A 1,036,520-nucleotide genomic window follows, 5' to 3' on the forward strand; every position below is an offset into this window, starting at 1 on the left:
GATGTATGGGTCGTCAAATTCTGCGTACAGAGCTTTGAGTGGTCACTTTCCGAGTTCTCGTCTGGTCAGAATCAATGAGCCAAGGTGGTGAAATGAAAAAGCTTGAAAAATTGAAATTACAAGTGTTATATCATAGTTTATGATATGGGTCTATTATATTTGGATAAAACCCACAAGATTTAGTTAAGAAAGCTGTGAAATCGTGAAAAAGAGAGTGAAAGTTGGGACATTTAGGATCTGCAAATCGCATAGGGTAGAAGACGAGGATAAAATCGTCATTTACATTCATTTAATTAAAATCAAAACTTCATAAAGTGCGATAGAACTAGCTCGAACTCGTGACCTGTAGTGCTAATTTAAAATGCAACAACCACCAACCTATGGATCTTCATTACGGTTTACCATATGTAATATATATAACAGCCAAGAAACACATCCTCGTTATAAGGCTTCATCTCCTCGGCTCAGCTTCTCTGCAACTAATATCATCTCCACGAAAAATATATAATCTCTAGGCCTTTAGTCTTCGTTCTTCAACTTCAGTCTTCTCTACCAAATTTCACTTTTGCTTTCATCTTCAAGTATTGAAACACTCAGATTTTTTTTACCTAGATTTCTATTTGGGGTTAATTGTCGGGTGTGGGTTTCGGGTTAACAAATTTTCGGGTGTGGGTTATTGGTTATTGGTTTAAGAGATATAATCGGATCCTAATCGGGTCTTTCATGGTTTATAATCGGTTAAATAATGTTTTCGGTTTAGTTTTTATATAGTAAACCAAAATAATTAATTTGTATGGGTTTATAAGTTTCGAACTTTAAGTTCAAGGGGAAATAAGTATTTAACTTTTGTTTCATGGAGAATTAAATTTGAAACTTTTTTCTCGGGGATATAGAGGACAATGCAATAGTTTGGGAGACATCTGATGCTATATGATAGTTTTCGTGGGGAAATAGCTTGTTTTCCCTTTGTACACACTAGCTCGTTTATTAGTGGGAAAATGGTTAAATTGTCTTCTTTGCCATCACAAACGGAGTTAGCAGTAATATCCAATCCCAGAAGGACACGTAATGGTCTTCATACCAGCATGTGCCTTTGCGCACGCATCTACATGGATCGACGATTTTGATCCGATGGTCAATATTAAATAACGTAAGAATCGAACCGCACGCGCTCTTCTACATCGTTCAACAGCTTCGTAATTCACCCACGTTTTTTCTCAACTTCCCTAGAATATCTCCCAACCGTCGATTCTACCAACGTGTCATCCATGCAAACGACTGCTAAGCTCTACGGCGTCGTTCAGAGACACGATCACGAGTCGCCACAAATGGTCACAACTCGCATAACTTGTTGGTCCAATTTCATAAATCTAATTTTTGGTTTAGCTGTAAATTCAGTATGCGTTAATTAATTATCTATATTATCGTCGTTGGAAAAAAAAATCACTAGTGGGATCATACAGCTGCACAGAGGAAACTGTAGACTGTAGAATAAAAAAAATTTACAAACGATAGGAGTAATCATGCCGCATGATCTCTGGCACTTGGAATTTTAAAGCTGCAAAATATTTAATACTAGTACCATATAGTAATCTGCAATAAAACCATAACTACTGTCCAAACCATTTAACTACCAGTCTACCACTAATCATATTTTTCCTTATCCTGACTTGTATCTTTTTCTTACTACTAATTATGTATATTTAATTGAATTGTATAAAAAATCAAGTATTTTGCCTTTTAAACCTGCAGTGTATTTATTTGCTCACATTTTTCAAATTATTTAATTGTTAACAAATGTTATAATAAAAGAAATTGGTCATTTTTAATGGAAAGTCACTGGTTACATGAATTAAATGTTAAAAATATCTAGTCGTTCAAATTGATCCATAAATCACAAATAAATTCCATATTTTATATCGGAACTGTATTTCCATTAAGAAAAAGTGTCTTATTTATTGATTTTTGACTCGCGGCAAAACTTTAAACTATTTTTTTTATCAAAACAAGAAAGAATAAAATTGGAATATAGATGGACCCCATAATCCTAAGAGTTAAGCCAGAATAATGGGAGTGACGGGACGTCTCTTATGAGCTATTGGTACGTATAGAGTAGGATCATTCAGTTATGGACCAGTGGGTCTTATTACAGAATCTATTAACAATTTTAGATTCAGGTTTAGTCAATCTATGGATATTGACCCATCCCTAGTTTTCAATTTTCAAACACTAAAATCTTCTCTTTTATTTTTTTACTATTTATTTCTTTTAATCTAAAATAGAACTAAAAGTCTAAAATATACATTATTATCTCATAACAAGGGATCATATAACATAATAGAGAAAAATATAAATCACTACTCTATTTTAAGTAAGCTATGTTTCTTATATACTATTTTAACTTCATATGAATGTGGGATCCTAAGAGATGTAGAATTACAAACCAAAAACTCGTAGCATGCAACTAAAAGTTATGAAAAAGCGATAAAAAAAGGAAATAAAAGGGACCAAGAAAAGAAGGCTTGTATTATTACATTGAGAATGCGTAATAATGCCAACAGGAAAAAAAGGCAGATAAATAAATCATAACAATCAGGAGGAGAGAATATAAGAACAATCATACTTATAATGAACATTCCATTTACACCTACACACACACTCAACACATCAATACACATTACATATACGGTGCCATAAAATGAAAATGGTTACCATACGAGTGCCGTCAGTTGCATTGCATAAAGCCATATACAAACATATGTATATAAGACTGAAATATACGATCATCTATACTATACGGTTCTATAAAAGAGAGAAATGGGGCGTGGAGTGAGGGAAACATGGATACTGTGGGAGCTTTGTAGGGTTTGAAGCCGACATTTTTTTTCTGCAAAGTTTATTTTTAATCGAGCTCTGTAAAAAGGAGAGTCCATTTCTTTGTTTCTTCTGTTACTTTCTTTTCTCCAAAGCAACACTATTCCTTATCATCATAGCGCTATTATAGGGATAAATGTCAATAAGAATAAATAACGAGACTCCAAGTTGAAATAGTATACATATTAATCTTTGGTTATATACTATGAAAACCACCATCTATACTTGCATACACAGTAAAATGTGATGGATAAAGTTCACGGTGTGATTAAAGGTTATTACTTTAAGCAGACAGAAAACACATGTAAAGAAGTTATAACAGTTGTATTTAGTGTCGTAGCTGCAATTTTGTCTATTGTTTAATTAAAGTAAGCAGCTACTGGATGAAGGGGTGAATTAGTTGCAAGAAATAGGTATTTGGTATGAATTATTGGTAGTTTAATTTATGTTTCTTGACCACAATAATGGTTATTTAGTCAAAAATACTCAAAGATCTGCCCTGGCTCTCTTTATTTCTATGCTTACTAATTATATTGAAACCTATATATCCTTCTCCACTATATATGCTTAATTTATGTTTCTTGACCTATATATCATTCAGATTAATAGATTAAGCAATTACGTAGGGTCATAAACTTCCAAACATTATATCTATATATTTGGTAGTAGAAAACAAAACTATAGGGACGTCCTTTAATGATTTTCTCTATGCCATTTTTTTGTTATAATCTTATTAGTTCAACAAGACTCAATCGTACGTGGTTAGTCTCTGACTGATTAAAAGAAAGTAAGAGAACTGGGCCCAAATGAACCCATTATTCGTTAATGGGCTTAACAACTATCTGTAAGTTTAAGAAACATTTTAAAGTGCGTGGTTCGGTTCCATTTTCGTCACTAAATGATTCGGGTACTATTACAAAATGGTTATAATTTTGTTGGTAGAGAGAATCTATGTATAGTTTATTAGAAAAGTTTTGTGTCCTGTGTTTAACTACTCTGACATCTAACGTGTCTCTATCTCCATCTACATGTTATGGCGCCCGATTTAGAAGATCTTTTGCGCAGACATATTTGATACGATATGATATTAAAAAATTAAGGAGGTTAAAGAACTTCGAGATCTTTATATAATTTCATGATTGATCAGGAAGATCTGAAACATTTTTAAATGTTTTTGAATTTGCTACTAACGGTATGGAATACGAATATATGGTTAGTGAGGAAGTAGGTGTTCTCTTCTTTTTCTTGCCTTCAATAATATCGCTTCTCTTTATTATACGATGATTTATCTTTCGTTTTCATTTGAGATTCAGTGAAGGTTGTTCCACATCGCAAACTTGAGTACTCTACAAGCAAAACTAACATTTCTCAAATCCAAAAAATCAATGATATATAGTACCTGACTGCTGGATGAATTGTGGTGTATTTCAATATATTATGTGGGGAGTTTTTCTAAAACTGTAGGATTAGCGTGATCATTGAAGGATACGTAACATCCTGAAAAGCTATGTTCAATACTGTGTGAGAGTAAAGATGAAACAAGAAAAATATCATGATGATTTGTAAGACTAGTCGACAAATGTTTAAAAAATTTGGAGTAATGACCGTTGAACGGTGTTGCCTAGTAATAAAAATGGCTCCGGCTGAAGTTTCCGCCCTGAATTTAAAGTAGCAATGGCTATTCATAGACGTTTTAAATGACAAAAAAACTTAGATTTCTATGGATCTCGTGAGATTAATTTTTAAGTCTAAAAACTTTTGAAATCCTCGTAGTCGTAAAAAAATGGTGTGGAATCCACATGCAACTCTACAAACTGTAAAATTATCTTAATTTGTAGTGCAATATATATATGAAACTAGTGTAATAGGCCCGCCTGACAATCGGAAACAATCTTCCAATGAAAGATCGGCATATGAACTTTGTATCATGTTCATGTCAGAATTATGGGAGAAGTTGAAGAAAGCAGGGAGAGAATAACGATTAGTTAATATAGTTGGTGCCAAATGGCAAAAGAATATAGAAGGCAAAAGAAAATTTCAACATTCAATGATTCCTAAATTCCTAATCAGTACAATACAATGATTGGGTTAAGACTGAAAACCACATGATTAACAATATTTTAATCACCCCATTCATATACAACTTTGACTTCTCATGCGCACAGCATACTAACACAACGTACCTACCAGAAAAGTTAGAAACATATCTGTAACTTTTGATTTGGTTATGAGATTAGATTCTCATGATTAAGTCGCTCAAAGTGTTCTATCATTAAACCTCTTCATTTGCTAAATACTAGTATATCAAACGGTCTTTCTGATTATAGATCCCCTTCATGCCAAATCATTAGTTTGTTTTCTTCATGTTACCTTTCGTACAAATAATAAACAGTCGTAGTTTGCTATCTCCAAATGACATTTGTATTAAACCAAACATATAAAAAATGACCTATACCTATACTTTTAGGTTTAGTTCAAGATTCAAACTTGTAAATGAACTGGTAACCATCACATATCACGTGAAAATTAGGAACAAATAAAAAAAGTACCTATAGATTTTTTTTTAAGAATGACTAAGTAGTTTATTCCTTATCATATTTAATAAAGAATAATATTGTTCTATTTTCTTCTGCAGAAAAATGAATGGAAATGATAAACTATTTTTTTTATAAATGGTAAATTTTTTAGAAACGTTATATTTTTCGTTATTCTCTAGTCACTTTTCATATCCTAAATACAGAAAACGAGATATTGACGAGTTCGTAAATATGTCGAGAAGACAGCTTACATGTCACATGAACAAAACCACGAGTTAAATTAAATCAAACAAAAAACACAAAAACGCTTTGGAACTCAAATAAGCCACGAGTGTTCTTAAGCATTTAGGAAAATAATTAAAATTCAAGACTGGCTTATAAAATGGGTACCGGTAAACCCTACAGTGTGGACACAACTATACAACTGCTTATGATTTCATGAAATATCGGTGTAATTCAATTTTAGAATTCCAATCATATAATATCCAATCATATTCGTCCACTAACAAAAACAAATAACTGTTTTCAAATGATCACGATGTTACAACTTAAAAAATATATATATATATATGAAAAGTGTATAATTGAGGGCAGAGTTTGCAGCTAGATAAAGTCGGAAAGAAGTCTTAATACTATGCTTCGTATGGGCACTCACATTTTTTCTCGTTTCTTGGAACTCATCACCTTCTTCTTTTCCACCTCTTTGTTATTCTCATTAGCATGTGATGCTTGGAGTTAGAAGTGTATTTTAGTTAACTAAAGAGGTATCATGAAAGTAAATTGAAACCAGCAAGTCTTCCCGTAATTCATCTTGATCCGTGCCATGGTTTGTCTTATATCACAATGGGGATTTTTAAGTAAACCTGATTTAACTAATTACACGAATTGATTAGTACACATATAATATGATTTTAAATTTATGTATATATGAATATATTACATTCAACTAAGTGACTAACTATGAACATTTTTTGCAAATCCCTTTATAATGAAGTATTGGGCCAAATGATCATGAAAATAAAGTTAACTCATAATGCAGAAAGCTATCTCAACTTTAATGTATCGCTTAATGTTGTTTAAAGTAATGCTGGGAAAATATTTAATTGTATTGCGTATTTGTACGATAATGTCTTTTTATTCAATTGTGACATTTTCTACTCAGTCATCCTTTTCATTCTAAATTATTTTTGTCTCTTATAAAAAATAATTGACTAGGTGATCATAAATCATATAATGTCTTTTAAAATGCTAAAGTTAAGGATAATTGGAGGCCTGGTTATTATTAAATTGTTGCAATCAGATTCAAATGAAGCCTTCTACAATTTATATTGGTTTTCACTTTTCATACACTAAATTTTCATGAGCTGGTCTCTGAACTGGCTTGCCATTGACGTACTTCACGACTTAATCAAAACCAGTAATCATTTCCGGATAACATTTGAAATCACATACGTCAGGACTCAGGGCCTACTTTATTCCTCCACTCCTACAATCAATTCTATATAACTTTATTTGTATAATTGCAATGCAAGGCTGTTATGATCTTCCGCTTTTATTATTTCCTTTTCTTTATTAACATTATGTTTATATCTTTGTCCTATCAATTTTTGGATATCCGATATATACCCACCGTTAATCAATAACTTACGAGTAAATCTTAACATTTTTGCTGAATAATAGAGGAAATTGAACAGTTATTCCCTCCGTTTTAATATAATGTATGTTTTGGAGCTTTCACACATATTAAGAAAACACACAATTTTTTATTATAAATACATTATTTTTCATGATTAACTATTTTCTATAATTTTTAACCAATCAAAGTTCAGTAAACACAATTAATGTTTTGAAGTTTACAATTTATCATTATTACATGCATTGAAAATGTAAAATATATATTTTTTATAAACAATTTTTTTTTCTAAAACATAGATCATTTTGAAATGGATGAAGTATTACATTATATTTAAAATGGCTGATTCTAGTGGGAAATAATTTCTTGGTTATAAAGTACAGTATATATTAGAAAAGGTCTTCGCTATGAAAAAACAATCCTTATTTGTTTTCTTTTTGTCCAACCACAATCCTTATTTGTATAATAGCTTTGCAAGGCTGTGTTCTCTGCTATCTCATTTCCTTCTTCTTTTTTTTTTCTCATTTTCTTCTGTTACAGAATAAAATAACCTTTTCCCCCAATTCTCATTTCCTTCTTCTTTAACTTTTGGCTTGTTTTGTTGCCATTCTACCCCGTGATGTAATCAAATCTAGTGTAACGCAAACTGATAAAATAACCAACAAAACACAATTTCTTATTTTTCAAACAAATATCTAAGGGAGGGTGTCAAGACGTGGCGAAACCTTAGAAGTTGTCAGAAGACGCCGGAAAGATATCTGCTAAATACAAAGCATTATCCTGATTAGTGCCTTAGTGATTAATATGTCTCTTAATGCTTCTTACCAACATAAACATGGCATGTGCAAGCTATGACCACACACACGACCACTTAATTAGTAGTACTAATTAATTAATGATTTTTCTTTTATTCTCGCTTTTAATCCTAAATTAAATAGACATTAAGGTTTAATAAAGTAGATAGCTGCAAACTGTTAACTGAAAGTCATTTTTTTCTTACGTACTTGAACTTATTAGTTCCATGTGTTACACTTTATATCATACTAATTTTTTACAAACTTTTTATTTTGTTATATTTTTAGAGGGTGAGATAGCGACCTCACTTTTATTTCTATGGTCCGTGAAAGCTATGATTAGTTATTTTCTAGCTTGGAAGATAAAAGAAGACTAAGATTTTCAATTAGGTTCATCCCCCCCTCTGCTTATTATAGCTAATCACCGGCTTATAATGAAAATAATTTAGGATACTTAATTAAGGCGATAGTTTTTAAATAGTGATAAGCTGTTATATATTGCATATATGTAAGCTGTAGACATATGTGCAATATAGTGGATTAGGGCAGAAGGAGACACTACAATGCCGATGCATGGCATTTAGATGGATGGTCATGCAATTATTATTGTAGCAATAATGAAGTATGCAGAGGCAAATAAGATTTGGTTATAAGAAGGAAAATTGAAAAGAGACTGGAAGATCCTTAAATCCAACAAGTGGGGTACGTGCGTACCGCATGAGGAGGGGATGGCACCCTACCCTCCCATATCACTTGGTTAACCCACGTACATTTATGTTAAATATTTTTTATGTTTTATTTCTACTCGTACTTCCCTTATAGTTGCAACGCATTATTATTTGTTGCAGATATTTACCATAATATACGAACATGTATATTCAAGTAATTCGATAAGATCGTAGCGTCTGCGTGTTTTGATTTTAATTTCTATGTAGTGAATATAACGATGTCAATCATAGATTTTATTGATTTTAACGAATTTGAAGAGCTTAGGCACATCATATTTGACCGAGAGTAATGTATCATGTGCATACTATGGATTTCAATATTTCATGATTCATTTTAAAATTTAAGATATAGATTTTGACTCGTCCTTAAAATAGCGAATATATATTTTTGTTTTACATTTGTTTAGAAATTTATTTTTTAGTCATATTTGTAGTTTCTTTGTATAATATTTTTCTTAAATAATTAATAAAAAGTTTTAATAATTATATTAGAATAATTAGACCATACCTATATCAATAGGTCATGTTCATGTTTTAATAGAATAGATAATTATATTTTTAGTCATATTTGTGTTTTTCTTTGTATAATTTTTCTCTTAAATGATTACTAAATTTTTTTAATAATTGAATTAAAATAGTTGGACCATATCTATATCAATAGGCTATGTTTCTGTTTTAATATAATTGATTAAAATAGTTGGATCATGCCTATATTAATAGGTGTTTTAATAGAATAGATATTTTTAGTTATATTTATGTTTTTTTTTGTATAATATTTTTCTTAAATAATTGATAAATTTTTAGTAATTATATTAAAATAGTTAGACCATATTATATCAATAACTCATGTTCTTGTTTTAATAGAATAGATAATTAGTTTTTGCATAATTGGTTTGGCTGCTTGTTGTGAGAATATTTTTGAAAAGCAAGATACAAAAATACCGAGATGGGGCATCGCAGCACATGGAGACATTGACACATTACAAACTACAAAAAAAATTAGTGCCTTGGTACGTCGTGATATATTAATTCAATTTATGTTATTTCTGGAAAATAAAATTAAGTTGTTTGGGGATACAAAAAGAAGCATCTCCGGTTATCATTTAACCGCTAGTGATGAGAGAGAAGCTTATACAATTATATAATGTGTTTTGCTTATCATAAACATAAATTAATAATTAATAATCTTAATAATTCCTGCAAGCTGCTATCCATGTGGTTGGTTTTTACTTTCAGATTTTCGTCTGAAACCGAACTTTTAAAAGTTACTTAAAACCTAAAAAAAAATTAGAATTTAACTAATTTTATCTTGGCAACATTTTAATGAATGATTATTCAAATTTAAATTGTCTTTTGGTCAACAGAGTTAGTGCCTTTTGTTTTTTTTTGCCAACAAAGTTAAATGTCTTTTCATGTTTACTGTATAATCAACAAAGTGATAGATACATCAAAATACGAATCTTATCCTGATATAAATTAACTAAGGGCCAAGTATTTATTCCCATAATCGGTCCATCAACACAATTATCAAAAAACAAAGACTTTTAAAATGAACCACAATACTAATTAACAATAATAAATACATAACCCTAATCAAAATACAATCACTAATTCGAAAAGACAGAGAAGACAGTTCCGTAATTATCTCAAAAACCTGGTGGCATTTTTGTATTCCCTTCACTATTTAAACTTCGTCTCTCCCAAATGCTCAAATCCCTCCCACCTGCTTTCTCGTGAGAAGAAGAAAGAAAAACAGCAGCTCAAGATTCAGTCTTTTCTAACTAAACAGAGAAGAAAGAAAGAGACAACAATGGCCGAAGGTGTCGGAAAATGCAGCAAGATCCGCCACATTGTGAAGCTCAGGCAAATGCTCAGGCGATGGCGAACCAAAGCACGTTTATCTTCAGTCAGCCGTTCTGTGCCGTCGGATGTTCCATCTGGACACGTGGCGGTATGCGTGGGAAGTGGCTGCAGGAGATTTGTGGTGCGCGCGTCGTACCTGAACCATCCGATCCTGAGTAATCTCCTTGTCCAAGCTGAGGAAGAGTACGGTTTCGTTAACCAGGGGCCGCTTGTCATCCCGTGCGAAGAATCGGTTTTCGAGGAAGCTATCCGGTTTATTTCCCGGTCGAACCGGTGTACTTGTCCCGAAGATCTCCAGAAATGCCACGGAGGGGTCACAAGCAAGCTTGATCTTTTGATCGAATCTCGACCGTTGCTTCACGGGGTCGTCGATAAAGCCGTCTGGTGATTCTCTTAAGATCGACGGTGAAGAAATCAAAATTTTGAATAAATCGTCATTGACTAGGCTGAGTTACCACCAAGTCGGGTGGTGCTGATTTTAATCCCCCTTGGGTCACTTTTTTATTTTATACTATTAAATATATTTAATTATATTGGTGGGTTTGAATCGGGTGGCGAGTTACTCACCGAGTAGTGAAAGAGACAGCGGTTAAAAAGTGTGTGAATCATTCCACCGAGTCATCCCGGGTTCGAAGCCAAGTTCAAGACTGTAAATGCAAATAAGACAGATGAACGTTTGGTCTGATGGGAAATAGAGAAAGTGAGTTGATTTCAAAGGGCTTTTGATTTGAATATTAACACCTTCTCTTTTATTTTTCCAAATAAGTTTTAGAATCGATATTTGTGCTAAGTACTTTCAAATATCATCATTTCTTTAAAATTTATCAGAACTTTGGTAACAAAGTACAAATCTTCGACCCTTCCATAAAATACAAACTACTAGGGGGTTGTTTGTTAAAACGTTTAACTATGAGTATATTTTATGGATTAAAGTATTAATATATATAAACATTATTTTGCAGGAAAATTTAGAGTGTTCCAATAGAAAAAGTTAACAACGATAAAATGTTATTTATGAGTGAAAAGTGTATCCGACCAAGGCCATGTGAAAGAAAGACTATTAGCCCATTTTCTGATTCGCCTGACTGTGTTCAACTTCTTTTTTTTGTCTTCACTTTCTCCACACAGTAAAAAGTACAGTTTCCGGTACACATATAATCATTCGCATTTATTGGAATGATTTCTCGCGGAAATTGTGTACTTTAGATTGTCCATCGAATCTCTGAACTATTTGGAAAAAAAAAAACTCCTATAACTCTAGACTAGTGCTAGAAGTTTAAAAGGTAGTCGAGATTATTGATGTGCTCTCTCCATAGGCTATTCATAATGTCTCTCATGTCTATGTTTATGTGAAGAGGAGATAAGTATTTTTTTTAAAATGATTGTTGATAAATCTAATTCACTATTTTATTCAGCAAGGACTATTGTATCTGTATATTTACGAAGGAATAGACACAACTACAAAATTTGAATAGTTGAGGCATCATAAGTAATTAATTGCCATGTTGGAAAAAAGCATATGGAAACTATTCAATTTTTAACATGTTTAAAAAAATTTAAACAAAATGATATAATTTTTAAAAATATGACATGACATTATTTAATTATGGTATGTATAATTTTGTTTATAAATATTTATATTTTTGCAAAAAATTATAATATAATAATGATTAATAACTTTTATATCATTGTTATAAATTTCCTTTACAAAGATTTGGTATTATCAGCTATCTGTTTTCAGTTAAGCATAAAATTATAAAGAGTTGAAAGGAATACACTTAGTGAGAAAGTCAAAAAGGTCATAAGACCATCTACAATGCTACACTAAAATTTACTCTATATTTCACTCCAAAATAGAGTAACTCTATTATAGAGTTGGATTTGCTCCAATGGTTACTCTATAATAGAGTGGAATATAGAGTAATCTTGTTTTTTTACTCCAAATATAGAGTGAAAAAATAAGATTACTCTATATTTCACTCTATTATAGAGTAACTTTCAAATTCAACTTTATAATAGAGTTACTCTATTTTAAAGTGAAATATAGAGTAAATTTTAGTGTTGCATTGGAGATGCCATAATACTTTCTAAACCCCACAAGAATACGATATCTCGCATATGTTCTAACATTTTCTCTACTTTAAAAATCACCCCCATATATATAAAAAGAAAGGAGAATTCGGCCAAAAAAAACCTCAACTTTACACGAATTGCCAAAACAAACATGAACTTTGGGGCTCGCCAAAAAAACACCAAACTTTCATTGACTTTAGAATTAATTAACAATGTTTTTGCTGACTTGCCAATTTAGCACGCCGTCAACAAATTTAACAGAAATATTTGACGTCGTTTATTATTGACGTTAAGTGAAACGACGTCGTTTTCAAATGAGATGAAACGACGTCGTTTTACACGATTTGAAATTAAAAATATGTAAACCCCTGGATTCGAACCCAGGTTGGTTGGTCAAATAGGAAGGTATTTTACCACTGGGCTACTAGCACTTTTAATGTACTTACTAACATGTTTACTTTTATTTGGTACATATTAAATATAAAAAATTCTCTAAAAACTTAATAAGATCTTTAAAATTCCAAAAAAATTAAAAAAATAAAGAAGATTTTTATAAAATTAATTTTGAAATTAAAATTGAAAATAAATTTTTTCTTTTTAAAAAATAAAAATTTTTCCAAAATTTTCTAAAAAATTAAAACGAACTTTAAATTCCAAAAAATTGAAAAAATAAAGAAATTTTTTATAACATAAATTTTGAAATTAAAATTGAAAATAAAATTTTATTTTTCTTTAAAAAAAATAAAAAAATTATTTTTCTTTAAAAAAAAAAAAAAATCTTCCAAAAATTTCATAAAAATAATTTTGAATTAAAATTAAATATTTGTTTTTCTTTAAAAAATCAAAAACAATTCCAAAATTTTCATTTTTTAAAAAAAAATCCAAATTTTTTAAAATTATAATAAAATGCAAAAAATTAAAGTTAGAATTATCAACTTTTTATGTGTGTATAATTAATTTCAACTTTTAGCAAATGTATTAAAAAAATTGAAAATTTTGGAAGATTTTTTATTTTTTGAAAAGAAAAAATAAAATTTTATTTTCTATTTTAATTTCAAAATTAATTTTATAAAAATTTCTTTATTTTTTCAATTTTTTGGAATTTTAAAGATCTTTTTAAGTTTTTAGAAAGTTTTGGAAGAGTTTTTATTTTTTAAAAGAAAAATAAAATTTTATTTTTAATTTTAATTTCTAAATTAATTTTATAAAAATCTTCTTTATTTTTTAATTTTTTGGAATTTTAAAGATCTTATTAAGTTTTTAGAGAATTTTTTATATTTAATATGTACCAAATAAAAGGAAACATGTTAGTAAGTACATTGAAAGTGCCAGTAGTCCAGTGGTAAAATACCTTTCCATTTGACCAACCAACCTGGGTTCGAATCCAAGTGTTTACATATTTTTAATTTCAAATCGTGTAAAACGACGTCGTTTCATCTTATTTGAAAACGACGTCGTTTCACTTAACGTCAACAATAAACGACGTCAAATATTTCTGTTAAATTTGTTGACGGCGTGCTAAATTGGCAAGTCAGCGAAAACATTGTTAATTAATTCTAAAGTCAATGAAAGTTTGGTGTTTTTTTGTCCTGCCCCAAAGTTCATGTTTGTTTTGGCAATTCGTGTAAAGTTGAGGTTTTTTTTGGCCGAATTCCCAAAAAGAAAGAGAATAGTTTACAAAATACACATGTCCTTTTCTATATGTACGAGCACAGTACTGCCACTTGGAATGACATGAAGTCTGTATCTAATTTATAGTTGGAGTTATATATGAGATCGTTTTTATTGGATTCGTATAAATAGCTACAGAAAATATTATTATTAGACAGAACTTAATTAATTTCTTGACAAGAAAAATGGTGAGAAGATTCTTTGGAAGGACAGCGAAGAGAAACCCATTAGGAGTCATCGATCCAATCACGGAACTTTTGATTTTTTATATTGCCCTTACCTTCTGATCAATTTACACCATACCCTTCCTCACGCTCATTGTTTTCTTTCTTTCTTGTTTTACAAACTTTTTTTTTAACAATAATTCAATAAATAAATGTAAATTTTGGAAAACTAAAGAATTTTGGTGTTTAGGGAATAATAAGATGCTATAAGAGTGCTTCGAGTAAAATTATGATCGTTGACCACTTTCGTTAAATTTGAATCTTCACACATGGTTGATGGTTTACGCATTATAGAGTTTTATATTTTTTTTTGCTAAGGAGTTTAAAATACCAAGGTTACTTGCAGCTGTATTTATTTCAACTAGACCAACATGCATACAAGTTCATGTTCATGCATTATAGAGTTTGATTTGGAATTTTGAAAACTTAAAAAAAATACAGCTGCAAGTAAATTTTTTTTAACAGAAAATCCACCTGGGTCAGTTGACCCATGTACCAACACTGTGGCTCCGCCACTGGTTAGGGCTATTTCCGGTGGGTACGTATGTCAGTATGTGTGTAGAGAAAACTGAAACCAGCGGCCCTTCTGTCTCTTACGTCCTGTACTTCTGTGTAGTCTTATTCTTTTAATTTTTATATATTTAACAAATCCTCTTCTAAGTAGTTGAACTAAATACAGTTGGATAGTAATGTATAATGTATTCATATTGTTTCTCATCAAGTTAAACCAAATATTGAAACTCAAAATGTTAGAACATCATTAAGAATTTCTGATCATTAAAATTAATAAAAGGTTCGCTCGTTTTTCAACATGTTTAATAGATAAGGCTTTTATATGGCGGCAGCCGCGGCACACTCAGGGGCGGACGGAGTGCATCGGGTACGGGGGCACGTGCCCCCAACTAATTTTAAAATTTTCTTTAACAAATGATGTAAGTACATATAAGTGCCCCCAACTGAAAAAAAAATACAATGAAAACTTTGTTGTGCCCCCTATTAAATCTACTTAATTCTGCATCCGCCCCTGGGCACACTTAAGAAATCGTATTGTTTAGCCTGATGGTGGACTTCGATTTTGAAATAACGAAGCTAAGTTGCATTAAAAGAAAATGACTAAGATAAACACAAGCGAATATATTGGGTCGATCTTGTGAGGCTAAATACTGTAGAGGAATTTTATCGCGTAACTCTATACACGTCTCTCACTTTTTCTAAGTTTATCAAACGACTAAACGAGTAACACATTTACACATTACATACCAAACTCTATAATCATTATAGACTAATAGACTCTCATTACACACGAATACTTATAGCCCAATATATATATACTGGTTATGATGTTAAAAAGGAAAGAAACGAATAAGTGAAGTAACCGCCCAAAACTGTGAAAAGTCATACAGAAAATAGGTACGCTTCCAAGCCCGGTTTCTGCAGTTCTGCTGCGGTATGCCTTTCAAATAGCCCTGCATTCTCTCTGGAGAGAAAGGAACGAGCGACGCCATGGTTCAGTACCAGTGCCAGTGGCATTCCTGGTCCGGTTTATTTACCGCCAAGTCAAGAATTATTGCCTGTCTATCTCAGCAATGGGGAGTCAAAAGCATGGAGCTCTTTTTCAGCGATGGTTTGCTTCACAAGCATAAATTTAATTTTTTATGTCGGGTGTAAGATTATCTTTTAGATAGAAGATTCAGTTAAACAAGTAAAAAAAAAAAGGCACGCTTCCCTGGTTCCATGTCTTTTATATACCAACTTGTTATTGCACGTCAGAAATTTTTTGAGGGGAAAATCAAAGAGTGAGGAAAAGAGGAAGGTAAGATATGTCACATTGTTTGCCAATTGAGGAAATGGTTGTCAGTTATACATATCGATTTATTTCTCTATTAGTTTTTGGATTTCTTTCAGAGGCCCTATCGATTGAAAAGTAGCCTGGCTTTAGATCGATATCGCTATGTAGTATATGTGACCAGAGCAGGGTTCAATATTGTTTTAGACTTAATTAGGAATTGGTTTAGCTGTCATTCGTGAAGGTGACATATGGGAATAAATACATATCAAGACATGGCCGGATTTCGGCGCATGCCTCTGAAACATTGGTTTGGTCCCAAAAAAATTAGAGGTCTTTTACATGGACATAAATCTCTAAAATTAAAAACAAATTATGAAAATTCTTAAAAAAATGTTTCAAGCCCCCAAAATTTCAGATATATCAAGATTGTGTTAAGTTCCATTGGATATCTTTTTGAACTTCTGAGAAATGATTTTTAAGTAAATTTGAATGCCAATGGCACGTAGCTTAGCCCAAACTGTTTTCACTAGCTAGGATGTGGCCGAGTTCTTCACGTATATTCTATCCAACTTCTCTATATTTAGAGTGTTTAAATATGATTTTTGGGTACATATAAACAAAAGATAAAAATAATTTTATTAGCTCAGGTGACTTGATCTCGGTTCACTTTTAACATGATTTTCATCTTTTTGTAATACACACGAAAGACATCAATCAAGAATATTGAACCGCATGAAAATTGTAAGATCGAGTGCGGTTTAACTGAGTTACGTACCCCTGCCTCCCATACATAACATAACTTTAGTTTGTGAATAAAAAACCTTATAATGTAGATGGTAACTATTTGGTTGTTTTGACTAAACTGTAACATAGTATTATCTTTTCCCTGTAAACCCTCGGTAAAAGTAATTGAAGCTCCATGGAGTTCCAACTTTGGTAAATAGGCCGAAACAATGAGGCCTGTTATAGACTTTTATTAAGAATATTAAATCAGTTGGATAGGCTGGGCTTTATCACTCACTCAGTTTTATTTCAATAATTTGAAACCCAAACAGACCACCCTCCGCTCAAAAGAACCGGTTCAGTTGGTAACTTGGGATAGATGGGAATGGGAGACAAGATACCGTCAAGTGATTCAGTTACAATTACAAAACCTAAACAGTTGGTTAATGACGTGATAACCCGATTTATAAGGTTTAGGTTAGGTTGAAAGTTGAAACAGAGTTTGGTGAAGGCCAGCAACACCACACAAACGTGCACTTCAAAAGTGTGTGCAGTGTAGTACAAATCTCTCCATACCCTCTCATCATCATTCTTTCTCATGTTCTCATTTTTCGCGCACTTATATGTACAGGTAGTTATATCTTATTATTATCATTACATAAAAGAAAATATAATTTAATGATGAGGACCAGCTCTCTTCGATGTTATATATTTTCTTGTTTTTACAGTTGTACGATTTAAGAATGAAGTTTTTTTTTTTTTTTTTTTTTGTCACAAGATTTAAGAATGAAGTTTATATATATATATATATATATATATATGATTCATTCGAGAAACTGGACCACCTAAGGGCATCTCCAATGCAACACTAAAATTTACTCTATATTTTACTCTAAAATAGAGTAACTCTATTATAGAGTTGAATTTGCTCCAATGGTTCACTCTATAATAGAGTTACTCTATAATAGAGTGGAATATAGAGTAATCTTGTTTTTTTACTCCAAATATAGAGTGAAAAAATAAGATTACTCTATATTTCACTCTATTATAGAGTAACTCTATTATAGAGTGAACCATTGGAGCAAATCCAACTCTATAATAGAGTTACTCTATTTTAGAGTGAAATATAGAGTAAATTTTAGTGTAGCATTGTAGATGGTCTAAGTTTTTTCGGCAATACTTGGTGTGCATGAAGATGAAGTTGTCTACCAAAATTTTACCAAAAAAAAGTTGTCTACCAAAACGTGGTCTAAAAACAAATACAATCACGAAAAAATTGATTGTATTTCAGATAGGTTAACATATTTCTCTTTCAAATCATTTTCCCTAAATAAATTGGTTAATTATAATTTATAAACAACACCAGGAAGGATTGTTTAAGACTTGAAGTCTGAAGACAGGACTATGAGTGGTTGTCGTTGACGTACATACATCAATGTATATATGTATAGCCTTTATTTCGGTCTCATCAGTTACTAAAAATGTGCATAACATTTAACTTCTCTTCTCTGTTTCTCGTTGTTTTTTGTCTAATGAGGAATTGCAACGTACGAACGGACGAGGCCAGACGCACATGCTCGTTACCAAGTGTTTCAGATTCCCCGCATATTTGTTTTTCTAAATTTGTTTATTTACCTATTTTGTGAAATCATTCACGGTGTTACTTAGACAGTAAAAAGTATGTTCGCCGAAACAAATTGATTTATAATTTTCTATGTACACTAAGATATTGATTTAAGTCTAAGATAGTGTTACCATTTATAATGATCAAACTCTGAAATTTCTTAATTTACATTACAAAAGTTATGCGATCGACCTCATTTGTTTTATCATGCATATACTTCTGTGCTTGGAGGCTTCGTGTGATGATTTTAATACAAATGGTTGGAACCGGTAACGTTGGCTTTGATCAACTGTGTGTTTAATTAGTTTTAAGATTTGTCACTAATCAAGTTTTGGATGTTAGTGAACTAACTACAAATGCATTTAGCTATGTTGTAAAAGTAAATGCATTTAACTGCCATGATTATAACTTGAAAGAAAGACGAGAATCCACTCATGTGTCTCTCTCTCTCGGTCATTATTTTCAAAGAAGGGAAATTAAATATATAATGATCATTATAGCTAACTAATAATTAAAGTACATACGTTAAATTCAGGCGTCCTGGGTCCTGCCACAACCGGGAAAAGACCCATTGTGTTCTAAATTTTCTTTTTGTTGATAAAAAGTTCTTATAAAAACTCCTTCAAGATCCTCAAGCTAAATTCATTATCAACATAACATTTCTACTGAGATATCTCCCAAACAAAACGGATAAACTTTAAATGAATTGTCATGGACATGCCCCAGTAACATGAATTTGAATAGTGTTCGTTCTTCTTTTGGTTTTGAGGCAGATCACGGAGGTTCCATAAAATGGTTTAATAGTATAATCTGATAAGGGAAGGGACAAATATTAGCTGGGTAATTAATTACAAGAGGGGTTTACTAGAAACATAATGACAAGAGAATGGCCCCAACTCCATCACTTCATGTTTGTAAATTGTAATTATAACTTCGGGGCCTATTCCTCTACTTTTATATTCGTTATCTACCTAAACTTTTTTAAAATACAAAGAGTTACTAAAAAATATTGAAATATCGTGAAACAAATACTAATGTACCTAATAAAGAGTGGTACGGGGAATGTAAACATCTCAGTACGCACAAATTTTAGAAGGAATAATTGTTTACACAAACTCTTTTCAGCGTGTCCACTGTAATATTTTTAGCATGCTTTTAATAAAAGTGAGCAAAAAAAAAAAGACAGTTCCTCACAATGATAATGATTTCCAAGAGAGTAAGCAAAATATCAGAATAGAAGTTGGATCATGTGACTTTTACAGAACAGAATCCTAAGGAATGTGATGTAATAAATAAAATAACATTTTGATGATGTTGTTGGTAATAATAAAAGATATGTGAATGATTTTTTTTCAAGTAGATTTTTCTTCCCCAGAGAAAGAAGTGGAGTAAAGCTGTCTTGTGCGCTGGTGGTGTTTTGGGGTTTCATTTTTTCAAATATAATAACAAACTATTTTCTCCAAATGTCTTTGGATTGTTAATTATACTTTTAAAACCCTTTTTTGGCCATGAAAAAATGATAACGTACGAACAAAGCAAAGGCTGTAAAATAAAATTGGTCTATTTCGAGGTAGAAAATCATTCTCTTGTAATCATCGCTTGTCCACCACCGCCAGATCTCTTTCACTCTTTATATTTGCTTAGTGGCTAGTGTTACTAATTAGAGTAGCTATTAGTTAACCTTTTAAAAGTTAGATTTGTTTATCTTACCAAATATTCTTTTCATTTGTCTCATATTCTAGTTGTTTGTTACTGCTATTTCTATGATTAAAAGGCTCTGGACAAATGCTCATACATTTCCCAAATATAGGACCATGAGATGTAATATAATCTCATCCAAAAGGTAACGGATTCGTTACCCAATCATGCAATTTTTAGGCTTTACACTTGGTATGCTGAATCAAATATTTTGGATTTAAAAATAAAATAAAAATAAATGTTATAAATTTATTAATGTAAAATTGGTATGTTAATGTTTCTCGTACTGATTCTTCTATATATAAAAATTAATAAAGAAACATATACTTACTAGATAATGAGACTATTAGTTTTTCGCATAGATATAAAATACCCTTAACATTTTTTTTAATTAATCAGGAGCAAAGATTTTTCTATACAACTTTGGGAAAATCTTGTTAAAGGGATTATGGAGAGTTCTTATACAAGTTCTTGGTCGGAGATCATGCGGTTGGCTGCGGAGGGTTGTAACATGGATCGAAAGAGGCTTTTCTGTTTCCGTTATGCGTTTCACATTGTAATATATGGAATATGGAGAGAACGAAACAAAGTTAGGCATGGGAAGAAGCTAATGCCTATAAATGTGTTGAAGAAGGTGACTCATAAGGGGGTGAGAAACAAACTTAGTGTGATGAGAGCTAAAGGAGTAAAGGGTATGGAAGATGCTTTGCAACTCTGGTTTGGTACTAGAGTGTGATTAGCTTTGATTATTTTATAGGGGTTTTGTACAGAGTTTTAACTCTAGATTGATACAAGGGTGGCATCTTTTGTAAAAAGATTTTTTTGAGGAATAAAATTTAACATTTTTTCAAAAAAAAAAAATCAGGAGCCAAGAGGTGTTTCGGCATTCGGCCCAAATAATCTCCTATACCCAGAACCAACCGATGCTAATATCGATGACATGGTATAAAGCATTAAGGGCGCAATAAAACCAGTTTTCAAGTACTAAACTACTAATCTAATGTACTATTGGTAAAAGAGTAATTCTTGGGTTCACCCCCTAGGGTGAACCTCTAGGTTCACCAACCAATAGTGTTTGAGTATTTGATATTTGATATCTTTTAAAAAAGGAAACAACATTGAATTTCCAAATAAGATTATCTTTTTAAAATAAAACAATAAAAATACATAAAAATAGTTACAAAAAATAAATAAATAAATATTTTTAAGTCTTCAGCAAAATACTAAACCCTATACCCTAAATCTTAAACCCTAAACCTTAAATTTTGGATAAACTCTAAACGTTTGAAAATCTTAAACCCTAAATCATACATTAAAAACTAAATTTTAATAACACTAAACCTTAAATCCTAATCACTAAACCCTAAACCCTTGGATAAAACCCTGAACCCTTGGATAAATCATAAACTGTAAATCAAAAATATTTAAAATTAAACTCTAGAGTTTATGATTTATCCAAGGGTTCAGAGTTTACCCAAGGATTTAGGGTTTAGTGATTAGGATTTAGGATTTAGTGTTATTAAAATTTAGTTTTTAATGTATGATTTAGGGTTTAAGATTTTTAAACGTTTAGAGTTTATCCAAAGTCTAAGGTTTAGGGTTTAGGGTTTAAGATTTAAGGTATAGGGTTTAGTATTTTGCTAAAGACTTAAAAATATTTATTTATTTATTTTTTGTAACTATTTTTATGTATTTTTATTGTTTTATTTTAAAAAGATAATCTTATTTGGAAATTCAATGTTGTTTCCTTTTTTAAAAGATATCAAATATCAAATACTCAAACACTATTGGTTGGTGAACCTAGAGGTTCACCTTAGGGGGTGAATCCAAGAATTACTCTTGGTAAAATACACGAACTTGTGAGTTACTATAAATAGTTATTTTATCAACCGTAAAGAGTAAATATCAAAAAATAATTGTGTATTAGAGGATTTAGTATAACTTATACAGCATATATTGGTACATGTTTCATATATTTAGATATCTCGTATAACAAAATATTTAGGCATTTTCGAAATCTCTATTGCATTATTTTACAAAAAGAAAAAAAAAATCAAATTGCTTTTTTTTTTGACAAAACAATCAAATTACTTTTTCGAAATTATGTAGCCAAATTAAGTAATTTTCGCCATTTCATATATTATTTATTTATATTTTATAGTGAATACATACGTATTTATTTGCTTATGAATTTAAAGCTCTGGCTTAATTCAACGTGCAGGATACTTTCACATGCACCACAATGTAAATATACCTACGTGGCTATTCGCATGTGCACTGAACTTCCGCGAACATTTTCTAAAGTCTAAATTGATATTCTCCTTTTATGTTTTCTTTCTCTTTTGGAATTTCGTCTTGCAATTTTTTTGTCAAATTTATTAGCTGATAAATATAGGGTTTATTTGTGTAATAGCCATATTTGGGAGGTAAATTAAGTAAGTAACAATGATTTTGACATAATTAAATGTCAGATATTTATGTTCTATTTTATCCGGTTCTGCCCCATAGCTTAAAAGGTTTCCAGTTACAAGTGAGAGAGAGTAGATGATGTCTTTCTTTTGGTGGACTCATCCACGTATACATTTATTAACCACATACATATGCACCGAGAATTCTATTCTACATCACCGAAGTAGTATATGATTACAACCCCAGCTACAACCCCTAAATACTAATTATATCCAAATACCAATCTTACCACGACCCTTAAATATTAAATCCTAAATTCTAATCAGTAAACCATAAATCCAAATATAAACCATAAACTCAAATATAAACCAAAAATCCATATAAAATGGAACAAAGAAAATAACATAGCACATATTAGTGAATTTATGGAATATCTATAATTGCAAAGAAAAAATTAATGTTGACCCTAACCATACTTTCTCACCTTATAAATACTAAACTTTAAACTCTAATCACTAAACCCTTACATAAATATAAACCCTAAATCCAAATATAAACCCTAAACCCAAATGGAATAGAACAAAATACCTAGTATAGTACATATTGGTGAACAGAATAGCACTTTCTTTATTAATCATCAAATGAAACGATACACGATAGGGGCACTATCAAACCTCAACCATACTTTTCAAATATTAAACCCTAAAACTTAATCACTAAACCCTAAACTCAAGTATAAATCCTAAACCCAAATAGAATGGAACAAAATACATAGTATAATATATATTGGTGAACAAAATAACACTTTCTTTATTAATCATCAAATGGAACGATACATGACAAACAAGTATAGTAACATACTATTTCACATTATATAACATGAATAAAACATTCATAATACATATTGTTTTACATTTCTATTCCATACGCATAAAATAGTATAGAATACAATGTTACAAAAACTGTTCATCTTCTCCGATCAATTCAAGAACATTCACAGCAAGAAAAATATGTGTAACTGACGACATCCATGGGAATAGTACATGTAACCGCTTCGTAAACCGAAGAGATTAAGGCGATTGAAGGAAGTGTTGACGAACCTTGCGGCGGTGCCGTTTACGTTGTCGGCGACTCCATAGATTTCAGATGCGTAAAGCTTTCCGTCAGTAGCCAAGTGAGCCGTTGCAGATGGGCATCTCCTAGGCAAAGCTACTCCAAAAATGGTTTTGGTAGTTACTATGTGGATCAAAAATGGGAAAGAAACAACTCAGGATTCTCCAAAGGCCACGATGTATGTGTGTTAGGTAAGTATTATTACATTAGTATTTTTTTGTTTACAGGTTTTACCGGTTGTGTTAGAGGGCATAGTTGTATTATTATATAAAAGATGCATAGTATATTGGTGTATTAGGTAAAATAGCTACTCTACCAATTACCGTTTTTTCCGTTGCTATAGGTTCTAATTTCCCATAAATATATTGATATACATCAGGCAGAAAATAAATAGGAATTTAATGTATATATCATATGATAATTAATGTTTTTTTTTTTTTTTTTTTTTTTGGTAAAAATGTTAAGATATTATTACCAATTTTCTTTTTTTGACAGAATTACAGAGAAAACAAGAATCGGAAAACAAAAAAAAAAACTAAACAATATTCGGATTAACCTAACACAGGAAAGACACAACAAGAAAGACATCTAACCGCTGGACTAGACAGAGTCAGAACATCCCGCTTGCCGCAAAAGGAAAAACCTCAGTTAAATCGAGAGACAGAACCCGGTAATTTTGGCTTCCCCGATGATCTGCTCTTTATGATCAGGTTCAACCAAGAACAGCTTGCGGGCGACCTCCAAAGCTGAGACAACTCGATCAGACATCAAAAACTCGAGGCCAACCACAGCGCAAGGCAAGTCGAGCTTTTATTCATGTAACAAGAAACCAAGAGCCAAACAAGCCATAGACCCGACTCGACTCCGGAGACCGCCACACCGGACCGCGAACCCAAAAGGACACGGGCCAAAACGGCTGAGAGAGAGGCAAGCAAAGACCGTGAATATCAGCACCTGCAGAAAGAGGAGAACGGCCTACACAGAAGTCCAAGAGAACCACCACGCACTGGGATGACCGGTCTCAAGTAAGTCGCCACAACGATCCGAGAAATCCAATTGACCCAATCGGGAACTCGAACCGAACCCTCACTCCGGGTACACAGAACATGGACCCGCTCATACCTGCGCACTGTGCTGTAACCACCACGCCATATAGACGGAGAACAGCGAACAATGCGATACTAAAGGCTCCAGACACAAAGACCCGAGCAACACGAACCTGCAAGTGACGACGACGAAACAAGGAGAGAGCAATACCAGAGAGGGAGAAGAGAGCAGCCATAGACGACAGATCCTGAACCTCCAAACTTCGATTGCAAGCGCAAACCACGGAGATACAACGACCACACAGCCACAATATCCAACGTGCACGCTTTGACATGGCAGAGCCGCCATCATCACCCCTGAGCACAAGACATAACCTTTGACAGAAACGAGACGCCAAGTCTCCGTCTTGGGAAAGCTTGGAACCCCACTCCACAACGAAGCAAGATACACTTTGGAAAACAACACGAGAAGCCCCGGAGCAAGACCGCTGCAACAACACCCGCCGCAATCTCCGTTCACACCACAGATCTACAAAAGCAAAACTGAGATCCGGATCTGAACACCAAAACGCCGACTCCGAATCGCCCCAGACCCCCACCGCCTCGCTGATACTCCAGTCAAGAGCCACAAGCCTCGGATCTAAACCCCCCGGAGCAGATCTAGATGAATCCTTGACAGAGCTCCGACCACAACATCACACATATCGACGGAGAGACGCAAAGAGGCAAAACGGAGCAAAGAGAAAAGAGGAGGAGGAGGAGAGGAGGCTCCCGACGGTCACGCGCGCCGAGGACGACCGCCGGAGCCAAGAAACGAGGCCAAAGTTCAAAGAGCTTTTGAGGAGAAGAGAAGAGAGAGAGAAGAGAAAAAGCCAACAAGTTTCTCTTTTGGATTTTTTTTTTGGTATTACAGCTATGATAATTAATGTTGTCCACAACATGTGTAAGATTCGAGTTTTGTTTCAGCTACCTACAATCATTAAAGTACTACGGGATACATATGTATACAGTCTATATTTAACATGTATTTTGTGAGTAGTTGATGTACTCTGTCTTTGTTATAGCTAGCAAATGAAGATTTCTTGGTATTTTAACGTAGTTGGTAACAGTTAACCGTATTAGGTCAGTATTTAGGTTTAATTGGTTATCTCTATTTAAATAACGTTAAACAACCACCAAATTAATTAAAACAAATAACCCATTAATCGTTTTTTATTGAATAGCAAGGTCCGGATTTTAGTGGTAGTTGTAATAACAATGGTCCAGTGGATGATTCCTAGATAATATTAGTCATAAATGTAATTGCATAACTGCGGAACTGATTGATATAGTATTATCATATACTTTCAATAAGGTATAAATTAATACGAATTTTATAGAATCTTTATAATAAACATATACCAACTATCTTTTGGATCGATGTAGGTCGGTAACCAGTATTAAAGTCTTTAAACGTGTTTAGGTTATCGATCAACATCAACAAGTTGAATGAGTAGTATTGATCTATTTTGTTGGTAGTACTTAGGATTTATCTAAAGTGTATTATCCACCAAATATTGAAGAACAAATAAGAAAACGAAAAAAAAAACACTGGACGCATAAAATTATACCCAGAGTGATATTTTTTTTAAGTAATAAGTTGTTCGTTTCTCTCTTATATTTTTTTGTTTTATGTGTAAGTTTGTCGTTTGGTCGATGGAGGCTTTTTCACTTCAAGGCAGGGCATGACCCCAGCTAGTCTCACCATTAACTATGCAATTTTTTAGATGAGTTCAATAGAGTATTAATTAGTGTATCATTTAAATACACTGTACTTTATCATTTTGATAAGACAAATATTAAGGATGTGTGGCGTATTTTCTTCTTTGTAAATTTTTCCTTGTATAGGGATTGCCGTGAAATTGTTATGATTATTGAAAGATAAAGCGTACTGATACACACACGTACTAATGTAATGACCCTAGACAATGTAGACATATCACGTGATGAAAAGCGCGTTACGTGGTCTTTTTGTATCTTGACCCACCTCTAATTACTTTTTCTTTTAACATTCGTCAGTAGTCACTAATGCCATTCAACACAGCTCATCATATTCCAAACTTGGTTAGAACGATAGAATCCCATAACTTCTTAGACGATTTTTAATACAGTACTACTTATCTTCATATAAATATGAGAATCTCTTTCTTTTTTTATTCGTCTTCGTGAAGTTTTGGATATCTTTATATACTTAAGCATACTATAATGAATCAGATTCAACTATATCAAACGAATAACATACACTACTGATTAATAGTCTATCTATTGTTACGGGTCAGTGAAGCTACGAACAATCAATAGCAAAAGCAGACAACAGCCGTCAGATTGATTATGAGAATGGAAACTGTACAGCGTATACCATGGTTAGACCAAATGGTCAAGCGTGTGAAACAAAGCCACGGGTTTTTCTTGCTGTCAAGCTGCTGTGTTTGATTTCGACAATAGTTGGATGTTGACTTTTTTTTTTTTTTTTTCCTCTCAACGATTTTAATTTCAAAAACTAGGCAGACAAAACTTAAAAAAAATATATTTGATTGACACAATTTTCTAACGTATATGCATATTTATTTATTGACGCCATATATGCCTATATTACTTACAAAAGTTTATTCGGGCGATGAGCATCTTATTTGAACAAAAAAATATAAGTTGCTTATTTTTAGTTTAAAAATGGATAAAACGTGTAGGTAGACAGTAGATAGTAGACATATTAGATGATATACCTAATGGAAGTGACTATGATTATTATGTAAAGTCGAAGCTATTTGATCCTCTTTTAAAAACTATATTGTATTTATCTCTATTTTTGAATTGAAAAAAGTTGAAGATGATAGTCCATTTTTATTTCATTATTAAGTGAGATATAAGGATAGTTAAGAGATGGAAGTAGACGCTTCAACCTAGTTAATATATCTAGTCGATTTGTTATTTGGTCACCACTCTAGGGTAGTTCCATTTTCCATATTTATCACCACAATGATTCTATTATTTATACAATTAATCATTCCTGATGTAATCAGTCAACATAGTTAAAATAAGAAACTGTAAATAAAATACTCCGTGTAAGAAACTGTAAGTATTCACATGCACGGTACAGTGAAAAAAACAACAACATCGAAATATATAGCCAGTAAAAGAAAGGGTTTCACCATTGAAGTCTAAGTTTCCAAGACGTTAGAGATTAATAGAGTTTTTAGGATTAGATTTTTATCGAAATATAAAAATTTATCTCTTAATTTTTAATTTAAAAAAAAACTAGAAACCGATCTTAAATAAAATATTTATTCTATCTTATTAATAAGAAGCAAATAAAATAAGAACCTCATTCTAAGAATCCTTATTAATCATCCTCTAAATAATTAGGTTTATTTGCTTCTGTCTTTCTATTAAATGATATTGTAGAGCAAGTAAGCACATGTGTTACATGTCATTCTTTGACTATCGTCGTGGTAAGAATTAACTTGAAAAGCCTATTAAGAAAATAGGCTAGTGTATACGGATTTAGTATTTTTATTTGGTTTCGGCTGACACAGGTTTCGTATTTAATAGGGAAACTATCTAAAACTAAATAGAAATGAAAAAAAAAAAACAAATGTATATTAAATCGAATTAGTAATTTATTATGGTCAATTAAATATATTAAAAAAAAGAAAGAAAGAAGAGAAAGCGTTGTTTAAAGAAGAGCCTCTGCTACATTTTAGGCTTTAAAATGATACAGAAGGCATAGCTTATTTTCACCGTCACCGTCACCTTCACTAACACCATAGCCCACCACCACCACCACCACTCTTCTCTCTCTCTCTCTCTCTCTCTTCCTAGAAACAGAGTTGATTCTGTGTTTTCTTGTTTTCAATCTGTATGGTGGTGATTGACTTATCTCCTGATAGTTGCTTTCTGGAGATTCTGTTTCACTGCTGCATTTTGAAAATTTCCGGTTAGTTTCTTCAGATTTGACTCTCTTTTCTCCTCTTGTTTCTGTTTCATTTACACATGTTGGAAGCTCATCAAAAATCAGAATAAACATTCGTTTCTGGAAACTACTTTTTTTGGTCGTTGCTCTGGATCTCTAGTGACTAGAGTTGCTTTGTGTAGATGGATCGTAAGAGCTGGCCATGGAAGAAGAAGTCCTCCTCTGAGAAACCTGCTCCAGTCACGGACCAGGACCAGGTACTTCATCTCTCTTTCTCTCTCTCTACAGAGAGACTTTGAGTTTTGATTCATTTTTTTAAAAATAAACAGGAAAATGGGAAGAAGGCAAGCTACATCCAGATCTCCTTTGACCAATACTCTCATCTCAATGGTTTGAAAGATGACGTTCACAAGTACGAGGCACAAGTCCTCAACCTACAAGATCACATCAAGGAGTTAGATTCCAAGCTATCTACAGCTAATGCAGATATTACATCCAAGGAGGCTTTAGTCAAACAACACTCTAAAGTCGCTGAAGAAGCCGTCTCAGGCTGGGAAAAAGCTGAAGCAGAAGCGTCCGCTTTGAAAACGCATCTCGAAACTGTGACGCTCGCCAAGCTCACCGTTGAAGACCGTGCTGCGCATCTAGACGGAGCTCTCAAGGAGTGTATGAAACAGGTAAGGAGTCTAAAGGAAGAGAACGAACAGAAGCTGCATGATGTCATTGTAACCAACACCAACCAAATGGACAAGATCAGAGACGAGTTCGAGTCCAAGATCCGAGAGTTCGAGCAAGAGCTGCTCCGTTCCGGAGCTGAGAACGACGCGCTGTCAAGATCACTGCAAGAGCGTTCCAACATGGTGATAAGGATAAAGGAAGAGAAGTCACAAGCAGAAGCCGAGATTGAGCATCTCAAGAGCAACATAGAGTCTTGCGAAAGGGAGATCAACACTCTTAAGTACGAAACCCATGTGATCACCAAAGAGCTCGAGATCCGCAACGAGGAGAAGAACATGAGCATGAGGTCAGCTGAAGTGGCGAACAAGCAGCATTTGGAAGGTGTCAAGAAGATTGCAAAGCTGGAAGCCGAGTGCCAGAGGCTACGCACTTTGGTAAGAAAGAAACTCCCTGGTCCTGGGGCGCTTGCGCAGATGAAAATGGAGGTTGAGAGTTTAGGGAGAGGAGACTATGGAGACCATCATAGACAGAGGAGGTCACCGGTTAGGCCTTCTAGTCCTCTCATGTCTCCAATGTCACAGGTCTCCGACTTCTCGCTTCACAAAGAAAACGATTTGTTGACAGAGAGGTTACTTGCAATGGAAGAAGAGACAAAGATGCTTAAAGAAGCTTTGGCTAAGCGTAACAGCGAGCTTCAGGTTTCAAGAAACCTCTGTGCTAGGACAGCAAACAAGCTTCAAACATTGGAAGCTCATAGGATGAGTAATCCTCCTAGTATGGCTTCAATGTCTGAAGACGGAAACGAAGATGCTAGAAGCGTAGCTGGATCTTTGATGTCTGACCTCTCTCAAACCAACAAAACAAAGAGTGCTAACCAGTTGGAGCTTATGGATGATTTTCTAGAGATGGAGAAGCTAGCTTGTCTACCAAGTGGTGATTCTGATGCTGATGCTGAGATTCCACGTCTGAAGAAAAGAATCTCTACTTTGCTTCAGTCTCTCCCCAGAGATGCTGCTTTCGAGAAGATTTTGGAAGAAGTACAATGTGCCATTGAAGATGTAGGCGGGCGTAATGTAAAGGAGATAGCCATGTCAAGTGAGACCACAGAGGAAACAGTTACACAAGAACTGGCTCATGCTCTTTCTCAGATATACCACTTTGTTTCCTACCTTGCGAAAGAAGCAACGCCGTGTCAGGACACGTTCTCTCAAAAAGTTCAAGAGTTATCTGTCACTTTGGACAGAGTATTGAGCAAGGAGAAGACTCTGGTGGACTTTCTGTTTGATCTCTCTCGTGTTTTAGTAGAAGCTAGTGAGCTGAAAATCAATGTGGTGGGATTTAACGCATCTGAAGTGGAGATTCACAGCCCTGACTGCATTGATAAAGTCGCTTTACCGGAAAACAAAGCTCTAAAAGATTCATCACGTGAGCATTACCAGTGTGGTTGTTCTCAGAGCTCTGATTCCGAGATTCCAGATGATTGCATCGGCTACGAACACAAGCTCTCAGCAGTTGCTTGTACATTTACTTCAGAAGAGTTTGAAGGATTGAAACTCGAGAAAGAAAAAGCAGAAACCAACCTTGCAAGCTGTGAAGCAGATCTTGAAGCAACTAAGTCGAAACTACAAGAAACAGAGCGGCTTCTTGCTGGAGTGAAGTCAGATTTGGAATCTGCTCGGATGTCTAATGGCATGGCCGAGACACAGCTCAAATGCATGGTGGAATCGTACAGATCTCTGGAAACTAGATCATCAGAGCTGGAAATCGAGTTGAGTTCTCTTAAAAGCAAAATAGAAAACTTGGAAGATGAGCTTCATGAGGAAAAGGAAAACCACCAAGAGGCTTTAACCAAATGCCAAGAACTCGAAGAGCAATTACAAAGGTATATTTAAAACTAAACACTAATCTCTTTATTCGCCATAAACTAAGTCTCTAACTTCTGTTTCCTACAAAACTTTAGGAACAACCAAACCTGCCCAGTAACTGAAGCTGCTCCCAAAAGCAAACAGGACAATGAACTAGCAGCAGCTGCAGAGAAGCTGCAAGAGTGTCAAGAGACTATATTGCTTCTCGGGAAGCAACTCAAATCCATGTGTCCTCAAACAGAGCAGTTTCCTTCTTCTCCAAGCCAAGAACAAGCCCTAAACTCAGAAGAAGAAAATGAATACGCAGTAACTTCCACAAATCCTCAAGACAAAACATCAAGTCCGCCTCCATACAAAGAAACGCCATCGATGACTACAATGAGATCTCCTGTAGGGTCGAAACATAAACACACCAAGTCAAACTCATCATCCTCCTCCTCAGGACTTACCCCTGAGAAACACTCTAAAGGACTCAGCAGATTCTTCTCCTCTAAAGCAAAGTAAACAAAAAAGTACAAATCTAACTATGCTTGTATATCGTATCTATTGCTATGTAAAAACATCCGTATTGGATCAATAAGACAGAAAAAAAAAGTTACACACAGTTCTTTAAAGAATCTCCAGCACCCTGAAAGAAGAAGGAAGAAAGCACAAAATCAGCAATAAAGATTCCGACAAGTGACATGACAACTGCAGAAGTTGTGGATTCTCCAACACCTTTAGCGCCTCCCTTAGTAGTAACTCCCCAAGAGCAACTAATCACAGATATTATAGCACCAAACACTTGAGACTTAATCATGGCACTCACAATGTCCCACGGTCTAAGCGCTCTATGAGCCGAGTCCATGATTATGTTAATACTAATCCCATAAACCGCGTCAGATAGCAGAGCGCTCGAAGCCATCCCGACAGTGAAACACATGAGCGTCAAAAACGGCAAGGCCAGACACGAAGCGATAACTCTCGGCGTGATGAGATAATCAATCGGGTCAGCTCCCAAGACACGTAGCGTATCTGTCTGCTCCGAGACTTGCATTGTCCCTAGCTCAGCAGCAAACGCGCTTCCCATTCGTCCAGCGACAACGATGGATGTGATGACAGGACTGAGCTCTCTGGAGAAGGCGAGAGCCAGGACGCCTCCGATGGATCTGTTGAGGCCTAGCCTGGTGAATTCTCTAACGAACTGGATGGTGAAAGCCATGCCGACGAATGTGGAAGTGAGAAGGGAAACTCCTAGAGATTTGGGTCCGGTTCTCTCGAGCTGCTGGAGAGTGTTTCTTTCCCTTGAGTATCCGGAGAAGGACTTGTCCTGCTATGATGGGGACTGATAAGCCTCTCCATATGGATTTAGAAGGTGACCATTTGCTGAATGGAAGCTCAGCTTCTGGAGTCGGGGAGGTTTCTTCTTCTAAGATAGACATGGATGGGTGAGCGTCATTAGCATTCAAGTTCACGTATAATCTTCTTTGCCGTATAAGATTCAAAATCCCTAAAGGCTGAATTTTCCAATGAAACCAACTTTTGGGGGCTTAAAACCGATGGAAGCATCACACCTTGGCGAAATTCTGCAAAAAGAAGTAATTTTCAAGAATCCAATCAGAATCAATGAAGTCAAGGAGAAGCTTATATGCCAACACAAATACCTCCGAGGAAATGCCAAAGACTAATGGATACAACAAGTCTGCATCATTGTCTCCTTCTTCACTGACACTGATTCAGCTCCAAATTAGAGATACTCAAAGTGCGTTTAAAGCAACACGCTAAACTTGATTCCCCTATAGACATATAACAGCTTTTAATCCTCAGGAGGAAATAAAATGCCATAGAAAGCCCAGAATCGATTTTAAATTGATTTAAATAGCAGCAAGAGAGAAAAACACAGGACACCGAGATCCAAATCGACGCCTAACGATTCCATAACTAAGTTTCACTTCCTCAACGATCAATCTCTAAGGCAGTCAAATTTCAAATCCAGTTCCAAATCATATACTAAACTAAACTGATCTTGATAAGTTCGACACGAACCTCGATAAGAGCAACTACAAGTGGAAAGTAGTATCTATGGATAGTAGATTCAAGAGAACTTACGCTCAGAATAGAAACCAAGCAAGGAAGATGGAAGAAGCTTTGCTGCTTCAGATGATTCATCCAGAGCTGACGATAAACGAACAAACTACTAAAAAGGATGTGGGTTTCGCTCGTAACTAAGTCGTAACATTTTCTCAACTAAAGGAAAAATAGCAAAACCTAAAATGGGCCGACATAAAGCCCAATATGTGTTTACAAACGCAACGTGGGCTTACCCAGTTCTTCAATTTAAGATACTGTTTCACCAATTATGCATCACACCAATGGATGCCATTATTTTTGTACGGCAAGAATATATATTTTTTTTATAAAACAAAATCTATACTCTCATATTTCAAACATTTCACTGTAGAAACATACAAATGAAAGATAATATAAATTTACAACTAGAACATAAAGTAGAACCGGAACTGTTACATTTTAGTTACACACAAATAAAACAATCAAAATACTGATTTAATTCACAAAAGAAAAATTAAACAAATTTTTAAACTTTAACTTAATTAGCTATTACGTCACTATCACGATTCTCTTTGTGAAGCCTGAAGAAATAAGCGGCGGCGCTCAAGACGGCAGTGATCAAGGCAACACCTTTGAACACATCAAACTCATCGTCCATAAAGTTGAAAAATATCACCACAAGAACAGACACGATCGGCCACGTGACAACACTGATCACATTCGACAACACGCTCGAGACAGAGAACACGAGTCCAACGATCCCAACCCAGTAGACCTGCCACGAAACGGCTTGGCCCACCATGGCCATCACGTAGGCACCTTTCCCCTTGGAAAACTCATTCATCTCCCTCTTCAAATCGTCCTGCTCCCCGGCGATGAGAAGCCCCGCCACGGAGATGATGGTAGCGACGAGGGAGGAGAAGATGATGACTTCGAAAACTGAAGCGAAGCTTGGTCTTCTAGATTCCGTGCGTTTGAAGATATAGTTGTCGAAGACGTTTTGGATGTTACACAAGAGGAGAGAGAAGCAGACTCCGGCGAAGAGAGCAGCCCACGCGCCTCTCGCGTAATTCTCCTCGGCCTCGTCGGGCTCCCCGGCGAAGGCCGAGGATAACGTGAGAGCTCCGGTGGCGATGGCCAGAGCCAAGGAGATCACCACCCACCGGTTGAACTTGATCTTGTTGACGAGACGCGCGAAGACGGGGGTGAAGAAGAGCTGCGTCGTGTAGATGAGAGTGAAAACGCCGAAGGGGATCTCGAGCTTTCCCATGGCGGAGAGCCTCGCTTGGACCGTCATGACGATCCCGATGCAGATGTAGATCACGGTGAGAGATTTGTAGTGGAAGTGGTCGGAAGGGTGGTTGTTGCGGCGGTTCTTGGCGGTGAGGATGATGAAAGGGAGGAGGAGGAGAGGGAACCCGACGGTTTGGAGGAGGGCTTGTGTCCAGACGCCGTCGTTTTGGCGGGACTCGTCGTACTCGCTTCGGTTGATTTGGTCGTAGTAGAAGTTTTCGAGGAGTTTGGCTACGGATTGGCCGACGATGACGAGGATGGTCGAGAGGAGGATCGTTGGCCAGTGGTTTGGTTTCCGGTTTGAGTTTCCGGTTTGGTTTATGAGTGTGGTTGAATCACGCTCGATGTTGATTGGAATCTGCACAAAATGTTCTGCAAATAGAGAAGAGGAAGATTGTAAGATATTAGAATCAAATTATTCGCCGAAGAGAATCATTTGGACATAATATTGTTATTACCTTGTGGCTTGGTCTGAAAGATTGGTTGGTTCTGAGCCATGGTTTGGAACTGATTATCAGAGATTTTTAGTTCTAATGTATTGTCGGAGATTTGATTTGTTTGTTGCGTGTTGGGATGTTTTGGAGTGGATGAAGATGATATTTGATTTGGGATAATGGAAATGTGTTGAATATATATGAAAACAAGAAGTCTACTTGGCGGCGTAATGGTCAATTAAGTGAGCTCATGTCTACGCGTCGTTGTTTCATATTTTCTTCGTTGCTTCGTCAGTCGTCGTAACCAATAAAATACTAAACCACTTACAATGATGATACGTTGAAACTTAATGAATTATTCTCTAGTCCAAACAAAATTATATGAAATAATCGACAAAAATGGGGGTTGATAGTAGTCATCATTCAGTTTTTTTTGTGTGGTCAACGATATTCATGATTTGGATTTACGATTCGGTTTTTAGTTAAATCAATTATTAAGGAAATGACATAATAACAAATATATAGTGTTCGTTTCTTTTTATCATGGGAAATAAAGATTACGGGATTATCCAACTTTCTACGTTACGGGAATTGGACAAACACGGTGCCCATTCTGGCAGCCCTCGACGTATTAAAATATCTTAAATGCGTGTCCTTCTTGTTATTTTTTTACAGTTTGATATCATCTTCGCACCAATATTGCATACTTTTTTGGTAAATTGAAACTTACAACATCTCTAATATTTATATGATAGTATTAAAATAGTGGACTCCTTCATTAATCCAATAGAAAGGTTATTTATTTCCACACAAAAAAGGTGGAATTTTTCCATTACCGTGGATTATCTGTGGTACCTACTTCGCAAATCAAGTACTCAACGCAAACACTAATCATTCTCAAGGCCAAATGATTCTCTGGAGATGATTTGGATATGACATGATAAGGGATTCAAGAGGGATGAATAAACAAGACAATTCCTTTGCTGCTCCTTTGACAATTTATTTTTAGATTTCAGTCTTTTTTTATCTTAAGAACGTCCCCACACTGTTTCTACGACGCTCAACTCATTAGACCCTCAATCTCTTTTTCAACATTGATGAGCATAAACTATATAGCCCACAGATTTAAAAGCTCTAAGCTACACTGTACCCCTAATTTAAATAATACAGCCCAATACTCAAGTCAATGAACACTCCTCTCCTCCCTAACTTTTAGAGCTTTAAGGCTTTATAAAGAAACTGAGGCAGCCAATATTGATGCATAGCTTAAGTAGCAAAACCTAACCCTCTGTCAATAGATTCAAAAAGTCAAAGCAACTAACACTATCCATAGATTATACATTTCTTTCAGTCACCAACCAAACACTCATCATCTGCACCAATTTTCGACATGTGTTTATAGAGTTCCTCCATTCATCATCCGTGTAACAGCTTCAGTACTAAAACACTATGGGGCATTGAAACTCTGATCAAGCAAACTTCACTAGCTAGCAGATTTGCAGGCTTTTCAATGAAATGCCAACTAGAGAAGCGTGATTAAGAACCATACTTGCACCAGTAGAATCATAGACTATTCTGTTGGGATTGTGAAATCCCGTGTCCAACTCTATCTTATCTTATTAGTACGATATTGTCCACTTTGGGCCTTAGAGGCTGGCCCGCATGGATTTACTTTTGGTTTCCTTCCCAAAAGTCCTCGTACTATTAGAGTTGGACATCTCTTTATATATTAGACACTCCTTGTCTAATTATCCAATGTGGGACTTTGATTAACATCTCTCATTCTCCCCCTCAAGCTAAGGACCACACACCTTGTGCCCTTTTTCCTCTAACGAATCATCTCGGTGCCTTGTCGCATCTTCGACATTCGACACCCTTAGTCGAGAATGTTCTTCCCACAATTCCAGGATCTTCTGACTAATCTCTGCCGAACCTCCCTTTCCACCTTGAAGGGTCCCATTCCTACTCGAAGGGTATTTTGGTCTTCTTGCAGATTTCTCGTCAACCGCTCTGATACCAATTATTGGGATTGTGAAATCCCGTGTCCAACTCTATCTTATCTTATTAGTACGATATTGTCCATTTTGGGCCTTAGAGGCTGGCCCGCATGGATTTACTTTTGGTTTCCTTCCCAAAAGGCCTCGTACTATTAGAGTTGGACATCTCTTTATATATTAGACACTTCTTGTCTAATTATCCAATGTGAGACTTTGATTGACATCTCTCATATTCTTTATCAGAAATGCAATAAAGAAAAACCTTTTTCTTGATCAATCCAACTACATGATATTATGGTCATAGATGCAATCAAGGGTTTGGCACGGAAACTGTGATTAAGCAAAAAAAATTAGATAACAAAATAACATTTTAACAGACTTTCTGTGAAAATTCCAACTCAAGAAGCAATGAATTAGTATTAAGAACATAACCAGACTATTCAATCGGTCAAGCAAACTCATTTCTTCATCCAACTGTAAGGTCCTACCATTATAGAGGCAATCAAGGATTTGGCACTGAAATTCCGTTTAAGCAAACTTCTGTAGATAGCATTTTAACAGGCTTTCAATGAAAATGTCAACTCAAGATAAGCATCACAAAACTATTCTTTAATCATAGAGGCAATCAAGGATTTGTCATTGAAACTCCGGTTAAGCAAACTTATTTAGATAGCATTTTAACAGTCTTTCAATGAAAATGCCAACTCAAGAAAGGAAATTGCCACAAATAGCACATTGATAGTACCACTTTTCATGTTTACACTAACCATTTTTACCATCATTTTTAATGAAGGGTAAAAGACACTTATACACTTAGGGTTAACTAATTTAGACTTAAGGTTTAGAGTTGAGGGGTGGGGTAGAGTTTTTGGAATGTGAAATTTAGGATTCTAATAAATATATAAATAAATACTTAGAAAATATAATTATTTTAAAAGATAGTTTCAAACATAATTTTCGATTTTCAAAAAGAAATTTGAAAAAAAAGAAAATAAAAAAAAAGTTTTAGAAAAAAAAATTTCAGAAAAAGTTAGAATTTGAAAAATTATAATTCGAAAACATAAAAAAAATTATTTTTTTTATATTTTTTTCGGCACATGTCAATCCTTATGTCCTCAGCGAACAGGTCAAGGTACTCTATGTTGCTGCTTGCTATTTATTTTTTTTTAATTATTTTTATTTAAATAATGATTTATTATATATATATATATATATATAAATAACAAAGATATAAGAGTTTTTATGCCATTTAATGAAGAATGTAATTTTGAAAATGTTCTTTTAATAATGGTAAAGATAAAAAGTGGTAGCTTAAAAATGGTAAACATAACTTTTCCCCACTCAAGAAGCATCACAAGACTATTCTTTAATCATAGAGGCAATTAAGTAAAACAATTTTCTTGATCAGTCCAAACTATACGATCCTAGGAAACATCTCCACCATCAAGCACCTACGTTTCTAAAAAATTTAGACATTGATCATACATAGTAAATTAAATAAAATATTATCTGCTGAGGAGAGGAAGACAGTGTTAGCCACAAATGAAGAAATTAAAATTTAATGAAAAATATTTGTTGTAAATTAAATAAAATCTTATCTGTTGATAAAAAGATGCTTTGTTCATTCGTGCATGTGGCCAGTGGTTTGTTATGATTCTTCTTTTGTTCGAAGAAAGTAAAAGAATAGAAGTCGAAGAGTGGAATCGAACTTGGGACAGCGGATACCCTCTTTCTTCAGCATTGTTCATCAATATTTCCCATTAAATAAACATGGAGTTGGGTGCACACAAAAAAATAAACATGGAGTTTGTTACAAAAAAATAAATAAAATAAATTAAACATGGTGTATACTTACAGAAAAATACTAACAACCAACGCACTGACGACACTGACGTATAAAAGCTAGGGGAGCTAATGAGATTAGATACCCCCAGTAATTCGTAATCGGTTTCGAATTAGATACGTTAAAAAATATTAAACTAATCAATCGACGTAGACTAGTAGACAAGATGCTTGGACCACTTTAAGAATGGTGATTGTTCCTGTAAAGATTATTGGTAGAGCGATTAGCCAACTCATGTGTCATTCTCATATGTTTTAGCCAAGGTACGACCTTAAACTTGATTTGAGCAGTCTTCTTTACCAGATAACCACGTCATGTGTCATTCTCATATGTTTTCTTTAATGGAAGAGGTAACTGATAGTTAGTACGTAGCATGGCTTGAGTAGATTTAATTGAAATTGAAAGCTCCTAAACTCCAGTGCTACCTTGAAAGTTTTCTTACTAATATGGGCACCAGGGAACTGGACCATTGTAATTAGGAAGGTTCAATAGTGCTTATTTTCTTCGTAATCTTGGGAGATATGATTCTTTTTGATGAATATATGATTCTATTTTCCGACCACGACTTCACTTTGAGTGGAAACGAGAATGAGCTGCTTGCAATAACGTCTATTCTGTAGTATAGTTCCAGAAAATTCACAACCACAAACGTAACCTTTTCTTCCATTATAAATACTCGTCAAATGCATACTATGTGTCACAGTAGTCAGCTATCTCTTCACTTCACGAGCTTCTTACACTTGCTTTGAGTCTTTTTGAGATCATCTTAGTCTGAGAATGGTATTAGCAACATCTTTTGTTTAGCCTCGTTCCTCTTTTTATATAAATGATTGTAGTTACGATTATGTGAGATTAACTTGAAGTTGTTGCTGCAGAATGTTCAAGGAAAGCCTGCTTCAGTTGGACCATGGGGAGGCCAAAGTGGTCATGCATGGGATGATGGAACGTTCACCACTGTAAGGCAAATAGTTATAGCTCATGGTTATAGTATAGACTCCATCCAAATTGAGTATGACAAGAATGGTAGCTCGGTTTGGTCTGATAAACGTGGAGGAAAAGGAGGCATTAAGTTTGATAAGGTAAGTCATATAGACTATTAATCCTTGTTGTTTTCAGAAACTGATTACCGTTCTTGTGTTGTTTAGGTCAAACTTGATTACCCGCATGAGTATCTGACTTCAGTAAAGGGAACGTACAGTGCCTTTGACGTGTGGGGCAATCTATGTGTCCGGTCGCTTACCTTTGAGAGTAACCGCAAACTATACGGACCATTTGGTGTTGAGTCAGGTACATACTTCACTTTGCCAAAATCAGACTCGATGATTATCGGGTTTTATGGGAAGGCTGGTTGGTATCTGGATGCTATTGGTGCTTACCTTAAACCAATTCCTAAAGAGACTAATCCCACGTCGAAAATGGTTTTGCACTCACCTCAAAATGTCCCTCATGGTGTGAAGAAACTCGAGCACTCGGGGAATATTCATGGAAGTGTAGGCCAAAAATTTGATATGGTTGGACTTAAACAAAAAGATTCAACTTTGTCTTCTCATGAAGGTCACGTTGATGCTGAGATCACTAAACATAAGGTGAGTGCAAGACTTTTATGTTATACATTTAGCTCTCTCTTTACCGTTTTGACCAAAAGAGTATGGATTTGTGCTTATCAGTTGGTGACAGATACTGAGAAGTTGCAGCCAAAAGCTGGAGGTGGTGTGAAAATACATGGACCATGGGGTGGAATCGGTGGTATCATGTTTGACGACGGAATATATACCGGTGTTAGACAGATCAATTTGTCACGCAGTGTTGGGATTGTATGGATGAAGGTGTGCTATGATTTTAAAGGACAAGCTGTGTGGGGAAGCAAGCATGGTGGCAGGGGAGGATTCAAACATGATAAGGTGTGTGACTTGGAAACCTTTTTTTTTTTTTTTTTTTTTTTTTTTTAATGCTAAATTACACTTCATATATCAGTTTTTTTTAATATAATTTTTTTTTGTAACTAAAAGTTTGAATATAATTTGCAGATTGTATTTGATTACCCATCAGAGGTTTTAACACATATAACGGGAACATATGGACCGTTGGTATACATGGGACCTAATGTGATAAAGTCACTAACTTTCCATACCAACAAAGGAAAACATGGACCTTGTGGAGAAGAACAAGGACCTTCGTTTACACATAAAATTGGCGAGGGTAAAGTTGTTGGATTCCATGGAAGAGAGGGTATATTTCTTGATTCCATTGGTGTTCATGTTATGCCATGCAAAATAAGTCCCTTTAAGCCATCTCCTCACAATGCAACTGTTCCTCATAACAACACTGGCGTAGGGGCTAATAAGCTAGTTCTTGCAGTAAATGGCCATGGCGAAAAGGTAATATGTAGATCCCATAATAATGGTAGTTACATATCTATCTGTTCAGCTTTAAGACTGTTCAGTTTATCTGGATTTTAACACCTTTATAGTAACTTACTTGTTGGGTTTAAATCATTCTCACAGTTTGAGCGCGGAGTCGTGAAAGAACCAACACCGAACGGGTTTGGACCGTGGGGAGGCAACGGAGGTAAACCATGGGACGATGGTGTATTTTCAGGGATCAAGCAGATATTTGTAACAAGAGCAAACGATGCTATCTCTTCATTACAAATCGAGTACGATAAGAATGGACAATCTGTTTGGTCCGTTGAACATGGTGGTCATAGCGGAGTCGCCACACACAGGGTAAACTGTCACACCCAGCTCTTAATTTAATGTTTCTTGTGGGTGAAGGCAATGTAAATAACATGCCGAAGAGACTGTTGTGACATAAAAAAACAATCGATTCTTCTTTCATATACATAGTGCCACTTTTTGGTATTCATATATGATACTCATTTCAAATCTCGCTTGCAGATTATACTCGAGTATCCAAACGAGACGCTTACCTGCATTTCAGGGTATTACGGACCACTGAACAATTCAGACAAATCTCTTGTTGTCAAGTCTCTGAGTTTCTACACTAGCCGTGGTAAGTACGGTCCGTACGGTGAAGAGACAGGGACGTTTTTCACTTCGACTAAAACAGAAGGAAAAGTGTTGGGGTTACATGGAAGAAGCAGCTCTTACTTGGACGCCGTAGGAGTTCACATGCAGCAGCGGCTTGACAATAAGACTCAGTTCAACAGGACTTCCTGTTTCAAGCGCTACTGACAATCTTGTCGGCACAACACAAGACCAACATCTAACCTTGTATGGTTGGACTAATGCTTACAGTTTATTACAAGTAAAATAAACATGCGCCTAACCGCATTGTGTTTCCTTTCCGAGTAACTATGAAGATCTAGAGAAACAAGAAGAGAGTTTAGAATAAAATGAAGAAATTTTTTAATTTACTTGCTATATTCTGTTTAATGATATGCTAATTTGTTGTTCGTGAGTGAATTTTTGTGTGTTGCAACACTTCTTTGAGCACAGAAGCTATTCGGTGAGACATGTGATGTTCCAAAACCGCAAGCTCTTCATCGTCTTATATTAGTAAATCTTTTTTTAAAAAAAATTACCAAAAAAAATCTTTATTTAAAACTCATCTGAATTATACTGTAATTCATTTTACAAAATCGTAATCATAACCTATTTAAAAACAATGAAGTAAACTATCTCAAATTTCGTTACATTTAATCCATCCCTTACCAGCTAACTGCCTATATTTATTTTTAATAAATCAACATCCACGTGGGCGCAAAGTCAATATAATCAATCATCTCTTAAAGACTCTAAACTTATGAATAGTTTTCCAGCAGAATGGATCTTCCCAAATGATTTAGTGTCGGCTGCTCGAATTCAATCTCCAACAAACCAAAACGGAACTTATTTGTTTTTCTTATACCGAAAGAAACAAAATATTTAAAACTATAAACTAGTGTAGCTACAAGAAAAAATTATGTGTTCTGCATTACCGAATTTGCAAATACAAACATATAATAGATCGAATATCTAGGTCTAACTAGCTTAAAAGAAATGAAAAAGACAAGAAAATAGAAAATGGGCATAACAGAAGAGTAAGGAAGGACTCACCAACTGGTTGTTAAGTCATTTAATCCTCCAATTAAGCAATTGAACAGACACACACACACCCACCTAAGTAGTTTTTTTTTTAATATCTTCTTCCTTAAACCAGTTTCTCAAGGGCACGTTTGTAGTTCAAGTTTCCACATATAGTGACGTTTCTACCATGCAAGCATATATCTGTTATATATATTGAAAACGAATTATGGAAAATGAAAAATGAATGATGATCTAAAATGTTAGCTACACTAAATTATAGTAGTATTTTTGGAAGTATGATCAGTATATGAGCCAAGTCTATAACAACACATCATCATTCATTTGTTTCATAATCAATATACAATAATATTGTTTTCAAGGTCTTCACCAGAAGATTATGAAAGAAAAGTCCTCATAATATCATCCCTAATCTTCTTAGAGAAAAAGACTAAGACAGCACCAAACCAAGTTTTTGTTCCCAAAGTAGCACTCAAGGTTCAAAGTCACAAAAATAGGTTTCATTAAAGAGGTAAATATACACTTATACCCCTTGAGTTAATTAATCCAAACCTTAGGGTTTAGAGTTAAGGGGGTGGGGTTTTGGAATTAGGGTTTAAAATTTTATAAAAAAAAATACTAAAATAAAAATAAAAATTTTAAAAACAGTTTCAAAAAGTATTTTTAAATTATAAAAAGAAAATTAAAAAAAAAAAAAAATTTCGAAAAAAAAAATTCAAAAAAAAATTATAAAAATTTCGAATCTGAAAAGTATAATCTGAAACTATAAAAAAAATTTCTTTTTTTTTATTTATTTATTTTTATTTTATTTATTTATATTTATTTTTGTTTGTTTATTTAATTTTAAACCAAGGATATTAGGGATATTTTACCCTTTAATGAATGTCATTTTTGTGATTTTCTCCTTCTAGTACTATTTTTGTGACATAAACTTCAAAAGGTGCTATTATTGACAATTGTCCATCTTCTTATGTTAAAAGTATATTATCCCTAATCAGAAAAGAAGGGAATTAGTGATTTTTGTGCTGTCACGTGTTTATTTAGCAATGGTTGGCACAAAAAAATCATTTAATTAATTTATAGTTAGGCATAAGATACAGAAGCTTCTGCCGGGAAAGATTAAAAATTACAGGTAGCGGTTGCCAAAAATTTCCTACTAGTGTCATTATTGTATTGTTGATATTGCTAAACAGCTTAAATTTTTAAAATTGGGTTGGTGTTTGTCTAATGTCCCAATAATAAGATGAGTTGGTTTCGTTCTTGTGTAGTGAATTTTTTTGATTATTTCAAAGTTTTCAATAATTAATCGCCTCTCTCGGGATTGGGTCTCAAATCTTCTTTTGTTTTTTGTCTTCGAGTGTTGGAAACTCTTCTCTTCTGTGTTTCCTGATATAGCTGCCACTCCAGCCACATCCACATTCACAAGAATCTCTCTCTTTTTCTAGGGTTTCTAAAAGCTTCAGTTTCTCTTGCAGGTAGTTTCTCTAGTAACTTTAATCCAACTTCTTGGTTTTGATTCTTGATTTTCTACGGTTGATCTGCCCTGCATTTCTTGTTTCCTGATTTATTTTATTTTCTCCCTTTTATTTTTTTGAAGATTGTCACATTAAGATGAGAGATGAAATCATCAAAAAGACCAACTTTTTATGTATGTAATAATTGATCTTCTCTGTTTTTAAGTCACTGAACTGATAATCTTAGACAACTTTTTACTCTGCATTTTTTCATTCACCTTCGAACTAGGGCTTCTGTATAACCAAATTAATCTCGATTACACAATTACTGAAATGGGTTTTCTCATTTTCTGGGTTTCTTCAGTTCGTGACGAAAAAAAAAAACACTTTGCTTTTATAAAGAATTTGACTTTAATCCTCGAAAGTTTGTTGCTTTCGATACTGTTACTGATAAAAATGCGTTTGGTATAATGGATTACGATGTTTTAACCTCTCCTCCACTCAGATTTCTCCAAAGTATTTTTAAAAAAAACTCCACCTTACACGACTCTTCCTCTTCTTTTTTTTTTTTTTTTTTGCAGGAACTCATTTTCCGACCAAACTCATCGAGTTTAAGACATCACTGTCTGTAATAAAATCTCTTCAAACTCACTAAACATGGCGGTTTATTACCCAAGTAATGTCAATTGTTACCAGCAAGAACCAATCTATCTCAACCATCACCAACAACAACAACAACCTTCCTCCTCCTCCTCCTCCGCCGCCGCCGCATCTTTCGTCGGCGGCGAAGAGAATGTTCGAAACGAGATGGTTTTCATTCCACCAACGGGTCTTCAGAATCTCAACGGAGACGTTCCCGTTTCGAGCAGCGAGTTAACCTTCCGCGACGGTCAAGGACTATCTCTAAGCCTCCTCGGCACTCAAATCTCTCTTCCTTCGTTTCACTATCATCAATACTCTTCAATCTCGGCTAAGGAAACGCCGCCGTTTAACAAAGAGATGTTGCTGTTGGGTCAATCTGATCCTTCCTCCGGTTATGCTGGAGTCTACAACAGTTACAATATGAGCAGCGTGTTGCGTTCTCGGTATCTTAAACCGGCTCAGGGTTTGCTCGATGAAGTGGTTAGCGTCGAGAAAGAGATGAACCAGTTGAGAAAAAAGAAGAAAGGTGAAGACTTTAACAATAGTGCAAAGGAGACAGAAGGTGGAGGAGGCATTGGTGGTGAGATATCAATAGAGTTATCTACAATTGAACGACAAGAGCTTCGAAGCAAGAAGGACAAGCTTTTAACAATGGTTGATGAGGTAGTTATTTAATAACTCTCATCTCTTATAACTTAGTTAAGTAACTTAATTGTTGTGTTAATTGTTGCAGGTGGATAAAAGATATAACCAATATTACCATCAAATGGAAGCATTAGCTTCATCATTTGAGGTAGTAGCAGGATTTGGATCAGCTAAGCCTTACACATCAGTGGCTCTCAACAGAATCTCTTGCCATTTTCGCTCTCTTCGCGACGCTATAAAGGAGCAGATTCAGATGATAAGAGAGAAGCTTGGGGAGAAAGGAGGAGAGTTGTCATTGGATGAGCAACAAGGAGGAGAGAGGATACCGAGATTGAGGTATTTAGATCAAAGGTTGAGACAGCAGAGAACTTTGCATCAACAGCTTGGAATGGTTAGACCGTGTTGGAGACCTCAAAGAGGTCTCCCTGAAAGCTCTGTCTCTGCTCTTCGCGCTTGGCTCTTTGAGCATTTCCTTCATCCGTATGTGGTTTCTTCTCTCACAAGTCACAATTTTTACAGAACATTTTAAGAGAGTTTATGTTTGTTATATGTAGATATCCTAAAGAATCTGAGAAAATGATGCTTGCAAAGCAGACAGGACTGTCGAAAAACCAGGTAACCTGAGCTTTTTTTTGTGTCTTCCCTTTATAATCTTTGTGTTCTGCTTGAATCATTCTATGTGTTATGTAATTAGGTTGCTAATTGGTTCATAAACGCGAGAGTTCGTCTATGGAAACCAATGATAGAAGAGATGTATAAAGAAGAGTTTGGTGATGATGCCTCTGAGTTACTAACTTCCAAGTCTCCCAACAGCACCAACCAAGAAGACTCCTCCTCGCAGCAGGAGAACACAACAAACGTTGCCTTCTCATCAGAACCTAAACCAGACTGTACTCAAGCCAATGAAGATGACCCACAACTACATCAGATGAACCGGTCAGGGGATTACGATACTCTAATGAACTATCAAGGGTATGATTACCGTTACATAGACGGAAACAACCAGCAGGAGAGCAGATTCTCCAGTGGCCAGCACTTACACGACTTTGTCGTTTAATATTACCATTCTTGGAACAGAGGACATGACTCTTGAAACGCAAGAAATGTGCTGTCTTGCATTTTTATAGATAGGCATATAACACACACATATGTGGCTTTTGTGTATAGAATAGTACACTTGTAACACAAGTATTTGATTATGTGTGTAAGATTTACGGTGGTGTGAAGAATTATGAACAACCGCTTCATTTTACAACGGAGATTAACTTTTTTTGCCTTTAATTTTAATCTGGGCTGTATCATATATTTATATGGGCCTAAAGCCCATATTGTTGACGTTGACTATCGACGAACCTACGAAACAGTCTCCTAGTCACTATCCATCAACCTTATCCATCCAACCATTTTGACAAATGCGTCGTACACGTGGCATTACGATTAATTTATTCGGCTACGGTTACTTGATGACTTGTCGGATTTTTACGAATACTTCACATACAAGTGAATTCTCATTTTTATCCTTCTCCATGAACATAAGCAAAAATGCAAGAAGTTAACTAAAAGGGTAAATTAGTCAATTGACGCGACAATAGAGTTTTTCTTTGTGTAGGCCAAATGGTCAGCCGTGCCTAATAGATACAGTAGAGTTCGATATATTGAGCAACATGATGCAAGCTGTTGATGAAGAACGGTATGATGAAGCAGGTAAGGCTAGGCTCTCTGCCTCTCACTGACTCCTCATGAAACCGTTTGAAAGAATCAAAGATCAGTGAGCTTGTTTGGTTACAATGATGTTGCAGCTGAGTACAGAGAAATGTATTAAGGGATATGTATCCCACATTGGAAAATCAATGGGACATTAAGTAATATATAAAAGGTTAGGGCCAATCCACTAATTGCCAATTGGTTTTGAGTTGGAAGCTCATAATAAACTCGAATCTAACATGGTATCAGAGCTCAGAATCCTAATAAGTTAAACCCCTAATTAATATTAACCCTACCCGACCGGGTATATATGTCGTAATTGACTCGCTCGACCGAGTATAACTGTCTTAAAAAAAAAAAAAGTTTCCGAGATTTCTGGCCGATAAAAGCCATCATCTCGAGGAGGGGTATTAAGGGATATGTATCCCACATTGGAAAATCAATGGGACATTAAGTAATATATAAAGGGTTAGGGTCAATCCACTAATTGCCAATTGGTTTTGAGTTGGAAGCCTATAATAAACCCGAATCTAACAAAATGCTTGGTTACTTCCAAGCAAAACGCAAATTAAGGAAATACAATTGATAGGTATGCTAAGATAAAAAAAAGCTCATCTACCTTGGCTAAAACGCAACCAAAGTGGTGGAAGAGACGCTTGCAAATTGCAAAAGAAATAATATCTTTCGTGTGATGGAGGAAATATTGGAGAATGCTTTGTTCTCTATCTACACTTTGTGTACGTAGTAAATTCCCGTATATAAAAGACGAAATGAAAAAAAAAAAGTAATGTAGCATGATCGTGAAATCAGTGTGATACATGTCTTCTCAAATATGGGAAAGTAACTAAGCATACTCTAGTTAGATTTAATGTTTTAGTGATAAATCTACTTGTGGTCTTATAGTCTAATAGTTTAACTAAGGATTTATTAACAATCTAAGGATTTATTAATAATCTTACATCAGAAAATATGAGTTCGAGTTTAAAAAAAATATAATTTATCATTAATTATGTAAATTAACGGTTAAAATTTTATAAAAGATTTTTAGTATGGTATAAGCAGAGTATGGTACAGGTAAAACTGTCAGACAATCATAGATGTATACTGTTATAGAATTATTTTATAATATTTTCTTAATCTATAGTAATATAAATAAGCGTTAAAAATTAGATGAAATTTGCATTGAGATTTTAGTTTAATCAAGTCCTTCGTTGAACCTGCTTGATGATACTATTCGATTGTGTGAATTATTGGTGCTTGTGACTTTGGATTCTGTAATTGAGGTCAAAAATAAAAAGGAAAAGAACAAAAAAAATTAAGTGAGTTGTGACATGATTTGTATAATGTATGGTCCTGCATGTTAGAAAAAGGGATGCATCGTCGATCGCCCACATGGTTATATGACCAAACAAAGGACTCGTCACAAGTTTCAGGTACAGTTTGTTCACCTCTTTTACTAGTAATCTAATACAACCTCCCCTAAAAATAGGGAATAATGCATGGCAATGCCACACAACAATCGTGTTCTTTTTGCTGTGAGCTGCAAATACATTGAATTAGGCTCAGCCAAGCTTTAACAGAATGTGAATCGATTCTTGAAATAGTACAATATGCTTTGACATAACAAGAAATATTAGTTAGGCCATGTGAAGTGTCTATCAAACTAAAGTTGATCTATAAAACTAAACCAAACTTAGAGAATATGAAAGAGACTACATTTTTCAACCACAATCAAAACAATAAAAGAGGTTATTCTTTGTACTATGAGGTTAAGAATCCAACCAAATTGTACCAAACTTGAAACGTATGATGATCCTAGTTTTCGAAATTTTTCACGTTGTGTAATTACGAGAGCTATCAACGGTTGGAGCACAATGGTTAGATTCAGTTGCCATGTAGCCGTACATATGTCTATTATGTAATCAACTGTTAGACATTATGATCATCTTATAAATTTTAACTTAAGGTAATTGACTATAACAAAAGATAAACACATTCTTTTTTTTTTTGTAAAAAATATAAACACATTCTTTTGTACAAAGCAAATGGAAGTTTGTGGAATATACCTTCAAAGTATTTTCTCACTCCCAGGACTAGTCTGTATTGGCTCTTAGCATTTGCTTGCGGAAAATTTATCTTAATTTTCTTCTGCAATCGTTCATCAATTAACAAATAGATTAAAACGGAAATTGGCACAAAATGCTAAATGGCATAAATGTCTTGGAGAAAATTAGATCTAGGTTCTAGTTGGAATCTGGTCGAAGTACGAGTTAGAGATGGGCACGGATTTTTTGGTCTTACTTTTAAAAAAAGAATTCAGTACTATCTAATCTTTTCAATATCAACGACATGTATGAAGTGCAATAAATGTGTGCCAAACTATCACACCAGAAACATGTTTTGCCTTTTCTTCGATATAACACAAGAGGCTCATCGTCGGAACGTGAAGCAGAATCTTCACGTGAAATTACTATCTCATCTAGCAATCTATTCGCGTTGGAAAATTACTTGGCAGCAAAACCCACGTGGTTCACCGAAAAAAAATTGATTCTATTTATATTTTAATAGTTTGACGATAAAAATGAAATAGACCTATGGAAACGGGATAGAGAGTAGAGCTTCATATTTTTGCTTGCAATAAATTAGTAGATGAAATGAAATATTAGTTTCAGTTTCGATTCTACGAAAGTTCGTTTTTAGACACCCTAACTGAATACCATAGACCATGTCTCTACTGTGGAACAGAAAAATAAAACGTGACAAAATGAATAATGTGTTCTCTCACAAGTCACAAGTATTTGTCTTGAGGAATAGTTCGAATATCATTTGCAATAATATGTTCCACGAATCATATGCCATGTGATCTAAGTGATAACAAGTCAAATCATCTGGTATATATTTTAATTCGGATATTTATTCGTTATATTTTAATATCTTAGATTTGAGACCTTTATATACTGTTCTCGTATATTTCGAAGGATTGAGTGATGGCCTCTGTCTTGTGTTGATCATTCGAGTTCTTTACAAGCTCGGTGGGTTCGTCGTATGTGTTGACATTATTAACCCTAATATTTTTTTACAAAAAGATACATAGTGCCATAAGATGTTGTTCATACAAGACAAAATACATGTGAAGTGACCTAAAGTGTTTTTTTCTTGCCTACCTTAAAAACTCGAAAAGACATATAAACAATATAAATTCAACAATATCATGCAGTCGATTCAGACAAATCCTGAGGCGTGTTAGTTGAAATCAATCTGTAATTGTAGTTTTCTGCTAGTATACAATTACTCGAAATTTCAGTATTGGGTTGAGTTTTTTTTGTTAATAAGATTATGTTACTAAAAATATGAGTTTTAGTGTATAGTATTAGTGTTAGCTGTCTATACACAAAGTTGACAGCCGAGTAACACGATTCCTCCATTGATCCGTGGCATTAAGTTTAGTTTATCATAGTTTACTAGTGTTTGGTCAAATTATAAAATTTGTTTTGAAGACCTAATAAGTTCGTATTAAAAACGTTAGAGCTTGAGTTAACTAGTGTCAACTGTAAAAACTGATCCTAAAATAGAAGTTGATTGTTAACAGCTTAATTACTCCTACCTACTATTAATCAATAATACACTATCGTAATAACATAGCTACCAAATATTGCAGACTAACAAAAAAAAAGTTTCCATATCCAAAAGATACTAAATACACTCTTACGTTATGCTTTACGCATATGTATATAATTTTTTACATAAAAGCAAAGGCTCATCTAGTTCTGTTTTCCTTAAGCTTATCAACAATTTTCACCTCTTTATAACCATCGACCGTGTAGATGAAATTCTTCCTTTTTATAGTTTTTCCATTATTATCTTGGATCAGATGCTATACCTGTACATAAGAGTAAGAGAAGAACAAATACTAATTAAGTAGACCCAACCTAAAGAGCTTGTCTTAACATTGGTATAAAAAATTAAACGAAATTCATATGAAATTGCATGTGGTAAGAATCTATCTCTTATATAAACTAACACAAGATTGAATAATATTACACTACTACTTTGTAGGTCTTTTTTTGTTTGTGCGAATATAAGTTCCCACATCAGGAGTTTAACTAACTGGGACATAATAATATATAAAAAATTAGGACTAATCCATTTATCACTAATTGATTTTAAGTAAAAATTTCATGATAAATCAAAATTTAACTATCGTTTTATTTTTTGTATGGCTGGATATTTGATCCATAAATCTGGCGAAACCAAAACCTAGAACTTTTTAACAAATGGATTCTCTTGCGCAAACCCCCATAATTCAAATCTACCATAATTTGCTCCAATTTTCTTCCAACCAGGTTGAAGCAACTACGTGTGGATTAATATGGTTAAACTTTATAGTTGTTGTCAGGAATTCATATAATATGGGTGAAAGCGTAAAAGAAATAGAAACGAACTAAGGCAATTAGCAAATACTTTCCTTTGCATTAAATGTGTGAATGAACAAATACAATCTTCAAATAGTTTAATTATGAGTTGAAAACCTGATATAATTAGGATTAAGAAATATAAAAACCATTTTTTTTCTATTTAGTTCTAATACAGTAGAATGACTTGTAACCAGACATACTTCTTTTAGTTTTAAATCACCTTGAATATATGTTTTATCATAAAGGATTATTCGTAAAAGGAGAACAACATGGAGAGAAATCAACGTACTTAAGATGCATGTGGCTGAGGCTGTAATAGGACTGTTTTCTAACCACACTTACCTTCTTTCCTTATATATACCAACCCAACATCACTTATTTTCTTCACTAACCTTCTGCCTTAGAAAGAGACATAGAGAGAGAGAGAAATGGAAGTAATGCGAATTCTTCACATGAACAAAGGAAACGGTGAAACAAGTTACGCCAAAAACTCCATTGTTCAGGTTGAAGATTTATATCAAAAACATATTCATCAGTCTTGCGTACACACACATATATATAGTATATACTGTAATGTCAAAATCCATCTATATTTATATTTTATTTTAGATAAGAAAATATAATAAAATATGTGTAAAATGTTTATGTAACTCGCAGAGCAACATAATATCTTTAGGCAGAAGAGTAATGGACGAGGCCTTGAAGAAGCTGATGATAAGAAATTCAGAAATTTTGAGCTTTGGAATCGCCGACTTGGGCTGTTCCTCCGGTCCCAACAGTCTCTTGTCCATCTCCAATATCGTAGAAACAATCCAAAACTTGTGTCATGACCTCGACCGTCCTGTTCCTGAGCTCAGTCTCTCTCTCAACGACCTTCCTAGCAATGACTTCAACTACATCTTTGCTTCTTTGCCGGAGTTTTACGACCGGGTTAAGAAAAGAGACAACAACTATGAGAGTTTAGGTTTTGAGCACGGAAGTGGAGGACCGTGTTTTGTATCGGCGGTTCCTGGCTCTTTCTACGGACGTTTGTTTCCTCGCCGGAGCCTTCACTTTGTTCATTCTTCTTCTAGTTTACACTGGTTGTCTCAGGTGTGTTTTCTGTTTCTCTATGCGGCATTTCAATTATGACTGATATTGACGAGTGTTTACTAAATATTTTATTTAAAAAGAAATTAGTGTCATTTGCCAACTCGCATAATGAAAACTGAATTATTAAATCTGATATACTATTATGACTTGAAAATCATAGTTAAAATAAATATTTCTAAAGTTAAATATGCCTTTTACGAAAATAAGTTAATCTATAGTTCGTAAAATTGATATACAATTTTTTTCTTACATTAGAAAGCTATTCTATTTTTAAATTAGATAGTCTCGAAAACCAAACTGGAATAGAATTATGATAATCACTATAGGTTTCATGCAAAAGTGTTGTTTCACTATACGGTACCAAGAAAATATTTACGCAAGTAATATACCTTTTTAAGTGAAATTTAGTGCGTGGGAATCTTTCTTATTCGAGATACCAAAACAAAACAAAAAGATTGGAAAACCTAGTGGTTCATACATGACATATCACACATCACACTGGAAACTACCAATGTGGTCCATTCATTTCATCAAAATATCACATATTATATGGTAATTTGTACATGCTAACAAATTATCATCTATATACAAGGTTCCATGTGGTGAGGTGAACAAGAAAGATGGGGTGGTCATAACAGCTGATTTAGACAACAGAGGGAAAATATACCTATCCAAGACAAGTCCTAAGAGTGCACATAAGGTTTATGCTCTTCAATTCCAAACCGATTTCTCGGTGTTTCTGAGATCGCGATCCGAGGAGTTGGTTCCTGGAGGCCGAATGGTTTTATCCTTCCTAGGTAGAAGCTCACCTGATCCTACAACCGAAGAGAGTTGCTATCAGTGGGAACTACTAGCTCAAGCTCTTATGTCCTTGGCCAAAGAGGTACAGTGTTGTGAATATGTTTACCTTTAATTAGAACCAACATGTAGCTCTTGGGGCTGTATTATATATATGGCCCATATTACTCTGTAGGGATCTGACCGTGGCACGTTACTTGACCAAATTAAGTTATCCCAGCCGGCCCCATGAATACTATTCCACATTTGTTTTCTCAAATAATTTAGTTTAGTCAGTTTATGTAAATTGATACATATCATGTACTGATATAGACATAGTATTGGTACCATATAAGTTTTGTTTGGTAGTGCCGAATAGCTCAAAACCGCTATTCCCCCCCTCCCCAATATGACAAAAATACATACAAATTATTGTAGAAAATCAAGTAGATAACTAAGAACACCAATGACGAAATCCATTTATAATAACTCAACTAATGTAGCCTGGATTTTCTATAAACCCATAGATACTAGCCCAGCCATAAGAATATTGGATCAATTGATAATACAGCCCAATCGAGTTTAATATATACTCAATGTCATAAATAAACGTCCTCCTTTTCTGTTCTTTATATAAAGGGTATCATCGAAGAAGAGAATATCGATGCTTTCAACGCTCCTTACTATGCTGCGAGCCCCGAAGAATTGAAAATGGCGATAGAGAAAGAAGGTTCTTTTTCGATTGATCGACTTGAGATAAGTCCGGTTGATTGGGAAGGTGGGAGTATCAGCGACGACAGCTATGACATAGTACGCTTCAAACCCGAAGCCCTAGCTAGTGGACGAAGAGTGGCAAAGACAATACGAGCCGTGGTAGAGCCGATGCTAGAACCTACATTTGGTCAAAAGGTGATGGACGAACTTTTCGAAAGATACGCAAAGCTAGTGGGAGAGTACGTGTATGTAAGCTCGCCTCGATACACTATTGTTATTGTTTCACTCCTAAGAATGGGTTAGTCATATTATAACATATGCTTTCTTACATGTCTGTGGACCTACAGTGACATGATTTGGTACTTTAACTATGTAACGCCATTTGCTTCCAGAATAAAATAAACAAAGTGTGTGTGCTTTTGAGTTGAAATGAAGATGTATTTTTTAGTTACGGATAATATATGCAATGTAAAATCTAATAATTTGTCCCTACAATATTTTATTCATGCATCAAATCAACTCTTAAACAAGATTTTAAATTTAATAACGTTTCTCTCTATTAAATATTTACGCCTAAAGAAAATAATATAAATGCAAATAATAAGAATTTAATTGTTCAATATTTATAAAATTAATTTGGGCATTGTCAGTAATTCAGTATCTAGAAGCTGAAACTTGAAATGAGAGACATGGGATGCATATAGAAATAGAAGCATCACTCGAGTGATTTATATATGTTCAACTTTAATCACACGATTATTGGATTTTCTTTCTTAATGATATTAGAAATATGGAGATTAAAGCGGAATGTGACGTGAGTGTTAAAATTGATAATTACTTGCTGACAAAAAAAGTGATAATCACTTTAATAAGTGGAAAACAAGTTAATCATGCACACTCGTGAAAATGGAGTGCAATAGGCCCAACAGCCTCTCTTCACCGTCCACGTGTCTACCACTTTATGCTTTTATTCTATTTTTTATTCTTTTGTTACAACTTTCAGCGCCTCACGTCACATTCGATGACCAAGACAATTTTATAACAAGAGCGACAAAGTTCCATAACCATTTTAAAACTAAAGCATTTTTGCATTGCCGTTGAAACGTTTTCCGCATGCTCATCATTTATTCTTAGTTTTTGTAACGATCGTGATTACTTTCAAAAATTTCACAGTACCGTTGGCTTAAAACTCTCAACTGGTCGTAATAATGTCCATTAACAAAATAAACAGCAAGTTAGCAACTGGTTATCTAGTTTTTATGGGTTTTAAACGAAGAAAATTACATGAGATTTTACATGTAGAATTAATGTCTTGTTGTGTAGCTTCTCATCAATTGATTTATTTTCTGTATAACAGTATATATGCATGCACGCACACACTTGCGCGAGCATATATATATACTCAACTCAATAGATTTATAGTCAAAAGAAACATCATGAGGAGGGAAAAAAGAGAAACAGCACTCACTCGTTACAAAATATCTTCCTATATTTATAGACTAATTAATAAGCTCGATCCAAGATTCTATACTTCAAGAATCATAATTAAATCTTCTCTCTTTTTTATGTGGAAACTTTCTTTCTCTTTCAGACTGAAAAAAGAAACTTTGAAAACAAAAATAGATGGACCATCTTTCCCTCTGTCCCCTCGTAGTTCTCCTGCTGTGCTTAGTGATACTAGCACTCAGTAAAATATTCAAAACCGTGATCCAAGATCAAAAGAAATCAACGGCTGATATTCCTCCGGGAAGCCATGGTTTTCCGGTGGTCGGAGAAACACTTCAGTTCATGCTTTCCGTAAACAGCGGCAAAGGCTTCTATGAGTTCGTTCGTAGTCGCCGTATCAGGTAAACACAATAAGCCTCTGAACCAGTTAAAAGGTTTCTGGCTGAAGTACTTTTAGGACATTATTTAATACTAATATTACAGGTACGGAAGTTGCTTTAGGACAAGTTTGTTCGGAGAGACGCACGTGTTCCTGTCGACGACTGAGTCAGCTCGGGCTGTTTTAAATAACGAGTCAGGGATGTTCACGAAACGGTATATAAAGTCCATAGCTGCGCTTGTGGGTGACCGGAGCCTTCTTTGTGCTTCTCAACACCATCACAAGATTCTCCGTAGCCGTTTTATCAACTTGTTCTCCAAAAAATCGACGGCTCTGATGGTTAGACACTTCGATGAACTCGTCGTTGACGCGCTTAGTGGATGGGAGCACCGTGGTACAGTGGTCTTGCTCACAGATTTGCTCCAGGTTTGTTTTACACACGTTGCATGTGGTTTAAGAATAAGCCGTTTTTAAAGAAAAGGCTTATTTAGAAAGCCGTTTCCCTTTATGAAAAAAGTTCGGCCCAACTTGGCCCATTTTCATACGTCTCTTATGTGCTAAAAATAAAAGGAAGTTTGGAAAAGGAAAATGATATTTTTACTTTAGCCAAATCAAAAACTGAATTACTGAATCAATTTTTTTTTCTTTTTGAAACTAAAAAGAATTGAATCAATTTTGTTTATAAAGGTCAGTCTTAATATTTGTAATTTCTAAGTATATGAGTAACGGTGCAGATAACATTCAAAGCAATGTGTAAGATGTTAATAAGTCTAGAAAACGAAGAAGAATTGGGTTCATTGCAAAGAGATGTTGGCTTTGTTTGTGAAGCCATGCTCGCTTTTCCTCTCAATTTACCCTGGACTAGATTTCACAAGGGCATCATGGTAATATCAGTACGTTCTATGATGTTTTAACATCAAAGTAATGGAGATTAATTATTACACTTGGATTGGTTTGATTCATAAGAAGAGATGTGTTATAAATGATGCAGGCAAGAGGAAGAGTTATGGAGGTGTTAGAAAAGATAATCAGAGAAAGGAGGAATGAAACAAATAGTCATAATAATAATTATCGTGAAGATTTTCTGCAGCAGCTTCTTGCAGTAGATAGCGACGGCTCTGCTTCGTCTTCTGATCATTCTACTAAGTTGACTGATGCTGAGATTAAGGACAATATTTTGACCATGATCATTGCAGGTCCCATTTATTTATTTTAGTATTCATCACTTTTGGACAAGTCTAGAGATAAAAAGTAAATCATTACATCATATTTCATTTTTTACAAACTTTTGCTACAAAAATGCAGGACAAGACACGACGGCTAGTGCTTTAACGTGGATGGTTAAGTACCTCGGTGAAAATCAGAAGGTTTTGAATATTCTGATTGTAAGTTTTGAAATTAATACAGTTCAAAAAGAAATTATAATTAAATAGTTTCTCATGTATATTAATACTATAGATTATATACACACTTTTAATTTCTGCTTTTTTAATTTAGTCAACATAAAGACAATTTTCAAAGGGTTTTGTTTCTAAAACATGTCACTATACCGGTCAACAGGAAGAACAAACTCAGCTTGCTAAGCAGGCATCACATAAACCATTTCTCGAACTAGATGATCTCACTGAAATGACATATGCTTCAAAGGTAAATACATAACAACGTTCAAACGTGTTTCAATGGACAATGTTTTTAATGTGTACGTATATATAATTTTTGTACATAGATGGTGAAAGAATCTCTGAGAATGGCGTCTGTTGTGCCTTGGTTCCCAAGACTAGTACTTCAAGACTGTGAAATGGAAGGTTTGCTATAAATACTTCATTTAAAGATCGCCTTCAGTTTATTTGTTTTAATCTCAGATTACGAAAAAACAGATTATCTCTGGCTTTTTATAATACATTATTTTCTGATTTGAAAGGATACAAGATTAATAAAGGATGGAATATAAACATTGACGCTAGATCCATTCATCTTGATCCTAACGTATATAGTGAACCTCACAAGTTCAACCCTTCAAGGTTTGACGTACGTACATGATACTCTTAAGAAACCATATTTCCTTTCATTATTCTTGTTTGAATAGTAACATTATTTTGTTTGTACTTATTATAACTTAATCCTAAAATGAAGGAGGAAGCAAAAGCAAACAGTTTCTTAGCATTTGGTATGGGAGGACGAACATGTCTTGGACTTAATATGGCCAAAGCCATGATGGTAGTTTTTCTCCACCGTTTTATAACCACTTACAGGTTCGTACAATTATCTTATATGAATTGCATAAATTGTAATTTCGGTTATAATAAAAATAATGCTTGTGACCCAAAAATAATAATGATTTAACTTTTTCAAAAAAAAAATAATAATAATAATGATGAAGATGGGAGGTGGTAGATGGAGATCCAAGCATCGAGAAGTGGACATTATTTGCAAGATTGAAGAGTGGATATCCGATTCGTGTGTCACGTAGATTGTAAATATATAAGTTTCAAATTAGATCTTATATGTGTATATAAAAAGACTCAACGCGCGAGTGTTCCTATATACGATGTTTCATATCCAAATGTAATATTTACAACTTTGCATTAATGTCATATATTGTCACTATATATACTGTAGATAAAGACAGACGAAGTTTCTACTTGTCTTGTGTTTTGTGAACACATGATTATAATAGTAAAGAATATTTGAACACCAAAAGAATTATAAGGTAAATCCATAAATTATCAGCTAAGAAAGAATAAAGCGATGATGGTTGTTCATTGCTTGTCTTTAGTTTGTGTTGGTTGTTTTGTTATTCCATCAAGGATTTTTCATATTACATTCAAAAATTTGAACCAGACGCCTTGGCTTATTTGACAGGTAACTTTTTCTTCTAATTCATATATTCTTAATATCTAATTTCTTTTAGTATTTTGAACAAATTTACTCTAATAACTATATAATATTTAGGGTAGTTGATATTACGTTTAGTGAAAATCGGTTAGATTATAAGACTCAGTTAAACGATAATCACTGCAGTAATGCGGCTACTTAATTGATACATGCACTGACAACTTTCAGTTCAATACAAAACCAAATTTCTGTTTATTCTCACTTCCTTTGATGCTAAGGAATGGCTCCAAAGAGAAGATTTAGTCTGCTTTTTATTGATTTGAATAATGGTTTAGTATTTAAGGTACAATAATAGTAGTATTATATTTGGTTTTAAAAATGGTTGTGCAAGTGGATAATTGTTCGCCAAAAATATAGTTAATTAATAATTAAATTCCTAAAACGTCCAACTATGTGTCATGGACAGAACAAAAGCTTGATTAAAGAAGATCAAAGTACAGGTTGTGGATCATCCTAGGAGCAAGTGTTTTGTTCTAATGTCAGCTTCGGCATATGGATATATATTCTTTGTACCATTACTATTTTGTAACAATGATGTATGGGCTGTAATTTCAAGTAGATAGCAAGAAGTCTGGCTACAGTTTTGATGGATCTGTAATATCGTGATCTAGACTTTTATATTAAAATATCTTATACATATAAAATATTAGTTTCTTAAATGTATTAGTTCATATTGTAAATATTTATCTAGATCATAGCAATGCTAGAATTTTTGTTGCAAAAAACTATAAGTTGTTAAGTTTGAACTTCTTACCAACAATTTAGTATTATTTCTGGTGCTCTTTTTAAAAGCTAATAGGATTATCTATTACACTTTTATAAACCTACATAAATTATAGAATTCATTTATACCTTACCTTGCAACACTGATACGAGTTTATGTATGTTTTTTGGTTGTCAATGACAAATGTGTCGGGATCAATAATATTGTATTACTCATCTCAGTGAGAGGACGTGGACTCATATATGCCTCTGGAAAATATAATAGAGAAACAACAAAAGTAAAAATGTTGGTGACCTGGTGGCAATTATTATAGAACAAACAAAGTAGTGGATAAGAACATATACTAATAAGTAATAACTTCATAGTTTGGACAAACTTTTTTTTTTTTTTGTAAGGCAAATTTTGGACAAACTTTCCGGGAAAATATTATTAATTAGATTAGAAGGAGCTGCTATTGGCAATAAGATCAACAACTAATCATATAATACTACCAAATGGTATTTATTTCATATATGTAGTTTATTTATAACAATGTCACGAATTTAATATACTTTTTAGTTAAGTAGATGTCCCTTCAAATGATATACCACAATCCAAATCAAATGTAGAATAGTAAAAATTGAATTCTACTTATTACGGGATTTAATATAAAATGTTTCTCGTATATTTACATGGAAATTTCCATATATTTTAGGAGTTCACACCGTTTTCTCGAACTCTTCTTATATGAGTCTATAATCAGGAGACAATGAAACAGTCATTAGCACGTCTCATAATATATACAAGCTGAACTAGGAGAGAACAATGTTTCAAAAACTAATTGGCTTGAACTTGTAACAGTTCTCCTTTTCCCACACTGTCATGTTTTACTAACGAATTGATGAATTGACATAATTACAATCAAAATGTTGTCAGTTGGTTCCTTTGGTTTTTTTTTGAAACACAGTTGGTTCCTTTGGCTTTTTTTTTTTTGGAAACAAAGTTGGTTCCTTTGGCTTTAACATAGAATTAACTACAAAAAGCTCATAACTTCACTTAAACCTAAAATCAACCCCAAAACTAGTTGTTCAATTATTTCTCAAAAAAAAAAAACTAGTTCTTCAATTAACTTAAATGAATTTGTCAGTTTAATTATAATTCGGTGTTTTAGGTCGATATTTCGGCTGAAGTGCTGATTATACGTAACTAGTCAATAAGTGGCGTCCTACCATGTGACACAGATTAATAGCCTCATCTATATTAGAAATTTAGAATACAACATTATTGTCCGTAAAAAATAACCTATGTTGTTAACGTCTTTTACTTTTACATAGTCCCCACGCCAAGCTCTAATTCGAAATGGCCAAGTACGGACCACCACTACCAGTAGAGCCAGAACCACCCACGAGCCTACGACTACGATGACGACGACGATCAGTTCCATCGTAATAAGGCTGATCTTGCAACTGGGGGACACAGTTCTGCCACTGGTCAACGCTGCCGTTTTGAAACCGAGAGACTCCGTTTCCCCAGTGATCAGCGACGCCGTTTTGGCAATTCATTTTCTTCTTGTACCCCGTGATAAATGTCTCCACCTTCATACGAAACTCCTCGCTGCTCAGCTCATCCATCGCATGCGACCTCCACGACGCCGTTTTCATCAGTACTCTCTCCGACTCCGTCCTTCGATACTCCACCGTGGACCTCTTCTTCTTCTTCTCTAAACTCGTCGTCTTCCTATAACTCTTAGAGCTCGTCTCCATCACTAATCGTTCATAACACTTACTCTCCTCAACCGTAGTAACCGCTTGAAACGGTGGCACAGTCTTGTAGTAACTTGACTTATTATAATATTCACCACCGTAGTCTCCAACCTCCATCAGGGCAGAAGAAGGCTCCGGGGAAGAACGGACGGCGGAGGGTGCGGCGGCGATATATTCATCATAGAGATCTTGTTTCTTTTTTTCGGTGGTTTTGAGGAAGCTAAAGTATATCGCGCCTATGAGAGCGTTTAGGATGATGAAGATGAAGAAAACGTTTCTTAGAACCAAACGGAACCAACCGAACCAAAGGTCAACGCCGTCGAGTACATTTATAATCGTCGGGTAACCACAGTAACCGGTGAAGGCTAGGACGGCTGAGACTTTGACAATGAACAGAACATTCTGTAAGCTAAACGTATTGTCGTGTCCCTTAGTTGGCTCATCGTTCTCCTTCTCCATAGTTTGTTAGTAGGTGGAAGAATTATTGAAGGAAATGTTAACGATTTTCTATATGGGGAGAAGAAAATGTTATGTTGGAGAAAAGAGATGCACTGATGCTGAGACAGATACGATCGCTAGAGACTTGAGTGGTCCTTTTATAGAGTGCTTTGATATTAAAATTAACATGGTTAATTTAAAATATTTGCTTGGGCTTTTAATTTTATAATAATATTGTCGACACTCCACCAATAATGTCTCAGTTAGCTTGTTTCTTTTGTTTTCTAGTTAAATGATATGAATTATAAAAATGTAGTCTGTGGAATTATTTTAGCACATAAACTAATGGTTGTTTGCTGTCTATCTCAGTTAAGGTTTATTATGCTTTTAGCCAATTAAATTGGATTGAAAACTCGCAGTTGCTACTATATAGATATTGTATTATGGTTCCAATACAACACATCATTGTGTTAAGAACTATTTACAGTTCAGTAATTTTTTTTTTATAGATTTTAGATTGCAGGATATTACTCCAAAACTACTATCACTGGCATTGATGGCTAGGTAGATATCTTGGTTTTATTTAAAAAAAAATTCCAATTATATACGCATACACATATATGATTCGTAGCCATCATGTTCAATTTATATAGCAAGTTTTCCGATATGAAATGACACCCAACTGTGTTTCAAAAAAAAAAAAAAGAAAAAAAGAAATGACACCCAAAATTTAATGAACATTTCACCAAAGTAAATTTTAGATTCGGGTGTAGATATTTTGCATCAAGTAATAATGTATCAATGTATCATATAGTTTTTTTTGGTAAACAATGTATCATATAGTTTTGAGTATATATAAAGTAATTACGTGACCTGTAACAAATATTTTCAAGTGTATAGTATACGTAGTTGAAGGACATCAATTAATTGATGGAGGGGTTGGTTAGCATATATAAAGCGTATAAGCTATAAAGCATATGCATACACTTGGAAGCACCTCGAACCAGACACGTGAAATCACGCGCCGTCAAGGGGAGGAAACTAAGAACGAACGAACTTATCCACACAAGATGATAGTATCACACACTCACGAGGGTCATGGAAATTGAAAGTGGCCGAGATCCGAGAATCACGTGAGATGGGATGAGTCACGTGCTCAAAAGCAATTTACAGTTTACTACACATAATAAAGATGGAGATGCTGTTTCAACAAAATAAGTTTGAGATTCATGTAAACATTTTATAAAGAGGTGCTCAAAAGAAACTACAGACAAAGACTGAGACTGGTTTATTTATGGTGCAGCAGATCCAAACACTGTCTGATTCTGTGGTCGCCATCAAACAATCTTTGTCATAATCACAACATTTTTTAATATGAAAAAAACCCACGATATCAGGGAAATAAATAGATGTTTACAAATGAAAATCAAAGTAATTAATTATTTGTACGGTTACATGCATGTTTGATACAAATTGTAAAGCTTAGCCAGGTTCCAGTTCTTGTTTGACCACCGTACAATTTCGTTCCAACAACTCTGACTTAAATATATAATTCCAATTTTTCTGAAGGCTATATAATTTCGTTTTTGCACAGAAAGAAAAGACTTCCATTATTGCTGTGTTTGCATCCATGTTCAAATGTAATACTGTCTTGACTTTTGATATACATACAAACTTCAAATGTTTGTATCTGGTGTGTCATAGTGTCATGGTAACATGTCCGAACAAATTAGACGTCAGAACTCTTTGATAACAAAGTCTATAGTCAAAACTCAATACTGATTTTCGGATAGAGTTTGGATAAATAGTAGGCTGGGTGGGTTTCATCCCGTTCACACTATACTCTACACAAAAGACAGATCTAGAGAATGCGTTTCTCTATATATAAAGAGCCTTTCAGCTTGTGAATATTATTACCATATAACAAAATTCCATGGCTTCTTCTTACGCACGTTTGCTCTTGCTTTGCCTATCCATCTTCCTCATCGCTTCCACTGGTAAGTTCACTCCACTGCTCAACTGGTATCTCTAGTCACCCTTTTTACATTTTTCTATATCTTCTGTTTCGAGAATTTTTCCAGAGGTGATGATGGTGGAAGGAAGAGTTTGCCAGAGGAGAAGCAAGACATGGACAGGGTTTTGTGGCAACACTCGCGGCTGTGACAGTCAGTGTAAGAGATGGGAACGGGCTTCACACGGGGCTTGTCACGCTCAGTTCCCGGGGTTCGCATGTTTTTGCTACTTCAACTGCTGAAGCAAGCAAAAAGTTCTCTGAATCTTCTTCAAGTGTCACGGTGTTATCTTCTTTTGTTCTGTTGCGAATCATGTACATAGTCTCTATGACAAAACCATAACGTTTACCTTGGGTCCTAATAAAATCCCGTTTGTGCCGGGAGTTACCACTACATGTCTATTGTCTAGTGAAGTTGTGATAAAAACTATAATAAGAGGTTGTCTCGCAGTTTTGTTTATCTACATCAGCAGGGCAATAACTTGTTTGATAGAGCTAGAGCAACTAACTTACACTAGTGATTGCTACAGCTTCATGGTCACAATCTCTATTCTTGAATTAACTAACTACCAGGTAACAATTAAAGTTACGGGTTAAGCTCTTTTAGGATTTGCATACTCCCTAAACACTAACTAGCGTATCACTCATGTCAAACACAATATTCACTTCGTAACTTCATAACATTACTCTGCTTCCTGAAGGAAATAACGGTAACCCTTATGGCCGAGTAGCCCACACTCGATCGTTGTGATCCACAGAGATACTTAAACCCCGATAAGCCTTTAACAACAGAATGCGTATTGAATTAAAGTGAGACTTCAGCACAGATACAAGGCATTTGCTTTAAGTAAATTCTGTAAGCTTCTTTGTGAAGAACATAAAGCTTATGAGCAGTTTCCAAGACGGATCTTTAACATGCACATGAACTAGCGCATGCTTCAGTCTATTATTGTTATTATTCAATCTTCATGTTTTATAATATTGATTCAGAATTTCAAAGAACCATAGTAACAGCATCCAAAGTTTGTTCTCACAATACCACTCTTTCCTACGAAACCATGAAGAAAAGTCGAGCAAAAGTTTCTCCAAAGCTGTAATTTCACTCTACTCTTGTGTACTCTACATGCCATTATTCAAACCAGACATCTTCTTGAGACATCTCATAGATACTAGGTATTTAAGGTTTCGATCAGAAAACATACCCCGAAAAATCAGTTCACATTTAAAGGACGCTTGGCTTAGACTCGTTCTTGTTAGGGAGTTTAAGCTCTGGTGGAGTTTCTCTCACAATACCAAGCATGGAGTCGTACTCCTCGTCTTTTGCAGCATACCTCTTGCGTAGAACCTTCTCAAACTCGATCGCATTTAGTGGCTTTGCATTCTCTGCAGCGTGAGCCTTCGCGAGGTTTGAGTAGTTTTCAGCTGACACTGGGATAAAATCAATTTCCTTACTCTTGAGCTTCCTGAGGAACTTTGCTGGGTTTCCTCCCCATATCTGAGTCATTATAGACCAATATGGTAAAAAAACAATGTTAAATCTGTCAGTAAGTATGGCTGTAGAAAGAGTTTAATCGGTCATGATGAGATACAAACACCATTTTGTATTCACATGCTGATTGTTTAAAATGAAATTTCACATAATTGACCATAATCATTAGTCTTTAAATGAAAGTTCAGCTTTTACAACACTTCACCTAAAAGGATGATAGATTATGTTTTATCCACTATCCAGACCAATTCATAGACTAAACTGTATTTCAACTTCACATCTAGTCTCCACTGATCTCAGAATTAGAAAAGATATCATAAATGAAATAGCCTATGCTGCCTAAGTAGCAATAGAAGTATGTCAGCACATATAAGGTTATGGGTCTTCAGATAATGCAAATGTTCTACGCAAAATTATACCTCTCCGGAAGGAATCCTAGTGTTTTGTCGCACAAGCGCACCAGCAGCAACCAGGGCATGCTTTTCAACCACGACACCGTCCAGAAGTGTCGCTCCCATCCCGATAAAAGCCTCATCCTCAACGGTACATCCATGTAAAACAGCACTATGACCTGTTACAGATCTAGTCTAAAACTATATCCCAAATGCTTTGCGGAGATGAATGAATATCAGAAAACTGCAAAACATAGAGCAAGAGATTCCTACTAACCAATGGTTACATTGTCTCCGATAATGGTTGGAGGCACCTTTCCGCTTAAGTTAGATTTTGCCACATGAACAAGTGAGTTGTCCTGAATATTAGTTCCTGATCCAACACTAACAGTGTTCACATCCCCTGCAAAGAACACAAGAGCAAGTCATAGACTGTATGTTATTCCACTGTTTCCTGGTAATAAAGAAAAGGCTTAACCTAACCTAACCACACAGTACCAATCCTGAGTGACATAACATCATTCTGAACGAAAGGACAAACCTAATTCCATTACCATTTAACCTAAATAAAGATACCACAAATAAAAAACAATCTAAACTAGCCTAGGCGGGATGAAGCTCAAATTAGATAAAAGGGGATATTCATCAAGAGAATATGTAGTATACTTGTGTTAAATCTCCTTAGGTGATGCTAGGAAGCTCCATATTGAGCAGTGTTATTGATCACTAAACCATAAAAAGAAGACTCAAGAACATACATTCCTTCTCTACTTAGTTGACATAGCTAAGGATACATACGTAGATGATAGAACACCAAATCAGTCACTATATGGGAAATCAAATCAGTCAAAACACCAAAAACACTGAAGAGCTTAGTAACATTTGCTCACCTCGTAGTACACATCCATACCAAATAGAAGATCCTCTTCCAATCTGAACGTTCCCAATGACTGAAGCACTTGGTGCTACAAAAGCTTCCTTATCCACAATCGGAGCCTTATCGAATACATTCATCAGCGTCCGATGCCTAGATACTACACAGAAAGCCACGATTACACACACACGAAAGCAAAAACCTAAGCAGCAAATCACAAATCAATGAATCCCTTCTGCTACTCAAAGACATCAAATACCAGATCTGCAACCTAATCGGAAGAGCTGAGTAACCTAATCGAAGCTTCTGTTTTGGAATTCGAAAACGGAGTGGTGAGATCGAGCTACAGTGAAGCTTACGTTGTTCACGGAAGCAGTTTTTGCCTTGGAGGCGACATCCGAGGCGATCGAGAGCCTGACCGGTCTCACGGATCCAAAATCCGACGGAGTAAAATGCTCTGCCTAAGGTTCCCATTGTTCGTCGTCACCTTCCTCGAGTTCACAGGCGAGGAATCTACAGTGAAGCAGATGAGGGGAGGGGGGGGAGGGCAATTGCGTTGGTTTATTCTGGTTAAAGCAAACCGCTATATTCTAAGCCGAACCAAAATTAGATTTTTTATTATCTCTGAATCGATGATTCCTATATGGATTATTCAGTTACTAAAAATCTGAATCACGACAAAAAAATTATAATTAGTACTACCACCGTTTTTTAATATAAATCGTTTTAAAATTGTACACATAAATTAAAAATCATTAAATTTTTATATTTTATAAACAAAAACATCATTAACTATTTAACTAAATTACAAATCAATCAATAATAGAATAGAAAGTATATTGTCATTGTTCATACAACATTAATTGTTAATAAATTTTACATAGAAAACCGAAAACGTTTGAAATATAAAAAATTTTCTAAAACGATTTAAATAAAAAAAACTGATGGAGTTGTAGTTGTATGTTGCATTTGAAGTTAGTCGTTACGTTAACATTGTGCTAAAAACGTGATAACCTTACCGATACGGTTCAAACTTTTCAAATCGTATCTCGCCATGCATCAACACGTGGAAAAGATAACATGTCCTTTTCAAACGTTGGGCAATACTGGACCACTGCTTTTGGTTGAACACTAAAGAGAGTGTGAGAATTGTGTATAAAAAAAAACACTAAATAACTCAACAGTTCTTCGATCGCAGCAAAAGAAAAACTCAAGATGGCTCTCGAAGTCTGCGTGAAAGCCGCCGTTGGTGCCCCTGATGTTCTTGGCGACTGTAAGTAACTTCGTCTCTCTCTCTGTTTAAGCTCTGATTTTGCAAGATCTGAGTTTTGGATCTTTGAATGTCGTTTCAGGCCCGTTCAGCCAAAGGGTTCTTCTCACCCTCGAGGAGAAGAGTCTGCCCTACAAAATGCATCTGATCAACCTCTCCGACAAACCTAAATGGTCAGTTACTCATTCACCCGATGTGTTGAGCTTTGTTTTAACCGGAAATTGGATTAGCATGGTTTATAATATATATCATCAGAGCAGGTTTTGAACATACAGGATGAAACATTAGACTATGACCCCAAAAAATGTAGTGTTTAATATGTAGTATCATTTGGTCCCAACTAATTAAAATATATTGTTTAATAAAATTATTGCAAGCCTCATATATGATGCAGGTTCTTAGACATTAATCCTGGAGGGAAAGTGCCAGTGCTTAAGATCGACGGCAAGTGGGTGCCTGATTCCGACGTCATCGTCAGCCTTCTCGAGAAGAAGTATCCTGAGCCGTCACTCAAGACTCCTCCCAAGTTTGCCTCTGTTGGATCCAAGATCATGAGTACTTTCGTGGCTTTCCTGACGACCAAAGACTCAAGTGACGGTCCTTTGCTTCATGAGCTAGAAGCCTTGGAGAATCATCTCAAGTCTCACGATGGTCCTTTTATAGCCGGGGAAAAGGTCAGCGCGGTGGATCTAAGCTTAGCACCAAAGCTTTACCATCTCGAGGTCGCTCTTGGCCACTTCAAAAGCTGGTCTGTCCCTGGGAGCTTGACCCATGTTCATAACTACATGCATGCTGTGTTCTCCCTCCACTCCTTTGAGAAAACAAAGGCTGAGGAGAAGTATGTGATCGCAGGATGGGCCCCCAAGGTCCACTACTAAAACTACTAGTTCCATCTGCTCCGCACCACTATGAGATTAACTGGTGTGATGTTGTGTTCATGGTTTATCTTCTCTATCAGTCAAATAATGAATGTTCTAACCAAACAATCTATTATGCTTTGTATTGTATCAATCAAACCAATTTTATGTTAATAAGGCATTCAGACATACATTATTCCAATATATGAGTTATATATTATTTTTGTTTTTAGATTTTGAGAAATTTTAAATAGATATAAATTTATATAAAAATGGGTTTCCTGATGTGGACAGTAAATATCCGAACAAAACCTGAACAACCAAAATTTATAAATATTCAAATGGAGATTAAATATTTAATCCTGAAAGTTTGAAATCCGAAACCGAATAGATCCAAGTAGCTACCCGAACACCCATCCTACTCCAATGTAGTATTTTGGATCTTACTCATTTTTTTGTCTTTTGAAAACATCTGGAATTTGATTATGCGAGAACTTAAATAGACAAATACATTTATAAGCTGAAAACCGTGCCATTAGGCCTTGTTGCGTATACATGTTGTTTAATTTACTCGCATGAAACGAAAGCCACCTCACGTCGTGCTATTTTCGGTGTAACCTTAACGGTGGATCTTTAAATAAAACCAAACTGTTTAAATTTAGGGCACAATCCAACAAAAGTAGTACAACACGTAAAAATCGTTGTAACTTTAGACAGCTTAAATAATCTGATTTGACTTCTTTTCTTAAACCATTCTTTTGTTTTAAATATTGAAAAGAAGAACAAGAATAAAAAGTTTGTAGAAGAACGGATGGCGAAAACATGGGTAGCTGTGGTGTTATCCGTGATGCTACTCGTTTCCATAAACTCGGTGACAATTTTGGCTGAGGAGGAACAGCCTACGATTGGGTCGAGGATAGACTCAGCCGTGACAGGCGTCACCAATGCTTTCAATGAACACGGTGGCCCAGACGCCGTAGAAACCGTATCTTCCACCGCAAAGTCCGTTTACGGATGGTTTGGTGATAAAGCCAAGTATGTCTACGATTCTTTATAATATTTTTAATCTTTCTGGTATGAATATGATACGTTAGGTACTTAGGTTTAATGTTACTAGTGAATATGTTTTTGCTACACCGTTGTTCTTATTTTCTTAGAATACATACGTAATAAGAATAATAACTAACACTGTATATGGTTTGTTCCGACGTTTGTTTTCATTACTTCCATAATCACTCATTATAAATCTTTTTTTTTAGGGAAATGGGAATTCATTTCTAAAAGGAGGAATAAGGGAAGGTCGACTTATGGATGTGGTATATATGAAAACAAAAATAGCTTGACCTATCTGTAATTGATTTTATCTATTTAATCTTCATATTCTTCAATGCATGAGCATGAATATGTAAATGTAACCCAATATCTTTAAACAAAATGTTATCACGTCAATGTCGGATGCATGTAACATTACACATAGATTGACCATCTTACGAGCTACATCACTAAAGTTCATGATCCCTTTGTTTTGTCCAAGGCATGATCCAAATTGTTTCCGCTTTCTTTCTTAAACGCCAAAGTCAGAGAGTCGTACTGATCCAAGAAACAAAATTGGATTAATTAGTATTACACACATCCAAGATTAGTAGTGTTTTCAGTGAGTTTTCTTGTTTTACAAGGCGAGAGCAAATGTTAAAGTTTTGTTTGCTTATTAGTGGGACTACATATTTATCTTTGATGCCTCCAGTTTTGTTTACCGACCAAACCAGATGAAGCAATCTCTTGACACCGTACGATCCCAGCTGCTCCACCATAACACAACCATCTCTCACTTCCTTTGTTCATATTCCACCGCACTCTATGCATCGCCACCATTTTAGGTGGGAACCTCTCCGCTTTCACAGAACTGCTACTGGTGCTTGCTTCTTTTCTCCTTCCTTCTTCTGCATCGCCATCTTCTTTAACGCAGACCAATGCTCCTCTGTTATCCCCCTCCTCCTCCTCTATTGTGTTGTTCTTCCCTTTCTTAGCCTTTGATTTTGACCCTTTGTTGCTAGTTCCCTCCGTTTCAGACTCTAAGCCCGGATCCTCATCGTGTGCAAAAGCTGCAGAAATGTAAAGTAAATTAATTCATTGGAATAAATGTTAACTTCTGTCGTTTAAGTTTTAACTTACCTAGAGGCTGAGCGTCTGAAACTGGAGGTGCGTGTCGGTTAGGAGATTCGTTCAAGAGACTCCGAAGACATCTCTGTTTTTCACCATTCTCACTAACTGGTTTCTTCAAGAAGATCGGTACGTTAGGCACTGGACTGTGCACTGTAAAGGTGGAAGAATCAATCATAGTCAATCGTCCACAGAGGAAGTGAGGAGTTCGGTTTCTCGAGTCTTTTTCCACTGCTTTGGTCGTAAGCTGTAAAAGCACATCAAGACAGAGAAAAATCTTTAAAACATATAAACCAAAAAGAAAAATCAATGACTTTATAACAGACCTGGAAATGGAAAACAGATCCATCTGCAGTGCAATAAGCTGCCATGCCTGATGAAATTGAATATCATTCAGTGTCACAGTAGTGCTTTATGTATTAAGATGATTGTGTTACTACTGAATGAAAGCACAATACAACAAAGAGCATTTACCTGTTAACCGTGATACTTGGATACTCCAGATGGGAAAAGACGAACAGTTATAAACGCTCAACCCTTGTTGTTTTGTGTTAGGATAAGGCCTTCCGGTTGATGGAACATCATACGCAATCTTAACCAAGCTTAGGATCCTCATTGTGCCATCGTCAAAGGACAATAACACACATCTGCAGAAGAAATTTGAAACACCAAGATGGGTTTAATCAGGACTCTCAAAGACTGTAATCAACTGAGCATGGAGAAACAATTTGTACTTTGGGTCTTGTAACCAGTCGATGCTGTAAATAAATCTTGGTACTGGGTGCAGATCCCATAAAGGACGAAATGGATCACTACAGAAAAACCATAGGAAGCAAGCAATAAGTAATGGTATGTAGTACGGCAAAAGAAATTTTAAAACTCGGACATAACACTTGAAGTAAAGTGATGTAGCTGATATTTGTGAAGTTTACCGTAAGTCCCAAAACTTGAGACCTCCATGTCCAGCAGTAGCTACTACGTTTGAACTTTCCTGATCACTGGAAATTTTTCAGAAATTACATTTAATAATAAGCGAATCATCAAACAGAAGGAAAGAGGTATATTGGTTTTTAATTGAAGCCAGTGACAAAGCCAAATTGCTGTGATTTAATGTCACTGACCTTTCACCAGGAGCCCATGCAACTGCCCTAATAGGAGTTGTATCTGCGCTGAAGAAAAGTAAAGGTCTAGTATCTGCACAAAAAATTGAAAATCAAATGTGAAATCAACACATCACTCTCTAGCCACAATGTGAAAACAAACTATCAATACCTTGGGAAGATTTGGTTGTAGAAAATTTCCAGAGAGCAACCTTATGCAAGAGATCAAAACAAACATAGTCAAAAAAAATTAAGCATTGCAATTCCCATACTTGAATACACTTACATTTTACGCATTAAAGAAAAACACAATCATATAATGGAAATGGCAGTGTGAAAGTAATTTGTTAATTACCGTGCCATCGTGGCAACCAGCGAGTAAGAAATCAGGGTTCCCAGAAGTCGACCATTCAACTGTTAAAGGAATACTGTACGACAATAGATGAGCACCATATCAGGAGAAACCCAATAGAGACAGATATTGAGGAAGTATCAATAATAAAAGCGAAAATTAATTATATGTACAACTCTGAGAACACAAAACTGGCAAATGTTAGACATCTACTAACCTTTGTGTATCACCACACTTCAAGTTTGAACATTTGAAAACGGGAGCCAGTTTCACAAAACGAGGATCAGTCGCATCTTTCTTTGAAGATAAATACACAGCCGATACTGCCTGAGGCATTGGAACATCCCACCTGCATAAAGTTATTCATCATTCCGCATAGTACATATTGCATATTGCAAATATGATAACACTAACTATATTCACATAGTAAAGGAAAAGACAATATCTAATGCATTAGAAGGATACAAGATGAAAGAGAAGTAGCTGAACTTACACTTCCAGAGATCCATTCCCCAGCAAGACAGCTAAATATCCCATTCTATGCTTATTAAGAGAATCATCTGCAGATGGGGGACGCCATTTCATATCCCAGGCAACTTTTCCATTGTGTGCCAGACATAAAACAACCCTCGGAAGAGCAATGTCTTCAGAGATATCCGAGGATTGTTCCCCTGGTACGTTTCCAACAGCTTCACTATCTTCTGACACCACCGGTTCGCAAGTTTCTTCAGTAGGTTGGTGTTTTTGTCTCTTTCTCCGTACGGGAAGTTTGATATTTGCATTCTCTGAAGACAGCACTTGTCCTGAGCTTTCGTTGTTGGTTTTAGCTTTGGTTACTGAAGGTTTTCGTAGAACCCGGAGAGGAGTTGCGGGAACAACCGCCTCTTCCGGATACCGAACAGACAAAGCTTCAACGTATAGAACGTCACCATCAAGCTCAATAGGAAGCTCAGCAGTAGTCTTCTTTCTAGGTCTTCCTTTTGGCTTCTTAGGCTCTGTTGCTGTCTCTATTGGATGCTTTCTCGGCCTGCCTCTCGGCTTTTTAGGTTCTGTATTGCGATTACTTTCATCGGATGGTTTCTTCTGATACTTTCCATACAACTTCTGTTTCTTCCCTGATATATGGGTGCTATCGTTCTCGCATGTGGCATTTATAATACACCATATCTGAATAATGCCTCTACCTGAAAGTCGAACTCCTATCTTGTGGCTGTAGGAATCAGGTGGATGAGTAGCCACAGCTAGAAACTGCAACAGTAAGAACGCACAACAATGAATTGAAAACCTAAGATTTGCATTTCAATCAATTCAAAAACAGAAGATATAACCTAACCACCTCACATTTTGCCCGAGCATCTGGGTTTCCATGAACTCTGGGACACCACTCCAATGCCCAAACAGAACCTCCAACATGCATAACAAAATCCTTGCTGCAGAGGTGAATAAATCATTATCATGACTAGGAAAACCTCTTTGATAATTGAAAAAGGACAAGAGCAGATATATAATACACACACAAACAAGCACTGCCAATATGCTGTCTAGTTAATTACCAACTTAGTCCTGGCTCATACCCGCTTAACTCAATCACTAAACTTCATAAGTGAATTCATAATTTTGAACATGAGAAGGGAAAAACCTATGATCATTCCCCATAGGTAAGATAAAATGTATGCCTTATTAAAGTGTAAGTGATGCATGAGCTTTGCTAGCTAACAGAATCAGTTGAGATTTAAGAATCGCAGCTAATATTAACCTTAATTGTATTACCTAGGTTCGCCAAGTGATGATGATTCATTGTCATCTATCTTAACCTGCGCCGATAATAACACAGAGTAAAAAAAAAAAAAAAGTATGGTTGAAGCAATTTATGAAGTAAATGGAGGGTAAGAAGAATTAAAGTAGAAAGAAAGAATCTTCTAGTGTAAAGATAAGACGCACCGTAGGAGCTCGTGCTGAAGAAAACTGAGGCAAAGTCTGACTCTTGACGTCCTTTGGTTCACAGCTTTTTCCAGCCTCATCATCACAGAACCCAAAACGTTTTGGTTCATAGCTTAAATGCCTCCATTCCCTACAGATGAGGCTAGATTTGTGAGTATTGCAATCAATGAGCACTCTTCTACTAACAATGCAATTCACAATGATCAGCTGGTTTATCAAAATGGTTAAGAACAGCTGAATAAGGACAAAGGTAGAATTTTTCCAAACGAAAAGCCTATTCGTTTGGTTTATGTTTCTACTAGTAACACAAATTAAACTCGAAGACAGATGTTGCAATAGATCTTAATCACTTAGAAGTATAGCATCAGTTAGATCAAAGTTCTATGAATACATAATTGAGCTGGTCTGAACTCACCTCAAGAATGTAACTGATGATGATAGTCTGTTGATATCAGCTTTGTCAATCACAGTACCAGCTTCACCGCAGAGGTAACTGATAGAGTCCACTGCCTTCAAATGATTCTCAACAGAGTAATCAAACGTTGAGATGCTACATCCTTCTTCACCACTTCCTGAAGGCTCTTCTTCATTCATTAATTCGTTTCTTTTTTTTTTCAACTGTTTCAAACTTCCTTCCTACAACATAAAGTAGATCTCTGCGGATTAAAAGCTTAGCGACAATGGAATTGCATGTAAAGCAACCTGGAAGCAGTAATTTTGAAAATTTGGAAAGGAGATCTCTGGACGGAACGAAACTTTGACGAACAGAGCTTACCGGCAAAGGCGGGGGTACAACTCTTGATGCTATTCTCCTTCCGTCCCGAGATCGACTCCTGACACTGACATTTCCTTAGTTTTTACTTTTTAGTATCGACAAAAGTCTTTTTTTAATTAGCTTATGGGCTGTTAATGGGCCTTCAGTTTTTACCACCCAAAAATCCATGATCAATTAACAAACCCGATTTTCAATACTAAAAAAAAGATAGTCTTGGACAGTGAGTTTCGGTTCTCGAAAAAAAAATCGGGTTTAATGTTATTTGGATTGGTTTCGTTCGACACTCCGGTTATTCAGCTCGGTTCTGAATAGTATAAACTTTATAAATTAATATTCGATAAATTAATAAACATGTTAGATTTATAATTTTCAAATCCCAAATAGGACCAATTCAAAATATAACACAAATTGATAAGATAACGGGGGTGATTGGTTGGGATGTACCAAGTGATTTTAGCTTTACTTTTTATCCCGGGCAAAACTATAAAATTCTACTAAATATCTTTATAAAATTGAATGTCAACAGGGGAATTAACTTTACAAATTTACACAAACTTTAAAATTTCATGGTGGGCAAGTGCCCCACCCAAAGTCAATGTACATCCGCCACTGCATATAGGAGGGCTTGCTCACTGAGTACCTGACACGAAAAAGAAAAATTTATAGCCGTGCATGCAATTAAGAAAAGAAGCAATCATATCATATCAAACAATGAGCCCGACAGAGGAACTATGCATTAAAGTCTGATAATCCTACTACAGTAGTCACCTAAAACCTTACGATTGGAAGAGTGTTTACAAAGAAAGCTCGCAAACCCACAAGATACAGATACCAACCTCTTGACAACTCTTTCAGCATTTTTACATTCAGATTCCATCGTCCTACTCGGAAGCAGATTATTTCCTTTGCCACATTGATAGAATGGAGAAGATTGATTCTTTAAAGTTTTTCTTCTATGGCACAACAACTGAAAAAGGAATTCTTGGAACATATCCATCACTTTGGAATATCTTGAGGGTTAAAACCCCAACAAGCTTAAAATAAGTACTAGCACACACACCACATCCCCATGAGAACAAATAGTAATACTTTATACAACACTTTTGGATCATTAATGTATAGTTATATACAATGTCATAGCCACATACCCAAAAAAGGCCAATTCACACTGAAGAATACAAATTCGCGGTAACTAGCTCGAGAGTTTATGGAGAATAGTATTCTGCAAACTTGCCAACTCTGAGAGTGAATGCTGATGAAAACATCATTTACCTTGATAATGGTACTAAGAGGATCAATGTCAGGTGTGTGATTCCCTTAGTACGAATCCAACAAGAAAAGGCGGTTATTATGTTCGCGCGTTATTCTGTCAAGCTTCATTTTTCTTGCCAGGCACGTTTCCTATTCTCTAAATTAAAGATTTTTCTTAAAAAAAATTGTGATGACATGTAGGATTCCCTTCCTAATATGTAATCCTCGAAAAACACTCCTTTATTTACTAAGTAAGTAATTTGGAACAGATTTGAAAATAGATTGCTTGTAATACATAGACAACCATTTCGTTGCTACATAATTGTTTTCAGACAACAATACTTCAATGAAAACGCTGTTTATGCATTTTCATTTTATTTGATTTCTATATACAAGAAAATATTATGCTATTCTCGTGGGCTTTCGTCTTCACAACTCAACGACGATTGGGCTGGGCCAGACTCGAGTCGGGCTTAAGAGAGCGAACAAGAGACAATTTAGCTATATCGGAAATAGCCCCGCTTCGAACGGCGGCGGAATCACTGACCAAGAACTCATACGCCGCCTCGAAAGCCTCTCGCCAGAACTGAGGAACCCTAACTCCGCCGGAGCGTCCGTACACATCCCACATATGCCTCACAACTTTCTCTCTCTCCTCAATTTCCTGACAATTCCAGAAAAAAAAAATCCCAAATTAATAAAAAAAACAATTTCGAGAAAAAAAACATTTCAATTAATTAATTAATTCGTACCAAGACGTCGAGATCGTCGCTGACGTGGAACCCGAACTTTCCGTCAACGGAATGAAACAGACCGAGTCCTTTGAGAGAGACGGAGCCGGTTAACATAGAACCTAACGCCAAGAGAAGAACCGCTACTAATACCCACAGCTTGTAACCAGCGCGTTTGCGGATGGAACCGCAGTTTGCAGGTTTTCTCACCGGTAAGAGCGTTTGCGATCCTTCAAATTTCATTTTTGATCTCTCCGATTCAAAATCTGATTGTGATGATGGCCCCTTGATAAAGGAAACAAGGATCCGTGTGAAACGAGAGACTTTTGTAACTTGTATAAGTGGATAAAAACCCGTACGGTCTTCACTTAAAAACTAAGTGGGGACAAGGGAGTTGACTTCGTGTTGACTTTACTAACGCGTTCTCTTATTATGGCTGCGATAATTTAACTATAGCTAATCCAGACGGTGGATTAGGAAGTCTTCGTGTCCAAACAGTCCTTACATGAACCGATAAAACCAAACCAAACCAATCCTGACATTGTTTTACGGTGTTAATCCAGACCCGTTTTAGTGTCATGACGGGCTTGTTTTTATTATACTGGCCCTAGTCCATTTAAGCGTAAGCCTATTATCAAACTTATGTACACATGTTTTTTTGATTGCGATATGCACAGAGCTCTGAGCTACAAAGTTCGTTCACATGTTATCGTTCCTAACATCTCTTGTGATAGAACATTCTTTCTGGCTAACTCTGAATAGATATAAGAACAATTCTATAATTTGTGTCCATATAAGTATTCACAGAAAGGTCCATCTATTCCTTGTTTACTACACGTATCCATAAGGCATAATGACTTTTATAAAATGTTCTCATCTTTATGGTCCCGATTCACTAGTCAACTAGCTAGTAAGAAAAGGAGTATCGACCCAATAGAGATGATTAGGTTTCAAAGCATATTTCTTGCCATTTTAACATTTTGATGTAATGATGTGTAAGAAGGGTATACCAAATATATAGAGACTGTTGTATATTGTGGTATTAGTATGTTGATTTTGAATACTGATTTGGATAATAAGTAAATTAAAAGGTGGTCCACGAACAAAACAAAGATCAACTTATACAAAGATAACAAACCGTACGTTCACATGTCTTCCATCTATCTAGATAACTAAACACTTAGTTGTAGAGACGATGACTGAAAGTTATCAGGTGCGTGTCTATAATGAATGTTGGTTGTATTGTAATGCCATTATATGTGAAGCTATTACACTCTAAATCCATTAACATACAGAGCTAAGAATCACACGAATATTAAAATATGGCTCACCATCTTGTTATACTGAGACCATCCAATACCAAATCTTTAAGAACATATTCTAACATTGCCCATGCACACATGTTAGGTCAAACATATTTTGTCCACTCAATGTCCGTGCGATAATGCCTATATATACACATATCACTAGAGTGTACTCATCAACACATCAGAAGTAAGAAAAAAACATATAACGAGAAACGGTGACATGAAGAATGAGAAGTTGTGTGGTAGCCAAGGATGACTTGCCTGCGTCTTGAACCATATATATCAGAGACTTGATCAACAGTCTCTGAGTTGGCTAGTCGTTAGGCAGTCTCTTTGGCTATTCAGACAATTCTCTTTCTCCTCATTTCACATTTCTTTTTTTCAAAGACCAAACACATAAAGAGTTGATACAATCGATTTTGTTTGGCCACTAAACTATTTTCTTTTTGATTGGTCTTTTATATTGATGTTATAAGCATTGAGGCGGACTTTGTCCATCTATAAGCATTGAGGCGGGTCGGGTCTTGATTCAAGCGTATTTGGTAAAAGAAGAGATAATTTGTTTGGTAACAACCAAAGTTAATCTCTACACTTTAGCATTTGAGTTTTGACATGTAATCAATAGTTAGTTGAAAAGGTTATAATATTTGTAAAGTGAATTTCTCTCTATTATTCTCTGCCGCACAACCCAAATATCAGCGGTCCAACCCCTAAAATCGCGTTCTTGATCGCTGAAATCATATGCGTTTTGTTGAGATGCTATTATTCAAGGTTTGGCAGCTTAACTAACCTCAATCATAGTGTGTTTGGTCTAATCATGTGTTATCGTGCTAACAAGTGGACTATAGATGTGTAAATTATATGATTATGTTGACTATCAGATAAGTCATCGAAATAGTCATCTCATCGAACGGGTGATACCTCATATTAAACTGGTGGATGCGAGAAAGAAGAAATGCATCTACACCGCGAAGCAGAGGAATATTAGTTAGCAGCCTTTGTTTCATCATCGTCGTTGTCTTGGCAGAGGAGGCCAAAGAAGCTGTCTCTTCCCTCAACCACTTCAAAAGCATGGAGCTTTGACCCAAAGACCACCGAATAAAACATAACACTGTAACAAACTCTTCTCATTTAGCTTCTCCTCTCTTGAGACCGGCCATGGCGGGTCGTAGAGACAGAACACAACAGCTCCGTGGATCTCGAATCGCGATCGCCATCCTCATCGGTATCATCATCGGCTGCGTATGCGCACTTATCTTCCCAAACGGCTTCTTCAACTCCAACTCGTCTCTCACCGTTAACGAACGCGTCCAGGTACTCAAAGATTAGATTTTTATAACTCCACGTGGCGAAAAAGTTCATCACTTTCTTTGCTTTAGGTTGGATCCTCCTCTTGTGAATCCTCCAAGACGCTCAAGTCAGACTTCGCATCTCTCTCAGAGAAGAACAATGAGTTAAAGAAACAAGTCAGAGAGCTAACTGAGAAGCTACGTTTAGCTGAACAAGGATCAGACAATGCAAGAAAACAGGTTCTGTCTTTAGGACCACAGATAAAGGCTGGACCTTTCGGAACCGTCAAGAGCCTAAGAACAAACCCAACAATCCTCTCAGACGAATCTGTAAACCCAAGACTCGCAAAGATCCTAAAGAGCATCGCTGTGGATAAAGAGGTGATCGTAGCTCTCGCAAACGCCAACGTGAAAGCAATGCTAGAGGTTCAAATCGCTAGCGTTAAGAGATTAGCTATAAAAAACTACCTCGTGGTCGCATTGGACGATTACATAGAGAGTTTCTGCAAACAAAACGATGTCGCTTATTACAAGCGTGATCCAGACAAGGAACTGGACGCTGTCGGGAAAACCGGAGGCAACCACGCCGTCTCCGGCCTCAAGTTCCGTGTGCTACGAGAGTTTCTCCAGATAGGCTACGGCGTCCTCCTCTCGGATGTAGACATCGTCTTCTTGAAGAATCCCTTTAGTCATCTCTACAGAGACTCTGACGTTGAGTCGATGAGCGATGGACACGACAACATGACGGCTTACGGGTTCAACGATGTCTTTGATGAGCCAACCATGGGGTGGGCTAGGTACGCTCACACCATGAGGATATGGGTTTTCAACTCGGGTTTTTTCTATCTGAGGCCCACGGTTGCTTCCATCGAGCTGCTGGATCGGGTTGCGGAGAGGTTATCCAAGGCGAAGCTGTGGGACCAGGCGGTTTTCAACGAGGAGTTGTTTTATCCTTCGCGTCCTGAGTACGTTGGGCTGCATGCTTCGAAGAGGGTGATGGATATGTATGAGTTTATGAACAGTAAGGTGCTTTTCAAGACTGTGAGGAAGAACGAGGAGATGAAGAAGAAGGTGAGGCCGGTGATTGTTCATGTGAATTATCATCCGGATAAGCTTAATAGAATGAGAGCAGTGGTTGAGTTTTATGTGAACGGTAAGCAAGATGCTCTTGATAGCTTCCCTGATGGTTCTGAATGAGAGTTCACCTGAATAGCAGTGTAGGGTCAAAAAGTTTCACAGTTTCTTCACATTTTGTGATTCTAATTTTACCTTTTTTTAATTGTTTCCATGTTTAATGCTCAATGCCTTTTTTGTGTTATGAGGTTTGTATCTTATGGCTAAAAATATCATATATGTTTCATTACTTGCCTGTTCTTGTTACATTCTCATCATTTGGTATATCTCAAATTTGAATGAGATACATAATAGTTCAAGCCACTTAATTTCTTCTTTTTTTTTAAATTGTAATGTCTTACAAGACCTTAAAGGAATGATATAAAATAGAAGCATGCATCTTAAATATTCTATCTACAAATAATGCCTTGTGAAAACAAACTCATTGGTACAATGAATATAGATGCTAGTACAAGAACCAAAACCAAGAACTGAACAAACACACTAACACTCAAACCATGCCACAATTCTTCTTTTTGTTCTGAATATCAACTACATACGACCTTTAGCGTTTCCAAGTGTGAGCTCAAGATCCTCCATAGCCACATCATGGATCCTCTCCCCTTCCCACGGCTTCACTTGGCTATTCTCAAACTTAAACTCCGAGCTTTGACCAATCTCTTGTGTTGCTCCAGTGTTTGGAGACAACTGCTTAGGTACAGGCGGTCTCACTAGATTGAAAGTAGGAGAGGCTGGCACTGCAGAAACGCCAAGGAACGGCTGTTGTTGTGAGAACTTCTGAAAGCTTATCCAATGACCAGAATCAACAGTGGAGGCATCAGACTCATCACACTCAGGTATAGTAGCCGGGGGAGCATTGAACTGGCGGTGATGAGTGGGGCTCGCCGGTGCAGAGACCGCGTAAAACGGGTAGTTGAAAGACGACATTGACTGTTTAGCAGACTGATTGGTAAAACATTCCCCCCAAGTGGATAACGCCTTGGGGTGTTTAGATGATGGAGACGAGACAGGTGGTGTCACTGGAGCACTGTTTGAGATCCTGAGAGGAGGAAGCGACGAAGGGATCCCACCGTTCCTGAGGAAAGGGAAGATGGTGGAGATGTTGTTGTGTGTGTCTCCACCACCACGAGAAGGGCTAGGGAATGAGGAAGACGATGGACTGACTTGGTAAGAAAGGATTGGACTTTCGAAAGGGCTTTGGTTGTAGGAAGAGTAAGGAGTGGCTCGTGACGATGATCCAGCCACGTCACCAGGTAGAGAAGGAGGCTTGTGTCCCTGTAAAGGAAGAAACTTTGGATCAAAAAAGATCATTTCCACCTAAGATCTATATATAGTAAGCCAGATCCACTTTTAGAAACTCCCATTTAATCTTAAAAATTCAGATTCAGACAAGATCAGATCTAATCACCTTGCGATAAGTGGTTCCGTCTTCTTCAACCACCCAACCAGCTTCAGAGCAAAGAGCCTTGAGCACTTCGTTGTTGTCGCAGTGCTTGGGGAGATTGTAGTTACCTTGAGCTCTCAGACCGGTGTAAATCTTCGCCGCTACGGCTCTTCTCCGTCTCTCCCTCCTCCGATTGTTCTCCCTCTCTCTCCACGACGGCTTCCTCCTCGTAGCCGCCATCGCTGCTGCTGCTGACGTCGACGTCGCGCCGTCCGACGTCATCTTCTCCTTCTCCGTAACCGATCGCTGCTGCAATTTGTGCGCACGGTCTGATGAAGAAGAAGAAGATGAATTATAAAAAGAATCTTTTTTATTATTAAAAGAAAAAGAAAAATTAAATATTTTTTACTGGTGATTTGAGGTAAATCGTCCACGTGTCGGTCTAGTTTGACGAACGGTGAGAAGAGCAGTGGCGTATGTTAATTACTGTGTGGTTTTGCGCAGCGAATAAGTTGAGGCAGTACGGTTTTAATGTGTGTTTCTCTCGATCTGTGTAAAATGACCAGATTATAAAAGAGAAAAGATGGCGAGACATGTGGGGTCTGTTTATGAACGTGGGTCCCTTAAATGTATGACCGGAAAACAACCCATCTGATTGGTTTTTCAGACATGTTAATTAGAAAACAAATTAGTTTAAGCCTCATAGTATTTAATGATTTATTTAAATTAAAAATTTTAATTATCACTATGAACAAAAACATAAGAAATGTAGATTTTTGTCCGGGTTAGTGTGTATATTATCATGTGCATATCTAATGATTGCTATTCTTTTTATTTGTTTGCTTTCTAACAAAAAAATTTTAGTTGATAACATTGTGACAACAAATATATGCAAGTCGGTTGTTGATACATGATTCTGTGAATAAGATTTAAACTTTTGTTTAAATTATTTGAAATTTTCATAACACTATTATTACAAATCACAATACTTATTCAATTATTCAGTCAAGCTGCAAATCTATCATATTTGAAATATGTCGTTAATATTTGTGAGCATATTATTTGGTTGCTATACCAATCAACTATACTTGGAATTATTGTTGGCCCCTTATCTTCATTGGTCATTACTTTCTTTAATTTTCATGTTTGTTTTGAAAACTGTATAGTGCATTGAACATAACAGGAAAATGGGATAGTGGATTTGCCCCCACACATTGACCCATCAAAGCAGATATGTAATCTTCCAACGAGTAGTCACTTATTGAATTCATTCTACACGCTTTTGCCTTTAGTTATTCATATTTTGTTTTAAAAATATCTATACAATATGATGAAGTGCGATATTAATATTGTAAGGGATCTTACTGTACTGTATACATATTTGTCTGAAACATCTGCGATGACAGGAGAAGAAAAAAGCTTACTAAATTGATGGTACAATGACTTTAAAAAAAATTATGGTGACTTCTGAGACGATAATCTAACACTAGTTGTTTCAGGCTTCTCATCTGATTCTAACGTCGGCTCCTTCAAACGATGTCGTTTACCGAAACCATACCTCCTGACGTTACCGAAAGGTCTCCTCACTGTCCTCCCACCCCACCATGAAAAATGGCCCACGCCAATATTCTTCTGGCTAGAACCTATTGTGATGCACCCACTAATCTTTCAAGTTTCAAGAAATATCTCAAGTCCTGGAAGTGAAGTGATTCGTTTCCCCCACGAGGTCCGTCCAGAAGCCATTTCCATAGCAAATGACTCAAGGCACCAAGCTGGCTGAGACCCGGGAACATGTTCCATTACTAATTATTTACTATCTACACAAAAGTCCAAGTGGAAAAAAAAAAATTAGGGAACTTGTGCGGCAAGAATGTTGATGAAGCAAATCGCAGAACAAAGCTGTTGAAGTATGCCTCTAATTGGGGGCTTCCTCGAAAATCTCCAAAGATGCTTATCATTGTCATGTTCTTAAATATTAACCAAGAATTCACAATAGTTACCAGGATTAAGGTCTCGGATGTGCAGTAAATTAAACCTCAAGTCAATATCGGTAAAAAGAAACGTGAGACCGTCTAATGATGGTAAAAATCAGAAGAACCATATCACAGATCGACTTTATCAGCTAAAAGAACTCAATGTTTAGAGAGCAACCATAAGATGGTCAAAGGAAAAATTCACAAACCATGTAGTTCTGGGCATTATATATCTCCGGTTGGAAAACTCTGCTTCAACTTCTTCTTCTGTCTCGTTCAATACTAGGCTATTGAACATTTCAATTACTCAGTGTTCACTGCATTTCACTCTCTTCTACCTCTGCTTCAAACGTAACCCTCCAAAAACGACAGGGTTATAAGATCTTTCTTATAAACCCCTCAAAAGCTTTACAACTGATCACAATTCACCCTTTAGTTTTGAATGTTAAAAACAACCTGAAAACATGTTTTTGAAGTATGTACGAATTTGATTTAGGATGGGAGGGAAATGGTAAGCATTAAAAGTGATGAATAATTGAAGCAGGGGTTTTTGGTGAGGGGTCGCTTTGATAGTTTCCCCAAATATGGGGACGGTTTTACTTGTGGGTGGGTGGGGCATTGTAAACTGTGACTATGTGACAATGACCACATAAAAGTTATGCACAAATAATTGATCCAAAGCTGTGTATTTAATAGAGGAAAAAACATTTATCTTTTTGTATTAGTAACAAAAACATTTATCTTTTTAATAATTGATTTCGGATAATATTCTCATTGCTCAGGAAATGTTTCATGGACTGCGGACTAATAAGGCTTGCCAAAGTAAATATATGGCAATTAAGACGGATATGAGCAAAGCGTATGATCGGGTGGAATGGGGTTTTATTCAAGCACTACTTCTCAGGATGGGTTTTGATCCCGCATTGGGTTAAATTAATTATGGAATGTATATCATCGGTTCAATACCATGTTGTGTTGAATGGGCAGCCGCGTGGACATATAGTGCCTCAAAGAGGTTTACGCCAGGGGGATCCCTTATCCCCTTATCTATTTATCATGTGTACTGAGGCTTTCATTGCAAATATTAAGAAGGCTGAAAGAGGTAATCAATTCACAGGAATGAAGGTTGCAAGAGCTTGCCCTTCGATTTCGCATCTGTTGTTTGCAGACGATAGTTTTTTTTCTGTAAGGCACAGAAGGAAGAATGTCATACTATCCTTAGGATCTTGAAGGAATATGAGGTGGTTTCGGGCTAACAGATTAATTTTCAGAAATCCTCGATTCAATTTGGACATAAGATTGAGGAAACCACGAGACAGGAATTGAGAGACATCCTAGGGATACATAATTTAGGAGGGATGGGATCATATTTGGGTCTGCCGGAAAGTCTTGGGGGGTCCAAGATACAGGTTTTTGGATTTGTCCAGGACCGGTTGAATAATAGGGTGAATGGATGGACGTTAAAATTTTTCTCCAAAGTTAGAAAGGAAGTAATCATAAAATCAGTAGTCACGGCTTTGCCTAACCATGTGATGTCTATTTATCGATTACCGAAGGCCATAGTAAAGAAATTGACGAGTGCGGTATCAAAATTTTGGTGGAGCCCAGGGGGAACAACAAGGGGTATGCACTGGAAGTCATGGGACAAAATGTGTACAAATAAGGACGAAGGAGGTCTGGGCTTTAAGGACATAACAGATTTCAATACGGCAATGCTTGGAAAGCAATTGTGGAGGCTCATAGAGAAGCCTTTTACTCTTTTTGCTAGAGTTTTTAAAGGACGGTACTATAGGAATGCCTCACCCCTAGAACCGATCCGTTCATACTCTCCGTCGTATGGGTGGAGGAGTATTGTATCTGCTAGATCTCTGGTTAGCAAAGGACTAATCAAAAGGGTGGGAACGGGATCCTCTATCTCTGTATGGAGTGATCCATGGCTCTCAACCACTCGCCCGAGACCAGCAAACAAAAATCAACATGACACTTTTCAGGACCTCACAGTGGACTCTTTGATAGATCCAATTTCACGAACTTGGAAGTCGCAAGTAATTCAGAATTTGGTGGATCCCGAAGATGCTCAAATTATTGAAAGTATTCCTTTGAGTAAAACTCAGATGGTGGATAGGAATGGATGGCACTTCACAAATAATGGGAAATATTCGGTAAAATCAGGATATCAGTTAGAACGGGTCTATCCGGACAAGACAAAACCACCAACATTTTATGGCCCTACAGTGGATGCTCTAAAAGCGTTTTGCTGGGAGGTTAAATGTCCTCCGAAGATTAAACACTTTTTATGGCAAATGGTATCCGGATGTATAGCTGTCAAAAAAAACTTGCAAGCAAGAGGAATGAAGGTAGATATTTGTTGCATTAGATGTGGAGCTGAGGAGGAATCAATAAACCATGTGTTTTTTGAGTGCCCTCCTGCGCGTCAGGTTTGGGCCTTGTCAAAGATACCGTCTAATCCAGTCTATTTCCCCACAAGCTCTTTATTTACGAATATGGATCATCTTTTCTGGAGGGTTCTCCCTAAGATGGAAGATCATCATTTTGCATGGATATTATGGTATATTTGGAAAGGAAAGAATAATAAGGTTTTCAGTAATTTGGATATTGACCCAAGAGATACACTTAAGCTTGTAGAAACTGAATCAATACTTTGGGCTGAGGCTCAAGAGTTGAAAACTAAACAGGCTCCGCAGCAGACGGAGGTTTTGAATTGTCAGCCGAGGGTCGGTCGTTGGTGCTTCATCGATGGTTCCTGGAAAGATAAAGAACCTTATTCAGGTCAGGGATGGTATAGCATACTTGAGGGTTTTCAGGGATTGATGGGTGCAAGGAATACTAGGACAGGTCTTTCACCCCTTCATGCAGAGATAGAAGCGCTGATATGGGCAATGGAATCTATGAGGAATTTACATCAGTTTCAAGTTACTTTTGCTACGGATTGTTCTCAATTGGTGAAGATGGTTTCGGAACCAGAGGAATGGCCAGCGTTTGAGAGTTACCTGCAGGACATAAAGCTACTGAAGACACGTTTTACTAGCTCAGAGATCATTCATGTACTCCGGACGGAAAATGCGGATAGTCTAGCACGATGTGCCAGAAAACAATCGTCTTTCATCGTTCATATGGATGCAGAGCTTCCGGATTGGTTCGCAGAGTCTATATGAGTATGTTTGTTGTTGACAAAAAAAAAAAAAACAAAACAAAAATCATTTATAAAAAAAAAACCATACCTGCTGGTTTGTGCCAATGAAAACTCTTACAATGCAGTGAATTTAGATCTATTGTATTGAACAATGAATGTTAGTTTTCATAATTTTAATAATTCTTTTTGTAAACATGATTTCTAATTAACATAAATGGTATTTAAAATTCATATATTTTTTTTGTTCATACGTTAAACACCATTATTGTTGGTATCTAGAGGAAGTTTCTCAATTTAAAAAAAAACAAAACAAAACATGAAAGAAATTGTAGAAGAAGTCAGAATGATTTCTATTCAAAATATATAGATTTATCCATTTTTACTGACTCAATTAAATTAAAAATTAATTATATCACTTAATACTGTTAAAATATTAATAAAACTAGTTTAAACCTATGTGTTGAAATGTTCTTATTATTTTTATAAACCATGGTAGTTTTGGAGATAAAATATAAATATCATTTAAGAAATTTTTTCTCTGTTTATACAAAAAATTAGGATAAGACCCGCGCCTTGCGCGGGATTAAGTTATTATTTTTATTATATTTTAGAGAATGAAACAATAGTTTGGCTTCATTTGGATTACGGGTGTTCAATCCGAATATCGGGTTGGTTTTGGTTCGATTCGGTTTTTTACGGTATTTGGTTAGTAAAATATAACTAGTATTCTAAATCCATATTTACTTTGACTTTAGTCATTCACATACTTTTGAAAGATTTCAACTGGACGACTAAATTGATCAGCCAATCTTATTGCTTTAAATCATTAGTGTTTATATATATATATATATATATATTATTTAGTTTGAATATTTATTAAATAAAAATTCATATGCGTTATATTTTATGATCATTTGTAACTTATTATAACAAAAAAATAATCTATTGATCACAAAATTTTCAGAGTGGGAATATTCAAATTTCTAATAATATATAGACGTTTTGAAAAATTCAAATATAACATATAAGAAAAAATATAAATGTTTTTATTATATATTTAATGTAATTTTTTAATATCTTTCAATAATATAAAATTAAAAAAAAGAACTAAAATACCAAAATTGTTATCAAATATTTATTATTCATAATAATTAATTTTCATATATACGTTAATCATATTAGGTAATTTCGTAGCTTCTAATTAAGGAAAGTGCAAAAATATTTTGGTAGATTATTTATCAATTCGATAGTTAGTTTAATAAAAAATATAATGTAAGTCAAGATGGACCAACCTATTTTTCTAAGAATAGTATATTTTATATAGTCATTTATTAAATGAGAATTTATAATCATACAGTTCTATGATCATTCATATCATTTTATAACTGAATATTTAAATCATCGATAACAAAATTTTCAATGTGAAATCTTTAATAAGTTTATAATTTATAAATGTTTTTGAAAATTCATTGAAAGTTTTAATATTAAAATATTTATGTAACCTTATGGTATATAGTATATATCTATATATATATATATATAAATATATGTTTTATTATTTAATGATATTTTTTACTTATATGGTTTTAAAATAATGTGTATCTTCTTATAATATTAAATAAAAGTTCATATTAATACAATTTTATGATCATTTGTAACTTATTATGACAAAAAAAATAATCTTTTGATCACAAAATTTTCAGAGTGGGGATCTTCAAATTTTTAATAATTTATAGACGTTTTGAAAAATTCAAAATATAACATATAAGAAAAATTATAAATGTTTTTATTATATATTTAATGTGATTTTTAAATATATTTTAATAATATAAAATTAAAAAAAGAACTAAGATACAAAAATTGTTATCAAATATTTATTATTCATTATAATTAATTTTCACATATATGTTAATCATATTAGGTAATTTCGTAGCTTTTATTTAAGGAAAGTGCAAAACATTTTTTGGTACGTTATTTATCAATTCGATAGTTAGTTTAATAAAAAGTGTAATATAAGTTAAGATGGACCAACCTATTTTTCTAGGAATAGTATATTTTGTATAGTTATTTATTAAATAATAATTTATAATCATACGGTTCTATGATCGTTCATATCGTTTTATAACAAAATATTTAAATCATCGATAACAAAATTTTCAATCTGAAATCTTTAATAAGTTTATAATTTATAGATGTTCTTGAAAATTCATTGAAAATTTTAATATTAAAATATTTATGTAATCTTATGGTATATAGTGTTTAATATATATATATATATATATATATTTATTTATTTTATTATTAAATGATATTTTTTACTCATATGGTTTTAAAATCATATGTATCTTCTTATAATAAAAATGTTAAACCATTGATCATTAATTTTTAACATAATAATTTTAATAGTTTTAGTCATTTATTGTCGTTTTTAAAAATTCAAAATATAACATATACGAAAAAATCTAAATTTTATTTTTATAGCTAATTTGATTTTTTAATTTATTTTAATAATATAAAATTAAACAAAAAATGATGGAGGAGATATACATTGTTATCAAATCTTTATTATTAAACTCATTAATTGTCATATATATATTAGTCATTTATGGTAATTCCGTAGGTTTTATTTAAGGAAAGAAAATATCATATCATATCATTATATCATATAGTTTGACCAACTTATATATCTAACAACATATAAAAATCGAATGTGGACCTACTTATTTTTCAATTGAATGTAATTGACTACCTAATTGAGTGCCACCTATGCATTGGGGCCTCTTTTAATTAATACAAAATTGAGGTTACATCTTTTCAAATGTTCCTCAATTAATATATAAGGGATGTTAATGGAGACTGGAGAGAATAATTACAGAAGAAGAGAAAATTACTCTCTATGTTTCATATTAAATGTTATTTTAATCTTTTTTTGTTGCAAAAATGTCACTTTACAATTTTAATACAAATTATACTTAATTTCAGCTGAAAGTTAATTAATTGAAAATTGTATTGATTTTATAAATAATTTTATTTATTTAAAATATTATTGATCAGAAAGGTATAATTAATAATAATTTACATATATTTCAGTCAGTTTTTTATTTTATTTGAAAAATATACTTAATTTGAACTGAAAATTAATTAATTGAAAATTACATTGATTTTATAAATAATTTTATTTATTTTAAATATTATTAATCAGATATGTATAATTAATAACAATTTATGTATATTTCTATCAGTTTTTTTATTTTGTATGAAAAAAGTCAAAGTGATATTTATTTAGAAACAAAAAGAAAAAACTATAAGACGAGTAGAAAGGAAATTCTAAATTTCAAATAATGGGAAAAAGTGATGTGTATAAGGTTACAATCGTCATTTAAGTCGAAATGGGCCTACACGCGCCTGTCTTTATTAAACACTAGTCAACCATTCAGGTCAATCGCGCATCTAAATTACAAAAAGGTACCCCTCCGCCGGTTATATCCAAATAAACAATTAAAAACCGGTTTCTGTTTCTTCATAACGCATATAGTTTCAGACCAATGCTTACGGGGCGAGTTCTAACTGGCCTACGTGGTGGAAACCGGTCGCTATTAACACTCTCTCTCTCCTCTTTCCCTCGCTTCCTCCTCTATACCATAGTACTCTACTTTTTTTTTATCTTACTCTCTGGCAATGCATGATCTTCTATCGGATTAGGGAAGAAGAATAAGAAGAATGCTGGAAACTGTGGATAGCTCAGGAGTCATTAATGGTGGATTTCGTCAAGTACAGAGCTTTTGCGGAGTGAGCAGTAGCGAAGAGGAGTTATCTGTGCTGCCGCGTCATACGAAAGTGGTGGTAACCGGAAACAACCGTACGAAATCGGTGCTTGTTGGTCTTCAAGGTGTTGTCAAAAAAGCTGTCGGCCTCGGTGGTTGGCATTGGCTGGTTAGTGATTAAAAAAACTAAATTTTCTTTTCCTTAATTGGTGAAAATTTAGTCTTTCTGGTAAAACATTTCGATCTAATCTAGTGTTACGCTGCAACTTCTTAATATCATCGAATTTGAACCATAGATGAATAGAATTTAGGATTTTTCTAGTTTTGAATTTCATATTTCGTTTTTTTTTTCCTCTTAAATTTCTGAAAATGATTTTGTTCTGGTGAAGGTCTTCCTTTTTTATTTTTATTTTGTCAACCCTTGTTTTAGTTTATATCATCCATGAGATTTGATTTACTAGTTATAGATAAGAATGTTTCTCATGGAATTGTAACTCCTTGCGGCTAATCATTAAACCAAGAGTAAATAGTGTGATGAGAAGAAAAATGATCAACTCTTATTGTCTTTGTCACTGTAAAAATATGTAATTTCTGAAATCTGGCGACTGATTACTTGCATGTATGTAAGCATTTAAGTTACCATTAATTACACTGTTAAACCTTGCATTTGGTGTTCTTATTAGGTAGTTACTCATGAATCCTACATTGATTTTTTTTTTTTCCTTATTAATTTTTGTTTTCTTGGGATTAAAGTTTGTTTGTAAGCTAATAAAGCTTCTGAGACATGTTTACTAGTAGTATCTATTTTGATGTTTCTTGCTGAGATTCAGGCTCAGTTTCAGGAAATCATTTTTAGGGTTGAGTTTGTAAAATTAAGTTAGGCAAAAAGAAGGCAACTTTATTTTCGCGCCTGTAAGAGAAAACATCATATCAACTACGCACTGGTTATTTAATTATCCATCATGTTTCTTGACAATATTATCCTTTTTCTCTCCACCTTTGTGGGATTCAAGCTGGCTTTCGAAGTTTAATTGGCTTTGATTAATGAATAATCATTTGTTTTCGATCTTTTTTAGATGTTCTTTCTTTTTTAGTTGAGTCATTTTCGTCCCCAAGCACTCAGTGTCACTTCTGTTGATATGTTTATATTGCAAGTTTTTCTGTGTATGTGGACCAAAAAGGAGTAACCTCACCATATCCTAGCTTTAAACTTTAAGGAATAATCCGAATAATATATACGACTTTGAATATCTTTTAGTTAACAATGAAATCACATTCCACCAGTTTGTGTCTCCCTTTTTCTTATGGAAATAAGGATAATAAGTGAAACCTCTTTTCTCAAAAAAAAAAAGAATAGTAATTTATCTTAGAAACATATCATATTCCTTCTTCTGGAGCATATTTAATTGAATATGCAGTTCTTGTTTTTAGGTGTTGACAAATGGAATAGAAGTAAAGCTGCAGAGGAATGCTCTTTGTGTCCTTGAAGCTCCTACTGGAAACGAAGATGACGATGATCTTGATTTCGATCACACACACATGAATAGTTCTGACATGAGTAAGTTTGGTTCCTTGTTTTTCATCAAGATTCTTCTTTTCCATTTTTTTCAGAATAAGAAAAGTAATAATTTTGAATGAACTACTTGCTGGTATTATTGTCCTTCGGGCACAAAAGCTTTTAACATTTTTAACTGATTTTCTCTGTCTTGTTTCTATGACAAGTTTTCTCTTTTCCAGCATCTGAAGACACACTGAGGCCTCATAAGGTGAAGCAAAGAGGTCAGAGATCACCTCGGTCATCTCACAAGTCCTTGAGCAGGTCTCTGTCATCTGACTCCCAATCTAAAAGCTCATGTTTTACTCCCCCTGAAAACATGGTATGCATTCGATATTTTGAGATTTATTCTATGTACCATTGAACATAAACGCGACTAATCTTACGTTTACTGATGCGATATTATATGCTTTCACTCAGAAAGTTGATCTTAGCAAACTAGAAATGCCTGCTTTGCTGAAATATTGGCGACATTTCAACCTCGTAAGTTGATTTCAAGAAGAGCTCTATATTTTGTATGTTCTCGCGTTTAAATAAACAACTCACGAAATATTTGTAGGTGGATGCGATTCCTAATCCATCAAAAGAGCAACTAGTTGACATTGTTCGGAGACACTTTATTTCTCAGGTAATTATCCCTTCTGAGCTTTCACTTGATTTGTCTTCTTCTGTGTTTTAAAACTGTGCTATGACTTTCAGCAAATGGACGAGCTGCAAGTTATTGTGGGGTTTGTCCAAGCTGCAAAGAGAATGAAGAAAGCGTGCAAGTTCCAGTCAGAAGAAGCCAGAAACACTGATCTTAACTGCATCAGCTAAAAGAAAAGCCATTACTTTATAACAGGTCCTGTAATTACAGTAGTGCCATTTGTGGCATGCTGCTTGCTAGTTTTACTTGTTTATGGAGATGTTTGGCTAAGGAGTAGAATGTTGTTTTCTTCTTGCTTCTGTTGTTTAGCCATGTAAATTACCCCATCAAGAAAACTAATGACCCTGAAAACCACTTACTCTTTTCAATTGTAACTATATGTTCTGATCCACCGTGGCCATATTTATTTCTGCCTCTTCTTTTTTTCGGTTGAAAATAATCGAACCTGAGATTTCCAGGGCAGACAATTTACAAAAACTTTAATATTTTTTTTTAATAAATTAGAAATCTGTATTTAAATATGGACTCTTAAAATTTTGGAGATTCAAGGTTAATGTTTCATTTGATTATGTCCAGAAGATGCATAACGACTATGTGGTTGAGTTTTAATAACATATACGAACAAGAGTCGCCGTTTATATACGACGATGAGAAAATTAAACACCAGAGGATGCATGGCATGGTAAATTGATTTCTATGCATGCATCATGCATTATGCCGAAGGAAAACGCATGTGTGGGTTCAACTGTTGAAAGCTAGTTTTTGAATTTTATACATATAGATAAGTTTAAAAAAGCATGCTCGATTACATCCGGTTGGTTCGTGCAAATAACATTTGGTTTCTTCTCAGCACAATATACCATAGTATTAACAAAGTTCAAAAAGATATTTATTTTTATTGAGTAAAATCACAAATAGTTTATTCATTATAGTTTGCGGAATTTATCTCATTCCGCAAAACTTTTTTATTTCTTTCAGAGATTACAGAGTATTATTAATTACCAATCGTCGTTGATAAATATTTATCGATAATGGGGAACTATATAGTGGGACAGAAAATGATAGAGTAGTTAGCATTGGCACAAGTAAAAGTGCTTGTAGCATCGTCGTATGCGTAGCTATACGCTTTGGGGCAAGCTGTTTTAAAGATCCTCGAGTAATCCGTGGGTGGACAAGTCTCCGGCTTATTGAATGCACCGGTGCAACAATACTGCGGTGATCCAAATGCCTCGCAAGCGCTCTTACACGCCACAACACTTCCCCCGTTATGAACGCTTAGCTCGTTGGGACAAATCTTGTTCAGGTCTGAAATGCATCCCACGTTTTGGCAATCGCCTGAGCCGCCTTGCGTCTTGATTTCCATCTGGACGTTGTAACCATCGACCAGGCTTACGTCGTAAAAGTCCATCGCGCCGCCATGACCGATCGTGAATTCGGCGAGTGTAGCCGGTGGAGCTCCTCCTGCTCCGGAGCACTGTACTTTGTTACCACAGTTTCCGGTGAGGCAACTTCCAGTGCCGAACGCGTCGAAATTGCAGCCAGTTCGGCCCCAGATTCTGCCGGACCAGCCTGCAGGAGCGGCTACGTCGACCGAAGCTCCTGTGGTTAAGGCGAATCCACCGCCGTTGAGTTGTACACCGTTGTCTCCGGTGAGGATTCCAGGCCAAACGGGGAAGTTGCAGCGGTTCACTATGGTAAACACTGTACCGGAGACGACGGAAATTGCACCTTGCAAAATAAATAAAAAAAAAACAAAAATAGTTAATTAGGTTATTTACATATTTTTCTCTGCATGGAACAAACAAACGTTTATATGAGGTGCAATTTTAATCCTAAGAAAAATGATTTATTTGAAATGTTTAATTTGCGGAGAAGAGATAAATGTATGCATGCATTTATACCTGTAGCTATGATGAAGGAGAAGAAGAGAATGTGTAAACCGGAGAAATTTGCCATTTTATATCTCAAGTTTCGATCTAAATTAATGTGTATTGATGAATGAAAGTTTGTGTCTCAGATGCCTCTATTTATAGTTTTTCTGTAGTCAGTTGCTGGTACTAAATTGTCCGGCCAAGGTACAGAGAAATTTTAATTTCCACGTTTTTACAAATTCAAGTAGGTTAGAGAGACTTGACAATGCGTTTGAATACAATGTATTCCAGTCCGTAACACAGTTTAGGGCTGCACAAGTAATCTATTTGACGTAACATTCCTACAAAAAAAATAAGGCATATTGCAAATATTAATTTCACGAAGGTTGGATTTTCATCTTGATATACTAACAAATTATATGTATACATGGACATATCATAAATTACTTATTTCTTATAATTAAAAGGGTAAATATAAAAGACATGCATGATAACATATATATATATATATATATAATATGATAAAGAATTTTAAGTAAAAATTATAAATGTTTTTTCCGAATTCAAAACATTATTTTTCTTTTCAACGTTTTTGATTGTTTATCTATATTTACTTATTCTATTTGGAAAAATCTAATTGATCCCCAGTTGATGATTATTATTAAAAATAAGAAAATGAAAAGGATAGACCACTTTAATATATCAAATGGCTTCAGAAGACTTGACAATGTATATTAGACCATAACATAATTTAGGGCTGCAAATAGCGAGAGTATGTTTAATGGAAATTTGTTAGGGTGGAGTTTTTAGCAGAATATAAAAAATCGTTTCTTAATTTTTTTTATTTAAGAACCGGTTCTTAATTTTTTTAGTTAAAAATTAATAGATGATTTTTTATATTCCACTAAGAACATCACCCTATGAACCATTAAACATGCTCTAATCTGTGGTCACTAGTTGCTGGTACCGCCTGATCTAAAATTGTCCAGCCAATGTACATAGAAATTTTAATTTCCACGATTTTACAAATTCAAGTAAGTTAGATAGACTTGACAATGTGTTTGAATACAATGTATTCCAGTCCGTAACACAGTTTAGGGCTGCACATGTTATATATCTATTTGACGTAACTCCTACAAAAAAAAAGGCAAATTGCAAATATTAGTTTTATGAAGATTGGATTGTCATCCTGATTTACTAACAAATTATATGTATACATGGGCATATTATATCATAATCTTTTTTCAGAATAAAGGGTAAAAATATCAAAATTTGCATGATAAAATATATATATATATATATATATTTATTTATTTATTTTAATTATTATTAGATTTTAATAAAATATAAATTTATTATAGTATTTAAAGTAAAAGTTCACAAATATATTTTTTTAAATACAAACACAATCATTTATTCAGGTTTTTTTTATTTTTGTATATATTTTAGTTATTCTATTTGGAAAACTTAGTTACATTAATTTATTTAATTTTTTGCTAAAATGTTAAATTAATTTATCTTCCCGCTTGATGATTCATATCATAAAATTGAGAAACTGAAAATGACAGACGACTTTTATAAGATTACAGAGACTTGACAATGTATTTAAATATAATATATTCTACTAGTCTGTTACATAGTTAAGGGCTGCACACGTTATCTATTTGATTTCAAGAGTTTCGGATATCTACTAGAAATCAAGGTAAAACAAAAAAAAATGAAAAACTTGTATCCGTTAAAATAATATATATTGTTGAGTGTTGTTTCATCTTGTCTCTGATGTATAGGGGCTAACTGTTTTTTTCATTGCCACCCGGAAACGCAGCTTTTGCGATTGATAACGGTTGTTAGCGTTTTGAAACAATCATAAAAAATATTACAAATCGCTTCTAGTCGTTTCGAACCTCTTAAAATCAAAAGATGGTTTCAGCTAGTGTTTGCGACTATAGACGGTTGCGTGAGGGTAATTTTTTTTTTATAAAAGTAAAAAAAAAAAATCAATAAAAGTTTTAAATTGAAATAATAGAAATAGTAAAATGTATATATATTATATTTAAATTTATATTATAAAACTTTAAAACAAAAATATTTTCTATCATTTTAAAAAATTTAATAGTATAAGTTTATAAATATAATTTTTATTTTTATTATAATATTATGATTTTTAATACTTTTAGAATTATATAAAATATAAATATTGTTAATTATTACTCCCTCTGTTTCATAATAGATGAAGTTTTAGTACTTTGCACACATATTAAGAAATTATTATTTTTAAACAAAAAATCATTAAAATATAATTTAAAACTAATTTATTTAATTATAAACACAATTAGTTAAAATTTGATTGGCTACACAGCTTTTGAGAAAGTTAAAGTTACATAGATATGTGAAAACATCATCTATTGTGAAACAAAAACAATCACTTAAAACATCATCTATTTTGAAACGGAAGGAGTATTTAACAGTTGCTGTATTTTGTAGTTAACCAGTTATAAGTATCCCGTAAATGCACCAGTTTTTAACGATTGTACTAAATCTCTTTAAAATGCTTAAAACCATAACAATTTGCATTTGCAAACTCCCGCAACCGCATCTGCAACTACATCGGTAAAACTAGTCAGGCCTTTAGCTATGTATATACGTACCCCATCAATAAACCTAAAATGACCCTGAAACCAATGAGTCTTCAAAATATACTATATGTTCTGATCCGACCTAGATATTGGTAAAGTTAGAATGTAAATATGTTTTTATATGACTTAAAGTCAAATTTGAAAGACGATGCAAGAGAGTAAGACACGTGAATATTTATTAAAAACTATGATTTTTAGAAAAAAACGACCAGTAAGAGATTAAGCGTTTCTAAATAGGTGAAAATAATTGTATGTAGTAAATAGCTCGTGATCAAGCATCCAAGACTTCCTGAGCTCTCCCCTTATGGCTGAAGCCCTTGCGGTGCGACTTACCCTCATTAAATAGGATTACTTTTCTCAGGATGTCCTCCGGTAATCTTCTCTACTTTCGTCAAAATTTCCTTATATATCTATCTCGCAATCTCAACAGGGAAACGGATGTGTTAGCTAAGCTCTCCCTACAATCTATTTCTGTTTTGGACTCTTTTCTGGGCTACTTTGAACCTGAGACCTTTCTCCATTAATATTGATTTGTGCACAAAAAAAGAAGAAGTTAATAGCTGATATCTTCACTATATGTATCTCTAATCGAATCTGATTACATCAAAGAAAAGAGATTAAAAGTAATGAAATGTGTTGTTTATATAAAGATATGCTCATATCTTCACTATCTTTGTGTGTATATATATATATATATATATATATATTATATTTTCGTACATTCTGTGAATATCTTATTAGGATTATCCCATGTCTTATATAAGAAACGTTGTATTCTCAACCTATATTCAGGAAACATTCAGCATCTATAGTTACTATGCAATATAGAAGAAGAAAAAAGTGCATAGAAAAAAAGTACTCTAGAAACTCTATAAATTAATAATTGATAATTTAATAAACACAATTTAATAAACACTATTAATTAATAAATTTCAAACCGAGTATCTATGTTTATAGATTACTAGGTGTCTTGCCCGCGTATGCGGGTTTAATCGTTTTACAAATACATATTAGCTTGTTTTTATTAATTCAAAAACCAGCATAATAACTTATTATTTATATTTTCAAAAAAAATAAATCAAACATATATATATATATATATGACAAAAAACTAATTAAATATATATGTTTAATTAAAATTTATTAAAGATAACATTGACTTTAACCACTGAAATTATTATAACTGTTTGATATTTAATTTTTAAATTTTAATATTGAAAATATGTTTTAAGATAACAACATAATATACAAGAATTATCTTCATTTTTAAAAAGTTAATATTATTAATAAAAATTCATTTTGGATTATATAATTAATTATATATAAAATTTATTAAGGGTATAAACAATATTAACCGCTCTAACTTTCAACGTGAGAGCTTCGTTGCTAAAAATTACTTCGCAAATAATAGTATAGACTACCAGAAATTAGCCACGAGAGAATGTTATTTCATGGAGAATTTGGAACAGAATTTGAAACGGGGAAAAACAAAATACTAACAAGAAAAATTGTCTTAACTATGTACTCCCTCTGTTTTTTTATTTTTTGAAAATTAACGGTCTATTAATCTTACACCGAAAAAAGTATTAATTTGTTGAGATCAAGTTTGTTCATTTTAAACATTATCGAGAAGTTCAAAAAAATAATGCACAATTGCATTCGATTGGTACGTGCACAATAACATTTTATGTCGTCTCAGCACAATAACTCCAGTTGATTATGTACGAGGAAAAGTATAACAAAGTTCAAAAAAAATATTTGTTTTTATTGAGTAAAATCACAAGTAGTTTATTCATTATAGTTTGCGGAATTTATCTCATTCCGCAAAACTTTTTTATTTCTTTCAGCGATTACAAATAATTATTATAATTACCAATCGTCGTTGATAAAAATTGATAATGGTAGCTATATAGTGGGACAGAAAATGATGGAGTAATTAGCATTGGCACAAGTAAAAGTGCTTGTAGCATCATCGTATGCGTAGCTATACGCTTTGGGGCAAGCTGCTTTAAAAATCCTTGAGTAATCCGTAGGCGGACAAGTCTCGGGCTTATTGAATGCACCGGTGCAACAATACTGCGGTGATCCAAATGCCTCGCAGGCGCTCTTACACGCCACAACACTTCCCCCGCTAAGAACGCTTAGCTCGGTGGGACAAATCTTGTTCAGGTCTGAAACGCATCCCACGTTTTGGCAATCGCCTGAGCCGCCTTGCGTCTTGATTTCCATCTGGACGTTGTAACCATCGACCAGGCTTACGTCGTAAAAGTCCATCGCGCCGCCATGACCGATCGTGAATTCGGCGAGTGTAGCTGGTGGAGCTCCTCCTGCTCCGGAGCACTGTACTTTGTTACCACAGTTTCCGGTGAGGCAACTTCCAGTGCCGAACGCGTCGAAATTGCAGCCAGTTCTGCCCCAGATTCTGCCGGACCAGCCTGCAGGAGCGGCTACGTCGACCGAAGCTCCTGTGTTTAAGGCGAATCCACCGCCGTTGAGTTGTACACCGTTGTCTCCGGTGAGGATTCCAGGCCAAACGGGGAAGTTGCAGCGGTTCACTATGGTAAACACTGTACCGGAGACGACGGAAAGTGCACCTTGCAAAATAAATAAAAAAACGAAAATAGTTAATTAGGTTATTTACATATTTTTTCTCTGCATGGTACAAACAAACGTTTATATGAGGTGCAAATTTTTTTTTGTTAAAATATGAGGTGCAATTTTAATCCTAAGAAAAATGATTTACTTGAAATGTTTAATTTACAGAGAAGAGATAAATGTATGCATGCATTTATACCTGTAGCTATGATGAAGGAGAAGAAGAGAATGTGTAAACCGGAGAAATTTGCCATTTTATATCTCAAGTTTCGATCTAAATTAATGTGTATTGATGAATGAAAGTTTGTGTCTCAGATGCCTCTATTTATAGTTTTTCTGTAGTCAGTTGCTGGTACTAAATTGTCCGGCCAAGGTACAGAGAAATTTTAATTTCCACGTTTTTACAAATTCAAGTAGGTTAGAGAGACTTGACAATGCGTTTGAATACAATGTATTCCAGTCCGTATCACAGTTTAGGGCTGCACAAGTAATCTATTTGACGTAACATTCCTACCAAAAAAAATAAGGCAAATTGCAAATATTAATTTCACGAAGGTTGGATTTTCATCTTGATATACTAACAAATTATATGTATATGATATCACAAATTACTTAATTCTTACAAGGAAAGGGTAAAAAACAAAAAAAAACATGCATGATAACATATACAAAATATATGATAAATAATAAATTGGAATTTCAAGTAAAAGTTTATAAATGCTTTTTTTTTTTGCAAATTCGAAACCCTGGTTTTATTTTCAACGTTTTTGAGTGTTTATCTATATTTACTTATTCTATTTGGAAATTTTAATTGATTTCCCACTTGATGATTATTATTACAAAACGAGAACTTGAAAAGGATAGACCACTTTAATAAATCAAATAGATTAAGAAGAAGACTTGACAATGTATTTGAATATAATGTATTAATTTAGACCGTAACATAAGCTCTGTTCGTTTCTTAAACGCGGAGACAACAATGTGCGATCAAAAAAATATCAAAGACCACGTCAGCAACTAATTAAAAACAGCTCGTTTGAAGACGTCGCGATTCAACTTATAGACGAAACAATTGCCGCCGGCGACAGTAACGTAGTCGCTGCTTTTTACGGCGGCTATTAAAGCGGAAGAAAGAGCTTAAGCGTCAGTTGGCAGCGGCTGTTATTAAATGACGATGCCGTGAAAATTAGTCATTTCCTTTGCAATTTTTGAAACGTTGACGCTGTCGCCGCGTCTCCAAAAGAACAGTGCTATAGTTTACTAGGGCGGCAAAAGCAATCTTTTTGATTTAAAGAAATTCAAATATCCAGTAGAAATAATAGCAAAACAGTTATCAAAATTAATATTCTATCCGTTAAAAATAAATTATAAATACTAATTTTAGAATGGTTGGATATCTTTCCCAATCAACTAGTAGTATTACAAGTATGTTAAAACTAATAAATTTCAAGTAGATTATTTATCTTTACATACTATAAAAAGAAATAAATTTGATTTGCACTCGAAGTTGAGGAGAATTTAATTTCTTATACAAATTTCAAGTCAAATTAATGATCAGACGCGGTGAACTGCAGGGAACACAGAGATGTTAAAAGGCATACCAACACGGTGAAATTGACTTCAAAGCTTATTAATTATTCTACTACTAGTATTCTTACTGAGCCGCCTCGAGTTGACGGTAGCCCTGTTCGGTGGACAAACGCTGCGGCAGCGTCTGGCGGTTAAAAAATACACATAAGAACGGAGAGATCAAAGCTGCGGCATTCCGATGGTGAGAGAAAAAAGGAGGCTGGCGACTTAAACCCTTTCCATGGAGGATACTTGCATAGGCATGGTTATCACCGGCACACGGGGGGACAAGGACAACAAGACTATTACATGAAAACATTCTTTGTTTTCATCTTCGTTGTGTTTTCCCTCATCTTAAGCTAGTGAGGAGATAGATTAGATATGATTTCATAAACCCGTGAAAAATATCATGTGATTTGGCTTGTTTGATCCATTCATTTCTGCAAGCCCAGAGCGCCTCTGTTTGCTTTGCGAGTCTTCAAGACTCATCTTTTTATGTTATTCTTCGTAATGTTAAAATTCGATCATTATACTCACTGTCATATCATGGGGGTTACCTTCAGTGGAATTATTGATTGGCTTCAGCAAACACGTTCTTTGAGCCTTTTCTTTTTGAGCAAGTTCTTTGAGCCTCTCATTGTTATTGAAAGGTCTTGAATTAGCGAGAGACTACTTTGTCTTATTGTCTGCACAATGTCAGTTTACTTTGTCTTCATCCCATTTTGCAGTAAATTATTCTCTACTGTGATGGCTTTGTAAGACAAGACATAAGATGCTCTAGCACAGTAGAGAATAATTTAGACTATTGTTTTTAATCTTAGCACTAGCTAGCAACCACAAGGATTGTCTGTCCTGGAATAGAAAAATACTGGTTACATGAATTTATTGTCATAATTATATTTGCTTACACCGTTAACATATGATTATAAAATAAGTATGGGACCGATTTGTTATACATATAGACATTTATGTAACATGAAAGTCCATGCATCCAAGTTGTTCTTAACTATTAGGAAGTAGGATATGTACCTATGGAACTTATGGCTTATGGACTCATGGAAGTGGATGTATACTATAATTGCTTATTCGTGATCTACCTTTGAGACCCATTACAGATTTTATATTTTATGTCAGAGAGTTCACACACATACATGCACAAACTTCATTACAAAGATGTTTCTAACCAAATAATACTATATTCTTTTATTTTTGAAAAGTATGATACATATGTATATTGCATACATACATGAACGTGTACTGCCTTCCCTTGCACTCATGACACATGCTTATTTATTATTTCTATCGTCTGTATGGTCTATTCAGTGTGCTATATACCTTCATTGATCATATAACGTGAAGACATAATAGAGAGAACTAAGACTTAATATGTGCGTAGATTGTATTAAGATGACCGAATTATTATTCAATAAGATCATATATACTTTTAGCTAACAAAAAATATTAGACTTAAAGTTTGTTATTATTTTTATTTTTATACATTGTCATAACTTTAATACTTTATGTTAGTTATACATATGTTTTTGTTTCTATATCATACGATGGTGTTAATTATCAAAAGATTAGAAACAATAGTTTAGAGCAGAATTCGAATTCAACGTATAAGACAATGAACAAGAGTAATCATAGTTTTGAGTTTCATGATTTCAAACTTGAGGAATAAAGTTAGCTAATGGCCACTGTCGCTAAAGATATTATGCATATTAATAATATGAGAATCATAATGATGAAATGAAGTTAGTCTTGTTTAAAATATATGAAAGTAAATAGAAGAAGGAACCTCGCATTCAAGCAATGCTTAGAGTTTTAGCACCCAGTTCCCTTAAGAAATAAGTGAAGCAGTTCTCAAGAAAAAACGATGGCCCAACAGATCAATTTTGTCTTCTTAGTATTATTTTCTCGTGTTTACTTAGACGTTTTAACATGGGGAGTAAGTAGTGGTTGTAGGGCTGAGATTCGAGATCGGTTCGTACACAATGCATTTTATCTTTTATGGTGCATTGCAATGAGGGGTCTTTTTCTCTTTAACAGCTGCAATGAGGTGTCTTAATCGCGAGTGTTTACATTATGAATGGAATTCATTTGAAATAAAATGTTCTTAAAAAGCAAAAAGGACTACAGAGAAAAAAGACATGTCTAAACTCTATAAAGACTTAGAACAAAAACTAAAGCACTCGCGATTTCGCATTTGCTGATGAAAGAAAAGTCGTGCCCTTTGGATTTGAGATATTATTCCACTTCATGTTTGGCCCACGCGTCTTGCTTTTCCTGCATTTATTTTTATGATAATGGGTGATAAGTGTTTATTAAAATGAAAAACTTTATGATATGATATTTTCTTTATTTGAAAAACTTCCATTATGTGATGAAACTGATGAACTACTATCAGTACTAAAAAAAAGAGCTTATATGTGCTTAAAATTACCGGTTATTCTTCAAGTTCAGTTTCGTTTTTGTGTGTGACAATAATTAGATAATATGAAACTGGGAAGGGAAGGAAAAAAAGGGAAACCCACTCCCTGACCATGTGCCCATCCCCATGAACTAAAATTTAGAAGACTATTCAGAAAACAAAGAGGTAAAATAAAATTTCAATAATTGAAAAATAATAGACCAATAAGCCACACAGAAAAAGTGTGGCAGCAATATTGTAAAATGCATATAGGCGTTATAATAGAATTAAATGTATTTAATTTGTATATACATTGTAAAATGTCATTTCACCTACAAATTATGTAGTCATGGAAAGTGACAAATGACCATAATAGAACCTTCAAAGAAAATCTAACAAAGCCTATATCAAAAACGAATAGATTTACTATAAAGCTTGAAGCTAGACATTACATCCCAACCATCAGAATTATTGACCAAGTCATGTATATAGTATATCTAAAAGGATTGCTAAATTCAAAAAACATTAATTTCACGTTTTTATCGGGCCTTATTTTTGTGTACTAGTTTTGAATCGTAATAAGTACTAAGAAATAGCCACACAGTAATTTGTTTTGATCGAATTTCTTTTATTTGGGGTGCAACACGAGGGACACAGTATATTATATAAATCCAATACATGATTATCAGGAAAATTTGAATTCCAAGAGTATTCGTTTGTATTCCATGCAGACAAATATATGTATATTACGTGTGTGAATTTGATTTTGAAAAGTACTTATATCATTGTCATATATTAATTTCCACGCATTTTGTAATTTGTAGGAAATAAAATTAAAAATACCACAAAGACTTAGAACCTTATTCCTAAATCATTTAGTCATCAATTAATATTAATCTACATTTGTATATCATATAATGTGGATCTCAATGATTTTCGGTTAACATGTGGAAGTAATAAATTGCCACACTTCTTCAATCGATATAAAAAAGACATTTAAACAAGTCCAAAGTTATAAAAATCTGTAAATGGTATTTGACCAAAAAAAAATTGGTTTCACTGACAATGATATGGATTTCAGAGCTTTATATCAACTAATCATAATCAATAAAAAAATTAAAATAGTAAAATGATGAAAATGGCTTGGAATCTAATCAATATATAAATTTATGAGAGAAACCCAAAATCTAAGCAAAACCCTTCTCACTCTCTCTCTGAAGCACATGATAAAAAGTCTCAGAGACAGCTCTTCTCAATTGAGAGAAACTCTTCCGGAACAATCAGAGTCTGAGAAAACATGTCCCAACATCTTCTTCTCATTCTCCTCTCGCTTCTCTTCATTCTTATTAATCCCATTTCCGCCTCTCCAATTATCCAAAAATTCAAAGAAGCCCCACAGTTTTACAATTCAGCTGATTGCCCCATAATCGATCCGGGAGACGATGACGATGACGTGGCGGCGAAGCCAATCTTCTGCTCTCGTCGAGCCGTCCACGTGGCGATGACACTCGACGCAGCCTACATTCGCGGCTCAGTCGCCGCCGTCCTCTCCGTCCTCCAGCACTCCTCTTGCCCGGAGAACATCGTTTTCCACTTCGTCGCCTCCGCTTCCGCCGACGCGTCGTCTCTACGCTCCACCGTCTCCGCCTCGTTCCCTTACCTGGACTTCACCGTCTACGTCTTCAACGTCTCCACCGTCTCCCGCCTCATCTCCTCCTCCATCCGCTCCGCCTTAGACTGTCCGTTAAACTACGCCCGGAGCTACCTCGCCGACCTCCTCCCGCCGTGCGTCCGCCGCGTCGTCTACTTAGACTCCGACCTAATCCTCGTCGACGACATCGCCAAACTCGCCGCCACGGATCTCGGCCGAGACTCCGTCCTCGCCGCGCCGGAGTACTGCAACGCCAACTTCACCTCCTACTTCACCTCGGCCTTCTGGTCGAACCCGACGCTCTCGTTAACCTTCGCCGATCGCAAGGCGTGCTACTTCAACACCGGAGTCATGGTGATCGATCTCTCGCGGTGGCGCCAAGGCGCGTACACGGCACGCATCGAGGAGTGGATGGCGATGCAAAAGAGAATAAGGATTTACCAGCTAGGTTCGTTACCGCCGTTTTTATTGGTATTCGCCGGTTTGATTAAACCGGTTAATCACCGGTGGAACCAGCACGGTTTAGGGGGAGATAATTTTCGAGGTCTGTGTCGGGATCTGCATCCTGGTCCGGTTAGTCTGTTGCATTGGAGTGGGAAAGGTAAGCCATGGGCTAGGCTTGACGCAGGTCGTCCTTGTCCGTTAGATGCGCTTTGGTCTCCGTACGATCTACTTCAGACACCATTCGCTTTGGATTCTTGACCAGTTTGGTTTACTTATTATACCGGTACATACATACACGTATAAATATACTACATGTGAATTTTTTGTTTGTATGATGTAAATCTATTCATAAATCGTGACAAGAAACAAAACAAAAGTACATTTTGGTTCTATTCGTTGTTGTTCTCATCGGTTTTGGTCGGAATATACAAAAAGTGGAATTTTTAAAAAATGGAGGCGATTGAAATTACGCGAGTTTAGAGGCGGCAAATCGCTGTGTTTGTTGCGTTAGCATGTTGGAATATGGAAGTATGGAACAAATATATTTTTTGAATGACGATTCGAGATTCTGATACAATAACCAATTTCAACTGATTAATGGTTGTATTAAACATTCAAACTGAGGCATGCTATTGTAGAAAAAACAATGTTCAGAAAATTGCTAGATGATAATTATGTATTTTTAGGGGATTAGTATTTAGAAGAGCGCCTAGAAACAGTCTAGAACTATTTCGTTTATGATCGATTTGTCATCTAGACGTATAAGCGCAGTCTAAACCTATTTTTAAAAGAATCAAAAAAATATTTACATTTTGTGTCAAAGTATAGAAATGAACAATAATCAAATAGAGATGGTTGAATTATTGGATGTTTATAAGCCGCAACTGTCAACGTTTGCGTTGCATATATGGGACAATGAATGAGAGTAAATGGAACATTTTAGAAACATAATTTCATGTATGCCCAACCTTACAAAAACTGCAGTATTATTGTGAATAAAAAGAAGGGACATGATGTTCGATAGACCGATTCTATGTGTAGATGGTTCATAGGTCGAGGCCTCGAGGGGGCACATGTGTTGCCCCTTTTTCGACGTTCTATTGTCCGTCTTTAAAACAAAAGCATGTGTCTTAAGTTCTGTCTCCTCCACGTATATTTCCATGAGCTCCTTATGTGTGGACGGTGGATCCACAAGAAAACCAAAATGCAAACATTTTGCGAAACTGTTCTTTGTATGGAAATAGATAAAGAATAAGATTACTACAATTAATTCGTAACCAGGGAGGTGCTCGTTTGAAGCTTGTAACGAGAGACTACAATGCAGATACGTAGTCTTTAACTTGTTAATTAAATGTGTTTAGTTTAAAGAAATAATTGAAGACAAAAAAGTGTCGGTGATGTGAGCAAGAGAAGGTGATAAAGCACGAGCAAAGTCCCACATACATTTATGTAAAAGTTGTTTGACCTTTGAGCCTTCTTTCATCATCTTTCTTTCTTATTAACTCTACATTCCTCGTGTGTAAGAGCATCATTAACCCTAACAACTCATTAGGGGTGCTTAAATTTTTTTTTTTTTTTTTGTTTTTTTTCAACTAAAAAAAAAAAAAAATTAAAAAGTGACTAATAGCGGGCCGCCACGTGTCGGTAGAGCCCGCAAACAGAACAAAACAAGGACGCTTAAAGAAGCATCAGAAGCGCTGGTGCTTCTTCTTCTTCTTCTCTTTCCTTCTTTTTTTTTGATTAAAAAATTGCTAACAACTCCTTAAGCAACCATGGATAATGGTGGTCTAACACTTTAAAAAAAAATCATTCCTACAGAATGTATATTATAAGATATTAATACATCAAAATGGAAAATTATTTAGTCTACAATATCAAGTTGAGTGACTTCTGAGCTTTCCGAAGCAACACATGACAATGACATTGACTATGGACACACTCTGTCCCAAACAAAACCGAACCAGACCGGAACAAGATCTCCGGTATGGCAGATAAGAAACACAAATCAAAGGTAGGTTTGTGGTTTTGCTCACTCAAAAAAAAGAGGTGGCTCGTCAATTTAATCACAGTAGCTCGAGTTGATATGAAGCAACTTAATTATTAATCAATCACATTTATTACATTTGCTACATTAAACATTACAATAGTATAATATGACCCCACAAGTTCTTTCGGAAGGAACAACTATGAAACAGAGAGGTTACTGGTTTGATCTGTTGATCATCTTATCTTATCACTACCAGTGACTTACAATTGTCAGTTCCTTAGTTTTGTCAGAGTCTAAATACTTTCACTGAACAGTTTCATATCCAAAGAAGTAAAGCTTTTGAAAGTGAACAACTTGATTTCACTAACAGATTCTTGAGCAAGTGTAGTCCATGCGTACCTGAAGCCTTGTGTTAGGGTTCAGGGAGCTGCTAGACACTTCAGGCTTCATGAATATGATGTCTCATAGCTTAAAACGTCAAGGATCAGGATAATACAGATGAGATTGAATCCTGGCAGAAGGATCTCAACCTCAAATGATCCAAATCAATCCAAATGATTCGTAGTAGCGTCCCAGTCCTGTTTCCCATCACTCATAGCAACATTGAAGTGATGGTTGAAAGATTCTCACAAGAGCTGTGGATATTTTTCGGACATCATACTTAAACTCCAGAAACTATCCTAACATCATACAGCTCATCTGAATCCATTTCCATCTCTCCAGTAAACCCTGATCCGCTTACCGGATCCAAAACCTCGTTTAGCTTATTACAAGATCCTCCTCTAACTAAACCCTTTTCAATCATTTTATCTTTTAAACGCATAGCTTCATCCAAACGACCACTTTTCATCAGCCCATCAACCAAAGTGTTATAGGTAATAGCATTAGGAGTTATCCCCTTCTGTGGAAGCTTACGCAACAGCCTCTGAGCACGATCTAGATTCCCTGACTTGCACAACCCTTTTATCAACGCATTGTACGTAACAACGTTAGGAGTAATACCTTTCACAGACATCTCATCCCTCAGTTTGAACGCTTCGTTTATCTCACCGTCAACAGCACACCCATGGATCAAGATCGTGTACGTGTATTCGTCTGGTGTAAACCCCTCGCGCAGTATCAACTCCGAGAAGAGCTTTCGAGCTTCCTTGACCTTCCCAGCTTTACAGAGACCTGCTAGAGCAACATTGTACACAATGTTGCTGGGAACTAAGAGCTTCTTAGTAAGAGAATCAGCGATTCTTTGTGTTTTAACACACGTAGTAGCACCGGGTTCAAGAAACTCTTTGAAGCTATGGTAACCGGGAAGAAGAAGATCAAAATCCACAAGCTTATGCAACAGCAAACAAGCCTCGTCGATCTTGTCAAGCCGAAACAAACTTGTCGCAATCTTGCTGCAGATATTAACATTTACATCAATCCCTTTCTCTATCATCTCGAAACACGTGGCGTAGGCTTTATCCATTGCTCCGATGTTACACCAGCCGGTGATGAGAGCTCCGTATGTAGCAACAGTAGGAGTTAACCCTCTTGCGTGTAGCTCGGTTACAAGATCTGTTACTTTATTCAAATGTCTACACTTGAAAGCAGCAGAGATCAGAGTGTTGTACATTTCTATTGTGGGGAACATTCCTTTCCTCTCCATAGAATCTTTAACCCCAAAAGCTTCTTTGAAGTCTCCGACTTTGTAATAACCATGACTCAAAGCTTGATACGTTTGCACATCTGGCTTACATCTGAATGTTTTCACGCTATCTAGAATCTCTTTGGCTTTATTGACCTTCTCCATTTTACACAGTCCGCTTATCATTACGTTTAAGGTTACTGTATCTGTTAAAAGACCTCTTGCTAAGACGTTCTCCCATAGCTTCATGGCTTCATCAAAATCGCCAAGCTTGAACAATGCTTCAAGCAGAGTGCTACAGCTAATCTCATTCCCGCTCACTCCTCTTTTCACCATCGTCTTCCAAAGGCTTACAACGTCGTGATAAGCACCGACACGAGTAAAGCCTTTTAGAAGAATGTTGTAAGTCATAACCGTTGGAACAACGTCTTTCTCACACATTCGATCACAGAGGTTTAAAGCCTCGTTGACGCGACCAGCTCTGCAGTACCCGTCCACAAGGGTGTTGTAAGTATAATGATCCGGATCCTTCATCCGCATAAACATTCGTTCCGCTTCTACTAGTTCACCAGATTTGCAATAACCATTGATCAAAGAGTTACAGATGGTTGCATTAGTTCTCACTCCCTTCCTTATCATACCATCATGAACTCTAACAGCATCACTGACTCTACCACAGCGACAGTATCCATCTATCAACACACCGTACATACGCTGATCAGCTTCCTCTACAGATTCTAACACCTTCTCTGCTTCTTCCATCAAACCCTTTTTACAATAACACTTAACCACCGAAGTATAAGTAACAATGTTCTTAATAACCCCTTTATCAGACATCAATTTCAACACTCTCGTCACTCCCTCAACATCTCCAACCACAGCGTAACCGTTAATCAAACTATTGTAAACCACCACATTCATCTCCAAACCGAACTCACTCTCCACCTCCTTAGCAAACTCCACACCTTTCTCCACCTCTCCGTTCCTACAGTACGCATTCACAACGATACCGCAAGTAAACACATCCGGAGAAACCCCAAGACTCACCATCTGATCATAAACAAGCAACGCCACAAAGTATTCACCTTTCTTAACCAAACTGCTCAACAAACTATTACAAGACAACAAGCTAGGGACTCTCCCAACGCTTCCAATATTATCAAACACATGTAAAGCTTCCTTCACCAAACCCTTCTCCGCGTAAACTCTAAGCACCATGTCGAAGACAGTAGGAGAGAAGTTGAAACTCTTGTAAACACGAACGAGCTCGTCCCAGACAACGAAGCACGAGTGGTTAAGACCAACGAGCTCAGATAGATACGCTCTTGTCTGATCGTACATTCTAGCTTTCGCCAAGATGTGGACCATTTTGCAGTAAGACTTGTAATCCGGTCGGAAAGTTTGCTGTTTGGAAGCTAAGTTGAAAACCTCGAGGCAGGCTTGAGGGTGGAGGCGGGAGGAGCGGAGGAGGGAGTTGAGGAGCTGGTCTGAGAAGTCGAGAGAGAGGTCGTGTAGAGCGTCGTACCTTCCGAGGACGAGTAGACGGGAGACTCGTTCGATTAGTTCGGGTTTGATTGGGCCGTGTCCTGCTCGGAGCTCGCGGCGTAGGGCTCTAGAGGCATCGGAGAATCTACGAGGATTGAGAAGAAGCGGAAGAAAGGCGGCGAGGCGTGCCGGAGATTGTCGGAGGAGCATCAGGGAGTTGATTAGACCTTGGAGCCCATTAAAATTGGGACCTCAGGGTTCTTCCGTTCGTTGTGTAGGTCCAAAGGTTTTAGGCTATATACTAGTACAGGTCGTCGGCGACGGAGAGAGAGAGTGTGTGTTTGTAAAGGAGAAACCTTTAAATTGGTTTTTGTTTTTTTTTTTTTGTTTGGTTTGGTTTGGTTTTTGTCTTTTGGTTTGATACGGTTAGATTTAGTGTGGGTCACTTATAGTTTTGGAATTTGAGAACATTTACAAAGTACATTTGGATTTTGATTAGGTGTTTGTTACTGAACCCTAGATTTGAACAGAACCTGAATTTAAAAAAAAAACCTAAATATATACTTAATCTTAATTATCTCAATGTTCAATAAATCACTAGACGGTGATTTGGTGTTTTATAGAGTATTATTGTTTATGCGGATGTTTTGGTTGATTTTTTTAATGCGTAGACCGACTTTTAAAAAAAAATTAGTCTGAAAAGAATTATTTAGTTTAGAGCCGATTTGACGAGTATGTATATGTCTTGGCACTGTAAATATCAACTTTTAAAACACTGTTCGATCCAATATGTAAAAAATATATGAGTTACTTATGTAGAAAAGTATTTTAAAATATGAGTATTATTCGTATTCAAATATGAACAAATTCCTAAAAACTCAAAAACCAAAAAAAAAACTGATCTTGAATTTGAAAAAAAAATTCAAAACAAATATTTATTTTGATATAATATATAAAAATAATTGAATCCAAAATATTATTAACCGAATCTGAAAGGAATTTGGATCTTAAATGGATTTTAAATTGAATTATAAAATCTATCTTAATCTGAAATATTATTGTCCAAAGTCAATCCAAACATATATAAAACTCGACTGAGGCTTAGGAAACAAAACTCGATTCAAATCCAAATGCTCATATGCCAAATTCTGATGGATGCACATAATTACAAAAAAAAAAACATTGAATGAATTACACTATAAATTCAATAACATGAGGACATGGTCAAGAAATTTCATATTTTCACCAAAGAATAAGAGTATTATGTAATAACAATCTACCAATGATCCTATAAAACAAAACCCAATCGAAAAAGACTTTGGAGTTCTTAAACCGGGAATCTCCCAGTCATCTGTATATGCTCAAGTGTTCTCCTCAAACCATACTTGTTAACTGCTAGCCTCCCGGCTCTGAACCCATCTCCATAAACCGGAGAAGCATCAGCCTCTATCTGGTGCTTGAAAAACTCACCAAGCTTCCTCTCGTACTGAGACCTTGGTCCCTTCTTCACTCCTCCATAAGAAGATGATGAAGATGATGCAGCATTGCTATTTCTTGAACCAGCAGCTAACTCAGCTTCTAACCACTTATGAGCCATCACTTGACATATCCCCTCTTCAACATCTTGGCTAAGTGGCCGGAACCCTTTTTCAAGACCACACATTGTAGTAACGGTTCAACAAATGTGAAACAAGAGAAGCAGTTAGATAAGAAACAAGAAGCAAGAAACTCACCTTTGAGCCGCATCCACGCGTGCATCATCTCATGAGCTAGAATTGAACCAGTGAGTAGCCTAGGGAGACCAAATAAGATGAGAATGGCGGTAACCTCGCATCGGCGAGTTAGCTTGAATTGCTCTGTGATCATATTCCCACTCCAGTTTCCCTTCGATCTCTTTCTCACAGTTCTAACAGTTTGTTCTTCCGACAGACAGAGTCCTCTTGTCTCTGGCATGTGATAGTGACCCTAAGAAAGCACACAGTGACACAATATAAATGTGACACATTCTCAAATAGTTACTAAAGTAAATTTGTATTTTTTGTTCTACTCACATTCCTTTCACCTTCTCTGGCTTCGTTAAGTGCCTGCCGCTCAACTAAGAGAAGTGGAACCTCCTGCTCTACCGTCATGTTAAGTCCTTCGTAGAACTCTTGTATCTGTAAGTACAGAGGTTGGCATTGAAAAGTGTCCATCACCGATGAGTCTAGACACTCCAGGCAAAGCTTCCGTCCATCGTTGAGTTCAAAATATCCTGTATTCCGTGGCTCCATTCTTTCACAACTGCAACATCTAGGAGTAGCATCGTGTTCGTGAGAAGGGCAATACTTCTGGACCCAGAAAGGATGTGCTCTATACTCAATAAGACCAGCATGGTTTGTTGAAATCTGTCACAAGAAAAGAAAATAACATAAGTGGAATATCCGAAAGAAAACAACTGAAAATGCTAAAGATTTTACATACAAAGAGGCTGCAGACATCACATTTTGGATGGAACCTCTCCCTGTAACAAGCTTTGTGAAAAGGGTAGTTCCCAGACGTTGAGAACTATTTAAGACCAAAAAAAAAAAAAAGGAAAACATGTTATTACATTGATTCAAAGGTTAAACTACAACGGAAAGAATGAGTTTGAGTTCACCTCGTACTCAGAGATTGGGTGACTGCAGCCATAGCATCGAAAACATTGTGGATGCCATAGTGCGTTGAGGCAATTCAGATATCTTCCATGGCCAATCTCCATATTGCAGCCAGCACAGATCCTATGCCAGTAGTGACAAGTTGTTGATAAAAAGCTAAAAGAAACTATAACACATCAACCCAAAATTAAAAGGCTATCTAAGTGAAACCTGAAGTCCATTGAGAAAGCAATAGGTCTTGGATAATAAATATCACCATTGTCATATACATTGCCTCCTCCATGCATATGTCCATTCCCATATGCATTCCCAAAGTCATAAGTAGTTCCATTCCTAGCTATCATACTCTCTTGTATGGCTCTAGCAAGTTGCTCATCGTCATCCATCATTGCGTGTTTCCCTGCTTTTCATTTTTTATTTTATTTTTTTTAAATGTATGAAACAAAACCATCTTTTTTTCTTCATATTATTCTGTTTTGGGCTAAAACAATCAGTAAAATGTATAAACTCACAGGCGCCTGTATTAGTCTCTGGTCTTTGATTCTCTTCTTCTAAAATAGACAATGCAATTACACGGTCTACTTCTTCATTTTCCTTCCCATTCCATGTCTCCTCCTAGTAAAAGTAAAAAAAAACAACAAAATTTTGAGGTTACACTACAAACCATTATCTGATAAATGGAGACTAATATGATTTATTTGACTATTTTTGAGATCTCCTAAATCAGAAAAAAAACTATAAAAGCAAAGCTATCAATATTCAATCAGCATATAGTAACACCTCAGAAGTAGATGGTTCCTGCGTATGATCAGCATCAGTAGGCTCAGAATGTTCGTGCGGGTAGTTATCGTAATAGCCGCCATTATGATGATAGTGTTCATTCCCCATGGGGTGCCTTTGGTTAGAGCCTTTGAAGATCTTGTTTAACCAACCCATAGTAGTTCCCTTCCTAATAAACTATCTGCTCATATAACTCAATGCAGCTAAACTTATTTCACCTGGCACACAATCATCAAATCTCTGATTCAGCAAAAAAAAAAAAAAACACTTTATTCAAACTATATTAGAAAAAAACGTCTTTACCTTTGAGAAACCTTAGACGAAATCTTGTTAAAATCTATAAACAATCTACGAAATTGCAGCAACGTAAGAATCTACTTCTCCTAAGGATCCTACAATTGGGTAGAAAAAAAAGAGTAAAGGAAAAAAAAATGTAATTTTAATTTATAGATAAGAAGGTAAGCTTTGACAAAATCAATGTCTTTGTACTCTGACGAATCAACCCAGAATGTGCTTTGATTACTACCCAAAATTCAAAGTCAATTTTTTTGTGCAAACGCAAACACCCAAAAATAAAAATCGCATTTTTTTTTAATTTGATGAGGATAAGAGATTGATTATCGAGAATTTTGGATACGAGATTACAGAGGATAGTTTAATTAATTAAAGAAAAAAACAAAAGTCTATGCCTTGGCTTGGAGGTTTGGTCGTTGAGCTCTTTCTCCTTACAAGAAAAACGTTTTATTTTCGAGGCAGTGTGGGAAGGAAGTTTGAGATAGAAAGAGAATCAAAACGCAATTTTAAAAGTCAAAGTCTTGTTTGCAAATCTTTTTTTTTAATGCAAGTATCTAGATAATGACATAACTTAACCCAATCTTCCTAATTATAATTAGGCATTAATCTGACAGCCGTCTAATGCAAATATCCTCCTAGATAATGACATTTTACTTTTCAATGAGTTAATCATGTTTTTATTTCTTAGTTTGGTCTACCGCACACGTCACAAGCAGCTAGGTAACGAGATATTATACATTGTATACGTGAATGTCTAAACTACGCGGCAATGAAGAAGATGTAATAAAACATTTTTGGTTAATTAATCTAAGATAAATTGTTTAATATATACAAATTCTTGTCAACTTTCAACAATAATCTGGTAATTAGATACTTGACGTCACCGTTACATTATTTATTCTTTGTACATTCGCTGAAGTTATGGTGACCAACTGACCAAGCGAGACCGTAACTGATACTTTTAGTGGGCTTTTTATAGGCCTATACCATTACAAACCCATACATACGCGCCTGATCCAGTTGATGCTTGACAATAGCTTTATGTCTTTTATTCATGCGTGTGTTATGGACCCAACAATTAAGGGGAATGCATACTAAACTACTATCCTACTACTAGATCCGACATATTCAACACTCCTTTAGTTCGAGAAAAATAAATAAGAAAAAGCCTTTTAATGTTTCATTTGTATAAATATTTAGTTATGATAATTAGTAAAGAACTGCATGTCTGCATGAACATCCCAAAAATAAAATCAAAGACTTTTCCTCATATGACTCATATGTAGTAGTTATGTATTTCATTTGTACATATAGCCAATCTTGCAAAAGAAAATGTTATATACAAACAAACCTTTGTCGTATTTTATAATTTAAATAAAACTCTAACCCTAGATATGTAAATATTAACATATCAATCACCTTCGGTAAGTTTACACCACTCTCTCTCTCTCTCTCTCTAAGAAAATATAACAAGGACCACATGAAGGTATATATGTGATGTGTGCATGTAATGTCCTAAGGTAACAAAGACACGAATATTACAAAGTATCAATCGATCATAAGAAAATTGAATCGTACCAAACAATTAAAATGATACAATGTATTTACTCTCTCCCTTTCATAATTTTATCGAACCATATTCCTAACATTCTCTATTCTACTTGAGTATCCTTCAAACACCTCATTTTCTTTGTTGCTTCCTCTTCTTTCCTTTATTTTATTATATCTGTATGACTATATACATAATGCGAGTTTCGTGTTTCAAAAAAGTAGATAAGTATTCCATTTCCATATATTATATATAATATACCATGCTCAACTTCATTGGATTTAACATGCTTTGTATAGTCTTAAAAAAATCTCCGTTAATTAGCTAAATGATTTAACGAGAATAATAGTAAATTTCGAAACTAGTATAATTGTTTCCAAGAATGTGATTTATTCACTGAATAATTGGCCATCTTCCAAGTCAAATTCTACATGTGAGTTGTGACTTAATTAGTTTAATTTTGTGTGTGCTTTCTTTTACGTTTGATTTGAAAATTCTCCACATTCAGAACTGAAAAGTTGGTTTACTCGGTGCACGTGTAAATTACCACCACTATATGTATACGTATGCCTAGACATCTATATATATAAAGTTGACTTGTGTGATGCATACAGGCCTCCACAACACCAAACAGGATGGGGCTTTTGTTGACACGTGTCAGCTAGGTAGGGCGTCTGTGTAGCCCACGCTCTCCCTTCTTTGCGAGCGAGTTATTGTGTAACGATCAATTTCCTCGATTTCTCGAAACGGATTGCGTTATGGATTCTATGTGTTTAATTTCCATTAATACAGTGGCCCACTAAGAGTTCTTCAATGTGTGTTTCGCGTCGGCCGGATCTGTAATGTCTGGGTATAAATACATCGGTATTACTCCGCTGTAAGTCACGATCTCTTCCTCTTCCTACTACTCATCTTTCATATACTAAATCGTTCTCTAAGTTCACTAATATTAAAATTTCCGGTGAACCTCTTCCTGTTTAAGTTTATCCTCTGAACTTTATAAGTTCTTTCCTCTTGATATATTGGCTTTGAAACTCATAATGATCAAACTTTTTCCAAAACTTTAGTTTATGGGAGATGATTTCGTTTTTGATTTTGTTTGTGGATTCTTTTAAATTTATTCATGTATTGATTATCATTTTTTAATTCAAAAGCTTCGTTTATGGGAGATGATTTAGATTTCGATTTTGGTGGTTGACTTTGTTTCAGTTTTCTTTTATTGTTTTTTTAAATTCCTCTCCCTTTGATAATCTCCTTTATGCTTCCCCTTCGATTGCTGTTCAACGAGTCACAGAAAAGTAAAGCACTTTATTGGCCTTTCACTGAATTTTGCAGCTACGTATTATCTTTCTCAAAGTTTATTGATGATCACATCTTTGTCAGCTTCGTTTAGATTCCACTCAAGTTAGGGGTAGTCAAAGAATCTTTTTTTTTTCTCTTGAATTTGATACAGGTGACCAGCTTGATAACAGGTTCGTCTTTTGCCAAAGATTCTGACTTTCTTCAACAGATTCAAACAAAGAGTTGAGTTTTCTATTGGTATTTGATGAGTCAATTCTAAGTTTGATTCAGTGGAATAATTATTGGTGTTATTTGCGCTTCGTTGCAGCTCATGCAACTTATTGTAAGTTTTTTTTTTTTTGTGTTCAGGGGTTTAAAAGGATAACACAAAGTCGTAAAGAAGAAACTATGGCATCTCAATGTGCCAGTGCTATGGTTGAGATCAATATATTGCCGTATAAGATCAACTTTGTTATTCACTTAATTTGTATCCAAGCATCCGTTTCTTTCGTAATAAAGTGTGTAGTCTATAATATCAGTGATTTGATTAGAATCGTGAAACTAATGCTGTATAACAAAATTATTCACTGCTTTTTTTTTTCAAAAAATTCAAAGAGATAATTAACATGAGAAAATTCGTAATAACAAAAAATATCGGAATCGCTGAGTTGATTTTAAATGTTTTATCAAACCAATATTAAAAACTATATATCAAAGAAGTGAATCCCATGTTTTTTTTTTTAAATAAATAATTTTCAGTTAAGTGAAATTAATAAGGTATTAACGCAAAACAACAACTAAAAGCTAATAGATGATCAAAACAAATTTCCAAAAAATAATAGTTTGAGAAACAAAATTAAACAAAATATAAAGAAAATAAAAATATATAAAATAATTGAATCCTTTTTTTTTATAATTGTCTGAATACTTATATTTTTATAATAGATTATAATATTTATATATCAAAAATACCATATAAAATATATAATACAAAACTAAAATTTAAACAAAAACCCGGGCGTAGCCCGGGCCGACCCTAGTTATTAACTAAATGGTTGGGGATGATTCTGTATGACATGTATGAATTGGATATATAAAAATATGTTAAAGATATGTACGGTTAATAAATTTTGTTTTCTTCGTTCATTTGAAATAAATTAATGCCAATAATATCAAAAGCCATCGCAAACGACATAGAACAGAAGAATGGTCAACCGAAAAAGGCTAGTCTTATTTTAGCAGACTTGTTTTTCTTTGTATGTGTATGAAATATAGTTTGAAGTAAACAAAAAAAGTTAAATTAATTTGATAGGGCAACTAATGATTTATCTGCAAGTTCTGTAAGTCTATTTCATTATCTTCATATTTAGTTTCATAGATAATCCATTTTTATCACAATGTATTTACATCAAATTTACATTGTAGTTAAACGATAAAAATTGTAATATTAAAAATATTATTTGAATCAAATTATTTTATACTGTTCTTAACTAAATATTTATATTTGTTGCGATATTATTTTTGGCAGCCCTATATATTGTTATTAATTTTGGACTCAATTTTATTAATTCGTATTTAAATATGATGACTAAGTATTGTAAAATTTCAACCAAAATGTATTAATATACTTGTGATGCCGTGACTCTTTTAGACAAACGAAAAACCGAAATGTTATTGTATAGTTCATAATTTAATTTGTATGCGAGTCAAATATAAATTATAAGGCTAGACATTTTTCTGCTGTTTTAAAATTCAAAACTTGCGTGGACTTATTATTTTATACTAAATTTTAGGAATAAAGATTTAGTCTAGTATTAGTACAGACTAGAGACAAGAAGAACATAAAAATATACTAGTCACAGTTCAAGAACCAGACAGAAATAACAGATTAAAGAATAGACCTATAAATGATTCAATAATTTTCTAAAGTCAATCGACCAAAGACCATATATATATATAAATGCAATGTACTATTTTCCGTTATTTTTCTCGTTGATCAAACTTAAGATCTTGTATTTTATTGGAATAGTTTTAAACTAGATCATTATATCATCATTATATCATTGAATTTCCTCTGGTTGCTTAAGTATATTTTCAATTTGAAATAAAAAGTTTGGGTTTGAACAATAGGTTGGGTGAACAAAAAAAAGGGTTTGAACAATAGGTTGGTTGAACAAAAAAAAAAGATTTGAACAATAGGTTTATTTATATTTTGTTTTAGTAACTGTTTATGGTAATAAACAAAACCTTTTAAGCATCGACGAGTTAAAGAAGATAAAGAGTCGTCTTGTTCTGCTAAGGACCAGTCTAGAAGCATTATTATATAAAAATACTTACTCAAATAAAAAAATATTTTAACTAAATTAGATAAAAGTATAGTATCCATTTCTGTTGATTTTATATGGTTCTTACTTCTTAGCTAGTATAGTAGTATGTATGGTAATTCTGTTTAAACATATTTTTGTTTATAAACGGAATTATATTGGAAACTATAAAAAATACGGCCGAAACGTAATTTCTAAAAACGTTAAATTTGTCACAATGGAAAATGAAAATCTACCATCTCTAGATCTCGATCCTTCAATTAACGTTCTCAATGGTATTCCAATTTCGAAGATTTTATGTATCCATTGTAATACATATCTACCTGAGGAGATATCGAGAACGAAGTTAGAACCGCACGGAGTTTTTGTCTATTCCTAGTTTTATAGTTAGTCAATATATAGACTATATAAGCTCTTAATCAAATTTACGAAGACATAAGCAAGTTAAATAAATAATTTAAAAGAAATATTCCATTAGACTTCTTGAAAATACTTAGAAATTTAACACGAACAATTACAAAAAAAAAGAAGCCGAAGTATTAATCTCATAACGCACGCTTGCAGAAATTTCCACACAATAACCACCAAATTTCTCAAAGAAAGAACAAAGTATACTTTAGATCTTTCAAACTCCTCCAGAATAAACCGGTATTCAAAACCACGTGCTCTATAAAAAAAATTAATACTTGCTGGCCAAGTGCACAAGGCAACTCAAAACCTTATAAATATGTCCCATGCAAACTCACAAACAACTCAAAACACTCTTCATCAAAACCATTTTCCTCTGACTCTCTCTCCCAATGGCTTCTAACGATAAGCTTACTTCTTCCAGAGTAGCGATCATCGGTGCTGGTGTTAGCGGTTTAGCAGCCGCTAAGCACTTAGCCCATCACAACCCGATCGTTTTTGAAGCCTCGGATTCGATCGGAGGTGTTTGGAATAGTTGCACTTACGAGACAACTAAATTACAATCGACTCGAGTCGATTACGAGTTCTCTGACTTTCCATGGCCCAACAGAGATGACACTACTTTTCCATCTTACGTTGAAATATTAGATTACTTGGAATCTTATGCTAAGCATTTTGATCTCCTTAAGTTCATGAAGTTTGGCTCTAAGGTCATCGAGGTTAGGTACACAGGTGACGGCGGAACTCCACAGATGGCTGACCTAGGTGCTTACAGCAACTCGTTTCCCGAAAAACCTGTATGGGAAGTTGCTGTTCAAAATGGAGACGCTGGAGAGATTCAGGTTTGTCTTATTTCATCTCATATATTATTGCATGCAGATCACTCTGCACTCATATATAATTTTTCCTTTTCAATTATGTTCTTATGGTTTTTTCTTTAAGAACTTGGCATCTCAAATTAAATCTTAAACTGATCTATAAAATTATTTGACAACAAAATATTAATCTCCTTAGAATTTATAGCAGCCATGTAATTTTGGTTGTGGCTAAAAAGAATTTAATTATGTATATGAACCGGGGTTTTTTGTTGTTGTAGTTACAACTTAAATATATCTTTTAGTTCAAAAAAGAACTTAAATACATCTTTTATCCAAAACTTGTAAAGAAATTACAAGTAGTTTTTTGTAAACTATTGCATGCATCAGTAAATAACTCGAGTTTACGTATTCTTTTTCTTCTTCTTTTTTTTTGGTGTTTTATGTTATCTATGTCTATTTGTGAATCGTCATTGCATGGAATTTTTTTGTACATGTGTGTGCAGTGGTATGCATTTGAGTTCGTGGTAGTGTGCACCGGAAAATATGGCGACGTACCAAGAATACCGACGTTTCCAGAGAAGAAAGGGCCCGAGATATTCAAAGGGAAAGTGATGCACTCTATGGATTACTGCAAATTAGAGAAAGAAGAAGCTTATCGTCTTCTCCGTGGCAAGAAAGTCGCGGTCATTGGTTTCAAGAAATCAGCCATTGATTTGGCTTTAGAGTCTGCTCTAGCAAATCAAGGTATATAAATATTAAGATTATATTATCTTTCTTTCACAAAAGTCTTTATTAATCAATACTTAATTATATCTTCACTCTAACAATTTGCTCAAGTCAAGATATAATATATGTAGATAACCATATTCTTATATAAAATACATAATATTATATTTTCGGTGGACTTGGACCGTTATTCTGATTGACACAATCAAACAGCTGCTCAAAAGTTTGGTAATGAACCGACACATTAAATATTTCCAATATGATCCATTCGAAATTTCGAATCATTAATTATATGATCAGTATGATTCCAATAACTAAATAAAATGTATAAATTTTGCAGGAGAAGGTGGACAAGCATGCACAATGGTGGTGAGAACGACACATTGGGTGGTCCCGCATTATTGGGTGTGGGGTTTACCATTCTTCTTGTTCTACTCTACCAGAGCTTCTCAGTTCCTCCATGATAGGCCTAACCAAAGCTTCCTTAAAACTTTCTTTTGCCTCCTATTCTCTCTTCTGGTTTGTGATCTTAACTATACATTACTTTGGTCTCAGTCAATTGCGGGATTTTATGTGATTTTCTAAGTTTTTATAAACATATAACAATACAGCGTGCGGTGGTTTCCAAATTCATCGAATCATATGTTACGTGGAAGCTTCCTCTAGAGAAATATGGCCTTAAACCGGACCATTCTTTTGAAGAAGACTACGCTTCTTGTCAAATGGCCATCATGCCGGAGAATTTCTTTGAGGAAGCGGATAAAGGGATGATCCGGTTTAAGAAAACATCAAAGTGGTGCTTTTATGATCAAGGGATTGAGTTTGAGGATGGGACTATGCTAGAAGCTGATGTAGTGATACTTGCAACTGGTTATGATGGCAAGAAGAAGCTCAAAGCCATCGTTCCTGAACCTTTTCGAAGTTGGCTTGAGTTTCCATGCGGTGTTATGCCTCTATACAGGTATATGCACTTATAAAATCTCCATCACAAGACTAAGAATATAAATCTTGTCTAAATTAAATAAAAAATACTCGATATAGAAAATGAAACGCTAATTAGTACTAGTAAAGCCTATATTGTTGCTTATAATAACAAAACCAAATTTCAGGGGAACAATCCATCCATTGATACCAAACATGGGTTTCGTGGGATACGTTCAGAGCAACTCAAACCTACACACATCAGAGCTACGTTCGCTATGGTTAAGCCGACTCGTGGATGGGAAATTCAAATTACCGAGCAAAGAGAAAATGTTGGATCAATTTTCCAAGGAAATGGACGTGATGAGAAAATCGAGCAGATTCTATAAACGTCATTGCATTTCTACTTTCAGCATCCAACATGCCGATGATTTGTGTAATGACATGGGACTCGATCCTCGGCGTAAATCCAACTTGTTCCTCGAAGCCTTTAGTCCTTATGGTTCTCAAGATTATCGACTCAATCAAAAAGAAACAAACTAATTGAATATAGTACCAGTCGAAGGAAAATAACGAGATTACATCGTGTAGAATAATAAAACAGTGTTGGTGAGTCGTTGAATAATCATGTGTGTTCGACTACATGAGCTTTTATAAAAATAATTATTATACTTTTGTAGTGTTCCACAAAAAAGAAAATTACACCCTTGTAAATGTTTGAATATATAAAGGCATATCAATTTAGTGTTTGCTTCTCGTTACTTTACACCTTAATCAAAATCATTTTCTTTTAAACTGGCAATTTTTTCCTTCGTTATACTTTAAAAAAAAAAAAATTAAAAGCAAAAGTAAAGTAAATACTTCATTCAGTAAAGTAACACTTATATTTGTGTTATTTTCCTCCATTACTCCTCTAAACCATTCAACGGATTCTGGCTCCTTTGTGACCCAGAGAAGTAAGACCTCCCTGCTTTTCTATTTCCCTAGTGTTGAAGTTGGGGTTGGTGTACGCAGATGTATAAGCTAACATAACTCAAGAAATAAACTTCATCAGGTGGTGGGGCTGGTAAAATTGTGAGATATTAGAATAGGCCTGAAATGGGCTTGATAGTTAAAAGATACTCATGTGCTGTTCTCGATATATATATTTTGGGCTAATTTAGCAATATCTTAGAAATAAGATTAAAAAATTGACAGCTATTAAAAAGGATTTTTAGTGAATGTTCGTTTGAAGAAGTACTGTATAAGACATGATTTAAGGAATTTTTATATTGAGTAATAAAGTAAAAGCTTTTCTAATTTAATTAATATCAGGATTAGGAAATTATCCTAAATTCACATGACCCATGGAGATGAAGGGTGACATTTGATTGAACATGAATGGGGAGGGAATAATAAAGGTTTTTTGGAATAATATTAGCCAGTGATGGATTATGACACGTGTCGTCTATATTGCCGTCCGATGTATCTGTCATATGACGGCATATATTTCTGAAGGAAAACCTAACCAGTAACACAAACTAATAAATTCTTATTCAAAACTGTTATTTTTATGAGAAATTTTCCTAAGATGTTTACATTATATAAAACCAGTAAGGTCAGATTCTTAAAATTGGTAACTGCGTATTAACAAAATATTTTTTTGAGTTGTAATTGTAAGAGCTTCATATGAATATGTTATACAATATGAACATTGTTGATGAGAAAATAATATAAATAGAAACAAGAAATGAAGAAATCCAGGAAAATAGTTTAAACAAGATATCTGGTGATTGGGACCTTAGTGGTCTGTATTCACCAACAATATATGATCTAATCCATTTACGTAATTTTCTGCCGACACGAATCTATGCCAACGGCATTAAACCAGACAAAACTGATTTAGTTGTCCAAAAACACTTATTCAAAGAACTGGTTGATTTTTTAGATTTTCATTCTTAATACTATAGTAAGAGAGTACAATAGATCCCATCAAGAGAAGTTTAGAGTTTTGGTTGTTGTTTCATATTGTGAACCACACATGGAATCCAGAAATAAAAACAAACTACCGCACTTTCAATGGATATGAAAATAATATATATTTCATTGCTAAATTTGTAAATAGTTTGTTTTGGTATATTGATTTTCATTTGTATGCAAAACCAAACCAAATAAATTTAGTTGTAATTCGCTAGTATATGCATTCCAATCAATTTAGTTTTATCTACTTAATTCGCATTGGTAGATGGTAGTATCTTTATAATTTACAGTTAAATCGGATGAGTAGGTTTTGATGCGATTGCAGCAAAAATTAAATATTGATCGTTAACTATTTTAAAAAAATTTGTATGTGTATATACAATTTTGAAAATTGGGATCAAAGCACAGAACAGACAAGAATACAAGAACAATAAATGTAACGTCTAACTAATTTCGAGTTAAAATAGATAGATCACGCTTTAAGCAAATGTTGGACCGTCGAAACGAGGATACCTTGGTCGGTGAATCTATCTCTATCAACAAAGTTAAGACCAAGGAAGAACTGTTATCATATCATGTTGTAACACGTAGAAAAACATGAAAAAACATCATAAGAAAATATTTATGTTGACTATATCATACTATAAAATAAAATAAAATAAATACAGATTCATTTTTATAGACCATAACCACACAATGAGAATGAGAACGAGTATGATATAAATACAAATGCGATCTACACGTATTTTTAGAAAAATTCCACAACTACAACTAAAATAATATAACGGTGATAATTAGCGGATATATTAGTAGTAGACTATTTAAAGATAACTGTAAGAGAGTTAAAAAAGGGCAATGAGCGGAGAAGGGGGACAAAAGAGAGGCAGGCTTTCGAGTTATATATCGATATAAACAACATAAAGATTCATTGATAAGCATTAAAGGAGAGACTACTTAATAATTAGAGAGAGATTAGAGGAGACAATAATAATTGATGATGATGAATAATCGAACAAACAGAAAGGAGAGAAGCGGAAAGAAAGGCATGTCCAGTAGTGATGGCATGTAGAAACCTATAACATGGGATCATTCCAATAGCGTTTTCCAACGCCACCAGCTGTGTAATTTCGCTACACCGAATCATTATGTTTGCTCTTATGTCCTCTACCACAAAACCACATATACATAAAATATCCAGTAGATCTTATACATATATAAAAAAAAATTTACTTGGTCGTACGTATACACTTCCCATGCATGTTTTTTCTTCTAAATTGTATTTTTCTCTCTAAATCGTGTACCATTGTATCAGTAAACGGATCCGGTATCTTTTGCAATTCATCCATGTATAGACTCATATAGTCACATTAGAGTTCAATACCACTTAAATGGCACCTTGTTAGATGCGTGAGCTTACCGTACTTGAAATAAATGTTCATTTTGTTCTCTCAATAGCAAGAACTGTTAAAATTTTACTTGAAAACCAACTTCGTGTTTAGTCTATGTTGAATTATTGGGGTTCTCTCTCAGAAGGCTGTCTTTTTACTTGTCGTCTTAAGTTTGATGTCTAAGTTTAATTATATATCGATCATGTAGGGAAATCCCAATACAGTGAGAAATTTATGTATATGATAGATATACATTCATATGTTATCGTAGTACTCGTGCATACTATTGAAAACAGATTTGAGTTCACGAGAAAGATGACCACAATTTATTTAGACAGTTGCATTGTTATATCTATAAGAAAGTTAGAAATTGCACCGCACCGAATCTGCGAATCTCATGCCATGTGAATTATGCAGTAGTGCAGTACTAGTCAAGGGGATATACATCAATTTGTAATATCAACCGGTCGTCATGGTGATTCCGCTCAACTATATAAAACACTGTTAGATATTTTTTCTATTCAATTATTTTTGTTGATTTTCTGTTTTAAATTTGCGTATCATGCTAATTATGCAGTACTTGTACATCCATAAGTTTTTATTGTTACCGTGAAAAATGTATATATATACGAGTATATATTCTTATTTATTATTATTTGAATAGTTTGCTCTTTCTATTATACATGGGTGCAATGACAAGAGAGGAAATGAAAGTAAGAAAAAAAAGGAGATCAAAGCAAAAACGTGAAATGTTGATAGCAAGATCCTCTGTTGATTGATAACTGAGAAAGGGAGAAGTAGTTGAGTCTTGTCGCATTGACGCATAATCTTTGCTTTTATTAACGTTGGTTTCCCACATATTCTAAACCTTCTTTTCTACTGGTTGGGTTATTTGTGAATGCGTGTCATTCTTGTAATTAAAGATCATACCATTCGTATAACTATATATTATAATGGATGTGTTTCATACTTTATAGATTCTCTATTTTGCTGTAATCATACTATTCATATATATTATGAAAACAAGGTTTTTTTTGAAACTGAAAAACAAGGTTAGTACTCTTGATATCTGTAGTCATGATGTATATATTTTGGTTACCACCATGACGTAGTAATTAATCAAATGTTATGTTTTTTTTTAAAACAATCATGTTATGTCAAGGTTGTATATTTTGAAATGAAACCAAAATTCAGCTTGGACTTTAACTTTATAAATAGTCATAATTTTTTAATGTAAGATTCTGATTTTACTATGTAAGTAAACATTTTTACCATGACTTTATCTACCGGGCGAACAAGTAACCGAGTAGGAAAGATAAGCCTATTGGAAGTAAGCCAAATTTGCATTAGGCGAGAAATTATCTATATAATTTATATGCGTCTTTTATGCCATATCACATGTGTATATTAATCTGTTCTAAAGTTTTCTACTATCATACTCAAAACATATAATAGATATTTACATGCACGAAGTCCCGGGAAAATGTTAACACTAAGCCATTAGCCTTGTCATAATATATTTTGCACAGTAGTCTTTCAAACGAAAAAAAAAGTGCATATGTTCAGTCAGAAGATTTTTTTTTATTTTGTAGAAACCATTAAAGTTATTCTATATATGATTTTGAGAGTACTATCATCATGGTAAGAAGATACAAGTTTCATCAATCCAAAAGGTTACGTTATAAAAAAAGAATAATACTGGCATGAGATTTCTTTCTTACGCCAAAGATCATGGTGACATGCAAAACAAAATCTTAAGCGGTCAGGAACATCTTAGATTCTTAAGTTAAGTAAACTAAAAAAATATTTGCTTACAAAAATAAGATGTTACAACAGGCTCAAGGTGTTAGTTTGGAATCTACTATAAGAGTAGTTTAATATATATGTGTGTCTAAGTGAATGTGTATGCATCAATAAGTGACATACATGTGGGGCTGTCTCTAGATATATAGAAGCTGTCTAGCCTCTACGTTTGACCAATCCCTCTATAATTTTTATCCCTCATCATGTAATACTCATTACCAGAAACCACATGTTTTTGTTTATTAATATCACAAACTGTTCTCGAATATCACACACAATAATTGTTCAAATTATTTAGCAGTGATAGCCTACACACCCATGATTACGTATATGAAAATGACTATAAAATGTTGGCTTTTGTGGCTGACAAAAATTAACTAGGCAACGCTCGAATGGGACATGTGTATCGGCGATGATTTCATTGTGTGGTGTGGAGTGTTTTGACACGATATGTCTTGCGCTTAGTCATAAACTTAATCACATATGAGAATGGTATAAAAATGGTTACTTATAGATTTTGATAGGAATTATTAATATAAATCAGCATTAATGAGGATATATAAATTGTAAAAAGAATTGTAAAAATAAAACATGCGCACTATCGTCGTTAAATCAAATATATGACAATCAAGATTCAAATATACTGTATGTTTAAGAATAGAGTTTGAGTCTTTCAACATATATATGTGGATTTTGAAGAAAAACATATTCTGTGGATAAGTTAGCTTTGGTTCAGGAGATTTCTATTAAAAAACAATGGTCGTAATACTGTAAGAACATAGTTCTTTTTTGTTGTTGTACTACTGAAAGTCTGAAACAATAAACTCGATCGTGTGCGAACACGAATTTTAAGATTGTCTACAATCCGGTTTACAAAAAAAATAGAATAGTGTTGGTTGGGAAATATTAGAACAAACGAGAGAGTGTGTGGTTACGAAGAGGAGAAGAGACACAGAGGCACACACTCACTCAAAAGCAAAACCATTTTGGTTAAACCGAAAGACTCGGTCGGAGTCTAGAGCCTGTCTCTTCCGACATCGTCTGCCACACCTCACGTGCATGCTCACCCACACTCACGTGCACATGCATTTTAAGTGTTTTATTAATGCATGAAAAAAATTGGGAATATCTCAAAGAAAAATCAAGTTTCAATTTATACAGTGCATGAGTCCGAAGAAAATATCTACATGGCCATTTCGATCTGAGGAAAGAATAAGGTTGCAGAATGCATGTATATTTATATATTATTACAGAATCAAAAGTCAAAAGTGAGAAGTAAAAAGGGCCGGGTGTTATGTTGAGAATCTAATCAAAACAATGATAGAGTGTATTTCTCAAAAAAAAAAACAATGATAGAGTGTAATTAGGATCGTTTTGATGAGTGGTTTCTAAACACATCAATGTTATACGTACATATACCTCCACGCGCAGCAAATATTTTTTGTTTTTTTGTAAAAAGGCTTTCAAATTAAAATACTAAAAAACATACAATGTATGGTTGAAACAACCATAAAGTTTGAAAAAGTATGATGAGACATGCCTCATATTCAACCAAGCATTAGCTTACATAGGAGAAGACTTATGATTCATAAGCTTAATGAAACAAGAGAGAAATGAAACTACTAAGAGGATGGATGGTAGTTTCCACGGCCTCGACGACCCCTTTTACCTTTTCCTCTTACTGTTTTCCATTCCATATCTTGAAACTTTTGGACTGGTTTTATTGGCCTTCCACCTCGTGACATGTTGAGGTTTGCCGTAGCATCACTCATATATCCTCTCTCATCATCTTGCTCATTACAAGCAATTTGAGTAACAGAAGGACTGCCATGTGCAGGAGAGTATAGAGGGACCAAAGAATTGTCCGGTGAAACCAAGTTGGCCTCGAGGACAATAACAGGGGATGGAATTTCTTCCATAATATCAGCTACAGTTGGAGCAGATTGTGCGTCTGCTAATGGTGATGAAGTCAAAAAATAGTTGGAGCCAGTGGCTAAATGTACCTTAGAGCAAGTGAGATTGTTTACCGGAGTGGAAAATTCCTTCAGCTCATCTCTGAGTTCAGTACCACTTTCTTTAGTAGGTTCCAAAGTCTGCTCAGTAAGTTCCTCTCGTGCTTTTTCTCGCAGCAAATATTGACCCAAAAGGAACAAAACTAGAGCATGCCTACTTTCATCTTTGATGGAATTTACTTTTCGGTGCCATTTCTTTTGAGATTTTGATCCTATTTATATGTGTGTGTGTGTTTTACATTTAACTTATCCAACGTTTAAATTCCATTTTTTTGGAAATTATTTTAATCAAAATTAAAGGTGGTTCTCACGTGTTTTACCTCGTATCTAAAGAACTTGTGGACAACGTAATGTTAGTTCTTCGTTTCAGTCTCGCAGAAATATAGATGTCTGTTTAATCTTAAGATATAAAATTACTTTAACAGCTAAGATAAAGTCAAAATTAAAAAAATGGAAAATTTAAAGTACCTGATTCTTTTTCGTGGATATCTTAAATTACATGCTTTCTAGAAACAAAAGTTTAATCATACGACTATGTTAATTTTAAATCAATAAGAAAGATGGCGTCGAAAGCAAAAGGCTTTACCACAACTTATATTTATACGTAGAGAGCTAGCTGAAAGTAAGGAACTACCATCTACTCCTATCCAGATTAATTGTAAAGCACTTCAAACATAATGTAGAAACCCTACTTTATATTATACAAGACATGAAGATTAATAATGATTTCCCTGAAAAAATAATTATCACACATGAAGCTTAGCTTTTAAATGGAGTATAATGATGTCCGTAGCTCTGTAAACATGTGAAATTCTCCTCCTTTTGCGGCGAGTGGGTGCTCCATTTCGTATCAAAAGGAATACTATTTTTCAGTAAAAAAAAAAGGAATACTATTATAATCATAACTAAGAAATTGAAAATACCTTTATCAGGGTATCAAAATAATTATTTCCAATGCTTTTGCTGTCATGACTCGTTATTTTTCTCGCACTATACGGACATGTCTCAGTTTGGACCAATTCATAATTAATTTATACACGACTTACAGTTTATGACAGATAACAAATATGCAATGAAAAAAGATTTATACTTTGGTAAATCATAATAACAAAATATATTATTTGTTATGTTTAATTATTTATATAATTTTAAATCAATAGAAATTCAATAAACACAGTTAGTTTAATTTTTTTAAAAATTTTACCATTATTATATGATAAAAATACATAGAAAATGAAAGAAAACTATATGTTTTTGAAACATTAAAAAAACATTAATCTTCTATATCAATCTAAAATGAAGAGAGTAACAAAAATTCTGTATATAAAAAAATATGACATCTTTTCTGGTAAAAAAGAGTTTATATAATTCATAATTAGTTACTAAAATATTTAATGTTTACATAACTTGGTTTGCAGTTCAATCCGTGGAACTAATCATCAATAGTTTTCTTAACAAATTCTCTTATTATACTAATTAATTCTACAATACGAGAACTTTTCTAACATGAAAGCTTTTCATATTATTCTGAATACAATATCTTCATAATAAATTCCATCACCGTAAAATACAATTACATATTATAAAATTAAAAAAAAAATTGTCGACAATTAAAAAATATTTAAAATTGAGGATTATATAAATTAGAAAAAATTCTCTATAATAAATATTTTTAATTTATTTTCACAAAATAGTGTTTAAAGAAAAAATGACAAAAAGAAAATTTATTAAAAATAAAAATATATTTATACCTTAAAATCTAATTTAAATTTAAGGTTTAGAGATAAAGGGTGTGGTTTTGATTATAGAGATTCAAATATTTTAAATAAAAAATAAAAATTAATTTTTTCAAAATAAAAATAATAATTTTTGATTATTTTTTTCATTGAGAATTATTTTTGTGATAATTGTTTTAAAAAAATGTTATTTAAGATAATTACCCTATAATTTACTTAAAATCCGAAGAAGATAAAATGAAAAATCTCTACTAATAAAAGGGAGCTTTTGAGGCTCCATATGACGTCCACATCAGCGGAAAAAATTTCTCCCAAAAGATGACACGTGGCATAAAATATAGTTTTACATTTTAATATTAATTATTTTCGAAAATTGTAAAAAATATGTAAACATAAAGCATTAAAAAATGAAAAACTACATTAAACATATGTAAGATTACTATTTTTCACTTAAAAAAAAAGATGGCTTATCTCCATAATGTAACACTACCGTTTTATAAAAAAAAAAACAAAAAACATTATATATAATTTCGAAAATAATAATTATATGTAAAACATACAACATAAAAATGGAAATACTACAATAAACATAAATATGTTTGACTATTTGTCCAAGTTCTTCTATTAAACATTGCCGTTTTACATTAAAAATAGAAAAATACGTAAAAATTTAAACATCTATCTTAAAATATAAAATATAGACATTAACTAAATATAAAGTATAAAAAAGAGAAATACTCAATATATAAAAAAATAATAAGTAAATATTATAAATATATAAATATACGAATCATATATACAATAATAAGTAAATGCACAATTTTTTAAAAATGAAAAGAGTATATTAAATATTAAACATCTGTCTTAAAATGTAAAATATAGATATTAAGTAAATAGAAAATATAAGAAAAAGAAATAAACAACTTAAAAACAATGAAAAAAGTATATTAAGATTTAAACATCTATCTTAAAATGTAAAATATAGATATTACGCAAATAGAAAGTATAAGAAAAGGAAATACACAATTTAAAAAAAAATGGAAAAAGTACATTAGTATTTAAACATCTATCTTAAAATGTAAATCAATCTTAAAATATAAAATTATTAGTAAATAGAAAGTATAAGAAATAAAAATACACAATATAAAGAAAAATAAATAATAAGTAAATATATAATATAATCTCGAAAGATGACACGTGACATTAAACATATGTAAGATTACTATTTTTCACTTAAAAAAAAGACGGCTTATCTCCATAATGTAACATTACCGTTTTATAAAAAAAAAATAAAAAACATTATATATAATTTTGAAAATAATAAATATATGTAAAACATACAACATAAAAATGGAAATACTACAATAAACATAAATATGTTTGACTATTTGTCCAAGTTCTTCTATTAAACATTGTCGTTTTACATTAAAAATAGAAAAATACGTAAAGATTTAAACATCTATCTTAAAATATAAAATATAGACATTAACTAAATATAAAGTATAAAAAAGAGAAATACTCAATATATAAAAAAAATAATAAGTAAATATTATAAATATACGAATTATATATAAAATAATAAGTAAATGCACAATTTTTTAAAAATGGAAAGAGTATATTAAATATTAAACATCTATCTTAAAATGTAAAATATAGATATTAAGTAAATAGAAAATATAAGAAAAAGAAATACACAACTTAAAAACAATGAAAAAAGTATATTAAGATTTAAACATCTATCTTAAAATGTAAAATATAGATATTACGCAAATAGAAAGTATAAGAAAAGGAAATACACAATTTAAAAAAATAGAAAAAGTACATTAGTATTTAAACATCTATCTTAAAATGTAAATCAATCTTAAAATATAAAATTATTAGTAAATAGAAAGTATAAGAAATAAAAATACACAATATAAAGAAAAATAAATCATAAGTAAATATATAGTATAATCTCGAAAGATGACACGTGGCATAAAATATAGTTTTACATTTTAATATTACTTATTTTTGAAAATTATAAAAAATATGTAAACATACAGCATAAAAAAATGGAAAAACTACATTAAACATATGTAAGATTACTATTTTTCACTTAAAAAAAAGACGGCTTATCTCCATCATGTAACATTACCGTTTTATACAAACAACAAAAAACATTATATATAATTTTAAAAATAATAAATATATGTAAAACATACAACATAAAAATGGAAATACTACATTAAACATATGTAAGATTACCATTTTACATTTTTATTTTAAGAAAATAATATGTAAACATACAACATAAAAAATAAAAAAACTACATTAAACATATGTAAGATTACCATTTTTCACTAAAAAAAAGACGGCTTATCTCCATAATTTAACATTACTATTTTGTAAAAAAGAAAATTATATATAATTTCGAAAATAATAAATAATATGTAAACATACACCATAAAAAATGGAAATACTACATTAAACATATGTAAAATGACCATTTTACATTTAAAAATAAAAATAATATGTAAACATACAACATAAAAAATGGAAAAACTACATTAAACATATGTAAGATTACCGTTGTTCACTAAAAAAACGGGTTATCTTCATAATGTAACATTACCATTTTATTAAAAAAAGAAAAAAAACATAAATATAAATATTTGACTATTTATCCAAGTTCTTCTATTAAATATTGCCGTTTTACATTAAAAATGGAAAAATACGTAAAGATTTAAACATCTATCTTAAAATATAAAATATAGACATTAACTAAATATAAAGTATAAGAAAGAGAAATACTCAATATATAGAAAAATAAATAATAAGTAAATATTATGAATATATAAATATACGAATTATATATACAATAATAAGTGAATGCACAATTTTTTAAAAATGGAAAGAGTACATTAAATAGTAAACATCTATCTTAAAATGTAAAATATAGATATTAAGTAAATAGAAAGTATAAGAAAAGGAAATACACAATTTAAAAAAATGGAAAAAATACATTAGTATTTAAACATCTATCTTAAAATGTAAATCAATCTTAAAATATAAAATTATTAGTAAATAGAAATTATAGGAAATAGAAATACACAATATAAAGATTTAAAAAATGGGAAATTACACAATATAGTAAATATATAAGTGAATATACACAATATAGTAAATATATAATATAAGTGAATACCAAATTTTAAAAATGGGAAATTACATTAAGATTTAAAAATATATATTAAAATTTAAAATATAGATATTACGTAAATAGAAAGTATAACAAATGGAAATATACAATTTAAAAAAATGGAAAACGTACATTAAGATTTAAACATCTATCTTAAAATGTAAAATAGAGATATTAAGTAAATTAAAAGTACAAGAAATGGAAATACATATACAGGAAAATAAATAATAAGTAAATAATGTAAATATATAATATATGAATTATATATGTAATAATAAGTAAATACACAATTTTTTTAAAAATGGAAAAAGTTCATCAAGCATTAAACATCTATCTTTAAATGTAAAATATATAATATAAGTAAATACACAATTTAAAAATGGAAAAAGTACATTAATATTTAAATATCTATTTAAAAATATAAAATATAGATATTACGTAAATAAAAATATAAGAAATGGAAATAAACATTTTAAAAAATGGAAAAAGTACATTAAGATTTAAGCATCTATCTTAAAATGTACTTCTATCTTAAAATGGTAGTAAATTATATAAAAATGGAAATACCACATTAAACAAAAAAAATGTATAGTTTTACATCAAAAAAGTCCCTATAAAACTCATTATTCCATCCACATCAATTTCACACTATTAAGGAAAATTTCAAAGCACTCGAGCAAAAAAATGGTTTCACTATCAACTCTTGCCGTCCCAAAAACCTTTAATGACCTTGAATGAGATTTTTTTATAACAACAAACTTTTTGTTATGTGGATTCATTGTTGGGAAACACGCAACTTCCAAAAGCCAAATTTATTCATGGGAATTGAATTGTTTTTCATAGACTCAAAGGTATTCTTACAAATTTAAATTAATCTAATCCATAATTTTATTGTTAATATTCATACTAACTCTTTCATGATCAAACCATTTCAGTTAATAACCATTCAAGCGTTTATCCCGAAACACTTTCTTCCTCGCCGAATCAAGTATTGGTTCATATTGGTTTAGTATTGTTTTTGGTTTACTAACCGGTTTAGGATGGTCCTATTGTAAATATAATTTAAGTTGGTTTAGCATATATTATGTTTAAAATAACTTAAATTAAATAATAATAATAATATTATGCTTAAAATATAATTTTAGAGACTTTTCAAATATAGTTTACAGAACATTATAGGTGATGAATTTAATTTATTAAATTCGTTTATTACTTAAAACTAAGTTTTTAAAAAAACGTACCGAGTTATAAATATCAATGATGGATTGGTGAGTATAACATGAAGACAAAAATATAAATATCTGATTTTCAAGATAAGAAATTCAGCTTTTATTCAGATACTCAATATATAATATCTTAAATTATTTTTTAAAAAATATACATAATTTATATATTTAGATTAATCTTCCAAACTTAAACTATTATATTATATATGAATAATGTTTTTAAATAAAAATAATTTCTGATTTAAAATAAAAAATAAAAACAACAAATATTTATTTTCAAATAATGGATGTAATTTACATTATAATATCATTTAACAAGTATTAGATACGTTTTGATATATCATTATTTTCTATTTCCAGAAAACAATAAATTGTTAAACATCAATATCATCTAGGTTAAGTATACGAACAACAAAAATTCAAACATCACAAAAAATATTTACATAACCATTATAATACAATAATTTAATCAAAAATACAATTAAAAAAATATTAAAAAGAATAGTTATATACTTAATATTTGAAAATAAAAGATATTTTTGCTAAAATTGTACTTACCTGGCCAAGGAGATCGACCATCATTTTACGGATCGATCGAATGTTGATCATGTGGTCGATCCAAAAATACTCTGCAGTTTAATAAAATCTCTAAAACATTTATTCCAACACTCAAAAGATAGTTTTGTTAAATATGATAACTAGATAGCCAATAAAATTACAAAAAAATATTTAAATAGTAAAAAATATGTTAATTTAACGTGTTAAAATTTAAAAATAAATTTTAATTATGACATGCATTTTAACATTTATATAAATATAAATCATAGCCTAAATATATATAATTTAACAACTTCAATTAGAAAAAAATAAAAATCCCGGGCGTAGCCCGGGTTAATCCCTAGTGTAATACAAAACTAAAAAGCGGGACCGACAAGAAAAAGACATCAAGTGGGGTGCCACGTCACAAGCCATAAGAAAAGATTTCATCTTTCCGATCCCAACTAGCTTAAAATCTCAAATCGCAAAAAAAGAAAAAAAACAAAGAAAAAATAAATAAAGGAACAAATAAAACACTTGAGAATCTGAAAATAAAAGCTTCAAAGCTTTTAAGAGCTTAAATTTTGCTTTGATGCTATGAAGTTTTAAATCTTTCGTTTGAACTTACAAAGAAAAAAAAAACTTTTGTTTCTTTTCTTTTAGCAGAATGCTCTTTTCTCTTTTCGTTTAGTTGATTTTGTTGAAGAACTCTGTTTCCTGAAACAACAAAACAAAAAACAACTTTTGTTTTGTTCTTTCCTTTCTGGAAACCATGAAAGCTCCATCAAATGGATTCCATCCCAGTTCAGCCGAAGGTACGAGCCTTTTATGTTTTAAGTTAAAAAGTAATAAAAAAATATATTTTCTCAAGCTTTCTTGATTTGGATGGAGTTCATCACAGTTTCTGCATTTCATGTTCTGTGATTTTCTTGGTTTGTGTTATTCTATTACAACATGGAGTCAACAGAAAGCCACAAATCTAGTTCGTTTCAGTGTATTTAATAGAGTTGTTGTCACACATAAATGAATAACTTTTTAATATAAAGTTTCATACTTTACATTTTTTCATTGTTGTGATGAACAACAGGAGAGAAGAAACCAATCAATTCTCAGCTATGGCACGCTTGTGCAGGCCCTCTGGTTTCACTACCTCCTGTGGGAAGTCTTGTGGTTTACTTCCCTCAAGGACATAGTGAACAAGTATGTTCCAAACACAAACAAAAAAAAAACATTTTTGGACCCTTTGTAACTGCAATCGTCAGTCCAAAGTAATAATATGATCAATGGAATCTTCTCAGGTTGCAGCATCGATGCAGAAGCAAACAGATTTTATACCAAATTATCCAAACCTTCCTTCTAAGCTCATCTGCTTGCTTCACAGTGTCACACTACATGTAAGCCTCTTCTGTCCCCCAACTTGTAAATCAAAATCAGAGAGAACAAGAAGAAAAACTAATCATGACTATTGTGAAAATCTGAATCAGGCTGATACCGAGACAGATGAAGTCTATGCACAAATGACTCTTCAACCTGTGAATAAGGTCTGAATCTTTAGTCTCCATCATTTTACCTTATGGTAACAAGAACTTCAAAGCTGATCTCTTTGCCTTGGTCATCTAAAAATATGTATCAGTATGATAGAGAAGCATTGCTAGCATCTGATATGGGTCTGAAGCTAAACAGACAACCTACTGAGTTTTTCTGTAAGACGCTTACAGCGAGTGACACCAGCACTCACGGTGGGTTCTCTGTACCACGCCGTGCAGCTGAGAAAATCTTCCCTCCTCTTGTACGCCTCTGACCAAAAAAGGCTACTCTTAAAAATTGTTTTCGTCTCTTATGCTTTTACTGAAGTTCTGAGGATATGCATGAAACAGGACTTCTCCATGCAACCACCTGCACAAGAGATTGTAGCTAAAGATTTACACGACACTACATGGACCTTCAGACATATCTACCGAGGTATGAATCCATATCAAGAAATTGGTTTATAAAAACTCGAAATCTGATTAGTTGTCTGATCACAGGCCAACCAAAAAGACATTTGCTCACCACAGGCTGGAGCGTTTTCGTTAGCACAAAGAGACTAATCGCTGGTGATTCAGTTTTGTTTGTAAGGTATATGAGTCATCTCTTAGTTAAGAAATGGACTTTACTCTTCTCATAAGAACTGTTTTTGCAGAGATGAGAAATCACAGCTAACATTGGGTATAAGACGTGCAAACAGACAAACACCGACTCTTTCCTCATCGGTCATATCCAGCGACAGTATGCACATTGGGATACTCGCAGCTGCAGCTCATGCCAATGCTAATAACAGTCCTTTTACCATCTTCTTTAATCCAAGAGCGAGTCCTTCAGAGTTTGTAGTTCCTTTAGCCAAGTACAACAAAGCGTTGTATGCTCAAGTGTCTCTTGGAATGAGGTTTCGGATGATGTTTGAGACTGAGGATTGTGGGGTTCGTAGGTATATGGGTACAGTCACCGGTGTTAGTGATCTTGATCCAGTTAGATGGAAAGGCTCCCAATGGCGTAATCTTCAGGTAGGATGGGATGAGTCAACAGCTGGAGATAGACCAAGCAGAGTATCTGTATGGGAGATAGAACCAGTTATAACTCCTTTTTACATATGTCCTCCTCCATTTTTCAGACCAAAGTACCCGAGGCAACCAGGGATGCCTGGTAATGTTTACTGCCACCCATGTTCTAAAAATTGGTCTATGCACCCACCTAGGCAGCAAAATGGTCCTACCTGAAACAAATTTTTTAAAAATCCGATTTATATGATTTAAATTGGTTCAAACTGTTTTAAATCGGTCTAAATAAAATTAGTCTAAATCTATTAAATTAAACAATAATGTTAGTACAAATCCACAAATTTGTCATTCATCGATCTTTGATTGAGTTTATGGATACTAACCTTAAAGAGGTTTCTGTTGCAGATGATGAGCTGGACATGGAAAACGCTTTCAAAAGAGCAATGCCTTGGATGGGAGAAGAGTTTGGGATGAAAGACGCGCAGAGTTCGATGTTTCCTGGTTTAAGCCTGGTTCAGTGGATGAGTATGCAGCAGAACAACACATTGTCAGCTGGTGCTGCTGCTACTACTCAGCTACCATCTGCTTATAACCTACCAAAAAATTTTGCTCTCAACGACCCTTCAAAGCTGTTGAACTTCCAATCACCTAACCTATCTCCTGTGAACTCCCAGTTCAACAAACCGAACATGGTTAGTAGCCATATCAGTCAACAGATGCAAGTACAACCAGCCATGGTGAAATCTCAACAACAAGTACAGATATCACACCAACAGCTGCAGCAAGGGGTTTATAACGCAGGTTCCGTAAACAATGGCGTGAGTGTTGTCTCTTGTCAGAATCAGTCTACTGGTTTTTCTCAATCTCAGCTTCAGCAGCAGTCAATGCTCTCTAATGGTAGTGCTAAAATGAACCACCAAAGCATAGTTGGGAATAAGAGCTCATCTCAAATGACATCACAAGAATTGCAGTTTCAGCAGCAAATGGAATTGCACAACAGTAGCCAGTTATTGAGAACCCAGCAAGAACAGTCCTCTATGCATTCACTACAACAAACTCCTCAGCAACTCCAGATGCAACAACAATCATCCACACCAAGTCCCTCACAGCAACTTCAATTACAGCTACTGCAGAAGCTACAACAGCAGCAGCAGTCAACTCCTCCTGTAAGCTCGTCCTTACAGCCACAGTTATCGGCCGCATTGCAGCAGACACAAAGCCATCAATTGCAGCAACTGCTGTCGTCTCAGAATCAACAGCCCTTCTCAGCTCCAACATTCATGCAGCCTCCACAGGTCCAGGTGAGTCATCATCAGCAACAAGGACATATGAACAACAAGCCTCTTATAACCGCTGGAGGATCACATTCTGGTCACACAGATGGAGAAGTTCCTACTTGTTCGACCTCGCCTTCCGCTAATAACACCAGACATGATAATGTCTCACCAACAAATTTCCTGAGCAGAAGTCAACAACAAGGACAAGCAGCATCTGTACCTGCACCTGATCCAGTCCAGAGCCGGAACAATCAAGGCATGGTGAATTTGAGGAGTGCTGCTGATCAAATCAATGTATCCACAGCGGGAACAACGTACTGTCCTGATGCCGTTGGCACTGCACAGCAGCAACAGACTTTCCCATTACAATCATTTGGAAATTGCCAACAAAGAAACAACTTAGCTTTCGCTGGTAATCTTGAAGCAGTAACTACTCCTGATGCACTCTATTCTCAAAAGGAGTTTCAGAACTTGGTTCCAAACTATGGCAACGCACCGAGAGACATCGAGACAGAGCTGTCAAGTGCCGCAATAAGTTCTCAGTCATTTGGTATCCCCAGCATCCCCTTCAAGTCCGGAGGCTCAAATGAGATCGGTGGCGTTAATGATTCAGGTATCATGAATGGTGGTGGACTCTGGCCTAATCAGGCTCAACGAATGCGAACATATACAAAGGTTAGAGAGTCTTTCTCTCTCTTAAACAAAGCTTATGATCTTATTGCAACTTAAGTTTCTAAACTCCTTGAAGGTTCAAAAACGAGGATCAGTAGGAAGATCAATAGATGTCACTCGTTATAGCGGCTACGATGAGCTGAGGAATGACTTGGCAAGAATGTTTGGCATCGAAGGACAGCTGGAGGATCCACGACCCTCTGATTGGAAACTCGTCTACACAGATCACGAAAACGATATATTGCTCGTTGGTGATGATCCTTGGGAGTAAGTTCCAGACTCAACAACATGCTCTCTATCAATCAAAACTTTTTTTGAACATTTACTGATCATCATGGTATGTTTGTGTTTTTCCTCTCAGGGAGTTTGTGAACTGCGTGCAAAACATAAAGATACTATCATCAGTAGAAGTGCAGCAAATGAGCTTAGACGGAGATCTTGCAGCTATCCCAGCTACAAACCAAGTCTGCAGCGAAACAGACAGCGGCAATGCTTGGAAAGTACATTATGAAGACACTTCCGCTGCAGCTTCTTTCAACAGATAGAAAACAAAATGATGCAAATATTCATCAAAATCAACAAACTACTACAAGGATATATATAGGACAATGATTTGATTCGTCATTCTAACTTGATCTTGTTGTCTTCCAACCAAAACGAAGACAAAGTGTATTACTAGTGTCTCTATACAGTTACTTCAATGTAACTAAATCAATCAAAATTATATTCAGTAATCATTTTCTTTGTTACTCTCTGGGAAAACACTAAAATTAAAATAGTCAACTTTTAAATTAGAAAAAACAAAACAAAAAATTAAAATCTCGTGGAAAACAAGAGAGGACAAGGACCTCAAAAAAACCAAACAGTCTATTAGTTCTGCTGAGCTTACCCGTGTGACCACACAGCGAGACAGCCTGGTTCAAACATCCGCCACGTGTCAAATAACCCTGACACTTTGCGGCGTTTTACTCGAGCACTACGCACAAACGCGCTTTTGACACTCGTTTCTTCTTCACGCGCCGTACAAAGTCAAAAATTCAGTTTTCAACTCCTCTCTCTCGTATATATAAACCCTAAAGCGGCAAACTCTAATTATTCAATTCAAATAATAACCAAAACGAACTCAAAGAGTTAACTGAAGAGCAGAGCTAAACCAAAAATAGAATCGTACCGTACTGAATTGAATTGAACCGGGTTGGTTTGTTGTTTCGGTTTAAGTGATGGAGGGACCGTCGTCGTCGTCAAAGTACAAAGGAGTGAGGAAGAGGAAGTGGGGGAAGTGGGTTTCAGAGATCAGACTTCCCAACAGCAGAGAGCGTATCTGGCTAGGCTCCTACGACTCTCCCGAGAAGGCGGCGCGCGCCTTCGACGCCGCTCTTTACTGCCTCCGAGGCAGCGGCGCCAAGTTCAATTTCCCGGATAATCCTCCGGCAATCAGCGGCGGAAGGAACATGTCGCGATCGGAGATCCGAGAAGCCGCTGCGAGGTTCGCCAATTCGGAAGAGAGTGTGGCGAGAGAGATGGTAGTGCAGCAGCAAGAGTCTCCTTCGACGATGGAGAGTGATTCGGAGTTTTTGGGTCGGGTCGGGTAATTTTGCATCGGATTTCGGGTTGTTTCCCGGGTTCGAAGAATATTCGGGGAATCGTTTTGTAGAACAGGTTTCACCTACGTGGAATGGTTATCAAGGGAATGAGAGTTATGATGGTGGCTCTGTGTCTCTTTGGAATTTTTGAAGCTACCAGAGAATCTGCGAATTTGTTTCCTTTTTGGGAAGTCTGGCGGGCCCATAAAATTTGTTTCATTTTGTATCCACAACTTTAGTTTGGATATGTTTTTTTTTTTTTTTGTAATTCCCCCCCCCCCCCCCACTTTTTTGGACATTATTTCGATAATGATTCATTCATTATCCTCCCTCAAATATTTGTTTGTTTTGTTTTTAAATTGAATAAAATAAAAGTTGACAAAAAATGAAAAAAATAAAATAAAATGTTTGCTTATTCAAATGAAAATATATTATTTCTTTTAATTAAATGAAATAATCAGTTCCGAGGACTTGCATTACTCCCTCAAATATTTGATTGTTTGTTTTTAAATTGAATAAAATAAAAATTGAAGAAAATAAAATAAAATGTTTGCTTATTCAAGTGAAAATATATTATTTCTTTTAATTAAATGAAATAATCAGTTCCCAGGGCTTGTGTTGGGTCTAAGCTTATCCATCATAGTCAATACCACTCAACCCCACTAGTATTATTTGAGTCCCATTACAACCAATAAGGCAAAGCTGTGTTGATGTTCCTAGCTTTTCTTTAACCAGCATCTTACTATTACAGTTTCCAACATCATATCATACTTAAACTCACTGGAAAAGATGATATAAGTCCACAAGTTTTTTTTGTCTTGGAGCTTGGAACTGTTGATTATATAGTTAATGTTTGAGGGATAACAATTAGGTCTCTTGAATTTCTTCTTTAACGCTATACTTTTCACATATCTTACACTTTTGAATTTTGTAAATCCATTTGAAGTTTTGAACTTTGCTTGCCTTACAAGCAACAAATTTATTCCTTGTCGTCGCTACAAACTTGTCTCAGAAACTCTGCAAACCTCTGAACAAGTAAACGAGCATTATCAGAATCAGGATTCCTAATATGGAAGACATGATCTTCATCCTCAGTCTCCACCACTTCAACTCTTCCTCCCCATCCACACTCCTCCAGCTTCTCCGCGTAAACCCTACCTTCCCTAGCAAGTAAATCCTTTCCCGCCACCATCACCAAAACCCGCCCGCACTCCAATCCAGATAGATCCGACCCGACCACATTGATCCACGGATCCTCCACTCCCTTTTTGCTATTCGGACACACAATCTCCCAAATCCCTTCCATGTATCTCCTCACCCCATCTTCCTGCTCCTCGAGGATAGCTTTCGAAAAGAAAAACGGATGAAACAGAGTCATCCCCGAGAATTTGATACTACCGTTCTCTTCACCGGCTCTGATCGCCATATGATGCGCGATGTTTGCTCCGGCGCTGTCTCCGGCGACGAACACTCTCCTGAAGTCGGCGTGATCGTTCACCAAATCTTCCGGTCCAGAACCGGCGACGTGAGTGAATATCCATTTGACCGCGTCCCAGGAGTCTTCGTACGGGATGGGAATGGGATGCTCGGCCACGGGTGCACGGCGGTAATCCACCGAGAAGGCGATGCAGCCGGCGGCTGAAACGGTTGATGTGAGGAAAGTGTTGTAAGCGGGAGAGAAAGCGGTTTCCATGATGAAGGCTCCACCGTGAAAGTAGATGAGGAGTGGGAGTTTTTTCTTCTTCTTGTTCGCTTCACTGGTCTCGAGGGTTTGGTGAGGGAGGTAGATTCGGAGGGAGAGGTTTTTCTCCGGTGAGTAGATGGCGTCTTTGGAAACGACGCCGTTTTGAGGGGTTAGTGAAGGTGGGACGAAGGTTTCGGCCACGAGGCGTTGGATTTGGCCGTTCTTGTAGACACGGAACCTCGGAGAATAGTCGTATGCGAGTTCCTGATCTGAATCCATTGGTCGTTTGATAGAAGAAGATGGATAGTTGATTTTATATAATGTTTTTTGTGGATTTGTTACACCTACCTACTAGCTTATTATCTCAATAATTGTTTCGGTGATAAAATGTGATTAAATCAATTAGAGTCGTAAGTAGGTTGGAAACTTTAACATATGAGAACAAATCAAAAGTTTTAACGAATTTTTTATGTTTAGTTTTTTTCAGCAATCATTCAAGACAGAGCACGGACGTAATAAGAAAACAAGAAATTAAGGAAATGTGTAAATGTTTTAAAGTATTCTTTTTATTTAATCATCTGATACTATTGAATTATAGAAGGTTTGGAACAACCACAGACAGATAGATATAAGCCCATCCAGCTCAAGACCCCCAAACATTGGTCCCTTACTAAACCCTACCGACCCAACACTTATTACAATGGTCACATCCAGAACAGGTTGCTATCTTACACAACTCAAGCGACCTGGAAACAAGACTCTATGATCAAACAGAGGTCAAAACTCTCTCACCTGCAAATAGACCATCCATTCCTTTTTCTTACATGATCATGAAACCAATCCACAGGCCCATACACAACTGTAAAACTAAGCCTGAAAGTTACTTTCCAAATTCAGAAACGACCTTCAGCTATTTAATAATACTTTCACATCCTTGTCTCCTACCACACAAGCGGCCCCTAGGATCTTCTTATCCTTTGACCATGTCACACCAATATTAGAACTTAACCCACCACTCCAAAAGTAGAACTATAATGTCTTTTTCTGAGGTTAAAAACAGTACTTTGGAAATAGATTAAGAAGGAAGATTAAAAATGAAACTAATATAGTCCCTCAACAAAAATTGTTGTTCTTACAAAACCAGTAACAAACGAGACTAATTATGAGATAACCCAGAGAGTGGGTGTTTAAACAGACATAAGACAACACCCTAGTAAAACAAGAAACTAAAAGACAAGACCACTAACAAGAATAAATCAAATACATACAAATATATGATGTTTCCTAGTAATTGAATAGTTGTTAAGAACCATGGACGCATGAACTTTTTCATATATTCTCGTTTCTTGATGCAAACGTCAAAAAGAATAGCCCGGTATGGTTTGTGGTGGTTCCGTCATATTTGAGCTGCTAAACCGAGCCAAGAGGTGGTGTTGTTGTCTCCGGTTTGAGGCTTTGAAGACGCTTTGGCTGGATCACTTAGTTGGTATGGTGCCTTTGACGTTACTCTATCCTTTCTCTTGGCCAAGAACCGATGGAGTGAAGCTCTTCTAGCAATAGGAAGTTCTGTTAAAAAGGAAAATATATTTGTTAGAAGCTGTGTAAAAAGTAACGTTAAGAAGACATGGAAACAAAAAAGAGTTTTGAGATAGATTACCGCATGCCATTGCAGCTGAAGAGGATAGGATTGGCTCTTGTGCTGCGGGTTTCATGAGATGAGTAACTTGGTCCAAGGTAGGAGAGATGTTAGTTCTGACCTCGGTTTGATACTTGGGTAAGTTAACCGTAGATGTGAAACCGGTGAAGCTATTAGCGGTTCCTTTGCTAGCCAGGTCCATCACTTCTTTGGCTTTCTCAGCAGAAAAGTCGTTGAACACAATCACTTCCCCGTTGTAGAATATAGTCAACGGTGCTGTTTGAGGCTCCGGTCTCACAGATCTGTATTTCAAAAAAAAAAAAACACACCATAAATTAGGCAAAAAGATTAAAAAAAAATTAGCTTTACTAATCAGTTTTATATGTCGGAACAGAACATACCTAGTAGTAGTGGTTTGTGTCATTTTGAGGACTTCTTCTTTCTTGGGGAGAGAGGATGATGAGGAAGAGAAGCTTGGTTGCCTAGGAAACAGATTCTTGGGTTTAACATCTTGAGCCGCTTCACAAGGGAATAAACTCATGGTCGTTGTGGGCTGACGTGAGATGCCTGCAAAAATATGATCCAAATAAATAGTTAGATCTCTTGAATATGTAGATGTGAAACCGGTTCCTCTGCTTGGTTCCGGTTAACAGATTCGATTCTTGAATTCAAAAGTAGAGAAAACTAATCTAAAAAGAAGGAGAAGGTGGTGGTGCATTACCGTTGACTTCAGGCTTGCAAGACATCCCTAAGCTGAGATCTCCAAAGCTGCCGTTCTCTTTCAGATACTGACTCAGTCGACTGCACGTCAGGGAGAAGCTCGGCTTCCTGGAGAATCTCCGAGTAGCGGCGGAATCAGAGCACTCCATAGAACTTGACATCATTTTAACAAAGTTTCAGTTTCTGTCTTCTTCTTCTTCTTCTTTCTTCTTGCAAATTGAGATTTGTCACGAGGGAGAAATGTTGGGTTGGTTGCTGAGTCCTCCTCTACCTCCAATACCAATATATATAATACTTTTATAGTATTAAATGATGTTTTGTTTGATTCGTGAGTCCTTTGAAAACACGTGTTTTATTTTTACTATTTTATTTGAATAATAATCCGGAAATATGTCTGGGTGCACTGTTCTCTTTAACGCTTTCCCGCCGTTTAGTTTAATTACAATTCTATCCCCTCTTCACGACGCTACTTATCCTATATTAGTATTAAGGGTTGTTTGTTTGCTGGTAGGACGAAGTCAAACAAAACCGCAGACACTCACACTGCACGGTTAACAATTTACCCATGTAGTGGTATTGCACAACTTGCAAGTGGAGAATAGACGTTGTTCTTGTTGTATTTGTTTCCTCATTAACCGTTTTTGGTACACTAATTAGCGCTTTCTCATATCAAGTCAAGTGTAGGATCTATACTATGCTTTTTAATTTAGTTTTATATCCATGAAGTGCTCCTTTTAAGCCGATTAGTTAGTCTATTTTTACAGATGTCAGTGTCACGTTTTGAGAATGAGAAATATTGTTAGCAGAAAAAATTACTCCAAGATTGTATAAATATGAGATATTAGTAGCTGCAAAATTCTGTATTTGCTTATATCACATAAGTAAAACATTGTTGAAACAAATGTTGGGTTGAACTCGAATAAGTACACTGCACACTAACTTCTTTAGTAGCTTATGAAATATATATGCCTGGCCTATAATCTATATTCACAATTAGTGAAAATCATTTAGAGTGTATAAACAAAGTATAAACTAAGTATAAACTAATTATATAGGATATTCGATAAAGCTGATTAATAAAAATATATTTTACTAACTTTTTTTTGTGAAAGATACATTTTATAACTTTAATAATGAATTTGTAACTGAATCATGAAAGATGCACCATGTTAGTTGAGTGACTCTAAGTTCGTGTCCTCCACTACAAAACTAATCATGGTTGATCATTATAAGTGTTTAAAATAGCAAAGGACCCATTTTGTAACAGGTTTTAGATAAATGACTATGAGTGATGGTTAATCTTACAGGTTTGGCTACGGTTGATGCATGAAGGAGATGTTAAATCTTTTTATGGTAAGCATACTTTTTCCTCATGGTTTTGGTGGTAAATATTTGGATCTGATACTAACAAGAAATCAACCGAACACATCCAAAATGTATTTTCTCAAATGTGGAAAAATATTATAAATAGTGAATAAGAGACGAGCAAAACGCGTTACAAGTCAATAGTCAACCCTCTTTGGCATATTGTAAGTTTGTAAATTGTAACGTGCTTTTGAATATGATCAAACCATTTTCAACCTAATTATTATAGAGTTTACTAATGCATGATTCCTGCAGAGATACAAACTAGTGTTTGTTTCTTAAGGTCAACACTAGCGTTTCTAATTATTATAGAGTTCACTAGCGCGCGATTCATGCAGAAATACAACTAGAGTTTGTTTTTATGGGGTCAGAAGTAGCGTTTATTTCTTGAGGAAAAAAAAATTACAAACAACTAAAGTCTAGGAGCCGTCTATTAGTAATTAAATGCGGCGGAAGCTAAAGAATTGAAGTCAATCCACATGTCGGCCGTCACAATTGATTAACTCCATGAACCATATAATAATTGAATCAAATAATCAAAATTAATTCTGAGACCTAATAAAATGGAGCGTATAGTAATATCCGGCAACTGCGACTAATCCATATGTCAAGGGTACTATAGTCTAACTTGATGAAACGTAAACGAAGCAAACTTTCACGGCGTTAGTACTGTGAGTGGGTTCCAGTTGAAGACAACTACACCACCCACATGTTTTGTCGACCACGTTTTGTTATTATAAATAGTAATAAAGTTAGAATGATATTTAAAGAAAAAGAAAAGCAAAGAAACTATTACAAAACAAGGAGAAAACCTGAAAGAAGGGGCAGCAAGTGCACGTTGTCTGTACCAACCTGACGTGATGCGTGTCCAACTCTTATTGGTTCTATACTTATATAATATTTAAGTTTATTGGCTACAAAACTTATACGAAACAAGGCTATGGGGATATAAAATTAAATAGGATTAGTTTAAACGAAAAGGTTTGTAAAACTCGTGGGAAATACGTGTAGTGGTTGGGGAAGGTATACAGATCGGCGAGGCAAGTTGAGTAACGTGTCCATTTATATATGTTTTTACAACTTTTCATGCACCATTTGAGTTCACCTTTTAATTCACGACTCTTATTTATTTGTATTGTATCATAGTTTAGTGTCGTACTACTGGTTGATGATAATCATATTGAAGTTTATTTATTTAGTGTCCAATATACTATACAGATGCAACTCGGACGCCTGACTTTTTTTTAGGGTATTGTTTAAAGAGCAAGGAAAATTATAAGAAGTTGTGGGTTGTGGTTGACTTTTGATAACCGTAGCTTCATACGTAGCCACGTTGTATAATTTAAAACAATACTGATGTAACTTACAATGATGCCTCCAATAAATTTTCTTTTTTAAAACAATACGCACATGAAATTTCTAGAAATTATCAAACAATGGTTCTGCAGTTTCGTTTTGTTACATGTACAATAAAGTAACGCATATGGCATGCGTTTGTTAAACTTTCAATGAAAATTATAAAGATGTAAAAGGTAGAAAATATCATAATATAGCAAACAAGAATACAGTTGATGAGGCGCCACATGCGTGTTGGCCATTATTTGGGTCGGTGGTGGTTTGCAGAATATAAATATACTACTACTGTTTGGAACTGAGCTAATTAACTTTAGTGGTGGAACATGCTTCTCGTGACATTAAACAAAGATTATTTCATAGATTTATAAAGAGAAAAAGACTAGAATAGCACCAAACCAAGTTTTTGTTTCCAAAGTAGCACTCAAGGTTCAAAGTCACAAAAATAGGTTTCATCAAAGAGGTAAATATACACTTATACCCCTTGGGTTAATTAATCCAAACCTTAGAATTTAGAGTTAAGGGGTGGGGTTTTGGAATTAGGGTTTAAAATTTTTTTAAAAATAAATACTAAAATAAAAAAATAAAAATTTTAAAAACAGTTTCAAAAAGTATTTTTAAATTATAAAAACAAAATTTGAAAAAAAAATAAAAAAAATTTTCGAAAAAACAAATTAAAAAAAAAATTATAAAAATTTCGAATCTGAAAACATATAATCTGAAACTATAAAAAAAATTCTTTTTTTTCATTTTTTTTTATTTTTATTTTATTTTATTTATTTATTTTTGTTTGTTATTTAATTTTAAACCAAGGGTATTAAGGATATTTTACCCTTTAATGAATGTCATTTTTGTGACTTTCTCCTTCTAGTACTATTTTTGAGACATAAACTTCAAAATGTGTTATTATTGACAATTGCCCATTTATAAATGTATTAAAATTACAAATAATCTATAACAGTGAAAAGCGATGAAGAGAAACAAATAATTTTCACATTGGTCCCAAAATTTACGTTTATGTACACAAATGACCGTGAATTAAAAAAAACACTCAAATGTCGTAATCAATATCCGGCACAGTGGACTCAGTCGCAGGCTTAACAAGACGACCTTCCTCGTCGTAAACATCAAAGTTCTCACATGGCCGAGGGAAAATCGAGCCAATGACTCGTCCTTTCACGAACGAACACTGAAATATATGTTTCTTCTTGTATGTTAATCCAACTGACATGTCCCGAAACGTCACATTCCTCACAGGAATCTGCTCGCTCCCATGGATTCGGACCGGGACTCGCACTCCTTGTCCGTGTATTCCTGAAAAACTGAATCCAGAGAGTGTCGGATACGCTTTCCTGTCGTAGTTATCGTCTGCATGCTCGTTGTAGTCCGTTTTGATCACGATTCCAACTCGTACGTTGTCTAGTGTTACGTTCTTGTATGTTATGTTTTTGATGTACCCGCCTCGTCCTTGAGCTGTCTTGATTCTGACTCCGCGGCGTGAGTTCCAGATGAGGAGATTCTCGATCGTCACGTTTGATATTCCACCGGACATTTCACTTCCGATTGATACACCAGCACTGTCGAAACATAAGATCAAGCTATCAACAGACAAACTTATTATCACGAGTAATCAATGTTCAAGTAACAATCACCAAAACATGCATAGAGCTTTCCTTATTGGTATAAGAAAATGAAGTGAAACGTGAGAACAGAGGAAACTCTCTACCTGATAACAGAGCGGACGATGAGATTACGGATAAGAATGTTAGTAGAAGGTCGTCCATAAGCAATCCCAAACTGATCCCAACCACTCTTAATCGCGATGGCATCATCCCCGGTGCTAATGTAACAATCCTCAATCACCATATCCTCACAGGAATCTGTTCACGGGAAGAAAAACGGTTCAAAAGGGTTTAAATTTAACCGAAGAAGAGACACTAAGAGGTGAATGAACATACCTGGATCAATCCCATCTGTGTTTGGTGCTCCGGTGACAGGAGCCAAGATGGTGACATTCCTTATCGTCACGTTTTTGCAGTCATACGGATGAAGAGTCCAAAACGGCGAGTCACGCAGCGTTACGTTAGCGATAACTATGTCACTCGACCACATAATTTGAACTAAAGGTCCCCTTGTATTGTTGAGAAGCCTTCTTTGATGCTTCTTCCACCAAGATTGCCCTTGTCCATTTATCGTCCCGTTATGACCTGCACGTTTACATTCATCAACCACTGTCCCCATTATCATAATTCCACACACACCAAGTCCAAAAAAGAGAATCACAAACCAGTTATAACAACGTCTTTGAGGTTTTGACCATGGATTAAGCTTCCATAACGAGGTCCAGGACGCTCTCTACCGTAACCATACGAAGGTAACGGTGGCATTAAAGTCCAAAACTTCTCGTCCTGATAATAAAAAAGTGACACATTCAGTAAATAATAATCACACAAAAAAACCACGTAAAAGTCTAGAAAAACTAAAGCCTCAAGCACAATTAGTCCCAGCATTCTCACTGTCTCATTGAGAAGCCTTTGGTTAATAAAACTACACTAAAGAATCCTTTCAACAGAATCCAACAAACACAGCCAGCTTCAAGCCCCATTAGTCTCAGCCTTCTCATTACACACTCTAGAATCTATCAAAAACATCTCCAAGACTCCAACTTGGATTAACTTCTAGTACTTTAAACCTCACATTAAACTCATTTGCATACCAAAAATAGCACTTGTTATCCACTTGATTCGTTACCTAACAATCTCCATTCAACAGAACCAATCAAACACAGTCCATAACTCCATATACTCTAGACATCTCATGCTATAAGCTTAGTCGTAGCTGAGAGCTCAATATTGACCTCAATAGAGCTCAATCACCAATCAAACACAGTCCATATACTCACTGCAACCTAGAGATCTCATGCTATTACGCTTAGTCTTAGCTGAGTGCTCAATACTGACCTAAACAGAGCTCAATCACCAATCAATCAACAAAACCAAATCAATTCCACAAACCTCAACTCCAAGAATCTCACAATCCTCAGCCAGAAACAGAGTCATACGACTAGTGAGATTAAACGGCGCCGTAAGCCACCGTCCAGGCGGCACATTCAACTGTCCTCCACCACCGCCGCCAAGCTTCGAGATCTCCACCACCGCTCTCTCAAACGCCTCCGTATTAACCGTAACCCCGTCGCCGACACCTCCGAACTCCTTCAAATCGAACACCGCAGGTCTCAACCTCGGCACCGGCCGCAACGGTTTAGCCTTGCCGAAGACCGTGAACCTCCCTCCGGCGACGGGGCCGACGACGTAGCCGCCGATGTAGGAAGATCGCTGCCAGAGGAAGACGGAGGCGAAGGCGGCGATCCAGAGGAAGGCGAAGAGGAGAGTCTTGTGGGAGGCGATGGTGGAAGCGAGGAGGCGGCGCTTGGGGTCGAGCTTTTGGAGGTGGGATTGGAAGCGAGAGGGAAGGAGAGTCTCCACCATCGTTTGTTTGTTTGTTTGTTTGTTTGTGTGATTCACATCGGAGGAGGTTTGTGGTGACTGGTGAGGCGATATAACGTAAAGAGGATCTCGGGGAGGAATCTTTCGATTGTTGAGTAGTCTGTATCCGAAGCTGGTGAGTTTGGTGTGTGATTCGATGGGCTAGAAACTAAACCGGTTTGTTTTGGTTCAATTTCAGTGGGAATTAAATCTGTTTGACATTTCAAATTAACTCCTTAAGTTTGTCAAAGTTCACATTCTGCCAGGTTATTCGGGTTTGAGTCAAAGTTTTCAGTTTTTTTTTTTTTTTGATGTCAAATCTCCTATAATTCAGATTTCATATACATGCTTTAAGTAATAAATAAAAAGACATACTTTAAATTCATATAAACTTTATAATTCTTTATAATATTTATATTGGATTCATTTCAGATTTAAACTCATTTTAGATTCAAATATTTTACGGTTGGATAAAAATTATGTGAAACTAAATATTTGAGTATCATAGATACTTATTTAAGTTTCGAGTATTTATTCTACAAACTAATTCAGAAATTTAAATCAATTTTTGAGATTTCTATTTTTTTGTATATGATCGTATTCAAATACATAAGGATTTGTTAACATGTTTTTATAGTTTAAATTGGATATAAATTTAGTTTTTTTGGTACATTGCATTCAAAATTATTGATAGCTCATCTAGAAGAGTTCCACATCATCCACCAATGAATTTCATGAATCTGGATTCGCTCAGACTCAAGCTATCAATTCGAAAACCTCTCCGGTGGAATTTTTATAGATATCAAATATCTTTCTGTGTTCTCTTCTTTTCGTTAATCTCTCAAGAGTTTGATATCACTGCTGATTCTCTGGCAAAAGCAGCATTGTGTAATCACTCTATCTTTTACTAGACTTCTCTTCATCTGATTGAAGTGTTTGTTGTTCAAAAACAAAACATGTACTATATCTTCATTTCTCAGAAGTTCAATGACTTAACTAACAATTTTTGAATTTTGTCTCTTTATAAAACAACAATATACAAATAATTAAATTCATAACAATAACGTAACTGATGCTATACACCAAAGTTATAACATCATTTGGTTGCTTATACAGCCATAAGAAAATTATATTCGCCGCAAACTAATCTCAATCAACGTGATCATTGTGATGTAAATGCCTGCAAAACAAGTTACAAGTACCAATGAAAGTCGGTCAATACACAAAATCATCAATACATCATTGACATATTAAACTTACTGAAAAGACGTTGCAGTGACCAGGATCAGCGAGATGAGCCATGAGATTCTCAATTGGATCTTGACTAGCACTGTAGTTAGCTTGGAAACAAAACCCAACGAAAGCAAGCATCGCTAACCGTCCGTTTTTAATCTCTTTAGTCCTCATAACCATGACCGGATCAGGAGAACCTCTCCCCCACATCATCGGATCGAACCATAAACCTCCCGGGTAACCAACATCCGGTTTAGGATTCACCTTGTGCGGATACTGAGGCTCTATGTCAACCGAACCCGGTTTTATAAAATCAGCCCAACGTCTACCTTCGGCCCAGCCCATTAACACTAACTGGACGACGAATAAGGTAGTGGAATCCGCGAAATACTCGCGTGACCCTGCGTCGTACCATGAGTAATTCTCGATGAAGCCTAACCGTTCTAGACATTCTGGTATCAAGATACCGGTTACTGCTAGCATGGCCCACCGGCTATGTATGAGCTCAGCTTGTGCAAACCATCTGAGGGTCTCCGGGTCAGACCCTATATAACGAAACCGGTTTAGTTAAATTTCGGTTAGTTTTAGTAAACCGAACTGAGTTTTTATGTTTACATACCTAGACCAAGAGGATCGAAACCGAAATCACCAGGAAGACTGCCATCGAGCCACTCAGGTGGAGAAGTACCGGGGAACCACATAGGACGGTCCGGAGGAAGTGGTTCACAGACACTAGAAACTTCTTTACCGGCACGAACCACCACCAAACGCTGACTTGTTCTTCCATCGACACGTGATGAGAAAGCTCCTCGTCCGTTTTCCACTCTGCTTGTGGATAAAGCGAGTGTGGTGGAAGTGAGAGCAGAAGCAATGGCTAAAGCCATCTTTGTAAATGTTCTTGTGACTCCTTGTTGCTGTGAGTGTATATGGACTCGCATGTTATGGGCTTTGTTATCCAGAAGAATTTGTGAAGCCAGTGTTACATGACACGTGTACGGTTCGATGTGAAGGATAAGTGTTTTGAAGGATTAATTATATATACCGTGATTGGCGAAACCATACAAAATTGCATGAATTATCTTAATTCATATCATGGACTATAACCAGCAATAAAATTTAAAAGCTGATTCAGAATTATGAAATGGGGTTGTTTAGTATAATTTTCTTATTGTTTTCGTCATTTGTGTAAATAACTATAAATTTTGGACCAATTAAACAATGTAACTATAAATTAAATAAACCCCCAGTTTGACTTGTTCATATCATACTTCACCACCATAGTAGAATCAAAGGAAGCTCTCCTTTAACTTCTCTTGGCAACGAACTCATCCACGTGTCAAAAAACTGATACCCTTAACCCACGGCGACGATGTACCGAACGGCGGCGAAGCGTCTTCTCGGCGCTGGTTTAACAACCAGCCGCCTCCTCCGATCTCCCAAGCTCACGTCCTCCACCATCATCCCTTCCTCTCACACTTCCAATCTCTGCACTTCATCGATGGGTCACACCGAATCACCGATTAGTAACCAATCGGGTCCCACGTCGGCAGGGGAAGGACCTCGTAGGAAACCGAGACCCGAGTTTCAGGAAGAGCAAGCTCGTGTTCTCTCAGCGTCTCTCCGTCACGTGGTGAGTCTCTTTTACGCCGTAAAGTTTCCGTTTTTAATTTATCTAATTTAAGAGTTTTCTGCAGGCGAGGTTAGGTTGGACGGAGGAAGCGATGATGGCTGGTTCGAGAGACGTTGGTGTGTCTCCTTCCATCGTTGGGTCTTTCTCTAGTAAAGAAGCTGCACTTGTCGAGGTATATATGTCTGTCTTCAATGTCTTCAACAACACTCTTTGAAAGCTATAAACTTCATGAAAGCTTGAAACTTTGTACTCTTGTTCAGTACTTCATGGATGAATGCCTACAACTGCTTGTTGATAGAGTAGACTCTGGATCGGATTTGCAAAACCTGATTCCGAGTGAACGTATCTCCAAGCTCATCAGAGTTCGTTTAGAGATGCAGGTGCCTTACATGTCAAAGTGGCCTCAAGCTCTCAGCATTCAAGTAAGTTTTGGGGCTGGTTCTTTTTGTTTTGTGATAAGCTTGTATGCTTATATTCTGATGTTTTGAATACATCTCCAGGCGCATCCGGTGAATGTTCCGACGAGTTTTAAGCAACGGGCAATGTTGGTTGATGAGATATGGCACGCTGTTGGAGATGGAGCCTCTGATTTGGATTGGTATGTGAAACGCACTGTTCTTGGAGGAGTTTACTCAACCACTGAGATTTACATGCTTACAGATGACTCCCCAGGTTCTTAAACTCCTCTCTCTCAAATGCATTGTGCTATTATGCGGTTGATGAAAAATAACACAAGTTTTGAAGTTTTGTTATCATCATTATTTCATGCTGAGCAGAGTATCGCGAAACATGGGAGTTCTTGGATGACAGAGTCAAAGATGCTTTTGATCTGAAGAAAAGCATACAAGAGGTATACAAATAGAACCTTTCTTGCTATGCTTCATGCTTGTTACTATTTACATATTTGGAATGAAAGTTCTCACTGGAGACAAATTGACATATTGTGTGGCAGGCCAAGTATTTTGCACAAGACATTGGAGCTGGAGTTGGGAAATCGTTTCAAGGACTGATGAATGGAGTTATGCAGACCATGTCCACAAGGGGTGGTCGTAGTAGCTCTTCCTTTTGAAAAGATCACACACAACTTAAGACAATGAATTTGCTTCATATACATTGAGATATGCTATAATAAATTATATCACTATGTATGACTTGAAGTGTATAAAACTTTTTTTGTTGAATAAAACCATTGAGAACATTGATTTTCTGAGTGCATGATGTTGTGATATGTGAGTGAACAGGAAAGAAAGTTGTGTAATCTTGGGTTCAACATATTTAGGAAGGTTGTTTAGCGTTCGAATACAAACTATAGGGACTTCGTTGTAATTAATCAAAATTGAGGATAGTTGTAGAGAAAGCTTTTAAATATTCCATTTTGACCCCGAGAAGTTTTAGAAAAGTCAATTTTGGATGGCAGCTATTTTAGCTGAACTCGAGCCAAGCTACAACTGATTTGGTTTTGGAGTTTAGACAAAAGCCTGAGAGATAGAGAGAGTCTGTCGGTGAATATCGGGGAAGATGGTGAAGTCTTCAGAAATCGTGGCGAAGCTCAATCTCAGGTCTCATCAAGAAGGTGGTTTCTTCTATGAAACGTTCAGAGACTCTTCTGTTATCCTCTCCACCTCTCATCTCCCTCCCACCTGTAACTCTCTCTCACTCTTGTTCCATTATGATTTGTAATCTTACTTGTGTAATGTAGTCATTTAGATCCGAGTTTGGTTGAACTAAAATCGATGATATTAGAAAATAGTATTGATTGATTTGTTTTTGGAATTTACTATTTCAACAACCCACAAACTGTTCATCCAGCAACATTTTTTCATTTCTTAATCCCTTGTTGGATTTTATTACAGATCATCTAGAAAGTTTGATCCTTTTTTGTTTTGTGTCTGAATCTGTGCACAGTCAAGGTGGACAGAGCTGTGAGCACAAGTATCTACTTTTTGCTTCCATCAGGTAACGTTTCTCGTCTTCATCGCATACCCATGGCTGAAACCTGGCACTTCTATTTGGGTGAACCCCTCACTGTAAGTTTAAAGAAAAAGGAACGATTTTTATTTTAATGTTTTTTGGTTCTTTGTCTTAATAAACACCTCTGTTCTTGTCTTGTGGATCAGGTAGTGGAGATCCACGATGATGGGAAGTTGAAATTCACGTGTCTTGGTCCTGACCTGATTGAAGGTGACCAGAAGCCTCAGTACACTGTCCCTCCAAACATCTGGTTTGGTTCGTTTCCTACAAAGGATTTTCATTTCCCTCATGATGGGACTCTGCTTAGAGCCGAGCCTAGAGACTCGGAGAACCATTTCTCTCTTGTTGGATGCACCTGCGCTCCCGGTTTCCAGTTTGAGGACTTTGAGCTTGCCAAACGCTCTCACCTCTTATCGCTGTTTCCTCAGCATGAGTCGCTGATCACAATGCTCTCTTACCCGGAGTGATGATGGGTGTTACTGCTAAAAGAAGAGACTCTCTATGTTGTTTTGTTACTGCAAAACCTTACTTATGAACCAACCATGTGAAGTTGTAACTGTACTCTTTGATTTCACTTTTGAACTATCTTTCTTTGTTTTTTTTTCAAGTTGTGGATTGATCAAATCATGTTCAGCATAGAGAAAAGCTTTAGTTTCGAATCAAAGTTTTATTCAAGAAACAGAGCTGAATCAGCTGATGATTTACAAGAGATTCCAAGTTATGACTTATGAGGATTTATCAGTGTTATCTGCACACACAGACGCTAACGACTAAAACATTATGACATACAATAACAACTAAAACTAAGGTTTTGATTTTATTTTTTTTAACAAATATTTATTTTCTATAAATGATAATATAAACTTTTAAAATTTATCCCCATTAATTGTTTAACATGACATTTCTAAAAAGTAAAATCTTATAGTTTAAATTAAGTAATTTTATTTTATTTTTAAAATCATCAATTATATCATCCACGACTTGTTGACAAAAAAAAAATATGACTTGCGCATCTACACAATTTTAGAATATGACTTGTTGACTTATGTTTCTTTCCACTAAGTTTTGTTTGAACCCAACAAAAAATCTGTATCCAACAAAATCAAAATTATACATGATCAAAGAAAGATCAACACAATACAAAAGTTATGTTAATCCAGACAAATATGAAAACAAACCTTCATGTTGCAAGAGACATATAAATAAGCACATGTATGTGTGTCTGTATCCAAGAAATTCCTTTTCTGTAGATGATCTTTGATATCCTTGAATAGCTTAAGGAGATAAAGATGATCATAGTGGTCCCATGTTTTTAAAGACACTGTAAACACTAATCCCTGAAGCCAGCAAAATGCTAGCAAATAAAAAAAAATTGAGTTCAAGTTTCTATAAACCCTCGAAGTCACCGCTTCTCTAGCACTTGATCCCATCTTTGTGGACTTTGTTGAATGTTGGTTCACCAAAATCACATTCTTTACAGTATAAAAATCGCTTAATAGATCGAAATCAATCAACTAGTTGAGAAAAAACACATGGATTTGTCTGTCCTTTACACTTTCTCCCCTGAAGTAAATCTTTTATATATGACCAGGCCGTACAGAAATTACATGTCGTGTCTGTAACGTAAATGTACAAACTTACTTTGAAGCTTCTTAAAATCTTTTTTATCTTTTCTTATAACTAGTCTTCTCCACCACATGCACAACAAACATTTGTGCAACATTCAAAGCAGGCGATGCAAGCAAGCGCTGTGAAAAGCTGTGTGAAGACAAGGACACATTGATCATTGAGCTTGGTGCAGCATTGGACACAACACATGCAGCAACATTTGTTGCACAATGAGACACAACAGCTCGAGGCAGCCTTCACGAACTTCTCAGCAGCATCAGGTGCTCTCTGCTCTCCATATCCTGGTGGAACATTCTCTCTTGTAGCTGTTATATCACCAAAGCCTATACTAAATTTTTGCAGTGGGATTGTTCTTGATATCAGCTTTTGTTTCTCGCCGTTGCTCGCTGTCTGTTGAAAATATTTGGTGTACATATGAGTTTTGTAAATTTTTGTACTAACTTATAGATGTGACTATACCTTTTTCTTTCCTCCAGTGTCACTTTGTTTTGATGCTTCTTCTGTGTTCTCCAGTTGGATCATTCTAGTATACTCAGATGGTACACCGGTTTGGATGCTTAGTTTAGTAACCTGAGAAGAAGAAAACTTAGAAGAGAATGAAGAAGATAACCATGAAGAGAGGACAAACTTGAATAGTAAACGAACCTTTTCTATTAGCTGTTTGTCTTCCGAGAACCATGCCTCAGCAGTAAGCAAGTCAATCACATTCTTTGCAAACACCTGCGTAAGGGAATGACAGTTTATGTTAAAAACACATATGTCTATAGAAGGAAAGATAATGAGAAGGAAGATGATCTTTTACTTTATCAAGAGGCATGTCTTTTGCACTTTGTACAGTCAACTCCACAGAAAAGCTGCTAAAATCTCCTAGCAGACCATTGGCTTTCACATTCTCAGGGAACTTTCCTCTGTATCTCCCATATATCATCAACGGACTTGAAGACGTTAGATCAGGAATGTTTGAAGGGCATACCTATTAGTAGTCACAGGTAACACTTTCAGATTCCAAACAAAAAACGATAAGCAAGCAATGTTAGCATAGAAGCACACCTCAACTTCATCAAGAACCTGCAGAGGCTCAATCGTTATATTCAAAAGAACAGTGGATAAAGCCCTTGTAAACAATTTGTCTAACCGTTCCTCGATATGATCTGTATACATCAGAAAAAGGAAAAAATGTCTAAGAAACTATATTACATTATAGTATATCTTTTTGAGTCAAAAGTTTTACCTGTATTATAAACTGATTCGTGTTGGCCCCTAGATAGATTTGCAAGCGATTGCAGGAAGTAGTGATTACAGAATACACCTGAAAGTATTGCATAAGAGTTCACATATGAAGAGGTAAATAAAAAAAGATAATCAAAGCCTTGGAGGAAAGTTTTACCTAGCCCAAAAGTGTGTATCCGTGGAGACACTGATCCACCACTAGCAAGACGTTTCTTCATTACATTACATATGTGTCTCTCATCTTCAACAGACCCATCTGTTACAAAGAAGATCATAGGAACCGAGCCACGTGTATTCGAAAGCATTTCCACAGCCTGAAAATATTGAAACAAGTTTGGCTATTATCACCAAAGTTTTAAAGCTTTTAAAGCTACAAATGAGTGAGGGAAAGACCTTCTCTAGAGGAGGGAGCATGTTTGTACCATCAGAGACAGCAAAGTTCTTGTTCATCCACTCAATGCCTCTTTCAACAGCATCTGGAGTAACCAACTCCATCGAGGTCGAAAACAGAGAAGTATCATCGCTGAAAGTGATGATGTTAAAGGAATCTCCAGGACTAAGCTTAGATAGAGCTGTAGATATCGCGTTGTTTACATCCTCTAGAGGTTTACCAGTCATGCTTTTACTTACATCAACAACAAACACAACTTCCCTCTTGAATGCCTGAAGTAGAGTTAAAGAAACTTAAGATGTAATGCAAATAGCAATCATTAATAAAAAAAGTACAAAACCTAACCTTAATTTTTTGCTGCTTTCCTGGGAAAAGGTAGAATGAGAATACATCTCTCTGATCTACATCGTGAACTGGCGCAGATTGAAGAAAAAGTCCACCAACTATATTACTTGAAGAGGCCTAAGACAAGAAAATAAAAATATAAGCCTTGCAGGAGCCGAGAACAGAGATTCAAAGCACCAGGGAGAGAGTTTATTACCGTGCAAGAAAAGCTAAAGTCTGTATTTGACCATTTCAAAACATCTGCTTCATATGAAAACCTCAACGTCCCAGCATTCCTCACTTTCTCCTGTAATACAAGAACCAAATCAGAAAGTGTTGGAGAAAAGATCTCACATCGAAAAATTAAGAAGGGACTAAGTAATATATGGATCAATCCATTTATCGCCAATTGGTTTTAAGTTACTGTATCATGGACCTTGTTTTGAAAGATCTATGAAACCACACCTTAAGTTGATGACTGCATCCTTTACTAATAACTTCTGTTCCGGTTCCGGCATCAACACTCAAGTAAATCTTCTCCCTCTTGGAGATTTTCTTTACAGCAGGAGTCACATACTCAGGAAAGTTAAAAGGAATGTCTAGGAAGAACTCTCCTTCCTTATACGTCAGCTTCTGTGACCAAGACATCTTGATAGAGAGGTTGGTACCTCCATCAACCTGTAAAAACAATAGATATAATCATCATAAAAGAGAAATAAACAGACACAAGAGGCAAAAACATTTTAAGTAGAACCTGTGGTACAGTGAGAGTGAATATGTTTGGTTTCAAGAACCCTCCACTTTGAGTTTGCGTCGTTTTCTCCAACTCGTTACCATCTTGAGCCGCGATCAGTTGCGTTGCGTAAGACTTTCTAGTAATCTCGACCTCTACACCTAGAATCGAACCATGTTCTTCTCCCATAGGAACAGCAATACGACAATCACATCTCTTGCTTCCCATGACGCAGTGGACACGCCACGTTCCGGTGACGGTTACAAGAGCCGTGTCGAGGTAACAATCGACGTCTAGCTCGATAGCGTTCATCTGGAGAGGAATCAGAGCCGGTGGGTCGCACCTGCCGTGCACGTGAGGCTGGTAGCTAGGTAGGTCCGGGTTATCCACGATTCCCGGGTCGGGTATAACCGCGTAGACCATGGGGGACGAAGGAAGGTAGGCATGCACCGTGGAGGTTCTCTCCATCGGCGCCGCTAGCCTCGGCGCCGCGACGGCACGGTCGTTTCCGAGATAAATGCGTTTCGCGAGTTTGAGACCATCTTCCACCGCCCTTGCGAAATCCTCCGCCATCTTGAGGACGGCGAAGAGATCTTTGTCTCGGGGTTTGGTTCTCTCTTTCTTTCCTAAATTTTCTCGGGAAAATAATCTGAGAGGAGGATGTTCCTTTCTTCAGACAACGAGGGAAACAAATCACTTGGGAAGTTCTGTCTTTTCCAGCGCATTTTTTTCACTTTAATTATTTTAATTTATATAATTCGTTTACAATTACGAAAGTACCCCTTTCCTTTTTTGGCGCGATCGAGATCTAACGGTTGATATAAGTATGCCGACAAGATACAAATACGCGAGAACGAATTGTTTTTGTACACGTGGCAATATATGGTGGACCCACCGTAGTATAAATGTGGTTGAAGCATAGGATTCTAGACTTTGACGTTCTTCAACGGTAAAGTCTCGTGGATGCTTGTGCGGGGTCTCACGTGATGAGCCGTTGGCTCATGGGCTTTCTATGCGCTTCTTGGGTTGGTTGGTGGAATCAACTGACGTATCACATACACTTACTTTTGGCTGGATTACTAAAAAATTGCTGGATGATTTTCCTGATATAGAATTTTGGTAATATGCTCTCAACAAATCAAAGACTTTATAACTTGAATAAATAGTGGGATTACAATACAATGGTTGAAATAGTTAACGTGGAGATATGATTAATCCATGCCCTTTGAGATTTGCAATCCAATTACAGAAATAATAAGGTGTTTCATTAGTGGATGATTGTTATATCGTAACCGTTTGATAGCTCAATCCATAAAACTAAAATTATATGCTCACAAATTCTGATTTTAAGTATGAATATAATTTGTAGAAGCGGAAAGTATACTTTAGAAGTAATTATAGCTGTAATTTGTCACATGGTTGTTCGTTTTGTGTGATGCGTGCACTGGGTAAACTGTTATCTTGTAGTCTCTGGAGCTTATTCTACAAGAACGAGATAGTATATATCTGCAAAACTTGTATGTGAAATATGTTGGTAAATGGTTAACACAATAGCTTAGTGATGATGCAAATAATTAAAAAAAAAAACTTTCGGCACTCTAGTTTGGTTCTAGCTTCCTCTGCAGTCTTTGTATAGTTTATGCATGGTGTGCCCGTTTAAAGTGAATTACAGAGAGTCAGAAACACAAGTCAGGTATGTTTTGACTATGGAATTGATAATTAGTTGAGAACGAATAAAGTGTCTCTCTACACTTGTAAAGCAGCCATGCATGCATGGGGATTGTACAAATCTCCGGCTCAGTGATATATTATATATATATCAACCATCCGCTCTTAATTTGCGGCTTGTTGGACTCGTCGTGTGATGTGTGCTAACCACTCATCAAAATATTTGTACTGTGGTTCGGTTATTTATGGACTATATATGGTATGGAAACTGATGGTTTGTATCATTTAGTTATGTTCTTTCACCTTACTTGTTGAGATAGAAAATTGATTCTCGGTTGTTGTTTTCTTGCTCTGTCTGTCACCGTAAAAGAGAGCTTTGACAAGTTAGATTTGTTCCTATTAAAACTGCAGTGATAATATAGCGTAATAAGACATCAACATCTAGAGAAAATAAAACAACCTTTTAGAAAGTAAGATCTGTTCCGTATGGAATTGCAATGATAGTTTATTCTGAAACTGAGCCAACTTTTTTTAAAGTAAGAAAATTTGAAACATATTGATGTTTTTTCTTCTTTTCTTTTCACCTTTTCAGTGATGTTCTTACGCCTAAAGTGACAAAAATAAATTAATAATTAACATGTGGAAAGCATCACAAATATTTTACTGTTTTCTTTCCTCAACTTTTAATTGACTCGTTTCTATAAGCAATTCCACTGTCTTTCGGAGCTGTTAGGTGTGAAGCCCATCGTATTTATTTACAACAAAAACGTGAAGGCCATCGACCATCGTATTGGGATACCTATCAAATAGATATCGACGAAATTGCATGATTCTTAATCTAAGAAACCAAATCTTTATATTTTATGTTGTCCAAGTCTCACGATTGGCTAGAGGATGTTAATAAATATAAAGGATCCTCCTCCACAACTTTAAAGATTTTGCTTTCTAGATTTGGTCCAGAAAGGCTTCACTAATCACGGCCAATCTAAAAAATACGTAAAGAATTTAAATTAAAAAAACGAAAGAAAGAAGGGGAATTGCCACTAATACCACTTTGCTAATACCACTTTTCAACTTTACACTTTTCAACTTTACCATTAAAATTTTAATAGACAAAGTACAATTATACCCTTGAATAATTAAACCTAAATTACTCTCTTTCTCCCCCAATTCTAAATTTGAGAGTTCCCAGATTGATTTCGAATTCGACGGTGATCAAATCCGACGACACTGACGAGTTCTTCGGACGGCGCTGGCGAGGTCTCCGGCGGATTTGACGGCGCTGACGAATTCTCCGACGAAGCTGAAAAACTCTACAAGCTCAGGTGAACAAGACGATCTGTCACTTTCTCCTCCATTGAGAAATAATGACGATGGCGACGAGCGTTGATTCGCTTCTGGAGAAGCTCAAATAGGAGGAGCTTTACCTTTCCACCAAGTAATTGGGAGTCCTTACATTCTCAGAGCCGCCAATTTCCTCCTCCAACTCGTGCTTCTCCTCTATCTTCTTCTTTTGTCTCTGTAAGTTCACCATTTACGCTTTTCATGTTTGTATGCGTGGAAACATGAGCTTTGCATTTTGCTTGAGTGGCTAGTATCGGAAACCTAATAAGGAATGATTTGGGAAAAAAGAAGTATCAATTTTTTTATTTGAGTTTAGTACTCGGTGTACTGTATTGAATTACAGCAAAATCATTATCTTTGGGAAGATTACGATATGATGTTCTTAGATTTCTATTCTTAGTAATTAATTACAAAACAATGGAATATCTTTAGTGCTTAGATGAAAGACGTATATTGAGACTACTTATACTTTTGGCCACATTCTCTGACAATTTTGTTGCTTTTTAATAGGAATTAAGCTTGGTTAGGTTGGTGTTGAATGCCCTGCAAGGTGTTGAGTCTTCTCTTATTAGCATACATAAGCTCTCTTATGTATTATTCTGAGCCAGCTGATAGGACAACCCACCAAAGTCTGAGCTTGTGGCATCGGTTATCAAGCACTGACGCCTTGGGACAGATTCTTTGAAACATATGATGCTTTGGTTCTTTGGTCTTTCTTCTCTTGTTAAGTAGGTGAAAATGAAGAAGCCAATAACAAGAGCTGCTATACTCTTGTTAATCAGACTTTTGCTATTGCTGTGAGAAAGGTCCTAGAAGGCTATATATCTGGTCTGGATACATTATGTGAATCTGCAGAACTGAGGCGTTCATCTAACATTGTGGTTTTGTAAACCCATTATAAATTTTTATAAACCATTATAAATTTCAGAAACCCCAAGTATCTCTCAATGAATCATCTCAATACTCAATTATACCTTTTTATAAGGCCTTATAAAAGAAACTGTAAAAGAATGACGTTCTTTAATAAGCAAAGAAATGGTGGAAAGTTGGTTAATTTGGTGATTTATAAACTCTTAAAAATAGATTTATAAACCTTGTAAATTAATTTATGAACACTTATAAATAAATGTAAAAACTCTTATAAATAGCTTATAAGTTCTTGTAAAAAGTTTTATAAACTCTTTTAAATAGCTTTATAAATATTTATATATGTTTTAAAAACTTTATAGATGGTTGATACAAGGTTTTATAAGCTCTTATAAAATTTATAAGTGATTTTATAAAGGTAATCCGCTTGAGGTATTTATTACAATTTTTATATTTATAAGGCCTTATAAAAGAAACCGTAAAACAATATATATATTTAGCCTTATGTTTTTATGTTTTCAAAGGGAAACACAATTTTCAAGAAGATTGGAGTTGCAGAAAGAGAGAGAAGACACGTGTTTTTATATGTAATATATATGTTCTTGACACATATAAGAGAAACAAGACACATGTCTTTCTGTAATATATATGTATAACACGTGTTTTTATAAGTGATTGTAAGCTGTAAATCATTTGTACTTTACATTTACTCTAGTTTCTTTTTTAAGAAAATTAGTAACAAGCATCTTCATGTATTTATATCACCGATTTTAATTTTTAAACTTTTTAAACTTATAATAGCTTTATGAATATTTTACTTCTAAATGTAAAGATTTATAAAATCTTATAAGAGATTTATAAACTCTTGAAAAAGATTTATTTTCTCTTACAAATTGTGCGATGAAGATTATTAAACTCTTATAATATTTTTATAAACCCTTATATACAGATTTATAAGCCTCTATAAAATGTTATAAGACTTCGTAAAATAATTACCTTCATAAACTCTTATAGACTGCAGTAGATATTTTATAAAGTATTACAAATCTATTTATAAGCCTATATGAATCAATTTATACATTCTTGTAAATCAAAATAAAATATCCCAAATCTACTGATTGTTTGAAGAGCTCATCAACTTGGTGCTCCCCAATCTGCCATGGCTCTATGATGATGATGCCTTCTACTCCTCTTGCTTGGCGGTTTGATTCAGCTGAATTCACACTCAAAGAAGACTATAACGACTTCTTTCTGAATGTATGTTTCTTAATGTCTCAAGAAGCATTCATCCTTCAGATTAAGTACTAGTAACAAGCAACTATCGTTTAACAATGCTTCATTTCTTAATATACTTACAACGCTTTGTCATACACTCTACACTTGATTTCATGAAATAAAAAGTTGTAACACTTCAAAATACCACTAACCTGATTCTTCTGATATGTTTTTTGGCTGAATAGATATTTCTCAAACAGCTTAAAAAGACTCTCTAAACTATTTATAAATCTTTTGATAAAGTCTTATAAAACCTTTATATTTTTTTGTAAACCCTATACAAACTCTTCAAAACCCATTAAAATCTTTTATAAACCCTTATAAATCTTTTTTTTTGTCAACATTCTTTTCATTTAAGCCTCATGGGCTGAAATTATGGGCACAAGTCTTTCGGCTTAAAGCCCAACATTTTGATACACAAGACTAAATTCATAAAAATAAAGAACACGTGCATGTTTTATAAAGAGATGATGATACGTGGCAGATTCTGAGGCACATGCGGACAGCGAACAATGCTCCACCGCTTCAGACCCCACCGCTTCAGCTCCACGAACGAAGAAACCTCCTTTGTCGGACTTATAAATCTTATATGTCTTTATAAATGGTTTATAGACTCCTACAAATAATTTTACATACCCTTATAAATTATTTTATAATGGTGTATCAATTTTATAAATTATTTTTATAAACCTTTATAAACTATTATACAAACCATTATAAGTTGTTTTATAAAGCTTTCTAAATGGTTATAGACTCTTTTAGTTGATTTATAAACCTATATAACTCTTATAATTCCCCTTATAAATTGAATATATGCTTTCATAACATTTTTATAAACTTTTATAAATAGTTTATAAATTGCTTTTATAAACTCTTATAAATTATTTACATTCATCAATAATCATAGATTCACCCCCATTGGTTGATCTGAGAAAGTGAACCATAGATCTTAGAGACTCTTAAAAATAATTTATAAACATTTATAAATCGCTTATAAACTTACAAAAATGTTTTCTAAACTTTTGTAAATGATTTATAAACTCTTATTTGCCCTTTAAATTTCTTTTCTCTTCACTTTTATCTTCTTTCATGTGTTATTGCTTTATATCATATACTGCAAAAAAGTAATCTTGTTTGATTGTTTCATTGGAAACTTTTCCAGAAATTATAAGGAACCAAGATAGACACAACTGTCACTAATCAGCCAAAAAAAAAACTAAATTAACATATTTGGAAGAAAGAGAGAAGCTAATTTAAAAAGTCTTACTTTCATAATTCATCGTAGAAAGAGCAACTGATACTAAAACACAAACTCGTTAAAGACATACACACTGAATATTATGAATACGACGACGGCGGGGCTCGATGAAGAAGACGACGAACTCGTTAAAGACAAACACGGTGAAGCTCATAAATACAGCAACGACATGTTTGAGGAAGACGAAAGAGAAGCTTGACGAAGAAGACGACGATCTCGTTAAAGACGGACACCGTGAAACTCATGAATACGGCGACGGTGGATCTCCACGAGAGAGAAGACAGATCTGAAAAGAGGCGTTTATGGTTGAAGATAAGGAAAGGTTAATTTAGTCTTTTGCCATTTAATGAAGAATGTATATTTGAAAATGTCCATTTAGTGGTGGTAAAAGTGAAAAGTGGTACACTACAAAGTGTATAATTGAAATTTCTCCAAGAAAGAAATACATTACTTTATTTTGAACTTTACTATATTACTTTTGTTGCATGATTAAAAAACCTGTAAAGAGACATGTTAGTTTTATCCCAAAAAAATTAACATGTTTTATTATTAACATGTTAGTTTTTAGAAGTATATCACCCAAAATGACCTAAATGTTGGTTATCTACCTAATTGACCCTACATTAAATGGGGAAAATCGGTCAGAAAGAATCATATAACGTGTCTTGTCCAAGTCTAATTTCTATTTTATAGGGCTTTTATGCTAGGCACTTAATTAAGGATCTATTATATACGTTTATACTTTATTTACCTTATCTATTCAGAAAATATAATTGCTAATTCATGTCGACGACATAATATATATGCATGATTCTAATTAATTTGAAACCAAATCTTGTGTTGTACTGCCTATCCTCTCGTAATTGGATAGAAGATGTTAAAATAGAGACATAAAGGATCTTCTTCCACTCCAATAATTTGTCCATATTTTTATTTTATCTCAAGATTTTGTCCAAAAGCAAATGAGATTCACAAATCACACAATGGTCCACTAAACAGAGTGCATTTACTACATAAAAATCAATTTAAAATAGAGGAACTTAACTGAAAACGATGACAACAGTTAATGAATTGACCATTTTGTCGAAAACAATTTCTTTATTCAGAGAAACTTGACATTACGTAGTACTAATAAACTAATAATGTATCAAAATAAATAAAGAATCAACAAAACTACCAGAATATATCAACATAATACTTATAACTTGAGCATAGTTTAAAGTTATCCTGTCACTAAGTGTATTGGAATTTAGTAGAGCATCAATGCAATATCTATATTTGAATGCAGAGATCACTTCTCTATTTTTTATCAAAGAAAGAGATTACCTCTCTAAGTGATTATTTTTAAATGGATTAGATTAATTGGTCAGGGGACTGAATATATAATAACAACTTACTAATATAGAAATAAAATGAAAAAAGAAGATAATATTGTGAGAGGTAATTACTGAAAGAAGGAGGAAAATTCCAGGTCAAGAGAGAGAGAGGGGTCTCTGTCGGATTGAAAGAAACAGACCAAACAAAGATCTTTGAAATCTTAAAAAAGATTCGGTGCCCAAAGATTTTGACCTTCAAGACATAAAAGATTTACTATTACATGTGTTTTTTTTCTGACACTTGACCCAACTTAAGATTTTGTTTCCTCTTCAAAGATCTCACCAGCAACATCTGATCTTCCGTATCTCTCTACTGCAACCCCACCTTTTATATCTATGTCACTTTTTTCCCCTTCTTCCTCCATCACATCACATTGATTTCTGAAGTTTTTTTCTTTCTCTTTAAACCAAAGCTTCTTCTTCCTCGTTTTCTTTAAAAACCAGTCTTCATTCTTTTCTGAGTTAGAGAGAAATGGCTGTTGGTGAGGTCATGAGGATGGAGGTTCCCACCGGTGGAGATCTGACTGTTAGTTCGCCTGACCTACATGTTCTAGCTGTCGACGATAGTATTGTGGATCGTAAGGTCATCGAGAGGTTGCTAAGAATCTCTTCTTGCAAAGGTAAACTATACACGGCACCACAACAATTTTCTGTCTCTCTGTTTTTATCTCTTTGCCTAATAGTTTCTGTTTTTTATTTCAGTGACGACTGTAGAGAGTGGGACTAGGGCTTTGCAGTATCTTGGCTTAGATGGAAACACAGGAGATTCTGATCTTAAGGTACAAATCTGTTTGGTTACTGAGAAATCCTCTTAAGGAAAGAAAGAGAGACCCTATGCAACTTTTGCTCTTGCTTCTTGTCTGAAAAAATAAATAAAATAAAAAGACTATTTAGTAATTAGTTTGTTAGGTCTGATATTTTGTTGTTGTTGAAGTTATTTATTAATAGTTATGTGTGATCTTTCTTATTACAGGATTTGAAGGTGAATTTGATAGTGACTGATTACTCAATGCCAGGACTAACAGGATATGATCTTCTCAAGAAGATTAAGGTAATAATTAATTAATTAGTAATAGATTTTGATTTTTCACGTATGAGAAAAAAAACTTGAATAAATGTTCTCCAATGTTGATACAAGTATATATTGATAATGTGCAGGAATCTTCTACATTCAGAGAAATACCTGTAGTGATCATGTCATCTGAGAACATCTTAACTCGTATAGAACAGTAAGTGATTCTGTAAATGTGTAACAATACAAAGTAGATCATATTTTATCTACCCTGTGATATAAACTAAGTGACTTATCTTCTCTATTTTTTCAGATGTTTGAAGGAAGGAGCAGAGGATTTCCTTTTAAAACCGGTGAAGCTTGCAGATGTAAAGCGAATAAAACAACTTATAATGAGAAATGAAGCAGAAGACCACAGAACCTTGAGCCATTCTAACAAGAGAAAGCTTGGAGAAGATGTTGATACATCACCATCATCAAGTCATGATTATTCCTCTGTCAAGGACTTTCCATCTTCAAAACGAATGAAGTCAGAATCTGACATTTTTTCTCCTTTTATTTGAAATACATAGAGCCAAGGCCTTAGCTAGCATTGTCTGTTAATATTCCACAACTAAGTTTTTTTGTTCATGCCTTTTTGTTTTGTGGTCAATACAAAGACTGTGTTTCTGGTTTTATTATCTTGTAAGGACTCAACTACTTCCTCCAGATTCTGGCGAGGTTTTGGTGTACTACACATTGACTGTGTATGCCATTTCTCTCATGTAGATGATCAGATACCTGAGAACTTTGTGATCTTGATCAGATACACATTGACTGTGTATGGCATTTTATACTATCTTAATACATCTCTCTCATGTAGTTGATCAGATACCTGAGAACTTAGTCTTGCTCTCCCAAAGAAAGTTACATGGAGATTCCTTCTAAGGCATAGTCTCGGAAGCTGCTTCGTTATGCTATTCAAGGTTCCACTTTCGGAATAACCTTCATCATCTCACAAACATACCACTGAGCTGAAGGGAGAATGATAAGATGGAGAGAAGAGAAAACTAGAGGAAGGAGCATTATAATATGGTTAACTAATGTTTTAAAGAAAAAAGTCTAAAAAAAAAATCAAAAAGCTCTCCAAAAAACGTTCTCTGATCGAAACTTATTTAAATCTCCGTCACCGACTCCGGTGGTTCGCCGCTACCGGAGTCGCCCTTCTCCTTTCCTATTTTTCTTTTTTGCTTCTCTTCCATCTCCTAGCTACCTTCCGATATGCTTGTTCTTGTGGGGTTCGCTCTTCCAAGCCCTAGATCCGGCCAGATCTGAGGTACGGCAGTTGCAGGTTCCTGGAGGCACGGCGAGGAGGTGAGGCAGGTGAAGGAGGTTGAGTCGGCTCTTAGGGTGGGGAAAGATTGGTTCGGCGGTTTTGTAGATCTAGATCTGCTTGTTCGGTCGTCTTTTCCAGAAGTGGCAGCACGTGAGCTAAGGAGCTTCCTCTTCTCGGATCTGTTCCTCGGGTTTGTAGTCGGAGTGGGGTGGTGGTTCGTTTGCGGTATCCTCGCCTTGGCGTCTTGGCTATGGAGCTTCTCTTGACTCCACCCAAGGTGGGTGTCGGGGTCTATTCTCCGGTGGCGCGTCTCAGTGGCTACCTTGGTTTCGTGTGTTGGCTGGTGTGTCTCTGTCGACGGCGCGTGGGGGGTTCTCTGGCTGGTAAAGGCACGTGGAGTCGTCTATGGCTCTAGCGTCGGCTAGTCGAAGACCTTCCTCTGCCTTTGGATTTCTTCAGTTCTCGGTTTCTTCGTGTAGGAAGACCTGATTGAGATTTTCGAGGCTTCTCTTCAGGTTTACTTTGGGTCTACTGGCCTCGGTTCCGTGCCTCTGACCTGGTACTTTGCAGGCACGGTCTCGGCGGTTGGAAGATGATTCGTTTCTCTGGTTCTCAGAGGCGTAACGTGCGGTTGAGTTTGGGTTTCTACGGTCATGAGGAGACCTTCACTTCACCGGTGGCGGCGTTGTTGAGTGTTGCCATCCCAGTGGCGATTTTGATCGTCAGGTTACTCTCTTTCTCTTCCATTGTAGGTCCCGGAGTTTTCTTATCAGTGGTGCGGCTGTGACTTCAACCCGCTTTTGTATAGCTTTTTGAGAGTAGTCGCTTCCTTGCTGACTTTGTGTCGGTCTGTGGAGATGTTGTGTAAGCCTGGTGGTCTCGTTACTATTGTTGCGGCATCTGCGGGTTTCTTGGTTGTGGTTTGCTGTTTAGTTTGTTGAGCTGTAGGAGGATGTAGTAAGGCTTCGGTGTGTGGAGATGCGGCTTTCCTTTATTTGTGGGCTCCTGCTATTAAGCTTCCTTGTTTCTGGTTCTGAGAGGAGATGCGACTCCTCTTTGTTTGTGAGTTCCTGCTATTAAGCTCGGGTGATCGTTTCTGGTTCCGAGTGGAGATGCGACTCCTTCTTCTTGTGAGTTCCTGCTATTAAGCTCAGGTGATCGTTATTCTGAAGTGGAGATGCGGCTCTTCTTTGCGAGTGAGCTCCTGCTATTAAGCCCCGTTAGCTTGTGTTGTCTTGGCGTTAGTCCCATCTTGGTCCTTCGTTTTTGCTGCCATTTGAATCAGCTTCCTATGTGTTCGCAATCGGTTAGCACCCTCCTAGTGTTCTTGTATGTGTTAGCCTTGGTCGAACCTCTTCTCCGGGAATACAGTCTTTATCGCTAATTCTCTAGGTGGATGCTTACAAGTTGAAGTTTGGAGAATTACTGATTATCGTTTGTTTCCATGTTTTTATCTTTTTTTGCCGTGGAATCAATTATCCTAGGTTCTACAATTTGTTAACAACAGTCTGTAAAACCTCTTGTTCATTTTTCGAAATGATATTTACATTTTTAGCAAAAAAAAATATGGTTAACTATCAGCAAATATAAATGCGAGAATATCTTGAGTAATCCATATTGATTATTATATGCTTAATTACGGACAAAAATATATGATATAAATGCGGATTTTTTAAAGTAATCCACATTAACTGAATTATAAGAGAGATGCAATATTTTAATTTTGGAGTAAATTATAAGAGCGTTGTAAAATTGTGAAATTTCATGCAAGAAGATTAACTAAAACAAACGAAATCGGTCGAAAACAAAACAGTTCTTATTTGTTTTCACTTTTATATTGAACCATAATATCAATTGTATATAATATAGCGAGAATATATTTTGGAGGATTAAAACAAAAGATTGGGAGGATATAAGATTTATGAGAATATATCGCATATGACAGAATTTGAAGAATTTTTAGATGAATAACTAAATTACAATGATACAAAAAGTAATATAACATACAAAGTAAGAGCATTTTCAAAATAGCAGTCATGTTTTAATAGTGTCGATGATCATAAAAGGAAAATTGACTTTCTAAAAGGTTTGAGAAGTTATGAGAAAAGCAAAGTAGTTGGAAAAAAAACTTATATAGTCAAAATTAAACGGAAATTATATCAACAAAAAGGAAAGTAACAACAAAACCTAAATAAATTAGGTTTCAAAGATCCTCCTAGACTAAGAAATTGGTATTGTACCCCTATAAATACCCCGCCCGTATTAAACTCTACAATTCATCACTGCAATCAAACAGAACAAAGCAAAAACCCTAAGAAACTATAGATATCGTTTTTCATTATGAGATCCAGAGGCGACTTGTATTTCAGGCATGAGATCGACCGTAACCCTTCAGCCTCGGATGCTGGCACATTCAAAGCATGCGCAACCATGGTCACATGGCACGAGGACATGGAAGATTCTGAAACAACATTCTCGTTTACGTTGTCGGCGGAGGACGTCATCGAACGGCAAGGACTTGCCAACAAAATACAAGAACTAGATGAGCTATTCATGGAAGCTGCTTTCCCTCAAGAAGATAATTTGCTTTTGTTGACCCAAGAAGCCTATCATTGTTTCATTGAAGTGATTTCCTCAAGTGATTATAGCAGAGATTGTGCTGTGTCTCTGTGGTTTACTTTTCGTGTTTGGCGTTCTCCTCCTCCTCTTCCTCCTTCAGTTGATGAATTTGAGGATGATGATGATGATGATGATGAGGCGACCAATAGTAATATTCCAATCAGGGCAGCAAGCAAGCTCGCCATCAAGTCCTTAACCAAGAAAATATACAACAAATGTGACTCTCTTGCCATTGACAGTTGCACTATTTGTTTGGAAGAGTTTAAGAGTGGAGTCAATGTTGTCGAGTTACCCTGTGGACATGAATTTGATGATGCATGTATCGGACACTGGTTCGAGACCAATCACATTTGTCCATTGTGTCGTTTCGAGTTGCCTCGTGAGCATCATTGAAGATATTGAAAATTAGGTTATTCAATTTTCATAAAGTATGTTGACAAAAATAAAACACTGTTACATGTTTTCATATTTTCGCTTTTTTTCTTCCCGTAAAACTATGCACTTGATTCGATTTCGCTTAATATAATGGAATGCATCCACTGTTCTTCGGCTTTTGTCAACCATGATGCTCATAAAAAAATATTTTGGTTAAGTGAACTTAAGGGCAAAGCTCATTCATTTTTTAGATGAGTCTTGTCGTAAGATGAGGAACATCAACTGAAATTGTTAGCTAAGGTTTTGCCTCCATCACCTAAATTATGTTAACCATGCTTCCTTTACACATAAACTAGGGTTTTAAATTCGTTATTCTACAATTTTGATAGAACTAACAAAGACACCTTTTTACTAATATTAATGGTATATTTAGAACAAAAAACACACTTGATTTTATGATAATTTCAAGGTGTTTCTCAAAAATTCTCCAAACCATAAATATGATTGAAAATGATTCAAACACTAAGTGGTTTATTATATAGTATATCCTTTATATATTAGTAGAAAAACATTTAAAAAGTTGTAACACGTTGTTGTTTGTAATAATTACTATAATATATGTTTGATTATAAAAGGAATTAGAAGGTGAGCACTTCAAATTTACAAGAACAAAAAAAATCAAATTAAAAAACATGTACATAAAAAAGCCAAGTGAATGAATAGTTTCAAAATATACAAGGAGAATGAAAATGTTTAATGTTCAATATTTGTTAGTGGTTTTGTTATACTTGTCCTTGACCCAACGAAAACCAACTGCAGAGCCAGTCTTAAGCTTTTTAAAACCCGAAAAAGCCACAGCTTTTGTCTTATCTAGTCCATGTCCAAATTTCTCCTTGTACTTAGCGGTGTATGAGTTCGAGGCAGTGCCACCTCCACCGCTTCTGACGACGGCGGTGCCGCTGTTGTCCCACTGGTCAGCCCACATGATGCTACGTAGGATGGGATTCTTTTTAATTTTTACAAAATTTAAGTTATAACTATCTAAAAGATCCTCAATCAATATATAAGGGATGTTTTGAATAGGTCCAAAAGTGTAATATCACCTATTATAAGCAGAGTCGTGTATTGATTAGACTAATAATCATTTAATTTTGTATTGTTATTCTATTAATAGATAACTGATGGTAGTTTAATATGACATTGGTTTAGTTATATTAGCAAGGTTGGTTTAGTTTAAGTAGTTCTTTTTGTCAACTAGTTTAAGTAGTTAGTTTACATTTCTTAAGTAGTCTGTTATATTATTGTAACATTTATGAAAGAATCCAAAATTTAAATGACAACTTCTATCATTAAATAAAATAGATTTTAAACTAATAAATTAGATTTTGTTTAAAAATATTTTCAATCTTTGCGTGGGTGCAAATCTTGTATATTTTAAATTACAAGTTGAATAAAACTGGATTTGAAAGTGCATTGTAAATTTTATGTTTAAATAATAGATGATCTATTATTTTATAAAATTAAATTAAATTTCAGATTGAATAAACCACCCACAATAACATCCAAGGAAAACGAATTTTAGCTTTGGGTCCAATCTGAAATAAAATTATTATATAATGATAACTGTAGCAACTATAAATTGTGATATTTTAACTTAGGATTCATGCTTATACATTTTGAAGAAGATATCATTTTAAAATACTTTGTTTTGGTTCAAATGCTTTGGAGGCCCGCAAGGAAAGGTACATTGACATCTATAGTACTGAGGACTACCTCCCGAGCGATCACAGTAGGCAGTTGCAAGATTTCCATAATTGTTGTAGCACTTGATTCTGCAATTCACGCAATTCGTTCCAATAACCGCCACACATGTTCGTCCCCCCATATTCTGCGAAACTATATCATGCAAGGTCGGTTTTAACTTTAAGTAAATAAAATTTGTTCAGACTTTTTTTTTTGCTTAATAAGTTGTTCAGATTTGAGAGATATCAAAACCCGGAACTATAACATAAGATCATATATTAGCTAATGAAGAAAAAATACAGTTAATCATTTTCGAATATTTCTATGAGTAAACCACAAATAGTAAATATAGTTAAGGCTAATATAACAATAAATTAAAAATCTACAACATTTGAAGTATGTACCATAGATTTGAACAGAAAATAAAGTAATTTTTGTGATAGAAAATGTTGAATATATTATTTTGAATAAAACATTAGATAAATGTACACCTGAAAGAAACATCACAAGGAAGATGATGGGGACAACAAGTGAAGAAGTCGCTTTAGCCATCTTTGCTTTTTCTCTATTATTTTTTTGCTTCTAGTATATTGAATAGAATACTGATAGATCTTTGAAATGAAGAGACTATGAAAAGTTATAGAATATATAGGTGACCAAAAATTTTAAAGTATAATGAATTTAGTGTCCCAAATATTTCTTTCTTTTAATCACATATTGACTTATTTTTTACAGACATTTTTTTTCTTTTTTTCATAGATTTGTTTCATTTAACCACATATTGACTCCACAAATTTGTTTCTTATATAAGAGTCACAGTTAGACCATTTAATTAGTAACTTACCAAATTAACCTAAATATATTATTAATTTTGGGATTAATGTAAATAAGGTTAATATCTAAATATTTTGGGATTAACTTTTTAATGTGCTGTTACATTTTTAAATAAAAAAAATAACAAGTGGATAATAATATATGAATAGTAAAATTTCATTAAAAAAAATTCCATCACTAAATATAAAATTTTCAAACTAATATTATATACAAAAACTGAATTTAATATATAACATATATTTTTATAAATTATTTTATGTTTTAAATATTACTTTTAAAGATAAAATATACCCGTGCAAGTGCGCATGTTTAACTCTAGTATTTATTATTTTCAAAAATTTTATCCCAAAAACATTTTGACCGAAAATTTATTTATGACAGATTTATTTGGTTTCTCACATTTTTTTCTTTTTTACCATATATTTATATCTTTTTATTTCCAAAAGACGTATTTAGTTTCACATATTTGTTTACTTTGACCCCACATTTACAATCCAACATATTTGTTATCTTTTGACCCTATATTTACAACAACAAAAAAAAAACTGTAGTTAGCCACAAAATTAGCTACACAATTTCTCTGTTGTGTTATAATAATATACACAAACATTTCATACTCTAAAGCGTGTTTCTGTGGTCACTGGTCAACAGAGCCGGGATTGACTTTGACTGGCCCTCAAGCTGTCACAATAATTTTGGCCCATTTTAAAAAAAAAAATTGTTAGGAAAATATAAATGAAGCACTTGGTTTCGAACTTGCAACATGTATAACTCTAAAATGAATCATTACCAGCACTGCTATCAGAGTTTTTTTGATACTTATTGTCCCTTAAGTAAATATTTTAAAGTTAGAAGCACATGCTTGACAATTGATATGCTTTGTATCAGGCCCGGCCCTGCTGGTCAAACCTTGTGTTCGTGAACAACAATGAATTCTTTTGATTTGCTTCTTTATTTTATTTATTTTTACTAATCATCAACCATCTTGTGAAAGCTTGGCCGGAAGGTTACATATTACTGTAACATTAGTATGTTTCGTTTATTGAGGAAGCTTCTTCAAGTTCTCTCTCCCCAAGCAACCGAGCAAAACGAATGCTTAAAGGAATCTAAATAAACGACTCAAAACTAGCCTTTTCCATTAGTCTATAAGCTGACAATGTGTATTGATGTTAACAATCTTACTACTTCAGCTAACTTCGCTAATCAACCATTCAGAGAGATCAAATGCAACTGATGATAGAATAGGACCTTCCATGATTACTTGCGACTCAAGAAACATCATCACTTTGGTTCTCCTGCGACAGTATCTTCTCTGTGAATGGTAAAAGCTGCGCCGCCAACAAAGAATAGATGGTCAAAACATTGCTGTCACAGCTAGAAGAAACAAACATTAAGTTTAGATTTACTAACCTGACGAGCGACCTGAGCAACACGACGACTATCACGAGATGATGATTCAGTGTTGAAGGAGTCCAAGTACACATTGTCTTTCTCTCCAGTCTTTTGTCTTCTGTTTCTGCTCTCATCGTCTTCTTGCGAGGAGGAGCTTCCTCCTTCAGGGCTAATGCTGCCGCTTCTTTCATCCTTCTTACGCTTCCTCTTGACTGTGAACTGGACATACTCTTTCTCTGAAGGCGACAAAGATGTAGTCAGTAGCTCCTTCTCTTCCGCATTAGGACAATCTCCTTTTTCTAACGCATCAGCATCTCTGCGTCTGGTCAGTATGGAAGGAAGAGTATGGTTGCAAGGATCTTTATTCTCTTTATAAGAACACCTGTTGATACTCATATCTCTGTCGCTCGAATGTGGTTTGATGATCCCACTAGCCACAACCGTTCTCTCGTGGTTACTAGAGTCCTCACACGCTAAAGAAACCACTTCATTTATTGGCTTGTTTTCCTCCTCGTTGCTTTGATGACTATTTATCAATTTCTCAAGCTGGTAACGAGACTCTCGCAGCTCCATCCTTAGCTCTCCCACTATATCTTCAGCTTCTCCAAGTTGAGCTTCAAGTTCTTCAATCTTTTGCTGCTTGCTTAAAGCCATCATCTCTGCCTCTTTGACCTTTATTATCAATTAAGTACATAAGAGAAACAATTCTCAATGACACTTTCAATGCAGCAAAACAAAACACTATCAAAGATTTAATTAAAGCTCACAAATGTCTAGAAGCTAGATCATCAAATCCATCTCATAGCAAGTGAGTACAACAAGCAAAAACTAATTAAAACAATTAAGAATAATAAAACAATTAAGAATAAGCATTGTAACTATTACCTTGGAATCATACATCTGCTTAAGCCTTAGACACGTACGGAGAGCCTCGTCTCTAACCGCCACAAGCTCCTGCTGATACCCACGAGCCCTCCTCTCTGAAACCATCACACGTGCCGCCGCTTCCTTGGCCGTGTTCAGTATCGTATCCGCGTAAGCCTTCTTCAATGCGGTTAATCTCTGCTAAAAAAAAGGAAAATGAACCAATTCAAATTGCAAACAACCCAGAAAAGACAGGACAAAACCCACATCCAAAAACACTGATTCAGATCAAAACAAATAAATCCATAAACGAAATCAGAGACAAGAACAATCCTTTGTAAGAGAGAAACAGAGAAAGTAGCAAACTTTTGGGTTTTGTTTTTTCAATTCGGCCGAGGGTTAGGGTTTAAAGATTGGATTTTTTTACCTCTGGGTCAGTCATTAGGTCTTCTGAGAATGCGGTTGCGGAGAGGTTTTTTTTTTTTTTTTGTCCCCGACAGAAGTCGCGAAGAAGAAGAAAGGAACGAATGAAAAAGAAAAAAGGTGGTTTGGTGTTTTTTTTCTTTCTCCCCTTTGTGTTTTGTTTGTTGCCTTTTGCTTTCCAGAATCTGTCTGTTAGGAACTGAAAGAGATCTTAATTACTTTCTTACCCCTTTTACGGGAACCCCCAACTTCTCTCGTCCTTCTCTTTACATTTTCTGTAAAACGACGATGCGGTTTCCCGGTTTGCCCGTTGCTATATTTTTTTCAGTGAAAAGAAAAAAAAAACAGAAAACCAAACAAAATTCTATAAAGTATATACTATTTTTTGTATGTACTTATACTAGAAACCATTTATTAAAATCCATGTTCGGAACTATGTTAAACGCTAGTCGGACGGCGATTCCGGATCTATCGAACTACCAAAAAATCAGAGATTAATGAGAATTAGTTTTAATTATTATTTTATTTATTAAAATATTTTAATTAAATATATAATATAAATATTTTAGAATATAATAGGTTTTTGTATGTTATTATTGAAAATTATATTTATTAGTTTAACAAAAGTTAATTGTTAGCATAAGTGAATGTCTTATTTTATTTTTTATTAAAGTATGTTTATATAGACAATAATATATGCATAAACAACTACATATGCGGTGGTGTATTGGTGTTTGAAGATGACTATGGTGTATAAGGTCATGTATTTGAACATCGGATATGTCATATTTAATTTTAAACAATTTTTTTTAATAAAAACACACATGAAGTAAAGTTCCACTTCGGTAAAGTATAAGAAGGAAAGCTGATGAGAATAGGCGTTCAGAGTTATTTTCATAGCTTGCAACTGGGTTTCAAAATAAGCCCAGTAGTCCAAATTTTATCAGGTTTAGACAGCTAAAAATCGGTTTAACAGTGATTAATTGGTTAATTGTCTGATTAATCGACTGAGTAGTTGCACCGCATTGGACTATGCGTCCGTGTTTTTGAACAGATATTAAAACTATATTAATTAACACTCACATGATTAATTTCATAAATTTTCATTTATACACTTGGACAAGTCATATATAAAATTGTTTTATTGTTTATTTTTTCTGGATCAACTCTAACAGTGGTCAACCTTGTTATTACAAAAAGAAAAAAGAATATAAAATTTTGTTTTTGATCAAAAATAAAAAGAATACAAAATTTTGATGGGTTAAAACTTAAAACCATCTTGTGTTTATGTTTTCTGAACGCTAGTTAGCATGACCATACATCGGTCCAAACAAACACTTATTGATGAGTGTTGTTTAGGCTGCCTTAGTGGTAAAAAAAAGACTATACCAACCACTGCCAATTCCGTATCAGAATTCTCTTATAATAACCTACTCTTATCTCTTAGATACTTAAGATACTTTTGAGGATAAGCCACAGTTATCTTCTTCTGCTATAGATAATCTATATTATATGGTGATATGTTGTTAACATATAGAAAATGGTTTCATAATCTTCTGACAAGTGCTTTTCATCAGTGTAATATGTTATAATGTATTCTAAAACTTGGTATGAGTCATTGTTGTCTTATTGTTGCTGTGTGTGGGGAACAGCCTATGTTCTTATGATGCTCTCTGAAACTCATAAAAGGGCTTGGGCTTGTTAAATGGGGAGTGCAACATCATCTGTTTTAAAGAAATTCCTGATTGAACAAATATTATTTTTGTTAAGTTCAATATTGTGCTCACTCATGATCCACGCTCTTCTAAAATTCTGACTTAAGGAAAGTCACAAACTCATGCAAATTGGCTAAAGCTAAATTAAAAGGAGAAAAGTCATCTTTTTAGTGGCTTTAAACAACTTTTTAACTTCATCTTTGTGTGCAATCAACAAAAGGCGAATGGTGGTGGCTTTCATTCCTGGCCAATATTTGTGCTTTTCCTTTCCTTTTTCCTTTTCCATGAAAATCTTTGATTATTAATAAATTAGGAGACTTATTTGTATATTTTTAACATCCATGTTGTTGAACCCCATGTCTAAACTTGAATGGGGTGATCATGACACCACGTTAGAAGTAAAAACCACCAGAATAAAAGTAAACCTCTTTAGATAAATATTCCTATTTGGTTTAGAAATTATGGGAAATAACGTTTTAGAAAAAAGGAAAAACAAGTTAATAACTCTTGAGTTAAAAACATATAACTCTTTTGAAACTTACACAATGTTTTTTTTTCTTCATAACTCCGATTTATATAAAAAAAACATTATGTTACTCTTTTCTTTTTTTCTTGCATAGTGTTAACGCATTTTATATTTAGTACTAGTTAGTACACTGAAAATAGCACTTGCATCATTAGGGACTCCATAATTGCCAAGTCTTATGAGCACTAAAAAGTGTAAAAATTTGGTTTAGAATATCTAGGTTGAATTTCTAACAAAACAAATTGATCAACATCGATTATGAGTACAATAATTCCTATGAAAATTTATATTTTATTTATTTATTTTAAAAAGTCAAAACCTATTCAGCATCACCATTCTACAGAAGTTGTGAGTCCATTTCTTTCTTCATTTTATATTAAAGAATGTGGTTAAACTCAGTTTGTATAAGTTTATTTTTATAAGATAAAAATCATAAATCCGGCTCTCAAATTAATTAATCTGTTGAAATTTAATTAATTAGTCGATTTAATCGATTATTAATTTAAAAGTGTGAACCCATAGTTTTAGTTTGCGATGTGAGGAGATTCATATTTTGGTCATTCTTCTAATCAATCATTACATATAGTTTAAGTAAACAACTTGCAAGATAAGTTACAACTTAAAAAGGCAATTGATGGGCAAACAAGAAAAGAATGGACACATATTAAAGTAGATCAAGATGTCATGTGCGTCCAATGGCCCCATCTTGTCATCAACATATTTTGATGCCACAAACTGGAATATCCTTCTCATCAGTCTATCATTCTGGTTAGAATTTCAATATATATCAGGAGAAATGTTTCAATCAAAGAGATTGGAGGATTTAATTGGATTGGATATATCATATGAGGATGAGACTGAGATGAAGTATTCTTCTAACTGACTTGGGTTTTTGAGGCAACAAATCATACAAGCAACAAAAGATTATAACTTAAACAAGAAATGATTTAAAAAGGTAAATCACGTTGGATGTAGTTGGGAATCGCACTGAGTTGACCAGATTCGTCTAATACTAACATCACATTATAAAAGAGTACTTAAAAAAGCTGGAACAATATTATATGAAACAGTGAAAATATCAGCAAATTTTCATTCTGACAAACCATATATCATAAGACTAATGGCTACAAATAAAAGAGCCATTATACACAACTGGTTTTCTTTTCTGGATACTTTACAATATTAAACACGTTCATACTGTTTATACATTGAAAAGATTGAAGATCTACCATTCAAAATCATAATTAAACTCTAACAATAGAATTTCATGCGCATTACGGCATATGTCATTTACCAACTTTTCTCATTTTATATTGATAATATTTGAAAAAAAAAAAAGATTTTTTATTACAAAACAGTACTTTTGTTAAGTTGAGAGCGACTTATGACCGATACTCATTCAATTTGATTAAACAAAAAAAAAAAAAAAAGAGAGAGAGTCATTAAGCAGAATATATCCAAATAAAAATAAATAAATCCAAAAGGAAGGAAGATAAATATAGAGAGACAAGTACGTCACACAGGAAACGAGTGACAAACAAATAAAATCCAGACACGTACAACAGTGTAATAAATCTTGTTTCGAAACGAGCCACGTGGCTTCCGGACACGTTTATAAAAATAAACAGAAGTAAGCTCAGATCCACTCACACCTACGTCTCTTTATCTGTACGGTTCTAAAGAGATTGAGAAAGTTGTAATAAAAAACCAAAACAGACGCAAGGGGGCAAAATCGGAAAAAAAGCATTCAAAATGGCCGCCGTTAGTAGCTCGTCGGAGACCGGAGGCGGTGAGAAAGGAGAGATCATGCTGTTCGGAGTTAGAGTCGTGGTCGATCCGATGAGAAAGTGCGTGAGTTTGAACAATCTCTCTGATTACGAGAAGTCTTCTCCTCCGGAGGAAGAGATCCCCAAGATCGGAGACGGAGACGCCGCCGGTTACGCCTCCGCCAATGAAACTCTCCAGATTCCGTCGTCCTCCGGCGGGAACCGCGAGAGGAAACGAGGTACTCTAAGCCTCAGATTGTGATTGAATCTGTGCATGTTGGATTGTCTGAATGAAAAAGTTCGTTGATTGATTTGTTGTTAAGGAGCTAATCTATGGTTTGGTTGGACAAAACAGGAATAGCATGGACTGAGGAGGAGCACAAGAGGTTCTTGCTTGGTCTGCAGAAAGTAGGGAAAGGAGATTGGAAAGGGATTTCTAGAAACTTTGTCAAGAGCAGGACTCCTACTCAGGTAGCTAGCCACGCTCAGAAGTACTTCCTCCGCCGGACCAATCTCAACCGTCGCCGGAGAAGATCTAGCCTTTTCGACATCACAACCGAGACGGTAAAACCTCTAATCTAATCCTAAATCATTTTAATTAAGCTAAGCATAAGATGATTGTGTATAGGTGTACTTTAGTGTGAATAGCTTTCTGAGAGTTCTTTCCTTTATTACTCAGTATTAATTACTAAAGTTTCCTTTTTTAACAACTTGTTCTCTAAAGAAGTTTATTTTTAGTATTTCCTCTTTGGAACTAAAAAATAGAATGATTTTTCATAATGGTTTTGTTCAAATTGGGAATATATGTTTGGAACTAAAGGATAGAATGAAATTTGACAATGGTTTTGTTCAAATTGGGAATATATGTTTTAAAGCTGTGCTAGAAAGTGATTAATTGAGTTTTTACAAATTTTATTATGTATATAAACAAAGAGTGTGTAACAGTTAGGTGTGATTGGTTTTATCAGGTTACAGGAATGGTGCACATGGAGCAAGATCATCATGCTCAGGACAACTTATTACTACCCGAGACTAACATCAGCTCTGGACATCAAGTTTTTCCTGAAGTTGCAGTGCCGACAAGAACTGAGAAGGCACCACGGACGGTACCAGTAACCTTCCAAGCAAGTCCTGCATTCAATCTAAACACAGATGCTGCAGTTCCTGCTCCGCTTTCTCTCAACCTCTCTCTGTCCTTTAATCTTAACGAACAATCCAACTCAAGACGTTCGGCTTTCACCATGATGCCAAGCTTCAGCGACGGAGACAGCAACAGCAGTATCATCAGAGTTGCTTAGACTTAAAAAGCCAAGGTGAATCCACAAGACTTTGCTACTTTCTTTGTTTCTCTGTTCTAGACTTCTAGTAGTACATATTAGGTTTAAAGTCTGTATTTTTATCTTTCTTTAAGCCTTACTTTTGTCAAACTGTTATGTATTTTGTCTGAAAAAATAATCAGGGGATAAAAGAACAATAACAACAGAGGAAGGGGCTTTAGAGATGGACGAACTGTTGTTTAGGGGGTTCTTCATCATCTATGTTTTGTATTGTTTGTATTGTTTGTAAAACTCTGCTCCCTGTGTGTGGTTTGTTATGTGGTATGTAAGTTAAAAGAAGTTGTGAGACTCTCATGTGGCCCATCTCAATCAATGGTTGGTGACTTATGGGGCTTTTCTATATCTTATCTTTTGGGATAAGCTAAAATGTGTGTATGTGGTTCATCGAATATCTTATCAGGATCACCTTTAGTTCCATAATAATGTAATGTTAGCCACTCTGACTTTTTGGTGGATTTTTGTTTTCTTATAGATGATAGTTAGGCGTAGTTAAGTCTATCTGTGCTTACATGGATTTCTCTGAAAAAAAACTAAAATGCAGAACATAGAACTTTATAAACCATTTCTAAATTTGTAGTTAAGTTCAATTTTTTTCCCATTCCAAAAATAGAAACAGAAATAATAATGATGGTCAGGTCAATTACACAACCTCTGTTTTTCTTCTCTGCCACAATCTCAAACTTTCATGCTTTGCTCCTGCTAATTGTCACTGTGGTTGCCTCTATCTTCATGATAAGCATTTTGCAGTCACAACAATGTCTGACCGTTCCTTCAAGAACTTGGAACATTCCCACACTTCTTAATCTATTATATCCTTGAATGGGACCAGGACTCCTAGCTTCTTCTTCTCTAACCAGTTTGCAAAGTTCTTCGACCTCAAAAATTGTAACCACTCTTTCTTTGTTGCCCCTACTCATTCTCCTAGAGTCTCATTCAATCAAAGAACCTTTGAGTTATCTCATATCAAGTACAGGCCGGCTCAAGAATTAGATAGACCCTATGCCATATTTTTTTTTTTCTAAAGACAATAACAAAATTTTAAAATCGGACCGTTGCTATATACTCTCTCGGTTTCATAAAGTTACATATTTTAGAGAAAAAATTTGTTCAAAAAAATCTATTTTTTGTATTTTCAAATTTCAATGCATGTTTTATTTAACTAATTATAAATTTCAAAAATCTTAATTGTATTTAATGAATTTTTATTGGTTTAAAATTATGGGAAAAGATAACAAAAAAATTATGCAAATTTTAAGTGTTTTATTAAAATGTGTGAAAAATCTAAAATGTATAAAGAGAATTTGATAAAAAAATATGGGACCATGAGCATTTGCACCATGTGCACTACCCTGGAGCCTGATCAAGTACTCAGAACTGCCAGAGAATGAAGACTTTTAACACGAAAGGCGCCTCTGGGGAGTCAGTTGATGATAAAACACTTAGTCTTGCAAAAGGAGATAAGCAATATATTCTTTGGGATTCCTCTTTCTGACTCAGCTCAGGATAGTCCAAGATGGACTTCATTATTTAAAGAGACGGGTTAGATTGGATAGGAAGTCCTTGATGGACTTGTGTATGGAGTTATGAAGAGAAGAGTGCTTACTTGAGAAAACTGAGTAAAATAGTAAAAGAGACGTCAAAAGAGGCTTTGACAAAGACCAGAATGAATCACTGAATATTTACAAAACAGAGTATCCTCTGTTTTATCATTAGGACTGATGATGCAACTGTGAACAATCTCAAGTCCAAGTTTGCTCTTTGAATCTTTTGATTTATGTTTTCTTTTTTGAAATGATCTTTCTCATTTCGATTTTATAGAAATAATCATATGAATAATAGGTAATGAAAAATCAACATTTATAAGATTTCTTGAACCCCCAAAATAAAATGAATAAGATTCATCTCTTTCTCTATTTTTTTTTGCTTCTCCATTATAATAAAGATAAACCAACTGTCTCTTTATTACATTGTTTCTTTATTTAGTAGTTGAGACTTGAGAAGAAGAAGAAGAAAGATAAGATAAACTAGAAATGGAAAGGCTGATCCAAATAGCTTGGAAATCCCAAGAACAACTCTTTTTCTTTAGCTATAATCGACTCAACGAACCCATTGCTTAGAGACTCCTCTTCCATTTGAGCATCTGGAGCTGATGTATTAGCCATTGTAGCTACAGCTTCTGCCTCAGAGAACTCATTACCAAACAAGTTGTCTAGTTCTTGATCAGGAAAGTTCTGTTGGTTTTCATTGAAGGTTTCTTGATCAAGAAGAAAGTCAGACCAGGTGAAGTTAACCTCCGAATTCTCCTGAGCTATGGTAGAACAAGTTGAAGAGAACAACGGAGGAGACGAGTTAGAAGAAGAGGAAGAGGCGTACATAAACGTAGAGTCTGGCTTGACTTGGTTTGATGACTCAGTCATAAGCTTGATTGCTTGTAGATGAAACATGAGATCTCCTGAATCATTTGATTGTTGTTGTTGTTGTTGATGAGAATCTTCGTTGAGAGAGGGATTAGGTCCAAGAGATCCGGTTTGGTTCATGGGATTCGGGTTTAGGTTACCACCACCACCACCGTTGATGTTGCCGTATTCAGCAAGGACATGAGAGAAAGGACGGTGAGTGACATGATCTATTCCCATTTGAGACAGTTTCTTCTTTAGTTTTGAGTTCCAAACCATCTTCACTTCTTCTTCTGTCTTTCCTGGTAGATGTTGTGCAATAAGTGGCCATCTAAATCCAGACAAAAAAAAAGATCATCAGAATCTGTTAAATCTATTTTGAGTAATTCAAGATATATATAACACAACCTGCTTCCCATTGCCGCATGCATCTTGATGATGAGATCTTCTTCTTCAGGAGTGAAGCTCTCATGCTTAGCTGCTCCTGCATTATCAGTCTTTCTCACTCTGCAGCTCTTCCCACATCTCCTAAGTCCTATAAATATGTTCACACACACATGTATATATATCATGTCAACATCATGAATAGACAAATGTTTCTGCAACCTATTTTCTTAGGAGTGGATCCGTTCTTGGAGGAGGCAGATGCAGATGCAAATGCAAACTTCTGGGAGGTGTTATCTTCATCTGTCCAAGGATTCTTTGATTTGGAAGAGCAAGATCTCACCATTTTTCTTTAAATAAAACTTTTTAATAGAGGAAGTGATTAGTATTGGTTATTTAAAAGCTTTTCTTAACAAAGATGAAGAATGAGGCATGTAATAAGAGTTACAAAGGGAGTGTTGTGAAGAAGGAAGGGATTAGGAGAAATGGGTTTGAAGGTATAAGAAGCGTGTGTGGCAAGAAAGGCATGAATATTCTTCATCTTTCATAAAAAATTACATATGCATGATTTCTTTAATTATAAGTATTATTCCACTTTTCTTTATTTTGACACATCTTTGGTTCCAACTTCTTTATCACAATTCATTATATTATTTTAAAATTTTCCTAATAAAATTAAATTATAATGAAATTGTTGATAACGAAATTCAAAAGCTAGAGATATTGTTCGTCTGGCGAAGGCCATCTTTTTCGATTGAAATTTGAAATATATGAGTTCCTTTAGTAATGGTAACAAGAAAGACAATATTTGAGTCTTCTATGGTGATAATTGATAAGAACATGTTTGTGTAATCATATTGATCTAACTTCATGGAATCATGGGATTTTAAAGCTCATGAATGTGATATGGGACAAGGCAAAGTCTCAAAGGTACGTAGTTTTACCAAAATCCTAAGAGACCATGAACGTGTTCATACAAAAGTTAGAAAAGGTGGATTGTATTGTACACATAATAATTCCACAACATTAAACAGCTCTTAGGAATCTCTGGTTCACCCTCTTCATTGTTTCTTTTTTCAAGGTAAGATAAAAATGCTAACCTAATCTACACATACTTCATCTTAGGCCTCTCTGCAACATTCTCCACTTCACTTCTTACCCGCTGCCTGAATAAGTTGACAACAACAGAGCAGAGATGCTTGAATGCAGAACAAGCCAATGAAGTATATCTTACCGTTTAACTTCTCCGGAAATGGGGTTTGACCAGAAATAAACTCGTAAAAGATTGCTTATATCATACAATGGTGACCAGATGGAGCTTTCAGACGAAGAAAGGTCTCCATGTCTTATGAACTGTCTGCCTTATCATCTTCCTTCAAGACAGTACTTGGACCATCATCAAAACCAGATACAGGAGCAAGCTCGTTTAGGTCTAGGAAACGCCTTTTGCCTACTACACCCTCAGCTTCTTCTTGGTCTGTGCCGTTTGATTTGCTAAGTTGATTATTCTCGGCACCATTTGTCGTCTCGGCATAGTCATTGGTGACCTCTCTGGGCTTTTCTTCTTCTCTTACTTCTTCTTCAGAAGATTTTGTTTCAGGGTCATTTGCATTTTCTTCAGAGTCCTCACTTCCCATGGTGAAATCCCCATTCCCTGTTTCATCAGAATGTTCATCTGGCTCAACCAACCGCTTACGTTTTGCCGCTCCTGTTGTTTCTTTGTCTGATTCTGAGAGCTCATATTGTTGGTAATCGATTCTTGTGGCTCTTTTGCTACGTCTCAGGCCTGGTCGCAAATCCTTTGACCTTGATCTTGACTTAGTTTCTCTCCGTGGCATTTTCTTAGCCCTTCGGGGTTCATCACTATCTTCTTCGCTATCACTTAGAGAATCTTCCTCTTCCTCTTCCTCTTCTTCTTCTTCTTCTTCCTCGTACTCAGCATTGTCTTCATCCCATTTGTACTCTTCATCTCCTTTATCTCCCACTTCCTCTCCCTCAGAGCCACTAGAAGACTTCTTCTGTTTACGCTTCCTCATATATTCTTCATCATAAACTGCTTCCCCAACAATGTCATCATCGCTTTCATATTCTACATCATTGTCTGAAACAGTTTCAACAAAGTCCGTTGCTGAATATCGCTGGGACCGTTGTCTGCGCCTGTTCCTGTCACGACATTATATTCAGTTAGTTCGGACTAAATTCCCTCCAAAGTTCTGGAGGGATGACTGAAGGTGGAAAGAAAAATGTAAGGCGTCTTGCCTTCTGTCCAAGGACTCATCTCTCTGCTCATCGAACTCATCATAGTCGGCAGAATCAGAAGATTTGGCATATGCTGTATCGTTCACAGGCTCAGTAGGGTGGGTTGAACTTGTCGATCTGCCATTCTCAGGAGCCTCCAATCTGGCTGATTCTCTTCTGTGAAGAAAAGATTCTGGTGATGGATGTTTCATCCTGAGATAGTATTTACCAAAACAAGCGGAATGTAAGAGGCAACAAAATAATAGTCACCAAATAACAAATGTTAAAGCAAATCAAGGGCAGAAATGGTTCACTAAGAGCGTACTTTGTTATCTTGATAGCTTCATTTATCGACTGATCATAATCATCTGCAACAATATTAAACGTTTAATCAGGCAAAAATACAAAAAAAAACGTATTTAACCGGGCATCATGAACTTCCAACAAGTTCGAAAACCTTACCAAAAGTGTATCTAACTGGTTTCCTATCACGGAGAGAACGGCCAGCACCATGACCGTCGACAACCAAACAGTTATCAAGGAGAAGCGCCTGTCTATGTTGTTTTTTCAACAATTTTTCTTTCCTCTGACAGAGGAACACAAAAAAAAAAGACAATTGATAAGAATTATTCAGCCACAAACTTAGTTCAGTAGTGGAATACTGTAACCAAGGTGAAACAGAAACAGAAAAAAAAAAAAAAAAAAAGCAGAGAGCAAATTGGAACCTTGTGTTCTTTTTCAATCTCAGGAAGCATATCTCTCGTTAACTTCTTCCCTAGAGAAACTTCAATTCTACTACTACTTGAATTCAGCTTTTCCTGCAAAACAAAGAGACACATCATCTCAATCAGCAGTACATACATAAAAACTTATACCTATTGTCTGTTATAATAGTGTAGTCCTTTAGAGAAGCAAACATCAATTGACAGTCAAACCGAGGGAAATTTCATAAGCAAAGAAGATTAATATTTGAGTGTATAGATAACACTAGCCATCACAATCACATCAGAGCAAAGCAACCATATTTCATTGCGCAAATTAACTACATACAGCCATATGGAAGTGTCCTAAGCAATTTATCTGGCAATTCAGAATCATTAATTGTAGTAGAAGAGACTTACAGAAACATCCTGGAATTCGTCGAAATTAGTGGCAACAGCTTCCCATTGGTATGTTACGTTAGGAAGAATCTTGGAGCCCTTTGTTTTGGCCTTAACCACCTCTGCCTTCCTTATTTCCCGATATAAACGGTGACCAACTAAGGGATCATCCTCATACCTTAAATTAAAAACAGACAGATGCTATCAGAAATATGCAAACAGTGGAGTCCTGGTTAGATCTTTTGTATTTGCCACATACCAAAAATTAACTCCATGTGAATCACCCCCAACGCGATCTTTGCGAAAAGCTGACAGATGGACACCAGTTTTAAGAGAGTTGTCAATGTAGCTCCTGATATCCTCTTGCTGTTGAAATTCAGAAAACACATAGAAACTGTAATTGATATAACGATCTTGTTTTCAAGTCAATCATTGGCCTCCAGAGCTTAATAGTGAACATTTATAGACCAAAACATAACGAAAATTCATTTTCAATTGCAAACAGATTGACATACAGCAACAACAATACCTCAACACGAATATCACATAAGGCTTTCAAAATCACCACACGAATGGCTGGATCAAAAGATTTGTACACTTCAGTCTCCCGCCTACAAGATTCAGACAACAATCTCATAAATGATTCCTAAACAGTTACCATAAGATTCAGAAAATTATAATAACTCACCCTTGAGAGGCAACAATAGGAAGGTCCCCTTCTGCTACCTAAACAAGTAGGCAAAGTTCATGTGAGAACATGATGTAATGCAAATAGTCTATTTCCAATATCAGAACAAAGATGGTTGGCAATCATTACCCAATGCCAGCAATCTCTTATTTTTCTGCACAAGACAGTAACCCAGGTATCACGTGTGAGGGCCATTCGAGTTACCGGAGGAATGGCCTGCAGGTTGAAAAGAATAAAAATTGGTAAACTGCTAGGCAATTTGGACATTCATAAGTACATATTACATCAGATTTCAAATCATCCACATAAAAAAAGATTCAAATGAAATATGCATAACAATTAAAATCATGATATCAACCAGGAAAATGATCATTTCAATAAATAAACTCTAAAATGACTCAACAAAGCTTTTCAAGTGATCCTGTACTGGGCAGCACAAGCCTCTAAGGTGTGTACGAGAAAAGCTAGCCAAAAAACATTGAAAGACTTAACCTTTAACAGAATGTGACCATTTCAATACGCTAATAGAAGCTGTTATCACTAGTTCTTATACTAATAAGAGCCAACATGCCCAGAAGTACGGTACATCAAGCTCCGTTCATGTAAATGAGACAAACTCTCGGAAGTACATTGAAGTTAACACTAACAGAAACCAAAGCAAACCAACAAGACTGATGAAAGCACACAAAAAGTACCAACCTTTAACAGAGGAATATGAATATCACTTAAAGTATCGTTAGGATTCAGCAAAGCCGTCTCAAACTCCTCCGCTGAAAACTCCACATTGATTTTCAAAAGCGGTCTAAAAACCTTCACCACCAACAAAAAAAGAGAACTTGAGAGTGAGTGAGTGAGTGAGCTACTCATTAGCAGCTATTAACAAACAATTGAAGAGAAGAGAAGAGAGAGAGCTCACATGCAAGAAGTTGAGTATCGAAGCAAGTTCCCACATAGACCTAAGATTCCACCGCGGCATCTGCGAAGCCTCCGGCGGCGAGACAAGCGAAGTAACGATCTTGTTTCTCCCAGAACTTCCTCCAACGCATTGCATCTGACTCTCACCATCATCTTCCTCCTCCTCCTCCTCCTCCTCTTGATCGTTCCCATCCTCCACCTCTTCCTTCCGTTTACACTCCTTCTTAGGCTGCTTGAGCTTCCTCTCCGCCGCCTGCTGCTCCCGAAGCCGCTGCTGCGTCCTTAAAGTGCAAGCGCGCGAAGGCCTCGTTCTCCTGAGCGGCGTAGTGGCTTCCTCCGTGGGGGGTTTAGTATCGGTGACCGGAGAAGTATCGTCGGCGGGAGGGTGGTGGGTGCCGGAGACGTCGTGGTCGGGGACGGCGTCGGAGGAGGAACCCATTGAAGAAGAAGGTGAAGATCAAAGAGAGATTGAAATTAGGTTTTTTCTTTTTTTCAAGAAAGTGTTGATTTTGAGATTTTTGTTTAGGGCATTGTGGTGGAAATCTAAATCGGTTAAAACAAAAGAGGAGGAGGAAGACGAAGGTCCAAGAGCGTCGACTGGTGATGGTTTAAACGGTGTCGTTTTGTGGATCTGGGGAAGGAGAATAAAAGATGGTAAATAAAGGCTTCGAATGTTTACAATCCGTCCCGCCGGCACCGCAGTTAACGGTAACAAAAATCTCTACATATACCATATATTTATACGTTTTTATAACTGTTAAAACCGCATCGCAGTTGAACCGTTTATCCCGCACCGCTTAAACCGCAGTCACCATTTAGAGCCAAATTGTCAAATAGAAGTCTTAAATGAGACCATTTCAATAAAAATATGAAAAAATCATTATGAATTTTAAGAATAACATAATTTGAAAATTTTGTAAGTTATTATTAGTGATATAAAAGTCAGGAATCTAATATTTTTTTATTCAATTTACATAAATGAGTAAGAAAATGATTTGGGAAATATAACTATAGATGAGAGACTACATGATTATGTAAAGCAAATGATCTCTAAATGGCAAAGGATGATTTACTATTTTTTGATCAAGCAAGGATTGATCATTAATGATCTTTTTAATTAGGTCCAGTGAGATATAAGTAAGATGCTGACACTTGGTTCTTACATTGATACTTCATTTATGTCACACAACTATAAACTCCATAAACTAATTTATTAGATCTACAATTTTGCCTGTATAACTCCATTTAGACCTAAGGGGGTGTTAGTGGGGGTAACATTTATATAGAGTTTGTTGATTTTAAAAGTTAAGAGATTTGTTAAATTTGGAAAGAGTTGTAGAGAGTTTTGTACATTGTGAAATTCTATGAAAATACATTGATATAATGATTCTAAGAATCTAAGGTATATAAGTAGTATTCTCAAAATCTTGTGTTATGAGTTAAATGGTGAAGAATACAAATCCCAATAACACCAACTTTAATAGATTTAAAGAATCATTAAAATCTAGACTTTTTAAATAACAAAAGATTGTGTATAGAATTACTGAATCATGAAACCAATAACACTAGATTTTAATGAAAATGTGAAAATGCGTAAACCAATAACACTAGATTCTATAAATTCTAACAATCATCATAAATCTAACTCCCACTAACACCCCCTTAATCAGACTTGACTAGTTCCTTACCATTAGCTCAATCACAAGTGCTCTTCTTGTGCCTTACCATTGGCTCCACCACAAGTGCTCTTCCTGTGCCTCCTACAGAAGCAGACTTCTCTGGTTTCGTCTCCATTTTTTCTTCTCTATCCATTGTACATAAGCAAGTCTATAACATATTTTCTTCTTCTCTTTTTGGAAGCATTTAATTTTGTATGAAAATAATAATTCTGTATCTAAACAAATCTAGGACTTTGTTACCTCATTTAACAGTTTATTGCAAGAGGACACAAGACTGGGGAGCAGTTTCAAATCTATCCCTAACCTTAACTTATGACTTACAAGCTAAACAAATCATAAATAAAAGAAATAAACTCTAAAATGTGAAACAAACAACACTCACAGGCTCACAGCAAATGCATCCTCTCAACATAAGACTGCAGCAACCACCTGTTGAGAGCTTCACCACAACCAACGAAACACCCCGAGTTCCCACTCTCAGTATAAAACGGCGAACCAAAGATGCTAAGCAGCTCTTCAACGGCTTGTCTAACCATCGACGAACCAGTGACTCTACTACGCCTCCCCCAACCAGTCACTATATCAATCCTCGCAGGGCCACATCCCGAGACCAACATCTGCTTGCGGAACCAAGCAAGCGTCCTAGCCAGCGCGGTCACCGCAGTCCCCTCCGACATCACATGGAGATTAATAAGCCAGTAGCTCCTGCTCTTCTCCCTCAACGCATCAGGAAAAACGTTCTTCTGCGCCGCGACTTCCCAAACCGACCCCGCCTCTTCTTTCAGCCCTGACTTGTGCAAGAAGTCAACCACCGCGTCCACAAGTCCCCTCTTGCTCTCTCTGTCCTCGCTGTGCATCAAATCCAAGAAGCTCTTCGCATGATTCCGCACGTTTTGGCCGTCAGGACCAGCAGACGGCATCTTGAGGAGAAACGTATGCGCAGGATGGCCAGTCCTCGCCATCAGCTGACCACAGAAGCCCATGTCAAGCTTTGACCTACCATCCGTGCAACAGCTCAAGAGCAGCGTGTAGGTCTGCAAAGAGGGACGTAGACCTAACGCCAGCATGTTTTGCAACAACTCAGAAGCTTCGGTTACTTTATTAACCCTAAGGAAGGAGCTGAGAAGGGAGTTGAACGTAGGAACATTAGGTAACACCCCAGCACGAAGCATCTCCTGATACCAACGCCACGCCTTCTCCACATTACCAGCTTTCCCCCAGAGATCCACCAGAAGCCCGTAAACCGGCTCATCAGGAACCCAATTCTCCTCCTCCATCTTCTTGAATACACCTTCCGCTTCCTCTAGATACCCACAGTGTCCAAGCACCACCATCACAATACTATAAGTCACTTTATCAGGCTTAAACCCGGCGCTCTGCATATCACGGTAAAGCTTCAACGCGCTCTGGTAGTTTCTCGCCTTGGCGTGCAAGTCAATCATGATGTTGTAGGTGACCAAGTTAGGAGCACATCCCTTATCAACCATCTCGCAGAATAGCTTGTGCGCAGCTGGTAAACGCCCGGCTTTCCCAAGACAGTTGATTATCAAACTGTAAGTGAAAGTGTCGGTTTCGATCCCCGCCGCGTTCATCCTCTGGTGAATATCCATGGCAATATCTAAAAATCCAGCCTTAGCGTGTATGTCTATGAGTGTACAGTACGTTACACGGTCTGGTTCGCATCCAGACTTTTGCATTTGGTTAAAAACATTCATAGCTTCCTTCAGGTAATTGGCTCGGCCGTAGCTGTGGATAAGACGGTTGTATGTAACTGTGGTTGGCTGACATCCTTCTCTAACCATCTCGTTTAGGAGCTTGTTTATCGCGCCAAACTGTTTAGCGCGGCCGAGGCTACCAAGCATAGTGGTGTAGGTGTAGTCATCGTGCTTGAAGTCAGGTTGTCTTTTTAGCCAGTAGAAGAAACCGAGAGCTTTGCCGTAGTCATTCATCTGCATAAGGACTTGGTTTGCTTGGCGTGGACTCATCACAATCCTCTTCTCAGTGCGGAGTTTCTCTAGGGCCTCTTCAGCGGCAGGGCCCCACCTGAAGCTTTTCAAAACGCTGCAAACATTCTCCACAACGTGTCTGGTATTACAATGCTGCCCTCGAGCAGCTTCCTTAGACCCTTGGAAGCTGCGACAAGGGTTTCTAGTTTTACTCTCTTTTGAAGATGATCCAGGGTAAGCTTTGGCTTTCACGTTGGAAGACTTGACGCTTGTAATAGGCCGAGTTGGATCCACCATAAAGGCTTTTGGTAATAGTCCAGATACTTCACTTTCTCTATCAAACGAAGGAAGCTTACAGTTTGCTAAATCAGAGAGAATGTTTACCGCTTTAACACCAGCTCTGAGAATCTGATCCCCAAAAGGTGCTGAAGAAGCTTCCTCCTCCTCTTTAATGACTGCTGATGCATAACTAACCGAATGTGATGAAGACTGTGATGACCGAGCAGAATCATCAACCTTCTTCTTACTTGTCTCTCCTGGTAATATACTTGCAACTACAGAAGGATTGAGGACAATACTGGACTGTGTTTTTCCAGTGTGTGCAGCTTGGTTCCTAAGCTGCTGGCGTCTGGAGACAAAAGGTTCATCATCAGTGTGTGCACGAGAATTCCCACTAGCTGCACTTAATCTCGATCCATTGAGAATAAAGGATCTTGCTGAACTTGAAAGTTTGCTAATTTGCTTTGCCGGTGTCATTTCTCTGCAACAAAAATTGAAACTTTACAGAAGAATGATTATCAAACATACTTTGAAAAAAAATACTTTACAGCTCTTCTCCAAACTCTGTACATTACTACAACAACTAGCTTTGTCTGAAACAATTCAAAGTCTCCAACTTTCTTGTTTACTCACAAGTTAACCATAAGCCCACTTCGAAATAGTATACAAAATCCAAAGCTAGAATACAAAAAGGTCTATACTTTGTTCTGCATCATAACATATAACACGAGGCTGAGAAGCATGTGCCTTTTGACATCTGATTCGAATCTCACAGACGTTTAAAACGTTTCTTAAATCCAGTGATTAAGAAGAAAGAGAGACGTAAGGGAGATCAATAGAGCACCTGGAGAACGGTGAAGTTGACTAGCTCTAGCTTATGGTTTTGGTTTTTCCCTGCTAAAATCTTCAAGGGAGATTGAAAACAATGGTCTTCTCGTCAAAATTGAGAGAAGCAGCGTTCTTCTTCTTACTCTCCAAGCATATTGATCACACGACACGACGGTGGCTGCGATTTCAAGGTCGCAACCTTTTTTCTTTTCTCTCTGTTTATATATATTTTTCTTTTAGTTTTCACCTCAACTTTCACATATACCCCTGAGTTTTCATTTGTTTATAAATAATACCCTATAATCTTATTCCTTTCAGAATTCTCTCAATTCTGTTTTGCCTTTCAGTTTTTTTTTTGTTCTTAGATGAAATTATTATTTTGATATTTTACTTGGATTTTGTTTGTTCCATAACAACTCGACGAATAGTAATTTTTTTTATTCAGTAGCGTTATCAAATTTGTCATTTTTTTTAGAAAAGGTTTGTTTTATTATTTGAACCGTAGAAGCTTTCTTTGCCCTCTTCAACTTTCTCAAGTTACTTCCATTTGCACGTGTCGTTTTGCTTTCGTGTCTTGCCCGTGTTTGTCGTGTTACTTTAGTATTCAAAGAAGGAGATTTATGTAATGTTTTGTTTAAAGGTGTTGACTCAGAGCCAACTCAAACTCCTAAACCCAAAGAGGCAGAAGTACATATCTTTATTACACTGAAACCTTATCAAACTCATTACAAGACTTGTCCATGTCCTTGTCTTTGACCACAACATCTTTGTAACGGTACCAATGTGATACTAACAAGAAATAAGCAAAGTTTAGAGTCATCATACCAGCAACAAAGTAATAAAAATACTCCAGCTTCCCTTTGTTTAAATCTTCAGGAAGCCAGTTCCCACCAGAAGATCCCTCCGTGACATCGTGCACTGCCGATAACAAAAAGCTGCTAAGGTAACTCGCCAAACCAATCCCACAATAATACAAAGAACCTGCAAAGCTTCTCATGTTCTCTGGAAACTGTTTGTAGTAAAACTCCATTTGACCAACTCCAGCTAGTGCGTCTGCGATACCCATTAGCACTAGCTGAGGGATCAGCCACATACCGGACATGGATGAGATTGCTCCTTTTCTTGGTGCAAAACCTAGCGGCGGTCTTGTCAAAGCTACATTTCTTCTGTGTTGTTCTACTGCTGCGGACACCATCATACTTGCGATGCATAGAAACAAGCCTGCTCCAACTCTCTGAAGCTGTGTGATACCGCCGTCTCTTCCTGTATACTTTCTAAGGAAAGGTACAAGGACGCGGTCGTAGATAGGTATGAAGATTGTCATTCCAAGCATCAAGAAGACAGTATAAGTCGCCGCTGGGATCTGGAAAGATCCTGAACCGAGGCGTCTATCGGATTGAAGAGACTGAAAGATTGTGTAGGTTGTTTGTTGAATGTAAGCTAGGTAGAACAAGGCGGCTGAGAGCCAAACCGGAAGCACCCGGATCACGCACTTCACTTCCTCCACTTGCTGGACACTGCAGAGGTTCCATGGGTTAGCTGGTGACCCATCTATGTTCAGCTTGTCGTCTGGTGTTTGGATTGCCGCTTTGTCAAGACACCTGCCAATTAAGAAAAAAACCTAAAACGTTTATGCTTGTTCCACAAGAAAACTCAGAAGAAAAATACTCTTTCCGCAAATAGTGTCACTTTCATGTTTTTCACACAAACTGATTGAATATAATTATGTTTTTATTTAATATCTGAGATAAATAAAATTCTTTATAATATTAATGTATTTTGTAATAAATATTAAGATTAAATTAAGTGTAAGATGCACTGGAATTTTAAAATGACATTTGTTATGTAACATATTGATTAACTTGTTTAGTACCTAAACTGCTTTGTATGGCTAAGTTTCGAGTTCTTGAAGTCCTTTGCTATATAGTTATAAAGACCGTCAGAAGACGAACCAACGAGCTTTAACCTCCTTTTCTTGATCGCAACAACGATGACTCGTGTGATGCTATGAATAGGACTGCCACTAGCTTTAACCTTGACATAAAGCTTAGAGCCAGCGAAGAAGATGATGCAACCAAGTAACATCAAGATAGCTGGGATGGCTAAACCAATGCTCCAGCTCACGTTTGACTGAACATAGACGATGAGCGTTAACGACACCATCTGAGCAAACGTGAAGGTGAAGAAGTACCAATTAAAGAAACTCTCTATCCCTCGCTTCCCTTCTTTAGTCTTGGGATCAAACTGATCAGCACCAAAGGGAAGATTGCATGGCCTGATCCCACCGGCTCCGATCACCAGCAAAACCATTGCTCCGGCGAGAAACACTATCTGTCCGATGGATGGCCCCTTGCACACGCTTCCTATCTCCTTAGCGCATTTATCTGGATGCAGCTGGTTAATCACAGCCGTTAGATCCATCGCTACAGAACCCTTTGAATCAAACAAAAAACAAGAGATTCATGCTTTCAGACAGGAACAGTAAGATCAGTTAGTGTTTTAAAAAACTCGTGTGATGATGAAGTAAGTGGTTACGAGGAAGCAAGCGAGCATGGCGAAAGAAAGGGTTTTGTAGCGGCCGAAGTAAGAGTCACAGAGGAAAGCGGCGACTATGGTGCCGAAGTTGCTTGTACCACCGTAGATGTTGACGACGGTCGCCGCCGTGATGCTCTTCATGTTGAAAACCGTCGTTAAGTAGATGACTAGATTCGATGAGCTCCCAACTATTCCAAGCTTCTCAAATGTCTCATTTCCTAACAAAATATGAAACGGAGCGTTAAGCAACTTTGTTTATAAAACTCCTCTTGTTAGGTGACTTGTTCGTTTCAAGATCAGAGTTTGCATGCAAATTAAAAAAAGAGTTAAGAAATGATATGGATCAGTTAGTACCAATGATGAAAGGCATGACTTTCCATCCTCTGTAGATGATCTTTGACTCATCATCCTCTCCCCCTATAGTGTTCTCCTGTGTCTTCTCAACCTCCATTGCTCTCTGTTTCTCTCTCTCTCTCTCTCTCTGCTCTGCTCTCAATAAATGTGTGTATATATTAATATATATAGTGGAAAGTGTGAAGAACCAAAGAGTTAATGGACATTATACCAAACCAAAGTGTTTGATTAGATATTAATTTGACTAAAAAAAAGACTACACTTTATCAAAGGAGAGGATATGAGTTGGTATTCCTTGAATTATTTGTCAACAAACGCAATGCCTTTGCACAGCCTTATAGAGGCCAAAGGGTGATTATAAAATTATATGATATATTCTGTTTAAACTGATTATTTTAATTTTGTTTAAGTTTATTTTGAATTTATACTGTTTACTTATCTTAGTATTGTGTAACCTTTTTACAAAAATGTTATTTCCAATATATATATAACCGTGAGAATATAAACTCTCGCGTAAGGGCTACCAACTTAAAACTAATTAGTGATAAGTGGATTAGTACGCATGTCTCAGTTAAATTTTTTCATGTGGAAGCTTATACTCTCACAATAACTATGTAATATTACTATATTATGTATAACAAAATGTCATTTATTTTACCTATTTAGTTTCATTTTTTTTTTAAACAAATACCTATTTAGTTTCAAATAACAAGGAAAAAAGTGTCCCTTAAAATTGGAAAAGGTTTGGTGGCCTACGATCATTACCTTTTTCAATACAAGCATATCACATCTCTGAACAAACGCACATTCCATTTTATTTCTTGTAAAGGAAAAAGTTTACAATTTGGATATATTATTTATATATTTGTTATCATGGCTAGTGACTTATGAAATATTCCAAGCTCTTTTTTAAAAACAATAAGTAGCAATCAAGAATTTACCTTTTACTATATCTATAATATGGGCAACGAATATATCTTTTGCAGTAGGTACTACTATAATCTATGAAGAAACGAAAATAAAAAAAGTTGTTTGATAAACCTGCATCGACCACATCGACAATAAATGGAGGCACTGTGAATGGAGACAGGGTTGTAAATTTTATTACGGAATTGACTATACCGTCACTGATTTATCATTCATGAAAATTTGTTTGACACATGTAGTTTTCAATTAAAAAATGATAATGGACGTTAGGAGTAACACAAAATATTTATGGTCGTTTGGTTTTTAGTTGAATGCAATATCTCCTCGCTAGCGTTACTTTTTTCATACTTTAATCATGCGTTTTATAGCAAAGTCATTTTTGATCGCAATGATCGTCTCTTTACTCCTCATTTGCCCGCGTAAATGCTTCTTTTTCCTATAGTAAATATGAGCCTCAACACAGGTTCATGTCATATATAGATATCTCTAGCTGAAGAATCAATGAATGAGAGATTTATCTTTTGTATATTTTGAAGTTTTACATTAAGTCTAATCTGAAATTATGCTATAACTTTTAAAGTGAGAGGTAAAAGAATATTTATATTGATTTCATAATAAAAAGGTGTCGATTAAATTATTGGTACTGGAATAAAGCATTTAATTTTATAGTGAGATACGATTGTAAGAACAACTTGAAGAGAATATGACGATGAGAAGAGGTCAGATTAACTTTTGGGTCGAAGTTCAGACCCATCTTTCTCTTTTCTTATAAATAAATTCTATAGAAACTAAATGTCTTTTTGTTGGATTAACTCAAACCTAATTTAAAAAGAAACCAATCACGTTCAGGAAACAATATTTGAAAGTATTTATTCACTAGCACTTACTGATAATCAGAATACGTTCAATCGTTATAAAAATAACTTGTCGTTTTCTCATGAAGGTGGTGGAAATATAGTCAGCTTTAAATCATAACGTGCGTAAGTGCGTTATGGACCTTATTGTCAGTTTAAAGGATTATCTTTTGGTCAGCATCATCATTAGTTGATCGGCTGCAAAGCTGGCTCATGTTCAAGTGTTTTAGTGAACTGCAGATACACACATAGCAATATGTTTACCAATTTCATAAGGACATGAAAATTGCATTGCTGTCTTAAGAACAAAGTTTCTCACCTGAGAGATTTTAAGCTCAAGCTCGTTCCACTCTGAGGATGGATCGCTTCCTGAAACTATTCCTGTTCCAGCATAGACCAATGCTCCAAGACCCTGAGGAACACAACAAGAAAAGAAGATCAGATAGATGCAATGACTTCACAGTAGATGTGTTACACTGCGGACATCTTACCTTTTGGACTAAAGCAGATCTTATGCCTACAGAAAATTCACTCTCTCCACCACCAAAGAACCCAACAGGTCCAGCATACATTCCTCTATCAAATGACTCTGGACAAAAAAAAAGTAGAACATGTACCAAGTTTCAGTATATAAGCATACTTATATCATATCTAATCAAGTATAAGCATAAGGTATAAGAATCAAAGCATCTTATACCAATCTGCTTAATCAAAAGTCTTGCTTCATCTACTGGGCATCCACAGACAGCTGGCGTGGGATGCAAAGCATTTAAGATGTCAAACTGAAAAAATAGACAAAACATGTATTGGTGTAAGATAAGATAAGTTGTAGCTTGCCTTGCTTCACTCAGTACCATGATGACTAAGAGAATATAACAAGAATTGAGTTCGAAAAGACTAATGAAACTATTTCAAATAAACCATGAAGAACAGTAATCTAACCTCGTCATCTTCTCTTCTAAGCTGACCAGCCAACTGAGAATATAAATGTTGTATTCTTGCAAGCTTTCTCACTGTTTTTTGGGGCTTCACAATTACTCTGTCACATATGGCCTACAAAGCAGAAGATTATATATGATTCTCCTATAGAAAACTGATTGTTATATGAAACAAGTGCCATTATAAGTTCTTAAAAAGCCTCAAAAACCAAGGTAAAGTTATGACTATACACTTCTACTTGAAGAATGGATAACTTACACTAAGTTTTTCTCTTATATTCTCTCGCACAATGGAGAATTCAAGATCGTCTTTGGGACTGCAAATTTATTTGTAAATAATAATATCAGTACGCATATCTGGAAGTTTATAGACAACATACTTGCATCCCATAAATGTTCACAGCACAAATCAAAACAATCGACCTGGTTAGTAAGTCACGCTCTATCTCCAAATCAGAAACCTCTGAATCACCTCTAGGCCTGGTTGCAGCCAAAGCCTCACTCCAGACACCTAGATGTTTCCTATAGAAGAGTCTCTCGGGCTGCTCCACAAGAAACCAGCACTCGAGTTCACATCATTTCTAAAAACCACAGTGTGCTAACAAATCTCTATAACGAAATAGCTAGAGTAAAGAACCTACCGTGTTACCTATGAATGCTGGTGCACCTGGTGGCTGAAGACAGAACTGGTACGCATCTTTTCCTTCACACTGTCATATTAATAATTAGAGATATTAATACCTAAATGTTGTTACTTAAGAGTAAAGAATGTGCGAGGGAGAATAGACACCTGCAACCGTGCTAGCCAAGCAATAGGATCAATGTCTGTATCTGTAATGATTCTGCTGCTCCGTGCAAGCACAACCTGATTCCCAAAACCAAAATCATCAGGTTCATGAAAGAAAGAACATATGGTTCTTTAACTAAGTACCTTGCTTAGTGGCGAATATTTTTCCTTAATGATCTCCAGAGCACTATTTACAGAAGGGTAATAGTCTCCTTTACTAGGAACATGGTTCTTACTAACAACAGAAACTCCTAATGATTCTCGCCTTAATCTTACTATTACAGAAGAAACCTCAAGCAAAGTCTTCTGAAGAGCTTCAATGGCATTTTGCAGCGTCCATGAGAGCTCATCCTCCCAAGCAAAAGTTGCAGCCAGCATCGAGTTTCCCTCAAACTCAACAAACTCTACCTATATGTATATCAACCAATCAAACGCAGCCATAACGGTTACATAACTGTCTTAAAACAAAACAAAAACTCTCATACCTGCGGCACTGTAAAGTAAAAGGAGCCAAACTGTTCCCATTCAACACCAGCTTTCCCGTTGGGATCAAACCGAAGTCCACCGTAGGCACGAATCAGAGGAGAGTTCGGAGACAGAAACCTTTTCAAGAAACAGAGGAAAGTGACTAAAAAAACAAGTTTTCTAAAAAATCAGTATGACTTTTTCAAACCAATTTTTTCAAAAAACGGTCTAGGCGTTCAAAAAATAGGCATAGGCAGCCGACTAAAAAATAATTCTCTATAAGACGCCTAACCACCGGCTAGCTATTTTTAGAACATTGTAAAAAACACAAATACTATTATATAGTTGTGGTTCTGGAAAAAAAAACTGTGATGTTACCTTCGGATAGATCTCCAGTGATCATGAGAGAATGGGTCATGATCACGAAAAAATACAGCAGACCCGAGTCCAGCAACACTGACCGGGTTAGCATCACATATTCCATTCATATTCTCGCTAGCCAAGTCCTGGAGAAGCTCTGGACGGCCAGAGTCGCTGCGCCGAGAGAAGAAACTGCGAGGAAGAGCATCATTCTGTGCATGAAGCCAGTCGAGTGCCCCGATTTGCTGGTCAACCGGCACCTACAACACCATAATTAAAGCCTCAAAAGGTCTGGAACACTAACTGTTTTTCTTTTGTTTTGATTTTGAGCGGGACAATTGATTTGGTTATCAGACCTTGTGTAATTAATCATTTTTGTTTGGTATTTTTCATCTTTTAAAATTATAGTTTGTATTTTAGTCCTTGATATTATTAATAATCATCATTTTTAATAAATACATAAAAATACATGAAAATAAAAATAAAAATAAAAATAAAAATGTGACTGTAAATAATATAAAAATGTTATACTAAAATATTTATATAAAATATAGTGATAGCCAGTCAAATATGATATAAAATATTAAATATGTGATTATATGCTTACAGGGGAATAAACTGAAAACTGAAAAGTCAATAGTATTTTGAAAAGTCTTGAGATGTGGAGATAAAGGTTTGTTGAGGGGATAAGGATTATGAGCAAGCCAATGGACCAATATCCCAAACACCAATGAAATGTCTCCACGTGGCGTAAGCTCACTGTTTTTCCTTGTACATAATGGAGAAAGTTGTAACGTACCTGCAATCGGACAATACCGGAGGAGAACGGAGGAGGTTCGGACTTAAGGTTAGAGACGGCGGATATCAAACCCTCCGTGGCTGCCGCTAGTGACGTAACCGTTGATAGAGATCTCGTCTCTACCGTGCCAAGTGGCGCTTTATGGCTAGCCTCACACCCGTTCATGGTCAGCGAACAGAGTAGGGGTCTTTGTCTGACGCAAAAGGTTACTGGTATATAGAGAGACACGTAACGCAAAAAAAAAAAACTTTTCGAGGGACACGATTCGGTGGATGAGGCTGGACAGTAGCTTTGGAAGATCGGAATGGAGTTATGTTTTTATGGTTTGTTCCCAGGAGATAAGATGAAAATTGAAGCGACGCCATATATATTATAGACTAGAGAGAATAATTAATAAAGTGTATAGTGTGTTTATTTATTATGGTATGCACGTCTTTTATATAGATGCCATGGTGATGCCACGGTGATGCCATGATCCTTACGTAAGAGAAAAAAAATAATTAACTATGTCGTTAGATGGTGTTAAACTAGATGAGTTTTCAACCTAAAATCAATTGGTGGTAAGTGCAGTGGTCCATCCATCTTATATATTGCTAAGTATTCCTTCCAATATTCGATGTGGGACATTTATCCTTATCCCTAATACATCCTTTCGAGATGATGGTTCTATGAGAGTCAATCTCGAAATGTTCGGGCAAAGATCGATGAGCCGACTTTGGGCTGGATCGATAGTGGATCGGATTGGACTGCATGGATCGGGCTCTGATACCATGTTAAGCTAGATGGACTTCCAACTTAAATCCAATTGGTGCTAAGTGGAGTGGTCCATTCATCTTATATATTGCTAAGGATCCCTTCCAATATCCGATGTGGGATATTTATCCCTAATACACCCCGTCGAGATGATGGCTCTATGAGAGTCAATCTCGGAATGTTCGGACAAGGATCGATGGGCCGACTTTGGGCTGGATCGATAGTGGATCGGATTGGACTGCATGGATCGGGCTCTGATACTATGTTAACCTAGATGGATTTCCAACCTAAAACCAATTGGTGCTAAGTGGAGTGGCCCATCCATCTTATATTTTGCTAAGGATCCCTTTCAATATCTAATGTGGGATATTTATCCCTAATAGATGGGACACATATATGTTCAAGTTTGACATGTACACATTACCTCCATAAACTCCAACAGAAAATTAAAATTATGATTATAAACCAAAGTAGAGATGAACTAGGAAAGTATTAAAACGAAACCCATATACCAAAGTATGAGAACATATACTTTAAGGGCTCTTCTCGGCTTCACTTCTAGTCACATTATCTATCTTTAGGTCGCCGCCTATGATGGAAGATAAAGCAGTCGCCAAGGCCGATTGAAAATTTGGATCTGTCGTGATGGCCTTGATTGTTTCCGCCGGTAAAGATTGCACTTGATCATGAGTAATATTCTTGAAATTGACGTTGTCTAGACTGTTTTGTGTGGGATGTGGAGACGATGAGGAAGATCTTCCAAATGTGTCAAATGATAATCCGGCGGCTCGGGTTTGAATCATATGTTGGAAAGGTGATTGTTGATGGGTGCTAATGTTGCCGTAAGGTGCACGGTATTGCTCATTGCGGTTACTACCACCACCCCAATTCATCAAAGTGTTGGTGTTGTTTGAAAAGCTGAGATTGGTTGAAGGGTAACTATTAGATCTTGGGACGTTACTAGGAGGAACACTGAACCTATTGAGCATTGATAAGAGTGGTTGTTGGGACGAGGAGGTGGTTGTGAGGTCGAGAGTGACGGTGGGATGGCCTGAAGAAGTTTGGAGGAGTGGTTTTGGAGTGATGCTATTGCTGGAGATAGAGAAGTTAATGCCATGAAGATCGGCTGCGGAGGAGGAGGAGGAGGCTCCGGAGAGGAGCATGGAGGCTGCGGCGGAAGTGGCAGAGGCCATGGCGGTTGCTGACATGGGAAGTGGATGGCTGTGTGTTCCTTCGTAAGTTGAGATAAGTATAGACAGATCTTCTGAACATCTTTGCACCTAAACAAGGGATTTGATTGTTATGGTTGATTATCTTTGATAACATAAATGTATATTAATATCTATATGATTATTTGGAATGATTTAGTTTAGATTTAATTACCTGTTTTCTTACGGGACAAGAAGGTGCAATGGTACAACGATAGTAAGCTCGAGGACATGGATTCCCTTTAGCTATTTTCTGGCCATATTTCCTCCACTGACATCCATCGTTCATCTACATGACATGAACAAAAACCCAAGAAAATAAAGTCTTTTATTTAAAAAAAGTCAAACGTTAAATACCTTTTTGCAATGTCTTTTAACCAAAGAGAAGAAAAAAATTATACAAAAATGTTTCTAACTTACATACTATATTAAAGCTATTTTTTTAGTTTTCCTGTCTAAAATAGATTAAAGCTTAAAGACTACAAACGATAATTTGGTTTCACTCTCCAACTAAGCAAAATGAATATTTACATTTAGTTGAGTGATGATATATATAACCAATCAAAAAATTTGAGAACCAAGAATTATACTATACATGTTAGTATCCATATGTATACATACTAAAGTAAAGATGTGAAGTAATCATGTAAACGTACTAACCGTCGGTGTCTCACATCTTGCTCTCACAGAAACCCTAGTTTTCTTAGCAATGTTTTGAGGCAATGGCTCTTCTTTATCTTCATGCTCATCTCCATCATTCTTAAACCCAAAACTATTCTCTGATTGGATCTTATTACTGTTACTAACCTCCAAGGACGTCTTTTCTTGATTATGGTCAACCTCTAACTTCTCACTAGGATTACTCAAATCTTTGTATTCAAATCCCATACTTAACCCTTGTTCATTAATTCTTTTGTCATCATCGGTTTCCTTCATGAAGTCTTTCATTTTCTCTTCTTTATTTGTCATTGAGCCACTTGGAACCGGTGATTTTAACCGTCTACCTAGGCTCAACAAGACAAGATCTTCACGGTCGCTAGTTCTTTCTTTGTCTTCTTCATCTTCTTCTTTGTGTTGATTATAGCCTTTTGGTGAGAACTTATTCGGGTCTTCATGTATTATTACCATTAATTGGTTGTATTGTGTTTGAAGGATCTCAAACTCCTTTTTTGTCCTACTCAATGATGATTTTAACCTTCGGTTTTCCTCTTTAGCCTCCTCCATTTCGACTTTAATTGAGTCCAACTGATTTCATCATACATTTATAATAAATGAGGAATCAAAATATATAGCATATACAAACATTTATTGATTGGTTAATCGTTCATTGATTTGATATGTACGCCTTATAAATCCTATGCATAGTATAAACTGGTAACTTTCTCAGTTTTACCAGAAAAAAAAACTTTCTTTCTCATAATTATTGTTGTTGCTGTGACACATGTGAGAATTCTTCTCTGGTGTAACAGACATGATCATAGTAATTTGAAAATAGATATGATCGTCGTTTCAACAAATTAAACTTATCATTAAACCAGAAAAGAAGACAAAAGTAACAATTAAGAGATTCACAGATCTAGCCAACTGAAAGTTAAAAATTCAAGTATTGTTAAGCTTCATTGACTAAGATAAATCAGTGATGTTGTCAACAAAAAAAAGAAGATTAAGATAAATCAGTGATAAATAGTTTCGGATAAAGAACAAACAGTTAACCAAGCAACTCATGTGAGAAAACTACATATGAAACATGCGTATGTGACTCCAGGATTGATTTCTGCATACATATGACATATAATTAGTTCAATATTGAACAAAAAAATCAATTATGATACCTTGGATCTAATAATATGGTCGTGTTCTTGATCAGAATCAAGTTTTCTCATCTCCTCGTTTCTTTCTTCTCTTCCATGACCACTCCCCAAGAACTCTTCCTTCTCCATTATTCTCCTTTGATATTCTTTAGCTTTTTGAAAGGTCTGCATAATTTATTTTGGGAACTGTTGATTTTATATAAGCAAGCTATACATCCTTTGACTATACCAATTAAATAATTCACAAAAACTGCAAGTTTCTTATATTAATATTCAGAAATATAATCTGTATATTATTAATAACATGCCGAAAATTTATCTTCAACATATATCATATATACAAATATAAAGCTAGATTAAAATCCAAATGAAATAGTCTCCTGTTTGATTTAGCGATCTATTCCAAAATTATAAACTAAAACTATAAAAAAAACATCAGCTTAAAAAGCTAAAGAATATCAGTTTTGTAGACCAAGGGTAAAGAAGCATTGTGCATAAATGGACTAGACTAAATATTTTTACAATTTATATGTAGACATTTTTGGTTGCAATGTTCCAAACCATCGGAAAACACAAGCATGCAACTCTGAAATCTTGCCAATCCAATTGAACGAAGCAAACAAGTTAAAATAACAAAGTATATGATCAAATTGAAATGAGATATTAGATATTGAGTAATTATTTTTCTTTTAAACAAATACCAACACACGTACTTAAAAACAATTAATCGTGCATCCGTTCATTAGGAAAAAAAGAAAGAATAATAGTGTCGAGTAATTAGAAAATAAATATTCAACTTCAACGCCTATGTTTAGGTATATACATCAATGTCTCAACAAATAAACACTATTAAAAAAAAACAAATAAACACTATTAAGGTTTGGAGCCGAAATCGTGGACCCACCGCCGGCCGACGTTGCTGCTAAAGAACAGCGTTGAAATTTCTTGTAAACATGTAACATGTTACTAGTTTATCTCAAACGAACTAATTTATTGAATTTATAACTTGTACTTTTACATGCAACTTATTTTATCAACAAAAACATATATTGTATGTATATATACATAGTTATACTATCACGTAAAATGTTGTTGGATCTGAATTCAAATGCAAAATACATTTTTGGTAATACTTCGTGTAATATCGACAACAACAACAACAACACTTCATGTATTGTACGTGTGATGTATTGTGCAAGTGTGGAATTATGATACATCAATGATTAGAGGCTTGGAAAGCCTTTGGCTATATAATATAGATCGAACATCTAGAATTATATAAAAAAAACTACATGCATTTGAGATAATAGATATATGCATTTTACCTTTAGCACTCCAGAATATGATCTAAAAGTCAAAGTTGGTAAACATCACCACTAATAGATGATCTGTAATGTACATTTGATCATTAACCAAAAAAGAGCTTATAACGCTGTAAATGATGCCAAAAAAAACGCTGTAAGTCAAGACCAATAAATAAATGACTATGTATATATCTAGTTGATCATCTTGCAAATTTATAATCATACAAATGACACTGTTACAAAAAAATCCAACCAAAAGTTTAATCAATTTCAAATTGCATAAATAATTAAGTTTAGGAGTTTGTCTCTTTGTTTAACGAAGTCTTTTTAGAATATCTCCAAATGGTTGGTAGACTTGGGATTGTATTAGTCATACATAAATCTAGAGATGTATACATCAACATGATGGATAATGTTTCATGGACATGTGATTAATATTTACAACTACATATTTTAGTGGACCACGATCTAAGGACTTTCTTTGCTGGTTGCGTATAGATATGCATATGCTGCCATTGACATTTTACAATGATTAGTCAACGTGTTGACCAAGATTAACAAAGCTCATTTCCTGTCTTAATTGCTTCCATTTAGGTTTAAACATTTTTCTACAATTGGCTAATACATGGGTATATTTGGAAGCACATAAAAATCCAATTTTTAGTGAACCTAGTGAAACTATATGTTCCATAAAATTTAAAAATTAATTATATTTTATAATACATTAAATTTTTGAAATTTTGAGTTTTTATAAAGATTTATACTTTTTTCTTAATGTAATACTTTTTAAGTAATTTTATAAATGAAATTATTAAAACTATATGTTAAAATAATAATTATATAAATTTTACATTTATAACTCTTAATTTAATTGTAGATATACTCTATTTGTATAAGTAACAGAGCTGAGCGGATATCTAACACTAAAATTTTTAGTATTTGCGATTTACTTTATTTTTAATGAATATTGATTTTCGATATTTGCTTTGCTCCAAAGATTTATGGATATATGGAGTTTTGGATCGAATCGAAATAAATTTAACGGATAAAATGTTACCCCCAGGCCCCAGTTATGATCATACATGTGAGCAGCTAAGGGGAACCAATTCGCAAAGGACCACAGTGCTAAAGCCATGGACAAAACAAGAGCAGATCTTCATTCAAGAATCAGAGTCACCATTCAATCCGTTGATTCCATTTCAAAGCGCATCCAGAGACGAAGAGCTCCAGTCACAGATCTTAAAGGCTTTCTCCAAGGGTGGAGTAGTTACTAATAGCTAAAAGTCTCTTAACTTTGCTGTTAACTGATATTTCTGTGAAATCTCTTTAGGTTTGATAAGAATGTGGAAAGCAAAGCTCGAATGTCTATCCCGTTGTCGGAATTCATCCAATACAGGGTCAGAAAACGCCCTCAACTCAAGAGACGGATTTGGTCTGAGCTTCTAGAAGAAACAGGATTTGGTTAAACAGTATGACTTCTTATGTTGAAGCTCCTGGCTTCACAACTGTGTGTTTGCTGTAAAGCAGCCACCAAGCTCGGTTTTAAACTATATGACTTGGTTCATAATCTCCAGGAACTAAACCAAGTGTATGGCGTGAGAATGATGCAACCCCTGTTTCACCTTTTAGTAATGTTATTCAGTACCTTTTTATTAGTATTCTCTAGCTTCAGTTCATTCTATAACAATAATTCTTGTCGGTAGTAGCTACTGTGAAAGCGAGTTCAGTAGCAGCAAGTTACGGTGCCGTTTAATCATTCAATGCCTTTACATTGCTGGACTTAGAAAAAAAAACGAACTGGCAAAAAACTCTTAGAAGGATCACCACGCGCCTCACTCGAAGAAGGATGATGTATAGTTGTGTCTGGAAATGCTTAGTAAACACGCAGCTGAGTTTACTACACTTGTTCCCGAAGCAAGCTACAACTCTGGGGACTACCCACCTCCCTAACTTTCTCACCTTCTTCAATTATTTTACTCATTTATTACCAATTTTTTTTCTTTTCTTTTGATTTTTAAAATAGAAAAGAATAAATTATCTCTCTCTATTCGTGGTCACTGAACTAAAGTCTCTTCACCGATGCTCTTAACTCTATAGAGAGATTGCAAATGGGAAGCAGCTTTAGCTAAATCCTTTCCTTGAAACCATTCACGGTAAAATGTTGTCTTCTTCTTAGTTTGTTGTCTGATTCAGACAGGGGATCCGACGTGTGCTTCTGTTTGAGACCGACATTTCTCGTTAATTGTTTTAATTTAACTACTGAGGAGAGTTTTCTCATTTTTTATTTATATATATAAAAGAATTATAGGATCATTGTGTTCTTTGTTGTTGTTGTTGTTGTTGATTCTGAGATCAGGTAGTGTGGATTTGAGATCAGGATTCATTTACTTTTGCAAGGTGAGTTCCAGATCTGGTGGTTTTAGTTTCCTTTTTAAGTTATACTTATTTTCTTTCTCTTTCTTTTTAATGATTGTGATCTATTGTTAAACCTTATGATTAGAGATGATTACATATAATATAAAGTTGAATTTTTAGCTCATGAACGAATGATTCTGAAATTTGGCTCTTTACTTTAGTCTTCTTTATGAACATATGGGCTGATCCTTTGAACTCAGCATAGTGCCAAAGTTGCAATCTTTGGTTATAAAAAGTGATTGGTCGGTTGAAAAATTGCAGGAGGTGTGGTTTTGTGTATTGGTTGTGGACATCATGGGAAAGCCTGCAAGGTGGTTAAAAAGTGTGTTACTTGGAAAGAAATCATCTAAATCTAGTGGTTCTAAAGACAAGGAGGTAACGCTTACAAACATATGGATTAAGATTCTTCAATATGATCCTTTGTATACAGTTTGTCTATGGTGTCACTCTCTGATGTTCTTTCTCTTTGTTTTGTCTGTTTCTAATGGTTATCACGCGCAGAGAGTTGTGAATGGAAAAGAGGTAGTGGTTGTTTCCAGGATTGAAGAATCCGATGTGGTTTCGGATCTTCCATCCTTTGGTAATGCAACAGTTTCCACCAGTAGTGCCGTGGTAGAGGAGACACAGAATACAGAACGTGAAGTGGTTTCAGACGACGAGATACAACTTCCTGAGAGCCAAGTCCTACCAACAGAATCTCCAACTGCTGCTTCTGTTGTTGTTCCTGATGATTTGCTATCAGATTCAGACAAAATTCAGCAAGAGGTTGCAGCAACAACTCTGCAGGCTGCCTTTAGAGGCTACTTGGTAATATTATTAAAGCTCGTGGTGTGTGTGTGTGTGTGTGTTTTTGTGTATACTGACTGAACTTGAGCTCTATGTGTGAAGGCTCGACGTGCTTTCTGGGCATTAAAAGGTATAATAAGGCTACAGGCACTTATCCGCGGCCACATGGTAAGGAGGCAAGCTGTTGCGACTCTGTGCTGTGTAATGGGAATTGTCAGATTGCAAGCACTTGCTCGAGGAAAAGAGATCAGACGTTCTGACATTGGTGTTGAAGTTCATAGGAGATGCTTGGTAATGCTCAACTCTTTTGACTCTGTGATTAGCTTTAAAACTTTAGTTCTCTAACTGTCTTTTTGTGTCTCATCAGGAGAATAAACTTCCTGAAGACTCTGTTGTTGAAACACATACTTACCTTGGAATCAAGAAGCTAACTGCAAATGCTTTTGCTCAGAAGGTATGCTTATTATGGTTAGTACTATTACTGAAACTAGGAGTTGATGTTGTTGTCTTTCTTAACAGCTTCTAGCTTCTTCTCCAAACGTGATGCCTGTGCACTTAGACAATGATTCTTCCAACTCAATCTGGTTAGAGAACTGGTCAGCCTCTTGCTTCTGGAAACCAGTTCCTCAACCGAAGAAAACATCAGTCAGGAAAACTCAGAAGAAGTTCGAAGGGGACTTTGCTAAACCAAAGAAGAGTGTTCGCAAAGTCCCTGCTCCCAATCTTGACAGTTCCTCCGCTGGTGCACAGACAGCATTTGAGTTTGAGAAACCAAAACGCAGCAGCTTCCGCAAATTCTCAACAAGCCAATCTGTGGAGCTACCACCACTAGAAGAGCCTCCTCAAGTTGATCTAGAGAAGGTGAAACGTGGCTTGAGGAAAGTGCATAACCCTGTAGTTGAGAACTCTATCCAACCTCAACCATCTCCAGAGAAGGAGATTGAGAAGCCAGCTCTGGCTTTGAAAGAGCCTGTGACTGTGAGTACCTTTGATGAAGAGGAAAAGGAGACTGTGGTGGAGATACTACACACTCATGGACCATTGGAGACCAATGAAGCAGCACCTGATTCTCCATTGGTGAACCAAATCGAAGAGAGCCAAGAGAATGTGATGGCTGAGGAGAAGGAGGATGTGAAGGAAGAGAGAACTCCCAAGCAAAAGAAGTCAGCTGGGAAGGAGAATAAAAAATCAGTGAAAAAGGATTCTCCGGTTAGTGCCACTACTACTACTCAAGCTGCTGAGTGTCAAGAGAGTAGTAATGGGAATCAGAGTAGTACCCCGGGACTACCGAGCTATATGCAAGCGACTAAATCCGCAAAAGCAAAGCTGAGACTTCAACAAGGGTCTTCTTCCCCTAAGCAACAAGGGGCTGAGAAAGTCACTAGACGTTACTCACTACCGTCTTCAGGTAATAATGCAAGAGTCACTTCTGATTCTCCTAAAACAACAAGAGTCTCAAACTCTGGTGGCAAAACCGGGAAGAAGACCGAGAAACCTTTGGGCCGAGAAGGCAACGGTTAGTGTCCTAAACACGCCACACAATATTTGTTTTTCACAAGAAAATCTGTAGGTATTATTCTATGTTTCTTGTCGACTAACTTTTCTTGGATTGGTTTTGGGTTTTGTAGGAAAGACAACTCAGGTAGAGTGGAAGAGATGATGGATCATCTGGTATACAAAGAAGTCTCTAATGTTTCCCACTCTACAGATATGTTACCATCTATAATATAGTTAGAGTATGTAATTTCTGTTTGTGTTTGTGTTGAGAATGTACATCATCGGTTTGTTTTTTTTTTGTGTGGCAAGTTCATTTTCTGTTTGCATGCTACATTCCTTCTATTACCTTGAAAATCAACTTTGGATGTTTATGATATATGTATTCTCAACTCTAAAAAATAATAATTTAGTCATGAAGTTAAACATTTTTTATGTTATAACCCCTTGAAATAATTGTTTTGAAATTCATGAAATGGATTCATAGTCAAATAGTCCTAAGTTTGAATGCATAACTAAGGAAGGAGTGGCTAAGTAATTAAAGGAGGGAGAAACAAAAAAGAAAAGCATAAAGTAGATAATCCATTGAGCTCAAAGAAGCAAGACTGGATCTTATTGCATGGAGTAAAGAGCTTTGGAATTATTAAAAGTTGGTATTGAAACACTTTTTCCCTCTTTAAAATGGCCTTCTTGCTTCTTCTTGAATGCCAATTGTTTCTTTATCTTAGCATAACTACATCATATTATTTATTTTTGTTGTTGTTAGATCATCTATATATTAAAGCAAGAAGGTAAACCACATCAACATTTTGACAATATATACTTTTTTTTAAAATTAATATCTTCTTTATTTTATGTTACTAAGTTATGATGCTGAATTTTCTGTATGAACATCAATCAAACACACACACATATCACATATATATATACATATATATATAGAGGCTGTCCATATCAGGCAAAAGGGAATGTTCCAAAGATATCTCAATGCTCTTTGGTGATTCCATTTGATAGGGACATTTTGTGTGAAGGACAATCCTCAAAAAGCAACACAAGACTGCACTCTTTGCCGCCATATGTGTATGTATGTATCACACCATTCACCATTTCACCTTATCCAATAAAAGTGGAAAAAAGAGAGAGAGAGAGAGATAGTATATGCTTACCTTCCCAGGAACAGAGTTTCAAATGTAAACTTTTTTTTTGGTTCAAACTTGTCAGAAGAGAGTTGTTCTAAAACCAGTCTTTATATATGCTTCTTCCTTACCAATCTTCTCTCCATTCCAAAGAAAGAGAAGGAGAGACAAACTTCTCTCTTCTTCTTTAACCTTTTTATCCATATATCTAATCTCTCAAGATTTTTACATATATATTCACTAGCTAGTAGCTAATATCTACACATATTGTAGATTTCTTCAAAATGGGTGTTTCAGTTCTTCATAGAGGAATGGTTCTTCTTCTTGTCATCTCAGTTGTTGTACTTCTTCAAACGGATAAGGTCTCAAGTCTAAGGTGGGAGAGAGACATGAGGCTGCAGCTACTGTCTGTTCATCCTTTGCGTGTTCTTGAAGAGTCGTCATCATCAAAGGAAGGAAATATAGATACAAATCCAGACTTGGCGCCTTCTCCTTCCGTTATGTCTGTTCCAAATCAATCTGTAAAAAGAATGATTGGAAGAGGATCCGATCCTATACACAACAGATGCTGACATTATTCTAGAAGGAAGAAACAATGTTTTGTTACTGGAAGTAAATGCTAGTCTATATTCTGTTCTGCAGTCTCAGTTACTTTTTAAAAAAATGTTATCATTTGTCTCTTAATCCTTTAAGGGTTCAAGTGTATATTGAATCCTTGTCATTTAAATCGTGTTTTTCATTATATATCGTTTGTTTGAAGAGTTATATGTTGAATATACAAGACTTGATTTGTTCTTTGTAAGATCCTCTCAGCATAGTTGAATTAATTCTGATTAATCAGATTATCATCAGTACAAACATCAAGCATATATGAGCCCAAATGTTTTGGTTCTTGAGCCCAAATCAAGACAGCTCAGAGTCATTCAGAAAAGTTGTTGAGTTGACTAGGCTTTAAGTTATAAATAGACCCATTAAACACTTCTTCTTTTTTTTTCTGAATGGCTCCCATAAAACACTTCAAAAAACTGAGGGCACTTCTGATCAACACTATTTTTTTTTTCTAAAACCGAGTAAAAGTAAAACGGAATAAAACAGAGTAAAAATAAGTATGAAATAAAAATACTCTAATCCTACTCCATTTTTTGTTTTATAATAAGATTTACTTTCATAATAAGATTTACTTCATAAATAGAGTAATCTAATTTTTGTTTGTTACTTTATTATGGAGTGGAAAATAACGTAAGATTATAATATTTTTAATTCATACTTACTTTTACTTAATTTTAGAAGAAAAAATGAAGTTTTACATTGGATATGCTCTAAAAAAACATGAAAACAAGAATATACATAATCTACACTGCTTAATAAGGTAAGTGACATGCATAAACAAATAAAAGAGTAGTTGGGAAAAGGTGGAGTAGATTTACCTTCCCAACTACTCGTTGATTATTGGAAATTTTCTGAACTCAGTGAAGAGATCAAACAAGAACTCAACGTGTATTCATTTTTCTACTTGACAAATCAACCTTCTTGACAATCTCCCGTGACTTTTGGCTTTTAATCATTATGATTACAAGGATACCTTTCTTAAGATAGAAAATACAAACTCAGTTGAAGCCAATTTAACTCTAAAAAGCTTACATATCTGCCGATATCGGTTACAATGATTAGTACAAGTAGGTGAAAAATGCAGTGACTCGGATACGATTGAACATAGTTTATGGAGATTTTTTCTGCGCTAAATTTTGAAAAAAAAAATTGAAAATAGTTTTATTTACATTAGGACGTAAATAGAAGTCCTTTATAATTAAAAATGCGGTTGATATAAAGCGATTGTACTCGAACAATCTGTTGGTGTCTATTGCTTGTGGGAGCATGTCCTTTGGAGTGACTCGGATACGCATTTTTGTTTATGCGACTATTTATTTATGTAGTGATCCGGGTAGTGGATGTCATTCAACTTGGTTTCTAATAAAATATACTCCCTAAATTTCAAAATAATATTAAAATATTAAATTTTTATTTCTCATAATTTTAAACTAGTAAAAAATTAGGAAATACATCAGTTTTTCTTTATTTCGCACATTTTTCTTTCTAAAATGTGTATTTGCTTGGAAATATAGTATTTTCGATGAACTAATACTCTTTGTGGAAAATGATGCACGTGAAAATAACAGAAAATTAGGCTGGTTGCTGAGTTTCTTCTTCTTTTTATTTGTTTATTGGTCAACTCTGAAAAAGAAATTAAAGGTAAGCGGGATGCGGCTATTTTATCATATTTGAAAATGGAACGAACAACATCATATAATTTAATTTTTTTAAATCTAAATAACAGTCATGATAAGGAGTAGATTCACGTAACGAAACTATTGAAATAAACTATAAAGTAGTATATCTATTTTTAATGCTTGTTAATTAATATCTACATAGGTTTCAAAAATATATTAATCAATTCCAACTAATAAAAATATGGTTTACATGTACACGACACTAGATCACTAGCTAGTAATCTCCCATTATTTATTGTTTTTTTTTTGAACACCAATCTCCCATTATTTATTGTACTTCTTCATGTTAATACATATATTTACCGTTATAAATCTAAGTTATGTCGAAGTCTTTTACGTATCAAATATAGGTAAATTTAATTTAACAATGACTTCCTTTTGAAGCGACTATTTTTAAAATTCCGTCTACAGTGTAACAGTGATATAGTCAACACTCAACAACCCTATTTATAAATAAGGGATACAAAGGAGCATTTTCAAGTACCCTTTTACTTTGTATCTAAAGTCTTTGATCATCTCCGCCTAAAACGCAAAAATATATTAGGTTTTTTCAGAGATCAGTTCACGAAGATGAAGAAGAGGCAAGTCGTGATAAAACAAAGAAAAAACTCATACACTACGACTTCGTCTTCGAGCAACGTCCGTTACATTGAGTGCCAGAAGAATCACGCAGCTAATATCGGTGGCTACGCCGTTGACGGTTGCCGTGAGTTTATCGCAAGCGGCGGCGAAGGAACCGATGATGCTTTGACGTGCGCTGCTTGTCGCTGTCACCGGAATTTTCATAGGAGGGAAGTTGAAACGGAGGTTGTTTGCGAGTATTCTCCTCCGAACTGAATCAACTAATTAATAAGATGTAAAAAATAAGGAAGAATATACAAGAAAAGTTATTGGTGACTTCAGTTAAAACAAAAACTACTTTGGAGTTGCTTTGTTGAGTTTTATATAAGAAATGTATTTATATATGTAATATGGTTATTGATGTATATTCAAATACTTACATTAACGCCGGTCAAAATAATTAATGATTCTTTAATCTTGATGTGGTGTAGTGTTATATATACTTAGTTCTGCGGATTTTTGTTTTGTTTTTAGTAGCCGAAAAGTGTTAAAGACTTTTAAGTAGTACTAGTAGATAATTTTAGTGACGGATTCTGATTCCTGAACGTAAGAGTCCAGTCTACACTTATCTTGATTGAGCTAATAACATTTGGAAATTATAATCTATATTTGTATGCTAAAGTTGCGAGTAGATAAATAATCAAATAAATTTCTTATATGAAGGAGATGAATCCTTATAAGATATATATAAGAGCACTCGCGTTGAAAGAGATGAATCCTTAGGAGCACTTGCGATCTCTTTCAATACTTTCGTTATGCTTACATATATTTGGATATATATATATATATAGCACATGTGCGAAGCATATAGTCAATGACAGCAAAATAATTGGATATATACAGATTTGTGAATGGAACCCAAATTAATAAGCGAGTTAGATACATGGTCTAGGGTCTGGCAAAAAAAAATTATTTTACCATTTAAATTTTATATTTAGATAATGTTTAAAATATTTTTAAAGTTTAATCTGTAATATTTTGTATATTTTGTAATGTAAATAAAATTATATACATATCAAATAATTTTAGATTTTTTTTCAATTTTATTTGATATATTTATAAATTTTTATATATAAAAATATAGATTTATGAAAAACTGAACTCTTTAACTTATTATAAGGGAAGACACGTATTTCTCGTCTGTGCTTAATGAGCCGGTCCTCTGGTCTTCATGTAGACCCATGCATATGCATGGCTATATGATTATTGGTACTTATATGCATGCTGACGTGGCGCAAGGAAGTGAAAGAAAACTCTAAATTATTATTATAGATAAATGAGTCTTAGCTTTTATCAAGCAAAATAAAATAATGAAATTAATGCATACAAGTACCAATAATCATATGTTCTTCCATTTGTCTCTTTCTCTTGACTATTCGACTCACCACTACACATACAAAATACTTTCAAAAGAAATATTCTAGACATTTAAAAGAAGATACATTTGTATCCAATGAAATTAATTTTATTGTTATGGCCACTGGCCAGTATCAAACTATATATGTGGATGTCAATTTTTTTTAATAAACCGTTTAAAAGCTTTTTTATATACGTATGAATCATGCTATTTTGATGATTATTAGCGGCCCACATTTCATATCATGCTATCAAATCGTTTAGGTTCTTGTATTTCAGTTCGCTCAATTAGCTATAACTAAAAAGAAGTTAACTCGAAACCATTACAAATAAAATAAAGTAAGGTTTGTTACCAATACCACGCAAAAAAAAAAAAACATATTGGCTGATTCTGCTCTCATCTAAGTAGCCACTCGAATTTGTTGGAAAAGACAATTGTAGTTTGTTTATTTAATTGTTAATTATAATATGAAAAATCAATTAATGTACTTAAAAATACTCTTTCTCTTTTGGAGAAAACACATTGTGATTTTGTGAATTTCTACATTTCTTTTACCATATAAGTGAGCTTTGTAAATGTATGTGGTAAGTGACAAATGATAACTTAAGCTTTAGACCATGGTTCACTTTATTTTTCACTCTAAAATAAAATAATTCTATAATATAGTTAAGTTATATTCCAATAGAGTTCAATTTTAGATTGGAAAATAGAATGACGAACAAAAAACAACAACTTACTCTATATAGAGTAATCTCATTTTTAGAGTGGAAAATAGAGTATCATTGAAACTATTTTACTTTAAATCATATTTAAAAATTAAAAATAAAGTAAGGTTGGATATGCCCTTATGATACAGTGTTCAAAAGTATTTAACTATTAAAAATAAAAATAAAAATAAAAAATGAGATAAGAAAATCAAATGGTTGGAGACCACTTCATTCATTTTGACTTTAGTTAGCTAAGACTAAGAATGAGACTAAAAGAACATTACAAGAAAAGGAAAACAATCTGTTAAGAACTGTATTAGACTTTTAACACCAGTCTCATGAACTCAGGCTTTCCCAAGATTGCTTGGCTCTGAAGCTTTCTAAGCAACTGCTGATACTCCTGGGGATTCAAAGACCCAAAAACATAAAGAAGAGAACAAATAAAGACAGTGAACGAGAATATACTATTTATGCTTTATAGATCACCGACTCAAAGCACTAAGTACATAACCCAAGAATAGTGATGCTTTAACTCTACCTAAATTCGGTCAAAAACAAAAATCAGTAAAAAAAAAAAAATCTACCTAAACTCCTGTGATTTTATATCTAAGAATCCCACATAATCTCACCTTTTTCATCGAACATTTTGCCTTCCTTTTATCATTTGTTTAAGTGGTAGGAGCCAGAAGTTGCATTCATCCCATTCGGTGGACGCCAGATGCGCCTGTTTTCCACAAAACAGCAGACAAAGTTGCGTTTCTTCAACATTTATAGAATACTTAAAGTGAAAGACTACAAAACAGAACAAAATTTTTACCTGTATTTGCAAAGCTGCAACAAAGTCATGTTTGTCTAGAGCTTGACATAGCAGAGAGAGTTTTTCTGCAGCGTGCTTCGAGATGTCCTCATTATTGAGTTTCGCAAACAGAGATCCTACTTTTCTTGAGATACCTTCTATATCACGCTTCTTGGCAGGACCTAATGTGTCTGATGTCTCTTTAAAAAGCCTTGTCAATGTAGCCACTATATGTTTCTGGTGAGCTAGAACATTCCATACCAGCATAAAGAAAACATCTGACTTTAGTTAAAACAGTTTATACAGAACAAAGGCAGGTCACTAAAATATATAATTCCAATTGAGCTGAACAAAGTGTATATATATTTTTAAAAATTAATTGTTTTAACGTTGTAAGAATGTCAATACCTGGTACATTGGAAGTGTCCGCTGTCTGAACAGTCGGTGGTGGAGCTACAGGTGCAGGGGGTGGTTGCACAGCTACCCGCTGTGCTGGAACCATGAGTTCCACTTGTTGAACAACAGTTTGGTGAATCTTAGAGTTAAGATGTAGACCAGGTGGTGGATTGTATGTTGCGTTTGTGTATCTCTGGGGACATAGGTTTTTTGGTTAGTCAAAAACAAAATAAACTAAATAAAATGGAGATGGAAGTGAAACATACAGTAGATGAATGAAAATCCATTGTTCTCTGTTGATGAGGAGGAGGATTTAAAGAAACTAAAGTAGTTCTTGATGGCTCAGCATTGGTTACTGGAGCTGGAGTGAAGGATTGCTGCAGAAAAAAAAAATTGTAATCAAGGTTGGTCCAAGAAAGTGATACATAACTCATGGTACAAAGGATGAGAGGAGAGGAAATTTTATTGTTGTTAAAATCCAAAATGTTCAAGAAACCTGGAGAGCTGGCTGAGCTTGGTTATATGGATTTGGCTGCGTCTGAGTTGGCTCCTGATAAACACTTTGAAAACCGTTCCCTCAATATTGAAAGTTCAGATGAGAAATCACCAGGCTCAAGAAGTTTTAAGAACTTTATAGCCGTTGCAAGAAGTCCTTGGCTGGCCAGTATCTCAGCATAACTCTCAAAGAGTTTGTGTAAAGAGGCACTGAATCTCTTGTTCTCGGTTGCCAAAGCAAGGACAATAGTCTTCTCCATAAGATCCTATTTTGGAAGTGAAAAGAATGTTGAGCAGAGAAGTCCATATTCTATGTTTATACAAGATAGAGAACTCAACAATACGTACTTGAACACGCTCAGAATAAGATTCTCCAGCATTGTCTTTTTCAAGGCTCCTCAACCATATGTCTACTGTTTTGTCGACATTTCCGGCGCAAATGTAGCACAGAGTTGCAGCCAAAGTAAAACCAGAAGGCAGCAAATGTGAGGCAAGAGCATCACAGAGGCTTGTCCATTCATCTCCTTCTGCAAACTGTTTTTCAAAAGCAACATCCATGAACAAGTAGTTAGTGACATCAAAAACGTCTTGGAACAAACATTTTAATATCATCAACCAAAACAGCTTACAGTGCAGATGAGAGCAAGAGTTTCTTTCCATAATTTAGCTGGCCTTGTATGAACAAGGCTCATTAAATCATTGTTCACCATTGCAGAAAACACCTGAAACAAGCTTATCAAGATGGCAATAACCAACATATCTAAAGTAAAGTTGAATATAAACTATATATACCTTCATGTAAGGTGCATTGCTCATCTTCAGATATTTATCAAGAGTACTCTCCCACAAAGTTGTACCACCAACGTGAGCAATAACTAAAGCATCAGCCATCTTGTTTGCAGATAAACAATGAGCTACTGCTTCCTTGTAATCTCCCACAATCAATGAACGTTGGATGGCATCATCAAATAATGGATCAGAGATTTCTTCTTCTACGTTTTCAGAAGAATATGTAGCATAATGCTCTTGATCCTCAGAAGGTAAACTAAAGCCAAGATGGGTACGCAACTTCGTCTTTGCGTTCCCATCCTCTTCAAGCATGATTTTCAGCAAGCTCCATGTTTCTTTCTCCTCCTCGGATCTTCAGAAAACAAAGAATAAGTTTCTGTTAGGGATAATTATGTTAATTTTTTCAATCACTGAAAATGACTTACTCGGTCTCTTCAGATTTCTTCTTGCACAAACTCATTAGTGAAGTCTTCTCTCCGTTTACTATCTCAGTTTCAAATTTAGTTATTCGATTCACCAAACTTTGTTCTGTGGCAAGGTTATGCAAGAAAACCTGACACATGACATGATAAGAGTCAAATAGAATGAAGAAAGGAAACAGAATTATACAATGTCCAATCTAAAACCCTACCACAGAAGCCTCAGGGAGCTTTGAGTTAGATGACACAAGCTTTCCTCCAAATCCAAAAGATGCACTAACCGGGCGCTTCCACCATTTTGGTGCTGTTAATAAAGGAGCTGCATCAATAAGATTGTTCTCTCCACTACCATTGCGGCTGCAACCCTACATATATAGTACATACATTCTTCAGAACACAAAAGAGAATGAAACTAAGCCCTAAACGTTTTGGTCTTCTAAAACAAACCATGAGGATGGAAAATGACCTCTGAGTTCATAAGGTTCATTATTATTGTATCTTGTGTATTATTCAGATTGGTCTACTACACATACTTCAATCACCAAAGAGAATAAATGTCCAAGAGGTACCTCAAGGTTATAGATGCTAATATTCCCATCAGCTGAAGATGCTGATACAACTCCAGGTATCTTTGGGGACCAATGAACATCAAAATTTGAATTGTTTGTAGTTGGTAACTCAGCCACAATCTGAAATAAATTGAAACAAAAATTCCATTAATTTACATAAATTACTATATAGCTAACAGAGCTATATCAAAATTATTGTTCTCTTTTACCTGTCCTGTCTTTGTGTTCCAGAAAATAGTTCGGTTGTCTCTAGCACAGGTAAGTAGATACAAGCTGTCACTTGGACACCACTCCATTGCAATCACACCTTATATATAACAAGTATCACCACTTATGTTTCACCAATGCTATAAACACTATAAAAACAGGAACACAAAAATAACAACATGGTACATAGATTTAGCTAAAACACATAACAAAAGGCATACCTCTGTGGTGGCCAACAAATGTGCGAACAGGTGATTGTGGATACCTTATGTCCAAAAGCTAATAGCAAGAAATTATCTTTAGAGAATAATAAAGAGCCAAAATTATTTAAAACTTGTACAACAAACAGGTTAAATGTTTGATTACCTTCACAGAAGGTGAACTGTCTTCATCTGATGCAATCATTATCTGATTACAATTATCAGGATCCCATTGCAAAACTGAGCAGCTAATGAGACCTTTAAATCTATCGCTCGATTCGGAATTTTTGAATCTGTTGGTTGATAATTAGTGAACATGTCAGGTTATGATAAAAGAGATATCACTAATTAAAGGATGTATCACATTTCAGATAAACAATGCATGGTAAAGAAGATGTCAACACTTACCCTGTTATAACCTTCTTGTTATTCACGTCCCATATCACTAAGAACACACAAGAACGAGTAACAATCAGCAGAAAGTGGAATCAGATTATATAGAAGGAAGGAGAAACACTAATTCTCACCAGTAGTCCCATTATATGAGGTCGATGCTAAAACATGTTTAAACTCTCTATTCCATGAAACAGAGGAGATTTCACCTTGCGTATAAGATCCACTACCCTGTAAACAAGATATGAAGTTGTAACCATGCAATTTCAATTGTACTTGGGATAAAGCAAGATCCTGACATGGTGGCCTAATTATATACCTTTAGGACATGGGAAGGCTCTGAAGTATTTGCTAAATCCCAAATGCAAATCGTGCCATCATCATCCCCGGAAGCAAGTTGGTTTGGGGAGATAACATTAAACTCAAGAGCACGAACCTAACATACAAGACAATGTAAGCATCGAAAAGAACCTAGCCCAACATTAGATTCTTAAAAAGAGATTACAACTCACTGGCCCTTTATGTTTTGAAAGGTATCTAACATGCGCACTTTCATTAGACTCGGAACTGCAAAAAAAAAAAAAGTCAAATACTTTACTTGTCTACTACGGAAACACTTTTTCATTAAAAACCCTAACAATTAGGGTTTTAGAGAAAGAGATAACTCACCGAATCAGAGTGATTGGATTCCGTAAACCGATATTCCCGTCGACGAGGCCACCGGCGATGAGACCATAGGGAGTTTCCTCGGATCCGGATCCATAACTTCCCCAAGCGAGTCGAGTAAACCTCTCGGAGCTTGAGCACTGACCTAATAGTTTCATCTCGTGGTCTTCGGAGTTAAAATCGAGTTCAAAGATCTCGAGGTTGGAGGATGAGCTGAAAGACAGATCAACGGCTCCGGCCATCGTTCCGGCAGCCATGAACGGAGCTTCTGGTGCCATGGCAACGTACGCGGATCTATCAACTCTCTTTATGCAAGACATTGTAGCAGCGACTCAAAGCTGAAACTAACAGAAGCAGAGTCACCGATCCAATAGCTAGAGAGAAGAGCGAGGAAGGGACTGGGAGATTTGAAGAGGGATTTGATTTGTTCGATGTGGTTTATATAGTAAACGAGTACGGGGTAATATCGGAATGTTCGTACTTGGTGTTACGCAAACACAACCTTTTAGAACATGACACGTCACTTATGCTGTTTTTATGTTTGTGGAAAAGACAGAAACACCACCAGACAAATATTGCTTGGACAACAGTCGCTCAAACAAACCTGTAGTATAATTCCGGTTCTGAACCATCGCCTTTGATTAGAAAACTTTCTCAGCCCAATAGATTCAAGAAAGGCCTTGTTTCATTTTACGAGATTGGATAAAGAGAAATATCTCATATATATTAACTGACAATCATTTAAACACTTGTAACTTTAAGTTTAATTAATTAAAAAAATTATGTTTAGGTATCACTTAATTAGAAATAGGATAAAACATGCGCTTTGGGTGAATTTATTTGTATATATTATCGATAATTTTTATCAAAAATTATAGTTTAGTTCCACAATTTTTAATAAAAATTGAACCGCTTCATCGGAAAAAAATTATATAATAACAATAAAAAATATTGTATATATATAAATAAAATGATCAAATATATAAAAAAGTTATCGATAATATATACAAATAAACTCACTATCCGCAAGATGCATATCTTATCCTAGTATATATTTAAAAAGCAGAATAAAATTACATTTGTCAAGAATGGGTTTGGACAACATAAATCTAAAGGAAAACTGATAAAGTACTTTAAATTGAGACTCTATTTTGAAAACTAGGCTATTTTAATATCTCACTATGTTATAGACTTTATTAGTAAAACTGTTTATTGTTAGAGATAATTTTCAAATATTTCAAAAGTTATCCTATTATGAATATTTATTATTTAAATATATGTTTATTCCAAAAATAATATTGCTAAGTTCAGAATTTACATAAATAAGTGTAGTTTAGTTGACAATAAAAGTGTAGTTTCCACAAAAAAAAGGGGTTAAGAGCAGTGTATTTTCCAATTTTCAAAACTTAGATAGGGTATTTTGCCAATTATCCCTAAATCTAAAGGGTGTTAGTCTTTGACCTCTGTTAATACTTCCCTTCAGGTCTTGAATTGTGTATGAGTTTCACTACCAAACTAAATTAACGATCTCAAAATCATGTTACATAATGATTTTTTTCTCTTCACGAATCATGTGTATAAATAATATTTTTTCCTATATCCTATATGTATCGTTAAACAAGTAGTTAAATATGTCCATTGTGCTTGTCTGTTGATAACTTGTGTTTTCCTTAAGACGAGTACTGTGAAGAAAAACAAACATTTGTTTTCCTGACAAATTCCAAAGTTAGTTTTGGATTGTTATTATTCAAAAAGGACAATGACATGATATTGAAAAGATCTTTGATGTTGCCACTGCCAAACTTTCCAGCAGACGTCTAGGCAGTTTATAATTGAATGTGTGATACATATACGTTAGAATTGAAAATTCCATCTAAAACCAATCTTTCAACCTATTTATTACTGAACAATGAGCATAACAATAAATAGCAATCTATTCCTTTGGTCCTTTTATTTCTTTGCACTACGATACCAGTTGTCATAACATTGTCCACATCTTATTCTCATGGATTAAAACACAAAATGTATAATTCCGATATAAAGAAAGAACTATTTGGTGATTGTGATAATTCGAATCATTCCTCGTTAGGGAAGAAGAAATGTACAAAGTTAAAAGGTCTAAACTCATAATGCTAATTTGGCTTTTATCTACGTTTGATAAAAATTTGAATTCTCCTGATTGTCACATTATTTACTTCAATAACGTTGTCGATTTTTTTAAAAAGTTTTCAATATTAATTTATATATAGCTTATGGCTAAAATACTGTCCCTAAACCAGCTTCCATCTTTAAAACTAAATAAATATTCGTAAAATGAATGATACAAAAAAAGTTGTATAAAAAATGTGAACAGCTCCTACTTTTACCAAACAAAAATAGTTTTTTTATACGATAACTCTTTAAATCATATTAAAACCACATCTAAAATACCTTTTTGTTTTTAAACTCTAACGTTCTAATGTACTAACCACTTTATGAAAAAAATGTACTTATTTTATATGACAAATCTTGAAAAGGCCACAATTAAATTTGTGTTTGCAAATTGTCTGACTACTAACTATGACTTGGAACCACTTCCTCCAATAAGATTATGTTTTCTCTATATAATAGTGAAGAAGCCCCCTCATGAACACATCCACCTTCAAAGCTTTTTCTCTCTGCAAAACCCCCCCATCATTTCCATAGATTTCTTCTTCTTGTCATTTCCCTTTAACTCCTTTTTGTTTGATCTTTTGTAATTTATCACTTGATAAAGTAGTCACTAACTAAACAACATATATACAAACACAAAATAGAGATGGATGCTGAAAAGAAGAGTGCCCATTTTCACCAAATCTCAACTCATAAACCACAACTACTTGTCCTCTCTTCGATCCAAGAGCAACCTTCTTCAAAAACCTCAGACAAGCCCACAATCAAAGCTTCTGTTGCTGATGTTGACTCCGAGATTGGAGTATTCGGCGCAGAAAAGTACTTCAGCATGAAACTAGATCATGTTGACTCCACGGTGGATATCACTAAGCCACACGAGAAGGAAAACAAAGAGTATCATCCTCATACTAATACTCAGTTGACGAAAACGACGTCATCTAGATCAAGAACAAGCCGACATGGAACTCCAAGTGTAAGATCCGAGTCAAGTTACAACAGTCAAACCTTTCTCATGAGGATGAACAACAACAATGACAACAAGCAACGTAAAACAAACGATGTAAGCGTCTCTTTTGGTGGGTTTAGATGCAACGGTCCATGCTCGGGGGTTAAAACCATCAATACCGACAGAAAGATAGCTGGTAAAGGTAGAAATTATGATCGAGATTTCGTTGCTTACGACGCAAGAAAGCACATGGATAAACCAAGACCCATGATTCCAATACCTATCCAAAGGTCTGATATCGCCATGAACCTCGAGAGAAAGCTCTCTATGCTTACATGGGACGCGATACCAAACCATAAGAACAACATTCACAACAATGGTAATAACTCTTCAATGAGCAGCAAGACACAAGAGGAGGAGACAGCAAGCGAAGCGAGTTCTGATTTGTTTGAGATTGAGAACATAACGAGCAGTGTCTATGAGCCTAGTGAGGTTAGCATTGGATGGAGTGTGGTGACGGGAAGTATGGCAGATCAATCGGTCATTTCGGATTTCGATATTATGAAGAGAGGCACGAGAAGTGGTTCGGTGGTTAAAACTAAACCGGTGATTGCTGAGAAAGTCCGGTCGGGTGGGTTTTTGTCGGGTTGTAAGAGTTACAAAGCTGTCTCGGTTGTTGATAGTGCTAAAAATGTTAAAGAAGCAGCCAAGGTTGATCATCACGAGATTTCTCAGCATAAGAAGTTAAAAACTGAGATTAGGATTCAAGACTTGAGTTTTCTTTAAGAAACAAAGTATGTGTGTGTCTTTATAAATTATAGCTATTTTCAAATGTTTTGTAATATTTGCTTGTGTGCATGATAATGGATTTTGATGATTTGGTCTGTTGCTGGTTTATGTTATCAAACCCTAGAGTATTGTGATTTTAAGAAAAGAATCAATGGAAAAAAAAACTCTATAAAATTTCGAGTTCTTTGGAGTGATCTAAGTTTTAAGTTTTCAACGGTATGTTTATTCAATTATGACGTATCTAACTGTAAGGTTAAGAGGTGACATTAACATATAACTTTATCATTTCTACACCACAAGTTTCAATGTTTCATATATCACATCCATGCTAAACGCTTGATGGGAACGAGTTATGTAATAAAAACATTGTGATTATATAAATCTTTCTCGTGAGTCTTGATCAGTCTTGACCCCACAAATTTTGCATGTGGATAATAACCAATAAGAAACGTCGACGATAACTTGACGTCGAGACAAAGAATTATTTATTAGTCTCTGTGAGATTATACAAAAATGGCATTAACATTGGCTATGCGTTCGTAGCCATGCAATTACAAACTTAGGGTTGGTAGTAGTAAATGTGAAGGGAATATTCTCAAACTGAGACCAATCAATAACTCGAAAAATGTCTATAGCCCTGTTCGTTTGCTCACCCAGGTGATCCATCTGGGTGAAGATGCAAATTGATGTTCGTTTAGTGCATTATAATGCTACATCCAGATGGATCACCCAGCTGAATTTTTAAAAACTCATCTCAAATTCTCATCCAAATGAAGGTGAGTCTTGATGGTGCATCTGGATGCAGATGCATCTAGTTCAGTCCAAAATAATAAATGACAAAAATGACCTTTTAAAATAGAAATATTATTTTCAAACCGTCAATCTTATTTTTTTGCAAATACATTTTTCCGCCAAAACCAGAAAATACATTTTCTCGCAAAAACGGAAAAACACACTTTCCCGCCAAAACCGCAAGATGCATTTTTCCGCAAAAAACATAAAACACACATTTTCATTAAAATACATTTTTCAGCTAAACCAGTAAAACCACACTTTTCGACCAAAGCCTAAAAAACGCATATTCCCGCCAAAACTCCAAAAGCATTTTCCGGCCAAAACCGCAAAAAGCATTTTCCAGCCAAAACCGGAAACAAAGCATTTTCTCGCCAAAACAAAAAAAAACGCATTTTCTCGCCAAAACCAAAAAATACAATTTTTCCGCGAAAACGAAAAATACAATTTTCCCACCAAAACCGGAAAACGGAATTTTCCCGCCAAAACCAGAAAATGGAATTTTCCAACCAAAACCAGAAAAATGCATTTTTCAGCCAAAACCGGAAAACAGAATTTTCCCACCAAAACCGGAAAACGGGATTTTCCCGCTAAAACCGGAAAAACGCATTTTCCCGCCAAAACCGGAAAACGCATTTTCCCGCCAAAACCGGAAAAAATGTATTTTCCCGCCAAAACCGGAAAACTTATTTTCCCGCCAAAACCGGAAAACGCATTTTCCCGCCAAAACCGGAAAACGCATTTTCCTACCAAAACCGAAAAACGTATTTTCCCGCCAAAACCGGAAAACGCATTTTCCTGCCAAAGCCGGAAAAATGTATTTTCCCGCCAAAACTGGAAAAATGCATTTTCCCGCCAAAATCGGAAAAATGTATTTTCCCGCCAAAACGCAAAAAATAACTTTTCCCGTCAAAATCGTGAAAAAAAAACTTTTCCCGTCAAAAACACTTTTCCCGCCAAAACTTCAAAACACACTTTTTCCGTCCAAACCGCAAAAACGTATTTTCCGCCAAACCCATAAAACTTATTTTTCTGCCAAAACCATAAAAATGCACTTTTTCGCGAAAAACACATTTCCTCAAAAATCGCAAAAAATATTTTCGGCGAAAACCGTAAAAATGCTATTTTTCCACTGAAACGTAAAAAAAAATATTTGTCATTTTATTAACAAGTCTACCCGGATGCAGATGGAAATTAAAAATGACAAACAAACGAACATAGTTGCATTCAGATGATTCATCTGGATGCATGGACGAAATGAAGAAACGAACAACATCCAGATGGAGCATCTGGATAAGACATCTAGATGGACCATCTGGATGCATCTTCCAGATGTACAAACGAACAGGGCCTAAGTTAATCTTTTTTTTTTTTTTGTCATCGTCTGTTAATCTTTTCTATAAGTATTGTGGTACCACCGGCTATGGAGAATGTTTTCAACAATATTAATTATTTTGTGACCACCTTACCCAATTCCATTCAATATTTAATAAGAAAAAGAAGTATACCTGTTATTTTTTAAAAAATATATATGCACATAAATTCCCAACTAGAGCCAAACAACTCTAATAAATCGAACGTCGAATATGAATAGTGCGATACCTTTTTCTCTAAAAAGCCATCCCCATAAACAAATATATGAAAGTGGATTGGTTAATAATTAGTTCTTATACAAAAAAAAAAAGTTAATTCTAAGGTATGGGCGTTTTTACCCCAATCCGAAGTACATACCTCAACTCAAACCGGAAAAATTAACAGAAACTGGATCTAAACTGTTATACAAAAATATCCAAACTGGATTTATGAGGTTAGTACTTTGGAGTTTGGTTATAACTCAAACCGAACCGAAATCCAAACTAGGATCCGAAAATATCTAAAATTAGTTACATATGTTAATGTTTTTATACATGTTAAGGTGATTTTGATATTTTAGAGTATTCAAAAAAAAACTGTAGTTTGTTTTATTTGTTATTTTGAATAATTTTTAGTTAATTTAGATATTTTAATTAGATTTATGAATAATTTTTATATTTTGGTTTTTTTGTCAATTTTGAAGTTTAAAATATATACATTTAGACGATTTCAAACATTGATTATGATCTGATTTGAACCGAATCCAGAATAAATTAAACCGAACCCGATTCGATAATTAGTAAAACTTGAATGAGACTTGCAAGCATAATACCAAAAATCCAAATCAACCGGGCTTCCCGAACTCCCAGGCCCAAGCCTAGTTAATTCTATGAGAGTGTACATTCTTCATTTGCCGTCTACTGGCCCATGTTTATTTCAATTAGGGTGTTCACTAGCCGGTAGGGCTCTTTAGAAAGCCCGTTATAAGCCCATGTATATAAAATATTAACAAGTTGCTGCAACTCCACTTTTTCCAAATGCAAGTTAATGATTAGTAAGCATTTATCTGACAAGAATATTAAATCTATAAATATGAATATGATCATCATAATTCATAATACTGTATTAATGTTTGATTTGTTACCTAACTCTTATTGGTCCCCTTATTACATGATTTCTTTTGTTGTCAACACATGATATCTTCTTTAATAATTTTTTTTTTTAAAAGAAACTTACACAGAGCATATTGTTAATCAATGATCCGTAAATGTAGTAGATTTTAATTGATAAAAAGCTAAATAAAACATACACAATGAAATCTCTAAAATACCCAGGTTTTATGCGAATTGACAAGAATACCCTTATCACCTAACGTGGCGTCCTCTTATTGGTTAGGAAAAACCTCCCCAAAACCCTAAACTCCACGCTTTTATAGATCAACGAGAGTTAGGGTTTTAGCCGCTGCTCTTGTGACGGAACTTAAAAAGCAGAGAGAGAGCATAAAGAGGAGTCTGTGGAATTGCAATTAGGGTGGAAAGCTGAGGATGGTGGGGGACAAGAGCAAGAAGGCGAAGACTGATGAGGAGAACGTCGAGCAAATCGATGGAGAGCTTGTCCTGTCCATCGAAAAGCTTCAGGCCATTCAAGACGACCTCGAGAAGGTATAATTCATTAAAAAGAAGAAACACCCTTTTTATTTTTTTTGTCTGAATTGGATTGCTCTTGTCTCGATTAGGTTTTGCATGATCCAAAGTCTGTGTCTTTATGTATGTTGTTGTTATTGTTGTTGTTGTGTCTGAATTGGATTTGCTCTTGTCTCGATTCGGTTTAAACTTGATTTAAAGTCAGATTCTTTAAGTATGTTGTTGTGTCTTTCAATTTAAAGTTGGTCTTTTTGTTGAATTTGCGTTATCCTTTTTTGTTTGGTAGATAAACGAGAAGGCTAGCGATGAAGTGTTGGAAGTGGAGCAGAAGTACAACGGTATAAGGAAGCCTGTCTATGACAAGCGTGGCGATATCATCAAAGCCATCCCTGACTTCTGGCTCACTGCTGTAAGCAAAAGCTTCTCTTGTTCTGTTTTTCAATTGCAGAGTTTTTTAAACTTATTGTTGTCTTGTCTCTAAATGTGCTTCCTTTTGGTCAGTTCTTGAGCCACCCTGCTCTTGGTGAACTTTTGACTGAAGAAGACCAAAAGGTTTGTGTTTTCCTTATACCCTTTCCTTAAGAGATTGATTCACCTCTTAGATTCATATTCTTTTCTTTGGTTTGATAGATATTCAAATATCTAAGCTCTCTGGAGGTTGAGGATGCCAAAGATGTGAAGTCTGGATACTCTATCACTTTTGTAAGTTTCTGCTCTTTATTTGTATCATTTATCATATCTCTGATTGATCTATAGAACGCCAAGGGATAAGTTTGTTAGTTTGTTAGTATACTGATTGTTATTAAATTTGTGTGGACTACAGAACTTCAATCCCAACCCTTACTTTGAGGATGGGAAACTAACTAAGACCTTTACCTTCCTGGAAGAAGGGACAACCAAAATAACAGCCACACCTATCAAGTGGAAAGAGGGCAAGGTAATTTTATATTTGCACAACATAAGCTTATTTCTTGAATTGTCTCTCACTGTTCCGAACTATGTTTTCTCAATTATGTATGAAGGGCTTGTCAAATGGAGTTGATCACGAGAAGAATGGAAACAAACGTGCCTTACCTGAAGAGAGGTATAAGTCGACGACTTAAGAGCCTTTCTGATTAGCAAAAATCACATGTCTAATGACTCTTTATTTTAACTATCCTTTTTTCAGTTTCTTTACCTGGTTTAGCGATGCTCAACACAAGGAAGAAGACGTTGAAGTAGAGATCCACGACGAGGTAATGATCTAGTATATCACAGTGACTTGTTTGTTAGAGTGACATCATGTCTTGTCCAATTTGAACTCAGAATTTTGTCTTGTTGCAGGTTGCGGATATCATCAAGGAAGACTTATGGGCTAACCCTCTCACCTACTTCAACAATGTAAGCTATTCTCCCTTTTTTCTAATTTTAACATTGGTAAGAGTATATAAGTTACTAGAAGGGTTTGGTAAATCGTTATATGCAACTTTTTAGGAGGCTGATGAAGAGGATTTTGATGATGAAGATGATGAGGTAAAGCATCTTCTTTCCTTTGCTTGGTTTAATTTTCTGCTGGAGATTATATGATATGTTACATGTCCTGTGACAGAGCTTTATTGTAATGTATAAAACAAGTGCATTTAGTCTTTGACCTGATAAGTTTTTTTTGTTTTTTTTTTCAAACCTTCTAGGGGGAAGAAGGTGATTCTGATGAAGACGATGACGCAGAAGGCGAAGATGGTGAGGAATGATTGGAGAGGCGCTTCCCCATAAACCACCATTTGCTTACATGTCTTCTATAACAGAGTGTGTGTTGAAAGGTTTTTAATTTTAAGCAAAATGGTCATGACGACAACATATAAGACAAGCTTTTCATGCTTCGATAAGAATACATTTTAGCTATTTTAATCTTTTTGTTTGTAGGAGTTCCATTTTCAGTCTTTGTTGCAGAGTCCTGCTTAAACTGTTTTCGAGTCTGACATATCTATTCTCTTCTACTCTTCTTATATAAATGTTCTCCTCTCTTTTGTGTGTGTTTAGTGAGAAAGATGAGAAACGAACACGAAACGTAGCTCTGTATTCTATTACCAACATCTTGAAGAAGTCAATTGAATCTTCGGTTTGGATTAGTCACTTCTTTTTTTGGTACAAATATACCAACTAGATCATAAACATGGCAATTTAAATATATTTTTGAAAGCGGTCTGCCAAAAACGCCCTTAACCTAAATAGTACAAACTTTAGCAATAACACACAACCAAAAAAATTGCAGTACAAAAATAAGTTGCACAAAATCAGTTTCTCATCGTAAATTAATCTTAACCGTTTTATTTTGTAATTGGAAAATGTAGAATTATTATTAACGGTTACTTTTAAGCCGCAACAAAGATTATTGTATCATCAGTTATTTTTTAGTTCAACAGTTAAATTCTTGATTGGTATCGTACGTTACAACTTGTAGCATAACTGGTTATAACTTATACTAGTATGTTAATTCTTTTCCAGCCAGTATGTTTATTTTGTTTTCATATAAAATACATAGAAAAAGTCGTAAATCTGAAATAATTCTCCCTTTAAATGCAAATTTTTAGGAACTTAATTAATGACGTATAATATGGAGCCACCCAGAGGATCAAATGAACTACGATTAGATATCGGTCAGATATAAATAATCATTACTAATAGCGTGGGAAATCTAATAGAACTAAACGTACAGACAACAAACTATAATTGTAAAAAAAAAAAAAAAAAAAAAACAAAAACAAACTATAATTGTCACAAAACGCGAGTAGACATAGTTCTACATAACTTATGTGTGTAAATTGATTTAAATATTTATACTGTATATTTTTAAACAATATTTTTGGAACGTGAGAAAGAGGAGAAGAGATCTTATCAACTCATAATCATATGCATGCAGCAGCATGCAGAGATTTTAAAAAGATAATTCTATTTTTATGAATTAATCTTAAAAACGTCCCACTTCTTGGCATTAATTAGCATTAATCATTTCTACATCTCTCGTAACTCCAAACTTTACAGGGCAATCAATTAGCCGTCAATGCCTACTTTTCCCGTAGAGTTCTATAACTTCACTTGTATACCTTCTCTTTCCATATCTACCAGTATATTTTTATCTACACCTCTTTCTTTCTTTATCTGATTAGTGATCATATTAATGATGATGAACTCGTTTAGCAGTTTGGAGTGTGATAAGGTATTTGACAAAGAAGATAAGCCATTCTCGTTTCTAGAGTATTTCTCTTATCAAAGGTAAAAATATTGATCACGAGCCCTCTTTTTACATGTTTATACTTCTTTTTTTATTGATCCATAACTTAATGTTGTGTGCTCGTTAATGCAGCGAGTTCACCAATAATTTCTTTGGATTGGAAGATGAAATTATTTCCTCTGGCAACTATGATTATTATCTTCCATCTGCCTCAAACTTTCTGGCTTTACCTGATCTTGAACCCATCTCCATCGTCTCTCATGAAGGTACGTAACTACGTATAATTATATACACACATGCACTATATTGTATTTAGACTCTCATGTGTTCTGTAAGAATTTCTAACTCTTATCTTTTTGCTTATACAGATTTACTTAACGAGTACGGTTCTGTTTCATGGACTGAAAAAGAGTCGATGTTTGATGAACATCAAAGAGAAGATTTTGATTTGGTGAAAAAGACTGAAACTGTCAAGAAAAGAGTCAGAGAAGAATGTGCTTATAGTAGCTATGTTGCAAAGCCATTGTCGAAGGAAACCATCTCATTGTACTATGACATGCCAATAGCTCAAGCGGCTAAGGAGCTTAACATTGGTTTAACTCTTTTGAAGAAGAAATGTCGTGACTTGGGTATTCAGCGTTGGCCTCATCGTAAGTTCATGAGCCTAGATAATCTCATCGAGAATGTCAAGGTATATATATGAACTATCCCATACTTATACTACGATTAAGTTGTAACTTGTGAAATTCCTAAAGATTTTTTTTCAAAAACCAACACAAAGCTCTCTAGGGATTAAGTAGGAATCATATATTGTATGGTTTTTTGTTTTTTCTCTTCATATTTTAAGTTTTGTGATTTAGTGAACTTTTGATGTTGTAACCAAGTAGTGATAGTTCAATGGTTGAGTTAAAGTGGGTCGAGGTCAGGGTTCGAATCTAACCAGCTACATATTTCCACTATTAGCCTTCTACTTAGCCAATATAGGAGATGAACGAATTTTGATGTGACTACCTTTGTAACTGAAACAGGAGAAGTTGGAGAAAGGGGAAGGGAACGCAGATGAGCAAAGAAAAAAATTGGAAAAGCTCAAGAAGGAGAAGAAAAGGATGAAGGAGTCTCCAGATTTGGAATATGAGGATAAGACAAAGAGATTGAGACAAGCTTGTTACAAGGCTAACCATAAGAGAAAGAGAAGACTTGTCATGTCTACGTCAACCGCATGACATCATCTTCTCTTTGATCAGTAAAATACACAACAAGACTAGATTGACTAATAAGTGCACGATTTGTTTGGAAGAGTTTAACTGTACCATCTAGACTTTTTTTGGTCAAAACCATCTAGACTTAAGTTTGACGATGAATCTATGTTGTGTACAGGCTTGTAAGCAATCATGTTTGTTCTTTTTGTTTGGTCGAAATCAGTCATGTTTGTTCATCGCGTCGTTTTGAGTTGGCATATGAATTGATGAATGGTGAATGAGATTGAGAACTAGGTAGCGATATTGTTTAAAGCTTTGCGACTTGCGCAAAATCATATATAGTTTATTCTTATGTTAATCTTTTTGCTCTCGGTTCAGTCTAGCATTGGACTCTGGTTCAAGAATCATTCGACTGATTCTAAATCATTGTGAAGTGTCGGTTCAAAGGAGATTATTAAATGAGGAAATCTCCAAATTCGTAGTAAAATCTAAATTATTCTAATTTCTTAACCTCAATGTCACCTCACTCTTTAAATACTAAACTCTAAAAACTAATCAATAAATTTAAACTAAAATATGAAATGTATATTTATTTATTTTTATTTTTAGTAAGTGTTATTTTAGAAACAATTTCATTATATGCTAATTTTGTCAAAAAAACAGATTCAATAATATTTGAGGATATATATCTTAGAACTCTATATCTTAACCACGCTCAGAAATCTATTTGATATACTTGAGCGATTTAAATGTTCTTAGATAGTGGTTGTCAAACATAGAAATTCTTAAGAAAATAAGGAAATTGTAAGTAAGAAAAAAGGAAATTGTTAGACTCGTCTAAAAAAGGAAACTGTACTCTCTTCTTAAAAAAAAAAGAAAAGGAAATTGTTTAGGTAAATACCCAACTAAAAGTACAATTAGATCACCGACTAAAAAGGTTATAAATATAACTCACTCAAAGGCAAAATCAAGATCATCGAGAGAGCAACTACAAACAACAAGAAAAATTTGCGTAGAACCCTATTTTCGATTTAACCGAGAGTGTTTGCGTAACTAGTTATGACGGCCAAATTCTCCCACGAGATCGATAACAGCCCTGAACCAGAAGATGCTGGCACAATCAGAGTCACAGCCACGATCTTTGGCGAAGATAAAAACTTGACATTCACGACTCTCTCGCTCGCCAAAGACTTCATAGATGATGAGAACGACGAGTGCAAAAGCAAAGAGGACTTGAATTACTTCTTGATGGAAGCTGGAATCACCAACGATCTTATCTGTGATGCGATAATGAAGCTAATTTTGTATGTTGATGAAGTAACTTGTCCCACAAGTAGTGAGTATTCTCCTGGATGTGCTTTGAAAGTTCGGCTGGATCTTGTTCCGAATTATCTTGATGATGAGTGTCTCATAAAGTGGGTTGACACCAATCCTGTTTGTCCATTGTGTCGTGTCGAGTTACCATGTGAATGTGAAGATCAATGAACTATAAGTACTCCATCCGTTGCAAGAAAATTCTACAAGATTATAGATTTGACTTAAGAGTTACTTATTGTTGTAATGAAGCTTTGTTTAATATTTTTTAATTCGATCCTTTCGTTTTTGTTATTCGGACTTATGTTGTGTATTCATGATACCATCTTTTGTTGTCTCAAACACTTAAACAACATCTATAAACAAACTATACATGTTGATAATATTTTATCATTCTTACAAAATAGTATATGATCTCTTATATACAAAATGTCTAAAACTCCTCTGAGTTATATGACACACGCTCTCACACTACAAACACACATACACAGTCCCTCTATATATATAACATTGTATATTACAACAATGGCTCAAACTCGTCCTTGTTCATACGTAAAGTCATCATCCATAGTATAAGGTTACATACATGATGGGCCCTCTCCTTAGTAATTAGTTTGGTTGCTGCAATCACCAAATATACAGAGACATATTTAGTTTGGTGGATCACATAGTTAGATAGTTCCAATGGAACACAAACCTGGTTGTAAGATGCTTGACCAAACACTGGACCTGGAACCCAATTTTGATGATGCTGATAATGCTGGTAATGATGATGATGATCAGTGCTAAACATGGATTGATCATGAGGGTTTTGAAAGCAGCCACCATTATTAGCCGTTGGAGCATACATTGATGAAGGATCTTGCTGCTGTTGTTTTTGTTGCAAGTTGTTCAACTCCATTTCAGATTTTATCTTCTTTTCTTGATCTTCGTCCATTCCAAGAGTAGTACCAAATGGTGTAGGATATGAAAACTCCTCCCCAATTTGTTGCAAGCCCAAACAACCGTGTCCTTGTTGTTGTTCTAACTGCTCAAACTGCTGACCTTGGTTGCTACACATCTGATCTTCTTGTTTTACAGACTCAAAGAAGCCGTTTGAATAAACAGGATTCAAACCATCCATCTCTCTGTTTTCAAATCAGCATAGCATTACTTAAGAGAGCATTTTCAAAGTAAAAAGTTTGTATATATTGTGACATAGACTCTTCTTACCTATGAGGAAGAAAGCTGGATTCACCAGGTAATATTGTTTCCTGGTTATCGTTATTAGGAAGCCAAGACATCGAGTGAGCTTCTTGCATACTGTTGTTACCTTCCATTGCCAACGGCAACTGTATCCCGCTGTGAAACTGCAGTTTAACACTTGGTAAGAATTGTTCTGATGAAGACAGAGATAGGAAAGGAGACAAATGGTTTTAACCTGTGTTGTTGTACAATCTAATGGCAAAAGTTGGTTCTTTGCGTAATGTTCCTGCATAGAAGGAAACCATCTTTGGTTGGTTATTTAATTTCGTATGAAATTCAGAAAAGTGAAATGAAATCATGAATCTTTGGTCTATTTGATTAAGTTCAAAAGGAAAATAAAAAATAACAAACCTTGTGAAACTGGATTCTTTCAATAGATTTCCTCAATGATTCTTCCAATAAATTGAGGTGCTCAGTGTTTTCTATTCTATCGATGTTCGTCCAACAACTGAAAGCAGCCACAAGAAATATGAAGATTCATAATATGACTAAAACTCAATAAACTAAAGAAGATTCACACCTTAGCCTCCTATGACACTCCATAAGCTGAGCTTGGGAAATGGCTACTTGGTTACTTAGACCCTGTCATGTGGCAAGGTTAACAAAGACTTTAGCAATCTGACTTAGAGAGGTTTAAAAGTATCTAACAAATTCAAGAACCAATGATGGTCGATACACAACCTCAATAGTTTGATTCCTGCAAGATAGAAAGAAGACAACATTTCAGATATCCCATAGGCTTATAAATCACAAAAGTATGGTTATTAGATTATAAGAATTCATGCTGTTACCTTGCTCCTAAAAACTCGTGTATATTTACATCATGATCAAGTTTCTTAAAAGTCTTCTTCAATGCCTGTAACCGAGCAAAACAAATAAGCTCAAATTTGTGTTTCAAACAAAGAGGATGTATAAAGGAGGAAATGCAGTGAGGTTTTTTTTATTTACTTCAAGGCTCTCCAATTTCCTGATATGTCAAAAAAAAAAACAAGATACTTTTATTTTAGTCTCCTAGCAACAAATTACATCAATCCATTTAAAAACCAAAAATCATAATGCTTACCATACCTTTTTGTCCTTTCTTGTGGAGTTAATTGTGCAAACTTAGAAATAACCTCTTCAATGCAACTGTAAGAAACCATGTAAAATCAGTTAATTCCAGGAAAAAAATAGATCTTCAATCCATCTAGTAATACTATTTCTTATCATCCAACCACCACATTTCTATCTAAACCCATATAAACAACTTCATGAGTTCCTAAACCAAAATCTCTAAAGAATGTTTTTTGACACTTTTCTTACCTGTGTTCTCCATGGAAAACTGTAGGCTTTCCGGTAGGAGAAAACATAAGAAGGACAATATCAATGTCACACAAAATGGATAACTCTTTGGCTTTCTTCAAGATCCCACTTTTTCTCTTTGAGTATGTAACTTGCCTATTGCCTGTGCTCTCAAGCCGTTTAATCTTCAACTTAACCCTACCCATCCTGTTAAAAAAAAACTTAACTGCATCAAAACCACATGAACAAAAACACACAAAAGGATGAGTTTTTATTTCGAATAGTACTCACTTTGTTCTCTATGTGACTCAACGCTTCAAAAAAACTTGCTCGTTTAATGAGTTATTTAGCAAATGATCATGCAGAAGAAAGAAAACAACCAAATCTTTGAATATGGAGACGTCTAAACTTGGACATAGAGTCTCTCTCTCTCTAGAGAACAAAATTCACTGTAACGGAAGATTTAAAAAGGGTATTTTGCAGCAGAGACAGAGAAAAAAAAAAGAGCTCTGGAGGACGAATGTAAAAAAAAAAGCACTAAAAGAGATTGTCCCAAGAAAGAAGAAGAAGAAAAAAAGTTGAATAAGAGAAAAAAAGGAAGTTTAATGGTGGAACAGAGAGAAAGCTCACAAAAGCAGACGAAGGGAGAAGCTTGGATTTCGCGGGAAACTTGAACGTCCACCAACAGAATTGTGTGCTCTCTGTAGAGAGAGAGAGAGAACCGGTTTTGTTTAATCAAATTGCTTTCCAAAGTGGACCTAAACCGGTAAGTCTTAATTAAATTTCATGCTAGTTGGGCCACAGTATGTCAAAGCCCATTAATACCTTTTAACATGTCTCTGCCCTAATTTTAACACCGCCTCTTTTCTTGTATATAATACTTCTCTAGAACACAAGTTTTTTATAATGTTTTGTTTTGAGGGCTGTTGTGTTATATGTTTGTGCTGTCTTTGATTATTCTTGATGCCTGTGATGGTGTTAAATATACTTTGAGAGATTAATCTCTAGGAAAAAGAAATCGAATCTGAGGCTACCACATCTAATATCTCTTTTCCTGATTATGTATAGCATTTGCTCTCGAGCTTGAATTGTTTTTGAAGTTACTTTGTGTAACTTGTGTTTTGATTTGGTTTCCTTTGCGGAGAGGTTTTAATGGTTTAGTGCAAGTGACGATGAAAAGACAGGGACATCAGAATCTCCTTTGTTAGGAGATGAGAATGATGATTAATGTCTAAATGGGAATCTCTCTGATGCACATTGTTACTTAATATCCTAGAGTGTTCTAAATTGACCTAGTCTTTCTTTTTAATTCAGTAACATGATGTTGAGTATGTTACAGTTCTTTTGGCTTCACTAGATGTTTTGCTTTTTTTTTCTCTAGAGTTCTTGATTGATTATTGCAAGTGACGATGAAAAGACAGGGACATCAGAGATTCTCCGGTTAGGAGAATTGAGAATGATGATTAATGTCTAAATGGGAATCTCTCTGATGCGTATGTTATATTTCTTTTGACTTCATTGGATGTTAATGTCTGTTTTATTAGAGTTTTAAATTGATTTGTGCAAGTGACGATGAAAAGACAGGGACATCAGAAGTTCTCCGATTAGGAGAATTGAGAATGATGACTAAAGTCTAAATGGGAATCTCTCTGATGCACTAATCTAAATCATTTTTAAATTGTTTTTCCTTTGCTTTTTCAGTTTCAAGTGATTAATAATGTTTGTTTGGTTGTTGTTTTTGCAATGATATAATTTTACAATTGCATGTACTATCAGATTTTCAGTTATGGTTACCACTAATGTCTGAAAGAAACTGTAAATCTTTTTGTGAAGAATTGGATCAGTTTGGTCGTGGCGACCCAAAAAATTATATGAACAAATAAGTTTACGTGGGATTCACAACGTCGAAAAGAATTGAATAAAACATGAAAGCACGAATATTACTACTGACAAAGACATGACAAGCTCTCTTTCTCCTAAAAAAATTGATTTTTGATTACTACAGTATATTTTTATATTCTCGTTCAGTGAAGAGGACAACCATGCAAAAGCGTAGTTCCCGCAAATTGTTCCTCGTTAGACACACTGTCTGAACTAGGTTTTAGCTAATATACAAGTTCTTCTCTGTGGAGAGAGCTTGTTCTCAATGGGTCTAATTACATCAAGGTTCAGTTCAGGTAGCTTATGATCCAACTTAGTGATCTTTGAGTGATACTAGAGCGCCTTGTATGTAAATGTGGTTGAAATCCTTGTGGTCAAAATCATGTAATCCCCCTTTGGTGAATGAAATGTTGAATTCGAGTTAAAAAAAAAAGAAAAAAGAAAAAAGACACACTGTCTAGTGTACACGACCAACTAATTTATTGAGTAATTATTGCAAGCATGGCAGTTTAGTATAGTTGAGACAAATCTGAAGGAGACCATTGCTTCTAACATATTCGTCCCATGATTGAGTCATTGTGATCACAACAAAACAAGTGAACATGATGTAGAACAAATCTGTCAGATAACCCCAATGTGTAAAAATATCCAAAAACCAAATTGAAGGGAAGCACCATTTTCCATGTCTTTATGCTACTTACAGACTTTCTTGATGGCTTCATCACTCATGCCACACGTGTTTCTCTGTGATGATATCAACGTAAAATTCACAACAAGAATAAGGAGCTTCATTATTAAATTCGTAGTTAGAAATTATTACTTACCAGCCAATATCCATGATTTGTATTTTTCTACTGAACTTTCGTATTATATTTAAAGAGGAAAGAAGGCCTAAGGTTACTGAGGCCCATTATGATAAATCCCATGTATCAGTAGAACCCAAGTTGAACCAAGACAGATAAGACTTTCAATAAAACGCAGCCCAAAGAGGCCCAGAAGCTTAAGACAAACCTTCATATTCCTTCAAATCATTACATCATTTATATAACGAAAAAAAAATGTTTAAGAAATCTGCTTAGGCTACAATACAAGAGATAACGAGTAACGGGCATTGCCTTAAATTGGTAAAGATATATCCACCTAACTAAACCATCCACTTTTGTATACATCCCATGTATTATCAGTTACATCCCATCTGCGCAGGTTAGCAATGACAGAACAACGTTCGTCCAGTCAAAATCAAACTTTCCGGTTCGGTCTTTCCCCCCCCCCCCGTGTGGACAATCAACTCTCTATGTGCGCAAAATAGCAACGCCAGAACATGTTCACCATTTAAAAAGCGCATAATAGCGATGCCAGAACAACATGTTCATTTCAAACAAAAGCGCATGTTAGCATAAAAGTCTTACCTTTATCGTCTTCTTCCCGTGTCTCTCTGTAAATCTTCCTGCTTAAGCGAAGGTGACGATACTATTTCAATCCCCCCCCCTAACACATTATCAACATCTCTCTCTCTCTCTCTCAACGAAATCAAAAATCTCTCTTTGCATGATGGGATTGCTCGATCTCGAGAAGCACTTCGCCTTCTACGGCGCTTACCACAGCAACCCAATCAACATCGTAATCCACATCATCTTCGTGTGGCCCATCGTCTTCACAGCCTTGCTTCTCCTCTACCCAGCGTCCCCAATTTACGACCTTTCTCAATTAGGGTTTCCTCAGTCGATGACCCTCGACGGCGTTTTGCGGTTAGACGTTGGGTTTGTCGTAACGGTGACGTATGCTCTGTTCTACATCTGTTTGGATAAAAAATCTGGGTTCGTTGCGGCTCTCATGTGTTTCGCTTGCTGGGTCGGGTCCAGTGTCCTCGCTGATCGATTAGGACCTTCTCTTGCCGTAAAGGTTTGATCTTTTTTGTTCTCTTTTGTCTGAATCTAAAAAAAGTTGTCTTTTTTTTGGAGGAAAAGGAGTGTATTTATGAGAGCATGTGCATCCATATGTGTGTGTGTGTGCTTCATGCATTTATTGCAGCTAGCATTGTTTGGTTCCAAGACTTGTAATTGGTATTAGTGTAGTGAAGAGGCTTTCTATGTGCGTTTGGTTGTAGTTGTTGATCTTCACCTTTAGGAGGTTTATATGTGTATCTCAAGTGATTTGGATCATTTGATTAGTCCCTAGTTGAAATCCATCTGTTATGTAGACACTGTAACAATTTTCAGTTTTTTTTTTCTCTCAGGTTGGGTTAGCATCTCAGCTGTTATGTTGGACCGGGCAGTTTCTTGGCCATGGATTGTTCGAGGTTAGCCCTTAGAAAATCATTGTTTTTTATTTGTCACATCATCAGTTTTCATGAGGCCTAAAACAGGTCTTGTTGATTTCTTGTCTCTATTCTTAACAGAAACGAGCACCTGCGCTATTAGACAATCTAGCCCAAGCTTTTCTTATGGCTCCTTTCTTTGTGTTGCTTGAGGTGAAGTTGTTTTTGTTTTGTTCTCTCCAGCTAAATTTTTTTCTACTGTTGTTATAGCCAGAAAAACATGAAAAGCTAATGTGGAATTGTGTGAATGAATACAGATTCTTCAATTGGGTTTCGGGTATGAGCCATATCCAGGTTTTCAAGCTCGTGTGAACGCCAAGGTAGAAAGTAGCATAAAGGAATGGAGAGAAAAGAAGCAGATCAAGAAGAATAAGCTCACATAAGCTTTGGATCATATAAAACCTAAACCCATTGTAATGTTTCTATGTTAAAGTTCCACATAATAAACAAGACCACCATTGATTGATGGATTTGTGTATAACTATGTTTCAATATATTGAATGGAACTTGAAAGTTGCAAAACAAAAGATTGAACAATATTTTATAGGACGTACATGTTGGTCGACAGTGCGGACTTCTAGAGGCCTGAGGCTGAGTTTTAAAAACATTATTGCATTTTAAATCTTTTGAAAGTAATTATAGTCTAACTTCAGTTTTTATTAAAATATTATATACCATAGTTTTTACAAAAAAATATTACGTAAACATTCTCTCTTGTTTTACCATATTCTTATGAACGTACAAAAATTTAAAGCATGACCCATAATTGTAAAATAAAAAACGATAATTAATCTTTAAATTAAAATATTGATTTTTTTTTTGGCAACACATTTTCTTATTAAAACTGTCAAGATATTACATAGTTCTTTTGTCCTTGTCTAGCTTCTTTAGCCATTACATCAACATTCCTAGTTAAAGTTATAGGTACGCAATGAAAAGTAAAACAAAACTTCATGGCCATTGCCACAATGTCTCGTATCATAGAGGATGCCTCTGTGTTAGGGACGTTGAAGATGGTTTGTTCAGCTATTTGCTGATGTAACTCATCTCTAAGTTGCTTGCAATCAGTCATAAAAGCTACATACTTATATCTTAGCTTCTATACTTCTTGAACCGCCATAAGAAGGGCATGAAGACTTTGTGGGCATGAAGTTTATGGACGCTTTTTTTACTGTATAAGGACCATCCAGTCCCTCCTACCTCTTTCTCATTTACCCAAGAAGTATCTACCAAGCAATACATAGACGCCGAGCAAGGGAGTACCTCCTGTATGGTTTTAGTTTTTGGAATTGTCTCCCTATCCGATTGTGTACTTTGTTTTGCGAGCTGGAGCGCCTCTCTCCATTGTTGACATTCACGCAATGCTCCATGTATGACCTGTAAAATATGTTGTCTATTTTGCTGGAAAATCAGGTCATTCCTTATTTTCCAGATTCTCCAACCCATAAAAAAGCTCAATATCTCTCCTCTTTATTTTTTCACATCTCTTATGATACTCTTTTTTTTTGAAGAAGGGAAATTTCCTCTTTGGGTACAGTTAAAATATTGATAATAGAAAAAAATTAGAGGTTTGATTAAATGTAGTAAAAAAAATTATAGCTTTTTACCGGTCTCACAATTTTGAAAATGAGTCTAAGTCATAGCATGGCAAATAAATACGGGAAATATGAGTCAAATGTTTGCAGTTTTAAAGAAATAGATCTTTATATTATTTAAAACACAACAAATTCTATCAAAAAATTAATTACTTTAAACACAAGTAAAAATCAAATTCATATAAAAATCTAACTAAAAGAATAAGTTAACCACTATATAAAAATGATTTTGGTAGTTAAAGGGGCCTGAAATTTCTGTAATACTTGGGCACCAACTCACAAGGCCTATGCCTTTTCAAATTGCTGTAGGCACGGTCTTGCTGGTCGATCTCGAGATGTAATTGGCCTTCCAGTGTTCACCATAACAATCCAATTAATGTTCTAAACCTCATCCTCTGCTTTTTAGAAGTTTTGGTTTTTGGGTTTACTCGGTTTGAGGTCTTCATATCGGGACCACACAAAATTTGATCCATATTTGGTGCAACAATTAACTTGAGGTTCGGTTCCAGTTTGCTTGCGGTTTCGCGACATAAAAGTAAAAAGAAGAAACCAGTGATCTTAGATTGATTTGATTAGACTAGTTTTAGATCGGTTTGGTTATTTTCTTTGAAGGCATCACCAGGTTCACCACGCTTGTGACAAATGTTGAAAGGAGATAAAAATCCCAAACCGTACTACTGTGCTGTCAAATAATAATGGCACGTTCACTTACTGCTGTAGCCTATAGAATGGCAAGATGTAACCTCTATTACTGTACGAGATTTTTTTGAATATATGGCCATCCTTAAAACTTAGTCAATAATTTGATTTCAGAATAATGTCACTATATTAGAATCAATGGACGGATTCCAACGTTTTGGTCCCTCTCATCACCATGGTTATCCCCACCAACGGAATCATGCAACGGACCAACGGTTCATGATACTTGTGTGTGCGTTTTCCCTGTTGCCTCTTGGAAGACAATTACGTTTCACAAAAAGTGTGGTGTAATTAATATATTATTTTAATTGATTATGTTAATTAACGAACTAAAAATATGCATAAAATTAAAAAGTATCAAATATTTACACTGAATATATAAAAATCTATATTTATAATAAGATCAATTTTAAAGTTAAAATGACACTAATATGAGATAAAAGAATAATTAGTTTTTCAAAGTCACCTACTAGTTTAATAATCATTGGTGTAAAAAATTATGGCAATTTTCCTTGGACTAAGATTTTGTGAGCTTAAGTTATTGTTGAATATTCATCCAAGTCATAAGTTTAATACTTTCCATGTTTCAAAATAATATATGTTTTAGAATTTTCACACTTTTAAATAAAATATATTAAAACTTAGTTATAAATAATACATAGTTTTTGTAATTTTAGATTTCTTATAATTTTAAACCAGCAAGACTTTAAAAGTGCAATTAATATTTTTTAACTTGCATAATTTCTCATTATTAATTGACAAAAATTGTATTAGAAATATAAATATGTATCTTTTTGAAACAATAATTTTCTCTAGAATACGCATCTTTTTAAAACGAAAGGAGTATATTAATAATAGCCAATTTGATTTGTATGAAATCTGCTGTGAAGTAATCCAAAATAAATCACACAAGAAAAAGAGTGTGCTCATCTACTTTCATCAAAAAATCCACAACATAGAAATCAAAATGAAGATGATTAGTTGAAAAAGGAAAAATATTTATCTTCTATTTTTCTTTATGTAAATATGTTTTTAAACCCATGCTCATTAATTGGTTTTTGACCCAATTAGCTCTAGAATTTATTTCTTTTTTCTCGTCTTTTTTTTTTTGAAACACGTTCTTAATTTCTCTTAATCTATGTTGGTTGTCTCTCCTTTTCTTCACATTTTGGCAAAGATTCTTTCAGATCTGTATGCCTCGTTGCCCAAACTTCCTCCAAATCCATCGTTGCAAAATAATATCGTGTTAGAGATAATTGTGTTAGATGCAAAAACCAGAATGGAAATCATCTCTCATTATCTTTCTAAAAACATCATTTCTCAAACAGTTCTTGAGGCTTTGATACCAGTACTCCTTTGTGACTTTCGTTAGGACTGCCAAGATGTCAACAGAATTTCCGTTTCTGCTGTTTTGGTTGAGTTTTTAGTTCATTTCTATCTTCTTTTTACTGATATTATTTTAGTTCGACCACTGGCTCTGTCATTATTTTGTTTATTGTTGTTTTGTTCTTTTGGGATTTTTGTAGTTATGTTGTATCATTTTGTAAGCCACTTCAATTTTGTGAAATCTTAGTTCAACAAAAAGGGATCCATAAGGAAGATAAAGGAAACAAGAGCAGCCACATCTGTAAATCTATTTTATTAAATTATAAACATAATATAAAAATACTTTATATCAATGTGTTACTTAAGATTTATACCACTCAAATTTTAATTATCCTTATATATTTAATTAAAATTAGTAATTATTTACATATTAGACAATTTTAATAAAATACATCATCACAATTCACACATGAAATTACTTTGTTATTAAATATTTTATTTTTTTAGATATTTCCAACTTTTTACTATAACAAAAAAATTATAATTTTCCTAGTTTTTATTGTTTTAATAAATAATTAAATTCATAACTATTATTAAATATACCAAAATATTAACTTAATTTTAGTCTAAAAATGAAATAACAAATGAACTTATTCTATTTTAGATCTAACATTATTTTTAATAAAAACAAACATTTATCGCCAAAAATTAAATATCAAACCGGGTTACAAAATTTTATTTTTTTAAACTAAAATAAATATTTTTATTTTTTGTTAAATTAGATTTTGTTGAAAAATATTTTTTGTACTTTAAAATCACAGGTACCTAGTTAGATATTATAATAGACTCGTGTTAGAACAACTCTTCTATAGGTTCTTATTTGAAAATCTCACATACAACAAAAAGAAATTATTGAGTAAATATCTTAAATAGTTGATATCTCACTCAAATATATATTTTATAAAAATATTAATATATATTTTAATTATTTAAAATATCGTTCAATAATATATTGTTAATTATTTTCATATGTGAGATATATAAGAAAAACATTCTAAGAGATATGTTATATATATATTCTCACAAAATTGCCCAAAGTAAATTAAAAACCATAGTCAAAGATCTGATCAATCAAATATACAGATTTTATGAATATACTATATTTATATTTGTAATCTTAGTTGGTAACTATGTGTTATAACTTTAGTTTAGAAGAAAAACTCTAATTCAGTTTGTATCTAGTGTTCATATTATAGTCAAGTTTTTGTTCCCATGACATACTGCTGTCAATCTATCAATAATTAACAAAATCCAAAACGAATAATGCTTTCAATCTCAATTACTCATTATTATCAACTGAGCGCATAACTATCACGTGACTAAATGCGAAAGCTGATAACGAGGTGCGTTTTCCACGTGGATGTAACCACGATGTTTTACATGTGGTCTTGGGATGCCGTTTGAGACTTCACTCGGTAGATATTAACATTTCAACACATACATGACGTAACATAACTCACGGCGATGCCGATATTTCTTGATTTTTTTTCCCTTCGACCTCTGATAGACTGATAAAGATTACCAAGAAATATACGGATACAGATAATAAACAATACTTTAAAAGGATAATATCAAAATAATTTATTAATAAAGAAACAAAAACATCAACTTCGTAAACCAATTACATAAAATTACAAAATAAAATTAAAATCCAAAGTAGTGTGGACCAGAACAAAAGAAGAAGCAATTGTCACAATGCTGTTTTTTTTTTTTGCTTTTATTTGTAAGTATTTTCGTATCATCGTATGAAACACATAAAGCATGAGAAACAAATTGTCAACATATATACTATTATATATTAAAAATAGCGGTTGCTATTTGTTCCTACTTTTTCACAACTGATCCAGGGAGAAGATACATGATAACTCATAACGAAGTGTAAAATAAAAGAGACTACATAAGATTTTATTCACGATCATCCATATCATTCATTGCACTATTAGTGGAACATGACAAACTCATGAAGTTTCATGTTTTGTTTCACTGCACCCATGTTCTATATATAATATAGAGACGTGACTTTTTGGAAATTATTCTCTTGGTCGGTACAATATTTATGAATAATATTCCTTTTTATCTATTTTTTTTTTGGATCCAGAGAGAATATTATTATTAATTTCACACAGTAACCATCGATTCATCAAATAAGATGATCATCAAGTAGGCCAGTCTCATAAACACCATACTGTGCTGATGAACTAGGTTTATAGCCCCCATTCGTGTGGAAATCCATTGCACCAATCTCCTCCATGAAATGTCTCGTTTTTTCTTCGTCCCACATCAGAAAATCATCTTCTTGATCATCATTAGCTAACATCTTCCCATGATCTATCTTCAGCTGCTCGAACCCTTCTTCTTCACCATTAATGCTTGTGATTGTCAGATCCGACAAGATGTTCTTGATCCTGTCGACACCGTGTTGTCTACATGAGATACCAGTGGCGATCCTGTTAAGGAGACGGGCCGAGCTGGAGGAGAAGGAAGAAGAAGATGGACTCGCCGTCGAGCAGGAAGAGCTACCGCAATCTGTGTTAAACGACTGTGTTTTGACGTCGAGGTTGATGATTGGCTGGTGGGTCATTGGGTCGATTCCGTTTCTCTCGAGTCTTTTCTTAAGGCAAGAGTTCCAATGGTTCTTGATGTCGTTGTCTGATCGACCCGGCATTTGCTGCGCTATGGTTGCCCACCTACAACAGAATTTTTTAGTTCAATATAACAAAAATGTATAAAGGATAATATACTTATAAATACTTTTTATTTAGTTTTAGTACTTTTCAATTATAGCATTTCACAAATTTATTCGGATCTAGATAAATAAAAAATATGAAAGAATCAAATCCTTACAAACATGAAAATAGTGAAGTATCTTAACATTTGCACCCAAAAAAAATGTAAATAGTGAAGTTCTGAGTTTTGAAAAATCGGTAATATATTCAATTATTGATTAACGTACCTGTTCCCGAGAATAGAATGAAAATTGATGATGACTTGTTCTTCTTGAGTAGTGAATTTGCCTTTCTTGACGCCAGGCCTTAGATAGTTAAGCCACCTTAATCTGCAGCTCTTTCCACATCTCTGCAAACCTTTATATAAGATTAAATGAGAATTCTTTTAGCTAGTAAATTAGTGATTTTTTTGGGTACGTATATAGTACGGGAAACAAAAAAAAATCACTGTAAAGATTTAAACTTCTGGAAGTGTATGATTATATGACTTTTCTATGTATATAAAAACACATGGAAACACCTGCTTTATCGGCACCATCTCTGCAAACTTTATTTTGTCACTATTTACAAAGCATACCATGTTTGTGGTGGAGTTTATTAAAAACGACACTTACAATTATGCAGCTCACACAAAACATGTTTGGTTCACGTCACCATTGCACACAAATTTATATAAAATGTAGTTATAAATATATAACTACCAGCTTTGTGAGGGAGAAAACGCCAGTCACCGATGCCGTATACGTCGATATAAGCGACGAGTTTGCGGTCTTCCTCCTCCGTCCATTCTCCTCTCTTCGTCCCATCAGCTTCGAACCACGTCGCCCTCCCCATAAGTTATCTCAGTCCACAATCCGATATCGCCTCAGTTGTTCACCTTATGATCGAGAAGAAGAGCTACAATGATTGTAAGTGAAAAGGAATTATTTCAATCGAAGTATTGAGGGATAATCTCTAATTCGCACAATTCTCACTTATTTTTAGAATGGTGTCTTGAATGGGGAAGAGAAGCATATATATAAATAGACCTCTCTGTTTTTGGTTTTAAGTAATTATTCTCTTTGTTTTGAAGTTTCGAACAGTAAAATATAATTTTCAAGTTTCACACTTCTATTAGTTATTTGCTAAAACCATATATACCTAAGTGCTCAATTTTTTGCTAAAGTTTAGTGTAAAAAAATCAACTTGTCTTGCATTCATTAATTTTTTTAAAAAAATTTATTTTTGTTTTACAACATGTAATCTTATATATTAAAACAGAAGTCACAATCTTAATTCATGTGTGATTTTTTTAAAAATGAACCCTTCCTAGAAAGTCCAAATTCATCTATTCTTTAATAACATTTATGCCTTACTAAATCACTCTATTTGATACAATAATAACTACCTACTCCTACAAATAAGATTCAGTTAACAAACATATATTTGCATCATTAATGATTCACATACGATGCATATCTGTGTTTAAAAATATGCCTATATCGAACCTAACATTTTTTCTAAATAAGTCATTTTACCCGGTTTGGTTTATACACGTTAATAAACAAATCACAATTGGAATAACCAGTTATGACCATCATTTCTGATACATGATTAGATTGCTTCAATGTTTTTAAATCCGACCCAGACACTAAACCAGATGAACTTCTGAGTCATCAGATCATCGGATCGACCGCCGGTGATCAGCAGAATAATATATAAATTAATTATATTATATAAATAATATATTAGCTATGAAAATAAATATATAGAAACTAAGGTTAAGTATTTTATAATATTTATGTAAAACATAAAATAAAAGTTTGGATATGTAAATATTTTATGTTTAAATTTTTTTTAGAAAATATTTAACTTTAATTTCTATATTTTTATTTTTATTTTGCATACAAAATATCAAAAATAGTTTAGATTATTTAAAAAAAATAACAATTTAAGATTTATGACATCTAACAAGAAAATATTAAGACTTAAAAAATTATGACATCTAACAATTTAATTTGCTTTCATATAAATTTTAAATTTTAAATAAAAAGTATGTAAAGTAATATTGTTACATAATAAAGTTTCCAAAATAATTTTTGTTACAAAAATACAAAATTTATAGTAATAATATACAAGCCACGTAAACATAGCTATTATAGAATTACATAATATATAACACTAAATTACAATAAGTTATTGGTAAATTTTGTTATATAAACTAAAATATTTTAGTATAGAAATAAGAAACCCGCACGGTTGTGCGGGTCGAGATCTAGTTTGTATATTATTCTATTTTTGAAACAACATTTTACTTAGATTTTTATAAAACTACACTTTTATTTAATTTAAATGACTAAATTATCAAGTCTCAATAAAAATAACTATTCTACATATTTTTGTTTTTAAATAATACTCTTCAATCTGTGTAATATCTTATTAAATTATATTTTACATTTATTTTGATTAAAAAAACTAAAAATGAATATAAGCTGCCAACATCTAGCGCTGCATAGTTTCATCACATGATTTTTTATCATGATAAGATTTTTATTACATCTACTGAAAAAAAGACCCGAATAAACTTTATATATCCTTTTGCATTTTTTTTTTGATCAAAAGACATTAAGAGTAATACTATCTTTTATACAATACGATGATCTATGTATATTGTTCGATGTGTCCCATGAGGCCATGAGTGATGGATCTTCTACATTCCAGTTCTGTATTCCACAGACATCAAAGTAAGTTCCCAAAGCATGTTTAGAATGCTCAACACACAGACTTTAGACCCGAGAAATTCAGACCATTTACTGAGATCATCATAAACGAACACCCACTCAACTTCAACCCTTATATAATCCACACATTTTGATATTGCTGTGATAGATTTTTTTTACTGGCTACTGCACATATGTACGAGAGTACATGAAATCAAGAAAAAAATATTATCATAAACAGAAACAATAATAAATAATAATATTAATATTATTTTTGAATTCGTATTTGTATTTTAGTTGTTAGAATGCATATTTTTTATCCAATTTGGATAAAATGTCTTATCACATTTAAAAAGTGTAGTTTTAAAACTTAAAAAGATAAGTATATTTTCAAATTTTAAACTATAAATAGGGTATTTTCAAATTATCCTTATTTTAAATATAATTCATTTTTATGAAAAAATAACCTAAAGGGGTGTTATTCAATCATTGATTTAAAATCTATTATTAATATTTTGTAACCAAATCAAATTTTAAAATTTAAAATTGATGAGATTTTAAAATCTCGGCATTTGTTCATGAGAATCCATAAGATCACAAAGAATTTTTAAAATCCTTGATAATTGAATAACACTAGCTTTTAAAAATTGGATTTAAATCATTCATTGAATAACACTAGATTTTAAAATAAAATTTAGAATCATCATTTGAATAACTGTAGATTGTGTTTAGATTTAAATACTATTAAAATACATGATTGAATAACACCACCTAATATAGCATGTTTCGAAACCTTGACTAGAATGACTTTAAGTCATTTACAACCACCAAACCACAGCTGCTATTTTTATTTTGAACATCATTAATTGTAATAAATAAAATAATAAAACAGATCTAAACAAAAATAAATCAATAAAACATTGCATATAATAATTAAAATGATAAAATAATTTATGGAATCTGTTTGTGACTATTAAAACAAATACAATAGTAATTGGTGTTTAATAAAACCAACTTCAACAATTACTATTTTATTTGTTTTAATAGTCACAAACAGATTTCATAAATTATTTTATCATTTTAACTATTATATGCAATGTTTTATTCATTTATATACAGTTAATGTATATACTTATAATGTATAGTTCATATACACAGAGCCGTCATACTATGTTGTGAAAAACATTTGCGTTAGGGCCCCAAAAATAATCTATAATTTTGGGATTTTTTTGTTTCAGAAGTCTACCATAGTGTAGTGGTTAAAGTGAAGTTGAAATATGTTTTTTGAGTATCCAATCCCAAGTTCAAAACCAATTTCGTACTTAAATAAATATCTGCTTTCGTAATAAGTTTTATTGACACTATAAAATATCTATTTTTAATTTTGTTTCAGCCTCTTAAGACTTGGCATAGCAGTATGGCACTGCATACTTGTATAAATACCCATTGTATATTCTTATTAATGTTAAGAAAGCATTTTGAATTTGTTATGATTCAGAGTCAAGTTAACAAAGTTAAACATTACTATACATCAATCTAATAGATTTTGTATATCCCAATCAAATAATGGCATATAAATATGACATCTATAAAATTCCCCAACTTCTATAAAAAAGGCCTAAAGAGCGACGATTTTCTATCTTGGCAAAATACCTCAAACCAATCTGGAATTTGAGTACCATGTCAGCATGTTTGGTTAACTGACACACCACAAAATCATCAAAAGAATTATAATAGCATAATGATCAATTTCTTTTACACTTGCCAAAGAAGAAAAGACACGACATATGACCTAATTTGTTAGCCGAGACAACCCAACCCGAAATCTAAGTAGCTACGGATTTTCTTTAAGTCAGTCATGTAAAAGTGGAGACGAAATTAATCCATGGTTTTGTCACTTTGTGTCATCATCTCGCAAATCATGAGAAATAGGGGGTGATATCTCGATCTGTAATGTTCTGCTCAATCAAAGACTTCCAACTCCATTTTACCATGTTTTTTATTTTTTACAAATCTATTTATTCATAAAATAGCTATCACAAGATAATATACAAAAAGATCAAAATAACATTCATTAAATAATAAAGAAACTAAATTATTTTCATGAATAATATTTTTAGCATATATAATACTTTATAATATTTACTTAAAATTAAATAAATATGATTCTTAATATTTTTACTCGAGGGAATATATGTATTTTCTGCATTTTAATAAAAAATATTTTTGTGATTCTTCTTCTTGTGCTATTTTTGCTATATAAATTTGTTTTAAATCTATCATATGATATTTTTTTCTAACAATTCCACAAAATAAAAAACTGGGTCCCAACCCATTATTGCTCAGATCCAGTTTTATGACACCCACTTTTTTGTCAAATTGATCCATTTTCAAATAATTTTTGGGATAACAAAAAATTCTTTTCTTTGGGGATTGTCTTGGCCATATTAATGTGGATGGATGAAGACCTCCATATGATCTTCCAAATGATACTAGCTAGAAGCCTATAAGCATAAACCAAGTTCTCTCCCATAGCAGGAATCACCTATTGTTGCTGTCTATTTCCAAGTAAACACTGTTTCCTATGACATAAATTCAACCGTTTCGACTCGATAATATCACTACAACCCATCATCGTATGATGTTTTAAATGAATAAAAGTGGAATAAGCAATCTTTCAAATACTACTAATTTATCTCATAATTAATTTTAAAGCAGAATACTCTAGATAAAGTTCAATGATTGACTAGTTAGCCTTTGAAAAACAACAAACTAGATAGCAAACAGTACCCCAGTGAACACAGAAAAGGTCAACAGTGGACGAATCAGATTTACAGTGAGAAAAACAACAAACTAGATAGCAAACAGTACCCCAGTGAACACAGAAAAGGTCAACAGTGGACGAATCAGATTTACAGTGAGATTTCGAATATAATTTATGTGCAATATACCCATTTCAATAGCAAAATCAATTAAAACCTAGGATATCATTATCTCCACTCTACGTATTTAAGCTTTGAATACAATACAGTTTAAATGCATATTAGATGCAGATATTTGTGATACACAAATCTGCTGTAGGTCAATAATGGGCATTAAAAAATGTTAATCTGCAGGAAGAAAAATAAATGAAGCTATAACATGCTGATGACCAATAGAAATTGAGTACTTATTTTCCCTATTAACTACATGGAAACCATTTAATTCATTTCTTTTAGTTCAAACCAAATAAAAATATTTTTAAAATACGATAATATTTTTATTTTCTTTATTTTATTTAATATCTTCTTTAAATATGTTAATCAAATTTATATGTACATAATTATTTATTCCAGCCAAATTTTAAAAATGATGTTTTAGTAAAAATTATTTTAGACTTTTCTAAATATACATGTTATTTTGTATCTCTACACAATTAAAACATATAATACTTTTGTAGATAGAAAAATATGTTCTATTTGACTTGTGTTTTCTATTTGATCTGCTTTTTTTGTTTCACGTACCATTCGAAATCTAAAGTCATCAAGGAAATAATAATATAAAAATTAACTTCATAGAAAATTGTCAAGTATTGCAATAATTATCTTCGTTTGGTTTGATTATTATATTTTATTTTGTTTGTGTTTTAGGTTTATTGGGGACCCCGGACCCGGACCTTGTGGCCACGTTATTAATCGTTTTCACAGTCCTCTATCGTCTATTATACACGTGATTAAATTGCTTCATGTCTTCTTAATCGAGAAAAAACAAACGCTTGAAAGAATATGATCTGCCCCACTTATAGAAAAACTGAGATTAACATTTCGCACGTATATAAAATCCATGCAATGCAAATTAATTGTTGTTTTCGTTTATCTAAATTATGTGAATCAGGAGAGAAGAAATAAGATTTGCGTCAATAAATAATGTACTATATATATTCCGCCAACTTTTTAGAAAGAAATTCGCCAGAATGTTTTCTTTAAGTATGTGGTTGTGATTGAAAAACAAAGCAAAAAACAAGATGATAAGGTTGATGTTGTTGTGAGCCACTATAGACCTTAACCTCGTTGACCAATTAGAAGAGATTGTCACATGTGGAGAAGCATGATGGGTCCGAAATGTAATATAATTCAATTTCTTGAACAAATAGGCAATTTTGTTCTTTAGCAAATAACATTTATTTTCGTAAATAAAATTTCATCCTAAACATGATGAAATACAGAGCGCCGATTGTATTTTTGTGGACTTTCAAATTTCTCTTTTACATGGTATTTGGAAAATTTATTGTCATCGCTCACTTTTTTGATGGAGATAAAAAAAATGAGATGAATGTATAAAACGAACAAATCTTATAAATCTAAAATCCAACTAAAAGTTTGTCAATAAAAAACAACCGATACGAATTTTTCCTTAACGAATAATAAGAAGAATCACGTGAAGTGAACTTTGACCTAATCAATGGTTAGTAAGAGTATTTCCAATGGCACATTATATTTTCTTTTATAATTTAAACTAAAATAGAATAATTTTATTATAAGGTAACTATTGCTTTAATGGTATTATTTTATAATGAAGTTATTATATTATATAGTGAAATATAAAAAAACATCACATTTTATTTTATTTTATTCTATAATAGAGTTAATATATTTTAACGTAAATTATAGATAGAAATATAGTGTTTTATTGAAGATGGTCTATAAATGAAAAAATCAAACGCAACGGTGACAGTGACGCTATGTCATATACAAAATTTCAGTTTGGCTTTAGATTGTAATAAATGATAATCTCAGCTGTATCTAGTATGGATCATAACAATGTCCAACTTAATTAACCTTCAAAAATAAAACCTATGTCCAACTTGGTATTGGATTCAAATTCATTTAAAACAATCGGTTTGGATTAAAATAGATCATCAAGTTTCGGGCAAGGTGGGTTTTAAGAGTCGAAGCTAGACACAGGCACACGCATGGCATGATGATGATCTCTTTGACCAAGATCAAGTGATTTCAAAGTGATTTCATTGTCACAGCAAACCCAACCCCCCCCCCCCCCCCCCCCCCCCAAACGTCAAGTCGGGGTAGACGCTATGACCTGGTGGCGGACCTAGGATCTAATTTTAGGTGGGTCAAACCATTAAAAAAAAAATAAAAAAGTGTCAATAGTGGGGGGTTTGAACCTGAGTTTAGGGGTGTCACTTATGGTATTTTACCAGCAGAGATAGATGAATTCAACTGCTAATTTATACAAAACACATATTTATTTAGATTTAAGAGGTGTCATGTGACACCACATCTCTTAACGTGGGTCCGCCACCTAGCCCCAATGGAGACAAATAACATGTTCCTCTTACTTGAAGGGAGAGTCACACAAAATTACTAGTTATATAGTTTTCTATATTTATTATTTGCTGTTTTATAACTAGACATGCAATTATTTATTTTTCTTTTTCTAAACAAAACATTATTAATTATTTAATATTTTACTTAACCAGTACTAAAATAAATTACAAAATCTAATCAATCATACGAAATATAAAAATTTATATTAAAATTTGTAAACATCCGGAAACAAATGCATGCCAAAAAACATATTGAAACAAATATTTTTTTAAACATCAATTAATAAAGAAACAGAAAGAATATCAAAATATACGTATTCATGGCACGTCTTCTCATTCACTGTACGACTTTGTAAGTTGGGCACTGTCAGTCTCACAGCTTTAATGAAGTCTTCTTTGTCACTTGTATATCATTATTCTATTCTATAAATGGCGCGACATATATATATTCGTAGAGATTATATATTGTGTGATTATTTGGTTTCCGTAGAACTGTAGAAGTAGTAATTATAATTGGAATGGAAAATGGGAATAGGTTTGGTTGTGTCTTGTGAATTAACAGCGACATGAAATTGAAAATCGTATGTTAATTACCAGACAAAACAATCTTCATTGGAGTCTACTTATTTTGTAAATTCATTTCATAAGCTATTTTGCATTTTTTTTTTCACAAACCTTCTCTTGGTTAAAGTGGCCCACATTAATTTTATTTGTTGCAACAATAAATCATATGCCAACACATTAACACACTTTAGTACTGGACCGATCGAGTCAGAAGATGCGAGTACTTTCGTACAAGAGGGACACGTACGGCGTCGTCTCGTACTCTATATCGTCAGTCTCCATATAACGCCTAACTTCCTCATCGTCCCATATCAGAAAATCTTCTTCTTCACAACCACCAATCTCCTGATCCCTCTTTAACACTTCTTCTTCATCTTGCTCACTGCTTGTGATTCTCGGGTCCAACAAGATGTTCTTGATTATGTTGAGATCGTATTGTCTAGATGAGATACCTGCAGCGAGCTTGTTCAGGACACAAACCAAGCCGGAAGGTGTGGAGGAACAATGGTTTTCCCTCGTTGGCCACGTAGTCGTAGAAGAGCTACCACATTCTACGTAAGTGGTCGTGACGGTGAGGTTATTGTTGACGGGCTCATGGGTCATCGGGTCAATTCCGTTCCTCGATAGTCTTTTCTTGAGACAGGAGTTCCAATGGTTCTTGATGTCGTTGTCTGTTCGATTCTCCATATGCTTCGCAATGGCTGCCCACCTTCAGTTTTCATCAATAATAACAACAAAATTTAGAATTCTTTTTCTTATATATAATTTATAGGAGATCCTGCTCAAAACCAAGACTAATTAATCTCAAAGTCCATAGGAGTCGGATATTCTTACCATTCAAAGCTGTTTAGTCTAAAGTCTATTACATTATATAGTTAACATCCCTATGTGCAAATGTTAATCCAAATTGAAGTTTTGACTTCTGACAGAGCATTAGTTTTTTCTTAAATAAAAGACACAGCAGCAGCTATTAATCAAGAGAAGAAACTAACCTGTTTCCGAGAACACCATGAACTTTGATGATCTTTTCTTCTTCCTGAGGAGTGAATTTGCCTCTTTTAATCCCAGGCCTTAGGTAATTAAGCCACCTTAATCTGCAGCTCTTTCCACACCTCTGCAAACCTATTTTTCATGATAAATTATAGAGATGCCAATTTTAGTAGTCAAAAGCAGTTTAATTCTACTTTTGTAGTGGCAAAAAAAAAATAAGCTGCTTGGAATTACCCTTAAACTTTTCCTCAATTATGGAGAATTAAAAAGCATAATATATAAGTTGCAATTTTTTTAACATTTCGACCATATAAAAAAAATCTTCGAACCAGATTAAAAGGTACCAAAGATTGAGGATTTTAAAACATAAAACATACACTTATGTATAAATGTAGACAAAGCATAGGGGCCGTTTATAGCTTGAAATCGGTTTTTATAATATCATATGGATAGAAGTTTGAACTGCATAGATTCCAGAACAAAATCATCATATATCTATACTAATAAAGGAGAGTTTTCTCTCACCTTAACCCTCCACATCATTTTCTTATATGGAGCATTTCTGGACACGTGGCAGACTAAGAATTTTCAGTTTCGAATGTTTTGTTATGGCATTTGGGTTTTTAAAATATGTTTTTGTTCAGGCCCATTGAAGTGTAGGGTTTAACTCATTTTCTGAACTTGGATTTTCACAGCTCAGCTGTCGACTGATTCAAATGACGTCGCCGATCAACTCTCCGTAACGTCCTCCACTCTCATTAATATGTACTTTAAACCGAGTTGTTTATGAGGTTTATAGCGGTTTGAAATGGTTTAGAACGGTTTGAGTGATTGTTGCAAAACGCCAACAACTGCAAAGCTGCGTTTGCGGATGGTAGCGGGGAAACCAGTCATACCCTTAGTCTTAGTGAGTTTCCTCCACTATTATATCCGACTTATTTGCACCAGAACACGTCTGATCTCTTCTATGGCGGCGTAAAGTTGAAATTTTAGAGATCATGTATGCATTTTGATCGGCTTGATGAATCCAAGGAATAAGTATATAAAAGGAAAGCTAAGGACGTTGCTGGGATCTGAGTCTGGTGCTCCGGTGTTTTTTTTAATTAATTATTAACGTTCTTAGAGCATAATTATCGCTGACACCGGTGGCACAGTTTTTTAGGAAACCTTTTTTTGATTATTTTTTTGTCTGAAATAAAAAAAAAATATTTAAAAACGAACCAATCGCAGGCCCCACTGACACGTGGCGGCCCAACAGTGCAAGAAACACTCCAAAATAGATTTTTATTTCATAGTTTATGTGAGATTCTTATGGTTTTTATGGGGCCCACGCAATAATTTTTTTTAAAACCCCATTAAAGTTCCGCGATAATGGTAGCCTTAGTCATAGGGTGAGCTTCAAATGTGAAAGGAACATAAATGTGAATTACTAAATTATATTTAAAAGTCATAAATGTCAACCCCCCCTCCCCCATGCTAAATATATTTGTTGTAATGTTGTGCATTTGGACTTTTTCAGTGTGATTGAAGATATATTATTGTGGTCGTATCATAAAACACTAACCCACCATCACATTTTAGCTACTCGCGGTGGAGAACGAGCTTTTCATGGTGGATGACCCGTCTTCTTATGAGGTACCTCAATCTCATTAGATATGAAAGGTGCAGCCACATCTATGGTTGCAATGAACAAGATATTGATCACACTTTGCTTCACTTACTACTTTGATATATCTTCTCACTTTTTTGATAAATCTTGCTCTTTTCACATCTTTAGCAAATGTCACTCATAAAACAAAAGCTAAAGTAATCAACGAATTCTAAAAGCATTTTGCTCAATTGGATGTGGCGGTAACAAAAAACTCTATTCATTTCTAAGAGCATAATATTCAGAAATTCTGGTGTAGTCGCAAATATTGGTTGTCATGTTTATTTTTATGCATATATTTGATTTTTTTTTTATAAAAAAAAGTATGTTAAGAAACTGATGGACAAAGTAAAATAAAATTTAAATACCTCTATATATTTACTATATTTTGTTCCTACAAACACAAAAATAGTTTTGAAATCTTGACCACAAAAATAGTGGTTCGGATCATTGACAAGGCAATTCGCAACATGATTGCTTTTCTTCGCTACAAGGCTGACCACAAGCTTGCATGCTAAATGAAATGTTGGTTTTAAGTCTCAGTTTAGAGCTTTGCAGTTTAAAACGTTTTCTTCAACCATGTAAATTTTCATCTGTAAGCCTTTATTTCTGTAAATTTCTATTCTTTATATAATGATAATTGAATTTCACATTTCATAAAAAAATAGTTTTGAAATCATTAAAATATATATTAGTGTTAAAGATCCGGCGCGTAGCGCCGGCATACCCCTAGTAGTAAAGAAATTAGAGCTGCATTCGCGCAGATTTTAATTTTAATTTTTTTATTTTATAAATTGTTTAATGATATTTTTATTTTTAAACATATATTTTATTTGGATATTTTTAGGTTCATACACGCTTACTTGTATCCGACTCGAACCACATCCAGAAATTTATAATATTCGAATGAAGTTTAATTTTAAAATGCAAAAAAAATTGATATCCAAAAAAAATTGATTTATACTTGAATGGGAGATCAATGGATGCTTATGTCTAACTGATTATATATACAAATAAAAAAGTATTTATTAATTGGTTTGAATTATTGTTATTAATGGAGCAATTTCATTAAAATCTGTGAAATTATTATGGTTAACACATAAAATAAATGATGTCGAACTACTGTAGTAAATACAATTAATGAATTAGTTAAGAATAGTGAAAAAAGAAAAATGTAATAAAATAATTTAAAATAGGTAAATTATATTTTATATTTTATAATAAATGATGTCGAATTAATTAGAAAAGATAATAAATGACGTAGTTAGAATTAGTTAAAAAAGAATGAAAATATGTAAGAATTTACTTAAAATAAGTAAATATTATTTTGTACTTCAGTTTTAATAGAATAGATTTAACAATCATTCATGTACTCTCACCACAACATTATAAAATACAATATGTCATGTATATGTACTTTCCCTTTCTTTTCTTTGATCAGTCAACAATGTACTTCACTTTCTATTACTGGTTTGGTTACAAAAAAAAAAGGTTTGGTTACAAAAATTATTTCGCTAGGATTTCATGAAGTTTTTATAATTGAGTTTGCCCCCCCTCCTCCAAAGAACATGGATTCTGCTATTGAATGTACAATACATTATATACCAAATTTCATATCCCAAAAATCTATAGTAATATATACTAATTAATGAGAAATATCAGCAAGACAACAACAAATGAAACGGGGAAATGTAAAAACTATCGGCAAGTATTTTCTGAAAACAGGTTTACCTCAGGAAAATATGAAGTATTGATTTTACCAAAAAAAAATATGAAGTATTGAAAACCAAGAATTTCACTACATATGAAAACTCTAGAGTTATTCTATGCCAGAAAGAATCTAAAACAAGAGGAAAACTCGGTTGCTTGATTTAAACAAAGGAATACTTTAGTTCTTAAGTTACAAAAAAAAAAATTAGTTCGTAAGCAAAATCTAGAACTGATCTAGCTTACTTTATAAACCCCTTGTTCCGAGAATTTAGTTGAACAAAAACAGGAAAAAAAGACACATAAAATATTTTTTTCACCGTTCTACAAAAATAAATGTTTTGAAAAAAAAAAGTATTTCACAAAGATAATTTTGTAAGGTTTTCAATGCATATTTAATAAGTTAAAAAGAATAAACTGGTAAATTCAAGAAGTTTTGATTAAAACTATTGGTTTAAAATCCTAGAAATTTGTTTTTTACACATAAATCAAGATATTTATTGATATACACTAATCATTTTAATACGTGTGAAAAATCTAAAAGATCTAACATATGTTAATGAAATATCTGTAGCATAAAAAATGTTTATGAATTATTGGTATATATATGGACATGGTGTAAGTATGTGTATCAATAATTCAATATACATACCAGCTCTTTTGGGGATTGAACGCCAATCACACATGCCATGCTCATTGATGTAAGCGATGAGCTTTTCGTCTTCCTCCGCTATCCACTCTCCTTTCTTCATCCCGTCGTCGTTAAACCATGTCTTCCTCCCCATTTTTCTCAGGCCGAGCAATCCTATAGATACCACTCGTAACCTCACGATAAGATAGATAGTTTATTTGGAAGCGAGTCTCTCTCTCTCTCTCTTCTTCTTTTTACTTAAAGTGAAATGGTTTAGAGAGAGTGAGCAGTGGGATTGTGCATAAGGGATATCACCTATATATAACACTTATATTTTTGGTGCCATCGAGGGATTTTTATCCTTGCCGCTAGATTAACGATTTTTCACACTTTTGCAAAGTTTTTATAGAAGTAAAAAATTTCTGCAAAAGTACCCAAATCCTGCCCTAATCTATATGTACAAAATCAATAGTAAAGGTTTTTAGGGGAACAAATAAAACATCAATTAACTAACACCTTTAAAAATCAAATCATTGAGTTTGACAAATTTTGTAATTTATTACCACAATAATACAATTCTTTAGCTATCAAAATATTAAAATAGACTTTGTTTGTGTATCAGCAAGTTCTTTTCTAAAATCAATGGTGACTAAATTGTTTGTGACTCGTCCTTTTGGGTGGCCGTCTGAGTAATTATGAGGTGCGTAAGTTTATTTGTATAGAATATGGATGGAAACCGAAGATCAACTAGTTCGAATAAACTACCAAATCCATGCGTGCACAAAAATAAAATAATTACCATGCAGAAAAAATAATAATAATCCAACTTTAGACGGGCCAAATTTATGTTTATAAATTAAAATGCTAGTTATAAGACATGTGGAAGGTAAAAGATTAGAAGTGGTTCTAAAAACATTTGTTTTAGTTCACAAGCATCTCTTTCTCTCATATTCCTCGATCGAAAAATATTGTAGCCGATGGGGTAGCAAAAGCGGTACTCCTCTCTTCTCTTATTGTGTAATGGACTTTGGGATGGACCACGTTTAGACTCATTTTTTTTTCTTATTTTAATTAAAGTACTAGATTTCCATCCGCACAAACGTGCGGGTATATATTTTCACATTTATATATATAGATATTTGTTTTACATAATTATTATATATTTTTAATGTTACTCACATATTTAAATGTTTGTATAATTATCCCAAATATAATAATTTTATAGTTTTCATGCTGTAAATTAAAATCATCACATATATATGTTGCTTATTATATATTTATCCTATTAAATTTGCGTTTGATTACTAAACTAAATTTTTTAATGCATGAAACAACATATATGAAAACAATTTTGTATTTAATTTATTATAATCATGATCAGTAATTCAAATTGCTAGATTTTTTTAGTAATTTTTTAATGTTTATTAATTTTATATAATAAATTACTGTATATTAAAAAAGTTTAAGATAAGTTAAATTTTTATACATGTATTATATAGTTTACTAATATTAACCCGTTCTACCAACATATTATATTTTTAACATAAATATTTTATATTTATGAAAATAAAATATGTTAACTTATCAATTTAACATAATTTTATCATATTTTGTTCAATATAACATTTTTATTTTAAAATGATAGAGATTATTATAAAATTGATAAAATATGATATAATTTTATTCTTTTAGTAACAGAAAATATTTATATTCAATTTATGACAATTAAGATCTTATTATAATCTTTTTTGAGAGATTTGTTAGAATTTTAATTTTTTTTAAATAAAAGATATAAAAGATATTATGATTAAAGTAGTTAAAAATATTATATATATTAGCATTAGTGATATACATTTAATAGAAAATTTAAATAATGGTCCAAATAAAAATATCACTCATCAAAAAATCATGATTTTTATTTTATTAGACAACAAATTTGAAAAAATTAAAATATAAATAAATATTTATTTCTAACAAAATCTTTAAAAATTATTAGTAAATTTATTTTTGAAATTAATTAATTTCATTTTATTTAAATTTTTGTTTATAAACCAATACTATATTCAATTTTAATTTCTAATTATATTTTATAAATTAAACTAAATAATTTTCAAAAGTAAATTTAAAAAGATTCTAAGAAGATTTTAAAAAGATTTTGTTACAACATTTTAAATATATTCATTTGTATTTCAAATAAAAAGATAAAGATATTAAAAGATATAATAATAAATTTATGTAAAATATGATATTTTCTAAGAATGGTTTAAACTAATAAAATCACACATGAAAAAAAGTCATGACTTATGTTTTAATATATTAGATTCAGTGACAAAAAAAGATCTCTTCACTCTCTTTCCTATTTTTTTTATTTCTTTATTTTCAATAATGGAATTCTGATTAAAGAGCTTTCATTGGAGGTGGTCTAAGACAATTAGCAAAGTTAATGAATAGTATGTTGGTTCTTTTGTAATGTATATACTAGATTTTGATTCGCACAACCGTGCGAGTATATATTTTCATGTTTATATATAGATATTTGTTTTACACAATCAATATACATTTTTGATGTTACTAACATATTTAAATATTTGTATAATTATTTTAAATACAATAATTTTATAGTTTTCATGCTGCAAATCCAAATTATCACATATATATGTTGCTTCTTACTATATTTGTCCTATTGAATTTGTGTTTGATTATTAAACCAATTTTTTATGCATGAAAAAACATATTTGAAAATTATTTTGAATATAATTTATTATGATTGTAACCTATAATTCAAAGCGCTAGATTTTCTTTAACAATTTTTTTATGTTTATTCATTTTATATAATAAATTACTATATATAAAAAAGTTTAGATAAGTTAACTTTTTATTCATGTATTATATATTTTACTAATTTTAACCCGTTATACCAATATATTGTATTTTAGCATATATATTTTATATATATTTAAAAAACTTTAAATAGAAATAAATATTTATTTTAACAAAATATTTTAAAATCTCGTGATAATTGATTGGCTTTAGATTTTGCACGGTTAGATAAATTTCAAATTATATATTGTTTGGATATGATTCAATATCAAGTTTAACTGATTTTCCTTTTAATTAACTAACTAGATTTTCACCCGCATAACCGTGCGGGTATATATTTTCACATTTATATATATAAATATTTGTTTTACATAATTATTATATATTTTTAATGTTATTCACATATTTAAATGTTTGTATAGTTATGCCAAATATAATAATTTTATAGTTTTCATGCTGTAAATTAAAATCATCACATATATATGTTGCTTATTATATATTTGTCCTAGAATTTGCGTTTGATTACTAAACTAATTTTTTAATGCATGAAACAACATATATGAAAACAATTTTTTATTTAATTTATTATAATCATGATCCATAATTCAGATCGCTAGATTTTCTTAGTAATTTTTAATGTTTATTAATTTTATATAATAAATTATTGTATATTAAAAAGTTTAAGATAAGATAAATTTTTATACATGTATTATATAGTTTACTAATATTAACCCGTTCTACCAACATATTATATTTTAGCGTAAATATTTTATATTTATGAAAATAAAATATGTTAACTTATCAATTTAAAATAATTTTATCATATTTTGTTCAATATAACGTTTTTATTTTAAAATGATAGATATTATTATAAAATTGATAAAATATGATATAATTTTATTCTTTTAGTAACATTTCATTACTAATTACAAAATTAGTCGAAAATATTTATATTCAATTTATGACAATTAAGATCTTATTATAATCTTTTTCAAGAGATTTGTTAGAATTTTAAAAATTTTTAAAAAATTAAAAGATATATAAGATATTATGATTAAAGTAGTTAAAAATATTATATATATTAGCATTAGTGATATACATTTAATAGAAAATTTAAATGATGGTCCAAATAAAAATATCACTTATAAAAAAATCATGATTTTTATTTTATTAGAAAAGAAATTTGAAAAAATTAAAATAGAAATAAATATTTATTTCTAACAAAATCTTTAAAAATTATTAGTAAATGTATTTTTGAAATTAATTAATTTCATTTTATTTAAATTTTCGTTTCCAAACCAAAACTATATTCAATTTTAATTTCTAATTATATATTATGATAATTTAAATTAAAACTAACTATTTTTCGAAAGTAAATTTAAAAAGATTCTAAGAAGATTTTAAAAAGATTTTGTTAGAACATTTTAAATATATTCATTTGTATTACAAATTAAAAGATAAATATATTAAAAGATATAATAATAAACTTATGTAAAATATGATATTTTCTAGGAATGGTCCAAACTAAAAAAATCACACATGAAAAGAAGCCATGACTTCTGTTTTAATATATTAGATTAAAGATTAATGGATTACTAACAATGACCAAACCGGACATTTTGTTCTGGTTCCGTTTTGTTGGGTTGATATTTTATGTTTAAAATAAACAATTCAATGACCAAACCAAAAAAAATACTTCAGACGGGACTAATCTCTAATCCAAATTCATTTTGAATTCATAGAAATAAACAGGTATAGAGATTGGGGAGTAATCTGATAAATGAGAATGCACATCCACACCAAGAGTAACTTTACTATTTAATTTATTAGATTTAACTTACTATTTTAGACATGGTTATTAAGAAAGTCTAAAGAAAGTAATCGTGAGAAATTATTACGTATGATTTATTTATTTTTATACCATGAAAAAATATTCAGTTATTTAAATTATGTTTACGTTTCATTCTTGATCGATAAACCCGCGTTGAACACCGTTCTCAGCATTGTCTACAGACTCTACACTTTGTCCATGATTTCTTATTTACACATTAATTAAGGACTCGTTCACGAGCTAAAATACGATCTTTTCATTCATCTTCGCGACTGATGATAAACGGTCTTGTCATTTTTTCATTCTGAATCATTTTTATCATGTGAGCGCGTAAGGTTATGTCATTAAAATATTTAAACTTCCCTTAAAATGTAAACTAGTTAGATTTAACAAAAATATTGATTAATACGAATAGAGAACAAAAATGATGCTTTAGTTGTGGGTTCTGAGTCTTCTGACAATTGACAGAGAAGAAAGGTTTTTAAAAGGACGTCATGCAGTAATTAAGTGCTTTAACATGTTCCCGAGAACTGCATGTAACTATGTCAGTTGATGAAATCTTCTTCTTCGTTTTAAGGACATTCAAATGAAACTCTATCTTTTCCTCTATATTATTTATTAACTTTTGCTCCAATAATATTACTCTATAATAGAGGTAATTTATTATAGAGTGAAATATTGAAAAATGTCATATTTTACTTTATATTTAGAATAGAAAAATAATATTCTTTTATATTTTACTCTATACTCTATTATAAAATAATACATTAGAGCAAAAATTATACTACAATAAAATTACTCTATTTTAATGTAAATTATAGAGGAAAAAATAGAGTCTCATTGGAGATGGTCTAAGGAGTGAATTTAACTATCTAATCACATGCCTTATTTAATTAAGCCACCTTAATCTGCAGCTCTTTTCAAGTTTCTGCAAACCTTTTTCATAATAATAGTTGTGCTCTAGTCGGGTAGTGGCAAACAATAAAGATGCAAAGATTAAAACTTTCTTAGCAACAGAGAAGAATATGATGACATTTATGGATAAAAATTTGGAAAACATTTTCTTTTTTAGAATGGGTCTTGAAAAGGACTTTTTCAAAAAGAAATTTTTTAAAAGTAAAAGTGGTATAATTTATTAGACTAAGACCCACATATCTTCAAATACTTTAAAATAAAATTGATTCTTAAAATAAAATCAATTCTTAATAATAATTTTGAATATATTTGATTTGTTAGTTTCACTTTAGAAATAAAAATTCTAAGTTTGATCAGTTAGGGAAAAAAACTTGATCATTATTGAATGTAAAAACAGATCATCACGACGTATATATGCATGCGGCAAAGTGAAAAGGGCAAAACAACTTTGGAAGAGGAAGGTAAATCTTTAATATACGAGAAATTAATAAGATATAGCCTGCACGATCCTGTTATCATATTCGAAATTTCGAATGAGAGTTTTGATAAATGTAAAATGGATAGTTCAGAGTTTCTCGTTTGTTGTAACAAGAATTCAGATCATTGATCCAATAAGACCTCTTTAGAACTTCCGATTATCTTTTTCCTTTTTTTATGAGAAAGGACTAGCTTTTCGTTTATTAAATTGAGAATTCAAAGTATTACAAATGAAAGCTCGCAATATATATGGACTTAATTTTCATTGTAAATTTTGTGTGTGTATGTTTTTGACTTATTCTGGTACAACCAAATTTAACAAACAATCATGAATTAGGCATGGTTAAAAAAGTTTTAACGAAAATGCGAAATAGTAACTAAGTCGGATACAAAACGAAAGCTAGATAACGAATAAAACCAGAAGATCTGAAGACTCTAGTTGCCGTCAACCGTCAGTACAAGACCGTCGTCGACCATAAGAAACTCTGGTGGCTGATCAGAAGACCATCACCGAGAGTAGTGCCTAAACAGAACACCTCCATGGCTCCACCTCAAGCATATACAAACATAACATACCGGCACATAACAAAAAGCTCTACCACAACATACCAAAAAACCTTCGTTGTAACGATCAATTTTAGAAAACGAGGACAAAACTCAAAAGGTTGTGTTAGTGTGTCTCATAACCGGTCCTAAAAATTTTAAGATTTGAAGTAAAGAAAAAAAATTAGCCACTTTTAAAAGAAGAAAAACAAAAAATAGGAAAAAAAAGTTGAAATGACCAATGAGAGATTGGAACGATGGTTGTTTGACATAACAAAGATTATTGATTATCACTAGACTAGTGAAAACTTGTAAAATTTTGTGGCCGAAAATACTTTATTAATGAACAAAAGCTGGAAGCAGGGGTTTTCTTTGCTTCTACCAAGGGCTGGGCACCGGTGTGTCTGCAACATAATATTTCTACTTCGAACACACAAATTCTAGTCCTCCAGTTCAACTGGGTTCAACTGGGTTACATTCCAATCTTCACATGTCTAGCCTACATGAACCATTAAGCTGAGTTGTTTTAGAAACGAGGCTAAAGAGAAGTTTTTCCTCTATCACTAGCATATTGCAAATGCTGGTGACTGAGAAAAGTAAAGCTAGAAGAAGCTTTTATGCTAGCAGTGAGTAATCAAGTCTCATTGTAATTCTACTTCCACAGTCAGGAATACATGTTAGTTTTGTAACATCAATTGCATACTTAATTAAGTTGATCGCCACCAATCCTGAACAGCGAAATGAAACATTAATAAACTTTGATCTCTCAAATGTATAAGAGTTAGTATATACATTGATAAGCCTCCAAATTGGCAAAAAAAAAAGATTATTAAAGTTTTTACTAAATTATCTTTGGCCTCCAAATTTTCAGGATCGGCATGTCCACTGGCACTGCCCACGAGTAGAACAAACAATCAACAACTCATAACTAAGAACAAACAAACAACAACTTAGCATATTTGTATTTGCGTTAGTGAGTGTTCTTTTGTTACGTATACATTCCCTCAAATCTAGTCAAGCTGTGTATGATTCACTCCTTAGTTTTCGTAGCTCTATAGTTTGGTTTCCTCATGTGTTTTCCAGATATCAAACTTGTTTACAACGGAGAAACTGTCTCGTTTCTGGTTCTCTTAACCTTGGGGCTCAACGTTCCCGAGGGAGCCGTTCCCAGTCTGTCCCCCATACAGCTCGAGCGCTTGTTCAAAATTAAAAGCCCTCTCCATGGTTTTGAAGCACCTATCGACTGCGTAATTAGCGTAACTGCTACACTGTTTAAGTAAAAGCATCTTAATTTCTTTTTGCGGGAATGTGTCTCACGTTTAAGACAACGCATCTTAATTTTTTTTTTGCCGAAATGTGTCTCACGTTTAAGTAAACTCATCTTAATTTATTTTTGCCGGAATATCTAAAAAATCCTCTAACTTTTTATCTAATTTAATAAAAAGCCTTCAAGTTTAACATTTACACAAATAAACTGCATCAAGATCGTCTGCAAACAAGGCTTCTACACCCAGGTCTGGGGTTCGAATCCCAGACTATGTAATTTATTGCAGATTACAGGAAATCCAGGTTTCAAGTTCCGGAGAAAGCGGTTTATTAAACAATTATGCAGACTACAGAGGAAAGGCTTGCAAGAAATCTTCAACATGGTGCAAGTAAATCTGGTCAGGCGTGGATCTTCATAGGACAGCTCAGGTGATGCAGTTAGGCGTAAGTCTTCATAAGGCAGGTAGTATTGTCTGTTGTATATGATTAGGTTAAGAAACATAAGGAAACAAGCACAAGGTATTTGGCAAACAATCAGATCACGTTAAAGAGCAAGAAAAAAGGGACATCAACAAAGATAAATAGCTTAAGCCTAAAGTCTATTTGATCATAAGAAGGTTGTTTAGGCGTAAAGTCTATTTGATCATAAGAAGGTTGTTGTATTCTCTTGCTAAGTTGTTTGATTCTCTTGATTGTGCATTTACTTTCAAGCTTTAGATATAGGTCAAAGATAACTTGAACCTTAAGTAATCCTAGGCTAAAACTCTACAATGAATATGTTTACATGTGGATGTGATGAACCATACTTGGGGCAGAGATTGAATGTGATTTTCATACTTGAAATCATGTACATTGTAAACTCATGAAGGGTATATTATATAGTCTGTTCTACTAGATACATCACTTGCGCAATGGCTTTTCAATCCTCATGTCTTCGTAAAGTGTTGTATTGAATAGCGTGTTCGTTAGAATTTACGCCAATCTCATATACAAGTGGGAGCTGCTTTTGCTTTAGATCTTACTTCTTTACCATATCAAGAATTGTACTTTGAGCTACTTGGAATCTTCTTTAAACGCAAAAGCAGTGACATGAATTGTTAGTTTACATTTTGATATGAGTCAAACAAAGATGTAAATAATGCTCTTGCGAATGGATATTCTTTCGAAAAGGACTTGGTTAAAGATATCCTGGCATGTTTTTCTGTTCGTACACTTAGAGTCTTCTTACACTTAGAGTCTATAACCATTAAAACCATGCCAGAATCTCTATAAAATGGTAAAAATAAGGTCATAAACATTTTTCATCTAATGTAAACATACAGACAAGGATCACGATGTGATAAAAATGGCTGTTTATGGAGACGTGCTACGACCTGGAAAAGAATGTCGATGCAAAACCGTACCCGAGCTGCTTGGGTCAGTATATGTCAAAAGATTGGAAAGCCGTTTGCGAGTTACCATCATAAAAGAATGTAATCAACCATGTCTGGTTTTGTGAAGCTTAATTTGTCAAACTCTTATGCTCAACCTTTGCAGGATCCATCTGAAATCTTTTTTACTCATTGGGAAATCAAACCAATCGTTTGTGAGAGTAGTGATTGATGAGTCTACACAATTTCTCCTTTTGTATTTTAGAGATTGGAACTAATACTCAGCTTATACTAATAAGTACTAATACCTGACTCTAAATTAGCAAATTGATTGTTAGTATATATATGGACCACCTAATTTCACTATTGAATACTTGAGAAATACAATAGTGACTGTTACAATAGGTGTTATGGTTGGGTCATGGAGACATGAAATATCAAAGAACGGGAAAGGTGCGCAATTTATGTTAGCTATTAAAGATAAATGTCTGCCGAAAAGTTAAAGTCAACACAATTTGCCTTTTACTTTTTGTTTTTGTTTTTACTCTCTTTATTTAAGTGTATATATGATTAAATTGTTTTCTTTCATATTTTGAAGAGTTGTTTTTTTAAAACTGTAAGATATTTTAAAATTTTAAATATATTTAAAATATTTTGTATTTTTAGTAATTTAAAAAATATGTGATTAATTATAATTTGGTGAGTTCTTTAAATTTCATATTATAATGATATTTTAGATAAATATAACTTTTTAGTTTCTTTATGTGATTTTGATCAATTCATCATACATTTTTAATAGAAGTAGTATAGTGGAATTCAAATTTCAACCAAGAAGCTTTTATTTATTAATAACCTACACAAAATTTCAAATATTTTAGTTGTTGTGGCGGATCCGAATATCGTCTTCGAACAATTAATGCTGCTCCCACATACACGTATGAAATACAATTAATTCATCCGTGGAGATTTTAAATTGCATAGGATGGTTGAAGGTTTTGCTATATAAAGTCACATGATCCAACAATAGTTTAAAAATTTAATGAGAGATGGAAGTATATTGATTACCGAAGCTCAAATCCCAAGGAGTTATCTTACTTACAAAATCAGTAGCATTTAAATCTCAATACGCGTTTTAATAACACCAGAGAGGTGCTAAACAAAAAAGGATTCTTTATCGATCCGTATGTGTTTACCACCAATAAACAAATACAAATACACAATAAGACTACAAAATGTGTTATATGTTACCGCGTGATTACCAAGTCGACAAGTGCAGTGTTATATGTATCTAAACTATTCGGCTTGAAAATAGTATAAAAATGGCAAAACAAGTCAACAACGACCCACCACCGTTTTTGGCCGTATTAGCTCAATCCACACACTGACCACTAGTCAAACTAGCTCCATTTGCATAATAATATAACCGACTGTCCATAGAAATATCGAACTCAACAGTGTGAAACCAAATAAAATGTACAAAAACAAAAATAATGTGTAAAAACAACATACTAGTATAATATTATTTTTAATTAGAAAAAAAAACTAAAAAAATAAAGAAAAAATGTTTTGTGTAGAGAAAAATTGGATAATAATATATAATTCACGAAATTTTAAAAAGGAACTAACACAAGAAAAAGAACAAAAATAACAAAGACTCCGAATGGTAACATCCGTCATGCACCGCACCGCAGTTAACAATAACAAAAAGCTTTACATATATATCATATATCTATACGTTTTTATAACTGTCAAAATTGTACCGCAGTTAAACCGCTTGTTCCGCACCGCTCAATCCGCTGTTACCATTCAGAGCCAAAGAATGATAGCACCGCTCAATCCGCTGTTACCATTCAGAGCTAAAGAGTGATAGATCAAACTCATCATCAGTCATAATCATTGTCGAACCAAAAAAATCTTTCCCGTGGATGTCGCTTCTCTATTTTAAATCTTTTTAACGACATTCATAATTTGCTAAATTAAAATAAAAGGACCGTCGTCTTCCGTAATTCACGCCAGAAATTAAAGAAAGTGAAAAAAAGGCAGAGAAAAACATTCTCTTTTCTCTCTGTAACGTAGTAAAAGTTGTATATAAACAACAAACTCACTCACTACTTTGAGATTCATTCGAATACCGGATCCGGAGGAGAGAGAGATATAAATCGGTATACATGTGGTGGTGACGCGGAGGAGCCAAGATTCTTTGGGTAATGGGTTGTGTCAGCTCGAAGCAAACCGTCTCCGTAACGCCAGCGATCGATCACTCAGGAGTGTTCAAGAACAACAATGCTTGTTCCGGGTCGGGTCGAATTCTGGACGAGGAGCCTTCTCCGGCGGTGGAGAAGAAGCTCGTTTCTTGGAGGAGCAAGAGCGGCAAGAAGAGCAGCAGCAAGAAGAAGAGCGGCGGCAGCGAGTTAGGGACCGAGTCGGGCCGAGCGAGTTCGAATTGCAGGAGCGAGTCGTTGAGTTTCCGCCTCGGTAACTTGAGCAAGTACTTGGAAGCTGAGCAGGTCGCCGCCGGCTGGCCTTCCTGGCTGAGCAACGTCGCGGGCGAAGCTATTCACGGCTGGGTCCCGTTCCGTTCCGACGCTTTCGAAAAACTAGAAAAGGTTAATACTTTCACAATCCTCTGTTTTGCTCTGTTTTGCTCTGTTTTACTCTGTTTTACTCTGTTTTGCTCTGTTTTGCTCTGTTTTTTTAATGATTTGCTCTTTTTTTGTTTCTGGTGATTTTTAAAGATTGGTCAAGGGACGTATAGTAGCGTGTTCCGAGCACGAGAGACTGAAACAGGGAGGATAGTGGCTTTAAAGAAAGTAAAGTTCGACAATTTCGAGCCGGAGAGTGTTAGGTTCATGGCAAGAGAGATTCTGATACTCAGGAGACTGGATCATCCCAACGTCATCAAACTCCAAGGCTTGGTTACTTCAAAGCTCTCTTGCAACATACATCTCGTCTTCGAGTACATGGAGCATGACCTCACCGGTCTTCTCTCAAGCCCTGACATCAGCTTCACAACCCCACAGGTTAGTTCTGAGAGACTTTTTCTGTATCTCGAGCACAAATAATGACTGTTGCTTTGGCCTTTTGTAGATTAAGTGTTATATGAAACAATTGTTGTCTGGACTTGACCACTGTCACGCACGAGGTGTGATGCACCGGGACATCAAGGGTTCGAATCTTCTGGTGAACAATGAAGGAGTTTTAAAGGTTGCTGACTTTGGGCTAGCTAACTTTTGCAATGCTTCTGGGAGTAATAAGCAGCCTCTTACAAGTAGAGTTGTGACTCTATGGTACCGTCCTCCTGAGCTTTTGCTTGGTGCAACGGAGTACGGAGCTTCTGTTGATTTGTGGAGTGTTGGCTGTGTTTTCGCCGAGCTTCTCCTCAAGAAACCTGTTCTGCAAGGAAGAACTGAGGTAAAAAAACCACAACATTACAACTCGTCTTGTTATATAACTCAAAAGTGTGATGTTTCTTGAAATGTATGTATGCTACAGGTTGAACAGTTGCACAAGATATTCAAACTATGTGGATCTCCACCTGCTGATTACTGGAAGAAGTCAAAACTTCCTCATGCAATGCTTTTCAAACCGCAGCAGCATTATGATGGGTGTCTCCGAGAGACCTTGAAAGATTTGTCCGAAGCTGACATCACTCTTATAGACACTCTTCTTTCTGTAGAGCCACACAAACGTGGGACTGCTTCTGCTGCCCTTGTTTCTCAGGTAACCATTTAATCTTCCAACTAACTATGACATCATCAAGTTTGAAGAAAGACATTGTTTAGTTGTCTTGTCACATCTTTTCAAATGACTTTATTACCTTTTTTTTATTACAGTATTTCACTTCAGAGCCTTTTGCTTGTGATCCCTCAAGCTTGCCTGTATACTCTCCTAGCAAAGAGATTGATGCAAAGCATCGTGAAGATGCAACAAGGTGAGAGTCTTAACTCTCAAGTGCCAGTTCTTGAATCATTCATTCATTCATTATCCTCATATGTTATTTTTGGAAATTTTAGGAAAAAGATCAGTGGGAATGGGAGACGTGGGACAGAAGTAAGGAAGCCAACGAGAAAGCCACCTGCATTTGCTAAACTGCCACCACCTAACTGCGTGCAGGACGCGCGACGTCCTTCCCAAACTCTCCAGAAACGTTATGGCCATTCAGTTCACAACTCCATCGATAGCGAAGCCAGTTTATATGGGAAACTGCAAAACCCATCATCAGAACATGAGAAAGAAGAAGCTTCTTCTCATGTGAAGCACGCGTCACAAGGAGATGTACCTTTCTCAGGGCCTTTGCAAGTCTCTGTATCAAGCGGTTTTGCATGGGCTAAGCGACGAAAAGATGGATCACATAATAGATCTCTCTCAAGAGGTTACATTCCTAACCTGTTGGGACCTTCTCCTGCTTTCAGTGAGAGCACTGACGTTGAGTCTAAGATCAATCAGAATGAAAAGGAAGAAAAAGATTCGCAAGACCGTGAGGCGTATGAGATGTTGAAGCTTTCAATGTTGAAGAAGTGGAGACAGCTTAACCGTCCAGATTCTTTTGATGCTTCAGATGAGTATCATTCACAGGAACTATCGTTGACACTTTATCAGAGAGAAGAGAAGTCAGCAAAACTGAATCACTTGGTATGTTAGTAGATAAACAGAAGCTGGCAATAGCATCTAGTTGTTTTGTCCATAGTTATCCAAATTCTAGTTGATATAGTTACAAACCAAGTGGCTTAACCTTTCTTATTCCAACCTCAACTTATATAAAATTCAAAAAGTTAAAATATCTGAAATTTCTCATGCAGTTTTTAAAATTTAATGACAATCATCTACAGGTTATTGATTTTCAAAGCTTAATATTGATATGTGACATAATGAAAATGAGTAGAAAGAGAATCCCCAGAATGCTATTTGACTGAGAGTGTGGCTTTATTGCTTAAAGTTCTTTTGTCTCTTTCTCAATGTTTTATTTTCACTCAAAATCTTGAGAGGAAAAAACAGAACATGCATGATTTGCTTGTCTTCTTTTAGCACATGTTGAGAAACATACTCAATCATGCTAATGAGGTGTGAACTTGACAGGGTTATGAAGACAATGATGAGAAAATAGAATTCTCGGGGCCCTTGTTGTCTCAATCTTATGGAGTTGATGAGCTTTTGAAACGCCAAGAACGCCAGATTCGCCAGTTAGTTCGAAAATCTTTGTTCCAGAAAGGTATAACATAGTATGCGTATTTATCTAGTGTGCTATATTGCGCAATAAACACCTAGATACTGTGGTTTTTGACTTATCTTTTTGTGTTAGTTTTTTTTACTTTATAGACTATGAAACTAAAGATCTTAAAACATAATATTAGTAACAACAAGTGTATGGATTTTTTGAATTGCAGTGAAGAAACAAGGGAAATGACTGTATAAATGTGCATGTCATGAAAAGCTTCCCAAGTGGATTCTGAAGAGGGATCCAAGAACTCAAAAGACTTGATGGTCTGAGAAACACAACGATAGCAAGATCTTCAGAAACTGTGATGATCAAGCAAATATAAAGAAAGCTTTTTTTGTTGTTGTTATTTATAACTTAATCTTCTTTAATGAGTTCAAATTTTGAGTATATATAATAACAACGAGCGGTTATAGATTTAGCGCAGTGCCATAGCATCATATCTCTATACATTTACATACCAATAGAAAATCCAGTTACATAAAAAAGATTTTTACTGATTTATATTTCAGTATTGGGACCCTCTTGTTTCATGATGGTGATGGTGGTTATGGTATCTTAATGATATCTCGTGACGTATGTGAGACCATGTTGGATTATGATTGTGTGCCATCAGGATGTGACGTTGAACTTATCTACTGTATTTGGGATCTGTACAACATGAAACTTCGGTTTAGAGTAATTATTCACATTCCACCAAATTGACAAAAATGTAACCGCAGAAGTATGTTATATTTTTCTTCAGTTACATCATGATCTAATGTATTCCTTTAATAAATCATGTGTTTGTTAACTTTCTTATGAAAGTATCCCAAGTTCATTGCATTCTGCATCCTCGTTCTACTGATGGAAGATATATTAACCTGCTCCTTATTCTCTGCAACAAAGTCTCAACCATTAAAAGATATAGACCGATAAAACAGTGAGCAATCTAGACTAGTCGATATTCATCAAGAACCCCTCTCAGTATTATTATTTTGTTTTTGCTAAATACCCTTCTCCAGTATCTTGAAGCCGAAGTAGTTCCAAATTTTCTGAAGCTCTCCTAATCTGTCAATGTCGCAAGCTGGCGCCCAAAGAAAGTCATTGAGCAACAATTAACACACATATATACATGGCAAGAGTTGTGTCCCATCTTTAGAGAGCGCTTTGCAAATTCAACAACATAACCCAGAAACCGAAGGGCTCGGGATCTTGAGGTAATAGGTATCATAGACTCAACAACTAGAAGTGTTTCAACTCTACTTGTGTCTTTAGGTTTAAGACTATTGTCTCGGTAACAAACCCGCTAAAACAGAGAGAGTATTTTGTTTTGTCTGACTTTTAAACGTCCCACATCGCTAAATAAACAAGCATGGAAGGCATGAGGATCAGTATAAAATATGAGGCCAGGGGATACAGCAAATCATACCTTTCTCGGCCTTTTGGCTAAGATCAAGTGTAGTATCTGTTCTTATCAGTTTAATATCTGATATGTGGTCCATCGGATCACACGATATTAACTCTATTTTTTAAGGGAGAAGATCTGTTAAGATAGCTTGCTATCTAGGCCTTTGAGAGTCGTCCATGCGTTGCACTACAGCACGGACAGGCCCATCCCACCATTTATTAAGTTTAATTTTGAATCCCTCTCCTGAATCAATCTGATATATACTTAATAATTATGTAAGTGAGCCTATGTTCTCTTCGAGGATCTGATTTACCAGAAGGAAATGGAGATTGCACCTCTTGAGTTTCAGGTTCAGGCTTACAGATATAAACTACTCAGCCTCAGGCTTACAGATGTAAACAGAGGTAGAATTTCATTTCCTAAGTGACCAGAGTGTCTTGCTCTGATTTCCTTCCAGCATATCCTTGTATAACAGTATTCAGTGTCACACTGCCAACATGTAATTGCTTCAGTATAAGAACTGTAAAGCATAAGTGGCCAAGATACAATTACATCATATGACTTGTTGCGTTGGACATGAGTGTGTTTAGGTCGATGTTTACCCCAGATAAGGCAATCAATTTGGTTGATTAGCCTTGTAAGTCTCTAGCTAGATTAATAGTCAACCTGTAGTAATTTGATAACCTTGAAAGAAAGAGAATGCAGCTAGAGATAGAACTTCTCATGCCGTCTAAAAGGAGAAGCATGAATCAATTGACGTTTCTCTTGGTGGAGCTAGTTTACTTAGCAACATTTTTTTCCTTGTTAGCTTTTATGATCTTTCTACACTATCATCTAAGTCTGTTTGTAGATGTTTATTTCTCTGTTATTGGTGTAAGGTTAGTTACTAGCTTTTTTGTTTTGTTTTGTTGTTCTGTAAGAGCGGAAAGAGGTTGATGACTTGAGCTAAAAAATGAGGAAGTATATAATTGATGAGATTCAAATTTGTGTTGAGCCTTTTTTTTTAAGAAAAACGAAAGCTTTTGTACTCTCTGTATGAATTGGGTAGTTAGCATCAGCTGCATATTACATCATATCCATCAATAAAGAACTTTCTTTTCTGTAGATGAAAAATGTCTCCAAAGAAAAGGTTTTTGTGGCTATGGAACTACTAATAATAATGTACAGCTATTTTTGAAACTAAAGATTGAAATCCAATTTTCTCATATTAATATAGTTACGTCCTAGCCCATTTATTTTTCCATTTCCCCAGTGATATGTATTATTATGAAGACTCTATTATTATATATAGTAATACTACTACTATACTGTGGACTTGAGAGTAGAGAGAGAGTGTGTGTAATATGTATTGTTAAGCAAAAAGCCCTCTCTATTTTCAGTGTCTTCAATGCAGTGACTCTCTTTCTCTCTCTCTAGCCACAACTCTTTGTTAGCTTCAAAACCTTCTCATATCTCTTCCATTCTCTCAGAGCAAACAAGCAGCATCCAAATCCTGTGCTAAAAAATAAATCCTGTGCTTAGCTCTGGTGCAACACCATGGCTGTTGTTGTTCTTGCTGTGATTTTGTTGTCTATGGTTGGTCACTCAAGTAAGACACTCTTCTCTCTGTACAAATCCTGCAAAGTTGAAATAATATAGCACTTCTCTGTTTCACATCACATGGATCTTCTTTTGCCGTGAGGAATATATTTTTTCAAAAACCTTTTTTTTCCATTTAATTAACTCTGTTTTAGTACAGAACACGGTCTCAAATTTCTTAGCTTTTCATAGTTTGAATGAAAATTTTCTAAAAAGAATAACCCTTTCTTGTTTTTCTCATACTTTTTTTCCTAGAAAGGTGTTGCCTTTTTTTTTTATCTGGAGAACCACAACATTGTTCCTTCTTGAATTATAGATTCAGGTCGCTCATTTCACACATAGTTAGTAAATGAGAGTAAAATAATTATGTGTGGTCATGAAAGTGTGTGTCTGTGTGTAGGTGGGACATGGTGTGTATGCAGAGAAGGATTAAGCGAAGCAATGCTACAGAAGACATTGGACTACGCATGTGGCGCAGGAGCTGACTGTGGACCCATTCACCAGAACGGACCTTGCTTTAACCCAAACACCGTCAAGTCTCACTGCTCCTACGCAGTCAACAGCTTCTTTCAGAAGAAACGTCAGTCTCAGGGAACTTGTGACTTCGCCGGCACAGCCACCGTCTCAGCCTCTGATCCCAGTGAGCCTCTCCCCCACCAACCTATCTACTTTCATTCGTTAAATAAAGTCCAAAACAATGTGTGGACACCATCTTTCTAACCAAATAGTTCAGTAGAGTATTTAATTATGAGTAAAAAATGAAACTCAACTTGAAAAGCAAATCAGAGAGGATAGTAATTAGTTATTTACCAAATCTAAACTTCACATGTTTCAATATGAATGATGTTGAGGTAGAAACTATATATTATAATAACACCTCAAGATTCTCTAATCTCTACACAGATTATATTTTATTAGTAACTGTTGTCTCGTCTTATGATATAGGCTACACTACTTGTGCTTTTCCTGCAAGTGCCAGGTACACACACTTTTTTTCTTCACCACTTATGTTTTAGTGTTGAGTTGGCTTTGATCTTGAGGATATGGGCTTAATAGAATTTCTCTTTTGTTTTGTTGATGTAGTGGAAGTGGGACAATGACACCAGTGACGACAACACCATCGACAAGAGTCCCTACGACAACTAATACAAGACCCTACACAGTCACACCTTCAACAGGAGGTGGTTTAGGGATTCCAGCCGGTGGTTTCAACCCAGACTACACTGATCCATCTTATTCCTTTGGATCCAAACTCCAAAGCCCAAGAGCCACCACTTTATTTTTTTTATTCATGCTCTTCTACTTGTTGATCTAGTAGAGTAAACAACAACTAACGTTGGACTGTGGATCATGTGACTGTGGTGGGTCTCTCTCTCCCACTAATGGAATCTTTTGAGAGAGACTTGTTTTCTTCAATCTTTGTCTGGCTTTTTTACTAGCTGTTATCCACTTGCTTCTGCAAAAAAAAAAATTGTACATTATGATTTTAACTAAGGTGACGGCAAATATTTAACCGGAATTAGTTACTTGCCGGCAAAGTAACTTTGATAAAACATAGAGGATCCAAGTGTCATTTCAAACAGTTCAATCTTAATTTAATAAAGGTTAAAATTGTCATTTTGTTGGTTATTATTACACCAACCAAACCAAACACACTTCTCAGTTACTTTTGAACTAATCGATCCTACACGACCATCAGCCGGAGACGACCGCCGGCGTTTTTTCCGGTATGGAAACTTTTCATTTTTCTCATTTTCTTCGCCGTGCGGATCTCTGATCTCAATCTTACATCCTTAATATCTACTTTTGTTTCTACTTGATTAGCTATGTGATAGATCACACCTGGAATGTTAAAATCAACACACATTGTCTCGATTTGTTGATGAGGTTAAGTGTATAATGAGTTAAGAGTGTGATGTTCTGTTCGATTTCCATCTGGTCTTTTCGTGCTGAATCAGATAAAATGTCTTCTTGGTTTCTGCTCTTATACAATTGAACTGTTGTGTTTCTTACATTTTTACCAAAAAAAAAAAAACTGTTGTGTTTCTTTTGTAGCTTTAATGGAAGCGTTACTTACTTCAAGGGTTGTTCCAGTTCAAGTTCCTTGTAGAAAGCTCTCATCTTTATCTGCTGATTTGTCTTGCCTTGAGTTAAGGAGATATCCTGTTAGAAGAGGAAGTGTCTCGATCATGAGCTATTCCAGATTGGTCCGTCCAGTGACTGCTTCTGTGCAGCCGCAGAGGGTGTCGGCTTTGGGGAATGAAGGCAACACTGTTCCTTCTAAAGGTTACTTTATGTTGTATTTGAGATTAGGGAGTAATAATATCTAGTAACATGGTTGTACAATTGTTGATCTGAGCTGCATTCTACTAGGAGATATGATGAAAGAGTATTATGAATTAAAATTAGCAAAACTGTCTTAAAGCTATTGAACTTTTATAGTTTGGTTGTTGTTTTTTCTAAATTGCTAGAGATTCTCGATCTTTGGAGAGGTGTTGAAGCTGTATGCTTCGATGTGGATAGCACGGTATGTGTGGATGAAGGCATTGATGAACTTGCAGAGTTCTGTGGAGCTGGAAAGGCTGTTGCTGAATGGACTGCCAGGTTTGTATACTAGAGCTCTCTAGTGATTTTCCCTTGGACTTTTTTGGCCTTGTCAATGCCTGAGTATTATTGCTTTATTAGAGCAATGGGTGGATCTGTTCCATTTGAAGAAGCTCTAGCCGCAAGACTTTCTTTGTTCAAGCCTTCTCTTTCCAAAGTTGATGAATATCTCCAAAAGACACCCCCGAGGTACTGATTTTGTTTACCACCTTGCATATGTTGATAGAATGGTTCGTTTAGTGTTGATTCACTCTGGTTAAAGTCACATATGTAAAGATGGAATTAAACATGTAAGAGCTCTTGTCCTGAAGTTGGACCATGTTCACGTTACTTTCTGAAATGTTTTGTAACAGTTTGTTTCTTTGGTTTGTGTAGGCTATCCCCTGGCATTGAAGAGTTGGTCAAGAAGCTCAGAGCCAATAAAATCGATGTCTATTTGATATCTGGAGGCTTTCGACAGATGATAAATGTACTACTCTCTGACTCTATATCCATTGCATCAGTTCGTGTAGACCACTAGAATAATGGTGATAAGGTATTGAATGAATATCTTTTCGCTGTAGCCTGTAGCATCGGTTCTTGGCATCCCTCGAGAGAATATATTCGCCAACAATCTTCTATTTGGAAATTCTGGTGAGTTTGTGGGGTTTGATGAGAAGGAACCTACTTCAAGAAGTGGAGGCAAAGCCAAGGCAGTGCAACATATACGAAAGGTTCGTCATACTTTCCCTACTTTTGCAAGCTCCATAGCTCTCTTCTTGAATATACAGTATGTACCATGGTTCTTTTCAGGGTCGTAGCTACAAGACGATGGCCATGATTGGAGATGGAGCTACTGATCTCGAAGTAAGCTTTTTATTGAAAGAGAATTTACATTTAACAAAGAGATCTCAACTAACTAAACTATTCACTTGCAGGCACGTAAACCTGGTGGCGCAGATATGTTCATATGCTATGCTGGAGTTCAGCTTCGTGAAGCTGTTGCAGCACAAGCAGACTGGCTTATCTTCAATTTTGAACCTCTCATAAACTCCTTGGACTAAAAAGCCTTATATATACTGATTATTAGTTCCATTGAGAGCTTAACTCATTATTCATATCTCAAATTTTGTATCCTCTTTTTTTTTTTTTGACTGTGAAATTCCACTGAACCGATACATGTGTTTGCCAACTATAGCTATTCCATCTGTTTATTTAAAGCTTCAAATGAACGTTATAACAAAATATTGGTCTCTGTGAAAGAGAAAATGAAACAGTAGACATTCCTTGATGCTTAGTTAACGAACAAAGTTATAGCCACCACGTCCAAATCCACCACGACCAAACCCACCTCGACCAAATCCACCACGGCCACCACCATAGCCTCCCCTTCTTGCAAAACCACCTCCACCACCTCCTGAATCAGCTGGGTTCACTCCAATGATTCTCCCATCAAGTTCCTGTTCAAGCAAGAAACTCTATAAATGGCCGGTTTTGTCAACCAAGCAAAGAATGAAAAAGAGAGAACAATTGCATCCGTGTCTGAAGCACCAAACCACAAGTGCAGCAACAAAAATAAATGGTCTCACTTCATATATCGATTCTCTAAAGAGTGTTTCTATCTACAAAGTAGAGATCCATTGCTAGCAACAAAAGCTAGATGATAATACATAAACTAGTGTACTAGAAAATTATGTCGCTTTAAGGAAGGGTAAAGAAACAAAACAAAGCGAGAAAGATGTTAGACTCCTATCATGATATTTTTAGTAACCAAAGAAGCTGGAAAAACTGGTATCACCTGATCATTCATCTGTTGCATTGCCTTATTAGCAGCATCGATGGAATCATATGTTACGAAACCAAACCCCTTTGACACACCAGTTTCACGGTCCGAAACCACTACCACTGTGACAAACAAAAGTAATATACTAGTCAGCAAAGAGGAAGACAAACCAATGAGAGAAATGATTCAGCTGCGAAATGATAGATAACTACTACCATCAACGATTTTGCCAAATTTGCCAAAAACTTCTTTCAAGATATCTACATCAGTAGCTGGTGAGAGACCTGACAACAAGAGGCATCATATAACAGGATGAGACTCTAAAGACAATCAAACTCAAAAGAGAAGACTCTGTCTCAGTTTTGTGAGTCACTAACCTCCAACAAAGAGTTTGGATGGAGTCAAGGAAAGATTGCCCTGTAACATAGCGTTCGCAGCCTGCATAGCTCTAGGCTGCCTAAATATGTTTCCAGCTTTACTAAACAAACCCATGTAATGCATTTTCTTCAATCTGCAAACAAATTTTCCCAGAGAGACAAACATCAAAACAGAACCAACCCCAGAATGTAGTTAGATTGGTGAGAACAAGGTCAATAGATCTGTGTTATTAACATTTCGGATAGAATCACAAGGCAGTAATCAACAAGAATCAAGTCAAAGTTCACAACTTTAACTCACTAATCCCGTTTCTGGTGAATCCATAAGAGAGTAATGAACACAGAGGAAACATATGTCGGCTCCAAATCAATTCCACCAAGACACGAATCTAGGTGAGACGAAGTAACCAGAAAGAGAAAGATCTAAGCTAGGATCAGCGAAATGTTAACTTCCAGCAAATAAGATCGAAACCAGATGAAACAGAGATGTTCACCGTATTGAAAGCAAATGACTTTACACACCTTTTGAGTTTCTCTGTGGATTGTGATAATCTCTGGAAGCGTCGCTCGCCGTTTAGTGAAAAACCTCCCCAAAGTCTTTCAGTTCTAAGCTCAACGGTGAGAAAAAAAAACCCTGACTTTATTCTGTAAAGAGTTCGATTCTCACGGGACGATCGAGTCCGTTGATTTATGATTGCGTTAATCTCGACCGTTGATTTAGTGATCGGCGACGAAGTTGTAAATAGCCTTTTTTTATATTGAGAAGTTGTAATGTTTTCATAACATTTGACTTTGTATTATTTATATATTTAGAATACAGAGATAAAAAACACGAGCTTATGAATCAGTAACTAGTTGCAGCCGACCAATCTCACCATGCACGATCTCATTCACCAAATCCTTGAAGAGAAGCCTCTCTAAGTGAAGCACTAAACCAGGTACTACATCATCAAAGTCTGTCCATTTCTCAGATGGAGTAGCTATATCTTCATCCAATATACATTTCAAGAAGTCTTCTTCTTGATCCTCCAACAACAACAAGTTACCTGATCTTTTCTCGGCTTGCTTTTTCACTGTTTCTATCTCTGAACATACTTCTTTCAATAGCTGTTGCGCGCTCAACACCTTCCTCTTCATCCATGGATCTTTAAAAGGTAACTTCTCCACGAGCGTTTCGTTAACTCCATCGAACACAAGTTTGCGGTTGAGCTTCTCATTACTGCTACTGCTGCGGCTTCTTCCTTTGGTTTGTTCAAGAACGAGGAATAGCTCAGGGTTGATAGGGTGGCCTGAAGGGTGCAGCTGAAACGTCGTTGACTCTGAGCTTAAGTCTCTGAGGAGAAGACCCGAGGCTAGCAGAATCTCGGATATGTATCTGTTGTCGGTGTTGGGATCATTGTTCTCGCATAGCGATGCAATGTAGTCTTGGCTGGTTTCGTCGTGGCTAGAGTTTAGTCTTTTCAGCTTTTGAACCAAGTGCTCAACGTTCTGAAGCTTCTTTCGGTTTGTCTCTGGTGAAAAGGTTGTTGCTGTTGTTGTCTCTGAGAAGCTGTAAGCTGGATTCCACTGCTCTTCCTCTTCGCAATGTTCATCACTCACAGTCTGCATTAAGTTAGAGACTACGGTTTTGGCTGCCTTTATTACAGTTTGACTCTTTCCATCACCTTCTTGAGTAGCTTGTTTGACTATCACAGTGGCTTCAGTTTGCTGCACGCTCCTCTGAGCTCTGTGTCTATGCCTACCACCACGAGAAGTAGTAGTAGATCCTTCCGGTTGTCGGTTTGTTTGTCTTCTTGATTTGTTTGCATCAGATGGAGTGGTTGGTGGCCGAGAACGTTTTTCATTCTCATGCTTCTTCACCTGATGACGCAGTCTTGGACTTGTGCTTTCTTTGTAAACCTGAGAAGACCGCACGTTTCTGCTACTAGATTTGCTATCACCAGAACTGATACTACAATCTTTCGCCGCCTTCTTACTAGTTGAGTTTCTGTTAACATGCACAGATTCTTCTTCTTCTCTATTAAGACCAGATAGACTGTGAATAGGAATCAGAGACGATGAAGGAATACCAGATCTCTCAACAAGTCTAGCAGGTTTTATAATCACAATAGGTCCTCTCATAGTGGATGGCGGCATCACCTGATTCTGTAGACCTCTTGAGTTTGAGCATTGCGGCTGCTTTCTAGAACCAAACACACTTTTTGTCTGCATTGCCTCTAATATCTCATTAAGAGCTCTGAGATCCTTTTTGGGATGATTAGACTCAACACCTTTCAACCTTCTCTCCATTGACTGCAACACAGGCTTGCAGGCTTGCTTTTTCTTAATAAGGCTTCTTCTATCAGTTTGCTTCCATGGAGCTGGCTCAGTGGGGAACCTCAAACTAGACACGGGTTTCATAACAAACTCGGAGCTTCTCCATCTTGGAGAAGAAGAAGAAGAAGAAGAAGAAGAAGCTATGCCCTTCCCCAAGCTTCTTGGTGAGCCCAATGGAGAACCGGGTAACGTTTCCAAACCCATTAGCTTTGCAACAACACTAGGAGGCCGTTTGTTCATGCTAGAGCTTCTACTAAGCCTACTATCACCAGCTTTGAGATCAACGTGGTCTCTACTGTCCAAAGAAAGCTTAGGAGACTCTTTCACCTTCTTCCCTGATTTCAACTTGTTGTGAGATGCATCTTTTATGTCAACCTCGTTGTAACAACGCTGAGATGTTGTCCTAAGTTTGGCTAGAGCCTTGCATGATTCGTTGAAATCGACAGGCGTGGAGTGCTTCAAACCATAAGGTCTTGGAGAATCCTCCTCTCTTCTCTTGTGTCTACAAACTTCAGAAAGCGCTCTGACTTCTCTGTACATAGAGTCTCTAACAACATCTCTAAGATCAAGTCCCATATGTGAAGCAAACCCTTTTCCTCGGCTCATCACTGGATCACTCGTGGGAGACTCTGGAAAAATGACACGGTCATAGGGTGATATTTCAGGTTGAGTTTCTTCTCTGTTGAGCTCAGATGACAACAGTGAAGATGATGAACACGAGGATGAGAAAGAAACCCTTGATGATTCTGTTAGTTTCTCGCTCGTAGCATTAATGATGTTGGTGTCCTGAAACTGAAACGCAGAGTCTCTTTCAAAGTTGATACTATTGACATGTGCATTACCTGCAACAACAACAAGAAGTAACATCAAAAGAGTAATAGGATCATATCAAACTCTCTTTGTTCCATAAACTCTAAACATTACAGACTCCACAAACATAAGAGTCTAAGGTTAAGAGAAAGTCAAATTCTAACAAGAAAACGCCACACAAACACACAAACTAGAGACCTTTTAGACCTCACAAAGAATGAGACCAGACCTTTTAGTTCATGAAGAAACAGGAGCTTAAGAAAGAGAAGAACATGGAAAAAAAAAGACATACTAGTTTAGAACATATGGCCACGTACAAGTCAACGACTAAGAGACACGATCTAAGAAAGCACAAGTATTAATTAATTAATATATTTGTTAGTGCTGTAATGATTACCTAAAGCAAGACTTTTACGAACGTGGTGGTGGCGATCAAAGAGTTGGAAAATCCCATTCATACATCCAATCTTCTTCTGCAGATCCGAGTTTTCATCTGCCAACGTATGTAGAAGCTTTGCAGCCATGTGATTAGTTGAAAGAAGTTCAGTGAGGAAGAGAATCTGAACTTGACAGTGTGTTATAGTCTTTTTTTGTTATATCTCCATCAACAGCCAACCACCATAGAACCATAACGAGAGTGACGCATCTTCCATATTTTGATATAATTCCAAAACAGTTTTAACTTTTTATCAACATTTAGATTCCAATAAAACTGGCACAGACAAAGCTTAATGTGAACGCCATTGCAGAGAAGATTCAGAAAACGTACATTGAAGAATCTTACAAACACCAAGAAGATAAGACAGAAAGTATTTTAGATACTGAGGAACTGATAAACCCAAGGAGAAGACGAAGAGGCAGAGGGGACAGAGGAATATCTGCCCAATGCTACTCTGTATTTTACCTCTCAGAGAACAATACAAAACATTTCTCTGATGAATAATAGAATTAGAAACGATGTTGAGATTAGAGAGAGAAGAGAGGTGGGGGTTGTGGCAAGTGGATGTGGTTTGTTAAAACTCTGTTCTTTAGATGTCTCCCTCTGCATGTGACTTCTGTCTTCTCGTTAAGACTTAACATATCCACAATATTATCTTTTTCTTTTTCCTATAATGATTTTTTTATATTTAATCTCTCAGTGGATTAAATGAAAATTATTATGTTTTGCAGTATTTCTTTATCTTTTCAATAATCAAATGGGTTTAGGTAGACATTAAATAAAAGATTTAAGTTTTAGAACAGAATCACATGCTAATAAACAAAGAAAATAGTTGTAAATGGAAAAGCATGCTTTAGTAGTTAGGTCACCACCAACTAGGAAGAGTTTGACTTTTCTTCTACGTTATATCTCCCCCAACATTTTATTTTTGTATCATACAGTATCTCTAGCTCCACTGTCATTATGCATGATTAGCTTCTTTTGTTTCTTACTATTGAATGAAAGAAAAAAGATACTATTGAATTGAAGAGATTCTAGTCTTTGTTGAAAAATACAAGAGATTGACAGGAATATTAAGAGTTTGGTGAGCTAAAGTATATCTCTCAAGATAACATTTAACTAGTAGTACAGTTTTTCTCCAGAAAAAGCTTAAGCCTATCTCTGCATGAATATTGAAACACTTACTTGTTGTGAGCTCTCAAGAAGCAAATAAACAATGAGGAGTTGGTCAAAAATCCCTTGGATTGATTTAGCTTTTATGTGCCTTGATGACCCTAGAGTAGAAACTCCATGATTCATGCGTCTCGGTTATTGCAGATTGACCAATTGGATTCTCCTCCACAAACTTCTGAACGTTCTCCGCATCCACTAACCTTTCCATATACTTCATTAGCTCCCCATCAGGCCCTGTTCTCAAGATAATGTAAAGGAATAATATGAATCTCCATTAGTTCTTTCAGCTTGATGTTACAAAACTTGGATACTGCAGTGTTTAAGAAGATAAAAGACTCACCTAATGCAGAATCTTCACGGTCTGTGTACTGGTAAGGGAAAGGAAAGATTCCAGTGTGTGGCTGAACCATAATAACCAATGTTAGATGTTTTAAAAAATGTGAGATTGCAGACAATGAATACATATGCATGGTTGTAAGTGTTTGAGAACTTACAGGATTACACAGGGCCTTGTCAGGTGAATCGTCAACAAGCAACGTGTTTGTCTCATCATACTTTCTTTTTCCACAACTGAGACATGTCCCAAAACGATTCCAGACTGTTCTCAGATTCTTAAGGAACAGAGGTTTAGTGGTATTCCCCAGAGTTTTGAATTTTGTTGTAATGCATATTCTTTGATCCTGTGTACATTACAGAAAAAAGAAGAAGAATTAGAACTGATTGCATACTACAAATGTAATCTGCGTTTCTTATAGATGTTGTAGAGAGATCACTTACGAAACTAAATAGTAGATTTTTCGCATGATGTCCCATGACAATTTTCGTCATATAATTCAATCCACTGTAAGAGTAAAAGGAAAGAGAGAGTCAGTAGATGGATTAATCTAAAGCAATGCATTTGAATCTTGATCAGGTAAAGATACTTACATGCGTCTAGAAGACCATATCCCAACATCAAACTTTTCAAAGCAGAAGTCAAGAAAAGTAGCAACAAAAGGTCTCTTGAAAACTGTACAGAAGACCACACAAAAATAAATTTACTCAAAGAGTCAAGAAGCATGTAAGAACTTACATAGAGAATGATTATTTATTACCTGATCTTAAAGATATTTTACCATCTGGAACACGTTTACCTGTGTTCCCTCGAGCAATGTCTGCAAGGATTCCGTTCAAATCAAATACAACCAGCTTTCTGGTACTTTGACCTTTGCATGAGCATCTAGGTACATCTCCAGTTTCTTGTGTAGCAACCCCATTATCGGGTATTAAGATAGAACTTGACAAAGATGTACCAAGCTTTATCCCGTCAGATTCTAGTTCTCTCTCACTCCTAGGTACAGAAACATCATCCTTCTCCACATCCATATTGTCAGTTTTGTCATCTTCACAAGACTTTTTCTTCTTCTTCTTCTTCTTTTGTTTGGGTTCACTAACTTCCTCACTTAGTTCACAAGACTCTTTCTTCTTTTTCTTCTTCCTCTTTTGTTTAGTTTCACCAATTTCATCTTTTGCCTCTTCCTCGGCCACTAACTCTGGTCCAGCATTCTTATCACAATTTTCCAAAACTTCTTTGTTTGAGTGATCCAACAAACACTCTACTGATCCACTCTCTATGGTGCCTGTTAAAGTATTTTCTGATGGATCACAGACCTCCATATCTGCAGTTTCCTGATCTGACAATGACGTTTTCTTCTTCTTTCTCTTCCGTTTTTTACTCTTTACTTCACATACACTTGCAGTTTCCATAGACTCTTCTGGCCTACTTTCCATGGAGGTTGCTAGAGTATCTTCTACTGCCTCGCGTACCTCCGTTGTTTTGGTCTTTCTCCTCTTCTTTTTCTTAGCTTTAGGATTCTGAGTTTCGGACACAGTAACATCAGCTTCAGCATCTGCTCCCTTTTGTTTATCCACAGTACCATCACCATTTTTTTTCTTCGTAGTCTTCAATTTCGATCCTTGAGCTTCAGAACTGTGCCTAGCATCGCATTCCATAGTAACCAGCGAACTGGTATCAACGCCACTCTCCCTCAGCGCATTTATATCATTGCTTTTCTTTTTCTTTCTTCTTTTCTTCTTTCTCTCAGAAGAAGACATATCAACAGCACCTGACTGCGAATCTTCAGGCTTTTCACATGAATCTTGACCTTGCTGGCTTGAATCTTCTTGTATTCTAGTGTTGGACAAATTATTCTTGGGTGGATGTCTTTGATCTTCTTCGGTGGTTTTTTCTACAACATCCAACGTCTTCTCTTCTACACACAAAGCTTCTTCTTCCTTCTTCTTCTTCTTTCTTCTTTTCGTTTTTTTCCTACTGGAACCATTCATATTTGCATCTGGTAGTAAACCTCCTTCTGTTGGGTCTATATGAAGTGTCACACCAGTTTCTGGAACTGTTCTTCCCAATGAAATAGTATCCATCATTCCTTTGCTTTTTACTCAGATATTGCCTTCAAAAATAATCTGCAGATACAAAACTGCCCAGTGAAACGTTACTTAAAGTTTTAGTACAATTAGTTATGTTTCACACTAAAACAACATGTGAAGATAACAAAGAAAGCAATGTTAAACAATGATAACAGACAACCCAACCATATACTTCACAAACCAGAGAAGCAAGTTAATCTACAAAACAGATATATTCTAATACCATTCTACTTTGAAAAACACGATGGGCAGTGTTCTTAATCCCTTACAACACCAAAAGCCAATGACTTTAGCAAAACCCGTTAACTATAAGATTAAATCAGATTCAATGAAGCCAAAGAGACATGACACAATAAATAAACAGAGACGCAAACACTACATTCAGAAGTTTTGGTAAATTATCAACCTTTGTTTCTCCAGAGTTGGTTCAGGGCAAATTCAAAACGGCGAAGAGTGTCTCTGAGAAAGACAAACGTTTGGGCGCGGCGCGGCGGAACTCGAGAGGAAGGGGAAAGAACCCTCGATGTGTATAATATAATTTGTTCTGTTTCGGTTTAAATTGTAAACGAACAAAAAGATTATATTATAAACCGAACCGGTTTACAAGAAAAGTCTCCACATTGGCATATTCCTTGAATAAACCATTTTAATCTGGTTATTGATCGAGTCGATTATGTTAATTACGTATTAGCCCCTTAAACTTTTTGTTCATCAGATTAGTAATCCTTTTCTTTTGTTCTTTACTGGAACTGTGAGAGGAAGCATTACATTGCTTTTGCAAGTTGAATAACACTAGGCAGAAGAAAAAATAAATAAAAACTCTTCCTCAACAAGTCATCAACAAAACCTAACTTAGATTCTAAACTAAACACATCCTATCTTGCTGAATCTCTCATCTGCAAAATCAAATTGTTCAAAGGAACAGAGTTTAGACACAAATGGTTTTTAGCTCTGCATCTGGCTTCACCTCTTGTTGTCTAATCACCTTTGTTTTTCTGTTAGCTATGATGACTCTCCAGGTCCGGTCTTATTAGTAGCTCCAACATCTATTGATACTGCATTTCTAGATTCTAAAGAAGCTTCATCTGTCTCAGGAACTGATGAAGATGGAGCTGCTGTATTCACAGTGCCCTGCACACAGATTTTTCAATAAGTAAATTGCATAATCAGATTTTTGGGATATGTTTTTAAAATTACCATATCTAGCACCGCCGCTGTGTTTATGTTAACATCCAGAGGGTTGCTGATGAGACCACTACCACCACCCTCCATGCCAACTGGTGGAGAATCTTTGGATTCAGCAGCATCAGTTTGTTCCTTGCTCAAAGTTCTTGGTACCTTTAAACTGTTATCATGGTCACCATTGGACATAGCTGGCCTCTTTCTGTACATCAACAAAAAAATTACTCACAACACAATGCAACCAACAGAAGACAAAAAACGAAAGTAAGAAACTGATATAAGCACTCGCCTACTCAAGCTTTGATCAGACGCCAGAACGGAGCTCTGCTTGGTTGAAAACAAAACGCCACGAAGCACTTTCCCATTTATCATTGTTTCTATACTGTAACCAACTGGGAACCTCTCCGTTACCTTGGCTTGAAACATCATTTTCCCCTGATCAAATTGGCCATTGTTCAAACCAAAACTCCCTCTTCCTACAATAAAAGCAATCATCATAAACAGGCTAACTTTAAATGTTTCCAATATAACACTGACTAGATTGCTTAAACACACCTTGATGATCCATATTGATTCCGACCAGAGATTTATCATACAAGGAGCTTGCATGACTTTGTTCTTGGCATTTCAACTTTAGTTGCTTCTTTAGAGACATGCTCCCTACATTCTGATCAAGCCTTGCATCATATCCAAGTCCTACTTAACCAAAAAGTTAAAAAAAACGATTAGAAAGTAAATGCCCAAATAGCAAAGTTGAAGAGAGAGATCGGTGGAAAAACCTGTGTGTAAGTAAAACATATCATCCAATGCCTCGAGATTTTTATTGCAGCCACCAACAAAGACAAGAAACCCGGATCTGTGAGGATCTAAACAGGCCCCTGCTGAAGAGAACCTCGCAGATGGACCTTCTCCTATGGTCAGAACCTTTGACCAAACACACGTATCTACAGGTAAGCACAAAAAACAACAATGTGATTATGCTATCGAACTCCGAGGCACAGAAGCCAATCTGCCTCACAAAGATTGGTATCAAATGATCGTCTCGGTTAACGTACCAAGATCAAGCACATAGAGATCATCGTAAAGATTCTGAGCATCCGTAAACCCTCCAAACACATACAAGTTCTTCCCTAGTGAAATAGTAACATGGCCAGCTCGAGGTGTCAGTAACTGCCCTGAAGTATTCACCTCCTTCCATACGAATGTATCTGAAACTCAAAATCAAAATATCATATGACAATTTTTTTTTAAATTACATTAACCTTCAGATAGAACATGAACTTAGGAAATGGTTTTGCACCTGTATCAAGGATATGAACATCAGAGAGATAATAGTCGTGTCCATCTTCACCACCTATAACAACTATTTTATTCTTCCACGACGAGCAAGTGTGGCTATCTCTCGCAGATGGTGGAATCCCAATCGTAGCAGCACGTTTCCACACATAAGTCTCTACACAAGAATGTAGCACAACCTCGATATTAAGCTACCTAAGATTTCTATTCAATGTATAAGAGATGAATGTTACGTAATAGATTCACATGCCAATTCAAGAAAGCTATAGCATAAAAACATTATTACCTGTGTTAAGTACGTAGAGGTCATTATAATAGATTTCGTCATTAACATCAGAAGATTTGCCACAGCCACCAAATACAAAAAGCCTTTTACCAACGAGCGTGGCGCTATGACCTTCTCTTGGCGCAGGCGCCTCTCCTCTAACACTCTGACACTTCCAAGTATGTGAAGCTATTAACCACAAATGGAAACAAACAAACAAACAAACCCAATTCAGAATAACTTCTTAAAACTTGAAGTACCAAAAAGGAAGCTTACAAGTGTCAAGAATGTACAAATCATTGAGAGATTTGATTCCATCAGTACCACCAAACACAATAAGGTTGTCGCCGACTGTTGTACAGCTGTGACTGTCCCTAGGAGGAGGAGGCGTGCCACTGATCATCGGCTGAGTCCATATCTGCTTTGCTGCAAACACAGTGAGAGAGCAAGTAAACAACAACAAAATCATTTTTAATACAAAAAAAGCTTCCTCAAAAGGGTCAGACCGTAATCAATCAAGTAAGATACAATGTAATGGATTAAAAAGGACAAAGCTTTCAATACAAAATGTGCCACAACATGCAGGGATGAGCAAAACAACATAAGGTTCGGACATTCTGCAAACGGAACCAAACCTAAATCCGACAAGAAGAGAAACTAACCAGCGTCGAAGACATGGACTTGATTGGTTTGGCGATTGTCTGTGCCGTAGCCACCGAAAACATAGAGAAAGTTACCTCCTTTAACGGAGTTACAAGTGTGTCCCCACCTCTTACCGGGCCCGGAAGAAGAACCCACTTGTTGTCGGACCCTTTCCCACCTCATTCTCCGGGGGCGGGGGGAGAGAAAGTTCCTTCCTTTGGGATGAGAAAGTGCGGGAAAATGAAAAGAGTTTTTTGTTGTTTAGGAGAAAGGGAAGAGGAGGAATCCGAAATCAAAATAATTTCTTCTGGCGATTATACATTACAGAACAGGTGATGATGATAAAGGTGGTTCCTTTTTGCTTTAGGTTATCGAAAAAAAAAATTAAATAAAAATATTAGTGACAAAGCGCAAGCTTCTTTTAGTTTTTTCGTATCATGTGTTAATGACGTGTCGACGAAGTATTGGTTGGTTATAGTCTCCTAAAAATAGTCAATATATGGGTCCCCGAGGTTCAAGGATATACGTTACAAGGATCTAATTCTTTGTTATTTTTAAACATTTTTATGTGTTGGTTTTAAAATAAACCTACACATTATTTACTTAGGGATAATATTTGCGATTTAGTTGTTTTTTAAATGTTAGAAATTAGTAATAATATAATTGATTTGGTCAATATATATGAGTGTTATATTGATTTTCTACTAACTTTTGCTTAATCACAAATTTTTTGTAACGCTCTCTAACCATCACTGCCAACGAATTCTAGCATCAACTGTGCGCTGATTTTTCTGTTTGTGGATTTCATAATGCTGATGGCTTATGCAGTAGCTTTAGAGATTCAATTTTTTTTTAATGTATTTCACATGATATTGAAAATTACTTTCCTATATACTTCGTCCGTTTCCGAAAATAAGATGTTTTAGATTTTCTACTTGTTCTATAAAGATAGATTTTTTATATGTTTAAGATATTTTTTTATATTTTTTAAAAATATTAAATAAAAATATTTGAATTGATTAAATTCATTGGTGAAAAGTTATTGGAAAGTGTATAATAAAGTAAAAGAAAAATTAAATTATAAATATTTTGAAGCTGACATTTGCGGCCTACGAAAGGAGGATCAGTCTAGAGGTTAGGTTCAGCAACACAAATAGACAAACCAAATTTGTCCGGAATATATTAATATTGTGAGCCACAGTAAAATCTAAAAGTTGCTAAATCATTTGAAGAAATTAGATCTCTTCTCTGAGATGACCAGAATCAAGCAAGGTCGTCAGGTCAAAAGGTTCAGTATCGTATTGAATACACCTTTTATTAACACACAGAGATTTTCTGCACCTGTAAATTCATACATCATCTAGAAGACTGAGAGCACGAGATTTGTTAAAGCTTTCAAACCTAGGAAGAACATCTTGATGCAGCTGCCAAGAGTTCATATTAAACGTGAGATCATCTACATGGTCTACAAAGGCGTAAACTCTACTACCACCATGGTTTTCAAAACCTTGGACTTCAAGGCGTTTGACAGTGTTCCTTCCGGGATGGAAGTAGAAAACATAAAATGGGTTGGAGTGATAAGAGTTGTTCATCAAAACAATTTCACCTGTAGCGGTCACTCCAACAACGGAAACAAAGCCAGTGCCACTGAATTTATCACCAGGAAGAGTGAATAGATGTTCAGACCAATCATGTTTCTCGACATCCTCTAGAACCCACATAGTCATGATACTCTCAGAATAAGCTGTCCACCTAACCAGACCTAATTTACCCTCATAGTTGATCAATCTTGTAGTATAATGAGTGAATTTATATGTGTCCATAAACTTGAATTTCTCAGACCGAACATCAAAGCAAACTATATAGAAAGTTGTTGCATGGAATCCTAGAGCCAAGTAATATAGAACTCCATTGATGCATATCCCTTGGGACCAAGGATAATGGTCTAAGGGAGAGTAGATCTTCCTCCACTCAACTTCTCCAATTCCTAATGTAAAAACATTAACAACATTGGTGCGAGATGAATAGGTAGAATTGGATGACACTACCTTGAACACCTTGTCAATAGGATCAAACCCTAAAAGGCTCTTACTGCCCGTCCTCACTATAGGTAAGAACCCGTACTGTCCTGTGCTAGGGTTGCATATCACATGCTCTGTATGCTCCTCCTCCTCCTCCTCATCCCTGGCCTCTTTTAAGATTGGCATACGACGTAAACAGAACAAACCAGAGGCATGACCACAAAATTTCAGCGGCATGTCTTTAGAAAACTTCAACTGAACAGCGGCATGTCTTGTCATCACGGTGAGGGGAGGAAAAGAAGAGAAACTCATTATTGTTTGTAGAGCTTTCCATGGCGAAGAAGAGACTAGGTCGAGTGGAAGACTTTGTTAAGAACAGCTCGGTAAAATATACACTGCAAAGTATGGACCTCCATTGTTCCGACACGCAACGACACCTCGCTATTGACTTGACAGGCAATCTAGAGAATATCTCGTGAATTAGTTCAACAGGGATTGAATTCATCATCATCAGACTCTGAAAGAGAGAGAAAACATAGTAGGTTACTACTTATCGTAATATAATTGTTCGAGACCTAGGGCTTTCATTACGCAACCAAACCAAATCGTGCATGGTCGGTTGATTTAGTTCGATTTTGGTTTAAAGGCATAAACCGGTCGACCCGTTGGGAGAGGCGTGCCTACAGTGTATTGAAAAAGGCATTCGCCTCAGACCCCCGATTAATATGACTATTTTTAGGGCCCCAAAATTTAAAATAATTTATAGTCTAGTGGTTTAAACTTATTTAAGAAAAAAACATTTCTACGAAAATTAATTAACTCATTTTCTGAATTCATGTATTTTTTTCTATATAATATATTCTTGTTATAAACTTATTTTTTTACAGTATTAGACTTGTGTATTTGGTGAAAATAATATATCATATTAAAAAATTATTTTTATTACAGTTGTAAAGAAATTTATTTTTATAATTTGCCTTATGTCCCTAAAACTTTTCTCACCGTACTGCATGCACATGTCTAGCCTTGTTCACTGCTCCAACAAATCGCACGCTTTTCAAGCTATTATCACTTGTATCAAACAAATACATGTTATTAACTTCTTGTTGTGTCAAGTACTCAAGTTCATGTTGAAATAGAACCAATGAAGGGGAAGAGAGTTAACTTGGGAATGCATGACACAAGAAACAAAAGTTTGAAAGTATGACAAAGATTGTTGATTATTTGGAAAAAAAATCATTGAATACAGAGAACATTACAGCTTGAAAAACAAAAGGAAATAAATTATCCATCCATCCTTAGATGATAATAAATATAACAAAAAGCTCACAAAAAAATAAGTATCCCTGTAATCTAGTAAACCATAAGTACATCATAGACCTTCTAATGTGTGATTATAAATTTCTCACCAGACCATAAGAAGAGAACAACAGTCTTCAGAAAATATCTGAACCTGACAAACTTTTCTGAGCTCTACAAAACATTCCAAAACAAAAAAGAATCTTCAAAGTGTATAAGAATCTTCTCAACTCTCTCAAAAAGTCTTTTTTTTTCTTCTAAGCTGTGACGCAATCTTGTAAATAAGGATGGCTTGAGTTCAAAAACTTGAACCAAAAAGGTTTATACCTACCAATACCAATCTTTAGCCAAGGCTTCATGTTTCCATTGTAATGAATCACAGCCGCGGTTTCTATCAAACGGTTATCAATGTTCACATCGTAGCCTAACCCCAAGACATGCCATCTTCTGTCTAGCGGCTCGGTGAGACCATAGAAAGCCAACAGACCCGGAGGAAGAGTCCCTAGCTTCCAAAGCGTTCTCTCTCTGTTCTTCTCTTGCCAGTAATGGTACCTACCAGTCACGTTCGCTTTCCTCCACGCTATGAGATCGAAAACGTTCATACCAAAGGCCCATCCGCACGCTTGCGGATCAAACTTTGAGCTTATAAGCGGGTCAGAGAAGTTTAGGTACTTGTAGTAACGGTGAAAGGCTTCAAGACACGTCTCCACAGCTCCGTTGACGTTCCCGTGAAGGTCTAAGGAGAAGAGTGGAGTCAAATCTTTCTGAACAACAACGTCGTCGTCTAGGAAAACGATCTTTTCCAGCTGAGGATAGATCTCGGGGATGTAGAATCTGAGATGGTTGAGTAGTGACAAGTACTTCGGGTTCCTCACTTTTGGCTCAGAGTTTGTTTCTTGGTCCCCGAAGTAGTAAGCTCTCGAGTCTTTATCCAGCAGCTGCTTAACAACGGGAGAGTAAGAAGCATTCAGCCAAGAGAACTCTTCCACGCTTCTGATCTCTATCGCTGCCCCCTTGAAGTCATTACCAAGAAACCAAGCCTGCATAGCCTTGTAGCTAACTCGATTCGTCACTACGTGGAACACAAGCTGCTTCGGATGATCAGCGTTGGCCACAGTCGAGTTAACAGCAACAGAAGCAGCTATTACATTATCAGTAAAGATACAGAAATGGTAGAGGTTGTTGTCAACGAGTCTCGGCGAGTTTCTGCTCTCATCCGCCACTTCACGGCGCTCAGTTAACCAATCTGACGTTAGCTTGATCATCAAACAGTGGAGGCTCTTCGGCACCGCCTCCGCAACGGATTGACCAAACACTGTTGTCTGAACGGTTGCTGCGTTGGCGCGCTCTTCGAGGGCTTGGATGTGAGACTTCATAGTCATCATCGAGGTGGCTATGTCGTAATGCGCGTCCTGCGCCTTGTAGATGAGAGATGACAGGCCGGTGACGATCGGTTTCGCTTCGTCTAGCGAAATGGGCTGGCCTCTCATCGCTGCTTTGGAGAGGAGAAGCTGACATGTTCTGATCTTGGAGCTCAGCTCCCAAGCTAAGTGGAGATTGTTGTGCTCTTTGGCTATGAAAACATAGGCCTTGGCGAGCGTCATTTGCTCTGCTAGCTGCCTAGCGAAGGAGGAAGCGCTTGTTACCTCTTCCGTGAAGTTTAAACGAGGAGGAGATACGTTGTCGGTTCTTGTGTCTCTTTCCTATCAAAGAAGAAAAGAAGATCAGAGTAACTTCTCCATATACAAAAACATTTCTATGTAGACAGTATCATATGAGCTTTTTGCACTCATAGACTAATAACAATGTCAATAAGAAACTACACTAAGATTTAGTCATGCTATTGTGAAAAGAGCTCAACTTGCATTGATTCCATACATACACAGACCAAACTAATAACTACCAGGACCGGTCCTGGGCCAAGCCGGATGAAACATTTGCCTCAAGCCTCAAAATTTTTGAAAAAATTAGCCCCCAAATTATTGAAATCTTTCTTAAATCGTCTATAACCCCCAAAATCTAATAACCATTATTATCAGCTTTAAAAATAAAAAACATTAGACTACAATGACAGTGGATTCACCAATCTTTTTGTCAGCAAAAAGAATAAAGATCCAAACTTTTTAATAAGCGGATGATCATCAGAGCAAAAAAAAAAACTCAAAATCTCAGCAATCAATAGAGTCAATACTACAATGCAACAAAGAGAGAAAAAGACATATACAAGGTTGAGCTGAGATGGATCTTGCTGTTGATGACGATGCTGAACCATGAAGAGAACCAATCCAGCAACAGAGAAAGAGCCAAGGAGAAGCCATATCCAACTCAACAATCTCCTTCTAGCTACCCTCCGCCTCCTCATCTTTTCCCTCCACGGTTCCTCTCACCAGATTCTTCTTTACTGAAATCGATTTTATTACACTAAACCCAGATTCGAGTAGATACCAATGAATTCGTGCCGACAGAGGAAGAAGAATCTGTAAGAGAGTGAAGAAGAAGTGAGTTTTGTTGTGATTGTGATCTGCCTTTTCGCTTTGCTGCTTTCGAATGATATTTCTTCGCTGTCCCCAAAAAGAAATGTTAATTATTTTCCAGATCTGATTTAATTTAATCAATACTATTAAATTAGAAACATGTCCAATTGATAATAGTTGTGTCCAATTATTAATATTATTGAAACAAAATAATCTTTATTGGTTATTTGGTTACCACTAACCACGTTCTATTAGTTTCTCACAAAAACAGTTACATTTTTTTTTTTTGAAAGCATCAATTACGTTTCTTTCTTTTTTAACTGAATAGTTATTTTTCTTCCTTCAAAGTTTTGGTTCATTGATTTGCGTTTTATACATAATTTTTAGGATGTGGGTGGTTTCTGATATAGTCATGTGTTAATGACAATCTGTATTCTTATGGAAGTACTATTTATAAAAATATATTCTACGGATTTTAGTTTAACGGGTTTTAAATAGGTTACTCGATTAAAAAATATTTATTAAATATGATTTTACTTAAAGTTAGTGAAGACCATATTAACCCATTTACATATATATATATATATATATATTTAACAGAATATACTAAAAAAATATTTTTTTCAAATATTTTTCAAAAAATTTGTTCATTTTCGGTGTAGGTTGGATTTGTACTTTTCAGATATAATACTTCAAGAACCGTTTGAGTATATAGGGTAGGTCTAATAGAATATGAGACTTTGAATTTTGGGGTCGATTTCGAGTCAGATTTTTTGGATACAAATATTTTTGATTAATTATGTTAGGTAACTATTAAGAAAATTTAATATGTTGCAAACTTTAGAAGCAAAGTTTAAAAATAATTTCTGAAATCAATATGGCACAAGTGTATAGTTATGCAACTTGACATATTTAATATAGTTACTAAAATTTATTTTAAATTAAATAAAATTTTGATTATAAAAAATAACACAAATATAAATATTAAATTTCTCAAAAAAAACAAAAAATATGCCCGCCCTTTAAAGGGCGGGTCAAAATCTAGTTGGCTATTAAAAATGGATGACCTGTCTTTTTGTTTTACAAATCAGACCGGAACTAGATAAATTGTCTATTACCACCTTAACTCAGACAGTCGGTGTGTTAAAATAGGATTCGTGTCTTTCTTTCCCAAAACGCTGTCGTTTTTATTATGGGTGGAACAAATGGGCCAGTGGTCCCATTTCGTTGTTTTCTTTGCTCATAAACTCGCGACTCGAACTTTGGGCTTTTCTTCCCAAATAAGGAATCAAAATGGCCTACGTGGAGAAGGACATAACATGATTCGAGTTACAACTACAAAAACAACTTAAGATAACAAAAAATAATCTTGTTAAACTATTCAGATAATGCATGGTATTATCAAAAGAACAGATCTCGATTAATTTAAAAATATTTAGCTTTTCGTTAGTGAATAATTTCTGTGTTTGCATCATTGGATTGGTGATTGCACCTTTTCATCAAATCGCATATTCTTCTATATGCCTAACAAATTAATTAGGTACGTAACATGCAGCACCAATCAATTAAGCGACTTTTCAATGCAATCAGGAAAAGTGTAATTAATCGCATAGAAAAGTTATTAGTGATCATATATGTTATGTTTTCTATGAATCAGCCAATCAGGTCTGTTGACAAATTAGTTGGATGTTAGATGTTTTCCTAATGCAATAAAATTACATTACTCATGACAGGAGAAGGAACCCTAACTCACAAGAGGATAAACAAACCCTAACTCCTCTTCAAGAGTGATTTTAATAAAATAAAATAATGTCAGAAAAGAAGAACATGAACTGCAAGCGAATATCAAACCAAAGAGGAGAAAACATTGAAGACAAATTCCCACTAGATCCACATATAGCATATGCATATCGTACCCAAAATAGCTCTTGCTCTATAGATTTCTCTCTTGTTGATCAAGATTTTTGGTTTATGTAGTTATGTAAACTAATAATAAAACATTTCAATAATTGCAAAAAATATAGATTTCAAGTTGGTCACTGAGTCCAGGGAAACGTCACGAGCATGTCTCGGGGGCATTATTTGTATTAGTATCGAGCATATTTTATTTAATTTTTGTTTCTTTCGCCTATGTACATTGAAGTTTGAACAAGAAATAATTAATGTCAACTGAAAAGGAGCTAACCTTGAAAGTTTATGATTTGATAAATTAAATAATACTCCACTGAGTATGGTTACCTTATTGAGTATTTTGTTATAATTTGTTTGGTGGCATTATTACTGTCACTTCATATGGTCCTTTGAAATGTCAAGAGTCTGGCGCAAGAATGTGGCACAGCCATAGAATGCCAACTGCCCCGATCGGTAATGAGTTGTGACGACCCACCACAACATACTCTTGCATAATTTAGAATAATATGGACTTTTAGTTAAAAGAGTATCAGATAAGAAGTGGAGAATTAAAGGAGAAAAAGAAAATTCGATGGCCCGGTTGATTACGTAGTGTACATGATCATAAAAATACAACTTGTTGAATAGATTGAATGTATAGTCGTTCATTCGTAGAAGCAGCACTCGCAATACTTAGATTTTTGGACTACAATTAGATTTATCGTTCAGATTTTCTTTGCAATAAATTAAACATCTAAACCAGAAAAAATAACTCGTTTGTTAAATTTATTCTTACAGTTTCCACTTAGGAGTTCTATTTCAAAATTGAGACTAAATTTTATGTTATTTTGGGAATAAGACTTAAAATATAATAGTTCTATTATATATTAAAAATCAAGTTTTATATATAAAAAAAGTTTAGTTTACATTTATTTTATCTTTTAAATAGAATCATGAATAAATATAGAACAATAAATATATTAATCATTTTCATTTGAAATAATTTTATTCTGATTCTATTTTAAAGTAAAGGTTATTATAAACTTTAAAATAATTTATTCTAAAACAGATTTTAGAGTAAAAGTTAAATGAAAATAAAAATGTTTTTATAGTTATTGCAGTTGTAAGAAACTAACACTATGCTAACAAATTTAAGCAAATACATTAGACCAGAAAATAAAAGAATAAAATATGGATATATTTTAATCATAAATTGCTATGATTTTGTAATCACTGTTCCTAGAGGTACTATTTTAGTGTTTGTAATTATTATTATCACTTTATATATAGAGAATATTAGAGAATTAGAAGACACTTTGGAAAGGAAAATCATTCAACTTTTACAAATAGTATTATTGAAACAAATCTCAGCTTTTACTTTTGTTTATGCATGGTGCCTTCAAAAGATGTAATGATAATGCAATTCTTCTCCTCTTTAATCTTTGGAATGTTCAAAGAAGGTCCACTTGCTTTCTGTCGGTCGCATACCTCATTAGAGAAATGACATATTTAAGGTATACACAACAACTACATATATAAGTCCTTGAAACAAATTAAATTATCTATATTGTATGTATGATTATATCAACTTGCTCGATGCACTAGTCATAGGCACTTAGCTTATGAGCTACCAAAGCAGTAGTGTTAAAATAACGTAATTCTCATGTTCGGATAGGTTTTTGTTTTGTTTTGAAAAGAGGCTTAGAACATGTCAGGATAGTTACAAATCGACATTCTAATTTTACTGGTACTTGTTTTGCCTGTTATCGAATCATGAATACTAAAGGTCTAATATAATACACTCGTTAAACTTATTATTACATTACCATAAATTTATTCACTTCATATGAAACACACTTGAGTGTAAACATACAAAAGAGTAAAAACAATAAAAACACTCATATGACAATACAAGCTACATGCATGGTTCAGCATCGTCATTATCATTATTCATTATTATCATAATCATCAGCCTAACATATCCATCGACATGACATAACCATGATCATATTGAAATGATCATGTAAGATTCATTCATGCAAAATAGTTATCAATATCTTCGATATTGTCTTGATGCTCATAGACAGGCATCACCTCGACGTCGTCGTTCACGTCCTCCTCAAGAAACCTCGAAAGTTCTTTCATAAACTCAGTGTTGTCAACACTAGACTCTTCCAACATCATGAAATCTTCATCATTCAGAAAATTTGAGAATCCGAGATTATCCTCATTATCACAGTACATTAAACTATCATTAACGGATGCCTCAGAGAATGTGGACGGAGACGATGTAGCGTTACCGTTAACAGTCATCTGGCATAGAAGATCTGAGGTTGGTGTGAAAGAAGAGCTAGTTGACTTATCTGATTCGGAGTTAACGGTGACACTTGTAGTAGTAGCAGTGTGACTTGTAGTAGTAGTAGTAAGTGGGCCACCACTTCCGATAATCTCAGACAGAACACTTTGATTGATTCTCTTTCCGAACCTATTAGCTACTCTGTTCAAGAACTTAGCCGATGATAATCCCGGCTTCTCGTTGTTATTCTTCACCTTCTCATTATCAAGATCATCATCACTCGTTATAATTGTCTGAATAACGTTTTGCTTCTCTGGAATCTCGGGGAGGTTTTCTGATTTGTCGGAGATCAAGCTCTTGTGTGTAACCGGATCGACACCTTTCTTTATCAAACGTTTTTTGATATGAGTGTTCCAGTGGTTCTTGATTTCGTTATCGGTTCTTCCCGGTAATCCACGAGCTATTGCAGCCCATCTGATTAAACACCATAAGATTACACGATATTATTAGTCATGATGATTATATAAGAATATAACATACAAATTGTTCTTAAATTTATACATATATATAACGTATAAACCAAGATATTTTATTTTAGTTCAATTTTCTTTGCTGGAAAGTTGAAATATGTTTTGTGGAAAACATATATATATATTTTTTTTTTACTTATTTTTTGCTCATATTATTTGTAAATTATAAACATGGAGTGTAGTCATGTTTTTGTAATTATACAGGCAAATGTACAAGCAAAGATTTTACTCCTCTTATTTAGAATTCTAGAAAGTATAAAATAAAAGAACTAAAATGTGTTAAAATACAGCCATTTAAGTTATACCCCAGGAGAAAATGGACAAAATAATGGGACAATATACAAAAAGAAAAAGTTGAGAGAGATAGGGAGACTAACTTGTTGCCATGAAGGGCATGAAGAGAGATGATAGAACGTTCTTCATCTTCAGTGAACTCTCCTCTTTTGATGTCAGGTCGTAGATAATTAGCCCATCTCAGTCTGCAGCTTTTGCCACATCTTTTGAGTCCTAAATCATTTTACAAAATAATTTTATATTAAAAATCATTGATCAATAATGACCAGAAAGGCCAAAAATTGAATATTCAAATAATGCGGAATAAAAAAAAATACCAGCTTTTTCCGGGAGAGTTCGCCATCCACCTTCACCGTGACAATTGACGTAGGAGACAAGCTTCTGATCTTCCTCGGGAGTCCATGCTCCTTTCTTTAAGCCTAGTTCAGCTTTGCAACACGGTGTCCGCACCATTCTTGATTCTTGATGGGGTTGTTCTCAAGTGAAACAGAGAACAAAGAGAAAAAAAATGAAAACCTGAGAGTTGAAACAAAGTGTGAAACGGGACGTGTGATCATAAAGATTGAGCACATGATCTTTTGATTAAAGAGTTCAGACATCGGTAGATTCTTCTTATTGACATCTTGCTAGCTCGTTTGTGATACTAAGAAGAACACAGAGAGCGAGAAAGAGACAGAGATCTCTAGTTGCTCTGTTTTCTTACCACAAAATAGAGAGAGAGAAGCTTTAGTTTATTTTTTTCTAAGAGTTGTTTGGTTCACTTGCGAAGTGAGCAACTTTGAGGATGAGGCACCATCTTTATTTATGCGTGCTTGCAGCTGTACGTGTGGCTACTGCCAACGACGTCGTTTTTGCACGATATTCACACGTGGCTCGTTTTGATTCCTTACTCAAGATTTTCTTTTGTATTTATTAAAAAACTCATGCTAACTTTGTAAGTGGAATTTCGAGATGGACCTCTGATTTTTTCCATAATATTAAATAATTCATTTTCTCTTTTTTTGGTGCACAACAAATAATAGTACTCAGAGGCTATTATATAATATTTATCCCATGCATAAGACCGCCATTGGTGATATCATATGTGTCCTCCTTTTTAATTAGATTTAAAGAATGTTTCTTTTTTACAAAAAATAGTACTTTATTTTTTTAACTTACCTATACCAATTATATTCAATAATAATAGATATCTGCAACAATAGTAATAATTTAACTAATAGAACGAAATTACAAGCAAATAGTTCAAAGGTGTGAAATTTTCTAAAAAGGATTGAATAAAATTTCTACTAATTGAAGGGATATAAATATATATGTAGTGAACTCGAAGTAAGCAAAAAAGAAGAAGATATGAAAGTAAAATTAAACATTGGAAGCCCTGGTTAAAAGCTACCCAATTATTTGTTCATCGAAATTTGAATTGCTTATAGTTATTAGTATTATGTTCATCCCCAATATCAAATTTTCTTCAAAATTATACACGACATCTTTGTCAGATACAATACAGCGCCGCAGCATTTGGAACACCAATAAAATTATAGTATGTTGAATATTCTTTCAGATTTCCAAAGATATTTGTGTTGACTATATAGGTCGGTCCAAGACTAAACAATACATTTTACTTAATATGAAATTTTAAATTTAGTGGGAAAAATCAAATTTACCAAAAGGAAAATAAACTATAACAAATTGAAAATAAGAATATTTAGTATATTATATTATAGTATATTATATTAATTTTTATTTGAAAATTATAAAGAAAGTAGCACATTTAAAATTGTATAGAAATTGAAAATATGGTAAACTTCACAACAAATAAGATAATTTATACATATCAAAACCTTTATGGAATATCGGAACCATAGGACTTTGGAAATAATATGTTCAATTTGAATATCGACTGAAATATTACATATCGAAAACATGGTCTTTGTCAGAATGTGCACTCGTAAAAGATGGAGTGCGGACTTTTCTAAGTACGACTGAAAACTTCACATTTTTTTTTGTTAAATTCCAAAAATAATTTATTAGACATTAGACGACAAGTTATTAAAAAAAACAATAGGCGAGCGAAACACATAATTGAAAATTCGAGGAAGGTGAGTAAATTATACGGAAGTGGTCGTATTTGAATTCGATAAACTAAGCAACAACTTGGTCACTCAAACACTGGACTTGGACAAGATCGAAATCGATCATACCAAGAAAAACTATAGGGACCGAAGAAAGATAATGGCTTTAAGATTTCGTACAATTAGCTGCCACTCTTTTATTTCGACTAGTCAACACTTAACTTTGGGGTTTTTGTCTTCCAGCGACTTTAGATGAGCGATTTATTAAGTTAAGAACGACGACTAACTCATGGTCCTTATCCATGAGCAAAATCCTAAAAGACTTGGTCTAGTGTTACCAATCTGGTTAATTTTCATTAATCATAGGCTACATTCTGTTTTTAATCTGTTCATATTTTTATTTGTTTTGATGAACCAGATTATAAAACATCGAAACCTAATTCGAACAGCTTTTTTTTGCTACATTGAAGACAACTAAAATCATAATTTTCTCTTTTATGTCGATTCTTGTCTAGACTTTAAAAATCACAATTTTAGTTTACTATAAGTAAAATGAACTTTGTAAATGGAACATGTAAAATAACTTATTTTTCAATTAATTTTATAGAGATTTTGTGTTAAACATTTTGCTATGACCCAACTTTGTGTACTCATTCAACAAAACAAAGATAAGACTTGTTCCCATATATTTCTTTTGACAACTAAAATCACAAATTCCTCTCATGTGGATTCTTGTCTAGAATTCCGGCAAATCAGATTTTCTTTTTATTAATGGTATCTATGTAATTAAACCATGTGAGAATTAGCATAAACAATAAATATAAGAGATATGTACATCCAACATTATGCTCTGACCCAACTTTGTCTACTGATTCATTCAACATAACAAAGATAAGACTCGTTCCTTCTTTTTCTTCTGATTAAAGTATGCAAAACATGGTAAAGGCCTTTACTTAGAGTCTTGGACCATATTTCACATGCACTGAAGACATTACTAGTAAAAGAAAAAAAAAAGGTCATCTTTGAGAATTGAGAGTGTTTCACTGTTTCTTTATTCGCATGCATTATTGCCATACTAGGGGTTGGCCCGCCCTACGGGCGGGTGAATTTATATTAAAATATATTTTAATTTTATAAAAAATTGAAAATTACTTTAAAATGAATATAATAAATATATTTTGTTTTCTAATTAGATTATATATTTATTTTGTTAACATTTGACATTTGTTTATAATTCTTACATGTTTGAATTTTTATTTGTTATCAACTATATTTTAAGACATTGTACTATTTAATTTTCAGTATTCATTTCAGTTATTTTTTAATACAAATACGCTCTCTTTCTTATTTTGCATTTGCATGAGATTATATATATGTGTAGTATTTTTTAATACATTTTTAAATTGTGTATTAAAGTTTTATGTTTGATTATGGTATATCTGAATGAATTCTATCAGTGATTATGAGTGTCTCTAACAATGTTTTTATGCAAAAATTTCCTTTAACCAAATACTAAAATCCCATTGTCTTTGGCTAATCTACCAAATACTAAAATCACATTTTATTTTTTGGGTTTATACTCTTGTTTTTGTTTTTCAAAATAATTTTCAAAATATTTCTCAATTTTTATTTAATTCTCAGTTTACCAACCAAAAAGAAACAAATCCATTAAAATTCACTTTTTTTTTTACATTTCGTTCATCTGGGTCTAATGAAATCTAGAAAATAATCTATGTAATAATCTTTGATTGTGGTTTTTCATCATTTTCAGTTTTTCCAATTTTATGTTTAATAACCAAAAAGAGAAAAATTTCCACCAAATTCACTATTTTATCTCTTTGGCATGAGTTTAATAAAATCTGAAAAATATTGTAAGTACATTTTCACCATCCTCTTTTTTTTTTCCTTGAAATATATTTATTATTAAATTATATCATCTAATTTAACTAAATTATTATTGTATAATGTGTTTTTTTTTCATCTGGAATCATATTTGTGGATGGTTGACCCCTTAGCGCTTTCCTCATATTGTCTAATTCATTGTTTCCCGTCAACTGGTAAAAGGGAGCCGACTTGGTGGTAGTTATGGCCATGAATCCTGCAACTAAAAAGGCCCGTGTCATGTGACTGTTTATCAACTTCAGCACCCATAGATCAAAGCTAGCATACCGTTGGCAACATGGATTTTGATTTGGAAGCTAGGAGTCTCGAGAAGGTCTTTCAAGGGTGATGGTGGCTCATGGACTTGCGGGCAGCAGATGCTGAACCTTCAATCTGCTGCATCTAAGACATCCCTAACGAATTCTCCATTCCATAGTAAACATCCCTAACCAGCTCCCATTTCCCTGCTTTTGTTGTTTGAGTGATTCATGCAAAGGAATGTAATTAAAATTTTGTTACTAACGTAGAGCTGGGAAGTCAAACAAAAGATGGGTGTCAGTGTTGTCTTAAAGATAGCAGGATTTCTATATTTTACTAAATTCTGGGGAAGTTAATCTAACTTGAGATTTTGGAAGCAGATGCATTGAAGGCACGAATTGGAAGCCGCGTTGCTCGTTACCGCGTGCCGTACCTAAGAAGTAAATTTAAGGTAGTCAAATTTTATACACACATCAAGTTCAGTTAATTTACCCGTTTGTTTAGGTTTCTACCGTGTCTAGTGGCCAGATCGATCTGCTATAACAATGCGGGAACCATGTGATTAGGTGAGGACCAGAAGCACATACCGGGTGCAGTCATTTGATACACCGCCTGTTAAGACAGTCGAGAGTTTGTATTGTTTAAGTAAGATATGTTTCAAAAATAGTTCTGTAAGTATTACTTAAGAGAAAGAGAGGGAGAGATGGTAATTTTACCTTGCGCAGCTGAGTTATGATGTCTCATTGATGTGTGTTCCTCAGCATGTTTGCCTGCAACAGTTTTATTGTTGTTAAAAGGTTGATTGCCTGCAGCCTGCAGGGAACTGGGTTTGTGAATGAATGGGAAATTTCTCTTTTTTGGAAACACAACTAACCTTATGTTACGTTTTAGAAGCTTGGCGTTGCGCGAAAGCATCCTGTTGGTGCGGGGGAACTTGCTCAAAGCATCTACATAGTAAGACCGTAAATTTTATGAGACGGTGGTGAAAACCATAAATTTTCTACACTGCCCTGATTATTGTTTGAACTTACTCATCGCTGATATAGTAGCTTTTGTGACATTTACAACTGGAGTGCCAGTGCTGCTCAGATAGTTCTCAGGCTGGAAGTAAGCATGCTATTATAAGCACGATGGGATTAAAGTTGTTTCATATAGTCCTTCAGATGTAGCGTTACATGTAGTAAGCAAGAGCTGTGAGACCACTGTTTTCTTACTTGGTTTGCAGGAGAGGCCTTACTATAAGATCACTTCATTATCTTCCCCAGGAGCTTCACCAAGTGTTGGAACCATCATAGTTCCTTTTTTGGGAGTTTTGATGGTTGGTTGCAGGTCCAGGGAGAGTGTAAAAGTAAACCAAACAGAGATCAGTAAGCTTTGTCATTCTGATTCTATTTTACAGGAAATTTGCTAACCTTTTCGTCAACGTCTAAATAAAATAAAAAGATTACCTTGGCTGTGCTTCTCATGTCCATTCCAGTACCACCAACCCTGTTCTGAAAGATCGTAGAAACCCCAAATTAAAAGGTAAAAAAAAAACAGAACACATAACTCTTTTCTTTGTTGTTCAAGATGAAATTATCAAGCAACAAACCAGTGAGAATGACAAAACATTGTCTTTTAAATCTGAACTGCAGAAAGAGAGATGAGGAAGAAAAAGTTACTGATATTTTGAGTACAAAAGCCAAGAAATGGCAAAACTAATTCATGAAAGGAGCATATTGTATGGTAAAATAATCATACAGAAATATTACCCAAATAATTTTTTCGTTGGAGGAGCTTAATTTGACGACTTTGTTTCTCTGACAACTGGTTAACAAAACAGACCCATAGTTACGACAAAGAAAGAGGAAATCAGATGCCAATATATTCTAAGTGGACGAAATGGCGTTTAGCTAATAAGAATGAGGGGTACTTACTTGTCAAGCTTCTCTTTTCCTACAGTCTCAGAGTCACAATAAATATGGATTCCAGATGTTAAGTTCAGAAATAGCCCACCTACAAATAATATATTAAGTTTATGTGAAGCTATGTCTGGTGAAAACATTTTTGCAATGAATTACTCCAAAGCTATATTAATATGCATAAACTACACATAGTAGCAAGTTTATAACCTCCAAGGACAATATTTGGTTCACTTCCGTAGCTTTCAAATTTGTTATGAAGGCAAGCCAAGGAGTTTAAACATACTGACACAGACGGTTACATCCCTGCAAAAATGCAATGATATTGAGACGCGGTAGGCATACGTATAAATATGGATTATAACCACGCGAGATTAAACAATCGTAAGTACCTCTCTAGACGTATAGTAAGCATTACACGTTGTGCCTCAGATGAACGGTCCTTGATTGTGCTCCTGATTGCACTTACCTCACCAGTCTAAGAAATTTGTTAAGTGGAAATACCAACTAACTCCTAAAATCACAAAAACATACCAGGTAGCTGTCTGTTTCTGTTCGCCAAAGTAAGCAGTTAGCCGTATGAACGGAAAAGGAAAGCTTCAGTTAGTATCAGCTTAGTGGACTCTTGACAACTTTTCAAAATAAGTGCCAAATGTTGTTGCTCCGCTTTACGTCGAAACCGCTCATCCTGTAGACTGAACCTTCACTGAAACGATCACTGAAATTGTTGAGATGGTTCGCACTGACGGACCCTTGCATAAGAATCGATAGTTTGAATAGGATCCGGAAGTGATTATCTTTCCTCAAGGAATAGCATGTCAACCCCCATCAGCTCGCTTCCTCTCTTGGCATTTCTCCGAGAACCTAAGAAGACAAAGCTCAGTTAATCAGCAAGAAAAGAGTAGGAAGTTTCCATTTTTGGAGTTAGTAATCACCAGAGACAATACTTCTAGATTTCACAGAGATGGAGCTGTATAACGCTCGGAGCATTGAAATTTATAGGAGGAGCCCTCCCGTGGGTTGCGTATGAAGATGGTGAGGTCGATTAAGGTATAAATCAATGGAGAAAGAAGGCGTTACCGGAAGTTCATCGGAGGAGGCTTCAGGGAAGGGAAGGGTCGGCGACGATGTTAATCTAATGGATCTAAGCACTAAGCAATGATACGTTGGGCCTGAATAAAAAAAGAGAACAGAAGCCTAGTTATAGACATAACCAGGTTTGGTTAAAAGTCAGAAATTGCAATGACCCACTTAGCGTTCGTTAACGAAAAAATTGGAGAATAATTAAAGTGTGACACGTGTCCAAAAATGCCCCATCCTGAAAAATGATGTGGAGGGCTAAGGTGAGAGAAAACTCCCCTTTATATATATAGATAACTTCAAAACCCGTATTAGTTTCTAGCCCATTAAGGCCCATGAGATATATTCAACACATATTAGGCCCATTAGGTTTTTATTCGCTGCCTATCGTCCTTATATTTAAGCGCGGCTAACACCAATCTAGGGTTTACGCACGCCACTGAGTAGAGTTCACCGCAGAGAACAGAGAAAAATGCCGGCGGCTAAGCAGAGGACCCCGAAAGTAAGCAGAAACCCCGATCTGATCAGGGGTGTCGGCAAATACTCTCGCTCGCAAATGTACCACAAGAGAGGTTTGTGGGCAATCAAGGCCAAAAACGGCGGCGTTTTCCCCCGTCACGACGCTAAGTCCAAGGTCGTAGCTCCGGCTGAGAAGGCCGCCAAGTTCTACCCGGCGGAAGACGTTAAGAAGCCGCTCGCCAACAGACGCAAGCCTAAGCCTACCAAACTCAAGTAAAATCCATTTTATTCGATTGGTTTTTAATTTAAATAGATTTGCGCGTGTAGGTTACGTTACATAATAGGTTTGGTTCATTTGTTGGGTTCTGTAGTGTCTAGTGTTTTGTCTTAGGATGATTAGCTGAAATGTCAGGTTCATAAGAGATTTTGCATCTTTATTACAGCAAGATCAGTTATGTTCTGTCTGCTTAGTGTTTAATTGAATTTTAAGCTGAAATAGATTTGTGCGTGTAGGTTACGTAACATAAATCATTTGTTGGAATCAGTATTGTTTTTGTGTTTGGAGGATTAGCTGAAATGTTAGATTCATGAGATATTTGCATATTTATTACAGAAGATAAGTTATGTTCTGTCTGTGTTGCAGAGCTAGCATTACTCCAGGAACTGTGTTGATTATCCTTGCTGGTAGATTCAAGGGCAAGAGAGTTGTCTTTCTCAAGCAACTCACTTCTGGTTTGCTTTTGGTTACTGGTGAGTTTTTGTTATCTCTCCTCTAGTCACATTTTTTGTAATAGTGTTTTTGGTTGTTTAGTGTGGGAACTTTGTTTGTTTCCAGGGCCATTCAAGATCAACGGTGTCCCTTTGAGACGTGTTAACCAGTCGTACGTGATTGGAACCTCCACAAAGGTTGACATTTCTGGAGTCAGCATTGAGAAATTCGATGATAAGTACTTCGGAAAGGTTGCTGAGAAGAAGACTAAGAAAGGAGAAGGCGAGTTCTTTGAAGCTGACAAAGAGGTTAGCAACACACTAATAAATTGATTATCACCAACTTGTTACAATCTATCTTCTTTGTATCATTACTGAATCATTTGGCTACTTAATTATTATAATTAGGCGAAGAAAGAGTTCCCACAAGAGAGGAAAGAAGACCAGAAAACCGTAGACGCAGCTCTGGTCAAATCCATTGAAGCAGTCCCAGAGCTCAAGATCTACCTCGGCGCTAGGTTCTCTTTGTCGCAAGGAATGAAACCCCATGAGCTTGTCTTCTAGATTTCATCTTATCGTTTTGTTTCCCTTCATGTTTCAAGAACATCTGTTTTCCCATGAGTTTTTGTCCCTGGATCTTAGAAATACACTCTTCTCTGATTTATATATCAACGTTCTATCAAATCATCAACGAATCTCAAGAAATTTTGTAATCATGAATTAATATTTAAAACGAAATAATCAACAGCAGATTTAGCCATAATGGAAGCAAAAAATGCTTATGACACCATCACTGTTTGTATCAGCTTTTTTAATCATCTACGCTAGGTCTAATGGTTGGCCCATCTTGGCCATTGCTCCGGGCAGGGAAGTCAAAGCAAAGACGACGAAACCGTCCGGAGAACGCTCGACCGAAGAAATGAGTAACTAACACCTTTGTGGAGAGCCAGAAGCACATATCGCAGAAAACACGTCAGCAACACTTACAAATGCCACTTCTTCCCGTCGAGCACTGTTGAATCCATTACCATCTCTATCAAACGATTTGAAAATGTCGAGTAGCTGTTCCGAGTTGAAGGATCTCCTCATTCAGGTCGGTAAGAATAGCGCCTACGAGCTCATCAAACTCCACGAAACCGTTGTCGTTTGAGTCCATACTTGCTAACAAAACGTGGATTTGGTCGCCGGATGGTTTGAGACCGAGTGACCGGAGAAGTGCCGCGAGTTCTAAGATGGTTAGCTTCCATCTCCGTCCATGTCGAAACGATCAAATATGTCTTTTAATTGTCTTAGCTGATTCCTCCATTGTCTTGTCTGTTTCTTTCGGAACACAAACTCAAAATGTAACAATCATTAATGTCCGCGAGAGAGATGTACGATGATAAACTAGAAATGGTTGTTGATTTTTTTTGTTCTTGATGATTGACGACGATAAAAGATAATGTTTATTTGTATTCTTTGTTTATTGGTACTGATAAAAATAGAAGAAAAAAAAGATAGATGATCAGATTGTATACGTATGGTATTTGGTACGACATAACGATTGTTATGTTTACTTGTGTAGCAAACATGACGTTGTCCGAAGAAACGAAACGAACGTATGTTTAGAAATGTGAAAACTAACAAATCATTAAAATGAACCAACTAACAAATGATCGTGTGCATGATAATTATACAATAAAAGGAGTTATGATTGGTTCGAAACAAACATGGCAATCCTAATTAAGAAACCAAAAGAGAATTAAACTAGAAACTAACCAACAAAGGCATAATAAAAAGATACTAACTTAAAACATAGTGATCAGGCACAGTCACTTTCGGTAGCCGCGAGATTGTTACGACGAGCACGGCAACCGCATGAACAGACGGTTATGAGGAGTACGAGGAGACATATGTTGAAAACCAGAAGATGCCTCCATTTCTCTCTTATGTTGGCTAACACACCCGCTTTGCATGCGTTGCAGTTAAAGCATAACTCCGTTTGCACGTTACTCCACGCACCGCAGTCACCGTTGTTCGTCGCAACGGTCGTTGCATTTTTCGCCGGCGGCATCCAGAACGTCGCGTTTCTGAACTGGAAGTTGCAATCCGACGGTGGCTTACAACAACCCGACTGCTCAAGACAAAACAAGAAATATAAAATTATCTCAAAATAATCGTTAAAAACCGATTTTTTAGAAAAAAATTGTTTCGATTATAACTGATTAATTGCCGGTTTTTTAGAACATTGGTTATACTTAAAAAATTTTAGGCAAGGAATGAAAATACCTGGATTGGAGACAAGTTCTTGTGATAAAACGCATCAGCGATCTGACTAACACGACCATCACTCAAATCATCACAAACGCTAGCCTCAGCGAGACAAGACCTTATACCAACCCATCTCTTCCCACCAACAAAACCGTTAAGCCAAGTCGAGAAGTCCACCGTATGGTACTCTCTATACACTCGACCAGAGACCACATGACCGGCTCCTTTGTTTGTCACAAAGAAGAGAAATATCGAGAAAATCATTAACGCGACAATGCCCGCGAAGAGTATGATCAAGTAGGAGACCATTGCGACATTCTCCTTGAAGCAAGATCCTATGACTCCAATTAAAGACACCAGGAAGAGGATGATCCCGGTCGTGAGGAGTGGTGCACGAATGGCTGATTCACAATCGGTCACGTCGTGATGAACGAACATGTAAATGGAGTAACCAATGGCTGATGCGCCCACTAACATCACCAACGTGTTGGCTAGACCCACAACGAAGTTGCTTACTCGAAACATTTTTGTGATTTTTGTGATTTTTTTTGTTTTTCTCTCTAGTGAATGTGATTCGAATTTGATGATTATGTTTTGTAACGTTTTCGTGTGTGTTTTAAGAGTGTGAAAGAGTGAACGGTTGATTTTTGAGTAGTGGGGGATACTAGTGGAGATTATGGTGTGGATTGTTGACGGATTCTGTAGTAGTTTCTGTTTTTTTTTTTTTTTCAGAAAATCTATTTTAAGCCATTCAAAATTTTGAGAAATAGATTTAATTCCTATAATCTAGGCAAACTGGTTTTTCAACATTTTTTTCAATTTTCTATATAAAAGCCAGAAACTACTTTTGTTAGGTTTTTGAGCAAAAGGTGCGCTAGTTTTTTTTTTCACTATTTATTTTCCATTTTATCAATATATTTGATTATTAATAGCAATTTTATATAACCCTCTTGGTATATAGTATATAAAATAATGATTTAAATTGAAATAAATTATATATTTATCATATCAAAAATAATAATTTGAATTTCTTATTAGAATCATTATATAAATCATTAATTAAAAAAAATTCATTAGGATAGACATTTTTAAATTTTTTGTCACAAAAATAACACTACATAAAAAAAAATGACCACAATAAATTTTATTAAAAGGTGAAGTGAAGTTTTAGGGTGAAGTGAAGTTTTTGGAATAGGATTTCAAATTTCAAAAAATTAAAAAATTAAAAATTAAAATTTTCAAAATAAAAAGATGTTATTATGGTCATTTTCTTTTTAAGTGCTATTTTTATGATAAAAACTTAAAAATAACTATTTGAGAGAATTGCCATTCATTAAATTAATAATTCATTATAGTGTAACAAACATTGCGTAACGTTTCTGATAAATTGAAACCACAATCATGCTCCAAGAAGAGCACAAGAATCTGCTGATGTTCATACAAAGAATCCAATACTGCTTCAATAAAGAGAGTATCAACTAGTTTAGATCTTCTTTAAGCTTTGACTTCCACTTGCTTAGGAACATGTTCAGCTGGCACCAACAACCCAAGACCCATTTTACTCTCACCACCCTTCTCCTTATACAACGGATTCGACGTAACTATCCGCACACCAGAGTCCTTGCTTATCTCCAAAACCTCAGGCAACCCATCCGAACACCCCTTGGACATTCCCACATCAATCCTAATAGCTTTATCATCACAAACACCGTTGATCCCACCGTCCTGTATCGTGTGCCCCATGATCATCCTCTTAACCCCAGGAATAGTCGAAAGCGCATGCTCAAGCGCCGAACAATCGCATTTATGTGGTCTTTCATCTGAAAACTTCCTCAACCACACCACAGAGTTCCCTCCTCTACAATACACAGGCGCATACCTCCCTCCTCCTCCTCCTCCTCCTCCAATCCAACCCCTAACCTCCTCGTTAATCCGCTCGAGCCCATACTCTATATGCTCAGCTAAAAGACCTCCATGAACAAACACCGAGTCTCCAACAACAACAACCGTCTGATTCTTGGACAAGAACCTCTTCGCAACGGGACCTTCAGGTCTCAACGCAGCGATCCTAGCTCTAATCCCTTGGAAGCACTCAGGTTTAGCACGTGGGAAGCACGTGGGGATCCCTTGGTAAGGATCTTTAACATCCTCAAGACCTTGGCACAAGCTCTTCATCTCGTTCCCTAAGCAATACCAATCTAACCAAACCTGAACTTCCTCTAAACCTTTCTCGGTAACATACCTAAAGTCACCTTCTACGTTCATGATCTCGTGGTTCCCGTTCATAGTCACGATCTTACCTCCGTTTCTCTCGGCCTCTCGCTTCAGCCTCTCGAGGAAGTAGAGGATCTTCAGCTCATCTCCGCCGCGATCGAGCACGTCGCCGACCTGAACCACCATGGTGGAGCCGCCTGTCCATCGGTCCGACGAATCGATCAATCCGGCGAGTTTGAACGCTTGTTTGGATTTCTCGAGATCGCCGTGGAGATCGCCGATCGCGACGAGGCGGTCCGGTTTCTCGAAACGCGTTTGCGGGATCTCGTGCGGTGGGGTGGGATCGTGCGGCGGGAATGTGCCGGAGAAGGAGTAGTCGACGAAGGTGTCGACGAAGGTGGAGATGAGATTTGGAATGTCTTTGCAGATTCCGTTTGGGTTTTTTTCTCTGCTTGACATTTCTCGATGTGGGTGGTTCGAGTGGGCGAGGAAGCAAATAATGGTGAAATACAATGCGTATATGACCTGGAATTGAAAGAACCAAATCTAATTACAATATACCGAACCAAACCGAACCGAACAATCATGGTGGTGTACCATAACTAACCTTTCGATTATATATATGCGTTGGTTACTTGGTCATATACATAGGCATAGCTATTTTATTCGTCCGGTATGAAAGGCAGAGAACAATGCGCAGCTCTTTCCTACAAACTCAATTAAAAGGTAATTTTTCATAATAACTACTTTAATTTGTTAATATGAATACATTGTATTATTCTGAGACAAAACTAAATATATTGATTAATATGGTAAATAAAACTTTAGTATTCTGACTTTCTAGGTATTAGGAAAAAAGAAAAAGAAAGGTATAAAATTCGTATAAATATGTTAATTTTCTACATTCAGTGAAAAAAAGTTCCAAGTGTAATAAGCTACGCCAGCATGTGTATTTTGGGCCTTTTGGCTATCATTATAAAGTTGCTTGTCATTTAGGGTTGGGCTTTTGATCTCCCAAAGTTGTTTGGTCTTGTTCTTGTATGGTTCTCCATTTCCTTGACAACTTTTTGTATGGTCTTGGCGTTCTATTTTTTTGTTTTGGTAAAATATTAAAAATTATTACACCAAAGTTTTTTAATTTTTTACAGAAGAATATGATAATGAAACTAAACAAAACACTTAAAATAATGAAACTTAAATAAAAGAAGACGAGTCTAAAGGGGGACCAACATTAACGTTGCAGTGATAGATCTAAGCAAAGTTATGAACGGAATGAGCTCTTAGTTGCCGCGAGCCGGAGAGAAAGGCACCCTCGTACCTTGAAGCACCGGGTCATATAACTTCCAAAAAACCCTCTCAACAACACCTTCACAAAGAATCAAACGTCTTGTATCCACAAGCTTATACAACATCACACCACCGGGTCCTCATACCCGTGCTCTCAGACCTTGAAACATCGGGTCCTACAGCTTTCTAGAAACCCTCTCATCAACACCTTCATAAAGAATCAAACGTCTCGCATCCGTAAGCCTATCCAACATCACATCACCAAGTCCTCATACATGTGCCCTCATACCTTGAAACACTGGGTCCTAAAACTTCCAAGAAACCCTCTCATCAACATCTTTACAATGAATCAAACGTCTCACATCCGCAAACCTATCCAACATTTGTTGGCTTCATGGTGGCGGGTTCTCTTTGGGCTCTGCGTTTGTATATCTGTGGATCTCATGCTTCTTTGCTCCTCTTTGTGTTCTCTGGTGGTCTCCGGAAGAAGCGTGTGGTGGTTTCTGTTAGGCTTATGTATTTTTTTTCAAATGTTGGATTTTGGAAATGGGCAGACTCTTTGATAAAGAAACATTATTCCGCAAATCAAATGACTAAATGCTAATATATGATGTTAACTATAACCAGTTAATGATAAGCATAGTCTAAAACACTAGTTTAAACAAATCCTTTTATGACAAATAGTTCTCTCTGTTCCGGTAAGATCTGCCTCCGCTATCTCATGGTAATCACAAGACAAGTACGCACCCTAAACACCATGTTCGTTCTTAGTTAAATAATCTGTAAGCCGTTAATTACAGCTTCCAGAATTTACAAGCTGCGCTGTACTAACTACATAAATCTTGGCTAAGTGTTTCATGACTATAATCTCAACATTTACCTAGTCAAAACCAAAAAGAAAATAATTTCACTTTTCCCCAAACAAGACAAGATTCACTCTGTTCCCGTTGAAAGTGTGTCAGTTTGAACAAAAGAGGAAGCTGTGTCAGTATTATTGCAACATTTTAATACTATTTTAGCACCGTCAACGCTCTATTGTTGTTACTTGTTAATTTCCAATTATGCAGGTTGTTATGTTAATTTATTCTTAACTTTTAGACCACTGGTCATGCGTTTAAATGTTTAAGACGTTTTCTTCTAATACATCTGTTTGTACCTTGTGAGATTCAATGAAATTCATTCATCTACCCCACAGGCCCCAGACGTAAATATATGGCTACAAATCTAATTTGCCAGATATTTAAATGCAGTTGTTTTGTTTCATAAGTCACAATCATAGATTCATAGAAATATCGTTTGTAGATATGTCACGACTTGCTATAGTAAAGTATTTATAACACTTGTTTAAGATAAAATTGAGTGTTTTGTTATGCTTATCTGCCTGTATATATCTGGATAAGTCACGACTTGCCAAAGAATAAAATGAAATAAATTACTAAACTAGGAGGAGCATGAGAGATCGTGTTAATGCGGGCCATATCACTAATACTAAATTGATGAGAGTTTTAAATGTTTTGATGATGTTGTTTTGCCTGCCCTACAATATGATGATGAGATTGGATCCAAATTCGAAATGTTGAAACATAATAAAGAAGATAAACGAGTGCTGTGACCTTAAATTTTCTCGCTTATGTGACAAATTATTTTCTGAATTCTCTTAGCGAGATTTAATTAATAAACACTCAAGTATTAAAATTCCTTTATTAAAAAGGTATTAAAATTGACCCTTTTAAGTACAAAATTCAGTATTTTTTTTTCAAAAATGTTATTACTCTTTATAAAAGAAAGGTTAAAATCCTTGCATGTGGGTCATAGATTCCATTACTTATTTTCCTTTTTTCTTTAACATCAGAACCCACTAATACAAAATTCAATTTCTTTTGATTTTTTTTTTACACTATAAAAGAAAGGTTAAAATCTTACATGTGGTTTTATAGAATTCCATTATACTTATTTTTCTTAACCTTTTTACCATCAGAATCCATTAAAATAGGTTTGAAGCGGTTACCTAACTTGGCAATAAGGTCCTGTTTCCCTTTTAATCCGAGCGGTCCATTATAAATCAAACTTCAGATAAATGTAATAAGATAACGAAAACGACACTAAGCGCGTTTGCGTTTTGAATAATGGCGTGCAAGCAAAGCGAAAAAAAAAATACTTATATCTAAAAGGAATCTGAAGGGAAATTAAATTAAAACTAGATTCTAACCCGCCCTTTAAAAGGGCGGGTATATTTTTTATTTTAATTTTTTTAGAAATTTAATTTTTATGTTTTTTGTAATCATATATTTGTATACCATTTTTAAAAAAATTATTAGTAAGAGGTTTTGATAATTATATTGAATTTGTAATATTGCATAGCTATACATTTGTACTCAGTGTTTTGAAATCCGATCCATATCCGCGGTTGAATCGGCAAATCCTGGTGATCCGGTATGTAATCCGATTTGAATTTTAAGAAAAACCATTATTTAATAATACACTAAAACCTACAAAAATCCGCTAAAACCTAGAACCCGACTACCAATTAAACCAGTAGTTGAATCAATACATAACTTTTAGTTATTAATTTTTTTAAGTTATATTATTAGAATGTTTTTGTATTCTAATTAGGAAGTTAAATTTTTAGTTTTATAAAATGAAAGATGATATGATTTTGTAGATTAAATAAAACCCGCTAAAACTCAGAATCCGACCTACCAGTTAAACCACTGGTTGAACCAATACATAACTTTCAATTATCAAATTTAGTTATATTATTAGAATATGTTTGTAATATAAACAGGAAGTTAAATTTTTAGTTTTTATAAAAAAAAGATGATATGATTTGTAGATTATGAATCTATTAACAAAACCAATTGTTTGATTTGGATTAGTTTATTTTTATTATCAATTATCTATTATAATTTTATGATAGTCCACTGTATATATATGTTGTAAAATATAATAAAAGAAAATCCACAAGAAACCTATGTAACTAATTGGTATGAAAAAATATTTTATATCATTTTCTATCACCCAGTAATACAGAATATTTGTTATTATCCTCTTTATGTTGTATAATATAAATAAAAAAAATCTTCAACTGGGTTTTGACAATTCTATTAAGATAGCATCGTTGGCGTTTTACAATAATCATAAAACGTTATAAATTGTTTCAACTACGGTTGCGGATGGTTGTAGATAAATAAATGTAAAAAAAAAATCTAAATGTATTTTAAATTTAAATATTATAAAGAAAAATATCATAAAATTCATTTTATATTTTAATTTGTAGTCACTAACAATATTATAATTTATATTACAAAAAAATTAAACCAAGAATATCCACTATAATTTGAAGTATTAATATTTCTGTTGCTGAAGATATGTAATTTAAATAGTGTAATCCAATTTCTTAAGGTTAATAGATATATCATAGTTTTTAGGTTTCTTAACGATATAAAAAAAACCAAGCCTATATTAAAGTTCATAACCCAATTTGGTTTAATCAATTTACGGGTTAGCTGTATAAATATTAAGATGATATGCTTTTTTGAAAATAATAATAAGATGATGATTTTGCATTACATACTATCAGTCGATAGTTTTACTTTAGTTATTGTTTGTGGGTTCCTACTATTAAGGAGTTAAAGTAGTGGTTACAAAATATATATTTACATACAGTTAGAAATTATTATGGTTTATCTTTATAAGTATATATTATAGGTTTATTTTTTTGGACTTAACTATTATCAATGGGGCATGTTCCTGTTTTAATAGTATTGATAAAATAAAAAGAAAAACGACGAGGAACAGAGAGAGACGAAAAGGAAGGAGGAGAAGAATCAGAGAAAGAGAGAAAGGGGTCCATTAAAAACCATTGCAGCATTTCTCGACAGGCGTTTACTCGACATTAGAGAGAGAGAGAGAACAACAAAACAAAAGAGAAAGCTTCGAGATGGATTCAAAGCCAGAGATTCTTCGTTAGAGAGAGAGATAAAAAAAGGGGATTATGAGTTGTAGGAGAGTGCTGAAGTCGATACAAGCCTTGGCGGCTCATACTTTACTCTTCTGTTTCACCCTCTTCTTGGTTCTTAAGCTCGATCACACCCTCTCCTCCTCATGGTGGTTAGTCTCCTCTCTCTATATCTCTCTCTGTAATCGCTCTCTGTTGTCTTGAATTGGGTGCATGAATCATCTTTGGTTTGGTTCTGTTTTCATTTTTGAGGTCACACACGATTGAAAGTTTGGACCTTTTCTAAGTTTTGAAACGAGAGATTGTCTCTCTGATTGTTATCTCTACGGAAAGTATCAGTTTTTTTTGCTTGTTTCTTTGATAGGATTGAAAGTCAATTGCTTTCCTCTAAAACCAGTTTCAGATTCCTTTGTCTCTCTCTATTTGCTGTTAATAGTAGTAACTAGAAAACAAAAGAGAAGCTTAGGTGTTGCAGCTTTTGGAAACTCATTTATGTATGTATGTGTGTATTTTGTATTGATCCTCTAAAGGTACCGCCTTTACTAATGAGTGACTGGTTTTATCTCAAGAAACCAAATGAGCTCAGTGAGTAATTGCAACAAAAGTTAGGTGTATCTTAGATGATCTCTTTGGGAGAGTGATTGTGTGTAGGGTTTCAGCGTTTCACTATGGCCCTCATGTCTATGATCTATCAGTTATGTCTCTGTTTCCTAATTTGTTACAGACTTGATTGATAAATACATTTCTGCTTATGTGGGTTTGTGTAGGATGGTATTTTTGCCGCTGTGGGCTTTTCATGCAGTTGTTGCAAGAGGAAGGTTCTCCCTTCCTGCTCCTGTCGCTCCCCGTAACCGTCATGTATGTCCTTTTCTCTTACCTCTTTTGGCAAACTATGATATTTCCAGCAAATCCTAATGATAATACTACGAATATGTTTATGATCACTTTTTGTTTTGTACAGTGGGCTCCATGTCATGCTGTTGTTGCCACACCGTTGCTTGTAGCATTCGAGTTGCTGCTCTGTATATACCTCGAGAGTTCTTATGGTAAATATAAACTCTACCTTCACATGGCACACTCACACCCGGGGGTTTGTTTGTTTGCTAGTATAGTATTTAAATCCTCTGGTGATCTAGTTTATTTTGATTGATACATGTAGATACTTAACAAAGTGTTGCTACCAATGCGTATGGTTATTCATTTTCTCCCATTTCATCGGATTGTGACGTCTTGTATCTTACATGACAGGTAGCTGGCCACCAGCTGTGAGCTTGAAAGTTGCATCTCTACCGTTATTGGCATTTGAAGTAACGATACTCATAGACAATCTGAGGTATTGAAACCTTTAATGTTTAAATTACTACCAAAGTGAATCATATGAATTTGAAGTTCCTAACTACTGCAAGCTTTGTCTTCAGAATGTGTCGAGCATTGATGCCAGGAGATGACGACAGCACAAGTGACGAAGCAATTTGGGAGGCACTTCCTGTAAGTCCACCTGTGTTTCTTGAATTATTTTAAAGCTCTTGATGAAAATTTGTTCAGCTGCTTTAGTCTTTGCAATTTGTTTAAGTATTGTGGTAACATCTATCTGTTACACATGAATGAGAAATGGTCTCTAGTTTTCCAATAACACAACTTAGTCTCGAGATTATCGTTTATGAAATGAGACAGGAGAACCTTTTGATCAATATCTGTTATCGTCCAGCTTCCACAAAACTGTCTTAGGATTTTTTTTTCTTTTAATTTTTCGTTGATGGGTAGGAGAAACTAATTAGCACTCAAAGTGAACATTTTATATGCTTTTTTCCTGTTGTCTGCAGCATTTGTGGGTTGCTATTTCCATGGTGTTCACGTTGGCTGCTACCTTCTTCACACTCCTAAAGCTATCTGGTAATATTGCGTCTCTCGAATGCCTGCCTAAATAGTTAGTCTTACTTGATCTCTGTCTACTGAGACCCTATCTTCCACATAACTTGTTATTGTGTTCCTTCCTTCTTACAAGTTCCTCCTTGTTTTATTTCGAATACAGGTGATATAGCTGCTCTCAGCTGGTGGGATTTGTTTATAAATATTGGGTATTGCTTTGTATTTCTTTGTATAAGTAGTTTTGTGGTTGGTGGAAATAATCAGGAAGGTGATATATGTGAAAATGATTTGCCTGCAGAATCGCCGAGTGCTTTGCTTTTCTTGTTTGCACAAAATGGTCCAACCCAGTGATCCATAGAAACTCACGCGCCAGAGAAACGGCTTCGTCTTCAACCTCCATAAGATATCTTGACTGGAACAGTGGCCTCGTAGTTCCCCCAGAAGATGATAGGCACCAAGATAGGTTCTGCAGTCTACAAGATATCGGTGGTCACATGTTGAAGATTCCCGTCATTGTATTTCAAGTTGTCCTCTGCATGCATCTAGAGGTATACACACCATCACATGTCTCTCTCTCTCTTACCATATTGTCTTTGGATATTACTTAAGAAAGGTGATGGTTTGGATTTTCAGGGGACTCCTGAGAGAGCTAAGGATATATCTATCCCAGTCCTGTTTTCTCCACTGTTCTTACTGCAAGGCCTTGGTGTTCTCTTTGCTGCGTCTAAGCTAATAGAGAAGATCGTCGTCTTACTGCGTGGGGAAGCTGGACCAGGATTCTATTTTAGATTTTCATCTAGAGCGCATGATTGCTTGGGCTTCTTGCATCATGGTTCCAGGTGACAAACTGTTTTTCTCAGAATGGTTTAATCTACAAAATATTTATATATTAACAAAGTTATACTTGCTCAGGCTATTAGGTTGGTGGTCCATTGATGAAGGGAACAGGGAGGAACAAGCTCGACTTTACATTGATGGAGAATCTGGGTTAGTTAGTATAATCCAACTTTCTATATAGTCTAACCAAAATTGCTGGTAAGCCTACTGAAGACTCATGATAATATGTTTGTGCAGTTACAACACCTTCAGTGGTCATCCGCCTGAGATAGTCAAGAAAATGCCAAAGGAAGATCTTGCTGAAGAGGTAACTTTAGTTTCTTTTTGCTGTCGATTCTTTTCTTTTCTAGTTGCACTACTGCTTAGTGTTGGTTACATTGGATCTAATTTGATGCCCTCTAGGTGTGGAGACTTCAAGCTGCTCTTGGCGAACAAACCGAAATCACAAAATTCAGCCAGCAAGAATATGAAAGACTGCAAAATGTAAAATTTGCCTTCCTTCATCATGCTCCTATGTATTCATTTCTTGTATCTTTTTTGGTGTTTCCTATATTGTTTTCTCTTTCCTCTTTGGCTTAACTCTGTTCCATATCTGTCTTGATTACAGGAGAAAGTGCTGTGTAGGGTTTGCTTTGAAAGAGAAATCAGTTTGGTACTGCTTCCATGTAGGCACCGTGTTCTCTGCAGGTAAGATACTTCAACAAGTTTGCATTTATCACTGGATTCGTCTGGAAAGTACTAAATAAAGAAAGTAGGAGTATATGAGGTCATATCCATACAATTAGATCTCATAAAGTCCATACTTAATGTGGAGTGTAGAAGTTTGAAAAGCCTATCTGGCCATAACCCGTTCATAATATATTGTCTCTGTGCCATTTGTTTTCGTTGCAGACTCTGTTCAGACAAGTGTAAAAAGTGTCCAGCATGTCGTATAACCATCGAAGAACGGCTACCTGTATACGACGTTTGACCGTGTCTAATGTTCGAGAGAGTAGGATTTGAGGTTGATTGCTCCAAACACTCATCCTTTTTTTTACCATCTTTGTTCCCAAACCTTTGATGTGTGTTTTGCTGAATCTTTTTATTGGTCTGAATCAGCATCAAGTATAAAAAAAATATAGGTGTATACATATGTCGTTTTGTAGAAAACCTCATACATACTCTCTTACATTACTTCAGTTGTAACATACAACGTTTGTATAATATCAGTCTCTCCCCTTTTGTATTGTCTAAAACTTCATTCCACTAAGTTCTGCTTCTATGAGTCCACAACTTCAATAACTGACACTTTAACATATAAAGAGTATATAACACTGTTCTAAGCAAATCTCATGAACAAAAAAACATTACAAACAAGACGCTATAAACCCCTATTTTTTCGTTTTGGCTGATTCCACTTTCTTCTTCAGCTTCATCCCCTTCTTACGAACCGGCTGAGTCTTTGCCGGCTCCACGAGCAGCAACCTCGACATCACATAAGCCAAAAGCTCTTCACGGTGAGAGAAGGTAAAATCCAAATGAGCATACTCAAACTCACTGTAAGAAACATCAGCAACACCTGATTCTATCATCATCCTGTAATGTTTCCTAACCATCGAAGGCCTAATCACTTTATCTTTCTTCCCGGCCACCAAGTCCACAGGGACATCTATCAACCCGTAAAACTCTCCAAGATCAAGCGGCTCAGGAGAGCCATAAACCTCCATGTTAGCTCCCACGCTACCGTAATCAAACATCCTGAACCTCCTGGTACGTTTTATCTGAGTAAGATGGAGAGCCACGCGGAAGGACACAGCAGGCATGTCGTCCATGTTGTAGTGAGGCAAACCAATGACTCCAACCCAGTTAGAGCTATCTCCACCGACTACGTAACCCATCAGCGTCTGGACCAGTCCACCGACAGCTGGATAGTTGTGGAAGTCTCTAGCTAACTTGTTGAAAAGCATACGGAAGAATCTTGTGGGGATGTAGAAAGCTGGAAAGATTCTGGATAGGACCGGACCCAAGAGGAGGAAAGAGTGCTCTATCAACGTGAAGAACAGGTTGGAGTCTTCGTGGAACCCGGCGGGTGAGAGGAGGATCAGTCTGGAGAGTCTGTGCGGTTTCTCTTCGATTCTACGGGTGATTACATACATCAGAACGGCTGCACAGCCTAGACTGTGGGAGAGAAGGCAGAGTTTATAAGGTTGCTCTACCTCTTCCACGTTGGGTTGGTAGAGTTTTAGTTCTGAAGTTTTGATCTCGTGGATCTTCTCTATGATTGCGGGGATGTCTTCTCTTGCATGCTCGTTGATGGAGTAGCTCCAGAAACTGCATTTTGTTCAAGATCCATAAACAAAGAAACTATACGAGAAACCAAAGAAGTTACATCTTTCTGTATAACTCACTCTTTAGAGGAAATGTTTTTGTTCACATGATCTCTTGAAACTAGACCGCGGAAGTTCCCTAGGTAAACATCATAGCCTGACAAGCAATAACAGTGTGAAACATACAGTAAATCTCTAGAGAAATTGATTAAAATACCATAATTGGATATTGCTTCTCAAAAATACACTCGGTCAAAAATAAAACATTTCAGATTAGAGTTTAGTAATTATTGTTTAGGGTTATTATTTATGGGATGAGATGGGGTTGTGTTTATAAACTTTTATAAATAAATTTTAAACATATATAAATGATTTATGAGAGTTTATTTAGTTTTTTTTCATCACAAACTTAAGGTATCACAAAGGGGGTGGTACCTTGATCAAAAGCAGCAAAGGCTGGAGAGCCAACAACTCCATTTGATACCCATCTGAAGATAAAAAGGAACAGATGAGATAGAGAGGCAACAAAAAATTTCAAAGAGACTGTGAAACTAACCCCATTGAAGAATCCAAAGCACCATGCTGCAAGTAAACAGCCTTCCTCGCTTCTCGTCTGGAAAAAGCCATAAGAGGAAGTTACTGATTACATCTTAGAGGAACTTACTGGTCCATGATAAGGTTTTATATTATATATACCGTGGTATCCTTTCCAAGAGAAGACCATATCCATCAGATGTAACAACACGAATAGCTTCATATGGATACCCAAGCTCTGTTATGACATCTTGACAAGTCCTAGTATCTGTATTGTATAAGCTCGTTACGGTTCTCTCCGTAAGTGATGAATCTTCGTCTCCTAGAGTGTAAGTCTGCACCAGTTCATCATCCGAAACATCATCACCGTAGTCTTCTTTAGAAGAGAACCATGATGAGATTATTTCAAAGGCTTCTGATGGAGAAAGTAGAAGATGTGCTGCCTTGTGAAAGAAGTCAAATACTGCTTCTATAAAAATCTCAGTACCAAGCTGAAGATCCTGTAAGAACAGAACAAATGAGTAAGCATGCGGCGCGGGTTTGAATAGTTCAGGTTCGGTTCGAGTAGCTCAGTTTTTGGTTAGTTTCGTTCAACATAAAGAATTAACCCGAAATAAAATTTAGTTCGATATTCAGCTATATTTTGGTTTGATTTTATTAAAATTTCGGATAAGTTTGGATAGTCCAGTCTGAAATTCGGTTAGTTTGGTTCGGATTTTTCAATGGTTTGGTTATAATTTTTCCCATGAAAACGGAAGTAACGATTGCCGAACTTTAGAAAAACTGCCCAATAAAACATAACTAAGACCATCTTCAATGGGGGTTCTTCAATCAGAACTCCTCTATTAAAATTAAAGAAATAAAAAAAGAAATTAAGAGAGTGAAAAGAAGTTCTAAAAACTCTTGTTTTAGGACCACTTCTAAACATTTTTCATCCACATATCATGCAATTAACATTTTAATGATTTAAGAAAATATCAAATTTAATTACACAATTAAAATATGATTTTTTTTTTATTTTTTTAGAACCTTACATGATTTCTAATGGTTGGAGATGGTCTAACCTAACTAACAGAAAATTTTGGTTCGGTGGGTTTTGGTTCAAAACCCTAGCCCAACATATGAGTGTGTAAACAAAATTCAAGAACAATAGAGAGTGATTTGTAGTATGTTTCAGCAACACAGACCTCAATGACACCACGTCTTCTATCAGTAGTTCGGATAGGGACATGGTGCTCTTTCCCTGGGATAGGTCTAGAAGAACGCCGGTACCTTCTTCTTGGGCTCATAGGAGAATCTTGTCTGCAAAAAAGGCGTAAAAGATAAAACGGCACCCATAGAAGGATCCTGGCGGGTAGCAAAACCAACCAGACTATGAACGTTATCCAATCTGTCCAATGGCGTTCGTAGTATTCAGGAAGACTAGTCCAAGAACGGAGTGAGGTTTGAGACAAGGGGGACGGAGGCGTTGAGATACCATCACTATCTTCTTCTTCTCCATCATCTTCTAGAGAGGAATACTCCAAGCTGGAAGTGTCAGAATCCAGAGAGAGCTCGTGAATGAAGCGGTTGAAAGAAGAGACTCCACTGCAAGTAATTAAGCATTATGTTAGTGTTATTAAGGCATAACAAAGAAAGGTTAAAGAGGTCTATATATACATGAGCATCCAGCGTGGTAAACGAGGTCCACGTGGTGTAGGCCTTAGTTCCCATCCATGAAGACCTTCAAGAACACTGGCCTTTCCAGGAATAAGAGTGAGGAGAAGTGCAGAAACTCCGTTTATGAATCTTGCAAAGTTGTTCAATGACTCGTAAGTCAAAGTTTTCACTGACCTGCACCAAAACCCAAAACATTAGCCAAAACCATAGTTTGATAGACATAAGCTTTTTAAAGACAACATAAGCTTCCTCCTACAATGAACACCAAAAGCAAAGAGAGAAATCTCCAAAATAAACTAACTAAAGAAAACTTACCACCAATACAAAGACAATCACTGTAACTATTATAAAACTAAGTAAAAATTATACTGTAAAGATGTTATTAAACTGTGATCATCAGTAACTATTAATTAACCACTAAATCTCTCAAGAATAATGTAAAAATTAGAAGCTGGAGGATATGTTCTTTAGCTCAACTACAAAAACAACTGGTTGAATGTATTTGAAAAATGTTTGGAATCAGAGATCACAAAAAAAATCACTAAACATGCAGTGACGAATCCAAGAATCGAGCAGAGAGAGAGAGGAGGAACTCACTCTTTGGTGACAGCGAGAGCGTCGTCGACGAACCTCTGCATGGTTTTATCTCCCTGAAGAACCAAAACCGAGTGTCTTCTCTTGCTGGTATGATCAGACTCGAGCCGCAATGGGAAGATATTAAAAAATGTGAAATCGGATAAATAAATGAAGGGCACGTCGGCGATTCTTACCGTCCACAAGAAGGTTGGTAGCAAACGTTATTTGGAGAGACGTGACATAGAGTAACACGTGGGAATATGTTAGTGGATTGGTTTTGCATGCAGATCTGGAGACATGACACGCAAGTCTGTAGTGGCGGAGAAGTTACGCCCATTTGTACTTTGTCTCTGACAATTTAAGTGTCGTGACTTTTAAGCTTGTGGTTGAAATTTTCTTTTATGTTTTTATATCAACAAAGCTTCAAAGTTTGTTTCTGACAATAAGTGTCGTGACTTTTAAGCTTGTGGTTTGTATATTTTCATGTTTTTTTAATATCAACAAAGCTTCAAAGTCATTAGCAGTTTGAGTAACACGACAACGCTAGTTTTAGATTCAGCTTAATCCGGATTTAACTTGGTTTACTGACATGTCCTATCCTAACATCTGAAGATAAGCAGAACAACTGTCCCAGTCTAACCTCTTCCACGTGTTTCCTTTGACTTTTACCGTACAACTAGATAATGTCTAAACTCGCAATAAAGGCAAAGGTAAAAAGAGAGTCAAGAACAACATAGATGAGCCCATGAGATTAACACATTAGCTAGTTTTGAAGGTTTTTTTTGGTCTTCCAAGGTTCCACAGAATCTGAAGCTGCTACTTTAAGGACACTTTCTCTGAATGTATGAAGCGCCATGTTCCTCGTACCTTCATGTGTCACCCGAGAAACTAAATATCAGCTTCTTTTTGGGAGTCTGTGATCAACGGAAAGAAGCAACGAAAGACAGAAACTTACTCGGATTTGGAGAACCACATCTGTTGAAACGAGCCTAGTGATGCTAATATACTCCCTCCTATCCATACACTGCGCATTTTCAGGAATTAAATTACTCAAGATCCAAAATTTTAACGGTCAGTAAGGAAAAATCAATGATTTGGGAACTCTTAGAAATGTATTAAATAATGGGGATGCAGAGGAAGAAGTTAAACTATATATCCAACCTGAATCTTCTTTCTGTTGTGTTACCACTCGCCAACACTTTGACTCGAGCCGAGTGAGGTGACTCCTGAAACGAAATATAGCAGATGATCAAAGGTTTTCACCATCTTCAAAAAAAAAAAAAATCAAGGAGAGTTTGCAAGCGAAAGAGGACAATACTTCTATTAAGTCCTTTTCTAGACGTTCTTTCAACTGCTGCATTGATGATGTGCCACCAGCAAGCTGAAGAAAAAAGTATGAATATCAGTATGCTACTACTATACAACTTAGAGACTTGAGAGCTGAAATTGATTGTTAAATGTTACCAGTATGCTACTATACAACTCTCTCCGGATATCCACATCACATTTGTTGATGCTCTCCATGACCTGTACATGTTAATAAAAATGGAGAGTGGAGTCAGAGACAGTAAAGAGGCGAAAGCTTTGCAGTGACTAGAGACTATATGCATATATACCATATGTGGCAACCCACGAACAGAAGGAATCATATCTGCATACTTCTCCATTCCAGGTATTGTCTGAGAGTTTCATCCAAACACACATGAGCCACTTAATAAATCTTTGACAAACTATTTCAGGCTCAAAACAGCCCAAGAGAAGGCACAAAATGTCTTCAGAAGACACAACCCATAGCTTAAACGATGCCGAGTTTTGTACCTGAACTATGGACGGGTTGAACATCACATCAGGAATTTTGAACTTATCAGCACCAATCTCGAGTGTCCTGCAGTATACCAACCACAGATCTTATACATGGAAAGCAACAGCAACTGCAGCATAAACATCTGAGGCACACAAAAAAATCGCAATAGATATATAAAAAGGAGCTTACTGGCCATCAGGAAGCTCGTAAGATGTAGTTGGGATGTTTGAATATGACTTGTCTGCATATAAAAAGTAACACATCAGGAAAACTAAGGCTACAAGATCCATGAACATTTAAAGATAAAAGAGTACCTAAACTTCAACTCCTAAATCGCTCAAAATTATGAAGAAAGACAAATTTATCAAACCGGTGAAAGACAGAAGAGCATAACATACCGTCATAGGGAGTATCAGGAACCCGGCAAATAGAATCCTTGATATCACCAACTATCATCCTCTGCTGAGAAAGAAAAATACACCGAGTTATAAAACAACAGAAATTTTCAAACGAGGTGTAGTGATCAAATTACAGACCTGACAGAAGAGCTTGTAGCTTTCCGTGGTGTCAGGAAGACCTACATTTTCAACCTGCAAGCATCCAAAGAGAGGAGATAAGATACTATCACACTCCAACGATAAGAAAAAGGCTCCAAACAATTTGCTAGTGTCCAACACAAACTTAATTTTCAAAACCGTCTCTTGTTTTGTCTCTCAATAAATAAATAATACTCAAATAGTAGTTTCATCAACTGATCCATCTACACACCTGGAATTCCCCTGGACGCACTTCCTTTCGCTTGAAAGAGTATCTAGGTCTTATCTGCAAATGAAACAACTCAGTTAAATCGGCTCAACAGATAAAGAGAAGTGTAAAAATTAGTTCAACTTACTTTAATTCCTTTACTCTCCAAGCTTTTCAGTAAACAGTCAGTGAGAAACTCCCCTCCAATTGGATTCGATACAACAGCCTGCAAAATGGTCAACAATCAGAGAGTAAAGAAAGTTGGAAGATGACACATTGGAAACGAAAGATAGAAAACTTTCTCTTGCAGCAGAAAAATCTAAACCCAAAGAAACAGCATCACAAGCTTAAATTCTAATCAAGTCGAGTAATAAATATACCTTTTGAAGGACATAGCCTTCATGCACCGGTGAAATAGTTGTGGATCCTCCACCGCTGGAACACAATGAAGTATGGAAAAAGTGTCTCTCAGATTAATCACAGCAAACAGAATCAAGATGACAGAAGTGGAAGCTTCCACGTATTAGAGAAAAGTTCAATAATTTTGTAGTACAAAAGTCTTACCAGTCAACAACCAATGAAGTAGCACGCCCAGTAGCGAAAGAGGTCAGAACCTAGCACCAAAAAACGATAGTTAGACATCTTAATTCACAAGAGCGAGCAGGAGACAAATGACACAAGGTAAGAGGGAATATACAGGATTCTTAGCCATGAACAACGCTGGAACTTTGTATTTCTCAAACATTAGCTCTGCTGCCCTGTCAAGCATACATTTGAGAAAATCAGCAACACACTCCAAGATGAATCAATATAGAAAAAAAAAAAGAATATATATAAACAGATAAATTCTGACTTCTCTCTCTGCTGTTGAGTGTTTAAAGGAGGCTCAGCTAGCAGCATGGGATGCTCCTTAGGATCAATCATCAGACAACTCCTTCAGACATAAATAACACATTAGAAAATGACATCAAACAACAACTACGAGAAAGACTAATGCTTTACACCGTTACCTGAAAGCATGCTCCCATATATTGTCCACCAAATCCCAATCAGAAACTATGCCATCTTTGATCGGTGACAAGATCTAATGATATAAAATGCAATTTCTAGTTCACTAACAAAACTTCACACTTTCAATATTAAATCAAAAGAGGGGAAAAGCTAATAACCTCCATATGATCCCTGCGGTAATTCAAGGCTTGAGATCCCACACAGAGCTTGCGTTTACCCTTGTCCTTTTCAGACTTATCCTCTGAATTCGAATTAGTCTTTGCAGAATCAACATCCACTTCCATTGCCTCTACTCCATCCACTGCCCCAACAACCTTACGAACACATGAGAAGAACCTTAAGTTAGTAGCTCACACTGTCTGAAGATACAAGAGACTCAAACGCAAATCTACACTAACACCAAGCCCTGGAGACATGAAATGATAAAGACAATAAAAAGCGTTAAAGATCGAAAAAGGAGTGAGCTTTACGGAAGGGAAGACGGCCTTGGGAGCATCCTCGCCGGCGTAGCCAGCCTTGCAAGTGTGCGAACCCAAGTCAACCACTATAGCTGACACTTCATCTGTGGAACAAACCCACCACCGAAAGATTCAGACTTTGTAACGAGAATGTCGTCAGAGAGAGAGAGGAAAAAGAAGAGCAATTTCAAGGGTTTGAAGAGAAACCCACCTCCGCCGTACATGGCTGCCGGAGAGCTCGTCGGAGGGTTTGTGACACGGGACGGCGCTGAGTGCAATCTCGGTGTCAAACGAAACGGAGCTCGAGTGTTGTCTAGACTATAGAAAAACTCGAATCCTCTCACTGAAGAACGAACCTTCGACAAATTGTATTTACTACAAAACTATTGATTTTAAGTTATTAAAAATTGTTATCAATAAAAAAATTATTATCATTAAAAAGTGTATTCAATTTCATGATATTACGCATAGATTAAATACATCATAGTGTATTAATGACAAAATTTCATATTTATTAATTTTTATGAAAATATGAAAAAAAATCTATTAATTTATAACAATGAGAATATAATTTGATCAAATTTTGTTATTAAAATTAGGTTAAAACTTGGCAGACCATAGAAGATGTCCATAGTTTCTTGTAGAAGATGGTATCATTTGGCAGGACATAAGCAGCATCGATAGATCCGAGATGAAAAGACTAGATGTTTTCGGTTTTAGAAGTGGAGGATGTCGTTCAGCTTGCCGAGGACAGCGTCGATAGATCTAATCATTGCATTTTACTATGAAAAAAGATTATGCTTTGAATTGTTATTGTTCGGGTGTACTTGGTTTTAACTTGCGTTTAGTTTGATTATTCTAGTTTCAGTGTCGGTTTGTATTTTGATAGTGTTTATGTCCGTAAGCTGCTCCGTTGTGAGTTTTAATTGTTTTTTTTTTTTTGGCTTGTGTTTATGGGAATTTCATATATCCGCCACTCTTGTATCATCTTGTATTCCTACTTATGGCCAAAAAAAAAAATAGTTAGAACTAAGCTGATTAATCTGTTTTTTTTTTTCAGCTGATGAATTGAACACATAACATAATATTAACGAATCAAACGGCCTGCAGTTTTTCCTATGTGATGAAACAGAAAATCCCTCTCCTTGTGAGCTACTCCACAGATTAGTCTTTTGGAGTGTAGACAAAGGTTCCACTGTCGCTAACCCCTTCAAACAACAACATCCTTATTCCCTTTAACCCGGTTCGAAATATATCTGGTTCAAATGCAAGAACCAGAAAACAATCAGGCTTCTTTTTATCTTTCTTCTACAAAACTTGATAATGTGTTGGGTTCTGTACCTGTTCATGTTCTTCTTTACTGAACTGGCTAATAATATAATTGGCTGTATCCATCTTCTCTGGAGGCCGTCCGATCCCTGAAATGAAACATAAAACAGTCTGTATGTATGTCCCCAAAAAACACCACACAAAAAAAAAGTTATTTGAAAACATCACACAAAAAAAAAGTTAATCGCCGTTGCCGGGGATCGAACCCGGGTCACCCGCGTGACAGGCGGGAATACTTACCACTATACTACAACGACTCTTGTTGTTGTATACCGGTTAAATACAAACTAATAACAATTAGAACGTGAGGGAGCTATTTGTGAAGCTAACTTGGACTATATTCATCTTGGTTTCTTGCAAGTTGTAAATGTAACTATATTCTCATAGTTTAACATTTCTAGCTGCTGGTCTCTATTTTCCTTTTTAATGCCACCATTGCGTTAGCTTATAAGACAAGTTGGAGAAACCGCTTTGAATGATACCAGCTCCCGGTCACACCAGCTGATACAAAAGTAACCGACGGTACTAAAAGCAGACGATACAAGGTACTCACCGAACAAAATTCAGACTCTAGTCCTGTTCGTTTGGTTGCCGCAGGTTTTGGCGTCAGCGGCAGCGTCAATGAGAACAGTTGTTGTTCGTTTTGCAGACGCTACCGCATAGTATATCGCGACCGCAGGTTTTATCGGCGTCAGCCGCAGGACGCGGCGTCAGACGCAGCTTCCTGCGTCAACGAAACGAAGAGTTGACGCAGAATGTTGACGCTGCCGCTGCCGCCGGTACCTGCGGCAACCAAACGAACAGTCTTTCTGTCGCCAGTTCAACTTTGCTGTGCCATCAGAATCTTTCTCACCTATGCAGAACTTTATCTACTTCGATTTATAAAGCATATGTAACCACAGACTCACTTCTACTCCAGATAATTGTGTTTGTGTTTGTAGCTACTATCAAATTTGATTTTTGTAGCGAAACAAGAAAAAATAACACAAGATTTTAAAAAATTTCGGGGTATATGCTGAGAATCTAAAAGCTACTTTGGCATTCACCGGAGATGATTATAACACGCCACGTGGCGTATGTAAAAAACTCCCCTCGTCGTATATACAAAAAAAAAAGACTGAATTTTTTAATAATTTTTCTCTCATTTCCTTAAAAAAAAATCTGAACTATCCAAAATTGCTTCACTGTTCTCGCGATTCTCTACTCATCAAATTTTTCTTCTTGAGAGTTCTTTTCTTCTGTTCATCATCAAAGAAAAAAAACCCCTAACTTTGGAGGCTTTTCTTTCCCATTTTGAAGTCTCGAATTCATCTAATTTTCAGAGAAGGTTCGCCTCTGGATTGCTTTGTTTATGATCTGTTCAAGTGGGAGAACGATCGTAATAGCTACCGGAAACTCATTACCATTCAAAGAATCTTCCGGAGACGGGATTCGAATTCATCTCCCGATCAATGTCGCAGCTCGTCGACGATCACCAATGAGATCAATCTTGTAACAGCCCGATCCCCCGGAGTCCGACCGGGGTTATCGAAGGGGCGTTATGGACACGTGTCTACTCATCTAGACAACCCTACGTGTCCCGTTACTGGTCCCGAGAGACGAGCGCATAACCTTCTTTGAAATACCGTCATACCCACATCCATATACTTCTACTTACAGTCCTGCGCACAGGAAAAATGGAAATGGAGGGGTGAGCAACAAGTTACTCAGTGAAGTGGTTCTAGACCAGCCTGCCCGCATGACACTCTATACTACTCCATGCGGGAACTAGGACTGACTAGCCACTACAATCAGTTAATGCATTTTCATCATTTCCTAATGTTATCTGCAGTTTCCACAATCACTTCCATTCATTTCTAACAACCTAGCGATCAATCAATACAATGATCTCACTCATTGCCACACACGTCAAACCCTAGACTTAACCGACTCCTCTTGTCCGTCCGACCCGACCCTATGACACCTTTAACTCCCCGTTACCCGACCATGAGCTAAAACCCTACAATGCACATCCTTTTCAACTTTTCATCTTTTCCTCTTTTCCTCTTTTCCTCTTTTCCTCAGTGGGTAGCCCCCCACTAGGCTTCTACCCCATATTCATGTGGATTCGCCACATCTCCTATGGGTGCTTCCATATTCATGTGGATTCGCCACATCTCCTATGGATACCTAGCGTGGACTACTTACCCCACCTACAAACCTTAGACTCTCTATATGCTTTCCCACCCATGCTTAACCTTAACATCCTTCTTTCATACTTTTACTTATCATTTCACTTCCTTATCGTTTTCACTTAATCCTCCCCATTCCCAATTACTTTCCCTTTTCATTCATACTTGAACTTGGACTAAATCACTAGACGCCACCCGTTATCGGTGTCACACACAATACACATCGCATTCAAGTTCTACTTCAATAACGTTTATAATCATTGCTCATCTATCATCCTAGCATTTGTTCCTCTCTAGCATCCTAACTTCAATCACAACAACACATGGGACAACACAACCAAACATACAAGTATCAACTACCAATCAATCATTACCACGACAATTCAATTCAGTTCATCAAGTCCCATTTATCAGTATGAGGGTTCTTATGCATCATGATTCATTCATCTATCATCCTAGCAATACCATGTCCTATCAACCTAACTCCCAATCAGGGTCTAATCAAGCCTAACTCCAACATAAAGGAGTATACAGAACCATGAAAGAAGGTTGGGTTCGAAACACTCCACCTTAGTCTTAGATCTGGATCTGGATCTGGAAACGAGGATTTGAGAAGGTTGAGATCTGGTCAGCACCACCACTTCACGGCGCCGGCGAGAGGGAGAGAGAGAGAGCGTGCGACGGCGAGGAGAGAGAGAGAGCGACGCGCGGGAGAGAGAGAGAGCGACGCGCGGGAGAGAGAGAGGAGAGAGAGACGGCGCAGGAGAGAAGGAGAGAGAGCTCGACGGCTAGGGTTTTCGACCTCCGGGAATTCTCTGCAGAGCTTCGCTTCAGATTTGTGATGAGGCAAAAAGGGAGACTGCATCTCTTTTTATAGTAAAGGGAAGGGGAAGCCCTAGGGTTTTGCTAAATGGGCCGTAGAGAAGCCCATATTCTTTGGGAAATTTTTATGGGCCAGGAACCGGGCCGTTACAATCCTCCCCCGTTAATCGGAATTCGTCCCCGAATTCCAAAGCCCACATCTTTCAGACCACTCGTTCGTTACCAAAATGGATTCACACATTCACACAACAATCAAGGGAGGCATACATGACACGATAACTCTACTGGGATCTTTAAAACCAACGAAGGAATGTCATAAATAATAAAAGGAGTAGGACTACAATAGTTTGTAAAAGAAAACCCAGCACATCTGCACAATACAGAATGTCGTAAATAAGGGAAGGAACACCAACTCCTCAGCTGGCTTCGGTTGACACATCTTGGCCGTATCCAAGAACTCCTCCAGGTAATCTCTCACCTTGCGTGGCTTCTGAACCATCTGGACCAGTACGTCACAATCACATGTTACTGCAGGTGGTTTTCGCGGACGCCCCCGCTTTCCCTTAGCGGGTGTCCCTACCGGCACCTCATGGCCATCGACGTCCCCACCCGGGTTTCCTCCTTCCATGCTCGAGAGAGCGGCCTCATCGGCTGCAATCTTCTCTTCTGCCTCCATGGCGAAACCTGCCATCCGCCTCACTAACGCGAACTCCAAGGGCTCCAAAACACCCCTCAGCTGCGCCTGGAGCTCCTGGCGTAGCCCGTTCTTATACCATATGCACCACGTCTCTGCATTCTTCGGTTTGCACAGCTTGGCTTGGTTGATGAAGTCCTCCGTGTATCCAGCGACTGATCGGTCCTCCTGAGCATTCTTGCTCAGCACTCCACACTGGCACTTCCCGGTGAACGCCCTTGGGGTTCCCCCTGCTGCACTTGGCGTCTTGCAGGGACGGCCACGCTTCCTCGGGGGTCCCTCTTCGGTTGCAAGCTGGAACCTCGCATTGCCCTGCAGTAGGCGTGTCTCCATAGCCATCCTCTGGAAATGAGGCATCAACACCTTATGCCTCACAGTCTGCTCGTGCGGGTACCTGAATGGGAACTCCCTGTACTGTTCTTCAGGATCCGGAAACATGGGTAGCACCAAGTTACCCTCCCTGTCATAGTGACGCCTTTGGGCATACTCCCTGGTGTTCCTCCGTCCGTAGTGCATACGCGGCATCCTCCACTCGTAATGGTCAAGCGAAAACATCCTGCAATAAAATTTCAATCAGAACCATAATAGAAGTATGGATATAGTGGGATTTTCAATTAATCTTTCACAATCCGAAAATACTTAGTAATATTGCAATTTTTTTTTTTTTTTTTTTTGAAGACGAAATATATTGAAATATATATATATTAATTTTTTTTTTTTTTTTTTTTTTTTTTTTTTAAAACGTCGGAAATGCCGATCCCTTAGGACGGAACTAAGGGATCTTAACCCGCTCTGATACCAATTGTAACAGCCCGATCCCCCGGAGTCCGACCGGGGTTATCGAAGGGGCGTTATGGACACGTGTCTACTCATCTAGACAACCCTACGTGTCCCGTTACTGGTCCCGAGAGACGAGCGCATAACCTTCTTTGAAATACCGTCATACCCACATCCATATACTTCTACTTACAGTCCTGCGCACAGGAAAAATGGAAATGGAGGGGTGAGCAACAAGTTACTCAGTGAAGTGGTTCTAGACCAGCCTGCCCGCATGACACTCTATACTACTCCATGCGGGAACTAGGACTGACTAGCCACTACAATCAGTTAATGCATTTTCATCATTTCCTAATGTTATCTGCAGTTTCCACAATCACTTCCATTCATTTCTAACAACCTAGCGATCAATCAATACAATGATCTCACTCATTGCCACACACGTCAAACCCTAGACTTAACCGACTCCTCTTGTCCGTCCGACCCGACCCTATGACACCTTTAACTCCCCGTTACCCGACCATGAGCTAAAACCCTACAATGCACATCCTTTTCAACTTTTCATCTTTTCCTCTTTTCCTCTTTTCCTCTTTTCCTCAGTGGGTAGCCCCCCACTAGGCTTCTACCCCATATTCATGTGGATTCGCCACATCTCCTATGGGTGCTTCCATATTCATGTGGATTCGCCACATCTCCTATGGATACCTAGCGTGGACTACTTACCCCACCTACAAACCTTAGACTCTCTATATGCTTTCCCACCCATGCTTAACCTTAACATCCTTCTTTCATACTTTTACTTATCATTTCACTTCCTTATCGTTTTCACTTAATCCTCCCCATTCCCAATTACTTTCCCTTTTCATTCATACTTGAACTTGGACTAAATCACTAGACGCCACCCGTTATCGGTGTCACACACAATACACATCGCATTCAAGTTCTACTTCAATAACGTTTATAATCATTGCTCATCTATCATCCTAGCATTTGTTCCTCTCTAGCATCCTAACTTCAATCACAACAACACATGGGACAACACAACCAAACATACAAGTATCAACTACCAATCAATCATTACCACGACAATTCAATTCAGTTCATCAAGTCCCATTTATCAGTATGAGGGTTCTTATGCATCATGATTCATTCATCTATCATCCTAGCAATACCATGTCCTATCAACCTAACTCCCAATCAGGGTCTAATCAAGCCTAACTCCAACATAAAGGAGTATACAGAACCATGAAAGAAGGTTGGGTTCGAAACACTCCACCTTAGTCTTAGATCTGGATCTGGATCTGGAAACGAGGATTTGAGAAGGTTGAGATCTGGTCAGCACCACCACTTCACGGCGCCGGCGAGAGGGAGAGAGAGAGAGCGTGCGACGGCGAGGAGAGAGAGAGAGCGACGCGCGGGAGAGAGAGAGAGCGACGCGCGGGAGAGAGAGAGGAGAGAGAGACGGCGCAGGAGAGAAGGAGAGAGAGCTCGACGGCTAGGGTTTTCGACCTCCGGGAATTCTCTGCAGAGCTTCGCTTCAGATTTGTGATGAGGCAAAAAGGGAGACTGCATCTCTTTTTATAGTAAAGGGAAGGGGAAGCCCTAGGGTTTTGCTAAATGGGCCGTAGAGAAGCCCATATTCTTTGGGAAATTTTTATGGGCCAGGAACCGGGCCGTTACAAATCTCCTCACCGTTGGTTCTGACACCTGGCACCAGCGCTCTCTTCTCCACGCGGGAGCTTAACCGCTTCGTGACAGTCATCCAAACGAAAGAGGATAAACAGAGGAAGGGGAAAGTTTGTGTCTCGTCGAGGAAGAGGAACGTCGTCTGCTGCATTTCGCCGACGCCGCAGCCGACGAAGACGGTGGTTGTTGATGATGAAGTGGCGGTTAGACGGGGTTTGGCAATGCGGCGGGTTTTGGAGGATAACGGCGGCGACGGAAGCTCCGTTAGAGACTTCTCGTTCTTCACGACTGAGAGAGGTGACACGTTGTTCACTCAGTCGTGGACACGTGTTGGCTCCGTTAAGAACAGGTCCACTCTCCTGCCAATTTCGTTTCTTTACTTGTGGTCTTGTCGGTTACTGATCATTCGATGGTTTCTATGGAAACTCGATAGGTGAAATTAATTAAAGAAAAAAAGATATTTTAGGCCATTGCTGAGAAATGCAACAAGAAGAGGTCCCTCTCCTGTCTGGAGACTTGTGGTTCTCGACAATTTGAGCTTTAATTATGATGTTGATTATTTTTGTCTTTTTTCCTCAGCTGGTCCTGGCTTTTACCTTTTATTACATTGGATTCTATTGTGCCTTACTTAGATTTCATGGTCTTGTAGTTAAGAGCTCTAAGACTAAACAATTAAGAATGTTAAGTTATTCAGATTCATGGAGTTGTTGTGATTGTTTGGGACTAGTTGTTGACATTATGTTCTGTTGTTGCATTTCTTGGATTCATTATGCTGTGGTTTTTTGAGACTAGTTGTTAACATTCATGTGAAGAAGATCAAACCAATAGCTGAGACAATCTTGTGATGATTTTGCTAACTTGTCAAGAGATCTCGAAGATCAATGTATCATATAAACACTGAAGACTTTTGGTCAATATTAAATCTTTTTGTGTATATAATACAATCTTCAAGATCTCTTGACTATATAACTTTAACGTTCACCTGTATTGCAAGTTTTGTGTCTTTGGTGTCTTGTTTATTGTCTTCTCATTTGAATCTTCCTGTGATTGGTTTCTTAGGCCCTAAAGCTGATATCTTTCTGTGTGCTTGCTTGCAGGGGACTTGTTGTTCTGCTGCATGGTCTGAACGAACACAGGTTTGATTTGTAGCTTTGGATTTGATCATACATAAGCCTAACTGAATTTATTATTCAAACGCTCAACAGTGGAAGGTATAGTGATTTTGCAAAGCAGCTAAATGTTAATGGATTCAAGGTCTATGGATTAGACTGGATCGGTAATACAACCACTTTAACTATTCCAAGTTATGCTAGTTTACAGATTTTATATTTCGCTACTCATTGGAGTTTTTTATCTTGGCCGAACAGGTCATGGTGGAAGCGATGGACTTCATGCTTATGTTCCTTCTCTTGATTATGCTGTCACTGATTTGGTATAGTCAAGACTCAACATTTTTATAAACCATATCATTGCTTCAGCAGTTACATCTCTTACAAGTTACAACCATATATCTGCAGAGCTCGTTTCTTGAGAAAGTGATTGCAGAAAACCCCGGACTGCCCTGTTTTTGCGTTGGTCACTCAACAGGAGGAGCCATCATCTTAAAGGTCAAAAGATAACCATATGTTAATATCACTCCTCTAGTAACCATATGGTGACTGGATAAACTATTCTTGCAGGCTATGCTAGATCCAAAGATCGAATCTCAAGTTTCAGGGATTGTGTTAACTTCACCCGCAGTTGGAGTCCAACCATCTCATCCCATCTTTGGTGTACGTCAAAACCTGAACATGTTTTTTTAACTTTTCGTCTTGAAAACATTACATCATTGTTATTTCAACAGGTAATTGCACCTTTCCTAGCGTTCCTCATTCCAAGGTACCAGCTGAGTGCTGCTAAAAAGAAAATAATGCCCGTTTCTCGTGACCCGGAAGCTCTCTTAGCGAAATACTCCGACCCGTTGGTCTACACGGGGTTTATCAGAGCAAGAACCGGTTACGAGATCCTCAGACTTGGTTCTCATTTGCTGGAGAATCTGACTAGAATCAAGGTCCCGTTTCTTGTGCTCCACGGCACTGCTGATACGGTTACTGATCCTAAAGCTACTCAGAGACTGTATGATGAAGCTTCGTCGTCCGACAAGTCGATCAAGTTGTTTGATGGGTTGTTGCATGATCTGCTCTTTGAACCGGAACGAGGAATTATCGCTGGTGTCATATTGGATTGGCTAAACCGGCGGGTTTAAATTTATCAAACCAAATGTAGTAGTTGTATTATCACGTATTTATATACGATTGTGTAACTATTTTTAATTGTCAAGAAAATACGAATAATTAGGACTACGCAACCGAAGAACCGATCCGAAACCGATCCGAAAATAAGAGTCTCGAACCCGATTAGACCCGGGGTAAATAACTGAATGGGTTCTCATCCAAAGATCCGGTATCCAACCTGATCCGAACTGAATGAGTATCCGAAAATATCCAAAATGTAAATATATATTTAAAAATATTATTTATAATTATATGTATCATTATTTTAATAATTAAAATTAAAATTAAAATTAGAAATTAAATATATTAGTTATTTTCAATACTTTGTGTATTTTTGGATAAAATATGATAGTTTAGATAGAAATACTCAAACAAAATCATATCTAATTAGTATTTTTCATTATTTTTTGGTATATTTCGATAATTTGGATACAAAATATTCGAATCGAATCGGGTAATATGGGTAATATAGTTATTTTGGATACTATTATCCAAACCCGTTTCAGATACATTGGTTATTCGATTATTTTCAGGTTCCTTTACATTTGAACTAAACCCACTGGATCTGAGAAGACCTAACTCGAATCCGACCCAAAATTTTGTAATATCTGAATATGACTTAATTTCAAAACCTAAAAAACCCCAATACCCGAAAGAGCCGATCCGTACCCGAACATGTATCCGAATGGCCAAGTCTACAAATAATTAAAAGATCAGTAGACAATATTGTTGGGCCTGCTTCGTATAATATTGGGCTTTGACCTAATTTGGGTCGAATCCCGTTTACCGGATCCGGATTCGGATCCGGATTCTATTCAGACTAACAGGTCGGTTATCGCGGATGCTGTTCAGTAATGTTCGAAACACCAATTCTAGTGTCCCTCGAATCATCGGAAGCTCGAGACGACGGTTTACGCCACTGATTCAGCAAATCGGCGGGAAGTTTTCTCGGCACTGAGCCTCTGACTCGCGTTCTGTGAAAACAATGGCGTCCGTTGCTTCTAAGCTGTACTCAGGTCTCCACTTCGAAACCCTATGAATCGCTTTAGCTGGCGTTTCTCATCTGAAATTGTTTTGTGTGGCAGATGATGTTAGTCTCCTAGTGTTGTTGCTTGATACGAATCCCTTCTTCTGGGACACTACATCGACTACCTTCTCTCAGTTCCTCTCTCATGTAAGTAAGTGTCCTTCTCGGCGAGTTTTATTTATCTGTGAAAATGCTTTCGTTTTGTATATTCACGATTGCTGTTTTGTTATGTTAGGTGCTTGCGTTTCTGAACGCGGTTTTGGGGTTGAATCAGTTGAACCAAGTTGTGGTGATAGCTACTGGTTACAGTTCATGTGATTACGTTTATGACTCGTCTTTGACATCGAATGTGAGCTCTGAGAGCAGGGGAACTGGAGGAATGCCTGCTCTTTTTGGGTCTTTGCTGGAGAAATTGGAGGATTTTATTAGCAGAGATGCAGAGCTTTCCCAGGGGGATGAGCATGTAGATAGAATAGCTTCTTCTCTCTTGTCTGGATCGCTCTCCATGGCTCTTTGCTGTATCCTTTTTGAGATAATGTGTTTAGAATTTGATCACTCTTCTTTGTGTGTGCTTTTGGAAGTAAAAAAAAATGGTTAAGTCTCTGTCTGTCTATATACTATATAAGACCTGCTTGTAATCTTAAGGCCTAGTAGCTTCCTTTCAATGTCGGGTTAAACTAGGAAAACCCACAGATTTTTAGGTTCATATGTGTGTCTTGGCTAAACCAGATGGCATGTCTCTAGGACCATCATTGTCGTTTGGTAATATATGTATGTGGTCTTCACTTCTTTTGTTTTGCCTGATTTTCTGGCTAGATATACAGAGGATTTTCCGTACTGGACATCTTCATCCCCAGCCTCGGGTGCGTGTTCAGTATAATCTACATCTCAATCAATTGTCTTTGATGATATTTCTCTTCTTGATTGCTTTGTAGAAATCTTCAGCTTAAAGTATATTGTCATACATATAGACTCATCCCTCTTATGATTTATATGTTCTATTGCATAACCCCATAAAATATAACTGATTTTACTATTGACATATATATATATATATATATATACAGATTTTATGCTTGCAAGGTTCCCCAGATGGCCCGGAACAGTATGTTCTCTTCTATAACCTTTTTCTACTTGCAATATTTTCTCCTGTTGTCTGATCTCATGAAGGATTTTGTTCTATTTTCAGATATGTAGCTGTGATGAACTCTATCTTCTCTGCCCAACGCCTAATGGTACTCTTCATTTTGCTTGGTTCTCTGTGACTTGAGCTTCTTGACGTTTTCAGAATTTCCATGAACCTGTAACCTCAAGGCTCAAGTCGCTTCATCAATTGGTTATGTAGGTTCCCATTGATTCCTGTTACATAGGTACACAGAACTCAGCATTTTTGCAGCAGGTAATATCATTTTGTCCTTTATACGTCCGGTGCAAGTAGATGCTTCTTAACTCTTGAACTCCTCAACCTGTGCATTAGTTTGTAATCACTTGTGGGCATAAATGTAGGCATCTTATATAACCGGTGGAGTACATCATGCACCTAAACAGTTGGGTGGGCTGTTTCAGTTTCTAACGGTATGGTCTCATCTCAAGTCCAAACATATCGCACGTGCACTGCGCATGTTTATGTGCCTCTCGTTACATTACATGAGCGTACTCAATGGGTCCTAACCTTGGTTTGTTTTGTTTTGCATGTAAAAGACTATCTTTGCAACTGATTTGCACACCCGCGGTTTTGTACAACTTCCTAAACCTGTAGGAGTTGATTTTCGAGCATCGTAAGTGATCAAATCACAGAACTCTTCGATGTCTCTGGTCTCTTCCTCCAAAATATTACAAGAGATTGGTTTTATGTAAAAAAACTTGCAGGTGTTTTTGCCACAAGAAGACTATAGATATGGGGTACGTATGTTCAGTGTGTCTGTCAATTTTCTGTGAGCATCACAAGAAATGTTCAACGTGCGGGTAAAGAGATTTTGACCCATTCTTGTTCTTTCTCAATATCATAGAACTAATAAGCTATCAACAAGTTGTTTGATTCTAATATCCCAAAAAAAACATTTGGAATATGCAGGTCCGTTTTTGGTCAGTCTAAACTTGATGGTGCCAATGCTTCATCATCTGTCAATGATAGGAAGAGAAAAGCTCCTGATTCCTAAAATCATCTTTTTATGCTGTAGAAAAAACGGCAAACTTTGCTCCTTATTCACGCACTCGTTGCCTATGAACGAATACCAAATTGAGATTAACTACCTAGTGCCAGTGATTTTAGCATTTCTTTTGTCATAGTCTGGAAAATATTACATTTATTTCTTTTTTTGAAAACTACACTTCTCCATATTTTAATTAAAAATTACGTACTTCGCTAACTAAAATCAAATTCAAAATTACTACTAGTATTATTTATGTTTAAGACAAATATATATTTGATAGAAAATATGTTATTTTACTATTCAATGTTTAGAATAACCCTGATAAATTTATGAAATGTTCAAATGTTTTGATGAATCTTATACAGATAAAAAATAAAATAAAGGCCTTGTTGTAGTTGACAAACAAAACTGGGCCTCTCTACCCAATTGGAACGACTTAACTTTAAGTCATTACATCGACGTCATATAATATTTTGTCGGATCTGATTTGGGTTAAAAGTTAAAACCCGTCTGAACAATCCGGCTCCTACCGAAATCCACTTCTCGGAGAGAAACAGCGATCAGCAGAAACCATGGATTCGAAGAATCGGCGAAAGGTAAAAATTTTCGAAACCTTTCTTTGATATATATATGTTTTTCACAGCATTTGAAATTTCGTATTACGATGCAGATACTGGAAAAGAAGAAGAAGATTCATGACCTTATAAAAAGAGCTTCCTCCGTAGTCGATCCTCTTTCTCCCTTTGATTCCTTCCGCCGTTACACCAAAAATGGTAATCATTTGTTTTGTATTTTTATTAGAATTTTTCGAAAAATTGTTTGTTTTATGTTTGGTAGCCACTTAGATAGTCTATGGTGTAAGCACTTGTGCTTTTATATGAAACAAATGCAGTTTAAGTTCGATGAGCTGCGTGCTTTGATCACTTAGTTATGTTCATGTGTGTGTTAAAGTTACCTTCTTTACTATTTTAAAGTTCTGTGTTTGTGTTCTTCTTTACGTCTTGTAGAATTATCTGTTTACTTGGAACCTGGCCGTGGAGATAGACTTTCCTCGTCCCTGAAACAACACATTCGAAAACTCTTGAAGGTTCTAACCAAAATGCTATATAGCTTTAGTATATTGATATTATTATAAACACAGCTCTTTAGGAATTTTCGTCTGAATTTGTTGTTATACATGACAGAAGAACATGGAAGGATTCTACGGGTCTAACTGGCCAATTCAAGCTAAGGTGAAGCGTACGGAGATGACTTCTCCAGACGCACGTTATATATTTGTGCGGGAGCTGCGTTATGGTAGTAAAGCCTATGAGACGGCGTCTAAGGAAGGATGTGATCAGATTGCTGGATTTGTTCATTACCGGTTTACTCTAGAGGAAGAGATACCTGTTCTGTATGTGTATGAAATTCAGCTGGAGTCTCGGATTCAAGGAAAAGGATTGGGAGAGTTTTTGATGCAGTTGATTGAGCTCATTGCCTCCAAGGTGCGGGGGTCTCTCAAAGTCTGCTTTATCTATATTGATGTCTATTTGCTTTTTTTTACTTTCAGGTTTCAATGGGTTGATGATAGTATGGTGGGTTTTTGTTCTTGTTTTCAGAATCAGATGAGTGCTATCGTGCTTACTGTTCAAACATCCAATGCATTGGCGATGACCTTCTACATGAGCAAGCTAGGGTAAGAGGTAACCTTTTGGAAGATTATCTTGTTCCATGTGTAACAACTCAGATGAGAAGTTTTGGAAGTGTTGATGTGTTCCCAATATTTCAACTTTTTTTATAAATACTGAACTTGGCTCTTCAAACATCTGAAAATCTCCATTCATATACAGATACAGAATATCTAGCATTTCACCATCGAAAGCTAATCTTCCGGTACAGAATCACTAGTCTTTTTCAGTATCTTTGTATTAGGCGGCATTCATTAAGTATCTACATTTTTATTATTGCAGACATTCTCGGCGAAGTATGAGATACTTTGCAAAACATTTGATTCTGAAGCTAAATCTGTATTGGAGGTTAGGTCCTTTCCTTTCACTTGCATCACTCACATTTACGACAAAATTGCTGATCAAGTATAAACATTGTTTTTTTACCTTTCTTTCTTGGCATTGTAATTGATACTGTTATCTTTGCATTATTTTCCAAGAAGAGTGACGGAGAACCAACCAGAGATTGCGTATCAAGCATTGAATAGCTCATAGTTTTACTGTAAGTTTTCATTCTTGTCTTAATGCTAATTTTATAAGCAATCGCTTCGCCTTGATGTTGTCTGAAAAAAAATATTTGCTTGAATCTGACAGACCAAACCAATTTTTGTGACAAGGTACAATAATAAAACAAGACACAGTTGAAGACTTTTGTTCCTCCGATGGCAGTTCAGTTCATACTTCACACCAAGAGACTGAGAAACTCATACTCCAATGCTAACAAGCCTGTTGAAGTAATTTGTGTGCCTGCCCAACTGAGTCCTTGCAACAAACCAGTAATTTGCCATCAACAGAGACTATGTTTGGTAAGCTGTGAGTATTTGTATGGTTTATTAACCTTTAGAAGAGATTGTACAAATTTCTAAATTAGGAGTTGGGAGTGATTTGAGCGAGAAACAAATCTTGTACTGGGTTTTGATATTTATGAATCAGAGATATTAATTTTAACAACTTTTCAATTCAATTGCCTTTAATGTAGAAATTTTGAGGTCTTGAACCTTAATTCATTTTAGACAAATGGTGAGATAGAAAATACAGAGATATATGATCATGGTTTCTAGCGTAACAGATCAGGACCTGACATGTCTATATCTAACTCTGAAAATTGAAACTTCGTGCAAGGACAGAGTCTCAATTACTGAGGAACACTTTAATAATATGGAGCCTGAGGGTAATCAAATCTATGATAAAATAAAATAATGACAATAGCTGAACAAATATTAAATCAAATGAAGTCTCACTTCTTTCTATGTTTCAAAAATATAATCCTAGATTCCCCTCTCCCTGTCTGTATCACGATCACAGAAAGGAAAGAGAAACAGCAATGGTGCTTGTTACTTGTTAGATATATTGTTGGGTTTACGTATGCCTATCGAAGAACTTCTCTATGAGTACTGAGAAAGTTGCAAACCCAACGCAGCCCATACACGCAGCTTTTGGCCCACCTGAAACAAAAATTTAATTCATCAAAAATCCCTAGAGACACTAAACAAATAATCTCTCGACACTTAAAAAGTTCAGACAAAGAATACCTCGGGCAGACATTGTACCGCCGGTCACACATCCAGCAACAGCGGTGTTTATTATGTCATGCTTTGCTCTTGCCTTTTGAGAGAAGTAAATAAAAAAAAGTAAAAAAATTGAAGTAACGATCAGGATTTAGTTATGGAATTTTCTATTTATATAATATATATATTTACCTTCTCCACAATGCATTCAGCAGCTGAGTAAACCAAACCCATAACCGCGAATGTCTTGCAAGAACTCCAACTCCTTTGCCCCATTTGTTTAGCCGTGTACACAAACTGCTGCCTACCAGTCATCGTATCATGCATAATAGGATTATCCAATGCTCCCATAAACAAACCCATCATCAACCCAAGCCCTCCTCCTACACACACAGACAACGTATAGTACAAGTCAACTGATTATCATATCCCCACGTGCCTATTTATTACAAGGAAAAGCAATAACAAACAATCCTTATTAACGACAAGCCTAACGTTAGTAGCTTTACGTCTGAAACACTTTCTCCAAAGAACTAATGAGTCTGATAAAACCAGGAGTAAAAGAAGCTATTTAGATGGACAAAGGAGAGAGATTGGAACAGACCCATGACTCCACTAGCTACACTTTTGACGGCGCAGTTGTTCCAAACCTCTTGGGCTCGCATCTCCTCGATGGTTGGCATCCGTATCGGCTCGATCTTTGTAACGTTTTCATTAGAACCCGAAGAACCAGCAGCCGGTTCAGCACTAGAATCGTTAAACATTTTTTCAGAGGTATATAGCAGAGCAGAATCCGACAGGAGGAAAACGTGTCATGCAAGATCAAGCGTTAGCGATTCGCGCGCCTTGGAGAGAGAGAGATAAACCCACCCCGAGGTAGGGTTTAAGCCACAATAATGGCCGGAACATCTAGCATTTAGGCCCATTAGTATGGGCTTGTGTTTTAATCATGAAGCCCATCATGTGGTTGAATTTTTAAAATTGATTAATTATGCTATTACTCCCTCCATTTTGTTAATATAGATGTTTTAGAAAGAAAAAAAAATTCAGAAGATATATTTTCTGCTTTCTATTAAAAAATTGTAAACTCAAAGAAAATTAATGATTTTATTAAATTATTATTTGTTAAAAATTATTGAAAATGATGTCAATTGGAGGAGTTTCAACGCAGTAAGTCTTCCTTTTCTACTTTCAAGATTCGACATATATCAAGAGCAATTAATCTAGTGACGGACAAGTTTTTCCTTCAATTGTATTCTATGGTGATTCCGTACCACTGGTTTGGCTTTACAGATCGGTAGGATTTTTATAGTTGAGTTATTGTTATAAAAAAAAAATTAAAAAAAACAATACATTTATTATATTAATTTAATATATTCTTAATATGCGTAAAACAATAAATTACAATCAACAACTCTGTTTATATTATGAGAACTCATGTGATTGAGTTAGTAATAAATATTTATTTAAGGTCTAGCAGTTTATTCACAATCAAAGAATGAATGAATCATCAAATACACAAAGAATGAATAGGAAGACTAATAATAAGTTGACTTCTCAATCTTCAAACTATCAAAACTTTTCCACATCTCTCAATAGACAAAGAGACTTTGTGACCAAATGATCACTGTGGACGGGTTTCTAAGTCTAAAGCTCTGTTCCACCAACTCTAAACATCGTTTCCACTTTCATTACTAGCTTCGATCTCAACCTCCTCGGTGTTACATTTCACGTTAACAAACGCTTCAAGAGCTTCTCTCATCCACCAATTCTGACAAACCTCTCCTGCTTCATCCAAACCCACCCATTTGCGTTGTCTCATCTCAGCTTCAGGCCATCGCTCGAACTCTTGGTCAACGAGCAAAGCGAACATGTATCCATGGTGAATTATGTTATGTCTTTTGCTTTTGTATTGCCATTTCCCTAGCTTTTCCTCTAGCTCCCCGGTCACACCAGCCTCTTCGATGGTCTCTCTGAGAGCTGCTTCCTCCATTGACTCATCAATCTCCCAACCTCCTTTTGGGAATAACATTCCTTTCCCCTTTTGAGCACTTATGAGAAGAACTTCGATTTCTTTGGATTCAGTTCCGTTGACTTGTTGTGTTTTGTATCGGTACGGTACACATCTGCAGATATTAAAAGGAAAATAAAGCTTTTTCAGAATATTTTCTTTTACAATTTATGACAAAACAAAAACTTGTAACTATTTAAAAATTTTAATTATTTTTAAAAAACAACTCCAAGATAATGTTCCAACAATTATTTTTCTTTTACAACCAGACAATATCAAGATAGATATAAAGCCTATACATCATACGTAGGAGATAATTTAATATTTTGAGTCATTTTTTTATAAATAAAGAAGACAGATTAGCGATGGTTCGTGGGAAAACGACGTACCCTACGACTTGACGATAGCCAGAGTTATCGTAACGCTGCAAATCTCTGCCGGTGCGAGAGACCAAAGAGACAACCTTCTCGATCTGCGCTGGGACAACCTTCGATGGTATGGTCTCAAAGATCGGAGACAGATACGAGGCGACGTTTGAGAAGTTTGAGACGATAAGAGACACAGAGAAGCCTGTCATTTTTTTAATCCCTCTTTTTACAAATTTAACAAATTATGAGCACGAGAGAGAGATGAATCAAAAGGCTCTGTTCTTGAATTCGAGAGAATTGATTTAATTGTTTGAGAGAAGAGAATGGATAAGCAACAAGAAAGGAAGAGAGAGAGATGTGATTTTGTTGATATAGTTAGGTTATAGAACTGTCTTTATATGGAAAATCACAAGAGATGTTTAAAACTCCCACGCGCTTCTCGATGTGACGACGTTTCCTACAACCTATTTTATTAGTATTTATTTGTTTTTTATATATCAACTTGCTACATTTGCATTTATATCACCTGAATCGAATCTAAGCTTTGCTGTTTTGTGTCTGTGTTTTGAGATTTGTTTTTGTTAGTGAGACAACTCCCTGCCAAAGTGATTCAGATTTCTAACAAAATTCAGCATTCTATAACAAAACCTCATTTGTTGGTTACAACTTACAACAAGCCGTAAGGTAACTCAGATTAATTTGATGTAAATAACCATTTAAAATCAAATAAATTGATACAAAAGTCTAAAGAACGTACGATCATAATTTCAACTTTAAATGACCAGTGTATGTAGTCTCTTAATCAAAATTTATCACATTTATTTCGTTGTACTTCTAGATTTCTTTTTGTTATTTGTCATAGAAAAATCAAACTTAGAAACCTAGAAATCCAACAATAAAAAAGTCAACTCGTTTTTTTGTTTGAGCAAGTAAAGTCAACTCGTTAACGACCAAAAAAACCTCGGCACAGACACGGAGGAGAAAAAATGGAAGAGGGTGGGAGACACGCACTACATGAGCGCATGGGGAAGCTATGCAAGTGGGTGACTCATTTTTGTCGGTTTGTGCTTTTTTGGCTTTACCACAAAAATAAAATAGTAAAAGAGTGTGCTCATCCACAAACTCTTCCCTACGTAAACACGCTATTAGGCCATGGATGCCTTATTCCATTTTATTTTTCTTATATTACGTAACATTTATCTATCTATTTAATATGACTCACATTTTGTTGCGTTTCTCGAGTCTCATGTTCTTCTAGAAGCCTAACATGGATACAAGTTACAACCAATAATCCTAGAAATGGGCCTTGGCCCAGTATATTACAAGCTTCTCGCTCCTTGCTGCAATTTGTATATTGAGATCATATGTTCAATGCGAGTTTTGATTTGGTTTTTGGTATGAGTTTTTCTGTTTACGGATACAGAATTTTAGAAAAAGTTATTAAATTTATATTAATGTGGTACAGTCTCAATTATGGCATGTAGTTTCATAATTTTGAAGGATTATTTTAAAAACGTTTTTTTAAGTTTCATAACTAGTTTCGGTAAACTTGATTATTAACCGTTAAACTCGGGCTTAGGGCCGGGTTTCTAATTATAAACCAATTGAAGATTGCATATGTTCCTGAACTGAACATTACTGATAACCAGTGTTTCTACCAGGGGCGGACCTAGCTTGTTGAAGGGTGGGGCATGTGCCACATACTGATTATAGGAAAGTTTTAAGTGATTAGTCGAACTATGGTCGGTCCGTAGGTTAATTGGTGACTTGTTGAATCGATAGTCCCATTGGATAAGTGTTACTCTCCCACTCACCATCTTGTATTCCCCAATGTTTTTTTTTTCTTGAGCACCAAAACCCCATGTTCTTTTCTACTAACATTTTTCCCGTAGCCATATATATTTCTTTTAGTCAATTTCTTTTTTTTCCATGATTTATCAGTTAATTTATCAAACATTTTAGAACTGATTTTATACAAAAAATTCCAATTGTTTTTTTTTATTAGTTACTTTTCCAAGTCTCAAAATTCAAAACTCTTTACAAGTTTGAGTTTTCTTTTTGAATAAAAATTTCATAACTATAACTTTTGTTATGTTTATTTTCATTTTTGCTATATTATTTATTTGTGCCCCATATAAATATTTTGTCTAGATCTGCCCCTCTGGTTTCTACCTATGTTTTACTTCGTGTAATTTGATTTTTAATGCTAAATGCTAGCTTGTATATATGAATGATGATGCACGTATCCTTAGGTAGGTGTAGACTTTTGGCCTTGGACGAAAAAATGCCCAGGTCCTTTCTAGTATTCCTCCTTTAATTATTGGTTCGGCTGGCGATATCTTTTATATTCGGAGTATCTGCGGTCTACCTACGGTTCCAATAAAATCCTCGAACCTATTTTAATTTGAAAACTTCATTTATAAAACTCATTAATATATACGTTCCAAAGTTGAATATATATATAGTAATTTAAACTTCCATAGAGTATAAGATATATACGTACCGAATACTAAAATAGCTGTACCTACAATCTAATTTACTAGAAACAGCTACAAATATGAAATATGTACGCCTTCGTTGACCATTATAGCTGTCGGATTAACACCTAAAGCTAAAGCCTGGAACTAGAAGGCTAAAACAATACTAATATCCAATCAAAATCAGTTACTTGCATATGAGGTAATCTAAAGTAGATGTTCATTGCGTAATGAAAATACTACAGTACTTGTTCTTAAGCTAGAGATGCTGCATCATGGGACAGGGTCATGCTAGCTAAAATCCAATATCGTGAACAGAACCATATATAATTAACTCTCAATTTTCTTTAAAACTCGGACAAAAATTATCAGGAAAAGTAAATAAAGAACAAAGAATACTCGCCTATGACCGATTGATAATATAACACATAAAAATTATTGAACAATTCATCTAACTCTCCACGATCGTCTCCAATCCAGGCCTCCAAGATCCATATTTTGATTCGTATAGTACCTTCTCTTCTAGGGTTTCTCTTATTTCCACACCACCATGATCATGATGATGATTATCATCCTTAACCAACGATGAGTTTCTTCTTCGGAATATTTTCTTCAAATGGTTATGCCGGTTTTCATTGAGTGTCTCTGCTGCTTTCTCGGAGATGAGAGCTAGCTCTTCGTGTGTTAAGACAGAGTATAACATGTCTGTGGGAAGGAGGAGGTATAGATGTCGTCTCGGCCGCAAGAACTCGTCGGGAGATACGGCGGTGACTCGGTGGCCTATTTGGAGCAGAGTTGAGTCGGTGATAAATAGACCTGAGTTTTGAGAGACGATTTGGGAAGTCTTTATGGGTTTTGAGAAGACTTCGAGCGTTCCGGTGAAAGGAGCTAAGATTTTGACTACTCCTGATGATGAGTTTGATGGTGAGCATGAAGATGTGTTTCCCATTATGTAAACAAAGTAGAATCAACAAGAAGAGAAAGAGAAAGTTCACATTGACATAGAGAGAAGTTTCGTAGAAATGGGCTGGCTTTTATAATTATGTGTATACATATAGTTGTATTAGTTTATAGATTAAGTGGTGATTAAGTATAAATTATTTTTTGTTTGCTGGTTGTGTACAACTGTGTGTATCTTCTTTCTCTCCAGTTCATAGTTGTCGTTTTTTAACTTTATTAGGGACTCTTATCTATCTGATAGATAATTTAAGTTATCAAACTACAAAAAGTAAGGTTTTAAGTATCACCAATATTAATTGTCATATAATCAAGTCAATCTCGATAATTAATCAAACTAGATCCGATGTCCGCGCTACGCGCGGAAAATGTTTGATGTTTAATGGTTTATGATAAAAAAGGGTGAAAATATATATATATATATATATATTTTTGTTGGTCAGTTTAACTAACTTTTCATGGTGAGTCAAGGAAAAATAACTAATTGTACATGGAAAACTTTTTTGTATCCATAACTAATTATATATTATTTAAAAATTATTTAAAGCTTTTCTTTGATTTTTGAACAATATATTTAATGTTATTAGAATACTTAGCAAATTATAAAGTTTAACAATATTTTGGCTCTACACACAACCAAAATCAGTCGGGTAAGGTACACACATAAATATATGAACATAAATATAGATACACACATTTTTTTAATTAGAACAACATACAAATGCGAACAATACATATTTTAGTTAATAAATTATATTGTATGTTTTTCTTAAGTTGGATTAATCTTTGTGAATACTAATACAAACACGACGCCTATATACTACAAAAACTATGGTTTTATTTTCTCAACAATTGTAAACACAACCTTTATTTATCATACCAAAGCCAATGATCCCTTCGCTCTAATTCATTGGCTTCGTTCCCTCCATATATTGACTTAACGCTCCTTCTTTCTCACTCACTTCATCACATTCCTACTACAAATTTTCAGAGGCAGAAAGCACAAAAGAAACTATTCATTTTATGTTATTTGGTGGAACTCTATTTAAAAGACTTTATAAGCTGTCTTTTTAAAAAAATATAATCGTAAAGGTTTGTGCAAATAAACAATACAGAAACAACGAATAATATTTATACTTTATAAGGCCCTCTACATGTTTACATAAGCCTTTATAAGCATTGTTTATATTAAGTCTATGTTAATTTGCATGTAAATAAATAAAACATGGACGAAAGTCAATATCATTTAGTAATGATCAGTGATAAACATAAGTTCAAAAATAAGCAAAAGGTAAATAAAATCAAAATAGTCCAGAGCCAAGATAGCTCAAATGTTGAAAGCCAAAGTATGAAAATAAAACACAAAATAGTCTTTAAATAAAATGAAAACCAGTACTTAATCCGCAACATATTCTCCCAACATGTGAGAGTATAACTGGAGATCTAATTGCCAGACTTAGCACGTTTGGCTTCACCTGATTCAACCATTTCAGAACCTCTCTTCACCCTCCCATCCACAGGTTCCTCAGAGACAGTTTCTACCAAAGCTTTTACAGGTTCAGGAACATCAAGAGGGAGTACTTTTGTGACAGTCAGAGTGTGTATCTCGCCTTTAATATTGCGATCTGATACCTTGACAATGAACCTGTATGTCCGTCCGATGGTATCAACCAAGGTCTGTGGCACCGGGATTAAGTGATCATCGCCCATGCTCTCATTGGCCTATCATAAATTGGAATAGTTGTTAGAATAAATATACTAAGCTGTATTGACATAGAGGTTAGTAATCACCTCAAAGTAGCTCTCAACCAACTCAGATGCTTGTTTCCCAGTCAGCTCACGCCCAGCTTCACCAAGGATAACAAAAACCGCATGGTCATTGTTGTCATAAACAGACAGCTTTGTGAGGTACCTGCCATGGAAGAATATTAAAAGAATGCACAAAAGTATGACTGAAATATAAACTATGATACTTACTGTGGAACACCATCTACTTCATGTTTTCCACATTTCTTGCACATGAGTGATGTAGGCCCTTTGATTGCCTTAGTATGGCACACACCGCAGCCAATATAATACCAAGGAGAACCGTGGAAAACAGCATCAACAGTTGCTGTGCACTCAAACCAAGTAACCTGCCACAATGAAAATACTTCCATCACAATTCATCAGCAGGTACATTTTTAAACTGAGTCTTTTTGGTTACTTGAGTGTTTAGACAGAAATTCGAAATAAAGATGATGACTACTGCAAAGAACATGTTGAGATCAATATAAATGGATGAGACTTTACGCAGAATGGATGAGTCTTCTAGACAAATGAAATCATATACGGACATGTCAACAAAAAATAGAACTGGGAAAAGAAGTCTCAAACATACATCCCACACCAACCAAATAACCTTCTCATAATGCATTTGTAAAACGTGGGAAATATATTACCTTTGCTGCTTCCTGCTTGATATAGGAGAATAGCTCCCCTATCGTCATTGTTTCAGTCTTTGTGACCACATTTGCATCAACCCTATTAGCCACATCTAAATTTGAGTCCAACCTGAAGAAAATGTGAAACCAAAATGTAGTTAGACTGAAATTACACATTCAATTTCAACCAGAGGAATACCTACCAAGTGACATAATCACGGGTTGGTTGAACATCAAAGTCCAAAAACACCCGAGAGGATGACATTGAAGCAAGAGCAAGAGCACCTGTTGCATAACCTTTGTTAGTCATAAAATAACTATAAACCATTAAAAGACATTCAGTATGCTAACCTCCAAAACGTTTTGGGTTGACAGTGGTTACTAAAATAACCCTTGGAGTGCTTCCATGTGACTTGAATTTGGCACAAAAGTCTGCTGCAGCCTGGTCCCATAGGTAGAGCTTCATCACTGGTCCACTACAATTAAAATAAACCCAAGTGATTAGAGAAATAGTATACTAATAGATCTAAGACACTGTGAATGACTTACTCATGAGTTTGAACATGGAGCAAAACCCGCCGGGTCGAAGCTATTTCCTCTTCGTCAAGCACCACACTGTCATTCAGTGTCTGCCCATTCACCAGTTTCAAGTGCCCAACATAATCTGCAATAACAAATAATAGAAACTAATGCTGATTAGCTTTACTTAGACAAACATATTTATAACCAAAATCTCATCAGTATAACCAAAATCTCATCATATACTGCAACAGAATAAAAAAAAAGAACTTGGTACTCCACATCTAAAACTGACAATCAATACTTATAACCCAAAATCTCGGATGCTACCAAATAATTCTCTATCTACTAAATAAAAATAAAACATGATACTCTACAACTAAAATATACAAATTTACTTATATATACAGAGCCACAGATGTTACCAAATAGTACTTTATCTATTTAAATCTGAGGATATGCTAAATACAACTTAAATATTTAAGATCAAATCAAACAGTTATCAAAATCAATGTGAAGTCGATGAGTCTTACCGTAAAGATCACCTTTGAGGTCACATGCTGCCTCAAACTCTTCGTAACTATGGAAACGGAACCGATCATCAGGGAAATTAACCCGACTGTCCTCAAGATCAGAGAGAACAGAGTTCGAAGTGAAACTGATGACTACCCTAGGCTCAGCAACCCGGTACATGACTTTGCTGTTTGATCCGAAACACTTATTCAGTCTGTAGACAGATCCTGCTTTCATGTGTGGCAAGTAGGTATCAATCCTTGCTGATGGGATGAAACCTTGGATAACAGTTCTCTGTCAAACATGTAAAAACAACGATCAATTGAGTAAATATCAAGACCGTAAGAATATATAAACTTTTTAAAAAATTTCAGATCGAACCTGTTCATCAATGAGGAGCATCTCTAGACCAATAAGTGTTTTTGTAAGCACATTTCGAGCCTCCCAGAAATGGATGAGCCGAAACCTTAACTCCCCTTCTTGTATGCCAAATGAGACGTCTCTAAAAAACAACACCTTATCAACCTTGGCGGAGGAGCGAACCTGAAACAAAGGGAGCACAGAGAGGTTTTGATTAGACGCTGTAATGTGAGACAATTCGCATAGGTTTAAAGGGAAGACGTCTGCTAAAAGGCGAATGTGAAAAGAAAGCCAAAAAAAGAAATCGTATGCTCTCCCTTCCGCACGGACATCACCACTGACCAGAGAAAACTCGCAGTGATAGAGAGAGAGAGATAGAGAGAGAGAGAGAGAGAGAGAGAGAGAGAGAATGGGTTTGATACCAAGAACGAATTAGACGAAGAACAGTAGAAGAAAAACATCACCTTATCAACCTTGACGGAGGAGACGGCGGTTGATCCGCTTGGTTGGATCGGTACAGCGGAGGAGACAGCGGGCATAACCTTATGGACCTTGGCGGAGGAGACGGCCTTTTTACCGGTTGGTTGATCCAGAACGGTGGAGGAGACAACATCCTTGCCGTTTGGTTTCTTCACAATAGGATCGTCGGAGACTATGGCTTTCCCGTTCGACTTCATCGCGAGAACAAATTGAGAGAGTTTTGATTGAAAAAAAACATGAAAGAAGAGATTTATAAATAAATGGAGAGGAAGCCATCAATCAAACCAAAACGGACAATTGATTACTCTACAGTTTGGTTGCAGTGGAGATGGTGAGCCAAAACGTCGTTCAATCGATGAAAATCTAGAGGAAGAAGGAAGATGAAAAGTAAGAAGGACTCGTGTAATGATCTAGGGTTTGATATTGGGCCTCAATGGGTTATTTTTTATTGCAAATATTATGTGACAAATTCAGAGCCCAAATAATTCTGATTACATGGCCAAATAATTTAATCTCATTGGCTGATTTTTTTTCTTACGTGGACACGCTCGCGAGGCTGCGTATCGAGCTTTTAGTATTGTTTTGATTCAGCCCTTATAAACACGGCTTTGTTTTTTTGTTTGTTTGTTCTACCGAACACTAAAATACAATTTAGATATATTTGTGTCTTTTTGTTGTGAGAAAGGTCATTTAGAAATGTTTGTATTCAGAAAACAGCTAGCATGAGGTAGTAAGACAAAGCAGAGAAAAATAGACATTATTTTCGTACGGTTTTGAACCGCTAATAAATTATCTTTTCTAGTAAACTGTAGACAGTTTTTCAATGGTGAACAGATAAAATTGTAAAAAAAAAAAAACTAATAATTTTAGCAAGTACTGGGAAGCATAATTTTTTCTCTACTCGTAACTTAATCGAGATCGCCAGTTTATATTTTTTAGTTTTACACGAACTGATGGTATGATATGAAAAATAATATTAAAACAAATAATTAGTTTAAGCCAGTTTACAAAAAAAAAACAAATAATTAGTTGATGAATAGTATATAGATCAATTGAGATAAGAAAAAGCACATGGATGAAGGATGGGTTGGTTGTGGAGCGTTGGGCGACTGGGCTGAGCTCGAGTCACGACGCTACCTAACTCATCATTGGACATGGCTTCTCCCTCCGTTCCCTCCCCCTTTCCCCACTATTTTACATATATAATATTAAATTTGTTCATCGGGTTTTTGAAATTCCAAAAGCCAAAAACAAAGATTACATAAGTAGGTACCATGAAACAAAGTATTACATCATATACTATACAGCTCATTCGCTGTCTGGATACATCGTACATGTAGAAATGTATCTTTGTTAGTTGCCACAAATTTATAGGACATAATCAACGTTTTGTAATGTTAAAATTTACATTAAAAAAGCTATATATATAGGCAATGCCATATATAATATACTGCATGTGATTATATATCCTAGATAGATGATATTCAGAAAGACAAAAATAAATTAATGTGACTACTTATGTTTTACTTTAATTTACCAATTAAAATCTACATGCTTACAAATAGATTGATATGTTTGAATACTTTCTATTGATTCAGAATTTATTAGCAATGGTATTGCGGCATAATAAGATGTAAACTGTATTAAAAATTGTCGCTGAACACTCTAGCTGGTCTTAACTTATGCGCCTTCATATGATGTGGATGTGGCTGTCTGTTTACTTGCGTATATGTATTTGTCGTTGTCGGACATCACACACTGGTTCACATTATGTGATTTGATTTGTAAAGTGCCCTGGACTTTTGATTCTATTTGTTTGGTTGTTTCTTGCTCTTTTTATATTATGCTTACTTCAATCTTGCAATAATTTAAACCAAATCCATTTGATGAACTGTCACACAAGATTTGTTAAATCGATAATCTGAAAACAAACAGTCAAAAACACTTGGATGACACATTAGTTATAATTAAAGTGAAATGGGGATCTCAAGTAGCTAGCTATCGTCAGCATATTTGAAAGAGGGGATAATTTATTAACATTATCTTGACAGTAGCTAGCTTCCAAATACGTTTGCTATTAAACTCTAACGAGGTTCATATCTATTTCAAAGACATTTTATACTTGACATATGTATGTTGTAAACCAGTGTTTGTAAAATTAATAGCTTGAACTAGTAACGTTGTCACTTGTCAGTATTATAATTCATATTGAGTTGTAGTGATGTACATGTTTGTGAATTGTATTGTGTATATGTACATTACTTAGATGATTAACTAAATGGTTTATAATTAATATCAATCTAGCTCGTTTCCCGGCCCCTAATTCATTCCAATTTAGGAGACAAATTTTACACAAAAACCATGATGAGACGATTTTAAGTTTAGGCAATTAGTTAGAGATAAAATGTTGGTAAAGAGCTGTTGGAAATTATTACTATTATTAGAAATTTCATAGTACATATTAATACTCATCAGTTACCGAATATTGTCTGATAATAGTAGTTTCCAACATTTTAAACCTAGTAAGCTGAATAAAGACGTGACTAATTAGTAGGATATCAGAAAAAGATTGTTGCCAATGCCACGAAAGCAGCGGCGAAGCTAATTCCGGAAAAGTTGATGGCCGGAGCCGAGTCTGATGGTTTGGCCGTTGAAGAAGCTGAACCTCCCGTAGATCCGCTTTCTGTTCATGTATTTTAAAAAGAAAATAAATACTCCACAACTCTTAGTTTTCAAAATAATAAAAGGAAAAATATATTATTTAGGAACATCATAGGATGATATATAAAGACAGAGTTTTTCAAAAAATAACACACAAAAATAAAAATTCTCAAAATAAAATTAATCAAAAGTTTAAAAACGTTTTTTTTACTTATATATTTTGTCATAATTTTTATGTGAGATCTAAGATATTTGTCATTTTCGAAAAAATAATACTCCCTCTGTTTCAATATAGATGATGTTTTAGATGATTGTTTTTGTTTCACAATAGATGATGTTTTCACATATCTAGGTAACTTTAACTTTATCAAAAACTGTGTAGCCAATTATGTTTTTATTATTTTTGTTTATAATTAAATAAATTAGTTTAAAATTATATTTTAATGATTTTATGTTTAGAAAAGATAATTTCTTAATATGTGTGCAAAGTAGATGAAACTTCATCTATTATGAAACGGAGGGAGTAGCTAGACTTGTAAATTCTTTTCTGAATAGAATAATAATATAAAAAAAGCAAAACCATGATTAATTAAAATTCCAAATTCTGAACATTTTAAAGGTTATGTATTCATACCAGCGGGAGATGCCGGAGGAGTTTTAGTAGTTCCTGGTGACGTCGAAGGCGTCGTAGTACCTTCGTAACACACAAAATCAATCTTAAGAAAAACAATGTGTGCATTAGCCTGAAAACAACAAACATACTAAAACGGCGTCGTATCTCACCGGTGCTGGCTTTGCACTGCGACACATCAGCGTTGGCGCCACAAGCTTTGGGGAGAACAAGAGCGTTTTCTTTAGTAAGGTTAAGCGATTTAAGCATATCTACGTTGTTGAAGACGGAGCAAAGACAGTTCACGTCGGTCTCGACGATCTCCTTCAGCGGCATACAACACGACGCTGGAGGCGGCGGAGTGACTGAGCGAAGATACGGCTGACACGGCATCAGTTTTTGTATACATGGCATTGAGTGAGCATCTCCTGCTCCGCCGCTCGGCGGTGTTGTTGCGGCGTTAGACGACGAGATGGAGCAAAGTACAAAAATGACAGCGAACTTAAGAATCTCCATTTTCAAGAAACAACGTAGTTTTTTCTTTTCTTTTTGTAACGGTTTCTTTAACTTGGATTGTGTGTTGTGTGGATTAGTAATACATCTCCACGTTCATCATTTATACACACACGTTGGTTATAAATTTAAAAAAAAAACTAATCGACTTAACTGCCTATTTTTTCGAGAAACAGTTACTGAATCTGTTCTTATCCGATCATTGCGTATAGGAGAGAAGACTAAGCCCTAGATTAGTGACATTAATTAGTTAATCCAAATATCGTGACAGAGTTTCCAAGAGTTTAAGTGATTGTTAATAAAAGAAAGTCGAATTAATGATACGAAACAAGAAGTGTCTAATATATAATGACATCTTCAACTCTATATTGTTTGATTAGTACGATATTATTTTCTTTGGGTTTAATTGATTGGTTTTTCTTCCCAAATTTTTTTGTACTAATTAGAGTTAAACATCTTTTTACATATTAGATATTTTTTATCTAATTCTCTAATGTGGAACTTTGATATTTTGTATGTTAGACGTTTATCAAGTGGTTTATCAGTATCACTTTAGAACGAAAACGAAGAGATGAAAAGCTGATGATGAAATGACAGTTCGTGATCAGCCCACTTATTGAGATGTAGATCTCTTACCCAAAATTCTTGGGATAAAGTAGGCATGCAAAATCAAGGACCCGCTCAGTGTAATACTAGGCCATAGTCCAGAAAACAATGGAACTAATTTTTATCGGGCCCTTTAATTAACAATTTAAAATCTTTTTAAGAAGGTTATAGCTCCATTACAAACGAAATATACTGAGGCTTACTATTGATTATGAACCAACCCTCTGTTTGCTAATTAAGCATGAAAGAACACAAAAAGATAAACTATCTCTAGTTTTGTGGAAATTAATGTTATGAAATGAATTAATCTAAGACTGCACACTATATTCTCAAACCCTAAATTACGTGCATCTCTCTTACATCTTTCTCACGTGTCAAGTCATTAGCAACCAGCCAACTAACCAGGCTGAAATAGAAATCTAACCGTGTGGTGGTTTGATTAGTATAAGGGAATTGATATTTGCAAAGGGTTGAATGTGTAATACAACTAAAGTTTTAGATTAGCTTGTAATTTACAGAACTCTGGATAGTTTAAAAACGACCCCACTGGTATTATTGTGCCGCGTAAAGGAGTGTGCACCTGGCGCGTTCACCGCGTTGGATTGAGACACATTTCCCAGGAACGTATTTAGCATGATTAACAGCTTAACACTACTACTACTTGGAATTAAATTTAATATGATGTATCTAATATAAATTATAGTTTCCAATTGAATTAGCTAATGAATTAGAGAAATACTTGTCTATTCAAGAATAATTTACTAACTACTAAATAATACAGTACTAATGAATTATGAAACCCAGTGATAATAACAACTTAAATTGCTGAGATTTTGCCTTTTGGGGGAGAATATCCATTTAGACAAATGAATCTCAGCGAGGGACGTGGTCCGATGCTCTTTAAACTTCGCAGCACGTGGAATGATGAATGTAATAACCACCGTAAATGTAGAATCAAAATACATCACAAAATTTGGAATTAAACTAGTATATATTAACCATTACAAAACTAATAGAAAAGAATGAACAAAAATATAAGAAATAAACAGAAATTCGTTTTCATCTGTAGTGAAAACACTTTTTATAACTCTCTACAAAAAATGAATAAAAGAGAATAATTTTTCATTTCTTATAAATGATATGCTTTTTTATAAATGATACGAAATAAATTACTATAGGGTTATTTAATAATATTTTTTGGCAAAGTGATTTAAAAATATTTTGGTGGGAAAATAAAACCCAGTTTCTTACTTCTTTATCAGCAAAATATTACCAAATGAAATACTATGTAGTGGTTTGCACTCTTTTCTCTTAACTACTAAACTGAGGCATTTATTAAATCGAAAAGGGGGTTTTATAACAACATATCCTACAATTTGTAAATGTGTTAATCCAGATCATCACGAGCATGTGTAATAAAATCCGAAAACAAATTCCACTAGTATTAAATACATGAATAATCGATTTCAAATTCGTCACTGATTGCTACCAAAAATACTACGTGGCTAGTGTATACATGCGTCCGTAGAAGAAGTGGCACCTATAAAAAGGTCAACCTCGCAGCTAAATTCACAAGCCACCAACCAACCAAACAACTTGCTCCAAAACCTCTTATCTCTCTCTCTACCGATAAAAGATGGCAAGTACTAATCATGAAACCGCTAAAGCCACCCCTTCCTCAGTGGACATGGCCAATCCGGAAGAGCTCAAGAAGGTTTTCGACCAGTTTGATTCCAACGGCGACGGAAAGATCTCTGTGGCTGAGCTCGGAGGCGTTCTAAAAGCCATGGGGACTTCATACTCGGAGACTGAACTCAACCGCGTGCTGGAAGATGTCGACGCCGATCGCGACGGCTACATCAACGTGGACGAGTTCTCTACTCTCTGCCGCTCGTCTTCCACCGCGGCAGAGATCCGCGACGCCTTCGACCTCTACGACCAGGACAAAAACGGACTCATCTCCGCCTCTGAGCTCCACCAGGTCCTTAACCGCCTCGGGATGTCGTGCTCCGCCGAAGAGTGCACTCGGATGATCGGACCTGTGGATGCTGACGGCGATGGGAACGTTAATTTCGAAGAGTTTCAAAAGATGATGACGTCATCCTCACTCACCAACAGCAACAACGGATCCACTGCTGCGGCAAACAGTAGTTCGACCTAGCCTAGGTTTTAGATTCGTTCGATTTGCGTATCTGGATTCTCTCTACAACTGGATGTACTTGGGACTAGTTGTTACTTTGGTTTTGTACTTTTGAAAATGTAATAAAGTCTTCTCTCTTTTCATATGGAGATGTTTGAGAAAATATCGGCCTTCTAAAGCCCGTTTAAGGCCCAAATAGCCATCTTTTGCTTTTTTACTTATTCAGTTGTTTCACAAGTCAAACCTAACATTCAGTGAATTTGGTAGTTTTGACAACCTAACTCTCAAAGTGAATTTGGTAATACGTCAAAACTCAAACGTACTAAGAAACATGCATGATTGAGCTTTATGACTTTTCACAACCCAAAACTCCACAACTTGGTGCCAGATACTAACATAACACCAAGCTTAGGTAAATGAAAGACACAATACACAAGTAAATAAACGTAGTTGACAAAATATATACTCTTAACAGAATTCTTGGATTGTATTCTGTAAAGTCTCTTTCACGCCTCTTTTATATCCAATTATCTTATATACTACTTTTCTCAAAAATGTATTTAGTCCTCAAAATAATGTTTATATTATATAATAGTCGCAATCACATGACACTAGTATGCAGAAATACAATTGTATAACTTTTTAATAATAAATAGAGCCATATACATACCAAATGGAAAGACTTTCTTGATAGGTCCTTATATTACAACAAACCGTTTCTCCTTAATATTTTATCATCGATCTTCCTTTCTCTTCCATTTGCTTAGATAAATCCTAATCAAACCGGACCACTATATAGCATGGCGGAGGAAACGTACGACGAAGAGTGTGACTACCTCTTCAAGGCGGTGCTAATAGGAGACTCCGCCGTGGGGAAATCAAACCTATTGTCTAGATTCACGAGAGATGAGTTCCGGTTAGACTCTAAACCGACCATCGGAGTAGACTTTGCTTACCGGAATGTTCGCGTGTGTGGCAAGACCATCAAAGCTCAGATATGGGACACCGCCGGCCAAGAAAGGTACCAAAATTCAACCTCTGTTACAAAAACTTACTATAACGGGATTTGATGATCAAGATATAATCAAAGTTTCTGTTATCAACGTTAATGACAAATATATTCGTGTCATGTGTTCATCGTAAATGGTAATTACATGTGAAAAAAAATAGAAAATACATTGAATTATTATAAACAAGTATAGGATTGCGATAATGGTAAGATAAGGAGATCACGCGCAAAAGAAAAAAAAAATGAAAATCTTGATAATTAAGCAATCGATGTCACGCGGACCTAATCTTTAGTTGTATGTCGGGACTTTTTTCAGAAAAGAATTTTATATATGTCGACGAATCATTTTCTTAATAAAACTAGAGAACTAGTCATTTAACAATCTATGTTATAAACTTATAAATGATCTTAATCTTTTTTTATAAATGATCTTAATCATTGTTTTTGTATGGGGATACAAGATTTAGAGCAATAACGAGTTCGTATTACCGTGGAGCTCTAGGAGCTTTATTGATCTACGACATCACAAGACGTCAAACATTCCAAAACATAAAGAAATGGTTGTCGGAGCTCAGAGGCTTCTCCAGCCCTGATACCGTTGTTGTTCTTGTCGGTAACAAATCCGATCTCCAGCAGTCTAGAGAAGTAGACGAAGAAGAGGGTAAGAGTTTAGCTGAACTAGAGGGTCTATATTTCCTAGAAACATCAGCTTTACAGAACCAAAACGTGGAAGAAGCGTTTCTAAGCATGATCGAACGGATACATGAGGTTTTGATCCAGAAGATAGCTTTAGATAACAAATCAAACGGTGACGACGGTGATGTTCCGGTCGTTCCCACCGGTAGAGAGATAGTAAATATTGACGAAGTTACCGCCACTCGACCGTTGAGTACTTCTTTCTCCAATTGTTGTCTAAAGTAAATTAATTAACTATTCATTTATCTTTTGTCAAGAAGTATTCATTTATTTTCATTTGTATAGTTCTTGGATATTTAATGATGTAATTTATAATTGTTGAAAAATTAATTGGCTGTCCTTATATATTTTTTATTATTATCACATAATAGTAGTTTCTTATTTATTTTTATTTGTATAGTTCTTGTTCTTGGATATTTAATGATGTAGTTTTATAATTGTTGAAATTATTAATTCGGCTGTATTTATATATTTGATAATGATAATAATAATAGTTCTTATTTATTTTTATTTTTTTATATTTCTTGGATATTTAATGATATAACTTTATAATTTTTGAAATATTAATTCGGCTGTATTTATATATTCTATTATCATCATATAATATTAGTTACATTTAATGGGAAATCACATAAGCTAGGCAATTGAACCAAAAGACAAATACCGACCAAAAGAAAAAAACAAAAGACAAATGGATCGTGAACCGAAAATTCAACCGGATCCGGTTTGGTTAGTGTGGAGTCGTTTTCTGGGTTTGCTAATGATTAACGTCACCGGCTCGTCACTGTAATACCACACCCTCCAGTTCTTTCTTCTTCCGCGTGTTGTCTGATGAGAGTCATGAGACTAATTCATGAATGATCACTGACGAAACGGTGCCGTTTTTGGCTCTTTAGTGTCGTCTCCATTTTGATTTGACGGACAGTGAAGGAAATGGCGAATTGGATCTCGTCGAAGCTCAAAGCCGCCGAAACGATTCTTCAACAGGTGAAATGTCGAATCTCATTACTCTTTCTATTCCGATGAGAATCTCTAATTGAATCTTCATCTCTAATGGACGTGATCCAGATTAATCATGGAACTTGATTGATTTTGGGATTAATGTAAAACGGTGGTGCATTGCAGATTGATCAGCAGGCAGCAGAGTCTCTTCGAAAAGATGAGAAGCCTGAGACCACCTATGACGAGGCGTTTGAGACCTTTTCAAAATCTGCAACTCTTGTTTCGTTGAAAGATCAGCTGAGGAAGAAAACATATGAAGGTAGTAGTAGTAGTTTGAGAGAAGATAAACCTATTACTACACTCACTGACAATGACTGGACAGAGCTTCTGAGTGCTCCTCCTAATAATCAAGGGACCTGCACTTCTAAGCCTCGTACTCCCCGTGGAACAGCGTCTGTGGTTCGAGGATTGAAGAAGGATGGGAAAAAGAATCCTTTGGTATCTGATGGAAAGAAGAGTAATGGTAACGGAGGGAAGCCACAGAAACAGATGGATAAGGAAGTGTCTAGCCGCCCTTCTGATGCTGATATGGAAAGTAAGAATGATTCTCAGGATACGCACAAAGAGACTGAGAAGGATGTTAATGCTGCTGCACCACCTCCCTTGGATGACTCCTCGAGATTGACTAATGAGACTTTCATTAGGGAGAAATTATCACATGTAGGAAGAAAAGATGGTCGTGAGCCTAGAAGAAGTGATGTATGGGGAGAACAAGTGAAGGGAGAGGTTTCAGGGAGCAATGTTTCTGATGGTCTAAAGAGGAAGGATTCTTCGTTTTCAAGTGGTGATTCTGAATCGGATTATGAGTCTGACTCGAGCACTGACTCTGAGAGGGAGCGTCAGAGGGATGAGCGGAGGAGGAGAAGAGAGAAAGTATTTGCTGAGAAAGTTGCAACAAAAGCTGTAGAGGTCATCAAAGAGCGTGAGAATATGGTAGCAAGACTTGAGGGTGAGAAACAGAGTTTAGAGAAAATAGTCGAGGAACGAGCTAAACAACAGGCACAAGAGGTAGCAGTTTATTATGTTTTTTTTTTCCTTGCAATGATGAAGGTAGTAAGTACTTAAGATTGCTCTTAGACTTTGTGTTGTGTATCAACTGACGATATGAATGCATGCATATTACTTGATTCAGATTAAGAAACAGCATGCTCATTATCTTTGACACGAGGTGTACTCTTGGGTCAGAACTGTGAAGATCATATGATAGCTGCGAACACCTATAATATGATTTGATATCTGTATTACTCGGAGCTAGTTGAACTATACATGTTTATGTCCTATTTTGTTAGGCTGCGGAGTTGCAAACAAACATGATGGAAACGCTGGACGCTGCTGACCTTGAAAAACAGAAGCATAACAATACTAGAATGGAAGCTTTTTCACGCTTGGCCGGATTAGAGGTATTACAGAATGCATATTGTCTGGCGACAATTCAAAGTGTTGTTACCTTATAAGTGGAGCAAGATGATTCGATATTCTGATTTAAACATAAAGTTGGTATGTCATAGGCGGCAAACACTGAACTTACTAGATCGCTTGCTGCTGGGCAGAAGAAGCTTGAGACTCGGGTATAGATATTACTTTACTTATTATTACTGAAAGAGATTTGGGTCAAGGTTTTAGAACGAACTTATATATCTGCATTTGTTTACTAATTTCTTTCTTTTCTTATGTACCAGATAGATCAAGTAACAGTACTCCGAGAACAAGTTGAGCTTAAAGAGTCTGCTCTTGAAGGTATTTTCTTTGGGAAATGTGATAGTTATTACTATGTATTGAAGAATCCCCTTTTATAGAAAACTTCGTGTACTCCATACGACTCTGCTTTACTGCTCATATTCATTTAGCAATAAGCACTTCTCCATTATAGTTTTTATTTAAAGAAGTGTTTATCATGTAGTATTGAAGCAAAAAGCTTCTAATATCCGGGGAAGTGGAAATCTCTTAAGCAAGGTGCCTTGAGTCTTCCTTCCTTTCTTTCTTTTGTTTTCTGTTATTTTTTCTTTCCCCAATTTCAGCATGGACATCATGCTGCTTACGTGTGGGCTATGTAGTTAGATGCTTCTAGAGGAGACATATTCGAACACCAGATGCTTGAAGCAGAGATTTCTTTGCTGACTGATAAAATCGGACGGTTGCAAGATAAGGTTAGATACCACAGTTACCTACTTGTGACTTACTCTCCAGGTTCAATATGGAATGATTTGGTATATGCAGCTGTATAATTTTTCTATGAAATATTGGGCTGTTGCTCAAGGCACATACTCTCACTATTGACATTGGTTCCTTTGTTAAAACTCCAGGCAAATAAACTGGAAGCAGATATCAGTACGATGAAGAAAGAACTCGAAGAACCAACTGAAGTGGAAACTGAACTGAGACGAAGACTTGACCAACTAACTGACCATCTTATTCAAAAACAATCCCAGGTATATGAACACTTTTAAATAAACGATAATTCAGATAAAAGCTTCCTGACTCTCTTGCCAAATTTACCAGGTCGAAGCGCTTTCCTCAGATAAAGCAACTCTATCGTTTAGAATCGAGGTACATCGATGAATCCCACCAATCTATATGTTCTTCACACACACACAACCAAAGTTTGATTCTTTGCTAGGCTGTAACAAGGCTTATAGAAGAAAACAAAGGCATGTCTGCAACCGAAGCCTCGTCCCAAGATTTTGAAGCAGGAGAATGGAAACTCTCAGGATCAAAGTTAAAACCAGCTTTCCAAAGTAAAATCAGATCAGGCAAGAAACATTTGGGATGGCTAGTGATGCAACTAAACGCTATATTCGTCTCTGGAACCGTCTTCTTGCGTAGAAACCCGACTGCTAAAATATGGGTTTTGGTCTATCTGGTTTGCCTTCATCTCTGGGTACTATACATCTTACTCTCTCATTCCAGTACTTCTTCTTCAAATGAACTCAAATCAGGCGCAGTGATTTCCTTAGAGAACTTTAGTAATAGTTCCCTTCAATAGCTTTTTTCCTTAGCTAAAACCTTTCACAGGAACAACTACACGTTATATATTCGAGACTGATACTTTACATCTTACGGGTCTGTAGACGATAAAAGAAAGCTTGCCTAACTTGTGATTTGAGTATATATTATTTTTAGTTTTTTTGTTCGTTTTCTTTCTTTCATATACATGTTTCTAACTGTAAGTTAGTTAACAAGGAAGCTGTTGCGTATTTCTTACGAGTTCAAGTTTCAAAAGCAACTTTCAGTCAAAGCCCAAGACTGAAGGTAAAAAGGGAAACTAAAAAGTAAAATGAAAAAAGAAAGAGATGGATGGACCGGACCAATAGTAGAAGAGGATTGTCCTTTTAATCTCAACAGCTCTTTAACATTCATCAGTTTTTCACCTTAGTTTGCCAAACCTAGAAACCTCAAAACTCTCTCAAAGGCTCAAAGCTTCTTCTTCTAAATTACTAATGATGAGGTCAAAGAGGTGTCGAGCTCCACAAGAGAAGATCACTCTCAAGGTCACGAACCTAGAGGACGAAGGTAAAGATGTCTACGAGATTGGTGTTCATGTACATCTTGAGAGACTAATGCTTGATTACTGCCAAAGGAGAAACTTAGATTACACCACTCTCAGTTTCATCTTTAACGGTACCTTCATCAGGCCACTACAGACTCCCGCTCAACTCATGATGGAAAATGACGACATCATCGACACGGTCATGGATCAAGGCAGCGCCGGTCCTAACGAAGACACCGCTTGAGAAGAAATGAGTTTTATAGTCACTAGTTTTAACTATCTAGAGTTTAATAATTAGAGTATTTTAATTAGAGTGTTTCATTAGAGTTTCATAATTAGAGTATTTTTAATTTGTTATGTTGCATTTAATAGTTTGTATCAAGTCCACTTATTTTTATTTAATCAGTAAAATTATTCTGGATGTGAAAACAAAAATCATAATTATATATTCCTCGGTATAACTTTAAGTGGTGTTTAAGAAGTTTTATTTTGTTTCATAATAATTAATGTTCTCAGTATTGTAAATAAAATTTATTGTCATTTAAAATTTATAACAAAATATTGTATTTTTTTATTGGTTGAACTAATTTTATTTAACGCTATTTTTATGTAACTAAGATAAATTATATAAAATTTTATATTTTTTTAACTTTTGTGTAAAAACCTTAAACACCATTTAAAATGATACAGATGGAGTAGTTTCATTAAAAATATTTCCTTAATTTCTGACAAAACAAAAGAAAAGATGGATCACACTTATTGTATGCCCCACTAGAAAAGCCCATATACACAATAAATGCATGCCCACACGGCCACATCATAAAGTTTACTATGGTAACCGATTCCGGTTAGGATAAAACCGGCTGTCGAAATATTTTTACGTTTTAAATGTGAACATTTTATTCTTACCTCTAGACACACACACTGGTGAAAGAATCGCCATCAAGAAGATAAACGATGTGTTTGACCATGTCTCCGACGCAACCAGGATCCTCAGAGATCAAGTTGCTGCGGCTGCTTCGTCATCCGGATGTTGTGGAGATTAAGCACATCATGCTACCTCCTTCCCGCAGAGAGTTCAGAGATATTATTACGTTGTCTTTGAGTTGACGCACTCTGATCTCCATCAGGTGATTAAGGCGAACGATGATCTAACTCCCGAGCATTATCAGTTTTTTCTTGGATCAGCTTCTCCGTGGTCTGAAGTATGTTCACGCAGGTTTGAGTTTCTGGTTTTTACACATTGTTCGGTCTCTTTGTAGATTCATTGAGATACTTAAGAAAGTGTGTTTTGTTTTCAGCTAATGTGTTTCATTGAGATTTGAAACCAAAGAACATTCTAACTAACGCTGATTGCAAACTGAAGATCTGTGATTTTGGACTCGCTCGTGTTTCTTTTAACGATGCCCCGACCGCTATATTTTGGACTGTGCGTCATCATCTAATTGCAACAAAGCTGCTCATCAGATTATCTCTAACTTATTCATCGTTATGTAGGATTATGTAGCTACTCGGTGGTATCGTGCCCCTGAACTTTGTGGATCGTTTTTCTCCAAAGTAAGATTCTTTTTTTTCACTGAACTCAACTTCTATTGTTACTCTCTGTGTCACAAGAAAATGCTTCTCGTTTTCTGTTGTGTAGAATACTGTTGTGTGGTTCTATAAGACCAACCAGGCATGCGGGTTTGGTTAGTTTGGTTATTTCGGTAGTTCGGTTCAACATAAATCTTACCCAATTAATTTGAAATAAAGTTTGGTTTGGTATTTAATTAGTTCGGTTTTTAAAAATCATACCGAAGTATTTGATTTCGTTTAGGTTTGGTTTAATTTTGTTAAAATTTTGGATAAATTTGATTAAATTTGGTTAGTTCGGTTTGGTATTCAATTAGTTTGGTTTTTGAAAATCATACCAAAGTATTTGATTTCGGTTAGGTTTTGTTTAATTTTGTTAAAAAAAACTAAATTTGGTTAGTTCGGTTCAAAATATGGTTAGTTCGAATAAATTCTAGGCCTAAGACCAACCATTTCATGCTGAATTAACTTTATCATATTCCAGTATACCCCTGCGATTGATAATATGGAGTGTTGGTTGCATTTTTGCTGAAATGCTTTTGGGAAAGCCTTTGTTTCCCGGCAAAAACGTGGTGCACCAATTGGATCTTATAGACTGACTTTCTCGGCACTCCACCGCCTGAGTCCATATCAAAAGTTAGTAACACTCGACTAGTTTTTTTTTCAAAAAAGCTCTTTGAGAAGTGAGTTGTTTTCTGTAATGATATTTTTTGAAATCTTGAAAAATTTGACAGATAAGAAATGAAAAGGCGAGGAGATACCTTAGCAGCATGAGGAAAAAGCAGCCGGTTCCTTTCTCTCATAAGTTCCCAAAAGCTGATCCTTTGGCTCTACGCCTTCTTGAACGCTTGCTTGCGTTTGATCCTAAAGATCGTGCTTCAGCTGAAGATGTAAGTGAAGAGTTTTATTTTTATTACACAGATTGAAACTCTGATGTTCATTGTTTCTGATTTTTTTTTTGTATTTACAGGCACTCTCTGACCATACTTCAGTGGTTTGTCGAACTCAGAGCGTGAACCATCAACGCAGCCAATCTCAAAGCTTGAGTTTGATTTTGAGAGAAAGAAGTTGAACAAAGATGATGTCAGAGAATTAATCTACCGAGAGGTAAAACACAAATAGCCTTCTTCTACTTCTCTGGTTATGTTTATCTGCTCTTCACTGATTTTAACAATCACTTATCTTTGGGGAAAAAACACATTAGATATTGGAGCATCATCCTCAGATGTTGGAGGAATACAAGCGAGGTGGTGATCAGCTTAGCTTCATGTACCCTAGGTTAGCTTAATTAACAGCTCATAAACTATAAGTCCTGAAACTAAAAAGTTAAGTAATGGGATGATCTTTTTGTTGTTTATGCAGTGGGGTTGACAGGTTTAAGAGGCAGTTTGCTTATCTTGAAGAAAATCAAGGTAAACCAGAAGGTAAACCAGGAGCAGGAAGAAGTACTGCACTTCATAGACATCATGCTTCCTTGCCAAGGTAATGTGTTTTCACAGAATCCCTCTCGCTTTGCTCTCTCTTTCTCTGAAAGCATTTTGCTTCTTTGTGATTGTGTGTTTGTAGAGAGAGAGTTCCTGCTCCGAAAGGTGAAACTGCACAAGGAAGTAGTGATGTTGAGAGTAGAGCAGCAGCTGCTGTGGCTTCAACCTTTGAATAAGCACATCCATCTCCATGTAATTTTTTGTTTTGTCGTTTTTATACAAACTGATCTTTGACGTTTTTTTAGTTGAAGGACATGATTAACCCCGGTTTTTTAGCCGGGTTATTAACTCATGATTTGACATTTTTTTTGTTTTTTTTTTAAATTTTTTGGCTAAAAAACGTAAGAGTCGGTTCTTAGCTTTTTTGGTTAAAAGTTAAGAGACGGATTTTTATATTCCGCTAAGAATCTCACCCTAAGAAATTCTCATTAATCATGCTCTTAAAGCATGATTATCGGTGATTTGGGTTTTGGATTTCTAAATATTTTTTTTTTGTCTGACTAAAAAAAAAATTAAAACCTAACCAATCGCGGACCGCCAAGTATCAGTAGGATCCACAAATAGTACAAAGACCCAAATAAAGTCAATTATTGTTTGGTTACTTTTGTCACCGGTTTTTGGTGTTTTGTGGGTCTCCCCTCTAAGAAACTCCTAAAGTGTCCCGATAAACATGGTATTATATCTCTTATTTAAGAAACGGTTCTTAACTTTTCTTAGTATCTAAGAAAAGTTAAGAACCGTCTCTTATCTGAAACCAAGAACTTCAGTTAAGAGATTGAGGTTAATCATGGTCTAATCGATTTTACTTCAGTGCCATTTGGTGTGGTCGGGTCTAATCCGGTTCAGGTTGAACCGGGATACTGGGTCCTTTATAATATAAACCGGAAGATAAAACTCGGCTTTTTAAAAGCTAAAATTAAAAAGTTAGCAGGCTTAATGCTGTGTTAGTTGGCTTTCTAATGACGAAGAATAAGCTAAATGATCTCTTGTTTATTAGTCCATGATGTCAAAATCTAAATTGTATTGTTATACTTTTTGTGTAATATGATATCCATTATCGGATGATAAAATTATTGGTCTGATCTCATCACGACAAAAACAAAATTATTTGATTAAATCATTGGTCTGAAATAATGTTAAAGAGTAAAGTGAGCTCCTAAAGCATTTTCATCTCTATGTTATTTCAGCAATAATTTTTATAAGAACATTTCTAAACTTTTTAAGAAAATTATTAGAAGTTTAGTAGATACTCTTCTTATATGTGTCCCTTCATTAATAATTTAACTTTTCTAAGAGAAATAAAATTTAATTATTAAAGCTTTAATTTCGTTTAAGAGTTTGTTAAGTAATGGGAACTGCTCTTAGGAGCTTATCCACCAACCCCAAACCACAGCCTCAATAAGAATCTGCAAAAGCGAATAGAATTTTCCAGGCTAAAGTCCATAATACGCCAAATTGGTTAAGCAATATTAGGCGACAATAAATTTTGTATAATTCATTAAAACTATTTAAATTTGTAAACATTCAGAAGTGAAATGTCTAACTTTATACTTTAAGATTATGATAAATACGCCGCCACAATTTGGAATTTGACTTCAAATTTTGACTACTAGGAAAAATAATGGGTTTCATCATATCGTAAAGGAATAGATCACAAAAATCTTGACTAACACCAGTGAAATTTCTAATAAACGTTTTTTAAATGGGAAAATGCCATCAAAAATATCATATTACACCCCCGCAAAAATACCATCTAAAATTTTATCAATAACGTTTGGTGACTGAAATCGTGATGTTGAACTAGAAAACAGTACTGTATATTAAAAAGTAAAACATCAAATTTAAACCTTTAGCAGTTTAACATAAAATATATATAATTATCTTTATAGAATGTCTTGATTAGACATATATTTGCATATAAATGCGATTATAAGTGTTCTAAACACCACAGCTCCATTTGAAGATTATGAGTTGAAAACACTTTCCTTCTGAGTTCACCAGGGTCATTTATTATTACGCACACTCAAGTGATATATATGGTTGCATGGTTGTTCAAAAAATATGTATACATATATGGTTGCATGGCATCTGTTTCGAAATTTGTAAAAGCTGTCTTCTGTATGACTGACTTCAAATGCAAAGAGACTTTTTTTTTAACATGAAAGGAGACTTGTAATTGTAGTATGTTATATACTCTCTCTTTCTTTTTTAACATATATGTTATATACTTACATTACTGTATACTTATATGTACAATGTATTCATATGTTTTTGCATACAGTAAATTTTGCATTTTTTCTCAAAAGAGAGAGTCCTATCTGATTCCTTTTATCAGATGGCTCACACCAACCCATTGATCTATCACTTTATGGACCATATAAAGTCTCAATGATTTTCTTTTTAAAAGACTTCAAAAAGTATTTCGTCATATACGTCCCACTATTTATTAGTAATGTGGACTGCAAGTTCAACACCCTTTCTCACGTAACTCCTAGAGTTTATTAAGTGTTTTTAGTACCGTGCAAATAAAATACATAAACGTTATGCGACTACAATAACTTTCATAAAATTTCCCTGATAGCCAATTGGTTCTTCAGATAATGCTTAACCCAAATATACCCAAAAAGAGGGTCTAATATACGATACACACACACGCGCGTTTTACATGTGAGTTTAATTTCATCCCTACCCACGAATCCTGAACTGATATCCACTTCAAGTAGACATAACTTTTACGTACCCATATTATTACATGTGCTTTCTTTTTCAGCAGAGTCAATAACAAGATGTTCCACTTACGAAGTGACTGACGATAGTATTTGTAAATCGCAATAGTAGTTTGTTTTCTTTCTGTCGATATTGTTTGTCATCGTTCGAGAGCTAACAGTTGACGTTATTATTGGCTAAAATAAATTCATCAACTGGTCATTACTAGCTAGAAACAGTACGGTGTACGGAATACAAGTGATTGGTCATGTTTTCTTAATTTCTAGATCCTCACTGGCTCACCATCGATCGGTTGAAATGGTTTTAATAGGAAACTCAAGCGATGATATATGAAACATGTACAAGCCCTAAAACATGCGCATGTTTTCTTTTTTAAAATAAATTAAAACTGAAATAAATTAAAACTAAACCTACGATAGAATCGAAACAATTCGTAGCTAGGTTACACACGAAATGACACGTTAATGAAACGTAGTAAATTGCTACGTTACTTTTCGTAGCAAAATCGTATCAACCACTAGCTACGATTTTTTTACGTAGCACATTCGTAGCAAATTAGCTACGATTTTGTTACGATTTGCTACGTTTATGTTTTCGTAGCTAAAACGTAGCAAATCCGTAGCTTTTCTATTTCTAGCTACGATTGTACCGTAGCAACTTCGTTGCTATTTGAGTTTTTTTTACTAGTGTGCATAGAAACGAGTTCAAATAAAAAAACTTTAGAGAACATATTCTTGCCGTTCTTTTTTGATAAGTATATTCTTGCCGTTTTATAGAGTTAGTAACCGATAATCTTAGCTAGATTTATAGTGACCGAGAGAACACAGACTAAACAATCGACGTTGGAATTTCCAAAAACTCTTCACTAGCAAGTAGCAACCATTAAACACGTACATTTGATTTACTATAATTCAATAATTAGGTCATTCTCATGTCGATTCAAACACAGTTATTATGTTGGAATATAAACTAAATTATGTTGAGTTATAGTCAATTTAACCGAAAAGTATTGATATCAAGTTGGTGTTATTATATATTTACTTTTTGGATTAGATTTGTTAGTGCTATACATTTTGTTACATCAACTTGCTAGTAATACATTTAAAATAAGACACGCTGACTATATTACATCTTAAACTATCAAACAGAGACTCAAACGTGACAAAAGCTACGAGGATTAATGACTGATTGACTGGTGCTTAAATAAATGAGCAAGTTGAACGAGATAGTTACATTCAAATTGAGGGAAGTTTGGTGAACAAAAGAATAATTGGGTGCTTTACAAAAAAAAGTAGAAGAGGTGTCTGATATATGCTGAGATTGATCGAGAAGAGAAACAAAACAGTTATAGAAAGCAACCTATAAACACAAGAGTCTAATATTTTAGTAACACTAAATAATTTAGAAGTGGCTAGTTTATAGTTTACATAACCTTATGAATAAATCATGTTGAGATGAGTCAGATGACTATGTATATGAGAGATTTGAAATCTTCAAAACATATTATAAGTGGTTTAACTTTCTTGTACGTGGTACTCTCACCTACCGATCCAATAATGTAAGAAAACCCACCCGTAATTATTGACAAAATATATATATACTTGAAATTAGTTATCCCCTTTATCTTTTTCGTGCATGGTATTTTATTGGGCAGAGAAAATCATCTTAGGGGTGTTTTCAAAAACTTTATAAAATATAGGTGCTTTAACAGAATTTGTTATAAAATAATATTTAAACTAGAAAGGAAACCCAGTTTGATCCTATATAAAGGAATCTCCACATAACATCTTAATCAAGAATCAAGTGAAAGCTAAGAAAAAAACAAAGAAGAACAGTCATATTCTATATTAAGAAAATGAAGACTTTCGGATTTCTAATGATTTCGACCTTTCTGGTTCTCTTTGCAACTCTTCTCCCTTATTCTTCGGCTTCAACCACCCGTCGATTTCACTTTAATGTAAGCAAATTTTACGAAGACTACATCTCATCTTATCTACTCTTAGACTCTATTTTTATTACGTGGTCATAAAATGAAATTTCGAAAAAATCATAAAGTAGTATGCACAAGGTTTATTCATTATACACATCTTCATCAGTCGTATGATACTATGATGTAAGATCAGTGCCGGTCTTGACACTTTAATTTTTTGACAATGCTCTACGTTTGAATAAAAAATTGTGCTTTAACTATTCTTATAAAAAATTTATAATGTCTTACATAAAACTACAATTATCGCATAAAATTTCTCTATGTTCTCTACATGGGACTTTACAGGATAGTTTCCGGTAACGTATTACACAAATGTAATAGTAACATTTTTCAATATTGATATAATTTTGGGGGGGTTTTAGGTCGAGTGGAAGAAGGTAACTAGGCTGTGCCACACGAAGCAACTTTTAACGGTGAACGGACAATACCCTGGGCCGGCGGTGGTGGTTAACGAAGGTGACACCGTAGAAATCAAAGTGACTAACCGGATTGCTCACAATACAACTATTCATTGGTAAATAATAATTAAATCTCATGCATGCATAATTTAACGACAGTTAAACATTTTGTTAACTTACTTTATGTGAGTAGGCATGGGTTAAGGCAATACCGGAGCGGTTGGGCTGATGGACCGGCTTACATTACGCAGTGTCCTATACGATCAAAACAATCATATACATATAGGTTCAAAGTGGAAGACCAAAGAGGAACACTCCTTTGGCATGCTCATCACTCATGGCAACGGGCCTCTGTCTACGGTGCCTTCATCATCTATCCAAGGCAGCCTTATCCATTCTCCGGCAGCCACATCCAGTCCGAAATTCCCATTATACTCGGTACAAAATATAACTATAGCTTTTATGTTTTGTTTCTTATCACTCAACTTTATAATTTTGCCAAAATTTTAAACCAAAATTATATATCAAACAGCGTATACAAACAGAAAAAGGGTAAATGGTAAAGCTTATCACTTTTAACTTTAGTTTCTGCGAGTACACAGTCAGGAAAGGGATCATGCATATATATATAACACACGTAATATTTAAATATTATGAATAAGTAGATGATAATCAATATGTATATATTAGTGCTCATATCATGGATAATTATGAATTGAGCTGTGAAACTCTAACTAATTATGAATTGAATTTTATCCAATTCCTTTTGATAAAACTAACTGATTTCATATGGAGTTAGTGCGTGTTCCGTTCAGTTTATGTTGAATTTGGTCTAATTCAGGTTAGTTTTATCTTGGTTCAAGACTTCAAGTTTACTTCCATTAAAAACCAATTTACAGAACATAAAACAAAGCCAGTATAACTTTTGATCATTAATATTAGAAAGATAAAAGAAAAATTATGGAACCTTTTACTAAATAAAATAAAATCATGTTAAAGAACACCAACTTAATGGTTTGGATTATATTTTGGTATGCTTTGGGTTGGTTTGAGTTTGGATGGTTTGACTTTGGGTTGACTCAGTTTGATTTGGTTTTTGCCCACCAGGTGAATGGTGGAATGATGACGTAGACAAGGTGGAGAAGCAGATGTTGAAAACAGGAGCTGGTGCTAAAGTTTCCGACGCTTACACGCTTAACGGCCTTCCCGGCCCACTCTACCCATGCTCTACCAAAGGTCGGACCAACCTTTTCCCTTAACCGATGGTTTAGTTCCAAATCCAATTGAATCCGGTTTGTTTCTCACTATAAATTTTAAAAACTCTGCAGATACTTTCACGGCGAACGTGGAGGCGGGAAAAACATACATCCTCCGCATAATCAACGCTGCTCTAAACAACGAGCTCTTCTTCGCTATATCAAACCACACACTAACCGTAGTCGAAGTCGACGCGGTTTACACCAAACCGGTCCACACAAAAGCAATCATGATCGCTCCCGGTCAAACCACCACACTCCTCCTCCGCACCAACCACCTCTCCGACGGAGAGTTTCTCATCGCCGCAACTCCTTACGTCACCTCCGTCTTCCCCTTCAACAACTCCACCGCCGTTGGCTTCCTCCGTTACAACAACAAAAGCAAACCGGTAAACCACCCAAACCGACGTCGGTTAATAACGTCCCTCTCCACACGCGCGGTTCTCCCGGACATGCTTGACACGAAGTTCGCGACGAGATTCTCCGACAGCATCAAGAGCCTCGGGTCGGCCGAGTATCCTTGCAAAGTCCCGACGACGATCGACAAGCGCGTGATCACCACGATCAGCCTCAACCTCCAAAACTGCCCGGAGAATCAAACTTGCTCCGGATACGACGGGAAGAGATTCTTCGCGTCGATGAACAACGTCTCGTTCATCAGACCTCCTATCTCAATCCTCGAGAGCTACTACAAGAAACAGAGCAAAGGTGTGTTCACTCTCGACTTCCCGGAGAAGCCTCCGAGCAGATTCGACTTCACGGGAGTCGATCCCGTGTCGGAGAACATGAACACCGAGTTCGGAACCAAGCTCTTCGAAGTGGACTTCGGTGCGAGGTTAGAGATTGTGTTTCAAGGGACGAGTTTTTTAAATATTGAGAACCATCCGTTACATGTGCACGGACACAACTTCTTCGTTGTCGGGAGAGGGTTCGGAAACTTCGACGTGGAGAAGGATCCGGAGAAGTATAACTTGGTGGATCCGCCGGAGAGGAACACCATCGCGGTGCCGACGGGAGGATGGGCGGCGATTAGGATAAACGCGGATAATCCTGGAGTTTGGTTTATTCACTGTCATCTCGAGCAGCATACCTCGTGGGGATTGGCTATGGGCTTTATCGTTAAAGATGGGCCTCTTCCTTCGCAGACTCTGCTTCGTCCTCCTCGTGATCTTCCCAAGTGTTGAAAGAGTGTTCAGCAAGTTAGGTTCGTTTCTAGGGTTTTGTTTTATTGTATTTGAGTGTTTTTAGATTTAAATAATGAATGGTTCGGTCAAATGCTTTTGAGTGTTCAGCAAGGTAGGTTGTTTTTAGGGTTTTGTTTTATGTTTTTGAGTGATTTAGATTATAAATAATGGTTGTTGTTTTCTGTCAAATGCTATTGCAAATGAATATGAAATCTTCAATGAAACTATGTATTAACTTAAAAGAATGATACTGCTTGAGATAAATTGATTACAATCGATGAAAGAAATCTAATATACTGCTTTTCTTGTTAATCTTAGCCTTCTTGTCCTCTGAGCTTCTAAAGCTTGTTTTCACTTTGAAACTCTCAGCTCTAGGTTTTGCTCCACGAACTCTCTTTGTGGTTATGTTCACATGACCTTGAACTTCAACTACATCTTCTGAATCCACAGAACTTCCCTTCTCTCTGTTCTTCTCAGAGTCTTGTTTGATTCCAGAATCATCAAGCTTGGATAAATCAATTGTACCCTCCTTTTGACTCTCTGAACAATCAGGTTCGTTGGAGTTTAGTGAAGAAGTAACATCCATTGCTTCACCGTTGGTCTCAAAAGAAACCTTGAGTTCTTGCAAACCATACTCTTCCATGTTGATTTCATCGGTTTTTCTGATCTTGAATGGGTTGTTATCCGGAGCCAGTGAGGGATTGCTGGTCGGGATAATCATATGATCCTTGTTAGGCTGCTGCAACACCAGTTTGTGTAGATCTAAATCTTGTTTTGAGTACTTTGGCTCCTCCAGAACACTTTCTGGACCGATTATAGCTTCATCTGCACTTCTTTTGAGATTTATTCTTTCCTCACTTTCAGACAAAGGCAGTAACAAAAAGGAGCTTCTCTTTTCCTGTTCCTTGAATGATTGTACAGGCGTCTTCAACTGCCTACTAGAAACTGAGAAGCGGTTAAAAGCCTCCATGGTTATGGGATCAACTTTCCCTTCAGCAATAGCAGCAGCAACAGATGGTGAGAGATCTCTGTTAAGTGTAACGTGTCAAGGTGAACAAAACTGGTAATAATCATGTTAACTTTTATGTGATGAATGTTAAAAGAAAAAGGATACGGTCCCAGGAACTCAAGCTCTTCAACTGGTAAATTCAAGAGGTTCTGCGAGAGGGGTTTCAAGTGCTTGAGCTTCTTACCATGAAAATCATATCTGCAACATATTAAATCAAAGGGAAATGATGTAAGAACGATACAAGAATGGTTATTAGCAAAACTTGACTCAGACGAGTGCTACTTACACACGAGCATACTGAAAAACTGAAACTGCTTCCATCAAAGAGCTGGAGTAATCTTCAGGAACTAGTTTGCCTTTTTTTGTCTTGAGAACTGACAAAACCTACAACATCCACACATTTGAATGTTTTAAGTACTGACAAAACCTACAACATTCACACATCAAGTAAATGCTTACACGTTCAACACTCTGGTACTTGGAGATGAATCCATGAGCTCTCGAGATGCCAACACCAGGAACAGAGGGCAGAAAATCACATCCAGCTAGTACGCACATTGCTGGAAAAAAAGACCAAAACCAACAACAATTGTATAAATGAATGTTGGGAGAGATAAGTCAGATCAAAGGCTCAACATGTAGATAATAATACTAACTAACCAGTGAATAGCTCTTGATCAAAATTCTGGAAAGAAGGCTTTTGATCAACCGCTTGAAAAACATTATCTAGAATCAGTTCCTCTCCTTTACCATACCGGTCCATCTTAAAGATAACCTTATCACCATACATATGTGAGGAAACATTATTAAACAATGCTCTTAAAACACTTTAACTTTCTTTTATTGTATGTGGAAAAAAGGATCCTACAGCTTTGCAGCCATAGGCGAGTAAATCGCTGTCCTCGGTTATAACAGCAGCAATCCCTCCTTGTTCAAGTTCGAGGCTGGATAGGTATGCTAGCTGAGCATCAGCCTCATACGGAGCTACTATAAATTCAACGTTTTCTGATTTCAGAACCTGAAAAGATGTTAGGACCTAGAAAAAGATTCATATTTTAATTAAGAAAAATACTAGGTTGATAAAAAAAAAACTTATACCTGGATCAGTTGATGAGCCATGGATGATGTTACACTAACTGCTCTCTGCGTGTAGTGATGACAATAGAGATTAGCTCACACAGTATCCTAGTCTTGACCAAAAATCTATTAGCAGAGTACATGAAAAACTACTGATTAAACACACATACCAACACAGAAAGAATGCCAAACTAAACCTAAGTTTCAAGAGGATAGTACTATGTTCTCAGGATTTAAGGACACTGGTTCAAGTTCAGAGTTCAGACACGGATGGAAGGAAAAATCTGTGCGGTGATAAAATGTATTCCTAGTAAAGACAGTCAAATCCTTGAGCTTTGAGAGGCTAATCAGCAGTGAAAGAAACTATAAAGCCATTGACGTGAGAAAAAGCTCGCTTCAACTAATAAATCTAAGGCTCTAACTCCTTAAATGAGAAGAACTACGAACCTGGAAGAACTCAACAGCTGCTCCAACATTCCCTTCTTTAAGCTTCACCATTGCAGCATCAAAGTTTGCCTTTCGCTTCCTGATAATACAAGGAAAAAAAACAAAAGTCACAAACGCTTAATTGAATGAAAAAAGAGTTTCTTAGGAGACTTGCCTTTGGCGTTCGTCACCAGTGGCAGCCTTGCAGGGCATATGACCACCATCGAGAACAACGACTGGGATAATCTCATAGTGTTGAAGAAGACTGATTCTGTGCATGAAGTAATCAATGTACCTCAGCTTTTTCTTCCCATCAGTGTCTAAACACAGCTCCATACTGCATGAGTATGCTGTTGCAAAAATAAAAAATAAAAAATAAAAATTCACAAGTCATGAAATTGAAATCCACCCATTAAACAGATTACAATTGATCTCATTTTCATTCTTCAGCTCAGAAACTAATTCGAATTAAACGGTTTACTTCAAATTAAGAGCGCAGGAAGCTTACCTCCTTTGTGTAGCCATGAATACGCATCGATTCCCACCTGGAAATACAGAATTGAGTAAGCCCATTAGTTAAAGACTTGATTTTTTATGGAGATTTACCCAGAACACGATTAAGAAACATTGAGAAGAGATAATTGGAGAAGTTGTTGTGTGTTACTCGTGTTCCGGCGTATTTCTGGATGTGAATGGGGAGAATGTATGGCTTCATGAATCTGAGGAGATCCTTTATCCCCATTTCTGCTTTGCTGTCTTATCTTCTCGCTCTGTCTCTCTCTTATTAGGGTTCTTCCGCTGTCCGAAATGTTTTTGTTTTATTGCTTCTTCTATTCTTTTATCTCTCGCTTAGAGTAAAAAAGAAAGGTATTAATTAATTACACAGTTTTTAAGACTAGACCTTGGCGCGAAAAGGACATGGCGGGAGGTAATTAAAGAACGACAGACTCCACGTCAGCATTAGAAGCGGCTGTTCCACTATTACTTGACGAGCTCGAACAAATGTTCATGCTTATAATTTGTAAAGGAAGGTAACGAGTTGGTAAGAGTGAAATTTTCATCATTTTCTTGTATGATTTAACCATTGTGCTAGTTACTCAAAAAGCCGAATGATTTACTATAATTCATTCAATGTCAATACAAATTCACGAATGTGATAAATTTGTAGGATTATCAAAGAATCCACATGGAATAACTTTGTTTTTGGTCAACAAAAATGGAATAACTTAAAACCGCAAAGATATCACAAACAATATAAAAGATCCAAACCTAGAATTGATTGACATAAAAAAAATATTCTTGCAAAATCTCTGGGTGTTTACGAGTTTGCTGAAAAAAACAAAAGTGATAGATAAAACAGCCAAAGAGATGTGATCACTAGTAGCGGCCAATACCCCAAACTCTGATAACTCCATCGGTATAACCACTGAACAAGGTGCTTCCATCCGCATTCCAGCTCAGGCTGGTGCAGTAAATAACCTATCCACACCAACAAACAAACCCACTTCAATGTAAGCTTAGGTATGGAGACTTAAAAACCATTTCAAACAGTACACTAAGTAAATAATGAAGTTCAAATATAGCAACGAGACAGGATCTTTACAGACAAAAAAAAAACTCAACTGTTACACAGGTTTCAATTCACATATTGATTCACAGGTTTCACTAGTTACGATATACATCAATCTATGCTATATCAGAACAAAATTGTACTAGCAATATAATAGATCAATGAACAGTATTACTTGGATCATCAGCTTTATCTAAACATCATATAGACAAACTACATAAACATCTATCTATACAAACGGACAACACTTGTAATCGAACACAAGTATCTCATTACCTTCTTTTTGTTGCCAGCAGTACCACTTCCATCAGACTTCTCAGCCTCAGCCTTAAGATCAACCTTCAAATCCTCAACAACACTCTTACTCTCAAGATCCCAAATCTTAATCCCCTGCTCAGTCGCAGCACAAAGCCAGTACCTATTAGGACTAAAACAAAGCGCGTGGATCACAGAGTTCGCTTCAAGAGAGTAAAGCTTCTTCCCCTCAGCCAAATCCCACAGCAACACCACACCGTCTTTCCCTCCACTAGCACACAAAGAACCATCAGGCGAAACAGCAACAGTGCTAACATACCCACTGTGCCCCGCAAGAGTCGACCTAAGCTTACAGTTCGACAAGTTCCACACTTTCACCGTCTTATCCCACGACGCCGACACAATCGTCGGCTGAAGCGTGTTGGGACTGAACCTAACGCAGCTCACCCAGTCACCGTGCCCCTCACCTCCTTCGGCGATAGTGTACTTACACTCACCGAGAGTGTTCCAAAGCTTAATCGTACGGTCACGAGAGGCCGACACAATCTGACGGTTGTCGAGCGAGAAGGCGACGGAGAGAACGTCTTTAGTGTGTCCGACGAATCGTCGAGTCGACACACCGGCGGCGAGGTCCCAGAGACGGAGCTCGCCGTCCCAGCTTCCGGAGAGCGCGAACTGCCCGTCGGAGGAGAGGACGACGTCCTCGACGAAGTGGGAGTGGCCGGTGAGGCGCCTCTGGGCTACGCCGTAGGATTTGTCGTCTTTGGTGAGTTTCCAGAGGATGATGGATTTGTCGCGGGAGGCGGAGACGATGATGTCGGAGTTGTCGATCGGGGTGGCGATCGCGGTGACCTGGTCGGTGTGGGCGCGCATTGTGCCTTTTAAAACGAGTCCTTCCGCCATTTTCGGTGCGTGGAGGTGGAGGAGGAGCTTCGGAAGCTAGGGTTTTGCGGTGTGAGATGCGAAGGGGAAGGCGTGGGGGGAAAGAAGCGGCGGTTTATATGAGAGAGACGAGTGAAATGGATTTAGGGTTAGTTTCTTTTATTGGGCCTATATGATGATAAGGTTTGCTAATGGGTCTTCTGTATACGATATGCTGGCGAACAACCAAACCCGAACCAAAATTGGTTGAATATCCAAATGGATTCAAATTTTTGGTATTTAGAAAACTAATTCAACCCAAATCAAAATATATTAGATACCTAAATATATCTGAAATAAATTTATATATTTATATACATTAATTAAATTTTAGATTCAGTATCTAAAATATATAAAATATTTTGAAGTTATCTAAAATATTTGAAAATATAAACACATTGTTAAAAGTAATGGTTAAGACAACCAAATAATACTCAAAACACTAAAAATACTTAAAATATTTATTAATTTTCTATCTAAATATTCAAATCAAACTAGTTTATAATTTAAATTTAGGTATTTAGGATACATTATTCAAAGTTTATATGTAACTAGATATTTCTAGTTATTTTTGGTTTCTAATTTACAATTTTCTTTTGTTTGGGCCTTTCTAAAAATGTTTATTATTTTTTATAATTAGCTTTTATTTATAATTTGTTATTAAGTAATTTCTTGTACTTGTAGGATTTTATATTTCGTTTTTGTTTTAATACTTCAAAAAAAAATATTCTCTTTTATAATTCTCTTTATTTAGAAGTTAAAAATATAAAAATTACTTAAAAACAGGTTTTTACAATTATTTTTGTTTAGGATTTAAAAAAAGAAAAACTACTATTAAATATATTTGAATAATGTAATTATATTTATGATGTCATAATCTTAAAATATATATGGTTATGTGTCACAATCATATTAATTAGAAACTTTTAAAAGATTGTGCGATAATAATTTACTTTTTCTAAAATCTTAATAAAATAGATTTGTAAAAAAAAAAGTTTTTCTAATCCTAACCAAAAGAGGATTTGTTTTTTTTTTCCTTTTAACTCCTGATCAATGAGAAATTTAAAAGTTTATTTAATAATAATTTTTACTTTTAAGAATTTGATGATTAATATGCTACTAAAACAAATTTAATTAACAAAGAAAAATCTAAAAGTAAAAGTGATGTTAAAATAACAAAATTTAAAATATATATTTTTTAAAAAATTACTTAATATTAACTGAAAATAACTATATGGTAGTAATTTTATATTTCTTAAATCTTATACAAAATATAATTGTTAAAATTTATGTAAGAATATTTTTTGTAATAATAATTTTCCCTTTTCTAAAGTTTTTTAAAATCCTAAACAAAAAATATTTTTAATTTACTTTTGACATATGTCGCAATTTTAGTTATTTTATTGACACATGTCGTGATAATGTTAATTAATAACTTTGAAAAACTAAAATTTATATAATAAGAAAATTTGAAGAACCAAATTTTATATAATAAGATATATTATTATTTTAATTTTAGATTGTAAGAAATTTAAAGTAAATATGAATCTAAAATTTTTTAAAATAATTAAACGGGTTATCCAAACGCTAATGAACCCGAATCCAAAATTTATAAATACCTTAACGAAGCTGAATTTTTTATTCCTGAAAACTCAAAACGTCAATAGCCCCTTCGACAAGCTTCTGCTCTTTCGCGATAAAACCTAGAAAGCTTCTTTCCTTTCGTTCAATCCAGCATCAGCCATGGGTATGGTTTTCCCGAGCTCTCTCCTTTTTCTATTTTTCATCTTTTATGCGCGCTTACTACGGCTTATGTAGCTCAGTATAATCGTCTGTTTGAATTTGGCCCTCAGATAGTAAGGGATTGATTCAATCTGAAATCAGAATTATCTAGTCTAGTTTGTGTAGCATGAGGATTCGGATGTAGTTGTAAAAGCTCACATGAAACTTGTATGCCCTGCTATGCTAAACTTTAGCTTTTTCGACTAGCCAACTTCTCATTCTCAGTAATTTTTCTCGTAGTGGTTTTCCCAGACATCTAGGGCTAATTTCTGTACATAATTGGTCTGTCTTGGAGTTAAAGTGTCTTTCTTATATGTTGAAGCTGAATGGGTGTGCCACTTTATTTTGTTTCCGCAATATGTTCCTCATGATAGTTATTTGTGCGTTTTCAATTGTTATATATGTGCCTTGGTAATATTTGTAATATATGAGTTTTACTGCCCTTTATATCTTTTTATTAACTATGTAGATCTTGAGGCTGAGATCCGTGCATTACAGCTTGATTCGGCAGGTAATTTCTGAAGATAAACAAGCTCGAAATCTTTTTCTTATTTCAATAATACTAATTTTTCTTTTGCTGGACCCTTGTCTGTTTCAGCTTCTGAGGATCATGATCAGGAAATACTCCTTCCAGTGCATAACCCAGCGAAAGGTTTAGATTTTCTCACACTACTCCTGTCTTATATTTTTGTTTTCGGCTGTCTGGTTAAAGTTCTAATTGTCTTTCTTGTATATTTTAATCATTTTAGCTAAAGAGAAGGCAGCACAAGAGAAGGCTGCGAAAGAAGAGGAAGCGGAAGAAGAGGCAGAAGCAAACAAAAAGCGACACTTGAATGCGGTCTTCATTGGTCATGTTGGTATGTCTATCTGGTTGTTGAATTATTTTCATCAGTGTACGTCCATAATAGATACATCTCGTGTATTTTCTAAATTAGTACCAGGATGTTTATGCATCACAGCTTTGAAATCCGGTCTTGAGCTATTAGTCTTTGTGTGTGTTTTAAGTTTTTTAATCTTGCGTTAATCTTAACACGGCCACTTTCAACTATAGATGCAGGAAAATCTACAATTGGAGGACAGATTCTCTTCCTCAGCGGTCAGGTGGACGACAGACAAATCCAGAAGTATGAGAAGGAAGCAAAAGACAAAAGTAGAGAAAGCTGGTGAGTGTTTCTGATTAATTCAAACTGATAAGCAATGTTTCTGTTCTAGTTTTCTGTTTTAATTAACTTGTTATTGACCCGTATGTTAGGTATATGGCATATATAATGGATACAAATGAAGAAGAGAGGGCCAAGGTACCTGCCGTGTTTTGATTAATGTTTCTTCGTCTAGTAAAACTCTGTGTCCCAGAGGATAGAATTCACGTGTCTTGATTTGACAGGGTAAAACAGTTGAAGTTGGAAGGGCTCATTTTGAAACTAAGAACACAAGGTTTACCCTTTTGGATGCTCCGGTAAGGGATCAGTTTAAAATGATTAGTTTTTTTGTTCATTTGTTTTTCATGTCGATTATTTTCTTCTAATCTCTTGTGCGGTTTTGAACTTGTAGGGTCACAAGAGTTATGTACCCAATATGATTAGTGGAGCATCTCAGGCGGACATTGGTGTGCTGGTTAGTCTGTGGTTCCTTACTGTAATATAAGTCTTATGTAGGAAGCCTATTAATTTGCTCCTCTCATTTTTTCGTTGTAGGTGATTTCGGCCCGTAAAGGTGAATTTGAAACAGGATTTGAGAAGGGTGGGCAGACGCGTGAACATGTCCAACTCGCAAAAACATTGGGAGTGTCGAAGCTGGTTGTTGTGGTGAACAAAATGGATGATCCAACTGTGAACTGGTCGAAAGAGAGGTACGTACTTACATCAAACATTCTAATCCCTGCCAATGTTGATATTCTTATCTCTTTCCATCATCCACTTCTATGCAGGTACGATAAAATAGAACAAAAAATGGTACCATTTCTTAAATCCTCTAGATACAACACGAAGAAAGGTATCAATCAGTGAACTATTAACCTTTCCGATTAGGTATGTTCTAATTGCACGTTTAATTTGTTCTTTTGCTCTCTTGTTGTTCAGATGTTATATTCTTGCCTATATCCGGTCTAATGGGGGTTAATATGGATAAGAGGATGGATCATAACGTTTGTCCATGGTACAGTGGCCCTAGCTTTTTCGAAGTACTTGATTCTATTGAAGTTCCACCACGAGATAATGGTCCATTCAGGTGAACCTTCACTGTCTCTCTGTCTTATTATTATTTTGTTCATTCAAGTTTTCTTTGTTATTTTATATCTGTTCATGCATTCATGAAACCATGACTTGCGTATTCATGCTGCTTATGGATAATCACATCCACATGCAACTACTCTTAACTTTGGCATATGTTTTAACATGCTTAATAAAAAAATGTCTTCTATAGTTTCCTTTCCATTCCTTTAATTGAAAGGAGAATTATTATATGTATACCTATGTCTGTATGTTGTAGACTGTGTTAACCCAAACTAATCTTATGAATTGTGTAGGATGCCTATTATAGATAAATTTAAAGACATGGGAACAGTTGTTATGGGAAAAGTAGAATCTGGCAGCATTAAGGAGGGTGATTCCTTGATTATCATGCCAAACAAGGTACTTTTCCAAATGTATTCCCTCACATCTCATAATTTAACTGCCAGCTCATTCTGATAACTTTCACGTATCAATGTAGGAGCCCGTGAAAGTTGTTGCTATATTTTGCGACGAAGATAAAGTTAAGCGTGCTGGACCTGGTGAGAATTTGAGAGTCCGCATAACTGGCATTGAAGATGAGGATATCCTTTCCGGTTTTGTTTTATCCAGCACGGGTGAGTTTGATTACCTTTTCACGTGATTTTTTTTGTGGATGGAAATCTTTAGCATTCTCGTTTTGTTAGTTATACTAATGTGGAGTTTTTTCTTTGTTAGTAAAACCTGTAGCTGCTGTTACTGAGTTTGTTGCACAACTACAAATCATTGGGCTGCCTGAAAAGGTAAGCACATGTGTTCTTCTGAAATGTTTAACTTTTGAGCGTTTCTGAATAGTGTTGCTCGCTTGCCAGTGTATTCGTAAAATTAATCCCTCGAGTCTTCATTATTTTGCTGCTCTTGTAGGCTGTTCTCACGGCTGGTTACAAGGCTATTCTCCACATTCATGCGGTTGTTGAGGAATGTGAGATCATGGAATTGATAAGCGAAATCGATATGGAGACGAGGGAGCCCATGAAAAATAAAAGAGTTCGGTTTGTGAAGAACGGTGCTGGTGTGGTCTGCCGTATACAGGTGTGGTTCTTTCTGTTTGCCTTTTTTCCTCATTAAATTTTTAATTCCTAGCCATTAGTTCCAGATAATTTAGATTTAAGTTTCTATCCCAATCCAAGAAAAAGCTGAAATATTACTTCATTTCGAACTTGGTACAATCAGCAAGTTATTATCATTATCAAGTCTTTATAATCTTAACTCTCTGCAGGTTACCAATTCAATCTGTGTTGAAAAATTCTCAGATTTTCCTCAGCTAGGAAGATTCACACTACGAACTGAAGGTAAAAGATTTCCTAGACTGTATCAAATGCAATGCAGAATATAATAATCACCCATCTTAGTTTACAAATTTTTACTTGGGGTCACTCACTCACTGCAGGGAAAACAGTAGCTGTTGGGAAGGTGACTGCGCTCTCAGGTGCTTCCTCAAGCGCTTGATTCAAATTTTGAGAGGAAAACGGTGACCGACTAGTCTCGTGATTTTTAGTTATTTGGAACCACCAAGTTGAATTCCCTAAACCCAAATCGTAATTCCAACTGAGGTTTTGAAATTTACTGATGCAGATTTGTAACCTTAGACTGTTTTTTTTTGGAAATTTAAAAGATAGAAAGAGTATTATGATGAACATGAGTGTGACTTTTTTTCTTTCTCTTAAGCTAAATTTACAATTACTACTACTACTACTACTACTACTTCTATTACCTCTTAGCTGAGTCTGTTTTTCGGCTTTTTGGAGTTCAAAATTTTAAGCAGCCAAGGAAACACCAATTGTTCCTTTTATGTTTCTTCCTGCTCCATGCAACACTAAGGAAACACTAAGTGATGCAGTTTTGGGGTTTGCACTGGTTAATTGACAACTAATGCATCCATAGTCAAATTAAACCGGATAAGGATTACCAACTTATACCAAACCAATGGTAAGAATAAAGGCTTTATTATAAAGCAGTGGGCGGGGTTATGGTTATTACCAAACCAGTGGTACGATATCGAGATAACGGTCGAGAGAAATAATCTAGTTGAAAGCTTTTCTTAGCCAAATGAAACTGGTGGTCCACAATAGACACCAGCTCTAGTGTTTTTTTTTTTTTTTTCCTTTTTCTGATTTGGTCTGTCTGTAAAATCGATGTGGAAAATAAGAAGAATGATAAAGCAGGAAGCTTGTTAGGTACTACGATGATGGTCTCACCAGCTTCATGGGTTTTATCCCCGTCTTCTTCTATCTTCTTTAATCATCGCCAGAGATTGCTTTCGGTGAAATCAACGGTCGACGGTAGGAACCAGACTGTTCCACCGGGACAGAGCCAAACCCCTAACAAAGTACTCTCCTTGTGCCTTTTCATTGTTTTATTGGTTAACAAAGTTCACAGCTTGTTGAAGTTATTTGTGGTCAGAAGTGTTTGGATACGCACTACTCACTAGTTTTTTTTTTTTTGGATAGAGTTTTTTTATGTTTATTTATTTTATTTTGAACTTGGGGATTGTAGGAAGTAACTGAGAGCGTGAGTGTGTTAAAAACGGCTGCAAAAACTCGGAAGGTTGCAGCAGAGGAGATTTTAGCTGCTTTTGCTGCTATCGAAAAGGCTAAGGTTGATCCATCACCGTTCCTCGAAACGCTAGGTGGATCCGAGTCCCCTGGACGAACATGGATGCTCATCTTCACTGCCGAGGTCTATTACAATAGTTATTCATGTCTTATAATGTTACAGTCTTGATATCACTGACATGTGATCTTATGTTATACGACCGTGCAGAAGAAACTGAAGAAAGGTCGTTATTTCCCTCTAACCGCTGTTCAGAGATTTGATGCTGCGGTAAGGCCTCCTCCTTTATATGCTCGCCATCAAAATGTTATACATTTTGGAAGTAATAGCAACACAGTTGTCTTTTATTTGAATCTTGTAACAGGGGAAAAGAATAGAGAACGGGGTGTATCTTGGTCCACTAGGAGCTTTGACCTTCGAAGGAAAGTTTTCATGGAAGAACCGTATCCTAGCCTTCATTTTCGAACAGATACGCATAAAGATTGGACCTTTAGATCCTATAAAGATCGGTTTGGGAAAGAAAGACGCAGAGGAAGAGCCGAGTAACAAAGACCCTTTCTTCATTTGGTTTTATGTCGATGAAGAAATAGCTGTTGCTCGCGGAAGAAGCGGTGGTACAGCTTTCTGGTGTCGTTGTCGCCGCATTGCTTCATGATGATCACTCTCTTCTTCTTCTTCTCAAAAATACTTTCCCTGTAAAAATCTTTGAATGTGTGAATGATACACAATATGAGTCATCTGCAATGTTGTAATGTAAACTATACCCGGATGGTTTAAGGTTGTGGTAGGACAAATTCATGGGCTCTTTCAGTTTGGTTTAACCGGGGTTTTGTACAAACTGGATTGTGTTTAATTCGAACAAAACGATGTCGTTTGGAGTGTATTACCTTTACGCATGGCATAAAAACCGAGAACCGAAAACCAAACCGGAAACGAACCTGAAAGAGAACCGAAATTCAAAAATAACCGAGCGGTTTCTATATTTCTATAACTGAAAATCGAACCCGTGAACCAAATAGGTACCTGAATATCCGAAATATAATTTATATACCTACACAATATTAATTATTTCGGTTCCTATATTTCTATAACCGAAAAATCGAATCCGAAAACCAAATGGGTACCAAAATATCCAAAATATTGTACCTAAAACTATTAATTATATTTGATATTAAAAATACAAAATATTCCAAACATATTGCTTATACACCGAACTACCGGAATTTCTTTTTAAATATCCAGATATTTTTTATCTAAAACATTTAAAAATATCCAAATTATCATAGAAAATTAAATTATCTGAATATTTTTTATCCAAAGTATTAAAATTTATTTGAATGACCCGATTTTTACTCAAAGTCCCAAGAAAATTGTTTTTTACTTCCAATTGTTCCAAATTAACCGGAAAACCAGAAACCGAACAGAACCAAAAACCGAAATAATCAAACCGGACCCGAACTGAATATCATAGATAACTAAATGGTTTCTATATCTATCCGAAAAACCAAAACCGAAATCGAAATAATCGAACCGGAATCGAATGAAAACCGAACCCACATGCCTAATTACCTTTATTAATTATTTATACTGTTTGAGCGCAGTCTCCCACTTCTCCAGCTAAGTAAATAACAAAAGTAACTAGATTTTGATCCGCGCTTTCAAAGCGCGGGTTTATTTTTGTTTTTTTTTTCAATTGACAAATATTTAGTAAATGTCACATTTTCATATATTTGTGTTTTATTTTATAAAAGACTTAAAAATTTTATCTTTATTTATCGTATTTCATTTTAAATGACTATTTATGTTTAAAAAATTAAACTTTATTTTTTAATGAATTAAGTTGGTATAATTCTGATAAATTAATTTTATCATGGGGTTAATATTTTAATTAAAAAATTATATACTTTTAATAAAGATTTATACTTTTCAATAAAAAAATTCAATTATTTTTATGAATGCTTAAATTATATTAAGAAAAGAAAAAAATAATAATTAAGAATAGTTGAAAAAAAATTATTTGAACTTGGACTCAATGGCCCAAAGGAAAAAAAAAGTGAGAATTGAATCTGATTTTTTAATAGGCCCAAATGGCCCAAGAGAGATTTGATGTGGGCTGGATCCAAAAATAATGATCCAATATAGATTTGTTATTAATATTACTTAATTGCCCTTAATGAAACATGCAATGTTAGTGAAGGAAATGGCAGGCTAAGGTAATTATGACAATAGGATCTTGTATAGATACATACACTCAACGGCGTCGTTTCGTTCCCTCGGTTTGCCGATTGCCTCTACAGACACCACCAACCACCAACGGCTACTTTATTTCTCCGGCGAAATGGCGGAGATGGAGCAGCCAAAGAAAGTTGCTGATAGGTATCTCAAGCAAGAGGTCCTCGGACAAGGTACTTACGGAGTCGTCTTCAAAGCCACTGACACTAAGGTGCCTAAATCGCCTTTCCTGATTTCTTCAAATTCGCCAATGGAATTAGGGTTTTGGATCTGTTGGGTAATACTGAATGTTTGAGAATCGTGATGGGTTAGTTTCTGGGTGTTCAATTAGGCTTGCAAGTTATTAACTTTTTCATTTGATTTTGGATCTCGGCAACCTTGTGTTTGTGCAGACGGGAGAAACAGTAGCGATCAAGAAGATAAGGATTGGTAAACACAAGGAAGGTGTGAACATCACTGCTCTCAGGGAAATCAAAATGCTGAAAGAGCTAAAGCATCCACATATTATTCTCTTGATTGATGCGTTTCCTCACAAACAGAACTTGCATCTTGTGTTTGAGTTCATGGAGACTGACCTCGAAGGAGTCATTCGAGATTCAAACGTATTCCTCTCACCTGCCGACGTTAAATCTTACCTTCTGATGACGCTGAAAGGACTTGCTTATTGCCACGAGAAACGGGTTTTGCACAGGTGCTTGTTTATAATCCTAAGCAGCTTTCTTTGGTCTATCTAATGGTGATTGGGTTTTAGGACTCATTATGTGTCGTTTGACTTCAGGGATATGAAGCCAAATAACTTGTTGATTGGACCTGATGGACAGCTGAAACTTGCAGATTTTGGATTGGCACGTATATTTGGTAGTCCGGATCGTAAGTTTACCCACCAGGTATGGTTTCTTGGCATTGCCATTTATTTGTTTGGTTGTAGTATAACATAATTGCTCGGGTAACACTACCTTGTAGAAAAATGAAGCTTATATGAATTGATTCAAGTAGTTGTGTTGACGTATGAGGAAGCTTTGAAGTCTTGGAAACTCTTGTTGTATACTAATATCTGAATTGATGAAATTTCTTGTCATCTCTTATAATGGATTTCTGCTTTCGACTACGATAATCCAAAGTGTGACATGTATTAAACAGTCTTAATTCATATTACATGATGGAGCAGTCGCTATTTAACCAAAACCTTGACCTTAGCTATTTATTCCTTTTTACTTTCCACTGAACACCCAAGATCACAATAGATGCGCACTTGTTTCCTGTTGTTTCTACTTGTTTCATTGTCTTCATATCTTGATATATCTGATGATGCCGCAGGTGTTTGCTAGATGGTACAGAGCACCAGAACTTTTGTTTGGTGCTAAACAATATGGTGCTGCAGTTGATGTTTGGGCTGCTGGCTGCATATTTGCTGAACTTCTGCTACGCAGACCATTTCTTCAGGTTGAATAATCTTTACTCTAAACTTAGTCCAATATTCATCTCTTTGGATCTAATTCTCTCAGTCAGATTACTTATTACTTCTTTAGTATTATTTGTTTTGTATGCTCACATACGCGATTTTCTTTCGTCGCAGGGAAACAGTGATATCGATCAATTAAGCAAAATATTTACTGCCTTTGGGACACCAAAAGCGGACCAGTGGCCTGATATGAAAAACCTTCCTGATTACGTAGAGTATCAGTTTGTCCCTGCACCTTCTTTACGTTCTTTATTCCCAACAGTTAGTGAAGATGCTCTCGACTTGTTGTCCAAGTTGTTTACGTATGACCCAAAGGCTAGAATATCCGTTAAGCAGGCTCTAGAACACAGGTGCCTAAAGCTCACCACCTATATTATAGCCAAAGGATATCTAGTTCTGTTCTCACACCTTTTGCTTTCGTTATTTTTAGGTACTTTACTTCTGCACCTTCGCCTACTGATCCTGCCAAGCTCCCGAAGCCAGTTCGAAAGCAGGAAGGTAAAGCCTCTTACGGTAAACACGAGGCGATTAAAGTGATATCACCACCACGTAAGATAAGAAGAGTAATGCCGGAGCGTGGGAGGCTTGATGGTATGAAGTTTCAAGTTGACAAGGATCAACAAGCACCCATGTCATTAGATTTCACCATCCTTGCTGAGCGTCCTCCAAACCGACCTACCATCACCAGGTAAAAATAGATCTTGCCTCTCACCGTACTACTACTACCTTTTGTCTCTGTTGTTTTTGCAGCCTCAAGATTGAATATGTTTTCTTCCTGTTCATTGTGTAGTGCGGATAGATCTCATCTGAAGAGGAAGCTCGACCTCGACTTCCAATAGTAATGTTCTTGCCACGTTCTCTTACCTTTCCTCCAGTTTGGTGAGACCACAACATTGTTAGATTGTCATTTTTAGTGTTGCTGGTTTAATTTGGCGATTTATTCTTTTCCCCTTTTAATTCACAATGATAATACTTCGTTGTCCTACTTGCTTCATCATTGTAAACTGATCATCATGTACTATATGATTATAAAGCTCTCTACTCTTGCACCACCTCTGTTCAATCTCCCAACTCATTTATTCTCTTCTAATGGCTGCCCTAAGTGGATAACTGAACCAGCGACATCCTCAAATATAAGACACAGAGACATTTCATAGCCTCAAATCTTTGTTTCTTTTGTGTGTTACTGTTGGATTCAATAACAAATGATCACTGTATGTAACAACAGTGGATTATTAGATGCTATGTATCACAGAGCATGGTGTATTGATTGAAAACTTGAAATGAACACCATACTCTGTTCTCTCTAAATATTCATTTCCTTATCAACTTTGAGAATTATATCAACCTATATTTTTCTCTATATTTGTTTTTAATTTAAAATAGACAGTTAAAATAACGGGTCGGGTTAAAAATCGGGTCAGGGTGAGGAACACGGTTGGTTATAAGAATGTGGCCCGAGAAGAAGGGTGAGATACGTCGCGACGAAAACCTAGAAACTCCCCAGATTATCTAATTCCCCTCCCTGTAGGGCTAGAGATTCCCGCGAGATTGCGTCGTCCCTGATAATCGTTTCGGGGTGGAGAGTGGTTGTTTTTCGCCGAGAATCATTACGCCTGAGATCATCTCCGATTGCCGGATTCTGACTACATCGATCGCCTGCTGCTCAAAAGGACGAGACTTTCTGCTATTCCCTCGATACCAATCGCTCGGATTAGGCTGGGAAGAGCTCTCCGACTCGTTTGGCTACTGTTGTATGATTCAATTGTGTTTTTGTTTGCTTTCTTTTGATTTAGCAAAGGCTTTCATTTTGTATTTTGTATGATCACAACTACTTTCTCCATTGTAATCTTCTCCCCCAGTTTACATTATTCTAAATATTCAGGCAAAACATAGTTGAGGCAAAAAAAAAAAGATCAATTTTTTTTTTATGTTGTAGAAATCTAATTGAACCATTGAGAGAAAAAAAAATAAGATTAAAAAAAAAGGAGAGAGGAAAGAACATAGTAAGATTGATGGCTAATGTCCAGCAAAGGTATGGTATTACAGAACCTATCTCTTTGGGAGGACCAACGGAGCTTGATGTGGTGAAGACCCGAGAGCTTGAGAAGGTTGTGGTGATACCTTAAAAGCTTGTGTTTTTGTTATGCTATAAGTTTCTTGTTGAATTTACTTGTATCTTTGTTACTTGGTTGTTCAGTATTTGCAAGATGTTGGACTGTATGAAGGGAAGGAGGAAGCTGTTAGAAGGGAGGAGGTTCTCGGGAGACTAGACCAGGTTAGAAGAAATTGTGCTTATGGGTTTTTCATTGTTGTTTGTAACAAATCCATGGTAAGGTCTTCTTTGTTATGTGTGCAGATTGTAAAAACATGGATTAAGACGATCAGCCGCGCCAAAGGGTTGAATGATCAGCTGCTTCATGAGGCGAATGCAGAGATATTTACTTTCGGTTCTTATCGGCTAGGGGTAACCATCTAGAAGATTAACTTTGTTTTACTCATTCCTTTTTGTACTTTGAACTCTTTGGTGTAGAGTGAAAGGATAAATGGTGAATTGGTGAAAGTCTGTGTTTTCATTCTGTTGTTTTTAGATGTTCCTGTGTAGGAAGTAGCATAAATTATCTTCACATGCTCTTTTGTAGTGTTCCAATAACAGTTTGTTTTACTTGCTCAAATAGGTACATGGACCTGGTGCTGATATAGACACTTTATGTGTGGGGCCTAGACATGCAACTAGAGAAGTACTATTAACCTCTTGCATCTATACGTTGGCCTATATGTGTCTTATGTTAGATTTATTAACTTCAGTCTTCTTCTTTGTATTGCCAATAGGGTGATTTCTTTGGTGAGCTACAAAGGATGCTGTCCGAAATGCCTGAAGTAACTGAGCTGCACCCTGTGCCTGATGCTCATGTTCCCTTGATGGGATTCAAACTTAATGGAATTTCTATAGATCTTCTGTATGCACAACTTCCACTCTGGGTTATACCTAAGGTATTTTCTATGTCATTGTTGTTATGGTTAATAATATATCATGCTGTTTTCAATATGTTCATGGTTTTGAACGGATGTTATGAGTGGATCATTTGGAAGAATCTTAAATGTGTTCCCTGCCTGATGTTAATGGTACTGGAAGAATCTTAAATGTGTTCCCTGCCTGATGTTAATGGTACAGGACTTAGATATATCACAGGATTCCATTCTACAGAATGCTGATGAGCAAACTGTTCGAAGTCTCAATGGTTGTAGAGTCACTGACCAGATCTTGCGTTTGGTTCCTAACATTGAGGTTTTGTGCTTACTCTTAGTTTTATAGAACTTTCAAAATCCATCCATAAGCTTCCTAATTCGGATTCTATGTTCTTATTTATAAGCAGAATTTTAGGACAACATTAAGATGCATGAGGTTTTGGGCCAAGCGACGTGGAGTATACTCTAATGTATGGATAACGCTTCTCTAAAACCCTTTTACTTCCATTTCATATTTAGTGACTATCATGTTACTTATGTCAAGTCTTTCTCCGACAATATGCTAGGTCTCTGGATTCCTTGGTGGTATAAACTGGGCGTTGCTCGTAGCTCGGATATGCCAGCTTTATCCTAACGCACTCCCAAATATGTTAGCGTCTCGGTTCTTTAGGGTCTACACTCAATGGCGTTGGCCAAACCCTGTCCTTCTTTGTTCTATTGATGGAGGATCCTTCGGTCTTCAAGTTTGGGATCCTAGAAGAAACCCAAAAGACAGGTTGCACATGATGCCCATCATTACTCCCGCTTATCCTTGTATGAACTCCAGTTATAACGTCTCTGCAAGTACGTTGAGGATTATGACGGGAGAGTTTCAGAGAGGCAAAGATATATGTGAGGTAAGAGTTAGATAGTCCTAAGGCTTCTATGCTAATTGATGAGTCATTATGACTGTCGTCTGATGTCTTGCAGGCTATGGAGGCAAACAAAGCTGACTGGGATACCCTTTTTGAGCCATTTGCATTCTTTGAAGCTTATAAAAACTATCTTCAGATTGACATTTCTGCTGCAAATGTAGATGATCTAAGGAAATGGAAAGGCTGGGTTGAGTCACGTCTCAGACAGCTTACACTAAAGGTGACACTTTGTTTATTCTCAGATGATATTAAACAAATTTGTATAGGAATCACTGATTATTTTACATTGTACTATTAGATTGAGAGATATACTTATGACATGCTGCAATGCCATCCTCATACACATGATTATCAAGACGCATCCAGGCCACTCCATTGCTCTTACTTCATGGGTCTGCAGCGCAAACAAGGAGTTCCAGCAGCAGAAGGCGAGCAATTCGATATCAGAAGAACAGTTGAGGAGTTTAAACACACAGTTAACGGTTACATGCTGTGGATTCCCGGGATGGAGATTGGTGTCAGCCATATAAAGCGGAGAAGCATCCCTAGCTTTGTGTTTCCTGGTGGAGTTAGACCTTCACATGCCTCTAAAGGAACATGGGACAGCAAACGCCGTTCAGAGAACAGGATTACTTCTACAGCGAGTGCAGCTACTGCTACTACTACTAATGAAGCGAGTTCTGAAAGTAAAGGTGGTTCTAACAGTTCAGGAGATGGGAAGAAGAGAAAACGGGGAGACGATGAGACGCTCACTGATCAGTTAAAGAACTCTAAACGCCTTTCAGTTTCAGTGCCTGTAGAGAATGGTGAAGGCGGGAGCCCGGATCCATCTGGTGGATCCGTTTGCTCTAGTCCTCCGAAAGATTGTTGTACAAACGGAAAATCTGACCCCGTCATTAAGGATCCACCAGAGAGTGTTGTTGTTTTCAGTAAGGATGCAACAGAGAGTCATCCAATAGAGAAGATAGCCACTCCTCAAGCTCGGAGTCAAGAAACCGAGGAGCTTGAAGACGGTTTTGATTTTGGAAACCAAGTGATTGAGCAGATTTCAAATAAGGATACATTCTTGGCGGCTAGTGCAACTATACTTCCATCCGAGACCAATACTTCAAACGGCTCACCATTCTCCAATGAAGCAGTAGAAGAACTCGAGGTTTTTTTTTTCTCTTTTTAGTTGATTTCTATACTTTAAGGTGGTCTCTTGATCTTGTTCTTGTCTGATTTTTCCTTTTCTTACAGGTTCTACCAATGCCACAGCCTGAGGTGATGCATAGAGCTTCAGTGCAACAGCGCAAACCGATAATCAAGTAAGCGTTTGTGTTTATTTACTTAGTTTGAATCTGCTTATGGGATTTGACAAACGTTTGCTTGCTTCTTGTTGTCTGATCATTCGCAGATTGAACTTCACGTCTCTAGGAAAAACCAACGGCAAGTAATAATGGTGTTTCCCTACATTGCCAAGAATCTCAGAGCTTAAGTTGATGAAGGCTTCTTCCTACTTTATGTAAAAGAAGATTTTATATTTATATGCTTTTCTTAGATGTCAAAAGCAATTCCTAAATACTTAGCTCGATGTAACACTCGTTTTGATAAAGAATCTGAAGATTTTTTATGCAGTGTTTATGTCTATGGACATACTATTATAGTATTTGGTTTTGGTCAATAGTCATGATGTTTTTTTCAAGTATCCTTGTGACAACTGTTTCTTATATTCACTTTGATTTTATCAAATCCTTAAGTTATTTCTTTTGCTATATCATGATGTATGCCCAAAAGACTAGTATAAGATGAAATGATAACAAGAAAAAAAAAATTATAAGCTGCAGAATCCTTGTCACAATCACAAACTCTTGTTCTCACAAGTGCTATAAAATAGTATTTCAATCATATAAACCCCAACAAAGCAAAACAAGATGAAGAAACTCGCATAACTGACTGCTAAATCACAAAACAACACGCATGAAATAAAGAATAAGATGATTTGGTTCTATACAGCAACTGCAAGAGACATAGGATATCATAAACTAAACAAGACACACAACTCACTCTTAAGGCTTGACGTATGCTGTCTTCTTACAGACAGGACAAGCATTCTTCCTCGATAGCCACTGCTTCACGCACTGGACATGGAAGCTGTGTCCACATTCCAATTTCCCAACCTGACACTCTCTCTCATATTCATCCTGTCACCACCAACATGAACATCAGTGAGGAAACAGCATTATGAAACTCATGATCATATTGAGATGAAATGGATCGAGTCAATCAGGAGTTTTACCTGACAGATGCTGCATTTTCTATCAGCAAGAGTGTTTGATACGGATGGATTGATTTTCCGAAGACAACGACGTATCTCGCTCTCTTTTAGTCCAGTATTCACATAACCAATCCTATCACCAAGCTCTAGTAGTTGCTGTGTAGATCCAAGCACAATAATAAAGTTGAGAAGATGAAACTATAAGCTTTTTTTTTCTCATTTTTTGAGAAACATACCTCGTATGACATATTATCAACGTCAAGCCTCAAGCTGTGGAAGTGATCAAGCGAATCTGTTGTCCTTCCCATTACAAAACCATTCCTGAGCATCATCATCTGCAACGTACAGCATATTTTAAAAAAACACATGACTACACTAGCTGCATGGTTCTGTAACTTAGTCACTAATATTTAATCTTTAACATTCTACCTCGGTAAGATCATCAGGGTAAGGGCGCCGAAGATGGCCATGGTACCTACTCGAGAGCAAGGTTGGTTCAACGTGAGAGGATGTCATAAACGTCGAATCAGAGCCCATGAAAGCGTGAGAATGAGATTCTTGATTGGTAAACCGCCTGGTAAGAACAGAAGAGCCCTGCAGACATTTGTAAACATTGTGTTATTAATGTTCAAACCATAAAGCTAAACCATGCAAACACTCCATCCTCCAACCAAGCTATAGACAAAAGGACCACACTAGAGATCTCATTTCTGAATTGTTTATTTGCTTATATCAAAACCCAAGAGGACCACACAAGAAAACAAGATATTATCTTTTCATCATAAACAAAGACTAATAATAGAAAAATCACTCTACCAAAGTAGACCCTTGTGATTTGTCTTAAAGAGAATCCAAACCACACACACACACACACACATTTTATAAACTAGCATGGTCCCCAGCAACAACAGCATAGGGATGCTACAACGACTAATAGCTCCAACCACTCCAAACAGTTTCTGCCTAAACCGAAACTATTCGCTGAGACAAATCAATGTAATAAACTAAACACACCACCAAAAAAGACTCAAACTTTGACTTGCAATTAGATATAAAGAACATAAAGGTACCACCTTTACCTCTGTTTGGTTCGAACTGTTCTTGTCCACGTCAATTTTGCGACGCGACGACGGGAGATTCCTTCTCGGAGGATCCACCGACACTGCATCCGTCGAGAACCCTAGTCCCGGACCGCACCAAACATCCGGAACCGCGACGCAGCCGCCGCTGCCATCGACGTCTCTAGCCTCGCTTAAGAACCGAACCGAACCATCTTCATAGCTTCCTTTCTTCTTCTTCTTCTTCTTCTTGTTCCTCTTCTTCTTCTTCTTGTCCCAATCTGCGGAGGAGCGAATCGCGGAGGGAACAGAAACCTCGTGAGCTGCTGCTGCGGCGGTGCAGTTCATCCCACGAAAGGACGCAGCTTGAGGGAAGCCGAGCTGTTTCTTCTTTGTGGGGAGGAGAAGGAAGGAGGACATTGCGGAGTTACAGAAGCGAGTGGGCTGGGAGATAGGAGGGACGACGTGGGTCAGCGGCGGATCGTCGTCGGCGGCGCTGTGGCGGATGGTTTGGTGCCTAGCTCGTCGGAGTCTGATGTGTTCGCCGATTGTTGTCGACGACATTCTCAGAGAGAGAGAGAGAGAGAGAGATAAAGCAAATGTGGGGGTAAGAGAAGATACTCGGCGCGGGGAAGAAAGATGAGTGAAAATGATTTCAAGCTTGATGAGTGATGATCATACAAATAAATATATATTTATATTGTATATTTCGTCTAATAATGATTACAATATTTCAAATATAATATTAACGTGATTTTTGTTTGTCTTCTTCAACTTTTTGTTTTACAGCCGTAGTATGATTCCAAACAATATTAATTAGCTCACGCACCTCTCGTGAAAATTTTGTGAGTTTGATCAGAAACAAAGTATCAAATATGTATATGCAATGTTATGTCTTACACCAAACATATACTTGTTTCTATATATACTGATTTCGATATGTAAAATGGCATATACTACAAAACTAGTAATGATGATTATGGGATATACGAGCTGGTTAATTTGGAAAAATGAAATGAAAATTTTGAGGTAATTTGAGTATTTTTTTTAGTGGGTTTTAACAATTTTGTGGGATTTATTTTTAATGTTTTTGCTTCTTTTCTATTTAATGAAAAAATAATCAATCCAAAAGTTTTAAAATTTTGAAACTGATGCTTGCTTGTAAAAATGGGAAAGGTCTTATGTAGCTTTTGTCCCTTTGTCAGATCTGTTTACATTTTTTTCTTCATAAAAGGGAAGACTTGTCAGAATCAATTATCACTAGATTGACTATGATGATGACTTGTAACGTATAGACCTAATTGTCCTTTGAGAGCCCAAAACTACACATATACAAGCCCACTCAAAGTTTGGCTCTTTTCCCTTTGGGCGTCACAATTCAGAAAGATGCGTTCTTGTTATACCAAAGCTTTATGAGTATAATAAGCCCACAAAGATGCGTTGATGTTAAACCAAAATTGACTATGATGACTTGAAACTGAATTTAGATGCGACTCATCTGTTTTATCACATTAGCTAATGTTTCTAATTCTGTGCTATCTACATTTTACGAAGGACAAGCATTAAAAAAGAGAAGTGGCCAAGGTTCAGGTAGTTGAGATGTTTCTGTCTTGTTTCTCTGAATTTTGTTGTTTAAACTATGTGTAATACTCCCTTAATCCACAAAACAATTACAGTCTATAGATGTGGCTCATTGGTTGATTTGTGTGGTAGACCACATATATACCAAATACTTGCTTATCACTGGTTAAACTTACAATCAGACTTGAAACTTATTAGTAACTAAAATATAATATTTTTTTTTCCGTCAATAGTTGATTTTATAACTTAATGGGCCAAGCCCAGAATTACAAAAAAAGGCCCAAAACCCACCAAACGAAACCCTAGAGAAAAACTAAAAACGGCGCCTCCGTTCGCTCACGGCGTGCCCCCGCTTCCAGCCAACACCGGTGATCAACCCAGCGATCCACCGGCAGAACCATCACTCACTGGCTTCCAAACCTCATCGCCGCAAACGCTTCCAAACCGCGAGTTCCCAATAGTGGAGAGAGTCAATCGGTAAACCGAGATCTCATCCGCCTCCTTTCGTCACCGGAACGCTTCGCCGGCACAACCAAACCTTCAACATCGGATAGCTTCGATCGTCTTCCGACGAGACTCCTCCAACAAGACCAAACCGAAACCGCAAAAACCAAAGATAAAAAACAACAAACCCTAACAACCCTAGGGGACTAAAAGCCGGCGGCGCAAGGCAAAGAACACCTTCACCCCCCGGAAACTGAAGCCGGCGAAAGCGGAGCTAACGAAGCCTCCGCCTCCCGGAAACTAGACCGGCGACGGTGGATCTGAAGAAGCCTCCACCTCCCGGGAAACCCTAACCTGACAACCCGACAACACCCCACCTCACCCTTCACCCAGTCGCGTCGTTACTCCAGCCACCGCGCCACCGCGTGTGTCTGGTCACTCCCCGAGTTGACCACACCAGATGGGAACTGGACAGAGCTCCGACAAAACGAACAGGAAGAGGAGGTGAAAAAAGAAGCCGGGGAACGTTTTTAACCAAAAGAAAATGGACTCCGGCGACGGCACGGACGCTCACGCGCCGGCCGTACGCCGGACCCGAAACCAGATCTGCTCTCTCTCTCTACTTCTCTCTCTGAAAGGTTAGCTTTTTTGAAAAAATGATTAGTATTGTAACTAAAATATAATATTACTAAGAGTAAAAAATAAAGTAGTTTTAAAAATAAAAGTGGATTGAAGATGATTTTTCATGATATCTCAAAATGTTCACCTTTCACTTTTCACCAACAAAAGTTTTTTTGACATCCACCAACAAGAAGTATGGTTATGACATAGTCCAAGACTTTATACGCACTTTAAATTTTTATTCTACACTCTAGTGCAAAGGGGAGGTGATAAAGAGATTGGTGAAGGAATGCAACATTGGTTCAATACAAGATAAAGTTTTGATGCATTTTGAGATAGGAGTTTTTCAAAAGTTCTGTTTTCATTATAGGAAAAGTACACAACTCTTGTAACAAGGTTTTTTTCTTTTGAATTAAATTTAACAATTCAATTAAAAAAAAAATATTCTAGGATGATATAATATACATATGATCGGAAATGTATATTGGGTGTCTTAATCTTATCCAAATATGATTGATTTCAACATATTGTACAATAATCAACGTTTTGCTTAATTATCTTTCATAATAAAATACATATATACAGTTCCTTATCTTTTTGGGGTTTGGCTTTTCGTATTGTCTTAAATAAAAGGTGACATACATATTTAACTCAGCCAGGAAATCCTAGCAACCATAATGACAAAGGATCTGATTATTTTAATATAAATTTATCTATTTGGAAACGAGAAGTATGGTTATAAGTCGTGTCAAGATGTGTGTTCTTCATCTCCACCTGAATAAAACGAATTATTTATTTGTGTTTTCTTAAGACAAAGGTAGATTTGCTACTTTGAATTATATTTCTAGGTGGCTGATAACTACTCCCAACTTAATCATATCTGTACTCCAACCTCGATTTCGTTTTAATTTCCGTTATCAACTTATTGTACTTCACAATTAAAGAAACTAAACCAAACCTTGTCAAGGTTCTTTTTTTTTACATCTAGTTACCAAAAAGATTAGAGCTTCATCGTCACGAGTCCTACGCGTCAAGTCTGCCTAGGGAATTATACGTGCATTAGTTAGGAAATTCATTTGGTATACTATTTGGTTTTGGCTTAGAGCCTTAGACAAGACATAGCTAAAATGAGTTTTAATTAAAACAAGACCAGATTGGCATGTTATTGTTTTTGGTTCAGATTATGTTTGGTTTCGCGTCATTTCTTTAAACTTGAATAAGTTTTCCAACTCGGTTAAGTTTCTGCTCAAGAATGTTGTCGACTGGTTTGATTTAATTATTTTTAAAAAGAAACAAATTATCCATCGGGTATGTTGAGTATGTTTATATGGACTAAACATTCTTAGAATAAATATAGTAGGTTTGATATACAAGAAGAAGTTGGGCTGTCTAATTTTCACACTTGGCTCAAAGAAGAGCTCTAAGTGATTAGTAGTTCTACATGTCATTATTAACATATGATCCACCTTGTATATAGTACATGTGCTACGAACTAATTAACATAAACCCTTAGAGGCAGAGTTTCCAACAGACAAAAAGTCGAAAAAGGGAACACAATTGTCAACATCTTCTTCGTCTTCGTCTTCTTCTTTTCTTGAATTGTGTATTACTTCAGGTTTCGAATCCGTCTTAACTTGGAGAAAATTGTAGAATTCCATTGGTCTTTTAGTCTGGTCTAGTGCTCCTGACCAAATGATTAATATATGTCCATGGAATTAGTTTTAGAAGTTTTACAATTATATAATCGTAAATGCACAAGCGAGTGTATTTATGAAGATGACCATGTTCGTTTCAAAATCTATTTCGATATTTTTTTACAAATTTAATACACAAAACAAATCAATGTTTTCAGAAAAGGACGTAAATTCTAATCCATATAAACTCAAAAAATAATTAAAAACACATCAGGTTCTACTCGAATGCACCACTAATTACACCTTTTAAAAAAGACGAAACGTATATATCTAATGGTTGTGAGCTCGTATGTAGTATAAACACATGTTTTTGTTTATGCATCTATCTATCTATCTACAAAAACACACGAATTTATTCAAGCCATATTGATTTATAAGTTACCTTCGTTCATTGGAGTGGTACTATTGCAAAATCCGATCTTTCCAGTCAAGAATTCTTTGAGGATTTGAAAATGATTGATATGAGAGAAACTATAAGGATAATTGATATCTATTGTGGTTGCCAATCTTCTCTTCTTGTCACAGTCTTTATATCCCATCATCCCAGGCCCAGCCTCCGTGCCATCATGGCCAAGGCTACGTGGACGCATCTTGGACCGTTCTCGACCACGACGAGCCATAATAACGTGCCAATGGTTTTTAACGGCGTTATCAGTTCGACCGGGGAAAAACCTTGCGATCACGGACCATCTGTTCCCATGGATCCGATGAGACGCTAAAAGCCTCTTTTCTTCTTCCTCCGTAAAAGGGGTTCGGTTAATTCTAGGATCCAGTTGATTAAACCATCTCAATCTACAACTCTTACCTGAGAAATGAAAAAAGAAATCAAAACATAACCACATGAACATGGTATTTATTATACTAAACCGTTTTTGTTAATTTAAGAAATTGAAGTAAACGATCGATTTTTAAGTTCTTTTTCTTACCAGATCGACCAGTGAGCTTTTGAGCTATGGCGTTCCAATTATGAGGACCAAATTGTTGGACAAGTTCTCTTAGCTTCTCATCTTCTGCAGGTCTCCAATGGCCTCGGCTGCACATCATTCTTTATTTCTTCTCCTTTTCCTTTCTCTCTGATCTTATGGTTAAAATCACAAATACATATATATATAGATGTCTATTATATATGCTGATATATATAAGAAACCCTAGGTTTGATGTAGGTGAGGGAAGATGGGTATGCACGAACAAGAAGAAAGCTGAAGACCAACAGCACCATACATATAAATGTATATATTTATAATGGAGAATTGAAATAAATTAATATTATAAGATTCGTTAGAGAGTGATGGAGAGTTTGGAGGGACATTTTCACCGGCGATTGATGCCAACGTCTTCCCTAACCTAAGACACTCCTTTTAAGTAATCTACATTTTAACAAAAAATCCCATTTTTATTTTTATTTTTATTTCTTATAACATTTTCCATTATCGATTTCTGTTTATGTGGAATATTTGACGTTGAAAATAATAAAGAAGAAAAGAGATTACACAAAGAGAGGAGAGATTGCTTGGTGGGGTGATTTTCGTTAAACGTTCAACGTCTCCTCTTACAAATATTTGTTTTTCTAACCTAAGCCCTCTACTTCAGCCACCAATACTTCATCTACGTTTGCATACTCTTCTGCAAGCTACACACACGCATACATATTAATCACATAACCGTATATATGTATGTAATATTTTATAGCAAAAAAAAATTATAGCCAGTAGCTTGAAATATATTGATAACTTCTAGAACATGATTCAAAATGGGAAGTCCTACGTACAAACACATGGCACAACAGATATATATTTACGGTGCAGATTGAATTGTATATTTATATATTAAAAATACTTTTCATTTTGAAAATACAGTTAAACGCAGAAATATTTTGCTGTTGTTTGTTTTATGTCATTGTAGCAAAATAAAATAAAATAATGTTTTGTTGTTTTGATTCTACGTTTATAATTTGTAAAAGGCTGAAACATGTCGTAAAAGGAGATAAGAAAAACTTAAATGTATGAGTGTTTCTTTTCCTACGTTTAGGTGTTTCTTATCCTATATGAAGTGATAATTATGAAAGAAAAAATCGTCGATATCTCATGTGGAAATAATTCTAAAATTCTCAACTTAACATTAATCTTACATCACCACAAATCAATTTTTTATTTTGCTATTCCAGGATTTGTTGAAATCAGTCTTGATTGATAGATTCTTACCGTATTGCTTTGGTATAGCTAATGGCTGTTACAAGATACTAACATGCTTTAAGCTTTCGAGAATATCATAAAAAAATTTAAAAGATTGAAGATTGGTGAAGAAGGAGAGAGTTTGGTAAAGATGTTGGGGACCTGTGGTTTAATTGCAGGTCACGTATAATAAATAATAAAATATCTATTGATATGTTTCGTTAACCTTTCAGAACTAACCAAATGTTTCTTTTGCTTAAATAGGACCAACGTAGAAACCCTAAAACGACTCTGTGTCTTAGTTAATTAATTCGCTAACTGATTGATATACCAGCGGCTTTCTAAACTTTATAACAAAAATAATTTGACAGTTCGTCGCATCTTATTTGGTCAGATGTTTGGTCTCAAAGCACATCACTTATTACTTTATCTCTTGTCTACAGCGATTAGTGCAAATATAGTTATATTTAAAAAAAATTAATATAAACATGAATTTGTATTCATCAGGCTTTCTGTTTTCAAAATATGTCCCACATCGTAAAAACCTAAGAAAATTCAAAATTATTGTGAATTATAAATAAGAGATGGAATAAAGTGAAACCCCTGAAAAAGATGGGATTGCTTGCAAAACTGTTTATAGGTTGTTTTTAAGGATTGATTGGAAATATAGCTTAAATTCCAATCAACTAATCGATTAAATCCTAGGTAAGTCATAATTAAATTGTTTTAAAGCTCACGTGCACGTGTGGATCGCAGTAACAAGACCAGAATCAAATTACTGGTGAAGTTTAGTAGGAAAATAGGTAGAGTTAGTTGGGAAGAAAGTCAATACAATCTATCATTTTTATAAGCAAAAACTATACTCTATCAAGCAAACCGGATCCTGATTACACTGAACCGATCTTTTAACAAGTTGGTTTATCAGGGATCAAAATGGGAAATAAGGATGCTATGAACCAATGAGATAATAATAATCAATGAGCTTTGTTATTTTCATCACTACGAATTACAATCTGAATGTAGCGTCGTTGAACATGTGAAGTACAATCGAAAGGAAACTAATATGCACAGAACTAGCACATGATCCTGAAATAGCTTAAGAACTAATATACACAGAACTAGCACATGATCCATATATATCACCTAAGCACGCAAGTAGACATATCTTGAAATGGTGAATTTTGAACTCCGGGTACTTATCACCTTTGTAACCTCGGTTTACCACTCGCCACAATCGTGTGGTTAGATTTTCTTTATTTTTCAATAAACTTTGTATCGAGTCTTTTACTTCTATCAATATAAACAGATTCAATATTACGTAAAACATATTCAAAAGGCTTGGTCTCCTTTTAGTTTCCGAGTCATAAAATCCTTAATGGCTTGGTTTCAGATTCAATATTACGTAAAACGTATTCAAAAGGCTTGGTCTCCTTTTAGTTTCCGAGTCATAAAATCCTTAATGGCTTGGTTTCAGATTCAATAATTTACGTATGCTACATGCTTGGTGCAGCTCCGCCTGCCGGTGGTGGTGCAACTCCCCCTGCAGCTGGTGGTGCAGCTTCCGCTGCCGGTGGTGCAGCTTCCGCTGCCGCTGGTGCAGCTTCGGCTGCCGGGGGTGCCGCTCCGCCTGCCGGTGGTGCAGCTCCGCCTGCCGGTGGTGCAGCTCCGCCTGCCGGTATACCTTTGAACCAAGGTTGTTTTTGTAACCATTTTAAAATGTCTCTGAATGATCCTGAAAATGTTTTTCCTCCCCAGAATCCCCAATATCCACCTGAAAACTTTAGCAATTTCAATGTTCTTTGGGCGGACAGAGCCAACCGAGTTCCTTCCGCAGTCCTATCACACACACACAGGTTTTAAGAGAACTAATTAATCTGTTAATTTATTAAAAGAGGTAATAGCAACAATATGTGTTAAAAACAACAACAACAACAATAAAGTGCAGCTAAAAAGGAAAGAAAGATGTAGAATTTAAAAAGAATCGTGGACAAAAGAAAGAGAATTAAACAAGTTAGCTAATATTGTCGAAATGTTTTAGAAAGATATATGTTGGGTGGAGATCGAGCTGATCGAACTCAAAAATTGAGAAATGACAAGCTGCGATCGCCTTTAGATGTCTGGCTTCTATATTTGTACTTGCATTTGTACGTATAATATCATATGAGCAAAACATACTGAGTTATCATCAAAAGAGTTTCTTTAGAATTACTTAATGAGCCCTATGATGAGGCCAATGGCAGTCAGTGCGAGAGTGGCACCGGCCGTGAACCCAGTGGCTAGGAGGGTAGTGGCTATAGTCGCGGGTACGAGAATCGGACTGAATATGATGAAAAGCGGTGCGGATACAACTAATGCCACGGCCGAAACGGCGAGTGTTAGACCGGCAAAGGCTAAGAAGACTACGGAGGCCACAGAAGCAATAGTAACCTTATTAGCGTCCCACAATGGGATGAGAAAAGAGAACATTTCGAGAAAAATGTTGAATTTGGATAACTGAGAATGATATTCGCTTTGACAGAGTTCCCCACTCATACTTCAGATCTTATGGAGTTGTGTAGTGCACAACGACGTGAGTAAATAGAGATCTATCATCTATGTTACATCACGTCACGCCACATGCCCTTCTTTTTGTGTGTAATGTGGGTTGTCATGTTTTCTAGCCTTTTTTTCTTGCTTGTTAAAGCTCACACATTAATTGTCGTGTTGCAGTTAATATCCATGGTTGAACACACACTAAACTTGGGAAGATATCCGAGGAGAGGCAATTCTTTGCAAAAGTTCGCGAGATCTAGCTATCATATTTGCTATTCCAACCACGTTTGAAATAACAGTTTGATACTGTCGATCACACTCAATGTCTAACGAGGAGAGCATGAGATAAAAAGTAACAATTTCGTCAGCAAATGAGTGCTATTTTTTCTTTTAATAAATGAGTTTGGATTTTTTTTTATCATCATTAGGTACTATATTTAAATATTTTTTTTTAAAAAAATTGCTATTTTAGATATTTTGCTTATTTATAGAGAAATATTAGCGGTGAGATCAGAATTTAAAATTTATAATAATTAGAATTTTTGTTGATAAATGAGTGATATTTCAAAAAATTTATCATTCAATGCTATTTTAAGATAAGTTTTTTTTTATATATATTTTTTTAAGAAAACATGGCGCCTTTATACTGTTGTTGTTTTGTTTTATTTTGTAGCAAGCTGCTATACTCCAATTCGACGAGGTGGCTTCACCGTTGTTACTGGAGGATCTACATACAGAGGAGAGAGAAGCAGTTGTGGAAGTTGTGATGTGTATGTCAAATGCATTGAGAGTAAGAGATTGGTATGAGGCTCCAACAACGAATAAAACGCAGACGGAGAGAGGAACAACCGGAGTGGAGGGAATGAAAACAGATAGGTTCAGTGTAACGGCCCGGTTCCTGGCCCATAAAAATTTCCCAAAGAATATGGGCTTCTCTACGGCCCATTTAGCAAAACCCTAGGGCTTCCCCTTCCCTTTACTATAAAAAGAGATGCAGTCTCCCTTTTTGCCTCATCACAAATCTGAAGCGAAGCTCTGCAGAGAATTCCCGGAGGTCGAAAACCCTAGCCGTCGAGCTCTCTCTCCTTCTCTCCTGCGCCGTCTCTCTCTCCTCTCTCTCTCCCGCGCGTCGCTCTCTCTCTCTCCCGCGCGTCGCTCTCTCTCTCTCCTCGCCGTCGCACGCTCTCTCTCTCTCCCTCTCGCCGGCGCCGTGAAGTGGTGGTGCTGACCAGATCTCAACCTTCTCAAATCCTCGTTTCCAGATCCAGATCCAGATCTAAGACTAAGGTGGAGTGTTTCGAACCCAACCTTCTTTCATGGTTCTGTATACTCCTTTATGTTGGAGTTAGGCTTGATTAGACCCTGATTGGGAGTTAGGTTGATAGGACATGGTATTGCTAGGATGATAGATGAATGAATCATGATGCATAAGAACCCTCATACTGATAAATGGGACTTGATGAACTGAATTGAATTGTCGTGGTAATGATTGATTGGTAGTTGATACTTGTATGTTTGGTTGTGTTGTCCCATGTGTTGTTGTGATTGAAGTTAGGATGCTAGAGAGGAACAAATGCTAGGATGATAGATGAGCAATGATTATAAACGTTATTGAAGTAGAACTTGAATGCGATGTGTATTGTGTGTGACACCGATAACGGGTGGCGTCTAGTGATTTAGTCCAAGTTCAAGTATGAATGAAAAGGGAAAGTAATTGGGAATGGGGAGGATTAAGTGAAAACGATAAGGAAGTGAAATGATAAGTAAAAGTATGAAAGAAGGATGTTAAGGTTAAGCATGGGTGGGAAAGCATATAGAGAGTCTAAGGTTTGTAGGTGGGGTAAGTAGTCCACGCTAGGTATCCATAGGAGATGTGGCGAATCCACATGAATATGGAAGCACCCATAGGAGATGTGGCGAATCCACATGAATATGGGGTAGAAGCCTAGTGGGGGGCTACCCACTGAGGAAAAGAGGAAAAGAGGAAAAGAGGAAAAGATGAAAAGTTGAAAAGGATGTGCATTGTAGGGTTTTAGCTCATGGTCGGGTAACGGGGAGTTAAAGGTGTCATAGGGTCGGGTCGGACGGACAAGAGGAGTCGGTTAAGTCTAGGGTTTGACGTGTGTGGCAATGAGTGAGATCATTGTATTGATTGATCGCTAGGTTGTTAGAAATGAATGGAAGTGATTGTGGAAACTGCAGATAACATTAGGAAATGATGAAAATGCATTAACTGATTGTAGTGGCTAGTCAGTCCTAGTTCCCGCATGGAGTAGTATAGAGTGTCATGCGGGCAGGCTGGTCTAGAACCACTTCACTGAGTAACTTGTTGCTCACCCCTCCATTTCCATTTTTCCTGTGCGCAGGACTGTAAGTAGAAGTATATGGATGTGGGTATGACGGTATTTCAAAGAAGGTTATGCGCTCGTCTCTCGGGACCAGTAACGGGACACGTAGGGTTGTCTAGATGAGTAGACACGTGTCCATAACGCCCCTTCGATAACCCCGGTCGGACTCCGGGGGATCGGGCTGTTACAATTGGTATCAGAGCGGGTTAAGATCCCTTAGTTCCGTCCTAAGGGATCGGCATTTCCGACGTTTTAAAAAAAAAAAAAAAAAAAAAAAAAAAAAAATTAATATATATATATTTCAATATATTTCGTCTTCAAAAAAAAAAAAAAAAAAAAATTGCAATATTACTAAGTATTTTCGGATTGTGAAAGATTAATTGAAAATCCCACTATATCCATACTTCTATTATGGTTCTGATTGAAATTTTATTGCAGGATGTTTTCGCTTGACCATTACGAGTGGAGGATGCCGCGTATGCACTACGGACGGAGGAACACCAGGGAGTATGCCCAAAGGCGTCACTATGACAGGGAGGGTAACTTGGTGCTACCCATGTTTCCGGATCCTGAAGAACAGTACAGGGAGTTCCCATTCAGGTACCCGCACGAGCAGACTGTGAGGCATAAGGTGTTGATGCCTCATTTCCAGAGGATGGCTATGGAGACACGCCTACTGCAGGGCAATGCGAGGTTCCAGCTTGCAACCGAAGAGGGACCCCCGAGGAAGCGTGGCCGTCCCTGCAAGACGCCAAGTGCAGCAGGGGGAACCCCAAGGGCGTTCACCGGGAAGTGCCAGTGTGGAGTGCTGAGCAAGAATGCTCAGGAGGACCGATCAGTCGCTGGATACACGGAGGACTTCATCAACCAAGCCAAGCTGTGCAAACCGAAGAATGCAGAGACGTGGTGCATATGGTATAAGAACGGGCTACGCCAGGAGCTCCAGGCGCAGCTGAGGGGTGTTTTGGAGCCCTTGGAGTTCGCGTTAGTGAGGCGGATGGCAGGTTTCGCCATGGAGGCAGAAGAGAAGATTGCAGCCGATGAGGCCGCTCTCTCGAGCATGGAAGGAGGAAACCCGGGTGGGGACGTCGATGGCCATGAGGTGCCGGTAGGGACACCCGCTAAGGGAAAGCGGGGGCGTCCGCGAAAACCACCTGCAGTAACATGTGATTGTGACGTACTGGTCCAGATGGTTCAGAAGCCACGCAAGGTGAGAGATTACCTGGAGGAGTTCTTGGATACGGCCAAGATGTGTCAACCGAAGCCAGCTGAGGAGTGGTGTCATCTGTTTAGGGCCGGGCTACGTGGGGATATTCGTGAAGAACTCGTGGGAGTCCTGGAGCCTCTGGAATTTGCACTGGTGAGAAGGATGGCTAACCAAGCACTGCATGCGGAGGAGTGGTTGGCGGGAAAGGAGGCGGAGGCCGAGGAGGACCGCGTCGCAGAGGGCGATGAAGACCTGGGATCCGAGTCCCGCTGCCCCTCGCCATGTCAATGTGGCTAGACGAGATCCTAGAGACGATTCGTAGGAGTAGGACACGTGTTTCGCTATTGGTTTTATTTCATTTATTGGTTATTGGAGTTGGTGTTCCTTCCCTTATTTACGACATTCTGTATTGTGCAGATGTGCTGGGTTTTCTTTTACAAACTATTGTAGTCCTACTCCTTTTATTATTTATGACATTCCTTCGTTGGTTTTAAAGATCCCAGTAGAGTTATCGTGTCATGTATGCCTCCCTTGATTGTTGTGTGAATGTGTGAATCCATTTTGGTAACGAACGAGTGGTCTGAAAGATGTGGGCTTTGGAATTCGGGGACGAATTCCGATTAACGGGGGAGGATTGTAACGGCCCGGTTCCTGGCCCATAAAAATTTCCCAAAGAATATGGGCTTCTCTACGGCCCATTTAGCAAAACCCTAGGGCTTCCCCTTCCCTTTACTATAAAAAGAGATGCAGTCTCCCTTTTTGCCTCATCACAAATCTGAAGCGAAGCTCTGCAGAGAATTCCCGGAGGTCGAAAACCCTAGCCGTCGAGCTCTCTCTCCTTCTCTCCTGCGCCGTCTCTCTCTCCTCTCTCTCTCCCGCGCGTCGCTCTCTCTCTCTCCCGCGCGTCGCTCTCTCTCTCTCCTCGCCGTCGCACGCTCTCTCTCTCTCCCTCTCGCCGGCGCCGTGAAGTGGTGGTGCTGACCAGATCTCAACCTTCTCAAATCCTCGTTTCCAGATCCAGATCCAGATCTAAGACTAAGGTGGAGTGTTTCGAACCCAACCTTCTTTCATGGTTCTGTATACTCCTTTATGTTGGAGTTAGGCTTGATTAGACCCTGATTGGGAGTTAGGTTGATAGGACATGGTATTGCTAGGATGATAGATGAATGAATCATGATGCATAAGAACCCTCATACTGATAAATGGGACTTGATGAACTGAATTGAATTGTCGTGGTAATGATTGATTGGTAGTTGATACTTGTATGTTTGGTTGTGTTGTCCCATGTGTTGTTGTGATTGAAGTTAGGATGCTAGAGAGGAACAAATGCTAGGATGATAGATGAGCAATGATTATAAACGTTATTGAAGTAGAACTTGAATGCGATGTGTATTGTGTGTGACACCGATAACGGGTGGCGTCTAGTGATTTAGTCCAAGTTCAAGTATGAATGAAAAGGGAAAGTAATTGGGAATGGGGAGGATTAAGTGAAAACGATAAGGAAGTGAAATGATAAGTAAAAGTATGAAAGAAGGATGTTAAGGTTAAGCATGGGTGGGAAAGCATATAGAGAGTCTAAGGTTTGTAGGTGGGGTAAGTAGTCCACGCTAGGTATCCATAGGAGATGTGGCGAATCCACATGAATATGGAAGCACCCATAGGAGATGTGGCGAATCCACATGAATATGGGGTAGAAGCCTAGTGGGGGGCTACCCACTGAGGAAAAGAGGAAAAGAGGAAAAGAGGAAAAGATGAAAAGTTGAAAAGGATGTGCATTGTAGGGTTTTAGCTCATGGTCGGGTAACGGGGAGTTAAAGGTGTCATAGGGTCGGGTCGGACGGACAAGAGGAGTCGGTTAAGTCTAGGGTTTGACGTGTGTGGCAATGAGTGAGATCATTGTATTGATTGATCGCTAGGTTGTTAGAAATGAATGGAAGTGATTGTGGAAACTGCAGATAACATTAGGAAATGATGAAAATGCATTAACTGATTGTAGTGGCTAGTCAGTCCTAGTTCCCGCATGGAGTAGTATAGAGTGTCATGCGGGCAGGCTGGTCTAGAACCACTTCACTGAGTAACTTGTTGCTCACCCCTCCATTTCCATTTTTCCTGTGCGCAGGACTGTAAGTAGAAGTATATGGATGTGGGTATGACGGTATTTCAAAGAAGGTTATGCGCTCGTCTCTCGGGACCAGTAACGGGACACGTAGGGTTGTCTAGATGAGTAGACACGTGTCCATAACGCCCCTTCGATAACCCCGGTCGGACTCCGGGGGATCGGGCTGTTACATTCAGGCATTCACTTGGAGAAAGAGAGGAGATGTAAGTCCCATCTTCACCTGAGTTTATGCTTTAAATGCATGGTTTACTACGGCTTGGGGAGACATTACTTAAAGACTGTGACAAAACATTGAATCAAAAATCCAGGGTTTTGATGCGTTACACTTTTCAGATCACTTTCCACTCCATTTGGAGAGAACGAAACGATAGATGTCACAGAGAAACACCCATGGTCGTAGGCTCTTTGGTCAAGATGATAGACAGAGGGATCCGGAACTGGTGCTTAATGGTCTCTGCAACGGGTCATCGGCACTACTCTACTGCAACCCTGGCTGGCGTCAAGGATGTAAAGGATGTAGGCTTTATTTGTTTCAAACCTTTGATCTTTCGATTTCTATAAATTAGTTAGATCAAATCAGTTACATTTGATGTACAAAAGTTAGTTTTTAAAAAAATAAATTTTACAAATATTCAAAAAAAAAAGATAATTATTTGACTTTACAAGTAGTAATCTTGGTTTGACACTTTCATTGAGGATCTCTAGCAGAGTTTCTCATGAGTAAAATGTTGAAAAAAATAAGAAAAATAGAGAGATGGTACCTAGAAGAAGAAGACACTCTTTTCAATTGTTTAGAAACTCAAATAACACATGTCTAATTTTTATTAGTTTTTTTTTTTTAAATATTTTTTGAGAGACTCATATAGTCTCTTATCATTGTGGATGAGTAGTTTTTTTTTTTTTGGTAGGAATATGGGAGAGTGACTCCCAATTTATTTAAAAAAGAAATCCAAACTTCAGTTTACAAGACGAGTTTGTCGTGGCCTCAACGGTCCAGCAACATCCTCATGAACTAAAACAGCGACCTCAATCGGTGCCACAACAAAACTATGAAAACCAAACGGAAGAGTAAATGCAAGGTTAGCCAAACCATCAGCTAAGCGGTTTGCTTCCCTATATACATGAACAAATCGGACTAGCCAGTCCCTTGTCAAGAAGCCATGGCACAAGCGTACCAGGAAAGACAGCGGATGAGTGTCCCCAATCCCTATCGTAAGAAACTCCATCACCATCATAGAATCGACCTCTACCTCCAGCCTTCTCACCCCTTTCTCCCAAGCAACCACTAAACCATAGTACACACCCCATAACTCCGCTAATGGTGCCGTACAGCTACCTATATTAATCGCAAAACCGCCACACCACTCGCCTTCTCCGTTTCGCAGTGCTCCCCCTGCAGCCGCCGGCCCCGGGTTCCCATGTGATGCCCCGTCCGTGTTCAGTTTCATCCACCCCACACCAGGTGGCTTCCATCCCACCATTATCTCAACCATATGCCTCTCCTTTATGTGAGCATTCTCTGTTCTATTTGCTGTTATAACTCCCTTAGCCAAATCACGTAAGAACTTGACTCTATCTCTCCACAGTCGGGTATCACCAAATACATTTCCACATCTCCACTTCCATCCCCACCATAGAGTCAAAGCGAATGTGGTAGCCCACGGAACACCACCACCTGCATTGTTATCACATAGGTTCTTATATAACCATTCCAGTAACGGCATTCTGAAGAAAGCCTCCCTTTTCATTCTCGGAACAAATCTCTCCCATATACCTTTTATCGCAGGACAATCACGTAACACATGTATTATAGTCTCAATTCCTCCTCTGCAAACCTGGCATAAGTCAGTCCCACTCAGGTGCCTTCGATGTCTCTCTGCATTTGTCATGATTGCTTGGTTTGCCACTAGCCAGAGGAACATTCGAACTCTCTCAGGTGCTACAACGCGCCACATAGATCGAAAGAAACTCCCCATCTGCGGTCTTGGATTTTCATCTCTTGTAAACAAGGTGTATGCAGACTTCACCGTAAACTGCCCATTCGGAGTCTGCCCCCATGCCAAACGATCCTTTGCTCCAGTAACAGTATCCACTACTACTGCCATAAGCTCTAGTCTTCTCTTTGCTGTTACAAACGGGGTAATTCTATCAAAATCCCAACCTCCACTGTTATAGTTTTTTTGGATGAGTAGTTAGGTGGGTACATAAATTCAAGAGAGATTTTTTTTTGGTTTAAAGAGAAAATCCACTGTTATAGTTTATGACAGAAAAATAATTATTTCCAGGTTAAAGTTGTATTATGTAAGTTTTTTTGAAAATGGTATTAATATTTTATTTTTTTAGTAAAAAGTAAAAGAAAAAAAAAAGGAGAAGATGGGGTCAGCAAAATCCCAAAGAAAGTTACATTTTGTCACACTACATGACGTTGAGAGAACCCGCCGGAGCAAGCGGATAAACTCTCCGGCACTTTTAAATGAGGCTAGAGAGAGAGAAGAAGGTTGGTAATGGAGAAACGATCAAGAGAATTTAAAACCCATAACCTCTCTATCTCTCTCTCTCCTCCCGCTGTCAAACACCATTAAATCCCCCCATCAGTATCAGTTACGCAATTTCTCAAGGGGAGACAGGTAAGGAGAGAGAGAGATTTTGGAATGTGTAATGAATGTAAAAGGAGCGAAAGGTGGGAGTGATGAAAGCACTAATGGCTAAATGGCTGCTTATGATAGGCTCGAGAACAAAGACCCGGAGACAGAGATTTATTACTCTCTCTCTCTCTCTCTTTTGCTCCTCCCTCCTCCCATTATCTTTTTTTTTTCAGATTCTCTTCCGTTACATTTCTCTTTTGTTCAAAGTTTGAAACTTTGTTCCCTCTTTTTCTCTTTGTTGTTTTAATGACAGACAGTTGTGTGATGGTCCAGAGTTAGCTACTTCACTTGTTTTGGTTTAAAGGGTAGAGGAAACTGTTTCTTTGTCCACAAACACATTATACTTTGAATAAAGATGGAGTTTCTCGGCGACAGCTCTGAAACGGACAAGAAGACGATGAAGAAGAAGCGTTTCCACCGCCACACACCTCACCAGATCCAACGCCTTGAATCGTAATTCTCTCTCTTTCCTCTACTCATTTGTTTTCTCCAGCTCTCTCTTTCTGTTCTCTTATGGTTTTTGCTTGCAGAGCTTTCAATGAGTGTCAACACCCAGATGAGAAACAGAGAATGCAACTTAGTAGAGAATTGGGTCTAGCTCCAAGACAGATAAAGTTTTGGTTTCAGAACCGAAGAACACAAAAGAAGGTTTTTCAACTTTTAACTTCCTCTCTTACTCGCTTTGTCTCTCCTCTTCATCGTTTCTTGTTTGCAGGCACAACACGAGAGAGCTGATAACTGTGCACTCAAGGAAGAGAACGATAGGATTCGTTGCGAAAACATTGCTATCAGAGAAGCTCTCAAACACACAATCTGCCCCACCTGTGGTGACGCTCCTTCTCATGAAGACTCTTACTTCGATGAACAGAAGCTCCGAATCGAAAATGCACACCTTAGAGAAGAGGTTCTAGCTAAAAAAAAAAACCTTTTGAGTCATGCATTGTGGTTGATCTTAGTGCTTAAACTCCACTAACATCTTTTTATTTGGGCAGCTCGAAAGGGTTTCAAGCATTGCAGCTAAGTTCATGGGGAGACCACTTTCTCATCTCCCACCACTACTAAATCAGATGCCATTCCACAGTGGTGGTCTTTCGCTTGATTTTGATCTTATTCCTGGAAGTGGTTCTTCAATGGCTGCTCCTACTTTACCATCTCAGCCAAACTTGGTTTTATCAGATATCGATAAATCTCTGATGACAAACGTTGCTGTGACCGCTATGGAAGAGTTGCTTAGGCTTACGCAAACAAACGAGCCTCTGTGGATTAAAAATGATGGAGCAAGAGACGTTCTCAACCTCGAAAGCTATGAGAATATGTTCCCAAGAGCAAGTAGCCGTGGAGGAAAGAACCATAACTCTCGAGTGGAAGCAAGTAGATCTTCTGGCATTGTTTTTATTAATGCTATTACACTTGTGGACATGCTCATGGACTCTGTGAGTAACAACCAACCTAACCTGTAGATTTTACTCAGTTGGTTTTTTTCTCATATAGTTTAATTTTTCAGGTTAAATCTGCAGAGCTTTTTCCCTCAGTCGTTGCATCATCTAAAACTCTCGCAGTGGTTTCATCTGGATTGCGTGGAAACCACGGAGATGCTTTGCATTTGGTAAAAAAAACAAAGCACTTGATCATTGTTTGTGTGTGAAGCTTTTGATTAACTTTGCTATTGGCTTGTGTTTAGATGCTTGAAGAGCTTCAAATGCTTTCGCCATTGGTTCCAACACGTGAGTTCAGTTTGCTAAGATATTGTCAGCAAATCGAACATGGAACTTGGGCTATTGTTAATGTCTCCTACGAGCTTCCTCAGTTTATGTCTCATTCTCGGCCGTATCGTTTTCCTTCTGGTTGCTTGATTCAAGACATGTCCAATGGCTACTGCAAGGTTTGTGTGTAAACTAATCTGTTTGTTTCTTTTTTTTATTAGCATCTCTGATCATTATACAATAACAGGTTACTTGGGTTGAACATGTTGAAATCTCGGAGCAAGAGCCTATTCATGAGATGTTTAAAGATAGTGTCCGTGAAGGGTTAGCTTTTGGAGCTGAACGTTGGATCGCTACTCTCCAAAGAATGTGCGAGAGATTCGCGGCTCTTATGGAACCCGCAACATCCTCAATGATTCCATCCCCGGAAGGGAAGAGAAGTATAATGAAACTTGCTCAAAGAATGGTTAGCAACTTCTGCTTGAGCGTTGGCACATCTAACAACACTCGATCAACGGTTGTGTCGGGAATGAATGAGTTTGGTATCCGTGTGACTTCGTACAAGAGCCATCACGAACCAAACGGAATGGTTCTGTGTGCAGCCACCAGCTTCTGGCTCCCAGTTTCTCCACTTATCGTATTCAATTTCCTCAAAGATGAAAGAACTCGTCCTCAGGTACTACTACTACTACTACTACTACTACACGCGTTATAGATTTTTAAATGTTTTGGTTTTTTATAGTGGGACGTTCTCTTGAATGGAAGTTCAGTTCAAGAAGTAGCTCATATCGCAAACGGTTCACATCCAGGAAACTGCATTTCTGTTCTTCGTGTAAGTTACTTATACACATGTTCGGTTCTTGAGATTATTGATTGTTAAATTTTGACCTTTTATTTCATTAGGGGTTCAATGCATCATCATCACAGAACAACATGCTGATTCTACAAGAAAGCTGCGTAGACTCATCAGGCTCGCTTGTGGTTTACACTCCATTGGATTTACCAGCACTGAACATGGCGATGAGCGGTCAAGACACATCTTATATTCCCATTTTACCCTCGGGTTTTGCAATTTCACCAGATGGAAGCAGGAGTAGCCAGATCCCAGAGCTTAAAGTTGAAGGAGGAAGTGGAGGAGGAGGTTCATTGATAACGGTTGGGTTTCAGATAATGGTGAGTAGCTTGCAGTCAGGAAAATTGAATATGGAGTCAATGGAGACAGTTAATAACCTCATCAGTTCCACTGTCCACCACATTAAAACCACCTTGAATTGTCCTTCAACTGCTTGACGACGCCATTAATAGCTCATTTTCCCCATCTGATTTCTGATAAGGGTCATTAATGATCAGAGGAGTGAAAGTTATTAAGCACTTATTCTACCTTCAGTGCCAGCAAAGAGTGTAAGAAAATCATTACTCTTCTGGTTGTCTGTCTCCTCTCTTCACTCTCTTGTTCAGATTTTGTTTCTGAAGTTTTTTTTTTTTTTTTGTGTTTTGAGAATGGTAATATTTGGTGGGAGGTGGGAGTCAAGAACGCACCATGCCTTTTATGTATGGTTCGGGCATTGACTTCTGTTTGTTTCTTTTGTCTAGTTACAAATTGTTTCTTGAATGTTGTCCATGTTTTATCTGTCACCTGTCACCGTAAATCCCTTTTTTTTACCACTGAACTATAGTTAACAATCGGTTCATCAACCTAAGATGATGTGAGGTCATGCAATAAAGCAAATGATTTGAAAATCTGAAACAAAAAAAGATCACAAACGTAACAAGCCTTGACATGATACTTCAAACGTATTTGACAATATTTTATAACTCGGAACGTTTTCATTACCTTACAGTGTTCCTGCAGCAACCGTTTCCAAGAATCGGCTATGTTTAACTTCTTATTTTGGTAAAAAAAAAAAAACAGTGTAGAACATGGAGATGCGGGTGCTATGTCTAATTTGTACTCTCAATCACCTAAAATTCCTCTGCAGATGAACAGATCCTCTCCAACGCTGCAGAAACGTCTCTTACATCTGTCAGATTCTTTCTACCCTGTCTTCTTCAGACACCTCATTGCCAGATTTGCTACTGCAATTACTGGCCACTGCTTGCATTCATTTCCTTGTTTTTCGCGCCAATCGCTACAGTTTGGTTTCAAACTTTCAATCAAATTAATAGCTGCCAACCGGAATCTGGTCCGGTTAACTGTACAACAATTTAAAGACGGAAAATAAGCGAAATGGGCCGAGACTGAAATTACTACTGTTAAAGGCCCATGGGCCTAAAATTGATAACGATCGTTTGATGAATTGAATTTAAAAAAAAGTTAGGCGACACCGATTAAGATCGCCGGCGGAGTCTCAGATCTCCGCCTAACATTCTCCGAGGATCGTAACCTTTTTAGCTACAAATCTACGCTTTTTCCCGTTGACTTTCGAAAACTGGTGGTTATAAGTCAAAATCCCTTTTCTCTCTATATCTGTCATTGAGACATTGTTCTGAACTAATATACTTCAACAATGGCGGACGCCACAGGATCCGGTACGTGAACCTTCAAGTTTCGATACATTTTAGATCGAAAAGCGACTTGATTGTGTAATCCGTTGTAGATTTTCTCGTAATTTTGAAACCAGGTTCGTTTATGTCGGAAAAAACCGCGAAGATCTTTGTCGCGGGCCACAGAGGATTGGTCGGATCCGCCATTGTCCGAAAACTCGAAAAATCCGGTTTCACAAACCTCCTCCTTAAAACCCATTCCGAGCTTGACCTCACTAACCAATCCGACGTCGAATCATTCTTCGCCACAGAGAAACCTGCTTACGTCATCCTCGGTGGGATCCACGCCAACAACACGTACCCAGCTGACTTCATCTCCGTCAATCTCCAAATCCAAACCAGCGTCATCCACTCTGCCTACACGCACGGCGTGAATAAGCTTCTCTTCCTCGGCTCCTCTTGCCAAGGCAAACGATGCTGAAGAAGTTGTGGTGTGGGGAAGTGGAACTCCGTTGAGGGAGTTTTTGCACGTGGATGATTTGGCTGATGCTTGTGTTTTCTTGATGGAGAGGTACAGTGGGTTTGAGCATGTTAATGTGGGGAGTGGTGTGGAAATGACGATCAAGGAGTTGGCTGAGTTCGTTAAGGAGGTTGTTGGGTTTGAAGGGAAGCTTGTTTGGGATTGTAGTAAGCCTGATGGATAGCTCGAAGCTTGCGGCTTTGGGGTGGACACCGAAGGTTTCTATTAGAGATGGGCTGCGTCAGACTTATGAATGGTATTTGGAGAACGTTGTGCAGAAGAAAGAGTAAAATAAAACCATTCAGGTAATTGCGTTTATTTAAACGCCAATGTTTTATGCGTCTGCGTTTTGGGTCTATGTCTCTGTATCGTATGTAACTTTTGTATTAATGGATTTCATATTACTGAGCAAATTAAGCAGACTTAATTTACTAATAAAACCAATTATGTTGAGAATATCAATAATCAAATCCCCTATTTAATACACAAACGTTCCAATGGACAGTGATTTAAGATTCACTTTCGTGTGCAAAACGCTATAGAACGCTGGAAACGATTGAACGCCATTTTAAGTTGGGCCAACAGGTGTCGCAGTTATTGGGCCAATAGGTGTCGCAGTTATTGGGCCATAACTTTATTCGAGACAGGTTAAACGATCCAACGGTGGAGATTGAGGCTTCCTTATGGAGCTTATGATATCTAAACCGTTGGATCAATAAATGAGCTTTGGCTTCGATAGCATATAGTTAAAGACGCAAAACTCTCTTGCGCCGCCCGCGTCTCTCTCTCTTCGCTTGTTATCTCTTTCCACTCTCTGTAGAAACACAGAACCCTAATCATCAAAATCTCAAGGTAAGTCCACTGCTGTTGTGTCCTTTTAACTCTCTGTGTCTTATCGTTTCAGTGTAAAAGGGTTTGTCTTGATTGTCCGATTTTAAAAAATATGTCGGGATGCAGACATCTTTTTTTTCCCTAGATTTTTTGAGATGTGTTTTATCCGTGTTTTGAGATATTAAAGACGATATTAGTATTCATATACGCATCTGTGTTTAAATTTTTTGGCGCTCTCCTTTTGATATAGTGTCATTATTTGTCTGGTGTGTGTCTACAAAAGATTCATTATGTTCTAGTAGCGTTTTAATCTCATTGATGCGGCTTAATGAGTGTGGCTTTTGTATGTTTCATACACAGATGAATCGCGAGAAGTTGATGAAGATGGCCAACACTGTCCGCACTGGCGGCAAGGGTACAGTTAGAAGGTAACTCTTTGTTTGTTTGTTTTTTTTTGTAATTTCGACATTTTTATTTCTGTTATTATATGAACCATTTTTTGATTCTTTGCATGCAGGAAGAAGAAGGCTGTGCACAAGACCAATACAACTGATGACAAGAAGCTCCAAAGCACCTTGAAGAGAATTGGTGTTAACTCCATTCCAGCTATTGAGGAAGTTAACATCTTCAAGGATGATGTTGTTATTCAGTTCACCAACCCTAAGGGTAAAATTCTTAATTTATCATTTTTATTACATGTGTAAAATACTCTTGTTATTGATAATGTTTTGTCTCCTTTAATACAGTTCAAGCTTCAGTTGGTGCAAACACATGGGTTGTTAGCGGTTCTCCTCAGACCAAAAGTACGCATCTTATTCATCTCTATTTTTTTTGTTTCTTATTCATTGCGTCTTTTGTGATTAAATATAAAACTTGTTGTTGCTTTTCTGTAGAATTGGAAGATATCCTTCCTCAGATTCTCAGCCATCTAGGTATGTGCTCCATGTAATTTGTACTTGTTTACATGTTTTTCTCCCCCTAACCCCGAAACAGTTATCCTTAAAATATGTTTTTTTCTTTGGTCTATTGCAGGACCAGACAACATGGAGAATCTGAAGAAGCTAGCAGAGCAGTTCAAGAAGCAATCTCCTGGTGGAGGTAATGTCCCAGCAACCATTCAAGAGGATGATGATGAAGACGATGATGTCCCGGAACTTGTAGCTGGGGAGACATTCGAAGCCGCTGCTGAAGAGAAAGTAGCTGCTGCTTCTTCTTAAGACAAAAAGCGAAGAGACCACAACAACAGCAACAAAAACCGCACTTATGAGTTTTACATATCATTATTAATGTTTGCTCGCTCGATCCTCTTTTTGTAGTGTTTCCTACCAGATTCTTGTTTCCCAGATAATGATTCAAGGTTTTTATCCAGTTGATCTGTTTCTCTCATGTCTCTTCACTATGTTTCATCAGATTTTCAAATCAAATATGCAGAGAGAAACAAGCATTGAAAAAACAAGTTCATTGTTTAATTATTATTGAAGGTTGTGTAAAAACATTGTACATATTGTGGATTTGTTTGTGATCTACGCTCTTTTGAACATAACTTTTAGTGGAACATCACTTAACACAAGTCTTCTAATCCCATCTTGCACAAACACGCCAACGTCTCTACACATGACTCTGCAGATATCGCATACAGAAGGACAAAACACGATCTTGTAGTGATCTTCGTACTTGTCTATCTTGAACCAGTTACCAACAGTTGTCCTGCCTGGATTCCCTTCAACGCCACAAGTTCCAATGAACCATTGATTCGTCTTCTCGTCGACATTGTCTAAGTTCCAGACCGAAGTAGCTGAGAATTTGAAGTTCAGATCAGTTGAGACACGGATCACTTTTGATTTGTCTGACGGTGAGAATGTCAACGGCATGCCGTTTGAGACTTCAAACCGTTCTTGGATAACACTTTTAGGACAGGTTTTGTTTTCGGCTTTGGACATGGTTAGTCCGCCGCCGCGGCCGCGAACTACAGGCAAGATGTAGTACTTGGTGCCTGTTCTGAGACGTTGACCGTAGATGTCGGTTACTAGTTCAACCACGGCTTCGGTGGTGGCTCCACGGTGGCTGATGAAGACCGCTACGAGGAGGAAGATACAAAGAAGTGATGACATTTTTGGAAAGCTTTCTTTTAATGGAAACCTTTTTAGTATGAATTGAAAAGCTATGAGAACAGAGTTTCTATTTATAAGCCGTAAGCGTATCTTACAAAGTCAAAATCTTATCTGATTTTGATCTAAATACGCTGTATTATTAGACTACTAGTGGTATTCCGGCGCTACGCGCCGGGTTCATATGTTTTATTCTCTACTAATTTTCAAATGAATTCAATTTTTTTATCTATTCATTTGATAGTGGTTAGAGATAGTAGTTTATTACTTTATTTTGAAGTTGTTTATGTCAAAAATGAATAGTATAAGTGGTTTCACTGATCGATTCAATAAAAATAGAATAAATAGCTGATAACTGCACCAAAATAAATATAGTTGAACTTAAAACATAAAGTAAAATTGATGTTCCAAAAAAACATGTAAATGCATGTGTTTGTTTTTGTTTATGGGAAAGTTCACATGTATGACATAATGAAATTAAAATTTTGGAAAAAGATGACATAGAAAATTTAGTTCGTAGGAGATATAAATCTCCAAAGAAGATGCTTTTTCGCTGCTTGGAGTATTATTTTTATCGTAAAAGAGCGATGTAATTTTTTAATTCGTAGGAGATATAAATCTCACATATATTACTTATTTAAATTAATAATATGAACATTCCCTATATTTATGGTAATTAATACTTTCCATATTTTGTGAATTATAATAATTCTAATTTTTATGCAAACTATACTATACACTCCATTAAATTTAAATATTTTTTTTTCATGCATAGTATTATTTAACGATCGAACATGAATATATAAATAATTTTATTTTGAAAAAAAAATTATTATATTGTTTTTACATAATAATGATATCAGATCGTACATATTTTTAGATTTTTACTGGTTTTCTAGAATTTTTAATTAAAATTATTTTTACTAAATTTGAACCGGATTATACACAGGTCACTGGATCTATCGATTCACGGGTCTTTCGGATAAGAAAATCAAATAGTATAATAGAACAATTTTTTTAAAATTCAAATAGAAAAACTTGAAAATTATTATTTTAAAATAAAAGTTATAAACTCAATCGAATTTTATTAGAATAGTAAAAAGTTATCGGCGCTTTTAGAAAGCGGATCAAAATCTAGTTCTCTTATAAAGTAATAGCAGTGGTGGTATCTCTTAGTGATCTTGTTTGGATGACATATTATTGTAGACTTAATAACTCCCACTTAGTTGTTTGTAGAGGGGTGGGTGAGGTAACAGCTGAGTAGCTCATAATTGAGAGTTTGTGTTATTGTCTATTTATTGTGACCCTTTTTTGAAATATGCTAAGTTCTTATGAGGGCTTGTGGCAGCCCTAACGAAGAAGACCCATGGGTGAGCGGAGCCACTTATAGGTAAAATACATTGTGTTTGTAGGTTTGTTATATTTTCCTGTAAATTTTTATGCTATAGATTTCTCGTTATAATATATGCGGGACGTAGTCAAAAACACGTCAAAACACACACAAACGCACAAACATTAAACCAATATCTTTATGTGTACTTTTGAATGTTTCTAGTGACAGGGGAATGTAAACCCATGAAGAAAAAATCACAGAAGAATTGCAGGAACGTATTCAATGTTTCTAACAATATGAAAACAATAAGGAAGCTGTTTTGTAAATGCATATTGTTCTTCTCATGAAAAAGCTTGTCAATACAAAGCTGAGTCTGTAGAGATACATAGTGAAATAAACTAACAACAGTCGTTTGTCTCAAACATTTGCGGGGTCTCAGAGACAACATTTCGTAGCTATGTGCGTCTCTGTTTTAGATTCCTGGCCTGTGAAGTATGGAAAGATATCTGGTTGAAAAGGCTCTGGAGCTTTGACCTGAAAATTGATGAACAAAATATGAGACAAACAACAAACTATCTATGTAGATCTACGGTTCAAGTTGGTTACTCACAGAGACCATAAGCTTCTCCACAAGTGTCTGAGATAAGGACATTTGGTAGAGACGGTAAACTCAAGGCAGCCATTGAAGAACAACAGCCTGGAAGAAGATCAAAATCAAGCAAAGGACCACTGTGGAGTAACTCTAATGGAGAAATGTGCCAATCTCCCACATTTTCAGTATCTATATTATACATAAACCTGTGAGCGTGTGAGTTTGGTTTGGTGCAGGTGGGCAGAGTGATATACCCATTTAGATATATATTAGTATATAAAAATAGAATTTAACTAATCATATTATTAAAGTCTGACCTTTTCAAGATCTAAACGATTGCATTTTCAGCACTTTATCAATTGGCCCTTTGGTTGTGTCTTTCCCTTTTCCATCACTTTTCTCTTCTAACTGAGTGTGTCTTGTTGAGATGCACTGACAATCTGGTTCATCTCAGGTGTCCAGTCCAAAGAATAAACCTGTGAATCCACACATGTTAACGTTAAAAAGTTGGGATCTTTACCAAATCCTTCAAAAATGAAAACTATTCAAATCTTAAAGAACGTTCAGACTTAAACTCCAGACTTAAACTCCTACACTAAACACTTAATCACAAGCTACAAAACTCCATAAAGATGCATACTTGGATGAATAAAAAGATATACCTTGCAGTGGAGGAATAAAAAGATATATTTGCAGAATATATGTAACCAATGAGATGAAACTTCTCACTCACCTTTCTGGCAATAGTTTGAAACCAACAACCATTACTCGGTGGCAATAGTTCACATCCTGTAGTCCGTCTGTAAAAGCAGCTGCGTGGTGGGAGACAGCCATCGACATTGCGTCCCGAACAGCTCCCACATCTGTGTCTGAACTCTGAAGCTCTCTCCAGCTTCTACGCTGCCATTAACGTCCACGGCTTGGCCTCCGTGTCAGACCTCATCACTCAAAACTGCTTCTACAAAGATCTTGTCCTCTCATCACTGTAGAATATAGATAAACATAGAATGTATATATTAAAACATGTTTACAAAATATTTGAACCGGTTTATACCATTAAAAAAAAAAAAAATACAACACTAAACCTAATCTAGAGGCCGCCGTCTTCTTGTTGATCTCTCCACCGCTGGCAAACTTGAGCGTCATGCCTCCTCCTCCGCCTTTTCATCTCTCCTCTTCCGCTGTCTGTTCGTCCAGCTTCCTCCACCTCGCTTCCTCCACCTCGTGAATTCTCCGTCCTCCTCCATCAAGCTTCTCTGCCTCCTCCAACTTTCTTTACCAACACAAAAACAAATCGAAATCAAAACTCACACAAAGAGAGAGAGAGAGAGAGAGAGAGAGAGAGAGAGAGAGAGAGAGAGAGAGAGAGAGAGAGAGAGAGAGAGAGAGAGAGAGAGAGATGTAACCGTGACAGAGCCAGGCACGGGAGAGAGATAGAGAGAGATCCGGCATGGCAGAGAGGAGAGAGGAGACCGGTGGTGGCTCTCGCCTTCTCTAGAGCGAGGCATGTGAGAGAGAGAGATCCGGCATGGCAGAGAGGAGAGAGGAGACCGGTGGTGTCTCTCGTCTTCTCTAGAGCGAGGAACGGGATAGATCGAGAGAGAGAGAGAGATCCGGCATGGCAGAGAGGAGAGAGGAGACCAGTGAAATCGGATAAAGAGAAAAAACAAAAAAAACGTAACCAATTAAGCGCCGACACGTGGCGACATATGCCCACCCCTAAAGAAGGACGTGGCTGCAGGAGGTGGGAGAAAACTCTCCTTTATTATTATAGATTAGTTAGTGGCCGAGCATTAAATAATCTCTTTGACGTGAGAGGTTTTGCGTCGTTTACACTACGGTCAAACAAAAGCTTCACGAGTCACACGGCGTCATGTTTCAATCATCCCTGACGTAATCCTTTTTTTCTTCACCGACAAAAGTTTACGTTGTCTAGCAGTTAAGAGTGCCATGTTTTACTAACACAGAAACCAGACCAAACCCAAGATTAAACCGGGTTTTCTGGTATTTCCTACAAACTATATAAGACCAAACCTAAGAGTAAACTTGTCAGAGATCAAATTTCGATTTCAACATGTAGAAACAAAGCTTGTAGCAAAACACAAACCGGGGTTTCTGGTATATCTTAAAAAGCAATATGCATCAATATTTTAGGCTTGATCTGGAATATTATGTAGCAGCCAGTTACAAGACATGCATAAATATTAATCCATATATTCTTCTTATAACTCAGTTTGTCTCCTCGTTATACTTTAACTTTTAGAAGATGTATTTAAAAAATATTATCCGGATTAACCAGATTAATCCGGTTTAACATTGCCTAGTAATAAAGTTGTTGGAAATTATATTTAATAATAAAAACATGCAAATTCTAATGTTTATGCATGGTTTGGAGTTTAATCATCTATCCAGACGAACATTTGAAGCTTACATTATTTTGAAAACTTATGAATCCAAGAAATTGCTTTAAAATAAGGAAAGTAAGTATAATGCTGTATAAAGTATTACAAAATCAAATCTCCTATCATACTGTATAAAGTATTACAAAATCAAATTTCCTATCATACATAAGCATACAAGTCATCGTACTCCTAATACACTCCTGACATGATATCTTACTAAATATTATCTTTATCTAACTACAAGCTATTTTTTTGCAATTACTTTCAAAATATGGAAAGTTTCTAATTACCACTCAATATTTGTATATTCACTTAAATTACCCTAAATTTTAATAGTTTTCCTTTATTCATTGAACTTAGTATTTTTCGGATGTTTTTCATATGGTAAATTTTTTTGTATATATATATAAGGATTAACAAATAGAACCGAGAAAGAATAAACAAAAACATATTGCATAACATAAAAGTCTTGAGAAATTGTGTTTGTTGGTCTTGTCCGATGTTCAATTCCGAAGAAGAGCAACCCCGTGCGAAGAAGAGGAAGGAAGAGGCAGAACGGTCTCTGGAATCGTGCTTGACAGATGATTTGGTTCTGAACTGCGTGGCTAGAGTCTCGAGATCAGATCTCGCGACCTTATCTTTGGCCTCCAAGAGCTATCGCTCTCTAGTAGCGTCGCCTGATCTCTACAAGATCCGATCGCTGATTGGTCGCACCGAAACACACATCTACGTATGCGTACGAACCCCAGGTCCCGACCCGACACTAGGCTGGTATATCCTCCGCCGTAGCGAAACCTCGTCTGGTCTGATTCCAATCCCTTCCTCCTCCTCCTCCGCTCTCCCTCTGGAAGGATCCTCAGTGGTGGTTCTGGACTGGGGGATTTACGTAATCGGTGGATTTATTATTACAAAGGGAGAGGAGAAGCGCACTGGGAATGTATGGCTATTGGATTGTCGGACTCACACTTGGCGACGTGTCCCTTCCATGGGAGTAGGTCGAGCCTACGGGGCAGCTGGCGTTGTAGACGGGAAGATTTACGTGTTCGGAGGATATGATGTCGTCGATGATCATTGGGGACAAGTGTTCGACCCGAAGACTCAGACTTGGGATACTTTGCCGATGCCGAAAGTCAACAATAAGAATATCCACGACAGTTTTGTGAGGGATCATAAGGTTTACGCGGTGGATGGAATGGATAGAACCTATTACTACTCGCCGAGGGAAGGTAAATGGGGAAGTGGGAACCGTGGTGAACAGAAAGGAAGCCGAAGGGATTGGTGTATGGTTGATAACTTGATTTATTGTCTTAGTAGAAACGGGACTGTGTTTTGGTGTGAGCCGGATGAGTTGGATTTGCTTCGTGGTGAGGAGATGATGAATACAAAGGAGGTCAAGGGTTTAGGCTCCTCTCTGAAAACGAGTCTCTTGCTTTCAAGAGTTGTCCACGTTGGTGACCAGATCCTACATCGTTGGGAACAAACTAAGATCAGGAATGGACATCCTCCAAATAAGAAGAGCAAGCTTGGTAGAATCGGAGAGTTGGAAGATTTAATTCCAGGTGCCAGACTGATCAACTCTGGTGGTGGCAACATTGTGCTCTTCTGGGATCACTTGTCGATGGATAGTCTTGAGATTTGGTGTGCGGAGATTTCCTTGGAGAGACGCCAAGGCGATGAGATTTGGGGCAAAACTGAGTGGTCTAGTGTTGTCATGACCTTTGAACCTTGGCCAAACCACTACAAGGTTTTGCATTCTGTTTCTGTCACTCTCTGAACCTACTTGTTTTTTTTTTTATCTTCTGTTAATTTTGAATTTGATTTTCCGGTTCTAATAGTTCATTTACTTCACATTTGTGTATTCTGCAGTTTTGTATCTCCCCAAGATTTGCTAATTTCGTGCTAGTGTAACTGTTTGCTCTTTTTTTTTTTCCTTTTTTCTTGTGGCCTTTAATGATAAGAGGCCCCCTTCACCATCATCCTATTTTTATCGTCATACATCGGAGAGTCCCAATGTTAAGAGAAAAGTTGAAAGAGCCTTTGGTCTCTTCTACGTCTTGAGAAAGAGAACTCGTGGGGGAGAGATTTATATGGAGATTTTGAAAACTGAAGATTCATGTGGCCATTGATAGGAACAAATACCAATTGGCTCAGCAGAAGTTCGAGCTACTTTCAGCAGTGGAAGCGGTCGTGTGGCTGGATGCATGGTGAACGAAGGGAAGTTTGTCAAAGATTGTGGTATCAGGGTGATCCGGAAGGGTAAGACTGTACATGTCGGTGTCCTTGATTCTCTTAAGCGAGTTAAAGAAAATGTGAAAGAGGTAAACGTTTTCCTAACCCACAATTTTTATGTTAAGAGTGATCATAAACCATCAACGTCCATCTTACACCCTAAGATACGTTCCAAATCCAGTCCAAATTTGTACTTTTAGACTTTGTTGCTTCGTCAATATAAACTTCTCTCTGGTTATTATTGTTCTAGGTGAGTGCTGGATTAGAATGTGGTATCGGTATGGATGACTAAGACGACTGGATGGAAGGAGACACCGTCTAGGCCTTTAAAACGTGGTTCAAAAGAGGATTCGACCAGATAAGAGTTAAAGCTAAAAAGACAAGAGCCTTGTTTAAGCTCGTTTCAGCAAATCTTTTGCAGACGCCGTAATCGACTTGATGAGTTCTTCATCGTCACCCTGCAACGCGGCCTCGAGCGTAACCCTAGCATGGTCAATGGCAACTTGAGCATTCACAAGATTCTGTAGTGTCAGAGCGGCTTCGTCCCTCGTGGAAAGCTCGTTTACTCCGAATTCAATGTCGACGACATCACCACCGGCGGCTCCCGCGGCTCCAGGTACGGCTTGGACATCAATCATGGCTACGCCTCCTCCAGCTGCGTTGTCGACGACGGCTACGCCTCCAGCACCGATAATGACTCCACCGCCTTCAACCTCAGGGTCTTCGTCGAGTTCTTGAACGAGAGCGTTCTACTCAGTGACCTCGTCGGCTTCTTCCGCATGCTCCTCTTGATTCGGCTCAGCATCTGCAGCAGTAAAGATCTGACAGTCAACCCCGAGTTGTCAGACTTCGACGCGTAGAGCGTTCAAGAACTCGACGAAGACCCAGAGGTTGAAGGCAGTGGAGCCATTATCGGTGCTGGAGGCGTAGCCGTCGTCGAGCAGCTGGAGGAGACGTAGCCATGATCGATGTCCAAGCCGTACCTGGAGCCGCAGGAGCCGCCGGTGGTGATGTCATCGACATTGAATTCGGAGTAAACGGGCTTTCCACGAGGGACGAAGCCGCTCTGACACTACAGAATCTTGTGAATGCTCAAGTTGCCATTGACCATGTTAGGGTTACGCTCGAGGCCGCGTTGCAGGGTGATGATGAAGAACTCATTAAGTCGATTACGGCGTTTGCAAAAGATTTGCTGAAAGAAGCTTAAAGATAGAGAAATCTTGCTTTCTCGGCAAGGTCTCGTTCATCCATGGTTGATAGAAGAAGTCTCTCTCTGTACGTAGTAATGGATCTGTGTTATTATATACTGGCGGTTAAGAAACTATTGGTATCTCTCCCGTGCTTCGCACGGATCTGACGAGTCAGTGACTAACCAAACACGAGTATATCACGTGTTGTGGGTCTTATGAAAGGGGTTTATATCTAACGAAAAAGTTATTGAAGGAATTATTACTAAAATTCTCTAAGAGCAACATTATTGGCAGTCGATGAAGGCAAACCAGATAGATCAAACCCCATACTTTGGCAGTCGGGTTTCTACGCAAGAAGACAGTTCCGAAGACGAGTATAGCGTTTAGTTGCATCACTAACCATCCCAAATGTTTCTTCCTGTGCTTCAAGATCTTGGGACGAGGCTTCGGTTGCAGACATATACCTTTGTTTTCTTCTATGAGCCTTGACATACCATCATAGATGGTTCCAATGCAGAATGTGACCAAGAGGTAAATAAGAAGTCTGAGCCAGTAGTATCCAGAGTCAAGAATAGTCCCTTTCTGTAGCGTTGAAATGGGTTAAAATAGACCAATAAAACCTCTAGAACAGAACAAAGAGTACTTACGTATTGTGATATCTCCGCAACATCTTGTCAGCAAGTCGAACTCTTGCTGAATACCAAATAGTTTCTCCACAGTTAACGTGCCAATCAAGTTATCGTCTTGTGTCACATAAGCCTGTAAAAAATAACCAGATTCAGAGAAGAAAACACACTGTATAAATAGCTAAGATCCAAGACAAGTTATAAAGTTGTAACTTGTGACCTTTTTATTTATATAAGTTGAACAATAGGTACTTAATTTTATAAAGTTGACCAACTGTTGACTTTTTCTATCAAGTTAAAAGGATGTGTATACGTTACTAACAGCTGTTCCAAAGGAGAGTTTGGTTTTGTGGCCGTTAAGAAGAACGGTGCCGGAGAGGAACGCGTTTGCGGCTAGGCGGCTAGCAAGAGCGTCGAAGGGCCCATGAGAGCCGTAAGAGTTCCCGGTTCGGCGTAACCGGTGAGACCTTCAAGAACGTTTCGAGTCTCACCATCTCCCATAGTCACCATCACCGTCAGATCTTGCCACGTAAGCCTCGCAGACACATCTCCGACGAACTCCGTTGGAGCTTCTTTTCTCCATATAGCTTCACTCAACGGACTTAACTCTTGAAAGTAGGGGAGCATTTTACCAAAAAAAATTGATGTAGTTGCGGCACAATGCTAAACTGTGATGCAGCAAGATGGTTCTTGTTACTACCGAGTAGAAAAATAAATTTATAAGTAATTATCTTAGACAAATTTCTATAGCTAACACACACAAATTTCTTTTCGCTCAAGTTACATTGTGATTTGGTATTGCATGCCAAGTGAAACTTTCTTGAAGTGTGTAGTCAAACACTTTGAAAAACTCATAAACTCTACCATCTGCGAGCTCCACCATTGGTTCGTGTAGCAATATAGTTTCTCAGAGAAGGAGACTGTGTAAGACCATCTGGTGCAACTGTCGTGTTCTGAGTACCATTCTTCTGCTTCATCCTTCTTCTTGCTACGTAGCCTCTAACCCAAGGAGTTACATCCTCGTTGGTCTTAATCATGATGAAGAAAATGATGCGGTAGATGATGATCATGCTGAGAATCACACTGAGGTTAATCCATTTTGATCGGTGCAAGTTGATTTGGAAGACGTTCTCAAGAACGTATTCACCTGGAATCTTGAAAGCACTACCTTGGCTGTCAAACATCAAGCCTCTCAGATCATTCTGGTATTGACCCTGAACATCAAGCAAAACAAACGGTTATGGTCACATGATGATTGAGCTGATATGTAACGTTTCAATGTCATTACTTGTAACGCCCAGAAGTGGAAGCTAATGTATGACATTGGATAACGCCAGAAAATTTTTGGGATGTCATTTGGTAGCCTGAAGAATCCAGAAACCAGCATGAAGATCCCCTGAAACAAAAGTACAACGGAGCAGATTCAAGAAGAGCTTCTCTTCTACTTTTATAAGATACATATGATGAAAGTGAACGTGGAAGCACCTGAATACCAGCTCCAATGATGATACCCATGAGGAAGTTGGGAACAATACTAGCTATCGCCATCATCAAGCTCTCCACAACGGTGACACTTGCATAGAGGCAGAGAACAAAGAAGAGATAGTGAGTGAATCCTGGATGCAGACCCACCATGAAGTAACAAATTGTCCCGGAGATGAAAGTTATGATGATCAAGAACGGTGTTGCGGCTAATGTGTTGGCTATCACAAACGCAGCTACTCCATAGTGACCGTTAAGTCTCTCTCTTTGGAACACCTGCAAATAGTTTCAGTTTAACAAAACACTTTGGTTCATGCAAGAGACCTGCATGGTGATGGGGTAATAACTAACCTTCATGTCTTCAACAAAAGAAGGAAACCCACCAATAGACATGAACGTTACAAAACCAAAGACGAAAGACGCACATGAACCTCGTGCCTGATATAGTCAGAGGTTAGATTATAAAGACATCATCTCAAAGTTTGAGTTTGCTCCTCAATATATGATCTTAGCAAATTAATTACCAGGATGGCGCTGTAGCTAGTCCCAACTTTCCAATAGATAGTTCCAATGCAGAAAGTGACCAAGATGTAAATAAGAAGTCTGAGCCAGTAGTATCCAAAGTCTCTTGACATGTTGATGAATGATCGTTTGGTTAAAGTGTAGGTCTGTAGAAGGAAACTAGCTTGGCTGCCTCCAGAGTCAAGAATAGTCCCTTTCTGTAGTGTTGAAACGGGTTAAAAGAGACCAACAAAAATTTCTAGAAAAGAAACAAAGAGTACTTACATATTGTGATATCTCTTCAACCTTAGCCTTTGTAGTATAATAGTAGTCAGAAGTGTGGTAATAGTCAACCAAGACTCTAATAGCTTCTGTTGTGGTAATCTTCTCTAGTGGATCATCGCTTGCTTCAAACTGAGAAGTAGAATAACAAGTTTATCATCAAATAAGAATTCAAGAAAATTGAAAGAAGTTAATGTTCAGTACCCTTAGCTTCATAGAACCTTTCAAAGTGGCTCTAACTTTGTCAAAGTCTGAGTTAACACATCTCAGGAAATGATCAGAAGGGTTCCTTAAAGCAGGACATGGAAACCCAGCTTGTGCAAAGAACTGCATTCATAAAACCAAAAACATGGATTAGTTTTAAAGATTTTCTTCAGAGATGGATTGCTTTAGCTGTTACTTGCCTCATAAGCTTCAGAAGCTTGACCAAAGTAAACAGTTTTGCCACCAGAGAGAAGATACAACCGATCAAACAACTCGAAAACCTCACTACTCGGTTGATGGATCGATGCAATCACCGTCCTTCCATCTCGTGACAGCGCACGTAATGTCTGAGTAACAAAGAAAGCAGAAGCACTGCACAGAGAAAAAAAAACAAGCAGTTAGGTTAAAACTAGTTTTGTATAACCCTAAAACAGAACATTGTTTGAAACCTTTTACCTGTCAAGACCACTTGTTGGCTCATCAAGAAAGAGTAAACGAGGTCTCATGAGAATCTCAAGAGCAATACTAACTCTTCTCTTCTCTCCACCACTAATCCCACGTAAATGCCAGTTTCCTATAACAGTATCTGCACAGTCCTGAAGACCCATCTCTATGATTGTCCTCTCCACTAAGGCACGTTTGTCCGACCGCAACATCTTGTCAGGAAGACGAACTCTTGCTGAATACCAAATAGTCTCTCTCACAGTTAACGTGCCAATCAAGTTATCGTCTTGTGTCACATAAGCCTGTAAATAATGATCAGATTCAGAGAAAACACACACAATATAAATAGCTAAGATCCAAACTCCAAAAACATTCTTATATTTGTAGCCTTTTTATTTATATAAAGTTTTAAAATAGGACTTAAGTTGACCAACTGTTAAGACTTTTTATATGAAGTTAAGAGATTACTAACAGCTGTTCCAAAGGAGAGTTTGGTTTTGTGGCCGTTAAGAAGAACGGTGCCGGAGAGGAACGCGTTTGCGGCGAGGCGGCTAGAAAGAGCGTCGAGCATAGTGGATTTTCCGGAGCCGGAAGGGCCCATGAGAGCCGTGAGAGTTCCCGGTTCCGCGTAACCGGTAAGAACTTCGAGAACGTTTTGAGTCTCACCATCTCCCATAGTCACCATCACCGTCAGATCTTGCCACGTCAGCCTCGCCGACACATCTCCGACGAACTCCGTTGGAGCCTTTTCTCTCCATATAGCTTCACTCAAAGGACTTAACCCACCTACCGGAAAATTCCCTCCGGTGGCCGGAACCGGTACGGTGGTTTGTTGTCTGCTTGCTTCTATCTCCATTAAGTAACCAAAACAGAGGAAACTGAAAAGTGGGTTTTGTCTAGAAAATGGAAAAGGTGTGAACTTTGAATAAAAAGTATAGTTATCAGATTAAGTAGGAGAAGTTCAGGAGAAGAGAGCTTAGTGTAACAGAGTCGTGGGAAAGTTGCATGAATAACAAACTTGGACTCGTTTCTATTCTCATGAACTCCAAAGACTGAAACAGACCAAACACTTGTTCTTCTTTTTTATTTATTTGTTTTTAACAAAACTTTCTTGATCTGAACAACAAGAAACGAGATAGTTATGAAGACAGCAAATAGATGGTTGGGAGAAGGATTGAATGAAAAAATGAAGATAGAGAAAGATGTGGTGAATTTTCCAATTGTTGCAGCATTTAATGTAGTCGGATAGTCGATGGATGGTTGCATTAAGTATCAATAGACCGGCCCAAATTTTATAATTTTTTGGTTTTAGAAATATAGTCTTTCCGTTTCATAAATTTACATATTCAAGAGAATAAATTTGTTTTAAAAAGATTTATTTTTTACTTTTTCAATGAATATTTTATTAATTAATTGTAAACTTCAAAAACTTAATTGTACTTATTGAATTTTTATTATAAAAAAAATAATCACAAATTATGTAAATTTAGTGTGTTTTATTAAAATGTGTGAAAAATCCAAAATATGTAATATTTTGAAACGGATGAAGTATTTGTTTAGATGAGTAAACATGGTTTTATATCTTATTTAATGGTAATGGAAATGGTTAGAAAGATTAATCTTTAATCATCTTGCAAAGGTTGTTGGCTTGTTGCCTGTTGGTTTAATTGACAGTGACTACCCTCATGATTATGGAGTACTTACTGCGGCTTTCATCATCCTGCTAAAAATGTAGGTGTGGAAGTAGGAATACAAGAAATCAAATGAAAAACATGTATATAGAAATAAAATGCAGAAATATTGTTTGACAGAAAAGTGCCGAAATATTAGAAAAGAGTACGAGTCAATTGTTGATTTGTTGGTACTTGTTTTGTTAATAAGGACCCTTAGTGACATTCTATGTACGTCCAGGTGTCATTAATGATCAATTCAATAAAATAACGAAGTAAAAATAATTACTGGAAACCAAACATTGATAAGTTTTGTATTTTGGGTTTATAATATGTTAACAAATTGGTATAAAATTCAAAAGATAGTTTATCTTGGGTTTCACTTGACTAGATATTATACAATATATATAACTTTTCTTGTTAAATCTAACAATTTTTACAAATAACCTTTTTACTATGGGGGTATGTGATAGTTTTGATAAACAGTTTAATTCCTCTGGTAGTGTTAAATATATTATTTTAAGAGAAATCAGATTCATATTTCAATGAATTTCCTTTTCATATAATTTAAAACACAAAATATATAGTTTTTGTTTTCCAAATATTCATATTGGGCTAAGACGTTGAATGAAAGTTATATTGGTTATTGTATAAAATATTCTATTGGGATAAAAAAGTGTGACAAAATTAGCTTGGCCCAATATGGCCCAAGGATAACTAAACGGACTAATAGAAACAGTACAGAAAATGAGGAAGACGACAAAAAGAAAAACCGAACACGTGACTCAATCTAATGGAACCACCACCTTCACGTGGGAGACTCAAAGACTCAAAGTAAACAAAAGAAAAGACAAAGATAAAGGAAGAATACAAAACAGAAACCGCGATAGTGCGACGCAGTTTTCTCGACACGTGGCGATAAGATAGACCATTATTACTGTCTTCACTTCCACTACGCTACATCACACACTCTTTGGTTTTGTCAACTATAAATGATGTTCGCATTGTGCAACGACTTTAAGCTCACAGTTCACGTAACGTAACGCACGATAGTAAAATATTAATCTAATTGTCTTTTTAATATAATTGTCAGAGACTATTAACTATTCTTATGGAAGTTAGATAAGAGAGCTTGTTCATCAATGTTGGTATTATGATATCATCTAATTATCATGTTTTTTTTTTTGAACTTAGATCTAATTATCATGTTCATATATTGGATATTCAGAAATACTTAAGTTATTCAAAGTTCTTATAGAACTTTTTGGCTCATGTATATCACTAATAAATTGGATATATTCAGGAATACGTAAATCATTTTATCTAAGAAACACCACACTAATACGCTTCTATTTTTATAGTATGTGAAGTGCCATAGTAGATTTAATTTGTAAATTTTTTTTAAAAAAATACTATTATTAAGTAAAATATTGTAACTTCGATATTTTAATTCAGCAAAAATAGTCTTCGAAAGATAATTTTATAGCAGTTGACAAAAAAAATATTTCCTTTGTTTCAAAAAGATACATATTTTAGATTTTTTACGCATATTAAAAAAACACATTAAAAATTGATTGTAAATATATTATTTTTTGTGAATAATAATTTTTCATAATTTTTAGCCAATAGAAATCCAATAAACACCATTAACTTTTTTGAAATTTACAAATTTTCACTAAATAATACATTGAAAAGATAAAAAAAATATTTTTTGAAAAAAAAATATTTTTTAAAAAATGTAAATTTTTATGAAACGAATGGAGTAATTTTATAGCAAAACCAAAGATAATATATTTTGTTTTTGTCTTTTTTTTTTAAGAAAAGAGAATATACCTAAAATGAGATAGGGGAAAGAGATAAATCAACAACAAAAAGCTGCTGATAATTAAAAGGTAAATGGCAAACAAATTAAAATAGATTATTAGGTAAGATAAGCGTGAAAGGGAGAGAGAAGCTTTTGGTCGTGTTTGTTTTCTTCCTTTCATTTTTTTCATTAAATAGAAGCAAACCATATTCCAAAACCTTCACTCTGCTACAACTTCTTTCTTCCTTTTTTTTACAAAGATTGTCCATAGACAATTTGTTTGGTTGTTTGTTCAAGCAGTTGTTTCTGTAACTAGTTTCTGTAACTAGTTTCTGTTTTATTTTCTTCTTTCTAGGCCGTTCTGGTATTTAGCTTTTTCAAAATTTCAAGGAACAAGAAAATCTATGTTTGTTGGTTGGAGGGATCTTACAAATTTTCTTAGCTTCTAGATTCTGAAAAAGTTTAAAACTCAATATCATAATCTAAAACAGAGAGGCCGAGAGAGACAATGTGGTGGTCATCATCGTCGGAAGCAAGATCAAACCTGGAGAGGCTTATTGGAGGAATTACTCCAAAGCCCCCTTCTTTCTCTCTATCACAGGTACAAGTCATGTTTCCATTTCCACTATAACCTTTAGAGAATCCCCTTAAAGCATATTCTCATGTTTATTTTTATTTTTTGTGCACAATATATCCTCATGTTTTCAACTATACTTTTTACACAATTGAATTCTTGTATTTAAAAAATAATATTTTATTTTCACAAAAAAGAGGTATTCATGGCGCTTAGTGTAGTTTTCTTTCTCCACGTGGAAACTAGCGACAGCAAATCGTGTATTGAAAGCGATACTATATAATAATAAAAGATTAAAAAATATTTTATACTGAAACTGGTTTGAATATTCAAGATGCGTAGGTAAATACTCTGAATGTGTCTTGTTCATCTCTATATCATTAGCCGACTGTCTCTTTCAGCAATAATTGTCATTAAATTTGTGACAAATAACATGTGGTATTATTAAATACTTTTGTTGAAATACAATGCTTCGTAGTGGGTATAATAATTAGCATTATTAACAAAAAAAAATTAGCATTATCACTAAACACATGGAAGGATTGAACTGTTGATAAGCTACTAGTAGAAGTTTGATCATTTTGTTGTTGATTTACAGAGCTCCGAGAGTGATTTGAATAGTTTATGGACACAAGAGAGCAAAGATGAAACTGAGTATTTCAAGCTTAGTGATCTTTGGGACTGTTTTGATGAGCTAAGTACGTATGGACTTGGATCAAAGGTTGATTTGAACAATGGCGAATCCGTTATGCAATACTATGTTCCATATCTATCCGCCATTCAAATCTATACTAGCAAAGCTCCAGCCATTTCCAGGTAAATGGTGGGGAACGACAAGAGTGTTTTATGAGTTACTAGTTTTGACGAGTGAATAACCTAGGTTTGCTTCAGGAACCAAAGCGAGGTGGTTGATTGTGAGAGTGAATGTTGGAGTGATGATAGTGAGACTGAGAAGTTTTCAAGGTCTATGAGCAGTGGTTCTAGCAAAGTATGGGACTCTGTTTCTGATGATTCAGCTTATGAACTCGATGGCATTTCTTCTCCAATGCAAGATAAGCTCGGTTACGTTGAGTTTCAGTACTTTGAATCAGCTAAACCGAACTTGCGAGTTCCTCTTACCACCAAGGTCTTCATTTCTAGTGATCATATGTTCTTTATTGTGCTTAACCAACCTAACAACTTAGACAAAATCTCTCTTGTTTTGTTTTGTTTTGTTTTAGGTTAACGAATTGGCTGAGAAGTATCCAGGACTTATGACTCTAAGGAGTGTTGATTTGTCTCCAGCAAGTTGGATGGCCATTGCTTGGTAAGTATCAAGTGCAAGTGTTTTTGGGCCTTGAGCCTTGATGATGATAAAGTCCTGAATTTTTGTTACTGGTATAGGTACCCTATATACCATATTCCATCTCGGATGACTGATCAAGACTTAACAACGTGTTTCTTGAGTTATCATACACTTTCTTCGGCCTTACAAGGTATATACTATATTGTAATGAAATTCTTAGCTTAAAAGACATGTATCTTGGTACAAAATGTTGAAACATCTAGCTTTTGATGTTCGATTTCATTAGGTGATTTGGTTGAGGGTGATAATGAGAATAACAAAACCATGGAAGAAGAAGCAGTGCCTTGTGATGATGAACCAGTGGTGACGAAGAGACTTCCTTTGGCTCCTTTTGGTTTAGTTACTTACAAGCTGCATGGAGGTTTGTGGGGGAATCAAGAATCTTGTGACCAAGAACGGCTAATTTATCTTGGAAGTGCAGCGGAGTCATGGATGAAGCAGCTTAACGTTCATGATCACCATGACTACACCTTTTTCTCTATGAACAAGAGCTTGTAGGTCCAAATAACAATAATATTCTGATTCTAGTTGTTTTCTCGTGTATATATAGCAAACTCGTCAATGTAGAGGTTTCTTTTCCTAATGTTGTACCCATGGAAAATAAATAACTTGGGTTTTGTTTTTTCGAGTGTACATCGATGGTTTCTGTTGTAAGAGACTCTGGGAATGATACTTAGAGCATCTCCAATGGTGTTCCCACCATTGGAGTCCTTAAGTGTATTATACTATTTTTTTTTTTTTTAAGTTAAGGATTCTAATGAAATTTGTATGTCCAATAGTGTTACCATGAATGGAATCCTTAAGAATAAAAAATTAATAAATTTTAAAACATGGGAAATAAGATAATTTTTTTTTAATATTTATTTATTACATGATTAAACATATAAAATGACAATAATTATTAATTTTCATCTCCAAATTTGTTCCAAATATTCTCAATTAAATCATTCTTCAATTGATGATGTATTTCCGACTCGCGAATCTGAATCCGAGTGGCACGCATTTCATTGATGCTTGGAGGGATGTCGGTACCACGAGACTTATGCACCCGTGAACTGCTGGCTACATCTTCTTCTTCAAATTCAGATGGATCGTACTGAGTGCCGTATCCATCTCGTTCATTTTCGACTATCATATTGTGCAGTATGATACATGCTCTCGTTGTCATCCCTATCTGTTGCTGATCCCATGAAAGAGCTGGGTTTTTCACAATCGCAAATCGAGCTTGTAAAACTCCAAAAGCCCGCTCCACATCTTTCCGGGTTGATTCTTGAAGTTTAGCAAATAACTCTGCTTTTGGACCTTGAGGTAGTGAGATAGATTGGATAAATGTTGACCAGTTTGGATAAATACCGTCCGTGAGGTAGTACGCCAAATTATACATGTGTCCGTTGACCACGTACTCTACCCTCGGAGCCCGACCTTGAATAATGTCATCAAAAACAGGAGACCGATCGAGGACATTAATATCGTTTAAGGTACCTGGTAGACCGAAGAAAGCGTGCCATATCCAAAGATCTTGTGAAGCTACTGCCTCTAACACAATTGACGGTTTTGTTGATCCCCGGGTGTACTGTCCTTTCCAAGCCGTTGGGCAATTTTTCCACCTCCAATGCATACAGTCGATGCTTCCTACCATCCCCGGAAACCCGCGTATCTCTCCAATATGGAGTAGTCGCTGAAGATCCTCTTCTGTCGGTCTTCGTAGATACTCATTACCAAATAACTGAATTATTCCTTCATTAAAATGCTTTAAACACGAAATGGCCGTGCTTTCACCAACTCTGAGATATTCATCAACCGCGTCAGCTGCAGAACCATAAGCAAGGAGACGAATGGCGGCTGTACATTTTTGTAGTGGTGAAAGACCAAACCTCCCCGTGGCATCTCTTCTTTGTTGAAAGAATGGAACGTGTTCTGAGAGGCGATGGACAATACGCAAGAATAATTCTTTGTTCATACGAAAACGGCGTCTGAATAAATACGGCGGAAATGTCGCATCTTCACTGAAGTAATCATTCCATAATCGGTTGTGTCCGATTTCGCGGTCTCGTTCTATATAAGCGCGTTTCTTCGGCTTAGAGGGTTGGGATTCCAAAATGTTGATGTAGGTTTCATCTATGATATCGTCGATAATTTCGTCCAATCTTTCTTCAACTTCATCGGATGACGATGATGACATTTTTTTAGTATCTCCTGGAAAAAAATTATGGTTTGTTTAACTGAAAGAAAGAAATAAAAATTAAAATTTTAGTAGAAACAAAACATGATATTTTTTAATAATCCTTACTTTGATTCCTTTGAATTTTGCATATTGCTTCATAGATAATTAAAAATTCAAACTAAACATGTTTAAATTCATAGATAATAATTAACAAACGTTGATGATTTGTATTCAATCTAATGGAAACTAAGTATAGATCAAAATAAAACGTTGATGATTTGTATTCGATTAACCAAATGTTGATGATTATTTGTATTCAATATTATGGAAACTCAGAATAAAATGAAATTTGCTTGAACCAAGACGTTTAAAGAGACGATTTTACCTTCTCACCTTTCTACCTGTGCTATTTTGCTTGAACCAAGAAGTTTAAAGAGATTGAAAGAGTTAATAGAGAAGAGTTTGTTTGATTGAAAGAGAAGCATTCAGAATTTGATATACATTACAAGTACTAAGTAGGGAAAGAGAACAAAGTTGCATACAAGAAATAAACTAAAACGATAAAACAGCTGCACTTATACAAGTGAAACTTGACACCCGTGACTTCCTCCACACCCGTGACAAACTTCAAACTCCCGTGACTGCGATAAAGACCAACAGACTCTGACTACTCCAGACAGACACTCCCGTGACTTCTACACCTGCTAAAACAAATAAGACAAGCGTTAGTAAACAACAAACATGAAAAAATTACTTGTAACAGCTAACTACTCGACATGTTACTACCTACACTCATAACATATTAGACATAAGTTTCAGCTGAAGAGCTTTTTCCATCTCAGTAAGAGGGTCTTTTTTGGCGAGTAGACGGTCAAGCAACTTCTGCTTAGAGAGTTTATCTTTCATTTCCATTATGACTTGTATTTGTGACAAGGACTCTTCTGCAACACTCTTCTTCTTCTTCGTAGCAGCTTTAGCTGCCTTGACCCCCACGGGTCTAACCACTTCTTCTTCTCTAACAACCTCCACCCCTTTGCGCTTTTCCTTCCCACTTCCCTTAGCCAAATAGGTAGAGGACCATTTCTGGTCATGCCTCAACTCTCTCCAGGCATGTTCCATGCTAAACTTGACCGAGTACTGATTGGAGAAGTTATCCAAAGCAGCTATCATGACATCATCATCGTTTTGCCCACTACTCTGCTCCCTCAGTGCTGTGTCATAGCAGCCTACGAACTTGCACACTTGCTCGTTAATCCGAGCCCACCTCTGCTTGCACTGACCAAGCTCTCTAGGCACTGTTCCCACCAGTTGAGGGCTTTTGTTGTAGTAGTCAACAATGCGGCTCCAGAACCTAGCAGCTTTCTGCTCATTGCTCACCACCGCATCCTTACTCGTGTTAAGCCAAGCTCCGATTAGGATTTTGTCCTCCTTAGTAGACCAAGGCCTCCTCTCCTTCCTAACAGGAGAGTCCACAGCAGATTCGACAGTAGGAGACGCATCAGGACCTTGGGTCCCGAACCAAAAAGGTTCGGGTGAATCAAGGTCTACTGGGGACTGAGATTGACTAAACAGGAGGTTAACATAACTTGTATTGTTCGCAGCCATGTTTTCAGATTTGTCTAACTCAGAATTGTGGTAGCTAACTTAAGTAGGGGAGCTTAAACTAAGAAACATTTAAAGTTGCAGTTGGGAAGCTAACTAGTTCTATTAAACACCAATCAAATCAACCTAAGACCCAGTTGTGTCCCATGTGTTTTATTCCCTATCTGTTTAGACCAACCTCATTTATAGGGTTCTTAAACTTATGTATCTCACTTTAACCAAAAATAAATAATTATATTTAAATTAATTGATATCTTGAAATTTTAAGAGATTTAATTAGTGATACATAAAAATCTGAAGAGAGATTTAGCCACTTTTGTAATGAAGTTTTATTACTGGCACTATAAATATTTTTTATTTTTAATAATCTATTTTCCCCACTTAATTATGAATAAAAATTAGGATAAATCATACAGCTTCGAGCTTCCCATTCAATTTTAGCTTCCTTTTGCCATTTAGACATGTGTTTATTTCCGCTTATATCTCGGGGGCGATAAACCGCGTGCCATCAAGCGCGTGAGCTCACGCAATCCTCGCGAGCTGCCTGTGACTCTCTTCCCCCCTAGGGTTTTCGTCTTCCTGCAAAATCAATAGCGATTTGGGTGCTAAAGCTCCTCTCTTTCAATCTCAAATCAATCTTCGATTCGGCGTCAATCTCACTCCTCCGACCTCAAAACCCTAGAGAAACCCTAATCGGAATGTCTTCTGATCACGGAGGTGGAGGAGCTTCGAAGAAGAAGAACCACCAGAACCGATCCAAACCAATGGCGGGCCCCAGACCCAACCGATCGGTCCCACTCCCCTCGGAGGACGACGACTACCCGATGCTCAAGGTCAGCTTGAGCTCAATCTCCAAGCTCGAAGTTCGGAACTTGAAACGGAAACTAACGGCTGAGCTAGACGAAGTTAGGAGCTTGATGACGCGGTTCGATCCCCAGCCTCAGAGTAAGAAGATGAAACAAACAGGTAACAAGAAAGGTACTGCTCAGATTCTCAAGAGCTGCAACGCTCTGCTTACTAAGCTGATGAAGCATAAGGATGGGTGGGTGTTTAATGTTCCTGTGGATGCTAAAGGACTCGGCTTGCATGATTATCATAGTATTGTTAAGGAGCCTATGGATTTGGGGACTGTGAAGGCTAAGCTAGGAGGTGGTTTGTATGAGTCTCCGCTTGATTTTGCGGAAGATGTGAGGCTTACTTTTAATAATGCGATATTGTATAACCCTGTTGGGCATGAGGTGCATAGTATGGCTAAGTTTCTGTTGAACATGTTTGAAGAGAAGTGGGTTTCTATTGAGGTTCAGTTTGATAATCTCCATAGGAAGGTTAAACCGACTCGCGACGTTGCGTTGTTCTCTCCTCCTGTTGTGGAGGCGTTGCCAGCTCCTCCTCCTCCGCTGCTTCCGCCTGCAGTGGTTGAAGAGAGGACTTTGGAGAGAGCAGAAGAGTCTATGACGACGCCTGTGGAGCCTGAAACTGTGACTACTAGTGCCCTCGAGAAGCCTGAAGAGGAGGAAGAGGAGGCGCCTGTTGATGTTAGGGACTTGACGATGGATGAGAAGCGGAGACTCAGTGAAGAGCTTCAGGACTTGCCTTATGATAAACTAGAGACGGTTGTTCAGATTATCAAGAAGAGTAATCCGGAGCTCTCTCAGCAAGATGATGAGATTGAGCTTGATATTGACAGTGTTGACATCCAAACGCTTTGGGAGCTTTATAGATTTGTGATTGGGTATAAGGAGGGGTTGAGCAATAAAAAGGAGGATCAGGGGTTTGGTTCGGAGAGAGATGCTGAATCTGTTCACAATAGTATCCAAGAACCTGTAAGCTTCTCTTCCTTGGGTAATTGTTTCAGGTCTTTTTGATCTTAATGGTTTAGGCTAATATCATTGTTGCTTCTTTGCTTTCAGACCATTCTAGCAACTGGCACTGAAACATCGAGAGCTAATGAATCAGGTGAGGTTTTTAGCTCACAATGTCGGATGTAATTACTAACTAGTATCTAATTACACATGGAATAATGATTATTGTAACCAGGAAAAGCAATTCGCATGTCATCTCCTGGTCGGCAAGAAAACAACCCAGGTGGATCAAGTAGTTCTAATAGTTCTAGCAGTGACACAGGCTCTGGCTCTAGTGGTAAGTGTTAAAAACTTTTGTCAGCTCTTTCACCTTATCAGCATATCATGACTCACATAGTCACATTGCTCTTTTTAAATTGATTTGCAGATTCTGACAGTGACAGCTCCTCCGGACGTGGATCAGATACGGGTAACTAGCACCTGAGAAGTTTAAAAAGTGTCTAGCTTTAGAGTCAGTGTTGTCATGTTGTTACCCATTTCTTTCAATAGCACACTTAGATTTTTTTCTACGTTGATGACTTTTACCAGTCTGGATTGTTTGTTTTCTGTATTAGGTTTTTGTTACTGTACAGAAGAAATGAACAACTTTTAGATGTCACTGTCTCTCATCATTGATCTAATAAACTTGATTGCTTACTTGCCTCTTAACTGAAGCAATCCTTCAAAGAAACTAGAAAAGGCAAGAGCAAGAATTTGATTTTCCCATATAAGAATCAGATTGGATCTTAGTGTATATATATTGTTCAAAGCATCACATGAGTTTCACAAAAATAGAACAGTTAAGCATGTATAGCTAGCTCCCCACTCACAATCTTATCATTACAATAGCTCCCACTCAGAATCTTCTGATGCAAATGGCACGTTTGGCTCTGAGCTTTTGGTGTTTAGAGATGCTGTCTCATGTTTCTTAGTGTTCATCGCATCACAACCCATTTCTGCATCTCCGAACCATATTGCAAGCTGCTCATACTCCTTCTCTCTTCTTCTTTTCGAAGTTAAAGCATCCATAATCTTTCCCTGTTGATTATGATAAAAGAAGAAACGTATTACGAAACAATGGATTGGAAGAGCAGTATTCAATTTCCTACAGGATGAGACTATAATCTATGTCCCCATTTGTTTTGAAACTTGTTTAAAACAAGGTTTTGTATGAGAGAAAGAGAGAGAGAGGACCTTGAATGATCTGAGCTGCCTGCTCCTGTCACGAGTTGCATACAGCAAATTGTCGTCAAAATCAGAAGGGTCTTCTCGAAATGTCATGTCGTACAAATCAATAGTATCCAATGGAGCCTCATCGAAGTCTTCAATGAAGAACTCATCTTGATTAACTACACATTAAAAGTTGCACACATGATGAAACTTATCCCAAAAACTTGTAGAAAAACATGAGCAACACAGAGAACAAACCCATCATAGAGTTGCTGCTAAAGGATCTCATGTTTGCCACTTTGTCATGACCAGGAGCAGCTGGAGTCTCTGTACAATTCCCAGAGAGAGATACAAAAGTATCATCATCATTACATGCCTGAGAAGACTTTGGATCGTTGCGGCAAAGGGAAGTGGTTGCTTTCTGATCACAATCACCCTGCTCTGTACGCAAACGATGATCTGGTTCACCATCCCTTACAGAATCCAATCCTGGAGGATCACTTGAACTCAAGGAAACCTTACCCTGTCAAAAACATAACAGAACCTTCATTTCCTTGTACTCTCGGAGACTTTCAGAAACAAGCTAGCAATAAAAAAAGGTACCTGAGCAGCCAAACTGTCCACCTCCACAAGAATGGTTTCAAGCTTACGGTAGATTTTACCATACCAAGCTCTTCCTTTGGATTCTGTATTCATCCCTCACACACACAAGGACACCACACCACACTGAAAACGTAACACCAAATCCCAAATTAAATACATTTCTGAAACAAGATTGACTTCTAAACGCAGATGAAAACAAGAACCTTTCAATATTAAGTTAAAGAAAGTAAAAGTCTCAAACTTTCGAAACAGCTTATGCTTTTATCAGACCAAGATGTTAAAAACCAAAGAATCTTTTAGCAGTTTGGTCGGAAAAGTTTTTTTCCTTAACTTTTTTAACGTGTTACAAAAGACCAGACAATTCTATCGAAATCGTGATCAAAAGCACATGGATAGTAAAATTCTTACGCGCATAGAATTGGACGAAAGAAAAAGTGAGATTGTGAGGGAGAAAGGGGCAGAGAAGAAGTGGAGGAGGCAAAGAGATAAAAAAAAAAAACCTAAAACACCGATATAGATGAAGATCAATGAAAGAAAAGAGAGAGACCCGAGAAATAGACTTGACGAAGAAGACGAGCCCGGAAAATAAATAAGTTTCTTTTCTCTTTTTCTTTAATAATTACAAAGATAGATCATAGATCTAAATAGGTTAACTTGGGCTTGGTTTGGGCCCTTATATAGTGTAAACCCTTGAGACGAATACAAAACCAATTAATAGGGTTATCATAAGAGAAATTCTTTGGGATCTCTAGCGAAGAAAACGACGGAGATAAATTTTATTAAGTGAGAGTTATTAGTTGTTGTATTTTAGTGGCTTTGAAAATCCGAACTAAATTTAATGTTGTTAATTCTATGATTTTTAAATCTGAAAATCATATGTTATTGGTTGCCAATCTCTCTCACACCATTGGAAAATCACAGTATCGTCAAGTTCTTGGCCAAGTTATTAGTGTTCGATTTATTGTAGACCAAAAGGGTAAGCGTGTGGGGTGTGGCTTTGTTGACCTTGCTTCTGCGGAGGAAGCAACAATGGCTGTGCAAGAAAAGAATGGTGCTAAGCTTTTTGTTAGCGTGGCTGAGATAGCTCGTGAGTACCCTTTCTGACCTAACTACAACCTTCAAGATATGCTTTGGTACGAATACAACTTTTTACAAGAAAACTTTAAGTCGAAAATCAAATTTAACCAGAAAAACTAGAAGGCATTATTCTGCAGTCGGAATACAACTTTCTCTAATATCAATTGATAGAAGCTTAATGGTTGTTTTAAACTTATGATATGATGCAAGTTATCACTTTTTATTTAGCAGTCAGATTTATTTTTGGGTAATTTAGGAGGTAATTGATAGTTGCTGTGGATGCTGTCCACAGTCCTATTTATTTCTATAGCACTAAATTCAGAGCAATCAAGCTTTAATTTTTTTTTTGAAATTACAGCTCTTAAAATAACCTACAGCTGTATAAGTGCTCTGCAGAGCCAAATATCCAAAGCAATTTTTTAGTGTTTTACATAAAATTCTACAGCAATAAAATCTAAAACCACAGCAAAAAGTCTACAGACTTTTTTTTACAACAATAATTTTAAAGCTACAGTCATTACCAATCGGATCTTTACTTTGGTTTTTTCGGTATTTTAAATAATCTTTTTTTCATAGTAAAAAAAAAACCAAAATAACGATAAAAAGGGAAAGACCAAGAAAAAAAAGAAAAAAACAAAAATACTAAAAAGACAAATACGCCTTTTTTTTATTGTTTTATTTAAGACAGTCCAACCCCACAGGTAAACCGCGGTAGAAATAAATTACATTAACACAAAAAAAAAAGGCTCGAGCTTTCCTTTGCGTCTCTCCGTTTCTCAATCGCCGGTCACCGTGTTGTGGCCAGACTCGCCGGAGGAGTTATAACACCGCCGCGAAGGTCAGTTCTTGCGATCTGACCTACAACGGGTCCTCTTTTTGGAGGCCATACTTATGGCGTTGAAGCAGTAGGAAGATTTGGTTAGACTCTGCGGAGGATTGAATTGAATCTCAGTTCTTTGTATCACCATTGTTTAAGTTGAATCCCGTTTCATCCAATTAAAGCTCAAAGATTGCGTTTTTGGAGGATATGGCTGATAAGTACAACGTCGAGGAAGCAGAGGCTTTAGCCAAGAGAGCCTTGGTACACCTCTTTTATTATTCCTCGCTATTATTGAAAATTTTCTGACTTTTTCAATTGTTTGCTTGCTTCAGCACTTACCAATTACACAGGCGACGCCGATCTACGAGCAGCTTTTGTCACTCTATCCTACTTCTGTAAGTTTCCAATGCAGCTCACTTGTGGTTTTGGAGTTTAGTTGTGATGTAAAGTTTCCTCTTTTATTAAGTGGGTGTTTGCTTAATCATGTAGGCGAGGTTTTGGAAGCAGTATGTGGAGACACAAATGGCTGTGAATAATGATGACGCTACCAAACAGATATTTAGTCGTTGCTTGTTGACCTGTCTTCAAGTTCCCCTTTGGTATGCGTTGTTGCCTTCCCTTTTTATACAAGATCTTTCCGTCTCATTGTTGCTTTAGCTGCAATGCAAGTTTGCTTTCCATCTCCTTGGATATAACTCAAAACATCTTAATTTCTTAGGCAATGTTACATTCGGTTCATCAGAAAGGTTTATGATAAGAAGGGAGCTGAGGGTCAAGAGGAGACCACAAAGGCTTTCGAGTTTACACTTAATTATATTGGTAACCCTTCTAGCTTTCATAAGTAATGACACTTCAAAAGAACATATGAAATGGTCTTTGCTTCATCATCCTATGCATATCGCTACCATTGGCAGTAGCCGCTTTGCATCCATATAGAGCTCTAGATTCGGTTTAACATGTCAGCACATAAGATGACTTGTCCCTTACTGTGGTCGTTTATTTCGCTGTATAAATCTGCAGGGACAGACATAGCATCTGGGCCTATATGGACTGAGTACATTACCTTTCTGAAATCTCTTCCGGTTCGTTATGTCATTCTTACTTTGTCCTTAATACTTATACATTGTAATTGCAGAGAAATTGATTTATTTTCTTGCAGGCTCTTAACCCCCACGAAGATATGCAACGGAAGATTGCTCTCCGGAAAGTTTATCAGAGAGCTATATTAACTCCTACTCACCACGTTGAGCAACTTTGGAAAGAATATGAGAACTTTGAGAACTCTGTTAACCGTCAATTGGTAAACTTATGTTTTACAAATCTTGTGTGGTTTCTTATTGTCTAGTGTATTAGAAGCAGGTATGAACTTCTTTCTCTTTTTTGGTTGGTTGTTGATCAAATCTATTCTTTGAGCAGGCCAAAGGACTCGTCAATGAGTATCAACCAAAGTTTAACAGTGCCAGAGCTGTCTATAGGGAGCGCAAGAAGTACATTGAAGACATTGATTGGAACATGCTTGCTGTACCACCAACAGGATCGTCCAAGGTAGATCATTTCTCACTCAGTGTTTCTTTTTGGAACTGCTGAATGTATAGTTCTATTTTTCTATTCGATAATATTGGAGATAATGACACTTAAATTGGCTAAAAGGACATCATGAACATAGATTTATCATGACATCTGGTTATACGATGAGTACATAGTGAACTATAAGTTCTTTGATTCTTTCATTTTTTCAATTGAAAATCATTGGCTCACTTTGGTACTTCACACTGCCTTATGGTTTTATGCAGGAAGAAGTTCAATGGGTGGCCTGGAAGAAGTTTTTAACCTTTGAGAAGTAAAACCCCAAAATATTATATTCTTTCATTTCATTCAGTGATGACATATGTTCTTACATAGCTGCTTAGCCATTTTTCTTGAGGAATGCCTGGTATCTTAAAATCAAAAGCGAGACATTAATATATTGCAATAGATAATTGGTTCTCCAGTTTACACCTAATGATGAGACTTTTATATATTGCTCTGCCGTAATATTCTGGTTGAGATTTATTGAGGATAGTAACTAGAAAGCTGGAATGATTTACTATCCAGTTAGATCCAACAAGTGATAATTGAATTTTTTTACATATTGTTTTTCAACTAGTCCTTCTGAATATAACAAACTTCTGCATCTAATACACTTGTAATTTTCAGGGGAAACCCTCAAAGGATTGACGCGGCCTTGTCAACTAAGCGGATTATATATGTCTATGAACAGGTATGCGAAGCCTCAGTGAGATGCTTTTTTCTGAACTTTAGGAGGAATAATCTCCCAAGTGTGGTTTCTTTTATTATTTGCTAATTATTACTCTTGTTTTACAGTGTCTAATGTGTTTATACCACTATCCCGATGTGTGGTATGACTATGCTGAGTGGCACATAAAATCTGGTTCCACAGATGCGGCAATCAAAGTATTTCAGCGAGCTCTTAAAGCCATTCCTGGTATATCCGATCTATCCTTCAGTTTTTTTGTCTGTGAACGCTTAATAAGTCTATTTTCTCTGCTGTGTGCTTGCTGCGAGTCTTTTTTATTTAGTCAAGTCTACATTGCTCACACAGATTCGGAAATGTTGAAATATGCTTATGCTGAGTTGGAGGAAGCTCGTGGAGCTATTCAGGTTTTCATTCTTACTACTTGGTTCTCATTATAGAGCTTTCTCCATTATTCGCATACTTTTTGCTTACAGTTGTATGATTTTGCAGTCAGCAAAGAATTTATATGAAAGCATTTTGGGGGTTAGCACAAACTCTTTGGCACAAATACAAGTAAGAACACTCAGAGCTTTGGACTGCTAAGATTGGCATAAAGAGCATATCTACGCTTTCCATAGTCATATTCTACTCATCGGCTGACTGTTGTATTTTTCCACCATAATCATGATTTTTGTTGCTCATGTTGTCATGTATAGGTTTTTTTGAATTTTGGATTGTTTCTTCCCTCTTGAAAATTCTTTATGTGATATACTTTTTATATTCTTTTGCAGTTCCTTCGTTTTCTCAGGAGGGCAGAGGGTGTTGAATCTGCTCGCAAGTACTTTCTAGAAGCTAGAAAATCTCCTAGCTGTACATATCATGTGTATATTGCTTTCGCTACAATGGCCTTTTGTCTTGACAAGGATCCAAAGGTGGGTTTGTGGTCTAATGTTTCTGAACTGTATTTTTTATCTAGTTGGTATATTGATAAATTGATTATGAAGAAGGTAGTGGTCGTTCAGTCAAGTTTCAGGAGAATTTTATGGTAATGAAGTCAGTATGATTTGAATATCGGGGTGTTTTGGTTGTTCGATTATTTTAACAAAAAAATTAACACTCTTGCAAGGAAAATATACTAGTGTAGCTTCTAATTTCAATTTCTATTTAGTTTTACAGAAAATGAATATGTTCTATTCTTATGCAGGCTGCTCATAATATCTTCGAGGAGGGATTGAAACGCTATATGACTGAACCCGTTTACATCCTTGAGTAATATTTCCTTTTTATTTTTCTCAACATATATAATTGAAACTCTTCTTTATTGAAGAACTCAATCTTGTTCTCTCTCCCAAACATTCCTTAAACACACAATTTTTAACCGGTTTGGTTTTGCTTTAAATTCCAGGTATGCAGATTTCTTGACTAGACTGAATGATGATAGAAATATCAGAGCTCTATTTGAACGGGCCTTAAGCACACTACCCACTGAAGAATCTGCTGAGGTACGCTAATAGTGATGTTTCCTGTTTCGTTTCGTTTCGTTTCGTTTCTCAGAGCCGTTTAAGAAGGCGGTTTTTGTTCTTAAGCATGAAAAGAGACAAGGAAAATAACCGGAGCAACTAATTTGATTATAGCAATTATGAACTGCATTCTAGGATTAACTTTTTCCTTACTCCATCCTGTGCAGGTCTGGAATAGATTCGTTCAGTTTGAACAAACATATGGAGATCTTGCTAGTATTCTAAAGGTAACTCTTAACTTATTTGAGTGTTGTCAATGTAAACTAAGAAAGCAAATACAGTTAGCTTGATGTCTTTTGTAAGCTTTTTTTGTGTTTATTTTCATTTTGATGACAAGTTTGTTGTAGTAGAGTCCGAGCTTTAGTGGTCTATTCCATCTGACAGGCTTTGGCATATTACTAAAATTGCTGAGACTTTCAAATTATTTCTCAAATCAATTAGGACATTATTTTTCTAGTATTCACTCTGGGATATTTTTTTAAACATCGACAACCTTGTTGTAGGTTGAGCAGAGAAGGAAAGAAGCACTTTTCGGAAAAGGGGAAGAGGGATCTCCTGCTCTAGAGAGTTCACTTCAAGATGTTGTTTCGCGGTACAGTTACATGGATCTTTGGCCATGCACTTCGAATGAGCTTGATCATTTATCCAGACAAGAGGTATGTCCCATGCATGCATATATATCATATTTAGCTTGATTAATAACTACTGATGATGCATAGTAAGTACCAATTCTAACTGATTGATGTGTTCACTACAGTTGCTTGTGAAAAATATGAATAAGAAAGTAGAGAAGACAAACCAACCTCCTGGATCTGCAACTATAGGTCTGTAGTTTTTTTTTTTGTTATCTGGCGTGGATAGATTATGTTGAAGTTTGGTGATGACTAAAGTAAATAAATCTCCTTGTGGACTGTCAGGTAGTGTAGCTTCTTCGTCAAAAGTTGTTTATCCAGATACAGCTCAGATGGTCGTCCATGACCCAGCAAAGAAATCAGGAATTGAGTTTTCTAGTTCTGCAAAACCAGTGGCTGCTTCTGCTTCTAACACCTTTCAAAGTAATGTGACAGCAACTGCAACTCATGGATCAGCCAGCACATTTGATGAAATACCAAAGACTACTCCACCTGCATTGTTAGCTTTTTTAGCTAACCTGCCTCATGTTGACGGTAAATCTCTTTAAACCAATTCCAAGTTTGTATTTTAAACTGAGCATTGGAACAAGTGTCCACTAACCTTCCTCCTCTCAATTCTTTTCAGGCCCAACACCCAATGTGGATGTTGTTCTCTCAATATGTCTGCAGAGTGACTTACCAACAGGCCAAACTGCCAAGCAGAATTTTGTTGCCAAAGGCAACGTTCCAAGTCAAAATGATCCCTCAGGTCCAAACCGGGGTGGATCTCAGAGATTGCCAAGAGACAGAAGAGCTACAAAGAGAAAAGGTTCAGATAGTAAGTTCTCTTTTGCCCATCCAAGCATTAAATAATATTGGCTCATGGAAGTGAATCATCTAAATCTCTCTCTCTCTTGACAGGGCAAGAAGACGATGATACTGCCTCCATACAAAGCCAGCCTCTACCTACAGATGTATTCAGACTTAGGCAAATGCGTAAGGCTCGGGGGATCTCAACATCGTCACAGACACCAACCGGTTCCGCATCGTATGGTAGTGCCTACTCCGGTGAGCTATCTGGTAGCACCGGCTAAAACATGCCGAGATAAGCAAACTTGTATAAGCCTCTCTTGTTGCTGTAATTTATTACTCCCAACAATTTTGATTAAATAAAAATAGACTTCTTGGATTACATCATATGTGTTTTATCAGATATTCAAGGTTACTTATGCTAGTTCATATAGAGCTGGGCTTTTGAACTCAACCGAACAAATTAGTTTGGTCAGGAGTTAGATTCAGTAGGTTCTTTAAAAATGTTCGGATTTGGTTTGGTAATCGATTGTTTCAGTTTTCTTTTTAAAAGCTAAAAAAAAAGTAACTACCATACTAAAAATTTAAACTGAACTAACTAAATTTAACCGAAATTATTCAAAATTTTGACAAAATTAAACCAAAAATATCCGAAATCAAATTTCTGTAGGATTTTAAAAAAACTGATCTAATCGAACTTTATTTTAAGTTGATTCGGTAAATTTTATGTTGAATCGAACTACCCAATCGAATTACCCAAACCCGCATGCCTTCATATATCAAAATAGTGGTTACAGATCATAGTAGCATATTAGTGGATACCGAGAAACAAGAGAGACATTACAGTAACCAAAAGCATCATTACATATCATAAGAATGCCAAAACAAGACAAAGTACCACGATACTCACATTCAATCACAATGCCACACATTTACCTACAGGTTGACCACTGGACAAACACCTTAAATCCGGGTCACCATTTATTCTCAAACGCCACACTGTGATTCCATCTCAAACTTTCATAGTTTCAGAAACACAAACTCTTCAATCGCAGAGACACCTCCGATCCTCTCAAGTGTCTTCTTGTCTGGCTCTTCATCAACTCCTATCGCCATTATAGCTTGTTTCCTCACAACTGTTCTTCCAACACTCATGAAACTCACATTCACGTTCTGCTCTCCGAGTATGTTACCTACTTGTCCAATCATCCCTGGCTGATCCACCTGCCTACACAGTATCAGATTCCCTTCAAGGCTCACGTCCACACCAAACGATCCAACGCAAGTCAAATGCGGAACTCCATATTTCACCTTCCCTTCAATACTTATAGCTCCACCATCGGAGACAGCACCAGCGAAACTAGACTCCACGTTCGAAATCTGAACTTGGATGGAGTCAACAGGGTACTCTGGTGATGACTCAACCACGGTTCGTTCCTCGCTGATTCTGAGACCCTTTTGCTTAGCTATGAAGTCAGCATTCACCAGGTTGACATAAGAGTCTGAGATGGGTTCAATGATTCCCTTTGTGATCATCGCGCGGAGAAGTCTAGTGTCCAAATCATCTCGGTCACGAGCTGAGCGGTATACGACCTTGATGGACTGTACTCCCTTACCTCCAGATGCTAACTGAACAGCTAACCTTCCAAGCTTCTCAGCTAAGACAATGTAAGGAGCCAGTTCTGATAAAACCTCAGGAGCAACCATTGGTGCATTCACTGCAGTAGCTGATAGCTCTCCTCTCAATGCCCCTGCTACAGCCTCTGCTATCTCGATGGCTACACCTTCCTAACAAGGTCAATAACCAGAGGTACGTACATTACAACCATGTCACAAGATTTCATGTAAGATATGAATTTTCTATTAGTTCGGTTACGGGTAGGTTCAATTCGGGATTTAAAAAAAAAAAAACTTTGGTTTTTGGCTTGGTTTGGTTTTTGGTTTGGTTTGGTTTTTCAAAAAAATAAAATAAATTTTTTGCTAACCAAATTTCTAACCGAATTAACCAAAATCTCAAACCGAATAAACCAAACTAACTGACTTTAGCCAAAAATTTAAACCGAAATATAATCAAAACCAAAACTTCAGTTAGTTAGTTTCGATGAAATCTTTAAGAACCAAACTACCCGAATTCCAAACTGAACCAAACTTTTTCCGGTACAATTCGGCAAGATTTTGGATCGAACCGAATTACTCGAACCCGCAGGGCTAAGTGTATGTATAGTGTATGTAATGTACCTGTGCCTCTTTGGTGCTAGCTCCGAGATGAGGTGTGACTGTAACATTCTCATGCTGAATCAATCTACTCTCTTTCGATGGTGGCTCCTCACAGAACACATCCAACGCTGCCTGAGCAACAACTCCTGAGTCAAGAGCCCTAACGAGCGCATCCTCGTCGATGACGCCGCCTCTAGCTACATTAATGAGACGAACACCTTTCTTCATCTTGGAGAAGGTTTCGTCGTTGAAAACCTTCTTCGTGGCGGGAGTTAACGGCATGTGTAGGGAGATGAAGTCGGCGGTGGAGATTGCTTGGTCGAAGGAGACGAGTTCGACACCGAGAGCTCTTGCTCTGTCGGCTGGAGCGTAAGGGTCGTGAGAGATAACGTTCATGCCGAGTCCCTTGGCTCGCCTAGCCACCTCTGTTCCGACTTTGCCGAAACCCATTATGGCTAATGTTTTTCCGACGAGAGATACGCCGACGTACTTGCTCCTCTCCCATTTTCCTGGAAAAACAAATGTGAACTTTCAGTAACGTACTTTGCACGTCATATATTACTCCACGGAAGAGACGGTAAAGCTCAAGTCAACTTAAATTTACACACCAAAAAGTCAACTTTAAGATTTTTTTTTAACGATTCGCTAACAGTTTTTTAAAAACCTTTTTGTTAAAATTAATATTTTAATTGTTTTAGTGAAGCTTATTAAAAAAAAATTGAGCAGCCTTTAAATATATATATATTTTTAAAACTTATCTTATTGTACTTGATCACTCCATTTTATGTCACGGTCGGATGTTAATGCTTTACCAGAATCAAATAATTGAGTATGTACAATTCTAATGCATGGTTAATTTTCAAACACCCACTTGTTGTGCAATGTAGTTAAATCTACGATTATTATAATATCTAAGCAATAGCGAAGGTGTATTATTGATCAAAGAATATTCTTCTGCCACTCAAGGTTACTCCACGCCGAATCAATTAAGGTGATTAAAAATGAGTAATAAACCATTAATAAAGAAAGAAAAAGAAGACCAAAAAGTTATATATTGCCATAATGCTCGAGATTCCAAAATGGGTGGAAGTGATGAGTTGTGACATAAAGGTGAAAAAGAAAATACAGTATCAGGTAAGTGAATGATTGCTTCAACTTAATCATGTTTTGGGACTTTAAAGGCAAAGGAGACTCCAATAATCTTTGGTGTACTATGGTTGGTGCATGCTTAGACTCGAGAAGAGAAAACCAAAATGAATAAATATGAGTCATATGACTAACCATATTAGTGGTCCCAATCATTTTAACTTAGGTCCCATGCTTTAATTTTCTGCAATAACCGGTCCCTTGGCAGTTCTTGTTGCCTTTACGGGTTAAATTTGTTTTGTCAAGTTGTCGCACTTGACCACCTCTCTACCAGAAATTATACATACACAAATGGTAAAACTAGCCATGACCCACGAGAAGAGTCACGTTTGGTATTTTGTTCTACTTACGTGAACTAGTTTTATGCTTGTTTTCACTACTACTAGTCTACTCCTGTGACTTTTCTACTACACAACGACAGGTTACCACTTCGTTGAAAATTTCAATTCAGCAATAATTACAAAAGACAACACTAAAACCACTAAGTTGTTTACTATTCAAATGGTGGACCATGATGCTCGAGATTTGATGCCGGCTCCACAATGAAATACAAATATATATTATCTTTTAACTGTTGTTAATAATCTATATAGTAAACGACTACTTTCGCAATTAACAACCCCAGTTAATTAACCAGAGTATATCAGAAAGTTATTTAATTAACATATTTTTTGTTGTTGAAATCTAGATCTAATTCATATTTTCACAGTAGGCTGCTCAAGATCTGATGACGGCTCCACACCTAAATACAAATATAATAATCTTTTTAATCGATATAGTAAACCATTACTTTAACTAATCACCCTAATTCAATAAATCAAAGTACATAAAATTTTCCAACCATTATTATTATTTATTTGTGTATATGTTGCTAAATCTAGATCTTATTCAAATTTCTACCAGAGCTATTCTGAGCTACTCGGACGAAACATAATTTTTTTTTTTTTTTTTTTGCTAAAGCTGACGAAACATTAGTTTTGACTCCGAACTGTTAGAAGTTAATATGCATAAGTTAGGTAGCCTCTAATATCAAAATAATGTTTATTAAAAATTTATACTAAGATATTTGTAACTCTAAATCTATATATCATACTTTTCAAAAAACGTGAATTGTGTTTTTTTCTCCAACATACCTGCTTTAATGGAAGCGTCAGCCTGAGCGACGTTTCTTGCCATAGAAGCAAGCAAAGCGATCCCATGTTCAGCTGCAGCCACCGTATTAGCAGTCGGAGCATTAACCACCAAACATCCGTACTCCGTCGCCGCTTGCAGGTCAGCATTGTCGATCCCAACTCCGGCTCTTCCCACCACCTTCAACCTCCCCTTCGCGGCCTCAAACACTTCCCTCGTCACTTTCGTTCCGCTTCTCACGATCAACGCGTCGCTCTCCGCAACTTTCTTCTTCAGATCCTCCGGTGAAAGCTCGTAAGAGCAGTCCACGTCGCCAAAGTCCTTGAGGAGGTTCACTCCGGCTTCTCCTAGCTTCTCGGCGACGAGAATCCTCGGCTTTGGAAGCGACTCTTGGTCGTCTTGGTCAGATCCGTAGGTGGAGAGATGGTCGTCCTCCGTTAACGTCGTTTGCTCCACGGTTCTCAAGGCGTTAGTCGCAGTTAGTTTGACGTTTGGTGTGTAACGGAGCTCCGGTAACAGAGAGTGTCGACGGATGGCGGCGAGTTTTGGTGCTGGTGACGTCCACCGTGAGTTGACGGCTTTGAGCGTTGAACAAGAAGACGAAAGCGCCATGATTTGTTTCTTTTTTCTTTTTACTTTGTTTGCTTTGTGTGAGAATGTGGCGAGGCAAAACGTGCCTATTAATAGACATGTTATGGATTCACTTTTTTTTTATTTTACTTTGCGGTCAAAATTATAAATTCGGCTACCTAAGATAAATGTATATTCTGTTGAATTGTTTAGTTGGTAAGATAGTATATATAAAACGAGAGGCACATGCATCAAGTATGGCGTTATTGTCTAGGTGCACATCGTTGTCTCAAGAAAAATAAATCATATAAGAATAGTAAACACATTACTATTTGATATATCAATTCAGAAAAATGTTTTGTATCGAGCAGGTAATGTAATGACAAGCTTTTATAGTGTAAGTCTTATGAATTTATAATCAATGAGATCTTACACGTGAAAATAGAATTATTCAATAAAATTTTGACACTAAAATACATTGTTGTCTATATTATTACTGTGATAGGTTAGGAATCTATCGCCATGTGCATCCTCAATAATCAAATTTAAATAACTGTCGACCAATCTTTTTCGATGATTCCCCACTAGCATCATTGGATTTTTTTTTCAAAAGCGTCTTTAAACCAATTAATTCTTTATATATTTATTCGCAGTAAAAAATAGATTCGAACTGCAATTTTTACATAGTTATATTACTACACTATACACTAATTATTTTATTCTTTGATAAGAATATCCTGCAATATTGTTTACCAAAAAAAAAAATATATCCTGCAATAAACAAGACATGATAATGTTAAAAAAAAACAAGACATGAGGGATTGACTTCTAAGAACTTTGACTGATCTAGAGACACGCCAATTAGTGAGATGATCATACTTTAAGCATTAGCCGGTCCTAAAATCTGAAGGATATAAACAATTTAATAAGAGTTTATATAATTTTTCCTTTTTTATACAAATTTGAAGGTTTAGACATAATAAGTTTTTTGTATTGTCCAAAAAAGACATATATAAGTTTTTTGTAAAAATTTAGGGACTATGGGCTAACGATTGATTGTTCCTAATGATTCAGTAGCCTATATACTCAGAACATACCCTGATCTTAAGTTGGAAACCCTCCCGTGGGCAACATCATCAGTCCCAAGTTCAAAACGCAAAAGTTACTCAAAATACCGTAAACACCATCATAAAATTCCGAACGCAAATTAATTCGTAAACTCGTGCAAGCATCCTTTCAGTTCTTTCAACCCCCAACACAATGAACATCTCTTCCTTTATATATTTTATACATAACCAACATATAGCTTGCAACAACTTTCAGATATTTTGGCAAGAATGGCAAGAATAGATGAATCTCTCCTGTGAGCTACTCCCCTCTTTGATGCTGATGCCAGTAAGCTTTTATTTGTGTGGTGGATTTACAACAGTGTGCGAGTTAGAGCCCTAATACTAGTCTTTGTTTTACACAATTTTATTGCAAATGAATCGGTTAAAATATGTAAATCAGAATATTATAGGGCTCCTTCAAATTTGGGAGAGATCACTCGAGAAAGTTTTTTCCGTATATAAGGCAACAGCACGTTTAAAACGAGGAAGCTGTGGACACAAATCACAATTCCTAAATCAAAATGGACTGACTGGTTTTACTGTTCACGGTTTAGTAGTCACCGAGTGAGTACCATTTTTCATTTCAAGTTTCATTTTTTTCTGTAATAAAATTCATATTACTGGTTTGAGTACGAAGACTTCTAAATTCGTGTGATTAATACTTGTTTTATACATGTTAATCGTTTTCTACCAATTGTATAATATAAACTTGTTAAATTCTCCTTACATTACATATGTAATAATTAAAAGAAATTATGTAAGAAAAAGTTATATTCTAAGTAAATGTTCTTAGCATCTCCTGTTATAAATTTGTTTATCTCATAAATCATAATGTTCTTTGCATAAAGCAAAACAATGTGCAATGGAATCTTATTTAAAGATAATTGGAAAAATTAATTAACTATAAACAGTATTAGTGATATTGAAACACATCACCCATCATATAACAGTGGCAACTGGCAAGCGCACCTCCACAACAGACCAATGACATGCGAAATCATAAGTCACCGCCCACTCATATTTACTGATCGAATAAAAATCACGTCACCGCCTGTAACTCTAACGATAACCATGATAATCAGGACAAAGAACATTATAGTATTAGACATTAGCCTTATACGATTTGTTCCTTCCTTCGTGTTGGTCCCGAAGCAAGAAAAAAAAAAGATTGCAATTCCGATTTTATCCTTCTAGAGAGAGAGAAAAAGGTGAAGGCGTTTTTTCTTCCTTCTCTCCTTCCTCCATTTTCTACGAAATCAATCATCGATCAAAGTGATTCAACCGAGGAACAGAAACTATGGAATGGAATGTGAATCGGTGGATTTGGTGATGGTGATGACGCGATCTTCGTCTCGGTGATTGAGATTTGGAAGCTCAGATTTGGTTTTATTTTTGTAATCAACGCAAAAGAAAGAAACATGAACGGTGGTGGTGGTGGTGACGGTGCTGCTTCTAGTGGTGGTGGTGGTGGTGGTCCTCCTCCGTCTTTAGAGTGGAGATTCTCTCAGGTCTTTGGCGAGCGAACCGCTGGAGAAGAAGTCCAGGAAGGTAATATACTCTGCGTTAGAGATTGTGAGGAGATTTGTTTTAGATCCGGACGGTGTTTTGAGGACTTAGTGGTTTGGATCTGATCTGCTGCTTAGTGTGTGTCATTGATGAATCTCTTGTGTTCTGAGTGTTTTTAGATTTGTACTGTTAGTTGTGTGACTTAGGAGGTGTAATCTAAGCTAGCTAGAAGCTTCTGTTTGTTTCATGACATAGCCACATGGATACTGTTTCCACTGATTAGGAAGCACATGATGAATTGTGTGTCGAGCGAGAAGTGTGTAGTCTTGTCAATTGTTCATGCATTGAATTGAATTTGTAAGATTGAGTTGATAAGATTACTAGTGTAACGAGGTGGTTTTATTCACTTTCAATATGATACTAATTTAATCTGCCACGTCTCTCAACGTTTCTCATGTTATTGAACCAACTTTTCTTCACTTGTTGTAATGGAGATGAACATTCGAGCTGCAGTTTATGGTTTTTAATGTGTTTAGCTCCTATAGTTTAGTGATGAATTCTTTATGTAACGTTCTGTTTGCACAATTTTTTTTTCCGCAGTTGACATCATTTCAGCCATTGAATTTGATAAGAGTGGAGATCATCTTGCAACTGGTGACCGTGGGGGACGAGTGGTTCTTTTTGAGAGGACGGATAATAAAGATGTGCGTTCCTTTTTTTCTTCTGCAAGATTTACTTCAATCGTCTTTCAAAAAAATGTTTTGTGCTGTAATGCATTCGTGTGCAATGTTATTTTTTTTCAGAATGGTGTGTCCAGGAGAGATGCTGAGCAGATGGACTACACAGTTAGGCATCCTGAGTTTCGATATAAAACAGAGTTTCAGAGTCATGAACCAGAGGTACATTTACAACCATGTTCACCAGATTTCACTTTGTGAATAATTATGTTGCTAGTGCTAAAAATAACATCGGTCTCCAATCGCTTTCAGTTTGACTATCTCAAGAGTTTGGAAATAGAGGAGAAAATCAACAAAATCAGGTGGTGTCAGCCAGCAAGTGGTGCATTGTTTCTGCTTTCCACAAATGATAAAACCATCAAGTATTGGAAGGTTCGACATCTGGATGGTCTTTTATCTTGTTTCGAAATATTTTAGGTGTCGCATGTGAAAGTGGTCTAGAAACTGGTTGGTTATTCTCCGTGAAAAACAAAAAGATGAAAGAGTTTTTGACTTCCTTACTCATTTTTGATCGAGCAGGTACAAGAGAAGAAGATCAAGAAAATTAGTGAAATGAATATTGATCCGTCGAAAACTCCAGGTCAACCAAGTTCAAGTAGCCCTCCTCCAGTAGTTGCTAATGGAGTACATGCCGATCCAGCGCATGACTACCTGAGCAAATTTTCCTTTCCTCCAGGAGGCCTTCCATCTCTGCGTTTGCCTGTGGTAGTTATACGCAATATTATTTTGAAGTTTTAGTTTTAGGATTTTGAAAACTAAATGCATATAGATATCCAGCATGTCTACTATATTCTTTTCGGTGATGCCTTTAGCTTGATTCCAGTATAAAGAGTTGATCCAGTGATCTATTTGATTGCTTTGTACTCTGGGACTGGAAGATGTGCATTTTTTTCCTACTATTTTAGCTGTTAAATGTAGGAATTTACTAGTTGTCCTTCTTTTCTTTTGTCGTAAATAAAGCTCAGTACAAATTTGTGACATGCATTAGTCAATTGATACTTCGCTTGGAATAATGGGTCGTTCTGCATATCTAGGTGACTAGCCTGGAGACAAGCCTTGTGGCAAGATGCCGAAGAGTGTATGCTCATGCACATGATTACCATATTAATTCAATCTCAAACAGCAGGTATTCTTTTTCCTCAGTTTGTATATGTTTCACTCGTGATATGTTTATAACCACATTTTTACTGTCTTTCTCCTTGATTTTCCGTCTCAGTAAATATCTAACTAAACTTTTAGAATTTGTTATACCTGTCTTTTCACGTCTTTGTTGTGCTACCATTCTCATTAACGAATTTAGTTGATATTAAATTTCACAACTAGTACGTACATGCCTTACTGTGCATTGTTTTCTTCATTGCACTAATGTATGTTTTTCTAAACTTTGAAGCGATGGAGAAACCTTCATTTCGGCCGATGATCTGCGCGTAAATCTCTGGAATTTGGAAATCAGCAACCAGAGCTTCAACATTGTTGATGTTAAGCCTACAAACATGGAGGACTTAACTGGTATGCTTCCTTCCCTTTTTATCAGTTATGTTTTGTATTGTCTTAACATGACGCATATGTTTTCACCTCCTTATTTTGAAATTCTCTTCTTCTCACGTTTACTATATAAGATATATGCTGGTCGAGCATGTTTTGAATACTACATGGTGTCTGCAGAGGTTATTACATCTGCTGAGTTTCATCCAATCCATTGTAATATGCTCGCATATAGCAGCTCAAAAGGCTCCATCCGTTTGATTGATATGAGGCAATCAGCTCTGTGTGATTCTCATACTAAATTGTAAGTTCTGTTATCCTCATCCTTCATCGAAAAGGGTAGAATTCTAAGTAAGAAGGGATATAAATAAGTAGACAAGTCTCTTATCTTGTCAGAGATGACTTGGAAGTGAAGATTATTAGACTAAAGTTTCAGACCACTGACCATTGCTATTTCATATCACAGGTTTGAAGAACCGGAAGCACCTGGTTCCAGATCATTTTTCACAGAGATAATTGCCTCAATTTCAGATATTAAATTTTCAAAGGATGGGAGATACATACTTAGTCGCGATTATATGACCCTCAAGGTTTGAAAACTATCTGACTCCCTTGTGTATACATTTTCTAATTTTTGGCCAACTTAAGTGTAACCTTTAGTAGTTTCTGATATTTGCCCTTTCTGACGTTTCAGCTGTGGGACATAAACATGGATTCTGGTCCGGTTGCATCTTATCAAGTTCATGAACATCTGAGACCCAAGGTAAGCGCTTCGTTCTGTAGGCATCTCTCATTTGATGATTATGTCTTGAAAACTAACCACATTATGTTTTTACCGGGTTTGCAGCTATGCGATCTATATGAAAATGACTCCATCTTTGATAAATTCGAGTGTTGTCTAAGTGGTGATGGATTGAGGGTAGCAACAGGCTCTTACAGGTTCTTGCTTGCTTGTCTTTTGGTCAATTCCAATACTATTCTATCTTATATAAGGGATGAAGAAATGACTAAACTTACTGTGCTTGAAACCAGCAATCTATTCCGTGTATTTGGAGCGTCTCAAGGAAGTACTGAAGCTGCAACTTTGGAAGCTAGCAAAAACCCTATGAGGTAAATTAAAAAAACAGAGAACATTGATAGTTTAACCCCAAGTTATAGATTTATATTGATCAATTGCAATTTTTTTGCATCAATTCTTTATATTAGGAGGCAAATCCAGACACCTGCAAGACCTTCCAGAACTATTAGCAGCATGACACGTATGGTTAGACGAGGTTAGTTGGTAGTAGCTAACACTATACTCATTCAACCTTTTACTGTTTTCTTGTGGAGTGAAAAAAATTGTGATTGGACGCAGGATCAGAGAGTCCAGGAGCAGAGGCGAATGGGAACGGATATGACTTCACAAATAAGTTGCTGCACATGGCTTGGCACCCAACAGAGAACTCAATTGCTTGTGCAGCAGCGAACAGCTTGTACATGTACTATGCATGAACTGGTGAGAGAGATGGAAGAAAAAAAAACATGGAACCAGCTTGCTCCAGTTTAACATTCCTTTTCTCATTTTTTCAGACTCTCTCTCGCTCTTTTTTAGCTACCAAAGTGATTATGTAACCAGAAAAAGGTGTAGTAGTAACAGAGTTATGCTGTGACCAAGACCAAAGCCTGACCAGTCACTGCAACGCTGTCCATGGAAGAAGCAACAGTATAATCTTTCAGGAGTTAGACGGTAAAAAATGTTGGGTTGAGGAAGTAAAGGAGAAATCTTTTTACCATAAGGGTAATTTTCTGAAATATCTGAACCACCCTTCCTACTTAGGTTGTCCTCTTTCTTTTTAGCTTCGATTCTATTACTCTTTTAAGAAGAAACAGCTTATGTTGTGTGGGATTTTTTTTTTTTTCAAGTATGAGACGTTGGGAAGGGTTTGTGTTGCAATTTGTTAATTGATTCTTTTGTCATATCTTTTTCTTCTTGAACACTCCGTATGCTCTCTATATGTCTCTCTTTTCAATTGTATTTCCAGACACCCTTTTGTGATTTTTACTGCTACCCACAATAAAAATTACTTGTATCCTCATATCTTCAATGTTGAGAACAGTATAATCTTTGACTACATATTATCATGATCTGCCATTGTCATTGCTGATTATTGAGCTTAGTAGATGATGCACACAGAACTCTAATTATACTTAAAATGGCTTCAAGTATAGAGGATAATATGGAGAATTTATATATCCGTTACATAATATGGCCATGCGACGTTAGACAGAACTGTGGTTTTATGTTGTAAGATAATGAAATGTAAACCTTCAACTAGCTTGGAAACTCGGGAGCATATGTTTTTCGAATGCGCGTACTCATCGAAGGTCTGGTCATTCTTAATGTCTGGTCTGTTGCAGGCAAATTTCACTACAAAATGGTCGGAATTAATGGACCTGAGAATGGACACTAATCAACGTCTACTTGAGACTTTCCTCACAAGGTACACCATCCAAGCCACAATATACTTACTGTGGAAAGAAAGGAATGACATGAGACATGGGGATACACCAATTACAGCAGTAACACTTGCGAGAATGGTGGATCGACAAGTTCGGGATCGATGCTTAGCTTTTCGCCAACAGGGAAACTTCAAACTTACAGCAGGTCTATATATCTCTGTGGCTTTTCACAAGATGACACACAATTTTCTATCCTTTACATAGAAGTTCCATAGTTTAAAAAAAAACTGATGCACTAGTTGTAATAATGTTTTTTTTATAATAAATTTAACATATATTAAAAAAAAAAAACCATTCAACTAGTTGTTCTAGAGTGACGAATCGTCATACTATGGATTTTCGTGGCTCTACAGATTTACAACTAAAAAATACTTCCTTTGATATTACAATAGTTGTCTAAAGACGTGAGGAAGAGGAATAAAAGAACAATGTTTTGATGGGGATCTTTCTGATATAGTCAGATAAATTCCAGATATATTATAATATATAAATAGAGATATACACATACAGTGTTGTGTTGTCATACTGAGACTTGGTGATCGGCTGAAATTGCTTTCAATTTTAGAAAAAAAAAATTGAAGAAATCAAATGGATGAATATTGATTGAAAGATGTGGCCACCAAAGAAATATGATGATCCTTAACTCAAAGAATATTCCTTTCAACTTTCCTCCTCAACTCGCTAGTGCCTTCTGATGCAATCCCCACATGTATTTCACACTTTAAATTTTGATAAATGCTACGTTTTAAGGTTTAGTCCAACCGAGTGATAGGTTTGTGGCCTTAGCTTTGTCGACAAAGCGTGTAACCTATTAGATAAAACCACTAAACATGCATAATTTTTGTTTCAGTCGAACAAAATTCTTCTCCCTATAAAAGAATGTGATGCCGAAAACACGAAATAAAATGTAATTTATATGCAAGAGCAAATGTGTCACTCGGTCGTAAAATATCATCCATATATATCCATGCAAAAAAAAAAAAGAAGAAAGAAATCAATATACATTGCGTATACTTTTTTTTGGTTTAGTATTTTTTGTAAGACAAAATCTTTTTTTTATTTGGTAAGAATTTATTCTAATAATAAATAAAAATTTGGAACGGATTAATAGGTGGAATATTCTTTTACCTCATTCACGTGTCTTCTCAGCTGCCTAAAATCCCACTTTAAACAAACTATTAACAAGCCAAACTAAATTAAATAATAATAATACCCCACAAAATAAACCAAGAGGCGTCAAACACCGTCGGATCAGCACACCTAGTCAACATCTGACCTAAACCATCATCAGATCCAACGGTTTAAAAAAAAGAAGAACCAAATACCAATTCTTTCTTAGCATATTCTCAAAGTAATATTCCAATGGCATCTTCTGAGAAAATCCATATTCGTTTCTCTCTTCTCCACTTGTATATAAACCACATTCATCTCCTCCACATTCATTATAATAATCACACAGATACCTAACAAACTTTAAGGTTTCCCGCAAGAGTCTCTTCCCTGTTTTGTCGGAACAATGGCTAACAAGAACAACATTGTCATCGTATTCGATTTCGACAAGACGATCATCGACGTGGACAGTGATAATTGGGTCGTCGATGAGCTTGGTTTCACCGAGTTGTTCGAACAGCTTCTCCCCACAATGCCTTGGAACTCTCTCATGGTTTGTTCATCATCCATAATCTATCTACCTCTGGGCTCTGTTAGGGCAATTACCGTGTTGGTCAAGATTCTCGAAATTTTAAGCGAAACCATGTTTTGTTTTTTACGTAACAGGATCGGATGATGAAGGAGCTTTATGATCATGGCAAAATCATTGAAGAAATCAAACAAGTCTTGAGAAGAATCCCTATTCATCCTCGTGTCATCCCTGCAATCAAGTCCGCTCATGCTCTAGGGTAAATCTAAATTTTAAATTAATTTTATTTGATTAGAGATTAAGACGTACGGTAATGATAATCCATTATGATCCTGGTAATATTTCAGGTGCGAGCTGAGGATAGTGAGTGATGCCAACACGTTCTTCATCGAAACGATCGTGGAACATCTCGGGATTAGTGAGTATTTCTCAGAGATTAACACAAACCCTGGACTTGTAGATGAACAAGGAAGGTTAAGAATCTCTCCTTACCATGACTTCACCAAATCTTCCCATGGTTGCTCTCGTTGCCCTCCTAACATGTGCAAGGTACTCTTACATGCACTTTTTGTTATATGCACATGTCATTTGCTGAATCTACACGGATTCGTGTTTGTGTTATAATTAATAGTTTATTTATTTTTATAATTGTAGAGTTTGATTATTGAGAGGATTCAAGCTTCTTTTACCAAAGAAGGCAATAAGATGAAGATGATCTATCTAGGAGATGGTGCTGGTGATTACTGTCCTAGTCTTAGACTCAAAGCTGAAGATTACATGATGCCAAGGAAGAATTTTCCGGTTTGGGATCTGATTAGTCAAAATCCGGCATTGGTTAAGGCCACGGTTAGAGATTGGACCGATGGCGAAGCTATGGAGAGGATATTAATGGGACTTATCAACGAGATTATGGAGATGGAGAAGATGGTGAGCTCTGATAATTGCAAGATATCTGTTGGGATTGTTCATGAACCTTTGTTGCCTATTTCTCTTCCGGTTCCTCTACATCTCGTCAAGTGACTGATGAAGAGAACAAAGAATCGAAGATTTTTTTTTTTGTTTTGAAATATAATAATATTCTTAATGTAATCGAGAAAAATGTATAAGATATATACACCTAAAGTTGATTATAGTGAATCATGCACGTAAGCGTGTTATTTTTGACTCTCAAGTGATGTAATGCAAGTAATTTTCTTTGCAAGCTTAACGGGCCTTACTTCGGAATCTTAATATTAGTTTTGTATTTATATTGAGATCATCATTCTCTAACCCAAAATATATAGTGGTGTTAAGCTAGATTAGCTTCCAACATAAAATCAATTAGTGCTAAGATAAGTAATTATATATTGTTTGTGTCTAAATCGTTTTTTCGAGATGATAGCTCTTTGAACATCAATCACGGAATGTTCGGGAAAGGATCGATGGGCCAACTTTGGGTCAGATCGATGTAGATCAGGTTCGGGTTGGAGTGCGTGGATCAAACTCTGATACCATGTTAAGCTTGATGAACTTCTAACCTAAAACCAATTGGTGATAAGAGAAGTAGTCTATCTATCTTATATATTGCTTAGGATCTCTTCCGATCCGCTGAATAAGTGAGGTTAGTTACATTTTATACCAAATCACAGAACAAAAAAATGTTCCAAGGATGGACAACCTATAAGAAGGAAGAAAAACAGAAACATCAAAGATGATGGTTATGGAATATTATTAAAAATGCAGGTATATAATAAATAATTAAATTTATTTAAAATATTGAAAATATTAAACTATATTGATAAATGGATAGAGATTAGAGAATATCATGAAAACAGTGAATGAATGTTAGTTAATTAGGATGAAATTAAAAATTAGATTATCATAATTATTTTGAGTGAGTGTGACAACGAAGCAAAATGTACATGTTTGGTTTTGTTGTTCCAAACCTTAATTTATTCGGACTGGTTAGGGTCTGGTCACCTAAGTAAGTTACCAGCAAGCAGTAAAAAAACGTTTTTAACTTTCTAATCCTAGTATTAAAAATCGATAAACCCTAAACCCAAAAGAGCTTTTAAACGGCGTTAGTTAACTTGTTTCCTCCAATTCCGTCGTCCTCTTCGATATCTCACCGCCTCTCCTCGAAACCCTAATCTCGGCGGCAATCATCAATCGGCGATTCAAAGCAAAGCGAGAGAACTCTCAGCTTCTCCTGTAATCTCAGATGGCTCCAAAAAATTCCAATGCAGTGTCGAAGAGACACAGACCACACGAGAAATTCGATAAGAAACGGGAGATGAAGAAGGCTAAACTTGCTGAGAAGGAAGTTGTTTCCAATCATCCAACAGATGAGGAGGATCTAGGTAATGTTTTAGCTCTTACAAGTAGTTCCATATCTCGTGTTATGTCAAACAACTCAAAATCAACTATTTTGGGGGTATTGTATTTGTAGATTCATCTGAAGAAGAAGACGCTATTGAGGAAGAATCGGAAGCAGTGGTTTACAGAAAACCGACGACTTACGATAATTTGCTGGCGTCTCTCGGTTCATCTAACAAAGCTGTTGCTGATATGAACAAAAGAAGGTACCTTTATATCAACACTCTTAAGCTGTTTGGTTGATTTGGTACTATTTGCTTTAAGTGAATATTGTAGTTTGAGGTTCGAAGCAATTACATTCCATATTCTTGTTCCGCTGTACTTTACTCGTTTAAAGTTTTTATCTTTAAAATATGGACTTCGAAATTCTTTAACAGGCAGAGAGAGGAGGAAGGTAAAAGCGATACAGAAGGAGATGATGAGGACGAGGAAGAGGATGATGACAGTGGGTCTGAGGATCAAATCTCTACAGACGGAGAGGATGATGATGAGATTCAAGGTAATTTTTCTTCCTTGTATTGAAAATTATTGGTGGCTTACTGGTTTCTCTCATTTATGCCTGTAAATGTGAATATTGTTTCAACTCACTTGTAGTTTACTCATCTCTGGAAAATTGATCTCAGTTATACTTCTCTTTGTCTTGTTAAATAAAGGGGACGATGAAGTTCTTACTGAGAACACAGAGAAGGAGAACAATGATAATCTTAGCGAGGAAGAAGATTCTGACGGTTATGAAACGGACGAGGAGGTTGAGTTGAGTACCAATGGCCAACCATTAGTAGATGCTTCTTCATCTGCTAGGTAAATTTCATTTTAGATTGTGGTTTCTCTAAAAGTTTCTTACAGTTTGGCGTACGTGCTTAATCTAATGCAATTTTAAAATTCATACATTTGTTGTTGTTCAGTGCATTTAGTGAGCACCTTAGTCACATATTATCAAGTGAAGAATTGAAAACCTTACCCGAAGGCAAGTGGAAATTTAAATGGGAAGCACCTGCCATTGACATGCCAAATTGCAGGTGGAAAGGAACAAGACCAAATTTCCTCGATGTATGTGTTTTCAGAAATATATGGTTACAATATTCGCCTTCCTAACTTAAGAGTTATCAGTAGCACTTAAACTTATTTTTGCAGGCTGTTCAGAATGATTCACCTTATGGCCTCAAGCCGAAGTTATTTAAGCACTGGCTTCAATTATACCAGAAATCTGGTGGGAAGGATTTTGACTCTTCTAAAAGAAGAAGATTTTTCTCCATCTGTACGTATTACATTTTTCATTTATAATGTATATCATTCATGTTTCTTATATGGCTCTGTCGTTGATTATAGTATTTGATTTTCTAGGCAACAGCTACCTGGATATTTTGCACTCTAACAAGAGACCCTTTTACAATAAAGGCCGTGAAGAAGACTCAAGTGCCATGGACGCTTATCTTATGCATTCTGTGCGTGCATACTTGTATTCCTTTTTCTAAAGATCATTTTATGAGGGTTCTGTTGCTTTTCATTCCACGTAACATTTCTTCAAGTTTTATTGAAGTTAATTTGTCTTATGCAGCTGAATCACATTTTTAAAACGAGAGATCTTGTGAAGAAGAATGAAAGTAAAATTGCGAAGCATCGAGAGACGTCCGAAGAGGAAATTCTTTCTGATGATGGATTCCTTGACCAAGGATTTACTCGTCCAAAGGTGACCCCTTCTCTTTTCCCTCTGCAGATGCTTTGTGTGTGTAAATATGTTGTTGCTCGTATTTGAAAGTTGGCCTTTCGTTTCTTGTATATCCAGGTATTGATTCTACTACCGATGAGGAGTATTGCCTTTCGCGTTGTTAAGAGACTCATACAACTAACTCCAGAATCTCAAAGGGTATATAAATTTATGAAATTTAGTATTTTGTTTTATTTGATGACTGCTTTGTGACTGTGTTACGACTTGCCTTATTCTATGATACTTGACATCTCATGGATGATGAGTACGAGCTTGATTTTAGGCATATGATGTAGAAAAGAATGTGTTAATTTGTGTGTGAATTACGATTGCTCTGCATTGATATTGTCTCGGTTGCTGATTATGTCTTGAGTTGCCTATGTTCTCTTCAAATACTCTTCATTGATTTCAGGTTAATGTGGAACACCTTGACCGGTTTAATGCCGAGTTTGGATGTGAAGACGAATCCGATGACGATGATGAGAAGACATCCAAAAATGGAAAATCGACAACCCACAAGTCTTCAAAACCTTCTGATTGGCAAGCCCTTTTTGGTGAGAAGAACAGTGATGATGAGTTTATGTTAGGCATTAAGCATACAAGGTATATCCTTACATCATCCTTAACATTGCAGTGCGTTCTCCTGTTCGTAAATAATTTGGTAGGTGCCTGAGACTTGAATTTTCTTGTTGATTCCAGGAAGAGCATTAGACTGTATGGTGACTTCTATTCCTCGGACATGATTATTGCTTCCCCTCTCAAGTTACATATGGTAGGTACCCTTACCTATCTTATTCTAAGATGCCTTACTAGTGTAAATCTTCTTGATTCAATCATCATTTTTACTCTTTCTAGGCAATTGGTCAAGCAGAAGAAAACAAGGAAAGGGATGTTGATTATCTGTCGTCCATTGAGGTAATTTTGTTTATCATTGCGTGGAGAACATATGTTAAATAGATAGCAGACGATTGATGCCAATATTTTTCAGTTACATAGTGTACTATTGTTTTATCTCTTAAACCTGGTCTATGATGGCCTGTAGTTGCAAATATTTGAAATCGTATTCTGTATCTCCTTATTGAACTTACTAATATTTATTTAATTTTCATGTGGATAGGTTTTGATTATTGATCATGCAGATATAATATCTATGCAGGTAGGTTTTGTGGTAAATGTATAGATTTTGCAAAGATGGAGTATTATGTCTTCATTCCTTATGTGCTTTATTATAATGTCTCAGAATTGGTCGTTCCTTGCTACAGTCGTCGACCACATAAATAGATTGCCAACAAAGCAACATGGTACCAATGTCATGCGGATCCGGCCGTTGTATGTAGTTCTTCCGACTTCAAGTTTTTTCTCTCTAATACGGTTTATGTGTGTCGCAGAGCCCAAATATGGCAGAATCTTAAATAATATCGTCCTATGTTTAGGTATTTGGATGGACAGGCACGGTTCTATCGACAGTCAATAGTTCTAAGTTCCTATTTAACCCCAGGTATTGCTCTGCCCACTGTGAAAGAAGGCAGTGGTGATTATTGAAGTTTCAAAACTCTTACTAACCCAAAGAATATTTAATCTCAGAGATGAATGGTCTATTCAATCGCCAGTGCTTGAACTATAAAGGAAAGGTGGGCATTCATTTTCATGCATCTTCGTTATCTTTTCGTTGCTAGTGTTATGAGGGTATTAGATGATTGATGAATTGCTATAGGCTATGACTTTACTACTACGATTTGAATTGTGAACTATCAAGTCTTTTCCCAACCAAGATTGTAGATATTAATTAACTTGTCTTTCAGTTTTAGCTTTGAATTAAAACTGTCACATCACACTTTTAGATGAATCAATGCAGATAAAGCTGGCGTGTGAATACAAAGGTGTTCTCGAGAAAGTGTTGCTCCCTGTTCGTCAGGTATAATATCATCTTGCTTAAGTATAAAGGTTCTAGACATCTTATCTCTTTTTTCTGTGTTGCAGATTTATGAAAGATTTGATGCAGACTCCATGACCCAAGCAGACAATGCCCGTCTTGAATATTTTACCAAAAAGGTCTAGTTTTTAATTTGCTTATTAACTAATTTTTCATGGATTATATATTAAAGGGATGATATTGTGCATTGCCGCATTTCTTTGTTCAGTTTTTGTTTTTATACCACTGAAAGTAGGGTCACTACACAGACTATACTTGTATTTTTGTGTTGAATCCTAAATACAATATCTTCTGATTATGTTCTGTTTGGTTCAGATATTCCCAAAGATCAAAGATTCTGTTGAGGTACTCTCATCATTCAAAGGCTGACCTTGTTGTTATTATCACTTAAATTTTGGGAGCCTGATTGTCGTATTTTAATCCTGTTTATAGGGAGGAGTAATGATCTTTATCCCTTCTTACTACGATTTCGTCAGGGTTAGAAACTATCTGAAGTCGCAGAATGCCTCTTTCTGTCTTCTTGGAGAGTGAGACCATTTCCTTCCCTGTACCGAAGTTGCTGTTCCATTGCTATCTGGATTTCTTTCGCCTGTTGGTAGCCTAATCCTGACTCTTGTTTTCAGCTATACAAAGAATGCGGATATATCCCGTGCACGAGAGTGGTTTTTTGCAGGGAGTCGAAAGATCATGCTTTACACTGAGAGGGCGTACTTCTATCGGAGATACAAGGTTTTTTTCCTTCTTCTTAATATGTATCTTTGATCTCTGATTAATTTCTATAATACAAATACAGTTCTGATCATTGTCGCCTTATGGTGTTTCAGATCCGTGGCATAAAGAACTTAATTTTCTACTCTCTTCCGGAGCGGAAGGAGTTTTACCCTGAGGTAAGAGCATCTTAATCGAACTAGTTGCTACACAACTCTTATCAGGAGAAAGACAGTTGGATGCTCATCATTGTTGGCTTTAACTGCAGATAATGAACATGCTTGATGAAGGATCGTATGACATGATGTCCACTGCACTTTTTTCTCGTTTTGATCTGCTCAAGGTACTTTCACAATTCTCATTTTTAATCCTGTGATGGTTGATACACACTTGAGAGTCATACCTAGTCGTTTTCTATCACTCCATTGATTTCAAATAGTACTAGTTCCTCAACTAGAACTAGGAAGTGGTATATATATATGCATAACAATGCTTAGACGTCTAGCACGGAGGAATTTTATGAAGTCCGGTTAAGAAAACTCTAACTGGGTTGCTTTCAGTTTCTGAGATATAAATGCTGAAACACATTAATTGTTTTTAACCCTAATAAGAGTTTAACTCTCTCAGTGGCACCAATGTGATGAGTGAGCTGTAATAGAAGTATTGTGATGTTATTTGCAGATGGAAAGGATCGTTGGGACTGCTTCCGCAAAAAGAATGATCAGTTCTGATAAGAGCATCTTTGCTTTCTGTTGAGGAGTCGAGAATGTTGAAGCATCCCAAGCCTTTTTTTTTTAATTCGAATGGTTTAGTGGCATGACAATGTTGCTATATATTTTGGTGATATCAAACTCCCCAGTTTTGATTCTATGGTCAGATACACAGTGCTATTGTGTTTAAATCGATTTTTATAATCAATATTAGACCTCTTTTTTTTCATATGAACTTAAATTTGAGTTTAAATGGTGAGAAGATACAAAATAAACTTGGTAATTATAATTATAAGCTCGAAATAGGTTCAGTTAATGAAGTATTAAAGGTGAAATTAAACAACTAATCATTCTTAAGTCAGTAATAATAGTTGGTTTTATGCATAAACGTTAGAAAAGTGCAGTGATCCTTCAATACCTGCCTCGCAAGATCAAACGCTCCACTGTTCTTATAGATCAAATACATATTCTGAGCAGCCTCTTTACGTAGGTCACAATTAACAGGTTTACGCTCTTCTGCAACATTTGGATCTTCATTCGGAAGTTCTGGTATTGGATATTCTTTCTCATAAAACCGCTATAACCTTCTCGTAGCACGAAGCACAAGTCCTACGTGATGATACTCCTGAGCAACGTTATACAACGCCACTTGGCTGTTACTGCGGATTCTGAGATTGTTGTATAGACATGCATCTTGAGTCGGAAACCGAGAGTTAAGTTGATTAAAGCAGCTCCTGAAAAAAAAGATGGAGAAGGTGAAACTTTATACTACTTTTTAAACCCTGACCGAAAAAAAATCGCGTATAGAAAGCTCTCTCTAACGTGGAATGTTTTAGTTAATTGCATGTACCAATCAATCACACAAGGGTTTCGTGGTGTAGTTGGTTATCACGTCAGTCTAACACACTGAAGGTCTCCAGTTCGAACCTGGACGAAGCCATTATTTTATTTTTCTTTAACAAAACGAAAATACTCAAATTTCGTATTAACAAAAATAATCGCCGTTGCCGGGGATCGAACCCGGGTCACCCGCGTGACAGGCGGGAATACTTACCACTATACTACAACGACCTTGTTGTTTGCTAATCAGACTTTTACATTTTTCTCTATAACGTGAGTTTCTCTAAGGTTCTGTTCTGTACGTGGTTATTGCTGTTGATGATAATGTGGCTTTCCATATTTGTAGATGAGCTAAAGAATTATTTCTGTGTAAATGGTGACATAATTGAGAATCAGTTTATGTATGATCACCACACTGGAAAGTCAAGAGGGTTTGGTTTTGTAACCTATCTGACTGAAGATTCTGTGGACAAACTTTTCTCTGATGAGAAAAGTTCATGAGTTCAGTAACAAACAGGTAACCCTTTCTTTTACTTATGTTTTCAAGTTTAAGCTAAAGAACCGTAGTATATCTCAAGCACTTACAATGGCTCAATCGGTCGATATAAAAAGGGCTGAACCAAAGAAAACCGGAGGAGATAACAGCTTTAGCTCCTACGGTGCTAGTGGAAAGTATGATCAGGAAGATTGTTATGGTGGGAAAGAAAATGGAGATAACATTATGTATTCGGGTAATGGGGATTATATTGGTTTGGAGCTTATGACGTCTACATTAGTCTTAACTCTTAACGTTGCATATACGTTTATTCCAAGTAACTTGATGGTTCACCCTTGACGTTGCATATATGTTTAATTCAACCAGCCCTTGATAATGAAGCTCTATTTATCATATCTATTACATATATTTACAATACCTTAGTGTGAAATGAATTTACGTGTACAGAAACACCAAGCCTTTGTGACTGACTAATTCAAAAGTCACAAAAGTCAGCTTGGACATCTAATAACATGTGGTGGTGGTCACATGGTTCTGAAAGTTCTGTGGCTGTGTGGCAACTATCATTTTGATTCCAAACACTTATTGACCCCATCAACACTATATTTTTCTATAAATAAAGATTTAGTTAACCTATTTGATTTTACTTATCACTTATCCAGCATCTTGCTATCTAACGATTTCAATACTTTATTTTTGTTGCTCTATTTCTGTGTGGAGATTTTAACCGAGATTTCTTAGTTTCTTAACTCATAGATTTAAAGAATTATTTCTGTTGTATAAACCAACCAACCAAATAAGAAGATTTTTTAGTGCTTCATTTTTATATTAATTTGTTGAAATGGAACAAATTCCATCACATGCTAGTCATCGTTTTACACCATAACACCTAATCTTCCTTTTGTCGTTGATAATTACATGACACCTGATTTTGAATCATTTGTGGCTTTGCTTTTTCTTGTTTAAGTTGAATCGAAATGTAGAAAAGAAAATATTATAAACATTTCACCGACACCTTTTATTCTCCTTAAAAGCATTTCCAAGGAGACTCTATTTTTTTTTCTATAATTTACACTAAAATAGAGTAACTCTATTATAGAGTTGAATTTGTTCCAATGATTCACTCTATAATAGAGTTACTTTATAATAGAGTGAAATATAGAGTAATCTTATTTTTTTACTTCAAATATAGAGTGAAAAAACATAGAGTAACTCTATTATAGAATTAGATTTGTTTCAATGGTTCACTTTATAATAGAATTACTCTATTTTAGAGTGAAATATAAAGAAAATTATAGTGTAGTATCGGAGATGGTCTTCGAGCCCAAACTTTGTTAATAATTCTTCTTTAACAAATTACAACACCCGAAGACTTTGTCAGTAGGCAGCAGACCATTAGATTAACATTCATAATAATTCATAGGTTCTTAGGGTATGTACCACATGGTAGCTTAACTAATTGATACAGCTATCAAGGAAAAAAGGGTAGCTAGCTTAATTGACCAAAGCACTTGCTGTACTAGTGGTCAACCAACCTCACACGCATTACTGCCACCATATTATTAAATGCGTTTTATCATCATTGTTAGATTTTTCATCACTGTTAATGAAGAATTGTTACTATAATCAAATGATTTAACATTCTTTTTTTGTATAAACCAGATCAAACATTTTTTTCTCGAATAACCACAAACAGCAATATTCGGACCGAACACAGTGTATATATCTTCATTTACATAAACAAAAAAATAAAGTCTTACCAGAATCGAAAAAACTGTATATGAAATCAAATTAAAAAGAAATAATGAAACAATGTATTTATATAACAAAAAAATGGAATGTAAGATTTTCATTTTGCTCCTCAATGTTTTTAAAAAGTGAATTTCCAGACCTTGAACCTGAGATCAACCTTACACTTAGCAGCGGTGGTAACAGCCGTCGTCGTCTTCTTCCCCGTCGGAGCCACCGCTCTAATCCCTTCACAAGTAACTCTGATCCCTGACTTAGGCGTTTTCACAGCTCCCATCTTCACCGTCACCTTCGTGTTCAGAACAATCTTAACCGCCACTCCTCTCTTCGCCTTCAAATCTCCCTTAAGCTTACCCGCCGACAGCTCGTCGAGATCTCCCGGAGGACTCCCCACCGTAGACTTAAGCAGAGTCGTGTTCTTCTTACCGTGCACAAACGACGCGATCGAGCCTTTACCGATAACAACGTCATCGTCTCCGGGGGAGACTCTGTAGACCGTGATGTCAGCAACGTCGTAGCTGAACCCGACGTTTTTGTTCGGGTTCCTGGCCACGACGGAGAGGGATATGGCGGTGGCGAGGTGCGCGGCGGAGGTGAGGTTGAGAGAGGAGACTTTGAGGGAAGAGACTGAGAAGCTCGGACGCTGAGGACGGTAGATCAGGTACACGACGGCGGACGCGGCGGCGACGAGGACGATCAAGAGGATGATTACGAAAATCGTCCAGCAGCAGCAGCGGCAGCAGCATCCGCGGCTATGCGTGCGGCGGCGGGGGGCTGGCGGACGGTATGCCGGGCGGTTTGCGCTGTAGAGCTGAGCTTTAGTCGCCGGGAAAGTTGGATTAGCGGTTGTTCCGCCGTTGACAGCGACGGGTGGTTTGGAGGCTGGGTAGACTTTGTCGTCTGTCATGTCGGAGAGAGATGAAAAGAGTGATTAGTGGAAGGACAAAGGGTAAGGTTTATAGGAGATGCGTGTTTCTTTCTTTATAAGAGATTTTAAAGTGAACGTTTAAGCTTTAAGCTTGTCTTTAACGGTTGATTAGTGGGGAGAAAAAAAGGATTTAATGATAGTGGTGGTGGAGAATGAGAGAGGAAGCCAAAGAAACAGCGACGGAGACAGAGACAGACAAAAGAGAGTGACAGCTCAACGCGGGAAAGAGAGCTTACACGCGTCACACCAGCGCGTATATATCACGACGTGGGGATAAACGGTGCAAAAAAATGGTCACGAGAGTCCAGTTGTTATTTGCTAAGCATTTTCGCAGAAAAAAACTCCTACTAGTTATTATTAATTATGATAAAATATTATTTTTTGTCAATATAAAATATTGTTGTAACTAGAACTATAAAACAAAGTGTGAATAATTATATTTTATGATTCGTTTTAAAAATTTATTACCTAAAATGTTAGTAAATAAAGATGTAATAATTGATATATGTAGTTTTGAGTTTTTTTTTTTTGAAACTTATGTAGTTTTGAGTTGAAACGTGAAATCGAACACCAAACATAATTTCCTTTGTACTGAAGCAAAGATATATGAAAGTCCCTTTGAAATAAAAATAACAGATGCTTAGTCCTTTTCCATTTTAAATCTGATCTAAAACAAGCAAATTCATATTAATCAAGCATTGCTAAGAAGACTGTTTATTGAATTTATACAACTGGATTTATTTAGACATGAAATACGTGACGTAAAAGACGAATTCCTTTTAATACATAAATTATTTTTATTTCATACTTTACACACTAGAGAAAACAAGCATTTGTCACTGCATTTCCATGTAAGAATACTTGAATGCAGTAGGTTCGTTTGACTTTTAATGATTAGTACATAGAATAATGTGCGTTTCAACGAAAAGGTGTGTAAGCAACAAAAACATACTAGTAGATTAGGACAAGCCGCGTGAAGCCGGTGGTGGAGCGTGGTCGAGGTGGTAACCAACTAGTCCATAACTAATAAAGGTCCTCGGTCCAAAATCAACGGTCACAGTTTCATTTTCCTGAAATTAGGCTTCTTCATTACATTAATAACAATACACAACACGGTTCAGTGTAAGAGAAAGCTCTACATGTTCATTGGTTAATTTCTTCCCCTCCAAGCAAGCAGAGAGATTGCCTAAAGAGTTGTAGCCTTGCACAACTTATATCGGATCACTTTGGTTAACACATTTGTTGCTACTCTTCCCAAGTTGTCAGAGTATAGAAACCAATGAAATGAATCATTCAATAGCTCTTTTGATTCAGCAACTGAAAATAAAATGTTACTGAAACACTTACACATCTCCTATAATGTAGTTTCTTACAACCTCAGATACATAAAAATAGTCATTAATAATGTAGTTGCGATGACATGATCGGTTATCACCGCAAGAAAAATGCCGACAACCACAGCCAATAAACACAGGAAGAAATCCCACAACCATGACTTTAAACACCTCAAGAAGATTGACATGTGACTACAAGTCGCATGTTTAACCTTACGACGTGTTGTTGTTTCCTGGAAGCAAGGACAAGCACATACTGGTACCTAAAGAAAAAAGGAGATTAACCACTAGGATGCACACATATATATATATAGAGAGAGAGAAGATAGCAGAAGATTTTGTTTACCTCTTTACTGCGTCTTCCAGCTGGAAACCTGGTGAATGTACTATAGTCCTTCCCATTGGGGCAAGGGCTAAGATCTAGGCGATCAATAGAATGCGCGGCCTGAAGGGAATAAGTCTTTAAAGACTTGCAGCCATGTGCATTTAAACACTTGAGACTCAGTGGAAGCCCTGACAGTGATACAAGGTTGTTGCAGTAATTGAGACTGAGAGTTGCCAAGGAGGTTAGCTCGCCCACCATCTTTGACGATATTGTCCTGAAATCGTGTCTGCTGAGATCTAAACATGTCAGCTTGGTGAAATGCTTAAGCTCATTTGGTAACGACTCAATTTTCTTGCAGTTGTCAAGCCAAAGCTCAAGGAGATTGTATGTTGTTCCTTGATGTTTCTTCACCAGAGTTCGGAGGTTGGTACAGTCAGAAAGTGTTAGACTCTCAACCTGAGATAGTTCTGGCAGTTCTTCAAGGCTGCGGCAGTTGGAAAGCGTCAGATGTTTCAACTTGGTGAGATGACTCATTGTCGTAGGTAACTTCTCAAAAAGATTCCCACTGAGGTCCAACTTCTCTAGGACGTGCATCTGGTCAATGTCATCTGGAATCTTCTTGATGTTTAGGTTGATGAGATTTAACTCCTGTAACCATGGGAACCCTGAGAAGCTATTACATTTGGACTCACTACCCTTCTCAATCCACTTAAACCGCATGATGTCCAGTGATTTAAAACCGTAGGGAGGTGACTTGAGGTCCACGTCATGACAGACGTGGTCCTCAGAAACAAAAGATAGATGATCTGCAGATCCTTCAAGAAGCTTCAAGTAGATTTGTAAGTTGCCTCTGATTGATGGGTCTGTAAGAGAGCACCCCAGTTTATTTCCCACAAACGGCTCTGTGCCAAAGAAAAACATGTGGACTGATCTAAGGCACATGCTTGTGTCTTCAAAGCCATTATCTTTAGAATCGGATATACTGATGTTCAGCTTTTCCAGCCTGTCACAGTTGGACACATCAATTTTCTGGAGTCTAGATAATTTGCATATGGAGTGTGGAATCCGTTCCAAGGAGCTGCAACCTTTCAGTATCAACTCCTCTAGAGACTTTGCTTCCTTGAGATTTGGAAGTTTTGTTAGATCCTTAGATCCGGTCAAATCTAGTTTCATCAGTTTCACAAGTTTCTGAAAAGTATGTGACACAAACACAGGGAAATGATATAATAACAAGAAGGCAAATAAAAAAAATAAAAAATAAATATATGAAGGGACAAGAAAAGTAGAGCATATATACATACCGGTGTTCCACGCCAAAGGGTCTTGAGCTTGCTGTAACACAGCTTTAGTTCAACAAGACAATCTGGACTGATACTGGTAGGCAAGGTTGTAAAAGGATATGCATCCCAATGTAGAAACCTAAGCTTATGTACACTGAAATTGTTCTCTAGAGTCATATATTCCTTCCATGGTTGTAAACCTCCTGATTGGTTAGAGATATATATCTTAAGAAACCTGAGATTATACATCGGCTTGAAATCATCCCAGTTGATGTGAACTCCAGCGCGCAATTTACAAACATCTAGCACCACTCCTTCAATTAAGTGCTTACTCTGACATATGATATCGATAGTGTCATTTATTGTTATTGTTAAGAAGATAATGCAGATAAATATTTGAGATGTTTTTAAATATTTATTATTTATTTAGATAATTGTCTTTATTATTTTAGGTTTTTATGAGTTTTTAGATATAGTCGATTAGGGTTAAGTTTGTATTCAATTTTTATTTGATTAATAAAAGTTAAGAATTTTTTTTTACTTTTTGTTTTTGGTAGATCTTCAACAAATTTAAGAAGAGTATTCAAAGACTAAATAAGATCTTTTATGTTATAGTAGCTTCAGTTATATCAGCAGAAGAGGAATGGTGGCAGAGCCTAGCCAACCAAAAAATTAAGAACATTGCGTGTAACTTACTGTATTGGTGTCAAGTACTCGAAGGATGTCGTCATGGTGCCACAAGATACGTTGCTGAGAAGGGTTGTTGTTTGACTCTTGACGCACAATATGTTTCCCCATTTGCTCCAGCAAACGGTGCATAGCTATACGCCTATCAGAAGACACCTTGATGAGAGACTTTTCCTTTAAAACCCTCATTCCGGCTTTACCTTGACCAAGAAGTTTCCTGACTCGCCGGACAGGTTCTCCATTGAAAAGGCATGCGACATGAAGAAAAGCTGTCTTACCAAGTTCATCTAAACCATGATAGCTACTTTTCAAGTCCACTAAGGTTTTCTCGGGAAGAGCTTCCTGAAATGATTTCAAAGCATCTCGCCACTCCACTGCGGACTTGCCCCGAAGATAAGTGCCGAAATCCTCAAGGGCAGAAGGAAGACCTTGAGCAAGCTGAGAGATACTTATAGAAAGATCATTGTAGGCAATAGGAGGTTCTGCTCCTTGGAAAGCAAACCGCTGAAAGATCTGGAGAGCCTTATCATCCTTCAAATACTCAACTTTGTACACGGCACAGGAGAACAACTTGAGCAAGCTCTTGTCTCGTGTTGTTATGATGATTCGGGTCCCTGGTCCAAACCAACTAGCCTCTTTTGCCAAGGCATCCAGCTGTTTCACATCATCCACATCATCAATAACAATGAGGGATTTTAGGTTTACGAGCCTTGACTTGATACAAGGAGCTCCCTGGCCAAGGTTCAGTGCCTTGAGATCTTTTTTCCGAAGAATATCTGAAAGAAGCCATTTCTGTAGATCTAAGGGACTCTTTGCTTTCAGAGAAGAAACCTTTTCCATGAAACAATGATGAGTCTTGAAATGGTGTTTATGTTTTTGATGAAGATTCTTGGCTATGGCAGTTTTGCCAATGCCTGCCATACCCCAGATTCCTACCATGCGAACCTCATTGGTCGTAAAGGACATGTCCAAGAGATGTTCGATTTGGTCCACGTCAGCTTCCATACCAACAATATCCCCGAGGTCCATTGGCAAACTAGACAACAACTTGTCTGAAACAAGTTCAACAACTCCCTCAACCAACGTGGCATCGTCCTTGCTAACAAAATTAGTAAAAGAAAAACAATTAAGTACGTGAATTTCATTACTTTGTAATGTTCAAAAGATACAATTAACTTGTATCACATTTTCCTGAGAAGCAAGTAGGTACTAAAGAGCCCTCAAGAAAAGATTAGAAAAAGACTCAATAATACAATATTAGCTCCACACATGTCGAGATCTGAAGTTGCAGTCAGTGAAGTTTAGAGAGAAATTGACTTTTTAAGATATGCATGGGCACTATAGCTAAGTCGGATTTTTTGAATTAAAAAAAAATCATCCAAACCCGTAGTAGAACGGATTAACCGGAGTGGGTTTAACCCATTCCCCAGCACAGTAAAAAAGATTTACCATTTTCTTGACTCGGTGGCTTGTGTGTTTGCGATTCCCCGAAGCGCATCTTTCCAGAATGGAATCTTGGGATCTTTGTGGTGTTGTACTAAACCAAAACCACTTCGATGATTTCTAACGTCAGAGATATCCACTTCATAGAAAACAGGAATCACAGCAATATTTTTCTCCCGTTGAAGCTTCATTATCATTCGAAGCTCTTCCAAGCACCATCTCGAAGAAGCGTAGTTCTTTGAGATAACCACAATGGCAAACCTCGACGTGTTGATGGCTTCACGGAGTCTCTCGGGGAAACGGTCTCCTGTTTCCAGCGTCTCATCGTCTTTGAACGTACGTATCCCTCGTCTCACAAGTTCTTTGTGCAAATGGCTAATGATGTTTTTACGTGTGTCTCCGCCTCGGAAGCTGAGGAAGACATCGTATTTGACTTGACGACGTGAAGGACCGCACCACGACGACATTTGATCACTCTCGCTCTTTAATTTGGACAAACAAACCAATCAAAAGGATGAATGAATGTTTAGGGAAAGCCCCACTATGAACTCTTCGAAGTCAAAGTATACTCAAATGGAATTCTACATAATATATTGTTATTTTAAACTTAAATCATTTTTTATATTGTGAGTTTACACCTCTACCATTTCAGACAAATTATAAATAAGATGTCTTACAAATATTTCTATTAAAAATTAAACCGAATTATTAGGTTCCAACCAGCGTTTAGCAAAGATAAGCTTTTATAATAATCTATAACAATTTTCTTTTAATAATTAGTTTAGCATTGTGTTACAAAAATAATTAGTTGTGCATAGTTAGATATAAATTTGAGTCGTGAGAGATAAAATAAAATATGAAATGTTGAATTATTAAGAGAATATCTCCATGTGCGTGTGTTTTAGTTTACCACTAATTTATGAAATTAAGTAAACTGTGTAACGTGTAATTCTCGTAAAACTTGGCATTTAAGCTGTAGTGCTTATGTATTGACCCAAACAAAAACAAAGGAAAGGAGAAATCAATGATTCCTTCGTAAGAGTTTGTGTTCCTCTCATCTACAAACATGCTTATGATAATTAATCACATATACATCTTGCACATGCTAAGAAGAAATATATGGAATGATCCGAGACCATATGTAGAAATAATTTACTAAAGAGGTGATTAATTGAAAAATCAAAGCAGAGATGAAACAAAAAATTACAAAACGTGAGCGGCAGGATTCGAACCTGCGCGGGCAAAGCCCACATGATTTCTAGTCATGCCCGATAACCACTCCGGCACGCCCACTTATGAACTTTCTAACCATCACAAGTAAATATTTTTATCATTGTAATGAGAACACTAATCTTCAAGCTGAATAACAACGCGGTCGTTATTGTCGGCATTAAGAACACTAGAAGAATTATGTTGGTGGTTATCACCAGCCGACGGTTTGTTCCTATCCGCACAGAAACAGCTCAAGATCCTTACTTTGACTCAACACCTTGTTTGAGACAATACACCACACTATCCCACCAGTTAATCGATACAAGTACCACCATCTCTCACTATAAGCCCCACTGTTTGTTTTATAAATCAGTTTATATAGCATCCTAGTTTAAACAGTTTGATACTTTCTGTACAAACAAAAGAAAAATACAATACTATAAATATTTTATATACATAGAAGAAGATGAATTACAGAAAAGTATTAAGGCTGATGTGACAAACATCAATTACATTTTCCTTAATCCACATCTCCAATATCACACAACATATCCATCTACAAATTTATAAAGAACCCAAAATAAAAGGGAAAAAAAAAACACATTTCGCTTCTGTTTCTTATACATAACATACACATTGAAGTCCATGAGTAAAAGGAATGGACTTTTAGCTATGCATCATCATCAACTTCTTATTTTTACGTAAACTTGTGACATTAAAAAATTACTAAAAAAATTATAGTACTGTAAGTGCTCGAGCGTTACACTGTTTCAAGACCTGATCTTCACCTTCCTTTGAGCTTTCAGGTCAACCACAATGACCGAGATATTATCTCTGCTTCCCTTCTGAAGAGCGAGTTTGGAAAGATAATCAGCAGCGGCTTGGCACGCCTGGTCTTCCCCTACACCTCTCTCAGCTAAAGGCAACGCTCCATTCCTCTTGTGCCACCACAAGATCCGTCTCCTCGCAAACTCGCAAGCGTCTTGGTTACTCATCACGTCCCAAAGCCCATCGCTGGCTAATATCAAACACTCGTCTTCTCTTGCCCGTGGCATAAACGTCACTTCGGGCTCTGGTATCACATATGGCTCCAGATACTGATCACCAATGGACCTGGACATGGCGAGAACGCCAGAGACACGAGCCCCTTGCCATTGTATAACTTTTCCTCCAGCTCTCTCTATTCTTGCATACTCATCTTCTCTATCTGGCTGCAACAAAGATAGTAGTAACAAAAGTAAGAAACATTCTCAAGATCATGTTAAAGGAAATGGATTCTTTACTTTGTGATCAACTGATAAAGGCATAGCTTCTTTGCCACGTAGCAAAACCGCTCTCGAGTCACCACAGTTTGACACTATTATATGCGAAGAGCAAACCAAAGCAACCACGGCCGTTGATCCAACGGTTTCAGGAGAAACAGCCTCAAGAACCATCTCATCAGAAGCACCAACGACAGGTCTGTTGATCTTCCCTTTAACCTCATCATCAACCTTCAAGAAACAGTCAAAAAACACTTTCTCCCACTGCACCTGCAGCCTCTCGCAGAGCTCCTCTTTAATCCACTCGATCTCTTCAGCCAAAGCAAAATGGATTCTATCATGACAATAGTCAGCAACCTGGAGGCCTCCGTGGCCATCGTATACACCGAAGAAGTGACTAGTGAGGTGTGTGAGACTCGGACTCATCCCTTCTTGATCTCCTCCCATAAGCATTTTAATTGGTATTTTGAGAAAACGTGGTAACGCTCTAACAGCATCCTCCATCTCTGATCTTTCGCCGCGGATTGAAGCTGTGCCCCAGAGAGGTATGCAGTCTAGCTCGTAGACGCTTCTGCTTCCTCCTCTTGCTACGTTATGATGATGAGTTTCTTCAGGCAAGCTAATGACTACCTCTGAAGCTGAAACATCTTCTTCCATTGTATACTCAACCTCACCGTTCTGATCACACAGCATGTTAACTGCGTCAGTAACGTTCTCTAGCTCGGTGATATCTAAAGCTGATGAGATTCCAGAGTCACACATAGTGTTGGCTAGACTCAAAGTTAGTGCAACTGCTGGTGAAATCTCTTCCATTAGTTCGTTCCTATGCACAGCTTCCACACCTTAACTGAGTAAATCAATCTTCTTCATCTCTAAGTCAATGTTCTAATGATCTTCAGTGATACTACCAACATCCAATTCAGCTATCCACAGAGACCAAAACGCCGCCGTTCTTGAACACTAACGTAGCCAAAGAGTATCAAAATCAAGAAGATGAAGAAGTACCTCTTTGTTAACAGATCTGACGGATCTATCCGATGGGTTTTGATCTCACCTAATCAGTAAGGAGCATACACTCAATTTCTCAGCCAAAACCTAATTAGAAACCCTCAAAGTTTCAACCTTTTTGATTAAAGAGATCACAAAGAGAGGACACAAAGCTCGAAACTTTATCCAAAAACAAAAAAAACAGAGGATCAGGTGAAATTGAAGAGCAAGGACAATAACAGAGAGGGTTACATGAATCACACAAAATACCTAAAAAGTAGAAACCTTTATCTTTATCTTTCCAAAACGAAACATGAGTTCTCCTGGATCTGATGGGGTTTACCTAAACTAAAAAGATTAACAACATTTAATTAAATTGTTTATGTGACAACGACTTTGATATTAACACGTTGCTCCAATCAAATAGATTAGTTAAAATTTTCATTTTTTATTTCATCAGTTCAATAATTGGCAAGAGAGATGCCGCGTGTCCTTTCCTCTTAAAGGTCAAGTCTTCGCTAATATTTTCTCAAAAATATTTAATTTTACATATATAAAGACTTTATTTACAAGATTTGAGAGAGAATATTCCAAAAATACGATACGATAAGTCTTCAACTAATTTTTTTTTTTTTGTTCTCTGTTCATTTTAATCTGTTAAGCTGTTATGAAAATTTCTTGATTTAGTAAACTGCAAAACACCATTTAAAGCTTCAAAAAAAAATTCAACAAACAAAACAGTTCCAAGTCTGTTTCGTCTCCTGTCTTCTTAATCTCTTTCTCATTTCATTATCTCTCTCTCAGAATGTACGTCATGTTTTCTTGACACACAAGTTTCAGATATTATTAAGCTTTGGGAAAAAAAAATAGGATGGCTGGAAGAAGAGTAAAAGGAAAAGACAGCAACGCGATTACCGCCGTAGCCATTGACAAAGATAAAAACAGCCAACACGCCTTGAAGTGGGCCCTTGATCATATCGTGGGCGATTCACCAAACTGTATCCTCCTCCATGTTCAAACCAAATTGAGTAATGACCTCCTCCTCCTCCTCATGATCATCATCATCTCCATCATCATATATCTAATGGATTTTTTTTTAATTTTAAAAACAGGAATTGGTGAAGGAGAGAACACAGAAGCACCACATGACAACCAAGAAGAGGCTCATAAGTTCTTCCTTCCCTTTAGAGGATTCTGTGCTAAAAAAGGGGTCAGAGATTCAATCTCTCTTCTCTTTGCCATAACAACAATCACATTTTCATTTATATATATATATATAAGTCTTGAGTTCATATTTATATGTTTTTTTTTTTTAAATCAGATTAGAGCAACGGAGCTGCTTCTTCACGATATTGACATCGCAAATGCAATTGTTGACTACATCAACAAAAACTCCATTTCAAACATAGTCATTGGAGCCTCTGCAAGAAACACCTTCCTCAAGTATCTTATCTTTTCTCTCATTTAACATGACCTTTAATCTCATTCTATGAATTGCTTTTAAACTCTTATGTAATGGTGTCTTAATCAGGAAGTTTAAGAGCGTAGATGTGCCAACGACTCTACTTAAAACAACTCCAGATACATGTTCTGTCTATATCGTGTCTAAAGACAAGCTCTTAACAAGCAGACAAGCGAGTAGGCCTCAGACGCCTCAACACAATCCCCAGCCTTCAAAACAACAATCATTACTCTCTATCTTGTCTGATCCTGGCCCTACAAGCTTCACTTCCACTGATTCTGGAAGGTAAATAAAGTTTTGTGAGGCCTGTTCTGTCTGGTGAATGAATACTGATGAATCATTGGCTTTTCCTATTCTTGCAGGTCATCTTCTGCATTACCACCTACAAGGCATTACAAGCCTTGTCTTAATATGAGTTCTCCAGGAGAGTTGAGCAATGAGTTGTCTTCCAACCGTAACAGTGTTGAATCGAATGCGAGTTTCTACAGCATCCTAGGACGATCCACCTATGGAGGAAGCTCCCACTCTTCTACATCCCTGGTTAGTAGTATTCTCAACCACGTTACTGCCTCTTAAGTTGCCTGACGTTTTTTTAACATTTTCTTTCGAAACATATAGTATGATATAACCGATGGAGACGAAGAAGGCCTATCTGGGGGTAACATCACTGAACAAGAGGTAAAAGAACGTTTCAGAAAAGTAGACTTGGTGTTTTCAGAATGTAAAGTGCTGACATGTTTGTGTTCTAATGTTCTTGAATATGCTCAGAATCAAAATCTTGAACTAGAGGTGAGAAGATTGAGACTCGAACTGCAACATTTTAATGCAACCATGGGGAGAGACACTGTAAGATACTTACTTCCATGTAGACAACCGACAACATTCCACGGATAAAAATCTATAGATTAATACTCGATAAATTAATATACACTATAAATTAATAAATTCTTTTCTAATTGGGTCGGTTCAAAATATGAAACAAATTGATAAAATAATAAGATAATAATTTTATAGAATTAATTATTTTCTTATTTTATATAAAATATATTTTAAAATAGAAAATCTAAAAAAAAACTTCTTGTAAATTAATAATTTTATAAATTAATAAAATGTCACATTCCCAACATTTGTACTGCATGTGACTATGACTAATACCATACACGGTATGAAATGCTTGTAGGCCCCTCATCATCAAGCTGCCCCCGAATCCGAAAAGCTGGAGGAAACAAAGATAGCAAGAGAGATGCTTAGGGAATTATCTGAGATGGATAAGCAGAAAACACAGAGTGCCATCCACGCAAACGAAGCGGCACATCGTCTTGCTGAAATAGAGAAGCAGAAGAGAAGACTTGTGGAGATGCAAGCCAAGTTCAACGAACAGAACATGTCCAACACCGTATCCTACAGACGGTACAGCATCAAAGACGTCGAAGACGCGACCGACGGCTTTTCAGACGCTCTAAAGATCGGGGAAGGAGGGTACGGACCTGTGTTTAAAGCCGTTCTTGAAAACACTTCCGTCGCCATCAAGATCTTGAAGTCAGACGTCTCGCAAGGCCTCAAGCAGTTCCAACAAGAGGTCGAGGTTCTGAGTTGCATGAGACACCCTAACATGGTGATCCTCCTCGGTGCTTGTCCAGAGTACGGATGCCTTGTGTATGAGTATATGGAGAACGGGACGTTGGAAGACCGTCTCTTCTGCAAAGACGATACTCCGCCGTTGTCTTGGAGAGCACGGTTCAGGATCGCTGCTGAGATTGCCACGGGACTTTTATTCCTTCACCAGGCCAAACCTGAGCCGCTGGTGCATCGAGATTTGAAGCCGGCAAACATTCTTCTAGACGGGCATATGATTAGCAAAATCAGTGACGTTGGTTTGGCTCGGTTGGTACCTCCTGCTGTTGCTGATAGCTTCACCCATTATCACATGACTGCTGCAGCCGGTTAGTACTTTCATTCTACCTTTAAACTAGGCCTACTGGTTCGGGTAATTCGGTTTGGGTAGTTTGTTTTTCTGGTAGTTATGTTCTACTAAAATCTTGCCAAATTGAACCGTAAAAGAGTTTAGTTCGGTATCCGGGTAGTTCGATTAGTTGATTCGAAATTTGGCAAACAATTTTTTTTTTGGAAAATCAAACTAACTGCTTGCCGAACCGAAAATCGAATTTTTTTATAAACCTGTCGAATCGAACTGAACTTATCACCAACTAACCAAAAATTTGGTTCGGTTCGGCGGGTTATATTCAGTTAAAAATCTCAGCCCTACTTTAAGCCAACCAAATCTAATCTTTGCATATCCTTAACAAATTGTTGAAACAGGTACGTTCTGTTACATTGACCCTGAGTACCAGCAAACGGGAATGCTTGGAGTGAAGTCAGACTTGTACTCATTCGGTGTGGTGCTTCTGCAAATCCTAACAGCGATGCCAGCAATGGGATTAAGCCATAGAGTAGAGCAAGGGATTGAGAAAAATAGACTCAGAGAAGTTCTTGATCCCAGAATATCAGACTGGCCTGAAGAAGAGACGCTGGTGCTAGCTCAACTGGCTTTGCAGTGCTGCGAGTTGCGGAAAAAGGACAGACCTGATCTTGCTACCGTTCTGTTGCCTGCACTGAGCAAGCTAAGAGAGTTTGCAACGGAGGATCATGAAGTACATAGCTCCGGTAGGACATCTGTGTCACGTTCTCACAATTCAGTTCCTCGTTCCCCAATATCTTCTTCCTCTCAGGTTGGTTTCTTGGAACATCCAGTAATAGATTTCTAATATTTGATTCATGAGTGTTTATTTCAATCATTTTATTCTGCAATGTAGACAGAGGATGCATACTGACACCAACAATTGGAACTTCGACTTTAGATCAAAGTGAAGCGACATTGGCTATGTCTGGTTGTGCTCCACCAAAAAAATTCATTGTTGATCTCTCATAGTGTCGAAGTTCCTATTTATTGTATATGAAACACTTTATTCTTTGGTCTCATGAAAAAAAAAACACTTTCATTACAGAAGAGCTGTCTCGTTCTTGCAAAATCAAGTCACCTTTGTGCAAGAACATTTCCTCTTGTAGCACATAAAAATCTTATTGAGCAACTGCTTACTAAAAATTGAGCAGAAACTTCTTTAAATTGGAAATTATTTGAGAAGATAGTTGCAAAGAAGGTGTAAACAGTTGCGCACAAAGAAATAAAAATTGATGGAGCTATATGAGTAATGTTAGCTGACAAGGCAATTTGTCAATTCGAGACAAACACTAGCTTAGAGACATACTTGAGTCTTGTGAGACAAAGCAAAAGTTCACAAGAGATCCAACATTATATCATGAAACATGTTATGGAAGTCACTACCTCAAGAAACTACAGAGAAGACAAAGTAAGCAAGGTAAAAAAATGAATACAACTAGGATTCAGATAATAAGATGTGTGATACTCTCACGTTTCAAGACCATAACGAAGTCCCAACTATAAAAACCAACCTTGTCATTGTATAATATATAAAAGAACTTTTCGCAGGTTGTTATGAAAATTCAGAGAGCTACTACGCTAGAAACAAAATCAAAAGCTATGATTTTTATTATCCCCCCCTCCCAACAATGACCAACATCACTCATATGTAAGCATAACGCTTCAAAACCCTCTTCCCCGCCACAAACGCACCAGACGCCATCCCTCCAAGCACACCCGCCACAGCCGCAGCTCTCACCCCACGCGCCGCCCTAAACACCGCCCCAGTCCCAAAACCCGCCACCACCTTCGTCCACGCGTCATCCCTATCCGTATACGCCACAACTCCACTCTCAATCCCAGCATAGATCAAACCCACAACCCCGATCCTACACCCCAACGATCGTCCCGCGTGACCAGACGAGTTCAGGATCCTGTTCACCTTCAGCTTCGCCGTGTCTCCGTACTCGAAGCTCCTGACGCCGGAGAAGAACCCGGAAGCGGCTCCGGCTAGGGATCCGCCGAGGTAGCCCGTGCCCGTGTAGAAGGTGAGATTCTCTCCCCAAGATCGGCGCTTTTTGAGGGACTCTTCGGTGAAGAGGTACTCGGGGGAGGTGGGGAGCTTGTAGAGGTGCTGAGCGTTGATCGGGACGTTGAAGTGCTGGTAAGGATGGTAAAGGCGGGAGCTTTCGTCGGAGGAGGTGTGATCGGTCGTCGCCATTGTGTTAAGGGTTTATGATCTGTAGTGTAGCTACAAGGTTTATGAAATTTTGTAGGGTTTTTTAAGACTTTGTGTTTAATTCGAATTTGACCCCTGATGTTTTATTTATGATCAATTAAACCCAAAATCTTTTACAGTTTTGTTTATGAGAAAAAGACTAGAATAACACTAAACCAAGTTTTTGTTCCCAAAGTAGCACTCAAGGCTCAAAGTCACAAAAATAGGTTTCATTAAAGAGGTAATGTACACTTATACCCCTAGGGTTAATTAATCCAAACCTTAGGGTTTAGAGTTAAGGGGTGGGGTTTTGGAATTAGAGTTTAAAATTTTATAAATAATAAATAATAAAATAAAAAATAAAAATTTTAAAAACAGTTTCAAAAAGTATTTTTAAATTATAAAAATAAAATCTGAAAAAAAATAAAAAAAAATTTGAATTTTTTTTTTAAAAAAAAATTATAAAATTTTCGAATCTGAAAACATATAATCTGAAACTATAAAAAAAAATTTTTATTTTTTTTATTTTTTTTATTTTTATTTTTTTTTATTTAATTTTGTTTATTTAATTTTAAACCAAGGGTATTATAGATATTTTACCCTTTAATGAATGTCATTTTTGTGACTTTCTCCTTCTAGTGCTATTTTTGAGACATAAACTTCAAAAGGTGCTATTATTGACAATTGCCCTTTGTTTATTTCCTTTTTCGACCCTGTGGTTTTCAGATCTTTATACGATATGCTTCTTAAATTGGAAAGCTTACCATAAGACCCCCGTTTTTGTAAAAGTCGCGATTTTGTTTGGATTTTTGGAAAATATTCTGGGAACACAAAGGAAGGAGCTTTTGAGGAGAAAGGTCGGCGGATGAGTCGCTGATTCGATGGGAAACCAGAAGCTTAAGTGGACGGAGGAGGAGGAAGAGGCGTTGCTCGCAGGTGTTAGGAAGCATGGTCCCGGAAAGTGGAAGAATATTCTCCGAGATCCTGAGTTTGCTGGTCAGCTCTCTAATCGCTCCAATATTGACTTAAAGGTCTTCACTTTTCTTCTTCTCCTCAATCACTTACATAGAAAAAAGTTAATTTCATCGAGTTCTTGAGACATCGGTAATAGAAAATTTGTAAGTGTTAGTTCTCTGATGTTTGGTCTGAGAATTTAAATTTAGTGGCTTTGTTGATATCTGTTGAAAAGATTAAAACTTTTAAGAGTTTTCTTAATTTGAGTTTATTGGCTGCTCTGTTTCGTCTGTAGCGTCTGAGATTCGTTAAGTGTGTCTGATTATATATTTTGGTTGTCTATGCTGGCTGCCTGGCAATTGATCTTTCTGCTGTCCTTAGAGAAGGTCTTGAACTTACTTGAGATTGACACTATAATGGCAGTCTCTGACACTATCTAGTGCAAGTAATGCTGCAATGCGTTAGTCTTAAATCTAGCCATGGTTTTAAGTCATAATTATAGTTTATTGTCTGCTCTGTTTCTTGGTTGCCTATGGCGAAGGTTGACTCTTATGTCATAGAAATTGTTTGATATCTGATAAACAGAGAGGGGAACAAATCATCAGACCTTGTTGTGGTTGAATTTTGAGAGGGAATTTTTCTGATTTGAATGTTACTAGTGTTGTATGTGTCTCCATTATTTGGTAACTTATAGCCAAGAATCTTAAATATTCGATGTTTCATTGTTTTGTAGGATAAATGGCGTAATTTAAGTGTTGCCCCTGATATTCAAGGCTCAAAGGATAAGGTACGGACACCAAAGATCAAAGCTGCTGCCTTTCAGCTGGCGGCGGTTGCAGCTGCCAGTACTCCATCTCCTAGTTCCAACCATTCTCCAGTTCCTCCCCTTCCTCGTAGTGGATCTGATTTGAGCATTGATGACAGTTGTAACTTTATGGTTGATGCAAAGAATGCTCCCAGGTTTGTTGTTTTTTCCGAGCCACCCCACTTAATCCTCTGTTGATTCTCAAGTGCTGTATATTGCTAGTCTACTTGCATTGTGACGCTTCCGATGAGCCAATATTTTTTTATTAAGGTATGATGGGATGATATTCGAAGCTCTTTCATCGTTGACGGATGCTAATGGATCTGATGTCACTGCAATTTACAACTTCATCGTGGTTAGTCATATTTTACCTTTCCCTTTATCCTGCATTTGTCACTGACTATAGTTGACTAAGTAGTTTAAATCTTTTGATTTGTAAAGGTAGCTAAAACCAATCCTTCACTCTCATCTTAAGAAAGGAATTATATAACTAGTTAACTGTTCTTTGTTGTTATAGTTTGGTCTTAGTTATTGCATTCCATTATGATTATCTTAGAAAAGATTATCATAGCTCCATTAGGTTATTCGTTGTTATTGTCATAGCAGCTAAGCTGTACTGATGTAACGATCAAGCTCCTGATAATGGTCTGTTATGTGTGTATAGCAAAAAGGACATGAAGTGCCACCGAACTTTAAAAGGATCCTGGGTTCAAGATTGAGGAGGCTTGCTTCTCAGGGCAAACTTGAAAAGGTTAGCCAGTTAAAATCAGGAGTAAGTCTTGAAAGCCTTGCTTTGAACAAGAGCTTCCTTTCCATCTGTGTTGATTTCTGTTTGCCTTTTCTGTGTGTTTGGTTCTTCAACAATGCGACAATACACACGACAGACGCAGAACTTCTACAAGATGAATAATCACAGCTTCATGGCGATGAGAACGCCAGTTGTAGCGAGACCAAAAGAGGTGAATGTGAAACCTCGGCAGGCGAACAGTCAAGGACTCACGGTTTCGCAGGAGAAGGTTGATCACGCTGCAGGAACCGCAGCGTTTAAGTTCGTGGAGGTGGACGAAAAATTAGAGCTGCTCAATGCAGCTGTTGAAGAAAGGGATAGGATGATAGAGCTGGCGGAACAAGCGGAGTTGATTCTACTGTTGGCAGAAGAGTTGCACAAAGAATGTAAATAACTAACACCTCTATTCTCAGTGTTCTTCTTTCTCTAAAAATCTTACAAGGTCTTTGGGCGTCTGATGTTTTAAAGATTTGTTTTGTTGACAGGTTCTGTGGGGAAGATTGTGGCTTTGAATTGAGGGTTGACAGAACAGAAGAAGAAGCATAGAGTTCTCTTTGGAGTTCATCACTCTGTTGTGGTATATATACTAGTAGCAATAGGCTATTTGGTTGCATTCTCTTGTTTCTTTTTCCTATACCAAATTGTTTTGACAAAAAATAACATTTAAATTTCTTTCCTAGTGTAAGATTGTGACTCAAGTAGTTTAAATTTTTTGATTCACTAAACATTTTCTGCATGTTTCTGTCACAAAACAACCTTTGAGGTTTGATGTCAGAACAACGAAAAGTGTGTTTTGTTTTTTTGTTCCGCTCTGAGATTTTTCTCACTGTTCTGACATCAAACCCCAGTGGTTGTTTTGTGACACACTTTTTGTTGTTGCAATCCTTCCTAAATATACACAAAATCTTTTTTTTTTGATACACAAAATCTATTTATAGTTCTGTTTTCTGATACAAACAAAAATAACCCAGAATATCATACAAACAAAGATCATGTACATCAGTTAGTGTAAGACTTCATCTGAAATCATGCGTCTTTTTCTAGAAAAGTATGGTTCTTCAAAAACAGAGAGTATTTCATTACATTTCTCTAGGCAGACTTTTCAAAAATCAAAAACATAATTTGTGAAAAAGGGTACAAAGGAACTTCTTGTAAATTTGTAATTCTTCAAAAAGTAAAATGGTTCGAAAACTTATATTGCGAGAGAAGGCAACAATGATTCAGATACAGCATAGTACATCCTACTCAGCTAAAACCATCCATGACCAACAATGGTGAAGATGTGTGTATTGGGATCACTCATCAGCTGAGTTTATTGCTTAAGAGGAGCTTTCTTCTCTCTGTCTGCAATTCTAGCAGGGGCATTAGAGTGTGACTTGAACCTGCCTCTTCCTCCTTCGTCTCTCTCCTACAGATTCCAGAATCAACAGTATACGTTTAGTTTAGATAGTCTCATCATCATGGTTTAGAGATTTATATTATATAAACTTGAGTCATTAGTCTAAGTTGATAGGAATATTTCCGTTTTATGTACCTTTTTCTTGACAACCTGAACAACATCTTCGTCTTCAAGATGCTGAGAAAGACCACAATTTTGAGGATTGTGCCTAGCGCTCGTGCCCAACACAAGGGCATACTTCATATCCTTCACCAGAGTTCTGTGGACGTGGTTACAGAAGTCTTCAACCGTGCAGCCACCTCGATCCTGTTGAATCAGACGAGCAACAAAGATATATAAATCAGATATGGACAAGTTTGAAAGGTTATCATGCAATGAGGGGAAAAAAGAAACACACTTACAGATGAGAGGACAAAAGGCTCATCGAAATAAGGTTGCTGGCCTTGAGGCTTCGAGTAAACTCTTACAAGGCCCATTTCGTCCCACATCCTTGCAAGTAGTCTGTCTAAGTTCAGCTGTTTCAAGCAACAGTCATTCACCGTTAGACCAGTGAGGGATCACAATGCAAAAAGTGAAGTTTTAGCATTTGCCATCCTTGCAGACCAAAAGACTAACTTGCCTTAAGATTGCAGCTAATAACAATGGAATTTGGCTGGCGTGCTAGTCTATCCACATCATCAATTCCAACAACATCTATTTTGTTGTAGACGTAAACACACTTAATATATTTGCGGTTGCCTTCAATGACATCGATGAAGTCATCCACTGTGGCATTCTCACGAAATAGGACCTGCAATACTCACCACTAAATTCATTTAGACGTTTATCAGCGAAGGCAAAAAAAAACTACCATTAGAAGGCTTTAAAAAAACTGACAAATGTGAAAGTCTGAAATATTCAATTCTACTTTACATATAGAATAAGGCTTCAAATAAACCGACAGATGTCTGAAGCATTTCAGAATTTTACTTGTAACACTCAAAGAAGACATGAAAAGTCACCAGTCTGTAGTCATTGAAGATTAAATTTGGAACCTCGTACCTCAGCATTGTGGATTTTGTATTCATGCAGGATCTGATAGCAGAGCTTCTCATCAATGTGAGTCAAGGGTGCTGTAGTGTTGAAAGAGATTCCACCAGTCTTTTTCTTTTTAAAGTAGATCTATTGTACAGAGAAAACAAAGCAAATATAGTTCTGGGGACAAAGAAACCAAGTTTCTCAATAAACCACAAAAAAATGTAGCTACATATTTAATTTGCCAAGTTTCTCAATGGAGCTTTACCTGTGGAGGCTTTTTGTTTAGCCGCAAACCCACTGCTTCAAGTTCCTTAGTCAGAATTTGCCTGTGGCCTTCACTCTAACATTGTTTTGAAGAGTAAATTATAAGGTTACTAAATGAGTGCAGCATGACAACAAAATAACAATTCACAAGGGCAGCCACACCGTAACTCACCTTTGAGGCATCAAGAACCATCAGTACAAGATCGGAAGACTTCGCAACAGCAATGACCTGTTAAATAAACAGTTATAATCAGAGTTCCAAGCCCAAAATGAAATCAGATAACCAATAAGAAAATTAAGCGACTGGATTTCAAACCTGCCTTCCTCGCCCCTTTCCTTCCGAAGCACCTTCAATAATACCCGGAAGATCGAGAAGCTGAATCTTTGTGTCGTTGTAGTGAATTACTCCAGGGATGCATGTAAGTGTTGTAAACTCATATGAGGCTGCTTCGGAATGTGTTCCCGTTAACATTGTCAAAAGCGTGGACTTTCCAACACTACAAAGTACAACCACTTCCATCAGTTTCCCTAAAACCATAAGCCTCCATATTCTAAAGGAGCAACATAATTTTACAAGAGTTGAGAAACATATGTAAACGCATTTCCCTAAGTATAAGAATCTAAGACACTCTGACCTTGGAAATCCTATAAGTGCAACACGTCCATGACCATACTTGGTAACTTCAAAACCTTCCCCGCCTCCACTAGCACCCTGTGACATTTGATTTGGAAGAAAATTACAAACTAAAGCAGTAATAAAAAAAGATTTAAAACTCTACTTCAGGTAAAGGCAGCACAGTCCTAAGAAAACAAGCTAAGGTGACAAGAACAAGGGAGCCATTCACAGTCCATTTCAAACATAAACATTCAGCAACAGAGAGGAAAGCTATAAAGAACACCTCAAGTAAGAAAATAACCAAACAGTTACTTCATGAACCCCTCAGCTATATAGAAATAATAATGACATAGGCTAAAATTCTAGTCTTTTTTTTTATAAAGAGTTTGGATTACTTTTGGAGGCTCCAGCAGTTGTGTCCTGAGCTTAGCAATCTTTGCCTTGAGCTGACCAAGATGATACTCTGCGCCATCAAGTAAAAGATAATCGATTAGCTGACAACTAGAAGCAGCAATAGAAAGATTTCAAACTTGTTATAGTTTTGTTAACTGTGATCACTAACACAGGTATTATATTTATAGTTTCTGCTCTCTAATTTCAGTCGTACCTGTAGCTTTATTCTTCTGAGTACGAGCCATCTCGGCCTCGATTTCTCTAATCCTCTCGATGATCCCCATTGTGCTTCAGTTGCTTCTGCTAACAACAAACATAAAGAGAGAGAGTTAATAGATCATTAGACCATAAAGAATGAATACATACTAGATTATAATATAGTTTATTTACATCAATTATCTAATCGAGCTAAACCATATGACTGGATATCGATTTGATTATAAGAATGAATACATCCCACATGAGCTCGAAACGCAGGATTTCAAATAGAGCGATGTGAAGTCTACCACAAAATAGTTGCTCAACCAAAGTTATCTGAATGAACAAGTTGGAAGATTTGATGAGCTGACTTACCGTGGTAGTGATGAAGCGATCTCCGGAGGGAGAGAGCGACCCTGAAAAATAATAAAGCAATACCCGTAGAAAGTGTTATGTGGTCCATTTTAGTCGTAAAAGGCCATTGTCAAACTCGATATTTGTCAAGCTGTTTTTGGATCCTTCTCCCATTCCGCATACATACTTGTTCGAACTCTTCTTCAAGAGGGAAGGCCCAACCGTGGTCATTAACCACAACATTGCTCCTACTCCTATAGCACACACATGGTGGTTCGACAAAATTTTCATCAATCTTTGGTTCACATGTTGTGCAAATCAATAACTCTACTAAATCAAACTTTTTGGATATAAGAAAAAGATGTCATTATACGTTTTTTGATTAAAATAATAACAAAATAATTGAAATGCATTAATGAAATTTTCACTTAAAAGGGAGATTACCGAAATTTAGTCAACATGTTATAAGTTATAACTCACACAAAAAAAAATATCAAAACAAACAGAATTACTTATTGTAACATTACTCAATGTTTTCTTTTCTAGATTTTAGGAGTTGACATATATACTATATCTTATATATTAAAACAGAAGTCACAACCTTGATTCATGTGTGATTTTTTTAAAAATAGACCTAATGGACCTATTCATAGAAATTCATACTATATTTTAATTCAGACTAATAATAAATATAATTTTTAAAATATTTTAATCATAGTATCTTTTGATATCTTTTCATTTTAAATATAAATATATTTATTTTAAAATTCTAACAAATCTGTTTAAAAAGATTTTTACAAGATCTTCATTTTCGAAATTATATTTAAATATTTTCACTAATTTCGAAATTAGTTTAAAATATTATTATACATTAATATATTCAATTATATAAAATGAAAAATAAAAAAAATCTATAACATTTTAGTTATTATATAATCATAATCAATCATATTAAATTAAAATTATTATATTGAGCTAAATATAATAAAATTGTATTAAATTTATATATTTATATATTTTATTTTCGTAATTATAAAATATTTATGTTCAAAAATAAAATCTAATATGTTGGTAAGATGGGTTAACATTATCAAACTATATAATACATGTATTTCTTTAAAGTTAATAATATAAAATCTTTGTAACTACTTTAATCATAATATATTTTCATTTTAAATATAATATATATTTATATATTATATTTTAAAAATTCTAATAAATCTGTGTAATATTTAAACAATAACTTAATGTATTTTATGTTATTGTTTAGAAATAAAAATAAATAAATTATAGTCATGATCACGTTAAAATATAATTATTATACTAAAATAAATATGATAAAATTATATTCAATTGATAAATTTATAAATTTTATTTTCATAAATATAAACTATTTATTTAAAATATAATATGATGATAGAACGGCTTAAAATTAACAAACTATATAATACATGTCTAAAAATTAACATATCTTACACTTTTATATATACAATAACAAATTATCTAAAATGAATAAGCATAAAAATATTGGTAAAAAGAAATCCAGTTTTGAAATACGGGTCAGAATTTAGCATAAATTAAATACAAAATATTTTTTAAATATATTTTATCATGAATATATTTATTTGCTTAATAACTAAATGCAAATACAATAAGATAAATATATAATAATAAGTGGTAAATACATAAGGTTTAAACAATTAATTAATTATAACATATAAATTATAAAATTATTGTATTTGAAATAGTTATATAAATATTTATGTACTAGGTGTTTTGCCCGCACATGCGGGCATAAACTTCTTATGAATACTTATTAGTTTATCTTTTAACTTATTATGTTGGTTTTAAATAGTTAAATCAAACATCAAAGTATTTATATATGTCAAATATTTTTTTTATCAAAATATATACTTACTATTGTGTTAATTTTTTTTAAAACACTAATATCTTAGAAATAATTTAGAAAATATATTTATATAATTTTTTTGCTTGACTAATATTTAATTATCAATTGTTTTTTTTTATCTTAACTTTTTTAACTTTTATAATAAAATATTATTTTCAGATAGCAACACAATATATATAAGAATAATCTTATTTTTATAATCAATTATTTAATGTAACATATAACATATAAACTTTATACTATTAAAATAAAATTCATTTTTAATTATATATAAAATTCAGTAAAGATATTGTTTAAAATTCGTTTTTAATATAACATAGAAATTTAATATTATTAACATTCATTTTTAATTATATACAAAATTCATTAAGGATAATTTGTAATTAATATATTAATGACTCATCTAATAACAAATAATAAATCAATGATTTAGTTAAAACCTACTAATAAAAACATGACAAGTAATCAAAATTACCTAAAATCATGGAGAACATGACAAATAAGCAAAATCACTTCATAAATAATAGTATAGATATGATTAACATTAAAAATATATACCACTTATGTTCTTTTTTTTTTTTGTAACATACCACTTATGTTCTAAAACAATAATTTATGTATAGAAAAGTGAAAATAAACACCCGTGCGGTTGCACGGGTCAAAATCTAGTCATACATTAAGATTGAAGTCAGTCAAGTCCAATTCTATGTATTATATATTATATATAAAATTTATAGGCAAACAAATAGATCGAAATTCATTTTTCAATAGTTGGACTTTCTAATTATTATTATTCCATCTTAATGGGTTTTTGTTTATTTCTCTTTAGTTTTTACCTTCTCTTGAAGATTGAAAGTTTATAACAAATGAAAATTGAAGACGCACAAACAATAGTTGTGTATTCACTCTCCATAATATGTAATACTTTAATCGTAGACAATACAAAAAGTAAATTAATTTATTTCTATAAAGTATCAGTTGCCCATCATGCCTACTCATTAATATTTATCTTGATGCTACAATCTATCATTAGTGATGTTTTTATTAAAAATGATAGCTAAATCACTAATATTAATTTTGATTGTGAATGTTAGTTGATTGAGTAAAGATTTATTACATATTATTGGCAACTTTGTTTCTTTTCTTTCCAATAAATTCTTAGCTAGTTCAAGAACTCATGCCTGTTTTTCTCATACATTACCTATATATACATAACAAGTTAATCAAGGATCACTTATGTACCCTTTCAAACATTTGGTTCAATAGTTAATATATACTATGTGAGCAAATTGATAAATAAATATAGAAAGAAAAATGTAGAGGATAAAATTTGTTACCCAATTGACAAACGTTAAACTGGTGTTCGTTCGTTGAGATCTTAACCAACACATGTAGATCCATCAAAGTTTTTGGAACTAACACATCTATTCTCAGTGATTCTTCCTTTTCTAAAAATCTATGTACAGTCAAATTTATGGATCTTTTCATTTTTGGGTCACCAGGTGCGTGCTTTAGTAGAATCCTCAACACCGGAGATGAACACAAACGGTCAAAACCACACACTACTAAAAGGCCCTTCAATACAAAAGCGCCAGCTACGTACAAATGAAAGTCCGTAGTTTTTTCTTCTTATAGATGGTTTTCTTGGATTTGATGTGTTATTAGATAAGGTCAAATACACACTAAAAAGGGTAAACAATATCATATGGCCATGTATGGAGGCTGATAAGATTGACAAAGTTGATTAATGTTTTGGTTTGAGCTTAATTGATCTCTGGTTAAGCTTTTATGTTTCAGAAGCAATATTAACAAACAAAAAGTATTGAAATCCAATAGTAAAAAAAAAAAAACATCCCCTAGAATCTCTTAAAGCCCTTAAAGAGATTAGCTTTCTCAAAGCTGTCCTCTCTTTGTTTCTTTGCACGAAAGACCTCAAGGTCCTTGTCTATCTGTTCGACACAAGCTTCAAACACAGCAATAACCGGTTGATAGTAATCAGGGTGAGAATACATACAATTTAACAGCATCTCCGTGATTTGCTTACACTTAGTGCTACGAGGTCCTTCACAATCTTCCAGAGCCTTAGCCACATCTTTGCAACAGCCTCCTCTCAAGAACTCGAAATACCTAGCTTCTACGGCTTCATCCGTTGATGATTCTCCCGCTCTCGGTGGGAACAAGCCATTGATGTTCTTTATCAACAACTCTGCATTAGCTGTCATCGGATATGGCCAATCACTGAAATCTTCCGGTTTCTCTTGCTCCGGTTTTGCCGGCGGAAATTGGATGGATGACGCGATCCCCATTCCCTGAGATTCGATCCTATGGAATCAATTAACAGAGGATAACAATATATATGCTAAGAGGTCATAGATTCTAAACAGGTTTCTTTATTATAATTCAAAATTTCAAAGAGAACCAGGGTTGCTGCCGAGTCGCCGGACTCTGTTACGTCCTACATTCTGGGCCTTTAGTGGGCCTTGAGATTGAAGTGTTCTGGGCTGTTGAGGAGTTTAGTAAAAGCCCACTACCGTTTTCCTGAAATAAAGAGGCAGTCATTGCATAAGTCAGTCTCTGACTTTGAGTCTCTTATGATCTTGAATGTATGTGTATCTTTCCCTACCATTTTCACATCTGATCCCATCTTCGGACCATTACTATTGACAAATTCATGTATTTGTGTACTCATATAACAAGTTTTACAAATGAAATAGTTATACAAAATCTTTTGCCCTGAAACCTTGTGTAACAATAGACAAAACTGCCATTTTTGGTTCGTTAGATATAGCCACTAACTGAATCACATAATAAAATTAACGAGGAAACAAATTCAATTAGACGTCTGTCTGAAATATTTCAGAATCCCTTATATATTAATTGAGGAACATTTGAAAAGATGTAACCTCAATTTTGTATTAATTAAAAGAGGCCCCAATGCATAGGTGGCACTCAATTAGGTAGTCAATTACATTCAATTGAAAAATAAGTAGGTCCACATTCGATTTTTATATGTTGTTAGATACATAAGTTGGTCAAACTATATGATATAATGATATGATATGATATTTTCTTTCCTAAAATAAAACCTACGAAATTACCATAAATGACTAATATATATATGACAATTAATGAGTTTAATAATAAAGATTTGATAACAATGTATATCTCCTCCATCATTTTTTGTTTAATTTTATATTATTAAAATAAATTAAACAATCAAATTAGCTATAAAAATAAAATTTAGATTTTTTCGTATATGTTATATTTTGAATTTTTAAAAACGACAATAAATGACTAAAACTATTAAAATTATTATGTTAAAAATTAATGATCAATGGTTTAACATTTTTATTATAAGAAGATACACATGATTTTAAAACCATATGAGTAAAAAATATCATTTAATAATAAAATAAATATATATATATATATTAAACACTATATACCATAAGATTACATAAATATTTTAATATTAAAACTTTCAATTAATTTTAAAGAACATTTATAAATTATAAACTTATTAAAGATTTCAGATTGAAAATTTTGTTATCGATGATTTAAATATTTTGTTATAAAATGATATGAACGATCATAGAACCGTATGATTATAAATTATTATTTAATAAATAACTATACAAAATATACTATTCCTAGAAATATAGGTTGGTCCATCTTAACTTATATTACACTTTTTATTAAACTAACTATCGAATTGATAAATAACGTACCAAAAAATGTTTTGCACTTTCCTTAAATAAAAGCTACGAAATTACCTAATATGATTAACGTATATGTCAAAATTAATTATAATGAATAATAAATATTTGATAACAATTTTTGTATCTTAGTTCTTTTTTTAATTTTATATTATTAAAATATATTTAAAAATCACATTAAATATATAATAAAAACATTTATAATTTTTCTTATATGTTATATTTTGAATTTTTCAAAACGTCTACAAATTATTAGAAATTTGAAGATCCCCACTCTGAAAATTTTGTGATCAATAGATTATTTTTTTTGTCATAATAAGTTTTAAATGATCATAAAATTGTATTAATATGAACTTTTATTTAATATTATAAGAAGATACACATTATTTTAAAACCATATGAGTAAAAAATATCATTTAATAATAAAACATATATATTTATATATATATATAGATTATACTATATACCATAAGATTACATAAATATTTTAATATTAAAACTTTCAATGAATTTTCAAAAAATTTATAAATTATAAACTTATTAAAGATTTCACATTGAAAATTTTGTTATCGATGATTTAAATATTCAGTTATAAAATAATATGAATGATCATAGAACTGTATGATTATAAATTTTCATTTAATAAATGACTATATAAAATATAATATTCTTAGAAAAATAGGTTGGTCCATCTTGACTTACATTATATTTTTTTATTAAACTAACTATCGAATTGATAAATAATCTACCAAAATGTTTTTTGCACTTTCCTTAATTAGAAGCTACGAAATTACCTAATATGATTAACGTATATATGAAAATTAATTATTATGAATAATAAATATTTGATAACAATTTTGGTATCTTAGTTCTTTTTTTTAATTTTATATTATTGATCAATATTAAAAAATCACATTAAATATATAATAAAAACATTTATATTTTTTCTTATATGTTATATTTGAATTTTTCAAAACGTCTATATATTATTAGAAATTTGAATATTCCCACTCTGAAAATTTTGTGATCAATAGATTATTTTTTTGTTATAATAAGTTACAAATGATCATAAAATATAACGCATATGAATTTTTATTTAATAAATATTCAAACTAAATAATATATATATATATAAACACTAATGATTTAAAGCAACAAGATTGGCTGATCAATTTAGTCGTCCAGTTGAAATCTTTCAAAAGTATGTGAAAGACTAAAGTCAAAGTAAATATGGATTTAGAATAATAGTTATATTTTACTAACCAAATACCGAAAAAAACCGAACCGAACCGAAATCAACCCGATATCCGGGTTGAACACCCGTAATCCAAATGAAGCCAAACTATTGTTTCATTCTCCAAAATATAATAAAAATAATAACTTAATCCCGCGCAAGGCGCGGGTCTTATCCTAGTTCTACTTGTAACACTCAAACAAAACCCTCGAGAAGCTTGTCTGAGACTGAACGGATACAAGATGAAAGTTGGAACATCGTACCTCAGCATTGTGGATTTTGTATTCATACAGGATTTGATAACAGAGCTTCTCATCAATGTGAGTCAAAGGTGCTGTGGTGTTGAAAGAGATACCACCTGTCACCAGTCTTTTTATTTTTTAAAGTAGATCTATTGTATAGAGAAAACAAAGCAGAAATGCAAATCAAGTTCCGGGGACAAAGAAACCAAATTTCTCAGTGGAACACATCGTAATAAACCACAAAAAAAAGTAGCTACATATTTAATTTGACCTACTCAATGGAGCTTTTACCTGTGGAGGCTTTTTGTTTAGCCGCAAGCCCACTGCTTCAAGTTCCTTAGTCAGAATTTGCATGTGGCCCTCACTCTAACATATGTACAAGTTGGTCACAGAGCAACAATTCCACAGTAGACTTTTAGTCCGCAAAAAAAACAAGCTAAGGTGACAAAACAATGGAATCAATCAGAGTCTCTTTCAGATGTAAACCATTCAGAAACAGCGAGGGAAAAACTATAACGACTGGCCTAGTAAAAAATACTCAAACAGCTAGATAGAAATAATTGGATAGGCTAGTATTTTATAAAGAGACTGGATTACTTTTAGAGGCTGAGGTTAGCAATCTTTGCCTAGAGCTGACCAAAATGATACTCTGCGCCATCAAGTAAAAGATAATCAATTAGCTGTCAGTTGTTCTGCTTATTAAAACGAAATTAGAAGCAGGGCAGGCCTCAGATTTTGGATTTTGGGGATGGGGACCTTACATGATTTAATAAAGATTTCAATAGTTTGGAGGTCTAAAATTTTTTTCTTACAAATTTGGGCACCTATGTGTATATAAACTTTTTCAAAATTTTTGGAGGCCTAATAGGCATGGCCCGAAACGATTTCCTAACGGTAGTTGAGTTAGGCTAGAGTAAAATGCCCAGATTGCTCCCAATACTTGGAAATTGCCATGCCTTCATATGTCAATAAGGCTTTGTCAACATGACGAACTGTTTACCGCTTGGCATAAGAAGCTCAAAATTTTATCTACTGTAATTACTACACAAGTATTAAATTTATAATTTATGCTATATCCAATTTCGTCTTGGAAGAATGAATGAACAAAAAAAAACTGATGGGCTATATGTAAAAGAAAAAACCTATAGCTTTATTCTTTTTGGTCCGAGCCATCTTGGCCTCTATCTTTTTAATCCTTTGGAGAATAAATAAAGATGTGAATTATACATGAACATAACGAGAAACAGAGAGATTAATAGACAACTTTACTATTTATCAATAACTCACTTAAGTGTTGGTAATTAACGAGATTTTGGAAGTGATATTTTGCATAAAATTAGCGTATCTATCAAACAAAATCGACCCATCAAATAATCTATTCGACAAAATACAAAAGCCTAGCTCTTTATCAACTGTCTAATCAGAGTCAAAAATATACATGGAACGCAAGATTCAAAAAATAAAAATAAATGTGAATTCTACAGTATGGTAGGTAGCTAAACTGGGAGATTTGAACTGCGACTTATAGTGGTATTGAAAGAGAGTACGCTGATAGAAGTAGCAATAAAGCGGCGTAAAAAGGTTATTAGCCCATTTATCTGTCAAAGGCCCATTTGTTCTCAACCTAATGAAACGCAGAGTGTCGATACTTCTGAAACTAATAAAAGCAACGGTCTTGTATTTCTTGGCTTCTAAGGTTCTCTCTGTATTCAAAATCATCATGTCAAAGTTGGCTTCAAGGATGACTGATTTTGAAACAAGTTATGATTTCTTTGGAAGGATAAGAAAAAAGAGAGAAATAGAAGAGAAGGAAAGAGAAAGGAAGAGAAGACACGAAGAAGAAAGAGATGAGAAGGAAATGATACCTACCACCACGTGTTCGCCTTTTTCCAACTGGTTCCGTCTCCGTCGTTTGTTCCAGAGAGAAGCAAAGAGTGAAAACAGCCATTGAAACGATGATTGGTTTTTCGGCAAAATCAAAAAGAAGAAAGAACAACATGAGAAAGAGAAATACATTCCGAGATCGACTTCTAGATAAGTCATTAACCACAACACTACTCCTGCTCCTATAGCACAAACATGGTGGTTCGACAGAATTTTCATCATCAGTCTTTGGTTCACATGTTGTGCAAATCAATAACTCTCCTAAATCAAAATTTTTGGATATAAGAAAAAGAAGTTATTATACATTTTTTTTTATTAAAATAATAACAAGATGATTGAAATGCATTAATGAAATTTTTGCTGAAAAGAGAGATTGCCGAAATTTAGTCAACATGTTATAAGTTATAACTCACACAAAAAAAATCTCAAAACAAACATAATTATGGTAACATTACTCAGCTTTTTCTTTTCTAGATTTTAGGAGTTGACATATATACTAGAACATACATTAAGATTGAAGTCACAAAGAGTCAAGTCCAATTGTATGTATTATATATTATTTATAAAATTTATAGGCAAACAAATAGATCAAAGTTCATTTTTCAATAGTTGGACTTTCTAATTATTATTATTTCATAATGGTTTTTTTTATTTCTCTTTGTAATATGAGTTTTTACCTTCTCTTGACGATTGAAAGTTTATAACAAAAGAAAAGTGAAGAAAAACAAACAATAATTGTGTTTCCACTCTCCATAATATGTATACTTTACTCGTAGACAATACAAAAAGTAAATTAATTTATTTCTATAAAGTATCAGTTGGCCATCATGCCTACTCATTAATATTTATCTTGATGCTACAATCTATCATCAGTGATGTTTTTTATTAAAAATGATAGCTAAATCACTAATATTAATTTGACTATGAAGGTTAGTTGATTTAGTAAAGATTTATTACATATTATTGGCAACTTTGCTTCTTTTCTTTCCAACAAATTCTTAGCTAGTTCAAGAACTCATGCCTGTTTTTCTCATACATTACCTATAATAGACATAACAAGTTAATCAAGGATCACTTATGTCCACTTTCAAACATTTGGTTCAATAGTTAATATGTACTATGTGAGCAGATTGGTAATAAATAGAGAAAGAAAAACTCAAGAGGATAAACTTTGTTACCCAATTGACAAACGTTAAACCAGTGTTCGTTGAGATCTTAACCAACACATGTAGATCTATCAGATTTTTTGGAACAAGCATCTTAAAACAGTCTCCACCATCTTTTCTCATCTCTGTCGTCTTCTGCTGATGTGTAAATCTCATTTCACTGCTTACAATCACCAATTTCTCCATTGTTTTCGTCAAGCCTCAGCAATTTTATATGCCACAAATCCACAGTAGCTAATTGAATACTATATCATACATTAAGGTTGAAGTCACAAGGAGTCTAGTCAAATTGTATGTATTATATAATTTAAAGGTTTTATAGGCAAACAAAGACGATAATTTTTTCAATAGTTGGACTTATTATTTTCTTTTTTTCATCCTTAGTGGATTTTTTTTCTGTTTGTAATATTAGTTGTTCCTTTTTTTTAGATTGAAAGTTTAAGTAATTCAATGAGTTTCATGTATGTTTTCCTAATTTTGATGCATTTGATGTTTAAACGATAACAACAAATATATAAACCAAGTGACATATAGATAGTTGGTAGAGATGGATATAGAAAATAAAAGATCAAACGCTTAAGACAAACGAAGTAATCAAATTATTAAGAGTAGTTGGTGCTTCAACATTAACAGCATGTCCAGTTTCTTTGATTATCTCTAATCTTGAATTTTGCAGATGCCTGCGAAAAGATATATACAAATATGATTAAATTACACAAACTAACTTCCCCACAAATTATATAAAATTGTTTTTTGATTCATGCCTCTCAACGGCTATATGATTCAATAATGTGTTTACCTTTGCAGCCGATAACCATGCTCCAATGGAAATACCTTATCCTTGTCTCCCCAAATAATTAACGTTTTCTGAATTATAATATGAAATTAGTGACCAAGTTTGTTCTTGTTTATTCGTAAGATTCGAGTAATAGAATCTTGATCCATATAGTCTTCTATAAACAAAAGTAAAGTGAAAATAAACAAGAATAGTGTTTCCACTATCCAGAATATGTATATACTATTTTACTCGCAGACAATACAAAATGTATATAAATTTATTTCTGTCAAGCATCAACTATCCATCATGCCTACTCATTAATATTTATCTTGATGCTAAAGTTTATCATTACTAGTTTTCTTATTAAAAAAAAAGTAGCTGCATCACTAATGTTAATTTTGATTATTGATTCAGTAAAGATTTATTACCTGTGATATTACATGCAACTCTGCTTCTTCTCTTTCCAGCAAGTTTTTAGCTAATTCAAGAAGCTCCTGCCGATTTTTCTCATACATTACCTATAATAGACATAAGTCATAACAAGTTAATCAAAGATTACTTTATGTCCACTTTCAAACATTTGGTTCATTAGTAAAAATAACAATTTATGGAAGAATATTCCTAAATAACAGAAAAAAAGAGAAAGTTTACAGCTATGAATTGGGAGAGGATAAAATCTGGTATCCAATCTACGAACACTAAACCGGTGTTGGTCGAGATCTTAACCAACATCCGTAGATCCATAGGAGTTTTCGGAACAAGCATCTTCGAACAACAATCTCTCCCGTGTTTTGTCATCTCCGCCGTCTTCTCCTGCTGTGTAAATCCCACTCCACTGCTCACGATCACCAACTTCTCCATCATCTCCGGCCACATCTCGGCCATTTTATACGCCACGAATCCACCGTAGCTAATCGAGTACACCGAGATCCTTCCCCTTCCCGTTCCGTCGCAGCCTAGCTTCTTCAGCCCTCCGGCGATGCTCCTCGCCTGAATCTCAACGCTCCGATCTGCATTCTTGGTGTATGATTTTCCGAAGAACACCAAGTCGGGGATGAATAGGTTAAAGGACTTCGAGAGATCGGAGACTTGGTGAACGAATTGCCATTTGGAGTTTCCTCCGTACCCGTGGAGCACGACGAGATTGGGACGCGAGATTCTTCGGTGGCCGGAGATCCAGAAATGGACGGTGGTTTCTCCGTCGTCTAGATCGACCGTTACGGGTCGGAGATCGCAGAAAATCATGAAATATAGTGATAAGAACGAATCGGCGATCTTGATTAGTATCGGAAAATTGAAGAGACACGAGATTAGGCTTTGGAAGAGAGTGAGAGCGATGGTGAGGTAGCGACGAAAGAGATGAACGTGTTTCATGGACGCCATCTTTTTAGTTCAGAGGAAGTGGTGTGGTATGGTGTGAGGCAGTGAGAGAGTGAGAGAGTGCTTTTAAATTTGAAATGTTTCTACACCGGTTCGGTTGATTCCGGTTTGGTTTAATATGATCGACATAACCTCTGCTTCAAACGTGGCTAAGGTGCATGTTAAGTGTTTCGACATCTAATTTAGGATCCATGTGCTCAGTTTTCGTTCTATTGATTATTTAGAAAGTTCATAAACAAATCAACCATAAATTTTAAAGAAAAAAATACGAAAATAGACGAAAATCTACGTTGAGCTTATTATTACATCTTTGGAAAAGAATGCATGTCTTCTATTTCTATATATTGATTACTCGCGTGAGAGCCACTTGGTCCACACATGGACTTATGTACAATTGTACTTATATATGTCGTTTATTTGTCGTCTTCTCTACGTCACTAACAAGCTCAGCTCGATTGAGGTTGTTGCCTTTTTGTCTGATAAATCTAATTAAGTTGATTACTCTGCATCATTGAATCAGAATCAACCAGACAATAGCTTTTTGTACGTTCGATTTTTCTACCCAACTTAAGGTTCGTATGTATCTACCAATAAAATGTTCTCCTGATATCAGATTAGGTTAAAACCATAAGAACAAACCTTGTCTTAGTGTATATCTCGATCTGCCTTAATTTCCCTGATGAAAAGGTACAAATATTTTTTTTTATACGTATGAGGAGATACTTTGTGACCCAAGTTAGGTTAGAACCCAAGAAGCCATTCCAAATTTCAGGTCCAACTTAAAGTTGAAACAGAGCCACTTTGAAGTTTTCTTTTGAAAATTTTAAGTTGGGCAATCGAGATCTCCATGATCCAATTTGAAAGGGAGTCACTTTGAAGTTATCTATAAAATTAGCCCAAATCATAATCCATCGTCGCAACGATAAGCATATGGTATTTTAAATTTTCAAATTTCATCTATTTTATGGTTTTCTTTGGCTATAATTAACCTGACATGCACAAATCCATTGTCTGAATATATTTTAAAATATTATGAATATGAATTTAAATCTAGCTTCGAGAACATATCTGCAAAATTCAAATGTACCAATTTATATATTTTATTTCATTTTCAAAAATCATATATAACAGATTTCTACATTTTCTCCTATATTTAATCTCATTCTATATCGATACACTATTAGGTACACCTCTGCACGTAACACCTGGCTCAGAACTCGGAACCAACAACTCGTAAGGCAAAACTCCAGCTCCACACCTGTTTCTACGGTTAGGATCACTGTTTCTTTTCTCAATCTCTTTTTCAATCCGTCCAATCTCCGCCGCAAATCCATAAAACGCATCAACAATCTCCGCATCTCCGGTCCAAGTAGACGGTTGTTGTCTCTCCCCAATATACTCCTCATCCGGAGAATGCGTTGACAACGTATCAACCACCGCCATAAACTTCGACGTTTGCAACAAACTCGGCATCGAAGAAAAATAAAATTTCTCAGGATCCGAGATAAAACTTGCGTACTCCGGATCCGACTCGTCAGGGATTAACCGTCGCATCAGCGGAGGTCGGTTTGGGACGTAGCCTCCATACGGATACTGTCCGAAGTTGAGAGCGGCGTGTTGAGCGGAGGCGAGCCAGACTAGTGTGGTGAGGATGGAGACTAGGTCGTCCACGGTGTCTAACTTTGGCCACCACTCGGCTTCGCGGAGATCTGCATGGCCTACGTTGATTGACTCCGAGTACCATGATTGGAGTTCCGAGTCTGTTTGAATTGAGTTCGAGTTTGGATAGTAACGTTCCACGTAAGTTCGGACCCATGTTTGGATTGCGGACCATATTAGAAGACCGTCGTTCGCATATGGATAGTCTTCGATCAGGAGTTTAAGTCCATGTGGTTGTGTTGGGTCTGGAACTGCCATTCCTCTAAAAAACAAAATAAAACGATCAATATTAGATATCATACGTATAAAATTGTGTTTGACATAATCAAGAATAGTATATGTCTAACAAAGTTTAGCTACAATACCTGCGAATGAGATCGGCAGGGAGGCCTTCCATGTCGAACCGCCAACTACTTTTGTAGGCTGCGGAGCTTATTTCCAAACCGTATTGGCCAGCAGTGAAGCCTCCTTCAATCACACCGTCTGCACTGATCAATGATTGTCTAGCCAGTGCATTGATCTCCAACGTGTACCTCATGTGTGGATCCAATAGTTTGAATATCGGATGCATAGCGCTTAATTGCCTATGTGCAGCTATTATAAACGGTTCCAAGCATGCATGGGTTCGTAACCTTTAGAACAAAAATTGATAAATATATCAATAACTCTATATTCATTATTAACAACTTGTTACATAAATGATTAGTAAGTTAACGTTTTGAGTACTAACCAGTGGTTAACAAGTTGGTGGACTCCAGCATCGTTGGAGCTAACATGTGCTTTAGCGAGCTGCCACACCCAGTTAGAGGTTGCATCGACAGGAGGTGTAACAACTCGTTTGGATCGGTGGTTCGGGCCATGGGAAGGGAGGCTTAGCTCGATGGCTACGGGCTTAAGTGTTCCAAGACGAGTCAAGAAGAAAATGGTTCGAGTAGCATATGCTTTGCGTCCATCGAGCGCATTGATTTGGTCTAGGAACGGTAAGAATATGTCATGGTAATCCAACATATACAATCTGTTCTCTTCCAACGCCTGAAAAATAATTAAACACAAATTAGTTGATCAAATTTCACTTTTAGTAATTATTCGAGTAATTTGGATTTGTTTATAGTATAAAACGTACTTGTTGAACGGACAAGCCGTCAAGATGTCCGATGATGTGGTCGGAAGTGAGAGCGGAGTGTTGTGGACCGTAGATTTCGGGGTCAAGATTACTGACGGGTGGGAAAGTCTTGACTCTCTCAATGTTGACTGGATTGATTCCAGCTATGGCTTGACGTGCGAACTCGTCATCTCGTAGCCATGCGTTTTTATCCTCTGCATTCATTTGAAAAAAAAAGTCAATTAGTTAATAATGCTGATGTGCTAAGCATGTTATGATTTTGAATTAATGAAAGGCAAACGCGCTTTTGTTTATTCACAAACTAATACTACTATAACTAGCACGAGCGTTATAACGAGTCAAGAAAAGCACGTGAAACATGCATATGTTTGCTTATTTCTTACTTTTTGGTAGGACGATAACACTTCATAATGGTCCCAATTATCAAAGACCAACAATCGCCACAAAATCAAAGTTCATTTTCTATTAAAACACCCTTTTTATTAAAATCAAAATTTGATGTTAAAATTTTTTATGAATTAAGTGAGCTTACTCGATAATATTTTGGGAGTATCGTATTTGAGGAGTCCTTTCGAAGATTCTTGGAGGGTATTAACGATGCCCTTAGGCAAAGGGAACTTGTTGAATATCTCATCTTGAAATCCTAACTTGAGTAGCAAGCCTTCTTTGTAGAGATCATCAATCTCTCCGAAGTCAGAAAAGTCATCAGCTAAAATACTAGCTTTAAGCGACGGAACAAGGTGGTGTAACACCGCTTTTAACCTCCCTGCGGCGAAAGTGTCCTGCTTAGTCTCTTCAAATTGTTCGTCTCGTGGCACGTACATAGGTAATGGCTTTTCCACTCGGCTCTCCGCTTCATTATCTGCCAACAATGCAGATAAAACATCAGATACATTTTTTCACAGAACCAGTCATGGACAATTAATTGGACATGACCAAATGAAACATTGCATGGCTCTAGAACTTCAAAAAAATTGGAGTCAATTTATAAAAATGTATCTCTCCATTTTTTAAATTAAAAAAAAAAAAAATCGTTACTGACTTGTTTATCGTCTCAAAATTTCAGGATCCGCTTGATTTCATAACACCCAAAACACATATACTATTAGAGACATTGTTTTTAAGAATGTTGTTATGAATTGTACCGGTATCAGTTGGCTGGCGACCAGTGCGACACCGTCTAGGGTAAGGCCTCTCTTTGCCACCGAGCTTCGGACGAGCGAGTTCTGATGACTTGTCGGGATTTCCAAGATCGTTGTAGACATCAAAGTCATAGATTCTGTCTGATAACCTCCTGACTCCAGTCCCATCTCCTCTTAGATTCTTCAACTCTTTTCCCCTTGGTTTTCTTAATCCTTCAGGTGTCTCACTCGGCAAAAACGGCTGCACACAAATTAACATAACTTGATTTTTAATAATTTATAACCACAACATATTGTTTATGGGAATATAGTTGAAAGCTGGCTAATAAGTATAATAATATGGACCCACCAGACATGAATATTGTAGAAGATTTTGAAACTGATTAGTATATGTAATTAATTCGTTGGAGATCGAAAATGACGTGACTTAAATGGTCTGGGACCGTAATTAATTATGTATCAGTCAGATATTTTAATCAGTTACCTGGTTAGTGAAGAAGATTCGTTTCTCAGGGTGATCATTTTGGGACTGAACCCAAGAGTTGCATGGAAAGTGAACAGGGCCAAGTGCGAAACCTTCGATGGTTATGCACTCTAGAAAAAACTCTTTCTGGTGTTTATTCATGATGGTGATGGCTCCCGGCGTGCCAAACGCTGCGTCCACCGTGAACTCCGCCGTGTAATGAACCCTCTCCGCCTTGGTTTTCGATTTCTCTGACCAATCCTGTAACACCGCTGCATTGCTCTTCTTCGGCAGATTCGTTTCTGTTTGAATCAAAGATTGGATATTTGAGATAATCCATTTTTAATTACACGATTTTTAAAAGTTTCTATTTTTAGAAAGTTTTCCTGAGTGCTCTGTTTTGTAATAAAAGCAAAGACGAAAGTGACTTACTTGGATCAAGTTCGGTGCTAATAAGCTCCAAGACGATGTTCCGACCGATCTTGTCACCAAAAGCATCCAAATGCTTAAAAAGAGTCTCCTTAAAATCCTCCTTGTTCTTGTTCCTCACTGTAACCACCGCTCTCACTTTGAATTTCACCGCCGCTTTCTCCTCCTCCTCGCTCTTTCTGTCTCCGGTTGTTGTGCTAAAACGCAGCGTTTTTACTAAATCTTCACTAATGGCCGAAACGACGCCGGATTTGGACGTTTTTGGTCTCCGATCGAAAGGCTTGATCGAGAATTGCGTTGTCTGTGTCTTCTTCTTGAAATGAGAAGCCGAGAAAACAAGTGATGGCCTTCCTGATATCAGAGGATGACCCATTATCTCTTTAACTAAGGCCATCACGATGGTGTAATCAATTAGATTGAACTGAATATTGAATCTTGAGCTGTTTTGTTGTATAGTGTTGGCGAAGAAGAAGAAATTGTTGAGAGTTTATTAGTTGTTTGTACGTTCTGCTTACTAATAATCGGCAAGTGAAAGAGATGTATATATAGAGAAGGAACTCTTTGCCGTCCACACGTTTTTTGGTTCATTGGACTATTGTCTACGCAAAGTCATGTTTTAGTTTTATTATTTTTCTGAAAATGTGAACTCTCAAAACATATCACTTAAGCTAGATTTTTTTTGTCAACAATATAGTTTTCAAAGTGATTAATTGACTACTCATATTGTTGCGATGTTTACATTTTTAATGATATCATAATAAATGTCTCTCTTTTAAATGTTAGAAAACGTATGTTATGCGACATGAGATAAAAGATATTACCATGTATTAGCGTGACAGGGAACAATACGCTGTATTTACGTAGCGTATAGTAATAGTATTATTTACAGGACAGATCGTTTGACTGATAATCACGTAGTGTTCAGGTACACATTGTTAATCACAAATAGTAACAATAAGTAGTAACGAAAGTGGTATATTCAAGTTTTTGTACGACTTTTTTTTTGAGAAATGGCTTTTGTACCTCTATTTTCACTGTTGAATTTTTATTTGTCTAGTTACTCTAATGCTTTTACTAATTCCTCTTTAAGAAAAATACTGGTTATGTTATGTTACCAATTGGATTCATGACTACTTGTCCGATCTAAACTGTTTAATTAAAAATTAAGAAAATGATTGGATAAGAGGGTTTAAAAAGGGTATGGTTAATTTGAAGTATATTAGTTAAGGATTAGAGAATATTTTTCTTGTATTTTCTTTTAAATTTTTGTTATTAATCTAAGTTGTAAACATATAATTTTAAGAAGAAATCTATAAGTTATATATTAGTAAAAATTATTATTTTACTAATCAATTATTTTGTATTATCTTATATACATGTGAGTACATCTTTATGTGGAAAATAATATTCACGTAATTAAAATGTGTAGTTCCGTTTTTGTTATTGTTTATGAAGAAAAAATATTACTTATTATTCATATTTTTATTAAGTTCTGTAACTTGTACTATGAACATAGCTGGCTATGTTAAAAGAGCTATGTTAAAAGAACATAGCTGGCTATGTTACTAAACAAAAAGAAAACGTGCAGTTAAAATGAGTCAAACTGAGTTCCGAGTATGACACGACGCGTAGGAGGAGGCAAGGAAGCGAAGGAGAAGCTCCGATCAGAATATTGAAATGACTATTTTACCCTCATATCTTCCAAAATTAGCGATTAAATGTTAGGGTTATCGTCTGGAGAAAGTTGACCATGACCTTTTATATCATTACAATAAAGTAACATTAGCCAGGAGAAGTAAATAAATAATTCGACAAAATGACCTTTGAAGATCGGTTGGTAATAGTTTCCAGAAAGAATTAAAGAAAAAATGGGTCTGACAGTTTTTCATAGTTTTCCACACACAAATTATCAAGAAGAGATGGGACATTAATGTACTTGATGCATAATAGAAGTACTATAGGATCAAAATATTTTTTTTTATTTTAGAAAATACTTGAATTTTTACCTATGACCTCGTTTCTTTTATTACTACCAAGAAATTATGAACCATTTTAATTAATTGAATAATATATCTCTTTCGATTGTAAAAGTGAAACATAACAGATTATTTAGTTCGTTATCTAATCAAAATTTCGAATTCGATATCTTGAGGCAAACTCACACTTCTATAGTACATCATAGAAAAAATGAACAGTAGATTAATTGTGGTTTTTTTTTTTTGAAAAATTTAATATGTTACTAAAAAGATTAATTGTGATTTTGATTAGTTTTTTTAAGTGGGGTTGTCCATGCATGCATATACTAGTGATTCACGTTCAAATTATTTGTAATATGAAATCTAATTTAGTTTAGCAGGATACAAACAAAACTGCTTTTCAAATCTTGTCAAATATGAATTTAATATAACGTCAAAGTATGGAACATTTTTTATCCTGTTTCCTCCAATGATATACGAATCAACTGAATTCAGAGCGGTTTTGAGAAAAGTCGTTTTAGAACTGTTTTTCTATTTAAATAAAGAAGTGAAAGATTGTACCGCTTAGCTTAGATAGTGTTCAGAATTTTTAAATAATGTAACATTGAGCTTTTGTGGATTTCTGTGATGGAATGAATGAGTAGGACAATAAGGTCGTAGTGACTTGTTTGTAACTCATGAAAAGTCTCTTATTTAAAAAAAAACGATCGATCTTTGGAGAACTCCTTAAAGAACCAAGTTACTCAAAGTCAAACTGGATATGATCGAGAGAAGAACAATCAAACCAGCTTCAGACCACAAGACATATTGCAAATTTTCAGGTTCTGTTTCCTAGCCCGTCCTCCCTTTTTGGTTTAGTGATTGAAACCCAAAACACTATCCATACCGATAGAACTAAAGTGCATATGTAACAAGTTTTTTTTTCTGTTAAAAATGGTCTCACATTGTTTTATATAATATATGGTGACAAGGAAAGTCTCATGGACACAACAAACACAGAATATAATATTTACAGTTACCATATATATTTTGATTATGTATACCTGGTTATATATATTTAAACATACTATTAATACGTGTCTATGTGAACTATGCAGTGGTTGGGAATCATTATGAACTTTGCGAACATGTTTCTACCTTGAAAGTTTTGTTTAATCAAGGGTTTTTGGTAAAATTGTTTAATTAAGTTGGTAACACGTCAAGATTTTTTTTGGTATTTTAATTCGTTTCAGATTTATCAATAACACGTCAAACTGACCATATTCGTCAAAGAAACTAAACTAAGTAAAATAAAAAGTCAAATAGATATTCAAGTATTCAACACAATTTTATAAGGTGTGTATTAATTAACTATAGTACCATGTAGGTTTTGATTTATTGAGACTCGTTTTGACATCATTGAGTTGGTCTAACTTTCAACGTGGAGGTACGTAAACAACGTGGATGTACGTAATCAACGTGGAGCATGCATATATCTGATAATCATTTTTTATCATAACCATATAAATCTAAATTTATGACGTAATAGTACCTCAACCTCATGTTGTTATATTATTTGAAACACTATGGTATACATTTATTAACAATAATTTTTTTTAAGTTATAGAATAACTTAGATTTGATCTTTTTGTGTCACTTGCCGTTTCTGTGCGTGTAAGTAATAAGGCTGTCAGTTATATACTTCTTCCGTTTCAAAAAATCTATATTTTAGAGGAAAACAATTATTTCAAAAAATATATTTTTTATATTTTCAATACTTAAACTAATTATAAATTGTAAACTTCAAAAACTATAATAATGTTTATAAATATTTTATTGGTTAAAAGTTATAGAAAATAATTGATAACGAAAAATAATGTATTAGTAACTAAAATATGATATGTTTTCTTAATAAGTATGAAAAATTTAAAACTCACATTTTTCGGATGGAGTATTATGCAGCCCTAACCCCGTTAAGATAATATTTTCTTTGTAGATCCAGTGACAAGTGTTATTATTAAAATGCAAACCCTAATTACTTTTGAAATACAAAAAGGTAGACGTTAGGAGAAACTGAGTGCAACATTCATAATGGGAACGATCAGAAAACGTATCTATGACCAATTTCAGGTCTATTTTGATGGGCAAAAAAAGTTAATAACGCAGTTTCTTGTCGGATTATATATCCAGCCAACTCCTTTATATCTTGCACCGTCCAACAAGATTACCGCTTAAACAAATAAGTAAATGTAGAGATACAAACGGAAAAATAATAATCCAGTAACTACAAGATTTATTATGAGCTGAAGATTATAATATTTTTCATAATGATTTTAGTTTTAGTTGTCGATACACTTTAAATTGCAAAATGTTCAATATTTTGAATATCTAAGAGCATTGTCATCATTCAAAAACTCAGATGAGTTTCTTAAACTATACTTTAATATTAAAAGGACAGCTGTGTGAAAACTGTTTAATGACTAAGTATTAATCACTCGCAATAATATTGCGGCAATATGATATCCGTAGAACCAGTTTCTTATAAATCTATCAAAATATTTTGTACTAGAGGAGATTCTCACGAACTTCCTTGAAGTTCCTTCCTTTCTATTATTTTTATTTTAACTAGGTCCTTGTCCGCGCTACGCGCGGATAGTATTTTAATTTTTTTTTTATATTTTTATACTATTATGTCAATTCTTTAGTTTTATAAAATGTTATGTTTTTACTGTAAATTTGGAATTAAAAATCTAATTTTTCCTTACTGTAAAGTAAGTTAATTTTTTTGAATCTTACCACAACACATTATACATGAAGAGAATATAGTTGGTCTTTATATTCTTATTTGCTGTAATATTGAAAATTTTGATGATTTGTTTAAATGGTTTTTTTTAATTATATATTTTAAGATTGATTTTTCGTGACTACATTCTATAATTGCCTAAAAAAAATTGTTTGTCCCATATAGACATCTACATAAATATAAACTTCTTATAAATTTGTTCATTGGAATATTTAGTTTCACTTTCAACTTTATTCTCTTTTTTGGCACCCTCATGCTAACTTGTGGGGCTAGCCAACTTGGTGCAAAAGGGTTTACAAAAGCTGATCGAGATGCGCGTGATCGGACACTTTTTGCTAGGCTATTCGTACAGAATTTTAAAGATCTAAGAATATAAGCAATAGAAAGTTCATAAAATTATTTAGATACAGCATGTATTTCGTCTAGCTCCGAGTCCAAAGCAGGCCAGTCTTCCTCCTTTTGAATGAGTATAACCAGTTGTTCACAGTTGATTGAAAGACCATCTCTTTGTGTCCAAACTTCAGTATCACTTGCATTGCCCATAGCAAACCTTCAGCTTCCGTTTGCAGTGGTGATTTGGTGCGTGTATATTGGCCCTTGCTCCAAACAGCATTGGAAAGTCACCATCCATTAACACAAAGCCAAGTTCATATATATCTCTTTCATTTTATCCAGGATGTCTAGCAAGAGCGTTTCTTTGCGGAGGAACAGTTGTGTCCGTTACTTCAACTCCCATATCAATCTCCATAATCTCGTCTATACGTTGAGATATCCTCCAACAATCTGCTTCAATTTTATTCGCTAATGGAAAATACATAATTCCTACGACACTATTAATTATTGTTTTTTTGTAACACCGATACGACAAACTTATGTTTGATTTAACAAAACTCTTATTTTAATTTTGTATTAAAGAATCAATCATATTTCATATTATCCATAATTTTAGTAAATTTGCTTATTTATCATGTTTTTATTAGGTTTTAGCTAAGTCATTGATTTATTATTTATTTTTAGCTAAGTCACTAATTTATTAATTAAAAAAAATACCCTTAATTAATATTATATATATATTAAAAAATAAATTTTATTTTAGTAATATTAAATTTCTATTTTATATTAAAATTTAGTTAGTTTTTCTTATTTTTCATATTTTATTAGGTTTTAGACTTTTAGATAGGTTATTGATTTATTATTAATTTCTAAGTGATTCGCTAATGTGTTAATTAAAACAATACCCTTAATGAATTTTATATATAATTTAAAAAGAATTTTATTTTAATCATATAAAATTTATATGTTATATCAATATTAAATAATTGATTCTAAAATAATATAATAAAATTATCAAAAATTGAAAAATAAGATAATTTTTATATATATTTTGTTGCTATCTGAAAACAATATTTTTATTATAAAAGTTAAGAAGATACAAAAAATTATAGTTAAATATTATTCAAGAAAAAAACATTTATATAAAGATATTTTCTAAACTATTTCTAAGATATGAGTGTTTTAAAAAATTTAACACAGGATGTTTAGAACACGGGATTATGCTTATGAGAGAGTGGCTCGGGAATAGGCTTCGAAATGGATCGAATGGGCTCCGAAAATAGCTTTTTTTTTTTTAACTCAAACTCAAGTCCGGATGACATGGCATTTTGATTGGTTCACAATATTTTGTCCATGTGGCAAGGTTTAGAAAGTAGGGATTTAGTCCCTTTTATATAGTAGGATAATTAAAAATTTAGTGCCTAAAAGCATCTCTAACGTAGAAGAATTCTAAAAAAAATAAAATAATTCAGAAAAAGAAAAAAATATATGAACAGTTGAAAATCGGTCCTTTATCTAGAGTTTGACGAATCGGTTTTCTAATTAAAATGACAAATGTTTAATTTCTAGTGGTTTATATTTTTTTAACAAAATCATTTCTAATGACATAACTAAAAAGTATTAAAATACTATTGTTATGTTAGTTAGAACCTCTTTTGTGCATATTCACGGTTGATGTTGCTCTAAGAGATCGATCATAGTGATTTATAACTGATATTTTATTGTTACTTTTTTATTAAAAAAAAATAAATTTACCAACAGGTTATATGACATTTAGAAATGAACATGTCATAACTTCAGCTTTATTTTCTCAGCTTGTCAGCTTGTATTTAGTGACAATATAATGTAGGCGATGTGATCTATAAACAAAATCAGAATTCCACAAAATCAATTACTTTTGCCTTCCAGTTTAAAACACTTTTATAGTACTTATATTTACGTATTTATTCTCTAGTAAAATTCTAGAATATAAGCTCTGCATTCTAACATCGAGCGGTATAATCAGTGGCGGAGGCAGCTAATCAATTCACAGGGGTCATTACATAACAAACATATGTTATATGAGTCAATGTGTTAAATTAGTAACATTTTTCAGTTGTTTTCTTTTCAAAATACAAGTAAAACTTGTTTTTATGAAAATCCATGTGGGTTATATGACCACCCTCACAAAGCATTAGCTCAGCCACTGGGTATAATATATTATATGATATGATATGGTATACAAGAAAACTGATCTTTTTAGCTAATACGTATTTGCACCGTCCAACCAACAAATGTATGTGACTTGGGTATCAGACAGAAATAAGAATTCGATCAAAAGATGTTTTTGTCAAGCGTCAACGAATCCAAGTAAATTATAGTTACATGTCAATATCATTTTATTGGTTTATTTTTAAAAGCCTAAATTGTGAGATTTTGGTGGATCTTTTGAATTTGAATGCTACACCGAGTAAGACGTCTGTGCAAATTTCGGCCCACTAATGCATCCAATCTAGGGGTCATGTGCGTCTACCACCGTCCAAGTTTCATTTAACATTTTTTTACCTTTTCATATTAGTTAATTTTTAGCACTTCATCTTAACTACTGTGAACTAAAATCTAGCTGAGTTTGGCTTCTCACAACCTTATGGTACTCCATTCGGTTGCTTTCGTTTTTCTCTAGTGATCGCTCTTTGGCTCGTTTGCTTGAGGGTTTTGGTGTTAGACTCATCTTTCACCTTAGCCATTTCTCCTATGGCCTCTCTCCTCTCTGAAGTCCATCAAATGATGAGGAATTGCATCTTTCATTCCAAACATGTATTAAGTTCTCGTTGTCTTCTTGAGGTGTACTTTCATTGTGTGAGTGGTGCTTTGTAATTTCAGATTTATTCTATTATCTATATGTACTATTATTTGCGAAGTGATTTTTCGTAAAGAAGTTTTTATGCTAAAAGTTAAACTGACTAATATAGTTTATGCCCTTAATGAATTTTTATATATAGTTAAAAACAATTTTTTATTAATAATGTTAATTTTTTTAAAATAAGATAATTCTTATATATTGTGTTTAATTTATATAAATAATTATTCATATATAAATAATTTGATGTTTGCTTTTAATTATTGAAAACATAAAAAAATTCAGTATTTTTTTTTAATTTCAGAAAAATATTAAGCAAATATATTTTAATGAAAAACTTTTTTATATATAAATAATTTGATGTTTTATTTAAATATTTTGAAAACATAAAAAAAAACTTATCATTGATTTTTGAATTAATAAAACATAAACTAACATATATTCATAAAAATATATGCCCGTATGTAAACACCTAGTTTTGTAATAACTTGTTGTTGAATTCAGAAAGTGGTATAAATTTGTATATTTTGTGGAAGCACGATGATTTAGTGGTTTAAATTTTTACACTAAATAAATAATATTAAGTTTAAAGGATGATCGTTAAAAAAGGATTAAAGGATGACGTAATTTATTTGACGAGTTTTTATTTTATTTTGAATATACATTTTTTATTTAATCTTTTTTAAAGAAGTGCAAGAAAATGCATATGATACTATAGTCTTGCTATTTATTATTTAAAGGGATATGTTGGTGGGCTTAATTTTAAATAGCCTAACCGGCCCAAATTGATAATAAAGATTGATTGTAAAAGATTCATTCAACCGTGATTGAGTAAATTAAAAGCGCGTTTTAGAGTTTAACTGCCGCTTGCCGGAGGAAAAAAGCTCAACTCGCCGTTACCTACCCCGAACACCAGTTTTATTCCCGCCGTGTATCCCCTTACAGCCACCGTGCCGTTTCTGAACTCCGATCAAGTTGATGTCAGGATTCGCAGCTCACCTAGTGTTGTTACTCCTCTTTCTTGTCTCTGTCTCCTTGGCGCCGTCGGTCAGGTGAGCTAGAAAAGCTAGGGTTTTTATCGGTTTGGTCTGAGAACTCTATTGGATTCGATCTGCGAGTTCGGTTTTAGATCCAATTGAAAGCTCTTGTCTCTGGATGAATCTCGTAGCTGTTTAGCTTATACCAAATGTCAACGGATTAGTGTTTTGTTTACTTTTTTTGTTATCCGATTTGATGAGCTAAAACTGTTTAGGTGTTTAGGTAAAGAGAGAACATTGGCTATGATAAAGCCAGATGGAGTCTCTGGTAACTACACTGAAGAAATCAAAAGGCTCATTGTCGAGGCAGGTTTCGATATCGTCAAGGAGAGGCTTACTCAGCTTGACAAGGAGACAGCGTCTACGTTCTACGACGAGCACTCGTCAAGGAGCTTTTTTCCTCATCTTGTTTCTTACATGACAAGGTGAGCAAGTTTCGATGCTAACACTATAAGTGCATCTGCTTTTGCTAATGCGTGTGAACTACTGTATGTGATAAGTGGTCCTGTGGTGGTGATGGTGTTGGAGAAGAGAGACGCTGTTTCTGATTGGCGTGGTTTAATTGGGCCTACTGATGCGCAAAAGGCTAAGATATCTCATCCTCACAGGTTTGATTTATTCTCTTTGTATTTATAGAATTCGCAAATACATTGTGAGGCTAAGTTATGACTCATTAGGTTATTTAAAGATCATTCTTCGACTTGTTATGACTCATAAGGTTGATCTTCCGTCATGTATACTATAAACTCTTGTCTTGTTTCTTGCAGCATCAGAGCATTGTGTGGTAAGGACTCTCAGAGAAACTGTGTGCACGGCTCCGATTCAACATCATCAGCTGAGAGAGAAATTCACTTTTTCTTCAAGGATGTAGTTTCAGGTTTAGTAGTTTTTTCACATCCCCTTTTGTTGCTTGATTCAGTATTATTAGTTATAATCATTGACCAAACCATATCCGTTCTGATATTTTGCAGGTGACATCGCTTCACAGCATGATGAACTATAAGATACACCAATATACATATTATATTTGTAATCTTGTAACTGTTGGTTGATCTATCTATAGTCACATATACTGTTTCATAACAAAATGTTCATTAATCTCGATTGAACTTTATGAATTTTGGGAACAGTGGTACTGTTACCACCCAGATTTCAATCTAAAGACACATCAGTATACTTTACATAGACACCCCCCAAGGTTTATCTATGCATACAATATTTGTTTTCCGGGGCTTTTTGTTCTGGATAACTCAAGCCTCTCCCAGGTATTAGGATAAGATGGGCAAAAGGCCTATTATTTTTTAGTTTTGATAAAATTTGTAAACATAGAAATTTAACAAAGAAGAAATAAAAAGGGTTGAAAGGGAAGAGAGGAAAACATTCCTGAAATAGAAACTTTAGTTTAGCTAAGCTACCGAAACATTAGACCATGATTAACCTCAGTCTTTTAACTGGAGTTTTTAGCTTCGGCTAAGAGACGGCCGTCTCTTAAATAAGAGATATAAAAACCGTCTTTTAACAAAAGGAAAATGTAAAAAAAAAAAAATATCAAATCATGAATTAAGAACCATGGTTAAAAGACCGGGATTAATCATGCCCTTACAGAATAGAAGAAAAAGTCTCGTCCTAACAATTACTCACATGCTTTCTCCATTCTTCCATCGTTCTTCGGTCCTTGTGCATTTGTCATCTCGATATTTTTCTCTCTTTGCCTCACTCTCTAATCATAAATTAAACCTTTTTAACTAAGTTAACGAATTGAGTGACGAGTTGGGTTTACGGGTTTGAATGATAGGGAAACTGATATTACATGTTGTGGCTATAGGAGAATTACGAAATTCAGTCACAAAATCTTCTGTTATTTAAAATAAATAAAGAAAAGACGAGTTGGGTTTAGGCCAATACACAACCAGTTCAGTTTTCTCGGGAAATTTTAGTGTTTAGATGTGTAACATTTGAGAAATTTGTACTAATCATTCGGTGTAATACATTTCTGAAATATAATAGTATATCTAAAAAGTTATAGACTTTTTTGGCCCCTATATCACTAAAATGTGTGCAATTTTTTTTATCAATTGTCTAGAATTAATTTAATGTTTGTTTAAAATTAAGGATATAATTATAGTTTAATAATCCATTTCTGATATCTAGCCCATATTATGAAGCATGATGAGAGATTATATATATATATATATTTAAATAATTTTCAATATAGTGCATATATATATATATTTATTTATTTTTAAATAATTTTCAATATAGTGCACTGGCTGTTAAATAAAGATGGAGCTTGCGGGTCAAGAGACTGCATGGGCCAGGAATGGTGGCCACCGGTGTACGTTCCAATGACTTTATTCAACAACATGATGTCTGTATAATTTGATTCTTTATATCTTGTTGCTACTTAACCGATAACTTTATTCGGTCTATTTAACGTCTAGTCGCATGCTGACGAATCGCGTGACGATTGAGCATCCATTAACAACAACATGATGAATTTCAAATATATAAATTTCTACTTCCAAGTTTTTGTAAAGTAAAGGGAATTAGAATCTAGATGTCTAACACGTGTACTGTTTGGAGAATCACAAAGACATCTTAAGAACTCCCTAGATTTTGTGTTAATCACAGTTAACAAGAGCTAAGACAACGTATTAAATGTATAAACCACATATTAATCACTATTTAGTGTGGTCCCTAATCCTAATTCTTGTCCCAATGTCCCCACTCATTCTTAGTTAAGTACATTTTTAATCAGGTGTGTGCGCGCGTGTCAGTGTGATGCCACTATAAACACTCGGATTAGTGTCTAACAGTCTAAGTCTAACTTTATATTCAGTAATTCTCGGGTTTGCTAAAGATACTGCTAAGTAAGTATAAATTGAAGTATAATACTCGGTAATGAAATAAAAATATCTAGAAAAATTAGAAGAAGAAGGTGAGAGAGAAAGTTGACGTAGAAGACAAAGTTTCATGGAGACCAAGGAAATGTTTGCTAATCCATAAATCCAATGATGTTAATTCATTTGGTAACATGCAATTCTATTGGACTTTGACAAACATTTTTATTTTATTTATTTACATATCCTTTAAGCAAGTAGAAAGCCTATTTTTACTGATCCATATAAGTGGGAGCAGTTCCACATGAATACACTGCAAACATAGAAGAAAAACATTTTTATGTGAGTTGGTGCAAGAGTTTAGAAATATAGGACACTTGCCCTAAAGAAATTATAAGACACTTGCCCTTATACATAGAAGAGTTAAAGACTTGAGGGGACATTGCACAGCTCTTTACATGGATTTTCGTTATTTTTTCTTTCTTTCTGACTCTTTGTATCAGATCTTTATGCACTTTTTGAAAATAACTTTAGCACTTTACAGATTTTTAATAGTTTTCCCATAAGATCTAAGACTACTGTGGATACATAATTGATGATCAATAATACATTGTATAGTAGGAATGTCTAATCTTGGACTTAGTCGCTTGTCTTATTATACATTGTTTGACGTTTGTTTGGTAAGCTATGAGTTACGACATTGAACTGACACCAATCTCATCATCCATGTTAATGCAGCTTACTATAAGTATATATACTTTCGGTAACCAGCACTTGCTCGAAACGATACGAGCCTGTAAATGAACTATGGCTAACTTCAATTTTCATACGATTTGAATAATTTTCATACGATTTGAATATGTATTAATTAAACAACATTACGTAGTCATGTACGTTGTGGTATAATGGTCTCGATTACCATCAAGAAAGTAAATTAGTTACGTTTCAAAGTGTGCAAATACTTTTGTAATTTGTATGGGCTATTAATTTAGTCACTTCGACTTGAGTTTTTGGTCGGGACGCTTTATCCGTTGATAGATTTCGGGAAAATCTTTGCCAACCTGCTCACGTCCAAATATGTGATGGCTAAATGCATTACGTAAATAATTAAAAGCTATACTTTACATACCTATAAATAATATCGACTGAACATACAATTATATAACTAAAATGTAAAACTTTGGGACCAGATAATATAAGTTTAATTTCTTGCCTCACCTATAAATGAGTTAATTATTAATTAATTTTGTAATACTACTTTCGATAACTATATATGATTAATTCTCTTTTATATGTCAATGAAATTTTAATCTTTAGGACCAGAAAACATAAGTTAATCTTTAAAACTAAGTTAATTATTAATTTTGAAACACTACTTTCGATAACTATGCTTAATTATCTACTTTTTTTTGCATATACCCATGTCAACAGTGGTGGAACTAGCAACGTACCCAATTATATGTATACTAATAAACACAAGTTTATAAGTAATTAACAAACTTGAGGAGAACCCACTCCGTGTCACCGTACTAACCATTCAACGTAATGCATGTCTAGGGATTCAATTATTTCTCGTTCTTAGAACTTTGACTGGTGAAACATATCGAGACTAGTCTAACTTCTATATATCGTTAAGGTTGCTCCACGCCCACCGTGTATGATGAGCCGAGATCAAAGCCGTGACGTTCTCTCCAATACACGGGTTTAAACCTATAATTAAGTTTCTTAAAAAAGAATTAATGTATAGCTAATCTGTGGGCCGTAGTAAAATGTAGAAGAATGTTGGTGGACTCGTTGCTTACGTGGGAATATGTGCTTTAATATGAGTGAGTTTGTGAGTTGTATAAAGTAGCAACAGTGAGATAATATCTGAACACAAGATTACAAAGAACAGTTTAAAAGTTTTATTTTTAAAAGTTGAAATCCTCTCGTTTAAATAGTCAAACTTGGAACTTGAACAACATCAAATTCACCAATCTTAGTCCAACTTGTCCAAAACTCTCTCCCACTCTATAATAACCAATAGCAATTCACCAGTGACTTAATACATATATACATTCAATCTCTTTGTTACAGAAGATCATAAAAAAAAACATGAAGGTCAGTTTTGTGGTCCTTTGCATTTAGTATATGTATATACATAACACATGATATGTTTTCAGTGATTTTATTTTATTTTATTCATATGGTTTCTAAAAAATTTTCCTTGTTGTATTCAGTTCTTAGGATGGATGCTGAACAAGCAAAATGCAAAACATGGGGATTATAATAGAACAAGCACTTCCTCTGCTTCTTCTCGTAAGATTTTACTTTCATAAATCTTAACTTCAAGATTCTGTTGTCTGCTAGGGATATGTGCAACCAATCCACCAGGATTCTTGTCTCTTTAGAATTTGTTGTTCTAATTAAATCTTGGTTTTGGACCTATTTTTTACAAGATTCTTGTCTTTTCTTCTGCTAATTTGATTGGTCATCTAATTTTTGTTTCTTGAATATTGTTTTTAGATCATGTGAAGCAAGAGTCAAGAGAGGAGTTTAGCGACTGGCCTCACGCTTTGCTTGCTATTGGAACGTTTGGTTCAACAAGCACTGGTGTGAGCCAAAAAGAGAGCAACAATGTTCATGAAGAGATCGAAGAAGAGAAGAAGTCTATCTCGCATTCCGAGCAAGAAGAAGAGTCTTCTTCATCTGATGATATTGATGATTTTACTCCAGAGGAGGCCAAGAAGCTGCAAAAGGAGTTGATGAAGATTTTATCAAGGACTAAGAAAAGGAAGTCTGATGTGAATAGAGAGCTCATGAAAAACCTTCCTTTGGATAGATTCTTGAACTGTCCATCGAGTTTAGATGCAGAGAGGCGAATCAGCAATGCACTCTGCGCTGTTGTGGATTCATCTGAAGAGAGTGAAGATATGGAACGAACAATTAACGTTATTCTTGGTAGATGCAAAGAGATATCTATAGAGAGTAAGAAGAATAAGATGAAGACGGAGATAAGCAAGACGTCTGTCTCATATCTTTTCAAGAAGATCTTTGTATGTGCGGATGGGTTTTCTACACCCCCGAACCCTAGCCTGAGAGACACGCTTCAAGAATCAAGAATGGAGAAGGTAAAAAGAGTATATATAAATTTTATTCAAATATAATATTTTTAGGTTGTCTCTAATCAAATATCAATTTACAGTTGTTGAAGATGATGCTACATAAGAAGATTAATGTTCAATCCTCGTCGAAACCAGCAACATCAACAACAAAGAGATGCTTGCAAGGCAAGAAACAACTCTCTTTGAAGAGTGAAGAAAAAGAAGAAACCAACGAAAGAAGAAGTAGTAGCGATGGACATAAATGGGTCAAAACAGATTCTGACTGTGAGTTTTCATCGGATTCTCATTAAATTTAGTAAAAACTCATAAATAAACAAGAGCTAATTCTATCTTGTTTTTATTACAGTCATAGTTCTTGAGATCTGATCAAAACATTCGTTCTTCAAGCCCTCGCAAGAATCTATTCAGCGTACAGGTAATTAAGACATAACACGAGAATCTCTTAAGCTTCTATGTTTGTCTTATCTAAAGCTTATGTGAGATGTTTTGTTCGATCATTTATGCAGATTCATACTCGTAAAGGAAATAACGAAACGAGTCTCTTATTTTGGAGGATTTTTTTGATGCATCTGCACGTGTACATGTATGTATACCTTGTTGTTTTTTTGCATGATTTGATATGTGGGCATTTGAGCCCATAGAGGCAGACATGTTCTTGAAACATTCATACATGTGTGTATTTATGTGATCATTTGTGTAATGTTAAGGTGGACAACCTTAAGTTTTAAAGGTGAACTAGATCTTGACCCGTGCCTCCGCACGGGTATTTGTTTTTAATTTTTGTAAACGTTTAAAAATTAAATACATGCATTATTGTACTAATCAAATTAGAAGATTCTAATTAATTAAATATAACTGAGTTAGTTTTATTATTCTGAAAATTTTAAACAATTTTGATTAATTTACTTTTTAATAAACCAATAAATTAATCTGATCATTTAATCTATTTTATAGTTTTTTATGGATTGCAAAATTGAATTTTTGATTTTGATTTTTAAATGAATGAATGATTGCATATCTTCTAAATTTATTAGGTAGCTAAATATTAGGTAATTTCATAACAATTTTTATAGAAATTGCTATTTATAAGGTCAGTGGCATTGAATTGTAATTATTGAGGAAAGCTTAGGGTTAAGATTTATTTGTACTTCAATTTTAATAGTTTAGATATTTCTTCTTCAATGCTACATTCTTTGTGCGTTTGGTTAAGTTATTTGTTTTTTTTTTTTTTTTTCGACAGTTAAGTTATTTGTAAGAGAAGCCAAATGTTGAACTGAATAATACTTCTTCTAGTTTATCCTTTTTATATATCATATAAAAAATGTTAGAGGTCCCAATCAATTACCAAAAAATATGAAGATTCACTCAGGATGAGGAGAAACTATAGCCACTTAATAATTTCCCCCGTTTTCTTGGATTAGTAGTAGTAAGTGCTTTCAAAATAAAACAATGAATTGTGAGACTATTCTTCCCAGTCTGTCCTAGTTTCAAACACATACACCACTGCTTGCTACAATTAAAATACCACTAATTAAAATAACCAAAACAAAATTCATAAACTAAACTATCCCTTTAGCATAAAAACATTGGTGTTTAATTTTTGACTTGCTTTCTCGGAAGTTTTAAAATCGAATATTTGACTAGTACAAGTTTGATCACATTCACACGTAACAGTTAGTTATGGGCTATTTCGGCAAAAAGTTAGAAAACACACTTCCGAAGAATCTCAAACATACGGAACTGAAAGTTTCAGCCCAAGCCCATTTTATATACATTGCTAGCAAAAACGTAAAGAAATTCTGAGAGCCACAACTTCCTAGGAATCTCCGGGAGAAAGAAATTCAAAAATACAATCGAAAGATTAAGCTCCACATCACGAAGGTCCCAGGAACCATACTTTTATTCTCTCTTTTTAGAAAAGTATCATTTTACCAGAACACGTTTTTTCTAACGAGTCGTAATCATGAAGCAACGTATTGATCATTGCATCCGTGAAAGGGCCAGTTCAGTCAATTAATCCTTTAGCGATTAGTTTTTTTTTTTGACTAATCGTATAAGGTGGGATCAAAAGATTTGCCTTCTCTCGTGGAAAAAAAAAATGCAAATCACACATTACTGCTGTCGCGAGTGCGTCGTATGATATTGCGCGACTTGTCCTAATCATAACAGATGACTCTATTTAACTCACGTGTTTTTTTCATGTTCTGTCGGGTCTCAGACAAGTGCATTCTTTTGAATTTTTTTCACACGGAACTCCGGAAATTACGAGGCAGAGCCCCCACATGGCCCACGTTCTATTCTATCCGAGTTTCCGTTAAAGTTAACTAACAAGTTCTTGTAACGCATGAAAAGTCCCATGAATGCGAGTTATAACTACGATGCTGCCACCACGATAAGCTAGACTTAGTTCTTGTGAAAGGGCAGTTTTGTAGTTACACACATCTTTGGGGGGTTCCTTTGCGAATATGTAGCAGATTGGCTAACGGCGTTTGATAACGTGGTCGTCGGTTTGTAACTCTTTACGCGTAAGGAAAACGTGCGGGAAATTCTAATTGAAAAAAAAGAATTGTTTAGTCTAAATTTAAAATCTGACCGTCCATAAACAGATATTCTGTAACAAACTAAACAAAAACATGTGAGCATATTTAAATAGTAAGATAGGCGATGGATTTGTTATACCAAACTTATAACAATAAATAATCAACAATGGATTACTACCATTAACTTTAATATTGTTATGAAATTTCCTCTCTCTTTCACTCGAGGAATATTTATTTGCTATTAATGATGAATTATGCCAAATATCTGAATTTTCATTTATCAATAAAAAGTAAAATTACTACATACTGAAAAAGAAGAATGAAAATAAAACAAAAATAAAATATTATTTTCATCTTTATTTATTTATTGGAGGCTATTAAAAGCCACAGAAAATGAGTTTATAAAACACATGAGCGAGCTCGACGCATCCCACTTCTCTTTCTTCCATTTGACGCACAGAAAAAGGAAAAATAAGATAACAAATACATAACTAAAAACAAACAGAATTCTGGAGAATCTCTCCTTATTATTCACAATATGTCAAGAAATGAAGATGGTGAGGCACCACCGCCGGAGAAGTCCAACTTCACCCGGCGATGTAGTTTGCTCAGCCGTTACTTGAAGGAGAAGGGTAGTTTCGGTAATATAGATCTTGGATTGGTCCGAAAGCCTGGTCCGGATCTCGGGTTACCCGGAAACTCTGATCAACAAGGTACTTTATATCTTCCTAGCTCTCACGTCCGCCACTTGTAATAGTAAAGTCTGGTTTTATTTTATTTATTTGCAAGTCACTTCCTTAAAACTCGAATTAATCTACTTTTGTAATATGTAACCAGGAAAATATAAGAAGAGAATTTAGTTGATTTTGGAAACTGATACGGTTCATGAATCGCAAAAAATAATTATTTTTTGTAGAGTTTATTCGTTTGATGATTCCAATAAAGCTTATAAGAGTTTTTTATTCTCTTTATTCAGAGAAACAAAATGTGATGCATAAGGCAAATTCGGAACTCAAAGCCCTTAATGTCTTAGGCGAACCCTCTAGTTCATTTGGAGGCAAAGCCAAAGCTACCAATCTCAGGTGAGATCTATAATAATACTTGTTGCTCTTCCGGTTTTAAATGGTTCTCTTCTGAAACCGGATTTTGGTTTACAGTGAACCATCAGAGCCAATTAGTTCTCAGCTGACAATATTCTTTGGAGGAAAAGTTCTAGTATACAATGAGTTTCCTTCAGACAAAGCTAAAGAGATAATACAGGTAGCAAAAGAAGCCAAGTCTGTGACTGATATTAACATTCAGACACAAATCAATGTCCAAAAGGACCACAACAAAAGCAACATAGTTCTTCCTGATCTCAACGAGCCCACAGATACTGCGGATGTCAATCAACAGCAACAACAACAAAACCAGCTCGTGGAACGTATAGCACGTAGAGCTTCCTTACATCGCTTCTTTGCTAAACGTAAAGACAGGTAAACATAGCTTGACTAGTTCAAAAGATTATGTATTTGAAAACTATAAGTGCTCTTAAATGATCCTAGTAATCAATCAAAACCGCGATAGATACTCACATGACAATTTTCGTATATTTTGTTTTTTCATCACAGGGCTGTGGCTAGAGCTCCATACCAAGTTAACCAAAATGGTGGTGGTCATCATTATCCTCCGAAGCCAGAGACTGTACCTGGTCAACAGCTAGAGCAGGGACAGTCGTCACAACCACAACGACCGGCTCAACCCAAACCAGAATGTGATAAAGATATGTTGATGGAAGTTAAGGAAGAAGGCCAGTGTTCGAAAGATCTCGAACTTAGGCTATAATCAAATTTTGTTAAATATTTGTAAGAAACTTAAACTTAAGATGATCGTCTGACTTATTTTAAATGATTTTTGCTTTGTACTAAAGTTTGCAACCAATTTTTAACTTGGATATTAATAAATGCAATAGTGAATTTAGTTGCAATTTATAACAATTTGATTTGCAAGTTATTGTGGAGTTTATTTTTAGTCGTTAGGTGCAAGTTATAACGATTTGGTTTACAATTATCCTCTAAAAAAAATCAATCAAAAAGATTCTATCATGAAATATTTAATTTGTAGTTGTAGGCAACAAACTAATTGATCATGGTAAGGATTTGATTAAATATTACAGTATTTTTTTTTTTGCATGATGTATATATAGAAGAATTTGAAAATGCTGCAATATTTTGATGTATTTTAGCTGTTTTTGGACTTGTCCGTTATCAACGTAGTTAATCTTCACGTCAACGGAGTTAATCTTCACGTCAACGGAGTTTATAACTCACTCCACCATAATATAAAACAACACACGGAAGGCACTTTCATGGTTTTTGTTAAGAGTATTTTTCAATTCAAAGTTTATCGGGGAAGTATAAATCTTGAAGGTTTAAAGTGGAAGTAAGTTCCACTTTGAAAGTTTTTCATGGGATTTCCCAATGTTTTTTTCCAACAGGAAGTGAGTGATTGGTTAGGATGTTACTGTAGAAAATTTATTTTATAATTTAGTCTGTAGAATTTTTGATTTAGCTTTAGGAGATGTAGTTTTAAAATTTTCTACTACCAAAAAGATGAGACTTTAGAAAATAACACTTTTATAGCATTTTTTTTGTTTTTTGACTGTAGCTTTTATTTTTTAATTGTAGCTTTAAAAACTTATATAAAACATGATTGATAGTTTTTAAAGCTGTAGATAAAAATTAAAGCTAAAGTCACTTGGTACAGCCTAACCAATCACCTCCTTAGAAGCACGACACTATGTTGAATACTTCTAATTTAAATATCTATTTTGGATAATGTAACTGTGGCTTTTATTATAGAGAAAGTCATTTGGTAAAGTACATCAATTACATAAGATTGTAGCGAATTACATTACAGTTTTTTTGGCATCGACTTCAATTGTATAATTTTTGCCTATTAGAATTACCTAACCTAGTTTATGATGGATAAAGAATGTCCTTTTTGGAGTGAAAATGGAAATAAGAGAGTGAGTTTGCTTACAATATTTTTGTAAGCTGTAAAGCTTCAAAAGCTTGTTGACTTCTCTAGTGATATACTGTTTTCAGTTTTTCATAATGGATTTTGATTTTTGAGTATGGTCATGGCGTGCGTGATGTGATTTGATCAGTTTAGTAAATGTTTTTGAAATTTCTGGTCCTTTTTTTAAAACGTCTAAATAGATTTTATTGATATACCAAAATACAAATAGAGTTTAAGAATCATATCCAAAGCAACAACATACAATTTATTAAATAAGTATAAATATGCGACATATGCTGAAGATAAATTGTTTGTAGAAGTGAAGACATTCTGATCCTTTTTATGTTTTCTCTTAGTTTACTAAAAAAATTTCTCAACAAAATATCATAACAATATTGTAATAATACATACCAACATATAATTTCATAATAAATATATCTCATTTATTTAACGAAGATGCATGCCTGATCGGATTAATTTATTTAGAATTTCATACCAAAAGAAATTATAGATTTCTAGTAATTACATAAGACCAGTCAATCATTCATAGTAAAATATACAATTATTTGAGAGTTACTTGAAACTATTTATAGAAATCATTTACGAATTTGAATTGCTTTATAAAAAATTAATATTATGTTTCACTATTATATTTACTTATAATATTGAATAAAATATATTTGTAAATAACATATTTTAAAAATAAATTCACACGGCATTCAAAGGTTGAAAAGACAATGTGGCAATAACATCTAAAACATAAAAGCAAATAAATTAACATATAAGAGAATTTCTTGCTCTTCTAATTACAATAAAGTATCACAATTAAGAAGCTTCTACTTTTTAATCAGTGATTATATCAAAAGCTTAAAATATATTAGATTTCCTCTCTTATAATATGGTATTAATATAATATTAAGGAAAAAATAAGGAAAAAATAATGTGATTTGAGCAAAAAATAAGAAAAAACTAATGATATGATTCTATGAGAACTGGTCGAACCAGAACGCCTAGATCAATCCTCTTCTTCTTTTATGGTCGATAGACTCTATTAGTTCAACACTTCGAATTCAAAGCATTTGTTACTTTATCACCTCTTGTTGGAATGGATTCGAGTTTGAAGCATTTGTTACTTTATTACCTCTTGTTGAAACATCAGATGTCAACATTTTGAGAAGATGGAAGCTGAGCGAATGTGAAGAAGATTGAAAGGAAAGTTACGTCAATATTCTTGGTGCACTCTTTCTCGGGTTCGTTGTAACCCTTTCTGTAAGCTCCTTGCGCCACAAGATAGTCTTGTGAATCTGGTTGTGGAGGTGTGTATTGTCTCTACTGATGGTATTTGGTTCTAGAGTGGCCTGTAAGAGCTTGATTCGAGCGATCCTATGCATTTTGCATATGCTGTTGTCGTCTTCTCACCGCATTCTTTACATTGTGAATGACATATGGTACACATTGATATGGAACTTGATCGCGTGGTTAGTCGTAGGGGCATGGGAGGTTACCTTAGAGAAGCTTCAGACGGAATCAGATAATCAAGTGATGATATCCATCGAGAAAGTTTTCGTTGTGGTTGCGTTAGTCTTCTCGACCTGCCTGGTGAAGTCTGTTATAGCTAACTCATTAGCTGCTTGGTTCCACGTGAGCATGTATGGCGAGAAGATAGTTGAATCTCTCTACTATGAGTATTTGCTTGAAGTTCTGACAGGTCATCCAACCATGTTGATGACTCAATATTTGCCACACAATGCGATATTGAATCATGAAGATCTAAACCCGGTACATATATCATCATGGCAGAGGAGAAAACTGATGATTGAGAAAAAAAAACAGGTGTAGCAGCTGGGATAAAATGTGAATCAGATGCGAGAACTGAAGCAGAAAAGATATTTCAGAACGTGGCGATTGATAATTCACAGTAAGTTTCATATATCTGCATTTATATATATATGTTTGAAATCCCAAATCTTTATTGAAATTCTTTATTTATTTTGAAGGTTCACTGACTTGGAAGATCTCGAGCAATTCCTTCGGAAAGATTATGCTCTGAAGACATTGAATATCTTTCGGAGGACATATGAGGCTAATGAGGACATTCGTATCAGCTTATTATTCCTACAGGAGTGGATGGTAAAAATCCATATCGTCCAACTTTCAACTTAAGCACAAACGTTGATTTTCATATGTACGTAAATAACGATATTCCATTTTGCAGGTTGATTCTTTCAAAAGGCATAGATGTCTTTATTTATCACTGGAACACACTGACATAACATCCAAGAGAGTTAACAACATTTTCAGCCTCATAGTTTGGACTCTGATTGCTGCGCTTTTGATTCCACTGCTAGGATGGGGACCAACAATATACACGATCTTAATCATCACGAGTTCATTTGTCGTCACATATTTCTGTGGGTTGACTTGGAAACAGTGTCGGTCCGAAATTCTATGGCGCCTAAAGTGCATAAAAAAAATTATGCCATTTCTAATGAAAATTAAATTCCTGAGACTAAAGTAATTCTATAATGAAATTGAGTTTACTTCAATATTACTTTGTTTTAAAATAGAAAAGAGATTAATGAACAAAAATGAGAAATAAAATGGAGTTAGAAGCATTTGTTACTCCAAGTTTCGTATTAAAGTGAAATACAGATGGGTTTATATATGCTCTAACAACAATTTTTTAATAAGCTTTGCTTTGTTAAAACCAAACAATTTTTTTTTTGATAAAATAATGATTCTAAAACGCTCATATACAGTTTAACATGTTACTTGAATTTATTTTTGGTTTCAGATCACTCAAATTTACTAGCTGATTTCTTATTTTGTTGCCAGTCATACTTTCTACAAACGCATTGGTAAAAAGAACAGCTTAATTCCACTCAAAATTGAAAAACCGAAAAATGCATCAAAGAAGAAGAAAGAAGAGACAGATGAATAATGTCTCGTAAATGGCACCGATTTGGAAAAAGAGATTAATTGATTTACTCTATTTATATGACTTTATCATTTAATACAATATAAAGAAACTAAGATCATCAATAAAGGAATCATAATCAATTAGATTCTTTCAATTATTATCAAAAAGGGAAAATTTTGAAAGTACAGGTTGCACATGATAGTTAAAAGGAATAGAGTTCAAGCCACTAGACCTAAGAGACTTTCATAGATTTGGCGCTCCTAAAATATATACGTTTGTGTGGTGCTTAGAGCCCAAGTTTTACTAGCTTTAGTCCAAGGCCGGACCTGCTTGGAAAGAGCATTATTTTCTCGATGCATCTATTGTTTATCAGGCAACCCTTTTATGTTGGAGATGAGGTTGAGATTGAAGAAGTCAAGGTAAACAAACGATATTTCCAACTTATATATGCTTAACCTGATATGAGAGTGAATTTTAAATTGTGTGGTTTTGTGACCAGATGTATGTGGAGGAGCTTAGGTTGATGGAAACAGTGTTTAAGGGAATAGACAAGCAGTACCAATATTTAAGTAATTTTGGGCTATATGACAAGCTCCTGAAGAACAACAGCCGCAGCGAACTTCCGGCTTGGAAGATAGACGATAATGAGATTGTTTGAATCTGTTGTTTATTCTTGCTTTGTTTGAGTCTGTGAACCTTTTTTATTCTTGCTTGTTCGAATATGTAAACTTTGAATCCTATTTTGATTTGAGTTTTCTTTCGGTTTGAAATATGGAAAAGCATGCAGTAGTAGTTCAACAACGTTTTATATTATGGTCTTCTCAAGAACAATACGTTTAGTTTAATCGTCAATAAAAGCTCTCAATAAAACTTCTTGCTCTCACAAAAGCTCATCTTAGTTTCTGTAAACAGCATGTGTGATCATATCTTCAAAGAGAGGACTTAAGAATCAGAATCCCTTAGTCGCAGAACTCATCCATGAAGCTCTTGTGGAACTCAGTGAGACGGTTAACGATTGCAGGAACCAAGCTTAAACCAAACCATTTGCTAAGTTAATATAAGATGTTTTATACCTTGGGAGGGCTCATGACAAGGCTGGCGAGAATCTGACCAGAGATGTTGGAGCAAAGATTCACAGAGGCCAATTTGTATATCTGTTCTCTTACATCAGAAGTGAATCCAGTAATCTCCATGTAACCGCCTCTCTTCCCACACTCTCCGTAGTACCCTATTGGGAAAAGAATGAATCCAGTTTTGAGACTAGTTTCCCACTGAGCATAAGCTTATCAATGGACTAGGAAACAAGTTGAAAACTAAATAACAGATGCAAAATATATAGTATACATGTATATAGAATGGAGCTAGAAGTCATTAAAACATAAATTTTATTATTGACTGAATTTGAGTTAGGGAAGATGTCCTAAGAATGATTAGAAAACAAAACCGAAGTTAATGTTTTGGGGATCGCATTGGATCATGTAGGAACAAATAAAAACTTTCAATAAATAAAATATATATTAAGACAAATAAGTAATAACGTCGCCGTCAATAAGTGTAGAACTCAGCCAACTCCTGGACAGATCCTATCTCTCGATCATCATCATCGTCGTGATTGGAGAAACTGTCTTCGAGCATCCATAATAAGTGCTCGAACAATACTACTTCACAAGCTAGTACTAAGACAGTCTTTTGATCGTGAAGTTCGTTGATGAATCTCGACGATCTATCAAGTAGTTCTTGGACAAGCGGATGGTTGATGACGTTGGAACTAAGCATGTAAGGTCTCCGAGACTTCCCGACGTAGACCAGTTGAAGATCTTCGCATTTTGAGACCTTGGTGGTGGCCACGGAGGAGGTGGATTCGGTGGTTGAGTGGTGGTTCTTGGTGAAGGAAGGCCATTTCTTTATGAGCTTTGTTAGCTTTCCGAACTTAGCCATTAGTAAAGTATTAAACCTTTGATTTTGAGAAATTTTGGAGGTTTTTAAATTAAATAAAGGAAGTTATCAAGTATTTGTCTTGAAGGTGATGAAGTTACGTTCGTTTGTATTTATACTGAGAGATGGATAGAGAAAGATGAACAGCTAATAAAGACAAGGGTACATAATCCGTAAAACTAGTGTCTCCTTGCTATATTTTCATTTATGTAAGTATTATGGAGTATAACGTATAATATGTGTGCAAAAGCATGCATGTTGATATGTGCATACGTATGTATGCTAGTGGGTTGGACAAATCTCCTGTATATGTGTTGTTGTCTAATTAATGATCAGATCAAGGTGATCGATGATTTTATTGATAAATATTACATCATATGCACTGCACACAACGTTGAATTGTAAACACAAACCCTTGTCCTTGTAGGCAATGTAGGATATAACAAAGTAACAAACCAACTTTATTGATTGAGCTTTTATTGTTTTGTTAAAATCCAATCTCATCTAACTGTAATAGTGAAGAAAATAATTGCATTTTCATTTATAAAAGATCAGCAGCTTTTAATTTTGGTAGGCAAGGCAACAGCCAACAAAATCAAAGTATTAAATTGAAACAAATAAATAAAATCAACAAACAAGTTAGTTGCAATAGCAAATAAGCCAGTTGGGATGTTGCTGTTCTCTTAAAAGAGTGCATTACACTTACGTTTTTTTTTTTGTAATAGACTTTTTCATTATCTTTAATTCAAAATTCCATTAATCCAGAAACTTATCCCTTATATATTAATTGAGGAACATTTGAAAAGATGTAACCTCAATTTTGTATTAATTAAAAGAGGCCCCAATACATAGGTGGCACTCAATTAGGTAGTCAATTACATTCAATTGAAAAATAAGTAGGTCCACATTCGATTTTTATATGTTGTTAGATACATAAGTTGGTCAAACTATATGATATAATGATATGATATGATATTTTCTTTCCTTAAATAAAACCTACGGAATTACCATAAATGACTAATATATATATGACAATTAATGATTTTAATAATAAAGATTTGATAACAATTTATATCTCCTCCATCATTTTTTTGTTTAATTTTATATTATTAAAATAAATTAAACAATCAAATTAGCTATAAAAATAAAATTTAGATTTTTTCGTATATGTTATATTTTGAATTTTTAAAAACGACAATAAATGACTAAAACTATTAAAATTATTATGTTAAAAATTAATGATCAATGGTTTAACATTTTTATTATAAGAAGATACACATGATTTTAAAACCATATGAGTAAAAAATATCATTTAATAATAAAATAAATAAACATATATATATATATATTAAATACTATATACCATAAGATTACATAAATATTTTAATATTAAAAATTTCAATGAATTTTCAAGAACATTTATAAATTATAAACTTATTAAAGATTTCATATTGAAAATTTTGTTATCGATGATTTAAATATTTTGTTATAAAATGATATGAACGATCATAGAACCGTATGATTATAAATTCTTATTTAATAAATAACTATACAAAATATACTATTCCTAGAAAAATAGGTTGGTTCATCTTAACTTATATTACACTTTTTATTAAACTAACTATCGAATTGATAAATAACGTACCAAAAAATGTTTTGCACTTTCCTTAAATAAAAACTACGAAATTACCTAATATGATTAACGTATATGTGAAAATTAATTATAATGAATAATAAATATTTGATAACAATTTTTGTATCTTAGTTCTTTTTTTAATTTTATATTATTAAAATATATTTAAAAATCACATTAAATATATAATAAAAACATTTATAATTTTTCTTATATGTTATATTTTGAATTTTTTAAAACATCTATAAATTATTAGAAATTTGAAGATCCCCACTCTGAAAATTTTGTGATCAATAGATTATTTTTTTTGTCATAATAAGTTACAAATGATCATAAAATTGTATTAATATGAACTTTTATTTAATATTATAAGAAGATACACATTATTTTAAAACCATATGAGTAAAAAATATCATTTAATAATAAAACATATATATATATATATATATATATATTATACTATATACCATAAAATTACATAAATATTTTAATATTAAAACTTTCAGTGAATTTTCAAAAACATTTATAAATTATAAACTTATTAAAGATTTTACATTGAAAATTTTGTTATCGATGATTTAAATATTCAGTTATAAAATGATATGAATGATCATAGAACTGTATGATTATAAATTCTCATTTAATAAATGACTATATAAAATATACTATTCTTAGAAAAATAGGTTGGTCCATCTTGACTTACATTATATTTTTTATTAAACTAACTATCGAATTGATAAATAATCTACCAAAATTGTTTTTGCACTTTTCTTAATTAGAAGCTACAAAATTACCTAATATGATTAATGTATTTATGAAAATTAATTATTATGAATAATAAATATTTGATAACAATTTTGGTATCTTAGTTCTTTTTTTTTTAATTTTATATTATTGAAAGATATTCAAAAATCACATTAAATATATAATAAAAACATTTATATTTTTTCTTATATGTTATATTTTGGTATCTTAGTTCTTTTTTTTTTGAATTTTATATTATAGAAATTTGAATATTTCCACTCTGAAAATTTTGTGATCAATAGATTATTTTTTTGTTATAATAAGTTACAAATGATCATAAAATATAACACATATAAATTTTTATTTAATAAATATTCAAACTAAATAATATATATATATATATATATAAACACTAATGATTTAAAGCAACAAGATTGGCTGATCAATTTAGTCGTCCAGTTGAAATCTTTCAATAGTATGTGAAAGACTAAAGTCAAAGTAAATATGGATTTAGAATAGTAATTATATTTTACTAACCAAATACCGAAAAAATCGAACCGAACCGAAACCAACCTGATATCCGCATTGAACACCCGTAATCCAAATGAAGCCAAACTATTGTTTCATTCTCCAAAATATAATAAAAATAATAACTTAATTCCGCGCAAAGCGCGGATCTTATCCTAGTATTTACATAAATGTTGTACCTTTTACGTCATGTCCTTATATATTATAATACATCATAATAAATTCAAATCCACTTGATCATATATTTTAATTTAATCAAATTTGTATGAAAATGAAACATTGAAATATGAAAAACCATGCAATAGTTCAACATTGTTTTAATATGGGGTTTTAAAAACAACTAATCGTATTTAAAAACCTCTCAATAAAACTTTATCCTCTCACAAAAGCTCTAACATATGCTCTCACACTTACTATCTTAGTTTTTGTAAACACAACGTCAATGGAAAAGAAACGGCATAGGTCTCTGTTGCTTATTATTACTCAAGATTGATCATATCTATCAAGAGAGGTTTAAAAAAAAAACTGAATCCCTTAGTTGCGGAACTCATCCATGAAGCTCTTGTGGAACTCAGTGAGACGGTTCACGATTGCAGGAATCTTATCTTCTTGAGGAAGTATGGTGCACCTGAAATGCCACGTTCCCGGTACCTACATCAAACCGACAAAAACACACAAAGATTAATCACAATAGTAAGTGAAGTTTTTGTTCGGTTACTTGGAGAAAAGGACACATTCTCAGTTTCAAACCTGTCTAAAGCCAGAGCCAGGGACCACGACTATTCCGGTAGCGTTTAAAAGGCGTTTGCAGTAGAACGCGTCTGGTGATGTCTTTGCAGCTTCTGCAGCTGCAATGGCCTTTTGTGGAAGGTTAATGCAAGGGAATAGATACATAGCTCCTTCTGCTCTGTTGCATGTCACACCCTCCAGCTTGTTCAGAGCTTCTTCAAGGGTCTGCACGGTTCAACCCAAACACATTAAGATTTAAGACCATAAGTAACTGTGTATCATAGTAACTTCTCTGTGAATTGGCTGGCTAACCTTTGCACGTTTTGCTAAAGAGGAGAGGATTCCCTCTTTCTCTGCTATGTATGAGTCATAGGAGTCGTCACCAGGCTGATCAAAATTTAATAAAATCTGTTAAAGTCAATTGAGCTTTAAACCAAACCAGCTGTCAAAGTAATATTAGATGTTTTTATACCTTTGGAGGGCTCATGACGAGGCTAGCAAGAATCTGACCAGAGATGTTGGAGCAAAGATTCACAGAAGCCAGTTTGTATATCTGTGCTCTTACATCAGAAGTGAAGCCAGTAATCTCCATGTAACCACCTCTTTTCCCACACTCTCCGTAGTACCCTATTTGAAAGAAAGAATGAATCCAGTTTTGAGACTAGTTGCTCATTGAGTATAAGCTTATCAATAGACTAGGAAACAAGTTGTTTTCAAACCTTTGGAGATAGACTGGAACGAGACTAAGCAGACATCCTTCTCACCGTAGCCCATAGACCGGGCTACTTTCTTGAAAGAATGGAACTTTTTGTCAGGGACGTAGACGTTTTCCTGATAAACCTCGTCGGCTAAAAGAACTAAGCCCTCTTTCTTACAGAAATCAACAATCTCACGCTGGTTTTCTTCCGCAAGAACCTTTAACCAGACAAATAACAGACCAAAATTCAGACAAAATGTAAAATTTGGATTGGAGTAGTTTTGTGGTTTAGTCTTGAAGATCCAGCTTACCTGTCCTGTCGGGTTCCCAGGGTTGATGACCACCAAGGCTCTTACAGTGATGCCCTTTGACCTAGCATCCTGCAGTTGCTTCTTCAGCTCAGATATCTCAAGACCCCATCCTGACGCTTCGTCAAGGTAGTACGGAACCTACCAGAAGAAGATGACAGCAATCAGAACAAAGAAGGTATGCACCAAGAAATGATATATTCATCAGACAGACATAAGGAAACATACCAGACTTCCGCCATGAAGGGCAATGGAAGCTGAGTACAATGGGTACTGAGGAATAGGGCAAAGGATTCCATCTTTCTCTGAACTTATGAGAAGTTGCATCATCATATGAACCTTGAACAAGAGGAAACATTACTGTTACCATAAAAAACAATTCGTTCTATAATTTTCTAAAGATTTGAGGGAAGTTTTGATGATGGTTACCCCAGGGCTAGCACCATCTGTCATGAAAATATCATTAGGATCAGCAGGGAAACCATCACGGGCTTCGATTCCAGCAGCAATTGCATCACGTAGTCCCTTGATACCCTGAAACACAACAGAAGATTAAGAAAAGGAATCATTCACTAAGAGATGCTGTTTAAGAATGACTATGCAACAAACCTGGCTGTGGCTGTAAGCACCGGTAGCTTTCCCGGGAATTTGGTCCAGAATCTTCCAAGCACGGTCAATAGAATCAGAACTGATAAAAAATTGCAACATCCATTGTTAAACAAAAGCTTATACCACCAGAACAGCGAGGTTAGGACATATAAATGGTACCTGAACAAACCATGTGTTGCACTCTCGTCCAACAAAGCTGTGTGGGAACACAAAGCAAGAACCTGAGAGGAGACATAGATGTTACAAGTTAACTCAACATATGTAACAAATCAGAAACCATCAAAGCTCACTTATTGTTACCTCTCTGAAAAAAGTTATCGGCTGTTGGCCTAGAGATTGCGGATTTCCAATGTTACAGTAGATAATCTGACCAAAAGTGGTGAGATTCGTAAGTTAGATACAACTTTGATGGCAGACTACACTGATGATTATAACGTACCTCATCGAAGGGATAAGCATCCTTGTTAATCTTCAAATCTTCTTGAAGTTTCTGTAAGGTGGGAGAAGAAAGCAAGATGAGTTACTTTAGAAGGATACAACTTAGGACAAAGATGGTTGCTTTTACCTGAGCAATGTTGACAATCTCTCCACGGACAGCATACTCACATTTCAGAACCTATTAAAAATATATAAAAAACTAGTTTAAGACAACAACAGTCACTAGAACTAGCTGTCGATGCAGAACTGTCCCCTGAGAAGAAACTATTCAATTTAAAAAGAATTGAGCATGATCATGTCAACAAAATGGGAAGAAAAAAAGCGTTAAACAACCAATTAATTAATCACAAAGATCGAATCTTTTACATGCATCTAGAAACGAACAGAGACACTAACGCAATTAACAAAAAAAAAATCTCAGCTAATATAATAATACATAGCAAAGACAAATCATTTAAAGTGTTAATAATCAAACCCCTAAGCAGATGCTCCATTAACTCTCTATTGATTAAAGAAGAGAAACAAAAACTCCACCTTGGGGTTGAGGGAGTCAAGAGTAACGGGAAGAGAGGAGGACGATGAATCAGAACCAGAACCAGACATGTCTGAAGACGAAGAAAAGAGATGCGGCGAAGAAAGAACAGGAGCAGAGTCGGAAGCAGCTAGTAGAGAGAGAAGGCGGAGGCTTTTGTGACGAGCTTGACGAGTCTGATCAATGAGATTTTTAGCTTGGCCAATAACGAATCTCCGCATCTTTTTATAACTTTTACTTGGTGCCCAATCACAAAACCAGTAGATATTTCAATGGTTTTGGCTCAAAAGACGAAAACTTTTCTTTCCTTGATTTTGACCATTTACTTTTATTGCGTCCACCGATTTTGAATTTTTGGAATATTTTTATATTTTCAACGAATATTTTCCTTTCTTTCTTTCTATATTGAGAAAGATCAAACTACATTATAGTAACCAAATTCTAATGCATATCCTGCTAACTAAATTTCAATGGTCTAATCAACTTCTGGTGGAATCTCTGTATTCAGACAAAACCACGTGCTTTATTATAATTCCAAGTCCGCGACTTCATAATAGGTATTGGCCCATTATAGGCCCGTATTATGGCTATCACTCTTCTGGCCCAACAAGGGTTTTGATACGAACCGGAATGAATTGTTGAATATTTTCCGGTTTAGATAAACCATCCAAGTTTGGCTATTTTCTCTCTCTACCTGGCTAGAATAGAAAGAGAGAAGATTAATTAACGAGAGACTCCAGAGGAAGAGAGAGAGAGACATCCTCCTCGATAAAAATCGATCAAGGTGCTGAATTTTTCTATCAATTTTTTATTGGATCTGCTGTTATCTGCTTTGGAGTTTCTTCGTTGCATTTTCATATTTGATGTGATTTTCCTCGTATTTTGCGTCTCTGGGTAAGAGGGAAAGCTTGGATTGCAATTCGAATTGTGTATGTTCTTTCTATGAGAAATCATCTTTGGCGGGGGTTCTGAGATATTGATCGAAGAAATTTCAGCTGATTCGAGCTGCTCTGCCTTATAATTATTGTTTAAGCAAATGAGTTTCTGGGTTGAGATATTTTTTTGGGGATTGCCAGATATTTTTTCTTTCACACTTGTAATCAAATCGATTGAATTTCAATTGGTTTGCTTTCAGTTAGGTTAGGTCATATATTAGTGAAAGGTGTCTTTGGGATATGCCAAGTGTTGTTGTTGATTCGAGTTTTATCTCATCTTTTGTGTAAATATTCGATTAGGTAATGAGACTGCTGCGTAATAATATTTTGAAGTAGTATTCTTCTTTCTGTATATGTTGTTGTGAGGTAGTCCAATAATTTACATGAATTGTAGTATGGGCTTGTTAAGTTTTCTGATCCCATGCTAAAATGTCTAAACTTGGCTTGAAGCCTAATCTATAGGATCAACTGCATCTATTTTGTTTGTTGATACTCATTTTTGTGCAGGTTTGCATGGTTAATCCAATTTTGTGTTTGTTATTTTCTTAGGTTTTAGATTCTTTACTATTCGCAAGGTTTAGGTAAACCATTGGTGCCAATGATACAGTTGTCATACAGGGAATGCTTTCATTTTTCTTACCGACCCATTTCATTTGTAGGCATACGTTCTCGCTGTTGATTATTTTAAACAGCAGCTGCAGTTATTCACCTAGTCCATAGATGGCAGAAAAGGCTTGTATAAAACGTCTCCAAAAGGAATATAGAGCACTTTGCAAGGTACATGGTACATAATTCCAGAAAATTTTATATGTCAATTTTATTCCTCAACAAAGGTTTCAGATGTTGCTCTACCTGTATGTAAATGTTTTCTTTGTTTCTGGTCTAGAGTAGGTTTCATATCTTCCTTTTGTTTCTTTCGGGGTTATTTATGATATGTTCTGTTTTTGGGCCTTTTAGGAACCAGTCTCCCATGTTGTTGCTCGTCCTTCCCCAAATGACATTCTCGAGTGGCGTAAGCCTTTTCTTTCTTTTTATTTTTTATGTTTGGTCTGTATTTTCTCCTGTTGGATCTCTCGTAACCCTATTAAAATTGTTATACTATGATGAGGTTAGGCAGAACAGGTCTTACTTCAATGATAACTTTGGTAGAATGGTGAAGATTAGCTTATTAATGGTATATATCAGCTTAAAAGTAAACACAAAGATTTTGTAATTTTCTTTTCAGTTATGTAACGCTGTAAGTGTTATTGTTAGTGTTTCAAAAAAAGAAGAAGTGTTATTGTTAACTTGATTGTATAATTAGGGAGTTTCATCCCTTTCTAGTATTACTGCATTTAGTGTTTAAATAAAGGTAGATGGATCTGTTACTAACAAGCAGTTGAAATATTGGCGTTAATCTTACAGATTATGTTCTGGAAGGTAGTGATGGAACACCTTTTGCAGGTGATATTCTTGTCTGAAATTTCTTGTTAGTTTTGGCTTCTGCATTCCCTTAGCAGAATCCATTTTTCATCTTCGGTTTCTCTTTAACAGGTGGATATTACTATGGAAAGATCAAGTTCCCTCCAGAGTATCCTTATAAGCCACCTGGAATTACGTATGTTCTTTGGTTCTTTAGAAGTTGCCCTGAGCATTAATCTTATTTCAGTTTGTAGTCCAGTTTCTAATGAAGCACTCCTGTTTTTTTCTTATGCCCCAGAATGACTACACCAAGCGGTCGGTTCATCACGCAAAAGAAAATATGTTTGTCTATGAGTGATTGTAAGCTCAGTGGTGCACTTCTTATTTGTTGTTTCGTTGCAAGCAAGTGTTTCAATATCTGAATAACTTTACATGAAATTTTCAGTTCATCCAGAAAGCTGGAACCCGATGTGGTCTGTGTCAAGGTATGAATTCTCTCCTTTTCACATATATTATAGTTGACTTTCACAATGTTCATTTATTTTTGAAAGATGAGAGGATTGATAAATCTGTAGCTAACCGACATTTTCATGTATGCAGCATACTTACAGGACTCCTCTCATTCATGGTAAGCTCTAAAAGTTTTCTTTTCTTTACTATGAAGTGCGTCTCATACATATGGAAATTTGTATTGAAAAATCTAACACATTTTTATATTGTAATGAACTAACGGTGCTGTTAGTTTATCATCTACTTATATGACATGGTAATATCTCTTTGTTCTGTTATTGAGCTTTTTTCTATCGTTTTCCTTGTGGCGCAGATGGATACCAGTCCAACAACCGGAAGTGTGAACACTAGTGTAGCTGAGAAACAACAGCTGGCTAAGTCATCTCTCGCTTTCAATTGTAAAACGTAAGATCATCCCACCATATACAATTAGAGAATTCATGATACAAAGGATAGTCATTTGTCTCCAATGTACTTACTGGTTACAGCCCAGCATTCCGAAAGCTATTTCCAGAATACGTAGAGAAGTACAAGCAGCAGGAACTAGCTGAACAAACGCGACAGACGTCACCAGAGTCTCCTCAAGAGAGCAGCACAAAAGCAGAGTCAGAGAAAACAGTAGACCCAACAAAGGAGGACTCAGAGGGTGGCTTGAAGGAGAAGAGGAAGAAGAAGAAACAAGGATTACCAGCGTGGATAATAGTGTTGCTAGTGTCGGTGTTCGGTGCAGTAATGGCGTTGCCCTTGCTTCAGCTATGAGATCTCTATGCAACAAAAACATTGAAATGGAGGAGTGTTTCCTTCACATAAGATCTCTCCATATCAAGAGTAGTCTTCTTTTGTCTAGTGGCTCTTGCTCTGAATTTTCTCAGCTTTAGCCTCCTTTATGGTTTGTGCTTTTACATTTCACATATCTACAGTGGAACTAGTTTGTATAGTATATGGTTGGTTTGCATTGGATAAATAGAACCTTATGATTTTCAATTGTACTTACTTATCCAACACATTTTCTATCAAAGAGCTCATGTGTGTGTTGGTTCATCATCCATCAAATAATTTTTTTTTTCATTAAATTTTGAGCGAGTTGTGACAAATGTAATTTATTCCAAAGATTTATTGCGAATCTTTATATCTATTTATATATAGGGTAGATTTTAACTGACCTTAGATATTCGTCGAAGATTTGAGAATATTTTATAATTTATTTATAAAAAAAAATCAAAATCAAAATATGTTAGACATATTGCTTATTTGTTTTTGGAAAAAAAAAACAAAATTTTGTAACTTTAGAAATCTTTATAGAACACAATTATAAACTACACGTGCTTTAAAAACATTTTACTAGATTTTAAACTCTAAATCAATTGCAAATCAAGCCCATAAATCTATCGGATTCCAATTCTAAAAACTAAATAATTTGTTTTATTTTTCTCCGGGAAATTAACAGCTCAGTTATTCCTCTAGTCCCGTCACTCCTCTCTCTCTCGGCGATGGATCGAAACTCGTCGGACGAAGACGAGGACCACCGTAACTTAATCCCTCATCACGACACCAGAGAAAACGAGCTTCATTCCGCCACCACCGCCTTAGCCACTAATAGAGCAAACGGCAGAGGCAGAAGTCCGAGATCGGCCTTCCAGATCGAGGAAGCCTTGTCCCGATCCGGTAACCCTCGAAAAATCTCACTCAACAAGCGTTACATCATCGCCGCCGTCTCTCTAACTCTCCTCCTCTTCCTTTTCCTCTTCTCATTCACTGATACTCGCACCTTCTTCCCTCTGAATCTCTCAAGCTTCAAGCTTGATGCCAATGAATCTGAGCTACGAGCTCTGTATCTTCTGAAGCAGCAACAGCGTGACCTCGTCTCTCTCTTAAACCACAACAACTCCTCGAACGCGATTGAATCTAATGTGGAATCCGCTATTTCGCTAAGCAAACAGATCGAAGAAGCGCTTCTCTCACCGCACAAGACAGGAAACTCCTCCCTCTCTGGTCTTGATTCAGACAGTATCACTAGCTCTTGTGGAAAAGTAGATCAGAGCTTGTCGGAGAGGAGAACGATAGAGTGGAAGCCTAGAGAAGACAAGTTCCTCTTCGCGATCTGTCTCTCGGGGCAAATGAGCAACCACTTGATCTGCTTAGAGAAACACATGTTCTTCGCCGCGTTGTTAGATCGAGTCCTCGTGATCCCGAGTCCTAAGTTTGATTACCAGTACGATAGAGTGATAGATATAGATCGGATTAATACTTGCTTGGGGAGAACCGTTGTTGTTTCTTTCGATCAGTTCAAGAAGGAGAAGGGTGGTGCTCGTATTGATAGGTTTATTTGTTACTTCTCGTCGCCGCAGCCTTGTTATGTTGACGAAGAGCATGTTGGTAAGCTCAAGGGGTTGGGGGTTGCCGTTGGTGGGAAGCTTGAGGCTCCTTGGAGTGAGGATATAAAGAAGCCGAGTAAGAGAGGTTTTGGGGAAGTGGTGGAGAAGTTTAAGGGTGAGGATGGTGTGATTGCTATTGGGGATGTTTTTTATGCTGATTTGGAGAGAGAGTGGGTGATGCAGCCTGGTGGACCTATTAAGCATAAGTGCAAGACGCTGATTGAACCGAGCAGGCTCATTGTGTTGACGGCGCAGAGGTTTATCCAGACGTTCTTGGGGAAGCACTTTGTCGCAATGCATCTCCGTAGACATGGGTTCTTGAAGTTCTGGTGAGGTCTTTTTGCATGTGTCTCTTTTTAGGTTACATAAACTTGTTATTGCTTCCGTTTATGTGTTTTGATAGTGTAGCTAACACTTGATTGATTGCGATATTAGAATACCATTCGGTTCTGTTTTGTTAATTAGTATATATATATCTCCATCTAGAAGTGTGATATGTGCTTTGCTTAGCCACTTATGTGTAGCAAGGTGTCTAAGTTAGGATTTTGAAGAAACTGTATCTGATTTATAGCTGGCTCTGTCTCTAATGAAATGATAATATGGGCAGCAATGCGAAATCGCCAAGTTGCTTTTATCCGATACCACAAGCTGCAGACTGCATCAGTCGGATAGTGGAAATGGCCAATGCTCCAGTGATCTATCTTTCAACAGATGCTGCAGAAAGTGAAACTGGTCTGCTTCAGTCACTAGTAGTCGTTGATGGAAAAGTAGTTCCGCTTGTCAAACGTCCTCCTCGCAACTCAGCGGAAAAGTGGGACTCGTTGTTGTATAGACATGGTATAGAGGATGACTCTCAGGTAACCAGTGCCACTTATGAACCAACGACTTTGTTTCTATAGAAATCACTCGAAACCCTGTCTCTAGTGTAATGTTTAACAGCAGTAAAATCTAATGGGACTCTATGATCTTCTAATGTCTCTTTGTTTGATATGTCCTGCGCAACCGTTATGTATGACAAGACTCTCTTCTCTCTCGTATTCACTTGCTTGTGGTTGGTTTATGGAATGTGTAGGTGGATGCTATGTTGGATAAAACGATATGTGCAATGTCAAGTGTCTTCATTGGAGCATCGGGTTCTACTTTTACAGAGGATATCTTGCGGCTAAGGAAAGACTGGGGAACGTCTTCTATGTGCGATGAATATCTCTGTCGAGGCGAAGAACCAAACTTCATAGCAGAAGATGAATAAAAAAAGTAACCACATTCGTTACCTTTTTTATGCCTGTTATGAATCCATTGTTCTTGTTTTTTTACGTGTATTATAATAGTGCCTTTAGCGTCAGATTCTTTTAATTAATTTTTCGACAAGAGATAGATTTTCTTCCTTGAGAATCATTGGTTGTGTGGGAACTACTTGATAGCTTCTGAAAAAAGTAACCAGAATGTTGCATAGTTTGTATACATAACTGAATTACTAAGGGGTATGTTTGAGTTCTGCTGTCACCAGAAGACAACACTACATTACCAACTACACAGAACATACAAATGCTCTAGTTTTTGTTCTTTATTTCTCTTGACCTTACAGAGTTAGGGAACAATCAAAACAGAGTTGTTTTAGACAGTATGAGCTGCACGGATCATCTTTGAGTCAATTTGTTTGAGCTTGACCACTGATTCTAAATGCCTTGACACCGAGTGGCCCTCCACGAGCCTATCAGATGATGACCAAAGATAAAAGTTTTGTATGAATCAGAGATGGTTCTAGTAGTATACGAAATGGAAGAGAGAAACCAAAAGAGAACCTGGCGATTTCTGCACGCCTTCTGGTTTGTTCAGCGATCCAAGAAGGGCGAGAGCGACTTCCACTAAGTTCTTCTGCTGAATGGCTTCTCTGAGTGATGGTTACATTGGCTGCTACATCATCTTTCTTATAAGTAAAAGCTGTCTGCAAGACCAAAAACCACCAGTGTTTGTCTTTAAGAAACAACAGAGTATTAAGTCTTGGGTAACAAGGAGAGGATAAGACATGCACCAACCTTACGGTCTAATACAAGGTTCCAAGCATCTCCACTCAATGCATAATGGAAGACGAACTTAATAACATCTAAAGGCACATAAAATATCAGACTGTATAACCATATAACACCTGCCCATCCCCATCCAATGCCAGTGATGTTAGCAAAGCTGATCTTGGCATAGACTGCAATCAATGTAGCTGCCTGTGTACATGAAACAGAGAAGTCAACATCAAGAGTCCTATGTATGCATTGTGTGATGGAAAGGGTTAACGATGAAGATTCTTACAAGTTGAGCAACAAGGAAAGCAAAGATCAGGAGAGTCCCGGGACGTTCTAGAAAGGACCAGCTTCGACTGCGTGTTACGAATATGAGTGCTTGGCTTATGATGCTCACTTGGAGATACACTGCGGATGAGACTTGTTCAGTGTTGTTGCAGATTGATTTGACATGGAAGTGTTTCTGCAGCGTAGTAAAGTTCAAGGGATGGTTATGGGTACACATTATTCTCAGTAAGCAAAATCAGATATACCTCGAAGAATGTGGTAGAGACAATGAGCCAGTAGAACAGGACAGTGACCAATGCTAAGTATGTTCCAATGACAATTCCAGTTGCAAATATCTGTTTGAGCTTCCAGCTTTCAGGTGTCGGAGATGGCCTAACTCTATCTTTAGAGATAGTCATGATGGTTCCTGATGCATAGGTGATCAACAAGACCACTTGAGGGTGTGAAGAACTAGATTTTTTACAACATCAACATGAAGCTTACCATCATTGAGTATTGCGATTATCAAAACCATGAAAGGTGGGAAGTCATATTCCCATATCAATGCTAAAAGTGTAAATCCAAGCTACATGAAAAATAAATGATATAGAAAGGTCAAGTAGATGTAACTTAAAATCATGTATTATGAAGCTCCTTACCACTATTCTTATGGTGATTGAGACTGCATATACCTGCAGATTCTTACTGATTAGTGTGAATCTACTTGAAATGTTGGAACTTATTTAGCTATATGTGGTACTTAACTGTATAGTTCTTCATCCGCTGGAAAATGGCTCTGCTAGTCAAGACAGCACTGATTATTACACTTAAGCCAGGCTCAGTTAGTACTATATCAGCAGAACTTCTTGCAGCATCTGTTGCATCTGCAACAGCTATTCCAATGTCAGCTTTTTTTAGAGCAGGAGCATCATTCACACCGTCTCCGGTCATTCCAACCACATGCTTCTTTTCTTGTAAGATCTTTACAATCTCGTATTTGTGTTCTGTAACATGAGAGACAAAATAAAAAAATTAGGATTAGAAATGAGAGCAAGTCTGAAACTCTGTAGATATTAGCGTTGTGTTTTGATTATTGACCAGGGAACACTCCAGCAAACCCATCTGCCATTTCAATTAGCTCATCCACTGGAATGGCTTCATGCTCATCATTGTTGTTGTGGCCTAACAAAGAGGAAGAAGGATACATGTTTGTTCCCATACCAAGACGTCTTCCTGTCTCCTTTGCTATTGCTAACTGATCACCTGAAAGTCTTATAGCACCATCAGAGAGTGTCTGAAAGAATGTAGCTCAGTTGAGTGAGATTCAGACTTACCGGTGATCATCTTAACACAAACTCCAAGGTTAAGAGCTCTGAGGATGGTTTCACCACTGTCATGCCTTGGAGGATCAAACAGTGGTAACAAACCACAGAACTTCCATGGTCCTCCAGGACTATTACTGCTTCTTTCTGGAACTTCCTAGGAAAAAATAACAAAGATGACACAATTAATTGGAGTATTATTTGCCAAAAATACACTTAGATTAAACCAAATCAAGAGAGGAAGGAAGATGATAGAGATGTTACCTGATAAGCAACTGCTAAAGACCTCAAACCTTTTTCAGCAAATCTATTGATAATGGCATGAACTCTTTGCGCAATCACATTGTTATGTTGACACAAGCTTAGAACCTACATGTAGTACAGTTGAATCAGTGCTGGTTTGTGAACCAGTTTGGTAAGTATCAAGAATAGGATGATACTTAACTTGTTCAGGAGCTCCTTTAGTAGCGCGAAACCATTTACCATCAGAATCAATATATGTTATTGCAGTACGTTTGTCCACAGGATTGAACGGCAAGAAATGAATCTCTTTAATGTTTGCACGAGCCTACAAATAAACAACTTATTTAATGTATAACACAAAACTTCTAAGAAGGTGACAAGTAGTCTTGTAAAAGAGAGTTCACTTACCTCTCTAGGATCAGCAAGCATGCTAACAATTGCTGTATCTATAGGGTCCTGATTCTCTAGCCGTGAAGCTCGGCCTGCAAGCAACAAAACTGTGTCCTTGTCCATGTAGTCAGCGAAAACCTGTGCAGATGGATTAGCACATTTAAACACCAAGAATAGTAGAACAGAAAACACAAAGAAGGAAGCAAATGTACTTGACTGTACCTCAATGAGATTTCTATCAACGGAAAGACTGTTTAAGGTAAGAGTTCCAGTTTTGTCACAGCATAGCACATCCATCCCAGCCATTTCCTCTATTGCAGTCATCCTTTTTGTAATGGCACCCTTTCAAAAACAAGAAGAAGCATTAGATTTATCTATTTTTGTTCTATTCTAGTTAAAGAATAAAGAGAGAGAAGACAGTGAGATCTGTTACCTGTTGTGAAAGTCTATGAGACCCAATGGCAAGTGTGACAGATAGTACAGTGGGCATGGCAATGGGTATACCTCCAATGAGCAGTACAAGAAGGTTATTGATCCCAGCTCTGTATGAGCGGTGTTGTATAGGGAACATGACAATGATTTCAAGAACCATCCCAACAGCTATGGAGCAAATGCAGAAGTTCCCAATTGATGTCAGAACCTACAAGAAAAACATGTTATGTTCTTGCAAGCTGCAGACTGTATTGTATTTCACCACTTTAAGAGAAAGACAAAGAACCTGCTGAAGATGTCCAGTTACATCTGTGCTGTCCACCAAACATGCTGTCTTACCAAAGAAAGTGGTGGAACCAGTGGCTATCACAACAGCTTCTATTTCACCTTGCTTACAAGTAGAGCCAGAGAAGACTTGATCACCCTTCTTCTTGGTCACAGGTAGCGATTCACCGGTCAACACTGACTGCAGGAACAAATGTTAAGCTTACATACTGCACTAAAAGAAAAGAGATTCATATTATGTGCATACCTGATCAATCTTCAAGGGGTCTCCATCAAGAAGGCGAGCATCAGCAGGAATGATATCCCCAAGTTTTATGCTAATTATATCACCAGGTACCAAGATAGACGCATCTTGCTCTTGCCACTGTCCATCTCTAAGAACCTATAAGAAGAGATCTTCATTAGATTTTAAGGTAAATATGATAAGACGGTTCAGAATAAAACAAATCATATAAAGGTGAAGAACCAGACTCTTGTTTTTAGAGCCAAGCGAGCCATGAGAGCTGCAGCAGCATTCCCAGCATTATTCTCTTCAAAGAAGCTGATTGTTGCGTTGATCAGTAAAAGACAAACTATTCCAACAAAGTCTTCCCAGTCAGGACCTTGGCTCTGTAATTTCACAGTGAGTTTCAAGCTGTATCTTCATAAAGTAAAGAAGAAAAATAAACCCTTAGTGTCTTACCTCACTATTTGCAAGGGCGATGGCTATCAATGCTGCAGCTTCCATAACCCATGACAAAGGGTTCCACATGAAACCTAGGAACTTGAGAAACTTGTTCTCCTGTATCATTGTTTTAAACGGCATTAGCACAAAATATTAGAGCCCATCCTCTGTCCTTGGCAGGAACACTATGGAGATACTTTGAAAATAAGGAGTTTATTACCTGTTTCTCTTCAAGTTTGTTAAGACCAAATATCTTCAATCTTTCTTCAGCATCTCCAGATAAAAGCCCTGTAGGAGATGTTTTTAGGTGTTCAAAAACCTCCTCCAATGGCAATAGACCCTGTCAAGATCTTCAAGCCTTTATTATTGCCACTATGAATCCAAGTACTAAAAGGAAACACACATCATACCAAGTCAACTCCTTCTCTGTTGAAAGTATCAGGATCCAGCAATGGCTTGTCTAAATCCTCAGCCATGCTTAAAGCGTCAAAGGCTACTGTCCAACTTCAAAAATCTAGGCTCCAAGATTTGATCTAAACCATGAAACTAATGAAAAGAAACAATAAATTCTTCAATGAACATAAGAATAGTGCATAAACTTATAATTTATGCTACTACTCTTATATAAGGTCCATTGGTTGATGTGAGTTAATTATAATGAAACAAAGGACTTAACAGCATCTAATATGATGACACGAAGCTAATAATATCTTTGTCTTCGAGAATGCTACTTGAGGAACATAAGCGAAACAGGAAAATTTTAAAAAGGTTAGTGAATATTGAAACCACCTTTCCATGGTTGACCAGTTGGTATGGAGTTAGAGGAAGATGAGATTCTCCTGCAAGTCGCATTTGGTATTGGCATTATTGAATAAGATCAAACGTCAGTGTCTATGAACACAGCAGATGGCAACGAGGAAGAGTTAGTTAGTGGGAACAGAGAAGTGTGGTTGATCTAAGTCATCTAACGGTCACTCCACTCTCAGAAGTGTGGTTGACAAGGGACTTACGACCTGATTCTAAGGGCCTATGTTGTTTATATGGGCTGGTCAGATTACGACCCAAATAAGTCATCAGATATGAATCTGAAAGAATATGTAAGACTTCTTCTCCTCTCATGTTATGTAGACAATTAATTAAAAATGAATTTAACAATGGACCAATGGTTTAAGAAAATTCACAAAATGTATCAATAAATCTTGGAGATGTTGACTAATTGCCTTGGTCAATGCTAGTGTGACAAGGTGTCTTATTTGTTTTGTGTGACTGCTTCCCCTTAGTCAACACTTGTATTGCCAATAAGTTTTTTTCTGTCTTCTATAACGACTTTTCTTGTCTTGTTCTTGTTTGATGAGGACATGATATTCAAAGCCAAAGGTCTTGTGAGAGCTTCATCAACCACAATACAACCTCTGAGTTCCCACATGCTTCGCTTACTCCTTCTATGTGTTGTTTTCCTCTTCCTTACAGTTTCAGAAGCTGGCTGCAACCATCAAGATCAAGAATCTCTCCTGTGGTTCTCCGGCAACGTTTCTTCTTCTGTTTCTCCTCTGAATTGGAATCCATCCATTGACTGTTGCGCATGGGAAGGAATAACATGCGATGATTCCTCGAGTAGCCACATCACTGCAATCTATTTGCCCTTTAGAAGACTAAAGGGAAAACTCCCTCTCGCTGTTCTGAAACTTCACCATCTATCTCAACTCAATCTTTCTCATAACCATCTCTCTGGTCCTCTCCCGCTGGATTTTCTTTCTTCCCTTGACCAGCTCACAGTTCTTGATCTTAGCTACAATAGCTTCACAGGTCCAATCCCTTCGTTCATGTGCCTAAGCTCACCGCAGCTCAGTACACTGGATTTCTCCTATAATGATTTCAGCGGCCATATCCCTCGAGGACTAGGCAGGTGTTTGAGGCTAAGTGTTCTACGAGCAGGCTTCAACCATCTCTCTGGTGAAATCCCAAGAGATATCTACAATCTTTCTAAGCTGGAGAAACTCGTTCTACCAGCTAACCATCTCTCTGGAAAGATCGGTGATGACATCACCAAGCTCAGGAAATTAACGTCCCTTGAGCTTTACTCCAATAACCTACAAGGAGATATACCAAAGGACATAGGTAAACTCTCCAGCCTGCAAACCCTCCAGCTCCACACCAATAACATCACCGGTACAGTCCCGCTTTCACTTGCAAACTGCACTAATCTCGTCAAGTTAAATCTGAGGAAAAATCGGCTGGAAGGAACCTTATCAGAGCTTGACTTCTCCAGGTTTCAGAGACTTAGCATTTTAGATCTTGGAAACAATAGCTTCAGCGGTGAGTTCCCTTGGAGGGTTCACTCCTGCAAGTCTCTAACAGCGATGAGGTTTGCAAGCAATAAGTTAACAGGGCAGGTATCTCCTCAAGTACTGGAGCTAGAGTCCTTATCATTCTTGTCTCTTTCAGACAATAAACTGACCAACATCACAGGCGCTCTCAGCATTCTGCAGGGTTGCAGGAACCTGTCCACTCTCCTCATTGGAAAGAACTTTTACAACGAAACGTTTCCAAGCGACAGAGACTTGATATCTCCTGATGGATTCGCTAATCTCCGAATATTTGCCAGCGGTGGATGCGGACTGAGAGGTGAGATACCAACTTGGCTGATCAAACTGAAGAGCTTAGCAGTCATGGATTTGTCCCACAACCAGCTCGTGGGATCAATTCCTGGCTGGCTGGGAACTCTTCCCCATCTTTTCTATATCGATATCTCGGATAATCTTCTCTCAGGAGAGCTTCCAAAAGAATTGTTTCAACTAAGGGCTCTGATGTTCCGAAAAGGCTATGACGCAACAGAAAGGAACAATCTAAAGCTGCCTGTTTATATCAATCCTAATAATCTAACGGCTCATTATCAATACAATCAGCTCTCCAGCCTCCCACCTGCTATCTACATAAGAAGGAATAATCTGAAAGGAAGTATACCCGTCGAGGCTGGCCAGTTAAAAGCTCTTCATGCACTCGAGCTTTCTCATAATTGTCTCTCAGGAAGCATCCCTGATGAGTTGTCGAACCTCACCAACTTAGAGAGGCTGGATCTTTCCAACAATAACTTATCTGGTAGAATCCCTTGGTCGTTAACAAGGCTCCATTTCATGTCCTACTTCAATGTGGCCAACAACACTCTCCAAGGGCCAATACCCACAGGAAGTCAGTTTGATACTTTTCCAAGAGCACACTTTGAAGGAAACTCCTTGTTGTTCGGTGGTGTACTGCTCAATTCCTGCCCTGCTCCAACTCAGTCACCTGCTACAACCACAGATGAAGAGAAGCTAACCAGAATATTTACAGTTGCAGTTGCCACTGGATTTTCTTTAACCTTTACTTTGGTTATACTGGTGCTTAATTGCTATGTTGATATGATATAACAGATGGACGACCCAATGCATTGACTATAACAAATAATGATTCTGTACAGATAACTAAAATAAGTAATTACCTTTTGATTTTATAAATAAAATATTGTCACATTTGGGTTATTTTTTCCTGCATCAATCAACAGAATGTAGAAACATATACCATATACAAGATGCGACCATAAAAACAATGTACCAACAAAAGTGTTGTGTGGCGCAAAGCTTACCCTGCTTGCTTGAGTTTCCTTGATGACTAAAATTACAACTCAACTCCAGCCTCTTCGATTGCAGCAGACATTGAAGCCGATGCTTCTTCTAGCGTTCGCCTCTTTTGAACCGCGTTAAAGGCCTCGATGGTGTCTCCTTCGATCCAATCGTCATAGTCATCCATACCGATACCACATTCTAATCCAGCACTCACCTAGAACAATAAAAACCACAGAGAAGTTTATATTGACGAAGCAACGAAGTCTAAAAGTCCAAATATGAACTAGATTTGGAATATATCTTAGCGTGTAAAGATGGACGTTGATGGTCTATGACCACTCTTAATATAAAAATTGTGGGTTAAGAAAAACGTTTACCTCTTTCACATTTTCTTTAACTCGCTTAAGAGAATCAAGGACACCGACATGTACAGTCTTACCCTTCCGGATCACCCTGATGCCACAATCTTTGACAAACTTCCCTTCGTTCACCATGCATCCAGCCACACGACCGCTTCCACTGCTGAAAGTAGCTCGAACTTCTGCTGAGCCAATTGGTATTTGTTCCTGTCAATAGCCACATGAATTTAATTTTCAAAACTCCAAAAAAGCTCATGAAGTGACACTAAAACCTATGCTTTATGATAACCCATTATATATTACAGAGATTTACTTTTTCGGGAAATTCAGTAATTCACCAATAAAAAACAAAAGAGATCCAACTCTAGTGAAAGAAGAGATATCTTCATGTGTAACTCTAAAGAGGCTGTTGATCAGATCAGACAACAAGATAACGCTTCAGAAGTGCTTATGAAATCAATGCTAACCTCAACAGACTCGAGAAGTCCTTCCATTGCGTTTCGTACATCGTCAATAAGTTCATAGATAACTCTATATAATCGGATCTCAACACCTTTGTTTTCCGCAGCTTTCTTAACAGAACCAGATGCTTTGACATTAAATCCAAAAATGATGGCTTCACTCGCTGATGCTAGATCAACATCACTGTTGCTCACATCCCCTGTCGCTTGTAGCAAAAATTTCAAGGTCACATTCTCTTGAGGGAGGACTTGCAGAGCTTGTTTGACAGCTTCAATGGATCCCTAGTAGTCACATTGGTGATTTGCATCAGCACGGATAAGAAGGGAATAGGAAAACAAAATGCCTAACATAACTAATCAAGCTGGCTCTTTACCTGTACATCGACCTTCAAAATGATATTAAGCTGATGCAAATCTAAGCCTGACATCTTTTTCGCTGATACAGCAGAAGCTAAGGATGAAAGCGTGACCTTTCCGTCCCCAGCCTTTGCAGATATTCTTTCATCTCGTAGTGATACTGCACGTGCCTCTGCCATCTCTCGCGCCACATCAAGGGAAGAGACAATCTCGAATTCGTCGCCAGCAATGGGTACATTATTTAAGCCAATCACCTAAAATCAATCCAGACATGAGAACAAAGGATAAAAATTCTGTCGGCAAGAAAATAAACATGAGCTACTTCGAGTATTCCCAGTAGTGTGTGAGCAACGACACTTAAGTTAGGGTAGATAATGAAACTACATACCTGTACAGGTATGGAGGGTCCAGCTTCATCAACTCGTTCACCGCTGTGATCAAATAAAGCTCGTACCTAACACACAGAAACAGAGTAAGATCAAGGTAGGTAAGTTCCAAGCCATTTTATACCATTTGACAATGTAGCTTGAGAAGAAAACTAAATTTTGGATAGACCTTTCCGAAAGCTTCTCCACAAACAACAACATCCCCTTTTCTCAAAGTGCCCTTCTGTACAATAAATGTGGCAAATGGTCCTTTCGCTTTATCAAGTCCAGCTTCAATAACAATTCCCTTGGCATTTCTGTGTGGGTTTGCTTTCAACTCTTGCAGCTGAAACAACCAAAATATAGTTAGCCCACAAACAAAAGCCAATGAGAAGCAAAGGCAGAAAGAGTGAGAAAAAAAACTATGCATGGAAGCCTCGTTGTAAACGTTTTTTTAGTCTAAAGCACTCCTTAAAACAAGATTTTGAGCCCATTTTGGAGCAAGTACTTAAGTCCTTTGTAGCCACTATGAGGATAAAACTCTACGAAAACTAATCACATAAATTGGACAATCTGCTAACTTAAGCATTTTTATGCATAATCAAGCAGATCTGCTATCGCTATCAGCTTATCATGGGGTGAATAACAAACTGACCTCTGCAACAAGCATGACAGTTTCCAACAGATCATCGATATTCTCGCCTTTCAAAGCACTGATCTGTCAAAGGCAAATATTTAGCACGATATGAGACCCCATGGAATATATGGAGCCTGAAACATATATGTGATGAGAGTATGTATCCCAACCTGAACCATTGGCACATCACCACCCCAATCTTCAGGCATCAAACCAATCGAAGAAAGTTCTTGCATCACTCTCTCGGGACTAGCTCCATCTTTATCTATCTGGAACGGGAAATGATTCAGAATTAGAGAGATTACATATTCATAGGTAAGATCTTTCCCAACACCTAGATAGAAGAACGCAGGTGTTACATGGACCTATACCTTATTTATAGCTATGACTATAGGGACACCAGCAGCCTTTGCGTGAGCTATTGCTTCATTTGTTTGAGGACGAATTCCATCATCAGCAGCAACCACGATGATTGCAATGTCAGTGACCCGTGCTCCCCGAGCTCTCATTGCACCAAATGCCTAGATGAGCTCTTAAAAGTCAGAAACGCAAAACTATAGTTGTCCAGCAATAGATGTGAGATAGTCAAGAAGCATGCTACATGTTAAAAAGCTATGGACGTTTGATCAATGAAATTCAGCATCAGAAATGAACGTGCGAAGATTTAACTTGAAAGAAAAAGAATCTACCTCGTGTCCAGGAGTATCAAGGAAAACGCAGGACTGCAACTTCCCATCAACAGGCACTGACACCTTATACGCACCAATTCCTTGTGTAATCCCCCCTGCTTCTGAAGCAGCAACCTGGCAGATGTCCAGAGAAGAGACATTAGCTGAAACCACTATCTAGTAATAACCTTGGCAATAAGAGAATGAACACACAAACAAAAAATCCGAAAGCAATTCAGATATCTATACTCTTAGGCTAAAGGTATCCTCAACCCACTTCTAAAAGAAATACAGAAGTTTTATTACGTTGATAATCTCACAGACAATGAAGTTTTGTACCTTGCTTTTTCTGATATAGTCCAGAAGAGTGGTCTGCAAAATAGATAAATTTACGAAATGCATTAGGAAAAACCTGATGTTTAAAGGAGTCTGCATATCCGAGTAGGACGTGAGAAACAAATAAGGTTAAAGCAAACTGTGCGTACCTTTCCGTGGTCCACATGACCCATTATCGTGATGACAGGAGGCCTGTCTTCTAACTTGTCCAAATCTTCTTCATCAAAAATTTCCTTCTTCTTTGCCATTTCTTCAACTTGAACTGAATCAGCATCAAGGACCTCAACATCGTAATCTCTACAAATCATCCTCACCATCTCTCTGTCCAAGGTCTGCACACCATCAGGTCTAATCCCTTTCGAATATAGATATCCAAGGATGTCACCTTCACCTATGGCTAGGTTGTAAGCCAAATCCTCGATGGACATGCCTTCTTCCTCTACCTCTAAGATTTCAGCTTTAACAGGTGCTGCGTCTCTGGCAGCCTGGAGTCTTACAGCCTTCCTACTAGCTTTACTCCATTTTCTCCCTTTTCTACCTTTTCCTGGAATTGAGACATTTAACTCGGATGCATCTTCGTCGGCGTCATCTTCAGCAGCCATTCTTCGCCTTGGATTAGCTGATGCATTTTTCTTATTACGTTGCTCAAACCTTAACTTGTTAGAAGGAGGCCCCTTTCCAGGCTTGGTAGGAGCCAACACAGTCTGAGAGGCCACAGGATCAACACCCTTTTTCTTGGAAGCAAATTTATCAACCAAAATAGGCTTCCTTTCTTTACTTTGTGAGCTAGAATCAACCTCCTCAGAAACTGAAGGTTTTGACGCCATACCAACATCTTTTAAGATGGGACCTGAAGGCCTCGTTGCCATACCATGATCTTTTAAAATGGGTTTCTTCACAGGTGGCTGAGCTACCATAGGCTTCCCTTGTAACTGTGGCTGAGCTCTTAAAGGTTGCTGAGGTGGCGACAACTGAGTGCCTGATTTAGCATCAACCTGCATTCCCTTATTATCTATTTTAGGTGATTCCTTAACAACTTTCTGCACAGCTGCAACAGCATCACCCTTACGCCACACACTCTTCATAGTTTTCGTCTTCCGTGTCCCAAAGCCATCACCTTTGGAGTTACTACTGCTACCACTAGGCTGTGACGGCTTAAAACCCTCACCACCCTCTTTACTAACCGGTTTCGGAATCTCCAACCTCTCAGCCTTATCCAACACTTCGCCAAGAGACTCAATAACCTTACTCCTCTCTTCTTCTCCATCAAACTTACCCCCATTCGATATATCCTTATTCCAAGGAGCAGAACTCACCCCTAAACCACGTTCTACCCTTGCCACAGGAGGCTTCAACACAGGCTTAGGAGCCTGCTTCAGGACGATATCACTCTCATCCCCTTCAATACTTGCTTTAAAAGAGTTAGAATCTATAGAAACAGCGCTGTTGCTCTCAGCAATGAAGTCAGTAGTACTAGTAGTAGCTGAAGACGAAACAGAATATCTACACAACCATTTCTTAGCTCCTTTGACGCTTCTCCTCGGCAAAGAAACCCTTTTTACTAATGCGTACGATGCATACGACGAAACACTTGGACCACCACCACCTCCTGGACTAACCAGAGAAGCTAACGACGGCATTGTGCCGACGAGAACCAGCATCGACGGCATCTCAATCAACTCAGAAGCTTTATCTCATTCCAGTTCGGCATGCAGAGAAGAAATTCAAACCCAGAAAGCTACGAATTGGGGTTATTGACGAATCGAATCAGATATAATCAGCCAATTTGAGAATCGATGAGCAATTTGGATTAGATAGAGTGATAGAGAGAGGAATAAGATGAAGTTGAAGGATAACTTTGAACTTGAGCTTGTGTGGGTGTGGGTAGTGTGAGTAGTGTGGCTTTGCTCCTATCCTGATTTGTTTCGCGGATTACACAAAAAAAAGAACTAAATAAAATAATAATATTGGGCTCAATAGTAAAAGCCCATTCATAAATCGACCCGCCTTATACCGACCCGGTAAGGCCTGCGTGATTGATACACGTGGCTAGATATTAGAACGTAAGTAATATCGAGGGCAAATTCGTCCACCGCAGCAGCCGGAGATAAAAGAGATTAAAATTAAATTAATATTCGATAATAAATAAACAGAGAATTAAATTCGATTAATTAATTACGCTAAGAGATTTGCTTCGACATTTTCTCTCTTACCTACTGTGAGTGAAGCTCGAGAGAGAGAGAGTCGTTGACTGAGGAGGATGAAGGAAGAGGGCGAGAGTTCGCAGAACGTAAAGCCTAGGAGTAAACGGAACAGTGTAGCCTCGGCTTCTGCTTCCGCCTCCGCTACTCCCGTTAACCGATTCCGACACCGCTCTGCTAGATCGCCTTCTCCACCTCTAACTGCTGCTGCCAGGTATCATCCCAGATCGAGTTTTAGAAATGGGAAAGTGTTGTTGATTTCAATTCAATTTTTTGAATCAGAGCCTTGGAATGAGATATATCTAGATTGGGTTTAGTTGTTTGAGATTTGTTTCTTCAGTAATTGCTAGCAATGCTTCTAATTTTTGAAAAGTTTTGTTTTTCGGGATGATTAATTTCAGCTCAATGTTTAATAGCTCTGTAGGAGCTTCGTCTTATGCTGTTCCCGTAAACGCTGGGAGTGTGGACTGGACGGGTCAAGGGATGGGATCATCAGGACGTCCTTGTAGGCCTTGGGATAGAGGAGATTTACTTAGACGACTTGCCACTTTCAAGCCTTCTAATTGGCTTGCCAAACCCAAAGTAAGTACGATGATTGGATTTTTTCTTTGGTCTAAATGCTGCTTCCTTTTTATTTTATTTTTTACTTGGTTCAAAGAAATTTGGTATAGTTGATCAACAATATAGGAAGTCATGAGAATGATATACCGGAATGAAAAATTGAGGAAGAATGGTTAGGTTAGGTTAGGTTGATTGATTCTTTGGGTTGTTTTATGTTGTCTGACTAAAGGTGTGTCTTGTTGCAGACAGCTAGTTCTTTGGTTTGTGCTCAGAAAGGCTGGGTTGGTGTTGACCTAGACAAAATTCAATGCGAGTTTTGTGGATCCAGTCTACATTACTCTCCTCCACAAAATTCGTTGAAACGTCCCGAAGGTCAGTTCTTGTTATTGTGACCGAACTTATCTTCTTTTTTCTTTCTAACTGTTGGCATCTGGGGGGAGGCTGTTTGAGTGTTCGTCATACTCTTGAACTGTACAAAAAAGGACAATTTCTCAGTCTTTCTGAGCATCTTTGGTGCCACTAGTTTTGATGAATAACCAACTTTTTAAGGTTGAAAAGAGTTTTGATTTGGGTTGTAGTCTCTCATTTCTTCTCTTAAGCAAGATATATTATCAGACATGAATGGACAGCTTCTTTATATATGCTTCTAATCTTTGATATTCTTTACCCATCTTTGATAACAGCTGATAGCAACGGAGAAGAATTCTCGAAGCAGCTTGATGTCGCGCATGAGAGCTCTTGTCCTTGGGTAGGAAATTGTTGTCCAGAAAGTTTAGTTCAGTTTCCTCCAACTCCTCCATCAGCCTTGATTGGGGGTTTCAAGGATCGCTGTGATGGGCTCCTACAATTCTATTCCCTACCTATTGTTTCGGTGTCTGCAATTGACCAGATGCGTGCTTCAAGAGGGCCGCAAATTGACCGTCTTTTGGCACTGCCTCAAGTCTATTCCAATGATGATCCCAGTTTTAGAATGGGTAATATCTCAGCTACAGAAACGTCCAAAGAAGAGGCTCTCAGTAACTACGCTCGCGTAAGAACTCAGGGATATGTGCTTTATATTCTCACGCGTACCAGCCAAAAACTGTTACTAGTTCTAATATGAGTTTTATCTTTTAGGCTCAAAAGTTGATAAGTCTATGTGGGTGGGAGCCTAGATGGCTTCCAAATATCCAAGACTGTGAAGAACATTCTGCCCAGTCAACTAGAAATGGGTGCCCTTCAGGCACAGCTAGAAATCAAAGTCGTCTACAAGATCCTGGTCCAAGTATGAAACAGTTCTCGGCTTCATCTCGAAAAGCCTCTGGAAATTATGAAGTTCTGGGTCCAGAATATAAATCAGAATCCAGATCACCTTTGCTGGATTGTAGTTTATGCGGTGTAACCATCAGAATTTGGGACTTCTTGACCACTTCTAGACCGGTTCCACTTGCGCCTATTAATGCCAATCTTCCTGAAACAAGCAAGAAAATGGGAGTAACACGTGGAACTAGTGAAACAAGTGGAATCAATGGGTGGTTTGCTAATGGAGGCATGGCACAGCAGCAAAATGAAGAAGTTGACGAGGCTGAAACATCGGGTAAAAGGAAATTAGTATCAAATACAGGTACAAGCTTCTATCAAACTGCAGCTGGTGCATCATCCTCTGCACAGCTGAACATGTCTGTGACGCGTGATAATTACCAATTTAGTGATAGAGGAAAGGAAGTTATGCGAAGGCAACCTTCAGGAAGTGAGACTGGTGATCGTGCTGCTTCATATGAATCACGGGGGCCAAGTACTCGTAAACGGAACCTGGAAGATGGTGGAAGCACGGCTGATAGGCCACCTTATCTACGGATACAACATGCAGACAGTGTTGAAGGGTCTGTTGTTGACCGTGATGGTGATGAGGTTAATGACGACTCAGCAGGGCCTTCAAAGCGTACCCGAGGCTCTGAAGTGCAAGACACTTGTCTTCCCTTTTATGGGAGAGATTTATCAGTGGGTGGGCCAAGTCACTCAGTGGATGCTGAAAACGAGAGGGAAGTAAATAGAAGTGAAGGAAATGAACAAGCTCTGGCTTTCCGAGGTGCCAGAGACTCCGCACGTGCTTCCTCTGTCATTGCCATGGATACAATTTGCCACAGTGCCAATGATGACTCTATGGAAAGTGTAGAAAATCGTCCAGGGGATTTTGATGACGTAAATTATCCCTCTGTGGCGACAGCTCAAAGTGCCGACCTCAACGATCCTTCAGAATTTAATTTAAGCAATCAAGCTCAGCAGAGTGCATGCTTCCAACCAGCTCCTGTTCGGTCTAATGCTGAACAAGGCATTAGCAGCATAAATGACGGTGATGAAGTACTGAACACAGAGACTGTCACAGCTCAGGGAAGAGATGGGCCGAGTTTAGGCGTCAGTGGGGGTAGTGTCGGAATGGGTGCAAGTCACGAGGCAGAGATCCACGGAGCAGACGTTTCAGTCCATAGAGGAGATAGCGTCGTTGGAAGCATGGAACCAGTTGCGGAAGTCATAGAGAATCTGGGAGAGTTCGCACCAGACCAAGGCGTTACTGATGATTTTGTTCCTGAAGAAATGGATCGAGAAGATAGGCTTGGGGATAGTCAAGATAGGGTGTCTCAATCCGTTGCAAAGGCGGACAGTGGGTCCAAAATTGTTGATTCATCGAAGGCTGAATCTGTTGAAAGCGGCGAAAAGATGAGCAACATGAACGTGTACGATAGTGTTCACCCATCACTGTCTTGCAATGCTATTGTGTGTTCTGGTTTTGAAGCTTCTAAAGACGAAGTGACCCAGACTTGGAACGAGTCTCCGCTCAACGCTGGCTTTGCACTCCCCGGATCAAGTTACACTGCTAATGGCCAAGGTTCGTAGAAGTTTCTTCTTTTGGTTTATTAAAACCCACTGATTCATCACTTTGAAAGAGTATACACATATATTGATTCATTTTCAGGGCCTCCGAACGGAGATAGCAATGATGAAATTGTGGAGTTTGATCCCATAAAGTATCACAACTGCTACTGTCCTTGGGTAAATGAAAATGTGACTGCTGCTGGATGTAGCAGCAACAGCTCGAGCTCTTCAAGTGTTGCAGAGGCGCTTTGTGGATGGCAACTAACTCTTGATGCCCTTGATTCCTTCCAGTCACTCGAAAATGCTCAAATCCAGCCAATGGAATCAGAATCAGCTGCATCTCTGTGCAAGGTTTCCCCCCCATCTTGCTTCCCTTCTTACTGAGAGATAATGTGGACATTGACATTTCTTGGTTTCAACTGTTTTGTTTGTAGGATGATCACCGAGCTCCTTCCCAGAAGCTCTTGAAACGCTCTTTCATCAGCAGCCATGGGAAAAAATAGGAGCGGAAGTTACTTGCGGAACGAAAAAAACAAGGTACCATTACAAAAATTTATATATTTTCAGACAGGAATCGATATCTATACATATCTAACCAATGTGATTACTGGTCAGGTTCTTTAGCTTGGGTTTCTCTCTAGCAGTGCAAATAAAGAAGTTTGCATAGTTATCTCTCGGATCTACAACCTCCCTTTTTTTTTGTAAATTAAAAGTTAAAGAGTTTGTGTAGTAAAGTGAAAGACACCTAAACAGAGGTGAGATTACTAATCTCCCAATAATCTTAATACTCCCTCGTCCGTTTCACTATAAATGTTACTTAACTTGTTTTACCAAAATTAAGAAAATTGTATAATAGACTAATAATATATCTTTTTTAATGTATGACTAACTTGGCGAGAATAATTTAAATAAAAATCTATTGGTTATTCAAAAGAGTAAAAAATAAATTTAGTGTAACAAATTTACATTAGAATCTTAAATGACATTTATTTTGAAATAAAATATAAAATGACATTTTTTATGAAACAGATAGAGTATTTAATTCTTGTTTCTAATTGTTTTATCATAATTCACCCTCATAATTCTGAATCAGACAACTTTGATTGGGTTTATATCAATTTTCAAGGTGTCTGATTCTCATGTTTAAACCATTAATTCAAACCACCAACGTGATGGGTAAAGGCAAGCACATGACAAAGACAAAAGCATTATCTTCCATGATCAAAGTTAAAAGATAATAGTAACATGACAAATTAGAGATGTCTTAACTAAAAGAGCTACTGATCAACTTCCGAAGGCAGCAACTTCGACGTTTTTGTTGGAGAACGATGGCTGGAGGATCGAAGCGAGTAAAGAGCTTATAAGAGGAGATTAGAGAGAGAACGACATAGAAGCCAACCACGACGAATGTGATTATGACAGAAGCAGTGGCTCTATGGCAGAAACTACCAAAGGAACTGCATGCATCGCTCCATGTAATGGCATCGTCTCCTTTGTACGCTAAGTACAGAACTTCAGTAGACACAGCTCCAGCAGCAAGAACCACGTAGGTTAGAATCTGAGATGACCACGTTATTAAATTAATTAGTACTATTAAGAGCGGGTCATTTGATGATAAAACCGAATGTATAATCAAAGATATAATATGAGACCTGGTCGAGACAGAAGAAGGTCCAAACACGAGGCATTGTGGAAGAAGAACCAGGCATGGCAGAAATGGCTGCTGAGAGAAGAGAGTAGCCTGCACATATTCCATTTGCGTGCACCAAGTACCTAATCGTAATTAAGGTTCGTTATTACCATCACTAATCATTCATTACTTTTTTCGTCCATAGTATAATCATTTAATCTTTCTAAATCAAACCCTAACTTAAATAATCAACACATGTACCCTTGACTAATACGTCTCTTTATAGTTTGGTATGAATATAACTAAAGCATGGTTTGTTTGGTTTAACGGTACATGTCACAAATGTTGAGATGTGACTCTAAATGTTGAAGATAATAAATTAGTAAAATTTATATGTATGGAGAAGATACCTGAAAGCTGAGAGGTTGGAGTAAGAAATTGAGCCGAACTCATTATCCTGAGAGTCTTGAAGCATGATAACAAGCGCTGCAATGCAAAGCCCCACCGGAGCTAACCGGAGCATTGTCTCGGCGGTTCGGATTCCCGTACTACCATCCTCCCATTTCTCCGTCGCAGTACCACCGGAAACGCCGTTGCTAGTCTTGTGATGATCATCACTCTTCTCCATTTTCTTCTTCACTTTTTTTTTTGTTTCTCCTATCTCTTTCTCTGGTTGTGGTTGCTGTTGAGGGAGAAATGTGGTTATAAACAAGTTGTGATGATTTTATTGTGTGGAATTAAATTGGATAAAAGAAAGTGTTGGATCGATAGGGTTGGTGAATGCATTTAATTTCGATATTCATGACAATCATGTCGCACTTCCCTAGACGGAAACATTTAAGGGTTTCCAAATTGACAACAACGCCAAACATGTGAAGATTAGATCGCTCCACTACGATCTAAGCTAAGTCATTGTGATTGTTAGTACGAAGCTCTATTCCTCTATAATCAATTCACTGTAATATTTTGTGTAGATACGACGTTATAAGAAATATCTATATATATAAAAAAAAAAGATTGTTATCCATCTCTTTTATTGTGACGTCGTTTCTCGCTTCAGTCTTAAGAAAACTGTAGCTAATACTAACACGTAACAAAGCATCGTGCATGTTTACAGAAAATCATAGATAAGTTTCTTACGATATGGTCTACGGACTGAGTTAGGAAACCAGTTAGCATTTATATCAAAGCCCTAGCTAGGTTTGAACTTTGAAGTAAATATTTTTTTTTTTTTTTTTTTGCTAACCGAGTATCCTGGCCCCACCGAAGTAGTCCAGACTAGAGACCGAAGTGAGCATGGACGCTGCCAGGGCGTCACCATGTGGCTCACCGTATAACGGTCTTCGGTCTCGGATGCTGCAGCCCATATGTAAATTCTGCAGTGGCCAAAGCTCGAACCCAGGGGCGGACACTCCAGCTGGAGCTCCTATACCACTAGACCAAAGCAACTTGGTTGAAGTAAATATTTCTTCGTTTATATATTTTCAAAAATGTAAACCATGTTTATAGGATACTAAAATTTGGAGCTGTTCCAATCTCGTGACCGACACTACGTTCTGGAACATTTGTTCTTTGTAGAGAGAGTAAATGTATAGATCGAGTAACTAATAGTGTTGCTATGTTTTTCCATAGTATTTATGGTTTACTTGGTTTGTTGGCCCCTTTTAATAAAAAAGCAACTAACTATGAGTAATAGCCCGCTGTGATTTTTGGTGGAACAAATAAATACTCTGGCTGCAAAGGTCTTTTTTTTTTCCTCTGCCTCCAAATTTCCATAAGCATAAGCCTTGGTTAACAGCCATATTCCCTCTAAACATTTTAAGTTTATATCATTAGAGCAACATTAGTGGTAGTTTCTCACCCCACTTTTTCAAGAAACAAAATAATAAAATAAACAAAAAAAATAAGAAAGGGAATGTAATTAAAGTTAGAATCGATTGTTAACTTTTAAGAGGATGTAGAGAAATGATTTCTACACTTGTTCATTTTCTAGTGGTTTTAACAATTAAATTTAATCATGCAACTAAATAACTTTAGTTTATTAATAAATAGCTGAGAGATTAGATTTGAGAAATTTACCACTAAGGATGCTCTTATCTGATAAAATATTGGGAGCAAATAGTTTAAACATCAAAACAGCATGATGTGTTTTGTTGTTAACTAATAATAAATATTAATATTCCATTATAAACAGCAAAACAAGTAATTGACTCGTTAATTCAACTATGTGTTGTAATTGGATGGATCAATTATTGGCTATGGGGTGTCAGTGTCAGATGAGATTGACATAATTGATCGAGAAAAAAATATCAAATATACAAATTATTTTCGTATTAGGCACGAAAGGAAGAACAAGTCCTCTGAATATGTATGGATCGTGAGCTGAGGTTTTTTTTTTAGTTTTACTAATATATATTTTTTAAAATCAAGTACTTAATGATTTTTGAGTTGTTTGAGTTGAATAAATATATCTTGCATATTTTGCTTATGGGTTCAATTTTTTCATTTATCGAATATATAACCAAAAAAACTAATTCAATAAAATCAAAAGTCATTCAGAATTTTAAATCGGTTTTCTTGATTTGATGAGATTTAGATATCCAATTCAAACATTTATTTTATTATGGATTTTCATGCTTTTAGAAAGTAGAAAGTACATTGTGTTCCAAAAGAAAAAAGTTGAAAGTACACAAACAAAGAAAATACAGATATTACATAACAGAACAGAACATAACGGTCTTGATACCGAACCATTTTGTTTCCTTGTGTGTTCACTGTTCAGACCAAGTTAGGCAAACATCAAAAGCATCTACTCGGCTCCAAACTTCTTCCTGAGGACATAAGCATACTCAAGGATCTTATCAGAATCCGTCAATGCCTTAACCACGCTCTCTCTCTCTAAACACCTCTTGGTCCACTCAGTCAACTTTGGGAACTCTGTTTCGATACTGAACTCACCAAACTTCTCCATAGCTTTGAACCAGCTGTAATAACCCATCAACGCTATGTCTAGGAACCCAAACACTTCCCCACCGTAGTAAGTTTTGTCTCCAAGCTCTGTTTCAAGTGTCTTAAAATGTTCAAGCAGTTCTTTCTTGGCTGCAACTTGCTCTTCTCCATTTGTTCCCCATACTTTCCATGATGGGTCATAAAACTGAACACACAAACACAAAAGAACCAAACAAAGTCATTAACAATCTGTTTTTTTTTTTGGAAAAAATACAAGTTCTTGAGTTTAAAACATCTAAAACTTCGATTATATTTAAATCAATCTGATTATAAGAATATTTATAAAAAAGATATATTTCAACTGAACCGGTCCTAAAATTTTGATTAAAAATTAGGGACTAAACCAATGTTTTATTGGGCTATATTATATTAGAGATCGTTTACCTTTTTGTCAATGAAATCTGCCCAGAACCTAGCTTGAGCTTTCTGGTAAGGATCAGAGGGGAGCATTGGGTATGTACCGGACCAAACCTCGTCGATGTACTCGAGCTGGATAAGAGATTCACAGATCGGTTTACCTTTGTGGATGAGAACAGGAATCTTCTTGTGAATGGGATTCATCTCGATGAGTAAAGGAGTCTTAATCCATGGATCTGTCTCGATGTACTCATAACTCACTCCTTTCTCAGCCAAAGCCATCTTCGTCCTCATACCGAACATGCTTGGCCAGTAATCAAGCAGAATCACTTCGTCCGCCATTTTTTTTAGATCAGCAACTGTTTTCAACTGCGCACTTATTATTTATTAATGTCTTTTTTGAATATGTAGAATGAAGGATAAAGAGATTGGTGTTCTCGTCTTTATAGAGTTACCACGAAAATAAGGTTTTCGTAGTTTAGTGCTACACGTAACATCACATAATTAATTATTCGATATTTAAAATTTATCTTTTCCTTATAGAATATGTGGACTAATAGATGTTCACGTTTACGCCAAGATCTTAATTATTATATCCACGATTTCAGTCGAGATATGATATATTTTTATACTTATTTGTCAGCTAACATCTCGATTCGGAAGGAGATATCACTGTATTATTGATAATTTTTAATACCATTACAGTAGTATGCGTTTTTATTATCGGAAACTGTACTTTCTTTCTTGTTGCTTAAAGTAAGGCTTATATGATTTCACTTATATTACGATCATTAAACCATTGATTTGGTCATTAAACCATTGATTTGGTATTAAATCATAACGTGGCATTTATCTGGGTCTTTTCCTAATGCTACTCCAGCTGCCTGTGTTCTTTAATTATGTACTTGGAAATTGTTATACAGTTGAACCAAACAAAAAGTAAAAAGTTATTATACATTTTGTCGGCAAATATTTTAAATTTTTAATATTGTTTAAGCTTTGGCTCTAACAAAAATATGCTATGTACAAATTTAAATTGAATGGCAACATAAACACAAAGTTCAAAACTAATTTGATGCAAGGGACAGTTTGAAAAACTTGTTTTAGTTAGACATACAGTATTCGGCCCGAAACGTGAACTAAGCCGGCCCGTTATGGGTTGAACATAGATTCAAAAGCCTGAACCGTGGCCCATTAGTAATAAGGATCCATTCTGTTGTTTCCTTTAGTTAGAGTATCAGAGCGACGGTACGTGATATGATTCCACATATTCAATCAACTAAGGCGTGCTTTGAGTTTTTGACCCACTAAACTACAGTATATAATATGATTATTTTCTCGATCAATAGTTTCCAGATAATAATAACAAAAGTCCATCTAGTACTTGGTCAGTCAAGGCTGCTAGAATAATACCGGTCAAACCTGTTTTACCCCATACAAGAATCACGTCAAAGACAACAAATATATAAACAATGTAATAATACCGTGATTGACCGTAAATTAATATTTTCGTTAAAAATACCATAAATTAATATTTTTCCTTTTTGCCAAAAATTATAAATAGTTTTGTTACTCGTATAAAATTCTAAACACCTATCAAATTTGTTTAAAAAAGTATCTATCAAATAAAGTTACAATCTCCAGTTTAATTTGATCCATTAGGTTACAAACCTCTTTGTTATAATGCAACGTTGGTTAACTGAGTCAAATTTCTATAGTAAGTGGAAACTCCTTATATGAAAAAAATCGTTATTCATGAAAAAGCCTATGATCGTAACACCATACGTAAGCATGTACCAGAATCAATATATCATTCCAACCTATATAATAGTTGCGTTTATATATGATTTTAAATTATGCTACAACAATAAAGAAATATGTTCTTATCCATATAGTTCATAAGGAATCGCAACACTAAATGTTTCTGAAATATATACTTTTAAAATACAACACATAATTTTTTGGTCCTCTGTATATATACCCCATGTATTTGTCTACACATATAACAAGCATCTGGAGATTCAACAGGCAATTACTCAGAGGCCAAAACACATTCTAATTTTGTTGTCTTAAAAAAAAGCAGATCATCAAAGTATGTCTAGAGTTAGGTCTGAGCCGATGAAGGTTGTCTTCATTAACACACGGTACATCCAGACAGATGCTCGGAGCTTCAAGTCGATTGTTCAAGAACTCACCGGTAAAAACGCCGTCGTCGCTGAGGGTCCTTTCGAATTCTCCGCTCAAGGGTACGGTGGAAAAGATTCATCACATCAGTATTTTGGCGGCGGAAGAGAAGCAGAGGGAGGTGTAGAGACGACGGAGTTCGATAGATTTTTTAGGGAGATGCCTCCGGTCGGCGAATTGTTTAATCTATGGTCAGAAACTTGACTAGTGAAAATTTGAAAATACGTTTTTCTTTTTTACTATTTGATTTAGTTTTTTTTCTCGTGGTTGTTATGGCCATTGGGTCTCATCTTTGTATCTTAAGCCCTTTTAAACACGAGCGAACCTATATTTTGATTTCTTTTGCTTAATATGATTTCTCTTTATAGAGTGTTTTGCTTAAAGATGTTGGTTCTGCTTATTATGTGTACTCTGGCCTCTTAAATGGTGTTTGATAAGTTGTAGTTAAGTCTCCGGAGAATCACTATGGTTCTGTCGGCTTTTGTTTCTAGGGAACATTGTTTGTTCCGCTGGCTTTTAGTCTTTGGGAGTTTGTCATAACTCGCCAACTTGGTGTTAAACAAATCAGTGTGTAACTTGCTTTATGATCAATGTAATCTAGAAATGTTAAAAAACAAGGAAATTAATGTTTTCCACTTTTCAAATAAGTATGCATGCTTGAAGGAAGGATATCTTGCGAACTTGAGGTTATAATGATCATGCAAAGATATGAAAGGAATGAAAAACAAATTGTGATTTTACAAGATGTGATTTTGATGTTTCAGCATTGTATTGATTATTAGTGAGAGCTGTATATTGTGATGGAATAGTGGAGGATGATGCTAAGGGACCGATCATGGAATAGTTAGTAGTTGTGGAAATGTCAAAGAAGGACGAGAAAATGAAGATTCACATGCTTTGGTCTCTTTGATATTAAATGAGAACATAAGAATTTAAGTGTGGTGGTGGTCATCTTTGGAGCTTCAGGGTTTTAAAGGTTTTTTACTTAGGGCATAAATCCTCACATGCCTTTGTCTTTTGGTTCTTGAATATTATCAAGTACACTTTTTTACCTTCTCTCACTTTGGAATTTGGACTGTCCACGTACATTTAATTTCATATAACAAATAAATCTAAAATGTAAATGTGAGTACTGTTATTCATTATAGTCACTTCCTAATATTCGGTCATATGTTACTTTAAACCCTATCCTGGCCGCGTGTGTTATGTTCCAAATGGTAAAGTTATCAGTTTTTAACAAAGTTGTTTCTAACACAGAAAATAAGTTTGTACTAAATTTTGTTTCTAACATTAACATCTAAACTTTACATGATATAGAGAATGATTGGTAAACTTCGGAGAAATACAGAATAAATAAAAAGGTGAAAACTAGAGTAAATGTTAAAAAGTGAAAACATGAAAGGGAAACAAAAGCCAACGTTAACTATATTTCCAACAAACCTAAGAGTTACAACTGTGTGCTTCCTTTTACTACTTTTTTTTTAATTGACTGTTAAATTAATTTAAAAAAACTCTTGTTACAACTGTGTGCTTCCTTTTACTTTTCTCTCTATACATATTGCTTTTTCCACTTTATCAACAATATGTAGAATAAAAGTTAAAAGATAACATTTAACTTGATTGGTAGTTTTTTAGCTGAATAGAAAGTAAAACAAAATTGGACTGAGCTCTGTTCATCAAAAAGAGCAGAGAGAGAGAAAGAGAGAAAAGCTTTGTTAAGGGGATCTGGCGGTCGGTCGGCGCGTGAGCGTCCGTGCCGCCGCCGGAAACCTTTTTTCTGTTAGATTAAGTTGCATGTCCTATCTCCTCTTAGTCTCCTCCGGTTTCCGTTTGTCGGAACTCTGGTCAGCCATCAACCGCTCACGGGTTTTGGTCTTGGAGTCACGACGCGGCTGCGGGAAGGATGGCGCGGTGAAGACTTCGGTAGTTGTTTCCTTTTCTCCGGGAGACGGAGGCTTTCAAAGTTCCGTCGCCGCCGGTCCTTGTCTCTGTGGCGGGGAAGCTTTTTCAGTTCCGCCGTCGTCGGCTCTAGTTCCCGGGGTGTGAAGGCTTCCACAGCCTTGCGCCGCCGGCTTCCGGTCCCTAGTACGATTAGGGTTTTATTTCGCTAGTCTTTTAATTTTGCGGTTTAGATGTGTTGTTCGGTTATGTTCTCGTCGGAGGAGAGTGAAGCTCTCCGGTGGAAAGGGTATGATGCATGCGACGGTTTTCTTTGGGTTATGCGGTTAACGGTGACGACGGATGAGATCTCGCCGCGGCGATTGATTCTCTCCGTTTTTAGAACCCAAAAGATGATGGCGGTGATGACTAGAGGAGCGATAGACGCCTGGTTTGCTCCGGTGTCCCGAAGGTTAGAGCGCCGGCGATGACGTGATTCAGTGGTGGAGAGACGATCCTGCGACACGTGTAACCTCGAAGTCGAGGATGGAAACACGTGTCCTCGCATCGAAAAGGATGTCACGCGAGGCGGCCGTTTCCAAGAGTCGATGACTTTAGGGTTTCTCCAAGTTGGGCCGGATGTAATGGGCCCATTTGGATAACGAATTTTAGCCTGGGTTGGTTTTTTAGTGGGCTTTTTTGTAATATGCTTTCTGGGTTTGGCCCGATTCCTTTAATATAAAAACTTATTGATGGGGAAAAAAAAAAAAGTAAAACAAAATTTAGAATCTGACTGTATGGTATAAATAGCGTAAAATGAAAAATGCGAAAAACATTTTCAGCTGATTTACTCTCATTTCGGCTAGTCAAGATAATAAATAATAACAATCATTTCCGCTGATCTACTCTGGAAAGAGAATATAGCAGAGTAAAGTTTTACTCAACTTGAACGAAGTGGAAAATGTTCTGCGCCAGCGATATTATTTTCTTTTCAACTCAATTTCACTTTTTTCACCTTTTTACTCCATCATGCAACCAATCACACCTTTAGAGTAAACAATTACCATCTAGTCACACTCTACAATAGCCAGTCTACAACTACTAGATAATGATACTGACCCAAAAGGTGAATCCAAATTAGTTAGTGCTAAAATGCTATATATATAATATTTGTAATTTAGTTTTGATTTTTTGTTATCTTAAGAAATGTCAAATTGGTTACTCGAGGTGTTGGAGATCACAAAAAGAAACGTCGAAATTAGGGGAGAGTAGTAAAAAGAAGATTGTAAGTTGAAATTTGTAGAAACCCGACAAAAAGAAACAAGACTGTCAGAAAATATTTGATTTGTAGGTAGAATGCATGTGTGCGTATTTATTATAAATCCACATTTATTATGCATTTTTCTATATTTATCTATCATGAAATGCATATACATAAACGTCAAAATGATACAACATTGATGGTGTCAGATTCAGTTCTCAAGCTTCTTGTACATAATTACATCCTCAGTTTCTCACCATTACCAGATTTTGGTGGTCTAGAATATCCAATTTATCCATGACAAAATATATGAAGTATGAACATTCCACTCGTGTATATTTTTATTACATTGCATGCTGACTTATTTTTAAAGAAGCTGACATTATTCGAAGATTGAAATTATACTTTTCACCCTTCTTCTCCCCCAATGGTCCTTCGATTTTAAAATCTCACTACCTCCCACTTCACCGACAGCTTTATTTCAAATCTTCAAAACACATCTCTCTCTATCTCTATAGGCTTCTTGATTTTTGAGAGTGTCTTAAAATGAAGCTGTCTGTTGTCATTGTGGGTCTTCTTCTGGTTTTATGTCGTTGTTCCTATTAACTAACTCACAATCATCCAACGAAGCTCTTTATCTTTTTCATATTTTATTTCCATATTTTCCCTAAGTCACCTCCTGAATTTCAAATTCAAAGGTAAGTTTACAATTCATTTTTTTCCTTCTAATTTTCCTGAAAATTTGAAGATAATTAGTATTATTACCTTATCTAAGTTCATCGGAATCCCGACATGAGTTATGTCTTTGGTAGTTGCTGTAATAAATGACATTCTGCTTTTTATTTATGCTTCAGCTTTTCATAGCCCTTTGAGCTTCCTGCAGCTTTTTAGTTAAGTCCCCTGCAGAAAACTAAAAATGCCAAGACCAAGGTAAAGATCTTGAGTTGTGCATGATCTAATACATGAGTAATGATGTGACTAATAAAGTTTTCTTTCTTTCTGGTGTTGCTTTCTTTAGAGTTTCAGAGTTGTCTCATGGGCAAGCTTCGAGGCTGAGGACATCATCATCTACATCTCACTCGAATCATCCCAACCGTCTGCTCACTACTGACCGGAGTTCTAATAAGCTTGGTGCTGACCGTAAATCTCCTAGAAGCGGCGGTGGACCTCCGCTTGGTCAGAAGAAACTTGGAGGCCGAATATCGGATCTAGAGTCGCAGCTAGGACAAGCACAAGAGGAGCTGAGACTGCTCAAAGACCAGTTGGCTAATGCTGAAGCTGTCAAGAAACAAGCTCAAGAAGAGCTTCATGAAGATACTAAATCAACCAAACCAAACCCTCTGGATGGAGCGGAGGGTTCTGCATCTGAAGCAGAAGCAATAGATAGAGACGAGATCCCTGGTGATGTGGAGAAAGAGACTGATGTGTTTGAGGTTCCTGTTGAGAAGATTGCTATAGTAGAAGAAGAAGAAGATGAGAAACTTGTAGATGAGGTCAAGATGTTGAAAGCTAGACTGTATGATATGGAGAAAGAACATGAGTCACTAGGCAAAGAAAACGAGAGCTTAAAGAATCAGTTAACTGATTCAGCTTCTGAGATGTCTAACGTGAGAGCTAAAGAAGATGAGATGGCTTCAAAGGTGAGTCAGATTGGAGAAGAGTTGGAAGAAAGCAGGGCAGACACAGCTCAGCTAAAGGAGAAGCTTGAGTCCATGGAAGAGGCAAAAGAAGCTTTAGAGTCTGAGATGAAAAAACTCAGGGTTCAAACCGAGCAGTGGAGGAAGGCGGCAGATGCTGCAGCTGCGGTTCTCTCTGGAGAGACTGAGATGAACGGTCGGGATCCATCTGGTGGGTTGTTTGACCCGAGTGCGGTGGTTGGGTTCATGGATGATACTGATGATGGTTTTGGAAGTGGGAAGAGGAAGAGTTCAGGGAAGAAGATGTTTGGTGACTTGTGGAAGAAGAAAGGGCACAAGTGAGATATGCATGACTATGTTTTTTCTTACCATTTGTATTGTATTAATCTCGAGACTTTTGTAAGTTGGTGAGCTTCATCAGATGCTAACTCACCAATCCAAATCATTTGCATTCTCTTTAGCACTTTTCACAAGAAAAAATGGTAACTATTAGAAATCGTGTCGCGGGCTCGGGTTTGGTCTAAAAGAACCGGATCAAGGCCCAATTTACCAAGTTTATTGAAAATGAGAGTCATCTATATAGCGAGTGTTACTATAACAAGACATGTCACGTTAGTGGCTGAGCTTGACTAATTTATTTACCAATAAATAAAATCCATTAACGAAAAACTAGTACAAGAACATATGATAAAAAATGTTTTAATATTAGTTCTTAGAAAATACGTTTTATCATTCATTTTTTGTGATTTGACATTCGGTTATAAGTTATTTTTTTTCCTTAGGATTATTATGTTGATATTATTAAGTGAATTTATGACCGTCGGATATAGTTTTCGATATTTCAACAACAAGTCATTTTCATACCCTTTTTAGAGCTTACGTATTCCTGGCAAAAAGTATAAAGGTAATCATATTAATTAGCAAATCTAATGTGACATGTATATGTTAGGACAAGGAAAGTCTAATTTTACTTTCTGTAATTGTGGTTACGTAATAAACTCGAATCCAATCCTAACATTAGAAAGATATATTCTGGACATTAATTGTCTCAAATTAGCCCTAAATATTAGTTAAATACATCAACTAAACTGTCTGCTTTATCATCTTTTTTTTTTAAAACAGCAGCCTTAACAGGACGGAGAGTGTGAGAAAGAAGAGCACAAAGAAGAGGAGAGAGAGAGAGAAAGACAAAGAGACTGTTTTTGTGCGTTACCCATTCGAGGAATCAAAGCATCTTTTCTCGAGCTCTCACAAAGGAGAAGAAGACAAGAAGAAGATAAGGCTGAAATTAGGGTTTCATCTCTCTCTTAGATAAGGTAATGCTCAGATTCTCTTACAAAGCTCAACTCTTTCCTTCCTTTTTATGTATGTTGAACCGTTTCTCAGCTTTAGTTCTTTGTCAAATTTCTTGTTGAGCTACTGTAAGTTATGGGTTAGTGGGTGCTTGAATCTTTAGATTGGTAGAACAGTGGAGGCTTTATAGTTAGATCCGTCTCCGTTTGAGAGTGGTTTTTGAGCTGCTTTTTGGGATAATGTGTTAGGGTTCTTATGAATTTAAGCTTCTTTCGTTTGGATCGCGAGTGTTTCTCTTGAGTTTTGTCGGCTAGGGACTTGTCTAGTGTCTGAAAGTTAGGATCTTTCGTGGTCTTCTCTTACTTTTGATACTCACTTTTGCTTCAGATTTACAAAACCTGGGTTCTTCACTGAGATGCTTTGTTTTATTTTTGAGGGTTTCTTTGATTTGTTAGTTCAGAGGGCACTTGTGAGTGAAATGAATCTGTAGATCAGATGATTTGATTATGGTTTTGTGCCTTGGAATCAATCTATGAAACTCTTTAGTGTTCTGTGACAAGTTTTATTTTTCTATGATGGTGTAATGAGTAGAAAATGAACTGATTCAGTTGGTGTGTTTACTTGCAGTGCTGTCCATCTTGGGAGATTAAGTAGCCTGAACCTGGAGATAAGATCTTGGTGCATCTTCTCATAAGAGTGAGTGTTTGGAGATTTTTATGGCTACGAGAACTCTTGTAGTTTGAAGAGAGACTCCCACAAGCTGTGAACCGGGTCATGAATGCGTGGCTAGGGACATGCTCGAACCAAGGGGAGCGGACATACCTTTATTGTTCTTGGTTTTGGTTGTGTTTCCTGTGGTAGCTTACATATTATTAGGTAAATGGAGTGATATTTCTAAAAAGAGAGGGAGGGCTAACTTGCTGGCTCAGATGGCAGCTGAAGAAGCTTTTAGAGCTGAGACCGAAGTTAATGTGAATAGGGGTGTAAGATTTGAGGCTGCGGCTACAGAGAATAGAGGTCTAAGAACCAAGACCAAGGCCGCCGTTTCTGCTGCGAGTGGTGCTGTAAGAGATGATTTTGTGTCTGGTGTGAGTGGGACTGTCGCTGAGCAGAGATATGAGTCTGTGGCTGCTACGTGTGGGGTCCCTGTTAGTAATGAGTTTCATGTATGTGCAAGGTGTTTTAGTCCTGCTAAGACACGCTGCTCGAGATGCAAATCTGTTAGATACTGGTATACTTCCACCTCCCGCTTTGATTTCATATACGTTTAAGAGATATACTTGTTGCAGACAATATAACCAATGAAGGACTTGATTTTTGACGTTTTGCAGCTCTGGGCAGTGCCAAATAATTCACTGGAGGCTAGCTCATAAAGATGAATGTATCCCTGTGGAGGCTTGCTCTTCTTCATCTGAGAGGGCTTCCTTTGAGAATGAGTCTGTTTTGCATGACCAAGACATGGATGCTACAATGTATAGTAACGGTACCAAGCAGAAAGCGAAGGGAAAGACTTCAAAAATCTCTGTAGAATTTGAAAGCTTGGGTATCTCTACACCACAAGCCAACACACAAGGGAGAAAAAGCGTAGGAAAACCAAATTCTTCTAAGTCCAACCGAGAATCATTTAGTGGTGAAGCTGCATGTGCTGGGGGCGATAACAAGAAGGGTCACACTAAACATAAGGTAAGCTAGTTCTTAAACAGTTATGTTGTTTTGCTAAAAGTGGATACGGTTCTTGAAATTTAAACCCAGTGGTTTTTGTGTGCAGTTGAGAAGCAACAGCGCTGCCGTGGAAACAAATTCTAGAAGGCATTCTGTTGATAACTCTTCTATGCAAATGAATGGACAAGCTTTTGTAAGTGGTATGCAAGAAACTTGTGAAAGCAATTTGGGAGCAAGAAGCTCTTTTGGTTGTCCAAACGCACAATATCCTTCAAACGGTGAGACCTAAAGCTAATAAAAGTTACTATAGTTGAGGCTTAATAGAGTTTGAGATTTGCATCTTCTAATGTGGATTGAATTAACAGGGACCAGAACTGCTACTCTGCGCAAATCCGGAGAACAACCATGCACAGAGACGAGTAAGAAGGGACTGGTCCCTGCAGTATCAAGTGAGTGTCTCTGAGATTTTTCTTTAACATAAGAATTTTCTTGTAGTAGCGTCTCATGTTTACATCTATAATCCAGAGACTGTTAGGTCTAAGGATACATGCATTGCTGAAGAAAGCAATGGTATCTCCTCAACCATGGGTTTAATGAAAATGATGGGTTTAAGAAACTCTACAAAGCATGGTGATCGACATCAAAACCTGAGAGTTAGTTCCCTGTCTATATAATTGTCTCTTTGTTAATTCAATTCTATCTCTAGTTTCCTATTTTTCTGAGTCAATGTCTCTTATTTTTCAGATGCTTTTTCCATATGAGGAGTTTGTTAAGTTCTTTCAATGTGAGGTGTTTTACTTATCACCTAGGGGCCTAGTGAATTGTGGAAACAGGTATTGTCTCAGTTTACTTCTCTTTCAATCTTTTAATGGCAAAATTGAGCAAGATTCATTTAGTGTAAATGCCCATATGCTTTCTTAATTTACTATACCTTTTCTTTTCCAGTTGCTATGCAAACGCTGTCTTGCAGTCCTTAACATGCACAAAGCCACTCGTTGCATATTTGCTTCAACGATCACATTCAAGATCTTGTAATACTTTTTCCAATCTTTTCCCAATTCATCGTGTAGCATAGATTTTTACAGGTTTATTTGACCACTTCTGACAGCGATAATGTTAATTCTTTTGAAATAGGTTCTGGGAAAGATTGGTGCCTTATGTGTGAACTTGAGCAACATGTAATGATGCTTAGAGAATCTGGAGGTCCACTTTCTGCTAGCAGAATTCTCTCACAGATGCGGAGTATAAATTGTCAGATTGGTGATGGGAGTCAAGAAGATGCTCATGAGTTCTTAAGGTTTTTCTTCCTAGTCCTTTTCAGATGTGACTTTGTGAATCCTCTCTTCTTAATGCGATTTCAACATTTTAATTTTGATTTCTCTTATCCATTTTACTTGGATGCAGGCTTTTAGTTGCCTCTATGCAATCAATATGTTTGGAGAGACTTGGAGGTGAGACTAAAGTGGATACAAGACTGCAAGAAACAACCTTAGTTCAACATATGTTTGGTGGACGTCTCCGCTCAAAGGTGTTTGAATCTCTTAGCTTTTGATGTATATCTACTTTGATTTTAATTTTTACACATTCTCACTGCTTTGTTTCTCTGAAAACCAGGTGAAATGCTTGAGGTGTGGTCATGAATCAGAAAGATACGAAAACATAATGGATCTCACACTAGAGATATACGGATGGGTAGAATCTCTTCAAGATGCTCTGACTCAGTTTACTAGACCAGAAGATCTCGATGGAGAAAATATGTATAGATGCAGCAGGTTAAATCCAAACTCCATATTGCTTGTTCTTCTTCTTATAGTGGTGTTGAAACTGAATCATCTTGTGAAAACTGTATTTAAAAAAAGGTGCGCTGGATATGTTAAAGCAAGAAAAGAATTGAGCATTCATGAAGCACCAAACATTCTCACAATTGTTCTTAAGAGATTCCAGGTATAAGTTACTTACTACAGATTTTACTCTTGGCTTACTTTTTATTTACCGCTAACAACTCCTTTATGTATGTAGGAAGGAAGATACGGGAAAATAAACAAATGTATAAGCTTTCCTGAAATGCTGGATATGATACCTTTTATGACAAGAACCGGAGATGTTCCTCCACTTTATATGCTTTATGCTGTTATAGTTCACCTGGATACTCTCAACGCATCTTTCTCTGGTCATTACATTTCCTATGTCAAAGATTTGAGAGGCAACTGGTTCAGAATAGATGATTCCGAGGTATAACTCATTTGTATAATGCAGCAAAGCCAAACTGTTTCTGAACTTGTGCAATCTTCTATTATAAACTTTACAGATTCATCAAGTGCCAATGACTCAAGTTATGTCAGAAGGAGCTTATATGTTGTTCTACATGAGGTAAGAACATACCAGTTCTTCATTACAGGGTCACAGATTCTGAGAATATAACCTTTTTTTTGCAGATCGTATCCGCGTCCTCTAAGAGGAGAACACAACGGAAAAGCTCAGGTTCGGCATTCACAGTCACAACCAAGAGACGAGATGAAGGAACAGAGGAAACCAGTTAACCGCTTCAAACCGAGAGCGGACCACCACAAGAACTTTGAGTCATCAAGCGAGTGGTCTCTCTTCACGAGCTCAGACGAAGCTTCATTCACCACAGAATCAACCAGGGACTCTTTCAGCACCGTGGACTACACAGATGGGTGCAACGTCTTAGACTCTTCCTCTCCTTTCTCCATCTTCAACAACTTACGCCACAACGTGGAGCCGTCGCCGCACAACACCGTCGCCTGCAGAATGTTCTCAGGTACCAAGTCAGAAACCCGGTATTTCGTGGAGGAAGAAACGAATCACAACAACACGGTCGTGATGGACTCAGCACCAACATCCCATGACTATTACCAGCAGAGTATGTATGTAAACTATGAGACTAACCCAGGGTTTAACTGTCAGGATCAAACTTACAGTTATGAACAAAACTGGTAGTAGTAGTAGTAGTAGAAGAGAGTAGAGAGGATTCTGTTCTGAACCTCCCATGATTTTTAAATATGTTTAGATCTCTCTTAGGGATACTTAACTCGAGTGCCCTAATCCTTTTTTTTTTGTCTTTATGATATATCTATATTTGGTTCAGGGCAAATGTTCAGTCTCATTTTACCATATTTTTCCTGTTTCTGTATATTCTTACTCTAATTGTGAGCTACACTCAAGCCACCATGTAAGCCGAGTAAATGGAAGTCACTAGTTACCAAACCCTGAAAAAAACTGTGCAGGTGTGTAACCAAATAAACTGCAAACGCAAGTCACTATCTGAAAACACAATAGAAGTTGTTGTCCCTCTTTCATATTTATGTGCTTGAAGCTCTTTAGAATTTAGAAATGTGTAGTAAAGTATAATAACTTTAGAAGACATGATATTTCATTTTCTCTTCTAGTCTACTAAGATACACCTTGGAAGATCTATATCTTGCTTCAAACATGCAATCATTTTCACTAGTATATATGAGAAATAATTTACATATTACTTGTTTTACTATGGCTTGTTTGGACATACCGTCCCCGCCTAAGATCAAGTTGGTAGGAAACTAACAGATTTGGTGAAAAGGAAAGAAAGAGACATGTTTTTGTCATGCTTACCACCTTTGTCCGTTGATAAATATTCTCAACCGCAGACCCAAAAAGATATATATTATTGTTTCCTTCTTATAAAAGAAATGTAAACACACCAAACATTTTCAGATTTAAGCTTTCTTCTTACTTCTTAGAGGGGACAATATAATTGATTCTAGTTTTTGTAAGCCAACCATCATGATCAGTTTCCAAAAAGAATGGATACTTACACTTGTATCGTCGTGAGCCTCTGCATCGCGTTGTTTGCTATCAATCTAGTGTTTTCTTGTTTCACCTGCTTCTCTATTCTTCATAGCTTTGTAACAGATACAAAGCAGGATTTGAATGACCTCAGGAAGAATCTTATTGGGCGAGAAGAAGGTAAACAAGATGATGAGAAGGTAATAATCATTGCAGTCCCAAGAAACAAAGGATTAGCCGACTCCATGGATGGTGATGATTGTGGTGGCCAAGATTGCTCCCAGGATATTTGTACTTGTTGAAGAAAGTTTGGTTTCTATTTTCATTACACAATACTTAAAATCATGTTTTGCAATTTTTCTTTGATCATTCATACTTGTGAATGGTTCAATACCAGGGCTGAGACTTGAGAGTAGGAGCATCACATCCATAGAAATATCCTGAATATTTTCATTCTTTCATTGTGTATGAGTGTATCATGAGAGAAATAGTCTCAAATTATGTATGTATTATAGTCTCAAATTCACCATGTTTGATACATGGCTCTGTAATGAAATTTGTTTTCTTGATGTTATTGAATTTCTATGGAAACTTGAAATAATAATTCATTTTTCTTATCATAATTAACTTCTCAAAGTCTATTTTTCTCTGGAAGCTAAGAATTAAAGGCAAAGGGCCAAAGCACTTTTAGACGGAGAAAAAGAAGAGAGAACAAATTACACTCATCGAAACTCGAAAGTAATATAAAGCTTTAACAATAATGAAGTTGATAGTTGACAATAAAAACACTAATTTCGAAATTAAAAAAAAAGAGTTTATTATACAGGCAGATTTCTGAATTTTCTCCATTTTTTATAAATTTTGTTCCCTAATTATAAAATAAAGAAAAAATAATTGAAGGTTACATAAATCATTTGTTGATAATTGATTAGTTAGATGGATAAGATACCAATGTGAAGCCTTAATGATCAAGAGCAATTAGCTAATGTCATAAATCATAATCTTTCCCACGAACCCCGAAGCTTCGATTATTGATGACTAGGGGTTGGCCCGCCCTACGGGCGGGTGATTTTACACTAAAATAATTTTATATCAAAATAAATTTTTATGTTATAAAATATTTGAAATTTTATTTTTACTGGATATAATAAATGTAATCTCTTTTTATTCTAAAATTATATTTTAAATTTTATTAGATTTTGTTGGTTTTGAATTAAAAAGACCACTAACAATTCTATTTTGTCAGAAAACACAAAATTATTAAATTAAAAATTAAGGAAAATATAATTTTTTATATTTTTTATATTTTTTTATATTTTTTATATTTGATTTTCATTTCAGTTTGATGTAATTGAAGAAATCTAAAGTAAGAACAACTAATATATTTTTTATTTCTAAGAGTATCAGACTTTAATATTATTACAACAACTAATTTTTCACGATAATAAATTAATACAACCACCTCCAAGCTAAATCAATTTAAAATCAAATCTAATGTGATAAAATTATAAAAAAAAGTTATATTTTAAAGTAATATATGAATAGTTTCAATGATGTCATAAATAATCATTACAATATATTATGTAACAACAAATGATGTTTTATAATATATGTTTGTTTCAGTTTATATTAGATTTTCAATTTATAATGAAAATTTTCTGTAGTTTCTAATGTTTGACTAATTATGTTTTTGTAGATTATTTTAGCATTGGTTGAACTTTTTATAAAAAAAAATTGTTGGAAATTTCCCTCATGCTAATTGAAAATATTTTTATGGTGTTATATTTAATATAAGTTCTCATTTTTTATATTGTAAGCTAACAATTTGGATGTATGGTTTGGCCAATTATTTTTTTCAAGTATTTCAATTTTGTCTAAACATCACTTGAAACAATTTGGTTGTCTCTATGGCATTCGGTTTTTGGTTTGATTCCGATTTGTTTTTCCGGTTTTTGTTTTTTTTTGTTACAAAGAAAAACTATTTAATTATTTATGAATTTCAGATTGGCTATTTTGGTTTTTGTTTCGGTTTGGATAACGATGGTAGAAACTGACTAATATCCTATAAATTCTGCGTCCACTTCGGGTTCGGTTGGGTTTTTTTTGGATAATTCGGTAAAAAAGAGTTTTTTTTAATATTATTCAGATAAACTATATGTATTATTTGAGTAAAAATATTTGTTATAATCTATTGGGTGTTCGTGTTTTTTGTTACATTTGAAAGTGATGATAGCGTAATTTTTTTTGACTTTATAAAATTTTGTCTGTGAAAAAACTACTGGAGTATAAATTTGATGTGTTGACAGTGAGGTTGTATATTCGATTAGTTGATTTAGTTTATACAACAAAATAATTTAATTGTGTATATTAAGATAAATCGTTTGGTGAGATAGGATACAATTTGTATTGTTGTTAGGAAATTGGACAAATCTGCTCTACTCGTTCGGTTTCGCATGTTTCACATCAATTCTGATTCAAATTTTGACTTACTTGACTCGCGAGGAGCCAATATTACACTCGCACTTGTTTAAGTCATAATAAACACTCGTTAAAAAAAAATCCTCGAAGCAATGAGCCAGCTTTACTTTAATTAAAATGAATCCCGTTTAAGTCATAATAAATACTATTAAAAAAGTTACATGGCTGAATTAATGCAAAACTATATCCTCATTACAGGAAAGAATCAAAAGTTGACTATTAAGCGTTCCTTTTCAAAGATTACAACATTAAGACTATTAAGCTGACTTGAATCGTTTCTCTACTCTCAGAGTTGCTATTTGCTAATCTGGTGAAGTCGTCGTTTAGTAGCTGGATTCTTTTCGCAAATGAAAAAACAGAAAGAAACAAAACCAAGATTAAAAAAATAATAGTAATAGATAAGAAAGACAAAATAAAGTTCTCCTTTATTATCAGTACAGTCAATGAGCGTTCTTTCCGCCATAGAACTTCTCTGAGGAAAAACCCAATAGAGATCCAACTTATTACCATGGAGACTCCTATGGCTTCTCTTCATTGTCTCTATCCTCTGATCTTCTTCTTCTGCAGAATCTATTTTATAAACTTGTATTTATCATATGCTATCATGCATCTTCATAGTAAGACATCGGTTATCTTTGTTCTATATTCTTAATGACAATGATTTAATCCAATTGAGTTCTGTAACGGTACCGGCTTTACATCAGTGGTCAGAAGAGCAGCCGGCGATTCGAAACAGACAGTTGCATCCAACAGAGATTTGCCGGGATTAATCATCTCCCCGTCATAACTTTTGTCTCCATCACGGATTCAATAAGCATCCTCTGGAACAGAATGCCATTTGTGAATCATATCCACAGTTTCCGGAATCTATATACTGGTCCACGCTGAAGCTACCTCTTCCTACGCCGGAAATTTCTCAGAGAAATCTGTTGCCGTAAAATCCTACCATTTAGAACGATGATCGATTCAACGATCATGTTATCGACTGGATATCCAAACCATTTTCTTAGATATTGCCGTACCACCACAGCTTAAGTGACCGTCGCGAACACTCTTGATTCTTCATAGAGAGTGACCTTGAGGATTTTGTTGCGATAGGACTGATCATTGCAAGAGACAAACACATTTATAGTCGAAGCTTGAGGAGGTTATCTTGGCAGATGCTAATGCCTATTTAATTCCAGAGAGTGGGAGGAGTGGTATAGAATACGTAATGATGGTGATAAAGACGCTAACTGAAGACGTTACAGAGAGATGAAGGTCGGAAATGGTGAAATCTGAAAAGACACGGCGATTCGCTCTGCAAATCTGCCAGCAAAAGTGATGCAAATCCTAACTAAAGTTGGGCCTCCTATGAAAAACAATAAAAGCCCATTTCATTAATTATATTATTAATTGTTAGCCCAAATTAAAATACACTTTGCGAGAAAGCTTATTCGTATGATTAACAAAGGAAGACACGTGTCAAAGAATGCCCCATGCTGAATAATGATGTGGAGTGCTGAGGTGAGAGAAAACTCTATTTTATTATTATAGATAAGTTGATAACCCACCACCACATGTTTCTTAACCTGATTTTATAAACTATATAAATACTAATTAATCGTATTAATTAAATACCCTAGTCAAACATCTCAGTCGGTGGTTGATAATGCACCTAATAATACCTCCGGGTCCAAATTGAAACTTACACATTATATCGGGTCTAAACGCAAATAAATAAAAACTTGAAAAAGACTTTTTCTTCCAATTGTTTCAACGCGTTGCAAAATATCTCAATCTCGATTTGAGACGAAAAGGAAGAGAAGCTGAAGCTAAAGATGGGTCAAGGAGAAGAAGACAAAAGCAAAGGCTTCGCTGATGAAGCAGGCACCCATCATCAGTACGGTACGTTTCAAGGCGTTTCCAATTACCCTCCTCCGCGGCCGCAGAACTCTCCTCCGGTCACTGGGTTTCCTCAGCCTTCTGCTCCGCCTCGAGTCTACGATTCCGCCCCTCCTCATTACGCCCATGGTTATCAAACCGTTCCGGGTATAGCTTCTCTTTGCTGAATTGGATTTGCTGATTGCAGATTTGGGGATTTAGGTTTTGGATTTTGGTGAAATTGATGACGATCATGAATCTTATTCCTCAGTAATTTTTTCAATTGGGTGTTTGTTTTGTGATAATTTGATCACAAGATCGTGTAGAAACGAATTTAGGGTTTGTGTAATTTGAGCAATAGATATTAAAGTTTGGAGCTTTGGATAGAATTCAACAATTTGAGCAAATGATTTTAAAGTTTGGAGCTTTGAGTTGAATTTAGGGTTTGTATGATCAACAATTTGAGATTTTAAAGTTTTTGGAGGTTTAGGTTCTAGCAGTAGTTAATTGTTTTTGGTTTGTGTTATATAGTATGTAAAGTACGTTGTTGTGTCATGTCTCATTCTCTTCTCTTCTTGTTCAAGTCTAAAGCAAGAGCATGGATCGGTGCCTCTTCATCTGTTCTTATGTTTTAACGTATCTTGTTGTTCTCTGTTTTCAGTACATGGTATTGCTGAAGGAAGACCTGTGCATGTGCGACAACGCCGCCTTCCTTGCTGTGGAATTGGTCTTGGATGGTTCCTGTAAGTTCCTCTTTGTTTTCAACAATGTCCTAGTAACACAATCCACACCAAGATCTTACTTGTTAGTTTTGTATTTGATCTTGTTGAAGGTTCATAGTTGGGTTTTTCCTTGGAGCAATCCCTTGGTACGTCGGAATGTTCATCATGATAGTTGGAAGGAGGATCGACCACAGGGAGAAGCCAGGATACATTGCTTGCACCATCGCTGTAAGTTTGTTCAGATACTATATGATGTCTTTTGTGTTTGTTCTTGGATTGCATTGGGGATCTGATCAAAATGATTGATGCATGTGTAAAAAATACTTTCAGGCTATACTTGCAACAATTGCTGTGATTCTTGGTGTAACTAAAGGAGCAGAAGACTGGTGATCAATCAAAACTATGTTTGTGGTCAAGTCAGAACGTTTGTATAGGTGTCAGACAAACATTTCGTCTTGTATTTTATTATATTCGTGCTGCTTGAAGAAAGACAAAAAGGTGTAAACTTAATAAAAAGATATGAGTTAAGTTATTTGCAAGAAAATAAGATTGAAGATGGTTTTATCATATGGTTATCCAGAGACAGTTGCATTGTTTTGCATCCTCAGGAGTTACAAGGAACCATCCTCCATCTTCCTGGGCCAACAGCTTTTGGTTCACCGAGTCTATAACTACACTCACATTCCCAAATCCATAAATCTGAAGACCATTGTGCGATCTATTCGGTTTAGGTTTGAAAAGCAAACCCTTCTCATATGCAATAGCTTCCAAGATTTCTTTCAAACTCAGCACCTCAGTGTTATACAGATGAATCACTAGGATGGTAAGCATCAAGAACATCACTCAATTTCATCTGAATGATTTGATACAAAAATTTCAACTTCTGACCAAGTATTGGCAACCAAGGGTGCACCCAAACATGGATGGCAACAAGCCAACAAGCTTCCTTTCGTGGGTCCCAAAGACTCCACAGCAGTTGACAGTTTAGGCAGCACTACTGTGCCCAAAATCGTACCAAGATGGATGAAGGCAGTAAACTTTTGTTTCTTTTATATATTCATCTAATTTCAAATCTTTCTTTCTTCGGATAAAGTCAATATTTTTTTGGTTCACACAGTAATTACTAATTAGTATAAAGTCAAGAATTTTAGGAATATTTTGTTTTCTCTTACCAACTTTTGTTTTTTCCAACAATACCTTCTCAGCTGTTTTTTAAGAAGAGTTTCTATATTCGGTATGAACCAACCAAAATCACTTTTATTCTGTACAAACGACACAGATTTGGAGTTTTGGACTATAACACAAAGAAAGGGACGTCCCACCCTTTTAAATGTTATAACAAACAAAAGTCGGAGCCGACGATGACTCAACTTTTAGTTGATTTATTCAAAAACGTTGTTATAATGTTGAAGTTAATTAATGACTAAACTTGTATCCTCACAGTAGAGAAATATGTGTAGACATGACGCCATATAATCGCATGCATTGGTTGAACCATGCAATTTAGTAAATGATAATGACCCTAGTCTACACGTAATTTGATTATATTTAAAATTAAAATTAATTGATATGGTTGGACAAACAGATATACGATTAATAGTACTATATCACATGCGTTTCTTAAAAGAGTTAGATTGCTATTCATCGTCTCCATAGAACAAAGCCACCTGGTTCCATACTTTTTGTCTGCGACTAAGTTAACTTTAACTAGAAAATCAGTATCATTGGTGATTAACTACTTTTCTAAGTTTAACACTTAATAAAATTAAGGGTTAATTTCAAATTATCTACCTAAATGTCACTCATGAAAATTGAAAGGGAAATATTTATTAAATATTGAAATTAAGGTGAGAATTGCGTGAGAACTCTCCTTTCTCTAACGTAGGTACTTACGACACCGTTAAAAAAGTAGGTAATTACGACGAAAACAGACGCAAACAAAAAGAGAAGAAAGTAAATCTGGAAGTATTCAGTATATTAAGTTTCAAAAAAAGAAGTATTTAGTATATTAGAAAATGAATAATAATTTTTAAAAAAGAAATACACTAAATTATGTCAAAAAAAGGAAATACACTAAATACTCATGCAATAAAGGCTAAAGCCACATGCATGTAGCGTAAGGAAGACAAAATTTAATTTTTGGAAACAGCAAAGAGCTTGTTGTTATAAATTCATTGCCATACATCGAATTATTACATATATCTTCTCTATATAATATACACAGCTGCCTCCAAAATATGTAGTCAACTTATGAGACTATTAAGCATCATCATTATAGTCTTGTCTCCTTTCTCTTCCTCTCTTCCTCTTTTCTCTTCATAGATCAAGAACGTAACTAAAAATAAAGATGATTGAGATAACTGCAGTAAGAAAAGTGTTCTTGATCGGGTTCTTGATCTTGATACTAAACTGGGTATGGAGAGCTGTGAATTGGGTTTGGTTAAGGCCAAAGAGACTGGAGAAGTATCTGAAGAAACAAGGTTTTTCTGGGAACTCTTACAGAGTTTTGATGGGAGACATAAGTGAGAGTAATAAGATGGATCAAGTTGCTCACTCTCTTCCTCTCCCTCTCACCGCCGATTTTGTCCCTCGAATGATGCCTTTTCTCCATCACACTGTTCTAAACCATGGTATGATCCATTTAACTCAACATATTTCTCATGTTTTAGGTGCTTTTGTATAGTCCCTGGAGAGAAAATGTGAATCTAAGTAAACAAGAACCAACTTAATTATAACTTGGTCTAGTGTTAGATTCATAATTTATTTTTTATTAGTTTGGTTAGGATCTCATCTTCTTCATCTTGAGTTTCTATTATTTTCAAGCTATGAACAGAGAGGGACTCAGAGCAAGGGCTACAAGAGTTAACTGTGTATACATATTATTATGGTTTTGTTTGCACACTTGGATAATTAAGATCTAAATCTGATAGATATATATATTATGGTTATCATCGAAATCTAGTTCGCGTATAGTAAAATAATCAAATTACTTCTCCAAGACATCATTCTTGTATGTGTTTTGTTTCATATATAAGATTAGTTGAACTAAATTTTAACAAATGGTAATAATCAATTTATGTTATTTTTATTATGATAGGGAAGAAGTGTTTCACATGGTACGGACCGTACCCGAACGTGACAGTAATGGATCCAGAGACACTACGAGAGATAATGTCGAGACATGAACTCTTTCCAAAACCAAAGATTGGGTATCAAGTTTTCCTCAGTGGTCTTCTCAATCACGAAGGTCCTACTTGGTCCAAACATCGAAGCATTCTTAATCCTGCTTTTCGTATCGACAGTTTGAAGGTATTTTTATTATTTTGGTAAAGTGGTGTGACGAATGAATATGCCAAGAGAAAGAAGGCTATATAGGTTTAAAGAGTTTTCTGTATATTTACTGAGATTACAATAGTAGATATTAGAGAACATACCAACATAATATACAGGTATTATGCATGCTCATTTTGACTCCAATAACTATTTTTAAAAAATAATGTTTTTTTTAATCTCTGACATAAAGTGAAATTCATGGACGTCATTTTCGTCATTCTTTTGATTTGCATCAGTTTCATTCCATTTTCCACCTTTTCCGAAAAAGAAAGTCAGATCAGTTACGTCTGAGGATTTTGATCACTTAAACAACAATAGATAAATTTAAAAATAACTAAAAAGGTATTTATAGAAAAAAGAATAAACAGAGAACAAGACCACAAAGAACTAGAAGCCAGCACCAACTATAGAAGTCTAAAAGCGAAAGAAGAAAAAATGCCAAAAAGGCGCATTACAAAAATATAAAATTTCAAATCAAGAATTTCTAACACATCATCATTTTGTTAGGCTATCATTTCAACAAACAGAAAATAATATCAATGAATAAATGGGGATATTAATATATCAAAAACCCATGTTTGTAAATTTTTGTATGAGACTGGTTTTAGTTTTTTTTTCAACTGAAATCATATTTATATTTTTCATGTTTTCAAAATGGACAGAGCATACTTCCAGCATTCAACTCGAGTTGCAAAGAGATGCTAGAAGAATGGGAGAAACTAGCTTCACCAAAAGGAACAGTGGAACTTGATGCATGGACTTACTGTCATGACGTAGCCAGAAACATGCTTGCTCGTGCTTCTTTTGGTGATTCCTACAAAGATGGCATCAATATCTTCCAAATCCACCAAGAACAGATCGATCTTAGTCTCCAAACTATTCGTTCCGTTTATATTCCTGGATCAAAGTACGTTAAATTTGATTTTAATATATTTTGATGAGTCAACCCTTTTTAATATTTGCAAATTTTAACAGATTTTTACCAACAAAGTTCAACAAGAGGTTGAGAGAAACCGAAAGGGACATGAGGGCTATGTTTAAAGCTATGATTGAGACCAAAGAGAAGGAGATACAGAGAGGAAGAGATACCAACAAGAACGGTGACTTGCTGTGCTCCATGTTGGCTTCGAATACAAAACAGATAAAAGAACAAGGACCAGCTTCAGGGCTGAGCCTTGACGATCTTATAGACGACTGCAAGGCTTTCTATCTAGCTGGTCAAAGCGTGACTGCTTCATTGTTTGTTTGGACACTTGTTGCTCTAAGCCAACACCAAGAATGGCAACACAAAGCAAGAGACGAGATCTCTAAGGCGTTTGGTAACAACGAGCCAGGTTTTGAAGGACTAGGCCACCTTAAAGTTGTAAGTAGACATTTTTAAAACCTATCAGACAACCATAAAAAGGGTTATTTATAATTTTTGTTTTCTTTTGATTTGGACCATTATTATTAGGTATCAATGATCCTTCATGAAGTTCTAAGATTCTACTCACCAGCTTACTTCACATGTCGAATAACAAATCAAGAAGTGAAGCTAGAGAGGTTCTCTTTACCCGAAGGAGTTGTGATCACTATACCAATGATCTTGGTGCACCATGATCCTGATCTTTGGGGAGAGGATGTGAAACAGTTTAAGCCTGAGAGATTTGTCAATGGTGTTGCAAGCGCAACCAAAGGAAGACTCTCTTTCTTGCCGTTTGGCTCGGGACCTCGGACATGTATTGGCCAAAACTTCTCGATGTTGCAAGCTAAGCTCTTTGTGGCAAAGGTTCTTCAAATGTTTAGTGTGGAGCTCTCTCCATCATATACTCATGCTCCTTTCCCAGCTGCAACTACATTCCCACAACATGGAGTTCATTTGATCATTAGAAAAGTGTAGATGATGTAGAAGGTGGTGTAGTAAGTGCAGTTTGAAATTTTATTTGGTACTTTTATATATAGCAGATTATAATCTATAGATATTACAATGTAAACTGTTTTTTATTACTCCTTTTATGACACAGAATAACAAATATTGTGTGTATCTAAAAAAAATTGTGTGTATATAAAAAAAAAATTGTGTGTATAAACCAACAAAAGTGTTACACTTCCCTTTGTCAAATCAATCCTTTCAAAATAATACATCATCATATCCTCAAGAGATAATATATCCTTTATTTTCTTGTTTTCTTAATCGATATATAAAAATGAAATAAAGAACACAAATATAATTGCTTGGTGTCATATATATTAATGCGTCTCTTTTTGGAGGTAACCTCTAATCAGGTCAATCATGAAATGATTTGTTATGCTATCTTCGCTTAACTGTATAATTTGTTTTAATGCAGTGCAGAGTTTATTGTAGTAAATTTTATTATTTTTTCCATATGGAATTACTCACAAAAAGAGGAGCTGACGAATCTAGAGAAACAAGATAGATAAGTAAATTACAATTATTGTTAAGATTAGGTAAATAGATTCATACTATTTTATTAATCAAAGCTGCTTCTTTATGAAAAAAAAACTATGAAGAATTCTACGGAAGTCTGTAATATCATCCATGTCACTCCTCACATACGCATAGTCTCGCAGCAAATGACAAATCCAAGCAAAGATAACCATATAACTAAGTTAAAACACACATGATTCCTTGGACGACAAACAAACATACACAAACGAGCTTGTCTCCTATCTTCTTTTTACTTTATTTGGTTCTGATCAAGTTTGAAGGATCCCTTAGAACATATTTAGGCAGTTCATACTTGGAACCTGCAAAAAGTCAAGACCTCAACTACTAAACCAATAACCTTTTAGAGAAAAATTAGATTTATTTTATTTTATTTTATTTTATTTTACCTTTCTCATCGTAACAAATGGTGAGGTCATTGTTGTGAACAATCACACCAGCACTCTCGATTATGGTTTGCGCAAGAGATAAGTCCTCTTCTTCTGCTGCAGCTCTTAACGCATCCCAGATCTCTAAAAGTTGTGAACACTTTGCATAAATGGAGAGAGTATATACATCTATAAATGTGTTTTATTTTCGGGTTTAATGTTGATCATCACCTTTCTTGCCTCCATAATGAGGAGCTGTGTCCCAAAACTCCTCTCTCATCTGTGTGAGCTCTGCTCTTGATATTGGCTGAGGATGTTTCCATGATTTTGGTCTTCTAATCTTTTCCTTTCTCCCTACAAACACACAAAATCACATCACACACCACATATACATGCTCCTATATGTGATGCCCTAAAACAGTGAATGGAAGCCTAGAAACTAAGAATAATCAGAAGATGTGTGTGCATATGATCTTACTATCACTTTGATCCGATTCATATCTTTATTAACCTCTAGATAGAGAAGAGAGAGTGATGGAGTACCTTCTGCCTTGGCTGTTGAACTAGAGCAACCCATTTGTCTTCCTTTGATAACCAACAACGAATGAAAAGAGAGAGAGGCAAAGCTGTAAAGATTTGTAGACACGTAGAAGAGAAAGAGAGATTTTTTTATTTGTAGAGATGAGAGACAATGGTTTGCGTTATCTCGTGAATCACAAGGGTTGATCTATTTCTTCTTTTTCAATACATAATGTTTGGTCTGTTCAGAGTGGGAAACTCGTGAGCCACAAATGTGTGGTAGTTTGGAATTTCATCATCTACCTAATTATGGTTAAAGATAAGATCATACTTTTTTTACTACACAATATCTTATAGGATATTTCATGCTATATATAACACATATGTAATACCTATATATATGTAAAGCATATATTGTAGAGAATGTTTCTAGATATCCTTCTTAATCTATTCTATACATAAACTTTTAATCTAATCCAAAATGAGTTGCTTGTTTTTCATTATACAAAAAAAGTTTGATTGTTTTTCCTCTTTTTGCTGGTATTTAATTCTAAACCTGGCGACGAACAGAGTTGTTTTGAAATGTTAAGAAATTACTTGTTGGTGTCATTTTTCATGTACACATTGTGTTGTCCCTTATTTTTAGATGAACACAGCGTGTCGTTTGAAAGGAGAAACTATTCATACTTCTACCGACATGCAGTTTTTTTTTTTGAGAAAGGCTTTACCGACATGCAGTTTCCAACCCTTCTATTACACTAGAATATGAATTAGTGCTGTGTAATGTGTATAGAGACGAAGCCATGATTTTTTTAAAGTAGGAATAACTTTCGGACTTAGGTGTGAATTAATATGCCAAGTCAGCTTATCCTAACCATTGAAACTATGACCGTGGCATATATATCCCCTACAAAACAACCAAATAAGATTCCAAACAACGGTTCCTTTTAGATTTAAATGTGTGAATATGGACCAATCAAGCTGTGTGTGTGGTCATGTCAGATCAAGCTGGCCGATGTCGTTATTTACTATACCATGCAAAGTGTGAGTAAACTTCAATTGATAGATCATTATCAAAGAAACTAAGACTAATGGGTTTTCTTCTAAGTAATACGCACCATCCATCAATGTTATAAAAGTTAAATTGGTACGATTCACATGCTGATAACGAAATTAACGTGGTTTACAAGTTTCAAAACAAATCTAGAATAATGCAAATTTACCAAGATTTATATGGACTGTGATAATGACCCAACTTGAACGATTTAAACTCGGCTTTGGGTTTTGAAGTAAAGCACAAATTATAAAACGTCTCTTCGACAGATTTAGAACCACGTATATCTGACAACGTATTTGATTCAACTTTTGATATAACATTTGCGTGCCATATAATCTAACCTGATACCTAATAGTTTTGTTTTATGTAAGACAGTAAGACACTCGGGTTTAGATGGTTTGTGTATAGATCTATAAGTACTCAAAGATATATAATGTGTAATCAGCGGCTCCATCTTACTAGTTGGTTAGTTAATTAAACTTATTAAGAACATACAAAAGAGGAAAGTGAGAGAAGAAGCTTCATGACAAAAGGTTAGTCCTTAAACAGTATGATCTCGGCGATGAGCAATAATGGTGTTCCTTATATTATTGCACGTCTATTTCCATTTTCCTTTTTTTTTTCTTAAACTCTGAAACTATTCATAGAAGAAATAAGCGTCAACAAGATGGAGGAAGACGTGTCTTACGTAAAAACAGAAATAATTGTAGATTATTGTCAATTCATCAACTTTTTTTTTTTGACAAAGTCAATTCATCAACTTTTGCTCTACAAAAGTGCCAAAGCGGAGCTTTTGAATTATTGTTTTTTTTTTAAACTGAGCTTTTGAATAATTTTCACTTATAAAGACAAGGCTTATAACTATTTGCTTCCTTCCTGATGAATTTAGTTTACGTACGCAACATATTACATTATCCCGATTATAGTGGGCACCAAACAAATGTTCATGTATCATGTTTAATTGTTTATATTCGTGTGTGATCCAGAAGACCAGAATATTTTTTTCTATAGAAATGCCAAAGCGAAGCTTTTGAATTGTTAAAAACTTATAAAGTTATACGCAAATAACTACTATTTGTTTTTGAATCTCTTTGAACGCGACAAAGAGCTGCATGTAGTTAAATACATATACCATAGCACACGTTAAAACAGATCTCAAAGAAATTGTAAAATAACTGATCACACACACACACACACACTCAAAACACATCTATTTCAGTACTTGGTATTAGATCATATATAAAGACACACAAGAACAACCATTCTTCATAAGACGCCGTAAGGTATGATATATGATAATATCATGAAATGAAAGCTACAATAAATATATAAAGTCGGTAATCAATGTGCCTAATGACCAACGCCGGGGCTAGGGACTGATCCTAGTTGGCGGTGAATCTCCGGTACCATATGCTTGTCCAAATAATCCTCCGGCTGAGAAGTGTGACCCTTGTCGCTTGGACCCGAAGGTGGCACATTACCCTTTGGTAAGGCACTAAGAAACAATCCCTTGGTTGCATTGTAAGGCATTAAAACATTTCTAGCTTCACAAGGTTGCGAGGCAAATCCTACAACAAAAAGTAATAAGCAAATAGTCAAAATGGAGACCCTTGGACAAGCCATTTCCTATGATTAACTTTATAATAGTAGGGGTTAATTATTGGTGAAGCAAGGAAAGTTTTGGCTTTATTTTTTTTGGAGTTTGTAGTGTGTTTTGTGTAGATGAATGATGATAGAGTGGATCTATATATAGAGGGAGGAAATGGAGTAAATCTAGGTCAATGGTAATTTGGGTTAGGTACATATGAACTAAATTGGTGAGTTCGTATATATACATAACAGTATTTGTGATTGTAAATAATGGATGATCAATTAATATATATATACACATATGTTCTGCTTTTCTAACTCCAAAAACAGCAAACCAATAAATCTCTCACCCTACATGCTTCTGATTGGTATTTACAAAACGTAAATAGTACTAGCATTTTTGTATTAATAATTCCGCATATAATTTACTCCTATAAGAATAGCAAAACTGAGCTCGACATAGAAATGTAACACTACAAACATCAAGAAATGCACGAAACAAATTTGTTTTGTCATTCAGTTAAATATTTATCTTAGCAAGTTCCTGACTGAGAAAACGTAAGAGACCAGAAAACTTGAGGGAGTGATATTTTCTTCATATTCATAGTCGAAAAGTTAATTATTTCTATGGCTCATTATTAGTGTGGCAATTACTAGTATTATGAGACTGCTTTTTATTTTTGGACTTTTGTGTGTTTGTAGCAAAATTTTATCCATGGGACACAATTATATGTTTAAAGTATTACTTTTCATACCTCTATAATTGAAGATCTAGTGAAAAATAAACTTGGTTAAATAGACATTACAAATTGACATAATTTTAGTACATTAAACTTTTTGAGTTATCAATACCCAAGAAGAGGCCTAGATTTAGGGTTCGGAAATTATTTTTGTACTGTTCTACAAGTAATGAAAACATTAACGAAGAAACAAACAGTTCATAAAACAAATGAGTAAATCAAGACTCTTGCTGCTAAAAATGAACGTGGTATAAGTAGTAACCTGGTCTATAAGACGGACGGGAGTTCATTCATCAGAACACAAATGATTTATGCTTTGGTTAGACATAAGCTCAATAGAGTCCAATCGAGAGCAAACATGTAAGATTCAAGAGCCTATCCAAACTCCACTAGTGCTAGGATAGATGATCACAAGACAAGAAGAAAGCTTAAGAAGCAAAACTGAGAGTCGTAGGAGAAAGATTGTACTTTATGTGACTATCAAATTAAAGATAGCAATTTATCACATCTTGTTTTCTTTTATCGATTAATTAGATTCTAACAAGTATTATTATTATATATTAACTTTATAGTTGATATATGCAACATATGATCTAAAGTTGATTTGATTTTTTTTTCTTTTTCTAATTCTTCAAGATTCCTTTATTCGTTACATGAGCTCAAACACACACACACACTGATCGTATAATTTCTCAAAAAGAAACACACACACATGCACACAATAGTTGTATAAACGGCATTTACGGCACTAAACCCTTGCTTTACAGTGATTAACTATACGTCACATGGCATTAAAACGTCAAGGGTAAATCCGTCAAAAACATTATCGAAATCCCCACAGTCACCTACGCGCTCAGCCGATCAACGGCCCAGATCTCATCCTATCATCACAGACCATCACCAACAGTCACGTTAACTCTCTCACATCACTTTTCGCGAGCTTATTTCAAATCTCAGTTTACACCTTCACACTCCTCTCTCTCTCTCTCTCTTCAGATCAATCGCTGCGGAGGAGAAGGAAGCACCTGAGATAATGGCAGGGTACAAAGTGGAAGATGACTACGATTACCTCTTCAAAGTCGTACTCATAGGCGATTCCGGAGTAGGCAAATCGAACCTCCTCTCCAGATTCACCAAAAACGAGTTCAATCTCGAGTCTAAATCCACCATTGGCGTCGAGTTCGCCACTCGGACTTTGAAAGTCGATGAGAAGGTCATCAAGGCTCAGATTTGGGATACTGCTGGTCAAGAAAGGTTCGTTTTTTTTTTCGTTATTCGGTTTTTAAGATCATAAGCTCCTTTGTACAGATCTAGCTCATGAGCGAGCCTACATTGGAATTGAATCTATATATCTTTATTTTGTAATTTGGGTATTGAGTTCGTTTTAAAGGTCTAGTTTTTAGGATTTGGAGTAGTGAATGTGTGTTAAACAGAGTCTCTCCGTTGACTTTTTTAACTTAAAAACTGTTCCTTTGAAGACGTTGACTTCATTTGACCATATCATTGAAGGAGGGTAGCTAATAATGTAACTGTAGATTAAATAATAGCCTCTCTTCTGAAAACTAGTCTCTGTGTTTGGCTCAATAAGACCATGATTTGCTTGAGTTAGATCTTTATTTGGATGGATGATCAAGAGCATGTGATTAATGATCAGTAGAATCAGGAACACTGCCATAGAGACTATTGTAGAATGAAAGCAAAGAGCTTGCTCACTTTTACTACTTGGTTTGCTGCTAAGATTGATTAGGCTGATGTGGAATAAAAGTGCAAAGACATGGATTAATCTGGAGGGTTTCCTCCATTGAAACGATTTTTTTCACTGTCTTCTTTGATTTAGTTTATAGCAGAATTGTTGAATATTAGATCAGTATGCACATCCTCGAGTCCTTGATCTTGATTAGGATATGAATATTCTTGTATGGTCGATTAAAAAGCCTATTGCTTTATTATCACGTTTGCTCTATTTATCATTGATTCTCTGTTTGATTTTCTGGTCACAGGTACCGTGCCATCACGAGTGCATACTACCGTGGAGCCGTTGGGGCGCTCCTAGTATATGATACCACCCGCCGTGCAACTTTTGAGAACGTTGACCGGTGGTTAAAGGAGCTCAAGAACCACACGGACCCAAACATTGTGGTGATGCTCGTTGGCAACAAATCTGACCTGCGACATTTGCTAGCTGTTCCGACAGAAGATGGGAAATCATACGCTGAGCAGGAGTCGCTTTGCTTCATGGAAACATCTGCACTTGAAGCCACCAACGTAGAGGAAGCCTTTGCAGAGGTTTTGACGCAGATTTACCGCATCACAAGCAAGAAGCAAATGGAAGCTGGTGAAGATGGGAACGGATCTGTTCCAAAAGGGGAGAAAATCGAAGTTAAAAACGATGTCTCTGCTTTGAAGAAACTCGGCTGCTGCTCAAGTTGAAGTCTTTTTTTTTTTTTGTAATCTGTTGTGAGTGAGAATTATAACCCCCATGGTCCATTGTTTGGTTCTGTTGTTGTTTTGTAATAATATTGACATCTATATGAGTTTTAGACTATACATTATATAGTGTTTCTTTAACTTCATTTCATGTATTGTTAGTCATCCAGTTCCTGACTACATCAGCAACTGAGCCAGGGTGTGTTTTCATAGTAACCTCAATAGGAGACAACAACGAGAAACTGATTCAATATTAGTCATGGTAGAGAATGAATTTGCAACATGTTCCCTGGCTTATCTACTTTATTATTTACTGCCTGCTACTCAAAGTTAGTGACTTCGAACCATTTTTATTAAATTTAAACGCATGTCAATCATTATGTACGTTAAGAAAGCCGAGCTATGATTCTATGATAATCACATGCGCAACGTCGTATTGGGTTGGAGTAAAGCTTGTAGGGTCAAGAAGGTGAAGAGTTGTGATCCAGAGACGTTTCATTATTATAGACTTGGAGGTGTTTATCATTTCATGGCTAAGTATAGCGTATTAGCTTTGGTCCTGCTGTTGGAGAGAGTAAGTGTCGTGGTTTGTGTACTCGGGTTAGTAGATGTTAGGATTTTTGCAAAATTGACCTACAACTTAAAGTCAAACACAAAACTAACCTTCTTTTTTTTTGAAATACTGCAAGATTTATAAATTATTTTTAAAATAAACTGGTACCAGACGACTTATACTTCAGTCGTCCAGACGACTTCCAACATCTCAGACGACTCAGACGATTTACTGGGGCTATATTCGTAAAAATGGCTTCTGTTTTTTTGTTTGGTCACAAGGGGCTGAGCTGTAATTTCACTAGGCTTTTAGGTTAGTTTTGCATTTGATTCAAGTTTGGGTATAGGTTTGGAATTAAAATCAAGTTGTGGGTTAGTTTTGGCAAAAACCCCGTAGATGTTTGGGGTGCTTTTACGATAAGAGTAGCTTTAAGTGTTGGATTAGCTACGAGCTTGGGACTTTAGTCAAAGTGTCTGACTCTAAGAAAGTGCCTTATATCAAAACCCCTAATGTTTAATCAGCATCAACCGTTAACCCTATGTCAATTGTCAAATAAGTGGGAATATAATCTTGTAAACCAATGCCTTATCCATTGTCTACCTACTGAACTCAGGGTTGCTACACCATCCATTTTGTTCACAACTTCAAAAACTTTTCTGACGTTAATATTAACATTAATAGAGATCAAAACCTCTACTACGCTTATGACTTATCAACACACACCTCACAACAATAACGGTTTACGTGATTTATATTAAAGCCATGCACGTACCTATGATTCATATCTTTGCAACCCTTTCATGCAAATCTCAATAAACTGTACTTCTTAACGTTTGAACACTAAATTTATATCAATGAAGGTATTTGTATACCTTGAATTTTGGCAGAGGTTTCACCTTCGGCTATTTTGGGCACAAACACAATATATAAAGTATTTTTGTTCGAAAACCTAAGCTACTTGCTGGTCTAAAGCCTAGTTATATTTGGTTTTGAGGCACGTTAGCTTTATTTACCAAAATTCTCTGGATAATAACAAGTCATATCAGATTCAATGCATATCATCAAATATTACTCGTAGTGTACCATAATAACAGATTCAATGCATATCAATATAATTAAGAGAGAAACTAAGACAGAAAAGGGTGTTGAAAAAGTGGGAGTACCAAATACAAATGAATGGAGCAACGAAGGAGATCAAGCTGGATGGTGCATAGTAGCATGCTTACCAATCCCCAAATGAGCCATAAAGAGCCAAACAAAGCCTCACAAGTTCACCAAATGTTAAATTTAAATTTACTGTTAAAATTAATTTATTAATAATATTTTAAATTAATGTAAATAATCTAAAATAGATCAATGTAAATAATCTAATAGATGTATTATAGTTAAAATAGTTTAATGTAAAATAAATTTACTGTTAAAATTAACTTATTATTTATATAGTTTAAGATTTTTTAGAAACTTTATATATTTAATAGATTAATGTAAATAATCTAATAGATGAAATTAATAAAATGGACCTCGTATAATTTTTTTTATGGTAGATTAAAATCATACTTCTCTTATAATCTAGAAGATCGTAACAATTTAAAAACAAAAAAAAAAGTGAAAATAGTTTTGACTAGCCTGGAAAAATATTATGATGGGCAAATAAGTATAACTCAGATTATATATTTTCTAGGCCTCGATCATAACCCTCTGTACCCAGGAGAGACTTTCCATTGCTTGCGCCGAGAAGAGAGGTTCTGCAATCTCTACACTCGCCACGACCATTTTCCGCACTGGTGGTGCTGAGTGAAATCCTCAAAGCTCGATGGATCTGACGACGACGACTCGACAGAGACGCCCACTTCTCTCCGGCTCTTCTTCATCTTCGGCCAAGCCGTACTCGAAAACAGACAAGCCTCGCCGATCCGACGGCGGGGATGCGGAGGATCGCGGTCTTGGGTGGTTCTTGCCGTTTATAGCTTTATGTTATCTCCGTTACATGAGCGCGACTTCAAACATCGTTCATGACTGCGATGAAGTGTTCAACTACTGGGAGCCTCTCCATTATCTTCTGTACAAGTCTGGGTTTCAAACCTGGGAATACAGGTTTTCGTTTTGCTTACGTGTAGTGTATAATGCCGCGTTACTGATGAGTGTAGTGAGTAACAGATACGATGTTAGCTCAAAACGAGTGTAAATGTGTGAAGATATAGTGTTTAAGTGAAAGCTGTGGGAAAAAGTCTCAACCTTTTGTTTGAATTTTGAAATTAGAAATGTGAAATTGTGAGCTTTGATAATGTTTTAAAAGGAAACAGTTTTGGCTTTGTTCTCCTAATCTCCTTTCAGATAACTTACTTGCTACTTTAGTTTTGATTCTGCGTGGTTGATGTGAACCGGTGCGCCTTGTCATCTATAAAGATGAATTGTAACTTGAGGTTTTTGTGAAATCATATTCATAAGAATAGTTTCTTTTTGTTTGTGTTGCAGTTCGAACTTTGCTCTTCGCTCCTACTTGTACATTCTTTTCCATGAATTAGCTGGGCGGCCTGCTTCTTGGTGGTTTGGTGATGATAAGGTAAGCATTGCTGATGTATATACTAAATGGTATGCAACTGCATATATCTTATCTGCTTGTGTATATCATGTGGTGGATAGGTTAGAGTTTTTTATGCGGTGAGACTCTTCCTGGGGCTGGTTTCTGCAGTTTCGGACACTGTCTTGGTTGTTGCACTCTCCAGAAAGTATGGGAAGCGTATTGCTACCTATGCAGTTGCAATGCTCTGCTTAACCAGTGGTTGCTTCTTTGCTAGCACCAGTGAGTGTTCTGTTTTTTTCTTGTACCTTTGTGATACCTGCTGGATATATTAATTCATGTTTCGTTGAAATTGGCTAGGTTTCCTCCCGAGTTCGTTCTCTATGTATGCGATGAGCCTCTCATCTGGTTTATTACTTTTCGAGAAGTACGCCATGGCTGTTGCAGTTTCGGTTTTCGGTGTGATTCTTGGCTGGCCATTTTCCATCCTGGCGTTTTTACCTATCGTTGTTTACGCTCTGGTTAAGAGATTCAAGCAAGCATTTATATCTGGCGCTGCCACCTCTATTTTTCTCCTTGTAAGTCAAAACACTAATCCTAAATGCTTTCTCTCTGTGGAGTCTATTGGAGATATTGCATGTTACTGAGTTTCATTCGCATTAACTAGGTTTGCCTCTTTTCCAGGGACTCTCAGTACTTGTGGATCACTACTATTACAAGAGATGGACATCTTCGGTTTTGAATCTCTTGATATACAATGTCTTAGGGGGTGGAGAAAGCCATCTCTATGGAACCGAAGGACCGTTGTTTTATATAAAAAATGGTTTTAACAACTTCAACTTGGGTTTTGTTTTGGCAATTTTGTTCATCGCACTGTTTCCTATTATCAGAAGAAAGTATGACCGTTGCTTGCTTGTTGTGATTTCGCCAATGTATATATGGCTGGCGTTCATGTCGCTTCAGCCTCACAAAGAAGAAAGGTGATCCTTCTATTTCTTTCATTTTGTAGATACTTATAAGGTGGTGGCTTCTCGATCTAGAGGAAGCTGATTATATGATTTGTCAATCATTTGGTGCAGGTTCCTTTATCCAATATACCCTCTTATATGTGTTTCTGCTTCTGTTGTTATTGAAAACATCCCTGAGCTGTTCAGGGAAAAGTATAGCACACGCGAAAGTCTTCTGGTGACAGTAAGTTCTAACTCACAATATATTAGTCTCCTTCTTCTCACAAAAATTGAAAATAACTAGATTGTGCGATTCTCATTTTGTTATAATGTGCAGATAACCAAATACATCCGACCAGTGATCCTTGGTCTTATCTTATGTGCTTCACATGCTCGCACATTTTCTCTGATTAATGGCTATTCCGCTCCCTTAGAGGTCTACAAGCTGCTGGAGCACCATGATGATGCTGGACCAGGTATAAAACAGAACGCTTCAATCATTACAAATGCAAACTAAAGTGAAGATTAAGTCTCAAGTTTTGTGAATACTGTTCGGTTTTGTTGGTTGTGTCAGGTTCTGTTCTGTGCGTGGGAAGCGAATGGCATCGATACCCATCATCGTTTTTCGTGCCTGACTACATCAGCGAAGTGCGGTGGATCGATGATGGGTTCCGCGGTCTTCTTCCGTTCCCATTTAATAGTACACTTGGAGGCACTGCAGCATCACCTCCATACTTCAACAACAAGAACCAAGCATCTGATGAACAATTTGTAAAACTCATATACCCTTCTCTCTCATGAAATCCTTCAAAACTCGAGTACTGTTTGATTTTCTCCATCTTTTGTTTTTTCAGTTGAAGAATATCGAAAGTTGCACATTCCTCATTGAGCTGCAGCTTAGCAGACCTTATACATATCGAGGCAATGACTTATCGACATGGGAGGTATAAGAGAATCAAACCATACTACTGTAACAAAATATATCTTAAATTTCACTTCCTCTAAGACAATCTTTTTATCAGGCTATAGCGGTGTTACCTTATCTGGACAGAGAGCTATCGCCAGCAAAGTATAGATCGTTCTTCATCCCTTACAAGTGGCAGGAGAAGAATGTGTTCGGCAAATACGTAATACTTAGAAGAGTGCCAAAATGATACCAAAATTTTGAAAACTCTGTAGACCGATTAGCTTTAGCTTTTTGTTCATTGACCAAGTTTTGAGCCGAATGTAATAACAAAATAACTGATCAGTGTTTACTTTAACTTTCACGTTCATTTTGTAGTAAATCTCCAAACGGAAAGAAGATCATGTTATTGATGTTGACACTAATGCTGCAATGTCTTAATCTTTCTCATCCTTACCTTTTTTTTTTTTTGACATCACTTATCCTCCTTACTTTTCATTTTGCGATTCCAGTTTGGACTATTGCGACAGAAAGAAAAAAGAGAGGATAACATGAGAACAACTTAGCGTTAAACCAACGCAAAAGGCAAACAAAAAAAAAAGACTCTTGGAAATAAAATAAATCCAACGCAGAATTAATTGTTTTTTCTAAAGAAAATGAGCAATTTAATTACCAGACATTAACTATTAATCACGCTTTTTAAGACAAAAATTAGATTATACAAGTTGACTTTTTTTTAAAGCAAATTTAAAGTAATTTTATACTCCCAAAATGAAAAAAAAAAAAGAATTAAAGGGACACGCACGAGACGAGAGAGAGACGACGAAGCGTTGTCGATAATCACCGTGCGTCTTGAGCTTTAGCTCAAAAACCCTAAATTGTCCGAGACCAATCGAATCCGATAGACTTCGATAATGGCGAATAGCAATCTACCGCGAAGAATCATCAAGGTGCGTTCTCCGATCTCGATGTCTCTCAGCTTCTTTAAATCTGTTTGTAGCTCATCGTTCGCTTGATATTTGATCATCTATTATGATTTTTGTTTCGTGTATCCGATCTTGGTAGGAAACACAACGTCTACTTAGTGAACCTGGTAAAACCGTAAAAGCTCATCGTTTCATTCTCAAAATTGTTGATTTCGATATTCGAAATTTTCTGTTTTTTTTTTTGTTTTTGAGTAATAAAGGTTGTGTCTTTTTGGCAGCTCCGGGGATAAGTGCGTCTCCGTCAGAGGAAAACATGCGTTATTTCAATGTTATGGTTCTTGGTCCTACCCAGTCTCCTTATGAAGGTAAATTAACTTGGTTTCAAGACTCTACTTTTACCTTTTGTTATGTGTCAGTAATGAAATCTAATGTGTCTGTATCTTTGTTTCTGTGAGCTGCTCTTGATTTCATCACTTACTGTTTTATTTCTTCCTCTGTGTTGTAGAATGTGCAGTGCTAAATCATTTTTATTTCATTCTCATTTTCTAGGAGGAGTTTTCAAGTTGGAGCTCTTTTTGCCTGAAGAATACCCTATGGCAGCTCCCAAAGTAAGTCACTTTTGTGAGTTTTTTACTCTTTTTTCATTTCATGTTTCTCGTGTTCTGGCTCCATTCATTACATTCTGTGGTGTAACTTTAATGAAGTTAGTGTAACCCAACAATATTAACTGAACGCATTGTAAGTGGTTATTAAGGTGATTTGTCATTACAGATTATAATATTTTGGTCTTATACCGAGTGGGTTTAGAGATTGATGACTGTGGTTTGCTATGACTTCTTCAAATGCATGCTCGCTAATAAGATTAGAAAAGTTACCCAAGTTTCTATATTGATGTAGAGTTTGGGAAGTCTCATTGATGATATCATTTTTTATACAGGTTAGGTTTCTCACCAAGATATACCATCCTAACATTGACAAGGTTCGTTGTAGAATCTTATTTTTTTCTCTTTCCATCAAGATAAATATCCAACCGCATGCTTATATATACTTACGAAACATGTTTTGTATTGCTTTTATTTATGTATATAGCTTGGAAGGATCTGCCTTGACATACTGAAAGACAAATGGAGTCCTGCGCTTCAAATAAGAACTGTGCTCTTGAGGTATTAATATTCTATTACTCTCTCTCTCTCTCTCTATCTACTTAACCAAGAACATTATAGCAACTAATATTAATCATTGACACTCTCTTATTCTCCAATGCCCATGTTAACAAAAGTATTCAAGCTCTTCTAAGTGCACCAAACCCGGATGATCCACTTTCTGAGAACATAGCTAAGCATTGGAAGAGTAATGAAGCTGAAGCTGTGGAGACAGGTGATTAAATATTATCTAAAAACTCAAAAAGTTTGTTTAAATCTTTGTTCCTCCTCTCTCATTTGGTAAATCTCATATCAATGTGAACATATATGCAGCTAAGGAGTGGACTCGTCTATATGCAAGTGGCGCTTGATGGGGGGGAGTGCAAAAAGGAGAATGATGTTGTCATTTAAATAACATTATATATGGTGATAACTCTACCTCAAAGTTTATCTGAATCCTTTTTCTTAAAACAAGGGAAAAAGATTTGCACTCTCTGGATATGTATAACTAGAAGAATTTAAGACTCGTTTACCCATATTTGCTTGAGCTTTGTTCGTGTTAAAGATAAGATTTTACAGGTCGTAAATGAAAGTAAATTTGATAAAATGATTGAAATAGAGAATGTTACTACTACAGATGTATGCAAAGGCCACTAAAAGGAAGCAGCTTATTTTTGTCAAACGTAAAAAAAAAACGTGGTAATAGGCAGTCATATGGAATGTGACTTCTTTATCTTTTGGTAAATTACATTTCAGAAACTTGACTCGTCAGTGGACGGACGCCTCAAGAAGTACCTCAGACTATTAGCAAGAACCTACAATCAAGAATGTTGTTTTAATCAATAGACTGCAGCATTAAGATTAAAAAAGAATGTACTCTGGTTTTGCTGAATATTTTTTACCTGCTGGAGAGGCTTGATAAGGGCTTTGTTTCTGTAGCTTACGTGGAACTTTACCTTAGCCAACAAACCCTGTTTTGTTTTGTTTGGTTTCACATACAATAAGGAGCAACATGAGCAGAAGGAAAGTTTGGTTTAAAATTTGGAACTCAGGGTTACTAAGTGTACCTCGGTGTCGAATTCTCCAGATTCCACGGCAACGCTAATATCAGAAATGATCTTCACCAGCTCAACTAATAGCCCAGGCCTATCTGCTGTTTCTATGTATAGTAAACTGCAATTCTCAACAATTAATAATAGAGTTATGGATCAATGATCATCATAAAGTATTTTTTAGTTGAGATAAGTCAAGATGAGATATAAAGGTATGGGATTATATCTTTACCTGCGGTCTGGTCCATCATCTTTAATGCTTACTTGTGTTGCAATGTCCACATCAACCTGTCAAACATCCCAATCCAAAATACTTAACAAAGAAGGAAATGATCTAGAGGATAACTTCGAATCCAAAATACAGAACAAAGCAGCTTCAAGGCTTCTTTACCAGTTCAGTTGGTGGAAGAACACCAAAAGCTGCTCCCATTGCCAACTGAGAACTTGATTCCTGTTCCAAAATAATCAACCAGAAAAAAGGTAAGTTGAGAAATTATGCAAAAGATAAGAGCTTTCATATTAGGAAACAAGTGGTTGGTTATACAGGATGAAACTCAAGCATATTGTTAATGACAGTGAGACGGATGGCCTCCAGCAACTCAGGATCTTCTACTTTTCTTCCACTATCCCTGTTTCAGTTGCAACAAGATTCAACTCTAAACTCAACTCTCTCTTTGAACATTAACTATATCTAAAAAAAAGACATACGCTTTAGTAATGGCAAACTTGTTGTGCTTGCCAGAAGAATCGAGGTAGACATTAGCCTTGACCACATTCAAACCCAAGTTCTTGAGCGCATTCATCTGGAGAAAAAAAACTTTAATCAGAGCCAAGAAGAAGCAAGTGAGTAATGAAGGAAGAGTCATTCATTACAGTGTCAAGTAGAGCTCCAAGACGGTCTCCGAATGTAACTTCAACGACGGTAGCATCAGGGTCAGAATCTTGGTCGATTATGACCACCGGTGTTGGAACTTTATCAGAATCAGCAGCATTTGCATTCTTCAAGAAAATCAAGAAACAAAACAAAACTTAAAATCTACTTTTGTATTCTCAGTATCCTTTGTGTAATAATCCGATCAGTTCATTACCTCCTCCACAGCAGTAGCATTAGATGCTCTAGTCTTCAAACTAGATAACCTAACACAGAAAAAGAACTGAATCAGTTGGTTGGATCAGTAAGAGAGAGATGAAAAGATTAGCTCAAAACAACCTTAGTCGGTGGAGATTGGTAATAGATTTATCGACGAATCCGAAAGTGACTGTCCGAGGAGCAAGACAGAAAGCTCCAAACTCGCGTCTGATAGCGCGAGAGCTAGGAGGTTCAGTGAAGCGAAGAGCAGAACCAGAAGCAGAGGCCATAGCCACCATAGCTGACTTGAATTGGATCCGAAGCAAATTAAGAAAGAATGAGTAAAACGCTAAAGAGGAGAAGTGAAAAAGATGAAGGCGAACACAAGCCTTTGGATTTGGACAGTTCTCGTGTTATCCGCCATGAGAGGATGATAAAAAAAGATGAGTGAAACAAAAGTGTCTGTTTCTTTCCTTCTTTTATTATCTTCAACGTTGGATCGCCAACCATCTCTCCACTTTAGGAAATAATTATATTAATCTCCACCCAAAATAATTATTTTTATTTTCCATTTTTAATTTCGAATGCGACAAAGTTACCTTATTGGTCGTAATTCTATTGACGTGGCATGATGTTGGTCTGATCTGTAAGATTGTCTTTACGTGAGTATTTATATTCTTTTCTTTTCTTTTTGTAACTTAGTATTTATATTCGGTCAATATTAATTAGTGTTTTAAAACAAGTTGATCTTAGGAATTAAACTTTCAAAATAGCACCGATTATATTCGGTTGATATTATAATTTTTCATAATAATAATATAGTATAAAATTTATTATTAGTAAGTAATATTTAAAAGAATATACTATAGATATTATATTTTATATATTTTGTAAATTATGCGTTTTACGCGCTAAGCGATATTCCTAAACATCGCTATTAGTCATCATCAATCTAAGAAATGGGCCTAACATTCCATCCCCAGTATGATCCCAAACGATCACATTCCGAAACGCTGCTCGTTTCTTGTTGTCTTTCAGTATAACAATTGGTTTACATTCAGTGAGTTTGAGGAACACCATGCACGTTCTTGCCGACCTATACATGCCAGAGAACTTACAACGGTAAATTTCTCTTCTGGCTTCTATCTGAACTCAAACAAACAGAACACTCCTAGCTAGTTCACACAATTCATATGGCAGGTGAATGCTTTCAGAAGCATGATGCATGATGATATGATGGTGGGTGCATTCTCACATTCGACGGCAGTAGGGAAACTACGTAAAGACTTGCCAGATGTTGCATCCGATGCTCGTCAGAAATTCCCTCGTTATAATTTAGATGAAGCAGAAGCTGTTTGCTATTACTACCTTCGGTGAGTTACACGAAACGGTTCTTACGTCTTTACGAGATAACTAGTAATAATACTCAACTCTGTACTGCTCTACATATCGTTAAGCTTATCTGCTTGAGTGACAATAGACCGACCTAAAGCGGATACTGATGTCATGAACCGCTTTTGTTGCAGGCAAAGACTAGTAAGGCGCGTGAAGTATTCTCTGAAGAAAACTGGAAGAAGATATTTTCTTTGGCTAATGGAAATGGATCAGAGATGCGTTGGTTAGGGGAAATAAACTTCTCAGTTAATTAACTTTCTGATTTAAAAGGAAGATTTTATTGTTATTTGAGTTTGTAGGTTTACGTTTTTGTTGTCTGTAAAACACTCTAAATTTCAAATTTCCTTCTCAATAAAATCAGTTTTTCATTTCCATGACCAATTAATCACAAATTTACATCATAGATGCACAACATTAAAATTGTGCAACTTTCTATTATTAGAAAATAAAATACTGTATATACAAGATGTAAAACAACGAAATGATTAAAAGAAAAAGTTGTCGAAATAACAGAACTTCAGACATAAATTGGAACTCGAAATAATTTATTTGCTGAACTACACGAAGTAGCATAGCATATAACATCAATATAAAACAATTGAGTTACACAAGTACACCAAATGAGTTTTGGTTTTCACACAATGAAAGCTTTTGAACCTAAGATGACACTTTTGGTACACAAGTCCTACTGAAAACGAATTTACTTAAAAGAGATATACAAACCAGAATGTAAACAAGAAGAATACAATTAGCTCAACTTAGGAATATGAAACCACACTCATTACTATCGCCATCCCATCACCATCACCTTAACCACAATAACTCTGGAGAACAAAAAAATGAATTTAAAAGAAAATAATGAAAGAAAGAAAAACATACTACCGGCAAACCAACCAACCAACCACCACCAAACAGAGGTACCAGAGAACTCTGATGTTGTTGATGATGATGGACTTAAACCGGTATTGCATCAACGTTCGATGAGTCTTCACATCTCAATACGATTCCTTCAAGGCTTGTTGGGAAAGTGCATCTACTCCACTGCCAACCAGCTGTAATTGGCTCAGATGATGGCACTATCATTAACACATTATCATTTCTCTGCACCACTCCGATCACACTCACTGTGCTTCCTTCTTTTATATACCTGATATTGAGACCCAACAGAGAGATTCATGATCGAAGCTTCTATTAATACTTTGTTTTATGAAAAAGATATGTTTGTTACCCTTCTTTTAGTCGCATTATTCGATCATCGCTTGATAGATTCTTCTGCCTTAACCACCGAACAAAATCTGGAGACGCTTTCTCACTTCCGTGCTTATAATCGATGACAACAGAATCATCTACAAGAGGTGTTACCTTTGCACCATTTCCGGTTTTGACTAAGGCTCTTAGCCCAGATTGGAAATCTGATATGTAAAAGTCCACCACATGTCTCTGCCACATCATGGTATAACTTTATTAAGGATATCTTTTGATGGGATTGAGGCAGATAGTATAACATTGGGGAATCACTAACCTCTGATGATCTCAGTCCCCATGTGAAGCAACGATGTGAAGAATTGGCTGGCTTCGAACCCCATCCGCGATACTCATATAGACATGTGGATGTGTACACACATCTGGGAACTCTTTGAAAGGATGACTCCAGCGGCACATTACCACAGGTAACCACCTTCAAATAATAGAAAGTGAACCAAGATCATAAACATAGCAAACCATGTCTAAAAATGCATTCAAATAGCTAATGTCATTCTTCAACTAACTACTTACCCCAGTGACCTTCACGAATTGACCATTTTTGGCAGTTCTAAGGTCAGCATCAGGATAACGAGCAATAAAATCCGTGATACCACGTCTCCCCCAAAAACTATTCCAAATAAAAAGCGCAGCAACAACTGTAAAGAAGACCGCAACAACGATAAGAAGCATCGGATTGTGAACTGCACCAAGAATGAAGCCTCCGGCAAGGAACCCCATTATAAAAATAAGAACAACCAGCCACAACACAGACTTCGGGAAGCTCTTCAAACTGGAAAACTCATCTTCCGGACCAAGGGTAGTCACCGCCTGGTTGTGAACAACAGACGCCATATGCGTCTTCAACGAACCAGAAGAGTCCAAAGGACCAGAAACCTTCCTGGGAGCGCCAGACGAGTTCAAAGGCCCAGAGGTTATCAGACCCGTAGCCGGAAGAACAGGAATAGGACCAGAATGCTGCCGCGTCACACCACCAGACTGCGGTCCAGACGATTTCTTCAGAGGCTCTCCGTGCTTGGACAAAGGTCCGGAGTTAGTTTTCTTCATGGAAACAGACCCACCACCAGAAGAGGCCAAAGACCCAGACATCCGACCGGTAGCGTTGGCAGCACCAGGACCTGACTGAGCAGTCCCGGCGAACGAGCCGGACCTGGAAGGAGCGCCGGGGATGGGACCAGACTTCCTCGACTTACTCCCATCTGTAGGAATAAACATCTTCCCCAACTCTCCAGATTTCTTGATATCTCCACCCGTGTAAGGCATGGCTGTTGAGCTCATCGTTGGAGGCCTCTCTTTAGGCTGCTCAGGCCGACCAGACACAAACAGCCCGTTGCCTAGCTGGTGAGATGGGTATCTCGAACCCATTTCGTTTTACTTAAAAGGAGAAAACCAGAGTAAAGTTTGGTCAATAAGAACTCCAAATCCTACAGAAACAACAACACATTAAAAACATTATAATAAAACGAAAACAGAGCGTCAGATTCGTGACAGGCTAAAACAATGAGCTAATACAACAATGGAAAAATACAAAAAGGAGAAAAAAGCAAGCTAGCCGCCACAAGAGAGTTAATGAGAAATCAGATGATCACTGGACCACTCAGATCCCTAACTGTCTACAAACCTAGATCGCCATTTTTTAACATACAGCTGGAAGAAAACGATCAGTCAAGAGAAATCGAATTCGAGGAGAATTGATGAGACGCGAAGGAGTTGATTCGTACCTGAGAGAGTGTGTGTGAGTTTCTCGGGAAAATGTAGTCAACGGCGAGAAAGTTAGTTGCTATTCTGGGAGTGGCAGTAGAAGAAGAAGACGAAAACGGAAGGGATACTGAGGAAGAAGCTGATGAGATCCGGTGAGCTCTCTCTCTTCTCCGTCGTGTTGTGGATCTCGATCTCTCGCTCTCTATCTCTCTGAGCTGTAACAGCTGATGAGTTGTCTCAGTCTTCTCTCTCTCTTGTTTGTTTTCTCTCTCTAAAAGGGCTAAGATTTTTTTTTAATTTGTCCACCAAACTGAGCTAAGGAAGAAGAAGGGACACTCGTCTGTTTTTTTTCTAGGAATTGTAATATTTAAATTTGAAAACAATGTTTTTCAGTGTCGACATTTTTTTAAATATGTTTTTATCATTAATCTTTCATTAATTTTAGTTTGTTTCACGAAAGTGTATTTTTGTGTTTTTTATAAAAAAAATATAAATTTCAAAAAAAATAATTAATTTTATTGAATTACTATTGGTTAAAAGTTATTAGAAATTAAAAATTATAGAAAACGATATATTTATTATTATAATAGTTTAATGTGTTTTGTTAATATGTACGAAAATACTAAAAATATATATTTTTTTTTTTTGGTAAGATAAAAATATATATATATTTTGGAACAGATAGATAGAGTATTAAACTTGATTTAATCATTTGATATAAATACGTAACATGTCTATGTAATCGTCTTTCCACCTAATCTTGGTAAAGTTAGTTGGTCTTTCTTTTCTATAAGATCAATCTACATATTTACCAATTCTGCAGCAAACGTTCTCGAGGCCGTAAGTGATCAAATATGTTAAATAATTTGCATTTTTCACTAAATATATACATAATTTCCAAACTGTATTGAATTTGTTCAGCAATCAGCAGTATTTTTCATATAACTGTTGTGTTTTCTTTTCTGAATCTCTCAACACAATTTCAGTTACATGTGTGTGTGTGTGTTTAATATGCACATGCTAATAATATCAGTTTGGTAACTGGATTTGTTAATGTTTCGTTTTCTTTGGTACGTACGTCTAAATGATTTTGCTAATTTTGTTTTGCCGATTTTGTTAATTATTGGAAGTTTTTCTTTTAAGCAAAGTAAAATTCGAAAAAAGTAATGATTGGTCACATCGACTGGTTAGTCAATCTATTTACCCGTAAATCAAGCTCTGTCGATCCAATAGTTTACATCACCTATTTTCAATCAGCATTTATTCTTTATATGAGCATTTTTTCAAGAACATGTGATTTCATTCATTAGTATGCATTATGCGAAAACCTTGACTAGCGAAAGACACGTAATAGCTAATAATGCAACTCATTTATAATGATTGAATCAAGAAGGAGAAAACACATATACATTAGAGAAAGATAATTTAAATTACGAAATAACGTAGGAAATATAAAGTGCAGTTTTGAGTCTGGCTATTAATATAAGAGAAAAATAGATAGGAATGACCCACAAAAAACGTGGTTACTAGTCTTGATGCTTTTGTAGAATGCAGTTTATCTAATCAAATTAAAATGTTTTATGCGGACCGATCCACCTTTGAATTTGGCATTTTGGTGTTATCCACTGTAAGAGCTACTCATTCTACTCCTGATGGGAACAATTAAAGTCTCATCAGTCACACAAGACCACCTAAAGCGAACAAATTAATGTATAAAATTTCATTACATACATTTCTTCGTAACTGATGTTCTGTCTCAACTCAAATGATCTGAAAGCTAAAACCTTTAAACTAACTCTTAACTACAAACTCAAACAACAGTAGAAAAACTGAATCCGCCGATATTCCTTTCTAACATTTTTAAGAAGCCGATGACGGATCTGTCCCACTCTTAACGGCGGACCAAACCTGACCAATGCCTCTGGTAACGTGAGGCCAGACGGCGTTAATCCCGTTAAGTGCCGCACCAGAAGCTAAACCCAACACGAAAGTCTCAACGTATCCAGGCTTCGTCTCCAGCTTGGCGTCCACGACGGCGAGCCTTCCGTTGACGGCGTCGATTTTCCTCGCGTCGGTTAAAAGCTTGTCCTTGCTGGAGGCGTTGTTCTTGGAGGACGAAACGACGCGGACGAGCGCGTTTTGTAAGTCTTCGACGACTTTAACCGAGGCTTCGGCTGGTTCGAGGCCTCGTTTCTGGTAGTGAGAGATTAGCTCCGTTGCTGTTGGGAGTTTCTTGGGTTTCTGCTTCGCTCCGGTTTGGCTTTGTTCTGATTTGGTTTCCTCCGCCGCGTTCGCGTTCGCTGTCGCCGGTAAGAGAGTAGATAGAAAAAAATTATATCAACTTTGGGTAATATTTCCTTTGTGGACCTTATAAATGGGCCTGGGCCCAAAAATATTGTGAAATAATGTTTCTTAATAAATGATTAACCTGATGCAGTGTGATTATCATACTATGATTTTGCCTAATACAGTATGATTTTGCCTAATACACCCTTTTTCCTTGTGTTTAATGGTTTTAGTTCCCTACATCTTCTGATAAATTGTGATATTGTCTACAATTTAGTGATACCAGGCACTTCTAACTAGTGACATTTACATTCACAACCCAAATTCACACAACAATTACCAAAAAAAAGTTACTCTTCATTTGCATTTTGCAGTAAACATGCTAAACAAATTTAACACCACTTTAGACCACCAAGAGAACAGAACACATTACCATTTTTACAAGAAAAAACAACAACAAAAAAGTCGTCCATGCTTTAAGCATTAGCTATTTACATAACTCCACACCAAGAGGACCATATTACAAACCAAAAGTTAACCACCTAAAGTCGTACTTGTATATACTGAGCCATTAGGCATTAGCTACCATTTACTAACTATCACCCATGATCTAACTTTAGCTCTTACGTGAGCATCCACCACAGTTAGTCCCATGTGCCGCGAAGTAGAGGAATAGCATCCACATCGTCCCCAAAAGTCTTCACAAGATCGCACGAGGACTCATCGCCTTCACCTCCAGACTCCAACTCCACCCCTAACTCTTTCTCTATATCATCAGACGCCGATATCAGTAAAAACTCACACCCTTCATAATTCAAGAAATCTGGCGGGTCGGCTGCTCCAAACCGGGTGTGACCCAAATGGGCCTGAAGATGGGCTGGAAACTGGGCCTTTCTTTTCCTCTTCAGCCCTCTAAACCCTGAACCTCTCCCTCCTTTTCCTTGCTCCGGGTTACGCACTTGGATCAAGAAAGAGCCTTCCGGTTCAATGTTCATCGACTCTTGTGGCTCGTGTTTTTCTGTCGGCGATGGATACTCGAGTTTGTAGACAAGATGTGTATGGTGTTTTCTTGTCGGATAAGGTTTATGTCGGAGAATTCTGTATATTCCTTCTCCGACAGCTCTTGCGGGAGGATTGTGTCTATGACCTCGAGTCTTCGTCTGGTATTCCTCTTCAAAACAAATAAAGTTTTTTTTTTCTTTAAACAATAAACAAATAATTTTTCTAACGTTATCCACCCAAAAACAAATATTTTTTTTAACGTTACCTCCTTTAAGAGCTTCTTTTACATCTTCAACTTTCTTCGTCACCATTTCTACGAACCCCCAGAAAGGTTGAGACTTCTTGCTCGGATCGGGAAGAGTTTTCTTACCCATCACTATGAATCGTAACAGAATCTGTTTCTCGATGTTCACTTTCTACAAAAGAAAAAAAAAATCATCATGAGTAAGAGAATGATCATATCTCGTATACTGTAGTGTTCTTGGTCTTCTACCTCAACACCGTGTCCTCCTTCACCTCCTTTCTTTGAGCTGTTATTCTCGTCTTCGTCACCGGAACCTTCTTTACCAGAGAGAGGGTCTTGTTTCTCCTCAACGGGATTCTCACCGGACTCTGGACGCATGACTATGTATAACCTTTGAACATCGTCCACGCTGTGAGCTTCTTCTTTGTTAACCTTTGGCCTATAAAAGAAGAATATTTCTCCTCTTTCTTGGATCTCAACCTGAGGATCTGGTCTCGTCTTTACTTCTTTACCTTGTCCCATCTTTGTACCTCTCAACTGGGACTCTCAACACGTTAGTTAAATTCACCTTTAGAAACACACTTCTCTTTTTAAACACCAAAACACAGTTTTTGTCTCAAGTGATGACACTTGACATCGTTACTAGGTTCCCACGTCCTTGTTACTGTTTGCACGTGTCGAACGAATCAACATGTGATTCACTGTCTTAACAACAAAAATGACGTGACAACGTTGTATGATCCCACGTCAATTGTCAATCTTAAAATGTTAATTTAATCCAACATTAATATGTGTTGAAAATTCATATTTACTGTATATATATATATACATATTGTTTTTTTTAATTATCAATATATACATTGTTTCTTAATCGAAATTCAATTTTTTTTGTTGGCTCTCCCAAACACCTCTTTTCTTCAAGCTCAAACAAACAACTCTCTTCCTGAATATATACATTGCTCTTGGTTTTCTTCTACTGATATTTTTCTCCTGCAGATCAAAATCTCAATCATGAATATATCATACCAGTGATAACATGATCATGATTTTACTGTTTTAGCGAGAAAACAAGACTTTGCGGTTTTTATAGAAAAATTTGTCTTTGATTTGAAACAAGAAAGTGTCATATTTTTACCAGATTCCTTGTCTGTGCTCAAACCTATGGGTGTGACATTGTAGATCCTTCATTCGATATAGAAGAACCTGCATTCGATATATAAGGAGCACTCCTACCTTCCTGCAACTCCCGACACACAAAAAAAGTAAAAAATAAAATCATAGAGATAATATATATCTAATCTGATTCAATGTCAATACAAACTCTTACCGATGTATAAGAGACTTGGCTAGAATGTGACATGGGTCCATGTCCAGCGTAATACACACTTTCAAGACTCTCTTCACCCATCTCTCTCAGTCTATTAAGCACAGGCATCACTTCTTTACCAAGATCAGGCCTATCTTTTCTTCTCAGCTCAGCACATTGTAACGACAACTTAGCAAGAGACATAGCTTCCTCCAATGGCCAATCCGGTACCGCAGGGTCAAGCATGTCTTTAAGCTTCCCTTCTTCAACCGCTTGCTCCACGTAATAAGCCAAACCCATCGGCTGTTTCGCAGTCAAAAGCTGCAAGAGCATGATCCCTAGCGAATAAACATCAGACTTCACGCCCAACATTCCTGTTTGTTGATACTCAGGGTCGATGTAACAAAACGTGCCCGCAGCTGACGTGGCTCTGCACTGCGTCACGTTCTCTGCTACCGCGGGGACGAGTCTCGCGAGCCCCACGTCGCTGATCTTGCTGACGTAGTTGTGGTCGAGGAGGACGTTTCCTGGTTTCAAGTCTCTGTGGACGATTGGTTCTGGTTTGGTCTGGTGTAGGAAGAGGAGACCTGTGGCGATCTCGGCCGCGATTCTGAAACGCAGTTGCCATGATATGGCGGGAGTGTTTCCGCGTCTGAAGAGGCGGTCGTCTAAGCTTCCTTTGGCCATGTATTCGTAGACGAGGATACCGTATTCTGGACAGGCTCCTAAGAGAAGGACCATGTTTGGATGTCTTATGCAACTTAGTACTTCAACCTATGTATCATAACACACATGGAGTTTCAAACTTTGTCATTCAACAATTTTAAGCATAATAAAAACAAAAACCCTGAACTATTTCTTGTAAGACAAGTAAACTAGATTTTTTTAAAGAGAAATTTTTGAAATAGCACATTTGAAAGTTTATCAAAAAATAACATCCATGATCAAAATTCTCAACTAAATTCAACAAAAAAACACTATGAGTTATTCGAACTCCTAAATCCTAATCACACCTCCACTTTCATTAATACTAAACCGTAAATCAATCAATCCAAGCTCAAATATAAGATACAAATGTATTTTTAACTTTTAATTAATGTTATTTTAGGATTTTTTTATTATATGATAATTTTGCCATAAAACATGATTTAATGTTAATTGAAGGTATATATAAAAAAATATTTTGATGGAGAGATTGCAATGGGGTTAGCTATAAATGCATCTAAAATCATTTCATTTTACCTCTTTGTGAAACTGTGATCTTCCTTGAGCAGCGTCAGGACGCAAAACCTTAACAGCAACACTTGTGTGATCAAGATGACCTCTAAACACAGGACCATACCCTCCTTCTCCAACTTTTCTTGACTCTGCGAAGTTTCCAGTTCCTTCTTCGATTTCTTGAACAGAGTATTTCCTGTACCTGACGATGCTATGTCGTGGGAAAGAGTCGTTTTCTTTCAGTACCTTCATCTCTGCGTTTAGTCTTCTCTTTGCTTCTGCTTCCGCAAGCCTGTGCGCAGCTTCAGCAGCTTCTGTGGCTGTTCTGGCCTTTGCTCTCTCCTTCTCCACCATTGACATTGCTGTCTCCTCTGTCATCTTTAGTTCTTCCATTCTTCTTTCCTCTTCTGACCTCAGCCTTTGCAGCTCTGTCGCCTAAAACAGAATTTAAAGCAGTTTAGATTTTAATTAGATTTGAATCTGTTTAGACTCATTTAAAATTATAGTTGACTTTTTATTTTTATTTATGGTGTAAAAGTATTTTGAATAAAAATATCAGTTTGTTTTAAAATAAAATTTAAAATTTATTTTAAGAATGTTTTCATAATAAATGTTTTAAGTTTAATTTGTTTAAATTGAAAGAAAAAAAATTGGAAAATGAAAATTTGAAAACCTCGTTCCTTGCGGTTAAAGCTTCTCTGCAAGCTGAGCTATACATATCCATGGTTTGCTTTAGCTCTAAACGCAGTCTCCTCATTTGAGCTTCAACATCACCCTGCAAACAAAACAAATGTAACAGAAAACTAAATAAGATCTAAAACGAATAAAACAAATGTGAATATGATTGTAACTTGTATACCAAGCTTTGAGATGAGTAGGAGCAAGAGGTTCTTCCACTCTCTTCAGAAGCAGTAGAAGCGTTATTGAGAAAACCCAAATCCGTAAACTTGATTCCTAACCTATTTGACCCAATACTCTGCTCTGAGCTTGTTGACATTCTTGAGGTTCTTGCCGAGTCTGGTAGATCGTAGGTGAAAGAGGACCGATCTACACTCGGTCTCCCAGAGCTGATATAGGAGATGTCAGAACCTTGTTGTGAAGCATTTATGAATGAGTACTCTGACTCTGAATCTGAGAAGTCCCCCATCAGTTTCATATGTCCTTGTGGTGGTTTCACAAACCCTGATCTACACATGCAAAAATAGAAACAAAGATTTGGAAAAATTGTTAAGTAATTACACATAAAGAAACTTTTACAGTAATCTAACATGACAATCAATACCTTGGACCATCTGAATCAACTGATCTTCTTCCCCTAGAATATGCTGGTGTGGTAGCTGTTGAAAACAAGAAAAAAATGAACAAGTTAAGAGAATGTATGTTGAGTTACTTGAGACGCAAGCAAGATTGAAACCTTCACGTGTTTTGTGTTTGTTCTCAGTGGTTTCGTGATTGTCAAATTCGCTGAGAACTGATGGATGGTAAGGAGCAGGACGAGAGGAGCTACGCAGGGAAGAGATTTTGCTTTTGGCAATGACGTAGACATTGCAGAAGTCTGGAGCTGCCTTTGATACGCTCGTTGGTAAATCAGTTTTGAATCTTCTGTTGATGATCAAAATTTTGAAAAAGAAAACACTAGTTTTGGTTAATCTTCTGCTGCACGCAACAAATAAATTAAAACCCTAATCAATTTATTTACCTCATAAAGCTGTTTCTTGATGGGGCACCAAGTACTAAGTTCTCAATCGCAGAAACTGTAACGTATTCGACAATTGCTTTGACTTTGTCTACATCTTCAAGCACAACGTCCAGACAATTAATCTGCACAACAAATGCAAAAAAAAAAAGCTTCCAAGATCAATTGATCTGTCTAATAATAAGATTTTGATTTCAATTGTTACTATAGTTATTATTGTTTTTAATGATCAGGAGGTTCTAGGTCCGTTAGACCTTTTGTGACCTTGAGAAATTCTATTAGATAATTCAAAATTTTAACCATTAGGTTAACTCGTTATAGGTTACCTCCTTACGGCTGCAAAAACAGTGGAAAGATACAAAGAGATGTTTTGTTTCCTTCTCTATCTGCTGCTTATGAGTTATTCCTTCTTCAATGTCTGCAATGTCCAGACAAACAGAAAAATTACTAAATCACTCGAACTTTTCACAAGAATCATTGATCAGACATGAAGGCTTGAAAGCATTAGTGTGTGAGAATGTTGATAAATTAACCTGAAGAAGATTGAGATTTGGGAACGACATGAATAAGAGCAAGAGTTTGACCACGAGAAGTAAGATTCTCCATTGTCCATTTGAGAGCATTTTGGCTGGTTTTGTCGTTGTCTATTGCAATAGCAACTGAACCACTTCTTGTTCCTTTGGTTGTCGCATCTGTTTTCGGTAGCCACATTGTTGTCTTTCTCCTTCTTCTTCTTTTTTTTTTTCTTTTCGTGCAAGGAAAAAGTAACACAAATGATATATTTTCCTACTTTTGTTTAGTAAATGTTATATTTGGAAGTTTTTTTTCTAAAAAAAAAAAAAATTTAATGGGTTGAGAAAGTTTTCTATTTTCATTGTTTCTTATCTGATGGATAATATTTAGGAAGGGTTATATTTTGGGATGAAAATCTAATTTCAGAGTTAAAACACAAAGCACACAAATTAAGCATTGTTTTTTTCAATAATTATTTGTTTGATTTGAATGTGTGGATACTATAAAGCTTATGGTATAAAATAACATGTACATATCATAAATTACATATTTACCTCTTTTTTTTTCCCTTCATAATTAACATCTATTGTGGTCTTAGTTTTTGTAGATTCTTGAAGATAACTATTTTTGTATTTGTGATGAAGAAGTTATTACATCACAAAACACATTTTCTAACTTAAAAGATCGTTTCAATGTACTACTCCAACAACATTATATAATTAGTTCTTATGTTTTATTTGGTTGTTCTGGAAAATATTTTAGAACAAAAATATTTTTCAAAAAAGAGAAAATAAAATATTTTTTTTCAAAAAAGAGAAAATAAAATATTTTTCAAAAGTCTTTTAGGAAATACTGAAAAGAACCTAAGGACCACTGAGATCACTCATTCAATCTTTTAGACTGTTATAAACTTATAATGCTTTCTTTTATCTGTCTGAAGTTGATATTAGTTTCTCTTTTTGATCAACTTTTTTCCCTCAGAAAATAAAACTTAAGATGATAATATGAATCCATTTCAGTGCACATACAATTGCAAAAAAAGTTCTAATTTTAACCTGAACAATTTCATTTATGCCAGATATAACCCGAACAAATAATCAGTGTTAAATACGATTTTAATTCAATTATAATTTAAAAAAGACTATTCAAAAATTTTAAAACGTGTATAAATCTACACTGATTTTAATATAAGTTAGTCAACTGTTAACAAAATAAAATAATATCGTTTTGATCTAAATTTTTTATAAAAAATATGTTCATTTGAGGATTCAAACTCGTGCTTTGATATTCTTTTTTTTTAATACTCATTATGATATTCATTTAAAAGGACGCACTAACCACTAGATTAAAGTATTTTTTGAATTATTATTAGAAACTATAAATTATATAAACTATACTAAGTCCATAAATTAAAATGTTCGGATTGTATTTAGCATAACTGAAATTGTTGAGTCAGAATTTGACACTTTCACCATAAACTACACTAAGCTCCTCTGTTTAAGTAACTAAATTATAAGAAACCCACGCGCATCCAAAAGGCGTTTAGCGCGTGAAACCGAAATCTCTGGGTTTTTTCGCACAATAAAAAAAAGGTTATAGGGCCAAGAGCGCGTGAGTAGGCCTTCCACCAGCCAATTTCTTCCTGACATAATTTAATACTTTTTGTTCTAATTTTTTTCCTTTGATATATTTCCAAGTCTAAAAAGAAAAATAACTCTTTTGTATAAGAAATTTTGGGCTGAAGTCTATATAATCTTACACACATATCAGAGAGTAAAAACGATTAAATTTTTTTCCCATCGCTAATAGGCTTTGCTTTGTACCTGGCACTTATGGTCACATGGTTTTATTGGTAAATCTAGTAGCTCCGGATTATTTCCAAGCAACTAATAGGCAAGCATTTAGAAATTAGAACTGTTTCGATTTTTCTACGAGTGTCATGCAAACTTTAACATGCAGAATTGTTTTCTGTTTGCTCGACTTTTAACAATTTCTCAATCATAGCAATATCGATTGGGGGTGATGAGTATATATTACTATAAAAATGTAAGCTTTATTTTGACCCAAAAAAAAAAATGTAAGCTTTATTTGTCTTATGGACTGTATCGTACATGTAGTGGGAAGGTGCTTTTTAATGCAAGATTCCTCAACTTTCCTACCATTTTTATCTTTTTATATTTTATGTGAATAGTTTTACTTTAACTAGCAACAACATTTATTGTTCCTCATTTATGTTATTTGGCTTTAAAGCCATGAAGATCAATCATATCCTCTTGAATCCTTTTTTACAAAAAGCTATAGATCTCCTTTTATATTCCAACTTTCCATTACATGAAAACAAACACAATCAACACCACACACACATCATTATCATTTTTTTAATCAAAAAAAGCATAACCAATCTGTTAAAATTACTTCAACGGTTTGGGAAGATAAAGGTTCAACCTTTAATTTTCACACTGTTTTTTTCGAGTAGAACAACTCGTGCAATGGGGGGCTGTGATGAAAGTGACAAATAGCTAAAACTTTTCTCTTTGCATTTATTGAGTCTCTCTTTTGGACCCGATCCCATTCAACTCATCTTCACAGATGTCTCAACCTCTTTCTCCTCTGTCCACTCTTCTTCTCTTTCCTCCTTCCTTGATCACAAGGTTGTTTGTCTCAACCTCATTTTGTTGAGTCATTAACCCCCTCTGGACAGATTCCAGACTTATAAGTTATTGCACCGACACAACGTTGAATAGGTTTTTGATCATACAATGTCTGGAGACTCTCTGCTCGCTTCCAAACAGTATAATTTCATTCCTTTTTCTTCAGTTTCTTTCTCCTCTCTGCTGAGTATTGATTCTTCTTCTTCCTACTCACTGATATGTTTTGCAGAGGAAGTTCTTTGTCCAGATTCTTTCAGACCAAATCAGTTAATCACTCGCAGGTTCAGTTTCCATCCATTAACTTGCTTCTCAAGCTGCCAACTCAATGAACCTTTATATTCCATTCATTGCTTGAAACTCACTTTCTTATGACTGTTTTCTCAGGGTCTTGATTCTCCCAAGAACACCAAGTTTCACCAACTTTACAAGTTCGAACTCGAGCATGATGTGAGTTTCATTCACCTAACCATATAGAGAAGTCTGTAAGAAAATGACTCAGTTCTGTTGTGGTATTAAACAGGTGAAGAGATTAAAAGATCAACTGCAAAAAGAGACTGCACTTCGCACTCTATTGCTGAAAGCTTCTGATCAAAGCCACAAGATTGAGCTGTCTCACACTTCTTCTCTTCCACGTGGTGTATGTTTCCACACCATTTCTTACGTTCCAAGCTTACAACATTTGAACATTATGATTTATGAATGTTTCCTCATTTTCAGGTTCAAGAACTTCTCTCCAGTATAGTAACTATGGAAGCTACAGTCACTATGCTCGAAGAAGAGATCATGTCTCTGCACTTCTTGCTGATTCAAGAACGGAACGAGAGGAAACTCGCCGAATACAGCCTCACACATTCTCTGTCTCCACCTGTATGTTAAACTAAATTCTCCAGTGTTTTCTAATCTCTGTGTGCTGTGATTGGCTCTGACTATGCAATGGTTTTCTCAGAATGCTACAGATTTGGTTAGACTTTCCAAAAAGAAAGAAATATTACGCCGCAAAGATCCTCACAGAAGCAAAGTGCCTAGGTCTTTGCAAAGCTGTGATAACGCTAATGAGCTATCCAAGGAGATGATAAGATGCATGAGAAACATATTTGTATCTCTCGGAGAGACATCTGCTGGTTCCAAATCCTCGCAAGAGATTGTTCCTTTCTCACCTACTCGCAAGAATGCTTCATCATCATCAACATGGTGGTCGCCTTCAGAACACTCGCGGATCTCCAAGTGGGTACAGAGCCCACGGATCGATATCAAGAAGAACTCAGATGTTTTAGCAACAGAGAGCAACGTGTTTGATCCGTATAGAGTCCAGGGAAAGCTGAGCTGGGCTGATATAGGAAGCTACAGATCCGCAACTGAAGTGACTTCCATGTCTGTTGAGGAGAAACGGCTTGGTTATGCTTCAGATGAGTTATGGAGATTCAGGTAACTACTTATTATTAACACAGCTTGTGATCTTGACAAGACTCTTACCTGGTTTCTTCATGACAGACACCTTGTCGAAAGACTTGCCAGAGTCAATCCAACAGAACTAAGCCACAACGAGAAGCTCGCCTTCTGGATCAACATATACAATGCCTTGATCATGCATGTAATACCAACGTCTTCTCAAATTTCTTTTGATCTGCATATACAAATTTACGGTTTTGACTATTGTCTGACACAGGCATACTTGGCTTATGGCGTACCCAAAACCGACTTGAAGCTCTTCTCCTTGATGCAAAAGGTTTTGATCTCCACACACACATACAAAAACACTTCTTGGTTTTGGTTCGGTTAGAGGTTAATGTAAGTATCTATTTCTATCAGGCTGCTTATACAGTTGGTGGGCATTCATACAACGCAGCAACGATCGAATTCATGACTCTGAAGATGAACCCTCCTCTGCATCGACCTCAGATTGTACTAAAACTAAACTCAAACTTCCATAGTTTCTGCAATTTCTTCACTAACCAATCTAAACCTGAGAGTTTCAGGCTCTGCTCCTCTCCATTCTCAAGCTGAAAGTATCAGAAGAACAGAAACAGGCGGGGATAGATACACATGAGCCTCTAGTGTCGTTCGCTCTCAGCTGCGGAATGCACTCATCCCCAGCGGTAACCTTTCCATATCTATCTGGTATCTTTCTTCATAGACATTGCAGTTTTCTCACAGAAGTCACCTACCTGCAGGTGAGGATATACTCAGCGGAGAACGTAGGAGAGGAGCTTGAAGATGCTCAGAAAGATTATATCCAGGCGTCAGTGGGAGTGAGCCCCAGGGGGAAGTTGATTGTATCCAAGATGCTTCACTGTTTTGCTAAGAACTTTGTCGATGACTCCAAGGTTGCTCTGTGGATCTCACGGCACTTGCCTCCTCGCCACGCTGCGTTCGTTGAGCAGTGTATTCACCGGAGACAACGGTGGGGGTTTCTGGATTCATCTAGTAGCAAATGCGGAGTTATTCCTTTTGATTCACGGTTTCGGTATTTGTTCCTTCCGTAATGATGGAAGCACACAATTGTTACTGTTGTTAGGGTTTAGGGTCTATGGCTATTTAGGTGATTCTAATAAACAAATTAATGGATTCAGAACTGCTAAACGAAATAAGAAAGATGAAACACAAATTTTCAATATTGCAGAAGTTTAATAGTAATCATGCATACACATGAATTTGATTCAGACAAATAACTGAATGGTATTGTGTTCTGTTTGAAAGAGTGTTAACAATAAGGGAGAGATAGAAACTAACTTGATCCTAACTAGGCATTGATAGAAGAAACGTCTACTTTCCGAGGGGCTTGGACCACGTTCTTGTTTCCAGGGAATGAGTTGCGGGAGACGTCCACGAGTGCTTTGAAGCTGTAAGGCTCATGCATAGACAGCTCAGAGAGGACTTTACGATTCAGCTGGATGTTCTCCTTCATCAGTCCGTGGATAAAGTTACCGTAGTTCACCTGTTTTCAACCTTTAAATGTTAAGATTCCAACCAAACATCTAAGTTAAATGTTAAGTACAAACCATTAAACAATCAATGGAACCAAGACTAGAAACAGAAGTCATAAAAAAGAGAAATTTAAGAGCACTCTAAACCACAAAACACTATACCCTAAATCAAGCATTCAAATTTACATAACAGAACACTAAAAAAAGAAAAATTTAAGAGCATCATAAACCCTAAATCACTAAACCCTATCTCAAAAATTTCATTTCTACACTAATCGAATTTGGAGGATGCAAAGAGAGAACGTACACCGTGCTGACGAGAGCCGGCGTTGATACGCTCGATCCAGAGACCTCTCATCTCACGCTTCTTGTTGCGCCTGTCTCTGTAAGAGTACTGAAGAGCTTTCTCCACTCTCTCCCTCGCGATTCTTATGCAGTTCTTCGCTCTTCCCCTGAAACCCTTTGCTAGCTTGAAGATCTCCTTCTTGTTCATCTTTCTCCTTTACTTTCTGAACTGTTCTTCCTTTCCTTGCTCCTCTCTCAGTGAGAGTCTCTCACTGTTCACGCCGCCTCTGTTGTTGTTTCCCTTCTGTTTCAATTCCGGGTCGATCGGGTCGGATCAGATCCAAGACAAATCCGATCACAATTAAATAAAGCCCATTACTTGTTTAATGGGCCTCGCTCCATTGTCAGTGTCACCAAACAAAAGACACGTGTTGCCACGTCATGAAGAGACAGTAACACGTGTTACAAGTTAGTTTCACATCCGTTTAATTTTCCGCGGGAAACAGACAAAACAGAAACAAAAAAAAACAGAATTATTATGTTCCCGGAAGAACATTTTCCACAGATTTTAAGTGGGTTTGCTCTGTTTCGTGTAGTCCCGTCAATCATCATCACACAGAAAAGCTTCAAAAAGAAAGACTTTTAAGTGTCGTCAAGTACAAATGGGAGGAGGAGAACCGATGGATCATCATCAACAACGAATCTCCGCCACGAAATCCGACGGTGTGGGACAGGGGAACCTCTACTCTCCTGACCACGCGATCAAAGTCGCTACGAAACTCGACGAAAACGTGGGACAGGGGGATCTGTATTCTCCTGACCACGCGATCAAAATCGCTACGAGCCCTGAGCATAAGCTTAACTCTGAGTGTGAGGAGGAGAAGCAGAGGATGTTGGGGCTGAAGAGTCTCGCGACGGTTAAGGACTAAGTACTAGAGAAGCTAGCGGCGGCTGCGGTTCCGTCGGAGTCGCTGGAGAACGCTAAACAGTTTTTGGAAGGTGTGATCAAGGACTTCGCTGGAGCGGCGCAGGGGATGACTAAAGACGCGTTGCACCGGATTAAAACCCATCTCGCTGTTATTCTTCCCTCTGTCTCTCCTTCCGTCACCGGAAAGGTTAGGCCTTTACAACTTTTTTACTTCACCGGATTTGAGATTTCTGTTTGCTCATCTGAGTTATCTCGTGCTTCTGTGAGAAGATCGTGGACGATGCGGAGAAGGAAGAAGAAGATGAGAGAAAGTCAGAAGCGAGCTCCAACGATGGATCCGCCGGAAAGTTACCTTTCTCAAAGCTTTGACGGATGATCTGAGATGGATACTATGTCATGTTTGCTAATAATGAGTTAAAGATGCACACTTTACATGTTCTAGTGCATAGTTCCATAAGAATTATACTTTACATGATCAAGAATCCGTAACATCTCGTTATAGTGTTGTCCTTGTTAAGCCAAAAAAAGAAACTATTTCAGATTAAGGATATGAAAGTGTTATTAAATACAGTGATTCAAAAATGTTGAAAGATGTATCTGTAGAAATAAGGCGTTTTATAGGTACACAAAGGGACCAAAAAGAACAGAAGAAGAAGAAAGAGGAAGAAAAGTTATTGGTGTGTATATTTATAATCAATGAATAACCAACCAGAGAATAAGTTAGCATCTATGAAGATTCTTCTACTTCAGTGGCACTTCAGCTGAGAACTCTTCAAATCACCCAAGAGCTTGTTCCCCAAGTTATCATCATCACTCCATATGACTTGTGAAGGTTAAATACGAATCCAAGTTAAACCGCTATAAGGTTTGTTTCCTGCTTCTTACTTTGTCTTCACTAGCTGGTGTTATTCACTTCTTCAAGTAGAGCTCAGAGACGCCACCTTCTTCTATCTATCTATTTCCACTTATATACAAAAATTAATCAGCCGAGGTCCCAGCGACTTCTGCAGTTCTCTGCCTCATCATCTCCATGACGGCTACTCTCCGCCGTGAATCTGCTTGCTGCTGTAACCTTCTCAGATATTCCTTTAGGTCTCTGCATAGACAGATTCATAATGATCAATACAAATCACAATGACAACTCATTTAAAAAAAAGCTTTGCCAGAGTTCTAAATATCCAAAAGCCACAGAGCATGTCTCAGATGACTTGTCAATGATCCCACAGAGACATCAATTGCAAAAATGTTAGACAGAGACAAAAGTTAAGGACATTACCCGCATCGAGGTACAGCACAGTTCGATTCCTTGCAGGCCCGTGCGTGGATTTGCAAGAGATACCACATCTTCTTGCACAGAACACAGCCTCCCGAAGCACGTCTCTGGCAACCTAAACCATGCCGGAACAGCGCCTTCACTTTGCGGCAGTTAGGATACTGACAATTCGTCGCACGGCGGCATAGCGTCGCATGCACCAGAAGATCGAGCATTTTCCTGAGCTGCAACACTCGCAACTGCCTAGCTTCTTTGTTCTGAGCGTTTTGGTCAGCTAGCGATGGATGGTTCGTCAGCTTGTGAGGATGATTAATACATCCCTCTTTACGGTAACAAGTGTTGCACACATCGTAGTCAGGGCAAACTTCACAGCGCCAGCCTTGACCAGTTTCGATATCGAGGTGGCATGCGTTACACGTTGAGACAAAGGCAGGAGCCGTTGGATTGTGGAGATGATAAAGCACCATCATGGAAGAATGTTTTGCTCGCCTCAGTGTATCGTACTGATAATGGTTCCCTTGACAAAGACTCAGGAAGGCTTGCCTCGTATCGAAAAATTCGCTTTCTAGTATCTCATCTCTATCCTTGGTGTCTTCAGGAATACCAGTGATCTCAACCTACAAAATAAATTTTTAAAAAACAGCATAGTAATGAAGAAAGGAAAAGAGACAGATCTCAATTCTTTCGTTGGTTGTATGTTAAGCCGTAACGTGTATCACAAGACAAAGTAACTTACAGGATACAGTGTATGTTTATCCTTTTGATTAACAGGATGCCTTTCTCTGTCCTCTCGTTTCTGCTCAGCCTCATAGCACCTGAAAGGTAAAAATCACATGTGTTTACCAATAGTCTCTTCCAAGTTACACAAACCAAGTCACAAATAACAAACACGAGGGAAAGAAAACAAAAATAAATTAGGCAAAAGAGAAAGGACAGTTCTTACCCATCACATAACTGGAAATCTTTGCATTGGCTGCAGACCCAACGATTTCCAGTTACCATCAGTGCACAGCAATGCTTGCAACAATGTTGCAAGTGAACCATGATAAAGTCCTCCTTCATGGGGTGAATGGTCTCACCAAGCTAAAAACATACATACAAAAATAATATTAAGTAAAACACAAAACTATACAAAAGAACCTTAATTACTGAAGCTGATATGATTACTTTTTGCATTAGCAGCAGATCTTTGGACATATTCCCAGACAGATCAGACTGGCCACATGCTTTTAGAGCCCTTTTTGTAATGGGTTTCTTGAGTATTCCTTTCTTATTTCCTTTTCTACCATCATCTTCTTGACCCATTTGGTGTATGATATCCTCTGCTGCACCTGGCCAGTAGTCACCATCGAAATACGGGAGCCTAGCAGCCGTAACCTTAGCTCTACATTCACCAGTTTGCAAGAAAAAATGGTCATATAGGTTTGTAGTTTCCGCTACAATCCCTTCCTTTGCAGCTTTTCGCAACATTGCTAAGTACCTGTACCAGAAGCATAATGGAGTATGTAAATTATTTAATAAAATACGAAAAACGTTGATGAAGAAAAACAAACACGAAGGTAACTGGACTAACCACTCCCGTAGTTTATCAGACTTTGGCGTTTTCTGAATTTCTGGATGGCAATATAAGATGTAGTCCTCACCCTTCAGTGGTGGACAAGCCCATATATAGCAGCTCGTGAAACCACGCAATTTGCAGTATTCCAGGTAACCAATCTGAAAAAAAGCATCAATGAATCCTCCAAACAATGTAAAGACCATACCAATCTTAGTTTTAAAACTAGCACTTACAAGAATTTCTTGGTATACAAAAGTGCGCAGAGCCTCTCCACTAGCAGATTTAATCTCAGGTCTAAAGTACTTCACAGAGTCCAGATACGAGAGATAAACACGGCGCTCATTAGGAGATGAACATTCGGATCCAAACTCTTGGACATACATCCCAAACAAGCATACTTCTACACCTTCGATCTTCTGGAACAATAGAACCACCTGGAAAAATAAAATATGGAGAGTGAAATGTATTATTTGAAAGGATGAAATCTTGAAAATGTGGACGTGAAGCAAATACAATAGGGGTGTGCGTTGATCATTCTTACCTTAGACTTGTATGGAAACTCTGTGGGGAAATTATCCTTCTTAAATATTTCAAGAAATCGAGATTTGACTTCCAGCTTCTTGTCAACAGATAAAACAACTCTAACCACAAGGGATTCAGCAGTTGGAACCTGTCAGTGCCAGTAAAAGAAAAAGCAAAACAATGAGTGACCAACCAGTAACTTCAATCTATTGTTTCCAGTGAAAGGACTCAAAGATGCAACATCACATGAGACCTTGAACATTGTACAAGTTAACTGCCTACCTCATCATAATTGTTTCCTTGAGCCCTGGCTCTCTCAATCCTTTCCTGCTCCAGCCTTTTAAACAAACGCTGCTCTATGTGGTCACTGAGAATCGTTTTTGGCAGGTCTTTCGCTCCAAGAACAGCGTTTTGAAGTAAAGGCTTCCTCTCATTTCGTTCCACCTCTGTTATATAGCAATGTGGGCAGGTGTACTCAGCTTGCCCCCCATCATCCCTCCGCCCATTAAATAGAGCACATATCTGATGCTGCCAGGCCTCGCATTTATCACACTGGACCCACTGCAAAAAAAAAAAACATGGAATACAATAGACTAAGCTCAGAAAAACCTACAGGCACATGACTATACAACTCTACTGAGTCGATTAGTCTTACCGCTTCTTCAGTCTCTTCATCGTTTTTCTTTTTCTCGAGTCTTGCCTTTGGTACTGAAGTCCCTACGGCGAGTATAGTGTCTCCTCGGGATTCATTATAACAGGGAATACAAAAGTAATGACGAGTTTCACCAGCTCCAACAGTATAGTACATTGCGTTTCTTTTGATACGAGCACCGCATGGAGTACAATAAATAGGTGCTGGCTCGAATGTAAGCTTCTCCACCGCACATAACTGGCAGGAATTAGCACTCATCGAATTCTCCATGGCCTGATTCTTTTCTGCTTTGGCTTTACTCTGCAGATAAAATAGAAATTAAATGAAAAGTTATGCATCAGCGATCACATACTTTGAAAGAATAACAATAATAAAATCAATGCAACGAAGAGTAAATAAAAATATAAATCTATGAATGAAACTTATTTTCTCTAAATTTTTGAAGTCAATACACACCTGGCCAACCCACTGACGAAGACCACGGATATGTTCTCTCACTTGTTCGGGAGTGAACAATTCAGTTAAGGCAACACCCATTATCTTTGGTTTTCCAGATTTTGGTGCATATTCAGGAGACTTCACCAAATCTTCTTTATTCGGCTCTTGCTTCATATTTATGTTTTCTTGCTTTGGCGAGACACCAGCCAAATCATGCTGACTTGGTTCACTGGAAGGCCTCGGCTTGTGAACATTTTCAAAAGCTTCAGAAATATCAGAAACTTCTTCTTTCACTTCCAACTTCCCTGACTTCAATGCCACATGTGCATCGCTCTGCCTATGATCCTTTCTTTCAGCATCCTGAGATAGTTCCGTCTCTGTTTGGGAAACAACGGAGCTTTTACAACTTTCAGTCTCAGGGGCCACTGGTTGAAAAGACGGCTCCACCTTCAACCGTTTTGATGAAGGTTGCAAATTATCTAAAGTACCATCACAGCCAAGAGAACCAGAAACCACTCCAGCAGTAGCGCATAGTGAATCATTTGATACTACAGCTCTGTTCACCCCGCTGCTCTCGTTTTCTAAACGAGCCTGAGCACACGCATTAACTTGTCGCTGACGGAAGCTTTTCACAGACATACAGACAGGGCACCGAAGATCCTTGCAGTTTTTATAGTGGCCAATCAGTAACTTTGTCTGAGGACACCGAGGATATAGGCACTGAGGTTCAACACAACTGTTCATGTGACTCCACAGTTTCCGAACAGTAAGGCAATTCTGGTCTGTGCACTTCCCTCCTGGCGGGTTGCAGGTCCGTGCATGAAGTAAAAACAAGAGCCATTTCTGTTGATTTCGGAACTTGGGATCGGTTCTGCGCATCGTTCTAATAGGATTCTGCAGACTATGGGAACTGGATACGGTCGCAGAAGTATGATTCTGACCAACAGCAGACCCTTCGTTCAAATTATTAGGTTGAGCTTCATTCATCCCGGTAATTCCCTGAACGTGCTGTTGACTTGACATACCATTGGAATCTGAACCTATATTCTGCGGGTGCAGCATTTGGTGAACCTGTCGGCTATTTTGAGGATGTGGAGTGCATATATCACTCTGACCTGTAAGATGCTGAGCGTCTGCATAGCAGTCTTCTCCAGAATTCGGATATTGATTCTGGAACTGAGAAAGCTGGAGCCGTTCAGATGGTTGGGAGTGCATAGCTTCACTATTCTTCTCCATTCTAGGTTCATGCTTAACATCCGTATCCATTTCAGAAGCCACCTGAGGTTTTCCCGAACCATCATTGCTTATTAATTTATGTTGCTGCACCGTCTGCTGGAGAAATTTCTGCTGCTGCTGTTGAATCTGATGCTGTTGCTGAAATTGGACAGGCTGTTGCCGAAATTGTTGCTGTTGATGTGACTGCAGATAATGTAAGGAAAGAAAAAAAGATTGAAAGTACGAATACTAAAAGTGATAAATGTTTAAGTGGAGTGCATTGTTGCATGCAAATTAAATCAACTGGTTGCTCACCTGAGAAGAGTTAGCTCTGGACACAGACTGGGAACTTGCTGCATTGATATTCTGAGCATTTGTCATCATCCCATTTCCAGATCCAAGGGTGTCAGGATTTTGTGTTCTATAACCTTCCCCTGAAATATGAAATAACATGCTTTAAATATTCTGACTAGTAAGGACTAGCCATTCACAATCGCCAAACCACAAGGAAGGACAAATGGTACTCTGCTTTCCTGACAGGGGGAAGTTATCAATGGACTGCTGTAAATTTGTTAAAGAATTACCTTTGTCTACACTTCTTTCCTTCACTCCAGCACCACCATTTACAGAGTTAGTGGCCACACCAGCTGCATTTGGTTGCATCCCAGGTCTACGGCCAGTAGTCATTTGGTTGGACAAGATGTGACTATTTTGACCACCAGTTACCTCCCTTTGCTGCTGCTGCTGATGAGACTGAGGTACCACTGTGGGCTCAGCAGAAAATCCACCACTGTTGCTATTAGTACCACTGTTAACGAACCCAGGCGTAGGAATCATCTGGGGAGTACTTCTTTGAGAACCCATGGATGTCATATTCCCTCCAGAACCAAGAGAAAAGTTTCTCGATGAATGTTGGTATCCATTAGACATATTACCTGCAAACAAGTTGCTACTGTGTCAGAGACACATGAGATGAAAATTTCCAGGAGAAGTGTATGTACGATCGCTTTAATGGAAAAAAACCTCCAGCAGGTCGAACGTTTTCAGTATTCACAGCTGTACTTGTGCTGTTGTTGTTGTTTCCAGCTACTGTAGCATTAGCAGAGGGTCTAACCATCAAACTAGAATTACCCCCAGCGTGTGATAATCCTGGAGTAGGTATCATCGTTCCAACCGAAGAAGGATTAGCATGTCGCTGACTGTGGTTATTCAGGTGTCTGTTTTTTATTAGGCTTGTAATCCGAGACTCAAGAGTTGACCGGTTCAAGTAATCCTCCTGTAGTATAAATTGCAAAGCGTCACAAAAAGAACAAGGACATGAGTCAATAAGCTAGAGCCAGATGCAACATGTCAGAAAGCATCAGCCAATCTTGTTGGAATTCCCCAATAAACCAAACAATAAGCTAGAAACTACCTTTGAGATAGCCATCTTATACAGCCCCTCCTCTAAGCGTCTAGCAACGTCCATATACTTTGACTTTGATGCAGCATCAGCCGGAGATGGTTGCCGTTGCTGTAAAACTTTAAATCTGGAAAACCAAGGAGACTCAGTTAAAGACACAGTCCGCCATAAAAAAAAAAGACTTAAGGAACAGAAACACTATAATGCACCCGAGACAGTCATCAGTTCGATCATTCCCATCCCACATTACGATAAAAGTACTCAAACCCATTATAAGAAAAACACTATAGCCGGAAGACACAAACGGTGTAGATGGAAAGTTGAAGGCTTACACAAGGACTTGCATGTACTGCCTTAGTTTTAAAACATCATGGTCCATTGGACCAACGGTGCTACGTGAAGGCCCTACGCTACCACCACCAGCACCAGCTAAGTTCTGCATTTGAGAGTTCCCGTTATTCCCTTGGTTTGGAGACTGCCCAGAACGTTGTTGTCCCGACATGTGTGCCTGAACATTCATCTTATTTTCTTCGCCTTGTCCTAATTCTTCTTGCAACTAACTAGCTCCTGCTATTAATGATTTCTTCAGATGATCTCACTACAGCAGCTCTAAACACAAAACACACCTAGCAAAACAATCTCATTATTTCATGGCATGATCAATACACTTGAACTACAATCATAGACTGTGATGATCAAAGCAACCAAATAAATAAATAAATAAATAAACCTAAAAATCAAACCTTGAACACAAAAGAAGCAAACTTGTCACTCACAAGGTCACAAAGACAAAACTTGATTAGAACAAAGCAATGGAGTCTGTGAAGAGCCGATGTCGACAAATTAGAATCAAGCAAGCAAAGTAGAGAAAAGCCCAGAAAGAGACTCTAAAATTAGAGGCCAAGTTATAACGAATTATCGACAATTTTTTTTTCAGAAATCGATTTTTTCGGGGTCGGAGTTCTTCGAATTGGGATTTTTTGGAAGCTCGCTCGATTTTGGGGATTTTGTAATTTTTGTTTTAGGGATTTCAATTTGATTTAGTAAACAAATTCACATAAAATAAGACTTACCTTATGTTTCTTTTTAAAGTCCAAATCCATGCATATTGTTAAGGAACCAAGGTCGAAAGATCGAACGGACAAGAACAAGTGTCGGAGAATGGGTTAAGTTCCTGTCCGTTCGATCGGGTATTGTGATTTACGAACTTACCCTTGTAGTTTTACAGCTATTTAGTTTCTGTTCTTGTACCGAAGTAGTGAGAGTAACAAAACCATTCAAATTTAATAATCATATCCCACGGTCAAACAAGAGAACAAATCAAAACCCGGTTTATCATTGGTATGTATATACAAGCAGCATTCAATATAGTCACAGTGCAGTAACTTATATGATGATCTTATTGCTTGTAACAGAAGTAATAAAAAAACTCCGGATCATGTTCAGCTGTAGAGGCTCATGGACTTCAGACTCTCTGCGATCTCTGTCTCCAACTCATCTTCGCTCTCAGGAACCTTTACTCCCACCTGCTGAGACCAAAAACATATGAAAAGTCACAAAGTTCAGAATGTTGTCTCTTAGTATCATGAGCGGTTATTGTATAGGTCTATGATGTACCATTGGAGAAACTTCAGGAGCGAGTGTAGTCATTGTTCCAGGCGGAGATGAATTAGCATTTTGCTGATTATTCATTATTCTGCGTGTCATTAAGGTTGCCAAGCGAGAAACAAGGGTCGACTGGTTAAGGTAGTCATCCTGTAGATATTGAAGTTATAAAGTGTTAAAAACGAAAGAAAGATCATGATTCAGTAAGCTTGAGATTAGAGACACCATATATGTCTATAAGCCTATCTTGTCTCAGTCAATCAAAATATCGATCAAGTAAAGTTTTTGAGAATACCCTTGTGTTTGCCATTTGAAAAAGACCCTCCTCTAAGTGCCTAGCAATATCTAAGAAGTTAGAATCTAATGCATCATTGGATGGACCTGGACGGCGCTTATGTAACTCGTTGAAGCTGGAAAGAGCGAAAGTTTAGTTAGAAACCGTATAAGTCAACAAGTAAAATACCCAGAGGGAGACAACTAGTCAAAGATTAAACACCAAAGGAATCCTAGAAAGTAACATATTCAGGAGCAGAAACACCAATATAATAAGAAACTGAGCAGATATGCAGCCAGGAATACAGATTCAAGACATAATAAACTGACAGAGAGTTAATGCAAGAAGAGCCAGAGAAGCTGAAAAATTGGAAGGCTTACACAAGGGTTCGCATGTACTGTCGGAGTTCCAAAACATCATGGTCCATGGGACCAGAGGTGTTAGGAGAAGGCCCTAAACCAACACTAGCACAAGCAGAGGACGTAACCATCGAACTAGGATTACCCCCAGCGTGTGATAATCCTGTAGTCGTAGGTGCCATCGTTCCAACCATAGAAGAATTAGTATGTCCCTGATTGGAGTTTTTCAACTGTCTGCCTTTTATCAAGCGTCCAAGTCGAGAGTCAAGGGTTGACTCGTTCAAGTAATCCTCCTGTAGTATAAGTTGTAAAGCATCACAAAATGAACGAAAGAGCCAGATGCAACAACCAGTACTCTTGTTTTGGAATTCACCAGCAAACCAAATCATAAATTCAACTACGAAACAAAACATTTTTTTTCCTTGTAAACACACACAGAAATATTTCGAGATACCTTTGAGATAGCCGTCTTAAACAGCCCCTCCTCTAAGCGTCTAGCAACTTCCATATACTTTGCCTTTGATGCAGCATCATCCGGAGGTAATGGTTGTTTTTTCTGTAAAACGTTGAAGCTGGAAGAACAAGGAGGCTCAGTTAAATATAAGCAAATATAAGATGAACGAAACATAGGCATACTATAGCAGGAAGACACAAACAGTGCAGCTGAAAAGTTGAAAGCTTACACAAGGATTTGCATGTACTGTCGAAGTCTTAGGATATTATGGTCGATGCCGGGACCAACGGTGCTACGAGAAGGCCCTTCGTCACCACCAGCACCAGCTACGTTGTGCATTTGAGAGTTTCCGTTATTCTGCGGCACTGCCCCTTGGTGTTGTCCCGACATGTGAGCCTGAACATTCATGTTTCCGTTATCATACTTTATCTCAATACAGTTGAAACTAGAATCATACAAATATGATCATCAAGAGGAGCAATAAGAAAGCAAATCAAATAAATAAATAAATAACCTAAAGCAAATCACAAGGTGGATTATAATGATCAAATATATATCCTAAACGCAGTGTAACAGAGAGCAATCAAGTCGTTGAAGAGACGATGTCGCACGTGTGAAACTCACACAAATTAGACGGCGAAGATATAATGAATTATCAACAAATTTTCAGAGATCAGAGACCTTTTCGTGCTCGGAGTTCTTCGAATTGGGGATTTTTCGGGAGCTCTGAAACAGAAAAGTCAGTGAGATAGAGCTCAACTTGGAGGAGAAGTTTAATTGTATTGTTTGATTGAATCTTTCAGAATAAGCCAAAAGCGTATATATATAAACTGTTTGTGAACCGGTTTGGTTCTAATAAACTGAAATTCATAAATAAAATCTCTGAACCGGAATGAACCATAATTCCTGTCACAAGATCGCTAGATTTTGGAGAATTTTTAATCTCGATTTTGCGATTAGTAAACAAAAATATGTTAAATAACATTTACCTTATCTTTATTACAAGTCTGAATTCATACATATATATTACTGAATAAAATATCAGTAAATATTTGTTATTCGTTTCAATTTGAACCAAAAAATTCGGATAGTAACTTTACGAAACAAATCAAATACCAATATGCAATATTTGTGAAAATGAAATAAATAACAAATACTAATATTTTTAAGAATGGATAACCGATTCGATCCGTTATATACATATATATACATATATTTAAAAAAATTTACATATAAATATTATATTTTATAGAATTTATTCAAAAAATATATTATATTTTATATAAGTTTTACAATAATTTATTTATTAAAGTAGTTTATAAGATTTTAAAAGCAAACAATTTTAAATTTTGTAGTAAAATATTATTATTTCTAATATTTTGTTATTTTTATTTATTTATTAGTTTTTATTTTATTAGTACAAATCAAATCGAATATCCAGTTAAAAAATAAAAATTTTGGATATTCAAAATACCGAATATATGGATGACTATGAATCGAATTGGTGCAGGTAATTGGTTATTCGAATAAAACGAATGGATCGCAAATACTTCGAAAAATCTGGATATACGGTGTGTGCATATATTTGTTATTTATCTGATATAATTTACGAATTTTCACCCTTGTAGTTTTGCTTTGTTTATTTTTACAGCTATCAACTTATTTTTCTGTTCTAATTACATAATCATATACCAAGCTCAAACCGGAAACGTATCGAAACCCGTTTTACCGTTGGTACGTACAGTCTTCACAAGCAGCAGGAGTACAGTAGCAGTGCGAATTCCGAAGCATGTGTAACATAAATGCTTATCTTGTAACACAAGTAATGAAAAACCTACGGATCATATTCAGCTGTAGAGGCTCATGGACTTCAGATTCTCTGCGATCTCTGTCTCCAACTCATCTCCCCTCTCAAGAACCTTCTCTCTCACCTGCTGCGACCAACAAATTGAAACATCATCAAGTTCAGAATGTCGTCTTTTAATTTAAATAAATTAAATATCAGGAGAAGTTATCATCTAGGTCTCTGATGTACGTACCATCGTGGTCTCAGCAAAAACTTCAGGAGCGAGTGTAGTCATTGTTCCAGGCGAAGAGGAATTAGCATTTTGCTGAATCTGACCGTAGTTATTCAAATTTTTTTTGGCCCTTATTAAGCTAGCCAAGCGAGAAGTAAGGGTCGACGGGTTTAGGTAATCCTCCTGTAGATTTTGTAGTTATGAAGTGTCAAAAACGAAAGATCTTTTAAAGTGAGGACATGAGACACCATATGTTTATAAGCTTCAGCCTATCTTGTTTTGGCATTCCTAAGTAAATCAATGTTGCTAATTACCGAAAATATCAAGCTAGAGCCAGATGAAACATGTCAAAAAGCACCAACCAGTCTTGTCTTAAAATTCCCAACCAAGCAAACCAAATCCTAAATGTCAACTACTACCAACAAAACATTTTTTCTTTTCATTTTAAATACACACAGAAATGTCTTGAGATACCTTTGAGATTGCCATCTTAAATAGCATCTGTTCTAAGCGTCTAGCAACAGTCATATACTTGGCCTTTGATGCATCATCAGCCGGACATGGTTTATATTGCTGTAACGTATTTAAACTAGAATATATGGAGGAATTAGATCAATGGGATCTGTTAGAATTATTCCACCCACATGAAGTAACCATTAAAAAAAAAGTATCAAGGCTTACACAAGCTTTCGCATGTACTCTCTTGAGTTTCAACATATCTGAAGTGGATACTGAGTCATTTGATGCTAAAGGAGCTTTCTCCACCGTACTGTTTTCGATTTTTAAACCAGACAGGGCATGTACATTAGCTTGTTGCTCAAGGTAGGTGTTGGCTGGCATGCGCTGAGGATCTCTGTCCTTGTGATCACTCCGTAGATTCTTGCAGGTTCGTGCAATACTTAGAAACAGGAGCCGTCTCTGTTGTTTTCGGAAGTTGAGAGCCCTTTCTGTTGATTTTGGAGCCACCACCACCACCACCACCAACCCAAATCGAGATAGATCTCTGAACTGAAACAATAAAGAGTTACTAGTGGTTACGATGAACTATTCTCCAAAACGCACAAGACTCTATATATGTTGCACGCCTAAAACTCATGGCAAAGTCAAACTAGGATGAGAAATCGTGGAAAGATATGAATACTTTTTCTTTGGTTTGTACCAACACTGATTGAATCAGTCTTACTTTTTCAGGTTCTACGTTTCTGGTATGATGTGAACCATAGCGTATGTAACCATCCAGCTGTAGACAAAAAAATAATAATAATAATCAGAATGTCATTTAATGAAATAATAGACATTTCAACTATAGGATCATGGACCAATCATGTACTTGTCATGTAGAAATCATATACCGTTACAGCTCCAAATCATCACTAAACTATGCAATGTACTACACCTACTGGTTAATCAATCGGACAGTGATTGGTTTAACCTCTCGGTTAAGACTCATTCAAGACAACTGAATCAATGAAGCTAAAACATATAGATATCAGACATCATAACTATTTTTTGGGGACCAATTCAGATACGGTTTCAATCTTATATACATACACACAATGACACAAATCTCTGTTTGCAACTAAAGACAAAATCTAACAGAAAGAAACCTTCTGTTTGGGTCCAAGGAAGAAGAAGGTGATGAGACAGACAGAAACATCAAAGACAAAAAAAAAGCTGTTTCTCCTTTTCTTTTCTAAATGGTACTGCTGAGTGTAGAAACCGCAGTAGATGAAGAAGCCCCTGACGAGTAAGCATTCGAGTTATCTCTAGTCCCGGTGCTAGACGAGGCATTATCTGAAGAAAGATTCGTGTAGTAGTTGCGTCTGTTCACTTCCTCTTGCTTTTTCTCGACCGGTCCTTTCACTTTCAAGTCCATAAAATCAGAAATCAAACCTGGTCTGGTTATGTTCCTGCTCTCTATATCCTTCTTCTCCCCTGTTAACAGCTTCACCACCGTGGACATACTTGGCCTTAGCTTAGGATTGTCTTGCGTGCACAAAAGACCTATTTTTAGGTACCGGCAAGCTTCCTCTCCGTCAAAGACTCCGTTTAGCCCTGTGTCAACGAGATCCACGAGCTCATTTCGCTCATAAAGATCCCAAGCCTGTGGAAATGCAAGAAAAAAAGTTATATCTCTCAAAGCAAAGAGCTTACAAAAAGAACATAAAAGGCAAGAGACTTTTACTCTTTCTAGAAGATATTGATACCCCTGGGGTAACCGTGTGTTTTTGTTACTTCTTGCACTGACTATCTCCATCAGAAGGACTCCATAGCTGTAAACATCAGCTTTGCGCGTAACCTGTCCCCTAACCGCATACTCTGGCGCTAGATAACCACTGCACAAACCAGATGTTAATTAAGAACCTTTACTTATAGCGAGAATATAAAAAAACGCTTGAAACTCACATTGTACCGGCGACACGAGTGCTGACATGAGTCATGTTCGGCGGCATAAGCTTGGCGAGTCCAAAATCAGCTATCTTGGGAGATAAGTCTCTGTCAAGTAGAATGTTGCTCGCCTTGATATCTCTATGAATAATGTGAGGCCTTACTTCTTCATGAAGAAAGGCAAGACCTTTAGCAACCCCAACGCAGATTCTGGACCGAGTTCTCCAATCAAACTGTATCCCACTCTTAATGTATCCCCCAGCTGAAAAAAAAACATTCGTTCACATTAAAACCCCCCAGAGAAGCTGAGTAAAACAAAGTACGAGAATCACCTAGAAGCGTCATGTCTAGGCTACCGTTCTCCAGATAGTTGTAGACAAGTATCCTGTGATTCCCCTCAACGCAGCATCCATATAACTTAACCAAATTCTCATGCTGTATCTCTGATATGACATTGATCTCAGTCAAGAACTCTTTCACGCCTTGTCTTGACTCAGCGGAAAGGATTTTGATAGCTGCAATCTTTCCATCTTTAAGACGGCCCTAATCATTTGACATTGTTCGAGTTACAAAAAAAAAGGATGAAGAGAGAGGAAGAGCAAGGAAGTGAGTTTACTCATTTTACCTTGTACACAGAGCCAAACCCTCCTTCTCCAATTTTATTCAGGGCGTCGAAATCATCAGTAGCTTGACGAATCTCTTTGTATTTGTAAATCTTTACCTTGATTATCGCTGAGATCTCTGTATGCAAGAAAGATAAACAAACACTAAGTTAAGAGGAAACCAGCAACAAGACTATGCATAGTTAACATTCCAATTCCAAGCTTAAAAGTAGTATATGTTACCTCTATCAACTTGTGAAGGTTCTCCTCCACTCTTATGGCATGAGAAACAGGAGCCCATCATTGTAATAAGACAGACCTGTGAACTGTTGATGCCATCAATTATAATGATTACACACGAAGAAAGAAACGAGACCAGTTCAGAGATTTGAATTCTAACTAGTAAACCAGAGATAAGATCGAATCCAATTACTACTCAATAGAATCTCTATCCAAGTAAGAAACTCCCCAAAGACCTCAGAAGCTAAAGCAACTAAAAAAAAAAGCTGCCGACTTTGAATTTGAGTTTCTTAGGATTGAGAACAAAAACTCGAAACAGACTCAAATAAAACGAAATTCACCGGAAAAAATAGGAAGAAAGAGAAACCCACCTCAGAGAGAGTGATTCGGAGATCGGAGGTTGAAATTGGTATAAAAAAGGCTCTGACTTTACGCGATCAGAGTCGCTCTGTCTCTCTTATTATCCTCGCTGTGTGTGTGTGGATATCAGAGATTAAGGATTTGATGAAATAGAGTAGGAGAGGGAAAGAATGAAGAAGAAGGAAGAAGGGGTCTTTGTAAATCTGAAGCACGCGTCAGTACTATTCCTTGTGCGTTGCTCCGACGACTAAGCAATGCTACAGTCTTTCTTCTCTTTTTGTACTTTTCTTTATTTTATCTCATGTTAAAATTGTCTGTTCTCATAGGACGGCTCGGAGTGAAGCACTCAGACGTATATTCTCACAAAATGGTAGAATTATCGACTGTAAAATCATCTATGTAATGTTCTCATCATTGTAATAGCATAATTAATCAGACGTTAAAAAAAAAAATCGTCTGTTCTATTTGTTTATGTAATAAATTATCGTTTACCCGCCGATCATCTCGCGGAATATTTTTTTAACAGAGTTGTAATTTGTAAAGAAAACCAAAAAAAAAAAAAAAAATCACACTTTTATCCGCTAGGGTTTTTGAAGTTTAGCTCGTGCGTCGCGATAATCGCCAATGGCGAAACCTAGCCGTGGCCGTCGTTCACCTTCCGTCTCTGGGTCTTCATCTCGGTCCAGCTCCAGCTCCAGATCTCGTTCGAGTGGGTCCAGGTCTCTTTCCCGTTCTAGATCGCTCTCTTCTTCTTCGCGGAGCGTGAGCTCAGGGAGTCGTAGTCCTCCACCTCGTGGAAAAAGGTTAGTGCTTTCTTTCGATTTTGGTGATTTTAGCTCTGTTAAGAAGTGGGTTGGATCCAAAATATGGAATTGGAGACTGTGGCATTGAGTATATTTATATTATTATTTTTCTGGGTAATAGCTTATTCGTAGTGTGACGTGAATGTTGTGATCTATCTTTCTCCAAAAGGAGCCTCTTCACCCTCTAAGTAGTCTCCCCACTCATAAACTAGTTTAGAATGTCAATATTGGCAATTAACATCTCTTTCTCTCTGTACATATATGTGTGTGTGTATGAGGTGAGGTGAGAGTTGTGGCTTAGTTAAAAACGTGCGACTACACTAGAGTAGACTATGTGGTACCATTTTAACTAATTGATAGCTTAATTCTGTTGGTATCTCTGCTTGAAAGTCTTGATTGTTTTAATACTTTCCTAAGATCCTCAGTTTTGCTGACTTCTAATTTCAGGAAAGCCGCACCGATTCAAGAATCTCTTGTTCTCCATGTTGATTCTCTTAGCAGGAATGTGAATGAAGGCCATCTCAAAGAAATATTTGGTATGTTGATTGCTTTTCCCATATCCCTTCTTCTTGTTCTGATTTCATTACATGAACTAAGATTTGTAGTATATAGGTCGTTAGGTCCATGGATCATCACTGGCATTATGCTTTTTATATTTTGTTTTGCTGAACAATTTACATGTTAAGTCTTCACAATGTGTGTTAGTAATGGCCTTTTTGTCGTATATTTAGGCAATTATGGTGAAGTTGTACACGTAGAACTTGCGATGGATCGAGCTGTAAGTTTCTCTTTCGCTGTTCTCTGTTGTTTTATGTGATTACTTGTTAAGATTTTTTTTTTCTCTTAATTTCTTTTCATACTAACAGGTTAATCTTCCAAAAGGATATGCTTATGTTGAGTTTAAGGCAAGAGCTGATGCTGAGAAAGCCCTGCTGTTTATGGATGGCGTATGTCTCTTCCCATATATTAACTTAAAATGTTGGCTGAGAAATTATTCATGCTTTTTTTGTTTCCTTACCTCAGGGCCAAATTGATGGAAATGTTGTTAAAGCAAAGTTCACACTACCATCGCGTCAGAAACTATCTCCACCCCCTAAACCTGTCTCAACTGCACCAAAGAGAGAGGCTCCAAAACCTGATAATGCCGCTGCTGGCATTGAGAAAGATCGGCCCATGCGCTCAAGAGAGAGTACGTCTATGTTTTTTTTTTTTGTTATTGCTGTGATATATACTTTATATGGTGTCAATGATTATCATCAATAATGTGATTAGCTTCTCCAAGAAGGCGATCACCACTACCTAGGAGGTTACCTGATTCTCCCCCTCGCCGGAGGCCGAGCCCTCCTATCCGCCGTCGTGGTGATACACCGCCCAGACGCAGGGCAGCATCGCCACCTAGAGGCCGTTCTCCATCTTCTCCACCTCCAAGAAGACAGAGATCTCCTCTAAGGTTAGCTGTAATGGTACCATCTGTTTTATGTGGTGTTTTCAGAATCAATTGCTCACTTTTTATGTGTCAACAGGGGCTCCCCTAGAAGAATCCGCGGCAGTCCTGTTCGAAGACGTTCTCCTCCTCCTCTAAGGCGAAGGTAAATCTATTATACCATTACACCAAGTATGCCCCTAGTGATTGGAGGATAGGAGTAACTTCTTTGTTAGGCTAACGTACTCAGGACATTAGAGCTGAAAAATGTCTGTTTTGTCTTTGAATTGTGCGTTTTCAGGTCACCTCCAAGGAGACTACGCAGTCCTCTCAGAAGATCTCCAATCCGCAGGCGTAGCCGATCCCCAATTCGTAGGCCTGGTCGCTCTCGTTCAAGGTCCATCTCACCCCGCAGGTATGTTTTAACCTCTTTAAAAGTGTTATTAGGGTAGTTGATATCTCCGGGATTTTAGTTACCTGCAGTGGTATGGCTGAGATAGTACACATATGATGATACAAGAGTCATGACATGTTTTTCAGTCTTGCATAATTTACGTGTATACTTAAGTTACTACATTGTGTTATCCTTGTATCTCGGTTTGTGACAAACTGATGCCAAATATGACTTCAGTTATATAGATCTATGTGGAGTCTGTTAGTGGTGTAAATTTGTCTTTGATCGTAAGCAGGGGACGAGGTCCAGCTGGGAGACGTGGGAGGTCATCTTCTTCTTACTCCAGTTCGCCAAGTCCCAGAAGAGTAAGTACCTGATGCAGATCCCTTTTTAGCTATAAAAAATGTTGGTGCCTTGTTGAGTTTGGTGTTTTGATTCTAATCTGTGTGGATTATTAAACTTAACAGATTCCTAGGAAGATTTCGAGGAGCCGCAGTCCTAAGAGGTAAAACACTTTCTTTGCTTAACACTAGTCCTCATCTTAAAGCTGGAAACACTGTAGTCTGCTTTTAGCAAAAAACAAAAAAACACTGTAGTCTGTAGCATGCAGTAGTGTAAAAATGCTCCGCTCTGCTAAGTTATGTGTAGTTAATGTGATTATGATGAAACAAAGATCAGAAGAATTTGTTCAAACATTATGTAAATCTTTTAGCTCTCAAAGTCTAATTACAGAGAATGGGGTTTGTTGGTGCGTAATGTGTAGGCCACTGAGAGGAAAAAGAAGCAGCAGTAACAGCAGTAGCAGCAGCTCACCGCCTCCTCGCAGAACATAACAATGTAATAAAAAAAACATATTATCTCTCGGCTGAAGTTTTGCCAGTGACCAAATGAGAGTTGTGGCTTTTGTAGTTTTTATATTTTGTGCATCTCCAGCTATAGAACTGATTTGGATTTCAGTATAGTCTTATGAGTTAAAGACGAAGAACTGTTTGTTTCTTTTTTCTCACCCGCGTGTTAAAAAGCAAAGAGAACTTGTTGAAATGTAATAAATGGGAAGAACACGATCTTGTTAGGTATTTTTATTTATGTCCCACTCTCAAGTGTTCTTTTTGTTGTTGTTGTTGCTATTTCTCAAGTGGTGAATTGTTTTTCTAGAATCGATTTATCATAATAACATCCAAGTGGTTGATGTAATGTCTTCTCTACAAACGATCGTAGTCATAACTCATCCACTCCATTTATATTAGCAGATCAATTACTGGTTAGTAGCTTTCTGTCTTTGTTATCAAACACACTTTTGACGCATATACTTTTGTTGGACTGTTGCTCATACGATTTGTGATCCATGCAGGTCGTGTCTCAGAATACAGAAGAAACTCAAAGTTGGTGGTTTGATTGTTTTTCACACATCTTCTATTTTTTTTTTTGTAAACACAACGATTTGTCTCAAATATTGACAGAAGTCTCAACTCCAAAAAGATTAGCAAAAGCATGTGTATGAATGAGACTGATATCAAAATCTCAATTGCCCAAAAGTTAGGCCCAAGACAAATCTCTGAGGGATTTAATGTGAAAGCCTATTAACTCATAACCCATTAAAAAAAGCCCATTAACATTAGCTCTTGAAGGCTGATGATCTCAATAAAATTTGTTGTGAAATCATTTAAACTTCCCGGGAACAACACACGAATCAGAGCTGGCCACCTGTCACCGCAAACTCCTGTCTCGTCACGGCGGCGAATCTCGACTACTTCGTAATTTATCCTCCCGCCGTTTCAAGACGCGGCGGTTCTCGACATTGCAATGTTTGAAAAACGTGGAAGAAGAAGGAGAAGGAAGAAAAGTCACAAGCTTGAGTGGACTTTTCTCGCTCTCAGACCATTGGAGCCCAGAAGTTTCTTCCTTTCACGAGAACGGTTTCTCTCAGATCAGTAAGGAAACCACGGGAAGAGCTGTTCACGCGCTATGCGTCAAAGGATTGGTTCGTACGAGTGTTCTGCACATCAACACTTTGATAAACATGTACACGAAGTTCGGCCGAGTCAAACCCGCGCGCCACCTGTTCGACGAAATGCCTGTGAGAAACGAAGCTTCTTGGAACACCATGATGTCGGGGCTTGTCCGTGTTGGAATGTACCGGGAAGGGGTTGGTTTCTTCAAGGAGATGTGTGGTCTTGGTGTTAGGCCAAGTGGGTTTGTGATCGCTAGTTTAGTAACAGCTTGTGGTCGGGGAGGTTGTATGTTTAGTGAAGGGGTTCAAGTTCACGGCTTTGTGGCTAAGTCTGGTTTGATGTCTGATGTTTACGTGAGTACTGCTGTTTTGCATCTATATGGGGTTTATGGGTTGGTTTCGTGTTCGAGGAAAGTCTTTGAGGAGATGCCTGTGAGAAATGTGGTGTCTTGGACTTCGCTGATGGTTGGTTACTCGGATAAGGGTGAGGCGGAGGAAGTGATTGGTATCTATAAAGGTATGAGGGGAGAAGGAGTTGGGTGTAATGAAAATTCGATGTCTTTAGTGATCAGTTCATGTGGGTTGCTTAGAGATGAGTCACTGGGGTGTCAGGTTATCGGACAGGTTATCAAATCAGGACTTGAGAGGAAGCTTGCAGTGGAGAATTCGCTTGTATCTATGTTTGGTAATGTGGGAAAAGTTGACTGTGCAAAGTACATCTTTGATCAAATGTCTGAACGTGACACGATTTCATGGAACTCGATTGCTGCAGCATATGCTCAGAATGGGCACTGTGAGGAATCGCTTTGGGTTTTTCATTTGATGCGTCATGTTCATGATGAAGTGAATTCCACCACCGTGTCAACTCTGTTATCAGTTTTGGGTCATGTAGATCACCAAAAATGGGGTAGGGGAATTCATGCTCTAGTTTTCAAAATGGGGTTTGATTCAGTTGTCTGTGTGTGCAATACTCTTTTGAGAATGTACGCAGGCGCTGGAAGATCAGAAGAAGCTGAGTTGGTGTTTAATCAAATTCCTGCTAAAGATTTGATCTCTTGGAACTCGTTGATGGCTTGTTTTGTCGAGGATGGGAGGAGCTTAGATGCTTTAGGACTTCTCTGCTCGATGATAAGGACCGGAAAATCAGCGAACTATGTGAGTTTTACAAGCGCATTGGCTGCTTGCTTTAGTCCTGAGTTTCTTGGTAAAGGCAGGATCATTCATGGGCTTGTAATGGTCACTGGTTTATTTGACAATCAGATCATTGGTAATGCGTTGGTTTCTATGTACGGAAAGATAGGCAAGATGAGCGAATCCAGACGGGTGCTACTACAGATGCCTAGACGAGATGAAGTAGCTTGGAATGCTCTTATTGGTGGCTATGCTGAGGATGAAGATCCTGACAAGGCACTAGAGACTTTTCGAACTATGAGACTGGAAGGTGTTCCTGCAAATTATATCACAGTAGTAAGTGTTCTTGGTGCTTGCTTAACGCCCGGTGATTTGCTTGAACGTGGGAAGCCATTACACGCCTACATAGTTTCTGCTGGATTCGAATCGGATGAACACGTGAAAAACTCGCTTATCACTATGTACGCGAAATGTGGTGATTTAAGCTCGAGTCATGACCTGTTTAATAGATTAGACAATAGGAATATCATCACGTGGAATGCTATGCTTGCGGCTAATGCTCACCAAGGTCATGGAGAAGAGGTGCTAAAACTTGTTTCCAAGATGAGAAGCTTTGGGTTGAGTCTAGACCAGTTTAGTTTCTCTGAGGGACTTTCTGCTGCTGCGAAGCTAGCGGTCCTAGAGGAAGGCCAACAGCTTCATGGTTTAGCTGTGAAACTCGGGTTTGAACAAGACTGTTTCATCTTCAACGCTGCTGCAGACATGTACAACAAATGCGGTGAAGTAGACGAAGCTGTGAAAATGCTTCCACCATCTGTCAATAGATCACTTCCCTCGTGGAACATACTGATATCAGCTTTTGGAAGACACGGCTACTTCGAGAAAGTGTGTGAGACTTTCCATGAGATGCTGGAAAGTGGAGTCAAACCAGGCCATGTCACATTTGTCTCTCTTCTTACCGCTTGTAGCCATGGAGGATTAGTAGACCAAGGCCTTGCGTACTACGACATGATCGCTAGAGATTTCGGTATTAAACCGGCCATTGAACATTGTGTTTGTGTGATTGATCTTCTTGGGAGATCAGGGAGGTTAGCAGAAGCTGAAACCTTTATATCTAATATGCCAATGAAGCCAAACGACCTCGTATGGCGTAGCTTGCTAGCTTCCTGCAAAATCCATGGAGATTTGGACCGTGGGAGAAGAGCAGCGGAACATCTCTCGAAGCTTGAACCAGAGGATGATTCTGTTTACGTCTTGTCTTCGAACATGTTTGCAACAACAGGGAGATGGGAAGATGTGGAGAATGTGAGAAACCAAATGGGTTTCAAGAACATCAAGAAGAAACAAGCTTGCAGTTGGGTGAAACAAAGGGACAGAGTGAGTACGTTTGGTATCGGAGACAGAACTCATCCGCAAACACTGGAGATATACGAGAAGCTAGAAGACATCAAGAAGCTGATCAAAGAATCTGGGTATGTAGCGGATACAAGCGGGGCGTTGCAAGACACAGATGAGGAACAGAAAGAGCAGAATCTTTGGAATCATAGCGAAAGACTAGCTCTTGCTTACGCGTTGATGAGTACACCTGAAGGTTGTACGGTTAGAATCTTTAAGAACCTTCGCATATGCAGTGATTGCCACTCTGTTTACAAGTTTGTTAGTAAAGTTGTAGGACGTAGAATCGTTTTAAGAGATCAGTATCGGTTTCACCATTTTGAGAGTGGTATGTGTTCTTGTAAGGATTACTGGTGACAGAGGACCTTAATTACAGTATAGCTTACAGAATTATTTGATTGTTTTTTTTTTTTACCTTTTTAGTATAGTGTGAAGGGTTTGTGACAGTGAATCGAAAATAATACAACCTCAAACTGAATCAGTCATTCTTTTGAAGTAAATTGATTAATGCAGATTGTTAAAATAGTTAAATGTATCTAGTTAGCCACACAAGGCCGCGTGGCCTAATGGATAAGGCGCTCGCCTCCGGAGCGGGAGATTGTGGGTTCGAGTCCCACCGTGGTCGTTTTTATATGTTTTTTTTCTTATGTTTTCCTAATCGTTATTATTTTCACTCTGATCTTGTGCAACATTCACAAAGCAAAGATGGGATCAAGCTATGTTTCAATTTGACATTTAATCAGTGAAACCACTCTGCAAGTTAGACGTTCATCAAGCAATGCTATATGTCTGGATTAGAAAAAATCCCCTTCTATCATGTCTAACTTTTATACTACATATTTTTGATGTCTTTAAACTCTTAAACAAATTTTGGCGTTTAAACATAATGTCTCATGAGCCTTACTTAACTCATGACCAGCCATGAATTTGACTACGATTGATTATAAAGATAATTACTTTAATTATTTACAAATGTTTATACTATTAAAACATGATTACAGCTAAAAATGATAATATTTTGTTTGTTGGTAGTGAACACCTCTCATTCTCAGCACTAAACAAATGGAATTAATGCATCACAAATCACAATGAATCATATGCTCTGTATCACGCCAAGTTCTTGTAGTTAGTTTTGCACTGCGATTAAACTAGAATTATTTGAATCAAAGACTGATCAACCAGTTAACACATGCACATTTTTTTTACCATTACATCAAATGAAGCTAAAACAGTATAATTCATCATCAACCAATAATGTGTTCCTTTGTCAAATTCTTAGACTCTTCCTCATCCATAGTGTCACATAAAACACTTCCTCTAGTCTCCGGCAATCCAACCACAAACAATCCAAATAACCCTATGACCAAACCAAACATACCATACGACCAAAACTGATTTTCCCGACCAGCCGCAACCATCACGGGACTAAAAACACCGCCAAACACCAACGCTTGCCTCACCATCGCAAGCGCCGAGTTCCTCACACACGTCGGAAACAGCTCGATCGTGTAGATAAGGGTCATGTTAAACGCAGTACACGCGCTAAAAAACGAAACCAGCTCTAACACAATCTGTAACGACCCTATTTGTTGTCCTAGCGACGCGATTAGGACGCTAGAGATCCCGCTTAGAGCTGTGAACCCGATCAAAGCCTCTCTTCGCTTGATTGTATTCATGAAGAAAAACGTTATTAAAAACGCTGGGAGTTCAGACAAGGCGTTGAACACAACGCCTAAGTAAAGATTAAAGTTAAGATTCGATAATGTTAACGGCATACCGTAGTAAACCATACCAATACCGAATCCAACCGCCATAACCGCTAATAACCTCCTAAGCGACCACGGTTTCTTCACCAAGATCCTTAACGCGTCGTAAACGTCAGGGTTTGATGAGTCTTGTACATCCAGACATAAGTCCGAGAAGCTCATAGTGATAGCGTTTGAACCAATGCTTTGAAGAATCGAGACTGCTTCCTCTTTACGACCTTTTACTATAAGCCACCTAGGAGACTCCCAGACGAAAAACCGAACTAAAACGCAGTAGAGTAGCGTTGGAATCGATGTCCATACGTAGAGATACCTCCAAGAGTTTCCGTTATTTATATAACCTAATAACGGAAGCGTTAAGAACCCTAACGTGAAGCACAAGAAACCCATCGCACCGACTTGTCCACGCCATTTTTTACCGACTAGCTCAGTCGATAGAACTAGCGCGCATGTCCCCACCGTGGCACGACCGAACCCGTTCAAGAATCTCAAGAAGGCGTAGACCCAAATGCTCGTCGAGAAAGCTGTTAACATCGAAGAGAGAGACATTATCAGACACGACAAGAAGAGCATGTTTTTACGACCGAGGGATGAGTCAGCGAGGGTGGACAGAGCTAGGCCACCGACTAAACAGCCGAGGAAGAAGGAGCTTGCGGGCAATCCCTTCACGAGCGAGCCGGCACATTGTAGCCCCCACTCGGATATTGTTGACACGTGTGGGTTAAAGTCCCAAGACCAGGTTTGGTTCGGTAAGGTGCAGAGGTTGGAGGACGAGTTGCATCGGTCCGAGTCGAGGCAGTGCCACGTGGGCTGTGAGTCGGTGAAGACGGTGATGAATGTTTGCTGAGCGTCGAAGACCCAAGCGAATGAGACTAGAGCAGCTTGGAGAAACTGTGCCCACCCGAAGTTTCCGATGCACTGCTCGATGGTTTCGTCGAGGGATCTTGGTGGTGGAAGCTTTGACTCGGACGAGTTGGAATCGGAGAGAAGCGGCTGAGTCGAGTCGGCCATATGGAAGAAGCGTGGGGTTTGTTTTGTTCCTTTTTATGTTTAGTTTGATTTGCATGTACGTGATCTATATATGGAAAGGGTAAGATGCAATTTGAGCGTATATATTAATATATGTATACATGAATATAATTACGTCATTCCATATTAGAAGTTACTAATAAAAAAACAATGAGATGTGTTGATTAACACATTACAACGTATAATATTTGGATGCACTATATGTTCATGACTAGGATCCAGCAGGATATGTCTGCATGTTGTAGGTGTTTCTAAACATAATTTTGAAAAAGAATATCATGAAAGTTGATATTTTAACAACTTACAAGAGTTTCTCCAAAAGTTGATATTTTAAAATAATTTTATTTTGTTAACTTTAATTTTATGAAAAAATTAAAAAGAGAAATGATATTTGAGATTTTCATGAGTATTTTAAAAGATTTCATATGAAAACTGGTTTTAGTGTCATATAAATAGTTTTAAAAAGAGAAATGATATTTGACAAAAGGTACCTTTTTTCAAATGAAAACTTCTACTCTCATCTTAATCATGGGCACGATATCACGATGACCCGAAAGTTTTTAGTGTCATATAGATAGTTTATGAAAGAATCCAACTAATGTTTTCGGTTTACGTTAATTTTGTTATTATGATAGTTTAGAAGAATTTTTGATGGGAGCTACAAATCGACAGTAAAATATTCATATTATTTTTTATATGAAAAGTTAATTTTTTATTTAGATTGATGATCTCATGATAACATAAAACGGCGGTAGTATTTTAATGAATTATTCTCAGTTAATGGAAATGGTATTGACAAAATTTTACATTATTGGTTTGAATTCTTGATCAATCACTATAAAATGTAAAATGTTGTTAGTAAAAGAAAGAAAAAAACTTCTCAAACACACATAAATGATGATGCTCATAGCTCCTCAGGCCAACCAAAACAGAACAAAATTTGTTTGTCCACAACTTACAAAAGAGAAAATAACAAAACTTCTATGATGTTGAGGATGGTGTTTAACTCAAATCACACACGATACGTAATTTAATTAGATGATGTTGAAGATGGCTTAATTTTTTGGACCTTCGCGCCGCTAATTGACTGTGATTATACACTATAATTACTGGATTTTGGTCTCCACTTCTTATTGTTTATCTTTGATGTGGCTGTGTAAGAAACACCGGTTCATTTGATCATCTTCATATGAATATAAATTCATTATTTTCAACGAATAATCTCATTGTAAGACGAGTACAAAATTATGTAACCACCGTATATTCTTATGTTACAATAATTACCAAGTTGCGCTAGTTGCTGCACCTGGACAAGATAAGCTTAATCTTTTGCTTGACAGGTAGTGGCGGACTGACTAAAGAGAGATGGGATCACATGACACATCTTATAGATGTATGCAAAATACATGAAGTGTTAGCAGCACTTTTGGTTAAAGTTAACATATTGAACACAAAAAACCAGCGTTTGACTGTTGTCCTAACCCCAATTTTTTTTCTATTGTTGGATTCGCCACTGATAGCAGAGAACATGGGAGAAGGATGTCTTTTGGAATGTATATGGTCTGGTTATTTGGAAGCTTACGTAATCTTTACATATTTTAAAGTAAATAAATCTTTAAATAAATATACAAATTCATGGGAGGCATAGTTTTGTTTCATTGTATACAATTATATATATGAACGCACTTGTTGTAAAAACACCAAAAGGTTATATTACAAGCAATTTTCGATTTTAGTAATTTTATCCGCTTTTAATGAGGAACACTAGATATAAATCTTGAGAGAAAAAAAAAGTGGAATAAGTTAATGGCATGGAGTAATCAAAGCATAATCACGTAAAATCAGTAAATACAAACCCCTCAAAATCTAACAAAAACAATAAAACATTGAGAATATTTTCTAAAAAATATATATTCTTCGATTTACAATAAATCTAAGCTTCTTTTACAGAATTTCTGTTTTTTTTTACCGCACTAATCCCTGAAGAATGCTCCAAACCGAATCAAGAAAATGGATCCAAAAACGTTGTTTTGTTTACCAGAAGGAGATGCCTTGTTTAATCCACTCAACACCATGTTTATTCAAATGGCTTGCATTCTCGTCTTCTCTCAGTTCTTCTATCTCTTCCTTAAACCCTGTGGCCAAGCCGGTCCCGTTGCTCAGATTCTCGTAAGTTTATATTCACCAAGAGTAACGTGCAAGAAACATTTATATATTTATATTTTAGAAACTAACGTTTTGTTTGCTGTATTCAGGCAGGGATTGTGTTGAGTTTGCTCACAATAATCCAAAAAGTTCACGACTTCTTTCTACAAAAAGAGTCAGCAAGCTACTACATATTTTTCTCGTTCCTTTTACGAACATGTTTCATGTTCTTGATCGGTCTCGAACTCGATCTTGACTTTATAAAACGAAACTTGAAAAACTCCATTCTCATAACCTTTGGCACATTACTATCTTGTGGAATAATCTGGATCCCTTTCCTGTGGTTCCTCGTCCACTTCCTTCACATCAAACAAGACTTCTTAACGTTTTACCTAGCCTTCCTCGTTACCTTATCCAACACGGCATCTCCTGTAGTCATCCGCTCGATCATCGATTGGAAACTCCACACGTCCGAGATCGGACGGCTAGCAATCTCCTGCGGATTGTTCATCGAGATAACCAACATATTCGTTTACACCTTTGTCATCTCTTACATCTCAGGGACAATGAGTGGCGATATCTTTGGCTACATATTCGCCACAGGAGTTATCATACTGATCAATAGATTCTTAGCTGCATGGCTCCCGAAACGAAACCCTAAAGAGAAGTACCTCTCTAAAGCTGAAACGCTCGCATTCTTCATACTTATTTTAATAATCGCGGCGACCATCGAGTCCAGCAACATAAACTCCACGGTGTTCGTGTTTTTCATCGGATTGTTGTTTCCGAGAGAAGGCAAGACTTACAGAACGTTGATCAACCGGCTGAGTTACCCTATTCACGAGTTTGTTCTTCCGGTTTACTTCGGTTATATTGGGTTTAGATTCAGCGTCAGCTCGTTAACCAGACGCCATTACCTGGTTCTTGGTATGACGGTGGCTCTAAGCATCATAGGGAAGCTTCTTGGAGTTTTATTCGCTTGTTCTTTCCTTAAGATCCCAAAGAAGTATTGGCTTTTCTTGTCTACTGTTCTGTCCGTAAAAGGTCACATGGGTCTGGTTCTCCTGGACTCTAACTTGGCTTACAAGGTATTGCATTTTAGTTACTAGCACAACCGGATAAAACATTCGTCTTAATCTAATTTCTTTAAAAACTATTTGATTGCATTGTCGATTCTGAACGCAGCCGGATGAAACATTCGTTTTACTATTATAGAGATCACATGGTCTTTAAATTTTTTAAAAAAATTAAGATTAACCTAAAAAAAATATTTATGGTTACTTCGGTTCATAACTTTTCTATTTACTGATTCTTTCTCTCTATCTCTGTGTGTAGAAATGGTTTACTCCGGTCATACATGATATGTTCGTTGCGTCATTGGTGATCACGACTTTGTTGAGCGGAGTACTATCGTCATTGTTACTTTGGACGCAAGAAAAGGGTTTCTCCCACCAAAAAACATCGCTTGAGTTCCACGACACCAAAGACGAGCTACGAGTGTTGACTTGCGTCTACGGTGTGCGTCAAGCTCGTGGACTAATCTCTTTAGTCTCTGCTCTACACGGAGCGTCTTCTTCTCTCTTCACGCCTTATCTCATGCACCTCATACCCCTCCCGAAGAAGCGGAAAACTGAGCTGTTGTACCACGAGCTAGACGAAGATGGAGTGAACGCCATCGGCGGAGACGATGAGTTTGGGACCAACGAAGGACTGGAGATCAATGACTCGATAGATTCTTTCACTAGAGACAGAAAGATCATGATCCGGCAAGTGAAACTCGTGGCGCAGATGGAGAACATGCACGAAGAGATCTGTGATGGTACCGAAGATCTTCGCGTTTCGATAGTATTTCTTCCTTTCCATAAACACCAGAGGATCGATGGGAAAACTACAAACGACGGGGAAGTGTTTAGGGATATGAACAGGAAGGTTCTAAAGCAAGCACCGTGTTCGGTCGGAATCTTTGTGGATAGAAACATAACCGGGTTTCATCAGCTTCACGGGTTTGAATCGGTACAACACGTTGCTGCATTGTTCTTTGGTGGTCCTGATGATCGTGAGGCTCTTTCGTTGTGTCATTGGCTTACTAGTAACTCTCAGATTCATCTCACTATCATACAGTTTGTTGCGGATGACTCAAAGGTGGAGAAAGTTGTTGGAGACACGGTGACTAAAGAAAACAATGATGTGTTATTGGAGATTGTTGGTGAAGATCACACCAAAGATGAAATTGATCGAATTTTCTTAGAAGAATTTTACAACAGGTTTGATACTTCTCCATTTTCGAATGATCTCTTCTTATTGCTACTCTACTTCCATGAGCCGGTTTTGGGCACAACCGGATGAAACATTCCATTTAGCCGTAAATTTTTAAAAGTGGCATAGCTCAAAATTATCAATTTTAAATTTTTTTAATTAACTTAAATATGTTTATGGCCATCTAAGTTTCAGATTCGGTCATGGTTTTTGTGAAGACTCAGTTTCTACCAGAAAGATTGCATGTTTCATTAACCGGACTTGTGTTTGGTTTGTTTTTTGATAGATTTGTAACGACGGGGCAAGTTGGATTCATAGAGAAGCGAGTAAGCAACGGAACACAAACACTAACGATCTTGAGAGAGATAGGAGAGATGTATTCACTGTTTGTAGTAGGAAAAAACAGAGGAGATAGCCCAATGACGTCGGGGATGAACGATTGGGAAGAGTGTCCGGAGCTAGGAACGGTCGGAGATTTCTTGGCTTCATCGAATATGGATGTAAATGCTTCTGTATTAGTAGTTCAAAGATATAGACAGTCTTTTGATAGCTTTGTAGATGAATAACAAACATTCTTTAGTTTTATACACCAGTACTTCCAGTTTATTAGATTTTTTTTTTTGCATCATCACGATTTCGAAACACATGAACAGAAGAGTATATAAGCTTAATATTTAAATTTTAAAGGCTAATTCAAGACCGACATCACCACTGTTACACCATTTTCAATGTCTAATTTTTACTCAATCCATTTCATATTAATTGTCACAAAATTATATAGTAAACTAATATATCCTTATTTAATGTAGGATTAATTAACTGAAAGTTGTTTAAATAAAAGCTTATTGGTTATTCAAAGAGGTAAAAAAATAAATTTAATGCATAAAATTACATTGGAATTATAGAATGATATTTATTTTGAAACAAAAAAAATAAACATAAAATGAAATTTATTATGAAACAGAAGAATTATTTACTTCTGAAAAAAATGAACGTATTTTTTATTGTTGCATATCAAGAAAAAATAATTCATATGTATAGGTTTGTTTATAAAATGCAAGGTTGTTTTCACTGGAGATTTAAGCATTGAGTAAATTTCCTTTGCACTTGCGCAGTAAATGAAGAAGGTCTATGGAAACCAGACCCAAAAAAGTAAATAATAATGTTTATTTATTTGAGAATTATAGGTTAATGGGCTTAGTTATTGGGCCTAATTTGTCCCAGGTCCGATACGGATCGGATAACGAGAGTAGCCTAGTCTTACATTAAATGAGTATAAACCAAAGGGAGAAAATCGTAAATTTCACTAAGCTCCATTTCAAAATCTATAGAAGCGGACTCGTCGCTGCTTTGGCCTATCGGGAAAGTTGCAACGGTAAAACTCTCTCGTCGAGTCCTCAGGAAAGAGCAAGCGGAAGATCTGGAGATTTAAAGGAGAATGGCGTTCGCTAAGGTAACTTATTTTCTTGAAAATTCTAGGTTTAGTCAAGATTTTGGTTTAGTAACGAATTAGGGTTGTTACTACGCTCTTTGGAGATGAGTTTGAGATGGAGGGCATGTTCCTGTTTTCTTTGTAGGCACCACGGCTAAGTAAAGATGATATCTTTGGAAATCGAGGTAAGAGGAGTTATCTTTATCCTCTGTTGCTTGGTGAATCATGTTCAGCCTTAAGACTAATGCTTTACTACTGAAACAGCAGCGGTGACAAGGAGTTTCAAATTCTATTCAGATAATCAAAAGACTGATCCAGCTTGTAAAGTGTAAGTGCATCTCTTGAAGAAGTTTTTTTTTTTCTTCTTTTCCATTTTTCAATTAATACTATTGCTGACTTGCTGTTTATGCAGAGCTGTTGCAAACAAGACTCGTGTTCCTTTAAGGTTTGTGGTTTTGTTTTTCACAATTTTCTCTCTCTCTCTCTCCCTCTTACATCTATTAACTGATGAGTTTACTAGTGCATCTTTGGCTTTGATCATTACGAATGTTGAGATATTAAATCTTCTGCTTTTACATTGTTTAGGAAAAAAACTGTGACAGTTAGCAGTGGAGCAACTTCTAACACAAACAAGACGAAGGTTTCTCCTTCTCTCTTTTCATGAGTTCAATGGATTTTAGGATCTTATGCAATTATTTAACATGTAAAAATGCGTTTTTGTTCTGATTGAAAAGAAGGGAAATTCAGGAATCACAGGCCAGGACAAAAGCAGTAACGAAAATTTCGGTAAGCTTATAGCGGAGAGTTATCATTACATTTTCCGGGATGTAGTTTTGAAAGTTCACTCACAAGTTTTCTCTCGTTTCCAGAGGAAAATACCAAGGTCACAAGAAAAGTATTGGCTGATTTAAGTAATCTTGCTGGGAACACTTTAAGGCCAACACTGTCTGGCAATAATACGGTGTAAGTTTTCTTAACTGAAAGGGTTTCTTGTCCTCATTTTTCGTGGATCAGAGTGGTTATTGCCCACTGTCTTCTTAATCAAACTGATTCTATGTTTCGGAAGAATATCCTTTTATAGTTATTGATTGTACTGATTTTATATCATGGTCTAAAAAATTATTCTATTGAATATGCAACAATGCAGGAAATGGAAGGGTGTCAAGTGTTCAAATCCGCAAAGGTATGCAGTAATCATTAGCTGCTGCTATAGGCATCACATACCTACAGTAGCGTTGAACCTGTACATTTGGATTAGTAGCTTCTCTGCATCAAGTGTATTTTTCTAAGAAATGAAAGCCTTTGCTTTTGAAGCCTTTTTGTCAATAAATTGTGCTCTTCCATTTTCTTTCATCCATTTTCGTTTTAATTAATTTGGTCAATAAGCTTTTGGAGAAAGAATCCGCACAGTTCCATGTATAAACTATCTCATTTTTAGACAATGAGTTTAAGATGCTGCTCTAACTGAACTTTCTGTGTGTAGGATTTCAGTTGGTACTACCAGAAGCAATGATACTTCACTGAAAAAACCTACCAAGGTACAACAACTGTTTTGCCAATATAGGCGTATATTTTCAAATAACCATGACTAGATGCAGGTGGAAGTTATAATATTAATCAGAGTATCACAGTTAAGATGTATGCATATGGGTTTGATTAATCAAAATACCAGATGTTGTTATCTCCTTCATTCTTCTTGCAAGCCTTGATTCTAGTATTTCTTCTGATACAGGTGAACGAGAGTAAAAGAGTAACTGAAGTTGGAAACAATGGCATTAATAAGACAGGTGAATTCGTAAAATGTTATGTTTGTTTTCATGTTTATAGCTTGAGTTGGTGTTTACCATTTTATCTAAATTTTGGTCGATTTATCTTACATGTTAGATCACAAAATCATCAAAAACAGAACTCTGAGCTTTGGATCAACTGCTGGTGGAACAAGGTACATTTATACTAATCGCATGCCTAGTAGAATATCCCCTTCCAGTTTAGTTTTTAGAATATTTTCGAGAAGTAAAATATAATCTTGTTATACCACACATTACCCATCGATATGCTGAAGCCCTCATCAAGTGACCTCTTGTTCATTCAGCATAGGAAAATCATCTCTTATCTGCTGAGAATAACTCAATATCTTTCAGTGGTTAACTTTCTTGATTTGTTTGTGCTTGCAGAAAATCTTTACCAGTTTTTAAAAGAACAAGCCTCACAGACAAGACCACAAAGAAGGTTGTCGTTAATATACTTATGATATTGGTATTTTCTTACAGTCAGAATACCTGACTTAAGTTGACATGACTCTACTCACTTTCATTGGTTCTGATTGCTTCCTTTTTCGTGCAGGAAAATGTCTCAAGCTTAGATTCAAAACAATCGGGTCAAGGTCCAGGTAACATGGATTTCTTTTCTAAACTTCCCATGTGATGAAAATTTGTTTGTTAAAGCTGGAATGTGATTGGTTCGGTATCTCATATGAGTGCGGTTGCTTTGTTTCAGCCAGTAAAGTCGGCAACAGAGCCCTCCCTCAGCTAAGCAGCACCAGAAGTTGTACTGGGAGAACCCGGACAAGTGTGGGATCTATACCATCGTAAGTAAATATGCTTGTTTCTGACTTCATCATTAAAGAAGTGAATCCGGTGCTTCTCATCTTTGAAAACCAGAAAATTGTTTTTTTCTTTTAATCATTTGCCAGCAGCATCCTGAGATATACGCTGCTAAGTTCATTTTCTTTGCTTGGTCAGGGACCTCAACAACCAGAGTAAGAACAACGTTCGTATCCGAAGGAAATCTATCAAGGTAATATACCTTAACTCCCTTCTTTTCTATGTATGCAAGTGGTGGTTCCTGCTCATAAAAAGTCAACACTGTTTGAAGCTATCTCAACATTTTTTTCCTTGCTATCATCATTGGACTGCTAGCTCAGTCTTTTCTCTCTTGTTGTTCTGATCATTTCATGTGCCAATAGTCACAGACATATTGAGATTTTTTTGTTTAGTAAATATCTGATACGTTTTCTCTGTCACTCAAGATCCAGACAACTCTCAAGACCTCGCTGCAAAACCGTAGTCCTCTTAAGAAGCCCCCGGTCGGCAGAAGTAAATCAGGATCTATTTCTTCAATCCCTTCTACTGAAGAAGCCGCTTCGTCATCGTCAATTCCGGAAGAGGCTGAAAGAAAAGGTCTAAAAGAAGATACTCAAGAAGGGAGTTCAGCCAATGAAAAAACAGACCCAGTGACGAAAGTGTTGGATGTTACAGCGAGGCCAAAATCAAAACGTAGAAAGTCTTTCACGTCTCTACTAGTTACTGGATCGAAGGTTCACAAATCTCCCAGCTAATGTCTTCCATGTGAATTCCTTTTTTTCTCTACTGTTGCTAATTTGGTAACTTTACTTGCAGTTCGATGGGAAGAACGATGAACCTGAACAGCAAGAAAAACTTCCTAGCATTGATGATGAGTCCAATCAGCTGGAAGTTGCAGAATACGTGGACGACATATATCAGTTCTATTGGACTTCTGAGGTAATCCACTTGTTCCACATGCATGAAACTGTAGCTATATTCTATTTAAGCTTTAACTTGAAATGGTGTTGCAGGCGTTAAATCCAGCTTTGGGATACTACTTGTCAACTCAGACAAAAGTTAGTCCAGTTACGCGTGGAATTTTGATCAACTGGCTTATCGAAGTGAGTGCAGTTTCGATCGTTTTGATTTCAACTTGATATTTTCCCTACTCGGTTTTTGAATCCTATATCTCGCTAATTGACTACTTGTTTGCAGGTTCATTTCAAATTTCATTTAATGCATGAGACTCTCTACCTCACAATGAATTTACTGGATCGTTACCTCTCCCAAGTTGCAGTACAGAAAAATGAGATGCAGTTGATTGGTCTTACTGCACTCTTACTGGCATCTAAGTACGAGGACTATTGGCATCCTAGGGTAAGTGACAATGATCCTGAAAGCCAAAACCTCTCCTCAACTTTATATGGATTCAAACTGAAATTTCCAGAATCTATGGTGTTTGTTCATGTTGCAGATCAAAGATTTGATTAGCATCTCCGCAGAATCATACACAAGACAACAAATCTTGGGAATGGTATAAATAAACTAACTAAACGTTGTTCATCACAGCATGATTTAACATTTTTTTTTTGCTTTCAGGAGAGGATTATGCTTAAACAGTTACAGTTCCGTTTGAATGAAGCGACCCCTTACGTTTTCATGTTGAGGTTTCTAAAAGCTGCTCGATCAAACAAGAAGGTATGCGCAAAACTTGCATCAAATAAGCTAAAATCAAACATGCAAGTCTAGGCAGACATTTAATACTACTGTTTTGTCAGCTTGAACAACTCGCTTTCTACCTGATTGAGCTGTGCTTGGTTGAGTATGAAGCCTTGAAGTTCAAGCCATCACTGCTCTGCGCATCAGCCATCTATGTAGCCCGCTGCACTCTGCGTATGACTCCAGTCTGGACCCCGCTCCTAAACAATCATACCCACTACAATGTCTCTCAAATGAAGTAAGTAGGATCTCTTTAGTATCACCATCTAGCTGATCACTTCGATGCTTACATTGGTTAAGTTCCTCATATACAATTTGTTTTTTTTATCACAGGGACTGTTCTGACATGATCCTAAGGTTCCATAAAGCTGCGAAGACAGGAAAACTGAGGGTCACTTATGACAAGTACATGAGTCCAGATCGAAGTAACATCGCACTCTTGAAACCCTTGGATAAGCTTCCTCTCTAAGTCGAACTCTATAAAAGCCATGGCGTGTCTCGCCAATCTAAAGGTATGTTCAGGTAGCTTGAAACTAGTGTTCTATTAGCTTTCTTTACTGGAACTGATCTTGTTCATGCGTACTCTGAAATTGCAGGGAGTCACATCTACATGGACTATAGCCAGTTATTAAAAAAGGCTAATGGTGATTCTTGATTAGGTGTGATGGTTTTCTGTGTGCTTAACAATGCTTTACTGTTTAAAATGATCATAAAGATAAAACTCCGATGTATTGACAAATTTTATAAAGTTCTGGAATAACATTGCACTTATATGATTCCTAAGAAGCTAAAAGTCAACCACATCTACTCGTGTAATATATTTTGAGCTTATGAGGGAAATTGAAGGCCAAGTTATCGACTTAATGCTCATTAATTTTGCCAGTACAGTCGAGTTTATACCGAGAAGTGCCTTGAAACTCTCCTTCAGCTTCCCATGGAACTCTAGGCACACCCTTGAGATTCTACCTGATGAGAATCATGTTCTCTGATGGTTGCCATACCCGGAAGATCTCAAGTGAAATGTCTCTGAACAAAATCTTCCCATGAAATCTGAGTGCCCAGAAGATTAATTTGTAATTATCAATCCCATTGAATATGTCCATTGGATCCACAAACGTTACATCATCCCTGTAAGAAAGATAAAACACAAACGTTACATCATCCCTGTAAGAAAGATAAATAATATGAATTTGTGAGGTAACACTCATTAATAGAGATCAAATCATGAAAAACTAATGGTCTTTCCACACATTAGCAATACCAAACTAGTCTTGTTTCGAAAGAAAGTAAGGTGAATTAGGTGTTCATGTTTCAACATTAGCAGACGGACTTCTATTACTTTCAACGGAATCATGACAATAATTCTTATAGTTTGGATACGTCAAAAGTAAGGTGAATTAGGTGTTGATGTCATGCATTCATTTAGTAATAGATACGAGACTAACATGGAGTTTATGAGTTTTGGGGAGCCACTAGATTGGGTGTCAAAAATAGTTAGTGAGATGTCAAAATCTGTATATGTCACATTAGTTTATATGTTCTCTTTGTTTGCTTTAAAAAAATTATTATTATGTTCTTTCAGATTGAATACATTTGCATTTGTATTGGAAAAGAGTTAACGAAGCCAAAGAGGCAATGATTCTCTCTTCAATGACTTCACATCATCTTCCAAGTTCTTCATATGATCTTGTTGGTGAGAGATCACAGCTCTTCCATCATCTCATTCTTATTCCAAGAAGGAGCGTATTTATTTCCAAAATATTTAAGTTTTGTTTGTGGAACACACAATTGTACGCAATGACCTTGATTATTTTCGACAAGCGGTACTCATGCATAACCCAATTAGTTTAGAGTATTGCCTTGGTTATACATTTTATCTTCAGCAAGTACAAATATCATTTCATTTTGAAACATCAAGCAATAGAAAGAAGTTAAGTTCATAGTTATTGAACCTCAAGCTAGAAGTTCTGTGAAATCAAACTGCACACAAAAAGCACTTAGGAGAAAGAAAGAAACATCAGTTTTCTGAACCCATGCTAATCATCACGAGCAACATAAACAACTCCCGAAGTCTCATCACAAAACATGTCGACAGCGCAGTTGCAGTGTATTACAAAAATGTGGAACATGTTACCCTCGAGAATAGACCCTACATTTAACTGGATGAAAGAACCCTCAATGTGAAAGTACCTATGTGATCTCAGAGTGACAAACACAGTGGTAAACCACATGTGTTGAAGTGGGAGTCCACTCAATATGAGAGATGCACAAAATTTGATCTGTCATTCTGCAAAAATTCAGGATAGAAAAGCAATTGAGTTAAAATGAGAATCGCTTTCATATTAATGTATACAAACCGATTGAACTTTTGTCAAATCTCATGAACACAAAGAAATGCAGACAAGCAAACATAAAAGTCACAAAGGTATGTTCTAGTATGATAAGGTTTTGGTTCACCTTGGTAATTAGTATATGAGAAAACTAAGAAGATATAATTATTAGCCATGAGATATGTTGTCCAGGCATCTGAACTTCTAACAAATGCATGAGGCTTACGTACGCAAGTTTAAGAATATGTAGGTATCAAAAGCTAAAAGGGTGGTAATGATGAAGATGATGGATTTGAAGACAAGATCAAATACCAGAGGAAACATAAACATAAAACACTTGCGGATAAATGATGCATAAGACACTGAGCAAAAAGAGAAAAGCCTCGGAAGAAAACTGATAGACTAGGGGGTGTTATTCTTTGATATATTTTAATAGAGTTTAATATATTATTCAAATGGTGATTTTAAAATATTATTCAATGAATGATTTAAATCATATTTTAAAAATCTAGTGTTATTTAACTTTCCAAAAAATTTAAAATTCTTTGTATTTTCAATTGATTTCAAATCGTCTCTCATGAAATCTCATGAATAAATGAGTGAACTCAAAATTCAAGATATACTGCAAAAATTTTAGAATTCTTCGACTTGAACAATCTTAAAATTTTAAAATTTGATGGATTGGAAATCACTAATGACTTAAACAATCTTTAAATTTGATGGATTGGAAATTACTGATCGAACAACACCACCTAAAAACATCTTCGAGTTTTGTTCTCTTAAATTTTTATCAGCAAATCTCTGAGAATCCATGGTCATTAATGTTATTACTTTCAGTCTTGAAATAGAAAAGAGACTACAAAAGAAGCAATTATTTGTATCACTCTTATTTAATCATTTTTTTTTAACAACTCTTATTTAATCTTTAACGTGTTTGGAGTATACACATGATACACACACACCTAAAGGCATGCTGAATGGACACACCTATAAGTTTTCTAGCACTTATGGACACATAACAAAAGATAAGTTTTCTAGCACACACCTATAGTACTCATCTTTTGTTATGTGCCCATTCAGCATGCCTATTGGTGTCTACCATTCCACGTAAGGCTATAATTTTAATTTCCAAGCTGCCATTATATGCTAAATGTTCTCTCATCTTATCCACAAGCGATGCAAGACTTCTGCAGTAGAAATGCTCAAATGGAATGCCAAAGTTACACGTTTGTCAAAAAAGCTTAAAGCAGATACTAATGAAAACCAAGTCTCCTCCATGGCTCCTCTTTTTACTACGTTTCTCTTCTAACCATGCCCACAATTGAAGACTCGACTGCCACTATATTGTAATAATATATGCATCCGGAGAAATTCTATCGCCTTTGTTAAGGCAGAGAAGATTCTTCCAAAGATGCACAACCAATAATGGACCCACCAGCTGGAATGCACATTGGTTTAGTCTCTCTCCAATTCAAAGGCCTATCCAAAGGGTTACATACCCTCACCACAGACAATCTCACAATGTCAAACCTCCCTGCCCCTGATTCTTCCCATTTAAGAACCTTGCCTCCTATAACAAAGAGCTCATCCCTCAGAGCTGCAAACCCGTATCCAAAGGCCTCTAGCTCTCTCGGATGATTAGCAAGAACAACAGAAGGAACCGAACCAACATTGTACCATTCTCCTTCGTCTGTATCCCTCGTCTTGATCAAGCTCTCTCCCCAATCCACAATCGTGTACACTCTGTCATTCTTCATCACCTGAACAGCAAACTGCATGGCTCTGGAGAATGGCCAGATGTCTTCCACAGTGGACCAACTCATCTCTAACGGATTGAAGACTTCAGAGAAGCTTTGCTCTGCAAACCCCACCTGATCACTCAAAACATGAAAGGACCCTCTGTACGATAGCCCCGAGCAGTCCATCTGCGGTCTAGGCATTGCTGGTAGCTCCTCCCACCTGCAATACCAATGTCAGGGCCCCACTTTGATAGTTTCTTATCACATACAAAAGTAAAAAAGAGTGTACATATACCTATCAGCCACAGGATCATAAACCTCAGCAGACGTAATCCCTCTAGAATGCGTTAGATTACGACCTCCAGCAACATAAACTTTCCCAGAGACAGCACAACAAGCGAAGTGAGTCCTCGGCGTCCGCATACTCGCAACCATCCTCCATTCTTTCTTAAACGGATCAAACCGCATGACATCTCCAGTGACAACAGGCTTCTGATGAGGAAACGAAGACACCGAAGGCGCGTAGCAACCTCCAATCACGAGAAGACAATTCGAAACGCAAACACAGGCAAAGCCAGAGTGATGCCAGCCGTCTTGAACAGCTCTAGTTCTAGGCAAGGGATGCCACCGATCAGCTTCGGGGTCGTAAGCAACCCACTGGTTCTTGGACTGTTCGGTGAGAACGAACAACCACGTGCCAGACCATCCGTTTCTGGATTTGAAGCAGGAGTAGTCTGCGCTGCGGAGTAAGTCTCTCCACCCTCTGGAGACGCACTCGAGGGCTCCGTGGTGGCCGTGAGAGAGTTTCGCTAAGCATCTTAAAGCTAAATCGTCAGGTAAGCCTGGTATGATAGATTGTTCTGTGGAGTCCCTAAGAACATTAACGATTTGGGTATAAACTGATTCCGTTTTAAGAAAAAGTATAGATCTTTGGATCAAGGAGATAAAGGTATGACTAATTAGAGAGTTGGCTTACATGATTTGAGCTCGAGAGATTGTGAATGAACTCTGCGATCTCCTTCTCGAACTTGCTTTAAGAAAACCAAAGTTTAAAACTTTCCTGAATCAAAACAACATAATCAATACCAAACGAATAAGCGAAAGAGAATCTACAATCAGATTGATCTATTAGAGGTGGAACCAAGCACACACCTCAAGGAGCAAATCAAGTTTCTGGAAACGGGAGACGGGAGAGACTAGAGAGAGAGGAAGAAGACAACCGAAATGGATAGATCCATTTTAAATGGGTCAAAATACCTATCTGGTCCTTCATTTATAAATATTTTCGTTTTGCAACACCTTACTTTCATAACTAGTTATTAAACCCAACATTCGACGTATCATGGATAAACGACGTCGTATAGTTTTGAAGATGATCAATAGAGTGCAGCTACGTAAGACAAAAGAGATCTCCCTAAACGCAAACGTGGAAGAGCAGATTATTTATTAAGATCAATGTAGCGATTTATCAAATAAGTTATGTTCATTGAATCAGGAGAAAGCAAATACTTAAATTTATATTTATTTTACAAATGAACCAACAAAGGCCATGCGAGAGAAGATAGCAACACAGGATGTCTTATAGTCGAAAGTTATATTCTTTTTTTTCTTTTTACATATTCAAGATTGATGGAAAGTTTTTCCAGAATCTCCGGTGGATTTATTAAGCTCAGAACTCACGGTCAGGGAAGAGAATCGGAGCAACGACAGACCAGATGAAGAGACCAGCAGTGGCCCAGCTGGTGACAACACGGACCCACACAGACGGCCACCCGACATCCACCAGCTTGCCGCTTTCACCAACCGAAGTTGACCAACCAGTTAAGAGCATTGCAGAGTACATGCTCGCGAGGGAGAAGATGATGTGGAAGAATGCGTACGAGTATGTCACTGGCTTCTTCTGCTCTTTCTCTTCCTTCTCTTCTGCTTTCCCGTCTAGTGGAAGCAGAGGCTTCCCTGAACATTTTCAACAAAGCGAAACCCGTTAAACTAAATGACTCCAAATATAAGCAGACAATGTTGAGAACTAAACAAGAGCCAAAGCAATAAACGGGAACAGGATCATTGTGGAAATATACCTGCACGGGGAGAATCAGGAGGGGAGAGAAGGGTGGTGGAAGAACCAGCACGAACAGCGGAATACACAACAGAGAGAACAGTTGTGAGTAACCCAATGGTCATAGTGCCTGTCGAAACAGCTTTGGAGTGTTTGTGGAGTCCATTGCATTCGTAATCTCTGGGTTCACTTGCAAGACCACTGTAACAGAGGTACATGCAGTAGAAAGATATAACTGATGCTGGTAGAATGCTTCCACCGACCTGCAAAACAAAGGTTAATTTGGTTTCATTGAGTTTGAAGATGAGAGAAACAACTAAAATGGGATGCAAAACTTACAGCGGGATGCAAGACTACAACAGCAAAGACGAATACAAAAATCAAAGTCATGACGATGAAGAAAGTGTTGAGTCCACAATCATGTCCAGACGGAGTAAACCAATGGAAGAGAAGTCCAGAGAAGACGAATGTTGCCAAGTAACATACAAGAGAAACAACTAGCAACGCAGCATACCTACATATAGAATTAGAACCTAGATTAGCAGTGGCATAACGAAGTCACATATAATTGCAAGTATTCATACTAACCAGAACTGTTCGTCGTAGCCAACCCATGTGTCATTCCACCCATGAACGAAATCCAAAAGAAGCACAACTTGAACCAGAAGAAAAAACCCAGCACCAAACTTCGACATTGACTCTGAAAAGATGTTAAATTGATTAGCATCAGGAGCATATAAACTAGATATAAGCAATGATAGATGGCACTCACCATAAAAGCTGATGACTTCATTGGGAACAAAGAACATCAAGATAACCAGTATGAACCAGCAGATAACTTTCATCATCCAACCACCGTGGTGTATACCATCACGAGGGTCTTTCTGCGTCTTCACACCAATCATCATAACCGATAGAATCGAGAAAAACACGAAATTGCCTAAGCTGACACGTAAGACAGCATCGGTCTCAAACCATTCACGATCAGGTGTCTTGTGAAAATGGTTAATCCCTGCATTAAAAAATGTGAATCATTAGCTCCACAAGCTAAAAAAAATCTTCACTAGAAGGGGAAAAAGAATACTTACAAGGGAGCTTCTCCATGAGAGGAGCAGCAACCTCACGGAGAATCCATGAAACGATTAAAGAAAGTGCAAAGAGACCACAGTAAGCAATTCTAGCAGAACGTCTGCTGATGCTTGAAACAACTGTACGGCAAGCATCGCATGCACAAGCAGCACAGCACGATGCTAGACAAGAAGCTGCCCACATCTTCGATGATCAAAGGTTGGATTCAATATTCACCTGCTGGAATGAGAAGAAAACACAAACACACATCATCAAATTCTTAAAACTCTGTTCTTCACATCTGATCATTGTTTATCAAGTTATCAACAAAAGCCCTAATTTTAATTATCACACAAAAGCCCTAATTTCAATTGTCGATCTAAACTTTACCTAAAGAAACTAGTTTGATCGGAATTGAGCTCAAGGAAGAAAACCTAATTCGATTCAAGCAAAGCGAAGATCGAGAATACCTTTTGTATATCGATATAAAGGCTTGAGCTTTCCTCTCTTCTTCAAAAGTAGAACACCTCGATGTTTCCTTGTTCTCGCTACCTAACAAGGAATGATTGGTAGTTTAATCAACGATACCAGATATAATGGACTTTTCTTATTAAGCCCACTAATGGCCCAACTAATGCTCAATACTAATATTCACCCAATATTAAGCCCACTAATGGCTGAACAAATGCCCAATATGCCACCTAACCAATCATGATGCAAAATGAAATGAATCTGTTATTGAATTTACTTTTTCTTCACCATCTGTTATTGATACATGCAGGTACATAAAATATGAAAAAAAGAATCTGTGTCTTCCTGTAACTTTTGCTTTTGTAGAGTATCAGCTGGTTACTTGTAATCCAAATTTCATTCAAAATGGTAGATGTCACCAAAAATAGGTTCTAATTGTAGATGTAACCAAAATAGAGTAAATAGTAATAGTATATAGTAAACAACTTCTGGGTGCTGCAAGAGTCAGATCATATGCTATGTAAAGGCCATCTAGAACATGCCAATCATTATATATCCAAAAACATGCATGCCCATTCATTACACATCATCTTTAAAAATCAAAGTGGCAGCTAAACACGCATTATCGTTTCTCTCTCTCTCTCTCTCTCTCTCTCTCTCTCTCTCTATCTATTTTCTAATTTATCTTTTAAAATTTAAATATAAAATCACTAGATTCCCGTCGTTTGTAACGGAGTTAATAAACCGCGTACGGCACCATCCGGCTAATCGCCACCGCTCGAAGCTACGGAGGAGATTGATTCAACCTCTCTCTATCTATATCGGAAACGTCTAACGGCGGACTAATTTACGTGTCGACGGAGCTAGAAGCAGCTTATCTTCTCCAGATCTCTAACCGATTCTCACCGCTTCCTGTTTCACCGGTTCGTTTTCTACATATAGCGATCCATTTCCTCAGCTATCGACACGAAATTACGATTATGTATCCTTCGATTGATCGCCTGTTTCTTCGAATCTGACGACGGGATCCATGGTTGATGATCGATTGAAAATGACGTTAAGCTTGATTTGTGCCTGTGATGCTAATTGATCGAAATGTTCACATAATTGATCTGGAGATTCGAATTGCTGTAGTAATTGGCTTACGGTTGATAAAAATCCAGATGGTTCTTTACACTCTGTTTCTCATTTTTTTACAGGTTGTGGTAATCAAAGCGATGGTTCTTGATGGGATTGTATCTTCACCATTGAGGAGACACCAGTCTCTAAAGAAGCAGTGGGATGAGCTTGGTAGCTGCTCAACCGTTGTTGACAGGCATCGATATCTCTTAACAGCATTGCTTCTTTTGGGCTTTCTCTGCACTGTTTATCTTTACTTTGCTGTCACTTTAGGTGCTAGGCACAACTCCTCCTGCTACGGCTTGGCTGGGAAAGAGAAGGCAATGTGTCAAGCCATCTCTAAAGGGAAACTCAAATTGTTTTGATAAATTGTTTTTGTGCCACTACATTCTTTTTTGTTTTTTTTATTCTATAATGCCATTTGTGTGTAATTGTTTCATTACATGGTGAAAAACCAGAGATTTGTAACATAAACATCAAAAACATTTTCATTTCTGAACGTCATGTCTGAAAAAGTATTTGCTAGGTTTGAGCTTCTACCTGTTAACTTCACCAAGCCCGTCTAGCTCAGTTGGTAGAGCGCAAGGCTCTTAACCTTGTGGTCGTGGGTTCGAGCCCCACGGTGGGCGTATTGTTTTTTCAAGTCTTGTCATTTTTTTTTCCTTTTCTGGTTAACTCCGTTGTGTGTATGATAACTTCTTTTTATATGGTAAAAATATGATTGGTGGATGACACTTGTACAAATGCAATGACGAAAGTACATAAACTATAGAGGTTTTATCATTTGCATTTCACCAAAACATGGTTGAATTCTTAACATCTTACCCAAAAAAAAAGGTTGAATTACATCTCTAGTCTGCGATCGCTGACTATAGAATGTTACATTTGCTTGGTTCTCTATGTGAAAAAATAACAAAGCGTTTGTTCAAGCTAACAAAAAAACTTTTCCTTGTTGCCCTATTGTTGTATCTCAATCTAGCTAGCAATCAAGTCAAAACGAAACTCGTTCTGAAGATCCAGGCACAATGAATCTCTTCTAGGCCACCTTCAAATTCTTGTGTTTCCTAAACAAGAACATCAAACTCAAGCAGAGCATTTGTCCAACAATGTAGCCTCCTATAGCTCCATAACAAACACATATAGGCCACTCCTGTTTAAAAAGAACAATAATAATATAAGAACACATATCCTCAACCACCATGACCAATACAAAGAACCAATCTCTTGGATGTATGGTTCGAGATAAAGATATATATTACCTGCCATGGCCTTTCCCAGTCGAGCGGCATAGGCCAAGCTCCAAACCATCCTCCAACAATTGCTCCATACGCTGGAATAACAATCATATACTCTATATTTCCAGTAGGTCTGAAAGAACCCAAAAGATGGATTAAGTAAATGAATTGTGCGAACCATCATAAAGTTACAAAAATATATAACTTACTTCATCGAAGCGAATGCACGATGCCAATCTGTCCACGACGCACCAAAAACTGCAGTTGCTGGTACGAACTTTGAAATTAAAAAATTATCATCATTAGTACTTTTTTTTTAATCCATAGGAACTGCAGAAGGAGACAGCTTACCGTGAAAACAGACATTAGAAAGGACCAGTGAATTGTTTTTGGTAGATATCTGCATGAGATGAGAGGTAGCGCTAATGTTATCAAGCAGAAGGGTGACCACAATCAACAATAATTAGCCTTATCCGTAATCTGAAAAGTCCAGACTACAAAAAACGATACATACTGCATCCCAATAGGTGCACCCAAAGCAATTGCTCCCAAAGCATTCATTAAAGCCCCTGATAATAAAAAAAAAGGCTTAGAGAACTCTCACAAATCACAATCAAGGGATACTGAACTCAGCAAAATGAGCAGGTTTCGATCATTGTTGGGTTTGACCATCAAGAGAAGCTAATACATATGCTAACTCGAAGAGCTGAGGAGATCAGTGACCAGTCACATGCTAACCAACTTGAATTTACATGTGTACGCAGTTGATTATTTATGTTCTTTCATTGCAGAAGAATGAAGAGCAAAAAAATACTAACCGGAAATGAGTCCTAATATGCTTCTCCCAACAGCTTTAGACCACTGGAAAGCAATTATGAAACCATTACGAAATAGTTAAACACAAGAAAGCAAAACGCATTTACATTCTTAGCAAAAAAAAAAAAAAAAAAAAAAGAAAGCAAAACGCATTGTGCCTTTTGTTCTCTCTATGTAAAAGTCAGCTTCTTTAACCTCTCCAATGTCACCGGAGATTATAACAGATCAAAAATGAATCACACTCACCGAACATTTCTCTGGGGCTTTACGTAAAAAGCTGTAGACGACTGCCACAACCGGAAACTCAATGCTCTGTGAAGTAACACCAAAGCAAGAATATAAGATCAACTCAAAATCAACACTTTATCATAAAACCAGTGATGAAGTGGAGTATAGTACCCAGAGGAGAAACAGAGTGAGAGATGGATCAGAGACGAGATCAACTGAAAATTTGTTACGCGCCACCCAGAATCCAACGCCAAGAGACAACACAGTAATCAGATAAACAAAAAACGCTCCCAGAGCTGACATCGAACCATTTCTAGATACTACAACGGAGGTTTCTGTCTTCTTCTTCTTAGCCTCGTTCATGGCTTTGCTTCTTCGGGATCAGAACGAACGAAGAAGACGTAGAGGAAAAAAAAAACTTGGGCCTTTTTTTTACTAACATATGGGCTTACAGTTTTAAAATATTAATGGGCCTTCGTAGGCCCAAATTTAATTGAAGCGGTTGCCTGATAATTATCCTAAATGCGCCGGCGAATCCAGAACTCTCTGGTACTTTTGCGTGGCGACTTCTCCGTCTTTCCACATCTCCGTGTCGAGTCCTCTCTCGAAATGTCTTCCTTCTCCGATCGTCTCCATATATATAAAGCTACCTCATCAAGCAAACTAATAAACAACAACGAATCAAACAAATAGCGAAATCTCACAGCAAACAATGACGACAAAATCCGAGAAAGCCGTCGGAATCGACCTCGGAACAACATACAGCTGCGTCGGAGTGTGGATGAACGACCGCGTCGAGATCATCCCCAACGACCAAGGAAACCGCACAACCCCCTCCTACGTCGCCTTCACAGACACCGAACGTTTAATCGGAGACTCCGCGAAGAATCAAGTCGCGTTGAACCCTCACAACACCGTCTTCGACGCGAAGCGTCTCATCGGGAGGAGATTCTCCGATCCTTCAGTCCAGAGCGACATGACTCACTGGCCTTTCAAAGTCGTTGCGGGACCCGGAGACAAGCCGATGATAGTCGTCACGTATAAGAACGAGGAGAAGCAGTTTTCTCCCGAGGAGATATCTTCAATGGTGCTGATCAAGATGAGGGAAGTCGCTGAGTCTTTCTTAGGTCACGCGGTTAAAAACGCCGTCGTAACGGTCCCCGCTTATTTTAACGACTCTCAGAGACAGGCGACGAAGGACGCGGGTTCGATCTCGGGGCTCAACGTTTTGAGGATAATTAACGAGCCAACCGCTGCGGCTATTGCGTACGGTTTAGATAAAAAAGGGACGCAAACCGGTGAGAGGAACGTTTTGATTTTCGATCTTGGAGGCGGGACGTTTGATGTTTCTCTGTTAACGATTGAAGAAGGTGTATTCGAAGTGAAGGCTACAGCTGGAGATACTCACCTCGGAGGTGAAGACTTTGACAATAGGTTAGTTAACCACTTCGTTGCTGAGTTTAAGAGGAAGCACAAGAAGGATATAAGCGGGAACGCGAGGGCGTTGAGGAGGTTGAGAACGGCTTGCGAGAGAGCGAAGAGGACGCTTTCGTCGACTGCTCAGACTACCATAGAGATTGATTCCTTGCACGAGGGGGTTGACTTCTACGCGACGATATCACGCGCGAGGTTTGAGGAGATGAACATGGATTTGTTCAGGAAGTGTATGGATCCTGTTGAGAAAGTTCTAAGGGATGCAAAGATTGACAAGAACCGTGTTCATGAAGTTGTTCTTGTTGGAGGATCGACTAGGATTCCGAAGATTCAGCAGCTTTTGCAAGATTTTTTTAATGGGAAGGAGCTTTGTAAGAGTATTAACCCTGATGAAGCTGTTGCGTACGGAGCTGCCGTGCAGGCCGCGATTCTGACCGGTGAAGGGAGCGATAAGGTGCAAGATCTGTTACTTCTTGACGTGGCGCCGTTGAGTCTTGGACTTGAGACGGCGGGTGGGGTGATGACTGTGTTGATCCCGAGGAACACGACTGTTCCTTGTAAGAAGGAGCAGGTGTTCTCGACTTATTCGGATAATCAGCCTGGTGTTTTGATTCAAGTGTATGAAGGGGAGCGTGCGAGGACGAGAGACAACAACCTTCTTGGGACGTTTGAGCTCAAGGGGATCCCTCCTGCTCCACGTGGAGTTCCTCAGATCAATGTGTGTTTTGATATAGACGCGAACGGGATCTTGAACGTGTCGGCGGAGGATAAAACGGCAGGCGTGAAGAACCAGATCACGATCACGAACGATAAAGGGAGGTTGAGTAAAGAGGAGATTGAGAAGATGGTGCAAGACGCGGAGAAGTATAAGGCGGAGGATGAGCAGGTGAAGAAGAGGGTCGAGGCTAAGAACTCGTTGGAGAATTATGCTTATAATATGAGGAACACTGTTAAGGACGAGAAGCTGGCGCAGAAGCTGGATCAGGAAGATAAGCAGAAGATAGAGAAGGCGATTGATGAGACGATTGAGTGGATTGAAGGGAACCAGTTGGCGGAAGTTGATGAGTTTGAGTATAAGTTGAAGGAGCTAGAGGGGATATGTAGTCCGATTATCTCGAAGATGTATCAGGGAGGTACTAGTGCTGGAGGGGCTAGTGATGGTATGGCAGGAGACGGTGGGTCGGGTGGCTCTGGTGGTGGTCAAGGTCCAAAGATTGAAGAGGTCGATTAGAGCGGTGGTGTGAAAACAAAAAGTGGCGAGTCTTTGTGTTGTACTTTTGTGTCTGAAGTATCTAAGAGAGGTGTTTTGATGTAGTTGTATACTTTACTCTTATGTCAGTTTGTATCAAAGTAAAATAAAGAACGTGATCATCTGCTTTTTTTTACATAATAGTTTAAGTACCAAAATATGTTTACATGATGCTGAATCTTCCAACAGCGTCCGTGACATCAAGTAGAGTGTCAAAGCCATGTGCAAGTTCTTTACCTCTGCTCACACTGCTATCACCCACACGTTGTTCTTAGCTCTGATGCATAGTTAATAATAACATTAATTAGCATGAATAACAACTTGGAACTTGGGCTTATTGCTTCAGTCCAAGCTGCTTGGTGTCACCATTGAAGAAGGAAAAAAACGCTGAACTGAGACGCATTAAAGAAGATGAAAACGAAGTGTGTGTGGGGTCCCTTTCGTGGCTATTTTTCAACGTTAAGAGTAAAATATTCATTTAACAAAAGCCTATTATGGCAATTTCGTAAATATCACCTCATCGATTAATTAAGACTTTTGTCTTGATCCTGACATGATTACACGAGCAAACATTCCTAATCTGAGAAGCATTAATTAAACTGATGATTATTAACACAAGCAACTTTACAGTAAGTAATCAAGCCCCATCGCATTATCGGGTCGTGTCGGGTGGGAAAAAAAAAACAGCAAACCAAATGCTTACGTGTCAAGGAATGATTGGTAAACAAACTTTTCTTCTCGATTCTTTGCTCTCATTCTCTCCTCTTCTTCCATTTTTGATTCGCTTCGTCTTCGATCAGAAAAAGCTCCCTCCTTTTATTTTTCTGAAGTCAAAAGGGTTCTCTCGTCACAGTTCCAAGTCCTTCTCTGTGGTCTTACTTTCTTCTCTCGTGAACACCGTAAGCGTGGATCGCTAGATGATTCTAAAAAAAGTTTCATTAGCTGTAAAGTGTGTACCTTTCGTTATTAATCTCTCTGAATCCAGCAAAGTTTGTAGCTTTCAGTGTTAGATCTGTGAGCATTCTTTCGTTTTTTTCGGTTTAGAATCGGTTCAATGTCGGTTCCACCTCGATTCCGGTCTACCGATTCCGGCGAAAGAGACTTCAGATCGGTTCTCGGTCCGACCGGGAACAAGCTTCAGAGGAAACTACCGGGGATGAAGCTGGAGAATAAGAAGAAGACCACCACCACCATCGAGTCAAAAGACGAGAAAACGAAGAAGAAGCCAGATCCTCCTGCTTCACCAACGACGACTCTGAAGCAATGCTCGTCTCTTTGCTCTTCTCTTCTGAGAAAGAACAGTGCCTCCATGACTGCTTCTTACTCCTCTGACGCCTCCTCGTCTTGCGAGTCGTCGCATTTGAGCGTGGCGTCTTCTTCCAGCTGTAAGAAGGCTGTGAGGCGAAGCGGGTCTGTCTCCTCCGTTGGTGCGTGTGCGAGAAGGAAGCAGGTTGATGAGAAAGATGATAAAGTTGGTGCCAGTGGTGGTAGTAACGGTGATTGCTTCGCTGATGGTCGGAGAAGATGTGCCTGGATCACGCCTAAAGCTGGTGAGAATCTCCTTTTCTACTACTCTTATGTTGCTCACTTATGTGCCATTGCTTCAGTTGATAGTTGGCTTATAATGTTGTTTTGTTTTTGTTCTTGTTAAGACTCGAGTTATGTTGCGTTCCACGACGAAGAATGGGGAGTTCCTGTTCATGACGACAAGTACGTGTGCCATCTTCAAACTATTTTACTTTTATGAGAGATGCTCTTTGTTAATTATAAAGAGTCTCTTACCATTTGGTTAACTTGTGTAGGAAGCTTTTCGAGTTATTATCTCTTTCTGGTGCTCTATCCGAACTCTCTTGGACTGATATTCTCTCCAGAAGGCAATTACTCAGGTAACCAAAACATTTAAGTTCTTACTTCTGATGTCAAGCCAGAAACTAGAGTTTTTATATGAGCTCTGATCTCAGGGAAGTTTTCATGGACTTCGATCCAGTTGCTGTTTCTGAACTGAACGAGAAGAAGGTAATCTCTGCCATTTCATTACTGTCAGAGGTCAAGCTAAGGTCAATCCTCGATAACGCACGCCAAGTGCGCAAGGTACTATAAACATCAACGCTTGATCTATATTTACACAAATTATACAAATCTTACTAGCTGCTTTTCATCCAGATTATAGCTGAGTATGGATCGTTTAAGAAGTACATGTGGAACTTTGTGAGCAACAAGCCTACACAGAGCCAGTTCAGGTATCAAAGACAAGTCCCCGTGAAGACATCGAAAGCTGAGTTTATTAGCAAGGATCTTGTACGTAGAGGCTTCCGCAGCGTGAGTCCAACGGTTATTTACTCCTTCATGCAAGCAGGTGGTCTTACAAACGACCATCTCATAGGCTGCTTCAGATACCAAGACTGTTGCGTAGATGCAGAGACAACAACCAAGGCCAAGAAGACAGAACGCGAGTGATAAAATAAATTCTAAGTGCAATTCTGAAAGCTAATTGTCCTTGTTTTAGTAACCATGTTTTTGCTTGCAAAGATTATTTGACACGACGAGTTTTTGCTACCGTAACGTGAAGTGTTCTTGTGTTAGCATTGTATAGATGTTTTTGGTTATTGGTTTTATGCATAGTAGAATGTTGCGAGGAGCCTACATCGCATCAAACTAGTTCCTTGATAAGACATATATGTCAGAAGTCTTTACTAACAATAACACTACGTCTCTAAACAAGCAGCTTCACTAAACAAAGAAAGTTAATAGGTACACCACAAAAACGACATCGTTCTCTGAATTAACCAAATGCTTTTGTTCATCTATCAACCTGAAACAGGAATAGTCCCGCCTTCTGCTTTATCAGTGTCTTCTTCCAGTTCCTTCACTATTTTCTGTTCCTCTTCTTCAGTTACATTTTCGACTTTACCAGTCTCCTTCTCCTCAGAACGACCTTCCTCAATCAAATTTGTGTCTGCAGTTGGCTCTTTTGCTGAATCTCGCACTTGTACCTCAGTTTCAGCTTCTTCATTTGGCTCTTTCACTGACTCTCCCTCTCCTCCATCAGTTTCAGGTTCTGCAGTTGCCTTTTTCTTAGCTCTTCTTTGCTCTTCTCCTTCAGTGCTTCTTGGACCTCTCGCAGTTTGACTTGTTCTGCAGTTGACTTTTTCTAGCTCTTCTCTTCATCCATTGACTTAGCTTCTCCATCAGACTTGGCTTCATTTGGCACTTTCACTGACTCTCGCTCTTCTCCATTAGTTTGAGGTTCTGCAGTTGCCTCTTTTTCTACCCCCTGCTCTTCTCCTTCAATTTTGGATTCTGCAGTTGCCTTGTTTGCAGTCTTTAGCTCTTCTCCATCAGACTTGGCTTCATTTAGCACTTTCACCGACTCTCGCTCTTCTCCATCAGTTTGGGGTTCTGCGGTTGCCTCTTTCTCTACCTCCTGCTCTTCACCATCATTTCCAGTTTCTGCAGTTAACTTGTTTGCAGACTTTAGCTCTTCCCCATCCGACTTGGCTTCTGCATTAGATTCTTTAGGCAATCTTTTGGTTTCAGATTCTTCCTTGTCAACACAATCTTTTGGGAACTGAAGATTTATCTCTTCCCTCCTTTCTGGTTCATCGCTTCCGCCCTTCACCGCATCTTTGGTTGCTTTCCCTTGCTTAGTGGAGCTTGTTACAAGGTCTTTCTTCTTCGAGGATCTATATTCCATTAATGTGAGAGATTATTCATTCAAGAATCAAGCCTTCTACACCTATAACTATAACTATTGTAAAAAAAAAATTCACACCTGACTTCTGAAGAACTTTTCAGCTGCACATGCATAGACTCAGTTTTCCTCTTCTTCGCTTTATTCCTTCGCATTCTACATTATTAAGTAAAAACTCAAGACTAAAGAAGAGATGCCAAGCGGCTAAGTTAAGAAACTGTCAAACGTTAATTCACTTACATGTCAGATAAAGGAGTAGAATCAGGTAGATCAGTCTCCTCCTTTTCCTGCTTTAACATTTTGAGGACATATCACACATGCCTATTAGATTTTTTTACTAAATTTGGCTAATGAATAAAGAGGCGCACAGTGTAGGAAAAATCTCACCTCACTGATTATCTCCCAACGTTCTTTTTTAAGATTAAGCTCTTCAGAATCCCCATCCGAATAAAGCACCTGTAAAGAACAGCAGTATGAAAATTTCAAATGAATCAATTATGCAAACAAAGTGAGAATTTGGAAAATAGCAGTTCAGAGAAATTCACCTGATGCTTCTTGTTAAGACTACTATAGGACTTTATGACGCCATCATAAAACCTGTGAAAAAATATATATGTTAAGATTGCTACCGTTCATCACACCACACTGTATCCAAAACGAAAGTTCACATCTTACGCAAAACACTTACTTCTTGTCAAGTGGCCACCAGACTTTAACGCTCTTACCAACCAACTCCTCACCATGCTCACTCTTATTGGACTCCTGCAAAGAGGAAGAATAGACCATATGAAAACACGAGACAAATCTAAGCCTCATAGAGTGAACAGAGAAGGAAAAAAATTCACACCACTTCCTCTCTAGCTGTCCGTTTCCTCTTGGGATGGCTCTTGAGAGTTTGTTCAGATTCTTTGGTCGGAGGCGTCATTGCACGAGAATTCTTCTTCTGAACAGTTTATCCAATTATGAGTTCAAGCAAGCAAGAAAGTTCTACAGTATCATATATTGACAAGAAAATTAATGGTTCATCAAATCTACTACCTTGCTCTTTGATGACTCCATGCTTGCGCCTTCTGAATTCTTTTTCTTGGCATCTGAGTGGACTGATTTTTCAAGTGGCTTCTTTGCAGATGTTTTCGCTAAACCATTCTCTCCTATCTCCTTTTTAGATTCTGCAGGTGGCTTCTTTGCAGCTGTTTTCGCTGAACCCTTCTGTGCTTTCTCCTTTTTAGATTCTGCTAGTGGCTTCTTTGCAGTTGATTTCGTTGAACCCTTCTCTTCTCTCTCCTTTTTACTTGACTTTGCAGTCTTAGTGCTCTCTTCAGGCTTTTCAAGGTCAGTTTCCATAAAATCTTCTTCTTCTTCAGCATCATCTTTCTTCACAATCTGTTTCTTTGATGCTGAACCCTTCTGTGCTTTCTCCTTTTTACTTGACTTTGCAGTCTTAGTGCTATCCTCAGGCTTTTCAAGGCTAGTTTCCATAATATCTTCTTTTTCTTCAGGTTCATCTTTCTTCACAATCTGTTTCTTTGATGCTGAACCCTTCTGTGTTTTCTCCTTTGCGGTCTTAGTGCTATCTTCTTCAGGTTCATCTTTCTTCACAATCTGTTTCTTTGATGCTGGTGTGGCTACAGAACCTGCATCAAGATCTGTCTCTTCCATCTTACTCCTGCTCCGTTTCCGTGACCCCTTCCTAGCCTTACTCGAGGGTGAGAGAGAAATAACAACCGACTGATTCGTTTGACCAACTTTAGTAGGCAAAGATGCTTTCTTGGCAGCCCCAAGTTCTTTTTCATGCACTTTCTTTATGCTTGATGACGTCTTGAATGAATAGCCTTCTTCAGGATTTAGCAGAGAATTGGGTTTCCGCCTCCTCCTAGTAGACCCTGATTCAGTCTCTCCCTCAGTACTTTCAGATTGCCCTTGCTTCAAAACTTGTTTCAAACCGTCTCCATTTTTTACGTTGTCATCTCCAATGGCACGAGCTCCACCTCTTGCAGTTCTCTTAGACCTGATCCCCTTGGGAGAAAGTCCCAAATCCAGTTTTTCCTGAATCAAAACATTGGTTAGGTAACAAACAATATGAAAAGGGGATAAACACTGACAATGAAAAAAACCTCCCAAATAAAGTACCTGCAATGAATCATCTGGAACTACCTGTTCTTCTGATATCTTTCCTTCTGCCTGAAAAAACGAAAAATTCAAGATTCAACCACAAAACTATTGTATAAACAATCAACCCAAGAGCTCAAATCATTAAGAATACCTCAGTTTCTGTGGGGTTAACAATGATTTGAGCTTCAGTGGTGGCAGCTCCGCTTTGGCATATTGAAGAAACTACTGGAGAATACATGTCCAAGCTAGTCCCTGTGGACTTCAAAGCATCCATGATGTCCGGTCGAAGCTTAGAGGCGCAACTAATGAGAACCTTCTCCACAAGCCTCGAAGCCACTGGTGAGACATCCTACGCCATGACGACAAGAAGATCAAATCCAAACTCTATTGAAAAAGCTTGGAGGCTTAAAAATGAATTAGGAAAAACTCACCAGGCTCTCTTTTCTAACAGGACCCAAGAGAATCGCGAGCAAATCCATGGACACTTCTTCACTTTCATCTATAACTGTAACCATTATCGTTTCCATGGAAACAAGTACCGTTTGAGGACAATCCGGGCTTAGTCTACGCACAAAAGAAAAGCCATCAGCGTCACATAAACCACATAGCATTGTTAACTCAAAGTTCTATATCTACCTTATGATTTTCAAGAACTGCCGAAACATCTCTAAGATAAGCTCATCGCACTCCAAGTCCAGCATCACCAAGGATGATCTGACCTTAGCAACAGTATCAAGCACGGCTTCAGCTTTCTTATAACTCTCGCAGGAAGCATCCGCAAGTTTCCCAAAAGCCTCTACTGTCACCTCAAAGACCTCCTGTAAAACCAGATAACGCCATGTGAGAGATAACACTAAAGAAGACAACAGTGTTACTTTAGAGGAAACACAAACCTTCATCTGGTCATCGTTGTAAGGAGCCTCTGGGGCAGTAATCCTCATGATTTCGGTTAAGCAGGAGACAACGTGAACTCTAACATCAGAATCAGGGTGTCTCAAGAGATCAGCAGATACCAAAGCCTGCATCGATGGTTTCAGAGCGTTTCTCACTTCTGCAATAGGATCTTGCTCAACAGCGAGGAGCAGAGACTCCACTTTCTGCAATCAAAAATCAGAATGATTGAAACATCATTAAAGATTTCAACTTTCCGAATCAGCAGCAAAAATCAAATCTTTTCAATAAACCCTAATCGATTCTTGTGCCCTAATCTAAAAACAGAGTAATTTCACCAAACGCATAAGCAAACAAAAACCCATTTGTATAGTGTTACGAGATCAGAGAATGTCACAAGGATTCGTACATTGAGAAGGTCGAAGATCGAATCAGTGGAGTAATAAGGTCTGAGGAGATCTTTTCCGGCCTGGAGGAGTGCTTCGGTGAGTTCGGTCTCTCCGACAAGAGGACCCATCTTTTGGCTCTTTGTGGGGGAGATTCAAAAATAACCCTAGAAAACGAATTCTCCGAACGGAAAAGCCCTCTCTCGTCTCGCCGTCTCAAGTCCAAGTCGTTCGAGCAAAGAGAAGACAAGAAAGTGACAAGTCTAACGAGTCTGATGCGCTTTTTATATCAACATGCAACAACTGCTTTTATAAACCGGTACGAAGAGATGAATAACTTGCATATATACTAATAAAAAAAACGTTAGTCTTTATAGTTCAATTATGTCAAAAGTGTTGGCAATAGTAAAGACAGATCTGATTCTAAAACATGTGTTTCTCATTTGATTATATGAGTAATCAATCTAGTTTTTTTTGTAATCATAATAATTAGTATATACTCTGTACACATTAGACAATACAGTGCTAACCGGTTTGAAGCTTGGGGTCGTCTCTTCCCGCCCTTCTTTCGCAGCTTTTCACTTCATGTGTGTTTTTGCATTCGTGTAAAAACCATAGGGTTCTTTAAAGTAACAGCATTAACAGATGAATCAAATAGAATAATATTATATGAAGAATTTCATAGGGATGGACTGTTAAATAACTGAGAAAATAACGAAATTTGTATATTATGTTCGGTTTATATATTTGTTAAGAATTTATGACTTGTATATCAAAAAATATATAATTATCCTAGACTTCATTAAGATTTATCTATAAACTTTTCAACATTTATCTAATGGAAGTTGGCAAGGAAAACCTCAAGCAAGTAAATTGAGCAATGGAAGAGTAGAGCCTTACATAAGAGGAAAACTTGTTTATATTCCAAACAAATCTCCAGAGGTGTCTGCTAACAAATTAAATATCAAACCAGTAGAAAACAGCATTGAGAATTTGAGATTGAAAACATCTGTAAATCGAGATTCCAAATGCTTCTTAAACTTAGTTAGATTCAATGTGCTTCTTGACGATGTTGAGTGCAGTCGTATCCTCACCGTAGTCCTGAAACAGCAAAACGCAAAAACCCATTAAGTACAAGACCAGATACAAGAAGAAACGATATTGTTGTATGGATTTATTGACATGGATGTATATACCTTGACCACAAGACAGGAGCATCCAACAACCTTTCTAGCATTACCCTCAGAGTCAATCTTACAGAGCTGAAACAACATCAAGGGTTCAATTTTTCAACCAAACATTCACTCAGAAAAAAGGAAGCTTTTAAGCTATGAATATACGGAGAGACACAGTAGAAGAAAGACTTACACCAGCCCATTCGCCGAGGGTCTTGGCACTTGGAACAGTAAGCAAGTTGATGTTGTGATCAGCACATAGAGCCTTAACAAGCTTGACGTAATCTGGCTGGTTACAGTCTTCAGCCAAAACACAGAGCTGAGCAACACGCTTCTCGATAAGCTTAGCGCTCTCATGGAGACCACGAACAACACCACCATGAGCACGAGCCTTCCTAAGAGTCAACTCCAATGCAGTCAACAAATCCATATCCTCTGGGATTATAGCCGCTGGCTCAGCAACGGGAGGAACAACAACTGGAGCAGCAGCCTCATCACTAAATAAATAAATAAATAAAACACGATTCAGACAAAACATCTACATCGAATCTCATCAAGTGCCTCTAACTAAAAAACATAGATTTAATTAAACCAATTAAACCGAAAACTTTAAATCCTAGTTATTCAGAGCTTACCCCGACATGTTTGTCTCTTTGAAATGCCTTTTAAACTAAAAGTGCCTTTGTTATCTGCCAATATAAACCAAACCACATCAGTCTCCTAGGAAACTGTAACAGATCAGGCAATCAAACACATGGGTCAGATTAGAATCGTGCGTACCTCAGAGACGAAGACGGCTGCAGCAGAAAGAAAGGTGTGAGGAGAGAGTTTTAACTAGTCACAGTACTAAAACCCTAATTTCACCCAAACAAAACATCTGACGTAATCATTTGCATAGCTGGGCCACGTATTTGGGCTTTTACTGGTCCATGAAATATTGTCTTTTAGGCCCAAACAGTGTGTAGATCACGTGCCCACTTGACTTAGAACATGTGGGGCTCAACTGTCAAGTGTGGGGGTGCGAAACAGAGGATCAGGGGCCCCACAATCTTCGTCATCCTCGAGTTACTTACTGGTTACGTAAAAATGGAACCGACACGCAGAAAACTATGTCCGAGTCTCCGTACCAACTCTCTTCTTCTTCTTCTTTCGATCTGACCCGGTTTTACTTCTCTCTTAATCGAATCAATTGGTTCGCATCGCATCTTCCAGGGGGGAACTTGAAGGTTTAGGGTTTACGAGGAGGAGGAGGAAGAAGAAACCGTGATCTGTTTTATATCTAGACGAACCCATTTTTTAAAAAAAGGAGAGATTTTTGATTGATTCATAGGACTCAATGGACATTCCTAGCTCTTGGGATGAGTTACGGAAACAGGTAAAAATCTTCTACAAATTCGAAGCTAGTGGATATTTTATTTAAGGACAGAACTACGAAGCTAAGCTAGTATCGTCTGAGATTTTGAAACATTGGGTTTTAGTTTTTGGGCAGCTCTCAGTCTCACAGATGGTTTATTTTTCCATTGGTTACAAATGCAATGTTTAAAATGCAATTGCTTTTCTGATACTTAAATGAAGATGCTTTGTGTTGTGTGCATTTTGAGTCCCACAGGCTAGAAAGATTGAAGCTCAGCTTGACGAGCAGATGCATTCATACCGCAGACTTGTTTCCACAAAGTCTGACGGTGCAGCGAGTGATCTCGAAGCTGGGATTGACTTGCTTCTAAGGCAACTTCAACAAGTTAATGCTCAGATGCAAGCGTGGGTTTCTTCTGGTGGCTCTGAGATGGTCTCTCATACTTTGACTCGACATCAGGAGATCCTTCAAGACCTCACACATGTAATGGTCCATTTAATAATTACTTCATTTTGTTTGGCTTGGGTTGATTATGTGCTAACTAGCACTGGAATGTGTGTTATCTTTGTATGTATAACTATTTCAAAAAATGCAGGAGTTTTATCGACACCGCTCCAGTCTTGAAGCAAAACAAGAGCGTGCTTCACTTCTTGAGGACTTTAAAGAATTTGATCGGACTAGACTAGACTTAGAAGCTGGGGATGGGTCGTCAGAGCAAGCACTGCTCAAAGAACATGTTGGTATCAACCGCAATACCTCGCAGGTACCGTTTGCTTAGACTTTACATCTGTATCACACACACCTTATGTGAACTGACTATTATATAAAACGGTAGTACAGATGGATGGTGTCATTTCACAAGCTCAGGCAACGCTCGGTACACTTGTGTTTCAACGTTCAAATTTTGGAGGTATCAACTCAAAGCTGGGCAATGTCACGAGTCGTCTACCCACGGTACAAAGAGCTTTCCTTTCTCTTTTTTAGCTCTTTTTTTTTTTTTTTTTTTTGATCAACCTCTTTTTTTTTTTTGCTATTTGCTTTCTTATTGTATGGCTATAACTCACTCTACAATACTATGGTTAAACTTAAACCCGCTGCAGGTGAACACTATTCTGTCAGCGATAAAGAGGAAAAAGTCCATGGATACAATCATTCTTTCACTTGTTTCAGCTGTATGCACATTTCTCATATTCATCTACTGGTTAACCAAGTAAAATTTGTTTCGATTCATATATCTGTTATCATTAACGTTCTAGAAAATATAATATTTTGTGTAGAGAAAGCAAACTTCATCCCTATCTTTGCAGTTTAGAAGAGCTTATACAACCAATCTATTTCTCTCATCGTATTCTGGATTTTTTTTAGCTGTGTATTATGTTGCAACATTGGACCAATTCAAACACTGGATAGTAATACAACTGGATATAATATTTCAGAACATTATGTGGTTCCCCTCTTTTGAATGAGTTTTTCTGATGAAGTTTTGAAGGATGAGAACTGAAATTAAATTTTGCTGAATCTGTTTGTTGAGTCCAATGATCCTGTAAACCAAACCGATACAAGGCGTTTAGTCAGTCAATACCGGACTAAACCAGAGACCTAAAGAGGGTTTGTAAAAGACAGGTCTGAGAAGATTACTCACCCGAGTAAATGACTTGAGGGGATTCATAAAGATGTTAAGCTTTCAGGCTTGTTTTTCACGAATCCACTCAACAAAATTGTTGAGAAGCAATGGCCATGCAAGCCCTGGATTGTATTCCGACATGTCCGGGAAACTTATCTGTAAATTGTTTCAAACGCTTGTAGTTAGTTGATGAAAGTGCCAAGCCGGGAACAAAAAAGAAATAGGAAAGATACCTCATTGCAGAACCTGTAAAAGCCCATCCATTGATCCATGTATATGACTTTGTAGTCGTTTTGTATCTGTTGTCAACACACACAAAACCATTCATAACATTTAGGTAATGAGAAAGTATGAGACTCTGTTAGTGATGAAGACACCTTTAAATAGTCGAGAAAGTAATCAACTTGGGGTCGGAATGTAGATCCCATGACGATATCTAGGAGTTGACATATAGTCTCTATGTCTACGCTCTTCTGTTCTTCCTCTGAATTGAAAAGCAAACAAAAGATCATACAAACATAAAAAAGAGGAGATAAAGAAATACAAATATAGAAGCTTTGGTTAACCTTGTTTACCTGTTAAAGAATAGGTAAAGGCATAAGCATAGAAATCTGCAAAATTTGATGGCCTCCTAACCTTAAAAGAAAGAAACAAACAAAAAAAAAAGCTTTAGCATGGTTGAGTGCTGAGAAGATGACAATGAATACAAAAAAAAATATAACAAGGAAAGCAGAAGACTTTGAACCTCTTTCTCGAGCGCGGGAAGGGCTTTCTTCAATTTATCAATTGTATCAGCCCTTAAAGCCATAAGGCCTCTTGTCCATTCCTCCTACAGATGTACATCAGTAAAAAGGTTATCGTACCAAACTTGATTGTGAGTATCAAAGGTAAGAAGGACATATAGCTACTCTTACCTGTGTAAAGTAGCCTTGTTTCTCAGCTTTCATTTTCCTGCCATGTGAGAGTTTAAATTGTGCTAAAAGAACAATAAAAAAAAATAATACATATATTACAAAAGTTTTGAGGGATAATAGTGGTTACCAAGCAAGCATCAAGATTCGGATATCAGTACGAGAGACATCCAAATCGGAGCAAAGTAACTCTATTCCTTGCGGGCTGTTCATGTAACATATCTATATTAGAGAGAAGCTAGAATGATACTAAACGGAGCTTTGGAAAGAAGAGTCAGTTACTTACTCAATGAGATTGGAATACTTATGATACACCTCAATGAGTGAATTTATGGCGGATTCCAATTCAGTGATGTCACGCGAAGCTGAACCAATAACAAAAGTTAGTTAGACAAAAGTCATAAACAAAATCAGAAACGTCGAATAAAAAAAAAAAGCCTGTGATCAACGCAATAGAGTGTGTTCATTTTTTTCAAATATGTTCATCACCAGCATAATGATACATAAACCATAGAGGAGAAAGAGAGAGACCCATGGTGGACGATGTGAATGAATCAACCTGCTTTCTTCTTCGATGCACACAAACAGAGACAAAATAAGTATTATATATGCAAGAAAAAGAGAGAGGGAGAAGGAGATAAGATTTAAACAATCAAAACTTCAGAAGAGGAAAGAGTGAGAGAGAAGAGGCGCCACAACCACAAACGAAAGCTTCTAGATATGGAGAACAAGATATCTGAGTGACGAAGAGGCACCTGATTGGAAGAAAAGATAGGGGGGGGGGGGGGACTAAAAAAAAGAAGTAGGAAACATACCTCATTGCAGAACCTGTAAAATCCCATCCACTGATCCATGTTTATGACTTTGTAGTCGTTTTGGATCTGTTGTCAAACATACAAAACCCAATCATGAAATTAGAATGTGATTATTAAATATTCTGGACATGAGAAAGTATGAGATTATTGAGTGATGCAGACACCTTTAAATAGTCCACAAAGGAGTCAACTTGGGGTCGGAATGTAGATCCCATGACGGTATCTAGAAGCTGAGATATGGTCTCTATGTCTATGCTCTTCTGTTCTTCCTCTGAATTAAACAGTACACAAAGATAACACAAACACAGAAAGGTGGTGACATAAAGCCGTGAAATACAAATATCTCTCATGCAGATGAAGCTGTTAATTAATGTTACCTGTTAAAGAATAGGTAAAGGCATAAGCATAGAAATCAGCAAAATTCGATTGCTTCCTGACCTTTAAGAGGCAAAAAAGAAAAAAAAAACCTTTAGCATGGTTGGGTGCTGAGAAGATAAGAAAAATAAAACGAAAGCATAAAACACTGAACCTCTTTCTCTAGCTCGGGAAGGGCTTTCTTCAGTTTATCGAGTGTAACAACTCCTAAAGCCACAAGGCCTCTTGTCCACTCTTCCTGGGTAAAGTAACCTTGTTTCTCAGCTTTCATCTTCCTATGATGATCGAGTTTAAATTGTGCTAAGAGACCAATAAAAAATACATATTTGAGGGATAATAGTGGTTACCAAGCAAGCATCAAGAATCTGATATCAGTACGAGAGACATCCAAATCTGAGCAAAGTAACTCTATTCCTTCAGGGCTGTTCATGTAATATATATATATTAGAGAGAGGCTCAATGCTACTAGGAGGAAGATACATGGCTTGAAAAGATGTTATTTACTCGATGAGATTGGAAGCTGTATTGGAATACCGATGAAACACATCAACTATTCCTTCCAAGTCTTGTTCATCCACAGCCCTACTCGAAACTGAACCAATAACAAAATCAGAAACGTTAACAAAGAGCAACAGCTGATTAAAAGTCCTCTGATCACGCAAGAGAGAAGCTGATTCGACGAAAGAATGAGCTCAATTGTTCAAACAAAGATCATACATGTTCATCTCCAGCATAATAATTACACATAAAACCCTAGATGAGAAATAAATAGAGTAATGGTGGAAGAAGATATTAACTATTCAGTCATAGCCTTACTCATGGTGGAAGAAGATATTAACTATTCAGTCATAGCCTTACTCGAAGCTGAACCAATGACCAACAAAAAAAAAGAAGTTAAACAAGAGTCAGCATAATAACTGCACATACGCCCTAGACTGATTTGATTCAATATTCGGAGAAAGACAGAGAGACAAACCTGATCCGTGGTGGAAGATGTGATTGAATCCAACGTCTGTTTGACCTGCACCGTCTAGTTGCCTCGGAGAAGAGTGTCCACTCGAATTATTTCCATTTTTAAATTTCATAAAATTAGATTAGATAATAGTATCAGGAGGCCAAGCGGAGCACATGATCTCTATTCTCTAAGGTCCACCATCACCGTTGTCGTAAGTGCATTTCTTTTCTTTTTTGTCAACGTCGTAAGTGCATTTCTGACACCAATTTATGTATTTTTAGAATAAAAATGTTTCAATCCCACTCTATAATTTATTTTACAATGAAATAAAATATAAATTTACTCTATATTTATAAAATAATTTTTTTTGTTCATTATTCTATTTTGTTTCTTTTAAATGCCATTAGAATAGAACCTAATTTTCTTATAAAGTTATTTTAAAAAAAAAGCTAGAGTCCGGAAACCAACGTATACAAAATGGATACAATATTTCAAACATAATAATAATGTGTCTCTCCCCTCTATTGAAGTTGATCACAATTCACATGTAACAACCGTCATATAATAAAGGTTTGCTGAATCTGGTTGTTGAGCCCAACGATCCTGCAAAGACTTGAGGACCACTGTGTTAAGCTTTCAGGCTTGTTTTTTCACGAATCCACTCAACAAAATTGTTGAGAAGCATGGCCATGCAAGCCCTGGATTGTATTCCGTCATCTCCGGGAAACTTATCTGTAAAATGTGATAAACAATTCTATAGTTAGTTGATGAAACTGCCAACCAAGCCTTGGAACTAAAATAGGAATTAATGAAACATACTTCATTGCAAAACCTGTAAAAGCCCATCCATTGATCCATGTTTATGACTTTGTAGTCGTTTTGGATCTGTTGCCAACCATAAAAAACCAATCATGGGATAATAAAACATTTTGGTCATGCATGAGACAAGTATGAGATTTTAAAAGATGCAGCAGACCTTTAAATACTCAACAAAGTAGTTAACTTGGGGTCGGAATGTAGATCCCAAGACGATACCTAGGAGTTGACATATAGTCTCTATGTCTATGCTCTCCTGTCTTTCCTCTGAATTGAAAAGCAAACAAAAGATCATACAAACATAAAAAGAGGTGATAAATAAGCCGTGACATACTATATCTCTCATGCAGATGAAAGCTTTGATTAATGTTTACCTGTTAAAGAATAGCGACAGGCGTAAGCATAGAAATCTGCAAAATTTGATGGCGTCCTGACCTTAAAGAGACAGTAAACAAAAGCGTTAGCATGGTTAGTGCTGACTGCTGAGAAGATGACAATGAATATAAGAAGAAGAAAAAAGAGCATAAAACTCTGAACCTCTTTCTCTAGCTGGGGAAGGGCTTTCTTCAGTTCATCAATTGTATCAGCTCTTAAAGCCTTAAGGCCTCTTGTCCACTCTTCATGTGTAATATAGCCCTGTTTCTCAGCTTTCATTGTCCTGCAATGTGAGATTCAAAGTTGTTTTAGGGAAATGTAACTGTTGTTAAAGAACTATTAAGAAAATGTTCCATGGATCAAATAGTAAGTACCAAGCAAGCATCAAGAATCTGATATCGGTACGAGAGACATCCAAATCTGAGCAAAGTTTCTCTATTCCTTGAGGGCTGTTCATGAAACATATACAATTAGAGAGAAGCTGGAATGATACTAAACGAAGCTTTGGGAAAGAAGAGTTAGTTACTTACTCAATGAGATTGGAAATTGTATTGCTATAATTATGATACACGTCAATAAAACAATTCAAGGCGTGTTCCAGATCCGTAAGCTGAGCAGCAGAAACGACAATCATAAGACTCATAACGAAGCAGAAACGTCTGATACAAAGCATAGTGATGAACGGTGAGCTTCAACTGTTCAAACAAAGATCAGACATGTTTTCTATCACCACCAGCAGCCAATCACAGGCTAATTATGATTTATTTAATCCAAATTTCAGCATAATACTTACCCTTCAAAGCCCTAGACAGGATTTGGTTCGATGAGCCGTGGTGGAAGAAGATGAGCTCTCCTGCTACAACAAACAGTACAAAATCTATGGCTGCCTGTGGTTTTGCATTTCAATAAGTTTATTATAGTCATGATTAGGTTTTCTAGTTGCCTCCAAAAAGTAGAGTGTCCACTTATTATTTGAGTGCAGTATGAGTCACATTTTAACCTTTTTCTTGCATTATGGCTCACTTCCCACTTGAAAGGCACAAAACTAGAGAGATTGTGTATTTTTTTTGCCCTTATGAGCCAAACTGGTTGTACAGAAAATGTATGATTGTATGAATAAAAAAGATATTCTTTCATTTGATAAATGAGATTCTTATTAAAAGGGCATATTAGGTATTTGTTCATCTTAAGCACAAAGTGACCCGTTATTATGTACAAAGTCAAATTGTGACTTTACGCGTATTTTTTTCTTATTATTTTCATTTTTCCATCCATTAAATTAGATCAGATAATTTTATAAGAAGATGAAAATAATGACTTGGCAAGTAGAAGACAAGTGTGAGTGATGTGGATTATGGTGAAGTTGTTTCTGACTCTTCTAATTGGTCAGATATCTATCCACGACAGCCTCTGAGATTTCATTTATAGATGCTCATCATCTACTGTCCCCCTAAATCTCCTCTTTGGCTAACGAACCGTCTCGCCCTGCATCGCAGTTAACCGTAACAAAAATCTCTATATATACTATATATTTATACGTATTTATAATTGCTAAAACCGCATCGCAGTTAAACCGCTTGTCCCGCACCGCTCAAACCGCAGTTAACATTTCTGAGACTTTGTTACTTTTTATCAGAAAAAAACAACAGAGAGAACAAAACACACACAAAAAAAAACAGAGGACATTTTATGGCGATGGCTGTCTCCGGAGCTGTGCTCAGTGGCCTTGGTCCTTCGTTCCTCTCCGGAAGCAAGAAGAGTGCCGCCGCATTAGGAAGCGGCGTAGGCTCTACAGCAGCGAGAGTTGGCCGGAAAACTCTGATTGTCGCCGCCGCCGCCGCTTCTCAGCCGAAGAAATCGTGGATCCCCGCCGTTAAAGGCGGCGGCAACTTCCTCGACCCTGAATGGCTCGATGGCTCGTAAGTCTAATAAACTCAATTCACTCCGTTACTTAACATTAACCATCGACAATGTATGATTCTTAGTTTCGTGAACGATCATTTTGCTCGTAGCTCTGTTTCTTACGTGAATCCTTTTAAAGTTTAGAACTTTATTTGCTTTCAAAAAAAAGGTTGAGAACCTTTTTTTTTTTTTTGATAAAAAAAGTTGAGAACTTTATGAGTCAAATGTGAATGGTTTTGACAGGCTACCCGGAGATTTCGGGTTCGACCCATTGGGTCTCGGAAAAGACCCGGCTTTTCTGAAATGGTACAGAGAAGCAGAGCTGATCCACGGCCGGTGGGCGATGGCGGCGGTTCTCGGGATCTTCGTCGGGCAGGCATGGAGCGGCGTGCCGTGGTTCGAAGCCGGGGCTGATCCACGAGCCATCGCGCCGTTCTCGTTCGGGTCCCTTCTCGGGACGCAGCTGCTTCTCATGGGTTGGGTGGAGAGCAAAAGGTGGGTCGACTTCTTCAACCCGGATTCTCAGTCAGTTGAGTGGGCCACGCCGTGGTCGAGAACCGCAGAGAATTTCGCGAACTATACCGGTGACCAAGGGTATCCGGGTGGGAGATTCTTTGATCCGTTGGGTTTGGCTGGGAAGACACGTGGCGGTGTTTACGAGCCGGATAGGGAGAAGCTGGAGAGGTTGAAAGTGGCGGAGATTAAGCACTCTAGGTTGGCGATGCTTGCTATGTTGGTCTTTTACTTCGAGGCTGGTCAGGGGAAAACGCCTCTAGGTGCTCTTGGTTTGTGACTTGTAAGCATGTATGTTTGAGTCTGTAGTCAAACTTGATTGTCACCAAGTCATGAGTTTAGCTTGCGAGAGTCCAAATCTTTTATACATTTACTTGTTGCTCGAATAGGAACTCGTATGCATGCGAGATCAGGTAAAACAACAAAGAGCAAGTAACAAGCAAGTCGTTAAAGAAAATGCAGCAGGTACTAAACATGATCACTCTTTTGAAAAGACAACACAAATCTTTAACAAAGCACATCTATGTGCAGGCTGAATCAAAAAAAGAATGATGATATATAACTACAACACAGCCATTAGCCATTAGCCATTAGCCATCAAACATTAGTATTCTTTTATCAGCAACACGTTAAAGACTACGCATAACTGTAACTAAATATATGATATGGTAAGTCTATAAATTGATAATCGTCGTCCCCTGCCATTGCCTCTGCGGAAGGACAATAATAACAGTGGAGACGAGTTTGAAATATTTTTGAGTTTTGCTATATGCTTTTTCTCACAAATATTAGAGCATCTGCATCAGTGAACTCTCCACGAGGTTCACACAGATTTCCAGAAAAAAAAATATCAAAATAATGAATAGTGTTGAACTCCATCTCTTCCCAGTTCTTCCCATTGAACTTCTGTCCAACGAGTTCAACACTGTTTCGCGGGCTCCACGACACGTGGCGGTCCGCGATTGATTTGATTATTATTATTATTATTATTTTTTAAATCAAACAGTAAAACAAAAATAATAATAAAAAATTAAAAACATAAACCCCAAAAGAAGTTCACTGATGCAGATGCTTTTAGGTTCAGGACCTGCTGTAAAAATTAAGGGGTTGTAGGCGATGTATTGAAATTTTAAGCTATTTTTTTTTTTTACAAATTTGGAGGTTATAAAAAAATTTGTGAGAACTTTTGTCAATATAATTTTCTTCAAGAATTTTGGGAGCTTAATATCAATATTTCGTAACCGGCTATGATTAGTTGTACCGAGTTTTTTTCTCTTCCCTTGCATTCCTTACATTTTGATTTTATGCTTGTCAAAAGATTTACATGTAATTTAATAGTGATTAATTTATCTATTACATAGCTGATTTTTTTTTTTTTTGAACAATACGTAGTTGATCTTTAGTGGAAGATTCTCATACAAAAACGTTTTAATAATACACACAGTTTGCCGGCAAGAAAAAGGTAAAACACCAACCAATAAAAAAAATTCATTTATTTTGCAAATATTCCTAATTGGTATGCTTTAAAAGAGTTGAGACAAACAAGTTTCCTTCCTCAGCGTTTGTCCAGATCTTATATATCACTCAAATTCATTCCTCAATCAAGCTAAACCCTAAATCCAGCTCAAAAAAAAATTCATTTCTCAATCAAGCCGTAATCGCTGGAGCAACCGTCACCCCCAAACGCGAAATCGCCTCGATAGTCTCTGAATTTGAGGTGAAAATTTTCGAATCTCTCTTTTTTTCGATTCCCTTTGAGAAATTCCCGAGAAGACATACTATATCGCATAGATGAACTTTATTGGTGTGATTGAGTATCCTTATTTGCTTTTCCTGGATTCGCGTTTTGTGATATGCTACTTGAGCTTTGAGTCTGTGGCTTTCTGCTACGAGCAGGAAACAATAGAGTTGGTTTTTGATCTGTATAGGGTTGATGATGATTGAGCAAGATTCTGCTCATTCTAATCCATTTAGTGTGGAATGATGGGTTCTTCTTTGTCTTGATTGAGTTTATAATAAGTCTATGCTTACTATTTTTTGCTCTTCATGGCTTGTAAACGTGTAGGACACTTGGATGGATAATAACAATTGGAGGCCTTCCCTTCCAAGTGGAGATCCTGCCATGGAAACAGGTGACTGGAGAGCTCAGTTGCCACCTGATTCACGCCAGAAGATTGTCAACAAGATGTAAGCTTTAATACTGGTGTTATGTCTCTGTCAAAGTTTTTTCATCAGAAATACAAGGATGATATGGTTTTAATAGTTCCTTGACTAATAATCCTGTTTTTTTTCCTACTTATTTACTTTGCCACTTGCGTAGAATGGAAACACTAAAGAAGCACCTTCCATACTCTGGACCAGAAGGGATTAACGAGCTCAGGAGAATTGCTGCCAGATTCGAGGAGAAAATTTTCAGCGGTGCTGTTAACCAGGTAATTAATAGGCTGCTCAATATTTGGTTAGTGTTTGGTAAATGTTGAGATTTGTGAGGCTATGCACTCCGCAACATGGAAAAGAGCGACTTTTAGTACCTGGAAAGCTTATACCATATATATGTTGACTGTAGAGATGAAATCCTTCTATACCTTCCTGATTTACTTTAATTTCGACTTTCAGACTGATTACCTTAGGAAAATATCCATGAAGATGCTGACTATGGAGACTAAATCGCAAAATCAAGCTGGCTCTTCCTCAACTATCCCTACCGCTAATAATGGCACATCCATGGATTCATGTAATCACAATTGTCAAGCATGTTTTGCTTAACTCTGTTTATCCGTTTTTTTTGGATGACCGTTTCTCTAATTCTATGCTGTTTAACCTTTCATTGAATAGTACCCACCAATCAAGGGAACCTTCTTCCGGGAACGTTACCAAACAATCAATCTCAAGCACCTCAGCCGTTGCTGCCACAAACCATGCAGAACAATACAGCCTCTGGAATGATGGGTTCTTCTGCTTTACCATCCTCCATGCCGCCGGTTTCTTCCATGACCCATAATAACGTCGCAAGCGTTGTGAACCAGAATTCCAATATGCAAAATGTAGCCGGAATGTTGCAAGATTCATCTGGCCAACATGGGCTTTCATCGAATATGTTTCCTGGATCCCAAAGGCAGATGCTGGGCAGGCCGCATACTATGTCTTCACAGCAGCAGCAGCAGCAGCAGCAGCCACAGAGTGCACAATATTTATATCAGCAACAGCTACAGCAGCAACTTCTCAAGCAGAATTTTCAGTCAGGGAATGTTCCTAATCCCAGTTCGCTTTTGCCATCACACATACAACAACAGCAGCAACAACAAAATGTGATGCAGCCCAATCAAATGCATTCGTCTCAACAGTCTGGTATTCCAACATCTGCGACCCAGGCCTCCTCTGTGAGCTCAGCTCCTCTACAGGGTCTCCACACAAATCAGCAATCAAGTCCCCAATTACCTGGGCAGCAGACTACGACACAGGCTATGCTTCGTCAGCATCAGTCTTCGCTGCTAAGGCAACATCCGCAATCACAACAAGCCTCTGGAATCCATCAGCAGCAAACTTCATTGCCGCAGCAGTCAATTTCTCCTCTACAACAGCAGCAATCCCAAATGATACGGCAACAAGCTGCAAACAGCTCAGGCATCCAACAGAAGCAGATGATGGGACAGCATCTTGTTGGGGATATGCAGCAGCAGCAACATCAGCAAAGGTTACTGAACCAACAAAATAATATGATGAACATGCAACAGCAGCAGCAACCACTGCAGCATAAGCAACAGCCACCGGCCCAGCAATTAATGTCTCAACAAAACAGCCTTCAGGCTACGCAACAGCAACCACTGGGCACTCAAAGCAATGTTACCGGATTGCAGCAAAGCAATGTTACCGGATTGCAGCAACCACAACAACAGTTGCTCAATTCCCAGGTTGGCAATTCGAACTTGCAGACTAACCAGCAGTCGGTGCACATGTTATCACAGCCAACGGGGATGCAACGAACACATCAGGCTGGCCATGGCTTGTTTCCTTCTCAGGGCCAACAGTCACAGAATCAACCATCCCAACAGCAGATGATGCCCCTTCAGTCGCATCATCAGTTAGGTTTGCAACAGCAACCTAATGTGCTACAACAGGATGTGCAACAAAGGCTACAATCTTCAGGGCAAGTCACAGGTTCCCTGCTTCCACCTCAAAATGTCGTGGACCACCAGAGACAACTATATCAATCCCAAAGAGCCCTTCCAGAGATGCCATCATGTATGTTTTTGCATCCTTGTGAATACTTCGGTTCTTATATTTTTTCATCATCTATAAGCAGGATCTGATGTTGAACAAACCCCATTTTTATTAAATTTAGCATCGCTTGACTCGACGGCACAGACGGAAAATGCAAACGGAGTTGATTGGCAAGAGGAGGCTTTCCAGAAGGTAATTTTCTCTTTTTAAGTTGGTAATGTTTCGGCTTCTTAGTCTTGCTGCCAGCACCCAGAATTATTTGAGGTAGATAGCATTAGGCTGCTATACCTTCACCAATTCTGTCCACGCTTATTAAATCTCTAAGAGATAGATGCAACAAGGCAGTCGATCTAACATACATATCTCCGTATGAGTAAATCGTATGACCATATTGCTCGTCTTTTGCAGATCAAAACAATGAAAGAGGCGTACTTGCCAGATCTTAATGAAATCTATCAGAGAGTTACAGCCAAGTTGCAGCAAGTAAGTTATGGTTTTTTTACTTGGAGAATTGTTTGCATTTATAAGTACTTCGAAATAGTAGCAACTAGCAAGTACCTTATGAATTCATTGCAAAAGTAGTTCGATATTGCAAAAGAAGTCATACAACTTTAGAATCTTGTTGTCCATTTAGTAAAAAAATTGCTCTTGTCACTCATATTTTTACTGACCGCCCCCTGGAAAGTAATATCGGATATCTGTGTTTCTTTCCTAACCCACAAAGGTGGTAGCTTGCGTCTATTTGATTGTTTCTTTTCTTGTTGAGTACCTTCCTTTTGTTTTCTCTCGAGCAGGATTCTCTTCCACAGCAACAAAGATCAGAGCAGTTTGAGAAATTGAAACAATTCAAGACAATGTTGGAGCGAATGATACAATTCCTATCCGTTTCAAAGACCAATATCGTGCCTGCATTAAAGGATAAGGTGACTTTTTATGAGAAGCAGATTATAACTTTCTTAAATATGCACAGACCGAGGAAACCCGTACAGCAAGGGCAGCTTCCGCAATCTCAGATGCAGCCCATGCAGCAACAACAATCTCAGAACGTTCAAGATCAGTCTCATGATAGCCAAACAAATCCGCAGATGCAATCAATGAGCATGCCGGGTTCTTCTGGGCAAAGGGCACAACAGAGTAGTCTGACAAATATGCAGAATAGTCTTCTATCATCTCGTCCTGGAGTTTCAGCTCCACAGCAGAACATTCCCAGTTCCATGCCAGCTTCTAGTCTAGAGTCAGGCCAAGGAAATGCACTGAATAATGGCCAGCAGATTGCCATGGGATCCATGCAACAAAATACTTCTCAACAACAACAAGTAAATAACAGTTCTGCATCTGCTCAAAGTGGGTTAAGCACACTGCAGTCTAATGTTAATCAAACCCAGTTAAGTTCCAGTTTGCTTCAGCAACAACACATGAAGCAACAGCAAGATCAACAAATGACGCAGCAGTTCAAACAGCAGTTTCAACAGCGCCAGATGCAGCAGCAGCTAAAGCAGCAGATAATTCAGCAGCAGCAGCAACAGCTACAAGCAAGACAGCAAGTAGCGCAAAATGATATGAATGATTCGACAGCGAGGCAGGGAATGAATGCCGGCCGTGGGATGTTTCAGCAACATTCTCTGCAAGGTCAGCGTGCTAACTATCCCCTTCAACAGTTAAAACCAGGATCCCAGCTCCCTGTTACGTCGCCTCAACTTATGCAAGGTCAATCTCCTCAGATGATACAACAACATCTGTCTCCTCAGATCGACCAGAAAATTGCGATGTCATCTGTCAACAAGACGGGAACTCCATTGCAACCTGCAAACTCCCCTTTTATTGTCCCATCTCCTTCAACCCCCTTGGCACCGTCCCCTATGCAAGTTGACTCTGAGAAACCTTCTGGAGCTTCTTCGTTGTCAATGGGAAATACTGCACGCCAACAAGCAACTGGCATGCAAGGTGTAGTTCAGTCCCTTGCGATTGGCACTCCAGGGATCTCTGCCTCTCCTCTCCTTCAGGAGTTTATTACTGCTGATGGAAATAATTTAAATCCTTTGATAAGTATATCTGGAAAACCAAGTGGGGCTGAGCTGCCTATGGAACGCCTTATCAGAGTGGTAAGTAACAATTACTAACTTTTGAAGGTTATATATTGCAACAGGAGAGCGTTATCGCTGCCATCTCTCTTTTGTAGTAGAAACATTGTTCTGGTCGTGATGTATGCTTTCTGTTGTTTTCAGGTGAAGTCCATCTCACCACAAGCACTTTCTTCTGCAGTAAGTGACATCGGATCTGTTGTAAGCATGGTTGATAGAATAGCTGGTTCAGCCCCAGGGAACGGTTCAAGAGCTTCAGTTGGCGAGGACTTGGTTGCAATGACTAAGTGTCGTCTCCAAGCAAGAAACTTCATGACGCAAGAGGGAATGATGGCGACCAAGAAAATGAAGCGTCACACAACCGCGATGCCATTAAGCGTTTCTTCATTAGAAGGAAGCGTTGGTGACAACTACAAGCAGTTTGCATGTTCGGGAACATCTGATCTGGAATCTACTGCGACTTCAGATGGCAAGAAGGCAAGAACTGAGGTATGGGTTTTAGTTAGACTTCCCTTAGTTTCAGAAGCACAATGTTTCAATTTTAAACATATTGAGGACACAATCTTGGACTGCAGACCGATCATGCCCTTTTGGAGGAAATCAAGGAAATAAACCAGCGGCTGATAGATACAGTTGTTGAGATTAGTGATGATGAAGATGCTGCTGATCCTAGTGAGGGAGTAACAGCAAGGAAAGGGTGTGAGGGAACAACAGTAAAATTTTCGTTTATAGCTGTTTCTCTCAGCCCAGCCTTGAAGGCTCATCTCTCATCAACCCAAATGGTAAGCATTAGCATGGTTATATCGTTAAGATTCTGTGGAAAAGAAATCATTTCATTATCCTTATTTCAAATATGTTGTGTGCTTCTGTCAGTCTCCTATTCAACCACTGCGTCTGCTGGTACCTTGTAGCTACCCCAACGGCTCTCCATCTCTCCTGGATAAACTCCCGGTCGAAACCAGGTACAAGCAAAACTTTTACCATAGTCCAAAGTCAGCTCATGTCTCTAGAAACATCTCTATAAGAAACTGGATCATCTTCTGAGCTTAACGTAACATGGTGTGGTTCTTTCTTGAACAGCAAAGATAACGAGGACCTCTCATCCAAAGCTATGGCAAGGTTCAACATTTTGCTAAGAAGTCTGTCACAGCCTATGTCGCTCAAAGACATAGCCAAGACATGGGACGCTTGCGCTCGGACGGTGATCTGCGAGTACGCACAGCAGTTTGGTGGTGGAACTTTCAGCTCAAAATACGGTACTTGGGAGAAATACGTAGCCGCTTCCTGAATCTCTGATGGGTCTCTTTCATCATATGCCATAACAGTAAACTCTGTGATTTACACGTTGTCAAAAAGTATTTAAATCATGTCATAAACTGTAGAAAATCCCACGTTGCCCACCGCTTGTTGTATAGTATAAGTTTGTATCTTCCAACGATATGATTGGGAGCTTTATCTATAAGTCAAAAGCTTATATGTTGTATAACTGAATATTTTTCAATCATGTTCTGTATCAATGAATGTTCTTAATGGGGATGTTTGTTCTTTATCAAAATCCACCAAACTCTACGACTTATAATTTAAGATGATGATGATAGTCTTTCATGGGAACAAAGACACCATTGTTGAGCAGCTTCTGCTCTGTTATCTTTGCCAGTAAACCGCATTACAACTAAACATTTGCTTTTAGCGTTAGTCAAAGGATAGCTTCTATGTTTTTATAATAAAGCCCTCGTAAAACATTATAATTTCAAAAAGAGCCCTGAAGTTCTCTTTCTCTACACTTATCTCCCCCAAAGAGGATCAAACCTTAAACCTCTCAAATCTCTCGTCTTCCCAAAACGAAAATGACAGGTTCGATCTCGACCTCATGGCTCTTGTCGTCTCCTACGAACTCAAAACCCCTTTCCACCTCAAAGTCCATCACTTTCCTCCCCACACTAAACCCACGACTCAGCCCAGATCGATTCCCCTCGAGATCTCCGTCACCCTCACTCCAAATCCGAGCCGGAATCCGCGAGCTGCGAGAACGAATCGACACCGTGAAGAACACTCAGAAGATCACAGAAGCGATGAAACTCGTGGCAGCAGCCAGGGTTCGCCGAGCTCAAGAAGCCGTCATCAATTGCAGACCTTTCACCGAAGCCCTCGTCGGGATCCTCCACTCGATCAACCAATGCGCTCAATCGGAAGACGTCGACTTCCCTCTGAGCAACGTAAGGCCCGTAAAGAGAGTCGCTTTAGTCGTCGTCACCGGCGATAAAGGCTTGTGCGGCGGTTTCAACAACGCAGTGATCAAGAAAGCTAATTCACGTGTTGATGAGTTGAAGCAGAGAGGGATAGAGTGCGTTGTGGTTAGCGTGGGGAAGAAAGGGAACGCGTATTTTAGCAGGAGAGATGACGTGGAAGTGGATAAATGTATCCAAGGAGGAGGCGTTTACCCCACGGCTAAAGAAGCTCAAGTGATCGCTGATGACGTGTTCTCTTTGTTTGTGAGCGAGGAGGTGGATAAGGTCGAGCTTGTCTACACAAAGTTCGTGTCTTTAGTGAAATCCGATCCTGTGATCCACACTTTATTACCGTTGACATTGAAAGGAGAGTCTTGTGATGTGGAAGGAGTGTGTGTTGACGCTATGGAGGATGAGATGTTTAGGCTGACGAGTAAAGACGGGAAGCTTTCTGTGGAGAGGAGGAAAGTTGAGGTTGAGAGGCCTGAGATTTCGCCGTTGATGCAGTTTGAGCAGGATCCTGTTCAGATTCTCGACGCGATGATGCCTTTGTATTTGAACAGTCAGATTCTGAGGGCGTTGCAGGAGTCTTTGGCGAGTGAGCTGGCGTCGAGGATGAGTGCTATGAGTAATGCGACGGATAATGCTGTTGAGTTGAAGAAGAGTCTGACGGTTGCTTATAATAGGGAGAGACAGGCTAAGATCACTGGAGAGTTGTTAGAGATTGTTGCTGGAGCGGAAGCTCTTAGAGGGACTTAGTTAGAGTATATTTGTGTTAAACCATTTCTTGTTAGTGTAACAGTCTCATGGAAGAATAAAGACATCATCTAATACCGACAAAAGACTGATACTTAAATCTCATTTGTCTCGAAGACCAAAACAATACTCAAGTACTTGTTGGATTTCTAAAATCTAGACAGCACAAAAAGAGAGAGAAGCATCATTTGGTTTGGTTCTTTAAATGAGCCTCATCAACAAACGAAAAAAGTTTTTAACACCTACGCAAAAACAAAACAAGAATGGTAAAAAAGAGGCTTTGAATCCATCTTCATCATCATCTTTCTTCTTCACTCAAGAGTTGAGTTTAGAGGTACTTGAACAGGATACCACCATGAGTGGCAAAGAAGGGAGCAAAGACGAGAGACTCAACAGCCATGAGCTTGATCAGGATGTTCAACGAAGGTCCTGAAGTATCTTTCAATGGGTCTCCAATGGTGTCTCCAATCACAGCTGCCTTGTGTGGCTCTGAGCCCTTTGGTCCAAGACTCTTCGCGTGCTCTGATACACCAGCCTGAAAACAATTCTCAATGCTTTAAGGTTTCTCTTAAAATGATTTGACTTGAGCTATATGATTAATCAGTTATGTACCTCAATGTACTTCTTAGCGTTGTCCCAAGCACCACCAGTGTTAGATGCAGAGATGGCAATCTGTTTATACACATGAACATTAATGAGCATATGTTTTAAGTACATTTAGTTATTCACATAAAGATCATACCTGAACACCGGAGACAAGAGAGCCGGCGAGAACACCAGAGAGAGTCTCAACACCAAAGAAGAAACCAACAATGAGAGGTGTGAGCATAACAAGGCAACCAGGAGGAATCATCTCCTTAATAGAAGCGTCAGTGGAGATCTTGACACAAGTGGCGTAGTCAGGTTTCGCGGTACCTTCCATGAGTCCAGGAATAGTGTTGAACTGCCTGCGAACTTCTTCAACCATCTTAAGCGCCGCACTTCCCACGCTCTTCATCGTCATAGCCGAGAACCAGTAAGGAAGCATGGCGCCAACAAGCAGCCCAATGATAACCTTTGGTGTCAAAACATCTACGGTGTGGACTCCTGCACGGCTCACAAAGGCACCGAACAGAGCCAAAGAGACCAACGCAGCAGAGCCAATAGCGAATCCCTTTCCAATAGCGGCAGTGGTGTTTCCAGCTGCATCAAGAGCATCGGTTCTTTCGCGGATGCGGTGGCTCATTCCAGCCATTTCAGCAATACCACCAGCGTTGTCACTGATGGGACCGTAAGCATCAATCGCCAAGCCGGTGGCGATGGTACTGAGCATCCCTAGAGCAGCAACGGCAACACCGTACATAGCAGCAAAGCTGAAACTGACGAATATACTGACAGCAATGGCAAAGATTGGAATGATGACGGATTTGTAACCGAGAGCTAGGCCGAATATAACATTGGTGGCTGCACCGGTTCTGCATGAATCTGCAACATCTTGCACAGGGCTGCAAGAACACAAGGACATTAGAGTTTGTCCTACTTCAGTTTCAAAAAAATGCATGTTTTAGGAAAAAAAAGAAAATTGTTTCAACAGATATATTTTTGTATCTTCAATGCATTTAAAAAAATAATAATGATTGATTGTAAGCTTCAAAAAAATTAATTACATTTACTAAATTTTTATTGGTTTAAAATTATGGGAAAGATAATTACAAAAATATAAATTTAATACTAAAATCTAATATGTTTTATTAAAAGAAATTTTCAATTTTACCACAAGTTTAATGCCACTTTTCCACTTTAGACTTAAAAAATAAAATACTTGTAAAAAGTTTAAAACATATATCATTTTGAAAGAGAATGGAGTAATCAAATATGGTGAAAGTAGTTTCTTACCTGTATGCGTTGCTAGTGTAGTATTCAGTGACAAAACCAATGATGAGTCCAGCCCAAAGACCAACACAAACACACAGGAATAGCTGCCTGGAAATCCAAAATTTCGACACACAATTAGAATAATACACCTTATTCATCCACAACTGCAGGAAGAGAAGGGTTCTTACCAATTCTGAACGACTTTTTGTGTTCCAAAGTTGAAGATGGTGAAGGAAGAAGGCAAGCCAACCCATGAGACAACAGCAATACCAACAGTCATGATAACGGTAGAGATGATAAGCTGGTTCTTCAACGCTGGCTCAATTTCCTTAACAGCCTTAATCTCAAAGAAGTCGGTGGCGAAGAGAGTTGTGATCAAACAAACCAAGATTCCCATTGAGCTGATGAGCAACGGGTAGCACATGGCAGTGAAATCATGGTTGATTCCAAAGGAGGAGATGGAAGCAACAACAAGTGCAGCACATGATGCTTCAGCGTATGACCCAAAGAGATCAGATCCCATACCAGCAATGTCACCAACGTTGTCACCCACATTATCAGCAATAACCTACAACATAAAACGACAAAATTAAGATGAAAAAAAGGCAAAAGCAGGGTCTTGTCTAAGCATGAGCACATTTATCCGAAACAAAAGAACCCAACCAAAATAAGGAAAATAACTGACACCGCTATAAGAATTTTTAAAATACAGATTATGTAAATAAAATATCAATTATATTTAGTTTTTAAATTACTAAATATCCTAAAAAACAATTATCCGGAGTTTTACGTATTATCCAAAATTACCCAAAAAAGCAGAATAATTGAGAATTGGTTTACATATCTCTAGAACCAAAAACCGAAAAACCCTAATCGAAAACCGAAAACTGAACGCCCATATATACTCTTGTCATACAGTGAAAAGATGTACTTACAGCTGGGTTCCTCGGATCATCTTCTGGAATATTCCTCTCGATTTTACCGACAAGATCAGCACCAACATCAGCTGCTTTAGTGTAGATCCCACCACCAACACGGCCAAAGAGAGCCATGGAAGACCCACCAAGACCATAACCAGTAATAGCCTCAAAAAGACCTTCCCAGTCATCACCGTAATAGATCTTGAACACATTAATAGTAACGTAAAGCACCAATAGACCACTAGCAGCAAGAAGGAAACCCATCACAGCACCGGACCTGAACGCAACAATGAAAGCCTTCCCAACGCCCTTTCTAGCTTCCAAAGTGGTTCTAGCGTTAGCGTAAGTGGCAATCTTCATGCCGAGGAAACCAGAGAGCACAGAGGTGACCGCACCGAGGACGAAAGCAATGGTGCTGAAAGCTGCGGTGGCTAACGCAGGCTTGCAGGTTTTGGTCTCGTCGTAGGTGCAAGGCTTGTTCTCTGTGCTGAATCCCTCGACCGAGCCGAGGAAGACGAAGATTATAGCGGCGAAGATCACCATGAAGACGCCAACGTATCTGTACTCCGTGAATAGGAATGAAGTTGCACCTGTATCCAAACACACACCAATCAGATCACAAAGTTATTTCACTTTAAAGCAAAAAGAAAAAAAAAAGTTATTCACTTTTCCGACAAGACAAGATTCTGTTATGTTCCAAAACGTACTTATCATTACAGGACCTAGGAGAATGAAACATAGCCAGATCTAAAGAAACAAACGTGAGATCTGAATCAAAGTTTCACGAGATCTCTTTACCTTCGGAGATTGCTGTCTGAATCTCGGCGCATTTGGCGACGACGCTTTGGTCGTTAACACCTTCCTCTTCCTCGATGAGGTAATCTCCGTAGCCATTCTTCGAACCTCCGGAGGAAGACGACGACGCGCCTTGGTCAGCGGAGACTCTCACGCGAGAGACGATGAACCATTGGAAGAGAGAGAAAGCGATGCCGACCACCGCGCAAACGGGAATGAGGATCTCCGTCCAGAGCTCCGGGAGAAAAGCTGACGCCACCATCGAAGATAAGCTCGAGAGAGAGAGACAACAACAAAAACAGAGAGAGAGAGAGAGAGATGGGAAGTGATTCGATGAGAAGAGAGATGAGAGACTTTAAACAAGTGATGATGATGCCGTGTCGTTTTTATAACACTACGAAAGTCTGAATCCAGTACGGTTAGTTACACCGTTATTTACGCTACACCCCCTGTGATTTTTTTTAAAAATGTTTTTGATAAGAAGGCGCGTGGATGTGACGATGCAAGTTGTCTGAACACAGATCTCGTTTCAGTCAGTTGTTTCAGACACGAACGCCATTGGCCAATTCTCGCCGTTGATTTTAGAGCTTAAAACAACGGCTACGTGTACATCATCAATACGTTAACATTCCATTCGATCGTGAAGTAATTATTGTCTACGTGGTAATTGGTAAAAACCACTACTACTAATTAGTTTTCTTTATTTTGACTGATTGAAATTAAATAATGAGTTAGGTGCATGATTTAGGCTTTATCAAGGGAAATTGCATTGTATTCATGGAAAATAATTCTTTTTCGTAATCATCAAATCATTTAGCCATTTATCTATGGTATATTCGAGTATTTATGGAAAATAATTATTTTACCTTATCGAGTGTGTTTGGACAAATTAGATTCTCATCATAGTAATTTTCAAAAGGGGGGGGGGGGGGGGGGGGGGATTCAGTGTACATAGTATGATTTGATGCTTTGATGATTAGGATGAAATGGAATAGATAGTCAATAGTATTTCAGTTTTGTACAGAATAAAATATCGAGCGTATTAATTTTTTTTTTAAGAAAAGAATAAAACTCGTATCCGTTTTATGGGAATCGATTCTACAGTAGGTTTAAGTTTGACGTTGTACTAAATTAAGCAACGTATAGAAAGAACATTCGAAGATATTCGTTTTATCTTTGATTCGACGTTGTACTAAATTTATGTTGCCATTTAGTCGATCAGGTTTGATACCGGATCTTTTATTATTTATTTTATCTTCATACGAGGGAGACGTATAACAAGACACCATGCACCACACCGTAATGTAGAGCAAGAATATAATTGTTTTTCTTTTTAAGAATATGTAAATATGTTTTGACGAGCAAGATATAGTGGTGGATGTGTGTTGAATGGTGTGCAACCCTCCAATCGGATACATTTTTTTTTAATAAAAAAAACTATCTTAATTATTTTTTGTTAGCATTATTTACTTTTCTTGCATGAGTGAGTAGTAGTGACCACTCATGCTTTATCTTTTGTTCCCTTTTGCTAATGAATCAGGAAAATTATCGCATAATAAAAATATTTCCAAGTTATGTGGCTGACATTAGGGCGTCTATCATTCAATCACGATTTAGGGTCTGACTGGTTCAAACGCAGCGGTTGCGGTTGCGGGAGTTTGCGGATGCAGGTGGTTGCGGTTTCTAGCGTTATTAAGCGTTTTGTATGACTGGCACAACGTTTGAAAATTGTTGCGTTTGCGGATCATTTCTGACTGGTTTACCCACCCACATATACTAAAAAGTAATTAATAAAGAATATTTAATAGACAAAAAAATAATTCTAAAATATTATGATTAAAAATAATAAACTTAAAATCCAATAACAAAATAATAAATAATAATTAAAAACAATTAAATTTATGGCATGATTATTGTTTCATGCATTCTAATAATCACCAAATATTTCATCAGTTGTGCAACATACTCGAAAAAGTTTGTTCCGAGATGTGGATTTTCTGGATTCATCTTATACATATTGTAAAATTTCTTCAAATTATCCCAACAATTTTTAGCGTGCTTCCAACTCATCTCTATTCCAAATTACTCATTAAGCTTCTTGACAATATTTTCTTTTTGGGACAGATTAAAAAATATGTTTCCTTCGTCTTTGCTCTGTTTCTCCATAATTATACATTGAAGTAATGTATGTGTCATCTCGTTCGTCCATGTAACTTTCTGAAAACCAAGACATAGTGAATTTATTTACTCTTTGCAATCCAATAAAGACAAAGTTAATAGTAAATAGCATACCGTCATCGAAGCAGAAGCCAAAATATCTTGTGAAGCCATAATTATGAATTCTAACATTAGATAGTATAAAAACTCATTTAGAAAACAAATAAACTTGACTGATAGCCATGATTTCAATGGATTGAAACTGGATTAAGTTAACGTGAATGAAATATTATCAAATATACACATATATAACGTTAATTAAAAATGGATTAGTTAGGATATATAAGTAGCTGTACGTGATTTTATTAGTTAGGATATATATGAAATCTAAATCTGATTTGATATTTAATATTTTTTTTCAACCGCAACCGCAAACGCTTGCGGGAAGGAGCTTTTGATTTTGAACGGTACAAAGTGGTTCGAAACGGTACAAAGCGGTTCATATGATTGTTTCGAAACGCTGTTAACTGCTACCAACCGCAAAAGCTGCGTTTGCGGGTGGTAGCGGGAAAACCAGTCAACACCTTAGAGTGTAATCGGTTGGATATAGAGTAAAACAGAGGAAGAAATTCAAAATAATGAAAAATAAAATGACGAAAGAGAAAGAAAAAAAAAACAGAATAAACGCTGTAACAAAACATGGAATAAATATAGTGTATGTTGGTGAACAAAAAAAAAATTGTATGTTTCTCGTTATTTCAAAGAGAGTACATGTCAAAAATGAGTATTTCACTTGATTGGTGAAATATAAGTTAAATAAATAGTAAATATTATTCGCGGTGAAAGTTTCTCGCTATTGAAAGTTGAAACAATACAATTAAAGCTTTACTTTTTTTGATGTAATCATTATTCATAGTGTTGTAAATTTGAAGGTCAGAATAGTAATCGGAGGTTCTATAATATAAGTGATGCGAAACAAAAAAGTTATATGATTTAACTAAAGTTTGTGCATTGTTTAGGATAAATATGGTTTTAACAGAACAAGTAGTGCAAAATAATATTTGATTGGTGAAAAATATTTACGGTTTTATTAAATAAATATTAAAATAATGTAATAATATGAAATTATTTTAAGTTTACTAATTTTATTTTTAATTCAAATTTAAAAAACTGAATTTTGGTATGAACTGAATCACCGATTTTGATGAATTCAACCAATTCTATCCATTTTAGCGCAACCCATAATCAGAAAAAGGAATTAGTAATTGTTCGACCTACGGGTTCGATCTAGTTCAAGCACTAGTTAAAATTAAATATAATTATTATTTTAAATAAAAATAGTGAATATTTGCATATTTTTAGTAAAAGTGGTTCTAAACTTCAACTTATTTGATTTCCAAAATATAAAGTATCTAATTTCGAAAGTATTATAATTGTAAATGTGTACCATTTTAGAATATGGTGTATAGTAGCAATATTTACGGGGTAAATATTTAATATTAATTTTTGATTAATTTCATAAAATATTTAGATGAATAAGATATATACTTTTGAAAATAAAGTGTAAACTAAAATAAGTTAAGTGAAACTTCTAACCCAAAAAATAAACACAATGTAAGCCAAAATATTAGTATAACATATCCAAAACACAACAAGGAACGTAAGATAGTTTTAAACGATAACACTTATTAATATCCACAAAAAGAGGTAGGTCAGTAAATGATATTGAAACTTCGAGTTGTGCCATATTGAAAATTGAAACACTTATTAGTTTAGTATTAGATTCCAGATAAACTAGTATTAAATCAATTATTATCTTTTGCCTTTGTCATTGTACCACTACATAATACCGAGGGTTCCAATATAAGATTTGGTTTTAATAGATGTGTCTGTATTTGACCAAAAGAAAAATAACGTGAATGATGACTATAAGTGGTTTTAGGAAAATAAACTGAAAATCATACGGCCAATTTGTCTCCATTCAACATCCAAGGTTATGAATGGGGTCTACGGGACTAGACGGTTATAAAATGTCTTTCAACTTATTCTTAATATCTATCTAACAAAACCGTAAAAAAAAATTCCAATCAGTACATTATTTTACATCACTTAATCTATTAATTGTATTTGGTTCGCAAAACCGTAATTACACCATGCCACACTTTAATATTCTTTTTATGTTAAAATTTTATGCTATTCGAAAACGAGAATTCAAATCTGTTTACAAATTTGATTTGAACAAAAAAATTCAAATCAATCTATTACTTCATAGCTTTGCCCACTCACTAAACCCACACATTCACAAAATTTTCCAAATCAATCTATTACATTCCATATGCTTTAATTTTGTTCCGCTTATAATAATGAATGGCAACATACTAGTTGCATTTTACAAAGCTGTTTTTTTAAACCGCAACCCAAAACATTTGTGAGAAATAGCAAAACCACACTGAAAGTCAAACTTGACTAACAACCAAAAAACGCACTAAAAACTTATACAATAGGTGATGACAAAAAAAACTTATACAATGGGTGCTGAGTAGCAGTCCCAGCAAATAACACACTAAATAATAATATTTTATTCTATTTTAAAACAATAAATATAAAGTATATGGAAATACATTTATTTTATATCTTAAATTAGTTATATTAAATTTTAGTCAGTGATTTGAAAATTAAATGGACGTGTCGGTCCACTGGTCAGTTTATCCAATTATAATTTGAGTTAAAACCGTATTTGAGTCATGTCAAACAAATTGGTTTAAGACCGGTCACACTCACCAAATCTGGTGACTCCGTTCAATACCAATTTTTTAAAATTTATAATTTTTTAAAATTATTTCAAACTCTTAACTATTTATTTTGCAAAACCGTAAAATATTGTTTCACTAATTAAATATTATTTTACTCAGCTTATTTTATCAAACTTGCACTTATACATACTGCATGAAACGCAGTTGACTTCTATTTCCATTATGCACCGATTATATTACCAAAATCGAAGTTACCGTTTGGACTCATATTACCACAACCACAAAAATCATGTAAATATACAATTCAAACCAATCCAACTAACTGTAATTAAATAAAAAAAATGAAGCAGATGGGTTTACACGCTAGATAACTTGTACTATCCAAGATATGAATAGACGTGATCGTCATCCCTGTCGTAATTATAAAGTTTTTATATAATTAATGCAAACCAACAAGCTCACCAAATTCGGTGTTTATATTGACAATGCCATCAAATGGTGATACATATTATCTTTATTATAAATCGTGGAAAATTCCATTGAAAGTTATAGTACTGTACTGAAGTAAGATATATATATGTTGAGTTGTTTTGATTTTATTGACGTGAATTATAAGTGTAAGAGCATGTGATCGATCCTTTAATCTAGTATTTCATCCATTCCATAGTGTCAGATACTTATTGGTATCTACAAATCTTTGCTAAAAAAAAGAAGATCTAAATCATGTATTAAAATAATATAATTGCATGTTATCGCTCATTATATTGAAGAGAGAAAGAGAAGGGAGGGAATCACAGGGTACTAGCGCAGTAGTACTGCACCAACCAAAGCAAATGACCTTGCAAGAGTTAAGGAGCGGTCCCATGATATTCCTGCGGGTAAGTTGGGGACCATTATACCACCTCAAATAGATTGTGACCCTTGGGTTGGTGGGTGCATAGCCCCCCCGGTGACCCTGGGCATTTCCAGTGAAACACTATTTTTTTTCTATATTTTATACTAAAATAAAATAACTCTACTATAATGTTGGATTTGTTACAATAGTTCACTTTATTATAGAGTTACACTATAATAAAGTGAAATATAGAAAATATTATTTTTTACTCTAAATATAGAGTAAAAAAACAACATTATTTTTTTTTTTTTTTTTTTTTTAACTGGCTTTCATATTAAAAATTAAAAGGAAGAGAGTTTACAGAGAAGACAACATAACAGAGACAGCAATCTAAAAAAATACAAGAGAAATTAAAAGAGAATAAAGGGAGATGGTCGCATGGTGTAAGAGACCATGGAAGTGACAAAAGTTGTGCAGCAGAAGAGAGGCTGCACAGTTTAAATAGTAGACCAGAGCGCCACCAAACTAGAGCCAAGATCAGATCCACGCAAAGCGGTGGACTTGTCTTTAGCCTGTTTGATGACCTCCCGAGATAACAATCTATGAGATTTTGTGAGACCATTGTGGTAACGAGCATTACGCTCTTGCCAAATAGCATAGATACTTCCATGCCAAATTTGAAGTACTGCCGCAAGCTGTACATGATTCAGTGTAGTCGTAGATAGCCAAAGAAGCAGAACGTCCCACTGAATTGGAGGATTAGTGAAACCAAGTACGCGTATGGCATCTTTCCAAACCATGGAGGAGTAAGAGCATAGAAAAAACAAATGATCCCTTGATTCGGGACTTCTTCCACAAAGGAGACAGCAGTTTACCAACTCATAGCCCCAAGATAGTAAACGGTCCATGGTCGGATTACGGTTAAGTATGAACAGCCACGAAGTAATCTGATGCTTCGGGATAACGGCTTTGCTCCAAACTATCTTCCACCAAGAAACAAGAGGCTTAGGCATTCTGGTAGCCTTCCAAATTGCTTTAGAAGAGAATTTAGCGCATATATGATCCCCAACTTTCCAGATAGCATAATCTGAACCTGGAGATGGAGAAAAAGTAGTAAGGTACGCTTGCAAGTTCACTTGTGTATCAGATCTAGCAGGCCTTAGAATCCAAGATGAACCGCTGGTAATGGTTGATACAAGGGCATCAAGAGGAATGCCCAAATCAGAAGGACCCGAAAGCCCCAAATAATCAATTAGGATACCAAAAGGCGTCCAAGGGTCGAACCAGAAGAAAGTTTCTCCTCCTCCACGGACCACTATCCGAAGGAATGACAAAGCAATGGGCCTAAGCTTTAAAAGCCGTCGAAACGTCCATGAAATGGAGTAGTTTCGTGAGTTTAGAGACCAGAAAGAACCTGATGAAAGGTATTTATCCCTTACCCACGCAACCCATATAGAGCCAGCTCTGAAGTAGAGCATCCATATCAACTTGATGCCAAAAACTATATTCCAGGAAGAGAGACTCCTCATGCCGAGACCACCTTCAGATTTAGGACAACACAGAGCTTCCCAAGCGACTTTCGCAGAGGCCTTATCCAACTTTCCATGCCAAAGGAAAGATGAGAGCAGTGACTGAATCATTTTTAAGACCTTTTTTGGAATGCAAAACGCCGAGGTCCAGAAGCCCAGAATACCCGGAATCGTAGAAGAGATTAGCTGGAGTCTTCCAGCAATACTCAGGTGCCGATTCATCCATCCATTAAGCTTCCTCCGAACTTGAGTAAGCAAAGGATCACAATTTCTAACAGACAGCTTTTTAGAGCAAAGTGGCAAACCAAGATAACGAACTGGCAATTGAAGAGACCTCAGTCTAAAGCGGTTCAAAATATTTTGCTGAGATTGCTCAGAAAGACCTGAAGAAAACATTGAAGTTTTGGAGATGTTAACTTCCAGTCCCGAAAATTTTTCAAATTGGGACAGAACTGTAAAAACTCCCGCTAGAGACGTTTCTGACCCGTCTAGGAAGATTAATAAATCATCTGCAAAGGCCAGATGGGTAAGCTTTACATCTGCACAACCTGGATGATAACCAAAGATCCCATCCTCTGCTCCTCTATTCAACATATAGGATAGAACATTCATCACCACCGCAAACAGGAGAGGAGACATAGGATCTCCCTGCCTTAAACCTGTCTTTCCTTTAAAGAAGCCAGCAGTAACCCCATTTATGCTCAGAGAGAAAGAAGGAGTGGTGATGCAAGCTCTAATACCAGCCACTAGTTCTGCGGGAAAACTCATGGCCTTAAGAGATTCAAGCAGAAAATCCCAGCGAACCGAATCAAAGGCCTTAGATATATCAACCTTAAGCGTTATCCTTGCTGAGCGATTCTTCTTGTGATAACCATTAAGAACTTCAGAGGCTAGCAGGACATTTTCCAGCAAGAGTCTGTTCTTTATAAAACCTGTTTGATTAGGAAGCACCAGATCAGGAAGCACATCTTTCAATCTGTCTGCCATGATTCTGGAAATGAGCTTATACAAGGTATTCAGACAAGATATAGGCCGAAACTCTTGAATATTTTCAGCTCCTGGTCTTTTCGGGATCAAGATCAGAGAAGTCGAGTTAAGTCCCGATGGTATGAACTTAGTGTGGAAAAAATCCAGCACCGTTGAACAGACTTCGGCACCTATAAAACTCCAAGCTGCTCTGAAAAACTCTGCTGTAAAGCCATCAGGACCAGGGGTACGATTAAGAGAGAGCTTAAACATCGTTGACTTAATCAGGTCTGCCGTGATAGGAGCAGAAAGATGAGCTTGATGCGTCTGGCTACACCCAACAGAGATGACTCTAGAAAGGTAGTTTGGCAGAAAAACACAATAGGAGCCTCTCAATGTACATAGAATACCCGCAAAGTGGGCAGCAGCAATCTGATGTACTTCTTTAAGTGATTGAGATCGTGACCCATCCCCACGAAGCAAGTAAGAGATTCCATTGAGCGCATTTCTAACCATGGTAATGGTGTGGAAGAAACGAGTATTTAAATCGCCAGCTTCCAACCATTTGATTCTAGAACGTTGACGAAAAAACATTTCTTCCGCCAGTCGTAAGAACACCCAATTTTCTCTAGACTGCTTCTCCAAGGCAATATTATCTTGCGACGGCAAATTAAGGGCCTGAATCTGATGTGAATCAAGAATCAACTTTGCCTCCTGAACTCTTCTTTCAATCTGGCTAAAATTCTCCTTACAAAGAGATTTTATAGGCGACTTGAGCTGCTTTAGCTTATAGCACAATGCAGTGAGATTCTTTGCAGGAGCCCCCAACTGAATCCAAAAATCCAATATAGTAGGAACAAAAGATGGAAGTTTAGATAAATAGCTTGGAAACATGAACGGGCGCGTCCCAAAATCAGGCTTAGTAGAGGTAAGCCTTATATGACAGGGGGTATGATCGGAGAACTCTGGAGGTTCGAAAGAGCAAAACCCTTTGGTATATGATAGCTGCCACAAGTCATTGACCAGACATCTATCAATTTTCTTGCCAATAGGAGCAGATGGGCAATGATTTGACCAAGTGAAACGCGGTCCCTGTGATGATAGATCAAAAAGACCAATATCAGACAGACACGAACCAAACTCCCTCATAGGTCTCGTGGAAGTGATTATTGAAGGGTTAGAAGACTCCTGAGGGTCCAAGATCTCGTTGAAATCCCCACAAACCATCCACGGGTGAGCTGCTAAGTCAAAAGCAATAGCCGTGTCCTTCAAAGAGGTCCAAAGTTGTCTACGATCCTCTAACTCATTAGATGCATAGACCGCCGTAAAGTAGAAAGGTAGACATTCTGACGGAAAGATCTTTACAGTGATTGATTGAGCATCCGCGAACAAAAACTGCACCTTGATGGGGTCTTTGTAAACCAGCCACACTTTACCAAGGTCAGAGAACTGATAATTAGCAATAAGCTTCCACTCCGGCCCCAACACCGATAGAATAGACATACTATTAGCCTCGCTAACATGCGTTTCCAAAATGGCACCAAAGCAAATTCTTCTTTTATTAATCCACGAAGATAGAGGTCGATGCTTCGATAAATCATTGATGCCTCGCACGTTCCAAAAAAATGTATCCGACATATATAAAATCATTGGGGTTTGCTATCCCCTAATAAAAGGGGAGGCGAACCACCTGAGCCAGGGGACCTTTTAGCAAGCTTCCGCTTCTTATTCTTTGTAGACTTAGACCGAAACTGAGGAGAGGGATAATGATCAATTACCGGCTTTAAGACCACCAAAGGGAGATTTGAATCAGCCTCGTTCTGCTCAAGAGGTTGATCATCTTGATCAAGTATAGCAAACGGATTTAGAGACACCACTTGTAGATTCTCCTGCACACCATCTCCCGCAGATTTGGAAGGTACAGTATTAACTGCTGGTATAAAAGGCGCTTCTTCTAGAGAAAAATCAGATTCAGTTCGGGAAGCTCCAGGGTTCGAAACCGTGGCTATAGAGTTGTCCACAGTATGAGGCTGAGGAGTACTTAAGGTAACAGCAGAAACCGAAGCTGCCTCCACAACATCAGTAACCAAAACTACCTCCGCGACATCAGTAACCAAATCTACCTCCACACCAGAAGAAACTAGAGGAGGTATATTCACTCCCTGATTAGGAAGTGAGGCAGACCGAGAGAGCCCTATTTTTCCACTCCCATATTTAGCCCCCGGCACTGAATCCAAATCCATTAGAACCGAGTTCATACAAGATTTAACGGGGACGGAATGATCTTGATTGCGAGAGTCCTTGACCGTCTGTTTGTTTGGGACCCGTGCTTTAGGCGTGTCCTTCCCTTTTTTAGAAACATTTTGAGCTCTAGAGCTTCTCTTTGTTCCAGCTTGATCTTGCTCCTTATGAATAGGCTTGCGAGAAGGGCAGAAATTGGCTTTATGTCCAATCTCGTTGCATACTGGACATAGGGGAGGAAGCCATGGATATGAAACTTCAAGGACATCCACCATGCCATTCTCTCTTTCAATCTCCACCTTTTCAGGCAACCGAACAGTCAAATTAACAATCACCTTAACATCAACTGAAGAAACACTCGAGAAGGGCTTAGCGTCCACTATCTTTCCCAACGGCCTGGAGATAATTTCCAACCCCTCATCTGTAAGCAAATCAAAAGGCACACTAGAGAGAGTAGCCCAAATAGGTGCACGTTGCAACGATGGAGGATCAATACTAAAGGAGGCTTTCCATTCAGTAACAAAGAAAGGTGAGTCACCCACTCTCCACAGTTCGTGTTGCAGGATACGCTGCCGTAGAGACACCGAAGGGATATAGAACAGATAGGCGTTCTTGGAGAGGTTATGAATCGTAACCCTTCTGTCTTTTCCCCACAGATAGTTAAGAACTCCCCATATCTTTCCATACGAAGGAGCATTACCATAAAAGATACCGACAATATAGTCAGAATGAGCTTTCGCACCTCTTTCGAACACGGCGTTAGGAATCTTTACCCGAGGGACTCCTTCCGCAGAGTGAGTAACTGGGATAGAAGATTTCGGAAAATTTCTCGTCGCTTTCACTCTGCTTAGCCAATTAAACTCAGAACTCTGAGAACAAACACCTTTTTTTGGGACCGAGTCTGAAGAAGACCCAGATTTATTGTCCAAAACAGTTTCCGTACGAGTTGACATATTTTCAACCGGAACCTGAACCGGAACAGAAGCTCCTGCTGGAGGAACCAACGATGCTAGAGACACACCGGACGGGGAAGAAGAACAAGGGATTTTGTTAGAGCCAGGAGAAGCTTCCGACATAATCACATCCACCGACACAGGCGGAGAAGAAACTGAGCGAAGGTCAGAAACAGGGGGGACAAGGAACAGTAGGTCGGGGGGGACAGGAGGCACCAGGGGCGACTCCGATACACCGGCCATCGGAGGAGAAACGGTGGTCAAACACTGAAAGCTAGGGATTTTGACTTATCGTGTTTTCGGAGAGAGAAAACGTTCGAAATGATATATAAGAATTCAACAACATTATTTTATATATCACTATATTATATTGTAACTCTATTATATAGTGAACCATTAGATCAAATCCAACTCTATAATAGATGTAATTCTATTTCAGTGTAAAATATAGAGAAAATAATAGTGTTCCATTGGAGATGGTCTAAACAATTCATCTGGTTCGGTCTCACCGACGCAAGTCCTGGCTAACTTGTTTTCTCGTTTGTCTCGACAGGTTCATACATAACTAGTTCATTTACTTTAAAATGTCATTGTTATAAGCAAAATTGACTCATAAATTCAATTGTTTACTAAAATTTTAGAATCGAAATAGCTTGTTTTTCTGGTGTATCCTCAAATTAAATATATTTTTTTTGCTTAAAAACATCAAATGTTTGTCCCTCTTGTATTGTTTCATAGTTTATCAAAGAAAGGGAAATGACAGATAATATATGGAATATTCGAGATTCGTTGGCATTTGAAGACATGCCCGCCAAACCAAAATACCCCTAACGTCGATGTCGTTATCGTTTATGTGGGCCTCTATCTTCTCATTTATAGACACTTGAACGGTTGAACCAAATGGTGTAGTTCATGAAAATACAATACAAGTATACCAACACACGTACATAAATAACCACGTAGGTGTCGTTCCACACACTTACTAGAACCCAGTGAAGCAAGAATTTACAGCTTAAAACAAAAGAATTTACAGCTTTCCGATGTCAGATTTGTTGAGTTTGAACTTTAAAGATTGTAGTCATGAACCATTTATGCGAAAATTCCGTTTGTCTTCCCACTTGAATTAAATTTTTGGGTTGGGTAGGGTAATTCAGCTTGTATCAAATAACAACCTTAAGTTATATAATTTGTTATAACTTGTACTTCGTCTGACACCAGACTCCCATTTTGTATCAGCAGCTTATTGAGAGAGGCAAAACAAAAGAAAACAAGAAAGTATCAGTTTAGTATTTTCAATCGATATAGAGCTTTGAAGCATGAGCAATGGAGTTTGCAGGGCCACTATGGATAGTCAACTGAAATGCCAAAAAAAAGAAGGAAGAAAAACAAATTCGTGAACGGCAGGATTCGAACCTGCGCGGGCAAAGCCCACATGATTTCTAGTCATGCCCGATAACCACTCCGGCACGTCCACGTTTTGCAGTACTAATCATCAAGGATATACACATAGAATAATAAATCAACTATCGGTACAGATCTGACGAACTAAACCGGAACGAGAAACAAGTCAAACCAAAAACAACCTTTTGTTATCGATTAGATGAAACCGGGTCTGGTTACAAACAAACCATAGATCAAATTAAGCTAAAATTTAATCAGGTATTGGGAATGTGGGAATTATGCTGCACCAAGAGCAGAACAAGCCAAAGCCTTGACCAATAAATTGGAGAAACAAATGGTAAAAGGATAAAATAACAAACACTTGAATAGAGAGGCTTGTGGGAACTTGTTTTATGAACAAAATTGTAAGTTCTTAACATATTAAAGAAGATGAACTGGACCACCATCAATGTTACTAAATCTATTATTGGTAGAAACATAGCCCCATTCAGAAAAGTGTGTCAAGTAATTTAGGAGATGTGAGAACCGCCACAGATTTGAACTGCAAATTCAAAAGAGTCTTATGAGAATGGACACCAAACCGGGTTTAGTATGTGGTCTAAGTGTATATAAACTTACTTTCTCTTGCTTATACTTCATGCGTACAGCGCTCAACGGGCAACCTTTGGTGTTAAGCTGCAGATCTTGTAATGCATGAACAGATGCTTTCAGATCTGAGGCTTTGTACGTTGTGTAATGCTCAAGTGTTGGATTCTGCTAGGAAAAAAAAAAGAAGTTAAAGATTTATGGAACTAAACTGTGTCTGCATATAGAAGAAGCAACATTACAGACCCATGGGTAGTTAGATTGGTCCAATGTCCACTTGGCAAGAAAAACAGCTGAAGCAGCGATGACCGAAGGAAGAAACTTCAAGAAATGATAGTCTACCAATGTCAACTCCATTAGATAGCTCGCTAGAAACTCTAGCTCAACCCCTAGGCTCAGGCTCTGCGTAGGCATTTTCAATCTTTCTTGTAAACTTTGTAATAAGAACAGATAAACAAGCAAATAGCAAAAATGCATCATTCATTACCTGGCAAGAGGCATGCGCTGCTCTGAGGAATCTCCTTAGGAACGTTTTTGGAGTGGGAGTGTATATTTGAAAGCTAAAATGCGCAAGTACTTGGTTCTCCATCTCCAGGACCTGATCTCTTGTGTAGGTGTTATCAGTGATGGAGCAAAACTCTTCAATGCGTGGTGCATAGATCTCCTCGTACTTCCTGTAAAGTTTAAGTTGTAGTTGCATCATCTGAGAAAAGATTTTACTATGTGAGGTTGGAGAGGAAACCTACGAGGCAATTAGCATGCAAGTGACGCCGAGGAGTTGAAGTTTATGTCTTTCCAGGTAGTTTCCATTGAGGAACCAGTCTATGAGATACACTGTGAGGTAAAGAGTGTCAGGTACAAGCGTGTATTCCTCAGCGACCTGTGATTGAGATGAGACTTTTGTGAGTACTTTGGGACGGTAGCATCAGAGGTTGAACTAAATCACTAACCTCCACAAGCCAATCTACCAGAATCCCTCGCATGGACTCAGTGACATCCTTCTGTATTCTCTCCATGAAGTTAGGAACCGGTCTGCGCTTAAGCTGCTAGGATAGAAGTGACACAATGAATCAAAATTTGAGTGCTTAGGCTAACCAAGTTTCTTTGAAGACTATTAGGCAGGCCTATGAGTTACCTCTGAGACACGCAGGCTGTAGTAGATTTGAGGGGCATAGAGGCAGCAGAGTAAAGGATCCTTGTCATCTGAATCAATGTCTATGAATTTTGGGATATCTAGTGCAGTTGAACTACCAATTACATCACTTTTCTCAACTGTAACCATTTGCCAAAAGAGAAAGAAAAAAAAGTTAATAAATCACACTATAGATAATCAAATTAGGATTTGTGTTTATTAGATCACCTATAGAAGCTGATCTCCCAAGAGGTCTTGGAGGCAATCTGAAATTACAGTTATCAGCTGTATCATGTGTGTCTTTACAAAAAGACATGCTTCCTGCTGTCACTGATACAGCTTCAGCTTTTTCATCAGTCTTGGACTGAAGTTTTGTGTTTTCTGAAGTAACACAAGATGATGCCAACTGAGATGTACCCCGTCCTTTCTTTACCTGCTTGATGTTTTTGGCCTGAATTGGCAAAAGAGATGCATGTTTTACTTACACAAGATCTTCACAGATATAACAGGAAGCAAAACATTAACAAACTAACACTATATGTAACAACCTCAAGTTTAGGTGCATTGAAGCTGGCATTTGAGATATCCGCTAGAACTGCTCCCTTGTTCTTCTTATTGGGTGCAGTGACGTTCTTGTCCTCAGAGGCTGGTCTTTTAGTGTTTGCTCTCTGTTGATTCTGTGTAGTAGAAGCGCGCAAAGCAGAGGCAAGGGCACGAGTGAAAGGACGAGAGACATAATTTTCATTCCACATGTTTAAAAACCCCCCACTAGAAGACACAGCCTCTTGAAGTCTCGAGTGTTAAGAATGCATCATCTTCCTCCAATCTGTGAGATTGAAGCCAAGAGAACACAAATCATGGGTTAGGATATAAATAGAGAGAGATCACTACTACAGGGGGATATTCATTATCATCTGTAACAACAATGCATATATAATGATATAAATATGTTGTGAAAAAAAAGATGGTCAACACCACATGACTGACTCTTTATGGAGGTTTTACTCTTTTGGAAACATTTCAAGGGAATGGGTGCTTTGAACCAAGAATATCAAGGTGAGAGAGATACATAAGAAGTTCCAAGCTTTTGGTCTTTTTTTTCATTACTCCGTAATAGTAGTAGAATCAACAGTTATTTCATTTCCTTATCAAACGAATTAACAAAGCAAACAGTGATGCATAGAACATACCCAATTTTTATAGCCAAATCAATATGAAATATATTACACCACAATTTGGTAAACCCAATATTCGTGAATCTACCTATTTCTTTCTTTGATGGGTTTTTATAACTTTATAAAATTTTAAAAACCAAGTTTAAAGATTGAGAATGGACCTTCGAAGCTCCAGAAAGTTCGCAGGAAGAAGAGGAGCTTGGGAATATCGAGATAGTGGAAGAGAGTGTCTTTGGTGGTGAAAGAGACGGACACTAGTGCGTATTGTAGGTGTGACCTTTAACGATAAAGAAGACACATTTTTATAATTAATTAAGAACTTCATATGTGATGAATCAAGTAGAATCAAGAAAGAGTAGATTATTGATAACATTATCAAATTTATAAACTTAGTATGTTATTGGTATCAAGAGAACCAAAAGAAAAAGCTTGACATGACTAAACGGTTGACTTTTAAGTCTTCTCACTATCAAAATCTTGTTCCGACCAAAGCATGACATGACACTCACGTAACACATGACTAAATACTACTCGGGGAAGATGTCTCCGGTAGTTGGCTCGTAGATTCCCCTGCTTCTTCAGAAGACACAACAGGAATCTTGAGCGATGCAGCTCTTTCCATCTCCTTCTCAAGCTCTTCTTCAGACATCAGAGTGTTGAACTGTCCTTCAAGAGACTTAGCCGCAGCTAGCCAAGCAGTGACTATACCATTGGGGAAACTGCTGGATTAGTAAACCGCCTGATTTCCCTAATGGGTTGCAGACAACATCAATCGCAGCTTTGCCTTTAACCTGCAAACCAATGACACAAATAGCTACTCTTAGACAAAGATCAAAACTGCCTAAGGATTTTGTCCGCGCAGAACCGAGCCAAAATTTTCGGTTTTCGGTTCAGTTACTGTTTTTGAAAAATATTTTGGTTATCTTTCGGTTTTCCGGTTTTAGAATTTTTTAAGGAAAGTCAAAAATCAAAAAGGCTGTTGTCAAAGTGGGATGCATGAATCATCATCATTATGTTAAAATCGTAGACGCAAAAAAATTAAGCAAAGCTTATTTAAATAAATTTGACAGGTTGAGATAAGTGTGGATGACCCTCCACATCGTATTCCTATCAGTGGCGTTGACTGAGATCCGCTCGTAATCTGCAGGTTGTAAGGGAAAAAAAAAAGAATGATAGCACTTTCAGCATTTCAAGTAGATTATTAAAAGACAAGAATGGTATAAAATACATTATAAACTCGCCGGAAGTGTGTTTAGTTAAAATAATTTCTTAATTAGTATGTAGCGTTGACTGAGATCAATTGGTAATCACAAAATCGTATAGAAAACAATTAAGCAAAGCTTATTTTAATAGCTCTCACAGTTTTGAAGTAAATGCGGAGAGTCGTTTTCTTTACGAATAGGCTCCACATCAATGGCGTTGAGTAAGATCCCACTCGTAATCTCCAGCTGGTAACACGTTCCACATTAAAATGTAGAGAAAAAAGAGCCATTATAAGCTCGCCTTAAGCGTGATTACTTAAACTATTATTCTTAATCAGAAGGTAGCGTTGACGAGATCAGTTCATAATCTATTTCCAGCTTGTAAGGAATAAAATAAATGTAAGCCCCCGTTCCAACATGACTTGAGTAGAAAAATATAATAATAATGGGTATTGAAACACGCATTATTATTATATCCTTAGCTAACCTCTATATATATGCACAAGGAAGCACTAATTAGCATCATCAAAGCAACTAAACAAAAGAAAAAGCAAGAAAGCAGAGAAAAAAATGAAAACAGCAGTTGGAATCACAATGATATCTTTCTTTCTCGTTGCAGTAACATCATCTGCTGTCGTTTCTGGTGTGAATGAATTTGTGCTTGATTACCAAGGGAAGCCTGTAAAGCCCGGTACTCTATATTACGTCCACCACTGGCATCAGGAAAGAGATTCATGGCTTTACCCTGGCTCTTTTCGGACATCATGCCCTGATACACTGGCAGTTGTCCCAACAAGTTATTCCTTAGGAGAACGTGTACAAATTATGTTTAATATGGTAAGAGAAGACATCGGGGGCGTACGTGTATCGACAGAGCTTAACATTTGGATGCCACTTGGCAAGACATGCAGCAAGTCCGGGTATTGGAGATTTGCATTTAACTCGTGGACAAGAGAATACGAATTAGTCCCGACGGGATCGCGGTCAAGCAGTGACAGCATTTTCACCATCCAGAAGTCTGACCGACGTTATCCCTCTTACGAGTTTGTGTTCGGCAGTGAAAATTCAACGGTTATCAGGTTTTTGGAGTTACCCTCTGCTCCGGCTTTTGTTTCGGGGAAGGAATCTGCTTTTTCTTTCTATCCGGTGTAACTGTTTGTATCCTATTCATTTCAAATCAAATAAACGTGTGACTGTTTCTTTTTTCTCTTTTTTTTTTTCTTTTTCCAAATCTCAAAATGCATTACCAAGTAAGAGGCTAAACATTAACAAAAAAAAAGAATATTATGCACTTTTAACAGCATCAGGTTTAGCTGCATTGAAGCTAGCATTTTGAGATATCCCCTTGTTGGGGTGCAATGGCATTTGAGGCTGGTCTTTTAGTTGTTACTCTCTATTGATTCTAAGTAATACGGGGGATTTTCAAGACATATCCAACTCTACTCTATAATTTAATTTAAAATGGATTTTGTTTCACTCTATTTTTCAGTTCATAATGGAATTAACATAGATTTACTCCATAAATTGAGTAATTATTTTATTTTCTTGTTTATTATTTCATTTTCACCTTAAAAAATATTTTATTTTAAAAAGGAAAAATAAAATTTTACATTGGAGACCGCATTATCTTTACTCATGTATAAAACTCCCACTAGAAGACATAACCATGAAGTCTTGAGTGTTAAGAATGCATAATCTTCCTCTGATCGGTAGCCAAGAGAACACAAATCATTATGCTAAAGGAAAACATAATTGCTGAAAATGAAACGAATCGTACTTTGAATTGTTGTTCATGAAACAACAATTCAACTCTCACATGCCATGAGCTTGGCAGTAGAAAAGCTTAAGAACAGAGATGAGGATCTTTTAGCTTCGAGAGTATGAGTTGAGAGAGAAAGTTTGTTAGATTTCGAAATGTAAATTTGTATTCTCGTTAACGTTTCTGTTACAATGTAAGGCCTTTATATAGGCACGGTTTAACCGGAATAAGTAAAAAAATTAATATATTGAACCACATTAAACCATACTCTAATAGGATCCATGGGAGATTTTCTAACAGAGAAAAGAAGAAGAAGATAACAAAACTTTTACAAATTTTCTTGGTTAATTTCTAACCGTGGTCACCCCTCTCCTGTTTCTACATAGCTTCTGCTCCTCTGTTCGCTTGTGCACCATAATACCAGACTTCCTCCATTCACATCCTTACATGTAGCTTAGTAACTGCTTCACCATATTCCTATATCACATTAAGGCAATAGAAAGAGAGAGATCAATATGTTGTGGAGAAAAGAATGGCTGGTATCAAGAGAAAAAAAAAGACATGACTAAAGGACAACAATGCATATGTGACGAGTTAAGTAGAATAAGACAGAGGCGATTATTCATATGGTTCTCGAATTTATAAATTCAGTATGCTATTGGCTGGCATCAAGAGAACAAAAAAAGACATGACTAAACGGTTGACTTCAAAGTCTTCTCACTATCAAAATCTTGTTCCAACCAAAACATTAAAACACAACTCACGTAACACAATCTCTCAATATCTTTTATATCCGTCATCATCCTCTAAATGCTAGTCGGGGAAGATGTCTCCGGTAGCTGGCTCGTAGATTCTCCTGACGCCGCTTCTTCCGAGGACACAACAGGAATCTTGAGCGATGCAGCTCTCTCCATCTCCTTCTCAAGCTCTTCTTCAGACATCAGAGTGTTGAACTGTCCCTCCAGAGACTTAGCCGCGGCTAGCCAAGCAGTGACTATACCTAGCAAGATGACTCCAAGGTAAGGAGTGGAGCTGGCCAGTGAGCCGAACGTGAGGATCATAAACTGCTGGATCAGAGCACCGCCTGATTTCCCCAATGGGTTGCAGACAACATCAATAGCAGCTTTGCCTTTAACCTACAAACCAATTAAACAAACCGCTACACTTGTTAAAAAACAAGGATCATAAGAATGTAACTACTTGTCTTAAAGAGAGAAAGAAGCAAAACCTTGGTGTCCTCATCCAGTGGGATATAAGCCATTTCTTTGCAAGGATCGAACAAGCTGTACTTGGCGCTCTTGCTGAAGATATTCTGTAAAGCACCAACGTACACAGCTGCGAGCAGCGGTGTCATACCAAGCTTGGCAACCAGCGGTGCGAACGGGCCACCAAAGAGTATGAGAGAGAAGAAAGCAACTCCGGTCAGTAACAGAACGGTTGGTGTGATCTTCGCAGCTACTCCCCATCCATACTTGTTGAATACGTATTGACTTAGAAGCATCATTGTGAATGTTGCAATACCAGTGCAGGTGGAGAAGTCACCCATAAACGCTGAGTACTCGTTCGGACTAGGGAACTACATTAAAAAGAAAAGGATTGTTAGGTGCTAAGATGAAAGCGTAGTAGTAGTAAGTAACTTCTCCATTGCTCACCTGAGCTTTAAGCTTTGACTTCCATGTGACTTCAACAAGGTTGATACTAATTCCATACGCAACAACCAAAGTAGCGAGATCTCTAATGTATGGTGATGACACCAAGAACTTCAAGCTCTCCATCATTCCCATCTGTGGTTTCACCTGTACCACAAAATCACAAGAAACCTCATAAGCTATTTAGCTACATAGAACCACTAGTACTTTGTATGTTTTCATACCTTCTTCTTCTTGCTACGGGTAGGGAGAGGGACGTATCTATTGACCCACCAGTAGAGGAAACAGATGGCTAGACCCATCCCCACAACAATACTCATCATGGCTTTCAATGAAACAGCCCATCCATCAACTCCAGGACCAAGGTTTTTCCTCATGTTAGAGAAATACTTAACAGTTCTTCCTGAGAATATAAGTGCAACATTTGCACCTAGTCCAAACAAAGGATAGAACTTTTTGGCTTCATCAACAGTTGTAATCTGCCACCAAAAAGATTACATACTAATCAATATACAAATACAAGATGGTGATGGATTCAAAAGGGTTCTAATCACCTGATTGGCGAATCCCCAGAAGAGAACCGAAACCACAACGCTCCCCCAAAGCTCAGCCATGACATAGAACAAACAGAAACTCCAAATCCTCAAAATCGCGAGAGGGCCCATGAACCTAGGCCCGAGCGTCGCGAGGAGCTTATCAGCAAGAGCCTCGGGGTGAATCATGTTGCTGAGAGGGTACATGACGAAACCAAAGGCTCCGAAGTAGGCAATGAAAGGGATGATAACAGTGTAAAAGAGAGCCTTTTTGGAGAGAACGTTGGAGAGCTTGGTGTACAGCAACATGAAGCCAATAGCCATAGGGAGATTCACCCACGTCTTGAGAAAGGGGATAATCTCAGCGGAGCTTCCTTTCGCCGTCACGACCAAGACGTCTTTGGTGTCTCTGAGGATTGTGTAGTTGAAGAGGATGCAGAAGAACATTAGCCCTAAAGGGATAATCTTTTTGAGAGTCGTGACTTCAACACCGAAGATGTTCGGCGAGTCTCCTTCTCCGGAGGCGGCGGCGGCGGCCTCCGCCTTGCAGATGAAGCCTCTGTTTATTCTCTCCTTGTGGGAAATCGAAATTGTGAGTGGGTTTCGGTGAAAGGATTGAACTTTGGTGGGGGCATTAGAGGAAAATGATAAGGGAGGTAGGTTTCTGGTGAAAAGTCTTTGCTTTAAGGCGGGGGAAGGTGGGAGGAGAGTTCTGGCGGCTACGATGGGTTTGGTGGGTAAAGAGAGGATTCCTCTGGGCTGGATTAGACCTTCCATCTCTCTATCTCTCTCTCGCTCGCAAACTCAGCTGAAACCCAGAGAGAAAAGGAGATGGGAAAGGAGGAGAGGGGATAGAGAGATGATAAGGTGTGGAGGCTCTGTGTAGAGAAGAAGAAAGAGTGTTGTTTAATATTAACGAGAGTCGCAAAATATCTCAAAAGGGCGGATTCTTTTTTGAGTAATTGCACTGAAGGCCCATATATTCTTACAGAATTTACACATCGGACCCTCTTAATTTGATTGTTGTGCATTGCGTACCTTTATTATGTACTGCTTTAACCTGCTGGTTACTAACTTACTACTCTAAAAAAACAAGTTTGCAACTTGCTAAAAAGTGTCCTTTTTGGCCACTTACTATTGTACTGTATTATAGCATGGGTTTTCACCACTATGGGACACCAGCGATGGAAACAAAGAGAGAGATATAAATAAATCAAATCGATAAGTGAGGAAGAAAACGAGGGGCTTTGATTTACGTGCACCAACTTGGTAAATGGCTCAATTGGGTGTTGGGAGACTGTGACGAAACATCCTTCACCCTTCCCTCAATTTTAATTTTTAAACAATACTCCAAAATGGGCTACGTGGGTGGCTTCCAAGTCTCCACGTGGCATACAAATCAGTGATGTCAGTCAGGCTCGGAAATTCACGTGAAGCCCAGCTTCCCTCTGTAATAGTATAAACTAATTGGGCTTTTATCTTAGTAAAACCCATGCAAAAAGCTCATACATATTTCTTCTCGAGTTAAGAAAGATGATCAAGGTCTGTGTACTTCCGAACCCCCGCAGCCCGCAAAATACACATGCAGACATCGCGAGCTACGACCGTTTAATACAGTAATAAATAAACACTGAACTAGTCTTTGGATATAAACATTATAGAGGAAAGGTTAAGCACCAAGGATCCGTGGCGCAATGGTAGCGCGTCTGACTCCAGATCAGAAGGTTGCGTGTTCGATTCACGTCGGGTTCAATCCCCCGAATCTTGGTCCTCTCCTTTTTAACCTTTTATGGCCTTCATAACCTTTAGACAAGCCCACTGGACCGGACCTTCACGTTACAAAACATGTCCAGACAAGTTTTTTAGGTTGTCCTTTTGTAGTTTCTTTTTTTGGTCAAACGTTGTCTTTTTGTAGTTAAACCAATTTAAATAAAAAATAATAATTGACTGAAATTTGAAACCCTTCGTTAAAACCCTCACGCCGCCAAACCTCGCCGCCGGCACTCCCACCTCCGACAAAGCCATGAACTACCGCTTCCAAAACCTACTCGGCGCGCCCTACAGAGGCGGAAACGCAGTCATAACCCAAAACACTCAGCTCATCTCCCCCGTCGGCAACCGCGTCTCCGTCACCGACCTCAGCAAGCACCACTCCATCACTCTCCCCGTCAACACCTCCTCCAACATCTGCCGCCTCGCCGCCTCTCCCGACGGCACTTTCCTGATCGCCGTCGACGAAAACAACCGGTGCCTCTTCATCAACGTCCCTCGCCGCGCGGTGCTTCACAGGATGAGGTTCGACGGCAAAGTCGGCGCCTTGAAGTTCAGCCCCGACGGTAAGTTCTTCGCCGTGGGGGTAGGGAAGCTGGTTGAGATTTGGGAGTCGCCTGGGTTCAGCCGAGCGGCTTTTGCGTTTAAGAGGGTGAGGACTTTTGCTAATTCTGATGATAAAGTTGTCTCCTTGGAGTGGAGTGTGGATTCTGAGTACTTGCTCGTTGGTGCTAAGGACTTAGCGGCTAGGTTGTTTTGCGTTAGGAAGTTAAAAGGTGTGTTGAATAAGCCTTATTTGTTTCTTGGGCATAGAGACTCTGTCGTGGGTTGTTTCTTTGGTGTTGATAAAGTGAGTAACAAAGTCAACAGGGCTTTCACTATTGCACGTGATGGTTATATGTTTAGTTGGGGATATAGTGGGAAGGATGATGAATCAGAAGATGAGCCAATGTCTCCTGATACTCCGGAGAGGGCAGATGAGGTTATGGTGGAAAATAAGAAACGAAAAGAGTATGATGGCAGAGGTTGTGAATCAGAGGATGAAGGAGAGGAGTATATGCATAGAGGGAAATGGAGTTTGTTGAGGAAAGATGGGTTTAACCAAGGATCAGCGAAGGTGACAGCTTGTGACTATCACCAGGGTCTAGACATGGTTGTGGTGGGGTTCTCAAACGGTGTTTTCGGGCTTTACCAGATGCCGGATTTCATCTGTATTCATCTGCTTTCCATTTCTAGGGAGAAGCTGACAACAGCTGTGTTTAATGGGCGTGGTAACTGGCTGACCTTTGGTTGCGCTAAGCTTGGGCAACTCTTGGTCTGGGAGTGGAGATCTGAAAGCTATATACTGAAGCAGCAAGGACATTATTTTGATGTAAACTGCGTCACTTACTCGTCTGATTCTCAGTTCTTGGCAACTGGTGCTGATGATAACAAAGTCAAGGTATTAAAATCATAAAGAACTTAGCTATTATCTTTTATACCATGCTTAAAGTTAACCAGCCTGTGTTTTATTTAATGTTTCATTTTACAGGTGTGGAACGTTGCATCAGGAGCATGTTTCATCACCTTCACGGAGCACACCAATGCAGTTACTGCTCTTCATTTTATGGCTGACAATCACTCCCTCTTAAGTGCATCTCTGGATGGTACTGTTCGTGCTTGGGATTTTCGAAGATACAAGAACTACAAAACGTATACGACCCCTACACCCCGGCAGTTTGTGTCCTTAACAGCAGATCCTAGTGGTGACGTCGTCTGTGCTGGGACACTAGACTCATTTGAGGTAATTCAACTCAGGCCTTTACTGCTTCCAGTCACATACTCACAAATACTGAATCACTTTTTTTTTTTACTTGCCTGTGTGTAGATTTTTGTCTGGTCCAAGAAGACTGGGCAAATAAAGGACATCCTAAATGGGCATGAGGCTCCGGTTCATGGGTTAATGTTTTCTCCCTTAACGGTAAATAAACTGTAGTAGTCTCATATAATGTTTTGATACAAATACAATTATGTGAAAACTAGCTACTGACATAGAGTGTTATAGCTTCCCTGCCTTATCTAAATCCATATTTCATTCTCTGCAGCAAATTTTAGCTTCATCCTCATGGGACAATACGGTTCGTCTATGGAATGTGTTTGCTAGCAAAGGCACAGTGGAAACGTTTCAACACAACCACGATGTTCTAACAGTTACCTTCCGTCCTGATGGCAAGCAGTTAGCCTCTTGTACGTTAGATGGGCAGATCCATTTCTGGGACACTGTTGACGGCGTGTTGATGTACACCATAGAGGGGCGGAGAGATATCGCTGGAGGTCGCAGCATGACTGACCGTCGGTCTGCAGCTAATTCAAGCTCTGGAAAGTGCTTTACAACGTTGTGCTATTCCGCTGATGGAAGCTATATTCTAGCCGCTGGAAATAGCAGATATATTTGCATGTATGACATCTCGGATCAGGTTAGCTAATCAGCTTTTCTTGGCCTCAAAAGTTTGAGTGCTTAACAAAGAAACTTAAAGGTCTGCAATATTACTTGTTCAGGTTCTGTTGCGTCGTTTTCAAATATCACATAATCTCTCGTTAGATGGGGTTCTTGACTTCCTGAGCTCCAAGAAGATGACAGAAGCAGGACCAATGGATCTGATTGATGATGACAACAGCGATGAAGAAGATGGCATTGATAAGCAGTCTCGGGGAAATTTGGGATATGATCTGCCTGGATCCAAGCCTAACCGAGGCAGGCCCATTATCCGGACAAAAGGCCTCAGCATAGCCCCAACTGGGAGGAGCTTTGCAGCTGCAACAACCGAAGGAGTTTTGATCTTTTCAATCGACGAGTCCTTCATCTTTGATCCAACCGATCTTGACATAGACGTGACACCAGAGGTGAGTCTTTTGTAAATCGATTTTAATGTGTTAGCTTGCATGTGTTAATGTGTTGTTTGTGTAGGCGGTTGAGGATGCCATAAAGGAGGAAGAAGTGAGCAGAGCACTTGCTCTTAGCATGCGTTTGAACGAAGACAGCCTCATAAAGAAATGCATCTTCGCTGTATCTCCTCCAGACATAAAAGCTGTTGCCATGTCTGTCCCTCAGAAATACTTGGAAAGGCTTATGGAAGCTCTGGTGGATCTGCTTGAGAACTGCCCTCATCTTGAGTTCTTACTTCACTGGTGTCAGGTATAAGCTCATTTTCTTCTTCCTTTTTCCCGGTTAATCTCTACCCAAACTGCTCTTTATCTGATCAGACTTTTGTGTGTTCAGGAAATCTGCAAGGTACACGGAAGCTCCATTCAGAGAAACTACAGAACTCTACTTCCTGCATTGAGGTCGCTGCAGAAGGCGATCACCAGAGCGCACCAGGATCTTGCAGATATGTGTTCTTCCAACGAGTACACCCTTCGCTACTTGTGTTCTGTTCCTAACAGTCATTGATTATGTTTTCTGCACATCTCTGAACTAAACTGTCCTAGAAATTTTCATCTTCCTTTTGAAGGAAACTTTTTTGATATTAAGAGTTTTGAATGCAAATCAAAATGGAGCTAATAACAAAGTATGAAAAAAATGTGAATATTTTGATTTAAACACAATCTTTTGACTACAGAAACTTAACTACAACCAATATAAAGAAGATTATGCCTAGAAGCAGAGCTGAGTTGTCTCTATAAAAACCTAACCATTATATCAATAGAGACATCAAAACTTTGATTGAATTCATCATACACTATGCACTCGGGATCTTCAAGGAGTCCAGCTTGGATACATGGTCCCATGGGGGTAATTGACAGCACTTGCTTGGCCCCTTGCACTATTAAAACGATCGACGAAAGCATCTAAGCTGAGATAGGGATGGTGGTGGTGGTGGTGGAGTGGAGGAAACTGATAGAGAGGGCCAGCCAGCAATAATCTCTGGTCCGCTTCCCATCTATGAAGAGCGTTGAGCGTTTCAACGTACTCCGCCTCTCTATCTCTCTGCAACTGCTCCCACGTGTGTTCCTCTGGGTCCAACATTGGCGTTATAAAACCAGGGTGCTCAGCTCTCAAATGAGTCTTGAGCTGAGCATACGTCCCAGAGAAATCGCACTCGTCCATAGAACAGCACCTAGGTCTCGCGTTCATGAACCTCCGCGCGGAAGTAGACTTCATCGTCCCGTGAACCTCTCCTCTGCAGTACGGACATTTGAGAGTCTTGCTGCTGGTCTTCTTGTTTCCGCGGTACTGCTTGAAGCAGTTGGAGTGGCGGGAGCTGGTGTCGCACATGTAAGCACGACATCCTTTGGAGAAGGAAGAGCATTGCAAGAGGACGGCATTGTGCGGCGGCTCCATGCAGATGACGCACCTCACATCCTCCCATTCACTCACACTCTCTGAGGCAAGAGGAGGTGACTCGGCTTCCTTTTGTTTCTTGCTCCGAGAAGAGCGGAGAGGGTAAGGAGATGCCCTGTTGTTTCTGGTGCTTGAAACCGGTGAAACTTGTCTTTCCTTGTGCATCTTAACACGCTGTAAACAACACAAAAGAGTTATTACTCAAATCTTATTATAGAGAATGCATAGAAACATGAATCAGTTCCCCTACTGAACGTTACATCATTATCTACAAATAATAAACAAAATAGCAGCAGGGAAGATGATTATGATGATTTTAACTCAAAACAAGCTCAATTAAAATTTGAAACTATTCATTTCATCACAAACAGTTGTAAGACTCCTCGATCCTATAATCAATAAATAATTAAAACATTAGAGTGTGCAGCAGATTTCTAAGCAGGAAACAGATCAATTCGATTGTAATTCAAATACTATATGGCAATTTTCACGAAAATAAAACAAAAACAAAATCAAACTGATGGCCAGAAATTGATGATCACATCCGTAAACGACGTCGGATCGAGAGATTCATCGCCCACAGAAAGAACAAAATATAATAAAAAAAATGTTACCTGGTCGGAGAAATGAAAAGAGGCTTTGAGAGAGAAAAGTATATATCGTAATGAGTTTCGTATGAAACGGTGAAGATGGAGAGAAACAATATTAAAGATTATGGATGCGCGTGCGTGAATGTGAGATTGCCTGTGAGGTCGGGTTTTTATAAGCGTCGTAGAGAGGTCTTTTCGGACATGACGAAAGTGCCCTGCTGTTCTGTAAGTCCACCTTCTTCTACTTTCCTTTGCCCATTAAAACACACATTTGTCTTTTTGACTTCTTTTCCGTTACTTTTCCCTTTTAAACGGCTTCTCAAAGTTTTCGAGCTTTTTCTCTTGTTTTGTTTTTGCCACATTCAATACGTGTCGCACGTAAAACAAATGATTAGTTCACTCAAATGATAAGCTATTATGGTAAATAATTTTTTCATTCCATATCTGTTAGAATTTAGAAATGGTTTGTAGATTCAGTCAACTTTTGTTTCTCAATAAAAACAAACATAATATCTAAAGTCATGTGGTTATCTACTCTCATATCAATTTTACATCTATTGGGATCTGTATAGATGTCTTTTTTGGTAAAAGATCTGTATAGATGTTTGACCCAAGAAAAAAGAAGATCTGTATAGATGTTGATACTAATTCTCTTAACCAAAAAAAAAGGATAGCAACAAATCATATAAACCAACCATAACGTTACCTTTTGAATTTTAAATTTATTTTCTGAAAATTTTGAAAATATTTTGATCTTATTTCCAAAACTATGTTTCTTTATTCTCTGAATCTTGTCATATATATATTATCTTTCTTATTAAGTTGGGTGAATGAAAGAAAATATATAATCAAATTAGCTATCATATATGTACATAGTCGTTTTCTCCTTGTGAGGTATATGTATATACATATTATCTGTGACATTTGTAAGGAGAATAAGATTATCTTACATACATGCAAATATATGTCCAGTATAAACGTACATACCATAATCCTTGTATACATGTGTAAGGAATTAGTCTGATTACTGAGCAAATGTAACAATACCATTTTCTTATAAAAATTAAGGAATTTTAGTAATTAAACTCCTCGAACTAAAGATGAATCGTAAAAAAAACTTTCAATTAAACATCATGTGAAATAAATTATCAACTTTAATTCTAGATGGAGGGTGACATACGTTAACGGTTTATAAATTAACGTTGAAAACTTAGTTGAGGCAGTTTTTACGATTTAAAAATAGTTGAGGGGTTTATCACTAAAAGTCATTAAATGTTTTAAAATATTTATTATCATTTATACATTATTTTAGATTGTTTTATAAGCATTTAAAATTAATTTATAAATTTTAATACATTACTTTATAACCGATTTATAAAACTTCATAAATATTTTAATACTTTTACATATGATTAATAAGGTTTCACAATGATTTTATAAGTTTTTATAATTTCTGCTACTTGTTAAGAAAAAATAATCTAACATTATTCATGATACTACTAAAACATAAAATAATACAATAAATCAAAATAATATATCAATATATTATTTTATTGATCAAGAAAACAAAAATATAGCAGATTGGTTTAGAAATCAATGAGAATAAAAATAATCATGCATTATTTTTGAGGGACACTGGTAAAGTATGAGCCAGAAGACAAAAATCATTGATGAATACAGAAATAAGAAAAAAAGTGTGTCGTACTGTAAATAAAAAGATTGACTTCATTGATGAATTATCCTCGACACTACTTAAGACTTAATATAATTTAGAAATTTTAAATAATTTGATATTTGACACTGGCGATACAAACACACAAATTTTATTATATCACTATTGCCAAATATCAAATAATTCAGTATTTTGAAATAATATTAAGTTGTAAATAGTGTTGAAAATTATTAATTTATGATGTATAAATTAATGTATTAAAATTTATAAATTTGTTTTAAAGGCTTATAAATCAATCTAAAACAATGTATAAATGATAATAAATATTTTATAACATTTAATAAGTTTTAATGATATAATCTCTCAACTACTTTTGAATCGTAAAAAACCAATCAACTAAGTTTTCAACATTATAAATCTTCAATTTATTATCAACTTTTAGTTGAGTATTTTTTTTACGATTCATCTTTAGTTGAGAGGTGTAATTACTAAAAACCCAAAAAATTAAAACTAAAATATATATGATTGGGAACAGATTAACATCATAAATTCAGCCCAACTATCGAATCATGTCGGCCCCATAGAGAAAAATGCACTTCAACCCACCCAATCTAATCCAATTCGACCCGACCCGACCTGACCCGTAGCTTTTAACAGTGAAGTAGTGGAAACTTGAACCCTAAACCCGCGTCGTCGTCTCTCTCTCTCTCTTCCATCGCCGACTATGGCCAAAGAGAAACTTAAACCTCTTCTCACCTCTGATGGAGGTTTGCTTTACTCAATTCTAACGCTAACTAGCTCCATCACATGGTAAACAACCTTACTCTCGTTGTGTGTTTCTCTTGACTTCAACAGGTGAAATCGCCGAGACTCCTCCCCGAGAGAAGAAGCATAAGAAGAAGAAGAACAAGAAGCGAGCTGAACCTGATCCCGACTTGCCTTCAACGCGTGATTACGGTAAGAGATACACTCAAAGTTTACAGCTTTCGTTAAAGCTATGGACTTGTCAAGCTGTTGGTTTTTGAAAGGCTCCATTTTTTTTTAAAGATATAGGTGTTGATGAAGATAGAGATGGAGTGTTGGTAGACGACGAGCCAACGATGGGTGATAAGTTCGAGAGTCTTAACTTAGTAGGCGGAGAGAAAGTTATCACTGATAAGCCTCCTACTGCAGCTTCTGTGAACGTTCTTCTGAGACAAGCTTTGCATGCTGATGATCGGTCTCTTCTACTTGATTGCTTGTACAACCGAGATGAACAGGTTTCTCTGTCTGTTTCTTTAAGCTTTTCTTCGCTCTTGGTTGCTTCTTACTTAATGTATGTATGCTTTTAATAGGTGATTGCTAACTCGGTTGCTAAGTTGAATTCAGCAGAAGTACTCAAGCTTTTGAATTCTCTTCTACCAATACTACAGTCTAGGTGAGAGTTTGAAGATATGTTAATTGGGTGTATGTGCTTGTTGAAGCTGATCTGCAAGTGTTGACTTTAAAAAAAAAATACTTTCTTGATTTGCAGGGGTGCAGTATTAGCTTGTGCGATTCCGTGGATAAAGTCTCTGTTACTTACTCATTCCAGTGGGATTATGTCCCAGGAGTCATCCTTGCTCGCATTAAACTCCATGTATCAGGTTAGGAACTGTATCAGTTTATTGTATGACCGTGCTTTCTCTGGCGGCTTTGGGGTATATGATGATTGATATATGTGTGTGTGATTGGTTGTGTGTGCAGCTCATCGAATCTCGGATAACAACTCTTCACACTGCTGTACAAGTTTCAAGCGAATTGGACCTGGTATGTATTGTCTTCCCCTGAAACGAGGAATGATTTGATTTCAGTATGTAGCCTATGGGTAGCATTAGGTTTGTTGTTTGTTTGTTTGAATAATGCAATGGAAGTCCCGAGGTCGCTTTGCTTGGATAACACTTACATTTGGACGAGAGAGTATGTTACTTATCTGTCGTTGGTTGTGTTTATGGCAGATTGTGGACGACTTGGATGAAGAAGAAGAAGAAGATGAAGGTCCTGTGATCTATGAGGACAAGGACAGCGATGAAGAAGGAGGAGCAGGAGCAGAGGAAGCAATGGAGACAGATGAAGAGGGAGACGAATCAGAGGATGAAGATGCTGATGGTGTCAATAGTTTTGAAGATTTTGACGACATGAGCGATTGACAAGACTTCCTTAAAACGGAAAGAGTTTTGATTTGTGTGGGGCATATTGTTTGTTAGATGTTATGAAAGCACAAGTCTCGGCACGAATTTTGTAATACGCAATGGTTCTATCAGTTGGACTTTGTCCTGAGAAAGAGTTTATTTGTTCTTAAAAAAATTTGACGCCAATATGAAAAGTTAAGCATGGTATAAAATTTACAATTTCCAATAAGTTAAATAAACCCATTTCCAATCATTTACAATTTTAACAAAGTAATAAAGCTCATATTGATGGAGTTCACTATCTCAGTTTGCTTTGGTCCATTGAGAGCATGGTGAGTCACAGAGTGATTTTTGCTTTGGGGGATCCCACTTTGGTGGGTGTGATCACAAGACCAAGAGCATGGCATGGCCTTCTTTCAAAGGCCAGAGCAATCACGTGACAAAAGAGCATTGGACACAATCTTATGTGGCCCAAGGTGATCCTAGATGGCTGGCGATTTATATATGCATGCGACACGTTCACTCCAGAATGACACGAGTCGCCAGATGTAGCTTTGTGAGATAGGGAATGCTGCCAGCCCATCCATGATTTGCGCAGTCACCGTCAAGCATGGTATAGAAAACGATGGATCATAAATGCGAAAAGCCTTGAGAAAATTTTATCTATATGGCGAGCGGACAGAATGAGGAGTTCAGTGTGAAGGCCGACCAAAACGCGGGCCAAGCGCCACAAGTCAGTGATCTCTACTTCAGTTTCCCCATTACTTGTCACTTTTTATTACTAGAAGTGTAAAAAATGTAAATTCTTTTGTTTGATATCAGGTGAAGAGGGATGATTGGAAAGTAGACAACACCACCAACTCTTCTCAAACTTCAGCAGGCTTTCTCCAGCAGGTTAACTAACACATAAACCCTACATGTTGTTTTTAGATTTTTTTGGTTTTCTTTGTGCTTTAAGTGAAGTAAGAATGGTGATTTATCAGAAAGGGGAGGAAGTGAAGAGCATGGCACAAGGAGCATCAGAGGCAGTGAAGAACAAACTGGGGATGAACAATGATTATAAGAACAAGAACCCTTTGGACAGGAAGAATCCTAACAACACAACTTGTCCAAGCATGCCTGGTCATCCTCCTTCTGATATTTAACTTTGTTTTCTCCACTAGACTCTCTGTAATAACAATAAAAGGGATCCACACAATACATTCAACCCCAACACATGTTCAAACTTGGCTTCAGTCTTTGGAATTGAAAATAAAAATAAGAAATATTGAGACTTTGGTTATAGTCTTCGGAATGATCTTTCTATCTCAAAAACCGGTTTACACTTGGTAGTTCCACCCCATCCCAGTCCAGCTACTGTTCTTTTCACATTTTTTATACGCAGAGATCCACAAACTTCAATTATGGATTCATCCATTATATTTGATGGCAGACATTGCAAGTGCATTCATTGGATCAACAAACTTCTTTAGCAGAGGATCATTATTGCCGCATCTCATCTGACACGAGCACCACCACCACCACATCCACCCGCCTGCATCAACAGTACCTACAATGCTATCCTCAGAAGGTCCCCTGCTCCTTTCATGCCATCTCTCTTTATTGTTTTTATGGCTGGAATCACCGTGTGCTCCATCAATGGAATTCTCAGAGACGTTTCAGTTTGTTTGTCAGAGATCTACAACAGGGGATGGTGATGATGATCTTCGGAAAATTTACAGAAAATGCAGAAAACAGGTTAGGGTAGAGATGAAAGCTGAGAAAAGCTCCCACTAGCACATAAACAAGTACCATCAAAAACCAAAAAGAAAGAAAAAAAGAGTTGTTTTGGTGGAGAAACATATAGAGAGAAGTAAGAATAGATTTAGTATGGAACATTTCTAAACTTCTATTTTGTCCCACATCGGTTTCTTGACTCAAAATTGTGTTGTTTATATGAGTCCTTCAAACAGTTACTGCACGTCGAGCTCAGTAACAAGGGCTTGTGACCCATGTGGGGACAACAAGTTGGTTGAACACTGGCTCGGTCCACAGGTCGGATCTGTTATGGCACTGTTCTGGGCTGCCCAGTCCAAGCCGAGAGTGAACCGTGTGTGTTGAGCGAAGGCTTGGCTCAAGCGGTTCCTAAAGTGTAGGGCAATGCGCTAGGCTGGTTTCACAGAGCAGCGATCACCTCCCTCTTTCGGCAGTGGACGGATCACGGCTCAACGTCACTCAGGTTCACCATGGCCTGCTGGCTCGTACCCAGCTGGACAACCATTTTTTTTTTTGTTAACCAAGTTTCTTCTCCTCCACTATTATTTTTGTACATTTTTTTTTCTTTCATCAAATTCAGATGATACGGAAAATGCAATAACGCTGATAAAATCTCTGATTAACAACAAAAATGATTCACAGTCAAATTAGCCTACCACGTATGTTAAAAAAAAAGATTCAACGGCTCTGCCTAAAATGCATTAGTTCGGTTAGATGCTAACTTAAGCAACATGATCTCTTCTTAACCCTTGTTATTTTACTAATCTTCTTGGTTCAAAATAAGGCGGGAAGGGTTATCGGAGCGGTGACAATGGGGAGGAGAGGGCGTGTGAGTTAAGTTAATCTCCGACGCTTAAACCGTAATTCTTGCCTTGTAAACAAAATAAACAATATTATGAAAAATGGTCAATTTTATTTAGCTTTTTGGAATCTTGCTTCCTTGTTTCTCCAAATTAACAAAGTCAGATTCAATTGTTAGGCAACATCTCTTACACTCCGTCCAAGCAGAATATTTAGATTCCATGCTGTTTTCAATAATAAATAAAACATGATTAATGCATGCCAATCTATGTATTATAATTATTTACTAATAAAATAATATCCGTTTTATTTTGTATTTACTATTTCATTTATATAATTAATCTGTTCAATGTAAGAGAGGTGATAGCGCTCGAAAAATAAGCTGAAGTTGTAAAATCAAAATCGCCTCTCTCTTTTGGTCAACACCATTGCATAAAGTATAGGCGGTGGCTTGTGGATGGTTCCTCTGCTTCTGGGTCGCGTATATAAACTTGAGACTCAAGATTCCATTTTTTATTCCTCCAACATTCAAATATGGTTTACCATAGAGAGGAAAAGTCATATCATTTCCTTCTTATCTCTTATAAGAAAATATATGATCAAAACTCCCCTATAAATACATAGGTTTCGGAGTATCCTAAGAAAATCAAACCAGGAAACAAAAACACTCTTACATATCCACAATGAAGAAGAACAACAGGAACATTATGAAGATGAGTTCGGCACAAGAAAGTGGTAATGGTACTACTAACATCGTGATCACAGAGACGAGGAATAAGAAGGTAGAGAGGAACGCATCAATGGACGTGGACCAATGCGCGGAAGCTTTCATCACAAATTTCAGAAAGCAGCTTCTTCTACAGCGTCTGGAATCCATCGAAAACATGCTCTCTAGGGGGCTTTAATACTATTTGTTAATAAACACTTGTATGTATGTATAATGTGTTACTCCTTTTATGTATTATTTCTTCTTTTTCTTTTATATGCGCTAACTACCACGGTCTAGAATGCATTAACCGAGAGAGAAATAATATATAGGTTTATATGGTTTCGGCTTCAAATTAGTTTTTTTTTTTTGCTAAAAGGTTTTCTATTGAAAAAACGAGAGTTTACGGAACATACAACAGTTTGCTAGCTAAATTATTCTTAGCATCGAGGGTAACAGCATCAAGGCTTCAAATTAGTTGGTAATGAATAAATTCATCTATGTCATTTTTTACCAGTCTGTTGTGAATTCAGGAATATAACTCGATGGATCTGACGCAAAAATAAAAGAGCATTAAATTAAGCAAAACATTTTATATGATTTTAGTTAGTTTGCAAATGATTCTTAAACCCTAAAATTCATGATAACTAACATCCTATAAAAACCCGTATTTTATTTTAAACACTTGAATAATAGAACCCTGGACGGTAAAACATAAACAAAACATGATAAAACAATAAAGATAAAATGATATTTTCTTTAATATATGCTCTTTTCACATTCCACTGATTCACGTTACATTCAATATCAAGTAGACAATACATACACACACGATGACAACAAAGACAGAGATCGTTACGGATGGACCACTTGGTTGATCTGAGTTTGGGGTTGTGGCTGCACCATCTGATGGAGTTTGACTCTTGAGCAAGACCGAACCATGCCTCCTACGAGGGGGACAATGGGGAGGCTGTCACAGTTGCAGATCTCGATCATGAAACCATCAGGGTCGTGGAAGAAGAGCTGGTCCACTTGGATCCCTCCTTCTTCCACTTTAGACCTCACATAGTCTATCTCCATTTCATCAAGCTTCTTCTCCACTGCTCCCATACTTTCGCACTGCATATTCACAATTAACAAGTCTCTTCTTTACACTAAAATATGCAAAAATCGCCGCATATATGCACAAAACAGAGTAACAATGTATGCTTGTTTTCTCATTTTCTCAACACACAATATATGTTTCAATTCTCAAAACCAAATGGTTTGTTCTCTAATCCTCGGTAAGAGTTCTATTACACAATTATAAGGACCCACTTTTCTTTTTACTGATCTTAAGGGAACATCTATTTTCAGAGCTTTGTATGCACCCAAATTATGTTTTAGGGTTTAAAATGCAAAAGTAAAAACAAAAACAAAAATGGTAAAAAAATAACCTGGAAAGAGATATGATTATCTTTGGGGTTAATTTCATTTTTCTTTGGAAGTTTCTCAAGTTCTAGGGCACGCAAGAGGTGTATTCCAATTCCATGTCCAAATAACCTAGACCCAAAAAAAAACATTTTTAAAACTCATTTATAGTTTTCTGTAAAGTCTTTCAAAATTCAGATATAACTAAGAGAGGGTACCAAGCGCCTTCAAAATTTAAAGATTCAGGTCTTCGAATAGGGAAGAACCCTAACACCTTTTGGTAAAAGTTCATAGATTCTTCGATGGATCGGCACAAGAGAGACACATGGTTCAGTGACGTGAGATGGAGAGGGTTTCCTGCGTTTTCCTTCATCTTCCCGAGATAACTCCTAAGAAACAAAAAGCAACGCTGCCTCCGATCAACAAGAAAACAACCCAAATACAACGGCGTCGATGGTGATGCAGATTGAAATATATGTAGTTGTACGTGTGTATATATATATATATATAGTCGTGTAGAGGGAAGTTAAATTGGATAACTACGAAACTTATCTGGTAATCAACGACTTGACCATGCTGGTGTATTTATAGAAGGCCTCTATAAGCAAATGGAATTATGTATTTTTATGAAATTTAATCTTCATAACGTAACAAATTAGGCCTATAACTGCATAACTCATTTAATTGGTTTAGCCATTATAGGATTTGGATATTAGAAACTAATCAACATGATTAACAATAGTACGTAGTATAAATGAATAATAATGTGTGCTAGCTGTTGAAAAGGAAATATATATGCAGTCAAATCAATGCAACCCGTGATCGAAATGACGATGATATACGTAAAATTAATTAATAATGTGATGAACAAACAAATAGCTAGCTGCTACTATACACAATAACAACTACGACATATATAAAAAGGAAATTGGTGAAAATCTGTGAAATTGGGCAACCTCATTCGGAAGATGTTGTGATCTTGAGGCTGCCAGGATGAGTTCGACACGTAAAAAAAAAAAAGCATACGATAGAGATGATTCTGGACACGTCAGCAATTACGAAACATAAGTCTTTTGTTGTCTTATCTTGTGTATAAAAGATTTTGGACTTTTTTTTGATAACTTAGATTTTGGTCTTCTGTTGCCGTATCCAGCTCATTTTAGGCTGTCCCAATTGGCAAACGATTTTGTTTGCGATATTTTGGAGTGTGTCAAAATGTTTGTTTAAAATGTCTTAAAGGTAATTTGAAATAATAATAGATGTTGAATTTTTGGTCGTCTAAATAACTTATTAGCTTTTTGTTTTTGAGCAGATGTTTTAAATAATTATACAATTTTGATATTTTTTCCTTTTTCATTTTATTTGATGTTTAAGGTTAATACACTTTGATTAAGAATATCTAACTTTTATATCATTTGGTTATATTATTAAATAAAACTGATTCAACTGATTAATAAAATTGGGATTATATGTTTGGTTACAAAACTTAAAATATATTAAATGTTGTTTAGAATAATGAAAACATCACTGATTTTGAAAAAAAAAAATTCTTAAATGTCAAATAAAATAAAATGAAAAGAGGGAAAACTGAAAAAAAAGAGAGTTTATTTGAAAGCTTGAAGATCTGAGAAAGGAAAAGGAATCTCCCTTAAAAACTAAGGTTGAAGAGGCATAGTTTTTTTTTGATAAAAAAGAGGCATAACGTTTTTTTTTTAAAGAACTGTTTTGGATAAAAAGTTATAGTGAATAGACCCATCGCAACCGATATCCTAAATCCAAGAAAAACCCTTATGATTTTTTGGAGAGTCACAATACTACCGCACATACAGAGAGTTTGAGAGTTGAACCTGAGAGACCACAGTTTAAAAGATGGTGTCTATGTGTAATATGTGTAACTAAGTAGACACATAATGTAGATGGAGATTTTACCAAAAAATTGTGGATGGAGATACACTTGATAGTTAAGTTAGATGGGGAGAGAAGATGTTGATGGTTAAAAAATAGGGACGGTCGATATCAATGGAGAGTTAAAGGAAATGTGTCACTGTTCCAAATCTATCAAGAGAAAGAAGACACCACCTTCTTCTTTCTTGTTACCCTCATTATTTCATTTTTTCCCTCTTTTCACACTATTTGTATGTAATAAGAGGTATTTTTAATCAACCCCACGATATGAAATTTTTAGTATGAATAGTTAAATGAAAGTTTAAAGTAAGTAGGGGACAAGTCATAAATATGAGCACCAACAAGTACCAACAAGCTACTGTCGAAGTGAAAGATGAAGCTCTTCTTTAACCTAACTCGTTATGCCTTCACCTTCAAGTGTACTTTCTGAAAGTTAAAGAATCCTAACTTCATTAATTCTTCTTTATTTATGTGTCATTGTAATGTTTATTGATGCATTGGGTTAAAAAAAAAATATAAATCAACTGTCGCCATTTTCACTAAATATTTTCTTTAGGCGTTTGGTACAACAGTACAACACTTTTGGACATTTTACACGAAGTTAGCATATGATCAATCGTACAAGTTTTGTTGGTCGTTGATTCAGCAGGTGGATCAATCAAATATTCATCTTAACATTTTACCAACAAAAAATAACAATCATATAGTCCTTGAAAAACGTCAGGATTAGACGTCGATATACATAGATTATACATGCGATCTGGTGGCGCACATTTGATGACTGATTTACATATGCAAAATTAAAATGAAAGATATACGTCGACTATGATCAATCAAAATCCTTTGGTTTTAATTAATGCACCTTCCTCACTCGGTTAGACAATGAACGTTTTTGTAATTTGTAGAGGCTAGACTAGTAGTCTATTTTTGTTTGTGTAAGCATCTTTTTTTACAGCTGGCGAATACATCGATTGCAGTTTATAACGTACTACCATTATACGCAAGTTGAATATATGATTCATTTGGTGGTCAAGTGATAATGAATAATACGTACTATATACCGAGTGTAGCTAGGTTTTATACCCCATAATAAAGATTAAAGTACTGGTCATGTGAATTCTAGGTCATGAAATAAAATAAAATAAATATTTGATTGCTTTTATCTCTATTAAATTACTAGTTAGGCTAAAACAATCAGTTATCTTCATTCAAGATTATAGATACGGCAAAATACAAGATTCTACTGGGGTCTGGTGTGGATTCCTGGGAATTTGTCTGAATTGTATCCATTAGATGTTATTGTCACGTCTCATCATGCGCACAGGTTAAATTTGAGATAACGCCCACTAAAAATAACAAAAATCTAAATGCATGTGTATTGTGGGGATCCATGATACATTACAGACCTAATTTGACAAACTATTCAATTTTTCAAGTATTATTAGGCCCATAAGTAAGATAAACTTAGTAATCAACGTCCTTATATAGATGTCGTTTATTTCAAATACACTTTTAATTAGAAAGAGTACTGCCTGCTTTAAACAGGAGATAAATTCACCTCCATATTAGGAATTTGCTATAAATAATGTCCTCTTGCAATAAACTTATCATGTACATGTACTATTAATATGAATGAAACTATAAGACAACAGATAATACAAAATGAAAAAGGTCATTTCAGGATTGTAGTTACAAATATTAATACTTTATTAGACACAAGATGAGAAAATATAGGAAACAATATAAAATATAAACACGAGATGTAAAATATAAAGGTATAAACGATAATTATGGCTGTATATCAGCAATAAAAATAGGTATATTAGTATAAATATAAGAAATGATACTTAGTTTGTATTGAGAAGCTCCTCTATCATCTGCAAAGCAACCTTCTCTTCCTCATCCATTAATCCTTCTTCTCCGCCGCCTCCAACCTCAGTGGCCGGTCCAACAACATCGTCTTTTGAAGCTGTAGTACTAGTTGGCTCCTGGGAGGACCCGGAGGGACTGAGCTCCACTGAGCCGGAGGGACCGAGCTCCACCGTCATGACCCAACTAGAATCAGATTTTGAACCGGCGCGTTTCTGCCAGACGCCGATGTGGGAGCTGGCCGTGTCAAGACGGAGGCAAGTGAGGGAAGGCGAAGGAGACTTGCAGCATTTCCTCAGTTTGGCGCTGAGGATGGAAGAGAGGGATGACGATGATGAGGAGGCTGAGATGTCAGTTTTGCCTTCGGACGTGTCTCCAGTGTTGTTGTTGAGAGGGAAGTTGGTCTTGGCGTTGCGGCCGCTCATTAAAACAGCGGCCTCGTCGTAGGCTCTTGCTGCCTCCTCCGCAGTCTCAAACGTCCCAAGCCATATCCTCCGTTTCCTTTTTTTTCATTGATCATGCATGTTATAGAATATAGTCCGTATAAGCCATAAAGTAACCATTTGTTAAAAAAAGAGCCTAAGTTAACCAGCATTAAGTAGCAAAAACTGTAGAAATGTTAAAATGAGGTTCATGTCTTAGCTAAAGAGAGGAAATTAAACAATGAGTAAAACGATCATGTATATATATATATATGTTTTGTGTTGTGTATGTTTGGTTGCTTACTTGAATGCATCAGAAAGAGGGAATAAATGAACAAATCAGAAAAAAGGAAAGAAAGAAGGATGGTACAAGAGAGGATGACGAATCTCAGCGACCCATGAACCCCAATGGCGTTGCCTGACACCTCTGAACTTCTTCGTCTGTACCATTCTTACTCTGTCAGAGAGAAAATAGGAATGGTTGATGATGAGTAATATATGTAATATGGATGTTTGGTAAATGGTAATGTTGTGTATTTATATACATAGGTTAAACTTTTGGTGGATAAAAAGGGTTGTACTTGTTCCTACTTTTATTACATTTGACGTACTCATCGATCGGCTCATCACTGTTCTATTAGAGAGAAAGAGTGTGAGAATTTAGTTGGAGTTGTTGGTATATAGTGATTGCTAATGTTCGGGAGTGGTTATAAGGGTAAAACGATTTAAATTTTCAAAGGTTGGATCGTTTATATATATGTGTGTATATGTAGAAAAAGGCACAAGTGGTGAAAGTATCACATGGCCGTGTACATTGTTTTTAGCATACTTACGTACATCCTAATCAATCGTCCACATCATATAGCTACCTCTCTTGTTTCATTTGATGCTTGCTTATATTTGTATATAACTTCGTACTTACGTATAATTATAAACCTTTTGTGTTCGTCAATAATTGCAAAATATTATGATCAATTAAGACCCGTCATCATTATAATGTTACATTTATATACGTAATATGTTGGTTAACAACAAACACTAAGCATCGTCTAATATCAACATCATTAAGCCGATCCCATGTAAATACTATACATTATATATCTTATGTATATATCGATCTCATCAAAGCTATAAGCCTTACTTGGGTCGTAACTGCGAATAAACTTAAAGTTGTATTTTAGAACATTAATCAATCGTAAAAAAATTTGCCACATAAAGCAAACACGTAATAAGGGCTGAGAAAAGTGGTTGTTCACTCGCGATCAAATATAACACATGCGATATACATCACATACATAGAGGAAATAGCTAATATATAAAGTTAACACAAGTTAAAAGTAAAAGAAAGGACAAAAAAATGGTCCATATATATGTAAATTGTGCAATGCAATTAGTAGAAGGTTTTGTCAAAATATTCAGTTGCAGTACCCAACTACCCACTGCCGCCTATAAGCACTGACTAGTCGGGGGTTGGTCCAAAAATTAAGGCTGCTTAGGTGTCAAGCTCATATCTATCTCTTAATGTATATAAGCAGGGCCCCCAGTTCCATATATATAGTCTTCGTTAATCCTCGTATTAGGATCTTGCATGTTATGTATATTCCAGTCATCTATGTCTTTGAAGAGAATAATTTGTAGTTTATTTATTTTGACTCGAACTTATATTTATCTTTTTCTTTGAAGAAACGTATTTATCTTTTGAAACACGAAAATCACGTGATTGAATCTCGGCAAAGTCAAGAATGAGAAGAAAAAAAAACATTTCTACAAGAGCCGGAAGGTGATTCAGTCAAAAGGCAAAAGTACCAAATGCTCTCAGTTGGAGAAAAGATTCCTAAACTGCGAGTCTTACGTGGTTTAATTTACTTACATCATCTACTTTCTCATGTCCTCTTTCTTGTATATCACTTCCATATTAACAAAAAACTATGAGAACGAATTGGCCCGATCAAATTAACATGGACCATACTGATTTCCAGAAGGTCTAGTATATGCATTCTTTTCTAGATGAACAACTAAGAAAACAGAATATCTTCATGCTTAATTACCATTAATAAACACTGGTGGTGCATCATCGCATTTTCAACGGTTTTGTTTTTTTTTGTAGAGAAAACTATGAACATTGTTTATTATGATTGGTTGACACTACACACGTGTACCTGTGAGAATGCCTTAATGTCCATGTATTGTATATGACTATATATATATCTCCTAATTTTTATATCATGTTATCGACCACTCAACCCTTACAGCTTTTGCTTCATGTTTATACTGTCTGGTTGCATGATCAATTGAGTCCACCATCTTCATTTTTTTCTTCATCTCGAACCAGCTAGCCTCTTGATAAGCCATCAAGAGAGTTGTGTTATCTTATTTAAAAACAATGAATTAACAGAACGGCTATCAACTTTTATCATATGGTCGACATTGAATCTAAGTTATGTAGAATGATGAAACTGATAACAAAAATTACAATCACAAGCTGCATGTATGATGAGTGGGGTTGGCACACAATTATTTTGACTTTTCAATTATCAGTTCACACCAAACACACTATATCAATATAATTACAAGACATAATTACGAATAATATGGTTCAGAGTTGATAATGTAAAATGACAAAAATAGCCTTATTGAGAGGGTATCCGTATAACGGCTGAAGGGATGAACGATAACCTTCTCTCTGGTCAAGCAAAGCAAAGCGAAAGCAAAAGGGAAATCGTAAAGCGCAGAGAGGAGCTTTCCTTCTTCTTCGTCAAGAAGGACTCTTTCGTTACCCAGTTGATCAAAAAAGGAATCAACTTTATCATCAGGTAAGTTTATTTCATAGGATTCTAAACTTTGTAACCATCATCACTCAATGTTTGTTGTTTGGATTATATTATCTCTAGTTTTGATTTGGTTGTTATTTAAAAAAAAGGATAATTGATTCCCCCCTCCCTGAAAGTCTCCACCTTTCCAGATCTTTCAGAGCTCCGTTTACTTCAATCAATGGGGTGCGATTCTCCTTCCAATCTCTGTTTTCGCTTTATGATTGATTCAGATTTTGAGATTCTGTTTGATGGGTTTATGATAGATAAACCCTAATTAAGATTTGTTTTGTTGATAGAAAAAATTGAATTGAAAAAATCAATAGGATGATCAGAAGTTGTGTGTGTGTTTTGTAACAGAGCAGTGGCTGCCTGGCTTGCTACAGAGAACCCAAACCAACTGAAACTCTAAAGGATCATCCACCTTTCAGTTCCAGAGCTAAAACCTTTAAGAAACCAAACGTGTCTGAAGATTTTTGGTCAACTAGCACAGTTGATATGGACAACACCACCTTCCCTTCTCAGGGGAGCATCTCATCATCCAACCAGACTTTTGATTCTCAGTCTGGTGCTGCTGCCCCTCCTGAATTTGTAAATCAAGGTACCTTCTCTGTTGCTGAGACCATTGATGGTGTTTTTGAAACGGTTATATATGAAGTGTGTGAGTGTTTGCAGGTCTTCTTCTTTGGAATCAGACCCGGGAGCGTTGGGTGGGCAAGGAAAGGCGTAGTAACAACCCACCGGATCCTACTCAAGGAGCTAAGATCAAGTGAGTAGCTTCATTTCACTACACACTATTTGTCTCTTCTAAGTTTGTTTTAACCATATTGTATATGTCCATTATATGCTGCAGTTGGGACGCAGCATCGTACGATAGCTTGCTGGGGAGCAACAAGTTATTTTCCCAACCTATTCCTCTCAATGTAAGTGTACTTAATCACACTCTCTCTCGAGTACATGCTATACGGGAAAACTCCCTGAGAGTTAACTCTATTTGCTACTGATGAAAATAGGAAATGGTGGATTTTCTGGTGGAGGTTTGGGAACAAGAAGGTCTATATGACTGATGAATTAAGATACACTCTCATACACACACAATGGTTCCAACATTTCAGATTTTTTCTTCTGTTTTGGTTTGATTTCTGAAACCACCTTGTTGTACCATCTTTCATTTGGAAAACCTGGAATGTGGGTCAATGAGAAAATCCCCTTGTTGTACCATCTTTCAATCTATAAAGGCTTAAGATTTATGTCTGGATTTTACCATGTCTTACTGTCTCCGGTCCGACCTACACGATGATCCTACCTCTCCAGGTGATGTATTTAGATGATGTCTAAGGAGGTGTTATTAGTTTATATATTTTGATTGATTTAGAAATTTATATAGTATTTATAAATCTAAGTAAAATACGCAAATCCGGAAGTTTTCCCTCGGATTTGAATCTTTGTATTTTTAACAAAAAAAATCAAACAAATCTATTCAGATACATTATAAAATCAAATATATTAGTAAATCCGTACGATTGAATAACATTTGATTTGATATAGAATTTATGAATCATTAAACCAATAACACATAATTTAATACAGATTTGAAAATCATAGAACCAATAACACTAGATTTAGTTCGGATTTTCAAATTCATTAAAATACAACAATCAATAACCCTTACTAATGCTATGTCATTGGATTAGATTACATGCTTACAAAAGAATCTGCACCCTTCTTTTTTTTTTGTGGCTAATAACTTCTAAGGGCATCTGTATTGGGGGTCCCTTAAGGCATCCCTTAGGGGAAGGGGGTGGGAACCGAGGAAGAAAGAGAAGGGAAAAACCCTTAATTAAGAGCTGTCCCTTACTCTCTAATGACCAAAAAAAAAAAAAAAAAAAGCAAAATAAGGGACTCTCTCCCTCTCTCTCTTCATCCCACCAATAAAGATGCCCTAAAGTACCCAAGTCACTTTCACAAGAAATTATAAAATAATCCTACCAAAAAAAAAGAAATCATAAAATAATATATGGGCCGGTTAATATTTAGGCCCATTAGCTTGGGCTTCTTTTCTGCAGACTATAGTAGCAGAGTGGGAATAAGGGAATAAACAAAAGGAGAGAATATTCGCTATAAAACTATCGGTCACGTAGCGGAACTCAACCCCATACTCCATTATACTTTATTATTTGTATCTGAAGAAAGCGGGAAAACAGATGCCACACACCTTATCCACCGATGAAACGTCGGCTTAAAAGGACACGTGTCTATCTCAAACAGGTCCGTCACTGAACTATCACGTAGCCCTATCAGATCCACACTCTCGTGTATTACGTGGTGAAAGGAAAAAAAAATCATTTTTAGTTAGATAAAAAAATAAATATTAAAAAAATAAAAGACAGAAACAGAAGAGACACGCAAACATATCCATTAGTCACAGGGGTTGTTCTCGCAGCAGTTCTTATTACCAGAAAGGAAATAAAGTCGTAACCTTTGTGTTAAAAGGATAAGAAGGGTTTATAGTAAGAGAGACAGAGTCTGTTTTGTCAGGTTGAAGAGAGAAGAAGATGGAGAACACAGACGAGCTCGTGTCTATTGAGCTTCCAGCTCCTGCTTCATGGAAGAAACTGGTATCTTCTTCCCCTCTATTTTTTTTTTTTTTTGAAATTTCTGCTGTAATTGCTAACAAGATTGATGTCTCTGTAAGAGTGTTGTTTTGTCGGCTCAGATTTCTATTACAAGTTAGCTTCTTTTGTTTGGTCTAGGGTTTATGTTTGATTTTGGGAAATTTAATGAAATAACAAGCTTTGAGGTGGGTTTTGGATCTCTATGTTAATTTTTATGTGGGAGTTTTCTAATTAGATGATAATTTAATGCTTATTGAGAATCAAATTAGGGTTTTTAATGAAAATGCTATTGAAACCCTAGAAATGGTTGATAAAAATTGGGGCTTTTTCTATAGACTGTGTGTTTTGGATCTTTTATGTTAAATTCCATCTGAGAAGATGATAATTTAACGCTTAAAGCAGTTTCTTGGGGATTCAAATTAGGGTTTTCAATGAAAATGCTACTGAAACCCTAGATTGGTTGATAAAGTTTGGGGCTTTTTCTATAGAATGAGTCTGGAGAAGTCACACGTTGCTGTTGTGTATTATGTGAGTGATGTAAAGCTTGTTTGTTTTCAGTTTTATCCGAAAAGAGCAGGTACACCGAGGAAGACAGAGATTGTGTTCATGGCTCCAACGGGTGAGGAGATTAGCTCACGCAAGCAGCTTGAGCAGTACCTCAAGGCCCATCCTGGGAACCCTGTCATCTCTGAGTTTGACTGGACAACTGGTGAAACTCCAAGGCGGTCTTCTAGGATCAGCCAGAAGGTGAAGGCTACAACGCCAACTCCTGAGAGAGAGCCTCACATGAAGAAAAGAAGATCTTCTCTCACTAAGAAGGACTTGAAAGAGGCTGCTGAGAAGGAGAACAAGAAGGAGGGTGAGAAGGAGGGTGGAGCAGAAGTGGCAGAGGCTGAGAACGAGAACAAGGAGGGTGAAAAGACTGAGGCTGAAAACAAGGAGGGTGAAAAGATTGAGGCTGAAAACAAGGAGGGGGAAGTTGTGACAGACAAGAAAGAGCCCATGGAAGTTGATACCTCTGAGGTGGAGAAGAAGAGTGAGGAGGAGAACAAGGAGGGAGAAGCTGTGACCGACAAGAAAGAGCCCATGGAGGTGGATGCCTCTGAGGTTGAGAAGAAGACTGAGAGTGGAGGAATAGCTGAAGAACCTCCCAAGGTTGAAGAATCACAGGAAGTTGTTGTTGCTGTTGCTGATGGGGAGAATAAGCCTGCAGAGAAAGAGACTGAGAACAAGGCAGAAGCAAACGGAGAAAAGAATGAGCCTAACCTTGATGCCGAAGGTAATAAGGGAAACGAAACCAAAGAAGCTGAGGAGAAGAAGACAGGTGGTGAGCCTAACCTTGACGCTGAAGTTAACAAGGGGAATGGAGTACAAGAAGCTGAGGAGAAGAAGGCAGAAGCTGCAGCCGCTGTATCCGAGGAGAAGAGTAACGACGTGAAGGGGGAAGACACGAACAGAAGCGGAGAGGCGAATCAAGTTCAGCAGCAACAGGGTGCTGCTGCGGCGTCCGTGAGCTGTTAAAAGACCTGTAGAGGGAGCACAGGTGGTGTAAGAGTGTTGTTGTTGTTTTCTGATTTCAGGTGTAGTAGCATTGACATTATGAGTGGTTTGTTGTTGTATGTGCTTGTAGAAGAACTAATACGTCTCTGTAGTTCAGTTCATAATTATCATTAGACTCGTGTACTTTTGTACTTTTGGTGTGTTTGTTAATGTTTGGCATTTTAGTTTGTTTCTTTTCTCATCAAGCTTAGGTAGATGCATCAAAAAGTGATGCCAAGTAAAATCGACACAAACTCTACATAGTAAGATTTAAAGAGGTAAAAAACACAAAGCAAGATAATATATTACAAAGACCACCCCCTTTAGTAAAAATCTTTTCGACAACCATCAACCTCTAGTTAAGCATTTTTGTGGGGTGGGGGTTGGGGTTGGGGGTGGGGGAGGGTCAATTATCTATTTTATTAAATTAGCAAAATTGTTGAATGAACAACTCTACATGATTTCGCTTGATTTACTACAAAACATAGGTGTATAAACTATGCTAAATATCTAAAAAAAATCATAAAAAAAAAGAGATAAAAGTGAACTAGTTTTGAAAAGAATGTCAGCCAACTCTACCAGATATTCTATCTTATACACCAAATCTAAACAATATGTTTACAATATGAGTGAATGATACATCTCAATTAGATATGATCTTGTCCAAAACAATTTTTTCATCGCCCCACATATAGAGAACCAAGAGATTTATGCAGATCAAACAATTCAACTCACATTATATTTCTATAACTACATCTAAGATTTACTTGGTCCAAAAATAGTCGGTTCTTTACTTCTCTCTCTTTAAATTTTGCTTTTTCTAACTTTTTCGATTAAGAACAAAAGATTAATTAAAGGATATTGACAAATATTTTGTAGTTACTTAACATAATTTGTATATCCTTTTTTTTTTTTTTTTTTTTTTTTTGTCAACATTTATATTGATGGGACCGAAGTCCAATTTTGATACAAATGGATAACAACCAAAAACCCATACATAAACAACCCATTTTAAGCCCAGTTACAACAGATAATTATGAATTAAACAAAGACGAGTGTCTTCCACGCGTCTTTCATTGGGTTGAAGAGCTTGATACGTGTCACACAATGGGTACAGCTGGAGCTTCGCCGGACTGGAGGCCAACTGCAGCGTCGCCGGTACGGTGGCCACTTCTGGCTGCGATCAATACAAGAACAGAAACTCCATTCAAAGGTTGATTCCATTTGCCTGCTTCACTCTCCCTTTACGCCTCTGTCTTAAATGAAAATTCCATTACTCCCGCTGGATATGTAAGACCACCAAGTAGCTTGACTCAATTCGTTATCAGCCTTTGCCGAAACGTTTGTATATAACAAACTCCGACTTTTCTTAAGCTGTAACAAAATTGAAGAAACAAACTTGCAAATCTCAATCCTTCATCTGCTCGGACTACTCTGCTTTTTTAGAGCAACAGAGATTGATATCTTTAAAGATGAAGGTTGAGGATGACCAGCAAGAATAGTAAAACACAAAAAAGACAGTCGGGATAAGATATTTAACGAGAGAAGAAGCTTAAACAAGCCCGATCAGAAAGATCGGAACTTTATTAGTTTCAAGCCTAAATCGGAAACAGAAGATGAAGAACATGAAGAAACTAGTCCGATTAGGTTAAAACGCACAACAAAATCGCCACAGCGAAGAAACAAAATCGGCTAACCCGAAAGAAAATCCGATAAACGGAAGGGAGGATTCGATCGTAGATCGAAATATTAACAACAAAAAACAAGAAGAAGCATAATCTCTCCTCTAATCAAACTCTAACCCTCTGAAAGATTTTTTATTGATAAAAGGGTAGAGTTTTCCAGAGAGAAAATCTCTCTCTAACAGAGGAGAGAGAAGCCTCAATTATCCAAACCTATATTTAACAGTGCATGACTAACATTTGTATATCCTTTCCTTTTTATGATTTAAGGCAATGACATGAAAATAGGAAAAAAAAAAAGAGAGAGATATGGAGGGTCCAGATTAAAAGCAAGGTCCGTAGATCAACGGTGGAGGAAATTCAAGGGATTATTATTATAAATAGAAAACAAATCCATCTTCCTAAACTCAGTAGTATATAAGTAAAACAAAAAGGCCGACGGCTCACAACCCTAATCCGAGCCAACCTCTTCCTCCAAGTCCAAAGCCCATTACACGCCGTTTGATTCTTCCCGCCGTTGCTCTTCTCTCTCTCTCTCTGCGTCTGTAAGTATTCATTCATTCAATCAGTTTATCTCTCTCTCTCTCTGCGTCTGTAACTGATTCGATGTTCTCTTGTCTGTTTCAGGACTTATGGATCCCAACCCTTCTTCCGAGCTCGTTGACAACAAAGTTAATCTCGAGATTGAATCTTCCGATACACAACCAATCAAGAGGAGGAGGAAGAGGAAGTCTATGGTGTGGGACCACTTCACCACCGAGACAACAACCTCCGGAACCACCAAAGCCTTTTGCAAACACTGCAACAAGTCCTACGCGTACATGTCTGGTGGCAAAGCTTCGGGGACAAGCCACCTCAAGCGTCACATCGAGTTAGGTATTTGTGATAAGTGCCCGAACACGAACCTGATCACTCAAAGGAAGGATGAAACTGCTTCTTGTCCTCCTCCCAAGAAGCGTCAGAGGAGATGTAATGTCGCTATGGATCAAGATGGATGCAACCATGAGATGGCTAAGATGATCATCATGCATGGTTACCCTCTCCACATGGTGGAGCATTCTGGTTTCTCTTCTTTCGTTAAGACTCTTCGTCCTCAGTTTGGGATGCCAAAGTTTGATACTGTCCATGGGGATTGTGTTGGCATGTTCTTGTCTGAAAAGCAGAAACTTTCGGAGTTTATTGGAGAGATTCCTGGGGGAGTTAGCCTTAGTGTTGACTTGTGGTTATCAAAGGAATCAGTGGGTTACGCCTTTGTGAGTGGACACTTTGTAGATAAAGACTGGAGCTTGAGTAGCCGTCTTCTCAATGTTGCTGTTGTGGCTTGTCCTGATTCGGATGTGGCGTTGAACCAGCCTGTTGCTGCTTGCTTATCTGAATGGAAGCTAGAAGGGAAAGTTTCAAGTCTCACTGTCAGCCAATCACAAGTGAATAAAACCTGCGTTGATAATCTTAGAGGCTTCTTGTCTTTTAAGAACCAGCATGTGTTGAACGGCCAGTTATTGATGGGGGAATGCTACGCTCGTCTAATAAGCAGTATGGCGAAAGAAGCACTTGCGGCTGAGGAGGTTCAAGGACCGGTAAAGAAAGTGAGAGACAGTGTTAAGTATGTTTTGACAAACGACGCTTGTGGAGAGAAGTTTGAGGAGGTGAAGAGACTGTTTCCAGCTTCTGCTCCGTACAAAGATCTTGTTATTGACAACATAGGGAGATGGGACACGAGTTACAAGATGTTGTTGGTGGCTTATGAGCATAGACAAGTGTTTACTTGTTTGGAGACATGTTATCCTGGTTACAAGATATCGATATCTGATGAAGAGTGGAGGAAGATTGAGAGTTTCTGCTTGTGCTTGAAAGTTCTTTTCGAAGCGTGTGAGGTCTTGATTATGCCAAAACGCTTGACAGCAAATACTTTTTACGATGTGATGACCAAGCTTCAGCTAGAGCTTAGCCGCATCGCCATGGGTGAAGAAGAGCTTGGAAACGTTGTGAGTTCGCTGAGGGAGAGATTCGACTTGTACTGGAGAGGATGCTTCCTTGTTGTGGCGGTTGCTGTGGTCTTAGATCCTCGGTTCAAGATGCAACACGTAAAGGAAACATTCACTGAGTCGTATGGTGAAGATGCAGAACAGTGGATCAAGACTGTTACTGATGCCTTCCATGATCTGTACCAAAACTACAGTGAACACAACCTGCTAGATTCCTATGTAGTAGATCATGGCTTTGCGGAAACAGAAGTGGTTCAAGAACCTCACTTCCAACAACAAGACATGCCTCAAGATGCTAATACAGATGAGATAAGTCCACAATCAGAGCAAACCACAGAGTCACATCAACAAGAGACGCAACCTAAGGTAGAGAGGCAGCAGAATGTGAGTGAAGAGTATCAAGACCACACGTCATTTATGGATGACGTGCTCCTGGAGGAAGGGTCTACTCTTGTTACAGTTGGAGACTCGTTTTCGGACTTTGATATTGAAATATCAGAGATGAAACCAGAGCTGGATCAGTACTTAGATGACTGTTTGGTTCTGAAGTCGGAAGACTTTGATGTACTAAGCTGGTGGAGACTCAATAGCAACAACTACCCCACACTGTCTAAGATGGCTGCTGATCTTCTCTCCATTCCATTCAGTACGGTCTCGCCTGAGTCTGTATTCGACACGGAAGTGAAGCAGATGGACAGTTATAGGACCTCTCTTCCTCGTGGAACATTGGAGGCTCTCTTGTGCACCAAAGACTGGCTCAAGAACCAAACATTATGAATTTTACTCCGCTTTTTTTAATTTTTGGATTCGCTTTTTTTTAGTTTTGAAATTAGTTTTTTTCATATCTGAGTTGCTTTTTTAACTATAACTATTTGTCTTTTGATTGCATAGATGACTTTGATTGTTATTCATCTCATGAATGACTATAAACTTCCATGTCTCTGCTTCAGCTTTCCTCTTACAATTTCCATATCTATTTTTCTAAGTAAAGAATGGTCTATTATAAATAAGTAGAAGGGAGAAGTTTAAACTGTAAGTTTTGGAATCTAGTTGCAACATCATTGCTTCTGATTCTGAAAGATAAATATACCACTTTACGAAGCAGAAGTATGTTATCATATCAGTTGGTTTACTGGTGTCTTACTGTCTTTTTGAGATCAGGTGGTTCTGTATCCTGCATTTTTCCTTTTTTGTGTTGTTTCTCAGCTAGTGGAATCGTATGTCGCGGCATATTAAGTGGCATTTGAGTGATTTTTACAGGCTTATATACAGACCAGTCCAGCAAGTTGCGGTCTATTTAGTGGCATCGTCCCGGCTATGCAACCTAACCCCCTTGATAAAAAAAACCATCTCAAGCCCGTAAACTGACACAGCCTTGTTTCACCAACAGCCGAAGAAAGTACAAAATGCCAAATATTTCACAGCAACGCGACCCAGATTGATAACAATCAAGAAAATTGTTGTAAACCTTCGTAAAATGTAACTGGCATTTAGTAGCATGTCACAACCATTAACCATTTCTTATTATATCAAAGCCTGTTTAGAAACTGCGTTCTACAACGGATAAAACACATTACCAAAACCATAAGTTATCAGACTTATACAAGAAACAGAAATGAATTACATATGAAAAATTAGAAGACGAACACACAAAACAGGCTGACCAAGGCTTGAGACAACGACTTCCCTGAAAATAACGTCAAATGAAGATTACCAAACAAGCAGATGACTGAATATTACGAAACAAAACATGCAATATCCATAGATTTATAATGAACCACCCACTTCATTTATAACTGTTAGCTAGTAGTATTGTCTTTCATTCCACACTCCAACACCCATAATCCCATTCCACGTTACTCTATTACTAATCCCCCCGTGATTAGAATATAGTTCTGAACCATTTACCGAAGAAAATTCAGGAATAATTGCAGTCTAAAGTGTGCTGTTACGAAGTTTGGAGATGGAGCAGGGCCCTGAGCCAAAGAGTCTTCTTAGTTTCTAGCAACTGCGATCACTTGCTAAAACTCATCTCCGAGTACCTGCATATACACCAATGAAAACGAAAACTTAAGCAACTATTCTTTCTCATGATCGGATCAAGTTTCACAAAACTTAATCTACGTAAAACCCTACAGAGATATTCAACCACACGTCCATGAATACAGTTATTCAACACAAATCCGGACACATAATCCATCATGGTACCTTGTCCTAATTTTCCGAATCAACATGTGATCAAAATATGAAAGAGTAGGTCCGAGTTAACTTCAAAAATTTACCTCCGAGGCTGCTTGCTTGAGTTGTTGTTCTGCCGTTTTGAAACCCCACTCTCTGTTAACTCTGCATACAAAGAAAGTAGCTTAACGTAAACAGAATGATCCCAACAATAAATCTTCGTATTAGCAGCCCAATCTTCTCCTTTATTGGCCAATTTGTGATTCTAATAGAAAACAACTTTTGAGATAGTGATTCTTAAAAGTTAAAACGATATCCGTCATAATTTGTTTATGTACTAGTTATCCATGACATAGCTTTTCATGAATTTTTTTTTTTTTTTTTAATACAAGAAAAAGGTCCAATCTCTTTGCCACTTCCAAAAAGCCAATAAATGCAAATTTATCCCTTAATAGGCCAGTAAATGACTAACCAGGTCTTTCCATAGGTTTCTCCAGGTCATGAAGGTTGTTTGTACTATTCTCTTTGCTGCAAAATGGTAATTTTATCAAGTAAGCGTCAAATGCATGCTTTGCAACAAACAGAATATAAATTATATGTACCAAGCATGTGCAATAAGTTTAAATCAGAGAAAAATAGAATGAAAATTTACAAATATCACATGGTTTTACGTTATTAAAGCTATACAAGAGAACAATGGCAAATTATTTTCTAAACCTGGAGGATCCTGGCTTATGTGCTTGGTAAGAACCATCAACAGCAGCATATGGTGGACTATACGAAGCCCCTAGAGCTCCAGGTCCAGTCAAAACTGGCATCCTGCCAATCATAGACAAAAACCTCAACAACAAGCAGAAGAACGAACAAATCAGGAACTAGATATCGATGGAGAGCCCAGAGCATAAGAACAGGATAGTATTCAGAATGAAAAGTAACCATTCTAATGAAATTAAGTCTTCGTAGGTTCAGCTTAGCAGCATGCAGAGTTGCAGAACCAAACAAAGGTAATTAAACCGGACAGCATATAAAATCACGAAAAAACATGGCAGCTCAGCTACCAATGTGCACAATATCTAGATCTTTGATATTCTTACAACCGAGAACTATTGAAAACTAGGATCCAAAAAGTTCAGCGAGAAGGGAAGGAGAAAGCATACCATGTCATCTCCGGGTTTCCGATCCCATTTTCAGGCTGGACATATCCGGGAAAAGCCATTCCAAAAGTTGGAACCCCACCATGCTGACGCCCGAATTGCATAACTGTATTTGAATTCAATCATGCAAATAATACGTTAATTTTAGAACTAGTCAGATACGGGAAAAAATTATAGTAACCAGATACAATAATATTTCATGAACCAAGCCAAATGGCTCAGTATCAACAGCTTTCAGTTCAACAACCATGCATGGTTTGATTCTGAAAAAATCTTTCAACTCGACCATTGCATAGAGAAAAGCGTTTTTCAAAAATCCTTACCAGGCAGAAAGGCTGGGAAATTTGAATTGTCAGAAGATGCCAGACTTTCAGCATTCCCCATTACTTGAGATCCACTAAACATCAAAGAGCCGCTTCCAGTGGCCTGGAGAGTCCCTTTACCCTTAGCAAACGATGCACCTGTATCCGACGCAGATTCTATTTCACCAGGTAGATATCGATTTCCTGATGAGTTAGTTCTCTGGGTAGAAGAAGACAATGGTCTGATGACAGCAGTGTGCTGATCGAAATCCTGTCCGGAAGGTCTAATGTAGCCTTTGCTAGTGCCTTTTGAATCTCCATTGAGTTGCATTGGGGATGAAAATTTGCCACCCTGACTATGAGACTGGGGGTAAAACACGTTCCTAGTAGTAGGTGCTCCTCTAACTTGACTCGTGGGCTGAAAAGTCTGCGCAGTATGAACTGGTAAATAAACGGATTTTGTATTCCTAAGCTTCTTGCCAGAAGGAGTTGCACTTTCATTCGTCTGGAGTCTTTCCATGCCAACTTGTATGCCATGTACCAAGTTACTCGACGAGACTGAAGGATAAAATGGAGGGGAAGCAGAACTTAGACTTGAAACAACAACGTTCTTTTTGGTATGGGAGTCTTCATTCCCAGTTTGAGTTGGAGCAGATGGTGAACGCCGTGAATCGTGGTGTGACTTTTTCTCATGCCAATGTTGTGACCCACGAGAATTTCGTAGCCTAAAAATTCAGTACACAAGTCCATTATATTAGAGATAAAACCTTCCCTCAACTATAAAAAAAATAACAAAATGTAAGAAGAACTTACGGTTTGCTGGAATGTACTTGACTGCCTTTGCTAAGAGGAATCTCATCTTTTCTTGCCTCTCCCACTCGAGTGGTAGCTTTAGGAACAAAAATTTGATGTCCATTGCTGGATGATGCGTTAGAGCTTCTCCCTCTACTATATCCACGCCCTTGTCCCCTACCTCGACCGCGGCCTCTGAATCCGCCTCTAGGAGTCTTCTGCTGAATATACAAAGAGAAATTATAAAAACATAAATACCAAAAAAAAAAAAAAGCAAACATATTCAAATATACATAAAGAAAGAGATAGAGAGATCTAAAACAATCTTTAAAAAAAGCATAGAGGGAAGCTGTACATCATGATGTTTCTCCTGAGTAGTATTCATCTCTTCAAATTTGTCATGTCCCCATTTTCTTTCATCTCCAGACCCCCACGATCTCCTTCCACCCCGCCCTCGCCTATAAAAGCCAAAATAAGGAGTATATCAATCGACATTATAGACGCAAGGTTTAGGAAGAGCTAATTAGTACTCCAGAATTTGTTTTCATGTTGCCAATAGGATTAGCATGGACTTGGCCAAATCTATCATAGCAAACTCAAATGCAGCTATTCAACACATTCATACATGATAAAAACTCCACCTTTCAGTCTATTTCTCTCTCTCTGATAAAAGCAATTGCATTTGAGAAGATTGTGAAAAAAAAGAGTGTGTACCTGCTTCTGCCAGCAGACAGTTCCTGAAACCTGTCATCGTGCATATAAAAAGCTCCACCTGTTGGCACTGCAGACGATTGCTTCTCCTTATCTTCCTCTCCATCTACATTACCTGCCGCATCATCTTCTGCTGGTTTACTCCTCTTGTCATCATCATCATCATCACCTTCTTCCTCCTCATCGTAACTACCCTCTCCATCATCACTCTTGTTTTCGTCATTATCAGCAGATTGGCCGAAATCGGAATCAATCTCAGCCCTCTGGTTTTTAACCTCCTCATCTTCCTCCTCCTCGTCATCACTCGCTTCTCTCCTCCTAGTCGCCAATGAGCGCTTAAGCTCTTCGGGATCACTCTCATACTCCTGTTCTCCTGCGTCAGCCTGCGCCATAACTCTCTCTCTCTCTCTCTCTCTCTCTCTCTAGAAAGCTGAAATGGAGAGCGGAATCGTAAATCGAAGAATCGAAGAATGAATCACTGACCTAAACCCCTTTTTTACTTCAAGAGGCGATCGTTCGTTCTTCTGGAGCGGAAGGGTCTCTTTGACTTTTATGAAATGTGTCGTGAAAGTCTTATCCACACTCAATTTCCTTCTTAATCGAAAACCGAATACAATAATGTTGTAAACCGGTTCCACTACTATAAAGCTTAAACCGAAATACTCAAATCTCGGTTCGATTGCGTCCTTTGATTTACATGTCGGTGAGTGGGCCCAAATATAGTGGGCTTTTATTGGGTCATAAACTCTCCAAGCCCGTTTTATGGGTCACGTCGTTACTACGAAGTCTATATATAATCAGAGATTCGTTTCTATCGAATGGTTTGCAAGTCCATCGTCTCCGACTCTCTCACCTACCTTTTATTTTCCCAATTCGCATCAAACATTAGCTCTACAGACCAGTCATGTCGTCCAAGCAAGGTACATAGACTTTAGTATTCATGATTTAGGCTGTTTTGTTTGCGATTAAAGGGATTAAAAGACAACGCTTACGATTCTGCTAATCGTTTCGTGTTTATGAAACAGGAGGAAAGGCAAAACCATTGAAGCAGCCAAAGGCTGATAAGAAGGAGTACGATGAGGTGACTCTACTCAATCCTAACTTTATCTGTGAATTGAGAACAAAAACCCTGTTCGTTTGGTTGCCGCATGTTTCGGCCGTCAGCGGCAGGTTAATGAGGACAACTGTTGTTCGTTTCGTAGATGCTGCCGCTGACGCTGCTGCATATTATATCGCGACCGCAGGTTTTACCGGCGTCAGCCGTAGGACGCGGCAGACGCAGGAACTGCGTCAACGAAACGAACAAGAGTTGACGCAGAATGTTGACGCTGCCGCTGCCGCCTGTACCTTGGGCAACCAAACGAACAGCCCTAAAGTGTGCATCTTCGATCGTGTTTATATTGGATAGCATTAGTTAGAACATATCTTGCTCCGGCCTAATGAAATATACGCTAGCTCCATCGCATGATTGTTTTATTAAATCAATGATCGTAGTCATTCTTTTTACACACACTCTAATTTATGGAATGTTAATTCGTTGTTACTGCAGCATGACATGGCCAACCTGCAGAAGAAGAAAGACGAGGAAAAGGTTAGTTCCTTCCCACTTTGATGCTCTGTCTTGTTTCCTCTCTCTTCTTGTTCGTATTATGTTTTGTGTTTCTCAAAAGGCTTCTAGTTAGACTTCTTTGTTTTGGCTCCTCTTTTTCAAGCTAATATCGTGTGTAATCTAACGCTAGTGAGCCGCTACTTTTAGGATAGACAGTGATCGTTTGTTATTTGAAAAGCCTGACCCCATTTTATCTTTTTGATGGGGATGATAAAACAGGCACTTAAGGAACTAAGAGCCAAGGCGTCGCAGAAGGGATCCTTTGGAGGCTCTGGACTTAAGAAGAGCGGCAAGAAATGATCCGTTTTAATCACGAAGCTTGTATTTGACAAGTGCAATTTATCAACTTAATAACAGATAATCGTGTGTTTGTGTAACTTGTATCATGTTTCGCCACTTTTTCATAATATTGATAAATGGTTTCTGCATTCAGGATTCAGTCTAAGACTATCATGTTTCTGCATCTCAGGGTCCAGTTTTAAACATATGTTGCTAAAGATGAGTTGGTTAGGTAACTGAGAGTGACATGTGTTTTTTACCAAAGATGAATGTGAAATATATATGTGAGAAGGGTAACAGCTATTTATGTACACATACCTACTCTAAACGAAATAGCTTCACCCTGCCTCTCAAAGCGTGGCTGACCGAGAGGGTCTTAGAGACTGAAAGAGCCTGCTTTTCTTCTTGAACCGTTGACACTGGAAGAAGTGCGCAGATCAGAGAACTCGTAGTACATGTCAGTGAAGAAATTGTCAACAATGTCAAGGTACACAGGGCTTCTTATGCTTTTGAATAGCATCGGAGCGCTTCATGTACATCTGATGCATGCTCCACGTCTCTCAGATCCACCATGTTTAGATCTTTCATCTTTTGCGCCAAAATGTCACCCCCTTCTCTTAGCCTCTCCTTGAATGGCTATGCAACCTTTTTCTTTGGTTTATTCTTATGTTAGCTTTTGTTGATGAGACACATCTCTGGTTTCTGGAACAATTGTGCTCTCACAAGAGATAACACTGTAGTAAGCATTGTGCTCACTGTTAATCTCCCTCTTTCTATCCTTGTCTTCAAAAGATTAGAGTTACTTGTCACTTAACAATCATCAGATCAATTTCCTTCTCTCGGTTGTTAAGTTTGCTCCTTGACAGCAGAGAAACAAAGATGGAGGTTATGATATGTCTTTAATCTGAATGAGTATACATTTTCCACCGCATTTCTACTTGTCCATCCACCATGGTCCATGGCTTCACACCCCAAGTGAGCCAAGAAGAAACATATGTTCAACAACAATAAAACTGTTACGTAAATAAAGCAAAACACATTCTACAAGAGGAGGAAGTAAGACTGAAACAAAAGCACTGCACTGAGATAGCTCACTTCCTAAACAAAAGTGCTACTGTATTCGTTATGGGCCCATGTCAACGCAATAACGAAGCCCAATGTTACTATATATTTGAAGGGCCCATGTCTATATCCCCTACACGCGCGAAGCACGTCGTTACAACACACGTTACACGCGCCTTCTCGATCCACCGTCGTCTTCTCTGAACAGCTCTGGGTAGGAATCGTGGACTAAGCGCTTACTCGAATCTCTGTCGCTTCTTCTCCATTCAGGTTCTCCCTTCACATTTTAATTTTGGTTCCGTTAGTTTTGGGTCAATGGATTGTTTTTGCTGTGTTGCTCACAAAGTGTTCGACGAAATGCCTGTGTGAAAACTCACCACCACTCGATATCATGAAATTTTCAGCACGATGGAGAAAAGAGACGAGGATCTGAAGAAGGCACAGATGCTGGACGCTCGAGCCAGAAACATCAGCCACAACGTTCGCTGCACCGAGTGTGGGAGTCAGTCCATTGAAGACTCACAGGCAGATGTTGCTATTCTCCTCAGACAGGTGAGTGGTTTTACTCAAAGTTTCCAACTTGATGAGTTGAATATAGTTTTGTTGTCTAGCATTCTGATGCACGTGAGTTTTGCAGCTGATCCGTGATGAGATAGGAGCTGGAAAAACTGACAAAGAGATCTACAGTAAGCTTGAGGATGAGTTTGGGGAGACGGTGCTTTATGCCCCGAAGTTTGATATGCAGACCGCAGCATTGTGGTTAACTCCGGTCAGTTTAACCGGTCCATAAAAATTACAACTCTCCAAGGGGACATTTAGTTTAATGGAGTATGGGTGTTTTTGTTATGACAGGTTCTGATTGCTGGAGGTACTGCTGCAGGATTGGTTTATAGTAAGCACAGGCAAAGGACAAATGTACACATCATGGCGTTGGACCTTATTAGAGGTGTTTCGTTGACTCCAAAAGAGAGAGTTACCATTCTCGATGTTCTTATTCCACCTCCCCCTCCTCCTCAGGGAGTTGCTTCCCGGTTGAGGAGATGGCTAAACCGGTAGTTCCCATGTCTCCTTAGCTCTGCTGTTCTTGAGTCAGACATTATCGTCTCAGCCAAGAAAAAAAACAATGTGGGGAAGGAGTGAGACTACCACCATCTATGAGAAACTGATGGTTTGCATCTTTTACAAGTAATTTTCTTGCTTATAAAGTTGAAAATAGGAATATCTTGGGATGTGATATGAAGAAAGCATAGTTGAATGTGTGATACTTTGTGGAGCTTTGCTGTGGGATTGAAAACAGAGACATCTTTCTTTCCAAATTATTGTTTGTTCTAACGGCTAGATAAGCTTTTTTGCACATCTTTATTGATGATATCCAGGGAATATGTTGACCTGATAATTATACAAGATACAGGAAGCAATGTGTTCATATAGTCCCAATACTTCTTCCCATACCACCTAACATTGTGTGTTTAGTCACACCTAATCCTCACTTGAGCCTCTTACTTTATTTAATCTTTTTTTTTGTCGACAAGCGAGTCCCTTAAATTCTCCAATACAAAGACTTACATTAACCATTACTAGGGATTAATCCGGGCTACGCCCGGGATTTTTATGTTTTTTTCAATTTAAGTTGTTAAATTATTTATATTTAGGTTATGATATATATTTATATAAATGTTAAGATGCATGTCATAATTAAAATTTATTTTTAAATTTTAACACATTAAATTAACATATTTTTTAATATTTAAATATTTTTTTGGAATTTTGTTGGCTATCTAGTTATCATATTTAGCAAAATTATCTGTTGAGTGTTGGAATAAATGTTTTAGATATTTAATCAAACTGCAGAGTATTTTCGGATCGGCCACATGCTAAACAATCGATCGATCCGTAAAAAGATGGTCGATCTCCTTAGCCAGGTAAGTACAATTTTAGCAAAAATATCTTTGATTTTTAAATATTAAGTATATAACTATTCTTTTGAATATTGTTTTTTTGAATTGTATTTTCTGATTAAGTCATTGTATTATAATGTTTATGTAAATATTTTTTTGTGATGTTTGAATTTGTGTTGTTCGTATACTTAACCTAGATGATATTGATGTTTAACAATTTATTATTTTCTGGAAATAGAAAATAATGATATATCAAAACATATCTAATACTTATTAAATGATAGTATAATGTAAATTACATCTATTATTTGAAAATACCATTTGTTGTTTTTATTTTATTTTTAAATCAGAAATTCTTTTTATTTAAAAACATTATTCATATATAGTATAATAGTTTAAGTTTGGAAGATTAATATATATATATATATATATAAATTATGTATATTTAAAAAAAAAATTTAAAAAATTATATATTGAGTAACTGAATAAAAGCTGAATTTCTTATCTTGAAAATCAAATAATTATATTTTTTTCTTTATGTTATACTCACCAATCCATCATTGATATTTATAACTCAGTATGTTTTAAAAAAAATTTAGTTTTAAGGAATAAACAAATTTAATAAATTAAATTCATCACCTATAATGTTCTGTAAACTTTATTTGAAAACTCTCTAAAATTGTATTTTAAGCATAATATTACTATTATTTAATTTAAGTTATTTTAAGCATAATATATGCTAAACCAACTTAAATTATATTTACAATAGGACCATCCTAAACCGGTTAATAAACCAAAAACAATACTAAACCAACATGAATCAATACCTGATTCGGCGAGAAAGGAAGTGTTTCGGGATAAACGCTTGAATGGTTATTAACTGTAATAGTTTGATCATGAAAGAGTTACTATGAATATTAACAATAAAATTATGGATTAGATTAATTTAAATTTGTAAGAATACCTTTGAGTCTATGAAAAGCAATTCAATTCCCATGAATAAGTTTGGCTTTTGGAAGTTGCGGGTTTTCCAACAATGAATCCACCTAACAAAAAGTTCGTTGTTATAAAAAATCTCTTTCAAGGTCATTAAAGGTTTTTGGGACTTGGCAAGAGTTGATGGTGGAACCATTTTTTTGCTCGAGTGCTTTGAAGTTTTCCTTGATTGTGTGAGGTTGATGTTGATGGAATAATGAATTTTATAGAGACTTTCTTGATGTAAAACTATACATTTTTATTTTTTTTGTTTAATGTGGTATTTCTATTTTAATATAGTTTACTACCATTTTAAGATAGATGTACATTTTAAGATAGATGTTTAAATCTTAATGTACTTTTTCCATTTCTTATATTTTTTATTTACATAATATCTATATTTTATATTTTAAAATAGATATTTAAATCTTAATGTACATTTTCCATTTTTTTCAATTGTGTATTTACTTATATTATATATTTTCCATTTTAAGATAGATGTTTAATGCTTCATGAACTTTTTCCATTTTTTTAAAAAATTGTGTATTTACTTATTATTATATATATAATTCATATATTATATATTTACATTATTCACTTATTATTTATTTTCATGTATATGTATTTCCATTTCTTGTATTTTTTATTTACTTAATGTCTCTATTTTACATTTTAAGATAGATGTTTAAATCTTAATGTATGTTTTCCATTTTTTTAAATTGTATATTTCCATTTGTTATACTTTCTATTTACGTAATATCTGTATTTTAAATTTTAAGATATATTTTTAAATCTTAATGTAATGTTCCATTTTTTAAATTGGGGATTTACTTATATTATATATTTACTTAATATTTTTTTATTGTGTATTTCTATTTCTTATATTTTCTATTTACTAATAATTTTATAATTTAAGATAGATTTACATTTTAAGATAGATGTTTAAATACTAATGTAATTTTTCCATTTTTTTTTTCAAATTGTGTATTTCCTTTTTTTGTACTTTCTATTTGCGTAATATCTATATTTTATATTTTAAGATAGATGTTTAAATCTTAATATACTTTTTCCATTGTTTTTAAGTTGTGTATTTATTTTTCTTATACTTTCTATTTTCTTAATATCTATATTTTACATTTTAAGATAGATGTTTAATATTTAATGTACTCTTTCCATTTTTTTAAAAATTGTGCATTTACTTATTATTGTATATATAATTCGTATATTAATATATTTATAATATTTAATTATTATTTATTTTTCTATATATTTATTATTTATCTTTCTTATACTTTATATTTAGTTAATATCTATATTTTATATTTTAAGTCTTAATGTATTTTTTTCATTTTTAATGTAAAACGGTAATATTTAATAGAAGAACTTGGACAAATAGTCAAATAGTTATATTTATGTTTTTTTATTTTTTTATAAAATGATAATGTTACATTATGGAGATAAGCCGTTTTTCTAGTGTAAAATGGTAATCTTACATATGTTTAATATAGTATTTTCATATTTTATGTTGTATGTTTACATATTATTTATTATTTTCAAAATTATATATAATGTTTTTTTTACAAAATAGTAATGTTACATTATGGAGATAAGACGTCTTTTTTTTAGTGAAAAATAGTAATCTTACATATGTTTGATGTAGTTTTTCTATTTTTTATGTTGTATGTTTACATATTATTTTTAAAAAAATAAAAATGTAAAATGGTAATCGTACATATGTTTAATGTAGTATTTCTATTTTTTATGTTGTATGTTTACATATATTTATTATTTTCCAAATTATATATAATGTTTTTTGTTTTTTTTTATAAGACGGTAATGTTACATTATGGAGATAAGCCGTCTTTTTTTCAAGTGAAAAATGATAATCTTACATATGTTTAATGTAGTTTTTCCATTTTTTTATGCTGTATGTTTACATATTATTTATAATTTTCGAAAATTAGTAATATTAAAATGTAAAACTATATTTTATATCACGTGTCATCTTTCGGGAGAAGTTTTTTTTGCTGATGTGGACCCTCTATGGAGCCTCAAAAGGTCACTTTTATTAGTAAGGATTGTAAAATTGACAAAAAAAAAATATTAACTATTGTAATTAAAAAATGAAAATCATAGTCGTTGTTTAGTTAGTATAGTAGACGTTTGTCAAAAGAAGTTGGTATAGTGCACGTGCTTTTACATATTTAAAACGCCAAAAAGGGACTGAACGATTTGACCGAGGCACATATCTGTCATTCTACGTGTTACAGATTGGTGACGGTATAAGTACGTACGCGCAGTAGATATAAGAAGCAACTTTAGTCGATGTACACGAATTAGCAGTCAAAAACAGGGTCAAACATGATTGAACTCAACAGAGAATCTTTTTTTTTGTCACCGACTCACCAAACAAGGAAGGTTCGGTCGCCTAACACTGGAGAAACACTTGGACATATTAACCAAAAAATGACGCGTAGTAGCGGTTAGTTTTGTACATATGTCAACTTTCTTTTATTTGTTTTTGCTTCGTAATTTTAGTAACGTCTCTTCATCCGTGTCGTTACCTACTGTCATGTCCTCCATACGTTTCTATAATCCATGAATCTTAACAAATATAAACTTTCTCTATTGTTTACTACTTAGTAGAGAAGATGAGGGGTGATAAACAAATAAAGCCAAAAAGAGAAAACAAACTGGCTTGACCAGCTACGCTACATCATTTGGCAACATTCTCTTTCAAACGTATTACTTATCGAATACAATTTAAGATGTACATAACTGATTCTTAACTAAGAAAAAAAAAGAGAGTGTATGATTGATTAAGCAGCCACTTTATTTCCCACATGTGTTATTCTACTAAAAAGAGGTTCCACTAATACATAATTTACTAAAGATAATCGCAAACTTTAAGGGCTAAATCAATTGCCATTTGCAGATATTTCTTTTTATTTTTTATTTTGTTAAAGAAATTGAAAATGTAACAGAGAGGAGCATGCAAAAGTCCTTGTGTCCCAATGTAGGCTCATCTTTTCACCAACTATCTTCCGTTCACACTCGCAGAGACACAACACAACACAAACACATCATTTTCTTCTTCCCGTTGACTAGATAAAAATCTTTTCTTATTTTTCCTCTGTTTCACCAACCCAAATCTACACATCATCCACTATTGTGTCACATACATGTCCTCAGACTATACTATAAAAAGAAAGAAAGACACATTAACTTCAAATCAAGACAAGAGAGACATTCAAACATGGATTACGATCCAGCTCAAGCGATGAGCAGAGGAGGAAGCATGCGAAGAAGCATAAACCGCAGCGTAAGCAGAGCTAGCAGTAACCTCGAGGACATATTCTCATCAAGCTCTAGACGAACCAAGTCAGTCAACGAAGACGAAGAAGCTCTCAAATGGGCAGCCATCGAGAAACTCCCTACCTACAGCCGCCTCCGAACCAGCCTCATGCCCGCGCTAGGAAAAGACGACATCTACAGTAACCAAATCTTAAACAAAGAAGTTGACGTCACTAAACTCGACGGTGATGATCGGCAAAAGTTCATCGACATGGTCTTCAAAGTCGCGGAGCAGGACAACGAAAGGATCTTGACAAAGCTGAGGAACAGGATCAACAGAGTTGGGATCAAGCTTCCGACGGTGGAAGTCAAGTACGAGCATCTGACTGTGAAAGCTGACTGTTACACGGGTAATAGATCTCTTCCTTCGCTTTTAAACTCGGTGAGGAACATGGGAGAGTCTGTTCTTGGCATGGTCGGAATCCAGTTCGCTAAAAAAGCGCAGCTAACTATACTCAAAGATGTCTCTGGGATCATCAAACCTTCGAGGATGACGCTTCTGTTGGGTCCTCCTTCCTCGGGGAAGACAACGCTTTTGTTGGCTCTTGCTGGTAAACTCGACAAGTCTCTTGACATCTCTGGGGATGTGACTTATAATGGTTACCGTCTCAACGAGTTTGTTCCTATCAAAACCTCTGCTTACATTAGTCAGAACGATCTTCATGTCGGTATCATGACTGTTAAGGAGACTCTTGATTTCTCTGCTCGGTGTCAAGGCATTGGTACACGTTACGGTATGTAGTCTTATTTAATCTAAATATTTATTTCTTGTTTGTGTTTTTCTTATGGCTTATAGAATAAAGCTTACTTGTAATTGCTTGTAGATCTTCTAAACGAGCTGGCTAGGAGAGAAAAGGACGCAGGGATTTTTCCAGAAGCTGATGTTGATTTGTTCATGAAGGCCTCTGCTGCTCAAGGTGTCAAGAGTAGTATCATCACTGACTACACTCTCAAAGTCAGTCCCTCTCACACCTTATAGATGTCATGGTTCTTATTCAGTTATCCCCGTTTGAGCCGAATTTAACCGATTTTTCGGTTTTAGTTAGATTTTTGGTTTAAATGATCGAATAATTTCAGTCATTTTAGGTTAAAATGTTGGTCAGGTCGGTTCGAAATTTGGTAAAAGTTAGTATGATTTGAGTACTTAAAAAAAAATTGGAATTACCAAACCGAATCGATTAATAAACCTATTTCTAAACCGAACCTGCACCAAAAACCGGAAATTTTGGTTTGGTTCAGATAGGCGGGTTCGGTTCAGTTCAAATCAGCACGGCTCTAGTTCTTATGTTTTATTCAACTTACCAATAAGTCTTCAAGCAATCTGGTTATGTTACAACACTTATAAAGCTTCTCGTGGATAACGTTTGATGAAACAGATTCTAGGGCTTGACATTTGCAAGGACACTATAGTCGGAGATGACATGATGAGAGGTATCTCAGGAGGTCAGAAGAAGCGTGTGACAACCGGCGAGATGATCGTCGGGCCAACTAAAACTCTGTTCATGGATGAAATATCCACTGGTCTTGACAGCTCCACCACTTTCCAAATAGTGAAATGTCTGCAACAGATCGTTCACCTCAATGAAGCTACCGTGGTCATTTCTCTTCTCCAGCCTGCTCCTGAGACGTTTGATCTTTTTGATGATATAATACTATTGTCAGAGGGACAGATTGTGTACCAGGGAGCTAGAGACCAAATTCTTGAGTTCTTTGAGAGCTTTGGCTTCAAGTGTCCTGAAAGAAAAGGAACAGCTGATTTCTTGCAAGAGGTAAAACATACAAAAATACCTTTTAAAATTATCAAATCATGTTTCTATAACAAAATTACCATAGAGAAGAAAAATAATAAAATAATATTTATTAACGAACAAATATATATTTTATAATTGGGTTTAGTGTTTTCTTAACATCAAATCGAAAGACTATTATATTATTCAAACTTGAGATGGTTGGGAAGTTAGACTGGAGTAGAATAACCAACAAAAGTTAAAGTACGATAATTGAATTTAATGTTTAATGATTAGGATTTAAGATTTAATATTTAGGATGTGGGATGAAATTAAAGTATAAGAATTAGAATAATTTAGTATTTTCTTGTCAAATGAGAGGTATTTTGAAAAAAAAAATTCATTGAATGATATATTGGAAATAAACTTTCAAAAAATATTATTTTGAAGATTTGTCCTAAATTATACATCTCTCTATCTAGATTGGTGGTATTCATACTAATAACACTTAACGTGTGGAACAGGTTACCTCTAAGAAGGACCAAGAGCAGTACTGGGTGGATGAAAGAAGACCTTACCGATACATCCCAGTGCATGAATTCGCCACCAAATTCAAAAACTTCCATGTTGGAACCAAGCTATCCCACGAGTTATCAGTACCCTTCGAAAAATCCAAAGGCCACAAAGCAGCTCTAGTGTTTGACAAGTACTCAGTGAAGAAAACAGAGCTTCTCAAAAGCTGCTGGGACAAAGAGTGGATGCTCATGAAGCGAAACTCCTTCTTCTACGTCTTCAAAACCGTCCAAATCATCATCATCGCAGCGATCACCTCAACAGTTTTCCTCAGAACTGAAATGAACACTAGGAACGAGAGCGACGCCAACATGTACGTAAGCGCACTCCTGTTCGGAATGATTGTCAACATGTTCAACGGTCTTGCGGAGATGGCCATGACGATACAGAGACTTCCCGTGTTCTACAAGCAAAGAGATCTTTTGTTTCATCCACCTTGGACGTACACGCTTCCTACTTTCTTGCTAGGGATACCGATCTCAATCTTCGAGACTACTGCGTGGATGGGCGTGACGTATTACTCTATAGGCTTTGCGCCTGAAGCAGACCGGTTCTTTAAACAGTTCTTGGTCGTGTTTCTGATCCAACAGATGGCTGCAGGGATATTCAGGCTTATTGCTTCTATTTGTAGAACCATGACCATAGCTAATACTGGTGGTATGCTGGTTCTACTAGTTGTGTTCTTAACCGGTGGTTTTCTTCTTCCACGACGTGAGATCCCGGTTTGGTGGAGGTGGGCCTTTTGGGCCTCCCCTCTTTCATATGCTTTCAGTGCCATCAGCAACACTGAACTGCTTGCTCCAAGATGGATGAATAAAATGGTAAGTCTTCTTAATCATAATTCATAACAAAGTAAAATTGCATGCAAAGCCTTCATTTTTTTTTGTATTTTTGCAGTCTTCCGACAACACTACAAGGTTGGGGAGAGCAGTGCTTAACATCTGGGATGTGTTTGATGACAAGAACTGGTATTGGGTAGGAGTTGGAGCCCTGCTTGCTTTTGCTGTCCTGTTCAACTGTCTTTTTACTCTAGCACTTACTTATCTAGACGGTAAGTTTTTTTGTTATTGTATTCAGTCTCCTTTTACTGTCACTACCTCAGAAAAATATTAACATATATGCATCATAACAATAGCCCTTGGGAAGCCACAAGCTATACTCCCAAAAGAAGAAGACCATGATGGATCCAAGAGTAAGTATTACTTTGTTTATACAAGAACTTATATGGAAAACAAAAAGTTAATACTAATGTAAAATCTTTTAATATTGCAAAACAGAGGAAATTCCAATGGAGAATATGAACACCAAGAAAGGAATGGTTCTTCCTTTCACTCCTCTAGCTCTGTCCTTTGACGATGTTAAATACTTTGTTGACATGCCTGCGGTAATCTTTTGAAACACTGGTTGATATATTTTTTTGTAACAAGTAAAAAAAAAAAATACTTACATGAAACTTTGATGGTGCAGGAGATGAGGGACCAAGGAGTTCAAGAAACTAGACTACAACTACTAAAAGGAGTCACAAGCACGTTTAGGCCAGGAGTGTTGACGGCTTTGATGGGGGTGAGCGGTGCAGGCAAGACAACATTGATGGACGTTTTGGCAGGGAGAAAAACAGGAGGATACATAGAAGGAGACATAAGAGTGTCTGGATTCCCAAAGAAACAAGAGACATTCGCTAGAATCTCTGGCTACTGTGAACAAACAGACATTCATTCTCCACAAGTTACCGTAAGAGAATCACTTATCTTCTCTGCTTTCCTTCGCCTTGATAAGGAAGTAAGCAAAGACGAGAAAATGATGTTTGTGGATCAAGTGATGGAACTTGTGGAGTTGGTGGACTTGAGAGACGCTATTGTGGGTTTACCTGGAGTCACAGGACTCTCCACTGAACAGAGAAAGAGACTAACCATCGCTGTTGAGCTTGTGGCCAACCCTTCAATCATTTTTATGGACGAGCCTACTTCAGGGTTGGATGCTAGAGCGGCTGCTATTGTGATGAGAGCTGTGAGAAACACAGTGGACACAGGGAGAACTGTGGTGTGCACCATCCACCAACCTAGCATTGATATTTTTGAGGCTTTTGATGAGTTACTACTAATGAAGAGAGGAGGACAAGTGATATACTCAGGTCCCTTGGGTAGAAACTCTCACAAGATTGTTGAGTACTTTGAAGCCATTCCAGGAGTTCCAAAGATTCCGGAAAAGTACAACCCGGCCACTTGGATGCTTGAAGCTAGCTCCCTAGCAGCCGAGTTGAAGCTTGGAGTTGACTTTGCTGAGCTATACAACTCTTCTTCTTTATGCCAGTGAGTACAACAAAATACTTTATATTTTTTTTTGGAATACCAGGAGGTTCGGAGCCGAACCTACCCTAAAATACTTTATACTATACTTACTAACATATGGATTCTTGACACAGACGAAATAAGCAGCTGGTACAAGAACTTAGCGTGCCTCCACAAGGAGCATCTGATCTCTACTTTGCCACACAGTTCTCACAGAACACATGGGGACAATACAAGTCATGTCTATGGAAGCAATGGTGGACATACTGGAGATCTCCTGACTACAACGTTGTCCGGTTCATCTTCACCTTAGCAACATCTCTATTGATCGGTACTATCTTTTGGCAAATAGGAGGTAAGAAATCAAACGTACAAGACCTAACAATGGTGTTAGGAGCAATCTACGCAGCAGTTATATTCGTTGGAGTAAACAACTGTTCCACGGTGCAACCAATGGTGGCAGTGGAACGTACCGTGTTCTACAGAGAAAAAGCAGCAGGGATGTACTCAGCTATACCTTACGCCATCTCTCAGGTGACATGTGAGCTACCATATGTATTGGTTCAGACCATATACTATTCTCTTATCGTCTACGTATTGGTTGGATTCGAGTGGAAAGCTTCAAAGTTCTTGTGGTTCCTCTTCATCAACTACTTCTCATTCCTCTACTGGACTTACTATGGCATGATGACTGTCTCACTCACACCTAACCAGCAAGTTGCTTCTATCTTTGCATCAGCCTTTTATGGTATTTTTAACCTTTTCTCTGGCTTCTTCATTCCGAGACCCAAGATTCCTAAATGGTGGATATGGTACTACTGGATCTGCCCTGTTGCTTGGACTGTATACGGTTTGATCACTTCTCAGTATGGTGATGTTGACACTCCCATTGCTCTTCCTGGTGGTCCTCCTGGGCTAACTGTGAAACAGTATCTTAAAGACCAATATGGTTTTGAGTCAAGCTTCCTGGGACCTGTTGCAGCTGTCCTAGTTGCCTTCCCTGTCTTCTTTGCCTTCATCTTCGCCTTTTGCATTAAGACTCTCAACTTCCAGACTAGATAAAAAAAATCACCTTCTTTGTATATTTATTTTCTTATTGAGAAACGTTAGTATAACTCTTTTCTTCCTTATTATTGTATTTTCTTATAAATGTGATATTAAGAAATTTGCAATTATATAAGTATATGTTCATGATCCATTAGAAAAGATTAGGTTATCAAAATCTTGATGCTTGTGTTGTATGAATCTAATTACAATTTTTTATCAAATGAAAAAGAAAGGACCTTTTGGTCTTTTAACAAGAAACCGTTACAGTTTTAATCTCCCGCCCCGCACAGATGGCGACACGTGTCGTTTAAAAGCGGTTACGCCACCAATCGAACGGATCTCCTTCGTCCCCTACGATCGTCTCTTCTCCCCACGGCGATGGTGAAAATTCTCCAACCCTCGGCGCTTCCGCTGGTGAAAGACCGAGAAAGTAGTCGTAAGGCTGCGGTGCCAGCGAGAATCTTGAATAATACGGTGACTCTGCCGGCGAATCAACCACGGGAGGAGGTAAATCGACGGAGAGTTCGGGAGACGAAAGGTTTGTGAGGGAAATGAGACCGGCGAGGCCGTGTACGGCGAGTTGTTCGCCGTAGAACAAACCAGGGAGGAGAATGGGAACACCGTCGAGAGAAATGGAATCGTTTGAGGAGGAAGAAGGTCTAGTGAGTCGGAGGTGGTGAGAGGGAAGAAGCGTCGGGAGAGAGGTGGCGTTCGGGAGAGATCGGAGATCGGAGAACGGGAGGCGGAGGGGCATGCAGTGGAGGCGGAGGCTGGAAACGTAGAAGTAGGAAGAGTGAGTCATGTCGAGATCGAAGAGCATGGAGTCGGTGGGGACGAAGAGCGTGAGAGACTCGACGGAGAGCAAATCGAAGAGGAGGTCGGAGGTGATGATCGCGTTCGCGAAGAGAGCTCGGCCTCTGACGCGGAGCACCGTGATGGCTCTTTCGAATTCTTCCAGTGGAACTCCGGCGGAAGCGTGAGGTAGGGAGAGGATGAGAGCAGCGAGGAAGATGGCGCAGGAGAGTGAGGTAGTCGCCATTGTTGTTTGACTTGCAAGCTTGAAGAGAGAGAGAGAGAGAGAGAGAGAGAGAGAGAGAGAGAGAGAGAGAGAGAGAGAGAGAGAGAGAGAGAGAGAGAGAGAGAGAGAGAGAGGTAAAGAAAAGAGATTGAAGAAGACGGTTATGAGTTCGTTAAGGTGGTTGTTGAATCTTGTGGGACCCATTTAGTTTCAGAGCACTGCTTACAAGCTTGAATCACAAGTAAAGAGTAACATTTTTAAAAAGATGTATCTTTTCGTTAATTACCATCATATTCCAGGAATAAATACATGGGAGATATGCTGTAGAATGAAAGAAACAACCTCAAAGTAGAATGGAAATGAAGTTTAACTTACTGCAAATAGAAAACATTTAAAACCAGAAGCAAAGCTTGGTGGAAACAGGATGTACAGTCTTACTCCTACAACACTAGTCCAATAATAACATACAATGATTTAACTACAAACATGGTAAAACAGGAGGAACTGGTTTTGACTAGGTAAGTGCTCTTAGGCAGCGCTTGCATTACCTTTAGGCCAAAGCCATTCGCTTCCTTGCTTCAAGGGCCTAGAGTTCAAAAAATGCATCAAGTTGAATATTTATAAGTCTTTTCAACATTAGAAACAAGTCATGAAGAATGACACATAAGAAAGAAAAAAAGGAGAAGGAGGACCTGGTTTGGCCAGTTTGTGAAGCCTGTGAAAAGACCTAGCAGAAAATTTTGCACAAGGGCACCAGCTTGTATTCCAATCCAAAGGCCAACACCTTCTAGATTAAACCAGAAGGCTAAAGTTGCTGCAAATGGTATCCCACATAGATAGAAAGATCCTAAATTGATGTAAGCCCCTATATGTTGCCATCCGCATCCCCTTGCAATACCTGCTAAACCATTTGAAGACCTGAGTATAAATAAAATCTGATAATAATTTGTATCTGAATTTGAGAAAGAGGACCTGCGAGAACCGCTTGTAAACCATCCAGTAAGATAGAAACATAGAGCAATGGAGCCATCTTTGCAACATAGTCGACGGTTCTCTCATCACTGCTGAAAACATAGCCGAAAACACTCCTTCCTACTAGTAAAGACATACTCACTACCAGTGATTCCATAACAGCAAGAAACATTGCCGTGTAGACCACAATATGTGCTGCTCTAGAGTTACCAGCACCTAACTCGTTAGAGATTCTTGTGCTGCACAAGAAAAAACATCCGCTTAGTGACATGAAGATCAAGTAAATGCTTCAGCTCTCCTGTCTACATAGTTAATACATGGCCGGTCCTGGGCAAAGCAAATGAAACATTTGTTTCAAACTCCCAAAAATTTTGAAGAAATTATAGATAACAAATCTGTAAAACAAAATATATTTTTTTAAATATTTACTAAATGGCCTACAGCTCCCAAAATTTATTAATGACTAAAGTTTAACCTTGCTGCAGCCGCGATGGCAATTGGTATTGCAGAGACTGTCGCAATTGTTTGAAGACTGCAAGATTGAATATTATTATGTTTGGCTGTGACATGAAAATGAAATGTAGATGTAAGGGGAAGCTACCAGATAGAGAGCACAGAAGTCTCCAGCTCCGGGTTGGGTAAGAGACCAGATAGTAATATTATGAGTTCAAATGACCACCACTCTAGGCTGCAACAACCCATAAAAGACGTTTTAAAAAAAATGGAGTCAGTAGAGAAGTTGAAAACAACATAGAAAAATGGAAGTACCAAACCATAGCGGCAGAAGGAAGAGCATATCTGAAGAACTCTCCAACACCGTTGAACATCTCCATGGAAAGAGGCGCACGTGTCTCAGAACAAGCGGAGGAGAAGCACATGATACATCCAAGAATAATGGCACATAGCCAGTTTGACAAACCCATAGCCACGGCTCCTCCAAGAAAACCAAGCCCTGACTTGTAAACCAAAAGCCAGCATACAGGAGCGTGGAAACAGAACACAAGGGTAGACGTAATGAGGAGGGGTGTGATCATGCTCTGGTTTTGGAAGTAGCGAGTGAGAGGCTGTGTAAAGGCGTAAGAGAAGAGTCCAGGGATGAGCCAGGCAGTATATCTACCGGCTTCATGTGCAATAGCTTGGTCTTGGCCGAGTAAGACAAGAAGCTTTTCGATGTTGAACCATATGATGGAGATAGGGATACATACTAATGTAAGACAGAACATAGCTGTGTATGTCTGAACACCTAGTTTCCGGTATAACTTAGCTCCATAAGCTTGACCGCTTAGAGTATCTAAGGCACATGACAATCCTATCTAGTTGCATCACAGGCAAAGAAAAAAAGTAACAATCAAGTAACCGAGGTAAGTGTATAAATATAGAAAAAGAATGAATAATATATTTTAGCAAAAAAAAAAAGAACGAAAAATATACGATGAAGCTGTAGCCAGTGACGTTGCAGAAGGAAGAAGCGAGGGAGGCGCTGGCGAGAGCTAGGTTTCCAAGGTGACCAACCATCACCATTGAGATGATCTGTAAAGTGAACTGAGCTATGACCACAGCTGCCATTGGAGCTGCGAAGTAGATAAGCCGCTTGAGTTCTTCTGTGAATGATCCGTCTTGAATATCCATGCAGGTTACTTTATCATCTCTGCCTACTCGCAGTAGCAAGCTATCCTTGGTGCTGCTCTCTGCGTCCGACATGGTAAATAGCTACACAATCTAGCCGGAGAGAGAGAGAGAGAGTGAGAGACTTGTTTTATGATGTTGTTATGTCTTGCTTGCATGTCTCCATTCAGTTATAGTGGGATTGGATCCCAACATTTGTATCTGCTTCGATATCTATTTTCAACTACCGTTCTGTGTCTGTTGTTGTATGTCGTCGTTGCAGGTGATACTGAACTAATTGACAAGTTTGTCATTTTGTGGGTGGTTAATTAAGAATTAGTTATATATTTTTCTACGTGAACGTGACATTACTTCATCAAAATGTATGCGATTTTTGTAACAGTATCACCAAATGATCAGATGATTCATAGTCATATATTATCATTTAGCTTTCTGCGTGTATAATGTGTGTACAATCAAGACTTTTGTTTGGCTCAAAATTCGTTTTACTACGTTTCACCAACGCATTTTTTAACCTTTACATTACCTTCCAACAGTCGTTTTTACTTATTGACTGACAACAAATGTTTCGTTGCAGACATAATCTTGTTGGTTTTGTCATGATCTTCTTGGAAAAGAATATAACCCAACAATTATTCCAGAAAGTCAGAAAAAATTTGTCTACAATTTTGGAAATGAACACGGAGCTGGTAAACTTTTCTTGGAATCTCCCCCAGAAGATTACTGTTTCGTTGAAATTGTTGATTACTGAGAGTTACTTATCAAATTGTCTATTCTCTTTATACTAGTGACAAACTTTATTATACACAAGTGGCTAGGAAGACGAAGAGGATAAGTAAACCATATCTTGAGCGTCCACGTGGCAAACAACAGGACCTCGACCAGATTTAGCCTTAAGCATAACACTTCCTCGTGCCACCGAACAAATCGGGCCGCCCTTTCTTACCGCCGGCTAATTTCAACGGTCAAATAAGCCCAAAAAACTCTCCACCATGTCCACTCTCTCTTTCTCCCCGTCTATCACCACCACCCATGCGCAATTTAGCCACCCCCTCTCCCCCATGTTTATCCTGCGCCGCCTCCCCCTCGCACGCAATCTCCGCCTCTCCTCCCGCCGTAACAACAACCGCGTCGCCTCCGTCGTCACCGCCGCAGCTGTTCGCCAGGACGCCGCCATCTGGACCCCGGCTCCTCTCTCTCTAATCGAATCCGCCGCCGAGTCGCTTTTCCACGTCTCGATCGACGTCTCTAGCTCCCCGGATCTCGCGGCCTCCTACACGAGGCCCGGGCAGTACCTCCAGCTCCGAGTTCCCGATGTCGAGAAGCCTTCGTTCCTGGCGATCGCGTCTCCTCCTTCGCTGGCGGCTTCTCGTGGCGCTTTTGAGTTTTTGGTGAAGAGTATTGCTGGATCCACGGCGGAGATTTTGTGTGGGTTGAAGAAAGGGGAGACTGTGGAGCTTAGCGCTGTGATGGGTAATGGTTTCGATATGGGTCGGGTTGATCCTCCTGAGGAGTATCCCACGGTTTTGATTTTCGCCACTGGATCTGGGATCAGGTGAGAGAGAGAGCTAAAGTCGAGTCCTTTACTTCATGTTTTGATTACTTCTCTTCTTAGCTGCTATCATTTGATTTAGTTACATGATGTCTATGATGCTTAGTTCAATTGTTTTTACAATGCTGGCTCTTCTACTTTGTTGGATTGATAAAGTAGAGTCCTTTACTTCATGTTTGATCGCTCTTTTTCTTAGCTGCTATTCAATGGTCTAGTTTAAAGGTTTCAGTGAACAGTATTAGCGAAAGTTAGTTTTTTTCAGACGCGGTATCTTGTCTACGTGATGTCTTTAATGCTTCCTTCATTTACTTGTATCATGTTGGCTTTTAAAGTTTGAAGTTTGGTATGCCCTACTATTTATGATTTGCAACATGCAAGTGCATGAATTCAACCTGTTCAGAAGTGACATGGACCTTTTTTTTTATCTGTCTTTTAGGCTCTGTGTCCATCTAATATTGAAAACGAGTTTAGGTGTTTCCATTTGGTGTTCTGTGCGTTGATCGAAACAACAATGTCTTGTGATGGTGATAGGGACTTTTAGTAACTGTCGTCTTTTTGGAATGTAATCTCTCATGTTCTTATCTATGCAGTCCCATCCGCTCACTGATTGAGACAGGATTTGGCGCTGATAGAAGATCTGATGTAAGACTCTATTATGGGGCTAGGAACCTGAAAAGAATGGCCTATCAGGTTTGGCTCTTTCACTCGCTTCTTTTGCATTTCAGGAATGTCATTAGATATAAAGCAGTTGATCTATTAAAGTCGATTGATGATAAGCACAGAGCTTAGCTCTCTATCTCTTGATCTGATGTATTGAAGGGTTTCTTACCTATGCTCTCGATTTGTAGGAGAAGTTTAAAGAGTGGGAATCATCGGGTGTCAAAGTTGTCCCTGTATTATCACAACCAGATGATGGGTGGACAGGGGAAACCGGATATGTGCAGGTAAGATTGAGAAACATCAATATAAATGCGTAACTCAAGGTGGAACAAACTAATACATACATCATGTGTTGTACATAGGCTGCTTTTGCAAGGGCTAAACAAGTTTCAAAACCAGAGGCCACAGGAGTGGTGCTGTGCGGTCAGAAACAAATGGCTGAGGTATGCACTGTTTTTTCGTTGCTCGGAACCTAAAATACTATTTATAAGATTTGTGTCTTTAACGTTGTTTTGAATTGTTGTCTTTGCAGGAGATAACCGCAATGCTTGAAGCTGATGGAGTCTCAAATGACAAGATGCTCAAAAACTTTTGACAGATATATATTTCTTTGTATGTTGTAGTAACTTATATACTGTGTTATCATCATGATTCTTTTGTTACCAAATTCAAACACAGATTTTTGTAACACCTTAAAGATGAATAATAGTACTGTGTTGATTCTCAGTTGTCATTCGCATCATTCATCTTAATGACTAATCAATGTTACTATGGTGCTGAGTTTCTCAAGAAAACTGCATTTTCAATCACTAATGTAGTATCAGCGTTTGGACTGGTCGCCGTTTGCACAGAAGCGGTAGGACTTGATGCCGTTCTCCCACAGCAGCAATTGATCTGGCTGCTTGCCGTTTTCTAGAAATCTTGCTTGGTAGTGCCTCAAATTCTGTCATTGAAAGTAGAGACGATGTTGATGTTGATGTGATGAGAGTTGTGTAAAGCACAATATTACACATAATTCATGAGGTAAATCCTTGCTTATTTTTAGTTGAAACTGGAGAACTTATATTAGATGTAACAACTAACAAATCCTTGTTATTAGGCTTTTTATTACTTTAAAAGAAGCAGAATAACAATGTCTGTAGCAAAAATATAACACTCGCAACTTGTGACAGAAACAAAAAAAACGAGAAGCAGAGCCATTTTTGGCATTACTAAGGTTTGCAGTTAAAAAAAAAAGAGTTTAACATCAACTGCGTTTTATACATCCCTTAAACTCAAAGACAATGTCAACTCCAGCTTCGCCTTTATTTCATTTCAGTTTTGTAAAAAGCTTGGGTGCAACCTGAAGATTCCAAAATCCAGATTCATCTCAGAATCAAACTGTAGTAAAAGGAATGGATGTGAAGAGCAAAGCAGATGATTTCAACAAAGACTTACACATTTGTCAATGCATTGCCAGTAGTCGAAATACTGCCCAGTGCAATGCTTGTGGCCAGAGTCATCACCTTGGATTCTCTTCACACACGCCTAAGAAACACACAAAAAAAAAAAAAAAAAGACTTGTCAGTGATCTTAACAATACAAAGCCAATGTCTCGATCGAACTTGTTGATATACTTGCAAAAAATATCAATCTCGCAGTCAGGTCACCTGATATTCGAGAAGTGGCTTCACACATTTTGGATTGCAAGACTCCTCGAGGTACTTCTTTGGATCAACAACTTCATCGTCAGCCCTGAAATGATCACAAAACGAAAGAAGAAATCTTAAAATCATCACATCATCCACAGCCAAATCTATATAATATGGTGGACCGATCACACTACACACGATCTAGAGATTCAGAGGCCTAAATGAGATCCATCTACTCAACACGATGTGGAGACCGGTAATTAAAATCAAAAGAAGAAGCGTCGAGTTTTAGGAATAAACTTACATTGGTCGTGAGCTGTAAACTGCAATACAGAAATGAATCTTATTAATGTCAGAAAGAAAAACAGAACAGATTGGTTCCTGGGACGATACTCGAAAAGGAGATCCACTGATTAGAAAGAAAGAGGGATTGTTGATACCTGATTGAGAGGGAATATCTAAGACTCAGACGAAGGAGGAACCCTAACAGCTTTTGTTGTTGTTCGAGTCTTCAGTCTTCTCTAGATTCCATTTCATTTGCTGTTCTTCACCTGGTCTCTGATGGACTTTCTGGGCCTAGAATATTAAAATCTTAAAGCCCATTAACAACAACATATACTGTTAACACGGCCCAATAATAATTTACGGTCAACATCATCGCCGGTCGTCTCTCCACGTGTACCGGTGGTCATCCTTAAAACGTTCCAAAAATGAACCGAGACACCACCACTTTTCGATGGCGACCATCCCTCCCCAATTCCCCTTCGAGATCCGCTCTGCTCTACGTCGGGCGGCTTCCTCCACCGTCTACCTCCTCCGCCCAATCGCCACCACCGCAAATCCTTCGTTACGTCACCGCACGACGAAACTTCTCCGACCGAGAGCCTTCTCTTCGTCAGTCAAGCTCCCGACGAAACCGCCTCTTTGCACCGCCGACGAGCTTCATTACGTCACCGTTCCAAACAGCGATTGGCGCCTCGCTCTCTGGCGCTACTTCCCTTCCCCTCAGGTTTTCTATCAATGGCTCCACAAAGTTTATACAATGTTCAAGAAATTGCTAGGCTGTGGTTAGGAGCCTCATTAGGCTGTGTCTTAGATCTATTTTTTTAATTCGGTTTGAAAAAACTGTTCTATTTAGACTCATTTTGTCGACGAGATGGACTTACTAACCTAAAACCAATTGTTGAGCTGAGCGGCCGCATATACCAATTTTTAGAACACTGAGTTAATATATTCTTCTCAGGCTCCAACGAGGAATCATCCGCTCTTGCTGTTATCTGGAGTAGGAACCAATGCCATCGGATATGATCTATCTCCCGGTGTATGTGTGCCTTCCTTTCTCATGAGTCATGAGTACTCTTTGATTCACGCATTTATAACACGGTTTATGTAATTGTAGTGCTCTTTTGCGAGACACATGTCTGGTGAAGGATTCGAGACGTGGATTCTCGAGGTTCGTGGAGCCGGGCTGAGCACAAGAGTATCTGATCTCAAAGACGTTCAAGATTCTGCTCACGAGTTGTCTCGTCAGATAGAGTCTACTGCTAAAGCTGCGGCTAAAGAAGCTAAAGCTACTGATGTTACAGACAGTGCACCAGATGTTTCCGTTGTTGGTGAAGCCTCCGCCTCTGCTTGGGACGAGTCAAAGATCGTGGCGAGGTTAACAGCAACGTTCATGCGTTTGTCTGAGAGACTTAGTGGGTTTCTCAGCGAAGGTCAGTCAGTGTTCATGTCTGCTAAGTTGTTTGATAGAATTGCTATGCTTTTAGAAGATTCTCGGCTGTACGAGCGCTTTCTTGAGATAAGATCAAAGCTTTTGAGTTTGATCGAGTCAAGGCAAAACTCAGGGCTTGGTAACCAAATCAGGGAGTTGACTCAGCGTCTTGTGAATCTTCTCGACGATGGTCAGAGGTCTGTCTCGCCTCAGCTGATTGATTTGCAAGAGCGGCTCACTTCGACCATAGAGGATTTTCAGAAGCAACTTGATTTGATTGTTAAGTATGACTGGGATTTTGATAACTACTTGGAAGAGGATGTCCCTGCTGCGGTGAGGGGACATTGATCTTGCTTAATGTTTATACATAACCGTGTCCGGTTCTGTCTCTGAACTGGATGTTCCTTGTTTGGTTTGACATAGATTGAGTATGTAAGAGCGCAATGCAAGCCAAAGGACGGTAAGCTTTTGGCAATTGGGCACTCAATGGGAGGTATCTTACTCTATGCAATGCTGTCACGTTGTGGTAAGTTAATATTCATCTTGGTATTGAGGCTCAGAAGTTTATGCTGTTACTCATTCCTTCTTAATTCATTTGGTTAGCTTTTGAGGGACGAGAACCTTGCCTGGCAGCTGTGGCAACTTTGGCTTCGTCGGTAGATTACACAACTTCAGATTCTGCCCTCAAATTGCTCATACCTCTTGTAAGTAAAATTTACTTTTATTGGATTCTTCTGTAAGAATTGATGCGCCACTAAGTTCTTCTGTAAGAATTGATGCGCCGCCACTAAGTTCTTCTGTGGCAAACTTACTAAAAACTTCTTCCTCAGGCCGATCCTGCACAAGCTCTGAGTGTTCCAGTTGTTCCTTTGGGAGCTCTGTTGGCTGCAGCTTATCCTCTTTCGTCGCGACCTCCATACGTATTATCTTGGCTTAACGATTTGATATCAGCAACCGATATGATGCACCCTGAACAGTTAGAGAAGCTTGTCTTGAATAACTTCTGTAAGTAAATATATTTGATCTCATTTAAGTATGTACGTTTAAATGGAAAACAAATGTATCCACCTTAAGAAAAAATAAATGTAGAGTTACCTTGTAGATGCCTGTATGTATTGCGATGAGATGATTATACAACTGCTAGTTGTTTCCTCTGTTTCTTGCTTCCCTTATGGTTATATTAAGTGGTTTCTCTATTTTGTAACCTTTAGGTACCATACCAGCAAAACTTCTAATTCAGCTGACAACAGCCTTTCGAGCGGGAGGCTTACGCGACCGTAGTGGTAAATTTTACTACAAGGATCATCTTTCCAGAACCAGTGTCCCTGTCTTAGCTCTCGCGGGTGATCGGGACTTGATCTGCCCCCCTGCAGCTGTAGAAGGTATAATGGATTGATGTTTATTATGAATACATACATGAAATAAATGGTGTGCTTCTGCCCAGTTATGCACTTCTTTTTAAAATTCTACAAGGCTGTAGCACGTACACTTGTTCAGCTTTCACTATACTTTTCACACATGCCAAGTTAAATGTTAAGCTACTTAATACATAGTTGATTAGTATGCACAAACATGCATTATGTTTTCTCACCATTTCGATTACTTGTGAATATGGCAGACACTGCTAAGCTGTTCCCTGAGAAGCTGGTCACATATAAGGTACTTGGAGAACCAGACGGACCACATTATGCCCACTATGATTTGGTTGGAGGACGACTGGTATGTTACATTTCTAGGTCTACCATGTTGGAACTTTGTGTATGTTCTTGTTTTCTATCTCAGTCAATTTTCTCTGATAATTTCTCACTGCAGGCAGTGGAGCAAGTCTATCCTTGCATAACTGAATTTCTTAGCCACCATGATTCTGCATAATTGAAACTTCTCTCTGATCTTCCATTCCTGGCATGCAATATGCATGTAGACGTTGCGCTATGGTGGTGTCCAATCAGAAGCGCCTGTTAATAAGGATGTCATCTCCGATTAAGACATGTACATTAAGTATTCCGCCAAACTGTACATTAGCTTGTGAGGCATTTTTTCACATTGTACATTTTCTTTTAGACGGATTTATCCATGAGAGTTATTGTACAGACATGGGATTCAAGTGTATATTTTCTGTCTTGGATCCACCAACAATACATCTCTACTTCTAAGTAAGTCGTGGGAGACAATATGATGTAATGATAAAAACTGAATTGTCTAAGTATTTTATAAACAGAACACTTTCTTGAAAACAAACTATTGATTATAAGAAAATGTAACACATCAAGGCAAAACATAAACACGATCATCCTACGTGAGTGGCATCCATAAGCCAAAAAACGATGTCAAGCATCCGAAACGCAAAGAAGGCGGTGGAGACGGGGACGCTAACGAAGAGGAGAAGCATCGTTCCAAACGCAACGCTGGGACGAGAGTTCATTAGAAAATTTTGGAGAAGAGAGAGAGCGGCACAGATGTTAGCGTCGTAGTTGCAGTAGAAACGTTTCTCCCACTGCATCCAATGGGAAGGAGGTTCATAGTTTCGCTCGACCATCTTCCTCTCGTGGATCCGTTTCCTAAGGATCACCATGTTCTCGTCCACCACTCTTCCTCCTCTGTAGTAGTAGCCGCCACACACGGTGGTTCGTATCCTCTTCTTGGTTCCAGATAACTTCATCAATGGTTGGAACCTGAGTGGCGACGATGAGATAAGTATGCCTTCCATTTTTTTCTTTGTTGCTTTAGGAGCCAGGGTGATGGATATGGATGCATTATTTATAAAGAGAATTATTTTGAAATTAATAATGGCTACGGTTTACTTTAGCTTTAAAAAATAAAAAGGAGAAATGATTAGCGCGTTGCCTTCTCGTAGCATTCATGGGACCACGTTCCTCCCAGTTTCACGCTCATTTCTTATCGATTTCAGCTACACGTCTTGTCGACAGGGACATTTAAGATTAGTTATGTACAGTAAACACTTCAACAACGAAGAAAAGATGGTTGTGAGTTAATCTGGAAAATATATAATCGAATGTCAACTGCAAAGCACTCCCTTCATAATTGTATCAAACAAATAATTAAATGTCCATTGACCTCAACGTCGTTCATGTATTTTTTTACACTAAAAAGTACAAAGACGGTGCCACTATGGTTAATTAATCATGGGTTTATTTCATACTATAATGTAGCAGCCATGATTTTAAATCATTTTGGGAATACTTATTAATACATGTTATTAATTTAGTGATTAATATGATCAGTTATTGTTTGTATTCTCTAAATTTTAAATTGACAATATATAAAGCGGGGTTCTAATCAAAATATACATAGATGCTTGTTATTGTTTATATTTCTTTTTTTGGAGCCACACATGTATTATAAACATTTTGGAAAATCTGTTTATACAATATAGTCATTATACTTTTTTGTTTGATTAGTATTTAATTATGCATCATTATATTTTTTTAGTTTCAACTTTTGTAATTGAAAATATTATTTTTGGAAAAGAGCACTTATCTTATTCATTTTTAGCCAAAATTTCTATTTTATTAATTTATATTCAATTATCTAAATAACTTTTTTTAAATTAACATAAGTTTTTTGCTAATTATATATATTATCATAATTATCCCTAATAGTATTCACGTTAACTAATCCGTACATATTCGTCACTAAAATTACCTTTTATAAAACCAAACAAATAACATGTAAATTGGACCCTAATGTGATGTGTGCTCGTAATTGCACTTTTTCGTTTATAGTAAGCTATAGCCTATACAAAGTATTATTGTTGTTTAGTTGAATACTAATTTTGAAAACTACGAAGATAGTAATTTATAGTATAACAAATACACGAGTTTTACAGTATAAATTTTATATAACTAAATTATAACTCATTTAGTTGTTAAAATTATATTGTTTAATTATATAATTAATAATGAATTGTATATAACTATTCATTAAAGTTAATATAAATATTAACCAATTTAAATTTTAACGTGAGAGTTCCGTTGCGAAAGTAGATATGTAAAAATAGATATAGTGTAATGATATTTGTAGTTGACATAAATAAGAATCATATTTTATTATGGATACTTCATTTTTTTTTTTTAAATCACAATAGGATACTTCATTAATATATGCAGTGTGGTTGGTTGGATGATGTAAATCTACCTGTTAAATTGAGTTTTTTTTTTCTCTCAATCCCTTGACTTGGCATAAAAGTATTATTCATTAATATATACTTGACTTTTTTCACTGGGAATATGTTTTATTTAGTTACAGTACTAAGCTCCTTTATTTACTATGGAGCAGATAGCTAGAAAGAGTGAGACGACATGAAGGCGATCTTGATGGGGATAAAGTGTTTCATGCATCTGTGAGTGTCTTCATCTTGTTCTCAAAAGAGAGGCCTGAGCGGAGGAAATCTTGGTGTGCAGTGATCTTGGTGGTAACGTTAATGAACCTCTGATACCATTTGCCAGAATCTTTGAGGTTTCTATCACTAACGTCTGTCCAGTTAACGTAACTGAGTCCGAATCGGACGGTAAAACCTTTACCGAATTCATAATTATCTCCAAGAGCCCATGCAAAGTATCCTTTTATGTTGACACGCTTCTCCCTGAAAACAAAAATAACCATTAAAAACCTATGACGATCTAATATTTATTAAATAGTGTGTCGTTGCAGCCACTACTCACATGATGACCTTACGGAGAAAACAGAGATGACTGCAGAGATAATCAATCCGCTTGGAATCGGCAACAGCTTCCTGGCGGGTTTGATCACCAGAGGTACTGAATCCTAATTGAACCGTGGTACGTAGTATGTGAACAATTGTACAATAACCGAGTCAATTTCTTCTACCAAACAATTAAACATGAAAGAAGAAGACGGGTAACAGAACTGAACTCACCGTTCTCGGTGATATAGATTAATGGGTTACGGTATTTGGTTTTGAAGTAGTCCATAACGTAATAAATGCCTTTTGGGTAGTAATAACTATTTTCCCCTTTTAACTCTTCAAACTGATCAGAAAGGGAAGCAGCATGTGTATATCAATCATAAGAAAGAAGAGAAAAATGAATGAAACAATAGAATTATGGGTGGGTAGATCGTGCATATATACCAGTGGACCAGTTTTCTCACCACGTGAATTTACAACTGCAACACACAAGCATGCAATATTGACGGTCACAAAATATGTAGTAATCAAAAGGACACATGCACATATATATATACATATATATATAGGTTGTAACTAAGTGAAATAGAGTGGTACATGTGAGTCTTGTCCCTGGGTCCATCATCGCAGTGTATCTTTCCGATGTAACGGGGAGTGGGTTAGGAGTTGGCTGTACGTACTGAGTGGCGTAATAGTTGAGACCAAGAAAATCATATGAACCCGCAACAAGTCTGGCTTCTGCTTCAGTGAAGTTGGGAAGCCGATTACCTACCATTCGCCTCATGATGTCTGGGTATCTACCTCTTGTTAGCGGCTCCATATACCTGATCGATATCAAATTTATATTCATTAAGTAGTTTATATATACAACATATATTTATAATTTTAAAATATTGATTTGTTTTTTTCGTGGATATATATATATATATTCGTACCATCCTAAGAAGAATTCTTTCATCCTCTCAGCTGCATCTATGCTGGCTTTATTAGTCTCATCAAATGGAAGAAACCATCTAGTTATCATCACCGGTCCGATCCTCCCTCTTTGGAACTGCTGGTCACAATGATTTGTTAAATATGGATTGGATATGTCAGATTATTACACATATTTACAAATGGACAAGTACTCGCCCTATATTTTGTTCTATAAAGATTGACCACAGCGGCATGAGCAAGAAGCTGGTTATGTGCAACTATATAAGGTTCCGTTGAAGAATTTCCGCCGTAGCATCTTGCATCGACCTTTGGAGAACATCGGCCGGGTGCATCTGCTCCGGTTGAATAACCTCTCGTAGGCACTGAGTACAGCTGGTTGATAGTGAGCCAGTTCTTCACCTTTCCACCAAATTCCTTGAAACATAGATCCGCAAAATCTCTAAAATCCTCTCTGCGCATAGTTTAGAATCCTTTCATTAATGTGAGATATAATCTATATATTTTCTCTCTTCCATTTTTACTCCTAAGATGCATGTTATGAACTAATAACATACATGACTTGGCGGTTCAAGAAACCGTCATACTCATCTTGCAGTGTTTGAGGAAGGTCCCAATGGTAGAGGGTAACGAAAGGGGTGATATTCTTCGCGATGAGGCCATCTATGAGTCTGTGGTAGTATTCAAGACCTCCTTTGTTCACTCCCCTACTCACCTTTCCTTCTGCTCATGCATATGTACATATCGTATACTTAATTTTCCAAACAATCAAAATCAATATACCACTACTTGTATACACAGATCGATAATGTGTACGTACTTGGAATGATTCTTGACCACGCAAAGGAGAATCTGTAGCCAGTAGCATTCATTTCGTCCATAATGTCTATATCTTTCTGCAGTTTACATATACAATTGCATGTCATTAATCCACACGTAGAAGATACATAATACAGTGAGAATATATAAACTGAGAATTAACCTGCCACATCGTATATGACTCGCAAGTAGTATCTCCATTCCCAAGATCGGACCCTCCTTTCTCTGATAGTAAACAAATACGTTACTATGAATGTATAGAGACTTACATGTATATATATACCGGAGAAACGGCGGTATACCTGGGTATCGGTGAGTGAAGCCATCCCAAATGTTAAGACCACGTCCTCTGCCACCTTCAATCTGAAATGAAAATAAACAACCATGCGGCACTAAAGTTCAGCGTCAAAATTTTCTGGCTAAACAATGTATAATGATTTGTTACATGCCTGGTAAGCAGCCGATGAAACACCGAAGATGAAGTCTTTTGGGAAGCCTTTACTGTTTAAACGATCAGTGTTATTGCATGTAAATGGCTCGTTCTCTTCGCAAGTAATTTCCTTATTAGCTTTGCAACTTACCACAGCTAATAGAAAAACGATCAAGTCGAGTCCACGAAATTTCATGGTTAATGTGTAGATTTGTATATATGTGTGTTTGTGTTGGATGGAACCTTGTGCCAATCTACTGTTTATATAGCCTTTGTAAAGAAGAGGTGACGCATGCATTTTCTTGTGCCAATCTAGGGTTTAGAGCCTTGATATTTCAGGAGAGGTTTGGCGGGATGACTCCCGTGGTAGGTTCACGTACTTTAGGTCGATACAGTTTATATTTCTAACTTAATGTTTTGCTTCCACTTTTTAGCATGGCTTGCTCTTTGATCGTCCAACTTTTTTTTAAATGTTACACTAGATTTTAACATGAGATATCTTTTCATTTTATAAAAGTATTTGATATTATTACAAATGTTTTAAATATATAATTTTTATTTTAGTATTATATAATGTATAAGTATATATTTTTTACATTTTTTACTCGGCATGTTATGATATAACATATATTTTTAATTATGATATTAAGATATTAAGTTTTATTTTTATTTTTAATTAAGATTTCAAAACATTAGATTGCTTTAATGTTTACAACATATATCATTTGTGTTTTTGTCGTGCATTTCAAAAATTTATTTTTATCATTTTGAGTTTGAATATTTATTTTAAAAATTTTATATTTTTTCAAGAAAACTTTGAAAAATTACGCTACTATTTTTTAGTTTGGAAGATTACATGAATTTTGAATTTGTTTTTGTTGCTACATTAATACATTATTTATAATAAAAAATTTGGTAATATTTTATAAATTTTCTCAACAGATTTTGTTATAATTTTAAAAAATAAATATAATTAAATTTAATTTGTCATTAATATTTTAAATGAATTACTAAAATTTCATAGTTTTCTAATAATAAATTTTTTTAATAGTATATGAACTAAATGTTATTATATAATATTATATTTTTGTATATAAAAATTTTAAACAATATAATATTGAGAGTTTCAAAATAAACAAATAAATAATATATAGTTGTAGATATAAGAGTTTAACCTATGTTAATAAATTTATTTTTGCATAAAAATATTATATATATTACGAATTTTAACACATTTTAATGATGAGTGATAATTTATTTAAATGAAATAATTTTTAAAAAATATTTTTTTAATTTACCTATTTAATATAATGTTTTTCATATTTAATTCATATATCCCTTTTATTTTTATTTTTATATAATATTGAATATAATTACAGAATTTATAGAAAATAGTATATGATTTTTATTTTCTTGTTTTATAATAAAATTTTAGTTAACATTGATTTATAACAATATTATATTACAAATTACGAAATCAATTAATGTGTTTTTTATAAAAATATTTAAAATTTTAAGTAAGATATTTTTAGATATTTTCTCAAAAAAAAAAAATTCTAATTAAAAAAAAGTCAAATTTATAATTAGTTTATTATTAATGTAAATAATCAAGTGTTGTATTACATAATTCTTTAAGTGATCTAAATTAATAGATTAATAATAATGGAGAGTACTATATCAGTCAACCGAACGATGGACACTGAAGCCCAATGGGCTTGAGAGCTAAATTTAAACTCTAAATTCAATATAAGGTAAGCCCAGCTTCAACGACTATCGTCAGCCCTAGCTGTCTCGCGATGCGCACTATATAAAACCTGCGAGATCCATAAATTATGGCAGGGCCGTCTTTCTTTAGGTTCTTTTTAGTTTGATTTCGGTCTTTTCCTATGTCGAAACTGTAATCAATCGTTCTGTTCTTTTTTTTTCGTTTGCGCGAATGTTTTTAATAGAAAAAAAAAATGAAATGGGAGAAAGAGGTAAAAATCAAAAGGGGAGAGATTTAATCAATAGCTCTGAAATACCTGTAGGTTTTCTACGGGGTGCCCTTGCCTCTTCTTCCGAAATCGAAAAAATGGCTTCATAGTACGGGTTTCTCTGTGCTTTCTTTGTGTTAAGAGTATTTTTATACTCTTCACTTTGAATCTCTTTCACAATCCCGCCTCCAATCGCCATTACATGCTTTTTCTTAATCCATCTAATTGTTGTATCTACAAATTTTAATTTTAATAAACCTTTTGGTTTGTTTATCCTATATTTTAAGGAAGTTTGAGGAAAGTCATAATTCATAAGCAGAATGATATCCAAGATGTGGATACCAATTCGTACTGTATTGACAGAATAATCAATTGCCCGTACAAATGAATATCGGAGTACGTACAGAAGCAGACTATTATTAAGTGAACTAACCTAAAGCTAGTAGTAGGCACCATTCATAATCTTATTTTGGACCTTCCATTTAAAATTGAAGAACATTACCAAAGGAACAAGCCTTTTACAAACAAAAAGAACACAACCTTGCTCAAATCCCTTGAATTTACAGCTTTGTATGTCGGAACAAAATGCCCAGCTTTTGAAACTGCCACTTGTAACAAATTTGCCACCTGCGCTTTCTCAACTTAATATTCACACAAACTTCATTTTACTAAATCATCCAGCTGAAGCACAGAAAGGAGTTTATTAGACACCATGCGCATAAATACATTTTGATCAAATAAGAGTCAGCCTTGACTTGAGATCTTGTCCAACCAACTCAATTAGCTCCCCTTTGCTCATTATTTCCACTTAGCGACAACGTTTCTGTACTGAAAATGGGCTAGGCCCATTAAATAATCACGGATAATATTATAGGCCCAAATACGTACGAATGATTTTTCTAAACCCACGGCCCATTTTTCGTTCCCCTTAAACCCTACGATCTAGATCATTCCGTCTTCTACCGATTAAAACTCTTTCAACCATTGAATATCGATTCAACTCCGAGAGAGAAAGAATTTGAGAGAAATGATGAAGCGTCTGGTCCCAACGTTCAACCGGATCCTGGTGCAGAGAGTCATCCAGCCTGCCAAAACCGAAAGCGGCATCCTCCTCCCTGAGAAAGCCTCCAAGGTAAAGATCGCTTGTTTTTCTTTTTTAACGATCTGATCTTCTGATTTGGCCTCAAAAGCGTTTCCGGATGATTTTATTACAGCTGAACTCCGGCAAGGTGATAGCAGTGGGGCCCGGTTCGAGAGATAAGGACGGGAAATTGATTCCGGTCTCGGTTAAGGAAGGCGATACTGTACTTCTCCCAGAGTACGGAGGTACTCAGGTCAAGCTCGGCGAGAAGGAGTAAGTTGAACCAGCTCTCTTGTTGGTATTACATTTGATTGTAGATGCTTCATCTTAGCATTATTAGATAATTCAATTTGGATAATATCTGATTAGTGAAATTTAACACCATGCTTGCATATTCTCATTCATGTTTTTATACATGTTAATGTTACAATTTAGAATTGGATTAAAGTCTTTAATTTTTTGGTATTCATATAGGTACCATCTCTTCAGGGATGAGGATGTGTTGGGAACCTTGCACGAGGATTGACAAGGCTAAGCGAATGTCTTTGCCGTTGTGTGATGGGATCATTTAAGTTAAGTTTATCCTTGAAGATGTGGTTGGACATTGTCGTTTATTTAAATGAAATTTTACATTAATGGACTTATCTTAGTCCCTTTCGAATGGTTCCAGTTTCCAAATGAGCATCAGTCTTGTGATTCTGAACTTTTGTGTGATTTTTCCGTAGCCTGATGATGGCTTGATTGAGCTTGCGTTTTCTTGATCACTCTATTACTAGAAGCTATGCTTGACCGCTTGATTGTTTATGTTTCCTTCCACATCGTTACATTTTAGTCTATTATATAAATCATGTCGTGATACCATTTTTCTCATTCATCATTTTGTATAAATCAAATATTTCTAATGATTTATAGTAACGGTGTAACATGTGACAACAAAAATAATAGAATCACCTATCACATGAAACTGATTAACCAGTTTTTTATATTTTTATACATATTAAATGTATCTTCTCTAAGAATTTCCACAGCTATAATAACAAAAAAAAAACTTTGTGAATTTGTACATTGGCATATCCGTGACTAAAGACGTTGCTTTCGTAAAAAACTGAATAGGCCACAAATAGACAAACTTAGGTAGGGGTCAGATGTTTCTAATCATCTCACGGGTTTCAACTCTCGTTATATGTCCAAATTCATCCATATCACATTTCCATGTTCACGAATAGATTCAAAACTTAGCCTGTATAGTTTATTTTAAATGTATCCAACTATTTATCAAAAGCATCTATAATTGATCTATTTTTCTCCATCATTCGTATAATAAACAATACGATCGACATCTACTAATACAATCAAACTTTGTTTTGGTTTAAAGACAACTAAACTTATAGCTTAATGCAACACACAAGCTCGGAGTTCCAACTCAGTCAAAACTCGATTCCATAGCCTCGAGTACACACAAAATCTAAGCACACTGATTATACATTATAGTTTATACATATACACAAGTATTTATATATAACGTCATAAGAAAAGGCCTAGTGCTAGGCTCCATTATTAGCGTATGTGTTGACTAGAGCAAGCGCATTGCTCGTGAACCTCTTCACGTCGCCGACCCTCTCGCAAACGGCCGTCTTCGTATCTCCGTCTTCCATCTCCTCCGTGATCCCATCCGTACACGTCTCCTCGTCCGTCAACGCCGCGCTCATCCACGTCTGCACGTTACTCATCTGAAACCTAAACGCCGGAGCTCCTTGACGACGGTGGTTCATCTCTCGGAGCTGCTGGAGCGAGCCGCGCATCTGCTCCACGGCGTCTCCCACGTTGGAAACGCAGTCGTGTACGGCGGCGGAGGCGGCGGTGCGTGATAGTTTTGAGAGGTAACTTGCAGTGTGTTTTGCGCGGGAAAGAGAGACGCCGATGGCGAGCTTAGCTAGCCTCGCCGGATTGTCTTGTACGGCGGAGGCGTAGCCAGCTAGCGACGTAAAACACACGTCAGGGTAGAGCGTTGCGTTGCAGCTCGTGCGGATGAAATCTAGATCGTTGGTTGGTGTTGGTTGCGGAGGGAAACGGACGGCTGAGATTGTCCGGGAAATGAAGAGTAGGGTGGCTAAGTGAAGAAACGCCGTCGTATAAAGCTGCCTTGCCATCTTACTATAGTCTTTACTTTGTTATTGTTTTGCGGTTTTGGGTGTTTAATTTACTTGAAAGATTGGTGGGTTTATGTAGGCATTGAGGAGTGGAGGTATAAATTGACATGTGTGTCCTTGTAATGGTCACTGTAATCACATTATTGCCACTAATCATATTGTCTGGTGCAGTTTTATCCATGGTTGGTGTGTGAACGAAGGCTTGGTAGTTTCAACTCTCAGCCGTGCCTTTAAAGAAACCCCATACTTTAGGGTTTTCAATAAAACAATGAGAATCTTTTTTCGTGTATATCTATTACATAATAGATAACAAACGTATAGCACAATTGATAAGATGAGTTTTTTTTTTGTATCTAACCAATTTATATATTTAGTAGAACATTTAAATATGTGTATTTAGCATGCGTGTATAAACAATTATACACAATTGTTAAATGCTAGTAGTATCTTTTAATAAAACTATTGGTCGTGGGTTATATTTTGGATGGACATAACCACTTGCAATGTCGACCAAGAAACAATCGTACGGTTGAGTATTAGGATGATGGGACTCACTAGATCACGGATGAGCTATGTGGAGATTCGCCTACCTTCGTTGTTTCTGCACATATAAAAAGAAATTGTTCGCGAAGAAAATATCCGCGCGCACGCGTGTAATTATTAACATTCTATTAATTTCCTCTAAATGTTTTTGTTTATTACAGTAGGCAAGTGTTTTAAATTATACTAATTATAGTGCGTGATTTAATAAGAGAAAACCATATAGGACTCGAAATTGAAACTTCTTTCTTCTGTATCTGAAGAGAATATCGGGATTATTCACAAAAATCTAGCGCTTTAAGCTAAATATTCATATATAGGAATGCAAAATATGCCACTATCTTTTTAGTAAATGATTCACGGAATGTTTCTTAAGAAGAAAAGTCCACTTAAAATGCCACTTTCTGTAAATGAGTGTGTATACTATGTAGTGGGGAGGTAGCCGACTTTACATATTTATATAATATAGCGTTTGATTGGTAATAACGTTACATGAACCCCATTTTCTTTTCTCGTAGGGTTTCTTAAGGCGATGTTGTCATTTACGATGGTTCTGACGATCTCGTGTAATTTCTTAACAGTTGTGACAATGAACGATTTCAAATCCGTGACATTTTGGAATTCTAGATTTATTGATCTTTTAAACAAAAATCAGTTTATAAATTTTCCCACGACCATATGAGAATTCTAAAATATTGGGAAACTTTAGGCACCACTAACATATAGCGTGTGATACTCTAACGCAACAACAACAGCATACATAGTATTTTTTGACAAATCAACAACATACATAGTTCAGAGAGAAGCTAAACAATTGTTTTATTTTAACGGTGGTTTTTAGAATTTTCCAGTGTACGATAAATATTTAAGAAAATACTTATCACACTAGCTTGAATCCTAATATATATATACTATAAAGAAAAAAAATTGATGTGTTTTCCAAATAAGATTTTCTTTATGGAAACATTTTGTAGCTTCAAACATATCAAAAACATCCTTATGATATGTTGTGGTAATGTGGTTGCGTAGTTCAAATCTTATTGATTCACTTTATAGGTTTTAGGCAGCTTTCTTGTCTTTAAATCACTTAGAGAAAACTACGAATAGAGATATAAACAATATGTAATTTCTTTACCTAAGGCTGTTGTTGATTTCTAATTGTCATATTCAAACCAGATGATATTTCAGAAAAAGAGTAATGAACTAATGATGATATTGTAAGTGGCATTACAGTAATGAAGTTTATAGTGAGTCTATCGTATGCTAGATTTGACAAACTTCAAGATGATGTATCAGAAGCTCTTACAGAGACTTAAGTCACACAATTGCACACTTGTTACTGAAATAATAATAATCCCTGAAATTTCCGACTCTGACCATTCGTAGCAGTCGCAATCAGTGTCCTTAGCAGTAAGATAGTATTGGAGATAATTACTTTATATTTCATGTATGCTAATTTTTTTAGATAAGTGTTATCTTTAGGCTTTCAATTTGTCAGATAGCTCTTCTTTGGACTTAAACAAGTGTTATTCACTCCCCCTGCATTGGCATAGACTGTCAAATGTATGATACCTTCTGCTCCGATATAGATTTGGACTCCTCTTAACACTTGTTCAGTAGACATTAAGACCAGACGCTGATTTGTACCTGGGTTGCTCAATGAGGGCAAGCAGTTTTTGGTTAACATTCAAAACCGTCTCTCTCGGATCGCATTGCATAAAGTAAATGGTCTTCATGCGCTTGACACGAATATACATGGCCTGCAAACAAGATTATACAGAATAATCACTCCTATAACCAACTTGTCCAGATTAAACCCATCAGAGTAGAAGAAGAACTCCAGTTTTTTCTCCCAAAGACTTAATTGGTCGCTTAATTGGCTTTAGTCTTAAGACATGTCGGCTGAGTATCGTTAGAACCCGCTGAGACAAAGAGAGTGTTTTGTTTTATCTTATTCTTACTCTTACAAAGTCCCACATCGCTAACAAAATAAGTGTGGAAGGCATGATAACTAGTATAAAAGAAGAGGCCAGGCTTCTTAACAATTCATACCTTTCTCGGCCTTTTGGCTAAGATCAAGTGTAGTATCTGTTCTTATCAGTTTAATATCTGATATGTGGCCCATCGGGCCACACGATATTAACTCTATTTTTTAAGGGAGAAGGCCCATTAAGATAGCTTGCTATCTGGACCTTTGTGAGTCGCCCATGCGTTGCACTACTGCACGGGCCGGCTCAACCCGCCAATTATAAGTCCAATTTTTTAGTCGTAAGCAATTGAAATAACAGAAGTGAGCTAATTGGTCTATAGCTTGTTGGACAATTGGCCCAACTCTGAGACTGGGCCGGAGAATTATTCTACTAGACTCCCAAAATAATCTGATACAGTAAAAATAAGAAAAAAAGATAAATGATCACAACTGAACCGAACACAAATACATGAATTGAACCGGCTCCATGTCATTGACCGGTACGCGTATCCCGGGACATGAGATTTGATTTGATTTTCACTTTCGGCCCAAAAGTATCGCTAGATTTGAATGCGTAGGGCCTACTTCTCCATTTCTGTTCTCTGCTCCATCGATTGTTATACTCATCAAATCTACCTACCGCCTCGATAGATTAAACTCGCCGGACGTTTTGAATCTCAACGTCCGATAATCTAAACTAAGCTTCGTTGGATCTTAGATCTGAGCGTCGGTGCGAGGTTTTGCTCCGTTCCAGTAAAAAAATGGCGACGATGAAGAGTTTGATAGGTCTGATTAACAAAATCCAGAGAGCTTGCACAGTCCTCGGAGATCACGGCGGTGAAGGAATGTCGCTCTGGGAAGCTCTCCCAACCGTCGCCGTCGTCGGTGGCCAGGTTTGATCTCTCTTTCTAGAGTTTTGTATGTTAGATCCGATCTCACTTTGGGATTTGCTTCGGTGCTGTGAATCAGAGTTCCGGAAAATCTTCAGTTCTGGAAAGTGTAGTGGGAAGAGACTTTCTACCTCGTGGATCTGGTAACTACTTCTCTTGCACCTCGAAGAATCTACACAATAGCTTCTGATTTGTGAACATTTGATTGATTAGGTATCGTTACAAGGAGGCCATTGGTGTTGCAGCTTCATAAGACAGAGGAGGGAACAACAGAGTATGCCGAGTTTCTTCATGCTCCTAGGAAGAAGTTTACTGATTTTGGTAGGTCAATATGAAACTTACTGCTGAAACCTGTGAGATTCAGAAAGCTAGGTTAGGGGGCTGATATAAATTCTTCTATTTCCAGCTGCTGTGCGGAAGGAAATCGAGGATGAAACTGATCGAATTACTGGGAAGTCCAAACAAATCTCAAACAAACCGATTCAGCTCAGCATTTATTCTCCTAATGGTTTGTGCTTAAGACCAACCGCATCCCTTTTTTAAAATACTGCATTGATAACTCATTTTATACTTTCTCTGCAGTTGTTAACCTGACGCTCATAGACCTTCCGGGTTTGACGAAGGTTGCTGTGGGTAAGAGTTTGATACGTCACATCATTGGTTCTTGTTTCCTTTACCTTGTGCTTAAATACTTTACTGATTGAATGCTACTCTTGTAGAGGGACAGCCGGATAGTATCGTCCAAGACATTGAAAATATGGTCCGCTCTTATGTTGAGAAGGTCAGTTGAAAAAGTTTCATTTATTTAAAGCTGAACTGAACTATGCATTCGATCATCCTCGCACACTGATATGTTCAGAAAAAATATCTATCAGATATGAAAGTGATAATCAAACTTTTTCTCTATAGTGTTGCTTATAATATGATATGTTTTATCTGCAGCCAAATTGCATCATATTGGCTATTTCTCCAGCTAATCAAGATATTGCTACCTCAGACGCGATAAAACTTGCTAGAGAAGTTGATCCTACAGGTACCATCTAGATGTAGCTTCCTAGTTACTACTAAGTAGTGACTTTTGACTCCCCGGCAACATTTTTCTAAAACTTTCTAGTATATTTTCTGTAGGTGAAAGGACTTTTGGAGTGGCAACCAAGCTTGATATCATGGATAAAGGAACTGATTGTCTAGATGTAAGGATCTTTATCGACTCCTGCGGCTTGGGGTCTCAGCTAAATCAATTATTTGTGTAATTACTTTGACACCTCCGCTCGTATTTTTAAGGTTCTTGAGGGAAGGTCATACCGTTTGCAACATCCCTGGGTCGGAATTGTGAATCGTTCACAGGCTGATATCAATAAGAGAGTCGATATGATTGCTGCGCGTAGGAAGGAGCGTGAATATTTTGAAACAAGCCCTGAATACGGGCATTTAGCCAGTAGGATGGGATCAGAATATCTAGCAAAACTCTTGTCTCAGGTACCCTTAAGATTTACTCGCTCAGATTTCACTGCAATCAAGCTTTGATGAGGCAATGACATTCGTCAACTTTTCTTTTCCTCTCTGTCAGCACTTAGAGACTGTTATCAGGCAAAAAATCCCCAGTATTGTTGCTTTGATCAACAAAAGCATCGATGAGATAAATGCAGAGCTGGACAGGATTGGGAGACCTATCGCTGTAGATTCAGGGGTAAGCTCTTAAACCATTATGTAATCGGTATTCAGAGTTGCATCAGAATCAAATGGATTTACTCACCATTTTTATTCCAGGCACAACTTTACACCATATTGGAACTATGTCGGGCATTTGATCGTGTCTTTAAAGAGCACTTGGATGGAGGGTAAGCGATTTAGTTATTCTGCTTCTTAGTCGTATTGCTCATGAATGTTTTTCTTTTCTGTACTATATAACACTGCGAAGTTCAGTTTGGAGTCTAGGAATGGTTTGAAAGAAGGTGTGTTTCACGAGTAGTATTCTACCCAAAAATGATCCAGTGTTTACTTTTTTTAACATCTGTTCAGTTTCCATACTAAGGATGTGCAATTTTTAAAAAGTTTCTACCGTGATGACCATCTCATCTATAGATGTTTGTCAAAAAATGCTTCACATTATTTGACAATTTAAGTCTGGCAAATTCGGTTTTCTCATGTATAGATTATGTTGTTTGCATCAGACGACCTGGTGGAGACCGGATCTATGGAGTTTTTGACCATCAATTACCAGCAGCCTTAAAGAAACTTCCCTTTGATCGACATCTCTCTACCAGAAATGTTCAGAAGGTAGTCTCAGAAGCAGATGGTTATCAGCCACATCTTATTGCTCCTGAACAAGGATACAGAAGGCTCATTGATGGATCCATTAGCTATTTCAAAGGACCAGCTGAAGCCACCGTGGATGCAGTAAGCCTTCCGAATCTTACTAGATTCCAGTACTTATGAGACTTTCTTGTTTTTGTCAAAACACTTTCGTGGCTTAATTTCCAATAAATTGACTATATTTGACTCCTGTTTAATATCTCCTAGGTGCATTTTGTACTGAAAGAGCTGGTCAGTAAGTCGATTTCAGAAACAGAGGTGAGAAGATGTCTTCTGTTGTGAGAACTCGTCCTAGCTCTTTACGTTCTGTTACAAACCTAAAATGGCTTTGTTGCTCTTTCTTCTATCAGGAGCTGAAGCGGTTCCCAACTCTAGCAAGTGATATAGCAGCTGCTGCAAACGAAGCTCTCGAAAGATTCAGAGACGAAAGCAGGAAAACGGTTCTGCGTCTCGTGGACATGGAATCCAGCTACCTCACGGTTGAGTTCTTCAGAAAACTTCACCTTGAGCCAGAGAAAGAGAAACCAAACCAGCGAAATGCTCCACCACCAAACGCAGACATCCACTCCGATAATCACTTCAGAAAGATCGGTACGTGAATCTACCTTCTCTTACTAACGAATGAGACAAATCAAACGTGTCTTGACAGTGAATTACATTCCCCAGGATCCAACGTGAGTGCGTACATAAACATGGTCTGTGACACATTGAGAATTTCTCTTCCCAAAGCTGTTGTTTACTGCCAAGTTAGAGAAGCTAAGAGATCGCTCCTCAACTTCTTCTACGCTCAAGTTGGCAGGAAAGAGGTAAACAATATTGATTACCCTTTCATATTAAAGAGTGGAGAGCACTTTCTAATGATTCAGTAAAATAAATGGGTGCAGAAGGAGAAGCTGGGGGGGATGTTGGACGAAGACCCACAGCTGATGGAACGAAGAGGAACCTTAGCCAAACGGCTCGAGCTCTACAAACAAGCTAGAGATGACATTGATGCCGTGGCTTGGAAGTAAGGTGTGATCAAAGGCAAATATTCTTTATATCTTTAGTTTCTTTGCTCGTGTGAGCACACTACTTACATTATTATTAGATATGTTGGAAGATCTAAACTCCAATCCATTGCTGCACACGCAAGCACACACACGATAACTCATATGGTTTATATGTCGCTAATATTTGTCTCCCATGTTTTGGTGTGTATCTTCGATTCTTGACGATTGTTATACATTATTAAGACAGCACTTCAAGATGTTCTTCCTCAAGCTGCTCCAGGAATGTTAACAACAAACCATAATGCTTAACTCTAAAATTTTGGGAGCATTTAAACATTTAAACGCTAAACCTTTGCGCTTTGAATCCATACCATTAGTTTTCATATTGATATAATCTTACCTCATGATTAGAACAATACTTTTCAACTACTTGAGATTTCCAAAAGAAGCAATGAAGCACATGAGAAAGTTGTGTGAATATACCCAATCTGGTGGAATGGATGATCGCTTTTGCTTACCACTTTCAAACATCTTGCTGTTTCAGTTTCTTAGAATAGAAAAGCTTGCTGTTTTTTGTTTATGAAAATGATTTGCTTAATATATCTGTAAAACACACTGGTTTATCAGCCGCCTCCAAAACCTCAGTCTCACTTCTTCTTCCTCCTCCTCACGACGGCGACAATGGCGACTCTCACTCACCACACCCCGCATACCCCTTTCCTCTCCAGGCTCCCTCTCAGACCCAAACCCAGAGCCTTCTCCGCAAGAGTCAAAATGTCTCTCCAGGAATCCGCTCCCTCCCTCGCCGTCGTCGGCGTCACAGGCGCCGTCGGACAAGAGTTCCTCTCCGTCCTATCCGATCGAGACTTCCCTTACAGCTCCGTCAAGATGCTCGCATCCAAACGCTCCGCGGGGAAACGCGTCGCCTTCGACGGCCGCGAGTACACCGTCGAGGAGCTCACGGCGGATAGCTTCGAGGGAGTCGACATCGCGCTGTTCAGCACCGGCGGATCGATAAGCAAGGAGTTCGGGCCGCGCGCGGCGGAGAGAGGAACGATCGTCGTTGACAACAGCTCGGCGTTTCGGATGGTTGACGGCGTCTCGCTGGTGATTCCCGAAGTGAATCCCGAGGCGATGAAAGGGATTAAAGTCGGAACGGGGAAAGGGGCGTTGATTGCGAACCCTAATTGCTCTACAATTATCTGCTTGATGGCTGTTACGCCTCTTCATCATCACGCTAAGGTTCGATTTTTTTTTTTGCAATGCCAACGTCTTCGCGTTTTGTGCTATGAGTAACGTTTTGATTTTGGTTATAACAGGTGAAGAGGATGGTGGTTAGTACTTATCAAGCAGCTAGTGGTGCGGGTGCTGCAGCGATGGAGGAGCTTGTGCAGCAGACTCGCGAGGTTTTGCTTCTTTTTTTAACCATTCCATTGACTTTGATTAACGATAATGCTGAGAGTTTGGATTGGTGTTTGCTTAGGTTTTAGCCGGTAAGCCGCCGACTTGTAACATCTTCAGCCAGCAGGTGAATAGTCAATTTTGCTTATAGTTTAATTTTCAAATGGTGGTTTAGTGTTCTGATTCTGAATTACTTTTTTGATTGATTTGTTGTCTTCGATAGTATGCATTTAACTTGTTTTCGCACAATGCTCCCATCACTGAGAATGGTTACAACGAAGAGGAAATGAAACTTGTGAAAGAGACAAGGAAGATTTGGGTGAGTGGTTACTTGAAGAACTGTTTTGTAGTAATATCACTCTAATATTTTGTTCATAACGCTGGTTATGTTAAGAGGCTATTTACCTTTTCCTGCTTTTCGCAGAATGACACAGAGGTCAAAGTAACAGCGACGTGCATACGTGTTCCGGTTATGCGTGCTCATGCAGAGAGTGTGAATCTCCAGTTTGAGAACCCCCTCGATGAGGTAATAATAATACACTTCAAACTCGTATTCTACTAAGTTTGTTATTACTTATTAGTAGTTTCTGAAGCATGGTTCATAGTGAATTTCAATTTGAGTCATGGGTAAAACGGCATTCTATAGGCATTTTTAACTTCTTTTCCAAGGACCTGTGATCAGCGTTAGTAAGCTTGGATAGTTCTTGAGGAACCTTGCAGAGTTAAATCACCTTAGAATTGTTATTTGGACTTGTTCTGCTAGCATCTTTAGAGAGCTTGTGATTCTTCTTACGCGACAAAAAATAATCTTATGATCAAGTTCTTTGTTATCTTAACAGAACACAGCAAGGGAGCTATTGAGGAAAGCACCTGGAGTTTACATTATAGACGACCGTGCCTCTAACACCTTCCCTACTCCACTTGATGTCTCTAACAAAGACGATGTAGCGGTTGGTAGGATCAGGCGAGACGTGTCCCAAGATGGCAATTTCGGGTTAAGTCTCACTCTCTTTTCTACTAAATTTAAGATCATATGAGTTCTTTCCATTAAGTTAAAAGGCTATAATAACTTTGTGAACTTTCAGACTGGACATATTCGTTTGTGGAGATCAAATACGCAAAGGAGCTGCTCTAAACGCTGTTCAGATCACTGAGATGCTTCTCTGATTTGGAGTCCCCTCACTCACTTGGCTTCTCCTGATTCTTGACATGATCAGATTTGAGCCAAGAACTTGTCTCAATTTTTTTTTTGTTTCCCTATTTGACCAGTTTTGTTACTTTTCATTATTCATGAAGTTCTCTCTGGGATCTAAATCATCCACAACTCTTGAACCTTGCCAATTTCCGGTTCGAACCGATACCGGCTTGGTTAATGAGTCTTTGCATGTGATATTATCCATGAAAAATTATTAGACCGCTAATAAACGCGCGAAGTTAATTTTTATATATACCAAGAAGTTGAAGTAATTAACAGACCGCATGTTTAAGCTATTGTAATTTCGATTTGTGATACAAAGCACTTAAAGCCAAACGCTAACGCTGATCTTAGATTGACTAGCGTCCAAGGTTGCGATTTGGGGCCACAGGGACGCTCACATGGACCTTTCCGCAGGATATTAAAACCTTTCTCACTCTCCACCATCCTCTTCAACTTCCATAATAACTGCATCAAACTCTCTAGTTCTAACCAACAGAAACGAACTCCCATTTTCGAATTTCGAATTTGAAAAATATCTTCGGAGAAGTTTTCGTGTCAAAGGAAGGATGAAGGAGATCGCGACGAGGATTTCAAAGCGCAAGGCCGAGCCGACGCCGTTCCCCGGGAAGAAGCTTCGGTCGTTTCCTTCACGCCGGAAGAGAGCTCAGATCTCTCCAGTTTCCGTCGAGCCACCTCTCTATCACAAGGAAACAGGAGTATCCGCTGCTTCCGTCGATTCCTGCTCCAATCTGTTCTCTGCAGTCGACGACAACGTTTCGTGCGGTTCTAGCAGAGTCGAGAAGAGCTCGAAGAAGAATCGAATTGAAGAGGAAGAAGAAGAAGTCTCTAGACCTGGCAAAGACGTGAAGAAGGAGACGATCGCTGATCCGAAGTTTCGGAGGATCACTAGATCATACTCTAAGCTAAACAAGCAGAAGGACGGAGACGAGATTGAAGTAAGCGAATCTTCCTTCACACGATCCGACTTGACATTCGCCGATAATAAGGAGAGCGACGTCGTTTCAATCGTTTCGGCTGTGGAGTCTTGCTCGAAGCTCGGAGGCGATAACGAAGAAACAGAAATCTCCAAACCGAGCGGATTCGTGGAACTGAAGCCGGAGGCTGAGACAGTCGGATGCGTCTCCGATCTCGCTTGCACGGAGACGTTCTCCGGCGAAGATGTTTCGGATGATTCCGAGGATGAGTTATCGGAGCAGCGTTCCCAGATATTTTCACAGTCCTCCGACCTCGATTCATCGGAATACACTCCGTCAATGTACTTCGATTCCGGAAGCCAATTCTCTGAGAAATCTAGCTTTGATTCTCCAATTTCACATACTCGCTCTCTCTACCTTCAGTACAAGGAACAGTTCACTAGATCCACGATTCCGAACGGTTTCGAATCTTCTCGCCATGATCAAAACCGTGTAATTCACTCTGAAGTAAGTGTATAATGTGGAATAATGGCTAATTTCTAGATTGAATGCGTGGTTAATTGCTTGAAGTTTCACTCGATTTGCTAGTCTAATTTTAGCTCAGACTTGTTCTGCTATATTCTATAAGGAATGAATCTTGAATATGTGTTTCCGTTTAGCTGGTAAGGTTTGAAGATGAAGAGGTGGAAGAGAGCTATCAAATGCTGAGGGAAAGAGAGAGAAGTCATGCGTATTTGCGTGACTGTGCTAAGGCTTACTGCTCCAGGATGGACCACGCTGATTTCATCCCTCGTCTACGCTTGATCATTGTTCAATGGATTGTGGAGGTGAACATTACCATTCTCTTCTTATATGCATCTGAATGTTAAATCTCAGAAATATATACATCAGTAGGAGACGATTGTAAATGGAAATGCAATGTTTAGATCCATTTATGATAATTAATGATGCTAGGAACTAATATTTGGAGATCTTGGTGCTGGCTTGTAACGTGTTTTAGCTGAGGAAATTTCAGGTAGCTATGGTAATATTTTGTTGCTGATTGTCTTCTCTCTGACTATACGCAGCAATGTTCTGACATGGGGTTTCAGCAAGAGACCTTGTTTCTAGGAGTTAGTCTTCTGGATCGATTCTTGAGCAAAGGATCCTTCAACAGCGAGAGGACTCTAGTACTAGTCGGGATTGCGAGTCTTACTCTGGCCACCAGGATTGAAGAAAACCAACTTTACAATAGGTACTAACCATTATCCATATTCTGACCTTTTCTGTTCATTAGATAAATGTTTTGAATAAGAATAAGATGAGGACCATTTCAAGAAACTGAGTATTACTCATTAGATTAATAGGTTAAGAGTCATGTGTGTCAAATATTGAATTATGTTTCTAGAAAGCTCTTTAACTGGAGAACCCTTTCAACACACACGTAGCAATAGTTCAGTTTGCTTCAGCTGTTCACCTGATACTTCCTCCATTTATGTAGCATCCGGAAAAGGAACTTCTACATTGAGAACCTAAAGTATAGCCGTCATGAAGTGGTGGCAATGGAGTGGCTGATTCTAGAAGTCCTTAACTTCAAATGCTGCTCACCCACAATCTTTAACTTCTTATGGTAAAAACCTCTATTACTATATATTTTCTGTTCCAAGACACATACACACACTGAAATATACATAGTAACCTATCATTTATATTTCTCAGGTTTTACCTAAAAGCTGCTCGAGCCAATCGAGAAGTTGAAAGGGTAGCCAAATCCTTTGCCGTTGCCTCACTGTCCGATCACACTCAACTCTGTTTTTGGCCCTCGAGTGTAGCAGCCGGACTCGTAGTTCTTGCCTGCATCAAACACAACAAAACCTCAGCCTACCAACGAGTCGTAAAGGTACCAGTCTCTTCAACACTACTTTAAATACTTTTTGATTTGAAGAATATACAGAATAATTACAATCCCAAACCTCTTTTTTCTCGCCTTCTGCAGGTTCATGTTAGAACAAAAGATAACGACCTGCATGAATGCGTCAAGGTATATTTTAAACATCACTCTCATACTAATCAGACCACTTATTCTCCACTAAGAGGGTTAGCGAAGGAGTTTTATATTAGTGTTTCTATATACAGAGCCTGGAATGGTTCCTTGGGCAGTAAGCAATCAACAACAACAAAATACCCCCCAAACCAGAACACAGTATACTCCCATACGAACTCACAGGTTATTATTACCATTTATTAAACAAAAGTATATAATTGGTATAAACTAAGCAATGCCTCTACAGATTTATATACTTAATCTCTGGACTTTTTAGCTGTTGTATTGGCATACTAATACCCAATTATTTGTGTCGCTACCAACATTTATTGCTTATTTTTCCCAATACACTACACTCCCATTTTATTAAAAATCATTTTATTGTTCAGTATCTCCTCTTCAATAAGGTCTGGAAGATTTCTTCTGTTTTTTGATTGATCAGGAAACAAAGTCTCTGTTTCTAACTACAAAATCACGAGATTGCCATGGGTTTTATAATGGGCCTTAACTAAAGCTCCACTACATTTACTGATCCAATAAGAAAATCCATGACCATGGATTGAGGTTGTGCATATTATACGATTGAGTCAATGATTATACTGATTACTGAGACATTCAAATATTCAAATTCAACGAATAATGGTATGCTTGGGCCCTCTTGAATACAACATTACCATGACCACTGAGTTTGGGCTGTTAATTCAGGGCTGGCTGTACTAAAAAGTTGGCCAAGGTTGTTATCTTATTAAATGGTGGAACAAGTGCTTACAAAACAGAGGTAAGAATATGACAAGTTGGGCATCAATAATATTAATACGTAACCCGTTGACTTTTTTGCTCAAATTATATCCCGACCTGGTCCGCTCTCCCTTTATATATTCGTGATACCTAAATCACCTAATAGGGTTGTAATACGGTGGCGGATTAGATCACCTATATCAATGATGAAATGATAACAAAGAAAACATCCAAAAGTCAAATTTAGAATCAAATGTCAAATAACCACTCTCATGGCCTAATTAGATATCACACCCATCACATTTGTCAGTTGCACACCAAAACAGTCCTTTCTACAAAAGATATAAATCTGTTGCAAGAAAAAAAAGAACAAACAAACAAAACCTACAATCTGTCATGTAGGCCCAACTTTGACTCATATAATCTTATCACCGTATATTGGATCATAAGGCCCATTAGATCGATAAGCAAAAAGTGAGAGAGAGAGAGAGAGAGTTATGACGTGATCTAATCCGCCACCGTTTTAGACTCTTAAACGCGCATGCGTCTTCTTAACTAATCAAATATTAGCTGTAAACCCCTCTAATTACACCTCTTTCACTCAAAAACCCTAGATCGATCTCTCATCTCATCTCCTCTCCTCTCTCACACTTTCGTCTCGCCTTTTAGGAAGCTTCCCTTAATTCACACACCATCACTTTAACTAGATTACTTCTCCACTCTTCTTATTCACTTCAGCTTCACCGTGAAGAAGACGTCATTTGCCAGATCTGTACTGCTTCACTCTTATAAACCTTCACATTCACGGTGATTCTTCCTCACTCCTGTTTTTTTTTTGTGTTTAAATCCTAAAGTCATCTACTTTATTCATGGGTTCTGTCTGAATAACATTAAAGTCATGTTTTTGTTCCAGTATAAACTATGTCATCATCTTGAATTCTGCAGATCTGTCTGAACAGAGCTATGAGTTCTGTCTGATAACGAAACCAAAAAAAAAAAAGATACCAATTTTCTTCCTTTACCAATGGCAATGCCACCTGGCAGTGTTGCTCCTGGAAACTGGATCCCAGACGGGAGAGACGGGTTCATCTCGTGGATCCGCGGGGAGTTCGCTGCAGCCAACGCCATCATCGACTCGCTCTGCCAGCATCTGGTAGCGATCGGGGATCAGAACGAATACGAGGGAGTGGTCTCAGCCATCCAACACCGTCAATCGAGCTGGTCTCCGGTTCTTTATATGCAGCATTTTTTCCCCATCGCGGATGTTTCCTACGCTCTGGAGCAAGCTGCTTGGAAGCGGCAGCAGAAGACGATGATGCCTCCAAGGCATTACAACTCCGATCAGATTGGGAAATTTGGAGGAAGGAGGTCAGGGAATGGGTTTAACAAGCATCATAATCATGGTGGTGGTGGTGGTTACAGAGGAGGTGAGACAATGGTGAGAAACGGGTTGGATTGTCACAAGACTGAAGCCAAGGCAGTAGCTGTTGTTGAGGAGAAGAGAGGTAATGAAGTTGTATTTTTTTTATGGCTTGCTTGTAAGAAAAGTAAACTTCTTGGCAATGTATATTGTGGAACGTGTTGATAGTGGAAGCTTTGGGTTTTATAATATGCAGTTTACACTTGTTTCTAGTCTCTAGAGTCTTTAGTGGTTTTATATGTTTGTTGGGACAGATGGTAGCGAGAAATTGAAGAGCGATGGTAAGGATAAGGAAGAATCTGAGTCTACTGGCGCAGAAACTCTAGCGGAAGTAGTGAAACATAGTTGTTATTCGGCTTCTAAAGGTACTTTGAAAAACCTGACTTGTTGTCAACTTTTTTACATGATGTTTGACCTTCTTGAAGTGTTCCGTTGTTTTTTTCTTTCAGATAGCAATCTCAGTTCTGAGCAGAAGCAGGATGAGAAAGACAAAGAGTGTCCTGCAAGCATGGCAAAGACTTTTGTTGTCCAAGAGATGTATGAAGCGAAAATGGTGAGTTTGGATAGTTTATACTTTAAGCCTACAGTATTAAGATCTGAGTTTTTTTCTGTGTGTGTGTTTGTTTGTGTAGGTTAATGTTGTTGAAGGACTGAAGCTATACGATTCAATGGTCGATGCAAAGGAAGTATCTCAACTCATTTCTCTTGCAAACAATCTGAGAAACGCTGGAAGAAGAGGTCAACTTCAAAGTAAGAATCTTTTTTATGCACAGAAAATATAATATAACTGGTTTTTAATTCGTTGATTCATCATGACATGTCACATAGGTGATGCATTTGTGGGCTATAAAAGGCCAAATAGAGGACATGGACGTGAGATGATCCAACTCGGTCTCCCCATTGCTGATGCAAGGCCTGATGATGAGAGCATCAAAGGCAAGTTCTTAAAAACTATTCTTATATTTATAGTTTCTGTGGATTGGTGTTAACAGGAGATATATTTTTGTTAAGCAGATAGAAGAATAGAGCCAATCCCATCTTTTCTTTCAGACATCATTGAACGTTTGGTCTCAAATCAAATCATACCTGTGAAGCCAGACGCATGCATCATTGATTTCTTCAACGAGGTATAAACTGATTTGCTAAGTTCTCTGAAACCCCTTAAAAACTATTTGTGACTCTCTCTCTATCTGTATATATATTGTGAAAACCTGTAGGGAGATCACTCGCAGCCTCATATGTTCCCTCCCTGGTTTGGACGACCCGTTGGGATCTTGTCCTTGTCAGAATGTGATCTCACGTTTGGAAGAGTCATCGTCTCTGATCAACCAGGAGACTACAAGGGCTCTCTCAAGTTGTCTCTCTCTCCCGGGTAAGGCATCCAAGTTTCACTAAACTCTGCAAAGTGTTGATCTTTTAATATGTTTATGATCAGTTTCATTTGGTGTTTTGAAACAGATTGGTTCTTGTGGTGGAAGGCAAGTCCGCAGATCTTGCTAAGTTTGCGATTCACTCAATCCGAAAGCAGAGGATTCTCATCACCTTCACCAAGTCTCAGCCGGGAAACGGACTTAACTGTTGTCCACCACCGCTTAGCAGATCGCCGAATCATCATCACAACCGTCAGCCAAAGCATTACCCTGTTGTTATCCCCACCACCACCGGTGTCTTGCCAACACCGTCTGTTCAGCCTGTTTTCATAGCACCTTCTCCTCCGCTTCCCCCTCCAATGCCGTTCCCTGGTGGTGTTGGTGTCATGCCGGGAGCAACGAGCTGGCCACTGCTGCCTCATACACGACACCAGGCGCCACCACAGCCTCGAGCTCCCGTCCCTGGAACCGGTGTCTTCCTCCCACCCGGTTCAGCACAAGAACAGGTGTTCCAAGGCTCCAGCAACGGGAACAACTCTGCAGAAGGAAAGGTGGAGATGAAGACGAAAGAGGGAGCTTGTAACGGAAACGCTGCAGATGAGTGCGGTGGCAGTGGCGGTGACGGTAAACAGGTCAATTAGCTGAAGAGGAGAAGATATATAGAGAGAAACGAGCTTTGCAGTTTTTAAACTGTGAAAAGAGCGGCAAGTTCTTATGAGACGTTGCCTCTCTCTTTTTTTTTTTTGCCACTTCAGAAATTGTTTTCTTTTAGGAAAAAAACGGAACAAAGGCAAAACAATTAGTTTATCATTTCCATTAATATTTATATATTTCTCCTTCGTTTCACTTACACTTCTATCTTCATACATATGCTATACAGAGAAGGCCACCTTCTCTGTATTTATGCGAATATTCGTGTCTCGGGATTGTGAAAAAATTAAAGTTCGAATTATATTTTGTTTTTAAATGACTTTGGGATTCCAATGCTTAAGATATGAATGAGGCCTTACGTCTAGGGTGACTTGGGTTCCAAGAACCATGCCATGGCGCTTTTGATCCTTTCTCCACTCTTTTTTATGAGCAACATCTTTTCTCCACTCTAATAAGTCCACAAAGTGTTAGAAATGATATCATATTTATTTTGGGATATAAATTTGAATGAGTAAAAATGTTTCTTACAATCATATGTGTCATGCGAGAAACACGTGTGTCGTGTGACTGACTACTCATCCATTACTCAATCCACAACATAAGGTTGTATTCATGCCATTCTTTTAACCGCATATTACGTTTTATCGTGTTATCATATACATCCAAGCATTTTTATATATCCTATCTATAACATGATTAAAGAGAATCTGAGCATAGGACAAAAGATCTGTGACAGAACCATATCTAATCTAATCTAATCTTTATGGGTGAGAATCGGACCCAGTTGTGTCCCTACAACTACCGTTTACACATGGTTCATGAAAAACTTGTAAATCAAGTTGTATAAGCACAATATTTTCTTCCGTATAGATCAGACCTGGATAAACGGAAGTGCTCCTCGGAAAATCAGCTCGTCTATCACCACTTAATCTAGCTTATATAGACAGCTGACAAAAAAAAACACACTAAACTAAGAGGTTAATGGTAGAAGAATTTTCGAAGAATTGTAAAATTTGAAGATTCTATTGTTTTTGGTTTATGAATTCTTAAAATCCGTAAATATTCTTTTATAGGGTGAAATTTTTTAAATTTCATTCAAATCTTCTGTTATTAGAAAAAAAAATACTTATCATTGATTTACCAATTCTATTAAAATCTATTATTATTGAGATATAAATTCTCTTTCATTTTACTCATAAGTGATAAGACTCAAATTTGAAAATATCATGCATAACCATAAGATTTTTAACATGTGTGTAATAAAAACACAGAAATACGAACACATATAATTAAATAATGAAATAACACAAATCACACATTTCTTTTCAGTGCGACTCCTAAACCTTAAAAAAAAAAACTGTATGAAAACTTATAAAACATAAAATATTAGCGTAATATATTTTTGTTAATCTAACACTATTAGCGTAATATATTTTGGTGATAATTAACAAAAGCTACAAAACTATACAAAACTATATGAGAAATGTTAACAAAAAATATATCATCAACATGTGTTTATTAGTATTCAACTAATATTGACATTTTGACAAAAAAGAAGAACATACATAAAAAATATTGCAACTTGCACTATACTGGATCTTTTGCTAAATTTGCAGAAACAAAATTGAAATTATTCCATTTAAGTACAACCAGTAATTTCTTACCTTTAAAAAATAGTAACATTTAATAGAGTTCTATACAAATCAATTGAAAATCTATATAAAAATATATGATCAAATTTGTTCAATCTACTTGACTTTTAAAATTTGCTCAACTTTAAGAATCTGAGATTTTACCTAAATGAAAGTAAAGTGACTAAAGAGTGTGAGATTATACATTTATGGAATAATAATTTTATTGACTTTTATATCGGGTTGATAGATACGTTATATAACATGAATTGAAAATTCAACGATATATGAAATAAATGTAGTGCATCATAATTTATAGACAATGTGGTCACGATTCTATAGTAGGACTAGGAAGCGAAATAAAGCGCCTCCTTGTATGTCTTCCAGTGATGCAAAACGTTTCCAGAAACATCATAAAACACGGCACGCAGTTCGGCCTCCGAAATGTCAACCGACATGAATCCTTGTCCGTCGTAGTAAAACTTCAGCTCTTGTGGATCCAAGTGGTTCACGTCCCCTTTCCAAGCCTTTGATCCACCGCCACTCGTCATAAACTGTGTTTTACTATATACAACCGAAAAATAGTTTAGTTTAGTGATATGTGATGAGCATTATTTACGAACTCTATCTCTTATAAACTACCCACGGCTTGCAAAGAATCTACTATGAGTTATGATATAAAATTATAAATGATCTTGAAACTGAAATAACTGTCGTTAATTACCTCTCCACGCTGCTTATGTGTTCTAAGCAATGATCATGTCCGTTTACGTAGAGATCCACGTCATTCGCCTAATAAATCAAGAAGAAGAAACTAGTTGGATTAGATCCATGTTATCTATTGGCGCATTATTCACGTGCATCTAATGAAAACTTTATAATAGTTAATTAATTTTGGTACGTGAAGAATAGGCAAAAGCTGCTTCTCCAATTCAATGGTGTTCCTGTGGTGGCCTGCACTTTTGATCGTGTGGTGACCAACCACTATTTTCCACTTTGCTGTTGACTCTTTCAATGCCACGTCCACTTCCTGCAGTAACCATTATATTGAGCTTTGGTTAGTCACCCTTTTAAAGTAATAACGTTTTTTTCATAATATGATTTGGCTGGTGAATAACTTATCCTCTAGAGCTAGAAAATGATTACCTCTAAGAGATTGTTCAGATATGTTTGTCTGGGTAACACTCCTCTCCAGTCATAGACATGCTTATTTGGTTGGACAAAGTATTTATCGACAAATGGAGTTGTGTCGATGAACAAAAACTCGACGATCTCTTCAGCGAAAATAAAATATATAGTTCAATAAAACAAAAACAACAGGAGAGTTGACATGGGCGCTTTTCAAAATTTTAAGAAAATATGTCTTACCAGCATTAACGACGAAAGATCTCATGCAGACCCATCTGTTGTCCATAGCTCTTAGCATAGGGCTAAGTTGTGCCTCGACGTCACCTCTATAGTCATGATTTCCTAAAACTATAGGATAAAAATAGATAATTTATACACAATGGATCACATATCGTGGAGCAATTAAGCTTTATGATTAATGATTAAATGGCATAGCTTAACTATTAACTTGAATTATACTAGTTACTTACTAGTATACCAAGGCTTTTGCAAGCTCGACGCGTTATAAATGTTGGTAAAAGAATCTTTAAAGGCAGGATCGTCCAAGCCAAGTAACCCATTGTCGTAAAAATTATCTCCGGTAGATATTACAAAATCTATATTTAACTTTTCTCCAACTTCTCCCATCTGTTAAAGTTTGTGATGAATTAATTTGGTTAGTTATTGCAAATTTGAAATAACAGTAGGAAGTATTAAATGATTGCTCACATAAACGAAAACGTCCTGGAATCACATGAGCATTTGTAAGTTAAAATAGGTTAAAATAGGTTTCGCCATAAGTGGTAAAGACTTAGCCACTTTCCTTTTGTTAAAGCAAGTTTCGCCATAATTGGCAACGACTTTATGTTTCTATAAAAGGAATAGACTTGGTTTTGAAGCCTCCACGTTCATTTGTTTTCTTCTTGTAAGGCATTTTTATGTCATATCACCTTTTTTTACCTACCCTCTTTTCTTCTATTGTCATTTGAAAATTTTACTGTCACCATTTTTTTGGCTTCCTATTTTTTTAATCTTTATAGAAAGCACATCAACTAATTAACGAAACATTTAACTAGATGTCTAACCAAAAGTACATACATGGCTATGTTCTTATGCAAAAAGCAAAAATAATTTTATATATATATTCGCACTGAGTAGATGTTTTTCTTAATTAGGACAAGAAATTCATATCAGGTCAACTGTATTCATGGTTTCCTACAACTACTATATAAGTGTATATATATATATGATACTCAAATAGAATAGTACAAAATACAAAGGGATGGATTTAAATGAATAAGACCATCTGCATCTGTTGGTTTCTACCATAATTTTTCACGATAAAAAATAGAAAGTAATATTATACTTTCTATCTCTCTGAGACCATACCCTTACTGACATTTAAGAGACTCTAAATACCAATGCCATGTTTTAAGTGGCTCTTTTTTTGTTTATCAATAAAAAGTTATTTACAAATTCTAATTAAATCCAAAATATTCATGTTATACTTGGAAGAAACCAAGATGAATTTTCCACCGATGCAGATGCCCTAAGTCTGGTCCTCTTTATTACATATACAGATATTCACGTAGAAGGCATATATATTTGACAAGTTGGGAAACATCTATAGAAGTCACCTGAAGAGCTACGTTGGACTGATTATAGGAGCCTCCCCTTCCCCAGTCTCCGATGACGAGAAAGCTTACTGTACCATCGGGTTTAGCTGGTTGCAGTAGCCTCTTGAGCTCCGCTGTGGAACTATGGGCGGAGAAAATAAAAATCAGATAAAAAACATGAAATATGAAGTTTATAGGTTTGTATTTTGAAGAAGCCATTGGGAGACTGGAAAAGAAGAAGCTAAAGAAGAAAGAAGATAATGTGTGGTGGGTTCTGTTGTGTTTAGCTTCTCTTTATAAGTAGGCTAAATTGGAGAAGAGAAACATATAGAAACTTAATTAATCTTTTATAATTTTGAAGAGAAAAAAATCTTTATAATTTTGAAAATATTTTTATGATTTTGAATAGAGACAATGGGCATGTGCATACCAGCATTGTCAATGAAATAAAATATTATCCACGTTTCTCATATTTAAGTGTATTGATTTTGACATTTTCACTTAAAAACAATATAATTGATCCACAGTATCAAGTATAACCAATACACGAAAGACACAACAATTCCATCAAAAAACTTAAACACAATGTAGTGATCAAGAAAATAATCCAATAAAAATGTACTTGTTTTGCTTGTTTTCTTTCAAATCCAATCAAATTGTTTTACAATGATTTTCTATCGTTTGTAAATTTCACACAGAAGCTTATATTTAAAACAATCCAATATCTATATTGTATTAAAAAAACTGCGATCTGTAAGCTGTGACAAGATTCGAACATGTGAAGGATACATATAATTATTTGTTACAAATTCGATTTACCAAAAACGACACAAACAGTAGCTTGACTCGACAAATAAATGGTATGGGGAAGGTTATTAACATACATATTGTTATTCCGTCTTTTCGTTGCTGTTAGCCGACAAAACCCACAATCCATTGTTTCCCAACTTGTGGGGACTTTAACAACATGAACCACAATTTCATTTATTATTTTTTTGAACTGAGCCACAAGTTTTCTTGAGTAGAATACTAATAATATTAGACATTCTTTTAAATTAAAATTTTAACATTTTACTGACTATAAAATAATCTATTGTTATGGAATAGTTGGGTTTGATAGTTTCCCAATATAATTTTATACAAACGCCTCATTTGTTATAAGAGCAATTTACTAAGGAAAATAACCAACGAGAGAAACGGAGCTGGCATATTTTTTTTAGGTGAATGCGTTGTCATACAGTACAGGAAATCATCATTTAGATAATAGCTAAACAGTAAACTACACACGCGGCCATACCACTGTGTTTGAAAGATATTTCAATTATTAGGCTCAGTCACATTATTTCATGTAGGTGTGACGAAAACTTCCAAATTTTCCCAATTATCGTTGAACAACCCATTGCGTATGACTAGCCAAATATCATTTTCTTGTATATATTTCTTGTCAATGTTTTTTTCTTTCTTTTTTTTTTACGGATTATTTTACCATAGTTGTTGAAACCTGAAAATAAATTAGAAAATTACTAACGTTATTTTACAGTAAAATTATGAACTCAGAAAACAGCTCACATTATTTTACATTTAAATTGGAAAACTACTCATATTGTTTTACATTTAACTTATTAGAGCAAAAAGAACATAAAATTCCATTATACAAAGTATTATTTAGTTTTTTTTTTTTTTTTTTTTTTTGTAACAAAGTATTGTTTAGTTTATAAATCGTTACTGGCTATGAGAAGAGAAACTGAAATGGATAGAGGCCCAGCCTTGCAACTCGAGGCCCAGTATCTTATGGACGAGAGATACCGAAAAATGAAATCTCTACGCTTCGCTATTTTGAAATTTGAAGTGCTGAACAATCTTTACCGGTTGGTTTCTCCACTTGGTATGTCTGATTTTGGTGTAGTTTTAGGATATGATATTAGCGATTTACGCAATGGATTGAGGTTTTAGAGTTTTTCCTCGACCAGTTCCGTCCGATAATGATTAACGTACTACGATTATGTTATACTCGGGGTGCATTTTGATGGAGTTTTTCTAAGGATTTAATCTGTGGTGCCTGTACTTGGGGTCATCATGGCCAAAACGGATATTTTAAGGAAGTGAGAGGAGACTCTCAACAGCTCCTAAAAAGAATATAGTGAAAGTGTTGACACGTGACCGGGAGAAATGTATTTAAAATTCGTATAAGTCGAAAGTAACCCTATCAAAGTTAAAGAATTAGTTAGATCAAAGCTACCCCTAAATATATTCCAAGCATTGACCCTGAATTGCTAAATCCGCCGGTCGATTCAATCTGGAACTCTTCAGTTGTGACTGTGACTACTCTACTTAAGGAGGTCTCATCTTCTTCTCTCTTTCAAGAGCAAAAATACTTAGATCTTTTATTAGTTCATTCCTACCCTTCCCCTGGTTTTTAGTTTGCTTCGTAATCCGACATGTGTTTCTCGTATTATTGGGATATGGACTTTTGTGTGTTCTGAACTAGTTAGTAAATCTTGTAGATCAAATGTTCTTAAGATTAATTTTGTTTGATTTTTGTTGTTCAGATGCTTCAGATTGCTATTTATTTGTCATGTGGTGCCACAGCATGTTGTTACCTCTGGGGCCGTAGAATCAAAGGGCTAGTCCTTTTTTCCACCCCTAACCCTTTTGGATATTGAATGTGTTAATAATCAAATCGATGTGTGTTTGTGTTTGTGTTTCTGCTGCAGGAAAGCTGACTCTTTTAACAGTATTACCCGTGTGGCCGACATCAAATGCTTAGGTAATGTTTTCTGCTTTATAGTTCAGAGACTCAATTGTTATTATTTTATTATAATTGGTTTCAGATTTACAAATGTAATGAACACTCTCTCTACTCAGATGATTTGCTTAAAGAGAAAGCCTCGAATCTCCTTGTTGTTTTGTCCGGAAAAGTTGCTTCTGCAACGCCCTTTAACTGCAAACATGATGATGATTCTTCTTCGGGTGATGTTTTTGAGGCTAAGGTAAAAAGATTGTTTTTTTTTCCTTCATTATCATCATCATGTGCTTTTCATTCTCTGGCTTGTTGGGTGTCTTTTCAGTTCGAAATGGAGTATGAGACCAAAAAGGACGATGATGGTGGTTTGATACACAAGTCTCATAATTTTCTGCTTCAAATCAACGAGACTCCTTGGTATCTTGTAAGTTACAATCCTCCTCAATACCTTCTTTTTGTTGACGACTTAAGCCTACCTATTATTTCTCTCGCTCAATCATTTAGGAAGACGGTACTGGTCTGGTGAAAGTAGTGAGAGCTGAACTTGCTGATGGATATGTTGATACTATGAAACCGCAATTTGATATGTTGTCAATGAGTGAAATCTTTCAGAGGTTTGAAAACCCCCAAGAAGGCTCTAAGGTGTTGTTGTCTTTCTCTGTTTCTTCTCCCCCTCGTCCATTGGGTTGGAACTTGGAAACCAACAATGTGATGTTCTTTTTTTCTTTAGGTGATCTGTCGTTGTGCTCTCGATACTGGTACCTCCTTGACTATTGTTGGCGAGGTAAAGGAAGCCCCCAATTTAATGTGTTTATTTCTTTATTTTATGAGTGGCTATTTAGTTGATGTGTCTGTGTCCTTCTCTGTACTGTAGGCTGCTAGAGACGAAGCTGGTACTCTCTCGATTCAAAATCCCAAGGAACAGTCTTTTATGATCTTCAGTGGAGAGGGCTCGTTTGATAAAATGGTTGCCAACTTGAAGTCAAATTCAGAGTAAGGACAAAGACTCATCATCATCATGTTTCTGTTATACATTTTGCTTTTTGGGGGAGGAGAAAATTTCATGTGTTACTTTTCTTTGCAGGTTTTACTTTTTCTACTCCAAGATCTTTGGAACTATTGCAGTGGCTATAGCCGTCGTGAAAGGTGTGGGTTTCGTAAGAAGGGTTCTTCGTGAGAGATCAGAGAATGCTACTGATTCAGACAACGAAGAAAACCCATGAGGGAAGGAGAATTAATCAACACTAGTTTATAAAATCCCATCCTCTACCAAGTGAAAGAAAAAAAAAAGATATTTGAGGCAATTTTGGAAAATCTACTAGCTAGCCAAGAGATACCACTCTCGTTAGCACTGGTTAACGGAGTAAGTTGTTGGGAGTTATGAGATGAATGTAATAAAAAAAATTCTGTTGAGACAAATTAGAGATTGTATGTTTGTGGTTCTGAGTTGACTTTTTGTGACCGAATTTAGGATAGTACAATTAGTAAAAAGAAGATTAGAAAACTGATGGATGTTACTATTTAAGATACTATGGTGCAATTTGTTGGATGCCACTCATAAAATAAAGAAATAAAGATATTTGGTGCAATTTGATGGATGTTACTATTTGAGATACTATGGTGCAATTTGATACTTTTTCTCTGTAATTTTAAATGCCTTGGTTCATGTATGGTTGTAGGGGTGAGATGAACATAAAACCTTGAAGATGGCAAAATCGGTGTTGACATGGGATAATGGGAGACAAAATTAACAGAGGTATATGTTAGCATCTACGTATTAACAGAGCAGCGGGTGCTGTAACGAAACTGATTGCAAAAGAAGGGAATCGGCCACATTAAAATTATCTTCTGGAAAGGTCCGTTTAATATCTAAAAACTGCTCAACAATAGTTGGACAAGTGAGAAATGTTAGGATAAATCAGAAAATTTTAGATAGAGTTGAATCGAAATGTTGGCTAGGTAAACGTCCCGTAATAAGAAGAGTAGTTATGAACCCTGTTGACCACCCCCATGAAAGTGGTGCAGGGAGTGAAGTCTTTTCAGTATACAATGTTTCTTTCAAATGTTTGACATATATATATATATAGAAACTAATAAGGAAATGATTTTTCAATCTACTACATCCTTTTGACTGCTATATAGGCAGCTAGACAATCAAATTCATCAATGATTTTATATATTTTTAAGGTAATTTTGAAGTCTTTCTCCATATATATAATTTTATAGAATGTTTGAAAAAAACTGAAAAGGAAAAATCATTGTGCTTCTTTTTTCGTATATTTTTCAAAATAATGTGCAACTAGGTGTTTTGCCCGCACATGCAGGCATAATCATCTTACAAATACTTATTATTTTATGTCTTATTAATCCAAAAGTCGGTATAATAAAACTCTAATTGATGAACATGTCGAAGGAAAAAAAATATGGTGAATTCTTTGTTCCTCAAAATTTATACCAGTTATGTTAAAATTTTAGTCAAATTATTGAAAGGTAGATCTCACTTTTTTTTTCTAAATTCCACATGGAGGAATGAATTTATAAGAAACAATTTTCTTATGCAATTTTGATAAGGAACAAATTGAACAAATTTTTTTTTTATTTTATTTTTTCATTTCCTCAAATGAAATTTTATTTTGTATTTTGTTCATTTTTTCATTCTTCCAGTGGTCACCAATTGAAGCTATAGTGTTTCACATATTAAACTGGCTTAAAGTAAAAGCAAGAAAATTTGTTTTGAACTCACTCACAAGTTAAGTTATTATTTATGATTTTAAATAGTTAAATCAAACATCAAATTATTTATATATGTCAAAAAAACGTTCATCAAACTATGTACTTATTATTGTGTTAAAAGTTTTAAAACACCATATATTAGAAATAGTTTAGAAAATATATTTATATAAATATTTTTGTTTGACTAAAATTTAATTATAAATATCTTTTAATCTTAATTTTTTTAACTTTATAATAAAAAAATATTGTTTTCAGATAGCAACCCAATATATATAAGAATTCTCTTAATTTTTAAATATATTTTCACAATTTTATTATATTAGTTTATAATTAATTATTTAATATAACATATAAATTTAATATTATTAAAATAAAATTCGTGTTTTATTATATATAAAATTCATTACGGGTTTTGTGAAAATTAATAAATACTCAGTTAAAAACTAATAATAAATCAATGACCTATATAAAAGCTTAAAACCTAATAAAATATGACGAATAAGAAAATAAGAATTTTAATATAACATATAGACTTAAATATTATTAAATCAAAATTTATTTTTAATTATATATAAATTCATTACGAATTTTTTTAATTAATAAATTAGTGATTCAACTAAAAATTATTAATAAATCAATGACTAAGCTAAAACCTAATAAAACATGACAAATAAGCAAAATTGACTAAAATCATGGAAAATATGACAAATAAGCAAAATTAAAATAATTATATATCTAATTACATATTTTATAGTTATAGTATTTAAATTAATAAATTATGGGCTCAACTAAAAACTATTAATAAATTAATGACTCAGCTTAAATCTAATTAAATCTTGACAAATAAAAAATATTATCTAAAATCATGGAAATCATGACAAATAAGCCAAATCACTTCATAAATAATAGTATAGATTATCCATTAATAACTATTTACCTATGTTATATTTGTAAAAAGAAAATTCCCATGCGAAGCATGGGCTCAAACTAGTATATACATAAACCCTGTATTTACTCCACCCATAAACCCTAAATACTAAATCAGCAAGTCGATCGATTCTCTCTCGGAAGCTCTTCTTCAGTTGTGACCGTGAGTGCTCATTGAGGTATCATATCATCTTCTTCTTCTCTTCTTCAAGAGCATAAAGACTAGTGTTTTTTTATCAATTCATCAATGCCCTTCTAGTGTTTTTTTTTTTGCTTGCTTCGTAATCTTACAGGTGTTTCTTGTATCTCTTGAAATATGGACTTGTGTCTTAACATCAAACTTGTTTGATTTGTTTTTTCAGATGCTTCAGATTGCTTTTTATTTGTCATGTGGTGCCACAGCATGTTACCTTTGGGGCCGGAGGATTAAAGCGTTAGTCTTTTCCTCTTCCCAACCCTTTTGGATTTTGAATGTGTTGAAACACCTTTTATCAATCGATATGTGTGTTTGTGTTCCTGCGATGGTGCAGGAAAGCTGACTCTTTTAGCAGTATCACACGTGTGGTGGACTTCAAACGGTTAGGTGTGTTTTCTGTTTTATAGTTAAGACTCTTGTTATTATTATTTTATTAATTGGTTTCTGATTACAAGTGATCATCATGTTTTTTTCCTTCTCTTAGATGAGCTGCTTAAAGAGAAAGCCTCGAAGCTCCTTGTTGTTGTGTCGGGAAAAGTTGCTTCTGCACTCCTTTGGGTGCTGTTTTTTATGCTAAGGTAAAAGACTTCTTTTATCTTCTAAAAAGTTGTCGTCAGCATCATCGTTCTCTGGTCTGGTGGTGTTATTTTTAGTTAGAACAACATGTATACTGTGTCTTTCAGGCCGAAATGGGGTGTACTGAGACCGAGTTGGGGGATGATGGTAGCGCTTGGATAACAAAGTCTCATAATTTTCTGTTTCAAGTAAAGCGTTGTCCTTGGTATCTTGTAAGTTACATTCTCAAATACCTTCATTTTTTTTTTTGCTATGTCTTGCCTGCCCCTCATGACTTGAAGCCTACCTCTTTCTCTCGCTCGCTCAATCAACTATTTAGGAAGACAGTACTGGTGTGGTGAAAGTAGTGGGAGCTGAAGCTGCTGATGACTTTCTTGATACTCTGACACCGCATTTGGATATGTCACTAAGTGAAATCTTTGGTAGTATTGTAGAACCTAAACAAGGCTCTCAGGTTACCTTTTCTCTTTCATTTTTTTTTTGTCTTTCTCTGTTTATTTTAGTCTTTTTCATTGGGTTGGAACCAACAGTGTGATTGTTTTCATCTCTAGACGATTTTTCGGGCTTCTCTCGATACTGGTACCTCCTTAACTATTATTGGCGAGGTAAAGGAAGCCCCCATGTGTTTATTCTTTATATTGTGGATCATGTAAGAGTGGCTGTGCAAGCTAATATAAGTTGATGTGTCTGTGTCCTTGTCTGTACTGTAGGCTGCTAGAGACGAAGCTGGTAATCTCACGATTCAAAACACCAATGAACAGCCTTTTAGGATCTTCAGTGGAGAGGGCTCGTTTGATAAAATGGTTGCCAACTTGAAGTCAAATTCAGAGTAAGGACAGAGACTCATCATGTTTTTGTTTATACATGGTGATGATAATCAAATTTTCTTGTGTTATTTTTTATGCAGGTTTTATTTTTTCTATTCCAAGATCTTTGGAACTATTGCTTTTGCTATAGTTGTTTTTAAAGGCGTGAGTTTCATACGAAGGGTTTTACGTGAGAGAGCAGATAATGCTGATTCAGACGACGAAGAAACGCCATGAGGGAGTAGAATCAGACAACAGTAGTTTATAGGATCAGCTTTAAAGGCTCAGGCAGAAGAATCAGACACCAATGATTTATAACTAGGATAGATTTTTTATCTATGGTATTGGGTAGGCAAAATGTTTATGAATATTTTAACAAACCATCGTTTCTTATTCTGACAGATGAACAAATTTAAAAAAAAATTATATTGTCCAAATTAACTATGTGATTCTATTACATAGTTGAACACACGTTGATTTATTCTATTTATAGCTTTACAAAACTTGTTAAAAGGATATAATTTAATTTAAATAAGAACATTATTTCAATGTAATAAAAGCAGACATTTTCCCTTTGTTTGGATCAAATTAATGTAAACAGCCATTAAATTAGTCAATGAACATAAATTCACCAACTCGGACATATAATGTACGAAATAAAAACATTTAATTAAAAAGAATATCTGTTACAACTTACAAGTCAGTAAAATGTTTATAAAAATAACAAAAGAAAGAGAAAAAAAAATACAAAAGTAAAAAAAATTCAAACTTCCCTGCAGATTTTCTTCCTCAGACATACAAACAAACAAACAGAACATAAAAAGCAACCGTATGATAAAACAACTCTTAAACTCAGATGGGGTTACCTGAAACTAATCATCTGATGGTGACGAACTTGTTAGTCCCATGTCTAGCCCAATGGCTCTTAAGATCAATGGGGCTCCCAAAGTTAAACCCATCAGAAGAAAGTTTCTCAAGAACCTTCTTAAACGCTCCTTGACTCATCTTCCTCCCGGAGATCCTCGCTCCGCGGCGTTTAGTACTCATCGGCAACGGGTGCATCGATATGTTCGTGGTGCAACACGCAGACTGCCAACCGCCGCATCCCCAACGGTAGCATTGCTGAGGAGCTCCGGTGCAAGTGCAGACCGGTACAGGTAAACCGGAAATGTCCATGTTCACTCCGTTGATAACCAAGTCAACGCTTTTCTTAGCCGGTTTGACTCTTGAAACGTTAGTCTTGCTGTCGTTCTCTTCTTTCGGTTTACGAGGCTTCTTTCCCTTTGCTGTTGCGCTAGCTTTTGAGTTAGTCTTTCTCTTCTTGTTAGGCTGAACAATCTCTTCCTCTTCTTCGCACTTAACCGGGTTTTCCTCGGTTTGATGATGGTGATGGTGATGCATGGACGGGGCTGATGAAGTTTCGGGGAGAACGTTTCCGTAGTTAGGAGTGGTTGTTACAGGTAACATGTTGAAGAACTTGTCCTTCTGTTGGTTAATCCAGTTGTAGCTCATGTGGATTGGTGGCTCAGCGTGGTGGTATGACCCGTTTTGGCCAATCATTAGATTCGGATCTCGACCGGGTAAAAACGGTTTAGTGTTCCGGTCAGCGCTTGACATTAGCTGCAAACCGAGATTACCTTTGAAGGTAGCTGCAGCTGGTTCGTAGTAACCCCAATTGCGAAACCCATCGTCATCCATTTTCAAAGATCTACAAAACATGTCAATATAAAAAAAAGACAATCAGAGATTCAAATCCAAATTCAGACAAAACAAAAGCCAGTTCATGTTCCAATTAGCCAAAATCAAATCATCCTACCATTTATTATATCCAATGTTCCAGAGATAACACATCAGATGTTAAAGATAGCAAGAAAACAAAAATTAGAGTGGATATATACATGAAATCCAGGGAACTTTTATATGATATTCCGACATAAGAACATTTTCTTGTCGGAACCAACATGCACAGCTTCTAGATCTGGGGAGTCCAGAGCTAGATCTACGGAAAATGGACATGAATCAAGGAGATCCACAGCCAAATTCTAATGAAACATCAAGATATGTACATATATTGGAAGGATATAAAAGGATTTGAAGCAAAAGCTTTGTTGGTACAGTACAGGAAAAAAAGGTCCCATTGTAAATATTCAAAACTGAGAGAAAGAGAGAGAGAGGCATGATATGGAAATGGATTAGGAAAGAGAAAACTTACATATGAGATTGGGTTAACAAACGGCTCTTTAAGGGAATTTTTGCCCTTCTGGAGAGAGAGGAGAGAGAGATTGGAGGGAGGGAGGAAAGAGAAGGAAGAGAGAGGAGAGAGAAACCTGAAGGGAAAGATAAGATCTGAAGAAAGGGAAAGGGTTTTTATTTTTATTTTTTTTGAGTGGAACAGAGAGAGAACCCTAAAATAATTGAAAATCATTTTCTAATTTTAAAATATACACAATCTAAAATAAATATCTTTCCAAAAGGCTTTTTTCATTTTTCTCTCCGCGTTGTACTTGAAATGAAGACTTTCTTTTTATGTTTGGTCACTGTAAGAAAGCCATTTGAGAAGAAGACAAAACAAAAAAAATAACAAAGCCCACTTATTGGTCTTTTTGATATCGTGTCAAAACCTTTTTTTTTTAAGGCAATGAGATCGTTCGTGAAAAGATGAGACGAGAAACATAAGATTATGAAAAAAAATACTAATTCTTCATAAGACTTTCTATTGGTAAATTTCTTTTCTGTAATAACAAATTCTTTGTGTTTAGCAAACCGAACGTTTTGGAAATGTTAAGACACAAGTGTATCCAATGAGAAGCTCAAATTTTATACATATATTGCATTGCTCATAGTCAGAGCTTGTCCCTCGCAAATCATAATCATTCCATTCCTGTGCTTCTCTGAACCAGAACTTCGCTGATTCCCCCAAAATTATCAAATAGATTTAAACAGATGCATATATTGCACAACGATCATCACTACCTTGAATAAGAGCTTTGACATTTATTACATACAAAAAAAAAATAGTCCGAAGGTATGATCATCTTTTACAATCCATAAAATATATAGAAAAGGATACACGTAAGTAATTTTAATTTCCGTAGCCCAAAATAACGAGAGAAGAAGAGAGAGACAGAAAAGAGATGCTATTTCAGGAAATAATTAGACATTGACATAGTCATTTTATCTCTCTTCTTTCTAACAACCCATCTCTTTATCTTTTCTTTGTTCTAGCAAAAATTCTTAAGGAGGCAGAAGAAGAAGAGAACCATCGTAAGAAGATAAAGACTTCTTACTCGCATTTGATAGACCGGTAAATGTGACGAACGAAGAAAAGTGCAGCGCGGAAGCCGACAGTCCCGAGCATTAAGAAGAACCCGTAGCAAATGCAAGCCATGTACCCGAAGAAGAACGATGTTTGCATGAATCCAGACATGTCTGATCGTGCGTAGTAGTAGTATAAGCAGTAGGCGTAGATAAACAAACCAGTCGACCCACCACATAGGAATGATCTGCAAATAAAAACAGTCTCAGGTTCTATTGTTCAGAGAGAGAAGAAGGTAAAGACAATGGGAAATGGCTTAACGAACCTCCACCACCATTGGTGATCTTCAGCAGCGAGCTGGAAGTAAGTCAAGGCGACGGTTATAAAAGCAGTGACGATGATGAGGATGATGAAGACGATGAATAGGATGCTGTAGATGGTGTAGATCCGGTGACCCCAGACACTAGCGAAAATGTAGTAAAGCTCGATGTAGATGGCACTGAAAGGAAGGAAACCAGCCATGGCCATCTGAGGAACCGCGCTTCTGTACCAAGGGAGCGGCGGGATCTCGCGGGGGTACTTGGTCGTGCGGCAGGGCGCTTGGAACTCAGCTTTGCTGTTTTTACCGGCGATGCCACCCAAGACGAGTAAAGGCGATGTGACAAGAGTCCATATAAGGACGATAACGACAATGGTTCCAAAGGGTAGTGCTGCGGTTGCAGTGTAGGTGATGGCTACGGTGTTGAGGAAGCAGAAGGTTAGGAGTAAAGGACCGCAGAAGAGACATCCAGTGAGTAACAAGTTTCTCACCTGCAGTAATGTGAAACAAAAAAAGTCGTTTAGTTTATGTAAGAAGATGATTTGAGAAAGGATTTGATGTAAAAATTATTTACCCAGCTTTTGCCTTCAAGTTGGCAGTAGAAAGAGGCGGAAGTGTATCCAGCAATTCCAGAGGTTAGAGCGTAAATGACAACCAAAGCGGTGAAGAGTGCTCCTCGGTTGTAAGGGTAGAACACTCCAACAAGAGCAAGCATGAAAATGAATATGGTCCTGATGGGCGTGGACGAGCCTACTGTGAGTGATAGTGAAGAAATGGTTTAAGTAGAGTTATGAAACACTTACAGGGTGAACAATTGTGTGCCACTACCAAGTGATGCAGCAAACAAAGAGTTGCGAGTTGGGAACCTAAACACATCACCATGAATGTACTTCCATCCAGTTTCCTCTAGATCATCAGCAGCTTCCTCGTCTTGAGCATACCTGTAAAAAGAGTTAATTATCAGACAAGGAAATGTAAAATAGCTGACCATGAGGGTGTAAGGAACTTACTTAGTGAAATCGTTCTTGAGGACTCGCATCAAGATAGTTGCAAGGAACCCAGTCAAAAGCAGGACAGTGACACACGAGTTAATAATAGAGAACCAGTGAATCTCCAGGTGATGCGGAAGAGAAGAAGACATAGAGTACTTGTCCATCCTCTTCTCAAACGGAGTCTCAGTCTCCTTCCACTTCACCGTATACATAAACTCCGCATCAACTTCCTTATCCTCGGTAAGATCCACAAGCGAGTGAGGATCCATCCTAGCACTGATCTCAATCACACGGTCATTATTGTACAGAATCTCGAACTCGATGTGCTTGTACAGGAAGTACTTGTACTCGCTCGGATCAGATTTGATCTCCTTGTCGACTTTTCCAATGAAGCCCCAGATGGGGAGATCGTCGTAGTACATCTGGAAGTAGTAGTCTTTCTCAACGGCTTGTCTGAACTTTCTGACCTCTTCTTTGCTTAGCTTCTTCTTGCAGTAGACTTCGGAGTCTTTCTCTTCTCTGAAGTTGAGCTTGTACGGAGCGCTGACGAGACGATCGCCGTTCAGAACCTCTCCAAGAGCTTCCTTCTTCTCTTTCACACCCTCTACAAAACCAAAATCAAAGGGTATATCAGATAACAAGCAAATAGTGTGATGAATCTATATAATATGGACAGTACCTGGAACACAGAAGGGAAGATCAAAGTAACGATACGTCTCACTGCGATCAAAATCGAATAAGAGGCCAAGATCAGTCTATATAGTATTCAAATCTAAACACAGATCCATCCATCACAATGTCTATATGATTAATTCAACAGCAAGAGATTCATTGCATTTCACAGCTTTTACAATCAATCCGCTGATACAATCTCAGATCTGAAGTTCAGATCTAGCCAAAAAGTCTCAGAGACGCACGCGAGCGTTACCTTGGATTGTGGAATGGGCCGACCTTGTTGGCGTATAGAGGAACGATGTCTCCCTCCTTGTAACGGTGGTCGGAGGCGTCGGATCTGACATAGCCGACGCTGGAGAGGATTATAGCTCCGAGTAAGAGGAGCAGCTTCGTCATTTCGTTTTTTCTCTTCCTTCAAATCAGTGAGATCTGAGTTTGTGCTTTATTAATTCCGCACAAGGAAAACTGGAGACGACGATACTTATATACAGCCCCAGACTTCAATGCAAAGTAATTTTTCTCAAAAGTTGTTAAAATGTCTAAATATGTGTTACTGTCCATAAAGCTTTTTTTTTTAATTTATTTTGTAAGAACTACTAAGGCTATTGAATAGTTATATAAATGGTTACAGTAAATAATCAAAGCATATACTGATTAATTATACAAAATAAGAACGTAACTATTTTTAAGCCCTTTTTCAAAATAGGGAAGATGGTGAAGAATGCTTGTTGTTGTTGTATGATTAAAATATTTAATTTGTTGCAATTCAAAGCAATCATTATAAAATCTAATAATCAAATCCTTTAAATTATACGTGCGTTATACTTCAATTAGTTTACTTTGCATGATCCCACGTCATAATAGAGATGTAGAAGATCAATAAACAATTTGAAACGTACATTCATTATAACACACAACGTGCATCGTTTTATGCTGCATGAATACAGGTTCTTGATTTCTATAAGAACTAGTGGCAGGCAGTGAGAAACTACAATGTTTCTACCTTCCTAATGGATCAATAAATGAAACGACCCGGGCGTTTGTTCTCTCTGCTCTTCTCCTTCATAGCTTATTCTCCAAGGACGTGCACCAGAAGGTTATATCCTATGTGGAGTTTTGATTTCCTCAAGACTGTGCTTTGAGCAACTTGCTATTGATTGTCTACTTCATTTGTAGACACATGTCTTGGACAAATGGTTCTGCTTGCTGGCCCTGGACTGGAGTTTTGATTTACAATCCAACAAGAAAGCCTATAGAAGGTTCTCAACATCTTGACTTGACTATATTCTAGTTGTGTACCTGTCACTATGACGAGCCCGTAGAGAAATAAAAAGCAAAGCAGCATCCTCATATTGTAGTACCTCACACTGCACGAAAAATAAGCTAAACCAAACATAATCCACACAGACAAAGACAAAACAAAGTATCATGTAATAAAGAGGAGTTTTTTAAAAGATTACAGAGCCAAAACGTTGCCTCAGAACAAGCTGCAAATCCAAAACAAACTTAAGTTAGTAAGAATCCTTCTTCAGTTTAAAACTTCCATAGATAGTAGATATGATGAGCCAAGCGTAAAGATATGTGAAAGAGATATAACATAGAGTTTTGGCCACCAATATTAAACATCAGAAGAAGAATTAAGAGATTAAAAAGCATTCCCTGCATCCACCAGCTGACTCTTTATCTCTTTCTCCCACCACGTTCTCTCAAAGACAGTGTTAAGATTTCTCCTGCTCCGACATTGTAGTGAGCAAGCGACATGTTGTCCTTTAAGAACCCAGCTTTGCCACTTAACTTTTGTTTGTTTGCTGGAATTTGTGTTTCACCAGCTATTTTCTCCTTCAAACTTCCTACATTTTCGGATAATGACTGCACTGTGATCTCAATGACCTGCCCGTCATCCACACTTGGAACAGAGACACGGATCGTAGCTGAGCCCTGCATACATTTAAAACAAAATATGTAAGATACAACTCAGACGAAAGAAAAAATGATTGAAGAGTTTACAGAAAACATTACCGGATGCTGAGCAAAAAATTGTTCTTCGGGAATAAGAGCTGACTCGTCGAATTTTTGTCTCTTCGGCTCTGGCTCCTCAGGAAGAGGCGGTGGTGCTTCCCCAGGGGGTGGAGGAGGAGGCATCCCATGCATAGGTGGTGGTTGCATCATCCCCATAGGAGGTGGTGCAAGCTGACCATAAGGTCTCGGAACTTGAAGATGAGCAAATTGTGATCCCGGTGGAGGCGGCACATGCATACCCGCCTGCATTTGTGGTGGTCGGTTCATCATCATCATCGACGGGTGTCCAGGTTGTCCAGGCATCGAGAGCTGGTGTTGTGGATGCATGCCTTGCATCATTGGAACACCTAATGGCCTCGGTGGCCCGGGGTACTGAACAGAAGGAGGAGGGCGAGGGAGGTTCAAGGCGAGATTGGGAGGTGGTGGCAGTGGCCGGACTACTGGGACACCTAGGCGAGGAGGAGGAAGAGCAGCCGGACCAGGGAAGCTATTGGGATCTCCATAAACGCCATTACCTTGCTCTTCTCCATTAGCATTCTGAGCCAAGGCTTGGTTTGCTGTGCGACCTATACTTCCTGTGTGACCATCCCATATTACTTGACTTGGCTGCTCATCTTTCTTCTTCTCAATCTCCGCTTTTACAGCATTTGAGACTTCTTCTTCAGTTGTCCCAAAAATATCAGGACGCAGACGAGCAAGTCCGACTATGTTTTTAGCAATCTCATCATCTTGTGCAAGAGTGGTCTCGCGAATCTTAGCAAACATCCGGTCCTTCTGCTCCTTGAACTTGGGATCAATAAGCGAAATCCGCATGTGCTCAGACATCTCATTGATGGGAATCAACTCGCCAGTAATTGGAGATATAACAACTTTAGTAGGATCTCTCTCTGTCGGGATCCTATCTTCTGGCCTCTTCCAGTTCTTAACAATTCTCATAGGTGCTTCTTCGTTCATATTGTCAATCTTCACATAGCCACCATTCTCTTCCAGGTTCGCTGCTCTCATTCCATCCGCAACAAGCTTCATCTCTTCTTCATCCATTTCCATCTCAGCTTCCTTTCCAGGCTCCACAACGTCATCTTCTTCCATCGCTGCCGATACTTTGCTCCTCCTTATAACCTCCTCAAGCGTCATAGGCGGTGGCAACTCCTCGTCCTCGTCGTCAGCAAAATCAATAGACTCCACAACCACAAAATCATGCCAATCAATCATAGCCATCTGCACTCTCTCCTGCTCCTTCTCGTCCTCTTCTTTCTTCCTCTGCTGCTCCTGAGAACGATCCCATTCAAGACGATGCAAACAACGCTCAAGAACCGTCGTCAAATCAGCAGCACTCTTCCTCAGCTTCTCTTTCAAGTCTTCCGGAGGCTTTAACACATCGAAGTACGCATCAACCAGGGCAGTGAACAAAGGGAACATGCTATGAGTTGGCTTCATAAAGAAAAACTGAGGATTGTTATTCTCTCTACTCTGCAACCCAGTCAAGAAAGACTTCCCATTCCGCGCCACAAACTGAGCTGTGAGCTTAATATACTCAAGTTCCTCGCCTGTAATCCCTTCAGGAAGTCTCACTGTATACTTCTCAGGCTCCGGAGGTTCAAGAGGCTTCGGAGGAACCCGAAACTGAGCCTGAAGATCATGCTGTGCCTCACCCTCATCACCACCAGCATCAAGTTGAAGATCTGCACCAACAATATCAGTACCCTGAGCTCCATCTTCGTCCTGAGCACGATACTCAGCGAGCTTATGCTGGTAAAACGCATGATACGGATCTGAGCTGGTCAAAAAGTTGAATTTAGCATTCTTGGCATTGCTAGCCATGATCCTCTTCTCGAACTCCAGCCCGTTCTTGGATACAAACTGTGCCGTTTTCTCCACGATGCTTCTGATATCTGGAGGCGGGTGGATGATACCAATAGTCCTCGTGTGAGTAGCTACAGACTCAGGAGCTTGATTCGAGCTCTTCTGCTCTGATTGCAGCTCTCTCTCTTCGATTTCTTGATCCGTTAGCTGCGAAGGAGGGAGAGGACCGAGGTTCCCGTCGGTGGGAGGAGCCTCGAGAGGCAGAATCTGCATCGAGCTTAACATCTTCTGCAACAAGAGAAGGATAAGAAATCAACGTCGGATCCTGATTGAATTCGTTGCGAGACCTAATTGATTGGAATAGTAACTCAGCACAAATTCTTAAACACACGATGCGAGAGAGAGAGAGATAGAAAGTAAAAGTGGAATCGGCGACGCGGATTACTACGGTTATGATTTAGGGTAGAGAGATAAGAGACACCGTACCTCAGCCGGGAATGAATAAAACCGCCGCGACGTCGAATAGATGCGGAGGAGGAGGAGCAAGTTCGAGATTTAAACCAACTTACAAGACGGTTCAATGGAAACCGACCCGACCCTCTCGAGGAGAATTAATCTGAGACGAAACCGTATTCGGGTTTACAGATGGGCCACTCGATTTAAAATGGCCTTTTAATATCTATATGTAATTGGGCCTTTTGATATTCACTGATTCCCCAAAGTTATCAAATAGATTCAAATAGATGCAAATATTTGCACAACGATTATGACTACCTTGAATAAGAGCTTTGACATTTATTACATACAAAAAAAAAAATAGTCCGAAGGTATGATCATCTTTTACAATCCATAAAATATATAAAAAAGGATACACGTAAGTAAGTTTAATTTATGTAGCCCAAAATAACGAGAGAAGAAGAGAGACTGAGAAGAGATGCTTTTTCAGGAATATATCTCTCTTCTTTCTAACAACCTATCTCTTTATCTTTTCTTTGTTCTAGCAAAAGTTCTTGAGGCAGAAGAAGAAGAGAACCATCGTAAGAAGATAAAGACTTCTTACTCGCATTTGATAGACCGGTAAATGTGACGAACGAAGAAAAGTGCAGCGCGGAAGCCGACAGTCCCGAGCATTAAGAAGAACCCGTAGCAAATGCAAGCCATGTACCCGAAGAAGAACGATGTTTGCATGAATCCAGACATGTCTGATCGTGCGTAGTAGTAGTATAAGCAGTAGGCGTAGATAAACAAACCAGTCGACCCACCACATAGGAATGATCTGCAAATAAAAACAGTCTCAGGTTCTATTGTTCAGAGAGAGAAGAAGGTAAAGACAATGGGAAATGGCTTAACGAACCTCCACCACCATTGGTGATCTTCAGCAGCGAGCTGGAAGTAAGTCAAGGCGACGGTTATAAAAGCAGTGACGATGATGAGGATGATGAAGACGATGAATAGGATGCTGTAGATGGTGTAGATCCTGTGACCCCAGACACTAGCGAAAATGTAGTAAAGCTCGATGTAGATGGCACTAAAAGGAAGGAAACCAGCCATGGCCATCTGAGGAATCGCGCTTCTGTACCAAGGGAGCGGCGGGATTTCGCGGGGGTACTTGGTCGTGCGGCAGGGCGCTTGGAACTCAGCTTTGCTGTTTTTACCGGCGATGCCACCTAAGACGAGTAGAGGCGATGTGACTAGTGTCCATATAAGGACGATCACGACAATGGTTCCAAAGGGTAGTGCTGCGGTTGCTGTGTAGGTGATGGCTACGGTGTTGAGGAAGCAGAAGGTTAGGAGTAAAGGACCGCAGAAGAGACATCCAGTGAGTAACAAGTTTCTCACCTGCAGTAATGTGAAACAAAGAAGTAGTTTAGTTTATGTAAGAAGATGATTTGAGAAAGGATTTGAAGTAAAAATTATTTACCCAGCTTTTGCCTTCAAGTTGGCAGTAGAAAGAGGCGGATGTGTATCCAGCAATTCCAGAGGTTAGAGCGTAAATGACAACCAAAGCGGTGAAGAGTGCTCCTCGGTTGTAAGGGTAGAACACTCCAACAAGAGCAAGCATGAAAATGAATATGGTCCTGATGGGCGTGGACAAGCAAGGTAAACGCTACTGTGAGTGATAGTGAAGAAATGGTTTAAGTAGAGTTATGAAACACTTACAGGGTAAACAATTGTGTGCCACTACCAAGCGATGCAGCAAACAAAGAGTTGCGAGTTGGGAACCTAAACACATCACCATGAATGTACTTCCACCCAGTTTCTTCTAGATCATCAGCAGCTTCCTCGTCTTGAGCATACCTGTAAAAAGAGTTAATTATCAGACAATGAAATGTAAAATAGCCGAACCATAAGGGGTAGGGAACACTCACTTGGTGAAATCGTTCTTGAGGACTCGCATCAAGATAGTTGCAAGGAACCCAGTCAAAAGCAGGACAGTGACACACGAGTTAATAATAGAGAACCAGTGAATCTCCAAGTGATGCGGAAGAGAAGAAGACATAGAGTACTTGTCCATCCTCTTCTCAAACGGAGTCTCAGTCTCCTTCCACTTCACCGTATACATAAACTCCGCATCAACTTCCTTATCCTCAGTGAGATCAACAAGCGAATGTGGATCCATCCTAGCACTGATCTCAATCACACGGTCGTTGTTGTACAGAATCTCGAACTCGATGTGCTTGTAGAGGAAGTACTTGTACTCGCTCGGATCGGATTTGATCTCCTTGTCGACTTTGCCAATGAAGCCCCAGATGGGGAGATCGTCGTAGTACATCTGGAAGTAGTAGTCTTTCTCAACGGCTTGTCTGAACTTTCTGACCTCTTCTTTGCTTAGCTTCTTCTTGCAGTAGACTTCGGAGTCTTTCTCTTCTCTGAAGTTGAGCTTGTATGGAGCGCTGACGAGACGATCGCCGTTCAGAACCTCTCCAAGAGCTTCCTTCTTCTCTTTCACACCCTCTACAAAACCAAAATCAAACGTATATCAGATAACAAGCAAATAGTGTGATGAATCTATATAATATGGATAGTACCTGGAACACAGAAGGGAAGATCAAAGTAACGATACGTCTCACTGCAAATCACCATTGAATAAGAGAGCCAAGATCAGTCGATATAGTATTCAAATCTAAACACAGATCCATCCATCACACAGACGACAACAATGATTAATTCAACAGCAAGAGATTCATTGCATTTCGCAGCTTTTACAATCAATCGCTGATACAATCTCAGATCTGAAGTTCAGATCTAGCCAAAAAGTCTCAGAGACGCACGCGAGCGTTACCTTGGATTGTGAAATGGGCCGACCTTGTTGGCGTATAGAGGAACGATGTCTCCTTCCTTGTAACGGTGGTCGGAGGCGTCGGATCTGACATAGCCGACGCTGGAGAGGATTAGAGCTCCGAGTAAGAGGAGCAGCTTCGTCATTGCGTTTTTTCTCTTCGAATCAGTGAGATCTGAGTTTGTGTTTGTGCTTTATTAATCTGTGTCCGACCCTCTCGAGGAGAATTAATCAGCCCTATGAGTTATAGACGAAACCGTATTCTGGTTTACGGATGGGCCACTCGATTTAAATGGGCCTTTTAATATCTATATGTAATTGGGCCTTTTGATATTCATATGATAACGGGAAAAGTGCCAATTTCGACCCAAACTATTTCAGTCGTGCCAAATACGACCCGAACAATTGATCAGTGCCAAATACGACCTCAACTCAATTATAATTCAAAAAAACTACCCGAACTTCTTAAAACGTGCCTAAATCTACATTGACTCTAACAGAAGTTAGTCAACCGTTAACAAGATAAAACGACGTTGTTTGATATACGAGGAAAAGTGCCAATTTCGACCCCAACACACTCAATCGTGCCAAATAAGACCCGAACAAATAGTCAGTGCCAAAAACGACCTCAACTCAATTATAATTTAAAAAAAATTATCCAATTTTTTCTAAAACGTGTCTAAATCTACATTAACTCTAACATAAGTTAATCAACTTTTAACAAAGATAAGACGATGTTGTTTTGATATATGTATTTTTTTTAAAAATATGTTCATTTCGGGATTCAAATCCGTGATGGGATATCCTTTTAAAGGGGCACACTAACAACTAGACTAAAATAATTTTTTGAAATATTATTACAAATTGAAATTCTCCATTATATAAACTACTATTCTTGTTCATCTTATCCAATTTAAAACTTTGGTGATTGCTTTATATATTTTAGTTATTGTTTAATTTGTCTAATATTTTGTACAACATATCTTAGTGAAAGAAAGGTAAAAGGCCTCTTAACATTTTTGAACAAAATATCAAAATATATAATATCAACTTTGAAAACTAAAAAAATTCCCACTTAATTTTAAAAATTAAAAATAATTTATATAAGAAAATTGTATAAATAAATTCAAAGTTGTAAGCATATTTAAGATCATATAATAATAAATATTTTATTATTTATATTTTAGTAAGATATAATTTTATTAAAGATATGATAAATAAGAAAAACACGTTAATGTATTTATATAAATCAGAAAAAGTAATAATAAAGATAAGACGATGTTGTTTTGATATATGTATTTTTTTAAAAAATATGTTCATTTCGGGATTCAAATCCGTGCTGGGATATCCTTTTAAAGGGGCACACTAACAACTAGACTAAAATAATTTTTTGAAATATTATTACAAATTGAAATTCTTCATTATATAAACTACTATTCTTGTTCATCTTATCCAATTTAAAACTTTGGTGATTTTAAAAAGTTACTTTTATCTAGTTGTTAGTGTGCCCATTTAAAAGGGTATCCCAACACGGATTTGAATCCCTAAATGAACATATTTTAAAAAAAAATACATATATCAAAACAACATCGTCTTATCTTTGTTAAAAGTTGATTAACTTCTGTTAGAGTTAATGTAGATTTAGACACGTTTTAGAAAAAAATTGGATAATTTTTTTTTAAATTATAATTAGGTTGAGGTCGTTTTTGGCACTGACCATTTGTTCGGGTCTTATTTGGCACGATTGAGAGTGTTGGGGTCGAAATTGGCACTTTTCCTCGTATATCAAACGATGTCGTTTTATCTTGTTAACGGTTGACTAACTTCTGTTAGAGTCAATGTAGATTTAGGCACGTTTTAAGAAGTTCGGGTAGTTTTTTTGAATTATAATTGAGTTGAGGTCGTATTTGGCACTGATCAATTGTTCGGGTCGTATTTGGCACGACTGAAATAGTTTGGGTCGAAATTGGCACTTTTCCCGTATATCTGCTCCTAGTATCCACACATGCTTACTTTGTTGGAGATACTTAAAACGCTTGATGTGCCATCTTACAAGGTAACAACAAAGCTTAGAGAGTTTTATCGAACTAGTATAGCAGTATCTAAATACAACCAACAACGAGTTCTTGGTCTAGTGGTATAGCAGACACTCCACCACTCGGATTCAATTTTCATCACAAAGAACTTTTACATTGTGTAACTGGATCAATGTTATAATGAATTTAAGCTTCAAAACTACAACAGAAAAATTTAAAACATTAGTCTTGTAAGAAGATAAACTGTCGTCTTCTTGACTCTAATGAATGTACAAGTCTTGTAAAAGAGTTTTAGAAGCTGTGTACTCAAAGCATGTGCATGTGAACCTTCTTACAAAATGCTTGGTCCGCTTCGAGGGCATTCACTTTCATTTTTAGCGTGTCCATGACATCATAAGCTCCTCGTAGTTTCTTCCTCAATGCATCCTCAGTCACATCTCTGCGTCCTCTTTCTTCTTGAAACACATCCATCACTGCCTTCTGCGACTTTTCAAACTCTTGGTTCTTTGCTTGGGACACCTTGAGTTGTGACTCAAGCAACCCTCTATCTCTCTGCAGCTCTACCACCAGTTCATCTACAACCTTTTGAGATTCCTCCAAATCATGGATCTTGGCTTTTGAACTCTCTAGTTGAGACTCAACAAATGCCTTCTCCCCATGTAACTCCTCCACCAGTTTTGCTGAATCATCATCTCTGACCTTGTTCCTTTTCTCCAAATCTTGAATCTTAGACTGTGACTGCTTGAGTTGCAACTCAAGCTGTCCTTTATGTCTCTGCAGCTCAACCACAAGTTTTGCTGACTCATGATCTTTGACCTTGGTGGGCCTCTTCTCCAAATCTTGAATCTTGGATTTTGACTGTTTGACTTGCAGCTCAAGTTGTTTTTTCTGTCTCTGCAACTCAGCCACCTGTCTTGTCTCTATAGTTTGTACTTTCTGTGTTCTCTGTCTCTGCAGCTCAACCATAGGTTTTGCTGAGACATCTCTCACCTTTTGCCTCTTCTCCAATTCTTGAACCCTAGCTTTTGGCTGTTTTACTTGTGGCTCAAGCTGTGCCTTCTGCTTCTGAAACTCAGCTGCTTTATGAACTGACCTTGTTTCCTTGCAACTCACCCCAAGCCCATTAGTCTTGTTCCTAAGCCCAATCTCATGTCTTGTGTTAGCAACACTTGGTTGTGTAGCCTCCTTCTGAGAGTTTCTTTTTGGCCTGCATTGAGCTGGCTCTTCACTAGCAGGAGCTTCAGTGACACCACTTTCAAGATTCTTCTGCAACGTCCTAGGAGCATAACCAATCTCATGACACCTCTTACACCAATACGTCTTCTGATACTTGTTCAACCTGTTCTCAACTCTAGCAAGAAGAGCAGTCCTCTCAAACCCTTGCTTGTTGTGAGCTGGCTGTATAAAGTTAGCTTCCAACAAACCAATCACACCGCGTCCATCGCTTCCAGCAGCGTTCCACACCCTCCAAAACGGCTTGATAAGCCGGTTCTTGTGGTAGACATTGAACCCTTGTATGTCAATGTGGTGATGCGCATCTTTCACAAAACCAATCTTTAGAGCAGCAACCATGTCTTCATCTAGTGACAACTCCGGAGAAGCCACTGGCTTGTACGTTATGTCTTCCGTCATCATCATGTCCTCCAACAAGCTGTGATGCTCCACTTCTTTGCCACGTAGGATGATTCTAAAGTTTGGTGGAAGTCTGAGATACAAAATCGACGCATAGCGGCGTAGAGAGTGACGATAAGTCAAGAAGTGTCTCGAGTTAGGGTAAGCTTTGGCCATCTCTATCTTCTTCTCGTCTCTATTCACACCTCTGAGTTGAATATCGCGACCATCAGTGTCGAAATCAAGCTCCAGCTTCCCTTCATCATCATCCCATAGATTATAAATAACGATTTGAGTACCTTGCTCCTCAAGTAAATCAAACTGGTCGAACATAGCTTGTTGAGATACGTAAGGAGACCACTTGACTATAGTCTCTAGATTATCAAACCACTTATCTCTATCGTCGTGCGTCAACGCAACCCAGTTGTTATCCACCAGCTCAAAGTCCACCGTGGGGACAACAGCTTCACTCTTTCTCGTCTCGTATAGATACGTATACGACAACATACCAACGCTCTGCGTCGTGTTACCACCGTTGGCTCCTCTAGAGCGCGTGAAGATGATTGCGTCAGCGCCAAGTCTCATCGTACTAGTCTTGAACCCGTTCCCGTATTGACCAACCGTGTTAGCCACGTTACGTTTTCTTGAATACCCTAAAGAGAGACACTCTCTAAACCGATTCGGATCCATCCCGCCTCCGTTGTCTTGAACTATGAGCATGCTGCTCTTACCGTCCTTTTGATTCGTCGTTGAGTCCACGTGGACGTATGTCGCACCGTTACACGCCTCGTCTAGAGAGTTGTCCAAGAGCTCGGCGAAAGCTCCGAGCGCCCACTTGTGGCTGGTGGCGTTGGCGTGAAGAAACTGAGGATGAACCCTAATCGCCGCGTCGTTGCCGCAGTTGCGAGGTGGACGCTCGTCTTCTTTGTCGTCTCCTGCTTTCCAGAATTGTCGGGAGAGCCTCCGAGTTCTCGGTTCAACGGTTTTGTTACCGGTTTGGCGAGGGTTAACCATCGTCCTCGGTTTCTTGAGAGGTAAGTTATTAGGATCACCGTCGGCGTAGCTTCTGGAACCTCTCTTCAGTCCACGGACGGTCGAACCGTAGGGTTTAGGGTTAGTGTTACCAGGATTCTTAGATCTCGTTTGAGAATCCATGGTTACAAAAAGCAAAGCTAGGTTTCGAAGTGGAAAGGGCGAGAGAGAGAGAGAGACGAGAAGTGGCCAAACAAGTCAATAAAAAGAAGTTGGAAGAACTTGACGCTAAGGATTCGTGAAAAAAATTTGATTTAATTAGATCTCTTAATCGTGTGATGAGTTGATGATCCTAAGAGCTCAATGTCTTATTTATAATAAACAGATTCACTACTCAATCTTCGCGATTTCCTTTTCCTTTTTTGAACAGTAAATTAGATATTTCCTTTTTTGAAAATATTCCTTTGACCAAAACTGATAATTTCCTTTTCCCATTGAACTTATATTTTTCACCGTCATAAAAATAACTAAAATTTTGGCAATTATAATATTTTAATATAAATATATATAAAGCAAACATATAATTTTTACAAACATAAATAAGTATAATATGAATAATCTATTAATAATAATAATAATAATAGTAAAAATATTTTTGAATTTAAATTTAGCTACCAAAATGTAAATTTCATATTAAAAATCAAGATAAAATATCTGATCACTTTTAGAAAATATAGTTTTTTCGTTTTAAAAGGAAATAAGATCTATTTTATATTTAAAATCATAAATTAGATTATTTTCCTAATTATTCAAAAATAAATATATATATTCCTCGAAATGTTAGTTTTTGGCGCCGTCACATAGACCTTGGCGTTCCTCAGGTCAGAAAGAGTTAAAACTTAAAAAGGAAACGTTTCTTATGCCAAATGTGCAGAGATTTGTTACATTATCTTTTGTATAAATAACGCTCTATATAGTTAGCCGATTGCATTTACATATCTAGGGTTTTCACCACACATCTTATCATCAAGTCTCCTTACTTTTCACAATGGTACGGACACGAACTATCGCCGCATCTCGAATTGTTTCGCCGTTGCTGTTTTAAGTCGGAGGAGAATCTAATGTACTTTGTTATCTGAAACTCGCAGGCAGAAGCAGAGAAGAAGATCCTCACAGAGGAGGAGCTCGAGCGTAAGAAGAGGAAGGATGAAAAGGTTTTGTTATCGTAGAGCTTGATTATTAAGAATTTTAAAATTTTATTAAAATCTCGTGGTTGAACGTGCTTGGCGGTCTTTGATTTGTTTTCTAGGCTAGAGAAAAGGAGTTGAAAAAGCTCAAAGCTGAAGAGAAGTCGAAGCTAGCTGAACTGAAGGTAACCCCCTTAACTCCAATTCCTTTAGCTTTTCCATGAAAAAAAAATATATATATATAATGGTGTAGGCAAAAGAGGTTAAAGATGTCCCTAAGAAGAGCACAAAGAAGAGTTCCAAAAGGGATGCACCTGAAGAGAATCCTGAGGATTTTGTGGACCCTGAGATTCCTGTGGGTGAGAGGAAGAGGCTCTCTTTACAGATGGCTAAGCAGTACAGTCCTGCTACCGTAGAGAGAGCGTAAGTGTTTATAGAACTCTGACCTTTTTTGGTGGTGGTGTTTCATTTGTCCCACAACTAGATAATCTCTGTGTTGTTGCTGTTTGATTTGGTGGTCAGATGGTATGCCTGGTGGGAGAAAGCTGGTTTTTTTGTGGCGGATGCTAAGAGTTCCAAGCCAGCATTTGTTATTGTAAGACCTTTAGTTCTGTTCTTGAGAAAAAAACTTAAGGGGCTTCTTTAATCATGTAAATGATTATGTAGGTTCTTCCTCCTCCAAATGTGACTGGAGTCTTGCATATTGGCCATGCCTTGACAACTGCAATTCAGGTTTCATTAATATACATTGATTCTATTTTTTGTTATTGCTCTGTCTGATGTATCAGCGGCTTGACCAATTACTGATGCAGGATTTGATTATTCGTTGGAAGAGAATGTCTGGGTTTAATGTACTGTGGGTGCCAGGGATGGACCATGCTGGTATTGCTACACAGGTTTGCCAATGACATCGTTTTTCTCTTCCTGTAACTGCAAATTCATCCCTGTCGAATATTTAATTTTGGCACATTGTTCCATGTTCTTTGCTTCTAGACTGTGGTTGAGAAAGAGCTCCAGCGTACAGGATTGACTAGGCATGACCTTGGCCGTGAAGAATACATAAAGGAAGTAAGTTGACGATAAAAACACGCTCTTGAATCCATTTTGCATTGTTTAAAAAATTATTTATTGTTTTCCTTATGATAATTGAAAAGGTGTGGAAGTGGAAGGAAGAAAATGGTAGCAAGATTCTAATACAGCTACGGCGTCTAGGAGCTTCTCTTGATTGGTCTCGTGAGGTATCTTTGTTGAACAAATGTCATTGAAATTTGAAAATGTTTAAATTTAATATGTTAATGGACCTTCTATAGTCACTTGTGTCCCTCTGGTCTATTCATGTAACCGATGTGTTTATGCCTGTGTTTTGTAGTGTTTTACAATGGACGAGCATAGATCAAAAGCTGTCACTGAGGCCTTTGTACGGTTTTACAAGGAAGGCCTTATCTACAGGTATGTTTAAGTCTGACTTTCTTCTTTTATATAGTTCCCACTGAAAAGTTCAAATCCATGAAACAAGAATCTACAAAAAAAAAAAAAAAAAAAAACAGGAATGGTACATTTAACTTACCATAACATGTGCAGGGATATTAGGCTTGTTCATTGGGATTGTCATCTGAAAACAGCTGTATCTGACGATGAGGTTGAGCATATCGATATCAAAGAGAAAACGCTACTAAAAGTGCCTGGCTACGACAAGCCAGTAGAGTTTGGTCTTATTACTTCATTTGCTTACCCTCTGGAGGGAGGCTTGGGCGAGGTTGTTGTCGCCACTACAAGGGTGGAAACAATGCTTGGAGATACAGCCATTGCGATTCATCCTGATGATGCAAGATACACCCATCTTCATGGGAAAGTCGCTGTGCACCCATTTAATGGACGTAAGCTACCAATCATTTGCGATGGAGAACTTGTTGATCCAGGGTTTGGTACTGGTTGCGTTAAGGTACATGCTTTGCTCTTAATATATAATTTGGATGATAATGTTTCTGGTCCTAACAAATTTATTATCTTTATTCTTCTTTTGTAGATTACTCCTGCCCATGACCCCGATGATTTTAAGCTCGGAAAGCGTCACAATCTTGAGTTCATCAACATATTCACTGATGATGGAAAAATCAACACAAACGGCGGACCTGACTTCACAGGGATGCCACGCTTTGCAGCACGTGAGGCAATTGTTGAAGCTTTGAAAAACCAGGTAACTGATTTGATTGTTACTTATACACTGAGGGGTGCTTGCTTGTAAAGTGTCTTTTAGATCTTACCTTAAACTGTTTCGTCAATGTAAATACTCCAGGGACTGTTCAGAGGTTCCCAAAACAAGGAAATGAGGCTTGGTCTTTGCCAAAGAACCAGTGATGTTATTGAGCCTATGATTAAGCCTCAGTGGTACGTCAATTGCAGCACGATTGCAAAGGAGGCTCTCGATGTTGCTACCAATGATGAAAACAAGAAGCTAGAATTTATACCAAAGCAGTACACTGCAGAATGGAGAAGGTTCCTTTCATTTTAACTTTATGGTTTCTATCCTTACCCCTATCTATGTATTAACAATGACAGTGGAACCTTAACAGATGGCTAGAGAACATACGTGACTGGTGTATCTCAAGACAGCTTTGGTGGGGCCACAGAATACCAGCATGGTACGCCACTCTCGAGGAAGATCATCTCAGGGAGATTGGTGCATACAACGACCATTGGGTTGTTGCTAGAACCGAGGAAGAAGCTCGAGAAGAGGCTGCTGAAAAGTTCTCTGGGAAGAAGTTTGATCTAGCACAAGATGATGACGTGCTTGACACGTGGTTTTCTTCTGGGATCTTTCCGTTGTCTGCTCTGGGATGGCCTGATGAAACCGACGACTTCAAAGCCTTTTACCCAACATCTGTCCTGGAAACTGGACATGATATTCTCTTCTTTTGGGTTGCTCGTATGGTTATGATGGGAATGAAACTAAGTGGCGACGTTCCCTTCAGCAAGGTATGTATATGTTCCAAGTTAAATAGGGGACCATACTCTCTCTTTATCAACCTGATAAGTTTAGACTTATCTTCTTCTCCACACAATCTGTAAAACTCCAATATAATCCCAGTATAACAAAAGTATCTTCTCTCAATAACAAACTCGAATCCAACTCTCGAAATACAAGTGTTTTCCTGAGAAAGCTACGATCTCATAACGATCGTAGGGAAGGTCTCATCACGACTCTTCACAACAAACTCAGCATAAAAGAAAATATGATCGCAACAACAATCCTTTATTTAACTTGAAAAACAATCCTTCAGCAAAGCCTCTGTCTCACTCCGCGGCTTTGCTTCCTCTCTGTTTCTCCAAACCTTCTACTTCTCCTCGAATCTCTGAACTCTGTAATTCTTCCTTCTCGCCCACGTCTACTTCCTCTCCATTTCCCTCCCATTTCTTCTTCTCCTGATTCTTCTTCCTGAAATACACTCTTTGGAACGTATCAATACCCCGCCCAACGAGACGAAGCTTGTCCTCAAGCGGAAACGACAGAAACTGCCTGGCAAACTCCCAACCCAACACCCACGACGCCTCATGAGCTGGTAAGCTTTCCCACTGCACAAGTAACTCCAAGTACCCATCCGGTGTGTAACGAGTCTCCAATAACTGTGCCGGAACCAAAACGAACTCCCCCTGATCAGAAAAAGTAGTAGGCAACGCTGTGACCTGCTCAGCAGACCCCACGACAGGTTTCAATTGAGAAACGTGAAACACCGGGTGAATCTTTGATCCCACAGGTAACTGAAGCCTATATGCCACCTTACCCACACGCTCCAGCACCTCAAAAGGGCCATAGAACTTCGCAGAGAGCTTCTGACAAATACGCCGAGTAACAGAGTGTTGACGATATGGCCGAAGCTTCAGAAACACTCGATCACCCACTGCGAATTCCAAGTCCCTTCGGTGCTTATCAGCAGCACGCTTCATCTGCCCCTGAGCCTTTTCCAAGAACAACTTCAACTGTCCCAACATTCGATCACGTTCCACCAACATCGACTCGAGATCAAAGTTGGAAGTAGACCCCTCTTCATAATGCAGCAGCGGCGGAGGATCACGTCCGTAGACGACTTTGAAAGGCGTGGTGTGAATCGATGAATGATAGCCCGTGTTGTACCAATACTCAGCCCAGCTCAGAAACTTATACCATGTCTTGGGATGAGCCGACGCAAAGCAACGTAGGTAAGATTCTAAGCTGCGATTCAGAACCTCTGTTTGTCCGTCTGTTTGAGGATGGAATGCAGTGCTATACTTCAGCTTAGTCCCAGATTGACGAAAACTCTCCTTCCAAAAAGAACTCAAGAAGACCTTATCGCGATCTGAGACAATGGAAGAGGGAAACCCGTGTAATTTCACCACCTCAGTAACGAATTTCGACGCCACATCCACAGCAGAGTACGGGTGTTTCAACCCAAAGAAGTGGCCGTACTTGCTGAGACGATCCACCACCACAAAGATAACGCTAAATCCTCCTGAAGCTGGTAATCCGTCAATAAAATCCATACTGATGTCTTGCCAGACTTGTGAAGGAATGGGAAGAGGTTGGAGAAGACCGGCAGGAGATAATGTGGATGTCTTATGAGTTTGACAAACCACACAGCTAGCGACATAGTCCTGTACCGTCACTCGCATACCCTTCCAATGAAACGACTGTTGAATTCGCTTCAGCGTTTTGAGAACTCCAGAGTGACCACCCGTGAGGCTGTCGTGACACTCTTGAAGAAGCAACGGAATAAAACGTGAAGTGTGTGGAATGAACAACCGCTTCTTATACCATAGCTTGCCATCAACGACAGAGAACCCCTTCTTCACCGGTTCTCCGGCTAGTACCCGTTGTCTAAGGGCCCTAATGTCATCAGAAGACTCAATCTCTGCATAGATATCTTGTAACTGAATGACATGAGGAACAATTAGAGCCAACAGGGACGAGCTAGTCTCCACGACAGAGTCCTGCATCTGTCGAGAAAGACCATCAGCAGCTTTGTTTTCAATTCCAGGTTTGTACACAATGTCAAACTGGAACCCCATCAGACGCACCAACCAACGCTGGTACTCCATTGAGACCTCACGTTGCTCCAAAAGGAACTTCAAGCTCTTCTGGTCGGTGTGCACAATGAAGCGACGCCCCATCAAGTAGTGCTTCCACTTCAAAATGGCAAGCACAATTGCCATTAACTCTCGTTCATAGATAGGTTTAAGCTTCTCTCGTGGTGTGAGACTGTGACTGAAATAAGCAATGGGCCTGCCTCTTTGCATCAGCACCGCGCCCAAGCCAATTCCTGAAGCATCAGTCTCCACAATGAAGGGTTCGTTGAAATCAGGAAGCGCCAACACTGGAGCTTCAGACATGACGACCTTGAGTTGATCGAATGCCTGTTGAGCTTCAGGAGACCAACAGAAGCTATCCTTACGCAACAAATCAGTCAGCACCTTAGCCAATAACCCATAATGTTTGACAAAGCGGCGATAATACCCCGTGAGCCCCAAGAATCCCCTCAAGTCTTTGATAGTACGCGGAGTAGGCCACTTTTGCATGGCTGCTGTCTTGGCCGGATCAGTCGCCACGCCCTGAGCCGAAATGATATGACCCAGATACTCTACTTGCGGCTGTGCAAACACACATTTCTTCCGGTTAGCAAACAGATTCTGATCCTTCAACACTTGTAACACCTCACGCAAATGCTCCACATGGTCAGCTTCGTTCTTGCTGTAAACAAGAATGTCATCAAAGAAGACCAAGACGAAACGCCGCAAGAACGGTCGAAAGATATCGTTCATCAGTCCTTGAAACGTCGCAGGAGCATTAGTGAGCCCAAAAGGCATCACCAAAAACTCATAGTGGCCCTCGTGTGTGCGAAACGCCGTCTTGTCAATGTCACACTCCTTCATCCGTATCTGGTGATAACCTGAACGAAGATCCAGCTTAGAGAATACAGTAGCCCCAAAGAGTTCATCCAACAACTGGTCAATCATAGGGATCGGATACTTATCTGGAATAGTAGCCCGATTCAGCGCCCTATAGTCAACACAGAATCGATGAGTACCATCCTTCTTGCGTACCAAGAGCACCGGACTCGAGAAAGGACTGCAGCTTGGCCTGATTATCCCGGTTTTGAGCATATCTGTGACCATGGCTTCCATAACCTCTTTGCTCGCGTGGGGATAACGGTACGGACGGACTGAGATCGATGTAACTCCCGGTAACAAATGGATGGCATGCTCACGGCCACGAACTGGAGGTAACTCCGTAGGCAACGCAAAGACCTCAGGAAACTGAGCCAACAAGGCCTCAATAGACGGAGGCATCTGTTCAGTAACTGGCTCCACAGCTCCCAGCTCCAATACATCTTCAAAATTAGGCAAATGTAAAGCGCGCAGAGCAACAGCATTACAATGCAGAGAAGGATCCCCTCGCAATGTGAATGTTTGCCCCCCGACTTTGAACGACATCTCGTGTGATTCCCAATTCATCAGACAAGTTCCCAAAGTGCGCAACCAACTAATGCCCAATATCACATCAGCCCCTCCCAATTCAAGCGCAACAAAGTCTCCCTCAAATGTCGCTTCCTGTAACTGAAACGTCACACGACGACAAACTCCCACAGACTCCACTGTCACGCCAGTGCCCAACAATACTTGAAACTTCCGGTCAGTGTACACAGGTAACTTGGCCTTTTGCACAACGTGCGGTGCCACAAAGTTGTGGGTAGCACCACTATCAATCATGACTACAAACTCCTGTTGGCCAAACTTGCCTCGCACCTTAGTTGTAGTGGGAGTATCTACGCCCAGAAATGCATTCAACGACAACTCCGCTTGGCACTGCCCATAATCCATCTCAGACCACTCTCCATCCAACACGCCCTCATCCAAAATCTCCACCTCAAACCCGTTAATCACCGTCAAGATTTGCAACTCCTTCATAGGACAGGTATGAGGCTTCACGTACGGACCCTTACACTTGAAACAAATCCCGTCTCTCCTCATCTTATCCAGCTCCGCGTCTGTGTACTTCTGTCGCGGTCGAAAAGCAGTACCAGAAGTGGAACCTTTTTCAAAGCCACCTTGCGTTTTGGTCCCTACACTCGACCAAGGCTTATAAGTACCTCCTGACGAACTCTTACGAGAGTGAGAGTCCTGAACCGCCGTGCTAACGGAACGACAAAAAGCACTTCCTTCCATACCCACCACCGCAGTAATGTGCTCCGTCAGCCCCTTAGGTTCCTTCATCTTGATCACCTCCTGCATCTCTGGCTTCAACCCGTTGTAAAAGATATGCTCCAAATTACGTTCATCAATACCAGTCACAATCGAGCGAAGCTCCTCAAACTCATTCACATAGTCCATAATAGATCCTGTCTGTTTCAACGCAAACAAACGCTTCCCGGGTTCATCCTCCAAACGTTGGCGAAAGCGAGCCACCAAACGTCTTTTGAACTGCAGCCAATCAGTAAACGGATCGTTATCCATCTCCGCGTTGAACCAGTTGAGCACAGGTCCCTCCAAACTCATCGAAACAAACTGCAATCGCTCTCTACCATGGAAATTGCCAAGACGAAAATAACGCTCCACGCGAGCCAACCATTCAAACGGACTCGATCCAGAGAATACCGGCATGTCAATCTTCTTCAGAAGACTCTCCCGTGTTTCGAAAACCGACGGAGGAAGTTGAAACGCCGGCGGAGCGGTAGTGGTCCGCGTCGACGAGAACATCGCTGGTGTTTGTGGCTCCGTCGATTCGATCGCTTTACCCCTAGCCTTCTCCGACTGCTGATTTGTGAGCAGCTGAGTTAGACGATCGAAGCGAAGATCCAACGCATCGAAACGCGCATCATACGACGATAATCTCGCCTCCACCGATTGAAAATGTTCCGCTGTCACCTTCGCGTGAATCTGCAACCTCTCACACTCCGAGTGAAGAAACGAGAGCTCGTAGCTCGTCGCCATCTTCGAATCTCCAAAATCACCCGATCCATCAACACAATCATCCATAGACGCCATAGAGAGCTCGATCTGTCACAATCGCACCAATTTGATAAGTTTAGACTTATCTTCTTCTCCACACAATCTGTAAAACTCCAATATAATCCCAGTATAACAAAAGTATCTTCTCTCAATAACAAACTCGAATCCAACTCTCGAAATACAAGTGTTTTCCTGAGAAAGCTACGATCTCATAACGATCGTAGGGAAGGTCTCATCACGACTCTTCACAACAAACTCAGCATAAAAGAAAATATGATCGCAACAACAATCCTTTATTTAACTTGAAAAACAATCCTTCAGCAAAGCCTCTGTCTCACTCCGCGGCTTTGCTTCCTCTCTGTTTCTCCAAACCTTCTACTTCTCCTCGAATCTCTGAACTCTGTAATTCTTCCTTCTCGCCCACGTCTACTTCCTCTCCATTTCCCTCCCATTTCTTCTTCTCCTGATTCTTCTTCCTGAAATACACTCTTTGGAACGTATCACAACCTTCTTGTTGTATTTGCTGTATAGGTGTATTTGCATCCGATGATACGTGACGCACATGGGCGTAAGATGTCAAAGTCTCTTGGGAATGTCATTGACCCGATTGAGGTAATAGACGGGGCAACTCTTGAGGCGCTTAATAAGAGATTAAAAAAGGGTAACTTGGATCAAAGAGAGCTGGTTGTTGCCAAAGAAGGACAAGAGAAAGACTTTCCTAACGGTATTTCTGAATGTGGTGCTGATGCTCTTCGGTTTGCACTCGTCTCTTACACTGCTCAGGTACTATCCAATGCACACACGTATAGGGCCGGTCCTCGGCAAAGCCAAATAAAACATTTGTTTATGACCCCCAATTTTTTTAAAGAAAATTACATAGACATAAACTCCTAAATTTGTAAAAAGAAAAAAAATATTAATTTTCTTATTAAATCGTCTATAGCTTCCAGAATCTAGGGCCCCTCTGCACATGCCCCTCCACAACCTCTTATTTTTGCTCCTAAGTTATATGATCTTGTAAACTAAAAATGTTGATCTTGCTTGTTTGTTTTGTAGTCTGACAAAATAAACTTGGACATTCTCCGTGTGGTTGGTTACCGTCAGTGGTGTAACAAGCTGTGGAACGCGGTCAGGTTTGCCTTGATAAGGCTTGGCGATGGTTACTCCCCTCCGCTGGATCTAAGCCCCGAAACGATGCCGTTCAGCTGCCAGTGGATTCTCTCTGTGCTAAATAAGGCCATATCGAAGACGGTGGAGTCGCTGAATGCATTTGAGTTCTCGGATGCAGCCAACACTGTATATGCATGGTGGCAGTATCAGTTCTGTGATGTGTTCATTGAAGCTATCAAGCCTTATTTTGTGAACCCTGCTCTGGCTTCAGAGAGAGCTCATGCACAACATGCGCTCTGGGTAGCTTTGGAGACTGGTTTGAGACTGCTTCACCCGTTTATGCCGTTTATTACTGAAGAGCTATGGCAACGTCTGCCTTCACCTAAGGACTCTGAAAGAAAGGCTTCTATTGTGATATGTGACTACCCATCTGCTACAGAGGTCAGTTAGTAACAAACCTGACCTAGTTTTGTTCAGTGTTCTAACTCTTTTCTTGTGATGTCAGAATTGGAAAAATGAGAAAGTGGAGACTGAAATGGAAACCGTTATAGCGAGCGTGAAGTGCTTGAGGGCACTCCGTGCTGAGTTGTTGGAGAAACAGAAAAACGAAAGGTTACCTGCTTTTGCTCTGTGTGAAAACAACGTAACATTCGAGATTGTAAAATCTCACGAGTTGGAGATTAGAACTCTTGCAAACCTATCGTCCTTAGAGGTAAACAAGTCTAATCTTTGGTTTCTTTGTTATGGTTTCTCTACTTATTTCGTGTTTCTTTTTATGAGTTTATATATATGGGTCTTTGCTATAGGTTTTGTTAAAGGGAGAAGACTCGGCTCCAGCTGGTTCTGCAGTTGAGACGGTGAACGAGAACCTCAAGGTGTATCTCAAAGTGGACAGGGCCATTAACGCAGAAGCTGAACAAGGAAAGATCAGAAACAAGATTGCCGAACTGCAAAAGTAATAACAATCTTTAATTGAACCAAAACAAAATGTTTGAAACGTAAAAACCTTTTTTGACATTTGACTTTCTTGTTTTCATCAGACAAAAGGAGAAGCTACAGATGATGATGAGTGCGTCAGGGTACGAAGAGAAGGTCCCTGCGAACATAAAAGAAGACAACGTCACAAAGCTAGCTAAGATCCTCCAAGAATTCGATTTCTTTGAGAAGGAAAGTGTTCGTCTCGTTGCAGAGACCGGTCAATTTAGGAAATGAACAATTGGAGCAGAAGGTGTGAGAAACACACAGTTTCTGTCTGAAAAAAGACATAAGAATATGAAACATATATTTGAGGTTTGAAAAACTATATGTATGAAATGATGTTATTCTGGAACCGGTATTGACTTGGTGCACTAGTTTGTACTTATTTATTTGAGTTCTTGTGCATGCATCTATTTTGTTTGGTTGACTGCACTGTTTGAAAATTAGAGAGAAGGACTTGAACTTTGGTCTATATATCTACATATGAGTTTTGAGAATGAATAAAATGATGCCTCATGTGAGAGTGGAAGTGAAACTGAGAGTGAGAATGAGACATGATAACAAAAAAGAATGATAGAACAATAAAAAAAATTTTGTTGTCTTCTTGAAAAATTTAAGAGCATTATTAGTGGTAATATATTCAATATGGATATCTCACTAACATAATTAGAAATATATATATTTTTTTTAAAAAAGAAATTTTGAATCTCTCAATTTTGAGATACCATTTCACTTTCTTTCATCGATTTTAATTACTTTTTATTTTTAACAAATTTGGAGAAATTTATAGAAATATTCTCCAATGAAGATGCTCTAAATTATTCACTCGTCTTCATTTTTCCATGTGTTATATTGTGAAGGACCGTTAAACAAAACAAACTTATATTAGTCTCCAGTAGAAAGAATCAGTTCCGTTGCGAAGGTGGATCAGTTTGGGTGCCTTCTATGTATATTCAGCTCATCATAGCCTTCAGATTACAGAAGCTGTTCAGATAGTTTCTCCTAAGAAGGCTTCTCTCTTTCTATCAGTATTGTTCTAAATTGTTTAAAACAACATTTTAACTTTGTTTCAGAAAATGGTATAAATTTAATATTCGTACCCAGAAAAACTTATTAAGTTATGATAATAGTCGTTGGTATTACTAAAAAGTAAAAACATAAAAGGTAAGGACTGTTTCGGCCTGTCACATTTATCGTGAAATCATTGCATATTTGCATAGGGCAGTGAATGAGTTGAGAGAGTACTAGCAGCTTTTATTTTGTGTGCGTGTGTTCTCTTTTTTTTTTCTGTTTATTTATTCTTTTTTACATCTTTGTTCTTTTCTTGTGTCAATATTTACGGAGGATAGCTAGCTGGCTATGTCACGAGTGTTTGTCCTGTAATGCTTTTTCGAAAATATATTCACGTTTTATATAAGTTGCCATATTTGTATTTGTATCGATATGTATAACAGTTTCTTGCATATCAACAAGGGTCGTCTTGTCCCCATCAAAAATTGAATTTAACGGCCTATAATCAACAGTATACTTTGTTTTCATGTATATAATTGTAATTAAAGCTATGTTATACAAAGCTAATTGAGTTCAGTTCAACTGATTATAAAAGTTGAAGTCATAAAAATATGACGCTATGTTTGAAAAAATAGATTTATGTTTTGTAAAACAATCAACGTGTTATGAACTAGCATGACGAGTGGTTTAGCCTGGCATGGCATGTGATATTTTCTGTCTCCTACAGTGCCGTCTTACTAGGGGGGACAAGAAGGGCGACCCGATACCCGGGTCCTGTCTCTAGAGTCTAGAGTTTGATTCAGTCGCATCCAAACAATAAGCTGTTACCGTTTGAATCGATATGAGCAAATAACGACAGAGTTTTATTGTGTATTGAAAACCTTCCAACTTTCTTTCACCAGTGTATGCGTCTTATGTATAGGGCCCAACTTGAGATTGCCCATAAATGAAGTGGACCAACGACTGAAGGAGAAAGAGATAATATCCCAAAGCAATTTGTAGTATTAGTTGATATTTTTTTCTCGACAATATGTTCTTCACGGGAATTTTGATCCTTCACGTCAACGACAAGTCGACCTTCCACATGTTTCTCCTTTCTCCCTCTTAATTGTTTTTTTTTTTAATTTGGTAAAAATTCTCCCTCTTAATCAAAAAAATACAAATATATATATATATATATATATTCATTCAGCACTATATGTAAATCTATATTTGATAACCATGCTCCTTTTAAAACTTTAGTTTGTACTCTCTATCCCAATATAGTCAACGTATACAAAGTTATGTTTGTATAACATCTCTACAAAGCTGAAATTTACTACAGAACATACTTTGTATAAATTCAAATCTACACGGACACAACTGAAATCACTGTCAATGGTTTGATAAACGTCATGGAGAAAAATTGGACCAGTTCAAATAGAGTCAAAAACTATATTAGTTATTACGTTTTGTAGCCTATATATATTTTTATAACTCTTTTTAGAATCATACACATACATTATTACATTTGTCTATATATATATCTGCAAAAAGTCGGATCAAAACATAGAAAATGGAGTTGGTGGAGTCAACATCGGAAAGTAACAATAAAGACCAAAAGAAATAGAGCTAGGTTATGTCTTGAGAGTGGCAACACCGTTTTACCTTTTAAAAATTTAACGAATGTTTTGACAGCTACATAAAACTCTTTTCTATTTCTTTTCGTTAAAACTTCTAAAACATAGCAATGTCAATGTGTTGACACAACTCAAAATTTCCGTCTCCATCCAGCTAACTGATGTTTGTGTAAGTTATTTGTTCAAAAAAATATATGTTAATTTGATGCTTGAAAAATCTGATTATTTGCTGAAATAATTTATACAAATCATGTCACATTTGCCCATATGCGTTCTTTTGAATTAGGTGGCCGAACATCTTTCTATTGTATATTATTTGTAATATATATTACAAAACTGACATTATAACAATTCTTATTAGTATATTCTAAATATTGGCTTACGACACGAACTGAATAGAGTTGGAATGTTGGATGCTTCTGTTTGTATTATGCTTTTGTTGGAATATTATCCGATCCGTTAACGTATTATTGTAGACAGATCTCTCTTGAAATCTGGCTCATAACATGCATGTGCAACGTGGGATATATAATTTATGTATGAATCTATCAATCAGTTCATTTGGTTATGCGAAAAATAAGATTATTCTTCAGATACTACATATAGCTAATGTTTGTTTAAATTAATTCTCATGCTACATGCAAATGTACAACCAATTATGTAGATGACGTTTCGTTATGGATTCATATAAATCATATCATAAAAGAACAAATTATATAGTCGATTTCCGAGAAAAAAACGTCTAACTAATGGAATTGACTTACTCGTTGAAAAATCCCAAATATTACTTAAGATATGTATTCACTTTAATAGTTGAAAACGACAAACGAAAAAAAGATGCGTAAAATAAATTATCCAAGATACCAGCATCAAGATTTTTCAAATGGATTATTTGGACGTGGAAACTTCATATCAACGTCCAAAGGAGCTCCACTACGACCACTACCATTTACGTTGCTCACATTGCCTCCACTGACGCCAAGAAAGTCCAAAGTCAACCTATCAGAGCCTCCCATGCTAAGATTGTTTCCAAAATGAAGGTCGAAAAGACTGCTACCGGACCGGCCTTGATGATCTGTTGTCGCAGCTAGAGAGTTCATCAGACCTTGAAAGTTTCCATTATCACTATCTCCAAAGTCATTAACGACCGCACTTGAAGAAGATGAAGAAGTTAACCCTCTAAGCAAAGCAGATGGATCGTTGTTATCAGCATTGGTGAAAAGAGAAGGGACACTTGTATGATCAGTGTTCTTGGTGTTGTCTTGAAAGTATCCGAGGTTGAACAAGCTGTTGTTATTGTTGTTGTTGTTGATGTTATCACCGAGGCTGATCAGACCGTGCTGGTTCATGAGTGTCTGATCGTTCTGCGACAAGAATCCTTGGTTCGAAGGGCATTGCATGAGAAAATTGGTAGGACCGGGATTAGGGTTTGAGGACTGAGGAAGGAAGGCTTCAAACTTTTCGGTAGATGAACGGTTAAGATTGTAACCTGCAGCTAGAGGGGCAAAACTAGTGTTTGAGTTGTTACCGAAATGGTTGTGAGAGAGAGCAGAAGCAGCACTGCCGTAAAATCCAGGTCTACTGCCACCTCCACCAGCAGCTGCTGCCATTGCCGTGAAGCTCACGGTAGGGTTTCTTGTTGATTCCTGTATTAATGCATCACAGAACGCCCTATGCGTAATGTAACTATCTCTTCTGCCATAACACCCCAAAAAATGTATTAAGGTTAATATTACAAATTATGTAAACTAATGCACAAATTAAAAAAGAAGAAGAATATTTTAACCAAAACCAATATAATAAAATATATAAAACCCTAGAGATGTGAAGTGTTCATCAACTACTCCTATATCACACTGACCACAATATTCATTAATTAAACAATGAAACCAACCACTCTTATACATAAAGCACCTATACATAATCTAATAACTAAATTTATATTATGAAGAAAGAAAATGGAAAGAGAAATAGGGAGAGGCCCACAAGAAGAGGAGGTACATGGAAAGAGGAACCTGCAAAGGTGAAGAAGAAGAAAACAAAAATGGGAATGCATAGAAACAAATCCAACTCACATGTGACCAAATTTAGCATCTTTTATTTTTCTCCTATCCCACTCACTATCTTCCTCACTTACTCTATTCATCAGCAACCAAACAAATAGATTGATGGATCCTATGTGTATATATGCATATATGTTCATGTCCCCATGTAGGAACTATGATGTTCCGTGACCAATATAGATGATGATATCTATATGCATAGATTTCATTCACATGTCAATATGCATATAAAGTTTACATAATCATAAGTTAGAATTTTACTATTCACTGACCGACATAATTTTTAACTGGAATCTCAAGTAGAAGCCTAGAGTAGTAACCTTTAAAATTTAGTAAAAATTGCTTTCAGGTTTGAACATAAAATGAAACCGCTAGAATATAACGTACGGAGTAACCAACACGTTTTTGAATGTTTATTATCATATGTTATTTTCACAGTCTAGTATGTATAACCGATTCTCATTTGATATTACTGAAAGCAAATTATCAAAAAAGAAGAAAAAAGTTTATTGAAAATGGAACCAAGAAAGACGATATGTAGTTTACCTAGAGAAGATGGTACCACAGTCACAGCGATACTCTTTGGTACCACAAGTCTTAGAGTGAGCTTTCCAATCAGATTGAACAGCGTAACGCTTAGAGCATTTCTCGCATTTAAACTTCTTCTCACCGTGCTTCCGGTAATAATGCTTCTTAATACCGGTGAGGTCTCCGAGAGCACGTGACGGGTCATGGTGGACGCACGTGGGCTCCGGACACAGATACACCTTCCTCCTGATCACTTCTTGTTTAGACTTTTGTTTCAGCTTCCATGGAAGGTTGTGTCCTCTCCGGTGAAGCTGTAGATTCTGTTCTCTTTGAAACCCTTTGTTGCATACTTCACATAGGAATCTGTTCGTCGCCATTATTGTCTTTGGAGATAACGCTATCACTTCAGCATCTGGATCTGTTCAATTTAAAATAAAAATAGACTCAATTATACATAATAAGCAAATTGATAGACTAATGAATCTTCTTGTAAAAATTGTTGAATAGAGATCACAAGCAATTCCAAATAATTAATATACAATCTATCAGATCGAATGATGATAATCTTGATTCTTAATATACAAAGAAAATTGAATTAAATCTAAGGAAAGTTATTCACTAATGATTATTATTATTATTTTTTTTTTGGAATTTGGAACACAAACGTATAATATATGTTTATGTTTAACAACATATATTAAATAGATTTACTTGGGTTTCCGGGTTGGTTTCTTCGTTTCTTGGGTGGTGGTAGTGGAGCAACGGAGTTGGGTTGTTGAATCATCGTCATCGCCGTCTCTTCACGGTTAGAGTTGTTTGCTCCGGTGGCGGCGCTGACCAGGAGGAAAGACTGAGTGGAAGATGATGAAATTGAGTTGTTGTACGATGAAGACATCTCCTCAGAGTCTCCTTTTGCTAAATCTACAAAGATCCATAAATAAAATAATTTAAAAAATGACAGAGAAGAAAGAAATGAAAATATGATTCACAAGAAAACGAAAGCAAAGAATTAGAAGAACAGGAAGAAGCCATAGATATTGACGACATGAAAAGAAGAAAAAAAAATCACTAGAAGACATTTACGAGAACAAAGAGAACAAGTATAAATCCAAAGAGTTAGATTAAGTTTGTAGTTTTTTGAAAGAAGACATAGTATGAGTTGTTTTTTTATTGTACTAAGTCTTTGAGATGCAGAGAAAGAAACCAAGAAGAAAAAGGTCAACAAAAAGCTAAAACTCAGAGACAAAGAAAGAAACCAAGTAGGTGATGATGATACTGTTAGAGGATGAAGAAGAAGAAACCGTATGCAAATATATATATGATATATATACAAATACACACACCTCAAAAAAACCCTATCTTTCTCTCTCTTTCTCTCTTGTTCTGCTTTTTTAATAATTGGAGTGACTTGTAATATCTCAATATACATACATATTATATATAGAAGTCTCTTTTCCTTTCTCCCTTATAAAGAATTAACTGATTAAAATTCTGATATATTTCTACTTCGTCGCCAACTTATGGTGATTTATTGACTAAAAATTACGTTGTGGAATTATGGTTTAAATGATCTCATTATAATTCTAACACTAGATCTCGACCCGCGCAACCGCGCGGGTGTTTATTTTCATTTATTTTTATATAAATATTTTATTTTTAATTTTACATTGGTATATATATTAGTATAATATATATGAGGTGTGTCTATCATTTTTTAAAACATAATAATTTTATTGTATATAATTTTTTATTGAATTGGTTGTTTTCAGATCACGTTTTTGGCTTGGAAAAGATTGATAATTATTTAATTCCTACAATGTAGTAAACATATTATTAGTTCCTATAATCTAGAAAGTAAGTTATTTAGATCTATAATAATGTAAGATTATAAATTAAATGTAACATGACTTTCTAGTAATAGGTCCATTAGGTCCATTTTTTAAAAAATCACACATGAGTCAAAGTTGTGACTTCTCTTTTAATATATAAGATGGTTAATTTACCTGTTGTAAATATTTTTTAGATGGCATGATACACTTCTCTCTTCTTTAAATTTTAGAAATTACTTTATTACAATCTTTAGTTATGTTTTTTAAAATAAAAGATTCAAAATTATTGTTACAGCATCGTAAATTATGGGTTATATTGCAGCATAAAATAAATTGTCAAACAAACCTTGAAATAGTGTAAGATTGTGGTTTAGGAAATTCGGATAATTATTATATTTAAAACATTTTGAAAAAATTGAGGAAGGTTACGGTTTGGGTGTCATTGTAAGAGAAACGGTGAAATGTGGGCACATGCGGGTGTGGTCAGGGGGCCACCTCAGAGTCTTTCTCGTGTCTCTCTGATGGCTTTAAGACAAAACCTTTTTTTTATTTCTTATCATTAAACTCATGATTTTTTTGTATTTAAACAACCTAAGCGGCTAAGCTAAGCCTTCACTATTTTTCTTCCATCTATCTTTACCTCGAATATTAGTTTACATACGTACTACCTGTCTACCCATTAGAGGTACAAGAAAACATTACTAAATTTATTTCAGTCTTATAATTTTATGTCAACTTTTGTTTTCTATAATGTATGATTTAAAGTGTTTTTTTTTGTTAAAGGTGACTAAAAGTGTGATATATCAAATATATTTTAATACATGATTTGATAATGTAACAGTTAATATAAACATTAACATAGTTTGAACTTTGATCAACCAAATTAATCATCTCGTGTATATGTGTGTAATGTTTTACACTATATATGATCAAATTTACAAAAATAATAGAAATTGCGGTACAATTAATGGAAAAAGTAATAGTAATTTTCAATAATTATAGGAAATAATTTTTGTCTTCACAAATTAAAATATAAACAATAAAAAATTACATAAACACAAAATATCTTTTAGCGTTTCTTCTAGAAATGTTTTTTAATAAGGAAAAACAAACAGTTGACCATAAAAACAAACTATTTTCTAAAATAAGATATAATTATTATTTATTAAAAGGAAATACAAACATTTTCATTTAAAACAACTAAGTTCAGTTGTACACGTATGCTTAGTAGTATTAAAGAGTATTAACTCAATTATTAACATTTAAATTTATGATTTTTAAGTATATTGTTTAACATATAGATATAAGAGTATAATGTTATTTTGCATAAATATAGTTAAAACTCATATGCACGTGTGCTCCAGTAGATAATTAACCCACAAGCTGTATTTTTGACTCTACTAAAAAGGTAAAAACCAAAAATATTAGTAATAAAATAAATATTTTTATAATTTCATTGTAGTTTTTCTTTTTCTTTCATTTTTTTGACAACTAAGCAATTCATTTTTATGCTTTTTTATATTATTTGTTTTTTCCCTTGTAATTTTTTTTTTTAAATGCCACTTGTAGCTGCAAAGACATATGAGTCTCCGTGGACCAAAACGTGAAACGGACATTTGGGTCTCCGTGAATTATCCACACGCGCACCTTACTACCATTGTTTTAATCATAAAAATCACGCGTCACCAATGTACGCTGCACTTCACATGAGTTAGCTTTACAACTCAACTTCTTGTTGTTGTTTGTGATAATATAATGACAATTTTAGTCAAAATCATTAATCTAATTAAAAAGCATGTATAATCTGATATAACTATATAAGCATCATAGTAACCGTTTAATATAGAAATCATTAAGCTAACAAAAATGTAGAAAATTAACACATTATTGACCATTTTAGCTAAAACAATATTGTACCGAACTAAATTAATAGATATTTAAAAGATGACTGAAATTGTAGATGATTTTTTCAACTGTAACAATCCAATCCAATCGTAGATGATATTTCATTCATTGCAAATAAAAAAACTCGTAGATTTGTTCTTTCTTCAAATGGTCATTCTAAAATAACTAATCTGATAAACCTTAAGATAGGTTTTTTACATAAATGATTTTGTCACTCCCATGTAGCAGAGATCATGGAATTGGCAACACCAGATTGCTCCAAGGTTAAGTTAGATTCATACTCCAACGTCTTTGATTCACCTGGAATCGCCTGTGTTAGCTTCAGTGGCTTCTCCCTCTCTGATTCCTCAAGCTGAGAGTAGCAGAAAGACCAGAGAAGCTACAATGGAAACAACAACAACAACAAGATCTTAGAAAATCTCAGACAAACAAACAAAAAGAACACAAGAATCAATGTTGTTTCTAACCTGAATTGAATCAGTTTTGAGGAAGTTCCTCTGGAGCCTTTGTCCATTTGGTAAACGTATCCCAACTCTGCATTGAACACTCCGGTCACCTCCCTTTGGTTCTTCAGGCAGAGGTGGGTACGTAGGCAGCACCGTTGCTTCAACAGCTGCTTCTTCAGGCGTTGTTATTGGTGATGTATCATCAGAAGAAGACTCTTTCATGCCGTTGTTTTCCAAGGAAGCAGCCAATGCTTGTTGCGTCTCTTCTTCTTCTTCATCTTTGGGTTTGGAATGAGGAGCCAATGAGAAGCTACCTCTTGGATGTTTCCTTGAGAGAGAAGCAAAGTGTGTACCAGGACCACCGTCCAAGAACGGCACTAAAGACTCTAGCAAAGTCTCTGGTTCGACCATTCCAGACCACATTCTCATCTTCTGACCAGTTGTGGGATCGATTACAAGCACCACAGGAATGGATTCTACCTTGTAGTATGTACACACCTTCCTTCCTTCCGTGATATCATCATAGGCTTGCCAGAAGATGAAGTTGGCTTTGATCGTCTGAGAAACAGCTTCATTTGCCCAAGTATCTCTATTTAGCTTTCAGAAACAAACACACACAAACAAAAAAAGGATGTGAGTAACTGAGAGTAATGTTAACTAATCATATGATAATCAAACTAAAACTAATCATGTTAGAGAGTAACCATATGAGAGCTGAACTCAGTGGTGGACTGAAGGTTAACGAGAAGCCATTTATCTTCAGCAATAGACGTAATTTTTACCTAAACCAAAAAAAAAAAAAAATCATACAGAGAGGTTTAGAGTAAGGAAGCAAGCAGACAAACAATAAGTAAAAAAAAAAAGGTAAAGAACTTTGTAGAGAACCTGTTCAAAGGAGCCATGAGTCATCAGATGAAAAGGAGGACGGTACAACGAGGCCAAGCTATGCCGAGGACCTGATGTAGAAGCTGAGGAGGCAACCTCATCAGGTTCCCAAACTCCAGAGCGTTTTGGCTCTTCGCTGAAGTCAAGGAAATCAATCAAAGAAGCTAGTTCACGCTCATAGTTTCCCTCATAATACATAGAGTCACGATAAAGAGTCTCCGTCACAACAGGCAAAGGAGCACGGACTCCATCTGCATCGTTACGTTTCCTTTCACGTCGTGCGCGAGCAGCCGCCCTATAGAAATATAAAATCAAACCATCAGGTTGAACAAACCAAAACGAACAATACTTTACAACAAAATAATTAAATAACATTAACATACCTCCGAGATCGTCTACCCATGGGATGAGTGTGTGTACCAGACGCAAGCATACTACCACCTTCGCCTCCAGCGTAGAAAAGCTGAACAGCTTCATTAAGATTCCAGCTCGTTGCCTTTTGACAGCAAAATTATACTATGTTAGTAGTTTTACACAAGTGAAAAAAAAACAAAATATATAAAAATAGAAAATCTATTATCATTCTGCAACCAACCAATAAGTATAAACAAAGTCATATGAAGAAGTAACAATGATCATACAAAGATAGAAACTTCAAACAAAAAAAAAATCAACTTATAAACCTTTGATCACAATGCAGACAGATCAACTTATAAACCTTTAACTTAGTGTTAAAGCTCATTCACACAGATCAGACAAAGTTTTTTGAGCAAACGGACCAACCTGTAAGAACTGTCGAGCGGTTTTAGCTGTCTGCCCGACAGCGATGTCAAGGAAAGAAGAGACTAAACTCTGTTGGTCCCTCGAAGAGAGCATTCTCTCCATAGCTTCTGAAGTCTCTGACAACCTTGTAGGAGAAAAAACCTTTTGATATCTCAGAAACACCAAAAAGGAAAAGACGAGTTGTTCGAATAATCTAGGGGAAATAAGATAAATTCAGAGTTTATAGGCCAAGTAATAGCACTTTCCCCAGAAGATTAGGATTAAATAAGAAAGCTGTAGGGTTAAATCCTAAGCGGAGGAGGAGAAGGATTGAAATACGATTAAATTTGATCCCGCTGCCACAATATACATGCATACATATTTGTAATATTTGGAAAAGACTATACTAACCACCATAGGTCTAGTGTTGAAAGAAAAAAAGAAAAACCATAAGTCTAGTGATTGATCATTGCCGCTAATGGGCTTTGTTTATGAAATTGGGCAATCAATAAATTTAAGAGTAATTGCACTCTACACATAAGAAAGATCGTATAATTAGCAATATGCACTTTTTTTACTTCCTTAGGTTTCATCGATAATCTTATGACCGTTATACCCCTATTGTTTAAACGATTTTTATGTAGTCCATATATTCTTGTAGATAATATTTCTGATAACCCATGTTGATATATTTTATTATTTTTAAAAAGTTTCCTTTAAGCGTTAAAATCTAGACATTCGAAAGGCATCTCTTCTTCTTCTCTTTATTATCAACTGTTTGTCTCTTCATTGATCTATATCCAACACATTTCATATCTTAAAATCAAAATTGATCCAAGCGGCAGTGTAATGTCGCCTCCATTTTTTCCTTGTAAATGTCGTCCGGTTACATTTTGGTGGTGCTTCTTTTCTTCATCTTCTAATTCGTTCGGATTATGCGGCGGACTTCTAGAAAAGCTTCGGGGGTTCTGGTGGCTCGTCGGTAGTAGGCGGGGGCTTTGCTTGAGGACGGTGGAGCGGACAGCCGATTCCGCAAGTCAATCATCAGGATCCCTAAGGTTTGTCTCGATTGTTGAGAGGTGCTCGTTTGACGGCGGATCTATCCATGGAGATGGCGGTTCTCCTGATGATGATTCCTTTCTGGTGTGGTTTCTTCTTAACCAGTGCGTAAGAGGAGGAGCACGTGACTCTTCGGACTTGTGAGAAGGTCGAGACCCTTCGCAATCAACGGCGGAAGAGTCTGGGAGTCGTGTGTTCTTTATGGCTCTGATGTTATGTGGCCGCGGGACCCCTCCGAGATGGCTTAGCTTTGAAGGTACACCGGTGACGGTTCTAATGGCTGGCATGGACACTCCGCTGTAGTGATGTTCCAGATAACTTGATTCGCTGGCCGTCGGTGTCCGTCGGAGGTGGAGGCTCCGCCTCTTTCGTCTTCTTCCCCACATCTCTTCTAGTTCGCTTTAGATTTTTGTTTAGGTGTGTTTCTTCATTTTTCCGTGTAACCTAGCAATTTCCGTTTCACCAGAGCTCCGGTCTATCTATGTTCTGATTTTTTCCTAGGGGCTTGATATATATTTAACTGTTACAAATAGAGTTTTTTTATTTTTTTGAACTGATTCTCTGTTACAAGTAGAGTTAACAAACCAAAACGACCAGACCCCTTGCTAAACTCTCCATTTCAAGAGTCCCGGATAAAAGATTAAACATTCTGCTATCATCCAAGTTCGATTAATAAAATGTTTAGACTTAACAAAAACAAACTATCAGGCTAACACACCAAGTAACTGACCAACGAAGATGCAACCCTGCAACAGATACTTCATTACACCAACGGTTACAAGTGAATTTAGCAAACCAAAACGACCAGACACATTGCTAAACTCTCGTTTTAACTGTCCAGAGAAAAATAAAATAGATACTGCTATCTTCAAAGGTCTGTTAGACTGTTACTAAATTGTTTAGCCTTCACAAAAACAAGCCAGACTCGCTAACACAACAAGTCACCGACCAAATGAAGATGCAACCCTGCAAACACACACTTTATTACTAAAAAACAAAAAAAAACTTTCATACAGAGATGCTACCAGCTTTTCACTCCTCATCAACATATTTCAGCACCCACCATCTGTGATTCTCCCTTCAAAGGATGTCTATTTTCCCCTCTCACAACCATTCCTTGTCCCCACTCCTTTCGGTTACTAGTCAAAGCTAGCTTCATCATTTGTGGCCGACTGTTAGCATCAGAGTTTGGATCTCGTGTTTTTGTGTTGTTCCTCTCAACTGATTCTAAGGGGTCTGAATCCAATTCTTCACCGTCACTTCTCTTTTGTTCTTGATAGCTAATATTATGTTTTGCTGAAGTCTGAAGGTTTTATCCAGATAATAATATTTTTAAGAAACATTCTCCATACTTTCTTAGAGCACTGCTCTCTTATTTAATTACACAGCTAATTTTCATTTGTTGTAATCTACAAAAGGCCTGTTTGCTCATATAACTACAACATTATACGAAGAGAGAATTTTATTTAAATATAACATATCGATTCGTATCGTACTCCTTACATCCCAAAACTGGATTAAGCTACAAACAGAGCAGACAAACAAATGCTAAAATAACCTTTAATATATTTAACATGCTAATGAAAATCTTAACCGCAGCTACACAGAATGGAGTTTTCTAATCTCGTTCCTTCACCTGTTGCCGTCAAGACCAAGCCTGCTCCGGAGCGCCCGCGGCCACAGACACCGGCTTCCGAAACCGTCGCTGCCGCCACTGCTCAAGACACCGCTGTCTCAAAGTCCGAACCACCACGAACTACCCCTCACTCATGTCTGAGGGAACCACCATCCCTTTTAACACATCCACCGAGATTCACTTTCATCGGTGACAAACCTCTGCTCCGGTGACTAACACGCAGTCTCTGGCTCCTCCCCCCGCCGTCCTTGAAACGGAGATTGCATGCATTTTTACCGACGAGCCCTGATTCTCTTTTACATGCAGCTGTTCCTGTCAGAATTTTCAGTTCTCTCATTTGCCAATTTTCTCATAGCCAAGCCACACATAACTAGGGAAGGGGATAATACCTAGAACCTATTTTTTTATTTTGTTTAAATTGACGGAAGGACAGTTTTGTAATTTACACTCTGCTAGTGGCAATCTAAAGCCCACATAAAATGTACCATAGGTAGTTTCCTAATTACTCACTTCTATTTGGATTTTGAGCCAATTCACTCTAAATTTAACTATCGAGTTCATTTTAAGATATTATCCCTCCTTATTAGTTTTTTTAATCATATGAAATCTGTTGCTCATTAACTTGTTGTATACTAAAAGCCTTATCAATGTTTAAAAATCTCTAAGCATGTTTAGGTAGGTGTCTAAGCCGGTGTTTCAAATGTCTAGACACTTTTTGAAAAACCGTTTTGTCCATATCTGATTTGCCAACTAACCAACTAAGCATAAGCTTAAACACCGTCTAAACCTACGTTGCACGGAAGCTTCATCGGACGTCCGCTTCCTTCTTCGGAACCAGAATCGGAATCGGAACCTTGTGGAAGCTTACGGAATCTCGTTTCCAAAACATTTCTAAAATATTCTCTTTAAAAACACATTGGAAGCTTACGATTCCGATTTGGAATCACACTTCTATTTAAAAAAAAAACACAATGTCTTATATTAATATGAATATAAAATTATAGTTTTTAATTTATATATAATCCAAGTTTTAATAGTATTGAATAGAGAGAATAGAAATATACAAATATTAAAACTAATACTATAAATTATCTTTATGCATTGAGGTTTTTATTAAAGATAAATCATATATTCAAATATATTATGTCAATTAATTATAAAGAATTACAAAAATATAATATTATTTATTTAATTTAATTTATGTGTATTTTCACAGTTTAAATATGAAGTCATTTCAATATTATTATAAATGAATAAATGCTTTATTTTAAATTTAAATCATATAATTTTTAGTTTTAGATTTTTAAAAATAATCTTACATATGTATATATATATTCCAATTTTTAATTTTTAGTCTTATATATATATATATATATATATATATATATATGGATACGCTTCCAACACGTATCCGCTTCCTAATTTTTTAAAAATCTCGCTTCTGCGTTTGCATACGCTTCCGCTTCCACGTACCCGCTTCCGTTTCCATGTAACATAGGTCTAAACCAGGGCCGTGTCTAACATTCGGCAGACTAGAAGCGGACCAAAAAAAGGATCCTTTCACTTAATGTAAAAGTAACTTAAAATAGTAATGTTAAACAATGTCAAAAGACAAACATAAGTAAAGTTAGCTTTCCTTTATTTTCGTTTAAAAATATGGCTAGACTTAAAAACCGCTACTTGCTCATCTCTTGTACCTAATCATTTGGGAAATTGGCCCTAAAACTATTTTTATATTGATCGGAAGGATTTGTATCTAGGTCCGGTCCTGACCTAAACCAAATTTTAAAACATTGGTATTTATTAAGCATCTTCTGTTGTTAAGTCCTCCAACAGATATAAAAGAAAATAGATGAAGAGAGAATGAAAAAGAAAAAAGAATTATAGGGATTCCAATACTAAATGATATAATTTTACTATCTAAAATTTACTCAATTAAGTTATATTAGTTTTTTATAAACTAGATACAAAATACTCATCCCAATAATGATATACAAATTATTATATTAGAACACTATATACAGAACTATATGAAAAATAGAAATCTTTTAAGTAGCACAAGAATCAACCCATTTTTGTGTTTGATAACAAATGTGTAAACATTTTGCTTAATTTTATCCAAACAATACTATCACTAGATTCGCTACTAAAGAAAAATAGTGTTATCTTCTGTGTCCTGCTCTAAGAGTATCAATGAACAAAAACCCTTAGGCTGGTTTTGATCTCTCTCTTGGTGGAATCCGTAGCCACGACTTCATTGACTCATACACCGTGAACCCAATTGCAACCGATGGAACAATCTAACAAACAAAAGACAAATCAACGAGCCATGAATGTGGAGAAATAGAGACCCCAGCCTGAGATTTCTTGGAGTGATTCTCTCAAAAACACTTTATATCGTAATTTACCTTAATGTAGTTGATGCTTAAACCAGCAAACAACTGTCTCCAACCCTGAGTTCGGACAATCGTGTTAAGCCCATCAAACGTGTTCTTGTAACGTTTGTTGCTGCCATCACTCGTCAGAGGCTGCAGATTCTCCACCTATTTGTCAAACAAAACCAAATAGATTCTGACTTTTGAAAGTGTAGCGAAGTTTTAATCTTTGTTTCAAGTTTCTTTTACCTGCATCTGTCTCCTAACAACATCCAATGGGTACGTCAAGGTCTGGCCAAATAAACCAGCTAAAGCACCACAAGGTAGATGCATTCGAACAGAGTTTTGATGCTCTTCAGGAACATGCCTTTTCAGTTCCTCATATATGTAGAACTTAAGGCCGGCGTAAGGAAGGATGCCAATCAACGTTGGACCTGCGAGAGCCAGGAAAGCCCCAAATCTTTATAACCATCTCCAAATCCAAATTAAGAAAAGCATTTTTAAGAATCAGTTTGTTGAGCTAAATCTTAATCAACCAAGATCAGACAGGTTTCTAACTATGATGAAATCACTTCAACTGTCAATTTGTAATACAATTTAAACATTAATGCAAGCAAGCAAATTGTGTGAGCTTTTTACCTATGCCCCGATATAGCCCACGTGGTCCCGCTTCTTTATAAGCCATTGAAAGCACCTCTTTTATCCCTGAATATGCATGTTGACGGTAAACTCCATTGGCACCACCTCGGAAACTCTGACTCGCGTCAGAAACCTTAAATGCAATAATAACACAAACTATAAGACATTCTTCATTCTCAGAGTTAAGAAATAACAAAAGAACTACGAAAGCAACACGCTACCTGGTAAGCTAGCTTAGTACGAGCCAAATCAAGAGGATACGTGCACAAAACCGCCGTCCCGCCTGCAGCCGAACCAGCCACAAGATCAACAACTGGACCAGAACCTAAAGGAAGATTATTTTCCAAAATCCAGTCACGGTACACTTCATACGTCATGTAATGGAGAGCTGCGTAAGGGATAATCCGAATAACACTCGCTCCGTTTCCTCTGCAAGAGTTAAGCACCACATCACAAGGATTTAGTAAAGTTATTAATAATAGGCTAGCTGCAAACGTAAGAGTTGAAGGTACTCACTTATAGAATCCTAGAGGACCATCGCATTGTAACACCTTCTTCAATGACTGGGACACACCAAGCGTCCTAAAGTCGTTTGTTCTAGTCTGGTGTTGAAACATGTATATGATCATTAGATAGTTAAAAGTTGAAATCTTTCTATGAAACAGAGTAAGACCAACAACAAAGGCCAAGACTTTCACCTGCAATAGAATCTTGATCCTCTCCAAGGGAGCAACAGCAGACTTAGCAACAGCCCCAGCAACTCCTCCGGCGATGAGGGTTTTAGCAAGAACAGGCAACGTATCCACAAGGCTCATCACATCAGCCGAGAGCGTGGAGCCTTGTGACGAACCCATCTCTCAATCTATTGTTATCCTCTCCCTTAAGCTGAATAAGAACAGCCTTATCCCATCTAAATCTAGGGTTTATGGATCTCTCGTGGGGAAAACTCAAACTCGTAAATCTCAGAAACAGATTCTTCTCCTCCTCTGTTACAGCAATATTCATCAACAGCCCTCGAAAACACACACTCTGCAGTGATCAAATCATTCAGATTCAAATCCAGGATTCAGATCCAAACGAAACAAATCAATTGGTAGACTCGATGTAACGAGAATTTAACGGAGAAGATTCAGGGGGATATATTATCGGGTGGCGAAGAAGCGACGCAAGGCTCGCCGTGAATTTCGGAGAGGAGAACGGAAAGGTTTTTTTACGATTCAAAACTTTCGTCTCTGCTCTGTTTTTGTTTGTTTACTCATTTGGTCGCGCAATTTTTGGAGGCTTTGAAGAAACAGAGATACCTATTGATTGATTGATTGCATGTGATTCGGTGTACCGAAAACGTGGTGGACCTACTTATTGACGCAGCCCATTTTATGGCCCAGTTTATCGGATAGTTCATTCAATGTCCGTCCAGATTAAAAATTTCATATTATAATGACTTGAGTTTAATACTCCTTAAATTCTACAGGACCAATCGCATTGGCCTAACCGTTGATTTCACTAGTTAAAAACCAATCCAAAGAATATTTCTCCCTCCATGCATATGGTGCACAACATGTCAAAACTAAAATCAATGCCATTAGACCATTGCATAAATAAAAAACACTTGGCTATCCATGTGAAGTTATGATGATTCTACATGTTGGCGTGAATGAGCAACTGGATTCTTAGACAGAAACTGGGGACTTTGGATATGAAGACTGAAACTGTACATGGCTTGTCTAACAGGTCAACTGTGATAAACTTCATATCCTTTTGGTGATAGAAGCATCAATGCCTCATGATTCGATAATGTATATACTTAGCCGCACACTTCAGTCTGTAAGAGATAGGTAAATTATCATTCAATCAAATCCATCACATATTCACATTGGTTTCTCTTTTTCCATTAGTGCTTTCTGGAGTTTGATTTGAGTATATCACATTTTGAGTAAAAAAAAAAGAAAACATATGTAATTTATAATTCTAATAAAATCGTTAATCAATTTTTTTTTAAATACCGCAATCATCCTGTCGAACGTTTATATCAAATCCTCCATGACAAGTTTTTGTAGTTTAACAAATAAACAAACATAATTATCTATGATCATAACTTTTGGGACCCAAAATGCGGTGTTGGCTTGTACATAATGATGTATTGATATGTAAACTGAGCTAGTTAAACCAATCCAAAGAATATTTCTCCCTCTTGCGTATGGCGTGCCATATGTCAAACTAAAATCAGTGTCATTAGACCATGCATGAACAAGCGCGCACCATCCATGTGAAACTCTAATGATTCGACATGTTGGCGTACATGAATGAGCAACTGGAGACTTTGGATATGAAGATTGAAAATGTAGGTGGCTTGTCTTACAGGTCAAGTATCTCCAGCTGTGACAACTTATTCTTTTGCTGATAGAATAGAAGCATCAATGCCTCATGATTCCTTAATGTATATACTTAGCCGCACACTTCAGTCTGTAAGAGATCAGATAAATTATCGTTCAATCAATCCATCACATGGCTTTCTCTTTTGCGTAATGTTCTCTATCAGTGCTTTCTTGAGTTTGATCTGAGTATATTATTACTTTTTGAGTAAAATCATTAATACCAAAAAGAAAAGTAGAAAATATATGTTACTTATAATTCTAATAAAAGTAAAAAGTTTTTAAATACCGCAAAGCATCATGTCACTCGTTGATCTTAAAGCTTTGATACGTTACATAACCCTTTTAAAAGACTTCATATTTTTATTTACTAGGATAAAGTCGACTTACTAGGATAAAGTCGATTTACAAAAAAAAACATTGTAAGATATATATCAAACAATTTTAATATAGAGATAAATCCATGTTGTGCCATAAATAAAATAATAAATAAATATCCCAGCCCTAAAATAGTCATTTAACCTCCTCCTCTTCCTCTTCTTATTAAATTCCCAAATAAATTCCTCAGAAAGAAGGTTATAGATTTGTCTCTGTGTCCGAAAACTAAATCAAAAAAGTAAACACAAATTTGCTCTCCAAGGGGAGAAAAGAAAAGCAAAAAAAGCCGATCTTGGGCTTTTCTCTTCTCAGACTCTCTCACCGCCGGCGAAGCTGATTCATATTCACAATGGAGGGAATACAGAATCCGATACACCGCACTGTCGAAGAGGTGTTCAGCGACTTCAAGGGTCGTAGAGCTGGTCTCCTCAAGGCTCTCACTACAGGTCCACCTCTCGCTTGAATCTCTGTTTCCTTGAATCTGTAAAGCTTATCTCTTTCTCGGAGATTTTTGTATAGATTCGCCAAAGTTTGAATCTTTTTGATGTGATTTGATGACGGTTTCTAGGTTTATTCATGCTTTTGTGTTTTTTTTTTTGCAGATGGGCAGAAGTTTTTCCTTCAGTGTGACCCTGGTGAGTTCTTGTATTCACTATTGATTCTTCTCTGGTTGGTTTCAAAGAGTGTTTGTGTGAGAGTCTTTTGAAGTAGTTGAGAGATTAATCGCCTCCTGGTCTTGAATTAGGGAAAACTTTTCAGATGGTCAATGCATGTTTTTGCTTTCAATACTTCTTTGTTTCTATGTTTTAGTTTGTTCAACAGATTGGATACTCTTATGTGTTAATGCTCTGCTTGGGTTTTTCTTCTTTATGGTGATTCTGTTTTTTTTTTTTAATTTGTGCAGAGAAGGAAAACTTGTGTCTTTATGGACTTCCTAATGAGACGTGGGAGGTTAACCTTCCTGTTGATGAGGTCCCTCCTGAGCTTCCTGAACCAGCTTTGGGCATCAACTTTGCAAGAGACGGGATGCCAGAGAAAGACTGGATTACTTTGGTTGCTGTTCACAGTGACTCGTGGCTCATCTCTGTTGCGTTTTACTTCGGTGCCCGTTTCGGTTTTGGTAAAAACGAGAGGTAACATTCCTTCTCTGCTCACTGTTCTTATACACATGTTTGTTAGAGATGCAATGACCATTATGGTAGCTGCAATCTTCTAGCATCCTAGTTGTTGCTTTTAGTAGAAACAATCTCTGCTAGTGGTGTTGTGAATTAGTTTTGTTGAGATATAAAAAATGCAAAGTTCATGTGAACTTCTAGTTCTTTCTCTTGGATTTAAGTTTGCTATAAAGTCAAAGAACAGTGTTTGTTTTCTGATACTATTACAGTCAAACAGTTTATAGTTGTGTTGTCTGACTCTGAGCTTATTGAATTTGTTTCAGGAAGAGGCTCTTCCAGATGATAAATGAACTCCCAACCATTTTCGAGCTTATAACTGGCAATGCAAAGCAATCCAAGGATCAATCTGCTAACCACAACAGTAGCAGAAGCAAGTCTAGTGGTGTCAAGGTATAATATATACTTAGTAGCTTCTGTTCTCTCCATTATTCGAGTCATATCTATCTATGTTAACTCTGTCTTCTTGCAGCCTCGTCAATCTGAGTCTCACACCAAGGCTTCAAAGATGTCTCCACCACCAAGAGAAGACGATGAGAGCGGGGAAGATGAGGAGGATGATGAGCAAGGTGCGGTTTGCGGTGCGTGTGGAGACAACTATGATGACTTCTGGATATGTTGTGATGCTTGTGAGAAATGGTTCCATGGAAAGTGCGTGAAGATCACACCTGCCAAGGCTGAGCACATCAAACATTACAAGTGTCCGACTTGCAGCACCAACAAGAAGATGAGAGCTTGAATGAAGGTGTGATAAATAACATTAGGGACTGTGAAAGAGGAGAAAGTTTTCACAGTTGTGGGGAGATGAAGAAGAACCAGAAGGCTTTTGATTGTGTAGTCTTAATGGGATTGAGACAGCTTTGCAGTTTAGTAGTGTCTTGGCGTTCCTTTTTCTGCTTTTAATGCTAAAATGCTATGACTAACTTTTCTTATGTTTCTGAGAAAATTCTGCTTTTAGTTTGTCAATTAGTTTTTTTTCTCTCTTATTAGTATGATAACAATTATTGAAATAAAAAATGATATCATAAGATATGTAATTGAATTACTTTGTCATTGTTTTTTTGGTAGGGATTGAATTACTTCGTCATGATTATAGTTGTATCATTACTCTGAGAAAATGCATTGGTTCTTTTTTTTTTTTTTTTTTTGTCGATGGTTAATTATGCTATTACAAACTATGAGAAATATTACACGACGATTCTATAGCTGTCAATTCTATCTACCTTATGAGGATTTACGCTAACTGCATCATCGTAAGCCGTCCTATGAGATCTATGTCTGAAGGTACTCTTTGCGCCATGCCGAAGATTTCCTATATATTTTTTTTCCATAAATTTGTATAATTCGCCTTTGCTGAGATTCGAAACCCAGACCTTCTGTTGTGGAAACATTAATGAATCTTTAGTCAAACCACTGGACTAGGGGCTTCCACAAATGCATTGGTTCAGAACATTGAAAACAATTACGATAAATATTATTTTGGGCCAACTTATGAAAAATATCTTAAAGCGTATTCTATTTTTCTTGTGATACTAATTACTACTAATAATTTTTTTTGTACATAATCATCTTTTCATTTTTTCTTTTAACAATATATTATCTCTTCACTGGGGCAGGCGCGGAATTCAATATATCAATTTTTATGAAATATATAACTTTGTACATTTTCTTCTGTGTTCAGTTGGTTGTAAGTGAGTATGTTAAAAGAATGAGAATGCGTTTTAAATTACCAGAATTATTTTTTTTTCCGTCAAATTATCTAATACCGTAGAAAATAAAGTTTTAACTTTGAGGTAATCTTAGTCACTAAAAATATATTTTGTAGTTGTTTAGGACAATGTCATTGCTACTATTAGTAATTGTTGTTGTTTTTTTTATATATTTATGTTATATTTGAGGATTTATTTTTGCTTTATATTATGTCAGTAATTTGGTAGAGATAAACTAAATCAAATATAAAACAAACCAAATAAACGGAAGAATAGTATGCTTTGATGATTATATATTTATACTTACATAAACAAAACTTATACGACCATATATTATTCTGCATAAAAATATTATAAATCAGCAAAATACATATTAAACTAACTATTATTTTAAAATTATTTTATTACGCTATAGTACAGGTTAATTAATAGAATGACTATATATACTTTTCGATATTTGTATTAAAATTCTTTGTAAATATTAAATATGAATATATTAACATCTCAAGTTGATAGTAAAAGAAGACCTTTTTTTCTAAATTATTAGGGGCATTGCCCCGCGCAAGTGCGGGGTTATAGACATAGTCCTTGTTTCATCTTAATATTTGCTAGGTTTTTGTAGTTGTGAATTTTGCGTTTTGGGTCGATCATTGTTTTTCAAGTTTTTTTTATTGTTATAGGGTTAGAGTTGTGATGATGAATTGTGTATGCATTGTTCTCCACTAATGAAAGACTAAACTATGTTAGTAATGTGATTGATATAGTTCATGGTGTTGCTTGCTGTGTCACTGCGATTATTTGTTTGTCTTTGTAAAAAAAATTTCTTGTATTATTAAGAATACATAAATTATATTAAGGTTGTTGAGAGCATTCTTGTTCCAATGCTTGCTTTCATTACTTTTGTTACTGTTCACATTTTGTAAGAAGTCTATTCCTATGATGCAAACATAATTATTTTATTATTACTAAAAAAAGCACATTTCAGCAATATATAAAAATGGTCGACCTGTTACAACACACGAATGTACATGAACAAAAATTGCTTTGAAAATCATTATACAAAAACAGACTAGAAGAAGACTTGAGTAATTCAAAGTGCATATTTGATAGTACTATTGTTTTATTACCTGTTGTCACAAAAACGTAGTCAGTTGAGACAAGATCGTCGTCCACCACATGGCATTGATTGTCGAGGGTAAATCCGTCAAGAGGTTATCAAAATTCCTGCAGTCACCTACGCGCTCAACAGATCAACAGTCCAGATCTCATTTTATAATCAAAGACTATCACCAACAGTCACGTAAACTTTTACACCATTTTGGCGAGTTTATTTCAAATCTCAGTTTACACCTTCACACTCATCTCTCTCTGTCCACCATTGGTGTCGAGTTCGCCACTCAGAACTTGAAAGTCGATGAAAAGGTTATCAAAGCTCAGATTTGGGACACTGCTGGTCAAGAAAGGTTACGTTTCCTCGTCTCGTTCTTCAGTTTTTTAATAGTGTCTCGAAGGTTAATAACTCCGTTACTCAGATCTAAGTCGTGAGGCTACATTGGAATTGAACCTATCGGCCTTATACGTGTATCTTTATTTAGTAATTGGGTATTGAATTATTTTTAGGGATATGTGTGTTATGAATGATCTTGACTAATTAAAGGTTTAGTTTTTGAGTAGTGAATGTGTGTTCAGCAGAGTCTAGTAAGAATATTCTTCCATGACAAATGATTGATTATAGGAAGCCTATAGTTTTATTATCATATTTGCTCGATTTATTGCTGATTCACGGCATCATGTTAAGACTCGGGTTTGATTCTGGTCACAGGTACCGTGCCTTCACCAGTGCATACTACCGTGGAGCTTTTGAGAACGTAGACCGGTGGTTTAAGGAGCCTCAAGAACCACACATACCCTAACATTGTGGTGATGCTCGTTGGTAACAAGTCTGATCTGCGCCATTTGCTAGCTGTTCCCACGGAAGATGGGAAATCCTATGCTGAGCAGGAATCGCTTTGGTGATCTTCTTGTCTTGTAATAATATTGACATCTATATGAGTTTTAGACTACACATTATTATATAGTGTTTCTTTAGCTTTATTCTTAGTATTAACTACACTATATTGTTACATGAAAAATAGAGATCATTGTTACACTGATTACAAATATAGACTCAAAAAGGACAAAACCGACTTTGAGCCGAGCGGCTGATCACCTGACACATGTATAGACATGGTAGGCTAAGCAATAAAACGATCGGAAAAGAATTGCAAAAAGGTACAGAAACGGTATAGAAAAAACCATAATAAAGGCGACGAGCACGTGATGATAGAATAAAGGAAAGATATCTCCTTGTTTGTTTTACGTGTCATTTAATAATTGGTGAACACTGCATTTATACAAAACATGACAAAAATAGTGCATTCTTTGACAATTTGACCGTAAAATTGTTATCAGATAACATTGCCATTTCACTTTTTTTTTGCGTCGATATTCGTCTCGTTACCAATAGTGATCTCTGACTGAACACATCAATATTACTAATACAAAATCATTCTTATCAATTAACCTTATTCTACTGTGGTTTATGATACAATATAGTATAACACTTGCATTGTAAAAAGAAAGAAAGAAGGTTATTACTTAATTATTTATTAATACTAAAAGCATAATCTTCGATAAACTAACATAAAGCGTGTTAAGGTAAAGTTTTGATTATTAACTAATCATTTTGGTGAATGCAGCTCAGACTTTTTTTCAGTGTTTGCAATCAGAATGATAGGTTCAATTGATTTATTATAAATGCGGTTTATAATATTACAGTAAATGAATACCCGAAACATAAAAGACTTTTATTACATGAAACTTTTCCCCCATTTTTTTTTCATTTTCTTGGTAGCATATTTAATTATTTGGTATTTGTGTATTTCCATGCATCGTACATGTTAGCCGTCGAGTCTCTCAACTTTACAAGAATCGTAACACACAGGATACGTTAATGAAATCTTCGACGAAAGTAATAGGAACCGGTTTGAAGGAGGCCTTGGAAGGTGGGAGTGGGAGCAAGAAGAATACTCCGCCGTCGGCACCTCTTTTATCCCTGAATAGTTAGGTTGGCGATAAAATCCATTAATTGGCTGCAAACCACATGAATCAACCAAGCTCTTTTTGTCGTTTGATAACAAACATAAACTTTTTTTGCTTTTCACTAAATCAATAAACTCAATACTTTTCACTAAATGAATTTGTTATGTTTAATCTACTCTTCTCCATCAAAAGAGTAGTCAATAATCAAAAGGAGATATGGGTGGCTCACTCGGTCGTTGCATGATTAGAATTACATTTAGTTTGGTTATGTTATTAAAACCGTACGGCAATTGAACCAGAAATGTTTTGGATTATGGGTTAATATGGTTCAACCGGATCATATCACCGTAGTTGTTGTTAGTGCTGTTAGTAGTAACAATCTCTGGTACACCCTTAAACTTAGATTAATGTTTTAAAGCTATGACTAATTTGTCTTATGTTTCTGATAAAATTCTGTCTTTAGTTTTTCTTCTTAATTTGATAACAATTACTGCAATAAATAATGATATGATAAGATATGCAATCTTTAAGAGTAGTCAAATTTGATAGGAGAACTACAACTGTACTATGCCATAATTGATTTTTTTAATCATAATTGTATTATTAGTGATAAAATTGCATTGGTTCAAAAAACATTGAAAACAATTAATGAGAAATATCTTTTTATTTTATTTCATAATAGATTATCTATTTGGAATTAGCTTAATTTTATTCGTTTTGTTAATTTTATTCGTTTGATTCTCTGTTGAATTATAAAGCTTGTTGGCTCAAAGTTTCTTTTTGTATCGCACAAGTTACATTGTTCTTCTAACTCGACATTGAAAAAAGTTCGATGTTATCTGTTCAAAATATACTGCTTCAATCAATTAAGACTGATCGATTGAGCCCTGATTAGTACTGAGATCTGCAACTGTTATGTTGGGTCAAGTGTGTGTAATACAGTTATAATTGGTTTCCAGTGTCGACTGATAGAAAAAAAAATTACTGGAAAATGTATAAAACATGTTATGTGAAAGAGTTCACTCGTTAACTCATAAAAATATCCTCTAAACTTAGCTACCGTAGTTAAGAGTTTGTCTCAAATGACTTGCTGCTTCATCATGAACTAAAATCACTTTAAAGAAGCAACAAGACAACATAAAATTTTCAAAAACATATACTGGAACAGAGGAAGAGAACATAATACTTCCCAGGGTTACCGTGTACTATGGACGCATACTAACAGTTATTTTGTTTTTCATTATTTCCCATAGTTTGGTTGGAACCGTGTATTATTCATATACACTATGCAAACTTATCTTATGTATTGTTAGTAAAAACAAAAATAGCTACCTCAAGTTTCAAAGGTGCATAATCTAGCTCACTAAACACAATATTAGATAAAGGCAAAAATAACTTAAATTACCCTCACAAAAGAAGGATAACACACAAAGGTATCGAACACTAAAATTGGGTTTTAAGTGAAATGACAAAAAGAGATTTTAATCAATGGTTAGCTAATCTCTGTTAATTCCTAATCATCCATTGACCCTTCTCATCTCCATCTTTCTCTCTCCATTCCCTTGCTATTAAAGCAATTGGTGATTCAAACCTACAATTTTTATCCCTTGACAAGACGATCTTGAAACCACAACATCTGCTTGTGGTTTCAACAGGAAAAACATATCCCAGCGGCTTTTATCGCCGCATTCTCAAATGACAGCAGCGGTTTTGAATATTGGCGGCTACCTTTTTGTCTTCTGCTTGTCGTTATTAGCAACATTGACTCCACACGTTGGAGCCAATGTTGCTGTCTTCGACAATTACTGGTTACAACGTCAAGGCGATGCGTTGAAACAAACCATTGCCTCTTTCGATCCTAATCCTCTTAACGTCACCGACCATTTGAATTACCATGTCGCTTTGTGAGTCCTTTTTTTTTTTTGTCTTTGTTAGTAAAATTTTAACCTAACTTCTTAAACAAGTAACCTAATAAATCAATCTGGTTTCTCTTAACAGAGCCGTGGACGCCACGGAATCAACCAACAGCACAAGGAGAGAGCTCTCACAGGTGAGAAATGGTCGGAAACTAAAGAGAAGCGGAAAATGCGTAGCGTACAACCCTATAGACAGATGCTGGCGATGCAACGGTGACTGGGAGAAGAACCGTAAGAAACTAGCGGATTGTGTACTCGGGTTCGGCAGGAGAACCACCGGAGGCAAAGACGGACCTATCTACGTCGTCAACGACGCCTCCGATGACGATCTTATCAACCCTAAGCCAGGAACGTTAAGGCACGCGGTGACAAGAGACGGACCGCTTTGGATCATATTCGGAAGCAGCATGATCATAAACTTGCAACAAGAACTGATCATAACGAGCGATAAAACAATAGATGGACGTGGAGCTAGGGTTTACATCATGGAAGGAGCTGGATTAACGCTGCAGTTTGTGAACAATGTGATCATACACAATATTTATGTCAAGCACGTTGTTCCTAAGAGCGGTGGTTTGATCAGAGACTCTGAGCAGCATATAGGGCTTAGGACGGTAAGCGATGGTGATGGAATCAGTTTGTTTGGTGCAACGAATGTTTGGATCGATCATGTCTCGATGACTAGATGTTCAGATGGTATGATTGATGCGATTCTTGGCTCCACTGCTATAACTATTTCCAACAGCCATTTCACCGACCATGAAGAGGTAAAAATAAAAAATTTTGTAACGTACATTTTTTGTGACTGCCATAACAGTAGATTCATTGTATATAATATATAGGATGCGTTGAGATTTTAGGGGATACAATTTAAATTAAATTTTAACAATTTTTCTACAAAAATAATTTTGAAATTTATAATTATATAGAGTCAAAGACAAATGTTTCACTTATTTTTATGTTTAGTACCGGTTCTGGTTCTAAACCATAAATAATGAATTACACGAGGCCTTCATTCCTTCTAATATTTAGCCTGGAAATGAGAAAACTTATCAAAGTAGATTAATACCTCTTCTAAAGCCTTATTTGAATTTGGTTGTGACTAAACAGGTGATGCTATTTGGGGCCAATGACAAGCACGTGATCGACAAGAAAATGCAGATAACGGTTGCGTTCAACCACTTTGGTAAGAGACTGGATCAAAGGATGCCTCGTTGCAGATTCGGAACGATCCATGTGGTGAACAATGACTACACACATTGGGAGATGTACGCAATTGGTGGAAACATGAACCCTACAATCATTAGCCAAGGCAACCGTTTCATTGCTCCTCCTAACGAACAAGCCAAACAGATTACAAAGAGAGAGTACACACCTTACGTTAACTGGAAAATGTGGAACTGGCAATCAGAAGGAGATTACTTCTTGAATGGAGCTTACTTTGTGCAATCCGGAAAACAAAATGCATGGAGCCCTAAACCGATTAACCCTGTCCCGAAAAAGTTTGCCATACGACCTCAACCGGGAACTATGGTCCGTAAACTCACCATGGACGCAGGAGCACTTGGCTGCAAGCCGGGTACACCCTGCTGATTAAAACTACCATTTTGTCCCCTTCCAGCCAAAAAAAAAGCTTATGCTTTGTAGTTGCTTGTCGTCCAAGAAAAGAGAGAAAGTAAGCAGAAGGGAGTGTTTCCTATGAGTGGGGTTAATTATTCTTTTTAGAATTCAGGTTCATTTTCATGTGGAAAAAAAAGAAAAAAACCTTAGATCTAATATAAAATCTCCCTCTATTTTTTTTATTAAATCTCTTTGTCTTGTCTCATGTGTTGATGCTTCCAAAAGGAGATAAAAGTTTGGCATTAATTTGGTCAGTGTCATTAGGTCTTTGTCGTTGTTTATGACAAAATTACAATGAATTGAGAACTAAACTATAAATCACTATCCTTCATGCAATATATATCTCTGTTTGGTTTAGGAGAGCTTACTAGTTGTTTTGATACTGCCTATTTCCAATAAAAATTGTCACAATGAGACTAAAGAAACGTCAAACTGAAAGAAGTGGTATACAAACTGCAAGAGCTCATTAATGTCTACCCCATATCTCACTAGAATAAGAAAACAATAACTGTATCATCATTATTATAAAATAGAGATTAGACTCTGGAAATAACAAACATGATATCCAATGGATTCAGCAGAAAAAGGAGCATCATATGATTTTGTTTCAAGATCATGTATCACCAGTGTTCTACCAAAATCTGTAGGACAAAGCAGCAACTTCTTCTTCTTCCTCCTCTCCCAAAGTGCAAGTGGCAATAACGGGATTGAGATATGAATATCAAACTGCAAAGAAGTCAACTCCAAATCTATGGAACACAGTTTGTTCCATGTCTTGTTGCCTGAACTAAACAACCATATCACTTGCTCGGACATCATCTTCTGGGATACGGACAAGCGGTTATCAAGGTTGCACATGACAATATTGTTATTGTAAGGAACTACGTTGGCAAATGGAACGTTAGATATGACTTGAAAAGTTTCGGTGTGAAGATCCAAAGATAGAACTTTGGTCTCTTTGCATTGAGTAAACCAATGAAGTTTCCCATCTACATACACAGGATCATAGTAACTACTAATCCAATAAGGAGCAGAGGCAGTGGTAATAAACCTCCAAGTATTGGTGCTAAAGTCAAAAAGTTCGCATGTAGTAGCTTCTAGCCAAACAGGCTTGTTTATGCCCGTGAACTTGTCCTTACCGAAACCAACATCATAGGTTCCGAGTGGTAAAGACAAACGAGACCGTCACAGCTATTCCCACAAACTGAGTAAAATGTGTCCTCCCAAGAAGTAGGGATTTTAACCGATGATAACGAACCTAACACCAGTGTCCTCAGAGATTCTATGCTTGTGTCTGCTTCAAAATCGTGCTAGTGTATGCACACCATGAGGACATCTCGATCTCGTGATTGCTCACGATGATTTAACTGACTCTTTTGGAAGTATCGTGATTCTATTGTTGATTGCCATTGTTTTGATACAGCCTTGAATCTTAGTAGAGATTTCACCGGAAGCATCTCCATGATGCACTCTACGACGTCGTGGTACAACAGCGGTTCCATGCTCATGCATTCTTGTTTAGACATTCTTGTGTTGATGAAGAGAGAGATACATAAGGTTTACTTTATATCCAAGTAATCTAACAAATCAATAGGATAACTCTCCAAGGGTAAAGTGTATATATATATAGGGCAATTGTCAATAATAGCACCTTTTGAAGTTTATGTCTCAAAAATAGCACTAGAAGGAGAAAGTCACAAAAATGACATTCATTAAAGGGTAAAATATCTATAATACCCTTGGTTTAAAATTAAATAAGCAAACTAAAATAAATAAAAATAAAAAAAATAAAAAAAATAAAAATAAAAAAAATAAATTTTTTTTTTATAGTTTCAGATTATATGTTTTCAGATTCGAAATTTTTATAATTTTTAAAAAAAAAAATTCAATTTTTTTTTTATTTTTTTTTCAGATTTTTTTTTTATAATTTAAAAATACTTTTTGAAACTGTTTTTAAAATTTTTATTTTTTATTTTATTATTTATTATTTATAAAATTTTAAACCCTAATTCCAAAACCCCACCCCTTAACTCTAAACCCTAAGGTTTGGATTAATTAACCCTAGGGGTATAAGTGTACATTACCTCTTTAATGAAACCTATTTTTGTGACTTTGAGCCTTGAGTGCTACTTTGGGAACAAAAACTTGGTTTAGTGTTATTCTAGTCTTTTTCTCATATATATATCTTAACATTTTATCCATTTTTTAAAATGTAAACAAATCTCAATCATTGAATCATATCTCTGAAAAAAAAAAAAAACCACGTGTACAATAGTTTTTTTTTTTTTTTTTTTTTTTTTTTTTTTTTGGAACACCCACGTGTACAATAGTTACTTTCTGTAATATGTATTTATATTTTGGACGATTTTGTAATTGCAAGAATTAAAGGTACATTTTGTAATATATATTATACTTTGGGGACCAGGTGATAATTTGAAGAATTAAAGATGTCGGAAACGAATATCTTTTGTCTCGTCTCCTCGAGTCCTGTCCTGTCTCTCAGAGAGTGTAAAGGAAGCGCCTTTTTTTTTGCCTCTGTCTTAATTCGCAGAGGGAGACAAAGCGATGTCGCAACTCTTATCTTCTCCTCTGATGGCGGCAAGTTACAGTCCCTTCACTAGCCCTCGCTTTCTCTCTTCGTCGTCTTCTTCAGTACTCGTCGCCGGCGGCGGTCTCGCCGTGAAACGACATGGACTAGCTTCGAAACCGGTGAGGACGGTGAATCTCTCGGTGAAGTCCCGACAATCGGATTACTTCGAGAAGCAGAGGTTCGGTGACTCGTCTTCTTCTTCTTCACAGAACGGTGAGCTCGTCTCAAAGTTTACAACTTTAGGGTTTTAGCTTTGCTTAAATCTCGAAATTTCGAAGCTTGATACCAAAAGGGTATTACCCAATAGGTGATGTTTAGTTGTTTTATTGGTTTTTGATTTGATATAGGTGAAGGAGGGCCTGCTAGGTTTTACGTGGGACATTCGATATACAAAGGGAAAGCTGCGTTAACAGTGGAGCCAAGAGCACCAGAGTTTGTGTCTTTAGACGTTAGTCTCTCTCTCTATCCCCAAAGATCAAAGAGCCTCTCTCTACTTGTTGTAGTACTGATTGTGATTTGTTTCTGTTTACTTATTTTGCAGTCTGGAGCTTTCAAGTTATCCAAAGATGGTTTTCTACTGCTTCAGTTTGCTCCTGCAGCTGGTGTAAGGCAATACGATTGGAGCAAGAAACAGGTTTGGTTTCATCCTTTTTTAACTTCAGATGATCCCTTTAGCTGTATTATATAAAACTTTGCTTGGTTTTGGTGTAAAAATGTTTCTTGATGTCGACAATCTTGCAGGTGTTCTCATTGTCGGTTTCAGAGATTGGAACTCTAGTTAGCCTAGGCCCAAGGGAGTCTTGTGAGTTCTTCCATGATCCTAACAAGGGGAAAAGGTAAACAATCATTACATGAGGATTTTATTTGATGTAATCTTATTTTTGCTTGATTGTGTTTGTTGTTGTATGTAGTGATGAAGGAAAGGTGAGGAAAGTGTTGAAAGTTGAGCCTCTCCCTGATGGTTCTGGCCACTTCTTCAACCTAAGTAAGTACATTTAATCTTCTTCTTGATTCGTTTCAAAAAAGTTTACAACTTGGTCTCTTATGGTTTTTATATAAACAGGTGTTCAAAACAAGCTTTTGAATGTTGATGAGAGCATTTACATACCAATCACTAGAGCAGAGTTTACTGTTCTCGTCTCTGCTTTCAATGTAAGACTCTGAAATCTCTTCTTTTTTTTCTTACATAACTTGTCTTGTGCGTATTAGCATCTTTACTAAACTCTTTTTTTTTTTAATGTAATGGCAAGTTCGTCTTGCCTTACCTCATAGGCTGGCACGCATTTGCGAACTCCATCAAGCCAGAAGAGTCAAACCGTACGAACAACGCTTCACCAAACTATGGAGGAGACTATGAATGGAATAGATAGATGAATCTAAGGGCCACAAGCGAATCTATCAGACATTTTCCTTTCTTTATTTCCTTTTGCTGATTGTGTTCTTGAAAGAGAATGTTCTTTGTTCGTAGCTAGCAGAATAGACTAAAGAGTAGTGCTTTTTGTTTTAGTCTTTTTTGACCAAATGTGGAAGTCATTGTGTTACGCGGTTGTATTGTATCTCAAAAACACCAGTTCGTTGTCTCTTGTCTTATTTTAGCTGTTTTAGATTAAAGAACAATTGTCACAATTTGATTTGAATTGCGAGTATGAGCTTGTATGATCCATCTAGTGACATCACTCTCCTCAATTGGTTTGGCTCTAGTTTATGTCCGGTTAAATGTGACAATTGGTTATTTCGGTTAAGGTCTTTCTCATCCTCTAAACAAATTGAATAGTATTTTATTATTTTGATATTTTCCAACGTCGGTCAGGTCAAATTGGTATTTTCTCTTTATTTTATAAAATTGCAACTAATATTCTTCGGGTTGACGGTACAGTTTCGGCGCCTTAACGGTTTAAACCGGTTAAGCAGCCACTTGCTCGTCGAAAGGGCAAAAGCAAAGCCGACAACTTTAGAGAGATATGTCAGAGGAGCAGCAGAGATCATCATCACTGCGTACTATAAACGTAAGTAGAGTTCCAAACCATTCTCTCTCATCGCACGGTGAACCAGCCCCACCTGATTCTCGAATTCCTCTGATCTTTCACCGTCGGTCATCGCCGCCACGCAGATGCTCGCTTGAGTCCGACCTCTTCCTTTTACTCAAACAACGAGATCTGTTTTCCACGGTATCCTTTTCATGTCTGATCCTCGATGTTTTATTTTGCTCGATCCTTAGATTTTTACTTTCATCTGAGCTGGTTCTATAGCTCTTCTTGTGAATTGATGCGACCTTGAGCTGTTTTTTTTTAGATTCAAGTCTTAGTTTTTATGTTACTTGTAAGATGTCTAGATGACAAAGGTCGTAACTTTACCGATTAGAATCTGTTACATGTTAGTTAGCATACCCAAACTGCTGAACATATGTGAACATGTTTAGTAGAAGTTCCATGATTTACAGAATATATATTTAATTCTAAGCTGTCTAGCTGACAAAGGTCTTAACTTACATGTGGGTTTTGTTTGATAGGTTAGAGAGGAGGATGTCGACACCAGCAAGGAAGAGGTTGATGAGGGATTTCAAGAGGTTGCAGCAAGACCCACCTGCTGGAATCAGCGGTGCTCCACAAGACAATAATATCATGCTCTGGAACGCTGTCATATTCGGGTAACGGAACAAGTACTATAGATACTGGTTTTAGTTTCTCCATAAAGAGTAACTTGTGTACTTATCCTTCTTGTTTTCTGGATTTATAGGCCTGATGACACCCCATGGGATGGAGGTAAGCTTATGTTGCTGTGAATCTGTCTGAGGATACATCTCTTGGGATCAATCGTTATAGTAGTTTTCTTACCTCTTGCTTGATTATCTTGTTAGGTACTTTCAAACTCTCACTGCAGTTCTCTGAAGATTATCCTAATAAGCCACCAACAGTTCGTTTTGTGTCAAGGATGTTCCATCCAAATAGTAAGTTATAGAGAAAAACAAATCTCTTTTCTTCCCCCTTTGGTTGATTGTTAGCTTTTGGCTCAAGTTATTCCTCTCTACCTACTTTGCAGTTTATGCAGATGGGAGTATTTGCTTGGACATCCTCCAAAACCAGTGGAGCCCTATATATGATGTTGCTGCTATACTTACCTCCATCCAGGTACATATCTAAATGCCTCCCACCAGCATCTTTTAATATGCCCCTTAAAGCTTGAAATGAGAATGACTCTATCTTCTTTGTTATCCGCAGTCATTGCTCTGCGACCCTAATCCGAATTCTCCTGCAAACTCGGAAGCAGCTCGGATGTACAGCGAAAGCAAGCGTGAGTACAACAGAAGAGTGCGTGATGTTGTTGAGCAAAGCTGGACTGCTGACTAGTAGTTTGTTAGTTGTAATCTTTGCAACTCTTCTCCTACTCTCAAAAACGTCACCTTTAAGCAACAACAGCTTTCACTTATCTTTTCCGTTCATGTCTTTTGTGTTTTCAAAACTTTAGTGTGCGAAGATTTATGATCTTCCTTGTACCTGTTTCTTGCTCTCTTTCAATCTATAAACCCGCTCTCGTTTGTGTATGAACCGATCACAAAAGGAATCAAAGTAAAGAATGAGAAACAAGAACATGCAAATGATTCACCACACTTTTTAAAATTGGAGAAGCTGCTATATTTACCGGAATAAAAAAAAAATGGCTCTGATGACTCTTGAGATTTGAAATACTTTTTTTTCTTCGAACACAAAAAAATTATCTTAAAAAATATAATTTAAAAATCATTCGACTAATCAGACAAATAACTGCAAAAATCTAATTGATTATACAATTTTTGATATAAAGTTAAAGATAATATAAAATATCTATATATTTTAAAACAACAAAATCTTCTAGAATATATACATATATATATTATCAAAACTAGAATACACAGTAGAATTACCCATATTTCTTAAACATTTTTCATTCCTTTTCTAATTCATCATAACTATCTTATTAATTACCTTTTTCCATTTTTTCATCTTACCAATTGTTTTGCCATATATTACAGGTTATTAAATATGTATTATGTTATTAAATATGTATTATCTATAATACTAAATATGAGTTAAAATAGTTAATTTATTGGTTATATATATCGTGATTAGGAGTGGGCGTTTGTATACCCGTTCCAGTTCGATTCGGATCTATCTGGATTTTGGAGTTAAAAAATTAGTTTCATTCGGATATTTATAAATTTCAGTTTAAATTATTCATAAACTAATTATTATATTTAAGTATAAAAATCTGATTAATATATACCTAAAATATTTTGGTTAAAATTAGGTTTGATGTAGTTTTTTATATAAGATTAAACCAAACATTCGTATGGATGCGTCCTGTCAAAATCTAGTAATCTATTATGAAACGGATAAATATATTGTTTTCAAAGTCGGTCAGGTCAAATTGGTATTTTTCTAGTTTTCAAAATTGAAACTATATTCTGCGGGTTTAAAGTAATTGGTTGACGGTACAGTTAGCCCTAACGGTTTAATCCGGTTAAGGAGCCACTCGCTCGTCAAAGGCCAAAAGATCGTACTATATAGGTCGTAGAAGTTTTCAGAGGTTTTGTCTGAAAGGTTAGAGAGGAGGATGTCGACGCCAGCAAGGAAGAGGTTGATGAGGGATTTCAAGATGTTGGAGCAAGACCCACCTGCCGGAATAAACGGTTCTCCACAAGACAATAGTATCATGCTCTGGAACGCTGTCATATTCGGGTAACGTAGCAAGCACCATAGATACTGGTTTTAGTCTCTATATAAATAGTAGTTTTGGGTACTTACCCTTCTTGTTCTGTGGATTTGTAGGCCTGATGACAGCCCATGGGATGGAGGTAAGGTTATGTTGCTACGATCAGTCTCTTGGGATCAATCGTTGTAGTAGTTTTCTTATAGTTTTTGCTTATTCTCTTGTTAGGTACTTTCAAACTCTCGCTGCAGTTCTCTGAAGATTATCCTAATAAGCCGCCAAGAGTTCGTTTTGTGTCACGAATGTTCCATCCAAATAGTTAAGTCATAGAGAAAACAAATCTCTTTTATTTCCCTTTTGGTCGATTGTTAGCTTTTGGCTCAAGTTAACGTTATTCTTCTCTACCTGTTTTGCAGTTTATTTAGATGGGAGGATTTGCTTGGACATTCTGCAAAACCAGTGGACCCCTGTATATGATTGTGCTGCTATACTTATCTCCATCCAGGTAAATATCTAAATGCCTCCTTCCTACCTGCATCTTTTAATATGCCCTTAGAGCTTTAAATGTGACTCTCTTCTTTGGTATACGCAGTCGTTGCTCTGTGACCCTAATACGAATTCTTCTGCAAACTCGGAAGCCGCTCTGATGTACAGCGAAAACAAGCGTGAGTACAACAGAAGAGTGCGTGATGTTGTGGAGCAAAGCTGGACTGCTGACTAGTAGTTTGTTAGTTGTAATCTTTTTAACTCTCTCCTACTCTCAGAAACGTCACCTTTAAGCAACAGCTCTCACTTATCTTTTTCATTCAGGTCGTTTGTGTTTCCAAAACTCTTTGGTGATTGGATGTTTTGATGTTTCTGTGAAACATAACATCTTTGTACCAAACCTTCTTTTGTATATATTCATTGTTATGGGACAAAAAAAGTCAATCGTTGGAGTTTGACATTCATATGCTGATAAACGATTTTAGCTCTCAAGTTTATGTTATCTCTATATAACTTTTGATTAAAATGGTAGATCGTTTATGAAGAGCGGAGATAATAACGTTTTATGCATACAAATCAAATCAGGGTGAACACACGTATGAAAATAATGATTCTTTATTTGTTCAGTCTTGAGTCTTTTTTGTAATGTCATCATATATATTCACAGTCGAATACCATTCTGATCAGTTCGTAGGTCTATTCACATCACTGCCTTGAGCCACGGCTACCAAGATCAGAAGCAGCTTTAGCCGCCCGCTCTAACGCACCCGATAGCCAGAGAGCTCCACTGGAGAAGTAACTGCTACTGACAACACTAGTTGCAGCTGCTGCCGCGGTTCTTCCTGTGGCAGAGACGGCTGATCTTGCTTTGTCTGAAACCTGGTACTTCTGGTCGGTCAGTCTGACAGCTTCAACTCCGGCAAAGATTTTGTCAGTGAGACCGATCCTCTGGTCTAGCTGAGATACTCTAGCCGCTGCTGCAGCTGACACACCGTGGGATTCGTCAAAGCCTTTGGCTTTGGCTAATGCTTCTTTGCCCAGCACGAATCCGGTGGCTAGCATTGACTTCACCACTTCTTGAGCTTTTGTCACTGCTTCTCCCGCGGTAAAGTCGCCTCGTTGAGGATGAGGCTACATCAAACTTTTCAACATGAAGACTATACTGAAGATAAAAATTAAGAGAAAGATAAAAGCAAGAGGGTTCATACATGTGAGTTTGTGTCATCTACAAAACCCCGCTGAGTGGCGTTCCAGAAGTCAAACTCCTCGTGATGCTGTCCCCAACGAGTGATGCAAACTCTCTGCTCCAATATGGTTGCCCCCTGAAGTTTAATCAAAGAACCTAGTGATTCTCCAATAAAAAAGGGTGGAATCAAATTCAAACAACAAACTTACACTGAGTAAGACTGCAGTTTCCTGAGAGTAAGAATCTTTAAACATCACATAAGCAGTGCAAGCTTGCTCACCCGATCTTACCTCGTGAACAACGTTAACAGAGTTTTTATCTTCTGAATCAATGCAAGATAACGCAATGTGATATCAAATTTGGTGGGAAAGTAAGACTCACTCACCTAACAATATCAATATCTTCGATTGCGCCAGAGAAGGAGAAGAAGTCGATGAGATCTTTCTCCGTAACAGCTGGAGATAGCCCAGTCACTTCCACACCGAATCCATTTTGATGATCCATCTTGTTCAAGTAAAGCTTATTCAACTCAAAGAATCAACAATCTCTACAGTATCAGCGTAACAAGACTTCAATAAACTGATCATCTCCAGATCGTGATCAAGCCTCGAGAACTAGACTAAATCGAAACTCGTGAATACTACTACTACTACGCATATCATCTTTTCCGATTTCTACCGCATAAACTCGTTGAAATTTGCATCGAGAAGATCAGATCGTTGATTTTGAAGTATTCTTACTATAGATCTAAGAGAAGAACTTCGAAGGAAGGCGAAGGATTCGAAGTTACCTGCTGTTGACCAGCTCGTAACTCAGAGAAGCTTGAAAGAGAGACGACGGTGATGGACTTATGAGTAGAGTAGACAGAGGGAGAATAAGATAGGGAGAGATCAGGTACCGAGGAGAAGCCGATCGCTAACGGAAAGTAAACCGCGACGACGATCCACGCCGAGAACCGTCGTCCGCTGCTATCGCTAGTATGAACTCTAGATACGTCGTTAGGCTAATGGGCCTTAACTATTGGGCTAATTCAAGTACGGTAGGCCTAATATAGTTTTAAGATTATTTCCCAGTCCAGCGCAAGCACACAAGTAAACAATTAATATTCACAATTAGTTGAAATTTTGTTTTAATATTACAAATTACTTTTGCTGATATATATTAATCTTTTCTTAATTATCTACAATCTAGCACGTAAATAGTGAAAATTTCACCAAAATATAAATAATGGTATTTTGGATTTAAATACTACTGTTACGCAACAGGCCTTCCAGCTTATTTGACAATTTTTGTTTTCAAATCGTTTGATTTCACTTGTCAAAGGTTTCGCAGTGAGAAGTCAGAAGCCAACGACAAAACTTGCAAAATAATGTTTTTACTGGCCAACATATAAAGGACCAAGGTCATTTCAAAAAGATTCAGAATACTTAATGTATAAAAATGCAAGACAATACTCTCAAGGATAAAAAAAGTTTTAGACTAGATATAATTTAGCTCTGAAACTTCAATAGGTGGCCGGCAAAAATGCAGTTCCAGGCTGACGGTTAGCCAAAGGTCCATGGCATGAGAAGAACTGCAAAATGACCCAAGACATTGTCAAAACTCAACAAACAAAAGACGTCACAATAACCCAAGAATCAAAGTTGTGATAATACTAATGAGATACCTTAGCATTAACACCATCAGGAACAACACGCTTCTCTTGTCTCAGCTTCGTGAAGTCTGCTCTGTTAAACTTAGTGAATCCCCTAAACAAAAAGCAACAAACATTATAAGTTCGTGAAAAAGATTTAATCCTCAAAAAAAAAACAATGTGAAATGATAAAAAAAATACCATTTCCTGCTGACGATAATCTTCTGACGACCAGGGAACTTAAACTTAGCCCTCCTCAGAGCCTCCTGAGCATGGTGACCATGCCCATCCTTACACCTCACAGACAAAAGCACCTGCCCAATCGCCACCCTAGCACAAGTACCCAAGGCCTTTCCAAAAGCGCCTCTCATACCGGTCTGGAGCCTATCAGCACCAGCGCACGAAAGCATCTTGTTGATCCTCAGAACATGGAACGGGTGCACCCTAATCCTCAGATGGAAAGCATCTTTTCCCGCGGACTTCACCATGTACTTGTTGCAAGCGATACGCGCGGCTTCGAGGGCTTCGCTGGAGACGTTCTCCTTCTCCCAGGAGACGAGGTGGACGCAGAAAGGGAACTCGTCGACGCCTTTCTTCTTCATGCCGACGTCGTAGATCCTGATTTTGGGATCGGGGACACCGCGACAGTAGCGAGATTTTGGGTATGGTTTGCCCTTGATCTGACGGTAACACCTAGCCGGTCCTATAACGCGAATCAGGTATTAATCAGCTAACATAGCTCAAATAAATGAATTTATTACCATTCAAGAATGTTACTACAGGACATAAACAATCAACTCGTGTCTGAAGAAACCTATTAAACGAGAGAGATCGAGGAACTTACTTCTTCCCATGGCGTGACGGTCTCTGCTTTTCCCTCCTCAGGCTGAAAACGCGGCTGCTCAACAGAAAATGATTTTAATATATAAATGTGATATTTGCTAGGTTAACTAAAAGATCCTCAGTTTGGGCTTCATAGAAAGCCCATATAAAATATAAAAGAGCTTTGTTACGGCCCATATAACTTCCTTTGGTTAAACCTTTTTCTTAATTATTATTAGCCAACCAATGACTCTCTCTACACATGAACAGATAACAGAGAGGCAAATGAATCTGTTATGTTTTTTGGCAGGTGTTGTTCTCTTTGGACTAATTATCAACAATACTGTATACAGTATAGCACACATTAAAATCAAAAACCAGTTGGCGCCTTTGCTCCCTGACCATTAAAATCAAAAATCGAATCTCTTTATATTTTAATATTAGTTTTTGGAAAATTTAGTTATCATATCAAATAGTTAAAATATTTTTCTGCGTGTTTCTCAAATTGGGAGATTTTCTTTTTATTTGATTTGATTCCGTAAATCTTTGAGTACAAAATGAGATTTAAAACGACTTAGTAGGCTTAAAAAACCAAAATGTAAGTAGCAAATTGGTTGGGTTTTTCATTTTCGAAAAACATTTAAAACAATTTAAAAAATAATTGAAAAAAAGAATGAAATGTTTTGTAATTAATACGAAAATTCAGGGGCAGATTCATAAGAAGTATTCTGCTTTAATAGTATAGATTTGTTTTGGTTATATAAAAATCTCACTAAATTTCTCAAAAACAAAAACTAGTGGATATTAAGAGATCGGATATTAATCTCCTAAGGAACAAAATTACAAATTAGAAAGCTCGAGGGAGGTGTGTTACAAAAAAAAAAAAAAGCTCGAGGGATGTAATTATTTTGTTACATACCGAGAAAGACCTTTTGGAGTTGGTCGTTATAGATTTTGGGCCTCTACTGAATAATGGGCCTAAGCCTATCAACCAGAGTATTATTTTACACCCGACCCGTTTAGTCGGACCTTATCTTCTTCCTCACACCAATAATACTATGGTTGCTTTGGTCGGAAACAAAAACAAAAAAAAAAACTATTCGACCAAACAGTTGAGATGGTTTCGCAGATAATCTCGTGTTTATCTAAATCTTCGTCTCTTCTCTGCATCTCCGGTTCCAGGAGTTTAATTCAGCCGAAGACTTATAACCGCGGCGGTTTGAACCGGTTTTCTCCGGGATTAGCTACCCAACGGTTATCTACGGTTATCCGTAAGAAATGGAGATCGGCAAGCATTTTCAACTCTGGGAAAGAACCTGGAGGAGAGGGAAAGGTAGCACTTTTCTCTGACACTTCCTGTCTGGTTTCCGACAAAAGCTCTACGATTTTTTTATTTAAAAATAAATATTGTTAAAGTGGTTGCTTTCATAGTTACAGGAAGGTAGCTCGGATTGGGCGATACTTGAGAGATGGGAAGTGCCATGGGAATGGCAGACAGCTTCGTTAACTTCGCTTGCTTGTGTATTAAGGTACCCTCCGTTTTCTAGGTCATTCAAAGGGCAAATTAGGGTTGAAGTTTGATGACACATAGAAACTGCATTAGAATAAATAAAAATATAAAATGTGATGGTTCAGTATATTGATAAGAAGTATAGTCTCTCTGTTTTTGTTAAAAATTAAAAAACTTAGTGACTATACTTTGTATGATGAGCGGATTATCATCTCAATCTCCTAACTGTTAGAATTTATAAGGAGTGAGATTAATTTTGTTCCCAGGCAGTTTTGTTTTGACAGGGTTAGCTGAGATGGCAGCCTTACCCTATTTAGGAGTCGACGTTGAGAAGCTGAGCTTGGACCAAAAGGCTGAGATTTTATTCCTGGATCAAGGGTACCTTACCAACAAACTACTAATCTTTTGCGTATTCTAGTTACATTGCCTCAGTTTTAGCTCTTGGACTCTGTTAATGTCAGTTGATTATGAAGTCTTAGTGCGTTAACTTATTGGAATGCTTTTTATTCTTAACTACTTTGCAGCATAACAACTGCAGTGATACTTGCTGTCATATTCACCGTTGCCAAAACATTCGACCCACTACCTGAAGACATTTTGCGCTATGGTACTTTGCTCCTTCTCTTTTTTTTTTATCGGCACTCTCTTGCTCTTTTATTTGGCCTTTGATCTTTTAATTCACTCCTTCAGATTTGAAACAACCCTTCAACTTGCAAAAGGGATGGCTAGTGTGGGGTGGGATAGGTTTGGTTGCTGCTGTTGGCGGTATTGCGTTAACAGGTGTTGCTTTATCCTTATTCAGCACAGAGACACCTGAACGAGAGGTTAGGAGAATTCACTACAACATTTAATTTTTTTTTTGTTTTTTTTTTCCTTTCTGAAATGTCTTAAGGATAAATAGTAATGTAGCTAGTGTGATGTATTCAGGTAGACTCTTTGATGCAGCTTCTCCCATTAATTGGATCCTCAAACATAAGGTACTCAAAAGAAAATAGAAACTGCTATGTGCATCATCAATACTAGAATATGATGATCACATCGCATGTAATGATTGTGCAGCACCTTAAGCTTAGTGGGCATAACTGGAGTCCTTGCTCCACTTCTTGAGGAGACCGTGTTCCGCGGATTCTTCATGGTCTCTCTTACCAAATGGTAAAAGTCTTTATCTTCTTCTTCTCATTTGCTTCTCAACAAAGAAGCTAACTACATATATATGTTTTGTTCCACATTTTCAGGGTCCCAACACCAATAGCGATCATCATAAGCTCAGCTGCGTTTGCCCTTGCCCACCTCACACCCGGTGAATTCCCACAGTTGTTTATACTAGGTATTATAAACATGGCTGAAAACCATAACTTCTCATGTTTATAAACACTTGTATATATATGTCGCTATTTTCATCTGGTTTAGGATCGGTTTTGGGATTAACTTATGCGCAAACCCGCAACCTCATTACCCCAATGGTCATACACGGTCTCTGGAACTCTGGAGTTATTTTGCTGCTCACTTTTCTTCAGGTATGATCACTAGTACAATGTCAAAAGGACAGATCAATTCTTAACATATGTTCTTTTTGTTTTCTTTAAGGTCCAAGGGTATGACATCAAGGAACTATTGCAGGGGAGCTAGTTGCTCTTTCGTTTCTGTTCACAGTTAACATGAGAATGCTTCATTACGTGATCGATCATCTTAGTACCAAAGATTTCATGACTTGATGTAATATATTTAAACATGACCATGATGAACCAGTATTATTTTGTGCCATTAAAGCTATAATTTAATTACTTGTAGACATGATAAAATATATTTAGTGTCTAATAATAATTAACGGTGTTTAACTATGACCATTGACCAGGTCCAGTATCATTTTAAGGGGATTAGTAGTGGTTGCGCATTATAATTCCTCGTACCTTCTCTCCATTATTGATAAATTTTCTGTGTCCAGCTCTTATTGATGTTGCTTGTTTTAGTACCATTCGTTAAAAGGTTAATATGACGTGAAGAGATAAGATCAAAGGTTAATGTATACCATGTTGTTGAATGCTAATGTATGTCCTTAACAATCGATGATCACTACATTCGAGTCTTTGACCCTTTCTTACAAAACATTCACTAGCCAATAATTAAATGTTTGTATGTACATTAGTTGGCTATATATATGTCTGAATAGTTTGAACCTGGTTTACATGTTCACATGTTGTAGCGTGTACGTATATTATTCCTTCCCAATTTTTCTAGTGGGTTAAGAATATGAGAAATGGATATCCCTTGGAAATAGAATCAAAGATGTCTTGCGAGTCTTTATTAATCAATGGGGATGACTGACAATTCTTTTTGATTATTGTAATAAATTTCATATTATATCAAAGATCATACGAGTGTTTATTAACTAATCACCAAGGCCGGCTACCAATAACAACTAGTAATTATTAAAATGGTGTCCAGGGAGATTAAATTTGTGTTTGACTATAAATTTGAAGTCGAAATGTCTTAATTATGCATTGCAGAAACAAAGAGAACAAAAAAAATGGGACCAAAGGGTTGGTTTATCCTCAAGCTTTTGATGTTTCAAGGTCTTTTCATTTCACATTCCCAAGAACAAGAAGACTTTGATTTCTTCTACTTAGTTCTTCAGGTCTCTTCAGCTATCATTTTTATCGTTATTTTTCGATAGTCAACGTGAATAACGTTTATTTTAGTAAGGTAAGGTCATAACATAGATAGCCAATATTAATTGTTCGTGTGTACATATGCAGTGGCCAGGAGCTTATTGTGATACAAAACGTAGTTGTTGCTATCCAACATCAGGTAAGCCTGCGGCAGATTTTGGCATCCACGGTCTTTGGCCTAATTACAAAGATGGTACATATCCATCAAACTGCAATCCCGACAGTGAATTTGATAAATCTCAGGTACAGAGACATAATTGCGTAACTAATATTCCCCTTTGTGTTTACTTAACAATGATTTTTAAAAAAATTATTATACGTATATGAATGTATATAGATAACGGACCTGGTAAGCAGTTTGAAAAAGACGTGGCCAACACTAGCCTGTCCGAGCAACGAAGGGTTCAAGTTTTGGAAGCACGAGTGGGAAAAACACGGTACATGTTCTGAGTCAGTAATGGACCAACATGAGTACTTCGAAAATTCTCTTAAACTCAGAGACAGAGCCAATCTCCTTCAAGCCCTCACAAACTCCGGTATATATACTATCTAATCAATGTATTATATAATTCATTAATGCATAAACTCTATGACTTTTATTTTGTGTGGTAATTACAGGAATCAAACCAGATGATAGATTCTATGATCTTGAAAAGATCAGAAAGGCGATAAAAGATGAGATTGGGTTTACTCCAGGGATTGAATGCAACAAAGATCCCGAACGTAACGACCAACTTCACCAAATTTACATTTGCGTCGATACATCAGGAACTGAGTTTATCAAATGTCCGATTTTGCCTAGAGAAAGATGTCCGTCTCGACTCCAGTTTGCGAAGTTTTAATTATATCTTTCTTTCAGCGTGGCGATCATAATTATATCTCATGTTTTGGAATATTTTCTAATCATTTTATCTTCTCCTTCCAGAGTCCAAATTCATGGGGACTCTAAAATGTAATGTGTTTTATGTTACTTTATCAAAAATTGAATATGATAAGAACTTTGCAGATAATAGTATGTGTATGTATAATTAAAATATATATATGTGATATTGATGCAACCTAGGCTTCATGAAACTTCAACATTATTACATCCTAACTCCTAATTAAGGAACAATATTCAGTGGCGTCAAATAGCTATTTCACTATTTATATTTTTTTTGTGAACAGTTACATACTAGCTATTTCACTATTTATATTTTTTTTTGTTAAAATTAAATCGCTATCTTGTCGATCTCGTTGACTTGGCTCCACCTTTCATTTGTAATTTCTTTTGCTTTTCCAGTAAATTTAATCTGAAAGCTATATTTTTATCTTTTCTTTAATACATTTAATTGCAAGTGTTAGTTAAGTGTTGACAAAAGGAAGATATTCTTTTACAAGAGTAAAAACAAACTTTCAGTTTATGCACACAAAAACGACATTTTAACATATTCTTTAAACATGAGTTCTTCCACCTTGTCAATGGTTTCTTGTGTTCTGATGTTCCTCATTCTACACCATACGAAAGGTAATTTTAATCTTGTTACATTATCAATTACTTACCTAAATTTATATCATATTTAACATATTCTTGCGGGTTTGGTATATATAAAAACAATAGAGTCGGAAGCTGTAGAAGTGTGTTCGTTTACAGATCAATTACCCGGAAAATGTGGCAACGACGGAAGCAATAAGTGCGTAAACGCCATGCAAAAGAAAGCACTACTTCCAGAAGTAAAAGTACGTTGCGCATGTTTTGATCATCCCACTGTCATCTTGGGTAGGAAGAAACACATATGCAACTGTCGACAAGATTGCTAAGAAACTGCAGCACCACAACCAAAATCTCTTTACTAAAAATTATTTATGAGATGGAATTAAGAAGAGTATTCGGTGTTGTAAGAAACTCAGTATAATGTGTTTTCATTTGCATGTCCTTGTACCTTGTTTGATCTTGGTTTAATGGGATAAGTTGTGAGCTTATGTGATGATCGGAGAAGCTGCTCAAGATATAAGAAAAAAGTTTGCATGGCCCTGGATAAGTATTATTCACTCGAACTTCAGCTTTTGCCACATTGGCATGTTATCTCTAAAATTTTATATTTATATGAAAAAATATACATTAGAATGAATGAACATGGGCACTTTAGACAAAAGGCTAGTAATAACTCAACATTCTTTAGCAGGTTGCAAGGTTTTGTGATCGTGACATGCGGGTTTGCGACGGAGCTGATGAAATGGCACCATTCAAATATGTCAAAACTCTAGAGAGAAAATCCGAACTTTACGATAAGAAGCTTTTATGCATATGTTTTTACAGTTTTGTTGTAACTATGAGCTATGACATGCTAAATTTAACAAGAGCATATTCTAGAAGTTCATATACATAAATCCGATATTTCCAAGTACATTTTAGAAGTTTATGATTTTTGCATTTACGTATATACTAAATGGAATACTATTTTATTGTACGTACATTTGTTTACTACTCTCTCCGTTCAAAAAAAAATATATGTTCTAGAAAACAAATTGTTTAAATTTTATTTTATTTTTATATATTCTAATGTATTTTTGTCAATTAATATTAGCTAATTGTAAATTTCAAAAAAAAATTACATTTACTGAATTTTTATCCGTTTAAAACTATGAAAAACAGAATATATTTTATTGATTTGTGTGAAAAAAGAAAAACATGTATTATTTTACTAGGAAGTAAATCTCGTGAATCATTGAGTTTTGGTTCATGTAACAGAAAAGAAATTAAAAGTCCACATTTGCGTATATAAATCTAGATTTTGGATATTTTTCCTAAGAAAACTACAAATTCAGCGCGTGGAAAACGTTGTTCGTTATCTTGCGCGAGTGGAAAACGTTGCGCAAATACATTGACGTAATACTTCTTTCTTCTTTATATATATGTGTCAGTAGAAAAGTCTGTGCAGATCCAAAACTACTTCAACTTCGATTTTGCTGTCTTCCACTTCCTTTTACCTTTCTCACTCCATCTGCTCCTTCGCCTTCTCTCTCGAGAGAGATTCACGTAACACAAAAAAGGTACACACCTCTTTTTAATTTCTGAAAGAATCTTTGAGTAGTAGATAAAGAAGAAAGTCGAATTTAGACGTAACTCATCGTATTTACCTCCAAAACCAAATTTTGTTTTGTTTCTCATTAGTGGGCTTTCTTGAATTTTAGACGTAATTGATGCGTAGTCAGAATAATTAGTAGAAGGATGAATCATTCTTTGTTTATTTCAGTCTAGATAAATTGAATGAGTTCATTAATGGGTCTTCCTTTTACTTTTAAACTACTTTAGCTGTCGGAATCGTCACGTTTTAGATCATTATCCAATTTCAGATTATAAAGTTTAAATCTTTTGTTTTCAATTAAAAAAAAGTTTAAAACTTTAAATTCTGATTCGTTGAACTCCTTTGTCGAATTCAGACAACTTTAGCGAGCAGACCAGAGAGTGTTGTGTTTTGGTCTGAAACTGAAACTGAAACTAAAATATTTTATTTATAACGTTGGGCTTAGATTCGTTTCAAACTCTCCATTGAAGATAATGGCGAAAACCAATGGAATCATCCCGACGATAGACTTGGGGGAGGTTTCAGACAAGATCCTGAATCAGCAAATCCGTGAAGCCAGCGAGAGATGGGGATGCTTCAGAGTGATTAACCATGGAGTTCCGTTGTCTTTGATGTCTGACATGAAGATGACCGTTATGGATCTCTTCGAACGTCCACACGAGGTGAAAGTGCGTAACACAGACGTGTTACTAGGGAGTGGTTACAGAGCTCCTAATGAAATCAATCCTTATTATGAAGCGTTGGGTCTATACGACATGGCTTCTCCTCAAGCAGTTAACACCTTTTGTGACCAGCTCGAGGCTTCTGCTGATCAAAGGTTTGTCATTTCTCTTGTTTTTTAGTTGGTCTCTTGTGATGCAGGGCCTGTCTGGAGCATAGGCATAGGCAAAAGAACCGACCGCTTAAGTGATAATTTTAGTTGTATATAAAGCACTATAGAAAAATTACATAAATAATAAAAACAGAAAAATTTAAGTGAGCATATGGTATCAAGAAAAAATTGAAAATGTTGGACCGGCACTGGATGGAACACTGACTTTTATGTCTTAATGGATTTGGGTTTGTAGGGAGATTATGGTGAAGTATGCGAAAGCTATTGATGGACTTGCAAAGGATTTAGCAAGGAGGTTAGCAGAGAGCTATGGCCTGGCCGAGACCAACTTCTTCAAAGGATGGCCTAGCCAGTTCCGGATCAACAAATATCATTTCCAACCCGAAGCAGTCGGGAAGCTCGGCGTCCAGCTACACACTGATTCAGGCTTCTTGACGATTCTTCAAGACGACGAAAACGTTGATGGGCTTGAAGCGATGGACCATTCTTCGGGAACGTTTTTTCCCATAAGCCCGTTGCCAAACACGCTTGCTATCAACCTCGGGGACATGGCTGCAATATGGAGCAACGGGAGGTTGTGCAACGTGAAGCATAGAGTGCAATGCAACGAAGCAACGAAGAGGTTTTCTATCGCTTCTTTTTTGTTAGGACCGATGGATACGGATTTGGAGCCGCCTAGTGAGTTTGTGGATGCTGAGCATCCGCGGCTGTACAAGGCTATTAGTCACGACGGGGTACGGAATATTAGAATGACTACGAAGTTGCATGATGGAGAGGCTCTCAAGCTTATAACCTATGAAGAGTGAAAGTCTTAAATGACCTGAAGAGCATGTTAAGGGGGTTGCTATATATGAAAACCGAAAAACTTTAGTACTTTTGTTTAAGTTTTCCCTAAGATCAATAAATAGAGATGCATCCTCTGTATTAATATCTATGGATTTTCGCAATATATATGAATAATTTTCACATTGCATATTTGTGGATGTTTATATAATGGAATTTGTGAAGGCGAGTGAGAGATGTGGATGTTTCAAGGTGATAAACCATATGGAGTTTCTTTGTCTTTAATGTCTGAGATGAAGAAGTCTGTTACATATCTCCATGAACGTCTAGATGAGGTGAAAATGCCAAACACTACTAATATGATACTAGGAAGTGGTTACAAAGCCTATGGTGAAAAAAGTGTATTATGATGTGGGATATTAATTTTGAAATTTATCAATAGTTATAACCATTATTATGTCAAAATCTCAACCAAAGCAAGTTAAATGTAACAGTTGGCCTGTCATGTTTTGTCATAAAAGGAAAAAAACTTACAAAATGTGACTACATCAACAAAGATAACTGATACATAGAGAATAATTCTTAGGCAATAATAATTGATGAGCCTAGAATAAGATGAATAAGGTTACCACCACCAAAATTTATCTGGGGCATCAACTAGCTTAATCCCTAGGTTCCAATTCTCACAAGGCCTTATAAAATGTGTGGTTTTGATTGTCTTGGCTTGACAACCATGGAGAGGAGCTCTAATAAAACAAGGCTCCATCGACAAGGCCCTAACACAGGGTGGCTCAGGAACTTTTTGGTTCTTTGGCTCGTAGAGTATCCATGGCTTTAATCCTCCAAGACCATGAGCTACGTATCCAAACGTAGACCTCTCGGTTGTTACAATGTTATCAGTCAAACTCAACAGATAGATATCCGCGAGAGCCTTTTGGTCGTGAAGCTTCTCGTCTGTTTGTTGAACCCTTTCACCACTTGGTTGATACACTTGGATGATCTCTCCTGTTGAGCTAGGTCGTTCTAAAAACATTTTCCTTAGCTCATCAGAGTACTCTGGATGTAGAGATGCGACAAGAACAGCTTTAAGTTTCTTGCTTCTTGTTGTGTTGATGACTTGTGATGATCCATTTGTAGCTACTTCAGGCAAGAGCTTCTCTCTTTGTGCGCATGACACGATCTGATCCATCACGTGCTGGAAATAACCAGATGGCGTGCTGAACACTCTTATTTGAAGCCCTAGCACCTCCTCAGCTTTTGATAAGTGATCGTTGTAGGTACTTGTGACCATGTCCCACACTTGGTTTGTCGGGTGGAAAAGATAACGACTCAAGTGATGGAAGACAGTATCTTTCTGTGGGAACAGCTTGATGAGTTTGGTCTGAAAGCTAGGTATCAACCATAGAGATGGAGCGAAGTAGAGATTAGATTTCACTACTAGCCATGGGACGTTCTTGATGAAAGCTTGGTTTGCTTCGCAGTAGAACATCTTATCCACATCCCTGTAATCATGAAGAAGATGAAGATAAAGATGGGACGGTGGTATTGTAGTCGAGTTAATGGCATGATTCTTCAACATTGTACCGTAACAACGAGAGTAGTCCTTGTAGTAGCTATCTATCTGACCCATCAATGGAAAGTCTAGAGGAAGCAACCATGAAGTATCCGGAAAAGGCTCACAGAAGAGATCATTTATATCCTTTCTTTGATCAACAAGAATGATTCTCTCTGTCAGGAGAGCGTAGAGGAACGAAGAGACCAGAGATATTATTCTGTTTCCTAGCCCATACTCGGTGGCCACCCACACTACATATCGGCATTCTTTATCAGAGCTTCTTACTTGGTTCTCATCAAGCTGCTCTGTTGCTTTCTTGTAGGCTTCTGTGCCTGGACCGCAACGCTTGTGGAGCATCTCGTATCTTCTAAGCTTAGAGACAAGATATGGAGAAGGCTTGTATGGTGAAGGCTTGCGATACAACAACGACTTAGTATACCTACTCACGCAAGAACCTTCATCGAAACCTGCTTTTAGCAGCCCACCTATCAACTTATCATGGGATGTTTCTGATTCACTTGAACCTATTAATCACAAGAAAATGAAAATATAAGTTAACAAAAGAATAAATGATTACCATCTGTACGAACAATAAACTACCACATGATCACACATCTGGACAAAAACTTAACGCAAAAGATGGAATGTTTTTTTTTTGTTTTACCGTTGAGTGTAGCATCAAGAAGTTGGTCGTTGAAGTTGTTAGAGAATGATAGTAAGATTACAGAACCAATGAGTAAGCTACTAAAGATGAATGTTATCAGAATCTTCATCTTCAAACCCAAAGACTTGAAAACATAGCCGAAGATCTTTAATATGTGATACATGTTGACTTTAGTTGGAGTACGAGATGGTTCAGATAGTGTTATATCTAATATCTAGCGTGGTTATTGAGTAGGAGAAGATTCAAAAATGAGTTTTATATTATCTAGTGTGATTACAAGTCTTATTCGTGATGCAAAGTGGACGAAGGTTTGTATTTATAACCGGGGCTTCTAGCTCTAGTGGTAAAGGGCTTACAGCTGTGAGTACCGCCACCAAGGTTCGAATCCCGGCCACTGGGGAATTAACATTTTGGCATCGCCAGAGACAGAAGACCGACACGTGATAACACGTGACTAGTCTGGATCACTTCGGTGGGGCCAGGATACCTCTGTATAATTCAAAAAAAGAAGGTTTTTATTTATAAATAAGAGTATGAGTATTCCAATGTGTCATTTTGAGTTGTGACTATCAACGAAGCCCGAACGTGACTCTACGTTTGTTTAATGTATACAAAAAAGTCTTGGTCTTCGATTTATGCCAACCATCGAGCTGTATTTGTATAATTAGTAAATTAAGAAATGGCCAATGAGAGAGTACTAGTTTTTAATTATCAACAATAGTTTTTTGACTGAATCCCTTAAATTAAAAAATAGTTACAGTCTCCAAAACTTGGAATCTATACAATACATCACATGTCATGAATTAGTAATAGTATTTTACCGTAAACATGTATTATATTAGTATTTATTTAATTGACAAATCATGTTCACTTGTGTATTCACTAATAATAATCTTTGCCCAGATCCGAAAGTTCGCCTCCTTGACTAAAATATAAAAAATCGATAGGGTTAACACGAGCTTTTCCTAGAACGGCCTAAGACTAAGATGAGATCCCATATCCATTCAATATATAGAAGTAAAGAACGGCCTAACCTGATCTTCCAGTTCATTTTAAAAAAATAGAAAATTTTACAATCTAGAACATAAATAACTTTTAAAACTAACCTTACATTTACGTAAAAATTATAAATTCTTTTTAATAAAATAAATGTAAAAAATTCATTTATTAATTATTTTATTAATAAAATAAATATAAAATGTAAATTATTTTATTAATAAAATAAATATAAAAATTCATAAAAAATGTAAATTATTTTAGTTAATCGAAGAAACTATTTTACATATTTTTTTAACCATTTTCCTGAAACTGAACCACAGTGACAGTTGACAAGTTTTGGTGATTATTAATATTTTCTAGGCGACAATGAGACGGTCTTGGGAAGAAAATTCATTCGGGAGCATCAACTAGCTTAAGACCTGGGTTCGAATCCTCACAAGTCATTACAAAAGGTGTGATTTCGATTGTCTTGGCTTGACAACCATAGAGCGGAGGCCTATGGAAACATGGCTCCATCGACACGGCTTTAACGCATGGTGGATCAGGAGCTGTACGGTTCACTGGCTTGTAGAGTATCCATGGCCTTAATCCTCCAAGACTATAAGCAAAATATCCAAATGTAGACCTCGCGGACGTGACAATGTTATCAGTTAAGCTTAGGAGATAGACCTCTGCGAGAGCCTTTTGGTCGTGAAGCTTCTTGTCTGTTTGTTGAACCCTCTCTTCACTTGGCTGATAAACTTCTATACTCTCTCCCGTTGAAGTCGGTTGTTCCCAAAACATTCTCTTTAATTTTACGGAGTACTCTGGGTGCAGAGACGTGACAAGAACAACTTTAAGTAGTCTCTTGCTTCTTGATGTATTAGTGACTTGTGTAGATAATTCAGGCAAGAGATTCTCTCTTTGTGTACATGCAACGATCTGGTCCATGACGTGCTGTAAATATCCAGCATGTCTGTCGAAAACCCTTACTTGGATCCCAAGTCTCTCGTCTGCTCTTGATAAGTAAGCATTGTAGGATCTTGTGACCAGTCCCCAAACTTGGTTTTGTGAGATAACAAGTTAAGTTCCACATCGGATATTAGACAAAGGAAAGTCTAATATAAAGATATGTCCAACTCTAATAGTACGAGGCCTTTTGGGAAGGAAACCAAAAGTAAATCCATGCGGGCTAGCCTCCTTGGCCCAAAGTGGACAATATCGTACTAATAAAATAAGATAGAGTTGGACACGGGATTTCACAATCACAATTGGTATCAGAGCCACGTTGACGAGAAATCTGCAAGAAGACTAAAATACCCTTTAAGTAAGAACGGGTAGAAAAAGAAAGAGAAGGTATGTTGCAGAAACGTCAGAAGATCATGGAACCTGTGATGTGTTGTGGGAGAAACATTCTAAAAAGAAAGCCCTGCGATTACTGGTACAAGGTGTTACCAAAGATGATTCGCCGAAGGAAACATACGAGATGAATGTGGTCCTTAGCTTGAGGGAGAGAATGTGAGATAACAAGTTAAGTCCCATATCGGATATTAGACAAAGGAAAGTCTAATATATAAAGATATGTCCAACTCTAATAGTACGAGGCCTTTTGGGAAAGAAACCAAAAGTAAATCCATGCGGGCTAGCCTCCTAGGCCCAAAGTGGACAATATCGTACTAATAAAATAAGATAGAGTTGGACACGGGATTTCACAATCCCAACAGGTTTGTCGGGTGAAGAAGATACCGACTCAAGTGGTGGAACACGGTTTCTTTCTCGGGGAACATCTTGATGAGTTCGGTCTGGAAACTAGGGATCAACCATAGAGACGGGACAAAGTAAATGTTGGAATTAACGACCAGCCAAGGCACTTCACCGATGAATGTTTTTTGATCTTCTTCACAGAAGAACATCTTATCATCATCACTGTAATCAGAGATTAGATAAAGATAAAGATATGAAGGTAGTGATGTTTCAGTCAAGTTAGGGGCACTGTTTCTCAGCATTGTTCCGTAACAATGAGAGTTTCTCCTGTCGAAGAAGCGGTCTCTCTTCTTACCACCCAACAACGGAAAATTGCGAGGAAGCAACCAGGAAGTAGCTGGAAAAGGCTCACAAAAGAGGTCGCTTATACCACTGCGTTGGTCAACAAGAATGACTCTCTCTGTCAGGAGAGCATAGAGGAATACAGAAACAAGAGATATTATTCTGTTTGCAAGCCCAGAGTATGGAACCCACACGATGTATCTGCATTCACCAACAGATTCACTTCCATTCCCAGGCTTAAGGCCAAGCTTCACTGTTGCACTCTTGTAAGCATCTGAGCCTGGACCGCAGCGCTTGTGAAGCTTCTCGTAGCTTCTAAGCTTAGAGACGAGATAAGCAGATGGTTTGTGTGGTGAAGGCTTGCGCAAAGAAGCTTGGTGATACCTACTCAGGCAAGATTCATCATCAAACTCCGTAGCAAGAAGCCCTCCTCCTAGCAGCTTCTCCCTTGGTTTCTTAGAATCATAGGAACCTTTTTTTAAAAAATTTATTTTAACAACATGGTAGAAAGAGAAGTCAAGTGAGCATTTCTTTTAATTTTTTTTGCCATATTTTGGAAAATAAACAACTATTCGAATTGTTACCGGTGGTTGTGAGATTAGACTTGAGGCGGTTGAAGATGTTAGAGGATGGTGGTGGTAGTAGTAGCACGGAGCAAAGTAGGAAGCAAGTGGCGATTGTTACTGTGAGCTTCTCCATACCGGAGATATCTTAAACATGTGTTTCTACTTTGTTGCATGTAATGATATTAATACTGCCTCTTGTTTTCAGGTTGAAAGAGACTGCCATCAAGAGGTGAACGAAAAAAAAGAGATCTACACGGGTATGCTTGAATCGTTATCTTCATATTTATTAAGCCACACAGCAAGTCCACATCAAGCCCAAGACTATGTTATTGGAGAAGTCCATGTAACTAGGGTTCTAGCATTTAGATTTATATAAATAGTAGTTTAAGGTTTTGTAAAACTCAACTTTGGCTGCGCTTTCTAGCAGCCTTTCTTCTCATCTTTATTAAGCATCAATATAACTCTTGAATCTCTTGCAGACAACCCAAAGTCTTTCCCCTTCTGTTCTTTGTATTTCAATAAAGCTCATTGAGCTATCTTAGTTTATGTTTCAATAAAACACAACTCTATCTAGTTCTCAAATGTTATCATGGTATCAGAGCACCAGGGATTAGATCTTGGTGTCTCTACGCTTCATCTCAACTTCTCACAAGCTCCATCAGTCATCTCTTTTTCCTTTGAAAAAAAAAAAAAAAAAAAGAGAGAAGAACCAGCGACCACATAGCTGATTTTCTTTGAATGGACGTTGCTCTCACCACCACATAGCTGATTTGCAGACATGGGTTTTCACTGAGAGACAACTTCTGGAACATCTTCTACAGAAACCTTCTTCACCTCTTCATATGTTGTTGCTGTTGTCGGATTCTCTTCATATTCAGTCGTTGATGTCTTCAACTTTTTCTGAACGAAGCTTGTAGTTGACGAGCCCTGTCTTGTTTGACTGCTTGAAACAAGAAAACTTGGAAAGTTTGAAGCTTTAGTGTAGAAACTGTCGTATGTTGAAAGCTTGGGAAAGAAAGAACCCATAGATCCAAAGATCTACTCCCTGGTGCTCTGATACCATGATAACATTTGAGAATAAGAGAGATTTGTGTTTTAGAAGAACTTATTGAGACACAAACTAAAGAGAGAAAGACATAGCTCAAAGAGCTTTATTGTGCAAAGAAATAAAGAAAAGGAGAAGCTGTGTGTTTGTCTTCAAGAACTAAAACAAATGTTTGATTTCATAAAGTCTTTAATGGAGGCTGCTTCTATGAGCAGCAAGGTTGCTTACAAGACTTTCATAACAACAATATATATAGTCACTGCTAGCTTAGAACCCTAAAACACTTGGGCTTATGGACTTTCATAATATAGATTTGGGCTTTTGGAATGTAGTCTAATAATATTTACTTCCAAAGTTTAATGCATTACTTGTTCTGTAATGTTTTTTTTTTTTTTTTGCATATTCTATTTTTCCTAATTAGATAAGTGAACTTTAGAATGCGACATATTAACCCATGCATACAAAGATGATAAAAGCTAACCTGATTTATATGCATTCAATGGGTTACAAACTTTGGTGATTATTTTGAGTTTTTAGAAAGTTTGGTAGGTAACATTAATGAAGGGTTACAATCAAAGTTCATCAACTAGCTTAATCCCTGTGATCCGGTCCTCACAGTACTTAACAAAAGGGGTGGTTTTGATTGTCTCAGCTTGACAAGCAGAGATTGGTGCTTTAAGAGAACAAGGCTCCATAGACATGGCCCTAACACACGGCGGGTCAGGAGCTTTGTTGTGCCTTGGCTCGTACAGTATCCATGGCTTTAATCCTCCTAGACCCTGAGCTACGTATCCAAACGTAGACCTTGTGCTTGTCACAAGCTTATCAGTTAAACTCAGAAGATAGATCTCCGCGAGTGCCTTTTGGTCGTGTACCTTCTTGTCTGTTTGTTGAACCCTTTCTCCACTTGGCTGATACACTTCAATGATCTCTCCTGTTAAACTAGGTCGTTCTAAAAACATGTTCTTTAGCTCATCAGAGTACTCTGGATGCAGAGATGTCACAAGAACAGCTTTGAGTCTCGGTGTCTTGGTTATATTTTGTGATCCCTTTGTAGCTAGTTCAGGCAAGAGCTTCTCTCTTTGTGTGCATGACACGATTTGGTCCATCACGTGCTGAAAATAACCAGCTGGCGTGCTGAACACTCTTATTTGAAGACCTAGTACTTCGTCAGCTCTTGATAAGTAAGCGTTGTAGGATCTTGTGACCATTCCCCAAACTTGGTTTATCGGGTGGAAAAGATAATGGCTCAAGTGGTGGAAGACTGTGTCTTTCTGTGGGAACAGCTTGATGAGTTTGGTCTGAAAGCTAGGTATCAACCATAGAGATGGAGCGTAGTAAAGATTAGATTTCACTACTAGCCAAGGGACGTTCTTGATGAAAGCTTGGTTCTCTTCACAGAAGAACATCTTATCATGATCCCTTGAGTCATGGAAGATATCAATATAAAGATGTGACGGTCTTGTAGTTGTGTTAACGGTATGATTCTTCAACATGGTACCGTAACAATGCGAATGCGTGCGGTTGAAGTTATCTATCTGATCAGTCAAGGGAAAATCTAAAGGAAGTAACCAGGAAGTACCGGGGAAAGGCTCGCAGAAGAGGTCGGCTATATCGTTCCTTTGGTCGACAAGCATGACTCTATCTGTTATAAGAGCATAGGTGAAGACAGAGACCATGGAAAGTATTCTGTTTCCTAGACCAAACATAGGCGTCCACACTACGTACTGACAATCATCACCGTTGCTGTTTATTACATTGTTGTTACCAAGCCGCTTTGTAGCTCTCTTGTAAGCATCTGAGCCTGGACCGCAACGTTTGTGAAGCATCTCATAGCTTCTTAGCTTAGAGACAAGGTTTGTAGATGGTTTGAATGGTGAAGGTTTGCGTAAAGATGATTGATGGTACCTACTCAAGCAAGATTCCTCATCAAAACCTGTTGCAAGAAGGCCTCCTAGTAGAAGAACATGAAAGAAAAGATAATTCAAGTGAGCATTTATGTTTTTTTCTAACGAAGTTTGAAATGAATTGGAGAATTTGTTACCTGTGGTTGTAAGATGAGACTTGTGAAGGTTGGAGATGTTGTAAGATGGTAGTAGTAGCACCATTGAAAGTACTAAGCATGTGGCGAATGTTATTGTGAGCTTCGTCATACCTGAGATCTTAAACGAGATGTTGTCTTCCAGTTTCTTCATGTTGAATCTGAGTTTTGGATGAAGGAGATGCGAGTGGGCTCTCATTTTGTGACCGTCACAAGATGAAGAGCTCTAAGAGGTATACTTGACTACAATATCTTCAAATCTTAATGCATAACTAAAACAGTCTAAGTCTTAAAAAAATGATAGGAGATAATTAGAAAATCACTTACCCAATAAGATTATTACATGTCATATTTATTATTTACATGTTTAATTACTTTAAATATGTTTCTGTATTTGCCAAAAAATAAGATATATGTTTCCATATCATCTATTGTAATGATTTGTTTCCAAAATTTAGATAGAATTTTAAAACTGTAAAGTGTAAAGATCATATGAATGATTATTATAGACGAGAAAGACAACACTGATCCTCTGTTTCAGTAACGCAATAATCAAATGAAATAAAGCTATAATAAACAAGAACTATTATAACTCATCAAATAGCTTCAGACCATCATTGTCTCGATCCTCACAATGCTTTACAAAAGGAACAACCTTCCCTGAGTCAGTTCCCCAATCAGCATCACATCCATGAGAAGGAGGAGTAAGGTGACACGGGTCTATTGACGTGGATCGAACACACGGCGGATCAGGAGCTGAAGCATCCCTTGGTTGATAGAGTAACCAAGGCTTTAAACCTCCTAAACTATGTGCAACGTATCCGAACGTGGACCTTGCGCTTGTGACAATGTTATCCGTCAAACTCAGAAGATACATCTCAGCCAAGGCCTTTTGGTCGTGAAGCTTGTTATCAGTCTGCTGATACCTTTCTCCACTTGGTTGATAAACTTCGATTAACTCTCCTGTTGAGCTAGGTTGTTCCCAAAACATGTTCTTGAGGCGATCAGCGTACTCTGGATACAGAGATGTGACAAGAACAGCTTTGAGTTTCTGGCTTTCAGACATATTGAGCTTTGACTCTTCATGTGAGACTACTTTTGGTAATAGCTTCTCTCTTTGCGTGCATGACAAGATCTGGTCCATGACGTGTTGGAAGTATCCCGCTTTGTCGCTGAACACACGTATTTGAATCCCGAGCCTATCGTCTGCTCGGGCTAAGTGAGCATCGTGGTACCTAGTGATCATACCCCAAACTTGATTGGTGGGGTGGTAAAGATAGCGAGCCAAGTGATGAAACACTGCTTCTTTCTGAGGGAATAGCTTCATCAGTTCGGTCTGAAAAGTTGGATTAAACCACAGAGATGGAACAAAGTAGACGTTGGCTTTGACTATCAACCAAGGAACCTTATCGATCATATCTTGATCCTTTGTGCAAAAGAACATTTTATCTTCATCTCTTGAATCATGTAAGATATGAAGATAAAGATGCCGTGGGGTTGAGTTTGTGCTAATGGCATGATTATTCAACATTGTTCCGTAACAACGAGAGTACTCCTTGTTGTATCCATCAATCTGCTTCATCAGTGGGAAGTCACGAGGGAGTAACCATGAAGTACCTGGAAACACTGGATATCGTTAGCTCAACTTGAAAGAATTCTAGTTATTGTGGCAGAGGTGTCCGGTTCGAGTGACCGATGAGATGAAACTAATACTATTTTTTTTTTATCAATACTATATGATATGGTTTTGAGGGCTTGGAAGATTACGGACTTCGGTCCAAACCTCGTACAGTAGAAACTCTATAAATCCGATAAATTAATAAACACCATAAATTAATAAATTTTCTGGTCCTAAAGTTAGTAGCCGGTTCAAAATATAAAACAAATCGATAAAATAATAAGATAATAACTTTTTAGAAAATCCTATGTAAATATATGGTCTCATTAAAATTATAAATTAATAATTCATATATGTATATACCATTTATATAAGTACAAAAAATCATTGAATTATTTGTTTCACATTCACAATGGAATTATTTTTATGTTTTTTAACACTTAATATATTTTGATGAGATTTAGTAAAATTTTATTTAAAACCACATTTAAATTCTATGAGACACACTATTTATATATACCAAATAATATGATAAAACTAATATAAATGTTAAATTTCAAAAATATAATTAATCTATATACACTAAAATCAAAAAAATTTTTATTTTAGAAAAGAAATATGTCTTACATAGGAATTTTTTAAAAATGAAACTTTTGTAAATTAATAACTCTATAAATTGATAAAATATCAAAGTCTTAACATTATTAGTTTATGAGTTTTTATTGTAGCATTAAAAAAAAGTACCTGGAAACGGCTCGCAGAAGAGATCACTAATGTCTTTGCTTTGATCAACAAGAACGACTCTGTTTGTCAAGAGAGCATAGAGGAAGACAGATGCAAGAGTGAGTATTCTGTTTCCAAGCCCGTAAACCGCCACCCACACAATGTATCTGCATTTACCAACTGATATGCTTGCGTAATTCTCATCGTCATGACCAAGATTCTTTGTTGCTTTCTTGTAAGCTTTTGTTCCTGGACCGCAACGCTTGTGAAGCTTCTCATAGCTTCTAAGCTTAGAGACAAGATATGGTGATGGCTTGTATGGTGAAGGCTTGCGATACAACAATGATTGAGTATACCTACTCACGCAAGAACCTTCATCGAAACCCGGTTTTAAAAGCCCTCCTATAAACTTATCATGGAGTGTTTCTGATTCACTTGAACCTTTTAATCACAAGAAAATTAAAAAGATAAAGTCAAAAGAAGCATTCATGTGTTTACAAAAAAAAATACACAAAAGATGAAATGTGTTTTACTTTTATTACCGTTGAGTGTAGCATCAAGAAGTTGGTCGTTGAAGTTGTTAGAGAATGATAGTAAGATTACAGAACCAATGAGTAAGCCACTAAAGATGACTGTTATCAGAATCTTGATCTTCAGACCCAAAGCCCTGAAAACATCACCGGAGATCTGAAATATGTGATACATGTTGACTTTAGTTTGTTTGAGCATGAGATGATTCAAAAAGAATTATATATATCTAGCGTGATTATTACAACTCTTATTCGTGATGCAAGGTGGACGAAGGTTTATATTTATGAATAAGAGTATGAATATTCTAATGTGTCATTGTTAAGTTGTGACTATCAACGAAGTCCGAACGTGACTCTACCTTCGTTTAATGTATAAAAAATTATTGATCTTCGATTTATGCGAACCATCAAGCTGTATTGTATAGTTAATCAATTAAGAAACGGCCAATGAGAGGGTTATTTTGATTTATCAACAATAGTTACAGTCTCGCAAACTTGGAATCTATACAATACATCACATGTCATGAATAATTATTAGTATTTAATTGACAAATCATGTTTATTTATGTATTTTCAACTAATAATAATCTTTGCTCAGATCCGAAAGTTCGCGTTGTTGACTAATAATAAATAAATTTCGATAGGCCAAGAAGCTTCCTAGAAGAATGGTAAATAAATACGAGCTTTGTTTAATTACAAGAAGCAATGTGATCAGGTGATGTGGAAATCTCAAAAAAGAAATTGTTATTTTCCATGTAGTTTTTTCAACTGTTTTGTGGACAAATCACATTCAATATTCATATTTATCATATTGAATTTGTTGATAGTTTTCAAGGTTTAGTTTGATTTGTTCTTTGAACTCGGTTTTACGAAAGTATATCACGTCAATGGCTTTTTTTTTTGTTCGATATAAATGATACAAGTCTAAAGTAATTTTGGTATTGTCCATTGAATATAAGTGTCTACAATTAGTCAAGCTATTCGAAAAATAAGAATGACCATCTCTTATGGCTCTGAATCGATGACTTTATCCATACAAATCTTTTAAAATTATTATTTTACTTCTCTTATTTCTCGTTTATGAATTTTTGAACCAATCTATTTGCGGAAAAAACTTGTGCTCAATGTTTTGTTTTTTTTTATGTAGACTTTTATATTCTAGGCTGGTTTTAGAGATACTTTTGAATCTATCTAATAAAATATGGAAGTTTTAATGTAAAGAAAAAACAGTTTACTTGCAAATTATAATCAACGGACTCCCAAACCATCAAAATGAGAAAACAATAAGTTTCATTTAAAAAATGAGAAAACAAAGGGATAACATAACTCTGGCAAAATTGCAACTACCACCCAATAAAATGAGAAAAAAAAAGAGGAGCAACATAACTATAGCAGAAATATATATTTATCTTTTTTTGTTACTGTATGATAACATCTATGAATTGATTGTGTGTTGTGTATAAATTGTTTACTACAATCATCTTAATCACAGATTTTCATCAAGAATTTCTAAAATGAGAACAAGAAGAAATACCGTTGCAGAATATTTCGTATGCAAAAAGTGAAAACAAGTTTTAGTTAGATCAATCCAATTAACTCGTTTCATAATTTGGTAGCAGCAAATTAATAAATTCTGTAGGGCTGAGATTTTTAACCGAACCGAACCGAAAAATTTCGGTTAGTTCCGGTCGGTTCAGTAACAAAAAAAAAATGGAAAAAGGGAAAAAAATAAAAAAGGTAGGTGATGCACAAAAGGGTTTTTGAGAGGTTTAACACAGAAGCTTCGTTTACAAATCTACGAGTCGGCGGCTGCGAAACAACGACTCTCCATAGAGATCCGATCTCACGGCTTAGAGTAAAGAACGATCATGTCATCTCCGGATCCGAAGACAGAGAATTCCGATTCCCAACCTCCGTCAGAGGAGCTGGGAGATTCGTCAACTGTTTGGAAAGATCCGGTTGAATCCGGATCTCCGAATGAAGAAGGATCGGATCCTCCAAAGGAAGGAGGAGACGCTGAGGAGGAAGAGGAAGGAGAGTGCGGGTTCTGCTTGTTCATGAAAGGAGGAGGATGCAAAGAGTCGTTCACGGCGTGGGAAGTGTGCGTGGAGGAAGCTGAGAAGAACAAGGAGGACATCGTCACCAAGTGTATGGAAGTCACTAGTACCTTGAAGAAATGTATGGATGAACATTCCGATTACTACCAGCCCATTCTGGCTGCGGAGAGAGCTGCTGAAGAGCAGGTTAAGAAGGAGCTCGAAGGGGACAAGGAGAAGGAGGTCTCTGAAGAGGAAGCGGCGGCGATGAAGCAAGCTCGGGGTTAAACTTGAGAGGAGATTTAGGTAAATTTTACCAGAGAACATTTCTCGTTGTTTGTTAGATTCACAAAACTTAAAAAAGACCACCATTGATGGTGGAGTTTCTTTACCTAATTATAATCTGTTAAAATAAGTCTCGATTGATTTGAGATCAATTCAACTTTTGTGAACCTTTCTGTCTGATTGAATACTCTGTTTTTTTAGAGATAGTTTTGCTATAAAGGTCAGTACTTTGTTGATGCCCATGAGTGTTTCAGTTCAAAAAGTTTATTTCTGGTGTTTGCTAAGCTTTTGAATGTGATTTTCTGGTTTCTGTGACATAAAAGATCGGATCTTTTTCTCAAGTGTTTGCTTCTGGTTGCAACATTTTCTACTTTGTCTGAAGATACAAGTTGAAACGACACTAGCATTTGTTTTCCCACCTCAGTCCAAGAATCTTTACAGAACAAAATCAGCATGTCTGTAATCAGTCAAGTCTCCATTTTTTGTTTGCTTGTCTGCAGAACAAAATCTCAGGGCCAGAAGGAAAATCTTTACTGGGTTTAGTCTCTGAATAATCTATGCATATGCCAAACATTACACAACTTCTTGTCTGTGATCAGTCAGCTACCATATTTTGTTTGCTACCTGCAGAACAAAGCTCAGGGCCATAAAGAAAATCTTTACTGGTTTAGTCTCAGAACGCATAGACTTGGAATCAACCCCTTGAGACAGAAGAGTTGAGAGAGACCACATCAGTATGTTAGGCTATTGCCAAACTTTGAAATTTCTATAAGATGAGAGATACAGAATCTTGTTGTAGTTACATCTTAACTTACGTAAAAACAAATAAATCAAGATCAGCAACTATGCAGAAACAAAAAAAAAACTGAAAAAAGTTACAAAACAAAAATGGGAACAAAAAAACTCAGGGAAGGAACTACAAGGCAGCTCCCTTTCCAAGTGTTTTTGCGTTCCCGTCCTTTGCAGAAACGATGAGATAGTATGCTAAAAGAAAGGTGACTTCAACGTGTTAAACTGGAGTTGTTTCTATGGCCATACAGGTCGTGGCAATTTGTACCTTCACAAAGACATTCCTGAGGGTTAGCGTAGAAGTAATCCTCCTCCTTCGGTTTGTCAGAGATTACTCTTCGATGTGTAGGTGCTCCTGTTCGTCTCTCGTGTGCTTCCTTCACAGCTACAGCAAACTGATCCCACGTGAGGGTCTTGTTGTGATGCAAGTCCAGCAGCTCCACGAGTCTCTTGCGGTCAAGCAGGATCGTCTTCTTAAACCCGAGGTATCTGCAAACTCAAGCAGAATCACAAGTATCTCTGTCTTAACATTACTTTGTCAGTTGTCATGAAACTTGAATGGATTCAATTTCAATATTACCTTCGGTGGCCTTCCACGACTTTTGCCATGTTTCCATCATACGTGGGAATAAAAGTGTTGCTGGCCACAGATACCATGAAATCTAGAGCAGCCATTTGAGATGAATGGTTCTGAAACTGTTGCAGCTCTGCCGACTCCAATAGCATTTCCTTCTTTACCTATAACCACATGGAAGAGCATAAGTGATAAGAAAAAGAATACATATACAACGATGCAGTTGACCATTCGTAAGGGAAACCAGGACTAGTAGACTCACAATTCTCGGGAATGCTTCCCTTAGAACGGACAATCTATGCTCGCTCCCATAAATCTCACCAGCTGCAATGTATATCTGTGTATTTTTGTCGAATCCCAAAGCTTTTAGAACCAATGCCACCTCCTCTGGCGTCAGTGGACACAGCCCTTGCGCCCTCCTCTCCTCTGAGTTTATCTCCTTCTCTCTCCACCAGGGATATGTGTACCTAAAGAAAACAGTATACCCTTGCATTAACAACAACAAAAGGACCAATTCAGGACAGATTTTCCGAAGGCAAACCTCATCTTTTTGAGCTCTTCAGCTTCTTCCTCACTGCAACCATGAGTGCAACCAGAGAAAGCTAACATATCCATCTCATATCTAAGATGCAAAGCCACAAAGGGCCCTCTTTGCTGTAGAATGCGGACTAGCTTAGACCCCAACGCCTCAAGCTGTGGAGTGAACTTTAGTCCCTGGAAGTTCACCCGGCACCTGAGCCACTGAAGCGGGAGCGAAAGACCATTGTTTGCCAGACGGGTATCGGTCCTATTGAAATGCACAACCTTATGTTTGCTGAAAAGAGGCAACACCTGAAAAAAAAAGAAACTTAGACAATCAGATACGCAGATCAAAATAACTCATCAGCAAGAACAAAAACACACACATGCTTGCTACCTGCTTAAGGTAATAGTTCTCATCAGACCAGCTGACAGGAGGCATTTCGAACATCTTGTAACCATACTTGCTGCTATACCGTTTAGGAAGCCTCCTAAAGATCCGAACTTCATCTCTTAACGAATCAATGAAATGTCTCACATCAAAAATATCCTCAAACCCACTGTAAACAAAACAAAGGTTGCTCCTTTAGATTGCTAAACATTGTTTAAGCATATCAGATCCTATAAAGACAGTATTAACCTTGGATCAGCCCAGAAAGAAGTTTTGTCAAGCTCAGGAACAACAAGCGTGAGGTTAAGTAACCGAGCAACAGTCACCATATCACAAATCTAAAACAACAACATGCGTCAAAAGATTAAAAAAAAAACAAATCTGAAAAGAGCAAATTAAAACAACAAGTAACAAACCGCGGATCGCATCTGATTAAGTCCGCCATTACACGACACAAGCAAAACACCATTGCTTGTATAGTTTCCTGTATAAAAAAAATCAATACTTTCGTTATCAAACACGACGACGCAACCAGAAAGGGTGAAAAAGAAACAGACTTGCGGGAGGAAGAGGAGGCGGCAACGGAACCGGCTCGACGGGGGCCGAGAATCTAGAGACCTGACCGGTGAAGATCCGGGTACGCCAAAGCTCACCGGCGGCGAAAAGCTGAACCAAACAGGTCCAAATCAAAATGGTGGAGCAGACCGTTACGAACCAGACTTGCACGCGGGGCTTCGGAGCTGCCGGAGACGGAAGCTTATTATCGCCGCTCCGCCCCTGATTGGAATCCGATCTAACTTCCATCTATCTCCGACGATCTTCGTCGTCTCCGCTTCATGAGATTAAAATTCTCAAAACCTAAAATTTTCTCTCGATCTTGAGACGTCAGAGAGATTTCTTCAAATTAGATTAGATGACAAATGCGATTCGTCACAGGTTTGAATCTCGAGGATTGATTTTTTTTTTTCCGAGAAAATTCGAAATTAAAAAAAATCACGAAAAGAAGAGAGAGGTGGTTAAGAGTGAGAGAGAGAGAAAGGAATGACGAACATAAATAATTAACCGCCAAGGTCTTCCTTCTTCTATTTATTATTTTCACCTCCAATATTAAATGGTATTGGTCAGAAAATGGAAAATAATAACTTAATTAAATGCAATTTTTTTGTCGAGATGCCCGATTCTTAACGAAGTCTGATTTATTAGACGGAAATAAAATGACGTTTAAGGGAAAAAGACAGAAATAGATATATATATTCATTAAAGATTTCAAGAATATTCAACTCTGGAAAACATTAATACTAGTTGGGAAAGGAAGAAGACACAGTTGGCCTTTTAGATAGAGTCCTTGTCAACGCATTCACCTAACTGTACTCTATTTATTGCACTAATCACGATCAAAAAGGTCTTTAAATCTCTTTTACCCACACACTTCTTTGATTAACATGCATATCTCTGTGCGCATACATACACATCTTAAGCTTAACTAATAATTTCATAAACGATTAGAGTATGACTTATAACCACAGAAAAATGGAAGCGAAATCATGACCTTCGCATTTGCTTTGCATTAACATCCCTTCCAAGTAAAGCTAGTCTCTTCTTCTTTACAAAAACTTTATTACAACTGTTATCATGTTTCAACTTGAAAATACATATTTAGAAACAAAAAAAAACTATTACAACTGTTTCAAAGTAAATTAGCCAATCAAGTTTAAACTTGAATTTTGAGTTGGGTCACATTACATGATTCCTCAAAAGGTAAGCCCAATACTCCTATCGAGCCATAATACAAGCCCAATATATAGCTTCGCTCTCAGAAACCCTCTGCGCGAGTCAGAAGTATTAGTTCAATAGCTAATCCACGTGCTTCAACCAATAAAACACCTACGCGTGGCAATGCACGTGTTGACTTTCTCCGTCTCCTTCATCAGCCAGAAAAAAACAACGAAAAACATCAAAACTCCTCAGATCTTCATCGGAGCCGCCATGGATCTTCACCGGAGCTCGACGATCATACTCCTGATCCTCTCAATTCTCTCCCCCGCGACGCTCTCAATGCGCTACGAGCTACTCTCGGGCCACACGAAATGCATCTCCGAGGAGATTCACGCCAACGCAATGTCCGTCGGCAAATACAGCATCGTGAACCCTCACGAAGATCATCCTCTTCCTGCTTCCCACAAAATCACCGTCAAGGTAACAATACACACTCGAATCGTAACGCATTTTCCATCAATTGATGTCAGTGTTGGTGTGTGTGTAGGTGACATCGCCGCAAGGAACGGCTTACCACGAGGCGGACGGGGTGAGCACGGGGCAGTTCTCGCTAACGGCTGTGGAGACTGGAGATTACATAACTTGCATCTCAGCTGTTGATCACAAACCGGAGACGATGCTGACTATTGACTTTGATTGGAGGACAGGTGTTCATTCCAAGGACTGGCCCAGTGTGGCCAAGAGGAGCCAAGTGGAAGTAAGAAAAGTCTTAACTTAGTCAAATCTAAAACTCATTGTGATGATCAGTATAGCATTGTGCTGGAGTGTGTGAGGGGTTGATAGCTAAGTTAGAGCAATAGACATGATGTTATAAGTGGAAAGTTTTATAACTTTAATTTGAGTCTGCGCATTGCTTATGCTTCGTTTGGTGCTAGTTCAAGTGATATGAGCTATGGGCAGGGCCGGTCCTCGGCAAAGTCGAATGAAACATTGGTCTTAGGCTCCCAAACTTTTTGAAGAAAACTACGTAGACATAGTAGGCCCCCAAATTTGCAAAAAAAAAATAAAAAAAAATAGTTCAAATCTCTAATAAATCGTCTATAACCCTTTAAAAAGAAAGATTGATTAGTTTACTACGAACACGATTGGGTTGCTTTAGCTCATTCTTCTTTCTCTATTATTGATTGATCTCCTGCAAAATGAAAGATAGATGGGGGTAGACTTTTGTAGACGACAAAGAGAAAACTAGCTTTCAATGGTGACATTGTATCCTTTAAAAGCAGTTGGAGAGTTCTTAAAGATTTGCTTTATTTGGTTGCTTCAGCTCATTCTTCTTTCCCTTATAAATGATTGATCTCGTTCAAAGTGAAGATAGATAGGACTAGGCTTTGGCAGACAACATAGAAAGAAACTAGCTTTCAATTGTGACATTGTATCGTTTTAAAAGTGGCTTGCAGAGATCTTAACATTTGTTTTGTTTTAACCTTTTTGATGTTATTTGGCTAGAATATGGAGTCTGAGGTTAAGAAGTTATTCGACACTGTTACTTCCATCCATGATGAGATGTTTTATCTCCGCGATAGGTAATTTTACACAAAAACCTGTCTTGCCTTTAAAGTCTGAGGAAGAGAATAACCTGAAACTCAAAAACCCATCTTCTTATGGTATGTTGTTGCAGGGAAGAAGAAATGCACGAACTGAACATATCGACAAATTCGAAGATGGCATGGTTGAGTTTCCTGTCGCTTGGGGTTTGTTTATCCGTCGCAGGGCTTCAGTTTTGGCACTTGAAGACTTTCTTCGAGAAGAAGAAGCTCATCTAAATACACGTTACCATGTCTCGAGGACAGAGATTGTATTGACAAGCTTAAGATTCTAGTTTTATTACACAAGTGGATTCAGTTTTGTCAAGCATTTTGTTACTCGATTTTGTGAGAAAAGACATTAACCTTGTGTGATATGATCTTAACATCTCACTGATCTTCAAACTCTTTCCGAGTCCATGGGAAAACAAAAGTTTGTGTCAATACTATACTAATAAACAAACAAACAAAAAATACAGTTTGATATTGCAACATATAAAACTTCATCCACAAAGTGTAAAACCTATCCTCTGAATCAATAACACAAAGATACAACACATAACCCCCTGTAAATTTTCTTCCTCATGTACAAAAGAATACACATGAATAAACAGAAATCTGAAAAAAAAACCTAAAAAACTTTGAAGACTTTTACACCAGAACATAGAAAGAACAACTCCTTCTGATGAACATAAGTTTTCCTCTCTTAAATCGTTTGCTCTTCTTTCAGCCTTAGACACGCAACGGGCTGCTGCTGCTGCTGATTTAAGTTAGCCAAACCGCCATGCCTTAACTGTGCCGCTGCAGCAGCGGCATGGCTGCTTGATTTAGCTGCTGGAGGGTCATGGTTATGTTTTCCTTCATATGTTGTTACTACAGCTTTTGGATCTGTTGCTGTATTACCTCATTCCCTTTGACAATTTTTTTCCGTACTTACGCCACCTATATCCATCATCTAAAAGATCAACTTCACTTGTTGTCTGAACAATAATTCTAGGCTCCGCCACTGTTCTATGTGAAGCAGCAACAGCAGCAGCTGGTTCCAGAACTCTGCACATTCAAACATCTCTCTCATAAAAAAAAAATGGAGTGATTCAATCATATCATCAAAGCTTATAACTGTATACCTTCTCTTGGCATCAGGCTCGTCTCTCACACCAGTGTCTCCATTGCCTACTTCTTCACTGTCACTTGCCTCAGACATTTGCTCTGTCGTAGCTTGACTTGCTGCTTCATGCTGTTCCCTCGTAGTTTTGTTAGGATTGTTATTAATCAAACTCCCATGTAGACTATCTTTGTTTCCACGCTTAGTGTTTTGAGGAGGCTCGTGATTGTGCTGACCTTTGTAGATGATCTCTGTTACTTGTCCATCAAGAGACCTCTCAACCTTCTTCTTGACAGGACAACCTGGGCTCGTGCACTTGTAATAGCTTCGAGGAAACTCGCTGCCTTTGACTTGCTTTTGTCCATACTTTCGCCAGTTATAGCCATCGACGGCTGGTTTGTCAACATTTAGAGGCTGTTGTGACCTGTGCTCCATGATGGTTATATCTGAGGTTTCTCTTTGAGCTAGCAGTGAAGAATCCGGAGCTGAGGTCGGGTTCTGAGATCGAACCTGAGAGGAAGGAGGTTGCATATTAGCATTGGCTTGAACAGCTTGTGTTGTGACTTGTGCTAGAGCTTGCTGATGTGTCATTCCATATGATCCCTGACACATTGTTACATTCCATGTTAAGAGCAAGAACAAAGAAAAATAAATCATGTTCTTACCTTTTTCAATATAGTTGAGCTGCAAAGTTCTTTCCTCTATTAGACAATCCACAAGTCTCTCTAATAAAACCCTAATTCAACTCTAATCAGATTTCTCCAATTTAGAATGAAAGACGAATTGAATTTTTTTTTTTTTTTTTGCTTTCTATCTTACAGACAAATGGCTATTACAAGATTATGATCCGTTTGCTAACAAAAAAAAAACGTGTCTTTTTTTTTTGCCTGAGCCAAAACAACAAGAAACAGCTCAACAAAGAAAGCCATAAACTTTCAGTTTCCATAAATAGATTTTTAAACTTTTTAACCAAAATAGAAACTTGTTTGTTGATGATATCTTAAAACCTGAAGTGGAGAGATAAGACCCAAGAAGCTCGGTGAATCAAGCAACATCGCCGGACTTAGCCCTGGAGGTACGGTGAACACCGACGGTGACTGAGAAACCATCAAACCGGTGGGTCTGCTCTGCTTGAATCTCGGGTCAACAACATCAACACTAGAGCTAGAGCTATTACTATTCCCTTCACTACCCGTTGCAGGAGAAGGCATGACGACTCCGGCAAGGAGCTGAGAGAAAGACCTACTAGACTCATCGGAATCGGAGAACATGTTTGAGACAAGAGTCATCGGACCTGGGCTGAAACCAACGCCACCGTTGAAGAACGTCTCAGTAAAAGGGCGCGGAAGAAGAGATAAAGTGGGTCGCGACGGAGCTCCGGTGGAGTTCGATGTCGACGGAAGTTCTGCCTTCTCCGACATCGATCCACAAGATTAACAAAACAGAAGAAGAAAAGAAAAATTCAACAACCAATAATCAAAACAGAATCCTTTTTGTAAATATCTGTCTGTGAGAATCTCTGTCGTGTTTTTTTGCCGTTTTATGTTTCTTTTAATGGTGAGTTTCGAGTTTTTTCTTCTTTTCTGTTTCAATAAACGGATCTGGAAACATAAAAAGATTGAAAACTTTTGTATTCTTCTTGCAGTATTAAAAGTCCACGATGAACTCTTTTGTGTAATAAAGTAAAATTGACTATAGTTCTTTTCCTGAAAACCAATTAAAATTTACTTATACGAGTAATGTGCAGAACTTAATGAATAACACGTTTCAAAATGTATGCTAAGAAATATCACTTATTGTCCCCAAAAATATCAAACTTTGAAGGATTCAGTAGAAAAACTAGAACAAATGTCTTCAAACAGTTATTATCTGTTTAATAGATTTTTTCATATTAAAGATCAATCTTTGTAAATTATTTTATGAGAAATTAGACCTTTTTTTTTACATTTTTAAGATATTTAAAATCAGGTTTAAAATATTGATATAAGCATTAACATGAACTTTTATGGTACGTGTCATGGTCAATAAAGCTGGATCTAGAAGTAACCTTTAACCAAAAGAAAACGAATTTTTTTGTAACAAATCGATCTGTTTATTCGATTACAGTTTAGGTTTCATCTTTTACAAAAGCGTCGGTCTTGTATTGTACGATGAACCTGGAGTTAAGAAGCAGGAACACGGCCACATCTACTGCACCACGTTGTCTGAAATACTGTAATGACAGCTGGCATTCTGTTTACAAAGCCCATTTTATATCTTAATTGGGCTATCGAATAATAGCCTAATCATATAACCATACCATATAATTACGAAACTATTAACGTGAGGGTAATGAAGCAAAACTAGCAACATGACTTTTGAAGAGACATTGACTTTAGAAGAGCAAGAGATATTATTGATAGATAAAATGTTGACACACGTAGGATGCTGAGAGGTAAAATCCTTCTTTTCGTTTTTTGCCAAAAATAAGTATGTGATTGCTACGATATGATGTAATTTTCAAATCAATAGACTTTTAAACATTACTTTCTCTTTTTAAAATAATTCACATTCACGATCACATAAAATTTTGATAAATACATTGTTTCTAGTAATTAGCTATTTCATATGATTTTCAACCAATCAAAGTTTCAGTAAATACAATTAATATATTTCCATTATTACATATATTGAAAAAGTAAAATATAGATATTTTAGAAATATTTTTTTTTAAATATGGATAATTCTGAAACGGACGGGGTATCATGGATGAATTTTTTTTTTAATGGATGAAATGCTATCCCAAAAAAAAAATTATATCCCAAAAAAAAATGTTATCCCATGCTAAACCAAAATTTCACGTTTTTCACTTGTTTCTCATACGATCAGTGAAATATCATTTTGTAAAAAAAAAACGGAATGCAAGAATTCATCAGTTCTCTTTAGAGAGTTAAGAAAAACGGAATGCAAGAATTCGCCAAAATAGAATATAGAATTCAAGAAGAAACTGAGAAATCAAAGGATAGTCAAGTCTGCCTCACATGTTGCGGTCAATGGTTGCATTGAGAGTAGTCATAGACGAAGAGTGTGATTGAATCCTTAAGTTTTTCTGCTGCCAAAGGGTGCAGGAGAACATCTGAAGAAGGAGTTTTGTGACTCTTGGAGGGTGAGCAGATACTGCAGTCCTTAGGCTGCCTACTAAGACGATGCTTTACGATGTGAGCAGATGCTGGAATCTCCTGCCAAGTGTGGTTTTCCTACGTTCTTCTTGCTTTTCATACCTTTTTTTGTAAAATGGGGATGGAAGGGAAGACGAGTGGTAAATAACATACTTATTCTCAGTCAAAAATAAATAAATAAATAAATAACATACTTATTCAATACCAAATTCATTTTGTTTTAATATCAAACACCAAGCGATCAAAATATTTCCAATGGCATTCATAATGACTAATGAGTAACATAGTATAATTCTATATTTTGCACAACCACTATATTTTCTATATGATCTTGATTTGTGAATTAATTTGATATTTTGAAAATATAGATTAACTTAAGTTTCTCTTTGGTAATGCCATATCACTTTATATAAGTTTAAAATAAAATTTTCAAATAATGGTGTTAATAAATTTAATCTTGAAAGTTTTCTATAGTAAGACTTTTATTGTGGCCGTAAAATACAAATATCGAATTCTATTTTAAGTTAAAAATACAAATATCGAAGAAAATATGACAGTTGCATACGGCTTGCATGTCTATATATTATTATACTGGACCGTATATATTTTGGAATTACTTTTCTTTTTGATTCTCAATGAAATCAATTTGGTGGGACACGCCATAAGAAGTATGATAGGACGCTTGACTAATACTCAGTTAATAAATCTTATTTTTTTTTTCTGATGAGAGTGACATTTTCAAAAGTAATCTTTGGACCACTTTTAAGGTCTATTCCTAACTTATCTTCATACCATTATACCAATACAAACATTATAACTATTGATATAAGCCTTCGATCTATTATTTAAGGAGTTTATTTAAGTCTTCCAGTGGTTTTGATCAATTATTTTTGTCTAGTAACTTTATTAAATAAACACTAGTAATATATTAAGGTGTGGTATCGTGGTACTAAAGTTTAGATAAATAAATCTGCTATTTAAATTCATTTCTTTTCAGCATTCTCTAACTAAACGTTTAAGTTAGTTAGAATTTTTTAAAAGCTCGGTTAAGAATATTATACTGATATATTGCGGTCAAATAATTAATTCATAAAGATCTACTATGTATTATTCCTGGATTTGAAAAGTTTAAAACGAGAGGGTATTTAACTTTTCCGGTGTTACCTAAAGATACAAATACGGGATTAACCATGTGGGTTTGTGACAAGAGACAAAACAAAAAGACCGTAGCTTAGATTTTTGACCGAATCCAATTCTTTTTAACCGATAGTAAGTCTACGTGACAGTGTGTGAGATAGTAAAATTAAAAGGAATATATACTTTCCTGCATATATTTTTCAGCTTAGTTTCTTAGAGAGTTTTGGTCACGTCGATCATAAAAAGTGGTGATTATTTTGTCACGCCTTTAGGGGATAAATTGAGATTATTATCTAGTACATAGCATATGTGTGCGGGTGATAGGACTCAAACAAAAGAAAATGATAGGTTTGGGTTATTCAGTGCGATAACACACATTGAAACGTACCAAATTTATCTCCTCTCTCTAAAAATCTAATTTATCTTTTTTTTTTGGTTATTCACTAAATAAGCCCATATCAATATTACCGTAAGACAGGTTTCATGCCGACAAAAAAAAACACACACACTGAGTGTACCAAATATCAATATTACCATAGGTTTCAAGGCTATGTGCCTCAAGGCCCTCAACAAATACGTTTCTGTAGTTTAAAAAAAAACTATCAAACACAACTAGATACTTATTCGCTTATAAATTTATAACTCTACATAAACTTCAGACCCATCAGCATGTACATTTTTTCTTTAATCCTTTTATAATCCAAAATCAGCTTTGATCACCAATCCAAAAATTTATCTAACAAATTTTATATATTTCCTCCGTATATAAAAGTGAAAAATGATTCCACGGTAGCCAACGAGTTAGAGGTACATGAAAAAAATAAGATTTTAGCCGGGGCCCACACTTTGTTTGCTGTCAACAGTTTATTAGTTACAGCTTTATTCAATTTTTTTTATCAAAAACTTTATTCAATTTTTTTTTTGAAACAATGTCTAATAGAAATATAAAATCGTGTGTTACAATATGTTTTTAAATGTATTATAAAGCAGCAAAGAAAGATTAAGAGAACCTAGAAGATACTCGTTTCACATTTTCAATGTTTTTTTTTTCCAAAAAGAAAACAATATATCAGCTAAAATAATTAAATAAAATATAATCTAAACAAACCAATATTATATACATGGAGGAAATTATAAGCATATATTTTAAAATTCGATTTATTACTAAAACAAGAGAAAGAGTTTAACGAGTCAAAGTATTCAGCTTCTTATTCTCTTTAAAATATATTAAAATGAGATAAATTACATTTAGCTGAACCAAAAAAGAAAAAAGAAAAACTAAAAAAGGTGAAGGAAAAAAAAAAGCAGAGAATAGAATAAAAAAGGGAAGGGGGGAGAGAAGACCGGATGTTGACAAAATAAATTTAATGTCACTGTTGTTGTGTTTTGAGTCGTTTGTTTATGTAATTTTCGGATCTTTCCTTTTCTCTCTATAAACAAACCTCCTCCTTATCGCTCCCAAAAGAAGCAGACGAACAAGAAGAAGAAAGAAAAATAATTAAGGAGATTTTTTTTTCATTCTTTTTGGTGAGAGAGAGAGAGAGAGACAGTGGCCCAGTCAGTAGATCGAAGAAGATGACGATCTAATTTTTTCTCTCTATAATACTTTTATTTCTTCTTTATTTTACTCTTTGATTCATAGATTTTTTTTTTTTTTTTAAGTTTATTATTTTACAAGTAAAATCCTCATTATTTTTGGGTCTTCTGAAGAAAGAAGCATCGATGCGAGTTGGCGATAAAAGGATGTGTCTTTGAGGTAAAAAACCTCACCTTTCTTTCTGATAATTTGATTTTTTTTAATTTGATAGATTTTCAATTTTGTTATATTTTAAATCTGCTAAATTTTCACTAAGATTAATACATTTCTTCAGTCAATTTGGTTCAATCGTTTGCAGATTCTTTGTAATCTAAGTTTAGATTCTGCGTTAGAACTCATCAAAACCCTTATATACATATACATAGAGTGTATCAAAACTCTCACTTTACAATTGCTTATATGTGTTTGACTTCTGAGCAAACTGTTAAGAAGAAGCTAATTCAGAAATGGGTTTATTATGGTGGTGGAACTAAATTGAGCTCATTTAGTTGATAAAGTTTTGGTTTTTATGCTTGTTGTGTTGATTTAGGATTTGGTGATGGAACCAGATTAAGCTAATTGAGTTATAAAGTTTCTTTTTTTTTACGGAGTGCTTAAATGATTGTTGTGTTGATTTATGAATTAGGGACAATGTTAATGTGTTTTGAATCAGAATTGTTCATCTCTCTCTTGTCCAAGGCTAAAGTTTGTGTTTTTTTTGTGTGTGTGTGAGAGAAGGAATGGGAACAAAGGTGCATTCTGAAAGCTTATTACCTGGAAGATATCATCACTCTATGAGAGATCTCAACAACGATTCCAACGGTTGTAGTAGATTGCCATTCCTCAATAATGATCAATCCTACAAAGATGTGGTGAGAAGGACAATGCTCCAACACGAAGCTGTTTTTAAGTCACAGGTTAGTTTGTTAGTACTTTTCTTTGTGAGTTCACCTCTTGGTTGATTATATGTTTGCTCATTCTCATCTTTAACTTAGGTTTTGGAACTTCACCGGGTATACGGGATACAAAAGGATATGATGGATGAGCTGAAAAGGAAACAGTTCAATAAAGAATTGTTTCCAGTCGAGGCATCATGCTCATCTCAAGCTACTAATGATGACGTCCGTAAATGGAAAACGCCTAGTTTCCCTTTGGCAAACTCGGTTTACGATAGACCATCCATGTCTGTAGTGGAGGATAATGGCCATTCCCCCATGAAAGGAGGTAGCTCACAAAATGTTGAAGCTTTGGAGATTAGACCGACGAAAATCAGGAGAAAGATGATAGATCTTTGTCTTCCGGCTGATGAGTACATTGATGACAATGAAGACGTTGTAGAGTTGAAAGATCATAGACAACTTCCTAATGGAGATAGTTTGAGAGTTGGGTTTGGTTCGAGTAGTAGAACCAATGGCTTGGCTGATTTGAATGAACCACTTAACGCTCAAGAAACAAATGAAGTTGCTTATGGCAATTTCCAAAGCCATGTTCGTGACTACGGAAAAGTTCTGAACTCAGGCAGTGTAAGGGAGCATGTTCCTGTTATCTCTCTGCATCCAAATGAGAATGGTAAACCGAAAGTTTGGCCACAACATCAGCCCTTAAGAATTGGTAAGATGAATCCACTAATCTGTACATTGTTAGATTTTTTTGCTTCGTTGGTTCTAAGGTTTGAAGTTAACTATCTGCAGATCACTACACTGGCACACAAAAGTCTGCTACTCCATTTCTTCAACCGGGCAAGCCACTAGATCCATCGTCTCAGCAAAGAGTAATGGGTTTAGCTAATGGTGGTCCTCCTCCTCCAAGCAAGGCAGACTTGTGGAGAGGAAAGACGTTTATTGACCTAGAAGCTGATACTGAGCCCAACACTAGTCATGAAGTCATCCATGAATCAAGTAGTTTTGCTTCTCATAATCAACCGCAACGCCACTTGTATCCATATAATACTACTCCAGATTCTGCTGTCCCCTGGAACCGTCTGCATTCTTCTTGGCAGAATCCTAGCTTTGGCTTCCCTCAGAGAGTTGAGAGATACCCGGTTCTAAACCTGTCTGACACAAATGCTCAGAAGCTAGGGGGTCTCGGAGATAGATTACAGTTTGAAAGCAATCCTAGATATAACTCAGGGTCTGGGAGTACTACTCGGTCAAACCACAACAACATGTTTTACAATGAGTGTTCTTCTTCATCCAAATCAAAGTTCTCTGGGACTGGCTTTAATTATCCCAACGGAGGAAGAAGTGATCACAGCCTCTTGGATTTGAATGGCTCTGAGGTGAAGTCTGTGAGAGATTTGAACTTGAATGTGACGCTTTCAAACACTTCTGTTGTTGAAGTCAGAAAGAATGAAGAACATGTGGCTACTTTACCATGGCTTGTTAAACCCAAGCCTGCTTCTAATTCTGAGGTGGCTTATGGGAGATGGAATCTGAACAGTAACGATGCTGTTCCGAGTTCATCTTTGAAACCTTCTAACATGATCAAAGAGGAGGGAGGGAATCTTATGTGGCTAGAGAGGTTAAAGTCTGGTTCTTGTTCCAGTAAACCAGAGACTGATAAGATCAAAGCCGGAACTGCTTATAGGGACGAATCCAATGCAGAAAGAGATAAAGTCCATAGGATGATGCTAGACATCAACGAACCGTGTGAACCACTTTCTGATGAGGATCAGCAAACGGAGCAACAGACAGAGACAAAGGTTTCTGTTAGTAGTAAGTGTCAGTTTGATTTGAACATGTTGGTTAGTGAAGAAGAGGAAGATGAAAGCTGGTCTGCTCCTCCTACCAGTTCAAGACTGAGTTCAAAGAGACCTATGATAGATTTGGAAACTGTTCCTGAGTCTGATGCTGAAGAAGATGGAGAAAAACCATCAGAAGAGACACCACAAACTATTGAGAAACCGCCAGAGTTTGAGAAAACAGCAGCAGAGACGATAGTTGCCATCTCATCAGAAGTTGTTGCTTCATCAGAAGCTCCAGAAACAGTCATCCTTCACTGGTTTGCAGAGACAGTAGACACACACAAAGAGAATCTTGACCAGAAGCTAGCTTCTTTCTCAAGGAACCAAGCACGTTCTATAGAAGAGATCGACTACTTCGAGTCAATGACTCTGCAGCTACCTGAGATCACAGAAGAAGAGTACACGCCTACGCCACTAGTCCCTGAAGACATCAAACTAGAGGAAACCTCTGTTGTCACCAGCCAAAGACCAAGAAGAGGAAACGCTAGAAAAGGCAAACAGAGAAGAGACTTCCAAAGAGACATCCTCCCCGGACTCTTGTCTCTTTCGAAACACGAAGTAACGGAAGACATTCAGTTGTTTGATGGGTTCATGAGAGCGGCAACGGGAAGCTCATGGACTCCAACCGGTTTAACGAGGAAGAAAACCGGTGCAAGAGGAAGACCAAGACGGGTTATAACAAACCCTGAACCGGTGGTTTATTACCCGGTTCAGGCTCCTCCTTGTCCCACTTCGGTTCAACAACATGTGGGCAATAACAATGGTGAGATTGAAGATGGGAGCTTTGGAGGTTGGGGTAAAATGACGAGAAGGCCGAGGAGACAAAGATGTCCTTCTTCATCAACTGTAACTACTACAAGTGTAACAACCAACGTTCATCATCACACGCGGATGTCACGTGATGGTTGGGAATAAAATTGTATTTGTGATACCATAGATTTATCATTTTACTGTCTGATTCTTTTTCAAAAATGTTATGGTATAGAGATGGAGAAAGATAATATATCAGACTGTTTGTGATAGATATTTTCACCAGTGGAATTTTTTTAATTTGTTTTCGCCTCGTGATGTTATTATATTCATGAAAATATTTATTTTTTAGCATTGTTCTAAAATGTTTGCTAAAGTGGCAAATTAGATCTAAACGGAGTAATTTAAAAAATAAATTAATCTAGGTATTCGAAAAATTGGTCTAAAGTCTAAACACATGAATAATTAATAATTTCTCATAAAACATGTAATTACCGCCTAACGATTTTCGGAAACTAATTTAGATTGGTTGATTTATTTCATTATAATTGGGTTTATACAAAAAAAAAGGGTTCATGTTCGCATAATAATGTATGTTCGATCATCGATGTAAACAGAATTCATGGAGCTATTTTGGTTCTTCTGCTCAAGTAATTAATCGACATTCGCGTATTTAATTTGTAGTTTCACTAATCATTCTGACTTCCCTAATTTGGTTTATAAACACCAAAACATTTAGCATAATCACAACAAATATAGATAGATTAAGGACACAACAATGACAAAGATAGAACACATCCGCTTCCCATAGTAAACGATACAACATGATTACTTACGTACTTTGTTATTTAGTTTTATATCCCCATACTAAAAGTACGTAACTTATTTAAATTTATTACCACACGATATAATAACAATTTATAAAGATCAATAACCACACTTCATGAATACTTGAGCCATCTTATAGCATAACATCCCAACCCACCACCAGACACCTCTTCAGCGTGAAGCACTTGGCGGAGGAGCACCGATATCCGGGGTGTAAGGAGTAACGACGGCGCCGGAGGACTCGAAATCTTTTAGATACTTCTCGGCCTTTTCGAAGTACTGACCAGCGTCGCTTTTATCGAACCTTCCGTATTCCTGATCGACATCTAAGATATCAGCGCTGTCTCCGGCGACTTTAGCCTTGTCAAGTTTGTCTGACTCGTTACGAGCCGCGTCCTGAGCAGCTTCGGCTACAACCTTGGCACTGGCCATGAGCTCGGAGGGTGAAGCTGGTCTGTTGGCTGTTTCGGTTCCTTCTACGGGCTTGGTGTTTGTCTGGCTCATCAGGCTTGGAGTCAGAGAGTTTCTTTACCTGATCGGATAGGAAGTTCATCTTTCGCTTTTTTTTTTGTATTCTGAAAATATGATTTTTGTGTTGGATGTAATAGCTAGGAGATGGATGTATATATATAGACAGAAAATGGATATATTTCCACAGTTCTACTACAAGGCTATTCTTTTTAAAATTAAAAAGCGGGGTCCTCTACTTATTATATATGAGAACAGATTGTAAATTTGTTTTCTATTTTTTTAAGTAGCGTTATAATTATATTTTCTATTCTTTTCTATTGAATCTACAAAAACTCTAATCATTTCTATTGAAACATTTCTATTGAATCTATAAAATATTTTCTATTGAATCTACAACGTGGTGCAGTAGAGGACCCCTCTACTAAATCTTTTCTATTGAATCTACAAAAACTCTAATTATTTATTTAGTTTAATACTCCTGGTCGTAATTATATTTTTCTATGTTACAAAAGTATACTTTTTGAAAGTTAATGAGAAGGCATTATACACTTGCTAAAGTTTTTTCTTGAAAACACAATTGCTAAAGTTGATATGGGTTGTTTGTCGTGGCCGAAAGGAAATTTAGTGATCAGTTGATGTGAGTTGTTTGTCGTGGCCGAAAGAAAATTTAGTGATCGGTCATTACTATATTTATGACTGAATGTGATGTTTGCTTGTCAATCACACATACTTGATATCTCTTGTGTGGTGTTGAATGCATTGTTACATGTTTGGATACGAGACATCACATAAATGATCTATTGAAGGGGGCAGTCGTGTCGGTAGAAGGGTCGGTGGATGTTAAATACAATCACTTCATTTGGTCGGTGGAATAAATTACAAGTTTTTTCTAACTAAGAAAAAACAAAGAAGAGCACCACGTACTCACGTAGGCCTTTCAAACTCAGCTACATACATGTCTATTATGTAAACTCAAGAGATTGAAACTTGATAGATTGATGTTGTGCTGAAGTTTTGGTTCGTGTACATGTATTGCACATATAGAATAATGTGTAACAGTGTTACGTATGGAGAATGATGTGTGATACAAGATTCATAGAAAAAAAAAACATTAATACACTAGAATATTTTTATATGTTTAGTTGACAAAATAAACATTAAAAAATATTTTTTTTATAAATTGAAAGATTTTGTGATGCTAAAAAATTATTTAATATATGTCTTGGTTTTTATCTACGATTTGGGGTTAAAATTTGATGCTATAATTTTCAGAGAAAAATATAAAAGGTTTTGAGATGTTTTAGTTGAGTAAATTGGTAGACTTGATCAATATGTGTTATTCAGTGTGTTATGAATTAAACAAGTTTGTAAAAAAATTGTGTAAATGATTTCTGATATAAAAAATATGTGTTTTTAATTATTTTGTGTTTTGTGATCTGTGTTTTTGCTGAATCTCGATTCTACGTGCTAAACCAATTTGATTGAGCACGTAATAATTAATGGTGTAACTAAACCAGCGTTCATCATCACACGCGGATGTCACGTGATGGTTGGGAATAATTGTATTTGATTGCCATAGATTATCATTACTGTCTCATTCTTTTCAAAAATGTTATCGTATAGTCGTATTGAGAGGTAGAAAGATTTAATACCAGACTGTTTGTGATAAATATTTTCATCAAGGAATTTTATTTTATTTTCGCTTGGTGATATATCATGAAGATATTTTGCTGTGGGCTTTGATTTTGATTAGTTGTGTTTATTTGTTTTTAATTGGGTTTATAGACAAAAAAAAATCAAATTGGTTCGGTTCACTTAAATATTGGCCATGTAAATAAAAATGAGAATTATAGCGTCAATGGGGAAATTTAATGGGATAAATTTCATAACCAGGATTTTTTACTTCTTGTCACAAATATATCACTAAAAAAAACTCCCTAAATTGGTATTTATGAATCCGTGAAAACACTAAATTACTTTACATACTCTAATCACTAAATAAATAAAATAACAGAATTTTTTTTTGATTAATAATATTTTGATGATTTTAAGAAAATATATATACATATATATGTTTTGACGAGTTCCTCGGACATTTCTCTATTTAATTTGTAATTTCACTAATTATTTTTGCTCCCTAATTTGTTTTATAGACACCAAAACGTTGAGCATAATCAAACAAATATAGATAGATTGAAACCGAACATTCGCTCCCCCATACTAAACGATACAACATAATTACTAACGTACTTAGTTATATCTCCCACATACTGAACGATACAACATAATCACTAACGTACGTACTTATTTAATTTTATTAATTAACGATATAGTAAAAGATCAATCACTTCATGAATCCTTGAGCCATCTTGGCATAACCTCCCAACCCACCACCAGATTCCTCTTCGGCTTTCTTAGCTTCCGGTTCAGCCTGACTTACCGGAGGAGGAGCACCGGCAGCCGGAGGAGGAGTACCGGCAGCGCCGGAGGAATGGGAGGACTCGAAATCGTTTAGATACTTCTCGGCCTTGTCGAGGTACTGACCAGCGCCGCTCTTTTCATCGAGCTTTCCGTATTTTTGGGCAGCATCCAAGATATCAGCGCTGGCTCCAGCGACTTTAGCCTTGTCGAGTTTGTCTGATTCGTTACGAGCCGCGGCTTGAGCAGCTTCGGCTACAACCTTGGCACTAGCCATGAGCTCGGAGGAAGAAGCTGGTCTGTTGGCTGCTTCGGTTCCTTCGACGGGCTTGTTGTGGTCTGGCTCCTCCGGTTTGGAGTCGGAGAATTTCTTGACCTGATCGGAGAGGAAGTTCATCTTTTGTTGCCTTTTTTTTTGTCTTCTGAATATGATCTTGTGTGTGTTGGATGTAAGAACTAGGAGATAGTGGTGTGTGTATATATAGACAGGATATTTGTCCACTACAAGGATATTCTTTTTCAAATTTAATAAATGGATCCTCTATTAATTATGAGAAATAAACAAAGTTATATATAACATTGTAGACCTAACTCTTTTGTATTTAAACTACAAAATATCAGAGGAATAAAAAAAACTCTAATCAGTTATCAAGTTTAGTACTCCTATTCTTAATAATATTGTTGTATGTTACAAAAGTATAGTTTTAGACTTTGATGAGAAGACATATTACACTTGGTAAAGTTAGTTGATGTGGGTTGTCTGTCGTGGCCGAAAGGAAATTTAGTGATCAGTTATTATTATATTCATGACTGAATGTGATGTTCGCTTGTGGATCACACACATAGATATTTCTTATGTGGTGTTCAATGCATTGTTTCAAGCTCGAATACGAGTTATCACATAATTATCATTATTGATTTCCATTAAAGGCAATTCGTGTCGGCTGAAGGTTCGGTGGATGATAAATAGTGCAATCACTTTCTTTTGTCGGTAGAGTAAAATACAAGTTTTTTTAATTAAGAAATAGCACCACGTAGGCTTTTCAAACTCAGTTCCATACGGGTCTAATAAACATTTCTCACTGAGCCCCATAATAATAGCATTACTGTTTTCCATTGAAGGGTGAAGGCAGTCGGGTCTATGAAATTATTGGTTTTCCATTGAATGGTGAAGTCAGTCGTGTCGGCAGAAGGTTGGGTGGATGATAAATACAATCACTTTCTTTTGTAGGTAGAGTAAATGACAAGTTTTCTTAAATATGAAAAAAAAAAAAAACAAAAAGAGCACCCCACGTACTCAAGTATAGCCTTTCAATCTTAGCATGATACGGGTCTACCAGGCAAAATTTACTGAGCCAACAATAAATACATTAGTGTCCCAAGGTTTACATTAGTTATTATGTTTGGAAGAATAGTAATTAACTTTAAATGCAATCTTATATAAATGTTTTGGCAAGACGTCCATTTTGGTTTGAGTTTTAAGAAGAAATTAACCATAGCTTTCATGTGTGGAGATTATGAGTTGCGCTACACCTTACACGACATTTCAGCTACATTGAAGTACTCCATTAAGTGGATCATCCGTGACATTGGTGACAAGACAGCTCTCGTTTATAGTTTGGCAAAAAGGTCCAAAGTCCATTTGTTTGTTTAGAGAGTATCATGTGTAAGATTTTGCAAGGAATGATGTTGCATTTCGTTGTTTACATGGTGCATAAATCTCTTTTGATAAGCCATATCATTTATCTCTCACACACACATACACATTAATATATAAAGCTACAAGTATATGAGATCCTTTGTTTCAGTCTCAGAAACAAGAACATGCTTTTCCAGGAATTTTACCGGTTTTACGTACAATACCGGCTCTCTCCTTCACCTTCAACTCTTCGTTCTGCCTTTGTTTCTCTGCCTGAGCTCTGGCTCCGGCAGCAATATGTTCGATGTATTCCATGTCTTCTCTAAATCTCTGCAATCCTCTCTTTCTCCTCTGTTCTTGTTCGCTCTGCTGTTTCATGTACCAACTATGGTTAGATAAAACACATTTTCAGACTATCATGAGATTAGACTGAACAAAGTCAAATAACATTATCAACCTCAGATTTGTCCAGCTTCCTTCTAGCTTTGTCCCTCTTCTTGGCTTCCCATAAATCGATCTTTCTGTTTAACTTCTCGTACCTGAGCATGTGTAATACATATGTTAAGTGTAATAACAAAACACACATGTATAAGTCCTTTTGTTGTGTGTGTGCTGAGACTTACCTTGCTTTGATCTTAGCTAGTTCAGCTTTTTCCCAAGCATCAGCTGTTGAATCATCTTTTCGACTTGTACCCCCAGAACTTGGCCTTTTAGTTTCTCTAGGTGGAAGCCGCAGAGGCGAAGGTGTTAGAGGAGGAGGTGGTGGTGGTAGAGCACGACGTTCTGACCGTGTCCTAACCGGTGGCTGTATCTGCATTGGAGCGCCTGGCGGTTTAGATACAACTGAAGCAGGTTTTCTTGGTCTTTCATGTTTCTCCCCTGAATCTTCACGTCCTCTGGTGTGATCTCCTCCAAAGTCCATGGAGAACGTAGGAGTCTTTTTGACAGACGATGACTTCCTCACTGGAGACTTTGGCGTGGGAAGTTTGTTATCATTTAGCTCTGGTTCTTTAAATGAAAGCTGTCCTGTCTCAACGTAATTAACAAAAATGCAAAGTTGATTTGTAACATGCAGTAAATAATTAACTTTTAAAAAAACATGCAGTAAACAATAATATCCAATCTTGAGTTGTTCTTAAACGTCACCTGATGAGAATCTTCTTGATAAGCTTCTCGGTTCCTCTAAAGGAAACGCATCTTCTCGGCCACTCTGAAAAGTTTAAATTTATAGATAAATCTTTCTCAAAATATAAGAAGAATGTAATTTTCTCTTTCTTAAGAACCCTTACATGATAACTCTCTAGCCGAGTTTCTTCAAAAGTGGTTATGGCATAAGCAGTGGCCGCAACTGCACTTGCATAGTCCATGTCGCTGATCGAGTCATAACTTTGGTCGCTCATTTGCCTCGAGAACTGCTTCTCTAGCCAGTTTGAGGGCTTCTTCTTATCTACCAGCACACATAATATGATTTAAGCCCTAAGTTAATATTAATCAAGCATCAAATATTGATAGGGGCTAGAAATAACAACATAGCGTAAGTTTGTGGCACCTTCTTCGAATGAAACAGACTTCCTTGGTGGCACGTTCTTCTCTCTAGTGGCGCTATCAACCTCATTTGTTTTTACCCGGGCAGCTGGATGCCTTCTCCTGAGATAGAGATATCAAACTTATACATCAATATATGTATGTCTCTTGAATAGAAGAGATGAATTGTGATGTTTAGTGATTTACCTTGTTTGCTTGATCAAGCTATCCATTTCAATGTAGCAGCATATGTTGGAGAACTTGAGAAGGACTGTTTTCAATGTGTTGGAGGGGTTTTGAAGGGGGTTACTGAGATTATTACTTTGCATGCAAGTTGCATATTTGGATCATAAAAGTGTGTAGGTTAAGTAAAGAACACCTTTTATTTATTTTCCCTCTTTGTCTTTTTGGTTCTTTGCTTTCTCAAATGGACAGTGAAAAGAAAAGAAAAACCTTAATTTTCATACATGGATAAGGAATCATTTGCACGAAGTAAACACATCAACGACAATCTGGCTGGATCTTGATTCCTAAGAACCAGACAACAATGATCTGTATATGAAAGAGAGTTGTTATATGCACAAACAAGCAATAAAAAGTGAGGACCTAAATGTGCACACCGATCGCCTTCATGTCTGTCTATGTACCCGCATTGCAACATACATCAACCAACCAAATTAATTATAACTATTAACATGGGTGATATACATGCTCTAAGGATGCAAGACAGCACATGGGTCTTTCAAGATCAATGCAAGTTTTTAGGGTGAGGTTCTTAATGTAATATAAGATATGTCCCTTACCTTTTAACCAAGAAATATTAATAAACGTCTCATAAATAAAAAATATAAAAAACGTTTTTTAGCAGAAAAGTGTCAAATCATGCTCTACGAACTCTAAATGGGTCTCTCCCATTAATTATGCTCTTGCAAGCTAGTCTTGGTGTATATTAACAAGTACGGAGTGTGTGTGTGAAGAACATCACAGTGTCTTAAGCCGCCCAATTTGTGGAGGAATAGGGTCCAGTCAATTTGTTGTTGTGCAGATCCCTCATAATCCAATTCCTTTAAAACAAATCATACCCTGAGGTGGGGCAATGTTTCTTCCAACTTAACATCAGAAACATGTCAAACGGAGAGCCCTACGTAAGCTTAGAGAGGTTCAAGAGTCCATCTCTACGGAGGGTGATACGTCATAAATTAAAAACAAATAGCTTAAATTTTTAAAACAAAATCCAACTAACAACAGAAAGCGATAAAACGCCGTCGTATTGAACCACTGTGTTATAATCATTTCACTTCCTCCTCCTCCGTCGTCATAGCAATCTATCGCCATGGTCGTCAATTTATCTTTCTTCCTCCTCCTCCTCCTCTTCGTATCCTCAGCTAACGCCAAAGCAACCGTTTCCATCTCCCCCAAAACTCTAAACCGATCCGACGATTCCGTCGCCATCCAATGGTCCGGCGTCGAGTCCCCCTCCGATCTCGACTGGCTAGGCATCTACTCCCCTCCGAACTCTCCTCACGACCACTTCATCGGCTACAAACTCCTCAACGCCTCCTCCACGTGGCGATCCGGCTCCGGCTCGATCTCCCTCCCTCTCACCAACCTCCGATCGAACTACTCGTTCCGGATCTTCCGATGGACGCAGTCCGAGATCGATCCAAAGCACCTGGATCACGATCAGAATCCTTTACCGGGAACTAAACACCTCCTTGCGGAATCGGAAGAGGTGAGTTTCGGATCCGGCGTCGGGAAGCCGGAGCAGATCCATTTGGCGTTCGAGGATGGAGTTAACGGGATGAGAGTTACGTTCGTAGCTGGGGACGGTGAAGAGAGGTTTGTGAGGTACGGAGAAAGGAAGGAGAGGTTGGGAAACTCCGCGCCGGCGCGGGGGGTTAGGTACGAGAGAGAGCATATGTGTAATGCTCCGGCTAATACCAGTATCGGGTGGAGAGATCCCGGTTGGATTTTTGATGCCGTTATGAATAATTTGAACGGTGGCGTTAAGTATTACTATCAGGTAAATCACTTATATCCAATTTTTTTTTAAATGGGATTTTTATTCAAATCAGTTAAAACAGTTAAAACAATTTAAATTGGTTTAAATCAATATAAATTGGTTTAAATCTCTTAAAAATCAAACAATAATGTTAGTTTAAATCCACATATTATCTAGTTTTTTTATAATTCATCAAAATAATTTTATAATTAAATCTAAAACCTATAAAATTTAACAGAAATATAAAATATAGAAAAAATAAATCTGATTTATGTTTATTTAAATCGGTTTAAGCAGTTCTAAATGGTTAAATAATCTAAATTGGTTTAAATAAGTATAAATCTCTTAAATCAATCAACATTGTTAGTTTAAAGCCAATAATAGTATAGATATATTTTTGTATATTTAATTTTTATAATTCATCAAAATAATTTTGTAATTAAACCTAAAAATTAAAATATCTAACATAAATATAAAATATAAAGTAATAAATCAATAATTTGTTAATGATTACTTTGCTCCTAATAATCAGCTTAGTCTGCTATTCCTCTACTAAGCAGGTCTAGTGATTGTTTGAACATTGGTTATGTCTTTGTTTGTATCAGGTTGGGAGTGATTCAAAGGGATGGAGTGAGATCCATAGCTTCATTGCTCGAGATGTCTACTCTGAAGAAACCATAGCTTTCATGTTTGGAGACATGGGTTGCGCTACACCTTACACGACCTTTATCCGCACGCAAGACGAGAGTATCTCCACACTGAAGTGGATCCTACGCGACATCGAAGCTCTCGGTGACAAACCTGCTCTCGTTTCGCACATTGGAGATATAAGCTACGCTCGTGGCTACTCGTGGGTGTGGGATGAGTTCTTCGCTCAGATCGAGCCTATTGCCTCGAGAGTTCCTTACCATGTTTGTATTGGTAACCACGAGTATGATTTTCCTGCTCAGCCTTGGAAGCCTGATTGGGCAGCATGGACTTACGGAAACGACGGTGGTGGAGAGTGCGGTGTGCCGTATAGTATGAGGTTCAACATGCCTGGAAACTCATCAGAGCCTACTGGGACGAAAGCTCCTCCGACGAGGAATCTTTATTACTCTTACGACGTGGGTTCGGTTCATTTCGTGTATATCTCAACGGAGACGAATTTTCTTAGAGGAGGGAGACAGTACGAGTTCGTAAAGCGTGATCTAGAGTCTGTGGACAGGGAGAAGACGCCGTTTGTTGTCGTGCAAGGGCACAGGCCGATGTACACTACGAGCAACGAGGTTAGAGATGCGATGATTAGGCAAAAGATGGTTGAGCATTTGGAACCGCTGTTTGTGGAGAACAACGTCACGCTTGCTCTGTGGGGACATGTTCATAGATACGAAAGGTTTTGTCCGATGAGGAACAACACTTGCGGGAAGCTGTGGAGAGGAAGTCCGGTTCATCTTGTGATCGGTATGGCTGGTCAAGATTGGCAACCGATTTGGGAGCCGAGACCGAACCATCCAGGTCTTCCTATATTCCCTCAGCCTGAACAGTCGATGTACAGGACGGGTGAGTTTGGGTACACACGTTTGGTTGCGAACAAAGAGAAGCTCACTGTTTCGTTTGTGGGTAACCATGATGGAGAAGTTCATGATACGGTTGAGATGTTGGCATCTGGAGAAGTAATCAGTGGGAGCAAAGACGATACTGTTAAGACCGTTCCTGCATCTGCAACACTTGTGGGAAAAGCTGAGTCTAATGTCTCTTGGTATGTCAAAGGAGCAGGCTTGATGGTTATGGGTGTGCTTTTAGGGTTCATTGTTGGGTTTTTTACCAAGGGAAAGAAAGGATCTACACCTGATAACCGTTGGATCCCAGTCAAGAACGAGGAGACTTAATACTGAAGAAGTGAATCTACTTAGGGGAACATGTTTGTATAGTATTGTATTCCGACGGTAAGAACCAAAAGTTTTTGTACACTAAACGAGTATATATGTACGCATTTGGAACTTTGCTGTTCCCTCGAGATTTGAGAACAATGAGACAATGAGACAAGACAAGACTATTGATCAAGTTTTTTTAAGAACTTGGTGAAGGAAAAACACAAACTTATTATGATATCCAAAGAGAAAAGATTCAGATTAAGAAGTATCCAGAAAAAGGAAAATGAAAATGGTTACCAAAAATAGAAACCTGTGACAGAGACTCTTTTTTTGTGTACCGTTGAAAGCATTGGTCTGAGGAAGGGAGAAAGACGGGTAATCAGCCACAACATCACATCCTCTGTTCGAGTCTATGTTCTGTAATAGCCAACACACTCAAGGTCTCAAGAGAGACTCAGGTTATTGCTCTGTGTTTTTCTTACCAAACATCTAGAGTAATTGATTACTGCAATGTTTAGTATATGAAAATCTGCATTACAGATGAAAAAGTTAGTTTATTAAACAGTTTTTGAAGATTTTCTCTTCTTCTTACAAGAAAATCTAATTCTAATTTACAGAAGTTGAAAAAACAAAAAGACTGCAGGGGGTTAACACTATACAGAGAACTCCCTGAAAACTTCCAAACTTGGGATAGTCTTTAAATAAATGCATTTACATACACAAGATTCAAAACTAGAGCAGAGTAACAAATGAAGAAGAGATTGCAGACTTTCTTCATCTACTTTCCCATAAAGAAATCATCCTCCCATGGGTCTTGACCAAAGATCTCGTCGATGATGTTCGACGTTGGAAGAAGATCAATGTTCTTACTCCAACAATGATCTTCTAGTATCGAATCACAAGGATCAAATGAATACGGATGATCCTCCACAAGATCATTGCAGTGGCGCCAGTAATTCCCAACGTTGGAGGATTCTTCTCTCTTTCTAACTGGACAACGAGAAGAGATTGCATTACTGGACTTGAAGTCATAGGACATGCATGAATCTTCTTCAGCTACCAACTCTTCTTCTTCTTCTTCAACTCTTGAGAGGCTCTTTCCAGGAGTTTGAGGACCATGAAACGTGTTGTCATACTCAACTTGCCACTCGTCATCATCGCTATCAATGTCCAGGCTTCTAGAACGATTCTGGACAGCTCGTCTTCGCAGGATGAAGACATTGAAGTAATAGCTCACAATCTCCTTCATGGTTCGTGAAGGAAACGCAGACTTTAGTTGTTTCCAGAAATCACGGTCTAGTGAAACAGGGTTGGAGTAAACAACCTCGTGGAATAGATCCTCCTCGTCCTCAGTTAGCTTACCAGCAACCTCCTCCCCCATTTCACCGAGACCTAACTTCATACATCTATCGTATCCAATAGCTTCAAACAAGCCTTCTCTGTTTTCCATTATATGCTGCTGCACGCATCTGATGGACCCTTTATCCATGCAGATGCAATCCTTTCTTCCTTTACCAATTTCGTCAGTTTCACAGACAGGCATTGGAATAACGCACTTCCCCATCATGACTTGATGATCACGGACTTCATCCTTAACACATTCAGGAATATCAGCCTGGTAATCCGACCCGATAGGAACTGCTTTTCTAGGAGAACTCTGACACCACTCAACATCGTCTGCAAGGCAAAATGGTCTCCAGAGACAATCTGACTCCGGAGACTCATCAAAAAGGGTAGACTGAGTCGTCCCACCAGACTGAGAATCCTCCTCAAAACCGGATGTCATCCAAGAGAGAGGTGCATCAGTCTCAACGTTAGCCTCACATTTAAACCCATAGAGATCACTCGGATCATCTCCTGCTAAAATAACACACAACAAATAAGCAAGATGCTTGTGTTTATCATGTTAACCCCTCAGCAAGAGACTCATGTTATTATTTTACCTATGGCAACACCTGGCTTCTCCAAAGAAGCACGATATGGAACTCCTTCATCTAGTTTGGCCAGCTTATTGGCATAACTAATATGCCTTTCATGCTTCACGTTAAGCTGTTGCACATCCTCAGCTTCAAAAGTTCGCTTAAAACCCATATTTCTTTACAACCTGTAAAATAAAAACAAAAGCCATTTAGTTACTTGGCATGAAAGATATCTACGTCATCCACAGACACACACTAACAAGTGACAAACAACTATGAATACAGTTATTACCTAAGTGGCAAAGTAAATTAAAAATATGAGTGAATTAAAAAAATCCCCAAATTAGAAAGACCTAACCCTAAATTTTTCAATTAACAGCTTAAATCACCAAATCAAGAATCAAAACTCAAAGAATCGGTTAATTACCGAGAACACAGACAAAAGCCCTCTATTAATTTCCAGATCTGACGAACCCTAGAACATCAAAAGTCAAGGAGAATCCAAATCCGATTTTTTTTCTGGGGGAAAACTAGAATTAAGAACATATCCGATAAGATTATCGAAGTAATTCAACATCTAAACAAAAAAATTGATCAGATCTGTTGCTTAAAGATCTAGATCTAGCTCGAACTCTAGATTTGACCAAAACGAATGGATGATATTAAAACAGGCATCAATCGAAAGAGGAATTCAAGATGAAAACGAAAATTACAATTGATTTGAAGATCGATCTGGAATAAGGAAGAGATCTGAACACGAATCGAAGAAAAAAAATTGGGGGAATTTTCGAATGCGGCTAGGATTGAATAATCGTGCCCGATTTTGAAACCCGGATTAAATTCGGATACCGAGACAACATCGAATGAGCTGTCACTTATTAAAAATCATTGAATGACTCGAAATTACAATACTATCCTCGCGGTATATCAGCACGTGCCTAGCAGCAACTTGCGTTGGAATATCCTTCGTATCTATCTTCCTAAACCGAACTTATGTCGACAACACTGATTGCCAGATTGGTATAGAACAAACCGGACCAAACAAATTGAACCGGTTATAATAAACCCTAAATCCCCAAATCAGATTACCCTTCTTCAACCTCTCGACGACGCCGAGTAGATTCCTTCTCCGCGTCTCTCCAGCTTCCCGATCTCTACAGTTCCTCGTGATCTGTGTAAGCTTATCTTCATTTTGATTCATTGAAAGCCTATTTTCAAGTGCAAATTCTGCTCTGATGATGCTCTCTTTGCTTGATTCTTCATGAATCATTGATCTATGATGTTACTTGTTGAGCTAGTTACTGAAAGTTTGATGCTTTAAATTTTTCCTGTGTGGTTTCCCTTTTGTAGAAACCAATGGCGTTAGTTGTGATTTGTGGGCAACCTTGCAGTGGCAAATCAATAGCTGCAGTAACCTTAGCTGAATCACTGAAAGAATCTGATACGAAGCAGAGTGTTAGAATCATCGATGAAGCTTCGTTTCATCTAGACCGCAACCAAAACTATGCCAACATGCCTTCAGAGAAGAATCTGAGAGGGAAGCTCAGGTCTGATGTTGATAGATCAGTTTCGAGGAGAGACATTGTTATTGTAGATTCTTTGAATAGCATCAAAGGTTATAGATACGAGCTGTGGTGTATTGCGTGTGCCGCGGGGATTAGGTACTGTGTTGTCTACTGTGATGTGGATGAAGATCATTGCAGGGAGTGGAATAAGGAAAGGAGTGATAGAGGAGAGGCTTCGTATGATGATGGTGTGTTTGAAGATCTTGTGAGAAGGTTTGAGAGACCTGAGAGGAGAAACCGATGGGATTCGCCTCTTTTTGAGCTGTACCCTTATCGAGATGGGATTGAGAGATCCTCTCTTGTGATTTTAGAGGCTGTGACTTATCTGACCAAGACTGTTGATTCTAAAACTCAGGATGTGAGAGTTCTTCAGCCGAGTATAGCGACTCAGTCTGCTAGATTCTCTGAAGCGAACTCTCTTTATGAGTTGGATAGGGCGACACAAGAAGTCATCAATGCGGTTGTGGAGCAGCAAGGGCTTGGTGGGGTTATAAGTAGAGTTACTCTTGGCAATGAGCTACCTCCAGTTGAAATCTGCAGACAGGTTGGACTACCGGAGCTAAGGAGGCTTCGAAGAACGTTTGTTAAATTGATGGGTCAAGCGAGTCTGAGCGGGCCACCGTTACCAACTGATGCAGACAGTGCCAAGAGGCGGTTTGTGGATTACTTGAACAGAGAGTTTGGAGGGCAATAACGATTGAAGATTGGGGTTACAGTTTGGGTTTATCGTTTTGTCCAGCACAAGTAAAGTGTACACTTTGTGATCTTCAGTGAGATTTTGGGGATAAATTGATGTAGTACTTCTTATGCAAACATTTATAATCATTTTACAAGTAAAAGTGTTTTTGTTTGTAAATGTAATGTTTGCTTAGTGATAAAGTTGGCTGATCAGAGAAGCATAAAAACGTAATTGGATTGTAAGAACGTCAAAACGAGGATAAAAAATGGAGATGCGGGGTATCGAACCCCGTGCCTCTCGCATGCAAAGCGAGCGCTCTACCATTTGAGCTACATCCCCAGATGACTAAAGTACAACCACTATATATTAATAAAAATGCATATCAGTCAGTATATGCATGCTTAGCATACAGGCAAAAGAAATGGATTACATGATTAGACTTGTATATTTATAGACAACATATGCAATCACGTTATAAGTTATAACTAATATAAAGGATCTATTAAAACAAGTTTAAGTTTGATCATAACTTACGAATTCTTATATTTGCTTATTAAGGAACGTGGTTTTATCAGTTAACTTGTGGTGTATGAGGACTAATACAAGCCTAGTGGCTAATTGAAAACTAGCTACACTATATTCCTTTTTCCATAAATTTTTAATTTTGAGTGGCATTCATATGATTCGTTGTTTTGTCATTCAACATCGGTGGCTACTTCAGCTATCAAACAAAAGTTGACTTCTGACTTTCTTTTCTTTTGCTCACTTAAAAAATTTCTTAAATTTTGTTTCGAATGAAAATTTATTATTTATTTTGAATAGTAAACGAAGATATATAAAGTTTCAAAAAAGTATCACTAGAAATGACCTATACTGTTAAAAGAGAAAACTATAACCTTTGGTCCTATTCAGTGAATCTCTTCTGTTTGGTCTTCAACTGGCAAACACAACCGTACATACAAAGAATAACAGATCAAACAGAAAGCGTTAAATACTTATAATACTAAAGTAACGTCATGCAAACGACCCGAGTGAGCCCTGCCTACCTCCCATGTGTAATACTAGTTTGTCAATTTCTTTTTCCATTGTACGTTATAGTTCAACAAAATATACTTTTCTTTCTTTTTTCTAAAAAGATTATACAATTTGTTAAAAACGAAGAAGATTCCTAATTGGAACTTTGTAACCAATCAGTTTTCAAGGTTTTTTCTATAATATATATTAAACACCTTTTATTTTCCAAAATCTCTGCATCTTCTCTCTAAAGCCATCATCTTAGTTTTGGTGTCTGCCTGGTTATTGGTCGACGGTCAAAGACTATTTTGTGCTTCTCCTAAAGAACGATCTTAAGGCTTCATCATCATGAGAGTGTTTCTAGGTCTCTTGCTTCTCTTGGCCTTGACCAAATCTTCAAGTAAATGTTCTTCTTTTTTCTACTACCTTAAATCAAGCTTTATGTATAGGAATGACGATCTTTTCAATCTTTGCCCTGAGATTGGTTAAAAACATATATTCATTCTTCTTGCTCTCTTTATAGGTGCAATTTACTGTCTCTGCAAAGATGGGGTAGGAGAGAAAGAGCTCCAAACAGCAATAGACTATGCATGTGGAAGCTTAGCAGATTGCAATCCAATCCATGATAACGGTCCTTGTTACCAACCAAACAACATCAAAAGCCACTGTGATTGGGCTGTTAACAGCTACTTTCAGAAAGCATCTCAAGTCTCTGGAAGTTGTAATTTCTCCGGAACTGCCACTACCAATCAAAACCCACCTTCCAGTAAGTCAATCATCTCTAAAAGTCAATACCTTTGATGAGAAAAGTTGTGACCTTATTCTTTTGTGCAGATTTGGTTACTGGTTGCATATATCCTTCAAGTGCATCAACAACATCACCAACGGGAACAACTCTAACAAACGGAACTACTCCTGCGTTTGGTCCAACCGGAACAGGAGGCTTTCAAGGAAATGGTGCTTCCAGTTTGGTCATTTCCCATGTTTTAACACACTGTTTCTCATCACTAGTGTTTCTATGGGGTTCTGATGTAAGGCTGGGATTTAGCCACGCGTAGAGAGACAAAGACATCCACTTAGATGGATTCGTCTTTGATTCTCTTTTGGGTGGAGAAAGAAGCTTAGTTGTTTGTTGTGGTTTCTTTCTTTGTTCTTTCATAAAATATGTAAAGGTTGGTCTAATTGGAACCTTGAGTTAAGAAAAACATAACAAATCCTACTATATAAAAGGGACTAAATCCCTCTTTTCTAAGCCATGCCACATGGGCAAAATATTGTGAACCAATCAAGATGCCATGTCATCCGGACTGGGCTTAATTAAAAAAAAAAACTATTTTCGGAGCCCATTCGACCCATCTCGAATCTCATTCCCGAGCCACACTCTCATAAGCATAATCACGTATTCTAAACATCCCGTGTTAACTTTTTTAAAACACTCATATCTTAGAAATAGTTTAGAAAATATATGTATATAAATGTTTTTTTTTTGAATAAATAATTTTTTGTATCTTTTTAAATTTTATAATAAAAATATTGTTTTCAGATAGCAACAAAATATATATAAGAATTATCTTATTTTTAAAATTTTTGATAATTTTATTATATTATTTTCGAATCAATTATTTAATATTAATATAACATATAATTTTATATGATTAAAATAAAATTTGTTTTTAATTATATATAAAATTCATTAAGGGTATTCTTTTAATTAACACATTAGCGAATCAGTTAGAAATTAATAATAAATCAATAACCTGTCTAAAAGTCCAAAACCTAATAAAATATGACAAATAAAAAAACTAACTAAATTTTAATATAAAATAGAAATTTAATATTATTAAAATAAAATTCATTTTTTAATATATATATATAATATTAATTAAGGGTATTTTTTTAATTAATAAATTAGTGACTTAGCTAAAAATAAATAATAAATCAATGATTTAGTTAAAACCTAATAAAAACATGACAAATAAGCAAATTTACTAAAATTATGGATAATATAAAATATGATTGATTCTTTAATACAAAATTAAAATAAGAGTTTTGTTAAATAAAACATAAGTTTCCCGTATCGGTGTTACAAAAAAAACAATCATTAATAGTGTCGTAGGAATTATATCTTTCCCACTAGCGAATAAAATTGAAGCAGAGTGTTGGATGATAACTCAACGTATAGATGAGATTATGGAGATTGATATGGGAGTTGAGGTAACGGACACAATTGTTCCTCCGTAAAGGAATGCTCCTGCTAGACATCCTGGATAAATGAGAGACATATCTGGACTTGGCTTTGTGTTAATGGATGGTGACTTTCTAATGCTGTTTGGAGCAAGGGCCGATATACACGCACCAAATCACCACTGCAAGCGGAAGCTGAAGATTTGCTATGGGCAATGCAAGTGATACTGAAGTTTGGACACAGAGAGATGGTCTTTCAATCGACTGTGAACCACTGGTTATACTCATTCAAAAGGAGGAAGATTGGCCTGCGTTGGACTCGGAGCTCGACGAAATACAGGCTGTATCCAAAGAATTTTTTGAACTTTCTATTGCTTATATTCTTAGATCTTTAAAATTCCGTATGAATAGCCTAGCAAAAGGTGTCCGATCACGCGCATCTCGATCAGCTTTTGTAAACCCTTTTGCACCAAGTTGGCTAGCCCCACAAGCTAGCATGAGGGTGCCAAAAAAGAGAATAAAGTTGAAAGTAAAACTAAATATCCCAATGAACAAATTTATCAGAATTCCATATTTATGTGGATGTCTATATGGGACAAACAATTTTTTTTAGACAATTATAGAATATAGTCACGAAAATCAATCCTAAAATATATAATTTAAAAAAAACCATTTAAACAAACCATCAAAATTTTCATTATTACACCAAATAAGAATATAAAGACCAACTATATTCTCTTCATGTATAACGTGTTGTGGTAAGATTCAAAAAAATTAACTTACTTTACAGTAAGGGAAAATTAGATTTTTAATTCCAAATTTACAGTAAAAACATAAAATTTTATAAAACTAAACAATTGACATAATAGTACGAAAAAATCAAAATACTATCCGCGCGTAGCGCGGACAAGGATCTAGTTTTAGTAAAGAATAGTCAACAGCAACCTTACCAACTCGTGGGTTGTGTAAAATATATCATTTTAATACTAGTATGCAAAATGATTTTTCTTGATCAATCATAAACCAAAGAAATGGAGAGAAATGTCTTATTTATTCGACGAAAATACCAAACAACAATGAATGTAGTAAAGTATACCAAAATTCCAAAAGTCGAAAATAAAAAAACTTTGGCCAAAATTAGCCCCCGGCGAGGATCGAACTCGCGGCCTTTCGCTTACGAAGCGAACGCAATACCACTATGCTACGGAGGCTATTAACGTTTTTGTATGTGTTTAAATTTGGAATTTGGATATTAGGCTATTTCAACTTACACTTAGCTTGTTGTTCAAGATTAAGACTGTCTAAAATTTATTTTATAGAGAGAGAGAGAGATTTCACACTGAGCAATGATTTATACAAGAAGTTATCAAGAGTTTGAGGAATCAAAGGAGCCTACTCGCCGAGCCAGTCCAAGCTGAAGCTTTTTACGGCTGGCTTCGATGGTAGTCTAACATGATCATCACAGTGACCGATTGTGAGATCAGACAAGCTTGGGAAGATGTTCCTAGTATAAGCCGTCTGATCAAAGCCGGTGTTGATCTTACATAGGATCAGATGCATCTTGTCCAGGTTTCTCAGCGGAACAGTGCTACTGAATAGTTCAGGAACGTGAACCTTCTCGAGCCAGAGACTACTCAGTTTGGCTAAATCACGAGCGCCCTAAGGCTTGTGTTACAGCAAGACAAGAAAAACTCTACAAAGAGATCCCGTTCTTCCCGTCATAATGGTCTTGTTGGTAATAAGCAATTGGGCTCCGAAGTACTCCGAGTTCATGCAGCGTTTGGAGCGTTCTGGCTCGGTGTATCGCTCCCTGATGGGAAATAAATGGATAAACAAATTTATTCAACAAAAAGATCAACCAACAATGGACGTAGTGAAGTACCAACTACTATTAAGAGAATATTTTGGTAAAGGAACACACCTTCAATTTTCAGTAATGGGTCAATGCTCTCTAAGAGATAAACTCTGCGATCAATTTAGCGGTAACAAACTTGTGCGTTTGATAATTTCCCTGCAACAACCACTTTCTTCATAAAAATAGTTCTTCATAATTTCCCTGCAACAACCACTTTCTGCAACGTGTGACCACTGTTGTAGTGGTCACACGTCAATTACACTTTTGGCAAAATAACTTACAGAAAGTTGTATTCATGAAATTCACTTATCTTCTGACCTTCCTCAAAGCTGAAGAGCAAGTGGGATTGAGATCTTTCACATGTTATCTTTGTTTAAAGCTTTTGTTATGGTCATCTTAATAATCACTGCAAAAGGCAAAATTCAATAAACTAGTAACCCAAAAGACTAGTATAAAGTGATAAGGTGAAGTTTTGATTACTGACTAATCTTTTGATGAAGAAGAGTACGTAGAACAAATTCATCTAGTGAAAAGTAAGAGTTTTTTTGATTTGGTGATAGACTGATAGTTAAGGTTGGACAATGATATTTACAAACAGAAAATAACATGTTTTAAATCCTTGGTGGCCGGGTGGGTCACTTTGTTGAAGAACCGACGAGAAGATCTTTAAGACGTTAACTCTAAAAGCAATATGTAGGGCCAAATCCAATATTGATAGTTGTGTAAACAACAAGAAACAGAAACCATAAAAATGACCTAAATCCTCTAAAACAGAATCAACACTGAAACAAGAGAGAAAGAAAGCATTAAAATTTTTTTTTTACCAAACTAATTAAATCCTCTTACAGTCACCCCTCAGTGCGCTTATGAGAAGAGTTCGGTAGTGGTCTTACCATCATAAACAGCATCGAGAATAGGCTGATAGTAATCAGAATGAGCATCCATACACTTCATCAGCATCGTGAAGGCTTTGGTACAGTTACAGATATCTTCATTGGTTTCCATAACTTCCACCAAGCAATCTTCCAAAGCCATGTATGATTCTGTGCAAGCTCCTCCATTCATGAACACGTGAAGCGGGCCGTCACCTTCCTCTGGTTGGTCCGCCGATTCTGTTGAAACAGTATCTACCAGTGGGAATAAGGCATCGATCTTGTTCACCACCAGCTCTATAGCAGGTTCCATGATCTCCAAAATCGGTTGATGGTAATCACGATGAGCAATAAAACAATTGTTCAATCTATCTTTGGCTTCCTTACACTTAGGGAAGACATCTTCATTCTTCTTCTCAGCTTCTCCCTTGCAATCAACATATTCCACCAATGGTTCTATGCATCCACCTTTTTCTATGAACTCTAAATACTCTGGCTCTACACTTTCCCAAGAACTACAACCGGAAGTCTCTGAATTCTCCATTTTCCGAAGTCAATGCAGGAAGGAAAGATACCATCATGAAGGAAAGATACGGCTTTCTAATCACAAACTTAATGGGTTTTTTTTTCAACCCATTGTGACCCATAGAAAAGGAAATGAATCACTAAATTAGATTTTTTTTTTGAACAACAAAATCACTAAATTAGATTTATGCATTTTTAAATAGATTTATAAATTCAAATATGGGATCTAAAAATTTCCCTAATTTGGATTTCTTGTTTGTTTGGAGTTGTTTAAACTTTATTTTATTCGGTTTTGAAATTTTTGTTGGGTAATTTTCTCAAATAGGCATTTTTAAGTTTTAGTCTCAAAAATAACTCTCAAGGAAGAAAATGACCAAAATAACCTCATTTTATTTTGAAAATTTAAATAGTTATTTTTATTTTTTAAAATTTGAAACCTTATCTTCAAAATCTCACATTTTAACTCTAAACCCTAAATCTAGATTAGTCAATTCTAGGGTAAATATGCATTTTTACTCTTTAATAAAACTTATTTTGGTCATTTTTTTTATTGAGGACTGTTTTTATGAAAATAAACTACAAAAATCTATCCTAGAGAATTTTTCATTTTTGTATCTACCTTTATTGTTTTATAAGTATTTCAGATTTATAGTAATTTCAGATAAGATGTTAACATTTTCGGGTATGATCGGACAAAAACATATTAATCCGAACAATAACCAATTTTTTTGGTTCATTTGGATATATCCAAAAATATCCAGATCTGCCGAGTACCGATCTAAATTACCCGATCAATTCTCATTTCTTCAGATATGATATCCGAAATTTCCAACCCGATATCCGAATGTGAAGACCTACTCATGTGTGCTTCTCTTATTAGTGGTTGATTTTATCTTATTTAAATTCCGAATTTATTTTTTACAAGATATTTGTATTTTATCTGTGAGATAATTTTTGTGGCACCTCTCTAGTGATTTTAGACAGTATCTATGTATAAAATAATGAAAGGAAAATAAAAAGTTAGTGACAAGAACTGGAACCTCCAAGAATCTTATCAGATATTTATAGACACTTTAGTTTTTATTGGTTCATCCATTTTTTAAATATAAAATTTAGTCACATACCTGATAAAATATTAAAATACTAGTATTAAATTGAGGAGAACTCGTTTTGAGTTTCTACACGAATGGAACTGCCAAAATAGGCAGTGGTCCGCATACCAAGACAAGTGGGCATGTTCTTTTGTAGATATAGTGCTAAATAAGAAGTGGTTCACATACCAAGACATCCAGCTAAAAAATGTGATCTAATTTGCATTTGGAGATAGGCAGTGGATCACCTACCTACCAAAACATCCAGCTATAAATTCTGATCTTTGCATTTGGAGAAAAACAGAATTCTGTAACCACAAAACTCAACAAGAAGAATGAATGAGAAGGAGCTCCCCGACCACTTGAGAGAAGACAACCTAAGCGAAGAAACCAAGACATTAATCTCTTCACTTCCTTCGACCAAAGATTTTCTAGGGAAGCTCTACAACTACCAAGGATGTTGGTACTACCCCAACACTCTCCTAGGAGTCCGGAATTTCCAGAAAGGTTTCAAGCCTCAAGAAACCGACATAGTCATCGCTTCTTTCCCTAAATCCGGTACCACTTGGCTCAAAGCTCTCACGGTCGCTCTCCTTGAGAGATTGAAGAACAATTCTTCTAATGTTCCTCATCCTCTTCAATCAGATAACCCTCATGGCCTAGTACCCTTCTTGGAGACCAATCTGTATCTCAATAGCTCAACACCTGACCTGACCAAGTTCTCATCTCCGAGGCTGTTTTCGACTCACATGCCGTTACATACGCTTCAAGTACCCTTCAAGGACTCTCCTTGCAAGATCGTGTACGTGTGCAGGGACGTGAAGGATGTGTTGGTATCGCAATGGTTTTTCAGGTGCGCTTATCTTCAAAAGGAACTAAACAAAAGCGTTCTCGAGTCTTCGTTTGAGTCATTATGCAGTGGAGTTGTCTATTTTGGACCCTTTTGGGAGAATGTATTGAGCTATTGGAAAGGTAGCTTGGAAGATCCCGAGCATGTTCTCTTCATGAGGTACGAGGAAATGAAGTCAGAGCCCGCTGCTCAGGTCAAGAGACTTGCAGAGTTCTTGGGTTGTCCATTCACTGAGGAAGAAGAAGAAGGCGGATCTGTGGACAAGATCTTGGAACTTTGTTCTCTGCGTAGTCTGAGCAGTATGGAGATCAACAAGACAGGAAAAACCTCGAACAATGTGCATTACTCTAATTTTTTCCGCAAAGGAGAAGTGGGTGACTCCAAGAATCATCTGACTCCTGAGATGGATAACAAAATCGACATGATCGTCGAGGAAAAATACAAAGGCTCCGGTTTGAAATACTGAGTGATGTGTGCAGATTTGTTATTTCCATTAATAGTAATAAAACTATAAAGGGAATACATGATTGGTGTGTGATTTGTGCTTTAATTTCCTTTAATGGACATGTACTAATAATAATAAAATAAAAGAATAATTTTAAGTCATTCTCTGGAGGTTATGAATGTCAACTTTACTTCGACACTTTTCCTCTTTCCTCTTTCCTCTCGTTCTACGTAATATTCAATACATGTATGCATGGTAAACGTATACGAAAACTGAAGATTTATGTAAACCATACATTATACATATATAGCAGTTTTATAAAATAGCGATATGCAAAACTAACGCAAGGATCGAAATTGCACGGTTTCTTCAACCTTTTCTATAAACTCTATCGCGAAATGATTCATGCACATCATTATCACTCTATCAGTAACAGTTCACTTTAAGAATGTCCGATTCTATAGTCCAATTTTTACTAAACCCAGTGTATTCGACCTTTTTTATTTCTTTCTTGAACTCTATCGCGATAACGTGATTCATGCATATATCATCACTCTACAGTAACAGCTCATTAGATTTTTATTAAATTAAAATTATCCTTGATTATTTTTATAATATATCAATCCTTGATATCTAATTCAGTTTTTTTTTTAAATCATACGTAGCAAAACTAACACAACAAGTCCAATTTGGAAATGTTCAAAAAAAGAAAAGTCTAATTTGGGTCTTTCTCTTTTGAAATTGACGTGTACTACTCAAGAAACGACCCAACATGCAAACCAACAAATCCCTGAACTTTCCCGAACGCGGGCCTTAATTGATGCAGTGGTCAGGTGGTGGTAAATTACGACAGTGCAAGCAACTTGCATACTTTTTAGACTCTCCCAGTCCACGAGTTCTCTTAAATTTGCTGAAGATTTTCTTTTCTTGATAATTTATTTATGTCTTGATTTGTTAAATTAATTTTTAAAACTAAAATAATGAATGGTATATGCCACTTGTTCATGTCTAACGTAAATGTGATTCCACTATGTTTTACTACTCCCTCCATTTTAAAACATGACTCATTTTTATTAACTATTTCCCATATTTTTAGCCAACAAAAATTTAATAAACATAATTAAATTTTATAAAGTTCATTTCACTCATCAATTGGTAAAAAACATCTCATCTTCCGTAGTAGGTGTTCTATTTATAACATTCTTTAATTATTTTGTGGGAAAATAGTTTGGTAGACGAGCCAAATACATCCACATAAATACATGCATGCATACCAATGATATTGATGATACCATTCGCAAGTTGCAACCTCCTCAAGGACCACTAACTGAAATGATTAACTGTTGTGCTTTACAAGAATCCAAAACCAGAGATGACATGATTAGCTGTTGCGCTTTACAAGAATCCAAAACCATAGCTTATAATATTGTCGCCGGTTTCAAATTAAATAGTATTTATCAAAGTACTAAAGCAGAATACTGGCGTCTATATATTTGTCCTCCATGAAAGATAACTCATTTCCTCACCTCAGAAATCTTCTTCCGGGAACTTGGGGTCGAAATCTGTATAGGTGGTGGGTACGAGTGTCGAAAGACCTATGGGAGAAGCTATCGGACCAAAACAAGAGAAAAGTGGACGAGCCTCTGATGTTGAGTCGCATAGACAGCTATCGGACCAAAATCATGTCTAATTTTCAGTCGATGACGCCGAGGTCGCGACGATCTCAAAACGAACAGGGCAATAATGAATTTGTATATATACACTCCCATACACACTTCGACGAGAAACCTTTTCCAAAACCGTTTTTACTGAGACTCAAACTCATCTTCTTCACTCAATCCTACCTGTAGTAAAACCGTTAGGAAAAGAGGTGACTTTGGATTTTAAATTAAGGTATTTTGATTTGGGGCTTCTGTTTTGTTTTCTAATTTTAAAACGAAATATAGACAACAAAATAGATTGACCAAAAGTAATACTAAATTGGCATGGTCAAACTAAGTTTGGTATTTATTTGGTTTAGTGATAAATTCGTGTTTTTTTTGGCAAAAACAAGAAAGTTCAGTATTTAAATGATGGTTTTCTCGTTGTATATGATAAAATTGACCAAAGATGGCAAAAGAGATTCTCATAGCTGCAAAGGACTTGATATTTATTCTTTCTATTTTGTTAGTACTCCAAAGATCACACATCCAAACTCCCATTAGTTGAGTGTAGTTTTATTATTCAAAGTTCCAATTTTGTTGGACATTTTGGCTTACTCGGTTTGGGTGGTTTAATGGCAAAATCACATTCTTTCTTTCGATATATTCTTCCCAAGACTCTTTATAAATGTCTAATTCTGTCATGAAACCGATAAATGACTAATCAAACTAATATTTCCTTTGCACTTTGCATAATAATAGAAACTGGAACTGGCATATTCCTTTAAGAAAAATGTATCTCTTCTTATTCATTCTTGTCTTTGTTTGATCTAGATAAACGAATTTATGTAGAAACTTTGTATAATTTTTTTGTTTTGGATTTATGCATGGAGGAAATAAGCAAAATTTGAAGGTATTTTCTTAGTTTCTAGGAATAAGCCGCCACTGACGTCATGGATGAGTTAGAGTGGTTGGAGCTTTGAATACCGAAGGGTGTGTATAGAAGAATCTTTCTGATACAAAGTAGTGTCATGGTACAGAGAGGCAAAGACTTTGTTTATATTATTGTAGATACACTTGATGAAGTAATATTAGGATATGGTCAAATATCATTTCCTATTAGAGATCGATGGAGTAAGCTTCCTTGAAATTTCATACAACGTGCCATCTAAAATAAGTCAAGTCGCCTTGATGAGTTGCTGCACTACAAGCTTTTTTAGTCTATAAGATCCGAGTTTTTCTCCAAGTCCCAACATATAACCGGTGAAAATGTACATTACAAGGCGTTTGTCAGAGTACAGGAGGAATCCATCAGAGCTGACACAGCCTCCTCCTGAGGGTCCAAGCTCTGGAGTTTTGGTGATCCATGACCAACACTCACAGATACAGTCTACGTGTTGCTTTGGCTCGTGTGAGGTCGTGGAGTGTAATCATAGTGGTTTGCCGTTAACCCAAAATCTAAAGCTAGCTGTCCTATTCAATAGTGGAGGAGACGACAGTACTAATGACCCAATCGTGTTCATTCCTGTTCTTGATAAGCCTCTGTCTTCAAACTGCTACTACGCTATTAGGCGACGTGGGAAGTATTCAGGGTATGACTTTTATTCCTCAAAACTGAAAAAGTTGAATCTTGGATTTTCTTTTTAAAATCTTGAATCTTAGAATAACCTAAAAAGGTTTTTTTTTTAAATCTTGAATCTTAGATAACCTAAAAAAGATTGTTGACTTCTTTGGTTCCAGAGAAGCATCTACTAGCGCCAAAGAGGAAGATATAGTCTCTTGTTGCTTGTGCCTTACGCAAGTTCCTGAAGCTAAACCAAAGCAACTAGATCCTTATGACATATACCAACAGTTCGAGATCCATCAAAAGAAACCATCCTCGCGTTATTACCACGCAACATATGTTGCTCCTGACGGGGTCCCACCATGGTTCCTCAAGAAGAAAGAGTGGACGGTTTCATACTCTAGGTCCCAAGAATTTGAACTGAGAGATGATGCAAAAGGACTCAACAAAGAGCTTCGTGGCAAGCTTCCAGCTCTTGGCGAGAGCGTTGTGGTTGGGAAGTGGTATGTCCCTTTCATATTCGTGAAAGAAAGAGACGCAAAGGATCAGATCAAGAGATCCGTGTATCACAGCATGACTCTTGAACAGAGATGGGAAGAGGTTTTCTCTTATGAGAATGATAAAAGCGAAAACGGTGATGTTGTGGTTGATGTGGAAGTAGAAGATGAAGTTGTGAAGCTTGGGGGACAAGAAATTACAAGAGGTGTGAATGAAAATGGGTTTGTTTGGTTTGGGGTTGGAGACAGGAAGATCGGTTTAAGGTCAGTGGTTGTTGAGAGGATGAAATGGGAAGAAGAGAGATTTGGGTGGAGAAGCAAAGGCGAGCAGGAGCGAGCAATGGTGGTTAAGAGACTGGAGGAGAATCCAAAAGATGGTAGTTTTTGGAAGAGTTATCATTGTTATGTTTTGATAGAAAGCTTCGTATTGAAGAGAATGGATGAGAGCTTGGTCTTAACATATGAGTTCAGACATGCTGATAAGCTCAAGAGTAAATGGAGTGAGCTTGTTGGCGCAACGTAAAGTTACGTAAATGAAAAAGAATGAGAAAAATAAAATATATTGGTAAAAAAATATTTTTCTACTGCTTAAGAAATATTACTTCAGAAATAAAGTTCTTGCAACCTTTTTAATTCTTTTTGATATCTTTAAAAACTGATATAAAATATGTTTGGTAGTTGTAAAGATTATAAAAAAAAAATTAGAAAACAGAACAGCCCAACAAAATATTCTGACAAATGTTAAAGTCAAACCTCAGATTGGGTCAAAGATTCAATTTAAGTTTATAAACAATAGCTTAGCTAACTTCCTTGCACGTTCAGACGTTCTTATGATCCTTTTTATAAATATAAACGATGACAAGATCGATCTTGATTAACAAAGAATCAATGAAAGATGTATGTTACCAAGCTATCATACACTCATGATAGGTTTGTGAAATTGTGAGACCAAGTCAAGGTCATAACTTTGGAATTATAAATTGGACCATCTAACTCAAAATATTTGAAAAGTCTTTAAAAAGTCTTTAACCAATAACTTGTCAAATTAGCTTACGGCTTTAATTTCTCAACTAATGATGCTCTATATAAACAAAACATATCTCTTTGATTTCTAATTCATCACCTTAAAGATTCTGACTTCAAGATGTATGTAACAAGGCATCTCTCGGAATACCAGAAAAACACGTCAAACTTGACACAATCGTTGCCGGAAGGTCCAAACTCAGGTGTACTTGTGATTCAAGATGAAGAGTCAAAGCCGACTTGTTGCTTCGGATCTTGCTACGATGGTGAACTCAAAGGCTTACCATTCCCACAGAACGCAAAGCTGACTGTGACTTACAGAACCGGAACTAATGATAACAGGCGCAGTTACCATGACCCCGTTCTGTTCATTCCGGTTCCTGGACAGCCTCTATCTTTGAACCGTTATTATGTCATTAAAAGACGTGGGAAGCACTCAGGGTATGTATGACCAAATAATCTTTTTTTTTTTTTTTTGAACAAATACCAAATAATCTTTTATGTGTGTTATGGTTGATGAAAATACATTCTAGCATCATTTGGCTCGGTTTGATGTAGTTTTCCATTATTTCTTCACAAATTATATTTTAAGATGAGTTTATTTATTTATTTTTAGTAACGTTTTAAGGTTTGAATCCATATATTTTTAATATATCAAAGCTGAAAGACCTAACTTGCATAACAAGATTCCTGAAACCCTATTTCCTTTGCAGAGGAGCTTCGGCAAGTGCAAAAGAAGAAGACAGAGTCCCCTGCTGCTTTTGCTTTAGCTACATTCCTGAAGCTAAGCCACAAGAAGCAGATCCTTATGACATATACCAACAATTTGAGATCCATAACCGCCGAGCATCATCTGGTTATTACACTGCCACTTCTGTTGCTCCTAATGGGATACCACCGGAGTTCCTTAAGAGAAAGTACTGGACCGTTGGGTACTCGAATTCTCAAGACTTTGGTTTGGCAGATGATGCAAAGGGAATCAACGATAAGCTACGGTCCGAGCTTCCCAAAGATATGAATACAAGCGTTGTGGTAGGAAAATGGTATGTCCCTTTCATATTCGTGAAAGAAGGAGACGCAAAAAATCAGATTAAAACCTCAACTTATTACAGAATGACTCTTAAACAAAGATGGGAAGAGGTTTACTCATGTAGTTACAACGAGGAAGCAAGTGAGGTTGTTGTTGATGTTGAAGTAGAAACAGAAGTGGTGAAGCTTGATGGAGAAGTAACCAACCTGAGAGAGACTAGAGCTGATGGAATTGTTTTGTTTAGTGTCTTAAGAGATGAGAGACAAGACATGAAGATAGGTCTCGGGTCAGTGGTCGTGGAGAGGATTAAGTGGGAAGAGGAGAGGTTCGGTTGGTTAAATAGAGGCGATGAAGTAAGGTCTAGGATTAAGAGATCAGAGAGATTCGAAGGCGGTTCATCACAGTGGAAGAGTTATAAATGCTATGTACTTGTAGAGAGCTTTGAATTAAAGAGAACTGATGGGAGTTTGGTGTTGACTTATGAGTTTACACATGTTGATAAGTTGAAGAGCAAGTGGGTTTGAGTTTATTCAGCTTCTTTTCGTTTCATGTGTGCAACTTATGGTACTGTGTTTCATTTAATGTAATTAAGCTTCATGCATGCACCTATGTAAAGCTCTATATTCATGTAAACTCTGTATAATGAATAATCCAGAACTGGTTTGAATGATTGTCTTGCTTGGATGTAGCAGAAACGGTAATACAAAAACAATTAACTTTGTCTCGGTCTCAGGTGAAGCAATGAGCCTCAATGTTCTGAATACATTAGCAGAAACCATTACAACGGCTTTTTGGATGGCATTTTCACTGAACTTGGTATTCAAAGTGGCTACATAATCCACAACCTCAAGCAATGTTTGACGCTTGATCTCCTTTTCCTTAACGTTCTTGGTTGGATCAGAGAAATCCAAGAGTGGACAGTACAAGCTGAGCCTTTTGAGAAACAAGGTTTGCTTTTCAGTGTTTGGAACGTCTTTGAAGGTAGCCACGAGACAAAAACCTAAACATCTAATTCAATTTCAAAGATTTCTAAACTCAACCATTTATTAACAACCACACTATGTGTGAAGTTCCACCTCTCCGAGTCTTCAAAAATTTTGTGAATATCATTGATCAACAAAGAAGAAAAAAAGCTTTTTCCAATGTTCTGGTCACGTTCAGTAGTTTGTATAGAATTGAAAATTTTAATAAGTAAAACAGGAAAAACAGAGCAAATTTCAAGAGATTTATGTCAGCTTTCAGGGAGAGTACATGACTACATATCCTTGTCCATCTCTAGAGCAGGTCTGAGCTAGAGTCATGGTGTCAGGAAGTGAGGTTAGTCGGTGGAATGTCTGAATCATTTTGGTAAGCGACAATCCTCAGAAGTTGTCTTTGTCAGTATCATAAACTTTCTTTTGTGCCATTTAATTCATTAACTTTAGATTGAATGTATCACTTATGTCCTATACAACAACTTGAATTCACAATTAGGCAGATCCACTGTTTAGGTGTTGTTATCCAATCATGTATTTTAATAGAGTTTAAATATATACATAATTTATTGTTATTCGAATGATGATTATAAATTCTATTTTAAAATCTAGTGTTATCAAATAAATTATTTAAATCCAGTTTTAAAAATCTAGTGTTATTCAATTTTTTCAGATTTTGATTTTTTTTTGTATTTTAGATTGATTCCAAATCATTTCTTATGGAGTCTCGTGAATAAATTATTGAACTCGAAATCCAATGTATACTGCAGAAATTTTAGAATCCATCACCTTAAAATATTTTAAAATTTGATATACTACAAAACATTAATAATTTATTTTAATCACTAATTGAATAACACCCGAGTCAAAATTTGCAAAGCAAACAAAAGAGTTTAATATATGCAATTGTGGTGAGTTAATTGAAATGGTTAGTGAATGCATAAACCTTTAAGCAACTTATTTTATATCTAATCCATCATGCAAATGGACTAACATTGGCTCTAAGAAGATTTATATGGATAAGATTCCATTCATTAAAGTTTTCATGTTTTACTTATTAAATTTGCTCAGTTTTTGCTCAGTTTTTATATCTAATCCTTCATTAAAATATATCAGTTTTTTAGCTCTAGTAAGCATGCCTAAACGCATGATTTTAAAATGAACATATGGATGAAACTAGTAAAACATACTGAACCTTGTAAAACATATAGACAAGAGAAGAATATCTAACCTTCTGAAACGTAGGCGATCTTTGACCAGTTGGAGAAGAACATCTAACATTCTTAAACGAAGGCTATTTTTGAGCCGTTGGAGAAGAACGGTTGCGCGAACCCGTGTTTTCCAAAGAGAATCTTAGAACCAAAACAGGCCATCTTCCATGCAATCTTAATCCCCACATTTTTTAAAATTTATCAATATGATAAAATAATAAAATTATAATGTTTTCTACTCTTAATTCTAATATCTCATATGACAAGTATCTCTTGTAATTTTGAGATAGGTTTGATACAATTCGGTCTTGAATTTTTAGTTGGAAAAAAATATATATAACGATACAAAGTTTAAATTTCTTTATAAGTAGCTGAACTAATACCAAATAATTTTATCTATAAATCAAATTAAATGGAACCAAACTGAACAGAAGCAAAGTAAACCCAAACTAAACCAATGCGAGTTTGAATGAGATTGGTGGGAGGTTTATGAAAACCAAATTAACCATACAAAATCAAACCAATGTTAAACAGAAATGTCCATTCTTAGATATGAATTCGGATGTTAATTATAACTTAGAACACAATGACCATATACTAATTCAACTCTAGATTATGTTAAAACTCACTTGCTGGTGTTATGTTCATGTGTCCAAATACATTTACGGTTGTATGATATATTTGTTGACATTTGAGAAACATTTTGGTTATTTATAGGATGCAGGATTCATATCACCATATGTCTACCAGACTAAAGAGTTTTATATGCCTTCACCTAACATCAAAATAAAAATAAAATCAAAAGAGAAAAATAAGAGGAGGAGAAGAAGGAGACTTTTGGCAAAAGCCAAGAGTCATGCATAAACTGAGCTATGTTTTGCTGTCACATTCATCTGACCTACCAAAGCTCTCAAAGTGGAACGTCTACATGTGTGTCTCAAGTCTCAACTCTCAATAAAAAGTCCCTATTTGATAAATATAGAACACCAAATTACAAAATATCTAGAGACAATAAGAACAAAACAAATTATTTTGAGGATGACATCTAGAAGCTTCATATAAGATACAACTGATATATTTTTAATGTAAAGCAAAAGAAAATTAACATTTCAAAGAAAAAGTTGTGCTATCCTACATCATCATCAACATTCAATAACAAATTAGAATTTTACGAAATTACTTGTTGTCTGCTCATTGGATGGGTCTGGTTTCGAAAACCTGCTGCGTTAGCCTGTGTGCATCGGCCCGGCCCATAGGATCTGAGTTATAAACCTCGAATATTCCGCGCAAGCGCCATTAGTTTCTCTGATTACTTTCTTAATCCTACCATAAACGGTTGGCCTAAACAGTGGCAGAAAAGGTAAATAATCTAAAAAGTCAAGGACGATCTTGTAACATTAGATACTAAATCTCTGACCTGTCACCTTTTTACCCAAGAAAAAATCTCAGCCACTCGATCAGATTTCATCTCCTCCTTTAAATAAACGCTAAAGCCTCACCAAACTCTTCACTCACTTGACTATCTTCACGCTCGGAGCTTAGCTTTCTCTCTCGATCTCATCGCCATGGGTGAGTACCTCTCCGTTGTTGATGCTTTTTTTGTTAGAGTTTGTAATCTGATCGCGTTTTTTTTTTATGTTTTCTTGTGTTTGTGTAGCTGACAACAAGAAGATTAAGATCGGAATCAACGGTGAGTGTTTTCCTGAATCGTTTAATTAGGTTTAGATCTGTGGAATGAATCTGAGATTTGAATCTTCGTGTAGGTTTCGGAAGAATCGGTCGCTTGGTGGCGAGAGTTATCCTTCAAAGGAACGATGTTGAGCTCGTCGCTGTTAACGATCCTTTCATCACCACCGAGTACATGGTGAGTTTTACTCTTCCACTTCGATGCTAATCGTCGTTTACAGTGAATCGAATCTTGGTTTGTCACATAGCTCGTGAACCGGATTGATTGTGTTGATTTTAATTATTAACGTGGTTTAGTTAAACCGGATTGATGACGTGTCGATTAATTGTAACTTGGTTTGGTTAATTCGAGGATGGATTTTCTGATCGAGTGTGTTTGTTGCAGACGTACATGTTTAAGTACGACAGTGTTCACGGTCAGTGGAAGCACAACGAGCTTAAGATAAAGGATGAGAAAACTCTTCTCTTTGGTGAGAAGCCAGTCACTGTTTTTGGCATCAGGTATACATAAATCGATTTGATATATATTCAAATCTTTGTATCTCTCTTCTTATGTTATGAAAATTTAATAATTTGTGGTGTTTTATTTCTGAAGGAACCCTGAGGAGATCCCATGGGGTGAGGCTGGTGCTGACTTTGTTGTGGAGTCTACTGGTGTTTTCACTGACAAGGACAAGGCCGCTGCTCACTTGAAGGTTTGCTTTTTGGGCCTCATTTATCTATAAATATAGAATAATTCTGTTTCCATACATGTTTATATGATTGTACATCAAAATTTGAAAGGAATTTAATTTTGCTCTTTATGAATAGAGAGCATTTGTTTGTAAGTTACTAATGTATCATATGGTTTGTTTGCTGTTTTGTTTTAGGGTGGTGCCAAGAAAGTTGTGATCTCTGCCCCAAGCAAAGATGCTCCCATGTTTGTCGTTGGTGTCAATGAGCATGAATACAAGTCTGATCTTAACATTGTTTCCAACGCTAGTTGCACCACTAACTGCCTTGCTCCACTTGCCAAGGTCTCTATTTCTTTCATTTTTTTCGTATGAAGTCGGAGTTTCAAGTGTATAATCGTCCCTTGCTGAATTGAATCTTGTGATCTCGTTTTCAGGTTATCAACGACAGGTTTGGAATTGTTGAGGGACTCATGACTACCGTCCACTCTATCACTGGTACATATTTCATTTCACTATATTTGATTCATAAAGGCATGTTTCCTCTTTTTGAATCTCCAAATTATGAATGACCTTTTGGTTTTGTTTGTGTGATTCAGCTACTCAGAAGACTGTTGATGGTCCATCAATGAAGGACTGGAGAGGTGGAAGAGCCGCTTCCTTCAACATCATTCCCAGCAGCACCGGAGCTGCCAAGGCTGTCGGAAAGGTGCTTCCACAGCTCAACGGAAAGTTGACCGGAATGTCCTTCCGTGTTCCCACCGTTGATGTTTCAGTTGTTGACCTTACGGTTAGACTCGAGAAAGCTGCGACCTACGATGAAATCAAGAAGGCTATCAAGTAAGCTTTCAGTATATATATAGATCACTAGTTTCGCATATCTTTTGTAAGATAGATAACTAATTGGATTGGATTGTTACAGGGAGGAATCTGAAGGCAAGCTAAAGGGAATCCTTGGTTACACCGAGGACGATGTTGTCTCAACTGACTTCGTTGGCGACAACAGGTAATAAACCAATATCTTCTACGCACTTTGAATTTACTCAAATTTTCTAGTCTGTTTTGGTAATGATTTTAAAACAATGTGTTTATGTGATGTGTCAGGTCGAGCATTTTTGACGCCAAGGCTGGAATCGCATTGAGTGACAACTTCGTGAAACTGGTGTCGTGGTATGACAACGAATGGGGTTACAGTACCCGTGTGGTCGACTTGATCATCCACATGTCCAAGGCCTAAAGCGCTCAAGAGAAACAAGATCTCGAATATGATGCAACGGTGTCTTAATTTGTCAGCTTTTCGAATAAATTTTCTCGAGATCTAAAAACTCATCTTTTCTTTTTGGTTTTAGCGATTCTCCTTCACGTGACGTGATTGGAAGTTTGTAAACCTTGTTTATTTCTTTACTGAAAATCCTTTGATACACAAGTCTACTTTTATTACAATGCATTCAAGATAAGCACAAACCGGCTTTTATTTAGTTATATGAAACAGTGCCGGTTTGCATAAACCTCACATACATGTATAGAAAACTAGGCATCAAAACAGAAGTTGTAATTGGACAAAAACACCAGTATTACAGAATGTATCAAACCTCTTTTCGTATAACAACAAAGTGATCGTGAGAGATCTGTAATAAAGGCTTCTTCTTATGGTCACTATGTAAAGAGCAAGAGACTATAAGAAGTATCCCACTATAGAGTGTAAGAGACATATTATGCTTTCTAGCAAATTGAAACTGACACCATAACAAATATTTCAACACAATCTAGATTTAGATCAAATGTTCTTGAAGTTCTTCTTCTTCATCATCAAGCAAGATACTGTAGTTCTTCAGCTCTCTCAAGATCCCCTGTAACTCCTCTGTTCTACGATGCTTCTCTCCAGAAGAATAAAACTTCACCAAACCATCATCAGTCTCAATCCAGCTAACACCTGCTTCTTTCTTAAACCCCGTGTCTCTCATAGCAACTTTCAACCTAGCAGCATCATCAAATCTCCCAAGATCACCGTATATGTTTGAAAGCATCACGAAATTAGCCGGGTTTCTCGGCTCAAGCTTAACCAGCTCTCCAAGAGCAAGCTCGCCGACCTCCACCTTCTTGTAAACCTTCGAAGCTCCAAGCAAAGTGGCCCATATAACAGCGTCCGCTTTCACCGGCATTTTGTTTATAAACTCAACAGCTTGTGTTAAAAGCCCAGCACGGGAGAGCAAATCCACCATACAGCCGCAATGCTCTATCTGAGGCGTGATTGAGTAATCAGTAAACATGGAGTTGTAATAAGCTAACCCATCTTCAACCAAACCCATGTGTCTACAGGCGCATAGAACACCTACGAACGTTATCTTGTCCGGTCTAACTCCGCAAGTTTTCATCTCACGGAATAAACCTAAAGCCTCGGTTCCATGTCCATGAGCAGCTAAACCGTTGATTACAGTATTCCAACTTATCAAATCTCTTCTCTTTATGGTATTAAAGACTTCCATTGCCATCTCTATAGCTCCGCATTTTGCATACATATCAACCAAAGCATTCATGAAGTTCACATTAACCTTATCAAACCCAAGACTCTCTCCACGCTTATGCACCCGTTTCCCGAACTCGAAAGCTCCTAACTTTGCACAAGCTGATAAGACTGAAGTCAAAGTTGCATCATTAGGAACAACCTTATCTTCATCTACCATTCTCTTAAAACAATCCAACACTTTATCAAGCCTCCCACTCTGTGTATACCCCTTGATCAAACCATTCCAAGAGAACACATTTCTCTCAGGCATCTCTTCGAAAACTCTCTCACAAGCCTCAACGTTTCCACTATTTGCATAACCCTCCAAAACTGTGTTCCACGACATGATGTCCTTACAAGGCATCGAATCGAAAAGACTCCTAGCTTCTTCCATCATGTTCCCCGTTTGAATATAACCAGCTACCATAGTGTTCCATAGCACAGTGTCTCTCTCAGGGGACAGATCAAAAAACCGCCGAGCAGAGACTAAGTCCTTGTTCAGTATATACCCATTGATCATCGAAGTCCAAGTAACTACATTTCTCTCACCCATCTCACAGAACACTTTATTAGCCGACGGTAACACTCCTGCGCACGAGTACATCTCAATCAGCTTCGTTCCTACGTAAGGGTTTGATCTAAACCCTGTTTTTATAGAAAAGCACTGTAACTCCTCGCCTTGTCTTAGTTCCTTGACCATCACGCAAGCTTTCAAAACGACGGGGAGAGTAAACCAATTAGGCATCACATCGTTCCTTCTCATCCTCTTGAACAACAGCAAAACGTCACTGTACATGTCGTTTTGCGTGTAACCATTTAACATGGCGTTGTAAATAGAAACAGTTGGTTGAGCCATTCTGTCGAACACCTGGCGTGCGTAACCGATTCTCGCGACCCGACAACAAGCGGAAATGATTCTCGGACCGACGTAATCATTGTCTTCTAACCCGTGAGTTAAAGTCTGTGACTTGATTTGGAGAAGGTGTTTCTGGGTTTTACATGACTCCAAGAGAGAGATGAGCTTCTCTTCCAAAAGCCTCTTTGGTGATTTCGAAGCTAAAGCTACGGAAACACTCGCAATTTTCGATTACGATTCAAAAAACAAAAGGACGAGTCTTTACCGAGAGGATCCGATTAAGCGCCACAGTGACATTCAGCGAAAGTATACAGAAGTCGAAGGACTTGAACGACAAAAGTCAATACCTTCTCAACGAATTAGAAGGTTATGCATACACTGCTGCTCGTGTGTGTAGTGAGTTTAAACTGTATTTTTTACTTTTTACTATTCGATTCTATTTTTACCAAGGAAAAAATAAAGAGGTTAAATTGTTGCTTTTACTTTCCCAAAAAATAAAGAGCTAATTGAAATTGTTTCAAAAAAAATTGAAATACTCTACAATTATCAATACAAATGTAAAACCTCAAATTATATCTAACAATTTTTAATTGTATTATACCGTATCCGATTTTAAATCTGATTAGCTATGCTTTTCGTTAATAATTGTGTGTGCTAACACTAGGTGTATCATATTGTATATGTGTACCATAAACCCTATGCTATCCAGCCTCAACATTTACTCTAAATCTACATTACTTTAAAACATACCCAAAGTAAACAAGCCTATGAAGACCTATATAAAGTTCAAGTACTATTAACTGTATGGTTATAGTGTGTAATAGAGATGGGGCGGTGTCATTGTATAGGAACATCATTTTCAGCAGCCTATTCTAGTAAACTACTTATATGTATAGCATTCGGTAACTGAACCCTAAAAACTTTTATTTGCATAAATAGAAAAAGCTCCACTTTCCTGTTTCATCCTTCTGAAACGCATATTCTATCTACTCCTAGCTCCTACTTACCCGTTTCCCTCCTAATTATTAAAATCTCATGTTTTCCATTTGTATTAGTTCATGGATTTCAGGAATGTTATGTATATATAGACGCACACCTAACATGTAATGTTATGTCACTACTTAACAAATGTTGTTCATTATATTTTGTGTGTACTTTATTGATAGTACATATTATAATTGTACTTAACTAGATGTACAATAGAACCATGTGTAGAAAGGTGTATGTTCATTTGACTCAAAAAAAGGGTGTATGTTCTATGTAATACATATATGATTCACATATACATACATACATCTATGTTCTATCAAACGCATATATGTTGTTTTCACAGTTGTCCAAAAAAAAAATATCTTGTTATTTACAATTAACTTCTATTTTGTAACCATAATACATGATTTCAGATAATTGGGAAATACATGTTTTACTATACTTATTAGATAGATAAGTGGATCTAGTCAAGTAATAAGTTTAATTTCGCTTTGCTAGTCGAGATGAATGATTGATTACAAATTAGCAGTATATGTGTTGACATAAGATATTGTTATATATATATATAGGTTCATCGGATGATCATAGATTTCAATGTTAATGTAGACTTGGATTAGGAAATGTATTTGTAAAACATATTTATATGAATTTTATCCCAAAAAAAACATATTTATATGAACAAGTTTGTACTAGAAAAAGCGTATATTAGTTTTCTCAAAAAGGGTTATATACTTATATAGTTATAGGAGTAGGGTAGAATTGAAACCGAGGAGCAAAGCTAAGAAATAGTAAAAGCTGATATAAGATACTCTTTACCGCATGCAGTTGTGCAATCGTCAGACTGAAACAAGAGAAACTTAACTGCATCAATAAGTCCTTACCACAGTTGTTTATGTCTCAGTGGCTCAGTTAAGAGTCCAACTTCTTTTTAATAGGCCTTAATTTAAACTCATTCACAAAATCAATACTGAATTACTGATCCACTCAATCAATCTCCCTCTCACTCCCCTCCTTCGCTTTCTGATTGTTCATTTATTTTTATATATACATATAACTCTTGGGAAGACTGTGATTACATATCCATAGGGTTCGAACATCTCCAACCCCACTATAAAATTTACTGCAAAATGAAGTGGATTATACAGTTATGAAAAAAAAAATTACATAATCCACTTCATTTTAAAGTATTTGCAGTAAGGTTGGAGATGTTCGCTCGCCTTCTTTGACAAAATCATGATTTATTTCTTTCCATGAATAGCTCTTTATTTATCCTTTTATCACAGAAACATGCTTCAGCCGAGATCTCATTTGATCTCTCTCTTTCCCTCTTGATCGCTATTTTGACTTACAAGATATAAACTTTGTTTTTTTTTCTGTTTAGGTTTGCGTTTTGGATTTGCATTTTGGATTTTCTTAGATATTTTTATTAACGTTACTTATTTATACTATTACAAACTATGCATGGATAATATTACGACCGATAATTCTACATGTTAGATTCACGTGTGACTGCATCGACTTGAACCGTCGAAGTCTGTTTTTGATGGTACAACTTGCGCCTGAAGATTTTCTTAGATTTGTAACGTATAATGTCATGACGATGAATTCGGTAACGAAACAAATTAAACATAAAGACCACAATTTATTTATCAAAAATGTTGCAAAAATAGATAATCATAAATCATAAGAGAATTTGTACTCTCTACCCACCACTTTTACCCTATTTGCACTTCATACCCTATATCCCTCCAATTTTCTTCCCCCAACATTACCATTTTCCCTCCATTCAATGATATCCCACATTTGTTAGTATATTTAGCTAATTTACTCTAATCATAAATGTAAATTGGAAGGATTAAACATAAGAGTTAGTTATAACTCAAGTAGAAGAAGTCCAAAACTAAGTTGATCTCTCCTCTCCCTAGTCTTTCGCCACTTCTATGTTCTTTTTATATCTCCAGAGGAAAAAGAAAAGTTCAAAGAACAAATATAGAACGAGACAACACTTGGTCTCACAAACAGCTCCGAACCAGAAAGTGGTAGATGATGATAAGAAAAAACAAAATAAAAATAGTTTAAAGCTGCTCCTTCATACAAATACAAACTTCTCACATAACTCCAAAATACAACACTCCCTCTCCAGTGTGAATTTCAGTTTTTCATTATCAATTACTTTGGCATGTCTCTTACAATATTCCACAAAATATGGATAAATCTAACATTAATGGATAAAATTTTATTAAAACACACACATTTGTTCCATTGCCTTAATTATAACCATGATGTGGAGGTAGAGGCTGCGAAAGAGGAGGAGCAACCCTATAGCCATTAGCCACGGGTGAACCGATGAAGATGTATCTAGATTCAGGCAGTGAGCGACCACCGCAACCGCTATTGGTTAAGGTTTGGTGATGTGTACCATTGTTGTACAAATAGTAGTCGTCGGTGCAATGGTAAGGAAGCGATAACGGTGGGGTAGGAGACCGTGGTGGATAAAGATAAGGTTGCACAAGTGGTGGTGGCGGCAGAAGTGCGGAGGGGGAGAACAATCTTGGTGGATACATCATTGGTTTGTATGGTGTTATTGGGTCTCCTATATGCATATCTCCATGCTGATAACTATATAGAATATAACAATTAATGTTGATTAAAATGATATCTATAGTAAAGGAAAACGAATTAAAATTGCATAAGAAAGAGAGAAATCAAAAATACCTAAATGGAGGTCCTTGATGAGGAGGAAATGTATTGTTGCGAAGAAGTTCACGAGCTTTGTTTAGTGACTCCGCCTCCCTCTCTAAAATCACCATAACAAAAGTTAAATTTATTTATGCAAACTCATACATATTAATATATACACATACTATACAAAAACGGGGTCTCTTGCCTTGACGGTGGCGGTTCATGTGGCCACCGAGAGCTTGGGATTTGAAGAACTTGAGTGAACAAAATCTACATTCGTACTCTTTTCCATCTTTGATGTGCTTCTCTCTAAATCCTCCTACTCAATACTATATTAATTTGATTCTCATAATAAATAATCAAGTGTACATCTATTGATTAGATGATTTAATAGTTCGAATTAATAAAATTAAGAGAGTAAAATAAGCTAAAGTAGTATGTACCAGAGGATGAAGATGAAGACGAGCCTTCTTTAAAGAATGGGAAAAAGTCTATAGAAGGATCATCAGGTAAGTTATTAAGATCAAAAGTGTTATTATCTTCAGCTCTCCTGCAAAATTTTACGTATCAATAGAATTAATAAAGATTTAGCAAGAGCAATAAAGAGAAAAAGAGAGGACAGAGACACCAACATGAGTACCGAGAAGACAGAAGAGAATAAGCTAAGCTAAAACACTTAAGGGAGTGAAGAATGGCGGGATAAGAGAAGCTAATTTGTGAGATATCTTTTTATCAATATATATCTTTATTTCTCTAGAAATGAGAAAATTGGGCATGGAACCCAAAGTGGATTGCTTTGTGACTTCTAAGCAAGAGAACTATAACTTGAGATGGGATAATAGGTCAAGGTATCCCTTAGTATATATAATGATCATGTATACAACAACAAGTCCAATGTAAATTCCATGTTGTTATTAGATGTATGATATTACATATACATCCAATTAAATTTTCATTCATACTTTTAGTATCATATATTTATTTTTATAGATTTTGTTGTTTCTATAAGAAATTACTACGAAATGTTTAGTTTGTTAATAGCTAGTGACTAATTCATGACTATTTTTGGTATCATAGTAGATAGGGATGTCATGATTGTCTTGCTGTTGATCGCCATGATGTTATTAACATTTGCGTGCAGATCATTTCTTTCTTGTTTTGCCTACTCCAAATTATTGGCATGAAATTAATATTATCAGTGTGACCTCTCTTTTCGCAACTATTCATCCTCTCTCACTTGGTTATTCGGTAGCTGATTATATAAATGAAAAACATAAATTTACTTTTTTGCTGAAAAAATAGAACAAAAATTTAAAGTTTGACTCAAATTTAATCAAAAATATCTTAAGTGACTCAAATTTAATCAAAAATATCTTATATATTAAAACAGAAGTCTGTGATTTTTTTTAAACAGATCTAATGGACATATTCATAAAAAATCATGTTACATTTAATCTCTAATCTTATTATTTAAATATTGGACATACCATAAATTTTTATTGGACTATCAATAATATGATTTAAACAATAGATGATCCATTAGATTTATGGATAGTATAAATTAAATAGATGCAATTTAGTGTTTAAAATTATACCTCCATATGTTAATTATTTAAATATTTGTCGATGTTAACTTTTAAAATTATAAAGATTTTTTTTAAATAACAAAAATCATATTATCTAACAATGATTAATCTTCACTACCTTACACCAATGAAAACAAATTTTAAACTATATAGTTTATTTTAAAAATTAAGCAAAAACTAAATGCTTAATTATTTACTCTATAATATAAATCTATGAAGCGAAAATTTTAATTTTTTAAAAGCTTTCTAAATTTGTGAAATGTTGCAATATTTTTGAATATGACAATAAAATAATATTTTACTAATATTTATATATATAGTTACGATTTTAATAATGAAATAATAATCCAAAAATATATATATAGAAGAAGATACAAATACATGTGAAAGTTTGAAACAATCTAATCTATTCAATAAAAAATATATTTTAAACTTATCATGTTTTAAAAATTGATAGACACATATATATTATAATATATATCACTTTATAATTGAAAACAAAATGTTTATATAAAAATAAATAAAAATAAAAATTTGTGCGCTTGTACGGATCGAGATCTAGTTAATTTTATTAAAACATAAATAATATATTGTGATAAGGGAAATCACATGGACTGTCTACGTGAAAAGACTATAAAAGATCTCGGTTTTGAACTACCAAAGACATGTGGTCATGCGTAAACAGAAAAAGGAATCCTTCTCTTACGGTTATGTACGTAAGATTTTTGTTTTTTTTTTTCTTTTTGATAAATCCTATTCGCTGATCCGATCCGTCCCTGATAGAACGCATTTAGTGTTACATAGTTAACTAACCTAAAAATGTATTATAATGCTTGACCAAAGTTTGAAATATCTTTTCGACTAATGTCAGGGGTGATATTATCTGAAATCGGCCAGACAATATATTTGTGATTAGGGATTAACTGAAAACAACAGTGATAAGTAGATTTCACTATGAATTAAAATGTCACTTCGTCGGTGACATTTATTTGGTGTAAATAGGAGTATTTACTAGGAGAGGTTAGGCACCGCTGACCGCTGTCCCAAAAAAGCCAAAAATAAAAATATGAAACTGAAAACCGTGCACAACGCAACGTTTTTCAAACGAATTTATGAAATGTGTTTGATTAGAAATTAATTAAAAACTAGAGATTGACCCGCACGCCCGTGCGGGTGTTAATTTTTACGGTTTTATAAATTATTTGTTATTTTATCATTAGTGTTATATATTTAAGATGTGTCGTCGAATAACTAATTGTATTCAAAATATTTGGTTTGAATCGGGTAATAAGATTATTTTTGGTACAAATATACACTCTTTTGAGATACATTGGTTAATTAAATATTTTTATATTTCTACACATCAAAATCAAAATCATTCAGACCCGAGAGGATCCAACTCAAGCATCATACATAAATTTATAATATCCAAGTGGCGCCTAATTTAAAAATCCAAAAAAATTAATCCCGAAAGAAACAACTTGTACCTCAATGAGTATCCGAATGTCCATACTTAACTGATTTTGCAAATAGATTAAAAAGGAAACTCTTTCTATATATTTGGCAAAAATAAGAAAAATAGAAAGAATTTTTTATTTAATAAAATAGTTATATGAAGTGAAACATTAAGTGATAATAAATATAATACTTTTTAATTATTTTGATTTAAATTATTATCTTGTTCATATAAACTATGCCTTTGAATTATGTGTTTTGCTATGTAATTTTTCACCAATTGGAACTAAGACAAAAGAAAGTTTTAGTAAAACATATTAAACCAAACTATTAACCATATGCAAAACTCGGTTATCTTACATTTTTATTTTTTTTTATAATTGCACAAAGTTAATATTGATTAACTAATAAATAAAAATCTACATTATTACTTTTACGGTAAATATAATTAATGATGTAATATATTGTTAAAGTAATATAATTAATGAAATTACTAAAATAAAACTATACTTATATTTTTATACATTAATATTTGTTTTTCATAATTAGTGTTTTATATTTTATATATGTCGTAATATAACTAATTGTATTCAAAAGATCCGGATCGAATCAGATAATATGGTTATTTTTGGTACAAATATCCAAACCCGTTTCAAATACATTGGTTATTTAGATATTTTAGGGTCATATACATCAGAACCAAACTCATCCAGACTCAAAAGGATTCAACTCAAAACCTACACATAAATTTATAATATTCAAGGAGTGAGTAATTTTAAAACAAAATAAAACGATACCCGAAAGGAACGACTCGTACCTAAGTGGATATTTAGTGTTCATGCCTAACTGATTTTATAAACTAATATAAATGATATTTTTTATGTGTTTTGCTAAATTAAGTGAAACTGAAAGAGTTTTTTTATTTAGTAAGCAATTATATTGAGTGAAAAATTAAGTGACAATGAATGTAATTCATTTTTATTATTTTGATTTAAGTTATGATTTTATTCACTAAACATGTTTTTGAATTATGTTTTTGGCTACGTAATTTTCCACTGATTGAAAAAAAAAATGTTATAGTATAACAAATTAAAACAAACGTTTAACCTTATGCAAAACTCAGTTATTTTACTTTTTTGATTTTATAATTGACACAAAACTAATATTGATTAACTACTAAATAAAATCTACACTATTATTATTATGGTAATATAATTAATGATGTGAAATATTGTTAAGACAATATAATTAATATGAGTGAAATATGGAAATACAATTAATGTAGTACTGCTATCTTCGTTTCCAAACAATTTTCAGTTATAGTACTATTCATGTTTCCAAACATTACTAAAGTGTACTTCAGTTTTAATAATATAGATAAAAGTTAAAGTAAAGTAAAACAAGCGTTTCGAAATTAATCATAAATAAGTAGATGCGGATTCTATTACATTGCTGTCTGTAGGTTCTATATTTCTATCTGCCTTTGCTGTTAACCTAAGAGCCATTAGACTTTTCTTCAGATCTCTCTTTCTCTTTCTTCTTCTTGGCTCAAAGCTGCTTCTCGTCCAAAAGAACGATCTCTGCTTTTCAAGCTTCAGGTATCTCTCTCGAATATCTTGTGCTTTTGTTTCTGATCTAATCCTCGGTGTTTTGGGTTAAACTCTGGTCTGGATCTGAGTGACTCTTGCATTTTCTGTTAAAGATTCTTGTCTAATGTGTTCTTGATTTTCATTTTTGGATCTGAAACTTATCATGCATGTCAGATGCTTCACGTCTCCTTTAGAGATCATATGTGTGTTATCGAGAAGCATAGATTTTCATCATTTCCATATCTATCTAGATCATGGAATCACAGTTTATGTTCTTCTCCATCTGTTTTCTTGAGAAGCTATATTTATTTCAAAATGCATCAGATGAATTTCTCACTATTCGAGTTAGACTTTTTCTTTATGACTTTTCTTTTTAGTTTACTTAAATATTTTTAATAAAGACAAGAAAAGATCATGTCTCCACTATGATCTTGACAGCATCACTATATAAGCTAAAAATTATTAAATTAAAAAAAAAATCTCAGAAAACAGTATCGTGGAATTTGTCAAGTGGCTGATTTCTGTCTTAATTAAAGAATTTAATAATTAATAAAATTCCTAACTAATTAATTAAATACGATATTATGACCAGATCTCCATAATAAACACGTTACCGTTTGACCACCTCTTCTCTTCCCTTATCCTATTTAACATTCTTATTTATTTTTGCCTCCTCCATCAATCTCTCCTCAAGATAAGTTTATTCGCAAGTGGTTGATTTGATTGATTCTTTTGAGCAGCAAAGATGAACTGCTGTGGAGTTCAACAAAACGCTTTCGAGGTGATGAGGAGGAGCAGAGACGCCGTCGTTTGCCCTAAACCACGTCGTGCCGGTGTCCTAAACCACCACCACCTTGCTCGGTCTCTCCGTTGGCAAGTCAGGTAAAAACATACTTTCTTTATCTCTTTTATTTTCTTATAGAGAGGAATAACGTTTTCATCAATCATTTTGTTAAAATATGTTTTTATTTCAGTCACCAGATGGAGCTATGCGAGTCGAATTCAAGAAGTGATATTTTGGATTTCATACTCGCTAAGGTTAATATAAATAACCTTTTGCTCATAGCTAGAATTTGTATATATAAAATATTATGTATTTTGTGTTATGTGAGATTGATCTTGTGCATATATATTTTATTTATAGGGTGGTGGTTGTGAACAAGATCCGACGCCGGAGCTATTCTTCACAGGGTCACCGCCGAGTAGAGTTTCTAACCCGTTAACCAAAGATTCACTCTTTCAGGACGAGCTTCTCGCGGTGGCTCCTCCTCCTCCGTCGACTCCACGAGCAACCAAGCCGCCGCCACCGTCTTCTCCAAGGAACGGTGGCGGTTGCGTTAGGGCGACGACTAACTTTGGGAACAATCCTGCGGTTCGTGTCGTGGGATTTAATTGCCTTGACATGGACAGACGCAACAGTGTTCCTACTCTTGCATAAGAGTCCCAAAACATGCATATATATATAACAGAGAGGGCTAAAAACCATTCAAAAGGTTTAGGAGTCTGTGGATCAAGTGGGTCTGTGGAAAATTTGTAAATATTTTCAAGAAAAGGTAATTTTATAAAAGATATATAAATTTAGGATTTGAGTGTCCAATTTGGGAGTTTTGTAAAAGTAAAAGGGAGAGAGAAGGGTTTGTGAGTGTTAGTGAAGAAAATAAGAGCATCAGTGTTCTTCACTATTGTAGCAAAAGGAATGAATTTTGAAATGTGAAGATATCATTTCTACTCTTTTTTCTGTTGTCTCTTTTGTACAGATGTAATTTTCATGGGAAATGAAATTTTTAGTCTTATTTATTTACTTGTTTTCTGGCAAACATCAATCAATAATGGTATACTATCATGTCTTTTTGGTAAACTACTATCATGTCTTCGCGCTCTTGTATGTATCAAACTTTCAATATGATACATGATCACTGAAAAAAATGGTTTCATATTCTTTCAACATTTACAATATTAAATTATTAATCAAGTAAGAAGAGTGGTCATCATGCCTGCTTTTAACAACATTAATTATGTCGAATCAAAAATTCGTACTTATTTTTAAAAGTTTTACTTGTTCTAAAGTAAATTAAAGGAACACAAATGATATGATCATTTCTCTATACATAAATATCCAAAGATTTATAAATTTCGCATATCGTCTTACAATTTGCAACATATAACATGCTACCAACGTTCTTTAACAGAATCTAACATGTTAACAACATGATTTAAGACATTTTTAATTGTTTTGAAATTTCAAAATGTTTTAACCAAATATATAAACTCATCGTATCCACGATCCTTCACTGGCCCAGCTTCGTTCCTATTGGTCTGAAGTCTTCGCGAGCCCAAGTTCACGAACATGACTAACGCACACAATGATACAAGTCCATTGCTATGTTCGCCTTGCTTCCAATAGATTGTGATTATTAATCGATAAAAATAGGAACGAACTAATATAGTATACACATACATGGCCAATGGTTACAGACCGGGCATGTGACATGAGGACAACTTATTATTTCTCTGTCTGTGGATCTATTTCGATTGTTTGCTTAAAACTTTGGAAAATCAAACTAATAATATTGAATTATCTTGTTTTATCAGATTATAAGAAATATCTAATTACAAAAACTATAGCTAAAAGTTTTTCACATAACTATAGTTACAATTATAATACTTATATTATATGTTACATTTTACATGACGCTAAAGATTGTACAGTTATTGTGATGATGTTATTATAAATAACGAAAAAACGATTTAGCACAAGTATTCCATGACCAATTAGATCATACGTGCCGCTTTTAGTTAAACCTACACTAGAAAAAATTAAAATATAATTACAGGATAAAAATAGGTTGACAGGTTTAGTTGTGAAAGATATTAGCCAGGTTAATTTTTCAAAAAAAAAAGAAACATTAGCCAGTTTAATAGACTTGCGAAAACGTCTTGAAATCGAACAAAGTAGCGTTGCAGTGTCACGTCATAAACATTTCTTTTATCCTTTTGAATTAATTAGTAGTCCCTATATATTCGTCCAAAAATATACCCACTCAAACATTATATTGAACTTTTAACAAAATATGCTTGCTTGGAAAATTGTTTTTGAAGACGTCTGTAAAAGGAAAAATAAAAGAGACATTTTTTATTTTCTAAAATTAAAAGAAGAATCGAGGACAAATAATTTAAAGTTTCTCTTTTTTTTTCTCTTACAAAATTGTCCAGCTTAATCATGCATCAGTTTTTTTAATCAACGAGTCATATGTAAGTACCTTAAACACATAAATCGATTATACTATAAATGTATAGAGAGGTACAAAAAAATTATGAATGAAGTAAGTTATACTTTGGATACTTTTCTATCATCTAGATCCAGGGATTTTGCATATCCTAAATTCACGTACCTTCTAAAATATTATTAACCAGAAATTTAAACATTAGTATAAACTATGAAATACATTCTTACAAGTTTCTGGTTAATTTTATTTATATTTCCCTTTATCTTAGTTTGCAAAACTGGTGTTGGTGTTTCAATTAAATTCAATTAAATTCGCCTAATATTATTTTCTTGACATGCAATAATATTTTTTTGTTGTTTCGCCATATAACTTTTTCAGGTATACTATATGTCAATCAATTATCTGTTAATATCTACCAAAATAAATTTTCAGATAATTCTGCCGTTACGCTTTGAATTTCTGGTCAAGCTTTTAAAACAACCCTTCCAAGTCAAACGTCCCTATAATTTTCTAGATAACAAAAAAAAAAGAAAAAAAGGCAGACGTTACAAACTTGAAATATCGATAAATGGCCGAGTACTTTTTTTATTATTTACTTGTAACTTGTATCTGAGGGTCTGACACCATCGACGCAATTAATCGATACATTATTCCGTAGAGCCGACGGTGATTGTGATAATGACGTGGATCCATTGGATACGACATTGCCGCGTAAGGTGTGTTACAGTTACATTACACGTTGCACATTCACTGTGCACGTCGTCTACCTCACGATAGATTTTTCAGTTGCTTTTTTATTTTATTTTTTGAAAAGGCTTAGATTTTTCAGTTGTTTCCCTTTTAATTATAGTTTTCTTTATCCATTTGAATTTATTTTGGAGTTGATATATCAAATTCAAACAGAAAAGGTAAATCACTCTGAATTAATTTTGTAATAAATATTGTTTTGTAATTCTCGAAAATAGATAAAAACCAAACAAGTTTTTTATTCTAGTGCGAAGGTCAAGTCTAAGGCTGCTTATAAATATTTATATTTTATCATCGGCTGCTAACTATTTTATGTCTCAAATAGTCAATTGATAGAAATTTAGCTAATAACTTTTTTCACCAAAGACTATTTCTAATAATCATTCTATTTTTCTCTTCAAAATAGAATAACCACATAATAGAAATAAATTTATTCCAAATAACACTCTATTTTACAGTAAAAAATAAAAAGAACAAAAAATAAATTAGATACACTATTTATAAAATAATCTCATTTTTAATTATATTATAGAAAAAACAATAAAATATCATTAAAGCATTTTTACTGTAAATTCTATTTTAGAATAGAAAAAATAAAGTGGAATTAGAGATGCTTTTAAATTCAAATCAATATTTAAAAGTATTTTAGTTGAACAAAGAAACATTCACAAAAATAAAATTGAACAAAGAGAAAAACTAAAGCCTAAGCTAACCATTATCAGATGGATTGTACACACGAGCCGAAGTATACTGAAAATTTCTTTCAACCTTAATCGCATCAGTTTCTATCTAATGGCTGGTTATATATATCTACTACACAAATGCGTTTTCAAACTTGCAACTAATCTTTTACATGAGAATAGTCAACGTCTATTTATGAAAATTTTAGTTGATCAAGAAAAAAAGGTCAACGTCAATTTTAGTCGATAACCTGCTTTGTAATTCGGAAATAATAAAACTGGCCGAATAGAACATATATGTTAGTGATCAAATTTTGAAACAATGATTGTTAATGCGTAATCATTCCGCGGAGGCAATTATCATAGCGCTGGCCGAAGACAACAGGAAGTGAAAGGGACGCGCACCTGAACCGTCCTTCTACATTCTATATAAAATTCCAGCTCAGAATGATGACAGCAAATTTTATAATAAAAACGGTGCAATTACAGTTTGTACAGAATTAGAATGCAACGCGGGACAACTATAGTTCTAATTGAAAATCAATGCATAATGTTGTTTGATTGGTAACAATACATATTTTCGGTATCGAATGATTATTTAATAAATATAATAGTAATAGTCTAGAAAATAATTATATAAAATATATTAGAATAATATAAATAATGTATTAGTATAATAAATACATTTCAAAATAAAAATGTCTTAAAGTGAAATGTGTTTGATAAGTGTAGTTTTGATAAAATAATCGATACAAAACAATTTGATTTCTTAAAAAATATTTTGTGGTTTTACTAGACAAATATTAAAAATAATATAAAATATAAAATTGGTTTTGATTTTTGAGTTTTAGAGATATAAGATTTGTTCGGGTAATTGGTAGGATCCAGACCCAAACCGAACCAAAAAAAAAGTTTGGTCCAGTTCAGTTTTCTTGTCCCGAAGAGAATAAGTAACGTAGTAGAAAATATGATTTAATATTTTGTTTTAAAATCAGAATTCAAGAAAAAACGTTAGTTAGTGCACATACTTGAAAAATAAATACATATTTTAATAGAATATATTTTCAGAATATATGAAATCTACAAATTTATTAGCTTTATTAAATCTATGTTTATAGTTTCCTTTAACTTATAGATAAAAGGTATACAACTTTGTAAAGTAAAATGAATAGTTTAGATAAAATAATATTTTATGAAAAAACCGCACCATATTTGAAGATGTATTTGACGAAGTGTGTTATTTGTCATAATTAGAACAAACAAACAAAAAATTACAAAAAGAAATATGTTCACTGCGTTATTGGAAGAAAACGTTCCGCACAATAAATTTTCTTATGATTGGTAACGTTTGCGTAATTCCACTCGAAACAGTGTAATTACGTCTCGCACCGCGGTTGTCAATCACAAAATATATATCTTATATATTAGTGGAATCTTTCTACTAGTTTAGTATTTACTCCATAAATATGTCGATTTTCGTTCAAATTTATAGAAACTGCATACTCAATTTCTTAATTAATATTTTTTTATTGTAAAAATGTTGGATTGAAACCTTTAATTCGTTTGGGTCATGAATAATAGTCAGTTGTTTAATCTCTTTTCCGTAGCTGTTAAAATTTGAACATGACATATTAAAGGATACAGACTTTATCACTATAGATAGCAATTCCGTATGATTAATTATGATTTTAAAAAACTTTTTTATATTTTTTAATAATAATTTCGCCATTCATCGTGAAATTGTTCATGATATTGTATATACTATAGTTAATTTATCATCATTCATAATAGAAGCTATATAACGATGTATCAAGTAGACGTCAAAAAAAAAAAAAAAACGATGTATCAAGTGTTAACAAAAAAAAACTTATTAGTATTACTATCGTCTGTATTTACCACAACACGAATTCAGATAAATCTAACAATTAATCTTATAATATGCTACATAAGTTAAACACCATCACCCACTTTCATTGGTTAATCTTCAGCACATGGTCCCTCGTTTAGCTAATAGTTCCCATCTTTTAATGTCGATGATACACATGCCCAAAATATAAACATGTATATTAGTCGAAGAAAACTCTTGATATGCCACCATATCGTGTGATGTACCTTAACCTGGCTCTGATACCATGATAAGTTTCTTGGGCTTCCAACTTAAAACCAATTGGCAATTAGTGGATTGACCCAAGTCCCTTATATATTACTCAAGTCCCTTTCATATATTCGATGTGGGATCTTCTCTCCAATAGAAGAGTCGTTTTACGTGTTGAGAAAGAGCAAAAATATCGAATCGTGTCATGTGTTGCGCTCCATCCCCGATCTTCCATCAGCACATAAATTTTGTGTTGGTTGAACTGTTTTCATACCATAAATCACAACTGACGTAACCTAAAAGGCTAAAACCATCATCCAAATTATTATTTGTTCAAAACAAAAATATTAAAAGGTGAAATTGTAACATAATTGTAAAATAATTCAAACCTAATTTGGGCTATATTCATGCATTTACATGATATTGTAATATTCTTTCTTTTGTTGGGTAGGTATACTCAAAGAAGAAGAAAAAAAGTCGGTATACTCAAAACTTTTTAATGAAGATATCATTTATTATTTTTCAACAAAAATGTAACTGCAAAATAATAGAATGCGAGTTTTTTTTTTTTTGGTAAAATGTTAAATAATAGAATGTGAGTTAATTTTGTTAACATATACTTCTAGGTTAAAAATGTCCAAACCTAACAAATAAAACAACACGATGAATGAATAATAAAATATATATACATATACATATGTGCGGAATGTAAACACAATCTGGCTACTTCAACTAGTTTTGTTAGCATTTAAAGTACCAAAAAATAGATCGATAATAATTCATGTCCGTATATAACTTATAAGATGCAGTACTAAACTTGGTGGGGGCATGAAGATTCATCAACCACAACTCTTTGTTTGTAACTACAGTTTTTTCTCGCTTTTCAAAAAAAAAAAACTACAGTTTTTTCTAAGTAACTACAATTTTTTCTAAGTAACATATATGCCTTGTCACTTTTCACATCTAAATATAAGAGTTAGTGTTTCAAAAAAAAAAAATATATATATATATATAAGAGTTAAAGCACCAAATTAACTGCCCAAAATATACCATTCGAAGTTACAAATGCTTAGCCAAATGCAATTGAGTTGGCACCTTAGAATCTATTGATCACATTACTTCATCACAAATATTAAAAAATATATATATATATATATTAAACAGATACATGTCAGGTGAAAACTTGTCAAATCTAAAAAAAATGTTTTTGTTTATAATGAAATGAAAAATAGGGTTCGTTGGGTGGGAACCACGCAATTTACTTACTTTGTGAGGTAGTGTGTACTTGACTGCTTTGTGTTCACGTGATGCGTTGTTAATGGAGCGTATATATGTTTCAAGTGTATTTGGTTTAATCATATAAAAATGAAAACCACAAGTATATGCTAGGGTGTTGATATTAAAACATACTATAGATTTTGAAACTGTCCCCAGTTTGATATCTCGTATCGAACATGCGCATTACACTCACAAAACACAATTATGCTCCACCTTCACTTTAATTAATTTATTTTTCACGATTCAAGTTTTTTTATTTTCATTTTTTCAAATCACTTTATAAATACAGTAAGACTTTTGAGGATCTGTGCTGTATTAAATAATTTTAATTGTTGACAAAAATAATTAATTGATTATGATTTATCTATAAGAGATTATGTAGCTCACATAGCTTTCATCAAGAGTAGGCATTTGTTGAATGTTAAGAAATAATAATATCACATATATTAGTATTACTTTAGATCATTATTTGTAAATAACTTTTAATCATCTAGTAAATGCTATCATTCGTGTGTTGTGTTGTGTTATTGCTAGAACGTGTAATCGTTGTTTAATATATGAAGTAATTATTAAAAAATACAAAATTTTCAGTAAATGTAACTAGAGTAAATATACAATTATATTGAAATATACGTACAAATGATAGTGAATACCATATACTAAATTATATAATCATTAAAGACATTAATTACTAAAATATTTTTATTTGGTATTAGTTATTTTATTTTTGTCTTATATTATTTATATTAAAATGAAAACACATCTCATTTGTAAAAAAAAAAAACTTTTTATATATATATTATAATAATTTTTCTAAAAATTAATATAAATGATCAGAAACCACATAATTGGGAACCATTACTTTGTGAAAAGAAGAATCCTCCAAGGCATGCCAGGCTGGGTCACTGCGGCTGCTCTAACCAAAACTATAGACAAAACAATCCGGACAAGGATCTCGTTTCGCTTCTCTTGGCCACACAAGCTGGAGAGTCTTCATCGAAGCTGGTTTGCAGTTTATTCGAGCTGTATACTTTTGCTTGCTAGAATCTTTTTTTTTTTGTTGCAAAATCAATTCTTTACACTTTGATAAGGCATCCGTTCATTCAATTATAAATGTCATTTCTATTATTTGATTAATCACAAAAAATTCATTTTAAAGGAAAAAAGCCTTTAATCTTTTTTTTGTGCACCGAAAAAGCCTTTATTCTATTATTCTATTTTTAGTTGACATTTAGAAGGTTTTCCAGGTTTGAAAGAGAACGTATCAGTGTTACAAAAAAAAAAAAAAGAGATAACGTAACTAAATACGTGTAGAGTTTATTAATGTATCAAATTTATTGTTTGTAGTGAACCTTGGGATTCTTTTTATTTTTGAAGAAGGACTTCGGGTTTCTTGAAATCCATTTGTAGATACGTGTATGATTTGCACGACGAGACAAAAATTATATCACATGAATGCCTACGTATACGCATACTTAGGTGATATAAAAAAAAACTAAAACCATCCAAATATCCGAAGAGGTGCATTTTATCTTCTGGATCTACTTTTGTTGTCATCTAACTTTTTATATTTTTCGAGTTAATAATTTAAGGTCTGAACCTTTTCGGATGTGTACGATACCTCCGACCGTCTACGGCTAATAGACCATCTACATCCGTTCTTTTGGTTCATGAAATTTTTTTCGTCTGACGGATGATGTATTAATTTTTTCAAAGGCTCAAAATCATTATTTACTGACTCCGCAATCACCATCCGAATTTTTTTCGTACTTTGGTCTCATTCGTAGTGTATATCCATCTTTCAACTATTCTAATCTAAGCATAGGAGTTTAATTGGATGTGTGACAGAAAAATTAGATCAACTTTAGTAACATAGATAGTCAAATCAATTTTTTAAAACTTTTCATATATCACAGTTCATGATGCCACAGATACAAAAAAATGTTCAAATGCAATCATGTATATACATGACCGCAACGTTAATCCTAAACTGCGAAAACTCCAGAGTTGGTACGAAATTTGACGTATGAATTCTGATTACTCCATATGAGAGAAAAAAAAACTTTAATGCGATAGAGGTTCAATAAGTTATCGCTTGTACATCTAGCAAATGAATCGTAGGTCACTCACCACCATAAATCGTACCAATATGTTTGATTTGGACCGCTATAAATGCCTTGACAAAAAAAGGTGCAACGTGCATCTTTGATAATACAATCACCTATTCTTTTTCTTAAAGTAATGGTTCGATTATAAAAGAAGAAGAAAGTAATCAATCGACAACTATATGTGTTACCCAAGAATCACAACTTTGCTTAAACCACGTATATTGGCAATACGAAGATGCCCATTGCCCACCAAAAAACAATCGCCTTTTGTGTAAACCCACACCTTATTCCAAAAACTCAAAATTTATCAACTTGCCTACTTTTTAAATAGAGACTCTCAATAGTAATAGTACAAGAATATATAAATATACTAGGGTCGGCCCGCCCTACGGGCGGGATATTAGTTAATTTGATATTCACTAAATGCTCGAGTTGAAATTTGTTTTAAGATTTAAGAATTTGGTTATCTGTTATGTCTTACTTATTAGTATGCGGTGGTATAGTTGTTTTTCGATTATTCTTGCTTTGGTATTGTATCAAATTAACTAATTGTATAACTCATAATTATAGATGTACAAATGTAGATTTGTGATAAAGTCTGATGACAATACTGTTTTTTTTTTAATTTTTATTCATAGTGGAGTGTGCATGTGTCAGAAAGAAGCCTATAACAACTTTTATGTTTTTGTGTATGGATTTTAAATATATATTATTTTGTATAATGCATACTTGTTCTACAACATTTGATTGTAGACTAAAAAAATTGTTTTTTATATTTTTAAAAGAGAAAATATTTAGTCTAGAATATAACATGCACATATGTATTGACTATATATAGAAGTTGAGTGTTATTTTAAAATGACATATGTATAGAGATTTTTCAACTATTACTTCACTGGCACAAAACATTTATAACTGTAAATAATTTCTTTTAAAAGCAAAACTAATAAAAGCGTGTACAACAAATGTATTTTGATATATATTATATGCATCAAGTTATAAAGGTTGGAAACATTGCAAAACTGTTTGGAGCAAAGTTTTTAACTTCACGATTTTCATCTTGACGTCAGTTCAGTGTCGGCCCTGGCCACAAGCAGAAGAAGCATGGGCTTCCAGCTGACACGATAATAAGTATTTTCGCGGCCACATATTTATAAAAAGTGACTTTAGCCTAGTGGTTCTAAGAGAAATTACCAGTGCTAGAGGTGCTGGGTTCAATTACCCTTAACTGCATTTATTTATTTTGGCCCTAAATATAAAATGGGACACATGTCACTCCCAAAACGCACAAATTGATGATGTGGCTTCACGGGAGAGAGGCGAACATTTCTTTATATATATAGATATGAGTAGATTAAAGCTTTACTCGATTGCTCAGCATAAAATAAATTATTTTTGTTTCCTAGCAACGAAGAATTATTAAAACTGTAAATTGTTGTTCCGCGACAATTACCTGAGTGATGAATTAATAAAAATGTTGAATCAGTTCAGATTTAACATACCATGAATTATAATCGATTTTTATTTCGAACTGGTCATATTTAGTGTTGTTTTCCATTGTGTTCAAAAAAAAAAAATAGTGTTGTTTTCTTATTATGAATTTGTCTTTAATTAAGTTCGACAATCAGTTCAGGTTTAACATACCATGAATTAGAATCGATTTTTATTTCGAACTGGTCATATTTAGTGTTGTTTTCTTATTATGAAATTGTCTTTAATTAAGTTCGACAAATGGAAATATGAGACAAGCAAACTCGTAGTGGAAACGTTTTACCAAACCTGTGAACATGGGAAAAGGTAAAGCATCTGTGCCAAAAAAAACCTATTACGTTTACGTGTAGATACTCAAATTAAATATGATTTCAGACATAGATATGTCATACGCGAAGCTAAATCTTCCATACAAAAATGCTTTCACATAACTCAACTTATACTAGTGGATTAACATAAACAATAGACAAAAGCTTGAATCACACTATATACACATATACATGATCCATTCTTTTCTCTCTTTTTCTTTTTTTGGTTCTGTCAGCTTAAACTGTGAACTGTACCATAGGTCCATAGTAGATGAAGTTGAATCAATGCCCAATGGTGCTCACGGACCACCCAAAGTCTATAACCGCTATATTAGGTAAAACAATTTGATCGAACACATATTTCGTATTTACAGTCTTGTGAAATACTTCCACATCTTGAAATAAAAACACTCAAGGGATGCATATGCAGAGTGGTTGCATAATGGATCTAGCTCGCTCACCTAACAAGCAAACACGCATGTAATGAATGAATAAGAGAAAAACAAAAGAAGTTCACAGAGCATACCAGAAACATATAAATTTATTTATGTTTTGAAATCTATTGGTATACTTTAAGAAAATTGCATACATAGAAAAAAATAATGTAAAAGTTTAACATTTCAAGTTTGAGATTTTTCTTTAGAAAATTAGTTTGAAAAATCAAGAAGGGATGATAAAAAAAGAAATATCCAGAGGGCATAATTGACTGGGCATCATGTGCACTGGAACGTGACCGGACCTCAAGTGCGAATTCAATCCGATTAATAATACTTTTGAAAATTAGAAAGTGACATATGGAAGTTTTCAAAAGAAATATTTTTAGAAATAATAAAAAGATAAGAAACCAGAAAAGACTAAAAAAAAAAAAAAGAAAGAAATAACAAAGCGAGGGCTCCGTGATTCCAAAGGATTCGCTCTCCCACGCGCCTAACAATCCGTCACATCTCACGCGTCTCTCTCTACGTTTTATCTTCCTCCCTCTCGTCTCCTACTATAAAACCTCGTGTTCCCTTCTTTCCCATTCTGCACCTCTATCTCCCACTAATTTCGATACTGCCACTGAAGAAAAAAAAAAAGCTCCACCGAACAAATAAAATAAATCGATATTCTATGGCGGGGGAGACGCTAACTCGGACTAACTCAGCTGAGCCAACCGATAAAAAGCGAGTCAGGGACGAGTCTGACGGCGCGATTCTCGACTCGCCGGAGGTGAAGAGGCTGAGAGATGATTTATTCGACGTTTTCGATGACTCGGATCCCGAACCGGTGAGTCAAGATCTCGACTCGGTCATGAAGAGTTTCGAGGACGAGTTATCTTCGGCGCAGCCCCCCGGCGAGACTCAGCCGGATCTCGGTTACCTTCTAGAGGCTTCCGACGATGAGCTCGGCTTGCCTCCACCGGTTTCCGTCGTGAAGGAGGTGGAGACCACGGAGACGGTGGCGGATTTGCTACGAGCGTCGTCGGATTCGTCGGGAATCGACGAGTTATGGGGGTTCGAGGATCACGCGCCGGATTACGGCTCTTTAGATTTCGGTTCCGGCGTCGGAGATGGTGGAGATTACGTCACCGTTGAGGGGCTATTTGATTTTTCCGGCGAATGTTTTGATTCCGGCGATCTGTTCTCGTGGCGGCCGGAGTCTTTACCGGCGGAATAAAACGAACTTTTTTCTTAGGTAGGAAATTAAAAACGGTGCCGTTTTGTAAAGCGTTTGGGCTTCCCTGCCGTTTTTTTACCCCTACCATGCTATGGTAGATGGTGGTTAAATGGTTAATTTCCTATGGGTTATTGATTATGAAGATTAGGAAAGTTAAATATTATGTTAGTGGGTGTAATTTTGTAGATTAGTATGTGCGAATTCGTTTGTTCTTCCCAGATCTTTAATTATCTTCTCTCTTTGAATAGTTTTGTTAATGTGAAAATGTTGGTATAAAAACTCTGTTAATTTTGGCTGATTCTTTAACATCTGACGACAAACCTGATTTATTTTTCTGACAAAGGCGAAAAATAGCCCATGAATAATCTAGTATATAGCCCAAAAGGTCCAAAATGAACAACCACCACGAGGCCTTCGACTTGATTTCTGTCTTTTTGAGCGGTTGCGAAACGAATGATGGTTGGGTTTGATACACATGTAGGAGATGACTTTGGAGATGTCTGTTTTGTTAGAGATAGGGAACAATGATGCAAGTTTTTGGCAGGTGGGGGCATACGTAAATCATTTAGAATTTTTGATGTATATCGAGTTTGAGGGACGACTTGTGTCTGTACAAAAAAAAATAGGTAGCACCAGAAGCTTGTTTTCCATATCTACAGTTACAAAACATTTAAAGCATGTTTGATTTACGTGAGTGTCATGAGATAATTGGGATTAGTGGAAGAGTTAATAGTCTAGAAGACTTTTTTTGTGTGAAAAGCCATGGAGTTTGTAATTGAACAACTCTTTACATGTTTTTCCTACCTAACAGAAGTAAAAGCCTCTCTTAATCATGATAACAACATTACTATCATTATTAAGAAAATGTTTATGATGTGGAAAGTTCCGTTGAGATGAGTTGTAGAAGTCTAAAGCTTCATTTGTTGCTGTATAATTTGTTGTCAAACCTAATAAAGAGGAATCGTGTGTTTTCTAATGGCTGATCTCATGGGAAAAAAGGTTAATAGTGCATTTACAGTTCAAACAACCTATCAGTCTTAAATAAATTGCAATATTAAAACCTGTAACAGTGAGAGTTATCTTGTGTCTATTTCATAACTTTTGTAAATAAATTGTAATGCGAAACATGTTTCCTTTTCAGTTTCTAAAGTACAAAGCTACAAACAGAGTGATAAAACCATAAAAGTTGGAACTATTGAAATGTGATTTACAGTGCAAAGTACTGACCAAAATAGACTCTCCTCTACGTTTTTTCTATCCAAATGTATATTTATATAACAGTTTTTTTCAAAAACTAATACGGACACGACCGTCCTCGGAATGTATCATTCCACATTATACCGTAAATTGCGTTATGGGAATTCTGATTTGGGAGATGTGTAGAACCTGAATTTTTTACCATTTGATGTTTTGAGAGTGGTACAAGTTATGGCGGGTTCAGATGCGGATACTGGTATCAGTGACGATTTATCTACTCAACTCAAGCATGAAGAAGCATACCAGTGTAAGTACAATTGTATTCGTATTGTGCTGGAATTTTTAGGTTATTCTTTTTCCATTTATTAGAAGTTTACTGAAAATAACTGAAGAACAAGAATTTAAGTAGGCAAAATATTTCTGAGTAATACTTTCAACATTATCTAACAAGTCTTATTTAATATTAGTATTAATAATATTCAAGAAACTTCAATAGCGGTCACTATTGTCTTTTATTGTTTCGCACGCAAGTTTATCTTCAGGTCGTTTTTTCAACCTAGAGGAAAACTTCGTCGCTAAGAAGTCGTCTTGAATATAGATTATTTCCTTAAAAAATGTAGGGCATTCGACATCCTTCTTTGTTTTGTGCTTTGGTCGGGAATGCATGAGCTTTGACCATAGCCTGGTGAGTTTTGTTAGAAGCTTTTTACCATTGTTTGGCAGATGGGTTCGTACATAATAACATTTTGATGTACGTGAATCGAGTTTGAGGGAAGACCTGTTTCTGTACAAAAGCCTGGTGAGTTTGTTAAGCTTGTTTTCGAAATCTGTAACTATAAAAACTTTGGACGTGTTTGATTTACGTGAGTGTTTTGAGATTGAGATAACTGAGATTAGTGTGATAACTAATAAAGTCAAGAAGACAAAATTTGTGAAAGCTGTGGAGTTTGCTTATATTTGTAATTTTTTTTTCTAACAATTCGATTGCATATATTTGTAATTAAGCAGCATTTTTCATGCTTTTATCACGATAACAAAATTATTATTATTAAAAAATGGTTACGATGCGGAAAGTTCCTTGGAGATGAGTTGTATAGGTCCGAAAAGCTTATGATTTCTTGTTACTGTATTATTTGTCGTCACGCCTAATAATTAAAGAGGAATCTGTGTGTTTTCTAATGGCAGATCCCACGGTCAAAAGCGTTACTAATGCGTTCAAGCAACCTATCGGTCTTCAATAAATTGCCATACTATGAGCCGTAACAGTGACAGTTCTCTTGTCTCTATTTCACAACTTTTGTAATGCGTGTTTCGTTCACAGTTTCTAAACAAAGCTACAAAACTACTACAATATTCACAAGATGTAACTTTTCTCTATGTAGACATACAGAAATCAAGCTAAACTACAAACAAAGAGTAATTACCCCAAGTTTTTTCCTATTAGTCTAAGTTTTTAGTACAAATATTTCCTAAGTATTTCTCTGAAGTCCAAAACATAGATAAACATCAATTTTTAACCTTTTTACCAGAAAAAAACATTTAAATAGAATTGCGTATTTGGATATGCTACTCATTTGATTAATCAAGTAGTAAATGATCGCGCCCGCATTTTTCAACAGCGGTCCTTATTGTTTTTATTTTGTTATTTATTGTTTCGGACGTCAACTTTATATGCATGTCGTTTATTCAACTTAGAGGAAAACTTCGTTGCTAAGCAGTCCTCGTACGACGCAACGCGTCTTCTCTTCTTTCCTCTTATAAACTCCATTCAAACCTAAAATCACATCAACCTGTTCTCTCTCTCTCTCATTTGTCTTCAACCTGTGAGAGCAAATGGGTAAGAAGCTTGACGCTTTGCTTGGTCGGAGTTTCAAAACCAACAAGTTCAAGTCTCTTCTCAACTTAGCTCTCACGAGGCTCTCTATCCTCAAGAACCAACGTCAAGTTAGATGCTCTCAAGCCACCTCTGACGTCACCGAGCTTCTTAAACTCGGCCACCACGAGAACGCTTACCACAGAGTCGACCAAGTCATTAAAGACCAAAACACCCTCGACGTTCTCTTCTTCATCCACGGCTACTTCACTCTCTTGATCGACCGTGTGCACCTCTTCGAACACAACAGAGACTGCCCTGATGAGATTCTTGAAGCTGTCTCCAGCTTGCTCTTTGCCGCTTCAAGAATAGGAGAGTTTCCTGAGCTTCAAGAGATTCGTAATGTTTTGATCTCGCGTTTTGGGAAAGATATGGCTGCTCGGTCCATTGAGTTGCGCAGTAATTGTGGAGTTAATCCCAAAGTAAGCAACTTTGATTTTGCATTTAACCCAATAACGTGTTCAGCACGTTACATATCTATAAATACAGAACAATATACTTACATATTTTATTGTATTTATGTTTATTACTACTATAGATAATTCAGAAGTTGTCGACAAGACATCCACCGAGAGAGGTTAGAATGAAGGTTCTGATGGAGATAGCTGCAGAGAACAACATCGTTCTGAAACTAGAAGAAGCTTCTTCTACTTCCACCGAGGTATGTTACTTTGTAATTAACCTCAAAACGAAAAACAGAGAGAAAGTTATGTTCTAATCAATTTTTTACTATTTAGCAGAGAACATCATCAGAAGTTTCTAAGGGTAAGTTAACAAGTGAAGATGAAGAAGGTTACGAGTTATCTGATTCGGTAAAGAGAGGAAAGAAGAAGTACAAAGATGTGGCTGATGCTGCACAAGCAGCGTTTGAGTCAGCGGCTCATGCAGCAGACGCTGCACGAGCTGCTGTGGAGCTTTCTCAGTTTTCTCCTCGTGGTGGGGGAAATTCATTTAGTGGTTCTGAAAACAAGAAATCAGAACAAGAACGTAATGATGATGATTTTAGAGGAGGTGAGGTTGATGCGAGGTCAGAATCCAAGAGGTCTATGTCAGATTCAGATGAAATTATTGAGGATGTCCCAGTGATGTCGTTTAGAGAAGACCCTGTGAAGTTGTTGGAGAAGGATGTTGTTATCTATGATAGTGAGGAAGAAATCCAATATACTACTAAGCCCAATACTACTACTAATGTTAAAGAGAAGCAACAAGTTATGGATCTTCCAAATAGAGCGGATACAGGACATGTGGACCACATGGTTCACTCGGTTGGAGATCCTTTTATGCGTAAAGTTGGTTTGAAGGGTCCGGTTTCAGTCAGGACCAGACAGGTTCGTGGATACTAAGAAGTATAAGTTTTGTTAATCAGGTGCATCTTTGATGACTGAGTTTTGTATAATATTTTCTGTGTTTTTTTTTCTTGGTCAAGGGTGTAAGAATATTGTTTTTTTAATGGATATAAGATTTCAATAACGTTGAAAAATTGCGTATGTTTTCTATATTCATGAAAAGTTTTTAGAATGAAATTGACCTGAGAGAGAAATTTCTAAGAACTCGCCTGGAAATTACTGGCCCATGCCCCTTCTTTTTTACCATGTTGGATGAGGTCAGAATAAGCCTGAAGACTTAGACCGACATATTCATCATATTCAACTCCGAGCTCCTCCTACCAAGTCACATTATTCAAACATTACCGCTTAGTTAATGTAGTTTGAAAGAGGAAACTTGTGAAGAACTGAAGATGTATAATTTTGCACCTTAAATTCCTTAGCACCTTTGAGTGAGTTATCTGTTAGAGTCAGGGTCGGCCCTGAGCTAAACAATTAAAGCTCTTGTTTTTGGAGGCAAAATATGTTATGTATTTTAGAGGTAGAAAATTTGTAAAAATTTATAGTGGTGCAGTGGTTTGAACTATTTTTTTTTTTGACAAAGGGCTTTTTCAGTGGTTTGAACTATTACTTATAAGTTATAACTTATGGATGATCGTTTAACTTTCTGTCCTTACATATTTATTCATATTTTTTTAATAAATAAATTTATAGTTTTTGGGTTTTAGGAACCAAATAGAACTGGGTCGGACCTTATAACAGTATCCAGATTGCAACAATTGAACATTTTTTTCCAGTCTTTGTTTCTATATTGAAAAAAAGAGTTTCTTTATACTAGAAATACTACAAGTCTAAACGATATAGGACAAAAATGCGAATGAAAATATTTGAATTCTTCTTCATCTTTAAGAAATTATGCTATTTATAAAGAACGTTTTTACATGATTACTTCTTATTTTTTGAATTTATAGAATTATATAACAAAAACTGTTCTTATAAAATTTGAGAATGAACAATAAATAACATATATGTCTTTAGAGATGTGTTATTGTGTTTGTTAGAAAGAGTGCATGCCGTTTTGTAAATAAAAGAGAACATATAATTACGGATTTCGGTAATTAAACTAGTAATAGTCCGAATACTCTTAAATTAGTCCAACTTATTGGGTCGTCTGCTTCAAGCCCATGGGCTTATGTAAGCTCTTTCTTTCTTTCTTTATTTAAAGTCGAAGACTATAACTCATCAAAGTCAAACCCTTGTCGAAAAAGGAAACGAAGAACCAAATTACAGAAATATTGACCTACAAAAGCGATCGAAACACCCTCGAAAAGTTCAAAATCTCATATAAATAAATATGTTGATGATCAAAGGTCGTTTTGAAGTTTTCAGTTCGATTTTTACATTAATAATGTTTTGATGATGATTTCACTTGCCTTGTTGTTGCACACTTTGCTCTCTGTTTTTCAATTCTAAGAAATTTCCTTTTCAGCTTCTATTTGTTATCCACACTTTGACTAATCACATTAGGATTAGGAAACCAAAAAAAAATCTGAAGTCTCCTGAAAAAAAGAGAGTTTCCAAACACTCTGAGGAATAGTTTTTTTTTTTGTTGAGTATTAATAAACCAATCAATAAATAGCTTCTCGAGTTTCGAAGATTTTTTGTTTTATTTTGTTTCGTTCTGGTGTGCACTAGTTACGTAATCAAGCGTCTGGAAGAGGAGGAGACGATGATGCACTACCTAATTCCAGAACCAAAAACAAAAGAGGTATAAACCTTATTTATTTTCCTTTGATGATTCTGTTTGTGGGATCACTTCTCTAGAACGTTGTCCAAGTCCACATTCTGATTTGAGGGTTTTTTCGTGTTATATAAGTGTTGGATCCTGAGATTTAGATGATTGAATATTTTACACTAGTTAATGGAGATTTTGATCCTGGTTTTAGGACTTTTGTGTACGTACCTTTGTATAACTGTTTTTTTTGTCTTATTATTGTTACCTGAAAATAGATTGTGTTCGAGAAAGTGTTGTCATGTGATGGTCCAACAACTCTACAAGAAGTCAAAAACTTAAGCTCCAAGCGTAAAGCAGTTGAGGAATCTGTTAACAGAAGCAGCAACGTCACTGATGCTATTGCAAGAGAGATGAACAGAGGAATTACTTCATGTGAGCAGGTCAATAAAAAATAAAACTCTTAGTTCTAAACCAAATATTTCTTTCTTGTAGCTCAAGTTTTGATTTTGTTATTATTATTCAGGATCTCCTTAAACTTGGAGAATACCTTCCCTTACTCTTCAACTTAGTGCATCACGCTGATAAGATTAAACACGTTTCTGGTCTTAAGATAAGATGGAGTAGTGGTTTGATCTCTCAGACCTTGATTCAGCGTAAGTGTCCGAAGTTCTTTCAAGTCGATAACATAATGTTCGAGCTTGGAATGGTTCTTTACTTCTACGCACTTAAGCTTCGTGAAAGAGCCATGGAGTTAGTATCCACAGGTTAGTCTTTTTAAAACACCTTCTTATTTTTTTTTGTCTTATGCACTACACTCATAAGTTTGCTTCCTAATGATTACACAACAGATGTCAAGAAATCAATAACACTTTACCGAGAAGCATCTGGAGTTTTCCATCATCTTTCTCATGATCTACTTCCTTCATTGCTACCTTCTTTGCCTCAAGGGAAGCTTCCAGAACTAACTCCTTGGCTTTGCACTTCTTTAAGTCTCCTCTGTTTAGCTGAAGGTCAGGTCAGTGATTATCTTAACTTTAATTTGCACAAACTTCTCTCAAGAAAGGTGAAAAAAATGATGCTAATAGTGAGACATGTTTCTTTAATAGGCTGTAACTACAAAGAACGCTGAAGAAAGTGGTAGAAGCGCAAGCCTGTTGTCGAAACTGCATTATGGTACTACACAAATGCTTTCTGAAGCCTCTGCCCTTTTGTCATCTAGAGCTAATGGAGAGTGTAAAGACCTATCGTCTCGCTTCCTAGTAAGTCCCCTATCTTTAAAACTTAACTATACGTGAAGAAGAAGCAACTAATGAAACTCAGCTTGTTGTTATATCTAAATACTGATCTTAGCTTGCTTCTGATTTTCATTAGAATCTAGATGGAGTAGCAAATCTCTATTTATATTATACATAAAAGTACACATCATTATGGTGATGATCAATGTTCAAGAAACTATTAGGTGGTAATTAGACGTTTTATAGTAGATTACTGCCTAGTCTATGTGCCTTCTAAACCTTATTTTCAAAAAATTGGTTTAGAAAAATCGTTCCGCTTATGATCTACTTGCTATTTTGGTGCCGTCTAAACCGATTTTTAGAACACTTATGATTGATGATATGTCCATATAGGAATATGTATCAACAATGAGAGCTTTACACGAGCTAAAGAGCCAAAAACACTTAGCGGAAGTGCTTGAATCCGAAGAGAGAGTAGGTGAAGCAGTTGGTGTTCTCCGGCGTGCATCAGCAGCGGCTAGGAGGAGTATGCCGTCAAAAGAAGACAAGTGGATAACAATATTCAAGAACGAGAGAGAGGAAGTAAGCAAAAAAATGGCAAAGTATGAGAAGCTTAACGATTTCCTTTTAGAGAGGATTCCAGTAGAGACAGAGTTGCCTTTTCCTAAAGGTGAAACGATTGTTAAACTCATTCCTTACATTCCCACAAGATGGGAACAAGAGCTTCGGTTCAAGTAGAAGGTTCATCAACTATACTCTCTCTCCTTTTAGGCTGGGATAACTGTGTGCAGTATCTTACTATTTTTTGTTTGGTCTTCTGAGGTATGAAGAACAAATTAAGCTGTGTAATAGACCAATCCCTTATATACTTTGATCAATTAGTAGAAAAAATTTCTGATTGTCAAACTTTCTATAGACGTTTATGAGTAATGATCATTGAGAGAGTAATTGGGCATCTGACTTTGGACACTAAAGATAGATTTAGCATAAAGTCAGACTAGCCCATCAAGCCCAACAAAAATTTGGAGAAAAGGTTGAAAATTATTCTTGTTGGAAGATCTTCTTCTTGCTGGAGATCAGAACTCAAAAGTCAGGAACCAAGACCATATAAATAATAACGTTACTGTTATCTTAAGGTGATGAGTATGAGTGAGTGTATGACCTTCAAATAACATACAGATTGTCCGAAGGCTCTGAACTATACATCTAAAAATGACTTATTTAATTATAAATATGACGATGACAACATATCTTTCTATATTATCTCATTATATTCAAACAATTTCAAAAATAATTTTCCATGTTTCTACTAGTCAGGACAGGAAGAATAATCTTCGAAAGGCTTCATATTACATAGTCAAAGATAAATTTCACAATGTCAACCATTTTGTTGAGGATTAAAACAAGATTAGTTTCACAATGTCAACCATTTTGCTAAGGATTAAAACAAAATTAATTTCACTATGTCAATTGCTAGCTAAGGATTAAGACAAGATAAGCACGTACTTATTGTATACAAAAGATGATAAAGTTAAGGTCCTGTATAAATTTGTACTCTTCCTACAAGTTTAGGATAACGACTTAAATTAGGTCAATTCGAATATTCCATATATTTGATTTTTAAAATGTTTGGACATAGACCAATAAAAGCACTGGAGTTTGTTGATTGATTAGTTAGCTATCTGTATTTTCCCTTGTTTCAGTGATAACTACTGTTATTTAAATAAGTATCAAGAGCCATTTTGTCCTTTAACTTGTGGAAAGGTCGCATTAACTCATGCGTAAAGCTTAGCCATCCTTCATTATTGTTTCTAAACTGATATCTAATGAAATCATAATCCGATTCCTGGTCATTTGGATCTGTCGTCAATACTCTATATATATATATATATATATATATATATATATATATATAAGTTCTTATCTAATTTGTTTGTTTATTCTGCACATGGAATTTCTAGCCAGGTTGATCCGATCTTGAAAACGAAACCATATTATTGACATTCTGCATGAATTAAAAAAATACCTGCATTCAAAATGGAAATATATAAATATTTCATGTAAATTCAAACAAATCCAAATATAAACGTAAGGAAAAAAGCATAGAGCATAAAAAGAGAATACTGTTTTTAGTAGATATTTATTAAAAAGTTATATTGTTACACTTTATATATTTTTCGGATCAATAATCTGATACATAAGTTTTTTAGAAGGCCACATGGCACCGGTACGGCTGATAAACAATTTATTAAAAGAATCTTTAGATTAATTCAAGATTCTGAGAGATACTTTCCAAATAGGCAAATATATTAAGTGACCTAACCATATCTATTCAATGAATAAAAGTCTTCGCCCAACCAGAAGCAGAGAATATACTCTAAGACAAGGACATTGTAGCTATCGTGCATATTTGTAATAATATTCAACAACGTGAGAATCAAATTTTCAAAAAATTAAAAATAGTTTAAAATTATAGTTATAGTAAGTTATACATTTCGGGTCCGAGCATATTCGTCCCTTGAATGCAACCAAGTCAATAAGGTCCGGGTCTTTTTTTGTTATCATAATAAAATCAATTTTGTTGTCATGTGGTTGTGTGGTTGTGTGCATCTTTATATAATATGGTCGACAAAAACTTAGTATATCCTGTTAAGATCCCTTTGCTCTCGACTCTGCCGCCATGTTCATACTAGCTGTATACATACATTTGTTATACATATATACTATACAAAATATTAATTAGTGCCGTAAATTTTGCGTTAACGAAAACAAGCAGCAGCCACAATAATATTTAACAGAAACATGGCCATTAACACGCCATACTGAAATTTTGGTAATAACAACAACACAACAAAACAAATCCCTGCAATTTCGATTCCACATATTTATCAAACTGTGTAAAGTTTAATGGAAATAAAAATATAACAAGTCAACAAAATTGGAAAAAGAAACGAACAAGAAAGATTCAAATCAACTAGAAAGTTAAAATGGCACTATTCCTGAGTAAAACATATAGTATTGCTTTCGGTGCAAACCTCTATACACTCTTGATCCTCACGGTGTCAAATTCTAACTCGAAGAAACAAAAATAGTATAGAAAATATAAAGAAAAAAAAACTAAATATTCTTGACGTAATGGTTGCGGGTAGAAGAAGACATCGCTGGCGAGCTACATCGGAACACCACCTCTTCGCTAGGGCTTCCCGATCCTTTTTCTTCCACGATAATGGACGGTCTAAAATTGGAAGGGCTCGGCCACTGTGGCAGTGGTGGTGCGGCCATTGCTCCATATATCCCGGTGGTGGACCTGGTGGTGGTGCCACTAGTGGTGGCTCCTCCGGTGATCCTGCCTGTAGAGTGGTCAGATTTTGGAACCCATATGCCCTCGACGACTACGAGATGTTGCGCTTGAGAGTTTCCGTTGTTAGAGACTGTTTGGCTTGGTCTTCTTGTATGCAGTCTATATTTCTATTATATCCCAAAAAATTAATAAACATCAGTTTTTTTGTAAAATATATTTTATAGTGCCTAGATTTATACATCAAATTATAGAAAGAAAGAATTGTACATGTTTAAAAGTATTTACCTGTAAATGGCTTTTGACTTCATCATTAGTTAATCCATCAATCTTCATTAACTCCTTGATTTGCTTCGGCGTAGCAACTGCAAAATGGAACCAAAATAAACATCTCAACTAAACTTTTATGAACCCTAATACCAAACTATTGATCTAAATCACTAGAAAATTTAATTAACTCGTATATAAATATTAAAACGCACCATGAGGTCCACCTAAGTGTTGAAGAGCGTTTAAGAAGCGTCTATGCAACTGCGACGACCAACACCTTCGCTGCTTTCTTCCTCCATCTTTCTCCGCCTCTCTCTTCCTTCTTTCTCCACCGTTAGCCATCGCTTCTTTCTTCATACTTTCATCTTTCTTCACCACCGTGTCCACCATCTTCTCTTGCGTTCCTTCCTGAACAGTGAACACACACGATAGCAAATATTTAGAGCGTTGTAGTAAAGATTAGAATGAGTTTAATTATGATATGGATTCTCTAATATAATCACCTCTTTTGGGAGAAGAGGGTCAGGTTGGTTCCAGAGCTGAACAGATTTAAGCCAATCAGATTTCATGTTCTTGTCCTCATAATCATTGTCTGGATCATGATTTCCGTGCTCATCGTCTAATTCTTCTTCTTCATTGGAGGTTGATGAGTCTTTAATGGTTAGAAATTGCTCCAAGACAGGTGTACATTCCCCGGTCGTCTGCTCCGAGCACTCTGATTGTCCGTACATATTCTCTGTGGCCGTACCCGGCAACTCCCTCTTGCATGCCTCAATTGCTTAACAAACAAAATAAATTAAAGTAAAAATTTTAGGTTTTTAATAGACGGTAAATTTTTTACATATATATATGGTATGTTTTTTATTTTAGCAATAAAAAGAAAACGCAAATCTTGCATTTCTTTGCAATACATATATATGTAATATGTATGCATATAAATAAATACAAGTTATTGTATATCAGCGTAAGTATGTAATTTATACGTACCTTGGGTTACGAGATCTAAGCAAAGAGGGAGTTCACGTTGGAAGACATGAATCTTGCGTCGTTCTTCTTCAAGAGCTTCGATGTATTGCCCACATCTCTCCTGTTTCTGCTTGTAATCCATGTTGCTTAGCTTCTTAATCATTGGCAGTGATAAAGGAAGAAAATAATAATCCACCTTTTAATTGAGATTTACTTTTGTTTAGAATGATCAATACTTGCAGATCTGAATACATGTATATATATATGGCTCTACAAAGCATCACAAGGATCTCTATTCTGAGAGAATAAAAAACATAAAGTCGGCCCGTCGCGTTACAAGACGAATCTTGTGTTTCTTAATTTTATATTTTATACACCTTGATATGTTTAAAAATATTTACGTTTGTAAAAGAAACGTAACCAATTTGATACATGTCTTGTTATGCTAGTAGTAGGTAGGGAGTGGTGAATATTCGGTAATGTGATACCGGGTTTTTTGGTCATGTAATCTTATTAATTTTGCCAAGATTTCACACAATAAGAGATGGATGCTTATAAAACGTCAAAACCCAAAATAATAGAGATGGATACAAATTCTTTTTTATGTATAGTCAATATGGGTCGAGAATCTAAGCCATATAATATGTGGGTGGTGAGTTATGAACTTCTTAATGGGTACATTAACTTTGTGTTAGAGTAAGAGATTTAATTAGTTTTCATCTCTGCGTGTGAGTGTGTATTGTCTTGCGTAAATGCTGACAAGCTTTTACAACGAATGCAGACTATGATTTCAATGGAAGTCATATATAAATGAAAAGTTAAAATGTGTTACTAATATTATTTTGTATATTAAATTGATATGAAAATGAAAATCAACATTTATTATTTAATAAAAGAAGTACATATTAGCACCTACACATGACAACATTACAGTAGCTGGCCATTGGTTTGATAATTCAAAAGGATTATTAGCTTTTTGTTACTAATTAAATTTCTATAAAAAAATTACGGAAGGTCGATGTGTTTGATCCGTTTAAGTATGTGATCTCTTTGAAACAATATGAGCCACAGTTTGATTAGAACAAAAACTGAAGCTGAAGATCAGTTTTCAGTTTGATCAATCCTTATGTATGACATTCGTATAGCCAAAAAAAAACTTACAAAATGGGTGATTGGTAACAAATGCGAGCAAACTATGCTGGATTATATTATATATGCATGCAAGAAATCAAATAAAACCAGTTTATCATATAATCTTGTACTGGATACAGTTGCTCGTAAATTTTCCATGTTATAGTAATTCCTTTTATTTTTTTGTTAGTAATTACACTACAGACATAATTCACCACTCATGATTGGCCATAAGGATTTTTTTTCCCTCACTGCTATCATAAATTTTGAAACTGTGTAGTAAAGTACTAAATATTTAAACAAACTGGGAAAGAAAAGTTGCATGCATGATCTAGCTATAGTTGATAGCTGATACTACTATGTATTTTCCCTTCTAATGAAATGACTATTAATGACTGACTCTAAACTCAAAAGGCAAATGTCTCTTCATGAAGAAAGCCAATACATGGGAAAAGATAACCACATATGTATAAGTTTTCTTTCTATCTTTCCGATCAAACAAAAAAAAATTCCCTTTATCCATTAGGGTTGATATTTTCCATAGAACCTGGAGTGTCACAGAATCTTGACTTTGTTGAATTCGTTTTATCCGTATCCATATTAAAATGTAGTTAGTGTGCATATATGTCAATATCTTTGAGTTTAGACCGGTAATACCAATTAGCTGTATTCTTATTATACCACCAAGTAAAACATAACGTGTTGCACTGTACTATCAAAGATCCTACTCATTCCAACTTTCCAAGATAATGATACGCTAATGGATTCAGATGAAAAAGAGTTCACAGGACTCGCACAATAGATTTACGAAAAGCGGCTCATTATTTAAAAGCCCATTATTTAGGCCCATTAAACAGACCCATTAAGATCCAAGAGAAAGAGAAAGCTCAACGACACAATGATTATTTATTCGGTAAAGTTTATGATAGTGGCCCCGGGCTGAGCAGCCTGAGCTTCCGCCGCCGGCTTCACATCCTTCGACGGCTCAACATGTTTTCCGGTGAGCTCCACAGGCAAATCAGAGACAACACCTTTCAAGTAAAAAGTGTAGAACAGCTTGGTCGGATACACAAGCTGACGAAGCTTGACCTGTCCGTAAGCTCCTTCGAAGACGCCGGAGCCACCGGTGATGGCGAGAAGCGTGTCCTCGTAAGTCAGGTAAGGTCCCTGAACGGAAATGTGACCGTATTCGCCGAAGTAGAAGCTGTATGAAGCTTCGAAGCGTTCGCCTTTCTTCTCAGGAACGTGCTGGATCAAAACGCAGAGTCCCGCGGTGATCCCGACGCGTTTCTTGAGGTCTCCGGTGTAGAGTTTGTTAGTGAAAGGGACGAGGTCGCCGATGCAGAGCTGTTGTGGGTTCTTGCCGAGTTTTAGAACTGCGGGGCTGTGTCGGTCGCCTTCGTTGAACTCGTACACGTTGAGTTCTTGGATCTTAGCTGTGATTGTGGAACATAAAGGCAAGTCATTTTATTTCAAGATTTTATTTTTTTATTTTTTATAATCTGTTCTTTTTGTTTACTTACTTGGTCTGGAGTTCTCGCTGCTGCTGCTGCACATGGTTCTGAAGAAACCTGGAGTGGAGGAGGTGGTGGATCTTGATCGTGCGGATAAAGCTGGACCGTTGGATGAGATCCTTAGGTTATGGAAGGAGCTAGAGTAACCCAAAAGAGGGGTTTGATGATGGCGAGAGAGATTCCTTACAAGGGAGATCGATGCAGCAGCAGCAGAGGAAGCCATGATCATAGACTTGCCTGTCTGATACAAAGAGGAAGCTGGTTTTGTTTTTTTTCTTAAGTTTAAGTGGTGAAGCGATAGAGACGAGCTTCTTTTTTTAATAGGATGCTTGCTTCTTTTTTTAATAGGATGCTTTCATCTGGAGTACCGTGCATTAGATCGTGATATTAAATGATGATGATGAGGCATGTGGTAGATCTGGGAAAGTGGCTGTCAGCTTCAACTAAAATAAATAAACACTAAAAGACAAACAAAACGTAAAATAGGAAGAAACTCAACTTGTTTATACTTTATATATTGAGAATTAGTGTAGTTTGATAAAGAAAATACCTGACCAAACATGTGGAACATTTAAAAATATCAGTCAACCCAATCTTCAATCTGAATATCTGATACGTTTCTTATTGTGCAGTGAAATGAAATGCTGTAGTTTATATAATTAGTAATCTATAAACTCCGCAACATGTGGAAAATGCGATCAAAAGCTTGGAAAAATCAGATACTACAAGTAAACTTAAAAAAAAAACCGACAGACGGAAAATGATTTATCATAAACCATATGGAGGTATATTCTATTTGATTTCATGGTCCATTAAGAGCCTGAAGAAATCAACATTTAACAAAGAGGGAAACGGAAAGAAAGACAAAAGTGAATAGTTTCAGCATTTGGTAAGAATCTCAGAACCAGTTCTAGTAATCAGAATCGTATGCTCACACTGTGCGGCTACCCCACCATCAGCTGTTAGAGTAGTCCAGTTGTCTGGCCATGTTACACATTCCGTGGTTCCTATCGTCAGAATCGGTTCTGCAACGCCCAAATTGCAGCCATCAACTTGTTGTTACTATTATACTCATTACAAGCAAAAAAGAAAATGAAAACCATGACATGGAAGAGGAACAAAACTGACTTACCAATTGTGAATGTTTGTCCCTCGACCATTTGCCCAGGCCCATCATTTCCTGCAAATTTGTACAGAAGATGAGCAACCAAAGACGACATGCTTGGCACTTACAAACCCAAGTATTGTTTTACATTGTGTTACAATCAAAAGAGCAGTTTTGCAAGGAAAGATATATAACTTACGGTAATGATAAATCAAGGGTTCTGAGTGGAACACTGGTCCAACACCATGCCCAACAAAGCGCTCCACCACGTTGTAGCCGTTCTTTTCAGCATGCTCGCTGTTTAAAATGTTAAACCACCGAGATTGTTTGGTCTTAGCTTTAATACTCTCTCAAATAATACCCATCTTCACAGTTATATTCATTCCATCAAGAATGGCTTTGGTTACTACCTTATTCTCTTGCCGATTTTCTTGAAGCTTGCTCCATCTTTGCAAACGGCTATACCTCTCTCCAAGCATTCCTCCGTAACCTTCAAGAGCAATAAAACAACAGAATCCATTTATTATGAACAATGCATAGACACAATGAAGAGAAAAAAAAGAAGAAGAAAGC

General features: G+C 36.4%; 250 protein-coding genes, 6 long non-coding RNA genes, 17 other non-coding genes and 7 pseudogenes across 429 annotated transcripts in view; 138 read left to right on the forward strand and 142 right to left on the reverse strand.

Annotated features, from left to right (window-relative positions):
* Window positions 1–7,684: 7,684 nt before the first annotated feature.
* Window positions 7,685–11,253, forward strand: LOC103835829 (auxin-responsive protein SAUR50). Its single transcript, XM_033276578.1, has one exon. The coding sequence runs from the start codon at window positions 10,377–10,379 to the stop codon at window positions 10,815–10,817; it is 441 nt and encodes a 146-aa protein (XP_033132469.1). The 5' UTR covers window positions 7,685–10,376; the 3' UTR covers window positions 10,818–11,253.
* A 16,856-nt stretch (window positions 11,254–28,109) lies between these two features.
* LOC103835831 (filament-like plant protein 4) lies at window positions 28,110–31,895 on the forward strand. Of its 2 annotated transcripts, XM_009112011.3 has the most exons (5): window positions 28,110–28,681; window positions 28,732–28,772; window positions 28,931–29,005; window positions 29,078–31,308; window positions 31,387–31,795. In XM_009112011.3, the coding sequence occupies exons 3-5, from the start codon at window positions 28,931–28,933 to the stop codon at window positions 31,793–31,795; spliced, it is 2,715 nt and encodes a 904-aa protein (XP_009110259.1). In that variant the 5' UTR covers window positions 28,110–28,681; window positions 28,732–28,772. The 2 variants fall into 2 exon arrangements, with proteins under 2 accessions (XP_009110259.1, XP_018509317.1); XM_018653801.2 differs by having other exon boundaries at window positions 28,115–28,772; window positions 31,387–31,895.
* On the reverse strand, window positions 31,838–33,488 carry LOC103835830 (protein TRIGALACTOSYLDIACYLGLYCEROL 1, chloroplastic-like). Its single transcript, XM_009112009.3, is given in 5 exon segments — window positions 31,838–32,571; window positions 32,573–32,792; window positions 32,795–32,856; window positions 32,935–33,066; window positions 33,380–33,488. Coding segments are annotated over 4 exon segments (1,014 nt in total). The 5' UTR covers window positions 32,982–33,066; window positions 33,380–33,488; the 3' UTR covers window positions 31,838–31,886.
* A 221-nt stretch (window positions 33,489–33,709) lies between these two features.
* LOC103835832 (purine permease 14) lies at window positions 33,710–35,352 on the reverse strand. The gene is made up of 2 exons (XM_009112012.3): window positions 35,092–35,352; window positions 33,710–35,005 (listed from the first exon to the last, which is right to left on the reverse strand). The coding sequence occupies exons 1-2, from the start codon at window positions 35,129–35,131 to the stop codon at window positions 33,879–33,881; spliced, it is 1,167 nt and encodes a 388-aa protein (XP_009110260.1). The 5' UTR covers window positions 35,132–35,352; the 3' UTR covers window positions 33,710–33,878.
* Window positions 35,353–39,581: 4,229 nt separating this feature from the next.
* Window positions 39,582–42,350, forward strand: LOC103835833 (jacalin-related lectin 3). The gene is made up of 7 exons (XM_009112013.2): window positions 39,582–39,687; window positions 39,783–39,986; window positions 40,053–40,493; window positions 40,575–40,808; window positions 40,935–41,285; window positions 41,412–41,633; window positions 41,805–42,350. Exons 1-7 carry the CDS (start codon window positions 39,685–39,687, stop codon window positions 42,099–42,101), a joined length of 1,752 nt encoding a protein of 583 aa, XP_009110261.1. The 5' UTR covers window positions 39,582–39,684; the 3' UTR covers window positions 42,102–42,350.
* A 1,597-nt stretch (window positions 42,351–43,947) lies between these two features.
* LOC103835834 (BEL1-like homeodomain protein 10) lies at window positions 43,948–46,975 on the forward strand. Of its 2 annotated transcripts, XM_033278014.1 has the most exons (6): window positions 43,990–44,085; window positions 44,312–44,428; window positions 44,989–45,712; window positions 45,783–46,174; window positions 46,249–46,309; window positions 46,389–46,975. In XM_033278014.1, the coding sequence occupies exons 3-6, from the start codon at window positions 45,065–45,067 to the stop codon at window positions 46,749–46,751; spliced, it is 1,464 nt and encodes a 487-aa protein (XP_033133905.1). In that variant the 5' UTR covers window positions 43,990–44,085; window positions 44,312–44,428; window positions 44,989–45,064; the 3' UTR covers window positions 46,752–46,975. The 2 variants fall into 2 exon arrangements, with proteins under 2 accessions (XP_009110263.1, XP_033133905.1); XM_009112015.3 differs by lacking the exon at window positions 44,312–44,428 and having other exon boundaries at window positions 43,948–44,085.
* Window positions 46,976–52,168: 5,193 nt separating this feature from the next.
* Window positions 52,169–54,888, forward strand: LOC103835835 (jasmonate O-methyltransferase). Its single transcript, XM_033278015.1, has 4 exons — window positions 52,169–52,316; window positions 52,471–52,905; window positions 53,498–53,788; window positions 54,322–54,888. Exons 1-4 carry the CDS (start codon window positions 52,242–52,244, stop codon window positions 54,697–54,699), a joined length of 1,179 nt encoding a protein of 392 aa, XP_033133906.1. The 5' UTR covers window positions 52,169–52,241; the 3' UTR covers window positions 54,700–54,888.
* A 250-nt stretch (window positions 54,889–55,138) lies between these two features.
* On the forward strand, window positions 55,139–58,830 carry LOC103835836 (abscisic acid 8'-hydroxylase 1). 4 transcript variants are annotated; one of them, XR_004450543.1, is made up of 10 exons: window positions 55,139–56,243; window positions 56,326–56,647; window positions 56,956–57,114; window positions 57,213–57,417; window positions 57,527–57,606; window positions 57,782–57,868; window positions 57,948–58,026; window positions 58,143–58,242; window positions 58,355–58,473; window positions 58,602–58,828. XR_004450543.1 is itself a non-coding variant. In XM_033278013.1 (10 exons), exons 1-10 carry the CDS (start codon window positions 56,020–56,022, stop codon window positions 58,696–58,698), a joined length of 1,479 nt encoding a protein of 492 aa, XP_033133904.1. In that variant the 5' UTR covers window positions 55,139–56,019; the 3' UTR covers window positions 58,699–58,830. The 4 variants fall into 4 exon arrangements, 3 of the variants coding, with proteins under 3 accessions (XP_033133904.1, XP_009110265.1, XP_009110266.1); XM_033278013.1 differs by having other exon boundaries at window positions 58,143–58,249; window positions 58,602–58,830; XM_009112017.3 differs by having other exon boundaries at window positions 56,956–57,105; window positions 58,143–58,249; window positions 58,602–58,830.
* Window positions 58,831–61,045: 2,215 nt separating this feature from the next.
* Window positions 61,046–62,691, reverse strand: LOC103835838. Its single transcript, XM_009112020.3, has one exon. The coding sequence runs from the start codon at window positions 62,039–62,041 to the stop codon at window positions 61,169–61,171; it is 873 nt and encodes a 290-aa protein (XP_009110268.1). The 5' UTR covers window positions 62,042–62,691; the 3' UTR covers window positions 61,046–61,168.
* Window positions 62,692–62,940: 249 nt separating this feature from the next.
* Window positions 62,941–64,495, forward strand: LOC103835839 (defensin-like protein 19). The gene is made up of 2 exons (XM_009112021.2): window positions 62,941–64,017; window positions 64,102–64,495. Exons 1-2 carry the CDS (start codon window positions 63,954–63,956, stop codon window positions 64,272–64,274), a joined length of 237 nt encoding a protein of 78 aa, XP_009110269.1. The 5' UTR covers window positions 62,941–63,953; the 3' UTR covers window positions 64,275–64,495.
* Window positions 64,496–64,975: 480 nt separating this feature from the next.
* On the reverse strand, window positions 64,976–67,417 carry LOC103835840 (gamma carbonic anhydrase 1, mitochondrial). Its single transcript, XM_009112023.3, has 5 exons — window positions 67,146–67,417; window positions 66,803–66,946; window positions 66,190–66,315; window positions 65,940–66,091; window positions 64,976–65,526 (listed from the first exon to the last, which is right to left on the reverse strand). The coding sequence occupies exons 1-5, from the start codon at window positions 67,258–67,260 to the stop codon at window positions 65,254–65,256; spliced, it is 810 nt and encodes a 269-aa protein (XP_009110271.1). The 5' UTR covers window positions 67,261–67,417; the 3' UTR covers window positions 64,976–65,253.
* A 398-nt stretch (window positions 67,418–67,815) lies between these two features.
* LOC103835841 (glutathione S-transferase DHAR1, mitochondrial) lies at window positions 67,816–69,131 on the forward strand. The gene is made up of 3 exons (XM_009112024.3): window positions 67,816–68,059; window positions 68,139–68,229; window positions 68,451–69,131. The coding sequence occupies exons 1-3, from the start codon at window positions 68,002–68,004 to the stop codon at window positions 68,932–68,934; spliced, it is 633 nt and encodes a 210-aa protein (XP_009110272.1). The 5' UTR covers window positions 67,816–68,001; the 3' UTR covers window positions 68,935–69,131.
* A 525-nt stretch (window positions 69,132–69,656) lies between these two features.
* Window positions 69,657–70,398, forward strand: LOC103835843. Its single transcript, XM_009112027.3, has 2 exons — window positions 69,657–69,948; window positions 70,173–70,398. The coding sequence occupies exons 1-2, from the start codon at window positions 69,725–69,727 to the stop codon at window positions 70,192–70,194; spliced, it is 246 nt and encodes an 81-aa protein (XP_009110275.1). The 5' UTR covers window positions 69,657–69,724; the 3' UTR covers window positions 70,195–70,398.
* A 106-nt stretch (window positions 70,399–70,504) lies between these two features.
* LOC103835842 lies at window positions 70,505–75,330 on the reverse strand. Of its 2 annotated transcripts, none has more exons than XM_009112025.3 (16): window positions 75,242–75,330; window positions 74,882–75,102; window positions 74,467–74,596; window positions 74,296–74,339; window positions 73,862–73,955; window positions 73,019–73,773; window positions 72,743–72,874; window positions 72,529–72,601; window positions 72,346–72,385; window positions 72,195–72,267; window positions 72,006–72,071; window positions 71,808–71,885; window positions 71,548–71,720; window positions 71,400–71,446; window positions 71,086–71,320; window positions 70,505–71,015 (listed from the first exon to the last, which is right to left on the reverse strand). In XM_009112025.3, the coding sequence occupies exons 2-16, from the start codon at window positions 75,058–75,060 to the stop codon at window positions 70,639–70,641; spliced, it is 2,496 nt and encodes an 831-aa protein (XP_009110273.1). In that variant the 5' UTR covers window positions 75,061–75,102; window positions 75,242–75,330; the 3' UTR covers window positions 70,505–70,638. The 2 variants fall into 2 exon arrangements, with proteins under 2 accessions (XP_009110273.1, XP_033133903.1); XM_033278012.1 differs by having other exon boundaries at window positions 74,882–75,168; window positions 75,242–75,256.
* Window positions 75,331–76,711: 1,381 nt separating this feature from the next.
* Window positions 76,712–77,590, reverse strand: LOC103835844. The gene is made up of 2 exons (XM_009112028.3): window positions 77,245–77,590; window positions 76,712–77,156 (listed from the first exon to the last, which is right to left on the reverse strand). The coding sequence occupies exons 1-2, from the start codon at window positions 77,464–77,466 to the stop codon at window positions 76,929–76,931; spliced, it is 450 nt and encodes a 149-aa protein (XP_009110276.1). The 5' UTR covers window positions 77,467–77,590; the 3' UTR covers window positions 76,712–76,928.
* A 230-nt stretch (window positions 77,591–77,820) lies between these two features.
* On the forward strand, window positions 77,821–81,182 carry LOC103835845 (arabinosyltransferase RRA3). Its single transcript, XM_009112029.3, has 2 exons — window positions 77,821–79,844; window positions 79,910–81,182. The coding sequence occupies exons 1-2, from the start codon at window positions 79,689–79,691 to the stop codon at window positions 81,014–81,016; spliced, it is 1,263 nt and encodes a 420-aa protein (XP_009110277.1). The 5' UTR covers window positions 77,821–79,688; the 3' UTR covers window positions 81,017–81,182.
* Window positions 81,183–81,290: 108 nt separating this feature from the next.
* LOC103835847 (protein BRASSINAZOLE-RESISTANT 2) lies at window positions 81,291–82,876 on the reverse strand. Its single transcript, XM_009112030.3, has 3 exons — window positions 82,747–82,876; window positions 82,362–82,666; window positions 81,291–82,228 (listed from the first exon to the last, which is right to left on the reverse strand). The coding sequence occupies exons 2-3, from the start codon at window positions 82,617–82,619 to the stop codon at window positions 81,485–81,487; spliced, it is 1,002 nt and encodes a 333-aa protein (XP_009110278.1). The 5' UTR covers window positions 82,620–82,666; window positions 82,747–82,876; the 3' UTR covers window positions 81,291–81,484.
* A 7,371-nt stretch (window positions 82,877–90,247) lies between these two features.
* Window positions 90,248–93,820, forward strand: LOC103835849. 2 transcript variants are annotated; one of them, XM_009112031.3, is made up of 6 exons: window positions 90,248–91,397; window positions 92,660–92,786; window positions 92,951–93,105; window positions 93,204–93,266; window positions 93,343–93,411; window positions 93,483–93,820. In XM_009112031.3, exons 1-6 carry the CDS (start codon window positions 91,185–91,187, stop codon window positions 93,597–93,599), a joined length of 744 nt encoding a protein of 247 aa, XP_009110279.2. In that variant the 5' UTR covers window positions 90,248–91,184; the 3' UTR covers window positions 93,600–93,820. The 2 variants fall into 2 exon arrangements, with proteins under 2 accessions (XP_009110279.2, XP_009110280.2); XM_009112032.3 differs by having other exon boundaries at window positions 90,250–91,397; window positions 92,966–93,105.
* A 15-nt stretch (window positions 93,821–93,835) lies between these two features.
* On the reverse strand, window positions 93,836–95,889 carry LOC103835850 (pathogenesis-related protein 5). The gene is made up of 2 exons (XM_009112034.3): window positions 95,331–95,889; window positions 93,836–95,157 (listed from the first exon to the last, which is right to left on the reverse strand). Exons 1-2 carry the CDS (start codon window positions 95,383–95,385, stop codon window positions 94,469–94,471), a joined length of 744 nt encoding a protein of 247 aa, XP_009110282.2. The 5' UTR covers window positions 95,386–95,889; the 3' UTR covers window positions 93,836–94,468.
* Window positions 95,890–96,131: 242 nt separating this feature from the next.
* Window positions 96,132–105,280, reverse strand: LOC103835851 (pathogenesis-related thaumatin-like protein 3.5). The gene is made up of 2 exons (XM_009112035.2): window positions 100,731–105,280; window positions 96,132–100,530 (listed from the first exon to the last, which is right to left on the reverse strand). The coding sequence occupies exons 1-2, from the start codon at window positions 100,783–100,785 to the stop codon at window positions 99,842–99,844; spliced, it is 744 nt and encodes a 247-aa protein (XP_009110283.1). The 5' UTR covers window positions 100,786–105,280; the 3' UTR covers window positions 96,132–99,841.
* A 289-nt stretch (window positions 105,281–105,569) lies between these two features.
* Window positions 105,570–106,997, forward strand: LOC103835852 (probable galacturonosyltransferase-like 1). The gene has a single exon (XM_009112036.3). It carries the CDS (start codon window positions 105,808–105,810, stop codon window positions 106,861–106,863), a length of 1,056 nt encoding a protein of 351 aa, XP_009110284.2. The 5' UTR covers window positions 105,570–105,807; the 3' UTR covers window positions 106,864–106,997.
* Window positions 106,998–108,683: 1,686 nt separating this feature from the next.
* On the reverse strand, window positions 108,684–112,590 carry LOC103835853 (putative pentatricopeptide repeat-containing protein At1g19290). The gene has a single exon (XM_009112038.2). The coding sequence runs from the start codon at window positions 111,909–111,911 to the stop codon at window positions 109,254–109,256; it is 2,658 nt and encodes an 885-aa protein (XP_009110286.1). The 5' UTR covers window positions 111,912–112,590; the 3' UTR covers window positions 108,684–109,253.
* A 228-nt stretch (window positions 112,591–112,818) lies between these two features.
* LOC103835854 (protein DA1) lies at window positions 112,819–117,456 on the reverse strand. Of its 5 annotated transcripts, none has more exons than XM_033276718.1 (10): window positions 115,804–117,455; window positions 115,418–115,506; window positions 115,115–115,332; window positions 114,847–114,949; window positions 114,545–114,737; window positions 114,337–114,457; window positions 114,162–114,245; window positions 113,753–114,085; window positions 113,435–113,666; window positions 113,029–113,345 (listed from the first exon to the last, which is right to left on the reverse strand). In XM_033276718.1, the coding sequence occupies exons 3-10, from the start codon at window positions 115,268–115,270 to the stop codon at window positions 113,029–113,031; spliced, it is 1,539 nt and encodes a 512-aa protein (XP_033132609.1). In that variant the 5' UTR covers window positions 115,271–115,332; window positions 115,418–115,506; window positions 115,804–117,455. The 5 variants fall into 5 exon arrangements, with proteins under 5 accessions (XP_009110287.1, XP_033132609.1, XP_033132608.1 ...); XM_033276717.1 differs by having other exon boundaries at window positions 115,604–117,455; XM_009112039.3 differs by having other exon boundaries at window positions 112,819–113,345; window positions 115,418–117,452.
* Window positions 117,457–119,286: 1,830 nt separating this feature from the next.
* Window positions 119,287–124,226, forward strand: LOC103835857 (probable flavin-containing monooxygenase 1). The gene is made up of 5 exons (XM_009112043.2): window positions 119,287–121,812; window positions 122,292–122,532; window positions 122,855–123,033; window positions 123,126–123,475; window positions 123,624–124,226. Exons 1-5 carry the CDS (start codon window positions 121,363–121,365, stop codon window positions 123,976–123,978), a joined length of 1,575 nt encoding a protein of 524 aa, XP_009110291.1. The 5' UTR covers window positions 119,287–121,362; the 3' UTR covers window positions 123,979–124,226.
* Window positions 124,227–137,558: 13,332 nt separating this feature from the next.
* On the forward strand, window positions 137,559–142,509 carry ARF19-1 (auxin response factor 19). The gene is made up of 11 exons (XM_009112044.3): window positions 137,559–138,089; window positions 138,362–138,474; window positions 138,573–138,668; window positions 138,759–138,815; window positions 138,908–139,063; window positions 139,152–139,236; window positions 139,302–139,392; window positions 139,457–139,956; window positions 140,217–141,763; window positions 141,837–142,027; window positions 142,122–142,509. The coding sequence occupies exons 1-11, from the start codon at window positions 138,047–138,049 to the stop codon at window positions 142,303–142,305; spliced, it is 3,063 nt and encodes a 1,020-aa protein (XP_009110292.2). The 5' UTR covers window positions 137,559–138,046; the 3' UTR covers window positions 142,306–142,509.
* Window positions 142,510–142,844: 335 nt separating this feature from the next.
* Window positions 142,845–143,530, forward strand: LOC103835859 (annotated as a pseudogene).
* Window positions 143,531–143,781: 251 nt separating this feature from the next.
* LOC103835860 (probable carboxylesterase 1) lies at window positions 143,782–145,857 on the reverse strand. Its single transcript, XM_009112046.3, has one exon. It carries the CDS (start codon window positions 145,304–145,306, stop codon window positions 144,323–144,325), a length of 984 nt encoding a protein of 327 aa, XP_009110294.1. The 5' UTR covers window positions 145,307–145,857; the 3' UTR covers window positions 143,782–144,322.
* A 253-nt stretch (window positions 145,858–146,110) lies between these two features.
* On the reverse strand, window positions 146,111–147,988 carry LOC103835861 (protein TIFY 10A). Of its 2 annotated transcripts, none has more exons than XM_033277278.1 (4): window positions 147,386–147,988; window positions 147,065–147,240; window positions 146,685–146,965; window positions 146,111–146,593 (listed from the first exon to the last, which is right to left on the reverse strand). In XM_033277278.1, exons 1-4 carry the CDS (start codon window positions 147,545–147,547, stop codon window positions 146,424–146,426), a joined length of 789 nt encoding a protein of 262 aa, XP_033133169.1. In that variant the 5' UTR covers window positions 147,548–147,988; the 3' UTR covers window positions 146,111–146,423. The 2 variants fall into 2 exon arrangements, with proteins under 2 accessions (XP_033133169.1, XP_009110295.1); XM_009112047.3 differs by having other exon boundaries at window positions 147,065–147,230; window positions 147,385–147,667.
* Window positions 147,989–150,442: 2,454 nt separating this feature from the next.
* LOC103835862 (probable polygalacturonase) lies at window positions 150,443–153,844 on the reverse strand. The gene is made up of 6 exons (XM_018653996.2): window positions 153,116–153,844; window positions 152,389–152,509; window positions 152,060–152,308; window positions 151,828–151,981; window positions 151,026–151,678; window positions 150,443–150,466 (listed from the first exon to the last, which is right to left on the reverse strand). Exons 1-5 carry the CDS (start codon window positions 153,587–153,589, stop codon window positions 151,153–151,155), a joined length of 1,524 nt encoding a protein of 507 aa, XP_018509512.1. The 5' UTR covers window positions 153,590–153,844; the 3' UTR covers window positions 150,443–150,466; window positions 151,026–151,152.
* Window positions 153,845–153,981: 137 nt separating this feature from the next.
* On the forward strand, window positions 153,982–154,766 carry LOC117127305. Its single transcript, XR_004450241.1, has 2 exons — window positions 153,982–154,173; window positions 154,246–154,766. It is a non-coding gene; the product is annotated as an uncharacterized LOC117127305 (long non-coding RNA).
* On the reverse strand, window positions 154,538–173,968 carry LOC103835863 (photosystem I chlorophyll a/b-binding protein 6, chloroplastic). Its single transcript, XM_009112049.3, has 4 exons — window positions 173,962–173,968; window positions 155,439–155,726; window positions 154,847–155,364; window positions 154,538–154,766 (listed from the first exon to the last, which is right to left on the reverse strand). Exons 2-4 carry the CDS (start codon window positions 155,701–155,703, stop codon window positions 154,749–154,751), a joined length of 801 nt encoding a protein of 266 aa, XP_009110297.2. The 5' UTR covers window positions 155,704–155,726; window positions 173,962–173,968; the 3' UTR covers window positions 154,538–154,748.
* LOC103835864 (ubiquinone biosynthesis protein COQ9, mitochondrial) lies at window positions 156,079–157,651 on the forward strand. Its single transcript, XM_009112050.3, has 6 exons — window positions 156,079–156,449; window positions 156,514–156,621; window positions 156,710–156,871; window positions 156,950–157,121; window positions 157,226–157,299; window positions 157,402–157,651. Exons 1-6 carry the CDS (start codon window positions 156,189–156,191, stop codon window positions 157,516–157,518), a joined length of 894 nt encoding a protein of 297 aa, XP_009110298.2. The 5' UTR covers window positions 156,079–156,188; the 3' UTR covers window positions 157,519–157,651.
* On the forward strand, window positions 157,834–159,092 carry LOC103835865. The gene is made up of 3 exons (XM_009112051.3): window positions 157,834–158,091; window positions 158,355–158,476; window positions 158,567–159,092. Exons 1-3 carry the CDS (start codon window positions 157,968–157,970, stop codon window positions 158,885–158,887), a joined length of 567 nt encoding a protein of 188 aa, XP_009110299.1. The 5' UTR covers window positions 157,834–157,967; the 3' UTR covers window positions 158,888–159,092.
* LOC103835866 lies at window positions 159,894–164,542 on the reverse strand. Its single transcript, XM_009112053.3, has 12 exons — window positions 162,749–164,542; window positions 162,460–162,672; window positions 162,212–162,301; window positions 162,016–162,132; window positions 161,673–161,942; window positions 161,437–161,593; window positions 161,281–161,358; window positions 161,100–161,200; window positions 160,852–161,022; window positions 160,695–160,769; window positions 160,509–160,619; window positions 159,894–160,439 (listed from the first exon to the last, which is right to left on the reverse strand). The coding sequence occupies exons 1-12, from the start codon at window positions 163,298–163,300 to the stop codon at window positions 160,101–160,103; spliced, it is 2,274 nt and encodes a 757-aa protein (XP_009110301.1). The 5' UTR covers window positions 163,301–164,542; the 3' UTR covers window positions 159,894–160,100.
* LOC103835869 (two-component response regulator ARR7) lies at window positions 170,725–172,348 on the forward strand. The gene is made up of 5 exons (XM_009112054.2): window positions 170,725–171,135; window positions 171,218–171,294; window positions 171,489–171,566; window positions 171,674–171,744; window positions 171,841–172,348. The coding sequence occupies exons 1-5, from the start codon at window positions 170,988–170,990 to the stop codon at window positions 172,088–172,090; spliced, it is 624 nt and encodes a 207-aa protein (XP_009110302.1). The 5' UTR covers window positions 170,725–170,987; the 3' UTR covers window positions 172,091–172,348.
* Window positions 173,962–175,925, forward strand: LOC108869396. The gene has a single exon (XM_018653727.2). The coding sequence runs from the start codon at window positions 175,183–175,185 to the stop codon at window positions 175,852–175,854; it is 672 nt and encodes a 223-aa protein (XP_018509243.1). The 5' UTR covers window positions 173,962–175,182; the 3' UTR covers window positions 175,855–175,925.
* Window positions 175,926–177,483: 1,558 nt separating this feature from the next.
* LOC103835871 lies at window positions 177,484–184,719 on the reverse strand. 2 transcript variants are annotated; one of them, XM_009112057.3, is made up of 5 exons: window positions 181,097–184,719; window positions 180,691–180,867; window positions 179,824–180,477; window positions 178,071–179,741; window positions 177,484–177,732 (listed from the first exon to the last, which is right to left on the reverse strand). In XM_009112057.3, the coding sequence occupies exons 1-4, from the start codon at window positions 181,109–181,111 to the stop codon at window positions 179,682–179,684; spliced, it is 906 nt and encodes a 301-aa protein (XP_009110305.1). In that variant the 5' UTR covers window positions 181,112–184,719; the 3' UTR covers window positions 177,484–177,732; window positions 178,071–179,681. The 2 variants fall into 2 exon arrangements, with proteins under 2 accessions (XP_009110305.1, XP_009110304.1); XM_009112056.3 differs by having other exon boundaries at window positions 180,691–180,870.
* Window positions 184,720–184,966: 247 nt separating this feature from the next.
* LOC103835872 (transcription factor MYB1R1) lies at window positions 184,967–186,886 on the forward strand. The gene is made up of 4 exons (XM_009112058.3): window positions 184,967–185,338; window positions 185,455–185,663; window positions 186,068–186,412; window positions 186,559–186,886. Exons 1-3 carry the CDS (start codon window positions 185,086–185,088, stop codon window positions 186,395–186,397), a joined length of 792 nt encoding a protein of 263 aa, XP_009110306.1. The 5' UTR covers window positions 184,967–185,085; the 3' UTR covers window positions 186,398–186,412; window positions 186,559–186,886.
* Window positions 186,887–188,319: 1,433 nt separating this feature from the next.
* Window positions 188,320–189,885, reverse strand: LOC103835873 (transcription factor MYB35). The gene is made up of 3 exons (XM_009112060.3): window positions 189,439–189,885; window positions 189,241–189,367; window positions 188,320–189,163 (listed from the first exon to the last, which is right to left on the reverse strand). The coding sequence occupies exons 1-3, from the start codon at window positions 189,560–189,562 to the stop codon at window positions 188,461–188,463; spliced, it is 954 nt and encodes a 317-aa protein (XP_009110308.1). The 5' UTR covers window positions 189,563–189,885; the 3' UTR covers window positions 188,320–188,460.
* A 253-nt stretch (window positions 189,886–190,138) lies between these two features.
* Window positions 190,139–194,814, reverse strand: LOC103835874 (DDT domain-containing protein DDR4). Of its 2 annotated transcripts, none has more exons than XM_033277279.1 (12): window positions 194,159–194,808; window positions 193,942–194,052; window positions 193,372–193,458; window positions 193,243–193,280; window positions 193,084–193,165; window positions 192,814–192,920; window positions 192,576–192,732; window positions 192,180–192,272; window positions 191,917–192,040; window positions 191,780–191,822; window positions 191,476–191,667; window positions 190,139–191,379 (listed from the first exon to the last, which is right to left on the reverse strand). In XM_033277279.1, the coding sequence occupies exons 1-12, from the start codon at window positions 194,594–194,596 to the stop codon at window positions 190,563–190,565; spliced, it is 2,289 nt and encodes a 762-aa protein (XP_033133170.1). In that variant the 5' UTR covers window positions 194,597–194,808; the 3' UTR covers window positions 190,139–190,562. The 2 variants fall into 2 exon arrangements, with proteins under 2 accessions (XP_033133170.1, XP_033133171.1); XM_033277280.1 differs by having other exon boundaries at window positions 190,174–191,373; window positions 194,159–194,814.
* Window positions 194,815–196,031: 1,217 nt separating this feature from the next.
* LOC103835875 (pentatricopeptide repeat-containing protein At1g18900) lies at window positions 196,032–199,130 on the reverse strand. Of its 2 annotated transcripts, none has more exons than XM_009112061.2 (2): window positions 198,906–199,130; window positions 196,032–198,542 (listed from the first exon to the last, which is right to left on the reverse strand). In XM_009112061.2, exon 2 carries the CDS (start codon window positions 198,536–198,538, stop codon window positions 196,223–196,225), a length of 2,316 nt encoding a protein of 771 aa, XP_009110309.1. In that variant the 5' UTR covers window positions 198,539–198,542; window positions 198,906–199,130; the 3' UTR covers window positions 196,032–196,222. The 2 variants fall into 2 exon arrangements, with proteins under 2 accessions (XP_009110309.1, XP_009110310.1); XM_009112062.2 differs by having other exon boundaries at window positions 196,032–198,560; window positions 198,906–199,092.
* A 376-nt stretch (window positions 199,131–199,506) lies between these two features.
* Window positions 199,507–203,194, reverse strand: LOC103835876 (protein NRT1/ PTR FAMILY 2.9). The gene is made up of 5 exons (XM_009112063.3): window positions 202,470–203,194; window positions 201,779–202,436; window positions 201,425–201,642; window positions 200,763–201,322; window positions 199,507–200,490 (listed from the first exon to the last, which is right to left on the reverse strand). Exons 2-5 carry the CDS (start codon window positions 201,873–201,875, stop codon window positions 199,590–199,592), a joined length of 1,776 nt encoding a protein of 591 aa, XP_009110311.1. The 5' UTR covers window positions 201,876–202,436; window positions 202,470–203,194; the 3' UTR covers window positions 199,507–199,589.
* Window positions 203,195–203,508: 314 nt separating this feature from the next.
* LOC103835877 (isochorismate synthase 2, chloroplastic) lies at window positions 203,509–207,462 on the reverse strand. The gene is made up of 13 exons (XM_009112064.3): window positions 206,909–207,462; window positions 206,128–206,369; window positions 205,770–205,887; window positions 205,429–205,692; window positions 205,288–205,362; window positions 205,139–205,207; window positions 204,921–205,039; window positions 204,757–204,814; window positions 204,502–204,612; window positions 204,257–204,341; window positions 204,051–204,148; window positions 203,879–203,971; window positions 203,509–203,793 (listed from the first exon to the last, which is right to left on the reverse strand). The coding sequence occupies exons 1-13, from the start codon at window positions 207,071–207,073 to the stop codon at window positions 203,746–203,748; spliced, it is 1,545 nt and encodes a 514-aa protein (XP_009110312.2). The 5' UTR covers window positions 207,074–207,462; the 3' UTR covers window positions 203,509–203,745.
* Window positions 207,463–208,103: 641 nt separating this feature from the next.
* Window positions 208,104–212,785, reverse strand: WRKY61 (probable WRKY transcription factor 61). The gene is made up of 4 exons (XM_009112065.2): window positions 210,702–212,785; window positions 209,530–210,114; window positions 209,045–209,158; window positions 208,104–208,941 (listed from the first exon to the last, which is right to left on the reverse strand). Exons 1-4 carry the CDS (start codon window positions 210,849–210,851, stop codon window positions 208,195–208,197), a joined length of 1,596 nt encoding a protein of 531 aa, XP_009110313.2. The 5' UTR covers window positions 210,852–212,785; the 3' UTR covers window positions 208,104–208,194.
* A 239-nt stretch (window positions 212,786–213,024) lies between these two features.
* LOC103835880 (protein IQ-DOMAIN 31) lies at window positions 213,025–217,075 on the forward strand. 3 transcript variants are annotated; one of them, XM_009112068.3, is made up of 9 exons: window positions 213,025–213,242; window positions 213,315–214,137; window positions 214,341–214,381; window positions 214,661–214,774; window positions 214,901–215,206; window positions 215,288–215,476; window positions 215,553–215,639; window positions 215,705–216,701; window positions 216,814–217,075. In XM_009112068.3, exons 4-9 carry the CDS (start codon window positions 214,694–214,696, stop codon window positions 216,843–216,845), a joined length of 1,692 nt encoding a protein of 563 aa, XP_009110316.1. In that variant the 5' UTR covers window positions 213,025–213,242; window positions 213,315–214,137; window positions 214,341–214,381; window positions 214,661–214,693; the 3' UTR covers window positions 216,846–217,075. The 3 variants fall into 3 exon arrangements, with proteins under 3 accessions (XP_009110316.1, XP_018509395.1, XP_009110314.1); XM_009112066.3 differs by lacking the exon at window positions 213,025–213,242 and having other exon boundaries at window positions 213,861–214,137; window positions 214,341–214,420; XM_018653879.2 differs by lacking the exons at window positions 213,025–213,242; window positions 214,341–214,381 and having other exon boundaries at window positions 213,859–214,137.
* A 269-nt stretch (window positions 217,076–217,344) lies between these two features.
* Window positions 217,345–221,113, forward strand: LOC103835881 (mini zinc finger protein 3). The gene has a single exon (XM_033277282.1). It carries the CDS (start codon window positions 220,674–220,676, stop codon window positions 220,938–220,940), a length of 267 nt encoding a protein of 88 aa, XP_033133173.1. The 5' UTR covers window positions 217,345–220,673; the 3' UTR covers window positions 220,941–221,113.
* A 1,747-nt stretch (window positions 221,114–222,860) lies between these two features.
* On the reverse strand, window positions 222,861–229,708 carry LOC103835882 (protein transport protein SEC31 homolog A). Its single transcript, XM_018653741.2, is given in 21 exon segments — window positions 222,861–223,188; window positions 223,418–223,512; window positions 223,606–223,829; window positions 223,993–224,173; window positions 224,247–224,357; window positions 224,495–224,542; window positions 224,544–224,741; window positions 224,824–225,009; window positions 225,105–225,197; window positions 225,268–225,616; window positions 225,690–225,817; window positions 225,896–226,048; window positions 226,253–226,372; window positions 226,462–226,559; window positions 226,681–226,738; window positions 226,826–226,952; window positions 227,068–227,104; window positions 227,187–227,283; window positions 227,372–227,488; window positions 227,565–227,619; window positions 227,722–229,708. Coding segments are annotated over 20 exon segments (2,787 nt in total). The 5' UTR covers window positions 228,039–229,708; the 3' UTR covers window positions 222,861–223,188; window positions 223,418–223,422.
* Window positions 229,709–230,258: 550 nt separating this feature from the next.
* On the forward strand, window positions 230,259–231,759 carry LOC103835883 (protein PHYTOCHROME KINASE SUBSTRATE 3). Its single transcript, XM_009112072.3, has one exon. It carries the CDS (start codon window positions 230,516–230,518, stop codon window positions 231,599–231,601), a length of 1,086 nt encoding a protein of 361 aa, XP_009110320.1. The 5' UTR covers window positions 230,259–230,515; the 3' UTR covers window positions 231,602–231,759.
* Window positions 231,760–235,087: 3,328 nt separating this feature from the next.
* Window positions 235,088–237,396, forward strand: LOC103835884 (NAP1-related protein 2). Its single transcript, XM_009112073.3, has 10 exons — window positions 235,088–235,410; window positions 235,679–235,801; window positions 235,894–235,944; window positions 236,023–236,094; window positions 236,216–236,329; window positions 236,415–236,476; window positions 236,561–236,627; window positions 236,716–236,772; window positions 236,866–236,904; window positions 237,063–237,396. Exons 1-10 carry the CDS (start codon window positions 235,294–235,296, stop codon window positions 237,120–237,122), a joined length of 762 nt encoding a protein of 253 aa, XP_009110321.1. The 5' UTR covers window positions 235,088–235,293; the 3' UTR covers window positions 237,123–237,396.
* A 213-nt stretch (window positions 237,397–237,609) lies between these two features.
* Window positions 237,610–240,688, forward strand: LOC103836271 (protein RKD1). Its single transcript, XM_033276932.1, has 3 exons — window positions 237,610–238,644; window positions 238,736–238,869; window positions 238,972–240,688. The coding sequence occupies exons 1-3, from the start codon at window positions 238,550–238,552 to the stop codon at window positions 239,304–239,306; spliced, it is 564 nt and encodes a 187-aa protein (XP_033132823.1). The 5' UTR covers window positions 237,610–238,549; the 3' UTR covers window positions 239,307–240,688.
* LOC103835885 (agamous-like MADS-box protein AGL65) lies at window positions 239,438–244,070 on the reverse strand. Its single transcript, XM_033276931.1, has 11 exons — window positions 243,934–244,070; window positions 243,664–243,849; window positions 243,430–243,489; window positions 243,310–243,328; window positions 243,153–243,217; window positions 243,043–243,058; window positions 242,882–242,943; window positions 242,713–242,809; window positions 242,537–242,587; window positions 242,329–242,465; window positions 239,438–242,243 (listed from the first exon to the last, which is right to left on the reverse strand). Exons 2-11 carry the CDS (start codon window positions 243,846–243,848, stop codon window positions 241,634–241,636), a joined length of 1,302 nt encoding a protein of 433 aa, XP_033132822.1. The 5' UTR covers window position 243,849; window positions 243,934–244,070; the 3' UTR covers window positions 239,438–241,633.
* On the forward strand, window positions 240,862–241,287 carry LOC103836272. The gene has a single exon (XM_009112518.3). It carries the CDS (start codon window positions 240,862–240,864, stop codon window positions 241,285–241,287), a length of 426 nt encoding a protein of 141 aa, XP_009110766.1.
* A 532-nt stretch (window positions 244,071–244,602) lies between the features above and the next one.
* Window positions 244,603–244,678, forward strand: LOC117127577. The gene has a single exon (XR_004450597.1). It is a non-coding gene; the product is annotated as a small nucleolar RNA Z267 (small nucleolar RNA).
* Window positions 244,679–244,801: 123 nt separating this feature from the next.
* Window positions 244,802–244,899, forward strand: LOC117127585. The gene has a single exon (XR_004450605.1). It is a non-coding gene; the product is annotated as a small nucleolar RNA R44/J54/Z268 family (small nucleolar RNA).
* A 139-nt stretch (window positions 244,900–245,038) lies between these two features.
* LOC117127588 lies at window positions 245,039–245,138 on the forward strand. Its single transcript, XR_004450608.1, has one exon. It is a non-coding gene; the product is annotated as a small nucleolar RNA R44/J54/Z268 family (small nucleolar RNA).
* A 63-nt stretch (window positions 245,139–245,201) lies between these two features.
* On the forward strand, window positions 245,202–245,301 carry LOC117127586. Its single transcript, XR_004450606.1, has one exon. It is a non-coding gene; the product is annotated as a small nucleolar RNA R44/J54/Z268 family (small nucleolar RNA).
* Window positions 245,302–245,381: 80 nt separating this feature from the next.
* Window positions 245,382–245,453, forward strand: LOC117127610. Its single transcript, XR_004450630.1, has one exon. It is a non-coding gene; the product is annotated as a small nucleolar RNA snoR122 (small nucleolar RNA).
* Window positions 245,454–246,488: 1,035 nt separating this feature from the next.
* On the reverse strand, window positions 246,489–247,140 carry LOC117127248. The gene is made up of 2 exons (XR_004450155.1): window positions 246,933–247,140; window positions 246,489–246,815 (listed from the first exon to the last, which is right to left on the reverse strand). It is a non-coding gene; the product is annotated as an uncharacterized LOC117127248 (long non-coding RNA).
* On the forward strand, window positions 246,863–248,377 carry LOC103835886 (uncharacterized endoplasmic reticulum membrane protein C16E8.02). Its single transcript, XM_009112075.3, has 4 exons — window positions 246,863–247,425; window positions 247,760–247,822; window positions 247,922–247,993; window positions 248,098–248,377. Exons 1-4 carry the CDS (start codon window positions 247,072–247,074, stop codon window positions 248,221–248,223), a joined length of 615 nt encoding a protein of 204 aa, XP_009110323.1. The 5' UTR covers window positions 246,863–247,071; the 3' UTR covers window positions 248,224–248,377.
* Window positions 248,378–251,143: 2,766 nt separating this feature from the next.
* LOC103835887 (transcription factor MYB8) lies at window positions 251,144–256,022 on the reverse strand. Its single transcript, XM_009112076.3, has 3 exons — window positions 254,948–256,022; window positions 254,474–254,603; window positions 251,144–254,207 (listed from the first exon to the last, which is right to left on the reverse strand). The coding sequence occupies exons 1-3, from the start codon at window positions 255,078–255,080 to the stop codon at window positions 253,661–253,663; spliced, it is 810 nt and encodes a 269-aa protein (XP_009110324.1). The 5' UTR covers window positions 255,081–256,022; the 3' UTR covers window positions 251,144–253,660.
* On the reverse strand, window positions 254,788–269,134 carry LOC103835888 (transcription factor MYB106). The gene is made up of 3 exons (XM_009112078.3): window positions 267,830–269,134; window positions 263,825–263,954; window positions 254,788–263,541 (listed from the first exon to the last, which is right to left on the reverse strand). The coding sequence occupies exons 1-3, from the start codon at window positions 267,960–267,962 to the stop codon at window positions 263,040–263,042; spliced, it is 765 nt and encodes a 254-aa protein (XP_009110326.1). The 5' UTR covers window positions 267,963–269,134; the 3' UTR covers window positions 254,788–263,039.
* Window positions 269,135–278,936: 9,802 nt separating this feature from the next.
* LOC103835889 (protein IMPAIRED IN BABA-INDUCED STERILITY 1) lies at window positions 278,937–282,677 on the forward strand. The gene is made up of 8 exons (XM_009112079.3): window positions 278,937–279,636; window positions 279,766–280,050; window positions 280,118–280,441; window positions 280,523–280,750; window positions 280,864–280,961; window positions 281,044–281,662; window positions 282,107–282,239; window positions 282,415–282,677. Exons 1-8 carry the CDS (start codon window positions 279,238–279,240, stop codon window positions 282,432–282,434), a joined length of 2,106 nt encoding a protein of 701 aa, XP_009110327.1. The 5' UTR covers window positions 278,937–279,237; the 3' UTR covers window positions 282,435–282,677.
* A 975-nt stretch (window positions 282,678–283,652) lies between these two features.
* Window positions 283,653–283,847, forward strand: LOC117127647. Its single transcript, XR_004450667.1, has one exon. It is a non-coding gene; the product is annotated as a U2 spliceosomal RNA (small nuclear RNA).
* A 1,068-nt stretch (window positions 283,848–284,915) lies between these two features.
* LOC103835890 (PLASMODESMATA CALLOSE-BINDING PROTEIN 3) lies at window positions 284,916–286,728 on the forward strand. Of its 3 annotated transcripts, none has more exons than XM_033276793.1 (4): window positions 284,916–285,223; window positions 285,599–285,853; window positions 286,159–286,192; window positions 286,297–286,699. In XM_033276793.1, exons 1-4 carry the CDS (start codon window positions 285,172–285,174, stop codon window positions 286,526–286,528), a joined length of 573 nt encoding a protein of 190 aa, XP_033132684.1. In that variant the 5' UTR covers window positions 284,916–285,171; the 3' UTR covers window positions 286,529–286,699. The 3 variants fall into 3 exon arrangements, with proteins under 3 accessions (XP_033132684.1, XP_009110328.2, XP_033132685.1); XM_009112080.3 differs by having other exon boundaries at window positions 285,614–285,853; XM_033276794.1 differs by lacking the exon at window positions 284,916–285,223 and adding an exon at window positions 285,259–285,535 and having other exon boundaries at window positions 285,568–285,853; window positions 286,297–286,728.
* On the forward strand, window positions 286,705–288,991 carry LOC103835892 (phosphoserine phosphatase, chloroplastic). Of its 2 annotated transcripts, none has more exons than XM_009112083.3 (8): window positions 286,705–286,940; window positions 287,269–287,499; window positions 287,685–287,817; window positions 287,899–288,006; window positions 288,193–288,286; window positions 288,381–288,530; window positions 288,610–288,663; window positions 288,735–288,991. In XM_009112083.3, the coding sequence occupies exons 2-8, from the start codon at window positions 287,274–287,276 to the stop codon at window positions 288,858–288,860; spliced, it is 891 nt and encodes a 296-aa protein (XP_009110331.1). In that variant the 5' UTR covers window positions 286,705–286,940; window positions 287,269–287,273; the 3' UTR covers window positions 288,861–288,991. The 2 variants fall into 2 exon arrangements, with proteins under 2 accessions (XP_009110331.1, XP_009110332.1); XM_009112084.3 differs by lacking the exon at window positions 286,705–286,940 and adding an exon at window positions 286,957–287,100.
* On the reverse strand, window positions 288,979–290,721 carry LOC103835891 (glycine-rich RNA-binding protein 6, mitochondrial). Its single transcript, XM_009112082.2, has 5 exons — window positions 290,479–290,721; window positions 289,957–290,090; window positions 289,795–289,863; window positions 289,595–289,701; window positions 288,979–289,256 (listed from the first exon to the last, which is right to left on the reverse strand). The coding sequence occupies exons 2-5, from the start codon at window positions 290,078–290,080 to the stop codon at window positions 289,095–289,097; spliced, it is 462 nt and encodes a 153-aa protein (XP_009110330.1). The 5' UTR covers window positions 290,081–290,090; window positions 290,479–290,721; the 3' UTR covers window positions 288,979–289,094.
* Window positions 290,689–293,884, reverse strand: LOC103835893 (protein LONGIFOLIA 2). Its single transcript, XM_009112085.3, has 2 exons — window positions 293,480–293,884; window positions 290,689–293,114 (listed from the first exon to the last, which is right to left on the reverse strand). The coding sequence occupies exons 1-2, from the start codon at window positions 293,604–293,606 to the stop codon at window positions 290,794–290,796; spliced, it is 2,448 nt and encodes an 815-aa protein (XP_009110333.2). The 5' UTR covers window positions 293,607–293,884; the 3' UTR covers window positions 290,689–290,793.
* Window positions 293,885–294,520: 636 nt separating this feature from the next.
* LOC103835895 (axoneme-associated protein mst101(2)) lies at window positions 294,521–297,693 on the reverse strand. Of its 2 annotated transcripts, none has more exons than XM_009112086.3 (7): window positions 297,525–297,693; window positions 295,789–297,168; window positions 295,622–295,703; window positions 295,472–295,535; window positions 295,189–295,374; window positions 295,035–295,095; window positions 294,521–294,928 (listed from the first exon to the last, which is right to left on the reverse strand). In XM_009112086.3, exons 2-7 carry the CDS (start codon window positions 297,113–297,115, stop codon window positions 294,771–294,773), a joined length of 1,878 nt encoding a protein of 625 aa, XP_009110334.1. In that variant the 5' UTR covers window positions 297,116–297,168; window positions 297,525–297,693; the 3' UTR covers window positions 294,521–294,770. The 2 variants fall into 2 exon arrangements, with proteins under 2 accessions (XP_009110334.1, XP_009110335.1); XM_009112087.3 differs by having other exon boundaries at window positions 295,789–297,154; window positions 297,525–297,667.
* A 135-nt stretch (window positions 297,694–297,828) lies between these two features.
* On the reverse strand, window positions 297,829–300,940 carry LOC103835896 (rab9 effector protein with kelch motifs). 3 transcript variants are annotated; one of them, XM_018653436.2, is made up of 11 exons: window positions 300,524–300,940; window positions 300,138–300,287; window positions 299,883–300,050; window positions 299,601–299,753; window positions 299,356–299,508; window positions 299,080–299,244; window positions 298,856–298,996; window positions 298,590–298,776; window positions 298,316–298,502; window positions 298,104–298,249; window positions 297,829–298,014 (listed from the first exon to the last, which is right to left on the reverse strand). In XM_018653436.2, the coding sequence occupies exons 1-10, from the start codon at window positions 300,684–300,686 to the stop codon at window positions 298,121–298,123; spliced, it is 1,596 nt and encodes a 531-aa protein (XP_018508952.2). In that variant the 5' UTR covers window positions 300,687–300,940; the 3' UTR covers window positions 297,829–298,014; window positions 298,104–298,120. The 3 variants fall into 3 exon arrangements, with proteins under 3 accessions (XP_018508952.2, XP_033132668.1, XP_009110336.2); XM_033276777.1 differs by having other exon boundaries at window positions 297,835–298,249; window positions 298,590–298,734; XM_009112088.3 differs by having other exon boundaries at window positions 297,871–298,249.
* On the reverse strand, window positions 300,866–303,472 carry LOC103836273 (annotated as a pseudogene).
* A 320-nt stretch (window positions 303,473–303,792) lies between these two features.
* LOC103835897 (probable galacturonosyltransferase 11) lies at window positions 303,793–307,342 on the reverse strand. Its single transcript, XM_009112090.3, has 2 exons — window positions 306,048–307,342; window positions 303,793–305,526 (listed from the first exon to the last, which is right to left on the reverse strand). Exons 1-2 carry the CDS (start codon window positions 306,183–306,185, stop codon window positions 304,081–304,083), a joined length of 1,584 nt encoding a protein of 527 aa, XP_009110338.1. The 5' UTR covers window positions 306,186–307,342; the 3' UTR covers window positions 303,793–304,080.
* A 2,623-nt stretch (window positions 307,343–309,965) lies between these two features.
* Window positions 309,966–312,099, reverse strand: LOC103835898 (transcription factor MYB51). Its single transcript, XM_009112091.3, has 3 exons — window positions 311,625–312,099; window positions 311,391–311,520; window positions 309,966–310,957 (listed from the first exon to the last, which is right to left on the reverse strand). The coding sequence occupies exons 1-3, from the start codon at window positions 311,758–311,760 to the stop codon at window positions 310,222–310,224; spliced, it is 1,002 nt and encodes a 333-aa protein (XP_009110339.1). The 5' UTR covers window positions 311,761–312,099; the 3' UTR covers window positions 309,966–310,221.
* Window positions 312,100–315,746: 3,647 nt separating this feature from the next.
* Window positions 315,747–318,677, reverse strand: LOC103835899. The gene is made up of 13 exons (XR_004450074.1): window positions 318,364–318,677; window positions 317,951–318,280; window positions 317,809–317,871; window positions 317,627–317,722; window positions 317,432–317,510; window positions 317,267–317,321; window positions 317,107–317,143; window positions 316,730–317,008; window positions 316,547–316,631; window positions 316,390–316,462; window positions 316,232–316,285; window positions 316,028–316,127; window positions 315,747–315,948 (listed from the first exon to the last, which is right to left on the reverse strand). It is a non-coding gene; the product is annotated as an uncharacterized LOC103835899 (long non-coding RNA).
* A 232-nt stretch (window positions 318,678–318,909) lies between these two features.
* Window positions 318,910–320,350, forward strand: LOC103835901 (60S ribosomal protein L6-1). The gene is made up of 4 exons (XM_009112092.3): window positions 318,910–319,228; window positions 319,599–319,705; window positions 319,791–319,972; window positions 320,072–320,350. Exons 1-4 carry the CDS (start codon window positions 318,969–318,971, stop codon window positions 320,225–320,227), a joined length of 705 nt encoding a protein of 234 aa, XP_009110340.1. The 5' UTR covers window positions 318,910–318,968; the 3' UTR covers window positions 320,228–320,350.
* Window positions 320,351–320,376: 26 nt separating this feature from the next.
* Window positions 320,377–322,478, reverse strand: LOC103835902 (tetraspanin-11). Its single transcript, XM_009112093.3, is given in 8 exon segments — window positions 320,377–320,437; window positions 320,439–320,537; window positions 320,673–320,741; window positions 320,743–320,905; window positions 320,908–320,959; window positions 320,961–320,977; window positions 321,473–321,776; window positions 321,932–322,478. Coding segments are annotated over 8 exon segments (1,272 nt in total). The 5' UTR covers window positions 322,439–322,478.
* A 748-nt stretch (window positions 322,479–323,226) lies between these two features.
* LOC103835903 (shewanella-like protein phosphatase 2) lies at window positions 323,227–325,159 on the reverse strand. Its single transcript, XM_033276779.1, has one exon. The coding sequence runs from the start codon at window positions 324,584–324,586 to the stop codon at window positions 323,408–323,410; it is 1,179 nt and encodes a 392-aa protein (XP_033132670.1). The 5' UTR covers window positions 324,587–325,159; the 3' UTR covers window positions 323,227–323,407.
* A 4,016-nt stretch (window positions 325,160–329,175) lies between these two features.
* Window positions 329,176–333,303, forward strand: LOC103835905. Its single transcript, XM_009112095.3, has 14 exons — window positions 329,176–329,524; window positions 330,140–330,230; window positions 330,334–330,418; window positions 330,621–330,705; window positions 330,791–330,860; window positions 331,196–331,265; window positions 331,405–331,450; window positions 331,540–331,789; window positions 331,875–332,080; window positions 332,154–332,228; window positions 332,316–332,385; window positions 332,481–332,561; window positions 332,686–332,765; window positions 332,970–333,303. Exons 1-14 carry the CDS (start codon window positions 329,409–329,411, stop codon window positions 333,046–333,048), a joined length of 1,404 nt encoding a protein of 467 aa, XP_009110343.1. The 5' UTR covers window positions 329,176–329,408; the 3' UTR covers window positions 333,049–333,303.
* A 48-nt stretch (window positions 333,304–333,351) lies between these two features.
* LOC103835904 (lipase 1) lies at window positions 333,352–337,548 on the reverse strand. The gene is made up of 8 exons (XM_009112094.3): window positions 337,175–337,548; window positions 336,578–336,751; window positions 336,106–336,505; window positions 335,081–335,418; window positions 334,941–334,997; window positions 334,820–334,872; window positions 334,466–334,541; window positions 333,352–334,388 (listed from the first exon to the last, which is right to left on the reverse strand). The coding sequence occupies exons 1-8, from the start codon at window positions 337,213–337,215 to the stop codon at window positions 333,449–333,451; spliced, it is 2,079 nt and encodes a 692-aa protein (XP_009110342.1). The 5' UTR covers window positions 337,216–337,548; the 3' UTR covers window positions 333,352–333,448.
* A 286-nt stretch (window positions 337,549–337,834) lies between these two features.
* On the reverse strand, window positions 337,835–341,575 carry LOC103835906 (actin-related protein 4). Of its 2 annotated transcripts, none has more exons than XM_009112097.3 (20): window positions 341,382–341,575; window positions 341,183–341,274; window positions 340,871–341,026; window positions 340,712–340,785; window positions 340,555–340,635; window positions 340,399–340,459; window positions 340,266–340,315; window positions 340,082–340,136; window positions 339,850–339,927; window positions 339,726–339,779; window positions 339,494–339,547; window positions 339,356–339,416; window positions 339,147–339,198; window positions 338,972–339,038; window positions 338,770–338,832; window positions 338,618–338,680; window positions 338,472–338,534; window positions 338,315–338,379; window positions 338,109–338,177; window positions 337,835–338,020 (listed from the first exon to the last, which is right to left on the reverse strand). In XM_009112097.3, the coding sequence occupies exons 1-20, from the start codon at window positions 341,392–341,394 to the stop codon at window positions 337,975–337,977; spliced, it is 1,317 nt and encodes a 438-aa protein (XP_009110345.1). In that variant the 5' UTR covers window positions 341,395–341,575; the 3' UTR covers window positions 337,835–337,974. The 2 variants fall into 2 exon arrangements, with proteins under 2 accessions (XP_009110345.1, XP_009110344.1); XM_009112096.3 differs by having other exon boundaries at window positions 339,356–339,419.
* Window positions 341,576–342,684: 1,109 nt separating this feature from the next.
* Window positions 342,685–342,756, reverse strand: TRNAD-GUC. The gene has a single exon. It is a non-coding gene; the product is annotated as a tRNA-Asp (tRNA).
* Window positions 342,757–343,357: 601 nt separating this feature from the next.
* On the forward strand, window positions 343,358–350,991 carry LOC103835908 (monoacylglycerol lipase). The gene is made up of 8 exons (XM_009112098.3): window positions 343,358–343,985; window positions 348,646–348,998; window positions 349,747–349,785; window positions 349,855–349,925; window positions 350,017–350,081; window positions 350,167–350,256; window positions 350,329–350,421; window positions 350,493–350,991. The coding sequence occupies exons 1-8, from the start codon at window positions 343,851–343,853 to the stop codon at window positions 350,892–350,894; spliced, it is 1,248 nt and encodes a 415-aa protein (XP_009110346.2). The 5' UTR covers window positions 343,358–343,850; the 3' UTR covers window positions 350,895–350,991.
* LOC117127222 lies at window positions 345,708–348,639 on the reverse strand. The gene is made up of 2 exons (XM_033276781.1): window positions 348,240–348,639; window positions 345,708–346,742 (listed from the first exon to the last, which is right to left on the reverse strand). Exon 2 carries the CDS (start codon window positions 346,739–346,741, stop codon window positions 345,830–345,832), a length of 912 nt encoding a protein of 303 aa, XP_033132672.1. The 5' UTR covers window position 346,742; window positions 348,240–348,639; the 3' UTR covers window positions 345,708–345,829.
* A 237-nt stretch (window positions 350,992–351,228) lies between the features above and the next one.
* Window positions 351,229–354,274, forward strand: LOC103835909 (general transcription and DNA repair factor IIH subunit TFB4). Its single transcript, XM_009112099.3, has 11 exons — window positions 351,229–351,938; window positions 352,008–352,096; window positions 352,185–352,467; window positions 352,766–352,812; window positions 353,017–353,054; window positions 353,139–353,184; window positions 353,295–353,348; window positions 353,456–353,524; window positions 353,651–353,727; window positions 353,819–353,914; window positions 354,024–354,274. The coding sequence occupies exons 1-11, from the start codon at window positions 351,908–351,910 to the stop codon at window positions 354,106–354,108; spliced, it is 915 nt and encodes a 304-aa protein (XP_009110347.2). The 5' UTR covers window positions 351,229–351,907; the 3' UTR covers window positions 354,109–354,274.
* A 147-nt stretch (window positions 354,275–354,421) lies between these two features.
* Window positions 354,422–356,767, forward strand: LOC103835910 (N-alpha-acetyltransferase 40). Of its 14 annotated transcripts, none has more exons than XR_004450073.1 (9): window positions 354,422–354,698; window positions 354,746–354,875; window positions 355,110–355,189; window positions 355,287–355,586; window positions 355,701–355,784; window positions 355,932–355,974; window positions 356,052–356,117; window positions 356,249–356,310; window positions 356,426–356,767. XR_004450073.1 is itself a non-coding variant. In XM_033276783.1 (9 exons), exons 1-8 carry the CDS (start codon window positions 354,675–354,677, stop codon window positions 356,294–356,296), a joined length of 768 nt encoding a protein of 255 aa, XP_033132674.1. In that variant the 5' UTR covers window positions 354,422–354,674; the 3' UTR covers window positions 356,297–356,310; window positions 356,403–356,767. The 14 variants fall into 14 exon arrangements, 11 of the variants coding, with proteins under 11 accessions (XP_033132674.1, XP_033132673.1, XP_033132676.1 ...); XR_004450071.1 differs by having other exon boundaries at window positions 356,252–356,310; window positions 356,403–356,767; XR_004450072.1 differs by having other exon boundaries at window positions 356,252–356,310.
* Window positions 356,768–357,019: 252 nt separating this feature from the next.
* LOC103835911 (mitochondrial import inner membrane translocase subunit TIM22-4) lies at window positions 357,020–358,514 on the reverse strand. Its single transcript, XM_009112106.3, has 4 exons — window positions 357,921–358,514; window positions 357,509–357,699; window positions 357,341–357,413; window positions 357,020–357,253 (listed from the first exon to the last, which is right to left on the reverse strand). Exons 1-4 carry the CDS (start codon window positions 358,078–358,080, stop codon window positions 357,168–357,170), a joined length of 510 nt encoding a protein of 169 aa, XP_009110354.1. The 5' UTR covers window positions 358,081–358,514; the 3' UTR covers window positions 357,020–357,167.
* A 237-nt stretch (window positions 358,515–358,751) lies between these two features.
* On the reverse strand, window positions 358,752–360,077 carry LOC103835913 (nudix hydrolase 4). Its single transcript, XM_009112107.3, has 2 exons — window positions 359,717–360,077; window positions 358,752–359,442 (listed from the first exon to the last, which is right to left on the reverse strand). The coding sequence occupies exons 1-2, from the start codon at window positions 359,902–359,904 to the stop codon at window positions 358,986–358,988; spliced, it is 645 nt and encodes a 214-aa protein (XP_009110355.1). The 5' UTR covers window positions 359,905–360,077; the 3' UTR covers window positions 358,752–358,985.
* Window positions 360,078–362,480: 2,403 nt separating this feature from the next.
* Window positions 362,481–363,475, reverse strand: LOC103835914. The gene has a single exon (XM_009112108.2). The coding sequence runs from the start codon at window positions 363,119–363,121 to the stop codon at window positions 362,624–362,626; it is 498 nt and encodes a 165-aa protein (XP_009110356.1). The 5' UTR covers window positions 363,122–363,475; the 3' UTR covers window positions 362,481–362,623.
* Window positions 363,476–364,328: 853 nt separating this feature from the next.
* Window positions 364,329–367,683, reverse strand: LOC103856770 (replication protein A 70 kDa DNA-binding subunit A-like). Its single transcript, XM_033276776.1, has 10 exons — window positions 367,409–367,683; window positions 366,966–367,127; window positions 366,605–366,878; window positions 366,102–366,216; window positions 365,904–366,028; window positions 365,756–365,837; window positions 365,571–365,682; window positions 365,107–365,264; window positions 364,921–365,041; window positions 364,329–364,851 (listed from the first exon to the last, which is right to left on the reverse strand). Exons 1-10 carry the CDS (start codon window positions 367,619–367,621, stop codon window positions 364,573–364,575), a joined length of 1,641 nt encoding a protein of 546 aa, XP_033132667.1. The 5' UTR covers window positions 367,622–367,683; the 3' UTR covers window positions 364,329–364,572.
* A 2,148-nt stretch (window positions 367,684–369,831) lies between these two features.
* Window positions 369,832–371,433, reverse strand: LOC103835915 (non-specific lipid-transfer protein-like protein At2g13820). The gene is made up of 3 exons (XM_009112109.3): window positions 370,869–371,433; window positions 370,720–370,779; window positions 369,832–370,107 (listed from the first exon to the last, which is right to left on the reverse strand). The coding sequence occupies exons 1-3, from the start codon at window positions 371,209–371,211 to the stop codon at window positions 369,983–369,985; spliced, it is 528 nt and encodes a 175-aa protein (XP_009110357.1). The 5' UTR covers window positions 371,212–371,433; the 3' UTR covers window positions 369,832–369,982.
* Window positions 371,434–373,362: 1,929 nt separating this feature from the next.
* On the forward strand, window positions 373,363–374,166 carry LOC103835916 (probable calcium-binding protein CML27). The gene has a single exon (XM_009112110.3). The coding sequence runs from the start codon at window positions 373,451–373,453 to the stop codon at window positions 373,973–373,975; it is 525 nt and encodes a 174-aa protein (XP_009110358.1). The 5' UTR covers window positions 373,363–373,450; the 3' UTR covers window positions 373,976–374,166.
* Window positions 374,167–374,406: 240 nt separating this feature from the next.
* Window positions 374,407–376,027, forward strand: LOC103835918 (ras-related protein RABA6b). Its single transcript, XM_009112111.3, has 2 exons — window positions 374,407–374,975; window positions 375,425–376,027. Exons 1-2 carry the CDS (start codon window positions 374,755–374,757, stop codon window positions 375,882–375,884), a joined length of 681 nt encoding a protein of 226 aa, XP_009110359.1. The 5' UTR covers window positions 374,407–374,754; the 3' UTR covers window positions 375,885–376,027.
* Window positions 376,028–376,344: 317 nt separating this feature from the next.
* On the forward strand, window positions 376,345–379,791 carry LOC103835919 (golgin candidate 2). Its single transcript, XM_009112112.3, has 10 exons — window positions 376,345–376,646; window positions 376,785–377,669; window positions 377,951–378,061; window positions 378,170–378,229; window positions 378,341–378,398; window positions 378,562–378,614; window positions 378,716–378,808; window positions 378,965–379,090; window positions 379,161–379,208; window positions 379,279–379,791. The coding sequence occupies exons 1-10, from the start codon at window positions 376,593–376,595 to the stop codon at window positions 379,642–379,644; spliced, it is 1,854 nt and encodes a 617-aa protein (XP_009110360.1). The 5' UTR covers window positions 376,345–376,592; the 3' UTR covers window positions 379,645–379,791.
* Window positions 379,792–381,186: 1,395 nt separating this feature from the next.
* Window positions 381,187–386,289, forward strand: LOC103836275 (mitogen-activated protein kinase 8-like). The gene is given in 14 exon segments (XM_033276792.1): window positions 381,187–381,237; window positions 381,240–381,320; window positions 381,322–381,367; window positions 381,450–381,577; window positions 381,646–381,705; window positions 382,205–382,222; window positions 382,224–382,313; window positions 382,315–382,356; window positions 382,455–382,610; window positions 382,691–382,700; window positions 382,703–382,827; window positions 382,925–382,998; window positions 383,083–383,202; window positions 383,287–386,289. Coding segments are annotated over 14 exon segments (1,080 nt in total). The 5' UTR covers window positions 381,187–381,201; the 3' UTR covers window positions 383,381–386,289.
* Window positions 386,290–387,745: 1,456 nt separating this feature from the next.
* Window positions 387,746–391,001, forward strand: LOC103835921 (laccase-1). Its single transcript, XM_009112115.3, has 5 exons — window positions 387,746–387,888; window positions 388,284–388,435; window positions 388,513–388,757; window positions 389,427–389,555; window positions 389,648–391,001. The coding sequence occupies exons 1-5, from the start codon at window positions 387,787–387,789 to the stop codon at window positions 390,757–390,759; spliced, it is 1,740 nt and encodes a 579-aa protein (XP_009110363.1). The 5' UTR covers window positions 387,746–387,786; the 3' UTR covers window positions 390,760–391,001.
* On the reverse strand, window positions 390,969–394,217 carry LOC103835922 (exonuclease 1). The gene is made up of 11 exons (XM_009112116.3): window positions 393,936–394,217; window positions 393,780–393,816; window positions 393,447–393,621; window positions 393,293–393,371; window positions 392,867–392,911; window positions 392,637–392,786; window positions 392,429–392,543; window positions 392,228–392,328; window positions 392,055–392,152; window positions 391,874–391,966; window positions 390,969–391,787 (listed from the first exon to the last, which is right to left on the reverse strand). Exons 1-11 carry the CDS (start codon window positions 394,011–394,013, stop codon window positions 391,028–391,030), a joined length of 1,731 nt encoding a protein of 576 aa, XP_009110364.1. The 5' UTR covers window positions 394,014–394,217; the 3' UTR covers window positions 390,969–391,027.
* Window positions 394,218–394,471: 254 nt separating this feature from the next.
* On the reverse strand, window positions 394,472–396,105 carry LOC103835923 (receptor for activated C kinase 1A). Its single transcript, XM_009112117.3, has 2 exons — window positions 395,118–396,105; window positions 394,472–394,750 (listed from the first exon to the last, which is right to left on the reverse strand). The coding sequence occupies exons 1-2, from the start codon at window positions 395,997–395,999 to the stop codon at window positions 394,649–394,651; spliced, it is 984 nt and encodes a 327-aa protein (XP_009110365.2). The 5' UTR covers window positions 396,000–396,105; the 3' UTR covers window positions 394,472–394,648.
* A 1,314-nt stretch (window positions 396,106–397,419) lies between these two features.
* LOC103835924 (eukaryotic peptide chain release factor GTP-binding subunit ERF3A-like) lies at window positions 397,420–401,761 on the forward strand. The gene is made up of 17 exons (XM_018654037.2): window positions 397,420–397,764; window positions 398,269–398,310; window positions 398,398–398,451; window positions 398,549–398,656; window positions 398,851–398,962; window positions 399,052–399,097; window positions 399,184–399,255; window positions 399,351–399,413; window positions 399,494–399,648; window positions 399,727–399,791; window positions 399,878–400,025; window positions 400,324–400,429; window positions 400,509–400,644; window positions 400,745–400,809; window positions 400,931–401,098; window positions 401,286–401,358; window positions 401,457–401,761. The coding sequence occupies exons 1-17, from the start codon at window positions 397,761–397,763 to the stop codon at window positions 401,513–401,515; spliced, it is 1,476 nt and encodes a 491-aa protein (XP_018509553.1). The 5' UTR covers window positions 397,420–397,760; the 3' UTR covers window positions 401,516–401,761.
* A 351-nt stretch (window positions 401,762–402,112) lies between these two features.
* Window positions 402,113–403,502, forward strand: LOC103835925. Its single transcript, XM_009112119.2, has 4 exons — window positions 402,113–402,395; window positions 402,563–402,745; window positions 402,830–402,889; window positions 402,984–403,502. The coding sequence occupies exons 1-4, from the start codon at window positions 402,252–402,254 to the stop codon at window positions 403,272–403,274; spliced, it is 678 nt and encodes a 225-aa protein (XP_009110367.1). The 5' UTR covers window positions 402,113–402,251; the 3' UTR covers window positions 403,275–403,502.
* Window positions 403,503–404,829: 1,327 nt separating this feature from the next.
* On the forward strand, window positions 404,830–407,367 carry LOC103835926 (cyclin-dependent kinase D-3). The gene is made up of 7 exons (XM_009112120.3): window positions 404,830–405,062; window positions 405,244–405,542; window positions 405,630–405,738; window positions 406,169–406,294; window positions 406,428–406,663; window positions 406,744–407,001; window positions 407,104–407,367. The coding sequence occupies exons 1-7, from the start codon at window positions 404,958–404,960 to the stop codon at window positions 407,150–407,152; spliced, it is 1,182 nt and encodes a 393-aa protein (XP_009110368.1). The 5' UTR covers window positions 404,830–404,957; the 3' UTR covers window positions 407,153–407,367.
* Window positions 407,368–407,777: 410 nt separating this feature from the next.
* Window positions 407,778–411,862, forward strand: LOC103835928 (nuclear poly(A) polymerase 1). The gene is made up of 12 exons (XM_009112122.3): window positions 407,778–408,424; window positions 408,514–408,591; window positions 408,673–408,780; window positions 408,992–409,054; window positions 409,146–409,307; window positions 409,489–409,602; window positions 409,691–409,753; window positions 409,850–410,179; window positions 410,253–410,417; window positions 410,496–411,350; window positions 411,437–411,504; window positions 411,594–411,862. The coding sequence occupies exons 1-12, from the start codon at window positions 408,329–408,331 to the stop codon at window positions 411,631–411,633; spliced, it is 2,142 nt and encodes a 713-aa protein (XP_009110370.1). The 5' UTR covers window positions 407,778–408,328; the 3' UTR covers window positions 411,634–411,862.
* Window positions 411,863–412,007: 145 nt separating this feature from the next.
* LOC103835929 lies at window positions 412,008–414,520 on the reverse strand. Of its 2 annotated transcripts, none has more exons than XM_009112123.3 (5): window positions 413,528–414,520; window positions 412,884–413,048; window positions 412,691–412,789; window positions 412,476–412,610; window positions 412,008–412,380 (listed from the first exon to the last, which is right to left on the reverse strand). In XM_009112123.3, exons 1-5 carry the CDS (start codon window positions 414,074–414,076, stop codon window positions 412,246–412,248), a joined length of 1,083 nt encoding a protein of 360 aa, XP_009110371.1. In that variant the 5' UTR covers window positions 414,077–414,520; the 3' UTR covers window positions 412,008–412,245. The 2 variants fall into 2 exon arrangements, with proteins under 2 accessions (XP_009110371.1, XP_009110372.1); XM_009112124.3 differs by having other exon boundaries at window positions 412,009–412,380; window positions 413,534–414,260.
* A 2,956-nt stretch (window positions 414,521–417,476) lies between these two features.
* LOC103835930 (transcription factor MYB52) lies at window positions 417,477–419,595 on the reverse strand. 2 transcript variants are annotated; one of them, XM_033277301.1, is made up of 4 exons: window positions 419,343–419,595; window positions 418,779–419,219; window positions 418,235–418,657; window positions 417,477–417,842 (listed from the first exon to the last, which is right to left on the reverse strand). In XM_033277301.1, exons 2-4 carry the CDS (start codon window positions 418,894–418,896, stop codon window positions 417,655–417,657), a joined length of 729 nt encoding a protein of 242 aa, XP_033133192.1. In that variant the 5' UTR covers window positions 418,897–419,219; window positions 419,343–419,595; the 3' UTR covers window positions 417,477–417,654. The 2 variants fall into 2 exon arrangements, with proteins under 2 accessions (XP_033133192.1, XP_009110374.1); XM_009112126.2 differs by having other exon boundaries at window positions 418,779–419,595.
* A 244-nt stretch (window positions 419,596–419,839) lies between these two features.
* On the forward strand, window positions 419,840–437,798 carry LOC103835935 (nascent polypeptide-associated complex subunit beta). Of its 2 annotated transcripts, XM_009112132.3 has the most exons (7): window positions 419,840–419,874; window positions 436,334–436,433; window positions 436,773–436,840; window positions 436,930–437,078; window positions 437,159–437,215; window positions 437,306–437,344; window positions 437,445–437,798. In XM_009112132.3, exons 1-7 carry the CDS (start codon window positions 419,855–419,857, stop codon window positions 437,627–437,629), a joined length of 618 nt encoding a protein of 205 aa, XP_009110380.2. In that variant the 5' UTR covers window positions 419,840–419,854; the 3' UTR covers window positions 437,630–437,798. The 2 variants fall into 2 exon arrangements, with proteins under 2 accessions (XP_009110380.2, XP_018509541.2); XM_018654025.2 differs by having other exon boundaries at window positions 437,159–437,344; window positions 437,445–437,785.
* LOC103835931 (oleosin-B2-like) lies at window positions 421,098–422,571 on the reverse strand. Its single transcript, XM_009112127.3, has 2 exons — window positions 422,233–422,571; window positions 421,098–421,859 (listed from the first exon to the last, which is right to left on the reverse strand). Exons 1-2 carry the CDS (start codon window positions 422,553–422,555, stop codon window positions 421,517–421,519), a joined length of 666 nt encoding a protein of 221 aa, XP_009110375.3. The 5' UTR covers window positions 422,556–422,571; the 3' UTR covers window positions 421,098–421,516.
* LOC103835932 (homeobox-leucine zipper protein HDG12) lies at window positions 430,704–434,219 on the forward strand. Its single transcript, XM_009112128.3, has 9 exons — window positions 430,704–431,327; window positions 431,405–431,522; window positions 431,590–431,778; window positions 431,867–432,307; window positions 432,379–432,480; window positions 432,556–432,756; window positions 432,825–433,253; window positions 433,320–433,409; window positions 433,481–434,219. Exons 1-9 carry the CDS (start codon window positions 431,230–431,232, stop codon window positions 433,865–433,867), a joined length of 2,055 nt encoding a protein of 684 aa, XP_009110376.1. The 5' UTR covers window positions 430,704–431,229; the 3' UTR covers window positions 433,868–434,219.
* Window positions 437,799–437,856: 58 nt separating the features above from the next.
* Window positions 437,857–442,082, reverse strand: LOC103868461 (kunitz trypsin inhibitor 5-like). 7 transcript variants are annotated; one of them, XM_033277309.1, is made up of 4 exons: window positions 441,179–441,729; window positions 440,763–440,921; window positions 440,464–440,634; window positions 437,857–440,387 (listed from the first exon to the last, which is right to left on the reverse strand). In XM_033277309.1, exon 4 carries the CDS (start codon window positions 438,521–438,523, stop codon window positions 437,936–437,938), a length of 588 nt encoding a protein of 195 aa, XP_033133200.1. In that variant the 5' UTR covers window positions 438,524–440,387; window positions 440,464–440,634; window positions 440,763–440,921; window positions 441,179–441,729; the 3' UTR covers window positions 437,857–437,935. The 7 variants fall into 7 exon arrangements, with proteins under 7 accessions (XP_033133200.1, XP_033133199.1, XP_033133196.1 ...); XM_033277308.1 differs by having other exon boundaries at window positions 440,464–440,651; XM_033277305.1 differs by adding an exon at window positions 441,852–442,082 and having other exon boundaries at window positions 437,857–441,428; window positions 441,531–441,718.
* Window positions 442,083–443,099: 1,017 nt separating this feature from the next.
* LOC103835936 (putative F-box/kelch-repeat protein At5g03000) lies at window positions 443,100–445,767 on the forward strand. 3 transcript variants are annotated; one of them, XM_033277299.1, is made up of 5 exons: window positions 443,100–443,615; window positions 443,664–444,591; window positions 444,977–445,165; window positions 445,327–445,692; window positions 445,732–445,767. In XM_033277299.1, exons 1-4 carry the CDS (start codon window positions 443,347–443,349, stop codon window positions 445,366–445,368), a joined length of 1,428 nt encoding a protein of 475 aa, XP_033133190.1. In that variant the 5' UTR covers window positions 443,100–443,346; the 3' UTR covers window positions 445,369–445,692; window positions 445,732–445,767. The 3 variants fall into 3 exon arrangements, with proteins under 3 accessions (XP_033133190.1, XP_009110381.2, XP_009110382.1); XM_009112133.3 differs by having other exon boundaries at window positions 443,100–444,591; XM_009112134.2 differs by lacking the exons at window positions 444,977–445,165; window positions 445,327–445,692; window positions 445,732–445,767 and adding an exon at window positions 444,714–444,769 and having other exon boundaries at window positions 443,100–444,591.
* A 1,829-nt stretch (window positions 445,768–447,596) lies between these two features.
* On the reverse strand, window positions 447,597–451,016 carry LOC103835938 (ABC transporter G family member 11). Its single transcript, XM_009112135.3, has 10 exons — window positions 450,278–451,016; window positions 449,818–450,107; window positions 449,562–449,733; window positions 449,362–449,484; window positions 449,161–449,289; window positions 448,899–449,093; window positions 448,726–448,812; window positions 448,378–448,650; window positions 448,181–448,288; window positions 447,597–448,106 (listed from the first exon to the last, which is right to left on the reverse strand). Exons 1-10 carry the CDS (start codon window positions 450,659–450,661, stop codon window positions 447,753–447,755), a joined length of 2,115 nt encoding a protein of 704 aa, XP_009110383.1. The 5' UTR covers window positions 450,662–451,016; the 3' UTR covers window positions 447,597–447,752.
* A 2,277-nt stretch (window positions 451,017–453,293) lies between these two features.
* On the forward strand, window positions 453,294–455,913 carry LOC103835939. Its single transcript, XM_009112136.3, has 6 exons — window positions 453,294–453,880; window positions 454,452–454,669; window positions 454,745–454,979; window positions 455,074–455,159; window positions 455,237–455,328; window positions 455,425–455,913. The coding sequence occupies exons 1-6, from the start codon at window positions 453,788–453,790 to the stop codon at window positions 455,694–455,696; spliced, it is 996 nt and encodes a 331-aa protein (XP_009110384.1). The 5' UTR covers window positions 453,294–453,787; the 3' UTR covers window positions 455,697–455,913.
* Window positions 455,914–456,056: 143 nt separating this feature from the next.
* Window positions 456,057–457,560, reverse strand: LOC103836279 (putative nuclease HARBI1). The gene has a single exon (XM_009112521.3). The coding sequence runs from the start codon at window positions 457,378–457,380 to the stop codon at window positions 456,100–456,102; it is 1,281 nt and encodes a 426-aa protein (XP_009110769.2). The 5' UTR covers window positions 457,381–457,560; the 3' UTR covers window positions 456,057–456,099.
* A 594-nt stretch (window positions 457,561–458,154) lies between these two features.
* On the reverse strand, window positions 458,155–458,967 carry LOC103836280 (glutathione S-transferase T3-like). Its single transcript, XM_009112522.2, has one exon. It carries the CDS (start codon window positions 458,965–458,967, stop codon window positions 458,155–458,157), a length of 813 nt encoding a protein of 270 aa, XP_009110770.2.
* Window positions 458,968–459,391: 424 nt separating this feature from the next.
* Window positions 459,392–461,462, forward strand: LOC103835940 (transcription factor GTE5, chloroplastic). Its single transcript, XM_009112137.3, has 4 exons — window positions 459,392–460,787; window positions 460,875–460,920; window positions 461,002–461,103; window positions 461,194–461,462. The coding sequence occupies exons 1-4, from the start codon at window positions 459,663–459,665 to the stop codon at window positions 461,241–461,243; spliced, it is 1,323 nt and encodes a 440-aa protein (XP_009110385.1). The 5' UTR covers window positions 459,392–459,662; the 3' UTR covers window positions 461,244–461,462.
* Window positions 461,463–461,509: 47 nt separating this feature from the next.
* On the reverse strand, window positions 461,510–463,208 carry LOC103835941. 3 transcript variants are annotated; one of them, XM_033277302.1, is made up of 5 exons: window positions 462,782–463,113; window positions 462,579–462,701; window positions 462,234–462,498; window positions 462,000–462,154; window positions 461,510–461,843 (listed from the first exon to the last, which is right to left on the reverse strand). In XM_033277302.1, the coding sequence occupies exons 2-5, from the start codon at window positions 462,669–462,671 to the stop codon at window positions 461,646–461,648; spliced, it is 711 nt and encodes a 236-aa protein (XP_033133193.1). In that variant the 5' UTR covers window positions 462,672–462,701; window positions 462,782–463,113; the 3' UTR covers window positions 461,510–461,645. The 3 variants fall into 3 exon arrangements, with proteins under 3 accessions (XP_033133193.1, XP_009110387.1, XP_009110386.1); XM_009112139.3 differs by lacking the exon at window positions 462,782–463,113 and adding an exon at window positions 463,126–463,208 and having other exon boundaries at window positions 461,511–461,843; XM_009112138.3 differs by having other exon boundaries at window positions 461,511–461,843; window positions 462,987–463,180.
* Window positions 463,209–463,452: 244 nt separating this feature from the next.
* LOC103835942 (cleavage stimulation factor subunit 77) lies at window positions 463,453–470,039 on the forward strand. The gene is made up of 21 exons (XM_009112140.3): window positions 463,453–464,736; window positions 464,808–464,870; window positions 464,965–465,074; window positions 465,194–465,294; window positions 465,496–465,557; window positions 465,635–465,775; window positions 465,892–466,020; window positions 466,269–466,315; window positions 466,672–466,735; window positions 466,840–466,960; window positions 467,078–467,136; window positions 467,222–467,284; window positions 467,503–467,643; window positions 467,916–467,980; window positions 468,117–468,213; window positions 468,399–468,458; window positions 468,735–468,887; window positions 468,989–469,055; window positions 469,149–469,397; window positions 469,489–469,680; window positions 469,764–470,039. The coding sequence occupies exons 1-21, from the start codon at window positions 464,683–464,685 to the stop codon at window positions 469,934–469,936; spliced, it is 2,211 nt and encodes a 736-aa protein (XP_009110388.1). The 5' UTR covers window positions 463,453–464,682; the 3' UTR covers window positions 469,937–470,039.
* Window positions 470,040–470,404: 365 nt separating this feature from the next.
* On the reverse strand, window positions 470,405–474,819 carry LOC103835943 (D-3-phosphoglycerate dehydrogenase 2, chloroplastic). Its single transcript, XM_009112142.3, has 3 exons — window positions 474,149–474,819; window positions 471,891–472,378; window positions 470,405–471,440 (listed from the first exon to the last, which is right to left on the reverse strand). Exons 1-3 carry the CDS (start codon window positions 474,756–474,758, stop codon window positions 470,673–470,675), a joined length of 1,866 nt encoding a protein of 621 aa, XP_009110390.1. The 5' UTR covers window positions 474,759–474,819; the 3' UTR covers window positions 470,405–470,672.
* A 2,133-nt stretch (window positions 474,820–476,952) lies between these two features.
* On the forward strand, window positions 476,953–481,631 carry LOC103835944 (serine/threonine protein phosphatase 2A 55 kDa regulatory subunit B beta isoform). 2 transcript variants are annotated; one of them, XM_009112144.3, is made up of 15 exons: window positions 476,953–477,373; window positions 477,932–478,035; window positions 478,135–478,230; window positions 478,321–478,440; window positions 478,588–478,773; window positions 479,103–479,194; window positions 479,459–479,577; window positions 479,734–479,857; window positions 480,020–480,143; window positions 480,248–480,316; window positions 480,401–480,492; window positions 480,586–480,663; window positions 480,760–480,827; window positions 480,911–481,051; window positions 481,126–481,631. In XM_009112144.3, exons 1-14 carry the CDS (start codon window positions 477,244–477,246, stop codon window positions 481,045–481,047), a joined length of 1,539 nt encoding a protein of 512 aa, XP_009110392.2. In that variant the 5' UTR covers window positions 476,953–477,243; the 3' UTR covers window positions 481,048–481,051; window positions 481,126–481,631. The 2 variants fall into 2 exon arrangements, with proteins under 2 accessions (XP_009110392.2, XP_009110391.2); XM_009112143.3 differs by having other exon boundaries at window positions 480,911–481,631.
* A 1,865-nt stretch (window positions 481,632–483,496) lies between these two features.
* On the forward strand, window positions 483,497–484,895 carry LOC103835945 (inorganic pyrophosphatase 2). Its single transcript, XM_009112147.3, has 4 exons — window positions 483,497–483,718; window positions 483,832–483,953; window positions 484,042–484,243; window positions 484,349–484,895. The coding sequence occupies exons 1-4, from the start codon at window positions 483,572–483,574 to the stop codon at window positions 484,712–484,714; spliced, it is 837 nt and encodes a 278-aa protein (XP_009110395.1). The 5' UTR covers window positions 483,497–483,571; the 3' UTR covers window positions 484,715–484,895.
* A 246-nt stretch (window positions 484,896–485,141) lies between these two features.
* LOC103835946 (U3 small nucleolar RNA-associated protein 25) lies at window positions 485,142–491,337 on the forward strand. Of its 2 annotated transcripts, none has more exons than XM_009112148.3 (24): window positions 485,142–486,033; window positions 486,123–486,255; window positions 486,427–486,548; window positions 486,703–486,850; window positions 486,955–487,099; window positions 487,184–487,307; window positions 487,394–487,494; window positions 487,608–487,739; window positions 487,836–487,916; window positions 488,170–488,360; window positions 488,457–488,529; window positions 488,613–488,672; window positions 488,875–488,913; window positions 488,998–489,086; window positions 489,191–489,255; window positions 489,342–489,391; window positions 489,616–489,672; window positions 489,738–489,809; window positions 490,006–490,035; window positions 490,123–490,217; window positions 490,314–490,419; window positions 490,515–490,577; window positions 490,667–490,741; window positions 491,080–491,337. In XM_009112148.3, exons 1-24 carry the CDS (start codon window positions 485,895–485,897, stop codon window positions 491,152–491,154), a joined length of 2,265 nt encoding a protein of 754 aa, XP_009110396.1. In that variant the 5' UTR covers window positions 485,142–485,894; the 3' UTR covers window positions 491,155–491,337. The 2 variants fall into 2 exon arrangements, with proteins under 2 accessions (XP_009110396.1, XP_009110397.1); XM_009112149.3 differs by having other exon boundaries at window positions 489,342–489,388; window positions 489,613–489,672.
* A 637-nt stretch (window positions 491,338–491,974) lies between these two features.
* TRNAV-AAC lies at window positions 491,975–492,048 on the forward strand. The gene has a single exon. It is a non-coding gene; the product is annotated as a tRNA-Val (tRNA).
* A 59-nt stretch (window positions 492,049–492,107) lies between these two features.
* Window positions 492,108–492,179, reverse strand: TRNAD-GUC. The gene has a single exon. It is a non-coding gene; the product is annotated as a tRNA-Asp (tRNA).
* A 1,888-nt stretch (window positions 492,180–494,067) lies between these two features.
* Window positions 494,068–495,511, reverse strand: LOC103835947 (NDR1/HIN1-like protein 6). Its single transcript, XM_009112150.3, has one exon. It carries the CDS (start codon window positions 495,098–495,100, stop codon window positions 494,315–494,317), a length of 786 nt encoding a protein of 261 aa, XP_009110398.1. The 5' UTR covers window positions 495,101–495,511; the 3' UTR covers window positions 494,068–494,314.
* Window positions 495,512–496,401: 890 nt separating this feature from the next.
* LOC103836281 (probable disease resistance protein At4g19520) lies at window positions 496,402–498,355 on the reverse strand. The gene is made up of 3 exons (XM_033277297.1): window positions 498,082–498,355; window positions 496,802–497,968; window positions 496,402–496,718 (listed from the first exon to the last, which is right to left on the reverse strand). Exons 1-3 carry the CDS (start codon window positions 498,307–498,309, stop codon window positions 496,491–496,493), a joined length of 1,623 nt encoding a protein of 540 aa, XP_033133188.1. The 5' UTR covers window positions 498,310–498,355; the 3' UTR covers window positions 496,402–496,490.
* Window positions 498,356–498,732: 377 nt separating this feature from the next.
* LOC117127538 (putative disease resistance protein At4g11170) lies at window positions 498,733–500,657 on the reverse strand. The gene is made up of 2 exons (XM_033278117.1): window positions 500,197–500,657; window positions 498,733–499,846 (listed from the first exon to the last, which is right to left on the reverse strand). The coding sequence occupies exons 1-2, from the start codon at window positions 500,655–500,657 to the stop codon at window positions 498,733–498,735; spliced, it is 1,575 nt and encodes a 524-aa protein (XP_033134008.1).
* Window positions 500,658–501,401: 744 nt separating this feature from the next.
* Window positions 501,402–501,483, reverse strand: TRNAS-AGA. Its single transcript has one exon. It is a non-coding gene; the product is annotated as a tRNA-Ser (tRNA).
* A 344-nt stretch (window positions 501,484–501,827) lies between these two features.
* LOC103835949 (protein phosphatase 2C 7) lies at window positions 501,828–503,968 on the reverse strand. Of its 2 annotated transcripts, XM_033277300.1 has the most exons (4): window positions 503,153–503,968; window positions 502,686–503,107; window positions 501,993–502,613; window positions 501,828–501,956 (listed from the first exon to the last, which is right to left on the reverse strand). In XM_033277300.1, exons 1-3 carry the CDS (start codon window positions 503,475–503,477, stop codon window positions 502,173–502,175), a joined length of 1,188 nt encoding a protein of 395 aa, XP_033133191.1. In that variant the 5' UTR covers window positions 503,478–503,968; the 3' UTR covers window positions 501,828–501,956; window positions 501,993–502,172. The 2 variants fall into 2 exon arrangements, with proteins under 2 accessions (XP_033133191.1, XP_009110399.1); XM_009112151.3 differs by having other exon boundaries at window positions 501,834–501,956; window positions 501,992–502,613; window positions 502,686–503,967.
* Window positions 503,969–504,376: 408 nt separating this feature from the next.
* LOC103835950 (U-box domain-containing protein 35) lies at window positions 504,377–508,308 on the forward strand. The gene is made up of 9 exons (XM_033277296.1): window positions 504,377–504,679; window positions 504,764–504,861; window positions 504,973–505,094; window positions 505,183–505,398; window positions 505,476–505,653; window positions 505,732–505,791; window positions 505,882–505,959; window positions 506,294–507,056; window positions 507,433–508,308. Exons 1-9 carry the CDS (start codon window positions 504,523–504,525, stop codon window positions 507,876–507,878), a joined length of 2,118 nt encoding a protein of 705 aa, XP_033133187.1. The 5' UTR covers window positions 504,377–504,522; the 3' UTR covers window positions 507,879–508,308.
* A 95-nt stretch (window positions 508,309–508,403) lies between these two features.
* LOC103835951 (mitochondrial import inner membrane translocase subunit TIM23-1) lies at window positions 508,404–509,431 on the reverse strand. Its single transcript, XM_009112154.3, has one exon. The coding sequence runs from the start codon at window positions 509,271–509,273 to the stop codon at window positions 508,716–508,718; it is 558 nt and encodes a 185-aa protein (XP_009110402.1). The 5' UTR covers window positions 509,274–509,431; the 3' UTR covers window positions 508,404–508,715.
* A 602-nt stretch (window positions 509,432–510,033) lies between these two features.
* LOC103835952 (telomere repeat-binding factor 4) lies at window positions 510,034–512,563 on the forward strand. 2 transcript variants are annotated; one of them, XM_009112155.3, is made up of 6 exons: window positions 510,034–510,301; window positions 510,958–511,184; window positions 511,300–511,384; window positions 511,694–511,801; window positions 511,914–512,202; window positions 512,302–512,563. In XM_009112155.3, the coding sequence occupies exons 1-6, from the start codon at window positions 510,152–510,154 to the stop codon at window positions 512,331–512,333; spliced, it is 891 nt and encodes a 296-aa protein (XP_009110403.1). In that variant the 5' UTR covers window positions 510,034–510,151; the 3' UTR covers window positions 512,334–512,563. The 2 variants fall into 2 exon arrangements, with proteins under 2 accessions (XP_009110403.1, XP_009110404.1); XM_009112156.3 differs by having other exon boundaries at window positions 511,694–511,780.
* Window positions 512,564–512,867: 304 nt separating this feature from the next.
* Window positions 512,868–516,680, reverse strand: LOC103835953 (developmentally-regulated G-protein 1). Of its 3 annotated transcripts, none has more exons than XM_009112157.3 (12): window positions 516,079–516,680; window positions 515,720–515,808; window positions 515,508–515,575; window positions 515,132–515,208; window positions 514,813–514,993; window positions 514,669–514,725; window positions 514,498–514,572; window positions 514,257–514,376; window positions 513,835–514,005; window positions 513,617–513,730; window positions 513,351–513,521; window positions 512,868–513,224 (listed from the first exon to the last, which is right to left on the reverse strand). In XM_009112157.3, the coding sequence occupies exons 2-12, from the start codon at window positions 515,787–515,789 to the stop codon at window positions 513,129–513,131; spliced, it is 1,200 nt and encodes a 399-aa protein (XP_009110405.1). In that variant the 5' UTR covers window positions 515,790–515,808; window positions 516,079–516,680; the 3' UTR covers window positions 512,868–513,128. The 3 variants fall into 3 exon arrangements, with proteins under 3 accessions (XP_009110405.1, XP_018508999.1, XP_033132841.1); XM_018653483.2 differs by having other exon boundaries at window positions 515,720–515,805; window positions 516,079–516,679; XM_033276950.1 differs by lacking the exon at window positions 516,079–516,680 and having other exon boundaries at window positions 515,720–516,009.
* A 2,965-nt stretch (window positions 516,681–519,645) lies between these two features.
* On the reverse strand, window positions 519,646–523,336 carry LOC103835954. The gene is made up of 2 exons (XM_033276952.1): window positions 523,180–523,336; window positions 519,646–520,504 (listed from the first exon to the last, which is right to left on the reverse strand). The coding sequence occupies exon 2, from the start codon at window positions 520,270–520,272 to the stop codon at window positions 519,823–519,825; it is 450 nt and encodes a 149-aa protein (XP_033132843.1). The 5' UTR covers window positions 520,273–520,504; window positions 523,180–523,336; the 3' UTR covers window positions 519,646–519,822.
* A 3,362-nt stretch (window positions 523,337–526,698) lies between these two features.
* On the reverse strand, window positions 526,699–528,616 carry LOC103835955 (2-hydroxy-6-oxo-6-phenylhexa-2,4-dienoate hydrolase). Of its 2 annotated transcripts, XM_009112160.3 has the most exons (4): window positions 527,638–528,616; window positions 527,415–527,504; window positions 527,008–527,075; window positions 526,699–526,888 (listed from the first exon to the last, which is right to left on the reverse strand). In XM_009112160.3, the coding sequence occupies exons 1-4, from the start codon at window positions 528,367–528,369 to the stop codon at window positions 526,777–526,779; spliced, it is 1,002 nt and encodes a 333-aa protein (XP_009110408.1). In that variant the 5' UTR covers window positions 528,370–528,616; the 3' UTR covers window positions 526,699–526,776. The 2 variants fall into 2 exon arrangements, with proteins under 2 accessions (XP_009110408.1, XP_033132842.1); XM_033276951.1 differs by lacking the exon at window positions 527,008–527,075 and having other exon boundaries at window positions 526,701–526,888.
* Window positions 528,617–529,439: 823 nt separating this feature from the next.
* LOC103835956 (lipoxygenase 3, chloroplastic) lies at window positions 529,440–533,710 on the reverse strand. Its single transcript, XM_009112161.2, has 8 exons — window positions 533,186–533,710; window positions 532,775–533,055; window positions 532,294–532,531; window positions 531,681–532,010; window positions 531,149–531,342; window positions 530,756–531,057; window positions 530,391–530,657; window positions 529,440–530,287 (listed from the first exon to the last, which is right to left on the reverse strand). Exons 1-8 carry the CDS (start codon window positions 533,574–533,576, stop codon window positions 529,531–529,533), a joined length of 2,760 nt encoding a protein of 919 aa, XP_009110409.1. The 5' UTR covers window positions 533,577–533,710; the 3' UTR covers window positions 529,440–529,530.
* A 7,839-nt stretch (window positions 533,711–541,549) lies between these two features.
* LOC103835957 (probable nucleoside diphosphate kinase 5) lies at window positions 541,550–543,332 on the forward strand. 2 transcript variants are annotated; one of them, XM_009112162.3, is made up of 5 exons: window positions 541,550–542,164; window positions 542,365–542,574; window positions 542,650–542,757; window positions 542,917–543,026; window positions 543,121–543,332. In XM_009112162.3, exons 1-5 carry the CDS (start codon window positions 542,091–542,093, stop codon window positions 543,150–543,152), a joined length of 534 nt encoding a protein of 177 aa, XP_009110410.1. In that variant the 5' UTR covers window positions 541,550–542,090; the 3' UTR covers window positions 543,153–543,332. The 2 variants fall into 2 exon arrangements, with proteins under 2 accessions (XP_009110410.1, XP_009110411.1); XM_009112163.3 differs by having other exon boundaries at window positions 541,558–542,164; window positions 542,373–542,574.
* A 235-nt stretch (window positions 543,333–543,567) lies between these two features.
* Window positions 543,568–550,954, forward strand: LOC103835958. 2 transcript variants are annotated; one of them, XM_009112164.2, is made up of 6 exons: window positions 543,568–547,089; window positions 547,209–547,287; window positions 547,495–548,099; window positions 548,174–548,357; window positions 548,440–548,508; window positions 548,600–550,954. In XM_009112164.2, the coding sequence occupies exons 1-5, from the start codon at window positions 547,084–547,086 to the stop codon at window positions 548,457–548,459; spliced, it is 894 nt and encodes a 297-aa protein (XP_009110412.1). In that variant the 5' UTR covers window positions 543,568–547,083; the 3' UTR covers window positions 548,460–548,508; window positions 548,600–550,954. The 2 variants fall into 2 exon arrangements, with proteins under 2 accessions (XP_009110412.1, XP_033132687.1); XM_033276796.1 differs by having other exon boundaries at window positions 548,174–550,954.
* A 76-nt stretch (window positions 550,955–551,030) lies between these two features.
* On the forward strand, window positions 551,031–552,609 carry LOC103835959 (protein TIFY 11A). The gene is made up of 4 exons (XM_009112165.3): window positions 551,031–551,346; window positions 551,610–551,715; window positions 551,791–552,108; window positions 552,244–552,609. Exons 1-4 carry the CDS (start codon window positions 551,172–551,174, stop codon window positions 552,455–552,457), a joined length of 813 nt encoding a protein of 270 aa, XP_009110413.2. The 5' UTR covers window positions 551,031–551,171; the 3' UTR covers window positions 552,458–552,609.
* A 4,779-nt stretch (window positions 552,610–557,388) lies between these two features.
* On the reverse strand, window positions 557,389–558,817 carry LOC103835960 (auxin-responsive protein SAUR77-like). The gene has a single exon (XM_009112166.2). It carries the CDS (start codon window positions 558,489–558,491, stop codon window positions 558,099–558,101), a length of 393 nt encoding a protein of 130 aa, XP_009110414.1. The 5' UTR covers window positions 558,492–558,817; the 3' UTR covers window positions 557,389–558,098.
* Window positions 558,818–561,659: 2,842 nt separating this feature from the next.
* LOC103835961 (alanine aminotransferase 1, mitochondrial) lies at window positions 561,660–564,984 on the reverse strand. Its single transcript, XM_009112167.3, has 14 exons — window positions 564,709–564,984; window positions 564,302–564,352; window positions 564,176–564,226; window positions 564,037–564,102; window positions 563,896–563,957; window positions 563,737–563,815; window positions 563,557–563,661; window positions 563,356–563,466; window positions 563,131–563,268; window positions 562,842–563,037; window positions 562,595–562,749; window positions 562,435–562,509; window positions 562,144–562,347; window positions 561,660–562,044 (listed from the first exon to the last, which is right to left on the reverse strand). The coding sequence occupies exons 1-14, from the start codon at window positions 564,925–564,927 to the stop codon at window positions 561,928–561,930; spliced, it is 1,629 nt and encodes a 542-aa protein (XP_009110415.1). The 5' UTR covers window positions 564,928–564,984; the 3' UTR covers window positions 561,660–561,927.
* A 390-nt stretch (window positions 564,985–565,374) lies between these two features.
* On the forward strand, window positions 565,375–568,596 carry LOC103835962 (ubiquitin-conjugating enzyme E2 34). Of its 2 annotated transcripts, XM_033276797.1 has the most exons (11): window positions 565,377–565,490; window positions 565,575–565,637; window positions 566,301–566,418; window positions 566,599–566,653; window positions 567,046–567,084; window positions 567,175–567,238; window positions 567,341–567,402; window positions 567,488–567,527; window positions 567,643–567,670; window positions 567,866–567,957; window positions 568,041–568,596. In XM_033276797.1, the coding sequence occupies exons 3-11, from the start codon at window positions 566,362–566,364 to the stop codon at window positions 568,309–568,311; spliced, it is 708 nt and encodes a 235-aa protein (XP_033132688.1). In that variant the 5' UTR covers window positions 565,377–565,490; window positions 565,575–565,637; window positions 566,301–566,361; the 3' UTR covers window positions 568,312–568,596. The 2 variants fall into 2 exon arrangements, with proteins under 2 accessions (XP_009110416.1, XP_033132688.1); XM_009112168.3 differs by lacking the exon at window positions 565,575–565,637 and having other exon boundaries at window positions 565,375–565,490.
* A 373-nt stretch (window positions 568,597–568,969) lies between these two features.
* Window positions 568,970–571,421, forward strand: LOC103835964 (O-fucosyltransferase 5). The gene is made up of 3 exons (XM_009112170.3): window positions 568,970–570,256; window positions 570,535–570,784; window positions 571,000–571,421. The coding sequence occupies exons 1-3, from the start codon at window positions 569,043–569,045 to the stop codon at window positions 571,174–571,176; spliced, it is 1,641 nt and encodes a 546-aa protein (XP_009110418.1). The 5' UTR covers window positions 568,970–569,042; the 3' UTR covers window positions 571,177–571,421.
* LOC103835963 (ATPase 10, plasma membrane-type) lies at window positions 571,362–576,270 on the reverse strand. Of its 2 annotated transcripts, XM_009112169.3 has the most exons (21): window positions 575,956–576,270; window positions 575,766–575,885; window positions 575,564–575,662; window positions 575,353–575,490; window positions 575,129–575,263; window positions 574,883–575,062; window positions 574,598–574,804; window positions 574,387–574,506; window positions 574,183–574,302; window positions 573,977–574,099; window positions 573,796–573,900; window positions 573,544–573,688; window positions 573,308–573,472; window positions 572,975–573,213; window positions 572,869–572,901; window positions 572,714–572,795; window positions 572,476–572,636; window positions 572,232–572,405; window positions 571,964–572,146; window positions 571,730–571,872; window positions 571,362–571,638 (listed from the first exon to the last, which is right to left on the reverse strand). In XM_009112169.3, exons 1-21 carry the CDS (start codon window positions 576,019–576,021, stop codon window positions 571,542–571,544), a joined length of 2,835 nt encoding a protein of 944 aa, XP_009110417.1. In that variant the 5' UTR covers window positions 576,022–576,270; the 3' UTR covers window positions 571,362–571,541. The 2 variants fall into 2 exon arrangements, with proteins under 2 accessions (XP_009110417.1, XP_033132686.1); XM_033276795.1 differs by lacking the exons at window positions 575,353–575,490; window positions 575,564–575,662; window positions 575,766–575,885; window positions 575,956–576,270 and having other exon boundaries at window positions 574,936–575,062; window positions 575,129–575,201.
* A 332-nt stretch (window positions 576,271–576,602) lies between these two features.
* LOC103835966 (receptor-like protein 3) lies at window positions 576,603–579,248 on the forward strand. Its single transcript, XM_009112172.3, has one exon. It carries the CDS (start codon window positions 576,904–576,906, stop codon window positions 578,950–578,952), a length of 2,049 nt encoding a protein of 682 aa, XP_009110420.1. The 5' UTR covers window positions 576,603–576,903; the 3' UTR covers window positions 578,953–579,248.
* LOC103835965 (translation initiation factor IF-2, chloroplastic) lies at window positions 579,013–584,248 on the reverse strand. Its single transcript, XM_009112171.3, has 12 exons — window positions 582,480–584,248; window positions 582,334–582,366; window positions 582,016–582,129; window positions 581,698–581,847; window positions 581,497–581,595; window positions 581,345–581,407; window positions 580,880–581,035; window positions 580,713–580,778; window positions 580,342–580,578; window positions 579,974–580,249; window positions 579,525–579,713; window positions 579,013–579,361 (listed from the first exon to the last, which is right to left on the reverse strand). Exons 1-12 carry the CDS (start codon window positions 583,998–584,000, stop codon window positions 579,200–579,202), a joined length of 3,066 nt encoding a protein of 1,021 aa, XP_009110419.1. The 5' UTR covers window positions 584,001–584,248; the 3' UTR covers window positions 579,013–579,199.
* Window positions 584,249–584,336: 88 nt separating this feature from the next.
* Window positions 584,337–588,806, forward strand: LOC103835967. Of its 2 annotated transcripts, none has more exons than XM_033276799.1 (8): window positions 584,337–584,745; window positions 584,933–585,113; window positions 585,338–585,464; window positions 585,776–586,122; window positions 586,209–587,958; window positions 588,046–588,296; window positions 588,380–588,482; window positions 588,561–588,806. In XM_033276799.1, the coding sequence occupies exons 1-7, from the start codon at window positions 584,591–584,593 to the stop codon at window positions 588,446–588,448; spliced, it is 2,880 nt and encodes a 959-aa protein (XP_033132690.1). In that variant the 5' UTR covers window positions 584,337–584,590; the 3' UTR covers window positions 588,449–588,482; window positions 588,561–588,806. The 2 variants fall into 2 exon arrangements, with proteins under 2 accessions (XP_033132690.1, XP_009110421.1); XM_009112173.3 differs by having other exon boundaries at window positions 584,948–585,113.
* Window positions 588,807–589,030: 224 nt separating this feature from the next.
* Window positions 589,031–591,928, reverse strand: LOC103835968 (annotated as a pseudogene).
* Window positions 591,929–592,174: 246 nt separating this feature from the next.
* Window positions 592,175–593,363, reverse strand: LOC103835969 (glutathione S-transferase U26). Its single transcript, XM_009112175.3, has 2 exons — window positions 592,969–593,363; window positions 592,175–592,729 (listed from the first exon to the last, which is right to left on the reverse strand). The coding sequence occupies exons 1-2, from the start codon at window positions 593,281–593,283 to the stop codon at window positions 592,385–592,387; spliced, it is 660 nt and encodes a 219-aa protein (XP_009110423.1). The 5' UTR covers window positions 593,284–593,363; the 3' UTR covers window positions 592,175–592,384.
* A 252-nt stretch (window positions 593,364–593,615) lies between these two features.
* Window positions 593,616–595,632, forward strand: LOC103835970 (VQ motif-containing protein 1). The gene has a single exon (XM_009112176.3). The coding sequence runs from the start codon at window positions 595,036–595,038 to the stop codon at window positions 595,327–595,329; it is 294 nt and encodes a 97-aa protein (XP_009110424.1). The 5' UTR covers window positions 593,616–595,035; the 3' UTR covers window positions 595,330–595,632.
* Window positions 595,633–598,413: 2,781 nt separating this feature from the next.
* LOC103835971 (interactor of constitutive active ROPs 1) lies at window positions 598,414–600,393 on the forward strand. Its single transcript, XM_009112177.3, has 3 exons — window positions 598,414–598,962; window positions 599,119–599,194; window positions 599,283–600,393. Exons 2-3 carry the CDS (start codon window positions 599,181–599,183, stop codon window positions 600,241–600,243), a joined length of 975 nt encoding a protein of 324 aa, XP_009110425.1. The 5' UTR covers window positions 598,414–598,962; window positions 599,119–599,180; the 3' UTR covers window positions 600,244–600,393.
* Window positions 600,394–600,985: 592 nt separating this feature from the next.
* On the forward strand, window positions 600,986–606,010 carry LOC103835972 (ubiquitin carboxyl-terminal hydrolase 15). Of its 2 annotated transcripts, none has more exons than XM_009112178.3 (15): window positions 600,986–601,217; window positions 601,822–602,425; window positions 602,526–602,877; window positions 602,963–603,134; window positions 603,222–603,305; window positions 603,382–603,509; window positions 603,601–603,689; window positions 603,802–603,887; window positions 603,991–604,153; window positions 604,261–604,384; window positions 604,471–604,628; window positions 604,716–604,800; window positions 604,876–605,088; window positions 605,165–605,226; window positions 605,292–606,010. In XM_009112178.3, the coding sequence occupies exons 2-15, from the start codon at window positions 601,989–601,991 to the stop codon at window positions 605,815–605,817; spliced, it is 2,679 nt and encodes an 892-aa protein (XP_009110426.2). In that variant the 5' UTR covers window positions 600,986–601,217; window positions 601,822–601,988; the 3' UTR covers window positions 605,818–606,010. The 2 variants fall into 2 exon arrangements, with proteins under 2 accessions (XP_009110426.2, XP_009110427.2); XM_009112179.3 differs by lacking the exon at window positions 600,986–601,217 and adding an exon at window positions 601,261–601,322.
* A 224-nt stretch (window positions 606,011–606,234) lies between these two features.
* LOC103835973 lies at window positions 606,235–607,239 on the forward strand. Its single transcript, XM_009112180.3, has one exon. The coding sequence runs from the start codon at window positions 606,660–606,662 to the stop codon at window positions 606,942–606,944; it is 285 nt and encodes a 94-aa protein (XP_009110428.1). The 5' UTR covers window positions 606,235–606,659; the 3' UTR covers window positions 606,945–607,239.
* Window positions 607,240–610,871: 3,632 nt separating this feature from the next.
* LOC103835974 (60S ribosomal protein L18a-like protein) lies at window positions 610,872–612,272 on the forward strand. Its single transcript, XM_009112181.2, has 4 exons — window positions 610,872–611,151; window positions 611,645–611,726; window positions 611,816–611,933; window positions 612,036–612,272. The coding sequence occupies exons 1-4, from the start codon at window positions 610,941–610,943 to the stop codon at window positions 612,093–612,095; spliced, it is 471 nt and encodes a 156-aa protein (XP_009110429.1). The 5' UTR covers window positions 610,872–610,940; the 3' UTR covers window positions 612,096–612,272.
* Window positions 612,273–614,052: 1,780 nt separating this feature from the next.
* On the forward strand, window positions 614,053–617,052 carry LOC103835976 (cytochrome P450 72C1). Its single transcript, XM_009112182.3, has 5 exons — window positions 614,053–614,335; window positions 614,803–615,014; window positions 615,701–615,945; window positions 616,014–616,401; window positions 616,492–617,052. The coding sequence occupies exons 1-5, from the start codon at window positions 614,053–614,055 to the stop codon at window positions 616,915–616,917; spliced, it is 1,554 nt and encodes a 517-aa protein (XP_009110430.1). The 3' UTR covers window positions 616,918–617,052.
* Window positions 617,053–617,456: 404 nt separating this feature from the next.
* On the reverse strand, window positions 617,457–618,676 carry LOC103835977 (ubiquitin domain-containing protein 2). The gene is made up of 4 exons (XM_009112183.3): window positions 618,396–618,676; window positions 618,084–618,206; window positions 617,874–617,996; window positions 617,457–617,786 (listed from the first exon to the last, which is right to left on the reverse strand). Exons 1-4 carry the CDS (start codon window positions 618,427–618,429, stop codon window positions 617,722–617,724), a joined length of 345 nt encoding a protein of 114 aa, XP_009110431.1. The 5' UTR covers window positions 618,430–618,676; the 3' UTR covers window positions 617,457–617,721.
* A 1,785-nt stretch (window positions 618,677–620,461) lies between these two features.
* On the reverse strand, window positions 620,462–622,479 carry LOC103835978 (precursor of CEP13-like). The gene has a single exon (XM_033276804.1). The coding sequence runs from the start codon at window positions 621,049–621,051 to the stop codon at window positions 620,779–620,781; it is 273 nt and encodes a 90-aa protein (XP_033132695.1). The 5' UTR covers window positions 621,052–622,479; the 3' UTR covers window positions 620,462–620,778.
* A 236-nt stretch (window positions 622,480–622,715) lies between these two features.
* LOC103835979 (ras-related protein RABA1b) lies at window positions 622,716–624,331 on the forward strand. Its single transcript, XM_009112186.3, has 2 exons — window positions 622,716–623,012; window positions 623,759–624,331. Exons 1-2 carry the CDS (start codon window positions 622,792–622,794, stop codon window positions 624,186–624,188), a joined length of 651 nt encoding a protein of 216 aa, XP_009110434.1. The 5' UTR covers window positions 622,716–622,791; the 3' UTR covers window positions 624,189–624,331.
* Window positions 624,332–625,184: 853 nt separating this feature from the next.
* LOC103835980 (dol-P-Man:Man(6)GlcNAc(2)-PP-Dol alpha-1,2-mannosyltransferase) lies at window positions 625,185–629,562 on the forward strand. The gene is made up of 10 exons (XM_009112187.3): window positions 625,185–626,832; window positions 627,214–627,301; window positions 627,382–627,541; window positions 627,620–627,837; window positions 627,944–628,239; window positions 628,339–628,450; window positions 628,544–628,682; window positions 628,781–628,977; window positions 629,061–629,150; window positions 629,229–629,562. Exons 1-10 carry the CDS (start codon window positions 626,552–626,554, stop codon window positions 629,358–629,360), a joined length of 1,713 nt encoding a protein of 570 aa, XP_009110435.1. The 5' UTR covers window positions 625,185–626,551; the 3' UTR covers window positions 629,361–629,562.
* On the reverse strand, window positions 629,226–629,795 carry LOC117127224. The gene is made up of 2 exons (XR_004450075.1): window positions 629,603–629,795; window positions 629,226–629,552 (listed from the first exon to the last, which is right to left on the reverse strand). It is a non-coding gene; the product is annotated as an uncharacterized LOC117127224 (long non-coding RNA).
* A 58-nt stretch (window positions 629,796–629,853) lies between these two features.
* Window positions 629,854–631,725, forward strand: LOC103835981 (ubiquitin-conjugating enzyme E2 36). 3 transcript variants are annotated; one of them, XM_009112188.3, is made up of 8 exons: window positions 629,855–630,060; window positions 630,176–630,203; window positions 630,315–630,401; window positions 630,586–630,644; window positions 630,974–631,015; window positions 631,126–631,199; window positions 631,316–631,413; window positions 631,512–631,725. In XM_009112188.3, the coding sequence occupies exons 1-8, from the start codon at window positions 630,025–630,027 to the stop codon at window positions 631,547–631,549; spliced, it is 462 nt and encodes a 153-aa protein (XP_009110436.1). In that variant the 5' UTR covers window positions 629,855–630,024; the 3' UTR covers window positions 631,550–631,725. The 3 variants fall into 3 exon arrangements, with proteins under 3 accessions (XP_033132691.1, XP_009110436.1, XP_033132693.1); XM_033276800.1 differs by having other exon boundaries at window positions 629,854–630,060; window positions 630,176–630,401; XM_033276802.1 differs by lacking the exon at window positions 630,176–630,203 and having other exon boundaries at window positions 629,905–630,060.
* A 33-nt stretch (window positions 631,726–631,758) lies between these two features.
* LOC103835982 (ACT domain-containing protein ACR11) lies at window positions 631,759–633,764 on the reverse strand. 2 transcript variants are annotated; one of them, XM_009112190.3, is made up of 10 exons: window positions 633,441–633,764; window positions 633,322–633,367; window positions 633,104–633,229; window positions 632,939–633,033; window positions 632,775–632,859; window positions 632,622–632,681; window positions 632,463–632,518; window positions 632,246–632,351; window positions 632,081–632,149; window positions 631,759–631,993 (listed from the first exon to the last, which is right to left on the reverse strand). In XM_009112190.3, exons 1-10 carry the CDS (start codon window positions 633,596–633,598, stop codon window positions 631,931–631,933), a joined length of 864 nt encoding a protein of 287 aa, XP_009110438.1. In that variant the 5' UTR covers window positions 633,599–633,764; the 3' UTR covers window positions 631,759–631,930. The 2 variants fall into 2 exon arrangements, with proteins under 2 accessions (XP_009110438.1, XP_009110437.1); XM_009112189.3 differs by having other exon boundaries at window positions 633,319–633,367.
* Window positions 633,765–634,009: 245 nt separating this feature from the next.
* Window positions 634,010–635,568, forward strand: LOC103835983. The gene is made up of 3 exons (XM_033276803.1): window positions 634,010–634,421; window positions 634,500–634,672; window positions 634,826–635,568. The coding sequence occupies exons 1-3, from the start codon at window positions 634,284–634,286 to the stop codon at window positions 634,920–634,922; spliced, it is 408 nt and encodes a 135-aa protein (XP_033132694.1). The 5' UTR covers window positions 634,010–634,283; the 3' UTR covers window positions 634,923–635,568.
* LOC103835984 (uncharacterized membrane protein At1g16860) lies at window positions 635,262–638,000 on the reverse strand. Of its 2 annotated transcripts, none has more exons than XM_009112192.3 (5): window positions 637,679–638,000; window positions 636,471–637,331; window positions 636,217–636,372; window positions 635,923–636,134; window positions 635,262–635,841 (listed from the first exon to the last, which is right to left on the reverse strand). In XM_009112192.3, the coding sequence occupies exons 2-5, from the start codon at window positions 637,320–637,322 to the stop codon at window positions 635,649–635,651; spliced, it is 1,413 nt and encodes a 470-aa protein (XP_009110440.1). In that variant the 5' UTR covers window positions 637,323–637,331; window positions 637,679–638,000; the 3' UTR covers window positions 635,262–635,648. The 2 variants fall into 2 exon arrangements, with proteins under 2 accessions (XP_009110440.1, XP_009110439.1); XM_009112191.3 differs by having other exon boundaries at window positions 635,266–635,841; window positions 636,471–637,381; window positions 637,679–637,998.
* A 1,335-nt stretch (window positions 638,001–639,335) lies between these two features.
* Window positions 639,336–639,986, reverse strand: LOC103836282 (the record flags this gene model as incomplete). The annotated part of the gene is made up of 1 exon (XM_009112525.3): window positions 639,336–639,986. A coding segment is annotated over one exon (468 nt), but the record flags the coding sequence as incomplete, so codon positions are not given.
* Window positions 639,987–640,360: 374 nt separating this feature from the next.
* Window positions 640,361–641,760, reverse strand: LOC103835986. Its single transcript, XM_009112193.3, has 3 exons — window positions 641,440–641,760; window positions 641,212–641,362; window positions 640,361–641,115 (listed from the first exon to the last, which is right to left on the reverse strand). Exons 1-3 carry the CDS (start codon window positions 641,710–641,712, stop codon window positions 640,589–640,591), a joined length of 951 nt encoding a protein of 316 aa, XP_009110441.1. The 5' UTR covers window positions 641,713–641,760; the 3' UTR covers window positions 640,361–640,588.
* Window positions 641,761–642,008: 248 nt separating this feature from the next.
* Window positions 642,009–647,025, reverse strand: LOC103835987 (U-box domain-containing protein 35). The gene is made up of 11 exons (XM_009112194.3): window positions 645,944–647,025; window positions 645,737–645,828; window positions 645,414–645,535; window positions 645,129–645,316; window positions 644,997–645,051; window positions 644,574–644,901; window positions 644,388–644,489; window positions 643,739–644,149; window positions 642,518–643,270; window positions 642,326–642,427; window positions 642,009–642,180 (listed from the first exon to the last, which is right to left on the reverse strand). Exons 1-10 carry the CDS (start codon window positions 646,119–646,121, stop codon window positions 642,350–642,352), a joined length of 2,307 nt encoding a protein of 768 aa, XP_009110442.1. The 5' UTR covers window positions 646,122–647,025; the 3' UTR covers window positions 642,009–642,180; window positions 642,326–642,349.
* Window positions 647,026–648,445: 1,420 nt separating this feature from the next.
* On the forward strand, window positions 648,446–651,179 carry LOC103835989. The gene is made up of 11 exons (XM_009112196.3): window positions 648,446–648,714; window positions 648,804–648,855; window positions 648,959–649,021; window positions 649,095–649,211; window positions 649,292–649,441; window positions 649,521–649,999; window positions 650,066–650,165; window positions 650,241–650,300; window positions 650,384–650,476; window positions 650,551–650,670; window positions 650,746–651,179. Exons 1-11 carry the CDS (start codon window positions 648,683–648,685, stop codon window positions 651,055–651,057), a joined length of 1,578 nt encoding a protein of 525 aa, XP_009110444.1. The 5' UTR covers window positions 648,446–648,682; the 3' UTR covers window positions 651,058–651,179.
* LOC103835988 (50S ribosomal protein L20) lies at window positions 651,160–652,081 on the reverse strand. The gene is made up of 2 exons (XM_009112195.3): window positions 651,806–652,081; window positions 651,160–651,509 (listed from the first exon to the last, which is right to left on the reverse strand). Exons 1-2 carry the CDS (start codon window positions 651,989–651,991, stop codon window positions 651,315–651,317), a joined length of 381 nt encoding a protein of 126 aa, XP_009110443.2. The 5' UTR covers window positions 651,992–652,081; the 3' UTR covers window positions 651,160–651,314.
* Window positions 652,082–652,226: 145 nt separating this feature from the next.
* LOC103835990 lies at window positions 652,227–653,223 on the forward strand. The gene is given in 2 exon segments (XM_009112197.3): window positions 652,227–652,898; window positions 652,982–653,223. Coding segments are annotated over 2 exon segments (552 nt in total). The 5' UTR covers window positions 652,227–652,445; the 3' UTR covers window positions 653,081–653,223.
* Window positions 653,224–653,252: 29 nt separating this feature from the next.
* Window positions 653,253–662,886, reverse strand: LOC103835992 (histone acetyltransferase HAC12). Of its 3 annotated transcripts, none has more exons than XM_033276807.1 (17): window positions 662,787–662,886; window positions 660,104–660,233; window positions 659,784–659,898; window positions 659,393–659,645; window positions 658,954–659,304; window positions 658,685–658,803; window positions 657,173–658,573; window positions 656,720–657,016; window positions 656,347–656,625; window positions 656,084–656,212; window positions 655,776–655,976; window positions 655,558–655,700; window positions 655,152–655,464; window positions 654,928–655,067; window positions 654,721–654,799; window positions 653,988–654,601; window positions 653,253–653,807 (listed from the first exon to the last, which is right to left on the reverse strand). In XM_033276807.1, the coding sequence occupies exons 1-17, from the start codon at window positions 662,869–662,871 to the stop codon at window positions 653,690–653,692; spliced, it is 4,767 nt and encodes a 1,588-aa protein (XP_033132698.1). In that variant the 5' UTR covers window positions 662,872–662,886; the 3' UTR covers window positions 653,253–653,689. The 3 variants fall into 3 exon arrangements, with proteins under 3 accessions (XP_033132698.1, XP_033132696.1, XP_033132697.1); XM_033276805.1 differs by lacking the exon at window positions 662,787–662,886 and adding an exon at window positions 660,515–660,805 and having other exon boundaries at window positions 660,104–660,397; XM_033276806.1 differs by lacking the exon at window positions 662,787–662,886 and adding an exon at window positions 660,548–660,804 and having other exon boundaries at window positions 660,104–660,397.
* Window positions 661,084–661,804, reverse strand: LOC103835991 (histone acetyltransferase HAC1). Its single transcript, XM_033276830.1, has 3 exons — window positions 661,672–661,804; window positions 661,389–661,526; window positions 661,084–661,300 (listed from the first exon to the last, which is right to left on the reverse strand). The coding sequence occupies exons 1-3, from the start codon at window positions 661,684–661,686 to the stop codon at window positions 661,214–661,216; spliced, it is 240 nt and encodes a 79-aa protein (XP_033132721.1). The 5' UTR covers window positions 661,687–661,804; the 3' UTR covers window positions 661,084–661,213.
* Window positions 662,887–665,945: 3,059 nt separating the features above from the next.
* LOC103835994 (cold-responsive protein kinase 1) lies at window positions 665,946–668,349 on the reverse strand. 2 transcript variants are annotated; one of them, XM_009112200.3, is made up of 7 exons: window positions 668,083–668,349; window positions 667,715–667,797; window positions 667,495–667,610; window positions 667,202–667,412; window positions 666,888–667,131; window positions 666,667–666,817; window positions 665,946–666,585 (listed from the first exon to the last, which is right to left on the reverse strand). In XM_009112200.3, exons 2-7 carry the CDS (start codon window positions 667,773–667,775, stop codon window positions 666,175–666,177), a joined length of 1,194 nt encoding a protein of 397 aa, XP_009110448.1. In that variant the 5' UTR covers window positions 667,776–667,797; window positions 668,083–668,349; the 3' UTR covers window positions 665,946–666,174. The 2 variants fall into 2 exon arrangements, with proteins under 2 accessions (XP_009110448.1, XP_009110447.1); XM_009112199.3 differs by having other exon boundaries at window positions 667,715–667,790; window positions 668,083–668,323.
* Window positions 668,350–668,424: 75 nt separating this feature from the next.
* LOC103835996 (serine/arginine-rich splicing factor SR45) lies at window positions 668,425–671,763 on the forward strand. Its single transcript, XM_009112201.3, has 11 exons — window positions 668,425–668,874; window positions 669,322–669,410; window positions 669,606–669,652; window positions 669,741–669,821; window positions 669,898–670,063; window positions 670,147–670,324; window positions 670,398–670,463; window positions 670,599–670,712; window positions 670,987–671,056; window positions 671,159–671,196; window positions 671,455–671,763. The coding sequence occupies exons 1-11, from the start codon at window positions 668,696–668,698 to the stop codon at window positions 671,522–671,524; spliced, it is 1,098 nt and encodes a 365-aa protein (XP_009110449.1). The 5' UTR covers window positions 668,425–668,695; the 3' UTR covers window positions 671,525–671,763.
* Window positions 671,764–671,828: 65 nt separating this feature from the next.
* Window positions 671,829–675,582, forward strand: LOC103835997 (pentatricopeptide repeat-containing protein At3g24000, mitochondrial). Its single transcript, XM_009112202.3, has 2 exons — window positions 671,829–671,952; window positions 672,043–675,582. The coding sequence occupies exon 2, from the start codon at window positions 672,712–672,714 to the stop codon at window positions 675,523–675,525; it is 2,814 nt and encodes a 937-aa protein (XP_009110450.1). The 5' UTR covers window positions 671,829–671,952; window positions 672,043–672,711; the 3' UTR covers window positions 675,526–675,582.
* Window positions 675,583–675,720: 138 nt separating this feature from the next.
* On the forward strand, window positions 675,721–675,793 carry TRNAR-CCG. Its single transcript has one exon. It is a non-coding gene; the product is annotated as a tRNA-Arg (tRNA).
* Window positions 675,794–676,342: 549 nt separating this feature from the next.
* On the reverse strand, window positions 676,343–677,994 carry LOC103835998 (organic cation/carnitine transporter 3). Its single transcript, XM_009112203.2, has one exon. The coding sequence runs from the start codon at window positions 677,943–677,945 to the stop codon at window positions 676,413–676,415; it is 1,533 nt and encodes a 510-aa protein (XP_009110451.1). The 5' UTR covers window positions 677,946–677,994; the 3' UTR covers window positions 676,343–676,412.
* Window positions 677,995–679,946: 1,952 nt separating this feature from the next.
* On the forward strand, window positions 679,947–684,242 carry LOC103835999 (cation/H(+) antiporter 1). Its single transcript, XM_009112205.3, has 7 exons — window positions 679,947–680,132; window positions 680,219–681,196; window positions 681,444–682,372; window positions 682,651–683,817; window positions 683,942–683,981; window positions 684,064–684,124; window positions 684,209–684,242. Exons 1-4 carry the CDS (start codon window positions 679,974–679,976, stop codon window positions 682,928–682,930), a joined length of 2,346 nt encoding a protein of 781 aa, XP_009110453.1. The 5' UTR covers window positions 679,947–679,973; the 3' UTR covers window positions 682,931–683,817; window positions 683,942–683,981; window positions 684,064–684,124; window positions 684,209–684,242.
* On the forward strand, window positions 683,671–688,938 carry LOC103836000 (putative cyclin-B3-1). Of its 3 annotated transcripts, none has more exons than XM_009112206.3 (24): window positions 683,671–683,817; window positions 683,942–683,981; window positions 684,061–684,124; window positions 684,209–684,241; window positions 684,382–684,436; window positions 684,531–684,582; window positions 684,666–684,759; window positions 684,944–684,979; window positions 685,280–685,334; window positions 685,529–685,583; window positions 685,681–685,738; window positions 685,971–686,025; window positions 686,140–686,185; window positions 686,293–686,383; window positions 686,538–686,592; window positions 686,825–687,112; window positions 687,195–687,317; window positions 687,392–687,481; window positions 687,576–687,737; window positions 687,835–687,894; window positions 687,960–688,058; window positions 688,139–688,317; window positions 688,413–688,591; window positions 688,676–688,938. In XM_009112206.3, the coding sequence occupies exons 1-23, from the start codon at window positions 683,803–683,805 to the stop codon at window positions 688,546–688,548; spliced, it is 1,941 nt and encodes a 646-aa protein (XP_009110454.1). In that variant the 5' UTR covers window positions 683,671–683,802; the 3' UTR covers window positions 688,549–688,591; window positions 688,676–688,938. The 3 variants fall into 3 exon arrangements, with proteins under 3 accessions (XP_009110454.1, XP_009110456.1, XP_009110455.1); XM_009112208.3 differs by having other exon boundaries at window positions 686,831–687,112; XM_009112207.3 differs by having other exon boundaries at window positions 683,679–683,817; window positions 684,064–684,124.
* A 2,587-nt stretch (window positions 688,939–691,525) lies between these two features.
* On the reverse strand, window positions 691,526–693,389 carry LOC103836001 (F-box/kelch-repeat protein At1g16250). Its single transcript, XM_009112209.3, has 4 exons — window positions 693,301–693,389; window positions 693,125–693,208; window positions 692,444–693,019; window positions 691,526–692,368 (listed from the first exon to the last, which is right to left on the reverse strand). Coding segments are annotated over exons 2-4 (1,152 nt in total). The 5' UTR covers window positions 693,127–693,208; window positions 693,301–693,389; the 3' UTR covers window positions 691,526–691,794.
* A 223-nt stretch (window positions 693,390–693,612) lies between these two features.
* Window positions 693,613–695,995, reverse strand: LOC103836002 (serine incorporator 3). 4 transcript variants are annotated; one of them, XM_009112210.2, is made up of 7 exons: window positions 695,743–695,995; window positions 695,293–695,512; window positions 694,977–695,216; window positions 694,793–694,904; window positions 694,544–694,718; window positions 694,227–694,467; window positions 693,613–694,104 (listed from the first exon to the last, which is right to left on the reverse strand). In XM_009112210.2, exons 2-7 carry the CDS (start codon window positions 695,474–695,476, stop codon window positions 693,818–693,820), a joined length of 1,239 nt encoding a protein of 412 aa, XP_009110458.1. In that variant the 5' UTR covers window positions 695,477–695,512; window positions 695,743–695,995; the 3' UTR covers window positions 693,613–693,817. The 4 variants fall into 4 exon arrangements, with proteins under 4 accessions (XP_009110458.1, XP_009110459.1, XP_033132709.1 ...); XM_009112211.3 differs by having other exon boundaries at window positions 693,640–694,104; window positions 695,293–695,509; window positions 695,743–695,888; XM_033276818.1 differs by having other exon boundaries at window positions 693,640–694,104; window positions 695,293–695,509; window positions 695,663–695,802.
* Window positions 695,996–696,316: 321 nt separating this feature from the next.
* LOC103836004 lies at window positions 696,317–697,387 on the forward strand. The gene is made up of 2 exons (XM_009112212.3): window positions 696,317–696,666; window positions 696,943–697,387. The coding sequence occupies exon 2, from the start codon at window positions 696,961–696,963 to the stop codon at window positions 697,225–697,227; it is 267 nt and encodes an 88-aa protein (XP_009110460.1). The 5' UTR covers window positions 696,317–696,666; window positions 696,943–696,960; the 3' UTR covers window positions 697,228–697,387.
* A 31-nt stretch (window positions 697,388–697,418) lies between these two features.
* Window positions 697,419–697,491, forward strand: TRNAK-CUU. The gene has a single exon. It is a non-coding gene; the product is annotated as a tRNA-Lys (tRNA).
* A 140-nt stretch (window positions 697,492–697,631) lies between these two features.
* LOC103836005 (phosphatidylinositol-glycan biosynthesis class F protein) lies at window positions 697,632–699,564 on the reverse strand. The gene is made up of 8 exons (XM_033276829.1): window positions 699,313–699,564; window positions 699,160–699,225; window positions 698,916–698,958; window positions 698,612–698,666; window positions 698,449–698,497; window positions 698,307–698,374; window positions 698,122–698,230; window positions 697,632–698,012 (listed from the first exon to the last, which is right to left on the reverse strand). Exons 1-8 carry the CDS (start codon window positions 699,502–699,504, stop codon window positions 697,899–697,901), a joined length of 696 nt encoding a protein of 231 aa, XP_033132720.1. The 5' UTR covers window positions 699,505–699,564; the 3' UTR covers window positions 697,632–697,898.
* A 228-nt stretch (window positions 699,565–699,792) lies between these two features.
* LOC103836006 (heat shock 70 kDa protein 5) lies at window positions 699,793–701,992 on the forward strand. The gene has a single exon (XM_009112215.3). The coding sequence runs from the start codon at window positions 699,854–699,856 to the stop codon at window positions 701,804–701,806; it is 1,953 nt and encodes a 650-aa protein (XP_009110463.1). The 5' UTR covers window positions 699,793–699,853; the 3' UTR covers window positions 701,807–701,992.
* A 251-nt stretch (window positions 701,993–702,243) lies between these two features.
* Window positions 702,244–704,448, forward strand: LOC103836010 (probable GMP synthase [glutamine-hydrolyzing]). The gene is made up of 5 exons (XM_009112217.3): window positions 702,244–703,374; window positions 703,477–703,534; window positions 703,627–703,710; window positions 703,786–703,915; window positions 703,988–704,448. Exons 1-5 carry the CDS (start codon window positions 702,879–702,881, stop codon window positions 704,279–704,281), a joined length of 1,062 nt encoding a protein of 353 aa, XP_009110465.1. The 5' UTR covers window positions 702,244–702,878; the 3' UTR covers window positions 704,282–704,448.
* Window positions 704,449–704,471: 23 nt separating this feature from the next.
* LOC103836009 (glutamic acid-rich protein) lies at window positions 704,472–709,219 on the reverse strand. Of its 4 annotated transcripts, XM_033276811.1 has the most exons (16): window positions 708,928–709,218; window positions 708,521–708,724; window positions 708,264–708,445; window positions 708,059–708,191; window positions 707,779–707,976; window positions 707,634–707,696; window positions 706,554–707,561; window positions 706,363–706,458; window positions 706,204–706,277; window positions 706,061–706,112; window positions 705,903–705,971; window positions 705,756–705,805; window positions 705,597–705,671; window positions 705,084–705,507; window positions 704,782–704,892; window positions 704,472–704,688 (listed from the first exon to the last, which is right to left on the reverse strand). In XM_033276811.1, exons 1-16 carry the CDS (start codon window positions 709,033–709,035, stop codon window positions 704,632–704,634), a joined length of 2,904 nt encoding a protein of 967 aa, XP_033132702.1. In that variant the 5' UTR covers window positions 709,036–709,218; the 3' UTR covers window positions 704,472–704,631. The 4 variants fall into 4 exon arrangements, with proteins under 4 accessions (XP_033132702.1, XP_033132699.1, XP_033132701.1 ...); XM_033276808.1 differs by having other exon boundaries at window positions 704,472–704,892; window positions 708,928–709,219; XM_033276810.1 differs by having other exon boundaries at window positions 704,472–704,892; window positions 707,646–707,696.
* A 538-nt stretch (window positions 709,220–709,757) lies between these two features.
* On the reverse strand, window positions 709,758–710,941 carry LOC103836011 (40S ribosomal protein S12-2). The gene is made up of 5 exons (XM_009112218.3): window positions 710,860–710,941; window positions 710,715–710,768; window positions 710,273–710,576; window positions 710,101–710,166; window positions 709,758–710,005 (listed from the first exon to the last, which is right to left on the reverse strand). The coding sequence occupies exons 2-5, from the start codon at window positions 710,720–710,722 to the stop codon at window positions 709,946–709,948; spliced, it is 438 nt and encodes a 145-aa protein (XP_009110466.1). The 5' UTR covers window positions 710,723–710,768; window positions 710,860–710,941; the 3' UTR covers window positions 709,758–709,945.
* A 213-nt stretch (window positions 710,942–711,154) lies between these two features.
* Window positions 711,155–712,731, forward strand: LOC103836016 (Golgi SNAP receptor complex member 1-1). The gene is made up of 5 exons (XM_009112222.3): window positions 711,155–711,454; window positions 711,689–711,916; window positions 712,029–712,196; window positions 712,274–712,387; window positions 712,534–712,731. Exons 1-5 carry the CDS (start codon window positions 711,416–711,418, stop codon window positions 712,645–712,647), a joined length of 663 nt encoding a protein of 220 aa, XP_009110470.1. The 5' UTR covers window positions 711,155–711,415; the 3' UTR covers window positions 712,648–712,731.
* LOC103836014 (DCN1-like protein 4) lies at window positions 712,713–716,454 on the reverse strand. 13 transcript variants are annotated; one of them, XM_009112220.3, is made up of 18 exons: window positions 716,135–716,348; window positions 715,975–716,022; window positions 715,663–715,750; window positions 715,506–715,580; window positions 715,313–715,396; window positions 715,161–715,221; window positions 714,948–715,054; window positions 714,784–714,849; window positions 714,500–714,537; window positions 714,255–714,333; window positions 714,099–714,173; window positions 713,972–714,008; window positions 713,803–713,886; window positions 713,633–713,693; window positions 713,435–713,541; window positions 713,291–713,356; window positions 713,076–713,213; window positions 712,713–712,974 (listed from the first exon to the last, which is right to left on the reverse strand). In XM_009112220.3, the coding sequence occupies exons 8-17, from the start codon at window positions 714,786–714,788 to the stop codon at window positions 713,118–713,120; spliced, it is 648 nt and encodes a 215-aa protein (XP_009110468.1). In that variant the 5' UTR covers window positions 714,789–714,849; window positions 714,948–715,054; window positions 715,161–715,221; window positions 715,313–715,396; window positions 715,506–715,580; window positions 715,663–715,750; window positions 715,975–716,022; window positions 716,135–716,348; the 3' UTR covers window positions 712,713–712,974; window positions 713,076–713,117. The 13 variants fall into 13 exon arrangements, 9 of the variants coding, with proteins under 9 accessions (XP_009110468.1, XP_033132716.1, XP_033132718.1 ...); XR_004450081.1 differs by lacking the exons at window positions 712,713–712,974; window positions 713,076–713,213; window positions 713,291–713,356; ... (1 more) ...; window positions 713,633–713,693; window positions 715,975–716,022 and having other exon boundaries at window positions 713,849–713,886; window positions 714,500–714,534; window positions 715,313–715,433; window positions 716,135–716,454; XR_004450079.1 differs by lacking the exons at window positions 712,713–712,974; window positions 713,076–713,213; window positions 713,291–713,356; ... (1 more) ...; window positions 713,633–713,693; window positions 715,975–716,022 and having other exon boundaries at window positions 713,849–713,886; window positions 715,313–715,433; window positions 716,135–716,444.
* A 78-nt stretch (window positions 716,455–716,532) lies between these two features.
* LOC103836012 lies at window positions 716,533–718,589 on the reverse strand (annotated as a pseudogene).
* A 338-nt stretch (window positions 718,590–718,927) lies between these two features.
* Window positions 718,928–720,088, forward strand: LOC103836017 (chlorophyll a-b binding protein CP24 10B, chloroplastic). Its single transcript, XM_009112223.3, has 2 exons — window positions 718,928–719,223; window positions 719,450–720,088. The coding sequence occupies exons 1-2, from the start codon at window positions 718,994–718,996 to the stop codon at window positions 719,997–719,999; spliced, it is 780 nt and encodes a 259-aa protein (XP_009110471.1). The 5' UTR covers window positions 718,928–718,993; the 3' UTR covers window positions 720,000–720,088.
* A 1,085-nt stretch (window positions 720,089–721,173) lies between these two features.
* Window positions 721,174–727,557, forward strand: LOC103836018 (mediator of RNA polymerase II transcription subunit 15a). The gene is made up of 12 exons (XM_009112225.3): window positions 721,174–721,436; window positions 721,785–721,906; window positions 722,040–722,151; window positions 722,336–722,453; window positions 722,555–723,961; window positions 724,062–724,132; window positions 724,349–724,423; window positions 724,735–726,042; window positions 726,166–726,510; window positions 726,597–726,803; window positions 726,895–726,983; window positions 727,102–727,557. The coding sequence occupies exons 2-12, from the start codon at window positions 721,794–721,796 to the stop codon at window positions 727,307–727,309; spliced, it is 4,053 nt and encodes a 1,350-aa protein (XP_009110473.2). The 5' UTR covers window positions 721,174–721,436; window positions 721,785–721,793; the 3' UTR covers window positions 727,310–727,557.
* Window positions 727,308–729,094, forward strand: LOC103836020 (ATP synthase gamma chain 2, chloroplastic). The gene has a single exon (XM_009112227.3). It carries the CDS (start codon window positions 727,869–727,871, stop codon window positions 729,006–729,008), a length of 1,140 nt encoding a protein of 379 aa, XP_009110475.1. The 5' UTR covers window positions 727,308–727,868; the 3' UTR covers window positions 729,009–729,094.
* A 239-nt stretch (window positions 729,095–729,333) lies between these two features.
* AVP1-1 (pyrophosphate-energized vacuolar membrane proton pump 1-like) lies at window positions 729,334–732,836 on the reverse strand. The gene is made up of 7 exons (NM_001301975.1): window positions 732,578–732,836; window positions 731,795–732,369; window positions 731,048–731,427; window positions 730,881–730,967; window positions 729,748–730,489; window positions 729,618–729,677; window positions 729,334–729,540 (listed from the first exon to the last, which is right to left on the reverse strand). Exons 1-7 carry the CDS (start codon window positions 732,834–732,836, stop codon window positions 729,334–729,336), a joined length of 2,310 nt encoding a protein of 769 aa, NP_001288904.1.
* An 11,994-nt stretch (window positions 732,837–744,830) lies between these two features.
* Window positions 744,831–748,760, reverse strand: LOC103836021 (cyclin-A2-3). 4 transcript variants are annotated; one of them, XM_009112228.3, is made up of 10 exons: window positions 748,463–748,587; window positions 747,675–747,952; window positions 747,355–747,577; window positions 747,130–747,266; window positions 746,945–747,037; window positions 746,741–746,874; window positions 746,482–746,668; window positions 746,241–746,396; window positions 746,028–746,162; window positions 745,745–745,950 (listed from the first exon to the last, which is right to left on the reverse strand). In XM_009112228.3, exons 2-10 carry the CDS (start codon window positions 747,876–747,878, stop codon window positions 745,897–745,899), a joined length of 1,323 nt encoding a protein of 440 aa, XP_009110476.1. In that variant the 5' UTR covers window positions 747,879–747,952; window positions 748,463–748,587; the 3' UTR covers window positions 745,745–745,896. The 4 variants fall into 4 exon arrangements, with proteins under 4 accessions (XP_033132708.1, XP_033132705.1, XP_033132706.1 ...); XM_033276817.1 differs by having other exon boundaries at window positions 744,831–746,162; window positions 748,317–748,760; XM_033276814.1 differs by having other exon boundaries at window positions 744,831–746,162; window positions 748,463–748,589.
* TRNAS-AGA lies at window positions 745,401–745,482 on the reverse strand. Its single transcript has one exon. It is a non-coding gene; the product is annotated as a tRNA-Ser (tRNA).
* A 46-nt stretch (window positions 748,761–748,806) lies between the features above and the next one.
* LOC103836023 (ADP,ATP carrier protein 2, chloroplastic) lies at window positions 748,807–754,343 on the reverse strand. 4 transcript variants are annotated; one of them, XM_033276813.1, is made up of 6 exons: window positions 753,466–754,343; window positions 753,136–753,390; window positions 752,915–753,058; window positions 752,491–752,838; window positions 752,263–752,398; window positions 748,807–749,009 (listed from the first exon to the last, which is right to left on the reverse strand). In XM_033276813.1, the coding sequence occupies exons 1-6, from the start codon at window positions 754,219–754,221 to the stop codon at window positions 748,822–748,824; spliced, it is 1,827 nt and encodes a 608-aa protein (XP_033132704.1). In that variant the 5' UTR covers window positions 754,222–754,343; the 3' UTR covers window positions 748,807–748,821. The 4 variants fall into 4 exon arrangements, with proteins under 4 accessions (XP_033132704.1, XP_009110480.1, XP_033132703.1 ...); XM_009112232.3 differs by lacking the exon at window positions 748,807–749,009 and adding an exon at window positions 751,488–751,739 and having other exon boundaries at window positions 752,027–752,398; XM_033276812.1 differs by lacking the exon at window positions 748,807–749,009 and adding an exon at window positions 751,492–751,723 and having other exon boundaries at window positions 752,027–752,398.
* Window positions 754,344–755,124: 781 nt separating this feature from the next.
* On the forward strand, window positions 755,125–755,196 carry TRNAW-CCA. The gene has a single exon. It is a non-coding gene; the product is annotated as a tRNA-Trp (tRNA).
* A 146-nt stretch (window positions 755,197–755,342) lies between these two features.
* Window positions 755,343–758,724, forward strand: LOC103836025 (periodic tryptophan protein 2). Its single transcript, XM_009112233.3, has 7 exons — window positions 755,343–756,655; window positions 756,746–756,997; window positions 757,082–757,174; window positions 757,299–757,670; window positions 757,753–758,097; window positions 758,162–758,389; window positions 758,474–758,724. Exons 1-7 carry the CDS (start codon window positions 755,468–755,470, stop codon window positions 758,642–758,644), a joined length of 2,649 nt encoding a protein of 882 aa, XP_009110481.1. The 5' UTR covers window positions 755,343–755,467; the 3' UTR covers window positions 758,645–758,724.
* A 41-nt stretch (window positions 758,725–758,765) lies between these two features.
* On the reverse strand, window positions 758,766–760,652 carry LOC103836026. Its single transcript, XM_009112234.3, has 2 exons — window positions 760,150–760,652; window positions 758,766–759,709 (listed from the first exon to the last, which is right to left on the reverse strand). Exon 2 carries the CDS (start codon window positions 759,698–759,700, stop codon window positions 758,951–758,953), a length of 750 nt encoding a protein of 249 aa, XP_009110482.1. The 5' UTR covers window positions 759,701–759,709; window positions 760,150–760,652; the 3' UTR covers window positions 758,766–758,950.
* Window positions 760,653–762,414: 1,762 nt separating this feature from the next.
* LOC103836027 (WD repeat-containing protein 43) lies at window positions 762,415–764,176 on the forward strand. Of its 2 annotated transcripts, none has more exons than XM_033276833.1 (7): window positions 762,415–762,564; window positions 762,653–762,754; window positions 762,845–763,056; window positions 763,132–763,214; window positions 763,311–763,422; window positions 763,523–763,585; window positions 763,774–764,176. In XM_033276833.1, the coding sequence occupies exons 1-7, from the start codon at window positions 762,522–762,524 to the stop codon at window positions 763,963–763,965; spliced, it is 807 nt and encodes a 268-aa protein (XP_033132724.1). In that variant the 5' UTR covers window positions 762,415–762,521; the 3' UTR covers window positions 763,966–764,176. The 2 variants fall into 2 exon arrangements, with proteins under 2 accessions (XP_033132724.1, XP_009110484.1); XM_009112236.3 differs by having other exon boundaries at window positions 762,851–763,056.
* Window positions 764,177–764,573: 397 nt separating this feature from the next.
* LOC103836028 (late embryogenesis abundant protein 1) lies at window positions 764,574–766,213 on the forward strand. Its single transcript, XM_009112237.3, has 3 exons — window positions 764,574–764,680; window positions 764,770–764,841; window positions 764,931–766,213. Exons 1-3 carry the CDS (start codon window positions 764,615–764,617, stop codon window positions 765,090–765,092), a joined length of 300 nt encoding a protein of 99 aa, XP_009110485.1. The 5' UTR covers window positions 764,574–764,614; the 3' UTR covers window positions 765,093–766,213.
* A 493-nt stretch (window positions 766,214–766,706) lies between these two features.
* LOC103836029 lies at window positions 766,707–767,554 on the forward strand. The gene has a single exon (XM_009112238.3). It carries the CDS (start codon window positions 767,187–767,189, stop codon window positions 767,406–767,408), a length of 222 nt encoding a protein of 73 aa, XP_009110486.1. The 5' UTR covers window positions 766,707–767,186; the 3' UTR covers window positions 767,409–767,554.
* A 392-nt stretch (window positions 767,555–767,946) lies between these two features.
* On the reverse strand, window positions 767,947–771,927 carry LOC103836030. The gene is made up of 3 exons (XM_009112239.3): window positions 768,838–771,927; window positions 768,646–768,751; window positions 767,947–768,328 (listed from the first exon to the last, which is right to left on the reverse strand). Exons 1-3 carry the CDS (start codon window positions 768,990–768,992, stop codon window positions 768,065–768,067), a joined length of 525 nt encoding a protein of 174 aa, XP_009110487.1. The 5' UTR covers window positions 768,993–771,927; the 3' UTR covers window positions 767,947–768,064.
* Window positions 771,928–772,177: 250 nt separating this feature from the next.
* Window positions 772,178–773,433, reverse strand: LOC103836031 (ethylene-responsive transcription factor WIN1). Its single transcript, XM_009112240.3, has 2 exons — window positions 773,186–773,433; window positions 772,178–772,894 (listed from the first exon to the last, which is right to left on the reverse strand). Exons 1-2 carry the CDS (start codon window positions 773,263–773,265, stop codon window positions 772,372–772,374), a joined length of 603 nt encoding a protein of 200 aa, XP_009110488.2. The 5' UTR covers window positions 773,266–773,433; the 3' UTR covers window positions 772,178–772,371.
* A 1,967-nt stretch (window positions 773,434–775,400) lies between these two features.
* Window positions 775,401–776,891, forward strand: LOC103836032. Of its 8 annotated transcripts, none has more exons than XM_009112241.3 (6): window positions 775,401–775,628; window positions 775,736–775,811; window positions 775,986–776,226; window positions 776,301–776,394; window positions 776,479–776,548; window positions 776,639–776,891. In XM_009112241.3, exons 1-6 carry the CDS (start codon window positions 775,480–775,482, stop codon window positions 776,690–776,692), a joined length of 684 nt encoding a protein of 227 aa, XP_009110489.1. In that variant the 5' UTR covers window positions 775,401–775,479; the 3' UTR covers window positions 776,693–776,891. The 8 variants fall into 8 exon arrangements, with proteins under 8 accessions (XP_009110489.1, XP_018508974.1, XP_018508975.1 ...); XM_033276836.1 differs by having other exon boundaries at window positions 775,477–775,628; window positions 775,707–775,811; XM_033276834.1 differs by having other exon boundaries at window positions 775,477–775,628; window positions 775,707–775,811; window positions 775,991–776,226.
* Window positions 776,892–777,981: 1,090 nt separating this feature from the next.
* Window positions 777,982–779,975, forward strand: LOC103836033 (methyl-CpG-binding domain-containing protein 10). 2 transcript variants are annotated; one of them, XM_009112243.3, is made up of 3 exons: window positions 777,982–778,243; window positions 778,799–779,170; window positions 779,210–779,975. In XM_009112243.3, exons 1-3 carry the CDS (start codon window positions 778,181–778,183, stop codon window positions 779,759–779,761), a joined length of 987 nt encoding a protein of 328 aa, XP_009110491.1. In that variant the 5' UTR covers window positions 777,982–778,180; the 3' UTR covers window positions 779,762–779,975. The 2 variants fall into 2 exon arrangements, with proteins under 2 accessions (XP_009110491.1, XP_018509457.1); XM_018653941.2 differs by having other exon boundaries at window positions 778,799–779,975.
* A 230-nt stretch (window positions 779,976–780,205) lies between these two features.
* LOC103836035 (zinc finger BED domain-containing protein DAYSLEEPER) lies at window positions 780,206–784,395 on the forward strand. 2 transcript variants are annotated; one of them, XM_033276831.1, is made up of 3 exons: window positions 780,206–781,993; window positions 782,035–782,055; window positions 782,089–784,395. In XM_033276831.1, exon 3 carries the CDS (start codon window positions 782,094–782,096, stop codon window positions 784,221–784,223), a length of 2,130 nt encoding a protein of 709 aa, XP_033132722.1. In that variant the 5' UTR covers window positions 780,206–781,993; window positions 782,035–782,055; window positions 782,089–782,093; the 3' UTR covers window positions 784,224–784,395. The 2 variants fall into 2 exon arrangements, with proteins under 2 accessions (XP_033132722.1, XP_009110492.2); XM_009112244.3 differs by lacking the exon at window positions 782,035–782,055 and having other exon boundaries at window positions 780,206–782,006.
* Window positions 784,396–784,940: 545 nt separating this feature from the next.
* On the reverse strand, window positions 784,941–789,188 carry LOC103836036 (protein MLN51 homolog). 6 transcript variants are annotated; one of them, XM_018654027.2, is made up of 11 exons: window positions 789,067–789,188; window positions 788,587–789,013; window positions 788,204–788,330; window positions 787,894–788,093; window positions 787,102–787,805; window positions 786,782–786,884; window positions 786,342–786,443; window positions 786,097–786,152; window positions 785,729–785,789; window positions 785,355–785,488; window positions 784,941–785,133 (listed from the first exon to the last, which is right to left on the reverse strand). In XM_018654027.2, exons 2-10 carry the CDS (start codon window positions 788,973–788,975, stop codon window positions 785,461–785,463), a joined length of 1,770 nt encoding a protein of 589 aa, XP_018509543.1. In that variant the 5' UTR covers window positions 788,976–789,013; window positions 789,067–789,188; the 3' UTR covers window positions 784,941–785,133; window positions 785,355–785,460. The 6 variants fall into 6 exon arrangements, with proteins under 6 accessions (XP_018509543.1, XP_009110496.1, XP_009110493.1 ...); XM_009112248.3 differs by having other exon boundaries at window positions 787,894–788,090; window positions 788,587–789,156; XM_009112245.3 differs by having other exon boundaries at window positions 788,587–789,156.
* A 184-nt stretch (window positions 789,189–789,372) lies between these two features.
* Window positions 789,373–790,629, forward strand: LOC103836037 (translation machinery-associated protein 7). Its single transcript, XM_009112251.3, has 4 exons — window positions 789,373–789,503; window positions 789,609–789,664; window positions 790,133–790,174; window positions 790,412–790,629. Exons 1-4 carry the CDS (start codon window positions 789,488–789,490, stop codon window positions 790,490–790,492), a joined length of 195 nt encoding a protein of 64 aa, XP_009110499.1. The 5' UTR covers window positions 789,373–789,487; the 3' UTR covers window positions 790,493–790,629.
* A 196-nt stretch (window positions 790,630–790,825) lies between these two features.
* On the reverse strand, window positions 790,826–791,431 carry LOC108869338 (annotated as a pseudogene).
* Window positions 791,432–791,645: 214 nt separating this feature from the next.
* On the forward strand, window positions 791,646–792,895 carry LOC103836038 (cytochrome c-type biogenesis CcmH-like mitochondrial protein). The gene is made up of 4 exons (XM_009112253.3): window positions 791,646–791,803; window positions 791,938–792,085; window positions 792,171–792,302; window positions 792,386–792,895. Exons 2-4 carry the CDS (start codon window positions 791,942–791,944, stop codon window positions 792,587–792,589), a joined length of 480 nt encoding a protein of 159 aa, XP_009110501.2. The 5' UTR covers window positions 791,646–791,803; window positions 791,938–791,941; the 3' UTR covers window positions 792,590–792,895.
* Window positions 792,896–797,423: 4,528 nt separating this feature from the next.
* On the forward strand, window positions 797,424–803,544 carry LOC103836039 (ABC transporter G family member 35). Its single transcript, XM_009112254.2, has 9 exons — window positions 797,424–798,494; window positions 798,585–798,715; window positions 799,137–799,529; window positions 800,012–800,881; window positions 800,958–801,111; window positions 801,196–801,252; window positions 801,338–801,444; window positions 801,528–802,369; window positions 802,483–803,544. The coding sequence occupies exons 1-9, from the start codon at window positions 797,663–797,665 to the stop codon at window positions 803,408–803,410; spliced, it is 4,314 nt and encodes a 1,437-aa protein (XP_009110502.2). The 5' UTR covers window positions 797,424–797,662; the 3' UTR covers window positions 803,411–803,544.
* A 158-nt stretch (window positions 803,545–803,702) lies between these two features.
* On the reverse strand, window positions 803,703–804,619 carry LOC103836040 (fasciclin-like arabinogalactan protein 19). The gene has a single exon (XM_009112255.3). It carries the CDS (start codon window positions 804,615–804,617, stop codon window positions 803,703–803,705), a length of 915 nt encoding a protein of 304 aa, XP_009110503.2. The 5' UTR covers window positions 804,618–804,619.
* A 123-nt stretch (window positions 804,620–804,742) lies between these two features.
* On the reverse strand, window positions 804,743–807,631 carry LOC103836041 (protein DETOXIFICATION 12). The gene is made up of 7 exons (XM_009112256.2): window positions 806,817–807,631; window positions 806,154–806,698; window positions 805,987–806,073; window positions 805,861–805,917; window positions 805,386–805,624; window positions 805,106–805,311; window positions 804,743–804,999 (listed from the first exon to the last, which is right to left on the reverse strand). Exons 1-7 carry the CDS (start codon window positions 807,084–807,086, stop codon window positions 804,964–804,966), a joined length of 1,440 nt encoding a protein of 479 aa, XP_009110504.1. The 5' UTR covers window positions 807,087–807,631; the 3' UTR covers window positions 804,743–804,963.
* Window positions 807,632–807,866: 235 nt separating this feature from the next.
* LOC103836043 (fruit protein pKIWI502) lies at window positions 807,867–809,949 on the forward strand. The gene is made up of 5 exons (XM_009112257.3): window positions 807,867–808,566; window positions 809,154–809,253; window positions 809,412–809,507; window positions 809,586–809,666; window positions 809,756–809,949. Exons 1-5 carry the CDS (start codon window positions 808,004–808,006, stop codon window positions 809,816–809,818), a joined length of 903 nt encoding a protein of 300 aa, XP_009110505.1. The 5' UTR covers window positions 807,867–808,003; the 3' UTR covers window positions 809,819–809,949.
* A 351-nt stretch (window positions 809,950–810,300) lies between these two features.
* On the reverse strand, window positions 810,301–811,500 carry LOC103836044 (cytochrome b-c1 complex subunit 6). Of its 2 annotated transcripts, none has more exons than XM_018653815.2 (5): window positions 811,295–811,357; window positions 811,159–811,196; window positions 810,873–810,957; window positions 810,661–810,750; window positions 810,301–810,565 (listed from the first exon to the last, which is right to left on the reverse strand). In XM_018653815.2, coding segments are annotated over exons 2-5 (210 nt in total). In that variant the 5' UTR covers window positions 811,161–811,196; window positions 811,295–811,357; the 3' UTR covers window positions 810,301–810,532. The 2 variants fall into 2 exon arrangements, with proteins under 2 accessions (XP_018509331.1, XP_009110506.1); XM_009112258.3 differs by having other exon boundaries at window positions 810,303–810,565; window positions 811,159–811,177; window positions 811,295–811,500.
* Window positions 811,501–811,522: 22 nt separating this feature from the next.
* Window positions 811,523–814,770, forward strand: LOC103836045. 2 transcript variants are annotated; one of them, XM_009112261.3, is made up of 10 exons: window positions 811,523–811,863; window positions 812,098–812,175; window positions 812,254–812,569; window positions 812,702–812,901; window positions 812,992–813,094; window positions 813,172–813,272; window positions 813,399–813,573; window positions 813,780–813,950; window positions 814,187–814,287; window positions 814,381–814,770. In XM_009112261.3, exons 1-10 carry the CDS (start codon window positions 811,591–811,593, stop codon window positions 814,438–814,440), a joined length of 1,578 nt encoding a protein of 525 aa, XP_009110509.1. In that variant the 5' UTR covers window positions 811,523–811,590; the 3' UTR covers window positions 814,441–814,770. The 2 variants fall into 2 exon arrangements, with proteins under 2 accessions (XP_009110509.1, XP_009110507.1); XM_009112259.3 differs by having other exon boundaries at window positions 811,525–811,863; window positions 812,254–812,901.
* LOC103836046 lies at window positions 814,747–816,523 on the reverse strand. The gene has a single exon (XM_033277929.1). It carries the CDS (start codon window positions 815,273–815,275, stop codon window positions 814,856–814,858), a length of 420 nt encoding a protein of 139 aa, XP_033133820.1. The 5' UTR covers window positions 815,276–816,523; the 3' UTR covers window positions 814,747–814,855.
* Window positions 816,524–816,757: 234 nt separating this feature from the next.
* Window positions 816,758–819,662, reverse strand: LOC103836047 (myrosinase). The gene is made up of 12 exons (XM_009112263.3): window positions 819,436–819,662; window positions 819,289–819,349; window positions 819,150–819,211; window positions 818,988–819,063; window positions 818,725–818,890; window positions 818,366–818,621; window positions 818,170–818,285; window positions 817,832–818,058; window positions 817,679–817,713; window positions 817,466–817,577; window positions 817,251–817,353; window positions 816,758–817,171 (listed from the first exon to the last, which is right to left on the reverse strand). The coding sequence occupies exons 1-12, from the start codon at window positions 819,610–819,612 to the stop codon at window positions 816,919–816,921; spliced, it is 1,644 nt and encodes a 547-aa protein (XP_009110511.1). The 5' UTR covers window positions 819,613–819,662; the 3' UTR covers window positions 816,758–816,918.
* Window positions 819,663–822,308: 2,646 nt separating this feature from the next.
* Window positions 822,309–823,274, forward strand: LOC103836048 (10 kDa chaperonin). The gene is made up of 3 exons (XM_009112264.3): window positions 822,309–822,521; window positions 822,604–822,743; window positions 822,945–823,274. Exons 1-3 carry the CDS (start codon window positions 822,417–822,419, stop codon window positions 822,994–822,996), a joined length of 297 nt encoding a protein of 98 aa, XP_009110512.1. The 5' UTR covers window positions 822,309–822,416; the 3' UTR covers window positions 822,997–823,274.
* Window positions 823,275–823,750: 476 nt separating this feature from the next.
* Window positions 823,751–824,831, reverse strand: LOC103836049 (21 kDa protein). The gene has a single exon (XM_009112265.3). The coding sequence runs from the start codon at window positions 824,618–824,620 to the stop codon at window positions 824,015–824,017; it is 606 nt and encodes a 201-aa protein (XP_009110513.2). The 5' UTR covers window positions 824,621–824,831; the 3' UTR covers window positions 823,751–824,014.
* Window positions 824,630–827,482, reverse strand: LOC117127459 (annotated as a pseudogene).
* On the forward strand, window positions 827,209–827,403 carry LOC117127636. The gene has a single exon (XR_004450656.1). It is a non-coding gene; the product is annotated as a U2 spliceosomal RNA (small nuclear RNA).
* A 227-nt stretch (window positions 827,483–827,709) lies between the features above and the next one.
* On the forward strand, window positions 827,710–831,592 carry LOC103836050 (dynamin-related protein 1C). The gene is made up of 16 exons (XM_009112266.3): window positions 827,710–828,022; window positions 828,099–828,162; window positions 828,233–828,340; window positions 828,426–828,527; window positions 828,602–828,652; window positions 828,739–828,800; window positions 828,962–829,052; window positions 829,148–829,212; window positions 829,304–829,498; window positions 829,590–829,709; window positions 829,790–829,860; window positions 830,194–830,419; window positions 830,543–830,593; window positions 830,686–830,926; window positions 831,002–831,141; window positions 831,220–831,592. The coding sequence occupies exons 1-16, from the start codon at window positions 827,891–827,893 to the stop codon at window positions 831,343–831,345; spliced, it is 1,845 nt and encodes a 614-aa protein (XP_009110514.1). The 5' UTR covers window positions 827,710–827,890; the 3' UTR covers window positions 831,346–831,592.
* Window positions 831,593–831,927: 335 nt separating this feature from the next.
* On the forward strand, window positions 831,928–834,122 carry LOC103836051 (aspartate-semialdehyde dehydrogenase). The gene is made up of 7 exons (XM_009112267.3): window positions 831,928–832,566; window positions 832,644–832,730; window positions 832,808–832,852; window positions 832,949–833,044; window positions 833,150–833,251; window positions 833,565–833,719; window positions 833,811–834,122. The coding sequence occupies exons 1-7, from the start codon at window positions 832,006–832,008 to the stop codon at window positions 833,890–833,892; spliced, it is 1,128 nt and encodes a 375-aa protein (XP_009110515.1). The 5' UTR covers window positions 831,928–832,005; the 3' UTR covers window positions 833,893–834,122.
* Window positions 834,123–834,416: 294 nt separating this feature from the next.
* Window positions 834,417–838,611, forward strand: LOC103836053 (cyclin-SDS). Of its 2 annotated transcripts, XM_009112268.3 has the most exons (8): window positions 834,417–835,365; window positions 835,518–835,685; window positions 835,926–836,092; window positions 836,339–836,467; window positions 836,557–836,737; window positions 836,834–836,878; window positions 836,974–838,426; window positions 838,565–838,611. In XM_009112268.3, exons 1-7 carry the CDS (start codon window positions 834,490–834,492, stop codon window positions 836,998–837,000), a joined length of 1,593 nt encoding a protein of 530 aa, XP_009110516.1. In that variant the 5' UTR covers window positions 834,417–834,489; the 3' UTR covers window positions 837,001–838,426; window positions 838,565–838,611. The 2 variants fall into 2 exon arrangements, with proteins under 2 accessions (XP_009110516.1, XP_033133749.1); XM_033277858.1 differs by having other exon boundaries at window positions 836,834–838,426; window positions 838,565–838,609.
* LOC117127462 lies at window positions 834,718–853,418 on the reverse strand. The gene is made up of 3 exons (XR_004450494.1): window positions 852,140–853,418; window positions 847,272–847,274; window positions 834,718–834,728 (listed from the first exon to the last, which is right to left on the reverse strand). It is a non-coding gene; the product is annotated as an uncharacterized LOC117127462 (long non-coding RNA).
* Window positions 838,581–841,190, forward strand: LOC103836054 (RNA demethylase ALKBH10B). Its single transcript, XM_033277859.1, has 8 exons — window positions 838,581–839,124; window positions 839,294–839,404; window positions 839,489–839,592; window positions 839,672–839,789; window positions 839,868–839,975; window positions 840,054–840,166; window positions 840,257–840,411; window positions 840,498–841,190. The coding sequence occupies exons 1-8, from the start codon at window positions 838,644–838,646 to the stop codon at window positions 841,048–841,050; spliced, it is 1,743 nt and encodes a 580-aa protein (XP_033133750.1). The 5' UTR covers window positions 838,581–838,643; the 3' UTR covers window positions 841,051–841,190.
* LOC103836056 (purple acid phosphatase 3) lies at window positions 842,898–845,724 on the reverse strand. Its single transcript, XM_033277905.1, has 7 exons — window positions 845,436–845,724; window positions 844,290–844,446; window positions 844,060–844,167; window positions 843,838–843,965; window positions 843,593–843,721; window positions 843,416–843,483; window positions 842,898–843,255 (listed from the first exon to the last, which is right to left on the reverse strand). Exons 1-7 carry the CDS (start codon window positions 845,631–845,633, stop codon window positions 843,039–843,041), a joined length of 1,005 nt encoding a protein of 334 aa, XP_033133796.1. The 5' UTR covers window positions 845,634–845,724; the 3' UTR covers window positions 842,898–843,038.
* LOC103836057 (E3 ubiquitin-protein ligase SP1) lies at window positions 847,654–853,869 on the forward strand. Of its 3 annotated transcripts, none has more exons than XM_033277912.1 (9): window positions 847,654–847,750; window positions 847,964–848,037; window positions 848,129–848,181; window positions 848,280–848,404; window positions 848,483–848,581; window positions 848,662–848,799; window positions 848,888–848,941; window positions 849,032–849,150; window positions 853,497–853,869. In XM_033277912.1, exons 2-9 carry the CDS (start codon window positions 847,964–847,966, stop codon window positions 853,630–853,632), a joined length of 798 nt encoding a protein of 265 aa, XP_033133803.1. In that variant the 5' UTR covers window positions 847,654–847,750; the 3' UTR covers window positions 853,633–853,869. The 3 variants fall into 3 exon arrangements, with proteins under 3 accessions (XP_033133803.1, XP_033133802.1, XP_009110520.1); XM_033277911.1 differs by lacking the exon at window positions 853,497–853,869 and adding an exon at window positions 849,242–849,746; XM_009112272.3 differs by lacking the exon at window positions 853,497–853,869 and adding an exon at window positions 849,242–849,661 and having other exon boundaries at window positions 847,735–847,753.
* Window positions 853,870–854,040: 171 nt separating this feature from the next.
* Window positions 854,041–855,839, reverse strand: LOC103836058 (protein BASIC PENTACYSTEINE2). Of its 3 annotated transcripts, none has more exons than XM_009112274.3 (2): window positions 855,608–855,839; window positions 854,041–855,103 (listed from the first exon to the last, which is right to left on the reverse strand). In XM_009112274.3, exon 2 carries the CDS (start codon window positions 855,091–855,093, stop codon window positions 854,272–854,274), a length of 822 nt encoding a protein of 273 aa, XP_009110522.2. In that variant the 5' UTR covers window positions 855,094–855,103; window positions 855,608–855,839; the 3' UTR covers window positions 854,041–854,271. The 3 variants fall into 3 exon arrangements, with proteins under 3 accessions (XP_009110522.2, XP_009110521.2, XP_009110523.2); XM_009112273.3 differs by lacking the exon at window positions 855,608–855,839 and adding an exon at window positions 855,294–855,601; XM_009112275.3 differs by lacking the exon at window positions 855,608–855,839 and adding an exon at window positions 855,212–855,599.
* A 524-nt stretch (window positions 855,840–856,363) lies between these two features.
* On the reverse strand, window positions 856,364–859,152 carry LOC103836059 (transmembrane 9 superfamily member 2). The gene is made up of 7 exons (XM_009112276.3): window positions 858,891–859,152; window positions 858,642–858,682; window positions 857,981–858,566; window positions 857,774–857,911; window positions 857,545–857,701; window positions 856,977–857,461; window positions 856,364–856,898 (listed from the first exon to the last, which is right to left on the reverse strand). Exons 1-7 carry the CDS (start codon window positions 859,031–859,033, stop codon window positions 856,679–856,681), a joined length of 1,770 nt encoding a protein of 589 aa, XP_009110524.1. The 5' UTR covers window positions 859,034–859,152; the 3' UTR covers window positions 856,364–856,678.
* Window positions 859,153–859,498: 346 nt separating this feature from the next.
* LOC103836060 (probable splicing factor 3A subunit 1) lies at window positions 859,499–863,142 on the reverse strand. 8 transcript variants are annotated; one of them, XR_004450474.1, is made up of 5 exons: window positions 862,946–863,142; window positions 860,657–862,747; window positions 860,098–860,575; window positions 859,937–860,004; window positions 859,499–859,849 (listed from the first exon to the last, which is right to left on the reverse strand). XR_004450474.1 is itself a non-coding variant. In XM_033277854.1 (3 exons), the coding sequence occupies exons 2-3, from the start codon at window positions 862,742–862,744 to the stop codon at window positions 860,318–860,320; spliced, it is 2,346 nt and encodes a 781-aa protein (XP_033133745.1). In that variant the 5' UTR covers window positions 862,745–862,747; window positions 862,946–863,142; the 3' UTR covers window positions 859,499–860,317. The 8 variants fall into 8 exon arrangements, 1 of the variants encoding a protein (XP_033133745.1); XR_004450475.1 differs by having other exon boundaries at window positions 859,499–859,854; XR_004450469.1 differs by having other exon boundaries at window positions 859,937–860,575.
* Window positions 863,143–863,262: 120 nt separating this feature from the next.
* Window positions 863,263–866,000, reverse strand: LOC103836062 (transmembrane 9 superfamily member 2). The gene is made up of 7 exons (XM_009112281.3): window positions 865,743–866,000; window positions 865,489–865,529; window positions 864,829–865,414; window positions 864,620–864,757; window positions 864,381–864,537; window positions 863,814–864,298; window positions 863,263–863,735 (listed from the first exon to the last, which is right to left on the reverse strand). Exons 1-7 carry the CDS (start codon window positions 865,883–865,885, stop codon window positions 863,516–863,518), a joined length of 1,770 nt encoding a protein of 589 aa, XP_009110529.2. The 5' UTR covers window positions 865,886–866,000; the 3' UTR covers window positions 863,263–863,515.
* A 1,983-nt stretch (window positions 866,001–867,983) lies between these two features.
* LOC103836064 (protein MICRORCHIDIA 5-like) lies at window positions 867,984–871,009 on the reverse strand. Its single transcript, XM_009112283.3, has one exon. It carries the CDS (start codon window positions 870,539–870,541, stop codon window positions 868,082–868,084), a length of 2,460 nt encoding a protein of 819 aa, XP_009110531.3. The 5' UTR covers window positions 870,542–871,009; the 3' UTR covers window positions 867,984–868,081.
* A 261-nt stretch (window positions 871,010–871,270) lies between these two features.
* Window positions 871,271–882,040, forward strand: LOC103836066 (valine--tRNA ligase, mitochondrial 1). Its single transcript, XM_009112285.3, has 19 exons — window positions 871,271–871,409; window positions 871,507–871,572; window positions 871,668–871,730; window positions 871,799–871,968; window positions 872,068–872,140; window positions 872,212–872,277; window positions 872,358–872,441; window positions 872,539–872,613; window positions 872,700–872,783; window positions 872,915–872,994; window positions 873,127–873,487; window positions 873,572–873,742; window positions 873,842–874,041; window positions 874,119–874,521; window positions 880,057–880,308; window positions 880,582–881,076; window positions 881,141–881,347; window positions 881,442–881,590; window positions 881,676–882,040. The coding sequence occupies exons 1-19, from the start codon at window positions 871,407–871,409 to the stop codon at window positions 881,845–881,847; spliced, it is 3,174 nt and encodes a 1,057-aa protein (XP_009110533.1). The 5' UTR covers window positions 871,271–871,406; the 3' UTR covers window positions 881,848–882,040.
* A 2,927-nt stretch (window positions 882,041–884,967) lies between these two features.
* LOC103836067 (protein indeterminate-domain 6, chloroplastic) lies at window positions 884,968–888,332 on the reverse strand. 3 transcript variants are annotated; one of them, XM_009112288.3, is made up of 4 exons: window positions 888,178–888,332; window positions 887,546–887,755; window positions 886,853–887,252; window positions 884,968–885,938 (listed from the first exon to the last, which is right to left on the reverse strand). In XM_009112288.3, the coding sequence occupies exons 2-4, from the start codon at window positions 887,727–887,729 to the stop codon at window positions 885,113–885,115; spliced, it is 1,410 nt and encodes a 469-aa protein (XP_009110536.1). In that variant the 5' UTR covers window positions 887,730–887,755; window positions 888,178–888,332; the 3' UTR covers window positions 884,968–885,112. The 3 variants fall into 3 exon arrangements, with proteins under 3 accessions (XP_009110536.1, XP_009110535.1, XP_033133766.1); XM_009112287.2 differs by having other exon boundaries at window positions 888,091–888,251; XM_033277875.1 differs by lacking the exon at window positions 888,178–888,332 and adding an exon at window positions 887,918–888,075.
* Window positions 888,333–890,642: 2,310 nt separating this feature from the next.
* Window positions 890,643–893,086, reverse strand: LOC103836068 (plant UBX domain-containing protein 7-like). 2 transcript variants are annotated; one of them, XM_033277878.1, is made up of 7 exons: window positions 892,683–893,086; window positions 892,283–892,395; window positions 891,900–892,194; window positions 891,719–891,796; window positions 891,267–891,611; window positions 891,036–891,227; window positions 890,643–890,947 (listed from the first exon to the last, which is right to left on the reverse strand). In XM_033277878.1, the coding sequence occupies exons 1-7, from the start codon at window positions 892,782–892,784 to the stop codon at window positions 890,780–890,782; spliced, it is 1,293 nt and encodes a 430-aa protein (XP_033133769.1). In that variant the 5' UTR covers window positions 892,785–893,086; the 3' UTR covers window positions 890,643–890,779. The 2 variants fall into 2 exon arrangements, with proteins under 2 accessions (XP_033133769.1, XP_009110537.2); XM_009112289.3 differs by having other exon boundaries at window positions 891,036–891,611; window positions 892,683–893,082.
* A 2,802-nt stretch (window positions 893,087–895,888) lies between these two features.
* LOC117127463 lies at window positions 895,889–896,899 on the forward strand. Its single transcript, XR_004450495.1, has 2 exons — window positions 895,889–896,135; window positions 896,855–896,899. It is a non-coding gene; the product is annotated as an uncharacterized LOC117127463 (long non-coding RNA).
* Window positions 896,900–897,299: 400 nt separating this feature from the next.
* On the reverse strand, window positions 897,300–899,652 carry LOC103836069 (mitochondrial carrier protein CoAc1). The gene is made up of 7 exons (XM_009112291.3): window positions 899,069–899,652; window positions 898,887–898,972; window positions 898,592–898,799; window positions 898,371–898,503; window positions 897,981–898,165; window positions 897,765–897,899; window positions 897,300–897,656 (listed from the first exon to the last, which is right to left on the reverse strand). Exons 1-7 carry the CDS (start codon window positions 899,222–899,224, stop codon window positions 897,564–897,566), a joined length of 996 nt encoding a protein of 331 aa, XP_009110539.1. The 5' UTR covers window positions 899,225–899,652; the 3' UTR covers window positions 897,300–897,563.
* A 1,649-nt stretch (window positions 899,653–901,301) lies between these two features.
* On the forward strand, window positions 901,302–903,382 carry LOC103836071 (PHD finger protein ALFIN-LIKE 7). The gene is made up of 6 exons (XM_033277914.1): window positions 901,302–901,566; window positions 901,723–901,755; window positions 902,025–902,253; window positions 902,559–902,685; window positions 902,765–903,032; window positions 903,072–903,382. Exons 1-5 carry the CDS (start codon window positions 901,470–901,472, stop codon window positions 903,029–903,031), a joined length of 753 nt encoding a protein of 250 aa, XP_033133805.1. The 5' UTR covers window positions 901,302–901,469; the 3' UTR covers window position 903,032; window positions 903,072–903,382.
* A 5,293-nt stretch (window positions 903,383–908,675) lies between these two features.
* LOC103836073 (probable pectate lyase 3) lies at window positions 908,676–910,864 on the forward strand. Its single transcript, XM_009112293.3, has 3 exons — window positions 908,676–908,986; window positions 909,081–909,765; window positions 910,109–910,864. The coding sequence occupies exons 1-3, from the start codon at window positions 908,778–908,780 to the stop codon at window positions 910,589–910,591; spliced, it is 1,377 nt and encodes a 458-aa protein (XP_009110541.1). The 5' UTR covers window positions 908,676–908,777; the 3' UTR covers window positions 910,592–910,864.
* LOC103836286 (F-box/LRR-repeat/kelch-repeat protein At1g09650) lies at window positions 910,792–912,428 on the reverse strand. The gene is made up of 2 exons (XM_033278119.1): window positions 911,930–912,428; window positions 910,792–911,795 (listed from the first exon to the last, which is right to left on the reverse strand). Exons 1-2 carry the CDS (start codon window positions 912,142–912,144, stop codon window positions 911,141–911,143), a joined length of 870 nt encoding a protein of 289 aa, XP_033134010.1. The 5' UTR covers window positions 912,145–912,428; the 3' UTR covers window positions 910,792–911,140.
* A 657-nt stretch (window positions 912,429–913,085) lies between these two features.
* On the forward strand, window positions 913,086–914,834 carry LOC103836074 (single-stranded DNA-binding protein WHY1, chloroplastic). Its single transcript, XM_009112295.3, has 7 exons — window positions 913,086–913,421; window positions 913,556–913,656; window positions 913,750–913,842; window positions 913,950–914,044; window positions 914,120–914,193; window positions 914,272–914,360; window positions 914,459–914,834. The coding sequence occupies exons 1-7, from the start codon at window positions 913,184–913,186 to the stop codon at window positions 914,576–914,578; spliced, it is 810 nt and encodes a 269-aa protein (XP_009110543.1). The 5' UTR covers window positions 913,086–913,183; the 3' UTR covers window positions 914,579–914,834.
* A 282-nt stretch (window positions 914,835–915,116) lies between these two features.
* On the forward strand, window positions 915,117–918,772 carry LOC103836076 (ubiquitin-conjugating enzyme E2 1). 2 transcript variants are annotated; one of them, XM_033277926.1, is made up of 6 exons: window positions 915,117–915,376; window positions 915,718–915,855; window positions 915,945–915,970; window positions 916,066–916,155; window positions 916,248–916,336; window positions 918,487–918,772. In XM_033277926.1, the coding sequence occupies exons 2-6, from the start codon at window positions 915,731–915,733 to the stop codon at window positions 918,613–918,615; spliced, it is 459 nt and encodes a 152-aa protein (XP_033133817.1). In that variant the 5' UTR covers window positions 915,117–915,376; window positions 915,718–915,730; the 3' UTR covers window positions 918,616–918,772. The 2 variants fall into 2 exon arrangements, with proteins under 2 accessions (XP_033133817.1, XP_009110545.1); XM_009112297.3 differs by lacking the exon at window positions 918,487–918,772 and adding an exon at window positions 916,427–916,749.
* A 101-nt stretch (window positions 918,773–918,873) lies between these two features.
* On the reverse strand, window positions 918,874–920,636 carry LOC103836077 (binding partner of ACD11 1). 7 transcript variants are annotated; one of them, XM_033277918.1, is made up of 5 exons: window positions 920,357–920,636; window positions 919,952–920,085; window positions 919,776–919,851; window positions 919,589–919,702; window positions 918,874–919,511 (listed from the first exon to the last, which is right to left on the reverse strand). In XM_033277918.1, the coding sequence occupies exons 2-5, from the start codon at window positions 920,068–920,070 to the stop codon at window positions 919,086–919,088; spliced, it is 735 nt and encodes a 244-aa protein (XP_033133809.1). In that variant the 5' UTR covers window positions 920,071–920,085; window positions 920,357–920,636; the 3' UTR covers window positions 918,874–919,085. The 7 variants fall into 7 exon arrangements, with proteins under 7 accessions (XP_033133809.1, XP_009110549.1, XP_033133808.1 ...); XM_009112301.3 differs by having other exon boundaries at window positions 919,952–920,113; window positions 920,357–920,630; XM_033277917.1 differs by having other exon boundaries at window positions 919,952–920,070; window positions 920,357–920,627.
* Window positions 920,637–920,910: 274 nt separating this feature from the next.
* On the reverse strand, window positions 920,911–922,132 carry LOC103836078 (60S ribosomal protein L10-1). The gene is made up of 4 exons (XM_009112302.3): window positions 922,044–922,132; window positions 921,401–921,902; window positions 921,233–921,314; window positions 920,911–921,139 (listed from the first exon to the last, which is right to left on the reverse strand). The coding sequence occupies exons 1-4, from the start codon at window positions 922,051–922,053 to the stop codon at window positions 921,071–921,073; spliced, it is 663 nt and encodes a 220-aa protein (XP_009110550.1). The 5' UTR covers window positions 922,054–922,132; the 3' UTR covers window positions 920,911–921,070.
* An 892-nt stretch (window positions 922,133–923,024) lies between these two features.
* On the forward strand, window positions 923,025–925,372 carry LOC103836079. Of its 9 annotated transcripts, XM_033277898.1 has the most exons (11): window positions 923,025–923,354; window positions 923,453–923,550; window positions 923,802–923,909; window positions 924,056–924,138; window positions 924,222–924,355; window positions 924,459–924,508; window positions 924,591–924,683; window positions 924,767–924,858; window positions 924,942–925,048; window positions 925,119–925,159; window positions 925,190–925,372. In XM_033277898.1, coding segments are annotated over exons 1-11 (1,023 nt in total). In that variant the 5' UTR covers window positions 923,025–923,138; the 3' UTR covers window positions 925,191–925,372. The 9 variants fall into 9 exon arrangements, with proteins under 9 accessions (XP_033133789.1, XP_009110552.1, XP_009110551.1 ...); XM_009112304.3 differs by having other exon boundaries at window positions 923,026–923,354; window positions 923,459–923,550; window positions 925,119–925,372; XM_009112303.3 differs by having other exon boundaries at window positions 923,036–923,354; window positions 925,119–925,372.
* Window positions 925,373–925,609: 237 nt separating this feature from the next.
* LOC103836080 (ribonuclease 3-like) lies at window positions 925,610–927,192 on the forward strand. Its single transcript, XM_009112308.2, has 4 exons — window positions 925,610–926,166; window positions 926,288–926,443; window positions 926,538–926,736; window positions 926,819–927,192. Exons 1-4 carry the CDS (start codon window positions 926,059–926,061, stop codon window positions 927,040–927,042), a joined length of 687 nt encoding a protein of 228 aa, XP_009110556.1. The 5' UTR covers window positions 925,610–926,058; the 3' UTR covers window positions 927,043–927,192.
* Window positions 927,193–929,055: 1,863 nt separating this feature from the next.
* LOC103836081 (2-oxoglutarate-dependent dioxygenase DAO) lies at window positions 929,056–931,094 on the forward strand. 4 transcript variants are annotated; one of them, XM_018653979.2, is made up of 3 exons: window positions 929,056–929,230; window positions 929,712–930,085; window positions 930,336–931,094. In XM_018653979.2, exons 2-3 carry the CDS (start codon window positions 929,742–929,744, stop codon window positions 930,904–930,906), a joined length of 915 nt encoding a protein of 304 aa, XP_018509495.1. In that variant the 5' UTR covers window positions 929,056–929,230; window positions 929,712–929,741; the 3' UTR covers window positions 930,907–931,094. The 4 variants fall into 4 exon arrangements, with proteins under 4 accessions (XP_018509495.1, XP_009110557.1, XP_009110558.1 ...); XM_009112309.3 differs by having other exon boundaries at window positions 929,083–929,233; window positions 929,714–930,085; XM_009112310.3 differs by having other exon boundaries at window positions 929,108–929,233; window positions 929,739–930,085.
* A 270-nt stretch (window positions 931,095–931,364) lies between these two features.
* Window positions 931,365–934,316, reverse strand: LOC103836082 (probable fucosyltransferase 8). Its single transcript, XM_009112311.3, has 2 exons — window positions 933,103–934,316; window positions 931,365–932,962 (listed from the first exon to the last, which is right to left on the reverse strand). The coding sequence occupies exons 1-2, from the start codon at window positions 933,263–933,265 to the stop codon at window positions 931,509–931,511; spliced, it is 1,617 nt and encodes a 538-aa protein (XP_009110559.1). The 5' UTR covers window positions 933,266–934,316; the 3' UTR covers window positions 931,365–931,508.
* A 151-nt stretch (window positions 934,317–934,467) lies between these two features.
* Window positions 934,468–936,853, reverse strand: LOC103836288 (probable fucosyltransferase 8). Its single transcript, XM_009112528.2, has 3 exons — window positions 936,711–936,853; window positions 935,809–936,598; window positions 934,468–935,149 (listed from the first exon to the last, which is right to left on the reverse strand). Exons 1-3 carry the CDS (start codon window positions 936,823–936,825, stop codon window positions 934,492–934,494), a joined length of 1,563 nt encoding a protein of 520 aa, XP_009110776.1. The 5' UTR covers window positions 936,826–936,853; the 3' UTR covers window positions 934,468–934,491.
* A 1,010-nt stretch (window positions 936,854–937,863) lies between these two features.
* On the reverse strand, window positions 937,864–940,023 carry LOC103836083 (probable fucosyltransferase 9). The gene is made up of 2 exons (XM_009112312.3): window positions 939,782–940,023; window positions 937,864–939,691 (listed from the first exon to the last, which is right to left on the reverse strand). Exons 1-2 carry the CDS (start codon window positions 939,975–939,977, stop codon window positions 938,310–938,312), a joined length of 1,578 nt encoding a protein of 525 aa, XP_009110560.1. The 5' UTR covers window positions 939,978–940,023; the 3' UTR covers window positions 937,864–938,309.
* Window positions 940,024–940,260: 237 nt separating this feature from the next.
* LOC103836084 (fucosyltransferase 6) lies at window positions 940,261–943,982 on the reverse strand. The gene is made up of 3 exons (XM_009112314.2): window positions 942,662–943,982; window positions 942,141–942,560; window positions 940,261–941,395 (listed from the first exon to the last, which is right to left on the reverse strand). Exons 1-3 carry the CDS (start codon window positions 942,846–942,848, stop codon window positions 940,365–940,367), a joined length of 1,638 nt encoding a protein of 545 aa, XP_009110562.1. The 5' UTR covers window positions 942,849–943,982; the 3' UTR covers window positions 940,261–940,364.
* Window positions 943,983–944,277: 295 nt separating this feature from the next.
* On the forward strand, window positions 944,278–945,859 carry LOC103836086. The gene is made up of 2 exons (XM_009112315.3): window positions 944,278–944,991; window positions 945,471–945,859. The coding sequence occupies exon 1, from the start codon at window positions 944,518–944,520 to the stop codon at window positions 944,971–944,973; it is 456 nt and encodes a 151-aa protein (XP_009110563.1). The 5' UTR covers window positions 944,278–944,517; the 3' UTR covers window positions 944,974–944,991; window positions 945,471–945,859.
* LOC103836087 (rhamnogalacturonan I rhamnosyltransferase 1) lies at window positions 945,706–948,047 on the reverse strand. Its single transcript, XM_009112316.3, has 8 exons — window positions 947,801–948,047; window positions 947,660–947,727; window positions 947,493–947,581; window positions 947,250–947,412; window positions 946,875–947,164; window positions 946,596–946,800; window positions 946,340–946,497; window positions 945,706–946,248 (listed from the first exon to the last, which is right to left on the reverse strand). The coding sequence occupies exons 1-8, from the start codon at window positions 948,045–948,047 to the stop codon at window positions 945,972–945,974; spliced, it is 1,497 nt and encodes a 498-aa protein (XP_009110564.1). The 3' UTR covers window positions 945,706–945,971.
* Window positions 948,048–949,135: 1,088 nt separating this feature from the next.
* LOC103836089 (transmembrane emp24 domain-containing protein p24delta7) lies at window positions 949,136–950,960 on the forward strand. The gene is made up of 4 exons (XM_009112319.3): window positions 949,136–949,439; window positions 949,507–949,716; window positions 950,466–950,542; window positions 950,638–950,960. Exons 1-4 carry the CDS (start codon window positions 949,140–949,142, stop codon window positions 950,780–950,782), a joined length of 732 nt encoding a protein of 243 aa, XP_009110567.2. The 5' UTR covers window positions 949,136–949,139; the 3' UTR covers window positions 950,783–950,960.
* Window positions 950,961–950,997: 37 nt separating this feature from the next.
* On the reverse strand, window positions 950,998–955,002 carry LOC103836088 (probable WRKY transcription factor 4). The gene is given in 4 exon segments (XM_033277877.1): window positions 950,998–951,447; window positions 951,449–951,592; window positions 951,670–952,250; window positions 952,655–955,002. Coding segments are annotated over 4 exon segments (1,338 nt in total). The 5' UTR covers window positions 953,069–955,002; the 3' UTR covers window positions 950,998–951,248.
* Window positions 955,003–955,150: 148 nt separating this feature from the next.
* LOC103836090 lies at window positions 955,151–961,406 on the forward strand (annotated as a pseudogene).
* A 339-nt stretch (window positions 961,407–961,745) lies between these two features.
* LOC103836091 (nodulin-related protein 1) lies at window positions 961,746–962,474 on the reverse strand. Its single transcript, XM_033277935.1, has one exon. The coding sequence runs from the start codon at window positions 962,341–962,343 to the stop codon at window positions 962,011–962,013; it is 333 nt and encodes a 110-aa protein (XP_033133826.1). The 5' UTR covers window positions 962,344–962,474; the 3' UTR covers window positions 961,746–962,010.
* A 2,000-nt stretch (window positions 962,475–964,474) lies between these two features.
* LOC103836092 (nodulin-related protein 1-like) lies at window positions 964,475–965,194 on the reverse strand. The gene has a single exon (XM_009112320.3). It carries the CDS (start codon window positions 965,123–965,125, stop codon window positions 964,655–964,657), a length of 471 nt encoding a protein of 156 aa, XP_009110568.1. The 5' UTR covers window positions 965,126–965,194; the 3' UTR covers window positions 964,475–964,654.
* Window positions 965,195–966,393: 1,199 nt separating this feature from the next.
* LOC103836093 (remorin 1.4) lies at window positions 966,394–968,489 on the reverse strand. The gene is made up of 8 exons (XM_009112321.3): window positions 968,271–968,489; window positions 968,099–968,162; window positions 967,917–968,014; window positions 967,657–967,814; window positions 967,514–967,577; window positions 966,991–967,393; window positions 966,825–966,906; window positions 966,394–966,736 (listed from the first exon to the last, which is right to left on the reverse strand). The coding sequence occupies exons 2-8, from the start codon at window positions 968,122–968,124 to the stop codon at window positions 966,539–966,541; spliced, it is 1,029 nt and encodes a 342-aa protein (XP_009110569.3). The 5' UTR covers window positions 968,125–968,162; window positions 968,271–968,489; the 3' UTR covers window positions 966,394–966,538.
* Window positions 968,490–968,778: 289 nt separating this feature from the next.
* LOC103836094 (probable inactive purple acid phosphatase 2) lies at window positions 968,779–971,943 on the forward strand. The gene is made up of 3 exons (XM_033277856.1): window positions 968,779–969,002; window positions 969,038–969,914; window positions 970,499–971,943. Exons 2-3 carry the CDS (start codon window positions 969,225–969,227, stop codon window positions 971,762–971,764), a joined length of 1,956 nt encoding a protein of 651 aa, XP_033133747.1. The 5' UTR covers window positions 968,779–969,002; window positions 969,038–969,224; the 3' UTR covers window positions 971,765–971,943.
* Window positions 971,944–972,283: 340 nt separating this feature from the next.
* LOC103836096 lies at window positions 972,284–974,544 on the reverse strand. 8 transcript variants are annotated; one of them, XM_033277891.1, is made up of 3 exons: window positions 974,382–974,544; window positions 973,705–973,853; window positions 972,284–973,606 (listed from the first exon to the last, which is right to left on the reverse strand). In XM_033277891.1, exons 2-3 carry the CDS (start codon window positions 973,838–973,840, stop codon window positions 972,528–972,530), a joined length of 1,215 nt encoding a protein of 404 aa, XP_033133782.1. In that variant the 5' UTR covers window positions 973,841–973,853; window positions 974,382–974,544; the 3' UTR covers window positions 972,284–972,527. The 8 variants fall into 8 exon arrangements, with proteins under 8 accessions (XP_033133782.1, XP_033133780.1, XP_009110573.1 ...); XM_033277889.1 differs by having other exon boundaries at window positions 972,284–973,609; XM_009112325.3 differs by having other exon boundaries at window positions 973,693–973,853.
* A 122-nt stretch (window positions 974,545–974,666) lies between these two features.
* LOC103836097 (protein KTI12 homolog) lies at window positions 974,667–976,119 on the forward strand. The gene is made up of 2 exons (XM_009112326.3): window positions 974,667–974,843; window positions 975,019–976,119. Exon 2 carries the CDS (start codon window positions 975,025–975,027, stop codon window positions 975,925–975,927), a length of 903 nt encoding a protein of 300 aa, XP_009110574.1. The 5' UTR covers window positions 974,667–974,843; window positions 975,019–975,024; the 3' UTR covers window positions 975,928–976,119.
* Window positions 976,120–976,178: 59 nt separating this feature from the next.
* Window positions 976,179–976,251, reverse strand: TRNAA-UGC. The gene has a single exon. It is a non-coding gene; the product is annotated as a tRNA-Ala (tRNA).
* Window positions 976,252–976,359: 108 nt separating this feature from the next.
* Window positions 976,360–978,130, forward strand: LOC103836098 (PLASMODESMATA CALLOSE-BINDING PROTEIN 3). The gene is made up of 3 exons (XM_009112327.3): window positions 976,360–977,326; window positions 977,450–977,692; window positions 977,761–978,130. The coding sequence occupies exons 1-3, from the start codon at window positions 977,275–977,277 to the stop codon at window positions 977,982–977,984; spliced, it is 519 nt and encodes a 172-aa protein (XP_009110575.1). The 5' UTR covers window positions 976,360–977,274; the 3' UTR covers window positions 977,985–978,130.
* Window positions 978,131–980,249: 2,119 nt separating this feature from the next.
* Window positions 980,250–980,321, reverse strand: TRNAS-CGA. Its single transcript has one exon. It is a non-coding gene; the product is annotated as a tRNA-Thr (tRNA).
* A 1,508-nt stretch (window positions 980,322–981,829) lies between these two features.
* Window positions 981,830–982,381, reverse strand: LOC103836289. The gene has a single exon (XM_009112529.1). It carries the CDS (start codon window positions 982,379–982,381, stop codon window positions 981,830–981,832), a length of 552 nt encoding a protein of 183 aa, XP_009110777.1.
* A 1,346-nt stretch (window positions 982,382–983,727) lies between these two features.
* On the forward strand, window positions 983,728–984,909 carry LOC103836100 (cytosolic sulfotransferase 1). The gene has a single exon (XM_009112329.3). The coding sequence runs from the start codon at window positions 983,789–983,791 to the stop codon at window positions 984,767–984,769; it is 981 nt and encodes a 326-aa protein (XP_009110577.1). The 5' UTR covers window positions 983,728–983,788; the 3' UTR covers window positions 984,770–984,909.
* A 2,012-nt stretch (window positions 984,910–986,921) lies between these two features.
* On the forward strand, window positions 986,922–989,019 carry LOC103836101. Its single transcript, XM_009112330.3, has 2 exons — window positions 986,922–987,980; window positions 988,129–989,019. The coding sequence occupies exons 1-2, from the start codon at window positions 987,658–987,660 to the stop codon at window positions 988,970–988,972; spliced, it is 1,167 nt and encodes a 388-aa protein (XP_009110578.2). The 5' UTR covers window positions 986,922–987,657; the 3' UTR covers window positions 988,973–989,019.
* Window positions 989,020–989,338: 319 nt separating this feature from the next.
* On the forward strand, window positions 989,339–991,177 carry LOC103836102. Its single transcript, XM_009112331.3, has 2 exons — window positions 989,339–989,913; window positions 990,186–991,177. Exons 1-2 carry the CDS (start codon window positions 989,594–989,596, stop codon window positions 991,024–991,026), a joined length of 1,161 nt encoding a protein of 386 aa, XP_009110579.1. The 5' UTR covers window positions 989,339–989,593; the 3' UTR covers window positions 991,027–991,177.
* Window positions 991,178–994,085: 2,908 nt separating this feature from the next.
* LOC103836104 (glyceraldehyde-3-phosphate dehydrogenase, cytosolic) lies at window positions 994,086–996,499 on the forward strand. The gene is made up of 10 exons (XM_009112333.3): window positions 994,086–994,256; window positions 994,345–994,377; window positions 994,451–994,551; window positions 994,759–994,874; window positions 994,969–995,068; window positions 995,243–995,389; window positions 995,482–995,542; window positions 995,644–995,884; window positions 995,967–996,050; window positions 996,149–996,499. The coding sequence occupies exons 1-10, from the start codon at window positions 994,253–994,255 to the stop codon at window positions 996,279–996,281; spliced, it is 1,020 nt and encodes a 339-aa protein (XP_009110581.2). The 5' UTR covers window positions 994,086–994,252; the 3' UTR covers window positions 996,282–996,499.
* Window positions 996,500–996,575: 76 nt separating this feature from the next.
* Window positions 996,576–998,763, reverse strand: LOC103836103 (pentatricopeptide repeat-containing protein At4g02750). The gene is given in 2 exon segments (XM_018653984.2): window positions 996,576–998,135; window positions 998,345–998,763. Coding segments are annotated over 2 exon segments (1,461 nt in total). The 5' UTR covers window positions 998,487–998,763; the 3' UTR covers window positions 996,576–996,816.
* Window positions 998,764–999,543: 780 nt separating this feature from the next.
* On the reverse strand, window positions 999,544–1,004,806 carry LOC103836105 (zinc finger protein JAGGED-like). The gene is made up of 5 exons (XM_009112334.2): window positions 1,002,711–1,004,806; window positions 1,002,522–1,002,628; window positions 1,002,284–1,002,397; window positions 1,002,112–1,002,193; window positions 999,544–1,002,015 (listed from the first exon to the last, which is right to left on the reverse strand). Coding segments are annotated over exons 1-5 (657 nt in total). The 5' UTR covers window positions 1,002,713–1,004,806; the 3' UTR covers window positions 999,544–1,001,663.
* Window positions 1,004,807–1,006,478: 1,672 nt separating this feature from the next.
* On the forward strand, window positions 1,006,479–1,008,509 carry LOC103836106. The gene is made up of 4 exons (XM_009112335.3): window positions 1,006,479–1,006,717; window positions 1,007,449–1,007,590; window positions 1,007,683–1,007,746; window positions 1,007,853–1,008,509. The coding sequence occupies exons 2-4, from the start codon at window positions 1,007,454–1,007,456 to the stop codon at window positions 1,008,144–1,008,146; spliced, it is 495 nt and encodes a 164-aa protein (XP_009110583.1). The 5' UTR covers window positions 1,006,479–1,006,717; window positions 1,007,449–1,007,453; the 3' UTR covers window positions 1,008,147–1,008,509.
* A 10,728-nt stretch (window positions 1,008,510–1,019,237) lies between these two features.
* Window positions 1,019,238–1,020,563, forward strand: LOC103836107. Its single transcript, XM_009112336.3, has one exon. The coding sequence runs from the start codon at window positions 1,019,753–1,019,755 to the stop codon at window positions 1,020,296–1,020,298; it is 546 nt and encodes a 181-aa protein (XP_009110584.1). The 5' UTR covers window positions 1,019,238–1,019,752; the 3' UTR covers window positions 1,020,299–1,020,563.
* Window positions 1,020,564–1,020,840: 277 nt separating this feature from the next.
* On the forward strand, window positions 1,020,841–1,024,848 carry LOC103836110. Of its 4 annotated transcripts, none has more exons than XM_009112338.3 (4): window positions 1,020,841–1,023,790; window positions 1,023,907–1,024,029; window positions 1,024,106–1,024,721; window positions 1,024,755–1,024,848. In XM_009112338.3, the coding sequence occupies exons 1-3, from the start codon at window positions 1,023,329–1,023,331 to the stop codon at window positions 1,024,709–1,024,711; spliced, it is 1,191 nt and encodes a 396-aa protein (XP_009110586.1). In that variant the 5' UTR covers window positions 1,020,841–1,023,328; the 3' UTR covers window positions 1,024,712–1,024,721; window positions 1,024,755–1,024,848. The 4 variants fall into 4 exon arrangements, with proteins under 4 accessions (XP_009110586.1, XP_033133784.1, XP_009110585.1 ...); XM_033277893.1 differs by having other exon boundaries at window positions 1,020,841–1,022,294; window positions 1,022,681–1,023,790; window positions 1,024,106–1,024,848; XM_009112337.3 differs by having other exon boundaries at window positions 1,024,106–1,024,848.
* A 422-nt stretch (window positions 1,024,849–1,025,270) lies between these two features.
* Window positions 1,025,271–1,030,662, forward strand: LOC103836111. The gene is made up of 6 exons (XM_033277896.1): window positions 1,025,271–1,026,461; window positions 1,026,704–1,026,868; window positions 1,026,952–1,027,192; window positions 1,027,277–1,027,443; window positions 1,027,535–1,027,687; window positions 1,028,057–1,030,662. Exons 1-6 carry the CDS (start codon window positions 1,026,423–1,026,425, stop codon window positions 1,028,399–1,028,401), a joined length of 1,110 nt encoding a protein of 369 aa, XP_033133787.1. The 5' UTR covers window positions 1,025,271–1,026,422; the 3' UTR covers window positions 1,028,402–1,030,662.
* Window positions 1,030,574–1,033,794, reverse strand: LOC103836112 (transcription factor HRS1). Its single transcript, XM_009112342.3, has 5 exons — window positions 1,032,219–1,033,794; window positions 1,031,735–1,032,009; window positions 1,031,444–1,031,639; window positions 1,031,250–1,031,326; window positions 1,030,574–1,031,131 (listed from the first exon to the last, which is right to left on the reverse strand). The coding sequence occupies exons 1-5, from the start codon at window positions 1,032,358–1,032,360 to the stop codon at window positions 1,030,781–1,030,783; spliced, it is 1,041 nt and encodes a 346-aa protein (XP_009110590.1). The 5' UTR covers window positions 1,032,361–1,033,794; the 3' UTR covers window positions 1,030,574–1,030,780.
* A 247-nt stretch (window positions 1,033,795–1,034,041) lies between these two features.
* On the reverse strand, window positions 1,034,042–1,035,313 carry LOC103836113 (allene oxide cyclase 4, chloroplastic). The gene is made up of 2 exons (XM_009112343.3): window positions 1,034,852–1,035,313; window positions 1,034,042–1,034,764 (listed from the first exon to the last, which is right to left on the reverse strand). Exons 1-2 carry the CDS (start codon window positions 1,035,069–1,035,071, stop codon window positions 1,034,235–1,034,237), a joined length of 750 nt encoding a protein of 249 aa, XP_009110591.1. The 5' UTR covers window positions 1,035,072–1,035,313; the 3' UTR covers window positions 1,034,042–1,034,234.
* A 240-nt stretch (window positions 1,035,314–1,035,553) lies between these two features.
* Window positions 1,035,554–1,036,520, reverse strand: part of LOC103836114 (methionine aminopeptidase 1B, chloroplastic) — a 2,560-nt gene continuing 1,593 nt past the window's right edge. The window contains exons 7-10 of the mRNA XM_009112344.3: window positions 1,036,358–1,036,437; window positions 1,036,147–1,036,244; window positions 1,035,975–1,036,022; window positions 1,035,554–1,035,867 (exon numbers count right to left, since the gene is read on the reverse strand). Coding sequence (XP_009110592.1) covers window positions 1,035,722–1,035,867; window positions 1,035,975–1,036,022; window positions 1,036,147–1,036,244; window positions 1,036,358–1,036,437 — 372 coding nt within the window. The 3' untranslated portion in view covers window positions 1,035,554–1,035,721. The remainder of the gene's footprint in view (window positions 1,035,868–1,035,974; window positions 1,036,023–1,036,146; window positions 1,036,245–1,036,357; window positions 1,036,438–1,036,520) is intronic.

This window comes from Brassica rapa, chromosome A08 (genome assembly GCF_000309985.2).
Source record: "Brassica rapa cultivar Chiifu-401-42 chromosome A08, CAAS_Brap_v3.01, whole genome shotgun sequence".
Taxonomy (NCBI): Eukaryota; Viridiplantae; Streptophyta; class Magnoliopsida; order Brassicales; family Brassicaceae; genus Brassica; species Brassica rapa.

Coding starts and splice junctions, on each gene's coding strand:
- LOC103835959 (XM_009112165.3), top strand. CDS start 551,172: ATGTCAAGAAATGAAGATGGTGAGGCACCACCGCCGGAGAAGTCCAAC. Junction 551,347..551,609: donor CGGAAACTCTGATCAACAAG/GTACTTTATATC, acceptor CTCTTTATTCAG/AGAAACAAAATGTGATGCAT. Junction 551,716..551,790: donor GCCAAAGCTACCAATCTCAG/GTGAGATCTATA, acceptor TTTGGTTTACAG/TGAACCATCAGAGCCAATTA.
- LOC103836058 (XM_009112273.3), bottom strand. CDS start 855,358: ATGTTGGTTCCGACAAGAAAATGTTCTTATGTCGGAATATCATATAAA. Junction 855,104..855,293: donor AAAAGTTCCCTGGATTTCAT/GTATATATCCAC, acceptor CATGTTTTGTAG/ATCTTTGAAAATGGATGACG.
- LOC103836017 (XM_009112223.3), top strand. CDS start 718,994: ATGGCGATGGCTGTCTCCGGAGCTGTGCTCAGTGGCCTTGGTCCTTCG. Junction 719,224..719,449: donor CCTGAATGGCTCGATGGCTC/GTAAGTCTAATA, acceptor TGGTTTTGACAG/GCTACCCGGAGATTTCGGGT.
- LOC103835897 (XM_009112090.3), bottom strand. CDS start 306,185: ATGAGGAGGCGGAGGGTAGCTAGAAGGAGATTGTTGAGTTGGATATGG. Junction 305,527..306,047: donor ATCCATCTCAGCTCAACCTT/GTATATGTCTTT, acceptor CTTCTTTGATAG/GAAAGAGACACAAGAACCGA.
- LOC103835832 (XM_009112012.3), bottom strand. CDS start 35,131: ATGGCTCAGAACCAACCAATCTTTCAGACCAAGCCACAAG. Junction 35,006..35,091: donor CTTTCAGACCAAGCCACAAG/GTAATAACAATA, acceptor CTCTATTTGCAG/AACATTTTGTGCAGATTCCA.
- LOC103836083 (XM_009112312.3), bottom strand. CDS start 939,977: ATGAGAGCCCACTCGCATCTCCTTCATCCAAAACTCAGATTCAACATG. Junction 939,692..939,781: donor GTCTCATCTTACAACCACAG/GTAACAAATTCT, acceptor TTCTTCTACTAG/GAGGCCTTCTTGCAACAGGT.
- LOC103836064 (XM_009112283.3), bottom strand. CDS start 870,541: ATGGATTCTCAAACGAGATCTAAGAATCCTGGTAACACTAACCCTAAA.
- LOC103836271 (XM_033276932.1), top strand. CDS start 238,550: ATGATGATGAACTCGTTTAGCAGTTTGGAGTGTGATAAGGTATTTGAC. Junction 238,645..238,735: donor GAGTATTTCTCTTATCAAAG/GTAAAAATATTG, acceptor TCGTTAATGCAG/CGAGTTCACCAATAATTTCT. Junction 238,870..238,971: donor CTCCATCGTCTCTCATGAAG/GTACGTAACTAC, acceptor TTGCTTATACAG/ATTTACTTAACGAGTACGGT.
- LOC103836018 (XM_009112225.3), top strand. CDS start 721,794: ATGGATAATAACAATTGGAGGCCTTCCCTTCCAAGTGGAGATCCTGCC. Junction 721,907..722,039: donor CAGAAGATTGTCAACAAGAT/GTAAGCTTTAAT, acceptor CCACTTGCGTAG/AATGGAAACACTAAAGAAGC. Junction 724,133..724,348: donor AAGAGGAGGCTTTCCAGAAG/GTAATTTTCTCT, acceptor CGTCTTTTGCAG/ATCAAAACAATGAAAGAGGC.
- LOC103835992 (XM_033276807.1), bottom strand. CDS start 662,871: ATGAATGTTCAGGCTCACATGTCGGGACAACACCAAGGGGCAGTGCCG. Junction 656,213..656,346: donor AAGGAAACAATTATGATGAG/GTAGGCAGTTAA, acceptor TGGCACTGACAG/GTTCCAACTGCTGAATCCCT. Junction 653,808..653,987: donor TGTGCTGTACCTCGATGCGG/GTAATGTCCTTA, acceptor CTGTCTATGCAG/AGACCTAAAGGAATATCTGA.
- LOC103836054 (XM_033277859.1), top strand. CDS start 838,644: ATGGCAATGCCACCTGGCAGTGTTGCTCCTGGAAACTGGATCCCAGAC. Junction 839,593..839,671: donor AGATGTATGAAGCGAAAATG/GTGAGTTTGGAT, acceptor TTGTTTGTGTAG/GTTAATGTTGTTGAAGGACT. Junction 840,412..840,497: donor AAGTTGTCTCTCTCTCCCGG/GTAAGGCATCCA, acceptor GTTTTGAAACAG/ATTGGTTCTTGTGGTGGAAG.
- LOC103836110 (XM_009112337.3), top strand. CDS start 1,023,329: ATGGGTAAGAAGCTTGACGCTTTGCTTGGTCGGAGTTTCAAAACCAAC. Junction 1,023,791..1,023,906: donor ATTGTGGAGTTAATCCCAAA/GTAAGCAACTTT, acceptor TTACTACTATAG/ATAATTCAGAAGTTGTCGAC. Junction 1,024,030..1,024,105: donor CTTCTTCTACTTCCACCGAG/GTATGTTACTTT, acceptor TTTACTATTTAG/CAGAGAACATCATCAGAAGT.
- LOC103835877 (XM_009112064.3), bottom strand. CDS start 207,073: ATGAACGGGTGTGAGGCTAGCCATAAAGCGCCACTTGGCACGGTAGAG. Junction 204,149..204,256: donor ACTTTTGATTAAGCAGATTG/GTATAAGATGCT, acceptor TTTTTTGTCCAG/AGTCATTTGATAGAGGAATG. Junction 203,794..203,878: donor TTGAGCTTAAAATCTCTCAG/GTGAGAAACTTT, acceptor GTGTATCTGCAG/TTCACTAAAACACTTGAACA.
- LOC103836272 (XM_009112518.3), top strand. CDS start 240,862: ATGACGGCCAAATTCTCCCACGAGATCGATAACAGCCCTGAACCAGAA.
- LOC103835947 (XM_009112150.3), bottom strand. CDS start 495,100: ATGACAGACGACAAAGTCTACCCAGCCTCCAAACCACCCGTCGCTGTC.
- LOC103836043 (XM_009112257.3), top strand. CDS start 808,004: ATGTCCACTCTCTCTTTCTCCCCGTCTATCACCACCACCCATGCGCAA. Junction 809,508..809,585: donor GGGAAACCGGATATGTGCAG/GTAAGATTGAGA, acceptor TGTTGTACATAG/GCTGCTTTTGCAAGGGCTAA. Junction 809,667..809,755: donor GTCAGAAACAAATGGCTGAG/GTATGCACTGTT, acceptor TTGTCTTTGCAG/GAGATAACCGCAATGCTTGA.
- LOC103835838 (XM_009112020.3), bottom strand. CDS start 62,041: ATGGAGAAGGAGAACGATGAGCCAACTAAGGGACACGACAATACGTTT.
- LOC103836001 (XM_009112209.3), bottom strand. Junction 692,369..692,443: donor TATGATCCTGTGGCTGATAG/GTATATGTACAC, acceptor TTGGTATTGCAG/GTGGGAGGAGCTACCAGCAA.
- LOC103835976 (XM_009112182.3), top strand. CDS start 614,053: ATGATTGAGATAACTGCAGTAAGAAAAGTGTTCTTGATCGGGTTCTTG. Junction 615,946..616,013: donor GTTTATATTCCTGGATCAAA/GTACGTTAAATT, acceptor AAATTTTAACAG/ATTTTTACCAACAAAGTTCA. Junction 616,402..616,491: donor GACTAGGCCACCTTAAAGTT/GTAAGTAGACAT, acceptor CATTATTATTAG/GTATCAATGATCCTTCATGA.
- LOC103835874 (XM_033277279.1), bottom strand. CDS start 194,596: ATGGGTTCCTCCTCCGACGCCGTCCCCGACCACGACGTCTCCGGCACC. Junction 193,166..193,242: donor CCTATTGTTGCCTCTCAAGG/GTGAGTTATTAT, acceptor TGAATCTTGTAG/GCGGGAGACTGAAGTGTACA. Junction 191,668..191,779: donor GAAGCTATCAAGATAACAAA/GTACGCTCTTAG, acceptor ATACTATCTCAG/GATGAAACATCCATCACCAG.
- LOC103836062 (XM_009112281.3), bottom strand. CDS start 865,885: ATGACGAAGCTGCTCCTCTTACTCGGAGCTCTAATCCTCTCCAGCGTC. Junction 864,299..864,380: donor AACTTGAAGGCAAAAGCTGG/GTAAATAATTTT, acceptor ACATTACTGCAG/GTGAGAAACTTGTTACTCAC. Junction 863,736..863,813: donor GATCACCAATGGTGGTGGAG/GTTCGTTAAGCC, acceptor TTTTATTTGCAG/ATCATTCCTATGTGGTGGGT.
- LOC103836080 (XM_009112308.2), top strand. CDS start 926,059: ATGGGACCAAAGGGTTGGTTTATCCTCAAGCTTTTGATGTTTCAAGGT. Junction 926,167..926,287: donor TCTTCTACTTAGTTCTTCAG/GTCTCTTCAGCT, acceptor GTACATATGCAG/TGGCCAGGAGCTTATTGTGA. Junction 926,737..926,818: donor TCAAGCCCTCACAAACTCCG/GTATATATACTA, acceptor TGGTAATTACAG/GAATCAAACCAGATGATAGA.
- LOC103835854 (XM_009112039.3), bottom strand. CDS start 115,270: ATGGGTTGGTTAAACAAGATCTTCAAAGGCTCTAACCAAAGGCACCCC. Junction 114,738..114,846: donor AGAGACTAATACAGGCGCCT/GTGAGTTTATAC, acceptor AAAAATGAAAAG/CAGGGAAACACGCAATGATG. Junction 113,667..113,752: donor CCAGAGAAGGTGAAAGGAAT/GTGAGTAGAACA, acceptor GTGCTTTCTTAG/GGTCACTATCACATGCCAGA.
- LOC103836289 (XM_009112529.1), bottom strand. CDS start 982,381: ATGGAGAATTCAGAGACTTCCGGTTGTAGTTCTTGGGAAAGTGTAGAG.
- LOC103836036 (XM_018654027.2), bottom strand. CDS start 788,975: ATGGCGCAGGCTGACGCAGGAGAACAGGAGTATGAGAGTGATCCCGAA. Junction 788,331..788,586: donor CTGTCTGCTGGCAGAAGCAG/GTACACACTCTT, acceptor TGGCTTTTATAG/GCGAGGGCGGGGTGGAAGGA. Junction 786,885..787,101: donor TTTCCCAGCCTTTCTGCCTG/GTAAGGATTTTT, acceptor ATTCAAATACAG/TTATGCAATTCGGGCGTCAG.
- LOC103835862 (XM_018653996.2), bottom strand. CDS start 153,589: ATGGTGGAGACTCTCCTTCCCTCTCGCTTCCAATCCCACCTCCAAAAG. Junction 151,982..152,059: donor CACAGATGGGATTGATCCAG/GTATGTTCATTC, acceptor TCCCGTGAACAG/ATTCCTGTGAGGATATGGTG. Junction 151,679..151,827: donor ATCGTCCGCTCTGTTATCAG/GTAGAGAGTTTC, acceptor ATGTTTCGACAG/TGCTGGTGTATCAATCGGAA.
- LOC103835891 (XM_009112082.2), bottom strand. CDS start 290,080: ATGCATTACATGGGTTTGTTTAGTAAAGCTGGAAACATATTTAGGCAG. Junction 289,864..289,956: donor ATCCAAACTCTTTGTTGGAG/GTTAGTGACTCA, acceptor TCTTGTTGTCAG/GTCTCTCACCAGCTACTGAT. Junction 289,257..289,594: donor TGCAACAGATGAATGATCAG/GTGATACCAGTT, acceptor TTGCTTGAACAG/GAACTTGATGGGAGAATCAT.
- LOC103835924 (XM_018654037.2), top strand. Junction 399,792..399,877: donor TAGATACAACACGAAGAAAG/GTATCAATCAGT, acceptor CTTGTTGTTCAG/ATGTTATATTCTTGCCTATA. Junction 400,810..400,930: donor TCATTGGGCTGCCTGAAAAG/GTAAGCACATGT, acceptor CTGCTCTTGTAG/GCTGTTCTCACGGCTGGTTA.
- LOC103836086 (XM_009112315.3), top strand. CDS start 944,518: ATGTCATCTCCGGATCCGAAGACAGAGAATTCCGATTCCCAACCTCCG.
- LOC103835967 (XM_033276799.1), top strand. CDS start 584,591: ATGAAGGAAGAGGGCGAGAGTTCGCAGAACGTAAAGCCTAGGAGTAAA. Junction 585,465..585,775: donor TTCGTTGAAACGTCCCGAAG/GTCAGTTCTTGT, acceptor CTTTGATAACAG/CTGATAGCAACGGAGAAGAA. Junction 586,123..586,208: donor CTCTCAGTAACTACGCTCGC/GTAAGAACTCAG, acceptor TTTATCTTTTAG/GCTCAAAAGTTGATAAGTCT.
- LOC103836005 (XM_033276829.1), bottom strand. CDS start 699,504: ATGAACGAGGCTAAGAAGAAGAAGACAGAAACCTCCGTTGTAGTATCT. Junction 698,375..698,448: donor TTCTAATGTCTGTTTTCACG/GTAAGCTGTCTC, acceptor TTAATTTCAAAG/TTCGTACCAGCAACTGCAGT. Junction 698,231..698,306: donor CGTGCATTCGCTTCGATGAA/GTAAGTTATATA, acceptor GGGTTCTTTCAG/ACCTACTGGAAATATAGAGT.
- LOC103836081 (XM_018653979.2), top strand. CDS start 929,742: ATGGCGAAAACCAATGGAATCATCCCGACGATAGACTTGGGGGAGGTT. Junction 930,086..930,335: donor GAGGCTTCTGCTGATCAAAG/GTTTGTCATTTC, acceptor TTGGGTTTGTAG/GGAGATTATGGTGAAGTATG.
- LOC103836050 (XM_009112266.3), top strand. CDS start 827,891: ATGGCGACGATGAAGAGTTTGATAGGTCTGATTAACAAAATCCAGAGA. Junction 828,341..828,425: donor GAAGAAGTTTACTGATTTTG/GTAGGTCAATAT, acceptor TTCTATTTCCAG/CTGCTGTGCGGAAGGAAATC. Junction 830,927..831,001: donor TAATCACTTCAGAAAGATCG/GTACGTGAATCT, acceptor TACATTCCCCAG/GATCCAACGTGAGTGCGTAC.
- LOC103836041 (XM_009112256.2), bottom strand. CDS start 807,086: ATGTCGGACGCAGAGAGCAGCACCAAGGATAGCTTGCTACTGCGAGTA. Junction 806,699..806,816: donor TCACTGGCTACAGCTTCATC/GTATATTTTTCG, acceptor TGATGCAACTAG/ATAGGATTGTCATGTGCCTT. Junction 806,074..806,153: donor CCTTCTGCCGCTATGGTTTG/GTACTTCCATTT, acceptor GGGTTGTTGCAG/CCTAGAGTGGTGGTCATTTG.
- LOC103835936 (XM_009112133.3), top strand. CDS start 443,347: ATGTTCAATTCCGAAGAAGAGCAACCCCGTGCGAAGAAGAGGAAGGAA. Junction 444,592..444,976: donor CTTGGCCAAACCACTACAAG/GTTTTGCATTCT, acceptor GGCCATTGATAG/GAACAAATACCAATTGGCTC. Junction 445,166..445,326: donor TTAAAGAAAATGTGAAAGAG/GTAAACGTTTTC, acceptor TTATTGTTCTAG/GTGAGTGCTGGATTAGAATG.
- LOC103835949 (XM_009112151.3), bottom strand. CDS start 503,477: ATGGAAGAGATTTCACCAGCAGTTGCACTAACTTTGAGTCTAGCCAAC. Junction 502,614..502,685: donor CTTTATCAGTTGATCACAAA/GTAAAGAATCCA, acceptor TCTTTGTTGCAG/CCAGATAGAGAAGATGAGTA.
- LOC103836040 (XM_009112255.3), bottom strand. CDS start 804,617: ATGGGTCCCACAAGATTCAACAACCACCTTAACGAACTCATAACCGTC.
- LOC103835929 (XM_009112123.3), bottom strand. CDS start 414,076: ATGTCGTCGACAACAATCGGCGAACACATCAGACTCCGACGAGCTAGG. Junction 412,790..412,883: donor ACCCTGATGATCTTACCGAG/GTAGAATGTTAA, acceptor TGTACGTTGCAG/ATGATGATGCTCAGGAATGG. Junction 412,381..412,475: donor GAAAATGCAGCATCTGTCAG/GTAAAACTCCTG, acceptor TGGTGGTGACAG/GATGAATATGAGAGAGAGTG.
- LOC103836104 (XM_009112333.3), top strand. Junction 995,543..995,643: donor TACCGTCCACTCTATCACTG/GTACATATTTCA, acceptor TGTGTGATTCAG/CTACTCAGAAGACTGTTGAT. Junction 996,051..996,148: donor GACTTCGTTGGCGACAACAG/GTAATAAACCAA, acceptor GTGATGTGTCAG/GTCGAGCATTTTTGACGCCA.
- LOC103835866 (XM_009112053.3), bottom strand. CDS start 163,300: ATGGCGGAGGATTTCGCAAGGGCGGTGGAAGATGGTCTCAAACTCGCG. Junction 162,673..162,748: donor TCACTCTCACTGTACCACAG/GTTCTACTTAAA, acceptor TTGTTTTTACAG/GTTGATGGAGGTACCAACCT. Junction 162,302..162,459: donor GATGCAGTCATCAACTTAAG/GTGTGGTTTCAT, acceptor CTTGTATTACAG/GAGAAAGTGAGGAATGCTGG.
- LOC103836014 (XM_033276822.1), bottom strand. CDS start 716,243: ATGAAATTTAAAAATGGAAATAATTCGAGTGGACACTCTTCTCCGAGG. Junction 713,694..715,312: donor TTCCCGAGCTAGAGAAAGAG/GTTCAGTGTTTT, acceptor CTTTCTTTTAAG/GTTAGGAGGCCATCAAATTT. Junction 713,357..713,434: donor ACTTTCTCGACTATTTAAAG/GTGTCTTCATCA, acceptor TGTTGACAACAG/ATACAAAACGACTACAAAGT.
- LOC103836089 (XM_009112319.3), top strand. CDS start 949,140: ATGCACGTGTTGACTTTCTCCGTCTCCTTCATCAGCCAGAAAAAAACA. Junction 949,440..949,506: donor CCCACAAAATCACCGTCAAG/GTAACAATACAC, acceptor GTGTGTGTGTAG/GTGACATCGCCGCAAGGAAC. Junction 950,543..950,637: donor ATGTTTTATCTCCGCGATAG/GTAATTTTACAC, acceptor ATGTTGTTGCAG/GGAAGAAGAAATGCACGAAC.
- LOC103835892 (XM_009112083.3), top strand. CDS start 287,274: ATGGAAGCGTTACTTACTTCAAGGGTTGTTCCAGTTCAAGTTCCTTGT. Junction 288,287..288,380: donor GCTTTCGACAGATGATAAAT/GTACTACTCTCT, acceptor TTTTCGCTGTAG/CCTGTAGCATCGGTTCTTGG. Junction 288,531..288,609: donor CAGTGCAACATATACGAAAG/GTTCGTCATACT, acceptor GGTTCTTTTCAG/GGTCGTAGCTACAAGACGAT.
- LOC103835944 (XM_009112143.3), top strand. CDS start 477,244: ATGAACGGTGGTGGTGGTGGTGACGGTGCTGCTTCTAGTGGTGGTGGT. Junction 477,374..477,931: donor TGGAGAAGAAGTCCAGGAAG/GTAATATACTCT, acceptor TTTTTTCCGCAG/TTGACATCATTTCAGCCATT. Junction 478,036..478,134: donor AGAGGACGGATAATAAAGAT/GTGCGTTCCTTT, acceptor ATTTTTTTTCAG/AATGGTGTGTCCAGGAGAGA.
- LOC103835875 (XM_009112061.2), bottom strand. CDS start 198,538: ATGACACCGGCAAAGCAAATTAGCAAACTTTCAAGTTCAGCAAGATCC.
- LOC103836074 (XM_009112295.3), top strand. CDS start 913,184: ATGTCGCAACTCTTATCTTCTCCTCTGATGGCGGCAAGTTACAGTCCC. Junction 913,422..913,555: donor TTCTTCTTCTTCACAGAACG/GTGAGCTCGTCT, acceptor GATTTGATATAG/GTGAAGGAGGGCCTGCTAGG. Junction 913,657..913,749: donor CAGAGTTTGTGTCTTTAGAC/GTTAGTCTCTCT, acceptor CTTATTTTGCAG/TCTGGAGCTTTCAAGTTATC.
- LOC103835982 (XM_009112189.3), bottom strand. CDS start 633,598: ATGGTGGCTATGGCCTCTGCTTCTGGTTCTGCTCTTCGCTTCACTGAA. Junction 633,034..633,103: donor TTGGAGCTCTACTTGACACT/GTAATGAATGAC, acceptor TTTTTTCTCCAG/ATGAATGCGCTCAAGAACTT. Junction 632,519..632,621: donor TTCTTCCACCAACTGAACTG/GTAAAGAAGCCT, acceptor GATGTTTGACAG/GTTGATGTGGACATTGCAAC.
- LOC103835930 (XM_033277301.1), bottom strand. CDS start 418,896: ATGATGTGCAGCCGAGGCCATTGGAGACCTGCAGAAGATGAGAAGCTA. Junction 418,658..418,778: donor AAAGCTCACTGGTCGATCTG/GTAAGAAAAAGA, acceptor TTCATTTCTCAG/GTAAGAGTTGTAGATTGAGA. Junction 417,843..418,234: donor TACCACTCCAATGAACGAAG/GTAACTTATAAA, acceptor TCATTTGGTCAG/GAGCACTAGACCAGACTAAA.
- LOC103836106 (XM_009112335.3), top strand. CDS start 1,007,454: ATGAACTGCTGTGGAGTTCAACAAAACGCTTTCGAGGTGATGAGGAGG. Junction 1,007,591..1,007,682: donor TCTCTCCGTTGGCAAGTCAG/GTAAAAACATAC, acceptor TTTTTATTTCAG/TCACCAGATGGAGCTATGCG. Junction 1,007,747..1,007,852: donor TGGATTTCATACTCGCTAAG/GTTAATATAAAT, acceptor TTTTATTTATAG/GGTGGTGGTTGTGAACAAGA.
- LOC103835973 (XM_009112180.3), top strand. CDS start 606,660: ATGGATACTTACACTTGTATCGTCGTGAGCCTCTGCATCGCGTTGTTT.
- LOC103835981 (XM_033276800.1), top strand. CDS start 630,025: ATGGCGAATAGCAATCTACCGCGAAGAATCATCAAG. Junction 630,645..630,973: donor ACCCTATGGCAGCTCCCAAA/GTAAGTCACTTT, acceptor TTTTTTATACAG/GTTAGGTTTCTCACCAAGAT. Junction 631,414..631,511: donor AGCTGAAGCTGTGGAGACAG/GTGATTAAATAT, acceptor ACATATATGCAG/CTAAGGAGTGGACTCGTCTA.
- LOC103836011 (XM_009112218.3), bottom strand. Junction 710,167..710,272: donor CCCTCGGCGAATGGGCTGGT/GTAAGTCTTTCT, acceptor ATGTTGTTTCAG/CTCTGTAAGATTGACTCTGA. Junction 710,006..710,100: donor GCTCCTGTCTTGTGGTCAAG/GTATATACATCC, acceptor TTGCTGTTTCAG/GACTACGGTGAGGATACGAC.
- LOC103835893 (XM_009112085.3), bottom strand. CDS start 293,606: ATGGCTGCAAAGCTTCTACATACGTTGGCAGATGAAAACTCGGATCTG. Junction 293,115..293,479: donor TCGTAAAAGTCTTGCTTTAG/GTAATCATTACA, acceptor TTGTTGTTGCAG/GTAATGCACATGTCAATAGT.
- LOC103836105 (XM_009112334.2), bottom strand. Junction 1,002,398..1,002,521: donor GTCTTCATCTTCATCCTCTG/GTACATACTACT, acceptor AGTATTGAGTAG/GAGGATTTAGAGAGAAGCAC. Junction 1,002,194..1,002,283: donor CATGAACCGCCACCGTCAAG/GCAAGAGACCCC, acceptor TGGTGATTTTAG/AGAGGGAGGCGGAGTCACTA.
- LOC103836092 (XM_009112320.3), bottom strand. CDS start 965,125: ATGAACTTCCTCTCCGATCAGGTCAAGAAATTCTCCGACTCCAAACCG.
- LOC103836288 (XM_009112528.2), bottom strand. CDS start 936,825: ATGGAGAAGCTCACAGTAACAATCGCCACTTGCTTCCTACTTTGCTCC. Junction 936,599..936,710: donor GTCTAATCTCACAACCACCG/GTAACAATTCGA, acceptor TTTTAAAAAAAG/GTTCCTATGATTCTAAGAAA. Junction 935,150..935,808: donor CGGTATCTTCTTCACCCGAC/AAACCTGTTGGG, acceptor TGTTATCTCACA/AAACCAAGTTTGGGGACTGG.
- LOC103836091 (XM_033277935.1), bottom strand. CDS start 962,343: ATGAGCCAGACAAACACCAAGCCCGTAGAAGGAACCGAAACAGCCAAC.
- LOC103835926 (XM_009112120.3), top strand. CDS start 404,958: ATGGCGGAGATGGAGCAGCCAAAGAAAGTTGCTGATAGGTATCTCAAG. Junction 405,063..405,243: donor TCAAAGCCACTGACACTAAG/GTGCCTAAATCG, acceptor GTGTTTGTGCAG/ACGGGAGAAACAGTAGCGAT. Junction 406,664..406,743: donor AAGCAGGCTCTAGAACACAG/GTGCCTAAAGCT, acceptor CGTTATTTTTAG/GTACTTTACTTCTGCACCTT.
- LOC103835829 (XM_033276578.1), top strand. CDS start 10,377: ATGGCCGAAGGTGTCGGAAAATGCAGCAAGATCCGCCACATTGTGAAG.
- LOC103836073 (XM_009112293.3), top strand. CDS start 908,778: ATGACAGCAGCGGTTTTGAATATTGGCGGCTACCTTTTTGTCTTCTGC. Junction 908,987..909,080: donor TTGAATTACCATGTCGCTTT/GTGAGTCCTTTT, acceptor TTCTCTTAACAG/AGCCGTGGACGCCACGGAAT. Junction 909,766..910,108: donor ATTTCACCGACCATGAAGAG/GTAAAAATAAAA, acceptor GTGACTAAACAG/GTGATGCTATTTGGGGCCAA.
- LOC117127538 (XM_033278117.1), bottom strand. CDS start 500,657: ATGTCGTCGTGGTGCGGTCCTTCACGTCGTCAAGTCAAATACGATGTC. Junction 499,847..500,196: donor GCCACCGAGTCAAGAAAATG/GTAAATCTTTTT, acceptor TAATTTTGTTAG/CAAGGACGATGCCACGTTGG.
- LOC103836037 (XM_009112251.3), top strand. Junction 789,665..790,132: donor ATAAGAAGGAGTACGATGAG/GTGACTCTACTC, acceptor TTGTTACTGCAG/CATGACATGGCCAACCTGCA. Junction 790,175..790,411: donor AGAAGAAAGACGAGGAAAAG/GTTAGTTCCTTC, acceptor ATGATAAAACAG/GCACTTAAGGAACTAAGAGC.
- LOC103835890 (XM_033276793.1), top strand. CDS start 285,172: ATGGCTGTTGTTGTTCTTGCTGTGATTTTGTTGTCTATGGTTGGTCAC. Junction 285,224..285,598: donor GTCTATGGTTGGTCACTCAA/GTAAGACACTCT, acceptor GTCATGAAAGTG/TGTGTCTGTGTGTAGGTGGG. Junction 285,854..286,158: donor CGTCTCAGCCTCTGATCCCA/GTGAGCCTCTCC, acceptor CTTATGATATAG/GCTACACTACTTGTGCTTTT.
- LOC103835873 (XM_009112060.3), bottom strand. CDS start 189,562: ATGGTGAGATCTTGCTCTTCCAAATCAAAGAATCCTTGGACAGATGAA. Junction 189,368..189,438: donor ATCCACTCCTAAGAAAATAG/GTTGCAGAAACA, acceptor ACATATTTATAG/GACTTAGGAGATGTGGGAAG. Junction 189,164..189,240: donor CATGCGGCAATGGGAAGCAG/GTTGTGTTATAT, acceptor GTCTGGATTTAG/ATGGCCACTTATTGCACAAC.
- LOC103836010 (XM_009112217.3), top strand. CDS start 702,879: ATGTCGGTTCCACCTCGATTCCGGTCTACCGATTCCGGCGAAAGAGAC. Junction 703,535..703,626: donor GTTCCTGTTCATGACGACAA/GTACGTGTGCCA, acceptor TAACTTGTGTAG/GAAGCTTTTCGAGTTATTAT. Junction 703,711..703,785: donor TCCAGAAGGCAATTACTCAG/GTAACCAAAACA, acceptor CTCTGATCTCAG/GGAAGTTTTCATGGACTTCG.
- LOC103835960 (XM_009112166.2), bottom strand. CDS start 558,491: ATGGCTAAGTTCGGAAAGCTAACAAAGCTCATAAAGAAATGGCCTTCC.
- LOC103856770 (XM_033276776.1), bottom strand. CDS start 367,621: ATGAAGTCGAACGGGAAAGCCATAGTCTCCGACGATCCTATTGTGAAG. Junction 366,217..366,604: donor CCTCAAAGGTGATCTTTACG/GTAAGACTCATC, acceptor TTGTTATTGCAG/ATTATGTTGGGCACTTGAAA. Junction 366,029..366,101: donor CTCCATGTTCAAACTCATGA/GTAAGTCATTCA, acceptor TTTTAATTGTAG/TGGACCAGTGATGAAGCTCT.
- LOC103835962 (XM_009112168.3), top strand. CDS start 566,362: ATGGCAGAAAAGGCTTGTATAAAACGTCTCCAAAAGGAATATAGAGCA. Junction 567,671..567,865: donor CAGGACTCCTCTCATTCATG/GTAAGCTCTAAA, acceptor CTTGTGGCGCAG/ATGGATACCAGTCCAACAAC. Junction 567,958..568,040: donor CTCGCTTTCAATTGTAAAAC/GTAAGATCATCC, acceptor TACTGGTTACAG/CCCAGCATTCCGAAAGCTAT.
- LOC103835952 (XM_009112155.3), top strand. CDS start 510,152: ATGGGAAACCAGAAGCTTAAGTGGACGGAGGAGGAGGAAGAGGCGTTG. Junction 511,185..511,299: donor GATGCAAAGAATGCTCCCAG/GTTTGTTGTTTT, acceptor TTTTTTATTAAG/GTATGATGGGATGATATTCG. Junction 512,203..512,301: donor AGAAGAGTTGCACAAAGAAT/GTAAATAACTAA, acceptor TTTTGTTGACAG/GTTCTGTGGGGAAGATTGTG.
- LOC103835880 (XM_009112068.3), top strand. CDS start 214,694: ATGGGAAAGCCTGCAAGGTGGTTAAAAAGTGTGTTACTTGGAAAGAAA. Junction 214,775..214,900: donor GTGGTTCTAAAGACAAGGAG/GTAACGCTTACA, acceptor TATCACGCGCAG/AGAGTTGTGAATGGAAAAGA. Junction 215,477..215,552: donor AAGTTCATAGGAGATGCTTG/GTAATGCTCAAC, acceptor GTGTCTCATCAG/GAGAATAAACTTCCTGAAGA.
- LOC103835972 (XM_009112178.3), top strand. CDS start 601,989: ATGCTCGAACCAAGGGGAGCGGACATACCTTTATTGTTCTTGGTTTTG. Junction 603,135..603,221: donor CGCACAATATCCTTCAAACG/GTGAGACCTAAA, acceptor TTGAATTAACAG/GGACCAGAACTGCTACTCTG. Junction 603,306..603,381: donor ACTGGTCCCTGCAGTATCAA/GTGAGTGTCTCT, acceptor TCTATAATCCAG/AGACTGTTAGGTCTAAGGAT.
- AVP1-1 (NM_001301975.1), bottom strand. CDS start 732,836: ATGGTGGCGTCAGCTTTTCTCCCGGAGCTCTGGACGGAGATCCTCATT. Junction 732,370..732,577: donor TCAGACAGCAATCTCCGAAG/GTAAAGAGATCT, acceptor GTTTGGATACAG/GTGCAACTTCATTCCTATTC. Junction 730,490..730,880: donor TACACTAGCAACGCATACAG/GTAAGAAACTAC, acceptor GTGTTCTTGCAG/CCCTGTGCAAGATGTTGCAG.
- LOC103835831 (XM_009112011.3), top strand. CDS start 28,931: ATGGATCGTAAGAGCTGGCCATGGAAGAAGAAGTCCTCCTCTGAGAAA. Junction 29,006..29,077: donor CAGTCACGGACCAGGACCAG/GTACTTCATCTC, acceptor AAAAATAAACAG/GAAAATGGGAAGAAGGCAAG. Junction 31,309..31,386: donor CTCGAAGAGCAATTACAAAG/GTATATTTAAAA, acceptor ACAAAACTTTAG/GAACAACCAAACCTGCCCAG.
- LOC103836026 (XM_009112234.3), bottom strand. CDS start 759,700: ATGCACAAGGAAAGACAAGTTTCACCGGTTTCAAGCACCAGAAACAAC.
- LOC103835883 (XM_009112072.3), top strand. CDS start 230,516: ATGGATGCTGAAAAGAAGAGTGCCCATTTTCACCAAATCTCAACTCAT.
- LOC103836076 (XM_033277926.1), top strand. CDS start 915,731: ATGTCGACACCAGCAAGGAAGAGGTTGATGAGGGATTTCAAGAGGTTG. Junction 916,156..916,247: donor AAGGATGTTCCATCCAAATA/GTAAGTTATAGA, acceptor CCTACTTTGCAG/TTTATGCAGATGGGAGTATT. Junction 916,337..918,486: donor CTATACTTACCTCCATCCAG/GTACATATCTAA, acceptor TGGTATACGCAG/TCGTTGCTCTGTGACCCTAA.
- LOC103835860 (XM_009112046.3), bottom strand. CDS start 145,306: ATGGATTCAGATCAGGAACTCGCATACGACTATTCTCCGAGGTTCCGT.
- LOC103835956 (XM_009112161.2), bottom strand. CDS start 533,576: ATGGCCTTAGTTAAAGAGATAATGGGTCATCCTCTGATATCAGGAAGG. Junction 533,056..533,185: donor TAGCACCGAACTTGATCCAA/GTAAGTCACTTT, acceptor TGATTCAAACAG/AAACGAATCTGCCGAAGAAG. Junction 530,288..530,390: donor CCTGCCGATCTCATTCGCAG/GTATTGTAGCTA, acceptor TTTGTTTTTTAG/AGGAATGGCAGTTCCAGACC.
- LOC103835842 (XM_009112025.3), bottom strand. CDS start 75,060: ATGAATGAAGAAGAGCCTTCAGGAAGTGGTGAAGAAGGATGTAGCATC. Junction 72,072..72,194: donor GCATGGGCTCCTGGTGAAAG/GTCAGTGACATT, acceptor AAAAATTTCCAG/TGATCAGGAAAGTTCAAACG. Junction 71,321..71,399: donor GATCTGTTTTCCATTTCCAG/GTCTGTTATAAA, acceptor GTGCTTTTACAG/CTTACGACCAAAGCAGTGGA.
- LOC103835957 (XM_009112162.3), top strand. CDS start 542,091: ATGTCAGGATTCGCAGCTCACCTAGTGTTGTTACTCCTCTTTCTTGTC. Junction 542,165..542,364: donor TCCTTGGCGCCGTCGGTCAG/GTGAGCTAGAAA, acceptor AAAACTGTTTAG/GTGTTTAGGTAAAGAGAGAA. Junction 542,575..542,649: donor CTTGTTTCTTACATGACAAG/GTGAGCAAGTTT, acceptor GTATGTGATAAG/TGGTCCTGTGGTGGTGATGG.
- LOC103835964 (XM_009112170.3), top strand. CDS start 569,043: ATGGATCGAAACTCGTCGGACGAAGACGAGGACCACCGTAACTTAATC. Junction 570,257..570,534: donor CATGGGTTCTTGAAGTTCTG/GTGAGGTCTTTT, acceptor TAATATGGGCAG/CAATGCGAAATCGCCAAGTT. Junction 570,785..570,999: donor GTATAGAGGATGACTCTCAG/GTAACCAGTGCC, acceptor TGGAATGTGTAG/GTGGATGCTATGTTGGATAA.
- LOC103835997 (XM_009112202.3), top strand. CDS start 672,712: ATGTACACGAAGTTCGGCCGAGTCAAACCCGCGCGCCACCTGTTCGAC.
- LOC103836006 (XM_009112215.3), top strand. CDS start 699,854: ATGACGACAAAATCCGAGAAAGCCGTCGGAATCGACCTCGGAACAACA.
- LOC103868461 (XM_033277305.1), bottom strand. CDS start 438,523: ATGTCATCACTTCTTTGTATCTTCCTCCTCGTAGCGGTCTTCATCAGC.
- LOC103835898 (XM_009112091.3), bottom strand. CDS start 311,760: ATGGTGCGGACACCGTGTTGCAAAGCTGAACTAGGCTTAAAGAAAGGA. Junction 311,521..311,624: donor AACTCTCCCGGAAAAAGCTG/GTATTTTTTTTT, acceptor AAAATGATTTAG/GACTCAAAAGATGTGGCAAA. Junction 310,958..311,390: donor CATGCCCTTCATGGCAACAA/GTTAGTCTCCCT, acceptor GTGTTTAATCAG/ATGGGCTGCAATAGCTCGTG.
- LOC103836039 (XM_009112254.2), top strand. CDS start 797,663: ATGGATTACGATCCAGCTCAAGCGATGAGCAGAGGAGGAAGCATGCGA. Junction 801,253..801,337: donor AGACCATGATGGATCCAAGA/GTAAGTATTACT, acceptor ATTGCAAAACAG/AGGAAATTCCAATGGAGAAT. Junction 802,370..802,482: donor AACTCTTCTTCTTTATGCCA/GTGAGTACAACA, acceptor TTCTTGACACAG/ACGAAATAAGCAGCTGGTAC.
- LOC103835835 (XM_033278015.1), top strand. CDS start 52,242: ATGGAAGTAATGCGAATTCTTCACATGAACAAAGGAAACGGTGAAACA. Junction 52,317..52,470: donor CCAAAAACTCCATTGTTCAG/GTTGAAGATTTA, acceptor TGTAACTCGCAG/AGCAACATAATATCTTTAGG. Junction 52,906..53,497: donor GTTTACACTGGTTGTCTCAG/GTGTGTTTTCTG, acceptor TCTATATACAAG/GTTCCATGTGGTGAGGTGAA.
- LOC103836035 (XM_009112244.3), top strand. CDS start 782,094: ATGGATCCCAACCCTTCTTCCGAGCTCGTTGACAACAAAGTTAATCTC.
- LOC103835994 (XM_009112200.3), bottom strand. CDS start 667,775: ATGATGGGCTCCTGTTTCTCATGCCATAAGAGTGGAGGAGAACCTTCA. Junction 667,611..667,714: donor ACCTTCACAAGTTGATAGAG/GTAACATATACT, acceptor TCTTGCATACAG/AGATCTCAGCGATAATCAAG. Junction 666,586..666,666: donor ATCAATATCTTCTAGAAAGA/GTAAAAGTCTCT, acceptor GCATTTCCACAG/GCTTGGGATCTTTATGAGCG.
- LOC103835910 (XM_033276783.1), top strand. CDS start 354,675: ATGGATTCGAAGAATCGGCGAAAG. Junction 355,587..355,700: donor TTGAGCTCATTGCCTCCAAG/GTGCGGGGGTCT, acceptor TCTTGTTTTCAG/AATCAGATGAGTGCTATCGT. Junction 355,778..355,931: donor TTCTACATGAGCAAGCTAGG/GTAAGAGGTAAC, acceptor ATTCATATACAG/ATACAGAATATCTAGCATTT.
- LOC103835998 (XM_009112203.2), bottom strand. CDS start 677,945: ATGGCCGACTCGACTCAGCCGCTTCTCTCCGATTCCAACTCGTCCGAG.
- LOC103835943 (XM_009112142.3), bottom strand. CDS start 474,758: ATGGCGCTTTCGTCTTCTTGTTCAACGCTCAAAGCCGTCAACTCACGG. Junction 472,379..474,148: donor TGACGCTTCCATTAAAGCAG/GTATGTTGGAGA, acceptor TTGTTTTTCCAG/GAAAATGGGAGAGGAGCAAG. Junction 471,441..471,890: donor CTAGCACCAAAGAGGCACAG/GTACATTACATA, acceptor TGACCTTGTTAG/GAAGGTGTAGCCATCGAGAT.
- LOC103836045 (XM_009112259.3), top strand. CDS start 811,591: ATGGCGACCATCCCTCCCCAATTCCCCTTCGAGATCCGCTCTGCTCTA. Junction 811,864..812,097: donor GCTACTTCCCTTCCCCTCAG/GTTTTCTATCAA, acceptor TATTCTTCTCAG/GCTCCAACGAGGAATCATCC. Junction 813,951..814,186: donor CCCCCCTGCAGCTGTAGAAG/GTATAATGGATT, acceptor TGAATATGGCAG/ACACTGCTAAGCTGTTCCCT.
- LOC103836057 (XM_033277911.1), top strand. CDS start 847,964: ATGCTTCAGATTGCTATTTATTTGTCATGTGGTGCCACAGCATGTTGT. Junction 848,182..848,279: donor GGCCGACATCAAATGCTTAG/GTAATGTTTTCT, acceptor CTCTCTACTCAG/ATGATTTGCTTAAAGAGAAA. Junction 848,582..848,661: donor ACGAGACTCCTTGGTATCTT/GTAAGTTACAAT, acceptor TCAATCATTTAG/GAAGACGGTACTGGTCTGGT.
- LOC103835979 (XM_009112186.3), top strand. CDS start 622,792: ATGGCAGGGTACAAAGTGGAAGATGACTACGATTACCTCTTCAAAGTC. Junction 623,013..623,758: donor GATACTGCTGGTCAAGAAAG/GTTCGTTTTTTT, acceptor TTCTGGTCACAG/GTACCGTGCCATCACGAGTG.
- LOC103836281 (XM_033277297.1), bottom strand. CDS start 498,309: ATGTATAATCTCAGGTTTCTTAAGATATATATCTCTAACCAATCAGGA. Junction 497,969..498,081: donor CCCTTTGGCGTGGAACACCG/GTATGTATATAT, acceptor CATACTTTTCAG/AAACTTGTGAAACTGATGAA. Junction 496,719..496,801: donor CTGGAAGACGCAGTAAAGAG/GTAAACAAAATC, acceptor TTTTTTCTTTAG/GTACCAGTATGTGCTTGTCC.
- LOC103836028 (XM_009112237.3), top strand. CDS start 764,615: ATGGCGAGCGGACAGAATGAGGAGTTCAGTGTGAAGGCCGACCAAAAC. Junction 764,681..764,769: donor ACGCGGGCCAAGCGCCACAA/GTCAGTGATCTC, acceptor GTTTGATATCAG/GTGAAGAGGGATGATTGGAA. Junction 764,842..764,930: donor CAGCAGGCTTTCTCCAGCAG/GTTAACTAACAC, acceptor GTGATTTATCAG/AAAGGGGAGGAAGTGAAGAG.
- LOC103836056 (XM_033277905.1), bottom strand. CDS start 845,633: ATGGCTTCTTCAAAATACAAACCTATAAACTTCATATTTCATGTTTTT. Junction 844,447..845,435: donor AGTCCAACGTAGCTCTTCAG/GTGACTTCTATA, acceptor AAACTTTAACAG/ATGGGAGAAGTTGGAGAAAA. Junction 843,256..843,415: donor CACATAAGCAGCGTGGAGAG/GTAATTAACGAC, acceptor GGTTGTATATAG/TAAAACACAGTTTATGACGA.
- LOC103835969 (XM_009112175.3), bottom strand. CDS start 593,283: ATGGCGGACGAAGTGATTCTGCTTGATTACTGGCCAAGCATGTTCGGT. Junction 592,730..592,968: donor CAGATTTCATTGACAAAAAG/GTAAACGATCTC, acceptor TTGTGTGTTCAG/TTTTATGACCCATCATGGAA.
- LOC103835888 (XM_009112078.3), bottom strand. CDS start 267,962: ATGGGGAGGAAGACATGGTTTAACGACGACGGGATGAAGAAAGGAGAG. Junction 263,955..267,829: donor TTCAATCCCCAAAAGAGCTG/GTATGTATATTG, acceptor CATGAAAAATAG/GTTTGCAGAGGTGTGGAAAG. Junction 263,542..263,824: donor CATGGTGTTCTCGGAAACAG/GTTAGTTTCTTC, acceptor TGAAAACTGAAG/GTGGGCAGCCATTGCGAAGC.
- LOC103835939 (XM_009112136.3), top strand. CDS start 453,788: ATGTGGTGGTCATCATCGTCGGAAGCAAGATCAAACCTGGAGAGGCTT. Junction 454,670..454,744: donor AAAGCTCCAGCCATTTCCAG/GTAAATGGTGGG, acceptor GGTTTGCTTCAG/GAACCAAAGCGAGGTGGTTG. Junction 454,980..455,073: donor GAGTTCCTCTTACCACCAAG/GTCTTCATTTCT, acceptor GTTTTGTTTTAG/GTTAACGAATTGGCTGAGAA.
- LOC103835963 (XM_009112169.3), bottom strand. CDS start 576,021: ATGGCTGAGGATTTAGACAAGCCATTGCTGGATCCTGATACTTTCAAC. Junction 572,406..572,475: donor TCTCTACCACATTCTTCGAG/GTATATCTGATT, acceptor ACTACGCTGCAG/AAACACTTCCATGTCAAATC. Junction 571,639..571,729: donor AGGCGTGCAGAAATCGCCAG/GTTCTCTTTTGG, acceptor ATCATCTGATAG/GCTCGTGGAGGGCCACTCGG.
- LOC103835833 (XM_009112013.2), top strand. Junction 39,987..40,052: donor GAGGCATTAAGTTTGATAAG/GTAAGTCATATA, acceptor TGTGTTGTTTAG/GTCAAACTTGATTACCCGCA. Junction 41,634..41,804: donor GCGGAGTCGCCACACACAGG/GTAAACTGTCAC, acceptor TCTCGCTTGCAG/ATTATACTCGAGTATCCAAA.
- LOC103835991 (XM_033276830.1), bottom strand. Junction 661,301..661,388: donor CTCCTGAAGTTTCTCCAATG/GTACATCATAGA, acceptor TTTTGGTCTCAG/CAGGTGGGAGTAAAGGTTCC.
- LOC103836021 (XM_033276817.1), bottom strand. CDS start 747,878: ATGTGGAATGAAAATTATGTCTCTCGTCCTTTCACTCGTGCCCTTGCC. Junction 746,875..746,944: donor TGGTAGATTGGCTTGTGGAG/GTTAGTGATTTA, acceptor TCTCAATCACAG/GTCGCTGAGGAATACACGCT. Junction 746,397..746,481: donor CAGCGCATGCCTCTTGCCAG/GTAATGAATGAT, acceptor ATGCCTACGCAG/AGCCTGAGCCTAGGGGTTGA.
- LOC103835984 (XM_009112192.3), bottom strand. CDS start 637,322: ATGGGTTCGAGATACCCATCTCACCAGCTAGGCAACGGGCTGTTTGTG. Junction 636,373..636,470: donor AATTCGTGAAGGTCACTGGG/GTAAGTAGTTAG, acceptor TATTATTTGAAG/GTGGTTACCTGTGGTAATGT. Junction 636,135..636,216: donor GGGGACTGAGATCATCAGAG/GTTAGTGATTCC, acceptor ATGATGTGGCAG/AGACATGTGGTGGACTTTTA.
- LOC103835889 (XM_009112079.3), top strand. CDS start 279,238: ATGGGTTGTGTCAGCTCGAAGCAAACCGTCTCCGTAACGCCAGCGATC. Junction 281,663..282,106: donor CAGCAAAACTGAATCACTTG/GTATGTTAGTAG, acceptor TGAACTTGACAG/GGTTATGAAGACAATGATGA. Junction 282,240..282,414: donor AAAATCTTTGTTCCAGAAAG/GTATAACATAGT, acceptor TTTGAATTGCAG/TGAAGAAACAAGGGAAATGA.
- LOC103836002 (XM_009112210.2), bottom strand. CDS start 695,476: ATGTGGGCAGCTTCTTGTCTAGCATCGTGCTGTGCTGCTTGTGCATGC. Junction 694,905..694,976: donor TGAAGTCATCAGCTTTTATG/GTGAGTGCCATC, acceptor ACATCTTTTCAG/AGTCAATGTCGAAGTTTGGT. Junction 694,105..694,226: donor TCCTGATTCTCCCCGTGCAG/GTATATTTCCAC, acceptor GAAAATGTTCAG/GGAAGCCTCTGCTTCCACTA.
- LOC103836038 (XM_009112253.3), top strand. CDS start 791,942: ATGGAGAAAAGAGACGAGGATCTGAAGAAGGCACAGATGCTGGACGCT. Junction 792,086..792,170: donor TTGCTATTCTCCTCAGACAG/GTGAGTGGTTTT, acceptor TGAGTTTTGCAG/CTGATCCGTGATGAGATAGG. Junction 792,303..792,385: donor CAGCATTGTGGTTAACTCCG/GTCAGTTTAACC, acceptor TTGTTATGACAG/GTTCTGATTGCTGGAGGTAC.
- LOC103835884 (XM_009112073.3), top strand. CDS start 235,294: ATGGTGGGGGACAAGAGCAAGAAGGCGAAGACTGATGAGGAGAACGTC. Junction 235,411..235,678: donor TTCAAGACGACCTCGAGAAG/GTATAATTCATT, acceptor TTTGTTTGGTAG/ATAAACGAGAAGGCTAGCGA. Junction 235,945..236,022: donor TGACTGAAGAAGACCAAAAG/GTTTGTGTTTTC, acceptor TTGGTTTGATAG/ATATTCAAATATCTAAGCTC.
- LOC103836029 (XM_009112238.3), top strand. CDS start 767,187: ATGAAGAAGAACAACAGGAACATTATGAAGATGAGTTCGGCACAAGAA.
- LOC103836087 (XM_009112316.3), bottom strand. CDS start 948,047: ATGGAAGTTAGATCGGATTCCAATCAGGGGCGGAGCGGCGATAATAAG. Junction 946,498..946,595: donor GGGAAGCATTCCCGAGAATT/GTGAGTCTACTA, acceptor ATGTGGTTATAG/GTAAAGAAGGAAATGCTATT. Junction 946,249..946,339: donor GTCGTGGAAGGCCACCGAAG/GTAATATTGAAA, acceptor TTGAGTTTGCAG/ATACCTCGGGTTTAAGAAGA.
- LOC103835857 (XM_009112043.2), top strand. CDS start 121,363: ATGGCTTCTAACGATAAGCTTACTTCTTCCAGAGTAGCGATCATCGGT. Junction 121,813..122,291: donor GAGACGCTGGAGAGATTCAG/GTTTGTCTTATT, acceptor ATGTGTGTGCAG/TGGTATGCATTTGAGTTCGT. Junction 122,533..122,854: donor GTCTGCTCTAGCAAATCAAG/GTATATAAATAT, acceptor TAAATTTTGCAG/GAGAAGGTGGACAAGCATGC.
- LOC103835974 (XM_009112181.2), top strand. CDS start 610,941: ATGGGTCAAGGAGAAGAAGACAAAAGCAAAGGCTTCGCTGATGAAGCA. Junction 611,727..611,815: donor ATTGGTCTTGGATGGTTCCT/GTAAGTTCCTCT, acceptor ATCTTGTTGAAG/GTTCATAGTTGGGTTTTTCC. Junction 611,934..612,035: donor ACATTGCTTGCACCATCGCT/GTAAGTTTGTTC, acceptor AAATACTTTCAG/GCTATACTTGCAACAATTGC.
- LOC103835881 (XM_033277282.1), top strand. CDS start 220,674: ATGAAGAAGAGGCAAGTCGTGATAAAACAAAGAAAAAACTCATACACT.
- LOC103835942 (XM_009112140.3), top strand. CDS start 464,683: ATGGCTGATAAGTACAACGTCGAGGAAGCAGAGGCTTTAGCCAAGAGA. Junction 464,737..464,807: donor CTTTAGCCAAGAGAGCCTTG/GTACACCTCTTT, acceptor TGCTTGCTTCAG/CACTTACCAATTACACAGGC. Junction 465,558..465,634: donor CCTTTCTGAAATCTCTTCCG/GTTCGTTATGTC, acceptor ATTTTCTTGCAG/GCTCTTAACCCCCACGAAGA.
- LOC103835871 (XM_009112056.3), bottom strand. Junction 180,478..180,690: donor AGCAGATGTATGATTCCAAG/GTAATAGTTACA, acceptor TTGATAATAAAG/GTCAAAGAGGCAGAGATGAT. Junction 179,742..179,823: donor TTGCTCAGGTCGCTCGTCAG/GTTAGTAAATCT, acceptor TTGGCGGCGCAG/CTTTTACCATTCACAGAGAA.
- LOC103835950 (XM_033277296.1), top strand. CDS start 504,523: ATGGCTGGAAGAAGAGTAAAAGGAAAAGACAGCAACGCGATTACCGCC. Junction 505,792..505,881: donor GTAACATCACTGAACAAGAG/GTAAAAGAACGT, acceptor GAATATGCTCAG/AATCAAAATCTTGAACTAGA. Junction 505,960..506,293: donor CAACCATGGGGAGAGACACT/GTAAGATACTTA, acceptor AAATGCTTGTAG/GCCCCTCATCATCAAGCTGC.
- LOC103836046 (XM_033277929.1), bottom strand. CDS start 815,275: ATGGAAGGCATACTTATCTCATCGTCGCCACTCAGGTTCCAACCATTG.
- LOC103835921 (XM_009112115.3), top strand. CDS start 387,787: ATGAAGACTTTCGGATTTCTAATGATTTCGACCTTTCTGGTTCTCTTT. Junction 387,889..388,283: donor CCCGTCGATTTCACTTTAAT/GTAAGCAAATTT, acceptor GGGGGGTTTTAG/GTCGAGTGGAAGAAGGTAAC. Junction 389,556..389,647: donor CTACCCATGCTCTACCAAAG/GTCGGACCAACC, acceptor AAAACTCTGCAG/ATACTTTCACGGCGAACGTG.
- LOC103836279 (XM_009112521.3), bottom strand. CDS start 457,380: ATGTCATCATCGTCATCCGATGAAGTTGAAGAAAGATTGGACGAAATT.
- LOC103835978 (XM_033276804.1), bottom strand. CDS start 621,051: ATGGCTTGTCCAAGGGTCTCCATTTTGACTATTTGCTTATTACTTTTT.
- LOC103835953 (XM_009112157.3), bottom strand. CDS start 515,789: ATGGGGATCATCGAGAGGATTAGAGAAATCGAGGCCGAGATGGCTCGT. Junction 515,209..515,507: donor AACTGCTGGAGCCTCCAAAA/GTAATCCAAACT, acceptor CAAATGTCACAG/GGTGCTAGTGGAGGCGGGGA. Junction 514,377..514,497: donor TAAACAAAAAGCCTCCACAG/GTAAAGCTCCAT, acceptor TCTGTACAATAG/ATCTACTTTAAAAAGAAAAA.
- LOC103835903 (XM_033276779.1), bottom strand. CDS start 324,586: ATGTCAAGCAGAGAAAAAAACCCAAACGGAATCTGCAAAGACATTCCA.
- LOC103836101 (XM_009112330.3), top strand. CDS start 987,658: ATGTACATTACAAGGCGTTTGTCAGAGTACAGGAGGAATCCATCAGAG. Junction 987,981..988,128: donor CGACGTGGGAAGTATTCAGG/GTATGACTTTTA, acceptor CTTTGGTTCCAG/AGAAGCATCTACTAGCGCCA.
- WRKY61 (XM_009112065.2), bottom strand. CDS start 210,851: ATGCAGACCTTTCAAAAAGCTAAAGAATATCAAAGGAGAATAATGGAG. Junction 210,115..210,701: donor ACCATATTATTAGATCCAAG/GTATCATAATTG, acceptor TGATGAAATCAG/TTGGACTCAATTAAAGTCGA. Junction 208,942..209,044: donor CTTGTCCCGTAAGAAAACAG/GTAATTAAATCT, acceptor TCCCTTGTTTAG/GTGCAAAGATGTTCAGAAGA.
- LOC103835966 (XM_009112172.3), top strand. CDS start 576,904: ATGATATTCAAAGCCAAAGGTCTTGTGAGAGCTTCATCAACCACAATA.
- LOC103836044 (XM_018653815.2), bottom strand. Junction 810,751..810,872: donor AGCCACTTCTCGAATATCAG/GTGACCTGACTG, acceptor TGTGTTTCTTAG/GCGTGTGTGAAGAGAATCCA. Junction 810,566..810,660: donor GGCAATGCATTGACAAATGT/GTAAGTCTTTGT, acceptor TGGAATCTTCAG/GTTGCACCCAAGCTTTTTAC.
- LOC103836078 (XM_009112302.3), bottom strand. Junction 921,315..921,400: donor ATTATCGTCAGCAGGAAATG/GTATTTTTTTTA, acceptor CTTTTTGTTTAG/GGGATTCACTAAGTTTAACA. Junction 921,140..921,232: donor CTGATGGTGTTAATGCTAAG/GTATCTCATTAG, acceptor GTCATTTTGCAG/TTCTTCTCATGCCATGGACC.
- LOC103836096 (XM_009112324.3), bottom strand. CDS start 973,840: ATGGGTTTTAAGCGAACTTTTGAAGCTGAGGATGTGCAACAGCTTAAC. Junction 973,610..973,692: donor GAAGCCAGGTGTTGCCATAG/GTAAAATAATAA, acceptor GTGTTATTTTAG/CAGGAGATGATCCGAGTGAT.
- LOC103835970 (XM_009112176.3), top strand. CDS start 595,036: ATGTCTAGAGTTAGGTCTGAGCCGATGAAGGTTGTCTTCATTAACACA.
- LOC103835905 (XM_009112095.3), top strand. CDS start 329,409: ATGAGTTGTAGGAGAGTGCTGAAGTCGATACAAGCCTTGGCGGCTCAT. Junction 329,525..330,139: donor ACCCTCTCCTCCTCATGGTG/GTTAGTCTCCTC, acceptor GGGTTTGTGTAG/GATGGTATTTTTGCCGCTGT. Junction 332,386..332,480: donor AGGAAGATCTTGCTGAAGAG/GTAACTTTAGTT, acceptor GATGCCCTCTAG/GTGTGGAGACTTCAAGCTGC.
- LOC103835935 (XM_018654025.2), top strand. CDS start 419,855: ATGAGTGTTTCTTTTCCTAC. Junction 419,875..436,333: donor ATGAGTGTTTCTTTTCCTAC/GTTTAGGTGTTT, acceptor ATATAGTTAAAG/ACGCAAAACTCTCTTGCGCC. Junction 437,079..437,158: donor TCAGTTCACCAACCCTAAGG/GTAAAATTCTTA, acceptor CCTTTAATACAG/TTCAAGCTTCAGTTGGTGCA.
- LOC103836023 (XM_009112232.3), bottom strand. CDS start 754,221: ATGGAAGGTCTAATCCAGCCCAGAGGAATCCTCTCTTTACCCACCAAA. Junction 752,839..752,914: donor AGTCAAAGCTTAAAGCTCAG/GTGAGCAATGGA, acceptor TTTTTAATGTAG/TTCCCTAGTCCGAACGAGTA. Junction 752,399..752,490: donor CACTGGATGAGGACACCAAG/GTTTTGCTTCTT, acceptor ATTGGTTTGTAG/GTTAAAGGCAAAGCTGCTAT.
- LOC103836093 (XM_009112321.3), bottom strand. CDS start 968,124: ATGGATAGCTTGATCAAGCAAACAAG. Junction 968,015..968,098: donor AGCTTGATCAAGCAAACAAG/GTAAATCACTAA, acceptor TCTCTATCTCAG/GAGAAGGCATCCAGCTGCCC. Junction 967,394..967,513: donor ATCAAGAAGATTCTCATCAG/GTGACGTTTAAG, acceptor ACGTTGAGACAG/GACAGCTTTCATTTAAAGAA.
- LOC103835986 (XM_009112193.3), bottom strand. CDS start 641,712: ATGGGACAAGGTAAAGAAGTAAAGACGAGACCAGATCCTCAGGTTGAG. Junction 641,363..641,439: donor AAGGAGGACACGGTGTTGAG/GTAGAAGACCAA, acceptor TTTCTTTTGTAG/AAAGTGAACATCGAGAAACA. Junction 641,116..641,211: donor AAAAGAAGCTCTTAAAGGAG/GTAACGTTAAAA, acceptor TTTGTTTTGAAG/AGGAATACCAGACGAAGACT.
- LOC103836079 (XM_033277898.1), top strand. CDS start 923,139: ATGGTTTCGCAGATAATCTCGTGTTTATCTAAATCTTCGTCTCTTCTC. Junction 924,356..924,458: donor CAGAGACACCTGAACGAGAG/GTTAGGAGAATT, acceptor TGATGTATTCAG/GTAGACTCTTTGATGCAGCT. Junction 925,049..925,118: donor TGCTGCTCACTTTTCTTCAG/GTATGATCACTA, acceptor GTTTTCTTTAAG/GTCCAAGGGTATGACATCAA.
- LOC103835836 (XM_033278013.1), top strand. CDS start 56,020: ATGGACCATCTTTCCCTCTGTCCCCTCGTAGTTCTCCTGCTGTGCTTA. Junction 57,115..57,212: donor AGGGCATCATGGTAATATCA/GTACGTTCTATG, acceptor TAAATGATGCAG/GCAAGAGGAAGAGTTATGGA. Junction 57,418..57,526: donor TTTGACCATGATCATTGCAG/GTCCCATTTATT, acceptor ACAAAAATGCAG/GACAAGACACGACGGCTAGT.
- LOC103836025 (XM_009112233.3), top strand. CDS start 755,468: ATGAACTACCGCTTCCAAAACCTACTCGGCGCGCCCTACAGAGGCGGA. Junction 756,656..756,745: donor CTGATGATAACAAAGTCAAG/GTATTAAAATCA, acceptor TTCATTTTACAG/GTGTGGAACGTTGCATCAGG. Junction 756,998..757,081: donor GGACACTAGACTCATTTGAG/GTAATTCAACTC, acceptor GCCTGTGTGTAG/ATTTTTGTCTGGTCCAAGAA.
- LOC103835923 (XM_009112117.3), bottom strand. CDS start 395,999: ATGGCGGAAGGACTCGTTTTAAAAGGCACAATGCGCGCCCACACCGAC. Junction 394,751..395,117: donor CTGCTGGCAACAAAAAGAAG/GTAATGAGATAC, acceptor TGGTGTGGATAG/GTTATTTACTGCACCAGCCT.
- LOC103835916 (XM_009112110.3), top strand. CDS start 373,451: ATGGCAAGTACTAATCATGAAACCGCTAAAGCCACCCCTTCCTCAGTG.
- LOC103835845 (XM_009112029.3), top strand. CDS start 79,689: ATGGCGGGTCGTAGAGACAGAACACAACAGCTCCGTGGATCTCGAATC. Junction 79,845..79,909: donor CCGTTAACGAACGCGTCCAG/GTACTCAAAGAT, acceptor TCTTTGCTTTAG/GTTGGATCCTCCTCTTGTGA.
- LOC103835940 (XM_009112137.3), top strand. CDS start 459,663: ATGTCTTCTGATCACGGAGGTGGAGGAGCTTCGAAGAAGAAGAACCAC. Junction 460,921..461,001: donor ATCGAGAGCTAATGAATCAG/GTGAGGTTTTTA, acceptor TATTGTAACCAG/GAAAAGCAATTCGCATGTCA. Junction 461,104..461,193: donor CACAGGCTCTGGCTCTAGTG/GTAAGTGTTAAA, acceptor ATTGATTTGCAG/ATTCTGACAGTGACAGCTCC.
- LOC103836111 (XM_033277896.1), top strand. CDS start 1,026,423: ATGATGCACTACCTAATTCCAGAACCAAAAACAAAAGAG. Junction 1,027,193..1,027,276: donor CATGGAGTTAGTATCCACAG/GTTAGTCTTTTT, acceptor ATTACACAACAG/ATGTCAAGAAATCAATAACA. Junction 1,027,688..1,028,056: donor ACCTATCGTCTCGCTTCCTA/GTAAGTCCCCTA, acceptor ATGTCCATATAG/GAATATGTATCAACAATGAG.
- LOC103835915 (XM_009112109.3), bottom strand. CDS start 371,211: ATGGAGATTCTTAAGTTCGCTGTCATTTTTGTACTTTGCTCCATCTCG. Junction 370,780..370,868: donor GCAGTGCAAAGCCAGCACCG/GTGAGATACGAC, acceptor TGTGTTACGAAG/GTACTACGACGCCTTCGACG. Junction 370,108..370,719: donor TCCTCCGGCATCTCCCGCTG/GTATGAATACAT, acceptor ATACATGAACAG/AAAGCGGATCTACGGGAGGT.
- LOC103835861 (XM_033277278.1), bottom strand. CDS start 147,547: ATGATGTCAAGTTCTATGGAGTGCTCTGATTCCGCCGCTACTCGGAGA. Junction 147,241..147,385: donor CTTGCAAGCCTGAAGTCAAC/GGTAATGCACCA, acceptor TATTTGGATCAT/ATTTTTGCAGGCATCTCACG. Junction 146,966..147,064: donor ACACAAACCACTACTACTAG/GTATGTTCTGTT, acceptor TTTGAAATACAG/ATCTGTGAGACCGGAGCCTC.
- LOC103836004 (XM_009112212.3), top strand. CDS start 696,961: ATGGTTCTTGATGGGATTGTATCTTCACCATTGAGGAGACACCAGTCT.
- LOC103835932 (XM_009112128.3), top strand. CDS start 431,230: ATGGAGTTTCTCGGCGACAGCTCTGAAACGGACAAGAAGACGATGAAG. Junction 433,254..433,319: donor ATGAAAGAACTCGTCCTCAG/GTACTACTACTA, acceptor GGTTTTTTATAG/TGGGACGTTCTCTTGAATGG. Junction 433,410..433,480: donor ACTGCATTTCTGTTCTTCGT/GTAAGTTACTTA, acceptor TTATTTCATTAG/GGGTTCAATGCATCATCATC.
- LOC103836069 (XM_009112291.3), bottom strand. CDS start 899,224: ATGGGTTCGTCACAAGGCTCCACGCTCTCGGCTGATGTGATGAGCCTT. Junction 898,800..898,886: donor GGTCCTCTAGGATTCTATAA/GTGAGTACCTTC, acceptor TAACTCTTGCAG/AGGAAACGGAGCGAGTGTTA. Junction 897,657..897,764: donor TAAGCATCAACTACATTAAG/GTAAATTACGAT, acceptor TTTGTTTGTTAG/ATTGTTCCATCGGTTGCAAT.
- LOC103836060 (XM_033277854.1), bottom strand. CDS start 862,744: ATGTTAAGCTCGATGCAGATTCTGCCTCTCGAGGCTCCTCCCACCGAC. Junction 860,576..860,656: donor AATTTTTTGCTCAGCATCCG/GTAATGTTTTCT, acceptor AAATGTATGCAG/GGCTCAGCTACGATCCGTGT.
- LOC103836067 (XM_009112288.3), bottom strand. CDS start 887,729: ATGTCTTCATCGTACAACAACTCAATTTCATCATCTTCCACTCAGTCT. Junction 887,253..887,545: donor AAACCAACCCGGAAACCCAA/GTAAATCTATTT, acceptor TAAATTGAACAG/ATCCAGATGCTGAAGTGATA. Junction 885,939..886,852: donor TGTGGTACCATCTTCTCTAG/GTAAACTACATA, acceptor GTGTTATGGCAG/AAGAGATAGTTACATTACGC.
- LOC103835977 (XM_009112183.3), bottom strand. CDS start 618,429: ATGGGTTGCTCTAGTTCAACAGCCAAGGCAGAAG. Junction 618,207..618,395: donor TTCAACAGCCAAGGCAGAAG/GTACTCCATCAC, acceptor GTGTGTTTGTAG/GGAGAAAGGAAAAGATTAGA. Junction 617,787..617,873: donor CATTTGTTACGATGAGAAAG/GTAAAATAAAAT, acceptor GACTTTTTGCAG/GTTCCAAGTATGAACTGCCT.
- LOC103836020 (XM_009112227.3), top strand. CDS start 727,869: ATGACAGGTTCGATCTCGACCTCATGGCTCTTGTCGTCTCCTACGAAC.
- LOC103836000 (XM_009112206.3), top strand. Junction 684,583..684,665: donor AAGCAGTAACGAAAATTTCG/GTAAGCTTATAG, acceptor TCTCGTTTCCAG/AGGAAAATACCAAGGTCACA. Junction 685,739..685,970: donor TCAACTGCTGGTGGAACAAG/GTACATTTATAC, acceptor TTGTGCTTGCAG/AAAATCTTTACCAGTTTTTA.
- LOC108869396 (XM_018653727.2), top strand. CDS start 175,183: ATGAGATCCAGAGGCGACTTGTATTTCAGGCATGAGATCGACCGTAAC.
- LOC103835869 (XM_009112054.2), top strand. CDS start 170,988: ATGGCTGTTGGTGAGGTCATGAGGATGGAGGTTCCCACCGGTGGAGAT. Junction 171,295..171,488: donor CAGGAGATTCTGATCTTAAG/GTACAAATCTGT, acceptor TTCTTATTACAG/GATTTGAAGGTGAATTTGAT. Junction 171,567..171,673: donor ATCTTCTCAAGAAGATTAAG/GTAATAATTAAT, acceptor GATAATGTGCAG/GAATCTTCTACATTCAGAGA.
- LOC103836098 (XM_009112327.3), top strand. CDS start 977,275: ATGAGAGTGTTTCTAGGTCTCTTGCTTCTCTTGGCCTTGACCAAATCT. Junction 977,327..977,449: donor GGCCTTGACCAAATCTTCAA/GTAAATGTTCTT, acceptor CTCTCTTTATAG/GTGCAATTTACTGTCTCTGC. Junction 977,693..977,760: donor CAATCAAAACCCACCTTCCA/GTAAGTCAATCA, acceptor TCTTTTGTGCAG/ATTTGGTTACTGGTTGCATA.
- LOC103835863 (XM_009112049.3), bottom strand. CDS start 155,703: ATGGCTTTAGCCATTGCTTCTGCTCTCACTTCCACCACACTCGCTTTA. Junction 155,365..155,438: donor TTTCGATCCTCTTGGTCTAG/GTATGTAAACAT, acceptor TTCGTTATATAG/GGTCTGACCCGGAGACCCTC.
- LOC103835988 (XM_009112195.3), bottom strand. CDS start 651,991: ATGAACAAGAAGGAGATCTTCAAGCTAGCAAAGGGTTTCAGGGGAAGA. Junction 651,510..651,805: donor CCGGCTCTCGTCAGCACGGT/GTACGTTCTCTC, acceptor GGTTGAAAACAG/GTGAACTACGGTAACTTTAT.
- LOC103835849 (XM_009112031.3), top strand. CDS start 91,185: ATGCTGGAAACTGTGGATAGCTCAGGAGTCATTAATGGTGGATTTCGT. Junction 91,398..92,659: donor TCGGTGGTTGGCATTGGCTG/GTTAGTGATTAA, acceptor TCTTGTTTTTAG/GTGTTGACAAATGGAATAGA. Junction 92,787..92,950: donor CATGAATAGTTCTGACATGA/GTAAGTTTGGTT, acceptor TTCTATGACAAG/TTTTCTCTTTTCCAGCATCT.
- LOC103835965 (XM_009112171.3), bottom strand. CDS start 584,000: ATGCCGTCGATGCTGGTTCTCGTCGGCACAATGCCGTCGTTAGCTTCT. Junction 582,130..582,333: donor ACTATATCAGAAAAAGCAAG/GTACAAAACTTC, acceptor GACATCTGCCAG/GTTGCTGCTTCAGAAGCAGG. Junction 581,596..581,697: donor TAGTCATAGCTATAAATAAG/GTATAGGTCCAT, acceptor TTCCCGTTCCAG/ATAGATAAAGATGGAGCTAG.
- LOC103835954 (XM_033276952.1), bottom strand. CDS start 520,272: ATGGGGATCGCGTCATCCATCCAATTTCCGCCGGCAAAACCGGAGCAA.
- LOC103836280 (XM_009112522.2), bottom strand. CDS start 458,967: ATGGCTGCGAACAATACAAGTTATGTTAACCTCCTGTTTAGTCAATCT.
- LOC117127222 (XM_033276781.1), bottom strand. CDS start 346,741: ATGTTTTCGCTTGACCATTACGAGTGGAGGATGCCGCGTATGCACTAC.
- LOC103835951 (XM_009112154.3), bottom strand. CDS start 509,273: ATGGCGACGACCGATCACACCTCCTCCGACGAAAGCTCCCGCCTTTAC.
- LOC103836030 (XM_009112239.3), bottom strand. CDS start 768,992: ATGAAGGAAAACGCAGGAAACCCTCTCCATCTCACGTCACTGAACCAT. Junction 768,752..768,837: donor TTAAATTTTGAAGGCGCTTG/GTACCCTCTCTT, acceptor TTTTGGGTCTAG/GTTATTTGGACATGGAATTG. Junction 768,329..768,645: donor ATAATCATATCTCTTTCCAG/GTTATTTTTTTA, acceptor GTGAATATGCAG/TGCGAAAGTATGGGAGCAGT.
- LOC103836033 (XM_018653941.2), top strand. CDS start 778,181: ATGGAGAACACAGACGAGCTCGTGTCTATTGAGCTTCCAGCTCCTGCT. Junction 778,244..778,798: donor CTGCTTCATGGAAGAAACTG/GTATCTTCTTCC, acceptor GTTTGTTTTCAG/TTTTATCCGAAAAGAGCAGG.
- LOC103836112 (XM_009112342.3), bottom strand. CDS start 1,032,360: ATGATTAAGAAGCTAAGCAACATGGATTACAAGCAGAAACAGGAGAGA. Junction 1,031,327..1,031,443: donor ACACTTAGGTGGACCTCATG/GTGCGTTTTAAT, acceptor TCCATTTTGCAG/TTGCTACGCCGAAGCAAATC. Junction 1,031,132..1,031,249: donor AAGTCAAAAGCCATTTACAG/GTAAATACTTTT, acceptor GGGATATAATAG/AAATATAGACTGCATACAAG.
- LOC103836077 (XM_033277918.1), bottom strand. CDS start 920,070: ATGGATCATCAAAATGGATTCGGTGTGGAAGTGACTGGGCTATCTCCA. Junction 919,703..919,775: donor AAACTGCAGTCTTACTCAGT/GTAAGTTTGTTG, acceptor ATTAAACTTCAG/GGGGCAACCATATTGGAGCA. Junction 919,512..919,588: donor TAGATGACACAAACTCACAT/GTATGAACCCTC, acceptor AGTTTGATGTAG/CCTCATCCTCAACGAGGCGA.
- LOC103835872 (XM_009112058.3), top strand. CDS start 185,086: ATGGCCGCCGTTAGTAGCTCGTCGGAGACCGGAGGCGGTGAGAAAGGA. Junction 185,339..185,454: donor GAACCGCGAGAGGAAACGAG/GTACTCTAAGCC, acceptor TGGACAAAACAG/GAATAGCATGGACTGAGGAG. Junction 185,664..186,067: donor TCGACATCACAACCGAGACG/GTAAAACCTCTA, acceptor TGGTTTTATCAG/GTTACAGGAATGGTGCACAT.
- LOC103835941 (XM_033277302.1), bottom strand. CDS start 462,671: ATGAATACAGAATCCAAAGGAAGAGCTTGGTATGGTAAAATCTACCGT. Junction 462,499..462,578: donor TGGACAGTTTGGCTGCTCAG/GTACCTTTTTTT, acceptor TGTTTTTGACAG/GGTAAGGTTTCCTTGAGTTC. Junction 462,155..462,233: donor TAGCAGCAACTCTATGATGG/GTTTGTTCTCTG, acceptor TTTAATGTGTAG/TTAATCAAGATGAGTTCTTC.
- LOC103835911 (XM_009112106.3), bottom strand. CDS start 358,080: ATGTTTAACGATTCTAGTGCTGAACCGGCTGCTGGTTCTTCGGGTTCT. Junction 357,414..357,508: donor CTGAATGCATTGTGGAGAAG/GTAAATATATAT, acceptor TTCTCTCAAAAG/GCAAGAGCAAAGCATGACAT. Junction 357,254..357,340: donor CGGTACAATGTCTGCCCGAG/GTATTCTTTGTC, acceptor TTTTTGTTTCAG/GTGGGCCAAAAGCTGCGTGT.
- LOC103835840 (XM_009112023.3), bottom strand. CDS start 67,260: ATGGGAACCTTAGGCAGAGCATTTTACTCCGTCGGATTTTGGATCCGT. Junction 66,316..66,802: donor GTATGGATGTGTACTACGAG/GTGAGCAAATGT, acceptor TGTTCTTTGCAG/GGGATGTGAACACTGTTAGT. Junction 66,092..66,189: donor CGGAGACAATGTAACCATTG/GTTAGTAGGAAT, acceptor GATCTGTAACAG/GTCATAGTGCTGTTTTACAT.
- LOC103835885 (XM_033276931.1), bottom strand. CDS start 243,848: ATGGGTAGGGTTAAGTTGAAGATTAAACGGCTTGAGAGCACAGGCAAT. Junction 242,588..242,712: donor AAAGAATCCAGTTTCACAAG/GTTTGTTATTTT, acceptor CCTTCTATGCAG/GAACATTACGCAAAGAACCA. Junction 242,244..242,328: donor TCCAGCTTTCTTCCTCATAG/GTAAGAAGAGTC, acceptor ATTTGAAAACAG/AGAGATGGATGGTTTGAATC.
- LOC103836059 (XM_009112276.3), bottom strand. CDS start 859,033: ATGACGAAGCTGCTCCTCTTACTCGGAGCTATAATCCTCTCCAGCGTC. Junction 858,683..858,890: donor GGCCCATTCCACAATCCAAG/GTAACGCTCGCG, acceptor TTTTGATCGCAG/TGAGACGTATCGTTACTTTG. Junction 857,702..857,773: donor GGCACACAATTGTTCACCCT/GTAAGTGTTTCA, acceptor CACGCCCATCAG/GACCATATTCATTTTCATGC.
- LOC103835904 (XM_009112094.3), bottom strand. CDS start 337,215: ATGCAGAGGTTCGTCGACGACGCTCTCGCTGTCACCAAAGA. Junction 334,873..334,940: donor GCTTTGGATTCTTCAATGGG/GTTAGTTTCACA, acceptor TTTTATCTTCAG/ATGGGTATCAAATGGAGTTG. Junction 334,542..334,819: donor CTTTGCTGCTTTTGATCAAG/GTACCACCCCCT, acceptor ATTGCTTGTCAG/GCTATGATGTTTACCTAGGG.
- LOC103835876 (XM_009112063.3), bottom strand. CDS start 201,875: ATGGAGGTTGAGAAGACACAGGAGAACACTATAGGGGGAGAGGATGAT. Junction 201,643..201,778: donor AGTCATGCCTTTCATCATTG/GTACTAACTGAT, acceptor ATATTTTGTTAG/GAAATGAGACATTTGAGAAG. Junction 200,491..200,762: donor AGCCATACAAAGCAGTTTAG/GTACTAAACAAG, acceptor CTTAATTGGCAG/GTGTCTTGACAAAGCGGCAA.
- LOC103835850 (XM_009112034.3), bottom strand. CDS start 95,385: ATGGCAAATTTCTCCGGTTTACACATTCTCTTCTTCTCCTTCATCATA. Junction 95,158..95,330: donor CTCCTTCATCATAGCTACAG/GTATAAATGCAT, acceptor TTATTTTGCAAG/GTGCAATTTCCGTCGTCTCC.
- LOC103836047 (XM_009112263.3), bottom strand. CDS start 819,612: ATGAAATTTCGTGGACTCGACTTGATCGTTTTTCTATTAGCTGTGGTA. Junction 818,286..818,365: donor TTTATAGAACAAAATATAGG/GCGAGTACTTGT, acceptor TGTGACCAGCAG/TTCCAAAGAGGGAGGATCGG. Junction 817,578..817,678: donor GTGAGAAAACTGGTCCACTG/GTATATATGCAC, acceptor CTTTCTGATCAG/TTTGAAGAGTTAAAAGGGGA.
- LOC103835886 (XM_009112075.3), top strand. CDS start 247,072: ATGATGGGATTGCTCGATCTCGAGAAGCACTTCGCCTTCTACGGCGCT. Junction 247,823..247,921: donor TTGGCCATGGATTGTTCGAG/GTTAGCCCTTAG, acceptor TATTCTTAACAG/AAACGAGCACCTGCGCTATT. Junction 247,994..248,097: donor CTTTCTTTGTGTTGCTTGAG/GTGAAGTTGTTT, acceptor GAATGAATACAG/ATTCTTCAATTGGGTTTCGG.
- LOC103835852 (XM_009112036.3), top strand. CDS start 105,808: ATGTCCCAACATCTTCTTCTCATTCTCCTCTCGCTTCTCTTCATTCTT.
- LOC103835928 (XM_009112122.3), top strand. CDS start 408,329: ATGGCTAATGTCCAGCAAAGGTATGGTATTACAGAACCTATCTCTTTG. Junction 408,592..408,672: donor TTCTCGGGAGACTAGACCAG/GTTAGAAGAAAT, acceptor TTATGTGTGCAG/ATTGTAAAAACATGGATTAA. Junction 409,754..409,849: donor GACGTGGAGTATACTCTAAT/GTATGGATAACG, acceptor ACAATATGCTAG/GTCTCTGGATTCCTTGGTGG.
- LOC103835955 (XM_009112160.3), bottom strand. CDS start 528,369: ATGGCGTCCATGAAACACGTTCATCTCTTTCGTCGCTACCTCACCATC. Junction 527,505..527,637: donor TCCTCTCCCAATTCATAGCT/GTAAACTTTCTC, acceptor TGTCTATTATAG/GTAATGTATGAGAAAAATCG. Junction 526,889..527,007: donor CATGGTTATCGGCTGCAAAG/GTAAACACATTA, acceptor ATCTTTTCGCAG/GCATCTGCAAAATTCAAGAT.
- LOC103836066 (XM_009112285.3), top strand. Junction 873,743..873,841: donor TTGAAGCTTTGAAAAACCAG/GTAACTGATTTG, acceptor TAAATACTCCAG/GGACTGTTCAGAGGTTCCCA. Junction 880,309..880,581: donor TCGTCTCTTACACTGCTCAG/GTACTATCCAAT, acceptor TTTGTTTTGTAG/TCTGACAAAATAAACTTGGA.
- LOC103835989 (XM_009112196.3), top strand. CDS start 648,683: ATGTCTGGAGACTCTCTGCTCGCTTCCAAACA. Junction 649,212..649,291: donor CTTCTTCTCTTCCACGTGGT/GTATGTTTCCAC, acceptor CCTCATTTTCAG/GTTCAAGAACTTCTCTCCAG. Junction 650,671..650,745: donor GAATGCACTCATCCCCAGCG/GTAACCTTTCCA, acceptor ACCTACCTGCAG/GTGAGGATATACTCAGCGGA.
- LOC103835906 (XM_009112096.3), bottom strand. Junction 340,636..340,711: donor ATATGGGAGCATGCTTTCAG/GTAACGGTGTAA, acceptor TTATGTCTGAAG/GAGTTGTCTGATGATTGATC. Junction 338,681..338,769: donor TTCGTGGGTTGCCACATATG/GTATATATGCAT, acceptor TAACATGTACAG/GTCATGGAGAGCATCAACAA.
- LOC103835931 (XM_009112127.3), bottom strand. CDS start 422,555: ATGAGTGGGGAACTCTGTCAAAGCGAATATCATTCTCAGTTATCCAAA. Junction 421,860..422,232: donor CTCATCATAGGGCTCATTAA/GTAATTCTAAAG, acceptor TGTGTGTGATAG/GACTGCGGAAGGAACTCGGT.
- LOC103835996 (XM_009112201.3), top strand. CDS start 668,696: ATGGCGAAACCTAGCCGTGGCCGTCGTTCACCTTCCGTCTCTGGGTCT. Junction 669,411..669,605: donor CCATCTCAAAGAAATATTTG/GTATGTTGATTG, acceptor TCGTATATTTAG/GCAATTATGGTGAAGTTGTA. Junction 670,713..670,986: donor AGGTCCATCTCACCCCGCAG/GTATGTTTTAAC, acceptor GATCGTAAGCAG/GGGACGAGGTCCAGCTGGGA.
- LOC103836082 (XM_009112311.3), bottom strand. CDS start 933,265: ATGTATCACATATTAAAGATCTTCGGCTATGTTTTCAAGTCTTTGGGT. Junction 932,963..933,102: donor TCTTGATGCTACACTCAACG/GTAAAACAAAAA, acceptor TGTGATTAATAG/GTTCAAGTGAATCAGAAACA.
- LOC103836053 (XM_033277858.1), top strand. CDS start 834,490: ATGAAGGAGATCGCGACGAGGATTTCAAAGCGCAAGGCCGAGCCGACG. Junction 835,366..835,517: donor ACCGTGTAATTCACTCTGAA/GTAAGTGTATAA, acceptor GTTTCCGTTTAG/CTGGTAAGGTTTGAAGATGA. Junction 836,468..836,556: donor ACAATCTTTAACTTCTTATG/GTAAAAACCTCT, acceptor TATATTTCTCAG/GTTTTACCTAAAAGCTGCTC.
- LOC103835961 (XM_009112167.3), bottom strand. CDS start 564,927: ATGCGGAGATTCGTTATTGGCCAAGCTAAAAATCTCATTGATCAGACT. Junction 563,467..563,556: donor CAGATGGTGCTAGCCCTGGG/GTAACCATCATC, acceptor CTCTTGTTCAAG/GTTCATATGATGATGCAACT. Junction 563,038..563,130: donor CTGGGAACCCGACAGGACAG/GTAAGCTGGATC, acceptor GTCTGGTTAAAG/GTTCTTGCGGAAGAAAACCA.
- LOC103835919 (XM_009112112.3), top strand. CDS start 376,593: ATGGCGAATTGGATCTCGTCGAAGCTCAAAGCCGCCGAAACGATTCTT. Junction 376,647..376,784: donor CCGAAACGATTCTTCAACAG/GTGAAATGTCGA, acceptor GGTGCATTGCAG/ATTGATCAGCAGGCAGCAGA. Junction 378,062..378,169: donor CACGCTTGGCCGGATTAGAG/GTATTACAGAAT, acceptor GGTATGTCATAG/GCGGCAAACACTGAACTTAC.
- LOC103836027 (XM_033276833.1), top strand. CDS start 762,522: ATGGCCAAAGAGAAACTTAAACCTCTTCTCACCTCTGATGGAG. Junction 762,755..762,844: donor GCCTTCAACGCGTGATTACG/GTAAGAGATACA, acceptor TTTTTTTTAAAG/ATATAGGTGTTGATGAAGAT. Junction 763,057..763,131: donor TGTACAACCGAGATGAACAG/GTTTCTCTGTCT, acceptor TGCTTTTAATAG/GTGATTGCTAACTCGGTTGC.
- LOC103836031 (XM_009112240.3), bottom strand. CDS start 773,265: ATGGTACAGACGAAGAAGTTCAGAGGTGTCAGGCAACGCCATTGGGGT. Junction 772,895..773,185: donor GAGATTCGTCATCCTCTCTT/GTACCATCCTTC, acceptor ATGAAAAAAAAG/GAAACGGAGGATATGGCTTG.
- LOC103836048 (XM_009112264.3), top strand. CDS start 822,417: ATGATGAAGCGTCTGGTCCCAACGTTCAACCGGATCCTGGTGCAGAGA. Junction 822,522..822,603: donor TCCCTGAGAAAGCCTCCAAG/GTAAAGATCGCT, acceptor ATTTTATTACAG/CTGAACTCCGGCAAGGTGAT. Junction 822,744..822,944: donor GTCAAGCTCGGCGAGAAGGA/GTAAGTTGAACC, acceptor GTATTCATATAG/GTACCATCTCTTCAGGGATG.
- LOC103836071 (XM_033277914.1), top strand. CDS start 901,470: ATGGAGGGAATACAGAATCCGATACACCGCACTGTCGAAGAGGTGTTC. Junction 901,756..902,024: donor TTTCCTTCAGTGTGACCCTG/GTGAGTTCTTGT, acceptor TAATTTGTGCAG/AGAAGGAAAACTTGTGTCTT. Junction 902,254..902,558: donor GGTTTTGGTAAAAACGAGAG/GTAACATTCCTT, acceptor AATTTGTTTCAG/GAAGAGGCTCTTCCAGATGA.
- LOC103835980 (XM_009112187.3), top strand. CDS start 626,552: ATGGATCTGACGACGACGACTCGACAGAGACGCCCACTTCTCTCCGGC. Junction 626,833..627,213: donor TTTCAAACCTGGGAATACAG/GTTTTCGTTTTG, acceptor TTTGTGTTGCAG/TTCGAACTTTGCTCTTCGCT. Junction 627,302..627,381: donor GGTGGTTTGGTGATGATAAG/GTAAGCATTGCT, acceptor TGTGGTGGATAG/GTTAGAGTTTTTTATGCGGT.
- LOC103836049 (XM_009112265.3), bottom strand. CDS start 824,620: ATGGCAAGGCAGCTTTATACGACGGCGTTTCTTCACTTAGCCACCCTA.
- LOC103836286 (XM_033278119.1), bottom strand. CDS start 912,144: ATGTCTAAACAAGAATGCATGAGCATGGAACCGCTGTTGTACCACGAC. Junction 911,796..911,929: donor CTCATGGTGTGCATACACTA/GCACGATTTTGA, acceptor GTGACGGTCTCG/TTTGTCTTTACCACTCGGAA.
- LOC103835847 (XM_009112030.3), bottom strand. CDS start 82,619: ATGACGTCGGACGGCGCGACGTCGACGTCAGCAGCAGCAGCGATGGCG. Junction 82,229..82,361: donor ACGGAACCACTTATCGCAAG/GTGATTAGATCT, acceptor CTTCCTTTACAG/GGACACAAGCCTCCTTCTCT.
- LOC103835925 (XM_009112119.2), top strand. CDS start 402,252: ATGATGGTCTCACCAGCTTCATGGGTTTTATCCCCGTCTTCTTCTATC. Junction 402,396..402,562: donor AGAGCCAAACCCCTAACAAA/GTACTCTCCTTG, acceptor TGGGGATTGTAG/GAAGTAACTGAGAGCGTGAG. Junction 402,746..402,829: donor TGCTCATCTTCACTGCCGAG/GTCTATTACAAT, acceptor ACGACCGTGCAG/AAGAAACTGAAGAAAGGTCG.
- LOC103835983 (XM_033276803.1), top strand. CDS start 634,284: ATGATCCCAAACGATCACATTCCGAAACGCTGCTCGTTTCTTGTTGTC. Junction 634,422..634,499: donor ATGCCAGAGAACTTACAACG/GTAAATTTCTCT, acceptor TTCATATGGCAG/GTGAATGCTTTCAGAAGCAT. Junction 634,673..634,825: donor GTTTGCTATTACTACCTTCG/GTGAGTTACACG, acceptor CTTTTGTTGCAG/GCAAAGACTAGTAAGGCGCG.
- LOC103835865 (XM_009112051.3), top strand. CDS start 157,968: ATGGTGAAGTCTTCAGAAATCGTGGCGAAGCTCAATCTCAGGTCTCAT. Junction 158,092..158,354: donor CTCTCATCTCCCTCCCACCT/GTAACTCTCTCT, acceptor ATCTGTGCACAG/TCAAGGTGGACAGAGCTGTG. Junction 158,477..158,566: donor ATTTGGGTGAACCCCTCACT/GTAAGTTTAAAG, acceptor CTTGTGGATCAG/GTAGTGGAGATCCACGATGA.
- LOC103836068 (XM_009112289.3), bottom strand. CDS start 892,784: ATGGAGAGAATGCTCTCTTCGAGGGACCAACAGAGTTTAGTCTCTTCT. Junction 892,195..892,282: donor ATGGGTAGACGATCTCGGAG/GTATGTTAATGT, acceptor ATATTTCTATAG/GGCGGCTGCTCGCGCACGAC. Junction 890,948..891,035: donor TCAAAACTGATTCAATTCAG/GTTAGAAACAAC, acceptor TTTCCATTGTAG/CTTCTCTGGTCTTTCTGCTA.
- LOC103835958 (XM_033276796.1), top strand. Junction 547,288..547,494: donor CACTTCCTCTGCTTCTTCTC/GTAAGATTTTAC, acceptor TATTGTTTTTAG/ATCATGTGAAGCAAGAGTCA. Junction 548,100..548,173: donor AAGAATCAAGAATGGAGAAG/GTAAAAAGAGTA, acceptor ATCAATTTACAG/TTGTTGAAGATGATGCTACA.
- LOC103836100 (XM_009112329.3), top strand. CDS start 983,789: ATGAATGAGAAGGAGCTCCCCGACCACTTGAGAGAAGACAACCTAAGC.
- LOC103836032 (XM_009112241.3), top strand. CDS start 775,480: ATGAACGATAACCTTCTCTCTGGTCAAGCAAAGCAAAGCGAAAGCAAA. Junction 775,629..775,735: donor GGAATCAACTTTATCATCAG/GTAAGTTTATTT, acceptor TTTAAAAAAAAG/GATAATTGATTCCCCCCTCC. Junction 776,549..776,638: donor CCCAACCTATTCCTCTCAAT/GTAAGTGTACTT, acceptor TGATGAAAATAG/GAAATGGTGGATTTTCTGGT.
- LOC103835896 (XM_018653436.2), bottom strand. CDS start 300,686: ATGAGGTGGGAAAGGGTCCGACAACAAGTGGGTTCTTCTTCCGGGCCC. Junction 300,051..300,137: donor TTTGTACATTCTTGACACTT/GTAAGCTTCCTT, acceptor TGTGGTTAATAG/CTTCACATACTTGGAAGTGT. Junction 298,997..299,079: donor TATGTTTTACTTACACACAG/GTTTTTCCACCG, acceptor TTGGTTAAGTAG/GACTTGGATATGATGCAAGG.
- LOC103836016 (XM_009112222.3), top strand. CDS start 711,416: ATGGACATTCCTAGCTCTTGGGATGAGTTACGGAAACAG. Junction 711,455..711,688: donor GGGATGAGTTACGGAAACAG/GTAAAAATCTTC, acceptor TGAGTCCCACAG/GCTAGAAAGATTGAAGCTCA. Junction 711,917..712,028: donor TCCTTCAAGACCTCACACAT/GTAATGGTCCAT, acceptor CAAAAAATGCAG/GAGTTTTATCGACACCGCTC.
- LOC103836009 (XM_033276808.1), bottom strand. CDS start 709,035: ATGGGTCCTCTTGTCGGAGAGACCGAACTCACCGAAGCACTCCTCCAG. Junction 708,725..708,927: donor CGATCTTCGACCTTCTCAAT/GTACGAATCCTT, acceptor TTTTGATTGCAG/AAAGTGGAGTCTCTGCTCCT. Junction 705,972..706,060: donor GTCTTAACAAGAAGCATCAG/GTGAATTTCTCT, acceptor TGTTCTTTACAG/GTGCTTTATTCGGATGGGGA.
- LOC103836094 (XM_033277856.1), top strand. CDS start 969,225: ATGGTCGTCAATTTATCTTTCTTCCTCCTCCTCCTCCTCTTCGTATCC. Junction 969,915..970,498: donor GCGTTAAGTATTACTATCAG/GTAAATCACTTA, acceptor TGTTTGTATCAG/GTTGGGAGTGATTCAAAGGG.
- LOC103835834 (XM_009112015.3), top strand. CDS start 45,065: ATGGCGGTTTATTACCCAAGTAATGTCAATTGTTACCAGCAAGAACCA. Junction 45,713..45,782: donor TTTTAACAATGGTTGATGAG/GTAGTTATTTAA, acceptor TAATTGTTGCAG/GTGGATAAAAGATATAACCA. Junction 46,310..46,388: donor CAGGACTGTCGAAAAACCAG/GTAACCTGAGCT, acceptor TTATGTAATTAG/GTTGCTAATTGGTTCATAAA.
- LOC103835914 (XM_009112108.2), bottom strand. CDS start 363,121: ATGGGAAACACATCTTCATGCTCACCATCAAACTCATCATCAGGAGTA.
- LOC103835901 (XM_009112092.3), top strand. CDS start 318,969: ATGCCGGCGGCTAAGCAGAGGACCCCGAAAGTAAGCAGAAACCCCGAT. Junction 319,706..319,790: donor TGGTTTGCTTTTGGTTACTG/GTGAGTTTTTGT, acceptor GTTTGTTTCCAG/GGCCATTCAAGATCAACGGT. Junction 319,973..320,071: donor TCTTTGAAGCTGACAAAGAG/GTTAGCAACACA, acceptor TATTATAATTAG/GCGAAGAAAGAGTTCCCACA.
- LOC103835909 (XM_009112099.3), top strand. CDS start 351,908: ATGGCGTCCGTTGCTTCTAAGCTGTACTCAG. Junction 353,055..353,138: donor TCCCCAGATGGCCCGGAACA/GTATGTTCTCTT, acceptor TTCTATTTTCAG/ATATGTAGCTGTGATGAACT. Junction 353,525..353,650: donor GGCTGTTTCAGTTTCTAACG/GTATGGTCTCAT, acceptor TGCATGTAAAAG/ACTATCTTTGCAACTGATTT.
- LOC103835864 (XM_009112050.3), top strand. CDS start 156,189: ATGTACCGAACGGCGGCGAAGCGTCTTCTCGGCGCTGGTTTAACAACC. Junction 156,622..156,709: donor AAGAAGCTGCACTTGTCGAG/GTATATATGTCT, acceptor ACTCTTGTTCAG/TACTTCATGGATGAATGCCT. Junction 157,300..157,401: donor TGAAGAAAAGCATACAAGAG/GTATACAAATAG, acceptor ATTGTGTGGCAG/GCCAAGTATTTTGCACAAGA.
- LOC103835895 (XM_009112086.3), bottom strand. CDS start 297,115: ATGATGGATACTATTTCATTGGGAAGAACAGTTCCAGAAACTGGTGTG. Junction 295,536..295,621: donor ATATGGTCTTCTAGACGCAT/GTAAGTATCTTT, acceptor TTACTCTTACAG/TGGATTGAATTATATGACGA. Junction 295,375..295,471: donor AAAATCTACTATTTAGTTTC/GTAAGTGATCTC, acceptor TAATGTACACAG/GATCAAAGAATATGCATTAC.
- LOC103835841 (XM_009112024.3), top strand. CDS start 68,002: ATGGCTCTCGAAGTCTGCGTGAAAGCCGCCGTTGGTGCCCCTGATGTT. Junction 68,060..68,138: donor CCCTGATGTTCTTGGCGACT/GTAAGTAACTTC, acceptor ATGTCGTTTCAG/GCCCGTTCAGCCAAAGGGTT. Junction 68,230..68,450: donor CTCTCCGACAAACCTAAATG/GTCAGTTACTCA, acceptor TATATGATGCAG/GTTCTTAGACATTAATCCTG.
- LOC103835922 (XM_009112116.3), bottom strand. CDS start 394,013: ATGGGGATAAAGGATCTCCTCAGATTCATGAAGCCATACATTCTCCCC. Junction 393,372..393,446: donor ACTGGTGACGAACGCCAAAG/GCAAGTCTCCTA, acceptor TTGTATTATCAG/GAAGCGAAAGGCAAACTTTG. Junction 391,788..391,873: donor GAGCTTGAGTTCCTGGGACC/GTATCCTTTTTC, acceptor TACACTTAACAG/AGATCTCTCACCATCTGTTG.
- LOC103835938 (XM_009112135.3), bottom strand. CDS start 450,661: ATGGAGATAGAAGCAAGCAGACAACAAACCACCGTACCGGTTCCGGCC. Junction 449,734..449,817: donor CCAACAAGTGGTCTTGACAG/GTAAAAGGTTTC, acceptor TTCTCTGTGCAG/TGCTTCTGCTTTCTTTGTTA. Junction 449,485..449,561: donor AAGCTTCTGAAGCTTATGAG/GCAAGTAACAGC, acceptor TTATGAATGCAG/TTCTTTGCACAAGCTGGGTT.
- LOC103836051 (XM_009112267.3), top strand. CDS start 832,006: ATGGCGACTCTCACTCACCACACCCCGCATACCCCTTTCCTCTCCAGG. Junction 832,731..832,807: donor TTGTGCAGCAGACTCGCGAG/GTTTTGCTTCTT, acceptor GTGTTTGCTTAG/GTTTTAGCCGGTAAGCCGCC. Junction 833,720..833,810: donor TCCCAAGATGGCAATTTCGG/GTTAAGTCTCAC, acceptor GTGAACTTTCAG/ACTGGACATATTCGTTTGTG.
- LOC103835908 (XM_009112098.3), top strand. CDS start 343,851: ATGATCTGTTCAAGTGGGAGAACGATCGTAATAGCTACCGGAAACTCA. Junction 348,999..349,746: donor GTTGGCTCCGTTAAGAACAG/GTCCACTCTCCT, acceptor GCTTGCTTGCAG/GGGACTTGTTGTTCTGCTGC. Junction 350,422..350,492: donor CATCTCATCCCATCTTTGGT/GTACGTCAAAAC, acceptor TTATTTCAACAG/GTAATTGCACCTTTCCTAGC.
- LOC103835844 (XM_009112028.3), bottom strand. CDS start 77,466: ATGAAATTTGAAGGATCGCAAACGCTCTTACCGGTGAGAAAACCTGCA. Junction 77,157..77,244: donor GCGACGATCTCGACGTCTTG/GTACGAATTAAT, acceptor TGGAATTGTCAG/GAAATTGAGGAGAGAGAGAA.
- LOC103836102 (XM_009112331.3), top strand. CDS start 989,594: ATGTATGTAACAAGGCATCTCTCGGAATACCAGAAAAACACGTCAAAC. Junction 989,914..990,185: donor AGACGTGGGAAGCACTCAGG/GTATGTATGACC, acceptor TTTCCTTTGCAG/AGGAGCTTCGGCAAGTGCAA.
- LOC103836084 (XM_009112314.2), bottom strand. CDS start 942,848: ATGCTCAAACAAACTAAAGTCAACATGTATCACATATTTCAGATCTCC. Junction 942,561..942,661: donor TCTTGATGCTACACTCAACG/GTAATAAAAGTA, acceptor TGTGATTAAAAG/GTTCAAGTGAATCAGAAACA. Junction 941,396..942,140: donor CTTCTGCGAGCCGTTTCCAG/GTACTTTTTTTT, acceptor CAGTGTTTCCAG/GTACTTCATGGTTACTCCCT.
- LOC103836107 (XM_009112336.3), top strand. CDS start 1,019,753: ATGGCGGGGGAGACGCTAACTCGGACTAACTCAGCTGAGCCAACCGAT.
- ARF19-1 (XM_009112044.3), top strand. CDS start 138,047: ATGAAAGCTCCATCAAATGGATTCCATCCCAGTTCAGCCGAAG. Junction 138,475..138,572: donor CTCAAGGACATAGTGAACAA/GTATGTTCCAAA, acceptor GAATCTTCTCAG/GTTGCAGCATCGATGCAGAA. Junction 142,028..142,121: donor GTTGGTGATGATCCTTGGGA/GTAAGTTCCAGA, acceptor TTTTCCTCTCAG/GGAGTTTGTGAACTGCGTGC.
- LOC103836097 (XM_009112326.3), top strand. CDS start 975,025: ATGGCGTTAGTTGTGATTTGTGGGCAACCTTGCAGTGGCAAATCAATA.
- LOC103835851 (XM_009112035.2), bottom strand. CDS start 100,785: ATGGCAAATTTCTCCGGTTTACACATTCTCTTCTTCTCCTTCATCATA. Junction 100,531..100,730: donor CTCCTTCATCATAGCTACAG/GTATAAATGCAT, acceptor TTATTTTGCAAG/GTGCACTTTCCGTCGTCTCC.
- LOC103835839 (XM_009112021.2), top strand. CDS start 63,954: ATGGCTTCTTCTTACGCACGTTTGCTCTTGCTTTGCCTATCCATCTTC. Junction 64,018..64,101: donor CTTCCTCATCGCTTCCACTG/GTAAGTTCACTC, acceptor GAATTTTTCCAG/AGGTGATGATGGTGGAAGGA.
- LOC103836113 (XM_009112343.3), bottom strand. CDS start 1,035,071: ATGATCATGGCTTCCTCTGCTGCTGCTGCATCGATCTCCCTTGTAAGG. Junction 1,034,765..1,034,851: donor CAGCGAGAACTCCAGACCAA/GTAAGTAAACAA, acceptor CCACAATCACAG/CTAAGATCCAAGAACTCAAC.
- LOC103835918 (XM_009112111.3), top strand. CDS start 374,755: ATGGCGGAGGAAACGTACGACGAAGAGTGTGACTACCTCTTCAAGGCG. Junction 374,976..375,424: donor GACACCGCCGGCCAAGAAAG/GTACCAAAATTC, acceptor TGGGGATACAAG/ATTTAGAGCAATAACGAGTT.
- LOC103835987 (XM_009112194.3), bottom strand. CDS start 646,121: ATGTGGCTACCGAAAACAGATGCGACAACCAAAGGAACAAGAAGTGGT. Junction 644,490..644,573: donor CCTACTCATCTCAAAGCTTG/GTATACAAGTTA, acceptor TTTTGTTTGCAG/GGTGATGTTGAAGCTCAAAT. Junction 642,428..642,517: donor GCCAAGTCTCTTATACATCG/GTAAGAGTTTGT, acceptor CGGGAGTTGCAG/GAAGGTAGGAGTGCTCCTTA.
- LOC103835887 (XM_009112076.3), bottom strand. CDS start 255,080: ATGGGGAGGGCGACGTGGTTCGAAGCTGATGGGACGAAGAGAGGAGAA. Junction 254,604..254,947: donor TTTTCTCCCTCACAAAGCTG/GTAGTTATATAT, acceptor TCTTATATAAAG/GTTTGCAGAGATGTGGAAAG. Junction 254,208..254,473: donor CATTCTATTCTCGGGAACAG/GTACGTTAATCA, acceptor ATTCTGTTGTAG/GTGGGCAACCATAGCGCAGC.
- LOC103835946 (XM_009112148.3), top strand. CDS start 485,895: ATGGCTCCAAAAAATTCCAATGCAGTGTCGAAGAGACACAGACCACAC. Junction 487,100..487,183: donor CAAGACCAAATTTCCTCGAT/GTATGTGTTTTC, acceptor TTATTTTTGCAG/GCTGTTCAGAATGATTCACC. Junction 489,392..489,615: donor TGAACTATAAAGGAAAGGTG/GGCATTCATTTT, acceptor TCAATGCAGATA/AAGCTGGCGTGTGAATACAA.
- LOC103835999 (XM_009112205.3), top strand. CDS start 679,974: ATGGATCCAAAAACGTTGTTTTGTTTACCAGAAGGAGATGCCTTGTTT. Junction 680,133..680,218: donor GTCCCGTTGCTCAGATTCTC/GTAAGTTTATAT, acceptor TGCTGTATTCAG/GCAGGGATTGTGTTGAGTTT. Junction 682,373..682,650: donor TTAGAAGAATTTTACAACAG/GTTTGATACTTC, acceptor GTTTTTTGATAG/ATTTGTAACGACGGGGCAAG.
- LOC103835853 (XM_009112038.2), bottom strand. CDS start 111,911: ATGCTCCTCCGACAATCTCCGGCACGCCTCGCCGCCTTTCTTCCGCTT.
- LOC103835945 (XM_009112147.3), top strand. CDS start 483,572: ATGGCTAACAAGAACAACATTGTCATCGTATTCGATTTCGACAAGACG. Junction 483,954..484,041: donor AAGTCCGCTCATGCTCTAGG/GTAAATCTAAAT, acceptor GTAATATTTCAG/GTGCGAGCTGAGGATAGTGA. Junction 484,244..484,348: donor GCCCTCCTAACATGTGCAAG/GTACTCTTACAT, acceptor TTATAATTGTAG/AGTTTGATTATTGAGAGGAT.
- LOC103835843 (XM_009112027.3), top strand. CDS start 69,725: ATGGCGAAAACATGGGTAGCTGTGGTGTTATCCGTGATGCTACTCGTT. Junction 69,949..70,172: donor TGGTTTGGTGATAAAGCCAA/GTATGTCTACGA, acceptor CTTTTTTTTTAG/GGAAATGGGAATTCATTTCT.
- LOC103835913 (XM_009112107.3), bottom strand. CDS start 359,904: ATGACAGGCTTCTCTGTGTCTCTTATCGTCTCAAACTTCTCAAACGTC. Junction 359,443..359,716: donor GGCTATCGTCAAGTCGTAGG/GTACGTCGTTTT, acceptor TAATATCTGCAG/ATGTGTACCGTACCGATACA.